The sequence below is a fragment of the Trachypithecus francoisi genome, unplaced genomic scaffold, assembly GCF_009764315.1.
Source record: "Trachypithecus francoisi isolate TF-2019V2 unplaced genomic scaffold, Tfra_2.0 Lachesis_group4, whole genome shotgun sequence".
NCBI lineage: Eukaryota > Metazoa > Chordata > Mammalia > Primates > Cercopithecidae > Trachypithecus > Trachypithecus francoisi.
Genome location: NW_022681469.1, coordinates 124,908,412 through 126,061,844, shown reverse-complemented (window position 1 = coordinate 126,061,844; position 1,153,433 = coordinate 124,908,412). Strand labels below are relative to the sequence as shown.

Genomic DNA, 1,153,433 nt, shown 5'->3' with positions numbered 1-1,153,433 from the left:
TGTCCCTACAAAAAATTAAAATAGCCAGGTGTGGTGGCACAAGCCTGTAGTTCCAGCAACTCTGGAGGCTGAGGCAGGAGGAGTGATTGAACCTAAGAGTTCTAGGCTGCAGAGAGCTATGATTGCACCGCTGCACTCCGTTATAGATGTACACATGTACTGAATCATGATGGAAAATGGATTGATTTAGAAATGTTTGGGGATGATGGCTTGCTCATTTGCCCTTCTATGATTCACTATAGCCTAGACTATTTGGAGAAAAGCAAAACATTTGAAAGCTGAAACATTCAAAACATTCAAAGATTCAAAGCTGGCCAGGCGCGGTGGCTCAAGCCTGTAATCCCAGCACTTTGGGAGGCTGAGACGGGTGGATCACGAGGTCAGGAGATCGAGACCATCCTGGCAAACACGGTGAAACCCCCTCTCTACTAAAAAATACAAAAAACTAGCCGGGCGAGGTAGCGGGCGCCTGTAGTCCCAGCTACTCGGGAGGCTGAGGCAGGAGAATGCGGTAAACCCGGGAGGCAGAGCTTGCAGTGAGCTGAGATCTGGCCACTGCACTCCAGCCTGGGCAACAGAGCGAGACTCTGTCTCAAAAAAAAAAAAAAAAAAAAAGCTGAAATCTGCGATCCATGCCATGAAACTCAAGAACAAAAAAAAATGGGGCAGTTATTTTAGTAGCACCAAGTCGTTGGGCTGCTGGATCCCAGCCTAGGAGGAGAGGGACATGAAGAAAAGTAAGGGCCAGCACATTTTGACTGTTCTGGGGAAAAGGAACTGCAGCAAGAAGTAACTGCTCTGCTCAAAACACTCCTGTTCTCTCTCTCTATCTCTCTTTCACTCTCTCTCTCTCTCTCTCTCTCTCTCTATCTCGACAGTCTCACTCTGTCGCTCAGGCTGGAGTGCAGTGGTGCGATCTCGGCTCACTGCAACCTGTGCCTCCCAGGTTCACGTGATTCTCCTGCCTCAGCCTCCTGAGTAGCTGGAATTACAGGTACCCACCACCACTCTCAGCTAATTTTTTGTATTTTTAGTAGAGAAGGGATTTCACCATTTTGGCCAGGCTGGCCTCGAACTCCTGATCTTGGGTGATCCGCCTGCCTCAGCCTCCCAAAGTGCTGGGATTACAGGCATGAGCCACCGCGCCTAGCCAGCCTCTCTTTATTGGGTGCTTTCCATCCACTCTCCATCTCTTCTGCCTTTCCTTTTAAATCTCCTCATCACTTCCTTACAAACTCTCCTAAATAGCTGTTAAAGGCAAATGCCTCCTAGTGCCTGAGATAGGTATAAGACAGGTATTGAAACAAGTAATCTACAATTCTTTCCTGGGCTTTCTGTTCTTACAACAGAGTCTGTGTCACCTGCTGAGATACTGAAACTGACTCAATTGTTTCATAGAGCAGATGTGTGTGGTTTCTTTTGAATACACATAGAAATTGACCCTTCTAGCCTGGTATGGTGGAGTGTGCCTGTATTCCCAGCTACTTGGGAGGCTGAGGTGGGAGGATCACTTGAGCCCAGGAGGTCTGGGCTGTAGTGTGCCCTGCCAATCAGGTGTCTGCACTAAGTTTAGCATCAACTTCCTGGGAGTGAGGGACCAATTCAGGTTGGAGACTGAGCAGGTCAAAACTCCTGTGCTGATGAGTAGTGGCATCGCGCCTGTGAATAGCCACTGCACTTCAGCCTGGGAAACATAGTGAGACCCTGTCTCCAAAACAAAACAAAACAAAACAAAACAAAAGCAAAAACAAATTGATCTTTCCAGTCTTGAAATTTGAGAAAGTGACATTTGTCTTATCTGAGTTCCTTTCTCAGGAAATCAACCATCAAGGCTCCCAGATGGTATCAAGGAACTGAAACTTACCAGATAACTGCATTTGGACAATGAGATGCCAGACACCTCCTCCGTCATAATGGCCTAAGGGACCACTGCTGCCTGTTGGCCAACTCCTCTTCCTTACCCCTCCCTAATTCCTGTTTTCCTGCATGTAGTTACATTTCTTCCTTCCTATATAAACCCCTAACTTTAGTTGGTCAGGGAGACGAATTTGAAACTGCTCTCCCATCTCCTTGGCTGGAGCACCCAATTAAAGCTTTTAAACCCTGGCACTACTGATTGGCTTTCTGTGCAGCAAACAGCAGGACCTACACCAAACCCCTGGCATTTTGGCAACAGCACTGGTCATGCTAGGGAAAAAGTTCAAGATCTCAACTTCCAAGACCCAGGGAAGCCTCTCACAATTTCTAAAGGGCAGGGCAGAAGAGATCTTTGAAAGTGAAGCTGAAATGAGAATAAAAATGCAATTTCACTTTACATTTTCCAAAAAGCTTATTACATTAGTATTTGCATATGCTTTTGAAAACTGTATTTATTTATTTATTTGGAGACAGTCTCACTTGTCACCCAGGTTGGAGTGCAGTGGTGCGATCTCCACTCACTGCAACCTCTGACTTTCAGGTTGAAGCAATTCTCCTGCCTCATCCTCCTGAGTAACTGGGATTACAGGTGCCCACCACCATGCCCAGCTAATTTTTATATTATTATTATTATTTTTTTTGGAGACAGATTTCGCTAGTTTCCTTCTTGTTGCCCAGGCTGGAGTGCAATGGCATAATCTTGGCTCACTGCAACCTCCACCTCCCGGATTCAAGTCATTATCCTGCCTCAGCCTCCCGAGTACCTGGGATTACAGGTGCCCGCCACCACATCCAGCTAATTTTTTGTATTTTAGTGGATCACCTCAAGCGATCCACCAGCCTTGGCATCCCAGAATGATGGAATTATAGGAGTGAGCCACTGTGCCCAGCCTAATTTTTGTATTATTAGTAGAGATGGGGTTTCACCACGTTGGCCAGGCTGGTCTTGAACTCCTGACCTCAGTGATCCGCCTACCTCTGCCTCCCAAAGTGCTGAGATTGCAGGCAGGAGCCACCGTGACTGACTGAAAACTTTATTTCAAAACGAATCATGCTGGTTGTAATATGCTTGTGTAGGTTATGTGTGTAATTTTCCACAGATTTTTCTATGCTCTTTCAACCATACATAAACCTGTACACACATATTCAGGGTTTTTCCTCCAAAAAAGTTACAGAAATGGGATCACACCATAATACATTCCTCCGTAGTTTTATTCCCTCTTCAACCTCTACCCCTCCTCCACTTACTACCATGGACGTCACTATAAGACATACAGGAAGATGTCTCATTTGTAAAAATATACTTAATATTCCATAATAGGCTGGGTGCAGTTGCCCATGCCTGTAATCCCAGCACTTTTGGGAGGCTGAGATGGGTGGATGACCTGAGGTCAGGAGTTCAAAACCAACCTGGCCAAAATAGGGAAACCCTGTCTTTATTAAAAATACAAAAATTAGCCGGGCATGGTGGTGCGCGCCTGTAGTCCCTGCTACTCAGAAGGCCGAGGCAGTAAAATCGCTTGAATCCTGGAGATGGAGGTTGCAGTGAGCTGCGATTGCACCACTGTACTCCAATCTGGGCAACAGGGCTAGACTCCATCTCAAAAAAAAAAAAAAAAAAAAAAAGGAATCCACAGTAAGAAGATGTTACAATTTAGTTAACTACAGGTTGAGCATCCCTAATCCGAAAAACCCCCAAATTAGAAACATAATGCTCAAAGGAAATGGTCCCTGAGCATTTTGATTTTTGAACTTTTGAATTAGGCATGCAAATACACCAAAATCTGAAAAAATGCCTGAAATTCGAAATACTTGTTTCCCAAGCATTTGGAATAAGTGATACTCAGCCTGTATTTGCTATTGGTGGTCATTTTCAGTTTTCACTAATACAAGCAGAAAATAACATTGTACACGACATATCCTTAGAATTTAGGTAATTTTATTTCTGGCAGATAGATGCCTAAAGAGCAATCAATTGCTGTATCAAATGGTGCACATGGCCAGGTGCAGTGGTTCATGCCTATAATCTCAGTGCTTTGGGAGGTCGGGGTGGTAGGACTGCTTGAGGCCAGGAGTTCGAGACCAGCCTGAGCAACATAGCAAGGCTCTGTATCTATGAAAAATTTAAAAAAATTATCCGGGTATGGTGGTGCCTGCCTGCAGTCCCAGGTACTCAGGAGGCTGAGGTGGGAGGATCACTTGAGCCCAGGAGGTTGAGGCTGCAGTGAGCAGTGATCTTGCTATTGCACTCCAGCCTGGGCGACAGAGCAAGACCCTCCTCCTCCTCCTCCTCAAAAAAAAAAAAAAAAGTGCACATATTTAAAAATTTTAAGATACCACCAGACCAGGTGCGAAATCCTGGCACTTGGGGAGGCCGAGACAGGTGGATCTCCTGAGGTCAAGAGTTTGAGACCTGGCCGGGCATGATGGCTCATGCTTGTAATCCCAGCACTTTGGGAGGCCGAGGCAGGCAGATCATGAGGTCAGGAGATCGAGACCAACCTGGTCAACACAATGAAACCCTGTCTCTACTAAAAATACTAAAATTAGCTGGGCATGCTGGCAGGTGCCTGTAATCCCAGCTACTGGGGAGGCTAAGGCACGAGAATTGCTTGAACCCAGGAGGTAGAGGTTGCAGTGAGCCGAGATCATGCCACTGCACTCCAGCCTGGGTGACAGACCTAGACTTCATTTAAAAAACAAAACAAAACAAACCAACAAAAAACAGAGTTTGAGACCAGCCTGGCCAACATGGTGAAAAAAATTATCTGGGTGTGGTGGCACACGCCTGTAATCCCAGCTACTTGGGGAGGCTGAGGCAGGAGAATCGCTTGAACCCAGGAGGCAGAGTTTGCAGTGAGCCAAGATTATGCCACTGTACTCCAGCCTGGGCGACAAAGGGAGACTCCATCACAAAAAAAATAAATAAAAAGAATAAATAAAAAAAGAAGATACCACCAAATTACTTTCCTGAAAGGTTGGAGCCAGTTATACTTCTATCAGTAAATGCATGAAAATGCCTGTTCCCTCATATCCTTGCCAATATCACAATTAATCTTTCACCTTTTCTTCAATATCATGGGTAGAAAGTGATTTCTCATCATTTAGCATTTCTCTGAGAGAAGTTGAATATCCTATTTTGCATTGATTTTTAAATTAGTGTATCCATTTTCCCCGTGCTCAGGGGTGAATATTAGACCTTTTTCTTCGTTGGTCCTAACCTATTGGCATTTTACCTGTCTTACCTGTTGCACATATTTTCTCTAGACGTGATTTTTTTTTTTTTTTTTTTTGAGACAGAGCCTTATACTCTGTCACCTAGGCTGGAGTGCAATGGCACAATCTCAGCTCACTGTATCCTCCGTCTCCCAGGCTCAAGAGATTCTCCTGCCTCAGCCTCCCAAGTAGCTGGGATTACAGGCGCACGCCACCACGCCCAGATAATTTTTTTTTTTTTTCATTTTTAGTAGAGACAGGGATTTACCATGTTGCCCAGGCTGGTATTGAACTCCTGACTTTAAGTAATCAACTAGCCTTGGCATCCCAAAGTGCTGGGATTACAGGCGTGAGCCACCGTGCCCAGCTGAGCCATAATATCTTTAAACTTTTGTTGAGACAGGGTCTCACTGTGTTGCCTAGGCCTTGAAGTAGATTTTTAAAAGCTTGCACCTTGTCCATTTACGTGTTTAAATACTACAATAATTCTTCAGTTACATCCCAAGTGTTAGCAAAAATTTTTCAGGTATTTACAAGAACAGGCCCTGTTCTAAGCACTCTTCATATTGACTTATTGAGTTCTCTTAATAGCTCCCTAACCCTACCACAGACACAGACAGAGAAAAGAGTTAGGAATTTGTCTAGAAACAAAAGCCATAGTTTAATAAAAATAAGAGTGGTTTTATTGATTACACACAATTTTAGCTATATTAATATATATTATAAATTTTAAGAATTAGAAATGTGACTTTTATTTTTTAACCAAGAATAATCTAAGTTATGGCAGCATGTTCCATGAAAATTATTGAAGTCCGGCACAGTTTTCCTATATCTGTCTCAGCTAATCAGGAACATCATCCAAGCATAATGACCCTCATAACGTAAGTTCCATTAAGTAGAAATGAAGCATCATTATGTTTTCTTTTTTAGGAAAGACTCCCCCTTTTGTCGTATAGACATGTCCCTGATAATCTTACTCTACCGTACAAATAACTTTTCACCCACAAGAGTTGCCTCAAATAACTTTCATTTTGGAAAGTTGTCAAAGCATGAAACAGAGTAGCAAAACGCCACTCTTGACTTTGCATCTTGGAGTTTCAATTTTGCTTTAGATTTAGACTCCAGTTTATAATTAAAACCTAATCATTCCCACATTATTATACTTATGTAGGAAAGCCTTGCCCTGTCCACTCTTAACACAAAGATACAAAATGTCAAATAGTTTGAGCAAGTATTTGGCAGATCACAGACATGAAACAGTGCTGTCGGAAACAAAAACCCTTTAGTGTTTTTAGAGGTGAAGAGATTGATGGGTGTCATTCAAATTTCTCATCTCCTTCTTCCACATCTTTCAAATTGAGTACTTCTAAAGAACCTTTGCCTTTGGTTTCCTTTTTTATTAGCTCATCAATTTCTCGGAAGCAGCCCGGGTCAATCAGACATACCTGAAACATTTAACGTAGCAGTTTAAAACATGAGGATGAGCAATACACAGAAGAAACTCAGCTTTAACTTCCTTTAAGGCAAACACAATGCTTTCCAGAGATCTCTAATAATACCACAGTTCTATGGTGCAATACATAAGACAATGGGTACGGCAGCACACTCGGTTCCAATTCAGCCTCTGTCCTCAAGTAGCCATGTATGCCCCTGTGACAAGGCATTAATCCCTATGTTTAAACACTTATTCTGATTCTTCAGCTGTAAATGGAAGGGACAAACTAGAAAACTCTCATTCTTTTTTTTTTTTTGAGACGGAGTCTCGCTCTGTCGCCCAGGCTGGAGTGCAGTGGCCGGATCTCAGCTCGCTGCAAGCTCCGCCTCCCGGGTTTACGCCATTCTCCTGCCTCAGCCTCCCGAGCAGCTGGGACTACAGGCGCCCGCCACCACGCCCGGCTAGTTTTTTGTATTTTTTAGTAGAGACGGGGTTTCACTGTGTTAGCCAGGATGGCCTCGATCTCCTGACCTCGTGATCCGCCCGTCTCGGCCTCCCAAAGTGCTGGGATTACAGGCTTGAGCCACCGCGCCCGGCCGAAAACTCTCATTTTTATACTAAAATTTAGCATTATATTTTATAGCTCAATAAAGTCACCTCCACTTAAGAAGGAGAAAAAGCAATGTGAAGACTTATTTTGAGACCATGTATACGTTTATTTATTTATTCATTTTTTTGAGATAGAGTTTTGCTCTTGTCTCCCAGGCTGGAGTGCAGTGGTGTGATCTCAGCTCACTGCAGCCTCTGCCTCCCGGGTTCAAGTGATTCTCCTGCCTCGGCCTCCCAAGAAGCTGGCATTACAGGTGCCTGCCACCATACCTGGCTAATTTTTTGTATTTTTAGTAGAGATGGGGTTTCACCATGTTGGCCAGGCTGGTCTTGAACTCCTGGCCTCAGGTTATCTGCTCGCCTCGGCTTCCCAAAGTGCTGGGATTACAGGCATAAGCCACTGCACCCGGCCCATGCGTACAGTTTTGCAAAGATTTTAGAACTTCAAGTAGTGTCAGATGGGTTAATTCACATCTACAGTGGATACTCACATACTTGATTTACTTTCAAAAAGAAGCTGCAGACTGGGCGCAGTGGCTCACGCCTGTAATCCCAGCACTTTGGGAGGCCAAGGTGGGCGGATCACCTGAGGTCGGGAGTTCGAGACCAGCCTGATCAACATGGAGAGACCCCATCTCTACTAAAAATACAAAATTAGCCGGTGTGGTGGCAGGTGCCTGTAATCCCAGCTACTCAGGAGGCTGAGGCAGGAGAATCGCTTGAACACGGGAGGCAGGAGGTTGCAGTGAGCTGAGATCACGCCACTGCACTCCAGCCTGGGCAACAAGAGTGAAACTCTGTCTCAAAAAAATAAAATAAAATAAAATAAAAATAAATAAATAAATAAATAGAAAAGCTGCAAAGCCCTGAAAACATGAATTTATAGACAGCTGAATTTACACTGTGTTTGAAGCTAAGGGGTGAGGTCATAAGGACCTAATGGTTTCGCTGCTTCTTTAAAATGTTCTGTGTTTAGTGTCATCAGGTTCACACACTAATATCCTCTGGAGACACCCTCGCAGACACACCCCACACAATGCTTTACCAGGCTTCTGGGGATTCCTTTCCAGCCAGGTCGACACCTAAAATTATATCCACAATTCCACCCTCATCAACCTGGCCCCGAGACACATCTATTTCAACCATTGTTAATTTCCAAATGAAGACCATAACAAGGTCCTAGCTTTGCCTAACATGATGCAATTAAGCAGATGCGACTATCCTGCATACAACCGAAAAGAGTGCTAATCCTTTCGCCAGAATTCAGCTTTCAGAATTTCATCATTCAGGATTCAATCTTTTTTTTTTTTTTGAGATGGAGTTTCGCTCTTGTTGCCCAGGCTGGAGAGCAATGGCGCAATCTTGGCTCACTGCAACCTCTGTCTCCCAGGTTCAAGCGATTCTCCTGCCTCAGCCTCCCAAGTGGCTGGGATTACAGGCATGCGCCACCACGCCTGATTATTCTGTATTTTTAGTAGAGACAGGGTTTCTCCATGTTGGTCAGGCTGGTCTCAAACTCCTGACCTCAGGTGATCCACCTGCCTCAGCCTCCCAAAGTGCTGGGATTACAGGCATGAGCCACCACGCCCAGCCAGGATTCAATCTTTTGGAACCGTAATTTTCAAGATTTTAGAAGTTCAGGCTTTGGACGTTAGGGATTTTGATTTTTTTGTTATTTCAACATTGGGATTGTGGCATTTGGGATTATGTCTTTTAGGATTATGATCAGCACCAGAGTAAAGCACGCAATTGAGCTATCTTTGAAAACTTAACGTAAATTTCCATAGTGTGCTTTGTACTAATTGTTGCAAAATTTTTAAGGTAATTGGAGTTATTAACCTTCCACTAAAAATAGCGATTTTCAAGTGGCTTATTTTAAATGGTTGCTAAATTTGCTAAAATAATGTATCTAAAACACTACGCATAATGTATGAGAAAAATAAACGCTGGGAAAAAAATAAAATGTTTTGTAGTAAACAAGGTTGACCAACCTTTAGTCTTATGAAAATATCTGACTGTTTACAACGTCTAAATGTTTGCTACAAATTTATTACTAGAGAATACGCTATTTAGGTAACGTGAAGCAAAGAAAATACTTGACTCTTACGATTTCTAACTGTTGGCCATAATCTTCACTTTCTATGACCTTGATCAGTGGCTTGAGCTTTTCTTTCAGCTTCTTGCCTTCATTCACTGGAAGGATGAAGCGAAGCCTCATGTGAGCACGTTCTATCTTCATTTTCTCTTTTAACTGCTTTATCACTTCCAAAGCCTACCAAGACAAAATCGAGGATGTAATTTCTTCTACTATATTATTTAATAAGGCTTTCAAAAACAAAGTAGTTCCCATGTAGTTGGATTAGGTAATGGTTTCTTAGGTATAATATTAAGAACATAAGTGACCATTAAAAAAAAATAGAAAAATTGGACTTATCAAGAGGAAAAGGTTTTGTGTTTCAAAAAACTATCAAGAGGGTGAAGGCTGAGTGCAGTGGTTCATGCCTGTAATCCCAGCACTTTGGGAGGCTGAGGCGGGTGCATCATGAGGTCAGGAATTCGAGACCAGCCTGGCCAACATGGTAAAACCCTGTCTCTACTAAAAATACAAAAAAAAAAAAAAAAAATTAGCCGGGTGTGGTAGTGCACACCATGCCTGTAATCCCAGCTACAAAAGAGGCTGAGGCAGAAGAGTCGTTTGAACCCAGGAGGCAGAGTTTGCAATGAGCCAAGATCGTGCCACTGCACTCTAGCCAGGGTGACAGAGTGAGACTCCATCTCCAAAAAAAAAAAAAAAAAAGGCAAAGAACCTGAACAGAGATTTCCCAAAAGCAGACAGATGAAGCATCAATAAGCACATGGAAATATGCTCAAATCATTATTAAGGAAATGCAAATCAAAACCACAACAAGATACCACCAGGATGGCTATCATCAAACAGGTAGACAATGACAAGCATTACTGAGGATGTGGAGACACTGGGACTTGTAAACGCTGATGGCGGTAATGTAACATGGTGCGGCTGTTTTGGAAAAACGTTTGGTAGTCCCCAGGTATACAGAAATGAAAACGTATGTCTACACAAAAACATGCAACAAATTTCATAGCAGCATTCTTCATCATAGCTCAAAATTGAAAGCAACCCAGTATCTATCAACTGAGAAATGAATGAACAAAATGTTTTTTTTCCATACAGTGGGCTATTATTCCAGCATAAAAAAGAAATGACATGCTGATCCAGGTTACAACATGTATGAACCATGAAAAGGCCATATATCTTATGATTCCATTTACATGAAATGTCCAGAATTGACAAGCCCATAAGGAGAGGAGATTAGTGGTTGGGAGGGGCCTGTGGGGGGAAATGGGGGATGGCTACTAATGGATACTGACTTTCCTTTCGTGGTGATGAAAATGTTCTCAAACCAGGTAGCAGGGAAGGTCCCCAAACTGTGTTAATATACCACTTAACGTGTACACACTTTACGAGTGTGAAATTTATGGTATGTGAATTATATATAAATTAAAAATTCAAAAAGAGGTGTTAAAAATGACCCTTTAAAAACTCAAGTTTTGTCTTTAAAAGTTTGATTTGGATAGGAGGAAGAAAGTCCTACATACATATTTGTGTTTACTTGAAAAAAAAAATATTACCTATCTTTACAACCCGGTCCTTTTCCTCCATCTCTTCCTCAAACCTTCTACCCACTTGCTTCCATGCAGACCCATTTTTTTAATTTTATTTTTTATATTAAAAAAATTACAGGTAGGGGTACGGTAGCTGACGCCTGTAATCCCAGCACTTTGGGAGGCCGAGGCGGACAGATCACCTGAGGTCAGGAATTCAAGACCAGTCTGGCCAACATGGTGAAACCTCGTCTTTACTAAAAATACAAAATTACCCAGGTGTGGTGGCGCATGCCTATAATCCCAGCTACTCGGGAGGCTAAGGCAGGAGACTTGCTTGAACCCAAGAGGCAGAGATTGTAGTGAGCCAAGATCGTGCCACTGCACTCTAGCCTGGGCAACAGAGTGCGACTCTCTCTCTCAAAAAAAGAAAAAAGAGATGGGGCATGCGTCCCTATGTTTCCCAGGCTGTTTCCAGGCCTCAAGCAATCCTCCCATCTTGGCTCCCAAAGTGCTAGGATTACGGGCGTGAACCATCATGCCTGGCCCCAGACCCGTTATTTTAATGATTTCTTCAGAGAAAACTGATTTCCAAGGCTGTATTTTGATGACATGAGAAAGCACTCACCTGCTGTTTTGTACTCTTGTTGGTTTTCACTGAATAGTGGATGTCCTTCATGGCTCTCTCAATAAGGATCACGGTGTATGGTCTCTTTGTTTCAGGATTCACACATTTGTCTGCCACAATAGTTGCAATGTCCCTAAACATCTGCTCCAGTTGTGTGTGTCTTTCTTTATCTGATACTTGAACTTCTCCTTTAGTCAAAATCTAAAAAAATGCCAACACATTTAAGAAATCACTATCTTTCTCTATCACACACTATTTGTTAACTAGCCACAAAAAATGAGTAGCTGGGGAGAAAATTAAATTTCATCATCTCCAGCTATTAATATGTAAGTAATGGTTTGGGCTTTGCCCAAAAGATGCAAGAATCTTTTGGCTGGGCGCAGTGAGATCCCAGCACTTTGGGTGGCTAAGGCGGGCGTATCACCTGAGGTCGGGAGTTTGAGACCAAACTGGTCAACATGGTGAAACTCCATCTCTATTAAAAATCCAAAAATTAGCCGGGCATGGTGGTGGGCACCTGTAATCCCAGCTACCCGGGAGGCTGAGGCAAGAGAACTGCTTGAACCCAGGAGGCAGAGGTTGCAGTGAGCTGAGTGCAGTGGAGTGCATTGCACTCCAGCCTGGGCAACAGAGCAAGACTCTGTCTCCAAAAAAAAGGGTCTGAAAGATGAAATACTTGAAAACAAATTCAGTTTTCAGGTATACCACATTCTACAAATGAGGTAATTTATAGAAAAATGAAGTAATTTAGTACAAAATTTGATTTCAAGAGGTTGTGGCAAAAAAAACCCAAAAAACAAATGAACAAACAAAACCACCAAGTTCTTTATCATTAGAAGTGACACTGTGCAGCTCCCATTATTGCTTTGTTAGTCTTTCCTCCAAAAAAACGGCCTTTAATGTTTAACATACCTACAAGTACGTTATAAATGGCTATTAGGGTTAGCTATGCTGCAGTTGTTACCCACCTGCTTACAGATTTCAGTTTGGTCATCTGTTCCAAAAGCACTGATGAGATCTTCCTTCTTGGCAACCTGACCTTTAGAAACATTTACAAACACTGAATGGGTCTGCAGAACTTCGTCAAGGTCTTTTTCCCTTGTGAGGGCAGGAGAGAAAGTCCTACGTGAATATACTTCAAACTTGGACATGCATTTACATTTAAATACGAGATGGCAACAACATGAACGGCAACACACAACAAATCCCCCTGATGACCTTTAGTGTCCAGAGCACGTTTTCTTTTTCTTCCCCGCCCATCCCCACCCCGAGACGGAATTTCGCTGTTTTCACCCAGGCTGGAGTGCAATGGCACGATCTCGGCTCACTGCAACCTCCGCCTCCGGGTTCAAGTGATTCTCCTGCCTCAGCCTCCCGAGTAGCTGGGATTACAGCCATGCGCCACCACACCGGCTAATTTTGTATTTTTAGTAGAGACGGGGTTTCATGTTGGCCAGGCTGGCCTCGAACTCCTGGCCTCAAGTGATCTGCCCGCATCGGCCTGAGGGAACATTTTCAAAACTCAGAACCGTATTTGCCTTACCATTTGCTCACTGGAGAAAAATGTCATGGGAGGACGTAAGAAACATTAAGGGTGGGGTGCGGACAGCTGCTGCCACGGAATGCCAACCCCTAGATGGCAGCAGTGAAGACACTACGCACTTCAAACTGCTAAGGCTACTGAGATCTGTGACACCAGATGTATCCACAACTATGACAGTATTCGGAAGACTAGGTTCTCAGCTATCATTATTCTGGGAAAAGGACCACAATTATGAGATTTCTTGGCTGCAGCTATTATGACACCAACAAAACAAAACCCCAAACCAACAACCCAATCCGAACCAACCAAATATAGAAGGAACCCGTGGCTTAGAAGCCAAACTCGTACTGCGACGTCTCATGCTGACAGCAGGAATGTTCCATTTCCTCCCCGGCCAAGACCTCAGTTTGGCCCATTCACTAGACTTGGGCAGAGACAGGCCGCCTCGGAGGTGACGGCCCAGGCCCAGGCCCGAGGGAGGGGGCTACTCACACGCCGCTCCGCCAGCCGACAACCTTGTTTTTGTAGCAGGCGATTTCGAAGCGCTTCCCGGCGCGCTTCATCCGTACCACGGCCACATTGGTTAGGCGGATCTGGTTGGTGGGCGTGAAGATCGACATCGCGGCTGTTCAAAGACCTAGGAGCCGGCGAACCGGGGCAGACCCGCACCGACCAGCCTGAAGACCACCAGCGGCGCGCGACACTGACCCAACCGCAAGTGCGCAGCGCCGCGACTCACCAGCTTCAGGGGGCCGCCACAGTGCGCCCGGCAGCCTTATTGCGCAGACGTCAGGTGGGGCTGAAGCCGGGAGGCGAAAAGTGAGCGACGACGCCTGCGCATTGTGGCTTTTTACGCCATCTTTCCACGCCCAAAAAGGGAGGTGCTTTTCTTTGACGTAATTTACTTTCGCCAATGAGCTGAGAGCGCTGACAGGATGCTCGCAGATGTTTAGCGGCCGGGTTGAAACACAGCGTTGGCACCAACTGGTTCCGCGGAATTCAAGGGCCAGACCCACTTTATAATAAAAATATTTTTTATAATACAATTATTTTATAATAAATATTTTTATTTACTCACCCTTTTATAATAGAAATATTTTAACATAAAATGTAGACAAAAATGTGAAATGAACCTTCCATGGACCCATCACCCCGCTTCAACAAATTATTAACATATTGCATTCTTGTTTTATTCTTCTTTTTTCATTTTTTGTTGCTTTTTTATTTACACTTTTTTTTTTTTTTAAAGTCAGTCTCACTCTGTCACCCAGGCTGGAGTGCAGTGGCAGGGTTACGGCCCCACTGCAGCTTCGACCTCCTGGGCTCAAGCGATCTTCCAGCGTTAGCTTCCCAAGTAGCTGGGACTACAGGTGTGAGCGGCCACGCCAAGCTGATTTAATTAAATAAATAATTTAAAAAAAATTTGTACAGACGAGGTCTCACTTATGTTGCTCAGACTGGTCTCGAACTCCTGGGCTCAAGCGATACTCCCGCTTCGACCTCCCAAAGTGCTAGGATTACAGCTTTGAGTCACTGCGCCCGGCCGGTTGGGGGTACTTTAAACCATCATATGGTTTCAGCATTGAATACTTCAGCCTATAGCCCTTAACAGATACACGCGACGAGATTAACTACAATTCCTTAATATCATCTAATAGCGAGTCCATCCTGGGGTTTCCCAAAAATAATGCCTTTCTACAGTCGGTTTATTCCAACCGAAATCCAAACAGGTCCACACAGCATTTCCCCCGCTTCCCACTCCTTTCCCCTCTTTATTTTCCCATGCCAATCATTTCTCTCTGGCCCCACCTTTTCCCAGTCTGAGCCAATCCAAACGGAGGCGGAAGCGCTCCTGCACCATTGCCCGGAACTCTGGGTGGTGCTTATTTCTGGATACGTCCTCTTTCCCCTCTGAGCCAATCGGAGCAAGTCCGAGAGCGCACCGGGCACTGGCTTCCTTTCCCAGAGCTCTGGGCTTTGCTGTGGGCCCACCTCTTCGCCCTCTGAGCCAATCAGGACCGGCCCGCCAGTGTCATGGCTGCCCCCAGCTCCTCAGGCATCCGGTACGCCGCTAACGCTGCGAGGTAGCTCGGTCCGTCTCGCGGTACCAATGCGAACCATCGGGTTATCCAGGTCCGAGATCCTAGTCTCCTGTCGGCTCTGAGGAGGATGGGTAAGGGCACCCGGCGGGCAAGGACCCTGGGGCGGCAGGAGAGGTAAACGTTTTACTGAGACCCTCTCCGGGCAGAGTGGCATCCTCGGTGCCCTTCCTTCGGAGACTGTTGCACTTGACAGCACCAGATAGCCGCCGCTGAGAGCAAGGAGGACTGATCCCTGCTTTTGACCTGGCTTTTGCCTTTTGAGGCTAGGGGGTTAGTTTAGAAGGAAACTACGTTTCCAACCCTCAATGAAAACAGAAAAGTACTCCTCCCACTTTACCCACGTGTATTAGGACTTTTGCACCAGTAAAGCCTAAATTTCAGGCTTCGACTTTTGAAATTGCTCCCAGATTGAACGTTTGAGGCCAGGTCCCTGCATATCTCACTCAAAAAAAAAAAAAAAAAAAAAGGCGTAAGGTCAGTTACTTGAGAATCTTGTTTACAAGTTTAACCGTGAGCCTTTGAAAGTACAATTAGTAAAAAGAGTACTCTTACTACTTAAGCTTTTTTTTATGGAGCAGGCACAACAAAACAAAATTAACTCAATTTCACATGAAGTATTTTTACTTTATGTTCTCTACTCTTGCTTCTAAATGCTCATTTCGAAGTGGAGATACAATTTTATATTTTTTCTTTGAGTTAGTATTAACAGTATGATAATTTTATTACGTTACTACATAGTGTGTTATTTTTATTACAGTTGATTTTTTTTCCCCCCGAGATGGAGCCTTGGTCTGTCGCCCAGGCTGGAGTGCGGTGGCGCGATCTCGGCTCACTGCAACCTCTGCCTCACGAGTTCAAGCAATTCTCCTGCCTCAGCCTCCCGAGTAGCTGGGATTACAGGCGCGCGCCACCACACCCGGCCAATTTTTGTATTTTTAGTAGAGGCTGGGGTTTCACCATGTTGGCCAGGCTGGTCTGGAACTCCTGACCTTAGGTGATCTGCCCGCCTCAGCCACCCAAAGTGCTAGGATTACAGGCATGAGCCACCGCGCCCGGCCAACAGTTGATTTTTGAATTAGATTTCTTAGCTGACTTGTTGAATGTAAGGTTGGTTTTCTTTTCTTTTCTTTTTTTTTTTTTTTGAGACGGAGTCTCGCTCTGTCGCCCAGGCTGGAGTGCAGTGGCTGGATCTCACCTCACTGCAAGCTCCGCCTCGCGGGTTCACGCCATTCTCCTGCCTCAGCCTCCCGAGTAGCTGGGACTACAGGCGCCCACCACCTCGCCCAGCTAGTTTTTTTGTATTTTTTAGTAGAGACAGGGTTTCACCGTGTTCGCCAGGATGGTCTCGATCTCCTGACCTCATGATCCGCCTGTCTCGGCCTCCCAAAGTGCTGGGATTACAGGCTTGAGCCACCGCGCCCGGCCTATTTTCTTCTTAAAATTGGAATGGATATCTTTGTATATATAGCTTTAAATGAAATTACCTGTGTGTGTCATTTTAAATTTAGATCCTTCTGTGGATACATGGGACCTCTCCTCACCTTTAATATCATTATGGATAAACAGATTTTACATTTATCTGGGCTTTGCTGTTAGCATTAGCCTTTGGATTTGTCTCCAGATTGTCATCAAGACACAGGTAAGTGGAGTTATTTTTTTTTTTAATAGAGTATTTAGGCATCAGATTTTATAGAGGATTTAAACACTAAAAGGAACCTTTAATTACTTTTGTGGTTTGGTCTTTAGACATTTTAATGAAATGCCTAAAATAAATTTCTTCTCTAAGTGTTTGGAGACTAGGTTATCTTGGATTAAGTTATTTACTTTTTCTGTGTCTCATTTTTAAGATACAGGAAGACTTTTTGTAATGAAAAATGAACCTTTTATATGAAAAACAAATTTGTTTTATACCTTTAAGGGTCACTAGTCGTCTCTTGCCTTTCCATTCATTAAGGATCAGAAAATAAGTTCCTACTATTATTCTACTAAAATCTTTATAGGATAAGAGTATGTAAAGTTTTTTCTTGGAGGGAATGGAAATCATGAGCCTTAAAAATGTGGGTCCTGCCTATTAAAGGACCTTATTATACCAAGGGGGCTACAACCAGAAAGATTAAGAGAAAATTTTAGTGTGTCAGATTAAGAGAAAAATAAAGTGTGTCAGTATCTGTGCTAATTTTCATCCCTGCTGAAGTTGGGAAATGATTTAGACTTGATGGATTTTGTGTAATTATTTGTCTTTCAGGACAGGAACTTACAGGAAAAATCTGTTCCAAAAGCACCTCAGAATTTGATGACGAATGGTTATGTCTCCCTTCAAGAGAAAGACATCTTTGTGTCTGGAGTGAAGATTTTTTATGGTTCTCAGACTGGTACAGCAAAGGTAAAAACTTTATATGATGCTTTTCCTTTGGTTTCCTGACATTTTAAGAAAGTCCCTTTAGCAGTGAACTGTCCTTTAGCAGTGAACTGAATTGGTCATCTAACCCTCTTTATTCTTTCTCCCAACCTTTTCCCCTCAAATGTTTTTCCTTTCTGCAATGGTAGGTGGGTTTCATCTCCTATGCCCAATTAGAGCTGATTGGTGGTGTCTGGTGGTCACTGTCTTGAGGGTCTTTGTTCTGAAGCTTGCTTCTGCTTCAGCAGGATAGAGAAAGTTGTGAGTCCATTATTGATGCCCATGGGTATGGAAGTAGGGAATAGGGAAAAAAGGATGGCACCAATAGTTCCAATATGGTCCTGACTTTCACATCACACATCTATGTTTATTTATTTGTTTATTTTTTGAGACAGAGTCTATCTCTGTCCCCCAGGCTGGAGTGCAGTGGCACGATCTCGGCTCATTGCAACCTCCACCTCCACCTCAAGCGATTTTCCTGCCTCAGCCTCCTGAGTAGCTGGGATTATAGGTGCCCACTACCATGCCTGGCTAATTTTTGTATTTTTAGTAGAGATGGGGGTTTCACCATGTTGGTTAGGCTGGTCTCAAACTCCTGGGCTCAGTTGATCCACCTGCCTTGGCCTCCCAAAGTGCTGGGATTATAGACGTGAGCCACTGCACCTGGCCTCACATCACACATCTATGTAATGAAACTTGTTTTGATTTCGAATAGTGCTAAAAGTGTTAAAGGTGGACACTAAAGTAGATATAGCAGATATCTAGTTGAAAGATGCTTCCCAGTCTCTCTCTTTTTTGGGGGGGAAACAGGATCTGGCTGTGTTGCCATCTAAGCTTCAGTTGCTTATCTGTGAAATGGTGAATTACAGATGATAATAGTATGGTTATCTCAGGGTCACTATGAGGATTGAGTGAGGTTATCTGGTACGTACTTTGATTGCTCTTTTTGCTTTTTTTTTTTTTTTTTTTGGAGACAGGGTCTCGCTTTGTTGCCCAGGCTGGAGTGCAGTTGTGCCATCTTGGCTCACTGCAGCCTCTGCCTCTTGGGCCCAAGGCATCTTCCCACCTCAGCTTCCTGAGTATCTGGGACTATAGGTGCATGCCACCATACCCAGCTAATTTTTGTATTTTTTGTAAAGATGGGGTTTTGCCATGTTTCCCAGGCTGGTCTTAAACTCTTGGCCTCAAGTAGTCTGCCCACCTTGGCCTCCCAAAGTGTTGGGATTACAGTCATGAGCCACCGTGCCTGGCCCCATTCTCTTTTTTTTTTTTTTGAGATGGAGTCTCGCTCTGTTGCCCAGGCTGGAGTGCAGTGGCTGAATCTCAGCTCACTGCAAGCTCCACCTCCCAGGTTCACGCCATTCTCCTGCCTCAGCCTCCCGAGTAGCTGGGACTACAGGCACCCGCCACCTCACCCGGCTAGTTTTTCTTTTGTATTTTTTAGTAGAGACGGGGTTTCACCATGTTCGCCAGGATGGTCTCGATCTCCTGACCTCGTGATCCGCCCGTCTTGGCCTCCCAAAGTGCTGGGATTACAGGCTTGAGCCACCGCGCCCGGCCCCCATTCTCTAATTATATCTAGATGCTACCTGTTTCTGTGTTACAATGTCGCAGCTATTTAAAAAAAAGTTTATTTTATTTTATTTTTGAGATGGTGTCTCACTCTGTCCTCCAGCTTGGAGTGCAGTGGTGTGATCTCGGCTCACTACAGCCTCTACTTCCTGGGTTCAAACAATTCTTCTGCCTCAGTCTCCTGAGTAGCTGGGATTACAGGTGCCTGCCATCACACCTGGTTAATTTTTGTATTTTTAGTAGAGACAAGGTTTCACCATATTGGCCAGGCTGCTTTCGAACTCCTGACCTCAGGTGATCTACCCGCCTCAGCCTCCTAAAGTGCTGAGATTACAGGCGTGAGGCACTGCTCCCAGCCAAAAAATTTATTTATTTTTTTTGGAGAGACAAGATCTTGCAATCTTGTTCAGGCTGGTCTTCAATTCCTGGCTTCAAGATATTCACCCACCTTGGCCCTTAAAGTGCTGAGATTATAGGCATGAGCCACCAAGCCTAGCCAAGTCACAGCTAGTTAGTGCTTTCTAGGAAAAGATTTTAAGGAAGGCTAGCATGAAAATAAATTAAAGGAAAAATCAAGGTCTGTTGTTTTTGTAGACTACTTCAGAGGGTTCTGCTGCCCTCTTGTGGAAGTTGTGCAGAATAGTACTTAGGTTTTCACTACTTCAGTGCAGATACTTTGCTTCATTTTACAGTGGAAGGTCACTTGTTAAGTTAAACCTTAAGCAATGGAGGTGGGAAATGTGAAAAAAAAGCAAAAAGGTGTCTGAGCAGCCAAAGCAAAGTCCTTTTTATGTTACTCATAAAAAACCTTATTCAGAGCCTCTTTATGCATGTTTTTACCTTTTTTAAAAAAAGATCAAAAAGATCAAATGAATACTTTGAGATGGTAACAAATCCAGGTGTACAGAAAATTCATAATGAAATGTACTTTCCAGAAACCTTTTAACTATTTCTATTTTTAGTTCCTCTGATGCTTATGCTGTGTTTCTAGACTAATCAACATTACACAAAAGTTATTGACTCCTTATATTAATTAGTTTATACAAATAGCCCTCAAGTTTCAGTGGCTTGATGTTGCTGTCCATATCATAGTTGATTTTGGGGTAGATAGCCATCTTCCATCTTAAAGCTGCGCCATCTGAATGTATTTTTATTTTATGTATTTATTTTTTATTGATTTTTTTTTTTTTTTTTTTTTTTTGAGATAGAGTCTCGCTCTGTTGCCAGGCTGGAGTGCAGTGGCGTGATCTCGGCTTGCTGCAAGCTCCGCCTCCCGGGTTCACGCCATTCTCCTGCCTCAGCCTCCCGAGTAGCTGGGACTACAGGCACCTGCCACCACGCCCAGCTAATTTTTTGTATTTTTAGTGGTACAGGGTTTCACCGTGTTAGCCAGGATGGTCTCAATCTCCTGACCTCCTAGTCCGCCCGCCTTGGCCTCCCAAAATGCTGGGATTACAGGTGTGAGCCACCATGCCCACCCAAACCTTTTATTCTTTGTTCTTTTTTTTTGAGTCGGAGTTTCTCACTTGTTGCCCAGGCTGGAGTGCAGTGGCGCCATCTCAGTTCACTGCAACCTCCGCCTCCTGGGTTCAAGTGGTTCTCCTGCCTCAGCCTCCCAGGTAGCTGGGATTACAGGCACCTGCCACCACTCCTGGCTCATTGTTTGTGTTTTTAGTAGAGTGGGGGTTTCATCATGGTAGCCAGGCTGGTCCCGAACTCCTGACCTCAGTTTGTTTACCTACCTCAGCCTCTGAAAGTGCTGTGATTATAGGCATTAGCCACTGTGCCTGGCCGTAATTTTGTTTTTTTATCCTAGGTTCTCGGATTTCCATTCTCTTTTTTTTTTTTTTGACACGGAGTCTTGCTCTGTCACTCAGGCTGGAGTGCAGGGGAACGATCTCGGCTCACTGCAACCTCCGCCTCCCGGGTTCACGCCATTCTCCTGCCTCAGCCTGCAGAGTAGTTGGGACTACAGGCACCTGCCACCATGCCCAACTAATTTTTTGTATTTTTAGCGGAGATGGGGTTTCGCCATGTTAGCCAGGATGATCTCGATCTCCTGACCTGATCTGCCCGCCTCCCAAAGGGCTGGGATTATAGGCGTGAGCCACCGCCCCTGGGCTTGGATTTGCATTCTAAACCTTCTTTTAAATGTTTTATTTCAGCTATTATATTTTTAATTGCAAAAATACTTTTTTGCTTTTTGTTCAGTTTTTGTAGTATCTTGTCCAAATTTAAGAATGTTGCTACTTGAATTTCTTTTTCTCTTCTGGATATATTTGCTAAGTTTTTTTTTGCTGCTGCTCTTTCTCCTGCTTTCGAGGCTAAGGCAGGAGAATCACTTGAACCCGGGAGGTGGAGAAGGTTGCAGTGAGCCAAGATTGTGCCACTGCACTCCTGTCTGGGGGACAGAGTGAAACCTTCTCTCAAAAACTCAAAAAAAAAAAAAAAAAAAGGCAATCTAAGTTTGCGAATTCTTTGTCTTCCCTAGCTCTTATTGTGAGGGATTTTTTAACCTAAGTAACTCCATGTTGTTGATTCTGACAGCTTTGACACTGCCATGATATTTTGTCTGGATTAGGACAGTCATCTCACCATTGATTTCTGCTATAATTTGTTGTTTGTTCCCCCAAAACTCATGTTGAAATTTGATCCCTAGTGTTGGTGATGGGCCTAAAAATGGGAGGGGCCTAAAATGGGAAGTGTTTGGGTCCTGGGGGCAGATCCCTCCTGAATAGATGAATCCCTGGGGGAGAGGGTGAGTGAGTTCTTGCTTTCTTTTTTTGTTTTTTCTTTTTTGAGATGGAGTCTCGCTCCGTCGCCCGGGCTGGAGTGCAGGGGCCGGATCTCAGCTCACTGCAAGCTCCGCCTCCCGGGTTTACGCCATTCTCCTGCCTCAGCTTCCCGAGTAGCTGGGACTACAGGCGCCCGCCACCTTGCCTGGCCATTTTTTTGTATTTTTTCAGTAGAGACAGGGTTTCACCACGTTCGCTAGGATGGTCTCGATCTCCTGACCTTGTGATCCGCCCATCTCGGCCTCCCAAAGTGCTGGGATTACAGGCTTGAGCCACCGCGCCCAGCCATGTTCTTGCTTGCTTAGTTCCCAAGAGAGCTTGTTGATAAGAAGAGCCTGGAACCTCTCCTTCACTCTTGTTTCCTCTCTTGCTGTGTGATCTTTGTGCTCGCCAGCTCCCTTTCACTTCTACTCTGCCAGGAGTAGAAGCCGCCTGGAGCCCTCCTGTAGATGTCCAATCTTGAACTTTTTCAGATATCAGAATTCTGAAACAAATAAACCTTTTTATGGTGGCCCATAACAGTTTTTCCTTTACATATTTAGCACTTCCTTAAGGACTCCTGTGATGCAGGTCTGGTGGTAATAAATTCCCGTAGCATTTGTTTGCCTAAAAGGGTCTTGTTTCTCCTTTGCTCATGAAGCTTAGTTTGACTGGATATGATATTCTTGGTTGAAATTTCTTGTTTTCTTTTTTGAGACAGAGTCTTTCTCTGTCACCCATGCTGGAGTACAGTGGTGCGATCTCAGCTCACTGCAACCTTCGCCTCCCGGGTTCAAGTGATTCTCCTGCCTCAGCCTCCTGAGTAGCTGAGGCTACAGGTGCGCGCCACCACGTCTGGCTAATTTTTGCAGTTTTAGAAAAGATGGGGTTTCATCACGTTGGTCAGGCTGATCTCTAACTCCTGACCTCAGGTGATTCACCCGTATTGGCCCCCCAAAGTGCTGGGATTACAGATGTGAGCCACCATGCCCTGCCTGAAATTTCTTTAAGAACGCTGAATATAGGCCCCCATCTCTTCTGGATTGTAGGGTTTCTGCTGAAAGGTTCACTGTTACCCTGATGGGATTCCCTATGTAACTGACCTGGCTCTTCTCTCTAGCTGCCTTTCACATTTTTTCTTTCATTTCGACCTTGGAGAATCTGATGATTATGTGTCTTGGCAATGATCATCTTATGTAGTATCTCACTGGGATTCTCTGCATTAAATAAACCTTTTTAAAACAGATTGGGCTAGGCACAGTGCCTCACACCTATAATCCCAGCACCTTGGGAGGCCAAGGCAGGTGGATCACTTGAGCCCAGGAGTTGGAGACCAACCTGTGCAACATGGCAAAACTCTATCTCTACAAAAAATTCAAAAATTAGCCGGGCATGGTGGCGTGTGCCTGTAGTCCTAGCTACTTGGGCAGCTGAGGTGGGAGGATTGCTTGAGCCCAGGAGGTCAAGACTGCAGTGAGCCGTGACTGTGCCACTGCACTCCAGCCTGGGCGACAGAGTGAGACCTTGTCTCAAAAAAAAAATAAAAGAAAAAAACATAGATTACCCAGTCTCAGGTACTCCTTTATAGCAAAATGGACTAAGAGAGTCTTTCTGATTCAGTACCATTCGGCCCTCTTCTGACTCCAGTATACTCTCAACTCAGCAACCTCAGTGACTGAAAACTTGGGTGAAATCACATCATCCCTCTGCTTAAAACCCCGCACTGACCCCTTCGTTCAAGAGTCAATGCCAAAGCCCTCACAGTGGCCCAGAGATCCTACGCTTGTGGCTCTTTGTTAACTCTCTTACCCCATCTCCTTGGTCCCCTTTTCTTCAGTCTTAGTAACCTCCTTCGGGCCTTTGCGCTTCACTGTTCCTGCCGCCTGGGATAACCTCATAGTTCTCCCAGTTCCTTCAGCTTTGGCTCAAATCTCATCTTATCCTTGTGTTAGTCTGTTTTGCATTGCCCTAAAGGAATACCTGCACTGGGTAATTGATATGGTTTGGGTCTGTGTCCCCACCAGATCTTACGTCGAATCGTAGTTCCCAGTGTTGGAGGTGGGGTCTGGTGGCAGGTGCTTGGATCTTGGGGGCGGATTTCGCATGAGTGGTTTAGCACCATCTGCTGTGTACCGTCCTCGCAACAGTGAGTGAGTTCTCATGAGATCTGGCTGTTTAAAAGTGTGTGGCACCTCCTCCTTCTCTTTTTTGCTCCTGCCATGTCATGTGCCTGCTCCCCCTTTGCCTTCCACTAAGATTGGAGTCTCCCTGAGGCTTCCTCAGAAGCAGATGCCGTTACACTTCCTGTACAGTCTGCAGAACTGTGAGCCAATTAAACCTCTTCTTTTTTTTTTTTTTGAGACGGAGTCTCGCTCTGTCACCCAGGCTGGAGTGCAGTGGCTCCATCTCAGCTCACTGCAAGCTCCGCCTCCCGGGTTCATGGTATTCTCCTGCCTCAGCCTCCTGAGTAGCTGGGATCACAGGCGCCCGCCACCACGCCTGGCTAATTTTTTGTGTTTTTAGTAGAGACGGGATTTCACCAGGTTAGCCAGGATGGTCTCGATCTCCTGACCTCGTGATCCACACACCTTGGCCTCCCAAAGTGCTGGGATTATAGGCGTGAGACACTGTGCCTGGCCCTAAACCTCTTTTTTTTTTTTTAAATAAATTTCCCAGTCTCAGGTATTTCTTTTTTCTTTTCTTTTCTTTTTTTTTTTTTTGTGATGGAGTCTCGTTCAGTTGCCCAGGCTGGAGTACAGTGGTGTGATCTCGGCTCACTGCAACCTCTGCCTCCCAGGCTCAAGCGATCCTTCCACCTCAGCCTCCCAAGTAGCTGGACCACAGGTACCTGCCACCATGCCCAGCTAATTTTTTGTATTTTTGGTAGAGATGGGTTCCACCATGTTGCCCAGGCTGGTCTTGAACTCCTGACCTCAAGTGATCTGCCTGCCTCGGCCTCCCAAAGTGCTAGGATTATAGACATGAGCCCCCATGCCCAGCCAGGTATTTTTTTTTATAGCAATACAAGAATGGACTAATACTGTAATTTATAAAGAAAAGAGGTTTATTTGGTTCATGGTTCTGCAGGCTGTACAAGCATGGTGCCAACATCCACTTGGCTTCTGATAAAGCTTCAGGAAGTTTCCACCCATGGAGGAACAGGTACCACATGGTGAGAGAGGGAGCAAAAGAGTAGGGAGAGATGTGAGGCTGTTTTTTTTTAACAGCCAGCTATGAACTAATAGGGCAAGAACTCAACACACCAAGGGGAGGGCAGCAAGCTGAGGTATGAGAGTAGAGTCTGGAGAGCGAGAGCCTAAGGCCAACCTGTGGCTGACTTCCTTGAATTAAACTGAAAGGAAAGCTTTAGCCTCTGATTGGCTGTGGACCAATTCTTTATTTGCATAGGGTGTAACTCCACTTCAGCCTCTGATTGGCCATGGGCCACACCTCCACTTCAACCTCTGATTGGCCACGAGCCAATTCCTCATTTACATAGGGTGTAACCAATTGGAAGCCTCCAAAGGGTACCTGGGGGTATTACCAAATTCTTCTAGCTTAATAAAAACCCAAGGAACATTACAACTGGAGCTCCTGAGCCACTTGCTTAAGCCTGCTTTCTCTCTGTAGAGTGTACCTTCCTATCAATAAATCTGTGTTTTTGTTGCTTTGTTCTTTTGTTGCTTTACTTGTGCATTTTTTTCAATTATTTGTTCAACATGCGAAGAACCTGAACAACTCCTGGTCAAGACCCTCAACTGGTTACAAAGCCACTCATGAGGGACCCACCCCCATGACCTAGACACCTCCTGTTTGAGCTCACCTCCAACACTGGAGATTACATGTTCATGATATTTGGAGGGGACGAATATCCAAACCGTATCAGTTCTCGAGGCCTGCTGCAGTAGTGTTTTCTGACCCCCAAATACCTTTTTTCTTTTTCTTTTTTTCTTTTTTTTTTTGAGACAGAGTTTCGCTCTGTTGTCCAGGCTGGTGTGCAGTGGCATGATCTCGGCTCACCACAACCTCCACCTCCTGGGTTCAAGCAATTCTCCTCCCTCAGCCTCCCGAGTAGCTGAAATTACAGGTGCCCACCACCATGCCCAGCTAATTTTTGTATTTTTAGTAGAGACAGGGTTTCACCGTGTTGGTCAGGCTGGTCTCAAGTGATCTGTCCACCTCAGCTTCCCAAAGTGCTGGGATTACAGGCATGTGACTGCGCCCGGCCAACCTGTCCTTTTTCTATACCAGTTCTCATGCTTACTGTTGGGAGTTACTGTTAGCCCACAAGACTGCCCCCACTTCAGACACCAGTCACAGGTCCCGGCTTTAAATTTAGGGTTCCGCACCCCTGCCTCCTCAGGTTCTGTAGGATGACTCACAGACCTCAGGAAGCTGCTTGACGTATGTTTACTGGTTTATTATAAAGGATGCAACTCAGGAATGGCCGAATAGAAGAGCTGCACAGGGCCGACTGTGGAGGGGTGGGGGTTGAGCAGGGCTTCCAGGCCGTCTCTGGCCGAGTCTTCTCCCTGGATGGTATGTTCACCAACACAATCCCCATTGTTCAGGGGTTTTTCTTGGAGGCTCCATTACATGGGCACGATTGATTAAATTATTGGCCTTGGTGATTAAGCTCAGTCTCCAGTTCCTCTTCTCTCCTTAGTGTTCCCCGTTGGGGCCGGGGTAGGAGGTGCTGAGTTTAACCTCTCGTCAGTTTCTCTGGCAACCAGCCTCCATCCTGAAGCTATCTGAGGCCTCACCCCAATAAGTCATCTCATTAGCATACAAAAGACATTCATGCCATCTTTTGTTGCAGTGGCTGCTTGCAGCACAGAGCTTCTCTGGGGTTCTGGCAGCCCTGTGAGCTCTTCCCTAGGGCTTTTTCCTGTCAACCAGCTTCTTTTCATGTTTCCCATTCTTTTCACTCTTCACTATTTCTTTTATTTTATTTATTTTTTTTGGAGATGGAGTTTTGTTGCCCAGGCTGGAGTGCAATGGTGCAATCTTGGCTCACTGCAGCCTCCGCCTCCTGGATTCAAGTGATTCTCCTGCCTCAGCCTCCTGAGTAGCTGAGATTGCAGGTGTGTGCCACCATGCCTGGCTAATTTTGTATTTTTAGTAGAGACTGGTTTTACCATGTTCAGGCTAGTCTCGAATTCCTGACCTCAAGTGGTCTGCCTGCCTTGGCCTCCCAACGTACTGGGATTACGGGTGTGAGCCACTGTGTCCAGCCCATTCTTCACTATTTCTTTTTGCACTTCTCTGTGTTTATTCTTTTTTAATATATTATTTTCTTTATGAGACAGGATCTCAGTCAGTGGCCCAGGCTAGAGTGCATTGGTGTGATCATAGCTCACTGTATCCTCTAACTTCTGGGCTCAGGGGATCTTCCCGTCTCAGCCTCTTGAGTAGCTGGGACTACAGGTATGTGCCATCACACCTGGCTAATTTTAAAATTTTTTTATAGAGATGAGGTCTCACTTTGCTGCCCAGGCTTGGCCTCAAGTGATCCTCCCACCTCAGCCTCCCAAAGTGCTGGGATTACAGGCATGAGCCATCTTGCCTGGCTGATAAGTTTAATCTAGTAGGGCAAGGCAGATTGATCATCCAAAGCCAAATTAGATTCAGTCCTACGTAAACCTTGATCGGATGAGAACAACACAAATGATCTCTGTAATAGTGCCCAAGAAAATGGTAAGGGTGAGGATAGAATTTGTGTTCATGAAGATACATATCAGTCACTGAAGACATTTTTCATGAGGACTGCCAAGAGGGGTAAATGAGGGCTGTATTTGGCTCATTGAAGACTTTATTTGATTTTTTTTGGTCCTATTAGGGATTTGCAACAGTTCTTGCTGAAGCAGTTACGTCCCTGGATCTGCCTGTGGCAATTATTAATCTAAAAGAATATGATCCGGATGATCATCTGATAGAAGAGGTTGGTAATTGTCTTATTTTTTCTTTAATCAGAACTCTCAAATTTAACTGACCTGCAGTCTTCAGAATAAATTTAATTAGGTAACTAGAATCTTCAGAGTAAATTTAATTTTCATGCTAAGGGATTTCAGTTAGTTGAATAGTTGAATTCCAGTGTGAATCAGAGCGTTGAATGTGGGGTGAGGTTCACTGATTCTCACCTGGTGCGGGGCTTGTCCTTCAGGTTTGTTAAATTCTCCTGGGGCAGGGCTAGAGGTGAGAAAGCTTGGGTGGTTGGAAGTTCACTCCTTCCCACAATTTTCTTTTTTTTTTTTTTTTTGAGATGGAGTCTCACTATGTTGCCCAGGCTGGAGTGCAGTGGTGCAACCTCAGTTCAGTGCAATGTCCATCTCCAGGTTCAAGTGATTCTCCTGCGTCAGCCTCCCAAGTAGCTGGGATTTACAGGCATGCGCCACCATGCCCAGCTAATTTTATTTATTTATTTATTTATTTTTATTTTTTGCTGGAGACAAGGTTTCACCATGTTGGCCAGGCTGGTCTCAAACTCCTGGCCTCAAGTGATCCACCCGCCTTGGCCTCCCGAAGTGCTGGGATTACAGGCGTGAGCCACGGTGCCTGGCCCCTACTATTTTTATTTTTTAAAAATTTTATTGAGACGGGCTCTCACTCTCTCACCTAGGCTCTGGAGTGCAGTGGTGCAATTTCAACCTCCCAGGCTCAAGTGATCCTCCTTCCTCAGCCTCCTAAAGTAGCTGAGACTACAGGCATGTGCTGCCATGCCCAGCTAATTTTAAAAGATTTTTTATAGAGATACGGTCTCACTATGTTGCCCAGGCAGGTCTCAAACTCCTGGCCTCAGTCTCCCAAAGTACTAGGATTATAGATATGCCCAGCCCTCCCCCCTGTTTTGAATCTCTTAATCAAGGAAGGCTTGTTATTGATGGCAGTGTGTTATGCTTGTAGACCACGGGCAATCCAACCAAAAGGTCAACAGCAGAAAGAGTATGGGTTTTGGAATCAGAGAAGTCTCTTATTAGCTGTGTGACCTCAATGCATTAGTTAATATCTTTTTTTTTTTTTTTTAATGGAGTTTCGCTCTTGTTGCCCAGGCTGGAGTGTAATGGTGTGATCTTGGCTCACTGCAACCTCCATCTCCAGGGTTCAAGTGATTCTCCTGCCTCAACCTCTTGAGTAGCTGGGATTACAGGTGCCCACCACCACTCCTGGCTAATTTTTGTATTTTTAGTAAATTGGGGTTTCACAATGTTGGCCAGGCTGGTCTCGAACTCCTGATATCAGGTGATTTATTTGCCTCGGCCTCCCGTAGTGCTGGGATTACAGGCATCAGCTACTGTGCCCGGGCCTATTACTTAATATCTATGAGGGTTTAATTTCTTCATCTGAAAAATATTTTTCCCCTTTCTCCAGTCATGCACAGTTAGGGGATTTCACCCTACAGCAGTGGTTCTCAAAAGTGTGACCCCTGAGCCAGCAGCATCAGCATCTCCTGTGAACTTGCTAGAAATGCAGAATCTCAGCACTTAGCCTAGCTGCACTGTGGAGCTTAAACAGTGCTCCTGGTGACGCTGATGCAGGTGGAGTCAGAGAAGCAGTTAGAGGCTGGGCGTGGTGGCTCACGCCTGTAATCCCAGCACTTTGGGAGACCGAGGTGGGCAGATCACCTGAGGTCAAGAGTTCGAGACCAGCCTGGCTAACATGGTGAAATCACGTCTCTACTAAAAATACAAAAATTAGTTGGGCATGGTGGTGGGTGCCTGTAATCCCAGCTACTCGGGAGGCTGAGGCAGGAGAATTGCTTGAACCTGGGAGGCGGAGGTCGCAGTGAGCCGAGATTGTGCCATTGCCCTCCAACCTGGGTGACAAAAGCAAATCTCCATCTAAAAAAAAAAAAAAAACAAGAAGCACATGGAGCTGGGGTTGACAAACTTTCACGTAAAGGGCCAGGTAGTAAGTATCTTCACCTTTGTGGGCCGGGCGGCTACTCAGTTTTGCCACTGCGGCACAAAACAGCCATAGATAATATGTAAATGAATGAGCGTGGCTGTGTTCCACTAAAACTTCCTTTAAAAAAATAGAGGCCAGGCAGGGTGGCTCTCGCCTATAATCCTAGCAAGTTGAGAGGTCAGGGCTGGTGGATCGCTTGAGCTCAGGCATATAGGGCAGCCTGGGCAACATGGTGAAACCTCATCTCTATTGAAAATAGAAAAATTAGCCGTGGTGGTGCATGCCTGTAGTCCCAGCTACTTGGGAGGCTGAGGCATGAGAATTGCTTAAACTCGGGAGATGGAGGTTGCAGTGAGCTGAGATCACGCCACTGCACTGTAGCCTGTGTGACAAAGCGAGACTGTCTCAAAAAAAAAAAAAAACCAAAAAGGCAGCAAGCCGTTTGTTCTTCGAGATGAGTATGCAGTTTTTCAAAGGATTTTTCTTCATTGAGATAATTTATGCCTCGAATATTCTACTGAAACAATTACTTTCTTGGTTAGGTGACTAGTAAAAATGTCTGTGTGTTCCTGGTTGCGACATATACTGATGGCCGACCAACCGAAAGTGCAGAGTGGTTCTGCAAATGGTTAGAGGAAGCGTCCAGTGATTTTCGATTTGGCAAAAGTTACCTGAAGGGTGTGAGATATGCGGTGTTTGGCCTGGGAAATTCTGCCTATTCCAGCCACTTCAACAAGGTAGGTCTATATTGAGTTATAGAAATAAATTCTCCCTGTAGATACACACACCCTCACACACGCGTACACACACATATGTGAAATAATCCACAGACTTTGGTAGCTCTAAATAAATACGTTTCTTCTGTTATTTTATTTATTGATGGATTGAGACAGAGTTTTGCTCTGTCGCCCAGGCTGGAGTGCAGTGACGCCATCTCAGCTCACTGCGACTTCCACCTCCCGAGTTCAAGCGATTCTCCTGCCTCAGCCTCCTGAGTAGCTGGGATTACAGTCATGTGCCATCACGCTTGTCTTGTTTTTGTATTTTTAATAGAGACGGGGTTTCACCATATTGGCCAGGCAGGCGTGAGCCACTGCACCCAGCCTCTTCTATTATTGTATTTTTTTTTTTTTTTTTTTGAGACAGAGTCTCGCTCTATCCCCCAGCTGGAGTGCAGTGGTGTGGTCTTGGTTCATGGCAACCTCTGCCTCCTGGGTTCAAGCGATTCTCATTCTCAGCCTCCCGAGTAGCTGGGACTACAGGTGCCCACCACCACGCTCGGCTAATTTTTTTTTGTATTTTTGGTAGAGACGGGGTTTCACCGTGTTAGCCAGGATGGTCTTGATCTCCTGACCTCGTGATCAGCCCGCTTCGGCTTCCTAAAGTGCTGGGATTACAGGCGTGAGCCACCACGCCCGGCTATTTTTATTTTTTTTAAGACGGTCTTGCTTTGTCGCCTAGGCTGGAATGCAGTGACCTGATCAGAATTCTCTGAATCTTGAAGTCCTAGGCTCAAGGGATCCTCCCAAGTCAGCTTCCCTAGTAGCTGGAACTGTAAGCATGTACCACCACCCCTTGCTAATGTTTTAATTTTTTGTAGAGATTAGGGTCTCACCGTGTTGCCCAGGCTTGGTTCAAACTCCCGCCTCAAGCAGTCGTACCCAACTTGGCCTCCCAAATTGCTGGGATTACAGGCGTGAGCATGTCCAGCCTGAACTCAGTTTAAAACAATCATGAATTTTTCAAGGGAAGTGGAGGAAAAAACATTCATCGCCCTTTATGTAATAAAATATTAAATTTTTGGGGTAGTTTTCCTGGGCTGTTTTTCTAAATGAAATTAAATTAGCTCCTTTTGCATCCTGTTCTCTACACTTGAAAAAAATGAAACGATGGAGCCTCTCAGTTTCTTGGTCATTTGCATTGTGTACCTCTTCCTAGGGATGGGCCCTGCCTGGCTGTCTGTCTCTGGTGGAGTGTGACTGATGGTGGAGGTGGGAAGTTTTCTTTAAAAGCTGTTTTCGGCCAGGCGCAGTGGCTCACACCTGTAATCCCAGCACTGTGGGAGGCAGAGGCAGGCGGATCACCTGAGGTCGGGAGTTCGACCTCGGCCTGACCAACATGGAGAGACCCCCGTCTCTACTAAAAATACAAAATTAGCTGGGCATGGTGGCGCATGCCTGTAATCCCAGCTACTTGGGAGGCTGAGGCAGGAGAATCACTTGAACCCGGGAGGTGGAGGTTGCAGTGAGCTGAGGTCGTACCATTGCACTCCAGCCTGGGTAATGAGTGAAACTCCGTCTCAAAAAAAAATAAAATAAAATAAAAAATAAAATAAAAGCTGTTTTCATTCTATTGTGTCACAATGTAGATTTTGCCCCATATTTTCATTAAAAACATTTTTGATTATGTGTTTTTTGAGACAGGATCTCACTGTGCTGCCTAGGTTGGAGTTCAGTGGCATGATCATTAGCTTGCTGCAGCCTCGACCTCCCTGGGCTCAGGTGATCCTCCCACCTTAGCCTACTGAGTAGCTGGGACCACAGGCGCCCACCACATCCAGCTAGTTTTCGTATTTTTTGTAGAGGCCGGGTTTTCCTTTGGTGCCCAGGCTGGTGTTGAACTCGGGCTTGAGCATGCTTCTCGCCCCAGTCTCCCGAAGTGCTGGAATTATAGGCGTGAGCCACTGCATCTGGCCTCTCCCCATATTTTCAAAGAAATTAGATTATGAATGGGCAAATTCAGATATGTAAATTTTTTTTTGTTGAGGCAGAGTCACTCTCTTGCCCGGGCTGGAGTGCAATGGCACAGTCTCGGCTCATTGCAATCTCTGCCTCCTGGGTTCAAGGAATTCTCATGCCTCGGCCTTCCAAGTAGCCTGAATTACATGCGTGTGCCACCACGCCCCACTAATTTTTGTATTTTTAGTAGAGACAGGGGGGTTGGTCTCACCATGTTGACCAGGCTGGTCTTGAACTCCTGGCCTCAAGGCCTCAAGCAGTCTGCCTGCCTCAGCCTCCCAAAGTGCTGGGATTACAGGCGTGAGACACTGCACCTGGCCTAGATATGTAAATATTTTGTTTAATGCCTTGCCACTCAGGAAGCTGATTAAGTTTTTGAGCTCTTAACTGTGCCTCTGATAACCTCTGTTCCTCAGCTTAATTGCTTCATATCACAGTGAAATAAATTATTGAGTTTAGGAAATCACAAATCTTGCCAAATTAATTACATTTTCATTTTATAACTGAATCGGCTTAGGCCCCATAGGCTTTGTTACATTTTTGGAACTCATTTATTTTGTTACCTCCTGTTTTGTTCTTAATATGATATAGAATGGTAGGTTTCAAATTTTTGTTTTAGTCATTAACCCTTCATTTGATAAAGGGGATTTGTTTGTCCTTTTGATTAACAAAAAATCGAATGCAGAAAAGTAGAATACGTAAAATGCAGCTCTTCTGGGTCAAGGCTGGAACTTGAAGGCTTGAAGGTCATTGTGCCAAGCAATTTCCTCTTCCTCAGCAGCAGCCCATGACCAGGGGCCCCAGAAGGACTTTGGGCTTTTGCAGAGCAGTCTGGAAAACCCTGATTTAGAGAACGGTGCTTTTAGCCTATCTATCTTTTCCTTGCAGGTTGGCAGAAATGTTGACAAGTGGCTCTGGATACTTGGTGCACATCGTGTGATGAGTCGAGGGGAGGGCGACTGCGACGTGGTTAAAAGCAAGCATGGCAGCATTGAGGCGGACTTCAGAGCGTGGAAGACCAAGTTCATCTCCCAGCTGCAGGCACTTCAGAAAGGGGAGAGAAAGAAGTACTGTGGCGGCCACTGCAAGAAAGGCAAATGTGAATCTCACCAACATGGCTCAGAGGAGAGGGAGGAAGGATCTCACGAGCAGGATGAATTGCATCACAGAGACATTGAGGTATACTGCCTGTGTGTCCATCTCTTGATGCTTTCCCCCTCTGCTTGGAGATCTCAAGCTTGACCTCTTCCTCAATAAACTACCTCGTTGGCTTCTGGTTAGAAGGAAGATCTGCTGGGTGCAGTGGCTCGCACTTGTAATCCCCGCACTTCGGGAGGCCAAGGTGGGAGTATTGCTTGAGTCCAGGAGTTCAGGACCAGCCTGGGCAACATAGCAAGACCCTATCTTTACCACAATAATTTTACGTTTAGCAAGGCATGGTGGTGCACGCCTGTTGTCTCAGCTACGTAGGAGGTGGAGTTGGGAGGATCGCCTGAGCCCAGGAATTGGAGGCTGCAGTGAGCTGTGATCATGCCACTGCCCTCCAGCCTGGGCAACAGAGTGAGACCCTACCTCAAAAACAAAGGAACAATAACAAAAAAAGATGGAGGGTGTGAAACTCATGTGGTGGTGTTTCAGAGAGAGAGTGAGGCCTTAGGAATTAAGCCATAGTCATGCTAGATGCTTTCCAGAGTCTCTTCTTTAGGCTGGGCACAGTGGCTCACACTTGTAATCCCAGCACTTTTGGGAGGCCAGGGTGGGTGGATCACTTGAAGTCGGGAGTTTGAGACCATTCTGGCCAACATGGCGAAACCCTATCACTACTAAAGAGACAAAAATTAGCTGGGCATGGTGATGGGCACCTGTAATCCCAGCTACTTGGAGGCTGAGGCACAAGAATTGCTTGAACCCGGGAGGTGGAGGTTGCAGTGATCTGAGATCATGCGACTACACTCCAGCCTGGGCGACAGAGTGAGACTCAGTGTCAAAAAAAAAAAAAAAAAAAAACATGACCAAAATCTCTTCTTTAATCCTTGCATTGTTAGAGTCAAATAGATTTTTACCACATTTTGCAAGTTGCAAAACGGAGCCACAGAGAAGTTAAATTTATCCCAGCCTGAGCTCACGTCTCATTATCCCCAGATCACACATACCTCCTGACTTCAATGACTCCATTAGTTACTCAAACTGAAGGCTGCAAGTCATCCTAGATTCCGCTCTTTTTCCCTCACATTCTGAGCGTTTCTCTTGCTTCCTTCTTTAAATACCCCAATTCCTTTGAAGCTCCTGTCTTCAGGCTGTAACACTCCTGTCGTCTTCACAGCTGTTATCTTTAGGCCACCTGGTCAGTTGCGTAATTCAGCAGCAACTCTACATTCTGACTCATTGTTTCTCTCTCTACCCCTGTTCCTACCATTCTTCTTTGAGGCTGTGGCATCGTTGTGGATGATCTGTTTAACACCCTGGCCTGCAGTTTCCTGGCCTTCACACCTCCAGCAACCATTTTTCCACTGACCCTGGTCTCTCCCTTACATTGGCACATCTGAAGTCCAAGTTCCTCTCATGCTTACTATGACCTCATTCTGTGGCCTCTACTTTAACAACATTCCTTTTTTTTTTTTTTTTTTGAGACAGGGTCTCACTGTGTCACCCCTAGTCTGGAGTACAACAGTGTGATCATGGCTCACTGCAGCCTCGACCTCCCCAGGCAGTGGTGATCCTCCCACTTTAGCCTCCCAAATAGCTGGGATTATAGGCATGTGCCACCACGCCTAGCTAAGTTGTCTATTTTTTTTGCAGAGATAGGGTTTCACCATGTTGCCCAGGCTGGTGTTTTGAATAGTTGGGCTCAAGCCATCCACTTGGCCCGGCCTCCCAAAATGCTGGGATCATAGGCATGAGCAACTGTGCCTGGCCTTTAAAATTCTTTTGATCCGGCCAGGTGCGGTGGTTCATGCCTGTAATCCCAGCACTTTGGGAGGATGAGGCGGGTAGATCATGAGGTCAGGAAGTCAAGACCAGCCTGGCCAACATGGTGAAACCCTGTCTCTACTAAAAATACAAACATTAGCTGGGCGGGTGGTGGCACCTGTAATCCCAGCTACTCGGGAGGCTGAGGCAGGAGAATCGCTTGAACCTGAGAGATGGAGTTTGCAGTGAGCTGAGATCACACCACTGCACTGGGTGACAGAGCAAGACTCCATCTCAAAAAAAAAAAAAAAGAATCCCATCTGAACCTATATATTTTTATTGAGTAGTAGAAACTGCTTACTTCATTTCCCTCCTTAAACCCCATTTTGAGTTTTATCCTCGCTCTGTTATAAACCTCTTCAATTTTTTTTTCCTTTTGTTTGAGATGGAGTCTTGCTTTGTCTCCCAGGCTGGAGTAAAGTGGCGCAATCTCAGCTCACTGCAACCTCTGCCTCCTGGGTTCAAGGATTCTCCTGCTTCAGCCTCCCAAGTAACTGGGATTACAGGTGTGCGCCACCATGCCCAGCTAATTTTTGTATTTTTAGTAGAGACAGGGTTTTGCCATGTTGGCCAGACTGGTCTCAAACTCCTGATCTCAGGTGATCCACCTACCTTGGCCTCCCAAAGAACTGAGATTACAGTCGTGAGCCACCATGGCAAGCCTTAACCTCTCACTCACTCTTCTAACCCGATTGGCCAAACCCCAACCCAGCCTGAAACCATCCCCTTCACATCAGCCTTCCTCATCCCTGCTGCTGATTATTTGACTACAGATTCATGACCACAGGCTCAAGTGTAGGCTCAGAAGTGCCCTACAGTCTCACAACTTCCCTTGCAAATTCCCCATCTTACTCTCCAAGATGACTGCTCTGTACTCATTTCCTCCCCACCCCTTCCATCAGCTCCCATCTGAAGCCTTCAGAGGGGACCTCTCTCAGTGTCTCCCCAGCCCATTTCCAAATCTTCACTACCTCTCCTGGCTCAGAAGACCAACTATCTGGTTCCTGTCCCAGACTACATCTGTCCATGCTGCGGAATCAAGGACTGGGTTCCTTCATTGATTGCTTCTCTTCTCCTATATCATTCATCTCTTTTCTCTACTAGATTGTTCCCATAAATTTATAAAGATACCCCAGAATTATATGTGTTTAAACAAACTTAAAAAACAAAAAACAGGTTGGGTGCGGTGGCTGACGGCTGTAATCCCAGCACTTTGGGAGGCCAAGGCGGGCAGATCACCTGAGGTCAGGAGTCTGAGACCAGCCTGGCCAATGTGGTGAAACCCTTTTTCTACTAAAATACAAAAAAATTAGCCAGGCGTGGTGGCTCACACCTGTAATCCCAGCTACTCAGGAGACTGAGGCAGGAGAATCACTTGAACCTGGGAGGTGAAGGTTGCAGTGAGTCGAGATGGTGCCACTGCACCTCAGCCTGAGTGACAGAGTGAGACTTGAAAAAAACAAAACAAGAAAAAAACGAAAACAAAAAAACAAAAAAACAAAACAAGAAAAAAACAAAAACAAAAAAAACTCAAAAACTGAAAAAATATAGTGGCGTCTCCAGAGTTTAGTAGATACCTCTTAGCTCTGTCTCTTGCTTAGCTCCCAGGTTATATTTGCCCTCTCTGGAATCCTTACATTTTTGCCAACTCAGTAAGGCACTTAAAATTGTGCTTTAAAAATTATTACCTTGGCTGGGCGCGGTGGCTCACGCCTGTAATCCCAGCACTTTGGGAGGCCGAAGTGGGCAGATCACTTGAGGTCAGGAGTTTGAGACCAACCTGGCCAAATAGTAAAACCCTCTCTCCACTAAAAGTACAAAAATTAGCTGGGCGTGATGGCATGTGCTGGTAGTCCCAGCTGCTCCGGAGGCTGAGACAGGAGAATCCTTGAACTGGGGAGGTGGAGGTTGCAGTGAGCCGAGATTGCACCACTGTACTCCAGCCTGGGCGATAGAGCGAGACTCTGCCCACCCCCCAAAAAAAATTCCCTTATTTAGTTTTTGTTGTTTTCTGCAGGAGAGTTGTTGAAAGTGTGCTGTCTGTCATATGGCTGGGAACAGAAGTCTCTGTCAACTCTCAGCTACTCCAGTTTGGCCTTCTCTCCCCCTGAACTGCTCTTTTCTACACCCAGGGGACTTCGTGTCATCAAGTCTGAGGGGATTTACGGAAGGAAAATAGATTTTATTTAAGAGATGAAAGCTTTTTATTTTATTATGTTATTTTATACAGAGTCTTGCTTTGTTGCCCAGGCCAGAGTGTCATGGAGTGATCATAGCTCACTACAGCTTTGAACTCCTGAGCTCGAGTGATCCTCCTGCCTCAGCCTCCTGAGTAGCAGGGACTTACAGTCCTGCGCCACCATCCTGTCTACTTTTAATTTTTGTTTTTGGAGAGACAGAATCTCACTATTTTGCCCAGGCTGATCTTGAACTCCTGGCCTCCAGTGATCCTCGCACCTTGGCCTCCCAAAGTGTTGGGATTACGAGCCTCCACACCGGCTGCAAGCTCTTTAAGTTATGGGACCCGTAATCTGAATTGAAATTGATGTTTCATTCCAATTTCAATTCAGTCATAGCTTGGACTGAAATGAAATTGGAATGAAACATCTGTCATATCACTTCCTGTTGAGCTAAATAATTGTCTCTTGAAGCCATCTGCTCTGTGGGCTTTAGACTGACTGCCTCCAGGTAGACATAAAATGCTATATGCATTTCACACCGTACCTCATATCCTATCATTCAACAGTGCATAGCTAATCACTAATCAATGTTATCTCTGTAAAGCAATGAGAATTTCTGTCCAATAACTTGGTATTGACCACTCCTTGTTCCCTTTGCTTTTAAAAACCTGCTTGTTGGCCGGGTGCGGTGGCTCACGCCTGTAATCCCAGCACTTTGGAAGGCCGAGACGGGTGGATCACGAGGTCAGGAGATCGAGACCATCCTGGCTAACACAGTGAAACCCCGTCTCTATTAAAAATACAACAACAAAAAAAACTGGCCGGGCGAAGTGGCGGACACCTGTAGTCCCAGCTGCTCGGGAGGCTGAGGCAGGAGAATAGCGTGAACCCGGGAGTCGGAGCTTGCAGTGAGCCGAGATCCGGCCACTGCACTACAGCCTGGGCAACAGAGCGAGACTCTGTCTCATAAAAAAGAACAAAAAACGTGGTTGTAACAAAAGCTACTGGAGCAGTCCCTTCAACTGCAAAGTGTGCCTGAGGCAACTGCCCTCGTTTTAGCTCAAATAAACCCTTTAAACTATATTTTGGCTAGGTGCAGTGGCTCACCCCTGTAATCCCAATCCCAGTGCTTTCCAAGGCCAAGGTGGGAGGATTACTTGAGGCCAGGAATTAGAGACCAGCCTGGGCAACATAGTGAGACACTGTCTTTAATTTAAAAAAGGGGCCGGGTATAGTGGCTCACACCTGTAATCCCAGCACGTTGGGAGGCCGAGGCGGGCAGATCACCTGAGATCAGGAGTTCAAGACCAGCCTGGCTAACATGGTGAAACCCTGTCTCTACTGAAAATATCAAAAAAATTTAGCTGGGTGTGATGGCAGGCGCCTGTAATCCCAGCTGCTCGGGAGGCTGAGGCAGGAGAATTGCTTGAACCTGGGAGGTGCAGGTTGCAGTGAGCCGAGATCATGGTACTGCAGTATAGCCTGGGTAATAAGAGCAAAAACCGCATCTCAAAAAGAAAAAAAAATGTTTTGTGTCTCACCTTTTAGATCTACACGTCTCATGGATATTTCTGTCTTTATTTACTTGACTTCTCAGCAGCATTTGTCATAGCTGATTCCTCCTTTGAATCTATCCTCCTGACTTTCATGACGTCATTGTCATAGAGTTTCTCGTTTTTTACTTGGGGTCTTTTCCTTTTCTTTATTCAGCCTCTGCATGTTGGAGTGATTCAGGTTTGGTGCTGGATTATGCGTTGACACTCTCTTCCTGGGTGATCTCATCCAGTTTCACAACTTCAAACATTGTCCATGTGCCAGTTATTCCCACATTTGTACTTCCAGATCCAGGGTCAACCCTGAATTCTCTTCTCATGTATGCCTTTTAGAAATTTATTCTTGTGTATCTGATGCTTCACAAATCCAAAATGGAGCTCTTTATCTCCACCCTTCTGTTCTGTTCCACGGACGTGTTTCCCATCTCAGGAAACACTCCCACCATCTCAGTGGCTTAAAAAGAAACCTAAGAGTTGTGCTTACTTCTTTCCTTTGCCTCATTCCTTTATTGAATTCCTCAGTAAGTCTGGTTCCTTCTTTGTCCAAAACAGAGGTCCGCAAACTTTCTATGAAGGGCCGGTTAGTCAATATTTTCAGCGTTGTGGGCCACATGGTTTTTGTTGAAACTGTCAAGTCTGCCATTGTGTCAAGAAAACGGCCACAGGGGACATGTAAATGAATTGTCATGTTGAGATCTGGCCCGAGGCTGCCTGGATTTGGCCATAGTTTGCAAACCTCTGGCTTAAAATATTTCATATCCATCCAGTTCCCTCCATCTCTACTGCTAATGTGCAAGTTCAAGCCATATTTCTTGACCAGACTACTATAGCAGCCACATATTTTGTCTTCCTATCTCTTCTCCATCTATCATTCAGAGTAGACTTTTTTGGGGGGCGCGGGGTGGGGAACAGGGTCTTTCCCAGGCTGGAGTATAGTGGCACACTCTTGGCTCACTGCAGCAACCTCCTGGGCTCAAGCCATCCTCCCGCATCAGCCTCCTGAGTAGCTGGGACTACAAGTGCACACGACTGTGCCCGGCTAATTTTTGTATATTTTGTAGAGACAGGGTTTCACTATGTTGTCCAGGCTGATCTCAAAACTCTTGGGCTTAAGCAATCTACCTGCCTTGGCTTTCCAAAGTGATTACATTCGTCACCTGCCACACCCAGCCTCAGAGTAATCTTTTTTTTTTTTTTTTGAGGCAGAGTTGCGCTCTGTCGCCCAGGCTGGAGTACAGTGGTGCGATCTCCGCTCACTGCAGGCTCCGCCTCCTGGGTTCACACCATTCTCCTGCCTCAGCCTCCCGAGTAGCTGAGACTACAGGCGCCTGCCACTACGCCCAGCTAATTTTTTGTATTTTTAGTAGAGACCATGTTTCACCGTGTTAGCCAGGATGGTCTCAATCTCCTGACCTCACGATCCGCCCACCTCGGCCTCCCAAAGATGCTGGGATTGCAGGCGTGAGCCACGGCGCCTGGCCAAGTAATCTTAAAAGAACAAATCAGACCACGTTACCCTCCTGTTTAAAAGTGATTTTTCATTGCTGCTTTCATAAAAACTTCATTCGTTAGTGTGACCTTAGCACCTAATCTGACTCTTGAAGTTCTCCATTGTCATCCTACTATTCTCTGTCTTCCTCTCCAACCTCTAGCCATGTGGTCTCCTTGGTGCTAAAAATATTTGTCAAGGCCGGACGTGGTGGCTCATGCCTGTAATCCCAGCACTTTGGGAGTCCGAGGCGGGTGGATCACAAGGTCGGGAATTCGAGACCAGCCTTACCAACATGGTGAAACCCTATCTCTATTAAAAATACAAAAATCAGCTGGGCATGGTGGTGGGCACCTGTAATCCCAGCTACTCGGGAGGCTAAAGCAGGAGAATTACTTGAACCTGGGAGGCGGAGGTTGTGGTGAGCCGAAATCGTGCCCCTGCACTCCAGCCTGGGTGACAGAGTGAGACTCCGGTCTCCAAAAAAAAAATTTTTTTTTTGCCAGATAAGTTTGAATATCCAGCCTTCTCTTTAGTTCAGGCCAACATCTTTTCTTCCCGAGGGGATTGTCATATGTTGTTCAGATTTATCCTTGTCTGTAGTCTTGTTTCCCTTAAATTACCTTCTGTCTTCCCAGTTGAGTGAGCTATTGAAGTGCAGGTTTGTGTTATTTCTCTGTTCAGACCATGCTAGACGCTCCTCATTCTCTCTTTCCAGGGCAGGCAAGATCCTTTGCAGTCCGGCCCACATCTTTCTCTGCTACATTTTCTCCCCATGTCGTATGCTTTATTCTACATCTGCTGGTACTTTCTGAGTGGCGGACAGTAGCTGAATGCCTCGTGGTGCTTGCCTCAGTGACTTTGCCCATCCCCTTCCAACAGCATTCCCACATGTCTTTCCCTAGCCAGGCCTGTTTACTTACCCTTCACATATGACTCAGGTATCGTCTCATTCAGGCAGCTCCCCATGGATTTGGAGCCCGCTACATGGCTTTTTTCGTATTCCTAAACCCTCTCATTCAAGCATTGCCCCTTTAAATGTAGCATCTGTATGTCTCTTACTGGATTGCAATCTTTGTGGGGACCAGGGGAATGTGTTGCATTAATTTTCTAGCGCTACTGGATACCATGAGTATATTCAGTGTTCAAGAGAACTTTTGAAGTTTCCCAAGGTCACAGAGCCAAGTTAATAGCAGTTTTGATTTGATTTTATGTGAAGATGAAATAGGTTCCTTTTGGAAAAGTAAATTCTCGACATGAGTCTTTCCATCAGAAACTTGAGTCTAAAGAGAAGTTATCAAGGAGAGTCTAGGACAGGGATCAGCAAACAGGCTCACTGGCCAGATGCAGCCTATTGCCTGTTGTTTTTTGAGACAGGGGCCAGTCTGTCCCCCAGTCTGGAGTGCAGTAGTTAGTGCACAGCTCACTGTAGCCTCTAATTCCTGGGCTCAAGCGATCCTTCTATCTCAGCCTCCTGAGTAGCTGGGCCTACAGGCGTGCACCACCATGCCCAACCAAGTTTTAAAATTTTTTGTAGAGATGGGGTCCCACTGTGTTGCCCAGGCTGGTCTCAAACTCCTGAGCTCAAGTGATCCTCCTGCCTTGGCCTCTCAAAGTGTTGGGATTACAAGTGTGAGCCAGTGCACCCAGCTCGTTTTTTAATTTTTTAAAATACGGGTTTTGGGAGCATAGCCATGCTCATTTATGTATTGTCCTAGCTGCTTTAGTGTTAGAGGGGGGCAGATTTGCATAGTTAAGACAGGATTGTATGTCCCACAAGGTCAGAAATACTTACAATTTGGTGTTTTACAGCAAAAGTTATACGACTTCTTGTCCAGGATAACATGGGGAGATTGGACCAGATGATTCGTGATGTCTCTTCTGTGTCTAAGATTCTGAAATGTATTGGAAATGATGAGGTAGGAGCACAGGACACATGGGCAATACGGAACTTATTGCAATTCTAGGAAATGAGTACATCAGGAGATCCTAATACTGAAGGTATTCTTATATATTTAGACAAACTGCTTGGGAAACACTGGACTAGAAGATCTAAAAATGGACTAATTGTTAGAAAGTATGTTTCAGGTGGTATACTTGACTCTCCTTGGTAGCTTGGTCATGAGGCTGGGATATCAGGGTGGAGTTAACTGGCAGAGATTTTCTGTTGAAGCTGGGCTAAATTAAAGAACACATCCATACCCTTATTTCTGGGAACAATTTATTTTGTCATCTGGAAGCAAGGCAGAGAAGACTACTTATTTATTGACAAAGCAAAAGAGATACCAGGGAGCCAGCCACAGTGCCGCTTCTGTAGTCTCAGGCTTGGTTTGAAGTAGGAGAGGGTAAGATCGTCCATGGTTATCCTATCATCTGGCGCAGGATAAGGAGTGACCTTGTCTAAGGGGGTCTGTTTTATTTTGTGTTGAACACTTGATCAGCAGCATCTGATTATGATATCTCTCTGCTATGCTGTGGGGCATATTGGCCAGCATATGAAGGTTATTGACATTTTGTTTATTTTAATTTAATTTAATTTTTTCTTTTTTTGAGACGGAGTTTCGCTCTGTTGCCAAGGCTGGAGTGCAGTGTTGCGATCTTGCTCACTGCAACCTCCACCTCCTGGATTAAAGCAATTCTCCTGTCTCAGCCTCTGGAGTAGCTGGGACTACAGGTGCATGCCACCACACCCGGCTAATTTTTATATTTTTAGTAGAGACAGGGTTTCACCATGTTGGTCAGCAGGTCTTGAACTCTTAACCTCAGGTGATGCATCTGCCTTGGCCTCCCAAAGTGCTGGGATTACAGGTGTGAGTCCCTGAGCCTGGCCTGTTTCTTTTAATTTTAAAGTGACCCTTGAGTTACTCAGAAAATACCTGCTGTTGAAAACAAACAACTACTTCACCTCTTAAAAATCTCTTTATCAGCTGGGCACGGTGGCTCACATTTGTAACCCCAGCAATTTGGGAGGCTGAGGCAGGCGGATCACCTGAGGTCAGGAGTCTGAGACCAGCCTGGCCAACATGGTGAAATCCCATCTCTACTAAAAATATAAAAATTAGCCGGGTGTGATGGTGCATGCCTGTAGTCCTAGCTACTCTGGAGGCCGAGGCATGACAATTGCTTGAACCCAGGAGGTAGAGGTTGCAGTGAGCCAAGATCATGCCACTGCACTCCAGCCTGGGTGACAGAGCGAGACTCAAAACCACAACAGCAACAAAACAAACAAACTAACAAAATCTCTCTATTGTTTGATTCTGCCTTATCCTCCGTTGGAGAAAGGGATGAAGGCTGCCACATATTAGCCGTGATTTCTTAACTTATCTAGCTTTCATTTCCTCGTCTATGAGATGATGTTGAACCTATCTACATCATAAATAGTTGAGGATGAAATGAATGGTTATATAAACATTGTGCTGGGGACGTAGTCGATACTCCGCAAATGTGTCTTCCCATGATGTCACATTTCCTCTACTTCTGCTTGGCAGTGTCTCGTTCCCCTCAGCCCTGCTCGTGTCCCTGTGACGTGGGAGGGCAGGTGAAGTGTTAGTTGTTCTCACTCCATCATGCCCTTTCACAGTTATGAGTCTGATGCTAAAGACTTAAGATTTATTTCTTCATTGTTGTTGTTGTTGTTTTGTAGAGATGAGGGTTTCACTATGTTGCCCAGGCTGGTCTTGAAATCCTGGCTTCAAGTGACGCTTCTGCATCAGTCTCCTAAGTAGTTGGACTATAGACATGTGCTACCACGTCTGGCTAATTGTGTACATTTTTTGTAACAATGTGGTCTTGCTGTGTTGCCCAGGCTGGTTTCAAACTCCTGATCTCAAGCAGACCTCCCTTCTTAGCCTCACAAAGTGCTGGGATTGTGGGTATGAGCCACCATACCCAGCCTAGATTTTATTTTTAAATTAAGAATTTATAGGCTGGACGCGGTGGCTCAAGCCTGTAATCCCAGCACTTTGGGAGGCCGAGACAGGCGGATCACGAGGTCAGGAGATCGAGACCATCCTGGCGAACACGGTGAAACCCCGTCTCTACTAAAAATACAAAAAACTAGCCGGGCGAGGTGGCGGGCCCGTGTAGTCCCAGCTACTTGGGAGGCTGAGCCAGGAGAATGGCGTAAACCCGGGAGGCGGAGCTTGCAGTGAGCTGAGATCCGGTCACTGCACTCCAGCCTGGGCGACAGAGCGAGACTCCGTCTCAAAAGAAAAAAAAAAGAATTTATAGACAGCCGGGCACTGTGTCTCACGCCTGTAATCTTAGCACTTCGGGAGACTGAGGTGGGTGGATTACCTGAGGTCCGGGGTTTGAGACCAGCCTGGCCAACATGGTGAAACCCTGTCTCTACTAAAAATACAAAAATTAGCCGGGTGTGGTGGTATGCACCTGTGATCCTAGCTACTTGGGAGGCTGAGGCAGGAGAATCACTTGAACCCAAGAGGCGGAGGTTGCAGTAAGCCGAGATCACGCCACTGCACTCCAGCCTGGGTGACAGAGTGAGACCCTGTCTCAAAAAAAAAAGCAAGAATTTGGAGACGTAGTGAATTCTCAGTGTGGGAGGGGTGTAAGAGAACTTTGCCTTTGCCCCTTTGACCACTGTGTTTCTGAAGCATTTCTCTTCCAGGAGGAAGAACCCTTTGAGAGCTCCAGTGAAGAAGAGTTTGGTGGTGAGGACCGTCAGAGCCTCAATTCCATTGTTGATGTTGAAGATTTGGGCAAAATTATGGATCATGTGAAGAAAGAAAAGGTACCATTACTTTGGGAAATGTTGCACTTGGCTCCCGCAGTTGGTTAACATTTAGTATTTATTGCTGTGTAGTCCATCTGAGCTCACAAGAAGAGTTTCATTTCTCTAGCTTCTGTCTTGAGGGTTTTATAATTTTTTTTTGCCATTTTTCATGAGCATGGTGAACATCTCCCCTCTCAGCCCTGTGAAAGTCAGCTCATCAGAGGATAAGCAGGAGATTTGAGAACAAGGACTGAGGACAGTGTAGATCAGGGGCATCCAGTCTTTTGGTTTTCCTGGGCCACATTGGTAGAAAAATTGTCTTGGGCAACACATAAAATACACTAATGATAGCTGATGAGCTTAAAAAAAAATGGCAAAAAAAAACTCTTAAAATGTTTTAAAAAAGTTTATAAATGTGTGTTGGGCCAGTGGGCTGTGGTTTGGACAAGCTTGGTGTAGATGGTCAGAGAGATTTTATTCAGGGCTATTTGAAGATGAACAACATGATAGGATTTATTATGGTTGAGATTCCAAGTGAAACTCCAGTGTTAATTTGCTTCTCTGCTGTATAGACTAAGTGGTGTTGGGGCTTAAGGATGGCAGCCTGGTCTGTGGGTGTGGAGATCAGCGTAAGTGGGGCCCCTAGGAATCCAGGAAGTATCAGTCTGGGATGTGACTGTTTCAGTGACTAGATGAATGTGAGAATGTACGATGCAATAGGATTTCATGCAGATTCCAGTGATCTAAAATTGAAATAATAGCCGGGTGCGGTGGCTGAAGCCTGTAATCCCAGCACCTTGGGAGGCCGAGACGGGCGGATCACGAGGTCAGGAGATCGAGACCATCCTGGCTAACACGGTGAAACCCCGTCTCTACTGAAAAATACAAAAAACTAGCCGGGTGAGGTGGCGGGCGCCTGTAGTCCCAGCTACTCCGGAGGCTGAGGCAGGAGAATGGCGTAAACCCGGGAGGCAGAGCTTGCAGTGAGCTGAGATCCGGCCACTGCACTCCAGCCCGGGCGAGAGCGAGACTCCGTCTCAAAAAAAAAAAAAAAAATGAAATAATATTGTATATGCTATACTATAAAAATAACAGCCTCAATTTAACTGTGAAGTTTGGAAAATGAGAATCCCCTAAATTAAAATTATATGTAGTCCATAAGCTTTAAAAAAACGAAAGAAAGCTACTAGAAAATCCAAGAAAATCAAAGCTAAAACCTACACAAATTCAAATGAACTCAGTAAGGTTATTAGCAGGATATCATAATGTAGAAAGTCAATAGACTTTATATTTCCAAACAATAACCAGTTAGAAGCTATAGTAAAAGAGAAGACCTCATTTAGACTAGCTACATAAAGGATAAATAATTACCTACCAATTTATTTATTTTTTATTTTTTGAGATGGAGTCTCATTTTGTCACCCGGGCTGGAGTGCAGTGGTGTGATCTCGGCTCACTGCAACCTCTGCCTCCTGGGTTCACGTGATTCTTCTGCCTCAGCCTCCCGAGTAGCCGGGACTACAGGTGCACACCACCACGCCCAGCTAATTTTTGTATTTTTAGTAGAGACGGGATTTCACCATGTTGGCCAGGCTGATCTCGAACTCTTGACCTCAGGTAATCTGCCCACCTTGGCCTCCCACAGTGCTGGGATTACATGCGTGAGTTATCACACCTGGCCTACCTACAGATTAATTTAAAAAGAAATGTCTTAAACCTATGTTGGAAAACTTTAAAACATTCCTGAATGATATCAAAGGGGACTCGAGCAAATGGAAAGACATTCCTTATTTTAGGTAGAGCGACTCAGAATGGTAAAGATGTCAGTTCTCTTAATATATAAGTTTGATGGAATCCCAGTAGAATTTCCAGTAGGTCCTCCAGCCTTCTAGATCTAGATTGGTCTATTCATGTGGAAAAAATAAACATGGAATAATAATTACGAAAACCCTGAAAGTAGTGAAAGTAGTGATGAGAAGGACTAACCCTCCCACATATTGAAACATACCACAAGGTGTCTCTGATTAAAACTGTAGTACTGGCTCATGATGAGACAGAGACCCTTGTAACAGAATAAAATTCTAAGAATATGTAGGAATTTCATATATCTTAAAGGTGGACTCTGAAGACTTGGAGTTTAAAAGGGACTCTAAAAATAAATTATGTTGGCTGAGTGCGGTGGCTCACCCTGTAATCCCAGCACTTTGGGAGGCTGAGGTGATGGGAGGATTTCTTGAGGCCAAGAGTTTGGGACCAGGCTCGGCAACATAGTGAAACCCCATCTCTACCAAAAAAAAAAAAAAAAATTAGCTGGATGTGGTGGCATGTGCCTGTAGTCCCAGCTACTTGGGAGGCTGAGGTGGGAGGATTGCTTGAACCTGGGAGTTTGAGGCTGCAGTGAGCTGTGATCATGTCACTGCACCCGGCCTGCGTGACATTGTGAGATCTTTCAAAAAAAAAAAAGATGTGAAACATCTGTTAGCTTGTATATACATCAGAATCATTTCCAAATGGAGGAGCGAGCTAAATGTTGAAAAAATTATATAAATAGTAGAATCAGATGGATTATTGTCTAACCTGGAGAAAACTTTTTTATGATTCAAAATCTAGAAGCAATAAAAAACATTAAATTTATGAATGACTTTAAAGTGTTTTACCTGGCCATAAGGAAAATCAAAAGGCAAAACAGGAGGAACTGTTTGCCCCTTATATCTCAGACAAGGTGTTTATCTTTTTACTATACAATGAACTCTTTACAAAAGGCAGACCTGCAGGCACAGTGGCTCACGCCTGTAATCCCAGCACTTTGGGTGGCCGAGGCAGGCACATCATGACGTCAGGAGATTGAGACCATCCTGGCTAATACAGTGAAACCCCATCTCTACTAAAAATACAAAAAATTAGCTGGGCACAGTGGCGGGTGCCTGTAGTCCCAGCTACTCGGGAGGCTGAGGCAAGAGAATGGTGTGAATTCTGGAGGTGGAGCTTGTAGAGAGCAGAGATTGCGCCACTGCACTGTGGCCTGGGTGACAGAGCAAGAATCTGTCTCAAAAAAAAAAAAAGGCAGACCTGGTCGGGTGTGGTGGCTCATACTTGTAATCCCAGCACTTTGGGAGGCTGAGGCGGGTGGATCACTTGAGGTCAGGAGCTCGAGACCAGCCTGACCAACATGGTGAAACCCCATCTCTACTAAAAAATACAAAAAAAATTAGCCGGACATAGTGGTGCGTGCCTGTAGTCCCAGCTACTTGGGAGGCTGAGGCATGAGAATCTCTTGAACCCTGGCGGCAGAGGTTGCAGTGAGCTGAGATCGTGCCACTGCACTCAAGCCTGGGCAACAGAGTGAGATCCATCTCAAAAAAAAGGCAGACCTGGCCAGTTGCTGTGGCTCACACCTGTAATCCCAATACTTTGAGAGGCTGAGGCAGGTGGATCACTTGAGGTTAGGAGTTTGAGACCAGCCTGACCAACATGATGAAAACCTGTCTTTACTGAAAATACAAAATTAACTGGGTGTGGTGGCGCATGCCTATAATTCCAGCCGACCAAAAATATAGTAGAAAAGGTTGGCAAAACACATGAATAAGAATTTCTCAGAAATGACTCTACAAAGAGATTTAAACATGAAAAGATGCTTAACTTTACTTGTAATAAGAGAAATACAAATGAAAACTACACTGATAAACATTTCTTACCTTTCAGAATGTAATAACCAAAACTGAAAAGCTGGATGACATACTCAGTTAGGCGAGGCTGTGAGTAAACAGGCACTCATACCTTGCAGGTGGGAGTCCAGGATGGTCTAGCCTGTATGGAAGGGCTTTTGGCAGTTTTAACCAAAGTCACATAGGCATTTATCCATTATCCAGCAGGCCCAGTTGTATGAATTTGCTTTAAAGATACAGCTTCATTAATGCAAAACAGTATTTCCACAGGCTTATGCATTGCAGCATACATAGCAAACAACTGTGTCCAATCATGGTTGAAAAAAGCATGGTATATCCACACAATAGAATGTTGTTGTGTGGCTCTGAATAACACTGTGGTGGATTGATATGCATTACTGTGATTTCCAAGTAGTGTTGGATTTGATTTGGAGGCTGATATGGACTTAAGATTTTAAAAAATGTGCACTTACATTTGCAAACTTAGTTTAAATATGCATATATAGTGTGTGTGTGTGTGTGTGTGTATATAAATAGTATTTTCTAGCTATGTTCACTGAAAGGACTTAGCATGTTCTGACATCGATTCTCTGGCACCAAATGGGTACCTTGTCATTCAGTTCAATTCTGATATGTCTTACCCAGGGTTAGTGTCTGACTGCACAGGTTTAGGGCACAGTCCTCTAGAAGACTACCCTGACTTCAGATACCAGCTGGAAGTCTCACAGCTACCTACTTTTCTGCCGGAATGACTCACAGAATTTCCCGAAAGCTCTATACTTAAGATTGCTGGTTTGTTTTTTGTTTTTTGATGCTTTTGAGACAGGGTCTCACTCCTTCATCCAGGCTGAAGTACAGTGGTGTGATCATGGCTCACTGCAACCTTGAAATCCTGGGCTCAAGGGATCCTCCCATCTTGGCCTCCCGAGTAGCTGGGACTACAGACATGCACCAACATGCCAAGAACATTTTTAATTTTTTTGTAGAGACAAGGTCTCACCATGTTGCCCAGGCTGATTTAGGTTGCAGTTTTATTATAAAGGCCACAGATCAGAAACGGTCAAATGGAAGACATACTCTCGGGCAAGGTCCAGGGAGTGGGCGTGAGGAGGAGACACGGAGCTTCTGTGTCCCCTCCTCTGGGAATCCAGGCACATCAGTCTGTTCCTCAACCAGGAAGCCCCACTGAGCTTCAGTGTCCAGGTTTTTTGTTGGTGTCCCATCATGCAAGCACGATTGGTTAAATCATTTGGTAGTTGATTAAGCTCGATCTCCAGTGAACTTCTTTTCCTCAAAGGTCAGGCTGGCCCTAAATTCTAATCCTCTAATCATGTGATTTCTTTCTGGTGATCAGCCTTCATCCTGAATCTATTACTTAGGAAATGCCAAGGTTTTCTGAAGCTATGTATCAAGAACCAGGGTCAAAGACCAGATATATGTGGCCAGGTGTGGTGGCTCATCCCTGTAATCCCAGCACTTTGGGAGGCTGAGGCAGGTGGATCACCTGAGGTCAGGAGTTCGAGACCAGCCTGGCCAACATGGTGAAACCCGGTCTCTACTAAAAATACAAAAATTAGCTGGGCATGGTGGCGTATACCTGTAATCCCAGCTACTCGGGAGGCTGAGATAGGAGAATCACTTGAACCCGGGAGGCGGAGCTAGATTGTGCCATTGCACTCCAGCCTAGGTGACAGGGTGAGACTCCATCTCAAAAAAAAAAAAAAAAATCTGTCTGTGTGCGGCTCAAACAGGAGGCATGTTGTGTAGGAGAAGGCTTCTAGATACTAACCATGTAAGGCATGAGAGAATTAGAAAATCAGCTGTTTGCAATTCCTAGTGTAATAACTGATTTAAGTAAGGATTCAGCCGGGTACGGTGGCTCACGCCTGTAATCCCAGTACTTTGGGAGGCTGAGGTGGGCAGATCACCTGTGGTCAGGAGTTCGAGACCAGCCTGGCAACATAGTGAAACCCCCGTCTCTACTAAAAATACAAAAATTAGCCAGGCGTGGTGGCACACACCTGTAGTCCCAGCTACTGGGGAGGCTGAGGCAGGAGAGTCACTCGAACCTGGAAGGCGGAGGTTGCAGTGAGCTGAGATTGCACCATTGCACTCCAGCCTGGGCAACAGAGCAAGATTCCTTCTCAAAAATAAAACAAAACAAAACAAATTGATTTAAGCAAGGATTGTGTGAAATGTCTTTGGGGAATAGATATTCAGTGTCTCAAAATGTCATCCCACAAACTAAACCAACTAGAAATGAGGAATGAGTGGGGAAAACCCCCCACATATTAGTTTCTAATTTCAGAGGGATTAGAAACTAATCCCTCTGATTACAAATGGAGAGATCAGGGGATTCCCACCTATACTAAGCAACCAAATTTAGCATTATCGTTTCTGATAAAATTGGACCCATGTTCCTCCTGATGTGATGTATATAGCAAGACACACACACATCATCATCTATGTAGTTTCGTGTCAAAAAATGTTTGGCTTGAATCTTATTATGGGGAAACAATCAGACAAATCCAGTATTTGCCACAAGCCTTTTAGATTCTGTAAATGTCAATGTCATAAACAATAACAACAAAAAAACATGGTGAGGCGATCACCATTCTAGAATTAAAAGAGACAATGGACCGGGCGCGGTGGCTCACGCCTGTCATCCCAGCAGTTTGGGAGGCTGAGGCAGGTGGATCATGAGGTCAGGAGATCAAGACCATCCTGGCTAACACCGTGAAACCCCATCTCTATTAAAAATTGAAAAAATTAGCTGGGCGTGGTGGCAGGTGCCTGTAGTCCCAGTTACTCTGGAGACTGAGGCAGGAGAATGGCATGAACCCAGGAGGCGGAGCTTGCAGTGAGCCGAGATTGCGCCACTGCACTCCAGCCTGGGCGACAGAGCGAGACTCTGTCTCAGAAAAAAAAAGAGACAATGAAAAAAACCCCAAATGCATTTTGTAAATTTTAGTCTTGGATCAAAGAGAGAAGACCATTGTTTGGACATTTTGGGAAATTTGCAGTGGATTTTTTGGTTTTATTTTTATTTTTTATTTTTGGAGACGGTCTCACTCTGTCATCCAGCCTATTTGTTAGCTGCTGTTTTGGATCTCCATAGGGTTTGGGAGCAGCTGCAGGGAGGCAGGACAGATAAAGAGAAGTAATCCGGGCGTGCTGAATCACACATGTAATCCCAGCACTTTGGGAGGCTGAGACGGATGGATCACTTGAGCTCAGGAGTTTGAGACCAGCATGGGCAACATGGCGAAACCCTGTCTCTACCAGAAATACAACAGCAAAAATTAGCCAGGTGTGATGGCGCCTGTAACCCCAGCTACTCGGGAGGCTGAGACAGGAAAATCACTTGAGCCTGGGAGACAGAGGTTGTAGTGAGCTGAGATCGTGTCGCTGCCCTCCAGTCTGGATGACGGGAGTAAGACCCTGTCTCAAAAAAAAAGAAAAGTGGGAAAGTTCTTACTTGATCACTGCTGTCATGGATGTCTTTGTGCTCTGTCTCCTAGTCATGTGTTTTGAATTGACTCTCTTTCCAGGGAATATTTTCATGGCTTCTTAGGAGATACCTTCTATGACCATCTCCCTGGCAAGTCCCTTGCCCTGAGCAAAATGTACTCTGAGAAGCTGAGAGGTGTACTTCTTTTTCTTTTTCCTTCTTTTTTGAGCCCATTTCCCGGCAGTAGAGAAGTATACCTTTGTGTTTTTTTTTTTGAGGTAGAATCTTGCTGTCTCATCCAGGCTGGGGTGCAGTGGCACAATCTCAGCTCACTGCAACCTCTGCCTCCCAGGTTCAAGTGATTCTCCTGTGTAAGCCTCTTGAGTAGCTGCTATTACAGGTGCGTACCACCACGCCTGGCTAATTTTTGTATTTTTAGTAGAGACGGAGTTTCACCATGTTGGCCAGGCTGGCCTTGAACTCCTGACCTCAGGTGATCCGCCTGCCTGAGCCTTCCAAAGTGTTGGCATTCCAGGTGTGAGCCACCATGCCTGGCCAAGAAGTATACTGATGGCTGCTTAGTCCCTCCTCTGTGCCCTGTCTCTCTGGCTTCTCTTTTGAAGTCTGTCACCTGCTCTCTGCTCTACTTGACCAATGGGTCAGGATCTGAGATTTCCCTCACCCCCATCCTGCTGTCAGGCGAACACTCCTGAATTCTTTATTTGGAGGGGACAGGCCAATTCCTACCCAGCAGTGCTCACTTGCTAATGCAAGTAGCTGATCTGTTTGCTTCTAAATTTCCTGGGCGGTGGCCATACCTCAATCTGTAATCCTCTGAGGGCGGGAGATACAGAGCAACTTCTTTGAGAGGCTGGGATTGGCACTTTTCTTGTGGGGCTAGAGATAAGAGGCTGACAGCTCCCTGCAGCCTCTCTCCTTTTGAGGGAGTGGAGAGAAATTAAAGTACCTTACCAACATTCTCCAGAGAAATCTTCAAATACCCTGTCTCATTACCTCCATTCTTTCTACTCTTTCATCTCCGTGATCTGGGGGAGCCTTTTTTTTTTTTTTTTTTTTTTTTTTTTTTTTGAGATAGAGCCTTGCTCTGTCACAAAGGCTAGAGTGCAGTAGCATGATCTTGGCTCAGTGCAACCTCCGTCTCCGGGGTTCAAGCAGTTCCCTGCCTCAGCCTCCTGATAAGCTGGGATTACAGGCACCTGCCACCATGCCCGGCTAATTTTTGTATTTTTAGTAGAGACAGGGTTTCACCGTCTTGGCCAGGCTGGTCTTGAACTCCTGACCTCATGATCTGCCTGCCTTGGCCTCCCAAAATGCTGGGATTACAGGTGTGAGCCACTGCACCTGGCCGCGGGAGCCATTTTTAATGTTGTAAAACTGTTTCTCAGATATTTCTTTGAGAAATTTTAACTTGATCTGATCTTCTCTTTGTAGTCTCATTTAATTAATTAATTACTTTTTATTTTTTGTTTTTTTTTTTTTTGAGATAGAATCTTGCTCTGTTGCCCAGGCCGGAGTGCAGTGATGCGATCTCAGCTCACTGCAACCTTCTCCTTCTGGGTTCAAGTGATTCTCCTGCCTCAACCTCCCGAGTAGCTGGAATTACAGATGTATGCCACCACACCTGGCTATTTTTTGTATTTTTTTTTAGTACAGATGGGGTTTTGCCATGTTGGCCAGGCTGATGTCAAACTCCTGGCCTCAAGTGATCCACTGCCTTGGCCTCCCAAAGTGCTGGGATTACAGTCATGAGCCACCGCGCCTGGCCTCCTTTAATTTAAAACCTTGTTTACATGTGTTTAAAAATTTCACAGACAGCAGTCCTCTGTTCCTGTTTTTCCTGGATCCGCTTTTCATAGTAACCACAGTTTTCAGTTTGACAATATTCTTCCAGGTATCATTTTGTACTCCTGGTCTGCAGACTGCTTTTCTTTCCCTTTAACATGACAGTTTTCTGGTCCTGTCATATTAGATGAATTCAATGTAAGGTTCATTTTAAGGTAGTTCGTTATGATGTCCCACAATTTATTTGGCTCTTGTTCATTAACATTGAGGTGTTTTCTCATTTTTGTAATGGATACTCTTGCTCATATTTTTTTTGTGGCTGATATAAACTTATCTGAAGAGTAAATTCCTAAAATTGAAATTCTGGCATCAAAGGGAATTTGTAGTTTTAATATTTCCAAATTGCCTTGTAAAAGTTGCAAAAAGTTTCCCTTCTGCTTCCATTGTAGAAGAGAATTGAGAGTACCTGTTTTTGTACATCCGAGGTGTTATCAGTCTTTCAAATCTTGCCAATCTGAAAAATAGTAGCTTTGTGTTCATTTGCATTTTTAAAATTGTGAGTGAGATCGGATGCATTTTGTGTTTATTGTTCATTTGCCTTTTTTCTTTTCCTGTGAAACATTTCTTTCTTTTTTTTTTTTTGAGATGGAATCTTGCCTTTTTTTTCTGAGACGAAGTTTCACTCTGTCGCCCAGACTGGAGTGCAGTGGCGCTATCTTGCTCACTGCAACCTCCACCTTCCAGATTTGAGCTATTCTCTTGCCTCAGCCTCCCAAGCAGCTGGGACTACAGGTGCACGCCACCACACACCCCCTAAGTTTTTGTATTTTTAGTAGAGATGGGGTTTCACCGTGTTAGCCAAGATGGTCCTGATCTCCTGATCTTGCGATCTGCCCTCCTCAGCCTCCCAAAGTGCTGGGATTACAGGTGTGAGCCACTATGCCCGACTGGTTCTATTGTTCTTAAGTCCGAGGCTCCCATTGTCCTCTGGTCAGTATAATTTTGTTTGTTTGTTTGTTTGTTTTGAGATGGAGTCTTGCTCTGTCACCCAGGCTGGAGTGCAGTGGTGCAATCTCAGCTCACTGCAAGCTCCACGTCCGGGATTCACGCCATTGTCCTGCCTCAGTCTCCCGAGTAGCTGGGATTACAGGCGCCCGCCACCATGCCTGGCTAATTTTTTGGTATTTTTTAGTGGAGATGGGATTTCACCGTATTAGCCAGGATGGTGTTGATCCCTTGACCTCGTGATCCACCTGCCTTGGCCTCCCAAAATGCTGGGATGACAGGCGTGAGCCACCGCGCCTGGCCAATTTTTTTTTTTTTGAAATGGAGTCTCGCTGCGTCGCCCAGGCTGGAGTGCAGTGGTGCGATCTCAGCTCACTGCAACCTCCGCCTCCTGGGTTCAAGCATTTCTCCCATCCCAGCCTCCCGAGTAGCTGGGATTACAGGCATACGCCACCATGCCTGCCTAATTTTTGTATTTTTTGTAGAGATGGGATTTTCACCATGTTGGCCAGAGTGATTTTGAGCTCCTGACCTCAAGTGATCCACCGCCTCGGCCTCCCAAAGTGCTAGGATGACAGGCGTGAGCCACCGGGCCTGGCCTTGCTTAGACGTTTTAAATTTGCTTATACATTTTCTTAGAGTTGGTCATTTGATGTGCTTTCAAGTTTTCTGCTCTTATAATTAACACTGGTCTGAGACCTTTCTTACTTTTAAAAGATGTATGAATATTTTCCTACATTTACACATTCCCCATATTGATATCCTGGGTCAAAGTGAATGTGTAATGTTATGACTCTTAATTAAAAATCTGAGTAATTTTCATCGGTGAAATTGTCTTAAAATGATGCATGAGATAGCTAATTTAGAGATTTTTGTATTTTCTGCCAGGTTAAGCTTTATTTAAAAGCTTTGTTTAGCTGGGCGCAGTGGCTCATGCCTGTAATCCCAGCACTTTGGGAAGCCTAGGTAGGTGGATCGCTTGAGCTCAGGAGTTTGAGACCAGCCTGGGCAACATGACGAAACCCCGTCTCTACAAAAAATACAAAAATTACCTGGGTGTGATGGTGCATGCCTGTAATTCCAACTACTGGGAGGCTGAGGTGGGAGGATCGCTTGAGCCTGGGAGGTGGAGGTTGTAGTGAGCCAAGATCATGCCACTGCACTCCAGCCTGGGTGATAGAGCGAGATCCTATCTCAAAAAAAAAAAAAAAAAAAAAATTAAAAACTTTGTTTATAGTGGGTGAAGAGTTTGGGGTAATTTATGGGTATGTATTTTTCTTTGCTTTTTCATCTTATGGCCATTAGAGGGCACTGGAGAAAACATTAATGAAGGTTTTGGACATCCATGTACATTATTTTTTGAAATGTAATGAATTTGGGCTTTATGAGCTTTAAGCAGCTGGTTTATGATATTTCAACTTTCTCATAAAAATCTCTCATAAAATCATCAGATCTTTGGGAAAAGTACCTATTTTTTTCCAACTTTAGTATGACACGAAAATAAGCTGTCAGTTTTCGTTTTTCATGATTGTTAGGTTACAGCAGAGTGTTCAAATAGATCTTGTTTTCGATTTATATGGGATATGGGATACTAAACTTGGCAATGGAGGTTTTACTGCTTGGCTTTTCTTTTTCTTTTCTTTTTCTGGCATTTTCTTTTTTCTTTTCTTTTCTTTCTTTCTTTCTTTTTTTTTTTTTTTGAGAGTCTCGCTGTGTCGCCCAGGCTGGAGTGCAGTGGCAAAATATCGTCTCACGGCAACTCCCGCCTCCCAGGTTCATGCAATTCTCTTACCTCAGCCTCATGAGTAACTGGGATTATAAGCGCCTGCTACCACGCCTGGCTAATTTTTGTATTTTTAGTAGAGACAGCGCCTCGCCATGTTGGCCAGGCTGGTCTTGAACTCCTGACCTCAGGTGATCCACCTGCCTCAGCCTCCCAAAGTGCTGGGATTACAGGTGTGAGCCACTGAGCCTGGCTTTTTCTGGCATTTTCTTTGGGGCTGGTTCACACATATTCTCCGAGTGCTTTCCACATGATCATCCATGACACACCGCATGAAATTGCCTTAGTTGTTACTGTTGGGGGAAGTAATATGTGCCAGTGCTTAAGAGTTGGGCTGAAGCACTGTCATTGTAAGACTGGTTTTTGAGTAATACTAACTTTCATGGAGTCATATGTCTCAGCTTGTGTATGTGGACAAATTATTTTACCCCTCTGTACTTCCATTTTCTCATTTGTAATGTGGGAGATAATAGTATCTGCCTTGTAAAGTTCTTATGTAGATTAAAACAGTTAATCCAGCCACATTGTATTTTCTTGCATAGTAGTTAATATTTTTTATATATAATATTATATTCTAATTCTAATTATATTCTAATTCTACTAGAATTAATATATAATCATTTTAGAATTAATTGTATAACAATTATATAATTATATTAGAATTGATTATAGAACAATTATATAATTATATTAGAATTATTGTATAAAAATTATATAATTATATTAGAATTAATTGTATAACCATTCTATAATCATATTAGAATTAATTATATAGCAAGTATATAATCATATTAGAATTATATAATAATTATATAATTAGAATTAGAACATATTAACTAATTATTCTAATATAACTGTATATTAGCATATAATATATATAATTAGAATTAGAATATAATATTAACTAATTATTCTAATATAATTATATGTTATTAGTATAATATATATAATTAAAATTAGAATATATTAACTATTCCAATATAATTAGAATATATTAACTATAATAGTTAATAATTAGAATATAATATTAACTTATATAAGAATATGTCTTCAAATAGGATAGATTTGGTCCTACCAAAACACCACCATGGTATTCTGCTTCCCTCCCTTTGTAGTAATATCTAAGACTTCTAGGACTGAAGATAATTTGAAGGATGAGAGTAGTTTCTAAGAATTAGAGCACTAAACTTTGAAACACTGGAATGTTAGGGAGACAGATGGAGATGTCAGGGGAATGGGGTGTTAGGGTGGCATGTTTGGGAAACCCTAAACAGTTTAGTGTGCCTAGAGTTGAGTAGGGGTAGGGATGTGTGGAGCTGTGACATAGAGAAGGAAGACGGGGTAGGATCCTAGAGGCTTCTCAAGTCCTGCAGTGGAGGGCTGAGCTTTCTCCTGAAGGCAGTGGGAGGCAATGTGATTTGATTGAATAGGAGAATGGGTTAGGGGGTATGGGGAGAGAGGAGAGTTCCAGTGTAGGTTTAAAATACTAGGAGGCTGGGTGCAGTGGTTTATGCCTGTAATCCCAGCACTTTGGGAGGCTGAGGCTGGTGGATCACCTGAGGTCTGGAGTTCAAGATCAGCCTGGTAAACATGGCGAAACCTCATTTCTACTAAAAATACAAAAGTTAGCTGGACGTGGTGGCACACGCCTGTAATCCCAGCTACTCGGGAGGCTGAGGTAGGAGAATCGCTTGAACCTGAGAGAAGGAGGTTTCAGTGAGCCGAGATTGTGCCTCTGTACTCTAGTCTAGGCAATAGCCTGAGACAACCCTGTCTCAAAAAATAAAGGAAAAAAGGAGAAATCAAAATACAGACTAGATTATCTCACTCAATCCTCACAGTGACCTTGAGATAATCATACTATTATTATCTGCAATTTAGCATTTCACAGATAAGCAACTGAGGCTTAGGTTAAGCAATTTGTCCATCGTCAGGTAGCTGGTAAATTGACGGGTTCAAGCCTGGACTTCATCTGTCTATGTCACTCCTCTTGGCTGCCTCCCCAGGGAAGGGTGGTTCTCAGAAGAGAAGTTGTAGTGTTTAGAGAACCATGAGTCAGGAGGAGCCTGGTAATTTTTATATTGTTTATTTTCTGTTTCTCTTATGTTGTGATTTGTAAAGCCTATTGCTACTTTTTTTTTTTTTTTTTCCTGCAGTAAATAAATGTTGCTAAATACTCCCCACAGCAATGTTCTGGCTAAGCAGACAAACACTAACATCAGCATCATTAATTTTGGAAATAAATGGCAAATGCCTGACAGTTACTCACTGGAGAAACATTTCAATTTACCAGCTATTTAAATTGCAGAAGGATCTCAGTATGTCCAGTTCTGATTATAAAGTTCTATTGGTATTGCAGTGGAATAACAGGAAGCTAGTTTCAGAATTATTTTTAAGGCTTTGGAGTGTTTACTTCACCTAGAAACAGGAGGTGATATCCTTTCAAGCCCAATATGCTGCCCTTAAACTGTCTTGACTCACCATGGTCTCTGTAGCTAGGAGCACTTAACAGTGAGTCCCCACGTTATCTTGTTATCTTGTTAAGGTAGGTTATCCAAAACAGTGAGTCCCCACGTTATCTCGTTATCTTGTTAAGGTAGGTTATCCAAAATAGTGTGTCAGAGTAAAGCTCTTGACACGCTTGGGCACACTGCTTTTCCACAAGTTCAAAAGGCATTTTTAGAATGCAGTATATACAAAATCTTTGAGTAATGGTGAAAATTGGTCATTTTAAAACTGAACCATGACCAGTGAGTGATATGTTGGAGATTCATTTATTAAAGAAATAGGATTCTAAATGTGGGGTTAAATTACAGCACAAGTTATTAAATATTAATTTTTTTTTTTTACTGTGACTCCTTTTCAGTGATATAATTAATTTTGTTAGTTTAGATTAATATTAAAACTCTACTTCATGTATAATTAAACATAAAGAAGAGTTTTTTTTTTTTCTTTTTCTCTTTTGAGATGGAGTCTTGCTTTGTTGCCCAGGTGTGATCTCAGCTCACTGCAACCTCCGCCTCCCAGATTCAAGTGTTTCTTCTGCCTCAGCCTTGCGAGTAGCTGGGACCACAAGCGCATGTCACCACACCTGGCTGATTTTTTAATTTTTAGTTGAGGTGGGGTTTCATCATGTTGGACAGGCTGGTCTTGAACTCCTGAGTCCCAAGTGATCTGCCCGCCCTAGCCTCCCAAAGTGCTGGGATTACAGGCATGAGCCACCACGTCCAACCTGAGTTTTTAATATTGAAAGTTACCAGGTTTAGAATTAGTTACTGAAAGAAGTGTGGTCTAAATTTCCAGGTCTAGAAATAGCTGTCTGATGATAGTTTGGAGGCATTTCTTCATTTATTCAACCAACATTTTCTGAATGCCCACCTTGTGCGGGCATGGCTCCAGGCCTAGCCAGGTTGACTGTCTAGAAAAATGACCTCTAGAGAATTTGGGCATTCTATAGCCAATCTTTTATTTGAGACAGAGTCTGTTGCCCAGGCTGGAGTACAGTGGTACCATCTCGGCTCGTTGCAACTTCTGCCTCCCGGGTTCAAGTGATTCTCGTGCCTCAGCCTCCCCAGTAGCTGAAATTATAGGCCTTTGCCACCACACCCAGCTAATTTTTGTATTTTTAGTAGAGATGGGGTTTCACCATGTTGGCCAGGCTGATCTCAAACTCCTGACCTCAGGTGATCCACCCACCTCCGCCTCCCAAAGTGCTAGGATTGCAAATGTGAGCCACCACTCCCAGCCTAGCCAACCTTTTCTATAGGAATTGATAAGAAAAGGAATCACATGATGGCAAAAAAAAGGATCAAACAATCAGAAAGACTCTTTCCTGGGATAAATGTATGTTTTGGCAAAAAAAGCTTGTTTCTTGTATAACTCCTGTTTGTCAGTTTCCAACTATATAGCGTTTTAAAGTCTTTAGCAAATCAGTTTTTTGCCATGTTTTATCGTATTGTATGATTTTATCTTTTTATTTTTTTACTTTTAGAGACTGGGTCTTGCTTTGTAACCCAGGCTGGAGTGCAGTGCTATGATCATAGCTCACCGCAGCCTTGAACTCCTGGGCTCAAGTGATTCTGCCACCTCAGCCTCCCAAGTAGCTCAGATGACAGGCACATGCCACCACACCTGGCTAATTAAAAAAAATTTGCCAGCCGCAGTGGCTCACACCTGTAATCCCAGCTCTTTGGGAGGCCGAGGTGGGTGAATCACGAGGTCAGGAGATCGAGACCATCCTGGCTAACACGGTGAAACCCCGTCTCTACTAAAAAAAAAATACAAAAAAAATTAACTGGGTGTGGTGGCGGGCACCTGTAGTCTCAACTACTCGGGAGGCTGAGGCAGGAGAATGATGTGAACCCAGGAGACGGAGCTTGTGGTGAGCTGAGATCACGCCGCTGCACTCCAGCCTGGGCGACAGAGTGAGACACTGTCTCCAAAAAAAAAAAAAAAAAATTGTTTTTTTTGTAGAGCTGGGATCTCACTCTGTCGCCCAGGCTGGTTTCCAACTCCTTGGCTCAACCAAATCTTCCTGCCTTGGTCTCCCAAAGTCCTGGGTTTACATGCATGAGCCACTGCACCCAACCAGTATTGTATGATATTTAAAACAAAAACAAACAAACAAAAAACATTAGTACCACTGCTTTATTCCTGTTATTCTATAAGATTCATGTAGTCCTGTCGGTTTATAAAGAACATTTTGTGTATTCATTGCCATTTTCTTTCTTTCTTTTTTTTTTTTTTGAGACAGAGTCTCGCTCTGTCGCCCAGGCTGGAGTGCAGTGGCCAGATCTCAGCACACTGCAAGCTCTGCCTCCCGGGTTCCCGCCATTCTCCTGTCTCAGCCTCCCAAGTAGCTGGGACTACAGGCGCCCGCCACCTCACCCGGCTAGTTTTTGTATTTTTTTAGTAGAGACGGGGTTTCACCATGTTAGCCAGGATGGTCTCGATCTCCTGACCTCGTGATCTGCCCGTCTCGGCCTCCCAAAGTGCTGGGATTACAGGCTTGAGTCACCGCGCCTGGCCTTCATTGCCATTTTCATAAGTGCTTAGGAAGTTGGCTCGTAATTGCCTTTCCTGTTTGCATGTCAGGCCACTGCAGCTTGGCTAGGACATGAGTTTTGTTTCAAGGCAAGTGTGATGGGTATGGGAGATGGGAGGAATGGAAGTGGAGGTTGGAAACAGGGAGACCATTTAGTTTGGCTTTTGCTGTCGTCCCTTAGGAGAAATCAAGGCCGTGGACAAGAACGGTGGCATTGTAGGTGGAGAGAACAGTTATGTTAGGAAATGAAACCCTAGAACTGTTTTACTGGGCAATGGGCTCACTGCTGGATGTAAATAGAAACCAAAACCATGGCACTGGCTTTGGAAAAAAGAAAGTCTTTATTGGGAGTCGACTGGCAAGGAGATAGGAAGAAACACTCAAATCTGTCTCCCTGAGCTAGAGGCTGGGGCAGGTTTTATAGGCAGAGGGATTACCATGAGGCAGTATAATTAGTGAAGTGTGATCTGATTGGATCTTGCAACGAAGTGATGCCAGGAGGTGTGATTTGATTGGAGCATGCCGTGAGGTGATGCCAAGACATGATCTGATTGGCACATGCCCTGAGGTAATGCCGAGGCTTGCTTCTTAATTCTCTCTTTTCCCTGATCTGAGCCCTTTAGTTCTGCCTGTGGTTGACTTTTTAGTTCTGATTGCCTCTGGTGTCACACATTGGGCACACTGGGTTCATATGTGCTCGAGTTACCTGACTTACAACCTGGGGGTTCATGGCAGCTGAAATACAGCTTACAAGTTTACTACACGTAATTGAACCAGATTGGGCTGGTTATGTGGTTACAGAATTTGGCCACTCATCTTTAAATGGGATGGTACAGGAGAGGAAGAAATCAAGGTTGGCTGATTCTGGGATCTTCCTTATTTCTGTTTAGGCCACGTAAGAACTATAAATGAATAAATACACAAAACTATATGGGTCTTACATGGTTGTTATATTGTTATATTCTGGGCAGAGAGTAAACAGTCTCTGCACCTAGCAGATTAGAGTTAGAATTTGAATGGTGCATTAAACTCCCTTGCGGAGTGTTATAAACCATTACATTTCTTTTCAGAAACGAAGTTACTACTGCATATGGAAGATAGGATTGAGCTGCCTTAGAGGGAAGGAATGATGAATTTTGTTTGTCCTGAGGGCTCAAGACGTTTAATCATAGCTCTTATGACTGACTCCGGGGTTGCAACACTCACATTTTATAGTAGATACTTTCTCTAGTGAAGGGACAGGGACAGTATTCCATGGCCGTCCTTTGGAGTCTGTTCATTTTGTAGGGGCCAGAAGTCTCTGTTTAAAACCCCAAGAGGGTGTCTGGTGCTTTGGGCACAGTGGTCAGAGGCCAGTGTCATGGGCCTGGGTCCAGTTTTGGATTTATCTGGCCTTTGGGTTAAGCAAATAAGCTGGTGATGTTTTGTGGTGACAGAGGCTTTTGAGGGCAAATACTGCCATCTCTTATCAATTTTTTGCATGATTTGTGGAGGAATTATAGAGACTTGCTATAGAATTGCTTCAGAGAATTTAAATGCTTTCAAGGTTGAGATTTGTTCGTTTTACTTCATCACAAGACTTCTTTATCAAGCTCACACCTTTGCTTTTAGATTAAAAAAACAAACTACTTGGGTAGCTGAGGCGGGAGGATCACTTGAGCCCAGGAGTTTGAGACCAGCCTGGGCAACGTAGGGAAGCCTCATCTCGGAAAACAAAAGGCAAAGGATTCCTTCTATTTTAAACTATCTTAACAAAATAATAACTGGAGCCTTTTTATTTGTATAAAAGGCCTAGCATTAAACTAATTACATTTATTATAAGAACAAATGATTGATGTTTGTTTATGAATTTTTTCAGCTCCATCCAGTAGTATGTAATTAAGAACTCTATTACTGGAAGCAAAAATGTTCATTTGCCTTGCATTTTGATTATATTTAGTAATTTGGAATGCTGACTTTTAGGACAGATAGGACTTAATGTGGCTTTTTTTTTTTTTTTCTCATTTGGTACATTTGATTCTCTAAAGTACTTTTTTCACTGATTTCCTATTTCAGAGCATGTCCCTGAAGTAACAGAGAATGTAGAGATATTGACTCCAAATTTCATTTACTTTCTGTGAGTGTTAATTTTTTTTTTTTTTTTTTGAGGCAGAGTCTCTCTCTGTCGCCCAGACTGGAACGCAGTGGTGCAATCTTGGCTCACTGAAACCTCCGCCTCCCGGGTTCAAGCGATTCTCCTGTGTTAGCCTCCCTAGTAGCTGGGATTATAGGTGCCCGCCACCATGCCTGGCTAATTTTTGTATTTTTAGTAGGGATGGGGTTTCACCATGTTGGCCAGGCTGGTCTTGAACTCCTGACCTCAGGTGATCCCCCTGTCTCAGCCTCCCATAGTGCTGGGATTACAGGCGTGAACCAATGTGCCCGGCCAAGTGTTAAAAATTTTAATCTTGTTTTACATTCTATGTATGGGGAACATTGAATGTTCTCAGAAGTACACGGAGTGATACAGTGAATTCTTATTACCTATTGCCTGGCCTCATCAACCAGCAACTTACGGGCCATCCTCCCCCAAGTACCCTTTGTATACCCCCTTCTGTTTTAGTTTGAAGCAGATCTGAGATCTCATCTGTGAGGTATTCTCATGTTAAAGTAGAAAGGGTGTTACGGTGAGTCTTTTCACTTATTCACCTGGGGGCTGGATGGCTGGACATTTAAAATAGGCACCAGAGGTGGTCTGGGGCTTGATGGTAGGACCACTGCCAAAATGAGTTATTGTGAATTTCTGCAGCTGTCCGTAAGATTTGATGAGTATCTCCCCTAAAGTCTAACACAGATCTTGTGTGTCATCTCTGAAATTATTACTTAGCACTCTGCCATTCCCAAAAAGATAGGGCGATATATTTAAAAATATACACAAATAAATGTTTAAAAAGAGAGGAAGAAATCAATTGAAAGAGGGAATGAGGGTCATCTTGTCATATCAAGCCAATTACAATGAATAGAAGACCAGCATAGTGCAAGGTTTTATAACAGTAATCAAAGGTGTGCTGGTGAAATTTCCTGGTGGTCAAAGTCAACATGAAACACAATCAGTTTTATATTATCCTTCGGATTTCTTAAGTGTTTCTTTTTCTATCACTGAAGAAGAATATCCTGCATGGGATCATCTAGAAGTGGACATTGGCCAGGAGTTTCAGACCAGCCTGGCCAACATGGTGAAACCCTGTCTCTACTAAAAATACAAAAAAATTAGCCAGGCATGGTGGTGTGCACCTGTAGTCCCAGCTACTCGGGAGGCTGAGGCATGAGAATTGCTTGAACCCTTGCAGTGAGCCAAGATCGTGCCCCTGCACTCTGGCCTGGGTGACAAAGCAAGACTCCATTTCAAAAAATAAAATAAAGGAGAAGGAGCCATTGGGAAGGCTGTTGGTGGTAGTGGGGTGACTTGGTCTCTGAGCTGATGGCTCTCAGGGTGGCTTCGAGTACTTTTTTCACTTGTTTTGGGGGTTTAGAGATGTAATATCAGCAGCAGCTATAATTTATTGAATGCCTATTATACATCAGGGGTTGTGCTGTGATTTTATTTCATTTAACCTTCAACATATTTCTTCTCTATTGCTATTGTTATTTTTTTCCCTTTTCAGGTGAGGAAATTGAAATTCAGAGAAAATAAGCAACTTGCTGAAGTTAGGCAGCTATCTGTACTCAGATTGCTGAAAATGTTTGACACTTAGATAAGTGAATTGTAGATTTATGGTTTTTGGGTGTGTATGTTTGAGTATATAGTTACTTTAAAAAAGAGCATCCTGGCATGTCTTTAGATTGTTGTCTCACTGTGAGTGTGTTCACTTTGGAGAGGACGGGTTTTGTGGGCCATGGTTCATAACAGCCCTTTTTTAAAAGAAAATTAAAAAATTATTTATAATAATTTATTTTTTGAGATGGAGTCTTTCTCTGTTGCTCAGGCTGGAGTGTGGTGGTGTGATCTCGGCTCACTGCAACTTTCACCTTCTGGGTTCAAGTGATTCTCCTGCCTCAGCCTCCTGAGTAGCTGGGATTACAGGTGTGAGCCACCATCCCTGGCTAATTTTTTGTATTTTTAGTAGAGATGGGGTTTTGCCATGTTGGCTGGGCTGGTCTCAATCTCCTGACCTCAGCTGATTCGCCTGCCTTGGCCTCCCAAAATGCTGGGATTACAGGCGTGAGCCACCGTGCCCGGCCTCATAATGGACCTTTTTTTTGATGCTAGGTGTTCATGATTGTGCTGTTTTTTACATTGCACGTTGCCAATTCTGGATTTCATTCTTTTTTATTTTAATGCAGAGAGAAAAGGAACAGCAGGAAGAGAAGTCTGGTTTGTTCAGGAACATGGGGAGGAATGAAGATGGTGAAAGAAGAGCTATGATAACTCCTGCTCTCCGAGAAGCCCTTACTAAACAAGGTGAAAATCTTCAGGAATTGTTGTTATATGACTATATAGTCTTAGGCATTCTAATGTAATACCTAGAATGAAGTCTCTCTCTAGTTAGCTCAGCAGCTGTTCATAGTGGCAGATATAGCAGTCTAAAGATTCACCTTCTTATTTCTGCGGATCGCTTCTGTTGGCTGCTTGGACCAGTGAGTTACCTTTTTGCTTGGTTTATTGGGATATTACTATTAGTGCGGGTCAAGTTCACAGATCAAAAGTGCTGTCATTGGGAAAGCTATTAAAAATGCATAGAGGCCGGGCGCGGTGGCTCAAGCCTGTAATCCCAGCACTTTGGGAGGCTGAGACGGGCGGATCACGAGGTCAGGAGATCGAGACTATCCTGGCTAACGTGGTGAAACCCCGTCTCTACTAAAAAATACAAAAAAAAAACTAGCTGGGCGAGGTGGCGGGCGCCTGTAGTCCTAGCTACTTGGGAGGCTGAGGCAGGAGAATGGCGTGAACCCGGGAGGCGGAGCTTGCAGTGAGCTGAGATCCGGCCACTGCACTCCAGCCCGGGTGACAGAGCGAGACTCCGTCTCAAAAAAAAAAAAAAAAAAAAGCATAGAAAAGCTCATATGATAAGAGACTGGGTTAATTAGAAGTGTTTTATGTAGAGGTGTCATATCTGGATTTTTGTGGTCTTACCTTATTAAGGAGGTTATAGTTGCATGAATGAGTAATAATACTAGTTTCCTGTGGAAGGAAGAGTAGTAAAATGGGAATCAGTAGACTTGCCTCCTTTCCTCCTTCCCCCTCCCCACTTCCCCTCTGTATTTATGAGAGACCTTTTATGTGACAGTCTGGCAATGCAGAGAAACACAGGAAACTGTATCTTCTTCAAGGAACCGTCAGTCTGGTGCACTAGAGAAATATATATATATATATATGTATTTTAATATCTATGTCTATATTTTAATTAGGGTAGATTATATTAATGTGATTTCATTATAGATTTAAATTTTTCTTGCTATTTTCTATTTCATCTGCTTTTTGATTTCCCTTTTCCTGTTTTTCTGTGTTCTTTCAAATTAATTCAGTTTTTAAAAATGACTCTATTTTATATTTTTGTTTGCTTACTAGCAATAACATTTTTGCTAATAGTTGCTCAAGGTTTTACACTATACCTCCTTTTTTTTTTTTTTTTTTTGGAGACAGAGTCTCTCTCACCCAGTCTGGGGTGAAGTGGCATGAGATCTTGGCTCACTGCAACCTCTGCCTCCTGGGTTCAAGTGATTCTCCTGCCTCAGCCTCCTGAGCAGCTGGAACTAGAGACATATGCCACCATGTCCAGCTAATTTTTTCGCCATGTTGGCCATGCTGGTCTTGAACTCCTGGCCTCAAGTGATCTGCTGCCTCAGCCTCCCAAAGTGCTGGGATTACAGTTGTGAACTGCTGCACCTGGCCTACACTTTATCATTTCATAGTATATCTTTGAGTGATGTCATCTCACTTAATATGTAGAAGAACCTTACAATACTGTACTTCCATTATTTCTTTCTTAACCTGTATGTAATTTTTATTACACATTTTACTTTTGTTTTTTGGTTAAGTAGGGTCTTGCTCTTTTGCCTAGGCTAGAGTGCAGTGGTATGATCATTGCTCACTATAGCCTTGAACTCCTGGGCTCAAGGAATCCTCCTGCCTCAGCCCCCTGCACAGCTGAGACTACAGGTGTAAACCAGCACACTGAGTGTTTTACGTATCCTCTAAAGCCTACACTTTATTATTATTTTTTCTTCAACAAAAATATCTATTTTTATATTTAATTCAATCAAAGCATCTATTATGTACTAAAGATTTATATACTTACAATCTTAGAATCTCATATATTTACTTATATAGTTACCATTTTCGGTACTCATGTAGTTACCATGTTCTATTCATGTAGGTCTGTGTTCCATCTGGTATCCTTTTCCATCTGCCTGAAGGACTACTTGTTTTTTTTTTCTTTTCTCTCATTTAAATTTACCTGTGGCAACTCCAAGGACTTTTTAAACATCTCTTATAGTGCAGATTTGTTGGTGATGAGTTCTTTCAGCTTTCATATATCTGCAAATGGCTTTACTTTGCCTTCATTTTCTATCACTGTATCTTCAAGTTCAGTAATTTTTTGCTGAATATAGAATTGTAGGTTGACAGCAGTTTTTTCTTTCAGTACTTTACGGATGTTACTCCACTGTCCTCTTGCTCACATTGCTTCTGATTAGAGTTCAGCAATCAATCATCCTTTTGTTTGGTCCTTTAAATAGGATCCTCCGTCTCCCAACCCCCTGCTACTTGGAAGATTTTCTCTTAATGCTGATTTTGAGCATTTTCATTATAATGTGCCTCAGTGTAGTTTTCTTCATGTTTCTTTTATTTGGGTTTTGTTGAGTGTCTTGGTTTTGTGGATTTATGGTCTTCATGAAATTCGGACAAATTTTGGCCATTATTTCTTCAAATATTCCCCCCTTCACCCACTTGCTTCCTAGAAGACTACAATTATATGTGTAATAGCCTGCTTGAATTTGACCTAAAACTCATTCATGTTCTATTCATTTTTTAAAAATTCTTTCTGCTGTCTCACTTTTCATTTTGGATAGTTTCTATTGCTATGTTTTCAAGTTCAGTAATCTTTTCTTCTGTAATGTCTCATCTTCCATTAATCCTATTTAATATATTTTTCAACTTAGACATTGTAGTTTTCATTTCTAGAAGTTCAGTTTGGGACTTTTTATATTTTCCACATCTATTACCTTTTTGAGCCTGTAGAATACAGTTATAACTGTTTTATTGTCCTAATCCGCTAATGTCTTTGTCATTTCTGGATCAGCTTTGGTTGATGGATTTTTTTTCCTCATTGGTCATGTTTTCCTATCTGTTTGCATGCTTTATATCTTTAATTGAATGTCAGACCTAATTTTACCTTATTAGGTACTGGATATTTTTATTTTTATTATTTATTTATGTATTTTGAGACGGAGTCTCGCTGTGTTGCCCAGACTGGAGTACAGTGGCACAATCTTGGCTCACTGCAACCTCTGCCTCCCGATTCAAGCGCTTCTCCTGCCTCAAGTGATTCTCCTGCCTCAGCCTCCTGAGTAACTGGGTGCCCACCACCACGCCTGGCTAATTTTTTGTATTTTTAGTAGAGATGGGATTTTACCTTGTTAGCCAGGATGGTCTTGATCTCCTGACCTCCTGATCTGCCCGCCTTGGCCTCCCAAAGTGTTGGGATTACAGGCCTGAGCCACCGCACCTGGCTTGGATATTTTTATATAAACACTCTTATAAACAGTTTTTTTTTTTTTCCTGGGACGAGGTTAAGTTACTTGGAAATAATTTGAGCTTTATATCTTACTTTTATAGCTTCTTAGATGATAAGACAAGAGCCGGCTCAGTATAGGGCTAATTATTCCTCACTATTGAGGCAAGACGCTTCTATGTAGTCTACCTAATGCCTTGTGCATCTTTATATTTATAGTCTGACTGGCAGAAGCAGGTACAATTCTCAGCCTGCTCTAAGCATCAGGCATTACCCCCAGTCCTTCCCTTCCTCTCTCCCTCTTTTCATTTGGGATAGTTTCTTTTTTTTTTTTTTGAGACGGAGTTTCGCTCTTGTTGCCCAGTCTGGAATGCAGTGGTATGATCTCGTCTCACCGCATCCTCCTCCTCCAGAGTTCAAGTGATTCTCCTGCTTCAGCCTCCCTAGTAGCTGGGATTACAGGCATATGCCACCATGCCTGGCTAATTTTTGGATTTTTAGTAGAGACAGGGTTTCACCATATTAGTCAGGCTGTTCTTGAACTCCTGACCTCAGATGATCCACCTGCCTCGGCCTCCCAAAGTGCTGGGATTACAGGCGTGAGCCACCATACCCATCCCATTTGGGATAGTTTCTATCACTGTGTCTTCAAGTTCTGTAATTGCTTCTTCTCTAAATGTCTAGTCTTCCAAAAATGGTTGTTTCCCATCCTTGAGTAGTGTTTCTCTTGTGAATGTGCTAAACAGTACTTGGGCAAATACTTGAGAGAAATCCCCTGTAGACTCTTGGAGTCTCTTTGTAGGTTTCATCTCTCTAGCTTTCAATCCTGCAAACTGTAGTCACCTTTGTTGTCTGTTCCATTTTCCAAACTCAAGAGTCCACTGGGCTTCGCTTGGGTAGTCTCTCTTTGCTACATGGCCTGGAAGGTTTCTAGACAGTAAGCCGAGGTAATGGGAGGGCTCACCTTAATTGTTTCCTATCTCTATGGGATCACCGTCTTTTGTTGCCTGATGTCTCATGTTCTGAAATCTGTTGTTTCATATATTTTGTCCATTTTTTGGTATTTCAGGTAGGATTGTAAATCCTCTCTGTTACTCCATCTTGGCTAGAAGCAGAATTCCACACAATGATTTTCAGCAGTTATACACTGTTGGCTTATATTTGTACTGTGGTCAACTATAGATCTCTCTATCCTATAATGTACAGTTTTTTTCTTTACCTAAATGCAAAATTTATAGAAACCTATGTATCTTGGGAGAGAAAAGTATAAAGAGTTAATGTAGTAGAGGATGATTTCTATGATAGTATGAACAATATAATATGGAATTCCAAGAGAAGAACTAGAATTTCTTCTGGGGATGTTTTAAATGCATATTTGGTATCAGAGATTAGTTATTCAATTGGACTCAGTTCCACCTTCGAGTACATAAGCAGTCCTTTGTTTATTTATATGCAAGGTGTTTACATAAATGTAGACGAGGATAAAAGACAAAGCCCTGTAAATGTTGCCACTGGAGACTTGTAATCCAAATTGACATTGCTCCAATAATCATCACAGTGTGAATATGGATGTTTAACCAGCCACTGATCCACTTACACTATCATCCAGACTGTATTTCTCCATTTGCCTTATTTGCCTGCAAGAGTCTTTTTGTGTGAGCGACTCATGATAATTGTGGCTTATTACCTGAAGCCTCATGAGAAACGGTATTGAATGCTTTCTGAAATCAGAATGTACTACTTGTTTGTACTACTAGTTTGTTTAAAAAGGAAATGAGATTACTTTGGCCTGGCTTTTTCCATGCTTTTCACGCCCTATGTAGCTCAAAAATGTGAAATGATAGGTTGTACGGCTACTGAGAATTCACATTTAACATGTAGTTCCTAGAATTTGATTTTTCTCTCTTTGGGTCAACATTACTTTTTTTTAATCTCCCATTGTCACCTGGTTCTTCATCTTCTTTCAAAGGTTACTGATGATAGTTCCCCATTCATTCATTTGAAATATATTATTACTTTTGTTTTATGGCCCAGCATGCCGTTCATTTTTATAAATGTTTCACTGGTCCATAAAAAGAATGTAAATTCTGTAGTTGGTGAGTGCAGGGCTCTGTGTATTTTTGGTCCAGTTTATGTGTTGTGTTGCTTACATCTTTTAGAGCTTTACTGAGTTTTTACCTATGAGATCTGTTAGATACGGAGAGATTAAAATCTCCTCATATAATTTTTGGATTAATTTATTGTTTCTTGATTGGGTGCGGTGGCTCATGCCTGTAATCCCAGCAGTTTGGGAGGTGGAAATAGATGGATCACTTGAGGACAGGAGTTTGAGACCAGCCTTGCCAACATGGTGAAACCCCATTTCTACTGAAAATACAAACAAATTAGCCTGGCAGGGTGAAGCACAACTGTAGTCCCAATTATGCAGGAGGCTGAGGCATGAGAATCGATTAAACCCAGGAGGCAGAGGTTGTGGTGAGTTGAGATTGCAACACTGCACTCCAGCCTGGGCGACAGAGCGGGACTGTCTTTAAAAAAAAAAAGATCATTTCTTTATGTATTTGAAGTCTATGTTGTTAGATACATATACATTTTAAATTGTTTTCTCATCTTGCTGAATTAAATCTTTCATGTTTTCTGCCATGGGTTGGTTGACTGCAATAATTTACCAAAAAAAAAAAAATTGCTAAATTTTAATGTCACTTTTTGTTATGACACTTTGGATCAGTCCAACTTTGTGTTCCCTGCTTTTCCACTCAGGTTATCAGTTGATTGGGAGCCACTCTGGGGTGAAGCTTTGCAGGTGGACAAAGGTATTTTTTTTGTTTTTATTAAGTATTTCTATTATATGCAACTTTTAAATAGCTATTTTTATACACTGTCAATAAATTTACTATTTAGAGGTATAATTTACATTTAATATGCACATATTTTTAAATGATTCTTTAAAATGAGTTCAGCAAATTTTGATAGATGGTAGAACCTATATTCAGCAACTCCAATTAAGATATAAGCTGTTGCTGGGCGCGGTGGCTCAAGCCTGTAATCCCAGCACTTTGGGAGGCCGAGACGGGCGGATCACGAGGTCAGGAGATCGAGACCATCCTGGCTAACATGGTGAAAACCCGTCTCTACTAAAAAGTACAAAAACCTAGCCGGGTGAGGTGGCAGGCGCCTGTAGTCCCAGCTACTTGGGAGGCTGAGGCAGTAGAATGGCGTAAACCCAGGAGGCAGAGCTTGCAGTGAGCTGAGATTCGGCCACTGCACCCCATCCTGGGTGATAGAGCGAGACTCCATCTCAAAAAAAAAAAAAAAAAGATATAAGCTGTTATCCCCACCCCAATGAATTTATTGTGCCCATTTCTAGTCAATAACTCCCTTTCCCTAGGGAATTATTGTTCTAATTGCTATTATTGTTATTTAGTTTTGCCTTTATAGAATTTCATAAGAGTGACCAGGTGCAGTGGCTCACGCCTATAATCCCAGCACTTTGGGAGACCAGGTGGACGTATCATTTGAGGTCAGGAGTTCGAGAGCAGCCTGACCAAAATGGTGAAACCGTGTTTCTACTAAAAATACCAAAATTAGATGTGGTGGTGGGTGTCTGTAATCCCAGCTTTCAGGAGGCTGAGGCAGGAGAATCGCTTGAACCTGGGAGGTGGGGGTTGCATTGAGCCCAGATCACGCCACTGCACTCCAGCCTGGGTGATAAGAGTGAGACTCCGTCTCAAAAAAAAAAGAAAAAATTTCCTAAGAGTGGAATCATGTAATGTGGAGTCTTTTGCAACTGGCTTCTTAAACTCAACATATTTTTGAGATGCATCCGTGTCGTATCATGTAACATGTATCAGTAGTTCATTCACTTTTATTGCTCAGTAGTATGCCATTATATGAATATACCAGTTTTTAAAAATCCATAGACATTTGGTCTGTTTTTAGTTTTTGGCTATTATGAAAAAAAGTACTATGAGCATTCTTCACAAGACTTGGTGAATGTGAATTTCAGTTTTCCTTGGGTAAATGCCTAGAAATGCAGTTGTTAAGTCACAAAGTAGGTATATGTTTAACTTTAGAAGAAACTCCCAAACTGTTGTCAGTGTGGTTGTACTACTTTATACTTGCTCAGCAATTTATTAAAGTTCCATTTGTTATACATTCTCACCATCCTGTGGTATTGTCTTTTAATTTTAGGCATTTTCATGGTTGTGAAATGGTACCTCATTGTGGGTTTTTTTTTTTTTTTTTTTGCTTTTTTTTTTTTTTTTTTTTTTGAGATGGAGTCTCGCTCTGTCGCCAGCCTGGAGTACAGTGGTGCAATCTTGGCTCACTGTACCCTCCATCTCCAGGGTTCAGGCGATTCTCCTGCCTCAGCCTCCTGAGTACCGGCCCAGCTAATTTTTGTATTTTTATTAGAGACGGGGTTTCACCATGTTAGCCAGGATAGTCTCGATCTCCTGACCTCATAATCCGCCAACCTCGGCCTCCCAAAGTGCTGGGATTACAGGGGTGAGCCACCACACCCGGCCCTCATTGTGGTTTTAATTTACATTTTGCTGGCGATGGTTGATGATTAGGAACTTTGTTTTTTTTTTTTTTTTTTTTGACAGAGTCTTGCTCTGTCACCCAGGTTGGAGTGCAGTGGTGCGATCTTGGATCACTGTACCTTCCAGGTTCAAGTGATTCTCATGTCTCAGCCTCCTGAATAGCTGGGATTACAAGGGTGTGCCAATATGCCCAGCTAATTTTTGTATTTTTGTATTTTTAGTAGAGACGGGGTTTCACTATGTTGGCCAGGCTGGTCTCAAACTCCTGACCTCAAGTGATCCACCTGCCTCAGCCTCCCAAAGTGCTGGGATTACAGGTATGAGCCACCATGCCCAACCAGGAACATCTTGTGTTGTGCGTATTGGCTGTTTATACTTGTGAAATGTCTGTTCACATCTTTGTTCAAACTGGGTTATTTGACTCTATATTATTGATTTCTAAAAGTTCTTTATATGTTGTGGATGTGAATCTTTTGTCGAATGTGCACTATGAATATTTCTCTAGACCGTGGCTTTTCTATTTCCATAAAGGTATCTTTTGAAAATTTTAATTTGGATACAGTTCACTACATCATATTTTTTTCTTTTATGGTTAGGGTTTTTTGTATTTTAAGAAATTTTTGCCAACCATAAGGTCACAAAGATATTCTAGATTTTCTTCTAGAAGCTTTGTATGTAGTTTTAATTTTTTTAAAGCAGTTTTCTATAGTTTTAATAAATTAGTCTCTTACTCTTTTAGATGTGTTAAATATACATTTTCACATGTCAACTTACAGTCTTCAGTGCTGCATGGCTCTTTGTTTAATGGAAACTAATCTCTGTGGGAAACTCATTTTAAGGAAGACTCATACATATGCACGATGCATGCAAACAGATAACAGGGAATAGTAAATATCACTTCCGTTATATTTTTCAGTATCTTCTCAGTCAATGAAATGGCATGGTAACACAGTTCCAATGCAGTACATGTGAACGACAACACAGAGATGAAAGCATCCTTGCTTACCATGCCAAACTGCTGTATGCCCATCCCACAGAGTTGCCTCCATGTTCCTTGCATCATCCCATAAATTACGAGAGTAGGTTTCTTTTAATACGTTCTTTCTCTTATAAATGTGTAAGAAAATAATAGGTAGAGAAGAAAAATAGTAAAGTAAGGAAGTATTAAAAGTGTTAATGGTGTAAAAACCCACAAGAATCAGAGAAATCATATACGGCACAGGATCCTGTCCTGCACCACACGTTTGATTTTTTTTTTTTTTGTTTTCTTTTTTTTTTTTTTTTTGAGATGGAGTCTCGCTCTGTAGCCCAGGCTGGAGTGCAGTGGTGCGATCTCGGCTCACTGCAAGCTCCGCCTCCTGGGTTCACGCCATTTTCCTGCCTCAGTCTCCCGAGTAGCTGGGACTACAGGTGTCCGCCACCACACACAGCTAATTTTTTGTATTTTTAGTAGAGACGGAGTTTCACCGTGTTAGCCAGGATGATCTTGATCTCCTGACCTCCTGATCCTCCTGCCTTGGCCTCCCAAAATGCTGGGATTACAGGTGTGAGCCACCGTGCCTGGCATACAGGTTCAATTTTTGTCTGTTGTTTTTCTTTTTTTTTTTTTTTTTTTTTTTTTTTTTTTGAGACGGAGTCTTGCTCTGTCACCCAGGCTGGAGTGCAGTGGCCAGATCTCAGCTCACTGCAAGCTCCGCCTCCTGGGTTCACGCCATTCTCCCACCTCAGCCTCCGGAGTAGCTGGGACTACAGGCGCCCGCCACCTCACCCGGCTAGTTTTTTGTATTTTTTTTTTTTAGTAGAGACGGGGTTTCACCGTGTTAGCCAGGATGGTCTCGATCTCCTGACCTCGTGATCCACCCGTCTCGGCCTCCCAAAGTGCTGGGATTACAGGCTTGAGCCACCGCGCCCGGCCGTCTGTTGTTTTTCTTTAGGTGAAAATGATAAATTCAGTTTCTTTTTTCACTGCCATAGCAGGTCTTTAATTTTGATACAGAAGTTAGATAAATATATTGTCCCCAAACTTCAATGTCTGTATTCCTAGAGTGGTGGCAGGAGCTCATTAGGGGCTCAATGACTGAGGGGGCAGACAGGTTTGCTTAGGCGGATTCCTCCTAAGCAACCTGTGTAGAAGAAGCCAATTTTTTTTTTAATTGTTTATTTTTTTGAAGTAGGATCTTGCTCTGTCATCCAGTCTACAGTGTAGTAGTGCAATCTTGGTTTGCTGCAGCCTCCCACCTCCTGGACTGAAGCCATCCTCCCACCTCAGCCTCCCAAGTGGTGTGCTACCATGCCCAGCAAAAAATTTTTTTGTATTTTTTGTAGAGACAGGGTTTCGTCATGTTGCCCATGCTAGTTTTGAACTCTTGAACTTAAGCGATCTGTTTGCCTTGGCCTCTGAAAGTGCTGGGATTATAGGCATGAGCCACCTCGCCTGGCCCTGTGTGTAGTTTTAACTTTTATGTTTGGGCCTGTGATTCGTCTTGAATTAATTTTTATGAATGGTGTGAGGTAAAGGTCAAGATTTATTCCACCACGGCCAATATGGATATCCAGTTGTTTTGGCACCATTTGTTGAATACTTGTCAACCTAAATAGCAAACGGAGAGGGGCTCTCTAGAAGAAAATGATGGTTATTTTGGAATAGAGCATTGCAATGGGAATATGCAAGCCACAGTAACGGTGTTTTCGGGGAGGTACAGGAAGACAAAGTTTAATTTTTAATTTTTTATGAGTTATTATAAGTTAATGAAGACACCGTTTTTTTTTATTTTTTATTTTTTTAGACAGAGTCTCACTCTGTCACCAGGCTGGAGTGCAGTGGTGTGATCTTAGCTCACTGCAGGCTCCACCTCCCAGGTTCACACCATTCTCCTGCCTCAGCCTCCCAAGTAGCTGGGACTACAGGCATCTGGCTAACCTTTTTTTTGTATTTTTAGTAGAAACTGGGTTTCACCTTGTTAGCCAGGATGGTCTCGATTTCCTGACCTCCTGATCCCACCCGCCTTAGTCTCCCAAAGTGCTGGAATTACAGGTGTGAGCCACCGCGCCTGGCCAAAGACGAAGATTTTTAAAGGAAAAAATGAGGAGGATTATGTAATTGTTTTGAAATAATTATCCTTGGCTGCAAAGATCAATAACAAGGGTGACAGCAGTCCGAGGGTAGGCTGGCAGTTGCTGGGCAGATGACGTTGGCAGATAAGCATTTTTCTGTGTAAGGTTGTGGTAGGCTTTGAGCAAAGTTGTGGTTTTTGTAGAATCTTTTTCATTACCAGGCATACAAGATAACTCTCCTCATGGTCTTCCCTGCCTCTGTTTTTCTTAACATTGGTGACTCCATTTTGATTTTGACAACTTTTACATTTCTTCCTTTTGATCAAGATCTTTCTCAGAAAGCATGACTGATCATTCATCCTGTAGTTATTTTTATTTGTTAATTCTTTTGAGACAAAGTCTTGCTTTGTCACCCAGGCTGGAGTGCAGTGGTGTGATCTTGGCTCCCTGTGACCTCTGCCTCCTGGGTTCAAGCAGTTCTCCTGCTTCAGCCTCCTGAGTAGCTGGGATTACAGGCGTGCACCACCACGCCTGGGTAATTTTTGTATTTTTAGTAGAGACAGGGTTTCACCATGTTGGCCAGGCTGGTCTCGAACTCTTGATCTTAAGTGATCTACCTGCCTTGGCCTCCCAAAGTTCTGGGATTACAGGTGTGAGCCACCGCTCCCGGCCCTGTAGTTAAGTTTTTTTTTTTTGAGACTGAATCTCACTCTGTCTCCCAGGCTGGAGTACCGTGGTGTGATCTTGGCTCACGGCAACCTCTGCCTCCCGTGTTCAAGTGATTCTCTTGCCTCAGCCTCTGGAGTGGCTGGGATTACAGGCAACCGCCACCACTCCCAACTGATTTTTATATTTTCAGTAGAGACAGGATTTTGCCATCTTGGCCAGGCTGGTCTCGAACTCCTGACCTCAAGTAATCCACCCGCTTCGGCCTCCCAAAGGTGGGATTATAGGCGTGAGCCACCGTGCCTGGCCCAGATTCAAAGTTTAAAAAGGGAAAATAAAAGGTAAACTTAATAGTAATATGACAATGTCAGTTTGCATAATGGCTTTGATTTGTGAATCTAGGCTTAAAGAAAACCAATTGAATAAGTCAAATCACCATAGGGAATTAAGTGAGACCTGCTGTAACCTTATGGCCTGTATTGTTTTATGTATATGGGTTTCAGCTTTCACAGAGGAATTTATCCAGGTACAGCTTGTAATATGAGAAATTGCACAGACATTTTCTTGTTTAATGAATTGATACAAAATATTTCTTTAAGTTAGGTTTTGTTAAGTTACCGGCAGAGGCTATTGATTATAAAATTTCAATTACACTATTAGTCTGCCAAGTGAGCAGAGTAGCATTAAGAGGGGTAAAAGTCTCATCATGATAAGAAGTCTTATTCCAACCTCCTGGAGAAAGCTATTTACACTGTGAAAACAGCAACTTTTTCTTCTGGTTTGTAGTTTTAATATCTTTGGTCATGACATTGGGCAGTTGGGTGAACATTTTTTTGTGGTTCATAAATGTTTCTTAAAATTTATCTAGTTTCGGCCAGGCGCGGTGGCTCAAGCCTGTAATCCCAGCACTTTGGGAGGCCGAGACGGGCGGATCACGAGGTCAGGAGATCGAGACCATCCTGGCTAACAGGGTGAAACCCCATCTCTACTAAAAAATACAAAAAACTAGCCGGGTGAGGTGGCGGGCGCCTGTAGTCCCAGATACGCGGGAGGCTGAGGCAGGAGAATGGCGTAAACCCGGGAGGCGGAGCTTGTAGTGAGCTGAGATCCGGTCACTGCACTCCAGCCTGGGCGGCAGAGCGAGACTCCGTCTCAAAAAAAAAAAAAAAAAAAATTTATCTAGTTTCAGCCGGGCGCCAGTTGGTCACATCTGAAATCCCAGCACTTTGGGAGGCCAAGGCTTCAAGTCAGGAGTTGAGGTCAGGAGTTCAAGACCAGCCTGGCCCACATTGTGAAACCCTGTCTCTACTAAAAATACAAAAGTTAGATGGGTGTGGTGGTGTGTGCCTGTAGTCCCAGCTACTCGGGAGGCTGAGGCAGGAGAATCACTTGAACCCGGGAGGTAGAGGCTACAGTGAATCATGATTGCACCACTGCACTCCAGCCAGGTCAACAGAGTGAGACTCCGTCTCAAAAAAAATTATCTAGTTTCAGCTAATAAAGCTTTATAAGCCAGCTGGAGAATTGTGACCAAGTATTGGAGGAAATTAGAAGAATTCAGGATCTAGTCTAGTCTACACGTAGATAACAAGAACTTTAAAACAATGCACAGGGCTACAATCTATAATAAGAATAGGTATATTATAGTTTTTCTATAGAGACATAACTTTTTCTTCCCACATTGATCACACAGGAATCTCAGATTTAAAAACCTACTGAGCTAGGAAGCCAAACCAGGGCATCTTACATACAATCTTAAGGATCTTGGGCCTTCCAGGAAGTGACAGTTTTTACTGACTCATTGCAAGTCTGGGAACTCTGGAAGCCAGGCATTCAATGCACATTTTCAAATAAGACATTTCAGTCAAAGCCTTGCTGGTATATAACCAGTGTTTATATTTCCAGTTGTATCCTGCTTGAGAGCAGATTTTTATTGAATTTGTATAAATAAAAATAAGAATACAAATGGTTTGTGAATTTTGGGAGGAATCCAATAGGGAGGAAAAGCAAATCGTTCCATCTTTGTTCACAAAAGTATACTTTACCAAATACTATATATATATATATATATATATATATATAAAATCTATTATATATAAAAAAAGATGTTATATATCTATAATATATATTATATATATTATAGATAGCTTATGCAAGAAAAATGTCTTAAATCTGTTAGACAAAATATTTAAGTAAAGAACCAAAAATGAAAAGTCACAAACACATTATCGTCATCAATTACTTAATTTGAAGTCATTAAATTTTATTTTGCTTGATCTTGATTAGCAATTTTATGGAGTCAGATGCAGTACCATTGTACTATGAGGTTGGCCATTGACAGTTTTATGCACCAATTTCTTTAATATATTAGAGTTCTGGAAGTTGTCATTTAGTCCATTGATCTTAAAGTTATCAGAAATGTGTTCAAGAATACTTGTTGGACCGGGTGCGGTGGCTTACCCCTGTAATCCCAGCACTTTGGGGGACCGAGGCGGGCGGATCACGAGGTTAGGAGTTTGAGACTAGCCTGGCCAATTTGGTGAAACCCCGTCTCTACTAAAAATACAAAAACTAGCTGGGTGTGGTGGCGTGTTCCTGTAGTCCCAGCTACTTGGGAGGCTGAGGCAGAAGAATCGCTTGAACCCGGGAGGTGAGGTTGCAGTGAGCCAAGATCGCACCACTGCCCTCCAGCCTGGGCAATGGAGTGAGATTCTGTCTCAAAAAAAAAAAAAAAAAAAAGAGTACTTGTTAAAGTCATTTCCATAAAAAGCAGTTTTGGAATGTAGCTGATTGCAGATGTTTTCAGAGAATAATTCAGAACAGTAACAGTGGTTGACAACAACAACTTAGGAAAGCCATGGTTAAGATCCGATGAAATTTCTCAATTGATAAGGAATTTAGTTATTTCTTACATGCAGTGTTTTAAGATAACCTGGATCATAGGGCCATCAGACTTCTTCTATACATTTCATATAATCTTTAGAATATTCACATTAATAACATATCTATACAAATACAACTTTAAAAAGAATCAATTATGACTGATAACATATTATGTTTTAATGAATTTATATACTTTTTAGAATATTTATATCAATAACATACCCACAAAAATAACTAAAAGAAGAGCTAATATTACTTATTTGTCCATGCATTCCGTATAATGTTTCAGAAAAGACGAATCATTTAATATCTCTATAAGATGTGACATACATTCTTTGAAGCTTTTCAGGGCCGTAACTGGACAATCATAAAGTTAATTTTAGGTCAGAAAGAATTTTGGATTTTGATTCTGTGGAAACCTGCCAGAGGTGCCAAAAGGTTCAAAACACTTGATCAAAACAGAATCACAGGTCACTCATAAATAGTAGTTACTCATTTAATCAGAGTGATAATTAAAAGACTTCAAAAGCAATATGGAAATTTACATGGATAGAAAAACCTTAACCTGGCCTGCCATGGGCTCACACCTATAATCTCAGCATGTTGGGAGGCCGAGGCAGGTGGATCACAAGGTCAGGAGTTTGAGACCAGCCTGACCAGCATGGTGAAACCCCCATCTCTACTAAAAATACAAAAAATTAGCCGGGTGTGGTGGTGGGTGCCTGTAATCCTAGTTACTCAGGAGGCTGAGGCAGGAGAATCGCTTGAACCCAGGAGGCAGAGGTTGCAGTGAGCCAAGACTGCGTCACTGCACTCTAGCCTCGGCAACAAGAGCAAGACTCCATCTCAAAAAAAAAAAAAAAAAAAGAAAAAAAGAAAAACCTTAACCCTGTAAAGCTCAGTTTTCCCAAGTAATCAAAAATCTAATAAAGACAGCATAGGAGATTATCTTGATAAAGCATAAAACCTTTTTTTTTTTTTTTTTTTTTTAAAGGCCAGTTACCAAAAATGCAAAGAAAAACCTTTTGTATTGTGATTGCCTGTCTTTGTGGGAAACCCATTTAGGTAACTTGGAAGTCAAACCTGATTAAAAGTGTACTTGAATTTAATCAGAAATGGAAAGAGCATATTGAGGGTCATGAGTGTATACTGTATTATAGAGGAATGTAAAAGAAAACTAATACCTTATGACTGGGTGTGGTGGCTCACGCCTGTAATCTCAGCACTTTGGGAGGCTGAGGCAGTTGGATCACATGAGGTCAAGAGTTCAAGACCAGCCTGGCCGACATGGTGAAATGCTATCTCTACTAAAAATAAAAAATTAGCCAGGTATGGTGGTGTGTGCCTGTAGTCCCAGCTACTCAGGAGGCTGAGGCAGGAGAATTGCTTGAACCAGGGAGGCAGAGGTTGCAGTGAGCCGGAATCACGCCACTGCACTCCAGCCTGGGTGACAAGAGTGAGATGCTGTCTAAAAAGAAAAACAAAAACCAAAAAACACCCTAGTACCTTGAGTAGGGGAATGCATGGCTCTTAGTAACAGCATGGGAAGTTTCCTCATTACAGGGAATAATTCAGACATATCAAGAAAAGCCAAGAGTACAGAATCAAATAATACTGAAGGAAAACATTGCTTTCTAGGCTTTTAAAATAAACATGTTAGTGTCAGGCCATAACAGCAGAGTTAGAACTAGGAAAAAAAAGTTAACAGGAGTTGACAAAAAGGTTGAAGGAGAGAGTTATCACCCCAGCCAAGCAAAAAGGTATACTTTTTTTAAGAGAAGAAAGAACAGAAAGCAATGATGTATGACCTGCAAATCATTTGCAGTGAGGTACAGCAAAGGTTGAACTTCTGATATAAATTTGAGAAATTTCAAAAAGAAAGAACTTTTCCTGAAGAAGTGAAATGAAAAACATTACATCTCCAACCTGAGAGTAGGAAAATTAATTAGATCTCAGGAAGAAATAGAAATAGTTTAGGAGATGAGTGTTAAACAGATTTCAGAATTAAAAATCAAAAGCTCTTGCAATGTTATTAAAAACAAATACTTTAGGTAAACCATGTTGTTTTAACATAGGTAACCAAATTTTAAAATTTTTGTATTTTTAGCATCATAGATCAGTTTTTAGAAAGACTAAACATAAACAATCTCTTTTAATTATAGCCAACTTAATCACATGCAAAATTCCTTTTATAAATTGTCTTTTCATGAACCTGATTGTGACTTTTCTTGGATCATTGTTGATGTGCTTGGACTTTCTGCTTTGTCCTACACTTCCTTATCTTAAATAAGCAGTCATTTTAGTTTAGAACAAAAACTTATCACATGAGATTCTTTCTCATACAAAGTTATTCTTTTCTTTGTAACCTTCCTTAAAAAATATATCTTCATATCCATAATTTTTTTCACATCTCTCTCTCTCTTTTGGTATTCTATTTCTTTCCATATCCATATTTTGAAATAACCTTAAATAACCTCTAAGTTAGATAAAATCATTCTTTAAAAAATTTTTAAATAAAAAAAATGTTAATTTTTTTTTTTTTTTCGAGACAAGGTCTCAATCTGTCAGCCAGACTGGAGTGCTTGCTGCAGCCTCAAACTCCTGGCCTCAAGTGATCCTTCTACCTCAGTCTCCCTCGTATGAGCTACTGTGTCTGACTCTAAATCATTCTTTTCTCAATAAGGAACACATTTTTATGCCCATCTTATACTTTTTTCTTATTAAAAAATACCTTATATGTTTTAGGCACATTTTATATATAGAATTATACATATTCATTAGAATTTTTAACTGTTCTTAACTTTTACTTTTAGTGAAAACCTAGAAAGCAAGATCTTGAATTGTTTTTCACTTATAACTGTTTTATAGATGAGAACCATTTTATAATTTTTAGAAGTTTCTTTCCCTGTAACATAATTTTAAAAATCTTAGTTGGAAATGACCCAGACATTTAATTAGTCTTTATTATTTGATTGAACATAACTTTAAGATTTCAAATTACTTGAAAAATTCATTTAGAAGCATTTATTCCATTTACATTGATGTAATTTATTTATTAACAATTTACCTAGATTACTCATGAGAATTGAGATATTAGACAAAGCTAATTGTCATTTCAAGTTATTTCCCTGTTAATTTTTATAGCTTGTGAATATCAGGTGTCCAATAACTCAGGATATAAACCTGTTTTTTTTTCAACCAACAGTGATAAATTAGTCTTATTTATCAAAACATTACACAAACGAAGATCATTCTGTTGTAGGCTGGGTTTATAGTTTTATAACCTTGTTGTGAAACCGTGATGTCTTAAAATGTGTAATAGAGACAAATATAAACTGTCTGAGCAGTAAACCTAGGCAAAGATGCATGCTGACAAATTTGAAGATATTTTAATTTTTATCTTACCAGTAACTTTAAAACCAACTTATTGATTAAAGATTTACATAAGTCATGTGAACTGAAAGGCATTTGGGTTAATTACTATATATTTTATGTGAGCACTCCTTTCTCTTTGAGGGACTTCTTGCCAACTAACTATGCCAAGTTATACAATGTAGACACAACATACAATACATGCACATACATATAAACACATAAATATGCACACAAATAAAGATCTTATAGTTTTCATTTTTGAATTTTCATCATGAGATTGTAATACAAACTCACTGGTTTATAAGACAGTCGGATCCAGATTATATTTCTGGCAAAACTGGAACCTGTTCATATGTCTAAACTTTATTTGCCTCAATAGCTAATCTAATAATGAAGGCCATGGGGCAAAATTTTGGGTACAGCAGTTTTCATGGCACTTTTGATTTTTAAAGCATCTTTGAAACCATCCCCCAACCCCTGCCACTTTTTTGTAGTTTCAGATGAGTTTAGGGTTAAAATTTCAATGTTTACATAATAGCTAGGACTGGTTGAATTGTATAAGTAAAATAAAATCTCCAGGTAGCCTTGAATTAGTAACAGATCTATCTTTTGTTTTCCTGTCTGGTTTGCTTAATTAGCAAATGTAGGCAGGGCAGAACTTTAGCAGGTTTTTTTGGTTTGTTTTTTGTTTTGGCTTTTTCTTTTTGCCTCTGTGTGCCAGAAAAAGCAAGATTTTTGTGTGTGTGTATATGCTGGACAGACATACCTTTTATTATTGCTCTAAGCTCAAGCTTTTGACCTGTTTGACTTGAGTGCCTAACATTATAAACATTTATCTAGTTCTTTTTCTTTTAGAGATTGATTTTTCAATTAAGTGTTTCATCACCATACACAGTTGCTAGTTAGGCAAACCTAAATTTATATTTCTAAAAGGTGTCAAAGTTATTGGTTACCATGGAGCTGTTGTAATTCATAAAGTCATTAATTTGAAAGCCTTTTAAAAGACTTCTCTCTCTCTCTTTTTAAAAATATCTTGGCTGGAATGCCATAAGCAGTGCGTTTCATCTCAACACCAGTAGAAAAGTCAGCAGATTTAAAGTAGGCAGAAAAACAAATAGAGAGATAGTGATTTAGAAGACTCAACATGATAACTCTATAGTTGCAGGTCTTTTTGAATAATGACCCTTAGTGCTCTGAATTTTCCTTGTAATGTGCCCATCAGTTGAAAAATGTGCAGAAGAATGGGCCATAATATATAGTCTTCTGTAGTCCCAGAAAACCTAGCATGCCTAAATGTTTGAGAATCTTATTCCATTTCTTATTAATCTCTCAAGAGCAAATAAAATTCTATAAATCCCATGAGGAATTCAGACTAGTGTTTTAGATGGTGGCAACCACCCTAGTAGCTTTTTTTAAATTTTGAGATGGAGTCTCACTCTGTCACCCAGGATGAATTACAGTGGTACAATCTCACCTCACTGCAGCCTCCACCTCCCGGGCTCAAGCGATCTTCCCACCTGAGCCTCCCGAGTAGTTGGGACTACAGGTGTGCGTGCCACCACGCCTGGCTAATTGTTTGTATTTTTTGGTAGATACGAGGTTTTGCCATGTTGCTTAGGCTGGTCTTGAACTCCTGAGCTCAAGTGATCTGCCTGCCTTGGCCTCACATGGTGCTGGGATTATAGACATGAGCCACCGCACCTCACCGCCTAGTGGCTTTTAATTAGCCATTCTGTGCCCACTATCTAGAACATTTATTTTGGTCTCAGAAAGTTTTCAGAAACAAGCCTGGGAAAAGAGTCAAACCGAAAAGAATCCAAGATAAGAGTGTTCAAAAACATTTTAACCTAGGCATGCATATCAAATGAGATATTAAATGAGGTACACAAACCAGAGAAGTCATGCCTCCCAGAAAGAATGTCAATTTTGTAGAAACCAAGAGTACTTAATCCAGAAAGACGCTTTTCTTTATACTAGAAAATACTTTCCAGAAAAGGTAAAAAGTCTGTCAATCGTCCCAAGAGGGATGTGTGATTCATTATTAAGGTGGCCTTATCCAAACCACGTTCCAAATAAAGTAAAAAGGCCTCTACTAAAAGGAAGGAGACTCAGACTGAGAGAAGACATACCAGGACAGAAAAGGAGAATCATGGTGGTGGCGAGCTCAAGGGGTCAAGTGAGTGCTACAGTGGTGCCAAGAATCACCAGTTCTTACAGTGCTTTTTCAGGTCCTGTTTCTGACACCAATTATGTGAACCAGATAACAAACAGAGAGAGGCCTTTTTTCTAAGAGGAAAAAATGTTTATTTGGGAATAGAACATAGCAGTGGGAACGTAATAAATTAGGTCCATTTTCAGGAAGATAGTGGTTGTTTTTTTTTTTTTTTTTTTTTTTTTAAGAGACAGGTCTTGTTACTTTCTCCCGGCTGCACTTGAACTCCTGAGTTAAAGTGATCCTCCTGCCTTGGCCCCTCAAATAGATGGAACTATTGTACCCACTGTACCCCACTTTTTTTGTTTGTTTGTTTGTTTTGTTTTTATTAGAGAGTCTTGCTCTATCACCCAGGCTGGAGTGCAGTGGCACAATTTCGGCTCACTGCAACCTCCACCTCCCGAGATTAAGGGATTCTCCTGCCTCAGCCTTCCTAGTAGCTGGGATTACAGGCGCACGCCACCACGACTGGTGAATTTTGTTGTATTTTTAGTAGAGATGGGGTTTCGCCATGTTGGCCAGGCTGGTCTCGAACTCCTGACCTCAGCTGATCCGCTCACCTCGGCCGCCCAAAGTGCTGGCATGAGCCACCACTCCCGGCCTACACCCAGCTTTAAAGGAAAAAATGAGGAGTGTTACAGAATTGTTTTGAAGTCATTATTCTTGGCTACAAAGATCAATAACAAGAGTGATGCTGTCGAAGGTTGGGCAGGCAGTTGCCGGGCTGATGTCCTTAACAGACATATTTCTGTGTAAGGTTGTGATGGCCTTTGTTCAAGGTTGTGGCTTTTGTAGAATCTTTTTTGTTATCAGGCATACAAGCACGAGAGCCCTTTCTTCATGACCTTCCCCAGCTCTGTTTGTCAGGGCTTTCTTAACATAAGTAATTCCATGTTGGTTCTGATAACTTCGTACTTTCCTTTCTCCATTGAATTACTTTCTAGGCCATTGTAGACAGTCAGTCCATCATATGGGCAGGCCTATTTCTGGTCTCTCCAAATTCTGTGCCACTGATATATTTGTCTTTCCTGTGCCAATACCACATTGTCTTGCTTTTGTAGTCAGTCTGAAATTATGTAGTATAAGTTTTCCATTCTGTTTTTTTTTATAGCCAAGATCACTTCCACTCTTCTTAATTCTTTGCATTTCTTTTTTTTTTTTTTTTTTTCCCTAGACAGAGTCTCGCTCTGTCACCCAGGCTGGAGTGCAGTGGTGCGATCTCGGCTCACTGCAACCTCTACCTCCCAGGTTCAAGTGATTCTCCTGCCTCAGCCTCCTCAGTAGCTGGGATTACAGGCACCAGCCACCACGCCTAATTTTTGTATTTTTAGTAGAGACAGGGTTTCACCATGTCGATAAGGCTGGTCTCGAACTCTGGCCTCAGGTGATCCACCCGCCTCAGGTTCCCAGAGTGCTGGGATTATAGGCATGACCCACCGTGCCTGGCCGACATTATTATATGTACACATTTTCGCATGGAGATGTTTTCATTCATTTCCTACCTGTGTGTATGAGGGTTCCGATTTCTCCTCAGCCTTGCCAGCATTTGTTATTGTTCATTTTTTTGATTATTGCCATCCTAGGGCATGTCAGGTGGTATCTCTTAGAGGTGCATCTTCCTAACGACCAGTGATGTTGAGCATCTTTTCATTTGCGATTTGGATGTTTGTATATCTTCCTTAGAGAAATATCTCTTCAAATCCTTGGCCCATTTTTACATTGGATTATGTGTCTATTGTTGGATTATAAAAGTTCTTTATGTATTCTGGATAAGGGCTCTTTATCGGGTACCTGATTTGCATCTCTTGCCACTGTTTGTACTGTATCTCCAGGAGCTGAGTGACCACAGGCCACCAGTAACTTAGTTCCTGGTGATGTAGCACCTCCAGTACTGTCTGCCAGACCTTTTCTCAGCCTGTTCTGCCCTAGAAAGATTCCCCATACAAAACTCAGTCTCTTTACTGTTATTGGTTAGCTCAAATCTGACAGTACTAGGCTGGGTGTCGTGGCTCATGCCTGTAATCCCAACACTTTGAGAGGCCGAGGCAGGCGGATCACCTGAGGTCAGGAGTTTGAGACCAGCCTGACCAACATGGTGAAATCCTGTCACTACTTAAAAAAAAAAATAACTGGGCGTTGGTGGCGCATGCCTGTAATCCCAGCTACTTGGGAGGCTGAGGCAGGAGAATCACTTGAATCCAGGAGGCGAAGGTTGCAGTGAGCTGAGATTGTGCCACTGCACTCCAGCCTGGGCAACAGAGTCAGGCTCCTTCTCAAAATAAATAAATAAATAAATAAATAAATAAATAAAATAATAACAAACTGGTAGTTCTAATTAAACCAACTTTTCTTCTCCAACCATGCTTGACTTTTTACATTCTTTGTTACCGTTCTTAAACATTTCTGTCCTGGGTTCATACCTACGATCCCTTCTGCTGACTATGTTTCACTCTCCATTTCTACATGCCCCTTCCAGCGTGAGCCCCGCCTCTCCCTGTGCCGGCCTTTTCCATTGTGCCCACTTGGGCTTTGCAGGAAACATCCCTTTGTCTTCATTTTTCTCCGGGACTGCCCCTGCCCGTTTTCACAATGCACACCTGATCTTTGCTTGATACTTCATTTACCTTGGTGGTCCTTCCTAATAAAGAACCTGATTCTTAGCCGCTGCTGTTGTCAGAATAACGTTCTCCAGATTTCTTTTTTTTTTTTTTTTGAGACGGAGTCTCGCTCTGTTGCCCAGGCTGGAGTGCAGTGGCCAGATCTCAGCTCACTGCAAGCTCCGCCTCCCGGGTTTATGCCATTCTCCTGCCTCAGCCTCCCGAGTAGCTGGAACTACAGGCGCCTGCCACCTCGCCCGGCTAGTTTTTTTTGTATTTTTTAGTAGAGACGGGGTTTCACCGTGTTAGCCAGTATGGTCTCGATCCTTGTGATCCACCCGTCTCGGCCTCCCAAAGTGCTGGGATTACAGGCTTGAGCCACCGCGCCCGGCCCCATTCTCCAGATTTCTCTGTTGAATCTTTTTAGTACAATCTGCTCCACAGGCCTCTTGCTATTATTTGTGGATATTTGAGAAACTCTTCATCCTGTTTTTCACTCCTTTTCCTCTGGCTTTATCCTAAGGGGCAGGAATATTCTGATAGACGACACTCCCTTCTTTTTAAATTTGAGACAGGCTCCTTCTGTCGCCCAGACTGGAGTGCAGTGGCACGATCTCGGCTCACTACAGCCTCAGCTTCCCCGGCTTAAGTGATCCATCTGGAGTAGCTGTGATTATAGGTATGCACTACCACGCCTGGCTAACATTGGTTTTTTTTTTTTTTTTGAGACGGAGTCTCGCTCTGTCGCCCGGGCTGGAGTGCAGTGGCCGGATCTCAGCTCACTGCAAGCTCCGCCTTCCGGGTTTACGCCTTTCTCCTGCCTCAGCCTCCGAAGTAGCTGGGACTACAGGCGCCCGCCACCTCGCCCGGCTAGTTCTTTGTATTTTTTAGTAGAGACGGGGTTTCACCACATTAGCCGGGATGATCTCGATCTCCTGACCTCGTGATCTGCCCGTCTTGGCCTCCCAAAGTGCTGGGATTACAGGCTTGAGCCACCGCGCCCGGCAACATTGGTATTTTTTATGGAGATGGGGTTTCACCATGTCTCCCAGGCTGGTCTTGAACTCCTGGAGTCTCATGATCTGCCCACCTTCGCCTCCCAAAGTGCTGGGATTACAGGCATGAACCACCACGCCCGGCCAGGCTGGAGTGCAGTGATGTAGTCAGGGCTCACTGCAGCCTTTACTTCCCTGGGTCAAGTGATCCTCCCAACTCAGCCTCCTGAGTAGCTGGGACTATAGGTGCGCACCATGATGCTTGGCTAGTTTTAAAATGTTTCTGTAGAGACAGGGTCTCCTTATGTTGCCCATGCTGGTCTTGAACTCCTGCACTCAAGTGATCCACCTGCCTTGACCTCTCTAAGTGCTAAGATTACAGGTGTGAGCCACTGTGCCCAGCCAGATCACACTTCTGTTATTCCATCTACTCTTGATAACAATATGCTAAACCCTGTCATTTTATTTTATTTTATTTTTAATACTTCTCATATCCCAAGTTTCTTCTTTCCAATCCAGTGATTTTCAGTAATATCAGACTCAGTGCCTTTTGTTTATACCATACTCTATAATATTGTTAAAGTAAATTTATGGATAATATAGTATGTGTTTTGCCCAAACTATAAGATAATGAGAGAAAAAGGGAAGTCCTTTATATTAAATATTATGTGTTTCTGTACAAACATAGTCTGGCACTACTACATTAGACGATGCCAGGAAGCAGTTAGCTACTTGCACCTTCTTATAATAAATAAGTTTAGCTTTAACAGAGGTAAAATGGCTGACTGCAGTGGCTCACACCTGAAGTTCCAGCACTTGGGGAGTCCGAGGCAAGTGGATTGCCTGAGGTCAGGAGTTGGAGACCAGCCTGGCCAACATGATGAAACCCCGTCTCTTCAAAAAATATAAAAATCAGCCAGACATGGTGGCATGTGCCTGTAGTCCCGGCTACTTGGGGGGCTGAGGCACGAAAATTGCTTGAACCTGGGAGGTGGAGGTTGCAGTGAGCTGAAAATTGTGTCATTGTACTTCAGCCTGGGCGACAGAGCAAGACTCTGTCTCAAAAAAAAACCAAAAAAACAGGCCTGGTGCAGTGGCTCACGCCTGTAATCCCAGCACTTTGGGAGGCCAAGGTGAGCAGATCCGGAAGTCAGGAGTTCGAGATCAGCCTGGCCAATATGGTAAAACCCTCTCTCTATTAAAAATACAAAAATTAGCTGGGCATGGTGGTGGCCACCTGTAGTCCCAGCCACTCAGGAGGCTGAGGCAGAAGAATCACTTGAACCTGGGAGGCGGAGGTTGCAGTGAGTCGAGATTGCGCCACTGTACTCCAGCCTGGGCAACAGAGCGAGACTCTGCCTCAAAACCAAAACCAAAACAAACAACAGAAGTAAAGGGACTAGTGGTTATTATTATTATTATTATTATTATTTTTTACAAGACTTTCAAGACAGACTTGTTTATATGTGATTAAGAGAGGGAAATAACCCTTATTGAGGTAGGGCTAGCATGCCAACAAATGACAGGCTTACCTTGGAGATATTTCAGGTTTCATTCCAGACCACTGCAATGAAGCAAACATCACAGTAAAGCGAGGCCACACAAATGTTTTGGTTTCCCATTGCTTATAAAAGTCATGTTTACACTATACCGTAGTCTGTTAAGTATGCAATAGCATTATAACTAAAACAAAATGTAATTTTAAAAAATCATAACTAGGCCGGGCGCGGTGGCTCAAGCCTGTAATCCCAGCACTTTGGGAGTCCGAGACGGGTGGATCACGAGGTCAGGAGATCAAGACCATCCTGGCTAACATGGTAAAACCCCGTCTCTACTAAAAAAATACAAAAATCTAGCCGGGCGAGGTGGCGGGCGCCTGTAGTCCCAGCTATTGCGGAGGCTGAGGCAGGAGAATGGCGTAAACCCGGGAGGCGGAGCTTGCAGTGAGCTGAGATCCAGCCACTGCACTCCAGCCCGGGTGACAGAGCGAGACTCCGTCTCAAAAAAAAAAAAAAAAAAAAATCATAACTAATTAAAATGTACTTATTTCTAAACTTGCTAATGATTGGGCTGGGCGCAGTGGCTCACGCCTGTAATCCCAGCACTTTGGGAGGCTGAATCAGGTGGATCATGAGGTCAGGAGTTCAAGACAATCTTGGCCAAGATGCTGAAACCTCGTCTCTACTAAAAATACAAAAATTAGCCAGGCGTGATGGCACACACCTGTCATCCCAGCTGCTTGGGAGGCTGAGGCAGGAGAATCACTTGAACCCGGGCGGCAGAGGTTGCATTGAGCCAAGATTGCGCCACTGCACTCCAGGCTGGGCGACAGAGCAAGACTCTGTCTCAAAAAAAAAAAAAAAAGAAAAAGAAAATTGCTAATGATAATCTGAGCCTTCAGTCATAGTCTTTTTGCTGGTCTTTTTGCTGGTCAGCCCACTATTTGTGATGCTAATATTGACAGTTGAAACATGGTAATGATACTCTACTGCTTCCTGTGTTCACTTATGCTTTCTTCTATGTCTTTAGAACATTATTTTGGTGTTAAGATAACACCTAGTTTTCTGTCAACAATTAAGCGAATATTTGTCTTAAAAAAAAAAATCGCACAAGTTGATAATACTAATACGTCCCTGAAATAATATCTAATTAGAGTTTGTAAAAGCATTTTTAAATTCTGTCATTTATTCTTCATTTACTAGCTGGCATTATTCTGTAAAGGAGAGCTTTTCTTTCTTTTTTTTTAATCAACCAAGAATATTTAGTTACTCTGAAATACATTTCCTATTGATATGGCATGTAAATACCTGATTTGTTTTCTCTTAAACTACCAATTTTCAAAGTAGGAGTTGTTTTACTTGCCACTTCAAATGGTGACTTTTCCCCTTGTTTTTGAATGTAATGATGCATTTTCATCAGCTCCATCCATTATAGTTATTTTCTGTTTTGATCATCAAATTTTCACACTTTGGCTGGTGGGAAATTTTTCAGCAGACTCCTGTGTCTTATTTTTAAATTTTAAAATGTTTTCAGTTTTATTGCTGTATAATTGACATATGAGAAACTACATATTTAAAGTGTACAAGTTGATGAGTTTTTTTTTTTTTTTTTTTTGAGATGGAGTCTCATTTTGTCGCCCAGGCTGGAGTGCAGTGGTGCAATCTTGGCTCACTGCTACCTTTGTCTCCTAGGTTCAAGAGATTCTCCTGCCTCAGTCTCCCAAGTAGCTGGGATTACATGCTCCTGCCCCCATGCCCAGCTAATTTTTGTGTTTTTATTAGAGACAGGGTTTCACCATGTTGGCCAGAGTGGTCTTGAACTCTTCACCTCAAGTAATCCACCTGCCTCGGGCTCCCAAAGTGTTGGGATTACAGGCATGAGCCACCCTGCTCTGCCAGATAAAGTTTTATACATTTATATGCTCGTGAAGCTATCACCATAGTTAAGATAATATTTCCTTAATACAAAATGGTTTGTATTTCCAAAATACAAAAATGTCCTTGTTCTTCTTTATAATCCAAATTTCTCTTTACTTCCTGGAAACCACTGATTTCCTTTCTGTCACTGTATGTTAATTAGAGATTTAATGATCCTTCTCCCCAGCCCGCAGCCCCCTCAAGTGGCCTGGCCTGTGAAATGCTGTCGATCCCTGCTGGGCCTGAGACTCTCTTCCCCCACCAAGAGATATGATGTTGGCTGGGTGGCACCAGCAAGAGGGACCCCACTACCACAAGTGGCCCAGCTGGGGGACCCTCTTTGTCCTTGTGGGTCTGAGACTTCCCTCTCTACCCAGAGATACTGGGGCTGCCAGAGGGCGTAGGTCAGACAAGCTGCCACAAAAGCAGCCTGACCTTGGAAGTCGGCTGGCCTTTCTCCTTCTCCACTGAGAGACTCCCAGTGGGACAGTCTGGAGGAGTCCCTCCCTCTCCCTCAGACAGCTCCAGCAGGGACCAGTGGGAGTCTAAGAAAAATTACACTGCAAAGGCTCTGAAAATTAAACTGCCCATTGGAACCATAGCACATAGAAGTAGGCCAGGACCTGCATGCTAAATTGAAATAATGTACTAAATTAAAGAATGAATGAAACAGGGTCTAGAATTTCCAACATAATAGACAGAATGTCTCAGATACAACAAAAACATCTCTTGCCATAACAAGAAACAAGAAAATCATACCTTGAATAAGGATAATCAGCTGACAGCAACACCAGATAAATCAAATGATGGAATTAACTGACAAGGATTTTAAAATAGCTGTCATAAAAATGCTTCAGCCATCAGTTACAGATTGTCTTGAAACAAATGAAAAAGAAATCTCAGCAAAGAAACAGAAGTTATAAAAGAACCAAGAGGGAATTCTAAAGCTGAGAAGTATAGTAAGAGAAATACTGTGATTGATGGGCCCAGTAGTCGAGTGGAGATGACAAGATAGAATCAGTGACCTTAACAGATCAGTAGAATGATTGGTGAACAGGACAGAACAATAGAATTTACTCAATCTGTGCCGAGTGTCGTGGCTCACTCGTGTAGTCCTAGCACTTTAGGAGGCTGAGGCAGGTGGATCACCTGAGGTCAGGAGTTCAAGACCAGCCTGGCCAACATGGTGAAACCCTGTCTCCATGTACAAGGCACCCATCGGATCTTGTGAGACTTAATTCACTACCACAAGAATAGTACAGGAAAGACTGGCCCCTGTGATTCAGTTTCCTCCCCGGGTCTCTCCCACAACATGTGAGAATTCTGGGAGATACAGTTCAAGTTGAGATTTGGTTGGGGACACAGCCAAACCATATCAAGTTCCATGGTGAAATTTTCAACAAATGCTGCTGGAGCAATTAGATATCCATAGGCCAAAACCAGCAGAAAAGAATAAAAGACCCAAATACTGCTCCCCCCAACAAATTCCAAAAAACAGTGTCTTAAACCTCACACCTTATATAAAAATTAATTCAAAACAGATCACAGACTTAAACATTTGGAGAAATCATTTTTTAAAATGAAAAACATTCCATTCTCTTCTCACAGGCTTCTATGCCTGTGTCTTACAGAGTCCTTTTGAAAAATCCTTTTAGTCCTTCAGTATTGGATTTGGACAGCACACCTCTGGGAAGCTCTCACTGATCCTTTGGTGAAGCTACCTTGGTTGCTCTTCCATCTTATGGGCTCTAGTCCTTACATGATCTGTCCCCTGTGCACGGGCAGAGAGATCTCTGGTCTCTCTTCCTGTTCTTACAAGGATGGTAGTTCTGTCAGATTTGGGTCCTACTCACATGACCTCACTTAACTTTAAATACCTCATTAAAGAGCCTATATCCACATGCCTTTGCATTGCATTGAGGGTTAGGACTTCAATCTGAATGGGAGAGGGCAGCACAGGGTAGTTCAGAACAAAGTGTACTAACTTCTTAATTAAGTGATTGAAATGTACAGTTATTCAGCTTTGTTTCTCTAGTGGCATGAGATTTTGTGGAAATTATCTGTGACTCTGGCATTTGTTGGACACTGGGTTTTCAGTGCTATTTGCAAGATTTGAATGTTTTGTTTGCTGTCTTGTACATTTTATTAGGAACTTGGAAGAGGTGTGTAGGCACAGGTATCTTGAACAGTATTTTCCCTTCACTCCTTTTTTTTCAAATGCAGTACTGAGATGGACAGGGAAACTTTTTTTTTTTTTTTTAAATCAGAACAAAAAGTAGTTAAAAGTATTCATGGGCAACTGACAGTAATTAAGCTACTAGAATTTTATGTAATGTTCTTTCATTGTGGACAGGCTTATATTAATAACAGTACTTTGGGAGGTTGAGGTGGGTGGATCACTTGAGATCAGGAGTTCAAGACCTGCCTGACCAATATGGTAAAACCCTGCATCTACGAAAAATATCAGTATTAACTGGGCATGGTGCCGCATGCCTGTAATCCCAGCTACTCAGGAGGCTGAGGCAGGAGAACCACTTGAATTGGGAGGTGGGGGGTGCAGTGAGATCACACTACTGCACTCCAGCCTAGGCAACAGAGTGAGACTTTGTCTCAAAAAAAAAAAAAAAAAGGTAGTACACTGACACACACACACACACACACACAGACACCATACATGTGTAAAGGCTACTCATTCATGTCTCCACTTTCCTTCTCCTTGTTTGTTGCTGGTATTGTTAATTCCATGTTATTTCAGTCACTTGGCCTCAAAATCAGTTATTTTGGATGACTTCCTCTGGTTTGCCCCTCAGTGGGGAATGACATTGATTTCACTTCTTCGGTACCCTACCGGTTCCACTGATCTTAGGAGAAAGTCATCATTACCTCTCTCACATAACCTCCTCCCAGGCTTCACTGCTTTCACTTGTACTGAAATCAAGCTGGTCTTACACAGAGCTCTGGACAGATCTGATTTTATCTTTTAAAGCTTGATATTATCTTGATTCCAACCCTAGTTGATCTAGGTATTTCTTTAGATTACCTTCTTACTACATGTACCAACTTATATGACTCATGTGATATATGTTTTTATCCCTTGCATCAAATGGTGATCTTTTTGGAAATGGGAATAATAATCTATTTCTTACATACCTGCTGCTTGCCCCCACAATGTCTCAAATATGTATACTCCAGGGCTGGGCACAGTGGCTTGCTCACAACTGTAATCTTAGTTAGCATTTGGAGAGGCTGAGGTGGGAGGTTCGCTTGAGACCAGGAGTTCAAGACCAGCCTGGGCAACATAGTGAGACCTCATCTCTATAAAAAATTAAAAAATAACCGGGCATGGTGGCTCACACCCATAGTCCCAGCTACTTGAGAGTCTGGGGCGGGAGGATTGCTTGAACCCAGGAGTTGGAGGTTGCAGGGAGCTATGATTGCATCACTGCACTCCAGCCTGAGGAACAGAGCAAGACCCTGTCTCAAAACAAAACAAACAAAAGAACAATACTTCAGGATTGTTCTCCCTTACCCGTCCTTCTTTATTCAGAGCAGGGATACGCTTGCATATGCAGACAGCCCCCATTTTTTAGGAGTCTGTTTTATCTATTTCTTAGCATTATATATTATTGTACTAATATTATTTGAAGGAGTCTGATGGATTTGAAAATGAAAGCATTAGTGATTCTCCCTAAAGAGTTTTCAGAGTTAATGAATCATAAGTTTATTTCATTGGACTTTAGTAAAAACCCAAGGCACTGCCAAAACACTAAAATGCTCCAATGCTAATTTCCTGCGTCATGCAGATACCAGTAGGAGTGTTTATGGTTACAAAACACATGGTTCTCTTAAAAATGATGCCTTGGTGGTTTGTTTCTGTGTGTTGACGATTTTATTCAAATTGTGATTTGTTTACTTGTCATAGTCAATGCTCCGAGGGAGAGGAGGTTGTTACAAACACACCTTCTATGGAATTGAGAGCCATCGCTGCATGGAAACCACCCCGAGCTTGGCGTGTGCTAATAAATGTGTCTTCTGTTGGCGGTAAGTAAAAATGAATGGTCATGGTGATTGAATATGTAATGAGCTGTGGTAATCAATCTGCCCAGCTCACACTCAGTCTCACCTAAGAGCTCTGCTGTCTTGGTGATTAATCTTTTTAAGTGTGAATGTTAGTGTCTAAAAATTTTGTAGACAAATATTTTTATTTCTCTTGGACAAACACTGAGGAATTGCTGGATTTGTAAACATCCATTCGTACAATTTGTCTTTTTTAACTGGTGAGTTTAGTTTGTCTTATTTATAGTGATTATCGATAAACAGTGATACATTATTGATAAAAGTTTATTTTTATTCTATCCTTTTGTGCTTTCTGTTTATCTTGCTCTCCTACGTTGTTTTCTTTTTTTTCTATCTATGACTAGTTTTATGCTAAGGTGTCAGCTTGGGTGTCTTGTTATTGGAGGCTTTTCAGTTTATCTTGCTGTAAATACAAGCAGTGAATGTTGTGTTTCAGCTGGTTACAGCCCATTGTATGCAGAGTTGAGTCTTTTACAGCAATTGGGAATAGTTTAAGTGAAAGAAAATGGCTAAATTGCACAATTCTGTCTCTCTTTTTTGGGGGTGGTGGTGCTTGCTACTAACTCATTTCTTTTTCTTTTCTTTTTTTTTTTTTTTGAGATGAAGTTTAGCTCGTTGCCCAGGGTGGAGTGCAATGGCATTATCTCAGCTCACTGCAACCTCTGCCTCCCGGGTTCAAGTGATTCTCCTGCCTCAGCCTGCCAAGTAGCTGGGACTACAGGTGCACACCACTATGCCCAGCTAATTTTTGTATTTTTAGTAGAGATGGAGTTTCACCATGTTGGCCAGGCTGGTCTTGAACTCCTGACCTCAGGTGATCCGCCTGCCTCAGCCTCCCAAAGCGCTGCGATTACAAGCATGAGCCACCGCACCTAGCCTACTAACGCATTTCTTTGCTTCACTTAAAACTGCTTACTCTTCAACTCCTAGTTCTCTGTGCCAACTCATGTCTCCATAGCAGTTCATTTTGTTGTGGTCACTAATGATTTCCTTACTATCAGATCTAATAGAAGCTCCTTAATTCTTATCTTAGTTGAACTCCAGTGAAGCATGCTAGGAAAGAAGGGGAAGGGCCTCTCCTTCTGTTGGATTCAGAGACACCAGTCTCTTCTAGTACCCCACCCACCCTTGTTAGTTTGTTTTCAGTTTCCTCTGTTAGCTCTTCTTTCTGCTTCTGTCCTTCAGCCGTCTTTTATGACTCTGTGTGATGATGGTAGGAGACATAAACCATTTCCATGGCTTCATTTACCTGTAGTTTGACACCTTTAAATACTTTCTCTCCAGTCTCAGTCTCTTTTCTGAGTTTTCATTCTCCATTTCCAATTTCCTGTTGCATACCTTCACTTGGATCATCCACAGTCATTTCAAGCTTAATATATTTATCATGGAATTTATTAGGCTTGTGTTAACTTGTTCTGTTTTGGGTAATGGCACTATTAGCTATCTAATGGGCCAGGCTGGACATTTCTTCTCTTTTTCTCAAACTCACTATATCCATTTGCTTATTTAATTCTATTGATTATGTTTCAGATTCTCATTATTTCTCCCTTTAGCAACCAAAATGATTTAATACTTTCTAGTCAGTGTCATCTCTTAATTTATCTCCATGTTGACACAAGAGTTATACTTCTCTTTTTTCCAAAGTTATTCTTAAAAATATTATTTTGATTATTATAAACACTTATAATAATTTGATTTGGGGGTTATTTTGTTATGATTATTTGGGGGTTATAAATAAATTTTAGCAAGTAGACAATGTTACATGTATGAAATCAGTGATTAATGGGATTGACTATTTTGAATTGGTGACACTATTTTGAGTTGATATTATTTGACTCAATAGTGGTCAAAAACTTTGCTCATAGACAGCTCCATCCCGCCTCCTGTATGTCATTGTCACAAATTGCAACTTTATCTACTATATGCCCCTTAACATAGATTTATAATTGCTGTTTTTTTTTTTTTTCTTTTGAGACGGAGTCTAGCTCTGTCGCCTAGGCTGGAGTGCAGTGGCGCGATCTCGGCTCACCGCAAGCTCCATCTCCTGGGTTCACGCCATTCTCCTGCCTCAGCCTCCCGAGTAGCTGGGACTGCAGGCGCCCGCCACCACGCCCGGCTAATTTTTTGTATTTTTAGTAGAGACGGGATTTCACCGTGTTAGCCAGGATGGTCTCGATCTCCTGACATCGTGATCCACCCGCCTCGGCCTCCCAAAGTGCTGGGATTACAGGCATGAGCCACCACGCCCGGCCTATAATTGCTGTTTTATACATTTGTCTTTTACACCATCAAGAGAAAAACTAGAGGAGTTACAATCCAAAAATACTGGCCGGGTGCAGTGGCTTATGCCTGTAATCCTAGCACCTTGGGATGCCAAGGTGGGTGAAGCACTTGAGCCCAGGGGTTCAAGACCAGTCTGGATAACATGACGAAACCTTATCTCTACAAAACATGCAAAAATTAGCCGGGCATGGTGGTGCATGTATGAGGTCCCAGCTACTCCAGAAGGATGAGGTGGGGGTGATCATAAGTCTGGGAGCTGGAGGTTGCAGTGAGCCTTAATTGTGCCACTGCACTCCAGCCTGGGTGGCAGAGCAAGACCCTGTCTCAAAACAAACAAACGAAAAACAAACACAAATAAAAATCCAAAAATACAACAATGGTGACTTTTGTATTTACCTATGTATTTTATCTTTGTGTTGTTCTTTGTATATTTGTATGATATGAGTCTGTTTAGTGTCCTTTCATTTTTGTCTGAAGGACTCCCTTTAGCATTTATGGTAAGGCAGGTCTGTTAGCAGTGCACTCCCTCAGCCTTTATTGTCAGTGTCTTAATGTCTCCTTCAGTTTTGAAGAATTGTTTTGCTAGATATAGAAATCTAGACTGATAGTTTTTTTCTTGTAACATTTTAAATATGCTCTTCCACTGCCTTCTGGCCTCCATGGATTCTGCTGAGAAATTGGCTGTTAATTTTAGTAAGGATATGGGATGAGTGCCTTCTCTCTTGCTTCTTTCAAGTTTCTTTCTTTGTCTTATTCTTCCAACAGTCTGATTATACCATACCTTGGTATGGATCTCTTTGTGTTTGTACTACTTAGAGTTTGTTGAGTTTCTTAGTTCTGTAAATTCATGTCTTTTACCAAATTTGGGAATTTTTCAATAAGTATTTCTTCACATGTTCTTTCTGTTCCTTTTTCTCTCCTTCTGGAACTTTTATTATGCCTATGTTGGTATGCTTGATGGTGTCCTCCAGCTCTTTTCAATTTGATGGTGTCCTAAGGCTCTGTTCAATTTTCTTCACACTTTTTTTTTCTCCTTAGACAAGATAATTGCAATTGATTTGTCTTCCACTTTACTAAATTTTTTCTTTTGCGTGTTCAAATCTTCTGTTGAAACCCTTTAGGGAAGTCTTCATTTCAGTTATTATTCTTTCACATCTTCTGTTTGGTTCCTTCTTATCATTTGTATCTCTTCATTGATATTCTGGATTTGTTTAGACATTGTTTTCTTGGTTTCCTTCATCTCTTTGTCCATGGTTTCCATTGGCTCTTTGAGCATGTTTAAGATAGTTGGTTTAAAGTCTTTTTTGAGTTGGTCTGATGTTTATGCTTACTCACGGAGAGTTTTTGCTAATATCTGCTGGGAATGGGTCACACTTGTTTTTTGTATGGTTTGTATGGAAAGAAATGTTTTGTTGAAAACTGCATATTTTGATTATTAGAATGTGTTAACTCTGAAGGTCAGATTTTTGTCACTCTTCAGGGTTTGTTTTTTATTGCTTGCTCTGGGTTTTGTTTGTTTAGTGAGTTTTCTAAACTATATTTTTAAAGACTTTATTCTTTGTTTTACATTATCTCTGAAGTTTGTGTCTTAGGCTCAGGGGTCAGTTAATGATTTGACAGATATTTCCTTGAGCTCATGGAGCCAAAGAAAAAAAAATGGAAAAAAAAGAAAAAAAGTTTCTCTGAGTCTTTGCAGATTGACTCTGTCTTGGAACATTCTTTCTCTCTTTTTTTTTTTCCCTTTTGAGACAGGGTCTTGCTCTGTCACCCAGGCTGTAGTGCAGTGGTGGAATCTCAGTCCACTGCAACCTCCACCTCCTGGGTTCAAGCAATTCTCATGCCTCAGCCTCCTAAGTAGCTAGGATTACAGGTGTGCGACACCACATCTGGCTAATTTTTTTTTTTTTTTGAGACGGAGTCTTGCTCTGTTGCCCATACTGGAGTGCAGTGGCACGATCTCGGCTCACTGCAAGCTCCGCCTTCCGGGTTCACACCATTCTCCTGCCTCAGCCTCCCAAGTAGCTGGGACTACAGACACCTGCCACCATGCCCGGCTAATTTTTTGTATTTTTAGTAGAGATGGGGTTTCACTGTGTTAGCCAGGATGGTCTCGAACTCCTAGCCTCAAGTGATCCACTAGCCTTGGCCTCCCAAAGTGATGGGATTACAGACTTGAGCCACCATACCTGGCCTGGAACACTCTTAATGTTTAGCCAGGCCATTTACAACTCTGCCTCAGCCTTTGCTTCCTGCTTGTGCTGAGCCTAAAGATCAGGCAGAGGTGAAAGTTTAGAGTCTTCCTAGGCTGCTTCTTAGCGTGTATCCTGTCCAGCTTACCTTTCTAAATCCCAGGCGCGTGCAGGTGCTTTTCAGTACTCCAATTCACCACATGAGCTTTGGTGCCTCGCTTTTCTTCCCATACATTCAGTTGTGTATTGTTTGCTTCAACGATAATTATTTGACTTAACAGCAAGTTGTTCATGTACCTACTGAGACCTGTGTTAGCCCCTCTACCCCTGCACCCCCCCTTTTTTTTTTTGAGACGGGAGTCTCACTCTGTTGCCCAGCCTAGAGTACAATGACACAATCTTGGCTCACCACAACCTCCGCCTCCTGGGTTCACGTCATTCTCCTGCCGCAGCCTCCTGAGTAGCTGGGATTACAGGTGCGCACCACCACACCCGGCTGATATTTTGTATCTTTTACTAGAGACAGGGTTTCACCATGTTGGCCAGGCTGGTCTTGAACTCCTGACCTCGTGATCTTCCCGCGTTGGCCTCCCAAAGTGCTGAGATTACAGGAGTGAGCCACCACGCCTGACCCCTCTCTACCCACTTAAAAAAAATTCTTATTATAGAGTTTTTTTAAACATACGCAGAGAGAGAATAGTATATTGAACCTCTGTGAACATTTATCATCATATGGATAATCATATTTCATTTACCTATTTTGATACAAATCCTAGCCATCATATTGTTTTATCTGTACATACGTCAATTGACAGATCATGTAAAATGTAAATAATAAGTTCTGTTAAAAAATAATATGGCCACAATTCCATTATCCCATATTAAGCCCTGTCACCCAGGCTGGACTACAGTGGTGCAATCATAGCTCACTGGAACGTTGAACCCATGGTCTCACGCGAGCCTCCTGCCTCAGCCACTTGAGCAGCTCCAGCTACAGGCTTGTGCCACAATGCCTATCCAATTTATTATTATTATTTTTGGTAGAGACAGTGTCTCTCTATGTTTCTCAAGCTGGTCTCGAACTCTTGGCCTCAAGCAATCCTCCCCTCTTAGCCTCCCAAAGTGCTGAGATTATAGACATGGGCTACCATACCAGCTGGTTCTTCTACATGTATTTCCTCTTTTAGTTATCTAGGGATATGGTAAAAACAAACAAACAAAAACCAAAACACTAAAGGTATCTCTTAGGTCATTCTGTTAAATCAGTGGTTCTCAACTGGAGGCAAAATTGCTATTTCTTGTCCCATACAGAGACTTGGAACATTTGACAATGTCTTAAGATATTTTTTATTGTTAGAACTAAGGAGAGTGCTACTGGTATCTGGTGGGTAGAGGCCAGGGATATTGCTAAACATTCTCTAATGCATAGGACAGCACTCCACAACAAAGGATTATCTAGTCCAAAATGCCAATTGTGCTGAGGTTGAAATAACCTGTGTGCCATGGTCTGCAGTTACTATTTCAGTGAATAGTATTGCTGGAACATGGCAGCGCTGAAATAGAATGTGACCAGGCCGGGCAAAGTGGCTCATTCCTGTAATCCCGGCACTTTGGGAGGCCGAGGCAGGTGGATCACGAGGTCAGGAGTTGAAGACCAGCCTGGCCAACAGAGGGAAACCCTGACTCTACTAAAAAAAAAAAAAAAAAATACAAAAAATTAGCCAGGTGTGGTGGCAGGTGCCTGTAATCCCAGCCACTTGGGTGGCTGAGGCAGGAGAATTGCTTGAACCCAGGAGGCAGAGGTTGCAGTGAGCAGAGATCGCACCACTGCATTCCAGCTTGGGCAACAGTGCGAGACTCCATCTCAAAAAAAAAAGAAAAAGAAAAGAAATAAAATGTGACTAAAACACCACTTTTTAGGAATAGAGTATGTGTCTACAGAGTTTGAAATATTATAGGGTGAGCGGTTGCAAGACAAAAGTATGTTAGCCATATGATTATGTGGACTGAAGTATTGGGATCACATTATACTTAGGTTATAGGACAAATAATCAAGTATTTTGTGTCCTAGTTGTTCTTGTTTCACAGTTTACACGAGCTATAAAACCTAATCTCTTAAGATTGTTGGCATAAATAGTTGGTTTTTCCTAGGTCAAAATTCAAAAGAAATAACAGGATCTAATGGGTAGTGCTCCTCAATCTTAATTTCCTGTTCATAGCCAACAATGCAGTCTTTCAGTTTGTTGAGCGGTACATTTACCCAGAGTTTTGGAAAGCAAACAGTATGATTAACACATTCCTTAATGAGATTTTTAGAAAGATCTAAGTAAATGGAGATATTTCATTTACCATGGCTTCTGGTAAAGAAGACTAATATACGAGATTTTAAAATTAGAATTTGCCATCTGTTTCAATGAAATATATAACAAGAATGTCAGAAAAGGTTCCTTAAAAATTGATTTAAATGTTGCGTAAATGCTTTTATTATTGTCCTTTTCTTTTAGCAGATTCTTAAAATAACTTCTGAGCCTCAGTTTCTCAACTGTAAAATAAAACAACAGTACCTTCCTTACAGGGTTGCTGTAAGGCTTAATTGCTTGAGTGAGATTCTGTATATGACAGTGGGGTTTTTTTTATTCTTTTGAGATGCAGTCTCGCTCTGTCACCCAGGCTGGAGCGCAGTGGCATGATTTCGGCTCACTGAAACCTCTGTCTCCTGGGTTCAAGCGATTATCCTGCCTCAGCCTTCCAAGTAGCTGGAACTACAGACATGTGCCACCACGCTGGCTGATTTTTGTATTTTTAATAGCTGGGATTATAGGCATGAGCTACCAGGCCTGGCCGATGACCATGTTTTTGAACTACAACATGATGTACGCAGATGTGATTTTTTCAAAATGAAATTTTTACTTCATTTTGAGTATATGTGAAGTAGACTGTTACGGATAGATAAAATACTATTCCACCAATTTTCAGAAGGACATATTGGGTATTTTTATCTATGTATAGATATCACACATTCACCGTTGTGTATCTATTATTTCTGTTTTTAAAATTTTATTTGAAAGTTTTATTCTTTGAAATTTTGAATGAAGAGTTTTGTCTGTTTTCCTTGCTCATGGGTTACTTGTGAAGTGGGGGCAGGGTGGAGGAAAGAGTTATATCTGTCTTGAAGAAATAACCCAAAAAGTCTTGATAGACAGTTGTCCAAAGAAGATGTACCGATGACCAGTAAACACATGAAAAGATATTCATAATATCCAAAAAGTAGAAATGCTCCAGATGTCCATTAACTGATGAACAGAGAAACAACATGTGGTGTATCCATTCCAAGGAATGTCATCTGGCAATAAAAAGAAATTAAGTCCTGATACTTGCTACAGCATGGATTAATGTTGAACGTACACTAAGAGAAAGAAGCCAATCACAACAGACTGCATCTATAGTAAGACTGCATTTCTGTGCATTGCCTGGAATAGACAAATCTGTAGAGACAGAAGTAGATTAGTGGTTGCCTAGAGCCGAAGGGAATATGAGGATTGAGGAGTGATACCCAAGGGGATAGGGTTTCTTTTTGGGAATGACAAAATGTTTAAAATTGATTTTGGTGATGGATGCATGTAAAAAGTGAAGTAGAGGCTCCTCTTCAAAGAGACTTTTCCTCCCGTCTAATTAAGAATAAATAGTAACTTCTCTTAGAAGCAAAATTTATTCAGAGACCTGTGCTAACATGCTTAAAGATCTGCTAACTGTGATAAATCCGTGTACTTTGTGTTCTTAGCTCCCACAGTTTAGCCTAAATATTTGCCCTGGCATGCTTACACTGGTCCAAGCAAGCATTAGGTCATAGCCTGTTCCTCTTCCTTATTTGGAGGTGTTTTTACCTTTCTGAGCATTCCACAAGTTACTTCCGCCTTCCTTTGTTCTCCTCTGCCTTTGCCTCTTTTGAAAAGTTCTAAGTTTCTAGCCAATCGGGACAAACACAGAATCTGAGGTCCCGTTCCAGCCAGTGGAAACTGGTAAGAGCAGTAGGATGGACGTGTCAGGTTATAAATGACCCTGTCTCCTTTGTTTGGTGTACTCTCGTGGCAAAACTGCTGGCAAGTGTACCCTTTCTGCAGAAAGTAAAAAGATGGCCTTGCTGAGAAAATTAAATTTATGTTCAGTTGCTATTTTTTTGCAGCACTAGGGAACAAGCGTTTCTAACAACGCACAACTCTGAATATACTAAAAGCCAATGATTTATAAACCTTAAATAGGAGAATTATATGGTATGTGATTTTTTTTTTAAGATAGAGTCTTGCTCTTTTGCCCATGCTGGAGTGCAGTGGCATGATCTCAGCTCACTGCAATCTCTGCCTCCCAGGTTCGAGTGATTCTTGTGCCTCAGCCTCCCAAGTAGCTGGGATCACAGGCACACACCACCACACCTGGATAATTTTTGTATTTTTAGTAGAGATGGGGTTTTGCCTGGTTGGTCAGGCTGATCTTGAACTCCTGACCTCAGGTGATCCACCTCACTCGGCCTTCCAAAGTGCTGGTATGACAGGCTTGAGCCACTGTGCTTGGCTTTTTTTTTTTTTTTTTGGGCAGAGTTTCACTGTTGCCTAGGCTGGAGTGCAGTGACACAGTTTTGGCCCACTGCAACCTCCATCTCCCAGGTTCAAGTGATTCTCCTGCCTCAGCCTCCTGAATAACTGGGATTACAGGCTTGTGCTACCACACATGGCTAAATTTTTATGTTTTCAGTAGAGACGGGGTTTCACCAAGTTGACCAGGCTGGCCTCAAACCCCTGACCTCAAGTGATCCACTGGCCTCAGCCTCCCAAAGTGCTGGGATTACAGGCATGAGCCACTATGCCCAGCCTCATTCTTTTTTATAGGGCTAAATAGTACCCCATTGTGAATGTATATTACATTTCCTTTATCCATTTATCTGCTTATGGACACTTAGGTTGGTTCCATATCTTGGTGATTGTGAATAGTGCTGCAATAAGCACGAGAGTGCATATATCTCTTCAACATACTGATTTCCTTTCCTTTGGATATATATTCAGTAGTGGGGTTGCTGGATCATATGGAAGTTCTAGTTTTAGTTTTTTGAGGAATCTCCATATCGCTTTCCATAACGACTGTAGTAGTTCACGTTGCCAACAACAGTGTATAAGAGTTCCCTTTCTCCACATCCTTGTCAGCATTTGTTATTATTCGAGAATAGTCATTCTGACTTGGGTGAGATGGAATCTCATTGTGTTTTTGATTTGCATTTCTCTGATGATTAGATGTTGAGCATTTAAAAATGTATCTGTTGGCCACTTGTATACGTTCTTCTGAGAAATGTCTATTTACATCATTTGCCCTTTTAAAAATCAGATTATTTGTGGGTTTTTTTTTTTTTTTTTTTTTTGCTGTTGGGTGTTGGAATGTTTTGTAAATTCTGGATATTAATCCCTTGTTCGATGAATGGTTTGGAAATATTTTCTGTCCTTCTGCAGGTTCTCTCTTCACCCTGTTGATTGTTTCCTTTGCAGGGCAGCAGCTTTTTAGTTTGATATCATCCTATTTGTCTATTTGTTTTTACTTTTGTTGCCTGTAATTTTGAAGTTTTATTTGTAAAATCATTGCCCAGACCAATGTCCTAAAGTGTTTCCTCTGTTTTCACAGTATGTAATTTCACAGTTTCAGGTTTATATAGGTAATCTGTTTTGAGTTGATTTTTGTATATTGTCTTTCCCCATTGTATGACCTTGGCGCCTTTGTCGAAAGTTGATTTCCTGTAAATATTTGTATTTATTTCTGGATTCTCTATTTTGTTCTATGAGTCTATGTGTCTGTTCTTATATCAGTACCATGCTGCTTTGGTTACAATAGGTTTATAGTTTTTGTGTTTGTTTGTTTGTTTGTTTTTTGAGATGGAGTCTCGCACTGTTGCCTGGGCTAGAGTGCAATGGTGTGATCTCAGCTCACTGCAACCTCCACCTGCCTGGTTCAAGTGATTTTCCTGCCTCAGCCTCCTGAGTAGCTGGGATTACAGGTGCCTGCCACCACTCCTGGCTAATTTTTTGTATTTTTAGTAGAGATTCGGTTTCACTATGTTGACCAGGCTGGTCTTGAACTCCTGACTTTGTGATCCGCCCGCCTCGGCCTCCCAAAGTGCTGGGGTTACAGGCGTGAGCCACCATGCCCGGCTATAGTATATTTTGAAGTCATGTACTGTGATGCCTTGAGCTGTGTTCATTCTGCATAGGATTTCTTTGGCTATTTGGGGATTTTAGTGGTTCCATGTGATTTTTAGAATTGTTTTCTATTTCTGTGAAAAATGTCTTTGGTGTTTTGATAGGGATTGCATCGAATCTGTAAATTGCTTTGGGTGGTATAACTTTGTATTTATTAATATATAAATATAAAATATATTTTATATTTATTCTTCCAACCCATGGACATGGGATGTCTTTCCATTTTTTTGTGTGTGTGCTCTCTTCAATTTCTTTCCTCAGTGATATGCAATTTTCTTTTCTTTCTTTTTTTTTTTTTTTTTGAGATGGAGTCTCTGTTACCCAGGCTGGAGTGCAGTGACACGATCTTGGCTCACTGCAACCCCTGCCTCATGGGTTCAAGTAATTCCTCTGCCTCAGCCTCCTGAGTAGCTGGGATTACAGGCACCTGCCAGCATGCCTGGCTAATTTTTTGTATTTTTTTAGTAGAAACGGGGTTTCACCATATAAGCCAGGATGGTCTTGATCTCCTGACCTCATGATCCACCCGCCTTGGCCTCCCAAAGTGCTGGGATTACAGGTGTGAGCCATCACACCCGACCTGATATGCAATTTTCATTGCAGAGATCTTTTGCCTTCTTGGCCAGATTCAGTTCTAAGTATTTTTTTGTGTGTGGCTATTCTAAGTGGGATTGCTTTCTTGATTTGCCTTTCAGATAGTGTATTATTGGTTTAGGGAAACGCTACTGATTTTTGTGTTGGTTTTGTATCCTGCAACTTTACTACATTCATCAGTTCTAAGAGTTTTTTGGTGTAGTTTCTAGGGTTTTCTTTATAAGAAAAGAAAACCTAGGTTTTGTCTTTACAAGACACAGTCTTATATAGACTGTGTCTTCTGCAAACCAGGACAATTTAACTTCCTTTTTTCCAATTTGGATGTCCATTATTTCCTTTTCTTGCCTTATTGCTCTGGGTAAGACTTCCAGTGCTATGTTGAATAAGAGTAGTGACACTGGGTATCTTTGTCTTCTGCCAGTCCTTAGTGGAAAAGCTTTCTACTTTTTTCCTCTTCAGTATAATGTTAGTTATGGGTTTGTTGTCTATGGCCTTTATTGTGTTGAAGTACATTCCATCTATACCTAATTTGTTGAGAATTTTTATTACGAAGGGATGCTGAATTTTATCAAAGGCTTTTGTTTTTTGCATCCATTGAGATGATCATATGGTTTTTGTCGATTTTGTTGAGGTGATATATCACATTTATTGATTTGTGCATACAATGCTTGTATCTTTGGGGACAATCCTACTTGATTGTGGTGTATCATCCTTTTAATGTGCCGTTGGATTCTGTTTGCTAATATTTTTGTTGAGGATTTTTTTTTTTTTTTTTTTTTGAGACGGAGTCTCGCTCTGTTGCCCAGGCTGGAGTGCAGTGGCGCATCTCAGCTCACTGCATGCTCCACCTCCAGGGTTCATGCCATTCTCCTGCCTCAGCCTCCCAAGTAGCTGGGACTACAGGTGCCCACCACCGCACATGGATAATTTTTTGTATTTTTAGTAGAGGCAGGGTTTCACTGTGTTATCCAGGATGGTCTCGATCTCCTGACCTCGTGATCCACCCACCTTGGCCTCCCAAAATTCTGGGATTACAGGTGTGAGCCACCTCACCTGGCCGAGGATTTTTATACCTTTATCAGGGATAATGGCATGCTGTTTTCTTTTTTGTTGTGTTTTTGTCTTGTTTTGTTTTCAGAGTCATACTGGCCTCATGTAATAATGAGTTTCTAAGGATTTCTTCTCCCTTAATTTTTTGAAATAGTTTTGAAAAATATTAGTGTTAGGGGTGTGTGTGTGTGTATGTTGTGTGTGTGTGTGTGTGTGTGTGTGTGTGTGTGTTTGGTGGAATTTATCAGGGAAGCCATCTGGCCATGTACTTTTCTTTGTTGGAAGACTTTATTATTGATGTATTCTTGTTAATGATCAGTTCAGGTTTTCTCTTTCTTCCTGGTTTCTTCTTGGTAGGTTGTGTGTATACAGGAATTTCTACATTTCCTCTAGGTTTTCCAATTTGTTTGTGTACAGTTGGTTATCATAGTCTTTAATGATTCTTCGTATTCCTATCAGTAGTAATGTCTCTTTTTTTGTTTCTGATTGTATTTATTTGGATCTTCTCTTTTTTTCTCGGTTAGTCTAATGGTTTGTCGATGTTTATCTTTTCAACAGACTTTCTGTTTTGTTGAGTTTTGTGTTTTTTTAGTCTCAATTTCATTTATTTTTGCTCTGATTATTATTTTTTTCTGTTCTAGTAATTTTGGGTTTGGTTTGTGTTGTTTTTGCTTTTCTAGTACCCTGAAGTGCACTGTTAGATTGATATTTGAAATCATTCTACATTTTTGCTGTAGTTGTTTATTATTATTATTATTATTTTTTTTTTTTTTTTTTTTTGAGACGGAGTCTCGCTCTGTCGCCCAGGCTGGAGTGCAGTGGCCGGATCTCGGCTCACTGCAAGCTCGGCCTCCCGGGTTCCCGCCATTCTTCTGCCTCAGCCTCCCGAGTAGCTGGGGCTACAGGCGCCTGCCACGTCGCCCGGCTAGTTTTTTGTATTTTTTTTTTAGTAGAGACGGGGTTTCACCGTGTTAGCCAGGATGGTCTCGATCTCCTGACCTCGTGATCCGCCCGTCTCGGCCTCCCAAAGTGCTGAGATTACAGGCTTGAGCCACCGCGCCCGGCCGTAGTTGTTTATTATTATAAACTTCCCTCTTGGTACTGCTTTTGCTCTGTCCCTTAAGTTTTGACATTTGCTTCTGCTTTCATTTGTTTGAATACATTTTTAAATTTTCTTCTTGCTTTCTTCGTTGACTCACTGGCTGTTCAAGAGTGTGCTATTTGGTTTCCATTACTTTGTATAGGTTCCAAAGTTCCTTTTATGACTGATTTCTTGTTTTATTCCATTGTCCAAAAAGATATTTGATAGGATTTTGATTTTTTAACATTTTTTGAGACTAGTTTTGTGGCCTAAAATATGGTCTACCCTGGATAATATTTTATGTATGGATAAGAAGATTATGTATTCTGCAGCTGTAGTATGAAATATTTTGTCAGTGTCTGTTAGGACAGTTTGGCCTATGGTTTAAATCTGGTGTTTCTTTATTGATTTTCTGTCTAGGTGATCTGTCCAATGCCGAGAGTATGATATTGATGCCCCCAACTATTATGGTAGTAGAGTCTATCTTCCATTAGATCTCATAATGTTTGCTTTATATCTCAGTGCTACAGTGATTCCTTTATCATTATACAATGACCTTTTTCTTGGTCTCATTTTACAGTTTCTGACTTAAAGTCTATTTTATCTTATATAAGGATAGCTACTCTTGCTGTTTTTTTTTTTTTTTTTTTTTTTTTTTTTTTGAGATGGAGACCTGCGCTGTTGCCGAGGCTGGAGTGCAGTGGAGTGATCTTGGCTCACTGCAACTGCCGCCTCCCAGGTTCTCAAGGGATTCTCCTGCCTCAGCCTCCTGAGTAGCTGGGATTACAGGCACCCACCACCACACCGGCTAATTTTTGTATTTTTAGTAGAGATGGGGTTTCACCATGTTGGCAAGGCTGGTCTCGAACATCTGACCTCGTGATCCACCCGCCTCGGCCTCCCAAAGTGCTGGGATTATAGGCATGAGACACCGCACCTGGCTGCTTTTGGTTGGTGTGGTATATATTTTTCCATCCCATTCATTTTCAGTCTGTGTATATGTTTACAGGTGAAGTGAGTTTCTTATAGGCAACAAATAGTTGGGTGTTTGTTTTTTTTTAATTCATTCAGCCAGTTTATATCTTTTAACAGGGGACTTTAATCCATTTACATTCAAGGTTATTCATGTAGATGATGACTTACTCATGTTGTTTTGTATGTTGTTTTTGCTTTTTTACTCTCTTACTGTTTAGTTTTGCAGTCTGGTGGTCTTCCATAGTGGTAACATTTGAATCCTTATTTATTTTTCTCATTTGTATATTCGCCCTACCAGTGAGTTTATACTGTTGTGTGTTTTCATGATGGTAATTATCATTTTCACTTCCTGATATAGGATTCCCTAAGCTTTTCTTGTAAGGCCAGTCTAGTGGTGATGAATTTCTTCAGTTTTCACTTGTCTGGGACAGGCTTTATTTCTCCTTCATTTCCAGAGGATAGCTTTGCTTGGTGGTCTTTTTTTTTCCAGCCCTTAGAATATATCATTCCATTCTCCCCTGGCTTGTGAGGTTTCTGCTGAGAAATCTGCTGTTATTCTTATGGAGGTTTCCTTACATGTGACATGATGCTTTTCAATTGCTGTTTTTAGAATTCTCTTTGTCATTGTCTTTTGACAGTTTGACTGTAATGTGTCTCAAGGAGGCTTTTTTTTTTTTTTTTTTTTGGCATTCAATCCATTTGAGGAATTTTTAGCTTGCTTGATCTGAATGTCCATATCTCTCCCCAAATGTGGGACGTTTTCAGCTGCTATTTCATTAAAACCTATTTACTTTTTCATGTCTTTTCCCACCTGTTCTCCATCTGGAATTCCTAAATGCAAACATTTGTTCATGTAATGGTGTCCCATCATTCCTGTAGGCTTTTTTTCCTATGCCTCCTGCTGCTCCTCCTCCTCCTCTCTCCTCTCTCCTTTCTTCCTTCTCCCTTCTTCTTTTCTTCTTTTTCTCCTCCTCTTCTCCTCCTTCTTCTTTCTTCTTTCTCCTTTTCTTCTTTATTTCTTCTACTTCCTTCTTTTTCTTTTTTTGTTTTTTGTTCTGACTGGGTCATTTCAAAAGTCCTGTCTTCAAGTTCAGACATTCTTTGTTCTCCTTGATCTTGTATGTTGTTGAAGCTCTCAGTTGTATTTATTTCATTCATCGAATTCTTCAGCTTCAAGGTTTCTGTTTGGCTCTTTTTTTTGTGATATCTATATCTGTTGAATTTCTCATTTAGATCATGAATTCCTTTCCTGATTTCATTGAATTGTGTATGTGTATTCTCTTGTATCTCTCTGAGTTTCTTTAAGATCATTATTTTAAATTATATTACCGGCCTAGATTTTCCTTTCTTTCAGGTCTGTTACTGGAGAATTATCAAGTGTCATGTTTTCTTGCTATTTCATGTTTTTGTTTTTTCCTACTTGATATCTGCACATGGGGTATAACAGTCACGTCTTCCACTTTTATGGAGTAGTTTTCACAGGGAAAGGCTCCTGGAGAAGTATTTTATAGTGTTGGTTGAGTGGGGTGCTTTGACTTGTCTTCTAGACGGGGATAGTAGTGTAGTCTCCATGTGATTTCTTTGGCCATAATTGGTGCCTGTGCCTCACTGGCCTGGACTGTGCGTGTTTGTGGAGGCAGTGGCATGGCTTTGTTAGGGGCAGTATTGCTGGTCTTGCTGGTCCTTAGACCCTAGGGGAGCTTGTGCTATTTCTGGCAGCTCTGCTGCTTATGGGGGTAGTGTCTTCAGTGGTGCTGGTTTCTGGGCAGGATGGTCCTTGGGTCCTGAGGGGCCTGTGAGGCCCACAGTGGTTCTGCCTGTCGGGAGGGTGAGATGGTTGGCAGTGGTGGACACTGAGGAGCTGGTGCTTGGGCTCTGCCATTGTGTCTGTCTTGGTGGTGGTCTCCTTGCTGGGCTTTACTGCCTGTTTTTTTTTTTTTTTTTTTTTTTTTTGAGACGGAGTCTCGCTCTGTTGCCCGGGCTGGAGTGTAGTGGCCGGTTCCCAGCTCACTGCAAGCTCCGCCTCCCGGGTTTACGCCATTCTCCTGCCTCAGCCTCCGAGTAGCTGGGACTACAGGCGCCCGCCACCTCGTCCGGCTAGTTTTTTGTATTTTTTAGTAGAGACGGGGTTTCACCGTTTTAGCCAGGATGGTCTCGATCTCCTGACCTCGTGATCCGCCCGTCTCGGCCTCCCAAAGTGTTGGGATTACAGGCTTGAGCCACTGCGTCCGGCCTGCCTGTTTTTTTTTTGGATTACAGGGTTCTGCGTGGGCTCAGGTGCTTGGGTATGGTTGTACTGCTAGGTATAGCTTGGGTTGTGGCATTGTCATCTTTTGTATGGCCGTGGAGTGATGATGGTGGGACGTCAAAAATATGGAGATACAGGGGCTTTGGCTCCCAGGGCAGGATACACTCTGGCAGTGGTTTTGGTCTCAAAATGGCATCACGTTCTAGCTGCTTGGATCCCAGGTGGAGGTTCTTGTCCTTTCCCCAGGCCTGCATCAAGAGAAACTCATTCTCAAGCCCTGTCAGTGTGATTTCCAAGCAAGCGTTCCAGCTGTCCTCACTCACTTTATGAAGTGTTGACGTAGGTGACAGTAACATGGTGGTGACAGTTTGCCTTGTTTGCGTATGTCCGTAGTTAACATGGTTAAAACAGCAGAGAGCGTTCTGTCAATCTATAACCGGAGTTGAGTCAATTAGGTGCCCAACATCTCCGGGAAGAGTTGAATGATTTCTCTATTCACCCCTCTCTGTTAGGTGTCATGATTTAAAATAAGTTGGAAAATACTACTGTACACAGTTGAACTCTTAGGAGGAAACCAGTCCTGATTTTGTAATTTTAAAAAATAGGATGACTTCATTGTAAATGACTAGCCCAAATCTTATTACAGAAGGGTCCTTTAGAACTTTGCATCTTGTTCCTAGGCACCACACCAACCCCGTGGGCACTGAATGGCGGTGGAAGATGGACCAGCCTGAAATGATCTTGAAGGAAGCCGTCGAAAACCATCAGAACATGATTAAGCAGTTTAAAGGTATTTTTTTCTTCCCTCTACAGAGGAGTGCGCATGCCTGTTAATAGTCTGAGTCAGATTGGCAGAAGAATTGCCTGTTTGGTAGGATTTTGTCCCCACTGGCAAATTTTCCTATAAGGAAGTGAAAACTTTGTGGAAATACATATATTTTGCCTTTTTAGCTTTTACATCCCATATGATGGAAGAACTAAAAATTTAAAGTGTAGCAACTTGGCCAGGTGTGATGGCTCACGCCTGTAATCCCAGCACTTTGGGAGGCCAAGGCGTGTGGGCGGATCACCTGAGGTCAAGAGTTCGAGACCAGCCTGGCTAACATGGTGAAACCCCATCTCTATTAAAAATACAAAAATTAGCTGGACATGATGGCAGGTGCCTGTAATCCCAACTACTTGGGAGGCTGAGGCAGGAGAATTGCTTGAACCCAGGAGGCAGAGGTTGCAGTGAGCCCACTGCACTCCAACCTGGGCGACAACAGCAAGACTCCATCTCAAAAATATGTAAATAAATACATAGATAAAGTTTAGCAACTTATAATATGCTGCATTCAGCTTGAAAGCTTTCCCTGGGAATGTACCATCAACCTTCCTAGAAATCTTTTGCTATTGTTCTATCTTGCTGAGCTGAGCAGCCTTTTGAATGGATTGGAAATTTTAGGTTAGTGGAAAATCTTCAATAATGTTAGTTAGTGATGGGAAAACATTTTTGAATGAATGCCTTATTAAAGAAAGGAAGGATAATATAAATAACAATTTCTTCCATATAATCCATAGTGTTGTGGTAAAAATTCAACCACTCTGTTTTTTGAATTTCCTAATTTAATTCTGTCTCATATTAACAAATACTGGACTTCACTGGAGATCACTGGTTCGCAAACTTTATCATGCATCAGAATCATCTGGAGAGCTTGTTAAAACACAGATTGTTGGTTTCCTTTCCCAGAGATTGGGTCAGTAAGCCCAAGGGTATGCTTTTTTTCTTTCTTTCTTTTATTTTTTGGACAGGATCTCGCTCTGTCGTCCAGGCTGGAGTGTGGTGGTGCCATCTTGGCTCATTGCAACCTTCACTTCCCGGGCTCAGATGATCCTCCCACCTCAGCCTCACCTCCTGAATAGCTGGGGCTACAGGTGCAGGCCACCACGCCTGGCTAATTTTTTTGTAAAAATAGGGTCTAGCCATGTTGCTCAGGCTGGTCTTGAACTCCTGGACTTAAGCCATCCGCCCACTTTGGCCTCCCAGAGTGCTGGGATTACAGATGTGAGCCACCCGAGAATGTGCATTTCTAACAGGTTTCTGGTTGGCATTGATGTTGTTGAACTGGGGACCACACTTTGAGAACCACTACTGTACATGTGATGGTTTCATAAATCTACAGCTATAGGTGATGAATTGGAATTTGTTAGGTTCCCTGTTGAATCTGTATGCTCTGGTGTTTACCTACCACTGGTGATTCCTTCTCTCCTGTATTCTTTCCTATCATACGCAACCATTAAAAAATAGTCCCAGCCAAGGCTATTTTAATATAGGTGCTCTTATGATATTAGTAGCACACATGGGAGTCTTTAGAAACCTCCGTAATTAGCATTCTGAAGATCAGGTGATTCTTTCATGTAAGGAAATTTGGTCTGTTCATTCATAATATTATAATACTCCTTACCTCTTGATATGGTTAGACTTTGTCCCCCTCACCCAAATCTCATCTTGAATTCTAATGTCCATAATCCCCATAATCCCTCTGTGTTGAGAGAGACCAGGTGGAGGTAATTGAAACATGAGGGCCATTTCCCCCATGGTGTTCTCACGCTAGTGAGTTCTCACGAGATCTGATGGTTTTATGAAGGGCTCTTCCCCCTTTGCTCTGCACTTCTCTTTCCTGCTGCCTTGGGAAGAAGGTGCCTTGCTTCCCCTTTGCCTTCTGCTGTGATTGTAAATTTCCTGAGACCTCCCCAGCCATGCTGAACTGTGAGTCAATTAAACCTCTTTCCTTTATAAATTACCCCATCTTGGGCAGTTCTTTATAGCAGTATGAAAAATGGGCTCATACTTATTTCTCATTCTTATGAGAAATGGAGAAGAGTCATGTAAAATAATGGTTCAAGATCAGTAGTAATTTGTAAAAGATGATTAGTCAGTAGGCCAGATGCAGTGCCTCATGCCTGTAATCCCAGGACTTTGAGAGGCTGAGGTAGGTGGATCACCTGAAGTCAGGAGTTTGAGACCAGCCTGGCCAACATGGTAAAACCTCATCTCTACTAAAAACACAAAAATTAGCCAGGCATGGTGGTGTGTGCCTTTTAATCCCAGCTACTTGAGAGGCTGAGGCAGGAGACTCGCTTGAACCCAGGAGGCAGAGGCTGCAGTGAGCTGAGTTCACACATCACTGGACTGCAGCCTGAGCAACAAAGCCGGACTCTGTCTCAAAAAAAAAAAAAAAAAAAGTCAATAATTATACTTTTATGCTTTATGAATTTTCTAGGGAAAGTTGACCTGTACATACTTGTGTATATTTGTGTGTGGACTGATTTTTTTTGTACATTTATAAAGATGCTAATGATTATTTTAATTTCTCATCTTGATTTTTAGTTTCAAGCATTTTTTGATGGCGGGATGTAGGGGTACAAATTACATTCTTATATTGGATAAAGCAGTGTCTGTTACCAGTGTTTTGGAAAATTAAATGAAACTATTGGTAAAGAACTAGTAAGCCCCACATCTGGAATTTGACTGGCTTTTCCTAACTCGTTGTTGGTTTAGTTAATAATTGGTTGTCGATCTTCAAGTAAGCTATATGTCTTTTTAATAAATTTCAAGGCAAAGTCTTATTTTGCTTTGGAGAGTGTGTTAGGGTTCTCCAGCAAAACAGAACCAATGGTGTGTGTGTATGTGTATGTGTATGTGTATGTGTATGTGTGTGCGTGTGTGAAGGGAGAGAGAGACAGGAACAGAGACAGATTGAGATTCATTTGTTCAGTTTTAGGAGTTGGCTCACGAATTTGTGCAGGCTTGGTGAGTTCAACATCTCATGGGTTGACTGGCAGGTTGGAGACTCAGAGAAGAGTGGGAGTTCAAGTTCAAAGGCATTCTCCTGGCAGAATTCCTTCTTGCTTGGAGCAGGTCAATCTTTTTATATTAAAGCCTTCAAGTGATTGGATGAGTTCCATCCACATTATGACGGGCAATCTACTTTACTGAAAGCCTAGCACTTTAAATGTTAATCTCTTCCAACAAACACCTCCACAGAAACATCCGGAATAATGGCTGAACAAATATCTGGACGCTGTGACCCAGACAGGTTGACACATAAAATTAACCATCACAGATAGTAATATCAGAAGCAGGAAATGCCAGTACTTTTATTTTTATATGAAGTTGATTTTTGAGTTAGTGCTTAAGGAGCTAATGGGACGATGACTGAGGATGTGTGTTTCCTGGACATCCTGGAGTCTCCCTGAATGAACTGTGTCTTGGGCAGTTTGTGTGAGGAGGAATCAGCCCTGCCCTGAGGAGTAGACACCTTCGTTTCTGTGTGCTGAGATGTCCGTCATACAGAATGACGATCTGAGTTTTGATAGTAATTTTTCTGACAGGAGCGTTTTTGCAAATGCACTTTAAATGGAAATATGTAATGAATAAACCATAAGGTAGACTTTGTTGATGTTAATAAAATGTGTTAGGTGAGTTCTGTGAGCACGTATTTTTCATTGTCTGCCGGGGCTATTGAGGGGCTTGTCCTGTGCAGAGAGGGGTGTCCAGTAGTGACCTTAGACTTACGTTAATCAGCAGGCATCTCAAATGGTTTGTCTATGGGTTCTTATGATGCAAGGAAAACGAAAGAGCTTTAAAATTTAGATTCTCGGCTGGGCTCGGTGGCTCACGCCTGTAATCCCAGGACTTTGGGAGGCTGAGGCGGGCGGATCCCGAGATCAGGAGATTGAGACCATCCTGGCTAACGTGGTGAAACCCCATCTCTACTAAAAATACAAAAAAATTAGCCGGGCGTGGTGGCAGGCGCCCGTAGTCCCAGCTACTCTGGAGGCTGAGGCAGGAGAATGGCACGAACCCAGGAGGCTGAGCTTGCAGTGAGCCAAGATCGCGCCACTGCACTCCAGCCTGGGCACAGAGCGAGACTCTTCCTCAAAAAAAAAAAAGAAAAAAAAATTTAGATTCTTTTGAGGGATGATAGGATGCAGGATAGCAGAGAGAAAGAATAGAGCATGTCTATGGATGTGTGAATCCTGAGTAGGCATTAGAATGCATAAGACAGAAGGAATGATCCCCAGAAATTCAACAACTGCCACCAATTTCACTCTTACAAATGGTATTTATACAGTATCTATTTTACCCTGGTAATTCCTACAAAGGATTTTTTTTTTCATATCTGAATGGATTGACTTGATAACATGTTACCATGTCAGCAAAACATTGGTGTATTTAATCAGCAACAAATTTGCTGGAAGGGTTTTCAGAGTGGAACTGGTTGATTTTTGTGCACTGATGCTCTTCAGGTTAGCAAAGCAGTTTTTCTTGAAGCTAGCAGAAAACAGGTGCATGTTTGAAGGTGCGGAGGGTGTAGACAGGTCAGCACATAGGCATAAGGGAGCCTCATTTGTTTTATTTTTATTTTATTTTACTTTATTTATTTACTTGGAGACAGGGTCTCACTCTGTCGCCCAAGCTAGAGTGCAGTGGCACGATCTTGGCTCCCTGCAACCTCTGCCTCTTGGGCTCAAGTGGTCCTCCCACTTCAAGTAGCTGGAACTACAGGTGCATGCTACCATGCTTCAGCTAATTTTAAAATTTTTAATAGAGATGGTTCTACCTAATATTGCCCAGGCTGGTCTTGAACTCCTGGGCTCAAGTAATCCTTCTGCCTGGCCCTCCCAAAGTGCTGGGATTATAGGCATGAGCCACCGTGCCTGGCTCTCATTTGTTTTGCATTTTCACAACATTTTTACATTTCATTCATTTCATTTCATTCATTAAGTGAATTAAATGTTTTACATTTCATTCATTAAGTGAATGAGAGATCACTTAATTTGCAATTTTTGGGCCCTGGTTTTGTTTAATGCTTTTTTCTGTGTTCCAAGTTAGGTTAAACAAGCCATTGTTTTTGAAAATCTGTCTTAATGCTATAATAGTCGTAGTAAATCTTGCTGTAAAATTATGATAATAGCAAAGAAAAAAAAAACCCTAATTAGTAAAGGGTAAAGTGTATAATTTGTACGAATCCAGAGCCCTTCTGGAAAACTAGTGGTAGTCTATAACACTTCAAAGAAAAAAATGGTATGTGATTTCTTTTAAAATGATAACTTTGACAGCATTATAGAAATTTAGTACTTCAGAATATTGATTGTATTTTTGGTTCTCTTGGCAGCAAGTAATTTCAACTGAAAAAGACCGTGAAGGGGGGTCTTGTTCTGTTGCCCAGGCTGGAATGCAATGGCATGATCATAGCTCACTGCAGCCTTGACCTCCTGGGCTCAAGCAATCCTCCCGTCTCAGCCTCTCAAATAGCTGAAATTACAGGCACATACTACCAAACTCAGCTAATATTTTTAAAAACATTTTTGTAGATATGGGGGTCTTACTATGTTGCCCAGTCTGATCTCGAACTCCTGGGCTCAAGCAATCCTTCAGCCTCAGCCTCTCAAAGTGCTGGGATTATAGGTGTGAACCACTGCACCCGGCCTTAATTTTCATTTTAATAATACTGTATCTATGGGAATACAAATTTCAGACTTAAACAGAAATGCTTAAGAACAGAATTCTTGTATAAATTGGCAATTATAGGCTATTTTCAAAGGCTTGAAGGCATTTCCTTCGTAGTTCATGATATTCCCGGTATCTCTACTTTGGCCTCTTTTTGGAGGTCCACTCTTAGCTCATTAATTATTTCCCTCACTCTGGCTTGGAGAGGCCTTTGCTTTCTAGTGTGAGTTCCCACCCTATGACAAAGAACACCTGCTGTCTGTCCTGGGTCTGGTTCAATTGTGTGTAAGGTGGAACTGGCTGTGGGGACTGTTGCTTGTTGTCTGAGTTCCCCAACTGGAGCTAAGTGGCCAGTCCTGAGCAGCTTTGGAAGATCATTCCTGATGTTTTCGATGCTTTCCTTTTGTGTTCTTAATTCTGAGGGTAGTCATTGTCTTTTCAGTTATTTCACTGAGTTATAAAAATATCTCTCTTTTCCTGACCGTTATTAGCTTTCCTTTTATATACATACAAAATTAACTTTATATTGATTAAAAGTGGGTCAGAATTTCAGTGCTACTCAGTGTCTATTCAAAATGCTGCCGGCCCCCTTCTAAGTACTACCATGGCAGGGAGAAATAGTTCCCAGAAAATGGGACAGAGGTTTCTTTAGCGCAGTTTTCCACCCATTCAGCAAACACCAAGTGATTACACCATCTTTGTCAGGAACGTCCTCGGTACTAAAGCTGCAAAGGTGAAAAAGACATCATTTATTGCTAGGTGTTTTTATCTATACTTTAAGCTAGAAGCGAAGTACTGCAAGAAATGACAGATCTCCAACAGATGGTTTTCACAAACTAGGTATGCTAACATACACATCATAAAGAAAATGTGGAGGTGGGGAAGGGAACAACACCTGTCAATTGTTTTCTGAAAATTATTTATGAAAAACCTCAAGTGGAGTATCTATATCAAACAGGTATTATTTATGACTTTTAGTCAGGATGGGTCATTGGGAGGATTTTTGGCCAGGAACTGCATTGTTATGAGAAGAAAGAAGAGAATGTTTTATTTCTGATCGGCCCAAACTTAAGAAATAGGAAAATACCGAGCATTACATTGTGTTTATTTGTGTGTTATTTGGTTTATCGCTATGACATTAGGATGAAAATTTTAGAATCTTAAGTTCTGGCTTTGTCATCTTTCAATGAGATGAAGTACACTTGTTAGTTAATCTGCTGACTGTAATTGTGATTATCCAAGATCAGGAAGCTGTTCAGAAAAAGAAAAATGTCAGAAAACTTGCTTAACCAAAAAAACCAAAGAACTAGAATAACAAAGCAGAGTTTAGTTGTGAAAGGGTTAAGATTTGGGCACCATGAGGAGAACAGATCGTGTGTGTGTGCATGTGCATGCGTGTGCGTGCGTATGAGTGTGAGATAATGGGAAACAGCACTATAGATTTGCTGTTGAAATGTCCTGTGTCTCATGTGGACTGTTTCTTTCTTCTCCAGGAACCCTTTCCATTAGACATTTAGAGGCTGTTATCAGAGAAATGCAAATCAAAACCACAATGTGATACCATCTCACACCAGTTAGAATGACGATCATTAAAAAGTCAGTAAACAACAGGTGCTGGAGAGGATGTGGAGAAATAGGAACACTTTTACACTGTTGGTGAGAGTGTAAACTAGTTCAACCATTGTGGAAGACAGTGTGGCAATTCCTCAAAGATCTAGAACTAGAAATACCATTTGACCCAGCCATCCCATTACTGGGTATATACCCAAAGGATTATAAATCATGCTGGTATAAAGACACATGCACACGTATGTTTATTGTGGCACTATTCACAATAGCAAAGACTTGGAACCAACCCAAATGTCCATCAATGATAGATTGGATTAAGAAAATGTGGCACATATACACCACGGAATACTATGCAGCCATAAAAAAAGGATGAATTCATGTCCTTTGTAGGGACATGGATGAAGCTGGAAACCGTCATTCTGAGCAAACTATCACAAGAACAGAAAACCAAACACCTCATGTTCTCAGTCATAGGTGGGAATTGAACAATGACAACACTTGGACACAGGGTGGGGAACATCACACACCAGGGCCTGTCGTGGGGTGGGGGGAGGGGGGAGGGACAGCATTAAGAGATATACCTAATGTAAATGACGAGTTAATGGGTGCAGCACACCAACATGGCACATGTATACGTATGTAACAAACCTGCACGTTGTACACATGTACCCTAGAACTTAAAGTATAATTTAAAAAAAAAAGAATTTAGAGGCTGTTTCAATTTCTGTCATATTTCCTTGAAGACAGCGCAAGAAGACATGAAATGGAGTCCTTGAGGCCTTGTTTTTGGGAGGACCAGTATAACAGCCTCTGGCAGAGAGCAAGAAATAGAAACATGCTCTTATGAAGGAGAGAACCAAGGTTTTACATATGCTTCTCCATCCCTTACTTGTGAGAGAATCAGGATAACTTGAACATCTAAGAATCCATTACTTTAAAAAGTTTATCATCAATAATTTTTTTGTCTTGTATTTTGTTTGTTTTTGTGATTGTCTAAATGGGGGAATATGATTATGATATTTTTATTTGTAGTTTTCTGAAAAGGATGGCATTGGTGTCTCTGCTTCTAGGTTTCCTCCTGTCCTTCTTGGCTGCTCTGTGGTAGTACCCTTTGTTGATCCCTCTTCCTCTCCCCAGAACTGTGAGTGTCGTAGTCCATGGCCCTCCTCCCTGTTCTATTATCCCCAAGGCTTGCTTTGTCTGAGTTGATGGCAGCTGTGTTGCTCTGGCCAAACATTTTCTAGAAATCATTGAGCCCTCTCACTCTCTCATACCCTACATCCAATCCATTTGAAAATCCCTCTTGACAATACCTTCAAAGTAGAGTCAGCTGATCGACTTTGCCACCTCCACTATCGTGCCACCTTTACTGTCACCACCTTGGTCCAAGCCACCATTTCCTTTTTGTATTATATTACAGTCTGTTGGCAGATTATCCTCACTCCTTGCCCCTCTGTTCTCAGTGGAGAACCTGATGTGATCTACTTAAAACAAAAATTAGTTTATGCCACTTTCTTCTCAAAATCCTGCATTGGCTACCCATGTGACTCAGGTTCCCTAGACATAATCAGGCAGGCTCCCACCTTGGCGTCTTTCCTCTGACTATAATGCTCTCTTCCCTCTTTGCCCTCTTGGCCCACTCCCTCACCTCCTCCAACTACACTCGCCTTTTCAGCAAGACTTATACTGAGCAGCCTGATTGACAGGGCAGCCTGCCTCTTTTTCTTCTTGGCACCCCACATCTTCATTGCCCTGCTCTTTCTTTTCTTTTATCACCTTTTTTTTTTTTTTGAGACGGAATCCGGCGGCTGGAGTACAATGGTGAGATCTTGGCTCACTGCAACCTCCGCCTCCTGGGTTCAAGTGATTCTCCTGGCCCAGCCACCCGAGTAGCTGGGATTACAGGCACCTACCACCACGCCCGGCTAATTTTTTTATTTTTTTAGTAGAGACGGAGTTTCATCATGTTGGTCAGGCTGGTCTTGAACCCCTGACCTCATGATCCGCCCACCTCAGCCTCCCAAAGTGCTGGGATTACAGGCGTGAGCCTGGTGCCTGGCCCAAAACTTCATCTTTACCAAAAATTAAAAAAAAAAGAGAAGAAGCCGAGTGTGGTGGCACATGCCTGTGGTCCCAGCAACTGAGGAGGCAGAGGTGGGAAGATCACCTGAACCCAGGAGATTGAGGCTGCAGTCAGCTTGATAACATCACTGCACTCCAGCCTGGGCAACAGAGGGAGACCCTGTCCAAAGAAAAATAATAATAATTGAATTTATTTTTCAGTTCACAAAATGAAAACATTTGCAGCTAGCACGTTTTGAATGATTATGTGCTGGGCCTGGCACCCCATTAAGTATTTCATGTAGCTTATTTCATTTAATTGTTATAACAGCTGTATGTGTGTCTGTAAAATCTCCATTTTAAAGATTAGGGAATGGGCTTGGAGAGGGTGAGAGAGGTTTGACCAAGGATATAAAACTAGCTTGGCGGTGGAGCTCAAGTGTGAACCCAGTGCATCTGAATCCCAGGGGCCAGGGCCTAATCGATGCTCCTTTCACTTTCTGAGTTTTAGGTTGGTTTTGGAGTTCAGGTTCAACCTGCCTTTCTACTCATCTGCTCATGGAGGGGGGATTATAGTTAATGATATGCTTTTTCCAAAAGCAAATGTTATGCATTATTAATGCTGAGTTGTCTTGGCAACATAGAATGAGCTTAAGGATCAAATTTTATTTAAAAACTTTGTTTTACTTGAGTTAAGATCTTAGATTTCAATAACCTAAAAAATTATTCATCCATCCAAAAATACTGACCTGAAATATATTCTTACAGTTGCAGTTAGATAGTCATAAAAGAAGGCATCACCTGTCATGCTTAGATTGTTTTCATTTTGGTCTGTAGTCTGTTGCTTTGGTCTCTTGGGTATTTACTTGCACTTTCTGTTTTATTTTATTTATTATTTTGTATTGGGGTACATGTGCATGTTTTTTACATCGGTGTATTGTGTACCATGGGAATTGGGCTTCTCGCATACCCATTACTCAAATAGTGAACGTTGTACCTGTTGGGCAATTTTTCAACTCTCACCCTGTCCCATCCTCTTTTGGAGTCTCTAGTGTCTATTATTTCCATTTTTAGGTCCATGTGTACCCATTGGTTCGCTCCCACTTAAAAGTGACAACGTGTGATATTTGATGTTCTGTTTTTTAGTTCACCTAGGATGATGGCCTACAGCTTCATCCATGTTCCTGTAAAGGACATGATTTTGTTCGTTTTTGTGGCTGTATAGTATTCCATGGTGTATATGTACCGTATTTTCTTTATCCAGTCAACCATTGATGGACTCTTAGGTTGGTTTCATGACTTTCAGCTATTGTGAATAGTGCTGCGATGGACATACGAGTGGGTACAGGTGTTTTTTTAATATTATGATTGCTTTTCCTTTGGGTAGATACCTGGTAATGGGATTGCCGGGTTGAATGGTAGTTCTGTTTTTAGTTCTTTGAGAGATCTCTCCAAAGAGGTTGAACTAATTTACATCCCCACCAACAGTGTGTAAGTGTTCCCTTTTCTCTGCATCCATGCCAATATCTGTTGTTGTTTTACTTTTTAGTAATAGCGATTCTGACCAGTATAAGATGATATCCCATTGTAATTTTAATTTTGCATTTCTCTGCAAATGATTATTAGTGATGTTGAGTGTGTTTTTCATGTTACTTACACTTTCTTATTTCTTAGGTGTGGGAGAAAGAGTGTGTGTGTGTGTGTGTGTCTGTGTCAAGCACACCTGACACCAATACCTTAACTTAAACATACCTGGAGAATGACTGTATGTTCTTAGAAGAATGTGTGTTCTGAGCTCTGAACTAGGAGATCCAGGAGTGGCCAACCTGGGGATTCATTCTCTTTGCTTTTTTTCTGTGAAGGTTTATTTGGGCAACAGAATGAGAGAACCTCATTCTCTATCTATGAGGAACATCTGAACCCCTAGCCCTTCCTGTGGAATGCAGGTCGTACAGGGGATCAAAGCCCTTTGTTTTGGGTTAAAGTGGTGCCTGGTGGGGATTGCTAGTGGGGCCAGGGGGTACTTTTTTTTTTTCCAGACAGGGTCTTGCTCTGTCGCCCAGGCTAGAGTGTAGTGGCGCAATCTCGGCTCACTGCAACCTCTGCCTCCCGGGTTCAAGCGATTCTTCTGCCTCAGTGTCCTGAGTAGCTGGGACTACAGGCATGCATCATCATGCCTGGCTAATTTTTGTATTTTTAGTAGAGATGGGGTTTTGCCATGTTGGCCAAGCTGGTCTTGAACTCCTGACCTCAAGTGATCCACCCGCCTCGGCCTCCCAAAGTGCTGGGATCACAGGCATGAGCTGCCATGCCCAGCCAAACTGCATGCTTTTTACAAGCAATTGTGGTTCTCCTGCCCAGCCCACTGCCATTGGACTGCCCTGTTTGTGAATCCCTTCGATAAACCCTATGTCTTGGCCGGGTGCGGTGGCTCACGCCTGTAATCCCAGCACTTTGGGAGACTGAGGTGAGCGGATCATGAGGTCAAGAGTTTGAGACCAGTCTGGCCAACATAGTGAAACCTCATCTCTACTAAAAAAGAAAAAAAAAAAAAAATAGCCAGGCGTGGCCGTGTGCACCTGTAATCCCAGCTACTGGGGATGCTGAGGCAGGAGAATCGCTTGAACCTGGGAGGCAGAGGTTGCAGCGAGCCGTGATTGCGCCGTCGCACTCCTGCCTGGGCAACGGTGTGAGACTCCGTCTCAACAACAGTAACAACAACAGCCCCTATGTCTCATTCACTGGCTCTGAATCTCTTTGCCAGCCCCTCACAGGTGGTGCTATCGCTACTCAAGTCAATCAGGGTCTGGCGGAATGGTAAAATAAAATCACTTTCAGAAAACGAAGGCACAACTGAGCAGTGAAATTTAACTTTATTTTGCCCACGTTCTTTGTTATTGTTGTTAAGGTGACAGTGACTAGGATCGAATCAGTTTCATAAACCAGGATAAAGGTGGTAATAGCAAATCCTTAATGAATGTTTCTTGTGTGCCAGACACTCCGCTAAGGCCTTTACGTGCATTATCTCATTTAATCCCAACAAAAATTCTTCAATGGTACTTACCGTTTGCAGCTAAGAAAGTTATGTTTCAAAGATGGCCAATAAGAGTCAGAGAAGACACATGAACACGCTTCTCCCCCAGGCCCAAGCTCCATGAGGAATCTCTATCCTGCAGAGAGAATATATTCTTCAAAAGGAACCTAGAAATAATTGATTTAGAACTATCAGGAGTCAAGGAGATATATTTTTTTTTTGTTTTTTTCAACTCTTAAGTTCAGGGGTACAAGTGCAGGTTTGTTACGTAGGTAAACTTGTGTCATGGGGGTTTGTTGTACAGATTATTTCATCACCCAGGTATTAAGCCTAGTACACATTAGTTATTTTTCCTGATCCTCTCCCTCCTCCCACCCTCCATCCTCTGATAGGCCCCAGTGTGTGTCATTCCCCTCTATGTGTTCATGTGTTCTTAGGATATGTATTTTTGCCTATTTACACAAGCCTTTCACGTTCTCTGTTAGACAGAAGGACTTTTAGGACAGCGTATCTCTTGATGCCCTCTACATTGAGTCAAGAGTAGTGCCTGTCAAAACAAGCTGCATGCTGGAATCACACGGAGAGCCCTTTAGAAATCCTGATGCCCGAGGCCCCTCTCCGGAGACTGTGATTTAATGTGTTTGGGATACCGCCTGGACATTGGGATTCTTAAACGTTTTTTGGGTAATTCCAGTGTCCAACTAGGATTCAGTAAATCCAGTGTCCAACTAGAATGAGTGGTGTATGCCAGTGGCTACCTAACTTGTCTGCACATTGGAATAACGTGGGGGGCTTCGGAAACTGTGAATTGCCTACACCCCTCTGCCAGAGATTGGCGTTCAGTTGATCTGAGCTGTAGCCTGGATTGTGGGAATTTAAGATTCCAAGGTGATTTCCAACGTGCAGACAGGTTTGGGGCCCTCTGGTTTCATGCAGCGGCTTTTAGCCTTGGCTATACGTAACAATCATCTGAGAAGCTTTAACAAAACTCATTGCCCGGGCTTGTACCCACTCTGATGAAACAGACTCTTTGGAGGTGGACCTAGGTGGCAGTATTTTTTTTTTTTTTTTTTTTTTTTGAGACGGAGTCTCACTTTGTTGCCCAGGCTGGAGTGCAGTGGTACCATCTCCTCTCACTGCAGCCTCTGCCTCCTGGGTTCAAGCGATTCTCCTGTCTCAGCCTCTCGAATGGCTGGGATTACAGGCGCCCGCCACCACGCCCAGCTAATTTTTGCATTTTTAGTAGTGACAGGGTTTCACCATGTTGCCAGGCTGGTCTCGAACTCCTGACTTCAAGTGATCCACCTACCTTGGCCTCCCAAAGTGCTGGCATTACAGGTGTGAGCCACCGCGCCCTGCCTATTTTTGTTTTTTGAGACAGGGCCTCGCTCTGTCATCCAGGCTGGAGAGTAGTGGCACCATTGTGGTTCACTGCAGCCTCAACCTCCCAGATTCAAGGGATCCTCCCACCTCAGCCTCACAAGTAGTTGGGACCAAAGGTGTGTGCCACCACGCCCAGCTACTTTTTAAAAAAAAAATATTTTAGTAGAGACAAGGTCTCACTATATTGCCCAGGCTAGTTTTGAACTCCTGGGCTCAAGCAATTCTCCTGCCTTGGACTCCCAAAGTGCTGGGATTACAAGTGTGAGCCACCGCGCCTGGCCTGTGGCAGTATTTTTTGAAGCTCCTCAGGTGATTCCAGTAGGAAATATGAAATATTCTAGTATGAAGCCAAAGATGAGAATGATTAGGTCTCTTCTTTTTCTCTCTTATACAGTTTTGGACCAACTACATTTACTTTCCCAGCTTGAGGAATGATTGGTCTAGAAGAGGCTTATTCTTATGCAGATATACTGAGTTCATTTTCTTAGATCAACATGAAAGAATACAAAGCTAAGCAAATTATGCAGAGGGACTTATTCTGCATCCCAAATAATTAGCTAACAAAGCTCGTTTTGCCTGCTTGTATTGATGTAGTTTAACTGGTACCAAAACTAAGAATGAGGTTACTGACTGATTTTTCTGATTTAGTAATTCTAGTCCCACCCTGTCCTTTGGCCTTTGTTTTGTATTCTTTGGTATCAAAAATGAATTTGCTCTATAAAATCAAAGCATCATTAAGAAAAATGTAAGTGACATCCTCTATCTGTGCCCTATGTAGCTGGGTCCTTCTCACTGTATTCTGCAGGAGTACCGGGCGTCAAAGCAGAGCGCTTTGAAGAAGGAATGACGGTAAAGCACTGTGCATTGTCCCTCGTTGGAGAACCAATAATGTACCCAGAGATCAACAGATTTTTGAAGCTACTCCACCAGTGTAAAATCTCCAGCTTCCTGGTCACAAATGCACAATTTCCTGCGGAAATCAGGTGAGTTCTCCAGCCTATGGAGAGATGCTGCGTGAATCTGTTTCACTGCAAAGTAAAACTAATAGGCATTAATGCAATCAAACAGGATTTATTGATTACTTACTGCATACAAATGTCGGGCTTTGGGAAGTGAAGATGGTCCTGCTTTTCAAAAATGTGTTCTATTAGGGACAAACATTAGTAAAAAGACTAGAGGCACAGATACATCGCTAGGGGAATTCAAAAGAGAATGAATTTTTTTATTTTTCCAAATGGGAGGTAAACTTTCCAGAGAAGCTGTCATTTAATTTTGTTTTTTGGGTTGGAGTCTCACTCTGTCTCCCAGGCTGGAGTGCCACTGCACGATCATGGCTCACTGCCACCTCCGCCTCCCAGGTTCAAGTGATTCTCCTGTCTCAGCCTCCTGAGTAGCTGGGTCTACAGGCGTCTGGCACCATGCCCAGCTAATTTTTTATTTATTTATTTTTTAAATAGTGATGGGCTTTCACCATGTTGGCCAAACTGTTCTCGAACTCCTGACCTCAAGTGATCTTCCTGCCTCAGTCTCTCAGAGTGCTGGGATTAGAGGTGTGAGCCACTGCGCCTGGCCTAATTTTTATCTTTATGTCTGGGAATAGTTCTTGAGAAGGTAGGAAACTATATTGTTGTTAAAAAGGAACTTCCTGAGAAAGACGTGGAGTTGCGGTATTTGTGATAACCATTATGTAAGTGTAGTTTATTTAGACCACAGAGTGTGTGAGAGTGGCAGGTGGAAGTCAAGTTGGAAAGGTTGGGATTAGATGGTCTGGGACTTCAAATGCGGTCCTTTCGAAAGATCTTGCTTCTTGCAGAGCAGTCTGCTGGCATGGTATATACAATGGGGGAGACAAGAAGCAGCAGGAACCTAGATAGGAGATTATGATGTTTGCTTAGGTCAGAGTTATAAGGGTGGAAGCAAGTCAGTGGGAATGAGGGAGTCTTAAAAAAGATGCTGTTAAGCCGGGCGTGGTGACTCATGCCTGTAATCCCACTTTGGGAGACTGAGGTGGGTGGATCACCTGAGGTTGAGAGTTCAAGACCAGCCTGACCAACATGGAGAAACCTATCTCTACCAAAAAATACAAAATTAGCTGGGCATGATGGCGCATACCTGTAATCCCAGCTACTTGGGAGGCTGAGGCAGGAGAATTGCTTGAACCTGGGAGGCGAAGGTTTCAGTGAGCCGAGACTGCACCATTGCACTCCAGCCTGGGCAACAAGAGCGAAACTCTGACTCAAAAAAAAGAAAAAAAAAAAAAAATATGCTGTTGAAGGATTGCTAGGTACGATTGGCTAACTGCTTGTATGGCTCTGAGAGGCTAGCGGAGAAGAGGACTAGGTAATTACACTGAAGGTTCCAACTGTGTTGATTGCTAGGATTATGGGGCCCCACAACAGCAGAGGGCTCTTGTAAGGAAGGGTCAGGTTTAGGTGGTAGGATGATGAGGTTGGGTTGGATGACTTAAGGGAGGGCTCTCCTGTTAGGGATGATCAAAGGCATCTCCTGGGGCCTCTGGGGAAATGACCTGTTTTTGTGGCATACTGGGACTAGGCACACCCTGTAGCACCAAAAGTATTATTAAATTTTACTTGTCTGTTATTTATTGGTGCTTTCCCCCATTAGACTGCAAGCTCCTTGAGGTGTCAAGACCTCTGCTTATTTATCTTGGTACCATTTTTTGCCTGGCACACTATAGGTGCTCAGTACATGGGTAGTGAAATATTGGGGAAATAGGAAAAAAAAAAGATCTTTTTGAATTCAAGTTTGTTTCCTAAACACTGGCCAATAAAGTAAGGTTGTAAGAATTAAAGAAAGAGGAGAGAAACACGAAGGGCGGCTTAACAGTTAACAGGTTTATCTTGAACCTAAAAGGGACTTCTCACTGAGCTAGGTCAGAAGCCACACTCTGTTACAGACTAAGAGTTTTTAAGGATTCAAGGTGGGAGAGTTTGGAGTCCAGAGGCCTGGACTGCTCATGTGTCTCTTTGTTGTGCTTATCTGGGAGGAAGAGGTGTGTGTCTGTTCCCATACCTCTTTCTGCAGTTGCAGGCATACCCTCGAGTCAGCTTTTAGCTTCCCTATCTTACTGCACCTGAAGGGAAAGGAATGTGCTTATTAAGGCCCACTGTTTTACTGGGGCCCAGTGTATGAGGGTGAAGTTTGGCAGTTACCCAAGAGACTTTCCCCCCACCTCCCTCTGTGCCCCAGGGATCTTATCTGTGTTTTACCGTCTGCTGTTTCTGGCTGCTTGTAGTTGGAAGTGATTTCCTTGAAATGCCTGAAGCTAGAAAGGGAGCTGGAACTTAAAGTGGGAGGGTTTGTCTGACATGACGGTGCTCCTGCTCTGTCAAAGATGTGAAAAAAAGGTGAAAATATTTGCAAAAAATGAAGACCATGGTTATTTCTAGAAAGATTGATCACATACACTCACACACACCCAGTCAGCTTGGAATATTTATTTATTTATTTTTGAGACAAAGTCTAGCTTTGTCGCCCAGGCTGGAGTGCAGAGGCACAATCTTGGCTCACTGCAACCTCCGCCTCCCAGGTTCAAGCGATTCTCCTGCCTCAGTCTTCCCAGTAGCTGGGACTACCCGCACATGCCACCACACCAGCTAAGAGATGGGGTTTCACCATGTTGGTCAGGCTGGTCTCAAACTCCTGACCTCAAGTGATACACCCACCTCGGCCTCCCAAAGTGCTGGGATTACAGGTGTGAACCACCAAACCCAGCCTGAAATGTAATGTCATAGGAAATCGAAGAGTTGATTAAAAGTATTAGCTACCAGGCAATAATATGAAAATCAGTGTATTATCATAAAGATAGCTAAGCTATTACTTTTTGAAGTTGTATAAAAAGGTGAAGTTAAAAAGTTTTTAAAAAGTCAATGTGTCTATTTTACATAGGGTTGCTGTTTCTGTTTTTAAACTTGAGTTGGGTTTTAAATCCCTGAATTTTCACATGGCTCATGCGGGGGACATTGGGATAGAGTGATGTTTGGGGTATATGCATAAAAAAAGGGAGTCTGTCTTAAATTAAAGGCATACATCCCCCAAAAAGAATGGAATCTGTTAGTTGTAGGATGTAGTACTTTTTTGCAAAATGATAACCAGAGAAAATTCATTGTTTGATCATGAATGGAATTGTCTGTGAATGCCATCATGGATTGAGGAAAATTACAGAGTATGATATAAGCTATTTACCCAAAAACATCCAGCAAAATGCTGGGCACATTTGGTAGATGTTATTGAGTCTCTCTTTCCCTCTCTTGCTGGTGAGTCTTCTCAGGCCTGCAGAGGGATCATGGAATGCCACAAGATGTTCATACTAGCCTCGATTGCCATCTTCAACAAACAAAAGAGATAGGATGGCATATGATTCCAAAGAAATATTTCGTCATTTACTAAACCTGACTGGTAAATGAGGAGGGAGACAAAAAGGAATAAGTGAGGTGGCAGGATTGGGGTAGCAAACTTCTCCGATCCTGAAAATGAGAGTTTAAAAAGTGGATGGGTTTACTCTATCAGGAATCATCAAGAAAGAAGGAATGCTTAGGAAATAGAGGTTACGCTTTTGGATTTTTTTTTTTTTTGAGATGGAGTCTGGTTGTATTGCCCAGGTTAGAGTGCGGTGGTGCAATCTCGGCTCACTGCAAGCTCCGCCTCCAGGGTTCAAGTGATTCTCTTGCCTCAGCCTCCTGACTAGCTGGGACTACAAGCACCTGCTACCATGCCCAGCTAATTTTTTGTATTTTTAGTAGAGACGGGGGTTTCACTGTGTTAGCCAGGATGGTCTCAATCTCCTGACCTCGTGATCTGCCCGCCTCAGCCTCCCAAAGTGCTGGAATTACAGGTGTGAGCCACTGTGCCCAGTCACGCTTTTGGATTTTTTTTTTTTTTTTTTTTGAGACGGAGCCTTGCTCTGTTGCCCACGCTGGACTGCAGTGGCCGGATCTCAGCTCACTGCAAGCTCCGCCTCCCGGGTTCACGCCATTCTCCTGCCTCAGCCTCCCGAGTAGCTGGGACTGCAGGCGCCCGCCACCTCGCCCGGTTTTTTGTATTTTTTAGTAGAGACGGGGTTTCACCGGGTTAGCCAGGATGGTCTCGATCTCCTGATCTCGTGATCCGCCTGTCTCGGCCTCCCAAAGTGCTGGGATTACAGGCTTGAGCCACCGCGCCCAGCCTACACTTTGGATTTTTAAACCATCCTTGAAGCTCCTGTTAGGAAGGGTGCTGTGCTTCAGGGAATAGGCATGCAAACTGTGTTGCATCTTTTAGGGTATGTCCTTCCCTGACATAAGAGGGAATATGCAGAAAGTAGCCATTCTAGATTCAGATCTCAAAAAGTGGGCATGTCTTTGTTATCCATTGAAATACCCATCTCAAAAGAGAAGAACAAAAGCAAGTCTGAGGTCTACAGATTACTGCTAGGATATGAGAAGAATTTCTGATAATGCGAGTCAGGTATACATGGGTTGAGGACATAATCTTTCAGCTTACCTTTTTCTGAAACAGAGCAGTCCTCCTGGCTGGGGAATAATGTATGTCCAAATGTTAGGAGGTCCTAAGTATAAGACGACCCTCCTACCCCCACATTTTCCCAATGAAAGATTTGAATTATCTAGAAAAAACTTCAAAAACAGAATGATGAGAATTGCCATGCTAGATACTATGATGTATCATAAAACCACAAGTTTCAAATACTCTGGACTGTAGAGTAGTGAAACAAGATAGTCTTCAGACAGCCTTTACTTTTAAAGTAATACTTTCAGGACTTGAGGCCTCTCTGAATTAAACTAAGGATGCTCCCTGCCAACCCCCATATCCCAAGAGAAAACAGAAAGAAAAAGTTTTCTAAGAGGAGATAATCTTACTTATTTCTGTGAATAGGAGGAATCAGAATACCAGTTGTCTCTGGTGTCTTAGTTTCTTACAGAAAAATAAGGCTGTAGATTAACTAATAGAACACAGAGGCCATGTATTTTGGAAGTTTCCTTTAATGTCGATAATGCTGATTCTATACAGCAAGTCAGCTCATACAGTTCAGCTATTTGCTGAGCCTCTTGCAGCCATTTCATCTTTGAGCACACTGTAAGAATTAAAGAAAGAGGAGAGAAACAAGAAGGGCAGCTTGACAGTCGGTAGGTTTATATTAAACCTGGGAGGGACTTTTGACCTTACACACACACTAGGAAGTAATACTGTTCTCTGGGTGGTTTGGTGGCCTATTTATTTTTTATTTTTTATTTTTTAATTAGAATTTTTTTTGGCCGGGCGCGGTGGCTCAAGCCTGTAATCCCAGCACTTTGGGAGGCCAAGACGGGCGGATCACGAGGTCAGGAGATCGAGACCATCCTGGCTAACACGGTGAAACCCCGTCTCTACTAAAAATACAAAAACTAGCCGGGCGAGGTGGCGGGTGCCTGTAATCCCAGCTACTCGGGAGGCTGAGGCAGGAGAATGGCGTGAACCTGGGAGACGGAGCTTGCAGTGAGCTGAGATCCGGCCACCGCACTCCAGTCCAGGCGACAGAGCGAGACTCCGTCTCAAAAAAAAAAAAAAAAAAAAAAAAAAAAAAGAATTTTTTTTTTTTTTTTTTGCTAAGTAACTGCAATACCACCTGTACTCTGGTATCTTTTGAGGGGAATCTAGACTTTGTCAATTGTCTGTATTATATTCAGGGTAGTGGCTTTTTCAGGGTACTAAACCTTTCCCTAAAAGGGTTTCAGTCTTCCTTCCAGCTCCAAAGCATATGACTGTGTATTAGTCTGTTCTGGCGTTGCTATAAGGAACTAACTGAGACTGGGTAATTTGTGAAGAAAAGAGGTTTAACTGACTCACAGTTCTGCGGGTTGTACCAGAAGCATGGCAGGGGAGGCCTCAGGAAACTTACAATCATGGCGGAAGGCAAAGGGGAAGCAGGCACATCTTCACACAGCAGGAGGAAGAGAATGAAGGGGGAAGGGAAGTGTTACACACTTTTAAACAACCAGATCTCGTGAGAACTCACTCATTATCACAAGAACAGCAAGTGGGAAGTCCCATCACCCAACCACCTCCCACCAGGCCCCTCCTCCAATATTGAGGGTTACGAATTCAACATGAGATTTGAGTGGGGACAGACAGAGCCTAATTATATCAGACTCTTTACTAACAGTTCTGCCCCTGAGAGTAGTTTTCACAGTGAGTGGTCCTCCAGGAGTTTTGGGAGAGCCAGATATTGGTTGTGGTTGCTGTATAGAAGCAAACACCTTAGGCAAATGAGGAAGCTTTTGCTCTCTGAGTAGCTTTATGCTTTTGTTTGTCGAAGGTTAATAAAAGTGACAAGAATGTGTAACACACTTCATGTTAATAGGCCTGGTGGTGATTAGACAAGAAAAAAGCCATTTCTTGATAGGAAAGTACTGATATATTTTAACATGTGTCAGTTCTCTTTTGCTGCAATCACTCACCTCAAACTAACTAACAATCATTTATTTAGCTCATAACTCTGCAGATCAACCTAGAAGTCTTTTGCTGGTCTCAGTGTTGTTCACTGGGTGGATCTGCCAGGGCTGGCTGATTGATGATAGGCTGGCCTGGGACCCGGGGGCCGCTATTCACGTGGCCTCTCATCCCCCAGCAGCTGTGCCACACTTTATCACAGCGTGGCCGGGTTTCAAAGAGCAGCGAGTGGGGCAAACTCTAATGCACGAGCATCTTTCAAGCCTTTTGCTTGTATCACATTTGCTCACTTCCCATGGATCAAAGCAAGTCACACTGCAGAGCTTCAAGTCAATGAGAAGGCACTCAGATCTATAGGGCAGGGGCACTTGGGTACTGGGACAGGAGGAGTCGATGGCCATATTTGCAGTCTACATACAGCACAACAGACCACATTTGTCAAGGAGTATAACCTTGAACTTACTGGGGCTCAGTGTTCTTCAGGAACTCAGTTGATGATTATAATTATGTGAATAGCCCAGATGATATACAATCAATTTTCTCCTTAAGCCCAGAGGTCTCAAACCCTCAGTCATAAGAAGTAGGTTTTGCTTTTCCTACACCTATTTACCACTTTTTTTTTTTTTTTCCGAGCCAACATTGAAAAATCAAGAGGTTTTACATAAAATCTGGACTTTTGACTTTGAAAAGATGATCTGGCAAAAGTTGTCAAGAGCCAAGGAGTAGTTATCTTTTCCAGGAAGCCCCGTGGTTTTCAGTTTCCCATACTCCTCCTGTCTTGCTGTTTCTTCAGCCCTAAGGCTGAGTGTCATCTGCCACTTGTCAGAGGAATTGCACAGTTGATTTTCTTATAGCAGAGAAATTCCTGTCACCATTTCTAAAAAAGTGAAATAGTGAAAGGTAGACTGAGAGGCCACATAGTCCCAGAAAAATGGAAGAAAGCATATCACTTTAAGGAGAGAATATTCTTGTGTGTTTCATATGCAATCTGCATTTTCGTGCATAAAGAACTTTTAAGTGAGGAGAGAATATTCTTTTTTTTTTTTTTTTTGGAGACAGTTTCGCTCTTGTTGCCCAGGCTGGAGTACAATGGTGCGATCTCGGCTTACCACATCCTCCACTTCCCAGGTTCAAGTGGTTCTCCTGCCTCAGCCTCCTGAGTAACTGGGATTACAGGCATTTGCCACCAAGCCTGGCTAATTTTGTATTTTTGTAGAGATGGGGTTTCTCCATGTTGGTCAGGCTGGTCTCAAACACCCGACCTCAGGTGATCTGCCCACCTTGGCCTCCCAAAGTGCTGGGATTAGAGGCGTGAGCCACCGCACCTGGCTGGAGAGACTATTCTTGTGTATTTCATATGCAGTCTGCATTTTGGTACACAAAGCACTTTTGAGTAAGGAGAGAATATTCATGTGTGTTTCATATGCAATCTGCGTTTTGATACACAAAGAATTTTTTTCCCTCTTAAAAGTGACTTGCTCGACTCACATTATTTCCTTGGTCCCTGTAGACATGTGAGTTTAGAACTTTGTTCCAGAGCACTGTACCATCTGTGCATTCAGCTTTGCAGTCAGAGAGGTTCATCATAGCTGATGTTACTGCTGCAATAGAAGACTCCATGGAGTCATTTCTTATACATCGCTCCACGTGGTGATGCTGACGACACCTTGGTAAAAGCAGATCTCTGTATGGCATCATGTTGTAAGGCAAGGAAGTTGCTGAGGAGGATGTTTCCCAACACTGAACAGCTTCTTCCCTCTGAGGAACCTCAGAGAACTGGTTTGTTCTTACCTTGTGGACATTTGAATCCTGTAACAGCGTCTCCCACTTCATGAGTGTGCCAGAGTTCAGAGTCAAATCTGTAGTCATTTGTAGACTCACGAACTCTTCGCTTCATATTTAGTCCACGTTAATTGTTTTGTATCATAATCATCTATTTCATATTATTTTAAAATTTACATTTAGAATCTCATAGCTCTTTTTTGGTGAGTACTGTAAATCTAAAGCTTTTTAGCTGCTGGCAGGTTTATCATAAGAAGACAGAGCTGTGTTCAGCATTTAACTATGACATGATTAACTTCTCAGACTCACCTCCTGCTTCCAAATTTCGTCCCTGTGTACGTTTACTTTCGGACACCTTTTTCTTGAAACTATAGGAACTTTATTCTCTTTTTTCTGCTGCTTCTGTGTTTCTGTTATTTTGTTTGCTTGTGTTTTGTTGTCTTTAGTTTTTGCTGAGGCATTCACCACATCTTTTAGAGAACCTTCATAAACTGGATGTCTCTTTGCATATTGGTGCATAGTATATGTTTGAAGAGATGAGTGAAGTTTAATAAACATGCAGTTTTCTTGTATGTGTTAGCTCAAAATGGTTCCAGAAAATAGCTACAATGAAATGAAGATTGAATACTGCCTGATTCTTTCAATAGAAGTTTCTTTCAATAGAAGTAAATACTGCCTGAGTCTTTCAATAGAAGTTTCTTTCAATAGAAGTAAATACTGCCTGATTCTTTCAATAGAAGTTCCCTGCCCCCCAGCCCATCTTGTTTGCACTAAACATATGAAGTTTAAAATCTAATTTTCTCTCCTCTCTTTGAATTCGTGGAATACTTTTCTGAAACATGCCTGTCTGCATGGGCTAAAGAGAGAGAGAAAGTGCAGAGAGGTGACAAAAAGCTTTGGCTCTGGTCTGGAAAAGATCTAGGTTTGAATCTTGACTGGATCTCCTAGTGTCTTTCTGACATTGGAGGATAACTTTTCAGTGCCCGCTTTCCTCATTTGTAAAATGATAATAATAATAACTACCTTATGGTGGCATTGTGAGTATGTGAGATAAGACATGAAACACAGAAATTTCACTTCTGGAAAGGCAGGCTAAGTAATGTTGGTCAAAATATACTTTAAGGCAAAACCCATTCATTACTTGAGATAAGATTGACTTTTTTTTTTTTTTTTCTTCAGAGACAAGGTCTCATTATATTGGCTAGGCTGGTCTTGAACTCCTGCGCTTAAGTGATCCTCCCACCCTGGCCTCCCAAAGTGCTGGGATTACAGGTGGGAGCCACCATGCCTGGCCAAGATGGACTTTTTTTTTTTTTTAAGTTGGAGTCTCGTTCTGTCTCCCATGCTGAGTGCAGTAGTGCGATCTTGGCTCACTGCAACCTCCACTTCCCAGGTTCAAGCAATTCTTGTGCCTCAGCCTCCCGAGTATCTGGGATTACAGGCATGTACTACCATGCCCAGCTAATTTTTGTATTTTTAGTACAGATGGTTTCACCATGTTGGCCAGGCTGGTCTCAAATGCCTGACTTCAAGTGACCTGCCTACCTTGGCCTCCCAGAGTGCTGGGATCACAGGAATGAGCTACTGCACCTGGACAAGATGGACATTTCTTAATAATAAAACGTTAAACCCACCAGAAACATAAAATCATATAACAACTCAAAATTTTTAACACTGAATAATATAGTCTCAACATTGACAGACTACAAAGGGGAGAAATAATAGATTTTTAACTGATTTCTCTCAAACTGATAAATCAAAATTAGTAGGAGTATTGAAGATTTGAACAATGGAATTAACAAATTTAACCTATAACACAGAAATAGAGCATTCCAACCAGAAACTTTGGAATACAGATTTTTTTCTTTTCTTTTCTTTTCTTTTTTTTTGAGACAAGAGTCTCACCCTGTCACCCAGCCTGGAGTGCAGTGGTGCGATCTCAGCTCACTGTAGCCTCTGCCTCTCCAGTTCAAGTGAGTCTCCCACCTCATGATCCCCTGTAGCTGGGACTACTGTCACATGCCACCACACCAGCTAATTTTTTTATTTTTTGAGGGAAACGGGGTTTCACCATGTTGGCCAGGCTGGTCTCGAACTCCTAACCTCAGCTGATATGCCCGCCTTGGCCTCCCAAAGTGCTAGAATTACAGGCATGAGCCACCACGTCTGGCCTGAATACAGATTCTTTTCAAGAGCACAGAACTTTTTCACAGAAAAATTACCAAATGGCCGTTTGCTGAACATTATAGACATTTCAAAACAGGGTTGAAATTGTATAGAGCGTGATATCTGAACACAATGGAATTAAACTAGAAACCAATACCAAGAGATAATTAGAATATTCTGGAATTTAAGCAACATACTTCTTATTTACTTGTGGGTCAAAAAGAAGGTACAGTGGAAATAGAAAATATATTGATGAACGATGATAGATAAGAAAACAAAATATGTGGGTTGGATGTCAGCAGAAATAGCAAAGCATAGACCTTAAAAATCCTGTTTCTCCATGAAAACAATGAGAATACTGGCAAAAATGGTCACAAGTGACTTTTTCTTACCTGTGGAAATTAACCAAAGGCATGCAACAATGTAAGGAGCATATATTCACGAAAAAATGGCTGCATCTCAGTAAGAAAAATGAGCTCTGTGATGTTAACTTGTTCTATTCCATTCTCACTTTCCCTAGCCTTGAAAACCAGTAGCTTGGCCAGGTGCAGTGGCTCAGGCCTGTAATCCCAGCACTTTGGAAGGCTGAGGCAGACGGATCATTTGAGGTCAAGAGTTCAAGACCAGCTTAACCTACATAGTGAAACCCTGTCTCAACTGAAATACAAAAATTTAGCCGGGTGTGGTGGCGGGCACCTGTAAGCCCAGCTACTCGGGAGGCTGAGGCAGGAGAATTGCTTGAACTCAGGAGGCAGAAGTTGCAGTGAGCCGAGATCGCACCATTGCACTGCAGCCTAGGGGACAGAGCAAGACTCCGTTTCAAAAGAAAACAAAAAAGAAAACCAGTAGCTCACAACCACAGTAAAAACCAGCAGCCCGGCCGCTGTGGGAGGGGGCAAAACAGAGTGCGAACTCCTTCAAAGTGTCATTCCTAGGAAATTGTCATTATATATGACTTGTATGGCAAACTTGGAAACTTTCTCTCACAGGGGTTGTCTTTATTTGAAGTGACTCAAGTTTGTCTGGTGCAAAAAGCCTTTGTCTGGATGTTTCTCCTGAACTATTACGGACGATTGTTTAGCTTCACAAAGCTGCCTCAAGTGGCATTAACAGCTAGGGCAAACAAGAAGCTCAGCAGTAAATGTAAAAGGAAAAGCTGGGCATCTCATAGATGTCATAGGGGACTTTGAAAAGCTCCATCATATTCCTGGGAATCTCCAACACCACTCACATGATCAGGGCTGTGGGCATGCCAGAGAAGAATTGAGAAGGCCCTGTGCCCTTGGTTCTTCTGAGTGAGCAGGCAGCGAAAACCAAGGCAGAGTTGCAAACTGCCTGCCTGGGTGATAAAGGCAAAATCACAGAGCCCCTTGACAAAGGCTAGGAGGCTTACCAGTTGGAAGCATTTAAGGATATTTCTGTCCATTCATAAGCTGACCACTAAGCTAACCAAACAGAGACTTCAGTGGCCAAACATAGCAATGAATATTGAATTTGCCAAATTATTTCAGCAACAACAAACAGCAAAAGAGAAAACCAAGAAACAAACAAAACAATATGTCCAAAACCAGGGTAACCAACGAAACCAAACAAACCTGGGTTGAGACGTATCTGATTTCCAGAGTTGCCCCTAATGTTATTTAAAATAATGGCCAAGCGCAGTGGCTCATGTCTGTCATCCCAGCACTTCGAGAGGCTGGGACGGGAGGATTGTTTGAAGCCAGGAGTTTGAGACTGGCCTGGGCAACATAGTGAGACCCTGTCTTTACCAAAAATTAAAACATTAGCCAAATGTTTTGGTGCATGCCTGTAGTCCCAGCTACTGAGGATGCTGAGTCAGGAGGGTTGCTTGAGTTCAGGAGTTCAAGATTGCAGTGAGCCATGATCGTGCCACTGCACTCCAGCCTGGGGGACAGAGTGAGACCTTGTCTCAAAAAATAAACAAATAAAAAGAAAATGTCTAGTGTTTACTTTAAAGAAACCCACAAGATATACAAAGAAACAAGAATGTGGCCTATACTCATGAAAGAAAACAGAATAGAGTCCGTCTACAAGGAAGCCTAGATGTTGAACTTATTAGAAAAAGATTTGACATTGGCTATTTTAAATGTGTTCAAAGAACTACAGGAAAGCATTTTCTTTTTCTTTTTCTTTTTTTTTCGAGGTGGAGTCTTGCTCTGTTACCCAGGCTAGAGAGCAATGGTGCAATCTTGGCTCACTGCAACCTCCGCTTCCTGGGTTCAAGCAATTCTCCTGTCTCAGCCTCCTGAGTAGCTGGTATTACAGGCATGGGGCACCATGCCTGGCTAATTTTTGTATTTTTAGAAGAGATGGGGTTTCACCATGTTGGCCAGGATGGTCTTGAACTCCTGACCTCAAGTGATCCGCCCCCCTCGGCCTCCCAAAGTGGTGGGATTATAGGCGTGACCCACCACGCCTGGCCAGAAAAGCATTTTCAAAGAAACAAAAGTATGAAAATGATGACTCATCAGATAGACTATCACTAAAGTCTCTCAGAGACCCATGGGGCGCTTTCAGGCATGCCAACATATTTATAAAGGGAATTCCACAAGGACAGGAGAGAGAGAAGTGAGAAGAAAGAATATTTGGACAAATACTGACCAAGGACTTCACAAACTAGAATTTGGGAAATTCGCAAATATGTGGAAATTAAACAACACACTGTTAAATAACCAGAATATCAAAGAGAAATCACAAAGTGCATTCTTTATCTGTAGTTGTTAGAAAATCAAAGAAAAATCTGGGCGTGGTGGCTCACGCCTGTAATCCCAGCGTGAGATTTGGGAGGCCAAGGCAGGCGGATAACGTGAAGTCAGTTCAAGACCAGCCTGGCTAACATGGCGAAATGCTGTCTCTGCTAAAAATACAAAAAATTAGCTGGATGTGGTGGTGGGTGCCTATACTCCCAGCTACTCTGGAGGCTAAGGCAGGAGAATCACTTGAACCTGAGAGGCAGAGGTTGCAGTGGGCTGAGATTGTGCCATTGCACTCCATCCTGGGTGACAGAGTGAGACTCTGTCTCAAAAAAAAAAAAAAAGTGCAAAAACTATGTATTGATATAGAATGATTTCTACAAGTTCACAGTCTTTTATCCCTTGTGCCCAAAAGTGTTTCAGAATTTTAGAAAGACAATACAGTATATCCACTGTATTTTATGGAACATCTCCAGCACCCTAGTGCCACATACATGTAATTAGTTCTACAATAAAGTATGCTTAGTCACAGAAATGGAAAAATTAGGCCAGGCACCATGGCTCATGCCTGTAATCCCAGCACTTTGGGAGGCCGACGCAGGCAGATCACCTGAGGCCAGGAGTTTAAGACCAGCCTGGCCAACATGGCACAACCCCGTCTCCACTAAAAATACAAAAAATAGGCAGGTGTGGTGGTCTGTGCCTGTAAAACCAGCTACTGGGGAGGCTGAGGTAGGAGAATCGCTTGAACCCAGGTGGTGGAGATTGCGGTGAGCCGAGATCGTGCCTCTGCACTCCAGCCTGGGTGACAGAGCGAGACTGTCTTTAAAAAAAGAAAAGAAAAGAAAAGAAAAATGAAGAATACAAACAGCCTTGTAAGTCAGATTTTACTTCAAACTAAGTTTGTCTCCAAACTTAGAAAAGCAACCTTTTGGTTTATTAGAGCTTTTCGGAGTTTTAAATTGTGGTTAAGAAGTTGTTGGATTGGTGATAAGTGGGAGGCACCGGGGAAGCCAGATGCAGAATGGTGCGCTGTGCTGGCTTTTTAATCCATCCATCACACTGGAGCCACGTGACTTTCATCAGCACTGATCTGATTGTGTCACTGGCTACCTAAAACTTCAGTAAAGCAAACCTAACCCTGGCAGGACATGAGACGTGGCTGCAGGCATCCCCCAATTCCATTTACCATGTTAGAGCCACGGAGGATAGTTTGTGATTCCTTTATCCTGCGGCAACTCACAGCTGCAGGCCTTTGCATTTCTTTTTTGGACATCCCTAGAAATGATCTCATTCTCTTCCTGATGAACTCTGTGTCCTTCAGAGATCAGCTTTGACTTTGACCTTGTTACATCTTTTGTATGATTTTGCCAAGCAAAATCAACTCACTCCTCCATTTATTCCCACTGCATTTTCCCCACCTTAGTCATGGCGCTGCATGATGGGACTCGCATCCATCTTCTGTTCCCTCCAGAATGTAAATATTGAGGGCTGAGCCTCTTGGCCTCAGTGCCCAGTTCATAGACAAATGTTGAGTGAAGTGCATAGGCCCCTGAAAGGAATTAAGTTCAGTATTTCTTCCCGAGGACTTGTTGTTTTGGCTTCTCTTAGGACTTTGCAGTCAGAATCTGCGTTTCACAGATCATCCGTATTCTCTTGGATTTTTCATTTACGGAATACTGCTTGGTACATGTAACTGCTGTGACTTGAACACTGAGCCACACTGTGGATTTTGCCATAATGGGCAGGGTTAGGAGAAAGGCTCTGGAGTCATCTCTGAACTTGAGTCTCCTTAATGCTTACTGTTTTTCTTTTCTTTTCTTTCTTTTTTTTTTTTTTTTTTGAGATGGAGTCTTGCTCTGTTGCCCAGGCTGGAGTATAGTGGCGTGATCTCGGCTCACTGCAACCTCTGCTTCCTAGGTTTAAGTGATTCTTGTGCCTCAGCCTCCTGAGTAGCTGGGATTACAGGCGCCCGCCACCATGCCCGGCTAATTTTTGTAGTTTTTAGTAGAGATGGGGTTTTACCATGTTGGCCCAGCTGATCTCAAACTCCTGACCTCAGGTGATCCTCCTGCCTCAGCCTCCCAAAGTGTTGGGATTACAGGCATGAGCCACCGTGCCTGGCTTGACGCTTATTCTTTATAGATTGTTGCACACGTTACTTAACATCTTGAACCTCGGCTTCATCGTCTCTAAAATGGGCATAAGTAGCGACTACGTGGTCGTTTTATTGTGAGGATTCAGTGAACTGATCAAGGATAAAGCACATGGCAGAGTGTGCCAGCTTGGTGAGTGCTAAATCATTCTCTCCTTCTCCTTCACCCTCCTCCTCTCTTCCTCCTGAGCTATTTGGCTTGATCTGACAGCCCCAGATTGTCTTAGAGATTTAGGTTTTAATATCATTGCATGTTTGGGTCACTAGGGTTGTTTTTTTATCCCAAGGAGGAGCTTCAGAGTCACTGTTTACCTGGATTTCTTACAAACATAATCTCTCTCCTTTTTTTTTTCCTGCAGATATTGTCAGACCTCATTCTACCTTCTGAGCCTTGGAAGGTAGAATGAGGCCTGATAATCTCTACAGAAAGGCAACATGGGAGGGAGATTTTTATGTTCGTCAACACAGTTTTATATGTGATAATTCTTCACTCAGAGATTTAATATTAAGATAAAGGATCCTTACAATACTCACATCACGAATCCTTGAGCATTTTTACAGAGGACTGGGCTTAAGGTTGTCTATCTTCGATATTGTCTCTTTTTGGGAGAGCAGAAGATATCCTTTTTAATTACTCCCAGCAGTGCCGTGAGATTCTCAGATGCAGGAATTATTATTATGATGATTTTGATGATGTAAGACTCTTTTGCTTTTTGGGAACATTTGTTACCTCTGTATAGAATAGAGACAGATAAGTGACCCTACGGGGAGCCTCATTATCTCTTCTAGGTGAATAGAGACCAGTACTAGGCAGAAACAAGATCCCTAAAGCTCAGAAAATATGTATCTCCAAAGGCCTCTTTGCTAATTTTGAGCCCCTTAGAAATGAGCTCTATAATTCCTGGGGAACTTTTCCTCTTCTCCATTCTTCCTCTGCTCCTTGACAAGCGATCTGGAGACTTCCCTGAGTGTAGCATCTCAGACATCTAGTACTGACTAGAATTCCTTATTGGTAGTGTCAGTGTCCAGGGCTTCCTATTTTGTAAATGATAGAGGTTTGTAAAAGGAGTATGGCCTTTGGAATGTACTGTTCATAAGCTTAAGTAGTTATGGAAGCATAGCGAAAAGGTCAGGGCAGTTCTCATTTTGCATCAGGAAGCTTTTGACAAAGTCCTGTTAGTATCAGATGATGATAGCCAGCAGTAGCCATTAAGACAGTCCTTTTTTTTTTTTGTTTGTTTTTTTTAATAAAAGTCCAGTTAAGGAAGCATAGCTTGTCTTTTATTAAAGAGGCACTCAGCAAAGGGGGGATGAGACAGAATGCTGTTATTACTGATGCTTTTGTTTTACATTTTCAGTAATTAATATGCTTTGCTCAGTAGTGACACATTACCTGAACTTTGAAGGATTCCCTTAGTATGTCGGTATTGCAGAGGCATTAAAGCAATGAGAGCCTGCCAGGATCTTAATCACCTCTGTCCTACATTTGGTCAGAGCCTCTCCGCTTTTAACAGAAGCGAATAGAAGTCTAGACACTTGTGATTTTTCTATATGTCACTAAGCCACATCATTGTAAGCATCTGTTTGGCCTATATTCCCGTAAAAATTCTGTCTGCTGAAATCAACAATATCTCCTAAAAAGTAGCTTTAATGTCTGCCTGTGTGGCTGGATAAAAAGAAAAATAGGATTCTTGCTCTTCAAGGTCTTACACTCAAAGATTGATAAGGCTGCTACTGATACGTATATAAAGCACATAAACCATTTTAAAGTGGTGAATTGTATGGCATGTGAATGATATTTTCATTTTTTAAAAATGCATGGACTTTGAAACAAAAAATTCATAAAACTTCTAGGTAAAAATGTAGAATAAATTGTGGAACCCTTATAGAAAAAGAATATTGGGAGAATTTGATCAGAAGATTATTAAGGGGGAATTTCTTTCTTCTAGTTCTAAATTTACTGAAGAGAATGAATTATGAGACCCATTTGAAGAGAGAAGGGGAGAGGCTTTAGAAAAAGTACAGTCTAGGCCGGGCACAGTAGCTCACGCCTGTAATCCCAGCACTTTGGGAGGCCAAGGTGGGTGGATTACCTGAGGTCAAGAGTTCAAGACCAGCCTGGCCAACATAGTGAAACCCCGTCTCTACTAAAAATACAAAAATTAGCCGGATGTGCACCTGTAATCCCAGCTACTTAGGAGGCTGAGGCAGGATAATCACTTGAACTCGGGAGACAGAGGTTGCAGTGAGCTGAGACTGCACCACTGTACTCTAGCCTGGATGACAGAGCGAGACTCCATCTCAAAAAAAAAAAAAAAAAAGAAAAAGAAAAAGTATAGTCTAGGTTTAATGTATAACTTGAAAGAAATCTAGTAGGGTCGGGTGCTGTGGCTCACACCTCTAATTCTAACACTTTGGGAGGCTGAGGTGGGTGCATCGCTAGAGCCCAGGAGTTCCAGACTACCCTGGGTAACCTAGTGGGACCCCTGTCTCTACAAAAAAAATTTAAAAAATTAGCCAGGTGTGGTGGCGCATGCGTGTGGTCCCAGCTACTTGAGACACTGAGATAAGAGGGTCACTTGAGCCTGGGAGGTTGAGACTGCGGTGAGCTGTGATTGTGCCACTGTGCTCCAGCCTGGATGAGAATGAGACCCTGTCTGGGGATTGGGCCAGGGGAAAAAGACCTACTAGAAGAAGGACCTGCTAGAAATCTAGTAGGTAGGAAAGAAATTATGAAATGAGGCAGTGAATTTGAGAGAAGTGGAGAATGAGTGGTATTCATGGAAACTGATTGTAAAGGCAAGGAAAATAAGAATGAATTTTTTTCTTCTCTTCTTCTGGGCTGTGCTCCTGTGTTGTAAGTATGAGGTTGCTACTGTCCTTGGTCTGCACTACTTAAAGTTCCCCAAATAGGTCATTGTTTGCCCACCCAAGGCTTGACATGAAACCCATTCCCACTTACAGAAGTATAGGTGTGACTCTGTGTCCTTCAAATAAGGCCTGAGCTTTTGGGATTGTGTCTTGTTCCTTAGAAGACTTCCTCAGTGAATTGATGGAGGGAGGTGGCCCAGCAGCACGGACCCCATGTGGCTGGCAGAGTGTGTGGGTGGGGAAGTTAGATCAGAGAGCCCCTCTAATTGTGCTGGGCTGATGCTGTCAGACCTGAAGTTAGATCACATTTTGTTTATTTTCCATTCAAACTTAGTATTTGAAGAAGGACCAGTTGTAAGTAATTCAATATTTTCAATGTATTTGGGATGGTTTCCAGTCATTTAAAAAATAACCAGAGGCCATCCGATTTTGTCACATGATTAAAATGATTAGTCCAGTCTTTTGGGGGAAGTAGAAGTCTCTAGACCCAGTGAAGTGTTTAATCCCCACGTCTGTTACAGATTGCAAGTTTTATATCATGGAAAGCCTGATAGAGGAATAATTTTTCTTTCTTTCTTTTTTTTTTAATTACTAAGGAACCTCAAGCCAGTTACTCAGCTGTATGTCAGTGTGGATGCCAGTACCAAAGAGAGCCTGAAGAAAATCGACCGCCCACTCTTCAAGGATTTCTGGCAGAGATTCCTTGACAGTTTAAAAGCCTTGGCAGCCAAGGTAAGAATTATGACATCTTAAAAACAAATAAACAACCCTCAGGTGTGTACTGAAGTTGAAAGAAAGAAAGAAGGAAAGATGGAAGAAAAGAACAGAGGTACTTTTTCCTCTTTTCTCTTTAAAATAAAAAAAGATGAAATATAACTTTCAACTTTTTAAAGACTTCCTTCTTGGCCGGGCGCGGTGGCTCAAGCCTGTAATCCCAGCACTTTGGGAGGCCGAGACGGGCGGATCACGAGGTCAGGAGATCGAGACCATCCTGGCGAAGACGGTGAAACCCCGTCTCTACTAAAAAATACAAAAAACTAGCTGGGCGAGGTGGCAGGTGCCTGTAGTCCCAGCTACTCGGGAGGCTGAGGCAGGAGAATGGCGTAAACCCAGGAGGCGGAGCTTGCCGTGAGCTGAGATCCAGCCACTGCACTCCAGCCTGGGCGACAGAGCGAGACTCCGTCTCAAAAAAAAAAAAAAAAAGACTTCCTTCTTCAAGGAATTTTGAACATTTACTATTTGATAAATAATTGTTGAGTTCCTCTTAAGTTTGTAGCACTATTGCTTTGTATGTATCATTTGTTTTTCATTCATTTAAGGAGAGAGGTTTATATACTCCCAAAGTTAATTAATAACAATTGGTCTTGGAACCAATTCCCCATAGATACCCAACCCAGAGTCTATGGAAGATTGGTTGTAGGACTCCTCATGGATACCAAACTCTACAGATGCTCAAGTTTATATAAAATGGCATAGGCCGAGCGTGGTGGTTCACGCCTGCAAACCTAGGACTTTGGGAGGGCGAGGCAGGCAGATCGCTTGAGGTTAGGAGTTCAAGACCAGCCTGGCCAACATGGTCAGGCCCCGTCTCTACTAGAAATACCAAAAAATTAGCCAGTTGTGATGGCATGCACCTGTTATCCCAACTATTTGGGAGGCTGAGGCAGGAGAATTGCCTGAACCTGGGAGGTGGAGGTTACAGTAAGCCAAGATCATGTCACTGCACTGCAGCCTGGGTGACAGAGTGAGACTGTCTCAAAAAAAAAATTAAATAAATAATAAAAATAAAATGGCATAGTATTTGCACATAACCTATACTCATCCTGTATACTTTAAATCATCTCTAGATTACTTATAATATGTAGTATAATGTAAACGCCATGTAAGTAGTTGTTATACTGCATTTTAAATATTTGTGTGATTTTTAATTGTTTTACTTTTCCCAAATATTTTTCATCCATGGTTTGGTTGAATGTGTGGAAATGGAACCCAGATACGGAGGGCCGACAGTACATAGCCACCCTAAAAGAGGCGTCTGCAGGCCGGGTGTGGTAGCTCACACCTGTAATCCTAGCACTTTGGAAGGCCAAGGTGCGCAGATTGCTTGAGGTCAGGAGTTCAAGACCAGCCTGGGCAACATGGCAAAACCCCGTCTCTACCAAAAAACAAAATACAAAAATTACCTGTGGTGCCAGCTACTCAGGAGACTAAGGTGGGAGAATCGCTTGAGCCTGGGAGGCAGAGGTTGTAGTGAGCCGAGATTGTGCCACTGCACTCCAGCGTGGGCGACAGTGAGACCCCCATAAAAAAAAAAAAAAAGGTTTCTGCAAATAGTGTATGTTTAAATATGAAGTTAATTTTCCTGAATTTCTAGGACCAAATTTCCTAAGCCATCAATAGCCTCAGAATGTTCACATTGAATGTCATTTTCTGCAAACATTTGGTCTGTCTTGTGCATTTTCATATGGCATACTTACCTTCCTTTTCTTTTTCACCTAAAGTAACCTTCTGGTTCTGCCCGCCCTTCCTTCCTTCCTTCCTTCCTTCCTTCCTTCCTTCCTTCCCTCCCTCCCTCCTCCCTCCCTCCCTCCCTCCCTCCCTCCCTCCTTCTTCCTTCCTTCCTTCCTTCCTTCCCTTGCTTTCTTTCTGTTACTTTTCTAAGCATTCTTTGTGCACTCTTGACATCTGACTGATAATGATAATCACCCTAGGACCTTAAAAAAAAGGACTGGTCCTCATGGCCTCTGAGAATCTGCTTGTTAGACATCCCAGGTGCCATTTGGTATACAGCCAGATATGGGAGTCACTGTCCCAGAAAACTTGCCTTTCTCTCCTGTGCCCAGCGCTTACTTCGACATTCCTAACCCATCACTGTCTGGCCTTGATGTACATTTCCTGACTCATTTTTCACCGTATTCCCCAGGAGGGCCACGCTTCCCTGCTTACCTTGCCATTTCTGCACATGTGCCCACCACCTTCTCCGTTCTGAGTCTTCGATTACTGTCTCCCCAGATTTTGGAAGGAATGTTCTTTCTTTCCCTTCTTTGACTTGTAGAAATTCTGTGCACCTCCTAGACCCAGTTTTGTTATTACCTCTAATGCAGAGTCTTTTCTGATTATAATTAGCTGCCCCCTTTTCCCTTCCTAAGTTTTATATCTATTAAAAAACACTGTTTTTCTTCTGTTTTGTCTTAGCTGCTCTCTCCTGAGCTGGATCCCTTATTTATGTCTGAATTCTGCACAATGTCTAGCATAGTACACTTTAAGGTATTTGATAAATGCTTCCATTTTTTTTCTTGGAGACTGGGTCACCAAAGCTGGAACACAGTGGCACCATCATAGCTCACTGCACCCTCCAACTTCTGGGACCAAATGATCCTCCTGCCTCAGCCTCCCAAGTATCTGGGACCACAGGCACATACTGCCATGCCTAGTTAATTTTTTGATTTTTTTTTTTTTTTGGTAGAGACTTTCAAACTCCTGGCATCAGGCAGTCTTCCTGCCTTGGAAGTGTCGGGATTATAGGCGTGAACCACTGCTCCAGGCCTGATAAATGTTTCTTTTTTTCTTTCTTCTTTTTTTTTTTTTTGAGACAGAGTCTCATTCTGTTGCCCAGCCTGGAGTGCAGTGGCACGATCTCGGTTCACTGCAACCTCTGCCTCCCGGGTTCAAGCAATTCTCGTGCCTCAGCCTCCCCAGTAGCTAGGATTACAGCTGCGTACCACCATGCCCGGCTAATTTTTGTATTTTTAGCAGAGATGGGGTTTCACCATGTTGGCCAGGCTGGTCTCAAACTCCTGACCTCAAGTGATCTGCCTGCCTCAGCCTCCCAAAGTGCAGGGATTACAGGTGTGAGCCACTGTGCCCAGCTTGTTTCTTAAAAGAATGAATGGGTGGAAACCCAACAGAGATTTGTAAAGTACCATATGTATTTTACCAGTTGTCCAGCTGATTAAATCTTTGTGGGTTTCTTTTGCTGTTTTATGCTCGAGAAGTTAAATCCGTGCCCTTTTTGGTTATTAATACTGATGTTATTTAAGATATGCAAAAAGGCCTTACTTTGGTTTCTAAGCTGTCTTGGATTTACATAGCATAAAAATTAGAATGGATTTAAATGGGAGTAAACAGCAGGAGCTGGCTAAGTCAGGCCCATCTGAGATTGTTATCTAGGCTGTGTTCTTAGAGTGTGGAAGATGACAAGGAAACATTGATACAATAGCTTAATAGTTTACTTCCTTTCTTTGGTCAAAATGTTCCACAAACTGAATTCTTACCTTGAAGTTACTAGCCTTTGGGTAGCGAATTCACCTGTAATTACTCTGAGTTTGCTCATGATAGTAATGCAGTAATTTAAAGTTAGAAAATAATTTCAACCCAGGAGCATCTTAAATAGAAGTCATTATTGTCTCTATGTAATTCTTGTTGGAATGTTTCCTTGGGCAATTTAAACTGCCCACACATTAGGGCAATTGCTTTCTGAGCATTTTGTAGCAATTAGAGTTGTTGTTTCTTGTTCTTGCATTGTTTTTGTTGCCTTGTAAGAGAAGATCTGTGGCAGGATGCTGCTCTTAAAAATTTTTCTTTTAATTGACTCTAGCTGTTATTTCCTTCTGAATGGCTGATCTTATAAGACATAGTAGATGCTATTAAGAAAGATTTTGGCACTTAAAACATTTATTTTGTACTTATATGTATCAGCTAGGGTCAAACATATAAAAACTCAAATGCTGGCCGAGCACGGTGGCTCACGCCTGTAATCCCAGCACTTTGGGAGGCTGAGGTGCGCAGATCACTTGAGGTCAGGAGTTCAAGACCAGCCGGGCCAACATGGTGAAACCCCATCTCTACTAAAAATACAAAAAACAGTTAGCCAGGCATGGTGGCAGGTACCTGTAATCCCAGCTACTCGGGAGGCTGAGACAGGAGAATTGCTTCAACCCAGGAAGTGGAGATTGTAGTGAGCCAAGATCGCACCACTGTACTCCAGCCTGGGCAACAAGAGTGAGACTCTGTCTCAAAATAAATATATTACAATAAAAAATAAAAACTCAAATGATATCAGATTACTGTAAATAAAAGTGTTATATCAGATATTTTAATTAGAACATCCATACTGTTGTCTTCTGTTATTTGATTAGGCTTTTACTATGCCTGAGCAAGGAATGTCATGTGAAAAGAATTTCTTAAACTTTATAAACAAAAAATTTTGATTTGTCCCAAGATTTTCAGCCCATTTCTGATCTAGTACTACTCAAAGTAGAAGGTAGCATATTTTGTTTTTAACTCTTGGCAAGTATAATGTTTACATTTCTAGATCTTGATCCTTTTTGTTCCTTTTCAATATGAGGAGAGAAATATATTGGTACTTGAGTATGTGGGCTAAAAACCAATTCCATCAAGGTACCAGAGTAAAAAATGTGTTAGCTTCAATTTCCGTCCGTGATAGCTACTTGTCAGTCTTTTTTTTTTTTTAAAAAGAGAAATATATCTTATACAAGAAAACACTGCCAGCTTTTAGCAGTAAACTTTTATCAGCAATGTGACCAGATGTGTCTCTGCTGGACTATGATTATGTCAGGGTCAAGATCCAGTAGTAAGTTGAACTGTTTAATTCTTTTCTCTGTTTAAGTAATAGCATTGACGTTCTTGAAACCTCATATTTAAAAAGAAAAATGACCAACATAATTTCTTGTGTTACAGTGACCATTGGCTCTCTCTCTACAGATGATGTTAGGATACTCTGACCTGATATCATGATTTGAATAATGGTTGTTCCATTGGTATGAAGGGCTTATTGTACATTAATGAGATAGCGCTCTATCTAATATTTAAATAAACCAATTTATGTATGTGGCCCACAATTTGCAAATTAAAAAATAAACATTTCACATTTGACCTTATATCGGGTTATAAAAATATTATGTGCTGCTTGTGGAAATTTGGGGGAAGTAAAGAGAAATATAAAGAAGCAAGGAAAGAAATTACCTATAATTCCAGGACCTTAACACAGTAATTAACATTTGAAGTACTTCTACTTAATCCTCCGGGGGAGGGCATGCTTTCTTGCAAATAATTCCATCTTATATGTTACTTTTGTTTTTGTTTAACATCGTGTCACAGGTATTTTTCCTTGTCATTAACACTTCTCTGTGATTGTCATATTAAAGACAGTCATTCATCCTGCTCAGTTTCCTGCTTCTTGGCCAGTAGTAGGGAGCAGGAGGAGTGTGTGATGTCCCGGCATCCTTTTTCCCATCCTAGAGGCCTGACAGTCAGATTTTCTGTCCTTAGCACACTGAGGACAAAGTCTCAGCTACTCCCGAGTTACAGCATGCACATTTTGTCACTTTTGAACATTTTTAAAATTGAATGCTGCCAGAGATGACAAGTTATATTTAATTGATGGCATTGAGACTTTCACAAAGGGGAAGCATAAAATAATGGTACATTAAATCATGACATGGCCTTTATCCTAGAGTTTCTTGTAGTCAATAAAATGTATCTTCTTCTTTCCTTGCCTTTAGGATGAGCTTGTCTGCCTTCCATGGTTCTGACAAGTTTCCTTTCTTATTGACCTATTTTGTTTATTTCCACCTCTCATCATCGGTACCAAAGTCTATTCTTGAGCCTTAACCCGTCTGGCTAATCTGGATATCTGTTTGTTACCACTTTTTTGAAGGCTTTAACTTTCATGTAAACCATGGGACCCCTATCCACAGGCATAGATCCCCCAGGGCTGATTCCATTCAACTTGGATTTAATGCCATTTTACCCTGCTCTGCTTAGCTAAAATGTTACTCTGCTTTCAGCCATTTCTGAAATTAGACAAGACTGCTATGCTTGATTTGCGCAAACGTGTTGTCTAAAGCCAGTGACTGCAAGCTGGGATAACTCCTTAGTAAACTGGTTCCCCCCCAGACCTGACTTTTACCTAATATTGTTTTAGGGAAATGTAAGTGTATTGCATCTTAGGTCCATGTTGAGGCATCAGGTAACGTCTAGTGGATAATAGTTTCTATGGGTTTGGAGACTCAGTAGAACACTGGGGAAGGAATACCGGGTGTAGATCTGAAAGTCATCTCTTTGGCAACAGATTGTAGTTAAAGGCAAGGAAGCAGGTGGGATGACCCAGGAAGTGCCTAAAGAAGGCAAAGAGGGAGCCTGTGGGAACAAAAGTGTTGAAGCTTTCAACATGAAGAGCACATAGAGAGTGAGTCTGGGAAGAATTTGATAAAGATATTGGTTCAATTCCTTGCAACTCAAGGAAACAGTGAGTTTCCAGAAAGATTACGAAATAAAGGTACGACAAAAAGGAAAATAGCTTTACCAGTTGGTCTTTAATTACTATGTCAAAAAGAAAGTATGGTGCAGTGTTTTGTGTCGAAGCCATTGTATAGAGGGACGAATGGGAAGGATGGAAATGGGGAGGGTGAATAATCGATCTGAATGTAGTGAATACTGACCTACTAATAATAAAGAAGTCAAAAGCATTTCCTTTCATCAGCTTACAGAATTGCATAGCGTATCTACTAAAAACTTTACATTTAGAAAATAAATATTGAAGAAAATGACTCATACTTTACCAGAATTCAAAGGTAAACAGTTACTATATTGCATTACATCTTTTGTGGTTTTTATGCATGTTCATATATATGTGTCTATATTTCACTTATAAAATTGAAATCATGTTGTACATATTTTTGCAACTATATATATGTTACTAATTATTATTATTTTTATAGAGATGGTAGTCTCCTTTTGTTGTCCAGGCTGGTCTTGAACTCCTGGGCTCAAACAATCCTCCTGCCTCAGCCTCTCTAGTAATTGGGATACAGATGTGCTCCAGCACACCTGGCTAAAATTTTTTTTTGAGAGATGAGGTCTTGTTTGTTGCCTAGGCTGGTCTTAAATTCCTGGTTTCAAGTGATCCTCCTACCTTGGCCTCCCAAAATACTGATCCTCCTACCTTGGCCTCCCAAAATACTGGGATTACAGGCATGAGCCACTGTGCCTGGCCTTCAACTATATTTTTATATAGTTTATATATTATGAACAACTATACCAACTTTTATCATCATAGATTAATTTTGCCTATTATTGAACTTTTAAATTTATTTTTGTTTTGCCTGTTTTTGAACTTTATATAAATGAAATGATTGTTTATGCCTTTGTGTCTGATTTTTCAACATTATAATAACTCAATTATAATAGTATAATAACACTCAACATTGTGTTCTGAGATTCCTCCATGATTTTGCAAGTAATAGTGGTTCTGAATACAAGTCCAGATACAGGTACTGCATATATCTTCTTCCAGTCTGTCTTTACCAGTTTATTTATGTTATGTTATGTTATGTATGTTATGTTATGTTATTTTTTTGAGGTGGAGTTTCGCTCTTGTTGCCCAGGCTGGAGTGCAATGGCGTGATCTTTGCTCACTGCACCCTCCACCTCCTGGGTTCAAGCGATTCTCCTGCCTCAGCTCCCAAGTAACTGGGATTATAGGCGTGCACCACCATGCCCAGCTAATTCTGTATTTTTAGTAGAGATGGGGTTTTACCAGTTTGGTCAGGCTGGTCTCGAACTCCTGACTTCAAGTGATCCACCCGCCTTAGCCTCCCAAAAGTGCTGGGATTACAGGTGTGAGACACTGTGCCTGGCCTGTCTTTGCCAGTTTAAACTCTTAATATTGCTTGATAAACGGAGCTCTTCATTTTAACAAAGTCTAGTTTATCACTTTTTAAAAAGTACATGTTTAGTGCTTTTCCTGTCCTATTTGTGAAATCTTTGCCCACCCCAAGGTCATGAAGATAGTTTCTTATGTTTTCCTCTTTCAGAAGTGTTGTTATTATTATTTTTCAATTTGGTCTGTGAATCATCTGAAATTAATTTGAGGGTATTGCATAAGGTAGAGGATCTGGATTTTTTTTTTTTTTTAATGGACTTTATATTTTAGAGCAGTTTTAGACTCAAAACAAAATTGAGCAGAAGGTCCAGATATTTTCCATATCCCCCCCTATTCCATGCATGCATACATACCTCCTTATCAATATCACCCACAAGAGTGGCACATTTATTATAACTGATGAACATACACAGATCCATCATTATCAGCCATAGTCTGTATTTTACATTAGGGTTCGTTGTTGTGGTTGTACATTCTGTGGGTGTGGACAAATGTATAGTGACATGTATCCACCATTACAGTGTCATATGGGGTAATTTCACTGTCCTAATGATCTCCTGTACTCTGTTTATCTCTCCCTCCCCCATCCCTGGCAACCATGGATCTTTTTACTGTCTGCATAGTTTTGCCTTTTCCAGAATGTCGTATAGTTGGAATCATACCATTTGTAGCCTTTTCAGATTTGCTTCTTTCACTTAGCAATATGCATTTAAGTTTCCTTCCATGTGTTTTCACATGGATAACTCATCTCTTTTTAGAGCTGAACAATATTCCATTGTCTGGCTGCACCACAGTTTACTCACCTACTGAAGGACATCTTGGGTGCTTGCAAGTTTTGGCAATTTTGAACATAGCTGCTATAAACATCTGTGTGCAAGTTTGTGTTTGGATGTAAATTTTCAACTCCTTGGAGTAAATACCAAAGAGTGTAGTTGCTGGGTAGTTTCATAAGAGTATTGCTTAGTTTTTTAAGAAACTGCCAAACTGTCTTCCAAAGTGGCTGTACCATTTTGTATTCCCACCAGCAATGGATGAGAGTTTCTGTCATTGTTGTTTTTTTTTGCATTTCCCTGATGACAGGTGATGTGGAACATTTTTTCATACACTTATTTGCCATTCGTATGTCTTTGATGAGATGTCTATTATGGTCTTTGGCCCGTTTTTAATTGGGTTGTTCATTTTCTTATTGTTGAGATTTAAGAGTTCTTTGTATATTTTGGAGTCCTTTATCAAATATGTCTTTTGCAAATATTTTCTGTCAGTCTGTAGCTTGTCTTTTCATGTCTTGGCACGTCTTTTGAAGAGCAGAAATGTTTAATACTTACCAATGTTTTCTCTCACGGGTCACGCCTTTAGTTTGCTATCTAAAAAGTTATTATCAAATCCAAGGTCATCTAGACTTTCTCCTGTGTTATCTTCTAGAACTCTTAAAGTTTTGCCTTTCACATTTAGTTTTGTAATACACTTAGAGTTAATTTTTGTGAGAGGTATGAGGTGTTTGTCTAGATACCTTTTTTTTTTTTGCATGTGTATTTCCAGTTTCAGCACTGTTTGTTGAAAAAAATTATCTTTTCCCCATTGTATTACTTTTTTCTCTTTTGTGAAAGATCAGTTGACTATATTTGTGTGAGTCTTTTTCCGGGCTCTGTTCTGTTCCTTTGGTTTATTTGTCTGTTCTCACAACAATATCACATACATTTCAGGGAATTTGATATCAACATCTACTATATTTGTTAATCTTTTCTATTTGTTGGTCTTGTTCTCTGTTTCTGTTTTTGTATTCCACACTTTTTCTTTTGTGGTTTGAGTATGTTAAATATGATTCCATTTTCTCTCCTTTCTTAGCATATTAATCATACTTCACTTGTTACTTTTTTAGTGTTTTCCCTAGCGTTTGTAATATAGGTCTACCAGTAATTGAAGTCCATTTTCAAAGAACACTATGTTGCTTCCTGAGTAGGGCAAGTACCTTATAATAACAAAGTAATCTTTTTTTTTTTTTTTCTTCTGCGAGACCAAGTCTTACTCTGTCACCCAGGCTGGAGTTCAGTGGCCCGATCTCAGCTCACTGCAACCTCTGCCTCCCGGGTTCAAGCAATTCACCTATGTCAGCCTCCCAGGTAGCAGGGATTACAGGTGCCTGCCATTACACCTGGCTAATTTTTTTTGTTTTTAGTAGAGACGGGGTTTCACCATGTTGGCCAGGCTGGTCTTGAACTCGTGACCTCAAGTGATCCACCTGCCTTGGCCTCCCAACGTGCTGGGATTATAGGATTGACCCACCATGCCCGGCCTCCTTGTAATAACAAAATAATCCTGATTCTTCCCTCCTGTCCTTACATCATTGCCATCATTCATTTTACTTATACATAAGCATGCATAATCAATATATTGTTGCTATTTTATTATTTTGGCCAAATTGCTATCTGTTAGTTGAATTAAGAATAAGAAAAATAAACGTTTTTATTTTACTCCTTCTCTAATGTTCTTCCTTTCTCTTCTTAGATCTGAGTTTCTGACCTATATCATTTTCCTTTTCTCTGACGAACTTTTTTCAACATTTCTTTCGGCTGGGTGCGGTGGCTCACGCCTGTAATTCCAGCACTTTGGGAGGCCGAAGTGTGCGGATCACGAGGTCAGGAGATTGAGACCATATCGGCTAACATGATGAAACCCCGTCTCTACTAAAAATACAAAAAGTTAGCCGGGCGTGGTGGCGGATGCCTGTAGTCCCAGCTACTCGGGAGGCTGAGGCAGCAGAATGGTGTGAACCCGGCAGGGGACCTTGCAGTGAAGTGAGCTGAGATCGCGCCACTGCACTCCAGCCTGGGAGACAGTGAGACTGTGTCTCACACACACACAAAAAAAACAAAAAAAAACCCATTTCTTTCAAGGAAGATCTACTGGCAACAAATTCCCCCAGTTTCTGGTTGTCTGAAAAAGTATTTCTCCTTCCGTTCTGAAGGACAGTTTCATAGTGTGCACATTCTAGGTGGTGATTTTTTCTTTCAGTACTTTAAATATTTCACCCTGCTGTCTCCTTGCTTGCATGGTTTCTGGGTAGAAGGTGAAATCATTCTTTCCTTTTCTATATGTAAGGCTTTTTTCCCTCTGTCTTCTTTCTGGAATTTGTTAAATATTTGATTTTCTATGGTTTGAAACTTACATGCTTATCTATAGTTTTTCTGGCATTTATCCTACTTCGTGTTCTGGGAGCCTCCTGACTGTGGTTTGGGGCCTGACATTAACATGGGGAAATCCTGAGTCATTATTCTTTCAAATATTACTTTTGTTCTTTTCTCCTTTTCTTTTCCTTCTGGTATTCCTGTTACACATATATTACACCCTTTGTAGTTATCCCACAGCTCCTGGATATTCCATTCTGGTTTATTTCAGTCTTTTTTCATTTTGCTTTTCGGTTTTAGAGGTTTCTGTTGAGAATCCTTCAACTCGGAGATTCCTGCCTCAGCCATGTCCAGTCTCAAGGCCATTCTTCATTTCCAAAATCAGAGTGTTTTAGAGCTCCAGCATTTTGGTTTGGTTCTTTCTTAGGATTTCCATCTCTGTTTACATTGTCCATCTGTTCTTGTGTGCTGTGTACTTTATCCACTGGAGCTCTTTGCATCTGGTCTGGTTATCCTAGCATCCCTGCCGTGTCAGAGCCTGGTTTGGATGCTTGTGCTGTCTCTTTAAGCTTTGCTTTTTGCCTTTTAGTATGCCTTGTAACTTTTTCTTGTTAGCTGAACATGATATCCTAGGTAAAAGGAACTGTTCTCACTAGACCTTTAATAACGTAATGGTATGGTATATGGGGAGGGGAAGCATTCTATAGTCTTATGATTAGGTCTCAGTGTGTTTTGTTTTGTTTTGTTTTTGAGACGGAGTCTTGCTCTGTTACTCAGGCTGGAGTGTAGTGGCACGATCTTGGCTCACTGCAACTTCTGCCTCCCAGGTTCAAGCAATTCTCTTGCCTCAGCCTCCCAAGTAGCTGGGATTTCAGGCACCCGCCACCATACTCCACTAATTTTTGTATTTTTAGTAGAGACGGGGTTTCACCATGTTGGCCAGGCTAGTCTTGAACTCCTAACCTCAAATGATCCACTGCCTCGGCCTCCCAAAGTGCTGGGATTACAGGTGTGAGCCACCATGCCCAGCCTAGGTCTCAGTCTTTTAGTGAGGCTGTACCCCTGGACTGTGAACTTCACAAATACTTCTCAGTTTTTTTTTCCCCCTAGGCAGGACAGGTTGGCTAGAGTGTACTGCAGCTGGCTATTTCCCTTTTCTTACATGGAAGGCCAGTGCTGGCTGGAGTTGGGTGTTTCTCTTCCACTTGGTTAGTTAGACTCTGACAAAACCAAGCAAGTTAGGTTCTGGTTAAATCGTTTCTCCTGAGAGCCAACTTTGTTGTGAACAGAATGCTCTGGCACATGTCAAATGGTTCCTGTTTCCCTCCCCTTACTGGAAGCACAAGGGATTTCCCCCCTATATTCACTGTGAGAATCTGGCAGAGCTCCAGTAGGTAAAACTCACAAAAGCATAGGGCCCCTAATGACTGGGTCTGTCTGGGACTTTTGTGTCAGGCTTGTCCACACTGAGCCTCCAGCACTTTGTCAATTACAGTTCAGTTTCCCTGTTGGTGCTGGTCTCTGTGGAGGTTTCTGCTCCTGTAAGTTGTGATTCTCTGTGCCTGCCGGTTTTTCCCTCCAATTATGGGGACAGCAGGTTTGCCATGTGACCTCACTTCTCTGATGGATCTAAGAACAGTTGTTGATTTTTCAATTTGTTCAGCTTTTTAGTTGTTAAGACACAGTGATGACTTCCAAGCAACTTTCTTGCTGCATTGGAAACTGGAAGGCTCATGGGGGTTAATTTTAAGTTTTAACATCTGATAGTATAAGTCTCACAGCTTTTTTCTTTAAGACCTCGTAATTTTTGTCTTTGTGAATTCTGCTTTTAGTGTCATGCTTAGACCCTTAGGATATAAAAATATTTATGTATATTTTCTGGTTCTGTCCTAGCCCAGTTGTTTAAATCTCAACTCTTTAATCCAGTTGGGATATAACTTAGCATTCATTTTTATGTAGTTCCCAAGTACCATTTATTGAATGAACCATCTTTAAAGTACAGATTTGATAAGCTATCATTACTATGTATTGAAACTTGATATATGTGCTGTTCCATTCCCAGAAGATACTCTGTGTGTTGATTTCTACTTTTTTTTTTTTCTTAACAGAGTGTCATATTTCTTTATAGAAGTAATTATAGGCCGTGCGTGGTGACTCATGCCTCTAATCCCAGCACTTTGGGAGGCTGAGACAGGTGGATCACCTAAGGTCAGGGGTTCGAGACCAGCCTGGCCAACACAGCGAAACCTCATCTCTACTACAAATACAAAAATCAGCCGGGTATGGTGGCAGGTGCCTGTAATCCCAGCTACTCAGGAGGCTGAGGCAGGAGAATCACCTGAACCCGGGAGGTGTAGGTTGCAGTGAGCCGAGATTGCGTCACTGCAGTTCAGCTTAGGAAACAGAGAGAGACTCCATCTCCAAAAACAAACAGCCGGGCGTGTTGGCTTACATCTGTAATCCCAGCACTTTGGGAGACCAAGGTGGGCGGATCACGAGGTCAGGAGATCGAGACCATCCTGGCTAACACAGTGAAACCCCGTTTCTACTAAAAATACAAAAAAATTAGCCGGGCTCGGTGGGGGGCACCTGTAGTCCCAGCTACTCGGGAGGCTGAGGCAGGAGAATGGCGTAAACCCGGGAGGCGGAGCTTGCAGTGAGCAGAGATCATGCCGCTGCACTCCAGTCTGGGTGACAGAGTGAGACTCTGTCTCAAAAAAAAAAAAAAAAAAAAAAAAAAAAAGAAGTAGATATAACTCTCCAACACTGTTCTTACTGTCTGGATAATATTTTTTTTTGTATGGATTTTTAACAAATAGCCTCACAAGTCTTATCTTTGGCAGCCTTTCCTAACTCCTTCCCTCCCCTCCCACAGTCAGCATTTGGCACTTCTGGGTGAAGGGTACTTGTGCTTTCTTTTACCACCCAGGACAGCAGGGGTGGTGTGACTGCTTATGTAATTGTCCTTCCTGTGAACTGAAAGGTCCCCTAGGGAAGACACAATGTGTGTTACGCCTTTTTGTTCACTGTAGTATTCAAAGCCCTTAACACGGTGACTGACACGTGATTGCCACATAAGTATTTGGTCAATGAGCAAATTGCATTTATCCGCTCTCCTCTTGGTGTATATTCTGTTATTTCCCAACAACCTGCTTGGTTTGGTAATTGAAAGCTTGGGTCTCTGAAACAAGGCTACCAAGGTTTGGATACTGGCTCTGCCACCTATTGTGTGTGTCATTTTGGGCAAGAGACTCACTTTTCTTACCTGTGAAATGGGGTAAATAACAGTGCCTACCTTATAGGGTCTAGACAAAAACACCTAGAAACATTATAGGAAGTAATTTTGTTTGAATTTTACAAAATGATGCCCTCTATTATCATTTTTGTATATATGATTAAATATTTTATACATATGAAAAGACACAGTGAATAAGATAGTAAGTACCGCTATAACTATAGTCTAGCTTAAGAAATAAATATTACAAATTCATTTGTGGGCTTTGTGGACCTCATTTCTATCATACTTCTTTTCCTTCCTTTTCTTCCAGAGGGAATCAGTATCCTGTAAGTGGTGTTTATCATTCCATATTGTCTTCAGTATTTCATATTTGGTGTTTATCATTCTATATTGTATTAGCGAGGGTTCTCTAGAGGGACAGAACGAATAGGATAGATGTATATATGAAGGGGAGTGTATTAGGAGAATTGACTCGCACTGTCACAAGGTGAAGTCCCACAATAGGCCGTCTGCAAGCTGAGGTGCCAGAAAGCCAGTCCAAGTCCCAAAACCTCAGACGCAGCGAAGCTGACAATGCAGCCTTCAGTCTGTGGCCAAAAGGCCTGAGAACCCCTGGCAAACCACTGGTATAAGTCCCACAGTCCAAAAGCTGAAGAACTTGGAATTTGATGTTCAAGGGCAGGAAGCATCCAGCACGGGAGAAAGATGAAGGCAAGAAGGCTCAGCTAGTCTAGTTTTTCCACGTTCTTCTGCCTGCTTTTATTCTGGCTGCACTGGCAGCTAATTAGAGGGTGCCCACCCAGATTGAGGGTGGGTCTCCCTTTCCCACTCCACTGACTCAAATGTGAATCTCCTTTGGCAACACCCTCACAGACACACCCAGAAACGATACGTTGCATCCTTTATTACAGTCAAGTTGACACTCAGTGTTAACTATCACATAGGGTCTTGCTCTGTTGCCCAGGCTGGAGTGCCGTGGTATGATCATGGCTCACCAGAGCCTTGAACTCCTGGACTTGAGCAGTCCTCCCACCTCAGCCTCCCAACTAGCTAGAGACAGTAGGTGTGCATCATTGCGCCCGGCTGATTTTTGCATTTTGTGAAGATGTGGTCTCACTGTGTTACCCAGGTTGGTCTTGAACTCCTGGCGTCAAGTGATCCTTCTGCTTTGACCTCCCAAAGTGCTGGGATTACAGATGTGAGCCACTGCTCCTGGCCTGTCATCCCATATTTATACCTCACTCTTATGTATAACTCCATAAGTAATAGAGCATAGTGTTTTCCATATTTTTAAACTTTATATGATAACGTAACCCTATATGTATCCTTATGCAACCTGATTTAATTTTTGACCATTTTTTTAAATAAAAAATTACCTTTTTACCATTTTAAGATATACAGTTCAGTGGTATCATGTACATTCTTATTATGTGCAACTATTACCACCATGCATCTCCAGAACTGTTTCATCTCCCCATTCTTCCCCCCAAACTATGAAACTTCCTATCCATTAAATACTAGCCTCCCTCATTTCTTCCTCCCTGCAACCTGTTTTTCTTTTGTTTGAAATTATGCTTGTGAGGTATTCATATTGTTATATTTAGCCTTTGAGACTTTGTAACTGCTATGTAGCATTCTATCCTGCAAATATTCCCTGATGTAGGAGAAATTCATCCTCCTACAGATGGACATTTGGATTGTTTCACAGTTTCTAACTCTGCAGTGAACATTGTTGAAAGTGTCTCTTTGTGCACATGTGCAATAATTTCTTTTGGAACTAACCTGTGGTTGGAAGTTGCTGGATCATAAAATATATACATCTTAAACTTGAACTTGATTAGATTTTTGTTGCCATACCCTGTCCTACATGATTATACTTAGGAGACTACTGCATTAAATTTCTATTTTCTATCCTCACGAATACTTGGTCTTGTTAGTTGTTGATTCTATTTTATTTATTTTTTGAGACAGGATCTTGCTCTGTTGGCAGACTGGAGTGCAGTGGTGCCATCATGGCTCATTGCAGTCTCAACCTCCTGGGTTCAAGCGATCTTCCCACCTCAGTCCCCCAAGCAGCTGGGACTACAGGTGTGCACCACCATGCCTGGCTAATTTTTTTGATTCTTTTTTTTTTTTTTTTTTTTTTTTTTTTTTGAGACGGAGTCTCGCTCTGTAGCCCAGGCTGGAGTGCAGTGGCCGGATCTCAGCTCACTGCAAGCTCCGCCTCCCGGGTTTACGCCATTCTCCTGCCTCAGCCTCCCGAGTAGCTGGGACTACAGGCGCCCGCCAACTCGCCCGGCTAGTTTTTTGTATTTTTTAGTAGAGACGGGGTTTCGCCGTGTTAGCTAGGTTGGTCTCGATCTCCTGACCTCGCGATCCACCCGTCTCGGCCTCCCAAAGTGCTGGGATTACAGGCTTGAGCCACCGCGCCCGGCCGATTCTTTAACTTATACAGATGGAGTCTCACTATGTTGCCCAGCTGATCTTAAACTCCTGGCCTCAAGTGATCCTCCCACCTTGGCTTTCAAAAGTGCTGGGATTGGCTGGGCGCGGTGGCTCACACCTATAATCCCAGCACTTTGGGAGGACGAGGCAGTTGGATCATGAAGTCAAGAGATCGAGACCATCCTGACCAATATGGTGAAACCCTGTCTCTACTAAAAATACAAAAATTAGCTGGGCGTGGTGGTGCGTGCCTGTTGTCCCAGCTACTTGGTGGCTAAGCGAGTCTCCATCTCAAAAAAAAAAAAAAAGAAAAAAGTGCTGGAATTACAGGTGTGAGCCACTGTACCTGGCCATTGTCAGGGTTTTAGGTTTTGTCAGTCTGATTTGAGGTTTTATTTTATATTCCTCCCTGGAGTGCATGAGCATTTTGTTGTGTTTTGGCCATGTCTTTAATAGCCTTTCCATACCTTGCCCATTTCTCCATTGACTGTTTGTCTTTGTCTAAACTCTTAGAATTCATTCTTTCTGCCTGTAATGGCTTCTCTATGTTGATATGGTTTGTTTTCTCATTTCCTTCAGGACTCCACTTGAATATTGTCTTATCAGAGAGTTGCCCCTGCTCATCCTATGGAAAATAATATCCCTCCTCAGCAGCACTGCCCATCCCTCTTCCCTGCTTGTTTTTTTCCATAGCAGCATCAGCACCAGACTTGCATGGTTGTTGGCTTTTTTTCTTTCAGCTGTGAAAGCAGAACATTTTCTCATTCCCTGCAGTATCACCAGTGCCCTGGATAGTGCTTTGCCTGTAGTATGCTTTTAATAAAAATAGAATTAATGTAATAATTCATGCACCCTAATATTCGTTCCCAGAAATGATTATCTTCACCTTGGGCTAGGTAGAATAAACAAGTACTAAAAGATAAGTAAAAGGGGCTGGGCACAGTGGCTCAAGCCTGTAATCCCAGCACTTTTGAAGGCCGAGGTGGGTGGATCACTTGAGGTCAGGAGTTTGAGACTAGCCTGGCCAACATGGTGAAACCCTGTCTCTACTAAAAGTACAAAAATTAGCCAGGCATGGTAGCAGACACCTGTAATCCCAGCTACTCAGGAGGCTGAGGCAGGAGAATTGCTTGAACCCGGGAGACAGAGGTTGCAGTGAGCCAAGATCACACTACACTATTGCACTCCAGCCTGGGTTACAAAGTGAGACTCCATCTCAAAAAAGAAAAAGAAAAGAAAAAGATAAATAAAAGGATACCATATATCCAAACAACTCTGTGAACCTTAGCAGGGTACATGTCTTCACCTTGTCGGAGAACCCAGGGAAAAGCAGAAAAGGTTTCTGCTAGGCCAGGAAGAGGAATCTGTCAAAGATACAGGTAGCCATTCTTCATACTGCCAGGCACTCCCAACCTCCCTCAACTGTATAAAAACTCAGAATCCTGGAAATCAGGAGACAAATGTTCCATGCCCATTTTTTTTTCTTAAATAATTGAGGTATAATTTACATATCATAAAGTTCAGGGTGTGTGGTGGCTCAAGCCTGTAATCCCAGCACTTTGGGAGGCCAAGGTGGGAGGACTGCTCCAACCTAGGAGTTTGAGACCAGCCTGAGCAACATAGCAAAACCTTTTCTCTACCAAAAAATAAAAATAAAAAATCAACCAGGTGTGCTAATGTATTCTTGTAGTCCTAGCTACTTAGGAGGCGGAGGTGGGAGGATCTGTTGAGCTCAAGAGGCTGAGGCTGCAGTGAGCTATGACTGTGTCACTGCCCTCCAGGGCAGAGTGATACCCTGTTTCAAATGAATGAATGAATGAATGAATACATGCATATGTACATACAGAGGGAGAGAGAGAAAGTTCACCCTTCTAAAGTATGATTTTTAGTATATTCACAAGCTTGTGAAATCACTACCTAATTCCAGAACATTTTCATCACCCCAACCAAGTTTCTTTTTAAATATGTTGAAACAGTTTTTTTTTTTTCTTTTTTCTTTTTTAAGACAGTGTCTCGCTCTGTCACCCAGGCTGGAGTACAGTGGCATGATCTCAGCTCAATGCAACCTCCGCCTGCTGGGTTCAAATGATCCTCCCACCTCAACTTCCCAAGTATCTGAGATTACAGGCACATGCCACCACACTGTCTGTTTTTTTGTATTTTAGTAGAGAAGGGGTTTCCCCATGTTGGCCAGTCTGGTCTTGAACTCCTGGCCTCAAGCAGCCCACCGACTCAGCCTCCCAAAGGGCTGAGATTATAGGCATGAGCCACCATGTCCAGCCAAAAGTTTTTTTTTTTTTTTTAAGCCTTTATGGTTTATGCTGAAGCATCCAACTAACTGGGTTTCTCTGTAAATAAAGGATGTGCCCACTCCCAGGGCTGCTGCTCTTCCAGTACTTGGCCAGCAAATCCACCCTGCCTAGGTATGGCAGCCCCACCAGTTCCTGATGTCTAACCCAGGAAGCCAGTCACTATATCACTGAGGGTTTGCTGTTGAGACTCGGTTGTGTTTCATTATTGAACTAAATATAGTGTACAGCAGACATTTGGTCCTGCAGAGAACATTCTTATCATAAGTTCTTTTATTTAATAATCATAGCTTTAATAGCTAACATCTGTTAAATGTTACTTACCATCTTACTAAATTCTGGTACTGCTAGTCCTGAGCATGTATCACTTTGTCTTCATACCTTTTATATGAGGTATAGATACTGTTCACCTTACTTTACAGATGAGGAAATTGAAGGTCACAGAGCTGTTTGGCTTCATGGTATACTTTATTATCTTTTAGCGCTTGTTTATTTTACATAGCCCAAGGTGAAGGTGATCGTGTCTGGGAACCTGAATACCAGCCACTAAAATCAAACTGGTATTTGAACCTCTGTTTAGCCTCAAAGTGCTTCAGTTTGTTAACCATAACTGTTTCCAGAACATAGAATTTAGTCCTGCTACCTAAAGTTATCATTTTTCCTTCTCTTATTTATTCTTTGAACCAGAACAACACAGTACCTTTCCATGTTATGTAGTGTGATGTTAAGATTTTCATGGGTTAATATATGAAACTATTACATATATGTAATTCTGTAATGATCTATTGCCAAGATATTGTTAGTACTAGAGGAAGATTTCATCTGATCTGAATAATCTCTTCTATTATAAATTGGCTTTTTTTCACATGAGAAGAAAATTGTTTTATATTTAATCATCGTAATTAATAATGTGACATTTAAAGTGCTAGCTGATGAACTATGATGACTGTGGAGTAGTGTTTGTAATTTGATGAAGCATAGATCCACATACCATATGTTTAGAGAGTGTGTGCATGTGTGTGTGTGTGAGTATATATACTGATATCACTGTATTAGTGAGGGCAACATAAAAATCCTAAAACCATTGACTGTCAGAACTAATAATGTGTAGTTGTCCTTTTCAAGTTGACTTAGTGATTGGAAAAAATAACAAGTTTTCCTGTTTTCTTTTTTTGAGACAGAATTTTGCTCTGTCACCCAGGGTGGAGTGCAGTGGCACAATCTCACTGCAACCTCTTGCTTCCTGGGTTCAAGCAATTCTCCTGCCTCAGCCTCTTGAGTAGATGGGATTATAGGCATGAGCCACCACACCTAGCTAATTTTTGTATTTTTAGTAGAGATGGGGTTTCACCATGTTGGCCAGGCTGGTCTCAAAACTCCTGTCCTCAGGTGATCCACCCACCCTGGCCTCCCAAAGTGCTGGGATTACAGGCGTGAGCCACCATACCTGGCCTTTGTTTTGTTATTTTCCTACAGGATTTTTGGTTGGGAATCGGTTGTTTCAAGCAAACTCCTTCCTCTAGCACTTTCTAGAAAGAAAGATGCTAGAACTAAAAATTATTCTAAGCAGGTCCTTGTAATTCCCACTTACTTGCAAGTCATCCCTTATTTTTTGGTGCTCTTTTTATTCTAAGGCTAGAAATCCCTTTCTAAAGACAAATATAGAAAATTTTAGCCAGGCATGGTGGCTCACACTTGTAATCCCAGCACTTTGGGAGGTCGAAGAACTCTTGAGCCCAGGAGTTTGAGACTAGCCTGGGCAACATGGCAAGACCCCATCTCTTTAAAAAAAAAAGAGAGAGAGGGAAAAGGAAAATTTGAAACTGTGCTTTTAAAAGATTACGTTTGATAGCCTACCTAACAGGAAACAATTCCATTGGGTGGAATGCTTTTAAGCACAGGAATCAACCTTAGTTGGAGTGGAATGATTTAACACTATGTGGCCAGTTTAAACAAGGCCTCTGGGAGGCGTGGTTGGGTGACTTGGTCTGCGTGGCTGAGCATTACAGCTTTGCTATGTGGAAAGATTGGTGTGTATGGAGATGTGGATTAAGACCTAATTAAAAAAAAAACTTTGAGGTGGAATCTATAGGAGGAATCTATGAAGACACCCTGCATCAGACATCCTGTCGAAGGGCCTGGTTTCCTCATCTCTGTGGTGCTTAGTGAGTGTGTCTCTAAGGAGCCATCACAGGCACTGCTGAAAACAACCTTGTCTTAGTAGCAGAGAGAGGCCCACACTCTCACACCATGCACCTCTTCAATCCCAGGGTACTGAAGAAGACTTTTGGACTAAGAAACCTGGGAGGTTGCTGCTGATCTGGACTAGGCCTTTTGTGCTCTTGTTAATGCTTGAAGTGACTCTCTGAGAATGGGCTGGTCAGCTACTTCCTTGAGGCTAAGGGCTTGCTTTGCCTACAGTCCACACTTCACAGAGAGGAGCAAGGGGTTCCATCCCCTGTGAAACCTAGGCAGTGTCCTAGCAAGCCATCTGTATGATGCCCAACAGAGAATGGGGGTATTGAACCGGTAGCCCTCCTGGTTTCTCTGCTTCGAATGTTTATTCTCAAGACCAGAAATTACCTTTTTTAAAAAAAAAAAAAAAAAAAAACCTCTATGCAGGAAGAAGGTTCTAAAAGAGTTTTGTTTTTAAATTTAAGTTTTGTGGACACATAGTAGGTGTATATATTTATAAGGTACCTGAGCTGCTTTGATACAGGCATATAATATGTAATCATTACATCGTCATAGAAAATGTGGTATCTATCCCCTCAAGCATTTATCCTTTGTGTTACAAACAATCCAATTATACTCCTTTAGTAACTTTTAAATGTACAATTAAATTATGTTTGACTATAACATAACTAGTCAACCTGTTGTGCTATCAAATACTAGGTGTTATTTATTTTTTCTATTTTTTAATACTCATTAACCATCCCACCTTCTTCTCAACACCCCTACTACCCTTCCCAGCCTCTGGTAACCATCCTTCTACTGTCTGTCACCATGAGTTCAATTATTTTGATTTTTCGATCCCGCAATTAAGTGAGAACACGCGATGTTTGCCTTTCTGTGCCTGGCTTATCACTTAGCATAATGACCTCCGGTTCCATCCATATTGCAGATGACAGGACCTCATTCTTTTTTATGGGTAAATAGTACTCCATTGTATATAAATACCATATTTTCTTTATCCACTCATCTGCCATTGGATACTTAGGTTGCTTTCAAATCTTCGCCTTTGTGCCTAGTGCTGCAATAAACATGGGAGTGAAACTGTCTCTTCCATGTTCATTATACTGATCTGAAAAGAGTTTTGATACAAATATATGTAGTAAACTTTTCTAATACCTTACTTCAAAACCTGTAGTTATTTGTGTATCTTTTTATTTTATTTAGACGGAGTCTTGCTGTGTCGCCCAGGCTGGAATGCAATGGCTGATCTTGGCTCACTGCAGCCTCCACCTCCTGGGTTCAAGCAGTTCTCCTGCCTCAGCCTCCAAGTAACTGGGACTACAGGTGCCCACCACCACACCCGGCTAATTTTCGTAGTTTTAGTAGAGATGGGGTTTCACTATGTTGGCCAGACTGGTCTCCAACTCCTGACCTCAAGAGATCCACCCGCCTTGGTCTCCCAAAGTGCTGCGATTACAGGCGTGAGCCATCACGCCCAGCCTATTTGTGGATCTTTTAAAATTTTGAGTTTCTAAAATAGAGCAAGTATTTGTAATCCTTGAAACAAAATGTACACGCATGTGTATGCACACATACATATGCATGCACACGTATGTGTATATATGTACATATATACTGTTGTCTCTCAGTATCTGCAGGGGATTGGTTCCAGGACCCCCGTGGATACCAGAATCTACAGCAGTTACTGTCCTGCAGTTCACCCTGCAGAACCCAGAGATACGAAAAGTTGGCCCTCTCTATTCGAGGTTCCCACATCCCTCGAATACTGTCCTTTCTATTTGCAGTTGGTTGAATCTGCATATGCTGAAGGAACCCAGAAATACAGAAGGCTAACTGCATATTACATACCTGTGTATACAGGTTTTTATGTGTGTGTGTGTGTTTGTGTCCAAATAAATTCAGGTCCTCAAACTGTAATGATCACCATATTTTAAAAAGTGGTTTCATTTCCCTCTTAAAATTATCTTTTTTGTGAATCATCATTTTGCTTCATGCTCTGTTAATGTAAGAGGAACAGAATCCCTTGAGTATTAGTCCATTTTCATGCTGCTGATGAAGACACACCCGAGACTGAGCAATTCAGAAAACAAAGAGGTTTAATTGGACTTACAGTTCCACATGGCTGGAGAAGCCTCACAATAATGGTGGAAGGCAAGGAGGAGCAAGTCACTTCTTACATGGATGGCAGCAGGCAAAGAAATGAGAGAACTTGTGCAGGGGAACCCCACTTTTTCAAACCATCAGCTCTCGTGAGACTTACTCACTATCACGAGAACAGCATGGGAAACACTTGCCCCATGATTCAGTTACCTCCCACCAGGTTCCCTGCTGCCCACAACATGTGGGAATTCAAGATGAGATTTGGGTGGGGACCCAGCCAAACCATATCACCTTGTTCTTTGCCTTTAGACTTTATAAAATATTTATCTAGCCTCCTATTCTGCCCTTGAATTTTTCTCACCTACATAATGGTGTGTTTTGAGATTGGAATAGTTCTAAAAAAAAAGGGGGGGGGGGGCTTTTTTTAAAATTAAATTTTATTTTTTTTTGAGATGGAGTCTCGCTCTGCCACCCAGGCTGGAGTGCAGTGGTGCAGTCTTGGCTCACTGCAAGCTCTGTGTCCCGGGTCCACACCATTCTTCTGCCTCAGCCTCCCGAGTAGCTGGGACTATAGGCACATGCCACCACGCCCAGCCAGTTTTGTTTTTTTTGTTTGTTTGTTTTTTGTTTTTTGTATTTTTAGTAGAGACAGGGTTTCACTGTGTTAGCCAGGATGGTCTCGATCTCCTGACCTCGTGATCTGCCTGCCTTGGCCTCCCAAAGTGCTGGGATTACAGATGTGAGCCACCATGCCAAGCCAAAAAAAGACTTTTTAAATACAATTTTTAAAAGAAATTAAAGTTAATAAAGTGAATAAAATTGGTACTAAAATGTCCTAAACATACTGAAAATACTACTGCCAATCATTAAAGACCTATAAGCCAATAGAAAATAAGAAAATAGAAAAATAAGGAAAAGAAAATAGAAAAATAATGAAATCCACACAGCTCTTAAATCCACACAGCTCTTAAATATAGATAAAAATATTAGTGAGGAAGTAAGTACTCTCATACACCTCTGGTGAGACTATAAATTGCTTCAGCCTCATCTTTGAAGGTCACTTTTATGGTACCTATTAAAATAAATATGCACTTTGAGTGAACAGTTCATATCTAGTAATTTACCCTGAGACATACATTCATGTGAAGAAAAATATATACAAGATTATTCATTGTGATATTATTTTTAATAGCAGAAGATTAGAAGCAAACTATCCATCAGTCAGGAGCCAGTTAAATAAGTTATGGTTCAACCACACATTGAATCGGTTTTGACCCAAGTGTCTCGGGGTGGAGGGAGACCTTTGGCTGTATTCTTCTTGTACCTTTTCTGAGTGTTACTTATTTTTAAAAAGGACAGCTGTCAGAAGCCACCCCTAAGAAGATCATTTTTCTAAGGAATAATAACCTAGAAAGCTAGTATTTTCTATTTTGTAGGTTATTTTTCTGGGGAAAAATAGCTATAAGTGTTTATTCATTTATTTTCTGTCTCGCTGAGTAGAGAACAGGGCCCTTGTCGCCCTTAGTCACTGGTCCGCAGAAACTAGAAGAATCTTTGCCAGATATTAAACACTCAATAAATCAATACAGTTTGTGCAGTTTAGTTCTTTTTAACATTTATTTACAGACTGGAATATTAAGCTTTATGCAAACGTAAGAGGCCATCATAAAGATAAAAATACATCATGTAAATTTTTTTCCCTAAATATTCTAACCAACACGCAAAATAATCTTCCAAGTCTTATACTAGTAATTGCTCAACTTGAATATGTTGTTTGAGCACCATTTGGTACAGTGGCTACTGAAAAGCACTGAGTATTTCCTTTCATGTTCCATTTATTCCCCCACCTTTTGGAAGTGTTCAGACATTTTTAGAGTTCGTGTTTGTCTAGTCAAAATATTTCACTGGAAGCCCATGGGGGTCTTTCTATTCCTCAGAAAGCGAGCAGAGTGTTTGACTCCCAGGGCACCATACTATAATAGCTATGCAACCTTGGCCAAACCACCGAACCTCTGTGAAGTCTTTGCTTCCTCACTGTAAAGTGGGGTTAAGAATACTTCCTAATTGGAATTAAATGGTAACACATGAGGCCAGGCGTGGTTGCTCACACCTCTAATCACAGCACTTTGGGAGGCCAAGGCGGGTGTATCACTTGAGTTCAGGGGTTTGAGACCAGCCTGACCAACATGGGGAAACCCCCTCTCTACTAAAAATACAAAATTAGCTGGGCATGGTGGTAGGCGCCTGTCATCCCAGCTACTCAGGAGGCTGAGGCAGGAGAATCACTTGAACCCAGGAGGTGGAGGTTGCAGTGAACCAAGATTGCCTGGGCGACGAGTGAAACTCAGTCTTAAAAAAAAAAAGAGAGAACACATGAAAACTCTGAATACATTGCTTGGTACATGGGCTCAATAATGTCAGTGCTATTATTATTTAGAGAGAGGGATTCGTTCTGTCTCCCAGGCTGGAGTGCAGTGGCACAATCATGGTTCGTAGCAGCCTTGAACCCCTGGGTTCAAGCAGTCCTCCCACGTCAGCTGCCCGAGTTGCTGAGACTACAGGCATGTGCCACCATGCCCAGCTAATCTTTATTTTTTTTTTTGTAGAAATGGGGTCTCACTGTGTTGCATAGGCTGGTCTCCAGCTCCTGGCCTCAAGTGCTTTTCCCACCTTGTCCTCCCAAGGCACTGCGATTATAGATGTGAGCCACCACTTCCAGCCAGTGCTATTATTATTATTTTATTTTATTTATTTATTATTATTATTTTTTTCAAGACAGAGCCTTGCTGTGTCACCCAGGCTGGAGTACAGTGGCATGATCTCAGCTCACTGCAGCCTCTGCCTCCCGGGTTCAAGAAATTCTCCTGCCTCGGCTTCCCAAGTTGCTGAGACTACAGGCACAAGCCACCATGCCACCATACCTGGCTGATTTTTTTTTTTTAAGAGGCAGGGTTTCGTCATGTTGGCCAGGCTAGTCTTGAACTCTTGGCCTCAAGTGATCTGCCCACCTTGGCCTCCCAAAGTGCTGGGATTATAGGCAAGAGCCACTGCGCCTCACCAGCCAGTGGTATTATTAATAAAGTAAGTTCAGAATTAGGCCATGTGCAGTGGCTCACGCCTGTAATCCCAACATTTTGGGAGGCTGAGGTGGGTAGATCACCTGAGGTCAGGAGTTCAAGACCAGCCTGGCCAACATGGTGAAACCCCATCTCTACTAAAAACACAAAAAATTAGCCGGACGTGGTGGCAGGCATCTGTAATCTTAGCTACTTGGGAGTCTGGGGCAGGAGAATATCTTGAACCGGGGAGGCGGAAGTTGGAGTGAGCCGAGATAGCGCCATTGCACTCCAGCCTGGAGCAACAAGAACAAAACTCCATCTCAAAAAAAAAAAAAAAAGTTTCGAATTAAATAGCGGTTGTTTGCGTCTTCGAATAATTTTTCTGTATAAATGACTGTCAATATTTTGGAGACTTTGTTTATACTATAATCATTTCCAACTCTTGCTTTGAGTGTAGTATATTTCAAGTTCTGTGCTAGGCAGGGGGATATAGTTACAACTAAGATGTGGTCTTTGCCATAGAAGAATTGTTTGTGTGGAAGACAAATAGACAGTTTCAGGACTTGGTGACAAGTGCTGGGCTACACGGAGCATGAGGAGAGATGCTGACATCAGAAAAGGCATTCTGCAAGAAGTGATAGCGGAACTGAGACTTAAAACCCAGTGTTACTTAATGCATACTTCATTCATCTGGTATAAACTTAAAATGTCACAGACTGATAGGGAGTTAGAAGCAAGCTTTCCCTCCACTCTGACCCCTAGTCGCTCTGCTCTGTGTTCCTTAAGAGCCACCACTGATTACTAAAGAGCCTTACCATTTGCGGAAGGAGGCGGACCTTGGCAGTTTGGGAAAGCATGCGTGGCCTGTGGAGCAGTTCAGTTTCACCAGAATCCAAGAGCGTGGGGTCTGGTGGGGAGTGGAATGACCATGGATCAGCTGGGGTGTTGAGAAGGAGTTTCTCAGCCTTCATGTTAAAAAACAAATCGCCGGGCGCGGTGGCTCAAGCCTGTAATCCCAGCACTTTGGGAGGCCGAGACAGGCGGATCACGAGGTCAGGAGATCGAGACCATCCTGGCTAACACGGTGAAACCCCGTCTCTACTAAAAAATACAAAAAACTAGCCGGGCGAGGTGGCGGGCGCCTGTAGTCCCAGCTACTCGGGAGGCTGAGGCAGGAGAATGGTGTAAACCCGGGAGGCGGAGCTTGCAGTGAGCTGAGATCCGGCCACTGCACTCCAGCCTGGGCGATAGAGCGAGACTCCGTCAAAAAAAAAAAAAAAAAAAAACAAATCTACACTACTCCAAAAATGAGAAGTGGTCTTAACGATCTAACTGTCCACAGGCTAATAGTGACTAGCACACCGAGAGAGCTTTTAAAAGGCTGTTAAAATAATTCTGTGATTCTAAAAACATTCAAATAATCATTTGACAGAAGCTGAGAAAGCATTTTTTGATGTATATGCTAATTAGCTAATTTTTTGACTTAAAAACAGTTGAACAGGCCGGGCGCGGTGGCTCAAGCCTGTAATCCCAGCACTTTGGGAGGCTGAGACAGGCGGATCATGAGGTCAGGAGATCGAGACCATCCTGGCTAACATGGTGAAACCTCATCTCTACTAATAAAAAAATACAAAAAACTAGCCGGCCGAGGTGGCGGGTGCCTGTAGTCCCAGCTACTCGAGAGGCTGAGGCAGGAGAATGGCATGAACCCGGGAGGCGGAGCTTGCAGTGAGCTGAGATCCGGCCACTGCACTCCAGCCCGGGCCACAGAACGAGACTCTGTCTCAAAAAAAAAAAAAAAAAAAAACAGTTGAACAAAAACGTTTATAATAGTGTGTAAGTATTGAGTCATGGATGACATTTCTCATGTTTTCCAGTTTCCACTGAAAACAAACAGAATCTATGATAACATTACAGAAAAACAATTTGTGTTTTAGCTTTGAAAGTTTGATGAAATTTTATATAGGTCATTAATGTAGCAGTGGATCATTAATTCAGTAGACATTTCTAGGACTCAGAGGCCTAGACGACCAAATGCATGAGTAGTGTGTGTCATGGGAGGGTGACTTAAAAGACTTTTTTCATTTGAGAAAGTATCTTTTATGTGATGCCAGCTGTGTATTAAGGTCAGCCTTGAGTAAATTATGGCTTGAATAGTCGTGACACACAACTACCTAAAAAATAAGAAAAATGGTTTTAAAGATCTGGCTAGCCATAAGGGAATAGAATTTTCTCTACCCTTTGACTTGATTCATATATCATCAGATTGTCTGAAGAGCATAAGAACAGACATCTCCTCCAAATACAGGCATACCCTGTGGGTCACCTCTTTGTAGGTTGCTGGTTTTCCAGTACAACATCTCTTTGTTTGGTTTTGTTTTTTTGAGCTGGAGTCTTGCTCCGTCACCCAGGCTGGAGTGCAGTGGCATGATCTCAGCTCACTGCAGCCTCCACCTTCCGGCTCAAGTGATCCTCCTGCCTCAGCCTTCCAAGTAGCTGGGACTACAGGTGTGTGTCACCACGCCTGGCTATTTTTGTATGTTTTACAAAGACGGGGTTTCACTATTTTGCCCAGCCTTGTCTCGAACTCTGAGCTGAGGCAATCTGCCCAGCTTGGCCTCCCAAAGTGCTGAGATTGCAGGCGTGAGCCACTGTGCCTGGCCTCCTCTTTGTTTTTAATATCCAAACTTCCTACAGCACAGCAGTCTTTCAATACAACGTTTTTAATTGATATTTACAAAGGCAACATTTATATTTATTTCCAAAAACTAATACAGCATTTTAAACGAAACCATATGTAGGAAAAATCCAGAATGCCAGCTCCAAATACAGTCAGTCGATGATGAGAGTCAGATGTGGGTGATTTGAAAGGCCTACTAATTTGCTTCTTGCTGGTCCTGGCACTGGCACTGAGAGAGGCCACTTTCACATCCTGAGCAGTTGATGTGAGTCTTGTGTTTTTGTTTTCAGTTGTCAGCAGTCTTTTATGTATTTTACAGACCCATACAATGGTTATTGTATATATGGGCATTTTGCCCTATTTTAGTTTCATTTTTAAAAACTGGAGATTTTGAGTTGATGTGTAATACATTTTAATTTTTCCCAATTAAGATATTGTGAAATATGCTTAATTTAGCATTTTTATGTATAATAGATTTTAGGAACAGGTTGGTGCTCTCAACTAGGAGATGCCCGTGTTACTATTGTTTTGTCATCTTAGATCAGCCAGTGATATGGTGGTTCTTTAAATGTATTGGGTATATATTTCCTATGGTCATTTTTTTCTGAATGCCTTCCTGCTGCCCACTGTATTTCAAGTAGCATTTTTCAAATTTATAGTATTTAGCTGATCATTTTAATGTTGTTTGTTTGGGGTTTTCTTGAGACAGGATTTTGCTCTGTTGCCCAGGCTGGAGTACAGTTGCACAATCACAGCTCACTGCTACCTCTGCCTCCTGGGCTTAAGCAATCTTCCCACCTCAACCTCCCAAAGAGCTGGGACTACAGGTGCGTGCCACCATGCTCAGCTAAATTTTTATTTTAATTAATTTATTTTTTTTTAGAGATAAGAGTTTTGCCATGTTGCCCAGGCTGGTCTTGAACTCCTGGGCTCAAGTGATCTGCCCACCTCTGCCTCCCAAAGTACTGGGATTATAGGCGTGAACCACCACGCCTGGCCTTTGTTCTTTTTTATTATTTTATGGTACTTATTTAGATATTAGTTTAAGTTTGGGGTTCATAGTTATAATCATACTATGTGCATAATTTTATCTCCTTTGTAACATACGTAGTTTCCCATCCTGTGATAGAATCTTGCTCTATTTCTTCATAATGATAGATTGCCTTCCTCCAGCACTTATCCATTTTCCCTTGTATTTTCATTTTTATGATGCCTTCTTATGTTTGCGTAACATTTAATATACTATACCATAAACAAATGTTAAAAAGATCCAAACTGTCCAAACTGTATTCATTCACTCAAAAGATATTTATTGAGTGCTTAATATCTGGTAAAGATTCTTCTAACTTCTGAGGACAAGCGAATAGGCAGATAAGGCCCCTATTTTCTGATAGGAGAGACAAAAAAAACCCAAAAATATAACATAGGCTACTGCCACTGAACACAATGGAGCAAGACCAACAAAAGTGTAAACAAAGCCCAACCACTTGGTAATTCAGAAGAGTCACTTTTAATTTTCATTAAGTGAAAAGGAATCAAAACTATAATTATAGATACTTGTAAGATAGTGAAAATAAGAATATTATATAACAGTATTCACAAACGTGAGTTGTATCACTTGGGATTCAGATCAGCTGCATATAACATCCCCAAATAGTGAGTGGGTTAATCAAGTTAGAGATATCTTCTCTTCTAATGTCACAGAAGCCTTAATGTAGGTGAACCAGAGGCTGATACAGTGGCTTCAGAGACTCCAATTCCTGTCTTCTTTGACATACAACAGATGACTTTCATTCTGTAGTTTACTTCCTGGTTCATAATGGGGTGCTAGAGCTCCAGCCATCATGTTGGCATTCCAGCCTTCATTTTGAGTAGCCAGTACAAAGATTGGTACAAGAAGGGCACATCTTCTTTCTTTTAAAATGATTTGCATAACTCTTCCACTTACATCTTATTAGCCAGAACTAGGTGTCTTAGCCACCGCTTGCTAGAGGAAGACTGGGAAATAGGTTCTTTTAGCAGAGCAGAGTCGGCCCTCTGTATCCACAGGTTGTGTCCTTGCAGATTCAACCAACCACACATTGAAAATATTCAGAAGAAATAACAATACAACAATAAAAAAATACAATGTAAAGACTACCTAGCATTTACATTGTATTAGCTATTGTAAGTAATCTAGAGATTACTTAAAGTATATTGGAGAATATGCATAGGTTAAATGCGAATATGACATCATTTTATATAAGAAACTGGAGCATCCATGGATTTTGGTATCCGTGAGGTTCCTGGAACCAATCCCCTACAGATCATATATTGCTGTGACCAAATAGCTCGAGCATGCTCTGCGTTTTTTTTTTTTTAAACTTGTAAGTTCAAAGGTATACGTGCACATTGGTTTCGTAGATAAACTTGTGTCATGGGAGTTTGTTGTATAGATTATTTAACCATCCAGGTATTAAGCCTGGTAACCATTTGTTTTTTTCCTGATCCTCTCCTTCCTCCCACTCTCCACTCTGTGATAGGCCCAAGTGTGTGTGGTTCCCCTCTGTGTGTCCATGTGTTCTCATCATTTAGCTCCCACTTATAAGTGAGAGCATGTGGTATTTGGTTTTCCGTCCCTGTGTTAGTTTGCTGAGGATAATGGCCTCCAGCTCCATCCATGTGCCTCCAAAGGACATGATCTTGTTCTTTTTTATGTCTGAAAGGTACTCTGCTTATAAGGACAAAGGGGCGAATAGGGATTGGTGGGCAACTAACTGGTCATCTACTAGTTAGCCCAGTAAGCTAAGCATTAAATCTAAGAAATAGCAAAATAAGCCTATGGAAATTAGGAAGAAGGAAAGAATCAAGATAAAAGGAAAAATAAATTAATTTGGAAAAAAAAAGAAACCCAAGTATTTGACAAATTGGAGATTATTGATTCCTGTTACCAAAGTAATCTCAATGGTTTGGTGGAGATGGACGGCAGATTGTCACAATGTTTGGCAAGAAAGAGAACAGATGGTCATCCTGGGAGGAACAGTCACAGAAGGTTTTGGGGTTTGTGGAAGAGCATTGAGGGGAGGGTTATTGGTCTGTGGGGAGTGGGGAGACTTGAACATGGACACGTAGGTAGAGAAGAGGATGTAATAGAGTTGATCTTTATATATCTCAGTAGAGATGTGTTTTATTTCTAATTTCTAGAATAATGGTTTCACCCGTTTCTCAGGATTCTTGAATTATTGTGATATATGTGTAAATGGTTTGTACTTGTTCAACAGATTGTCATAAGATTACAAAAAAAAAAAAAAAAAAAAATTAACGTGAGTCCGAGACTCTGAGTTGGAACTAAGGTCACTTAACAAGGTTTACTTGAAAGTGATTTTTCTTTGTTCTGGGTCACATAGATCATGGATTTTCACCTGGCAGAGAAATGGGGGAGGGGGCACTCCAAGAGCACCCAGGTGTTTGAACTGACATTTTAAAAAATAACCATTGCTTCCATTTGTTTTTAATGATATTTACTTTGAAATTTCAAATGGCATTGAAGGAACATTTTCACGTTTATCAAAAGTAGTTTGGGATTTAAAATGATTGTGACCCATTGCCATAAACAGATAACAAAGAAGTCATTGCGCCCCTTCCCCCTCGCCCCCCTCCCATTAACTAAGAGACCGGCGGCATTTCCCTCTCCCGACCAACTAGATTTCATCCTCCTTAATTTCCTCTAAATAGAATCATTCAGTGCCACTCGTCTCACAGCTTGTTTAAAAATTTTTAGCCTAGCTATTGCCATTTTGGAGATTAGAGTTGAACCTTTTTATGAGAATCATTGTGTTTGATTTATGGAAAAAAGAATTTACAGGAAAGGGAAATTAAAAAGAATGATCAGAAGCTAATTTCTTTTGCTCATTGAAACTAGAAAGAAGGAAGCACTTTGTCAAGTTGACATTTGAAAACCTTTATTAGTGCATTTGGGAAATGAAGATAATAGAAACTATATGGGTTCTATTTGATTTATGGCAGTGAAAATGGCTTGCTCTTCTGATGTGGATCCATAAGAAACTCATATACATGGCAAAAACTCATTTGCCAACTTCATAGGAATAAAAAAAATAATGCCATTAGTTCATTCATAGTCTGAGATATTGGATTGAAATAAATACCATTTGTATTCGGCCATTTGCATCTTCCCTTCATCCAGCCACATACTGGGGGGGAAAATGTGTTTTGTCTGTTAGAAATGTTAAAAATCATGTAAATAAAATTTGAGCAGCTCTTAGAGTTTGTTAGCTTTTTCTCTACCAGTTTTAGAATCTTTCTGATGTGATATTTTTCTAGCTTTGGAGCTTGTCAAAAAAGGAAAAAAATATCTATCTATCTATATTAAAAACCTGAAGGAATATATATCATCATTCACTTCTCCTCCTAACACGTGAACCACATCACAAGATGTGGGGAGACCCCACCTGGTCCAAGCTAACTGTTTAAAGATTTATATCACCATAAAGCACATTTCCCTTCTTTTCTTTTCCTGGCTCATGAAAGCAAATTACCATCTTTTGCCTTTATGTTCTTTGAAAATATCTGGTAAACCCCGAAAAACACTGGAGAATTCCCAGGTTGTAGGTCCATTTGTCTATTTATAACCCATTATGACATGAGCATTCCTCCTAGGGTAAAGGCAGTAATTCTTTTTGGACTCCTGGTTGCCATTTTCTGGGTGTGGTAGGACTGAGAACAGTAATTAGAGGAAAGCTAGAGACTGCCTAGTTTTCTAGAACTTCCTCATAATCTCTGAAAGGGAAATAGGGAAGTAGAGAAGTAGAGTCCACAAACAAACACAAACCTATCACCTTTGGTGTTATTCTCAGATCAGGAAAACAAAACAAAGCACAAAACAAAAAAACTACCACCTGCCCATCTCAGTGGAGATGTATTTTGAATACAGTCATTTCATTATCAAACACAAAGATTATATCCTACAACATCTGTGTGATAGGGGAAGTCAAGTTTGAAGAATTAAGCTCCTTAAAGCAAAATTTAGATCAAAGTTGGGAATTGTAGCAAATTGGTGAAAACCCTTCTAAATATTATGTTCATTTAGTAAAAGGACCAAGGAAGTAATGTTGAATTTAGTAACATTTTATACATCTTTATATATTTTATACATCTTTAATTAGTAATGGGTACTATTCAGTGAATTTCTACTTTTCTGTTTCTTTCTTGCAACTAAAATTTCAGATTCTCCTACAGTAACCACGTGATAATTATAGATTTGTTTTGTTCTGTAAATTTGTTTTGTCCTGTGTTTGTGCATAGTAAATAAAGGCCTTGCCTTTTTTTCCCTCCACTGTCTGACTCGTGACTGAGTTGTTGACTTTCAGGGTCCATTGGGCTCAAGAAACCCAGAGAATTTCATGCTTGAAATTAAAAACCTGTGGGTAAATTTTATTTAATCTATTTAATGTATCCTATTTCAAACTTACTTTCTAACACATTAGATACCTATAGTGCACCCATGGTAACTTTACACCAGACCTCCCTAGAATTCAGCAGAGCTGCTCTAATTCAGCTGATTCTTTTCCTCCCAGTAGATTCTTCTTCTTCTTCTTTTTTTTTTTTTTTTTGAGACAGAGTCTTACTCTGATGCTCAGGCTGGAGTGCAGTAGCGAGATCTTGGCTTGCTGCAACCTCTGCCTCCCAGGTTCAAGCAATTCTCCTGCCTCAGCCTCCTGAGTAGCTGGGATTACAGGCACATGCCACCACGCCTGGCTAATTTTTTGTGTTTTTAGTAGAGATGAGGGTTTCATGTTGGCCAGGCTGGTCTCGAACTCCTGACCTCGGGTGATCCACCCGCCTCAGCCTCCCAAAGTGCTGGGATTACAGGCATGAGCCACTGCTCCTGGCTCACCCATTAGAATCTAATTCTAAAGTGCATTTTTAAGGTCTGGGTTTGTTTTGTCTTTTAATTCTTACTTGTGACTGTAATTCAGAACCTTCTACTGCTCTACCTTTTATTTTGTATCCCTTTCTTTCTTACCAATACATAGGTCTTTCTTTTTCCTAATGTCTCCATTAGGAGTGATTCAGAATTCTTTTTTTTTTTTTTTTTTTTGAAACAGAGTCTTGCTCTGTCGCCCAGGCTGGAGTGCAGTGGCTGGATCTCAGCTCACTGCAAGCTCCACCTCCCGGGTTTATGCCATTCTGCTGCCTCAGCCTCCCGAGTAGCTGGGACTACAGGCGTCCGCCACCTTGCCCGGCTAGTTTTTTGTATTTTTTTAGTAGAGACGGGGTTTCACCATGTTAGCCAAGATGGTCTCCATCTCCTGACCTCGTGATCCGCCCGTCTCGGCCTCCCAAAGTGCTGGGATTACAGGCTTGAGCCACCACGCCCAGCAATCAGAATTCTTATGTATCTTCATTTAAATCTTTACAGTTAAGGAAAATACATAGAGGAATACATTTACAAGAAGTAGCAGGATTTTGCAAACAGGAAACTGGTGTGCAAACAAGAATTACTGTGTCTGATGGCAGAATCTGAAGGTAGTTATTTCTCAATAGAAATGGTAGAGACTGGTGAGGGGTTGGGAAACTGCAGCTCAGGGCCCAAATCTGGTGTGACTTGTTTTTGTAAATAAAGTTTTATTGGAACACAGCCATGCTCTTTTGACCAGGCTAGAGTGCAATGGCCCAATCACAGCTCGCTGCAGCCTCGACCTCCTGGGCTCAAGCGATCCTCCCACCTCAGCCTCCTCAGTAGCTGGGACCACAGGCATGCACCATCACACCTGGCTAATTTTTAAAATTTAATTTTAGTAGAGATGAGGTCTCGCTATGTTGTGCAGGCAGGTCTCGAACTCCTAGCTCAGGTTGTCTTCTCACCTTGGCCTCGTAAAGTGCTGGGATTGTAGGCGTGAGCTGCCACGCCTGGTTGCCATTGTTCTGGTTTACATATTGTCTGTGGTGCTTTCCTGCCACACTGGCAGAGTGGGGTAGCTGCCACAGAGACCGTTTGGTTCTCAAAGCCTAAAATATTTACTGTTGATATGTTATTTATAGAAAAAGTTAGCTGACCCCTGGATTATTCTCACCATTAGGATACTCGGAAACTGCTCGGCTAAGACTTTACTCGTAAATTGCCATATCTGTGACGGCTTCCTAGTTCATCCTCCTGAATGCAGTGTTATTTCACCTTGCTCAGAATCAGTGTCCTCTTGAAACTCTTTCCTTTGGGGTTTTAGAAGATTTTGCTCTTATTTTTTTTTCTTCTTTGCTGGCGTCTTCCCCTCCTCTTTTGACAATCTTGCTTGAGCATATCATTGTGTCCTCCCTCATCCTGCCACCCTGTTTGCACACCTTGGTTCTGTTTCCATATTTTGAACTCACCTTGCCTCTTACACATATTCACCAGTATTTTTATTTTTATGTTTATTTATTTATTTATTTCATTTTCTTTGAGACAGAGTCTCCCTCTGTCTTCCAGGCTGGAGTGCAGTGGCATGATCTTGCTGTTTTTAGAATTCTCTTTCACTTTTGACAGCTTGACTATAGTGTGCCGCAGAGAAGACCTTTTTGGATCGAATATATAGGGGGATCTTTGAACCTGCTATAGCTCGTTATCTATATCTCTCTCTTAAGACTTGGAGAAATTTTCAACTATTATTTTATTAAATAGATTTTTTATGTCTTTGCCCATTTACTGTTTTTCTGGAACTCCTGAAATTCAAATATATGTTGGCTTTATGGTGTCCCGTATGTCACATAGGCTTTCTACGTCCTTTTAAACTCTCTTTTTTTTTTTAAATCTGAGTTGTTTCAAAAGACTTGTCTTCAAGTTCAGAAGTTCTTTCTTCCACTCTAATCTCTTGTTGAAGCTCTTGATTTTATTTTTTATTTTATTCACCGAATTCTTCTGTTCCAAGATTTCTGATTTGGTTCTATTTTTGGATATCTGTTTCTCTGTATTGTTTATCAGTGTTGTAGTCCTCTGAGTTTCCCCAAAATCATTATATTGAATTCTTTTCAGGTATTTCATTAATTTCCTTTTCTTTGAGATCTTTTACTGGAGAATTATGATTTTCCTTTGGAGGAGATATAGTTTGGATATTTGTCCCCTCCGAATCTCATTTTAAAATGTTGTCCCCAATGTTGGAGGTGGGGCCTAGTAGAAGGTGTTTAGGTCATGGAGACAGATCCCTCAGGAATGAGTTGGTGCTGTCCTTTTAATAGTGAGTTCTTGCAAGACCTGGTTGTGTAAAAGTGTGTGGCACCTTTCTCCTCCTTCGCTCTTGCTCCCACTCTCACCATGTGGTGCCTCTGCTCCCCCTTCACCTTTCACCATGAATGTATGCTTTCTGAGGCCTCACCAGAAGCAGGTGGCAGTACCATGCTTCCTGTACACCCTGCAGAATTGTGAACTAATTAAGCCCCTTTCCTTTTAAATTACCCATCTTTAGGTATTCTTTTTTCTTTTGAGACAGAGTTGCTCTGTCACCCGGACTGGAGTGCAGTGGCACAATCTTGATCTCAGCTCACTGCAGCCTCCGCCTCCCAGGTTCAAGCGATTCCCATGCCTCAGCCTCCTGAGTAGCTGGGATTGCAGTTGTGTGCCACCATGCCTGGCTAATTTTTGTATTTTTAGTAGAGATGGGTTTTTACCATATTGGCCAGCTGGTCTTGAATGCCTGACCTCAAGCGATCCACCCACCTCAGCTTCCCAAAGTGCTGGGATTACAGGTGTGAGCCACTGCGCTCGGCTGAGTATTCTTTTATAGTAGTGCAAATGGACTACCACAAGAGGTAGCATGCTTTCTCGCTTCCTCATGGTTCTCATGATATCTTACACCTGGTTTAATGGTCACTTCTTCCAATTTTATGGATTAGCTTTCATACGGAAAGACTTTTTCCTGTCTATATATTTATAGTGTTGGTTGGGTAGTGGTTCTGGGTGGGCGCAGCAGTGGAGTCTTTTTTTTTTTTGAGACGGAGTCTCGCTCTGTCGCCCAGGCTGGAGTGCAGTGGCGCGATCGGGCTCACTGCAAGCTCCACCTCCTGGGTTCACACCCTTCTCCTGCCTCAGCCTCCCGAGTAGCTGGGACTACCTGGGACTACAGGCATGCTCCACCACGCCTGGCTAATTTTTTGTGTTTTTAGTAGAGATGGGGTTTCACCGTGTTAGCCAGGATAGTCTCGATCTCCTGACCTCGTGATCCGCCTGCCTTGGCCTCCCAAAGTGCTGGGATTACAGGCGTGAGCCACCGTGCCCGCCCAGCAGTGGAGTCTTTTAATGACTTTTTTGATTGTAATCAATGTCAGTGGTGTCTGAGAGTTCCTCTCGGTGGCTTAGGCTGTGGTTGTTAATGGAGGCTGTGGTAAGGCTTTGCTGGGAAGGGGATACCAGCCTGATCAGTTGTAAGGCACCAGTCAGTGGTGGTGGCAGCATGGCCCTGGGTGGCGGACACAGATGCCAGTGGTGGCCGTGGGGTCGTGGTCGGGCCAGTCTTTGGACCTCCAGGTGGCATGCTCGTGCAGTAGTGGTGGCATTTGTGGGCTGGGTGTGTGGATTCTTAGGCCCCAGACAGTGTGCCATGGCGCTGGCTGTATCAGTAGTGGCAGTGGGCCAATCCTCAGGCCGCTGGGACACGCAGGTGGTGACAGTGGGTGGTGACAGGTGGAGTGAGCTGATCCCCAGGCTCCTGGACAGTGTGTGCGGATAGGCAGACATGTCTTCAGGCCCGGAGAAACCACGTTTTCAGGGCACCTGAAGGTGTGTGCAGGTACTTTGGCAGCCCTGCCACTGGCAGGGAGGGGTTGCTACTGGTGACTGTGGCCCTAGGCAGGTAGCTCCCAGGCTTGGAGAGCACATGTTTTGGCTCTTTTTGTCCTGGGAGTAGTCATCCTTGTGTGTTAGCCATCTGTTTCCCAAGGTGTAGGACATGGGGTGGACTAGAGTGCTGGAGACCTGGCCACATCACTGGGTCCGACTGGCATTGTGCTGCTACAGCCTTCTGGAAGAACATGGGGGATGCCAGCAGGGCTCCAGGGATGTCGAGGTGCAGGGGCTATTGGGCTCCAGGGCAGGATGCGGTCCGGTGGGGGTTGAGCTCAGTACGGTGCTGTGATGTAGTTGCTTGAGGTTCCTGGTGTGAGTGGGACCCAGTGTGAATTCTCTCTCTGGAACGATTAGTCATGTGGATTCCAGAAAGCCTCCTGTACCAGGCTTAGGACTTATGAGGTCTGAGGGACTCTTCTAGGGGTAGGGTTGCAGTTGTCGGTGGTGGGGATGTGGGTCAGTGGGGACCTCTTACTTACCTTTCCCCTCTCCTTCTGTGCCTTAGATGTTCCCAGTCACTTCCCTGCCAAAAATCCCATATTGTCTCTTAGATGCTCTTTTCGAGGTGTGGTTATCTACTTGCTATTCTGGTCCTTCTTTGTGGAGGAGGTGAGTACCAAGCGCCTCTAGTCAACCATCTTGATGACATCTCCTGGGACAGTTTTAGATTTACAGAAAAATTACAAAGATAGTACAGAATTCCCTTGCACACCCCCTTTCCCAGCACACACCGTTTCTGTTATTATTAACATGTTACATTACTATGGTACATTTGTTACAATTTATGAACCAGTATTTTTTGTTGTTTATGTTTTGAGATGGAATCTCGCTTTGTCGCCCAGGCTGGAGTGCAATGGCACCATCTCGGCCCACTGCAACCTCTGCCCTTTGGGTTCAAGCAATTCTCCTGCCTCAGCCTCCCGGGTAGCTGGGATTGCAGGTATCAACCACCACGCCTGGCAATGTTTGATTTCAGTAGAGACAGGGTTCCACCGTATTGGCCAGGCTGGTCTTGAACTCCTGTCTGCAGGTTATCCACCCCCTCGACCTCCCAAAGTACTGGGATTACAGGCATGAGCCACTGTACCCAGCCTGTGACCAATATTAATACATAAGATTCATACTTTTATTTAGATTTCTTTAGGTTTGGCCGAAGGGATGCCCCTTTTATATTGCAGGATCCCATTCAGCATAGCACCTTATATTTAATGGACTAATTTCCTTAGGCTTCTCTAGGCTGGACAGTTTCTCAGACTTCCCTTGTCTTTGATACCTTGACAGTTTTGAGCAGGACTGGTATTTTGTAGAATGTCCCTTGATTAGGATTTTTCTGATACTTTTCTTATGATTAAATTGTGCTTATGTGTTTTGGGGTGGAAGACCAGAGAGCTGTAATAAAATTTGTATATATTAAGGCTCATTCTTTGTGTTATAAAGTTGTGTGATTTTGATTAGTAAAGACTGTTATGTTTTAGGGGGAAAGTATGCAGTTTCCCACTATTAAGTTTGCTATTAGCTGTAGGTTTTCTGTAGATATTCTTTATTATGTTGGGGAAGTTACCCTTACTTCCTTGTTTGCTGAGAATTTTCTTTTATTTTTTATTTATTTATTTATTTATTTATTTATTTTGTGATGGAGTCTCGCTGTGTCACCCAGGCTGGAGTGCAGTGGCACGCTCTTGGCTCACTGCAGCCTCCACCTCCTGAGTTCAAGTGATTCTCCTGCCTCAGCCTCCTGAGTAGCTGGGATTACAGGTGCGTGCCACCATGCCCGGCTAATTTTTGTATTTTTAATACAGATGGGGTTCAGCTATGTTGGTCAGGCTGGTCTCAAACTCCTGACCTTGTGATCCAGCCACCTTGGCCTCCCAGAGTGCTGGAATTACAGGCGTGAGCCACTGCACCTGGCCTGCTGAGAATTTTATCATGAATAGATGTTGGCTTTTGTCAAATGCTTTTCATTGTCAATTGATATGATCATATGATTTTTCTGTACTAACCTGGCAATGGGTGATATTGAGTGAATTTTGAATGTTGAACCAGCCTTGCATACCTGGAATAAATCCCAGCTGGTCAGCAGGTATATTATTATTTTTTTACACTATTAGATTCAATTGCTAATACTTTGTTGAGGATTTTTCTGTCTGTGTTCATGAGAGATACTGTTCTCTAATTTCCCTTTTGAAGAAATGCCTTTATCTGGTTTTGGTATTAGGGCAATCCTAACCTCATAGAATGAAATGGGAAGTGTTCACTCTGCTTTTATTTCCTGGAAGAGATTGTGGTGTATTGGTATCATTTCTTTCCTAAATGTTTGGTAGAATTCATCTATGTACCCATCTGGGCCTGGTGTTTGCTGTTGTGGAAGGTTATTAATTCTCGATTCATTTTCTTTAATATAGGTAGGCCTATTCAGATTTTTTTCTTGTGTGTGTTTTGGTAATTTGTCTTCAAGGAATCTGTTCATTTCATGTATGTTATCAAATTTGCAGGTGTGGTGTCTGCAGTATTCCCTTTATTTAATTGTCCATGAGATCAGTAGTCATGATCCCTCTTTTCATTTTTGACATTGGTAGTTTGTGTCTTCTCTCCATTTTTCTTGGTTAGTCTGGCTAGAACTTTGTTAATTTAATTTAATTTTTTCCAGAACCAAATTTTTGTTTTGTTGATTATTCTCTTTTGGTTTTCTCTTACTGATTTTATTGATTTCTGCTATGACTTTTATCATTTCTTTTCCTCTGCTTGCTTTAGCTTAAATTGCTCTTCTTTTTCTACTTTCCTAAAATGAAGGCTTCAGTTACTGATTTTTTTCACTTAGTAATATATCATGATCCTTTGTCTAAGTATTATATTACCTCAAGTTTAAATTGCTGCATAGTTATTTATTAATTGGTTTTGTCATGATTTTCTTAACCCATCTACTATTAAATAGCACTGCAAAAATTTATATACACCTTTGCACATATTTCTGATCATTAAATTCCGGAAGGGAAATTCCAGGGATAGGAAGCTACAGTTAAAAAGGTTTAAGAGATATTTCCAAATTTGCCCTTTAGTAAGATTGTATCTCATGGTCTTGTCATTTTTGCACATTCTTACATGATGAAGTACAATTCCAGATGTTAATATTTCATGATTATCAGCTTTATAAACAGTAACATATATATGTCTGATTTTTGATGTTAATGTTTTATGGTATACTGTATCACTAAGGTATATAAAAAGTGTACAGCTTGATGACTTTCTATAAGGTCAATTGACTGGGTAACTAGCACCCCAAAAGCATTTTTCCTGTTCATTCCCTGTCATCCCCCACTTCCAAAGGTAGCCACTATTCTGAATCATTCAATATACTCTTTTATTTTGTGTAGCTTCTTTAGTAGCGTTGTCTGTCATTTAGCCAGGTTGTATGTAGTAATAGTTAATTTTTTTCATCGCTTTGAAGAATTCCATTGTAACAATGTCACAAAAATTTTTAAGTTGAGCCAGAGGTGGTAGCTAGTGCCTGTAGTCTTATGGGGAGGCTGAGATGGGAGAATCTCTTGAGCCCAGGAGGCTGAGGCTGCAGTGAACTGTGATTGCACCACTGCACTCCAGCCTGAGCCACACAGCAAGGCCCTATCTCTTAAATAATTAATTAAAATTGTTTTTAATTTGTGTCTATTATGAACATTGCAACTCTGAATATTTTTATTACATGTGTCTATTATTTTAATATGTGTTTAATTATTTGTGATATTGAAATAATTTATGTTATTTTTATTAACCATTTCTATTTTTTTTTGAAGTATCTGTTTTGGTTCTTTGCCAGTTTTTTGAGATATTTGTGATTTTTTATGACTTGCAAACATGTTTTATTAAGGACTTAAGGTATGTGTATACATATACATATACATATATATACACACATTTATCTATATATTTTTTAATTTTTTAATTTTTTTGAGTTGGAGTGTCACTCTGTTGCCCAGGCTGGAGTTCAGTGACATGATTTTGGCTCACTGCCGCCTCTGCCTCCCGGGTTCAAGCAGTTCTCCTGCCTCAGCCACCTGAGTAGCTGGGATTACAGGTGCTCGCCACCATGCCCAGCTAATTTTTGTATTTTTAGTAGAGACGGGGTTTCACCATCTTGACTGGGCTGGTTTCGAACTACTGACCTCAAGTGGTCTGCCCACCTTGCCCTCCCAAAGTGTTGGGATTACAGGTGTGAACCACTGCACCCGGCCTCTCTCTTTCTTTTTTAAGGTATGATAAGACACAGGGATATTTCACCTTCCCCAAATGGATAAATGATTGAACCAGCATCGTTTGTTGGATAATTCATTTTCTACCTCCATGATTTGTAATGGTTGCCTCTCATAACTAAGTTTCCATATGTGCATGGATCTATTTCTGAGCTTTCTACTGTGTTATATTGGTTAGTTTTTCTCTCTTGTCACGTGACCTCACTAAGTTAGCATAGCTGTATAGTAAGCCTTGTTTTCTACCATAAAAGACATGTTATGTTCTTCAAAATTGTTTTTTTTCCAAAATGGTGTTGCCTGTTCTTAGCCTTTAATTACATTTTCATATTTATTTTAGAATCAGTTTTTGTTTTCACACACGTACAACTTTGGGATATTGATTAGAATGCATTGAATTTGTAGGTTAATTTGGAAAAGTTGCCATCTTATGAAGCCATGTCTTCTGTTTATTTTAAAGTTGCCTGTCCTGTCACTTTAATTTTCTTTCACTAAAGCTTATGTTCTAATTGTAGATTAGGTTGGCTCTCTTTCTGAAATGTTAGATTACCATGTATCTTTTGGAATTCTGGTTTGCAGGCTTATCTTGAGTAGGTGTTATTTTTGCGTGCATATGTGCTCTAACAGGCAGCTAGGTCCAATTCCTGGCCAGGAGGTTGTTTCATTGTATGTTTTAACTAGCTTTATTTGATTTTCATTTTTTATCTATGTTGCAGGGGGGATGGCTCAGGAGATGAATTTATGGCTCTTATTTGACCATATATCCATTATGTATATATGTTATTTAATAAATAATGCACATTAGATAAAGAAGGATTTTGAATGGAAGGCATTATTTTTGTATAATAAGTGTGGTCTACTCTTCTTTCTGGGCTCATCTTCCTGTCATTGCAGATTCACTTTCTTATGTGTCAGACATAAAGTAGAATGCTGTACCTCCAGGCACATCTTGTCACTAATAAGCTTTCCAGGGAGGAAACTTCATAGGCTTACTTCACGGACTAAGTCACCTTCTAATGAGTCTGGTTTTTGTTTTTGTTGTTTTGCAAGACCAAACTTCAGCACAGGGAGGTTAACTGATGGGTTAAAAACATTCTGGGCCAGGCGCGGTAGCTCACGCCTATAATCCCAGCACTTTGGGAGGCCGAGACGGGCAGATCAGGAGGTCAGGAGATTGAGACCATCCTGGCTAACACAGTGAAACCCCGTCTTTATTAGTACAAAAAAAAAAAAATTAGCCGGGCATGGTGGTGGGCGCCTGTAGTCCCAGCTACTTAGGAGGCTGAGGCAGGAGGATGGCGTGAACACGGCAGGCAGAGCTTACAGTGAGCCGAGATTGCGCCACTGCACTCCAGCCTGGGCAACAGAGCAAGACTCTGTCTCCAAAAAAAAAAAAAAAAGACCATTCTGAACATCCCTGGACTGTAGAGTTTTTACATTTGAATGATTAATTCCCCAGGAAGGGAGTATTTACTATAATATTTGGGACGTTGGGAGCTTGTAGATTGGTACAAGTAATATTTCTGGAGAAATAGACCTGCTCTAGGGCTTTGATTTTAGAGATGTATAGTTTGGGGCTGCTCTATATCCCTTTAAAATTTACTTTGTCTCAGTCGTTTTGTGAAGCATAATTTGGCTGTCTTAAATATCCTTCTCATACCCTGTCTTCTGCACACATGGGGTCCAGTTGTTTCTATTTATTTGTATTTGCTGCAGGAGTGATGGATAGACTTTGTGTGCAGGAACATTGCTAGAGATTTTACTTTTGTCAGTATCCTCGGACATCCAAGTCAGTAGGTTGCTTGAAGTCATGGAAGTCTGCGATGACATCCTGGGTTTAGGCAATAACATGATCTTCTGCTGATTGATTTTTATGACATTGTTTTTCTGACTTCTGTTTACTCTTCTGTAGATAAGGCATCTCTCTTGTTCATCTTGTGGGGGTGGTTTTAGATTTTTTCAGAAAGCTCTTCTCCCAGATGGAAAGTATATAGAGTAGCCCTTAGGATTTTATAGTTGCATCTTTCTTTCTCTAGAAACCTTACCACTTATTTATTCTCTTTCAGCTATTTTGTCTTCAGCTCTTTTCATTTTGTGTTCCTTACTAGTCATTCTTTCTTTGAGTATTCTCATTTCTTTGTCCTTTTCCATACAGTTCCCATGTTGTAAATTTCCATGTTCTGGTTCTCAGGGCACAGGTCATTTTCATACTATGGACTGTCCTGTTCAAAATGTCAATAAGCCCCCCCTTCTAATTTCTCCCAACCTCCAAAGGATGAAGAAACACTGCTCCATACTACTCATTTGATTTTCCCAAAGTGTAAATACTACTTCTTTTTAAATGTTTGTAGCCTCTTGTGGGAATTTTATTTCTGCCGTTACATGGTTACTTTGCTTACACTCCCTCTTTTTCACATTCTGCTGCCAGTGCTCTGAGCCTCTTCTTTGTACATCTTGCACTTGTCTGCTTTCTTGCGCTCGTATCTTCTTGTGGTTTCACCCTCTGCTTACTCCTTCTCACAGGTGATATCTTCCTGCACACTAACCAAGTTGCTGGGTGGATGTCAAGCTCTGTTTTTCTGTTTCCTGTTGTAAGTAACCTGTAGAGTACATGACTCTTCAAACTCTGGCCACAGCGTCCTACGTTTCAGTTGATGTCACTGTCTTCTTAGATTCTACTGAACTCAAGGCAAGTCTTTTCTACTCTCTACCAAATTTCTGATCTTTAAGCAGGAGAATTTGTTCTGTTTTTCCTGAGACAGAGTCTCACTGTGTCGCTCAGGCCGGAGTGCAGTGGTGCGATCTCAGCTCTCTGCAACCTCCGCCTCCTGGATTCAAGTGATTCTCATACCTCAGCCTCCCGAGTAGCTGGGATTATAGGCATGTGCCACCATGCCCAGCTAATTTTTGTATTTTTAGTAGAGATGAGGTTTCACCATGTTGGCCAGGCTGGTCTCGAACTCCTGACCTCAGTTGATCCGCCCACCTTGGTCCCCCAAAGTGCTGGGATTATAGGTGTAAGCCACCATGCCTGGCTGAGCAGGAGAGTTTTAAGCATCTACTATAATGGATAGCGGAGATCAGGCATATCAAGAGATTGTTAAACCCAACCAATCTCATCTTAAGAATCAATACTATTAAAAAGTGTGTGTGTATACATGTTTTCTGATCTCAAAACTTTTGTTGTATTTCCTTCTAAGCCTTATTTTTTTTGGTGTAGATATATTATTAATGCTGTATTGCATGTATAATTTTGTTTTCAGCTTTTAAAAAATTCATCATTGTAACATAAAAATTACCCCTTAAAGCCAGGAGCGGTGGCTCACACCTGTAATCCCAGCACTTTGGGAGGCTGAGGCGGGTGGTTCGCTTGAGGTCAGGAGTTCGAGACCAGGCTGGGCAACATAGCGAAACATCGCTATTTTAAAAATACACCAAAAAATTAGCTGGACGTGATGGCATGTGCCTGTAGTTCCAGCTACTCGGGAGGCTGAGGTGAGAGGATGACTTGAGCCTGGGAAGTCGAGGCTGCAGTGAGCTATGATGACACCATGGCATTCCAGCCTGGGCAACAGAGCAAAACTGTCTCAAAAAAAGAAAAAAAAAGTTACTGCTTGTTAACAAATACTCCTCTAAAACAGTTATTCTTAATGGGAACGAGGTACAAAAAGAAAGTTTCCCTCTCTTTCTGAGAGTCACATCTAGATTGAATCCTGCTATTGTTAGGAGGATGTTCCTCACATATGCTGGGGTTCGTGACCATTGTTCTGAAATAGTGTGAGCTAAAGGGTGATATCACAAATCATCTAGCCATTCCTAGGGATTGAAGCTGTTGTCGTCATCTGGAGTTTGTAATGTCTCATTATTATAAAGCTAGAATAAGCATGCTTATTCATCAGTCTTCCTTCATAATTTTTGTCATGTCCATAAGCTACATTTTTAGAAATGCAATTACTAGGTCAACAGATTTGAATATTTTTCAGATTCTTTAATCATCTTGCCATGTTACTTTTCTAAATGTTGGTACTGAATTACACTCCCACCATCAATGAACAAATATGCCTGTCGTGCGAAACTCTAGGCAGCATTGAATATTGCTGTTTAAAAAAAAAATCTTTGCCAGTTTGATAAGCCCAAATAGTACCTCATTGCTGCTTCAATTTGCATTTCTTTGATTACTAGTAAGTCAGTACCATATTTTAGGAGACCATTTTATCTTGTTTTGACACAGCCTCAACTAGAGTATGTCTTGAATTGCAACTGTCAAGATAAATCATTGAAATTAAGAGCTGTAGTCCTGGGTTATAATAACCTCATCCAGTCTATGTAGCTCTGAAAGCTGCCTAATTAGAAGCAACAGAACTCTAACTCATGACTGTATATTTTTAAACTTTTTATTGTGGATTTTTATAGTACTCAAGAGGAGAGAGAATAATATAACCAATTCCTTGTAACCATCATCTTAGCTTTGACAACCATTAGCATTCTGAAGTTCTGGCTTTGTCTATCTTCCCAGTTTGGGTGGTAGGGAAGGCATTGGAATATTTAAAATCTAATAACAGACATAAGATCATTTTATCCATGAATACTTCTGTATACAACATATAAAGACTTTTTAGGGCCAGGTGTGGTGGCTCATACCTGTAATCCCAGGACTCTGGGAGGCCGATGCAGGCAGATCACTTTAGCTCAGGTATTTGAGACCAGCCTGGGCAACATAGCAAAACCTCATTTCTACAAAAAAAATTATAAAAATTAACCAGGTGCGGTGGCACACACCTGTAGTCCCAGCTAGTTGGGGGCCTGAGGCAGGAAGATCACTTGAGCCAGGGAGGTGAAGGCTGCAGTGAGCCAAGATCGTGCCACTGCACTCCAGCCTGGGTGACAGAGTGAGACCCTGTCTCAAAAATAAAATAAAATAAAGACTTTTTAGGCCAGGCACAGTGGCTTATGGCTGTAATCCCAACACTTTGGGAGGCCAAGGTGGGCAGATCTCTTGAGGCCAGGAGTTTGAGAGCAGCCTGGCAATATAGTGACACCCCATCTCTTCAAAACAATTAAAAATAAAAAAATAAGCTGGACATGGTGGTATGCACCTGTAATCCCAGCTCCTCAGGAGGCTGAGGTAGAATCTTTTGAGGATCCCAGGAGTTTGACTTCCAGGTACAGTGAGCTGTGATTGTGCCACTGCACTCCAGCCTGTGTGACAGATCGTAACCCTGTCTCTCAACAAAAAATAAACAAAAAGACTAAAAAATTTGAATGCCTTGGGAGGCCGAGACGGGCGGATCACGAGGTCAGGAGATCGAGACCATCCTGGCGAACACGGTGAAACCCCATCTCTACTAAAAAATACAAAAAACTAGCCGGGCGAGGTGGCGGGCGCCTGTAGTCCCAGCTACTCGGGAGGCTGAGGCAGGAGAATGGTGTAAACCCGGGAGACCGAGCTTGCAGTGAGCCGAGATCCGGCCACTGCACTCCAGCCTGGGCGACAGAGCGAGACTCCGCCTCAAAAAAAAAAAAAAAAAAAAAAAAAAAAAAAAAATTTGAATGCCTCCTCCCAATACCTTATATATAATATATGATTTATTTTTAATAAATATATTATATATTTATGTTATATATGTATATATTATAATATAATATGTATATATATAATATAAATATAATATATAATATATTATGTATAGTATATATACATGGTGCAGTGGCACACGCCTGTAGTCTGTATATAATTTTTATATAGGCTTTTTAATTAAAGTATAACATACACACAGAAAAGGGCACAGATCTTACGTGAACTGCTGGATGAATTACTACAAAATGAACACAGCCAGCAAATAGCTCAAGAAATAGAATGTTAATAGCACCTTCAGAGTTCTCTCCTGGCCACTAGCCCCTCCCCTCTCTGAAAATAATTGCTATTTTGATTGCTAACACCACAAGGTAGCTTTGCCTGGTTTTGAACATTGTGGAATCCTCACAGTTTAAATTCTTTTGTGGATATATGTGTTTTTTCTTTAGGTCTGTTTGTTAGATTCATCCATGATGTGTACAGCTGTAATTCATCCATTTTCATTGCTTTATGTCAATATATGAGTATGCCACGATTTATTCCTTCCCCTATTGAAGGATATTCACATTGCATCCTGTTTAGGGCTGTGGTGAATAATTGCACTAATAACCTTTCTGTACATGTTTTTTGATACACACGTGGAGTAACTGATGTTCACTATGTATCTGGGAGTGGAAGTGCTGCCTCATTGGGTGTGCTGCATTCAGTCATCATTAGTGGATAGGGCCAGACAATCTCAAGGCCATGTAAGAACATTCAAGGCTTTGGTCAATGTTTCTTTTGCATTGTCTTTTTCTTATTGATTTATAGGATTTTTAAATGTCTTTTAGATAGGAGTAAATGTCCCTTTTTGCTCTATGTCTTCTCTCTCCATTGCCTCATGATTTTTGATAAGAAGTAGCCAATTTCAATGTAGTCCGTTTATCAGGTGTCCTTATCTGGTGTGTGCATTTTATCCTGTTTAAGAAAGTCATGAAGAGAGTTTCTTATGTAATTTCCTAGACATTGTGTTGTTTTTCCTTACTTTTGCATTTTAAAGTCTATAATTTTTTTAAAGTCATTAAAGTGGGGACTTTTTTTCCCCCTGCAATAGGTATCCATTTGACTCAATGCTATTTATTTTTTAAAAAAACAATCCTTCCCTGCCCTGTTCTATGGTGTCAGTTTTGTCATAAATTAAGTATCCTTACATGTTTGGGTCTGTTTTTTTTTTTTTTTAATTTATTTATATTTATTGATTGATTGAGATGGAGTCTCACTCTGTCGCCCAGGCTTGAGTGCAGTAGCACGATCTCAGTTCACTGCAACCTCTGCCTCCTGGGTTCAAGCGATTCTCCTGCCTCAGCCTCCCGAGTAGCTGGGATTACAGGTGCTCACCACCATGCCTAGCTCATTTTTGTATTTTTAGTAGAGATGGGTTTCACCATCTTGGCCAGGCTGGTCTCAAACTCCTGACCTCGTGATCTATGCACCTCAGCCTCCTAAAGTGTTGGGATTATAGGTGTGAGCCCCAGCCCCCTGCCTACTGGTTTTTTTTTTTGTAAATACTCTACCACACTGAAGAGATTTCCTCTTATTGCTAGCTTTATGTGACTATTATCAATGGCTATTGGGTTTTCATCATATCTTTTTTTGCATCTATTGAGATTATACGATTTCCTTTATTCTGCTAATATGGTGAATTGCATTGATTTTCAAAAACAAACCAAATTCTATTCACACAATAAACTCATCTTGGTCACTATGCATTATCTTTTTTATGTATCATGGGATTCTTTTGTATATTATTATTTAAAAGATGTTTCCATTTCTGTTCATGAGAGATGCAAACTGTCATTTTCTTTCTTCTAATGATTTTAAGTTTTAATATCAGTATTATGGTGACTTCATAAAATGAGTAAGAGGAATAGGCCCTCTTTTTCTTTTCTCTGGAAGAGTTTAATATTTCAGATCAAACACCATAAATCATTATAGGACCATTTCGATTTTCTGTTTATCAATTTTATTAAGTTGTATTTTCTTTAGGACTTTGTACATTTCATTTAAAATTTCAAAATGACTTTGTGTAAATGCACATAATATTCTGTCATCTCTATACTTTCTGTAGGACCTGTACTGTTGTCCCCCTCTTCATTCCTAGTAATAGTATACGTATTTTTATTTCTTATTCTTTTTTTTCTTTTAAGATGGAGTCTGGCTCTATTGCTCAGGCTGGAGTGCAATGTTGCGATTTTGGCTCACTGCCACCTTGGCCTCCCAGGTTCAAGTGGTTCTCTTGCCTCAGCCTCCCGAGTAGCTGAGACTACAGGCGTGCAACACCATGCCTGGTTAATTTTTGTATTTTTAGTAAAGACAAGGTTTCACAATGTTGGTCAGGCTGGTCTCAAACTCCTGACCTTAGGTGATCTGCCCACCTCGGCCTCCCAAACTGCTGGGATTACAGGCGTGAGCACTGTGGCTGGCCTATTTCTTATTCTTTCCATTAATTTGTCACTCTTGTTAAATTTTTCTGTAAGTAATTTTTGGAATACTTGCCATCCTTATTTTACGGCATTTCTTCTATTAATTTCTGTTCTTTTATTTCCTTTTTTCTTATATTTATATTATTGTTTACTTTTTAACATCTTACACATATTAAATTATAGATATTCATCCTTTCCATTTTAAAATTAAGAAACAATTTACATAGCGTAAAAATTACTTTTTAAAGTATATAGTTCAGTGACTTTTAGTTTATTTACAAAACAGTGTGACCATGTGGATTATCTAATTTCAGAACTTCCAGTAGTGTCTTGCTTCTTACAGTTAGTATAATGTTTTCCAAGTTAGTGCATGTTATAGCATGAATCAGAACTTCATCTTTTTTTTTTTTTTTTTTAGACGGAGTCTCGCTCTGTTCCCCAGCAGTCTGGAGTGCAGTGGCGTGATCTCGGCTCACTGCAACTTCTGTCTCCCGGGTTCAAGTGATTCTCCTGCCTCCTGAGTAGCTGGGACTATAGGCACCCTCCACCACACCCAGCTAATTTTTGTATTTTTATTAGAGATGGAGTTTCATCATATTGGCCAGGCTGGTCTCGAACTCTTGACCTTGTGGTCCACCTGCCTCGGCCTCCCAAAGTGCTGGGATTACAGATGTGAGCCATTGTGCCCAGCCTGGAACTTCATCTTTTTTGCTGAATACTATTCTCTTGGATGGATATATACTACATTTTCTTTATCCATTCTTCAGCTGATGGATGTTGGCATTGTTTCCAGCTTTTGGCTGTTACGAGTAATACTGTTGGGAATATTCACATACAGGTTTTAGTGTGAATGTATGTTTCAGTTCTCTCAGGTATACACTTATGAGTAAAATTGCTGGGTCATATAGTAATTCTATCTTTAACTTTTTCAGGAGCTGCCAACTTGAAGCACAAAAAGTTTTAACTAGGAAAAAGTCCAGTGTATCTTTTTTACCTCCTTCTGTTGCTTATGTTTTTGGTGTCATATTTAATTGCCTAATGCAAGGTGACAAAGATTTGCCTTAGGTTTTCTTGCGAGAGTTTTATTGTTTTAGCTCTTTGGGCAGTTTTGAGTTAATTTTTGTGGACAATGTGAGATGTTCACTTGCCTGTGAATAACTAGTTGTCTCAGTACCATGTGTTGAAAAGACTATTTTTTCCCCATTGAATTGTCTTTGTACTCTTGTCAACATCAACTGGCCTAAGTGTATGGGTTTTATTTGTGGACTGTCCAGTTCTGTTCCATTGATCTGCACTTTTATCCTTATGGTGGTACCACACAATCTTGATTAACATAGCTTTGAGTACGTTTTGAAATCACAGTGTTTGAATCTTCTAACTTTCTTCTTTTTGAAATTATTTTGGCTTTCTGGGTTCCTATGCATTTCCATATGCATTTGGGGATCAGCTTTTAAAGCCTGCAAAACAGGCAGCTGGAATTTTAACAGAGATGTAAAAATTTTTATTGAGGTAGCATTCAAGTAACATAAAATGAACTGTTTTAATGTGAACAATTAAGTGGCATTTCATACATTTACAGTCTTGTGTGATTATCACCTTTATCTAGTTCCTAAACATTTTTATTACTCCAACATAAAATCCTATACCCATTAAGCAGTTACTCCCCATACCTCCATAAACGGTTAAAGTCCCTTATAACCACCAATCTGTTTTCTGTTTCTATGGCTATATCTAGGATTTGTGTAGTATGTGACTTTTTTTCATTCCTGGAATAAATCCCACTTGGTAATAATGTAAAATATTTTAATATGATGTTGGGTTTGGTTTGGTAGTATTCTGCTGAGAATTTCTACATCATAAGGGATTGGATTATAGTTTTCTTTTCTGGTGATGTCTTTTTCTGGTTTGTTATGAAGATAATGCTGGCCTCCGAGAAGGCGGTGTGAAGTGTTTCCTCTTCTATTTTTTTTGGAAGAATTTGAGAATATTCTTGAAATGTATGGCAGTGAAACCATCTGCTCTTAAGCTTTTATTTGTTGGGAGTTTTTTTGATTGTTCAATCTCTTGACTTGTAGGTCTGTTTTGATTGTCCGTTTCTCCTTGAGTCATTTTTGGTAATTTACATATTTCCAAGAATTTGTCCATTTAATTTAGGTTGTGTACTTTTTTGGTATATAGTTGTTCATAGTATTTTCTCGTAATTCCTTTTATTTGTGTGAGGTTAGTAGTATTTATCTCCACTTTCATTTCTGATTTTAGTTATCTCTGTATTCTTTTTCTTAGTCCAGCTAAAGGTCTGTTTAGTTGATCTTTTCATAGAACATACCTGTGGTTTCTTTGTTCTCCCCAGTAGTTTTTCTGTTCTCTATTTCTTTCACCTCTCTTCTAGCCTTTGTTTTTCTTTCCTAACCTTAACTGTTGGTTTAATTTACTCTTCTTTTGCTAGGTCCTGGAGGAGAGTTAAGTTAATCATGTCGTTCATGTGTCCTGTGCTGTTACTCCTTTGTCTTCAATTGTTAGTTACTGAGAAAGTTCTTTTGTCTTATATTATTGGTTACTGAGAGAGATGTTTACAGATGTGCCATTGTGACTACGGCTATGTTCATTTCTTGTTTTAGTTATGTCAATTGTTACTTCATATTGATGCTATATTGTTAGGTACTAGTACATTGTTATACTAGTTAAGAATTGTTAACATATTTTTGGTGGATTGGCCCTTTTATAATGCCCTTCTCATCTCACCTTCTCATCTTAAAGTCTGTTTGTCTAATAGTAGTAAAGCAACACTAGTATTTTTTTATGGTCAGTGTTTGCATAGTACAACTTTTTTCTTTTTGTTTTTATTTTCAACCTTTTTTGTATCTTTATATTTAAGTTGTATCTCCACAAGACATTACCATTTTTGTTTCATGCAGTCAGTATTCATGATTTACCCAAAAGTTTTCTCTCTATTCTTTTGTATGTCTCTGCTTCCATCTGAAGGACTTTTTAATAACATGTAATTGGGTTTTTTTTTTAAACGTTTGGAAAATCTTTATCTTTCTGAGTGTTTATCTGTTTGCATGAAATACAATAATTGACATATTTAAATTTAAATTTAGCATCTATTTGCATTATTTTTCTCTCTTTTTAGCTTTTTCTCTATTTTTTTTTTTTTTGCTTTCTTTTGTTTTTAACTAAGGAATTTTATTATAAGTTTTCCATTCTGTTGGTTTTTAATATTTATTTTTCTATTATTGTTCTTTTAGTTGTTGCTCTGGTGATTGAAGCAGACATCCTTGACTTATTAAAGTCAATGTAAATTAGCATTTGTATCATTTTGTATGTAATAATACTTAGATTACTTAACTCCATTAACTCCCTCCCAACATTTAAGCTATTTTTGTTGTACATTTTACTTTTACATATTTTTTGAACCCCTCAAGACCTTACCATTCTTTTTTTTTTTTTTTTTTTTTGAGATGGAGTCTCACTGTGTTGCCCAGGTTTGAGTGGAGCAGCCCAATCTTAGCTCACTGCAAGCTTCGCCTCCTGAGTTCAAGTGATTCTCCTCCCTTAGCCTCCCAAGTAGCTGGGATTACAGGTGCGCACTACCATGCCTGGCTAATTTTTTTGTATTTTTAGTAGACACTGGGTTTCACCATGTTGGCCAGACTGGACTTAAACTCTTGATCTCAGGTGATCCGCTCACCTCGGCCTCCCAGAGTGCTGGGGTTATAGGCATGAGCCACTGTGCCCAGCTAAAACCTTACCATTCTTGTTTCTTACAGTCATTATTCATGATTTAACCACAAATTTTCTCTTCAATCTTTCCTATGTCTCTTCTTCCAGCTGAAGGATTTTTTAAAAACCAACAAGCTGGATGTGGTGGCTCACACCTATAATCCCAGCACTTTGGGAGTTCAAGGTAGGAGAATCACTTGAGTCCAGGAGTTCAAGACCAGCCTGGGCAACATAATGAGACCCTATCTCTACACAAAGTAAAAAAAAATTAACTGGGGATGGTGATGCACCAGTGCACTCCAGCCTGAGTGACAGTGAAACCCTGTCTCAAAGAACAAAAAATTTAAAAAAGGTTAAAAACAAAATATTATCACTCCTAATACAATTAACAATGCATCTTAATGCATTTCCTGAAAATTCAGTTGTGGCTCATTTTCTCTGATAGTTTCCAAAAGAATGTGTTTTTATAACTTTTTTTCGCAGAGTAATATCCAAACAAGATTCTCACATTGTACTTTGTTTATACTTCTTGTAATGTGATTGCTCCAATCCTGTTTCCCTTTCTTGTGTGCCACTTATTTGTGGAAGAAGGTGGGTTATTTGTCATTAGAATTTGCAACATCCCGAATTTGGCTGATTGAGTCCTTTTGGTATCTTTTAATATAGTCTGTGTTTCTTTGTAATTCCTGTAAAATGGTAGTTACAACTAAAGGCTCGATTGACGATATATTCAGTTTTTGGCAAGAATACTTAATAATTGTTGCTGTATTGTTTCCTAATGCTCCTAATGCATCAATCAGGTGGCACACAACATCTGGTTGTTCAGATTGATTAGTGGATTTTCTACATAAATAATCATGTTATCTCTAAACATAGACAGTTTTATTTCTTTCTTCCAAATATGTTTTCCTTGTATTCCCGTCTTGTCTTACTGCATTGATTAAGACTTCTAGTACCATGTTGGAAAGCAGTGGTGAGAGAAGACATCCTTGCTTTGTTCCTGATATTGGTGGGAAAGCTTCCAGGTTCTTGCCATTAAGTATGATGTTAGCTGTAGGTTTTTTGTAGATAACCTTATTAAGTTGAGAAAATTTTCCTGTCTTTCTAGTTTGCTGAGAGTTTTTATTATGAATGGGTGGTGAATGTTGTTTTATGCTTTTTGGCATCTATTGATATAATCATGTGATTTTTCCTTCCTAATCTTGTTGATGTGCTGGATTACATTAAGTGATTTTCAAATGTTGAATCAGCCTTACCTACAGATGGGTTGCAGACAAACAACCCATTCTGTTTGCTTACGTACAAATGGCAAATGGGTTTTCTAGGAGTATTGTAGTGGAGAATTGTGAGACGCTCTATTACATAGTGCTGGTCTTGTCTTTTGTTTGATAAGCAAGATGTCTATAGTTAGACTCTTTGGGACATTTGTCACATTAGGACCCCCTTCCCCTCTGTTCTTGGGATATTCTGAACTTACCATTATGCTGCTTATCAGATTAACATTTCTGCATGTCGTTTTTTCCCCCATTACAGAATTTTTACTCATTTATTATAGAAATTTGGGGCAATACAGGAAAACATAAGAAACCCAAACAGGATAAATAAAAACATTTTATGAAATTTTTAAAAACAGGCAGAGATAAAGAGAGATTACTTTCAAAAGAGCAACAATAGGCCAGTACTTGATTGCACAACAGAAATGAAAGCACAAACCATGGAGCTTCAAAGGGCTGAAATTTGCCAAGAGCTGCCAATCTAGAAGTCTGTTCCCGATGAAAATATTTTTCCAGAGTGAAGGAGAAAAAAATGTTTTGAAGAAGACAAAATGCCTATTTAGTATAGGAAATAGGTTAAAAATCAGTAAGATAAATGCATATATTAAGTTAATTGGTACCAACAATGTTTTTTTTAAAAAAGAAAAGAGCAGTAAATTAAACATAGAGTAAGTACTAGTAAGGAAATAAAAAGAGCAGAAGTTAAGGAAATAAAAAACATTCATAAAATAGGATTATAAAAAAGCAAAAGTTGGTTATTCAAAAAATCTTACAGAACTGATGATTACCTGGCAAGTTTAATTAATAAAATGAGAGATGATACAAATAAGTAATGTTAGAAATGAAAATGAAACATCACTATAGATCCTATAGACATTAAAAAGATAGGAGGATATTTTGAATTACTTTATGCCAATTAATTTGGGAATTTAGATGAAACATACAAATTCCTAGAAAATGAAACTTAAGAAAATTAATACTAGATGAAATGATCTACTTGGATTTATACTTGTTAAGTAAATTGCTTTTTTATAAAACCTCGTCCAAAGGAAACTCCAGGCTCAGATGGTTTCACCATTGAATTATATCAGTTCTTGATGATACCAGTCATCAGGAGAACTAACACCAACCCTACACAGCTATTCCAGAGAGGAATAGTAGCTCTCTCCATCTCATTTTATTAGTTCAGAATAACCTTTTTTTTTTTAGATGAATTTCACTCTTGTTGCCCAGGCTGGAGTGCAATGGCGTGATCTCGGCCCACCATGACCTCCGCCTCCCAGGCTCAAGTGATTCTCATGCCTCAGCCTCCCAAGTAGCTGGGACTATAGGCGTGCGCCACCATGCCTGGCTAATTTTGTATTTTTAGTAGAGACAGTATTTCTCCATGTTGGTCAGGCTGGTCTCGAACTCCTAACCTCAGGTGATCCGCCTGCCCCAGCCTCCCAAAGTGCTGGGATTACAGGCATAAGCCACCACATCTAGCCAGTTCAGAATAATCTTTATACTAAATTCTAAGAAGAATAAGACAAAAGTGATTTTTACTCAGAAGCATAGAAGCAACTATTTTAAAGAAAAGATCAACAAACTAAAGACAGCAGTCTATAAAACCATGAAAAATTGGCTTTATTCTAAGAATGCAAGTTTTGTTTAATATGTAAAAATCAACCTATTTATAATGTCATAATAAAAAGAAATATGGTAGGATAAGCTTAATAGATGCATAAAATGAATTTGACAGAAATCAATGTCTATTTATGGTTAAAATCTTAGAGCAAATGAGGATTAGAAGGAAACTTCCTAATCTGATAAAGATGTTTACCCATAAAAGTCATACTTCATGAGCAAATGTTTAAAACCTTACTGTGCAGAATAAGACACACATACCCACTGTCTTTATCACCACTTCCATTTAACATGGAATCACAGTCCTGGCTAGTGCTAAAAGACAAGAAAAAGGGGAAAAAGAGGATTGGAAAGGAAGATGTCATTTTTAGTAAATAAATATGTGCATATACAATCCCTTCCAAAATTTGTTAATTATTCACTTTAATAAATGTATTTTATAAGACTGCTATATACACAGTCAGCTTACAAAAATCAGTTATATTTCTGTATACCAGTTATTACAATATCAGTTAAATATTAGTTAAAAGAGGAAAAATAGAAAAGATACTACCATAACAAAGCATCACAAGTAGATTACGTAGGAATAAATCTATGGAAAGAAGTTTTTGACCTTTATATTGAAAACTACAAAATACTATTGAGAGAAATTTTAAAGGACCTAAATAAAGGTAATTATTTTGGCAGACTCAGGGTTGTAAAAGTATCATTTCTCCATACGTCGGTTATATTTAGTTATGGTAGACACTAGCTACATGTGACCACTGAGTACTTGAAACGTGGCTACCCTGAATTGAGCCGTGCTGTGCATTGGAATTCAAAGACTACACTTGATCTTAGCCAAAAGGCCAAGAAGCGATGGAATTCAAAGGCTTAGTCTGGTAAAAAGAATGTCAGGTATCCCGATATTTAAATAGTGGTTGCTTCTTGAGTTGATAATTTTGGGGATATGTTAAGTTAAAATACATTAAAAAAAAATTTCACCTGTGAACTTATATTCCTATTGAACAACACTGGCTTATAGATTCAATGCCATATCAGGCAGAATCATAAAGGGTTGTATATGTTTGTGGAAATTAATAAGCTGATTCTAAAATGTACATGGATATGCAAAGGGCCAAGAAGAGCCAAGATACTCTTTCAGAAGGATGACATAAGAGAACATGCCCCACTGTAGGGTTTTTCAGTGTTGGCACCATTGACATTTTAGACTGGATAGTTCTTTTCAGGAAAAGGGTTGGGAAGACCGTCCCATGCATTGTAGGATATTCAGCAGCAGCCCTGGCCTTTACCCACTAGATGTCAGTAGCAGCTCCCATTTGTGAAAACCAAAAATTTTCTCAAGGTGTTGCTCCTGCGGTGCGGAATCGCTCCTGGTTGAGAACTATCTCTATTGGATATCAAGTCTTAGTATAAAGCAACAGTAATTAAAAGTGAGATATCGAGACAATGAGAAACAGATCAGTGGAACAGATAGAAAAAACCAGAAGCAGACCCTCACATGCATAGACAATGATTCTATCATATTTATTGCAGTGGACTATCCATATGTTAAATAAGTTTAACCTCGCAACACCACACGCAAAAGTCAGTTGTGGTGGATTTTTGACACAAATGTGAGTGGCAATATGATAAAACTTCTAGAAAAAAATGTAAGAGCTTTTCTTCATGCTCTTGATAGCATGGAATGATCCTTTAAAGAGACACAAGAAACCCTAAGATGAAAGAAACGCTAATAAGAAAAGAAAGTGGAAATGTACGACAATTAGGAATTCTTATTGATCAGAAGACATTGTGAAAAAAAAGGAAGCCGTAAAGTGGATGAAATTATTTCTAATACATTTGTAACAGAGCTTTTCTTTCCAGAAAATGCAAATAATTTATTGAAAATCAGTTGGAAAAAAGACAGACATTCCAGTAGAGATATTCAAGACATTTGAACCAGTACTTCACAAAAACAGAGATACAGATGGCCAGAAAACATATGAACTCAGCTTGCTTACATCACAGGCGATGCAAGGCAAAACAATGCAAAAGTGGTGAAAACTAGCAACTCTAAGTGTTGTTGAAGATAACCAACCAAAACTCTGGTATGATATGAATGAAAGTGTGGCAAAATGACTTTGGCAATCAGATTGCTAATATCTGCTAAGGTTGAATGTATTCGTATCCCATGACCCAGCATTTCCGTATTTAGGTAGATCCTAGAAAATGTGTGTTCTTGTGCATCAAGAGACAGGTACAGCCAGGCACGGTGGCTCATGCCTGTAATCCTAGCACTTTGAGAGGATTGCTTGAGTCCAGGAGTTTGAGAACAGCCTGGGCAACAAAGTGAGAGCCTGTCTCTACAAAAAAAAAAAAAAAAAAGCTAGGGGCAGCAACATGTGCCTGTAGTCTCAGCTACTCAGGAGGCTGAGACAAGAGGATCCCTTGAGCCTGGAAGGTTGAGGCTGCAGTGAGCTGTGCTTATGCCACTGCACTCCAGCCTGAGTGATGGAGCGAGACCCTATCTCAAGCCAGGAAAAAAAAAAAAAAAGGAGGTGGGGGAGAGAGAGATGAGTACTGTAGCACTCAGGGCAGCAGTATTTTTTAAGAAACCCAAAGTAGGGGGTTAAAATTGTTCACTAGTAGTATATTCATACAATGTGGCCATAAAGATGTATCTGTGGTTACACGTAAGTACCACGCACTCTACTGGGCCACTGGAGCTCCAGTGACATAGAACAGCATGAATGAATCTCGCAAACATGGAATTCAGTGAAAGAAGCCAGACACAAAAGAATATATGTCACAGTAGCATTTTATATAATTTCCTTAAACAGGCAAAACTAAACTCTGGCGTTCAAAGAGATAGCTGCATTGTTTTACAATAGCTAAAACCTGGAAATAATCCAAATGTCTAGGGAATGATTGAATACCTTGTTGTGTATTCATGCAACCCAATACTAGATAATGAAAATGAGCAAACCTAAACATGCAGCAACATGGGTGAATTTTTTTTCATGTGTTTATAGTGTGGAGTGATAGATGCCAGACACAACATAACGTATGATTCCACTGACATAAATTCCAAACACAGGCAAGAACTAGACTATCATATTAAAGTCAGAATATTGGGTATCAGTCAGGTACAGGGAGTGGATAGTGACTGGGAGGAGCAGAATGGTGTCTGGGTGATGAGCATTTTGTGATAATCCCTGGAGTTATACATTTGTGTTTTGTGTACATTTCTCTTTGTGTGTTTCATTTCACAGTTTTAAAAGATTTAGCAAAGTGAGAGCCTGTTCTGGTTCGTACTGTTGCAATGACAGGTGAGCCCCAAAACTGGGGCTTAGCATGGGAGGGTTTTTGGCTTCATCCAGGAAAGAATTAAAGGGCAAGCCCGTGGCATTAGATGGGAATCTTTTATTGAAAGGTATAGCTCCTTGTCTTATGCTAATGAACAAGAAGGCTATCTTGGGATCACCCTAGTGGCCATCTGCTGGTTCCTGCTGGTGTCTTCACTTCATCCTGTCTGGACCTGTTTTGGTCAGCAGGGTTGTAACCAGAAAACAAGTCCTGCCAGTCTCCCACCTCACTACTGCTTGGGTTCACACCCCAGCTTTGCTGCTCTCCAGCTGTGTAACTTCAGGCAATTTACTTAACAGCTGTCAGCCTCACCTTCGTATCTGTAAAGTGAGGATAATAATCCAATCTATTTTGTGAGATTTGTTGTAAAGATTAGACAAATATTGGAATCTTTGCCAAGCTACAAAGTACTTTATAACAACAGCTGGCACATAGTAAGGGCTGAGTAATTACAAACTCCTGCTATTATTTTTATGGTTACCGTTGCCAGTTTATTTGTTCAGATGAATTGTAAACTCTCATTGGAATTACATTATATTTATAAATCTATCATGGCTCTCCATGTAGATGAGTTTTTGTTTAGGTCTCTTAGAAAAGTTTATTTTATTCACTGTCCTGCATGCTATTTCATAATTTAATCATTAGGCATATATATATATATATATATATATATATATATTTTTTTTTTTTTTTTTTGGAGACACAGTCTTGCTCTGTCACCCAGGCTGGAGTGTGTTGGTGCAATCATGGCTCACTGCAACCTCTGCCTCCCAAGCTCAAGCAATCCTCCTGCTTCAGCTATCCCCGGCTATTGTATTTTTTTGTAGTGATGGGGTCTCTTTATGTTGCCCAGGCTGGTCTCGAATTCCTGGCCTCAAGTAATCCTCCAATCTTGGCTTTCCAATGTGCTGGGATTACAGGCATGAGCCACTGCACCCAGCTGAATCAGTAGCCATTTTATAGATGCATTTTATAATTATAAGTAGAATATGCTTTCTCTTGAATTTTGTAATTGCTGATTGCTGGCATATAATAGCTAATACTTGGTATGATACACTGCTGCCAAGCTTGGTTCTAGATTCCACATGCTAAATGCTACATTCAGGCAGAAACTAAGAACAGAGAGGTAACGATATCTAGTACATGGGTTGGGATTCATTCTGGCCCCAGTGTCCATATTTAACTCACTACTGTATGCTTGGAAAGCTGTTGGTTTTTATATTTTTATTTGGTAACTGGCCTAGTCTCATTTTTAGTTGATTCTCTTAGGTTTCCAAGAAGCCAGTTATATTATTTACAGTTAATTATTTTTTGTATATCCTCCGGTAATTCTTATCCTGGCCTTGTTGCTTTGATCATAACTTGTAGAAAGGTGTTTTTTAAGAAAGACTAGAAATTCTTCTGTTTGTCCAGCTAAGTAGAAATGCATTTATTTATTTGTTTATTTGAGACAGAGTCTCACTGTGTTGCCCAGGCTAGAGTGTAGTGGCACAATCTTGGCTCATTGCAATCTCCATCTCCTGGGTTCAAGCAATTCTCTTGCCTCAGCCTCCCAAGCAGCTGGGATTACGGGTGCCTGCCACCATGCCCAGTTAATTTTTGTATTTTTTAGTAGAGATGGGGTTTCACCATGTTGGCCAGTCTGGCCTTGAACTCCTGACCTCAAGTGAGCCACCCACCTTGGCCTCTCAAAGTGCTGGGATTACAGGCGTGAGCCACCACTCCCAGCCCCTCTATTTATTTAGCCACTAAGAATAGTGTTAACTATTGACTGGAGAATGTTGTGGATTTTTTTTTTTTTTTTTTTGGATGTTAAGGACGTGTTTTTTTAATTACTGAATTTACCAAATGGCATTTGATTTGCTCATTCTGTTTTGTTTTAAAAGCAGGGATGGCTTTTAAACTATATCAAATACCTTTGGGTATCTATGAAGATGATTGTGTGGTTTTTCTGTGTTGAACTACTAGTATAATGAATTGTATTACTGTATAGCCTAATACTGAATTGTTTTTGCATTCCCAGAATTTTTAACAGAATGCTGAATTTTACTTGCTAAAATTTCTCTAATATTTTTACATATATAAGTATGAGTGAGATTGGTCTGCAGTTTTCTACTATTTTTGTTAGCTTTTGGCATTGGAAGAATTATAAGCATGTAGAGGGAATCTGGAAGATTTCTGTTTTTCCTTGCATGATATACTGCATTTTAGAAGGAACTTTTGAGTACATACGAGTAAATATGCTTGGAAAACATGAATTTCTGGTGTGGCTGCCTAATATTCCTTATTAACAATCTCTTAGTTTTCTTCAATGAAGATTTCAAGTGTTTCTTCTTTTTTTTATAAATGTTTGAAGTTTTCAAACACAGACTAAAGTAATAAAATTGGTATCATTTTGTGCATCCCTTTCATTTTGCTTTTTTTTTTTTTTTCTTGAGTATTTTGAGCATTGCTACTTAAGGTGTGGTTTGAGGGTTGGTAGCCTGGATATTACCTGGGCATTTGCTACAGATGCATGTAATCATGTGCATAGAACCACATACATCCCATCACCTTTGCCATAGTCTGTTGGTTATAGGCAAGTCACAGGATCTGCACCTACCCAAGGGGTAGGTCTCACTTTAGATTTTAAGCCATTCTTATTATTATTTTTGTGTGTTTGTTTGTTTATTTGTTTATTTATTTATTTATTTATTTATTTATTTATTTTGAGACAGAGTCTTGCTCTGTCTCAGTGCAGTGGCTGTGATCTCAGCTCACTGCAGCCTCCACCTCACAGGCTCAAATGATTCTCCTGCCTCAGCCTCCCAAGTAGCTGGGATTACAGGTGTGCGTTGCCACGTTTGGCTCATTTTTGTGTTTTAGTAGAGATGGGGTTTCACCATGTTGGCCAGGCTGGTCTCAAACTCCTTACCTCCCAAAGTGCTGGGATTACAGGCATGAGCCACCATGCCCGGCCTTAAGCCATTATTAATAATATTGTCCTGAGATTTTTTAATGTCTTTGAATTTTTAATCATTTGTTTTGGGTTCTAAAAGGGAGCTACAAAGTCAGGGTGTAAGCTTTTTAAAGGCTTTAATGCCTGTTGTCTAATTACATTTTCAGAAATCTAGCTTGGCACAATGGTGTTCGCCTATAATCCCAGCCCTTTGGAAGCCACAGGCGTGAGCGCCACTTAAGGCCAAGAGTTCGAGACCAGCCTGAATAACATAGCACAACCCCATCTCTAAGAAATTTTTCAAGCTTAGCCAGGCATGATGACGTGTGCCTATAGTCCCAGCTACTTGGGAAGCTGAGGCAGGAGGATCACTTGAGTCCAGGGGATTGAGGCTGTGGTGACTTAAGATTGCACCACTGTACTCCAGCCTGGAGCACAGAGTGAGACCCTGTCTCTAAAAAAATAAAGAAGAAAAGAAAGAAAGCCAGTCCCTCTTGTGGTTATATGGCACACAAATGGCAACATTGACAATCCATCCATGTGCCTTTTCTGCCAGTAAGAAATGCCAAGAGATCATTAAATAATGAGGGAGTAGGAAAGAAGACAGGACTTATTAACAATTCGTGTCACTAACAACTTGGGTGATTATTACCTGAAGGCCTAGAGGATATTTGAATTAATTTTTTGTAGCCCAACACTGTTTGGTCAGTTTACCATTCCTTACTAAATGTAGTTCAGTGTGTCTGTGTCAAGAAACCTTTGGGTGCCTGGCATAGCCTTAAATGCTATGGGGGAGAGAATATATATGTCAGTATCAGTTGTGCCTTCCATAAGGCATGTTAGAATCATAGTGTTTATTTTTGTTTCATCTTTCCTCAAAATACAGCTTCAGTTTACAAGTTCATGATGAGTTTTGCCCGTCCTGGGTTCCCTGGGTTGAAGAAGCTTGAGAAACCCTCTAGGTTAAAAGATGATGTCCGCCAAGATAACAACGAAGTTGGCTTTTCCTTTGTTTTAGCAACAACGAACTGTCTACAGACTGACGCTTGTGAAAGCATGGAACGTGGACGAGCTCCAGGCCTACGCGCAGCTCGTGTTTCTGGGGAATCCTGACTTCATTGAAGTGAAGGTAAGCCCCTGCTCGCTCTGGTGGCCGTGGTGGAGTGACAAAGAATCGTGGTGCTTCATTGGCCATGATGGAGTTAACACCTTGTAAAACTCTAGAGGTCCCAGGAATTTTATTGATGTATTCATTTCATGGTCGATATTCATCAAGAACCTGGCATTGTTCTAGGCCTTAGGGATAATAGCCGTCAAGAAGACCAAGCTCTTGCTCTTATAAAGCTAGTGCTTTAGTGGGAGGATGGACAGTTGACACAAAATGAGTCATTAAAAACCATGTAGTGACATGAATATGCTGAGAAATAAAATAGTGTGGTGGTGAGTAATTGGTTGGCTTTTACATAAACTTTTATTTCAGACATATACGGAAGTAGAGAGATTGATCTAATGAACCCCCATCCACCCATCACTCACCTTCAAAAATGATCAACTCAGGATCCAGAGTTGTTTCAATTATACCTATACCCATTTTCTGTGCTCTTAGCCCAGATTATTTTAAAGCAAACTACCAAAATTAAATCATTTACCCACAATTATTTCAGCATATATTCCTAAAAGATACCTGCTCTTATTTTATTTACTTTATTTTATTTTAGTTATGCTATGTTATGTGTTGTGTTGTGTTATGTGTTGTGTTATGTTATGTTATGTTATGTTATGTTATGTTATGTTATGTTATGTTATTTTGAGACAGGGACTTGCTCTGTCACCCAGACTGGAGTACAGTGCTGTGATTGTAGCTCACTGCGCCTCCAACTCTTGGGCTCCAGCAATCCTCCTGCCTCAGCCTCCTGAGTAGCTGGGACTAGAGGTGCACACCACTGTGCCTGGCTCTTTTTTTATTTTTTTGTAAAGAGAAGGTCTCACTGTTTTGCCCAGTCTGGTCTCAAACTCCTGGCCTCAAGCGACCCTCCTGCCTCGGCCTCTCAAAGTGCTGGGATTATAGGTGTGAGCCACTGTGCCCGGCTGATGTGTGTTCTTTTGAAACAGTTATTCAGAGTGCTGGGCTCATACCCAAAAATTTTCGACTAAAATATTTAATTTCCTCTTCCATGGGTTTTTTTAATCCTCTTAGAAATCACTTTGCTATAGAAAATGGATCATGCATCTTGGCTGATGCCCTATGTTTGTATTTTAGATTCTGTTGATTGCATGTTCCTGTGCTTCCTGTATTTCCTGTGGATCGATGCCTATAGTTAGATCAAGAGAAGATTCATTACATTCAGGAGTACATGTGTGTGTGGGTTTGTTTTATATTTCAGGAATATTTCACTGGTGGTCTTGTATACTCCAATCAGGAGTCATATAATGTCTGCTTGCCTCTCATATTTTTGTAAGTGTTTCTTTGGGGTAGATTCCTATGAGTGTAATCCTGGGTCAAAGGGTAAATGCATATATTATTTTACTAGATATGGGGGTTGACTGTTTTAGAGAAGCTTTTCTGAGATGACATTTTATTTTATTTTATTTTATTGTTTTTTGAGATGGAGTCTTGCTCTGTCACCCAGGCTGGAGTGCAGTGGCACAATCTTGGCTCACTGCAACCTCTGCCTCCTGGGTTCAAGCGATTCTCCTCCCTCAGCCTCCCAAGTAGGTGGTGCTACAGCTGCCCACTACCACACCTGGCTAAGTTTTCTATTTTTAGTAGACACGGGGTTTCACCATGTTGGCCAGGCTGGTCTCGAATTACTGACCTTGAGTTATCCACCCACCTCAACCTCCTGAAGTGCTGAGATTACAGGGATTAGTGCTGAGATTACAGGGATTAGAGCTACCGCGCTGGGCCTGAGATGGCATTTTAAAAACTGATATGTAAGTGGTCAGCAGAAGCCTGGGGTAAGGGCATTCCGGGCAGGTGGTGGTAGTCCTCGGAGGTCCTGTGCTATCCTAGTAGAGCAGCTAAGGTTGGCAGTGGCACAGGATGAATCAGAGCAGTGGGCCGGGGCAGCTTTTAGGAGGCCTTTCAAGCAAAGATAGGGGATTGGCTTTTAAACTAAGTTTGATGGTAAGCTTTTTGAATATAGGTGCACCGGGAAAGGGTGTGAAGCTGGGAAGAGATGCAATCTGATTTGTGATTTTAAAAGATCACCCCACTGTTGCAGCATGGCTTGGTTATAGAGGGCAGTAGAGTAGGCAGAACAGTCACGAACTTAGTGGTTAGTCCAAGCAAGAGATGGTTTGGGAAAGGTCAGTGGGACTAGGGCTGGAGAAGAGTGGGTACATTTAGGATTCGTTTTGGAAGTAGAACAAATGAAACTTTTTGCTAGATTATAGGTATGAGCTGAAAGAAAAAAGAATCAAGAATAGCACTTGGGTTTTTGGCTTAAGCCATTGCGTGGATGGTGAAACTGTTTGCTGAGATACAGGAAACCAGGAGGGAAAAGGGGACATATTTGAGGAGCAATTTTGAGCTCCCTGTTGGCCACGTTAAATTTGAGGTATCTGTTAAATATCCGAGTAAAAGTTTAAATAGATCTTAGGTTTTATAAGCTCAAAATTTCAGGGATAAGATAGGACTAGAAATAACGATTGGAAGTAATGGCTTTTTTGCGCAACTAAGAGTCCACAAGACAAGAGAAGTGATGAGAAAATATACCCTGTCTGGGAAAGCCAGCTCTGCTCATTTCCATTTATGGCTTTGAAACTGAACACTCTCTGTGTCATATCAGAGGTTTATTTATTTATTTATTTTTTTATTATACTTTAAGTTCTAGGGTACATGTGCATAACGTGCAGGTTTGTTACATATGTATACTTGTGCCATGTTGGTGTGCTGCGCCCATCAACTCGTCAGCACCCATCAATTCTTCATTTATATCATGTATAACTACCAATGCAATCCCTCCCCCCTCCCCCCTCCCCATGATAGGCCCCAGTGTGTGATGTTCCCCTTCCCGAGTCCAAGTGATCTCATTTTTCAGTTCCCACCTATGAGTGAGAACATGCGGTGTTTGGTTTTCTGTTCTTGTGATAGTTTGCTAAGAATGATGGTTTCCAGCTGCATCCATGTCCCTACAAAGGACGCAAACTCATCCTTTTTTATGGCTGCATAGTATTCCATGGTGTATATGTGCCACATTTTCTTAATCCAGTGTGTCACAGGTGGACATTTGGGTTGATTCCAAGTCTTTGCTATTGTGAATAGCGCCACAATAAACATCCGTGTGCATGTGTCTTTGTAGTAGAATAATTTATAATTCTTTGGCTATATACCCAGTAGTGGGATGGCTGGGTCATATGGTACATCTAGTTCTAGATCCTTGAGGAATCGCCATACTGTTTTCCATAATGGTTGAACTAGTTTACAATCCCACCAACAGTGTAAAAGTGTTCCTATTTCTCCACATCCTCTCCAACACCTGTGGTTTCCTGACTTTTTAATGATTGCCATTCTAACTGGTGTGAGATGGTATCTCATTGTGGTTTTGATTTGCATTTCTCTGATGGCCAGTGATGATGAGCATTTTTTCATGTGTCTGTTGGCTGTATGAATGTCTTCTTTTGAGAAATGTCTGTTCATATCCTTTCCCCACTTTTTGATGGGGTTGTTTGTTTTTTTCTTGTATATTTGTTTGAGTTCTTTGTAGATTCTGGATACTAGCCCTTTGTCAGATGAGTAGATTGCAAAAATTTTCTGCCATTCTGTAGGTTGCCTGTCCACTCTGGTGGTAGTTTCTTTTGCTGTGCAGAAGCTCTTTAGTTTAATTAGATCCCATTTGTCAATTTTGGCTTTTGCTGCCGTTGCTTTTGGTGTTTTAGACATGAAGTCCTTGCCCATGCCTATGTCCTGAATGGTACTACCTAGATTTTCTTCTAGGGTTTTTATGGTATTAGGTCTAACATTTAAGTCTCTAATCCATCTTGAATTAATCTTAGTATAAGGAGTAAGGAAAGGATCCAGTTTCAGCTTTCTACTTATGGCTAGCCAATTTTCCCAGCACCATTTATTAAATAGGGAATCCTTTCCCCATTTCTTGTTTCTCTCAGGTTTGTCAAAGATCAGATGGCTGTAGATGTGCGGTATTATTTCTGAGGACTCTGTTCTGTTCCATTGGTCTATATCTCTGTTTTGGTACCAGTACCATGCTGTTTTGGTTACTGTAGCCTTGTAGTATAGTTTGAAGTCAGGTAGCATGACGCCTCCAGCTTTGTCCTTTTGACTTAGGATTGTCTTGGCAATGCGGGCTCTTTTTTGGTTCCATATGAACTTTAAAGCAGTTTTTTCCAATTCTGTGAAGAAACTCATTGGTAGCTTGATGGGGATGGCATTGAATCTATAAATGACCTTGGGCAGTATGGCCATTTTCACGATATTGATTCTTCCTATCCATGAGCATGGTATGTTCTTCCATTTGTTTGTGTCCTCTTTTATTTCACTGAGCAGTGGTTTGTAGTTCTCCTTGAAGAGGTCCTTGACATCCCTTGTAAGTTGGATTCCTAGGTATTTTATTCTCTTTGAAGCAATTGTGAATGGAAGTTGATTCCTGATTTGGCTCTCTGTTTGTCTGTTACTGGTGTATAAGAATGCTTGTGATTTTTGCACATTAATTTTGTATCCTGAGACTTTGCTGAAGTTGCTTATCAGCTTAAGGAGATTTTGGGCTGAGACAATGGGGTTTTCTAAATATACAATCATGTCATCTGCAAACAGGGACAATTTGACTTTGTCTTTTCCTAACTGAATACCCTTGATTTCTTTCTCTTGCCTGATTGCCCTAGCCAGAACTTCCAACACTATGTTGAATAGGAGTGGTGAGAGAGGGCATCCCTGTCTTGTGCCAGTTTTCAAAGGGAATTTTTCCCGTTTTTGCCCATTCAGTATGATATTGGCTGTGGGTTTGTCATAAATAGCTCTTATTATTTTGAGGTACGTTCCATCAATACCGAATGTATTGAGCGTTTTTAGCATGAAGGGCTGTTGAATTTTGTCAAAAGCCTTTTCTGCATCTATTGAGATAATCATGTGGTTCTTGTCTTTGGTTCTGTTTATATGCTGGATTACGTTTATTGATTTGTGAATGTTGAACCAGCCTTGCATCCCAGGGATGAAGCCCACTTGATCATGGTGGATAAGCTTTTTGATGTGCTGCTGAATGCGGTTTGCCAGTATTTTATTGAGGATTTTTGCATCGATGTTCATCAGGGATATTGGTCTAAAATTCTCTTTTTTTGTTGTGTCTCTGCCATGCTTTGGTATCAGGATGATGTTGGCCTCATAAAATGAGTTAGGGAGGATTCCCTCTTTTTCTATTGATTGGAATAGTTTCAGAAGGAATGGTACCAGCTCCTCCTTGTACCTCTGGTAGAATTCAGCTGTGAATCCATCTGGTCCCGGACGTTTTTGGTGGGTAGGCTATTAATTATTGCCTCAATTTCAGAGCCTGCTATTGGTCTATTCAGGGATTCAACTTCTTCCTGGTTTAGTCTTGGGAGAGTGTAAGTGTCCAGGAAATTATCCATTTCTTCTAGATTTTCTAGTTGATTTGCATAGAGGTGTTTATAGTATTCTCTGATGGTAGTTTGTATTTCTGTGGGGTTGGTGGTGATATCCCCTTTATCATTTTTTATTGGGTCTATTTGATTCCTCTCTCTTTTCTTCGTTATTAGTCTTGCTAGTGGTCTGTCAATTTTGTTGATCTTTTCAAAAAACCAACTCCTGGATTCATTGATTTTTTTGGAGGGTTTTTTGTGTCTCTATCTCCTTCAGTTCTGCTCTGATCTTAGTTATTTCTTACCTTCTGCTAGCTTTTGAATGTGTTTGCTCTTGCCTCTCTAGTTCTTTTAATTGTGATGTTAGAGTGTCAATTTTAGATCTTTCCTGCTTTCTCTTGTGGGCATTTAGTGCTATAAATTTCCCTCTACACACTGCTTTAAATGTGTCCCAGAGATTCTGGTATGTTGTATCTTTGTTCTCATTGGTTTCAAAGAACATCTTTATTTCTGCTTTCATTTCGTTATGTACCCAGTAGTCATTCAGGAGCAGGTTGTTCAGTTTCCATGTAGTTGAGCGGTTTTGATTGAGTTTCTTAGTCCTGAGTTCTAGTTTGATTGCACTGTGGTCTGAGAGACAGTTTGTTATAATTTCTGTTCTTTTACATTTGCCGAGGAGGGCTTTACTTCCAATTATGTGGTCAATTTTGGAATAAGTGCGATGTGGTGCTGAGAAGAATGTATATTCTGTTGATTTGGGGTGGAGAGTTCTATAGATGTCTATTAGGTCCGCTTGGTGCAGAGATGAGTTCAATTCCTGGATATCCTTGTTAACTTTCTGTCTCGTTGATCTGACTAATGTTGACAGTGGAGTGTTGAAGTCTCCCATTATTATTGTATGGGAGTCTAAGTCTCTTTGTAAGTCTCTAAGGACTTGCTTTATGAATCTGGGTGCTCCTGTATTGGGTGCATATATATTTAGGATAGTTAGCTCTTCCTGTTGAATTGATCCCTTTACCATTATGTAATGGCCTTCTTTGTCTCTTTTGATCTTTGATGGTTTAAAGTCTGTTTTATCAGAGACTAGGATTGCAACCCCTGCTTTTTTTTGTTCTCCATTTGCTTGGTAGATCTTCCTCCATCCCTTTATTTTGAGCCTATGTATGTCTCTGCCTGTGAGATGGGTCTCCTGAATACAGCAGACTGATGGATCTTGACTCTTTGTCCAGTTTGCCAGTCTGTGTCTTTTAATTGGAGCATTTAGTCCATTGACATTTAAGGTTAATATTGTTATGTGTGAACTTGATCCTGTCATTATGATATTAACTGGTTATTTTGCTCGTTAGTTGATGCAGTTTCTTCCTAGCCTCGATGGTCTTTACATTTTGGCATGTTTTTGCAATGGCTGGTACCGGTTGTTCCTTTCCATGTTTAGGGCTTCCTTCAAGGTCTCTTGTAAGGCAGGCCTGGTAGTGACAAAATCTCTAAGCATTTGCTTATCTATAAAGAATTTTATTTCTCCTTCACTTATGAAACTTAGTTTGGCTGGATATGAAATTCTGGGTTTAAAATTATTTTCTTTAAGAACGTTGAATATTGGCTCCCACTCTCTTCTGGCTTGTAGAGTTTCTGCTGAGAGATCTGCTGTTAGTCTGATGGGCTTCCCTTTGTGGGTAACCCGACCTTTCTCTCTGTCTGCCCTTAATATTTTTTCCTCCATTTCAACTTTGGTGAATCTGGCAATTATGTGTCTTGGAGTTGCTCTTCTGGAGGAGTATCTTTGTGGCGTTCTCTGTATTTCCTGAATTTGAATGTTGGCCTGCCTGACTAGGTTGGGGAAGTTCTCCTGGATGATATCCTGAAGAGTGTTTTCCAACTTGGTTCCATTTTCCCCCTCACTTTCAGGCACCCCAATCAGACGTAGATTTGGTCTTTTTACATAATCCCATACTTCTTGCAGGCTTTGTTCATTTCTTTTTCTTCTTTTTTCTTTTGGTTTCTCTTCTCGCTTCATTTCATTCATTTGATCCTCAATCGCTGATACTCTTTCTTCCAGTTGATCGAGTCGGTTACTAAAGCTTGTGCATTTGTCACGTATTTCTCGTGTCATGGTTTTCATCTCTGTCATTTCGTTTATGACCTTCTCTGCAGTAATTAGTCTAGCTGTCAATTCTTCCACTCTTTTTTCAAGATTTTTAGTTTCTTTGCTCTGGGTACGTAATTCCTCCTTTAGCTCTGAGAAGTTTGATGGACTGAAGCCTTCTTCTCTCATTTCGTCAAAGTCATTCTCTGACCAGCTTTGATCCGTTGCTGGCGATGGGCTGCGCTCCTTTGCAGGGGGAGATGTGCTCTTATTTTTTGAATTTCCAGCTTTTCTGCCCTGCTTTTTCCCCATCTTTGTGGTTTTATCTGCCTCTGGTCCTTGATGATAGTGACGTACTGATGGGGTTTTGGTATAGGTGTCCTTCCTGTTTGATAGTTTTCCTTCTAACAGTCAGGAGCCTCAGCTGTAGGTCTGTTGGAGATTGCTTGAGGTCCACTCCAGACCCTGTTTGCCTGGGTATCAGCAGCAGAGGTTGCAGAAGATAGAATATTGCTGAACAGCGAGTGTACCTGTCTGATTCTTACTTTGGAAGCTTCCTCTCAGGGGTGTACTCCACCCTGTGAGGTGTGGGGTGTCAGACTGCCCCTAGTGGGGGATGTCTCCCAGTTAGGCTACTCAGGGGTCAGGGACCCACTTGAGCAGGCAGTCTGTCCCTTCTCAGATCTCAACCTCTGTGTTAGGAGATCCACTGCTCTCTTCAAAGCTGTCAGACGGAGTTGTTTGTGTCTGCAGAGGTTCTGCTGCTTTTTTGTTGTTGTTGTTTAGCTGTGCCCTGTCCTCAGAGGTGGAGTCTACAGAGACAGGCAGGTTTCCTTGAGCTGCTGTGAGCGCCACCCAGTTCAAGCTTCCCAGCGGCTTTGTTTACCTACTTAAGCCTCAGCAATGGCGGGCGCCCCTCCCCCAGTCTCGCTGCTGCCTTTCGGTTAGATCGCAGACTGCTATGTTAGCAATGAGGGAGGCTCCGTGGGTGTGGGACCCTCCCGGCCAGGTGTGGGATATATTCTCCTGGTGTGCCCGTTTGCTTGAAGCGCAGTATTGGGGTGGGAGTTACCTGATTTTCCAGGTGTTATGTGTCTTAGTTTCCCTGGCTAGGAAAAGGGATTCCCTTCCCCCTTGCACTTCCCAGGTGAGGCGATGCCTCGCCCTGCTTCAGCTCTCGCTGATCGGGCTGCAGCAGCTGACCAGCACCGATTGTCCGGCACTCCCTAGTGAGATGACCCCAGTACCTCAGTTGAAAATGCAGAAATCACCGGTCTCCTGTGTCGCTCGCGCTGGGAGTTGGAGACTGGAGCTGTTCCTATTTGGCCATCTTGCTCCGCCCCCCATATCAGAGGTTTTACAGCTGTCTTCTGGTGAGTTTAGCTTTTGGTGTTGCTCTACAGGGGTGGAGAGGTGGGAACAGATGAAATACTCGTGTCTGAGTATGTAACATTTTATCTGTGGTCAGGCTGAAGACACTCTTGAAATTGCTCTTAATTTCAAAAGACTACTCTTGGCAAGAGCTCTAATGATGCAAAGATACAAACTGCCCCTGAAAATATGTGTCAGCTTAAGCAAACCTTGCCAACATCAGAGATTAGTGGTGTTTCAATTTACGATTTAGCTATTAAAGAATGCTGCCTCAAATTATGTTGCAGTAAAACCTCTATTATAATAAGGCAGCTTGGCTGGATCTCCCCTTTTTTCATTTCCTTCCTTTCTTCCCTCCTGCCCCGCCTCTCCCCTCTCCTTTCTTCCTTTTGCAGTCACGTTTTTCTGTAAAGAACAGGTATTTTAAATCTGAAAAAAAAATCAGCTGTTTAAAGAAAGACAACTTTCTTTAAACAGTATAATTTTAAAGAATTATTTTTTAAAGAAAGACAGCTTTCTTTAAACAGTATAATTCTCTGGCGGATATTACTTGGTTCACCAAACTGTGAACATCATTAGGAAATAGATAAAGCCTTTTGTCTATAGCTGAGATGTGTTTTGTTTCGTTTTTCTGAGACAGTCTTGCTCAGTTGCCCAGACTGGAGTGCAGTGGTGCAATCATGGCTCACAGCAGCCTACAGCTCCTGGGCTCAAGTGATCCTCCCACCTCAGCCTCCCAAGTAGCTGGATGACAGATGCACACCACCACGCCTGGCTAATTTAAAACATTTTTGTGTTTATAGAAATGGGGTCTCACTGTGTTGCCCAGGCTGGTCTTGAACTCCTGGCCTCAAGCAGTCCTCCTACGTTAGCCTCCCAAAGTGCTGGGATTACAGACATGAGCCACTGCACCCAACCTAGCTAAGATGCTATTAGCAACAAAGTTTTCTTTCAAAGTTTCCATTTTATTATTTTGTCCTTGCATTCAACAATATTTTTGAGTTCTCTCCATGTGATAAGCCTTGTTAAAGTGCTGGAGATGAAAAATTTTATATGAATGTGCTATTTGGGAAATGAATGTTTTATTGAAAATAGGCAAAAACCTATAAAAGTAAAATGACCTACTCTGAGAGATTTTATAATTGAAAACTCTTGGAGAAATGTATAACCAAAATTAATTTTTTTTTTTTTTTTTTTTGAGACAAGGTCTCACTGTCTCCCAGGCTGGAGCACAGTGGCGCAATCTCGGTCCACTGCAACCTCTGCCTCCGACGTTCAAGCAATTCTCATGCCTCCACCACCCAAGTAGCTGGGATTACAGGTGTACACCACCATGCTTGGCCAATTTTTGTACTTTTTGTAGAGACAGGATCTTGCCGTGTTGCCCAGGCTGGTCTTGAACTCCTGAGCTCAGATGATCCGCCTGCCTTAGTCTCCCAGAGTGCTGGGATTACAGGCGTGAGCCACCGTGCCGGGCTTAAAATTAATTTTTTGATGATACAATATAATGTAATGAATAACAGTTCATGTTACATCAGAGGGAGGCACATTCAGTCATGTCCGATCTTTCATAGAAGATCCCAGGGAGAAAGGTCCTGCAATGAATGTCAAATGCCTGGTCGCTAGAGGGTTAGTCTCATGCTTTGTTAACTTACCTGTCATTCGTCTAGGAAGTTAATGAGATGTCTTCTTTTGATGCTGTAGTAGCAAAAGGGATGTTTACAGAATATAGCATACTGCTACTAAGAGGCAAAACAAATTCTAGAATAATATTTATTATGCAATTCCATTTTCTTTTTTTTCTTTTAAATCCTCGATTGCATTTTCAATGTTGTATATTCAGATGTATTTATGTAGGAAAAGTATGGAAGGATATATGTCAGATTGTTAACAGTTATCTATTTGAGAGAAGGGGGGAAGGCTTATTAATTTTACATTTTGTAATTATATATTGTGTGGATTATTGCAATGAGCATGCATTGGTTTGTAATTCAAAAGACAAATGAAATAAGTAAATGGAGAAGGCGTGCTTTTCCTGTTCAATAGGATTAAACTACAGAATGTCTGGAAAGACATCTTTTTGTTGTTGTTGTTGTCTTATTAATTAAAGTTAAACATTTCTAAAATAGAGGAGTTTTAAAAATTATTAGCTGGGCAGCACTTTGGGAGGCCAAGTCAGGTGGATTACTTGAGGTCAGAAGTTCGAGATCAGCCTGGCCACATGGTGAAACCCTGTCTGTACTAAAAATACAAAAATTAGCTGGGCATGGTGGCGGGTGCCTATAATCCCAGCTATTCGGGAGGTTGAGGCATGAGAATCACTTGAACCCAGGAGGCAGACGCTGCAGTGAGCTGAGATCGTGCCACTGTACTCCAGCCTGGTCAAAAGAGCAAGACTCTGTCTCAAAATAAATAAATAGATAAATAACAACAACAATAATAAGGCCTCTCCATAAAACATTTGATAAGAACTAACAATATGGTAGGCTATAACCTCAAACCTCTCTAGATAAGCACTTAGAAGTGAATCTGTTATGAAAACCATACGTTTGGGAAGGTACATATCTGTCATGGCCGTAAGGGAGACACTCTTGGAGCTAGAAGAAAAGAAACCATTCTGGAAGTACTCCATGGTCCCAGTAGACAGGACTTGGGTTTAAAGGACAGAAGACTAGGCCCTTTCACCTTCAGAGAAAGGATGAATTAGGGAAAAACTTACCCACAGACACGGTAACACTTGGAAGGTTTGTTCCATACCCATGCTCTTGGTAAAAAGGAAAATTCTCTCCAGGGCCTTACCCTCAAATAGCCTTGGAATTCAAATTTAATATTATGGTACCTCAAGGTCATCATATAAATGCTCCCAAGATGTAAAATCAATAATACAAATTGGCCCTGGATTCATGATATGCCTCGAGCTCCCTGCAGACGCAGACACAAGGCTGTTCATACCCTTTGTATTTCAGTTGAGTTGCTTACCTTTTTGTTATTAAGTTCTTTGACTTTAAAATGGAAACACACACATATGTGTACGTGTGTGCATTCAGAGTACTGTGCTGAACTGTTGACAAATTCCTAAATCCAGTTTGAGGAAGGTTTCTGACATGTGTATGTCTCCCTATTCAACTTCTTTTTCTCATTTTGCTTGTAGCACTAACCTAATTGGATGTAGGAAACTCTGCCTTCCTTTTTCTATCTACCCTGTGTGCAGTTTCTCATTTGTGAGTCAAAGGAAAAATCATCTTAACTTTGGTCATAGAAATGGTAGCATGAACACCCTTGGGTCAGGAAGGGCGATTGTAAATGCGGGAGTGGCGTCATGGCCAGGCATGCCCTCGGCATCTTTCCTCCCTGATGCGTGTGTGTGTGTGTGTGTGTGTGTGTGTGTGTGTGTGGTGTGTATATGTGTGTGGTGTGTGTATGTTTTGTGTGTGTGCATGTTTGTGCATGTGTTGTGTGTGGTGTGTGCATATGTGTGTGTGTTGTGCTTGTGCATGTGTGTGGTGTGTGCATGTGCGTGTGTGTTGTGTGTATGTGCATGTGTGTGGTGTTTGTGTGCATGTATGTGTTTTGTGTTTGTGCGTGTGCGTGTGTGCATGTCAGATCTGGGGTCTCCCATAGTCTGCACTTACTGGAGTCTGGTGGGGCGAGAGGCAGTGCCCAGTTTTGATACCTACCTAAAATGTGCCAGTGTAGCCTAGGACAGGTTATTCATCCTCTTTGAGCCTAAATTCTGTCAATATTAAAATTAGAATAAGAATTTCTCTTTAATAAGTTTGTTTTAATAATTCAATGGGGTAATGTATGTCCAGATTCAGTTAAGTTTTTAGATCACTTTCCATTAAGCACATTTATTTAAACGAAATCAATAGAGACTATTTCTTTATCATATCGATTTCCTTTTTTCTTTCTTTACCACTCTTGTAAAATATTTTTCTGTTATATTCCTTGTAAATTAGCATGTATCTTAGCTTCATTAGGCCTAAAGAGGCCTTTATTTGCTAGCCTGAGAATCTTCCTTGTCATTATTTACTTGCTTGCTTGTGAAAAGGTTTCCTGTTACAACCATCTGTCTTGCTGAAAACTTTTGTAATACAATCCATTTGTAAATGAAATACTGTCTGTGTGTTCTCTGCCTAGCATTACACCTTGAGACTAGGAAGTGCTCTGTAATTATTTGTTGTCAAATGGTTTAAAACTACTTACTGTTAGTCCCCTAGCTGTGTGGAATGCTCAATCCTTACAGAATGCACCCTGCAAAATGATTGTCTTAGCATAGCCTCACTCTCTCCCACAAAGATGAGGAATACAGTCACTTTTTCTTGTAGGTAGCAGTCCCTAACCAGCGTGTATCAGCTGGCTCATAACTGTTACGGAGTAGAAAACTCCTGAGTAATGTGAATGAAATTTTGTATTAGATTAGAAAAGAGTTGTGGAGTTTAATGTCATAGGAGAATGTCTGACTCGATTTTTTGTTCATTTAGCATAGATTGATTTGGGGTACCAAGAGGAACAAGACAGTCCCTGCCCTCGAAGGGCTCAGAGTTTTGACGCTTCGTTGTACCAGTTACCTGGTAACAGATAACTGCACAGGATGTGATAAGATAAGTGTCAGATAGCGTAGAGGTTCCTGAATGGAGGTTAAAGAAATTGATGGGTCGTTTTAGCCAGGTGCAGACAGGATGCTGAGTGGGCACTCCAGCTCTAGAGTTACTTGTGCATATGGCCAAAAGACAGGGGCTTGAATGGCTGATGGTCCATTGTTAGCGCAAGCTACGGAGGCAGGTGAGGAAGGCGTCGTGCCGTGATGAGAAGCTTGGGATGGTTTAAAGGGGAGTTACTGAAGCATTTTTAGGATAAAGGAATGAAGTATTTGGGGTATATTGTGGGGAAAAAAAATCATAAAGTCATTATTTCTTTTCTCATCAAACTAGAGGGAACAAAAACAGTATCAGGAGTCTTTTGACACCCAGTTGGTTTAATTAGGATATCAAATAGTCAAACCAGCAAAATACTGCTCTTCCCACAGACCATGAATCCCAAGGCAAACTCTCCAAGCAGCCAGTGAGGAAGACTTTATGGCCCCTTCTTAGTCTGTTTGCATCGCTATAAAGGAATACCTGAGGCTGTGTAATTTCTAAAGAAAGGACGTTTATTTGGCTCATGGTTCTGCAGGCTCTACAAGAAGCCTGGTGCCAGCAGCTGCTTGTGGTGAGGGCTACAGGCCGCTTTCAATCATGGCAGAAGGCAGAGAAAGAGACAGATGGACAGACAGAGAGACAGACAGATGGACACTGCCCTTGTGACCCAAACACCTCCCATTGGGCTCCACCCCTAACACTGGGGATCACATTTCAGCATGAGGTTTGAAGGCTCAGATATCCACAGTATAGCAGCCCCCATCTCCTAGGGCAGTGGGGTGGGTCCGAAAGCCACCAGGTTGTAAAAGTGTGGGTTATGCTTTTCACTGCAAACTCCAAAGATGCATAAATGATCCTGTTCTTCACGAACATTCTTGGGGTCTGCTTGACACTCTTCAGCCTGCAGATTCTGGCGTGAGTGACTTGGCTTTTCCATCACCACACTGTACCCATCTGTTTTCTTGAGACTGTTCTTTATTCAGAGTTTTGGGCAGAGAAGTTGCTGCTTCTGATAAATGGAGTTGGGGGTGAGGGTGAGAGTAGGTGAGAAGGTGGCAGACAGCTGTGATATGAAGGGAAAGTTTTTTAGATAATTCTGTGCTCAGGAATAAAGTCAGGGCAAGCCATCAGTAGACTAGAGGGTAGGATGAAGTGGGGCAGTCGCAGCAGAGAGAACACCAGACAGAGCCATTGGGTGCCTAACTGAGAGCACGGGGTCCCTGAGGTGACCCCCAGTCTAAGTCACCAAGACCATTTTCTGCCCAGAGCATTTCTGTCACGGTGCAGGCTCTGGCTCTGTGGTTGACTCAGAAAGTTACCCAGGACTGCTTCCCTCAGAGGGTTTTGTTGTTGTCATTGTTTGGTTTTTGTTTTGTTTTGTTTTGCGACAGAGTCTAGCTCTGTTGCCCAGGCTGGAGTGCAGAGGTGCGATCTCAGCTCACTGCAATCTCTGCCTCCCAGGTTCGAGCGATTGTCCTGCCTCAGCCTCCCAAGTAGCTGGGATTACAGGTGGGCACCACCACGCCCAGCCAATTTTTGTATTTTTAATAGAGACGGAGTTTCACCATGCTGGCAAGGCTGGTCTCGAATTCCTGACCTCAAGTGATCTGCCCGCCTCAACCTCCCAAAGAGCTGGGATTACAGGCATGAGCCACCGTGCCTAGCCTCCTCAAAGGGTTTTATCTGGCTAAAATGAGAAATTTTATGTGAAAATACCATAAAGCATCATAGAGTTGTAAGGAATGGTGGAGTCATGATAATGAACCACAGCAGGCATTCTCTCATTCCATTCCCAAACTAAATCTCCCCTCAGTGTTTCATGGCTGTTTTTGCTGTGTAATAAAATATTAAAATACTTTCAAAAGCTGTTCTCATGAAGACAAGATCTTATCTAACAACTCTGTGATTCAGTGAACTAACTTTTTAAATATTGAAAAGGAAGTCCTTTGAAGTAGCTACTGCATACTTGGTTGTTTGTGTAATCCACATATAAGCAGTATTTAAATTGAGGTAGAGTACACTTTTATGACTAATTTGGCTTATCAATAAATCATTTTCATGTGTTTTATGCACTTGGGTAAGGTTAGCAGTTTTTCAGCCATGCTTTCATCATGATTGCTTGAACCATGTCATTATTTGCCTTTTTTCTTCACCTTAAGCTCTGTTACTGAGCAAAAGGGGCTCACTGCCTGATGCTCTGGAAGCCAATACTAATTGACATAGGGTTTTTGAGGGGGGGAAAAAAGCTTTGTTATTGCAAGTTGACTAATAAAGAGACACTAAGTCCAGCTCAAATTTGTCTTCCTGTGCAGGCTTTAAGGCAGTGATTTTTTCAGGGGATGGATTCTCGGATTAGTAAGTGATTACTGGAAGGAAAGGGGAGATCTGAAAAGTCCTCGAACACTTGCAGTTGTCTATTTCATCATGCTTCCTCATGGATTACATATGCAAATTCAGGCGGAGTTAGTATGAAATGTGTTGGAAATTTGGGCTGTGACGTCAGCAAGCTGTTTCTACTCAGACTCCATAGGCCATGTTGGTTCCAACCAATTTCAGCCAGTTTTTTTTTTAATCTTATAAGCAGAGGGAGTTTCAGCATTTTAGCAAGTTGTTTATTTTCTTATACTGCCATCCTGCAAACACAAGAATTTCTGTTAGTCGTTGGTTTCTTTAACAAAGAGCTTAAGAAGGGCACAGTTTCAGCTCCAATTCTGTTTAATGAATCCTCTAAATCACTGGGCAAGCTGAGAAGATTCTCTTGTTTATTGTAATTAAGTGGGGTGGCTGTCGTTTATATTCCGCAAAGGCCATCTCAGTTTAGTGCACCAGTAATCTTTCTGAACAGCTGTCTTGAGTCGAGTGTTTGGCAAAGCTCATGTGACTCTTCTTCCAGGTCCCAGCTCTGCCATCAGGGTCAGGGTCACTCTGCTCATTTGTTGGTTTTTAAAAATTCAGTGTCGACCAGGCGTGGTGGCTCACGCCTGTAATCCCAGTGCACAGGAGGCTGAGATGGGCAGATGACTTGAGGTCAGGAGTTCAAGACCAGCCCTGGCCAACATGGCGAAACCCTATCTCTACTAAAAATACAAAAATTAGCTGGGCATGGTGGCACGTGCCTGTATTCCCAGCTACTTGGGAGGCTAAGTCAGGAGAATCGCTTCAACCAAGGAGGTGGAGGCTGCAGTGAGCCGAGATCACACCACTGCACTCCAGCCTGGGCAACAAGAATTAGACTTTTGTCTCCAAAATAAAATAAAATAAAAAATAAAAAAAATTCAGTGTCATTCTGCATTCTCCAAATTGTCTGTGGTATGTGTGTGTGAGTCCTGTCTTTATACGTATTGGTGTGTGTTTCTGTTTGTGTGTGTGTGAGAGAGACAGAATGTGTAGGAAGGGTGCACATTCCTTTCTCCCAGTCCCCCCCAGTTATTCCCCACTTAGCAGAATCGTTTCTGGGATATTCAAGCAAGTTGTTGAGAAAAGTTTGATTTGTGAATATTTGAAGAGCCCACAGAGTTAAGATTTATCTCAAGAAATAAGATAACTCTTTTATTATTAGAAAATTAATAATTTACCATTATGTAATTTACCAAATAGAGAACTTAGTTATGAAATTTTGGGCTCTTGTATGCCTGGGCTGTTAGAGAGTCCAAAAGAGTTAAGACAGTTTATCTTTCTGCAGTTGTACTTAAGAAGAATTTCTATGTTGGTGAAATACATGTGTATATGTAGTTGTGTGTAAAAGTATATAGGTGCATGCACAAATATATTTCCCTTTTGGCATGATTGTCTGTACAACCACATTCAAAGTGCATTACAAAATGAATTCCTTAAAGAATAATTTTAGGCCAGGTGTAGTGGCTCACACCTGTGATCCCAGCACTTTCGGGAGGCTGGGGCAGGTAGATTGCTTGAGGCCAGGAATTCAAGACCAGCCTGGTCAACATGGCAAAACCCCATCTCTACTAAAAGTACAAAAATTAGCCAGGCGTGGTGGCAGGCGCCTGTAATCCCAGCTACTCGGAAGGCTGAGGCACGAGACTCTCTTGAACCCAGGAGGTGGAGGTTGTGGTGAACCGAGATCGTGCCACTGTACTCCAGCCTGGGCAACAGAGCAAGACTCTGTCTCAAAATAATAATAATCATCATCATCATCATCATCATCATCATTATTATTATTTTAAAGGGATCCTTACCTGGCACTTTAAGGAAAAAGTTTGCCAGTTTCAATCTCAATTATACTAGAAAATGGAAGCTCTGCTTATTTTCCCAGTGAATCAATTACTTGGTCAGTGAATTTTTATGAGTGTCCACTATGTCCCCATTATTATCCTAAGGGGTGATAACCCCTTCAGAATTCCTCAGTTATAGTGCACAGATGAATCTGAATCAAAAGACATGCTATTGATTCAAATACATTATTGTGACCAGACAGCATAGATTGTGACAACGGTAGGAAGGACAGGTACTTAAGCCCCAGCAATGTCATAGAGTAGCGAGGGCATCAGCCTGCTGTCTTTGTCAGTAGCTACTTGTATGGTCTCCTAAGCAGATTTTATCATCTCTATGTTCACTTCCTTCACTGTAAAATGCGGACTGGATTGCATTGGATGACCTCAAGAAGGCTTTCTGGCTCTGAAAGTCTTCTTCTATGACATGCAGGTAGGTCTGTAGTCATCTCTGATGGTTGTACTGTTTCCACAGGGTGTTACCTACTGTGGAGAAAGTTCCGCAAGCAGTCTTACCATGGCCCATGTGCCCTGGCATGAGGAAGTGGTACAGTTTGTCCGCGAGTTGGTGGATCTGATCCCTGACTATGAAATTGCATGTGAACACGAACACTCTAATTGCCTCCTGATAGCACACAAAAAGGTAAGAATAACTCAAACATGGATTCTTCTGTCCCCGACCCTGCTGTTCTTTCCTTCTCTTCTCTCTTTATCTTCCTCTTACATTGTTATAGGTATTATTTGCTTGTTTACTACCTTTCCTAAAACAAAAATAAGAAAGCACTAAATTCTGTCTGCTGGGCTCATAAACTCTTTTCTGTGTGAAATTGCTTCTTGTTTAGCCCTCCTCTCGACATCTTGAAGTACTTTCTGGTTTGCAGTTTTTAGAAGGTGCATGCTAACAACAAAGCAAAATATCCTTGTAATAACCTCTAGTCCTTTCCTGGAATGACAGGGAAAAGCGAAAATAGTAAATAGTCCCCATATGAGTTTCTAGCTGTCAGAAGCAATATTGAGGTATCTATCAAATTTTAGATTGCTTGAATCTTGGCATCTGGAGAATTTTGTTTGGGATTTTAGTTTATAACACTATTTCCATTTTTCCCCTTTAGTCCTTTTATTAGATAGAACAAGTACATGAATCTAGTATCTTTCTTAAGTAAATAACTCCTAGCAAAGGAAAAATCCAGTTCTTGATAGAGGTGGGCCACTGAAATAATTTGTTAATTTTCTGGAGAAGTTCTGGAAAATTTCTTAGTCTTTATTTCTTTAAATACATATTCTTTCTCATTATATTTTCTCCTCTGGGACTCCAATTAAACATATGTTAGACATCACTATATATATTTTTTATATCTCTTGCCTTCTCATTTGTATTTTTTTGCTTTTGTCTCTCCATCTCTCCATATTTCATTTTGGGTAGTTTCTATTGATTCATATTCCAGTTCACTAAGTTTTGCTTCAGCTGTGTCTCCTATGCTATTAAATTCAGCCATTAATTTCTTAATTTTAGATTTCATGTTTTTTAATTGTGTAATTTCTGCTTGGTTTGTTTATTTCAAAAATGCTATTTTGTATAATTTCTATTTCCCTGCTGAAGTTTTCGAGCTTGGGTTTTATCTTCTTGAGTACTGGAAGTGAGTTGTTTTATGGTTTGCATCTGATAATTCCAATGTCTAAAGTTTCTGAGGCCGTGTGTCTGTTGTCTGTCATTTCTGCAGGTTCTCATTCATGTTGCCTTGTCTTCTCCCGTGCCTTGTTACCTGTGATTGCGTTCTGTATGTTGCATTTAGAAGATTATTTCTAGAAATGAAGTCAAGCCTAGGATCAGATCTCTCCTGAGGTGTTTGAAATATGTGATTTAACCCTCTCACTTTTTCCTTATGGAAACTGAGGTCTGAACGGTGAAGAGACTGGCTTAAATGGCTCTGTCAAACTGGAATCACAGCCTTCTCTCCCTCTAGTCCATTGATCTTTTGTACACTACAGGGCAGCTTTTGAAACCATTGGCAGTATTCAAAGGAACATTTAAAACTGGACAATTTAATTTTAGTCTAATACTTTACTTCAGTCTGTAAGATTTCTTCTCTCTTTCCATGAGGATAGAGGAAATAGATAGCAAACTGTCTCATTCAAGCCAATTCAGTTCTTCGAGTGTTTATTGAATGCCTGCTGAGTTCTGGACACCAGGCTGTGCAGCAAGGGATTCAGTGTTCAGACATGAAGAATGGAAAGCCACAGGGTTAATTGCAAAGTAGACTTGGCACAAATCTTACACCACCACTTGTTAACTAGGTGACTTTGTGCAAGTTCTTTCATCTTTCTGTAGTGTGATGAATGAGAAGAGATTATATGTGGAGTCAGATTGATTAGAGGGCTTTAATCTTGGCCCTTGTCTCTTTTTAGCTTTTCATCTGGAAAATGGGCATATTGCTAGCCAAGGCCATTGCTATGAAACACTTAACACAGCACCTAGCTCATAGCATGATTCAGTTATTGCTGCTTCAGTTATTTTTATTTTTATAAAACCACCTAATTTGGCAAATGCTTAATATGTGACAGACACTGTCAAGTGTATTTTTAAATCCTCACAGCATCCCTGTAAGGTAGGTACTATCGAGACCTCTGTCTTTTTTTTTTTTTTTTTTAAGATGGAATCTTGCTCTGTTGCACAGGCTGGAGTGCAGTGATGCAACCTCAGCTCACTGGAACCTCTGCCTCCCCACTTCAAGCGCTTCTCCTGCCTTAGCCCCCTGAGTAGCTGGGACTACATGCGTGAGCCACCACACCCAGCTAATTTTTGTATTTTCAGTGTATTTTGTATTTTGTAAATTTTGTATTTTCACCCAGCTGGTTTCACCATGTTAGCCAGGCTGGTCTTGAACTCCTGACCTCAAGTGGTACGCCTGTCTCAGTCTCCCAAAGTGCTGGGATTACAGTCATGGGCCACCACGCCCAGCCTGACCTCTGTCTTATGGATGAGAAATTGACACATCAAGGGGTTCAGTAACTTGCCCAAGATGAAACAGCCAGTAAGGAGGAGAAATGGGATTTAAGCCCTGACATCTGACTCCAGAGCCTGTATTCCCTTCTTTCCTTCCTTCTTTCTTTGTCTTTTGTTTTAAACTTGGAAATTATTTCAAATTTACAAAAAAATACAATGATAAAAATAGAACAAAGGACACAGATTTGCCAAATCACCTGTTACCATTTTTCTGCCATTTGCTTGTTCTCTTGCTCGCTCTCTTGTGCTCTTGTTCTCTCTCCCTCTCTCCCTCCCTTCCGCACCCCCACCCCCGGCTCCCCGCCCCCCAGCATACACATGCACATATCTGTCTTTTCTGAGCCATTTGAGGAAATGTTGCATTGGTCATGGTCCTTTGCCCTAAATGTTTCAGTGTGAATTTCTTAAGACTAGGAATATTGTCTCTTATAACCACAATACAGTTATCAACTTCAAAACTGTAAACTGATACATGACTTTAATCTACCATCCATATTCACATTTTGTCAGTTCAACTTGTAATGTCCTTTATAGCATTTCCCCCTCCAGTTCAGGATCTACTCTGCAGGAGTCCACAAACTTTGTTTATAAAGAAAATATGGGCCGGGTGCGGTGGCTAATGCCTGTAATCCCAGCACTTTGGGAGGAAGGCTGAGGCGGGCAGATCACTTGAGGTCAGGAGTTCGAGACCAGCCTGGCCAACATAGCGAAACCCCATCTCTAATAAAAATACTAAAATTAGCTGGGTGTGGTGGCAGGGGCCTGTAATCTCAGGTACTCAGGAAGCTGAGGCAGGAGAATCGCTTGAACCCGGGAGGTGGAGGTTGTAGTGAGTCGAGCCTGGGCGACAGGGTGAGACTCCATCTCAAAAAAAAAAAAAAAAAGACATAAAGTAAATATTTTAATTTTTATATAAAGTAAATATTTGAGGTTTGCAAGGCACATATAGTCTCTGTCAGATATTCTTTGCTTGTTTACTCATTTTACAATCTCTTAAAAATGCAAAGACTGTCCTTAAAACAGGTTTGTGAGCTAAATGTGGCCAGATTGGGCCTACCAGCCACAGTTACCCAACCCCTAATCTAGGCAGATACTACATTTTCTTCTCATGTCTCTGTAGTCACCTTCAATTTGGAACATTTCCACAGTCTTCCTTTGTCTTTTATGATGTTGCTATTTTAAAAGAATACAGTTTCCCCCCTTCCCTTTCTTTTAATAGAAATATTTCTTGGTGAGGTGCAGTAGCTTACACCTGTAATCCTAGAACTTTGAGAGGCTGAGACAGGTGGATTCCTTGACCCCAGGAGTTCAAGACCACTCTGGGCAACATAGTGAGACCCTATCACTATTTAAAAATAGAAAAATTTCCTAGGCGTGATGGCATGAACCTGTAGTCCCAGCTACTTAGGGGGCTAAGGTGGAAGGATCATCTGAGCCCAGGAGGTCAAGGCTGCAGTGAGCCGTGATTATGCCATTGCAGTTGAGTCTGGGCAACACAGCGAGACCATCTCAAAAAAAAAGGAAAAGAAATTTTTTTTGTTTTATATTTGCCTGATTTTTCCTTGTGGCTAGATTGAGGTTGTACATCCTCAGATGGAATACTGCGTTGGCGATGTGTCCTTTTCAGAGTGTCACACTTGATACCTGGTGTCCATGTCTCTCTCATTAGTGGTGATGATTTTGTTCAGCCAACTACTTTTACCCAGTTCTTCTGTTTCTCTCCTTTGCACCTAATAAGCTATCTATGAAAAGGTACCATAAGACAATGCAATATCTCGCTTCTTACCAAAATTTCCCCATAGATTTAGCACTTATTGATGGTTCCTGCCTGATAAAATGTTTTATTGATTGTAAAATATTGATTTTTGTAACTGTACCACTCCTTCCACATTTACCTTCAGCATTCTACTATAAACAAAAGCCCTCCCTTACCTCCCATTTATATATTTATTTATCAGTATGGACTCAGGAATTCTATTTTCTGTTCCAGTGGGTTACTGGAACTGTACTGATTTTAAACCACTCTCCTAGACTCCCTGTTCCTCTCTCTCTGTCTCTCTGTTCTCTCTAATTAGATCCCTCATATCCTTATTCGAAATTGATACTAATAGTATTGCTTTCAAGGCCATTATCAAGATTAAAAGTAACATATTTAAAGTAGCTAGAAGGATTCCAGCCTGGGCGACAGAGTGAGACTCCGTCAAGAAAGAAAGAGAGAGAGAGAGAAACAGAAGAAGAGAAGAGCAGGAGGGAGGATGGAAGGAAAGAAGGAAGGAAAAAGTAGAAAGAAAGAACTTAGAAGGGAACCTGAAGTGAAATAGGCAGTTAATAAATAGTTGTTACTGCTGCTTTTATGGGTCTTCCCCTACCCACAAGGAGCTCGTGGTTTAGTGGGGAAAACGACTGAAAATCAGTGTGGTCAGTGCACAACCAGACATGGCACCAGGACAGAGGAGAGAATCTGAGAATAGACCCTCATTATTCTCTATAATGTTTGTTGAATACCCATGTGTGTCAGGCTCATGGGTGTTCTGAGAATACAGAGGACTGGGTACTCTAAGATTACAAGGATGAGTAAACAGTGGTCCCCATATTTGTCCGTTTTCACGCTGCTGGTAAAGACGTACCCGAGACTGGGTAATTTATAAAGGAAAAGAGATTTAATGGACTCACAGTTCCACATGGCTGGGGAGGCCTCACAATCATGGTGGAAGGCACATCTCTTAGATGTTGGCAGATAAGAGAGAAAAGAGCACTAAGCGAAAGAGGAAACTCCTTATAAAACCATCAGATCTCATGAGACTTATTCACTACCACAAGAACAGTGTGGGGGAAACCACCGCATGATTCAGTTATCTCCCACCAGCTCCTTCCCACAACACGTGGGAATTACAGGAACTACCATTCAAGGTGAGATTTGGGTGGGGACACAGTCAAACCATATCAGTTCCTGCCTTCAAGAATGGTCTAACAGAAAAAGACAAATATCTTTTAAAAAAAAAAAAGTGCTGAGAAATGTAATCAGAGCTATGATGGAAGAACGGAAGGGAGCTCAATGGGTGCATTCCGAGGACTACTTGGTCCCATCAGGAGAGGCTTCACAAAGGAGGCACCATTTAACTGGATCTTAAATGATGGCCGAGGTAGGAAAAACATTTAAGCCGAAACAGTACAAGCAGAGGTCCAAGGAGAAGCACGGAGACATGGCACATTGAGAACCACAAGTAGTTTGGGATGGCTGAAGGTCAAGAGAAGGGTTGCAGGGGAAGGAGATTATTAGGCAGGGTTAAGATCACAGACAGCATTGAATGGCATCCTAAATGTCACTTTCCCTAAAGGGCATGGGGAGGCACTGGAGAGCTTTAGGTAGGGAAGTGCCACAATCAAGATTTATGTTTCGGAAAAAATTGTCTGGCAGCATTACAGGGGATGGATTGAAAAGCTGTAAGACAGAGAAACCAGTTAAAACCCTGTTGTGATAGCCAGCTGTGGTGTCATGTGCCTGTAGTCTCGGCTACTCAGGAGGCTGAGGCAGGAGACTCACTTGAGTCCAGGAGTTCTAGCTCAGCCTGGACAACATAGTGAGACCCTCCTCCATATCTAAAACAACAACAACAACAAACCTGTTATAACCCTCAGGTTCAGCAACTGTTTCACCCTCAGGTCCAGCAATCTGAGGGTGAAATGGGGGTCTGAGACAAAGGCTGTGATGAGTGAGAATGGTGAGTGGTAGACCTGGCAAAGTATTAAATGAGGACCATTGATGAGTGTGCAGATTCAGGCATGACTCCCTGGCCTCTAACCTGGGAAACAGGTGATTGTGATGGTGTCTTCCATGGAGATGATGTTACTTGCATATTTATTTTTCATGTAGATAGAGAGTGAATGGGTTGACTCTGCGATGTCAGGAAGAAATTCCAGCAAAGATATAGATATCACATTATGGAGTCCAGATTATGAGAAGTTGTCCTTAGAATGCCCAGAGTGAGACAGATGGTCCAGGTGACTATCCAAAATGCTTTGAAATTAATTACGTAAACACCACGGATACCCTAACGTGGAGGTTTCCAACTTGCACGTTCATAGTTCTCTAGTGCCTCAATAGCTTTTTCACAAGACCTGTAGGTCAAAAGAAATACCTAGCAGTTCTATTTGTTATGACATCATCGAAAGAAATGTGACATAGCCTAATGTTGAAACTAGGAACTCTCTCAAGCTGGTAGTTGATGGAATGCCCAACAGATGTCCAGTGTCACTGCGTTCCTCTTTAAAATTCAAGATGCCTTGCGGTGTCCCAGTGAGTACTGTGCTCACACTGCTTGGGAACCATGGCCATGAGGAAATAATACAGAAACCCATCCAAAAAGTAAAACAAGGCTCATTTAGATTCCTTGCAATTATGTGTTTTCTGGCGTTTCTTTTCCTTTTTCTGATATCAGAGTATGCAGATCTTGTCATTTTTCAGCCATGGCCTCTCTATTCTTATACTAGTGTCTAGTGAAAGATGAAAAAATGGTACCACTTCTTAGGAAATAGTCACTTCTCAGGCCTGGTCCATTGGCCCTTTCTTTAAGCTCCTGAGCTGAGTCAGGTGATCTGAAACCAGAGAGGTCCGAATCATCAAATACCTATTTATCATTCTCTGCTTTCTCAGAAGATTGCTCGATTTATTTTTTTATTTTGGAGATGGGGTCTCATCTCACTCTGTCACCCAGGCTGGAGTGCAGTGGCATGAACCTGGCTCATTGCAACCTCAACCTCGCAGGCTCAAGCAGTCCTCCTGCTTCAGCCTCTCGAGGAGTAGCTGGGACTATAGGCGTGAGCCACCATGCCCAGATAATTTTTAAATTTTTTTATTGAGGTGGGTTCCCACCGTATTGGCCAGGCTGCTGTCAAACTCCTGAGCTCAAGCACCCTCCCACCTCGGCCTCCCAAAGTGCTGGGATTACAGACATGAGCCACTGTGCCCGGCCTCAATTTCTACTAATAATCCCGGGACTTCTGAAAGAGAGTGCAAGCTGCTGCAGTCATGTTGAATGAAGGACTACTCTCCTATTGTTATACCAAGACAGCCACAAAAGAAAACTGAATACCAACTCTTTACTTTAAAATAATTATAGATTCATAGGAAGCTGCAAAATGGTACAGAAAGGTCTCAGGTACCCTTCACGTAGTTTTTCCCAGTGATAACATCTTACATGATCATAGTATGTTATCAAAATCAGGAAATAGACATTAATGCAACCAATAGACCTTATTCAGATTTCACCAATTTTAAATGCACTCACATGTGTGTGTTTAGTTCTATGCTGTTTTATGTGTAGATTTATGTAGCCATCACCATGACCCAGATAGAAAACTGTTCTATCACCACAAAGATCTTTCTCACACTTCCTTTGTAGTCCAATACCAACTATCCCTAGCCTCTGGCGACCACTAATCTCCTCTCCATCTCTGTAATTTTCTCATTGGAAGAAGGATATATAAACAGAAGTTTACTCTATCTGACAATAATAAAGCCACTTCGGCTTTCTTTTGATCAGTGTTTGCATGGCATATGTTTTTCTGTCCTTTGCCTTTCAACCTGCCTGTATCATTATATTTGAAATGAGTTTCTTATAGGCAACATACAGTTGTCATACTTTTTTAGTCTACTCTGCCAATCTATTTTAGAATTCCATTTTTATTTCTCTGCACTGTTGTTGAGTGCGTCTCTTCGTATAGACTTTTTAGTGGTTGATTTACATATTACATTATGCGTATATAATATATCACAGTCTACTAGTGTCAACATGTTAGCAGTTTGAGTGAAATGTGGAAACTTTACCTTTCTTAAATCTCTTTTCCCTCCCTTACTTAGAATGTCTTAGATGTTTCCTCCACCTACAGTGAAAATCACATGGCATCCTGTTACAATTTTTGCTTCAACTATCAAAGATAACTTAGAAAACTCAAGAGAAGAAGAGTTTATTGTATTTACTCATATTCTTACTCCTTCTGTTGTTCTTTCTTTCTTCCAGATGGTCCAAGTTTCCTTTGGAATCTTCCCCATCTGTTTGAAGAACTTCCTTTAGCAATTCTCTTAGAGCCAGTGTGATAGCAACCAGTCCTCTTAGTTTTCCTTCATCTGCCACTGTCTTGGTTTCCTCTCCGTTCCTGAAGGATATTTTTGGTAGGTAAAGTATTCTGGATTGACAGTTCTTTTCTTTCCTTCTGGCTTCTCTGGTATCTGATGAAAAATCCTTTGTCATTTAGTTGTTTTTCTCCTTTAGGTAAGATGTTTCTCTCTCCCTGTTTTCAAGATTTTTAAAAATATTCAGGTCTTTAGTTTTCAGAAGTTTGATTACAGGTTGCCTTGGCCTGGATTTCTTTGGGTCTGTTGTTTTGGAGGCATGCTCAGCTTCCTGAATCTGCAGGTATATGCCCTTTACAAATTGGGGAAGTTTCTAGTTGCTCTCTAGATACTTTTTTCAGCCTTATCTTATTTCTCTTCTCTTTTTACATCTCTAATGACACAAATGTTAGATTTTTTTTGTTATGGTCCCACAGGTATCTGAGGCTTTGTTTCTCTTTTAATCTCTCTGTTTTTTAGACTCTTGTTCTAACTTTAGATTGATTCATTCTGTCTTTTTACTCTTCTATTCTGTTGAACCATTTATTATTTTAGTTATTATATTTTTCAGTTCTAAAATTTCCATTTGATTATTTTCCTATTTCTATTTAACTGTTTCTCCTTCCTTCCTTCCGTCTCTCGTCTCTCTTCTCTTCTCTTTTGTTTTATTTCTTCTTCTTCTTTTGTTTTTTTGAGAAACAGAATCTCACTCTATCATCCAGGCTGGAATCCAATGGCACAATCTCGGCTCACTGCAACCTCTGCCTCCCGAGTTCAAGTGATTTTCCTGCCTCAGCCTCCTGGGTAGCTGGGATTACAGGCCATACCACCATGCCCAGCTAATTTTTTTATTTTTATTAGAGATGGGGTTTCACCATGTTGGCCAGACTGGTCTTGAACTCCTGGCTTCCAGTGATCCACCCGCCTCGACCTCCCTGGGATTACAGGCATGAGCCACCACACCCAGCCAACTTTCTATTTCTTGTGTCTGTCTTTAATTGCTCGTTGAAGCACATTTATGATGGCTACTTTAAAATCTTAATCAGATAATTCCAACACATACCATGGTGGCATGTTTTGATTGTCTTTTCTCATTCAAATTGAGATTTTCCTGTTTCTTGGTATGATAAGTGATTTTCAGTTGTTTGCCAGACATTTTGGGTGTTACATTAGGAGACTGTGGATCTTTTTATTAATAAATCTTCTGCCTTAGCCGGCCTCCTTTGACACTGCAGTATGGGGATGGCGTGAGAGGGTGTTACCTCCTTACTTCCAGGGAGAGGTAAAAGTCCAGTTCCCCTCTCAGCTTCTATTGACCTACTGTAAGAAGGGTGCCTTGTTACTTCCAAGTGAGGGCAGAAGTTCTGGCTCCTGTCAGCCTCCTGTGATACCCTTCTGATGAGGAAGGGAGAGCCATCTTGTGACTGTTCCCCCCTTAGACTCCACTGACATTATAGGATGGAGGTGGGGGGACCTTGTTGCTGCTGGCTGGTGGTAGAAGTCCTGGTTCTCCGCTAAGCTTCTTCTGACACCATTCGAATGTGTCAGGGAGATGTGCCTTGTTACTGCTAGGTAGAGTGAAAGTCCAGGCTCCCTGTGTAGTCTGTATGACATTAGAGGAGGAGGACAGGATTTCCCACTCACCTTCTCTGATACCTCTCTGGTAGCAGGAGTCAAGAGGGGTACCTCGTTACAGCCAGGTGAAGGTGGGAGTCTGAGTTCCTCACTCAGCATTTGCTGACTGGATGGGAATGAGGCCAGTTTATCTCATGGTCTAGGGTAGTTATTGTCTAAAAGTCTTCTGTCTTACTCGGCTGCCCTGTTCCTGCTGTCCTAAGAGAGCAGCCTTTACTTGGAACTCTTTGTTTTTTTTTTAATCCAATAATTGTCCACAGCTATTGGTGTTTCTGGCTTGCAGCCCAGTCCAGGATATCTGAGCCAAAAATAAAACTCAAGAAACTCACCACTATGTTGTTCCTCAGATCCCAAGGCCCCTAGCCAGTGTGCCTTCTTATCTCTACCTTCGAGAATCTTTTTGCTTGCCTTATATATAATATTCTTTATATTTAGCTGTACTTAGCAGGCGGAATAGGGAGAGGTACGTCTACTCCATCTTGTCCAGAACCAGGCATTATACCACTGTAGAGTTGGGGTTCGCATCTCGCTAGTGGACAGTAATGCCAATCCAGATGGGACTCTTTGATATTGATAGATTATTTCCAGGTGAACTCATTTTCTTTATTTGATGGAAAGGTGTCGTCCAGTTCAGGTTGTATGGCTGCTGTTGCAGTGTTACTGGAAAGAATTTCCTGACACTTACATGAAAACAACTTTTCCTAATCCTAATCAGATCTCATCAGATCCCATTTAATAAGTAGGCTAGCAATTTACTCTACGGATACTAGTGTTTAAAAGCAGAGATGTAGCCAGGCACGGTGGCTCACGCCTATAATCCCAGCACTTTGGGAGGCTGAGGCAGGCGGATCACCTAAGGTCAGGAGTTCGAGACCAGCCTGGCCAACATGGTGAAACCCTTGCTTCGCTAAAAATAAAAAACTTAGCTGGATGTGGTGACTGGCACCTGTAATCCCAACTACTCAGGAGGCTGAGGCAGAAGAATCGCTTGAACCTGGGAGGCGGAGGTTGCAGTGAGCCAAGATCATGCCACTGGGCAACAGAGTGAGACTCTGTCTCAAAAAATGAATAAATAAATAAATAAATAAATAAACAAATAAAATGAAGCAGAGATGTAACTAAAAGACAAAGGAAAGAAGCAGAAAAGGAGCAAAACAAACCCTAAAGACTAGAAGAATGCACTAAAATCATCATACAATCCATACATAACCAAGAGCAGATATCAGCTATTCAACATCCTCCTTGTTTATGCTGCTCATTCCAAGCTTATTGTTTCTCTACATTTTGGAACATGTGACATCTCACATAACATGCAAGAGAAACACCTAATCATTTTATTGGATTTGTAATGGCCTTCACAATCGGGTCCTTTTTCATTTCATTTCATGCCCCCTCTCTGGGCTTTTAAACGGTGCTGCCATATTCCTTCTTTCTTCTGTGCATTTGCTCAAGGTATTTCTTTGGCCAGAAATGCCTTCCTTTCCCTACCCACCCCAGTTCACCTTGTGTAGTTCCACTCTTTAAAAATTGTAAAGCAAACTTCTCTTCCTTTGAGACTACTTCTGTCAGATCTATATGCACATATAACAAGGATGCCTCCTCTAGGAAGCTGTGAGTTACTAGAACACCAGGACTGTCATTCCCAGTACTTTCTAGAGTACCTGGTACATACCAGATTCTCGGTGTGCTTAGCGGATCAATAGCCCCCTTTCCTTTAGCTGCTTTCCTTTCTTATTGTCTTCCCTTCTGGAATCAGAAACTTTGTTCCATCTTCTTTGCTAGTTTTGGTAACGACCAACCTTCTTCCTTATCATTCATTCACTCCTTCATTTATTCAGTAAATATTTACTGGGCTGAGTTTGCTATTTTATATGTCATCAGTGACCTGCTAATTGTTAAATCCGGCGACCTTTTCTCATTCACTATACCTTCCTTTCTCTGCAGCAGGAAACTGATGCCATCCATGCTTGGTGAAAGTCATCCCTATCTACTGTACTATACTTTTTTGATTATAGTAAAGTTGGCTAGCAGAAATAAGAATATTGTTACAAAGCAGAACATTGAAAATTCCCCAGTTGTGACATTTCTTTATACACTTCACAATTTTTGTTTGCTTTTTTTTTTTTTTTTTTTGAGATGGAGTCTTGTTCTGTCTCCCATGCTGGAGTGCAATAGCATAAACTCAGCTCACTGCAACCTCTGCTTCCCAGGTTCAAGTGATTCTCCTGCCTCAGCCTCCCGAGTAACTAGGACTACAGGTGCCCGCCACCACGCCCAGCTATTTTTTGTATTTTTAGTAGAGATGGGGTTTTACCATGTTGGGCAGGCTGGTCTTGAACTCATGACCTCAAATGATCCCCCTGCCTCGGCCTCACAAAGTGCTGGGATTATAGGTATAAGCCACCGCGCCCAACCCACTTCACACATTTAAAATACCCTCTGGCTGGTGTGGTGGCTCACATCTGTAATCCCAGCACTTTGGGAGGTGGAGGTGGGAGGATCGCTTGAGGCCAAGAGTTTGAGACTAGCCTGGGCAACATAATGAAACCCCATCTCAACAAAAATTAGCCAGATGTGGCGTGTGCCCGTAGTCCCGACTACGTGGGAGGCTGAGGCAGGAGGATCGCTTGAGCCTGGGAGGTGGAGGTTGCAGTAAGCAGAGATTGTGCCCCCAGCCTGGGCAACAGAGCCAGACCTTTTCTAAATAATATAAAATAAAACAACATTCCATCTGATTCATGATACTATATAATCCAAAATGTAAAGTGATTCTTTTAAAAAAACCCACAACATTCTAGAGGGATCCCAGACATCAGTTGGGTATTTACATTTACATGACCTTTAAAGATCCTGCATTAAATTTTTAAGATTTTTACAACATGATATAGCCTCTGGAGAGTGTCTTATGATCTCTATTACCCTATTCATACCTGTAATACTTTGTGATCGTTTGCAGTGCAGTGATATTGTCATTGTCATATTCTATGCCACATGCAAATCATTGCTTCATTGTAGTGAAATATTTTTGAAAATGGATGATTTATTTTAATATCCTTCTGAGTTGTGTCATGTAGATATGATGTTCAGAGTCTAGATAGCGGAGCTTCTGCATTTGATAAGAGGCAGGCTACTTAGTGGCTAGGATAGTAAGTATGACTTTCATTGGCAAAGACCGCAATTACTTTTGCACCAACATAATAGGTGCAGAAAGCTCAATGACCTTGGCTTTGAGCAGTGGAAAGACAGATCCCACTCACATTCAGGTAAATGAGCCTGCACGTTTTAGTTTCAGGGTTGAGTTAGAGGGACAAGGAGATGACCACAGTTGCCTACAGGGGAGGGTGGGCCTCTGTGCTTTGGAGGGGGTGGCTGAGACAAAGTGGTGCACTCAGTTGTTTCTGGGCTTTCAGCCTAGCCAGCTTAAATGTAACCTTGGTCCTATCAGTCTAGAAATTAATTAGACCATGAGAATCCAACAAGCTTTGATAATGTTAGTGCAGAAACATTGAAATTCCCTCCACATATTGGCAATATCCTAGTATAGTGGGTGATAGCCAGTGGAAGCCAAGTGATAAGTGATATATATGGCTTGCGGAATCCACATAGCAGTGTTTCAAAGCTTCATTCTTTTTGTAAAATTTTTTAAAAATTATTTTTTGAGACAGAGTCTCGCTCTGTCACGCAGGTTGGAGTGCAGTGGCATGATCTCAGCTCGCTGCAACCTCCATCTCCCGGGTTCAAGTGATTCTCCTGCCTCAGCCGCCTGAGTAGCTGGGATTACAAGTGCACACCACCACGCCCAGCTAATTTTGTATTTTTTTTTTTTTGAGACGGAGTCTCGCTCTGTCGCCCAGGCTGGAGTGCAGTGGCCGGATCTCAGCTCACTGCAAGCTCCGCTTCCCGGGTTTACGTCATTCTCCTGCCTCAGCCTCCCGAGTAGCTGGGACTACAGGTGCCTGCCACCTCGCCCGGCTAGTTTTTTGTATATTTTAGTAGAGACGGGGTTTCACTGTGTTAGCCAGGATGGTCTCGATCTCCTGACCTCGTGATCCGCCCGTCTCGGCCTCCCAAAGTGCTGGGATTACAGGCTTGAGCCACCGCGCCCGGCCAATTTTGTATTTTTAGTAGAGACGGGGTTTCACCTTGAACACCTGACCTGAAGTGGTGCACCTGCCTTGGCCTCTCAAATTGCTGGGATCACAGGCATAAGCACCGCACCCGGCCAGTTATTATTATTATTTTCAATAGACTTTATGTTTTACAGAAGTTTTTGATTGACAGAAAAATTGAGACTGTATTATAGAGAGTTCTCATATACCCTAGATTCGCCCTATTAGCATCTTACGTTGGTGTGTTACAATTAGTGAGCCAATGTTGATTTATGATTGTTAACTGAAGTCCACAGTTTATTTAGATTTCCTTAGGTTTTACCTAATGTCCTTTTTCTGTTCTAGGATCCTATTATATTTAGTTGTCAATTCTCTTTAGGCTCCTCTTGGCCATGGCAGTTCTCAGACTTTCCTTATTTTTGATGACCTTGACAGCTTTGAGGAGTACTCGAGGGATTTTGTGGAAAGCCCTATTATTGAAATTTGTCTGATGTTTTTCTCATAAGACTTGGGTTATGAATTTTTAGGAGGAAGATCACCGAGGTGAAGTGCCATTTTCATCACATCATATCAAAGGCACGCAGCTACTGTCAGCATGGCTTATGACTAACAATGCTGACCTCGATCCACCAACTGAGGCAGTATTTGTCAGGTTTCTCCACTGTCAAATTACTCCCTCCACTCCTGCTTTTCATACTGTGCTCTTTGGGAGGAAGTCACTGTGTGTGGTCTGTATCCAAGGGGCACAGTGTTAGGCTTTCTGTCCTTGAGGGCAGAGTATCTATGTAAGTTATTTGGAATTCTTCCGTACCGAAGGTTTGTCCCTTCTCCCTCATTTATTAACGTGTTCAGTCATATATCTATATCACCATCTCTGTCTATCCATCCATCTGTGCATCCATCCATCCGTTATCTGTCTATCCGTCCATTCGTCCATCCATCCATCCTTCATCTATCTGTCCGTCCATCCACCCATCCATCATCTGTCTGTCCATCCGTCAATCATCTATAATCTGTTCGTTCTACCGTCCATCCATCCATCATCTGCGTATATGTCTGTCCATCCATCCATGCATCCATCCATCCATCCATCTATCGTCTCTGTCCATCCATCTATCAATCATCTATCATCGTTTGCCTACCATCTGTCCGTCCATCCATCCATCCATCCCATCCATCCATCTATCCATCCATTCATCCATCCATCTATCTATCCAGCTAATCTCTCTCTATCTATTCATCCATCTATCCATCCATCCATCCATCCACCTTGTATCATCTATCCATCCATCCATCATCTATCTGTCGGTGTCTGCCTGCCTGTCTGTCTGTCTGTCTATATCAGTGTGAATGCGTGAATATTTATTCTTTACCTGGGGTTATAATCCAATACTACTTTATTTCTTTTGTTGATCAAATTGCCCCAGCTTTGGCCATTTGGATCTCTTTCAGTTGGCTCCTGTGTTACTTTGCCATACCCCCATCAACGTACATGCATGTGTGTGTGTGTGTGTTTGTTGAGCACTTTTTTACTTTCTGGCACTACAAGATTCTCCAGGATTATCTCACACACAGATGGTCCCAACTTACAGTGGTTCAACTTACAGTCTTTTGACTTTATGATAGCATGAAAGCGATACAAATTCAGTGGAAACTGCACTTATGCTGCCATGCTGGCCACCGGCAGTGAGCTGCAGCTCTCAGTCAGCCACGTGTTTTTGACTTATTATGGGTTTATCAGGACATAACCCCATTGTAAGTTGAGGAGCATCTGTATTTCCTGCCTCAGCCATGGTTTATTGGAGAATGGTATTAAAAGTCAAGCTCTGGGGAGGGTCTGCTCATTGTTGGGCTGTCTTTTTAGGCCCTCTCAGCTGACAGAGCAGAGAAATACGTGTGTGTATCCACATTTCTGTGTTTCTGTCTATACCTGTATTCAAGTGAACACACTGATATCTCTAATCCATCTCCCCTTGGATCATTCTAGCCTCCTCCCCTTGCTCATCTGTAAATTCCCAGCCCAACAGTGAGAGACCTGGCTCCCATCCCCAGCCATCCATTTACTTCACTATTTGACTGCAGTGTATATAGCGGCACTGGAGTTATTAACCCTGGAGCACAGCGCTATGTGCAGTTCCTTTTGCCTCTAGTCTTGCAGACTCCACCCATTTCCAAAATGACTTAGGTCAGCGTCTTTCCCCCTCTATGCCCTTCAGTGAGATTATTTCATACATTTGTAATAGAATTCCATTCTCTTATCACAGTCTTCACTCCTTCCTGGGATCTCCTAACTTCTGTATTTTAAAAAATTTGCATACATTAAGATTCAGTATTTCAGCTATAAAATTCTATAGATTTTGACAAGTGCATAATGTCATACATTTACCATGACAGTATCACTTAGAATAATTTTCTGCCCTAAAAAACGCCCCCGCATTTCCTCTTTTGATCTCTCCTGCCAAACTTGGAACTCCTGGCAGCCACTGATTATTGTTCTGTACTTACAGTTGTGTCTTTTCCAAAGGTCATAGAATGGGAATTATATATTAATACTATGTAGTTTTATCAAACTGACTTCTTTTTTTTTTTTAAGCAATTCTTTCATGCCTTTTCCTGGCTTAATAGCTTTTTTTTTTTTGGCGAGGAAACTCCATTGCGTGGGTGTACCATTATTCGTTCACCTGTTGAAGGACATCTTGGTTGCTTCCGATTTGGGGCAATTATGAACAAAGCCGCTATAAACATTAATGCATAGGTTTTTGTGTGAATATGTTTTCAAATTAGTTGGGTAAATATCTAAGTGCAATTGCTAGATCATATGGTAGGATTATGTTAAGTGTTGTTAAAAAAACTGTCTTCCAAAGTAGCTGTGCCATTTTGCATTCCCACCATTGATGAATGGCTGTTCCTGTTGCTGTCCATCCTTGCCAGAATTTGGTGTATATCAGGGTTTTTTTTTTTTTTTTTTTTTTTTGAGGTTTAGCTATTCTAATATATTTGTAGTGGTATATCGCTATTGCTTTAATTTGAAATTTCCTGGCCGGGCACGGTGGCTCAAGCCTGTAATCCCAGCACTTTGGGAGGCCGAGATGGGCGGATCACGAGGTCAGGAGATCGAGACCATCCTGGCTAACACACTGAAACCCCGTCTCTACTAAAAATACAAAAACTAGCCGGGCGAGGTGGCGGGCGCCTGTAGTCCCAGCTACTCCAGAGGCTGAGGCAGGAGAATGGCGTAAACCCGGGAGGCGGAGCTTGCAGTGAGCTGAGATCCGGCCACTGCACTCCAGTCTGGGCGACAGAGCGAGACTCTGCCTCAAAAAAAAAAAAAAAAAAAGAAATTTCCTGATGACAAATAATGATGAGCATCTTTTCATATGCTTATTTGCCATCTGTGTATCTTGTATTATGATGTGTCTGCTCAGATCTTGTGCCCATTTTTTAATGGGATTGGGTTTTTTAAAATTTAATTTAATTTTATTTTTTGAGACAGAGTTTCACTCTTGTTGCCCAAGCTGGAGTGCAATGGCGCGATCTCAGCTCACTGCAACCTCTGTCCCCCGGGTTCAAATGATTCTCCTGCCTCAGCCTACCAAGTAGCTGGGATTACAGGTGCCCGCCACCACACCCGGCTAATTTTTTGTATTTTTGGTAGAAACAGCTTTTCACCATGTTAGCCTGGCTGTTCTCGAACTCCTGACCTCAGGTGATCTGCCCGCCTCAGCCTCCCAAAGTGCTGGGATTACAGCGTGAGCCACCATGCCCGGCCCTTTTTTCTTTTTTAATAAACAAGGTCTCACTCTGTCACCCAGGCTGGAGTGCCATGACACAGTCATGGCGCACTGCAGTCTCGAATTCCTGGGCTCAGGGGATCCTCCCACCTCAGTCTCTTAAGTAGCTGGGACTACAGGTTCATGCCACTGTGCCTGGCTTATTTTTAGTTGAGACAGGGTTTCATTTTGTTGTCTAGGCTGGTAGTTGGTTATTTTCTTATGGCTGAGTTCAAGAGTTCTTTATATATTTTGGATGCAAATTGTTTAGCAGATATGTATTTTGAAAGTATTTTCTCTTAGTCTATGGTTTGACTCTTCATTCTCTTAATTATGCCCTTCTCAGAGCAAACGTTTTCAATTTTAATAAAGTCCAGCTGACTAATTTTTTGTCATGGATCCCACTTTTGGTGGTGTATCTGAAAATTCATTACCACATTCAAGGTCACCTAGATTTCCTCCCATGCTATTTTCTGAAGTTTTATGTTTTATGGTTAAGTCTACGATCCATTTTGAAAGAGATAAGCTAGATCTGTATCTAGATTTATCTTTCTTGCTGTGGACATCCAATTGTTAAAGTACCATTTGTTGAATAGGCTATCATTTCTTCATTAAATTACCTTTGCTCCTTTGTCAAAGATGAGTTGAATGTGTGTGTGAATCTATTTCTGGCCTTTCTATTCCATTGCCTTGATCTATGTGTCTGTTCTTTCCCCAATACCATGCAGTCTTGATTTCTATAGCTGTATAGTAAGTTTTGAAGTTGAATAGTGTCACTCTTCTAACTTGTTCTTCTTCACTATTATGTTGGCTATTCTAGATCTTTTCCCTTTCCATATAAACTTCAGAATCAGTTTGTCAGTGTCTATAAAATCACCCTCTAGGATTTTGATTGGGATTGACCTGAATCTACAAACCCAGTTGGGAAAAACTGCCAACTGTATTGAGTCTTCTAATCCGTGAACATGGAATATCCTCCCATTTACTGAAATATGCCTGATTTTTTTTTTTTAAATCGGACTTTGTTTTCTACATATGTATATCCTGAATATGTTTTGTTAGATTTATATTTCAATTTTTTGATGCTAATGTAAACACGATTGTTTTGAATTTCAAGTTCCAGTTGTTCCTTGTATATAAGAAAGCAGTTAATTTTATATATATTAACTTTGTATCTTACAACCTTGCCATAATCACTTGTTAGTTCCTAGAGGGCTTTGTTTTTCATTGATTCTTTGGGATCTTCTACATGTATAATCACGTCACCTGTATACAGAGAGTTTTATTTCTTCCTTCCTAATCTGTATATCTTTTATTTCCTTTTCTTGTCTATTGTATTAGCTAGGACTTCCAGTATAATCTTGAATAGGAATGGTGAGAGGGGACATCCTTGTCTTATTAAGATCTTTTTTTTTTTTTTTTTTTTTGAAACGGAGTCTCGCTCTGTCACCCAGGCTGGAGTGCAGTGGCCAGATCTCAGCTCACTGCAAGCTCTGCCTCCCGGGTTCATTTCATTCTCCTGCTTCAGCCTCCCGAGCAGCTGGGACTATAGGCGCCCACCACCTCGCCCGGCTAGTTTTTTGTATTTTCTAGTAGAGACGGGGTTTCACCATGTTAGCCAGGATGGTCTCTATCTCCTGACTTCATGATCTGCCCGTCTTGGCCTCCCAAAGTGCTGGGATTACAGGCTTGAGCCACCGCACCCGGCCAATCTTATTAAGATCTTAATGTGGAATATCTAGTTTCTCACCATTAAGTATGATGTTAACGGAAGGCTTTTCGGTATATATTGTTTATTAGATTGGGAAAGTTCCCTTCTGTTTCTAGTTTGCTGAGGGTTTTTAATCATAAATCAGTTACAATTTTGTCAAATTGATTTTCTGCAACTATTGATAAGATCATGTGATTTTTTTTTTTCTTTAGCCTATTGATATGATGGATTACATTAATTGATTTTTGAATGTTGAACCAGCCTTCCATACCTGGAATAAGTCCCACTTGGTCATGGCATATAATTCTTTGGATACATTGTTGGATTTGATTTGCTAACATTTTATTGATTTTACATCTGTGTTTATGACAGTTATCGTTCTGTGGTTTTCCTTTCTTGTAGTATCTTTGTCTCATTTTGGTATCAGGGTAATGCCAGTCTCATAGAATGGGTTAGGAAGTGTTTCCTCTGTTTCTATTTTCAGGAAGATATTGCAGAGAATGGGTGTTACTCCTTCTTCAATGTTTGGTAAGATTCACCAATGAACCCATCTAGAACAAGGAACCAAGAAGCTATCAGGCCACTTCTCACCTCCACCTGTGTGTCTGTCTTCCTCCACCTCTTTATCCCTTCCTCTTTCCTCTCTGGGCTTCTTTTGCATTTTAATTTTTAAGATCACCTGCTGTAGCCCCAGATTAGCTCAAGCACCAGCCCCCACTTGAATCAGTCACAAGTGCCAAATTCTCAAGATAAAATTAACCTAGTTTAACTCTTAACAGCCCTTTGATCCAGTTAAGTAGCCCACTCTTACCTGTAATAACTCCTCAGGCTGTTAAACTTACTAAAGCCATTACTGGACAAAATGAATTTTTCTTCATGTTTCTTCCAGTTCATTTACTTTTTAAAAGTTCTACATAAACCTGCTTTTCAGCCACATTGAGAGCTGTGGCCTCAAGACACCTCTGCTCTTCTTGTCACCTCTCTCTTTTCGTTTTTTTTTTTTTTTTTTTTTTTTTTTTTTGAGACAGAGCCTCGCTCTATCACCCAAGCTAGAGTGCAGTGGTGCAATCTCGGCTCACTGCAACATCCGCCTCCCAGATTCAAGCAGTTCTCCTGCCTCAGCCTCCTGAGTAGCTGGGATTACAGGCGCACACCACAACGCCCGGCTGATTTTTGTATTCTTAGTAGAGACGGGGTTTCACCATGTTGGTCAGGCTGGTCTCAAACTCCTGACCTCCTGATCCACCCGCCTCAGCCTCCCAAAGTGCTGGGATTACAGGCATGAGCCACCGCACCTGGCCATCTCTTCCTTTTCTGTACAACTTTTCCTACGTATTTTGGGTTTTGTTGTGTAATATTTTAGTTGGTATGTGTATTAGTTAGGGTTCTCTTAGAGGAACAGAACTAATAGGGGAGTTTATTAAATATTAACTTACACGATCACAAGGTCCCACAATAAGCTGTCTGCAAGCTGAGGAGCAAGGAGAGCCAGTTTGAGTCCCAAACCTGAAGAACTTGGAGTCCAGTGTTCGAGGGCAGGAAGCATCCCACACGGGAGAGAGATGTAGGCCGGGAGGCTAGGCCCGTCTCCTTTTCATGTTTTTCTGCCTATTTTATATTCACTGGAAACTGATTAAATTGTGCCCACCACATTAAGGGTGGGTCTGCCTTCCCTAGCCCACTGACTCAAATGTTAATCTCTTTTGGCATCACCCACACAGGCACACCCAGGATTAATACTTTGTGTCCCTCAATCCAAAGTTGACACTCAGTATTAACCATCACGTTTGAATCTGTCCTCGTAAGTGAGATTAATATGTACCTTTTCCTTTCTGTACTGTCCTTGTCTACCTTGGACTTAAAGTAATCTTTACTTCATAATAGGAGATAGGGAGTGTTTTCTTTCTTTTCCCTGAAGCTGCTTGTTCTTTGAAGCCATCTAGGGCTGCTGCCTTCTATAGGTAATTTTTTTTTCTCTAATGGTTATAACATGATGCAAGTTTTTCTCCTTGCATCATTTTTTTGTAATGTGTATTTTTCTAGAATATTGTGCATTTCATCTAAGTTCTCAAAATTCTGGCAAAAATTACTTACGATTTTCTCTATGACAAAAAATTTCAACCAAATCTGTAATCCTGTCATTGTCACTATTGGTCTCATCTCATCTTTTCTCAATTGTCTTGCCCAGAGGTGTGTCTGGTTCAGCCCAGATCAGATGCGTTCAGGGTGGTACTGCCACAGATGAGGTGTGTCTATTTCAGTGTGTTTACAAAGAATCAGCATTTGGAATTTTTGATTGTATCTCTTGTTTGCTATTTCACTAGAATGCTTTTTGTTTTTGTCTTTCCTTCCTACTTTCTTTGAAATGACTCTGTTATTTTTCTATCTTGAATTGATTACTTTGCTCATAATATTTTACTCTACATCTTTTTTTCTAAGCTAACATGGGCATTTGGGGCCATAACTTTCCTTTTAAGTACTACTTTAGCTGCAGCCCACAAATTTTGCCCTATAGCAGTTTTCTTGTCATTGAGATCTAAGTTTGTTACAGTTTCCATCATGATTTCTTATCGAATCCATGAATTATTTAGAAGTATTTTTTTATCTGTCATATGAATATTTTTCATTATTTTGATTTGAATTTTATTGCATTGTATTCATATATCGTGGTCTGCTTTATATTTATCTGGAGTATTTTTTGAGACTGGTTATGTGGGTTGGTGTGTGGATAATTTTATCATTACTTTGTGTTCTTATTGTAGTTTTGACTTACATTTGCCTAATAAGCGATGCTGAGCACTTTTTTTCTATGCTTCTTGTCCATTTCTATATCTTCTTTGGAAAAGAATTGGGTTTTTGTTGTTGTTGAGTTTTAGGCATTCTTTCTATATTTTAGGTATTATCCCTTACCAGATACATCATTTGCAAATTTTTCCCCATTTTCTGAGTTGCCTTTTTACTCTGTTGATACTGCCTTTTGATGCACACCTTTTAAAATTTTTCATAAAGTCCAATTTGTCTAATCTTTCTTTTCTTGCCTGTTCTCCATACCCAAGAAATCATTGCTATATTCAGTGTCATGAAGCTTTTGCCATACGTTTCCTTCTAAGAGTCTTATAGTTGTAAGTCTTATGTTTAGGTCTTTGATCCATTTTAAGTTAATTTTTGCATATGGTATTAGATAAGGGTCCAGCTTCATTGCTTTGCATGTAGTGTTTTTCCAACACCATTTGTTATGGACACTGTCTATTCCCCATTGAATGGTCTTGGCACCCTTGTCAAAGATAATTTGACTGTATTTGTTAGGGTTTATTTCTGGGCTCTCTGTTCCATTGTTCTACATGTCTATCTTTATGCTGGTATCACACTGTTTTGATTATTATAGCTTTGTTGTAAGTTTTGAAATCAGGGAGTGTGAGTCCTCCAGTTTTGTGTTCTTTTTCAAGATTGTTTTGGCCGTTAAGGGTCCCATGAGAATCCATATGAATTTTAAGATAGATTTCTATTTCTACAAAAAAAAGTTTTTGTTATTTTGATAGATATTGTATTGAATATATAGATAACTTTGGGTAGTGTTGACATCTGTTTTATTTTGTTTTTTGAGACAGAGATTTTTCCTTTTGTTGCCCAGGCTGTAGTGCAATGATGCAATCTTGGCTCACTGCAACCTCCACCTCCTGGGTTCAAGTGATTCTCCTGCCTCAGCCTCCCAGGTAGCTGGGATTACAGGTGCCGACCACCATGCCTGGCTAATTTTTGTATTTTTAGTAGAGATGGGATTTCACCATGTTGGCCATCTGGTCTCAAACTCCTGACCTTAGGTGATCTCCCCGCCTTGGCCTCCCAAAATGCTGGGATTACAGGTGTGAGCTACCATGCCCGGCCAGTGTTGACATCTTAATATAAAATCTTTCAATCCATGAACATGGGATGTATTTCTATTTATTTATGTGTTCTTTACTTTCTTTCAGCAATGTTTTATACTTTTAATTGTACAAGTCTTTCATCTCTTTGGTTAAATTTAAAGTATTTTATTATTTTTGATGCTATTGTATTTTTTTAATTTTAATTTTTATTTATTTATTTAATTTTTGAGATGAAGTCTCGCTCTGTTGCTCAGGCTCTAGTGCAGTGGCATGGTCCCAGCTTGGTGATACTTCCACTTTTCAAACTCAAGAGATCCTCCCACCTCAGCCTCCTGAGTAGCTGGGACTACAAGTGCATGCCATCACACCTGGCTAATTTTTGTATTTTTTGTAGAGGCAGGGTTTTGCCACGTTGACCAGACTTGCCTCAAACTCCTGAGCTAAAGCAATCTGCCCACCTCAGCCTTCCAAAGTGTTGGGATTGCAGGCATGAGCCATGTAATAGCCACTCAATATGGTGGCTATTATATATGAACCTGTTTTTGTTTTTGTTTTCTTTTCAGATTGTTCATTATTAGTATGTGGAAATGCAGCTGATTTTTGCATATTAACTTTGTATCCTGCTACTTTGCTGAATTCCTTTATTAGTTTAAACAGTTTTTTGGTTGAATCTTTATAATTTTCTGCATATAACATCATGTCATTTACAAACAAAAATTATTTTACTTTTTCCTCTCCAATTTGGATACCTTGTATTTCTTCTTCTTACCTAATTGTTCTGGTGAGAACTTCCATTATTATTTTGAACGAAAGTAGTAAAGATGGTCATCCTTGCCTTGTTCTATTTTAGAGGAAAAGCTTTCAGTGTTTTACTATTATGATATCCACTGTAGGTTTTTTCATATGTGGCTTTTATTATGTTAAGGTAGTTTCCAGTTCCTTCTTTGTTGAGTGTTTTTATCATGAAAAACGCGAAAGGGTGTTGAGTTTTGTCAGATGCCTTTCCTGCTTTAATTGAGATGATCATGTGGTTTTTGCCCTTCATTCTGTTAATGTGGTATATTACATGGATCCATCCTTGCATTCCAGGGATAAATCCCACCTGTCCGTGGTGTAAAATTCTTTTAATATGCTGCTGAATTTGGCTTGCTGGTGTTTGGAGGATTTTTGCGTCAGTATTCAAAAGTGATACTCATATGCAGTTTTCTTCCAGTACAGCCTTTGTTTGGCTTGGTATCAGGATAATGCTGACCTCACTGAATGAGTTGAAAGTATTCTCTCCTCTTAAGTGTTTTGGAAAAGTTTGAGAAACATTGGTGTTAGTTCTCTTTTAAATGTTTCGTAGAATTCACAAGTGAATCCATCAGGTCCAGGGCTGTTCTTTGTAGGGAGATCTTAAATTACTGATTTAATCTCCGTAAGTAGTTATGAGTCTAATCAGATTTTCTATTTCTTTGTAACTTAGTAGATTTCATGTTTCTAGGAATTTGTCTATTTCATCTAGATTATCCATTTGTTGGCGTACCATTGTTTATAGTACAGTCTTACAGTTTTTTTAAATGTAGAATTGGTAGCAAAATCATTTCTGATTTTGGTAATTCGAGTCTTATTTATCTCTTTTTAAAAATTCGTCCAGCTAAAGGTTTGTCAATTTTGTTGATCTTTTAAAAGAACCAGCTTTGGGTTTTGTGGGGTTTTTTGTTTTTGCTTTTTTTCCTATTCTCTATTTTGTTGATCTCTGCTCTAATCTCTATTATTTCCTTCTGCTAGCTTTTGGCTCAGTTTGTCCTGTTTTTAGTTCCTGAAGTTTTGAAGTTAGGTTGTTAATTTGAGGTCTTCTTCAGTGTTTATAGCTATAAGCTTTTACCTTAGCATTGCTTTCACTGTGTCCCATACGTTTTGATATGTGGTGGTTTCATTTTCATTAGTCTGTATTTTTTAATTTTCCTTGTGATTTATTCTGTGATCCATTGGTAATATTTAGGGGTGTGTTGCTTAACCTCTACAAACTTGTGAATTTTTTAGTTTCATTCATTTGTTGATTTTTAACCTCATCCCATTGTTCTTGGAGAATATGCTTTGTATGATATCTATGTTTTTGAATCTAGGCCTAATTGGTAGCCTAACTTAGGGTCTTTCCTGGAAGATGTCCCATGTGTACTTGGGAAGGATGTGTATTCTGTTGTTAGATACAGTGTTCTGTGAGCCTGTTAAATCTAGTTGGTTTATTGTGCTCTTCAAGTGCCCTCCCTCCCTCCTCCTTCCTTCCCTTCACTCCCTCCCTCCCTTTTTGACAGAGTTTCACTCTTGTTGCCCAGACTGGAGTGCAATGGCGTGATCTTGGCTCACCGCAACCTCCACCTCCCAGGTTCAAGCGATTCTCCTGCCTCAGCCTCCCGAGTAGCTGAGATTACAGGCATGTGCCACCATGCCGAGCTAATTTTGTATTTTTAGTAGAGACAGGTTTGGTCAGGCTGGTCAGGTTGGTCAGGCTGGTCTCGAACTCGGGACCTCAGGTGATCCACCTGCCTCAGCCTCCCAAAGTGCTGGGATCACAGGTGTAAGCCACCGCACCCGGCCAAGTGCTTTATTTTTTTGCTTATCTTTCTCTGGTTGTTGTATCTATGAATGAGAATGAGGTATTGAAGTCTGTAAGTATTGTTGTACAATTGTCATTTATCCTTTCAATTATATCAATATCTGCTTTGTATATGTTGTTATCTGTTATGAGGTGCTTACATGTTTATAATAGTTCTATGTTCTTGCTCTGTTGAACCTTTTATCAATATGTAATATTTTTCTTTGTTTCATAACCTTTTTGATTCAAAGTCTTGTTTTCTTTGATATTATAGAGCCATTCCTGCTGTCTTTGGGTTACTCTTTGCATGGAATACCTTTTTCCATCCTTTCCCTTTCAATCCACTTGTATCTTTGGGTCCAAAGCAAGTCTATTGTAGATAGCATAGAGTGGGATCATATCTTTTTGTTTATTCTACCAATCTCTGTCTTTGGATGGGAGGGTTTAATTAATATGCATCAAAAGTAATGACTGATATGGAGGGATTTACTTCTGTCATTTTGTGGTTTCTCATATGCCTTACAGCTTTTTTGTCTCTCATTTTCTGAATACTGTCTTCTTTTGTGTTGAGTTGATTCTTTGCAGTGAAACATTTAAATTACCTTTTCATTTCCTTTCATGTAGACTCTGTAGCTATTCTCCTTGTGCTTACAATGGACATTGCATTTAACATTCTAAAGTTTTAATACTCTGATTTTAATTTATACTAGCTTAACTTAACAGCATACAAAAACTGTGTTCCTTTATAGCTGTGTCCCCACCCATTTCAGTTTTTGATGTCACAAAATAACACCTTTTTGATATATTGTGTGCCCCAAAACATAAACTAATACTTGCCTTTTTTTTTTTTTTTTTAATACGTTAGCATGTTAACATAAAAAACAAAACATAGAGGCTGGGCGTGGTGGATTACATCTGTAATCCTAGCACTTTGGGAGGCCAAGGTGGGCAGATCACCTGAGGTCAGGAGTTCGAGACCAGCCTGGCTAAATGGCGAAACCCCATCTCTACTAAAAGTACAAACATTGTCTAGGCATTGTGGCAGGCACCTGTAATCCCAGCTACTCAGGAGGCTGAGGCACGAGAATTGCTTGAACCTGGGAGGTGGAAGTTGCAGTGAGCTGAGATCGCACCACTACACTCCAGTCTGGGCAACAGAGTGAGACTCCATCTCAAAAAAATAAAAAGAAAAGAAAAGAAAAAACATAGAGTTACAAAACAAAGCTATAACGATCAATTTTATATTTGCCCATATATTTACCTTTACTATCATCTTTACTTCTTCATGTAACTTCAAATTACTGTCTAGTGTCCTTTCATTTCAACCTACAGGACACCATTTAGCATTTCTTATAGGGCAGGTCTAGTGGAGTAATGAACTCCCTCAGCTTTTGTTTATTTGAAAATGTCTTATTTCTTTCCGCATGTTTTGCCAGCATAGGATTCCTGGTTGACTTTTTTTTTCTTTTAGCACTTTAAACATATTAGCCTTCTGAACTCCAAAATATCTGATTAGAAATCTTCTATGACCTTATTGAGTATCCCCTGTGTGTGTGACAAGTCAGTGCTCTCTTGCTGCTTTCAGGATTCTCTGTCTTTGACTTTTGACAGTTTGATTATAATGTGTCTTGGTGTGTGTCTTTTTGAGTTCATTATCCTTGGAGTTCCTTGAACTTCTTCAATGTTTATATTTATGCTTTTCATTAAATTTAAGGAAATTTTTGACCATTATTTCTTCACGCATACTCTCTGTCGTCTTCTGTCTCTCTCCTTCTGAGATTGCCACGTGCAGATGTCAGTTCACTTGATAGTGTTTGCGGTCCCTTAATCTCTGTTAACTTTTCTTCTTTTTTTTTCTTTTCTGTTATTCGGACGTGATCATTTCCATTGTCCTGTTTTCAAGTTCACTAATCCTTCTGCCTGTAGAAATATGCCTTTGAATTCTTCTAATGAATTTTTTCATTTCAGTTTTTATACTTTTTAGTTCCAGAATTTCTTTTTGGTTTCTTTTTAGGTTTTCGACGCCTATTGATATTTCTATTTTGTTTATATATCCTTTGCTTGACTTTCCCCACATACTCCTGTGGTTTTTAGAGCATCTTTAAGATGGCTGTTTTAAAGTCTGTTTCTAGTGGATCTGCCATCTACCCTTTTACAGGGTCAGTTTCTGTTGGATTTGTAATTTTCTTTTGAATGGGCCATACTTTACTGTTTCTTTGTGTGCCTTGTGAGTTTATTGCTGAAAACTGGATATTTGTATCTTATCATGTGGCCACCATGGGAATCAGATTCTTTGCCTCTCTCAGTGTTTTCTGGAGTTTTGTTTTGTTTTGTTTGATTATCAAAGGCTACCTCTGTGCCAAGGATCAGCCCGAGGTATGAACTTAAGTAAGGTCTTCTCAGGTCTCTTTGAAGACTGCACCTTTCCCTGGGCATCCATGGTGACTATAATTTCCCTATAAATATGTTTATTTTTAAATGTCTTAGTCTTTAGTGTATGTATCCCAAAGAGGGGAAAGAGAAAAGTGAAAGAGTAGGGATGGGGGAAGCACTGGCCCTTGAAATCCCCAGGAAGTCACTTAAGCCAGACGGGGAGGGGCTTGGCACCATGACTGGCTACTTCTATTCCACCCTTCCATGACAAGACCACAGATCCTTAATATTTTGAAGACAGTGTTCTTATTGCCTATCCTGGCTCTTAGAGGCTGCATGCAAGCTGCTCCCATAACATGTACACAGCTGCCTGCCGTGGGGCTGAGTCGTTGGGGACTGGTAGTGGCTTTGGAGCTAAGAGCGGAGATTGACTGAAAATAACTGCAATTTACTGTCAAGCCTTCTCCTGAATGTTACAAGCCTTTCATAGACTCCAGAGTTCCAAAATAGTTACATCAGACAAATTCTGCCAGTGTAATTTTTGTCTGGGTAGGGTAAAGTATTCCTAGTGCTTTCTACTCCAGCATCTTCCCAGAATCCTCTACCTGGATATTTTTAAAATTTATACTTAGTTGAATTCTTAAGTAAATTCACTTTGCTATTCTCCTTCAGCACAACACAAGGACTTTCCTGTGCTTTTTCCTACAAGTTTCTTTTTTTTTTTTTTTTTTTTTTTTGAGACGGAGTCTCACTCTGTCGCCCAGGCTGGAGTGCAGGGGCAGATCTCAGCTCACTGCAAGCTCCGCCTCCCAGGTTTACGCCATTCTCCTGCCTCAGCCTCCCGAGTAGCTGGGACTACAGGCGCCCGCCACCTCACCCGGCTATTTTTTTGTATTTTTTAGTAGAGACGGGGTTTCACCAGGTTAGCCAGGATGGTCTCGATCTCCTGACCTTGTGATCCGCCTGTCTCGGCCTCCCAAAGTGCTGGGATTACAGGCTTGAGCCACTGCGCCCGGCCTCCTACAAGTTTCCTTTTAAACAAGTTGATACATGTGTGTGTGTTTATTTATTTATTTTTGAGACAGAGTTTCACTCTGGTTGCCCAGGCTAGAGTGCAGTGGTGTGATCTTGGCTCACTGCAACTTCCGCCTCCTGGGTTCAAGCGATTCTCCTGCCTCAGCCATCCAAGTAGCCAAGATTACAGGTGTACACCACCACACCTGGCTAATTTTGTATTTTTAGTAGAGATGGGGTTTCACTATGTTGGTCAGGCTGGTCTTGAACTCCTGACCTCAAGTGATCCACCCACCTTGGCCTCCCAACATGCTGAGATTACAGGCGTGAGCCACCATGCCCAGCCAATACTTGTTTAGGTGTGTCCTTGTAAATACCACTTTCTCAGTTCACCTTTGTTTCTGGCACTCCCAGCTGTTGCTGCTGCTGCAGTTTCCCTCTTACTGAACTCAGTGGTAAACTTAGCCTCCTTTTTTCTCCCCAAAACATCTTTATTGCACTTTCTTGAATAATAGATCATCAGAGCAGAAACTCTAAATCGAAGTATTTCCTGTTAGCACTTTGAAGATATTCCTCTGTTGCCTTCCTACATAATTATTTCATTATCTTCTAGTGTCTTTCATCACCACGAAAAAAATGTCTTGTGTCATTCCTTAGTTTCGGAGTCTGCTGATAAATTCAGCAACCAGTAACATTTATTAAGGTTACTGTAGTAAGCACTACACATGCCGTAATTCATTTAATCCTTACAGAAGTCTTTTGGATCATACATACTAATTTTTCTCATATTCCAAAGGAGGAAACTGAGGCTTAAAAGAGTACAAGTCTAGCTGGGTGCAGTGGCTCATGCCTGTAATCCCAGCACTTTGGGAGGCTGAGGTGGGTGGATCACCTCAGGTCAGGGGTTCAAGACCAGCCTGGCCAACATGGCAAAACCCCATCTTTACTAAAAATATAAAAATTAGGTGGGCATGGTGGCATGTGCCTGTAATCCTAGCTACTTGGGAGGCTGAGGCAGGAGAATCACTTGAACCCAGGAGGCAGAGGTTGCAGTGAGCCGAAATTGCGCCACTGTACTCCAGCCTGGGCGACAGAGCAAGACTCCGTCTCAAAAAAAAAAAAGTACAAGTCTTGTCCAGGGGCAAATAGGACACAGCTAGAATTCCCAAGTGTTTCAAAATACAAATCCTACTTTGAACAAGTACATTGTACAGACAAGGTAGGGAAGGTGAAATGTCCTTTGGAAATAAGAGACAGAGTCCCTGTCCCAGCATAGCCAACAGCAGTCTCCTTGATCTCCATGATCATTAGCTCTGAGAGTCTGGCCATAATTAAGACCCTGTAGATAATTAGGCACTGATCACAGGGACCTCCTTCTTGGAGATATAAAACTTGTAGTCTGTAAAGGCAGGGGAAGAAGAGCTATCACCTCCCCCATACCCTCCTATCTTGGAATAAGAAGGGACTTGCGTATCTCCATTTAGGTTTTGTGCAGTGTTGTCTTAGCAAAACCTAGTGACTGTGGTACATGGGGAACTCACCCTCATCAGAGGCCTGATTGCTCCCAGCAGCAGTTGCTTTTAGAGAAATATCAGAGGAAATTGGCATTTTGGTAACACTGCTCAGAGGATTTAGTTCCACTCCAACAAAATTGGAGGTTAATTTTGAAACTTCAGAAAATGAGTTTCCAGATAAACTTTTAGAATTGCACTTGGATATATCGAGAATGTAATCTTATGGTTATAGTTTTGTCTCTCAAAACGGTTCCACAGGCAACTGTTACCATGTGAATCCTACTTATTACCAGTAAACTCAGAAGAGGGTGGCAACAGCTCTCAGCATTCCATCATTGCAGGCGATCTCAACTCTGCCCTTGTGATCTCTTCCTCTTCTTATCCAAAGAAGAAGCTATACAGTTGTAGCTACAACCAGCAAGAACAAATTTCAATAAATCTGGGAAGTTCAAAAGATACCACTGTAATGAAACCACCATTGAAAATTATGACTGCGACAGTGAAAGAGATCTCACCTAACCAACTCCATCTTGCTTCTAGCCTCCAAGCTGTCCTTGTTCATTCTTGGGTGTAGACTGAACTAACTTTGGGAGGAACTTAGTTTACAATTTATAGTTTATAGTTTATAATTGTAAACTTAGTTTATAATTTATAGTTTATAATTTAAAACAAAGACATAACAGCCCTTTCCTAAAACAAACCTCCTTCTTTCCTAGGGACCAGATGGCCTCTGTAAGACTAAGAAATTAGCCACACGATTAGAAGTTAGTGTTTAAGAGCCATGCAGCTGGAGGCTACAAGATTCTGACCCTCCCTAAACTGCCCCTAAGATCAGCGCTTGAGAAATTTTGCAGACCTTGCTGATGGATCAGCCAGCACCACCCTGCTCAATAAACTGGCTCATCTGATCTTGTGGCCCTCACCCAGGAACTGACTCAGCTCAAGAGGACATCATCAGTTCCCTGTGATTTCATCTCTGACCAATCAGCACTCCTGGCTCACTGCCTTCCCCCCACCCACCAAGTTGTCCTTAAAAACTCTGCTCCCTGAATGCTCAGGGACACCGATTTGAGTAATCATAAAACTCCAGCCTCCCGCATAGCTGGCTCTTTGTGAATTACTGTTTCTCCATTGCAACCTGTCTTGATAAATTGGCTCTGTCTAGGCAGTGAGCAAGGTGAACCCACTGGGCAGTTACAGTAACACTCTTTTTTTGTAGTCTAAAAGTCACCCCTCAGTATTCCAAAGTCACTTCTCCCTCAGACTACCCCTGGACTTCCTCTGCTCCCATGCAGTTAACATTAACTTTGAGTTGTGAGAAGGTCCGGCAGCCGCTCTTCTTTCCTTTCACCAGTACTTCCCCTGCTGTTTGGCTTGTAAGTGTGATTGTATGTTTGGAAGACCCATCTAGAAAATAATAATTGACACTAAGATCACATAAAAGCCCTTGAGTGTAGAAATGAAAATAATATGAATGATTCGTTTTGCATTAGTGTTCTTTTTTATTTTTGTTTTATTCCATTTTGTCTATTATATATGGCCTTTGAAATCTGATTGTGCAGATAGATGAATTTTACCCAAACAAAGGGCTGACCTTGCCCACAGCTTTTAGGAGGTAATATCTAAGCCCTTGGAATGTCCTGCCTGATAAGAGTACCTTTGTTTATTTATAGGCCTTGGGCCACACCAGATCCTTTTTTTTTGTTTTTTGTTTTTTTTTTTGTTTTTTGTTTTGTTGTTGTTGTTGTGTTGTTGTTGTTGTTTTTGAGATGGCGTCTCACTCTGTTGCCCATGCTGGAGTGCAGTGGCATGATCTCTGCTCACAGCAACCTCTGCCTCCCAGGTTCAAGCGATTCTCCTGCCTCAGCCTCGTAAGTAGCTGGGATTACAGGTGTGCACCACCACACCCAGCTAATTTTTGTATTTTTAGTAGAGACGGGGTTTCACCATGTTGGCCAGGCTGATCTCAAACTCCTGACCTCAGGTGATCTTCCCACCTCAGCTGCCCAAAGTGCTGGGATTACAGGCATGAGCCACCATGCCCAGCCCCCACACCAGATATTCTCTGCCAACCAAATGATTTCATATGGTTGGGGCTTTGGGCCATGCAGTTATTGGCTCATCCTCTGGAGGGGCTGGAAATTAAGGTCAGACATGTGGCAATCAACCGTGTCTAGGTGACTGAGCCACAGTAAAATCTTTGGACACCAAGACTCAGGTGCATTTCCAAGGTTGGCAGCACTCTATGTATATCATCACACATCCCTGCTGGAAGAAGTTAGCTCTGTCTATAACCCCTCTGCGGTAGGACAACTGAAGTTCCAAGCATGGAATTCTCCTAGACTCGGTCCCACGTGCCTGTTCCCTCGGTTAGCATTAATGTGTGTCCTTATGCTATAATAAAACATACATGAACAGCTTTCAGAGAGTTCTGTGGGTCCTTCTAGCTAACCGTTAAATCTGGAGGTGGTCTTGGGGGCCCCTGAACTTTGCACTGGTGTATGTGTTTTCCCATCCTCGTTTCACCATTTCTCATTCTTAACTGCAATATGGGAGTAGCTCTGTTTTCTGGAGTGATTGTGATGGCTAAATGAAGTGAAGTATAAAAAGCATCTAGAATTGTGCCTTGCCTATAGCCGTGTATTAGTCTGTTCTCACGCTGCTGATAAAGACATACCCCAGACTGGGTAATTTATAAGAAAAAAGAGGTTGAATGGACTCACAGTTCACGTGGCTGGGGTGCCGTCACATTCATGGCGGAAGGTGAAAGGCACGTCTCACGTGGCGGCAGACAAGAGAAGAGAACTTGTGCAGGGAAACTCCCCTTCATAAAACCATCAGATCTTGTGAGATTTATTCACTGTCTCGAGAATAGCACAGGAAAGGCCCACCCTCATGATTCAGTTACCTCCCACCCGGTCCCTCCTACAACACATGGGAATGGTGGGAACTACAATTCAAGATGAGATTTGGGTGGGGACAGAGCCAAACCATATCAAGCAGTTTCTTAGTAAAGGCTTTTTCATAAAGGTTCTGACTATTTGCTTTTTAAATAAAGAATGGTATAGTGTTGCCGGGCGCGGTGGCTCAAGCCTGTAATCCCAGCACTTTGGGAGGCCGAGGCGGGCGGATCACGAGGTCAGATCGAGACCATCCTGGCTAACACGGTGAAACCCCGTCTCTACTAAAAAAATACAAAAAACTAGCCGGGCGAGGTGGCGGCGCCTGTAGTCCCAGCTACTCGGGAGGCTGAGGCAGGAGAATGGCGTAAACCCGGGAGGCGGAGCTTGCAGTGAGCTGAGATCCGGCCACTGCACTCCAACCTGGGCGACAGAGCGAGACTCCGTCTCAAAAAAAAAAAAAAAAAAGAATGGTATAGTGTTACATGGAGGAATAGTCACACAAACTGCCTCCAATGTTGATGCTAATAAATAGCTCGTGGGGTGCTTTTTTTCAGCTCAGATATAGGATTTCCTTCTTATTTCAACTCTTGAATGTGTAGAACTATGAGACCTTTGTATGATGAGAACTTTTTCAGTGACTCTGCAGTATTTATAACAAAAGCTGGAACAACTTTCAGCAGAACCTGGTTTGAGACAGTGGCTGGGAGCCAGCCGAATGATACAAATTTTTTGTTTGTGACATTTTGAGTTTGAGGTGACTGGATCTCCCATATAGATGAGTCTCTGGAGAAGTTACAAGGGAAACTGATGGGTTCTTTTTTTTTTTTTTGTTGAGACGGAGTCTCGCTCTGTCGCCCAGGCTGGAGTGCAGTGGCCGGATCTCAGCTCACTGCAAGCTCCGCCTCCTGGGTTTACGCCATTCTCCTGCCTCAGCCTCCCGAGTAGCTGGGACTACAGGCGCCCGCCACCTCGCCCAGCTAGTTTTTTGTATTTTTAGTAGAGACGGGGTTTCACCATGTTAGCCAGGATGGTCTCGATCTCCTGACCTCGTGATCCGCCCGTCTCGGCCTCCCAAAGTGCTGGGATTACAGGCTTGAGCCACCGCGCCCGGCCACTGATGGGTTCTTCATCTGCAACCTGTTGCCTGTAACTGTTAGGAACTAATTCATGTAATGGGAGGAGAATATCCTTCACTGTGGCAGTTTTATTTTTTTAGTTATTATTTTCTGAGAAGAGATGGAAGCTTGTAAATAAAATCAAACAGATCAAAGGCAGAGCACACTGATGAGAGGTCTGCATAAAAAGCTTTTGGCCCCCCTTGTTTGCCTAAGGCCTCTCTTGTGCTGTACTTGAGTAGAGAAATAATTAACAGACAGTACGCTTCTCAGTGCGCTCATTGTTTAGACTGAATGCCGAGAGAAGTTGAAGTACCTTAAGAATTTGGAATATAGGCTGGGTATGGTGGCTGATGCCTGTAATCCTAGCACTTTGGGAGGCCGAGGTTGGCGGATCACCTGAGGTCAGGAGTTCCAGACCAGCCAAGCCAACATGGCGAAACCCCATCTCTACTAAAAATGCAAAAATTAGCTGGGCTTGGTGGTGCGTGCCTGTAATCCCAGCTACTCCAGAGGCTGAGACAGGAGAATCTCTTGAACCTGGGAGGAAGAGGTTGCAGTGAGCTGAGGTTGTGCCACTGCACTGTAGCCTGGACAACAGAGTGAGACTCTGTCCCCCTCACTCCCCCTAGAAAAAAAAGAATTTGGAATATACACTGTTTTCTGTAAGTTTTAGATAAGTTAAACAAAGGGAGTTAACTTAAAGATATTGCACACAAATAAGTCCAGGGGTAAAACAAAATAAAACAAAAAATAAAACCAACTCTCGGCCAGGTGAGGTGACTCACATCTGTATTCCCAGCACTTAAAGAGGCTGAAGTAAGAGAATTGCTTGAGCCCTGGAGTTCAAAACCATCCTGGGCTGCATAACAAGACTGTCTCTCTACAAAACATTAACAAATTAGCTGGATATGGTGTCATGCACCTGTAGTCCCAGCTGTTCCAGAGACTGAGGAGGGAGGATCCTTGAGCCCAAGAAGTTGAGGCTATAGTGAGCTATGGTTGCACCACTGCACTCCAGTCTGGGCGACAGAGGAAGACCATGTCTCTAAAACAAAACAAAACAAAACAAAACAAAAATCCTCTCTTTGCAGTTTCCTTGAGAAATATTTGAAAGACATGACTATTAGTTCTGTCATTTTCCAGTTTGAAGGCTACCAGTAGCATGGGATCATGTAATGGCCATGTCTCTTTAACACCCTCCAATTTGAATCTTGGCCCTTCTACTTCCTGAGGATATGGCCTAAGCACATCTATCACTTAGCTTTTTTTGGACTTTTGCTCTCATTCTAAAGATAGGAATGTAACTACAACATGTTTGTTATGTGGATTACACAAGATAGAGAACCAAACATAGCACCTAGTACCCAGTAGGACACTTCACAAGGATTCGTCACTACTGTTTGCCTGCTAGTCCTCTCCTTTCCTCTGCCCTACATTTTTTGGCTGAGGTTGTTGATGTGCTTTTTCCTTTCTTGGATGGATACAGTCACCACTATTTTAAACCTTAGTTTTAGTTTTGTCAAAATTCTATGTAGACAGTTTACAAGTCCAAGTTTATTAAAAACAAAAACAAAAAACAGCAGTTCCTTGTACCCTCCTCAAACACAAACACACCTCCATTTCCCCCTCTCAAGCAACAACCACTTTCAGATTTTCTAGGTGATTCATTTGGTATTTATCTCCATATCTCTAAATAGCATACATAGCTGCTCACTCCTGCACCCCCAATTCACCATTTTGCTTATTATCTTTTTTTTTTTTTTGAGGCAGAGTCTCGCTCTGTCCCCCAGGCTGGAGTGCAGTGGTGCGATCTCAGCTCACTGCAACCTCTGCCTCCTAGGTTCAACCAGTTCTCCTGCTTCAGCCTCCCGAGTAGCTGGGACTACAGGAGCCCACCACCACACCCGGCCAGTTTTTATATTTTTAGTAGTGACGGTGTTTCACCTCGTTGGCCAGGCTGTTCTTGAACTCCTGACCTCAAATGATCCACCCACCTCAGCCTCCCAAAGTGCTGCAATTACAGGTGTGAGCCACCATGCCTGGCCGCTTATTATCTCTTTACTGTGTACCATGGAAGATGAGGCTCGAGCTTGCTTCTACGTCCTCCTGGAACATCCTTTCCCATTCTCCCACCCTCCTGTCATACACATGCCAGTTTTTTATTTAGATGATTGGCTTTTGCTTTATTATAACCACGTGAACACTGTTCACAGCCAAGCCATGCCATCTCCTGCAATTGCTATTTGTTTCCAGCGCCACCTTTGGTTAACTTTTATTATTTTCTTCATCTAGATTTCTGTGTTCTTTTGCTAACAACTCTCTGCCATCTCAAATATATTGCCTCTCAGACTTTCAGATTTGTTGGATTTGCTATCAGGTTCCTCTTTTTGAAGAAGTCTCTGCAGGGACACTTTCTTATCCACCTACCTTGGACAGTTCACTTTCTACCACCTAGTTCACAGCTGTTTTCCTGGGATCACCAGCTCTGTCTTGAGTGAAAAGTTTCTGGGATCCCATGTTTCCTAAAGTTACTCCTTCATTTACAGGAAGTGCAACTTCTAGGAGATTCCTAAGAAACTGGTATTTAAAAAGTACAACTTTTCGAGACCTTAAATGTCTAAACGTGTTTTCATTCTCCCTACACACTTGATTTGGATATAGAATTCTTGGCTGGAAACTATTCCCCCTTTGAGGTTGGACCTACTGTCTTTCAGCTTTCCTTGCAGTAATTGAGAACTCAAAAGGCATTCAGATTCTTAATCCTCTGTGTATAACCATGTGTTTCTCATTAGATTTTTCTCTTTGTCTCCATTGTTTTGAAATTTCACTGTAATGTGCTTCAGACAGTGTGTCTGGTTTTATCCATTGTAGACACCTTTAATGTGGAAACTCATGTCCTTCACTTCTTAACATTTCCAGAATTATTTCAATGAATATATCCTCTCTTCTATTTTTTTTTTTCTCCTTTCTGTCTAGAACTACTAAAAAGAAAAGTTTTAAATTGGGTCTTATGAACTAGTTCTTTAATATTTAAAAAAAAAAAAATCTTTTCTGCCAGGTACAGTGGCTCATGCCTATAATCCCAGCACTTTGGGAGGCCAAGGCAGGTGAATCACCTGAGGTCAGGAGTTCAAGACCACCCTGGCCAACATGGTGAAACCCCGTCTCCACTAAAAATACAAAAAATTAGCCAGGTGTGGTGGCACATGCCTGTAGTCTCAGCTACCCTGGAGGCTGAGGCAGGAGAATCTCTCGTACCTGGGATGCAGAGGTTGCAGTGAGCTGAGATCACGCCATCGCACTCCAGCCTGGGTGACAGAGTGAGACTCTATCTTAAAAAACATAATAAAAATAAAAATTAAATTAAAACACCTTTTCTTTCCTATGTTCTATCTTTCTGTCTTTTTTGCTCTACACTCTAGAAAATGTTCTTAATTTTGTTTCTTAACTTTCTTGTGAGTCCTTCATTTATGCTCCCATATTTTAAAAATCTAAAGTCTTTTAAAAATTATTTTAATGTTCCTTTTATAGCGTAGTTTTAAAATGAATGCAGTATTTTCTTTCATTTCTTTAAGGATATTAATAATAGTTGTTTCAGTTTAGTTGGTTTTTGTTTGTGTCATTTTCTCCCTGCGTAGGCTCAGTTTATGATTTTCTTTTTGTTTGTTTGTTTATTTAGTTTTTGAGACAGGGTCTTGCTCTGTCACCCAAGATAGAGTGCAATGGCAAGATCTCGGCTCACTGCAACCTCCACCTCCTGGGTTCAAGTGATTCTCCTGCCTCAGCCTCCCGAGTAGCTGGGATTACAGGCGCCTGCCACCACACTTGGCTTATTTTTGTATTTTTAGTAGAGACGGGGTTTCATCATGTTGGCCAGGCTGGTCTCGAATTCCTGACCTCAGGTGATCTGCCCGCCTAGGCCTCCCAATGTGCTGGGATAACAGGCGTGAGCCACCGCGCTCGGCCTCTTTTTATTTTTATCCCTCTATCATGTTAGAAGTTTTTCTGAGGTGGCTGATGGTCATTGGTTATATGCTTGTATTTGAGAGTGGGAGACTAAAGACCAGCCTGGCCAACATGCCGAAACCCCATCTCTTCAAAAAATACAAAAATTAGCCGGACATGGTGGTGCATGCCTGTAATCCCAGCTACTCGGGAGGCTAAGGCAGGAGAATCGCTCCAACCAGAGAGGTGGAAGTTGCAGTGAAGCCGAGATTGCGCCATTGCACTCCAGCCTGGGCAACAGACCGAGACTCAATCTCAAAAATAAATAAATAAAAATAATAATAAATAAAGAGCACCCCAAGATAGGGCTTGACTCTGTCTTGGAGTGATCTACTAGATCATTTCCTTAGGGAATCCCAACCTCAGTATCTTGCAATCTGTCTTCTTGGGCTGGTCAGTAGGGTCTTGTCATTTTCTGCAGCTTGCAGTGGTCCCTGGTGGTCCAGAAACAGGAAAGGGAATAGTTTTATTATGGCAGCCCTGCCCTCAGCTATACCTGCTGTCCCACAGACCATAGATCCTTTCTGAATTGTCTTCTGAGAAGAAACCTCCGAGCATCTGTCAGGGCATGGAGTGGGTAGGTGCTCAGCTGTGAATATGTGCAGGGGGGTCAGGAACTTGAGATTCTAATCATGTCTTAAACCGAATATAAACCTGCCTTTGGGTTTTTGGTGGGGAGTGGGTTTGGTACCTCCTCAATCCATGCTTCCTATTGGGGCGACTGGTGCAGCCAGTTTCTGAGCCTTTGAGGAATTCTAAAGCATAAATTGGGCTGAATCTTGGATTTCTCTATTTGCTAGCTTAGGATTCAGCTCTCTTGGGTCTGCTAAACCAGTTTGCTCACCAATCATCTTTTTAGCTTCTAAAAGTCCAATACTGTTTTCTCCTCTCCCAATAGCTTTATTTTTATGTTACATATCTTTTTAAAATGTTCTTACTATCATTTTAGTGGGATTTCAAGAGGAAGTAATAGCAAATGCATGCATTTAATCTACCATCTTTAATAGAATCTTTTTAAACATTTACACTAACAGAGAACCTATGCTGTTATTATTGCTTAGTGAAATTGTCCCTTTGTGAAAGATGAGAACATAAGGAGAACAAGGCCCTTTGTACAGCAGTTTGGTTCTCGCAGAGAGTGGGAGCCTGCAATGCCTCATCTAGCCAGCAAGGCCACAGACCCTTAGCAGCCTGGCTTTATTAAGTCAGGCCTGTACCTTATTGGGCTCGTGTGTTTTTAAGATCATCTATGACCTTTTGAGTTTATTTGTAATTCTGCATAGATTCCGTTCTTCCCTTACTGTTGGATTTGAGAGATTCTTTTAGCAGGGTGACCTCGTGTCTCAGGATACTTAACCTCGGGTTTTAAATTTGGGGTTTCATGCCTCTATTCATGCAGCTGTCTCTCAGCACTGTTTGTGTGTCAATCATACCAAATTTTGCTTTTTCAGCTTCTGCCTTTTACATGGAACACTTTTTTTCTGAGCTGTGATTATTCGGTATGATTCGTCTCAGATTGCCCCTGAGAGGAGGCACATGTGGTTCAGTTTTGTCTTTTGAGTCTAGTGGCTCCGTTCATTTCAGAATAACTTACTCTTAAGGACTGAATATTTGTGCCCCCCTCCCCTCCCAAATTCATAGGTTGAGGTCCTATCTCCCAGTGCGGCTGTATTTGGAGATGGGGTTTCAAAGGAAGCAGCTGGGATTAACTGAAGTTATAAGGGTAAGCCCTGATCTGATAGGATCAGTGTCTTTATAAGAAGAGACATCATGGCTGGGTGCCGTGGCTCACCCCTGTGATCCTAGCATTTTGGGAAATCAAGGTGGGAGGATCACTTGAGGCCAGGAGTTCAAGAGCAGCCTGGGCAAAATAGTTAGACCCTTTCTCTACAGAAAATTTTAAAATTAGCTGGGCATGGTGACATGTACCTGTAGTCTCAGCTACTCAGGAGGCTGAGGTGGGAGGATGGCTTGAGCCCACACGATTGAGGCTGCAGTGTGCTATAGTTGCACCACTGCGCTCCAGCGTAGGTGTTAGAGTAAGAACCTATCTCTTTAAAAAAAAAAAAAAGGAAGAAGAAGAAGAGACATGAGAAGGCTCAAGTCACTTGCTCACTCACTTTCCATGTACATGTACCAAGGAAAGGCCATGTGGGACAGAGCAAGAAGGCAGCCGCCTGCAAAGACAGGAAGAGAGCCCTCACCAGAAACTGAGTTAGCCAGAACCTTGGAATTCCAGCCTCCAGAACTGTGAGAAAAGAATTTTCTGTTGTTTCAGCCACCCACACTATGGCATTTTGTTACAGCAGCCTGAGCTAATACTCCTGCTTTGTCCTGCATTTACCTGGTCTTCCAGTTAGTTTTTTTAGCCTTTGGGAATCAGGGCAGTAAGTTGTCAGATTATAGCTTACAGTTGTCCTACCTGTGCAACTGAGATTTCTTCCATTTTAAACCAGAGTACAGTTTTAGAGTCAAAAGAAACCAGATTTTTTAGTGCAGAAGTTTTCAAACTGCATTTTGAAAGTTAGGAGGTTGGTTTTGTGAGTTGCAGCCAGCAGTATGAAATGCATTGCCTGCAGTTTTGTGAAAGTTGTATTCCCAGCTTGTGGGTGTATATTTGCATGTACTAGATCGAGATATAAAGTCTATTTTTGACTGTAGGTATGGTTAAAAAAAATTGTCTATTGTATTGCTCAAACTAATCCTTTACTCTCTCTTAGAACACCCATGGCAAATGATCATGTGAGAGTTTGAGGGTGAAGGAGCATCAGGATTATGAACCAGAGGGGTCAGACTTCAGACCTAGAAATTGAAACACCAAAGGGACACCAATAGGGAAGAGGAGAGTGTGGTCATCTCTTTCTTTCAGCAAGCAACACTGGGGTCCTCCAAAAGACTCCTCTACAGGGCCGAGCTTGTGTGATTTATCACACATGTCCCTGTATTCCCCAAGTGCCTTGTATATAACCTCACTCACTATACATGCTATGTTGTATTATAATTATTTTTGAAATGTATGTGACTAGGCCAAGTCCATAGTTGGCCCAGTTGGCCCATGTTGATGGATGGATCATCATTTTTGGCCTCATTTGACTGCCATATATGTTGAATTACATGTTAATGTCATGTCAGTCACCCCAGGCTCGGTCAAGGGTGAGTGTCTTGCCTCTGTCATGAATACACAGTGAAGCATTCCCTTCCATTCTACGGGGCCAGTAGCAGCAAAATCCCATCGTGTCTCAAGATGTCAGTGGAAAGGGTGGAATTTTGATTCTTTCTATACTCTTCTAGCTTTGTTAAGAGGCGAGGAAGAAGGGCTGGGCCCTCGCATGTCCTGGGTGACGGCGTATGTTGTTAAGTTCATATGTTCACAGAGCCAGCAGGTGTGGTGGGGTGGAATGCAGGAGGAAACTGCAGGGGCCATTATAGTGTCTGTGGACATTCAGGACAGTGAGGTCCTGTGGCCGGAAAACTGACAGAAACTGTCTAACACGGAAACTATCTCACTGCAACTGAACTAACAGGATTTAGGAAGACTTCCCAGAGCAAAGGATGAAGGACATGTGAGTTAGAGGCGACAGCCTGGGTGTCACCTGAGAGGGCCACAGCTCATGAAGAGATGCAGATTTGATACTCAGACTTTACATTCAGGATCATGGGCATCATTTCTGCTGTTGGCACAGTCTCAGGCCGTCTGTGGGAAGTTGAGAGAAGCCACAGCTGGAATCAGAAAGTCAGTCGGCTGGAAGACGGTGGCCGCAGCCCAGAGGAAGGGCCTGCGTGACCAAGTCACGCCACTGGCAGCAGAAGTGCTGCCCAGGGAGAATTGATGGAGGTGTGAGGGGCCAGGGAAAAGGTCACCTTTGACTCTGCAATTTTTGAGGCTCAGTGCCTGGGAATGACAGTGATTGCTTCCACAACAGTAGACAGCACTTCAAGGCCAGTCTGTCTCGGGAGAGAAAATGATGGTGAGATATAAATTTTACATCTTGGGTTGCAGAGTTCACAGAACCCTTGAGGCATCATTTCCAAGAATGGTCTTATTACAAGAAAACTTCTAATTCTTAGAGTAATTAAACTTTTCCATGTATTCAGCATTTTCCCCCTAGAAAGCTCTTAGCTAGTGGGTAAAAAATCAGATGTCATTTAAATTCAGCATATTTTAATATTCTAAATTTTAATATTTTCAATTTTTTTTTTCTTTTTTTGTGGCTAGAACAGGAAATTGTTCCTTAGTTCATTTAGTTAGTTGGAGTTTTTTTATTTTTATTTTTGAGACGAAGTTTCACCCTTGTCACTGAGGCTGGAGTGCAGTGGCATGGTCTTGGCTCACTGCAACCTCCACCTCCCGGGTTCAAGCAATTCTCCTGCCTCAGCCTCCCAAGTAGCTGGGATTATAGGCACACACCACGACACCCGGCTAAGTTTTGTATTTTTAGTAGAGATGGGATTTTACCATGTTGGCCAGGCTAGTCTTGAACTCCTGACCTCAGGTGATCCACCCGCCTCGGCCTTTCAAAGTGCTGGGATGACAAGCGTGAGCCACCGTGCCCGGCCATTAGTCGGAGTTTTTTAAAAGACAGTGGCATGACAAGTACTTGTCTGTTTTTGAGTCAGGTGTCAGTGTATTAGTTAATACATTTACACAAATGAATGCCAAACAAATGCTTTGAATTAAAAGCCTTCACAGTTCAATTAGTATTTCCTTACGAGCCTCTTCAACTTTCTGTTTTCTTCATTCCAGGTCATTATTTCACCGTGACTTTTGAGAAGCAATTTTCTTAAGAGAGTACAAATTGGATTATCCCCTCTTACTGAACTGAAATTCTTCAGGCTTTCCACTAATGAGATATCGTATCCACGTTAGGCCAGAAAAGCTAGTTTGAGTCATTTAGTTAGCATTTTTGAATTAGAAGTTATTGATAAAACCTTCACTAATAACTCAAGCCAAGTTGAGTCTAAAAAGGATTCCACAAGGTGCTGTTAACACAGCCTTGAAAATTTGTAACCGATCATAAGGGGCAACAGCAGGAATTAGAACGAGTTTGAATTAGCCACGTGGTAACACCGAAACATTTAACCCTGTGTCAGCGTGACTGCTCGAGATAAACTTGACCTGTCTTCAGGGCCCAGCAAGACTGCAGGCCCAAGGTAAAGGAAGCTCTCCTGTGGTTGTAGCGCATCTTGCTTTGATAGGAAGTCATGTCTGGACCACGAAAGAGGTTTTTTTGTGTTTGTTTTTGTTTTTTTTGATGTGATAGAAAAGATCAGACTTGTTCATGATTTTTAAAAGCGTTCGTTTTTTTTCCTAGGGATGTTTTTACTTCTGACTTGACTTGATACATTTTTTTCTTTCCAGTTTAAAATTGGTGGTGAATGGTGGACGTGGATCGATTATAACCGCTTCCAGGAGCTCATCCAGGAATATGAAGATAGTGGTGGATCAAAAACGTTCAGCGCAAAGGATTATATGGCCAGAACTCCTCACTGGGCATTATTTGGTGCCAATGAAAGAGGCTTTGATCCCAAGGACACAAGACATCAGAGAAAGAACAAATCAAAGGCTATTTCTGGATGTTGAGATTATCTGATTTCAAGGTACTGAAGGACAAAAACTTGGATGGCCTCAAAAGTTTCTTGAACACCACTGTGATTCTTCCAAGGACGAATTACATAAATTATACTTTCATACAAAGGAGATGATAAGGCAGTAAACACCGGGACACGGGGACCAGCATCCACACTCGGGGACTGGGCCACAGCCCCGATGTTTCTTTTCAGAACTCAGCCCCTTTCCTGATTTTACTTCTAAGAGGAAAATTATTTTGGGGGAGGAACTACACAGTCATTATTAGAATTTAACTGATAGTTTTGTATTATAACTTGTAAGACCTACCAGAATGCCAGTCCCGAGAGTGTCAGACAAGGTAGAAATCTCTGGGCTTCTTCCTCTTACTGGGCCCTTGGATTTCACGGAGCAGCCACTTAGCATTGAATTGCACTACCCTGAGCTAACTGTGTCTGCGCCTTCTTTTTTTTTTTTTTTTTTTTTGAGGCGGAGTCTCGCTCTGTCGCCCGGACTGGAGTGCAGTGGCCGGATCTCAGCTCACTGCAAGCTCCACCTCCCAGGTTTACGCCATTCTCCTGCCTCAGCCTCCCGAGTAGCTGGGACTACAGGCGCCCGCCGCCTCGCCCGGCTAGTTTTTTTGTATTTTAGATAAGAGCTTGATCCCTTTCCTCTATCTTAAGACAACACCTCCTGAAAAGAATCGAAGTTGTCACAACTCTCAATTATTTTTAAATACTGCATAGATTGAGTTTTGGCTTATTACCAACCCTTCACAAAATTGCATCGGATCTGAAACTGCTAGATCTCATCTCATTCCCATGTAAATTACCGCAGACCGCAGGGCTGCAGCGGAGTGAAGCTGTCTGCTGTAAGAGGAGTGGCCATGTGAGGGCAGGGAGTCATTAGTCTCACAAACACACTTTGGACTAAAGAGGATCATTTGTTTTTGTTTAGGAAGTCACTGTCCGGGCCTCACATCACGACCAGATGGCGGGTCTCCGTCGTCTTTCGCTCCTGTGGCCCTCGCTGCTTTGCACAATCTGTTCTTTCAGGTTCAGCCGTTTTCAAGTTGGAAGGATCATAAATACTCAAAATTATTTTCAAGTTAGCAAGGTCTTTTAACAGTCTTTTATGCAAAAAATCGAATTAGTAAAATAATCTTTTGTAAAGACTTACAGCATGAGTTTTCTTTTTTTGAATTTTTATTCTAATTTTTGTGGGTACATAGTAGGTGCATATATTTATGGGGTACATGAGATGTTTCCATACAAGCATGCAATGAGTAATAAGCACATCGTGGAGAATGGGGTCTCCATCCCCGCAAGCATTTATCCTTTGTTCGAAAACCAATCCAATTATACGCTTTTAGTTCTTTTATGTATGTATGTATGTATGTATGTATTTATTTATTTATTTTGAGACCGAGTCTCGCTGTCACCCAGGCTGAGTGCAGTGGCATAATCTTGGCTCGCTGTCACCTCTGCCGCCTGGGTTCCAGTGATTCTCCTACCTGAGCCTCCCGAATCGCTGGGATTATAGGCATGCACCACCACACCTGGTTAATTTTTGAATTTTTAGTAGAGATGGGATTTCACCATGTTGGCCAGGCTGGTCTTGAACTCCTGACCTCAGGTGACCCTCCTGTCTCAGCCTCCCAGAGTGCTAGGATTACAGGCATGAGCCACCGCGCCCGGCCAGCCCTGTAGTTCTAAACCCCGTTAGACCCACCTTTTGTAACTCTATTCTCTATGCTGAATTAAAATTCATAGATATATAATCTACCTACCCAGTTGAAAACTGGGCACCTTTTTATTTTTTTTTGCAGCGGGGTCTTGCTCTGTGCTGAAGCTGGAGTGCAGTAGCACAATCACAGCTCACTGCAGCCTCAATCTCCTGGGCCCAGGCAGTCCTCCTACCTTAGCCTCCTGGGTAGCTGGGACTGCAGGCGCACACCAAGCTCAGCTACATTTTTTTTTTTTTTTGAGGTGGAGTCTCGCTCTGTCACCCAGGCTGGAGTGCAGTGGCTGGATCTCGGCTCACTGCAAACTCTGCCGTCCGGGTTCACGCCATTCTCCTGCCTCAGCCTCCCGAGTAGCTGGGACTACAGGCGCCCGCCACCTCGTCCGGCTAGTTTTTTGTATTTTTTAGTAGAGACGGGGTTTCACTGTGTTAGCCAGGATGGTTTCGATCTCCTGACCTCGTGATCCGCCCATCTCGGCCTCCCAAAGTGCTGGGATTACAGGCTTGAGCCACCGCGCATGGCCTCAGCTACATTTTTTAAATGTTTTTTGTAGGCACAGGATCTCACCATGTTGCCCAGGCTGGTCTTGAACTCCTAAGCTCGAGAGATCCTCCTGCCTCATCCTCCCATAGTGGCTAGGATTATGGGCATGAGCCACCACACCCAGCCACCATACTTATTTCTCTCTTTCTCTCTTTTTTTTTTTTTTTCTTTTTTGAGATGGAGTCTCACTCTGTCACCCAGGCCGGAGTGCAATGATGTGATCTCAGCTCACTGCTACCTCCGCTTCCTGGGTTCAAGCGGTTCTCCTGCCTCAGCCTCCTGAGTAGCTGGGATTATAGGCGTCTGCTACCACACCTGGCTAATTTTTGTAGTTTTAGTAGAGATGGGGTTTCACCATATTGGCCAGGCTAGTCTCAAACTCCTGACCTTGTGATCCGCCCACCTCAACCTCCCAGAGTGTTGGGATTACAGCGGTGAGTCACTGAGCCCAGCCCCACCATACTTATTTCTAAATGGTAGAATCAAAATACTCTTCTGTATTGTTACATGGATCAGTAAATACAGGAAAAACCAATCGTTTTTCTCTGTATACTCACACCAGTCAGTCCTTCACTTCTGACACCAAATTTGTGGGGCTTTTTCCTACACCAATCAGTTCTCTGACACCAGCCAGGCATCCTGCTGTTCAGTTCAATTCTGATGCTAATGAATTAACAAAGACTCCATGAGTTAAGAGCTCAGTCCCAAGGCTGGGCACAGTGGCTCATGCCTGTAATCCCAGCACTTTGGGAGGCCGGGGCAGGCGGATTACCTGAGGTCAGGAGTTGGAGACCAGCCTGACCAACATGGTGAAACCCTGTCTCTACTAAAATTACCAAAATTAGCCGGACGTAGTGGTGTGCACCTGTAATCCCAGCTACTCAGGAGGCTGAGGCAGGAGAATGGCTTGAACTTGAGAGGCGGAGGTTGCAGTGAACGGAGATTGCACCACTGCACTCCAGCCTGGGTGACAGAGCAGGACTCCATCTCAAAAAAAAAAAAAAAGCTCAGTCCCACAAGACTGCCCCTCACTTCAGACACCAGTTGCAGGTAGGGGGTCCCCAGGTTACCCACAGCTTCTGTCTGACATGGGCATAAATCAGAGGTTCTTCCTCTATAAGTCAGAGGAACCCCATTCTTAGGTTCAGTAATTTGCTAGAGTAGCCCACAACCCAAGAAAACAGTTCACTTACTATTGCTGATTTATTAGGATTTTTTTTTTTAAGGCAGTCTTGCTCTGTTGCCCACGCCGGAGTGCAGTGGTACAATCTCAGCTCACTACAACCTCTGCCTCCTGGGTTCAAGCGATTCCTGTGCCTCAGCCTCCCAAGTAGCTGGGATTACAGGCATGAGCCACCACGCCTGGCTAATTTTTGTATTTTTAGTACAGACAGGATTTCACCATGTTGGTCAGGCTGGTCTTGAACTTGTGACCTCAAGTGATCCGCCTACCTCAGCCTCCCAAAGTGCTGGGATTACAGGCTTGAGCCACCACGCCCAGCTTATTAGGATATGTTAAAGGATACAAATGAACAGGCAGATGAAAAGATAGAGAGGGCAATCTGGGAAGATCCTGGGCACAGAAGCTTCTGTCCCTGGGGAGTTGAGTTGTGCCACCCTCCCAGCATGTTGACGTATTTACCGGTCTGGAAGCTCCCTTGTGCCATAGTTAGTGGTTGTTACGGAAGCTTCATCAGGTAGGCGTCGCGGCAGATTGGGAGTGGGACTGAAAGTTCCGATCTTCTAATCATGTCGGTCCTTCTGGTGGCCAGCCTCCATCCAGGAGCCCGCCAAGAACAAGCCCACTTCATTAGAACAAAAGATGCTCCTGTAACCCAGCACATTCCAAGAGATTCGGAGCTCGATGGCAGGAGCTGGGTCAAAAAGCAAATATGAGGATAAAAGGTACACCCAGCATCCCTGTCAGTCAGGAGATTGCAAGGGTTTCTTTTTTTTTTTGAACAGAAAGCAAACTTTTATTACACAACCAAACTTGAATGTGACATACATCATAGTCAATCTGCTTAAGAGACTGCAGAGCAGAAAGATGGTCACCAAAATAGTCCACAAGTAGAAGAATTTACAGCACCATGTCATATATAGTTCATCCTAAATTCACCTGGAGATTGAAGAGGCTATCTATGTATGCTAATTGTTTTCAAAAGCTCTGTGCCAGGTACGGGGGACAGAGACTAAATACCAAATATATATATAAAATTAAGTCAAGAGATGGGATAGTGACAAAGTAGCACAGAAGTGTTATCTTTCTTGAAGTCACCAGGTCTTTTTTTTGAGATGGGGTTTCACTCTGTTGCCCAGGCTGGAGTGCAGTGGTGTAATCTCGGCTCACTGCAACCTCCGCCTCCAGGTTGAAGTGATTCTCCTGCCTCAGCCTCCCGAGTAGCTGGGACTACAGGCGTCCGCTACCACGCCTGGCTAATTTTTTGTATTTTTAGTAGAGACAGGGTTTCACCATGTTAGCCAGGATGGTCTCGATCTCCTGACCTTGTGATCCGCCCGCCTCAGCCTCCCAAAGTGCTGGGATTACAGGCGTGAGCCACCGCGCCCGGCCTCTGATTCCATTAACTTTAGGTACCTAAATGAGTGTTTTTCTTTCATCCCAGGAAATACTGATGTATTGATTCATATTTAAAGTAACAGCACATTAAACCCAGTTCACAGTCACAACAGAACATATGAAATGTCTAAGGAAAATAAGTGCAATCTACGTGAAAACATTCAGTAAGTTTGCTGAACAGTATAAAAATGGGAGTGAGGCCAGGCGCGGCGGCTCACTCATGTAATCCCAGCACTTTGGGAGGCTGAGGCGAGCAGATCACGAGGTCAGGAGATCGAGACCATCCTGGTTAACACAGTGAAACCCCATCTCTACTAAAACTACAAAAAATTAGCCGGGCATGGTGGCGGGTGCCTGTAGTCCCAGCTACTCGGGAGGCTGAGGCAGGAGAATGGCGTGAACCCGGGAGGCAGAGCTTGCAGTGAGTGGAGATCGAGATCGCACCACTGCCCCCCAGTCTGGGGGACAGAGCGAGACTCCGTCTCAAAAAAAAAAAGGGGGGAGCAAATGGGAAACCTGAATGTTCTAAGAAGGTGATTTGTTTGCAAAGTAACATCCCAAATTCTGTCAGAATTTCTTCTTGGAGCTGAAGCAAATGATTCTAACATTCAACTGAAAAATTAGCCAAACAGACAATAGTTAAGAAATTTTTGAAAAAAATAACTATGAAGTGAAAGTTGGTTTATAAGATGTTAAAGGCCGGGCGCGGTGGCTCAAGCCTGTAATCCCAGCACTTTGGGAGGCCGAGACGGGCGGATCACGAGGTCAGGAGATCGAGACCATCCTGGCTAACACGGTGAAACCCCGTCTCTACTAAAAAAAAAAATACAAAAAACTAGCCGGGCGAGGTGGCGGGCGCCTGTAGTCCCAGCTACTCAGGAGGCTGAGGCAGGAGAATGGCGTACACCCGGGAGGCGGAGCTTGCAGTGAGCTGAGATCCGGCCACTGCACTCCAGCCTGGGCGACAGGGCGAGACTCCGTCTCAAAAAAAAAAAAAAAAAAAAAAGATGTTAAAATGTGCTGCCTAAATCATTAAAACGAAACGAGATCGGTTCCAAAATGGCAGAGTGGGGACCTCAGTGAACTCTCCCTCTAAAACAATGAAAATATGCGCCATACAACTAAAATAAACCAATTTTAGAATTCTGACAATCAACCGGAATTTCACCACAAACTGAAAGTGATCTATCGAAATAAACCACTGAACTTCAGTAAAATTAGCAGCTGGCTTCTCAGCAGGAAACATGGAGGCCAGAAGATAGGCTGAAATAGATGGGCAGCCAAAAATTTTCTATCTAGTTAAACCCTTTTTCAGAATTAATAGAGAAATGAAGACATTGCCAGATAAACAAAGAATTTATCATTAGCAGACCTTCCCCAAAGAAGTACTAAAGGGATTTTTTTTCAGGCTTTAATGAAAGGACACCAAGGGCACCAGACTTTTTTTTTTTTTTTTTGAGACAGAGTCTCGCTCTGTCACCCAGGCTGGAGTGCAGTGGTCTGATCTCGACTCACTGCAACCTCCGTCTACTGGGTTCAAGCGATTCTCCTGCCTCAGCCTCCCGAGTAGCTGGGATTACAGGCACGTGCAACCACACCTGGCTAGTTTTTGTATTTTTAGTAGAGACAGGGTTTCAGCATGTTGGCCAGGCTGGTCTCAAACTCCGGACCTCAGGTGATCCACCTGTCTCGGCTTCCCAAAGTGCTGGGATTACAGGCATGAGCCACCGTGCCCAGCCAGAACACCAGACATTAGCTTGCATTCAGATGAAGAAATAAAGAGCAGAAGCAAGCATAACTGTAGGTAGGATGAAAGACAATATAAACCGTTTTATTTGTAACTTTTCTGTTTTAAAGGACAGCTGCCTAAAGCAATAATTATAAACTGTGTTGATGGGCTTATAATATATAGAGATGTAATTTGTATGATAATAATAGCACAGGGGAGTGAGGAGAGAATAAAAGGTGTATTGGAGTGACTCTTGACTGCCACTATTGAAATTAAGTGGATATGAATCCAGAAGAGATTGTTTTAAGATGCTGATTATAATTCCCAGGCTAACCACCAAGAGAATACATTTAAAATATATACGGTAAAGGAAATAACAATTTTAAAAGATACAATGGAAAATATCTGTTGAATACAAAAGATGACAGCAGTGGAGGAATAGAACAGCATAATCATAAGACATCAAAAGAAAAAAAAGAAACAGTAAAAATTGCAGACATTACTTCTACCTTATAGGTACATGTGGATGGATTAAACACCCCAATCAAAAGATAGAGCTGAAAGAATGGATTAACTGTGTTCATTGCAGCACTATTACAAACCACGTGGAATTAACCTAGATACCCATTAACAGTGGATTGGATGAAGAAAATGTGGTGGCCAGGCACGGTGGCTCATGTCTGTAATCCCAGCACTTTGGGAGGCTGAGGCAGGTGGATCACTTGAGGCCAGGAGTTCAAGGCCACCTGGCCAACATGGTGAAACTCTGTCTCTACTAAATATACAAAAATTTGCCAGGCATGATGGTGGATGCCTGTAATCCCAGCTCCTCAGGAGGCTGAGGTGGGAAATCGCTTGGACCCGGGAGGGGGAGGTTGCAGTGGGCTGAGATCATGCCACTACACTCCAGCCTGGGCGACAAGAGCAGAAATCCGTCTCAAAAAAAAATAAAAATAAAAAAGGCCAGGCATGGTGGTTCACGCCTATAATCCCAGCACTTGGGAGGCTGAGGCAGGTGGATCACTTGAGGCCAGGAGTTCAAGGCCACCTGGCCAACATGGTGAAACTCTGTCTCTACTAAATATACAAAAATTTGCCAGGCATGATGGTGGATGCCTGTAATCCCAGCTCCTCAGGAGGCTGAGGTGGGAAATCGCTTGGACCCGGGAGGGGGAGGTTGCAGTGGGCTGAGATCATGCCACTACACTCCAGCCTGGGCGACAAGAGCAGAAATCCGTCTCAAAAAAAAATAAAAATAAAAAAGGCCAGGCATGGTGGTTCACGCCTATAATCCCAGCACTTTGGGAGGCTCAGGTGGGTGGATCACAAGGTCAGGAGATCGAGACCATCCTGGCTAACACGGTGCAACCCCGTCTCTACTAAAAGTACAAAAAATTAGCTGGGCGTGGTGGCGGACGCCTGTAGTCCCAGCTACTTGGAAGGCTGAGGCAGGAGAATGGCGTGAACTCGGGAGGCAGAGCTTGCAGTGAACCAAGATTGCAGCACTGCACTCCATCCTGGGCAACAGGGCAAGATTCCGTCTGAAAAAAAAGCAAATGTAGTACATATATACCGTGAAATACCCCATAGCCATAAAAACAGAATGGAAGCATGTCCTTTGCAGCAACATGAATGAAGCTGGGGGCCATTACTCAGTGAGCTGATGCAGAGACAGAAAACCAATTACTGCATTGTTTTCACTGGTACACATGGACATAAATATGGGGACAATAGACCTCGGGGACTACAAAATGGGGGAGGGAGGAAGGGGAGCAATGGTTGAAAACAAACTTGTTGAGTACTATGCTCACTACTTGGGTGATGGGTTTAATCATGCCTCAAACCTGAGCGTCATGCTCTATACCCCTGTAACAAACCTGCACATGTACCCACTGAATCTAAAATTTTAAAAAGATGATAAAATTGTTTAAAAATCCAACTATATGCTGTCTATAAGAGACACACTTCAGATTCAAAGGCAAATAGGTGGAAAGTTAAAGGAGGGGAAAAAGATATCCCATGAAAGCAGTAACCAAAAGAGAGCTGGAGTGGCTATAGCAATATTAAAAATATGTAGAGACTTTTTTTTTTTTTGAAATGGAGTCTCATTCTGTCACCCAGGCTAGAGTGCAGTGGCACGATCTCAGTTCACTGCAGCCGCCGCCTCCCAGGTTCAAGCAGTTCTCCTGCCTCAGCCTCCCAAGTAGCTGGGATTACAGATGCATGCCACCACGCCCAGCCAATTTTTGTATTTTTAGTAGAGACAAGGTTTCACCATCTTGGCCAGGCTGGTCTCAAACTCCTGACCTCATTATCCACCCGCCTTGGGCTCCCAAAGTGCAGGGATTACAGGCGTGAAAAAAATATGTAGAGACTTTAAGATAAAATTGCTACTAAAAACAAAGGACATTTTAAAATGATAAGAGGACCAATTTACTAGAAAGATATAATGATTATAAACATACATGCATGTAAAAATAGAGCTCCAAAATATATAAAGCAAAATCTGATAGAATGTATACAAGAAAGGCCACAATAATACAGACTTACATACCCCACTTAGGGAGTATAGATAGGAGGACTGGTCAGAAGACCAGCAAGAAATAGAAGATTTGGTCAACACTATAAACTAACTCCACCTAATAGACATAACAGAACACTCCGTGTAGCAATACATTATTTTCAAGGGCACATGGAACATTCCAGGATAGACTATATGTTAGACTATAAAATAAGTTTCAGTAAATTAAAAAGGACTGAAAATATACAAGTTATGTTCTGCAACCAATGGGATGAAATTAGAAATCAATGACAGAAAAAAATGTAAGAAATTCACAAATATGTAAACATTTTTTAAAATCCTAAATAATCAATGGGTCAAAAAACAGATCATCTAGGGAAATTAGGAAATACTTTGAGATGGATGAAAATAAAAACACCACAATTTATGGAATACTACTAAATCAGTGCTTAGAGGGATATTTCTAGTTAATGCTTACACTGAAAAGAAGATATATCTCAAATCAATAACCTAACATTCTACCTTAAGAAACTAGAGAAAGAAGAGCAAATGAAACCCAAAGCAAACAGAATGAAGAAAATAATAAACATTAGAGTGGAAATAAATACAGAGAAGGAAACAATAGAGAAAAATCTGTGAAACTATAGTAAGTTCGTTCTTTGAAAAGATCAACAAAATTGGCAACCCTCTAGTTAGACTCACCAGGAACAAAAGAAAAGATGCAAATGACTAAAATTAGAATGTGGGAGCACTGTGATGTTGGTACAAGTCTGAATATACTGAAAGTCCCCAAACTGTTGTGTACACTTTTTTTTTTTGAGATGGCGTATGGCTCTGTCTGAAGCTGGAGTGGAGTGGCGCAATCTGGCTCACTACAACTTCCGCCTCCCGAGTTCAGACGATTCTCATGACTCAGCCTCCTGAGTAACTGGGACTATAGGCATGCGCCACCACACCTGGCTAATTTTTGTATTTTTAGTAGAGGCAGGGTTTCACCATGTTGGCCAGGCTGGTCTTGAACTCCTGACGTCAAGTGCTCCACCCTCCTTAGCCTCCCAAAGTGCTGGGATTCACAGGCGTGAGCCACCATGCCCGGCTCCCCGAAATGTTGTATACTTTAAATGGGTGAATCTTATGGTATGTGAATTTTATCTCAAGCTTTTAAAAAAGAATGAAAGCACAGAGGCAACTCTGAATGTTTATAAAACTTAAGATAAAGGAAGCACCCTCAATCAGTGGGGGTTTGGGAGAAAAGCATCATTTAGTCTATTACATACCAAAACGAAATCAGGAGAAACAAAACGCTCAGAAGAAGGCTTACGTAAGGAAGCTGTTTCTTGACTAGTGGCTTCCACAACTTTCCTTGGCATCAGAATCTCCTGCAGCACTTGTTAATACAGATGACTGGGGTCAGCCTCAGAGTGTCTGATATCCTGATATCATAGGTCTTCAGTGAGTAGAATTTGCATTTCTAAAAGACTCCTAGTGTAACCACCTAAGGAGTTCACCATGCCCACTGCCTAGACAGAGCCAATTAATCAAGACGGGAATTGCAATAGAGAAAGAGTAATTCACACAGAGCTGGCTGTGTGGGAGACTGGAGTTTTATTATTAAATCAGTCTCCCAGAGCATTTGGGGAGCAGAGTTTTTAAGGACAACTTGGGGGGTTGGGAAGAAGCCAGTGAGCCAAGAATGCTGACTGGTCAGAGATGAAATCATAGGGAGTCGGAGCTGTCTTGTTGTGCTCTCAGTTCCTGGGTGGGGACCACAAGATCAGATGAGCCAGTTTATTGATCTGGGTGGGACCAGCTGATCCATCAAATGCAGGGTCTACAAAATATCTGGAGCGCTGACCTTAGGAGCAATTTAGGGAGGGTCAGAATCTTGTAGCCTCCAGCTGCATGGCTCCTAAACCATAATATCTAATGTTGTGGTTAATGTTAGTTCTACAAAGGCATTCTAGTCCCCAGGCAAGAAGAGTTCTGCCTTTGGGAAAGGGCCATTACCGTCTTTGTTTAAGCTATAAACTAAGTTTCTCCCAAAGTTAGTTCAGCCTATGCCCAGGAATGAACAAGGACAGCTTGGAGGTGAGAAGCAAGATGGAGTCAGTTAAGTTGGATCTCTTTCACTTTCTCAGTCATAATTTTGCAAAGGTGGTTTCATTAGATGCTGCTAATGCTGCTAGCCCAGAGACCACACTTTCAGAACCATCATGTAAGAACTCATAAAGGAAAGGTCAAAAAATCCTTGACTGTAGAATATGTTTAAGCATCTGATATATCAAACATCACGTAAACTCAAAAGGCAAAGACTGGGAGAAATAATTTGTATGAAGTGTGATAGACAAATCCTCAAAAACCTCATATAGCTGAATTTTAAAAATGTTAAGACTTGACTGGCTGAACGAACAAAGGACATGGGACATAAAATGTTACCAGTGAGGACATTCAGATGACTACAAAATATGAAATGTTCACTTTTCCCAAGGAAATGCAAATTAAAAGAATATTTTATTCATCAAATCGAAACCACCTTTGCAAAAATTATATCAGTGAGAAAATTATGGCAGCAGGGGAGATCTGATCTAGCCGACCCCCTGCTTGACTTTAGCCTTCAAGCTGCCTTAATTATTCTTGGGATTAGACTGGGCCAACTTTGGGAGACATTTAGTTTATAGTTTAAATGATAATAGCTCTTCCCCAAACTCAACTGCCTTCATAAAGCTAGTGAGAGACCATCAGGCAAGGAGGACAGAGAAGCCTGATTTCTACTATCTGTAAATATAAACAATTGCCAGCTATTGTTCTGGAGGTCATAAGATACGCAATTTCTCCAATTACTCCTGCAGGTAACATCATTATTGTAGAACCTAAGATTGGCCTTTGAGATATCTTTGACACCTGGCTCTGTGTGGACCTGCCCCTGCTCCTGTGGCCACACCCAGAAGTGACTCAGCACAAGAGGATAGCTTCAGCGCCCTAGGATTTCATCTCTCACCCCACCAATTGGCAGCAAGCACCCATTGCCTGGCCACCCTTATCCCTAGCTCACCAAACCATTTTTTTTTGAGTCACAGTCTCACTCTGTCGCCCAGGCTGGAGTGCAGTGGCGCGATCTCGGCTCACTGCAAGCTCTGCCTCCCAGGTTTAAGCAATTCTCCTGCCTTAGCCTCCCAAGTACCTGGGACTACAGGTGCCCGACACCACACCCAGCTGATATGGTTTGGCTGTGTCCCCACCCAAATCTCTTCTCCCGTGATTCCCACAAGTTTAGGGAGGAACCCAGTGGGAGGCAATTGAATCATGGGGGCTGTTTCTCCCACACTGTCCTCATGATAGTGAATAAGTCTCACGAGATCCAATGGTTTTAAAAGGGGTTGCCCCTTTTGCTTGGCTCTCACTGTCTCTCTTGTCTGCTGCCATGTAAGACATACCTTTTGCCTTCCACTATGATTGTGAGGCCTCCCCAGCCACGTGGAACTGTGAATCCATTAAACTTCTTTTTCTTTATAAATGACCCAGTCTCGGGTATGTCTTTATCAGCAGCGTGAACATGGACTAATACTGGAGCGCGGCACACCTGGGCAGCTGCAGGAAGGCCACAGTGGCTGGAGCTGAAGGATGATGTGGAAAATGAAGGAAAGAGCCAGGCCACACGGGGACATCAGGGACACATAATGGGTGATGACTCAGGAGACGGAGGCCAGACCTTGCGCCCTCAGAGCAATTATGCAAAGGAGCAACATGATTAGATTTGCATTTTAATGAGACCATTTTAGCTGTGGGTTGGAAAATGGCTTGGAGAGGCCAAAAGGGAAGGAGATGAGTTGGTATTTTCATGAACAGGTGAGAGGTAATGGCTTGGGTGGTGGCCTTTCTGCAGTGCGCAACCATCTGTGCCAGCCCTGGTAACACTCTCCTGCATGGAGAACAGTGGATGGCTTTGAGAGACCTGGAAGATAACACTTCATGCATTTGGCACCAAATGGATTATGTTACAGGAAAGGGGTCCCGATCCAGAACCCAAGAGAGGGTTCTTGGATCTTGCAGAAGAAAGAATTCAGGGCGAGTCCATAGCATAAAGTGAAAGCAAGTTTATTAAGAGAGTAAAAGAACGAAAGAACGGCTACTCCACAGACAGAGCATCCCTGAGGGCTGCTGAGTGCCCATTTTATGGTTATTTCTTCATGATGTGCTAAACAAGGGGTAGATTATTCATGCCCCCCCTTTTTAGACCATATAGGGTAACTTCCTGATGTTGCCATGGCATTTGTAAACTGTCATGGCACTGGTGGGAGTGTAGCAGGGAAGACGACCAAAGGTCACCCTCGTTGCCCTCTTGGTTTTAGTGGATTTTGGCCGGCTTCTTTACTGCAAACTGTTTTATCAGCAAGGTCTTTATGACCTGTATCTTGTGCCGACCTCCTGTCTCATCCTGTGGCTAAGAATGCCTTGGCTGTCTGGGAATGCAGCCCAGCAGGTCTCGGCCTCATTTTACCCATCCCCTAATCAAGATGGAGTTGCTGTGGTTCAAATACCTCCGACAATTAGATGGGGCTAAGGATGACTCCTGGGTGGCAGTCCTGAGAACAGGGTGGATGACAGTGCCGTCTTCCAGGCTGGCTCACCCTGGAAGAGGACCAGGCTAGGGGGAGAGCTTGAGTTCATTTCTGGTCAGTAAGCTTGGAGCTGCCTCAAGACTCCCAAGGGAAAAGTCAACACAGCAGGCAGATGGACATGTCTGGAGGGGTCTGGGGTGGAAACTGAAATGTGTGAATCACGATCCTGTAAGCTATAATCGAAACCTGGAGGAGGACTGAGATCACCTAAGGAGAGAGGATAAAATAACAGGAGAGACCCAGCCTTGATGAACTCCAACAGAGGAAGCGAGTCTACAGGGGGTAGAGATGAGAGTGTAACCGTGTGCAGTGAATTCATTTTGCTGGCTGTCCAGATAGAGCTGACTTACCAAGACAGGGTAATTGCAATAGAGAAAGAGCTTACTTTACATACAGCCAGCTGAATGAGAGACTGGAGTTTTGTTGTTACTCAACGTGGTCTCCCTGAAAATTCAGAGGTAATGATAATTTGGTGGGCAGGGGTCTAGGGTAGAGGTGCTGCTAATTGGTTGGGGATGCAATCCTAGGGGTGTGAAAAATGGTCCTTGTCTGCTGAGTCCACTTTTGGATGGGGCCAGAGGGAGTTTGGCAGGTCCAAGTGGAGCCATTGGTTGTCAGAAATGCACAAACCTGAAACCTTATCTCAAAAGACCAATCTTAGTTTCTATAATAGTGATGTTATCTGCAGGAGTTATTGGGGGGTTGCAAATCTTGTGACCTCTGGAATAATGGCTGGTAATCGTTGTTGTCTACATCTCAGCAGAATTCAGGCTCTTCTCATTCTCCTAGCCTAGTGGTCTCTCATTAGTTTTACGAAGGCGGTTGAATTTTGGAGAAGGGATATAATCATTTAAACTATAAACTAAATGTCTCCCAAAGTTTGCTTGGCCCAAGCCCAGATATGATTAAAGGCGCTTTGGATGTTAAAGGCAAGATGGGGATTAGTGAGATCCAATCTTTCACTGTCGTAATTTTCTTACTGTTATAATTTTTTTGAAAAGGCAGTTTTAGGAGAGACACCAGGCCGTGGAGTCATAGAAATCCACTGGGAAGAGTGGATCAAGAAAAGACTAATCAGCCAGGCTCGGTGGCTCATATCTGTTATCCCAGCACTTCAGGAGGCCGAGGCAGGCAGATCACTTGAGGCCAGGAGTTTGAGCCTGGCCTAGCTAACATGGTGAAACCCTATCTCTGCTAAAAATACAAAAAATTAGCTGGAGGTGGTGGCACACACCTGTAGTCCCAGCTAGTTGGGAGACTGAGGCAGGAGAATCGCTTGAGCCTGGGAGGCAGAGGTTGCAGTGAGGTGAGATCACACCACTGCACTCCAGCCTGGGTGACAGAGCGAGACTCCATCTCAAAAAATAAAAATTAGGCCAGGCGCGGTGGCTCAAGCCTGTAATCCCAGCACTTTGGGAGGCCGAGACGGGCGGATCATGAGGTCAGGAGATCGAGACCATCCTGGCTAACACGGTGAAACCCCGTCTCTACTAAAAATACAAAAACTGGCCGGGCGAGGTGGCGGGCACCTGTAGTCCCAGCTACTCGGGAGGCTGAGGCAGGAGAATGGCGTAAACCCGGGAGGCGGAGCTTGCAGTGAGCTGAGATCCGGCCACTGCACTCCAGTCCGGGCGACAGAGCGAGACTCCACCTCAAAAAAAAATAAATAAAAATAAAAATAAAAATAAATAAAATAAAAATAAAAAATAATTAAAAAGATGAATTGACAGGACCAGACGCCAATGAGAAGTGAATTCTGGGAGGATGACAGACAAATATCCTTTGATGGGGTCATTGATGACACTTTTAGTGGAACGCCAGGAGCCAGTGAAAGTTTTTGGAGAAGTTTTAGTCACAGAAGATGTTTATGAAGTATAATGCTGTTTGAAAGACAGAATACAAACCATAGAATAGCATCATCTTCATGATGTAAAAATCATTTGTCATATGAAGGAGCATATAGGAATGAATATGTATTATTTTAATCAAAAGAACATAGTAAAAGTTATGAGGACATGTGTTTCTTAATTCTTTGTGGAATACACTTCTAAGCTTTTCCTTAAATAATATCCTGAAATTGGAATTCAGTGTATCGTTGAAGTTAAAATATACTCAAAATATTCAAAGCAACATATTTTTCCCAGCTAAAAGATTATTTAATCTTTTTCGTTGTTCTTCCAGTATGCTGAGTTCTGCTCTCAATTTTTATTCCCGTATAAATTGATGAACTCCTCTTGGTTACTGCTGATTTCATGCAAGTTAGCAGTGACTAATCATGTTGGCCATTGGCCTGCTTAGCGCATTTTTCCTCTACTGATTTAATTTCATTTAATGTAATAAAGCATGTTACTTTCATGACTAGGTTTTGAAGATGTTTGGTACAACGTTTTAAATTCGTTGCATTTTCTGGAGAACAAAAAGCCTGCCTGTTTGGAAGGCATCCTGGTGTGTTTAGAATTTCTCATTGATTTCAGGAACTCTGGCCTTGATGTTAGAGGAAGTGATCACAGACCTTCATTTAAGGCAGGCAGGGATGCATCTGACTGCCAGGGAAATGGCCCATTTCTGGGGGAACAAAGACAGTGCATTTTTGTTTAAAAAAAAAAAAAAAATCGCAGCAGGCAAACGTTCTGCAATTCTCTGGGCTTCCTCTACTTGCAAACAATTATCAAAGACACTGAAGCCTCCGTTAATGTCTTTGCCTCCCCCCTTATTGAGGAGGCTAATTAATTGGGTAGCTAATTAATTGTCTCTTACTAAGGACTACTAGAAATTTATACTCTGATTACTGGCTTAGGAGAAGTTGGATGAAATAGCTTGCACTGTTGAAAAGTCTAAGTAGTTTTTCAATCAACTAGGGGCCTCCCTTTCCCTGCAAGATTTGTGTGTGTGCTGGTGGAAGAGAGAGGGTCCCTCTACTCGCCTGCAGGGAGGAGCCTGCAGTTCCTTTGTGCCTGTGACTCAGTAAGTTAGAGGGCTTGGGCTGTCTCCCAACACATTAACCCTTGCTCAGGTAGTGTATTAGTCTCTTCTCACGTTGCTATAAAGAAATACCTGAGACTGGGTAATTTTTAAAGGGAAGAGGTTTAATTGACTCCTGGTTCTGCAGACTGTATAGGAAGCATGGCTGAGGAGGCCTCAGGAAACTTACAATTGTAGCAGAAGGCGAAGAGGAAGGAGAGGCACGTCTTACATGGCAGGAGCAGGAGGAAGAGAGACAGGGGAGGTGCCTCACACTTTTAAACAATCACATCTTGTGAGAACTAACTTACTATATAGTACCAAGTGGGGATGGTACTAAGCCATGAGAAGCTACCCCCGTGATCCAATCACCTCCCACCAGGACCCACCTCCAGCATCAGGGATTACATTTCAACATGAGATGTGGGTGGGGACACAGATTCAAACCGTATCAGGTGGGGATTCGGAAATGCCAGTCTCACCACTATGAAACCTCTTCCTCCCTTAAGCAGGGGATAGAGAGGAGGGCCCAGGAGTGTCAGCATAATCTAACTCACTCCAGAGCAGTGGAGCAGGAAAACATGAGCATAGGGGATAAGAGCCCTGCTATGGTTTCAAAGTATCCCCTAGGCCAGGCGCGGCAGTTCATGCCTGGAATCCAAGCACTGTGGGAGGCCGAGGCAGGCAGATCACCTGAGCTCAGGAGTTCGAGACCAGCCTGGCCAACATGGTGAAACCCCGTCTCTATTAAAAATACAAAAATTAGCTGGGCTTGGTGGTGAATGTCTGTAGTCCCAGCTATTCAGGAGGCTGAGGCAGGAGAATCACTTGAAAACAGGAGGCAGAGTTTGCAGTGATTCGAGGTTGTGCCATTGCGCTCCAGCCTGGATGTCACAGCAAGACTCCGTCTTGGAAAAAAAAAAAAGTATCTCCCAAAGATCATGCGACGGGAACTTAATCCCCAATGCAATAATATTGGTAGGTGGGCCTAATGAGACGTGATTATGAGATAGGAGTTCGCCAGGACTGGTTTCACAAGACACAGATCACAAAGACTGCTGATAAAACAGGGTGCAGTAAAGAAGCTTGCCAAGACCAGGTACGGTGGCTCGTGCCTGTAATCCCAGCACTTTGGGAGGCCAAACTTGGAGGACTGCTTGAGCTCAGAAGTTCAAGACCAGCCCAGGCAACCTCACCTCTACTAAAAATTCAAAAAATTCGCCGGGTGTGGTGGCATGTGCCTGAAGTCCCAGCTACTTGGGAGGCCGAGGCAGGAGGATTGCTTGAGCCCAGGTGGTCTAGGCTGTAGTGATCTATAGTTACATCACCACACTCCAGCCTGGGTGACAGAGCAAGCAAGATCTTGTCTCGAGAAAAAAAAAAAAAAAGCCAACCAAAACCAAGATGGCGATGATAGCAATTCTGGTCATCCTCGCTGCTCTTTATACACTAATTATAATATATTAGCATACCAAAGGAAACCCCCACCAGCGCCATGAGAATTTACAAATGCCATAGGAACATCCAAAAGTTATCCTATATGGTCTGAAAGTGAGAGGAACTCTCTGTTCTGGGAATTCCCTGCCTCTTTCCTGGAAAACATGGATAATCCACCCCTTGTTCAGCCTATGATCAAGAAATAACCATAAAAATGGGCAACCCGAAGCCCTCAGGGCTGCTCTGCCTATGGAGTAGCCACCCTTTTCTTCCTTTACTTTCTTAATAAACTTGCTTTCACTTCAGTCCATCGGCTCGCTCTTGAATTCCTTCCTGAACAAAGCCAAAAATCCATGTGGCCTTCCAAAATGAACCCCAGTTTTGGAGTTTGTCCTGTGACAATTCGGCCATGAAGGTGGAGTGAATGGATTGATGTTATCACTACAGTGGGTTTTTAATAAAAGGGCGAGTTCAGCTCCCTTTTACTTTCTCTCTCTCACCCTCTCTCCTTCTCTATTTTTTTTTTTTTCTTTGAGATGGGGTCTCACTCTGTCGCCCAGGCTGGAGTGCATTGGTGCAATCTTGGCTCACTGCAGCCTCCTCCTCCTGGGCTCAAGTGATCCTCCCACCTCAGCCTCCTGAGTAGCTGGGACTACAGTTGCACGCCACCATGCCTGGCTGATTTTTTTTTTGGTATTTTTGGTGGAGACAGAGTTTCACCATATTGCCCAGGCTGGTCTTGAACTCCTGAGCCCAAGTAATCCACCCACCTTGACCTCCCAAAGTTTTGGGATTACAGACATGAACCATCGCACCCAGCTTCTCACCCTCTCTTGACCCTTCTACCTTCAGCCGTGGATGTGGTGACACAGCAAGAAGGCCCTGGCAAGTTGCCAGCACCTTGATCTTGGCCTTCCCAGCCTCTAGAACAAGAAAATAAATTTCTATTCATTATAAATCACTCAGTCTCAAGTATCCTGTGACGGCAGCATAAACAGACTAAGACAGGCCCCTAAAAAGCATGTGCTCGCTTAGACCTGTTAATAATGATTTCCTGGGCACTATGTTGAGGACATTCAGGCACATCTGGTTTAGCAGGAAAGAGTGCAGTGATCGATTTGTGATGTCTGCAGGGCCACAGGATGGTCCACTCTCACCATTTGTTTGCCACACATTGAATGGTAATTCCTAGTGAAAGGCCCCCATGGCCCCTGAAACATTTCTTCCTAGGGACTTGGGGTCCTATGACTTATCTCTGACCTAGACCCTACCCAAGGGACAAGAAGACAGCACCTCCTCTATAACACAGCCAGCTTCTGACTCCCAGTGTTAGGGTGAGGAGAGCTGGGGTTCAGTATGAAAAGTGAGGCCCTAGTGAATCAGGTAGAATGTGGAGTGGTGAAAGACAGGGGGCCTACATGGAGCATGAAGACGCAGTTGAAAGGCTGCCATATCAGGTTGTTAGCAAGCGTGTGTGGCATGTCATTGGGGTTGGTGGTGGTAGGTGTTGCTGACAGAAACAGTATCAGCCGGCCAGGCACAGTGGCTCACGCCTGTAATCCCAGTACTTTGGGAGGCTGAGGTGGGTGGATTACTTGCCGTTCGAGACCAGCCTGGCCAACGTGTTGAAACCCTGTCTCTACAAAAATACAAAAAACAAACTGGGCATCGTGACGGGTGCCTGTAATCCCAGGTACTCAGGAGGCTGAGGCAGCAGAATCACTTAAATCCAAGAGGTGGAGGTTGCAGTATCAGCTGAGTTACTCCTCTCGTTGATATGTTTTATCTAGTCATCATTCTGCAGAAGGTAGTGGTGGACACATAGTCATAGAAATAATAACGGTGGCTATTTACTGAGCCCTTCCTCCTTCCTATATGTTGGGCACTGTGCATGACCCACACCCTTTAGATTCAGGGTTTAAATGGCAGACACTGGTGAGAACTATAACTTAGCCAGGCGCAATGGCTCATGCCTGTAGTCCCAGCACTTTGGGAGGCCAAGGCGGGAGGATTGTTAGAGACCAGGAGTTCGAGACCAGCCTGGGCAACATGGAAAACCCTGTCTCTACAAAAAGTTAAAAAGTTAGCAAGGTATGGTGGCACATGCGTGTAGTACCAGACACTCAGGAGGTGGAGGTGGGAGGATCACTTGAGCCCAGGAGTTTGAGGCTACAGTGAGCTGTGATTGTGTCACTGTACTCCAGCCTGGGTGACAGAGCAAGATCCTATTTCAAAAAACAAACAACAACAACAACAACAAAATCCCAAAACAAAGTATAACTCTTTGACTAAACACAAATACCATCTCCCTCTTTTCTGTCCGGCCACCAGATAGCTTCCAGAGTGATGACTCTAGAATGCACAAATGTGTGGTTTTGGTTTTTCTTTTTTTAGAAACTGAGTCTGCCACCCAGTCTGGATTTCAGAAGCGTGATCATAGCTCATGGTAGCCTCAAACTCCTGAGCTCAAGCGATCCTCCCACTTCAGCCTCCAGAGTAACATAGACTACAGGCACATGCCACCATGCTTAACTAATTTTTTTGTTTGTTTTGAGACAGAGTCTCACTCTATTGCCCAGGCTGGAGTGCAGTGGGGCAACTGGCTCATTGCAAGCTCCACCTCCCAGGTTCAAGCAATTCTCCTGCCTCAGCCTCCTGAGTAGCTGGAATTACAGGTGTGCACCACCGTGCCCAGCTAATTTTTGTATTTTTAGTAGAAATGGGGTTTCACCATGTTGGTCAGGTTGGTCTTGAACTCCTGACATCGTGATCTGCCCACCTTGGCCACCCAAAGTGCTGGGATTACAGGCGTGAGCCAAATTTTTTTGTAGAAATGGGGTCTCTCTCTCTTGTCCAGGCTGGTCTTGAAGTCCTGCCTCAAGTGGTCCTCCTGCCTTGGCCTCCCACAGTGCTAGTTTTTTTTTTTTTTTTTTTTTGAGACGGAGTCTCGCTCTGCCGCCCAGGCTGGAGTGCAGTGGCTGGATCTCAGCTCACTGCAAGCTCCGCCTCCCGGGTTCACGCCATTCTCCTGCCTCAGCCTCCGAGTAGCTGGGACTACAGGCGCCCGCCACATCGCCCGGCTAGTTTTTTGTATTTTTAGTAGAGACGGGGTTTCACCATGTTAGCCAGGATGGTCTCGATCTCCTGACCTCGTGATCTGCCCATCTCGGCCTCCCAAAGTGCTGGGATTACAGGCTTGAGCCACCGCGCCCGGCCCACAGTGCTAGTATTAAAGGTGTGCACCACTGCACCTGGCTTTTAAAATGTGTATTTGACCTTGTCTCTTCCACCTAAACCCTCCAATGTCTCCTTCAAGTCCATAGGCAAGTGCAAACTCCTCAGCGTGTCGGCTGGCCTCACACGCTCCAACCTCTTGTTCTGACATATTTCACTCCTGAGTCCTGTGGAACAGTTTATCAGCTTGAGAACATTTGGCTCTTCCCCACCGCTCGCTGTTTCAGTCTCTAATACCCATCCCTACCTCCATCCACCTGACCAGCTCCTACTCAGCTTCTGAGCTCAAACTTTTGAGTTGTGGTTTGCAATTAACATTCGGATTATTGCATTGGCTTGATGGTTAAAATACATGTTTGCCTTGATTTTTTTTTTTTTTCACCTAGGGCAATGCAACACATAGCTTTTCAGCATATTTACATAATTCATAGCCTTTGAATAAATTACTGAGTGAGATATTACCCTTGTGGCACAGCATCCTTATTCATGGTGCCGTCTTCAGGGTCAGAGGGTGGGGAGGGGTGTGACGCTTCACAAACATGAGGGGAGGTCGTGTGGCTCACGCCTGTGATCCCAGCACTTTGGGAAGCTGAGGCAGGTGGATCGCTTGAGCTCAGGAGTTCGAGACCAGCCTGGCCAACATGGCAAAACCCCATCTGTACTAAAAATACAAAAATTAGCTAGGTGTGGTGGCAGGTGCCTGTCATCCCAGCTACTCGGGAGGCTGAGACAGGAGAATCGCTTGAACCTGGGAGGTGGAGGTTGCAGTGAGCTGAGATCCTGCCACTGCACTCCAACCTGGGCAACAGAGTGAGACCCCATCTCAAAAAACAAAACAAAACAAAACAAAAACATGAGGGGAAAGACTGAATATAGGTGACTTAGACATGTACTCAGGTGACCAACCAGGAGGTCTGATCTTTGAGTTTATGCTCAAGCCACAGAACATTATTATTCACTTTGTGTTTAACTTCAAATAAATTGATAGTTGGAAACAAAACAAGGACAATACCTTCATAATTTTAATTTTTTAAATTATTAATATTGTTTGGTAGAGACAGGGTCTTGTGTTGCCCAGGCTGGTCTCAAACTCCTAGCCTCAAGCAATCTTCCTGCCTCAACCTACAAAAGCGTTGGGATTACACGTATGAGCCATAACACATGGCCCATAATTTTAATATATATATATATATATATATATTTTTTTTTTTTTTTGAAACATGATCATAGCTCACTTTATTGCCCAGGCTCAAGTGCAATGGCATGATCTCAGCTCACTGCAATCTCCGTCTCCTGGGTTCAAGCAATTCTTCTACCTCAACCTCCTGAGTAGCTGGGATTACAGACCGCACCACTGTGCCTGGCTAATTTTTGTCTTTTTAGTACAGACGAAGTTTCACCACGTTGGCCAGGCTGGTCTTGAACTCCTTATCAGAAGTTATTCACCTGACTTGGCCTCCCAAAGTGCTGGGATTACAGGCATGAGTCACTGCTCTTGGCCATAATTTTAATTTTTGAAGTGGTTTTTGGCCCTCCATTTTCTAAACTGGTGCTAGATGGGAAAATATGTTTGTACTGTGGAGTCCCTAACTGCTGCCATGGGTGAGAAAGCATATGTCAGTTAGCATGCTCTCTGGTTCCAGTAATGGAATTGCTAACTAAAAATGCCTTTAAACAATAGAGGTTTCTACTTTCTCTTTGAAGTGATATGGAAGTGTGTTACCTACCTTGAATCTAAGGATGAATAATCAAAGACCCACTTCCAATCTTTCCACTGCATCATTTTGAACATGTTGGCTTTTGTCTCCAGGCTGTTGCCTCATGGTCTCAGGATGGCCGCCACAGCTGTTGCCTCATGGTCTCAAGATCACTGCTGCAGCTCCAGGCATCACATTCTCTCACAGTTGTGTTCAGAGACAGGAAGGAAGAGGACAGGCAAGAGAGTTTCTCTCTTTTGAGTTGCTCTTTATATCAAGGAGGGGGAAAGCCCCTTGGAAACTCCTTAAATCATATTAACCATAAATGAGTCCCTTGTCAACCTCCATTTGCAAGGGAGGCTGGGAGCAGAAGTTGGTGGAATTTACAGCCTCTATGATGGGAGGTGGGTTCTATTAGGAGAAAACCAAGTGGTAAATAACACCATCTGTCACAGAAAATATGTACCTTGCTGTGTAGCTTAACCATCCACCAAACTGGTCAGGAACACCTGCTGAGGGTTAGGTTTCTGCTTGGGGTGCTGGAAGAAAAACTTTGCATAGTGAAGTACCCAGGAGAGAGGCAGTACCCATGAGCCAGAGATTAAAAGCCAGTGAAGAGGCCAGGCGTGGCAGCTTATGCCTGTAATCCCAGCACTCTGGGAGGCTGAGACAGGCAGATCACTTGAGGTCAGGTGTTCGAGACCAGCCTGGCCAACATGGTAAAACTCCATCACTACTAAAAATACAAAAATTAGCTGGGTGTGGTGGTGTGTGCCTGTAACCCCAGCTACTCAGGAGACTGAGGCATGAGGATTGCTTGAATCCAGGAGGTGGAGATCACAGTGAGCTGAGATGGTGCCACTGCACTCCAGCCTCACTCACAGGGTGAGACCCTCTCTCAAACAAACAAACAAAAAACACCAGTGAAGTAAATGCAAACTACTCTTGGAATCTGGAGCAGCAATGAGACACCAACTTTGTCTTGGAGAACCAAGGCAGGCTTCACAGAGGAGGTGACGGTTGGGCAATGTCTTTTTTTTTTTTTTTGAGACAGAGTCTGGCTCTCTCACCCACACTGGAGTGCAGTGGTGTGATCTTGTTTCACTTCAACCTTGGCATTCCAGGCTCAAGTGATTCTCCGCCATGTTGGCCAGGCTGGTCTTGAACTCCTGACCTCAGGTGATCTGCCCACCTTGACCTCCCAGAGTGCTGGGATTACAGGTGTGAGCCACTGAACTGGGCCTTGAGCAGTGTCTTAACAGATGCATAGGAGAGTCCCAGATGAAGAAGACAGGAAAGGCCATTTAAGGCCTAGGGGTAGAAAGAGCATATCCAGAGTTTTAAAAATGCCTTTTGTTTTTGACAATAACCGCCACCAACTTTTGAGTTTTCTCCCGTCTCCATCAGCATGCCCACTCTGAATGAATGCAACACTTCCTGAAAGCTGAGCTTCACTGCCTGTTTTGGCCGTTCTTAGAGTAGTGGAGATGTTGTGCTCATTCCACTCGGGGAATCTTCATTTGAAGCACAGTCATGTCCTTCAGAACTGCAGTGGGAGGGATGGGATGCCGTGCAGGGCATTTGTTTTGTTCAGCCTACAATGGCGTCCCCTTTTGTGGGATATACTCACTCCCTGAAGCTGGGGGACTCAGCCTCCCTACCCTGTCCTGGCCCTGAGATTGGCCACATCACTGTGACTTGGGTCAGCTGCTATAGCCGTCCCCTGGATATGGTGATGGTCTGGATGTGAGCAGGATCCACGCTGCACCAACTGGAGGACCTATCTGGATTTCTGCAAATCACGCTGAAAAAAGGGGCTTTATTTCCTCTTTGAACACACAACGTAAGGATGAAAGGTCAGAACTGCCTATTCCCTTATCCCTGGTATAAACCAAAAATAAAATTCTAAGCCCCCCAACTGACTGATGGACCACCCTCCCCCACCAGCCCTTGGCAAAGCGCATTCCAAAGTAATGAAATGAAAATCTAGTTCAGGTCTTGATAGAAGTGGGCATACCTCATTATACTCTCAGCCCTTTGAAATTCCGACAAAGCTGACCTGCATTAACCATTAAAACAGATCTTAAGACTGACATAACAGACTTTTTGGAGCAGTAAGATATCACATTCCAACATGATTCTAGTATAGCATCACATGACAGATAGCAGGTCCCAAAAGAAATTGAAGTATTTTACCATAAAACATTTTTCTTTGACATATTTTGAAACGGCCCTGTGAAGCCGTCTCTTGTGAGGAAAATCTACATTCTGTAGAGAATCCCCTTCCCTTCCCAGGTCTTTCCCCTGATCCAGGAGAGAATGAACTAAGAGTCTGGCACCTGTTTTTTTTTTTTTTTTTTTTTTGAGATGGAGTCTCTCTCTGTTGCCAGGCTGGAGTGCAGTGGCACAATCTTGGCTCACTGCAACCTCTACCTCCCAGGTTCAAGCAATTCTCCTGCCTCAGCCTCCTGAGTAGCTGGGACTACAGGCATGTGCCATCACGCCCAGCTCATTTTTGTATTTTTAGTAGAGATGAGTTTTCACCATGTTGGCCAGGATGGTCTCAATCTCTTGACCTTGTGATCTGCCTGCCTTGGCCTCCCAAAGTGCTAGGATTACAGACACGAGCCACTGCACTTGGCCTCTGGCACCTTTTTATGTCTGATAAGAAACATTTACAATCTGTTCTCTCTGAGGCCTGCTACTAGGAGGCTTCATCTACATAGTAAGATCCTTGGTCTCTACAACTCCTTGTCTGGGTTCAGTATTGGGAAAAATCAAAGATCTCCCATCTATTGATACCTGGTCTTTAGATAGTAACTTAACAGTTTCAACCAATTGCCCATCAGAAAATCTTTGAATCCACCTATGATCTCGAATCCCACCCCTGCTTCCCCAGCTTCCCCTGCTTCAGGCTGTCCCACGTTTCCAGGTTGAACCAATGTACACTTTGCATGTATTGACTGATGTCTTGTGTGTCCCTAACATGTATAAAGTCAAGCTGCTGCCTAACACCTTGAGCACTTGTCTCAGAATCTCCTGAGGCTGTATCATGGGCCATGGTCACTCATATTTGGTTCAGAATGAATCTCTTCAAATATTTTACAATGTGACTGTTTTTGTCCACACTGTGTGTGGAGGCTGATGTGGAGATGAAGCCCACATCCAGTGAGGTCTCAGTCATTCCAGAGCACAGCTTTGCCCCTATACACCCCAGTTATGGGAAACACAAATCACCTTCTCTTTCACTTGTGTTTACTGGAAGTGGGTTTTATCACCTGCAATGAAGTCTTGACTAATGTAATAGCTCATCATCAGCAAAAGCTGTCTGTGCCTGGCTACCACGTCATCTGACTGTGTCCCTGTCTGCAGTGAGACTTTCCCTCCATCCTGCTGAATCTGGAAGGAGGAATAAAATAATTCCTTGTGAATTCTGCTTTAGTGTGTCTCTTCTCATCTCTCCAAAGACATCCCTCTGGCTTCCTTTCACTTCAAGCCTGGTCCTAGCAGCCTGGCTGTGAGTTTCCTGCCCACAGCTACGTGGGGGTGTGAATACCGCCTAGGCCATTACCCCTGGGAGCAGCTGGAGACTGCAGCAGGTGACAAAACTCCCTCCACCTTTTCACTGTCTTGGGAGGGAGTGTTCACACCTTCCTGCTGTGCTCGGGGTCAGCTCGAGGGAGCTCATTAAGTAGCTGACTCCGAGCCAGAGCACCGAGGCCCGGCATAGTCAGCGCCTCTCCCACCTCTGTGGGATTCGTGAGTTTCCTTCCCCAGGCAGCCAACCCCAGCTGGGGATTTATTCATGAGTTTCCTTCCCCAGGCAGCCAACCCCAGCTGGGGATTTTCAGAGCCTTTAACAGTGAAGGAAATGAACATGTTTTACCCCAAAATATATATTTTTCACATATTTTGAAATGGTTGCTGTTTGGCCAGTAAACAGAAGTAGCCTTGGGCTGGGCAGTGGCTGTCACTTGTAATCCCATCACTTTGGGAGGCCAAGGTGGGAGGATCATTTGAGGCCAGGAGTTCAACATCAGCCTGGGCAAAAAGTGAGATCCCATCTCTATTAAAAAAGAAAATTCAGGCCGGGCGCAGTGGCTCATGCCTGTAATCCCAGCACTTTGGGAGGCCGAGGCAGGCGGATCACGAGGTCAGGAGATTGAGACCATCCTGGCTAACACGGTGAAACCCTGTCTCTACTAAAAACACAAGAAAAATTAGCCGGGCATGTTGGCGGGCGCCTGTAGTCCCAGCTACTAGGGAGGCTGAGGCAGTAGAATGGCCAGGGAGGCGTGAACCAGGGAGGCGGAGCTTGTAGTGAGCTGAGATCGCACCACTGCACTCCAGCCTGGGCAACAGAGCGAGACTCCACCGCAAAAAAAAAAAAGAAAATTCAAAAATTAGCTGGGTGTGGTATCATGTGCCTGTGGTCCCAGCTGCTTGGAAGACTGAGGTGGGAGGACCGCTCAAGCCCAGGAGTTTAAGGCTGCAGTGAGTGACGATCATGCCACAGCACTGCAGCCTGGGCAGCACAGCAAGACCCTATCTCTAAAAAAGGTTGTGGGGGAGATGTAGGGACCTTGCAAAGCTGTCTTTTGGGGAATATTTGTGTGTGTATTTTTTTTTTTTTTTTTTTGAGATGGAGTCTTGCTCTGTTGCCGAGGCTGGAGTACAATGGTGCTATCTTGGCTCACTGCAACCTCCACCTCCTGGGTTAAAGCAATTCTCCTGCCTCAGCCTCCTGAGTAGCTGGGATTACAGGCACCCGCTGAGATTACCACGCCCAGCTAATTTTTGTATTTTTAGTAGAGATGGGGTTTCACCATGTTGGCCAGGTTGGTCTTGAACTCGGGACCTCAGTGATCCACCTGCCTTGGCCTCCCAAAGTGCTGGGATTACAGGCTTGAGCCACCACGCCTGGCTGAGTCTGCATTTTCTACTGTGGCCTGAGGATGGCATTTCAGTTTCTGTAACTCTTTTGGAGGTTGGGTCTTCCTTTTGAAGGCTCTCCTGTATACACATGAAGTAAATCTGTGTGTCTTTTCTCCTGTTAATCAAACTGCCTCAAGTCAATGATTTTTAGTGAAACTTTAGGAAGCCAAGAGTCTATGCCCCCATAATAAGATTATCCTATTATCACTCATGCCTGTAATCCCAGCACTTTGGGAGGCCGAGGCGGGGGGATCATGAGGTCAGGAGATCGAGACCATCCTGTCCAACATGGTGAAACCTCATCTCTGCTAAAATACAAAAAAATTAGCCAGGTGTGGTGGCGTGAGCCTGTAGTCCCAGCTACTCGGGAGGCTGAGGCAGGGGAATCACTTGAACCCGGGAGGTGGAGGTTGCAGTGAGCCAAGATTGCGCCACTGCACTCCAGCCTGGCAACAGAGCAAGACTCCATCTCAAAAAAAAAAAAAAAAAAAATTATCCTAGTATTAGATAAATGATCATTCTACTCCACATTTTCTTCCTTCCTTCCTTCCTTCCTTCCTTCCTTCCTTCCTTCCTTCCTTCCTTCTTCCTCCCTCCCTCCCTCCCTTTTCTTTCTTCCTTCCTTTCTCTCTCTCTCTCTTTCTTCTTCTTTTTTTTTTTTTTTTTTTTTGAGATGAGTCTCGCTCTGTTGCCCAGGCTGGAGTGCGATCTCGGCTCACTGCAAGCTCCACCTCCCGGGTTCACGCCATTCTCCTGCCTCAGCCTCCTGAGTAGCTGGGAGTACAGGCGCCTGCCACCACACCCAACTAATTTTTTTGTATTTTTAGTAGAGACGGGGTTTCACAGTGTTAGCCAGGATGGTCTCCATCTCCTGACCTCGTGATCCACCCGCCTCGGCCTCCCAAAGTGCTGGGATTACAGGTGTGAGCCACTGCACCCAGCCCTTCTTTTTTTTTTTTTTTAATAGAGACAGTGTCTTGTTCCATTAGCCAGGCTGGAGTGCGGTGGCGCAATCACAGCTCACTGAAGCTTTGACCTCCTGGGCTCAAGCAATCCTCCTGCCTCAGCCTTCCAAGTAGCTGGGACCACAGGCACAGGTCATCATGCCCAGCTAATTTTAATTGTTAATTTTTTTTCTACAGATGAGATCTCGATGGCTGGTCTTAAACTCCTGGTCTCAAGTGATCCTCCCACCTCGGCCTTTCAAAGTGTTGGGATTACAGGCGTGTTTCTATCCTAGGGATTTGGTAAATTATCATCTCTGATTCAGATTCATCCTGCAACCTATTTCCTTGAGACTGTGAGCTAAGGATTGCTTTTACATGTTTACATGGTTGGAAAAAAATTAGAAATATGATATTTCCTGACATGTAAAAATCACATGAAATTGATTTCAGCGTCTATAACTAAAGTCTTATTGGAACCTCCACATTCATTTATCTGTGAACGGTCTACGGTTGTTTTCATGCTGTGATGGCAGAGAGTGAAGAGTGAGCCAGAGACCACGTGGTCCTTTCCAGAAAGGTTTGGGGACCTTGCCCTGTCTTTTCCCTCTAGCTTTCTGGTGACTTCTTTTCCACCCAGATCTTCCAAGGGAAAGGAACGCTCATTGTGCTGCTCCTTTGTGGGGACTTAGAGTTTAAAGGGGACACAGAAAGAGACCACTGCCTAATATCAAATAATTTGTTAGTGCTGGAATTTCAGGTTAGGGACTCCCCTTTTTTTTCCTTCTTTCCTTCCTTCCCCCTCCCTCCCTGCTTCCTTCCTTCCTTCCTTCCTTCCCTCCCTCCGTCCTTCCTTCTTTCCCCCTTCCCTCCCCCTTCCCTTCCCTCTCCTTCCCTTCCCTCCTCCTTCCCTTCCTTTCCCTTCCCTTCCCTCTCCTTCCCTCCCCCTTCCCTTCCCTCTCCTTCCCTCCCCCTTCCCTTCCCTCTCCTTCCCTTCCTCCTCCTTCCCTTCCTTTCCCTTCCCTTCCCTTCCCTTCCCTCCCCCTTCCCTTCCCTTCCCTTTCCTTCCCTTCCCTTCCCTCCCCCTTCCCTTCCCTCCCCCCCCCTTCCCTTCCCTCCCCCTTCCCTCCCCCTTCCCTCCCCTCCCCTCCCCCTTCCCTTCCCTCCCCTCCCCTTCCCTTCCCTCCCCCTTCCCTCCCCTCCCCTCCCCTTCCCTCCCCTCCCCTTCCCTTCCCTTCCCCCTTCCCTCCCCTCCCTGGTTTTGGTCTGTCTCCTAGACTGGAGTGCAGTGGTGTGTATGATTTTAAGTTATTGTGACCTCAAACTTGAGAAAAGCTCAAGCAATTCTCCCACCTTGGCCTCCTGCGTAGCTGAGACTACACGTGTGTGCTACCATGCCAAGCTAATTTTAAAAATTTTTCATAAAAATGAAGTCTTGCTATGCTGTCCAGGCTGGTCTTGATCTCCTGACCTACAGTGATCCTCTTGCCTCAGTCTCCCAGAGTGTTAGGACTACAGGCATGAGCCACTGCACTGACCCATGTGGGGCACTTCTTAGGGGTGGAGTGGGCTCCTGAGACACTTCAAGTCACAACATGCATCAGTGTGTGCCTCAGATACAGAGGCTGACCCCATGCCATCCATGGGGCAGCTGCCGCTTCCACAACATTCTTATTGCCTGTACACCTGCTAGGGGCTGCCTTGGGGGCTGTCCCATTGGTCCCTGGCTAGCTCCATAGAAAAGGGCCTGAGTTGGCCGGAAGTGGTGGCTGACATCTGTAATCCCAGCACTTTGGGAGGCCAAGGCAGGCGGATCATGAGGTCAGGAGATCGAGACTATCCTGGTTACAGTGAAACCCTGTCTCTACAAAAAATTAGCCAGGCATGGCGGCGTACGCCTGTAGTCCCAGCTACTCGGGAGGCTGAGGCAGGAGAATTAGTTGAATCTGAGAGGTGGAGGTCACAGTGAGCCGAGATCGCGCCATTGCACTCCAGCCTGGGCAACAGAGTGAGACTCTGTCTCAAAAGGAAAAAAAACAATAGAAAAGAGCCTGAGTCTCCCCACTTCCTGGGTCAGCCGATGTTTCTACCTTGCTATGGGGATTCAGGAAACTAATCGAGACTTCGGGCCAGGATGTCTTCGGGCAACCCTGGCAACCTCTCACTAATGTTCTATTTGGAACCCCAAGGCCTAGCGTGCTATCCCTGCCTGCAGACTCAGCCAGCCTTGCCACGATGTCCGGTTCCTCCCAACGCCATTCCAGAGTCTGAGTCCTGTTGCAACCGAGCCTGTATTATAAAAATCATAAGGTGGCCGGGCGCAGTGGCTCACACCTGGTAATCCCAGCACTTTGGGAGGCTGAGGCAGGCTGATCACCTGAGGTCCGGAGTTCGAGACCAACCTAGGAGTTCGAGAACCTAGGAGGTGGAGGTTGCAGTGAGCCAAGATCACACCATTGCATTCTAGCCTGGCAACAAGAGCGAAACTCCATGTCAAAAAAAAAAAAAAAAAGGTGTTGTTTTACTTATTTTCCTTTTTCTTTGTCCTTTTCTTTCTTTATGCATGGTTCATTTCATAGTCATTTCGGTAGGGGGGAGTCACTAATCTTTGAAAAATTTTATATCCTGACCCCAGGGGCTGCGTGCGTGATTAATGAACTTGTCTTTCTTTTAAAGAACAGTGATCTTGGCCGGGTGCGGTGGCTCAAGCCTGTAATCCCAGCACTTTGGGAGGCCGAGACGGGTGGATCGCGAGGTCAGGAGATCGAGACCAACCTAGCTAACACGGCGAAACCCCGTCTCTACTAAAAAATACAAAAAACTAGCCGGGTGAGTTGGCGGGCGCCTGCAGTCCCAGCTACTTGGGAGGCTGAGGCAGGAGAATGGCGTAAACCCGGGAGGCGGAGCTTGCAGTGAGCTGAGATCTGGCCACTGCACTCCAGCCTGGGCGACAGAGTGAGACTCCGTCTCAAAAAGAAAAAAAAAAAAAAAAAGAACAGTGATCTTTAGGTCATGCAGACCTCCCTGATGGCATCCAGAAGTTTGATTGACCGAGGGGTGCAGACAGTGTTGATCGCTGGGGATGTCACCTCCCGTAGGTCCACCTCACTCATGAAAGTCCCCAGTTATGTTCAAAGGCAGTCGGATGTGAGAGTTCAGGTCTCCTGCCTTCTTGCTTTGGCCAAATCGAATGTATCTTTCTCTGCTCCTGAGCGCTGATGTGTCAATGTCTGCCTCACTGTGAACCCAGTACATGGATCTAAATGTCGGGGCTCTCCAACGCTGAGACCTGCTGTCACCTGCTTCTTGAATCGGGCTGATCCAGGAGGCACAGGTGGAACCGTCAGGCTGGGGACCCAGTGAGTGCACCCCTCACTGACGAGTCGACACCGATGGAGACCACAAAGGTCTTGGCATCTGCATTTGGCTACAAGTAACAACCCCACGTCAACAGTGGCTTAAGCGCAAAAGACATTGAACCCTCTCACATGGTAACCAGTCTGAGGTGGTTGTTCTGCATTTGTTTTGCTGTTTAGAAATGTCAGCAACAGGCCGGGTGCGGTGGGTCATGCCTGTAATCGCAGCACTTTGGGAGGCTGAGGTGGGCAGATCATGAGGTCAGGAGTTCGAGACCAGCCTGGTCAACATGGAGAAACCCCGTCTCTACTAAAAATACAAAAATTAGCTGGGGGTGGTGGTAGGCACCTGTAATCCCAGCTACTCAGGAGGCTGAGACAAGAGAATTGCTTGAAACTGGAAGGTAGAGGTTGCAGTGAGCCAAGATGGTGCCATTGTATTCCAGCCTGGGCAAAAGAGTGAAACTCCATCAGAAAGAAAGAAAGAAAGAGAGACAGAGAGAGAGAGAGAGAGAGAGAGAGAGAGAGAGAGAAAGAGAAAGAAAGAGAGAGAAAGAAGGAAAGACGGAAAGACGGAAGGAAGGAAGGAAGTCCGCAACACTGCAGGCTCCGTTTTTATTTATTTATTTATTTATTTATTTTTCCCGCAACAGGATCTCACTCTGTTGCCCAAGTTGGAGTACAGTGGCGTGATCCTAGCTCATTCACTGCAGCCTTGACTTCCTGGGCTCAAATGATCCTCCCACTTCAGCCCCCCAAGTAGCTGGGACCACGGGTGTGTGCTGCCATGCCTGGCTCAGTTTTTATTTTTTGTAGAGATGGAGTCTCACTATGGTGCCCAGGCTGATCTTGAATTCCTGAGCTCAAGAAATCCTCCACCTGGAAGTTGTTTGGAACTCTACTTGGTGTCTGAGCAGAATCAGGCTTCGGTTGACAGGAGGAGGGGGAGACTCAGCTTCAGTGGGCAAGGAGTTTTTAGACCAATGAGAAGACAAGAAGACAGCCCCTTCTATTCTTTCTTCTTCCAAAGGTACATTCTAGAAGTGACAGGTATGGAAAGTTGGTGGGAAGGCAGGGAGGCAGCTCAGAGGTGGAGCTCACTTGCAATTTTTTTCTTTGTCTTTGAGATTCTTTTTTGTTTTGTTTTGAGTTTCGCTCTTGTTGCCCAGGCTGGAGTGCAATGGTGCGATCTCGGCTCACCGCAACCTCCGCCTCCTGAGTTCGAGCGATTCTCCTGCCACAGCCTCCCGAGTAGCCGGGATTATGGGCATGCGCCACCACGTCTGGCTAATTTTGTATTTTTAGCAGAGATGGGGTTTCACTATTTGGCCAGGCTGGTCTCGAACTCCTGACCTCAGGTGATCCACCCGCCTCGGCCTCCCAAAGTGCTGGGATTACAGGCGTGAGCCACTGCACCCGGCCTCACTTGCACTTTTTAATGCCCTGGGGGGAAGTCCCCTGGGTGGCTGAGATGGGTCACCCAGCATGACTCCTTAGAAAACTGGGTTGGCAAGATCAACCTCAGGGCCCACCAAAGGACTTGGATTGTTTAGTGGGGATTTGTATGTGGGCCTGAGAGGCAGGAAGGTTTGATATTACCCCCACCCCCCCACCCCCGCCCTCCAGCCTGCCTTCTTTTTCTTCCTTTTCTCAGGATATCCAAATATGAAATGCTGATCTTGTGATAAGCTGAGCCAGGGCAGGCTCTTGCAGATGAAGAATGCTGAGTGTGGCTGACCCCACAGGGACCTCCCAATGTCACGGAGAAGTCTGATTTGCAGAATAGGAAATTTCCCTTCCCTCAGCCAGTTTCTGTCCTTCCTGAGGCTTCCCACCTCCCGCCAAAGCCTTGTCTTTGCCAGGCCCTGCTGTCACAGATGGATGGTTAGGATTGAGTACTTTGTAATTGCCCTTGAGTAATTGACTTTTTTTCTTTTGGTAGAGCTGGGGTCTTGCTGTGTTGCCCAGGCTGGTCTTGAACTCCTGGCCTCAGTCGATCCTCTAACCTTGGCCTCCCAAAGCACTGGGATTACAGGCATGAGCCAATGCATTGACCACGCAATTTACTTTTACTTTGTAGATTCCCTGGGACTCCTTTTTTTTTTTTTTTTTTGAGATGGAATCTAGCTCTGTCGTCCAGGCTGGATTGCAGTGGCGCGATCTTGCTCTGCCTCCTGGGTTCAAGCGATCCTCCCACCTTAGCCTCCTGAGTAGCTGGGATTACAGGCTCACGCCAACACGCCAGGCTAATTTTTGTATTTTTAGTAGAGATGGGATTTTGCCATGTTGGCCAGGCTGATCTCGAACTCCTGACCTCAAGTGATCTGCCCGCCTCAGCCTCCCAAAGAGCTGGGATTCCAGGTGTGAGCCACCGTGCCCAGCCAAGTGATTTACTTTGTCATTGCAAAGCTGTACTTCTTCAATAGGTCACCCTAATTCCTTAACCCTTGCAGGCAGATTCCCGGGGACTCTTTTCTAGCCTGTTCTAGTGAATAATGAGGGTTCCCGACTTGTTCCTTTGCCCTGGTTGAGGGGTGGGGTCCAGTGCCGGAGCTGACATTTGAATCTGACCACTGGTCTGTCTGGGTCTGTCTGGGTCTGTCTGCGATGAATGCTGCGTGTGCAGGCCATTAAGTAAAGCCCTGCGTGGTGCTTCTTTTAAAAGCTTATTATTTTAATTCCCGAAGCTTTTTACAGAGAACGGGCAGCAAATACAGCAACAGTCACACACTCTGTCTGCCTTCTAATTATGACAATTCATGACTCAGAATCTCAAACTGGCCATTTCTTTGGCCATTGCATCCTGTCCCACTCTTCCCTGCGTCCCCTCCAAGACAGCCTATTGTTCCAGGAGGAAGGGGTGCTGATGTCATTCACCGTATTACAGAGATGACCGTGGGAGGTAGAATCAGTGCTGGCTGCAGTGGGCAGAGGAGGGACGAAGGGAAGGACGAAAACCTTTTTCATTAAAACAGCCTCTCAGCTCTGCACACTCATTTATCTGTGCTCTGTTTACTAAAGCTAATAAGTCTTCCTTTAATTTTACTGGAAAATAAGAAAATGCTATATAGACACACGGAGAAACAGACACAAACATGCCTACAAATAAAATAAAGGGTGTGTTTATAATGGATGTAGCGTTTATCCCCCCCCTTTTTTTTTTTTTTTTTTGAGAGGGAGACTTGCACTGTCACCCAGGCTGGACTGCAGTGGTGTGAGCTCAGCTCACTGCAGCCTCCACCTCCTGGGTTTGAGTGATTCTCGGGCCTCAGCCTCCCGAGTAGCTGGGATTACAGGTGTGCACCACCACACCTGGCTCATGTTTGTATTTTAGTATTTGTATTTTAGTAGAAACGGGGTTATACCATGTTGGCCAGGGTGGTCATTCCTGACCTCAAGTGATCTGCCCTCCTCGGCCTCCCAAAGTGTTGTGAATTACTGGTGTGAGCCTCGGCACCCAGCCCTGATCACTCTCAAATGGATATTCCCAGCCCCAGTTTCCCATCTGAACCACAAACCTGTTTATCCAGCTGCTGTAGAAGCCCACGGGCTCCTCACGCTCAGCAGATCTGATCGGGTAACCTTGTCTGTGACAGCTGCCGCCACGCCTTCAGGTCAAGCCCTCAGCTCCTCTGTCTGGGTCTCGGCAGGCCTCGCTGCTGCTCTTCCTGCCTCTGCATGTTTATTGATCACGCACCCCTATCACAAAACAAACAAATTCTAGGAGGCATTCCCAAGGACATATATGTGTATTTACACATCATATGCATCAAGTTTTTACTAGTGTACGCTAAAACATTCACCAAAATAGACATGTAAAAGGATGCAATCCAAAGTAGATAAAAATCCATGTTTTTGCCTGGGTGCGGTGGCTCATGCCTATAATCCCAGCACTTTGGGAGGTTGACGCGGGCAGATCGCCTGAGGCCAGGAGTCGGAGGCCAGCCTCGCCAACGTAGTGAAACTCCATCTCTACTGAAAATACAAAAATTAGCTAGATATGGTGATGGGCACCTGTAATCCCAGCTACTCAGGAGGCTGAGGCAGGAGAATCGCTTGAACCTGGGAGGCAGAGATTGCGGTGATACTAGATCTCGCCATTGCACTCTAAGCCTGGGCGACGAGCGAAACTCCGTCTCAAACAAAAGACCAAAAACAAACACAAAACAAAACAAACATTTGGCCAGGCTCTGTGTCTCATGCCTGTAATTCCAGCACTTTGGGAGGCTGAGGTGGGTGGATCACCTGAGGTCAGGAGTTTGAGATCAGCCTGGCCAACATGGTGAAACCTCATCTCTACTAAAAATACAAAAATTAGCTGGGCGTGGTGGTGCGTGCCTGTAATCCCAGCTACTTGGGAGGATGAGACAGGAGAATCGCTTGAATCTGAGAGGCGGAGGTTGCAGTGAGCCAAGATCATGCCACTGCACTCCAGCCTGGGTGACGGAGTGAGACTGTCTCAAAAAAAAAAAAACAAAAACCCCCCCCAAAAAACAAACACACACACACACACACAAATCCCACAAATTTATCCTCTTACCCTTCTGAAGGTCAGAAGTTGGAAGTGGTTTCCTGGGGCCCAAACCAAGGTATTTCAGGGCCATGCTGCTTCTGGAGGCTCTGGAGGAGAATCAACTTCTTTGCCTTTCTGGTTTCTAGAGCTGCGCTCCTTAACGCTGGGCCCCGTCCTCTGTCCTCACAGCCAACCAGCCAGATCGGTCCTCAAATCTCTCTCTGCGTGCACGGTCACGTCAGCTTCTTCCTCTTCTGTCATCGAATCTCTGTCTGCCTCCCTCTCATAAGGACACTTTGGGTCCAGCCAGATAATCCAGGATGATCGCTCCATCTCAAGATCCCTGATGTACACACATCTGCAAAACCCCTTTGGCAATGTAAGGCAGCATTCCAGAATTAGGACCTAGGTGTTTGGGGGGATTATATTCGGCCTCCCACAGCCTCCCACACCCTCCCTGCAGCCAGACTGACCCGCTTTTTTTTTTTTTTTTTTTAGACAGAGTCTCGCTCTGTGGCTCAGGCTGGAGGGCAGTGGGGTGATCTCGGTTCACTGCAACCTCCGCCTCCCGGGTTCAAGTGATTCTCCTGCCTCAGCCTCCCGAGTAGCTGGGATTATAGGCGCGCACCACTGTGCCCGGATAATTTTTTTGTGTTTTTAGTAGAGACAGGGTTTCACTATGTTGGCCAGGATGGTCTCGATCTCCTGACCTCGTGATCCACCTGTCTTGGCCTCCCAAAGTGCTGGGATTACAGGCAAGAGTCACCACGCCTGGCCTTTTTTTTTTTTTTTTTAATGGAGAAAAGATCTTACTCTGTCACCCAGGTTGGAGTGCAGTGGTGCGATCACAGCTCACTGCAGCCTCCAATTCCTGGGCTCGAGCGATCCTCCCACCTCAGCCTCCCAACTAACTGGGACTGCAGGTGAACACCACCATGCCCAGCTAATTTTTTTAGGTTTTTGTAGAGATAGGGGCCTTGCTATGTTGCCCAGGCTGGTCTGGACTCCTGGCCTCAACTGATCCTCCCACCTTGGCCTCCCAAAGAGCTGGGATTAAAGGCATGAGCCACTGCACCTGGCCCATATTTCTAGTATTATCATAGCACGTGGTATTGCAGTTTATTGGCGTAAATATTTGCTTCCCCTCCTCGACCCAGATGTGAGTCTCTGAGTCAGGGACGATGTCCTCACCACCTTTTTTTTTTTTTTTTCAGTGCCAGATTTGTGCACTCAGGCCCTCTGCAAAGCCATCATAACTATCTGCCCAAGAACGAATGTAGGAATTATTTCCTTTGGCAAACTCCCAAAATAACAGATTTCTAACTGCCCTAATTATCCTCCTTTCCCTCCTATTCAGCCAGTTCTCAGAGCTCTAATATCTCATGAATACTTCGTAATGGGCTCGTTTATAAAATCATTTGCTTTTTTAATAAGTCAGAGGTAACTTGCCACATCTCTCACTAATGGCCTCTTTCAAAATGCCTTGACACCTCTTTGCTTTTGAAAGGCCCTAAATGGTTTTCTGAGTTTGAGCAGGATTGATTTATCCTTTTAAGGTATACTAATCTGCCACGAGAACATTTAGGAATGAGTCATAATATCTATATCACAGCTTTCTTCCAGCAGATTCAAAATATTTTTGTATCTGTGATATTTTTGTCTGTGATGTGATGTCAGCAGACCAGGGCCCCCCTTTCAAATGTCTAAGGCTCCCTGGGATCTGCAGTAGTGTATCTTATTTTTATTTTTATTTTCTTTTTTTTTTTTTTTTTTTTTTTTTTTTTTTTTTTGAGACGGAGTCTCGCTCTGTCGCCCGGGCTGGAGTGCAGTGGCCGGATCTCAGATCACTGCAAGCTCCGCCTCCCGGGTTTACGCCATTCTCCTGCCTCAGCCTCCCGAGTAGCTGGGACTACAGGTGCCCGCCACCTTGCCCGGCTAGTTTTTTGTATTTTTTAGTAGAGATGAGGTTTTGCCATGTTGGCCAGGCTGGTCTCAAACTCCTGACCTCAGGTGAGCCTCCTGCCTCAGCCTCCCAAAGGGCTGGGATTACAGGCTTGAGCCACCGCGCCCGGCCTTATTTTCATTTTTTTGAGACGGGGTCTCACTCTGTCACCCAGGCTGGAGTGCAGTGGTGCAATCTCAGCTCACTGCAACCTCTGCCTCCTGGATTCAAGTGATTCTCTTGCCTCAGTCTCCTGAGTAGCTGGGATTACAGGGGTGCTCCACCATACCTGGCTATTTATTTATTTGTTTTTTTGAGATGGAGTCTCGCTGTGTTGCCCAAGCTGGAGTGGAGTGATGCGATCTTGACTTATTGCAGCCTTTGCCTCCCAGGTTCCAGCAATTCTCCTGCCTCAGCCTCCTGGGCAGCTGGGTTTACAGGCGCTCACCACCACGCCCGGCTAATTTTTATATTTTTAGTAGAGATGAGGTTTTGCCATGTTGGCCAGGCTGGTCTCAAACTCCTGACCTCAGGTGAGCCTCCTGCCTCAGCCTCCCAAAGGGCTGGGATTACAGGCGTGAGCCGCTGTGCCTGGCCTTCAGTAGTGTAGACAATTTTTCCCAAATATTCACTGCCCCTCTCTGGACTAATAACTTGTGCCATCCCTGCTGCTTCCCCTAGGTGTATTTCTTCTCATCCCATTGGTGTAAGGGATGACTTTTTGGCTTACTGTGGCCAATGGCATGTGAGGAGACATGACAGACACCACAACCCAGCAAAAGTTATTTTAAAAGTTTTTTTTTTTTTTTTTTGTTTGAGACGGAGTCTGGCTCTGTCGCCCAGGCTGGAGTACAGTGGGCGGATCTCAGCTCACTGCAAGCTCTGCCTCCCGGGTTTACGCCATTCTCCGCCTCAGCCTTCCTAGTAGCTGGGACTACAGGTGCCCGCCACCTCGCCCAGCTAGATTTTTGTATTTTTTTACTAGAGACGGGGTTTCACCGCGTTAGCCAGGATGGTCTTGATCTCCTGACCTCGTGATCCGCCCATCTCGGCCTCCCAAAGTGCTGGGATTACAGGCTTGAGCCACCGCCCAGCCACTTTTAAAAATTTTTTAAAGACAGGGTCTCACTCTGTCACCCAGGTTGGAGTGCCGTGGTGCAATCATGGTTAACTGCAACCTCCAACTCCTGGCCTCAAGCAATCCTCCTGCCTCGGCCTTCCAGGTGGCTGGGACTACAGGTGCACACCACTACTCCTGGCTAATTTATGTTTTATTTTATGTTTTATGTAGACATGGGGTCTCACTTTGTTAACCCAGGCTGGCCTTGAACTCTCGGCCTCAAAGGATCCTCCCACCTCGGCCTCCCAAAGTGTTGGGATTGCAGGCATCAGCCACGGCACCTGGCCAGCCCCCAGCATTCTGATGAATCGCGTGTGCTCTGAGGTTGTTGAATCGAAACCAGTGCAAACAGTCCATGTCTCTGCCAGGGGCTGACATCGCTCATTCTTCCCTTCTTACATGGAAGTCTTGGTTTTGGTTATTGCTTTTGTTTCACTAAAGAGATATACCTGGATATTTTAAAAGAGAAGATTCAGGCTGGGTGTGGTGGCTCTCGTCTATAATCCCAGCGCTTTGGGAGTCCGAGGCAGGTGGATCACCTGAGGTCGGGAGTTTGAGAGCAGCCTGGCCAACATGGTGAAATGCCGTCTCTACTAAAAATACAAAAATTAGCTGGGCATGGTGGCGGGTGCCTGTAATCCCAGCTACTCAGGAGGCTGAGGCAGGAGAATCACTTGAACCCGGGAGGTGGAGGTGGCTGTGAGCTGAGATTGCGCCACTGCACTCCAGCCTGGGCAACAGAGTGAGACTTCCTCTCAAAAACAAATAAATAGGCTGGGCGCAGTGGCTCAAGCCTGTAATCCCAGCACTTTGGGAGGCGGAGACAGGCGGATCATGAGGTCAGGAGATCGAGACCATCCTGGCTAACACAGTGAAACCCCGTCTCTACTAAAAAAATACAAAAAACTAGCCAGGCGAGGTGGCGGGCGCCTGTAGTCCCAGCTACTCGGGAGGCTGAGGGAGGAGAATGGTGTGAACCCGGGAGGCGGAGCTTGCAGTGAGCTGAGATCCGGCCACTGCACTCCAGTCTGGGCGACAGAGCAAGACTCCGTCTCATAAAAATAAATAAATAAATAAATAAATAAATAAGAAGGAAGATTCAATCCTGGGCTGTGGAAATCAATGGCCTTATAACTTTCCATACTTGCACCTGATCCTGATGGTTGAGGTAACTTATGCCTGTGCCATTGCACATGCATCCTGTTCTTGTAAGCTTGGCTTTGAGGCACCACAGGAGGGGCTCTGTGACATGGGCATGCAGCTGGGGAGAGAAGCCAGAAGCAGACCCAAGGCTGGCCCCCAGGAGTCTGCAGGTGTGGCGGTGCCAGAGCTGGGCCACTCCCCAGCATCTAAGCAGGCCCCACGAGGCAAAGGGCACACACAACTGAGGACGGAAGCCTCAGAGGACAGAGGCCTGGAGGTTGTGCACTGAGGGTCATGCATTTTCAGCCAGGCTGTCACCAGCAGCTGGAGCAGGAGGAGAGGGTTGGAAAACAAACCCCAAAGAAAGTGGGTGCCAGGGCCGGGGACGGTGGCTCACACCTATAATCCCAGCACTTTGGGAGGCTGAGGAGGGCAGATCACCTGAGGTCAAGAGTTTGAGACCAGCTTGGCAAACTCGGTGAAACCCTGTCTCTACTAAGAATACAAAAATTAGCTGGTGGTGGTGGCAGGTGCCTGTAATCCCAGCTACTTGGGAGACTGAGGCAGGAGGAATTGCTTGAACCTGGGAGGTGGAGGTTGCAGTGAGCCAAGATCTCACCCCTGCACTCCAGCCTGGGCGGCAGAGCGAGTCTCTGCCTCAAAAAAAAAAAAAAAAAAAGGAAAGAAAATGGCAGGGGAGGTCCCATTCTAGCAGGTAGGGCTGAACTTCCATCGCACCTGCCTGGAGTACTCTTCTGCAAGGCAGAATTCTCGGCCTGGTGCGGTGGCTCACATCTGTAATCTCAGTAGAAGGCCAAGGAGGGAGGATTACTTGAGCCCAGGAATTTGAGACCAGACTGGGCAACACAGTGAAACCCCATCTCCAAAAAAAAAAGAGAAAAAAAAAAGCCAGGCACGTGTTTGTGATCCAAGCTACTTGGGATCACAAACTACTTGGGAGGATGCAGTGGGAGGATCATTTCTGTTTGGGAGGTTGAAGCTGCAGTGAGCCATGATCATGCTGGTGCACTCCAGTGTGGGTGACAGAGCATGATTCTGTCTCAAAAAGAAACAAAAAACAAAAACCTTCAAAACACAAAAAAGTCAAACTTGAGTGGCAGATTTTCACTGAACTGATGTGCTAGACAGAGCCGAGGGGAGGGTCCTTTGATCGTGAGCCTTAGGGGGCCCCCAAGAAGCCCACACACAGAGTTGTTGGTACAGCATTCCTATGCCAGCCTCCCCAGTGGTCGGCCAGCTCGCTGCCCCAGCTGTCATGAGGTCCTTGTGGACCATTGGAGTAGAAGCCCCCAGTCTAGGAGTGCCCTTCCACGGCCACCCTTAGACTTGAGCAGCCACTCACTTCTCTCTCTGATTCTGGAAACTTCCTCTGATGGTTCCATTCTCCAAGGCTGATAAAATGTTCCATGTCCATTCAGGTACAAATAGAAATTAGATGGAATAACATGCCCTAGAATTATTTGATGTTTTTCTGATTTGAGTCCCGACAGCCCTCTGAATCCCATCGTCTCATCATTGCCACAGAACAAAATGTGAAAACATTAATTGGGGATTTGGTCTCTCTCCTTTCCGCACAGAAACCAAAGCACACCCTTGAGAGAGAGCCTCCTCTATTTTGTCATAAATAGATGGACTCCATAAATTAATTGAAAGGCATCAAGTTATTTCTAAAGGAAAACCAAGAGAATTGTGTTCCTGTTAATGATCAACTTTTCTATTTCTTTCTTTTTTTTTTTTTTTGGAGACATAGTCTCACTCTGTCGTCCAGGCTGGAGTGCAATGGCGCCATCTGGGCTCACTGCAACCTCTGCCTTCTGGGTTCAATTGGTTCTCCTGCCTCAGCCTCCCGAGTAGCTGGGATTACAGGCACGCACCATCACGCCCAGCTAATTTTTGTAATTTTAGTAGAGATGAGATTTCCCAATGTTGGGCAGGGTGGTTTTGAACTCCTGACCTCAAGTGATCCTCCCGCCTTGGCCTCCCAAAGAACTGGGATTATAAGCGTGAGCCACCATGCCCGGCCTATGATCAATTTCTTTTTTTTTTTTTTTTGAGGCGGAGTCTCACTCTGTCGCCCGGACTGGAGTGCAGTGGCCGGATCTCAGCTCACTGCAAGCTCCGCCTCCCGGGTTTACGCCATTCTCCTGCCTCAGCCTCCCGAGTAGCTGGGACTACAGGCGCCCGCCACCTCGCCCGGCTAGTTTTTGTATTTTTAGTAGAGATGGGGTTTCACCGTGTTAGCCAGAATGGTCCCGATCTCCTGACCTCGTGATCCGCCCGTCTCGGCCTCCCAAAGTGCTGGGATTACAGGCTTGAGCCACCGCGCCCGGCCTCTATGATCAATTTCAATCCATTTCCTCTTGTCTGTTTTCCCGGGGGGAGGTGTCATTCAAGAGTCATAGCAATCATGGAGGTTTGACCATCCTGAGGTGTGCGGGATGCTTTTCTCATGAATCTGAGTGAATATTCCTGTCTCTCTTCCATGTAGAACAGAGGCCTGGGTTGGGCATTGGATGGTGGTTTACTTGGTTTCTCATGATAAATTTGGAAAGAGTGTCCTGCTGTACTTTCGCCTGGGGTCGGGGTAGCAATTCCTGTTGTAGGCTCCGCAGGTGCCCGGGCCTGGTTGAGGGGCAGGTACATCTTTGCCAAAAGAACTTCCCAGATTTCTAATGGAAGGCAGTGTGATGAGGGTTGATTATATCCCAGTTTTATGAAATGGTTTGGAGTCAGGTATTCAGCACATTGAATAGAGTCATGCATCACTTAACAGCAGGATTATTTTCTGGGAAATGGGTCATTAGGCGATTTCATCATTGTGCAAACATCATAGAGTGCACTTATACAAACCTAGATAGGATGTATGGCACACTACGCACCCAGGCTGCATGGTACAGCCTCTCGCTCCTGGGTTACAAACCTGTACAGCATGTGACTGTACTGAATACTGGAGGCAGTTGTAACACAATGGTAAGTATTTGTGTATCTAAATCTATATAAAGATAGAAAACGTTGGCTGGGCACAGTGGTTCATGCCCATAATCCCAGCATTTTGGGAGGCAAGGAGGGTGGATCATTTGAGGTCAGGAATTTGAGAGCAGCCTGACCAGCATGGTGAAACCCCGTCTCTACTAAAAATACAAAATTAAGCAGGCACGGTGGCACACACCTATAGTACCAGCTACTCGTGAGGCTGAGGCAGGAGAATCGCTTGGACTGGGGAGTCGGAGGTTGCAGCGAGCCAAGATTGCGCCATTGCACTCCAGCCTGGGCAACGAGAGCAAAACTCCATCTCAAAACAAAAACAAAAACAAAACAGAACAGAAAAACAAAAAAACAAAACAGAAACTGTCCAGTAAAAATACGGTATAAAAGATTAAAATGGGCCAGACATGGTGGCTCACGCTTGTAACCCCAGCACTTTGGGAGACTCAGGAGTTTAAGACCAGTGTAGGCAACACAGTGAGACCTTGTCTCTACCAAAAAATTAAAAAATTAGCTGGGCATGTGTGTGCATACCTGTAGTCCCAGCTACTGAGGAGGCTGAGGCGGGAGGATCACTTGAGCCTGGGAGGTTGAGGCTACAGTGAGCCAGGATTATGTCACTGTACTCAGCTTGGGTGACAGAGTGAGACCTGGTCTCAAAAAAGAAAGAAAGGAAAAAAGATAAAAATGGTACACCCATCTAGGGCACTTGCCATGAATGGAGCTTGCAGAACTGGAAGTTACTCTGGTAAGTCAGTAAGTGATGGTCTCCCAAAGGCCCCAATATCATATTAGGGAACAGGTTTACAAGATACATTCTTTCCGTCCTAATAGCCCTGAAAGTCTTATAGGTTGGTGCAAAAATAATTGCGGGTTGCAGGTTTTGCTATTATTTTCTTTTTTTTTTTTTTTTTTTGTTGAGACGGAGTCTTGCTCTGTCGCCCAGGCTGGAGTGCAGTGGCCGGATCTCAGCTCACTGCAAGCTCCGCCTCCCGGGTTTACGCCATTCTCTCGCCTCAGCCTCCCGAGTAGCTGGGACTACAGGCGCCCGCCATCTCGCCCGGCTAATTTTTTGTATTTTTTTTAGTAGAGACGGGGTTTCACCGTGTTAGCCAGGATGGTCTCGATCTCCTGACCTCGTGATCCGCCCGTCTCGGCCTCCCAAAGTGCTGGGATTACAGGCTTGAGCCACCGCGCCCGGCCTTTGCTATTATTTTCAAAGGCAAAAACCACAATTACTTTTGCTATGTCCTCTTGCTGAATTGATCTTTTTATCATAATGTGACCTTCTTGGTAATCTTCGCTCTGAAATTTAGTTTGCCAATATTAATTGGTAATCTTTGCTCTGAAATCTACTTTGCCAATATTAACAGAGCCATTTTAGATTTTTTTGCTACTGTTATATGATACAACATTTTCAAATTGCTTATTTATTTATTTTATTTATTTATTTATTTATTTATTTTTGTTTGAGACGGAGTCTCGCTCTGTCGCCTAGGCTGGAGTGCAGTGGCCGGATCTCAGCTCACTGCAAGCTCCGCCTCCCGGGTTCACGCTATTCTCCTGCCTCAGCCTCCTGAGTAGCTAGGACGACAGGCGCCCGCCACCTCGCCCGGCTAGTTTTTTGTATTTTTTAGTAGAGACGGGGTTTCACCGTGTTAGCCAGGATGGTCTTGATCTCCTGACCTTGTGATCCGCCCATCTCGGCCTCCCAAAGTGCTGGGATTACAGGCTTGAGCCACCGCGCCCGGCCTCAAATTGCTTATTTAAAAAATGTGTATCTCTTCATTTATTCATATATAAGTATAGTTTAACAGCAGCATATCATGAAGTCTTGATTTGTTTTTCTAGATTTTGATTTTTTTTAACCAATCTACTTCTGCGTGTTGAGATATTTAGAGCAATTAACTTTTTTGTTTGTTTGTTTGAGATGTAGTCTTGCTCTGTGGTCCAGGTTGGAGTGCAGTGGTGCAATCTTGGCTCACTGCAACCTCTGCCTTCCTGGTTCAAGATACTCTCCCATCTCAGCCTCCCGAGTAGCTGGGATTACAGGCATGCACCACCACACCCGGCTAATGTTTGTATTTTTAGTAGAGATGGGGTTTCATCATGTTTCCCAGGCTGCTCTTGGACTCCTGACCTCAAGTGATCTGCCTGCCTTGGCCTCCCAAAATGCTGGAATTACAGGCATGTACCACCACACTTGGCTTAGAGCAATTTACATTTCATGTGATAATTTAGTCAAGTTTAAATCTATCCTATTGCTATGTGTTGTCTATTTGTCTTATCCACTCTTTGTTCCTTTTTTTTCCCCCATTTTTTCTGCCTTCTTTTGGCCTAATGAGTATTTTTGAATAATACTATTTTAGCCCCTTTCATTGACTCATTAGTTCTAACACTTTAACAAAGTTTTAGTGGTTGCTTCAGGGTTTATTGAATACATCAAGCGACATTATACAACTTCACATAGAGGATAAAAACCTTCCAATAGTGTACTTTCATTTCTCCTCCCTCAACTTTGATGTTACTGCTGCCCTATATTTTACTTTTACATATGCTATAAACTTCACAATACATTGTTTTCAGGTTTTTTTTGTTTTTTGTATTTTTGAGACAGAGTTTTGCTCTGTCACCCAGGCTGGAGTGCAGTGGTGCGATCTCGGTTCACTACAACCTCTGCCTCCTGGATTCAAGTGATTCTCCAGCCTCAGCCTCCCAGGTAGCTGGGATTACAGGTGTGCACCACCACGCCTGGATAATTTTTGTATTTTTAGTAGAGACGGGGTTTCTCCATGTTGGCCAGGCTGGTCTCAGTCTCCTGACCTCAGGTGATCCACCTGCCTCGGCCACCCAAAGTGCTGGGATTACAGGTGTGAGCCACCATACCTGGCCTCTTTTAGCTTTTTAAAATTCTTTTTTTTTTTTTAAATCTGTGTGTTTTATTTGGATAATTTCTCTTGCTAAATCTTCAAGTGTATGTACTGCTCTTTTCTTCTGCCATGTTTAATCTGCCATTAATTTCATCCATTGTATTTTTCATCTTAGACACTGTAGTTTTCATCTCTAGAGTCTTAAAAACATATCTCCCAAGTCTCTACTTATCATTTTGAACTTAAAGAATATAGGTTGGGCGTGGTGGCTCATGCCTGTAATCCCAGCCCTTTGGGAGGCTCAGACAGGTGGATCACTTGAGACCAGGAGTTCAAAACCAGCGTGGGTAATGGGGCGAGACCCCTGTGTCTACAAAATAATACAAAAAAAAAAGACGTGGTGGCATGTACCTGTGGTTCCACTGTAGTCCCAGCTACTTGTGGGGCTGAGGTGGGAGGATTGCTTGAGCCCAGGGAGGTGGAAGTTGCAGTGAGCCATGATCATGCCATTGCACTCCAGCCTGGGTGACAGAGTGAGACTCTGTCTCAAAAAAAGGAAAAAAGGTCAGGCATGGTGGTTCTTGCCTGTAATCTCAGCACTTTGGGAGGCCAAAGCAGGTGGATCACTTGGGACTGGAAGTTTGAGACCAGCCTGGCCAACATGGCAAAACCCCTTCCCTACTAAAAATAGAAAAATTAGCTGGGTGTGGTGGGGCGCCTGTAGTCCCAGCTACTTAGGAGGCTGAGCCAGGAGAATTGCTTGAACCTGAGAGGTGGAGGCTACAGTGAGCTGAGATCGTGCCACTGCACTCCAGCCTGGTAGACAGAGCAAGACTCTGTCTCAGAAACAACAACAACAACAACAAAGAATATAATTATAATAAATATTTTAATGTCCCCATCTGCTAATTTGAATATATTTGTCAGTTCTGGGTCATTTTCAATTGATTGACTTTTCTTCTCACGATGGGTTCTTCTTTCCTGCTTCTTTGCAAGGTTTCTATTCTTTGATTGGCTGCAAGATATTGTACATTTTATCTTATTGAATGCCAGATTTTCTTTTTTTTTTTTTTGAGACAGAGTTTCGCTCTGTCACCCCAGGCTGGAGTACAGTGGCATGATCTCGGCTCACCGTAAGCTCTGTCTCCCGGGTTCACACCATTCTCTGGCCTCGGCTTCCCAAGTAGCTGGGACTACAGGTGCCTGCCACCACGCCTGGCTAATTTTTTGTATTTTTAGTAGAGACGGGGTTTCACCGTGTTAGCCAAGATGGTCTTAATCTCCCGACCTCCTGATCTGCCCACCTTGGCCTCCCAAAGTGCTGAGATTACAGGCATGAGCCACCGCGCCTGGCCAGAATGCCGAATTTTTTGTAATCCTATATTCATGACATTTCTTGTGGAATACAGTTAAGTAACTTGGAAACATTTTGATCCTTGCATTTATGATTTGTTAGGTGGGGCTGGGCACAGTGGCCCACGCCAGTAATCCCAGCACTTTGGGAGGCTGAGGCAGGCAGATCATGATGTCAAGAGATTGAGACCATCCTGGCCAACATGGTGAAACCCTGTCTCTACTGAAAATACAAAAATTAGCTGAGCATGGTGGTGTGCGCCTGTAGTCCCGGCTACTCGGGAGGCTGAGGCAGGGGAATGACTTGAACCCGGGAGGAGGAGGTTGCAGTGAGCTGAGATCGCACCGCTGCACTTCAGCCTAGCAACAGAGTGAGACTCTGTCTCAAACAAAGCAAAACAAAACATAAAAACAAAACAAAACAAAAACCCCACCAAAAAACAAACAAACAAAAAAACCCAAAAATTAGCCGGGTGTGGTGGCAGGCGTCTGTAATCCCAGCTACTCAGGAGGCTGAGGAAAGAGAATCACTTGAACCTGGGAGGCTGAGGTTGCAGTGGTCCAAGATTGTGCCACTGCACTTCAGCCTGGGTGACAGAGTGAGACTCTGTTTCCAAAAAGACACAAAGATTTCTTAGGTGGAGCCAGAGTGGTGTAGGATAAGACCTGTCCTAATACTCTACCCAGTGCCTCAAGCATTATGAATTTTTTCCATCCTGATTGGTGGGAACAGACATCCTTCCAGGCCCTGTGTTAGTGCTGGGCACTGCTCAATCTAATTTTTTCAGACAGCTTTTCTCCCCTGGCCTTAGGCACTTTTCATTACGCTGATGCACTAATCAATATTTGGGTGAATTCTCCAGGGAAATTTTCTTTGGTTCTGTATTAGTCTGTTCTCATGCTGCTGATAAAGACATACCCAAGGTTGGGTCATTTATAAAGAAAGAGGTTTAATTGACTCGCAGTTCCACAATCACGGCAGAAGGTGAAGGAGGAACAAAGCCATGTGTTATGGGGTGACAGGCAAGAGAGCTTGTAAAGGGGAACAAAACCAGCAGATCTCATGAGACTTACTATCACGAGAATACCGCAGGGAAAGACTCGCCCCCATGATTCAATTACCTCCCACGGGGTCCCTCCCACAAACATGGGAATTATGGGAGCTACAATTCAAGATGAGATTTGGGTGGGGACACAGCCAAACCACATCAGGCTCTCTGGGGTTCTCTCTGTGTAGCTCTCTCGTTTCCTGTACGCTGGTTTGCCTTCATCTCCCCACACCATCAAGCTGAGGGACTTTGAAGCTGCATGATAAGAAAAACATTAGGGCTGTGGGTGGTGGCTGACGCCTGTAATCCCAGCACTCTGGGAGGCTGAGGCACGTGGATCACCTGAGGTCAGGAGTTCGAGACCAGCCCGGCCAACACAGCGAAACCCTGTCTCTACTAAAAATACAAAAATTAGCCTGGTGTGGTGGTGCCGCCTGTAGTCCCAGCTACTTGGGAGGCTGAGGCAGGAGAATTGCTTGAACCCGGCAGGCAGAGGTTGCAGTGAGCTGAGATCATGCCACTGCACTCCAGCCTGGGGAACAGAGTGAGACTCTGTCTCAAAAAAAAAAAAAAAAAAGGAAAGAATAAAAAAGAAAAGCATTAGGTCCCAACAAGCACTGTATTAGTCAGAAGGTAAAATAACCATGTGACATGACAGAATCTTGGGTTCAGCCCCATCCTACCAGCTTGAGATGTGTGTTTGGGGGGAATGGGAATCAGTCCCTGCCCTGGCGTAATCAGGAGGCTGGGATTATTATTTACAGGATTTGCCGCGTAAGAGCTCATAGCTGAAGAAGCACGTCCTCCTTTGTGGCATGATCGGGTGCTTGAGAACCAAGCCTGTGGCTGAACAGGACGGATTGCCGTAAATACTGGATTGTGGCTTGTGCACCTTTGCAGGACAGTGATTTCCTTTCTGCAAAGCTACCATGCAAGGGAAATTGTTCTCAAAAACAACACAGCAAAATAAGGCAAAATCTGTGCAAAATACACGTCAGTGGGAAGTGGCTTAGCAGCGGCAACATGTGAAAAAAAAATAAGAGTACCAGTTGACTCCAAATGAGTTGGAGTTGATGTGGCTGCCAAAAAAGAAAAAAGAAAAAAGTGCCAATGTGACTTCAGGCTGAATTAAAAGAAATACTATGTCTAGGACCAAGGACGTGACATCTTCTCCTCTCTGGCAGCTTGCTGAGGATGGCAAGCAGGGTGGTAGGAAGAGGCTAGAGCCTTGCTGTTGATCTGCTCACTGTATCCAGAACTCTCTCCAGCTGTACTTTTTAATTTAATAGACAATTAAATATCTGTAATTTAAAGCTGCTTTTGGTTGGATATTCCATAACTTGCAGCTGAATACATCTTCACCAATACAACCTCTCCAAGCAAAGCTAATGGCTCCAAACTATGAGCAGATATGTAATTTTCTCCTACGGTGTGACCTAATAGAACGAGACTCATTGCCTGACATATGGTAGCGACTCTACATTTGTATTGAGTGATGCATGAAAAAGTAAAATTCTCTACATATCTGATTAGCTTTGCCTATTTTCCTCTATTGATGAATAATAGCAGAATATGGAGAAATGATTCTTGGTGACTAATGCATGTCAGATTTCTTGGTGTGTATTAAAATTCAGATTCCCAGGCTCCACCACCTGGAGATTCACCTTTGGTAGATCTGAGATGAGGTTCTGGAGTTTGGCATTTTGAACAAGCACCATCAGAAGATTCTCTTTTCCTTTTTTTTTTTTTTTTTTTTGACACAGGGTTTCATTCTTGTTGCCCAGGCTGGAGCGCACTGGCACGATCTCAGCTCACTGTAACCTCCGCCTCTCGGGTTCAAGCGATTCTCCTGCCTCAGCCTCCCACGTAGCTGGGATTCCGGCACCCGCCGCCATGCCTGGCAAATTTTTTGTATTTTTAGTAGAGATGGGGTTTCACCCTATTGGCTAGGATGGTCTCGAACTCCTGACCTCATGATCCTTGGCCTCCCAACGTGCTGGGATTATAGGCGTGAGCCACCACACCCGGCCTCTTTTGTTTTTTAAGACTGAGTCTCTCTTTCCCCCAGGCTGGAGTGCAGTGGCACAATTGGCTCACTGCAACCTCCAACTCCTGGGTTCAAGAGATTCTCCTGCTTCAGTCTCCTGAGTAGCTGGGACTATAGGCACGCATCATTACACCTGGCTGATTTCTCAAAGTGGTCGGCAGGAGGCCACCTTGAGAAACACTGATGTAAAGAACCAGCAGCTATTACTAAATATACACAAAGCTTCCTTAAATATGGAGTGTAGGTTTTGTAGTCACTGCCTGCATTGTCCTGTAAAGGCTCTTTATGTGTCTTTAAGGCTCTTTATGTCTCTTTAAGTGACATACAGCAAAATCTCTTTTCCAGGTTGTCATAAAGACTGAGTCCAGCCCAGCCGCATTCCTGGGACAGTCGTTGTCCTCAGATGGCCCGCTGAGGTCATGTTCCTGCTTCCTCTTGTTCATTGCTCCGAAAAATTCCTCCCTGCCATTCCCTGGGTGTCCTTGACACTTCTTATTCTTTTTTTTTTTTTTTTTTTTTGAGACGGAGTCTCACTCTGTCCACCAGGCTGGAGTACAGTGGCGCGATCTCAGCTCACTGCAAGCTCCGCCTCCTGGGTTCACGCCATTCTCCTGCCTCAGCCTCCCTAGTAGCTGGGACTACAGGCGCCGGCCACCGTGCCCGGCTAATTTTTTGTATTTTTAGTAGAGACGGGGTTTCACCGTGGTCTCGATCTCCTGACCTTGTGATCCGCCTGCCTCGGCCTCCCAAAGTGCTGGGATTACAGGCGTGAGCCACCGCGCCCGGCGACACTTCTTATTCTTTTCCCCACCAAACAAGTCAACTGGTTACTCTGCCAGGCTTGGCTTTGAGCTTAGTTCCAAGACTGAGACATGGGAGAAAGAGAGAGAGAAAGAGCCCACGGAACACAGATGGTCCCTGAAGTCTCTTCTTTGGAGAATTAGTTCAGTTCCTCTGGATTGATCTCCTAAGAACTTTCAAAAACATTTTCCTTTTGGTTCAAAATAAAATCTATGTACTTAATCATTTGCACAGCAGGCAGGCTCCCCAAAGACGGGAACATCGGGACCAAAAGCATGATACTGAACCAGAAAAACATATTTCCAGTCCCAAAAGCCACATGGAAGTTATGCAGAAATTAGAACTTGTTAAAAGGAAATATTCAGTGTTTTTAAAGTCATATTTCTGTAGAATGTTTGGGCGATACGGAAAAACGCAACAACGGCAGTAAATTCAATTACCTTGAGATAACTATGCTTAGAGTTTCTATGCCTACACAAACATATACTTCTTAACTGTTAAAAGATTGGAATCATAACTTTTAGTCTATATTTTCCACTTAAATTTATTATGACATTTTTTATGCCAGCAGACATTCTTTCAAAACCTATTTTTGATGACTGCAAGAGATATATATAAAATATATCTAACATCTGCCTGTTGGTGAATATCTAGATTATTTCTGACTTTTCTCTTTTAAATGTAAATTTCCCATTTTCTCTTTTCTTCTCATGTTCTCTTTCCTTCCTGTGTTCTCTTTTAATCTGGGAAAGCCGAACAACAAGGGAGATGGAGGCACTAGTGGTATGTCCCCAGTGGCTGTAGAAACAGGCAAGAAAGTTGGGGTGTCACATGGATGATAGGTGGCCATGTGCTCAGCCACTTTTGCTCAACATTCTGATTAATTCCTGAATATGGCCAAACTCCAGAGCCTCATCTCACATCTACCAAAGGTGAATCTCTGGATGGTGGAGCCTGGGAATCTGAATTTTAATACATGCCAAGGGCCAGGCACAGTGGCTCATGCCTGTAATCCCAGCACTTTGGGAGGCTGAAGCAGGCAGATCACTTGAGGTCAGGAGTTCAAGACCAGCCTGGCCAACATGGTAAAACCCCGTCTCTACTAAAAATACAAAAATTAACTGGGTAGCCTGTAATCCCAGCTACACAGGAGGCTGAGGCAGGAGAATCGCTTGAACCCGCAAGGCAGGTGTTGCAGTGAGCTGAGATGGCACCACTGCACTCCAGCCTGGGCAACAGAGCAAGACCCTGTTTTGAAAACAACAACAACAACAACAACAACAACAACAACAAACATGCCAAGAAATCTGACATGCATTAGACATGGATTAGGGGTGCAAGAGGCTGCATTTTTAAGCCTTTTCAGAACAGTTGTGTAACATTCTCTCCCCATCAGCGTATGAGGGGACCTGTCTAATGACATCTGACTAGTATTATTTTTAAAATCATTGCCGGTGTGATAGGTTAAATAAATCTTTGATGACTAGTAAAGGTCCAAAGTTCTTTATGTTCATTAGTCCATTAATAAAATTTCTTATGTTTTGAGTTATCCATTCATGTCCTTTGCCTATTTTTCTATGGGTGGGTTAGCATTTTACATATTGATTTTTAAGAACTAATTGATTTAGGCTGTTGATCTTTACACTCCCTAGAATTATTATTATTAATTTTTTTGTCAGTTTGTTAGTTTCTTATTTTTATTTATTTATTTTTTTGTGGCAGAGTCTTGCTCTGTTGCCCAGGCTGGAGTGCAGTGGTGCGATCTCGGCTCACTGTAACCTCCGCCTCCCAGGTTCAAGCGATTCTTCTGTCTTAGCCTCCCAATTAGCTGGGGTTACAGGCATGCGCCACCCCACACCCGGCTAATTTTTGTATTTTTAGTAGATACTTGGTTTTGCCGTGTTTGCCAGACTGGTCTTGAACTCCTGACCTCAGTTGATCCACCTGCCTCGGCCTCCCAAAGTACTGGGATTACAGGCGTGAGCCACTGCGCCCAGCCCCTATTTTGTTTTTGCATTTTCAAATAAGTAATTAAATAATTTTTACACAGTCGAAATATAACTCTTCTAAATGCAATATGTCTTGGGTTGGATACATTAGATCTTGAATAGAAAGGGGCATTAGCAACAAATCTGGGGAAATTGGAATAAAGTGTGGAATTTAGTTAATAGTAACACACTAATATTGATTTCTCACTTTTCTCAGTTTTGACGAAGTTACCATGGTAATGTAAGATGATAACATTGAGGGGAATGGGTGAGGGGCATAGGGGAACTCTCTGCAACTTTTATGAAAATCTAAAATTATTCCAAAATAGGAACTTTATTAAAAACAAAAAAAATCAGTCTTCTAATATTTTACTTCTACTTCCTTTCATTATTTATACTTAGAAGGTTTTGCCCATATAGGCCAGGCATGGTGGCTCATGCCTGTAATCCCAGCACTTTGGGAGGCCAAGGTGGGCAGATCACTTGAAGTCAGGAGTTTGAGACCAGCCTGGCCAACATGGTGAAACCTCATCTCTACTAAAAATACAAAAAAATTAGCTGGGTGTGGTGGTGCATGCCTGTGATCTCAGCTACTCAGGAGACTGAGGCAGGAGAATTGCTTTAACCTGGGAGGCGGAGGTTGCGGTGAGCCAAGATCACACCATTGCACTCCAGCCTGGGTGACAGAATGAGACTCTGTCTCAAAAAAACAAAAAAACAAAAAACAAAAAAGAAGTAAAAGGAAGAAAAGAAATATACCATGACAATTCTAACTTTAAAGAAAAAGCTGTAGTAGCTCTGTTTATATCAAACAAACTAGATTCAGAGCAAAGAATATTACCAGAGAGAAAAAAGGTCATTTCATAATGATAAAGAGTTCAATTATTTAGGAGGACACACCAATCTTAAATATTGATGCATCTAGAAAGAGAGCTTCTAGGCCGGGCGTGGTGGCTCACACCTGTAATTTCAGCACTTTGGGAGGCCGAGGTGGGCGAATAGCTTGAGGTCCAGAGTTCAAGACCAGCCTGGCCAAACCTGTGAAACCCTGCCTGTACTAAAAATACAAGAATTAGCTGGATATGATGGCACATGTAATCCCAGCTACTCAGGAGGTTGAGGCAGGAGAATTGCTTGAACCTGGGAGGCGGAGATTGCAGTGAGCAGAGATTGTGCCACTGCACTCCAGCCTGGGAAACAGAGAGAGACTCTATCTCAAAAAATAAAAAAAAAAGGAAAGAAAGAAAGAGAGTTTCCCGGTGGCTCAAGCCTGTAATCCCAGCACTTTGGGAGGCCGAGGCGGGCGGATCACAAGGTCAGGAGATCGAGACCATCCTGGCTAACACGGTGAAACCCCGTCTCTACTAAAAATACAAAAAAAACTAGCCGGGCGAGGTGGCGGGCGCCTGTAGTCCCAGCTCCTCGGGAGGCTGAGGCAGGAGAATGGCGTGAACCCGGGAGGCGGAGCTTGCAGTGAGCTGAGATCCGGCCACTGGACTCCAGCCTGGGCGGAAGAGCGAGACTCCGTCTCAAAAAAAAAAAAAAAAAAAAAAAAAAAAAAAAAAAAAAAAAGAAAGAGAGTTTCCAGATATATGAAGCAAATGCTAACAGCAACACAAGCAGAAATGACTATAACCACAATTATAGTTAAATATTTCAATAACCTAACTGAAAAAACAAGTAGACAGAAAATCAGTTAAGAATGTAGAAGAACTCAACATTATCAATCAACTTGATTTAATTGATATTTATTGAGCATTCCATCTAACAACAGAAAAAAATCATGTCCTTTTCAGGATAGACCATATTCTGGGCCAGAAGATTCAATACGTTCAAAAAAGATGCAAGTCATTAAAAGTATAGCATCTGATTAAATTGGAATTAAATCAGAAATTACAGAAAGATATATGGAAAATTCCAAATATCTGGAAACTAACATGTTTCTAAATAATCCACAGGTCAAATAAGAAAATTGGAAAGAGAAATTGGAAAATATTTTGAACTGAATGAATAATGAAAATATGATATATTAGCATTTGTGAATATACATGCAGAGTGTAGAAGGAAATTCATAGCAAGAAATGTTATACCAGAAAAGGTGAAAGATTTCAAACCAATAATCTAAACTTTCACATCAAGAGGGGAAAAACTCCATGACATTGCTCTGGACAGTGAGTTTTTAGATTTGACCTCAAAAGTTCAGGTTACAAAACCAAAAGTAGACAAATGGGATTATAAACTAAAAAGCTTACAAACTAAAAAGTTTAGTTTACAAATGAAAAGGCTTCTGCACAGCAAAAGAAATGACAGAGCAAAGAGACAACCTACTAAATGGGAGAACATATTTGCAAGTCATATATTTGATAAGAGGTTATTATCTAAAATATATAAAGAATTCAAACAACTCATAAGAAAACAAATAACTTCTTTAAAAAATGAGCAAAGGCCATTTCTCAAAAGAAGACATGTGAATGGCCAACAGATATGAAAAAATGCTCAACATCACTAATCACTAGGGAAATGCACATTAAAACCCCAATGAGGTATCACCTCACACTTATTAGAATGGCTATTACATAAAAGATGAAATTTGGCCGGGCATGGTGGCTCACACCTGTAATCCTAGCACTTTGGGAGGCCGAGATGGGCAGATCACCTGAGGTTGGGAGTTTAAGACCAGCCTGGCCAACATGACAAAACCCCATTTATACTAAAAAATACAAAAAATTAGCCAGGTGTGTTGGCACACACCTGTAATCCCACCTACTCAGGAGGCTGAGGCAGGAGAATCGCTTGTACCCAGAAGGCAGAGGTTGCAGTGAGCCAAGATTGCACCATTGCACTCCAGCTTGGGCGACAAGAGTAAAACTCCATCTTAAAAAGAAAAAAAAAAAACACCAAAAGATGAAATTTAACAAGTGTTGGTGAGGATGTGGAGAAAAGGGAACACTAGTACATTGTTGGTGAGAATTTAAATTAATGTAACCATTATGGAAAACAGTATAGAGGTTTCTCAAAAAATTAAAAATAGAATTACCGTATGATCCAGCAATCCTACTTCTGGGAATATATCCAGAGGAATTGGAATCAATATGTTGAAGAGATATCTGCACCTCCATGTTCATTGCTACACAATTCACAGCCACCACAATATGGACTCAACCTAGGTGTCTATCAACTGATGAATGAATAAAGGAAATGTGATGTATATTCACGGTGGAGTACCATTCAGCCTTGAAAAGGAAGGAGATCTTGTTATTTGTGACAACATGGATGAAACTGGAGGACATTATGCTAAATGAAATCAGCCAGGCACAGAAAGACATATACTGTATGTTCTCCCTTATATGTGGAATCTAAAACAATTGAACAGAATGGTGGTTACCAGAGATAGGAGTGGGGAGAATAGGGTGAGGATGGTCAAAGGCTTCAAAGTCTTAGACAAGAGGAATAAATGATAAGTATTTCAGGTGATGGATATATTGATTAGCTTGATTTAATTATTCCATATGATATTCAACTGTCACAGTCTCATTTTGTACCCCATAAATATAAACAATTTGTCTTAGTCCATTTTCAGGCTGCTGATAAAGACATACCAGAACCTGGGTAATTTATAAAGAAAAAGAGGTTTAATGGACTCACAGTTCCACATGACTGGGGAGGCCTCACAATCATGGTGAAAGGCAAAACGTATGTCTTACATGGCAGCAGATAAGACAGAATGAGAGCCAAGTGGAAGGGGAATCCCCTTATAAAACCATGCGCTCTTGTGAGACTTACTACCATGAGAACTATATGGGGGAAACTGCCCCATGATTAAATTATCTCCCACTGGGTTTCTCCCACAACATGTGGGAATTATGGGAGCTGCAATTCAAGGTGAGATTTGGTTGGGGGCACTGCCAAACCATATCGCAATTATAATTTGTCAATATCCAGTACTTTAGCAACTTCCATATGAAGTTTAAAATTATGTCAAAATTACAATTAAAAAAATTATAAAGTCAGTAGACACTCAGTTCCTGACTCCCACTCTGCACATCTCACAACTTCCTTCCTCCACCCCACAGAACCCTAGAGGTGCATTACCTGAAAAGTGGGTGTAAGTTGTGGAGGGTGGAGGACACTAGCCTATCTGAAGGCAGGTGAGCTGTATAGAAATAAAACAAGCAGGCTGGGCGTGGTGGCTCACACCTGTAATCCCAGCACCTTGGGAGGCCGAGGTGGGTGAATCACGAGGTCAGGAGTTCAAGACCAGCCTGGCCAACATGGAGAAACCCTGTCTCTACTAAAAATACAAAAATTAGTTGGGCATGGTGGTGCGTGCCTGTAATTCCAGCTACTCGGGAGGCTGAGGCAGGAGAATCGCTTGAACCCAGGAGGTGGAGGTTGCAGTGAGCTGAGATGGCACCACTGCACTCCAGGCTGAGCTAAAGAGCAAAACTCTATCTAAAAAAAAAAAAAAAAAAAAAGAAAGAAAGAAAGAAAGAAAGAAAGAAAACAAGCATTTAAGTTCTTTTATTTTTAATTTTAATTAATTAATTTATTTTGAGATGGAGTCTCACTCTGTCACCCAGGCTGGAGTGCAGTGGCGAGATCTTGGTTCATTGCAACCTCTACCTCCCAGGTTTAAGCAGTTCTGCTTCAGCCTCCCAAGTAACTGGGATTACAGGCGCCCACCACCTCGCCCAGCTAATTTTTTGTATTTTTAGTAGAGATGGGGTTTCGCCATATTGGCTAGACTGGTCTCAAACTCCTGACCTCAGGTGATCCGCCCGCCTCAGCCTCCCAAAGCGCTGGGATTACAGGCAGGAGCCACCACGCCTGGCCTCGCATTTATGTTCTAAGAGCAGTGATCCACCCCAATCTTCTTTTGTTTCTAAACTATTGCAGACAACCTTCTGCCAATGATCCCGACCAGCCCAGGAAAAAGACTTAAGGGTGTTTCCAAAAGGATATTTCCAGTGAAATGACCCAGTCAGACCACCTTCCATTCAAGGCCTGGGTTAATAGATTTTTTATTTTTTATTATTTTTTGAGACAGAGTCTCACTCTCTTGCCCAGGCTGAAGTGCTGTGGTGCGACCTCGGCTCACCGCAACCTCCTTCCCCCGGGTTCAAGTGATTCTCCTGCCTCAGCTTCCCGAGTAGCTGGGATTATAGGCACCCACCACCATGGCACCTGGCTAATTTTTGTACTTTTAGTAGAGATGGGGTTTCATCATCTTGGCCAGGCTGGTCTTGAACTCCTGACCTCGTGATCCACCTGCCTCAGCCTCCCAAAGTGCTGGGATTACAGGGGTGAGCCACTGCGCCAGGCCGGGTTAATAGATTTCAGATGGCTTCTTAGCCCCTAACTTCTAAACATGACTAGAAATTCAAGGGAAGTCGGATGGGTAAGAAAATGCTGTAACATGAAAAATTATGATGCGAACAAACAGAAAACCCACCTGGCAGGAAACAGAGATAACTCAGGGAAAATACAACTTTTTGAAGCAAACAATCATTAATAATCTCAGAGAAAGAAGAGAGAATAATATGTTCATAAAAAAGAAAAAAACAGGATGCTCTTAAATAAAAACAAGCACACTCATAGAACAGAAAGGACCTCCTGGAAAATTGAAAGCGTGATAGAAGAAATAAATTAAAAGCCTCATAGAAGAAATATAAAACTCAATAGAATATTTGGAAGACAAAATTGAAGAAATTTCCCATAAAGTCCAGCAAAAAGAGATGGAAAATAACAGAGAAAAGATAAGAAAATTCAAGAATGAGGCCGGGCGCGGTGGCTCAAGCCTGTAATCCCAGCACTTTGGGAGGCCGAGACGGGCGGATCACGAGGTCAGGAGATCGAGACCATCCTGGCGAACACAGTGAAACCCCGTCTCTACTAAAAATACAAAAAACTAGCCGGGCGAGGTGGCGGGCGCCCGTAGTCCCAGCTTCTCGGGAGGCTGAGGCAGGAGAATGGCGTAAACCGGGAGGCGGAGCTTGCAGTGAGCTGAGATCTGGCCACTGCACTCCAGCCTGGGCGACAGAGCGAGACTCCGTCTCAACAAAAAAAAAAAAAAAAAAAAAAAAAAAAAAGAAAATTCAAGAATGACTTGAAGAGGGCCAGCATTCAAACAATGGAAGTTAGGGCCGGGTGCGGTGGCTCCTGCTTGAATCCCAGCACTTTGGGAGGCCGGGGAGGGTGGATCATCTGAGGTCAGGAGTTCGAGACCAGCCTGTCTGTCATGGTAAAACCCCGTCTCTACTAAAAATACAAAAATTAGCCGGGTGTGGTGGCGCATGCCTGCAGTCCCAGCTACTTGGGAGGCTGAGGCAGGAGAATCACTTGAACCTGGAAGATGGAGATCACAGTGAGCCAAGATTGTGCCACTGCACTCCAGCCTGGGTGAGACTCAGTCTCCAAACAAACAAACAAACAAGCAAACAAGCAAACAGTGGAAGTTCTAGAGATAAAACACAGAGAAAAATAAGGGTGTGTATCATAAAAGAAAAAATTCTAGAACATGTTCCATAACTGAAGATACGAGTGGAAATAGAACCACGCCATCACCCTTCGTCTATTCCTCTAGCTACAGGTGTTCACTGAGCCCTGGCTCTGCAGCAGGCATTGGTTCAGCTGCGGAAATACAGCAGCCAAAAAGCCGACCAAAGTCCTCACCCTCATGAAGACTCAGACTAGCCAAGGAGACAAAACTCAACGAGATAAAATTAGGCCGGGTGCGGTGGCTCACGCCTCTAATCCCAGCACTTTCGGAGGCTGAAGTGGGCAAATCACTTGAGGTCAGGAGTTCGAGACCAGCCTGGCCAATATGGTGAAACCCTATCTCTACTAAAAATACAAAAATTAACTGGGCATGATGGTGGGTGCCTCTAATTCCAGCTACTCAGGAGGCTGAGGCAGGAGAATCGCTTGAACCCAGGAGGCGAAGGTTGCAGTGAGTTGAGATCGTGCCACTGCACTCCAGCCTGGGCCACAGAGTGAGACTCTATTTCAAAAACAAGAAACAACAACAATGACAAAAACAACAACAAAAAACTACAATTAAGCAGGAAAATGAGCTAAAAAATGGCAGGAAGGGAGTGGCCATTTTAGATGGGTGGGTAGGGAAGGCCATCCTTTCACTGTGAAATTTTGTAATGTGGGAAGGTAAAAATAAGATCCTAGAGGTTTTCAGAGAGAGAGGAAAAAAAACAAAAAAACAAAAAACGGACTGTGGATTTTTCTATAGTAAAAGTGGTTACTGGGAGAAAATAGAACGGTGCCACTGAAAAGTGAAAATTCTTCCTGTATTAGTTTGCTTGGGCTGCCATAATAACATACCACAGACTCGATGGCTTAAACAATAGACATTTGTTTTCTCAAAGTTCTGAAGGCTGGAAGTCCAAGATCAAGGGGCCCACTAGATTAGTTTCTCCCCAGGCTTCTTTCCTTGACTTGCAAAGGTGACTTTCTCACTGTGTCTCCATATGGCCTTTTGTTTGTGAGTGGAGAGAGAGAGAGAGAGAGAGAGAGAGAGATCTGGTATCTCTTCCCCCTCTTTTTTTTTTTGAGACAGGATCTTGCCCTGTTGCCCAGGCTGGAGTGCAGTGACATGATCATAGCTCACGGCAGCCTCCAACTCCTGAGCTCAAGTGATGCTCCCGCCTCAGCCTCCTGAGCAGCTGTGACCACAGGGGTGTGCCACCATGCCCAGCTATTTTTTTTTTTTTGTAGAGTTGGGGTCTTGCTATGTTGCCCAGGCTGGTCTGGAACTTCTGGGCTCCAGCGATCCTCCCATCTCAGCCTCCCAAAGTGCTGGGATTACAGGCATGAGCCACCATGCGTGGCCTCTTCCTCTTTTTTATTCTTTTTTTGAGATGGAGTCTCACTCTGTTGCTCAGGCTGTAGTATAGTGGTGTGATCTCGGTTTGCTGCAACCTCTGCCTGCTGGATTCAAGCAATTCTCCTGCCTCATCCTCCCGAGTAGATGAGACTACAGGCATGCACCACTATGCTCAGCTAATTTTTTGTATTTTTAGTAGAGACGGGGTTTCACCATGCTGGCCAGGCTGGTCTTGAACTCCTGACCTTGTGATCTGCCTGCCTCAGCCTCCCGAAGTGTTGGGATTACAGGTGTGAGCCACTGCGTCCAGCCCTCTTCCTCTTTTTATAAGGGCACCAGCCCTGTGAGATTAGGCTTCATTCTTTTTTTTTTTTTTTTTTGAGGCGGAGTCTCGCTCTGTCGCCCGGACTGGAGTGCAGTGGCCAGATCTCAGCTCACTGCAAGCTCCGCCTCCTGGGTTTCCGCCATTCTCCTGCCTCAGCCTCCCAAGTAGCTGGGACTACAGGCGCCCGCCACCTCGCCCGGCTAGTTTTTGTATTTTTAGTAGAGACAGGGTTTCACCGTATTAGCCAGGATGGTCTCGATCTCCTGACCTCGTGATCCGCCCGTCTCGGCCTCCCAAAGTGCTGGGATTACAGGCTTGAGCCACCGCGCCCGGCCAGGCTTCATTCTTATATAACCTCACTTAATTACCTCCTTAAAGGCTCTATCTCTAAATAATGTCACATTGGGAGTTAGAGCTTCAACATATGGATTTTGGGGGAACACAATTCAGTCCATAACTCCCAACAGAATTTTGTAGCAAGATTTATTTGGACATACTTGGACTTTAAACAAAATTTAAAAAATTGATACATAACTGCATTTATTTACCGGGCACTGGGTGGCGTTTCAATATGTGCATACAATGTATAATGCTCAAATCAGGGTAATTAGCATGTCTGTCGCCTCAAAGAGTTATCGTTTCTTGGTGTTGGGAACATTCAAAATCCACTCTTCAAGCTATTTGAAAATATTCAATAAATAGTGTTATGGAAAATATACAATAAATAATTTAATTATAGTCACCTGGCTGGGCAATGTGGCTCATGCCTGTAATCCCAGCACTTTGGAAGGCTGAGGTGGGCAGATTGCCTGAGTTCAGGAGTTTGAGACCAGCCTGGGCAACCCCATCTCTACAAAAAAATACAAACAATTAGCTGGGTGTGGTGGCATGTGCCTGTGGTCCCAGCTACTTGGGAATCTGAGGCGGGAGGATCACTTGAGCCCAGGAGGTCAAAGCTGCAGTGAGCCGAGATTGCACCACTGCACTCCAGCCTGGGTGACAGAATCAGACTCCGTCTCAAAAATAATATAATATAATATAATATAATATAATATAATATAATATAATAATAGTCACCCATAGGGCTGTAGGACACTTATTCCTCCTATTTCGCTGTAATTTCATATCCATTAACCAACCTTTGGCCATCCCTCCTTCCTCCCACCCTTTCTAGCCTCTAGTAACCCCTGTTATACTGTTTACTTTTTGAGATCAAATATTTTAGCTTCCACACAGGCCTCCTAAAGTGCTGAGATTACAGGCGTGAGCCACCGTGCCTGTGTCAAGCCTTTTTGCATGAGTCACAACTTCCACAACACTGTAAAATGGTGCTCATGCTTTTCATAAGCAGCCAATTAAAGTGAGAGAGAATAAATATATTTTCAGACATGCAATTTTCTTTTCTTTTCTTTTTTTTTTGAGATGGGGTCTCATTCTGTCGCCAGGCTGGAGTGCAGTGGCACGATCTCAGGTCACTGCAACCTCTATCTCCCGGGTTCAAGCAATTCCCCTGCCTCAGCCTCCTGAGTAGCTGGTACTACAGGCACCCACCACCATGCCCAGCTAATTTTTTTGTTTTGTATTTTGGTAGAGACGGGTTTCACCATGTTGGCCAGGATGGTCTCGATCTCCTGACTTCGTGATCCTCCCGCCTCGGCCTCTCAAAGTGCTGGGATTACCAGCATGAGCCACCGCACCTGGCCACAACGTTTTTAAAGTACAGGCTCATTCACCCTCTTTTAAGGGCTACCAGAGAATGCATTTCAACAAAATAAGGAAGAAAATCAAGAAGCAGGAAGCTATGGGCCCCAGGAAACAGAGGATCCCAGAGGAGAAGAGGCTCTGCGGAAGACGGTTCCAGGAGGTTCCACACTGACAACGGTGCATCAGGGTGGGAGGGAAACCAGTCCAGAGCAGAGCAGATCACAAAACACTTGGAAAGGGTTTTTCAAGAATGTGAAATTACCCAGCTATCCCCTTACTGGGTATTCACAATAGCAAAGACATGGAATCAACACAAATGACCATGAATGATAGACTGGATAAGGCCAGACACGGTGGTTCACGTCTGTAATCGCAGCACTTTGGGAGGCCGATGCAGGCAGATCACCTGAGGTCAGGAGTTCGAGACCAGCCTGGCCAACATGGTGAAACTCCACCGTCAAGGTGTGGTGGCAGATGCCTGTAATCCCAGCTATTTGGGAGGCTGAGGCAGGAGAATCGCTTGAATCTGGGAGGCAGAGGTTGCAGTGAGCCAAAATCGTGCCACTGCACTCCAGCCTGGGTGATAGAGCTGATGGTGTCGCCAGGCTGGAGTGCAGTGGCACGATCTCAGGTCACTGCAACCTCCATCTCCCGGGTTCAGGCAATTCCCCTGCCTCAGCCTCCTGAGTAGCTGGTACTACAGGCACGTGCCACCACACCCAGCTAATTTTTTTTTGTATTTTAGTAGAGACGGGTTTCACCATGTTGGCCAGGATGGTCTCGATCCCCTGACCTCGTGATCCTCCCACCTCGGCCTCTCAAAGTGCTGGGATTACAGGCATGAGCCACTGCACCTGTCCGTCTCAAAACAGCAAAACAAAACATGAAAAGAACATGTATGTCAGAACGCTACCTGGTTTTCATTTTTTATCTTTGTCCTGGAAATGGTCTTTTCTGTAGAGCAATCCCAGTGAACTTTTTAGGAAGTAAGTGGAACCATATCACTTCTTTGCTCAAGGCCTTCTTTTTACTTATAGATTGGTGCAACCAATGCCTGGAGAAGTGAGATCAGCTTCCTTGTTCAAGCAACCCAATCCTTTCTTATAAATGTTAATGACTATTAAGAATCTCCACATATTTGAAGAAAATCAGTAGCGTAAAAGACAGGGATCAAAATGAATAAATAGAACATGAAAACCCAGAAGAAATAAATAATTGAGTGCAAGGAGAAATTATATAATTCGAATTAATATCATCAGAGAAACTAGAGGAGATGTAATAAGAACATAGAACTAAAACGGTCTGCCAAGAAAAGGGAGGAATGAGAGAATTAAAAACATGAGATGCATTTCACATCTAAAGACGCCATCCAGGAAGTTAATACCCTTCTATTAGGCATTCTAGAAAGAGAAAGATGCATTTAGGTAACACATTTGTCATTTGTCTTTTTTACCCTTCACTTTTCTAATTAATCTTATGAAGCAAGTATAACATTGACACCAAAACGTGCTAAAGACAGTACAAATAAGAAAATTATGTACCTGTATCACTTATGAATATTTATTTAAATACTTTCCATAAAATACTTGCTGATGGAATTCAATACCACATTAAGAAAATGATACATCATGACCAAGCATGATTTATTCCAGGAATGCAAATTTGAATACAGATTCCAGGAATTTGTAGTCAAAAAGTGAATCCAAATTCGGTATTTAAAATCCACACGAAATACTTCACATTGAGAAATAGAAGGGAAAATATCATATGACTGTCTTCATAGGTGCTGGAATTTCAACAACATTTAACAGGCTTTCCTAATAAATACACTCAAGAAAATAGAAACTGAAGGATGCTTTCTTTTTTTTTTTTTTTTCGAGACAGGGTCTTGCTCTGTTGCTCAGGCTAGAGTGCAGTAATACAATTATGGCTCAGTGCAGCCTCAACCTCCTGGGCTCAAGTGATCCTCCCACCTCAGCCCTTCAAGTAGCTGGGACAACAGGTGTGTGCCACCATGCCCAGCTAATTTTAAAAAGTTTTTTGTAGAGACTGGGTCTCACTATGTTTTCCAGGTTGGTCTCAAACTCCTGGGCTCAAGGGATCCTCCTGCCTCTATCTCCTAAAGTGCTGGGATTATAGGTTTGAGCCACTGTACCTGGCCTGAGCACTTCCTTTTTTTTTTTTTTGAGACAGAGTCTTGCTCTGTCGCCCAGGCTGGAGTGCAGTGGCGCAATCTCGGCTCACTGCAAGCTCCGCCTCCCAGGTTCACGCCATTCTCCTGCCTCAGCCTCCCGTGTAGCTGGGACTACAGGCGCCTGCCACCGCATCCGGCTAATTTTTTGTATTTTTTTAGTAGAGACGGATTTCACCGTGTTAGCCAGGATAGTCTTGATCTCCTGACCTCGTGATCCGCCCGTCTTGGCCTCCCAAAGTGCTGGGATTACAGGCGTGAGCCACTGCGCTCGGCCAGCCTGAACACTTTCTTAACATGGATATATATGTATACGCACTCACAAACTTGTAAATTCAGTGCAATCCCAATGAAAAAATATCCACAAGCTTTTTAAATGGAGCTAGACAGGTTAAAACTAAATCCCTGATCCATGGGAAATTTATTTTTGTAAATGGTGTGAAGTATGGATCTAATGCTATCTTTTTAAAAGTAGCTAACCACTTGTTCTAGCACAATTGATTTTAAAAGTTCATTTTTGTCCCAGTGATTTGAGAGGTCACCTTTATCACACACTAAAATTCCTGGCCAGGTGTGGTGGCTCAAGCCCGCAATCCTAGCACCTTGGAGGCTGAGGTGGGCAGACCACTTGAGGCCAGGAATTTGAGACCAGCCTGGTCAACATGGTGAAACCCTGTCTCTACTAAAAATACAAAAAAATAAGCCAGGCTTATTAGCTGCATGGTGGCATGCAGCTAATTGGGAGGCTGAGGCATGAGCCTCTCATTTGAACCCGGGAGATGGAGGTTGCGGTGAGCTGAGATCATGCCAGTGCACTCCAGCCTAGGTGACAGAGTCTTTAAAAAAAATAAAAAGAGTAAACAAAATACAATCCCATATGTACTTGAATCTGTTTCTGGATGTTCTATTCTATTCCGTTGACCTGCCTGTCTATTCATGTACCAATACCACACTATTTTAATTATCAAAGCTTTGTAGTATTATTTAATAGGACTAGTTGTCTCTCAGGGGTTTTTTGTTGGGAGACAGTCTTCCTCTATTGTCCAAGTTGGAGTGCAGTGCTGCAAGTAGAATCATAGCTCACTCCAGCCTCAAACTCCTGAGCTCAAGGGGTCCTCTTGCCTCAGCCTTTCGAGTAGCTGGGACTACAGGCACATGCCGTCACATGTGGCAATTTTTTTTATTGTAGAGACGAAGTCTTTTTGTGTTGCCCAGGCTGGTCTTGAACTCCTGGACTCCAGCGATCTGCGTGCTTCAGCCTTCCAAAGTGATGAGATTATAGGCATGAGGCCCCAAGCCAGGTTCCCTTCACAGTTTTCGTTTTGTACTGGGTTCCTGGAAATTTTGAGATGCTTATTTTGCCACATGCAATTTACTGTCATTTATGGATATTTTCCTTGTGACCTAAAATATGATCAATTCCTGTGAATTTCCCATGGTGCTTGAGAAGACCAGTTCTCAGTCATTAGGCATAAAGTTCAATGCATATTCATGAGGCCTGTGTCCTTTCAATTATTATGCTTCTCATTTCTTCTATACTGTATTTATTTTTTTGTCCACTTATCCAATGCCATTAAACAGGTGAGACGTGTCCAGGGCACACCTCAATCCTGATGACTTTGAGGTTTAGCCTTTAGCTCCATCAGTGAGAGATTGCCATTGCCATTGGTACACGCTGTGTTTTGGAGAACTGCACCTGGATACACTGTTCATGCAGCTGGCTATTGGCTATATTTGCTTTTTTTTTTTTTTTTTTTTTGAGATGGAATCTCACTCTGTCTCCCAGACTGGAGTTCAGTGGCATTATCTCGGTTCACTGCAACCTCTGCCTCCCCGGTTCAAGCAATTCTCCTGCCTCAGCCTCCCAAGTAGCTGGGATTACAGGTGTGAGCCACAAAGACTGGCTAATTTTGTTTTGCATTTTTAGTAGAGACGGGATTTTGCCATGTTGGCTAGGTTGTTCTTGAACTCCTGACCTCAAATAGTCCTTCTGCCTCAGCCTCCCAAAGTGCTGGGATTACAGGCGTGAGCCACCACGCCTGGCTATATTTGCAGTTTTTCTTAGATTAACAGTATGAAGCTTATCTTCTCTCTTTTTTTTTTTGCACTCCCATCAATTAGTTGTAATTTGATTTTTTAAACAAACAAACAAAAATTGTGGTGATTCTGAGCAATGGTTTAATGCAATTTTTTTTTGTTTTATTCTTTTATTTTTTTTTTTTTGTAGAGACAGTGTCTTGCTATGCTTCCCATGCTGTCTCGAACTCCTGGACTCAAGCAATCTTCCTGCCTGAGCCTTTCAAATTGCTGGAATTACAGACGTAAGCCACCAAGTCTGTCCAGTTTAATGCAATTTTAAATCATTTCCTGGTGGACACAAGGGAAAGGCAGAATCTCTTGGAATGTGGTACTGAAGCACTGTCTTGTGCTAAGAATCCTGGATGTGTTTATGGGAAGAAGGAAAGGGTATGTCTCAGAGGCTGTCAGTACACTGTTAGCTTGGTACGGGTTGAACTCATTCTGGGGGAGCTTGACAGAACTGAGGTTAACTTCATGCCAGCCTCTTTCTGTTTCTCTAGCTTTGCCTGTGGTACCTCTGGCTCCCAGGGAGACCTCTAGAGGGCAGCCCGGGGAAGGGAGGGAGCCCCAGAGTGGCTGATTGAGGGAAGGCCACCCCCACGCCTCTAGGAGCCTTACACAGCCATCAGCAGAGACTGGTAACTAGTAAGACAGGGTCTCACTCTGTTGCCCAGGTTGAAGTGCAGTAGCATGATCATAGCTCACCGCAGCCTGCAACTCTCAGGCTCAAGCCATCCTCCTGGTTCAGCCTTCCGAGCAGCTGGGACTACAGATGCAAGCTACCACGACCAACTAATTAAAACATTTTTAAAAAATAGAGACGGGGTCTTGGTATGTTATCCAGGCTGGTCTTGAACTCCTGACCTCAAATAGTCCTTTTGCTTCAGCCTCCCAAAGTGCTGGAATTACAGGTGTGAGCCACCACACCCAGCCATAATACTTTTTTTTTTTTTTGAGATGGAGTTTTACTCTTGTTGCCCAGGCTGGAGTGCAATGGAGCAATCTCAGCTCACTGCAACCTCCACCTCCCAGGTTCAAGCGATTCTCCTGCTTCAGCCTCCCCGGTAGCTGTGATTACAGGCATGCACCACTGCGCCCAGCTAATTTTGTATTTTTAGTAGAGACAGGGTTTTGCCATGTTGGTTAGGCTGGTCTCGAACTCTTGACCTCAGGTGATCCACCCGCCTTGGCCTCCCAAAGTGCCGGGATTACAGGCGTGAACCACTGCGCCTGGCCCAGAATACTGACTTCTAATGCCCCAGAAGACCACAGATCTGGAAGGCATTGGCCTTCATCCCCATTCTCAGCTCCCAACTACTACCTCTTTATTATTCTTTTCCGTTTTCAAAAGCTTTGTGAGACTTTTCCCTGAATTTCCAGGTTGGGATGGCCTGGGGTGAATAGCCTGGCGCTCCCTTTCCTTCCATGACTTCAGGGCTATGGGGCCAGCCTCTCCCCTCACCCCTGTGTGTGTGGGAAGAGGCAGAGGAAATGAGAGAGCTGTGAGTTACCCTGGAGGGAGCCGGTAATTCATGTTCAGACCGAGGTAAAGCCATCTGCAGTACCAAGTAGAGACCTACACTTAAGAGAGAAAATTATACTGCCAACCTTGAAACAGGGAGCCTGGATGACATCCATTTTTACAAAGCCCGTGTTTCAATCCACTTCAAAGGGCTCACCGGAGCTAGTCTTGTAGGTTTCATAATCCATCAGCCAGCTGGGCTTGTGGAATGGTATTTCATCATGGAAATAGACTCACCGGGGAGAGGGTGGGAAGGATGAAAGACACATGGGATTTATTGCCTATGAAGCCGGGCACAGCAATCCGTTTGCCTTTGTCATCTTAACCTTCATGCGGCGGGATTCTTAGCCTGAGCCTCCACTGTGGTCACTCTGATGTGAGTCTCCCAACTTCGGGACGGGGGATGTGCATGAAAGTCGGGATAGAGCCGTTTTGTCTTGTTCCCTTTTCTTTTCGTTATTTTCCTCTCTCTCCCTTCCTGCAACCCACACCCCTCTACAGAGTGATTTGTTGCTACAGCTCTTGAAAATAGGGGCAGTCATAAAAAAGATGAAAAAACTATGTTTCTGTGAAATTCCCTGGGAGCCATTAAAAAACCGAGGCATTCTCGCTTTGACTGACAGTCTAGGGTAAGCATTAGCATTTCCTGCACATCCTCCTCTCTGGCCAGAGCGTCCTCGGAGATCTCTGTAGCAAACAGAGGCTGCAAGGATGTATATAAACCAAGGATGCTTTGGGATTCGAGTCCAGGTTCTGGAGAGGCGAACATGGCTATTTCGTCTAATAGATAAGGAAAACAGACTCAGAGAAGGTTACTGGTACTGGCTTCCTCAGTTTTCAGGAAAAGTTAGGCTAGAAACCAAAACTTGGGAAGCTGGAAATAAGAAGGAAATAGACATGGGATGAATAGCAAATTGGAGAAAAGAGAAACTCAAGTTTGCAGAAGGGAAAAGCGAAAGGCAAGCTGAGCTGCATGTCTGAACCCCGGAAGGCTGCAGGTATTTCTGAATGTGCGAGATAGCTTGAGTGCAAAATAGGATTGGTGGAAATCCTGTGAGAAGCAATTGGATCCCCAAATCCCTCCGAGAGCCCCACAACCTCAGTGACTGCCCCTGATGGCACAGCATTGAAGGAGTCCTCTCTGAAGGGCTTAACCTACACAGAGTTTGACTTAGGAACACTGGACACAGGTGAGGGTCAGGGCACTGCAATGGAAACAGGGGAATTAAGTGAAAATGGTCATCCTGAATAGTGCCAGTGTCCCAGCCCCTGTCCCCATTTGACACGTAGAACAACTCATAGCCAGAGGTTTACAATTATATACCTTTTTTGATTTGTTTTGTTTTTTTGAGACAGAGTCTCACTCTGTCGCCTAGGCTGGAGTGCAGTGGCACGATCTCGGCTCACTGCAACCACCGCTTCCCAGGTTCAAACGATTCTCCTGCCTCAGCCTCCTGAATAACTGGGATTATAGATGCAGGCCACCATGCCTGGCTAATTTTTGTATTTTTGGTAGGGACGGGGTTTTGCCACGTTGGCCAGGCTGGTCTCGAACTCCTGACCTCAAGCAATCTGCCTCCTTTGGCTTCCCAAAGTGCTGGGATTACAGATGTGAGCCACCACACCCGGCCTACAGTTTTTTTTTTTTTTTTTTACAGTTATAGAGAACAAGCAAAGGAAAAAAATTAGACAATTATGATCTCCAAGGAAAATAAAATGCCATATAAGAGAGAAATTGTTTTACTAGTGTGCCACTCAGCTATGAATATTTACATAGGAACTGAATATGGATTTAACCAAAAATTGTAACTATATTGGGAGGATGAAGGAAGGGGTATAAGAAAGTCGAATCTTCATCTTCCATATTAGGAAGTCAATAGTTAATACCTAAAACTGAAAAATCAAGAAATAGTAGTATAAATAGAAAATTCTACAATGTGAAAGTAAATACTTGTACCTGCAAAGCTAAAATATGGTGAAAGTGATTACTTTGTGAGAATGGCAGATGGGGAAATATATTTTAAATTTTTAAATGCCTGTAAGGGTAGTTAATAGAGACATGGTAGGGTTTCTGAATTATATTTATATATAATATACATTATATATATATATATAAAATATATTTTAGTGAAGGTGGAGAAGATGTCACAGTTTGAAAGACAGGTTGAAGTGCCCAGATGTTTAAGAAATTAAATTTTCAGAATTCAGTTAAAAAATTCTGAAGATTTTAAAGCCAATCCTTTCTACCGTCACTGTATTTAAATGAAATAATTCCTCCCCATCCCACAAGCAATTCAGCAAAATGTAATATTCTTACCTCGTCCTTCCTGAAGTTTTAAGATTTCTTCTAATACTGCAGCAGGAAAATAAATTTCAGTCACTTATGAACATGTAACTCAAATAAATCTTGAGGCCCTTAGCACTGGCAAAGACACAATAATAATTAAAAAGTCATTCTAATGTTCTTAGATCACTTAAAGAATATATAAATATATATGTGTGTGTGTGTGTGTGTGTATATATATTATTACCATTATTTTTGAGAGGAAGTCTCGCTCTGTTGCCCAGGCTGGAGTGCAGTGGCGCGATCTCGGCTCACTGCAACCTCCACCTCCCAATTTCAAGCAATTCTCCAGCCGCAGCCTCCGGAGTAGCTGGGACTACAGGCGCCCGCCACCTTGCCCGACTAATTTTTATATTTTTAGTAGAAACGGGGTTTCACCATGTCGGTCAGGCTGGTTTCTAACTCCTGACCTTGTGATCCGCCCGCCTCGGCCTCCCACAGCGCTGGGATTACAGGCATGAATCACTGCGCCCAGCCAAGAGTATTATAATCCATTCAATTCATAACTCCTAGCCATGGTTCTTAGAATGTTGTTTCTTCTCCTTTGTGGTTTTCGTCCCTCCCTCCCTCCCTCTCTCCCTCTCTCCCTCTCTCCCTCCCTCCTTCTCTCCCTCCCTCCCTGTCTCCCTTCCTCCCTCCCTTCCTCCCTTCCTCCCTTCCTTCCTTCCCTCCTTCCCTTCCTCCTTCCTTCTTCCTCCTCCTCCTTTTCTCCTCCTCCTCCTCCTTCCTCTTTTTTTCTTCTTCTTCCTCTTCCTTTCTTCTTCATCTTGTTCTTTTTCTTCTTGTTCTTCTTCTTCGTCTCTTTTTTTTTTTTTTTTTTAAATAGAGATATGGCCTCACTCTGTTGCCCAGGATGGTTTTGAACTCCTGGTCTCAAACGATCCTTCCACCTTGGCCTCTCAAAGTGCTGGGATTACAAGCTTGAACCACCACACCTAGACTCCTCTGTGGTTTTCTTACATGTCTAGCTACTCTGAAGCCACTCATCTTTGAAATTATTATTCACATGTTACCCCAACTTATCTGAGTATTTTATCGCCAATTCTGGTGTCTTTTTACCCATTCTCCTGATTTTGTATCACTAAAGCTCTTCTTGGAAGATGTGGGAAGAGAGGAAAGACAGAATTGTCTTCAGGCAACAGAAGAGAAGAATCCTGGAAAAATTTATTAATGAATGAGTTTTATTCTCATTACAAATGCAAAATTTTATTATTAACTAATTCCTTATTATGGTAAATCAATAATTCAACAATTTAGGTATTGTTCTTTTGAATGATTTTATATAAACATTCTTATACATTATTCATATAATTATTTTGCAAAAAATCAATTTAAGATAAATTGATTCATACACAGTGAATCTGGAATGGAAGTAACTGTACATTGTAAACAAAAATAAATTAAAAATAGAAATGCACAAAGAATAAGATAATAACATCAATGCCTCATCACTCAGAATTATGAGTCTATGTTTTCATATTAGTTTTAGGCCTTTTTTTAGATTTTAAGAAACAAAATGTTACTTATTAAATAAAATAAATGAATATCAGTAATCACAGGAATTGGACAGGTTATATAAGCAGTGGAAAGGGAATGATAAAGAAGGAAAGAGCAAGCCGGGCGTGGTGGCTCACGTCTGTAATCCCAGCACTTTGGGAAGTTGAGGCGGGTAGATCACTTGAGGTCAGGAGTTTGAGACCATCCTGGCCAACATGGTGAAACCCTGTCTCTACTAAAAATACAAAAATTAGCCCAATGTGGTGGTGCATGCCTGCAGCCCCACCTACTCGGGAGGTTGAGGCAGGAGAATTGCTTGAACCTGGGAGGCAGAGGTTGTAGTGAGCTGAGATCATGACACTGCACTCCAGCCTGGGTGACAGAGTGAGACCCTGTCTCAAAAAAGAAAAGAAGGAAAGAACAGAAGTTCTTGAGGCCCACAAAAGAGACACGTAGAAAGTTTTAGCTGAGGCCCGGCATGGTGGCTCATGTCTGTAATCCCAGCACTTTGGGAGGCTGGGGCAGGCGAATGGCCTGAAGTCAGGAGTTCAAGATAAGCCTGGCCAACATGGTGAAACCCCTCTCTACTAAAAATACAAAAATTGGCCCAGCGTGTTGGTGCACGCCTGTAATCCCAGTTACTAGGGAGGCTGAGGCAGGAGAATTGCTTGAGCCTAGGAGGCAGAGGTTGCAGTGAGCCAAGATTGTGCCACTGTACTTCAGCCTGAGAAATGGAGTGAGATGCTATCTCAAAAAAAAAGATAAAGAAAGAAAGAAGAAAGAAAGAAAGAGAAAGAAAGAAAGAAAGAAAGAAAGAAAAGTTTTAGCTGGAAGTATGCAGCAAAAATCGTAATTAACGGCAAATTCTTTTTTTTTTTTTTTTTTTTTTTTTTTTTTTTTTTTGAGACGGAGTCTCGCGCTGTCACCCAGGCTGGAGTGCTGTGGCCGGATCTCAGCTCACTGCAAGCTCCGCCTCCCGGGTTCACGCCATTCTCCTGCCTCAGCCTCCCGAGTAGCTGGGACTACAGGCGCCGCCACCTCGCCCGGCTAGTTTTTTGTAGTTTTTAGTAGAGACGGGTTTCACCGTGTTAGTCAGGATGGTCTCGATCTCCTGACCTCGTGATCCGCCCGTCTCGGCCTCCCAAAGTGCTAGGATTACAGGCTTGAGCCACCGCGCCCGGCCAGGCAAATTCTTAAAAAATAATTTTTTATAGATTATTTTATATTTGCCCAAATATTAACCATGTCCAATACTACTCATCCTTTTTGTAATAGTATTGTTCCTTTTTCCAAGGAACAATTATTTGCGTATGAGTCTGCATGTGAGTCAGTTTATCTTAAACTGATTTTTTGCAAACTAATGATATTAATAATTTATAGAATGTTTATACTAAAACATTGAAAAGAACAGTACCTAAATTATTGCCTTATTTATTTATCATAATGAGGAATTAGTTCACAATAACATTTTGCATTTGTGATGAAAGCAAAACTCATGAATCAATCAATTATTAATTAATAATTTGTAGTGTTCCTTTTCCAAATAATATCATTCCTCTTTAGCCTAAAAGATTTCTTTTAGCTGGCCAGTATGGTGGCTCATGCCTGCAATTCCAGCACTTTGGGAGGCCGAGGCAGGTGGATCACTTGAGGTCAGGAGTTTGAGACCAGCCTGGCTAACATGGTGAAACCTCGTTTCTACTAAAAATACAAAAATTGGCCCAGCGTGTTGGTGCACGCCTGTAATCCCAGTTACTAGGGAGGCTGAGGCAGGAGAATTGCTTGAGCCTAGGAGGCAGAGGTTGCAGTGAGCCAAGATTGTGCCACTGTACTTCAGCCTGAGAAATGGAGTGAGATGCTATCTCAAAAAAAAAATAAAGAAGAAAGAAAGAAAGAGAAAGAAAGAAAGAAAGAAAGAAAGAAAAGTTTTAGCTGGAAGTATGCAGCAAAAATCGTAATTAACGGCAAATTCTTTTTTTTTTTTTTTTTTTTTTTTTTTTTTTTTTTTGAGACGGAGTCTCGCGCTGTCACCCAGGCTGGAGTGCTGTGGCCGGATCTCAGCTCACTGCAAGCTCCGCCTCCCGGGTTCACGCCATTCTCCTGCCTCAGCCTCCCGAGTAGCTGGGACTACAGGCGCCGCCACCTCGCCCGGCTAGTTTTTTGTAGTTTTTAGTAGAGACGGGTTTCACCGTGTTAGTCAGGATGGTCTCGATCTCCTGACCTCGTGATCCGCCCGTCTCGGCCTCCCAAAGTGCTAGGATTACAGGCTTGAGCCACCGCGCCCGGCCAGGCAAATTCTTAAAAAATAATTTTTTATAGATTATTTTATATTTGCCCAAATATTAACCATGTCCAATACTACTCATTCCTTTTTGTAATAGTATTGTTCCTTTTTCCAAGGAACAATTATTTGCGTATGAGTCTGCATGTGAGTCAGTTTATCTTAAACTGATTTTTTGCAAACTAATGATATTAATAATTTATAGAATGTTTATACTAAAACATTGAAAAGAACAGTACCTAAATTATTGCCTTATTTATTTATCATAATGAGGAATTAGTTCACAATAACATTTTGCATTTGTGATGAAAGCAAAACTCATGAATCAATCAATTATTAATTAATAATTTGTAGTGTTCCTTTTCCAAATAATATCATTCCTCTTTAGCCTAAAAGATTTCTTTTAGCTGGCCAGGTATGGTGGCTCATGCCTGCAATTCCAGCACTTTGGGAGGCCGAGGCAGGTGGATCACTTGAGGTCAGGAGTTTGAGACCAGCCTGGCTAACATGGTGAAACCTCGTTTCTACTAAAAATACAAAAATTTTCTACAAAAATTAGCTAGGTGTGGCGGCAGGTTCCTGTAATCCAGCTACTAGGGAGGCTGAGGCAGGAGAATCATTTGAACCCAGAAGGTGGAGGTTGCAGTGAGCCGAGATTGCGCCATTGCACTCCAGTCTGGGTGACAGAGTGAGACTCTGCCTCAAAAAAAAAAAAAAAAAAAAATTATTCCTTATAGACAATTATTCTTTTATATTTGCCCAAATATTAACCATCTCCAATACTATGCATTCCTTTTTGTAATAGTATTGTTCCTTTTTCCAAGGAACAATTATTTGCATATGAGTCTGTGTATGAGTCAATTTATCTTAAATTGATACTTTGCAAAATAAGTATATGAATAATTCATAAGAACATTTATATTAAAACATTAAAAAATAGTACGCAAATTATTGCTTTATTTATTTATCATAATGAGGAATGAGTTCACAATAATATTTTGCATTTGTGATGAAAGCAAAACTCATGAATCAATCAATTATTAATTAATAATTTGTAGTATTCCTTTTCCAAATAATATTGTTTCCCTCCAGCTTGAAAAATTTCTTTTAGCACTTTTTGTGATGAAGATCTGCTGGCAAAAAATGATCTCAACTGAATTTATCTAAAAATGTCTTGTGTTCTTTGCATTCATTTTTGAAGAATAGTTTTACTGGACATAGACTTCTAAGTTGACAGATTTTGCTTTTTATACTTTAAAGATGTAATTTCCTTGTCTTCCAGGCTCCATTTATTGAGTACAAAGTTACCTGTTATTGTTATTATTGTTTCCTTGTATGTAATGTGTCTTTTTTGCCTGACTGCTTTTGAGATTTTCTATTTATTTTTGGTTTTTATTCATGATGTGGCTAGGTATAAGTTTTTTTTTTAAATTAATTTTTTGGAGGCCTGTTAAACCTCTTATAAATAGGATTTGATGTTTATAACCAAATTTGGAGAAATTTTGGCCAATATTTCTTGAAATTTCAAAAATTCTCAATTCTATTCCCTCCTCCTGAGATGGCAAACACACATTAGGAGGTTTAGTATTATGGATCTATTTGGTATTACTTGATATTGAGGCTTTCACCTTTTTTTATACATTGGATTAATTTTGGATAATTTATCTATTTATCTGTCTTTAAATCAATAACTTTTCTTCCCCCCTCCTCCATATCCAATTTTCTACACATCTTGTGTAATGGTGTTTAAAAATTTCTCATATTGTTTTTTTCAGTTCTAAGATTTCTTCTTGGTACGTTTTGAGTTTCCACATCTTTTCTGAGATTCTCTGCCTCTTTATCCATTACATCCAATTTCTCTTCTTTAAAACTTTAACATATAGTTATCAATGATCTTAAAGTCCTTTCTCTTAATACCAACACATGGGTTGCTGTGGGAATACTACTTATTAACTGCTTTTTTCCCTCTATTTATTAGTCATCAGATTTTGTTATTTCTTCACATGTCTGGTAATTTTTAAATTGTGTAACAACCTTGTGGATGATACATTGTAGAGACTCCGCATTCTGTTATCTTCCTCTGAAGAGTGTTAAATTCTCTTCTAGCAGATCTAGTATACCCACTGGCAGATCACCCACAGGTTTAGTTGACAGCTTTGTTTCATGGGTCTATTTTGATTTTGCTCATTTCTGGGGTGTAGCTCTTAACCCCAGCATGTGCTTCCTAATCTCAGGGCATGGCCCTTTGAGGAGTCATTAAAAATCTTGAAGTATTTATTAATCCCCTTTAAGTTGGTGAGACTTTAACTCTAAAGTTTGTCATTCCTTTTTTTTTTCTTTTTTTGAGATGGGTTCTTGCTCTGTCACCCAGGATGGAGTGCAGTGGTGTGATCTCAGCTCACTGCAACCTCCGCCTCCCGGGTTCAAGCGATTCTCCTGCCTCAGCCTCCCGAGTAGGTGGGATTACAGGTGCATGCCACTACACCTGGCTAGTTTTTACATTTTTAGTGGAGACGAGGTTTTGCCATGTTGTCTAGGCTTGAACTCCTGACCTCAGGTGATCCACCCGCCTCAGCCTCCCAAAGTGCTAGGATTACAGGCATGAGCCACCATGCCTGGCCAAGTCTGTCATTCTATTAATAGCACTGAGCAGCTGCTAAAATCTCTGCTCAGCTTTTTTTCCCTTTCAGCTATTCCTTTCCTCTGGGCTCAATGGAATCTTTCCTCCATGCACAGACGTTAAAATTCAGCCAAGGATTTGAGAGCGTACTTATATAAGGATTTTGTGGCTCCTTCATTTTCCACATTCCTTGTCTCTCAGTTCCAGTTCTCTGGCAGCTCCAAATTCTCACCTATGACTCTTTGGCCTAGTAAGACTATAAGCCCTAATAAAACTTTAGCTTAATAAGTCTTGCTCTGTTGCCCAGGCTGAAATACAGTAGTGTGATCACAGCTTACTGCAGCCTCAACTTCCTGGGTTTAAGGAATCCTCCCACCTCAGCCTCTCGAGTGCTGGGACTACAGGTGCACACCACCACACCTGGCTAATTTTAAAATTTTTTTGTAGAGATGAGGTCTTGCTTTGTTGCCCAGGTCTTAAACAGTCCTTTCACTTCAGTGTCCCAAAGTGCTGGGATTACAGGCATGAGCCACCACACTCAACCCAACTGTTTGTTTTTTGATTGAATTCTAGTCGCTAGGCCCCAAACAAATTGAGGAGTGACTTCAGGAGAAAAGCTGGTTAAACTTGAATCTCACATCGTGTACTTCTCTTTTTCCAAGGCTTATAGTTCCGGAATTTCTGCCTGGTTTTGGCTACTCTCCAAGGACATGATATGGTTGTTTTAATATTTTGTCCATAGTTTACAGTTGTTATCAACAGGTGTTTTTTTTCTGATACAAACTATCCTGCCATTATCAGAGCTAGAAGTAAAAAGCATTTAAAAATAAAGTAGTGATGTGTACCATCATTACTTCCATTCTCCATTATACTCGAGGTCTTAACAAGTGCAAAAATAAGCAAAAAGGAAAAGGTTTAAGAATTGGAATGAGGCTGGGCGCAGTGGCTCATGCCTGTAATCCCAGCACTTTGGGAGGCCTAGGCAGGTGGATCACCTGAGGTCAGGGGTTCGAGATCAGCCTGGTCAACATGGCGAAACCCCGTTTCTAATAAAAATACAAAAAATTAGCTGGGCATGGTGGTGCATACCTGTAGTCCCAGCTACTTGGGAGACTGAGGCAGGAGAATCTCTTGAACCTGGGAGGTGCAGGTTGCAGTGAACCAATATTGTGTCACTGCACCTTAGCCTGGGCAACAGAGCAAGACTCCATCAAAAACAAAACAGAACAAAACAAAAAAATGCAAACAAAAACTAATTGGAATGGAATAAACAGAAATGGAATTATTTGCCCATGATATACAAATCTGAAATGATCTATAGAAGCAGTTTTAATTAAAAGTTCAGGAAGGATGCTAGATATCAGAGCAATATTAAACATTCTGTGGTTTTCTATCCATCAGTTTCACATCTTTTCAGTTATATTTCAGAAGCAATAATTTTTGCCTCAGATTCCAAGCAACTTTACAGCCCACCGTTTGTCCACACTTCTGTTTTCTTGAGGCCGTTTGAGTTTTTTTTTTTTTTTTTTTTTGAGGCGGAGTCTCGCTCTGTCGCCCGGACTGGAGTGCAGTGGTCAGATCTCAGCTCACTGCAAGCTCCGCCTCCTGGGTTTCCGCCATTCTCCTGCCTCAGCCTCCCAAGTAGCTGGGACTACAGGCGCCTGCCACCTCGCCCGGCTAGTTTTTGTATTTTTAGTAGAGACGGGGTTTCACCGTATTAGCCAGGATGGTCTCGATCTCCTGACCTCGTGATCCGCCCGTCTCGGCCTCCCAAAGTGCTGGGATTACAGGCTTGAGCCACCGCGCCCGGCCGCCGTTTGAGTTTTGTTCTCTGTTATTTGCTACCAGAAGAGCCTTGACTAACAGAGAGGTGTTTTCTTTGAGGTCAGGCTTAGGGGTCTTTTGCTCATGGGATGTGGCGTGGACCTGCTTGAATGGAACAAGGGATGCCAAACCAAAATGAACTCTTGGGACAAAGACTGTGTCTTGTTCCCTGCAATGTCCCTAGCAGCTAGCACACTGGGTTGGGTGCGGAGTAGATCTCAATCAACATTTATGGAAGGACTGTGGTCGCTATTTTTAACTAAGTGAAGGACTCACATGGGGAGGAACTGACCCAGTCTGTGTAGGAGATCTCCAAGAGTCAGTGTCATCTGAGGACAGACCAGTCAGAGCTGGAGGACCTTGGGCTCCTGCCCAGGGAGGATTTGGGCAGAGATTGGATGAACACCTGACAGAAATTTAAAGGGCGGATTCAAACAACAGTTAGGAATCTGGATTTTGACCTTCAGAAGGAAATGGAAAATGGAAGAAAAATGGAATCATCATGCAGTGGTCAGACTCCAAGATGGCTCCCAATGATTCTTGCCTCCTAGAATTCATGCTCTTGCGTGGGTCCCTCCCTCATTGAATTGAGCTGGCTGTGTGGCCCACAGAATACAGTGGAACTAATAGGGGGTGATATCCAAGACCAGATCATCCAGGCATTGCAGCTTACAGGTGTTATTTTGGGGAAGCCAGCCATCATGCCATAAGTACACTCACACAGCCCTTGGGGAGGACCACATGGAGAGGAACAATCTTATTATTACTACTATTTTTGAGACAGGGTCTTTCTCTGTCCCCCAGGCTGCAGTGCAGTGGCACAATCATAGCTCACTGCAGCGGCGCAATCATAGCTCACTGCAGCTTCAAACTCCTCAGCTCCAGCGATCCTCCCTTCTCAGCCTCCTGAGTAGCTGGGACTACAGGTGTGCCCAGCTATACCTGAGTAATTAAAACCATCTTTTTTTTTTTTTTTTTTTGACACGGAGTCTCACTCTGTCCACCAGGCTGGAGTGTAGTGGCGCGATCTCGGCTCACTGCAAGCTCCGCCTCCTGGGTTCACGCCATTCTCCTGCCTCAGCCTCCCTAGTAACTGGGACTACAGGCGCCCGCCACAGCGCCCGGCTAATTTTTTGTATTTTTAGTAGAGACGGGGTTTCACCGTGGTCTCGATCTCCTGACCTTGTGATCCGCCCGCCTCGGCTTCCCAAAGTGCTGGGATTACAGGCGTGAGCCACCGCGCCCGGCCAAAACCATCTTTTTTTAAATAGAGATGGGGTCTCACTGTATTGCCCAGAGTGGCATCAAGCAATCAGCCTTGGCCTCCCAAGATGCTGGGACTAGAGGCATGGACCACTGCACCCGGCCTGTGTTGTCTTTGATGTGCTACCCGAGACATGTGTTCTGGGCAATGTTCAGGTCCAGGGAATTCCCACAGGTGGGGAGGTGTCCCAGCTTGCCTCAAAAAGAACGTCTCTCTAAGGAGCACTTGGAGGACAAGACTCACTGCTTGTCTTTGGGTTACTACCAGGACAGTGCCTGGCACGGCGTGGGTGCCCTTTAAATGTTCTTTGATTAGTGAACAAATAAAGGTAAGCTTGCTAGCAGGTCCTCTGGCCCTTTGGTGCCACTTTGCGTTCTTCTGACTTTTTTAGTCTTCCTGGAACACTGTCCAGCAGAGGGCAGTGTTGTGCATCCCCTGAATGCATGAACATTCATCAGGTGAAATAGGGAGTTGTTTCAAGTTCCACGGGGCTCTGATTTTTAGAGGCAAGGTCTCCCTCTGTTACCCAGGCTGGAGTTCAGTGGCATAATCATGGCTCACTACAGCCTTGAACCCCTGGGCTTAGCGATTCTCCTGCGTCAGCCTCCTGAGTAGCTGAGCCTACAGGCGTGCACCACCATGCTCAGCTTATTATTATTTTTTTTTTGAGACGGAGTCTCGCTCTGTCGCCCGGGCTGGAGTGCAGTGGCTGGATCTCAGCTCACCGCAAGCTCCGCCTCCCGGGTTTACGCCATTCTCCTGCCTCAGCCTCCCGAGTAGCTGGGACTACAGGCGCCCGCCACCTTGCCCGGCTAGTTTTTTGTATTTTTTAGTAGAGACGGGGTTTCACTGTGTTAGCCAGGATGGTCTTGATCTCCTGACCTCGTGATCCGCCCGTCTCGGCCTCCCAAAGTGCTGGGATTACAGGCTTGAGCCACCGCGCCCGGCCGATTTTTACCTTTTTTTTTTGTAGAGACAGGGTCTCTGTATGTTGCCCAGGCTGTTCTGGAACTCCCAGCTTCAAGCGATTCTCCTGTATCAGCCTTCCAAAGTGTGTTATTTTGGGAATAACTGCTTCTTGCCACAAGCCCTAGACTTATACATGATGAGAAAACTACATCCACAAAGCACAACTAAGTATTTTTTTTAAGCCAAGTATTTAGTGGCTGTTGATACAGATAAATAAATTGATTGACCTTATCTTAGCAATAACACAATGCCACTTGTACTAGCACACTAAAAGCTTGGGTAAATAGAATTTGTTTTCCTTCTGATTTCCAATAGTAACCAAAATGTTTGAGGACATTTCAGAAGGAGTTCAAAAATCTAGAAAATATGCTGTAAGAATTATGATAAGAATAATTAGTCGGGCCGGGTGTGGTGGCTCATTCTTGTAATCTCAGCAATTTGGGAGGCCCAGGTGGGTGGATCACCTTAGGTCCGGAGTTCGAGACCAGCCTGGCCAACATGGTGAAGCCCCGTCTCTACTAAAAATACAAAAATTAGCTGGGAGTGGTGGTGCATGTCTGTAGTCCCAGCTACTCCGGAGGCTGAGTCAGGAGAATCACTTGAACTTGGGAGGTGGAGGCTGCAGTGAGCCTAGATTGTGCCACTGCACTCCAGCCTGGGTGACAGAGTAAGTCTTTGTCTCAAAAGAACAACAACAACAACAAAAAGAATACTTGATCACATGGACAAACCTTGAAAACATTATGCTAAATGAAAGAGGCCGGTCATAAAAGACCACATATTGTATGATACCATTTCTGTGAAATGTCTGGAATAAGCTAATCTATAAAGACAGAGATTAGTGGTTGCTTAGAGATGGTGGGAGACCTGGGGAGATGGCGGGAGACTGGGGAATATCAGCTAAAGGGTGTGGAGTTTCTTTTGGGGGTGATGAAAATGTTTTAAAATTAGGTTGTGGTGATAGTGCCAAATTTTGTGAGTATCCTAAAAACCACTGGACTGCATACTTTCAATGGGTGAATTCTATCTCAAAGCTGTAAAAAAGAATACTCGTGTTCAGCTACAGTTTTACATTTATATTTTTGTCCTTGTGATTTAGTCTCTGCAACTGTGTTAGTCATCTGTGATGGAGATGATGATTTTCTGAGGATCGAACATACCATTGTCCATACGTCCTGGATAGCATGTGCCAGCAGGGATGCACTGTAGGAACATTACTGTTCCGGTGCTCGGCAGCCAGTGGATTTTCTGATCGTTGCCATGGAGCTGCCAGGGGCTCATCTGTTGTCCCCATTCACAGATAATGACCAGGTCCAGATAAGAGTGTGTAGTTTCATTCTAATCACTGGTCCAACTATTAGAGCCATGAGGGCTGACCCAGAGATTGGCATGGTACCCCCACAGCCCTGCTGGCATTAGCTGGAGGTCTGTGACCACTTGTGGCTGTGAGAAACAGCAGCCGCAGGATGACACAGGTGGCAAGGCCTTGCTTCCAATTCTCACTCAACTTGCGTCCAAGATCTGCCTTCCTCCAACTCGCACAACAGCCCCTGTAGTAAGCACCTCCCAAAGGGTGGAACCGATCAACCCAGCAATGTGGGACAAAGCAAAATCCATCTTTAGAGGAAGCATCCTTGGCTGGCAGTTGGGAGGCTTGGCTTCTACACCTGGATTTGCTAGTTGAATTGACCAAGATCACGCCACTAAATATCTGACCTTGGATATGTTAATAGATTGAGTCTTATATGGGAAACCAAGGCTTAGACCTTTGAGGTCATTCTCAGTTCTAAATTCCATGAGCTATTGGCCTACACTCTTGAGAACAAATGTAGTTCACCCAATGAAGGCCAAGGGGACAATTTCTGTTTGTGTCTTACCTGTCGGCTGCCTCTGTTGTTTGCAGTAGTCGTAATTTGAAAAGCTGTGGCCCAGCCTAGGTGCCTGATCCTTTGAGCCCGGGGATAGAGATGAGATTAGGAGCATGATGAGGGCACTGGAGAAGCTGCCTTTGAGAGCCAGAGTCCCTCGTTTGGCCTCCGTAGTTTGCCCCATATCTTAGTTAAAGGGAAAATTCTACCTGTTATGTAATATTTGCAACAAGAGGACATAACTTATGGCATCTTGAATTGCCTTGCTGTTTGGAACGGTGTCTCAGTGTTTGCTTCTCGTGCAAAAGATGACCGTTGGTGTGTTCTTTCAGGGCCTCTGGTCCCTTAATGAGGGGATAAAAGTGCAGCTGTGAGCAGTGGCCTTCCTCTTTACTCCATGGAGTTTCGTTTCCCCACTACCTCCCCATTGCAGCTAATTTCTACAGGGCAGAGGCTGGCCCTGAAGAAATTGGCTTTATTTGCACACAGCAGTCCTGAAGGCCCCTGTGAAGCGCCTCATGGAATGAATCTGAGAGAAAAGAGCTCTTGTCAGGCTGCAGAACGCCATTTTTTTTTTCTTTTTGAGACAGGGTCTTGCCATGTTGCCCAGGCTGGGGTGCTGTGGTGCAATCGTAGCTCACTACATCCCCAGCCTCTGGGCTCAAGCGATTCTCCTGCCTCAGCTTCTTGAGTAGTTAGGACTAGAGGGGCACACCACCATACCTGGCTATTTTTCTAAAACTTTTTGCAGAAACAAGGTCTTGCTATGTTGCCCAGGCTGGTCTTGAAGGCCTGGCCTCAACTGATCTTTCTGCCTCAGTCTCCCAAAGTGCTGGAATTACAGACATGAGCCACTGCACCTAGGCAAGCACCAATTTTTGAGCATTGTTTTAAGCACTAGGCATTACATATGTTATATAATACAATTTTCACAACAACCCTCTATTAGTCCATTCTCACACTGCCTAAAGAACTACCCGAGACTGAGTCATTTATGAAGAAAAGAGCTTTAATTGACTTACAGTTTTACAAGCTGTACAGGAAACATGGCTGGGAGGCCGCAGGAAGCTTACAATCATGGTGGAAGGGTAAAGGGGAAGCAAGTACGTTTTCACATGGTGACAGGAGAGAAAGTGCAAAGGTGAAGTACTACACACTTTAAAACAACCAGATCTCGTGAGAACTCACTCACTATTGCGAGAACAGCAAGGGGGAAATCCACCCTCATGATCCAGTCACCTCCCACCAGGCCCTTCCTCCAACACTGAAGATCACAATTCAACGTGAGATTTCGGTGGGGACTGTCATGCGCGTCCGTGTGAAGAGACCACCCAACAGGCCTTGTGTGAGCAATAAAGCTTTTTAATCACCTGGGTGCAGGCGGGCTGAGTCCGAAAAGAGTGTCAGCGAAGGGAGATAAGGGTGGGGCCTTTTTATAGGATTTGGGTAGGTAAAGGAAAATTACAGTCAAAGGGGGGTTGTTCTCTGGCAGGCAGGAGTGGGGGTCACAAGGTGCTCAGTGGGGGAGCTTTTTGAGCCAGGATGAGTCAGGAAAAGGAATTTCACAACATAGTGTCATCGCTTAAGGCAAGGACTGGCCATTTTCACTTCTTTTGTGGTGGAATGTCATCAGTTAAGGCAGGGCAGGGCATTTGCACTTCTTTTGTGATTCTTCAGTTACTTCAGGCCATCTGGGCGTATATGTGCAAGTCACAGGGGATGTGATGGCTTGGCTTGGGCTCAGAGGCCTGACATTCCTGCCTTCTTATATTAATAAGAAAAATAAAACAAAATAGTGTGAAGTGTTGGGGTGGTGAAAATTTTTGGGGGTGGTATGCAGAGAGAATGGGCAATGTTTCTCAGGGCTGCTTCAAGCGGGATTAGGGGCGTGTGGGAACTTAGAGTGGGAGAGATTAAGCTGAAGGGAGATCTTGTGGTAAGGGATGATATTGTGGGGTCGTTAGAAGAAACATTTGTCGTATTGAATGATTGGTGATGGCCTGGATGCGGTTTTGTATGAATTAAAAAAACTAAATGGAAGACACAAGGTCTGAATAAGAAAAGGAGAGAAAACAGGTATTAAAGGACTAAGAATTGGGAGGACCTAGGACATCTAATTAGAGAGTGCCCAAGGAGGCTCAGCATAGCCTTGCTAGCAAAGATTATTTACTTTAAGAGGGAATTTAGAGTGGCGGTTTGGGATAGCACCAGGAGATATTAGCTGTGATGGCTTGGAGAAACAGTGCAAAGCAGCAGTGTAAACATGAGCAGGGCATTTATGAGTATTTGAGAACGGTGAATGGGAGTATGACTAGACAGAAGACAGTAGGGATGAAAGTTTTTTGGGGTGCAGTCTAAGTTGGTCTGGTGTCTGAAATGAGACTGGGACATAATAAAAAGGAGTGTCCACACAGGAGCTCAAATGGGCTGCAACCTGTAGCATTCTGAGGACAGGCCTGAATTCTGAGAAGGGAAAGTGGTAAGAGTATTGTCTAGTCCTTTTTAAGTTGGTGACTGAGCTTGGTGAGGTGTGTTTTTAAAAGACCATTAGTCCATTCTGCCTTTTCTGAAGACTGAGGATGGTAAAGGATATAAAGGTTTCACTGAATACCAAGAGACTGAGAAACTGCTTGGGTGATTTGACTAGTAAAGGCTGGTCTGTTATCAGACTGTATAGAGGTGGGAAGGCCAAACTGAGGAATTACATCTGACAGAAGGGAAGAAATGACCGCGGTGGCCTTCTCAGACCCTGTGGGAAAAGCCTCTACCCATCCAGTGAAAGTGTCTACCCAGACTAAGAGAAATTTTAGTTTTCTGACTCGGGGCATGTGAGTAAAGTCAATTTGCCAGTCCTGGGCAGGGGCAAATCCTCGAGCTTGATGTGTAGGAAAGGGAGGGGGCCTGCACAATCCCTGAGGGGGTAGTAGAATAGCAGATGGAACACTGAGAAGTGATCTCTTTGAGGACAGATTTCCACGATAGAAAGGAAATGAGAGGTTGTAAGAGATGGGCTAGCGGCTTGTAACCTACATGGAAGAGGTTATGAAATGACGACAGAATAGAATGAGCCTGTGAGGCTGGAAGGAGATATTTTCCTTGGTCTAAGAACCGTTTGCCTTGTGTGGGAAGAGATTGATAGGTGGAAGTTTCAGTGGGGGAGTAGGAGGGAGCGACCGATGTGAAGGAGAAAAACTGCCGTGAAGGATAGAAGTTGGAACGCTAGCTGCTTTCTTAGCTAACTTATCAGCACAAGCATTGTCCTGAGTGATGGGATCTGATGCCTTTTGATGGTTGCTTTTTAGTTACTTTATCAGCATAAGTGTTGTCTTGAGCGATGGTTGGGGGAAGAAAATAGATTTTGGAAGTTATGAGAACTGTAGACAGTTGAGCACAGTTTGTGATTTTTAGGGCCTCTACCAGTATTAAAGCAGTGGCAGCCACTGCACGCAGACATGAGGGCTAGGCTGAAACAGTAAGGTCAAGTTGTTTGGACAGGAAGGCTATAGGACATGGTCCTGGCTCTTGTGTAAGAATTCTGTCCCCATTAACCATGCCTAGGAAGGAAAGGAGTTGTTGTTTTATAGAAGGGATTGGGGTTTGGGAGATTAGCTGGACATGATCAGTAGGGAGAGTAAGTGTGTATTTATGAGAATTATGCGGAGATAGGTAACAGATGAGGAAGACATTTGGGCTTGACTGAAGTAATGGGGGCTGTCTGTGAAGGCTTGCGGCAGTACAGCCTAGGTAAGTTGCTGAGCCTGATGGGTGTCAGGGTCAGTCCAAGTGAAAGCGAAGAGAGGCTGGGATGAAGGGCGTAAAGGAATAGTGAAGAAAGTATGTTTAAGATCCAGAACAGAATACTGGGTTGTGGAGGGAGGTATTGAGGATAGGAGAGTACATGGGTTGGGCACCACGGGGCGGATAGACAAGACAATTTGGTTGATAAGGTGCAGATCCTGAACTCACCTGTAAGCCTTGTCTGGTTTTAGGACAGGTAAAATGGGGGAATTGTAAGGGGCGTTTGCAGGCTTTAAAAGGCCATGCTGTAGCAGGCGAGTGATTACGGGCTTTAATCCTTTTAAAGCGTGCTGCGGGATGGGATATTGGTGTTGAGTGGGGTAAGGGTGCTTAGGTTTTAATGGGATGGTAAGGGGTGCATGATCGGTCGCCAAGGAGGGAGTAGACGTATCCTATACTTGTGGGTTAAGGTGGGGGGATACGAGGGGAGGATGTGAAGGAGGCTTTGAACTGGGGGAAAAGGCAGCAATGAGGTGTGGCTGTAGCCTAGGAATAGTCAGGGAAACAGACAATTTAGTTAAAATGTCTTGACCTAATAAGGGAACTGGACAGGTGGGGATAACTAAAAAAGAGTGCATAAAAAAATGTTGTCCAAGTTGGCACCAGAGTGGGGAGTTTTAAGAGGTTTAGAAGCCTGGCTGTCAATACCCACAACAGTTATGGAGGCAAGGGAAACAGGCCCTTGAAAAGAAGGTAATGTGGAGTGTGTAGCCTCCATACTGATTAAGAAGGGGATGGACTTACCCTCCACTTAAGAGTTATCCAAAGTGTCTGTGACGGTCCAGGAGGCTTCCGAAGTGATGGGGCAGCGTCGGTCTTCAGCTGCTAAGCTGAGAAGGTCTGGGAAGGAGTCAGTCAGAGAGCCCTGGGCCAGAGCTCCAGGGGCTCTGGGAGTGGCTGCTGGGCGAGTTGGACAGTCCGATTTTCAGTGGGGTCCCGCACAGATGGGACATGGCTTAGGAGGAATCCCAGGCTGCGGGCATTCCTTGGCCCAGTGGCCAGATTTCCGGCACTTGTAGCAAGCTCCTGGGGGAGGAGGTTCTGGAGGAACCCGTGGCAGCTGCTGTTCAGGCGTTTGGAGTTGTGTGCTGGAGATGTGGCTGGGGTTTCTCTCACAGTAGAGGCAAGGAATTGCAACTCAGAAATAACTTGCTACTTGGCTGCCTCTACTCTATTATTGTACACCTTGAAGGTGACGTTCATTAAGTCCTGTTGTGGGGTTTGAGGGCCGGAATTTAATTTTTGGAGCTTTATTTAATGTCGGGAGCAGATTGGATAATAAAATAAAATGCATATTAAGAATAAGACAGCCTTCTGATCTTTCAGGGTCTAGGGCTGAAAAGCGCCTCAGGGTTGCTGCTAAATGGGCCATGAACTGGGCTGGGTTTTTCATATTTGATGAAAAAGAGCCTAAATGCTAACTGACTTGGGAGAGGTCAGATAAAGAAAAAGGAACATTAACCTTGAGTATGCCTTTAACTCTAGCCACTTTTTTAAGAGGAAATTTCTGGACAGGTGGGGGAGGGCTAGTCGCCGAACGAAACTGTAAGCCAGACGGGGTGTGAGGAGGGGAGGTGATAAAGGATTATAGGGTTGGGGGAACAGAGACTGAGGAAAAATTGGGCCCTAGCTTAGCCTGGTGAGGAGGGGAGAGGTCAGATGGATCTGTAGAAAGGAAGATTAGAAAGACTCAGCGACGCTTGGGGACAGGCAGGAGGGAAAGAAGGAAGATTTGGGACGAGTTGCATTGGGAACAGAGACTAGGGAGGGACCGATGTGTAAAACAATGCCTGGACGTCAGGCACCTCAGACCATTTGCCCATTTTATGACAAGAATTATTTAGATCTTGTAGGATGGAAAAATCGAAAGTGCCGTTTTCTGGCTATTTGGAACTACTGTTGAGTTTGTATTGGGGTCAAGCGGCATTGTAGAAGAAAATAAGGCATTTAGGTTTTAGATCAGGTGTGAGTTGAAGAGGTTTTAAGTTCTTGAGAACACAGGCTAAGGGAGAAGAAGGAGGAATTGGAGGGTGGAAAGTTGCCCATAGTGAAGGAGGCAAGCCCAGAGAAAAGAAAGAGTAGAGATACGGAGAGAAGAAGTTTGGGGGTTCTTGCTCTCCAGAAAAGCAGGAAAGGGGTCGGGGCATGGAACTAAGGTATTGGGGCACAAAAATAAGAGATTGGGGCGTAAAAATAAGAGGTCGGGGTACTTACCCCTCCCCCAGAAAAGCAGAGAAGGGGTAGAGACAGGGAGGGTAGGGGTTGGGGTGCTTGCCCCTCCCCCAGAAAAGCGGGACTTGCTGCTTAGGGTGAAGGACCAAGGCAGGCGTCCCTGCAGTGTGGTCAGACACCCCTGAAATGTGGGTGAGTAATCAGAGAGGCATCCCTGCAATGATTAAACACCAAGGGAAGGCTGCCTTCCCCAGCCTGTGACCGGCGCTGGTGTTTTGGGTCCACGGATAAAACGTGTCTCCTTTGTCTCCACCAGAAAAGAAAGGAATTGAAATTAAGAGAAGGGAGAGATTGAAAGGTGGCACCAAGATTGAAGGGAGAAAGAGGTTGTGGGATAGTGAGAGAGGTTGGAGAAGGGAGTGAAAAGAGGCTGCTTACCTGATTTAAAATTGATGAGATGTTCCTTGGGCTGGTTGGTCTGAGGACCAGAGGTCATAGGTGGATCTTTCTCAGGGAGCAAAGAACAGGAGGACAGGGGACTGATCTCCCAAGGGAGGTCCCCCGATCCGAGTCACGACACCAAAATGTCATACACGCCCGTGTGAAGAGACCACCAAACAGGCCTTGTGTGAGCAATAAAGCGTTTTAATCACCTGGGTGCAGGCGGGCTGAGTCCGAAAAGAGAGTCAGTGAAGGGAGATAAGGGTGGGGCCGTTTTATAGGATTTGGGTAGGTAAAGGAAAATTACAGTCAAATGGGGTTGTTCTCTGGCGGGCAGGAGTCGGGATCACAAGGTGCTCAGTGGGGGAGCTTTTTGAGCCAGGATGAGCCAGGAAAAGGAATTTCACAAGATAATGTCATCGCTTAAGGCAAGAACTGGCCATTTTCACTTCTTTTGTGGTGGAATGTCATCAGTTAAGTGGAGGCAGGGCATTTGCACTTCTTTTGTGATTCTTCAGTTACTTCAGGCCATCTGGGCGTATATGTGCAAGTCACAGGGGATGTGATGGCTTGGCTTGGGCTCAGGGGCCTGACAGGGACACAGAGCTAAACCGTATCAAACACTTTGAGGTAGGTGCTATTATTCTTACTGTAAAGGAGGAAATTGAGGTTCAGAGAAGTTAGACAACATGGCCACGGCAGCACAGTGGGTAAATGGCAGAGTTGAGATGAAAATCTGTGTCTGCCTGACTCCAGAGTCATTGCTCTATGTAACCCTCTCTCAACATTTTATAGTATTTTCGGCCACTCTTTTTGTCCACACAGTTTTTTTTGTTTGTTTATTTTGTTTTGTTTTATAATTGCATAATTGAGATCATACTGTATAAGCATTTTCTTTTTTTTTTTTTTGAGACAGAGTCTTGCTCTGTCCCCCAGGCTGGAGTGCAGTGGCCGGATCTCAGCTCACTGCGAGCTCCGCCTCCTGGGTTTACGCCATTCTCCTGCCTCAGCCTCCCGAGTAGCTGGGACTACAGGCGCCCGCCACCTCGCCCGGCTAGTTTTTTGTATTTTTAGTAGAGACGGGGTTTCACCGTGTTAGCCAGGATGGTCTCGATCTCCTGACCTCGTGATCCGCCCGTCTCGGCCTCCCAAAGTGCTGGGATTACAGGCTTGAGCCACCGCGCCCGGCCTTGTATAAGCATTTTCTAGAGGTCTTCTACTTGCCAGAATCTCTAAGCCCTTGGGGGTTGGACCGATACAGAAATTCACACTATAGAGAACCATTTCTGGAGGACTCTTTTGAACTCTATTGATGTGGAAGGTCTTCCTCTATTTGTCAAGGAGAAGCCATGATCTCTATTTCTTTCCACTTATTTCTTTAGCCTTAATCTCTTCAAGCTTTACTTGCAATTCCTTTGCCTAAAACAGCAAAGACACCAAAGTGAGTAATCTTTGTCTGGAATGGTCTCCACAAGGCTGTCTAGAGAGCCCTGGCTAGGAGCCAGGAAACTTGGCCTCCTATGAAGATCCAGCCATATGTGGACTTCCTGGTACCTGAAATGTATGAGAAAGACATTGGGGTACATGTCCCTGGAACTGGGGAGTGATAAGGAAGGCTTTGAGAGCAGCTAGACTCTGCTATGAGGAAGACAGTGCAACAACTGTCTCTTGCCTGGTCACAGTGGGGCTGAAGGTTGGGGCTACCACGGGACCCACCCCCTCCACCATGGTGTCTTTCCTTCTTATCTTCATACAAAGACTTGGCTTTAGAGGGTGCAATAGCCTACCTTCCTACCCACCCCTTTCTTTTTGCTGCTTCCAGCTTTTAGGAACATCAAATAAAGGCTCTTTCAAGAGGTTCCTCTTGAGGCAAACAATCAAGAAGCAACATTGAGTTCTGCAGTTCCAGTTGGTAAACAAGCTCAATGGGATTCAGTCATTTTAATAGAGTGACACTCTTTCTCGAGATTAGACTGTCCTGGGCTTGATCCCTCACACTCACAGGACATCAGACTTAAGCTACCAGAAAAATCGTACCAAGAAAATGTAGGTAAAAGATAAAAAAAGCTCCAATTCTGCTTTCTTACTTCTGCTAAGGATATTTACAGATAAGACTGTGCCAGGAGGGCTGAGATCACAGGTACTCAGGAAGTATATGTTGAATTGAATTCAGAAAAACTATTGTGATTCTTTTCGGTCAAGGGAGAATGATTTTTCCTTGTTCTGCCTGTTTCCAAAGAGGAGATGCCTTCTAAATCTGTGGCCTGGTGGAGGAGTATTGGAGAGAAAAGTTTCACTTCTGTTCCCATGGTTTCAATACTTGTTCACATGGTTAGCTGATGGACTCACAAGGCCCAATAATCCTTGAATTGCATAACTGGGGATTGTGTTTAGAAGAAAAAAAAATTCTACCATATCTATCTTGACTGTCTCATGGTCGATAAGGAGTCCATAGGCTCTCCTACATTTCCAGCTTCCATGAGTAAGCTTACCTGGGTCAGAATAAGGATCGGTTTTTAAGAAGTAACTGGAAGCCTGGGCAACATAGTGAGACCCTATCTCTACAAAAAATAAAAAGATTACCTGGGCATGGTGTTATGTGCCTATAGTCCTAGCTTCTTGGGAGACTGAAGAGGGGGGATGATCCCAGGAGATTAAAGAGGTTGCTGTGAGTTATGATTGTACCACTGTACCCCAGCCTGGGCAACAGAGTGAGATCCTATATCTAAAAAAAAAGTGACTGGGTACATGAGGCAGGCCTGTGATTCTTCCTGAAGCTGGCAGGGTAACAGGAGACACATCAAGTATCTGGTCCAAGGCACAGGTTCCAATATAGTTTAGCAGAGAGCCCTACTCTCTGGGGTTAGTAGGTACTCTCTGGCCCATTAGTAAGAATGATTCTCTAGTATCCATTTGGCCACTCACTGGGTGTTCTCTTATCAGCTGGAATTTTGTTTTCATTTTTTTTCATTTTTTTTTTTTATTATTATACTTTAAGTTCTAGAATACATGTGCATAACGTGCAGGTTTGTTACATATGTATACTTGTGCCATGTTGGTGTGCTGCACCCATCATCTCGTCAGCACCCATCAACTCGTCCTTTACATCAGGTATGACTCCCAATGCCATCCCTCCCCCCTCCCCCCTCCTCCCTCCCCATGATAGGCCCCGGTGTGTGATGTTCCCCTTCCGAGTCCAAGTGATCTCATTGTTCAGTTCCCACCTATGAGTGAGAACATGCAGTGTTTGGTTTTCTGTTTTTGCGATAGTTTGCTGAGAATGATGGTTTCCAGCTGCATCCATGTCCCTACAAAGGCCACAAACTCATCCTTTTTTATGGCTGCATAGTATTCCATGGTGTATATGTGCCATATTTTCTTAATCCAGTCTGTCACTGATGGACATTTGGGTTGATTCCAAGTCTTTGCTATTGTGAATAGTGCCGCAGTGAACATACGTGTGCATGTGTCTTTATAGCAGCATGATTTATAATCCTTTGGGTATATACCCAATAATGGGATGGCTGGGTCATATGGTACATCTAGTTCTAGATCCTTGAGGAATCGTCATACTGTTTTCCATAATGGTTGAACTAGTTTACAATCCCACCAACAGTGTAAAAGTGTTCCTATTTCTCTACATCCTCTCTAGCACCTGTGGTTTCCTGACTTTTTAATGATTGCCATTCTAACTGGTGTGAGATGGTATCTCATTGTGGTTTTGATTTGCATTTCTCTGATGGCCAGTGATGATGAGCATTTTTTCATGTGTCTGTTGGCTGTATGCATGTCTTCTTTTGAGAAATGTCTGTTCATATCCCTTGCCCACTTTTTGATGGGGTTGTTTGTTTTTTTCTTGTAAATTTGTTTGAGTTCCTTGTAGGTTCTGGATATTAGCCCTTTGTCAGATGAGTAGATTGCAAAAATTTTCTCCCATTCTGTAGGTTGCCTGTTCACTCTGATGGTAGTTTCTTTTATCAGTTGGAATTTTGAAAGAAAGGGAGAGTGAACTTTAGGCCCCCAAACCTCTAGCAATTCCCAAAGTATTAGTCCTTTTAAAAAATTATTCTTATTTTTATTTTTTAAAATCCTTTTGAGACAGGATCTTGCTCTATTGCCCAGGCTGGAGTGCAGTGGTGCAATCATGGCTCACTCCAGCCTCAACTTCCTGGGCTCAAGCAATCCTTCTGCCTCAGCCTCCCAAGTAGCTGAAACTACAGGCACATGCTACCATGCCTGGCTAATTAAAAAAATTTTTTTTTTTTTGTAGAGATAGGGTCTTGTTATGTTGTCCAGGCTGGTCTTAAACACTTGGGCTCACGTTATCCTCCCAGGCTGGTCTTTAACACCTGGGATCAAGTGATTCATCTTGGCCTCCCAAAGTGTTGGGATCATAGGTGTGAGCCACCATGCCGGGCATGGTATTTGTCCTTGAGCTTAGGTTAAAACTGCTCTCGAGGCACCTCTCTATTTTCTTTCTTCTTTCCTTCCTTCCTTCCTTCCTTCCTTCCTTCCTTTTTCTTTCTTTCTTTCTCTCTCTCTCTTTCTTTCTTTCTTTTACTTTCTTTCTTTTCTTTCTCTCTCTCTCTTTCTTTCTTTCTTTTTCTTTCTTTTCTTTCTCTCTCTTCTTTCTTCTTTCTTTCTTTTCTTTCTCTCTCTCTCCTTTCTCTCTCTTTTGTTCTTTCTTTTTTTCTTTCTTCTTTTTTTCTCTCATTCTTCTTTCTTTCTCTCTTTCTCTTTCTCTCTCTGCCTCTCTCTTTCTTTCTCTCTCTCTCTCTCTCTCTCTCTCTCTCTTTCAGACAGAGTCTTGATCTTGTTGCCCAGGCTGAAGTGCAGTGGGGCGATCTCAGCTCACTGCAACCTCTGCCTCCTGGGTTCAAGCGATTCTCCTGCCTCAGCCTCCCAAGTAGCTGGGATTATAGGCACCTGCCACCACACCTGGCTAATTTTTGTCTTTTCAGTAGAGACGGAGTTTCACCATGTTGGCTAGTCTGGTCTCAAACTCCTGACCTCAGGTGACCCACCCATCTCGGCCTCTCAAAGTGATGGGATTACAGGCATGAGCCACTGCACCCGGTCACCTCTCTATTTTCTCATTCCCCAGCTAGGGAGTTTTCTTTCTCGGTCTCAACACCCACAAGCAGCTTCCTGTCCCAGTCTTTTTCACATGTGTTAAACTTTTACAACCCCCTATTTTGGTCCTCTTCTGAGGTCTACTCACCTTGTCTATTTTCACATCATTCTCCCCAACTGTCTAGACCCATAGATCCTTGCTCATCCCTCACCCATATCAAAGATGAAGGAGACAGGAGGCTGAGGCAGGAGATCACTTGAGCTCAAAGAGTTCAAGGCTGCCGTGAGCTATGATCACACCACTCTACTCCAGCCAGGGCAACAGAACAAGACACTATCTCGAGAAAGAAAGAAGAGGAAGGAGAGATACACCCACATCGATGATGATTATAAAACATGATACACACATGATACATAATGAGAATACTCCCGTGAATGTGGCTAGATTCTGAGTCCATTAAAATTTTGTATGGAAGTAAAATAAATGTTGCTCCAGTTGCATTCTGTAACTTTATGACTAAAGTACCTGATGAAAACAATTAAATTTGACGTTTTATAAGGAAATCTACTAGCTATCACACAGTAGGTAATCAGTGAATATTTGTTGAATGAATGAAGGAAGAAATTGGAGAAAATATAAATGATTTTAATAGAAAAATTTAAAACATCAAATTTTTCAAAAACACTTTTTTTTTAGACCTACATACAAGTGAAGAGGTAGTATGACTAAATCTTATTGTATTGTGTCTGGGCGTGGTGGCTCACTCCTATAATCCCAGCACTTTGGGAGGCCAAGGCAGGCAGATCACTTGAGGTCAGGAGTTCGAGACCAGCCTGGCTAACATGGTGAAACTCAGTCTCTACCAAAAATATAAAAAATTAGCCAGGTATGGTGGTGCACACCTGTAATCCCAGCTACTTGGGAGGCTGAGGCAGGAGAATCGCTTGAACCCAGGAGATGGAAGTTGCAGTGAGCCGAGATTGCACCACTGTACTCCAGCCTGGGTGACAGAACAAGGCTCCATCAAACAAACAAAAAAGTTATTGTATTGTAAAAAGGGGTATAATATAGACGATTTACAGGTTTATATATATTATTACTACAACTCTTATATTGAGAATTTTATTAAGTCACATGTTGCATAATGACTTTTCTGTCAATGATGAATTACGTATACAACGGTGATCCCATAAGAGTATAATATTGTATTTTTACTATACCTTTTCTATGCTTAGATATGTTTAGATACATAAATACTTATTGTTTTACCTTTGTCAGCAGTATTCAGTACAGTCACATGCTGTACAGGTTTGTAGCTTAGAGCAATAGGCTGTATCATCTAGCCTAGGTGTGTAGCAGGCTATATCATCTAGGTATCTGTAAGTATGTTCTGTGATATTCATATAATGATGAAATAGCCTAACAATGGCAACAGAGTGAGACTCTGCCTCCAAAAATAAAAATAAAAAAGAACATATGCTTATTGTTAAGCAACACATGACTATATATCCACATTTAGTCCAGTAACAGTTAACTTTTTTTTTTTTTCTTGAGACAGAGTTTAGCTCTTGTTGCAAACTGGCTGGAGGGCAGTGGTGCGATCTCGACTTGCTGCAGCCTCCACCTCCCAGATTCAAGTGATTCTCCTGCCTCAGCCTCCCGAGTAGCTGGGATTACAGGTGCGTGCCACCACGTCCGGCTAATTTTTGTTTTGTTTTGTTTTTTTTTTTTTTTTTTTTGAGACGGAGTCTCGCTCTGTCGCCCAGGCTGGAGTGCAGTGGCCGGATCTCAGCTCACGGCAAGCTCCGCCTCCCGGGTTTACGCCATTCTCCTGCCTCAGCCTCCCGAGTAGCTGGGACTACAGGCGCCAGCCACCTCACCCGGCTAGCTTTTTTTGTATTTTTTAGTAGAGACGGGGTTTCACCGTGTTAGCCAGGATGGTCTCGAACTCCTGACCTCGTGATCCTCCCGTCTCGGCCTCCCAAAGTGCTGGGATTACAGTTGTTTTGTTTTTTTTTTTTGAGATGGAGTCTCGCTCTGTCGCCCAGGCTGGAGTGCAGTGGCTGGACCTCAGCTCACTGCAAGTTCCGCCTCCTGGGTTCACGCCATTCTCCTGCCTCAGCCTCCCGAGTAGCTGGGACTACAGGCGCCTGCCACCTCGCCCGGCTAGTTTTTTGTATTTTTTAGTAGAGACGGGGTTTCACTGTGTTAGCCAGGATGGTCTCGATCTCCTGACCTCGTGATCCGCCCGTCTCGGCCTCCCAAAGTGCTGGGATTACAGGCTTGAGCCACCGTGCCTGGCCTAATTTTTGTATTTTTAATAGAGACGAAGTTTCACCATGTTGGCCAGGCTGGTTTCAAACTCCTGACCTCAGGTGATCCACCCGCCTAGGCCTCCCAAAGTGCTGGGATTACAGGTGTGAGTCACCATGCCCAGCCACAGTTAACTTTCTCTTAAGCGGAATGGCCACAGATCAATCTAGCTTATGCACAAATGTGTATGTAGACCACTTAAACTTTCTTCCTTCAATTCCTTACTTTAAAATGAAATTTATACCTGGATTTAAAACATGATTAAATTAAAATAGCAAAAACTTTCTAAATCATGTGATTAAAAATTTTTTTTGGTAGAGACAGAGTCTTGCTATGTTGCCCAGGCTTATCTTAAACACTTGGGCTCAAGTGATCCTCCTACTTTGGCCTCCCAAAGTGTTGGGATTATAGGTGTGAGCCACCATCCCTGGCATGGTATTAGTCCTTGAGTTAATACTTAGGGTCTTGCTCTGTTGCCCAGGCTGGGGTACAGTGGTGCAATCATAGCTACTGCAGCCTTAATCTCCTGGGCTCAACCCATCTTCCCTCTTCAACCTCCTAAGAAGCTAGGACTGTAGGAACATACTACCATACCTAGGTAATTAAAAAAAATTTTTTTTAGAGATAAGGCCTCACTATGTTGCCCAAAATTCCAGCTATTGATAGTACATCCAAAAAAAAAAAAAGAGAGGTCGTGCATTATTTGTCTGTATGCCAAGACAAGTATAAGGCCACCTATTTCCCTCCCATTCAAGAAAGTGTAGAGCTTTCACTTTTGGTCAAGATAAAAGAACAGAGATCAGATTTCCCAGATAGGCTTGGACAAAATATGTAAAAAACAATAAAAAACAGTTTCAAAATGCTGGATATCAGAGAAGAAGGGACCATTATCCCTAAGAGATGAAATGAAATGAAAAAGAAATGAGGCAGGCCCTACAGTTGCTCGGCTTACTCCCCTGAGAGTATCCAGGCAGTGTTGTGGGAATGGGAAACCCAAGCAGAGCCAGGAAGCCTTCTTGAGTTGAGAAGAGATAGCTGGCATTCCGGGGAGATGAAGGTGGCTGGAATTCAAAGGACTAAGCACCAGACAGAAGCAAGCTGCACAGAGGAATCCTGAGTTACCAGAGGGCGACCCTCAGCTATTCAGCTGGATATTGCTTAGTGTGCGGAAGTCAGGAAACTACTCAAGGCAGGAGAAAGAACCACCTGAAAGGATTAGCGGTCATGATGCTTGACACACACACAGGACTGGGAATAGTGTTTGTTCCCACCAGCCAGAATAGAAAACCTCACAATTCATGGGACAGAAGGTAGAGTTCACAGGTCTTTCCTCAACAGGAGAATAATTAACTCTAGATTAATCGTAGCTCTTGCCTTACCTAAAAAAACCTTAAAATCAAGACCCAAATGGATAAACTATTTCTAAATAGTTGTGTCCCAGAAAAAAAAAAAAATCAAGAATACTTATAAAAATTTAAAAATAGCCAGCATCCAACAAGGTAAAATTCACAATGTGAACTCACATCCAATCTAAAATTACCAGGCATGCAAAGATGCAGAAAAATATGACTCATGATGAGAAGAAAATCAATGTAAAAACCACCCCAGAACTGACGATGGTGTCAGAATGAACAGCTAGGACATGAAAGCAAGTATTGCAGTTGTATTACATATATTCAAAAGTGAAGAAGAGACATGGGGACTGTAATAAAAAATTTGCAGTGAGCCAAGATCGCGTCATTGCATGCCAGCCTGGGCAACAGGGCGAGACTCTGTCTCCAAAAAAAATTTTAAACCAAACTTTCAGAAATGAAACCCACAATGTCTGAGACGATAGACAGGAAAATGTTAACAACAAATTAAACATTTCAGAATAAAAGATTAGTGAACTTGAAGATAATTATCCAAAATGAACCACCGAGAGAAAAGAGAGAAAACAAGGAACAGAGTATCAGTGAATTGTTTAGACAACTTCAAGTAACTGAATAAATGTGTAACTGGAGTCTGCAAAGGAGAGAAGGGATTGCAGAAAAATGTTTGAAAAAATAATGGCTGAAAATTTAGAAATTTGATGAAAACTGTAAATTCACAGATCTAAGAATCTCAATAAACCCAAGGCACAAGAAGCATCAGGAGAGGGCCTGGTGTGGTGGCTCATGCCTGTAATCCTAGCACTTGGGGAGGCCAAGGCAGGCGGATTACCTGAAGTCAGGAGTTCAAGACCAGCCTGGACAACATGGCAAAACTCCGTCTCCACTAAAAATACAAAAATTAGCCGAGCATGGTGGCGGGTGCCTGTAGTCCCAGCTACTTGGGAGGCTGAGACAGGAGAATCACTTGAACCTGGGAGACGGAGGTTGCAGTGAGCTGAGATCACACCACTGCACTCCAACTTGGGTGACAGAGCAAGACTTTGTCTCAAAAAAAAAAAAAAAAAAAAAATTAAGAAACAAAAAGCAACAACAAACAACAAAAACAAACAAACCAAAAAACCCACAAAAAACATCAGGGGAAAATAAGAATGACACCAAAGCATATCACAATCAAACTACTCAAAACCAGTGATAAAGAAAAATAAATCTTAAAAACAGCCAGAGGAAAAACAGACATGTTATATACAAAAGAAACAAGATAAGAATGACAGTGGCGGTCTTGTAAGGAACAAAGTAAGTGAGAGGACAATGGAACATCTCTAAAATATTAAACAAGTAAACAAATCCTTTTCACTAGAAGTCAATGTCAGCAAGAATATCTTTCAAAAATGAAAGTGAAAGAAAGAGTTCTTTGGAGACAGACAATTGAAAGAATTAATCACAAAGCATATCTGCAATAAATGAAGTGTTTAAGAAATTTTTTCAGGAAGAAAGAAAATGAGGCCAGAAGGAAATACAGATGTACACAAAAGAATGAAGACTACTGGAAATGGTAACTACATAAGTAAATATATATATATTTTCTTATTATTTAAATCTCTTTAAAAGATACTGACTTTTTATGCAAAAATCTGAATAATGGAGTACTGGATTTATAACATGTGGAAAAGTGAGGTATTGACAACAGTAGTGCAAAGGTTAGGAGTGGGGACATCGAAGAACACTCTCATATGTTCTTATATATCAAATGGTGTAATATCATTTGAAGGTAGACTGTCAGAAAGATATATCCTATAAACCCCGATCAGCCACTAAAATAGCAAAACAAAGTCAACAAAGGGGGATTAAATAGAATAAAAGAAAGAATTCAATTCATTCAAATGAAGCTAGAAACACAGGAAAAAGTGACCAAGGAACAGATGGAACAAATAGAACACAAATACTATCATGATAGGCTTAGACCTCATTATATCATAACTACACTAAACAGAAATGGTCTAAACACTCCAATAAAAAGGCGAAGAATTTCAGTTTGGATAAAAAAAGCAAAAACCCTTTACATATTGCCTATAAGAATCACACTTTAAATATAAAAATCTAAGTAAGTCAGAAGCAAATGATGTTAACACTACTGAAAATGAAGTTGAATGACTCTATTAATATCAGACTAAGTAGATTTCAGAATCAAGAATATTTCCAGACATTAAAAAAGTTGATTTCACAATAATAAAGATGTTGATTAATCAATAATTCTAAATGTTTATGTTCCTTATAACAGAGCTTCAAAATACCTGAAAGCAGAAACTGATATAACTGCAAGGAGAAATACACAAATTCACAATTATAATAGAATATTTTAATACCCCTATGTCAATATTTGAGAAAACAAGTAGACAGAAAATCAATAAAGGTAATAAAGATGTGAAAAACACTATCAACCAAGTTGATCTAAATGATATTTATAGAACATACAAGTCACAAATGTCAAAGTATACAAATAATAAAAAAGTCCCATGACCAAAATAAAATTAAATTAGACATCAAGTTAAATTCTAAATCAATAACAGAAAGGCTTCCTGAAAATTCCCAAATATGTGGAAATCAAATAACACACTTTTAAAAAATCCATGGGTTAAAGAAGAAATCAAAAGTGAAATTAGAAAGCATTTGAATGAAAATCAAAATACAACACATCAGAATGTGTTGCATGCCATGAAAGCAGTATTTAGAGAAACATTAACAGCACTAATAAGTATATTAGAGAAGAAAGTTCTTAAATTACCTAAGCTTCCACCTTGAGACACTAGAAAATGAGGAACAAAATAAACCCAAAATGAGTTTTTAAAAATAGGAATAATAAGATCAGAATGAAAAATCAGCAAAATAGAAAACAGAAAAACAATACAGAATATCAATAAAATCAAAAGTTTGTTCTTTAATAAGATTGGTGAAGTCACCTGGGCATGGTGGTTCACACTTGCAATCCCAGCACTTTGGGAGGCCTCTGCTTTGAGTTCAGGAGTTCCAGGCCAGCCTGGCCAACATGAAGAAACCCTGTCTCTACTAAAAATACAAAAATTAGGCCTGGTGTGGTGGCTTCAGCCTGTAATCCCAGCATTTTGGGAGGCCAACGCGGGCAGATCACTTGCGGTCAGGAGTTTGAGACCAGCCTGGACAACATGGCAAAACCCGTCTCTACTAAAAAAACAAAAATTAGCCATGTCTGGTGGCCCACGCCTGTAATTCAAGCTACTCAGGAGGCTGAGGCAGGAGAATCGCTTGAACCTGGGAAGTGGATGTTGCAGTGAGCCGAGATCACGCCACTGCACTCCAGCCTGGGCAACAGAGTGAGACTCCCAAAAAACAACAACAAAAAAAAGATAAGTAAAATTGATAGACATCTAGCCAGATTTATCAGGATACACATTACCAATATCAGGAATGAGAGAGGTAACATCATTAGAGATTCCATATACAGTAAGTGAATTATAAAAAATAGGATGAACAATTTTTTTTGGCCAATGAATTTGACAATGCAAGTGAAACAGGCAAATTCTTTGGAAGACGTAAGCTATGAAAGTTCACTTTTAAGTTCACTTTTAATCTGAAAAGCCCTATGTCTAGTGAAGAAATTCAATTTGTAGTTGAAAACATTCACAGCAAGAAAATTCCAGAATTTTCTGAATTCTACTGATTCAGATGATGAATTCTGAATTCTACTGAATTCTGAATTAATGAAGACAAAATACCAATACCACACAGACTCTCCTAGAAAATGGAAAGGGAGACAATATTTCCCTGCTCATTAACACCAAAACAAGACAAAGACATGATAAGAAAAAGAAGAAAAAAGCAATAGTCCAATATCCCGCATAGATATAGATGCAAAAATTCTAAACAAATCTTCAGGAAATCAAATCTAACAATATATAAATATAAAGAAGGTGAAACATTAAAAACATTTATCCCAAGAATGAAGGGTTAGTTTAATATTTGAAAATCAGTCAATGTAATCCACGCTCAATAGACACAGTAAAACATTTATCAAAATCCATCATCGATTCCTGACAAGTACTCTCAGAAACTAGGAATAGAAGGTAATGTTCTCAGTCTGATAAAGAACATCTGTTTCCCCTTAAGGAACACTCTCACCATTCTATTTAATATTGCACTGGAGATTCTCGGCCGGTGCCAAAAAGTAAGAGCAAGAAATGAAAGGCATCCATACTGGAAGGAAAAACATAAAATTGGAAAATTAATGCTACCTGATTTCAAGAATTACTATAAAGCTACAGCAGTTAAGCTAAGGTATTATTGGCATAAAAGTAGACAAAAGTGTCAACGGAATGGAATAGAAAGTTCAGAAATATACCCACACTTACATGGGCAATTAATTTTCAACAAAAATACATAATCAATTGAGTGGAGAGAGGCTAGTCTATTCAATAAATTGTGCCGGAGGCTCAGCTCGGTGGCTCATGCCTGTTATTCCAGCACTTTGGGAAGCCAAGGTGGGTGAATCACCTGAGGTCGGGAGTTCCAGACCAGCCTGGCCAACATGACGAAACCCTGTCTCTACAAAAATACAAAAATTAACTGGGCATGGTGGTGTGTGCCTGTAGTCCTAGCTACTTGGGAGGCTGAGGTAGGAGAATCACTTGAACTGGGAGATGGAGGTTGCAGTGAGCCAAGATCAAGCCACTGCACTCCAGCCTGGGTGACAGAGTGAGACTCCATCTAAAAAAAAAAAAAAAAATTGTACTATAACAATTGAATATCCATATGTAAAACCTAAAACTATAACATTTCTAGAAGAAAACGTAAGAGAAAACCTTTGTGACCTTATGTTAAGCAAAATTTCTTAAAAACAAAAAGTGTGATTAAAAAAACTACAAATAGGCTGGGTGCAGTGGCTAACACAGTGAAACCCTGTCTCTACTAAAAATACAAAAAATTAGCCAGGCGTGGTGGCGGGCACCTGTAGTCGCAGTTACTTGGGAGGCTGAGGCAGGAGAATGTGTGAACCCGGGAGGCGGAGCTTGCAGTGAGCCAAGATGGCGCCACTGCATTCCAGCCTGGGCTACAGAGCCAGACTCCGTCTCAAAAATAAAAAACAAAGAAATAAACAAACAAACAAAAAATGATAAATAGACAAATTAGAGTTCATCAAAATAAAAAAATTCATCTGACTATAGGATACTGTTAAGGGAATGGAAAGACAAGGCATAGAAATATATTTGTGGGAAATAACTTGTAAATCATATTATAGAAGTCTTGAATCCAGAATATATAAAGAACTTTCCAAACCTGATAATAAAAAAACAAACAACCCATTAAAATAGATAAAATATATGTACACACACTTCAACCAAGAAGCGGTTCATGAGCCTGGCGAGGTGTCTCATGCCTGTAATCCCAGCATTTTTGGAGGCTGGGGTGGGCGAATCGTGAGGTCAGGAGATTGAGACCAGCTTGGCTAATACGGTGAAACCCCATCTCTACTAAAAATACAAAAAAATAGCTGGGTGTGGTGGCAGGCGCCCGAAGTCCCAGCTACTCGGGAGGCTGAGGCAGGAGAATCGCTTGAAACCTGGGAGGCGGAGGTTGCAATGAGCCAAGATCTCGCCAATGCACTCCGGCCTTGGCGACAGAGCAAGACTTCATCTCAAAAAAAGAAGAAGTGGTTCATATGCTTGGCAAATAAAGCTGTGAAGAAACAATCAATACATTAGTTTTTAGGGACATGCAAATTAAAACTATAATATGCGCCCTATAATTTATTATTTTAATCACATTGTTTTCAAATGTTGACTTTATTTTGGGTACCTGGTTATTTATGATACGCTCACAGTTCATTTGTGCACATCAGGGTGTCAGGACATGGAGGCAGCCAGGGAAGCAATCATTTACAGACTGACACTCCTCACTAGGCCCTGAGATCTCAGGAGCTTTCTCTGGGCTTGGTACCCTCGTTAGGATGAATATTCCAGGAAGACTGGGATGTTTGTGGCGTGTCCTGGTCACCCAGGCTGGATTGCAGTGGTGTGATCATAACTTACTGCAGCCTCGACCTCCTGGGGTCAGAGTCCTCCTGCTTCAGCCTCCCGAGTAGCTGGGACAACAGGAACATGCCACCACAGCCATCTAATTAAGAAGAAAACAAACAAACAAAACAAAACAAACAAACAAACAAAATATAGATATATATGTCTTGCTACGCTGCCCACTTGTCCTGAACTTCTAGCCTCTAATAATCCTCCCTACTCAGCCTCCCAAAGTATTGGAATTACAGGCATGAGCCAATGGCCCTGGCATCATTATCCATTTTCATTCATTCATTTATTACATACTTATTCTGATCCAGGCAATGCACTAGGCTCTGAAGATATGACGATGAATACCACATGGTTCCTGTCTTAATGATCTTAGTCAATAATGGGTAAGGGATGTCAGAAAAGCATGATATGAATGCAACTGAAACAAATGAGATTAGATAGAGGAGATTTTGGAGAATAAAGGCAAGTATTCCTGGGAGAAACCAATGGACACAAAGGTGACTCTAGGCAAGGCAATAAAAAGAGAAGGAGAGGCTGAGGGAGGGGGATCCCTTGAGGCTAGGAGTTCGAGACCAGCCTAGGGAACATAGTGAGACCTCGTCTCTGCAAAATAAAATGAAAAAAATTATCCAGGCATGGTGGCACGTGCCTGTAGACTTAGCATTTTGGAAGCCAAAGTGGGAGTATTGCTTGAAGCCAGGAGTTCAAGACCAGCCTGGGCGACAAAGCAAGACCCCGTTTCTACAACAACAACAACAACAACAAAAAGTTAGCTGAATGGGATGTTCCTCTTCTGTAGCCCGAGCTACTCATGAGGCTGAGGTAGGAGAACTGCTTGAGCCCAGGAGTTCGAGGCTGTAGTGAGCTATGATCCTGCCACTGCATTCCAGCCTGAGTGACAGAGTCTCAAAAACAAAAACAAAAAAACAACAAAAATGTAAAAAGGGGTAAGGAGAAGGTGGCAGCCCTGGCAATATCAGTTAGATCTCCTTTAACTCTCCTGTGTATTGGGGGCCTCACATGCCTCCTCTCTGTCCCTCAACTTCAACTCATTCTTTGCTCCCCTAATACCATTCTACTCATCAGATCTCAACTCAGTAGCTCCTTTCTCTTTCATGTTCTCAGGACATGCAATCTCCCTTTCCTTTCCTTTCCTTTCCTTTCCTTTCCTTTTTCCTTTCCTTTCCTTTTTCCTTTCCTTTCCCCTCTCTTCCCTTCCCTTCCCTTTCTTGTTGAGACAGAGTCTTGCTCCATCACCCAGGCTGAAGTGAAGCCGCACGATCTCAGCTCACTGCAACCTCCACCACCTGGGTTCATGCAGTTCTTCTGCCTCAACCTGCCAAGTAGCTGGAGTTACAGGTGCGCACCACCACACCCAGCTAATTTTTGTACTTTTAGTAGACACAGTGTTTCGCCATGTGGGCCAGGCTGGTCTGGAACTCCTGACCTCAAATGATCCACCTGCCTTGGCCTCCCAAAGTGCTGGGATTACAGGTGTGAGCCACTGCGATGCACGTTTTCTTTATAGAACTTTCTCTAACACTGATTTCACATTTATGCATGCGTTTCCTCAGTTGCTTTTTCCCTGCAGTAGAGCATAATCTCCAGCAGGGGACTCTGTTCCTGTCTGATTTGCTAACCTCTGCCCCCTCTAGCACCTTGTACAGTGCCTGGCACATGGTAGGTGTTCAGTATCATTGTGTGGAATGCATGAATGAATGCACAGTTCGAACAGAAGCTGAAAAAGCACCCCTGAATGTATAGGCTGATAGCATTTAAAGGCTGAGGGGGTTGGTTGTGCAAAGGCCCCAGGATGCTAGCAGGCTTGGGCTGAGATATGCTGTGGGCATGTCCAGTAGAATTCCACTATTTTGGAGGACCTGAGAGGTCTCAGTCAGGAAGTGACTCACATCACTGCACTATGCTCGTAGGCTAGGCTTTGCCAATGGAGGCCACCCCAGAATTCCCAGGGGTTATCAACCATTTACACATTAAATGCTTGTATTAGTCTGTTCTCATGCTGCTAATAAAGACATACCCAAGACTGGGTAATTTATAAAGGAAAGAGGTTTAATGGACTCACAGTTTAGCATGGCTGGGGAGGCCTCACAATCATGGCAGAAAGCAAAGGAAGGCAAAGGAGAAGCAAAGGCACATCTTACATGGTGGCATGTAATCCCAGCACTTTGGGAGGCTGAGGCAGGCAGATCACGAGGTCAGGAGTTCAAGACCGGCTTGGCCAAAATGGTGAATCCCCGTCTCTACTAAAAATACAAAAATTCGCTGGGTATGGTGGTGCATGCCTGTAATCCCAGCTACTTGGGAGGCTGAGGCAGGAGAATCACTTGCACCCGGGAGGCAGAGGTTGCAGTGAGGTGAGATTGCGCCACTACACTCCAGCCTGGGTGACAGGGTGAGACTCAGTCTCAAAAAAAAAAAAAAAAAAAAAAGAGAGAGGGTGTGCAGGGGGGAACTCCCTTTTATAAAACCACCAGATCTCGTAAGACTTATTCACTAACACGAGAACAGCACAAGACCCACCCCTATGATTCAATTACCTCCCCCCGGGGTCCTCCCATGGCACATGGCAATTATGGGAGCTATAATTAAAGATGAGGTTTGGGCAATGCTCTTCTACAACATCCCTAATATTTCTCCGCTGGAGCTGAGCTTGTCTAAATTTTCAGATGATCTTGTGCAATTTGTGCAAAAGGCATATGCTATGAAATTCATTTTCTCAGCAGGCTCATGAAAATCTGCACAGAGCGGTGTGAAAAGTAAATCACTCTAGGGTAGAGGAACAAATAAAGGTATGCATCAGAAAGATCTGTGTTGCAGTTCTGCCTTCGCCACTTTCTGGCTGTGTGATTTTTGGAAAGCAACTGCCTTTCTCTGAATGTCACTTTCTTTCTTTCTCTCTCTCTCTCTCTTTCTCTCTTCTCTCTTTCTCTTTCTCTCTCTCTTTCTTTCTTTCTTTTTTTCTTTCTTTTTTCTCTTTCTTTCTTTCTTTCTTTCTTTCTTTCTTTCTTTCTTTCTTTCTTTCTTTCTTCTCCTTCCTTCCTTCCTTCCTTCCTTCCTTCTCTCTTTCTCTTTCTCTCTCTCTTCTTTCTTTCTTTCTTCTTATTTCTTTTTCTTTTTTTTGAGACAGAGTCTCACCCTGTCGCCTAGGCTGGAGTACAGTGGCACGATCTCAGCTCATTGCAACCTTAACCTCCCAGGTTCAAGTGATTCTCCTGCCTCAGCCTCCTGAATAGCTGGGACTACAGGTGTGTGCCACCACTCCTGGCTAATTTTTTGTATTTTGAGTACAGACGGAGTTTCACCATGTTAGCTAGGATGGTCTCAATCTCCTGACCTTGTGATCCGCCCGTCTTGGCCTCCCAAAGTGCTAGGATTACAGGCTTGAGCCACAGCACCTGGTCACTTCACTTTCTTTATATGGAAAATGGGATAACGTTATCTTTGTCCAGTCTTTGCTGAAAGGTTTTCATTGGATAAGACCCATACGTGATTCAGGACAAAGCCCGGTGCACGTTAAGAGCCCAGTCATTGGGAAGAGCGCCGTCATTGCTGTGTTAGATACTGTCTTGGGAGGGTTTGATTCCCCAGGCTTGGGGGAGACAAAGTACTGCCTGGGACGTGTCATGAAGTAAGCACAGAAGTAATCCAGAAGAACAATTGTGGGGAGGGTGTTTCAGGTTCAGGGGGATAATGAAGCCTGGGCAAAGTCAGCGATGGAAGGGGCCAGTGTGTTTCAGTGTGTTTACAGACTACACAGACCCACGTGCTGGGCACATGTGCGGAAGTGACAAGAGGCGGGAGGGAGAAAGTCTCAACTCATACAGGGCTTTGTAAGTCCTGCCCAAGAGTTGGATTTTATCGTTTTAGGGAGCAAGGAAGGGTCCCTGCCAGGTGTTTGTTTTTGTTTGTTTTTTTGAGACAGGGTCTCGCTCTGTCACCCAGACTGGAGTGCAGTGGTGCAGTCACGGCTCACTGCATCCTCAACCTTCCCAGCTCAAGTGATCCTCTGGCCTCAGCCTCCTGAGTAGCTGGGACCACAGGGATTACCATCATGCCTGGTTAATTTTTGTATTTTGTGTTGAGACAGGGCTGGACTATGTTGCCCAGGCTGGTCTTGGACTCTTGGGTTCAAGCAGTCCTCCCACCTCAGCCTCCCAAAGTGCTGGGATGACAGGTGTGAGCCTCTGCACCTGTTCCCTGCAGGATTTTAAACACTGCACGCAGGTCCATCTCTTAGTGACATTTCCCTGGGAGCTTGGTTTCACTACCCGTCCGAGGAGTGAATAAAAAGTAAGAAATAAGACAGAGAAAGAACAATGTCTTCTTTCAATGCCGCACTGGAGCGTTGTTTAATAAGGTCCCCTGGATTATTTAAATATAGAGGAGTGTACCTTTGTTTAATTCACTATTGATTACAAGCCTAGCCATTGTGGAGTTACATGTTAGCTTGATGGATGTTTTCCTGCTGGAAATGCAATTGATTTCTGTCTGATAGAAGTGATACTTCCAAATGTTATGATCTTCTTGCCCTGTAAGGACACTAACTAGTTTTGTATCCAACCTAACAACTTTGTTTTAACAAAAACCTGTAAATACTCAGTTCCTCAAATGCTTTTTGAATCAACTTTACTTACTAACTTTTTTTTTAGATGGAGTCTCGCTTTGTTGCCCAGGCTGGAGGGCAGTGGTGTGATCTCAGCACACTGCAAACCCCGCCTTCTGGGTTCAAGCGATTCTCCTAGCCTCCCGAGTAGCTGGGATTACAGGTGTGTGCCACCATCCTGGCTAATTTTTTGTATTTTTAGTAGAGATGGGGTTTCACCACGTTGGCCAGGCTGGTCTCGAACTCCTGACCTCAGGTGATTCACCTGCTTTGGTCGCCCAAAGTGCTGGGATTACAGGTGTGAGCCACCGCGCCCAGCCCTCAAATGTTTTTTGAACCAGCTTTACTTATTCACTTTTGAAACTGCTTTACCCAACTCTCTTAATTATTTAATTACTAAGTTAAATAAATCTTTGGCATGTGTTCATTTTATGTTTACATGAGAACCATGCTATTAACTTTCTGAAAATTATACTTCGATGGTGATATCAGCCAAAAATCTCTGTTGAAGAGCGAGTTATGGAACTGGAAAGACTGGAGTGATTTTTTCATTTTAGTCTCAGGCCTGGGAAGCAAAGCTGGGAGGGGATGAGGGGAACCTGAGATGGAAGATTGTCATGAGGATTAAAGGGAGTATCACAGCTCAGATGGGCGCCCTGAGACCTCGGCAGCTTGGGTTGAGGGTGAAGCGTAGCAAGAATAGGCTGGGCCAGGCACGGTGGCTCATGTTTATAACCCCAGCACTTTGGGAGGCTGAAGTGGGTGGATTACTTGAATCCAGGAGTTCGAGACCAGCCTGGGCAACATAGTGAGACCCCTGTATCTTTAAAAAAAAACAAAAGAACAGGTTGCACAGCCTCAAAAACAGGGGAACTGACCCAGCTAAGCACAGGCACATGGAGTTTGGTTGGGGCCAGCGTGGACACTGGCCCAGTAGATGGTGCAGGAAGGAGGGCTTCTCTGCAGCATGTCATTTCAAGGTTAGACTAGTGGCAGAAGCACATCTGCCTCTCGCCCTTTGCCCTATATTTCTGGATGTAAATCTGTTGAAGGAAGAACTTAAGCCAACTCCTGGCCAATATCCAAGGGATAAAGTGAGCAGGCTCTGTCCCTCGTGGGAGGGATAGCAAGGTGTTTGGGCTGAGTGACACACCTTTCTTTTTTCTTTTTTGATGGAGTCTCTCCCTCTGTTGCTCGGGCTGGAGTGTAGTGGTGCAATCTAGGCTCACTGCAACCTCTGCCTCCCGGATTCAAGCAATTCTCCTGCCTCAGGCTCTCGGGTAGCTGAGACTACAGGCATCCACCACCACGCTCGACTAATTTTGTATTTGTAGTAGAGACAGGGGTTCGCCATGTTGGTCAGGCTGGTCTCGAACTCCTGACCTCAGGAGATCCTCCCACCTTGGCCTCTCAAAGTGCTGGGATTACAGGTGTGAGTCACTGTGCCAGGCCTCGAGATATACCTTTCACTGTCGAACTGGAAACACAGCAAAAGCTCCACCTTTCAGATCTGGCCAATGAGTGGGGGCAGGTGAGAATGAGAAGTGTTGGGACGTGTTGGGAATGTGTTGGGGTCATGGGGCTCGATCCCAGGCATGGCAGATATTGTGCCGGGGGCGACTAAGGTGTGTGTCTACATTGTCTCCTTTGACCATGATTTCATCCACTTGCTCAACAAGGATATATTGCCTTGCAAATGCCAGGCTCAAGAATGGAGATGTTGTGGATGGGAAGGTTTTGGTGACTATGGCTGAGAAACTGGCACTCTACCTTTTGAATATCCATGTTCCTGCCTTCACTGTGGTGGATTTGGAAGCAGAGGAGCAGCACTCTGTTTACCAGGCCTTCATAGGACCTCACTGGCTGGGCACAGTGCCTCACATCTATAATCCCAGCACTTTGGGAGGCCTAGGTAGGAGGATTTCTTGAGACTAGGGGTTTGAGACCAGCCTGGGCAACATAGCAAGATCCCATCTCTACAAAACAAAAAAATATTAGCCAGTGTCATGATGATTGCCTATAGTTCCAGATACTTGGGAGACTAAGGCAGGAGGATTGCTTGACCCACGAGTTCAAGGCTGCACTGAGCCAAGATCACGCCACTACACCCCAACCTGGGCCACAGAGCAAGACTCTGCCTCAAAAAAAAAAAAAAAAAAAAAGTAGGACCCCATTGTGACGTCCCACGTGGTGGACGACTGTCTTGCTTGTTAACACTTAGCTCCTCTGATCACCTAACCTATGTCGGGAGAATTTCCCATTTGATGGGCCAGCTCCTCCCCAAAATAAAGCTCAGGAAGAAGCTCTCCCCATCACCCTTCCAGCTGAAGGCAGGCATGTGATCGGGGCTCTGCCCAGTCCCATGGACCTGCGTATATTTCAGTTTGGAAGCAAGTGACCCGCAGAGGCAAGAACCCCGTGGACAGCACTTCGATGAGGGTGGTGCAGAGACAACCTGCCTCCAGCACCAGCACAGAGCAGCCTGTGCCCAGAGACAGAGAGAGTGTGTTCCCCCAGGGGAGGTGCATGGCTGAGGACCCACTGACGCTGTGTAGCCTCTCTTTAGCACCTGGTTCAGGCCATTCACCAGGCAGTACCAATGGGTTTCAGGCCCTTCACGTGTCTTCTCCCCAAAGGAGATCCTAGTGAAATACACCTGTCTCAAACTAGGGGTATCCTTCAGCATCTAGAAATGCCTCATGAAAAGGAATTCTGGGGGCCAGTTAGGAAACCCTATAAGCTCCAACTTGCCTGTTCCTTTAATAGAAATGCTGGATGATTGATTATGTTGAGACCAGCCTGGGCAAGATAGCAAGACCCCATCTCTGCAAATAATAAAAATATTAGCCAGTGTGGTGGTGCTTGCCTGTAATTCTAGCTACTTGGGAGGCTGAGGCGGGAGGATTGCTTGACCCAGAAGTTCAAGGCTGCAGTGAGCCAAGATCACGCCACTACACTCCAGCCTGGGCCACAGAGCAAGACTCTGCCTCAAAAAAAATTAATTAATTAATTAAAAAAAATAAAACAAAACAAAACCAAAAAAAAAAAAGGATCTTATTATAATGCCTCACGTGGTGGACAACTGTCTTACTTGTTAACACTTAGCTTCTCTGACCACCTAATCTATGTCGGGAGAATTTCCCCCTTCTGTCGGGGAGAAGACAGTGACTGGCTGTCACTGAAATATACTAATACCTGATATGGGTTTGCGTCCCCTGCTCACGTGTTCTGCCAACAACGCTATTTGTGGACTTAGAGAAAGCTTTGTTGGTCTTTATGGTATCCCACATAACATATGACACATTTTATTATTTTATTTTATTGTTTAATTTTAATTTTATATTTTACCAAGGAACTCATTTTACTGCAAAGAAAGTAAGGACATAGAAAAGACAAATTGTCTCTTCAACTGCCTGGCTTAGGTCTGCATATGCCTGTGACTGATGAAAAACAAGAAATCTATCCCTATTTCACACATATCCAGGGGAGCTATATTTCTGATCTTGGAGTAGTCGAGATAATCACACATTTCCATGATCATTTCACCATGCCATTTTATGCTATTTGTTGGCCAGATGTATATTCCTGGGATACATCCGGGCTTTAAAATTTTTTTTAGAGTCGGGGGTCTTGCTATCTTGCCCAGGCTGGTCTTGAACTCCTGGACTCACGTGATCTTCCTGCCTCAGCATCTTGAGTAGCTGGGATTACAGGTATGAGCCACCACACCTGACTTCATCTGGGCTCTATGCACATTATTGCACATATGTAATTCTTACAATAACCCGTTTTGCAAATGACAAAGCTGAGGGGTCAGAGAGGATAAGTTGACCGAGATGATATAGTTGGTAGGCTTCAGAATTGCCTACCGTGTTCAGGGCATTGTACATGGCTGGTGGGAATGTAAAATGGTTCAGTCACATGTCCAGTGTCTCACACGTGCCTATGTTCTTTTCACTGTGTTATGCCCCCTCCTTTTATGGGAAACTGAAGGGAGTAATTCTATACTGGCTCTGCAGGCTCTATACTGCCCCATCTCCCCTTCTATGTGGACTTTAGAATCAAGACGTGAAGCCACAATTTTGAGGGACAGCTGAAATTTAGGAGGCTGCTTATGCGGCATCCAGTTAGGAAAAGGAGAACTGACTCGAGTCACCTATCCTTGACTGGGTTCAGGCAAGAGTGAGAAAAATGATTTCACAATTTACTATAAAGCTATACTAAAAGAAACAGTGTGGTATTGGCATAGGATGGATAGTTTTATCAATGGGATAGAATTGAGAGTTCAGAAATAAACCGGCTGGGCGCAGTGGCTCACGCCTATAATTAACACTTTGTGAGGCTGACATGGGTGGATCATTTGAGATCAGGAGTTCGAGACCATCCTGGCCAACATGGTGAAACTCTGTCTCTACTACAAATACAAAACAATGAGCTGGGCATGGTGGCGTGTGCCTGTACTCAGGTACTCTGGAGGCTGAGGCATGAAAATTGCTTGAACTCAGGAGGTGGAGGTGCAGTAAGCCGAGATCACACCACTGCACTCCAGCCTGGGTAACAGAGTGAGACCTTGTCTCAAAAATAAAATAATAAAATAAAATAAAATAAACCCATACATCTACGGCCAACTGATTTTTGACAAGGGTTCCAAGACCATGAAATAGGGAAAGGACAGTCTTTTTAACAAATGGTGCTGGGACAACTGAATATTCACATGGAAAAGAATGAAGTTGTATACCTACCCCGTATTACGTTAAACAAACAAACAAACAAACAGAAAAACTCCAAATGGATTTAAGACCTAAGCATAAGAGCTAAACCTCATTAAACCCTTAGAAGAAAACACAGGGGTGAATACTAATGACCAGGGTTTCATGAACCAGTGGGTCCTTAGATATGACACCAAAAGCACATGTAACACAAGAAAAATAGAAACATTCAACTTTATCAAAGTTAAAAACTTTTGGGCGTTGAAGGTCATTGTCAAGGAAGTGAAAAGGTAACCACAAAATGGGAAAAAAATTGCAAATCATACATCTGATAAGAGTGTAGTATACAGAATATATTTAAAAAAAGCTCTTACAGCTCAACAACAAAAAGACAACTGAATTTAAAAATGGGCAAAGGACTTGAACTGGCATTTCCCCAAAGAAGACATAACAATTGTCAACAAGCACATGAACAGATGCTCAATGTCATTAGTCACTAACGAAATGCAAATGAAAACCCCAATGAGATATGACTTCATAGCCACTATGATGGCTCTTAACAAAAATTTTAAGTGTTGGCAAGAATGTAGAGAAATTGGAACCCATTGTACATTGCTGGTGGAAGTGGAAAATGGTTCAACCACTGTGGAAAACAGTTTGGTTGTGCTTCAAAAAGTTGAACACAGGCCAGGCAGGGTGGTTCATGCCTGTAATCCCAGCACTTTGGGAGGCTGAGGCTGGTGGATCACTTGAGCTCAGGATAGTTTGAGACTAGCACAGGCAACATAGCAAAACTCCAACTCTACAAAAAATACAAAAGTTAACCGGGAGTGTTGGCACATGCCTGTAGTCCCGCCTACTCAGGAGGCTGATGTGAGAGGATTGCTTGAGCCCAGGAGGTGGAGGATGCAGTGAGCTGAGATCACACCACCGCACTCCAGCCTGTGTGACAGAGTGAGACCCCATCTCAAAAAAAAAAAAAAAAAAGTTGAACATAGAATTACCATATGATCTAGCAATTCCCCTCTTAGGAATACATCCCAGAGAACTGAAAACAAGTACTCAAATAAACACATGTACAGAAACATTCGTAGCAGTACTATTCACAATGGCTAAAAGGTAGACATAACCCAAATGTCCATCAATGGAAGAATGGATAAACAAATTGTGATATTTACATGCAATGGACTACTATGGGATCGTAAAAAGGAATGAAGTACTGATACATGCAACAACATGGATGGACCTTGAAAACATGCTAGGTGAAAGAAACATACTATATGATTCAATTTACAAAAAATATCCAGAATATAGGCAAATCCATAGAGATATCCAGAATATAGATAAATCCATAGAGATATAACACAAATTGGTGGTTGCTGGAGCTAGGGGTAGAGGGGAACGGGAAGTAACTGCCTTATGGGTCGAGGGTTTTGTTTTGTGGCGATGCAATGTTTTGCAACCAGGTAGAGATGGATGTACTAAATGCACTGAGTTGTTCACTTTAAGACGGTCAATTTCATCATGTGAATTTTAGCTTCACAGAAATATATTTTTAAAAAAGATCCAAGCAAGACAATAGTTGTATAGTAGAGGACTCTACTTAGGGTGTGTTGCTGGGGCGGGAGTTGGGTCAGGCGTATGGACGACCAGCTCTGATTGAAGTAGCAAGTCATAGTTAACCAGAGCATTCCAGAGGGCTAGAGTGAGGGAGGTGGACCCCCACCAGCCTGGGTGGGGCTCTGCCATAGACCTAGAGACTGCCACCAGCCAGCTGCCTCCACACGGCTTCCTGGGAGTTAATCCAATCTTGGAGGTTTTACAAGGCTCTCTCGGGCTCCTCCTCCACCTGGCTGGCTGGACCGGGAGTCCTGGCCGAGCTCCAGGGAGCTCGCAATACTCTTCTTCCTCGTATAGCCTGAGTGACAGCCTAGCTGGGGTCTGGCAGGCCTTCAGTGGGCTCCAAGGACCGGCCAGGGCTGCTCTGGCGTGGGACCCCGTGCCGTGTGGACACTGCAAACCGCATTCTCAGCCCCACCAGCAGGATTGGGGACCTCTTTGGCAGCTCCAGGGAAAGGGCTTGGAAATACCCAGGAACGCAGGTAAACGAGAGGGCCTGAGAGCTTTGGGGACTCATATTGGTCATAGGCTGTCTCAGACACATCTGAGGTATGCGTGACCCAGCGCTGGTGTCCTTGTATCTTAGACATGCAGCAGGGCCTGCCACTGTTCTCTGGGGGTAATGGAGGGTGTTAGTCCAGGAACAGGCTTCTGATTAACTTCTCTTTGATCCTCAGAGCTCAACACTGACATCACCTCCTCCAGGAAGCCCTCCTATGCCCTAAGTGCCCTTCCTCTGCCCTCAAAACATCATTCACTTCCTACATGTCATTTCCTTCCTTCCTTCCTTCCTTCCTTCCTTCCTTCCTTCCTTCCTTCTCTCTTTTTTTCCTTCCCGAGTCTCACTCTGTTGCCCAGGCTGGAGTGCAGTGGCAGGAACTTAGCTCACTGCAACCTCCGCCTCCTGGACTCAAGCAATTCTCCTGCCTCAGCCTCCTGAGTAGCTGGGATTACAGGTGCCCACCACCATGCTGGCTACTTTTTGTGTTTTTAGTAGAGACGGGGTTTCGCCATGTTGGCCAGGCTGTTTTGAACTCCTGAACTTAGGTGATTAGCCCTCCTCAGCCTCCCAAAGTGCTGGGATTATAGGTGTGAGCCGCTGCGCCTGGTGACCCTACAAAGCATTTTCAACTCCTCTGTGTTGTAAATACCTGATGATCTCTTGGTTCCCCTGTCACACTAGACTGCAGCTTGGGGTCTTTCTCTAGGGGTCTACTTACTGCCACAGTTGTCTTGGGTGCCTGCTAGTGACCTGGGAAGGGAGGACCAGTTCCTTCTCTTTGCTAGGTAATTTTCTATTCACACCTGTGTGAACACACACACACACCGCACGTGCGCACACACACACACACCCCATACACATCTCCAGGAAGTTCTGTTGGGTCTATTCTCCTGTTTAGGTCCCTGTTGTAGAATCTAAACTATACAGAGCTGGAATGGGCAATGGAGGTGGAATGGGTAATGGAGGTGGAATGGGCAATGGAGCTGGAATGGGCAATGGAGCTGGAATGGGTAATGGAGCTGGAATGGGTAATGGAGGTGGAATGGGCAATGGAGCTGGAATGGGCAATGGAGCTGGAATGGGTAATGGAGGTGGAATGGGCAATGGAGCTGGAATGGGCAATGGAGCTGGAATGGGTAATGGAGCTGGAATGGGTAATGGAGCTGGAATGGGCAATGGAGGTGGAATGGGCAATGGAGGTGGAATGGGCAATGGAGGTGGAATGGGCAATGGAGCTGGAATGGGCAATGGAGCTGGAATGGGTAATGGAGGTGGAATGGGCAATGGAGCTGGAATGGGCAATGGAGCTGGAATGGGTAATGGAGCTGGAATGGGTAATGGAGCTGGAATGGGCAATGGAGGTGGAATGGGTAATGGAGGTGGAATGGGCAATGGAGCTGGAATGGGCAATGGAGGTGGAATGGGTAATGGAGGTGGAATGGGCAATGGAGGTGGAATGGGCAATGGAGGTGGAATGGGCAATGGAGCTGGAATGGGCAATGGAGCTGGAATGGGTAATGGAGGTGGAATGGGCAATGGAGCTGGAATGGGCAATGGAGCTGGAATGGGTAATGGAGCTGGAATGGGTAATGGAGCTGGAATGGGCAATGGAGGTGGAATGGGTAATGGAGGTGGAATGGGCAATGGAGCTGGAATGGGTAATGGAGGTGGAATGGGCAATGGAGGTGGAATGGGTAATGGAGCTGGAATGGGCAATGGAGCTGGAATGGGTAATGGAGCTGGAGTGGGCAATGGAGGTGGAATGGGCAATGGAGGTGGAGTGGGTAATGGAGGTGGAATGGGTAATGGAGCTGGAATGGGTAATGGAGGTGGACTGGGTAATGGAGCTGGAATGGGTAATGGAGCTGGAATGGGTAATGGAGCTGGAATGGGCAATGGAGCTGGAATGGGCAATGGAGGTGGAATGGGTAATGGAGGTGGAATGGGCAATGGAGCTGGAATGGGTAATGGAGCTGGAATGGGTAATGGAGCTGGAATGGGTAATGGAACTGGAATGGGCAATGGAGCTGGAATGGGTAATGGAGCTGGAATGGGCAATGGAGCTGGAATGGGCAATGGAGGTGGAATGGGTAATGGAGGTGGAATGGGCAATGGAGCTGGAATGGGTAATGGAAGTGGAATGGGCAATGGAGGTGGAATGGGTAATGGAGCTAGAGTGGGTAATGGAGGTGGAATGGGCAATGGAGGTGGAATGGGCAATGGAGGTGGAGTGGGTAATGGAGGTGGAATGGGTAATGGAGCTGGAATGGGTAATGGAGGTGGAGTGGGTAATGGAGCTGGAATGGGTAATGGAACTGGAATGGGTAATGGAAGTGGAATGGGCAATGGAGCTGGAATGGGCAATGGAGGTGGAACATTGTGACCTCCACCTAAACAGCTCAAACCCTTGCATCCTTCCAAGCATGGGCCTCTCTCTGCAGAGCTTTAGGGTATCCACTAGCAGAAGCATATTTTCTCTTGGCTGGCCAGATCTTCCCCTTGGATCCTGTTTCTCATCTTTGTTCTACTCTGGTTTGCTTTTCTCCTTTCCCAGGTCCAAGATTATCTTGTGGTGGGGGTATCCCACACCCTCTTCCGCATCGGTGTCCCCATTCATTTTACTGTCACACAGAGTCAGGGGAGACCTGGAGCCTGGAAGACGGAGGAGAGAAGGGTGGGGATTCCACACTCTGGGTGGCAGCTTGATTTTCCTTTCTGTTTCTCTTTATCATTCCAAACTATTTTAAACAACAAACCAGGCATTTTATACTGCAATTGCTAATCTCCTACCCACAGGCCTCAATGATCCATGTGTACGATTCATGTCTTCCTGCTAGCATAATGTTGGGACTTTATTATGATGGAAGAGTGTCTTGTCTCTTTCTCGAGTTTGGCTGTGACATTATAAAACTCTTTTCTATTGGTCTGGCCTTGGAGAGCTCCGTGGTCAATTTCCACTGCCCATTTCTCCTGGCTGCAGCAATCAGGAGTGGGTTTGAGTGGAAAGATGTTAGCCCTGATACAAACACACACAAGTCACGTCTTAAAGCCCTAGTTTGGTGTTGAGGATATCCAGGATATTGGCAGATGCAGGTCACTGCTAGAGCCTACTATAGGGGCAAGGAAGACAGAGCACAGAAACTCAAAAGCGCATGACCTAGCATGCATTTGGGAGCAGACAGAGCACTGGAAATTTACAATCTGAAGTGATAAATATGTATGGGAGGTGCATGATGCTTTGAGATCACAGGGAGCTAACCTTGGGCATGAAGGAAGACTTCTTGGATGAGGTGATGTCTGCCCAGAGCCATGAAGAGCAAGTAGTTATCTAGGAGTGTGTCTACCTCTGCCCTGACCTCTGAATTCTTTCCTCTTTCTCAAGTTCTGGAGAGACCAGAGATGCCTCTCTCTGGTCCTGTGCTGAGATATCGTCCTCTGCTGTGTCCAGGACATTTGGACTTGGTGACCTGGACTCTGAAGTTTGAGCTGGACTGAGCATACCAGAGGGTGTTCCTCTGGGACCCCGAGGCTGGGTCTGGGTACAGTTGGAGACATCAAGAGGAAATGGATGTTCTTGGAGTGCCAAGAGGGTCGACATAGGTGGCACTGCCTCTGATTTCTCTCTGGGAGATTCTTAGGTTGGGTCGGGTCCCATTCCGGGACAAAGGGCACTGGTGGTTTCTGGTTTTGACACCTTTGCTATGGATGGCATCTGTCCCCAAGACTAAAACTGAAGGATCCAAGTGATACCCATTAGCCAACTTATCAGTGCTGGTTCCTCCTATGGTTGGGAATATTGCTCTAACCTTACTAACTTCCCAAAGCTGGAGCTGCTCCAGTCACTGTTACTTGGGGCAGCTGTTAATTTTAGAGTCTGCAATGGGCTTTGCTCTTCCAGGTTCAATGAATGATCTCAGGTGGGTTTAGCAACTCTAAGAAAGGGTTAACTGTAGGGCTTGGTGAGACCTTGACCACACGGAACAGGGAGAAGAGGAATGTGTGGGATTGGCATGAAGGGAGGAGCTAGCAGCGGGTTCCCTTGGGATGCAGGTAGCTAATATGGACATTTGGGCACCATTGGAATATGAATTTTTATTATCCAGAGGCATCGAAGAAAAGATTAACACAGGTTTTGAAGTCAGGTCAGTATCGATACTCAGAGACAGTGCGGTCTAGTTCCACATGAAGGGAGAAACCCTTTTCTTTTTAAGAGGCAGGGTTTTGCTTTGTTACCCAGGCTGGAGTGCAGTGGCACCGCCATAGCTCACTGCAGCCTTGAACTCCTGTGCTGAAGCAATCCTCCTGCCTCAGCCTCTTGAGTAGCTGGGGCTACAGGTGCATGCCACCATACTCAGTTAATTAAAATGTCTCTCTCTTTCTCTCTTTCTTTCTCTCTCTCTTCTTTCTTTCCTTCCTTCCTTCCTTCTTCCTTCCTTCCTTCCTTCTTCCTTCCTTCCTTCCTTCCTTCCTTCCTTTTTCTTTCTTTCCTTCTTTCTCTCTCTCTTTCTCTGCCTCTTTCTTTCTTTCTCTCTTTTTCTCTTTTCTTTCTCTCTCTCTTTTCCCTCCCTCCCTCTCCTTCCCTCCCTCCTTCCTTCTTCTTTCTTTCTTTCCTTCTTTCTCTCTCTCTCTCTTTCTCTGCCTCTTTCTTTCTCTCTTTCTCTCTTTTCTTTCTCGCTCTCTTTTCCCTCCCTCCCTCTCTCCTTCCCTCCTTCCCTCCTTCCTTCCTTCATTCATTCCTTCCTTCCTTCCTTTCTTCCTTCCTTCCCTCCTTCCTTCCTTCCTTCTCTCACTTTGTTGTTCAGGCTGATCTTGAACTCCTGGCTTCCAGTAATCCTCCTGCTTCTAAGAAACCCATTCCTTTAAATAGCCGGGTCAGGCCAGGAAAGGTGGCTCATGCTTGTAATCTCCACACCTTGGGAAGCTGAGGTGGGAGGATTGCTTGAGACCAGGAGTTTGAGACCAGACTGGGCAACAGAGCAAGACCCTATCTATAAAAAAAAGATTAAAAAATTTGCCAGCAGTGGTGGTGCTTGCCTGTGGTCTCAGCCACATGGGAAGTTAAGGTGGAAGGGTTCCTTGAGCTCAGGAGTTTGAAGTTGCAGTGGGCTGTGATTGCACTGCTGCACTCCAATCTGGGAGACACAGTGAGACACTGACTCAAAAAAATAAAATAAAATAAAGTAGGCAGATCTCCACATTGCAAAACTCCAATGTTGGGGGGAGTACCACTGTGTTATGTGGATGGTGCTTCCTGAACTCCCAGAAAAATGCAGATATTCAAAATGCAAACCAGGCAGGGTGCAGTGGCTGATACTTATAATCCCAACACTTTGGGAGGCCGAGGTGGGCGGATCACTTGAGGTCAGGAGTTTGAGACCAGCCTGGTGAAACCCCATCTCTACTAAAAGTACCTGGTGAAACCTCACTAAAAATACAAACGTACTGAAAATACAAAAATTAGCTGGGCATGGTGGCAGGCACCTGTAATCCCAGCTACTGGGGAGGATGAGGCAGGAGAATCACTTGAACCCTGGAGGTGGAGGTTGCAGTGAGCCAAGATCGTGCCACTGCACCCTAGCCTCGGCGACAGAGCAAGACCCTGTCTCAGTAAATAAATAAATAAATATGCAAACAATTCTGGCTCTGTGAGCCTCAGTTTCCACACCTGAAAAACGGAGATTATAGTACCTAACCCCACAGCATGGAGGTGAGAATTAAATGCACCTCACCTAGTGCATGTACCAGGTGCTGAATAGTACACGTGATTGTTGCTAGAGTAATGTTCATTGATGGAAGACATGGCACTTGAGCAGAACTACGTGGATGGTAGAATCTGGGCAGTCGAGAGAGGAGAAGAAGACTTTCTGGTGGAGGCGGTGTGGTCTGGCTAGAGGAAAGGATGTTCCCAGCAAGTTCGGGCAGGCACTAGCACAATCACGGTTGAACCCAGGGTTGTAACCCATGTGTAAATCTCTCCTCTTCCAGAGACACTGTTCTCTAGAATTCTGGGAAAAGGGGAACGCATCTTCTCTTTTTTTTTTTTTTTTTTTTTTTTTGAGACGGAGTCTCGCGCTGTCACCCAGGCTGGAGTGCTGTGGCCGGATCTCAGCTCACTGCAAGCTCCGCCTCCCGGGTTCACGCCATTCTCCTGTCTCAGCCTCCCGAGTAGCTGGGACTACAGGCGCCGCCACCTCGCCCGGCTAGTTTTTGTAGTTTTTAGTAGAGACGGGGTTTCACCGTGTTAGTCAGGATGGTCTCGATCTCCTGACCTCGTGATCCGCCCGTCTCGGCCTCCCAAAGTGCTAGGATTACAGGCTTGAGCCACCGCGCCGGCCTCCTGAACGCATCTTCTCCCACCTGGCAGGTGAACATGCGTGGGGCAAGCTTCTCCCTGCTGTCCAGTCCTACTGTGAGCTGCACTCTTTTTACTGCTGGTCATCGTCCCCCCAGCCCATGTGGACTGCAACCTCCTCGACAATATTGTGGGATTTTCTCCTTACTGCTCGACCTCATCAGTCATTCCCACCAGGCGCCACACACCAGCCTTGACTAAAGATACAGGGATAAGCCGGTTGTGGTGGCTCATGCCTGTGATTCTAGCAGTTTGGAAGGTTGAGGTGGGAAGATTGTGGGAGCCCAGGAGTTTGACACTAGCCTGGGCAACATGGTGAGATGCTGGCTCTACAAAAAAACTTGAGAAATAAGCTGGGCATGGTGGTGCACACCGGTAGTCCCAGCTACTCAGGAGGTTGAAGCAGGAGGTACAGCTTGAGCAGCCGAGGAGTTTGAGGCTCCAGTGAGCTACAATTGCACCATTACACTCCAGCCTGGGTGACAGAGCGAGACTCTGTCTCAAATAAATAAATTAATTAATTAAATTAAATAAAAGGACCACAGTGAAGGTATGATGTAGTGAAACATATATTTGGTCTTTGACCTGTTTCCTGGCATACAACTCCTAAAGTCCTAAGAAACTCCAAAGCGATGCCTTTTTTTTTCTTCTTCTTTCTTTCTTTCTTTTTGAGACAAAGTCTCACTCTGTCATCCAGGCTGGAGTGCAGTGGCGCAATCTTGGCTCAGTGCAACCTCCACCTCCCGGGCTCAAGCAATTCTCCTGCCTCCGCCTCCCTAGTAGCTGGGATTACAGGCATGAGCCACCACGCTGGGCTGATTTTTGTATTTTTAGTAGAGATGGGGCTTTGCTATGTTGGCCAGGCTGGTCTCGAACTCCTGACCTCAAGTGATCTGCCAGCCTCAGCCTCCCAAAGTGCTGGGAATACAGGCGTGAGCCACCGAACCTGGCCTTAAAGCAATGTCTTTTTGTAAACTAATGAGTTGACTGATGTCCTCTAGGTAGCTTCCAAGATCGAGGACGGATTAGAGGGTTGGGACTTTCAACCCCACCCCTCAACCTCCAAAGAGGGGAGAGGGGCTGAAGAGCAAGTTGATCACCAGCAGCCAGTGGTTTAATCGGTTATGGCTACATAATGGAACCTCCATAAAACCCCAAGAGGACAGGGTTAAGAGGGCTTCCGGATAGCTGAACATGGAGAGGTTGCTGAAGGGTGGTGTGTCCAGGGAGGGCATGGAAGCTCCGTCCCCTTCCCCGCAACCTCACCCTACACATCTCTTTGTCTGTATCCTTTGCAATATGCTTCATCATAAACCGGTAACTGTAAGAAAGTATTTCCCTGCACTCTGTGAGCCACTCCAGCAAATTAATCTCATCTGAGGAGGGAACTGCAGACGCCCCAACTTGAAGCCAGTTGGTCAGAAGTTTCGTAGGCCTGGACTTGTGACTGGTGTCTATGAGCTGGGCAGTCTTGGGAACTGAGACCTTAGCCTGCGGCATCTGATACTATCTCCAGGTAGATAGTGTTGGAATTGAACTAGAGGACAGTCAGCTGCCGTAGGCTGCAGGACTGATTGCTGGCTTATTGCTGGGGAACAAACCCCACCCATTTGGTCACGGGAGTCTTCTAAGCTGATTGTTGCCATGGTGTGAGAGCAGAGGAAAAACACAATTGGAGTTAATTTTCCACTCACAAGAGCGGATCACTTTAAAACCATATGCTTGGCTGGGCGCGGTGGCTCACACCTGTAATCCTAGCACTTTGGGAGGCCAAGTGGGTGGATCACCTGAGGTCAAGAGTTCAAGACCAGCCTGGCCAGCATGGCACAACCCCATCTCTACTAAAAATACAAAAGTTATCTGGACATGATGGTGCATGCCTGTAATGCCAGCTACTCGAAGGCTGAGGCAGGAGAATCGCTTGAATCTGGGAGGCGGAGGTTGCAGTGAGCTGAGATCGTGCCACTGCACTCCAGCCTGGGCAACAGAGCGAGACTCCATCTCAAAAAAACCAAAAACACAAAAAAACCCCAAAACTCCATATGCTTCATCTGACAGTCACCAAAGTGCTAGGGAAAAATCACAAAAAGTGTTTAAAGCCTTGCAGAGGTCCACCATGGACTTGCTCTCATTTTTTGTGTGTATTGCTACCCTATTACTCAAGGTCAAGCTTCCTCTGGAGACCACCTTCTTCCACAGCTGTCTAAAAGCCAATATCCACCCCTTTGGAAGGAAAATCTATCCTCTGCCCTCGGGGCTAGTCTTGTCCTGCAAACTCCTTGTCCCTCCCTCAGCAAAACCTTCCCAAAGTCTGAATTTCCTACCCGGATAGCACCAGTGAAAGTTCCTATAGGACAGTCTGGGGTAGGCTGTGGCATTTAAAGTCCAGCAGAACAACCCAGGAAGGAGTTTTGCTCTCCAAGTCCAAGATCTTTGACATCTACCTGAGGAGCTGAATTTGAGTTTTCTCCGTCAGACCATGGACTGGTACTGGTCCATGGCCTGTTAGGAATCAGGACACATAGCAGGAGGTGAGCAGCGAGTGAGTGAGCAAAGCTTCATCTGTATTTACAGCTACTCCCCATCACTCACATTCCCGCCTGAGCTCCACCTCCTGTCAGATCAGCAGCGGCATTAGATTCTCATAGGAGCGGGAACCCTACTGTGAACTGTGCATGCGAGGGATCTAGGTTGCCCGCTCCTTATGAGAATCTAATTCCTGATGATCTGTCACTGTCTCACAGGATCCCCAGATAGGACCATCTAGCTGCAGGAAAACAAGCTCAGGGTTCCCATGATTCAACATTGTGGTGAGTTATATAATTATTTCATTGTATATTACAATGTAATAATAATAGAAACAAAGCATACAATCAATGGAATGTGCTGAATCATCCTGAAACCTCCCTCCACCCCATCCAAAAACTGTCTTCCATGAAACCGGTCCCTGGTGCCAAAAAGGTTGGGGACTGCTGACGTAGAAGGTGACTACCTAATCTTGTGGGGGCCAATGTACTTCAGTATGAATGTGTGTTTATAGACACACACACATCTCAGGATCCATACTGTATCTCAGATACAGTGTATTCTAAATTCCACATTAATGAAGGAAGCTATTTCTTCAAATATTCAGAGCTGCCATGTTGCACAGCTTCAGGGAGCACCACTATGAATGTTGCAGAAAAACTTTATTATTTTTAAATTTTTAATTTTTATTTATTAATTTTTTTTTGAGACAGAGTTTCACTCTTGTCACCCGGGCTGGAGTGCAATGGCACCATCTTGGCTCACTGTAACCTCTGCCTCCTGGGTCCAAGTGATTCTCCTGCCTCAGCCTCCCGAGTAGCCAGGAGTACAGGTGCCCACCACCATGCCTGGCTAATTTTTGTATTTTTAGTAGAGACGGGGGTTCACCATGTTGGCCAGCTGGTCTCGAACTCCCGACCTCAGGTGATCCACTCACCTCAGCCTCCCAAAGTGCTGGGATTACAGGCATGAGCCACCGTGCCCAGCAAAACTTTATTATTTTTTAAAGACAAGGTCTTGCTCTGTCACTCAGGCTGGAGTGCAGTGACGTGATCATTGTTTACTCTGCTACAGAAAAACTTTGGTAAGAAATATGACCTAATATGCAAAATAAGAATGGTCTTTTTATTATTTTGCAAATAATATTAGTCCTGCTTTGCCCTGGCTTTTAGCTGTGTCCCTACGTCTAATGTCATAAAGTACCCAATAAAGAGTACCTATTCATGGCTACACAAAGAGCCTTAGAGCTCTGACGTTGCTGTCTTTCTGTACTTTGGGTCTCATCACATTTTCAGTGTCCTGGTAACTCTCTGTTGTGTTATAGTCCTTGTTAACTTACATGCAACTTACATATAATTATGCGTGCTGATCATAGGAAATTAGAAAACAGATGGGTGGAAGCAGATCGTATAAGGATTTACTCTTTCTGCACAAACTACTCTGGGCTAGTGGAGGTTTGAGGGACAATTTGCTGCAACTAACAGCTAGGCAGGGTCTTGGTAAGAGATGAGACCTGTCTCATTCCCAGTCAATTGAGATTCAGCAATCCCAGGTCCATTTATGTATTTGAGGCAGAGTTTCGCTCTTGTTGCCCAGGCTAGAGTGCAATGGCGTGATCTCGGCTCACTACAACATTCACCTCCCGGGTTCAAGTGATTCTCCTGCCTCAGCCTCCCGAGTATCTGGGATTACAGGCATGCGCCACCATGCCCGGCTACTTTCGTATTTTTCCTAGAGATGGGGTTTCTCCAGGTTGGTCAGGCTGGTCTCAAACTCCCAACCTCAGGTGATCCGCCCACCTTGGCCTCCCAAAGTGTTGGGATTACAGGCGTGAGCCACCGCGCCCAGCCCCTTTCATTTTTTTTGTCCTTTAGTTCTCTTTAACATTATAGTGACCTCCCTCACTCCCCTTTGAGCTGGATTCTTGGAGATCACTGAGTGGTTGGAAGAAATTGTAGTTGGCTCTGAATGGTCTTTAGTTTCTAAAAATGTGCGACTTCTCAAGCCTGAAAAGGCAAACAAGGGGACTGATCTCAGCCTCCAAGGAGATGCTGAGCACACAGCTAGCTCTTCAGGCAGGGTGCACCAGCCTAGACTCTGCGGGAGAGGCTCGGAGCTCAGAGAGTCACCAGAATGGCGGTGATGATCACGGTTGTGTAAAGGAATAGGCAGCAGGGAGTAAAATGAAGCTTTTGCTGGGCTCTTATTGGCAATTGATCGAAATAAATGTTAACAATAGTGATCCCTGGATGGTGGCGTTTGAAAAGATTGCCCGTCGTGTTTTCTAATTTTCTATGATGAGCATGCATAGTTGTATGTAAGTTGCATGTAAGTTAACAAGGACTATGACCGGGGGAAAATAAATACAGTCTCAACTCAGAGTGGATTACGACAAGTGGCTGAGTTGGTGTGAACTACAGAAGGGGCATTGTAGATTGGGGATTGGGGCAGGAGTGAGTGCAGCCCCCACCCCTGGTCTCTGCTTAAGCCTCCCTGCAGGATCCCATCCCTTGACCAGAAGGAGCCTGGTTGCAGGGACGGCTGGTGGTTGTTCACACCCTGACTTTGCTCAACACTCAAATTTTTCCAAACCTTCCAGCTTGATCACAGCTCTCTCTTCACAGTGGGCTTTTCTGTGTATGAAGCTGGGGTACCTGGGATGTCTAGGCTGTGGACCTGGCCTCAATTCACCTCATAAAAGACTCAGCTTGTGTTTGCACCCACAGGCTTGTCTGACTGATTTGTTTTCTCAGAAGTCAGTGACACTATTGTTGGGTTTGGCATCTCCTTGGGCTTTGAGATAAGAGAGGAAGTGGGGCCTTCAAGTATTGGTCAATGGCCTTGCCAAGTGACAGTGGCCTGATTTAGGGAAATGACGTTGCTGCTTACAACATGTGTCTCCAGAGGACCCTGGCTCTGCTCAGAGAGGCTGAGATGGTGCAGCCAGCTGTGCTAGGGCCCAAGGTCAAGTGGCTAGAGCAAGGCCATCCATCAAGCTGCTTGTGAGCCGCTCATCACCTCTGGGAAATTCACCTGGGGATCCCTCTTGGCTTCCCTGCGCTGCTGGGTCAGACGGTGAGCAGTGTCTACACAGCCCACACCCCTGTTTTGATTTAGAGGGGGCTTCTGAGTCCCAAGGTTTTTGTGCTCTGGGAATAGATCTCATGAATGAGATATTTTTAAAACATGAAAAACATGAAAAACAGGCCGGGCATGGTGGCTCACGCCTGTAATCCCAGCACATCGGGAGGCCAAGTTTGGCCGATCACTTGAGGCCAGGAGTTCGAGACCAGCCTGGCCAACATGGTGAAACCCATCTCTACTAAAAATACAAAAAATTATCCTGGTGTGGTTGTGCCACCTGTAGTCCTAGCTACTTGGGAGGATGAGGCAGGAGAATCGCTTAAATCTGAGAGGCGGAGGTTGCAGTGAGCCGAGATCGTGCCACTGTACTCCAGCCTGGGCAACAGAGTGGAATGCTACCTCGAGAGAAAGAAAGAAAGAGAGAGAGAGTGAAAGGAGGGAAAGAGAGAAAGAAAGAAAGAAAGAAAGAAAGAAAGAAAGAAAGAAAGAAAGAAAGAAAGAAAGAAAGTTTTTTATTTATTATTATTATTAGTTTTTATGAGATGGAGTTTTACTCAGTCACCTAGGCTGGAGTACAGTAGCATGATCTCAGCTCACTACAACCTCCGCCTCCCAGGTTCAAGTGATTCTCCTGCCTCAGCCCCCCGAGTAGCTGGGACTACAGGTGCGCACCACCATACCAGGATAGTTTTTTGTATTTTTAGTAGAGATGGGTTTCACCATTCTGGCCAGGCTGAACTCCTGGCTTCAGGTGATCCACCCACCTTGGCCTCCCAAAGTGCTGGGATTACAGGCATGAGCCACCACGCCCAACCCATATGAATTTTAATTTTAGATCCAGGGATACATGTGCAGGTTTGTTGCTAGAGCAGCAAACTGCTCCCCTCTTTAGTCCCCAGGGTCCATTATGCCCATTTTTGTGTCCACGTGTACCCACTGTTTAGATCTCACTTACAAGTGAGAACATGTGGTTTTTGGTTGTCTGTTTCTGCATTAATTTGCTTGGGATAACGGCCTCCAGCTGCATCCATGTGGCTGCAAAGGACACGATTTCATTCTTTTTTATGGCTGTGTTGTATTCCATGGTGTATATATAACACATTTTCTTTATCCAATTCACCACTCATGGGCAACTGGGTTGATTCCAAGTCTTTGCTATGCTGCATAGTGGCGCGATGAACGTATAAACACAGGTGTCTTTTTAGTAGAACAATTTATTTTCCAGGGTAGACAGCCAGCAATGGGATGGGGTTGGTGGTGGTTCTGTTTCAGTTCTTTGAGAAATCTCCATGCTGTTTTCCACAGGGACTGAACTACTTTGCATTTCCACCAACAGTGTGTAATTGTTCCTTTTTCCCCACAGTCTCACTGATGTGTTCCTTTTTGACTTTTGTATCCTTCACGGGTCCTGTTCATGCTTCCAATCTGTCATGCCCCTCATGAGACATTCTACAGCATAGGTGTGTCACCTTCCAGCCTAGGGAATGGGATGGAGAGAAGGAAGGAGGAAGGAGAGGGGAAGCTGGAGAGAGAGAAATGAATCAGGGATGGTTGGAACGTGCTGTTTCTGCTATTTGCAAATCCTTTGAAACCTTGAACTTCAGAGCCGTGGAACTGAACCCAGACTCAGGGTGATTCAAGAAGGAAAAGCCTCTGTCCTGCCATGGGGGGAAGCAGAACCTCTGTGGGGGCACCTCCCAAAGCCGCATCCACTGAGTAAATGTGGCCACAGAGCTGACCACAGTAGGTCAGAGAATGGGACACAAGGACTGAGCAACAGGAAATTAGACCTGGCGCTCAAGGGGAGACTTCACTGGAGATGCATACACTTTATCCCATGCGTTCGCAGAAATCTCATGGGGGTGGTAAAGGCTTCATTTGCTTTTGTTTGAGACTGAGTCTCACTCTATTGCCCAGGCTGGAGTGCAGTCGTGTGATCTTGGCTCACTGCAACCTCCACTTCCAGGGTTCAAGCGATTCTTATCCCTCAGCCCCCTGAGTAGCTGGGACTACAGGCGCCTGTCACCGCGCCTGGCTAATTTTTGTATTTTTTTTTTTTTTAATTTTTGTATTTTTAGTAGAGACGGGGTTTCGCCATGTTGGCCAGACTGGTCTCAAACTCCTGACCTCAGGTGATCCACCCGCCTCAGCCTCCCAAAGTGCTGGGATTACAGGTGTGAGTCACCATGCCCAGCCAAGGACTTCATTTTCATCTCCATTTTACTACCTGTAGAATGAAGTGGATGTCTTTCCACCTTCATAAGGGACATCCTTTGGATGTTTGTCCCCTCCAAATCTCATGCTGAAATGTGATCGCTGGTGTTGGAGGTGGGGCCTGGTGGGAAGTGTGTGGGTCATGGGAGTGGATCCCTCATGGATGGCTTGGTGCCGTCACCATGGTAATGAGTGAGATTTCACTCTGTTAGTTCATATGAGATGTGGTTGTTTAAAGGGTCTGGTTTAAAGGGCCTCCCTCTCTTGCCATGTGATGCCGGCTCCCCTTTTCCTTCCGCCACGAATGGAAGCTTCCTGAGGCCTTCCCAGATGCAGATGTTGGCTCCATGCTTCTTATACAGCCTGCAGAACCGTGAACCAAATACACTCCCTTTCTTTGTAAATTACCCAGCCCCAAGTATGCCTTTATATTAACAGCAATGCAAAATGAACTCGTACAATGAGAGAAGGCTATAGGTTGGAGACTGGACCTTGTGCTATTGGAAGCTGGTGGCTTGGTACCTTGCACGCCTGTATTCCCTACACATGGAAGTTGTGTCATGTTGGGTTGTCATTTCTTTAAATTGGGAAATATACATTTCCTTTGATGTAGCAACTCTTGAGCATGAGTGGAGGGCTAGTTGCATCTGAGGCATTTTATTTCCACGTTAGGTTGGTCTACCCTCCTTTTTTTTCCTTTTTTTCTTTTTTTTTTGACACAGCATTTCACCCTATTGCCCAGGCTGGAATGCAGGGGCACCATCATAGCTCACTGCAGCCTCAACTTCCTGGGCTCAAGTGATCCTCCTGCCTCAGCCTCCTGACCTATATAGTCCTAGGACTATAAGGCCTGCACCACCATGCCCAGCTTAGCTTGCTTCTGCAGGCAGAGATGCAGTGAAACAACTCTAGAAAATTTTGGCAATGTCAGGAAAATGAGAAAAATGAATAAATCGTAACTTGTGTATTACTCTAACAAATAAGACAACTCTTTATTTATTGGACAGACTGTCCCTGGATTACAGGCCTTTAGTGGCTACAGGTCGTTGACATTTTATTAGAATTTCACAGGTGTGAAGTTGAAAAATCACGCATTTTACACCAGGGAGTTAAGCTCACTTCACATGTTAATATATAAATATATGACCAGGCACAGCGGCTTATGCCTATAATCCCAGCACTTTGGGAGGCCAAGGCAGGCAGATCACCTGAGGTCAGGAGTTTGAGACCAGCCTGGCCAACATGGTGAAAACCCATCTCTACTAAAAATACAAAATTTGGCTAGGACTGGTGGCATGTCCTGTAATTCCAGCTACTCAGGAGGCTGAGGCAGGAGAATCGCTTGAACCCAGGAAACGGAGGTTGCAGTGAGCTGAGATTGTGCCACTGCACTCCAGCCTGGGCAACAGTCTTTTGAGTAAGACTCTATCTCAAAACAAAACAAAACAAAAAAACAAAAAACAAAAAAACCTAAAAAAAAACAAACAAACATATACTCATATATAAATATATTATATCTCATATATTGAATATTATATCATATATTAAATATAATATATTGTGTGTTATATAATATACTAAATAAAATATAGCATATATTAAATATATATAACCAATTCTCATTTTAATAAGAATTTGTTGTGAGGCTACTCTGTGCCAGGCACTAAGAATAGGAATGTGGCTGGGTGCAGTGGCTCATGCCTGTAACCCCAGCATTTTGGGAGGCCAAGGTGGGGAAGATTGCTTGAGCCCAGGAATCTGAGACCAGCCCGGGAAACATGACAAAACCCTATCTCTACAAAAAATACAAAAATTATCCAGATGTGGTGGTGCGTACCTGTAGTCTCAGCTACTCAGGAGGCTGAGGTGGGAGGATCACTTGAGCCTGAGAGGTCGAGGCTGCAGTGAGCTATGACTGCACCACTGCACTGCAGCCTGGGGGACAGAGTGAGATCCTGTCTCAAATAAAAAAAAAAAAAGAAAGAAAGAATAAGAAGGTAGTAAGCGCCACTTGCCACTTATGGAGGGACACCACCTTTAAAGAGTGGGGGACAGTCCTGTGGGAGGATGAATGGCTATGCAGTGTGGTGACTGCTTCAGGGGAATAGGTACCCCTCTCTCCTTGGGAGAAGGAGGAGGAAGAGGGAAAGGTGATCCTCGGGATAAGGTCTCCCAGAGAATGTGACATCTGAGTAGGGCCTTGATGGATATGTAGGTGTTCACTAGGGCAGCAAGGAAGGGCATTCCAGGCTGGAGGAACAGCACTCACTAAGGCCCCAAGGTGTGTACAGCTGACCTCTTCTGGGAGTTGCGAATGGTTTCATGTAGCTGGAGACCATGTGCTTTCAATGGGAGCTGGAAGGAGATGAAAGTGGTGAATGGTCATTTGGTGACAGCAGCTTATGAAAGGGCGTTTAAGGCAGACTGTGGAGTTTGATTTTTATTCCAAACACTATGAGAAACAAATGTATTGCATGTTAAAAAGATGAAGCCATGGATCACCTGAGGTCAGGAGTTCGAGACCAGCCTGGCCAATATGGTGAAACCATGTCTCTACTAAAAATACAAAAAATTAGCTGGACGTGGTGGCACACACCTGTAATCCCAGCTACTCAGGAGGCTGAGACAGGAGAATCGCTTGAACCCAGGAAGCAGAGGTTGCGGTGAGCTGAGATTGCGTCACCGCACTCTAGCCTGGGCAACAAGAAGGAAACTCTGTCTCAAAAAAAAAAAAAAAAAAAGCCTGAACCAATTATGCTTCGATTGTATACCCTTGTTCAAGTTTCTCTTATTACCTACTTGAGTAATTTTTAGACAGGGTCTCACTCCACTCTCCTAGGCTGGAGTACAGTGGCACAATCACAACTCACTGCAATGTCAACTTCCTGGCCTCAGGTGATCCTTCTGCCTCAACCTCCCAAGTAGCTGGGACTACAGGTGCATGCCACCACTCCTGGTTAATTTTTTGTAGAGATGGGTTTTGTCATGTTACCCAGGCTGGTCTTGAGTTCTTGGGCTCAAGCAGTCTGCCAGCCTCGACCTTCCAAAGTGCTGGGACTGGAGGCATGAGCCACCATGCCTGGCTGAGGGACCTTTTATATATTTATTACTATTTTAGAAATAGGGTCTCATTCTGTCTCACAGGCTCGAGTGCAGTGATGCAATCATAGCTCACTGCAGCCTTGAATTTCTGGGCTCTAGCAAGCCTCTTGCCTCAGCCTTCTGAGTAGCTGGGATGACAGGCATGCACCACAATGCCTGGCTTATTTATTTATTTATTTTTTAATTTTTGTAGAGACAGGGTCTTACTATGTTGTCCAGGCTGGTCTAGAACTCCTGGCCTCAAGTAATCCTCCCACCTCGACCCCCCAGAGTGCTGGGATTATAGGTGCAAGTCAACGAGCCCAGCCATGAAGGATCCTTTATAATGGTACATGTCTCTTTTTTTTTTGAGACTGAGTGTTGCTTTGTCACCAGACTGGAGTGCAGTGGCGCGATCTTGGCTCACTGCAACCTCTGCCTCCCAAGTTCAAGTGACTCTCTTGCCTCAGTCTGCCAAGTAGCTGGGATTACAGGCATGTGCCACCACGCCCAGATAATTTTTGTATTTTTAGTAGAGACAGCGTTTCACCATGTTGGCCAGGATGGTCTCGATCTCTTGACCTCATGATCTGCCCGCCTCGGCCTCCCAAAGTGCTGGGATTACAGGCATGACCTCATCATGTTAAGAAGACTTAACCCTATAGTGGCTTCCCCTCTCCCTCACTGTCAAGTTCATAGCCTCATGACTATCTCTTGCTTAGTTCTCCTGCCTGACCTTAACTGGTCTCTCCCCTTGATCGATGTTGGCTTTTCCCCCTTGCTTGGAGCCTGGGAGTCTTGGAGCCCATTCTGTAGGTCAGGAGCAATCTCTCCTCCATCACCTCATCAACACCTATTATCTTCCAGGTTCCAGTGTCACCAACACCTATCTCAGGAGCCTCCTCCACGTCCCCGGAGTAACTCAGTCCTCACGATGAGAACCAGGGGCTGTACTGTACATTTCTTGCTTTAGACACTCGTGCTCCTTTGCAATTGTTTGAAGTTTGTCTTTCCTGCCAGCTCCTGAGCTCCAAGAGGGCTTTATCTCCCTCGTTTGTCACTGAGTCATAGGATGTGGGGTATGATTTGTGAATGAATGGAGGTAGGGGATTCATTGAGAAAAAAAAAAATATATATATATATGTTTATGTATTATATATACACACATATATACATATATATACACACACATATATGCATACACACACATACATACATATATATATTTTGTTTTTAGAAACAGGGTCTTGCTCTGTTGCCCAGGCTGGAGCACAGTGGTGCGATCATAGCTCACTGCAGCTTCAAACTCCTGGGCTCAAGTGATCTTCCCGCCTTGGCCTTCAGAATGGCTGGGACTACAGGTGCACTCCACCACGCCCAGCCAGATATTTCTTGTAAGAGAGCAGAGGCCGGGTGGTGGCTCACGCCTGTAATCCCAGCACTTTGGGAAGCCTAGGTGGGTGGATCACCTGAGGTCGGGAGTTTGAGACTGGCCTGACCAACATGGAGAAACCCCGTCTCTACCAAAAATACAAAATTAGCCAGGCATGGTGGCGCATGCCTGTAATCCCAGCTACTCGGGAGGCTGAGGCAGGAGAATCGCTTGAACTCGGGAGGTAGAGGGTGTGGTGAGCCGATATTGTGCCATTGCACTCCAGCCTGGGCAATAAGAGTGAAACTCCATCTCAAAAAATAAAAAATAAAAAAGAGAGAGAGACTAGAGAAGAGATCAATAGGGCTTAACTGAAGCCAGCAGCAGTGGGAAAGGAGAGGAGGAGACAGCCGAGGACCGGATTTCTAAGATAGCGCAAATAAATCACATTTGATGTGGTGTGCTGGAAGAGTGCAGAGAGGTAGGACGATGATCTGAAGTGTTGCAAAGACGTTTTTCTTCCTCTCCCCACATTTTTGCTCCTTCCTGTAATGAAGGAATACTTCTGTTTCGTTCTCTGGGCTTTTGCCTTTCTGCCAATCACTTTCTATAAGGAGGAGAACTTGTGAATCCCTGACCTGAACTGGGACCTGGATTAGCGGCAGGGTCTGGTGGTCTGTGGTCAGAAAGTTCATTGCCATTCACAGCCGGTCATTTTGTTGATCTTCCTGTGTTTTGGCAGACAGCCCAGTGGGACTGTCCCACTTGGGACAGGGCGTTCATTACCTGAAGCTGGCCTCTTTCAGCTGTCCTCTCTCTCTGTGTCTGGTGGGTGTCTGATCAGGCCTGCTCTCCAGGTCTCATCACCCCTGGTGGTCTCTCCCTCCTCCCAATGGAGACACCAGAGTCATCTCTTAGGCCTCCTAGCCTAGGGCAGCTTCTCCAGGCACTGCCTGGGGCTCCTCTATTCTTTGCCTGGTTCTCAGAGCAGAGATCCCACAGACGATGAATTGAGAACTGAATTAAGGCCTTCCAATTCCTTAACAACCTACACTAACCAAGTTCTAAAAATATTAGTAAAATGTACGGACATTTACTAACACACCTAACACAGTTAGGTAATAAGCTGTGCTGGTATTCCATTTAATTCTCCCGAAGCAAAGTTTCTTAGTTGTCCGTGAATTATTTTTTTTGGTTGTGAATTCACTACATCTAAAATTAGACTTGGAATATTGTTTCTTCTTGATATGCTAATGTGGTTTAATAAATGACAAATATATAATACAAGGACGTGCCAATGGGCTCCAACTTAAGGAATGATCTTAAAACTTCACTCTCTCTTATAGTTCCTTTCATGGTTCCATGTTGACATTTATACTCTAACGTGCATTGTTTGTGCCCAGCTGTTCTGATTAGGGCTACACCATGGCTATGAGAACCCTCCGATCTGGGATCTCCAAGGAAAATTCTTACCCGGTCAGGAAAACAAAATCCACATGAGATGTTTCAAACAGATGGCATTTCATACAGATGATTAGTTGCACAGGAACTGGAAAGCTGAAAAAACCCAGAGATTTGTAATTGCAAGAGTAGCTAATGAGATAGGAGGTGGGACTTGACTGTGGACCAGATTGAAGACTGACTGAAATAGGGAAGAGGCACCTAAATCATTTTTCCATAAGACATGCCCACCAGCACCTTGACCGTTTACCATTGCCATGGCAGCATCCAGAAGTTACCACCCCTTTCCAGGGCAATGACCCAGAAGTTACTACCCTTTTTCTAGAAACTTCTGAATAGACTACCCCTTAATTTGCATGTAATTAAAAGTGTATATAAATATGACAGCTGCATTGCCCCTGAGCTGCTACTCTCCACACACTGTCTGTGGGGTAGCCCTGCTCTGCAGGAGCAGCCATGGAGCTATACCACTGTCCCCTCAATAAAGCTGTTTTCTTCTGCCATCAGCTTGCTCTTGAATTCTTTCCTGAGTGAAGCTGAGAAACTTCCCAGCCTAAGCCCCAATTCTGGGGTTCACTTGCCCTGCATTACTACTACCACTAGGGCTGGGGGAAAGAAAAGGAAGATGTGGTTTGCCTGGCTTAGGAAGGGCTGGACCTCTGAAGGGTGCAGTGAGGGTGGCATTAGCAGCACCAAAGCTTGCTGGAGGCTTGAGTAAACTCTCTGCTGCTTTCCTTCCTCCTTGCCTTCCCATCTCCTGAGTCCTCCTTTGGCTGAATCTAACAGGAAGCCAGCAGGTAGGAGCACTAGTAATTGTGGTCTGGGGAAACTGGCCCCCCTATTGCAGAGTCTCTGTGGTATCCTGGAGCTAAGGGACAATGGGAAGTAATCAACACAAAACCAGATTTACATACAGGCCAATTTTGAAGCTCCACAAAAATCACTCCCACCTTAAACAGACATTAGGCTTCCTGGATTCTATTCTGATAAGCTTATCTCTTAGAGGTTCAATAAAGTTAAGCTCCTTGAATTGGTCTGTTTTGCAGTGCTATAAAGGAGTATCTGGGGCTGGGTCATTTATAAAGAAAAGAGGTTTATTTGGCTCACAGTTCCACAGACTGTGTAAGAAACATGGCACAAACGTCTTCTGGTGAGGTGTCAGGAAGCTTCCACCCATGGCAGAACGTGAAGGGGGAGCAGGCATCAAGTGGTGTGAAGGGAGGAAGAGAGAGAGAAGGAGGAGGAAGGAAGGTGCCAGGCTCTTTTTTAACAATCAAATCTCTTGTTAATGAATAGAGTGAGAATCCACTCGTTATCGCACTCATTAAGGAGGGATCCACCTTCATAACGCAAACACCTTACTCCAGGCCCCATCTCTAACATTGGGGGTCACATTTCAACATGAGATTTGGAGGGGACAAATATCCAAACTGTACCACTCCTGCAGATGGGAATCAGATCAGAGCAGAGACCCCACAAGGAGTGGGTTGAGAGCTGAATTAAAGCCCTCCAGTTCTCTAATAACCTCCCCCATCCAAGTTCCAAAATATTCATAAAACATATTAATATTTACCTCACGCACCTAACATAACCAGACAACAAGCAGAATGGTAATATGCAAATTATCCATAGTCCTTTGCTGTGCTGGCATTCCATTCAATTCTCTCAAAGTGAAGTTTCTTTTCCTTTAAAAAATGTATTGTAAATAGAGATGGGGGTATCACTTTGTTGCCCAGGCTGGCCTTAAACTCTTAGGCTCAAATGATCTTCCCATCTCAGCCTCCCGAAGTGCTGAGATGAGGGATTACAGGCATGAGCCACTGCGCAGCACCCCAAAATACAGTTTCTTAGTTGCCCCTGACATTTTTTTTTAATTCACCACATCTAAAATTAGATTTGGAATATTTTTTCTTCTTGATAGGTTAATTTGGTGTAATAAATGACAAATACATAACACAAGGATGTGCCAAAAATAAACAAGGTAGAGTTTCTCATTTGTCCATGACTTGTCAGTCACCGGGGACAGCGCAGATCATCTTGTGGGCCAAAGGAGTGCCAATGGTGAACCGTAGGCAGGAGCTGAGGGACCGCCTTTCTCTCTGGGTTTTGGTTTCTCCTGTTTGGCGGTGGAGAGGTCAGGGTAGACATGAGGGTACTCCCTGGTGGTGGATGCTGTGGACATCTTACCAACCCACAGGACTGTAGGGGCCCCAGGAGAGTTGAATTCTTGTCTTGGGCAGGTTACCAGCTGCAGTTTTTTCTTCTCCTCCTCCTCCCCTTCCCCAACTCCTCCTCCTACTCCCCCTTCCCCCACTCCTCCTCCTCCTCCTTCTTCTTCTTCTTTTCTTCTTCTTCTTCTTCTTCCTCCTCCTCCTCTTCTTCTTCTTCTTCCTCCTCCTCCTCTTCTTCTTCTCCTCCTCCTCCTCCTCTTTCTTCTCCTTCCTTCCTTCCTTTCTCTCTCTCTCTTTCCTTCTTTCTTCTTTCTTTTCTTTCTTTCTTTCTTTCTTTCTTTCTTTCTTTCTTCTTTCTTTCTTTCTTCTTTCTTTCTTTCTCTCTCTCTCTTCCCCCTTTCCCCTTCCCCTTTCCCTCTCCTCTCCTCTTGTCCTCCTCCTCCTCTTCTTCTTCTTCTTCTTCTTCTTCCTCTTCTTCTTCTCCTCCTCCTCCTCTTCTTCCTCTTCTTCTTCTTCTTCTTCTTCTTCTTCTCTTCTTCCTCCTCCTCCTCCTCCTTCTCCTCCTCCTGCTCCTCCTCCTCCACCTTCTCCTTCTCCTTTTCCTTCTCCTTCTCTATTTTCTTCTTCTCCTTCTCCTTTCTTCTCCTCCTCCTCCTCCTCCTTCTGTGTGGTCTGAGTTCTGTTCTGAGGAACTATGGGGAAAGCTGGGGGAATATGTGAACTGCAGCATCTTTGGGCACAGAACTTCCACCAGGCTGTCATGGTGGCAATCATGGGGACATGATTGAGAGAACTCTAAGGGACTGGAGAAACAGCAGAGTTGAGGCCACTGCTCCTGCCCCATGTGAGTATCATCCAATCTCAAAAGAAATTGTTGAGCTATATTTTATTTTTATTTTCGTTTTTATTTTGAAACAGAGTCTCACTCTGTAGCCCAGGCTGGAGTGCAGTGGTGTGATTTCTGCCTCAGCCTCCCAAGTAGCTGGGATTACAGGCATGCACCACCATGTCTGGCTAATTTTTGTATTTTTAGTAGAGATGGAGTTTTGCCATGTTGCCCAGGCTGGTCTCAAACTCTTAGCCTCAAATGATCTGCTTACCTCAGCCTCCCAAAGTGCTGAGATTATAGGCGTGAGCCACCATGCCTTGCTGGGGCTTGATTTTGTTAATGAAAAAGCAGAAAGAGACCCAAAGATTTGAGGAGGACATAGTAGGAATAGTGTTTGGAACCCCCTTCCAGACAATTCCTCATCATATAGTCCTTGTTGGCCATCTGTGCTGTGCCATCCTCTGTTGACCTGAGTCCACTTTATTTGGAGATGCCCCACTGGGTGCTGAAGGTTGGGGGGCTCTGGGATTGTGAGTCTGTGGACACTGTTTATGCCAGATGTACATCCCCCACTTACAACCTCATCATTTCCCTCACTTTTCTTTAAGGGGAAGAGAAGATGCAATATGCAAATCTATTCAGAAGATGGAGGACAAGAAATTGCATGTGACTGATGTCTGAATGAGTGATGGCAGATTCTTTATTTTTATTTTTATTTTTTTTATTTTTTTATTTTTTGAGACGGAGTCTTGCGCTGTCACCCAGGCTGGAGTGCTGTGGCCGGATCTCAGCTCACTGCAAGCTCCGCCTCCCGGGTTCACGCCATTCTCCTGCCTCAGCCTCCCGAGTAGCTGGGACTACAGGCGCCGCCACCTCGCCCGGCTAGTTTTTTGTAGTTTTTAGTAGAGACGGGGTTTCACCGTGTTAGTCAGGATGGTCTCGATCTCCTGACCTCGTGATCCGCCCGTCTCGGCCTCCCAAAGTGCTAGGATTACAGGCTTGAGCCACCGCGCCCGGCTATTTTTATTTTTAAGGACAAGAGCTTACTCTGTTGCCCAGGCTAGAGTACACTGGCACCATCATGGCTCATGGTAACCTTGAACTCCTGGGATCAAGTGATTATCCTGCCTTAGCCTCCTAAGTAGCTGAGACTATAGGCCTGCACAAACATGTTCAGCTAGCTTTTAACTTTTTTGTAAAGATGGGATCTTGCTATGTTGCCCAACCTGGCCTCAAACTCCTGGCTCCAAGTGATCCTCCCTCCTCAGCCTCCCAAAGTGTCGGGATTACAGCTGTGAGCCACAGTGTCCAGCCTAAATTGCCAACGGCAGATTCTTTTGATTGATTGATTGATTGATTTTTGAGACGGAGTATTGCTCTGTCACCCAGGCTGGAGTGCAGTGGCGCGATCTCGGCTCACTGCAAGCTCCATCTCCGAGGTTCAAGCCATTCTCCTGCCTCAGCCTCCTGAGTAGCTGGGACTACAGGTGCCCACCACCACGCCCGGCTAATTTTTTGTATTTTTTTTAATACAAAAAATTTCACCGTGTTAGCCAGGATGGTCTTGATCTCCTGACCTCATGATCTGCTGGCCTCAGCCTCCCAAAGTGCTGGGATTACAGGTGTGAGCCACCACTCCTGGCCTGACAGCAGATTCTTTGATGACAAAGATTTTGCGGCTAGTGGGGGTGAGGGCTGTGGGCATCTGAGGGTGTGAGCCAGGCAGGGATAAAGTGGGCACAGAGGGAGGTTTGCTGGGGAGGCTCAGGGATTTTGCTGAAAGCCCACTCTTTGTGACATTGCCAGTCTGAGCTGGCCCAGTGCAGGATCCATTTCTCAGAGGAATGACTGGGATCTAGGAGATTGTGGCCATCCTGCTGCATCCCTCGCTGACACTGAGGTCCTTACAGATGATCCTGCACAGATTTTCTCAAGATTTTTAGGGCATGTCCTCTGCAGTGCGCCGTCCCCATCTGCCAAGAAGATTTGGTCAACCTTGGGTCTGAGATAATTGACGAGCTTTCTAAAAGTCTATATATCCCTTTCCTTCCTTTCCCTTTCTGTTAAGAGCATTACTGGCTTAGTTCAACCCTGTCTAATTTTTAAATTATAAACCCAGGCTCAAAAGGGGAAGGGGCTCAAATACATGCTCTTAGTAGAGCTGAGATGGGATCTGGGGTTCACTCTGACACCACAGCCCAGCTCCCTCCTGGACACCCCTGAAACTCACTCCGAGGCACGTACCCTGGAGACCTCTGGCTTCTGAGCACGAATTGGCTGGATTTATTTTGCGTGCTTATGAGGGGGAAATGGTATTAGAAAGATCATGCGGCTGGGCGTGGTGGCTCATGCCTGTAATCCCAGCACTTTGGGAGGCCAAGGTGGGCAGATCATGAGGTCAGGAGTTCAAGACCAGCCTGGCCAACATGGTGAAGCCCCGTCTCTACCAAAAATACAAAAAATTAACTGGGCGTGGTGGCACGCACCTGTAGTCCCAGCTCCTTGGGAGGCTGAGGCAGGAGAACTGCTTGAACTTGGGAGGTGGAGGTTGCAGTGAGCCGAGACCACGCCACAGCACTACAGCCCAGGCAACAGAGTGAGAGTCCATCTCAAAAAAAAAAAAAAAAAAAAGATCATGCAAGTGCCACCATATTGACTAAAGAAATATCACCAAAAAACCGACTCCATAGTATGGGATGCCAAGTGCAATGAGCGATTGTGAGGATGAGGCATGGTCTTAGCCAAGACAGGCTCACAAAGGGACCAGTAGCTGCTCAAGCAGGGACAAGCGAAAAGAGGCGGCATGGGAAGGGGGTCTCTGAGGCTGGACTTCGATCCCTGACACAGGAACTGTCCTTGACACAGATTCATGCTCTATCAAAGGCAGCCGGAGATGCTGGGAACTCCCAACGCGGGTTTGCTCTTCCCCTCACCCCTGTGGCTACCTTTCTCTGTTCCTCTCCTGGCCATGCTCTGTGTCACAACTATTTCTCCTGGTGATCTGCCTGTAATATGCAGGCTTAGGGGCAGGGTGTCTAGCTGGCTGCAGGCACAAGTCTGGAAAGTGGGCAAGTAGGTATGTGTGCATGGACAGATGTGTGTGTGTGTGCATGAACAGGCATCTATGTGTGTACGGACAGACATGTGTGTACCGGGGCAGGTGTGTGTGTGTGGTATGGGCAGGCGTGTGTGTGTGTGCATGGCAGGCATGTGTGTGTGCATGGGCAGGCATGTGTGTGTGCATGGCAGGCATGTGTGTGTGCATGGGCAGGCATGTGTGTAGCTAGGCAGCGTGTGTGTGTGTACATGGGCAAGCGTGTGTGTATGTGTGTACATGGGCAGGTGTGTGCATGAGTGGGCAGGCATGTGTGTACATGAGCAGGTATGTGTACATGTATAGGCAGGCATGTTTGTGCATGGGCAGGGGTGTGTGCATGCATGGGCAGGTATGTATGTATAATAGGCAGGCATGTGTGTGTTCATGACAGGTGTGTGTGTACATGGGCAGGTGTGTGTGCATGCATGGGTGGGTATGTATGTATAATGGGCAGGCGTGTGTGCATGCAGCTTACATAAGTGGCAGTGCTCTCAGGAGGGGAGCACACAGTACAGACCAGGTTTCCCACTTTCCCCAGGCAGTGTCCCGTGCAGCCCCTTGTCTGAAGAGGGTGTCACTGATGCCCCTTGCCTCCACGGAGTCCAGCTCTTTCCCTCGGTCTGGAAGACAGCGAGCAGGACCTTGGTTCTTCCTAGGGTAGGCAGTGCCTGGGTCCACAGCCCTGTGGTTCCGATTCAAACCATGCAGCCCGAGAGACTCTGGTGGTTCTGGCTGCACTTTTCCACCTTCTCAGCCCCGTTTTCTTGCTGGAGTGAGAGGGCTGCAGGAAGCTTTCCCAGCAGCCGGAGCAGCAGCCAGAGCAGACACGGCAGCAGCCACGGCAGCAGCACTGGCACCCTTCAAATTGGGACTCTAGCCCTTTAAATCTGCTCAGTTACCAAAAAAGAAGAGGCATCAGACCCTGTTAATTAAAGCTCGCCCCGGTCCATCATTCTGAGGAGCTGCAGTGCCCTGCTCCTTCCTGATGGCTTAGAGATTCTCCTTAACTCCCAGCCATGGATCTTGGAGAATTTCCCCCGAGATCAGCAGGAGGTATGACCCTTGCCGATGACACTCTGAAGCTTGTTTAGCTCTAAATCAGTGATATAACTGACTGCATGGATGCTGCCTGCTTTCCCCTTTCTGCTTTTCCTCTTCCCCTCTTCCTCCTCTCCAATTTCCCAGCTTGTGTTTAGTTGAGACAGAATCAAGTTTTGATGGGTTTTGGAGGAAGGGGAGGGGTAGGGAGATCTGGAGGTGGCGGTGGCTCCTGGCGTGTTTGTTTTGGCCCTGGCTTCACCCAGCTGTCAAAGTGGTTTGGAGGAGTGGGGAGACACGCTTCTTTCAGCTCTGGCTCATGCAAAACCATTTCCTCCTGGCTGGGTCCCTTCCCCTTGGAGATAATGAAAAGGGCATAACCCTGACTTGACTTGCCTATCAAATCCATGCCCTGCCACTCGGTTGGAACATGGCTGTGTGGCTGCGCTCCTATGTTATTGGAAAACTCATTCCATACAACTTTCTCCCTGTAAATCGTCCCGGAGGAACATCTTGCCGACACCTGTCCCCCCTCCCCGCCCCTGCCCTCATTCTCCCCTCCTCTTTACTCTCCTTTCAAATGCTTGCTGTGTGATTTCAGGAATTCCTGACCCTGTCCCTTGTGCCTTTTGAGGAAACTCACTTCTAGCCGAGTCTCAGGTTCTGTGGCAAAGAGTTGTTTTGATTCAGGAATCTGCTCTAGCCTGGCAGAGAGAAGGAGTAGATTTATCTTCTTTGTACGTTGCATTGTGTAAATCGTACATGGGCTCAGAGAACATCTATCTGCAAATCTTTCATTGATTTTTTTTGACCCTCATGGGGTGCCTTCTGGGTGAAATGCTCTTCCCGAGTCATACCCAAAGGAAAGATTTCCTTTCCATCAGCTTGACACGACTTCACAGACATCCCTGAAAGTCAGACTTGGGCGGAGGGAGGCATTTTCATTGGCCTGAGTGACAGTGGTCTCTGGGGGTCCCAGGAGCATGGGTTCGTGTGACTTGGGAGCAGTGCTTCTAAGGACTTCCAATTCCCCACCTGGGAGAGGAGCTTGGGAGGCAAAGTGCTTTTACTGAATTTTCCAGGGGCTTTAAAACATGCTGAATGGTTAACATCCCCGTTCAAGTCTTGAGAGGGATCTGAGCCAAAACACAGCTCACGTGAGTAGGGATTTTCCCCCAAAGTGATTGCCTGCAGAGTCCTGAACCGTTTCCATGAACGGTAGTTACCGCGTTTGCAGCTAAATCCCTTTGCAATCCCCCAGCCAAGGATGGGCACTTTCTCTGGGTGAATGTCCCGGAAGTCAGCCTGTCTGCTTCCCAGACACTGGAGGTGCAATGCATTTTGTAAGATCAGAATCATCAAACTCTCCGCGGTAGCAGAAACTCTCTGGTTTAGGAGAGACCATTCAGAGCTTATGAGTGAAGCTCTTGATGGAAAGAATTCTCATCCCCATGCCCATCGGTGGATCTGTGTGGTTGATTTAAAGATTCTGAAGAAGTAACCCTGGGAGAGATGTTTCCTGCAAACAGAAACTCAGCATGGAGGCCTTGGTCGTGCTGGTTAAAGGGAGGAGGCTTCAGGGAGGGTGGTGTTGGAGGTTTGAGGTCCTTTTGTTTTTCTTTTTTTGAGACGGAGTCTCTCTGTCGCCCAGGCTGGAGTACAGTGGCTTAATCTCAATTCACGGCAAGCTCTACCTCCCGGGTTCACGCCATTCTCCTGCCTCAGCCTCCCCAGTAGCTGGGACTACAGGCGCCCGCCACCACGTCTGGCTAATTTTTTTGTATTTTTAGTAGAGACGGGGTTTCACTGTGTTCGCCAGGATGGTCTTGATCTCCTGACCTTGTGATCTGCCTGTGTCAGCCTCCCAAAATGCTGGGATTACAGGCGTGAGCCACCGCGCCCGGCCGAAGTCCTTTTTAAAAGTCATGCTGTCAGCTGGTCTGTGAGGGTTAGGTTCTCTCCTGGAGCTGAGGATAGAAGCGGACTGAGGCCATGGTTAGCTAGGTGAGTTCCTTGAGGTCACAGACTATTCAGTGGAGAAGGTTCATCCACACAGCTATAGGTACCTCTTCCTCTGTTGCCTGGGGGCCCAAAGGTCAACACCCTTCTTTTACTTTCTAAGGGAAGCCAAAAGAGGCTTGAAATAGATGTCACTAACTGTGTTTTTGTATCGGCTGGGGCCTATTAATAATAACTAATTAAGTAGACTGTTCCTTTGCGTCAAATTTTCTTTTCAACTTAATGGGGTGTTTGTGTGTGTGTGTGTGTGTGTGTGTGTGTGTGTTTAATTCACTGATCGCTGCTGGCTTTCAAGAAGCTGTAAACAGGTCCCAGGGGAGTTTGCTTAGATCTGGCAACTTTGTGTAGTTCTGTGGTCTGTTGACATTTCTTTAATGGCCGTGGGGGGCTCTTAGCTTACAGGGTGGTGGGAAAGGCATGGCCTTTTGGGACCAACAGACCTTCATTGGAGTCTCAGCTTCACCACACAAGAGCAGGTAGCCTGGGCTGCTGGTTAATCTCATTGTGCGTCAGTTTCTCTGTCTGTAACATGGTAGCATTGTCAGGATTAAATGGAGTCATTTAGCTAAAGTCTGTGTAAGTAGCTGGTACAAAGGAGTATCTCTTCTTTCAGTTGCATCTGCCTTGAATTAAATCAACATTAACACAAAGCATTGGACTGTTTAAATAGTTACAGTGACCCCTGTGATTGCTGGACTGTGCCTTTTCTGAGGGCAGGGATGGCCTCCTCCTTGTCACTCTATCCCTTCCAAAAGCTAGCACAGGGACTGGCATGGTGCGGAAGCAACATAAAAGTTTATTGAATGAATACCTGCCAGTCTGTGGACACGTAACCTTCAACATAGGTGGTTTTTAATGACTAAGCAAAACCAATTCTCACTCAGTTTACTTAAGAAATACAGCTGAGCCAGTTAGATCAAAGAGCCTTGTAACTGTAATAAATTTGGATTAAGATAGATCCATTTGTGGGGAAACTTGAACTGTACTAAAAAAAAAAAATTGTCTCCTGCCCTGGAACCTGTACCGGGTGCCTGCAGACTCCAGGAGTGCCCCGGGAGCCATTCTGATTGCTAGCAGCCTTCCCTCTTCATGTGCTACTTCCTCTTTTTCATGCTTAGAAGAAGAGAAGAGACTCTGAAAGGGGAGAACTGCTGTGAATGGAAAGAGGAGCTTCAACTGCTACTCTGGGGTGTAGAACGAGTCTATCAATATATCAATCCATTAAAAAAGAGTAAGTTGATTTGTGTGGAGACACTTAGTACCTACCAGGGAGAGCCATTGATTTAACAATTTTTTAAAAATTTAATTATTTAGTTTTTGAGACAGAGTATCACTCTGTCACCCAGGCTGGAGTGCAATGGCATGATCTCTGCTCACTGCAGCCTCCACCTCCCGGAGGTTGCAGTGAGCCGAGATCACATCACTGCACTCCAGCCTGGGCAACAAGAGAGAAACTCTGTCTCAAAACAAAAAAACTTGATCAAAGGTCATCATCATCATCATAGTGAATACCACCAACACCACCTAACATTCGCAGAGGGTCTCTCTACCTAGGGGTTGGAGGAACCCACGTGAGATTGGCTGCCCCCTATTCTCAAGTAAAGGGATGGGGGGTAAATAGTGTGTGTCATAGGCTACAAGAGGCACGAGTCCAGTGGATCGTGGGAGGATGATGATCTTGGCCTTGGGAAAGCTTCTTTCGAGTAGATGATCCCCAAACTGAGTCCCGACAGAGGTGGCTATGAAGTATCATCCTAGGCTGAAGAAATTACACACGCAAAGAACAGAGGTGAAAGAAACAGTCGAGGGAGTGGCAGCAAATCTGTCTAACCATTATGGGAGGCAATGTGATAAAAGAAGAAGCTGGAGAGGGGACAGGGGTTAGATCCTAAAGGACCCTGGGTGCGTGAAAGGCGGGGACTTCATTTTGAAGGAGATGGAGTCACTGAAGGATTTTAAGCAACGGAATTACTTGGGGAAATTGAATTGAACAAATATGCACTGAGCATCGATCCTTTGCCAAGCTGTGTCCTACGCACGGGGGATGTGGCGGTGAACACAGCACACGAAATCCCCTGCTCTTGCGGAACTTGCAGGCAGTGAATACAACAACAACAAAAAAAATAAAAATAAAAAAATAAGCCACGAAAGGTAAATTGTACGGAGCACATCAGACGGTGACACACGCTTTGGAGAGAAATACAGCTGAGGAGGAGGATGAGGTCCCGAGACAGGCATGTGTGTGTATGTGTGCAACCTTTAATAATGCTCAATCCTAAGTAAGTGCAATCCTTAATAAAGTTTAATCCTAAATAAGTGCAACCCTAAATAAAATGCAATCCTAAATAAGTGCAACCCTAAATAAAGTACAATTCTAAATAAGCGCAACCCTACATAAAGTGCAATCCTAACTAATTGCAACCCTACATAAAGTGCAATCCTAAATAATTGCAACCCTACATAAAGTGCAATCCTAAATAAAATGCAATCCTAAATAAATAAAGGTGGCAGCAGAATGAAAACTCTCGGAGGCGTTGTAAGAACTTTGGCTTTTGCTTTGAGTGAGGCGGGAGCCAGCGCTGGGCTCTGAGCAGAGGAGAAACATTTTTAAATGATCCTCCTCACTGCTGTGTTGAGGAAAGATTGTGGGTGGGCAAGGCGGGAGCAGGAAGATCATCCAGGAGGTGAACATGTAATCCAGGCGAGAGGTGATGGTGGCTGGCCAGTGGGGTACCAGTGGAGGTCTGCCAAATGCTAGGATTCTGAACTTCTTGTTTTTTTTTTTCAGGATGGAGGCAATGGGATGTGTTGATGGGTTGGAGAGTTGTGTGAGATGAGTCGAGGATGACTCAAGCTTCCTTGGCCTGAGACGGGGACAGCTGTGGGTGGAGCAGGTTTGGGAGGAGAGCAGGAGTCGGGTGTTTCTCATGTTAAATTGGAGACGTCTGTTGAGGCTCCCGGTGGAGATGTTGAGTGGGCAGTCCTGGGTTCACGGGAGAGATTTGGGCTGGAGACAGCCTTGGGAATCAGAGTACAGATGGTATTTAAAGCCATCTCAGATGAGATCATCGGGAGATGGAAGAGATGAAGAACTGAGTTCTGAGGCATCACGGCTATTTACAGGTTAAAACAATGACCAGAAACCAAACCCGGAGATTGAGAAGGAGGTGTCTTCCTTCTTTCTCGTTCAAGACGATTCTCCTCATTTGTACATTCTACATCTTCGTCTCTCCTGGGACCAAGACTCATGGCTCGTTCTCCCAATTTTTTTTTTTGTTTGCTTTTTTGAGATGGAGTTTCACTCTGTTGCTCAGGCTGAAGTGCAATGGTGCAATCTTGGCCCACTGCAAACTCCACCTCCTGGATTCAAGATATTCTCCTGCTTCAACCTCCCAAGGAGCTGGGATTACAGGTGTATGCTGCCGTGCCCGACTAATTTTTATATTTGTAGTAGAGATGGGGTTTCACCCTGTTGGCCAGGCTGGTCTCGAACTCCTGCCCTCAGGTGATCCTCCTGTCTCAGCCACTCAAAATGCTGGGATTACAGGCATGAGTCACCATGTCCAGCCCTCATTCTCCCAATTTTTAACTTGTTCCTTTCTCCTGGCTTCTTCCCACCTCCGTGTAGGTCTGCTCAGATCTTTCTCATCTTAGAAAAAATCTTCCCTTAGCTCCTACTGATTCCTTTAGCTTTTGCTCTCTTGTTCTCTTTTTCTTCACAGATAAACTTTTCTTTCTTTTTTTTTTGAGACGGAGTCTCACTCTGTCGCCCAGGCTGGAGTGCAGTGGCCGGATCTCAGCTCACTGCAAGCTCCGCCTCCCGGGTTTATGCCATTCTCCTGCCTCAGCCTCCTGAGTAGCTGGGACTACAGGCACCCGCCACCTCGCCCGGCTAGTTTTTTGTATTTTTTAGTAGAGACGGGGTTTCACCATGTTAGCCAGGATGTTCTCAATCTCCTGACCTCGTGACCCACCCATCTCGGCCTCCCAAAGTGCTGGGATTACAGGCTTGAGCCACTGCGCCTGGTCAAACTTTTATTTCTTTAAGCATTAATCAAACAACTGCTGCATACCAGGAGTAAAGAATATGGAAACAAAAGACAGATTTTACTCTACTTGAAAGAATATTTATTTACACCTTGTCTACTTCCATAAAGCATTTTGGATAGCATTTTTGACACGCATATATAATAAAATATAAAATATATGATCATAAACTAAACATAAAAAATTTTGTACCAAAAAACTTTATATTTGTATTCTAGAATACGATTTAGAACAGAGGAGCAAGATCAGGACAAAAAACAGAATGCAGAAATAAAAGTCATAAGATTCTATTTTTTTATTATTATTGTTTGTTTTTGAGACAGAATCTCGCTCTGTTGCTGAGGCTGGAGTGCAGTGGTGCGATCTCGGCTCACTGCAACCTCTGCCTCCTGGGTTCAAGTGATTCTCCTGTTTCAGCCTCTGGAGTAGCTGGGATTACAGGCATAAGCCACCACACCTAGCTGAGTTTTGTATTTTTAGTAGAGATGGGATTTCCTCATATTGACCAGGCTGATCTTGAACTCCTGGCCTCAAGTGATCCACCTGCCTCAGCCTTCCAAAGTGCTGAGATTATAGGCTTGAGCCACTGTGCCTGGCCAGATTCTACTTTATTTTAATTTTGAGAGACAAAGTCTCACTGTGTTGTCCAGGCTGGTCTTAAACTCCTGGCCTCGAGTGATCCTCCCACTTTGGCCTCCCAAAGTACTGAGATTACAGGCATGAGCCCCTGCACCTGACTGGTCATAAAACTGTATAAGAATATAATTGAGCTGCTGCTAATCTGATGAGAACTTTCTGGTCAGAAAACAGAAAATGGGAATTTCTTTTTTTTTTTTTTTTTTTGAGACGGAGTCTTGCTATCTCCCAGGCTGGAGTGCAGTGGCCCGATCTCGGCTCACTACAACCTCCGCCTTCCAGGTTCAAGCAATTCTCCTGTCTCAGCCTCCCGAGTAGTTGGGTCTACAGGCGTCCGCCACCACTCCTGGCTAATTTTTATATTTTTAGTAGAGATAGGGTTTCACCATATTGGCCAGGCTGGTCTCGAACTTCTGACCTTGTGATCCATCCGCCTTGGCCTCCCAAGTGCTGGGATTACAGGCTTGATCCACCGTGCCCAGCCCGAAAATGGGAATTTCTTAAAAAAATTAACCAATGTTCTCAGATCATAATTGCATGGGTCAATACATATTTGGGTTTTGGGTATTCTGGGTACTACCTAACCAGGACCCAGACCAAGAAGCAGGACATGGTCTGCACCCCAGCGCCACCCCCGTGATCATTTCCAGTTGGTGTTCTCTCCAGGGACTGACATTAACCATTTGTCTGTTTTAAACCATTTTGGGAATTGCATTCTGAGTTTTGTTGTCCGTGAGATGATATGGTTCCTTAAGGAAAACCAAAGCTTTCTGGCATTTAATTCTAAATCATACAGCTGATCCTTGAACAATTTGGGTTTGAACTGTAAGAGGCCACTTATACACGGATCTCCTTCTGCCTCTACCACCCCTGAGACAGCGAGACCAACCCCTCTTTTTCTTCCTCCTCCTCAGCCTCCTCAGTGTGAAAAAGACAAGCAGAGGCCCGGCGCAGTGGCTCACACATGTAATCCCAGCACTTTGGGAGGCCGAGGCGGGTAGATCATGAGGTCAGGAGTTCAAGACCAGCCTGGCCAAGATGGTGAAACCCCGTCTCTACTACAAATACAAAAAAATTAGCCAGGCATGGTGTTGGGCGCCTGTAATCCCAGCTACTCAGGAGGCTGAGGCAGAGAATTGCTTGAACCCGGGAGGCGGAGGTTGCAGTGAGCCGAGATTGCGCCATTGCACTCCAGCCTGGGGGAAAAAGTGAGACTCCATCTCAAAAAAAAAAAAAGAATAAACGACAAGGATAAAGACCTTTATGATGATCCACTTCCATTTAACGGTCAATGTATTTTTTCTTCTTCATGATATTTTAATAACATTTCCTCTTCTCTAGCTTACTTTATTGTAAGAATACTGAATATATTATATCTAACACACAACATATGTGTTAATCAACTGTTTACATTATCAGTAAGCCTTCTGGTCAACAGTAGGCTATTAGCAGTCAAGATTTTGGAGATTCAAAAGTCATACATGACTGGGCATAGTAGCTCACACCTGTAATCCCAAGACTTTGGGAGGCTGAGGTAGGAGGATTGTATGAGCTCAGGAGTTTGATACCAGCCTGGGCTTGTAAAATAATTTAAATGATTTCTAGAAATAATTTAAAAAATTAACTAGTTATGATGGTAAGTGCCTGTAGTTACAGCTACTTGGGAGGCTAAGGAAGGAGGATCACTTGAGCCCAGGAGGCTGCAGTGAGCTATGATGGCGCCACTGCACTCCAGCCTTAGCAACAGAGTGATACGCTGTCTCCAGAAAAAAAGAAAGAGTTGTATGCAGATTTTCAACTGCATGGGGTAAGGGGAGCAGCACCCCTAACCCCCACAGCGTTCGAGGGTCAACTATATTTTCTTCTGAGTTTCCATTTAAGGAATGCTGAAAAGTTAGGTGGCCTGTACCTTGTCTGTTTCCGTAACATACTTTGGATAGCATGCAAATTTATGTGTGTGTAATGAAACATAAAATATAAACTTATAAACTAAGGCGAAGAGTGGCAGCTATTTGGCATCGCTTGAAGCCCAACCAGGGGCAGTCGGAAGGTAGAATCTGGAGAGGATGGAGTGTTAAATGCCAGTGAGATGAAGCAACATAAGGCCCGGAAGTGTCCCTCGGAGTAAGAAAGTAGGAGGCAGCCAGCCAGGTTCCTGGAGTGATGGAGGTAGAAGCCAGATTGAGGGAGGAGGTCAAGGAAGTAATAAGAAATTTGCTGTGATGTCTTTACGTGGCGGCTACTATTTTAAGATGGTCTATTCTCATGGGAAGGAGAGAAAAGATGGCAGGTAGAAGACCTTGCAAAACATAAGGAAGGATTTTGTTTATTTCTCGATAGAATGAGAGAGACTTAATCGTGTTTTTGGAGAAATAGGTAGTCAAGAAATACAGGCAAGGCTGGGCGCCGTGGTTCACTTCTGTAATCTCAACACTCTGGGAGGCTGAGGTGGGAGGATGGCTTAAGCCTACGAGTTCAAGGCCAGCCTGGACAACATAGTGAGACTCCATCTCTACAAAAAACAAAAATAAAAATAATTAGCCAGGGATAGTGGTGCATGCCTGGAGAACCAGCTACTCAGGAGGCTGAGGTAGGAGGATTGCTTGAGGTCAAGAGTTTAGAACAGCCTGGCACCATAGCGAGACCTCATCTCTACAAAAAATAAAAAGAAAAACAAATTAGCTGGGTGTGGTGGTTGCACGCCTATAGAACCAGATGCTTGGGAGGCTGAGGTGGGAGGATCATTGGAGCTTAGGCATCAAGGCTGCCGTGAGCCATGATTGCACCACTGCACTCCAACCTGGACAACAGAGTGGGACTCTATCTCAAAAATAAAGAAAGAGAAGGGAAGGGAAGGGGGAAAGAAGGAAGGAAGGAAGGAAAAAAGGAAGGAACGGAGGGAGGGAGAGAGGAGGAAGGAAGGGAGGCAGGGAGGAAACGAGGAAGGAAAGAAGGAAGGAAGAAAAGAAGGAAAGAAGGAAGGGAGAATGGAAGAGAGGGAGGGAGGAAGGAAGGAAGGAAGGTAGGAAGGAAAGAAGGAAGAGAGGGAGGGAGAAAGGAAGGAAAGAAAGAAGGAAAGAAGGAAGGAAAGAAAGGAAGGAAGGGTGGGAAGGAGGAAGGAAAGAGAGAGAGGGAGGGAGGGCGGAAGGAAAGAAAAAAGGAGAGAAAGAAAGAAAAAAAAGAAAAAAAGACAAAAGATAAAATGGAGAGAAAAGATAGTTAAAGCAAGCAAAAATCCTAGATAAATTTGCATGCTGTAGACACACACACACATATACACACACACACACACTCCCCACTACTGGGTTTCTCACCTTCTTTAACTTTTCCTGGTGACAGACCCTTCTCCTTGCCATTGTTCTCCTTTGTTTTGAAGCTAAAACAGCCCTTAGCAACCGAACCCTTTAGGATCTCCTAGGATTGACCCACTCAGGCTTCTCTCTAGTGAAAGGGACACTGTCTGTAATCTGTCAACTTTATTTCAGCCATCAGTCCCAGAATGTCAGGACTGCCAGGGGCCTTCGTGAATGTCCAGCCTGTTTTCTTATTTTCCAAATGAAAAAACTGAGGCCCATGATTTCTTGGCAAGGTAGAGAGAACAGCAGAGCTAAACCCCAGATTGCCAGACTACATGACTGTATTTCCAGAACTCCCTATTTCCAGGCATTTTCAAATCTCTCCCTCCTAATCTCTAAAACTTGAGTGTTTCTAAAATCTCAGCAAGCACCAAAATCATCATCTAGAGGGTTTCTTTTTTTTTTTTTTGAGACAGGGTCTCATCCGATCACCATGCTGGAGTGCAGTGATGCAGTCACAGCTCACTGCAGACTTGACCTCCTTGGCTCAAGCGGCTCCAGCCTCCCTGCTTAGCCTCCCAAGCAGCTGGGACTACAGGCGTGTGCCACCATGCTTGGCTAATTTTTTGTTTTCTGTAGAGACGAGGCCTCGCATGTCGCCCAGGCTCATCTAGAGGTTTTGTCAAGACAGATTTTTTTGGGCCTCATCCCTTCTGAATTTCTGATTCAGTAGGGCCACGAAGAAGGTGAGAATTTGCAGCATCAACAGCTTTCCCAGGTGACGCTGAGGCTGCTTGTTTGGACCCACACTTGCAGAACATGATTTAAGAGGGGGTGTGCCTGGAGCAGGCAGGGAGGGAGTGAGAAAAACTAGACAGGGGTTCCTAGAAGCAAGCATCTTCTCTGACCTGATCTCATTTCCCTTGGGTCAGGCCTGAATGAGGTGTGGTTGGCCAGCTGCCAGGCCCAAGAAGATCAACACCATTTCACCTCCTAGTCACCAAGAGGCTTAAGGAATGCAGTTGTATTAGTCTGTTCTCACGTTGCTGGTAAAGACATACCCGAGACTGGGTAATTTATAAAGAAAAAGACGTTTAATGGACTCACAGTTCCACATGGCTGGAGAGGCCTCACGATCATGGAAGCTGAAAGGCACAAGGCATATCTTACATGGCGGCAGACAAGAGAGAATTTGTGCAGGGAAATTCCCCCTTATAAAAACCATCTGACCTCGCGAGAGTTAGTCACTCTCATGAGAACAGTATGGGGGAAACCACCTCCATGATTCAACTACCTTCCATGGGGTCCCTCCCACGACATGTGGGGATTATGGGAGCTGCAATTCAAGACGAGACTTGGGTGGGGACACAGTCAAACCGTATCAGTCAGCAGTGTAGCAGGCTGAGCCCTGCGACTAATCCCAGGAACCTGGCTGTCATTAAATACAGCACAGTCTGTGCTTTTACATCTTTCTGCCGTCCATGGAAAGGGAATCACAGGGAAGCTGGCCATTTGGACCCAGGCTGGGGGGCATCTCATAGCTCACATTTCTCTTGCAGCCACTCTGAGGCCAGCACCCCTTTGTCACTCCCCAAGGGAATAGGGAGCGCCCAGTTGGGTGAGACTCAAGGTTTCTCTTGAGCTTATTCCATTATCTTGGCACTCAGGGTGTATGTCAAGTGAATTCTGTGTCTCTGGCAGGTTATTACGAGCTGAATTAGTGGTAGTGAAATAAAAACTATAATAAAGCTGTACTGCACTCTTAAATTGTTAAAATTTATTAGAAAATGCTCATAGTTATTAACTGGTTTTTGCCTGTGTGCATTCACTTGTGCCGAAGCCAGGGAAGATGAAAAGTGGCTCTGTCAAACGGAGGCTGAGGGTTGGTTCCTGGAATTCTCCAGAGAGCCCTAAATGGGAAAGCACATTCACAAATTCACGGAGCGCTACTGGCCTCTCCGTGTTGGCCGCTGCCTCTCTCCTGTGCTGCCTGAGGCTCTCCAGGGCTGCAATTGTGGTCCCAGGGGAAGGAAACCTATCTGTCCACTTCCAGGAAGCCCTGGCAGGCCGAGGGAGGCGTGGATGAACGGGGCCTTGTGTTTCTCCAGTGTTTACACTTAGAAGGCTCAGTTACTCACCCTCTCTAGTCTTCAGGCGGAATGTTCGAGCCCAGGAAAGCTGTTGTAGACAAGCTTCCACCACATTCTTGTGTGCTCTCTCTGCTGGCCTGTTTCCTACTTCTCTTTTTTCTTTTCTCTTTTCCTTTCCTTTCTTTTCTTTTCTTTTCTTTTTTTCCTTAGAGACTCGGTCTGGCTCTGTTGCCCAGGCTGAAGTGCAATGCTGCAATCACGGCTCACTGCAGCCTCGAATTCCTAGGCTCAGGTGATCCTCCCACCTCAGCCTTCTGAATAGCTAGGACTACAGGCCCATGCCACCAAATCCAGCTACTTTTTTCTTTTACACTTTTTTTTTTTTGTAGATACAGGGTCTTGCTATGTTGCTCAGGCTGGTCTCACACCCCTAGCCTCAAGTAATCCTTCCACCTGGGCCTCCCAAAGTGCTGGGATTACAGGTGTAAGCCACCATGTATGACCCCTACCCTGCCTTTTGAAAATCCAAAGAAGCAGCCACATTTTCCTTAGCTCAACTAGGGCCATTTCCAGATTGCTTCATCAGCAAGTAACTGGTTATCGACTGTCCAGGCCTCCTATGAAGTGCAGAAATGCAGCAAGGAAGTTTTTCCTGCCGTTCTGCTCTGTGGGGAGTTGGAAGATGACGTTTACTCATTTTCAGAGACACAGAGAGATGCTTTTAGTCCTTAGCCCTTAGGATGAAGGGAGCCCTCCATGGTCTTATAGCTAAGAGAGCTCACCTTGCTGCCTCTCCTCCTGCAAAGATCTTTCCAGTAACTAATTCTACCACTCTTTGTAAATTATTATTATTATTATTTAGATGGAGTCTCGCACTGTCGCCAGACTGGAGTGCATTGGCATGATCTCGGCTCACTGCAACCTCTGCCTCCTGGGTTCAGGTGATTCTCTTGCCTCAGCCTCCCGAGTAGCTGGGGTTACAGGCGCCTGCCAGCAGGCCCAGCTATTTGTTGTTGTTGTTGTTGTTTTGTTTTTTTGTATTTTAGTAGAGACGGGATTTCACCACGTTGATCAGGCTGGTCTCAAACTCCTGATCTCAGGTGATCCACTCGCCTCGGCCTCCCAAAGTGCTGGAATTACAGGGATGAGCCACTGCACCTGGCCTGTCAATTATTTTTATCCTAAAAAAATTGAAATGTTATTTTTCTATTTGTTAACTTTAAGCACTCTTCCTTGGAAGAGAGTGGACTAGAAAGCAGGAAGTGATTTGTGCAAATCCAATATGCAGTTTTTTTTTTTTTTTTCTTTCAGGAACAGGATCTCACTTTTTCACCCAGGCTGGAGGGCAGTGGCATGATCATAGCTCACTGCAGCTTTGAACTCCTGGGCTTAAGTGATCCTCTGCCTCAGCTTCCCGAGTAGCTGAGACTACAGGTGTGTGCCACCACCACGCCTGGCTAATTATTATTATTATTATTTGCAGAAATGGGGCCTTGTTATGTTGCCCAGGCTGGTCTGGAACTCCTGGCCTCAAGCAACCCTGGCCTCCCAAAGCTCTGGGATTGCAGGCGTGATCCACTGTGGCCCGCCTCCAATGTACATTTTGAATCAGAGCCCATAAGACCTACCTTTGAGTTGATAGCAGCATCCGCATTGGTTTACTAGCCCTGGGTCCTTCTTGCTATCCTGAGACCCAGCTACATTGTAAATTCACCTGAAGCCTGAGACGCTTCTGCTTGAGAAGAAGTAGGGAAGCAGAAAGCTGAGAGTTTTCTGGAGTCTGCCACTGTGCTCGGGTGTTTCTCTTGGGGTTTTCTGGGAGCCTCAAGCACCCAGGATGGGGTAGCAGGGCATTGCTTCCTGATCCTGGGGCGGCTCCCAGCCTTGGCATAATCTGTGGGATCCATGGTGAACTGAAACACTCAGGGCCAGTATGGGAGAAGTCTCGGTGTTTTTAGTCCCCTGTGGGAGAGGTTTTCTTCTAACCAGTTTCTTTTTTGTTCCTGTTTATATAGCACAGCTGATGCGTACTAACAGTTCAGAGAAGACCACTTGGTTGAATTCCTGCTGTCTTGTGGATGTGTTCTCTCGTTGGGAGAGCAGTTAATCTATTTTTCTGTCCCTGGGATACTTTAGGCTGCTACCTGGTCAGGGGGCTGCTGGAGGGCAATCAGTAGCTCAAAGACTGCTGCAAGGGGTAGGTTCCTTTCCCCCTTGTAGTCACTGATTCAGAGGAAAATGGAATTATACCAGCAGAAATTTAAGACACCTGAGCTCCAATGAGATTGTCCAACACTCTGAATCTTCCCTTTTTTTTTGCCCTTGAGCCTAAAGATAGTCCATGGGGTGTGTAGAAAGAGTAACAAATGTTTGGATTCAAACAGGCCTTCTTCTTTTCCCGCCTCCCCTTGATGTGAATATTACATGAATATGTAATGCAGCGAAATCTAGTTAGTTTACCAGCACCGTCTCCTTGCCCAGGCAGAGTGATTTCCTGGTTTTAAAAGACAGTGAAATTGCTGATGTGAGAGCTGGTGCTTGCTGAAGCATGTCATAAAGTAGTCAACTTCAGAGAGCCCTGGTGCACTGCAGAAACCCAACATTTAGGATCCATTTATATACTCTCCACCTTGTTCCAGAAAGGATGCAAGGCGATTTGCAAAGATGAATATCCAATTACAGGACATAATTAAATGAAAAAATAAATAGGCAACGAAAACAAGAGAAAGGGAAAAGCGGGCCGGAAGGCAAGGATGGAGCCAGGAATGAGGTTAGGACACAAAATTCATGACATCAGATCCTGTGCATTTACTGGAGGCAAAAGTCTGGGGTGGCCCTGAGCTTTCTTTCAGCCACCACAGAGAGGGAAACAGTCCCTTGTTACAGACCCAGCATCTGTGTGATGAAAGCCAGCCAGCTGCTCAGGAGAGGCATGGCTATTTCTGTTCCTGGAGGCAGAGAGAAATATTGTCCATGGGTCCTTGTATTAGTCTGCTCTCATGCTGCTAATAAAGACATACCCAAGGCTGGACAATTTATAAAGAAAAAGAGGTTTAATGGACTCACGGTTCCACTTGGCTGGGAAGGCTTCACAACCATGGTGGAAGATGAAGGAGGAACAAAGGCACGTCTTACATAGTGGCAGGCAAGAGAGTGTAGGCAGGGGAACTGCCCTTTATAAAACCATCAAGTCGCATGAGACTCATTATCACCAGAACAGCACAGGAAAACCCACCCCCATGATTCAGTTACCTCCCACTGGGTCCCTCCCATGATGCATGAGGATTATGGGAGCTACAATTCAAGATGAGATTTGGGGGGGACACAGTCAAACCATATCAATCCTCAAAGGGAAGACACGGTATAATGTAATAATAGTGTCCTGAACGGTCTCACAGTTCATTATAACAAGTAGTTTAATAGGACCGGCTGCCTCCTCTTGTAATATTCCTCAAGATTGGGAGATGGTTAGGGAGGTAGAGCTGTCCCAAAACATTCTCTGATAGTCTGACTTAGTTTTTTTTTTTTTTTTTTTTTTTTTGGAGATGCCCCGGCTGGAGTAGTGTAATAGGATGATCATGGCTCCCTGCAGCCTTGAACTCCTGGACTCCAAAGATCCTCTGACCTCAGCCTACTAAGTAGCTGGGACTACAGGCATGCACGACCACACTCGTTAATTTTCAAATATTCTGTAGAGATGAGGTCTCTCTCACTATGCTACCCAGGCTGGTCTCGAACTCCTGGCCTCGAACGATCTTCCAGCCTTGGCCTCCCAAAATGCTGGGGTTATAGGCATGAGCCACTGAACCTGACTTAATCTGATTTAGAGCTTAGATTACCTATGGTGGGCTGCCTTTCCTCCAAATCATTCTCTATGGCAAGTGATTCCACAGAGTGGCGACAGAGGCTGCTGCAGTGTTAAGTTGTGTGTGCATGTGTGCATGTGGGTGTACACATGTGCGTGTGTGCTGGGGGAATGGCAAAGGATGGGGGTGCAGAGATCAGGAGGGTTCTGTTTCCCCCAAACCCTCAGTTTTTTGTAATTTTCATATTGGAGTTCCTCATAATATTTTATCTGAAGAAAAGGGCCCCCCACTACTAATAATAGCTTTATTAGTGTTTAAGAAAAATAGATTGTTGCCTGGCTCAGTGGCTTATGCCTGTAATCCCAGCACTTTGGGAGGCTGAGACGGGTAGATCATTTGAGGTCAGGAGTTCGAGACCAGCCTGGCCAGTATGGTGAAACTCCGTCTTTACTGAAAATACAAAAATTAGCCGGGTGTAGTGGCACAGGCCTGTAGTCCCAGCTACTCGAGAGACTGAGGCGGGAGAATCGCTTGAATCTGGGAGGCGGAGGTTGCAGTGAGCCGAGATTCCATCTCAAAAAAAAAAAAAAAAAAAAATAGCCTGGCTTCACCCCATGGGTAGTTATTTTCCCAACACTGTGAACACTGGGCGAGGAATTTTGAGATAATTCTCCTTGACAAAAACTTGGAGGGCAGTTGCCCTGGGCTGCTGGTTGAGTGCAACCCCATATGCTTTAACAGTTGGTAGAGCCGGAGGTGGCACTGAAATCCTCTTAGGAACAGGGAACAGGTGACCAGGACACCTTCCGGAACAAGATACCGTGCAGAGTGCATTTACAGCCAGACCGGTTCATTAAAGCCGGTGTCGCTTCTGATTGGTTGGTCCTTGGCTCACCTCCATTTTGATTGGTCAGTGCATGCGCCCTACAGGTGGTTAAATATTGACATTCACCTGTGTGTGAGCAGGCTGAGAAGCCCCTTGAGGGGAATATTTAGGTTCCCATGTGAAGTTCAGGCAAAGGGTGTAACAACATCCCAAACTTTGACCATGGCAGAAAAACGTTCATCCAGAAAACACTTAAAGCAGGTGACCTAAACAGCCACCTCAGTAATCAACCTCCCTGTAAAATTTTATGTTTAACCTTAAACATCATAATTTCCTGGTGTATTCTGTTATAAATTGACCACAAATTAAATACCTAGGTCTTAGAATTATATATATAAAATTATTATATCTGTTAAAAATATGTATAATTATAGATACAAATGTATAATTATTATAGATAAATATATACCATCTATAAACTTATAATTATATGTAAATATATAATCTATAAATATATGATTATGTATAAATATACATTATCTATAAATATATGATTATATATAAATCTGTAATAATTACATATATTTGTTAAAATATGTAATTACAGGCCAGGCGGTGGCTCATGTAATCTCAGCACTTTGGGAGACCAAGGTGGGCGGATCACCTGAGATCAGGAGTTTGACACCAGCCTGGCCATCAAGGTGAAACCCCGTCTCTACTAAAAGGACAAATAATTAACTGGGCGTGGTGGCAGGTGCCTGTAATCCCAGCTACTCGGGAGGTAGAGGCAGGAGAATCACTTGAACCCGGTGGGGCAGAGGTTGAAGTGAGCCGAGATCGTGCCATTGCACTCCAGCCTGGGTGATGGAGTGAGACTCCATCTCATATGTATACACACACACACACACACACACATAATTTCATATAATAATTATATATATTTATGTAATATATAGAAATATTCTAAGGGAGTTAAATCATGAAGAATGTGAAAGTTTTTTTTTTTTTTTTAATGACATTGAGTTTCAGAATAGCTATTCTACATACTTTCTTTTTGGCACTAATCTCAGATCAAAGCCACTTGTCTACAACAGCTACTAGTAATTCATGACCATAAAACCATGAATGACCTCCGTTGAAAAGAGAATGGTGATGATTTTGTTCTCTGTCAGCGTTCCGTTAGTCTAGGAGGGGTCTCAAGTCCAAAAGGTAGAAAATGAGGGGAAAATCCTGCATTACACCACATTCATTTTGGGGGGATATTTTCTACAAGCCATTTGCTATTCTAGGTGCTGGAGATATTGCAAGGAACAAAACCAATAAGGTTCCTGCTCCGACGGGACTCATAGTCTAGGGGTGAAACACAAATAATGAAAACTTAGCAAATATTTTCTTTTAGGACCTCAAGCTAATGTCAACATCCAAATCCACTTGAGGTTGGTGTCCATTGATTGACTTTCCTCTTGAAGATGGATTCTATTTTCTTTTTTTTTTTTCTTTTTAGAGACGGAGTCTCGCTCTGTGGCCCAGGCTGGAGTGCAGTGGCCGGATCTCAGCTCACTGCAAGCTCCGCCTCCTGGGTTTACGCCATTCTCCTGCCTCAGCCTCCCGAGTAGCTGGGACTACAGGCGCCCGCCACCTCGCCCGGCTAGTTTTTTGTATTTTTTAGTAGAGACGGGGTTTCACCGTGTTAGCCAGGATGGTCTTGATCTCCTGCCCTCGTGATCCGCCCGTCTCGGCCTCCCAAAGTGCTGGGATTACAGGCTTGAGCCACCGCGCCTGGCCTATTTTCTAGTTTATGGGTATGTCCAGTAATTTTACATTCTACCCTGGACTTTGTGAATGATCTGTTGAGTAGTCTCTGGGTTCTGTTGGGCACATCTGAAGAATATTGATTTATTTGTCAGTTTTTGTTTTAATAGGAAGTTGGCCTGGCTGGACAGCAGCTGAATGTCTATTTGCTTCTCCTAGGCTGAGTTGGGCCTCTTGGAGTCTGTCTTGTGTGTATGTGTAGTTACGGGATCAACCAGAGGTTTGATAGAGCCACTCTCAAAATTTGGGTTCCCCTTCTGTGATTCTTTCTTTTCTGATAGGTCCCTCTAGCATTTTTTTTTTTTTTTAAACAGATGGGTTTCGCCATGTTGGCCAGGCTGGTCTTGAACTCCTGGACTCAAGCAATCTGCTTGCCTTGGCCTCTCAAAGTGCTGGTATTACAGGCATGAGTCACCATGCCTGGCCATCCTTCTAGCTTTCTAGCTGCTGGTGTCATCCTGAAAAGTCTCTTCTGATTTTTTGATAGTAAGACTTCAGGTTTCTGGCCTCATGCCAGCAGCAGTGCTGACTGGGGACTGTCTGCAGGTGAAAGCAATAAAAACTGAAAATTTGGGCCGGGCATGGTGGCTCACACCTGTAATCTCAGCACTTTGGGAAGCCAGCATGGGTGGATTACTTGAATCCTGGAGTTTTAGACCAGCCTGGGCAACATGGTGATACCCTATCTCTACAAAAAATACAAAAATTAGCTGGACGTGGTGGCATGTGTCTGTAGTTCCAGCTGCTTGGGAGGCTGAGGCAGGAGGATCACTTGAACCCAGGAGGTCAAGGCTGCAGTGAGCTGAGATCAGGCCACTGTGCTCCAGCCTGGACCACAGAGCAAGACTGTGTCTAAAATCAAATCAAATCAAATCAAATCCAAAAAATCAATCTGTGCCTTTCTCACCCCTCTTTCAGTTTCTTCCTGCTTTGGGCCACTTCCCAGTGCCTCTTGAGCATTGTCTTTTGTATATTGTCCAAAATTTATGGTTATTATTTGTAGAAGAGCTGGTCAAATATGAGCTACTATGTGATTATGAGAAGAACTCTAAAACTTGGAAGTAAGTGAACAGATATGATCATTCCCCATAGTGATCAATGCTATGATGGAAAACAGCATGGCAGGGAGTGTCTGGAGTGTGTCTGCGGAGAGTTACTTCAAATGAGTGCAGAAGGGACATTGAGCTGAGGCTGGGATGCCATGGGAAAGCCACATTTGTGTGGTGGGGCAGGAGCACCCCAGAGGAAATATCAGATGTAAAAATGTTCAGGCAAGAAGGACCTAGGCTGCTGGAGAGGCAGGGGTTAGGCAGTGGGGACAAGAGAGAAGGAAGGCAGAGATGCAGGCAGCAGCTGGACCATGCGACAGTCATTGAGATTTTATTCTACATAGAATGATCTATCACTGAGAGGACTTTAAGCAAGACAGTGATGTGATCTGTTTTGCTCATTCAAAAGATCACTCTGCAGCCCAGCACTGTGACTTCTGTCTGTAAACCCAGCACTTTGGGAGGCCAAGGTGGGAGGATTGCTTGAGGCCAGAAGTTCAAGACCCTGTCTCTACAAAAAAAAAAAAGTGTCATGCTTGGTGGCGTGCACCTGTAGTCCCAGCTACTCAGGAGCAATGATTATGCCACCCTGGATGACAGAGCAAGACCCTGTTTCTAAAGGAAAAAACAAAAGGACATTGGAACCAGGTCCCCTCCATCCTAAGGTGCCTACAGAGTATCTCTCTCTGCAAAGAGTAAACATCATCCAACTCTGCACAGAGTGGAGCAGCAGGAAAATGCCCTCATCTAATTTCTGTGCTGCTTGAGAGGCCTGGACAGCCCAATAACCAGCTCCTTGCTGATGAAGGGAGTGAGGAAATGGCCCTAGTTGAGCTAAGAAAAATTTGGTTTCTTCTTTTGGTTCTCAAAGGACAGGGTAGTGGCTGGGTGAGGTGGCTCACACCTGTGAGCCAAGGTGGGAGGACTTTGGAAGGCCAAAGTCCTCTTTGGAAGGCCAAGGTGGGAGGATGGCTTGAGGCCGGGAGTTTGAAACCAGCCTGGCAAGGCCCCATCTCTACAAACAATTTTTAAAAATTATCCATTCATGGGTGATGTATGCCTACCATCTCAGCTACTTGGGAGGCTGAGGTGGGAGGATCACTTGAGCCCAGGAAGTTGAAGCTCAGTGAGCCATGATCATACCACTGCACTCTAGCCTGGGTGACAGAGTGAGACCTCATCACTTTAAAAATAAAGATTGCTCTGATTCTGCAGAGAATAGGCAGGAAGGCCAATGGGGAGCTCCTGTGGGAGGGGGAAGACAGGGGCTTGGGTAAGAATGCCACCACACGGGCAGTCCCACCATGGGCAATGAGCATCTCCATGCACTGTTGAGTCTGTATGAACAGAAAACATGAATGGTCAATATAAGCCATAGCTGGTCACTGTCCCCAGAACCAAAGACTCAAGTGAGGTTGATAGAAGTGCTTCCTAAGAGACTACTCCTCAGGGGGATAAATACAGCCCGGTGGTTACAGCAGAACAGCCCTGCCTGGCCCTGTCCATCAATTTCGTGGTGCCTGGCCTGGGATATTCAGGCTCACAGGTTTTCAGCTACAGTAGATGTATTAGTTCATTTTCACACTGGTTTAAAGATAATGCCCGAAACTGTGTAATTTGTAAAGGAAAGAGGTTGAATTGACTCACAGTTCCATATAGCTGAGGAGGCCTCAGGAAACTTACTGAGGAGGCCTCAGGAAACTTACAATCATGGAGGAAGAGGAAGCAAACATGTCCTTCTTCACATGGCAGCAGGAAGGAGGAGAGTGAACATACGAGGAACTTCTAAATACTATAAAACCATCAGATCTTGTGAGAACTCTCATGATCATGAGAGCAGCATGGGAGAAATTGCCCCCATCATCCAATCACCTCCTACCAGGTCTCTCCCTCAACACCTAGGGATTACAATTCAAGATGAGATTTGGATGGAGACACACAGCCAAACCATATCAGTAGAGCACTTGCAGGCATTAGATGGGCCAGCTGCCTTGGGCTAGGCTGGGCCTGGGGCCCTCACCTTCTTCTGGTCCTTCAGCCAGGTGAGGCTCATCCACACAGTCCCTGGGGTAAGTGGACTCAAGTCTGGACAATGCATTCTTCACTTTCCCGAAGACAATGACAGAAATCCCTCCTGGTTTCTTGGCCTAAGCCTGGGTGCCAGCATACCCCATCAGAGATACCCCCCAATCAGAGGCAGCAGCTCACCTTCACCCTGAGGCATTCTGCTTCCTCAGCTGTGGCTCCTTATGTCTTTGGCTCCCTCCAAGGGCACCCTGGGGTGAGGAGAAGTTTGGTTGTAATTATTGGAATCTCTTTCCCAAAGCCAAAGGTAGCCATCTCCCTAATGGACAGAGTGGCAGCTTAGATGTGGGACTCTGTGTACAGAGAGGCCTGGATTCAAATCTGCAATCTTAAGAATTTGCGAAGTCAAATTCTGCAAGCTTTATAGCCCCCTTAACGTCATCTATTCGCAGGAATACAAACAACTCCTACTTCACAGTGTGGCTGTGAGACTCAGATGAGATGGTATTGAGTGAATGGCCTGTTGGATGCTCAACAGAATGCGGAAATAAGGAGCTGTCAATCAACATTAGCTGCAATAGAAACGATGAGGTATACTACTTTCCATAATTAAGAATGGCCAGCTCTTCAGGATGGGAATAAATTCAAACAGTCGTGGATGGACTAGAGCTGTACTGGAACTCATGAGTAATGAGGCGTGGCACTGATTCAGACCATGGCCTCAGCCATGGGTACATGGGGCTGGAGGGCTCCTGGTAGTAACTGGGCAGGAGGCCGGGTGCAGTGGCTCATGCCTGTAATCCCCGCACTTTGGAAGGCTGAGGCGGGTGGATCACTTGATGTCAGGAGTTCGAGACCAGCCTGGCCAACATGGTGAAACCTTGTCTCTACTAAAAGTACAAAAATTAGCTGGGTATGGTGGCACGTGTCTGTAATCCCAGGTACTTGGGAGGCTGAGGCAGGAGAATCGCTTGAACCGGGAAGGTAGAGGTTGCAGTGAGCCATTGCACTCCAGCCTGGGCAACAGAGTGAGACTCTGTCTCAAAAAATAACCCCCACTCCTGCAAAAACAAACCCTACCCCTCTCTGAGGTCCTTAGGTCCTTTAGCAACATGGATGCCAATGGTGGAAACCGTGCCAACGAGTCCTAGAGCTTCTGGATTGATTATATCACTGTGTAGCATCCTCAGGCTCAGGAAAGAAACCTTAGAGATGGGCCCAGTCTTAGACCCGCCTGAGTGAGTCCTGTGAATCTTGCCATTCATCTAGGATAGGCCCCAAGTCATCAAGGTAGAAAATAAAAAAGGAAGCTACTCAGAAGGTTGAGGCAAGAGGATCTTTTGGGGCTAGGGGTTAAAGACCAGTCTGGTCAACATAGCAAAATCCCATCCCTACAAAAAAACCAAAAAATTATACAGGAGTGGTGGCATGCGTCTGTAGTCCCAGGTACTGGGGAGGCTGAGGTGGAAGGATCTCCCCAGCTTAGGAGTTTGAGGCTGCAGTGAGCTACGATCACACCACTGCATTCCAGCTTGGGTAACACAGTGAGATCCATTCTCTAGAAAAATAAAATAAAAATAAGTTAAGAAAGAAAATTGAAAGGATGGAAATAAACAATCTTGTTTTACACCGGATTCATATTTTTGCAAAGTGCATGTTTTGGGGGATGAGATGGTCCTGAAATGCTGGGTGGGTTTAGTGCGCCTAAAATTCATTTTTACAACCCAAAAGTGCCATCAGGTTAGGGCACTACACATTTTAGTCTCCAATTCTAGAAAGTTAAAATTTAACTTTAAAATTTTTAAATGTAAAAGCCGCAGATGTTGTGACTCAACTGAAGCCGGTCCTCTGCCTTAGGATTGTATTGGAAGTAACTGGAAGGCCTCATCACTTACTGATGGAGGAAGGAAGCCTGGAGGGCTGCCTGGGGGAAGAATCTTCCTACCCAACAAAACAAGGGGGCTCCATTGAGAACTGGACACCGGTGACTGAGGGCAAGGCTGGCCTCTCTCTGTTGCCTTTCCCAGGGGGCTCTTCAGGACTCTCTGGCTCCTGCTAAGGGATAGGAAGCCTGGGTCCCTGCCCCAAGATGGCAGGAAGTACAAATTCAGGTGCATGTATTTTCTTCTTTTTTTCTCTCTCTTTCTTTCTTTCTCTCTCTCTCTTTCCTTCCTTCCTTCCTTCCTTCCTCCCTCCCTCCCTCCCTTCTTTCTTTCTTTCTTTTTTCTTTCTTTTTCTTTCTTTCTCCTTCCTTCCTTCCTTCACTCCTTTCTTTCTTTTCTTTCTTTTTCTCTCTTTCTCTCCTTCCTTCCTTCCTTCCTTCCTTCTCCTCTCTTCCTCCCTCCCTTCCTTCTTTCTTTTCTTTTCTTTCCTTCTCTCTCTCTCTTTTTTGTTGAGACAAGGTCTTGCTCTGTCACCCAGGCTGGAGTGCAGTGGCACGATCACAGCTCACCACAGCCTCCACCTCCTGGGCTCAAGCCATCCTCCCTCCTCAGCCTCCCAAATGGCAGGGATTACAGGTGTGAGCCACCATGCCTGGCCAGATGCATGTATTTTCCAGAGAGGCTGGATTATCTTCTTTGAATATGCCCAGATGGTGTGGGGCATCAGATGCCAGGCCCTTTTCTTAGAGCAGGTGTGTTACATGTAACAAGGTAATTATTACTGCCTTGTCCCAGGGCTGGTATCTCTGGGTCTCCTGGGGGTGAGGTTATCTGGAAAGCCAGGCTTGGATGGTCTGGATGTCTATTTGGAGGAGACACAGCTTTAAGGACAGCTGTGAAGGAGGAAAACCTCCTGCCCTGCCCCTCTGCTGGTTCCTGTCCTGGGGCTAGGCTTTCTGTGCTACTCAGAAAAGCAAAATAAAAAAGGAAAGAGGAAAGAAGGGAAATAAAAGAAGCACATTTGTCCAGTGATACAGGACTTGTAGAAAGTAGGAAAATTAAAACTTGAAATTGAAAGAAAAATCAGAAGGAATAAAGACAAAAGGAAAATACAATAGTACAAGCTCTGAATAATTCCATCCAGTAAAAATTAAGATTAGGTGACATTGATAAGATGAAATGATAAGATAAAATGAAATATTCTCTTTTTTTTTTTTTTTGGAGATGGAATCTCATTCTGTTGCCCAGGCTGGAGTGTGGCGTGATCTTGGCTCACTGCAACTTCTACCTCCCGGGTTCAAGTGATTCTCATGTCTTAGCCCCTGAGTAGCTGGGCTCATGCCTGCTAATTTTTGTATTTTTACTAGACATGAGGTTTCGCCATGTTAGCCAGGCTGGTCTCAAACTGCTGACCTCAAGTGATCCGCCTGCCTCAACCTCCCAAAGTGCTGGGATTACAGGTGTGAGCCGACACGCCCAGCCAAAATGAAATCTTTTAATCTGAAATAGGATTAATCTGATAACATAAAGACAAAATGACACCATGAGAGTTCAAAAGCCAAGAAGATAAGACGTTAAAAGCAGAAAGGTTGACAAAGAGAGAGAGAAAGAGTTAGGAAAAGGTGAGGATTTACATGAAGGATGAAGAATAAGAATGAAATAGGTAAATGATAATTTATATAAATAGAATCTCACTGGGAGGGAATATTTTAAGAAGTCAGCTGGAAGCACTTGCAGAGGACGAGGGAAGTGACTTTGTAACTGGTTCTTAGAGTGTCCTAAACTAAGCCTCCCCTCCGTAGAGCTTGGTGTCACTCAGCAAGAAGAATTAAAGGATGCTGGGCACCTTGCAGCTTTATTAGCTGCTGCTGCTACCTTGAAAAGATTTTATCAAGATAAACAGCCAGGGGGGCTTGTGGTTTCTCAAGAATCTCAACATCACTAATCATCGGGGAAATGCAAACCAAAACCACACTGTGATACCACCTTACTCCTGCAACAATGGTCATAATTAAAAAGTCAAAAACAATAGACGTTGGCGTTGATGTGGTTGATGTGGTGAAAAGGGAACACTTCTACGCTGCCGGCGGGAATGTAAACTAGTACAACCAATATGGAAAACAGTATGGAGATTCCTTAAAGAGCTAAAAGTAGATTTGCCACTCGATCCAGCAATCCCACTACTGGGTATTTACCCAAAAGAAAAGAAGTCCTTATATGAAAAGGACACTTACAGATGTATGTTATGGCAGCACAATTTACAATTGCAAGATGTGGAACCAGCCTAAGTGCCGGTCGATCCACAAGTGGATAAAGAAAATATGGCATATATATACCATGGAATACTACTCAGTCATGAAAAGGAATGAAATAATGTCTTTTGCAGCAAGTTGGATGGAACTGGAAGCCATTATCCTAAGTGAAGTAACTCAGGAATGGAAAACAAAATGCCATATATTCTCATTAATAAGTGGGATATTGGGAGACTGAGGTTGGCAGATCATGAGGTCAGGAGATCGAGACCAGCTTGGCCAACATGGTGAAACCCTGTCTCTACTAAAAATTACAAAAAATTAGCTGGGTGTGGTGGCATTTGCCTGTAGTCCCAGCTACTTGGGAGGAGGCTGAGGCAGGAGAATCACTTGAACTCGTGAGGCAGAGGTTGCAGTGAGCCAAGACTGTGCCACTACACACCAGCCTGGGTGACAGAGCAAGACTTCATCTCAAAAAAAAAAAAAAAAAGTGGGATAAAACGAAATCTTATAATCTGAAATATGATGAATGTTATAAAATAAAGACAAAATGACACCATGAGAGTTCATGTAAAAGACAAAGCCAAGAAGATAAGATGTTAAAAGCAGAAAGGTTGATGAAGAGAGAGAAAAACAATTCGGAAAAGGTGAGGATTTACATTAAGGATGAAGAATAAGAATGATTCTTTTGATTTTCCATTCCTGAGTTGCTTCACTCATAGCTAAGTTGTGAGGATAGAAAAACATACAGAGCGATCTAATGGACTGTGGGGACTCAGGGTGGAGAGAGGCTGGGAGTGGAGTGAGGGACAAAAGACAACGCCTTGGGCACAGCGTGTGATGCGTGCACTAAATCTCAAGAATCACCACTAGAGAACCCATCCATATAACCAAAAACTGCCTGTACACTAAAACCATTGAAATAAAATAATATTTTTAAAAAAGAAATCTGGGCCGGGTGCAGTGGCTCACGTCTGTAATCCCAGCACTGTGGGAGGCCGAGATGGGCAGATCACAAGGTCAGGAGATCAAGACCATCCTGGCTAACACGGTGAAACCCCGTCTCTACTAAAAATACAAAAAAAAGTCGGGCGTGGTGTTGGGCACCTGTAGCCCCAGCTACTTGGGAGGCTGGGGCAGGAGAATGGTGTAAACCCGGGAGGCGGAGCTTGCAGTGAGCCGAGATCGTGCCACTGCACTCCAGCCTGGGCGACAGAGCGAGACTCCATCTAAAAAAAAAAAAAAAAAATCTGATCTCAGGAAAGTTCCCAGACAATGCTCACTCTGAAAACACACTGGGCACAAAGGAAAGTGCAGTAAGAACCTGCCCGGATTTCTAGACCAGAACTCCCTGGAAATGGGAAATTTGGGTATTTACCCCAAAGAAAAGAAGTCATTATATGAAAAAGACACTTGCAGATGCATGTTGAAGATGCATCCAGGCCAGGCGCGGTGGCTCATGCCTGTAATCCCAGCACTTCGGAAGGCCGAGGCAGGTGGATCACGAGGTCAGGAGATTGAGACCATCCTGGCTAACACAGTGAAACCCTGTCTCTACTAAAAATACAAAAAATTAGCTGGGTGTGGTGGCAGGCGCCTGTAGTCCCAGCTACTCAGGAGGCTGAGGCAGGAGTATGGCATGAACCTGGGAGGTGGAGCTTGCAGTGAGTCAAGATCTTGCTACTGTGCTCCAGCCTGGGTGACAGAGGGAGACTCTGTCGCAAAAAAAAAAAAAAATTCAGATGCATCCAGATCAGCCTGGAGCAGGCCTGTTAAACCGGTCTTCTGTAGAGGCACTGTTGCCTTTGGGGGAATTTTTTAAAAAGGTGATTTCTCACGACCTGAACCAGGTGCCCAGGTGAATGCCAGCTCCTCTCCCTCTCTGTGTAGCCCTGCTTCCCTCCTTAAGGGGAGCCCTGGATTCAGATTTCACTCTGGAGTGAAGCCTCCCAGCCAGCATGTACTCAGCAAAATCTGCACCTGGTTGGGGTTGCAAGAGGCGGTATTGCCTGTGGGGTTTAGAGCCAGGTCATGTAGTTATTTCATGCTAGGCTCCAGCCAAGGCAAGGTGGACCGTATTAGATTGTGCCTCAATATTACCAGTATGGCTACCTCTTTCTTTTCCCAAATTTATTTCTAGTCACGTCTTCATACAACCCAAGGGTGAGTGTTAGGGTGGGAGTTAGGCTTAGGGTTAAAGTGAGTGCCTAACCTGCATACCCACTTTGGGAATGCTGGAAATGAAGGCAGATCCCTGAGATTGAAATGAGATTGTTCTCTTGACCTCAACCCCCTTCGTGGGAACTGGAGTGGCTCGTTTCACTCAGCCTGCAGACTGTGGACGGCTAAGTGTAAATGGCTCCATGAAGGGTCAGGGTGATAGCCTTCTGCACCTGTGCTTTTTGATGTCTGGCTTCTTGTTCAGTGTCCAGGAAGAATCAGGTCACATGAACTGTTTGAAAGATGATGAATGCAGAAGACTTTATCGAGCAGTGGAAGTGGCTCTTGGTGGAGAGGGAGCTGGAAAGGGGATGGTGTGGGGAGACGGTGATCTTTTCCCTGAAGCTCAGCCATATCTGGCTGGGCTCCCCTCCAAAACCACATGTCTGAAGTTAGCTACGTGTACCTGCAGTCTCCGATGCTCAGTTGCTGCTTCTCTGCTCACTGCTCAGCCACTTGTATCCTTGCTGGTCAGCCACTTGTGTTGCTCTTTTTCTTTTTATGGGCACAGGATAGGGGCGTGGCAGGCCAGTAAGGCAATCATTTGGGTAGGAAAATTGGGCCAGTTGTTTCAACTTAGGGCCGAGGTTCCAGGCTCGAGGGTAGGGTTTCGCCGGGAGCCCAGCTGTTCTGTATCAGGATGACTCTAAGGCCAGCTGGGGAAAGTGGGGTTTCTGGGACACCAGTATTCATGCAGTCAAAGCCAAGAAGGGCAAACCAGTACCTCTCAAACTCAGCCTTAGAGGATTACCTGAGCTGATCCAGACATGAATCCTGAGGAAAATACGGCAGCCAAATGCCCTGCCCCAAGATTCCATGGGTTCCCAAAGAAGGAAGATCTGAGGAATCTTCCTTCCCAAGGAAGGACTAGGGAATGACTGCCAATGGATATGATGAAAATTTTGGGAATGATGAAAATGGTCTAAATGGGCTATGATGATCACAATCCATTTTAGACCATTTGCACAATTATCGTGTGCATCATGGAATTTTGAAGCAGTAGGGTGAGAACTGTGATGCTTTGAGCAGTGGCAGGGCATCGTCAGCATGGCATTCATGCGTTGTCCAGCTCAACTTTGCACTCACTGGGATGGGCATCCATCTTCTTGGCTGCTTGGTGTTTCTGGGGATCTACTTCTAGGCTTTTCAATGGGTAGAGGTCTGCCAAACTAAAAAACAAAGTGATTACTTGGAGTCTTGCTTTGTCACCCAGGCTGGAGTGCAGTGGCATGATCATAGTTCACTGCAGCCTCGACCTCCTGGGCTCAAGCAATCCTCCTGCTGCACCCTCCCAAGTAGCTGGGATAACAGGCATGCACCACCATGCCTGGCTAACTTTTAAAAATATTTTTTTGTAGAGACAGGGTCTCGCCATGTTGCCCAGGCTGGCCTCAAACTCCTGGCCTCAAGCAATCTTCCCACCTTGCCCTCCCAAGGGCTGGGGTTATAGGTGTAAGCCACATCACCCAGTGACATAAGAGCTTGAACTACAGGGAGACCCATCCAGGCAGGGCTGAGCAAAGGACTGAGAATCTCTGTGGAAAGCTCTGGTAAACTCCAGGAGCCCTATGTGAGCTGGAGGGGAAGCTACAGAGGACAACTGTCCGCAAGTGGTGAATATATGGCTGAGGTGCTGCAGATACTGTGGTAAATCTGGGGACTACTGTCCTCCAGAGTCCTGGAGGGTGCAGTGTGACAGTCACCCTGGGCAGAGCCCCTTCCCAAACCCAAAGGAAAATAATTTGTTCTGCCAAAAAGACACCTGCACTTGTATGTTCATTGCAGCATTATTCACAAGAGCAAAGACATGGAATCAATGTAGGTGCCCATCAGTGGTGGATTGGATAAAGAAAATGTGGTCCATATACACCATGGAATACTGCAGAGTCATCAAAAAGAATGAGATCACGTCCTTTGCAACACCACAGATGCAGTTGGAGGCCATTATCCTAAGCAGATTGATGCAGGAACAGAAAATCAAATACTGCATGTTGTCACTTATAAGTGGGAGAGATACATTGGGTACATGTGAACATCAAGGTGGGAACAACAGAGACTGGGGCTACTGGAGAGGGAAGAGAGGGAGAAGGGTAAAGGTTGAAACACTACCTATTGGTACTACGCTTGCTACCTGGGTGACCGGAATGTTTTTACCCCAAACCTCAGCATCACACAATATATCCATTTAACCAACTGGCACATGTACCTTCTGAATCTAAATTAAAGTTGGCAATTTTAAAACCCTTAAAACAAACAAACAAACAAAAAGAGGAACAGGGAAAAACAGCTCAGCAGAGGGAGGAGCTCCAGGTGAAACTTAGAGACCCAGTGATTCCCTGCGTGGGGCTCAAAACACAAGGTCCTTGTGATCGTGTTTAAGGCCAGGGTGTCCCAGGGCAGCATGGATTACCTCGAACCCACTGAGGAGGCTCCTACAACCATGACTAATGAACATCAAGAGCTAATGGACTCCTCTTCTTTCTCAAAGCCTCTGCCAACTCTGCCGCCAAGAATTATAAGCATTTAGAAAATAATTATACATCTGGACAAATCAGGTTCAGTCTATTGGATTGAATATAATCATATTAAAATATAATGAATACATTCAAACACACAATGCATGATTAAATAGTCACCTTAGGAACCAGTGCCGGTGAAGCATGCTGGCTGGTAACCAAGAACTATGTGGCAAGACCCCACAGCAGCCGGGACAGAAGTAGAAAGCCACCCCAGGCTTGCAATTGATTTCTTTGTCACCTTTGGTTTAGGTTCTAATTTACTTCCTCCCACTCTGGTTCAGGCGAATCCACACAAACTGGTTGTGGTTCTTTCAACCCGATTTTGTTGGCTGGTGCTAATCTTTGTGTCATTTGGGATGCAAAGGCGGAGTGGGGGAGGCAGGATGTTTTTGGCGGGCTGATGGCCAGAGACTGCAATATTCTGAGCCGTCAGGGGTCTGCCTAGGGTCTCTGCCAATCCCATTGCACGGGGCATCTCACTCATGTCCTCCCTCAGGAGGCGAGGATACCAAACAGCAGTGGTGCTTCTAAACCCTTGTTGTCTTATTATCCTTGGCTTCCGGATCACAGCTGAGACCGCCCTCTGACTGCACTCATTGAGCATATCTCCAGGTTTCTGGGCCTGGATGAAGACTCAGGCTCTACGGGAATCCCAGGGAAGCTGAGCCTCCATCTGGCAGCTGACCTGGAGACCTGAAGCATGCCTTGGCTAAGCATGCCTTTCCCCACTGACTTGCCCTGGACCAAAGACTTGGTCTCGGCTCTCTGTGGCCTCTTTGTGCCCTGCACTTCTCTGCCTCCTGGCCCAGCCCAGCCCAGCCCAGTTCAATCAGCTGACAGATGCTGACACTGATGCAGGAGAGGGGGATCCCCAAAATGGGGTGAAGCCTGGGAAGGTTCTTTTTGTTGTTTGTTTCTTTTTGAGACGGAGTCTTACTTTGCCGCCCAGGCTGGAATGCAGTGACGCGATCTTGGCTCACTGCAACCTCCGCTTCCCGGGTTCAAGTGATTCTCTTGCCTCAGCCACTTGAGTAGCGGAGACTATAGGCACACAGCACCATGCTCAGCTAAGTTTTGTATTTTTAGTAGGGACAGGGTTTCACCATGTTGGCCAGGCTGGTCTCGAACTCCTGACCTCGGGTGATCCACCTGCCTCAGCCTCGCAAAGTGCTGGGATTACAGGCGTGAGCCACCGTGCCCAGCTGCGTTCTTGGCTTCACTCAGGAAACAATTCCAGGGTGAGCCAGTGGCAGAAGAAAAGAGCTTTATTGAGGCAGCAGCGTTACAGGTCTGTGACTACTCCTGCAGAGCAGGGCTACCTCGTAGGCAGTGTGTGGAGAGCAGCAGCTCAGGGACTGTGCTGCAGTCATATTTATACTCACTTCTAATTATATGAAAATTAAGGGGAAGGCTATTCAGAAATTTTTAGAAGAGGGGTGGTAACTTCTGGGTATTGCCATGGCAACGGTAAACTGTCATGGCACTGGGGGGGCGTGTCTTAGGGAGAGGTGCTTCCAGTCCTTCTTCCCTGTTTTAGCCAGTCTTCAGTCTGTTCTAGAGTCGAGTCCTGCCTCCTACCTCAACATCACAAGTGGAGACTGGAAAATGTCAAGGGTAGGGCAAAGGGAACAGTACAAGCCTTGGTGGTCAGCTTCAGAAGCAGACCCGCAACCTCAAAGGAAATGGAGCCCAGGCTGGGGCTGTTTGTTTTTGTGCTGCCTCTAGATGCGGGATCCTGGCCCTTGGGAACAGATCAGACTCAGGCACCTGGATGGGCACTGGCCAAGAGAAGCCCTAGGTGAAGGAGCCTGGTGGTACCTGCCGGCGGAGTCACTGTCCAGTAGGGCGGTTCTATGCCCCCCCGCACGCCCCGTACCCTCACGGGCCTCTGCCCACTGCCTGGGACCCTGCTGTCTTAGTCACCACTCAGGCTTCTAGCATTTTCCCAGGAGGACTGACTAAACTGAGATCGTGAGTTGGTGGCTCGCAGGCCCAGTTCAGCCCACAAACAGGTTTGTTGTTGTTTCTTCTTGTTTACTTGTGTCTTTGTTATGGTTTTCTCCCAAAGTGTTTTGAAACTTTGAAGTCGTTGCCAGCATTTGAAAAATCAGCTGATTTATTAACAATCTGGATTTCCAGCTCCTCTTTAAATCATGACATCTGGCAATGCCGGGCCATACTCACTCATAGCAACAATGGAAGGGTGATGAGTCGTGGCTACTGCTTTGCACAAAGGGAGCCATTTCCTCATGGTCTTTGCCTCTTGGCATGACTGCCAGTCCCTGTAGGCATTTGAGCTGGACTTCCCTGTTTTATAAGAAGGAAAAAACACAGGTGCATCTGGAGTGGATGACACAATAGTATGAATTAGACCCTAGTGCTCCCACAGGGAGAAAGATCTAGGTACTTTGTAGTAGTCTGCTCAGGCTGCCATAACAAAATACCATAGACTGGTGGGTGGGTAGCTTAAACTATAGCTTAACAGCTATTATTTTCTCACAGCTCTGGAGGCTTGAAGTCCAAGATCAAAGTGCCAGCATGGTCAGGTTCTAGGGAGGACTCCTTTCCTGGCTTGCAGACAGCTGCCTTCTTGCTGTGTCCTCACATGGCAGAGATAGAGATCCCTCTCTTCCTCTTCTTATAAAGCCACAGTCCAATTGCATTAGGGTCTCACCCTTAAAACCTCATTTAAAATGACCTCCCCTAACTCCTATCTTCAGCTATAGTCACATTGTGTTTGAGGGCTTCAATGTAGGGATTTGGATGAGGGATACAATTCACTCCATAGCATATCTGGAATTCAAGATGTATATTTGGGGGCTGGGAAGGGAAATTAAATGACCAGTGGGAGTCTCGGGTCATCCAAGCATGTCACAAAAATGGAAAGAAACCATTGCCATGAAATGGATCAACTTGGCAACAGAGACGGGTACACAGCTCATGTTCCCCCGTCTACAGATACTGCTTCTCAGTCGTCCCAGGAGAAATACAGCTTATGGCAAATTCAGGACATCTTTCCTTCAAATATTTGCTTGAATTATCCAGATTGGGGGTCAACACTGGACTTCCAGTCTCTACCGTTCTGTAACGTCTCTGGGAAGTTCTGTGCCGCCATGCTGGTGTTAGGGTGGAGTGGGGAGTGAGTTCAGGGAGGCTGGCGTGAAGGTCTTGCCACCACCCATTCCAGGAGCCCCTGGTCTGGCATCAAGAAGGCCTCTGGCCTGCAAGAGAAGCCGTGTGACCCTAGGAAGCCACTCAGCCTCTCTGTCTCACTCCACCCAATTGTGAACCAGGGGTTGATGAGGTCAGTCTCTTTTGTAGGTCACTCTTCATGTGAGTAGATAATTTTGAGCCCTGGTTAAGGACACTGCACTGTAGTAGGTGCACGGAATGAAGGATTTGGCCCCAGGACTCAGGGAGGCCCATGGGCCTCTGGCTCTACCATGGGTCTCCTGAGCTTCCCGCCAAACTCCAGGATCCTGGATCTTCCCACAGCCTGCCTCCAATGAGTGAATCCGCCGCATACCACACTGCTCCTGCTTGGCGAGGGTGATGGGAAGACATGGTATTAGTGGGTAATTAAGTTATTAGCTGCCAAAGCTTAATTGCTCTCAGGAGTATTTTAATTGTAGCAGGGGACTCAAAAACAGAAAGCCTTGGAGACAGCAGACATCATAGAAACAGAAGGAAGGGGGAGTATATGTGAGGGTGTGTGTGTGAGAGTGCGGTGTGTGTGTATGTATGTAAGAGTGTATGTGTATGCATGTATGTGTGTATATATATGTGAGTGTGTGTGATGTGTGCGGATGTGTGTGCATGTTTGTGTGTATGTGCCATGCACATGAATGCATAAGTGGGAATGTTTGTGAGTGGTGTGTATGTGTGTTTGTTACGTGTATGAGTGTGTGCATATGCGCTGTGCATGTGAGTGTGCATAAGTGTAAGTGTATATGTGTATCTGTAGTGTGAGTGTGAATATATATGTGTATGAGTGTGTGTGCATGTTTATGCATTGTGTGTGTGACTGTGCATAACTGTGAGTCTGTATGTGTATGTGTAGTGAGTGTATATGTGTATGAGTGTGTGCATATGTTAGCGTGTATATGTGTGTGTGTGAGTGTGTGTGGTGTGCAGGAGTGCATGCAAGAGCTTGTGAGTGTGCATGTGTGTGTGTGTTTGTGAGTGTATCTGTGTGTGTGTATGTGTGAGTTTGTGTGCTTATATGCGCATGTGTGGTGTGAGTATGCACGTGTGTGTCCATGTGTGCTATATGAGTCTATGTGAGTGTACATGTGTGTAAGAATGTGCATGTGTGGTGTGCGTGTATGAGTGTGTATGTTCGTGGGTGTGTGTAGATGAGTGTATGTGAGTGTATGTGTGCATGTGAGTGTATGATAGTGTGTGTATGAATGTGTGTGTGTACGTGTGTGTGTGTGTGCATAAGTGTGAGTGTGTGAGGTGTGTGTGAATGTATGTGTGTATGTGTGATGTGTGTGAGTGTATATGTATGTATGAGTGTGTGAGTGTGTGTGAATGGGTGGGCACAAGCGTCAATGTGTATGTATGAGTGTATGTGTAAGTGTGTAAGTGAGCATACGTGTAAGAGTGTGTGTGTGCACATGTGTCTAACAGAACCTGCCTCTGTGATCTCTGCCAGGGCGCCCATCAGTGCAAATCCCCGGGGTGAGCCCAGGTCTGAAGGTGGCCACCAGCCACTGGCCTACTCCAGGTGGGTTTAGAGTGAGCCAGCACAGCCATCAGAGAACCTTGTCAGAGCTAGACTAGCTGCCCCAGGAGAAAGATGGTGACCCTAAATATCATCCTACCAGGAAAGTCAGGCCTGGGGCTGTGGCCTCCATGGTTGGGGTGCTTCCTTTTGGAGATAGGAGATGGATTCTCCAGGGAGAGCTGGGCCACCAGATATTTCTCTGTCCTGTGGCTTGACTGCTTCTAGGAACTTCCTGGGCTGCTGACAAGGGACTTTGACAAGGGCTTGATTTGGAATGTGGGGCATTTTTATTGTTCCAGTTTGTTTTTCCCAAAGCAGGTTTACGGGGGCAGGGCGAGGGGACAAGAGCTGGGGCTGCTCCTCTGGCAGCTGCTCCTGGGTGTGAGGGGTGAAGCCAGCTGGGCTTCTGGGTCAGTGGTGACTTGGAGAACTTTTCGGTCCAGCTAGAGGATTGTAAATGTACCAATCAGTGCTCTATGTCTAGCTAGAGGATTGTAAATGCACCAATCGGTGCTCTGTGTCTAGCTAGAGGATTGTAAATGCACCAATCAACACTCTGTAAAATGGACCAATCAGCAGGACATGGGCGGGGCCAAATAAGGGAATAAAAGCTGGCGACCCGCCCCCCGACAGGGGCAACTCACCAGGGATTCCTTCCACTGTGTGGGTGTGTTGTTCTTTCATGCTTCATAATAAATCTTACTGCTGCTCACTCTTTGGGTCCGCTCCACCTTTAACACTCACCGCGAGGGTCTGCGGCTTAGTTCTTGAAGTCAGGAAGACCACGAACCCACCAGGAGGAACAAACAACTCCAGACGCGCCACCTTTAAGAGCTGTAACACTCACCACGAGGTCCATGGCTTTATTCTTGAAGTCAGCGAGACCAAGAACCCACCAGAAGGAATAAATTCCACACACAGGTGGGCACAGAAACTAAAGGGCACAGTGGGCTCGGCTGCGTGCAGGTGATGGCTGGGTCGCAGCTGGGCCAGGTTGGGAGCCATCTGGGTACTTTCACAGTCTGGAGACAAGCTCCAGATTATGGTGGTGTTCTAATCTATGATTTTTTCTTTATCGGTTTATGATTCCTCTCTCAAAGAGAATTGCTTCATCAACTATTTGGTTATCCTGTAATATAATCTGTATAGAAAAGGCAGGACAGTTGTTTGGTTCTTTTCTTATTACTTTTAAAAGAGTAATTACTTTAATGCCTCAGCAATTACATTCATGTCAATTTTCAGGATAATGAGTTGTATCATATTTGGTCATTGCATATGCCTTCCGGTTGGTTTCTCTGTCATTTGGCATCATTGAGAGCTTATCCACTTTTAGGCCTGACAAGACTTTTCGTATTTCCTCCCATGGAACTGGTTACTTAGCTGGAAATGGTATTTAGAGACTACAATTTGGGTGCTCATTGCCTGAGTTTTATTACCTTGACGTCTTTTCAGTGACAAAACTGACATGTCCATATTTTTTTAAAGACAAAAATAAATTATGAGTTCACACTGATATTTTTATTCAGACTAGATTTCAGAGTTTTTACTTAACCTTAAAATTGTTATATTTACAGCTCTTTTCTCTAACATGGAAAATCTTGATTCCTAATGATGTTACATGAATCTCTTATGTATGATTCTTTGTGGTTCTTTTTGTCCTGAGACTATGTCTCAGTTGGAAAGCTCAGTCAAAATACTATGTTTTCAAGTAACTTGAAAAAAATGATTTTCTCTGTAGTTAAGCCATTAACTTTAAATACAGTTGTGTTTGTGTGTTCCAGTTCATTTTCTATTTTAAGGAATTGCTTTGCTTTTTCCTTTTGATACAATTTTTTTCAAATTTGTAAAACTTTTGATTTATTTATGTTTGCTATTATAAATAGGCTCTGCTCATATGTTATCTTCTAACTCAGTATTGCTTCTACACATCTCCTATTAAGTTCTGTATGCTGGTCTTATATTCTAATGCTTTACTAAATTCACCTATTATTTGTAATAGTTTTTTTCGTGAATTCTTTTGGATTTTCCAGACATATAATCATATCACCTTCAAATAACTTTATTTATTTTCCCATCTTATGCCTCTAATTGCTTGTCTAATCATGTTGGTTAATGCCTACAATACAGTGTTCATAGTAGCAGAGATAGTGAACATCCTTGTATTTTTTCTGATTTTAGCAATAAAGTTTCTAGTGCTTCCTGGAAAGTAGGGTGCTGGCTTGTGAGCTGATGTGGAGGTGTATGTATTTATGTTCAGGAAATATATATAGTTCCCTATTTTATTCTGATTTTCAATGTTAATTTTATTGTTGTGAGCCATTCACATTTTGAAGAACCAGGGTTTTCATTTGGAAGAACCAGGGTTTAGGATGTTTTGCTTATGTCAGTCTAAGCCAGGACTGAAGGGTCGTTAGGGCTCCTGAGAAGTCTTACCTGCAGTAGAATTGTACAGAGGTGATTTGAAAAGCTAATTTCAGTTTTCAGATGTCGGCTTAGAATTTTGGCTTTGACTGTGTATGTATTTTATTTTCATGATGATATCTAATTGGTTCTGGACAGAGATAGGGAGAAAACAAGTTTTCATTTTACATCACATAGAAGGATTTCGCTTTTGCATCTTTCAAGGAATTCCATGGACATTTTCTACATCCTACATCAGCAGTTTTAGATTTCTTTTTTGTACTTTTGAATACATCTTAGTATTAAGATATTCAAAATGATGGCCAACAATCACCTCTGCAGAGTCAGTCAACACAAGTGCAATGATGAGACTTCATTGCTCATAAGCAGTTGAGTAGTTGTGACAACCTGTCTCACATATTTAAGAACTCCAGGCTCCCATGTTCCAGCAAATGCAGGGCTTAGCTTTGGGGCAGGCTGGAGCTCACACTCTGCCCCCATCCTCTTTTTTGTCAGCAACTCGTACCTCATTACACACCATATGGCATGACCTGCACCATGCAACATTTAGTCCAAAAGGTATCTTCAAAAAAGAATTATGTTCATTTATAACAAAAATAAATTCTTCTTGTGGGTTAAATGTGGTGCGTCTTTGCAGGGTTTTAGAGGAAAGGACCACGGGCAAAACCACTATCAAGCATTGAAAAAATTATGATTATAATGTGGCCCTCAACAATCGTAAAATCTAGCAGAGACCGCAAGATGCAAAAGACTCTTAACTTGATGCCCAACGTGGTTAAAAGGAAGGGAACGTTCCTTGGCGATTCTTTGAACTGGGTCTTCGAGTAACAGCCTGGGAACCACTGTTCCATGGGACTCCCAGAGACTAAATAAAATCATTTAACCCATGCTTATGAATTATTTATGCCCATAAACAATGCAGGCTCATCCTCCTCCATTCACAAACATTAGACTTTCAGCTCAATCTTGCTCCCAGTGATTGGAATTTTAGACATTTCAAAAGGGATCAAATCCATGCAAGACTTTGGTGTGCTGAGTCTGTTGTAACCCATGTACCAGTTTGGTTGCTGAAGGCCACAGAGGCTGAAATATGCCTCCCTTCCTCAGAGGCTGGCACAGAGATTGATTTAAGAGTATACCCTGTGCCAGCCTCTGAGGAAGGGAGGTATATGGATACAGTCTGAGCGGAGTGGCCGACCTCAGCATTTCAGCCTCTGTGGCCTTCAGCCACCAATCTGGTGCATGGGTTACAAGCACAGAGATCCATTTAAGAGTATACTGGGCTGGGTGCGGCGGCTCATGCCTGTAATCCCAGCACTTTGGGAGGCCGAGGCGGGTAGATTATGAGGTCAGGAGTTCGAGACCAGCCTGGCCAAGATGGTGAAACCCTGTCTCTACTAAAAATACAAAAATTAGCCGGGAGCGGTGGCGGGCGCCTGCAATCCCAGTTCCTTGGGAGGCTGAGGCAGGAGGATTGCTTGAACATGGGAGGCGGAGGTTGCAGTGAGCTGAGATCATGCCACTGTACTCTAGTCCGGGCCACAGAGCAAGACTCCGTTCCACCGCCAACCCCCAGCCCCCACCCCAAAAAAGTATACTTGGGCCTAGGTGTGGTGGCTCACACCTGCAATCCCAGCACTCTGGGAGGCTGAGGTGGGTAGATTGCTTGAGCCCAGGAGTTTGAGACCAACCTGGGAAACATGGTGAAACTGCATCTCTACAAAAAATACAAAAATTAGCTAGGAGTGATGGTGCCCGCCTGTAGTCCCAGCTACTCAGGGGGCTGGAGGTGGGAGGATAACTTGAGCCTGGGAGGTCGAGGCTGCAGAGAGCTATGATTGCGCCACTGCACTCCAACCTGGGTGGCAGAGTGCAACCCTGTCTCAAAAAAAAAAAAAAAAAAAGAAAAGAAAAGAAAAGAAAATAATTGGTGGTAATTTGTATGTCTTTTCATGACCACTATGCAATCTTTGCATGTAACAAAATTGCACTTGTATCCCGTAAATTTATACAAAAAATTATTTATCCATAATGGCCAGGGCGTTGTTGGTTTTGTCACCAGCATCACCAACATATTCCAGTTACACTCTCTGATCTTCACATCTCTAGAGAGTCTTTGTCTTTATTATCTCTGTGTGTGTATGTTTTAATTTTTTTCTAAGACTGAGTCTCACTCTGTTGCCCGGGCTGGAGTGCAGTGGCGTGATCTCGGCTCACTGCAACCTCCACCTCCCGGGTTCAAGTGATTCTCTCTCGTGCCTTACCCTCCTGAGTAGCTGGGGACTACAAGTGTGAGCCACCATGCACTGCTAATTTTTGTTTTTGTTTATTTTTAATAGACATGGAGTTTCACCATGTTGGCTAGTCTGGGCTCAAACTCCTGACCTTGGGTGATCCACCCCTCTTGGCCTCCCAAAGTGCTGGGATTACAGATGTGAGGCGCCATGCCAGGCCTACAGTTTGTTTTTAACGTCAATATGGAACCAAAGGGAATTAACATTGATTAAATGTGTGTTCAATACTTGTTTATTGAACACCAATTATTTTAAGGATGCCCCTGCCTGGGCCTAAATGCCACACAGTGCACATCTGCATACCTAGTGCCTCAGAAGGGGAGAATCAAAGTCTACCTTCTTGGATACCCTCAGGAACAAACCGATCCTTCAGACTGAAGGAGCAGGGACAATCTTCCCCTGTTCGTGTGTTTGTGTCTGAGTTCCCAGCTTGACTCCGAGCTCTGTGAGGCTACATCTGTGGTGGGTTCACTTCTACATGTCCCACCTCCATCCCGCTGTGTATCCAGTCCAGCGCCCATCTGAGCAGAGAAGGAGCTCAGTCACTACGTATTAGTGCAAAAAGAAAAAAATGGAGAATGATAGTGTATTACTCTGTTGCTTACTGCACTGCTATAAAGAAATCCCGGAGACTGGGTAACTTAGAAAGAAAAGGGGTTTAATGGGCTCACAGTTCCGCAGGCTATACAGCAAGCATGGCTGGGGAGGCCTCAGGAAACTTACAATTAGGGTGGAAGGCCAAGGGGAAACAGGCAGGTCTTCAAGTGGCCAGAGCAGGAGGAAAAGAGAAGAGGGAAGCACCTCACACTTTTTAACAACCAGATCTCATGAGAACTCTATCACGAGAACAGCATGAAAGTGGGCAAAATCCACCCCGGTGATCCAGTCACCTCTTACCAGGCCCCACCTCCAACATTGGGGATTACAATTTGACATGAGATTTGGCTGGGGACACAAATCCAAACCATATCAGGTAGCTAGCATATGTAGCACCTGCTCTGTGCCTAACACTTTACAATAACTTTAAAAGGTAGGTGTTATTATCAGGTTCATTTTGCAGATCAGGAAACTGAAGCCCAGAGAGGTTAAGTCACTTGCCCGAGGTCACACAGCCCCTAAGTGGCACAGCCAGGGTTTGGACTGCATGGTCTAATTTGATTAGCGATGTTCTTAACAACATCACTCCACCATTCTCTGCATATTATGGATTGGTAAAAGTGACGCAGGTGTTGGAGCACTCAAAGGGTAGACCAAGGGCTGCATCACTTTTTGGGTGGATAAGAGTGCCTCCTACTGGTCTGAGCCCTAAAAGAGTGGCCAGTGTTCCAGAGACATTTTCAGTGCTAAAGGAAGTGGGTAGGTCACCTATTGGAACAAAAAGCTGACGAGGGCTGGTGACTCATGTCTGTAATCCCAGCACTTTGGGAGGCTGAGGCAGGTGGATCATTTGAGGTCAGAAGTTCGAGACCAGTCTGGCCAACATGGCGATACCCGTCTCTACTGAAAATAAAAAAATTAGCCAGGTCTGGTGGTGTGCACCTGTAATCCCAGTTACTCGGGAGGCTGAGATGGAGAATGGCTTGAACCTGGGAGGCAGAGGCTGCAGTGAGCAGGGATCACGCCACTGCACTCCAGCCTGGGAGACAGAACAAGGCTCTGTCTCAAAAAAAAAAAAAAAAAAGGCTGATAAGGACCCTCATGTGGGTCTAGGAATTAGCCCAAAGCTCTAACTTCAAGACTGAGGCTCAAAAATCCAGCTTCTCCCGGCTGACCTTTCAGATGGTGATTGTAAAGGCAATTAGCAAATGGACTTTAGAGGACAAATTCTGGAAATTAATCGTCCTTAGGAATCGCATCAGGAAATGAGGTAGCCAGTTAATTTGGGGACAAGGAAGCTCATTGGGAAATGCACCTTGGGTCCCAAGATGCATAAGGCTGTGAGGACTCAGGAGGTGCCTGTGTCTTGGAGAAGCTTCCAGTTAAATGGAAAGATGGAGGTCTGTCTTCTCTGCAGATGGCAACATGGGGTGCTTCATTAGTTGGCCAAGGGTGGTCGGTCCGGCTTGTGCAGGGCAGTTTGGCTTCCCCCATTGTTATGCCAGCAGGCAGCTGTGACTGGGAGAGGGGAATTCTGGAGAGATGGCTTCTGACTGCAGGAGCCAGCTCCATTTTGGGTCCCCTGGCTTTGCGTTTTTCTGGCACATCCCGAGTGACGCAGTAAGGGCACCAGAGGCCAGCTGAGCAGCAAGAGCAATTGTTCCTTACGGGGAGCTGCCACCTTCAGTGCCGTGCGCCTGTTGAGCTGTGGGCAGGTTCCAAGTCATTAAATGTATTGGGCTCAGAAGCCTGGCGACCATCAGCTTGGAACATCCTTGCAGAGAGCTTCTGGCGTTCTCATCTGGGTGCCCTGCTCTGATGTCCACACTGCCTTGGGGGGGACCTGACAAGAGAAGGGACTCAACATATTCAGAAGTTTTTGCATATGGGGAGAGAGGCCTTCTTATTCGCTGGCTTCTTCTGAGCATTCTATCACTCAAGCCTTGCCCCCACACCACACCTAGGAGGACACTGACCACCAACAGGCATTACCCCCCTAAATCCTCTAGAAGTACCCCTTCTAATTGCTGCTTTTTGAAATATGCATTTACCACCAATCACAACTTCCATGGTGCTGGGACTGCCATGGCAACTAAAAGCATATCTGAAAATAAAATGTCATTTTTTTTTTTTTGCGTTTCTACTGTAATGACACACTTGTTTCTCCTGTTTAACTTAACGAGCTAACTAGAGAAGTCTCCAAGAGTTTCAGCATGTGCAGCGTGTGTGGGGAAGTGGGTGTTGTAGTGTGTGTGAATATATGAGTCATAGGCATGTGTAAGTGAGCGGCGTACGGGTGCGTGCTGATGGGGACAGAGTGTGCAGCTGTGTGAAGTTGCGTGGGACCCATGTGGGTGTGGGGGTGAGTGCTCCTGGGCATATGTCTCAGGAAACAGGCGAGTGAAGACATGCCTGTTTCCCCTTTGCCTTCTGCCGTAATTGTAAGTTTCCTGAGGCCTCCCCAGCCATGCTAGGTGGGTCTAAGATCACCTCTAGGCTATGAATGTTACAAGGCTGATCTGTGAGCACGCATCTGAAGACCAGTGTGTGCATGTGTGTGTTTGAGGCCAAGTGCTGTTGCGTGGATGCATTGCACATGTGCTGTTTGGTGAGACGTGGCTTCTTGCTTTGAGACACTTACTCTCTTTAAGGTATCTTTGAGATCCCAGCCCTTGGGAAGTTCCAGCCCAGTCACAGGACAGAACACCCTTCCTGTCCTATCTCGTCATTCCTGTGGGATGGAGGGCTCAACTCTATCCCACAACTTTCGGGGAATCAGAGACCTCAGAGGTCAGGGGCACCCAGACACCATCTGGTCCAGCTCTGAGCTAAGGCCATGGGGGTTTCTGGTCCAGGTGGAAATTACAAAGCATCCAGTTGGTTTATGTGTCTGTCCTTCATTCATTCACCCCAGTGGCTGATGAGTTATGCACAGGGCCTTGGGCTGAACCTGCTTCATTCGAGCCAAATGAGGCTAATTTTCAGTGGGTACTGTGTGTGCAGATTTACAACAACAATCTACAACAATAATGTCCACCATCCACATACAGCTCTTCAAGCCTTCTTCCTGCTTTCTACAGTCATTTTCTGAGCCTGATCTCCTAAAAGCTGACTTTGATAGGAGACCGCTTCCCAGGCATGGGCATGCACCTCTCGCCAGAATTGAGAGAGCAGAAAGAAGGCAGACGGACTCTTTCCAGGATGCGATATTCAGGGGCCAAGCAATGAGAAATGGAGACTCATCTGTGTGTGGCTGCAAGAAGCCATTGCCTGCTGCAACGTGCAGACATCCTTATGAGCACAGCTTTCTCAGATGGTCCCTGATCCATGGTGGCCAGGGCTTTGTTGGTTTCGTCACCAACGTCTTCCAATTACACTCTCTGAACTTCACATCTCTAGAGAGTCTTTGTTTGTCTTCATTACTGTTTGTTTTTAACTTCAATGGAACCAAAAAGAACTGACATTGATTAAATGTGTGTTCAATACGTGTTTATTGAGCACCAGTTACTTTAAGGTTGTTCCTGCCTGGGCTGAAATGCCACACAGTGTGCATCTAGCCTGGGGTTTTTCTCAACACAGTGTTGGGAGGAGGGGATGGAGACTGTAGACAAATGACAGTAGAAGTAGGCTGAGATGAGGGGTGCCTTAACTCAACCAAGGGAGAGGGCCAGGTCAAGGACAGCTTTTCAGAAGAGGCGACACCTGAGCTGAGTTGTAAGGGACAAGTAGGCGGTAACTGGATATCAGAGAGAGAGAGATAGAAAGAGGATGTTGCCACTTGGTGACATCAAGTAGACCTAGAGATTTCGTATGCGTGGGCTGCAAGTCTGCACTGGAGCTGGTAACGGGATGCCGTCTTGGATGCTCTTTGCTTTAAGGAAGTTAGGAGGATATTGCCCTGGGATTGTGACAGCATCACCAAGTTTGGGAGACTTGGCAAGAGTCCTTCGCGGTTAGATGGTGATTTCCAGCTCAGTCCCCCATTTTGTTTCCGTGGATTTCCTGGTGTCAGCAGCAAGGAAACAAATGATGCTGGTGAGGTGCTTTGCTTCCTTGCAAGTTGCAATCACATTGGCGGCTATAGCTCTCTCCACACTGCTCATACTCCAGCAATGCGCATGGGGGTACGAATGGAAAAATACCTGTGAATATTAAGGTTGGCTCCAAAAGCCCATTATTGGCTTGTTGTGCAATACCCTCTGGTGACATTGAGGCCTTATTAATAACTAAACATCTGTCACAACTGTAATTATATTTCTTGTGCCAGGATTGTGTTTCTACCATTGTCCTGTGTAAACACGGAAGGGAGGGTGTGAATTATTTAGGCGGCCGGCTTTGAGAAAAATAATCGCCCAGCACTGTGCAGGCTGTAAGTTTCTGTCAACTCCTTTCAGAGTCTCAGTGCCTTCGCTGACGTTCCTTTGATGTGCTCCTAAATCTCTCTGAGAACATCGCCCTGGACCCCCGATGCGGCTGCCAGAGCAACCCGGAGAGGGGAAGCCCGAGAATGAGAAAAAGGGGGACGGAGGAGCCCTCGGACGGGGAGAGGAGCCGCCGAGGAGCCAGGCCCCCGACTTCCCCACCTGGCAAGTCTTCTTCCCCCAAACCCCAGGATCTAGATTGTTTGGCAGTCCTCAGGTAGGGGGTGGTGCGGGGTCCGGGAGCCTTTGCCGCTGCTGCGTGTCTAGGTTGGAGAGGAGAATCTATGAACTGGACACCTGGGAGAGCTGTCCCGGCTGGGTACAGAGATTCTATCCCCTTTCTTGAGCCTATTTGAGATGTGTGGATGGGACGAAGGGACGGGTTTGCAAACCGACTCTTGGGGAGAGACATGCTTGTTTTCAGGTGAACAATGACAAATACAACTTACAGAGTGTGGACTATGCACTAGCATAAAAATGGAAGCTTTGCATAGACAATTTCAACCAATTCTCAAATAATTTCATAAGGATGTTGTTAGTCTCTCTTTGACAGGAGGAAAGTAACACAAACATTAGGTAGCTTGACTGAGATGACACAGCCAAAGGCAAACCTGGGATTCCTACCCAAGTCTCTGAATTCCACCCCACCTCCCACCGCTAAAAAAAAAAAAAAATTGTGTTCCTAACCACTAGGCTACCCTGTCTCTCTTGGGTCATTGATGCGGTCAGTTCGGGGTGAGGAGTTTTCTATGCTACCAAGCCACAGGCCTCCCTGGGTTTTTGATCTTACTCTTTTTCTTTTCCTCGGAGACCCTCGGTTGTACAAACTCAAGAGGAGTTGCAACTCTGGGTGTGGTTTGGTATAGAACGCAGTTTTGGTCTGTGTGATGCTGGCATCAAGGAATTGGTCTGTGGTGAGTCCTATAAATGGGTACATTCTGAAATTGTCTTCCTAAGGCTGTTCAGAATGGGATCTCCAGCTCTAGCCACCAGCTTTCAGTGGCGGCTGAAAGCACATATGGTGGGGGCAGTTAGTTTAGAGATAGGCTTATGGGGAAGAACAGGAAGTGGATGTATTTATGGTGACTACAGCTCCTGGTGTTCAGCAATTTCTCCCATGAGCAGGGGGCCAGACTGTAGGACCCAGGAACAGGATGCTGCAAGACTCTGTTCAGAACCTTCTCCAACACAGCTTGACATTTGAGAAGTCAAGGGTGGGAGCTGATGAGACCCCTGGTCAAGGGAACGCTTACCAACTGGGGGAGCCACTCTCTCAGTCTCTGAGGAAGGATCTGGAATAGGACAGTGTAAAGCTGGAAATGACAAATGCTGAAGGGCAGGCTCAGAGCAAGGAAGGCTGGCTAGAGTCAGAGAACATTTTGGGATGGTCTCCCCATCTCAGCTCATCCCTTCCAGGAGAGGACCCCCATCAAAGGCAGTCGTGGTTGGACTTTCACCAGCCTAGGATAAATGAAAGGATGCTGAACACTTCCCCTGGAAAAGAGGTGGGGCATGTTGAAAAAAGGAGGTAAGAACTGAGTCAGAGAAACATTTCTGTAAGTCCTAGGAGGGCTGCTTTGAGTGACAAGTACAGTTGGTGCAACGGAGGAAAGGTTTATTTGCCTGCCTCTGTAGATCCGAGGATATCACACAGCAAACAGAAAAGAAATCTTTTTGCTCAACACATTGTCACATTAAAAATGTTTCCCCATTTTTTCTTGCATTTTGGGAATTTGGAATTTTTTGGCCAGAGTTGTGAGCGGCATGAATTAGGCAGGTTAGTGTCACCTGTCTCTAGGGGATAGCGATGACCCAAGGAGTCAGTTTCTCCCAAGGCATGTGCTTCTCCTTTGGGGCTGAACATAAACTCCCTTTAGGGCCCGGGGCTAAGGGTCTCTGCACCTCCTGGCTGTTCCCATCACACATTGGCGTGCACTTGCGCGCGTGCACACACACACACACGCACACACACACGATGAACATGTTTTTGTTTTTGTTATTCCTTCCTTGGGCATGTACTCACACATTCCCCAAAGATTTCTTTGTGTAGTGGGCTGAGAGGGAGAGAGCCAAAAAGCAGGAGATTAGGTGGGGCCAGAGGAGGGAGATCTGTGGTCAAGGTCTCGGCTCCAGGGAGTTGGACGTGGAGGGGAGTGGGAACATAGCTCATCCGGAATGCGTTCTCCCATTAGGTTCAGCAGTAATGTCGTCTCTCAGAGCGCATCACCTCCTGCCCTTCAGTTCTCTGGCTGGTAACCTCCTTCAGATAAAGCACAGCCTGGGTATTGTGAGACCCTTGAGAGAAAGGAGTAAAAGAGAAGGCAATCTCCGTCTACAGGTCATCTTCTCTAGGTGCACTGAAAGAAGCATGTTGACAGCTTAGCAAAAACGGGGACACCAAGGGCCTCCTCTGACCCCAAAGCATTGCTCAAAGAGCCACCACTGCTTCCTAGCTGTGGTGGCCTGAGCGGTTCTGCACAGCATGGGCAGGGCAGGCGAAGTTAGAAAGCAGAGAGGAGCCTCCTTGATGTGTCTCGTCTTCCGTCTCCAGATCACTTTCACATCTCCCAGAGCCATATTGGTTGCAAGGGACAGAAGGCCAGGAGAGTTCTCAGGAATGAAAAGGGAAACATGCTAGGGATATTTCCATGGGAGTGGGCAGAGGGTGGGTCTTGTGAAATCCAAGTCCAGAGGTGCACCTCTGGGATTACAGGTGGCCGCCACCAAACCCAGCTCATTTTTGTATTTTTAGTAGAGACGGGGTTTCACCATGTTGACCAGGCTGGTCTCAAACTCCTGACCTCAAGTGATACACCTGCTTTGGCCTCCCAAAGTGCTGGGATTACAGGCTTGAGCCACTGTACCCGGCCTTGATTCCTTCTTAATCTCACCTCATGTAATGTAGCCTCTGCTCCTATCAGTTTACTGATCAGATTCTGGAGGGAACAAGGGCTAGAGTCAGAGCAGAAGGAACGATGCCAGGCAATGGCCAGTCCAAAATTTAGCTCATGATCAAAGACCTAGAAGGATGTGGAAAATATGAGAAAGCTAAGTCTCTTGGGTTTCTCTGCCCATGTGAAAATGATTCCTGTCAAATAGCTACCCATTTGACAGTGATCAAATGGAGGAATCAGTGTGGTCTCAATTCCAAATCCCCTGGGAAACAAGCCCATTACTGTCCATTCCTGATCAAATCAATAGTGCCCAAGACAAGAGGGTCAGATGTATGAACGCAGCTGCTGCCACTCTAAATGGGCAGACAGAAGATGGGGAGGGGGAGTGACTGGAGAACTGGGGTGCCTCCTCACCCCCATGTATTAGTCCATTTTGTGCTGCTATAAAGGAATACCTGAGATTGGGTAGTTGATTAAAAAAGAGGTTTATTAGGCTCATGGTTCTGCAGACTGGACAAGAAGCATGGCCTAATCTGCTTCTGTTGAGGGCCTGAGGAAGGTTCCAATCATAGTGGAAGGCAAAGCGGGAGCAGGAATGTCACATGGAGAGAGAGGGAACAAGAGAGGGGCGGGCTTTTTTAAATACCCAGCTCTTGCATGAACTAATAGAGTGAGAACTCACTCATTATCACAGGGAGGGTGCCGAGGCATTCATGAGGCATTCGCCTGCACGACCCAAACCCGTCCCACTAGGCCCGGTCTCCAACACTGGGGATCACATTCCAACATGAGATTTGGAGGGGACAAATATCCAAACTATATCATACCAGTTCCTCAAGCTATTAGATGTATTTCTTATTCTTGGAGTTAATTGATGCTCCATGAAGTGCTGGGAAGGTATTTGCTATTAAGGCTTTAAGTTGGAACTTTTCAAGAAGGTGATCCCTACAAGACCCAAAATGATGAACTGTGACTTGTGGAACAAAATAATAGGTTAGGCCAGGCGCAGTGGCCCACTTCTGTAATCCCAGCACTTTGGGAGGCCAAGGTGGGTGGATCATGAGGTCAAGAGATTGAGAGCCTCCTGGCCAACATGGTGAAGCTCTATCTCTACTAAAAATACAAAAATTAGCTGGGCGTGGTGGTGTGTGCCTATAGTCCCAGCTACTTGGGAGGCTAAGGCGGGAGAATCACTTGAACCTGGGAGGCAGACATTGCAGTGAGCTGAGATCGTGCCACTGCACTCCAGCCTGGCGACAGACAGAGAGAGACGTTGTCTCAAAAAAAAAAGGCAATAGGTTAGACAAAACCGACTGGCGACTGCAGAGGTAGGACACCACCCTTCCCACAGCCAGCCTTCCTTGCAGTCCATTGTCCCCTCATTTGTCAGCCTACATCACTGCAGAAGATCCTAGATTGTCCACTCATGTCTTTGCTAAGGTGTCAACATGCTTCTGTCAATGCATCTGGAGGAGGTGACCTGTAGATGGTGACCTCCTTCTCTTCTCCTTCCTCTCAAACGTCTCACAAGGGAGTGAAGCAAGGAAGCCCTGACCTTTTTTCTAGCCTGTCAAGGTGACTCCTTGGCAGGGAGGTCTGAAAGGACACTCTAGCAGGAGGAAGCAGTGGGTACCTCCCTCAAGTCGCTGTATGGTCTTGAGCTCATCTTTGGCTTATAATGGAAGAGTTGGGTGTGATCAATGGTGTTTAATTTTTTTTTGTTTTGTTTATAGTAACTTTTCTAAAATAAGTCATGTGGGGAATGCTAATACTCAGAAAGAGGACCCATTTTCGTTGGAGCAAGGTGTGTGTGTACGTACTGGGGATAATGGGGTGTCTCCCAAGACCCTTAAGAGGAGCAGTGAAATCCTTCACTTCTTTACTTTTTGTCCAGACTTTGAGATCTGGAGCTCTTTGGACCAGGTCTAGAGCTGACTCATCCATGATGTCACCTAGAAGACAGACTCCAGGAACTAGAGTGATGCCCAGGTAGCTTCCACAAATGACAGCTACGTAAACAACCCCACCACTATGGTGCGGCTCCAGCCCAATCCAAAGGAAGCTTTTTTATTCATATGGGGAGAAATGGATGTGCACTATTGATATATGATCTAAAAATATCTCATGTTCCAAACAAAGTGTTTTTTCGTATTTTGAAACGAAAACGTGTAGACAAAGCAAGGATTTAGAATGCATGACTCATTAAATTGCTGACTCTGAAAGCAATGGAAATTCAAAGGGAACTTTTCTCTCTAGTTCTCCCTCCCACCCCTGCTCTGAATAGCTTATAAAAAAGTCTACACATAAACAAGACCTGTAAACTTCCTTGTGACAGAAGGTCACGCACAGTGAGAGGCTGAAGGAACTCAGCCTTTGTTGCCTGGATGCTGAGCTGCTCTTCCTTGCTAGATTGGAATCATCAGCTGGACTCCTCCTTGCTTGCCATCTTTACTTCTCCTCTTCTTGCGTCTCTTCCCTGTCCCTAACAGGTGTCCGAGGACTTCCATCATGGCCCTTCTCTGGCCAGTGGTCCTTCTTCCCCACAATGCTTGGCTCTTCTGGACTTCAGTGATGCTGAACTCATCGGCCCTAAAAGGATGCATCATCCAGGAGCTGTGTCTTAGGGGAAAGTATACCTCACGTGGCACGCTAGCAGGATGCAGCAGCTTCATCAAGCTCATCCTTGGCTTATAATGGAAGGGTTAGGCATGATCAATGGTGTTTAATGTTTTTTTGTTTTGCTCATAAAAGCTTTTCTAAAATAAGTCTTATGGGGAATGCCAATACTCGGAAAGAGGATCCACTTTGGTTGGAGCAAGGTATGTGTGTGTGTATGTATTTGGGAGAGTGGGTGCCCTCCAAGACCCCCCAAGAGGAGCAGTGAGATTCTTCACTTGAAGAGGCTACTGGTAGACTTCCATATGCTTGTTCCTAACCATTGTGTAAAAATCTCTGCTTCACTGAGGAGCACATTCCCTGCCTCCCTCTCCCTCGTTGCTATCACCTGCTTTTCTTCTAGTCACCCGTTCACTCCTGGAATTCCCTAGCAGCTTGTTCATTCTTATATCTACTGCAAGTTGTGATCATACCGGGGAGAAGAATGAGCATGGGGATGACCAGACAACATTCTCACCTCTTGTTGCCTCAACTTCAACTCTTGTGACCTTCTTTCCTGTTGACTTTCACTCTGATGGCCTCAACCTTGATCTCGTCATTCTCTAGAATGTGGACCCTCTGGGTGGGTGCTCACACTGCAACCTGCCTCTCTGTGGCATCCTCCTTGACAGCTGTTTTCCCTTGTTATGTCTGCTTCAGTATGTGGAGTGCTCCAGGGGAAAATCCTACATGGGTTGAGTATGATGGCTTAGGCTTGTAATCCCAGCACTTTGGACGGCTGAGGCAGGAGGATTGCTTGAGCCTTGGAGCTCAAGACCAGCCTGGGCAACACAGTGAGAACCCCATCTCTGCAAAACAAAAAAAAATTAACCAGGCACAGTGGTGCATGCCTGTAGTCCTGGCCACTTGGGAGGCTAAGGGGGGAGGATTGTTTGAGCCCAAGAGTTGGAGGCTGCAGTGAACTATAATTATGCCACTGCACTCCAGCCTGGGCAACACAGAAAGACCCTGTCTTACTACTCCTACTACTACTGCTACTACTACTACTACTAAAAGATTCTACAAGGATATGGGACACAGATAAATGATCCTATATACTTCTAGCCTTCAACCTCAACGAGGTCCTCAGTGTGAATCATGGTTCTAGTGATCAGGTCTCCATGACTATTTCAACCCCGACTCACTTGTCTTAAGAATGGTGTCACCTCCTCACTCACAATTGCAACAAAGACTCCAGGCAGAAACGTCTTCAACTCCCTGTCCACCCACCTGTCACCTTTTCTAGATTCAGCTCTGTCTTTGCTACTCCCTGCCCATTACGGTCCTTTCTCAAGTCCAAGGACCACCTGCCACATGTGCTGGAATATCTCTTCCCTGTCGCACTGTATTCAGGGACCTTATTCCATCAGTTATACCTCCTCCATCCTATTCACCAATGTCTTCTTTCTTCCCCCAAGAAAAATTATATACATTGCTCTATTTCTCCACTTTTCATTTCCTCCTTTTGTTTTTGAGACAAAGTCTCCCTCTATCACTCAAGCTGGAGTGCAGTGGCATGATCTTGGCTCACGCAACCTCTGTCTTCCAGATCCAAGCGATTCTTCTGCCTCAGCATCCTGAGTAGCTGGGATTACAGGTGCGTGCTACCAAACCCAGCTAATGTTTGTTTTTTTAAGAGAGACAGGGTTTCACCATGTTGACCAGGCTGGTCTCGAACTCCTGACCTCAAGTGATCTGCCCACCTCGGGCTCCCAAGTCCTAGGATTACAGGCTTAAGTCACCATGCCCGGCCTTGATTCCTTCTTAATCTTGCCTCATGTAATGTGGCCTCTGCTCCCATCAGCTTACTGATCAGATTCTAGAGGGAACAAGAGCTAGTGTCAGAGCAGAAGGAGCAATGCCAAGCAATGGCCAGTTCAAAATTTAGCTCAACATCAAAATGTATCTGGTGAGTTAAAAAAATGTATATATATACACTTGGGAAAGGACTGTCCTTTCAATATATATACATTTGGAGGCCCTACCTCCTAAATCAGAAACTTTGCAGGAAGCACCTGGAATTCTGATCGCTGGGCTCCTTCCCTGACATCCCTGCCAGGGTCTCGGAAGTCCCCAGGGCGAGGATTTTTGTCACTCTGCTGTCAGCTCAAGCATGCTTTGCTCACTCTTGTTCCATTGACCAAATCTTTTCCTTCTCAGTTTCCGCCATCCAATGGGAGTTTGAAATGGTCTTACCTAAGAAACTTTTCATCACTCTTTCGCCCTCCTTGAGATTCTCGGACCCCACCTCTTCACAATCCGACTTTCACCTGGGATCCATTGACTTCTTTTGTGATTCTTCTAATGCAGCATGTTGCAGATGAATGATTCTCAGAACATCAATGTAAATAAATATTCCTCTGAAGGTGCTTCATGGTCAGTAAAATTCGGATGATGCTCCATACTATATCTGCCTCTTGGAGCATATCAATGCAAATTAAAATCTTAGTGATGCCCTACAGTCAAGAAAATGGTTTATCTTTGTTTATCTCAGTTTTTCCAAATACAATTTGAGCCTGGAATCCTGGGTGTGAGTGAGTGTGTGTGTGTGTGTGTGTATGTGTGTGTGTATGTGTTTGTTAAAGCCTGGAAGCCATCTATTAAGTGTTTATTTTCTCTCCTGGAGACATGCCTAGTTCTTAGATCAATGCAAATAATAGATAACTGACATATCCTGGTGCTCATGAATACTCACACCCTCATTAATTCAAGTGCCATTGGTGTGCCAGGCGCTGTGCTGCGTGTTGGGGGTAAAAAGATGAATAGTCCCTTTCCTCTTGCAGTTTACAGGTTTATGGGGGAGATGCGTTACTACTCACCATAGAGTTTATGTGTTAAGATACATGCAAGCCCAGGGTGTGCCTAGGGGCACATCAAGTGACACACACACGCACAAGCCCAGGTGTGCAGTTCCCATGTATACCATTCATTACTTATAAGACAAGAATAGAATGTAGGCTGGACACTGTGGCTCACGCCTGTAATCCCAGCACTTTGGGAGACTGAGGTGGGAGGATCGCTTGAGTCCAGGAGTTTGAGATCAGCCTGGGCAATCTAGTGAGACTCCATCTCTACAAAAAATAAAATAAAGTAAAAGAATCGGGCATGGTGGTACCCTTGTAGTCTCAGCTACTCAGGAGGCTGAGGTGGGAGGATTGCTTGATCCTGGGAATTTAAGGCTGCAGTGAGCTATGATTGTACCATGCAGTTCAGCCTGGGCAACATGGTGAGACACTGTCTCAAAAAATAAAGTCAATGGTATGCAATTTTTTTTTCACTCAACAGTTTATTACCAGCATCCTTTTCTATTGTACTGCAATGTACTGGACCAGTCCTAGAATGATGTCTGTTCAGGTCATGCTGTGTTTTTGTTCTCATAGGCAATGCTTCAAAGAGCATCTGTGTATGAGCAACATTTATCCGTATGAACTTGTGCAAGCATAACTAAAGATATATTTTCTAGAAGTGAAACATCTGGGTCAAAATGTGTACATTTTTTTCTTCTGCTAGGTTTTGCCAAATTGCTCTCCAGACCTTGGTACCAATTCACCTAAGGGAAGGGCTTTTGAGAATGAGGACACCAGAGTGGAGGGGAAGGAGGTGACAGAAAGGAAGTGCTTGAGGGTGATCATTAATGGAGTCATGTCCCTGAGGAAGTGAGAGGGTGCAGGATCAAGAGAAATGTCGTCATGATGAAAAAAATTCTATATGCCCAAAGTGTAAATTCTGCACGCCACCATACATATCACTAATGATCTTAGCTAAGAAATTTTGATCACTTTTTCACCTTCCTGGAGATTTGCTGACCTAATGTCTTGGAAATCTTCCATTCACTCAGGATCCGTTTAATTCCTATGTGATTTTTTTAACAAAACATGGCACAACTTGATGATTAGCATCAATGCTGATAAATATTTTAAGAGTGCTCCGAGGCCAGGCACGGTGGCCCACGCCTGTAATCCTAGCTACTCAGGAGGCTGAGGCAGAAGGATCCCTTGAGCCCGAGAGGTGGAGATTGCAGTGAGCTGAGTTTGTGCCACTGCACTGCAGCCTGGGTGACAGAGCGAGGCTCTGTCTCAAAATAGAAAAAAAAAAAAAAAAAAAAAACCTCTATGGTCAATATACTAAATGGCCAATCCCTAGGCACCTGACTCCTTCCAAAGGGCTTTGGCACATCAGAATTCTGTCTACCTAGTCTTTTGGCATTTGCCTGGGGGGACCCAGCTGTGGGCCAGAGTACCTCTGACATCTGATGATAAACAGAGTACATGTTCATGCAATGTCCTTCTTACCTCATCACAAGTAATTTAAGACACTGTACTGTTAAAAACATACTTCATATGTTATGGTGTAGAATGTTAGTTTTTAAGACAAAAATATTGGACTTTAAAGATGGTTCTTGCTTGTGTCTGGGCTGTTTTGGGCTATGACCCTGTAATTCTCCTTCATTAGAAGCCCTTTCATGGAAAAATTTGGAATCACTGAGAGAGACTGAATTCACCTAACACACTCCTGGTGTTTGTACTAATTTTTTTTAAGAGACGGGTCTTGCTGTATTGCCCAGGCTGGAGTGTAGTGGTGAGATCATAGCTTGTTGCAGCCTTGAACTCCTGGATTCAAACAATTCTTCCATCTCAGCCTCCCAAGTAGCTGGGACAGCAGGTACATGCCAACATGCCTGGCTAATTAAATTTTTTTTAAGAGACAGGGTCTTGCTATGTTGCCCAGGCTGGTCTTGAACTCTCCTGACCTCAAGCGATCCTCCCACCTGAGCTTCCCAAACTGCTGGGATTACAGGCATGTGCTACTACAATTGGCCTGTGCCAAATTTTAATTTAAGGATTTTGCTCCTATTGAGAAAGTGGGGTAGGGAAGAAGATTAGTCAATAGAGTTCATGCCCTAAATAGTCTTACTGTTAGCAGAAGACAGTATGAAACAGTACTACTCTGGGTACAAGTCATTTCTACTCATCACAGTGCAAAGGACACTGGAGAGACACAAGTTGGCCCTCAGTCCTGTTTTGCTACGTGCCCCTTCCCCAGTCTCTCCCATTAGAGCATCGTTCAGCTCTCCATCCATGAACCATGTGGCCGTCACAGGAGCCTCTTCTTCCTGAACTTCTCGTCTCCTCTTAGTCTGGTTACTATTGCTTCATAATAAACCGCCCCAAACTCAGGGGTATAAACCAACAACCATCCTGCGCTTGTGGAAACTTGGGGTCAGGAATTCAGTAGAGACAGCTTTCCTCTGCTCCGGGATGTCTGATGCCTCTGTTGGAAAAACACAGATGGCTGGGGGCTGACATTATTTGGTCACTTCCGTGTCAGGTGCCTAGGATGGGATGGCTGAAGGACTAGCTCAGCTGGGAGCATCTACATATGGCTTTGCCATGTGGCTTGCGTTCTGACAGCTTGGTATCTGGGTTGTAAGAAGAGCATCCTAAAAGGGAGCATCTCAGTGAGCCTTCCAAGAGAAACAGATGGAACCTGGTTGGCCTTTTAGGACTTAACCTTGCGAGCAGTGCTTCTGCCATACTCTAGGGGTCAAAGCAGTGCAAATCCTCCTAGATTCAGGGAGTGGAGGCGTAGACACCACATCTTAACAGAAGGAGGCTGAATGAATTTGGGGACTGCATTAGTCTGCTTTCACGCTGCTGATAAAAGACATATCTGAGACTGAGTAATTTATACAGCAAAAGAGGTTTCATGGACTCACGGTTCCATGTGGCTCGGGGGGCAGCTCACAATCATGGCAGAAGGTGAAAGGCATGCCTTACGTGGTGGCAGGCAAAAAACAAAAAAAAACAAAAAAAAACCCAAAAAATGAAAAAAAAAACTTGTGCAGGGGAACTCCCATTTATAAAACCATCAGATCTCATGAGACTTACTCACTCCCACGAGAACAATATGAGGGAAATCCCCTCCGTGGTTCAGTGATCTCCCGCTGGGTCTCTCCTGCAGCATGTGGGAATTACGGGAGCTACCATTCAAGATGAGATTTGGGTGGGGACACAGCCAAGCTATATCAGGGGCCATGTTTTAAAACTACTACACTTCTTCATCATGCTGGATCCTTTTGCTACCTGCTCCTAGCAGTGCACCTCTTTGGGATCTTCTGGTTTCTTGCTGGATGAAATGGAAAAGTAGGATTCTAGGGGAAGTCAACATAAGATGCCTTCCAGCGATCTGAGGATCCTGTGGATACCTCTGCTCATTATTAGGTTTGAAGAGAGTTTATCTTTTAACATTTTCCTAACCTATCTGGGCTTGGTATCATCTTAGCCCTCTGCAGCGTCACTTTGGGTCTACATCTGGGACTCTGAATCTATCATCTTCTTTCAATATGCGGCTGCTACCAAGTCACCAGCCTCTGGGGTTGGGAGGTGGGTAGGGAGGGTGGAATTTGTTTTACTCCATCCTCTCTCAATTCTCCACAACCCCGTTAACACACAGCAGATGTATATAAATCAGATTTTACCGAAGGCTTGGGAGTGACTGGAGAATTTCAATGTCAGGAAAAATTACAATGTACAAAGAAATCTTAAGAGTCAGAAAAAATATATTTTAAGGGTACTTTTGATGCATGGATCTCTTTGGCAGTCTGTTGAGGCCTGTGAATTATGTTTCTAAATGCATAAAATAGAATACTTGAGGTAACAACAAAGGAAATATATTATACATAAGTATGGTATCAAAAATATTAAGCAGAACAAATGTGTTGATATAATAACACGTGCTTCTTTGTTGATGCATTAAATAATAAGGGCTATTGGTGGATAAAATAATCATGATTTTGAAGTGCTGTTATGGTCAGCATAAACAACATTTCAAAGTAATTGGGACAATGGGAGCATGATAGGAAAATATTAGTGGCACAATCACAGGCATTGCTAACTCTGCGGTGCCTTGTGGCTTGCATTCCTAATTGAAGAAAATGCTGGATTTCATTTATAGGATAATGGAAATAAAGGTATATTCTTTCCCATCCAAATTTGTGGACCTCTTGAATTCTATTCTTGGGCACCCTGGCAGGTGAGTTTCTCAGCCATGTTTCACTGCCTCAGGGCAGCCAATCTCTCTTCTTTTTATCCCCCCTTTTTTTTTTTGAAACGGAGTCTCACACTGTTGCCTGGGCTGGAGTGCAGTGGCGTGATCTCAGCTCACTGCAACCTCTGCCTCCCAGGTTCAAGAGATTCTCCTGCCTCAGCCTCCTGAGTAGCTGGGATTACAGGTGCCTGCCACCACGCCCAACTAGTTTTTTTGTATTTTTGGTAGAGATGGGGTTTCACGATGTTGGCCAGGATGGTCTTGAACTCCTGACCTCATGATTCATCCGCCTTGGCCTTCTAAAGTGCTGGGATTACAGGGATGAGCCACCGTGCCCAGTCCCAGTCCCTCGTATTTCTTAGAGCCAGTGTTTCTTTTTTCGGGTCTTCCCAGGGCAAAGTTCCCACCCCTCCTTAGCCAACCTGGTCTCCCACCCAGCCAGCCCATAGAACTCATCATACTACCCCAGCAGTAGGCCATGGGAATAATATTTTGGCAAATATCAAACTAGTGCTTGTTAATTCTCCCTTTTCTTTTCTTTCTTTCTTCTTCTTCTTTTTTTTAAATGGGATTTTGCTCTTGTTGCCCAGGCTGGAGTGTAATGGCTGCAATGGCGTGATCTTGGCTCACTGCAACCTCTGCCTCCCGGGTTCAAGGGATTCTCCTGCCTCAGCCTCCCGAGTAGCTGGGAGTACCAGCATGCACCACCATGCTCAGCTAATTTTGTATTTTTAGTAGAGACAGGGTTTCACCATGTTGGCCAGGCTGGTTTTGAACTGCTAACCTCAGGGGATCCCCCCGTCTCAGCCTCCCAAAGTGCTGGGATTACAGGCGTGAGCCACCAAGCCTGGCCCATTGGTATTTGATTGCAACTGAGCTTAAGTCAAGAGACTTTTTTTTTTTTTTTTTTTGAGACGGAGTCTCGCTCTGTCGCCCAGGCTGGAGTGCAGTGGCCGGATCTCAGCTCACTGCAAGCTCCGCCTCCCGGGTTTACGCCATTCTCCCGCCTCAGCCTCCCGAGTAGCTGGGACTACAGGCAAGAGACTTTTTACCCCAGGGCAAGACAACAGTCATTTGGCTTCTGAAGGAGACATTACACTTTAAAACCATGCTTCGTGGGCAGCGAAAGCTTGCAAAATTGAAGTCTAACAGGGAAGACTCAGATTTTTGAATTCTTTTCCTAGTGTAAAGAAGATGCCTCGGACACTTTTAAGGCTTAATTTTGAGGATGGAGCCAGAAGGAAGGAGGCTATGAAACAGAAGTAAAGGAATCTTCTATTTTCTGATCAAAAGTTGGAGAAGAGAAGGGCAAAAGGGGAAAGAGACAGGAGACTAGGATTCCTGCATCCTTCTCTCTCGGATTGGTCCCCAGGGGGTGTTTGATGTGAATACCAGGGACAGGGGCTCCTGCCTTGCCCTTCCCTGGAAACCTTGGGAGCCCACTGGACAGAGCACCTGCTCAAAATGCTACTTGCAAGTCTAGTTAAATGAGTAGAGAGCGCAACAAGGTAGCTTTCCTGAGTCTCACTCAATGGCTGTGTGGTAACTGAAGAAGGTGCTGGATGCCAGGGTGTTTCCAGAACAGAGGATGGACTTAGCCTATTGGGCCAGGTCTAGAGAGAGGGCAAAATAGAGACCCAGCGATCTGCAGCCATACAGAGCTGAGAGGAAGCCCAAACACTCAGGGCAGATACCGGGAATCCTGAAAGCATTGCACCAACTGGAAGGAGCCCAAATGCACCAGTTCTGAACGTCAGGATTGGAGGCCAGCCAGGGCACACCTGCGACTGCGTGGTAAGACACGTGCCCCCTGGAGACCAACAAGTGTCTGTGGTCACGTATGTGGGATCAGCATGCAGGATGCATAAGCCATGATGCTCTCTTTCTCTCTACACGTTTTTAGGCCATCTTTTAGGGAGAGGGCACAGATGGGGGAGACAATATGAGACTAAATTTTTTAAAAATAAACTTTATTTTTTTAGAACAGTTTTGGATTTGCAGAAACATTGCAAAGATAGCACAGAGTGCCCATATCCCCAACACCCGGTATTGCCCATTAGCATTTTACTTAAGTATGGTACATGTGCCGCGGTTAATGAACCACTTTAATACATTGTTATTCATTAAGGCTCATGATTTATGCAAATTTCCTTGGGTTTTTACTTAATGTGCGTTGATCTCATTGTAGAATATAATGGTATCTTTTTTTGTTTGTTTGTTTCTTTTTTTGCGTTTTTCCTTGCTCTCCAAGACTCTTGAGACCATGTCCAGGCAGGACAGGAGGTAGGAAGTATCTCTTGGGAAGATGGAAGGATGTGCCCCTTTTATAAAAAATTTTATTTTTTTATTTTTTTATTTTTTATTTTTTATTATACTTTAAGTTCTAGGGTACATGTGCATAGTGTGCAGGTTTGTTACATATGTATACTTGTGCCATGTTGGTGTGCTGCACCCATCAACTCGTCAGCACCCATCAATTCGTCATTTATATCAGGTATAACTCCCAACGCAATCCCTCCCCGCTCCCCCCTCCCCATGATAGGCCCCGGTGTGTGATGTTCCCCTTCCCGAGTCCAAGTGATCTCATTGTTCAGTTCCCACCTATGAGTGAGAACATGTGGTGTTTGGTTTTCTGTTCTTGTGATAGTTTGCTAAGAATGATGGTTTCCAGCTGCATCTATGTCCCTACAAAGGACGCAAACTCATCCTTTTTTATGGCTGCATAGTATTCCATGGTGTATATGTGCCACATTTTCTTAATCCAGTCTGTCACAGATGGACATTGGGTTGATTCCAAGTCTTTGCTATTGTGAATAGTGCCACAATAAACATACATGTGCATGTGTCTTTATAGCAGCATGATTTATAATCCTTTGGGTATATATACAGTAGTGGGATGGCTGGGTCATATGGTACATCTAGTTCTAGATCCTTGAGGAATCGCCATACTGTTTTCCATAATGGTGAACTAGTTTACAATCCCACAACAGTGTAAAAGTGTTCCTATTTCTCCACATCCTCTCCAACACCTGTTGTTTCCTGACTTTTTAATGATTGCCATTCTAACTGGTGTGAGATGGTATCTCGTTGTGGTTTTGATTTGCATTTCTCTGATGGTGAGTGATGATGAGCATTCTTTCATGTGTCTGTTGGCTGTATGAATGTCTTCTTTTGAGAAATGTCTGTTCATATCCTTTGCCCACTTTTTGATGGGGTTGTTTGTTTTTTTCTTGTATATTTGTTTGAGTTCTTTGTAGATTCTGGATATTAGCCCTTTGTCAGATGAGTAGACTGCAAAAATTTTCTCCCATTCTGTAGGTTGCCTGTTCACTCTGATGGTAGTTTCTTTTGCTTTGCAGAAGCTCTTTAGTTTAATTAGATCCCATTTGTCGATTTTGGCTTTTGCTGCCGTTGCTTTTGGTGTTTTAGACATGAAGTCCTTGCCCATGCCTATGTCCTGAATGGTACTACCTAGGTTTTCTTCTAGGGTTTTTATGGTATTAGGTCTAACATTTAAGTCTCTAATCCATCTTGAATTAATCTTCGTATAAGGAGTAAGGAAAGGATCCAGTTTCAGCTTTCTACTTATGGCTAGCCATTTTCCCAGCACCATTTATTAAATAGGGAATCCTTTCCCCATTTCTTGTTTCCCTCAGGTTTGTCAAAGATCAGATGGCTGTAGATGTGTGGTATTATTTCTGAGGACTCTGTTCTGTTCCATTGGTCTATATCTCTGTTTTGGTACCAGTACCATGCTGTTTTGGTTACTGTAGCCTTGTAGTATAGTTTGAGGTCAGGTAGCATGACGCCTCCAGCTTTGTCCTTTTGACTTAGGATTGTCTTGGCAATGCGGGCTCTTTTTTGGTTCCATATGAACTTTAAAGCAGTTTTTTCCAATTCTGTGAAGAAACTCATTGGTAGCTTGATGGGGATGGCATTGAATCTATAAATAACCTTGGGCAGTATGGCCATTTTCACGATATTGATTCTTCCTATCCATGAGCGTGGTATGTTCTTCCATTTGTTTGTGTCCTCTTTTATTTCACTGAGCAGTGGTTTGTAGTTCTCCTTGAAGAGGTCCTTTACATCCCTTGTGTATTTTATTCTCTTTGAAGCAATTGTGAATGGAAGTTCATTCATGATTTGGTTCTCTGTTTGTCTGTTACTGGTGTATAAGAATGTTTGCGATTTTTGCACATTAATTTTGTATCCTGAGACTTTGCTGAAGTTGCTTATCAGCTTAAGGAGATTTTGGGCTGAGACAATGGGGTTTTCTAAATATACAATCATGTCATCTGCAAACAGGGACAATTTGACTTCTTCTTTTCCTAACTGGATACCCTTGATTTCTTTCTCTTGCCTGATTGCCCTAGCCAGAACTTCCAACACTATGTTGAATAGGAGTGGTGAGAGAGGGCATCCCTGTCTTGTGCCAGTTTTCAAAGGGAATTTTTCCAGTTTTTGCCCATTCAGTATGATATAAGCTGTGGGTTTGTCATAAATAGCTCTTATTATTTTGAGGTACGTTCCATCAATACCGAATGTATTGAGCGTTTTTAGCATGAAGGGCTGTTGAATTTTGTCAAAAGCCTTTTCTGCATCTATTGAGATAATCATGTGGTTCTTGTCTTTGGTTCTGTTTATATGCTGGATTACGTTTATTGATTTGCGAATGTTGAACCAGCCATGCATCCCAGGGATGAAGCCCACTTGATCATGGTGGATAAGCTTTTTGATGTGCTGCTGAATCCGGTTTGCCAGTATTTTATTGAGGATTTTTGCATCGATGTTCATCAAGGATATTGGTCTAAAATTTTCTTTTTTTGTTGTGTCTCTGCCAGGCTTTGGTATCAGGATGATGTTGGCCTCATAAAATGAGTTAGGGAGGATTCCCTCTTTTTCTATTGATTGGAATAGTTTCAGAAGGAATGGTACCAGCTCCTCCTTGTACCTCTGGTAGAATTCAGCTATGAATCCATCTGGTCCTGGACTTTTTTGGTGGGTAGGCTATTAATTATTGCCTCAATTTCAGAGCCTGCTATGGTCTATTCAGGGATTCAACTTCTTCCTGGTTAGTCTTGGAAGAGTGTAAGTGTCCAGGAAATTATCCATTTCTTCTAGATTTTCTAGTTGATTTGCGTAGAGGTGTTTATAGTATTCTCTGATGGTAGTTTGTATTTCTGTGGGGTTGGTGGTAATATCCCCTTTATCATTTTTTATTGCGTCTATTTGATTCCTCTCCCTTTCCTTCTTTATTAGTCTTGCTAGCGGTCTGTCAATTTTGTTGATCTTTTCAAAAAACCAACTCCTGGATTCATTGATTTTTTGGAGGGATTTTATGTCTCTATCGCCTTCAGTTCTGCTCTGATCTTAGTTATTTCTTGCCTTCTGCTAGCTTTTGAATGTGTTTGCTCTTGCCTCTCTAGTTCTTTTAATTGTGATGTTAGAGTGTCAATTTTAGATCTTCCTGCTTTCTCTTGTGGGCATTTAGTGCTATAAATTTCCCTCTACACACTACTTTAAATGTGTCCCAGAGGTTCTGGTATGTTGTATCTTTGTTCTCATTGGTTTCAAAGAACATCTTTATTTCTGCCTTCATTTCGTTATGTACCCAGTAGTCATTCAGGAGCAGGTTGTTCAGTTTCCATGTAGTTGAGCGGTTTTGATTGAGTTTCTTAGTCCTGAGTTCTAGTTTGATTGCACTGTGGTCTGAGAGACAGTTTGTTATAATTTCTGTTCTTTTACATTTGCTGAGGAGTGCTTTACTTCCAATTATGTGGTCAATTTTGGAATAAGTGCGATGTGGTGCTGAGAAGAATGTATTCTGTTGATTGGGGTGGAGAGTTCTATAGATGTCTATTAGGTCCGCTTGGTGCAGAGATGAGTTCAATTCCTGGATATCCTTGTTAACTTTCTGTCTCGTTGATCTGTCTAATGTTGACAGTGGAGTGTTGAAGTCTCCCATTATTATTGTATGGGAGTCTAAGTCTCTTTGTAAGTCTCTAAGGACTTGCTTTATGAATCTGGGTGCTCCTGTATTGGGTGCATATATATTTAGGATAGTTAGCTCTTCTTGTTGAATTGATCCCTTTACCATTATGTAATGGCCTTTTTTGTCTCTTTTGATCTTTGATGGTTTAAAGTCTGTTTTATCAGAGACTAGGATTGCAACCCCTGCTTTTTTTTGTTCTCCATTTGCTTGGTAGATCTTCCTCCATCCCTTAATTTTGAGCCTATGTATGTCTCTGCATGTGAGATGGGTCTCCTGAATACAGCAGACTGATGGGTCTTGACTCTTTATCCAGTTTGCCAGTCTGTGTCTTTTAATTGGAGCATTTAGTCCATTTACATTTAAGGTTAATATTGTTATGTGTGAACTTGATCCTGCCATTATGATATTACTGGTTATTTTCCTCGTTAGTTGATGCAGTTTCTCCCTAGCCTTGATGGTCTTTACATTGTGGCATGTTTTTGCAATGGCTGGTACCGGTTGTTCCTTTCCATGTTTAGGGCTTCCTTCAGGGTCTCTTGTAAGGCAGGCCTGGTGGTGACAAAATCTCTAAGCATTTGCTTATCTGTAAAGGATTTTATTTCTCCTTCACTTATGAAACTTAGTTTGGCTGGATATGAAATTCTGGGTTTAAAATTCTTTTCTTTAAGAATGTTGAATATCGGCCCCCACTCTCTTCTGGCTTGTAGAGTTTCTGCCGAGAGATCTGCTGTTATTCTGATGGGCTTCCCTTTGTGGGTAACCCGACCTTTCTCTCTGGCTGCCCTTAAGATTTTTTCCTTCATTTCAACTTTGGTGAATCTGGCAATTATGTGTCTTGGAGTTGCTCTTCTGGAGGAGTATCTTTGTGGCGTTCTCTGTATTTCCTGAATTTGAATGTTGGCCTGCCCTACTAGGTTGGGGAAGTTCTCCTGGATGATATCCTGAAGAGTGTTTTCCAACTTGGTTCCATTTTCCCCCTCACTTTCAGGCACCCCAATCAGACGTAGATTTGGTCTTTTTTACATAATCCCATACTTCTTGCAGGCTTTGTTCATTTCTTTTTCTTCTTTTTTCTTTTGGTTTCTCTTCTCGCTTCATTTCATTCATTTGATCCTCAATCGCTGATACTCTTTCTTCCAGTTGATCGAGTCGGTTACTAAAGCTTGTGCATTTGTCACGTATTTCTCGTGTCATGGTTTTCATCTCTGTCATTTCATTATGACCTTCTCTGCATTAATTAGTCTAGCTGTCAATTCTTCCACTCTTTTTTCAAGATTTTTAGTTCTTTGCGCTGGGTACGTAATTCCTCCTTTAGCTCTGAGAAGTTTGATGGACTGAAGCCTTCTTCTCTCATCTCGTCAAAGTCATTCTCTGACCAGCTTTGATCCGTTGCTGACGATGGGCTGCGCTCCTTTGCAGGGGGAGATGCGCTCTTATTTTTTGAATTTCCAGCTTTTCTGCCCTGCTTTTTCCCCATCTTTGTGGTTTTATCTGTCTCTGGTCCTTGATGATAGTGACGTACTGATGCGGTTTTGGTATAGGTGTCCTTCCTGTTTGATAGTTTTCCTTCTAACAGTCAGGACCCTCAGCTGTAGGTCTGTTGGAGATTGCTTGAGGTCCACTCCAGACCCTGTTTGCCTGGGTATCAGCAGCAGAGGTTGCAGAAGATAGAATATTGCTGAACAGTGAGTGTACCTGTCTGATTCTTACTTTGGAAGCTTCCTCTCAGGGGTGTACTCCACCGTGAGGTGTGGGGTGTCAGACTGCCCCTAGTGGGGGATGTCTCCCAGTTAGGCTACTCAGGGGTCAGGGACCCACTTGAGCAGGCAGTCTGTCCCTTCTCAGATCTCAACCTCCGTGTTGGGAGATCCACTGCTCTCTTCAAAGCTGTCAGACAGAGTCGTTTGCGTCTGCATAGGTTTCTGCTGCTTTTTTTGTTGTTGTTATTTAGCTGTGCCCTGTCCCCAGAGGTGGAGTCTACAGGGTTCCTTGAGCTGCTGTGAGCTCCACCCAGTTCGAGCTTCCCAGCGGCTTTGTTTACCTACTTAAGCCTCAGCAATGGCGGGCGCCCCTCCCCCAGCCTCGCTGCTGCCTTGCGATTAGATCGCAGACTGTTGTGTTAGCAATGAGGGAGGCTCCGTGGGTGTGGGACCCTCCCGGCCAGGTGTGGGATATATTCTCCTGGTGTGCCCATTTGCTTAAAGCGCAGTATTGGGGTGGGAGTTACCTGATTTTCCAGGTGTTGTGTGTCTCAGTTCCCCTGGCTAGGAAAAGGGATTCCCTTCCCCCTTGCGCTTCCCAGGTGAGGTGATGCCTCACCCTGTTTCAGCTCTCGCTGGTTGGGCTGCAGCAGCTGACCAGCACCAATTGTCCGGCACTCCCTAGTGAGATGACCCCAGTACCTCAGTTGAAAATGCAGAAATCACTGGTCTTCTGTGTCGCTGGCACTGAGAGTTGGAGACTGGAGCTGTTCCTATTCGGCCATCTTGCTCTGCCCCACCAAAAAAAATTTTTTTTTAATGGACATAATAACTGTCATTTTTATGGGTTACAGTGTAATGTGACACATTTGTGGATTGGGTATTGATCAAATCAGGGTAATTAGCATATTCATCACTTCAAACATTGATCATTTCTTTGTGGGAAGAACATTTTAAAAAATCCTTTCTTCTACTAGGTTGGTGCAAAAGCAGTTGTGCGTTTCACCATTAAAAGTCAATGGTGAAACCCACAATTACTTTTGCACCAATCTAATAACTCTTTGGAAATATACTACTGTTAAAAACAGTCACCCTACAGCGCAATAGAACACAGAACTTATTCCTCTCATCTCACTGTGACTTTATACCGACTGACCAGCCTCTCCCTATCCCCATCCCTCAGTTCTCCCCAGCCCCGGGTAACCACTATTCTACTCTCAACTTCTATCAGATCAACCTTTTCAGATGACATATGGGTGAGATCATGTGGTATTTGTCCTTCTGTGCCTGGCAATGGTGCATTTGCTTGTCCTGTCTCCTTAGTTCCCCTTAGCTGTGACAGTTTCTCAGACTTTTATTTTCGATGACCTTGATAGCTTTGAAAAGTATTGGGTAGGTATATTGTAGACTGTCTCTCAATTGGGATTCATCTGACGGTTTTCTCATGATTAGACTGTGGTGTTGGGTTTAGGGGAGGAAGATCACAGAGGGGAAGGGCCATTTTCATCACATCGTATTAAAGGCTTACACTATCAACATGACTATCACAGTTGATGTTGACCTTGATCACCCAGTGGAGGGAGTGTGTGTTTGTCGGGTTTCTCTGCTATGAAGTTACAACTTTTTCCTCCTTCCATACTATATCCTTTGGGAGAAAGTCACTTCATAGAGTACACTTAAGAAACAGGAGTTATGCTCCCGCCCCATGAGGTCAGATTACCTATAAATTATTTGGAATTCTTCCGTATGGGAGATTCCTTCCCTCTCTCCCTCCCTTCCTTCTTCCTTCCTTCCTTCCCTCCTTTGCTTTTTCCTTCCTTCCCTCCTTCCTTTCCTGCCTCCCTCCCTCCTTCCTTCCTTCCTTCCCTTCTTTCTTCCTTCCTTTCTTCCTACCTTCCTTCTTCCTTCCTTTCTTCCTTCCCTCCCTTCTTTCCTTAGTTTGAACATGTATTTTCGTAAGTATGGACTCATGGATATTTATTTTATACTTTGGGTTATGATCCAATACAACTTTTTTCTTTTATTGCTCAAATCATCGCACCCTTGGCCATTGGGAACTGTTGCCCCCTGTGTTTTGAGAATTTTCTTACTTTCTGGCACTAAGAGATGCTCCAGGCTCATCTTGTGTATTGCTACTGGGGCATTGTTATTTCTAGGTCCCCTCAGCTGACAGAATAATGGAATATCTGTATATATACTAACCCATGTATGTACACATATCTATACTTCTATATGTAACCATCTGTATCTATATTAAGTTAAACATGGGGTTAAGGCCTGCCAGGGCAAGGTGACAAGACTGCTTAAATTTTTTTTTTTTTAATTAGCTCGGTGTGGTGGCATGCCCCTGTAACCCCAGCTACTCAGAATCTTGAGGTAGGAGGATCTCTTGAGCCCAGGAGCTCAAGGTTGCAGTGAGCTGTGATTATACCACTGTTCTCTAGATTGGGTGAAAGAGTGATACTCCATCACTAAAAAACAGCAACACATAGGTCTACACTGATGTCTCCAACTGTAATCCATTATTACATGGTCATCCTAGAATTCTCCTCTTGTTTATTGGAAACCCCCACTTCAATACTGCAATCTGGCTCCTACCATCCACCATTCATTTGCTTAATTGCTTAGGTCTAGTTTACAAGTAATATCAGAATTGTTAACCAGTTCACCCATAGGAAACAGCCTTATCAACTAAAATGCTTATGTATAGTTCCTTTGCAGTGAGTTTTCTAGAATCCAGCCATTTCCAAAGTTACTTAGGTCAGCACTTTTCTCCTCACCCCTTCAGTGAGTTTGTGTCATACCATTTGTAATACAGATTGATTTGTCACATTCTGTATTCCATCCTGGGATTCCATGGACCTCCTAGATCATTTTTTAAAATTTTCATGCATTAAGATTCATTCTTTGTGCCAAAGTTCAACGGGTTTTGACAAATACATATTGTCATGTATCCACAATTACAGTTCCATACAAAATAGTTTCATTGCCCTGAAAAATGCTCTCTGATTCACCTCTTCATCCTTTCCCTTTATCCCTGAGAGTTTTGCCTTTTCCAGAATATTGTGTGATTGGAAGCATACAGTAGGTAGCCTTTTCAAACTGGCTTCTCTCACTTACATATATGCATTTAAGATCAACCCATGTCTTTGTGGTTTGATAATTTGTATTAGTTGTTTTTACACTGCTATAAAAAACTACCCAAGACTGGGTAATGTATAAATAAAAAAGGTTAAATTGACTCACAGTTCTGCATGGTCAAGGAGGCCTCAGGAAACTTCCAGGCATGGTGGAAGGTGAAGGGGAAGCAAGGACTTTCTTCACATGGCAGCAGGAGAGAGAGTGTGTGATGGGGAAACTGCCATACACTTTTAAACCATTAGATCTCGTGAGAACTCAGTCACGATCACAAGAACAGCACAGGGGTAACCACTCCCATAATTCAATCACCCCCACCAAGTTCCTTCCTTGACACCTGGGGATAAGAATTCCGATGAGATTTGGGTGGGGACACAGAGCCAAACCATATCAATATGATATTTCTTTTTTTATAACAGAATAATATTCCATTTTCCTTTGATACCTGGGGATGAGAATTCGAGATGAGATTTGGATGGGGACATGAAGCCAAATCATATCAATGTGGCATTTCTTTTTTTATAACTGAATAATATTCCATTTTCCTTTGACACCTGGGGATGAGAATTCAAGATGAGATTTGGGTGGGGACATGAAGCCAAACCGTATCAATATGGCTTTTCTTTTTATGACTGAGTAATATTCCGTGTTATAGATGCACCACAGTTTGCTTATTATCCATTCACTTATTAAAGGATACCGTAATTGCTTCCACTTTTCTGTGATTCTGAATAAAGCTGCTATAAACATTTGCATGTAGATTTTTGTATGGACATAATGTTTTCAAATTAGTTAAGTAAATACCTGAGATCATGATTGCTGAATCATGTGATAAGATTACGTTTAGCCTTGTAAGAAACTTCTAAATTGTCTCCCAAAGTGACTATACCATTTTGTATTCCCATCATCAAGGAAGAAAGTTCCTGTTGCTTCATGTTTTTGCTAGCAGTTATTACTGTCTTTTAAAACATGCTCTAGTCATTCTCATAGGTGTGTAGTGGTACCTCATTGTTTTAATTTGCAATTCTCTATGACGAATGATGTTGAGCATCTTTTCATATGTTTATTTGCCGTCTGTATATTTTTCATTGCTGAGGAGTATATTCAAATCTTTTGACCACTTTTCCCATGAGAGTCTTTGTTTTTTTTTTTATTGTTGAGTTTTACCACTTCTTGGTATATTTTGACTACAAGTCCTTTATCAGATATGCGTTCTTCAAATATTTTTCTCCTCCCAATCTGTGATTCATCTTTTCATTCTCTTAAAAGTGTGTTTTAAAATATTAATAATGTCCAAACTAGCAATTTTTTTCTTTTGTGAATCATGCTTTTGGTGTTTTATCTGAAAGCTCACCACCAAGCACAAGGTCACCTCTAGTTTCTCCTATGTATTCTTCTAGAAGTTTTATAGTTTTGTGTTTTACATTGAGGTGTGTGATCCATTTTGTTTTCTTGAGATGGGATCTCACTATGTTGCCCAGGCTAGCGTGCAGTAGCTGATCACAGGTGCAACATAGCATACTACAGCTTCGAACTCCCAGGCTCAAGCAATCCTCCCCCATCAACCTCTTGAGTAGCTGGGACTACAGGCACACAACACCAAGCCCCATTTTGAATTAATTTTCATTAACCCAAATTAATAAAAAGGTGTAAGTTCTATATTTAGGTTCATTTTCTTCCTCTCTTCTTCTTTCTTTTTTTTAAGGTTCATTTCTTTGTGTATGATCATTCAGTTGTTCCAGCAGCATTTGTTGAAATCAACATACTTTTAAAATTCTCTTTGTGGTCTTCTGATCCCCCAGGAATAGATCTTGGAGAGAATATGCACACAGTTGCAGACATTCACTCACCTCCCAAGGAAAAATTATACTTCTCAGAGACAGTTTTGTATAAGTCCACATAATGGAAAAAACTATTTTATTAAAGGCTACATAATCTGCAAAAATGTCCCCTGCCCATAATGGAGAAAGCATTTTGCCTCCTTCTTCCTCCAAGTCATATCCAGGAATGCAATTAGGCATAAGAAATGGGGATTAGTATTGATGGGCATTTGGGTTGGTTCCAAGTCTTTACTATTGTAAATAGTGCTGCAGTAAACATACGTGTGCATGTGTCTTTACAGTAGAATGATTTATAATCCTTTGGGTATATACCCAATAATGGGATTGCTGGGTCAGCGTGTATCCCTATGTAACAAACCCGCATGTTCTGGACATGTATCCCAGAACTTAAAGTAAAATTTTAAAAAGGAATTATTGTGATGCTAATGGGACAACGGGGCCAACTCCTCTGCGTCCCCACCCTTAGCTGCACTATGGATTGGAAAATAAGTTGTGAAATCATTGCTTATTCTCTCTACTGGGCAGGAACAAATGTTCAGACAGGACTTTTCTTCTCCTCATTGTAAAGACTCCCTGCTCTGTCCCTTCCCAGAACAATTCCTTGGAGGTAGGATGGGGTCCTATACTTGCAGTTATACAAGGACCATCTGCACCAGCTGCTGGGGACAGAGGTGAAGACGGCATCCCACAGGGCCTGCTCTCTGGGAGTCACATTCTAGACATGCAGGCAGCCAACAAACATGAAAAGATGCTCAACATCACTAATCAGCAGAGAGAGGCAAATCAAAACCACAGTGAGATACCACCTCACACTAGTTAAAAAGTCAGAAAATAACAGATGTTGATGAGGTTGCAGAGAAAAGGGAAGGCTCATACAGTGTTGATGGGAATGTAAATTAGTTCAACCACTGTGGAAAGCAGTTTGGAGATTTCTCAAAGAACTAAAAGCAGAAGTGTCCTTTCACCCAGCAGTCTCATTATAGAATATAGACCCAGGGGAAAATAAATTGTTCTGCCAAAAAGACACATGGACCTTTATGTTCACTGCAGCACTATTCACAACAGCAAAGACATGGAATCAACCTAGCTGCTCATCAATGGTGGATTTGGATAAAGAAAATATGCACATACACCGTGGAATACTATGCAGCCATAAAAAAGGATGAAATCCTGGCTGGGCACAGTGGCTCATGCCTGTAATCCCAGCACTTTGGGAGGCCGAGGTGGGTGGATCATGAGGTCAAGAGATGGAGACCATCCTGGCCAATATGGTGAAACCCCGTCTCTACTAAAAATACAAAAATTAGCCGGGCGTAGTGACATGCACCTGTAGTCCCAGCTACTTGGGAGGCTGAGGCAGGAGAATCGCTTGAACCCAGGAGGTGGAGGTTGCAGTGAGCCAAGATCACACCACTGCACTCCAGCCTGGCAATAGAGTGAGACTCCATCTCAAAGAAAAAAAAAAAAGAAATCCTGTCCTTTGCAGCAACATGGGTGCAGCTGGAGACTATCATCCTAAGCGAACTAACGCAGAAACAGATATCCAAATACTGCATGTTCTCATTTATAAGTGGGAGCTACACATTGGGTACACGTGTACATAAAGACTGAAACAACAGACACTGGGGACTACTAGAGGAGGAAGGGAGGGAGGTGGGGAAGGGTTGAGAAACTACCTGTTGGGTACTATGCTGACTACCTGGGTGATGGATAAAATTGTACCCCAAACCTCAGCATTACACAATATACCCATGTAACAAACCTGCACATGTGCCCCTTGAATCTAAAAAAAATTGAGATAAAAAAATGCGCTTCTAATAACAGTCACCAGGAAGCATTTTTCTGACAGTCTGTCACTCACTCTTTGGAAACTTAAGCCTCCCAGACTCTGCAGAGGTGTTTCTCACATGTCTGTGCGCCCAGATTCTCTTAACTTCTTGCCTGATGGCTGTCATTTTTCTCCCTTTCTCATTGTTCATCATTAAGATGGTCCTCTACCATGAACGTCTTGTACTGACAGAAAAATTCCTATTGTTGATCTCCCCGGGTCACAGCTAGAAATGCCCATGGACAATGCTCCCATCAGCTGAAGGACTTGTCTCCAACACTTGCAGCTTTGATTCCTCTTAGGGTCCATCCAAGAGGCTTGCATTTCTGTTTTATTTTGCAGTGATTCTTTTCCCCCTCACCCATAATGTTAAAAAATGTTACTAGCACATATTTACCTGTAAATCTCTTACCATCAATTTTGGCAGGAAGTTGTGATCCACTTTGAACTTCATACTTTTTAATCAGTTCAGAAAAGAAACTTAAGGTTTGCATTTTTCTTATGATTGTCTCTCTCCTATGGGTTTGGCTTACTTTTTGGAACACCTATAATTCTTTTTTTTTTTCTTAATTTTACTTTAAGTTCTGGGCTACATGTGCAGAACGTGCAGGTTTGTTACATAGGTATACGTGTGCCATGGTGGTTTGCTGCACCTATCAACCTGTTATCTAGCTATTTGTCCTAATGCTCTCCCTCCCCTTGCCCCCATCCCCCTGACAGGCCCCGGCGTGTGATGTTCCCCTCCCTGTTTCCATGTTTTCTCATTATTTTGCTCCCACTTGTAAGTGAGAACACGGGGTGTTTGGTTTTCTGTTCCTGTGTTAGTTTGCTGAGAATGATGGCTTCCAGCTCAACCATGCCCCTGCAAAGGACATGAACTCATTGTTTTTCATGGCTGCATAGTATTCGTGGTATATATGTGCCATATTTTCTTTATCCGGTCCATCATTCCTGGGCATTTGGGTTGGTTCCAGCTCCTCGCTAATGTGAATAGTGCTGCAGTAAAGATACGTGTGCATGTATCTTTATAGTAGAATGATTTATAATCCTTTGGGTATATACCTAGTAATAGGATTGCTGGGTCAAATGGTATTTCTGGTTCTCTATCCTTGAGGAATTGCCACACTGTCTTCCACAATGGTTGAATGAATTTACATTCTCACCAACAGTATAAAAGCAAGGAACACCTATAATTCTTAGGTTGCATCTTCATTCTTTGCATAATTTAATACACATTTATCAACATATTTATATCTTTATGCATTCCGTCTGCATTCTGGGAGAGCTATTCTAGTTTTTCTCTTATATCAAAACTATTTTTCAGGAAAACATCGAGTCTTTATTGCCTCTGATGTGCATTTTTATTCTGCTGCTGAATGTTTCATTCCTCTCTCCTTATTTTCTTGTTTGTGGCTTCCCTGTCACTATGCTGTGCTCTCTTTGCAGCGATCTGCCCCAGTCTCACAAAGACCATGTCTTCCTGCATCCTTTTGGGGTGACCCCATCGACATGATTTCTAAAATTTACTTGTTTCTTTTCTTCTTGAGACAGGGTCTTGCTCTGTTGCCGAGGCTGGAGTGCCATGCCTTATCATAGTTCACTGCAGCCTTGGGTGAGGCTCAGGGCTGAAGCGAACTTTAGCTCTGTCTATCTATCTATCTATCTATCTATCTATCTATCTGTCTATCTATCTGTCTATCTATGTAATCTATCCATCTATCCATCCATCCATCCATCCCATCCATCCATCCATCCACCCATCCCATCCATCCATCCATCCCATCCATCCATCCATCCATCCATCCATCCATCCATCCATCCCCTCCCTCCCCAAGCAGCCGTCTAGCTGGTTTGTCTCTTAATATGACTCTGATGCTAGGACATGAAGCTTGCAGGGAACTGAAAATGACACAGTCACCTCCCAGGTAAATGAGAAGTCACGGGCTCAAGCGATCCTTCTGCCTCAGCCTCCTGAGCATTTGGAACTACAGATGCGCACCACCATGCCCGCCTAATTTTTATACTTTTTGTAGAGACAGGGTCTTGCTGTGTTACCCAGGCAGGTCTGGAACTCCTGGCTTCAAATGATCCTCCCAGAATGTTGGGATTATAGGTGTGAGCCACTGCACCCCGCCTACTTCTGTTTCTTAAGATGGAATAGGCTCTTTCTTTGAGACTTGGGACAATGGTTTTCCTCCCTACATGTTGCAGTATCTTCTTGTAGGCCCCATGTTTACTTTTTCATTTTCATCAAAGCTTGGCTTTTGCTAATTTGTGGGGTTTGACTGGTATCCAGCTGGCATGGGGCTGTGGAACCTAAGTGGGATCTTCTCTTTTTCTGACTATTGGATTTTCTAACTCTGTTGGAGAATTCATCAAATTAATAAAAAGCAATGTGCACTGTTTCTAACTATCTACACTGCTCTTCACATATTATGTTTCAGTAGCAAATACCCTATTTATAACACTTCTCCTTCTATAGCATAGACTGACAGGCATACTTGGTTTCTTCCATGGTAAGAATTGTAGTGAACTGAAACAGAGAGAAGTTGTGTGAATTTGAGTGAGTGGGAGAAGGTTGCACGTGATGCCAGCAGTCTCCAAAAATATTCTCCTGTACCTGGGAGGTGGCCGTGTCACTTTCAGGTCCCTGCAGGCTTTGAATCTTAACATCAGAGTCGTATTAAGAGACAAATCAGCTACACAACTGCTGGGGGTGGACGGATGGATAGATTAGACAGATAGATAGAATGCTAAAACATAACTGATGTGAATGAGAAACGTGTAATAAATAAGGAATGCTTTCAAGTAGTGTGAAGAAAACTCCTCATTGAGAGTGTCCTGTCTCTGTTGGACATTTTTGTGTTTGCAAGAGTTTTCAAGGTGAAATTTGACCTGGCTCATGAACACTGTGACCAGGGAATGGCTGATAATTGCTTAAAATTGCCAGCTGTTGTCAGTTGGAATTTTGAAACGATGTAATGAATAGTGTAGTGCTGCTTATAGAGGTTGAGTGATTTTTCTGGTATATCTGTTGTATTAATTGAGATAGTTCATGAAGACTGTTTAGTCTGGTGTCTGGTGTGCACCCTATAACTGTTAGCTAATACTGTTGCCATTAATTGGATGTATTTTACTTAGGGTTTAACCCTTTAATGTATCCTTTAAAAATTATTGTATTATCAGAGAAAATAAGAATAAACTGACCAGGTGTGGTGGTTCACACCTCTAATCCTAGCACTTTGGGAGGCTGTGGTGGGAGGATCATTTGAGCCCAGAAGTTGGAGGTTGCAGTGAGCTATGATCACACGACTGTAATCCAGTTTTTTTTTTAGAGACTCTGTCTCTAAAAAAAATACAAAAACTTATGAACACAGCCGCAAATATTCTTTACAAAATTTTGACCAATGAAAAAGTATTATATAAAAAGGATAGTCCAACACAACCAAGTGAAAGTTTATCTCAGAAATGGAAAGTTGGTTTAACATTCTAAAATCAAACAACGTAATTCACCATAACAGACTAAGAAAACCCACATGATCATCTTGTTAGATGCTGGAAATGCATTTGACAAAATCCAGCATTCATTCCTGACTTAAAAAGAAAACTTTCAGAAAACTAGGAATACAGGCCAGGCACAGTGGCTCATGCCTGTAACTGCAGCGCTTTGGGAGGCAGAGGCAGGCAGATCACTTGAGGTCAGGAGATCAAGACCAGCCTGGCCAACATGGTGAAACTCCATCTCTGCTAAAAATACAAAAATAGATTTTGTATTTGTATTTTGAGATTCCATCTCAAAAACAAAACGAAACAAAAAACAAAACAAAACAAAACAAAACAAACATGTTTGGCAGATGGAAGTAAAAATTATAACATTACCTAATGGAGATTCTAAGGTACATGGAAATAATGTACAAGACAACTACAATATAAAAGAACAGAATAAAAGGACTTATGTGCTGGTAAGATTTTTGCCTTCTACTTGACGTGATTAACTAGAGAGTGACATCAGTAAAAATGGCAGATCGGGAACTCTAAATTCTGTGTTTCCATAAAAGCAATTTTAAAATCCTGAAAAAAATGGTCAGAATCAATTTGTTGGAACTCTGGAAGCTAGTCAAAAGCTTGCAGCAACCCAGGAAGCACTTATTCAAGAAAAATGGCTGAATTTTGGTGAGAACAACAAGCTTTGTGGGATGTTAACTTTCCCTATTCTCTGCTCCCCAGATAAGTGATAGCTTTGAAATGATAGCCCACATGTCCAGTACTGGTAATAGGATAAACCTCATTCACAAAAAATTGTAAGTATTTGTTTTAGCTTGTCTGATGACTCCCTTGAAAAAGCTCAGAAGGTTTGACTTTTTCTCATCTAACTTGGAAATCACCCAGTGCTGAAACCACTACCAGGGGTTGTTAGATGAAAACATTTGCAGGCAAATGACTTAGTTCCTGCTGCTTAAGCCAATGGATTACAGTTGAATAACAGTTGAAGCAAACAACAGACTCATCAAAAAGTTTAGGAGGAATGGCTGGGAAATAAAATGCTTTGGGGGAAGGGGAGGTTTTGAAAAGCTCTAACATATTCCTGGGAATTTAGAAGTTAACACTGATTCCCAGAGCTGTGAGTATGCCCAGGAAGGATCTGAGGAGGCCCTAAGTGCTCACCTCTGGCTGACCTTCAGCTTCTAGGCAGGTAGAAAGTAAAGACTATGTCACACTTGTCAACTGCTTGGCTGAGTGTTGGAGAAACTTACAGAGCTCTTCTGGAAAGACTGGGAAATTTGGGGTTTCATAAGTTTAAGGAAATCTCAGTCTAGTCATTAGCTGACCACTAAGCTAACCGAACAAAGATGTCAATGCCCACATATGACAAATAATACAGACTTCACAAAATTAGTTCAGAGAAATTGTTAAACAAACAATAACTAAACTTAGCATCAACAACAAACCATAGGCAAGGGGGATCTAATTTCCATAATTATTCTTTTATAATAGTAAAAATGTTCAGCATTCAATAAAAAATTACAATACATGCAAACACACACACACACACACACACACACACACACACACAGGAAAATGTGGCCCATATTACCCACAGAGTAAAAAAGCAATCAACAGAAATTACCCTTGAGAAAACCCAGATGGTGAACTTACTAGACAAACACTTTAATCAGCTATGTGTAAAATGTTTTAAAAACTACAGGAAAATATGTCTAAAAAAACTGAAGACAAGATTCCTCAAACTGATCTGCAGACTCAGTGCAACTGCTGTCAAAATTCTAACTGCCTTTGTGCAAAAATAAACAGGCTAATCTTAATATTCATATGGAAAGTCAGGGAACCATGACTAGACAAACAATCTTAAAAAGGAGAAAAATGTTGGAGGACTCACTTTCTGATTTCAAAACTTACTACAAGGCTACAGTAGTCAAAACAGTGTGGCACTGGCATAAGTATAAAAATACATGTTATGGAATAGAATTGAGAGTCCAAAAAGAAAACCTATACATTTTGGTCAACTGATTTTTGACAAGGGAGCCAAGGCCATTCAATGGAGGAAAGAACAGTCTTTTCAACAAATAATGTTGGGACAGCTGAATGTCCACATGCAAAAAAACAGAAAGTTGGATACCTACCTCATAACATATACAAAATTTAACTTCAAATGCCGGAGCTAAAGTTATAAAATTGTTAGAGGGAAACAGGTGTAAATCTCATGACTTGGGTTAGGCAGCAATTTCCTAAATGTGAATTAGAAAGTCCAAGCAACAAATATAAGAAATAAATAAACTAGATTTCATCAAAATCCAAAACTTATGTGACTCAAATGACACCATCAAGAAAGTGAAAAGATAACCCACAGAATGGGATAAAATATTTGCAAGTGAAGTATGGTATAATGGTGTAATGTAGAGAATATAAAGAATTTGCAAAATTCAACAACAAAAAGACAATCAACTAAATTAAAAATGGACAGATTTAATGAGAGTAGATATTTCTCCAAAGAAGATACACAAGTGGTCAATAAGCACATGAAAGATGCTCAAAATCATCAGTCATTAGAGAAATACAAGTCAAAACCACCATAAGATCAAAACCCACTAGGATGGTGATAGCAACAGTAACAAGAAGTGTCAGAAAGGATGTGGAGACATTGTAAACCTTTTGCGTTGTAGTGTAAAATGTTAAGTCACTTTGGAAAATAATTTGACATTCCTCAAAGGGTAAACATAGAGTTACCATAGGATCCAGCAATTCTACTCCTAGATATATACAAAAAAGAATTGAAAACACATGTTCACACAAAAACTTGTATATAAATGCTTGTAGCAGAATTATTGACAATAGTTAAAAATTGAATACAACCCAAATGTCCATCAACTGATGAATGGATAAACAAAAGATGGTATATCCATAAAGTGGATATTGACCAGCCAACTAAAGGAACAAAATACATACTTGGCTAAACCTTAAAAACATTATGCTAGGCAAAGAAACTGGACACAGAAGGCTGTACATGGTATGATTCCAATTATAAGATATATCCAGAATAGGCAAATCCATCAAGATGAAATGTAGATAAGTGGTTTCCCTGGGATGGGGAGAAGGGGAAAATGGGAAGAATGGGATTTCCATTTGGGGTGGTGGAAATGTTCTAGTATTAGATAATTGTAATAGTTATACAACATGGTAAATATACTAACAAACACTGAATTATATACTTTAAAATAAGTAAAATTATATATTTTAGACCAGGCACAGTGACTCATGCCTGTAATCCCAGTGCTTTGGGAGGCCAAAGCAGGAGGATTGCTTGAGGCCAGGAGTTCAAGACCAGCCTGGGTAATATAGTAAGACCCTGTCTCAAAATGTTTAAAGTCTGTATTTTTATATATGCTTAATTTTATGTTATGCTTTGAAAGCAGATTCTTTTATTGTTTCCTTTTCCTTTTTTTTTTTTCTTGGAGGTGGGGTTTTGCTGTTTTGCCAGGCTGGAATACAGTGGCCCAGTCACAGCTCACTGTAGCCTTGATCTCCAGAGCTCAAGTAATCCTCCCACTTCAGCCTCCTGGGTAGCTGGGACTACAGGTGTGCACCACCACACTCGACGAATCTGTTTGATTTTTTTGCAGAGCCAGGGTCTTACTATGTTGCCCAAGCGGTTCTCAAACTCCTGGGCTCAAGCCATCTTCCTGCCTTGGCCCCCGAAAGTGCTGGGATTACAGGTGTGAGCCACTGCATTGAAAGCACATTCTTTTCTCTGGTCAAGCCTCCAGATGAGAATAGAGCTCACTGAACATTTTTATTTCAGCCTTTTGAGACCCTGAGAAAAGGGCCCAGCTGGGCCGCACCAAGACTTTTGCCCTATAGAAACTGTGAGACAATGGGTGTTTAACCCACTGATGGTGGTAATTTTTTATGCAGCAATAACAAATTAACACAACTATCATGTCATCTGTAAATAAAGACAATCATTTTTTTTCCAATCTGGATGCCTTTTTTTACATTTTTTAAGTTTTTTATAAGTATAAATAATTTTTGTTGATAGATTTTTTAACATACATGGAAAATTAGATCCATATTTATATGTAAAAATTGCTTGAATTTATAAAAATCACAGTGTTTACAGATGATCCCAGTAGCATTCGGGTAAAATTGAAATTCAGAGGTTGAGCTATTTACAGGTCTTCATCTGAGCAAAATACGTGATAATAATTTCAAACAAAACATTAAATAACCTCATGCTTGGGAGAAGGTGATACATGAGGAAATTCATTGCGCTGGCTTGAATCTCCAGAACAACTTTGGATATAATTGGAAAGGGGATACCATTTCCTTGTTCCTGATCTTAGAGGTAAAGCACCCATCTTTCATCATTAAAATGATGCTAGCTTTAAGTTTGTTTGAAGTTTTGGTGCAGATGTCCTTTATAAGGTTGAGAAAGTGCCTTTGTATTTCTAGTTTTCTTTTTTCTTTTTCTTTCTTTCTTTTCTTTTTTCTTTTTTTCTTTTCTTTTTCTTTTTTTTTTTTTTTGAGACAGAGTCTCTCTGGCACCCAGGCTGGAGTGCAGTGGCACAATCGTGGTTCACTGCAACCTCTGCCTCCCAGGTTCAAGCTATTCTCCTACCTCATCCTCCCAAGTAGCTGAGATTACAGGCGCCCACCACCAGATCCAGTTAACTTTTGTATTTTTAGTAGAAACGGGGTTTTGCCATGTTGGCCAGGCTGGACTTGAACTCCTGACCTCAGGTGATCTGTCTGCCTTGGCCTCCCAAAGTGCTGGGATTATAGGCGTGAGCCACTGCACCTGGCCTGCTAAACATTTCAATAGAAGAATAGTGTATTACATTCACCTGGATATTTCCTTTTATGTCGTTTTTCTTCATTCTGCAGGGTTTCAGGTTTCCTTTCTATATCATTCACCTTCTGTCTGAAAAACTGCATTCAGCAACTGTTTTAGAGCAGATCCATTGGCAAGGAATTCTCTTTGTTTTCTTGCATGTGAGAATGTCTTTATTTCACCTTCATTCCTGAAGGATATTTCCACTGGATATAGAATTCTTAGTTTAGCATTCTTTCCTTTCCGCACTTTCAAAATATTTTTCCACTTCCATCTGGCCTTCATGATTCCACGTGAGAAATCCACCATTATGTGAATCACTGCTTTTCTACAAGCAATGCATCATTCTTCTCTGTTTACTTTCAAGATGTTTTTCTTTATCTTAGTTCTCATCAGTTTATGGTGTGTCTTCATGTGAGTTTCTTGGGACTGCCTCTGTTTCTGATTCTATGAGCTTACCGAATCCATAGATTTACATACAGATGCCCCTTGACTTATGATGGAGTTACATCCAGATAAACCAACCCTAAGTTGAAAGGATCTTTAGGTTGAAAATGCATTTCATATACCTAACCTACCAAACATCGTAACTTAGCCTGGCTTACCTAAAACATCTTCAGAACACTTACATTAGCCTATAGTTGGGAAAAATCACCTAACACAAGCCTATTTTGTAATAAAGTGTTGAATATGTCATGTGGTTTATTGAATACTATCCTGAAAGTGAAAAACAAAATGGTTGTATAGGTACTGAAAGTATGGTTTCTATTGATTATTGATTTTGCACCATTGTAAAGTCAAAAAATCCTAAGTCGACCGTTTTAATTTGGAGAGAGTCTGCATTTTGCAAAATTTGAAGAGTTTTCAACGATCATGTCTTAAAATATTTTTTCTGCAGCATATATTTTTTTCTGTCCTTTGGGACTCTAATTACACAAATAGTATTGGAATTTTTCCACAGGTCCCTGAGGCTCTGTGTACATTTTTTCCCCCAAACTTTCTTTTTTCTCTGTGTTGCTGAGATTGCATGATTTCTATAGGTCTATCTTCAGATTCTCTGGCTCTTTCTTTGGTTATGTCACGCAAAGCTGGTTAAGTATGTTTTTAAAATTTTGGTTATTGTATTTTTAAGTTCTAAAATTTCCACAGGGTCATTCTTCGTGTCTTCTACTTCTTTGCTGAGACTTTCTGTTTTTCTGTTCTTTTCAAAAGTGTTTTGCATTGTTTCTTGGAGCATTTTCTGGTAGCTACCTTTTTGCCAGATAATTTGCCGGATAATTCCAACATCCTTGTCATTTTGGCACCCCGGGGATGTGTTGGTTACCTTCACCCGAACATTTTTGGATTTTCTTGGTTTGTTGCATTTTGGGAATTTAGAGTTGTATCCTTGACATTTTGAATATTTTGTTTTGTGATTCAGGGTCATGTTTACACATTGGATAATGTAGAAATGTTTGGTTTTATTTTAATAGGCAATCAGTCTGGTTGGATCCAGGACTCAAGATCTGACCAATTTTATATTGGTTATGGTTCCAATTTCAGTTAAGTTTCCAAAGCTTTTGCGTTGCTATTCAGATCTGCCCCCTGTGTGTGACACCAGTGACTAGTTTGGCACCAAAGCTATTGTCTACTCCATTGTTCAGTTCTCAAAGTCTATAGATGTACTTTAGGATTGGATCAATATACTCATATGAAATTGAGCCCAAATATTTATAAACAACTCAAAGTAGTTACTTTAGCGAACTTTTCCCTATCCATGATCTTATCAGTACTTTCCATTTTCGTGGTACTCCCTTTGTTGGACCCCCAGCTATAAAGTTGTAGGTTTAGTTAACCCCAATCTGCTGCATGCTTTCTGCAACTACAGTTGTGTTGGGGCCAAGCAAACAGAGGACAGAAACAGAAAAAGCAACAGAAGTTTTTCCCATCCTTTTGGGACCACATACTATCTTATTGTAGAGTAAGGCTCTCTTTCCTCAGAGTTTGAGGCTCCTACTGTCCCCACCACCATGACTGCTTCTGCTGTCATGAATTATTTGGGGGCTGAGGTGCAAGACGGTAGAGAAAAGGAAAAGAAAGAAATAATCATACGGGATTTTCACATTCTGAGTATTAGGAAACCATGTATCCATTCATCAAGCCAGAATGAGAGGTGTCTCCTGGAGCCTTCCCTGTTTTGCTAATACCTACATTCAACTTTCAGGCAGCATTGAATTCAATCCCAGAAATGCCAGAAGAAGGAAATGGTAAACTCTCTACCAGTTTGGTTGTTTAGTGAATTTTCATCTTCTTTCCCAATCTGCCTGTTAGTGCATATGTTCAGAGTCCTTGAATAGCTACTCCATGCATTCTGCCCTGATTTTATCGCTGCATTCATGGGGAAAGCAAGGGTCGTGCATGCTTACTTTATCTTACCCAGCAATGGAAGCCTACTGAATTGATTCCTGGACTAAGATGCAAAGGCAATTCAGTGGAGAAAGCATAGTTTTATCAATGAAATGTGGTGAAACTACTAGTTATCTGTATGGAATACATGCATGCATAATACATACACATATATGCATATATATGTGCTACATTAGTCCATTCTCATGCTGCTATAAAGAACTGCCCAAGACTGGGTAATTTACAAAGGAAAGAGGTTAACTGACTCCCAGTTCCACATGGCTGGAGAGGCCTCAGGAAACTTATAATCATCGTGGAAGGGGAAGCAAACATGTCCTTCTTCACATGATGGCATGAAGGAGAAGTGCCAAGCAAAAGGGGGAGAATCTTTTTATAAAACCATCAGATTTCATGAGAACTCACTCACTATCATGGGAACAGCATCAGGGTAAGTGTTCCCATGATTTAATTACCTCCCACCTGGTCCCTTCCACAACACGTTTAGGGGATTATGGGAACTACAATTCAAGATGAGATTTGGGTAGGGACATAGCCAGATCATGCCATATGCACCCATGCAAGCATACATACTTCAATCCTTACATCTCACAAAACTTAATTCAAAATGGATCATAGACTTAAATGTAAAGCATGATATCCTAAAAGTTCTGGAAGGAAATACAGAAGAAAACCTTTGCAGCCCTAGGTTAGGCACACATTTTAAAAATAGGACATCAAAAGCATTATTAATAAGAGAACAAATTAATATACTAGACTTTATCAAAATTAAGAACTTTCTCTTTGTTTTTGTTTTTTTGTTTTGTTTTGTTTTGTTTTGTTTTGAGACTGAATTTCGCTCTGTTGCCAAGGCTGGGTTCTGTGGGGTGATCTTGCCTCACCGCAACCTCCACCTCCCAGGTTCAAGTGATTCTCATGCCTCAGCCTCTCTAGTGGCTGGAATCACAGGCACATGCCACCACACCCAGCTAATTTTTTTGTATTTTTAGTGGAGATGGGGTTTCACCATGTTGGCCTGGCTGGTCTCAAACTCCTGACCTCAAGTAATCTGTCACCTTGGCCTCCCAAAGTGCTGGGATTACAGGCGTGAGCCCATGCCCGGCCAAGAGCTCTCTCTTTGAAAGACACTGTTAAGAGAATGAAAAGACAAGCCATGGACTCAGAAAAAATACTTGTCAATACCATATCTTTTTTTTTTTTTTTTTGAGGCGGAGTCTCGCTCTGTCACCCGGACTGGAGTGCAGTGGCCGGATCTCAGCTCACTGTAAGCTCCGCCTCCCGGGTTCCCGCCATTCTCCTGCCTCAGCCTCCCGAGTAGCTGGGACTACAGGCGCCCGCCACCTCGCCCGGCTAATTTTTTTTTTGTATTTTTTTTTAGTAGAGACGGGGTTTCACCATGTTGGCCAGGATGGTCTCGATCTCCTGACCTCGTGATCTGCCCGTCTCGGCCTCCCAAAGTGCTGGGATTACAGGCTTGAGCCACCGCACCCGGCCTATACCATATCTTAATTTTACTTTTTTTTTTTTTTTTTGAGACAGAGTCTTGCTCTGCCACCCAAGCTGGAGTGCAGTGGCATCATCTCGGCTCACTGCAAGCTCTGCCTCCCGGGTTCACGCCATTCTCCTGCTTCAGCCTCCCAAGTAGCTGGGAACAGGCGTGTGCCACTCTCCCTGGCTAATTTTTTGTATTTTTTTTTTTTTTTTTTGAGACGGAGTCTCGCTCTGTCGCCCAGGCTGGAGTGCCGTGGCCGGATCTCAGCTCACTGCAAGCTCCGCCTCCCGGGTTTACGCCATTCTCTCGCCTCAGCCTCCCGAGTAGCTGGGACTACAGGCGCCCGCCATCTCGCCCGGCTAATTTTTTGTATATTTTAGTAGAGACGGGGTTTCACCGTGTTAGCCAGGATGGTCTCGATCTCCTGACCTCGTGATCCGCCCGTCTCGGCCTCCCAAAGTGCTGGGATTACAGGCTTGAGCCACCGCGCCCGGCCAATTTTTTGTATTTTCAATAGAGACGGGGTTTTACTGTGTTAGCCAGGATGGTCTCCATCTCCTGACCTCGTGATCCGCCTGCCTCAGCCACCGAAAGTCAATTGCATATCTTACAAAGGACTTATGTGTAAAACATATGAAGAGCTCTTGAAATTTAATAATAAGGAAACAGACTACCAGTTTAAAGATGGGTAAAAGACATGAGGAGAAGACCAAAAAATAGGTAAAATACATATGGCAAAAAAGATATACAGATGGCAAATAAGCATCTGAGAAGATATTCAGCATCATTGATCATTAGGGAAATGCAAATGAGGACTACAATGAGACGTCATTAAATACCTATTAAAACGTCTAAAGTTAAAATGACTATGCCAAGTGTTGTTGAAAATGAAGAGTCACTGGAACTCTCATGCATGACTGGTGGGAATGTAAAATGGTACAACTAATTTGTATAACAGTGTTTGGCAGTTTTATAAATAATACACATACATTTTTTGTATGATGTACATTACACTTCTAGGTATTTAACCAAAATAAATAAAAGCATATAGTCATGGAAAGACTCAAACATGACTACTAATTGCAGCTTTATTTGTGATAGTCAGAAACTGAAAGCATGCTAAATGGCCATCAATAGGTTAGTGGATTAACAAATTGTGGTGTAAATTCATCCATGTTGTGACGTACAATGGTTTTCTGAGTCGTATTCATACAATGGAATACGACTCAGAAAACCATTGTACGTCACAACATGGATGAATTTCAGAATAATTATGCTGAGATAAAGAAGCCAGACACAAAAGTACATATAGCACAGTTCTACTATAAAGTTCTAGAAAATGCAAACTATGGTAATTCCTATGAGTGAAAGGAGAGAATGAGGAAATGGAAGGGAGGGATTATGCCTGTAATCCCAGCACTTTGGGAGGCCGAGGTGGATGGATCACCTGAGGTCGAGTTCAAGACCAGCCTGACCAATATGGAGAAACCCTGTCTCTACTAAAAATACAAAGTTAGCTAGGTGTGGTGGCGCATTCCTGTAATCCCAGCTACCGGGAGGCCAAGGCAGGAGAATTGCTTGAACCTGGGAGGCGGAGGCTAAGGTGAGCAGGGATTGCCATTGCACTCCAGCCTGGGCAAGAAGAGCGAAACTCCATCTCAAAAACAAACAAACAAATAAACTATATATATATATAACATTTTGGGTAATGTACGTGTTTACCATCTTGATTGTGGTGATGGTTTCACAGGTGTATACAGGTATAAAACTTATCAGCTTACAAATTGTACACTTTACATGAACCTTATTGTGTGTCAATAAGACTTCAATACATCTGTTTTTAAAATGAGTTTTCAGGCTGGGCACAGTGGCTCATGCCTGTAATCACAGCACTTTAGGAGGCAGAGGTGGGCAGATCACTTGAGGTCAGGAATTTGAGAGCAGCCTGGCCAACACGTCTCTACTAAAAATACAAAAATTAGCTGGGTGTGGTGGTGGGCTCCTGTAATCCCAGCTACTCAGGAGGCTGAGGCAGGAGAATCGCTTGAACCCGGTAGGTGGAGGTTGCAGTGAACTGTGATGGCACCACTGCACTCAAGCCTGGGCAACAGAGCGGGATTCCGTCTCAAAAAAAAAAAAAAAAAAAAAAAGAAGGAGGTTTCAAACCATTCTCTGTGATGGTGAAATCAGCAGAAATTTCCCTAGGACTCTGGCTTTGGCTTATGGCTGAAGTGTCATTTTTCACTTTGTCTTCTTGTATAAATTCATGAGTTCTTTAATGGTCATTTGGGAGAGAGTGTATCAGTCACTTTCAGACAACCTCCGTATGATCTGATGGTTTTGTAGCTCATATTTTTATTACTGTATTCATTCTACTTTTTCATTTTTGATGATTTTTCTAATTTCTTGAGTTGAATGCTCAGTAGACTTATTTTCATTCTTTCTTTGTATTTTCTTGTATATAAAGTTACCATTATCACATACTCATTTGGGAACATTTGAATGATACAAGCACACAAAAAGAAGTCAAAGTCATGCAGAATCCCATTTCTATATAGCACCACTATTAATATTTCTGCCGACATCCTTCCTGCCATCTTACGTGCTTTCTGGCTTTCTGTGCATGTATACCCTTCGTGTATATATGTAAAAAGTGCACAAATCACAAGTGTACAGCTTTCCACAAACTGAATATATCTACGTTACCAGCACTCAATCAGTTAACAGTTAACAGAACATTACTAGCATCCTAGATATATATATATGCACACACACATAGATATATATATATGTAGATATATATACACATAGATATATATACACACAGATATATATACACACATATATATATACACACACATATATACACACACACACACACACACATAAATATATATATATATATTTTGAGACAGAGTCTTGCTCTGTTGCCCAGGCTGGAGTGCAGTGGCGCGATCTTGGCTCGCTGCAAGCTCCGCCTCCCGGGTTCATGCCATTCTCCTGCCTCAGCCTCCTGAGTAGCTGGGATTACAGGCACCCACCACCATGCCCGGCTAATTTTTTGTATTTTTAGTAGAGACGGGGTTTTACCGTGTTAGCCTGGATGGTCTCGATCTCCTGACCTCGTGATCCGCCTGCCTTGGGACTCCCAAAGTGTTGGGATTACAGGTGTGAACCACCGCACCTGGCCTATATGTATATTTTTAAGAGACAAGGTCTCGCTCTGTCACCTGGGCTGGAGTGCAGTGGTGCAATCAGAGCTTCTTCCAGCCTTGAACTCCTGGGCTCAAGCCATCCTCCTGCCTCAGCCTCCTGAATAGCTGGGACTACAGGCGTGTGCCACCATACCTGGCTAATTTTTATTTTTATTTTTATTTGTAGAGACAGAATCTCAGTCTGCCACCCAGGCTGGAGTGCAGCGGCACAATCATAGACTTCTGTAACCTTGAAATACTGTGCCCAAGCCATCCTCCCGTCTCAGTGTCTTAAGTAGCTGGAACCACAGGCATGCACCACAATGCCCAGTTAATTTTTAAATTAATTTTTGTAGAGACAGGAGCTCACTCTGTTGCCCAGGCTGGTCTCAAATTCCTGGGCTGAAGCAATCCTCCCACCTCAGCCTTCCAAGTGAGTAGCTAGGAGTACAGGTACATACCAACACGCCCAGCTGCTTTTTTATTTTTGTAGAGACAGGGCCTCGCTATGTTGCCCAGGTTAATCTCGAACTCCTGACCTCAAGCAATCCTCCTGCCTCAGCCTCCCAAAGTGTTTGGATTACAGGTGTGACCCCAGATGCTATCTTTGTATCTGCTTCTAGTCCCAACCTGCTTCCACCAACCCAAGTTAACTAGTATCCTGACTTCTAATGACATAGGTTACTTTTGCCTTTTTTAAAAAATTATTTTGTTAAAATATAATCATGAAGCATGCTTTCTGCCCTATCTGCCTTCTTTGACTCAACATTATATTTATGAGGTTCATCCATATGGTTGTAGGAGGTTGTCATTTATTCACTGTTGTTGTGGTATATTCTTTCCCATTTGTGTGACTATATCATAATTTATTTATCCATTTTATTGTTGATGGGCTTCTGTGTGGTTTCCAGCTTGGGGCTATTCTGTATAGTGCTGCTGTAAATATTCTAGTGCATGTCTTTTGTGAGCATATCAATACCTTTTTTTGTTGGTTGCATTCCTGAGAAAGAAACTGCCAGGTCATATACATGCAATTTAGATGCAACTTTGAATACTTATCATAGTGGACAAACTATTTTGAAACTTGCTTTAGTCATTAAACAAGCGAGACTTTTCCATGTCAATTAATAATATTCATTATATGTGAACTTTAGAGACTCAGAAGTGGGAGGATGGAAGGGGGGCCAGGGCTAAAAAGCTACATATTAGGTACAATGTACATGGCTCAGATGACTGGTGCACTAAAATCTCAGAATTCACCACTGCAGAATTCATCCATGCAGCCAAAATCTGCTTGTACCCCAATAGCTGTTGACATTTTTGAAAAGAAAAAAAAATAGATCACGCACTGTAGCTTATGCCTGTAATCCCAGCACTTTGGGAGGCTGAGGCAGGTGGATCACCTGAGGTCAAGAGTTTGAGACCAGCCTGGCCAACATGGTGAAACCCCATCTCTACTAAAAATGTAAAAATTAGCATGGTGGTGTGCGCCTGTAATCCCAGCTATTTGGGAGGCTGAGGCAGGAGAATCACTTGAACCTGGGAGGTGGAGGTGGCAGTGAGCCGAGATGGCACCACTGCATTCCAGTCTGGGCAACAGAGTGGCACTCCATCTCAGAAGTAAATAAAATAAAATAAAATAAAAAATTAAATTAAAAAATAAAAAAGATAAAAAATAGTATTCATTATAGGAATGTGCCATACTTTATTTAGTCACTCATTAATAGACATTTCCTGTGCTTCTCATTTTTCATAATATGAGCAATGCTTTATTCCACATCCTTATAAACACGTCTTTATGCAATTGGCTGATTATCCTTTTAGGATAAATACTTAGAATTGGATTTAGTGAATCCAAGGGTATGCCCATGTGCATTTAAAATTTTGATACTTATCTAATTTTCTTCTTGAAATGATAAAGTATAGTTTAGAATTTCACCAACTGAGCAAGAGGGCACATTTTCATGTACTCTCACTCACACTGGATTTTCCTTGTATTTTTAAGCTTTGCCAATACTATAGAATAATTTCACATCTTTGCATTAGATAATGTTTCTTTGATTATTTGTGATCTTACATACTTTTTAGGTCAGGCATAGTGGCTCACATCTGCAATCCCAGTATTTTGGGAGGCTAGTGTGGGATGATCTCTTGGGCTCAGAAGTTGGGACCAGCCTGGGCAACATAGAATGACCCTGTGTCTACAAAAAAATTTAAAAAATTTGCAGAGGAGTGATGGCATGCATCTATAGTCCCAGCTACATAGGAGTCGAAGATAGGAGGATCGCTTGAGCCCAGGAGGTTGAGGTTACACCACTGCACTCCAGCCTGGGTGACAGAGCGAGACCCTATTCAAAAAATAAATAAATCAAATAAACATGTTTTAGAAAATGTATTTCTCATTTTATGTACTATGCTAGTTATTTTATTGTTGTTTTTCCCACTGATTTATAAGTTCTATATACACTGAAGATATAATTTTTTTTTTTTTTTGAGACAAGGTCTGACTCTGTCACCCAGGCTGGCATGCAGTGGCAAGATGGGGTCTTGCTGAACCCTCCTGGGTTCAGGCGATTCTCCTGCCTCAGCCTCCCAAGTAGCTGGGATTACAGGCATGTGCCACCCGGCCTGGCTAATTTTTGTATTTTTAGTAGAGAAGGGGTGTCACCATGTTGGCCAGGCAGATCTCGAACTCCTGACCTCAGGTGATCCACGTGCTTCAGCCTCCCAAAATGTTGGGATTGCAGGTGTGTGCCACCACACCCGGCTAATTTTTGTATTTTTAGTAGAGACGGGGTTTCACTATGTTGGCCAGGCTGATCTCAAATACCAATACTACTTTTGAATAACAAATCGTAATTTTATACATCTATGGGGCACAGTGTGATGTTTTGATATATGAATACAATGTGGGAGGATTAAATCAAGCTAAGTTAACACATCCATACCTCACTTACCTATCACTGTTGTTTCTTTTCTAATTTGAAATACACTTTATCAATACTCAGAATTCCTGAGAATCTATGTGTGTCTATTTCTGTACTGAGAATATAACTCTGTGTTTTGTTCATCCATTTACTCAACAAATACTTTGCCAGGCACTTTTCTAGGAATTTGTGCTGTATTAGTTAAAAAAGAGAGAGAGAAAAAACTCCTTTCCTTATGAAGCTTACATTTCAAAGGGAGGTATAGAGACAAAATACTAAATCATAAACATTATTTTTATTTCTTCTCCAGAATTAGTATGACAATTACAGATACATCTATAGTTGTAATTGCTATAGATTGATGGTGTCTTTAAGCTCAGGTAGAGGCAGTTCTTCCCCATTAATTATTTTGACTCTGTAAATATTGAATCTTACAGACAAGTTTTAGAATTGTTTGAGCAAATTCTAATCTAAATCTCACTGGGATTTCTGTTGTGATTGCCTAAAATTTTGAAATTAATTGAGAGATTTGGCATCTTTACAAAAGTCTTTTCTTTTCTGGTAATGAGGTATGCTTTTCTACTGAAGTTTTCTGCTATTTAAGTGTCCTTCCATGTCCCTTAGAAGAATTTTCAAGTTTTCTCCATTATAGATCAAGTATTTATTTATTTTTTTTACTGCAATTTTGAATTAAAAAAACATTTTGTGCCAGACGCCGTGGCTCATGCCTGTAATCCCAACACTTTGGGAGGCTGAGGCAAGGCAGATCACCTGAGGTCAGGGGTTTGTGAACAGCCTGGCCAACATGGTGAAAACCCTTCTCTACTGAAAATACGAAAATTAGCTGGGCGCATGGTGGTGCCTGCCTGTAATCCCAGCTACTTGTGAGGCTGAGTCAGGAGAATGGCGAATCGCTTGAACCCAGGAGGCGGGGGTTGCAGTGAGCCAAGATTGCACCACTGCACTCCAGCCTGGGTGACAGAGCAAGACCACCTCAAATTTTTTTTTTCACCATATGTTGCAAGTAGCCTGTTACAGACATTTAGCTAATGCATATTCCCACCAATGAATGCCTGCTGTCAATACTTTTACTTTCAACATTTTGTGTCTATTAAGTATAAAACCTAGACTGATACTTTTTTCTGTAAAAAAAAAAGTAAGTTTATGTTTATTTATCTTTTTAAAATTAGGTCGAGTACAATGGCTCATGCCTGTAATCCCAACACTTTGGGAGGCCAAGGCAGGCAGATCACCTGAGGTCAGGTGTTTGAGACCAGCCTGGCCAACATAGCAAAACCCCTTCTCTACTAAAAATACAAAAATTAGCCGGGCATGGTGGTGCCTGCCTGTGATCCCAGCTACTTGGGAGGCTGAGGCAGGAGAATCACTTGAACCTGGGAGGTGGAGGTTGCAGTGAGCCAAGATCATGCCACTGTATTCCAGCCTGGGTGACAGAGCAAGACTCTGTCTCAAAAATAAAATAATAAAATAAAATAAAATAATGTGTCATATAATCTCACAGAAGAGAACAACACACTGGGGCCTATCAGAGGGTGGAGGGTGGGAGGAGGGAGAGGCTCAGCAAAATAACTAATGGGGACTAGGCTTAACACCTGCGTGACGAAGTAATCTGTACGACAAATCCCCATGATGTAAGTTACCTGTATAACAAATCGTCACATGTACCCCCTGAACTTACATTAAAAAAGAACATCCTTAAAACCAGGTGCTTCTACCTTGCCTATAATTGCCTGCAATGAAGTAATACCTGGGCCAGGCTGCTGGCCTGTGATGGGACAGGTGCCTGGGCAAACACAGAACAGGGCTCTGCTCATTAGAAGTCCGCTTCATTTACCAGAATATGGTAAATGTATATGAGCTGCTCGTGGCAGACACCAGGAAATGGATGCTGGCCCGAGGCGGTGATGGCTGGGCTGAGATAAAAAAGATGAGTATGATTTCTTCCTTGAAGAAAGGAAGAAAGGCTGCAGGAGGGGGAGAGTCCCCCCCAGGACAACCGGACACAGAGGAATATCCTGGGGGTGGCAGGGACTGGGCACACAGGCAGGAGAGAATGACAGCCAGCTGTGTGGAGGGGCAGAGAGAACTCACAGTAAAAAAACAGTGTGAGATGAGAGGTCCCTGGAACCAGGCCACCATGGAGAATCATTATCCATGAAAGAACTTGCATCTTTACCTGGAGAGCAGAAGGCAGTGAAGGAAGTGTATTTTATAGAGAGAGTGGTACCCAGACCAGATGAGGCTTTGAGAAGATCACCCTCCTAGGGTGATGCCTGGTAAGCCACCAGAGAAGCTGGTAGAGAAAGGACGGAGACTTAGAGTGGTCTCTTGGCCATGGAGAGAAGTCCACAGACTTGAGAAATATGTAAGCTATGAAACTCTTGTGACTGTAGATGGTGGAAATCTTCTCTATCTTCACTCAGAGGTGGCCATGTAGGCGTATCACTTACCAAAAGTCATCAAATTTGTGGACATAAGATACAGACATAAGATCCATAACACTTCCACAGTTAGCAATGAACGCAGCTGTGACCATCTTTAATTGTGCCAGTCCTGGACATGGATATTTTATTCATTTGGACCATACCTCAAAATTAACATACTTAAGAAACTGTCACATGTTGTATTCTGTTAATGACAGAAACCTGTCCAAGGAAGAAATGGCACTATAGCTACACAGTACATGCTCTTTACCAAGGTAATGAGGAAATTTTCTCTCCTGTTTTTATCCTGTTCTGAGTATATGTATCTAGAACTGGCATTAAAAATTAATCTAAGAATAAAACTGCATAAGACAAAAATGTGTCATATGATCTTAAAATCTTTTTTCTCTTTGGTGATTTGTAATGGATATTACATGTATAATTTCCACTAATTTATAACATGCTTAAGCTGATGTTTTTCACTTAAACACCTTGAAATCAAACAGTTTCTATTGAACCTTTGCTCTGAAAGATCACGAAATAGATTATTCCTTTCAGTTCTTTTTACTTCTTTCTTCTCGTTCTCCCCACTACTCATTTGGCATTTCCTGAGTGCAGAGTGTGGTAACCTGGTAAACTTCCGGTAAATGATGTGATGACGCACATGTAAATGTGGTATAATCTGGTCCAGTGTGTGATATTATGGTAAACTTTTATGAAACATTTACATGTACAAATTAATCTCTGGAGTTAAAGATGAATTCTTTGTTTGTTTGTTTTTTAGAGACAGGATCTTGCTATGTCACCCAGGCTGAAGTGCAGTGGTGCCATCATAGCTCACTGTAGCCTCGAACTCCTGGGTTCAAGCGATCCTCCCACCTCAGCCTCCTGAGTAGCTGGGACTACAGGCGCACATCATCACGCCTGGTCTGAATTCATTTTTATTTAACATCCATTTTACTTAGTAATGGATTTTATAGTAGGTGGTATTCAAAATACTTAGCATCCAGCTCCAGGGACCGAGGCTCTGGAGGCTTGGCCGTTGGATCTGGGGAAATCTAGGGGTCTCCAGGCATGGGGCTGGAGAGCTGGGGATATTTGGAGATATTTGACGCTTCATCTTGATTTGTGCATGAATAACCTGTGGAGAGTTTAAATTACAAAATGTAAGCTTATTTTTTTTTTGGTACAAAAAATGAAAAGTAGTACATTCTCATTGTAACAAATGCCAACAAGGAATAATGAAATAGCATAAGCAATGTTAGGCCGGGCGCGGTGGCTCACACCTGTAATCCCAGCACTTTGGGAGCCCAAGGCAGGCAGATCACTTGAGGTCAGGAGTTTGAGACCAGCCTGGCCAACATGATGAAACCCTGTCTCTAATAAAAAAAATACAGAAATTGACCAGGTGTGGTGGTGCGTGCCTGTAATCCCAGCTACTCAGGAAGCTGAGGCAGGAGAATTGCTTGAATCTGGGAGGCAGAGGTTGCAGTGAGCCAAGATGACGCCATTGCACTTCAGCCTGGGTGACAGAGGGAGACTCTGTCTCAAAAAAAAAAAAAAAAAAAAAGAAAGAAAAAAATAGAAAAAAAAAGTGCTATAGTATTTATTTCTCTATCTAATGCCATCGTTTCATTCCACCAAGGTGATTGACATCCCCAAGATGATTGACATCCAATGTTACCGGTTTGGCTCTTATGAAACCCAATTTTTTCTGTGCGTCTATAAACATGCATGATGTCTTCATTCTTTCTCTGATTTTTTTAAATAAAAAAATTTCAAAACTAGAGACAAATTGTAAAAGTAGTACCAAAAACAGCCATATATCCTGCACATTTGTTTCTTCTTTTCCTTTCTCCTCTGTCTCTTGAACCATTTGAGTATTAGGTGGAAATAAACGGAAAACATCACAACAGACTTCACCATTAAATATTTAGCACATATTTCCCAAAGACAATTACATTTTCCTACGTGACCACAATATCCTTATATCCAGGAAGCTTAACACTAATACAGTAAATGCAGGCCAAAATCAAATTTCCCAGTTTGTTGCAGTAATGTGCTTTATAGTTTGTTTTAAAACCAAGATTTAACCATGAGTTGGACACTCTGTTTCATTGCCAGGTCTTTAAGCTGCAAGAATTTCTTAGCTTCTTTTTATGTATTTTGGGACATTCACATTTTTGCAGAATCCAGGTCAACTTTCAGAAGGTTCCTCTACTTGATTGAGTTTGTATGACGTTTTCTCATGATTAGAATCAAGTTATTCGTTTTTGTCAGGAATAGTACATACATGATGTTGTCATCTTCTCAATGTGTCGTACCAGGAAGCACGTGGTGTCCGCATATCCTGTACCTCACTATATGTACATGTGACCTAAAAATAGTACCCTGTCAAGTGAAAAAGAAAGATAGAGAACAATGTGTACAGTGTGTTAGCATTTGTATAAAGCAGCAGCAGATATATGTAAAATGTCTCTGGAAAGAAACGCAAGAAAGTTACAATGCTTGCCTTGTAGGAGAAAAGAGAAGGATCTGGAAGACGAAACAGGGAGGGAGATGTGTTATTGAATATTGTTTTTTACGATGGAATATTGAACCATCTGATGGGACTCAGAGATGGACTGAGAACGCCGTTGGGGAGGAGGAAGGTGCCAAGAATGACTCTGACATGGTCTGGCTTCGAAAATGGAGGGTATTATGCTGATTAGCAAACTAAAATCTACAGATAAAAGGTATGAGATCTAGTGCAGGGTTCCTAGAAAATGGGGAAGAATGGGATCCTACAAAGCACAGTGGAGGGTCTGGCCTTTGGCAGGAAGAAATGCAGGGCCTCTTCATGGGAAAATAAAAAACAGGCTGCACTGTGATGAGGTGGCAGGTTTGTGGCGTCGGTAGCAGCCAATGTAATTTTTTTTTTTTTGAGATAGAGTCTTACCCGGTCACCCAGGCTGGAGTGCAGTGACACCATCTCACTGCAACCTCCGCCTCCTGGGTTTAAACAATTCTCCTGCCTCAGCCTCCCGAGTAGCTGGGATTACAGGTGTTCTAGGCACCCGCCACCACGTCCAGCTAATTTTTGTATTTTTAGTAGAGACGGTTTTCACCATGTTGGCCAGGCTGGTCTGGAACTCCTAACCTGGTGATCTGCTTGCCTCTGCCTCCCAAAGTGCTGGAATTACAGGTGTGAGCCACTGCGCCTGGCCACCAATGTTATTTTTACGTCTATCTTTGTTGACTTTGCCCCATGGGCTTGAGAGGAATTCACCAATTGCGCTTTTCTTCTCTCTTCAAAGTTGGGGTCAGTTTGACGGGGATCACAATGCCTGCTCTGGTATATTGCACCCAGAATTAGTACCACCTGGCCAGCCACAGGGAGTGATGGCTAAGTGCAAGGTCAAAGTTAAGACAGTGCTCCCTGCGGGCAGGGAGAGCCGAGGAGAGAGAACAAGAGGATTGTATCTTCCAGTCCTTTTCCTTTCTGCATTTCCTAGAGAAGTGAGCGAGGAAATACAGAGAGATCGTTCCACTAGTGGATGTCACTCCACGTGAAAATTTGTAATTCAAGGCTAGGTGTGGTAGTAGTGGCTCACACCTATAATCCCAGCACTTTGGGAGGCCAAGGCTCAAGGATCACGTGAGGCCAGGAGTTTGAGACGAGCCTGGGCAACATAGTGAGACGCTGTCTCTAGAAAAAGATTAAAAAATCAGCTGGGCATGGTGGTGCACATCTATAACCCCAGCACTTCAGGATGCTGAGGTGGCAGGATCGCTTCAGCCCAGGAGTTTGAGGCTGCAGTGAGTTATGATTGCACCACTGCACTCCAGCCTGGGAGACAGTGAGATTTTGCCTCTTAAAAAAATACAAAACCCTGACTCTACTAAAAATACAAAAAACATTAGCCGGGCATGGTGGTGTGTGCCTGTAATCCTAGCTACTTGGCAGGCTGAGGCAAGAGAATCGCTTGAGCCTGGGATCTGGGGACTCCATCTCAAAAAAAAAAAAATCATATATATATACACACACACACATATATACACATATATATACACACATATATACACACATACACACATATACACACACACATACACATATACACACATATACACACATATATACATATATGCACACACACATATATACACACACATATACACACATATATACACAAAATACACACACATATATACACACATATATGTAAACACATGTATATATAAAAGAAAAGAAAAAAAGTTTTCTACCATGATCATTTTCTTCAGAATTCCTATAAACATGCTTATTTCTTTATACCTCTGCCAACATTGGGTTATAAATATTTTTAAATTTTGCCTATTGATTAGGCTAACCATGTTATCTCAAAATGGGGAGTTTTTTCAACTGCTGTTGCCTGGGCCTCACTTCTGTAGATTGTAATTCCATTGGTTTGACGGGAGTCTCATTTGTGTATTTAAAAGCATTCAAAAACCTCATGCATGATGCTCATGGTATACAGCTAAGATCAAGGCAGCCCTGAGATTTGATTAGGGATGGGGTGGGGGTGGTATCAACACACACTTTCCTCTACCTTTACTTTTCTTCTTTGATAAGAAATTTGCTTTATTTCCAATCGAATCCCTTTGTTTCACCATGAAAAAGCTGGGACTCACCAACACAGGCAGTACCTGGTCCCATGAGGCCTCTCCGCTGGCACTGATCTGTGGTGCAGGAGGAAGCTTTCTCATTCTGAGGCCCAGCCACATCTCCAGATCTCAGCTTGGGCTGGGGGCTGCATTAGCAAGGCTCTTGGGCCCACGGCACTGCGTTGGTTCCGAAGCGCAGGAATTGTGGTCAAATGCCAGCATCACATTTCGTTTTGGTTCAAGTTGTGTTGGATCTGGCAAGTATTCTTTGGCATTTGTAGGACAAGGTTAAGGCTGTCTCTAAGTTTCAGTTTGGTTTTCATTTTAATCATTAGTTCCTTTGTTGGTTTTTGTAGGTTTTAGGGAGGAGGTTTTAAAAATGTCCACTTACACCGTCATCTTTCCTGGAAGTCTCCACTTCTTCCCCTGAATTAAAAACAAAACAAAACAAAACAAAACACCAAAGCTTAGAAGTGTTGGTTTTAGAGCAAGACATATGTTGCCAAACACTAATATAATGCTGTAAGCTTTCTCACTCCCCCTGCAGCGGCTATGTTTAATCAGATCTGTTTCAACATGCCCAGACTAAATAATATGCTCATTTTCCCTAATTTACAGTTTTTAGCTATTATATTTTGATTTTCTTCTCTTACATTGTAATTTATGTTCTTCTAGTTCTTTGATTACTTACTGTGTCAATCAGATTGAGCTAATAATGCACAATAATAATAATTGTTTTTAATTCTGTAAGTTTGGCTTTATATATTTTGAGCCTATATTATTAGGTGTATCCAATTTTTGAAATGTTCTATCTTCCAGGGAGATTGGCACTTTTTATACAATTTTAGCCCTCCTTGTTAGTTTTACATTCTTTTATTATTCTTTTAGTGATATCCCTAGGGACTGCAATGTGTATTCTTGACCCACCGATATATATCCTAAATTAGTACATTTATCACTTTAATGCAAGTTGTATCTAAAGTTGCAAGGACCTTAGAAGACTTTTACTCCGTTTACCCTTTTCTTACCTTTTGTGCAATTGTTCTCATGTATTTTATTTCTCAGTAGATTTAAGAACCTACCAAACATTATTAACATTTATTATTAGATTAAAATACGATAGTTACTCAGATTTATCTACATTTATCTACTTTCCAGTCTTCCATCTTTGTTCCTCCATTTGAAACCATATTTTTTTCTGTCTGAATAGCTAACTATAGCAATTCTTTCTTTTTAGAAAATTTTAAGCACAATCTTTAATCTAATTTTTAAATTATCATCTTAAATGAACACATAATAATTGTGCATATTTATGGGGTACAGTGTAATATTTCGATAGATGTATACAATGTGTAATGATCAAATCAGGTAACTAGAAAATCAGTCACCTCAAACATTTATCATCCTTTTGTACAACCATAATTTTTTTTTAAGGCTTCACTTTCTTCTTTTCAAATCAACTTTATTGAGGATAATTTACATATAATAAAATGCACCCATTTAAAATGTACACTTTGATGAGTTTTGACAAAATGTATAAACCTTTGTAACCATCACCATAATTAAGACATAAACATTTCCTTCAACCTAAACTATTCCCTTGTACTCTGATGGAGTCAACCACTCAGCCCCAGGAATCCACCGATTTACTTTCTGTCACTATAGATTGTCTTTTTCTGTGCTAGAATTTCAAAATGATGAAATAATGGATATGTATTATGAATAATTTTTCCCTGTGACTTATCTATTCATGTTTTCAAAAATGAAATTTTCAGGGCATAAGATTTAAAATTTGTGAAATCAAAATGATCAAATTTTTCCTTTATGACTTGTGCTTTCTGTTTTGTTTTCTTTTTGTTTCATTTTGTTTTTGAGAGAGTCTCACTCTGTTGCCCAGGCTAGAGTGCAGTCGTGCAATCCCGCCTCACTGCCACCTCTGCCTTCTGGGTTCAAGTGATTCTCCTGCTTCAGCCTCCTGAGTAGCTGGGATTACAGGCACCCACCACCATGCCCAGCTAATTTTTGTATTTTTAGTAGAGATGGGATTTCACCATGTTGGCTAGGCTGGTCTTGAACTCCTGGCGTCAAGTGATCCGCCCGCCTCGGCCTCCCAAAGTGCTGGGATGACAAGCATGAGCCACAGCGGCTGACCGATTTGTGGCTTTTGTATCTTCTTTAAGCAATTTTTGGCTGGGCATGGTGGCTCACGCCTGTAATCTCAGCACTTTGGGAGGCGGAGGTGGGCCAATCACTTGAGCACAGGAGTTTGAGACCAGCCTGGGCAAATGGTGAGACTGTCTCCATAAAAAATACAAAAATTAGCCGGGCATGGTGGCGCGAGCCTGTACTTCCAGCTATCCCGGGGCTGAGGTTAGAGGATGGCTTGAGCCCGGGAAGTGGAGGATGTACTGAGCTGTGATTGTGCCACTGCACTCCAGCTTTGGCGACAGAGCAAGATCCTGTCTCAAGGGAAATTAAAACAAAAAACAAAGAAAAAAAATTTTTTTGCTTACCCAAGTTCTCAAAAATTTTCTCCTGGGTTTTCTTTAGAAGTTTTGTGGCTTTAACTTTTACATTTAGGACTACGATCCATTCTGAGTTAATCTTTGCCTATAGGGTAAATAAAGTATCAAAGTTCATTTATTTCCACGTGAATATCCAGTTATTCCAGCACAATTGGATGAAAAGACTATCCTCATTAAATTAATTAATTTGAATTAATTTGGCACCTTTGTGGAAAACTAATTGGTCACATGCATATGAGTGTATTCCTAATCAGTTCTGTTCCTTTGCTGTATATATCCTTGTGCCAAAACCACACTCTCTTGATTAGCTCTATAGTTAAGTCTTGAAATCAGTTGGAAAGAAAGTCTTTCCAACTTTCTTCTCTGAAAAATTTGTTTTGGCTATGCTATGTCCTTTGCATACATATATAAATTTTTAAACCAGCTTGTCAAATTTTGCAAAACAGCTTGTTAGGATATGGATTTGTCAAATTTTGCAAAACAGCTTGTTAGGATATGGATTGGGATGATGCTGAACCTGTAGATCAATTTGGAGAGAACTGACATCTTAAAATGATCAAACCTCTGATCCATTAACATGGTATAGATCTCCATTTATTTTTTGGTCTTCTTTAATCTCTCTTAGCAGTGTTTTGAGGTTTTTAGTATACAGAACTTACACTTATTTTGTTAAACATATCCCTAATATTTCATGTTATTGACATTATTGTGAATGGGACCTTTTTTTTTGTTTGTTTGAGATGGAGTCTCATTCTGTCACCCAGGCTGGAGTACAGTGGCACGATCTCGGTTCACTTCAACCTCTGCCTCTTGGGTTGAAGAGATTCTCTTTCCTCAGCCTCCCCCAAGTAGCTGGGATTACAGGGGTCTACCACCACGACCAGCTAATTTTTGTATTTTTAGTAGAGACAGGGTTTCACCGTGTTGGCCAGGCTCGTCTCGAACTCCTGACTTCAGGTGATCTGCCCACTTTGGCCTCCCAAAACGCTGGGATTACAGGCATGAGCCGCCACGCTGGGCCTGAATGGAACTGTTTTTAAAATTTCATTTTTCAGTTGTTTATTGTTGGCATTGATCTTGTATTCTGTGACCTTGTTAAGGTCACTTTTTCATTCAAATACTCTTTTTTTAAATGTACACAATCATGTTGCTTTTCAGTGGAAACAATTTTACTTCTTACTTACCAATCTGTATGCATTTCCTGTCTTTTTATTGACTTATTTCACGGCCGAGTCCTCCAACAAATGTTCAATAGAAGCCCTTTTCCTGATTTTACAGGGAAAGCATTCAGTTTTTAACCATTTTGTGTGACGTTAGCTGTAGGTTTTTTAGTATCCCTTAGCAGGATGAAAAAGTTCCCTTTTATTCCTAGTTTTCCAAGTTTTCATGGAGAATAGGAGTTGTATTTTGTCAAATACTTTTCATGAATGCATTAGGATGACTGTAATTTTTTTCTTCTATAAATAGGATAAATTACACTGATTCATCTTTTAGAATTTAAGATTTAGACTAAGTTTGTATGACTTAAAAAAAACTCCACCTTGTCAAGATGTCTTATCCTTTTTTTGCTTTTTTTTGAGACAGAGTCTCGCTCTGTCGCCCAGGCTGGAGTGCAGTGGCGCCACCTCGGCTCACTGCAAGCTGGGATTAGATTACAGGCGTGAGCCACCGTGCCCAGCCGTCTTATCCTTTTTATATATTGCTGGATTTAGTTTGCTAATGTATGTTAAGGCTTTTTTGCGTTTATTTTCATTTTCTGCTTTGGTATTGCCTGTATTTAATTTTGATGAGAGAGACAGTAGCCTCATAAAATGAGTTGAGCTGTGTGCCCACTCTCTATTTTATGAAAACGTTTTATGAGATTAGTATTAGCTCTTCATTAAATGTTAGAAATCACCAGAGAAACCATCTGGGCACAGAGGAATTTGTTTATGTTTTGAGGGCACAGGAGGTTAATTATGAATTCAATTTATTTAAAAGATATTGGCCGGGCGCGGTGGCTCAAGCCTGTAATCCCAGCACTTTGGGAGGCCGAGACGGGCGGATCACGAGGTCAGGAGATCGAGACCATCCTGGCTAACACTGTGAAACCCCGTCTCTACTAAAAAATACAAAAAACTAGCCGGGCGAGGTGGCGGGCGCCTGTAGTCCCAGCTACTCGGGAGGCTGAGGCAGGAGAATGGCGTGAACCCGGGAGGCGGAGCTTGCAGTGAGCTGAGATCCGGCCACTGCACTCCAGCCCCGGCGACAGAGTGAGACTCCGTCTCAAAAAAAAATAAATAAAAAATAAAAGATATAGGAATATTCAGATTTTTATATCTCCTTGGGTCTATTTTGGTAATTTGTGTTTTAAAAAATTTTTTTCAGCCAGGCGCAGTGGCTCACGCCTGTAATCCCAGCACTTTGGGAGGCTGAGGCAGGCGGATCACAAGGTCAGGAGATCGAGACCATCCTGGCTAACACAGTGAAACCCTGTCTCTAGTAAAAATACAAAAAACTAGCCAGGCGAGGTGGCGGGTGCCTGCAGTCCCAGCTACTTGGGAGGCTGAGGCAGGAGAATGGCATGAATCTGGGAGGCGGAGCTTGCAGTGAGCTGAGATCTGGCCACTGCACTCCAGCCTGGGCGACAGAGCGAGACTCCGTCTCAAAGAAAAAAATAAAAAATAAAAAAAAATAAATTTCTCTTTTGTTTAAATTGTCAATTTTTTTCATAACATTGTTTTATAATATTCGCTTGTTATTCTTTTGTATATGGTTAGTATCTATAGTGATTCCTGATCTTGGTGCTTTGTGTTTTTGCCATATTTTCAAATCAAGTTAGCTACAGATTTATTAATTTTATGACATTTTAATTCATTTTTCTGTCCATTTTTAAATTTGATTTTTCCTATCCTTTTTCCTTTCTTTTGTTGCTTTTCAATTTAATTTGCTCTTCTCTTTTTAGCTTTTTAAGTTAGCATCTTAAAACATTGGCTTTAAACCTTTCATCTTTTTGTAAAGTAAACATTTTAAGCTGTAATTTTCCTTGTAAGCACTGTTTTAGCTGATCTCACAAATTTCAATACATTGTGCTTTCATTTCATTTAGTTCAAAATATTTTTAAACTTCATTTCTGATTATTCTTTGACATACGCATTATGCGAAACTGTTTTTTACTTGTAAAATCTTGGGGAAATTTAAGGTATCTTCTTCTTATTGATTTCTAATTTAATTTTTAATTCCATTGTGGTCATAGAATGTTTCTGGTATGATTTGGATAACTTTAAAATCTCCAAGTGGGTGTTGTTTTTTTGTTTTTTTGTTTTTGAGATGGAGTCTCACTCTGTCGCCCAGGCTGGAATGCAAGGGCATGATCGCGGCTCACTTGCCTCCCAGGTTCAAACCATTCTCCTGCCTCAGCCTCCCAAGTAGCTGGGACTGCAGGCATGTGCCACCACACTTGGCTAATTTTTGTATTTTTAAAATCTCAAAGTGTGTGTGTTTTTTTTTTTTTTTTTTTTTTTGACACGGAGTCTTGCTCTGTCACTCAGGATGGAGTTCCGTGGTGCAATCCCGGCTCACTGCAACCTCCGCCTCCCGGGTTCCAGCGATTCTTCTGCCTGACCTCAAGTGATCTGCCCACCTCGGCTTCCCAGAGTGCTGGGATTACGGGCATGAGCCACCATACCTGGCCTAAAATACTAAAGTACTGAGAATTATTCTGTGGCACAAGATACAGCCTGTGTTTTATGAACATTCCTAGTGCACTTGAAAAGATTATGTTAATATAGTACTCTATAAATTCAATATGGCCAAATTTGGTAATGGTTCGCACTCTTTAAATTAAATGCAGTTCATAATACATTTAGGTTTAAATGTACCATCTTGCTATTTCTTTTTTGTTTCGTGTGTTCTTTGTTGCTTTTTCCTTTTTCATGACTTCTTTTGGTATTGATTATTTTTCAAATATTGTATTTACTCTCCTCTATTGGCTTATTTGCTATATCTCTTTGTGTTCTGGGATTTACAGTGTGCACCTTCAAATGTAACAGTCTGATATCAAATGGTATTATACTACCTCGTGGATCAATTGACTACATTTTAATAGTATATTTCCATTTCTTTACTCCCTTTGTGCTACAGCTGTCATACATGTTTTATTTATACATGTCTTATAAATCCCATAAATGCATTGGGTAATATTTTTGTCTTAATCAGTAAACTACCTTTTAAAGAAAGTTAAAAATAATGACAAACTTTTTATTTTTATTCACATATTTTCCATTCCCAGGACTTATCATTCCTAAATTTCTGCTGTCATTTACTTCAATCTGATGGCTATAAATTCTTGAATAGAGACAGAGTGTTGCTAGGTTGCCAAGGCTGGTCTTGAACTCCCGGACTCAAGTGATCCTCCTGCCTTGGCCTCCCAAAGGGCTAGGATTACAGACAAGAACCCCTGTGCCTGGCCTATAAATTATTTTACTGTTTGTTTATCTGAAAAACTCTTTATTTCACCTTTATTTTTTAAAATTAAAAAATTAATTTGTGTTTATTTATTTGTCGCCCAGTGCAGTGGTGCAATGGCATGATCTCAGCTCACTGCAACCTCCACCTCCCGGGTTCAAGTGATTCTCCTGCTTCAGCCTCCCAAGTAGCTGGGATTACAGGTGTCCACTACCACTCCCAGCTAATTTTTGTATTTTTAGTAGAGACAGGGTTTCACCATGTTGGTCAGGCTGGTCTTGAACTCCTGACCTCAGATGATCCACCCACCTTGGCCTCCCAAAGCACTGGGATTACAGGTGTGAGCCACCTCGTCCAGCCATCACCTTTAAATTTAGAGACTATTTTTGCTGATTAGGAAATTCTCGGTATTTTCTTTTTCTTTAAACTTTTACTTTTGTTTCGGGGTACATGTGCCAGTTTGTTATACAGGTAAATTGAGTCTCGTGGCGATTTAGTGTACAGATTATTTCATTACTCAGGTAATAAGCATAGTATCTGACAGGTGGTTTTCTGATCCTCACCCTCCTCCTGCTGCACTCTCAAATAGGCCCTGGTGCCTGTTGTTGTCTTCCTTGTGTCCATGTGTACTCAATGTTTACTTCCCACTTATAAGTGAAAACATGCAGTATTTAGTTTTCTGTTCTGCATTAAATTGCTTAGGATAATGGCCTCCAGCTCTATCCCTGTTGCTGCAAAAGACATGATCGCATTCTTTTTTATGACTGCGTAGTATTCCATGGTGTATATGTGCCACGTTTTCTTTATCCAGTCTACCATTGCTGGGTACTTATGTTCATCCCATGGCTTTACTATTGTGAATAGTGCTGTGATGAACATATGTATGCATAGGACTTTATGGTAGACCAATTCATATTCCTTTGGGTATATACCCAGTGGATTGCTGGGTAAAGTGCTTGTTCTGTTCTAAGTTCTTTGAGTAATCTCCACACTGGTCCACAGTGGAAGGATTCCCTTTTCAGTAAATGTTACTGGCATAACTGGCTAGCCAATGCAGAAGATTGAAACTGGACCCCTTCCTTTTAACACAGGCAAAAATCAATTCTAGATGGATTGAAGGCTTAAACATAAAACCTAAAGGGTTTATAGGCCTATAAAAACTCTTGAAGGAAACCAAGAAGATACCATTCTGGACATAGGTCTTGACAAAGATTTCATGACAAAGATGCCAAAAGCAATGATAACCAAAACAAATATTGACACATGGGACCTAATTCAATTAAAGAGCATCTGCAAAGGAAAAGAAACTAACAAAGTAAACAGACGACCGACAGATGGGAGAAAACATTTGTAAAATATGCACCTATCAAAGGGCTAATATCCAGAATCTATAAGGTGCTTAAATTAACAAGCCAAAAGCAAACAACCCGATAACAAAGTGGGCAAAAGACATGAACAGGTAGTTTTCAGAGGAAGACATATACATGGCCAATAAGCATTTGAAAATATGCTCAGCATCACTAATTGTTAGAGATATGCAAATCAAAACCACAGTGACAATTCTCGGTATTTTTGTTTTTGTTTTCAATTTCAGCACATTAAAAATGTTATTCCCTTGTCTTTTGGCTTGTATTGTTTCTTAAAAGAAGTTAGTATTACGTCTTCTCTTTGTTCTCCTGATATAATGTTTTTTTCTTCTGGATACTTTAAGATTTTTCTCTTTATCATGGTTTACAGCAATTTGATTATAAGATACCTTGGTGTGTACTTTTTGTATTTATCTTTCTTGCAGTAAATTGTGTCATGTGGAGCTGTATTTTAGGCTTGTATCAAATTGCGAAATATTAGCCACTATTTATTCAAATGGTTTTTTCTGTTTAACCTTCCTAACACACACACACACACACACATAGAGGCACGCGCGTGCACAGAGTCTCTCTCTCTCTCTCTCGCTTTAGGTATTAAAATCAAACATATGTTAGGTAACTTGATATTGTCCCACCTGCCATCAAGGATTTTAAGATTTTTTTTAGCCAGCATTCTTTCTCTGCTTCAGTTTCTATTTTTTTCAAACTCACTTATTTTTCTACAATACTGAAATTATGTTAAGCCCTCAAATAGCTTTTTCACATTAAATATACATTTTTTCAATGCTACAATTTTATTTGCTTCTTTTTTTAGATTGCATGCCTTCCTTTATTGTTCACAATTTCCTTTAAATCCTTGAAAATATTTCTAATAGCTGCTCGAAAGCCCCTTTCTGCAGATTCCATCACCATTGTTATTTTTCCTTCTGTTTCCATGGACACTGTGGGTGTTGTGTTGTTGAGTTTCTGAATTTTGTTTTTGTCCTTTGAAGAGTTTTGAAGTTTCTTTGCTAGGCATTTGATTAGTAACTTGGAAATCACTTTGATCTATTTGATGATTGCTTTTAAGCTTTGTTAGGTTGAGTCTTACAATAGCTGTTATTCTAGAGCTAGTTTTTTCCTGCTACCAGGAAGATGCAATTCACCTATGGACTCTATTGTACCCACTGGGTGTTCAATGCATTTTCTCACTCAGGATCATCAGAACTTGCCCATTTTCCAGTTCTTTCTTACATCTAGAAATTGTTCGACTTACAATTCTTCACTAACTGCTCTCCGCCTAGCGGCATAGAATTTGTCTTCTTATGCACATCTTAGTTGTCATCTAGGAACTTAAATCCTTACGAAAAATGTCCACCTTTTTATCTGTGTAGCCTTCTCCTCTCCAGTTCTCTGCCCCCCAAAATCTAGCTACCTAAACCTTCATGAACTCTGATCCCTCAAGTTAGTGAGACCCCTGTGTTCTGTTTGGCTTCCTTTTCCTCTACAGTGATACGGATACCATCTCCAGGTAGAAAGCTGGGCAGTTGCAGGACACACATAATTTGTTCCTTTTCTTCCATGGATCACAGCCCTGTACTATCTGTTGTCCAATTACAGAAAATACTTAATTTGTACATTTGTTTAGTTTCTAATTGTTAATAGTGGGAAGGAAACTAACTTATTATGTCGGTGCAAACGTAATTGAGGTTTTTGCCATTACTTTCTTTTTTTTTCTTTGAGACAGAATCTCGCTCTGTCGCCCAGGCTGGAGTGATCTCAGCTCACTGCAACTTTGGCCTCCTGGGTTCAAGCAATTTTCTTGCCTCAGCCTCCCAAGTAGCTGGGATTACAGGCACCTGCCACCACTCCCGGGCCATTTTTACATTTTTAATAGAGACAGGGTCTCACTATGTTGGCCAGGCTGGCCTCGAACTCCTGACCTCTCAAGTGATCCACCCTCCTTGGCCTTCCAAAGTGCTGGGATTATAGGCATGAGCCACCTTGCCCTACCGCCATCACTTTCAGTGGAAAAAACTGCAATTACTTTTGCAGTAACCTAGTAACATAGAAGCAGAAATTGCTCCTTTTCTTGTTAGAGGGCATGTTCACTGCGTTCAGGATTTAGTGGATAGCTATTTTCTTTTAGTGCACCGAAGATGATACCAATGATTTTAAGTTGTACTGGCTTTTATTATGTTTGTCAACAAGTCGTCTGTCAGGCGAATTGTTCCTTTGCAAGGTGTGTGTGTGTGTGAAGGAGAAGGGCCCTGGCTGCTTTTAATATTGTGTCTTGGCCGGGTGTGGTGGCTCACGCCTGTAATCCCAGCACTTTGGGAGGCCGAGGCAGGAGGATCATCTGAGGTCGGGAGTTCGAGACTAGCCTGACCAACATGGTGAAACTCCGTTTCTACTATAAATACAAAAAATTAGCCAGACATGGTGGCGTATGCCTGTAATCCCAGCTACGCAGGAGGCTGAGGCAGGAGAATTGCTTGATCCTGGGAGGTGGAGGCTGCAGTGAGCTGAGATCACGCCACTACACTCCAGCCTGGGCAACAAGAGCGAAACTCTGTCTCAAAAAAAAAGAAAAAAACAGAAAAAAAAGAAAAAAAAATTGTCTTTAGGTTTTAGAAATATAATGATGACTGCTTTCATGTGGATTTCATTGTATGTATCCTATTTGGAGTTTATAGGACTTCCTGAATCTGTGGCTTCATGTCTTTATTGGTTTTGGAAAATTCTCAGCCAGCATCTCATCCACTTCACTCTTTCTCCCCTTTCCTTTTCAGACTTGAGTTATATATTTGATGATTCACTTTGCTTTAATTCTCTTATTCTCTTTTCTCCATTCCCACCTTTTTCTTCTCCTCACACATTAGCAGGATATTTTTTTACTGACCTATTTGAAGTTCACTAATCTCTTCTACTGTGTCCAGTTTGCTTTAACCACATCTACTGAGTGTATTTTATTTATTTTTTGATGGGTTCCAGAATTATTGCTTTATTCTGTGTTAAAAATAAACAAATTTTGGCAGGGTGCTGTGACTCACACCTGTAATCCCACACTTTGGGAGGCCAAGGTGGGTGGATCCCTTGAGGTCAGGAGTTCGAGACCAGCCTGTCCAACATGGTGAAGCCCCATCTCTACTAAAAATACAAAAAATTAGCCAGGCGTGGTGGTGGACACCTGTAACCCCACCTACTTGGGAGGCTGAGGCAGGAGAATTGCTTGAACCTGGGAGGCAGAGGTTGCAGTGAGCCGAGACCTTGCCACTGGACTCCAGCTTGGGTGACAGAGTGAGACTTCGTCTCAAATAAATAAATAATAAATAAATTTTAACTGAATAGAGATCAAATTAAACATTATATATGGGAGAATCAGGACAGAATGTATGTGTGTGGATTGGAGAAACAAGTAAGAGTATTACACCTTCATCCTTCAGTTAGGTGTTTTAATTGGAAAAGAAAATAAATATTTTTAAAAAACCACTTATTTAGAAATATGGATATAACTATCCAAAGAGGTAACGGACTAGTTGAAAGTAGTTATCTTTGGGAAAAAGGAATGGAGGAAGAGGAAAGAGAGAACACCATTTTGCACAATTGACCTTTTAGAACTGTTTGATGTTTATTTTTAAATTCTACTTCTGCATAACAAATTACAATTTGACCTTTAACAATTATGGATCACATTAATAAAAAGTAAAAGTTCAATTATTGAATTAGAAAGAAATTAAGAATAAATAAATAGACTTGAGCTATTTAGTGGTGAATTTCTTTATCTTGTCATTCATTTTCTTAAACATCTATACAATTGTTTTAATGTCTTTTATATAAATCCACCGTCTGAATTTCCTATGTTTGGTTTTCCTATTGTCTGTTGTTTCTCTTTATTTTTTCTTAATTTGGTTCTCTTTCTGGACATGCCTGTTGATTTTTGATTAAATGCCACATGTTATATTTAAGAAATTATAGTGACTATACATTTGTTCTCTCTCCTCAGAGAGATTTAACTTTTTCATCTGGCAGGCATTTAGGGTACAGAAAGATCATTTTTGGCTAATCAATTATTGAGATAATTTAAGGCTGAACTTGATTCTCCAAAGGCTTTTGGTTTGCCCTTAATCTTAATGCATGTAGTATTTCAAAAGCTTCACCTGAAACCCTGGGGTGTTTATGAGTGTCCCTCCTCCTAGGGAGGTTATAGACTCCCGATTTCCCAAGAATTCTCCTTCCTGCTGCTTGGTTTTCCCTCCCCTCCCCTCTCCTCCCCTCCCTCATTCTCTCCCTCCCTCTCCCTTGCCTTCCCTTCCCTCTTTCTTCTGTCTTTCTTTTTTTTGTCTTTCTCTTTCTTTCCCTCCTTCCTTTTTTTCCTTTGCTCTTCTTTCCTTTCTTTCTCTTCTTTCTTTCTCTCCTTCTTCCTTCCTTCCTTTCCTCTTCTCTTCTCCTTCCTTCCTTCTTCTCTTTTTTCTTTCCTTTCCTTGCCTTTCCCTTCCTTTCTTTTCTTTCCCTCCGTCCTCTTTCTTCTTTCTTTCTCTCTTTCTTTCCTTCTCTTGCCTTTTTTTTTCTTTTTTAACTGTTCACCATGTGCAGTTTCAAACACAGGTGAATGAATGCCTTTAAGGGGACAATGGAGCACGATGATGCCTCCCCTTTCCAAGGTTTCCTGTTCCTTCTGTGCCTGTGATGCTCTGAAGATCTCTAAGATGTTCTTTACTTTTGGCATTAAATAATAGTATCTAATACATATATTATGTAATATTGTATAATATATAATTATAATGATACTATGTATGATATATAATTATATAATATATGTATGATATAATTATATATAACATATATTATGCATGAGTATAACAGTACATGTAATAATGTAACATGTGCCATTATATATTATATACAATGTATCATATAAGATATTATTTATATAAATATTTATATATAAGTATAAATACCACATAAAATAATTTATATATGAATATATAAATATATGTTCACATATAAATTTATATATTTATATATTTTATAAATATATGCTATATTATATATACTTATATATATTTTTATATGTAATATTTAACCTCAATTCCATTTTGTTGGCTGGCTAATATACGTTTTGAAAATATTTTCAAAAAAGCAAAAAGCCATTTTTTTTTTTTTAAAAAATACCTTTGTTTTATTATGTACACACTATATATGAAAACCACCTACCCTGAAAACAGCAGGTTCTGGCTTTTCCATGAACCCCCAGACGAATATAAATTGGAGCCTCTGAGAACAGTTCCTTCCCCAGAGCGGGGAGTGTGCGTGTGTGTGTGCGTGCGTAACCTTCTGATTCCATGGACCTGGCCAGCGCCTCTGGAGCCACACAGCCCTCCCTGCCTTACATCCTGACTCCAGCTTCACTGGTCTGGGGCAGGCCTCGGCCTGGGACAGCTGTGATGTAAACCAGTCACTCAACCTCCATCTTATTCTTCTGCAAAGAATCAAGGAAGTCTTGCCACTCTGCTGAGTAAAAGCGTTTATAGACATTGATCTTATTCCGAATCTGTTTTGGAGTATCTTGATAGTAATTCTTCTCATCACGGGCCATGGCCTTATAGTCCTCCCCATGGTTCTCCACCATGTAGCGTACGTAGTCAGTGAGGTCCCGAGACAGAGTATTTCCTTTCTTTTCTGGAAGGCTGGCTTCTGCCTCCAGGTCATTCAGCACATAGGGCTTCCGCACAAGCTCCTTAGGCCTCTCCTCTATGTCCACCTCCATGGCCTTCACCTTTCTCTTACGGAGGGGCACCGCCCTGTTGGGGTCCACAGCCAACCCCATCTCGGCCAGGTTCTGCCGCACCGATTTAGCGTGGTCCCAGGCATGTCGGATGTGGGAGCATTCGATCCGCGGCGCTGCCTTCCGTCGAGCATTCCGGTTCAGACGCTTTCGGTTGACATTGTAACCAAACTTCTGCTTCCGGGTTTTGCCCTTGGCCTTGGGCATTGCGCTGACCAAGGCACCAGCGGCTCAAAGTGCCTCTCACTCTCAGACCTCGTGTGCAAAAAGCCATTTATATTCCATTTATAAAAAGCCATTTATATAATAAGCATATATAAATAAAAATGTATGAACATTTATATACATAAATAAAAGTATATATTTATATAAATTAAAAATATAAATATATATTTAAATTTATATATTTATATAAATGAAATACGTAAACATATATTCATCTATAAATAAATATATATATGTTTATCCCCTCAATACTGGTTCTCCAGAGTTAGTTAACAGAAAGCATTGGAATTATATTTGGTGCACATATGGGTATATGGATCCCATATACAAAGTTTTCTTTTTCAAAAGTGGCACCATACATGTTATTTTGCCATTAAGATTTTTCACTTTACAACATATTTTTTGACATCTTTCTAATTTAGTAAATTAAATGTTTCTGGTTATTTATTGCTGCATAACAAAAATTCATCCCACAACAAAGTTACTTAACACAAAAATGTATGACTGCCTCTTGTGGTTCTGTGGATTGGGAATTCAGAGCGCGCATGGCGGGGGTGGCTTGTCTCTGCCCAACAGAATCTGTAGCCTCCTCTGGGAAGACGCTCACAGCAGGGGCTTGAATCGCTGTAGACAGGCCCGGAACCTCTCTTTTTCTCCCTGTCTCTCTTTTCCTCTCTGAAATCATGCCACTGCACTCAAGCCTGGACAACAGAGTGAAACTCTGTCTCTAAATAAATAAATAAATAAAATTAAAAAAAAATAGACCTTTCTTTATCTTTAGGCTCCTGCAAAGCTGCTGAGTGAGGCACAGTGTCTTTAAGACATGTAGAAGCCCTTTTGGGCATCCCCTTAAATATGTCTAAGGCCTTAACAAAGGATCTTACAGCGCCATTCTTGAGTCCATCTTTCCCAGAAACCAGATTTTGCTGCCCCAGATTTGAAAGGTTTTGCCTGGAGACGCCACAGTGAGAAACAGTAGTCCTTTCTAACCCAGCAGAGAAACAGTAATCCTTTCTAACTCAGCAAACTCTGGTTCCTTGCTATTCCATCTCAGTTCTACTAAAAAACTGGAATAGCTTCTTCTTCAATTAACCTGTCTCTGCTTACCTTTTCTCATAGGCATCTGGAAAAATCCAGCTGACATTTCTATTTTTCCACTTGGAAATCAGATCCATGAGGTCCTTAGGTATTCTTGCCATTGGTTATATTGATTTTTTTTTTTTTTTTTTGAGACAGAATCTTGCTCTGTCACCCATGCTGGAGTGCAGTGACTGATCGCAGCTCACTGCAACCTCTGCCTCCCGGGTTCCGGCAATTCTCCTGACTCAGCCTTCCGAGTAGCTGGGGTTACAGGCATGCACCACCATGCCTGGCTAATTTTTTGTATTTATAGTAGAAACGGAGTTTCACCATGTTGGCCAGGCTAGTCTGAAACTCCTGACCTCAAGTGATCCACCCGTGTCAGCCTCCCACAGTGCTGGAATTACAGGCGTGAGCCACCACGCCCAGCCGACCATTGACAGGTAGCAGTTTTGCTAACTGTTCTCCTGGTACGTGACTCAGGCGTTCTTTTCTCCAGCTTCCAATAAGCACTTTCTGTGCCCTTCATGTTTCCTCCAAGAGTTTTCCAAAGGTCCTTGCAACTGTCATTAATACTCTTCGGAGGAAGTTATAGCTTTTTCCCATTGCTCAATCCCAAAGCCAGTATTTTAAGTTTTTGTTACAGCAGCACACTCCTTCCAGATACCAAATGTTGTCCTGGTTACCGATTACTGCAAAGCAAACTACTGCAAGGTTTGTGGCAAACCCCTAGCCACACAGGAGAGAATGTGTGTTGTAAAGAATTTAGTGAGTCCTGGATTCCATACTTTGATGGAAGACCTGAACAATTTTACCCTCCAACATGTATTTCTCAAATGATTTTTTTTTCTACTTCTACCTATTTCTATTCAGAGTGCAATGAATCTTTTCATCACCCTCTACCCTTGGGTGTTTTGGGCACTTGAAGTAGATGTATTTATTGATGGTAAAATGAAAGAAGATAAGGGAAGGGGATATTTACGAGAGGATTATCACTGGTAAGGTAGCACTTGTCTCGGTGTCTGATTTGTGTAACTCTGAATCCCAAAGCTAGAGGCAGGTGGTAGAAGGAAGTTGAAATTGACTCCTCGCTGTTTCCTGGAGGGCTGTACTATTCTAGGTTAGAGAGAGAACTTATGCTAAATCCAGCTACAAATGCACGATAAGGAGAAGTCCTTCCTGTTCATTTTGTTTCATGTTGAGTTTAGCCTCCATCCCAGTAATTGGTAAAAGATTTTCTTTGGTATTTTCATAGGAAGGAGCTGACACATTTTGACCACATATATTGAATAAAAGTTGGAGCAAAAGTGCCAGGGCCTGTAAACCTGCAACCACCTTAACATGGAAGTCTCAAAATGGTCATAGCTGGAGAGGACCAAGAAACTGCAGAAGTCTGCCATCCAGCTTCTCTAGTTCTTTGTGTTTCTGATTTATTTATTTGTTTTTTGAGACAAAGTCTTGCTCTTTCACCCAAGCTGGATTGCAGTGGTGTGACCACAGTTCACTGTAATCTTGAATTCCTGGGCTCAAGGGATCATCTGCCTCAGCCTCCTGAGTAGCTAGGACTACAGGCACATGCCATCACACCTGGCTACTTTTGCAAATCATTTTTTTGTAGAGATGGCGTCTCCCTGTGTTGCCCAGGCTGGTCTCAAACTCCCAACCTTAAGTAGTCCTCCCACCTGCACCTTCCAAAGTATCTGTATTATGAGTGTGAGCTACTGCCTAGCCTTCTCTAGTTCTGAGGCTCGCTGAGCTTAGGGTCCTAAGGCAAGAGATCCTTGATTTTTTTCCCCCCAAAGTAAGGTCTTTGTTATGTGTTTGTGTTGACTACTCACTTGTAACAGCTGCCAACATTTATTGAAAGCTTACTCTATGCCTGGAGCCAGGTTAACGGAGTGAACTGCTATTTCACATAATCACATTTAATTTTCTCAACAACCTTGTGGAATAGATAGTCTAATTATCCCCATTTTATAGATGAGGGCGATGAGATTTAGAGAGAATAAACAACGTGCCCAAATTTACACAGGCAGGAAGGGAGGGCAGAATGAGAGCTTTGGCCAGATGTTTCCGACTCTGGTTGTGTGGGAGGCCCCCACATTTTACCAGGAACTTCATGTGTGTATCTACACTTACCAAGGCATTTGTTTGTCTGTTTTTTGTTTTTTGTTTTTTTTTTCTTTTTGAGACTGAGTCTTGCTCTGTTGCCCAGACTGGAGTGCAATGGTGGGATCTCGGCTCTCTGCAACCTCTGCCTCCCAGGTTCAAGCGATTCTCATGCCTCAGCCTCTGAAGTAGCTGGGATTACAGGCACCCACCACTATGTCTGGCTAATTTTTGTATTTTTTGTAGAGATGGGTTTCACCATGTTGGCCAGGCTGGTCTCGAACTCCTGACCTCAAGTGATCCACCCACCTCGGCCTCCCAAAGTGCTGGGATTACAGGCTTCAGCCACCATGCTTGGCCCTACCAAGTTATTTTGGTGACCTGGTTGCCATCTAGAAAGTGACAAAATAATTGCTTACAGAGGCAACAGATTGTTAGATGATGCAGCATTCATCCAAACTAAGGGATCAAAGGGAGAGATCTTATGGAGATCCTGTCAACTCTATTCAACTGCCTGTGACACATTGTGGAAACCTTTGTAAATATAATACCTTCTGTATTAATTCGTTTTCACATTGCTGATAAAGACATACCTGAGACTGGGCAATTTACAAAAGAAAGAAATTTAATGGACTTACAGTTCCACATGGCTGGGGAGGCCTCATAATCATGGTGGAAAGCCAAAGGCACAGGCACATCTCACATGGCAGCAGACAAGAGACAGAGTGAGAGAGCCTAGTGAAAGGGGTTTCCCCTTATAAAACCATCAGATCTCCTGAGACTTATTCACTACCACGATAACAGTATGAGAGAAACTGCCTCCATGATTCAATTATCTCCCACCAGGTCCCTCCAACGACACGTGGGTGTTACAGGAATACAATTGAAGATGTGATTTGGGAGGGGACATAGAGCCAAACCATATCACCTTCTATGCACATCTCTGAACTAGGTACATGAAACTCAGCCAGTGGCTCAAGCATGTCAGAACAGGGGCTGCTCACCCGGCACAGTAAGACCAGCTATCCACATCAAGGTTTTGCAGCAGGAGAAAGGGAGGCATTTATTTGCAGGGCACCAACCAAGAGGAATCAGGCAGCTCATGCTTAAGTCCCAGCCACCCCGTTGGCTTACAGGGAAGGATTTTTAAAGGTGGGAGGCAGAGGCTACAGACAAAGCCATAAATCAATCCATGAAAGCTCGACATTTGGTTTGACTTAAAAAAGCAGACGTCTGGGAGCAGAGGCCCACATGGGCTCACACTGGGACTAGTAATCCCAATACTTTGGAAGGTGGGGGTGGGAGGATTACTTGAGGTCAGGAGTTTGAGACCAGCCTGGGCAACATAGGGAGATCCCATCTCTACAGATGTCATAGGTGAGTTCAAAGGTTTTCTGATTTGTGATTAGTTAAGGAGGTAAAGCTTTATCTAAAAATATGGGGTGTGCAGAAAAGAATGTTCATTCTGGCCTGTAGGTGTGGCTTCCTCCAGACCCTTCAGGAAGAAATTGAGAACAAGAACCACAGTTAGAGTTTAGTCCTCAGTTCCCTCTTATTCAAGGTCTATGTGCTAGTCGATCAGTTTAATAGGGGTCCAGGTTTCTGAAAAACAACTCAAGGACATACACTAAGATGTTATGTTTAGACTCTATAGGGAATGATATGGTTTGACTGTTCCTTTTTGCCGCCCCCAAGGTTGTGCCAACAAAGTAGGAACAACAAACCTGGCTGAAGCAGGCTAGTCCTTCCTTATAGCACCCTCCTTTCCTGGGTCCCCAGCTTCTTGTCCCCTCTTGGTGGCAGAAAGACTGCTCACCAGCTCAGATGCCTCCAATTCCCAGAACCAGAGAAAAGATACATGTGAAAATCCTCACACCAGTGAGCAACAAAAGCAGGCAGTGATTCTCTAAGCCTCTCATCCAAACAGCTTAGCAGTCACTTCTCCTTAACTTGTAAAAAATCTCATCTTGTAGCTCCCATAATTCCCATGTGTCATGGGAGGGATCTGGTGGCAGGTAATTGAATCACGGGCGCAAGTGTCCCCCATACTGTTCTCGTGATAGTGAATAAGTCTCACGAGATCTGACGGTTTTATCAATGAGAGTTCCCCTGCACAAGCTCTCTTGCTTGCTGCCATGTGAGATGTGCCTTTGCTTCATCCTTTACCTTCTGCCATGATTGTGAGGTCTCCCCAGCCATGTGGAACTATGAGTCCATTAAACCTTTTTCCTTTGTAAATTAACCAGTCTTAGGTATGTCTTTATTAGCAGCATGAGAACAGACCGATACAGGGAACAAAAACATTTCCTGACTGTAACTTCCTTGGCTATTGTTTTAAGCTAAAATTACCTTTTTGCTTATCAAGTTGCTGGTTTACTTCTCAGGGCTAGCTAGGTGCCTGGAGTTTCTTTGAAGGAACTCAAGATTTTTCTGTGTTTTCATGCTGGGGTAGGGGAGGGGTACCCAGCAAGTCCCTGAGAATGGTGCCTGTTACATCTCAGTTCTAAGATTGCTAGGGAGCATATGATACAGCAATCCCACTGCTGAGTATATACCCCAAAGAGAAGAAATTAGTATATCGAAGAGGTATCTGCATTCTGATGTTTGCTGCAGCACTGTTTACAATAGTTAAGATTTGGAAGCAACCCAGGTGTCCATCAAGAGATGAATAAAGAAAATGTGGGACATATACACAATGGAGCACTATTCAGCCATAAAAAAGAATGAGATCCAGTCATTTGTAACTACATGGATGGAAGTGGAGATCATTATGTTAAGTAAAATAAGCCAGGCACAGAAAGACAGACATCACATGTTTTCACTTATTTATGGGATCTAAAAATCAAAACAATTGAGCTCATGGACAGAGAATCTATGAATGATTACCAGAGGTTGGGAAGGGTGAGGGGGGCTGGGTGGGGGTTGAGAGGGTTGGGTAGGTAGGGATGGTTAATAGGTTAAAAAAAAGAAAGAATGAATAAGACCTGTTATTCGGTAGCACAACATGGTGACTATAGTCAATAACTTGTATATTTTATGATAACTTAAAGAGTGTAATTGGATTGTTTGTAACTCAAAGGATAAATGCTTGAGGGAATGGTACCCTGGTCTCCATGATGAGCTTATTTCACATTGCATGCCTGTATCAAAACCTCTCATATACCCCCATAAATATGTACACCTACCATGTACCTATAAGAATAACAAATAAAAACATATTTTGAAAAGATTACTAGGGAAGTAGGGTCCATACAAGATAGTAATAATACAGGTTAGCAAATGCTAAATGCCAAAGGCGTGGCACCCACAAGTGCTTCAGGGACTCTGAAACCATGCCCAGGCGACACACACACACACACACACACACACACTCACGACCCTGATTGTGCTGCTGGCTGGCAAAGAAAAAAAAAAAGTGCCCAAACTTCCCTGACAGTTGAACCAAACAGTGGAGAGGTGACTGCTGAGCTGTTTGGATGAGAGGCTTGGAGCAGCATTGCCTGCTTTTGTTCCTGATTGGTGTGAGGATTTTCACATGTATCTTTTCTCTGGTTCTGGGAATTGGAGGCATCTGAGCTGGTGAGCAGTCTTTCTGCCACCAAGAGGGGGCAAGAAACTGGGGACCCGAGAAAGGAGGGTGCTGTAAGGAAAGACTAGCCTGCTTCAGCCAGGTTTGTTGTTCCTTCTTTATTGGCACAATCTTGGGGGCAGCAAAAAGGAACTGGCAAGCATCTAATCTGTCTACGGGACAGTCTGAGCCCCACCTTGCTGCTTTGATTCTTCTTTTTCTTGCCAAGACAAACCTTGGTTGCACTGTGTATTCTGTCAGCTCCTGGGAGGCAGACAGGTGGGGACTAGGAAAGGTGACTGCTGACTCCAAGCAAATGCGTTGCCCTTGAGACCCGGGGCAGGGGAGAGAGGGGTCTGTCTGGGCGGAGACTCAGCAGAGGTCAGCGCATGGGCAGGTTGCAGACAGTCTGCGAATTTGTAGCTCACACCTGTGCCCAAGCGTCCTCTCCCTCCCATCGCATCCGTCCTATGACCTTGGAAGAAGTGGGGGCCACGCCTCATGTTCTCAGGCCCTGGAGGAGTGGGATCCCAGGTGGGTGGGCGATGCCCCGCGGCAGCCGTGCCTCCCTGGATGTCGCCAGGGGCGGTCACGCGGAATGCTGGCCCCCGCAGTTTCGGCCATCGGCCCCTCCACCTCGGCGCCCTGCCTTCCCCCTGGGCTCAGGTGTAATCGTGGCCCCAGGGTGTGCGCACCTGGGATGAAGTAGTGAAGGCGGCGGGCGCTAGGGTGAGTTGTCCTGTTCCGAGGAGCAGCAGTTTGCCAGAGTTAACGTGGGCAGCCTCTTTGGGAAGGGAAGGAAGGAGGACCGTCTGCCAAGCGCCTGCTCGCCCCCCGCGTGTCTGCCTGTGTGTGCCGTGCATGTGCGTGCGTGTGTGTGTGTGCGCGCGAGTGTGAGTGCGCGCGCGCCGAGGCGTTCCTCAGGTTGCGCTGCCTGGAAACCGAGGGAGCCATTGGAGAGGCGGAGGGTGGGGGTGGGGGCTCCCCGACCCTCGGAGGAGCCGGGGCGCAGGCGGCCAAGGCGAGCCCAGAAGCCCGGCTCCTGAACGCGGGCGCCGGCAGAGCGTGGACAGTGCTGCTGGCGGCCGCAAGGCCCCGGGGGGCCCGCAGGGGAGGAGCTGGGGAGGAGGCCGGAGCTGCATGGAGTTTCTAGGGCGCGCAACTCCGGCGGGGCCTCGGCCACTGGGCTCCGGGGCGCAGCGAGGCAGCCGCGCACATGGGCTGAACCCGCGCGGCCAGCGGGAGCGGGAGGGGTAGAAGAGCGCGCGGTGCAGGGGGTGCGGGGCACACGTCCCCAGACGGGAGCAGAGGACAAGGACAGGGAGGCACGCGCCCAGATCGCGCTCCGAGTCGACGAGGGGGCTCGTGCCGGTCTCGGCGCGCGCGTGGGGAGCGGCCCGGGGGCGCCGAGGGAGCCGGCGGCAGCGAGGATGCCGGCGCGGGGACGCGGCTGCCGGCTGGGGGTGTGAGCGAGAGGCTGAGCGCTGCCCGCTCGGCGCCTCCATTCCGCGCCGTCCCCTCCTTGCGGGCCTCGGAGGAAGCCCCCCGCGCGGTGCGGAGGCGCCTCGGCTGCCGGGCTGCGGGGCCCCGGCCCAGCGAGAGGTGAGTGCCGCCGCCGGCTCCCCAGCTCACCCGCGCGCTCCCTCTCTTCTCCTCTTCCCTCGGTCCTCGCCCCTCTCCAGGGTGTCCAAACCCCCGGGCTGTCGTGAGCCCCCGTATTCGGAGTGGGCGGGCGATTGGCAGACAACGCCTCCCGTACCTGTTGGCTCCGGCACTGGGGCACCCACCCGGCGGGCTGGGGGCTGCCCCGGCCACCTTGCCCTCCGTGGGGCTGGCTCTGGCTGCCTGCCTGGGGGCGTGGGGCTAGGGAAGGGCCGCGGCGCACTGTGCTGTCCCGGCACTGTGAGGGCTGGAGACTGGGAACCGCTCCTGTAGCCCCCAGGAGCCAGTGGCCACCAGGCAGCGCGCCCCCGGCCGCAGGCTCCCGGGCGGTGGGGAGGGAGGGCAGGGGACCCGGAGCCGCACCGCAGCCCAGGTGGGAGCGCCCGGCGGCAACCAGGTCTCTTCGGGAAGCCGGAGTCATGGCGATCGGGGGAGGCGGGAGGCAGGGTTCTCTCCGCGTCTGGCCCCCAGGGCTGACTGCTTGCCTTCCTGGGCGCACGCTCCTCGTCGCCACCTACCCCGAGTCTGGAGGCGCCGGGGTGCAAGGGGTAACCAGAGAGGCCTCTGCAGTCCCTCTGGGACCTAGTCCCTGAGCTCCAAGCAGCTGGATGGGTCTGGCGCCCAGGCAGGGGCGGGCTCCGTCTTCCCCGGACAGTCTGGGTTTACCCGGGTTCCCAGTCTCTCCGGACTAGCGCAACGCGGAGTGAACTTCCCGAGACTTGGTCCGAGGGCGCCTAGGCAGCAGCAGGTAGTTCTGGGCCGCCCTCGGGGAGAGGGCGAGCGGGGGCACCCCATCCCGACGGACTGGGGATACAGAGGTTGCACCGAGCGGATCAATTTGCGTCCTAGCCTTGGGCCACGTGCGCCCGAGCCACCACCCCACCATCGTTTCCCACTGCTCTTTTTTCTTGGACGAGGCTTGTGTGAGGAAGGCGCCTTTCTTCCATTTGGGTCGAAGCCCTTAGCTCCCGGGTGAAGCGGTGCCTGCAGTTCCCTGAGTGCCAAGACTGGGGCGCCAGCCATCCCCAGGCCCTGAGCCGGTTTTCTGCAAAAAAGGAGACTTTCTTGGGCTCAGGGAATAGCAGCTTAGCGCCGGCTGTGTGTGGCTGGGAAGTCTGTTTCGTGATAATAACTACATTCTAGAGTGACCCACAGTAGCCTCTGCAACAGAGTTGGGATGACCTTCCAAGAAAGGATGGGTAGATTTCTGCGCTGCGTGTTCAGACACACACAACATTTGTGCACATAGGAGAACTCATGAGCTCCTAGGATTTTCAGGTTCTGCTTCTTTAACTGCTGACTTTTGCTTAAAAGGGAAATTATTTTTCAATTCGGGCATCAAAGCTTTGGAAAGGAGTTTAAAGCCATTTGGTGTGAAATTGTCTTGAGGCTAGAACAGGACGTGTTTTTCCTAGGAGCCTGATTCCAGCTCTCCTCCTTGGCTTGTTCGTGGTTTTATTTCATTTTTGTGGGGTGGGAGGAGGTGTTGGAAGAAGAAGAATGTGGAGTCTTGATTTTTATCTGCTACCTGTCCTGATGTCCAGGTGTCACCTCAGACCTCTCAGCCTTGTGGTTCTGTCACCACGCCCAGTTTAGGATTCATTCCTGGGCTCCAGGAACTGCATAACTTTGCTAGTTCCTCAGGCAATCAGTGGGGTCTTCTACCAAAGCCCCAAGGATGCCCTGAGCTGTGTTTCCAGAGCAGCCTGCCCTGGTGGAAGACCAGTGGAGTGGCTTTTTTTTTTACTTCACTGCAGACGTGTGGGTTTTTCATGGCAATAGCTGCATGGAGCTGTTTACTGAGAAGCTGTTCTACGACAGTGAAGTTGGTTACTGGGTGTATCCAAGTGGAGTAATGAAAACAAAACTCTTTGGAAATCCAATCCTCATGATATTTTATCGGAGGAGAGCTAAATCTTCTTAGAATTGTTCACCAAGATGTCACCTTTCCCTGAACTCTGAAAGCAACTATTGCCAGTAATCAGGCCTTAGACTAGGGTGTAGGATAAAGGCTTTTTGGCAAGAAAATAATTTAATTCAGCTGGTTCTGTTGAGAAAGGGATGGGCAAGACTTGACCGACACACGTGACGTCCTTTCCTCTGTAAGGGGAGGGGGGTACAGGGTGGGGGGTGGATGACAACCCATCATTTTTGAATTTTACATTTATCTCCCCAGTGGGTAGCTTCTGATCCCTCCATAAATATTGGGCAGGGCAAGGATGTCATTTATACATTTCTTTTTCATAGCAACTGGCTTGGGAGGGTCACCAGCCAAGGTGGGATATCTGTGGCAGGCCCTTCCTCCTGTTGTGGTGTGTGCAGTGGTGTCTTTTACCACATTCTTATACTGACAACCTGTGCAGTGCTCGCTGGTTGTCAGAAGGGGGCACTAGTTCTCATTACGAGAGAAATTCCGATTGATAGAACTTTGGACGTCTAAAGTCCTCGGAGACCCTCTTAATTCAGATTTCTGAGACCCTACTTGTGTGCCAGACCCTTTCACACCTTTGAGCTCATGTCATCCTCATTTTTCCTGTTTGGAAACTGCTGCAAAGGGAATTGAAATCACTTTTCCTGGGGCTGTGAAGCTGGCAGGTCAGAAGCAGCGTTACAGTTTGAGGCTAACAGGCCGGGTTTCGAACCTATGTGTGTGGCACTTTCCACACTGCTTCCTTAGGATAGGAAAAGTATTTTGGGAATCTTTGACCTGCAGTAATTTGTTTAGAGTCAGACACAGAGTGGGTGCCCTGTCTATGTTCGTTGAATGAATCTAGGTCAGCATCTCATTCTTCATTCCTGGTGAGGAAACTGAGGCACAGGAGGAGCTGTGTCTTGTGCAGTTGATCTGGGGAGGAAGGAGAATCCCACAGCAAAGCCCTTCCCTTGTCACGTGTGTCTGTACTGGTTTGATGATTGACGATAAGCTTTTTTTTTTTTTTGCATATTCCTTCTGTACTCATGTTGGTATAGGCTGAGTGGCACCTTAGCCCGTCACTTGGGGCTTCAGCTGGTGTAGTCAGAGTGTCTGAAATGTCCTTTCACGATTGAGAACCATTAGGCAGTGCAACCAGCAACAGCCTCTGATGCTTGTTAAAACAGTGTGAGTTCTGACTCCTAAGCTATGAAACCATCCTTCAAGATAGCAGAGCATTGGCAGATTTCTCAGAACGCTCAATTTGAGGATAATTCCAAATGTGGTTCGGAAGGAGGAAAAGGAAAACACCATTGTTGCATCCAACCTGGGGTTTTTCAATGTGAATTGTGTTTTTAATCATTTAACATTCAACAAGCATTTATTCAGTGCCTATGTGGTACGGATAGATGAAGACGACACAGTGCCTGTCATCAAAAAATTCACAGATTAGTGGGGAGGGCAGACCATGTATTAGGGTTGCACATTTGTGAGTAGAGGTGGATGGTAGCTAAGCAAGGGTGGAGGTGATGTCTGAGCTGAGTTTACAGGATGATTAAGGACATGGTTAGCTTTTCATGGGTATTCTGGTGCAGAGGAAAGGGTGGGAAGGGATGAGAGATTAGAACACATGTGGAGAATATGAGGAAGCAGCTGGTAGTTTGGAGTTCTTGGTGCTTAAAGATTGCAACAGGGAGGTACAAAAGAAGTGACCAGAATGATAGATGGGGGCCTTTGGTGAGGACCAGGGACTCAGCATTTCTCCATTAGGGTGGCATGGTCAGTTTTGGCTGGAGACTTTGTGGTGAATGAATTTGGCACCAAGAAGACCAGAAACATGGATACCAGGGAGGAAGCTGGCTCTGAAAGCCAGGCAAGGCTGATGAGGCCATGGTGAGGAGGATGGAGAAGATGGGATGGATTCAGCAAACAGGAGAATTGTCAGCTAGGATCCTTGGGTTGCAAGCAACAGAAACTAAGTCTGGCTAACAACGTCAACAAAGATTGCATTAGAAATATTGATGGAAACTCACAGGATTAAGAGCATCCCTAAAGAACCAGGCATGGAATAGACAGGAATTAGGCAGTCCAGGGGATCTTGGTGGCAGGAATTGACTTACGGTCTCTTCCAGTGGATGCTATGGAAGTAAATGATCACCAACCTTTTCTGTTATTATTGAGGTAGGAGGTGGGACTCAACTCTAGAGGTGGGGCTCGATTTGGTCCAATTAGCTGGACCAAATTGAGGACCAGCTAAAACAGGGCTGAGGGCAAGCAGCTCTCCATAAGACACACCCACACATGAGCTGTGTCAGTTTACCATTGCCAAGGCAACAACTGGAAGTTATTACCCCTTTCCATGGCAATGACCCAACCACCCAGAAGTTACCACCCTATTTCTAGAAATTTCTGCTTAAACTGTCCTTAATTTGGATATGACTAAAAATGGGTATAAATATGACTGCAGCACTGGGGTGCTACCCTGCACATACTGCCTAGGGAATAGCCCTGCTGTACAAGGAGTATCTCTGCTGCTGCTGTACACTGCTGCTTCAATAAAAGTTGCTATCTCCCATTGACAATAGCAAAGACATGGAATCATCCTACATGCCCATCAATGAGAAACTGGCTAAAGACAATGTGGTACATATACACCATGGAATACTATGCAGCCATAAAAAGGAATGAGATCATGGACTTTTCAGGGACATGGATGGAGCTGGAGGCCATTATCCTTAGCAAACACAGGAACTGAAAATCAAATACCACATGTTCTCACTTACAAGTGGAAGCTAAGTGATGAGAACATATGGACACATGGGGACACACACACACGCACACACACAAACACACACTGGGGCCTGTTAGAGGGTGGAGGGTGCGAGGAGGGACAGCATCAGAAAGAATAGCTGATGGATTCTAGGCTTAATACCTGGGTGATGGGATGATCTGTGCAGAAAATGACCATGGTACATACACATTTACCTATGTAACAAACCTGCACATGTACCCCTGAACTTAAGATAAAAGTTGGAAAAAAAAAAGATAAAAGTTGAAAAAAAATGAATAAGTAAATAAATAGATATTCTGTGACTATTAGAAAAAAAACTTGCTGTCTCACACCCCTGGCTTGCACTTGAATTCTTTCCTGGGCAAAGCCAAGAACCCTCCCAGGCTAAGCCCCAATTTTGGGCTCACCTGCCCTCCATTATTGTTATTGTTTCATTCTGCTGCATTCAAGATGCTCAGAGGACATATCTGATTGGCATAGTTTTGGGTTCCTATATCTAGGGGTGGGTTTCTGAAAAGTCACTGAGATTGGGACAGATTGTTTTCTTTTCTTTCTTTTCTTTTTTTTTTTTCTGATGGAGTCTCACTCTGTTGCCCAGGCTGCAGTACAGTGGTGCGATCTCGGCTCACTGCAACCTCTGCCTCCCGAGTAGCTGGGATTATGGGCTCCTGCCACCATGCCTGGCTAATTTTTGTATTTTTAGTAGAGATGGGGTTTCACCATATTGGCCAGGCTGGTCTCGAACTCCTGACTTCAGGTAATCTACCTGCCTCGGCCTCCCAAAGTGCTGGGATTACAGGCGTGAGCCACTGCGCCCGGCTGGGAGAGAGTGTTTTCTGAAAGGAAACTGGAATGATCTGCTAAAAGACAGTGACTGTGATGTTGAGCTTGTCTTCCATAAGAGGGAAAATTGGCAGGACTTATTAATTGCTGGGGAAGTGAGAGAAAGGGAAGGTGTCACCATTGGGTTTCTGGTTTAGGTAACAGGGTGGAGAAGCAGAACTGAAGTCTGAACAAGACTAAATAACTGGTTTACTTTCCCACTGGCAGGGCTGTGGGCAGCTCTCCATGACCAGGTTATTGGAGAGGGTGACAATCTATTTTAAAAAGCCTCATTAAGGGACTGTGCTGCTGTGAATAAGACCTATTTAAGTAGGTTACTTTATCTCACGCACCACAAATCTGGATTCTTTGAAAATGCTTTCATTCATCCAACTAGTATGTATTGAGCATCTCTGGTTCAGGTACTGGGGAAAATGATGAATTCGTCAGACAGAGATGGTACCCTTATTGTCTAGTGGTGTAAGACACAATAATATAGAAATAAAATTGGAGGATATAATTGAAACAGATGCAAGGGCTACTTCAGATTGGATGGCCAACAAAGGTCTCTCTCTCTTTTTTTATTTTTTGAGATAGTCTTGCTCTGTTGCCCAGGCTGGAGTGCAGTGTTGCGATCTTGGCTCACTGCAGCCTCTGTCTCCCGCGTTCAAGTGATCTTTCTGCCTCAGTCTCCAGGGCAGCTAGGATTACAGGCATGTACCACCACACCCAGCTAATTTTTCTATTATTATTATTATTTTTTGAGATGGAGTCTCACTGTGTCATCCAGGCTGGAGTGCAGTGGCATGATCGCAACTCACTGCAACCTCCGCCTCTCAGGTTCAAGCGCTTCTCCTGCCTCAGCATCCCGAGTAGCTGGGATTATAGGCGCCCGCCACCACGTCCAGCTAATTTTTGTATTTTTAGTAGAGACAGGGTTTCACCATGTTGGCCAGTATGGGCTTGAACTCCTGACCTCAGGTGATGCGCCTGCCTCAGCCTCCCAAAGTTCTGGGATTACAGGCATAAGCCACTGCGCCTGAACTAATTTTTGTATTTTTATTTTTATTTATTTATTGAGATGGAGTCTTGCTCTGTTGCCCAGGCTGGAGTGCAGTGGCGTGATCTCGGCTCACTGCGAGCTCTGCCTCCTGGGTTCAAGCGATTCTCCTGCTTCAGTCTCCTGAATAGCTGGAATTACAGGTGTGTGGCACCGTGCCCAGCTAATTTTTGTGTTTTTAGTAGAGATGGGGTCTCACCATGTTGGCCAGGCTGGTCTCAAACTCCTGACCTCAAGTGATCCACCTGCATCGGCCTCCCAAAGTGCTGGGATTACGGGCATGAGCCACTGAGCCCAACCAAGAAAGATCTCAATGATGAGCTCTATTTAGACTGACACCAGAATGACATGAAGGGATAAGGTGGGGAAATATCTGTGGAAGAACTTCCAGGGCGTGGGAACAGCCAGTGCAAAAGTCTCAAAGCAGGAATGAACTGGGCTCATTTAGAGGAGAAGGAAGGAGACTGGTGTGGCGGGAGATGAGTTCAGAGAGATGGGGGCTAGCTCATATAGGGTCATCCTGTGGAGTCTGGGTTTGATACTGAGTTCAATAGAAGTCATGGAGGGGTTTTAAACAGGTGAGTGATATGACTTAGTCTATATTTTCCAAAGATCATCCTGTCTCCAGCTGTCCATTCTGCCTACACTACCGTGGTACAATAAAGTGAGTCTTTATCCATCAGAATGTAAAATAAAATGTAGTGTTTAGGAGTAACAGATGGAGAGAAAATGCTTTGGTGACCTTAATTTGGTGATTTCTAACGTACCAGTTAAGTGTGGATACAAACAAAACTGCAATCATAGTATGATTTCAGTTTTGTTTAAAAACGTGGTACAGAAGAACAATGGAAATAAATGGACCAAAAATGTTAACAATGCTTGTTCAAAGCTGTTGGCATTATGAATGATTTTATGGTTTTGCAAATGAACACACATTTCTTTTATAATCGGAAAAATACTTGTTTTAAAATGTAGACACTGGGCTGGGCGTGGTGGCTCACACCTGTAATCCCAGCACTTTGGGAGGCCGAGATGGTTGGATCAGCTGAGGTCAGGAGTTCAAGACTAGCCTGGCCAGCCTGGCGAAACCCTATCTTTACTAAAAATATAAAAAACTAGCCAGGCGTGGTGGTGGGTGCCTGTAAGCCCTGTTCCTTGGAAGGCTGAGGCAGGAGAATTGCTTGAACCCAGGAGGCGGAGGTTGCAGTGAGCTGAGATTATGCCACTGCACTCCAGCCTGGGCGACAGAGCGAGACTCTGTCTCAAAAAAAGTAAATAAATAAAATGTAGACACTGATGATCACCAGTGCCTTGAATAGAGTGTTGGGAGACGGTAATCTACTAAACACTTTCCCTTACCATCTTATTTTGGGAATTTTAATCTCAAACACCCACGGTCCTGGTTGGGACAGAAGATAGGATGCTCATTGTATTAGTCTGTTCTCACACTGCTAATGAAGACATACCTGAGACTGGGTAATTTATAAAGGAAAGAGGTTTAGTGAACTCACAGTACCACATAGCTGGGAGGCCTCACAATCATGGCGGAAGATGAAGGAAGAGCAAGAGGATGTCTTCCACGACGGCAGGAAAGAGCTTGTGTAGGGGAGCTCCCATTTATAAAACCATGAAATCTCGTGAGACTTATTCACTACCAGGAGAACAGTGTGGGGGAAACCGCCCCCATGATTCAATTATCTCCACCTGGCCCCACCCTTGACACGTGGGGATTATTGCAACTCGAGGTGAGATTTGGTTGGGGACACAGCCAAACTATGTCACTTGTTTTGACAAAGGTGCCCAATGAGTGGCTCTGTTTTGTGCTTAAGACTTTTTTAGTGATTAAATTAAACATTCTTTTTAAAAAAGAAATTAAAAGCTATACAGAAATGTTACAGAGAACATGGAAGGCATCTTTCTTCACTCTCATTCTCAATACCATTCACATTTCAAGTACATATATTGTTAGATTTTTTTCTATGCATTTCAAATACATACATCTAAATTTTGTTGAATTTGGGATATTGCTGTAAGAAGTTACCTTACTTCTAAATTACTCTCCAAGTTCCTTCTCATAGAGATTGAAACCAAGATGACCTTTTTTTCCCCTTTTGAAACAAATTACTGGGAAATTTGAACACATAACTAGGAAGAACCGAATCTTGCCTTTTTAGTATTCAGAGTGTTACTGAAAGCATAATTTATACTTATAAAGAATAGAGCAATTAAATATTCATTAAAAGCTCATTTCTGAACATTTAAACATTACTGCTTTCGTATTGGATCCCAAAAGTGTGTATCACGATTAAAAATTGCTTGCACTTTTTCGTTATCAAAAGTTAGGCAACAGGAAAATTTAGAAGTGCAAATTTGACAGCTTGGCTAATTATTTTGGTGTCGTATTTGTTACAACTAAGTATTATTCCTTGAAAACAGGAAAAGAAAAACATTCAATGAAGTGTTTGTTTATTTATTTATTTATTTATTTTTGAGACAGAGTCTTGCTCTGTTGCCCAGGCTGGAGTGCAGTGGCGTGATCTTGGCTCACTGCAACCTCCGCCTGCTGGGTTCAAGTGATTCTCCTGCCTCAGCCTCCTGAGTAGCTGGGACTACAGGCGCGTGCCACCACACCTGACTAATTTTTGTATTTTTAGTAGAGACGGGGTTTCACTATACTGGCCAGGCTGGTCTCGAACTCCTGACCTCAAGTGATTCTCCCGCCTCAGCCTCCCAAAGTGCTGGGATTACAGGCGTGAGCCACTGCACCCAGCCTCAGTCAAGTGTTACTCAGAACCATTGATGTGTTCTGGAAGAGCTGGACATCCACATAAAGCCCAAGTCGACCTTGTGGTCTCATCCTATAGACTGGGCTTGGGGGCTTCAGTGTCAGGAATTAACTGCCACAAACTCAGTCTCAATATGACTGAATAGTGTTGGATCGGAGTCTCATTATGTGATTCAGCAGAATTACACCTTAAAAAAAGTCATTAATTAAACATATCCTTTTGTGGTGAAGAGAATGAATATGTGTTTAGAAGACATTGACTGCAAAGTAATAGAACCGTGGAATTAAAGGAGGAGAGGAATCTTGGTTAGCTCATTTACAGATGGGGAGACTCAGTCAGAGAGATTGAGTGACATGTGCGCTGTCAGAGTTCATTTCACACCCCAGATCGCTTTCCCCTACACTCAGCCGTGGCTCCGTGTTATTGGAAACCGAATTTATTTTCGTAAACCCAAGAATTAGGAAAATGCTCCGAACCTCATGGAAACCGAGGGGGTTTTTGAGCCGTTCATTCATTCTGTAAAGTGTAATCTGTTTGTGTACTGATAACAGGCCTAATTACTGTGTAAACATTTTTATAGCCTGGTAAGAAAACCTCAAACATCTGTACTGAACACTGATGTGGCGTCTCAGCCTCCAACATTCCTACTGCTGCTTCGGAAAACCAGTTGCTCTGCTTTTTAATCTGATCTGTGGTTGATGATTCATTTTATATGCATACACATAAACACATATTCCATCTCAGCGGGCAAACTAGCTTAGTGGTTAGTAGGTGTCGTCTATTTTATTTCTCCCATTCTGCAGATGAAGAAACAGAGATGTAGCCAGGCCACAGAGATGTTGCACAGGGTCACGGTTTAGTACTTGGAAACCCAGAGATATGTAACCCACTAGCTAAAGCCTCCATCCTCTCTGTGCCTATCCAAGACAAACAACCATTGTGCAAGGACGGTCAGGATCTGAGTTTGTGAAACCACTTTCAATAGTTAAATCAAGGCCGGGCACGATGGCTCATGCCTGTAATCCCAGCACTTTGGGAGGCCCAGGCAGGCAGACCACGTGAGGCCAGGAGTTCGAGACCAGCCTGGCCAACATGACGAAACCACATTTCTACTAAAAAATACAAAATTTAGCCAGGCGTGGTGGTGGGCACCGGTAATCCCAGCCACTCAGGAGGCTGAGGCAGGAGAATCGCTTGAACCCAGGAAGTGGAGGTTGCAGTGGTAGAGGTTGCAGTGAGCCAAGATTGTGCCACTGCATTCCAGCCTGGGTGACAGAACAAGACCCTGTCTCCCACAAAAGCCCTCCAAAAAACAGTTCAATTACATTTTTTGCCCAGATGTCAAGGGGCAGTGAGAGCTCTGCGAGGTTATTGCATTTTTAAGCCTGTTTTGTGGGTTGCCATCAATCCGTTCCCTCCATGGCTTACTTGGTGGTAGCAGGTCACCAATAGATCATCTGCCCTCAGCTCAGATGGGTGGTTTTCTTTTCCTGCCAAGACCCAAGCCTCAAGTTAGTTACCTAGGCAACTAACTGACTTGGTTCCTGCATTATTTTTATTTTATTTTATTTATTTTTGAGACAGAGTTTCGCTCTTGTTTTATTTATTTATTTTTGAGATGGAGTTTCGCTCTCGTTGCCCAGGCTGGCGTGCAATGGTGTGATCTCGGCTCACTGCAACCTCTGCCTCCCGGGTTCAAGCGATTCTTGTGCCTCAGCCTCCCAAGTAGCTGGGATTACCGGTGCACGCCACCACACCCAGCTCAGTTTTGTGTTTTTAGTAGAGACAGGGTTTCCCCATGTTGGCCAGGCTGGTCTTGAAGTCTTGACCTCAGGTGATCCACCCACCTCCGTCTCCCAAAGTGCTGGGATTACAGGCGTGAGCCACTGCGCCTGGACAGCATTATTTTCATTTATTTATTCAGAGACAGAGTCTCTGTCACCTAGGCTGGAGTGCACAGTCACAATCATGGCTCGCTGCAGCCTCAGCTTACTGGGCTCAAATGATCCTCCCACCTCAGCTTCCTGAGTAGCTGGGACCAAAGTTAGCCAACAAGCCCAGCTAATTCTTAAATTTTTTGTAGAGACAGGGTTTCACCATGTTGCTCAGGCTGGTCTCGAACTCCTGGCCTTAAGCAATCCTCCTGCCTTGGCCTCCCAAAGTGCTGGGATTATCGGTAGGAGCGACTGCACCCAGCAGTCTTTAAATAAACACTGAAATTCTCCAATTCTCGACACCCAAAGAGATAAATGCTTCTGTTGAGCTTCCAAAAAACCCAGCCAGAACTCCTTGGAATCCTCAGGGGGCAGTAGGCAACGGGGAAAAATCACATCATTGAGAGTGGGAGCAGCGGCTTATGCCTGTAATCCCAGCTCTTTGGGAGCGGGTGGATCACTTGAGGTCAAGAGTTCAAGACCAGCCTGGCCAACATGGTGAAACCCTGTCTCTACCAAAAAAATACAAAAGTTAGCCGAGTGTGGTGGTATGCATCTGTAGTTCCAGCTACTCGGGAGGCTGAGGCAGGAGAATCACTTGAACCTGGGAGGCAGAGGTTGGAGTGAGTTGTGATTGCCCCATTGCACTCCAGGCTAGGCAACAGAGTGAGACTCTGTCTCGAGGAAAAAAAAAAAAATTCACATCATTAAAGAGGAGGGAAAAAGAGAGAGCCAGAGCTGAAAGTGAGCTTTCCACTCCTAGGGAAAGCTTTTGGAGGTTACTGGGGAATAATATTAGGAGGGAAGGTAAATGCAAGAGGCAGGCATGGTTGGGACAGTGACCCCATCGTAAATGATAACTCCAGAGATGGGATGACTCTGCTGTGGTCTTGGAAAAGGATGGTTATCAGTGATGCTTTTTCAGGAAACAGACCTTTCTGGAGGAGGTGAAATCCCTCCAGACCTTGGATTTGAGTGCTAGAATCTGAAGCAGAGATTTTAATTCAGTGGCTCTCAAACTTTGCTGCACATTAAAATTCTCTGGGGAGGCTTTAAAAAGTTCCAGGGCTCTAATCACATCCCAGGAATCTCCTGGGGCCTGGGAGGCGGTGGTGACTCCACTGTACAGCCAACTTTGAGAAGCAGGGCTCTCGGACACCATTCTCCAAGGGATGTGCCAACCAGGGGATCTTGTTGAACTGCATTTAAAAAAACTAAACAAAACAAAAAAACCCGGAGTCTCACTCTGTCACCCAGGCTGGAGTGCAGTGGCACAGCCTCAACCTCCTGGGCTTAAGTGATCCTCCTGCCTCAGCCTCCCAAGTAGCTGGGACTATAGATGTGTGCCACAACACCCGGATAATTTTTGTGTTTTTTGTAGAGATGGGGTTTCACTATGTTTTCCAGGCTGGTCTCAAAGTCTTGAACTCAAGCAGTCCCCTCACCTCAGCCTCCCAAAGTGCCAGGATTACAGGCACGAGCCACCGTGCTCAGCCTAAACTGCAAATTATGATCATTGAGTTCGGGGAAGATATCTCTTTTCTTTCTTTTTTTCTTTTTCTATTTCTCTTTCTTTTCTTTTCTTTTCTTTTCTTTTTTTCTTTCTTCTTCTTCTTTCTTTCTTTCTTTCTTTCTTTCTTTCTCTCTATCTTCTCTCTCTCTTCTTTCTTTCTTCTTCTTTTTTTTTTTTTTGAGATGGAGTCTCGCTCTGCCACCCAGGCTGGAGTGCAGTAGCGTGGTCTCGCCTCACTGCAATCTCCACCTCCCAGGTTCAAGCTATTCCCCTGCCTTGGCCTCCCAAGTAGCTGGGATTACAGGTGCCCGCCACCATGCTCGGCTGATTTTTAAAATATTTTTAGTAGAGGCGGGATTTTACCATGTTGGCCAGGCTGGTCTCAAACTCCTGACCTCAGGCAATCATCCATGGAGCAGGCATTTCTAACAAGCTGCAGCCACCACTGCTATTGGGTGGACCCCAGTGGGAATACTAAGATGCTAGTTCAGAGAAGCATTTTCCTGACATCCTTAGCTTTGCATGAAGGGCTTCTGGAATCACTGCCTTTTCATGAGATGCCTGGCAGCATAGGTTCATCCAGGGCAGGGTTAGAGAACAAAGGACTGGGGACCCTGCCTTTCCCACCCCTCAGACCAAGACAGACTCACTGCAAAGGCTCATAGCACCCTCCGAGTCCTCTCTACAGGATCCTTCTCAGAACCAGTTGTCAGGATGAAACTTATCCTTCAAGATTTAGCACATTTTCTTGTCCCTGGTCAGGATTTTTTTTTTTGTGTGGTTTGAATTACAAATTTGTTTATTTGCCTGCCTTCCCTCTCCCTTCCCCCTCCCCTCCCCTCTGTTGTCTCCCTCCCCTCTGTCCTCCCCTCCCCTGTCTCTTCCCTCCCTCCCTCCTACTCTCTCCCCTCTGTCCTCCCCTCCCCTGTTCTTCTCCCTTCCCTCCCTCCTCCCCTCCCTTCCCTCCCCTCCCCTCCCCTCACTTCTTTCCTCTCGTCTCCTTTTTGTGTTCCACTCCACCAGGATATTTATTTATTTAAAAAAAATTTTGATTTTTGTGGGTACATATTTATAGGGTACCTGAGATATTTTGATACAGGCATGCAGTATGTAATAATGACGTCAGGGTCAGTGGGCTATCCATCCCCTCAAGCATTTATCCCTTGTGTTATGAACAATCCAATTTTACCCTTTTAGTTATTTTTAAAATTAAAATTAAATTATTTTTGACTGTAGTTACCCTGTTATGCTAGTAAGTACTAGGTCTTATTCATTCTTTCTATTTGTTTGTACCCATTAACCATCCCCACACCTCCCACATTCCCCCCTACCCTTCCCAGCCTCTGGAAACCATCCTTCTACTCTCTATCTCCATGAGTTCAATTGTTTTAATTTTTAGCTCCCACAAATAGGTGGGAACATGCAAAGTTTGTCTTTCTGTCCCTGGCTTATTTCACTCCTGGTCAGAATTTATAGTCAGAATTGGAGGCTTGGAGAAACGGAAAGGAACTTAGGAATTATCTACTCTAAACAAGGGATCCCCAACCCCTTGGTGGTGGATGGATACTGACTGGTCCTTGGCCTGTTAGGAACCAGGCTATACAGCCAGAGGTGAGAGGTGGGCCAGGGAGCGAACAGAAGGTGAGAGGTGGGCCAGGGAGTGAACAGGAGGTGAGAGGTGGGCAAGAGAGTGACGTTTCATCTGTATTTACAGCTGCTCCCCATCGTGCACATTGCCACCTGAGCTCTGCCTCCTGTCAGATCAGCAGCTGTGTTAGATTCGCATAGGAGCCCTATTGTGAACAGCACATGCGCGGGATCTAGGTTGTGAGCTCCTTATGAGAGTCTAATGCCTCATGATCTGTCAGTGTCTCCCATTACCCCCAGATGGGACTGTCTAGTTGCAGAAAAATAAGCTCAGAACTCCCACTGATTCTACATGATGATGAGTTGTAGAATTATTTATTATGTATTACAATCTAATAATAATAGAACTAAAGTGCACGATAAATGGAATGTGCCTGAATCATCCCAAAACCATCCCCTCCTGCCCCCGTCCATGGAAAAATTGTCTTCTTCCACGAAACTGGTCCTTGGTGCCAAAAATCTTGGGGACCGCTGGTCTAAACCACTATGTTTGGTGGTGGAGGAAGCTGGGACCCAGGGTGATTTGTTTAGAGTCACAGACCGTCAGGACAGGGCTGCTCAGGAGGACAGACGTGGCAGGGAGATGCCAAGAGACATGACGCTTTGTGCTGTTCTTGGTACGGGAGAATCAGGAGACAGAGCTATCCAGAACACTGCGGGTATAGTCACGTTAAAGGCACCTGTGACTCTGGCGATGTCACAGTTAGTTACACCTGTGATTTTCCGTCCCCTCCCTCCAGGCACCTCACCAACTTTAGTTAACTCCACAAAAGCTTGATGAAGTTCTTTGCTTCTGCAGTTAGAGTTGACACCTTGACAGATGCTCAACAGCTTGCTTCCAGGTGGGACGCCGATGTAGGCTGCCCTACTTCACGCAAAACAATTACGTTTACCCAAAATATTGTCTCCCAAAATATTCTCCCAAAATATTGTCTTCTGTCGTTGAAACCATAGAGAACGCTTGCAACCTATAGATTTCTTGGTGTTGTGGTGAATATGTTCAGCTCGTAAGAATAGTTCATAATTGACGCTCTTAGCATTTATCAGCCAGCCGTGATGTGCTCAGTGCGTGATGACTAATAAGTTGTATTTCATTGGATCCTTTTTGCCTGCCTTCTCAACCGAAGTCACCTGTCTCAGCATGTCAGTGTCGACAGGGACGGTTTCCTGCCCGGCTCTTTGTGCTTTGTGAGCTGCCTTGAGATGAAGACAATAAATGTGAAACTCAAGGACTCAAATAGACCGTGCTTTTTCAGGCTGTGTGCATTTTGTCCCAGAAGATCAAGTGTTTAAATTGAATAGGTGAAGTCTTGGGGGCACCTGAACGTGAGCATAAAGATTGAGGCAGCATAATTACAGCTAATGGTTATATAAGTGCTGCTTTCTAAGCACTTGGCATAGGTTAACTCATTTAATCCTTTCAATAACATTTTTATGGATGAGGGCACCTAACCCCAGAGAAGTTAAGTACCTGGCTGAAAGTCACACAGCTATGGACTAGTGAGGTTGGACTCATGACTTTAAAAGCCATGCTCTTAACCTGCTAGGTTAGGCTGCCTCTGTGATTCATTTTTTTCTTTTCTTTTTTTTTTTTTTTGAGATGTAGTCTTGCTCTGTCGCCCAGGCTAGAGTGCAGTGGCGTGATCTCGGCTCACTGCAACCTCTGCGTCCCAGGTTCAAGCAGTTCTTCTGCCTCAGGCTCCCGAGTAGCTAGGATTACAGGTGCGCACCACCATGCCTGGGTAATTTTTGTATTTTTAGTAGAGATGGGGTTTCGCCATGTTGGCCAGGCTGGTCTTGAACTCCTGACCTCAATTGATCTGGTCGCCTCAGCCTCACAAAGTGTTGGGATTACAGGCATGAGCCACCACTTCCAGCTGCCTCTGTAATTCTGATTGCTGAAGTTGTCGTACAAGTGTCTGCAGAGTACTTCTTTGTTTATGTCGTCCTAGGTCTCAGGACCATGGCACTTCGCTGATTCCATCCTGAAACTCGTTACCTCATTCTTGCTTCCCCAATAAGAGCCACTCCTGGAGCATGTGCACCTGGGGAACAGATAGAGCTCCCCAAGTCCTCCCGCACTTTAGGCTCGACTCACTGGCTTGGATTTCCTGGGACTACCCTTGCCTGAATGGTACTGGATTGCTCTACCCCTTTGCAAGGTCATAGGCTGGGGTCTAGGCCTTGCTTGCTGCCCTGGTCAGCAGCTTGACTTGGTGTTGGCCCTCCCTGTCTTTCTGCTTGCCTGGTATTACAGCCTGATTTTTAGAGGACCACAGTCCACTCTTTGTTTTTTTAATGAGATGGAGTCTCGCTGTGTCCTCTCTATCCGTTGCCCAGGCTGGAGTGCAATGGTGCGATCTCAGCTCGCTGCAACCTCTGCCTCCTGGGTTCAAGTGATTCTCCTGTCTCACACCTGGCTAATTTGTTTTTGTATTTTTAGTAGAGTCTGGGTTTCACCGTGTTGGCCAGGCTGTGCCTAGTGGTGAAGTCTGGGCTGTTAGTGTAACTATCACCTGAATAGTGTACATTGTATCCATTAAGTAATTTCTCATCTCTCATCCCCTCCCACCCTCCTACCTTTCTGAGTCTCCAGTGTCTATGTTCCCACTCTCTATGTCCGTGTGTACGCATTATTTAGCTCCCAAGGCCCACCCGCCTTGCCTTCAGTGGACACCTCACCCCAGCCTGACCACAGATTTACCTCTGTGTTCTTGTAAAAAGTAAAAAATATATGTATTTGTTAACATAATATATTGCACATAGCTTGGAAACCAAATAGTTTTCTGACTTATTCGCTTAAAGATAATGGGCTCCTGCTCCATCTCTGGTGCTGCTGCATTCTTTTTCATGGTTAATTAGTATTCCATTGTGTAGATGTGTATATGATATGGTTTGCTCTGTCCCCACCCAGATCTCATCTTGAATTCCCACATGTTGTGGGATGGACCAGTGGGAGGTAATTGAATCATGGGGGTGATTGACTCTTTCCCACGCTGTTCTCATGATAGTGAATAAGTCTCACGAGATGTCCTGGTTTTAAAAGAGGGAGTTTCCCTGAACAAGCTCTCTCTGCCTGCTGCCATTCACGTAAGATGTGACTTGCTCCTTCTTGCCCACAGCCATAATTGTGAGGCCTCCCTAGCCATGTGGAACTGTGAGTCCATTGCTTGGCTCACTGCAACCTCCGCCTCCTGGGTTCAAGCAATTCTCCTGCCTCAGGCTCCCGAGTAGCTGGGATTACAGGTGCATGTCACCATGCCTGGGAAATTTTTGTATTTTTAGTAGAGATGGGGTTTTGCCATGTTGGCCAGGCTGGTCTTGAACTCCTGACCTCTTTCTTTTGTAAATTGTACAGTCTCGGGTATGTATTTATCAGCAGTGTGAAAATGAACTAATAGAGTGTACGTATGTCTATACCACATTTTCTTTATCCAGTCCTCCACTGTTGGACACTTAAGTTGATTCTTTATCTTTGCTATTGTGAATAGCTCTTGGATAAACATATGGGTGCAGATCTCTTTTTGATAAAATGATTTCTTTTCTTTTTGGTAGATACCCAGTAGTGGGATTGCTAGATCAAATGTAGTTCTATTTTCAGTTCTTTGAGAAATCTCTATATAGTTTTCTATAGAGGTTGTACTAATTTACATTCCCACCAATAGTGTATAAACGTTCCTTTTCTCCAATCCTTGCCAACATCTGTTTTTTTTTTTTTTTCTTTTGACTTTTTAATAGTAGCTATTCTGACATATGCCTGGAGTCACAGCTACTCCAGAGGCTGAGGTGGAGGGATTACTTGAGCCCAAAAGTTTGAGACCAGTCTGGGCAACATAGCGAGACCCTGTCTCCACAATAAGTAAACAAATAAATAAATAAAAAATAAAATTAGCTAAGCATGGTGTTGCATGCGTATAGTTCCAGCTACTCAGGAGACTGAGGCAGGAGGAGTGTTTGAACCCAGGAGTTTGAGGCCGCAGTGAGCTATGATCGCACCACTGCACTCCAGCCTGGGTAATAGAGCAAGACACTGTCTCAAAGGAAAAATGAAGTTTAATTGGAGGATTAACTATACAGTGGAGAGCTAGCTGTACATTTGGCCCTCCGTTATCATAACTCCTAGACACCAATGTGGAAAGAATAAGCTTGTATTTGTTTGGAAGGTGGTTCTCCCTGCAAGGAATCCTGGTCTTCTGTCCCTTGCTCTGTGATTTTTTTGCTGCAGTGTAAGAGGGAGATAATAGTTGAGACACTAATGGAGAGGTTGGTACTAGGAGAAGAATGGAAGTGTGTTAAATAAGCGACGTCTTTCAGTCCCTCGAATTCTTTGGAGAATTAGCAGAAGAGAAAATAATGTAAGATCAAGGTGTTTCTTAAACGGGCCCTTTAAGAATATCTGAACAGATGTATAAGACTTGAGAAGGAATCTAGAACTAGAAATACCATTTGACCCAGCCATCCCATTACTGGGTATATACCCAAAGGATTATAAGTCATGCTGCTATAAAGACACATGCACACATGTTTATTGCGGCACTATTCACAATAGCAAAGACTTGGAACCAACCCAAATGTCCATCAATGACAGACTGGATTAAGAAAATGTGGCACATATATACCATGGAATAGTATGCAGCCATGAAAAAGGATGAGTTCATGTCCTTTGTAGGGACATGGATGCAGCTGGAAACCACCATTCTCAGCAAACTATCACAAGAACAGAAAACCAAACACAACATGTTCTTACTCATAGGTGGGAATTGAACAATGAGATCACTTGGACACCGGAAGGGGAACATCACACACCGGAGGGATAGCATTAGGAGACATAACTAATGTAAATGACCAGTTAACGGGTGCAGCACACCAACATGGCACATGTAGACATATGTACAAATCTGCACGTTGTGCACATGCACCCTAGAACATAAAGTTTAGTAATAATAATAATTTAAAAAAAGTCTTGAGTATCATTTGCATTGAAACCAAATAATTCACTGTAGGGTCCTTTGAAATAGGGATGTTCCTTATGAATTTGAGTGAAATTTCCAGATCAGGTTATTGACAGAGGGAGGTGAGACCAGAGAACAAGGGTCCCTGTGAGCAGTCGTAGAAGCTCAATCAGAAATAGCACCCAGGTCCCATACTGTTTTGCAAGTCACTGGGAAGTATAATTTGATCTATTGCACAGAGTAAAATATTTTTCCTAAAGTATGGGGTGTTCTAAAGTTTGACATTCTTTTTTTCTGTACTTCCAGTGCATGCATACCTTTACTTTTTCACCCGTTGCAAGGATGTTCTTTGGATTCCCTCTGTTTACCGGGGCTGGAGCCTCCAATTCTGGGACCAGTGTCACTGCTGGTGTCTCTTGGAGGGAGGCATTGAGTCCTTTTTCCTAGAAAGGCTAGAAGTAATGCTCCCCTCAAATCCTTAACTTCAGCCCTTTCTTTCCGCTCAGCCTCGCGCTCCTTTCTGAGTCTTGTGGGGACTTCCTAGGCCAGGTCTGTCCAGGTGCCACAAAGGTTCTGCTCTGAGTGGCAGCTGCCCAGTTTGCCCTGTGGTCACAGTTCCATCTCTGGCGTTTGCAGCCCGGCTGTCCCATCCTGCCAGATGCTGGCTGCCATCAGTTGTCTGGTGGACCAGCCAGGCAGAGCAGACAGAGTTGTGGGAACAGTTGTGGTACCAAACTGCAACGCTAGATCTTCTCAGCCTTTGTTTGCAGAAATGTTTAGGAATGAATCCTCCTGTGGGGTGATGGCTTCTAAGACTTACCAGCCTAACAGGGATTTCCCCAGGAGAAAACTGCTGTCTTGTTTTTGCTTTTCCTTCCCTTCCTTCCTTCCTTCCTTCCTTCCTTCCTTCCTTCCTTCCTTCCTTCTTCTTCCTTCCTCCTTCCTTCCTCCTTCCCTCCCTCCCTCCGTCCCTCTCTCCCTCTGTTCCTTCCTCCCTTCCTTCCTTCTTCCTTTCCTTTCCTTTTTTTTCTTTCCTTTCTTTTATTTGTTTCTTTTTCTTTTGAGAGGCAGAGTCTTGCTCTGTCACCCAAGCTGGAGTGCAGTGATGCCATCATCGTTCACTGCAGCCTTGAACTCCTGGGCTCAAGTGATCCTCCTGCCTCAGCCTTCAGAATAGCTGGGACTGCACACACGTGACACCATGCCCAGCTGATTTCTAAATTTTTGGTGGAAACAGGGTCTCACTATGCTGTTGTACAGGATGGTCTTGAACTCCTGGTCTCAAGCGATCCTCCCATCTTCCCATCTCGGCCTCTCAAAATGCTGGTGTTTCAGGCATGAGCCACTGCCCCGGGCCTAAAATATTCTTTTAAGTGCATAAGTAAAAGATTTGTGGTTAAACTTTTAAAGATAAGCAAATAGAGGAAAATTAAATTCACTCGTAATCCCACTGACCCCAGAGATAATCACTGATAACAGTTTCAGGCTAAAATGTCCCAGAGTCTGCACTTGTATGGATGTTGTATGTCTTTACTCTGTATTCCCTTCTTTATTATCTGAAGGGGTTGCAGCATCCATTCCTATATGAACTATTTTTTCAGTTAATATCCTGTGAATGTTTCTATATTATTCAGTTGGTGCAAAAGTATTTTGTCATTGAATGGCAAAAACCGCAATTACTTTTGCACCAACCTAATATTACATATTCTCCCACTTCAGCATTTTAAATGAATTCATCATAGTCCACAAATGAGTGTGCCACATATTGTTTTTGATTTCACTATTGAAAAATATTGCACATGTCTGAGTATTTTTTTAAGGACAAATTCTGTTTTTTTTTTTTTTTTTTTTTTTTTTTGACATAATCTGTCCCAGGCTGGAGTGCAGTGGTGTGGTCTCAGCTCACTGCAAACTCCACCTCCCAGGTTCAAGCGATTCTCCTGCCTCAGCCTCCGGAGGAGCTGGAATTACAGGTGCCTGCCAGTTTTTATATTTTTTTTTTAGTAGAGACGGGGTTTCACCATGTTGGTCAGGCTGGTTTTGAACTCTTGACCTCAAGTGATCCTCCTGCCTCAGCCTCCCAAAGTTCTGGGATTACAGGCATGTTTCACACCTGGCTGGACAAATTCTTAGAAAAGGAATTATCAGGTCCACAATTTGGAGACCTTTCTTCAAGCTTTTTCCTATTTTCACTTCTAGCAGCAATGAAAAGAGGACTTATTTCTATACATCCTCACCAATGTCTGCTATTGGTGTTGTTTTTTGAAATTTTTTGTTTTAGAGACAGGGTCTCACCGTGTCACATGGGCTGGAGTACAGTGGTGTGGTCATGGCTCACTACAGCCTTGAACTCCTGGGCTGAAGCAATCCTGCCTTCTCAGCCTCCCGAGTAGCTGGGACTACAGGCATCTACCACCACATCATCTAATTTTTTATTTTTATAGAGACAGGATCTTGCTATGTTTTCCAGGCTGGTCCCGAACTCCCAGGCTCAAGTGATCTTCCTGCCTCGGCCTCTGGTTTTCAAAATTTGACAGTTAAAATGGTTTTGTGTTATTGTCTTCGCTTGGATTTTTGAGGTTGTAAGCAAGCACATATGTTTTGTTTTCATATACTTACTGGCTGTTTGATTTTTCCTTTTGTGAATTGCACATTGATGTTTTATGTCTGTTTATTGATCAAGGTTTTATTAAAAATGTTTTTTAAAGAATTGTAGTGGAAAGAATAGTAGCCTTTATTACATGTTGCAAAATTTTCTATGTTTGCTCTTTGTCCCTTTCTTTAGTATTACTTTTAGCTTAGTGTTTATTATTTAAAATTATTTTTATAGTTACAGGGTCTCACTCTGTCACCTAGGCTGGGGTGCAGTGGTACGATCATAGCTCACTGCTACGTTGAACTCCCAGGCTTAATTAAGTGATCCTCCTGCCTCCGCCTGCCAAGTAGCTGGAACCACAGGTGTGTGCCATCATGTCCAGCTAATTAATTTTTTAAAAAATTTTGTAGAGATGGGTCTCACTGTTTTGCCCAGGCTGGTCTTAAACTCCGGCCTCAAGCGATCCTCTAGACTTGGCTTCCCCAAGTGCTGGGATTACAGGAGTGAGCCACTGTGCCAAGCCTTGAGTTTTTTTATTTTTTTATATCTGCTTGAACCCAGCAGGCAGAGATTGCAGTGAGTCGAGATCATGCCATTGCAATCCAGCGTAGACAACAGACTGAGACTTCATCAAAAAAAAAAAAAAAGCAAGTCACTTCCCTGTAATATTTTGGATTTTGTTGTTCACCCCATGTTATACCTATAAGCCGTGTGCCCCAGGACAGACAGCGCTGTGCCCTGTCTGAGAGTCCCCTGTGGCTCTCAGGATCTGAAGCCTGTTGTCTGGCTCATTCCTGGTGTAGACCCACAATAGGAACAGAATTTGTCACACCCTGTGGTTACCATTCCCTCTTCTTTGTGCCTTCCACATCTCCTTTGAAATCTCTCTTCCCTTCCTCTGTTTCCTTGTGGTTTACAGGAGAGTATCTCCCTTGCCTCTCCATTCTTTATTCTTATTTTAGCAGTGTTTGGGGAAAGAGAGGGGAAAATGAATGAGTTCAGTTTGCCAATTATTAGCCTATAGTCCCATCATTAAATTTTTTAATCCAGGCCGGGCACAGTGCCTCACACATGTAATCCCAGCACTTTAGGAGGCCAAGGTGGGGGGATCACTTAAGCCCAGGAGTTTGAGACCAGCCTGGGCAACACAGTGAGACCCCGTCTCTACAAAAAATACAAAAAAATGAGCCAGGCGTGGTGGTGTGCACTAGTAGTCCCAGCTACTCCGGAGGCTGAGTTGGGAGCTGTCGCTTGAGCCCAGGAGCCATAGGTTTTAGTGAGCTGGGATTGTATCACTCCACTTCAGCCCGGGTGACACAGTGATACTCTGTCTCAAAGAATTTTTTTTCTTAATACAACTAGTATTCATTTGGCTATGGTAGGATATAGGGATATAACTTTACTGTTATTGTTTTCCAAATGTTTTTTGTTTTTCCCAGTAGTGCTTACTAAACAATCCATCCACTGATTTAGAAATGCCATTTTTGTTATGTGCCGAATTACCTTACTCATCTGGGTTGACCTTTTAATCCTGTTTCTTCTCCATTCTCCCATCCATTCTTTTTCCAGTGCCACCCTGGTTTAATTTTAGTAACTTTAAAGTTCATGGTTGGCCCGGTGCAGTGGCTTGTGTCTGTAATCCCAGCACTTTGGGAGTCCGAGGTGGGCCATCACTTGAGGTCAGGAGTTCGACACCAACCTGGCCAACATGGTGAAACCCCGTGTCTACTAAAAACACAAAAATTAGCTGGGTGTGGTGGCACATGCCCGTAGTCCCAGGTACTTGGGAGGCTGAGGCAGGGGAATCATTAGAATCTGGGAGGTGGAGGTTGCAGAGCCGAGATTACACCACTGCACTCCAGTCTGGGAGACAGAATGAGACTGTATCTCAAAAAAAAAAAAAAAAAAAAAATTATGATAGGGCAAATGTTCCCTTATTCTGTCTTCTATTTTAAAATTATCCATATTTTTTTTCAATAGGAAAATAATCATGATCTTTATGGTCACTATTTTTCCAGTTGTCCCAAATCTTTCAACTTGTCATAACTTTGTTTTCCTTTTAAATGATGCCGTTGTCCTTCTTTCTTTGACTTACTTGTCCTTTCTGAATTTTCTAAACCTGAGGTGTCTTTTCCAAAGTTACATTTTGAATTTGCAAAAGAAAAAGTATCTCCTAGCATGAGGATCTCTTGGTATACATGGCTCACTTGCAACCCAATTTTTTGTCCCCTCAACTGCAGAGTGGCACAGCGCCGTCTGTCCTGGGGCACACGGCTTATAGGTATAACATGGGGTGAACAACAAAATCCAAAATATTACAGGGAAGTGACTTGCTTTTTTTTTTTTTTTGATGAAGTCTCAGTCTGTTGTCTAGGCTGGATTGCAATGGCATGATCTTGACTCACTGCAATCTCTGCCTGCTGGGTTCAAGCGATTCTCCTGCCCCAGCCTCCCGAGTTGCTGGGATTACAGATATGCACCACCACACCCTGCTAATTTTTGTGTTTTTAGTAGAGACGAGGTTTCACCATGTTGGCCGGGCTGGTCTTGAACTCCTGACCTCAAGTGATACTCTGGCCTCAGCCTCCCAAAGTGCTGGGATTACAGGTGTGAGCCACTGAGCCCAGCCTGGGAGTGACTTGTTGAAACCAGAATGCTTCTTGTAGTCTAGGGCAGGTGGCTTTTAGCAATGTCCAGAAATATCGGCAATATCCCCTGGGGACATGAATCTTACACAGCTGGAAATGGCGCCGTGGCAGGTTGCTTGTGCCGCTGGGTCTTGGAAGCCACTGTTGTTTTCCTCTTCCTTCTTTCCCATCACTTTTCTATGCTCATTTCTTGGATCGTTCATGTTTCTTTGGATCATTCCTATTTGTCTTCAAAGTCTGAGCCTTGCTATGGCATTCAAACCCTTCACAGATCACTTTACTCTGCTTGAAATACAGGTAATGGCCAGGTGCGATGGTGGCTCATGGCTGTAATCTCAGCACTTTGGGAGGCTGAGGCAGGAGGATCGCTTGAGCTCAGGAGTTTGATACAAAACCCCATCTCTAAAAAAAAAAAAAAAACAACTTAGCCGTGTGTGGTGGCATGTGCCTGTAGTGCCAGCTAATTGGGAGGCTGAGGTGGGAGGATTGCTTGAGCCTGGGAGGTCGAGGCTGCAGTGAGCTGAGATTGAGTCACTGGACTCTAGCCTGGGCAACAGAGTGAGACCTTGTCTCCAAAAAAAAAAAAAAAAAAAAAGGAAAAAAAAAAGAAATACAGTTGATTCTTTGATGGTGCAAAGTTGGAGTATTGACCCTCTGCACAGTAAAAAATACGCATAACTTTTGACTCCCGCCAAAACTTAACTACTAATAGCCTACTGATGACTGGAAGCCTTACCAATAATATAAACAGGTAATTAACACATATTTTGTATATTTGATATGTATTGTGTTCTCACAGTAAAGTAAATGAAATGTTATTAGTAAAAGAAAATGTTATTAGGGAAACCATATAGAAGAGAAAATCTGTTTATTACTATTCATTAAATGGAATTGGGTCATCATAGAGGTCTTCATCCTTATCATATTTGCATGGAGTAGACTGAAGACGAGGAGGAAGAGGAGGAGGAGAGGTTGGTCTTGTTCCCCAAGGGGTGGCAGAGTCGGAAGAGGGGGAGGAGGTGGGAGGGGAGGCAGGAGAGAAAGGCACACTTGGTGTAACTTTTGACAAAAATCCATGCATAAGCAGACCCGTGCCGTTCAATGTCATGTTTAAGGATCCACTGTATATATACATTTTCTCCTTTTTTTTTTGAGACGGAGTCTTGTTCTGTCGCCAGGCTGGAGTGCAGTGGGGTGATCTCGGCTCACTGCAATCTCCACCTCCCGGGTTCAAGCGATTCTCCTGCCTCAGCCTCCCAAGTTGCTGGGATTACAGATGCCCACCACCATGCCCAACTAATTTTGTATATTTAGTAGAGATAGGGTTTCACCATGTTGGACAGGCTGGTCTCGAACTCCTGGCCTCAGGTGATCCACTCATCTCAGCCTCCCAAAGTGCTGGAATTATGGGGATGAGCCACCATGCCTGGCCTGCTCTTGCGTTTTGATGTAGATGTCACCAGATGCATCAGATGTCCACCGCCACACCATGCCAGCACATGGCTGAGAGCTGGCACTACCCAAGGTGTTGTCTAAATGGCACTAGGGTGATGTCAATATTATAACCATGGAAGCCAAGATTCCTTTTGTTCTACCCTTTGTTTCTTGCCTCTGTGATAAGTATCTTCTGGATCATTACGATTAACCCTCACAATGGCTCGATGAGGTAGATACCTTACAACTCCCATTTGATCCGAGGCAAAACCAAGACGGACAAGCATTGCACTGTCTAGGGTTTTGCAGAGCCAGGACTGGGCCAGGGGGCTGTTTGGCTTGAAAACCAGGCAAATCTACTAGGCTGCCTCTCTTTGTGTATCTAGAGACCTAAGGGTTGCAGAAAGCCTCCTTCCTGAGCAAGTCCATGAGCAGGACGTTATAACAGTCAGCTAGTAGCCACGAGTAGTCAGAGACTGAAGACATGGAGGGCAGCGTGGGAGCATCCCTGGGGGATGCGGGCAGACTGACGTGACAGGGCGCAGTGCTTAGGGAAGAGAGTGCTGGCAGGAGCCTCTTGGAGGGCATCGGAGTTTGTCCAGGCTTGCCCCTGGCCCTGGATAGCCTTGAAGCGGGAAGCACAGGTAAAGTTTTTCATTCAAAGTCAGCAAATCTCCTGGACCTGGTGATGAAGGAAGGTCATCTCAGGAGAGAGTAGAGAGAAGATGACTAAATGAGGTTGGCTTTTGGACCTCTTTGGCTTGGAGCAGAGTGTGGGAAGCGGTCCAGTGCTGTCTTTCTTGGCTGCCTGTGGGACAGGAGACGACAGTGCACAGCGGGGGACCTTGCGCTTGTGCTTGTTTTGCCTCTCCCTGCCCTTCCCTGCTTGCCACTTCTGATTCATCAGCTTCCCTCCCATGCCCTCCGCCAAGGGCTCTTGAAGGTGGCTTCCCTCCCTTGGTCATGCACATTGCCGTTCCTTGAGTCCCTTGTAACCCATGCGAGCCCCCCTCCCCTATTCTTTTCTGTGGCACCTTTGACACCTGCTAGGGCTGTGTTTCCGGGCCACAGGACCTTGCATGGGACATCAGAAGAGAGGGGTCCCTTCCCGAGTTCCTTGGGACCCTTTTGAGTCCCTTCTTGGGTGCCAGTGGATTTATTTGCACACAGACTGATGTGTATGTTTCAAAGAGTGGTGGTCCTGCTTCAGAATGTGACTTCGGAAAGATGAATAGGACCGGCGTGGATTTCTAGGATAAATGAATGCCTTTAGTTGTGTCTTCTCCATCTGGCTCAGGATGAGTTCTGAATAGTCTTCCTCCCGTAGAGCCTCCCTCTAGGTTCCTGGCTTAGTTGAGAAAATGAAAAAAGCAGGCTATAGATGTTGTGCAAGCTGTTGCCTCTGGAGCTAAACTGCCTGGTCTACCACTTACTAACTCTGCAGTTTTGAACCAGTTATTTAATTGGCCTGTGCTCCATTTCCCCATCTCTAAAATGGGGATAAGGTATAACTGAGACATTACTTAACATTGCCTAGAATTGCCTAGCACATAGTGAGCCCTCTAAAAATGTTTACTATTTTCATGCATGAGGTAGTTGCATGAAATTTCATGCAAAAGTTTCCTTTGGTACTTGCATACATGCCAGATGGGAATGATCCCCAGGGAAGCTTCTAGAATCATTGTGACTCCATGAAAGTTCTTCACCCAAGTTTTTATTTTTCTGCCCCCACCAACTTCAAGGTTGTGTTTTGTTCCAGGAAGGAACAAAGAGGAGGGTCCCAACTGACAGGAGAAGCAAAAGGCAGAGACAAAAAAAAAAAAAAAAAAATGAACACAACCTAACCCAAGAGGGGGAGTTCACCAGAAGGACATGGGAGGATGGTAACTCTGGGGGACTGATCATTTTATGTCATCTGCAATGTTTTCATTGCAGTTCTCAGGGGGACAGGATCCCTCATATCATTCATTCCTTCATTCATTCGTGCATTCAGCAAACATTTTCAAATATTCCTTCTATATCTGACATTGGGTTTGACACTGGGAGGGCATTGCATCCAAGCAGCTCAAGGTTTGGTGGTACCTTGTGGATTTCCTCTTTCTTCTTTCCTTCCTTCCTTCCTTCCTTCCTTCCTTCCTTCCTGCCTTCCTGCCTTCCTGCCTTCCTGCCTTCCTGCCTTCCTGCCTTCCTGCCTTCTCTCTCTCTCTCTCCCTCCCTCCCTCCCTCCCTCCCTCCCTCTTCCTCCTCCTCTTTTCTTTTCTTTATCTCTGAGACAGAGTCTCACTCTGTGGCCCAGGCTGGAGTGCAGTGGTATGATCTCAGCCCACTACAACCTCCTCCTCCCTGGTTCAAATGATCTTTCTGCATTACAGGTATGCACCACCATGCCTGGCTAATTTTTGTATTTTTAGTGGCGATGGGGTTTTGCCATGTTGGCCAGGATGGCCTCAAACTCCTGACCTCAAGCGATCCACCTGCCTTGGCCTCCCAAAGTCCTGGGATTACAGGTGTGAGCCACTGCACCCAGCCCTACTTTGTGGATTTCTGTCATTTTATTATACATCTTGAGCAAAGAAAAGCTCTGATTTCTTGTAGCAGATTTCTGTCCATCACTGTGTCTTTGTGAAGGTTAGTGAGTGAGAGGACTCACGAAATGTCCTTCTGGTGAACTCACCTTCTTGGGTTAGGTTGTGTTCGTTTTTTTTGTATCTGCCTTTTGCTTCTCCTGTCAGCTGGGACCCTCCTCTTGCCAGCAAATATCTGAGGCAACAGCCGTCTTCCATTCATTGTCCTTTGCCGGGCTGTTGGGACGATCTTGTGTCCCACTGGTGACATCCCTGTTGCCGGCTGCTGTCTGCAGGACACTAGCGTCTGGGTCTGCATTGGGAAGTCTGTGCCCAGCATCAGCTCCCCACAGCACCTGCACCAGAGGCTCAGCCGGGAGGTTGCTTCTAGTCCCCACTCTGTTCTCTTTGAATATGCCTAGTCCTCAGGCAGTCACATTGCCCAGATAATATCGTATCACAGCTATTCTGCAAGCTTTGCGAGGACACAGGTTGTGACTTCTGCTGTGATACCATCCGGGGATCACAGCCCACTAGATGCATTAAATGCCCACCGCACGAGCGACCGAATGAATGAACTGACCTCTCTTGTGGCCAGACGGGCTTCAGCCTTTATAGGGCATGCCCTCGGTTTTATGGCAGAATGAGAAGAACCCTCAGGAAAAAGTAATGCAATCTTTGTCCTCAGTGCTGTAGTCTTATTTCCAAACATTCTCATGCTGTCAACTCAAAAATAACAAGTAAGTTTCAAACCGCTTTCCACCTGAATGATGGATTGAATGAATCTAATTTACATGCTATTCATTTTATGTTAATTGGCCAAAATGAAGCTAATCTCCAGAGGTCCTGTACCTTTCTGCATGAATCTCTTAAAAGCCTCTTCTGCTGAGATAGGGCTAATTTGAGTTTTAAAAAAAATTACAAAGAGCGAAAACCAAAAACAGAAGCCTGGCTAGGGCCCCTGCTTGACTTTGTTTGTCTTCAATCATATTTGCTGTCAACCTGGTTAGTGCTGTCGACTGAACTGTATCCCCCAACCCCAAATTCACATTTTGAAGCTCTACTTCTCCTCTGTGTGATGCTGTCTGGAGATGGGGTTTTGGGAGTGTCAATGAAAAGAGTCAGACTCTGTAAAACACCTGAAGAGATTTATTCTGAGCCAATTGGAGTGACCATGGCCCGAGACACAGCCCTCAGGAGGTCCTGAGAACAGGTGCCCGCAGCAGTCGGGGCACAGCTTAGTTTTATTCATTTTAGGGAGGGATGAGACATCAATCAAATACATTTAAGAAATACAATAGTTTGGTCCAGAAAGACGGGATAACTCAAAGTGGGGGCTTCCAGGCTCTAGGTAAATTTAAACTAACTTTCTTTCTTCCTCTTTCTTTCTTTCTTCTTTCTTTCTTTCTTTCTCTCTCTCCTTCCTTCCTCCTTCCTTCCTTCCTTCTTCCTTCCTTCCTTCCTTCCTCCTTCCTTCCTTCCTTCCTTTTCTTTTCTTTCTTTCTTTCTTTCTTTCTTTCTTTCTTCTTTCTTTCTTTCTTTCTTTCTTTCTTTTAGAGCAGGAGTGAAAGTTTATTTAAAAGCTTTAGAACATTAGGGAAAGAAAAGAAGGAAGGTACAGATGGGAAGGCCAGGTGGGCAACTGGAGAAACCAGGTACACCATAAATTTAAACATCTTCTGATTGGCAGTTGGTTGAGTTTGTCCTAAAGACCTGGGATCCATAGAAAGGAAATGTTTAGGTTAAGATAAAAGATTGTGGAGACCAAGGTTCTTCTGAAGTCTTATAGTGGCTGCCCTTAGAGACAGATAGATAGATGACAAATGCTTTCTGTTTAGACCTTTAAAAAAGTGCTAGACTCTTATTTAATCTCTTCAGGATTGGGAGGGCCTGGAAGAAAAAGATCTAGCTATGTGAATAGACATTCTTTACAGGTGCACATTTTCCCCACAAAGGACAGCTTTGCAGGACCATTTCAAAATACGGCAAAGAAACATGTTTTGGGATAAAATGTTTTGATTTTCTTCCTTGTCTTGTAATGTTATGCTGGCGTCAGGTTGGAAAGTAAGTCATGATATACAAGGTTAAATAAAACCCATCTGATGAGTATTTATGGTTTGTAGGGCATGACTCCCTAGACCCCTTAGATAGGAATTTGGGCAAGGTAACTTTAGTCCTCAGGAGGTAATTAGGTTTAGATGATGTCATGAGGGTGGGGCCCTCATGGTGGAATTTAGTGCCCTTACAAATAGAGATACCAGAGAGCTTGCTCTCTTTCCCTCTTTCTGTCTCTCCCCCACCATGAGAGGACACAGCAAGAAGGTGGCCGTTTGTAAGCCAGGAAGAGAGCCCTCATCAGAACCTGATCATGTTGACCTCTTGATCTTAGACTTCCAGCCTTCAGGCTATGAGAAAATTAATTTCTGTTGTTTAAGCCACACAGTCTGTAGTCTTTTGTTATGGTAACCTGAGCAAACTAAGCTACTGAAGTCTTAAAAGTGCTGTTCTAGAGAACTCTCAACAATCAATGTTGGGTACGTTGTGCAGTTATTTCCTGTAGATCGAATAATCCCTGACCTCTCACTGCCTTGGGAGAGGCCTCAGCCAACAGGATTCTCCCAAACTTTGCAAAAAGCTCTCTAAAGCTCTCAGTTTGATACAGGTGTCTGAGCAGCTAGAAATGTGTGGTGGACTTAGCAGGCCACTTTACATGGGGATCTTGAAGGAAGTTACATAGAAATTCATCACAATTAAATCCTTCCATATTCAACTTATTAATTAAAAGAGATCAAAACAGCCTTAAGGAGGAGCCTTAACAAGCAGTGGAACTTTTTGTGTAATTACTTTCGGAAAGAACACCTCGAAATCATCTGCCAAAAGCATTCCTGTTGGCAGACCAGCGCCGGCATCTTTGTGAGGCTGGTGTAGAATTTCTTCGAGCAGGAGCGTTCATCTAATTACCTGAAGGTTTGCAAGTCTCGGCAATTCTCTGGGGGCCAGTCCCAATCAAAATCAAAATTGGGATGGGAGGCACATGTCTGTCCTGGCTGACACAGCCAGCTGTTAACACGGGCCCTTAAAGGGCTCCGGCCCAGGCTTTCTCTCTTTGGACGCCTGAGCTGCAGACAGCAGCTCACATGCGAGGTTGCAGATCACTCCAGCCATGGCCATGAGACAGCCTTGGTCTTGTCTGAGGGCTTCCTGGGGCCTTACTTCCACGTGGAGGAAATTCCAGCCAGGCTCTTTCATTTGTAAAATCATTTTAATTTCTCTCTAGCTGTAAAAATGAAATAGACCCATGGCATTAAGTGTGGAGAGTTTAAACAACCAAGTATACAATGACAGTAAATTCATCACTCAGAAATAACTAGTATTTACGTTTCAGTTTATATCCTTTGAAGAACTTTATATTTCTATATAAATATACATGTATGTGGCTAGGTAGGCCAGGTAATTATATTTATATAGTTGTGATTATGCCCTACATAGGATTTTATGGCCTGACTTAATAAAAGTAATATAAGAATAGGATAATAAAAAGCAATATAAGTAGATACACGTAAAAGAGACGCTGGTAGCTAGACCCTTCATGTCAGAGGCAAGCATTTTAAGCCATTTTTCATCCCAGTGATTCTGGTGGATGAAATCACTCCAAGTAAAGTGCTTACTTTTTTTTTTTTTTTTAATTCCTTTTAATTTTGTAGAGATGAGGTCTTGCTATTATTGCCCGGGCTGGCCTGAAACTCCTGGGCTCAAGCAATCCCCTTTTCCCCCTGGCCCCCAAACACTTTGGCCTCCCAAAGTACTGGGATTACAGGCATGAGCCACTGTGCCCAACCTTATGTGGTTTTGAGCATCCGCTTGAAATGGGATCTCTCCATCCTCTCCTTTGAAAGACAGGAAGAACATGGAGTGTTCCCCTTTCCCATCCCAGTCTCTGCCAATCACATTTTTAATTTTTCCATTCTGAATTGAATAGCTTTATTGCTTTAGCTCATAAGCTTAAGCCTTTCTTTATTAACTTGAAACCATACCTTTGGACCTCCCAGTCTGAAAGATGGTGGTTTGAGGGGAGGGCTTAGCACCTCTTCATTTCTTTCTTCTTTTTTGCAACTTGTCTTCTGTATTACTGACTCACAGAGTGACAGGCACTTACATTTGTTCTCTATCTGAAATTTTCATGATTCTCCTATTAATTTCAAATTCAAAGCCAAAGATTTTGTGAATGTGATTACTATGATTATATAAATATTACTCACTGCAGAAACAAATATTATATAATTAATCCCATAACATTTACTTTTTGTTTTCTCAAGACAGGGTCTTGCTCTGTCACCCAGGTGGGAGTACAGTGGCATGATCATAGCTCACTGCAGTCTCAAACTCCTGGGCTCAAGGGATCTTCCTGCCTCATCAGCCTCTCAAAGTATTGGGATTACAGATGTGAGCCAGCACACCCCACCTAGTGCTGTAACATTTATAGGAGCAAATAATAAATAAATTGGAAAGAAGACTGAAGGAGGAAGGGTGAGCCCACTCTCATTGTACTTATTTGGTATTTGATATTGATGCTGGCTTCTCCTTCTCACTAAGTGTATGCAGTTTCTGCCTCCCGGGTTCAAGTGATTCTCCTGCCTCAGCCTCCCAAATAGCTGGGATTACAGGCATGTGCCACCTTGCCTGGCTTGTATTTTCAGTAGAGACGGGGTTTCTCCATGTTGGTCAGGCTGGTCTCGAACTCCCGACCTCAGGTGATCTGCCCACCTGGTATGCAATTTCTTTAACGCACTGGTCCTCCTTGGCACTGATTTACAACACCTGCTCCCACCGTGGTCTTCTGGGCTCTCACCCGTTGTTAGAATCCATGTCATGAATTGGATCTCATTTTCTCTCATTTCTTGGATTCCTTTTGCATGTTGCTGAAATAATTCACTGAGTGATTCTTTTTAGATGATGTCTATGAATTGTAAACTTCCTTTTTTTTTTTTTTTTTGAGACAGGGTCTCGCTCTGTCTCCAGGTTAGAGTGCAATAGCACAATCATAGCTCACTGCATTCTTGAATCCCTGAGCTCAAGGGATCCTTCTGCCTCAGTCTCTCTGATAACTGGGACTACAGACGCATGCCACGAGGCCCAGATTCTTTTCTTTCTTTTTCTTTTCTTTTTTTTTTTTTTGAGACTGAGTCTCACTCTGTCTCTAAGGCTGGAGTGCAGTGGTGCGATCTCGGCTCACTGCAACATCTGCCGCCTCCTGGGCTCAAGCAATTCTCGTGCCTGAGTCTCCCAAGTAGCTGGGACTACAGGTGCCCACCATCACGCCTGGCTAATTTTTTGTATTTTTCGTAGAGATGGAGTTTAACCATGTTGGCCAGGCTGCTCTTGAACTCCTGACCTCAAATGATCCACCCACCTCAGCCTCCCAAAGCGCTGAGATAACAGGTGTGAGCCACTGCTTTTAGCCTGTTTTCGTATTTTTTTGTAGAGATGGGGGCTTGGTATGCTGGCTGTTCTGGAATGCCTGTGCCTCCCAAAGTACAGGGATTACGGGCCTTTGCCACCACACCCAGCCAAATTGTAAACTTTCTTTTTTTTTTTTTTTTTTTTTTTTTTTTTTTTGAGACGGAGTCTTGCTCTGCCACCCAGGCTGGAGTGCAGTGGCCGGCTCTCAGCTCACTGCAAGCTCCGCCTCCCGGGTTCACGCCATTCTCCTGTCTCAGCCTCCCGAGTAGCTGGGACTACAGGCGCCCGCCTCGTCGCCCGGCTAGTTTTTTGTATTTTTTTTTTTTAGTAGAGACGGGGTTTCACCGTATTAGCCAGGATGGTCTCGATCTCCTGACCTCGTGATCCGCCCGTCTCGGCCTCCCAAAGTGCTGGGATTACAGGCTTGAGCCACCGCGCCCGGCCCCAAATTGTAAACTTTCTAAGCCCCTATCTTGATTGGATTTTGACTGAGTGTAAATTAATTTTTCCTGTGAGGTTCAGGCCCCTTGCTCCACTGTCATCTCGTGTCTGATGATGCTGACGTGCGGTTTAATGTCAGCATGATCACCTTCATTAGAACGTTGTCCATTCTTTCCTCTAGGGCTTTGGGTGCTTTCTTGAATTCTGATGTTCTCAAATTTTATGAGGTTTTGGCTCCTTGTGAGTCTTTTCATTTATCCCATATAGCAGCTGACAGGCATTTTCAGTTTCAACCTTCATCTCATCTGTTCTGGGAATTTCTCTTCTACTATTTCCTCTCCGTGGTCTCTGTTCTCTTGTTCTGAAATGCATCTGCAATAATTTACTGTGTATACAGTTTGAATTTTCTCTCTTATTTCATCAGTTTTTTAAGCTGTCTTAAATTCCTCATCTCAGACGGTTTTTAAATTTTTTTTTATTTTTTAAAGCAGCCTCTCAGCTCTCCCTGAAGCATTACATTAAAATTCTTCCAAGGTCTCTTCTTTTTTCCAGAATCATCCTTGTTGTGACTAGGGTCACCTTTTCTGTCCTGCTGTGGGTGATGCTGGTTTTCTTCAAGTGTCTGGCAATCCTTGTTTGGTCATTGCCATTCCTGCATTTCTGAACGGGACGGGCTGTGATAAGAGGCAGGTTTTAGAAGCAGCCTTTCTCCCTGAATGGGACCAATGGCTGCAAACCCTTTTATAGCAGTGGGGCATGTTGACCAGCAGGCTTCATTTTAGGGTTCAAGACTGGGAAGGGGTGAACAGGATGCCCATGTAAATGCCAGGGGAGGAAGGCCTTGCCCTGGGGGATCAACCTCAGATCTACTTCTCAGGCAGATCACTGCTTGCTTTTTTTTTTTTTTTTTTTTTTGAGAGAGTCTTTGCTCTGTCGTGCAGGCTGGAGTACAGTGGTGTGATCTCGGCTCACTGCAACCTCCGCCTCCTGGGTTAGGGTGATTCTCCTGCCTCAGTCTCCCGAGTAGTTGGGACTACAGGCACGTGCCAGGCTAATTTTTGTATTTTTAGTGGAGACAGGGTTTCACCATGTTGGCTAGGCTGGTCTTGAACTCCTGACCTCAAGTGATACACCTGCCTCAGCCTCCCAAAGTGTTGGGATTACAGGTGTGAGCCACGATGCCTGGCCTGCTTGCTTTTAAGAGGATCTTTTTCTACGGGTGGGAAACCCAGCAAGCTGATCCAAATGAAGGACTTAAATCAGTCACCCCCGGTCCACCCTGTCTCCAGTCCAGATCTTAGCACCTGCCGACTGAGACCACACTCTGTGGGCTCTCAGAGCTTCTCCCTCCACTGCTTTCTTTCCAGTTTGCCTGCTTTTTCAGCCTGGCTTCCCTCTGCCCGATTACATCTGTAAAGATGGATGAGTTCATCCTGCCCTCCAGGGATCTGCTAAAATTTTTGGGCCGATGATGGTCTTTCCCTGATATTCTATGCACATATATTTATTTATTTATTCATGTATTTGAGACAGAGTCTCACTCTGTCATCCAGGCTGCAGTGCAGTGGCATGATCTCGGCTCACTGCAACCTCCAACCTCCCACCTCCCAGGTTCAAACGATTCTCCTGCCTCAGCCTCCCGAGTAGCTGGGATTACAGGCGTGTGCCACCATGCCCAGCTAATTTTTATATTTTTGGTAGAGATGGGGTTTCACCATGTTGGCCAGGCTGGTCTCGAACTCCTGACCTCAAGTGATCCGCCCCTGCCTTGACCTCCCAAAGTGCTGGGATTATAGGCATTAGCCACCATGCACGGCTATAAATATAATTAAACAAATACAATTTATACTTAAAAATAATATACATCTGTGTTCATGCATTTATTCCATTTTGTTCCCTACATCATGACTGTAATGGAATTTTAGGAGAGAGAAGTGTATTCATTTTACTCACTTGAAATACTTTTTAGAGTTAGTGGTATATTATAAAGATTTTTGGATGTCATTAAAATTGATCCACAACGTACTCTGATATGTATGTACTTTGCTTATTGATTGCTGTATTTTTAGCTGTTCTTTTTTTCTTGTTTTCATCATCTTTTTTTTTTTTTTTTCTCATTAAAAATACAATGCAGTGCCTTTTCTTGGTACACAAATCTTTGGCTACATCTGAGGACAGATTAAAAAAAAAAATAGAATTACATGGTCAAAGAGCCAGAACTATTTTTTTCAGACTTGTGATGCAAAATGGCCAAATTACTTTCTCTGAACTGTTGTTTCAGTTACTGTGAAGTATCAGTCCCATTACATTCTCACCAGCATGTCAAAAACAACTTGAAACAGGGCTGGGCGCAGTGGCTCACGCCAGTAATTCCAGCACTTTGGGAGGCCGAGGTGGGCAGATCATGAGGTCAGGAGTTCAAGATCAGCCTGGCCAACATGGTGAAACCCTGTCTCTACTGAAAATACAAAAAATTAGCTGGGCATGGTGGCGTGCGCCTGTAATCCCAGCTACTTCAGAGGCTGAGGCAGGAGAATGGTGTGAACCTGGGAGGCGGAGATTGCAGTGAGCTGAGATCGTGCCACTGCACTTCAGCCTGGGCAACAGAGCAAGACTCTGTCTCAGAAAAAAAAAAAAACAGCAAACAAAAAAACAAAACAAAACAAAAACTTGGAACAAAAACCCTCCCCCATTGAAAAAGCAGATAACATGGTCAGGCATGGTGGCTCAGGCCTGTAATTCTAGCACTTTGGGAGGTCGAGGCAGGAGGATCCCTTGAACCCAGAAGTTTGAAACCAGTCTGGGCAACACAGCACGACCTCAGTCTCACTCCCCCCCACCTTTTTTTTTTGTAAAAAATAAGCAGAAAAGAGCATCTTTTAAAAAATTATATTTCTTTGGTTACTTGTGAGATCAACTACTGTTTTTGCATACTTTATTCTTTGTCTTTCCAGTTTTGTGAATTATCTGATCATATAGTCTTTGCGTTCCCTGTTTTCCTATTACCTTTATTTATGCTGTTTATAATGTTTAGAAGTTTATATTTTTATACTGGCAAGGCTATTCATCTTTTCCTTTGTAATTTCTTTTGTTTTACTTAAACTCTAAGTGTCTCTTAACTATGAAAGATGAGTTAAGTATTTACATGTATTTCACTCTAGGCTTTTCATTTTTATTTTTTAGTTTTCTCCTCTTAAATAGTCTCTTATTTTGTTCATGTCTCACTGCATTAAGTAGAATTTCGGGGAGAGTGTTATTTAATAGTAGACATAATGGGCTTCTTGTCTTTTTCCTTGTTTCATGGTAATGTCTCTGCCTGATTTTCCAAGGGGAGGGCGTGTAAGGTGTTTTTTTGGGGTGTAAGAATAAAAGGAGGAAATTATACTTTACTGATTATCTGCAGTAGAGAATGACACTGGCGCCTTCAATTGCCCATGTGCCCTCTGCTCTGGTGTGAAGTGTTTAGGAAAAGGAGAGCACCTCACACTGGGAGGTATTGACAGTGCACCTTCCAGTGACTTGTGACACAAGTGCCTGGTTAGGGGGATTGTATTAGTCCGTTTTCAAGCTGCTGATAAAGACATACCTGAGACTGGGCAATGTGCAAAAGAAAGAGGTTTAATTGGACTTACAGTTCCACATGGCTGGGGAGGACTCACAATCATGGAGGAAAGCAAGGAGGCGCAAGTCACGTCTTACGTGGAACTGGCGTCAGGCAAAAAGAGGGTTTGTGCAGGGAAACTCCCCCCACCCTGTCCTTTTTTTTTTTTTTTTTAAAACCATCAGATCTCTTGAGACTCATTCACTATCACAAGAACAGTGCAAGAAAGACTCACCCCCATAATTCAATCACCTCCCACCAGATCCCTCCCACAACATGTGGGAATTCAAGATGAGATTTGGGTGGGGATGCAGCCAAACCATATCAGGGATTGACAGATTATATTAATTTGCTTCAACTAGACTAATAGAAAATGGGCAAGAGGCTTTATAAAATATCTACCAAGAAACTTCAGCTTTTGATCATGCTGATCTAGCAGGCCCAAGTAGACCCCCGGACAGTGATCAAGTTGACATTTCCTTTGCTCGCAAAAGGAGCCCTTCATTAGTTACTCTATGAGTTAGAACACTGAGGAGTTCATCAGATTGGACAGAAGTTGGTCAAAACAATGAACAAACTTCCAAAAGACAATTTAAAATAGAGATCTCTATTGACTCTCACTGGCCTACATCTTTGAAATGAGATGGAAGATGGCTGCAGGTGGCTTTTGTGCCACAATAAAGTGTGCATCTTATTTTGGGGCAAAGTTCTCAAATGAATTGTCAAACACAAATAAGAGTGGCATGCTTTTTGTCATAAACAGTCAAATGATCCACATTTTCTGGTCTTTTCTGAGATGGCAGGATGTTGTTGGCCATACACAGTTAAAGATGACATTTTAACAAAGATTGAGGAAATCACTATTTCTCAAAGGAACTTATGCTATGGAAAGAACATTTTTAAAAATAGATGTTTTTGGAAATATTTCAACTATTATGTGATTTTGTAGCTTAAAAAAAAAAAAAATGATGGTGAGTGCATTATCTACAAACTTGACTCCGTAAAGTTCAAAAATCTGGAAACAGAACTTTGTCAGCTGTGTGAGAAACTTCCAAATGAAGAGATCAAAGGAGTTTCAGATTCATTTGTTAAAAATACGAAAATGCAACTGCTTTCAGTTTGCAAAATCATCCATTGACGTTAGGGAAGATGAAACTTTACCAGCCAAATGTCAGCAAAAACCTTGGCATGCTTGTCAGATGGAATTGAAGAATGAATATTATGACTTCGTAAATACTGCCAATGACATTTTTCTTCCATTTGAATCTGTGTCTCTTACGGAGGTGTATTTTTGGTTATGGCAGACATGAAAGTAAAGTCTGGAAATAAGCTCAACCCAAAACCAGATCTTCAAATCACTGTATAATAAAGTGTTATGTCAAGGTTTTCAATAAGTGTGAATAATATTAAATCATCTTGTTTTTGTGAAAAAAGAAAAAAAATCCAATTTCTGTATCGTGAGAGCAAAGTTATTCATTTAACCAGTGTTTTAAAATTTATTAGTCTGGAGTTGCATGTAGAATTCCTATATTTCAGGATGTTATCTATTTATGCTTTCTATGTTTGTTTTAATAAACTTGTCAGAGATTTGTTGTTTATTGCTTTTGTTTTGGAGAACTAGCTCTTTCAAGTTATCTGTTTTCTAATTCACTGCTTTCATTATTTCCTGTTTTTTTCCATTTTCTTAATTTATTTTGTTGTTTTTTTTTAACTAAGGAGTTAGCATTGAGGACTTAGTTTTTTTTCCTCTTTAAGATAAAGAGAATGTTTAAATAACAAAACTTTCTTTCTGAATGCTCCTTTGCTACACTCTGATTTTTAAAAATAAGTATTGTTTTTGTTATTTTAAATAATAAGTGTTGTTGCCATTTTCTTTACTTTAAAGATAGCCTGTAATTATAACTTTAATTTAAACATTGACCTAGGAGATATTTTGGGGAATGTAATAAAATTTTCAATTTTAGCTTCTATTTTTTTTATTTCCATAGGTTTTTAGGGAAGAGGTGGTGTTGGTTACATAAATTCTTTAGTGGTGATTTGTGAGATTTGGGTGCACGCATCACCCAAGCAGTATACACTGAAAGTATTGACTTTTATTATTGTCTCTACTTATATTCAACTGTGGTAGACCAACTTTTGAAATACCTATGCTAAAGTTTGCTCTGTGGTCTTATATCTGATAATTTGACGGGTCTCTGGGGGACACACACACACACACACACACATTAAATTAGCCTTCATAGCATAATACCCACTTTTCTTCATGTCCTTTTTGTTTCTATTTTTTATCCAGGTAATTTATCAGAGGCTTAGAAGGTGTCCTTAAAGACTTCAACAATTTTTTCTTTTTTCTTTTTTTTTTTTGAGACGGAGTCTCGCTCTGTCGCCCAGGCTGGAGTGCAGTGGCGCGATCTCAGCTCACTGCAAGCTCCGCCTGCCGGGTTTACGCCATTCTCCTGCCTCAGCCTCCCGAGTAGCTGGGACTACAGGCGCCCGCCACCTCGCCCAGCTAGTTTTTTGTATTTTTTAGTAGAGACGGGGTTTCACTGTGTTAGCCAGGATGGTCTGGATCTCCTGACCTCATGATCCACCCGTCTCGGCCTCCGAAAGTGCTGGGATTACAGGCTTGAGCCACCACGCCCGGCCGACTTCAACAATTTTTAAAAATTATGTATGTATGTATATATGTATGTATGTATGTATGTATTAGTTTTTTAGAGACAGAGTCTTGCTTTGTTGTCACAGCTGAAGTGCAGTGGCAACATCATGCTCACTGCAGCCTTGACTTCCTGGGCTCAAACGATCCTCCCACCTCAGTCTCCCAAGTAGCTGAGGATACAGGTGCGCACCACCATGCCAGGCTATTTCTAAATTTTTCATAGAGATGAGGTTTCGCTGTGTTGCCCAGGCTGGTCTGGAACTCCTGGCCTCAAGTTATCCTCCTGCCTCGACCTCCCAAAGTGTGGGGATTATGGATGTGAGCCACTGTGCCCAGCCAGTTTTTCTTTATATTTAAATTATTTTTACTTTACAGTGCTATGATACGGTACATAGAAGTTTATGACTCGTATGCTATCATTTTGAATTTTACCCTCAAACATAAAATGACCATCATCCTTCACTTGTACTTCACTGTACTTCAGTGTTTTTTTAGTTTGAATTGTTTGAAGTGAGAACTTTATTTTCTGTTACATTTGATTTAAAATATTGCCTCATGATTTACTTCGTAAACTTCTCTACTTATTTTAAGTGACCCTTTCAAGGTGGCAGGAGGTGGAGATAGTGTGGTTTTTGTGGCTGCTTCTAGAGGAATCTTCAGAAGCCGTTATTACTCTGAAGGAAACTGAATCTCATTTTGTTGTTTTGTGGGTGTGCTCTGTCGCCCAGGCTGGAGTGCAGTGGTGTGGTCTCGGCTCACTGCAGCCTCCGCCTCCCAGGTTCAAGTGATCCTCCTGCCTCAGCCTCCCGAGTAGCTGGGATTACAGGTGCACACCATGATGCCTGGCTAATTTTTGTATTTTTAAGTAGAGATGGGGTTTTGCCATGTTGGCCAGGCTGGTCTCAAACTCCAGATCTCAAGGGATCTGCCTGCCTTGGCCTCCCAAACTGCTGGGATTACAGGTGCGAGCCACCGTGCCTGACTGATAACCTGTATTTCTACCTGAATGCTCGGAGCATTTCTCCTTATCCTTGAAGTTCGAAATTGTCACCTGGAGATCTACCTCTGTCAGTGTCTTAAGCTAACATGGGTGCTTTTTCTGCTGTCAACATAGAAATGCAGAATAAAATAGAAAAAATTATTAAACGTGTCACTGTGCTGGTCATCTGCCTGCTTTCTTATGGATTTATCTGCCTTTTTCTCCTACTCGACATGATAGGGCTTGATGTTTGCAAACTACATTTCCAGATTCCCTGGCAATAGGCTGCTGACTGATTTGGCCAAAGGGAGGCACCAGCAGGAAATGAAAAGGCGGGAAAAAGAGATAGGCTGGGGTATTTTCCCCATCTCAATCTGCTTTTGACAAATGTCTCCAGCAGTGGCTATGTCTTTTCAGTGGTTCTTGCTTTGAATCTTGGCAGAGCAAAGCCTTTCCATCTCTCCTTTTAGTTCCTATTGGGCAGCCCCTACCACGGTGCTAGATCCTTTTGGGAAACTCAACTTTGAGGCTCTGATAGTACCACCCTCTCCCTACGTCCTTCCAGGCTGGGGGTGGGAATACGTTGCTGCCATCTCTAATCTCTGCTAAGTATCTCTGTTTGGCTTTCCCACCCTTCCAACACCTTAGTAGATGGCTGTTTTAAATCCTCCTGTTGAACTACCTGATATAGGCTCTGTTTTCCTGGCTAAGCTCTGATGAATAAAATCAGTTAGTTTGGAAAGAAAGGAAGGAAGGGGAAACTCAGAGCCCAGGGAGATAAGCATAGGAGTGGGCACCACTGAACAGCAGGAACCTCCCTGCCCCCCAGAAAGCTCTGGTGATGGGGTTTTAATGTTCATGCAGAGACAAAAGATGTGGTCTTGGAATGGCACAGGCAGGAAACAGGAAATGAGACTCCGGTTTCCCAGCCCCCTGGAATTCATGGACTAAATATTTATGTTTCCCCAAAAGTCATATGTTGAATTTGTTTTTCTTTTTTTGAGATGGTGTATTGCTCTGTTGCCTAAGCTGGAGTGCAGGGGCGTGATCTTGGTTCACTGTAACCTCCACCTCCCAGGTGCAAGTGATTCTCCTGCCTCAGCCTCCCAAGTAGCTGGGATGACAGGCATGCACCACCATGCCTGGCTTATTTTTGTACTTTTAGTGGAGACAGGATTTCACCATGTTGGCCAGGCTGGTCTCGAACTCCTGACCGCAAGTAATCCACCTGCCTCGGCCTCCCAAAGTGCTGGGATTATAGGCACGAGCCACCGCACCTGACCATATGTTGAAATTCTTATTGCCAATGTGATGGTATTAGCAGATAGGGCCTTTGAGAGGGATTAGGTCATGATATAGTGAGCCACTCATCTCTCAAAGGCCCTATCTGCTAATGAGCGGGGGGTGGAGGCCTCATTGGCTAATGAGGTGGAATCCTCATGAATGTCCCCTTATAAGGGGACAAAGAGACCAAAGCTCTCTTTGCCGTCCACCTCATGGGGACACAATGAGAAGAGGGCCACCTGTAGACCAGGAAGAGGGTCTTCATCAAGAATTTGATCAAGCTGGCACCCTGATTTTGAGAACCATGAGAAACAAATGTTTGTTGTTTAAGCCACATACTCTGTTTTGTTAGGTTGGTGCAAGAGTAATTGCAGTTTTTGCCATTAAAAGTAATGGCAAAGAGTAATGGTTGATGCAACAGTAATGGCAATAACTGCTATTACTCTCGCACAACCTAATAGCAACTTACTATTCGTGGATGAAATGTTTGTGTTTCCCCAAAAGTCATATGTTGAAATTCTTTTTGAGACGGAGTATTGCTCTGTTGCCCAGGCTGGAGTCCAGTGGCCCTATCTGTTAATACTGTCACATTGGCAATAAGAATTTCAACACGTGGTCGGGCATGGTGGCTCATGCCTGTAATCCCAGCACTTTGGGAGGCCAAGGCAGGTGGATCACTTGAGGTCAGGAGTTCGAGACCAGCCTGGCCAACATGGTGAAATCCTGTCTCTACTAAAAATACAAAAATTAGCCGGGCATGGTGGTGCATGCCTGTCATCCCAGCTACTTGGGAGGCTGAGGCAGGAGAATCACTTGAACCTGCGAGGTGGAGGTTACAGTTTTCACTTACAAGTGGGAGCTAGATTCCGTCTCCCCACTGGCCCAGCAAAGTAGCAGTGATGCTTATTTCTTCCCAGAGCAATGGCTGCCAAAGACAGATGCTACAGTGACAAATCAAAACTCTAAGCCAGTGTTCCAGGGGATGTGCTGTCCAAATGTACACTACCTGTGTGGTGCAGGCTTCTAAGTTAGGGAATTTATCTAATTACTGGTTCCAAACTGGTGAGACGCCCTGTGTGATGGACGGGGATCTCTGTGAACTTAGAACTCCAATGGGAAAGCGTCACCTGTTGTAAAGGCTACTGGGGTTCCTCCCCTCAACAAATGACAGGCCGCACTGGGAAACAGTTTGTCACCTAGGAAAATCAGGGTAGTACAAAAAGAGGATTAGTGCCTTCAGAAATGGAAATTATAGAATGACATTCTGAAGAAAAATATGAAATGAGTCAGTTAGAAATGGTTAAAAGAGCCAGGTGCGGTGGCTCACACCTGTAATCCCAGCACTTTGGGAGGCTAATGTAGGCAGATCACTTGAAGCAGGAGATAGAGACCAGCCTGGACAATATGGTGAAATCCTGTCTCTACGAAAAATACAAAAATTAGTCAGGCATGGTGGTGCACATCTGTAATCTCAGCTACTTGGGATGCTGAAGCAGGAGAATTGCTTGAATCTGGGAGGCGGAGCTTGCAGTGAGCTCACATTGCACCACTGCACTCCAGCCTGGGTGACAGAGCGAGATTCTGTCTCAAAAAAAAAATTTTTTTAAATGGTTAAAAGGTGAAAGAAAGTATAAGAATCATAATGAAAGATTCATACTCAGTGAAAAATAAGAGGTGTGTTTATAAAAGAACCAAAGTAAACTTTTGGAAATGGAAAATATAGTCATTTAAATAAAAAATTCAGTAGACAGGTTCAACCACAATTCAGTAAAAACTGAAAAGAGAAATTGTAAATTTGCAAATAATTTGAGGAGATTACTTCTGAGATACACAGAGAGGTAAAAATGTGAACAAATGGAAGAGTTTAAGGAACATAGACAATACTATGAGGTATCAGTCAAGACTTAGTTGAAGAACCAGTAACCACTCTGGGTATTTTAAGCAGGCAGGGATTTAATATGAGGGATTTGATGCTTGCATAATTGTTCAAGGGTTGAAGGAGTGGATTTTAGGTGGTTGTCCGGCATGACTTCCAGAATAATTCAAAGCCAACTCTCCAGGAGAGTTACTACCACTGAGGCTGCCACTGCAGTATGTTGTCCCTGCAACATTCTCTTGACTTCCCAACATTTGGAGAATGGTCCCCTAGAGCTGTGATCTGGGGATTCAGAAGCCATTGCTGCCACCCCCATAGCTGCTTTGTCACAGCCAAGAAACTGGAGTGTGAACAATGGAATGTTGCTGCAGGAAAATGTCATGTTTTCATGTCTTCTTTTCTGTAGAAAGTCACAACATGGCAAGGAAACAGTCAGTGACATGCTGGAGCCAGCTCATACTGGCTTGTGAGAACCCACTTTTACATTCTGAAGGATTTTGTGAGGTGATTTTTAAATGCATCTTTTTTTTTTTTTTTTTTTGAGACAGGGTCTCATTCTCTGTTACCCAGGCTGGAGTACAGGGGTTTAATCTTAGCTCACTGCAGCCTTGAACTTCTGGGCTCAAGCAATCCTCCCACCTCAGCCTCCCGAGTAGCTAGGACTACAGGTACATACCACCATGCCCGGCTAATTGTTTTATTTTTTGTAGAGATGAGGTCTTGCTATGTTGCCCAGTCTGGTCTTGAACTCCTGGCTTCCACCCTGGCATCCCAAAGTGCTGGGATTACAGGTGTGAGCCACCACACTCAGCCTATGTGTTCATTCTTAAAAATTGTATATAAACTTACCATGAAATAAATTTAAAAATCAGGGTAATAAATATTTAAAATTCATCACTTCCTAATCGTTTTGCTACATTTTACTATTATTTGTGATTTTGTGGTTAATGTAGTCTAGTGTGTGTATGTGTGTGTGTGTGTGTGTGTGGCGGAGATGCTGTGCAGTGGTATGCTGGTATACTGCTGTACGTCTCTTTCCAAATCCATGTTTAGTGGCACATGTTGGGAGCTTGGAATTGGCCCTTGTGGGAATATTTATATCATGAAAATGGAAAACGCTACACATCAAGAGTGCTTCTTTTTGAGAGCGAGGGCTAAACATTTACCAGTATACCACTGCCTTCACCTCATGTCTATATGGCAAATTTTGTGTAAGAGCTTTTGAATATTAGAACTAACTTTCATCCAGAACCTTAGTAGCAAGAGAGTCTGGAAAATAGTTATTGGCTTCCCAGCTTCCTTGGTCAGATGAACTATGAATAGCTTTTGGGTAAACCAGTCAAGAGAATCCAGCTTGAACAGAGAGGTCCAACGTATGTCTAATAAGAGCTTACGAAAAAGAGAATGAAGAGATTTGGAGAGTGCCTATATCTGAAAACATAATGACTTAGAATTGTCCAGAATGAGTATGAATAGGTGAACAGCAAGTATACCTATAGATTTCTCATCAGAAACAAAACATTTTCTAAGTGCTAAGGAAATCATTAATTTATAATTCTCTACTAGGTTAACCTTTGTAATTCAAATGAAGTTGAAATAAAGACTTTTTAAGACAAAGACTTAGAAAGCTTGCCATTTATAGCCCCTCATTTACATTTACACGTCACTGAAAAAGAAATTGAATCTGGAACAAAAGAGTAGCCTGCAAGAACCAGTGATGAGCAGAAAATTGGCAAACTTGTGGAAAAGTTTAGATAAGCATCGGTTGTAAGAAACAATAATACTGACTAATTTTGGGGGAAAAGGGGTTAAAAATAAGATTGAAATTAGACACTGGACAGTAACATAGAAGGACAAAGCAGTGCAAAAATTATAAACAATCCAATACATAAAGATGAAAAGCACACTTGTAGCAGAAGAAATTGAATGGGCAAAAGCCATACAAAAAGATGCTTAAGCTAGCAGTCAAGGAAATCCAATTAAAAATGAAACAGTCGGCCGGGCGCGGTGGCTCAAGCCTGTAATCCCAGCACTTTGGGAGGCCGAGACGGGCGGATCACGAGGTCAGGAGATCGAGACCATCCTGGCTAACACGGTGAAACCCCGTCTCTACTAAAAATACAAAAACTAGCCGGGCGAGGTGGCGGGCGCCTGTAGTCCCAGCTACTCGGGAGGCTGAGGCAGGAGAATGGCGTGAACCCGGGAGGCGGAGCTTGCAGTGAGCTGAGATCCGGCCACTGCACTCCAGTCCGGGCGACAGAACGAGACTCCGCCTCAAAAAAAAAAAAAAAAAAAAAATGAAACAGTCTGCTAATACCAAGTTTTGGCAAGGCTATTGGGGAAATTGACACACTCCTAGACTAATGGTGGATCTGTAAATTGTCACAATCACTAAGGTGGTTTTAAAACACATCTAAACATTCTCTGATACTCCATTTTTCAAAAGATGGAGTCTAATTCCTTTCCCCTTAAGTGTTGGCTGTATTCAGTGACACAGTTCTAATGAAACAATGTGGCAGAAGTGAAGGTGTGTGATTTCCAAGACCAAGTCATAAGAGTCCCTGACCCTGTCTCTTTGATCACTTGCTTGGGGTGATCTAGCTCCCCTATGGAGAGACCCACAAGAAAGTGAGACCTTTTGTGAACATCTCTTTCCAAATCCATGTTTAGTGGCATCATGTTGGCAACCATGTGAGTGCTCCCAATTCACATGAACAAAGAAAGAGCTATGTGAGTGCGCCATCTTGGAAATGGATCCTCCAGCCCCGGTCAGGACTTCTGATGATGGTGGCTCCAGTCAGTGTCTTGACTGCAATCAGAGAAGACTTCTTGAGCCAGAACCACCCAGCTAAGCAGCTCCTGATTCTGACCCACAGAACCTGAGATAATAAATATTTATTTTAAGCCACAAAGTTCAGGGGTAATTTATTATATATCAGTAAATAACTATTATATACTAATAAATAACACAATCACTTTGGAGTGCAATTTCACTAAATCCAATAAAGGTAAAGATTTGCATACTCAACAAGCAGGTAGTATTTTATTTAGGTATGCAGTTCAGAGAACTACAAAGAGACACACATGGGGATATTCATTGCAGTACACTTTTCCATCAATTGTGTAATTTATACAATTGGGTATTTGTATAATGGAAAACTGTTGAGCAGTTAAAAATTAATTAACTAGGTATATGTGTATGGATTTAGATAGATCCCAGAAAGCCAATATAGAGTGAACCATGCAGGTTGCAAAAGCATATGGAAGGTGTAATATCATTTACGTAAATTTAAAGATAGACACAGCAATAATACAATATATTCTATATAGTTACATCAAAATGTGGGCAAATTTAAAAGCATGGACAGGAAGGATATGTTCTACCTCCAGAATAGAGTTGTCACTGTGGAGGGAGGGAAGTGAAGGAATAGAGTAGGTGGTAAGGGTTTCAGTGTAGTATGTTATTTCTTTAAAAAAAATCTAAGCAAAGAAGGCAAAATATCATTAAATCTGGGTGGTGGGTACATGGGTGCCTTATGGCATGTGCTAAAATTTCTGTTTCTTTGAAATATTCTTCATTGCCATTAATGCAGATTTTCATTCTGTTACTGTTTTTGGATTTCTCCTTTGTTTGCAAATGTCTGCACCTTTTCCAAACTGGCTTACCTCTCAGCTTATTGTCTTTTCTTTTTGTCTTGACATCTCTTCTTCTCACTCTGATATTTCTTTATGAATTTGCATCCCTATGTCATAGACACCTTGCTGAAAAGTTTAGGGCATAAAACAGAAAGTTTGTAAAATTGTCCTTTCTTGTATTATATCATTGTTGGCAATAGGCTTTTGCTCTACTTCTTCTTGAAAGTTCTTCCTTCTCTAATGATGCAGAATTTTTACACAGACTACTACGTTAGTGTTTTTGCTTACTCATTCTTGTCTGATTTGAGATCTGTCCAAACTCAGTGTTTGCCAACTGGCATACCCCTGCAGGATTTTAGCGAGGGAATAAAACTGTTTTATAAGCGCTTAGCCAAATGTCCAGGGTCTAGCTGGCCTTTGTGGAGAGCATCTTTGCTGGAGTAAGATGAGATCTTCTTGTCCCCACCATGTAGCTCTTGAACTGAGAGGAGGAGATATATATTTCTGGGTTATTCAAGGCCTTCTACAGTTTTTTTCCTTTCTGAAGCAATGCTTGAAAAATCATGATCCCCATAGGTCATTACTCCTGGGGTCCTTCTCACCAACACCTGTGCCTTGCAGCCAATTTCTCATCTTCATGTACAGGATTCATGTCTCAGACCTTCCATTTCTAGCCACCTTGCATACTGGGAGTTATGATCCATGAGTAGCTAGAGGAAAAAGGTTGTTTCTTCACAGTGGTGGAAAGGTCAGTGGTGGGATTTGACCTTGGCTGCTTGAATAAAGCAATTTCAACACAGTCAGAAGGGTGATTGCCTGCTGTTCTCGTTGGTCATCCCTAAGTCCCTGAAATAGAAGAGAATTTGGGTAGATAAAAATCTCTTCTTATCCCTGTACTATCTGACTCTATTATTCCCTCTCTGACTTCAAGGCTGCACCACTGATTATTCATCATTCTAATCCTAACTGTACTGATTTTATGGAAGCTTCTTCCATACCCTGGCATTGGTGTCATTGAGAATATCACTATTTTGGTGTGCCTTCGTGGTTGTTTTTACAGGAATTTGGCAAAGGCTCTATCAGGGCTGGTTAGGCTCTTTAACCTTTAGCATGCAAGATCAATATTGCCCCTTGTATGTCTGGTAATTGTAGGACACGGATTGCCGTCAAGTCTGCAAGAGATGCCATGTACTTCTCCAGCACTCTGTAGAGAGCTCAGGAATCAACTGAAGTCTTTCAACTTCTTTCAGAAGTCCATCTAAGACTTTTAAGAAGTCTTAAGCTCTTTGAAAAAGTTTCAGGGACAAGTTAAGATGCCATTTCTCCAAATGGTTTTCTTCCTCTCTCTGTGGTTCATTATCACAAATCTATACAACAGAAATTAAATACTTTAGAGCTATGCTTCTCAAACTATTTGTGACGAAGGACCAGTTTTAATTTTTTTTTTATTTTTTAGTTTCAGTCTTGTGTAGACTGATACTTTAAAAAAATACAGTAAGAAAGAATTACCAAGAAAAATAAAAGAAGCAAAAATATACAAAAATCGAGTCCACTGGTCATGTGCTTAGAAGTTGGGGCAATGCTCTAAATTGCTATTTCAATGCTTTCTCTCAATTCTTGTACTTATCTCACTGCAGACCAGCAACAAATGGTGTGCAAGTAGCAGTGGTCTACAGACCACACTTTGAGTAGTACTGCTTTAGAAGCCCTGTAGAACACTCAGGGCTTTGCTCAGAATAATACTGCTACCCTCCTGCAAATGTGCCTGGGTCTTTGGTACTGTAGAGGAAAAAAAAAAAAGAAGGTATATTAACGTGGGTACTCCAAAGAAACAGAATCTGTCTATCTATCTATCTATCTATCTATCTATCCATCCATCCATCATCTATCACATATCTCTATTTTTCTTTCTTTCTATCTATCTATTATCTATCTATCTATCTATCTATCTATCTATCTATCTATCTGTATAACTTTAAAGAGATTTATCGTAAGGAATTAGCTCATGCAGTTACAGACTCTGAAAATTCCACAGTCAGCTGTCAGCAAGCTGAAGACCCAAGAGAGTTGACGGTATAGTTCCAGTCTGGTTTGAAGACCTGAGAATCAGATAGTGAAAAGCTCCAGTCCAAGTCTGAGTTCAAGGGCAGAATAAGATGGATGTCCCAGCTTGAAGACAGTTTGAAGAACAAATTCTTTCTTACTCAGTGTGTTCATTCTATGTAAGCCTATTCATTCTATTCATTATTGGATGAGACCTACCCACACTGGAGAGGAGAATCTGCTTTACTCAGGCTACCAGTTCAAAAGTTAACCTAATCCAGCAACACCCTCACAGACACATCCAGAATAATGTTCAGCCAAATATCTGGGCAACCCATGGCCCAGTCAAGTTGACACATGAAATTGACCATCACAAAAGGGCATCATTTCAAGTTAATGTGAAAGAAGCTCTTTAGTTATTTAATTAATTTTTTTTATAGACAAGGTCTCCCTCTGTTGCCCAGGCTAAGGGGCAGTGGCAAGATTATAGTTCACTGCAGCCTCAAACTCCTGGGCTCAAGTGATCTTCCTACCTCAGCCTCCTGAGTAGCAGGGACTACAGGCGTGCACCACCATGCCTGACTAATTTTTAAAATTTTTTTCTAGAGACACAGTCTTACCATATTGCCCAGACTGGTCTTGAACTCCTAGCCTCAAGTGATCTTGCAGCATCAGCCTCCCAAAATACTGAGATTACAGGTGTTAGCCACCATACATGGCTTCTTTAGTATATTATTCTGTCAAGAAATGTACCAGTTCCTTGACCCCATTAACAGTAACCATCCCTTTTGGTTTTAACCTCTCAATATCTTTGATATGACCATTTAGCCTTCCTGGCACCCAGAAAATGGACTCTTCTTTGGCTCTGGCAGTTTCAATTCAAGTAGCCCCTTCTGCATGGTATTGCCAGAGCTTGCTGACACCATTCAGCACTGGAACCCGCTGGTGCTTTGCTGCTCACGCCTGATCCCTCAGCACAGTGGTTTACATGCCAGCCTCTCCCTGAAGCTTGCCCTTTGTCAGGTCTCACCGACCCTCCTTTGTAATCCAGCATGTAATCCAGGCATCAATCTAATTCATCCATGACTTCTTGTTGCCCCTGCATCCTGCTTCATATAATCCTTAGCAAATAATTACTGGTAATACTCACTGAGCAGATGCCTGGTGCTAAGTATAGTGCTGTCTGTATTGTATCTTTTTAGAGTCAGAGTCTTGCTCTGTCACTCAGGCTGGAGTACAGTGGTGTGATCATAGCTCCCTGAAGTCTCAAATTACTGTGCCCAAATGATCCTCTCACTTCAGCCTCCCGAGTAGCTATGACTGCATGTGTGTACCACCGTGCCCAGATAATTAATTAATTAATTTTTTTTTGTTGTTGTCTGTGTAGAGACAGGGTCTTGCTCTGTTGCCCAGGCTGGTCTGGAAATCTTGACATCAAGTGATCCTCCTGCCTTGGCCTCCCAAAGTGCTGGGATTACAGATGCGAGCCACCATGCCTGGCTGTTTATCTTATTTAATATTTACAACAGTACTATTCTCTTCAGTATGTATTAAAACCCTAGTTTTACAGAAGAGGAGACAGGCTGACAGAGGTCAAGCAACTTATTTACCTGGCTAATAAGGGCAGAGGTAGGATTAAAATCTAACACTGTTTCACTGTTTTTGACTAGAAAGTGCTGGTTTTTTGTTTTTTTGTTTTTTTGGAGGTGGAGTCTCCCTCTATGACCCAGGCTGGAGTGCAGTGACACAGTCTCAGCTGATTGCAACTTCCACTCCCGGGTACAAGTGATCCTCGTGCCTCAGCCTCCCAAGTAGCTGGGATTACAGGCACCTGCCACTACGCCTGGCTAATATTTGTATTTTTAGTAGAGATGGGGTTTCACCATGTTGTCTAGGCTGGTTTCCAACTGCTGCCTTCACCTCCCAAAGTGCTGGGATTACAGGCATGTGCCCCTGCACCCAGCCAGTTCTTAACCATGAAACCACTCTGCCTGTCTTAGTTTCTACTGCTGTAACAAATACCTTAGATTAGCTAATTTATAAACAACAGAAATTCATTTCCTACAGTTCTAGAAGTTGGGAAGTCCAAGATCAAGACACCTATAGACTTTGCATCTGGCAAGGGGTGCTCTAGGCTTCCAATATGCTGCCTTGTTGCTGCATTTTCACATGGTGGAAGGCAGAAAGACAAAAGGGCCTTGTTAGTTCCTTCCAGCCCTTTTATAAGGGTATTAATCCCATCCATGAGGGAGGAACGTTCATGGACCTAATCAGCTTCTAAAGCCTCCATCTCTTAATACTATCACATTAGAGTCTTAGGTTCCAGTGTATGAATTATTGGGGCCACATTCATTCAGACCATATCACTGGCTTACATAAAATACAGAAAGATTGTTTTCATGACAGTTGCTTAAATATTTCACAATGAGTGAAACTGCTGTTGCAAATATTTATTTATTTTTGTTTGTTGCCCTGTACAGCAGGATCCATCTTCAAGTTTTAGTTTCAGGATAAGATTTGTCTTTGCTTGAACTTATATATTTCTCTTCCCTTAGCCAAGGAGAGAATCTTAAAGCTTGGGTTTCCCTAGGCAGCTTGGAGTGAAATTTAGTCCTTAATTGCAGCAGCTGTTTTTAGCTTATTTAGGATAATGTTCTTCCCTTTCTTGAACATGACTTTATATATCTGTATGGATGGTTCAATTGCACGTTTTCTTTCCCACTAGACTTTGAGCTTTTTGAATTCAGAGACTAAATGAACTGAATGTGTACCTAATTTTGTAAGCTGCCTTTTTTTTTTTTCAGAAGCAAATTATGTTGGTATATCAAGTGGGATTCAGTTGTGACCAGTTTTCTTTGCAAAGTACTCAACATTTATTCTGTGGCTGAACTGGGGCGTGGGTTGGATATGTTTGCTTGAGTATAACATCCTTATTATGACTGTAAAATTTTGTGTAACGAATCCAAAGCTGCAGACAACCAGGTAAAAGGTGACAATAGGAAGATATTTATAAATGCTGAGAAACTAGAGTGATGCATGGTGGAATGGAAGGAATACTTTTTGTACCAACTTTAGTGGGTCTTGTTCCAGGTAGCAATTAGATAAGAACACAGCAGGTGTCTTTCCATGCTTATGAAGACTTAAACATTGGTTAAGATAGCAGCTGGTGAGGCTCATCTAGTGAGGCTTAGCTAACAAATTAGATAATATCAGAGCAGGTGTCTTCCCATGTTTATGAAGACTTAAACATGTTAAGATAACAGCTGGTGAGGCTCACTGCGTGTAGGACTGGTGCTGAGGGTGAAGTTGAAATCACACAAGAAGTGTTAGCCAGGGTTGACATCTCATTTTCTGGACCATGGATGTCTCAGTCTGTTTTGTGCTGCTATAACAGAATACCTGAGACTGGGTTGTTTACAAAGAGCAAAGATTTGTTTCTTACAGCTCTGCAGGCTGGGAAGTCCAAGGGCAAGAGTCTTTCAGGGGCCTTCTTGCTGTGTCGTCCTGTAGCACAAGAGGAAGAGAGCATGAGTGTTACTAGAGAGAGAATGAAAGAGACAGAGAAGGGAAAGGGGCTGAATTCATTTTTTTTTTTTTTTTTGAGATGCTCTTGTTGCCCAGGCTGGCGAGCGATGGTGTGGTTTCAACTCACTGCAATCTCTGCCTCCTGGGTTCAAGCAGTTCTTCTGCCTCAGCCTTCCGAGTAGCTGGGATTACAGGTGTGCACTACCACGCCCGGCTAATTTTTTGTATTTTTAGTAGAGATGGGGTTTCACCATGTTGGCTAGGCTGGTCTTGAACTTCTGACCTCAGGTGATCCACCCACCTCAGTCTCCCAAAGTGGGATTACAGGCATGAGTCACCACGCCCGGCTTAACAGCATCTTTTTTAAGACTCCCAAAGTGCTGGGATTACAGGCGTGAGCCACCGTACCCAACTGAACTCATCCTTTTATCAGGAACTCACTCCTGTGATAGATAACCTACACCTGCAATAACAGCATTAATTCTGCCCTATTGACCGAATCACCTCTCAGAGGTCCCACCTCTCAACACTGTAGCATTGGGGATTAAGTTTCTGACACATAAAATTTGGGGGAGACATTCACATTATGGCAGTGGGTATCAGTCCATACTCAAATGACCATGACACACAGTCCCAAGAAATCAGGATTGGCCTTAAGGAAAAGACAGAGTAGTCCTAATTCATACATGCGATTCTCCCTTTGAAAGCTTTTTGGTCTGAAAATTAACTTGGAGGGAAAAGGAGGTGGTCATCAAAGTATTCTTCCAGAGAAAGATTCTTGTATTATGTTTAAATATAAGGATAGATTTTGGAACATCTGACTTGTAACTAGCTGAAGATGTACCCCTTATAATTGGTAAATGCATGTGCCCTTTGTAATCAGCATCCTGCCATTTGCAATTGTCCTGTGGATGTACACGTTGTTAGCCATGGGAAGAGTTAAGGGCGAGGGGATGGGTTGCAAGCTGACAGTTGGCTCTTGCCTCAGCCATGTGTCTGTTTTACTTTTTGGGGCCCCGAGCATTTGGGAGAGTTGTTCCAGTTGTTGTGATGAGCAAAAAGCACCTTTGATAGAAATAGAGAAACCAGGAAGTGTAGCCTACTTTGTAGGAAGATAATTAATTCATTTTTAGACATTTTGAGTTTGAAATGAGGGTTTGACATCCGGGTGGAAATGTCTGGCGCTTAGCTGGGGCTGCCTAATGGAAATAGCATGTAGGATGCTGGAGTTCTAGAACAACTTCTGTCACTAACTGGCTTTGTGCTCCTGGTTAAACCTTTTAATTTTCAGGGGTTTCACAGGTTGATTGCTGCCCAGTTCACCTCCAGAAGCTCTGATACAAAGGTGTTCTCTACCCACGCCTTGTGATTGACTCCCTGTGCTTCCTGCCTGTTGGCCCTAATTCTGCTCAGAGGTTTATCCATCCTCTTAATCCCCCTTGCTAGATGGGGAAGCAGAATATGAAGCATTCAGCGTCTTGTTCAAAGTCACAGAGAGCATCATTGGACAAGTTGGGCCAGGAGCTGTGCTCTTTCTGCTTTAGAGATGATCATCTTCCCAGCTGCCTTTCCTCTTTCTTGTCTTTGCTTGTTCTTCCATTCTCTTCCATTGTCTTTGCTGTCCTTTTATCTCACATCTCTTTTTTCATAGCCTGGACCCTCTAGTCAGCCTTGCATTAGTGGAAACTTCTAAGCCCTACTGATGACCATCTGGGTGCAGGAGCTTTTTTCCATTGGTCTAAAAGGATGCTTTAAATTTATGTGCGAGTGCTGGAAGCAGCTTCATTGTGGGACACCTGAAGGCTGTCACTCCCCTTTGCAGCAGGGCAGGTGTGATTAGCATTTCAGAACGTGTGTGATTAGCATTTCAGAATGTGTGTGCTCACACACCACTCATGTAAGCAGCATCTGCATCTCAACCAGGCTTGGCAGCTGCTTCTTGAGATGCAGACCATTGCATGTACTTACTTAGAGCTTGGGCATTTCCTACCTGTTTTGAGTGCTGTGTGAGTGCAACGTCTGTATTATCTGGGAGAAATGAGACACTTGGATCTCTGCTTGATCACAGCCAAGACATGTAGTCCCCGGGCATGCCAACACTTCTGGGATTCTCAGTCCTTTCTTACAAGCATCAAGTGAGAATTTATCAGGCCAAGGAAAGGAGTCAAGAGTGTTGCCATTTGCAGAAAGAGATAGTTTGATGGTGATGTGGTGTGCCATGATTAACAAGGACAACATGGTTCAAATTCATAATTAAATGGGGAAAATGAAGTAAGATGTACAGTGAAGAAATGGGAAGAACCTGAGTTCCTTTGGAAATTGCTCAGGTCATTGGGACCCTGGAAATATCCTGACTTTCCCACTAGAAATATTGTTATTTTAACAATGACACCGGCCATCTGAAAATCGGATGGTCCTTTAAGAAAGGAAAGGAAGAATGAATGATGATGTCTTTCTTTTCCCCTCCCCTGTTCTCTCTTGGGCAGGGAAAAGATGCCGTTCCACCATGTGACCGCCGGCTTGTTGTACAAGGGGAATTACCTCAACCGATCGCTCTCTGCTGGCAGTGACAGTGAACAGCTGGCTAATATCTCCGTGGAAGAGCTCGACGGTAAGGAGCCTACCCTGTTTGGGGGGTTGGCCCCCCTCCCAGGGAGGTGTTTGTGGCTATTCTGAAGCTTAGTTGAATGCCCTGGATTTTGGCCACTCCTTGGCAGTTGTGGCCAAGTGTAACCATGGCGTGATGAGAAAGAGTTCAGAGACAAAATTTTACCCAAGTGGCTTTTTGTGTGTGTGTGTGTGTGGGACAGATCTGATAGCCTGAACAATCTACGGTGGATATTTCAGTTTTCTTGGATATTGACTGGGGGAATAGCCTTCACCTTTCTTAAAATGTGTTTTCCAATTTCCAGAGTCTTTATCGCCAGTGGAATTGTCTTGTTTCTATGTTGTCACCAACAATAGAGTCCATCTGCAGGGGAGGTTTAAGCCCTGTTAATGGCTGTCTCTTGACTTCTGGCCATAGTGCTTTGAATCCTGCCTGAATCGGAATCATCTGGAAGCTCTGTCTAGGTGGCAATGGATAGCAATTATTTTAATTGCCTCTGTTTCTTTGTAACACAGTACAGCCCTGGGTGTTCAAGGCAGGGGTTAGGGATGGACATAAACCTGGGAACATGATGACTAAATTCATCCTAGGACTGTGTCTCATTGTATCTTGGATAAACCGATCCTCTAATTAAAAAAAATTAAAAATAGGAAAAACAAGTTTTGTTTTGTTTTGTTTTCTTCCTGGAATAGAGAATTAGCCTGATGTTTTTACCTAGGTACTGCATCTGCTGAGGTCAAACCAGAATCAGTTTTTCCCAGTGTTTTTGAATACTTTGTTGCTTGTAATAATACCATTTTAAAGCACAAGGTTTAAATTTGCTTTCTCAAGTAGAGAAGTAAAAATTACCCCAGATGGCCCACATGTTTGCTTTTAAGTGTAATGGTTCAAATCAATGTGCTTTTGTAATGCCCAGACCCGCGATGACCCAAAAGCAACCACCAGAGTCCAGAGACAAAGCCAAGCGGCAGGGATCGCTTTATTTCGAGTTCGAACTCGGTTCCCTCCAGCTAGGCATCAGATCCTAGGGAGAGACCCTGAGCTCGGTGCGCAGCCGTCTTTTATAGTCAGACACAAACAAGTTACAGCAAGTTACAGAGTCACTGGGGATTTTTACAGTTGTAGGTTTACAATTGGCTGACATTTAAAGTTAAACATTAGTCAGTTGTTCATTGGTTCCTGCCCTTTGACCAAACCACAAACGGCTGCTTGCCCTGCTAGGGACTTTCCAGATAACCTTGTTGTTTTACCATTAAGGGGCGTTTCCTGACTTTTCTGACCTCTGATATTCAGTATTTTTCCACTCCTCATTTCCCCCTCTCTCTAGTACCTTGAGAGCCAATCTCTCTTATATGTCTGACTTATCTGTCTTATATGTCTTATATGTCTGACTCGGAAGTCTCGGTGAGTACAGGTTGGTACTGGGCTCTCAGGACCATAAGCTGGACAGTGTTGAGTCTTTCTTTTACAAAGTTTGTTAATCTGTTTATTATACATGGTCCTATAGTGAGTAAGAGAAGTATACTTATGAATGGTCCTATGAGGGGCACTAGAAGGGAGTACATGGAGGAATTCCACCAGCTGTTGGCCGCAGAGGTGATTGTTGTTTCTGTAGATTCATTTATGTAGAAACAACAATCTTCTCTGAGGAAGAGACAGGTCCCTCCTTTTTCGGCCGTTAACAGGTCTAGTGCACGGCGGTTTTGTAAAGTAACTTGGGCAAGGGAGGTCAATTGTCTCTAATGAGGCAAGGGATTCGGCGGAAGCTTCCATAGCTATGGATAATTGATGAGAGAGTTTTGCAGTGCTGATAAGGGAGTGACCTAAAGCTCCCCCGGCTAGTCCTGCAGCAACTAAGGACGTGGTGAGTGAGACTCCGGCTACTAGGGGGAGGAATATAGCTCGTTTTGATCTAGGGAAAGGGGCGGAGTCCCACCAGGAAAATTCTGCAGGGGTGCGCAAGGTTAGTTGGGGGACTAGCGTGACAGGGAGACACAGTAGGGTTATAGTGGCCTGAGTGGAAAGGTTCTTATATAGGGTCCCATTGCACCAGAAGAAAGAACCGGGAGGGGCAAAGAGGGTTGAGTTGGGAGTGGAAGTTGTATTACAGAGGGTAGTGCCGGCATTTGAATAACAAAAGGAAACTTGTGTCTGTCCAGGGTTTAGGAACAAGGGGATGTCAGGGATCGGGGGTGGTATGTGGCTATTGTTAGGGCTTAGGCTGAGAGAAGCGTTAGACGGGCCTGGAAGTGGAACTGCGGTTAACGGCGGTGGCCCTAGAGCCGCGCAGAAGAAGCATGCAGAGAGATTGCCTAGGCCAGTGGCGTTTGCGATTTCTAACCCTTCTCTTAATAGGGATAACCAGGAAAAGGGGCGGGTAGGAGTTAAAGTTGAAAGCTGGACATTTAATTCCCTTTCCTGGTTCTGTATAGCCGCGTGTAGGGTGGTCTGGATCTGAACAAGGGAACGCCAGAGAAAGAGATGGCTACTAGGCCAGGTAGTTCCTGAAGTCAAGTACATAGCCCCTTTTTGCTGGGAAGTCCAGCGGGGGTCCCAGGGGTCCCAGATAACCCAGGTGTAGCCTGGTGTAGTTTTAAAGAAATTGTGTGACTGCCACGTTTGACTGGATAGGGACTCAGAAGTTTTTAGGATTTTAACAGTGTGGATTTTGCAGGACCTATATGGACAGCCGACACTTTGTTCTACCCATGAGTTATTACAATAAGAGAGTGTTTGGTCAAAGAGGAAACAAATTGCGGGTGCTGCTTTTCCTGGCTGGTGTTTAAAATCAGTGAAATTTAGATGGATGGGAGTGTTACAACCCCCCGGGGGACAGTCAGCAGTGCCTAATACAGAGCCCTTTTGTTCTGTCTGAGCATAATTGGTCCAGTTCTCAGTCAGGAAGAAACGCCAAGCGAAAGGGGATGTTGCCGGGTTTGCCTGGGTCTCCCCACAAGGGATCCATAAGAGTAGAAGAGTTATAAAGGAGGTAGGTGTCATAGTTACAGTTTAGGTTGCTGACAGCGTAGAACAAGTTTTAGAGGGTTTCCTTTGGTCCGGTCAACTGTCCAGGTTGCTGCCTCTCCCGTCGAGGATGTAACAAGGTCCGAGAGCGGGTCTATAGGCTTGGCGTGGGTGTGATGAATCCAGGTGGTGATGCCTTCCACTTTGAGGGCCGCAGGCATAGTCAGGATCACCTGGAATGGTCCTTTCCACCGGGGTTCTAGGGTTTCTTGTCGGTGGCGCTTGACAAGGACCCAGTCTCCCGGTTTGTATTGATGTGGAATGGGTGGAGGCCCAGCTTCATATAGTTCTTTTAGCTTGGGCCAGACTTCCTCATGAACTCTCTGTAGGGCTTGTAAGGAAAACAAAAGTTCAAGACCATTATCTGTGTCAGCTTTGAGGAGATTGTCTTTAAGGTTAGGGAGGATAGGGGTGGTTTGCCGTACATTATTTCATAAGGGGTAAGTCCTAGTTTATAAGGAGAGTTACGTGCCCGGAACAGAGCGTAGGGGAGGAGGACTACCCAGTTAGCGCCAGTCTCCATGGTCAATTTAGTTAGGGTCTCTTTTAATGTTCTATTCATTCTTTCTACCTGACCTGAGCTTTGGGGTCGATAAGCACAATGTAGTTTCCAATTAGCCCCAAGGATGGAAGCCAGTTCCTGACTTACCTTTGCAGTGAAGGCCGGCCCATTATCCGACCCTATCATGACTGGAAAGCCGTACCTGGGCAGGATTTCTTCTAGGATCTTTTTGGCCACAATCTGTGCAGTTTCTTTCTTTGTCGGAAAAGCTTCTGCCCATCCTGAGAATGTATCTATAAAAACTAGTAATATTTGTATCCATATTTTCCTGGCTTTATTTCAGTAAAGTCAATTTCCCAATATATACCAGGTCTATCTCCCCTGTGTCTTTTTCCCGTGGTCTGGGCCCCGTGACTGGCGTTATTGAGTTGACATACTACACAGTTTTTAACTGTGGCGTCTACTTTTTCAGGGGCGTTTTTAATTTTTAGTCCAGCGTGTTGAATCAAATCTAACATCCGCCGCGGGCCCAGATGAGTGCTTCGGTGGATTTGTGCTATTACTCGCTGCCCCAACCTGTCCGGGAGAATGGTATTGTTGTTAGAATCTTTCCACCACTGATTACTGACCTGTGTTCCGGGGAGTTTACTTATCCACTGGAGGTCCTCTTCTGAGTATTCTGGGTGAAAGGGCAGTTCTCTGGGCCCGGGATCAGGCAGTTGGAGGGTCAGCAGCTGAGGAGTGGTTTTAGCCACGTCTTTTGCAGTCTGATCAGCCAGGTTGGTTCCTCGAGTGACTGGGTTAGTGGCCTTTTGATGTCCTGGACAGTGGACGATAGCCAGCTTTCTGGGTTCCCAAAGGGCAGCCAGAAGATTTAAGATTTCTTCTTTGTTTTTAATGCCTTTTCCTTCAGCTGTGAGAAGCCCCCTCTCTCTGTATATAGCCCCATGTATGTGGGCAGTGGCAAATGCATACCGGCTGTCAGTATATACTGTCAGTTTATGGTCTCTGCCTAGTCTCAGGGCTTGTGTCAAGGCTATTAACTCAGCTTTTTGAGCTGATGTTCCTGGAGGTAAAGGCTCAGCCCAAATTATCTCAGTCTCTGAGGTTACCGCCGCCCCCGCATACCTCTGTCCTTGGTGAACGAAGCTGCTTCCGTCAGTGAACCAGGTGAGGTCTGCATCTGGTAGTGGTCAGTCCTGGAGGTCTTCTCTGACTCCATGTACCTGGGCTAGTATTTCAGCACAGTTGTGGAGCGGCTTACTTAAGTCTGGGTCTGGCAGCAATGATGCTGGGTTTAGGGTTGTCGGGGGCTTAAATGTTATTCTGAGGGGATTTAGCAACAGCCCTTGATAATGGGTAAGCCGAGCATTGCTGAGCCATCGGTCAGGGGGTTGTCGGAGGATGCCTTCGACAGCATGGGGGGTGGTGACTTGTAATTCTTGGCCCATGGCCAGTTTGTTAGCGTCTTTGACCATCAGGGCCATTGCAGCAATCATCCGGAGGCAAGGAGGCCATCCTGCAGCTACCGGGTCCAGTCTCTTTGAGAGGTATGCAACCGGTCTGCGCCATGGACCTAAATTTTGAGTTAATATTGCTTTCGCTATGCCCTGGCTTTCGTCCACGTATAAGTGGAAAGGCTTAGAGACATCTGGAAGACCCAGCGCGGGGGCCGAGAGCAGAGCAGTTTTGATTTGCTGGAAAGCTTGCTCAGCCTCTTCAGTCCAATTGAAGGGCTGCTGCTCTTTGGTAGCCTGATAGAGGGGTTTTGCCAGTTCAGCGAAGCCAGGTATCCAGAGTCTGCAGAACCCTGCAGATCCCAGGAACTCTCTTACCTGTCGTGTTGACTGCGGTCTGGGGATCTGTAGGACAGTTTCTTTTCGAGCATTTGTTAGCCAGCACTGTCCCCCTCTAAGTAGATACCCCAAGTAGGTTACCTCCAGCCTGCAGATCTGGGCCTTTTTAGCTGAGGCTCGATAACCCAGGTTTCCCAAGGTTTTCAGGAGGTCTTTGGTTCCTTGGATGCAGGCCTCTGGGGATGTTGCTGCTATTAAGAGATCATCAACATACTGCGAGAGAGTTATACTGGGGTGTTGGTGTCGGTACTCACCCAAGTCTTCGTGGAGGGCTTCATCAAACAGAGTTGGGGAGTTTTTGAATACTTGTGGCAGTCTGGTCCACATCAGTTGGCCACTTATGCCTTTCTCAGAGTCTGTCCACTCAAAGGCAAAAATTTCCTGGCTTTTAGGGGCTAAAGGCAGGCTGAAAAAAGCATCTTTTAGGTCTAGAACAGTATACCATTGATTTTTAGGACTCAAGGTACTCAGGAGGGTGTATGGATTTGGCACCGTCGGGTGTATGTCCATTACCCTTTTATTGACTTCTCTTAAGTCTTGTACCGGCCTATATTCTTTACTGTTGGGTTGTTGTATTGGTAGCAGCGGAGTGTTCCATGGTGAGTGGCAGGGGTGTAGGACTCCATGATCTAGGAGTCGACGGATGTGTGGTATAATTCCCTCTTTTGCTTCCAGGGCCATTGGGTATTGGCGCACGCAAACAGGGTCCATCCCGGGCTTAAGCTCAACAACAATGGCGGGACGGTGCTTTGCTAGCCCTAGCCCTCCTGTTTCTGCCCAGGCCTCCGGGAAGCTCTGGAGCCAGGAGTCTATATTTTTGTTAGGAGGCGTTAACTCCTGGTGAAGCCAGTACTCATCCTCTAGAGTTATGGTAAGAACAGATAGTGGCCTGTCTTGGGAGTCAGTCACTTTGGGCCCTTCTGGTTGAAAATGGATTTGTGCCCCCATTTTTGTCAACAGATCTCTCCCCAGCAGGGGACAAGGGCTGTCAGGGATGACCAGGAAGCTATGGGACACTTTCCCGGTTCCCAAGTTTACTGCTCTCTGGGTTGTCCATGGGTATTTTTTGGTTCCTGTGGCCCCTTGAACCCAGGAGGAGTTGGAAGATAACTTTCCATAGGGCTTGACTAAGACCGAATGTTGTGCCCCGGTATCGACGAGGAACTGGACCGGGGACCCCTCTACTTGTAAGGTTACCCTAGGTTTGGGGAGGGGATCCAAACCCCGTCTCCCCAGTCTGTATCTTGAGTAACTAGTATCAGCATAGATTTGGGCTGCCATTGCCCTTGGCCTGGCTGGCGCTGTTTCTTTTTGGGGCAGTCTTTTATCCAGTGACCAATTTCTTTACAGTATGCACATTGGTCTTTACTCAGATTGCGCCTAGGGGCACGCGTGGATTGGGTGCTTCCTGGCGGTGGTTGTTCTTTTTGGACGACCGCCGCCAGGACTTTGGTCATTTTCTCAGTGGCCCTAATTTGTCTTTCCTCTGGAGCATCTCTGTTGTTATAAACTCTCTGTGCTATGCGAAGGAGGTCCTGGACCTGTTTTCCCTCCAAATCTTCTAATTTTTGTAGCTTTTTCTTAATATCTGGGGCCGCCTGGTTGACAAAGGACATAACGACTGCTGCCTGATTTTCAGGTGCCTCTGGATCTATAGGTGTATACTGTCTAAAGGCTTCCATTAGTCTTTCTAGATAAACAGCGGGGCTTTCTGTCTTTCCCTGTAAAACAGAATATACCTTAGCCAAATTAGTGGGCTTGCGAGCTGCAGCCCGGAGACCCGCCATTAGAGTCTGGCGATAAACGAGTAGCTTTCCCCTACCTTCTGCTGTATTGTAGTCCCACGTTGGCCTGGTCAAGGGAAATGCTGCATTAATGAGGTCGGGGTTCGCAGTCAGTTGACCATCATCTCCAGGAACCAACTTTCTAGCCTCTACCTGGATTCTCTCCCGTTCCTCTGTTGTGAACAGAATGCGGAGGAGCTGTTGGCAGTCATCTCAGGTGGGCTGATAAGTGAACATGACACTGTCTAGAAGGGCTGTTAGGTCCTTGGGGTTATCAGAGAACCGGGCATTCTGAGTTTTCCAGTTATATAGGTCACTGGTAGAGAATGGCCAATACTGGAGTCTAGGGTTGCCTGTGTCATTGGGAGGTCCTATTTCCCTTAAGGGGAGCGCTACAGTGGAATCGGGAACTCGCAGAGTTGCCTCATGCTGGACACGCCCACGCGTTCGTCTCGCTGGCCCTCCCGAGCCATGTTCACTTTCAGTTTCTCCTGACGCTGCCGCCGCTTCTCGGCCCTCATGGCTTCCTGGGAGTGCGGCCAGTTGGGCTTGGGCATGGGGTCCGGGAGGGGGAGGATAAGGCGGGGGTTCCAAGGATGTGAGGTCCTGGCTGTCAGGCAACACAGGGGGCAAGGGGGCAGTTGGAGTTTTTGGTCTTTTGGTGGTCCCAGTTGGTTGCGGGACTAGGGTTTTACAGGGTTCAGAGGTCAGCAGAAAGGGAGCTAGCCACGGGGGCAGATTTTCCACCAGATCTTGCCAGACTAAAATGTAGGGGATCTGATCTGGGTGTCCCGAATGACCTGGCAGGAAAACCCTTGATTTTACCTGGAGGATAATGGGGAGGCAAAAAGTTCCCTCGGCTGGCCAGCCTACGCCGAAGGTGGGCCACTCAGAGCGGCAGAGGGTTATTAATTTTCCCTTTTTAAGTTCTATACTGAGATCATGTCCCCTTGCTCTCACATCTTTAAAATTATTGACAAGGAGAGAAAGTGGTGTGGTCTGGGAGTTGCCCATTCCGAGGAAGTCCTGTTGATAGAAGATGGGTGGTAAGGGATATTAGGGCCTGGTACAGGACTGGCTCCGAAGTTCCTGTAAATCAAGGTAAATTAGTAAGGGGCATGCAACAGATAACTTCCACCAACCAAGATATATTGATCGCTAGCGCGTCTCGGGCTTAGGACCTGACCAGAAGCAGATGGGCCACAGAATACAGAGCCCCAGATGAGTACCGGAGGACGTCTCCCACCGGCCTCCACTGACTGTCCTATAGCGCGTCCGCCAGGACTAGATCAGTCTGATATACAGACCCCGTGGGATTATTCACAGGCAGACAGACAACATATAAACAGAGCCGGCTTACTCACTTTTGCGATGACCCGTTGGCCTGGGGTCTGGTGGGCTTAGGGGCAATCCCAGACGAGCCCCCAGGATGTAATGCCCAGACCCACGATGACCCAAAAGCAACCACCAGAGTCCAGAGACAAAGCCAAGAGGCAGGGATCACTTTATTTCGAGTTTGAACTCGGTTCCCTCCAGCTAGGCATCAGATCCTAGGGAGAGATCCCGAGCTCGGTGCGCAGCCGTCTTTTATAGTCAGACACAAACAAGTTACAGAGTCACTGGGGATTTTTACAGTTGTAGGTTTACAATTGGCTGACATTTAAACATTAGTCAGTTGTTCATTGGTTCCCGCCCTTTGACCAAACCACAAACGGCTGTTTGCCCTGCTAGGGACTTTCCAGATAACCTTGTTGTTTTAGCATTAAGGGGAGTTTCCTGACTTTTCTGACCTCTGATATTCAGTATTTTTCCACTCCTCACTTTGTATGTGCACATTAGGGAGCCTCATTTCTCCCAGAAGGAAGGTGGAGGACATTCGACTCTGAGACAGTGAAGCCAAACTTGCTTCACAACAGGCAGGAGGTGAGGGAGGTGAAGGGGAGAGGCCTAAAATGGCTTCACCTTCTGTCATCATTTTGCCTGCATGCTTATTTAAATGCTTGCTTATTTACATGAATGAAGAGGGAGGCAGCAGAGGATGTGGCCCTGGTAGGCTGGGTCCAAGGAGAGTCTGGGGGATGTTTGAAGAAGTGTAGTGATGGGGGCAGAGTCAAGATTCCTAGGGTTAGCAGCTTCTCACTGTGGTCTGGACAAAGACTGATGGTCTGAGAGGAGATCGGGGACCCTTACATCTTCTGGTCTTCAGTTGAGCAAAAGGTATACTGATGTAGGACACAGAAGCGGGAAATTGAGCTCTGACCTCCTCCAAAGTGAGCCCATAAAGGCGACCACAAATCAGGCTGAGGTTGCCCTTGGGTGGTATCTTGGTCTGTTCAGGCTGCTGTAACAAGACACCATAGACTAGGTGGCTCATAAAGAACAGAAATTTATTTCTCACAGTTTGGGAGGCTTGGAAGTCTAAGATCAAGGTGCCAGCAGATTTGATGTCTGGGGAGGGCCACTTTCTGATTTATAGATGTCACCATCTTGCTATGTCCTCATATGGTGGAGAGAGTGAATAAGTTCTTTTGGGCCTTGAGTATATAAGGGCACTGTCTTAGTCTGCTTTGTGTTGCTATAACAACATAGTACGTTGTGGGTAATTTATACAGAAAAGAAGTATATTTGGCTGATGGTTCTGAAGACTGGGAAGTCCAAGTGCACATCACCGGTATCTGGTGAGGGCCTTCATGCTGTTTCATCCCGTGACAGAGGTGGAAAGGCGAGAGAGGGTAAGAACAAGAAAGCCAGAGAGGACTAAACTCACTTTTATAATAATCCACGCTCTGGATAATGAACTTCCCCCTGAGATAATGACATTAATCCATTCATAAGGGCAGATCTTTCATAGTCTAATCACATCTTAACCATCTCACCTCTTAGCACTATCATAATGCCAATTAAATGTCAATGTGAGGTTTGGAAAGGACTTTCAAACCATAGCAGGCACTAATGCCATTCTTGAGGGCTTTTCCCTCCTAATCACCTCCTGAAAGACCTCACTTCTTAATAATATCACGTTGTTGATTAGGTTTCCACATATGCATTTTGGGGGGACCCAAACATTCAGCTCATAGCAGTGTGTTTGGGAGGTGAAGTGAGGCCCTGGCTTTTCCTACCTATGGGAGTCTTCAATGTGTGTGGATATTAGGGCAGGTGGTGCATTAATGTGGGGTGGATGTTTGGTTGTGTTTATTTGAGTAGATCCCCAAGGCTCAGTCATCAGTTAGCAGGAGGGACTGGGAGTCCCCCATGCATGCAGGACCCACTGAGTGGCCCTGGCTGAGAACTGGGTAACACTATGTATATGTTTCGGGCAATTCTTTAAGAGGTTAAAAATCACTAACCAAATGGAGTCTGGAAATCATCCATGGCTTTCCATATTCTCCCCACTTCCTGCTTCCCAACTTTGCCATGAATGATTAGGAGATGATTTCTCTGTGACTTCTCAGCGCAATGGCTTTTTTCACTGTTAAATTCAATCTCTGCTAAGGCAACTGTTCAGGGCCACTGTGGAGGTGCATGGCTTTTCAAGAGGGCTGCTGGCTGGATTTCAACCCTCCTCTCCCTACTTGGGTGCCCTGCTGAAATTGCCCTCCACTTTCTTGGCCCAACAGAAAAGCATATAAACTTGCTATTTTAATCAGGCAAAGGCAGCTTGAGAAGGACTGAAATGCACTTTTTCAGTATGTAGATTAGTAGGAGTAATTCTAAGAGCCCTCCAAGCCCAGGCTGGCAGCCTGAGCATTGGCAGCCTTGGGGTATTTTATTGAGTGAAGTGGGAGCTTTGTAAAGGCCTGAGATTGGCTGGGTGAAGATGCTGTGTTTGTCCTTCAGGAGGGTAATCCAAGCTCTCAACCTGGGGAAGGGCCATTTATTTTCTGACGGAAGATTCATTCTACTTATTTATTTAGTTTTTGCCAAGGTGAACACTGAGTTATGACTGCTCCTGGTTTATTACAAGCATCTCGGGGCTCTGGGCAGTACAGTGCAGATGTGTTTGGAGTTTAGAGCAGGCACGCAGGGTCTGGAAACCAACTGGCTTGAATCAATTCAGATGACTATAGATTGGTCTTGGGGAAGCCAGTTTCCAGGGCAGAGTTTGCTTGCTGTTCTCTCGGGCTGCTTCATGGCATGGTGACCCTAAAGTTCTGCTGGTTGGGGGCATTCATTTACCCTCAGAGGATAGGTGGTGCTGCGCTGGGAGGTTGACGTGTTGGACACTGATGGACATCGCAGCATCCTTTGTGGTCTGGCTGCCTTGAGCATAGGCATTAGTTGGGTGCTATCCTTATCTGCTCTCTACCTCTCCACCCTGTAGCCACTGCAGTCTTCTGCTTGTGAATGGCTACAGGTTTCCCCACCTGTTCGTGTTTACCACCAATGATGGAAAATCCCTTTCCCCCGGTGTAAGGGCCAAAGGTGTGCCCTTCATGAATGGTTATCCTCTGAAAACAGGCATGAAAAGGACCACTGCCATGCAGGTCATTTTCAACTGCAGTTCCCTTCTGGAAAGTTTCTATTTCTTCTCTTTAAACAAAGCTCAGGAGGGAAACATGCAAAGCTGAATCAAAATGATCAAAGTTGGGAATCACCCAACCAAACTCAGTGAAGGTGGATTGATGGAGAGTCATTCATTCATTCATCCATTTTTATTCATTCGTTAAAAGGATGTTTAGTAGGTGGAGGAGGAAATGCCTTCTAGGTAGTAGAGGAAAATCAAATAAGCATAATATTCATTGCCTTTTTCTAAGGAGCTTACATCTATCCAGGAAGTTTATGCATATACCAGATTTATTAGCAACATCTTATACTTTTAGAGTGCATTATATGGAATTCTATTAGATATATGCAGTGTGATTGTTGAATAGTTTTCTTAATGCTATTTATTGAATAATCTCATCATGCTGTTTTTTTTTTTTTTTTTTTTGAGACAACAGAGTCTCACTCTGTCACCCAAGCTGGAGTGCAGTGGCACGATCTTAGCTCACTGCAACCTCCACCTCCCAGGTTCAAGCTATTCTTCTGCCTCAGCCTCCCAAGTAGCTGGGATTACAGGCATGTACCGCCATGCCTGACTAAGTTTTGTATTTTTAGTAGAGACAGGGTTTCACCAGGTTGGCCAGGCTGGTATTGAACTCCTGACCTCAAGTGATTCACCCATCTTGGCCTCCCAAAGTGCTGGAATTACAGTTGGGAGCCTCTGTGCTTGGCCTTGTAATGCTATCTTAATCTTAAACTAAATTCACCTCCATCTGAAGTTTACCTATTTTCTTTAATATTTAATTTCTATTGTATATAAATATATCTTAATTTATTTTCCTATTTTATTCTCAATGGACATTTGGGTTGTTTCCAATTTGTATTAGGAAATAACTATTAGCCATCTTCCAGTTTGTGAAAATCTCTTCTGTTTCTGGTCATAAATTATTTATATATATATTCATAATAAAAGTCTTTTTCTCCAAGTCTTGCAGATGATAGTACCTTTCTTTTGCATGAAATTTTTTTTGTATAATTTATATTGCTTTTTTCTATTATGCTTTGTAACTCAACATTATGAAGTTTTTTTTTTTTGTAGGCTCAGTATTTGTCAGTAAACAAGGTGTGTAAAGAGTCTAGCTTTGGCCAGGCACAGTGGCTCATGCCTGTAATCCCAGCACTTTGGGAGGCTGAGGCAGGAAGATCACGTGAGGCCAGGAGTTGGAGACCAGTCTGTCCCACATAGGGAGACCCTGTCTCTACAAAAAATTAGCTGGATGTGGTGGTGCATGCCTGTAGTCCCTGCCACTTGGGAGGCTGAGGATTGCCTGATCCCAGGAGTTTGAGGCTACTGTGGGCTATGATTGTACCACTGCACTTGCACTTGAGCCTTTGTGACAAAGAAAGACCCTGTCTCTAGGGAAAAAAGAAAAAAGAAAAAAAATGAATCTTGCCTTCTTCACTTTATCCCAAACCTGAGATAATATTCCCCACCCCCACCCTGCCTTTTTTTTTTTTTTTGAGACGGAGTCTCGCTCTGTCGCCCAGGCTGGAGTGCGACGGTGCAATCTTGGTTCACTGCAACCTCTGCCTCCTGGGTTCAAGCAATTCTCCTGCCTCAGCCTCCTGAGTAGCTGGGATTACAGGTGCCCGCCACCACGCCCAGCTAATTTTTATATTTTTAGTAGAGACGGGGTTTCACATGTTAGTCAGGATGGTCTCGATCTTCTGACCTCGTGATCCGCCCGCCTTGGCCTCCCAAAGTGCTGGGATTACAGGCATGAGCCACTGCGCCTGGCCTCCCCTTTTTATCCTTAGACTGGTGAGAGATGGATATGCATGCCGTCTCCAGTTTCCAGAAGACATTCATGTAGCCCGTGGCTCTGGGCAGAGGCGGGGGGTCTCGATGGTCTTTCCTGCTGTCTTTGCTCCCAGTGCCACAGAATTCTCCATCTCTGTTGTTTGTTCTTCCCCTCTCCTTCTCTCCTTCCCATTCCCAAACTACTCTTGTACATTCAATCATCCTAGGAATATTTTGGCTTTCACCTGTGCTGTATAGATAACCCAGGATGCGACATACCAACCCATGGCTGCAGTTAAGTTGTGTTCCCCAAATGAGCTTAAAAAAGGGTGCTGCTGAAGTAGGCTTGGGTTGAGGAATAGATTCCCATGGAAAACAGTTGCTGTGAAGTAGGGAGTGACTGCATGATTTGCTGTCAATGTATTGTGGTGAGTCAGTCTTCCTTCCTTATGTGCCACTGTAGTTCCAAGTGTGGGTGGAAATGGTGTCTCTCCAATTTCATTGGTGGGGCAATTAGCAAAAATTCCCAGTCTCTCACATGTGTGCATGTCTCAAAATTAATATTTCTTTTTCTTTCTCCCTTTTCTCTCTCTCTCTCTCCCTTTCCCCCTTTCCTCCTTCCTTCCTTCCTTCCTTCCTTCCTTCCTTCCTTCCTTCCTCCTTCTTTTTTTCTTTTTTTTTCTTTTTCTTGAGACAGAGTCTGGCTCTGTCACCCAGGTTGGAGTGCAGTGGTGCGATCTCGGCTCATTGCAACCTTCACCTCCTAGGTTCAAGCGATTCTCTGACTTTAGCCTCCCAAGTAGCTGGTACTATAGGCGTGCACCACCACACCCAGCTAATTATTGTATTTTTAGTAGAGATGGGGTTTTGCCATGTTGGCCAGGCTGGTCTCGAACTTCTGACCTCAGGTGGTCAACTTGCCTCAGCCTCCTGAAATGCTGAAATTACAGGCATGAGCCAACACAGCTGGCCTCAAAATTAATATTTATACTGATACACTCTTCCGTATATTGTAGGGGGTATTTTCATTTGAGTATGGGAACAGACATACTAGACTGCCATCCTTTGAACCTGGGGTTCCATTTTAGTAGTTGACCAATGTCACTTTGACTATTCCAGAGTCACTGCTCTCCTGCAGCTCAGTTTTCTCTAGGAGCCCCTATTTGCCTCCTCTAGATGACTGTTTTTTTTTTTTAATTTTTGACAGAATCTCACTGTGTCACCCAGGGTGGAGTGCAGCGGCACGATCTCAGCTCACTGCAACCTCTGCCTCCTGAGTTCAAGCAATTCTTCTGCTTCAGCCTCCCAAGTGGCTGGGGTTACAGGTGCCTGCCATCACGCCCAGCTAAATTTTGTATTTTTAGTAGAAATGGGGTTTCACCATGTTGGCCAGGCTAGTTTTGAATTCCTGACCTCAGGTTATCTGTCTGCTTCAGCCTCCAAAGTGCTGGGATTATAGGCGTGAACCACCATGACTGGCCTAGATGACTTTTAATGTTTACTCAGAACTTTCTTCAGTGTCTGGCACTGTTGTTCACACCTTTGTTTTTGTGGTCCATCACTGCCTTGGTACCCATGTCATTACCTAGATCCCCTCCTTCCTCTTGTCTACGTATTTGTCATCTCTGCATTCGTTGTGTACCCCTCATCCCCTGCCTGCTGAAATTTTTTTTTTTTTTTTTAAAGGCAGGCACAGTGGCTCATGCTTATAATCATAACTACTCACGAGGTCGAGGAGGGAGGATTGCTTGAGCCAAGGAAATAAGGCTGTAGTGAGCTATGATCGTGCCACTGCACTCCCTCAGAAAAAAGAAAACAAAAAGAATTTTTTAAAAAAAGAATGGAAGACAGATATTTGCCATGCATTCCTAAACCTCTATAGATTTGAAATTTTTAAAAAAGATTAAAGAAATATGAGGCACACTCTTGTCTCCTGGGGTTGGTTTTTGTTGCCATCTGCCTGGGCTTCTACATGCTGATGACCTCAAGATCTATATCTCCAGTCCTGCCTCCCTCTTGGATTTTAGACCTAGTACCTGTAGTCCTGTGCAGGTGTCTCACAAGTCCCTTAAACTCCAAATATCTAAAGCTGAAATGGATTTTCTTTATTCTTGAAAACTGCCCCTTGTCTGGGATTTTTCCCAGGAAATTGTATTGCCAGTCAGTCACAGCAGTCATCTGGGAATCATCCTTGTTATCTCTTGGTTCTTACATACAATTGTGAGTCCCACATATCTTGACCTCTCTACGTATTATATAACTCTTCTTTCCTCTCTGATCACACTGGTATTGCCTTGGGTCAGGTTTCCACTTCCTAGACAACAGCATTCACTAGAACTGATCTTGTTGGGTTTCATCTGTGATCCACCCACATGTCAGTTCAGTTCGATATCATTGGAGGGATGCTACTCAAATGCACACCTCGTTAGGTTATTCCTTGGCTTATAACTTCTTTTTTTGTTTGCTTTTAAGACAGTGTCTTGCTCTGTTGCCCAGGCTGGAGTGCAGAGGCACAAACATGGCTCACTGTAGCATCGACCTCCTGATCTCAAGCGATCCTCCTGCCTCAGCCTTCCAAGTAGATGGGACTACAAGTGTGGGTCACTACACCTGCTAAATTAAAAAAAAATTTTTTTTTTTTGGAGATGGGGTCTCACTATGTTGCCCAGGCTGGTCTTGAACTCCAGGGCTAACGTAATCCTCCCACTTCATTCTCCCAAAGTGCTGGGGTTACAGGCATGAGCCACCACACCCAGCCTTGGCTTATAACTTTTATCTTCTTTTTTGTATATATATACATATATATATTTTTAATATCTCTTTAGTTTTAAAAAATTCAAATCCGCAGAGGTTTTTGGAAAGTACAGTGAATATTTGTATATCCTTCACTTATTTATTATTTTTTAGAATTTATTTATTTAGGTTTTTCAGGCAGGGTCTTGCATTGTCATCCTGGTGAGTTCAGTGGTGCCATCAAAGCTCACTGCAGTCTTGATCTCCTGGGCTCAAGTGATCCTCCTGCCTCAGCCTCCCAAGTAGTTGGGATTATAGGCATGAAGCATTGTGCCTGGCTTACTTTTTAACATTTTTCAGCATTTAGGTTTTTTTTTTTTCTCTCTCTCAACACACACACACACACACACACACACACACACACGGAAACACACACAATTTTTTTTCAAACCTGGAATTTTTATTTGTTTCTTTTTTACAGTTTCCATTTCTTTGGTGAAATACCCTATCTGTTTAATCATTAAAAAATAGTTTTCTTTAATTCTTTGAATATACTTTCCTAAGTTTATAATAGCTCTTTAAAGTTGTATGTGCTAAATCCAACATCAAGGCTCTAGGCCATCCTGGGATTGGTTTTTATGGACTTTTAAAAAAGACTGTGGTCAGATTTTCTTGTTACTTTGAATGCCTGTGAATATTTGACTATAGACTGAACATTGTGAATTCTATGTTAGAGTGACTACGTGTTCTGTTATCTTTCTCTGAAGAGTGCTAATTATTGTTGTAGTAGGTAATTCAATTACTGGCTGACCACTTTGAACTTGTGTAGGTTTATTTTTATGCTCTGTTAGGGCAAATCAGTGGAAACTGGCCATCTCTTAAGAGGTGGTCTTTCTAGTGTCTTAGCTGGATGCCTGCAGTACTAATGAGGTTTTTCCACTATCTGCTGCTTCAGTTATAGTGTTTGTTTTCTGTTCTCAACCTCATAGCAGCTGCTTCCTGGTAAGTCTTATTTAATCTCACCTTGCATCTGGATAACATAGGCTTCAACCAAATGTTCATGGGGAACCCACACACGGGCTTCTGATGTTCCCTCTTTGCATAGTGTTCTTCTCTCTGCTGTCCTACCCTGCAGATTCTAGTTCCTGCATCTACTACATGAATTACAGTTGGGAAATTGTCCCCAGGCAGACAGCCAGGATGAGCATAGGGCTCGCCATGTGAATTTCCCTTCTCCTTGCAATTGTAATCTTGTGCTGCCTGTTGTCATTTGCCTGAAAACAGTTGCCTCATATATTTGGTTCAGTTTTATTGTGCCTGGCTTATGGCACATGGTGGGAGGGTTATTCTTGCGCACATTTCTTTGTCATACCCAGAAGTCTGTTACAATTCTGTGTGTTTGTGTGTGTGTGTGTGTGTGTGTGTGTGTGAGGCAGGGTCTCCCTCTGTTGCCCAGGCTGAAGTACAGCTCCTCCACCTTTATCCTCCACCTTCTGGGCTCAAGTGATTCTCCTGCCTCAGCCTCCCGAGTAGCTGGGACTACAGGTGCACATCACCATGCCTGAATATTTTTGTATTTTTTTTTTTTTTTTTTTTTTGAGATGGAGTCTCGCTCTGTCCCCCGGGCTGGAGTGCAGTGGCTGGATCTCAGCTCACTGCAAGCTCCGCCTCCCGGGTTCCCGCCATTCTTCTGCCTCAGCCTCCCGAGTAGCTGGGACTACAGGCGCCCGCCACCTCGCCTGGCTAACTTTTTGTATTTTTTAGTAGAGACGGGGTTTCACCGTGTTAGCCAGGATGGTCTTGATCTCCTGACCTCGTGATCCGCCCGTCTCGGCCTCCCAAAGTGCTGGGATTACAGGCTTGAGCCACCGCGCCCGGCCCAATTTTTGTATTTTTTGTAGAGACAGGGTTTGCCATGTTGCCCATGCTGGAACTCCTGGGCTCAAGGAATCTGCCTGCCTCGTCCTCCCAAAGTGTTGGGATTATAGGCATGAGCCACCATGCTCAGCCTGTTACAATTAATTTAATTTTATTTTGTTCACCTGAATTAGTTAAAATTGTCAACCATTATAGCACTTTACCTTTTAACATTTTGCTTCTGCTTATCATTCTTAAATAGCTCTCTACAGCCTACAGCCATGTTACTGGTATCTAGACTTGGTGACAAAGTGCATGAAGTGCTGTGTGGCTGAATCCCTTCTTTTTTTGGTCTGCTTCAACTCCCTGCTTAGCCTCCACACCATCCCCTGCTACCTTGGGCTCCCTCCTCCTCCTCTGCTTATGTTTAAGCTGCTTGGGCCAGACATATTCTTTGTCTGCCTGGGAAATCCCTACCTATTCATTCAACTTTTTAGTTTCAATATTGTCACTGTTGTCATCATCATAATCATCACATTTAAAGCTTATTGAGTGCTTGCTATGTGCTAGGCATTGTTCAAAGTGCTTTATGTGCATTAACTCATTTAACCCTTTCAATCATCCTATTATGCATGTACTATTATTGTAATTTGTATTTATTTATTTAAAAAATTTTAAAGACAGGCTGTCATTCTGTTGCCCAGGCTGGAGTGCAGTGGCATGATCATAGCTCACTGCAGCCTCAAACTTCTGGGCTCAAGCAAGCCTCCCATCTCAGCCTCCCGAGTAGCTGAGACTACAGGTGCACAACACCATGCCTAGCTAATTTTTAAATTTTTAGCAAAGACAAGGCCTTGCTATGTTGCCCAGGCTGATCTCAAACTCCTGGCCTCGACCAATCCTCCTTCCTCAGCCTGCCAAAGTGCTGGGATTACAGATGTGAGCCAACACACGCAGCCCAGGTACTGTTATTAACTACATGTTTGCAAATGTGAAAAATCCAGAAGTTAAATAACCTTGTCCAAGGTCACATAACCAGCATCTGTTGGACCTGAGAGCCATTCACTTTTATGTACTGAATCCTGTTCCCTGTGAGATGAGACCCTGTGTGCTTCCCTTGTACCCGTCACATCACCATCACATGCATCTCTGCCACCACTGTGACACATGGGTGAGCACTTGGCTGATTAATCAAATTTCAGTGGGTGGAGAGATATTTTTAAAGTTCTGTGTGAGGCCAGAGTGCTCCTTACTGAGAGGAGAGGTGCCCTGCAGCCCAGGAAAGGCTGGCCATGAGCATGATTTTATGCCAGGAGGCGGGCTGGTTTCTGTGCAGTAAGCTCTGGAGGGCCCTCTCCACCCGCCACCCATCTGGTCCATCCTACGTTTTCTTGTAATGAAGGTCCCCCCATCCCCTACTGTTTTCTCCCCTGCTTTTGCCAGCTGATTTCAGGATCCCAGAGGCAAACTCAACTTGCCTTTTTTGGAGACACTTCTCTCTACAGGCTTTCTAAGAGGGGGTTTGAAGGAGGCAGAAACATTCCTGTTACAAGAAGAGAAGCTTGCAACTCTTATCTGATGGCTCAAAGTTCTCTCCTCCAGAGGAAGCCTAAAACCTACGCAATGCATGAACCACATCATCATCCCAATAAGAGGGGGAGTGTCAGATATACAGCTCTGCCCTGAGTTGGGAATTAGCTTTACAACTTACATCTTTTATCTACCTGCGTACCTTCCTCCTGGAGGCTTGATCTGCCTTTGAGCCTTGAGAGAGAAATCTTTTGTGGAGAGTTGTGAGACTTTGTTAGCAGGGCAGAGCAGGGATTTCTCTGAGGGTAGCTGCTTCCAAGGGCCCATTCCTTAAAGGGACACTTGCTAAGTCTTCTAGTAGTTTCCTCCATGTTGTTCTGAAAATGCATTTTGATAGCTGTGGCCAAGAAAGAAACCTGAGTACCTACCTTCCCCGCCAGCTTCATGCTGTTAATTTGTAATTTATATTCTGCCTGTTTCCAAAGGCGATCGAGACATCATAAGATAAAAGAAAAAACACAACTGCAAAGGCTGTCAGAATAGAAATAGGAAACAGAAATCCATACACAAGGAGAAAGAAAAAAAAATATGGCAGCCCCTTAAAGGAACACATTGGCTCGGAATGTGCATGACATTAGCTGTAAACTTCCAGTTGGTTCAGGCAAAAAGTTAAACACCAGTTACCTGATTCCAGTGATGGCCTTAAAGTGTCTATTGGAAGAATGGTTTTCTCAACTATATTTTAAACAGGAACTCTTTGCCCCATATTCAGATTATCTAATATACAGGTATTTTGTATTATTTCAGACACATTGGTGGCTTTCAACCTTATCTCACTATCAAATTTCTGTGGACTTTTTCAATACATATTTCTTCTAGTGATAGTAACCTATTATGGTGGCGATTCTCAATGAGGAAAGAGGTACTCATACTAGACTTTCTAGATGCAAGGAGATAGGGGTACGTTGTAGTTTAGTTTTGTGTTTTGTTTTGTTTTTTTCTGAGATAGGATCTTAGTCTGTTGTCCAGGCTGGAGTGCACTGGTGCCATCACTGCTCACTGCAGCTTTACCTCTCAGTTTCAAGCGATCCTCCCACCTCAGCCTCTCAAGTAGCTGGGAGCACAGGTGCGTGCCACTACACCTGGCTAATTCTGTTTTGTTTTTTATTTTTGGAGAGATAGGGTCTCACTGTGTTTCCTAGGCTGGTCTGGAACTCCTAGGCTCAAATGATCCTCCCTCTTTGGCCTCCCAAAACGCTGGGATTACAGGTATGAACCACTGCGCCCAGCCATTGTAGTTTAGAAAGCCTTCCCAACAGGTGATCTAAATACTGGCTTTAGAAAATGTTTCCTGGGTTCTTACTTCTACGAACCCTGCATGAGATAGCAAGCAGAGGGTGGTATCTTGTTATGCAAAAGACCCGGCTGCATCTTAAAGCATAACCTTGACTTGAGCTATTTGAGGAACAGGAGTAACCAAGTGTTTATCTCAAGCATAAAATCACCTTTATCTTGTTCCTGGGGAATCTTTCACTCTCAACAGAAATGCATCATAATAGATGCAGTAAGGCAGTTAAGCCCCATCATGCTTCCCCAGATAACTAAATGAGTTAACCTGTTGAGTAGAGTTGTTCAACATTATCCATCTGGATGCTGAAGGGAGTTGGCCAAAACCCATCTTTCTGATGTTGGCTTCGCTGACACTGAGCTGTTTCTCCTTGCAGTAATTGGCCAGCAGCAGGTTCAGCTGTTCCCTGTGACTACTCAAGAATGTGATATTAGCAACATGTCCTAGCAGCAGTGACTCACTGGTCTTCTCTCTTCACAGTGGCATCCAGGGCATCTAAACTTTGCTCCACTCATCGCAGGTGATGAGTTAGGACACACCCATTTAAAATACAAATTTGCTCTATCAACATGGTCATTAATATTTACTTCTTAAGCAGGAAGAGTGTGGAATTTACATCCAGATCTGTATTGCCATATTACTGTGTAACAGATGACTCAAAAACTTCCTGGTTTAGCTTGGGCATGGTGGCTCATGCCTGTAATCCTAGCACTTTGGGAGGTGAGGCAGGAGGATAACTTGAGGCCAGGAGTTCGAGACTAACCCGGGCAACATGACAAAACCCTGTCTCTACAAATACCACAAAAATTAGCCAGCAGTTACATGGATGGAGCTGAAGGCTGTTATCCTTAGCAAACTAACGCAGGAACAGGAAACCAAATGCTGCATGTTCTCACTTGTAATCCGGAGCTAAATGATGAGAACACAGGGTCACATAGAGGGGAACAACAGACGCTGGGGCCTGTCAGATGGTGTAGGGCAGGTAGGAGGAGGGAGAGGATCAGGAAAAAATAACTAATGAGTAGTAGGCTTAATACCTGAGTGACAAAATAATCTGTACAGCAAACTCCTATGACACAAGTTTACCTATGGAACAAACCTGCATGTGTACCCCTAAACTTAAAAGTTGTTAATAACAACAACAACAACAAAAAATTAGCCGGGTGTGGTGGTGTATGCCTATGGTCCTGGATACTCAGGAGGCTGAGGCTGGAGAATTGCTTGAGCCCAAGAGTTCTAGGTTCCAGACTGCAGTGAGCAATGATTGTGCCACTGCACTCCAGCCAGGGCAACAGAGTGAGACCCTGTCTCAAAAAAAAAAAAAAAAAAAAAAAAAAAAAGAATATCCTGCTTATTCTTTTTGAGGAGGAAGTGTTGTAGCAGATTAGGATCTACATACAGATCTATAATTTTAAAGCATTGGAGGTTTTTCCTTTTTTGAAGATATATTTGATTCAAAGATCTTAACTGGCTTTTATATGCAGTTCTGGAATTGGGCAATACTTCATTCTATAAAGTGAGTGTTCTTATGAGCTGAGCAGAGAAGTTTGGATTTATAGGCAGAAAAAGGCTGAGGAAAGCAGAACCAGAAAACAAAAAAAGCAGATAGATTGTTTCAGAGTGACTTTCCTTGTAAAGGTTAGAGCAGAGGGAATTCCTTCTCATGCTGGCTAAAACGGACTTGCTTAGGGATTTGGCTACCAGCTCAGTCTCCTGACTTCTCAGAAGGTCATATAAACCACTTAGTTTTGGCTTGGTCGTGTGGAACTTTTAGCAAGAGGGACTCCATTTTGGTTTGATTTATTGGGCTGCGTGCAGGAGCTCAGTCCAAACCAATGGCCTCCCATCAATTTCACTTAATATTTATGCAAAGCAGTTCAGCAAGGTAAAAGGGGAGTGAACAGGGAAGGCTGGATGGCCTAGACCCTTGAAACCTGCACAACAACATTAATTTGGGGGAATTTGTTTCATCCTTAAGGCAGTGCCTAAATATATCACGTTCATCCCTGGGAACAAACACAGTGAAATGATAGGCATGTAGTGACTGCTCAAAAATACTTGTTGAATAAATGAACACTAGTTCCTCTGATAAGAGAACTTTGTCAAAAAATGAGCTCATTAGGCTGGGCGTGGTGGCTCACACCTGTAATCCCAACACTGTGGGAGGCGGAGGAGGGAGGATTGCTTGAGGCTGGGAGTTCAAGACCAGCCTGGGCAATACAGTGGGCAACATAGCACAGGCTGGGCAACCAGCCTGTACAAAAAGTTAAAAAGTTAGCCAGGTATGGTGGTGGGTACCTATAGTCCCAGTTAGGAAGCTGAGGGAGAAGGATTGTGAGAGCCCAGGAATTTGAGGCTGCAGAGAGCCCTGATCATGTCATTGAACTCTACCCTGAATGAAAGAGTGAGTCCCTGCTTAAAAAAAATAAAAATAAAATAAAAATAAATTAAAAGTATGGTTGAAGATGCATGGCATTTAACCTACTTCACCACCCCACAAGTTTTGATTTTCTCACCTGTACCATGTGGATAATAGTATATACTTTCTAGGGATAATAAGAGGTGATACATGCAAAGTGAGGAATTGCTATTCCTACTATTGTTCCTATCTATTGGGCACGTACTGCATGCCAAATACACACAGTATGGGAACAATAGCAGGAATAGTAAATTGTTGTTATTGTTATGATGATACTTATTATTTTGATGGAACAAACCCAGACAAAGGACCACCACCCCAACACTGGGACAAGTAGTAGCTCTTTAGAGGAGAAGCGAAACACTGGACAGGGTCCAGTGCCAATTGTTCTGCCAGGACAGGCCCACTTCACAATGTGAATGCCTCTAACAGGAGAGGCCTGTCACTAAATGGAAGAATCTGGACAACCCATTGTGATTCTTTGTGTCTTAACTCTAAGTGCACAAGGATACCTTTCCTACTCCCCCATCTCAACTTCAGCACTTTGTATCGCAATGGCTGTACTCACTGGTTTGGAGGTGAGACACTAAATTGCCAGTGAGAGGAGAGGGAAGAGGAACCAATAATAGTTTCCAAACCTTGAATTGTCCTGAGGGATAGAACCAGGATCCTCTTAAAGAAAATGTGGTACATATACAACATGGAATACTATGCAGCCATAAAAAAAAGTAAAATCATGTCCTCTGCGGCAACATGGATGCTGCTGGAGGCCATTATCCTAAGCAAATTAACGCAGAAACAGAAAACCAATACTCCGTGTTTTCACTTGTAAGTGAGACATAAACATTGGGTACACGTGGATATAATAATGGAAACAATAGACACTGGGGACTTCAAAACAGAGGAGAGAGGAAAAGGGCACATTGAAAAACTACCTATTTGAATAGTACTATGTTAACTATTTGGGTGATGGGTTCCATCAAAGCCCAAACCTCAGCATCATGAAATATATCCATGTAACTAACCTGCACAGGTTACCCCCTGAATCTAAAAAGAAAAAAGAAACAAAAAAGGCCAAGGATCCTCTAAGACCTGGGTTTTGACGTGGAAAACAGTGCAGATGGCTGCAAATCCAGGCCTTCCAAATCCTCCATGTGAGGTTTCCAAGGATCAGGAGGGAACGTGTCCATAGATCTCCTTTTAAAGTTAACGGATGTGTCCCGCAATACTTATTCCCTGGGTTGAAGCTGCGGTGGTGATGGGAGATGGGGAGGCTGAAATCAAGGCTGGTTGACCAGCACTCACTCCCCTATGGAAAGGGACAATGGAGGCTCTTTGAGTTCAACACACTGGAAATATTTCTCTGCCTTTCTCTCTAAAGCAGGAGGTGGTGTTTGAAGAGCGAAGCTTTCTGAAAATGGAAGAGCTCAACCATCCATCTTGCTGGTGGTGGATGTTAGCATCCCTATATTCAGGAGTGTTCCTTTTCCCTGACTATTCTCACTCCTCTTGCGGTTTCCCTAACCTCATCTGGTTAAAATACAAGGCCATTTTTGTTTCAATGGTGCTTCCAAACTCTATTCATCAACTTCAATATTAAAAGTTTGTGGCCGGGCGCGGTGGCTCACGCCTGTAATCTCAGCACTTTGGGAGGCCGAGGTGGGTGGATCACGAGGTCAGGAGATCGAGACCATCCTGGCTAACACGGTGAAACCCCATCTCTACTAAAAATACAAAAAATTAGCCTGGCATGGTGGCGGGCGCCTGTAGTCCCAGCTACTCGGGAGGCTGAGGCAGGAGAATGCTGTGAACCCGGGGGGCAGAGCTTGCAGTGAGCCGAGGTTGTGCCACTGCACTCCAGCCTGGGCGACAGAGTGAGACTCCTTCTAAAAAAAAAAAAGAAGAAAGAGTTTGTTGGTTACACTAAAGATTTATGGTGATAGTGAGAAAAGTATTGTGTTATTGTTGTTTCCTGTACAGCTGCTAAAGTAGCCTGGGTGCAGTGACTCATGCCTTTATCCCGGCACTTCTGGAGGCCGATGCAGGAGGATTGCTTGAGCCCAGGAATTTGAGACTTTCCTGGGCAACATAGGAAGATCCCATCTCTACAAAAAAATTATTGAAAAAATTATCCAAGCGTGATGTGCACACCTGTAGTCCCAGCTATTTGGGATGCTGAGGCAGAAGGATCACTTAAGCCCAGGACGTTGAGGCTGTAGCGAGCTATGATCGCACTCCAGCCACTGTACTCCAGCCTTGGCAACAGAGTGATACCCTAAGAAAAAAAAAAGCTGCTAAAATAAATGGTTTCAGGACTGCCGGTGATGCTGGCCTCAGCAGTGTGCCACCATTTACATGCTCACATGTACGGCTAGTTTTTTTGTGTTTTTGTTCTTGTTTTTGGTTTTTTGAAACAGAGTCTTGCTCTGTCGCCCAGGCTGGAGTGCAGTCGTGTGATCTCGGCTCGCTGCAACATCTGCCTCCCAGGTTCAAGCAATTCTCCTGCCTCAGCCTCCAGAGTAGCTGAGATTACAGGTGCATGCCACCACGCCCGGTGAATTTTTTGTATTTTTATTAGAGATGGGTTTCACCATGTTGGCCAGGCTGGTCTCGAACTCCTGACCTCAGGTGATCTACCCACCTCGGCCTCTCAAAGTGCTGGGATTACAGGCGTGAGCCACCATGCCCAGCCTACTGATCATTTTTAAGCTGGTGCCAGTTGGTGTGGGCTTTGCTGCTGTTACTCTGCTCATATCCAGTGAAATGAGCCTCCGGGTATGTTGCAGACCTCAACCATCTGGGGGACGATTTAACATCTCTGAGCCTAGAAGCACTGTAGGGATGATAGATCATACAATTTTTGGTCTGGTACCGCTGTGTAATTTGTAGGGGACTTTGGAGAGCTTGGTTTCTCTGCCATCTGGTGCTGTGGTGGGGGGGAAGTGGGGAAAAGGGTGTCATGGAGACGCACCTGAGAACTTAAGTGTTCTTTACACCTGTGTGGGGGGCTCCTCAGATGGTCAAGTGCAATGGCTTAGCCAGCACCTATTGGGCGTGTCAAACTACTGAGAGTTTCCGGTGCATGATTGATCATGGTTTGATGCTACCCCCTTTAAGATCCCTTCAGAGGTGCCACTCTTTCTGGGAAAAGTGCCCTGAGCTGCTGCTGAAGTCTCTTGCCAGATTTTGAAGATCCCCAGTATGCAAGTTAAGAAAAATGTTGTTTCAAATTTTGAATCTTCCATGACTGTGGTTGATCAGCCCAGCAGCCTAAGTCTGAAGTTTTTAACCTGGGGTCTGTGCCCCTGTGGAGCTTAATATTGTGTGTGTTTATGAGTAGTGATGATTTTTTTTTCTGGAGAGAAGACAGATCTGTAAGTTTTGTCATATGGAGTTCAACAAAAGGAGTTTGTAAAAGGAGTTCAACAAAAAGGGTAACATCAATTGCCAATCCACACTCCATGAACTGGACTTCTCTTATCCTTATCACCGCACAGGGCTTTTGCTTTGTTTTGCTTTGTATTTATTTTATTTTTTCCAGAGACAGGGTTTTGCTCTGTCTCCCAGGCTGGAGTGCAGTGGTGCACTCATAGCTCACTGCAGCCTCAAACTCCTGGCCTCTAGAACTATAGGTGTGTGCCATCACACTCGGCTAATTTTTACATTTTTTGTAGAGATGGGATCTCACTATGTTGTCCAGGCTGATCTCAAACCCAAGGCTTCAAGCTGTCCTCTCACCTTGGCCTCCCAAAGCACTGGACTGTTTTGCTTTTGGTGGGAAGACTGGACAAGGTATATTGATGCTTGCAGATGAGATCCTTTTTGCATTTTAAAAGGTTGCATTGGTTGTGGTTTGCAGAATGGATTTGAGAGAAGTGGGCCTTGAGGCTGGGGCAACAACCAGAAGCCCTGTTGCATAGTTAGGGGAGAAAGGAAAGGGCTTAGACTGAGGAAGGAGCAATGAGTTGGGGAGAAGTTGGCATGGGAATTTAACAATACAGACCCTTGCTCTGTTTATGTTATTCCATTTGATGTTTGCAATAACTGGGAGACATTGGTGTCCCCATTATACAGATGAGGGAAATTAATGTGAAAGGGATTACGTCAGTTGCCCGAGTCACACATACTGAGTCACGCAACTCATGGGAGTGAGATTTCCGCTCAGCTTAATTGGACTCCAAAGCCCATGCTCTTAACTAACTACCATGTTAAATTGTCTCTACTGTAATGCATCTTGATGAGATATGGATGTGGGGATGAGGTGTGTGGCCACTTAACTAGGTAATGAGGTGCAAGTGGTGACAGCCACTGAGACCAGGGACAGGGAGTCTGGAGAGGGTGGGATGGTGATGAGAACTAAAGGTCGTCTTACTGGAGATGTCCGATGGGTTCTTGCATATTGATTTCTGGGACTCAAAGTCTTTATCCCAGATATACAGATTTTGGGGTCTTCATTATACTGAAGTGATGATAATGGGAAGACAGCCGAAGACTCATCCCCAAGGCCCAGCAGTCTTAATCATGCTTGATCACAAGCTGGTCAATGGTGGCTGGAGAACTGGGAGTCACTGCTTCTCCAGCTAAGCTTCTTCATATCTATTTTTGATGTATATATATTTTATTTTATTTTATTTTATTTTATTTGGAGATGGAGTCTTGCTCTGTCGCCCAGGCTGGAGTGCAGTGGCTGGATCTCAGCTCACTGCAAGCTCCACCTCCCGGGTTCCCGCCATTCTCCTGCCTCAGCCTCCCGAGTAGCTGAGACTACAGGTGTCCGCCACCTTGCCCGGCTAGTTTTTTGTATTTTTTAGTAGAGACGGGTTTTCACCGGGTTACCCAGGATGGTCTCGATCTCCTGACCTCGTGATCCGCCCGTCTCGGCCTCCCAAAGTGCTGGGATTACAGGCTTGAGCCACCGCGCCCGGCCTGCATATATATTTTAAATTGAAATGGAGTTTCACTCTGTTGCCCAGTCTGGAGTGCAGCGATGCGATCTCAGCTCACTGCAACCTCCGTCTCTCAGGTTCAAGCAATTCTCCTGCCTCAGCCTCCCTAGTAATTGGAATTATAGGTGTGTGCCACCATGCTTGGCTAATTTTTTTTTTTTTTAATTTTTAGTAGAGATGGGAGTTCCCCATATTGCCCAGGCTGGTCTCGAACTCCTGACCTTGGGTGATCTGCATGTCTCAGCCTCCCAAAGTGCTGGGATTACAGGCGCCCACCACCACACCCAGCTAATTTTTGTATTTTTAGTAGAGACAGGGTTTCACCATGTTGGCCAGGCTGGTCTTGAACTCCTCACTTCGGGTGATCTGCCAACCTTGGCCTCTCAAAGTGCTGCGATTACAGGCGTGAGCCACCGCGCCTGGCTGGCTTCTTCGTATCTTTTGGCTGTGTTTAACATGCCATGCTTAGTCCCCTAGTTTTCCATAGTATTCTCAAAGCCAAAATCCCCTATCAGAAAGATGAACACGTTGAGTTCAAAAAGTCACCTATTTGTGCTCAATTATTCTGGTTTATTGATTGACAGTGACCTTGGGTTATTGATTGATGGAGTTCTCCTCTTTCAAACTACTTGTTTGAATAAGAACCTGGTCTAAACCCAGTAGCTGTCTCCGATTTTAAAGGAAGTTCACTCTGGCTCCTGGCCACACAAATCTCTTTTTCAGGGTATCATAGAAATATGCTGCAGTTTCCTCTGCTAAATGGAATCATAAAGAGACTGCAGGAAATCAAAGATTGCCTGCATATAATTTGGGCTGCCCCGTGGATAAGGAGCTTGACTTCTTGCCGGTGAAGGAGCAAATTCCAGGGATTGTGAAATCAGACTGAACTTGGGTCAAATACTGGATGTATTGTTTATGATCTCTGTGCTCTTGGGCAAGTTTTTTAAAACAAAATTTCATTTCATTGGTTTCTCAGGTACAGGTGGGTTTTGGTTACATGGATAAGTTTTTTTGTTTTTTTGAGACGGAGTCTTACTCTGTTGCCCAGCCTGGAGTGCAGTGGCACGATCCCAGCTCACTGTAACCTCCGCCTCCCAGGTTCACACCATTCTCCTGCCTCAGCCTCCCGAGTAGCTGGGACCACAGGCACCCACCACCATGCCCGGCTAATTTTTAAAACTTTTTGTAGAGATGAGGTCTAACTCTATTGCTCAGACTTGTCTCAGACTCCTGACCTCAAGCAACCCTCCCACGTAGGCCTCCTAAAGGGCTGGGATTATAGGTGTGAGCCACTGTGTCATGCCAGGCAAGAATTCTTTCGAGATGGAATTTCTTGAAGTATAAGAGCAATAAAGCCCGCCATCTAATAGGACACTAATAATGTCCCCACAAGTTGTGAAATCTTAAAAAGTGCCCATCACTTCAGTATATCTCTCCTTAAAGACTATTTATTTAGGCCAGGTGCAGTGGCTCATGCCTGTAATCCCAGCACCTTGGGAGGCCGAGGCGGGTGGATCATGAGGTCAGGAGTTTGAGACCAGCCTGACCAACATGGTGAAACCCCGTCTCTACTAAAAATACAAAAATTGGCCAGGCATGATGGCATGCATCTGTAATCGCAGCTACTCAGGAGGCGAGGCAGGAGAATGGCTTGAACCCAGGAGATGGAGGTTGCAGTGAGCCGAGATCGCACGACTGCACTCCAGCCTGGGTGACAGGGTGAGACTTTGTCTCAAAAAAAAAAAAAAAAAATTATTTAAGTGTACTAGGCTGGGCGTGGCAGCTCGCACCTGTAATCCCAGCACTTTGGGAGGCTGAGGCCGGCGGGTCACTTGAGGTCAAGAGTTCGAGACCAGCCTGGCCTACATGGCAAAACCCTGTTTCTACTAAAAATATAAAAATATTAGCCAAGTGTGGTAGGGGCACCTGTAGTCTCAGCTACTCGGGAAGCTGAAGCATGAGAATCGCTTGAACCCAGGAAGCAGAGGTTGCAGTGAGCCGAGATCATGCCACTGCACCCAAGCCTGGGTGACAGGCTCAGAAAAAAAAGGAAAAAAAGTCTGGGTGTGGTAGATCACCCCTATAATCCCAGCACTTTGGGAGGCTGAGGCGAATCACAAGATCAGGAGTTCGACACCAGCCTTGCTAACATGGTGAAACCCTGTCTCTACTAAAAATATAAACAAACAAACAGAATTAGCAGGGTGTGGTGGTGGGCACCCATAATTCCAGCTACTGGGGAAGTTGAAGCATGAGAATCGCTTGAACCCAGGAGGCAGAGGTTGCAGTGAGCTGAGATCGTGCCACTGCATTCCAGCCTGGGTGACAGAGCGAGATTCCTTCTCAAAAAAAGTAAAGAAAGGCCAGGCATAGTAGCTTATGCCTGTAATTCCAGCACTTTGGGAGGCCAAAGTGGGTGGATCACGAGGTCAAGAGTTCAAGACCAGCCTGGCCAACATGGTGAAACCCCCATCTCTACTAAAAATACAATAAACAAACAGACAAACAAACAAATAAATAATTGGCCAGGCATGGTGATGCAAGCCCATAATCCCAGGTACTTGGGAGGCTGAGGCAGGTGAATTGCTTGAATCTGGGAGGCAGAGGTTGCAGTGAGCCAAAGTGGCACCACTATACTCCAATCTGGGCAACAGGGCAAGAAAGACTTTGTGTCAGGAAAAAAAAAAAAGAATATTTATTTAAGTGAGCTAAGACGTCAAGGTATGTGCTAATGGCTTCAGGTTCACTTGTGCTGCGTGTTGTGACTGAGAGCTCATAAACGGATTCTGTCCCCTCAGCAAAAAAACAAAACAAACAAACAAAACAGAGCGAGGAAGTACCCTCTGAGCCTCTGATCACTGCTTTTGATTATAATGTGTTTTTTTCCCTCAAGCATTGCCCTCTCACAGTAAAACACATTTGTCTTCGTAGAGACAGTGGCTCTGTGTGTGTGCTCGAGATAGCTACAAGTCACTTGGGAGGCTGATGAGTGGGGACAGCTGATGATGGATCCAGGCAGGGGACTCATGCATCACGTTGTTCCTTCATGGCCTTAACAAATTACCAGGCAGAGACAAATCAAGTACACTCAAACAATCATGTTCTCTGCATTCTCCCCAAATTTGATGCAGTCCTGAGCAAATTCTGTGCAACAAAACCAGGGCATCTGTAGAGAAGGCAACTATACAATTGTTCATTGCTTGCCTAAGGAAATCCAACGGGACCGACTTCATCACAAGATTCTATAGGGCACTGCACAAGAAAGACAGCAACAGCACTGAGAAAGGTTCGTGTGTATTCTGTACAGTAGTTGGTCTAGTTTGCTGATGGGCAGTGCTATCTAATGGTCAGAGCCGCCAAGAAGAGCAGAAATGGAGCCTCAGTTTGCCTCCCGATAAAATGGGGATATGAGGCTGGGCACAGTTGCTCATGCCTGTAATCTCAGCACTTTGGTAGGCTGAGGCGGGCAGATCACTTGAGGCCAGGAGTTCGAGGCCAGCCTAGCCAACATGGTGAAACCCCATCTCTATTAAAAATATAAAAATTAGCCAGGCGTGGTGGTGGACTGCTGTAGTCCCAGCTACTCTGGAGGCATAGGCAGGAGAATCGCTTGAACCTGGGAGACGGAGGTTGCAGTGAACTCAGATCGCGCTACTGCACTCCAGCCTGGGCAACAGGGTGAGACTTTGTCTAAAAAAAAAAAAAATGGGGATATGGTTTGGCTTTGTATTTCCACCCAAATTCATCTTGAATTGTAATCCCCGCATGTCCAGGGAGAGACCTGGTGGGAGATTATTGGATTATGGGGGTGGTTCCACCATGCTGTTCTTATGATAGTGAGTTCTCATGAGATCTGATGGTTTTGTAAATGACAGTTTCTCCTGCACATGCTCTGCTTCTCCTGCTTCGCCATGGTAAGATGTATTTGTTTCCCTTTCAACTTCAGCCATGATTGTAAGTTTCCTGAGGCCTCCTCAGCCATGCAGAACTGTGAGTCAAAGCACCTTTACAAATTACCCAGTCTCAGGTATGTCTTTATAGCAGTCCTTAAAACAAACTAACACAAACGGGAATTGTTATCTTAGAATTACACCTTGACTCACAGAAGAAAGTTGTAAGGATGAAGGCACCAGTGCCATAGAGGTCATAAATAAATGAGAAATAAACTCATAACTGAATTTGGTATATTTTCATAAAATGATCAAAAACTTGCATTCATTCTTAAAGTTTTTAATTGCATCTCTGCAATATCTAAGCAGTATCTCCAGATGCTGAAAACCAAAATGATCAATCAGACACAGGTCCAGCCTCTGAGGACCCAGCCAAGAGACTAAGTCCAGGTAGAACAGGGTGGATGGAATGTCAGTCTCAGAATAGGGGAACTTCAGCTCTCATCCCTTCCAGAGCCTTGACCTTCTCTGAACCTCAGTTTCCCCACTTGTAAAAATGGGACAATAATAATAAGTAACTTCGTGAAGTTTTTTAAATACCGAAGGCATAATATTCATTGATTTGCTCATTCATTCACAAATGTTGATTGAGTGCCTACAGTGTTTCCAGCACTGTTTTAAGCTCCAGGGTGCAGCAATAAGCAAAGTAGAACTCCCATAGAGCTTCTGCTCTTGTGGCAGGAGGCATAGTATATATATTATACTGTAAGAATTACAGACAATAAAATAAGCAGGAACAGGAGTGGGAGTAGCGTGGAGGCTCTGTAATAATCCAGATGAGATATAGTGGTGGCTGGGACTAGGGTGGTGGCCCTGGAGGTTGGAAGGATCCATGGGATTCTGGATCTCCCTCCCTCCCTCCCTCCCTTCCTCCCTCCCTTCCTCCTCCCTTCCTCCCTTCCTCCCTCCTTCTCTTCCTTCCTCTTTCTCTCTTTTTTTTTTTGAGCCAGGGTCTTGCTCTGTCATCCAGGCTGGAGTGCAGTGGTGTGATCACAGCTCACTGCAACCTCCACCCACTGTAGGCTCAAGCAGTCCTCCCACCTCAGCCTCTTGAGTAGTAGCTGGGACCACAGGCATGCACCACCACACACGACTAAATTTTTATTATACTTTTAGTAGAGAAGAGGTCTTGCCATGTTGCCCAGGTTGGTCTCAAACTCCTGACCTCAGGTGATCCGCCTGCCTTGGCCTCCATAAGTGCTGGGAATATGGGCCTGAGTTCACATGCCTGGACAGATTCTGGATCTATTTCAAAGGTGGACTTACCAAGATTTGCTGATGGGGTAGGTGTGGAGTACAAGAGGAAGAGAGAAGTGAGGGATGACTAGCAAGATTGCTGGCTCAATCAACTAGAAGAATAGAGGGAGATTAACTGAGAGGGGAGAAAGAAAGTCCAGGAACTCAGTATTGAACGTGTTGAGTCCGATACTTATTAGCTATCCAGGTGGAGATTCTGAATAGGCCATTACAAAACTGAGTCTGGACTTTGGGGAAGCATTAAGATTTACATAACTAAAATATCTTGTGTGTTGTGTGACAAAATTGGGTGCTGAATAACCTTAATTATTGATCAATCAATTAATTATGAATAATTATTAATCTATATTTTTAAAATTAAACTTCCAATCATGAGATGTGTGTAGAATCACATGCAATTGTAAGAAATAATGCAGGAAGGTGCCTATACCCTTTGTCCAGTGTCCCCCAGTGGTGATGTCTTGCAAATCTATGGTACTATATTACAACTAGGATATTGACGTTGATACAGTTAATATACAGAACCTTTCCATCACCACAACTCACCCATATTCACGTAAACTATTAGATGCCATAAACACTACAGAAAGTAAGCTATGGCATGGTGGCCTGTAATCCTTGCACTTTGGGAGGCTGAGGCAGGAGGATTGCTTGAGCTCAGAAGTTTGAGACTAGCCTGGACAACAGAGTGAGGCCTTGTCTCTACAAAAAATAAACAAAATGAGCTGGGCATGGTGATGTGTACCTATAGTCTTAGCTACTTGGAAGGCTGAGGTGGGAGGATCGCTTAAGCCCAGGGAGGTTGAGGCTGCAGTGAGCTACGATCACACCACTGCACTCTGATCTGGGCAACAGAGCAACACTCTGTTTCTAGAAAAAAGGAGGAAAAAAGTAGTTCAGAGGAAAGAGAAAGAATGTCCTGGTGTAACTGCTCAGACAAGGCTTCCAGCAGAGGGAGGTACTTGAGATGGGCCCTGAAGGAAGAGAACAATTGGGATAGATAGTATAATAAAGGGCAGAATGAAAAAAATCCTGTGATGTGGAAATTTGGTGTGTGCTGGGCCTTGGAGGCTGTCGGGCTTTGACTAGAGTGGAAAGTGAGAGGTGGGCACATCAGAAGCAGGATTGAAGGGCTGGTTAGGTCTGAGGGCTTAGGGGACCAGGTCAAAAGGTGGGACTGTAGTAGGGAGGTAGCCGGGGGATCTTGGAAGATTTTTGAGCTTGAAATGATGCAGCCTCAGCTCCAAGAGGATTGGTCTGGTCTCTATGTCTTTAGTAGGATGGAGCAGGGGGAACACTGGGGTGACCAGAGAGACCCTGCCCAATAGCCAAGGATAAAGGAAAGCCAGGCCCTTAACCTCATAGAGGATGGAAAAGGATAGTGTATGAGATCGTTTTGCATTGCTATATAGGGATACCTGAGACTGGGTAATTTACAAAGAAAAGAGGTTTATGTGGCTCACGGTTCTGCAGGCTGTACGAGCGTGGTACCTGCATCTGCTTGACTTCTGGTGAGGCCTCAGGGAGCTTTTACTCATGGTGGGAAGAGAAAGGGGAGTGGGCATCATATCGCAAGAGGGGGAGTAAGCGAGATGCCAGCCTCTTTTAAACAACCAGCTCCCATGTGAACTAATAGAGCAAGAACTCACTCATTACTGCTGGGAGGGCACCAAACCATTCATGAGGGATCCGCCCCATGACCCAAACACTTCCCACCAGACCCACCCTCCAACACCAGGGATCACATTTCTTTTCTTTTCTTTTTTAATTATACTTTAAGTTCTAGGGTACATGTGCACAACGTGCAGGTTTGTTACATATATATATACATGTGCCATGTTGGTGTGCTGCACCCATTAACTCATCATTTACATTATGTATATCTCTTAATGCTGTCCCTCCCCCTCCCCCCTCCCCACAATAGGCCCTGGTGTGTGATGTTCTCCTTCCTGTGTCCAAGTGATCTCATTGTTCAATTCCCACCTATGGGTGAGAGCATGCGGTATTTGGTTTTCTGTTCTTGTGATAGTTTGCTGAGAATGATGGTTTCCAGCTGCATCCATGTCCCTACATGTCCCTACAAAGGACACGAACTCATCCTTTTTTATGGCTGCATATATTCCATGGAGTATATGTGCCATATTTTCTTAATCTAGGGGGGATCACATTTCAACATGAGATTTGGAGGGGACAAATATCTGAACTCTGTCAGATGGCCCCCAAAATGAGTCTGTACCACATGCGAGTGGTTAAGAGTACGTTACGGGTGCAGGAGCCAGGCTATTCATGTGCCTGACATCACTCTGGTTCAGTATTCACAACTGCTCTGCCAGGTCCTGTGCTGTCATTGTTCTGATTTCCAGATGAGAATGTTGAGGCACAGAGAGGTTAAGTTACTGCCTCAAGGTCACACAGCTGGCAAGGCAAAGCCAGGTGGCCCACCCAGGCTGTCTGATTTCCAGGCTCCTTGTTTGAACCTCTCACAGTTCAGCCTCTCCTAATCATCTTATTTAGATGCCAGGTTTATTTTTTAAGGGGAAGAGCCAGTGGCTAGAAAAGATGATTAAGATTGAATTTTTCAGATAAGTTTGGGGAGAGACAGTCTGAGAAAGAGTGGTGTTGGGTGAAGACGGATAGTAAAGATTTGGAATGAAGACTGCAGGGAATTGTGGAATTATGAAAAAGCCCATTTGAGTTAAAGGAGAGGTTATAGCAGGATCAGCATGGTTCACTGAGGGTCTGTTTCTCTTTTTTTTTGGTTTATTTTAAGACAGGGTCTCACTCTGTCACCCAGGCAGGAGTGCAGTGGTGTGATCTCAGCTCACTACAACCTCCACCTCCCGGGTTCAAGTGATTCTGCTGCCTCAGCCTCCCAAGTAGCTGGGATCACAGGTGCCTGCCATCACACCCAGCTAATTTTTGTATTTTTTGTAGAGACAGCATTTTGCCATGTTGGCAAGGCTGGTCTCGATCTCCTGACCTCAAGTGATCTGCCTGCCTCAGCCTCCTGAGTAGCTGGGATTACAGTTGCCTGCCACTCCACCCAGCTAATTTTTGTATTTTTTGTAGAGACAGGGTTTAGCCACGTTGGCAAGGCTGGTCTCAAACTCCTGACCTCAAATGATCTGCCTGCCTCAGCCTCCCAAGTAATTGGAATTACAAGCACTCACCACCACATCCAGCTAATTTTTGTATTTTTTTGTAGAGACAGGGTTTTGCCATGTTGGCAAGGCTGGTCTCAAACTCCTGACCTCAAGTGATCTGCCTGCCTCAGCCTCCCAAAGTGCTGGGATTACAGGCATGAGCCACTGTGCCCTGCTGAAGGTCTATTTCTTGTTGAAGATCCTGTGCATAGCTCTGGGGGAAAAGTGTGCCTTCTTGCCTGGGCTAGTCCTGCCTCCACCAGCCATTAAACACGTGATCTTGGGCAAGTCTCTTGACTTCCTTGAGCCTTGATTTCTTGACCCGACACAGGAGGGTGGAAATGCTTGCCTGGCTTCCTGGTGGTGTTGCGATGATGGTTTCATGAGCTGTGTATGGGCAGCTGTCTGGTGCTTTGTACGGGAAGATGACACCTCTGTTGCTCACAGCTGGAGTGGAGGGGCTGGTGAATCTGTGTAATTTTTTTCATCAGTGATACTGAGCCAGGCAGGGGTGGCCTGAGCTTGTCCTAACTCAAGGCAGAATGATGAATCTGCATGTCTGTGTCTAATCAGGTCAGTCGGAACTCTGTGATGTCTACTTGCTTTTTAGCACAACCCATGTGGTTTTTCAGTGTTTCTTTAATGAAGGAATTCGTGATCCATCACTGCTTATGTGATTTTTTAAAATTAATTTGCCTCACTTTCCTTTTGTCTTCTTGATTAAAAATACTTCTTTTAAGCCTTTCTCTTATATCTTGGAACATTCTAAAACTTAAAATGTCCTTTTGAAATGTTTCCCATAGCAACAAAACATGATCGATTAAAGACTATCCTGATTCTCAAAATGGGATTGAGATTATATTTTTGAAAAAAAAATTTAGATAGAAATTTAATAGATGTTGTGATTGGCTGAACAATGTCCCCTGAAATATGTGTCCCCAAAGATATCCCCCTAAAGATGTGCATGTCCTAATTCCTGACACTTGTGAATATGTTACTTTGTATGGTAAAAAGTACATTGCAGATGTGACTACATTAGGATGTTGAGATAGATTATTTGGGGTTATCTGGGTGGGAATAATAATGTAATGATAAATGTCCTTATAAGAGGGAGGCTGGAGGATCAGAGTCAGAAAGCCATGTGATGATGGAAGAAGACAGAGAAAGGAAAAGAGAAAGAAGGGGAGAGAGGGAGATAGCAACTGGCTGGAAGTTGCTGCATTGCTGACTTTGAAGATGGTGGAAGCGGCCATGAGCCAAGGAATGCAGGCAACCTCTGGAAGTGAGAAAAGGCAAAGAGGCTGGTCGTGGTGGTTCATGACTGTAATCCCAGCACTTTGGGAAGCCAAGGTGGGTGGAGTTCTAGACCAGCTGGGCCAACATGGTAAAACCCCATTGCTAATAAAAATACAAAAATTAACTGGGTGTGGTGGCAGGCACCTGTAATCCCAGCTACTCGGGAGACTGAGGCAGGAGAATTGCTTGAACCCAGGAGGTGGAAGTTGCAGTGAGCCAAGATCGTGCCATTGCACTCCAGTCTGGGTGACAAGAGCGAAACTCCATTTCAAAAAAAAAAAAAAAAAAAAAGCAAATAAATTATCCACTAGAGCCTGCAGAAGGAATACAGCCCTCCCAGTATCTTGACTTCAGGACTTCTGACTTCCAGAACTCTAAGATAATACATTTGTGTTTTTCTTTGTTGTTGTTTAAAGACAAAGCCTCACTCTGTTGCTCAGGCTGCAGTGCAGTAGTGTGATTGTAGCTCACTGCAACCTGGAACTGCTGGCTCAAGCCATCCTCCTGTCTCAGCCTCCCAAGTGGCTGGGACTACAGGTATGCATTACCTACCATGCCTGGCTAATTTCTAAATATTTTTTAGAGATGGGGTCTTGCTATATTGCCCAGGCTGGTCGTCTCCAACTCCAGGCCTCTAGCGATCTTGCTGCCTTGGCTTCTCAAAGTGTTGGGATTCCAGGCATGAGCCACCATGTGGCCTGGCCACATTTGTATAGTTCTAAGCCACTAACTTTGTGATCATTGGTTGCAGCAACCACAGGAAACAAATACAGATGTTTACCGGGGGACTATGTTACCACTTTTGTAAAGTGGGCATGATAATCATAATTTATCTTTAATAATAAAAGTGTCTATTGAGGCCGGGCGCGGTGGCTCACACCTGTAATCCCAGCACTTTGGGAGGCCGAGCCAGGCAGATCACGAGGTCAGGAGATCGAGACCATCCTGGCTAACATGGTGAAACCTCTTCTGTACTAAAAATACAAAAAATTAAGTCGGGTGTGGTGGCGGGCGCCTGTAGTTCCAGTTACTCCGGAGGCTGAGGCAGGAGAATGGTGTGAACCAGGAAGCGGAGGTTGCAGTGAGCCGAGATCGCACCACTGCACTCCAGCCTGGGTGACAGAGCAAGACTCTGTCTCAAAAAAAAAAAAAAAAAAAAAGAAAATAAAAGACATGGCCTGTTGAAAACCCTTGCCAGCCCAAGGACCCACAAAGTTCATGAAATACTTTGTAGCTTTCTCCATGACTATTTGGGTGGGGATAGGGTGAGTAGAGGAAGATGGCCACAGGGCATACACTGGGTTGTCTATGATTATATAGAAATTGTTCTGGTAGGACTGGTCGGGTGTGGCCGAGGCGAGCAGATGACCTGAGATCGGGAGTTCGAGACTAGCCTGACCAACATGGAGAAACCCTGTCTCTACTAAAATATACCCTGTCTCTACTAAAAATATAAAATTAGCTGGGCATGTTGGCGCATGCCTGTAATTCCAGCTACTTGGGAGGCTGAGGCATGAGAACCGGTTGAACCTGGGAGGCAGAGGTTGCGGTGAGCCAAGATTGCGCCATTGTACTCCAGCCTGGGCAACAAGAGCAAAACTCCGTTTCAAAAAAAAAAAAAAAATTGTTCTGGTAGGAATGAGGATCATTGGCCTAACTGTGAGAATGGGGCATTGGATAGTCCTGGGCAAAACAAGAAGTTGGTCAAAGGACCGTGTCCTTATTCTATGTCTTTTTTTCTGTCTTTTTCTCTTCTGTCCACTTTGAGGCATTTAGTTTTATTCTCCTTTTTTTCATCACTTTCTTATCAAAACATTCTCTCAAAAGAGAATCTGGTAATAGTAATTTATACCTTGGATGAGTTTTGATCGTGGAATTATAGAGTCACTGACAGTTAGCCTGGCAAATGACATTGGGGGCAGGACAGGGCAGCTTCTGGGGCTTCCCAGGGAGGACACCACTCTTCAAGGGACATTGCCAAGCCATGGTGTGTCACTTTGACCGCAGAGCCCGAGTCTTCTGACTTGGAGTCAGTCCAGAGCTGTCTGCAGGAGCCCTCACCCCTCACAATGGTGTCAGCGTTTTAAGGCCAGTCCCTAAATTTGAAATGAGAGCTTTTATCCTCTGCCAAAGAAAGAAACTTCAGGTCTATCTGAGAGAGGAAAGGGAGTGTTTCTGAGGTAAGGGTTTGACGGTCCAGAGGTCCCATTGCATAAGGAGTTGATTCCTTTATCCCAAGACCCAGACAGGAAATGGAACTGGAAAGATGTTACCATAATAAAGTGTCTGGAAATTACTTTTGTTAGATAAGAGGGCACTCTGGAACTAGAGAAGAGAGAGGGAATCCCATAGGGAGAAAAGAAAGGAGGCTGGGTACATCTTAGGTCTGAGTTTTGTTTCATAGTGACCCTTTTTTAATTCAAAAATGTGGAGAACGCCTTGCAGTATAAGCATTGCTGCCAGGGCAGTGAGACCTTGTGGCCAGCTACATTTCTTTGCTGGTGGAACAGAAACACATCTAGAAACGGTGGCTAGAAGAACACTGGTGCACAGTCGCTGTTGAAAGAACTGGTCTTTTGGGTTTTGCTGAGGCGTCAGCCTAGCAAAGAAAGACCACGCGCTTTGGAGTCACAGACATCTAGATGAAAATCCCAGCTTGGACTCTAGCCAATGGTGTGATGTCTGGGAAGTGAATTCTGTCTCTGATCTTGCTTTACTCAACTTTTATTTATTTATTTATTTATTTAGAGACAGAGTTTCATTCTTGTTGCCCAGGCTGAGGTGCAGTGCTGCAATCTTGGCTCACTGCAACCTCTGCCTCCCAGGTCAAGTGATTCTCATGCTTTAACCTCCTGAGTAGCTGGGATTACAGGTGCCCACCACCACACCTGGCTCATTTTGTATTTTTAGTAGAGACGGGGATTTCACCATGTTGGTCAGGCTGGTCTGGAACTCCTGACCTCAGGTGCTCTGCCTGCCTCAGCCTCCCAAAGTGCTGGGATTATAGGCATAAGCCACTGTGCCTGGCCCTGCTTTACACAGCTTTAAAATGAATCACATCACAATACTGCATATAGGGCTGCAGGAGAAGTCAGCATGTTGCTGGTGCCTAGGAATTGGTGGCTAAGATGATTATTGTCCTTACCAGGGGTGGGCTGGGCTGCCTGCACAGAGGATGCATGAAAGCTTGAACAGTTCAGAGGGAGGAGGGAAAACCCCACATAGCACGTCGAGTGGGGATTGCTCTGTCTACATCACCTCACTTGAGTATTTTCCTCCAAGAGAACTCATCACCGATGATGTTTTGGGATGGAACAAGGTGATGAGGATGCTGAATAATGTCCTGTTCTGTTTTCCTCGTGTGAGATGTAGGATGCCAGGGGATGTCACCCGTCTCTCCACACCACGACTAGAGAAGTTGGAATAAAAGTCAGTGGGAGTCAGAGGGTAGCGACATCTTAGTATTTGGTACAATTTAGGTAATTGGAATTTGCTTTTCCTCTCTCTCTGAAGTTAAGCACCAAGTTATGTAAGTTATTGCTAACTATGGCGTTGAGAAAGGGAATAGTCATTCTTTCTATCCATTGATAGTGCCATAAAACCACATTTTTCTGCCTGCAAGCTACTTATAAATATATTTTCTCTGTCTGGTAAGCCTTTCTGCTTGTTCTTCACCTGCTGAGTTCTTCCTCAACCCCCGTTTTAATTGCCACATCCTTTATGGAACCTTCTAAAATCACCCTACAGCTAGATGAAATTCATTCTCTTCAACCTGAGAAAACTGATTTTTTGAAAAAGAGGAACTCATTCTCTATGCTTTAACTTGGCTTATTCCTCATTTATATCCCAATAATAAATTGTAGAGCTTTTCTTTTTTCTTTTTTTATATTTTAGTTCTTCTGCTAGATTATATCCTAGAGAGCAGGAACACGCTTATGTTTGAATCCTGTTTACAACAGTCTTATGCATTGTAGGGACTTAATATGGTATTTATGGACTTGTTGAATAGCTTTGCATTGAAATAATTGAAACCAAATACCCAGAATTCTGAAATAATCAGAGTTTGAGGGATCTTTACCCTATCATTTTATTGGAATCTAGTAAGGGTTTACTGAACATCTACTATATGCCAGCCACTGTGAATGCAGTGATGAAAAAGTCGAGGTCTGTGTGCCTAAAATCAGAGATTTCTTCAAAAACATCACTTTAGGTTCTTTTCTGGAGTTCCTTGCAGGGTCAGGCCATGCACTGCACCTTCTATGTGTATGGTCTTGAACAAGGAGATTTAGCCTTCAGAAAAGTCCTCATTCCATTCAACAGGATGGGAGAATTCAATATACAGACTTGACAGTAGCTCTTGGAAAGAGCTACAGTAGATAGAGGTAGAATAGTTGGCATTCATGGTGACCTTGAGCTAGCAAATAAAGACTAAAAAGAAGGAATAGAAGTATGCCATATGTTTCAGCAATATTTCCATTCAAACTGGACTTTGTTTCTGGACTTTAGTTAGGTAGAGAAATTCACTTAGGTAGAATGAGTTCTTTCCTTCAGGCCAGTGAGGACTCACAGTTCTATGGCCCACTTTGTTGTCTACATACAGAATCTCATTAGATCAGTCTAGCAGCTTGATTGGCTCAGAAGGGCCAGGGGTTTTGTCCACGGTCACTCACGCCAGCCAGGAGAACCACTAAGTCCTGACAGTGAGTGCTGGGGGCAGGGGCGGAGGAGTGGGGGAGCGCTGGTTCATGTGCTCTTTCCACCTTTCCTATGCCTGGGGCTGTTTCTCTGAGTCCCCAACACTGCATCCCCGGTTGCAGCTAAGGTTTGCTAGGGTCAGCACTTAGCACCGAAGGAAGCTCACAGATTTAAAAAACGAACAGATGTTAGACAGTTGGGAGTAGGAAAATGAAATCAAGATTACTTCTTATCATAGTCAGTTTGGGCTGCTATAGAAATGCCATCAATTGGTTGACTTAATATCATCACATTGGGAATTAGGGCTTCACACATTCAGTCCACATTACTTTCCTTTATCTGGATTACTGGTTAGGCTCAGATCATTGAGTGAAATTGGCTTTTGGGAATATCTACATTCATATCTATGAATATCAAATGTCTTTGCTAACTTTAGTATCATTTTTCTGGAAATAATTGGAAGCCAGTTAATATTTATTTTTTAATTTTAATTTTATTTTTGAGTTGGAGTCTTGCGCTGTCACCCAGGCTGAAGTGCAGTGGTGTGATATTGGCTTACTGCAACCTCTGCCTCCCAGGTTGAAGCAATTCTTCTGCCTCAGACTCCTGAGTAGCTGGGATTACAGGCGCATGCCACCATGCTCGTATAATTTTTGTATTTTTAGCAGAAATGGGGTTTTACCATGTTGGACAGGCTGGTCTCTAACTCCTGACCTCAAGTGATCTGCCCATCTCAGCCTCCTAAAGTGTTAGGATTACAGGTGTGAGCCACTACACTTGGCCTTAATTTTAATATTTCAACCATATTTAGCCAATGCTTTTAGAAGTCGCTAAAGGTATGATCATTTACTATTTTTGAATTGTTCATGAATAGGTAAAAACCTGACATTTCCAGATATTCCACTAGAGTGGATTTTATTTTCCCAACTGTGTACAAAAAATAATGAGTTGTTCTTTCTCCCAAAGGTTAAAAATAATTTAAGATTTTAAAACTCAAACATAAAGTTACCATATTATCCATCAATTTCATGCCTATGCCTCAAAGGATGGAAAGCAGGGACTCAGAAAGATATATGCACATGTATGTCCATAGCAGCATTATTCATAATAGCCAAAAGGTGGAAAGAATGTGGTATATCCATTGAAAGGAGTATTATTCAGCCTTAAAAAGGAAGGAAATTCTGGCACACAGTACGGTGTGGGTGCACCTTGAAGACAGCATGGTAAGTGAAATAAGCCAGACACAAAAGGACAAATACTGTATGACTCCATTTCTTTGAGGTTCCTAGAATAGCTAAATTCATAGAAAGTAGAAGGGTGGTCTCCAGGGACTCAGAGGAGGAGGAATAGGGTTGTTTAACAAGTATAGAGTTATTTAATAGGTAGAGTTTCACTTTGGGATAATGAAAAAGTCCTGAGGATGGATGGTGGTGGTTACCCAATAATGGGAATGCACTTAATGCCACTGAACTGTATACTCAAAAGCTTAAATGATTAAAAAGAGAGAGAGAGATTTTAAATGCATAAACTTTCATCCTAGTGGCCTATACTTTTTAGATAGCATGGGCTGCTTTTGTGTGGAGACAAACTAAAGAGGCATGGCTGAGGGCTGAGTTATGGTATCTGTTGTTTTAGACATGAGTGTGTTGTATCAGATATATTTGAACTTTTTTTTCTTTTTTTTTTGAGATGAAGTTTTGCTCTTGTTGCCCAGGCTGGAGTACAATGCGTGATCTCGGCTCACCGCAACCTCTGCCTCCTGGATTCAAGTGATTCTCCTGCCTCAGCCTCCCAAGTAGCTGGGATTACAGGCATGTGCCACCATGCCAGCTAATTTTGTATTTTTAGTAGAGACGGGGTTTCTCTATGTGCATCAGGCTGGTCTCGGACTCCCGACCTCAGGTGATCTGCCCACCTTGGCCTCCCAAAGTGCTGGGATTACAGGCGTGAGCCACTGCGCCCGGCCTGAACCTTTTTTGTTTAAGTAAATGTGTGGAGGGAAAACAGGATGTGCTCATACTGTTCTTGACTTTTGAAAATTATTAAAAACAGAACAAATAAAGACACTCCAAAAATGCAATGCACAAGACTGAGAAAAGACACCAGAAATGACTCTCCCTTCCCCTAGTCCATGGCTGGCGTAAGTTTAGTGCCCAATAAAAGCCTGTTGAATGGTGAATACTTTCATTGTGCAAAGCAGACTCTAGCATGAGTGATTCTCAAGCCAGCTTACTTGAACTAAACTATTCAAATTCAGCAAATATTAACTAAGAATCTACCGTGTGCTGGAGAATGTAGTAAATGCTAGATTGGAATCAAAATGGTTCAAAGATAGTTTGATTCCACTCCAGTCTGTTGAGAGGGGCAGATATAGACTCTGATAATGTGGGGAGTAAGTACTGCTTTTAGAGGAGGTGGCCAGGAGCACTCAAGGAAGGTTCCAGAAGGCCCAATAATGCTTTTAAAAGACCAAATATTTGTCCAGTGTAAGCAGGCACGGGACTGGCCTTCCAGGTAGAGAGAACAGCAGGAAAGCATGATACACTCTGGTTTGTACAGGTCACTCGGAAACATAGTTCAGGCCAGTGGAAGTGATGGACCCTACACATTAGTGATTCTTTCTCCACGAAAGCTGCCCACACTCAGTGAATGACTGGATTTCTTTGCTAGCTGACTATAGGCCCTTAAGACATCCTCAGGAATAAACTTACCCAGCAATGAATCTCTCTCTTCTGAAGATGAGGGTAGTTTTAGCAACAGAGAATGGCAGTTTAGAGTCAAATCATGTGGGGCAGTTGATGGATCAAGCTGGCAATAATGTTTGTACGAACACGCAGTAACAAGTTGATCTGTGTTCCTTAGACACTGGCTTTGGAAGCTATTCAGCAAATGTTCCCCAGGCGCAGCAGCTCATACCTGTAACCCCAGCACTTTGGGAGGCCAAGGCTGGAGGATTGCCTGAGGTCAGGAGTTCAAGATAGGCCTGGACAACAGAGCAAGACTCCAAGTCTACAAAAAGTTAAAACACTAGCCTGGCATGGTGGCATGTCCTTATAGTCCCAGATACTCAGAAGGCTGAGGTGGGAGGATAACTTGAGCCCAGGAATTCAAGGGTGTAGTGAGCTGTGATCACTCTACTACGCTCCAGCTTGGGCTAAAAAGCAAGACCCCATCTTTATTAAAAAAAAAAAAAAAAAAGAAATTTCCCCAAGCGTTTCGAGAACTATAGGACTAGCGGATCCTATGAAACTTCCCAAAGTAACCCCTGCACTCGTGGAGTCTCTGTTAAAAACATTAGTCTCAAGTTATTACAGCTAGAACTTGAGGCTAGGATTCACTCCAGGATTGTTTAGTTATTTACACAGCAAAATGAGCTGGTTGTAAGAATGTCACTCATATTTAAACTTAAAGCTTGGTTTCAGCATGGTCAAATAGAAATCCTCAAGCCCTTCCACCTTTGGTTTGAGTTTGCACTTCTCTGTCTCTGCTGGCCTGCAATGTACGAGACTATCCTACCTTCAGGAGGCGAGGCACTTTGACAGTGGTTCCGTTGGTTTTAATAAGGGCAATGCACACTTGAAGCTGTGCAATGTGTACTAAGTGGTGCACATTCTCTCTTCTGAACCCTATTGGGATCGAGGCCACGTGTAGGAGCTACCTGGCCAAGACTGGGCATTCTGTGTCATTAGAAAAGCCACATTTTTTTTTCCTTTAGCATCCATGTTATTCTATTGAGTTAACTTGATCTGCAAACCCATATGCACCTTGGGGATTTATGAAATTAACACCTTGGAAAAGTTATACCCAGAGAATTTAGAAAGATTTTGCTGTTTACATTTAAATATAGGAGTATACTAAACTTTTATTATATGCTGGTATTTCTACTGCGTCAGGTGTGCAGAATACAATAGAAACAAACAAACAAAAATCCCTGCACATCAAGAGGGTTTGGAAGCTAACAGAGCAGAACGTCACAGAATCTTTGGTTTATTTATTCACTTTTTTGAGGGACAAGGTCTTGTTCTATTGTCCAGGCTGGATTGCAGTGGTGCGATCATAGCTGATTATAGCCTCACTCATGAGCTCAAGTGATCCTCCTGCTTCAACCTCCTGAGTAGCTGAGAATACAAGGACATGCCACCAGTCCTGGCTATTTTTTTTTTTTAGAAAGGTGGGGTCTTGGTGTGCATCCCAGGCTCGTCTCAAGTTCCTGGCCCCTAGTGATCCTCCTGTCTTGGCCTCCCAAATTGTTGGGATTACAGGTGTGAGCCACTGTTCCCAGCCATCACAGAATCTTTGAATAGAAAGCACCGGGAGGTATTTTAGAAATCACGGAGTGCAACATCTTACTGGCTGTAAAGGTACAGATAAGTGTGAAGACAGGCTGTTCAGTGTGGGGCAAGAGTCTGAGGGCCCTGTCTCTTGCTTCCTAGCCTTGTCCACATTAGTGGGGGATGTCTGATCATGAGGGGTCTGGGTATCTTTTTTTTTTTTCTATGACACTGTATTAGCCTGTTTTCATGCTGCTAATAAAGACATACTGGAGACTGGGTAATTTACAAAGGAAAGGGGTTTAACTGACTTACAGTTCTACAGGGCTGGGGAGGTCTCAGGAAATTTACAATCATGGTGGAAGGGGAAGCAAACATGTCCTTCTTCACATGGTGGCAGCAAATAGAGGTGCAGAGCAAAGAGGGGAAAAGCCCCTTAAAAAAACATCAGCACTTGTGAGAACTCACTGTCTCATGAGAACAACATGGAGCTAACCTCCCCCATGATTCAATTACCTCCCACTGGGTCCCTCCCATGACACATAGGGATTACAAGAACTACAGCTCAAGATGAGATTTGGGTGGGGACACAACCAAACCATATCAGACACTCATTATACCATGAATTTCTAGGGAATTAAGTGTTGCTAGGGAATAAATTCATTAAATAAAAAATTCATTAAATAATAAATTATACTTATTAAAGAAATAATTCATTCAATAAATTTCTAGGAAATAAATTCATTATACCATGAATTTCTAGGGAATACATTTCTGGGGAATAAAGCCAGCAGCTCAGTCTCTTTGCAACTTATTCTCGCAGGCATTTGTTTCTCTGGATGGAGCAGACTCCAGTTAAAAGTTAAAAATAAAAGAAATGGAAATATTAAAACTCATCTTTGATGTGCTCTTATAAATATCATAAAATACTGATTTCCTTTTGTGAATTTTTCATTTAAGAGTATTATTCCTGAGCAACAATTTCAGTTTCCCAAGGTCAACACCTGTAGACCGTAAACAATTAGCTCTCACCTGGAGCTTTGGTGAACCAGCTGTCCTCTGTAGGGCTTCCTTCTTTTGTGGGTCGCTCCCTTCACAAGCTTCTGAACACCACCTCTGTTCTTGGAGTCCTTTAAGATGCTAGATTCACACATACATCAACTTGGCAAAAGACTTGTCCTTTACGCGTTTGCTGCCAACAATGCCAGGCAGAAAGAGCCATGATGTTGCAGGCACAACATTTTTCATGGTAACATTTCTGGGGCACTCCTTGTTAAACATTCCTCATTCTCTTGATGTCTGCAATCTCACCTTATAGATTTCCTCGTGAGTAGCCAGAGAAACTTGATTTGTGAAGGATCTAGAAGAAGGAAGCGTTCCTCTCTGTCTTGCTTTTGTGTTGGTCGTTTTGGGGAACTCCTAAGAGAGGGAGGACCCAGTTAAGGGCTGATGGCTCTTGAGTGAAACCAGCCCTCCCAGGACTCAGCCCCAAGAACCTAAAAAAGCCATTCTGAAATGCTCTAACAGGCAGCGAAGACTCTCCTTGGTCTAATGCATTTTTCTGCTTTTCTCGCCTGGTCCTTGCTGTGGCTTCTATGCCTGTTTCTGCCTCTCCTGGTCTGCTGCTCTCTCTAGTCCTCTGCTCAGTGACAGGTGCAGTCTGCTTCTTTGGCCCTGTCCTTTCTCCCTGTCTCCCTTATCTGGAATAAAGACCTCCCAATTTCAGCTTCTGGCCAGGGAGGTGGGATTCAGAGCAGCAGATGTTTGTGATGTTACATTTTAGTGATGCCTTAAATCCATTTGATCTTCTCTTACCAGTGTAATAAGAATTCCCCAGGGCTGGGTGCGGTGGCTCACACCTGTAATCCTAGCACTTTGGGAGGCCGAGGTGGGCGGATCGCCTGAGGTCAGGAGTTTGAGACCAGCCTGGCCAACATGGTGAAACCCCGTCTCTACTAAAAATACAAAATTAGCTGGGCATGGTGGCGCATGCCTGTAATCTCAGCTACTCGGGAGGCTGAGGCAGGAGAATCGCTTGAACGTGGGAGGTGGAGGTTACAGTGAGCCAAGATTGCACCATTGCATTCCAACCTGGGCAACAAGAAGGAAACTCCATCTCAGAAAAAAAAAAAAAAAAAATTCCCCAGCTAGGTCAGACTTCATCCCCCACTGCAGGCTCCTTCAACACATCAATTAAATTCTGCAGACTCCCAGTATGGGGAGGTGTCCTAGGACACAAATCTATCCCTTGGACAAAACTGTGAACATTGCTTATGAAATAATAATAACGAACATGTCTTGAGTCTTTCCCATGTGACAGATAGTTACAAGTACCTGTACTATGTCATTAAAGCTGAAAACCAATGATACCTTTATTTCCTCCTCCCAACAGTTAGCACAGTTTGCTCTGGGATATCATTTGGTTCAGATAATCCAACCATTAATTATCACATATTATAGGGATAATTTGATTTTTGCAATGAGACTGGCGTTTTCCACCACCATGCAAGAGGAAAAAAATTCTGCAACCCTGAACTTTTTCATGCATGCCAATGAACGGCACGACTTGAGTTTCTCCTTGTGGCTTTGCTACTATCTCTATGGGCAGGTTTTTCTCACTGATTTCCTGGTTTAATCAACATATTTGAGCCTCCATATTGAGTGTTGTCAGTAGAACCATTCCATTTCATTGGTTTCTTCTGCAGTTAATTTGGAGGGCGGGTGGGCTTGATGAGTGGCTCTGAACACTGAGAATTTTAACTTTGAGTATTTTATACATTCTCTTTCAGCCTTATAAGCCAAAGCAACTCTTCCTTAAGCACTTCATGATAATGCCCAACCTCAATGAGCCTTGATGTAAGTGAGAGACATTGCGTACATAACAACCTTTCAAGGTTGGGATGGCCAGTATCCCAATGATTAGGTGATTTTTCTGCGGGTTTGCAGCTCGTAAGAAATGGGGCTGGAATGTGCAATCAGGTTCTTTTTCTTTCTTGCTTTCTTTTTGTGGAGAATGGGGTCTCGTTATATTGCCCAGGCAGGTCTTGAACTCCTGGGCTCAAACTATCCTCCCGCCTCTGCCTCCCTAAGAGCTGGGATTCCAGGTGTGAGCCACTGTGCCTGACCCAGGATGTGAAATCAGGTTATTTGGACTCCAGGGCTGGTTTTTGGTCAGGCAGCAGTTCTGTGCTACCTTGGAGCTTGGGGTATTTGCTTTGCAGAGGGTGCAAGTAGAGGTGTATAAGGGTGGGGTACCAGGTAGGTGAGAATCAGAGGGACAGTTATTGTAACTTGGCCTTCCAGGGTTACATGGCCAAGGGGTGATGGGGCAGAGATTTGATTGGCAGGCTTAATAACAACGTAAGACAGCAGAGGGAGAGATGTCATGGAGTCCAAGGTTAGGGGAGCGGGGGTGGGGGATGCTGGAGAGTTTTCCCACACGTTTAGAAATGTGGCAGGTTCCCGGAGTGGAATTCTGAGCCCTTTACAGTCTAATCAACAAGGGCTGCTTTGACATCCTTCTCTGCTTCACAGCACAGTGTGTGGGACTCTTGCTGCTGCGGCTGTGAAGGATTTCATTTGCAAGCCTGTCTGTGCTAGTGTTAAATGATTTTTACACTGTGGAGCTATTGCTTTAGGAGTTGCCTTCAATGTAGATTTCCCTGTAGCAAATTCTTTTTAAAATGCACCCAGGACAATGCTAATGCAGCATTTAAAGGAATTCTATAAGACGTGGACACACTCTAATTGATCTGCTTGAACTTTTTGAAAAATTATTAATTTACTTTTCTTATTTATTTATTTATGTATTTATTTATTTTTGAGACAGAGTTTCACTGTGCCACCCCGGTTGGAGTGTGGTGATGTGATCATAGCTCACCATGGCCTCCAACTCCTGGGCTCAAGTGATCCTCCCACCTCAGCCTCCCTGGTAGCAGGGACTACAGGGGCACGCTACCATGAGTGGCTAATTTTTATTTTTATTTTTCAGAGACAAGGTCTTGCTCTATTGCCCAGGGTGGTCTCAAACTTTTGAACTTCCAGAAGTGATTCTCTCACCTTGGCCTCCCAGAGTGCTGGGATTACAGGCATGAGCCACTGCACCAGGCCTGTTTTATAAGTTTTTATCTGTTGTGTTTCTTTAAAGCAAGTTTTAACCAATATGTTGGGAAATTTTAGCAATAGCAACCAGAAGCATTTGCTATTATTGCTTCTCTTCCGTTGCTTTCCACCCATAATTAAGTACTTAGGGGATATCTACTGAGATCCAGCATCTGGAGCATATACAAAATTAAATTAGAACTGGCCTCTGTTCTCCAGAAGTTAGGAAGATAAGACAAGTGGACTTCATGCCCGGACATGGTGGCTCACGCCTGTGATCCCACCACTTTGGGAGGCCGAGGCAGATGGATCACTTGTGGTCTGCAGTTCGAGACTAGCCTGGCCAACATAGTAAAACCCCATCTCTACTAAAATACAAAAATTAGCTGGTGTGGTGGCGCACACCTGTAATCCCAGCTACAGGCTGAGGTAGGAGAATCACTTGAACCTGGGAGGCAGAGGTTGCAGCGAGCCGAGATTGTGCCATGGCACTCCAGCCTGGGTGACAGAGCGAGACTCCGTCTCAAAAAAAGAAAAAAAAACAAAAGACAAGTGGACTTCAAATAACAAAGCCAACAACATTCAGGACATGTCAGAGGCCACCCTGACTAATGGCCTCGTACGTGCTGGACTGTGGGAGGTACTTTGCTGGCTGGAGGAATCTAGGCAGAGTCTAATCTTGGCCAGGCTCCCGGGGAAGTTTCTTGTCTTCTCTTGTTGATATCCAAAGCAGAGATCGCAGCTTTTCTTTGTGCTCTGTAAGGTCTGTAAGGTTGTAATCCTGCTTTACCTTGTAATTCCCTGCAAACTGCCTATCTTTGTGGTAAAAGATTGAAACTGCCATGGCAAACTCTTCTCAACCTTACTGTTTCCTTGTAAATATCAGTGTCTCTTTCTATTATTATGTTCCCTCTTTCTATCTCTTTCTAACTTAATTTAGTTTATTTATTTATTTATTTTTGAGACAACATCTTGCTGTATTGTCCAAGCTGGAGTGCAATGGCGTGATCTCGACTCACTGCAACCTCTGCCTCCCAGGCTCAAGCAATTCTCCTGTCTCAGCCTCCCATATAGCTGGCACTACAGTTGTGTGCCACTGTGCCCGGCTAATTTTTGTATTTTTAGTAGAAATGTGGTTTTGCCATGTTGCCTAGGCTGGTCTCGAACTCCTGACCTCAGGTGATCTGCCTGCCTCGATCTTTCAAAGTGCTGAGATTACAGGTGTGAGCCACCATGCCCGGCCTCATTTAGTTTTTAAAAGAAAGGGCCTTGCTCTGTTGCCCACTGGTGTGACCATAGCTCACCACAGCCTCCAACTCCTGGACTCAAACAATCCTCCTGCCTCAGCCCGCCAAGTAGCTGACACTGTGAGTGCTCACCACCACTCCTGGCTAATGTTTCTGTTTTCTTTTTAGAAGTGGGGTCTCACTGTGTTGCCCATGCTGGTCTCAAACTCCTGGCTTCGAGTGACCCTCCTGCCTTAGCCTCCTGAGTTATTGGGATTCCAGGCATGAGCCATTGCACCCAGCCTTTTCTAGCTCTTGAAAGGAAACATCTCCTCTCTTTGTGAACACTGCCTTCTTTTCTCCTCCTAGCCCCTTAACTCTCCATCCCACTGAGGGTCACAGGTGACTCCTCGAGACCGTCTTCTCCATTGGCTCTTATTCTGTTCTTGGGCTTGCTTTTTTTCCGTCTTCCAGCCCCGCAATGGGTCTGTTACTCAAATGATCTCCTCCATGCCTTTCTCCACAGTGCCTTCTTTTTTTTCCTTTTTACAGAATGATCTTTATTGTATCAAGAAGTCAAGCAGTAAAAGCAGTGTTGAAAAACAGTCGCTTGTGACCAAAATAAATGAACTAAACTTTTTCATCAACAATCAGAGAAAGAACTTAATAAAGCCAAAGCTTTTAAACAGGTACAATAAAATTATACGCATATACAGTATTGAAAACTGTGTTTCCATGTTATGGAAGCATGCTAAACATGTTACATACTAAGCATGCTAATTTATGCTAAATTAAAAAATAGCAAATTATGAAGAAGAAAGTGTCACTCTCATCACTATATCCAATATAGATAGTGTTAAAGTCTGTTGTTTCCTTCCAGTCTTTTAAAGAAATTTGACTTTTTATGTTGTATTAAACATTTTCAATATATCATGTGTTTCCTAAACCATTAACTGTTCTTTAAAGAATATTTTTTAAGCCAGATGTGGTGGCTCATGCCTGTAATCCCAGCACTTTGGGAGGCCGAGGCGGGCGAATCGCCTGAGGCCAGGAGTTTGAGACCAGCCTGGCCAACATGGTGAAACCTCGTCTCTACTAAAAATACAAAATTAGCCGGGCATGGTGTCACCTGCCTGTAATCTCAGCTACTTGGGAGGCTGAGGCAGGACAATCGCTTGAACCCAGGAAGCGGGGGTTGCAGTGAGCCAAGATTGCGCCACTGCACTCCAGCCTGGGCGACAGAGTGAGACTATGTCTCAAAAAATAAATTAAAAAATTTTGTTTTTTGAAAGCTTTCTACAAGTCCATTGCATGAAGTTACCATGACTTATTTAACCATCTCCTATTTTTTGGATTTTTGTTTTTCTCCAACGGTTGGCTATTGTAAACAGTACTATCATGTACAATGCAGTCATTCGATTAGTTGTCTTCTTCCTGGACCTTGGTCACTTTTGGCTTTTGCTTCTCCCCTCAGGGTTCTACAATGGTATCTTTAGTTCTGACTGCAATTCTAAGCTCTTGGCCCCAAATCTAAACCCTTTGCTGGAGCTGATGCGTGCTCCTACCTCCTCTCTGCTCCCCCTGCTGAAGCAGTTTCTTCTGACCACTAGAATCATGTCCCTGGGATTCCCATGAGCCAGCCTTTTGTCTTCTCTGACCCTACTCCTTTGACCGGAGCCTGCAGGAGATCTCCAAGTCGTGTGTGTTTTATGCATCCAGTATCCCAACACACATTTCACACCTGTCAGGATTGTTATCAATGTGCTGTCTTGTCCAAGACAACGGTGTCTTTTCTGACACTTGCTGCTTCCCTCCTGCCCCCCAGTGCAACTTACATGCTACTAAACAAATTAATTTTATAAAAATATAGCTCTAGTTGATCACTCTTTTCCTTAAAGTCTACTCTTACCCTGACAGTCCAGGCGTTCCACAGCATGGTACAGTAAGGGAGGGGTTATCAGCAAGGGAGGGGTTCCAAGACCCTCAGTAGATACCTGAAATTGCAGATAGCACTGAACTCTGTACATAGTACATCTTTTCCTATAGGTACCTACCTACGAGAAAGTCATTTCATTTATAAATTAGGCACAGTAAGAGATTAACAACAATAATTAATAATAAAATAACATTCTGTTACAAAGATACATGCACGTGTATGTTCATTGCAGCACTATTCACAGTAGCAAAGACATGGAATCAACCCAAATGCCCATCAATAATAGACTAGATAAAGAAAATGTAGTTCATATACCATGGAATACTATGCAGCCATAAAAAAGAATGAGATCATGTCCTTTGCAGAGACATGGATGGAGCTGGAAGCCGTTATCCCCAGCAATCTAACACAGGAACAGAAAACCAAACACTGCATGCTCTCACTTATAAGTGGAAGCTGAACAATGAGAACACATGGACACAGGAACGGGAACAACACACACTGGGGCCTGTTGGACAGGGGCGTTGGGGGAGGGAGAGCATTAGGAAAAATAGCTAATGCCTGCTGGGCTTAATATCTAAGTGATGGGTTGATGGATGCAGCAAACTACCATGGCACATGTTTACTTGTGTAACAAACCTGCACATCCTGCACATGTACTCCAGAACCTAAAATTAAAAAAAAAAAATAGCAGTTACTGCAACAGTCAATCTGATAGCTGAGTCAGCTACTGAGTGACTGACAGTCTGGCAGTGTAGACAGTGTGGCTAGGCTACACAAAGGCACGATTCATGTCCCCAGGCGGGGTAGTTTGGGATGGTATAAGGTTTCATCACGCTCCTTGGAATGGCATGCACATGAAAACTGATGAATTTTTTATTTCTGGAATTTTCCATCTGATATTTTTGGAATGTAGTTGAACTCAGGTAACTGAAACTGCAGAAAGTGACGCTGTGGGTGATGGGAAACGACTGTGCCTATGTTCGCTTTCTATAGTTGCTGTAACCAATTATCGCTAACTTAGCGCTTAACAGAATACGAATTTATTATCTTTCAGTTCTGGAGGTCGGAGTTTGAAATGCGTCTTACTGGGATAAAATTGGGATATTATCAGGGCTATGTTCCTTTGGAGATGCTGGGGGAGAATCTGTTTTCTTGCTTTGTCCATCTTCTATAGAGGCTGCCTGCATTCCTTAGCTCATATCCCCTCTTCCATCTTCAAAGGCAGCAGTGGAGCATCTTCAGATCTCTGTCTCTGACTCTCCTACTGACCTCTTCCACCATTTTTTTTTTTTTTTCAAGACAGGGCCTCATTCTTTTGCCCAGTCTGGGGTGCAGTGGTGTAATCATGGCTCACTGCAGCCTTGACCTACCTGGGCTCAGGTGATCCTCCCACTTCAGCCTCCTAAGTAGGTGGAACTACAGGTGTGTGCTACCACACCTGATAATTTTTTTTTTTTTTTTTTTGGTATCTATTGTAGAGTTTTGCCATGTTGCCCAGGCTGATCTTTTTTAAAAATATTTTTTAAATTTTACTTAAAATATACATGTGCAGAACGTGCAGGTTTGTTACACAGGTATACGTGTGCCATGGTAGTTTGTGGCACCTATCAACCTGTCATCTAGGTTTTAAGCGCCACATACATTAGGTATTTGTCCTAATGCTCTTCTTCCCCTTGCCCCCTAAACCCCCGACAGGCCCCGGTGTGTGATGTTCCCCTCCCTGTGTCCATCCACGTGTTCTCCTTGTTCAACTACCACTTATGAGTGAGAAGATGTGGTGTTTGGTTTTCTGTTCCTGTGTTAGTTTGCTGAGAATAATCGTTTCCAGCTTCATCTGTGTCCCTGCAAAGGACATGAATGCTTTCTTCTTTATGGCTGTGTAGTATTCCATGGTGTATGAGCGCCATATTTTCTTTATCCAGTTTATCATTGGTGGGCATTTGGGTTGGTTCCAAGTCTTTCACATTGTAAATAGTGCTGAACTAAACATACATGTGCATGTGTCTTTATAGTAGAATGATTTTTAATCCTTTGGGTACACACCCAGTAATAGGATTGCTGGGTGAAATGATAAGTGATCCTCTTGCCTCAGCCTCCCAAGTGCTGGGATTATAGGCATGAACCACTGTGCCTGGCCTTCCCCTTTCATCTTTTTGAGAACCTTTGTGATTACATTGGGCTCACCCAGATAAAACAGGATAATACCCCCATCTCAAGATCTCTTTTTAATCACATATGCAAAGTCCCTTTGTCATCTGAGGTAACAGATTCACAGGTTCTGGGGACCAGGACATGGTCATCTTTGGAAAGGCTTTTTTTTGCCTCCCACAGCACCCAGCCCTTCTTCCATGTTAGTTTTTCCTTTTTCCATGATTGTGTCTTTAGTGCTGGACAAATAATAATAATAATAAATGGGCTGGATGTAGTGGCCCATACCTGTAATTCTAGCACTTCAGGAGGATCACTTGAGCTCAGCAGCTCAAGACCAGCCTGGACAACATTGCGAGATCCCCCACAACATCTCTACAAATAAAAAAAAAATTGCCAGGCATGGTGGCATGTGCCTGTAGTCCCAGTTCCTCAGGACACTGAGGTGGGAGGATCATGTAAACCCAGGAGGTTGAGGCTGCAGTGAGCTATGATTGCACCAGTGAACTGCAGCCTGGACTACAGAGCAAGACCCTGTCTCAAAAAAGGAGGAAAGAAAGAAATAGAAAAGGAAAGGAAAGGAAGAGGAAAAAGAAAGAAAAGACAGCCAACACTTGTGGAGTGCTTGCTATATTCCAGGCCCTGCATTAAGCACCTTCTCTCCATCGTCACCTTTATTTAAACCTCTTGACAATTGAACACCATCAGCTATTATTGTCCCGGTTTACAGATGAGGAAACTGAGGCTCAGGGAGTAATTTGCCCACAGCCATGCACCAGTGAATGCTGGAGTATTTTTAAAAATAACTTTTATCGAAGTATTGTTTGTATACCATCAAATTACCTGCATTAAGCGTGCAGTTCAATGATGTTTCGTAATTTTACGGAGCTGTGCACACATCGCCGTAATTCAGTTTTAGAATACATTTTATCACCCCAGAGAGACCCGGCAAGGAGCTCTCAGCCCAGTGGGGAAGCCAGACATTTAAACTAATTGTTATGTGATATGCTAAGCTCAGGAGTGAAGTTACATGCATTCTAGGCACGCAGAGGACAGAATGTTGGGTGAAGGGAAGATTAAGGTGAGCCTGCTAGTCCCTGGAAACACTACGTTCTGTCTTTGACCAAACTAATTAGGTGAGAGAAACAGACATTGGGATCACAGGCATCTCATTGACAAGCCCGGTTCCCATGAAGCAGCTGTGTGGATGGAAGTTCCCATGACAAAGAAAGAAGAGCCGCGTTGATAGGCACAGACAGCAGGGCTTGGTTCGATATTTCCATACCTGTTCAGAACCCTTCTGCTTTGCCATGAACCTGAAATCCGACATTGGAGGAGCTTAGCAGAAATGAGAGTAGGGATCGTGGAGCTGGAGGTCACTCGGAGAAGGTGAGGGTCCTGGGACAGAGTACTTACGAGCTGGCGGAAGACTTTCGGGAAGGTGTCCACAGTGCAGCCTGGGGAAAGCTCTCCCGGGTTTCTGGTGCCTCTACTTCTCATCTTCACAACGATTCGAGTGCAGTGGCGCAATCTCGGCTCACTGCAACCCCTGCTGCCTGGGTTCAAGTGATTCCCGCTTTTTTTTTTTTACTTTTTATTTTAGGTTCAGAGAGTACTTGTGCAGATTTGTTGCAAAGGTATGTTGCATGATGTTGAGGTTTGGGATGTGATTGAACCTGTCACTCAGGTAGTGAGCATAGTACCCAACGGTTGTTTTTCAACCTTTGCCCACCCCCCACAACCCAATGTCTGCTGTTCCCATCTTTGTTATTTTTTTGTTTTTTTGCTTTTTTTTGGAGACAGAGTCTTTCTCTGTCACCCAGGCTTGAGTGCACTGGTGCCATCTTGGCTCACTGCAATCTTTACCTCCCAGGTTCAAGCAATTCTCTTGCCTCAGCCTCCCGAGTAGCTGGGATTACAGGTGCCTGCCACCATGCTCAGCTAATTTTTGTATTTTTAGTAGAGACAGGGTTTTGCCATGTTGGCCAGGCTGGTCTCAAACTCCTGACCTCTAGTGATCTGCCTACCTTGGCCTCTCAAAATGCTGAGATTACAGATGTGGACCACCACTCCTGGCTGCCCTCTTTTTTTTTTTTTTTTTTTAAGCTTTTAATTTTAGATTCAGAGGGTACCTGTGCAGATTTGTTACAAAGGTATACTGCATGATGCTGAAGTTTGGGATATGATTGAACCTGTCACTCGGGTAGCGAGCACAGTACCCAACAGGTAGGTTTTCAACCCTTGCCCTCCATCCCTGTTTCCCCAATGTCTTTTTTTTTTTTTTGAGATGGAGTCTCACTCTGTGGCCTAGGCTGGCGTGCAGTGGTACAATCTCAGCTCACTGCAGTCTCTATCTTCTGGGTTCAAGTGATTCTCCTGCCTCACCTCCCACGTAGCTGGAACTACAGACATGCGCCACCAGGCCTGGCTAATGTTTTTCTTCTTTTTTTTCAGTAGAGATGGGTGTCACCATGTTGGCCAGGCTGGTCTTGAACTCCTGACCTCAAGGGATCTGCCCTGCCTCAGCCTCCCAAAGTGCTGGAATTACAGGTGTGAGCCACCGTGGCTGGCCTTATGGTTCCCATTTTCCTGTCCATGTGAACCCAATGCTCCCATCTGTAAATGAGAACGTGCAGTATTTGATTTTATTTCTGCATTAGTTTGCCTAGGATAATGTCAGCCTTCTTTCTTATCTCTACAGTGTAGGAAGATGTGTTTGGGGATCATAACTTTCATCCTATCCATGTAACCCTCGAAAGCACTGGGATAGCGAAAGCTGACCTTCGGTGATATATCTTAGAGGAAGTCCTAACAATGTAAGGTATTAAAGCTAGGTCATCTTATGAAGTTGCCTACTTTCTTGACCCTTCCTTGCAGCTTTATAGGTGAGGAAACTGAGGCTCAAAGAAGGGAAGAGAAAGGACTCCTATGGGCTAGACTATGCATTGGGTCATTATGTCACCACTGCCAGGTAGGCAGAGTTAGCCTCATTTTATGGTTGGGGAAATCATGGTTCGGAGAAGCATCTCGGTGGCATGAACAGTTTTCCATTGCTATTTCTTTCTTTCTTTTTTAAATTATTATTTTGAGATGGAGTTTCACTCTTGTCACCCAGGTTGGAGTGCAATGGTGTGATCTTAGCTCACTGCAACCTCCATCTCCCGGGTTCAAGCGATTCTCCTGCCTCAGCCTTCTTAGTAGTGTGCGCCACCATGCCCGGCTAATTTTTTTTTGGCTGGAGTCTCGCTCTGTCGCCAGACTGGAGTGCAGTGGCGCAATCTCGGCTCACTGCAGCCCCTGCCTCCCAGGTTCAAGTGATTCTCCTGCCCCATCCTCCCTAGTGGCTGGGACTACAGACCTGCACCACCACACCCGGCTCCTTTTTGTATTTTTAGTAGAGATGGAGTTTCACCATGTTGGCCAGGATGGTATTGATCTCTTGACCTCATGATCCACCCGCCTCGGCCTCCCAAAGTGCTGGGATTACAGGCCTGATCCACTGCTATTTCTTTCCCTGCACCCTTTTGCCTTGCAGAAGATATGCACAGTTGAAATTGCAAGCCTTAGACATTGTGGGTACTCGCTAGGAGCTCAGAAACAGCCGAGTTTGATTTTCTCGCAAAGAGCACATGGAAGTGAGGAACACACAAGATGGTGTGACATTTTATGCCCTTTCAGTGTAAATTCTACAAAATCATCAAGGTAGCGCCGAGGGCTTCGCTTTAAAATAGAATACACGTGGAATTATCAATCTTCAGAGACCGAGCTCTGTCTGATCTTCCCGTCCAGCCGCTTGTCTTTGGCACAGAAAACTGAAAATGACCTCTTTTCCCGACTGGCCGCTCCTTTTGAAGCTTGACCAACAGGCGGCAAGCCCTGCTCACTTCTTTGTAAATGGCCCTTTTTGGGGTGTTGTTGCCCCGCCCCCATGCCGGGGAATGGTAATTGGCACTTAAGGATCGAGTCAGTTGGAAAAAGAACCGAAGCAGGGTGCTTACAGAATTGGGGACACACAGGAAGACACCCTGCTGAAGTTTGTCCTGCTGTCTCAGACGGGAACCTGGTGCTCGGTGAAGGAAGCTTCTCCGAGAAAGAGACGTGAAAGCCTGGCCCGGCCTCTTTTGGTAAAACGACTTCGTTCCCGGGGCCCTGTGAGGCACCACATTGGGCCTATAAGAGACCAAGTGCAGAGAAAATGCTGGAATATCCTGCTTTTTTTTTTTTTTTTTTTGACACGGAGTCTCGATGTGTCACCCAGGCTGGAGTGCAGTGGTGTGATCTCTGCTCACTGCAAGCTCCGTCTCCTGGGTTCACGCCATTCTCCTGCCTCAGCCTCCAGAGTAGCTGGGACTTCAGGCCCCTGCTACCACGCCTGGCTAATTATTATTATTATTATTATTATTTGTATATTTAGTAGAGACGGGGTTTCACCGTGTTAGCCAGGATGACCTCGATCTCTTGACCTCGTGATCCACCCGCCTTGGCCTCCCAAACTACTGGGATTACAGGCGTGAGCCACCGTGCCCGGCCTTATCCTGTTCTTTTTGTTTGTTGGCTTTTTGACAGGGTCTCACTGTGTTGCCCAGGCTGGAGTGCAGTGGCGCAATCTTGGCTCACTGCAACCTCTGCCTCCTGGGTTCAAGAGATTCTCCTGTCTCAGCCTCCCAAGTAGCTGGGATTACAGGCGCCAGCCACCACGCCTGGCTAATTTCGTATTTTTAGTAAAGACAGGTTACACCTTGTTGGCGAGGCTAGTCTCGAACTCCTGATCTAAAGTGATTCACCTGCCTTGGCTCCCCAAGGTGCTGAGATTACAGGTGAGCCACCATGTCCAGCCATATCCTGCTCTTTTTAAACAGCAAAGCTGAGTCTTCCTTTAGTTCATTGGGTTTTAATTCTGAACATGAGTAACAGCATTAAAAGAAGTCGCTTGTTTCTTTTTTGACCCTATAATATCCATCCCCCCAAAAATTTGTCTTCCATATGACTTAGGAACTGAAGGAACACCATTTCCTTGTGCTGGCTTTGCCCCGTCTTTGGTATACAGATGATGTTTCCTTTGCGTTTTACCTCCTCTAGTGATTGAAAAAATCACTTCTTCCAATTTTAATTCCCTAGAAGATTTTATTTTTTAATTTAAAAAATAATTTCAACTTTTATTTTAGATTCAAGGGGGTACATGTGCCGGTTTGTTACAAGGGTATATTGTGTGATGATGAGTATATATTACAAGGGTATATTGTGTGATGTTGGGGTACAATTGATCCTGTCACCCAGCTAATGAGCATAGCACCCAATAGGTAGTTTTTCAGCCCTTGCCCTTCTCCCTACACCCTCCCTCTAGTAGTCCTCAGTGTCTTTTGTTTCCATCTTTATGTATGTGTGTACCTGGTACTGAAGCTCCATGTATACGCCAGAACATGCAGCATTTGGTTTTCTGTTTCTGCATTAACTTGCTTAGGTTGATAGCCTCCAGCTGCTTCCATGTTGCTGCAGAGGACACGATTTTCGTCTTTTTTATGGCTGCATAGTATTCCATGGTGTCTATGCACCACATTTTCTTCATCCAATCCACTGTTGATAGGCATCTGTGTGGATTTCACGTCCTTGCTACCGTGAATAGTGCTGCAACAAACATGCGAGTGCGCGCGGCTTTTCAGTAGAATAATTGGGTAGAACAATTTATTTATTTTTTGCTGGGTCAAATGGTAGTTCTGCTTTACCTGGTAATGACTTCCTTTTGTGGGGACCTTTGAGGGACCATATCAGGCCTATGAGAGACCAAGTTCAGGGGAAGGCAGGGAATGTCTTGCTCTTTTTAAGCAGTGGCTGCTGGATCTTCCTGCAGTTCACTAGCATTGAGAGAAGTCACTTGGTTCCTTTTTTACCCGTAAGCAATATCCATCAAAAAACAAATCACCTTCCATACTAGTTAAAAGCTGAAGGAGCACGGTTTCCTCATGCTGGTTTGGCCCTGTTTTTGGTTTAGAGATGATGTTTCCTTTGTATTTTCCCTCCTCCAGTGACTTAGAAGTCATTCCTTCAGATTTTAATTCCCCTGGGAGATTTTATTTCTCCAATGTGCCCAGCTCCAGCCTCAATTTCAGATTAAGCTCAGCTCTGTTGTCAGGAGAATGGGAACTCCTCTTCTCCTCTGCCTGACTGCAGCCCATTAAATAAACAGCAGCAAGGAAAGCCCATCATTCTAATTATATTTTGAGCAGTGAGCCAACTGCTTTACCGGGAGCCTATAGCTCACCCTAAGCAGGGGCTACCCTCTCATTTTCTTTTTCCATTGTTTTTTAGAGACAAGGTCTTGCTTTGTCACCCAGACTGGATTGCAGTGGTGCAATCATAGCTCACTGCAGCCTCTAACTCCTGGGCTCAAGCGATCCTGCTGCTTCAACCTCTTGAGTAGCTGGGACTACAGGTGCACGCCACCATGTCTGATTAATTTGCATATTTTTTGATCGTGATGGGATCTCACTATGTTGTTCAGGCTGGTCTTGAACTCCTGGGCTTAAGCAGTCCTTGCACTTTTGGCCTCCTAAAGCACTGGGGTTACAGGTATGAGCCACCACACCTGGCCTTCTCCTTTTCTTTTTAGCCTATGATTTCTGGCCATGGGGGTCTCTGATTGTGTCAAGCAAGATCCTCAGAGGTGGGTGAGAAACCAGCACTGACTCTTCCAAACGAGGCACCTGATAGGGTTTGGATCTGTGTCCCCCACCCAAATCTCATGTTCAGTTGTAATCCCCAGTGTTGGAGGGGGCCCTGGTGGGAGGTGATTGGATCATGGGGGCAAACTCCTTGTGAATGGTTTAGCATCATCCTCCTTGGTACTGTCCTTATGACAGTGAGTAAGTCCTCGTGAGATCTGGTAGTTTAAAAGTGTGTGGTACCTCCCCTTTCTCTTGCTCCTGTTTTTGCCATGTGACATAACAGCTTTCCCCTTTGCCTTCTGCCATGATTGCAAGTTCCTGAGGCCAGCCCAGAAGCCAAGCAGATGCCAGCATCACACTTCCTGTATTGCCAGCCAGTTAAACCTTCTTTCCTTTCTCTTTTCTTTCTTTCTTTCTTTCTTTTTTTTTTGAGATGGAGTCTTGCTCTGTTACCCAGATTGGAGTGCAGGGGCATGGTCTTGGCTCACTGCAATTTCTGCCTCCCAGGTTTAAGCGATTCTCCTGCCTCAGCCTCCCAAGTAGCTGGGACTACAGGCTTGTGCCACCACACCTGGCTGATTTTTGCATTTTTAGTAGAGATGGGGTTTCACCATGTTGGCCAAGCTGGTCTCAAACACCTGAGCCCAAATGATCTGCCTGTCTTGGCCCCCCAGAGTGCTGGGGTTACAGGCATGAGCCACCGTGCCTGGCCTAAACTTTACTCTTTTCTTGATAGATTATCCGGCCCCAGGTATTTCTTTCTGTTTTTTTTTTTTTTTCTTTTCTTTTTATTTTTTTTTGAGATGAAGTCTCGCTCTGTCACCCAGGCTGGAGTGCAGTGGCATGATGTCGGCTCACTGCAACCTTCACCTCCCGGTTTTAAGCAATTCTCTGCCTCAGCCTTCCGAGTTCCTGGGATTATAGGCATGTGCCACCATGCCCAGCTAATTTTTGTAGTTTTAGTAGAGATGGGGTTTCACCATGTTGACCAGGCTGGTCTTGAGCTCCTGACCTCATGATCTACCCACCTCAGCCTTCCAAAGTGTAAGGTTATTTCTTTATAGCAATACTGGAATGGACTAATACAGCACCCCTGTGCTACAGCATAGCTTCTTAAGTGAAGGGCACTACAGCATTACCTGGGGGAGCATTTCCTAATCTGAGGGCCTGGCTGCATATCTAGCATCTTGATTCAGAGTCTCTGATGAAGCAGAAGCATAGGAATGGGCATAAAGTCCACACACAGACAGATAACCAGCCAAACAAGAAGTTTCCTTTGCACTTTGGTAATGAAGCATTATTCTTCAGAAAGGCCTGCTTGGCAGTTTTTTGGGTACAGTGGTGTATCAATCTGCTCTCACACTGCTGATAAAGACATACATGAGACTGGGTCATTTATAAAGAAAAAGGTTTAATAGACTCCCAGTTCCACGTGGCTGGGGAGGCCTCACAATCATAGCAGAAGGTGAAAGGCACATCTTACATGGTGGCAGGCAAAGAAAAAAGAGCTTGTGCAGGGGAACTCCCATTTATAAAATCATCAGATCTCCTGCGACTTATTCACTTTCATGAGAACAGCATGGGAAAGACCCACCCCCATGATTCAATTACCTCCCACGGGGTCCCTCCCACTACATATGGGAATTGTGGGAAGTACAATTCAAGATGAGATTTGGGTGGGGACAGAGCCAAACCATATCAGGTGGTACTGGTTCTTCACTGTGGGAAATGTGGGGAGGGGTGGAGATGAAGGTGTCATTAGGGAGAGTTTGGTGGAAGTGACCCTAATGGAGGCCTGTTTGTCATTCTGGCACCATTGTGCCCCAGCTCTATCTTTCAATCTATGTCTACCTGACGTGAAGGAAGCAGAAATTCCTGTTTCCTAGGAGCCTTGGTCTTTGTTGTTTTTTGAGATGCAGTTTTGCTCTGTTGCTCAGGCTGGAGTGCAGTGGCACGATCTCAGTTCACTGCAACCTCCATCTCCCTGATTCAAGTGATTCTCATGCCTCAACCTCCCAAGTAGCTGGGATTACAGGCACCTGCCACCACACCTGGCTAATTTTTGTATTTTTAGTTGAGGCGAGGTTTTACCATGTTGGCCAGGCTGGTCTCAAACTCCTGACCTCAGGTGGTCTGACTGCCTCCGCCTCCCAAAGTGCTGGGATTATAGGCGTGAGCCGCCACACCCAGCTGAGAACCTTGGTCTTTGATTGTTTCTCTATTAGCACCTCATGGGAAGTAGAGAGATGTTGTCTCAGGAGCAGTAACGAGGTTTCATTTTAACTTGGAACAAACTTGCATTGAGGACCAATATGTGCCTGGAGTTCCTCAACTGTGCTTTTAGGCAGGAGGTGTAGGATGGGATTGAGAAGGCACAGGGAGCCAGGCGCGGTGGCTCACGCCTGTAATCCCAGTACCTTGGGAGGCCAAGGTGGGCAGATCACTTGAGGTCAGGAGTTCGAGACCAGCCTGGCCAACATGGTGAAACCCCATCTGTACTAAAAATACAAAGATCACTTGGACACAGGAAGGGGATCATCACACACCGGGTCCTGTTGTCGGAGGGGGAGGGATAGCATTAGGAGATATATCTAATGTAAATGACGAGTTAATGGGTGCAGCACACCAACATGGCACATGTATACATATGTAACAAACCTGCATGTTGTGCACATGTACCCTAGAACATAAAGTATAACAAACAAAAAAAAAAATACAAAAATTAGCTGGGTGTGGTGGTGTGTGGCTGTAGTCCCAGCTACTTGGGAGGCTGAGGCAGGAAAATCACTTGAACCCAGGAGGCGGAGGTTGCAGTGAGCCGAGATCACACCACTGCACTCCAGCCTGGGTGACAGAGCGAGACTGCATCCCCCCACCAAAAAAAAAAAAAAAAAAAAGAGAGAGAAAGAGAAGGCACAGGGATGAGAAGGGCACTCAGACAGTTCCTACCCTCTTGAGGACTTTCTGTTTAATAGAAGAGATACATGAACACTAAGAAGGTACAAGGCATGAGTCCTCATGTCAGAGGAGGCTCAGACAGTGCTTGGCTCATTGCTTTTCTGTCTCTGAGGTGGAAGGATCACCTGAAGCCAGGAGTTTGAAATTAGCATGGGTAACATAGCTAAACCACATCTCAACAAAAAGTTTTAAAAAATTAGCAGGGCATAGTGGTGTGCACCTGTATTCCCATCTACTCAGGAGGCTGAGGCAGAAGGCTGCTTGAGTCTAGGAATCTGAGGCTGCAGTGAGCTATGATGGCACCACTGCACTCCAGCCTGGCCAACAGAGCAAGACCCTGTTTCAACAAAACAAAAAATAAAACCATGTATGACAGAAGCATGAAATCACTATTTTATTTCCATACTGGATGATAATCAATCTCTCCAACAGAACTATTCTTTTGTTTTTTAACAATTAGACAATAAGGACTTTATAACCCAAGCATTTCCTGTGTTGCTGAAGCTGTCATGAATTGTATTACTGAATTCAATCCTCGGTTATAATAATTAAATTCCTGTCTGGCAGCCGGTGGCAACTGTTTTTCTTTCTCTTTTCTCTCTTCCCCACTTCCATTCTGATTTTCTGTTCTCCTTTTTTTGTGGGTTTATCTTGCAGGGGGAAATCTAGGCTTTGGGAAGGACATAAAGGTAGAAATCTTAAATAAAATGTGTTGGCCAACTCAATAGCCTACTTCCTTATGTTCCCTCCTATCTTCATTTCTCCTTGGATATTTCGCTCCAGGTTACATAATTCCTATTATGTTCAGAAAATAAACTCCTTGTCCTGGTTGGACTCACTGCAGGACTGAGCAGGAGACACAGGAAGATGATTTGGGTCAGGTTCTGCTTAGTGGGGCAGGCATGGGTTAATGGCAGGTCTAAGTGGTGGAGAACTCACTCTGAAAACACCAGCTCCTGGAGAAACATCTTCCCCTTCATTTACTTAGTCTTTCTCCTGTTGTCAGCCACTCAGCCTTTTTTTTTTCTTTTTTTGTAGATAGAGTCTTGCTCTGTTCCCCGGGCTGGAGTACACTGGTACGATCTTGGCGCACTGCAACCTCCACCTCCCGAGTTCAAGCGATTCTCCTGCCTCAGCCTCCCGAGTAGCTGGGATTACAGAGACGTGCCACCACACCAGGCTAATTTTTTTTGTATTTTTAGTAGAGACGGGGTTTCACCATGTTGGCCAGGCTGGTCTCGAACTCCTGACCTCAGCTGATCCGCCCTCCTCGCCTTCCAAAGTACTGTGATTACAAGCATGAGCCACTGTGCCCAGCCTCAACCACTCAGCTTTATTTCCAGTTTTTCCCAGTCCTAAGTAGTGCTATAGTGAACTATGGAAAAACAAATCTTTGCTCGTCTTTATGATTGTTTTTTTTTTTTTTTTTTTTTTTGAGACGGAGTCTCGCTCTGTTGCCCAGGCTGGAGTGCAGTGGCCGGATCTCAGCTCACTGCAAGCTCTGCCTCCAGAGTTTACGCCATTCTCCTGCCTCAGCCTCCCGAGTAGCTGGGACCACAGGCGCCGGCCACCACGCCCGGCTAGTTTTTTGTATTTTTTAGTAGAGACGGGGTTTCACTGTGTTAGCCAGGATGGTCTCGATCTCCTGACCTCGTGATCCGCCCGTCTCGGCCTCCCAAAGTGCTGGGATTACAGGCTTGAGCCACCGCGCCCGGCCTGTGATTGTTTTTTAAAGCTGCGACCTAACACAAAAAAGTTAGCCAGGCGTGATGGCCGGTGCCTGTAATCCCAACTACTAGGGAGGCTGAGGCAGGAGAGTTGCTTGAACCCAGGAGACCGGAGACGGAGGTTGCCGTGAGCAGAGATTAGGACACTGCACTCCAGCCTGGGCAACAGAGAGATACTTTGTCTCAAAAAGAAAAAAAAAAAAAAAAAAAAAAGCCAAGACTTGTGCAAGTGAAAACACTGGGGCATTGTGTCTCTGCATTTTCAGGGCTCTTATTACAGATTGTCCAATTGCTTCCCTGATAGGTTAGTTCTGTTTCCTCTCCTACTAACCGTGTGTGAAAAAACAAAACAAAACAAAACAAAAAAAAACTCCCCTTTCACCACCCTTTCGCCAACATCATGTTTAGAGTTTTAGAAATTGTTGCCAATTTAGTGGCTTCAAATAAGACTGGAGTTTTGTTTTACTTTAACTACCAGTGAGGTGAAATTTTTTTTTATGAGGAGGCTAATCAATGCTTTTTTCTGCATCCTTTGATATCATCGATGCAGTTCTGGTTTAGAAGGTAGCTTTTGTTCATTCTAGGATTTTCTCTCTCGAACTGAGCCTATTGACAGTTCGGCCACTGAAATGTCTCCCATTCGCATAGGAAATTCTATTATATGCAGTTTCCTATTCTACTGCCTCTGTGTGTGAGTGTGCGTGTATGCATGTGTGTGTGTGCCTGCATGTGTGGGTGTGTGCATGTGTGCATTGCATGTGTGCATGTGTGTGTGCTTGTATGTGTGCCTGTGTGTGCACGCATATGTATTTTCATGGATTTTAATGGGAAATTGTATCAGGAAGTACTACGTGTTGCACCTCTGATTCTGAAGTTCAGTTGACTCTTAAATGAAGAGCATCTCACCAGGTGCGGTGGCTCATGCCTGTAATCCCAGCACTTTGGGAGGCTGAGGCAGGAGGATCACTTGAGACCAGGAGTGTGAGATCAGCCTGGGCAATAGAGCAAGATCCCATCTCTACAAAAAGGAAAAAGAAAAATTAGCCAGTTGTGGTGGAATGCACCTGTAGTCCTAGCTGCTCCTTAGGCTGAAGTTGGAGGATCACTTTAGCCCAGGATTTCAAGGTTACAGTGAGTTATGATCACGCCACTGCACTCCAGCGTTGGGCGACAGAGCAAGACCCTGTCTCTTAAGAAAATGAAGAAAAAATGAAGGGTATTTGACTCAGTTACAGCTGGCTGTTGTTAGGGAGGAATTTTTCCTCTTCTGTGCTCATGGTCAGATCTTAGAGTCACTAGAGGTAATTGAGAAGTAGAATGGCTGAGTGCTTATTTAATGAATACATATTCCCCAAAAGCACATGTCGTTAGTTGTCAGAGTTGAGAGTGGGGTAATTCCGATAGGTTGCGGTTTACTATTTCAGGGGTGTGCTTCTCATGGCATCTACATTTCCTTGCACTCTGTTGCTCTTGGGACTACACAATTTGCATCTCCCCTACCCATCCCCTTCCTGAACTCCATGACTTTTTACCTGTGGGCCGGATCAGATTAGATGAAGATAGCCCAAGTGCTACAGAATGGATAATGAGACACTTCTGCAGAGGAAAATCGATGTTGGACATAGTGCTTTACCAGTCATTGTTTTATAGGGTCATATTCATTAATGTCCATAAGAAGGACTTAATGACCACCCAGTCCCTACTCTCCCAGGGTTCCCCTTGAGTGGATTAATGGTTTTCTCTTCTTTGAAGGACAATTATGTTTACTTAGATATTGTACACTAAAGCAAAGTGATGTTTTGCTTTTGGAAACTTCTTCAAGTATGGCGTCCTCTACATGGTCAGGTTAGGGATTCTCACTCAATTCCTCACCCCACACAACAGAAAAACCAGCAAATCACAATAACAACAGGCTACTGAGCTGGGCTCTTCGTTGTTTCTTTGGGATACCAAAGCAACAATGCACAGTCATTTTATTTTATTTTTTGAGACGGAGTCTTGCTCTGTTGCCCAGGCTGGAATGCAGTGGCGTGATCTCAGCTCACTGCAACCTCCTCCTCCTGGGTTCAAGTGATTCTCCTGCCTTAGCTTCCTGAGTAGCTGGGACTACAGGTGCATGCCATCATGCCCGGATAATTTTTTGTATTTTTAGTAGAGATGGGGTTTCACCATGTTAGCCAGGATGGTCTTGATCTGACCTTGTGATCCGCCCGCCTCGTCCTCTAAAAGTGCTGGGATTACAAGCATGAGCCACTGCACCTGGCTTGCACAGTTATTTAAAATTTTTTTTTTTCATAGAGGTGGGCGGTCTCACTATATTGCCCAAGCTGATCTCAAACTCCTGGCCTTAAGCAGTCCTCCTGCCTCAGCCTCCCATAGCATTAGGATTATAGGTGTGAGCCACCACGCCCAGCCCCAGTGATATTTAAGGTCACCAAGTTTGTCAGTTGGGTCTTTCTGGTTTGGACCCTAGAGAAGCCTGTGAAATCCTCCTTCTTCCCCTAGACCTTCTCTGATGACGACCTCTGAACTCCGATGTAGCTTTCTGGCCCATTTCTTCATCTGGCACAACTTAGTGTCTTCAGTTTTGACTGTGTTTTTCAGTCTCCCACATTTTGCTCTTTGAAGAGGAACTGGTTGCTATAGAAGCAATGATGTCAGGGCCAGGGAGAGAGGTTTATTGGTGTGGACCAGCGCTTTATAGAGTTGTTCTCTATAATGATGTTTGGGGCTGGTGTTAGTCATACTCCGAGAGGCAAGATGCCCAGGCCCAGACCTGCCTCTACCCGAGACTCCTGAGTCCTGTTACTCACTGGGTCATAGGGCTGTGCTGCCTGGGACAGGGGAGTGGCTGGGGTGTGCTCTGTCTCCAGGAACTCTCTTGTCCATTTAGCTACGTCCTACAACAGAGAGTAGAGCCCTTTAGGGGGAGTTTGGGGGTGGGACAGCACGTGCACCTTGGTCCGTGGGGAAGGAAACCCCCAAAAAGGCACTTTCCTTAATCCTTTCTTACATTCTCTCTATTGCCTCTAACATCCTGTCGCATTCACACATGGGTTTTAAAATGCTGAAGGCCGGATGTCATGGCTTACACCTGTAATCCCAGCACTTTGGGAGGTGGGAGGATCATTGGAGCCCAGGAGTTTGAGACCTGTCTGGGCAACATAGCAAGACCCCGTCTCTTTAAAAAAAAAAGATATGTCAGTGGGTATGGTGGCATGTGCCTGTACTCCCAACTACTCAGGAGGCTGAGGCAGGAGGATCACTTCAGGTGGAGAAATTGAGTCTGCTGTAAGCCGTGATTGTGCTACTGCACTCCAGCCTGGGTGACAGAGCCAGACCCTATCTCCCCCACCAAAAAACAATGCTGTGAAGTTGTCTCTTTTGGAGAAAGAGCTCAGGGTACCAGTCAGCTGCACTGTCCCCTGCTTTATTTTGGGATCACAGGTGCATCTGGGCCAATAACTGATCTCTATGTCTAGACCTCAGGAGCGAGAAAGCAGGTGAAGGGGACAGAAAGTGACAAGAACTTAGAGAGCCACTGGCCCCATGCCGACTCTTCTCCACCTCCCTAGGGTCAGAGTACTTTCTGCTTGGGATGCGCCCTATGATACGCAGAATTATGGCTTCTCCAAAGATGCCACCTCCTAATCCCCAGACCTGTGAAAATTATATGTATTTATTTATCTTTAGTGTTTATTTTTAGACATAGGGTCTTGTGTCATCCAGGCTGGAGTGCAGTGGTGCAATCATAGCTCAAACTCCTGGGCTCCAGCGAGCCTCCTGCTTAGGCCTCCCGAGTATCTGGGACTACAGGTGCACACCACCACTCCCAGTTATGTTAAAAAAAATTTTTTTTTTTGTAGAGTCAGAGTCTCACTGTATTGCCCAAGCTGGTCTAGAACTCCTGGCCTCAAGCAATCCTCCCCGCTCAGCCTCCTAATGCATTAAGATTATAGCTGTGAGCTACCCTGCCCAGCTCCAGTGATATTTAAGGTCAACAAGTTTGTTATTTGGGTCTTTCTAGAGGCAGATGTTGAGATCAAGTGTGCAAGGTTTATTGGTGGGGAGGGAGGAAGTATTATAATAATGGCTGTGAAATTGAAAGGCCTGGAAGTAGAACTGAACAGGAGGAGTCTCAGACTCCCATGTAGATCTGACAAAGTCTTGGTCCGACCCGTGCTCACCTCTGCAGCAAAGACTGCCCATTAGAGGAATCCTGTGCTGGGTAGAAATGGCCAGGACCAAGTCCCATGGCCAGCCCAGTCACTGGCTGGGGGCTGCCCGGGGAGGGCGTGGCTGTGGCTCAACACTGAGTGAATCCGGAAGGCCTGGTGCAGCAGGGAATTCTTTTTTGCAGGGAGATCCTGGCTGGGTCCATTCACAGCTGTTGTACGAAGGCAGTAGCTCTGTGTGGAGCTGTCTTGATTTCAGGTCTTTTGCAGTATTATGGGATAGAAATGATTAAAATTGGGGCTTCATTGCCTTTTTTCTCCTTTGTCTTCTTTTTTTTTTTTTTGAGACTGAGTTTCACTCTTGTCATCCAGGCTGGAGTGCAGTGGCATGATCTCGGCTCACTGCAACCTCCGCCTGCTGGATTCAAGCCATTCTCCTGCCTTAGCCCCCCAAGTAGCTGGGATTAAAGGTGTGTGCCACCACACCTAGCTAATTTTTGTAGTTTTGGTAGAGATGGGGTTTCACCATGTTGGCCAGGCTGGTCTCGTACTCCTGACCTCAGGTGATCCGCCCACCTTGGCCTCCCAAAGTGCTGGGATTACAGGCGTGAGCCACTGCGCCTGGCCTCTCCTTTGTCTTTAATATTCAACAGAGGTGGTGAGGTAAGTTTGCATTTCTGCCTGGGTCAGGCTTCTGGAGAGGTGACATGGTGTGTTGATGTAACCACATCTGCAATCCTCATCTTCAATCATGCATTGATGTTAGCATGTAGACCAGTAGTCCTCAGCCTTTTTGGCACCAGGGACTGGTTTCATGGAATACACTTTTTCCCACGGAGCAATGAGGGATGCGGGATGATTTTGGGATGATTCATGTGCATTCCATTTATTTAGCACTTTATTTCTATTATTATTACATTGTAGTAGATAATGAATAATTATATAACTCAGCATAATGTAGAATGAGTGGGAGTCCTGAGCTTGTTTTCCTGCAACTAGACGGTCCCATCTGGGGGTGATGGGAGACAGTGACAGACCATCAGGCATTGGATTGTGATAAGGAGCACACAACCTAGATCCCTCGTATGCACAGTTCACCATAGGGTTTGTGTTTCTGTGAGAATCTAATGCCACTGCTGATCTGACAAGAGGTAGAGCTCAGGTGGGAATGTGAGCGCTGGGGAGTGGCTGTAAATACAGATGAAGCTTCACACGTGCACCCGTCACTCACCTCCTGCTGTGCGGCCTGGCTCCTAATAGGCCACTGCCTAGTGGTTGGGGACCCCTGATGTAGAAGACCTATTTTTTTTTTCTTTTTCTTGAGACAAGATCTTGCTCTGTCACCCAGGCTTTGAGGCTCACTGCAGCCTCAAAGTCCTCAAAAGACCTATCTTAATATGCAAATATTTTTCTTTCTTTCTTTTTCTCTTTCCCTTCCTTCCTTTCTTTCCTTCTTTCTTTTCTTTCTTTCTTTCTTTCTTTCTTTCTTTCTTTCTTCTTCTTCCTTCCTCCTTCCTTCCTTCCTTCCTTCTTCCTTCCTTCCTTCTTCCTTCCTTCCTTTCCTTTCTTCCTTCTTTCTTCCTTCCTTCCTTCCTTCCTTCTTTCTTCTCTCTTTCTTTCTTTCCTTTTTTCTTTCCTTTCCTTTCTTTCTTTTCCTTTCCTTTCCTTTCCTTTCCTTTCTCCTTCTTTCTTTCTTTCTTTCTTTCTTGTCTTGCTCTGTCGCCCAGGCTGGAGTACAGTGGCGTGATCTCGGCTCACTGCAACCTCCACCTCCCGGGTTGAAGCGATTCTCCTGCCTCAGCCTCCCAAGTAGCTGGAACTACAGGCATGTGCCACCACACCCAGCTAATTCTTGTATTTTTAGTAGAGACAGGGTTTCACCATGTTGGCCAGGCTGGTCTGAAACTCCTGATCTCAGGCAATCCATCTGCCTAAGCCTCCCAAAGTGCTGGGATTACAGGCGTGAGCCACGGTGCCTTGCCTAATACCCAATATTTATAAAGAAGGTAGCACATTAACTAGTCAATAGTTATGGTGCTAAACACCTTAGCACAAACCTTTGTGGATCGTTCATTGCATAGCGGACGGGGTTGAGCTGGGTCATCTGCCCAGATTCATGCACTTGCTGGGGTGGAGCTAGCGAGGCCTGTGCTCCTCCTGTGGCTGTCATGTTGGGTACCCTCTGCCTAGACCAAGGACTCACTGCAGGGGCCTCTCCTCCACCCTCAGCTTGCTGAGGAAATATCACAACAGTGCCTTTGCCTCACAGCCCTGGTCTCTCACTTTAAGGTTGCCCCTGAAATTCAAGAAGCTACAGGGCTCTCTCTCTGGGCTTATGCATAACTCACCAATGCAGGGGGAACTGTGGGTGGTGGGTGCCTCCTTCTCCCTCCCTGTTTGGAGCACACAGCGCTGCAGTGGAGTGCGTTGTTGAGTAGACACAGCTGGTCACAGAGCCGTGTGGCAACACTTCTCAGAACTGCCATCCCCCCTGTCCCCAACTCAACCCTTTACCATCACTTTTGCCTTTCTGGGATGCTATTCCCCAAATAAACATTAGTTCATACGCTTTTCTTCCCCCCCACCCAAAGCTTTATTGAAGTGTAATTTATTAAGTGTAATTTACATACCATAAAATCTACAGCAATGCGCAACCCTCACCGAAATCCAATTTGAGTAGATTTCCATCACCCCAAAAACACTCCTTAAGCCCATTTGCAGTCATTTCCCATTCTCACTCCCAGCCCCAGGCAACCACTAATCTATTTTCTCCTTCTGTAGATTTGCCTTCTTTGACCCATAAAGTTTTGCCTGAGGCTTCTTTGTTTAGGGAACTCAGGTTAAGACACACAGCAGATAACTCAGAAAATTCCTTGATGTCCGAGAACTGCCACTTGCTCTCTCCAACTCTGAGGCCAGAGTGGACTGTCCTGGACATCTTGCTAGAGTGGAGAACAAGGATAACGTCTGGACAAATGTTTGGTTATTTTTAATTAGGACATGCGATGCATTAGCAATTATAAGAGGCAGGATGGAATGCCTCTTAGTGGTAGCAGCATAACTACCAGAACGGACCCACATCTTCAGAGTGATTTTCATTCTGAGCAGAAATTCATCAGCAGGTTGATCACAAGCCCTGTGAAATCAGGGCAGAGCCCACAGCAAGGAGGGCCCTGAGGACGAGGCTTTCTTGAGCATTTTTGTTTTGTTGACTCTGCAATCAAAAGTTTCTCTCAAGGATTTTCTCCATGTGGAAGGCAACTCACAAACAGTTAAGGTATTTTGCATCATTACTATTGACTAGTTGATAGACTGGTTATTTAGAAACACCTTTTTAAAAAATTTTTTATTTTTCTTAGGAGTGAGAGTCTTGCTGTGTTGCCCAGGCTGGAGTGCAGTGGTACAATCATAACTCACTGCGGCCTCCAACTCTTGGGCTCAAGTGATCCTCCAGCCTCAGCTTCCTCAGTAGCTGGGACTACAGGTATATGCCACCAGGCCTGGCTCATTTTTCATTCTTTGTAACGATGGAATCTCACTTTGCTGCCCCGACTGGTCTTGAGTTCCTGGCCTCAAGCAGTGCTCCTGTCAGCCTCCTAAAGCACTGGGATTGCAGGCGAGAGATACTATGCCAGGCCTAGAAATATCTGAATAATAAGATAGGTCTTCTTCTATGGTTCACCCCATGTATGATTGAAGATGAAGAAGATATTTTGGAATAGTTTCAATGAGGGCTGGGGCACTCCTTAGTCATAGACCTTCAGTTCTCCCATGTCATATCTATTGGGTAGATTCATCCCCTCTCTGGTGTTTTTTTTTTTTTTTTTTTCTTGAGATGGAGTCTTGCTCTGTTGCCTAGGCTGGAGTGCAGTGGCGCAATCTCGGCTCACTGCAACCTCCACCTCCCGGGTTCAGGTGATTCCCCTGCCTCAGCCTCCCAAGTAGCTGGGATTACAGGCGCCTGCCACCATGCCTGGCTAATTTTTTTGTGTTTTTAGTAGAGACGGGGTTTCACCATGTTAGCCAGGATAGTCTCCATCTCCTGACCTCATGATCTGCCCACCTCGGCCTCCCAAAGTGCTGGGATTACAGGCGTGAGCCACCGCGCCCAGCCCTTCTCTGGTATTTAAAAGCAAAGGAAACATGGATTTGAAGTACAAAATAATCAGATATCCAGGAGCCACAAAAAAAGGTTATTTGTCAAGCATCTATTACGAGTCAGGTCTTAAGTCTTATATGAAACAGTTTAATGTGGCCCAGAAAACGTGCCAAAAGCTCTCTATCATTATCATCTTTAATCCTCTGCACAACACTGTCATATTTCCATTTGAGAGATGGAGAAACTGGCCCAGCTAATAGGTGGAAGAATGTTAATTCAAACCCTGGCCTGACCCCATCACGGGCTGTCACCTCATCTGCCGACAAGTTAGATGAATAAGCCAGAGCTCACGGACTCCTATTTTAGCAGCAGGGACCATCAATAGAAACAAGAAGATGCAATGATATTTTGCAGTGATAGCTAACATTCATCGAACATTTGTGATGCACCAGGCCTTGTTTCTCATGCTCTAGGGTGTTATCTAATTTAATTCTTGCTACAGATCTACTGAGTTGTTTCTTGGATCGTCATCGTTGTACGGATGGGTACACTGAACTACGGTAGGAGTAAGTTCATTGGCCCAAAGCCAGGAGGCACAGGAGAGATGCTTTGCATGTGGTCTCTCCTTTCTTGCTGAAATAAAAGGCAAAATGGGGCTCCATCTGAGAGTCAGCAGTATGTATTTTAGGTGAGTCACACATAGTTAATAGGAAGGGAATGGGCGGGAAAGGTGTTTTAGGCAGAAGGAAGAGTTACAGCAAAAGCAATGGTGTGTGCAACAGAGTATTGGGTTTGAGCAACTCTACCTGGCCCAGCTTCTCTGGAGCCTGGAGAGGAAGGGAAAAGAGATGCAGAGACTGAGGTCTGGAGAGGTGAGAAAGGGTCAGGTTTGGGCCAGCCTGGAGAATTAGGCTATAGGGAGTCTAAGTTAATTTTGTGGGCAATACGAACCCTTTGAATGATTTCATTAGGGGTGTCACAATAAAATCTTAATTTCACTTCATTTAATTTATTTTTTTAGAGACAGGGTCTTGCTCTGCCATCCAGGCTGAAATGCAGTGGTACAATCATACCTCACTACAGCCTTGAACTCCTGGGCTAAGGTACCCTCCTGCTCAGCCTCCCAAGTAGCTGGGACCACAAGCATGCACCACCATGCCCAGCTAATAAAAAAAAATTTTTTTTTTTTGTAGAGACAAGGGCTCATCATCTTGCCTAGGCTGGTCTTGACCTCCTGGGCTCAAGGGATCCTCCCACCTCAGCATCTGATATGGTTTGGCTGTGTCCCTACCCAAAATCTCATCTTGAATTGTAATCCCCATAATCCCCACGTGTGAAGGGAGAGACCAGGTGGAGGTATTAAATAATGAACCACGAGGGTGGTTTCCTCCATACCTTTCTGGTGATAGTGAGTTCTTATGAGATCTGCTGGTTTTTCCTTCTGTGTTCACTCTCCTTCCTGCCTCCTTGTGAGTAAGGTGCCTGCTCCCCCTTTGCCTTCTCCTATGATTGTAAGTTTCCTGAGGCCTCCCCAGTCATGCTGAACTGTGAGGCAATGCAACCTCTTTCCTTTATAAATTACCAGTCTTGGGCAGTTCTTTATAGCAGTATGAAAACAAACCAATACAGCCTCCCAAAGTGCTGGGATTACAGGTGTGAACCACCACACCCAGCATAAATTTTCACTTCAGAAAGATTACTCTGACAGCACAAAATCTTAGCATAAAATAATTTATTCTTCACATTCACCAACACTCCCAAGGGATGGAGTAAACCAAAGAGAAGCTTGATTAGGCTGGGGTGGGGAAGAACGGGAAAAATGGCACTGCAGGCACGCCCCAAGGGGAGGCTGTTCTGTAGAAGCCCTAGCAGCCTGGTAGGAGATGGGAGGCAGAGGGTTGGAAGTGGGAGAGAGAAGAAGACGAGAAAAGCAAACTATATGTCCCTGCAGTTGTCCTTCTCAGTAGGAGGAAAGGGGATAGGTGGTGGGAAGCCTGGGAAGAATCTGGAAGGGTAGAGAAGGGAGACTACCTTCAGAAACGAAGGCTTCGGGGGACGCTGCTGGAACACCTTCTTTTGACTTTGTTTTAATTTTTATTCTCTAGAACTTTTGATTGAAGTACTCCATAGGTAGAGAAAGTATATCAAGGATATTGTACAGCTCAGAGAATCTTCACCAAGTGGGGTGACCAGCCCCTAGGTCAAGAAACAGAACCTGAGCCTTGAAAACGTGCTTGCTTGAGAGAGAATCCAGAGACAAAAGGCCATGTAGGATTCCATTTCTATGAAATGCCCAGAATAGACAAGTGTATACAGACGGCTGGTAGAGTAATGGCTGCTTAGAGCTGGGGAATAAAGAGCCTGATAGCCAAAGTGTAGAGGATTTTTTGTTTTCTTTTTTTTGAGGTGTTGAAAATGTTCTAATATTGACTGTAGTGATGCATATGTCTGTGAACATACTAAAAACCATGGACTGATTGTTTGCAAAGAGAAAGGGAGTGAGAGAGGGAGGAAGGGAGGGCAGAGAGAGGGAGGGAAGGAAGAAAGGGAAGGGAAAAAAGCAAGGAAGCAGAGAAGAAAGGAAGGGAGAAGGGAAGGGAGGAAGGGAGGACGAAAGGATGGAAGGAAGGAAGGAGAGAAGGAGGGAAGGAAAGAGGGAAGGAAAGAGGGAAGGAAGAAGTCAAAGGAGAAGGGGAGAAGGAATGAAAGAGGGAGAGAAGGAAGGAATAAAAAAGGAAGAGAGAAATGACACAAGAAAGGAGGGAAGGAAGGAGAGAGGACAGGATGGAAGGAGAGAGGACAGGATGGAAGGAAGGAGGGAAAGAGAAAAGAAAGGAAAGAGGGAGGGAAGGAAAGAGGGAAGGACGGAAGGAAGGAAGGAAGTAGGGAAAGGAAGGAAAGGGAGGGAGGGAGGGAGGAAGAAAGAAAGAAACAGAACATGACCAGAATTTCTGAGCCCTGGCAGTGGTGATGGCTTTCAAATCGCCAGCCTTCCTGGAGAGCAGCCACTACCTTTACACTAACACTGTGTATTCCCTTCTCCTGCTTTTGCATTTTAGGTGAAAGGAACAAAATGGTCTATTGTGTCTGACCTCTTTAGCTCAACATTGTTTGTGACATTCCTGCGTATCAAGCTTCTGGCTTTTAAAAAAATAGTTGTTTTTCCATTACAAATTAATATACACCCATTAAAAAAATCCCTGGAAAATACGGAAAAGTAAAAAGAAGGAATGAAAGTCTCCAGGCATTCTGCCACCCAGGTGGAACCACTGTCAACATATTGGTGTATTTTTTGACTCTTGTTTTCTCTGCCTCTGAAGTGTTAAACTGTTGCAGTTGCAGGCATATCCCTGTGGTTTTCAAAATATCATCCACGGAACTGCAGTTTCCCATGGACATGCTTGAGTGGTCGTGCAAGTGTTTTATTCATATTTAGTATTTTAAATACATTCTGTTCTCTTTAGAGCTATGATAAAAATGGCACCCAAATGTATTAGAAACCAAACTTATTAGAAACCACCAGTGTGAAAATTTGTGTAGCTTGGTTAACTTGCGACTGTGTAAACTTAAAAATAACTGTTCTCTTATAAATCCTATTCAATGTAAGAATATCGTAAAACCAGGTGACTTATTAAAACTGCTACATTTGCACCTACCCGTCTATATGAATCAGGATCTTCCTCAATATTAAACACCTAAATTAAAATAAGTGAATGCCATCTGAGGCTTTTATTAAATAACAACTTTCCTCCCTATTTCTCAATTTAAAATTTAAATTTTTCATTTAAAAAGCCTTCTTGTTTTATGGGTTGATTGTATAAGAGGCAACTGTCATAATCTGAGTTTAACGATACATTGATAAGAAAATACTGCCTTTATGTCTGCTATACTGGAGTTTCACAAAGATTTTGTAAAGAAGATTTGCTGCTAAAAACTTTGAAAACCAATGCTGTAGATAAAATTGTATATATTTTTTGTCTTAAAATGTACTTTTTTACTATAAAAGTAATATATATGCATTGTAAAGTATGAAGAATAAAGAAAAATAACAAGAGAAAAATAAAAGTTGCCCAGAGTTCCACCTGTCATATATAACCATTATCCACATAACAAACACTCACTGTGTGTCTGTTAATTATACGAAACTGTTCTAAATTATGGGGTTATAGCAATGTAAAGACAGAGAATGTCCTTCTTACAAGGCTTATATTTTTGGTAGGGGGAGACACTCATAGAAGAAAGTAAACAGGACAGGTGCGGTGGTTCATGCCTCTAATCCCAGCACTACTAGGAGGCAGAGCTTGCAGTGAGCCGAGATTGCACTACTGCACTGCAGCCTGGGCGACAGAGCGAAACTCCGTCTCAAATACTACTACTACTACTACTACTACTAATACTACTACTACTACTACTACTGAATAAACAAGCTAGCTGAATTTAGCTACTTGTAAGTGCTCTCAAGCAAATAAAACAGGCTGGCAGGTTGGGAACCACATAGGAGTTGGCCAATGAGGGTGTTCAAGGGAGGGACATTTGAAGAGATACTTGAAAAACAAAAAGTTGTTTGCCATTGGAACATCCAGAGGCAGAGCATTCCCTTCAACCCAAAGCACAAGGTAAGAATAAATTTTTCCCTTCCCCCGACAAAGAGACAGAGGGCCATAGTGGTTGGAGATTAGTGAATTGAGGAGAGAGTGGGAGGATGCATAAATGTAGAAAGACCAGCTCAAATGAGGCCTTGCTAGTCATGGCGTGAAATGCAGATTTTACCAACATTTTGAGTAGTTCATTAGCATCTTTTTCTTTTTGGCAAATTGTAATAGTTGATATTTTACCATTTATATTGATGTTAGATAGAGATAATATAGAGACTGTTTCAACAGCTTTACAGCAAAGATAGAAAGAGGAGCTCAGTGACAGATAATGTCTATATTTGGGAAGATTACTAGTCTTTGGTTCTTATAAAAATACAGGGACCTTGCTCATTCCACGAGATTCCCATGTTGCAGCTGTCCTAGCCTCCAGGTGGCAGGTGGGACAAATCTCATCAAGGGATAAATCCATTCTTATTAAAGGCTGAATAAGCAGGAAAAACCCAGTCTTCAATGTGGGATATATAAGCACATCTGCAATGTGAAAGGAGATAAACATATTCCTTAAGAAGTAAAGAAAGGGCATAGTTAAAAAAAAGATTTTTTTTTCTTTGAAAACAGGAACAGATTTTAGCCTGCATCTGTTCTCGTCTTAAGGGATTTTAGGAAATGAAACAAGAAAAGAAATAAATAAAAGAATAAACACAATAAAGGGAAACAGACTCTAAAACAAAAGAGCAAAATACAAAAAAAGATAGGCTTATAGGATAAGGCACTAAGACGAAATGAATTTGGCAGAATTTCAGAGTAGAAGAAGCAAATCATGCAATTGCAAGTCACATGTATTAGAAGCAGTAAGAGGCAGAAGTAGTATTACAGTGAATCTATGCAGTCATAAGGAAGAGGAGTTTGAGAGAAACTCTAGAATGTATAGGATGAGGACAAGAAACTATAAGTTATTTGAGACATCATAAGTACAGAGAACAGACAGCAAAGATCCAACAGAGGGATCATTTGTATTTTCAAAGATGAGGCCAAAACAAATCCAATGACAGATGCTGCATTTCAAATATAACAATAACAAAATTCCTACTGGACATTTTTTGGGGAATGTGACAAAATGATTCTAAAATTCATCTGAAGAATAAATGGCTGTGAAGAGCCAATTAAGTTATTCAAAAAACAAAAACAAAATGGTGAGTGAGCCCTTGATCTTCCAGATATGAGGATTCACTTTAAAAACTCTAATAATGAAAAGTGGTGCTGCTATTAAAGCAGGGAGACCAGTAAAGGACAGTGGAGAAGCTGGTGATGTATTTGAGTTTATTTGGCTAGTATGTGGCAAAAATCCAAAATCAGCAAGAAGAAGATTCAGTAAACATGTTGGGAAAATTTATCAATATTTGGAAAGAAAATTGTTGGGTTCTTTCCTTATGCTAAAGCATAAAATTAATTTGATTTGGATTAAGGAGTTAAATACAGAATATGAAATCACAAATAACTGTTAGAGATTGCACTGTAGGTTAAATACACATAAACTTGAATTTGGGAATTCTTTTTCAAGTTTAACCCCAAAGTCATAAGGTATAAAGGAAAAATTGGTAAATTTGATGTTATAAAATTTAAAGCATTAAAAAAACGTAAACAAGTCTGACAAATTGAGATAAAATATTTCCTATATATTATAAATGTTTATCCTGAATATATTAAGTTTTTTTTGGTTTTGTTTTGTTTCGTTTTTTTCAATCAGGAGAAAAATACTTCTGACAGAAACTGGGGAAAGGCTGGATGTGGTGGCTCATGCTTATAATCCCAGCAGTTTGAAAGGCTGAGGTGGGTGGATCAACTTGAGGTCAGGAGTTAGAGACCAGCCTGGTTAACATGGTGAAACCCTGTGTCTACTAAAAATACAAAAAATTAGCCATGTGTGATGGTACATGCCTATAATCCCAGCTACTAGGGAGGCTGAGGCAGAAGATGCTTGAGCCTGGGAGGCAGAGGTTGCAGTGAGCTGAGATCACACCACTGCACTCCAACCTGGGTGACAGAGCAAGACTCTGTCACAAAAACAAAAATAAAAACAAAAAGAAAAACTGGGGAAAGAATGTGAACAGGTTTTGCACAAAAGGAAAAAAAAAATCAAATTGATCAATAAGCCTATGGAGAAGAATTGCCAACTTTTAGTAATAGAAATTGAAAATAAAGCAACATCGAGACCATCCTGGCGAACACTGTGAAACCCCGTCTCTACTAAAAAATACAAAAAACTAGCCGGGCGAGGTGGCGGGCGTCTGTAGTCCCAGCTACTCGGGAGGCTGAGGCAGGAGAATGGCGTGAACCCGGGAGGCGGAGCTTGCAGTGAGCTGAGATCCGGCCACTGCACTCCAGCCCCGGCGACAGAGCAAGACTCCGTCTCAAAAAAAAAAAAAAAAAGAAAAAAAGAAAATAAAGCAACAAAATGTCAATTTCTATCCACTATCTTAGCAGAGTTGGGCAGAAAAAGTAGATATCCAGTGTTGGCAATGCTGTGTGAAAATGGGCATTTTCATTCTTTATTGTTGGGATTATAAAATTGTAGAATTTTCTGGTATGGAATTTAGACAATATGTATAGCAGTTAAAAATGTGAATTGCCTTGGGAGCCGCTTTCATTTTTAAGAATTTTATATTTAAAATAATTGTATTAGTTTAAAAAACCACATGTAGAAAGATGCTCATTCCACACTGTAGCAAAGAACTGGAAACAAGCTAAATATATGCTGTTTACCATAAAAGAATAAACACGATAAAGGGAAACAGACTCCAAAACAAAAGAGCAAAATACAAAAAAAGATAGGCTTATATGATAAGGCACTGACTGAGATGAAAATGAATTTGGCAAAATTTCAAAGAGTAGAAGCAGCAAATCATGCAATTGCAAGTCACATATAGTATTAGGGAACATTCTAAAGGAGGGTTCTAAAGCCTTTACACGTATAATTCATTTAATCCACACAGCTCTGTGAGTTAAGTACTGGTGTAATTCCCATTATGCTCATGAGGAAACAGCCACAGATGGTTTAATTTACCCAACACTGCATGACTAATAAATGGTGGAAAAGCGATTTGATCTCAGGAAATTTTACCTCGTGAACTAAGTTTTTAATTGCCACATTACATAGTACATTGTATAATGTGTAGTATAATTTCTATAATGTTAAAAATAATTATCCAATGATCAGGGGTTGGTTGTGTTAATTATGAGTCAATTATTCATGGAATGGAATGCAGTATAGCCATTGAAAATAATATTGTTGGAGATTTTTTTTTCACATGGGAATTTGTTACATTATGAACAAAGGCAACAACAAACCGTATAGTTGAATACAATTAACATTAAAAAAGAGTCCTCTTGGCCTTGGCCGGGCGCGGTGGCTCACGCCTGTAATCCCAGCACTTTGGGAGGCCAAGGCGGGCAGATCCCGAGGTCAAGAGATGGAGACCATCCTGGTTAACACGGTAAAACCCCGTTTCTAATTTAAAAAAAGAAAAATTAGCCAGGCGTGGTGGCAGGCGCCTGTAGTCCCAGCTGCTCCGGAGGCTGAGGCAGGAGAATGGCGTGGACCTGGGAGGCGGAGCTTGCAGTGAGCTGAGATCACGCCACTGCCCTCCAGCCTGGGCGACAGAGTGAGACTCCGTCCCCTTCCCGCCCCGCAAAAAAGAGGCCTCTTATGTGAAGGCTATGCATGGGAAATGCTGCAAGAACATAATGAAAGTTAACAATGTTTTTCTTTAGGATAATGGGTGTATTTTACCCCTTGGTGCTTTTCTGTATCTTCTGCATTGAGTTAGTATTACTTTTGGACTTACGAAAAAAGAAAAAAGTTATTAAATAATAAAGAAACAGAAAAATCAGACCTCAAATTACTTGGCAGCAAAGGCAGCTTTTAAATGATGTTGCCCTGTTTGGGAAGGAGGTTCTTTGTATTAATTTTCATACAGCATCCAGCAGTGTACATAATTTAGCATTTGCTAATTTTTGTGAAACAGAGAAGCACCAGAGATTGTTTTAACTGGTTGGTAAACCTGGTGTGGACTGTAGTAGTCAGGATGTGATCCAGGGAGCACAGTTCCTGGTTTCTGGAAGTTTGCAGAAACCAGGGAGAAGGGGAGTTATCAAGGGTAGTATTGCAGGTTCCCAGACACATCCTCACAGTCCTTAACCCACCCTAAACCCGCCGGAGTTTGGGGACTAAATTTTTTAAGGAAAACCCACAAATAGCATGACTGTGACCTACTCATTGTTTGGCATAAATATAAGGTTTTTTTTGTTAATTGTACTTTAATTTCTGGGATACATGTGCAGAACGTACAGGTTTGTTACACAGGTATACATGTGCCATGGTGGTTTGCTGCACCTGTCAACCTGTCATCTAGGTTTTAAGCCCCGCATGCATTAGGTGTTTGTCCTAATGCTCTCCCTCCCCTTACCCCCCACCCCGCAACAGGGTGTGTGATGTTCCCCTCCCTATGTCCATGTGTTCTCATTGTTCAACTCTCACTTATGAGTGAGAACGTGTGGTGTTTGGTTTTCTGTTCCTGTGTTAGTTTACTGAGAATGATGATTTCCAGCTTTATCCATGTCCCTGCAAAGGACATGAACTTATTCTTTTTTATGGCTGCATAGTATTCCATGGTGTTTATGTGCCACATTTTCTTTATCCAAAAGTCTGTCATTGATGGGCATTTGGGTTGGCTCCAAGTCTTTGCTATTGTAAATAGTGCTGCAATAAACATATGTGTGTGTGCATGTGTCTTTATAGTAAAATGATTTATAATCCTTTGGGTATATACTTAGTAATGGGATAGCTGGGTCAAATAGTATTTCTGGTTCTAGATCCTTGAGGAATTGCCACCTTGTCTTCCATAATGGTTGAACTAAGGTGATATTTTTCTTAAGCTGCTTACTGGTGTATGTACTCTCAAAGCAAAAACAGCCAAGCGTATTATTTTCACAGATGTCAGACTACACAAGTGTGTTTCCAAAATCTCTGGTTACTCCTTGGGTTTCTAACCCTTCCCCTTAACTGTGTAGATAGTATTCTGGTGTTTTCCTGAACTTTCTGTCACAGGGAAAAGCCAGAGTCAGTCTGATTTTCATTCAGTTCTAAGTACTTTTCTCAGATCCTGAAATGGTTTAAAGTTTTCCAGCATTTCAATATATATTCTGCCAGGATATGTCTATGTGAGGATCTCTTTTTATAGAACATGATTTTTCTAAAGGTCAAGAAAAGATGTTTTCTATTTCTTTTTTTCATTAGTTTGTTGTTTTTGTTCTACTCTATTCTGAAAAATTTATTATATTTATATTGGAGTTTTAAAATTGGGTTTCACAGAGCTATCATTCTCATTACTTTCATTCCTTTATCCTTTTCCTCTACATTCTTGGAGAACTTCTCTGGTGTATTCTTAATATCACTGATTTGATTTTCCTGTGGTATCAGTCTTGCTGATAAATATCTCCATGTGGATATTTAAGTGCTTTTTGATTTCTTGCAAATCTTATGTTACATATATCCCTTTTCATCTCTTTCCATTTCATTTTTCCTTTAGGAGATTCTCTCACTACAGATTTTTACTCCCATTTCATGAAGCCCGCGTGTGCTTGCATTGTTTTGAGGCCTGTTTCTCCCCTTGAGACTTTGGGATATGGTTCTGAAAGGGTTTTACGCATCTCCATGTCGGTTTCCCGCTTTATTTCAAAGCAAGGTCTGTCCGGACGTAGTTCTTGCCAACAGATAGGGATGTGGGTTGCTCCAGGCTGCGTCTTCTGTCCTCTTGGGTGATGTATGCTGAGTTCCACTTCTAAGGCTAGAGGGAAGTTTGATGGATGATGTTTCAAATTTAGGTTCCAGGTTCTAGCTGGCTTTCACTTACTACAGTTATTGCCTTTTTTTTTTTTTAATCAGATTCAAGGGGATACATGGATATGTTTGTTATATGGATATATTAAATGATGCTGAGGTTTGGAGTATGATTGATCTGTCATCCAAGTAGTGAGCATAGTACCCAATAAATAGTTTTTCTTTTTTTTCCTTTTTCTCTTTTTTCTTTTTTTGAAATGGAGTCTCACTCTGTCACCCAGGCTGGAGTGCAGTGGCACAATCTTGGCTCACTGCAGCCTTCACCTCCTAGGTTCAAGTGATTCTCCTGCCTCAGCATCCCGAGTAGCTGGAGATTACAGGCGCGCACCACCATGCCTGGATAAGTTTTGTATTTTAAGTAAGGACGGGGTTTCACCATATTGGCCAGGCTGGTCTTGAATGTCTGACCCCAAGTGATCCACCCGCCTCAGCCTCTCAAAGTGCTGGGATTGCAGACGTGAGCCGCCATGCCCGGCACAATAGATAGTTTTTCAACCCTTCCCCCAACTCCTCCAGTAGTCTCGAGTATCTCTTGTTCCCATCTCTGTGTCTGTGAGTACCTAATGTTTACTTCTCACTTATAAGTGAGAATATGCAGCATTTGATTTTTTGTTCCTGAGTCCATTCACTTAGAATAATGGCCTCCAGCTGCTCTCATGTTGCTGCAAAGGACATGATTTCGTTCTTCTTTACAGCTGCATAGTATTTCATGGTGTATGTATACCATATTATCCAATCCACTGTTGATGGGCACCTAGGTTGATTCCGTGTCTGTGCTATTGTGAATCGTGCTGCAATAAACATGTGAGTAACAGGTGTCTTTTTGGTAGAATGATTTATTTTCCTTTGGGTATATCCCAGTAATGGGATTGCTGGATGGAATGATAATTCTAATTTGAGCTCTTTGAGAAATCTCCAAATTGCTTTCCTCAGGGAGAAACAAATTCACAAGCCCAGTGTATAATATAGCTACAGCTTTGCCATGTGACATCCTGTTCTTTTCCCACTGTCTGGTTCTTCCTTGCTTTAAACCAACAGAGCACTTGAAAAACAGCCATCATCAGTGTTTGCTGCCGCCAGGGTTGGTATTTTCTTTGTCTCCGTGTGTAGTTTTTCACTCATGGAGACTGCATCCCTCAGGGGCATAGCATGGTACGCTGGTAGAACCTGGGCTTTGCTGGTAGATCTCAGCTCAAGCCCCGGCTCCACCCCACCAGCTCCATTTCCTTGAGCTAGTTATGGAGCTACTCTAAGTCTCAGTTTGTTCATCCATACAGTGGAGCTCAAAGCATCTTTGGGATGATTAAATGAGATAATACGAGACACTATTTGTAAGGTGCTTGAAACCCAGAAATAATAAACTGAGTACTCACTATGGTTAAGCGTTCTTCCAAGGACTTCACGTGTCTTAAAATATGAGGTAGGCACTATTAATATTTCTAGTTCACAGAGAGGAAGGAGGCTTGGAGAGGTTACGGTATTTGCCCATCATTGCACAGCTAGTAGGTGGTAACGTTGGGATTCGCCCCTGGCTGTCCGACTTCAGAGACTGGGTCTTAACCATCATGTCACTATACATGCTGTCTCAAAAATGTGTCACTGTCACTCCCTCCGCTCCTCCCAATTTCATATTAATTTGGCTTTTTTTGAGTTGATTTGTTGGGACATCAACATTTATGAAGAAAGGTGAGATATAGTGGAGAGGGGGTAGGATAAGGGGAATTGCAAAGTGCCATACAACATGCAAAGTCCATTTCTTATTATATGAAGACTTAGAGGTCGCCTAAGAATAGTAGTAGTAGAGGTCATAGTAGAGGTCGCCTGAGAATTCGGCTAACCTTGCAGGCTGCCTGTCATTGTTTCATGAGGTAGAACCAGGACAAGCCTTATATTTTGGGCTGCGGTATAGGGATTCCATCTAGAGTTAGGCTGTAGTTTGACCATTGACTCAGTTGTGGATTTTGTTGTCGTTGTTGTTTTGTTTTTTGGGACTCTGTCTCCCAGGCTGGAGTGCAGTGGCGCAATCACAGCTCACTGCGGCTGTGATCTTGACCTCCTGGGCTCAAGAGATCCTCCCAAGTAGCTAGGACTACAGGTTTTGTGCCACTGCGCCTGGCTACTTTTTAAAATATTTTGTAAAGATAGCATCTTGCTATGTTGCCCAGGCTCGAACTCCTGGGCTCAAGTGATCCTTCTGCCTCAGCCTCCTGAATAGCTGGGATTATAGGCAGGTACCACTGTGCTAACTTTTTAATTGTTTGTAGAGATGGGGTCTGACTATGTTGCCCAAGCTGGTCTTGAACTCCTGGTCTCGAACTCCTGGTCTCAAGCAATGCGCCCCAGCTCAGCCTGCCAAAGCACTGGGATTATAGATGTGAGCCGCTGTGCTTGGCCAGTTCCTTCTAGATTTAGGCTGTGGTTTGACCATTGGCTTAGTTTTGGAGAGAGAGCTGAGTTTCTGTATTTTTGCATTTTAGCCTTTCATGGGAAACTGGGAGAGTGGGCATTAGAATTTGTTTGTTTGTTTGTTTATTTATTTATTTATTGTTGTGTTGTTTGAGACAGGGTCTTGCTCTATCGTCTAGGCTGGAGTGTGGTGGCACAATCTTAGCTCACTGCAACCTTCGCCTCTCAGGTTCAAACAATTCTCCTGCCTCAGCCTCCCGAGTAGCTTGGATTACAGGCGCCCACCACCATGCCCAGCTAGCCAGTTTTTGTATTTTTAGTAGAGATGGGCTTTCACCATGTTGGCCAAGCTAATCTCAAACTCCTGACCTCAAGTGATCTGCCCGCCTCTGCCTCCCAAACTACTGGGATTGCAGGCATGAGCCACTGCGCCCAGCCAGAATTTACCATTTTAAACCTCTACTCATTCTTCAGATGGTTCTGGACAGATCCTTTCAGGGAGTGCCTTTGAGAGCACAGAGATAACTGTAGGGATTAGTGAGAGCTTGATGACCTCCTCAGTGCCTTTCTCCAGCTGTAACCCTCTTAGCCTTTCCCCAGTGTTAAAAATCTTCCCATCCCAAATGAAAGCAAGCCTGTGGTCCTAGAGTACCCGTCTGCCTTTCAGTATTGATCATATAGAGTGCAAAGTGACAGAGTTGGTACCTGAGAGCGCTTCTCTTTTCTGGCCCAGTTTTGATGATGAATCCTTTAGTAATCCGTTTTTCTTTTCGAGGTTGTTCCCATGCTATAAATATCACAGTTGGTAGAAGGTAGAATTGCTGGGAATGGGTTATTTTAAAGGGTGGGGGGTGGTTATAGCAGACGGGAAAGGGAAGGGAGGGAGGAGAATGGCTTCTGTGTGTAATATACTTGGAAATCCTGTTTGGAAGACTTTGATGTCAGGACAAAGTGATCCTTACTTGAAAAACTGCACATTATTTTAGGAAGAAACCTGGTATGGCTTGATAACAGTGATGTTTTTATCTAATCTCAGGTAATAAATAAAGCAAGGTACCTGCAATCCTTTGCCAAAATTCAAATGTCAAATTGATTATGTAAAAAGCAGAAGAAGCCAACGTTTTTTACAGGAAGGTTTGTATTTTTTTAATGGCCATTCATCATGCCAAAGTAAAAGCCTTGCAAGTATTGAAATATCTGATTACAAATGACTGAACTCCTTTTGGCCTTTTGAATTACTCAGACGTATTCTTCCTCCCTCTACCTTCTAAGCATGTTGCTTGCATTAAACATCTACTATGGAGAAGGACATTCTATTTTTAAAATCATTTAAGGAGAGACTGGAATTTCCTTTTATGAAAGTCTTATATTTAATGTATCAGGGAGCGCTAGGCACTTCCCCTCCAAAGAAGGAATGAACCTCTTTTTCAGGAGTTCTGAAGTTTTACAAAACCTGATTCTACATTAGACCACGAAGAAAAGTGTCTTAAATCCCTCAATGAAGAAACTCTGCAGGCCATGTCCTTTTTTACATTTATTTTTATTTATTTTTAATTTTTATTTATCTGTTTTTCGGAGACAGGGTCTTTCTGTATTGTCCAGGCTGGAGTGCAGTGGCATGATCATACCTCACTGCAGTGCTGAAGTCCTGGGCTCGAGTGATCCTCCTGCCTCAGCCTCCCAGGCAGCCAAAACTACAGGTGTGCACCATCTTGCCAGGCTAATTTTCTATCTTTATTTGTTTACTTTTTTTGCAGAGACAAGGTCTCGCATTGTTGACCAGGCTGGTCTCGAACTCCTGGCTTCAAGTGATCCTCCCACTTCAGCCTCCCAAAGTGCTCGATTACAGGCATGAGCCACTATGTCCAGCCAGGCCACATTCTTTGGCCATAATGTAACACAAGTCTAAAGAAGCAAACCAGCCAGGTGCAGTGGCTCACAACTGTAATCCCAGCACTTTGGGAGGCCAAGGTGGGTGGATCACAAGGTCAGGAGTTCGAGACCAGCCTGATAAACATGTCAAAACCCCGTCTCTGCTAAAAATACAAAAATTAGCCATGCGTGGTGGTGTTCCCCTGTAATCCGAGCTACTCAGGATGCTGAGGCAGGAGAATCGCTTGAATTTGGGAGGCAGAGGTTGCAGTGAGCCGAGATTGTGCCACCGCACTCCAGTCTGGGTGACAGTGAGACTTCGTCTCTAGTCTCCAAAAAAGAAAAAAAAAAAAAAAAAAAGAGCAAACCTTCCATTTCACAATGAAAACCAAACAACAGGAAATTAAATATAGGAAAACAAATTATTTAAGCAATAAAAAATTAGGGCAATCCAAATGACTTCTGGCCAAATTCACTCAAAATTACCCAGAGGTAAAATTTCATAGTTTTAAGTGCATCCATTCTTAAAGAAAATAAACTCATTCCTCTAGAGAGCTTTTCAAAGACTATCCCTCATTTAAAGAAACAAGAAAGGAAAAATCTTAACATACCCTCCAATTTCATAAGCAAAGCCAAGAGGTCAAGAGTGTGGATTTGGAGCTAGTTATCTTGGGTTCAAGTCCTAGTTTCATGGTACTAACTGTGTGCTGCTGAGCAAATGACTCTGTTTTCTCCTTGGTAAATAGGAAGAAAAATACGTAACTCATGGGGCTGAAATAGTTACATAGGTAAGGTGTTTGATATAGTGGTGAGCGCACAGGAAGAATTTAATATATGTGAACACATATTTGCATTCCGATTGCTCCGTGCTGCCTTGGGTGAATGTCCACCGTGAGTTGGGCCTGTCTCCCAGTGTGCTCCTCTAGTTCTTTCTTTTTCTTCATTAGAGAATTATATTTGAATCTAAATATGACATCTTTTTCTTTTTGGGTAACAGCTTGATTGAGCTGTTCACATACTGTACAATTCACCCACTTAATGTGTGCAATCCCATGACTTTTTGTACAATCGCGCAGCTGTGTGTCCGTCAGTGTAATCAGTGTAATCACTTTCAGAACATTTTTGTTGCTCCATAAAGAAACTCAAGGGCGGGAGCGGTGGCTCATGCCTGTAATTCTAGTTTACTTTGGGAGGGGAAGAGGGTGGGTTGCTTGAGCTCAGGAGTTCGAGACCAGCCTGGGCAACATGGCGAAACTGCATCTCTATCAAAAATACAAAAAAATTACTACCCAGGCATGGTGGTGTGCGCCTGTAGTCTCAGCTACCTGTGGGGGCTGAGACAGGAGAACTGCTTGAGCCCAGGAGGCAGAGGTCACGGTGAGCCAAGATCTCGCCACTGCACTCCACTGCAGCCTGGCTGACAAAGTGAGACCCTGTCTAAAAAAAAAAGAAAAGAAAAGAAAAAGAAACTTAATACCCCATAGCATTCAATCCTCCAATCTCCCCATATCTCCAACCCTAGGCAGCCACAAATCTACTTTCTGTCTCTCTCTGTTTGCTTATTTTGGACATTTCATATAAATGGAATAATATCAAATATTCTTTCATTGAGTGTAATGTTTTCAAGTTTCCTTCATGTTGTAGCATGTATCAGTACTTCATTTCTTTTTATGACTGAATCATATTCCACTGAATAGATATACCAATATTTTGTTTATCTGTTTTTCAATTCTTGGACTAAATATGACACCTTGTAACTTCTAATGACTTTGTTTTATTTTTCATCTTTCTCCACTGATTGATTAATTCCTTCACCAAACATTTATTTAGAAGCTAGAAAATGTTAAGTGCTGTGTTAGCCACCAAAAATGGGTTGATGAATAAAGTATTGTTCTTGGCTGGGCACAATGGCTCATGCCTGTAATCCCAGTGCTTTGGGAGGCTAAGTTGGGAGGATCGCCTGAGGTCAGGAGTTAGAGAGCAACCTGGACAACATAGTGAGACCCCATCCCTACAAAAATTTTTTAAAATTAGCCAGGAATGGTAGCACTTGCCTGTAGTCCCAGCTACTCCGGAGGCTGAGGCAGGGGGATAGCTTGAGCAAAGGAAGTTGAGGCTACAGTGAACTATTACTGCATCACCACACTCCAGCCAGGGTGGCACAGCAAGATCTAGTCTCTTAAAACAAAAAAAGAAAGAGAGAGAGAGATTGTTTTTGACTTCAGAATACTTATTTTCCAGCTGTGGGAAAGTTATGCACTGAAATATGTGCCTGAATTTAAATAATGGAAGCCCATACCTGTTCACTGGGAGAAGAAGACAGTGGTTATTCTATCTGGCAGGGACGTCAAAGAATGCACAGAGGAGCAAGGGCTCAAAAGGTGAGTGTGTATGCACAGATATTATATGAGTGGAGTGTCTGTAAAACAGATGCTTCAGGCAGTGGTGTCAGTCTGAGCTGATGCATGAAGGCCCTTGACAATGTGCTGCTTCACATAACAGGACCTGTAAAGTGACTCGACCTTCCTGATGTTGAGGATTGAGGATGGGATGAGTGGCAAGGAATATAGCTGGAGACAGGGGGAGGGGTCAGACCATAAAGTGTCTTGTATGTTAGAAGAGGAGTTGACCTTAACCTAAACCGTATGGGACCATGGAAGAGTGAGGGAGAATTGTGGAGGACACAATAGAGGGGAGGAATAAAAGGCAAGAGGCTCAAGCCTGTAATCCCAGCACTTTGTGAGGCCGAGGCGGGTGCATCACGAGGTCAGGAGATTGAGACCATCCTAGCCAACATGGTCAAATCCTGTCTCTACTAAAAATACAAAAATTAGCTGGGCGTGGTGGCTGGCACCTGTAATCCCAGCTACTTGGGAGGTTGAGGCAGGAGAATCACTTGAACCCAGGAGGCGGAGGTTGCAGTGAGCCAAGATTGTGCCACTGCACTGCAGCCTGGGGACAGAGCAAGACTCTGTCAAAAAAAAAAAAAAAAAAAAGAGGCAAGAGGCCAGTTAGGAGATCCCCTCCTGCCCCAACCTGGTTTGTTTTTGTTTTTGTTTTTGTTTGAGACAGGGTCTTACTCTGCTGCCCAGGCTGGAGTGCAGTGGTGAAATCCTGGCTCACTGCAACCTCCCCATCCCAGGCTCAAGCGATTTTCCTGCCTCAGCCTCCCGAGTAGCTGGGATTACAGGCACGCACCACGACACCTGGCTAATTTTCGTATTTTCAGTAGAGACAACGTTTCGCCGTGTTGATCAGGCTGACCTCAAACTCCTGGCCTCAGATGATTCACCGCCTCGGCCTCCCGAAGTGCTGGGATTGTAGGCGTGAGCTACCACGCCCCACTGAGTTTTAGCCTTGGTTAATGGCATAGCCATCTACCTAGTCAAAGAGATGCCGTCATACACTGCATAATGACATTTTAGTTAGGGATAGACTGCATAAACAATACTGGTTCGGCAAGATTATAATACTTTTTATTTATTTCAATAGGTTTTCGGGGAACAGGTGGGTTTTGGTTAGATGAGTAAGTTCTTTAGTGGTGATTTCTGAGATTTTGATGCACCCATCACCTGAGCAGTATACACTGTACCCATCGTGTGGTCTTTCATCTCTCACCCCCTCCCACCCTTTCCCCCAAGTCCTCAGTCTATTGTATTATTCTTATGCCTTTGCATCCTCATAGCTTAGCTTTAACTTATGAGAGAGAACATACAATGTATCATTTTCCATCTCTGAGTCACTTCATAGAATAATGGTCTCCGGTTCCATCCAGGGTGCTGCGAATGCCATTATTTTGTTCCTTTTTATGACTGAATAGTATAGACAATTTCTTTATCCACTCATTGATTGGAGAATATTTGTACTGAATCTTTTGTCTATTTAGATATATTGAGATACATAGATGCTGACCACTGTGCTACAATTGCCTATTGTATTCAGTATGGTAGCATGTTGAACAGGTTTGTAACCTAGGAGCAATAGCACCTACCATCTAGCATAGATGCGTAGTGGGCTAGGCCATCTAGGTTTCTGTAAGTAGACTATGATATTTGCATGATCACAAAATCCCCTAATGACACATTTCTCAGGACGTGTCCCCATTGTTAAGTGATGCATGTCTGTGTCTTCCTACAATGGCATCTGGACCTGACGGGTTCCCTAGTGAATTCTTTATTATTTTCAAGCTTGGATAATGGCTTAATTTTCTACAGAAATGTCTGAGTCTTCTTCTACCCCTCTCTGTTGCCCAGGCTGGAGTGCAGTGGTACAATCATGGCTCACTGCAGACTCAATCTTGCAGGCTTAAACAATCCTCCCACCTCAGCCTCCCAAGTAGCTGGGACCACCCAAGTAGCTGGGACCATAGTTATGTACCACTGCACCTGGCTATTTTTTTTTGAGATGGAGTTTTACTCTGTCTCCCAGGCTGGAGTGCAGTGGCACAATCCTGACTCACTGCAACCTTTGCTTCCTGTGTTCAAGTGATTCTCCTCCTTCAGCCTCCCGAGTAGCTGGGACTACAGGCGTGTGCTAACCACTCCCGCCTAATTGTTGTATTTTTAGCAGAGATGGGATTTCACCATGTTGGCCAGACTGGTCTTGAACTCCTGACCTCAAGTGATCTGCCTGCCTCAGCATCCCAGAGTGCTGGGATTATAGGTGTGAGTCACTGTTCCTGGCCCTGGCAAAATTTTTAAAAAAGTTTTTGGTAGAAATGGGGTCTCCCTATGTTGCCCAGGGTATTTGAGCAGGTCCTAAAACCACCAGTCTGCCCCTGTTCCAGGCTGTTCTCTGCATTCCTGTCAGAGTTCCCTGTCACCATCTATTGTGATAACTTTCCTGCATAAACATCTTTCACTGTTCCTTATTGCCTGCGGTATAAAACCCAGACTCTAGGCAGATTGACAGAACAATGCCCACCCCTATCCACAGATTCCCACTTCCTAATTCTCAGAACAGAACCTGTGAATATATTACTCTGTTTTGACAAGTCTTCTAAGACCGAGGCAGGAGGGTCAGAGTGAGAGAAGGAAACGTGATGATGGAAGCAGAAATACACAGATGCTTACCATTGTGTTACAGTTGCCTACAGTATTCAGTCCAGTAACATGTTGTATAGGTTTGTGCCCTAGGAGCAATAGCATATACTCTCTAGCCTAGACGTGTAGTGGGCTAGACCATCTAGGTTTATGTAAATATGCTCTATGATGTTCAACCTTCTGCAGAGGTCAGAGGAAAGAGAAGATGCAACACGACTGGCTTTGAATGTGGAGGAAGGGGCCATACACCGAGGAATTCGGGTGCACTCTGGAAGCTCTCAGGTTGGTGCAAAAGTAACTGCGGTTTTTGCCATTAAAGGTAATGGCAAAAAATGCAGTTACTTTTGCATCAACTTAATAGAAAAGGCAAGGAAACAGGTGCTTGCCTAGCAGATAGCTTGCAGCTCTGCTGACACCTTGATTTCATCCGGTGAAACCCACTTCCGACTTCAACTTCTAGAACAGCCAGATAACGAAACCCATTTCAGACTTTGACTTCTAGAACGGTGGATAATGAACTTGTGTTGTTTTAAGCCACTAGGTCTGCAGGAATTTGTGATGGCAGCCCTGGAAACTTCACACGGACTCAAACCTGTGGTTCAACCTGATTTGACCAGCGTCATGTCCTGCTTTCCTCCGTTCCATGTTCTCGCTGCATAGTCTTTCTCCTTTCCTCCTCTGTCGTTTTTTGTTTTGTTTTGTTTTGTTTTGTTTTTTGAGACAGAGTCTCACCTCTGCCCCCCGGGTACCCGTGATTCTCCTGCATCAGCCTCCCGTGTAGTTGAGATTATAGGCATGCGTCACCACACCCAGCTAACTTTTGTATTTTTACTAGAGACGGGCTTTCACTGTGTTGGCCAGGCTGGTCTCGAACTCCTGACCTCAAGTGATCCACCTGCCTCGGCTTCCCAAAGTGCAGCAATTACAGGCGTGAGCCACCGTGCCTGGCCTCCTCTGCCATTCTTCATTTCTCTTTCCTCTTGCACAGTCTGTAGCTTCCACCTAAATTGCTATGTGGTTCTCTATTCATCTTGTAGGATCCAAAGGCTTTGAAGTTGCCAGTTCCTCTAGACTGTCAATCGCATTCTTCTTGTCTTCCCAGCCTGCTTGTGTGACTTTATTCCATCCTTCATCACAGCGGGTTGTAATTATTTGTTGACGCATCTGTCTCTCACACTAGACCATGACTTGCACAAAAGCAGTAACTACGTCTTGGCCATTTTTCATGCCTGGTTCCTGCTGTACAATAGTCGCTTTGAGTTTCTTGGTCAATGAATGAATGCCAAAGATGTAACAGAATTAGAGATGGGAATGTGGGAATGTGTATTTGATAATAGCTATGAAGAAAATGTAAACATGAAAACATACCATTGAATGCTAATCAGGTTTTGAGCTTTAAATAAAGAAACACATTTTTTAACTGAAAGAAAAAAATAAATCAATGTACAGATGTAGGCACTTGAATAGGGCAGAGCAAATTGGGACTGAGAAAGAATTTACAAAATGTATCCGATGCTAACCTCTCCCAGGAGGCATCTAATATTATTAAAATAACAGCTACGTCTTTCAAATATTCCAGGTACAAAGAATTCTTGCATTAAAAAAATAATTGTTCCGAAACATGGACACAGTAATGTATTAAATTTGTTCTACCAGGCAATCATGATCTTGAACTCAAACCTCAATCAAGGTATTTCAGAAATAAACAAGACTCACTTTTTCATTAACTAGCATTTGGAAACTGGTGATTTGCAGAATGGTGCACTGGAAAATGTGAATAGATATGCCGGGGTGAAAGGCCTGTAGTCAAATAAGTTTGGGAAATGCTGCTGTCACTTCCCTCATCTTGAGATTTACAATGCACACCAGCTGGTTACAGCTTCTCAGTGTTCATGCAGCAGAGACCTGCTGAAGTGTTTTAGTTGTTGTTGTTGTATTTTGAGACAGAGTCTTGCTCTGTCACCCAGGCTGGAGTGCAGTGGCGCAAACTCGGCTCAGCTCACTGCAACCTGTGCCTCCTGGGTTCAAGCGATTCTCCTGGCTCAGCCTCCTGAGTAGCTGGATGTACCACTGTGCCCAGCTAATTTTTGTGTTTTTAGTAGAGACAGGGTTTTGCCATGTTGGCCAGGCTGATCTCTAACTCCTGACCTCAGGTGATCTGCCCACCTCGGCCTCCCAAAGTGCTGGGATTATAGGCGGGAGCCATGGCACCCAGCCATTTGTTTTGTTTTGTTTTGTTTGTTTGTTTGTTTACCCACCATTTACTTCTCAAGTTGGAGAATAAGCCCTTTTTAAAAAATCGGTATATACTAACATCTTGCTGGACAGTAAAAAATGCCGATATAGGCACAAAAGTCTGAAATAATCTACTAGCAGACAGAATTCAGCTATATGCATTCAAAGTATTATATCCCACGCCCCAGTAGAAAAGCTAGGGAAGGAATTCATTACCATGGTACATCGTATGACTAGTTTAAGGAAAAGATGAAAAATCATCTCCATACATAGTAATTTTTTTTTTTTTTTTGAGACAAAGTCTGGCGCTGTCACCCAGAGTGGAGTGCAGTGGCAGGATCTTGGCTCGCTGCGACCTCTGCCTTCCAGGTTCAAGGAGTTCTCCTGCTTCAGCCTCCAGAGTAGCTGGTATTATAGGTGCGGGCCACCGTACTAATTTTTATATCTTTAGTAGAGATGGGGTTTCACCACAATGGCCAGACTGGTCTTGAACTCATGGCCTCAAGAGATCCATCCGCCTTGGTCTCCCAAAGTTCTGGGATTACAAGCATAAGCCACCATGCCCGGCCTGTAGTAACTTGATTTAATAATGTCCAACACTTATTCCCAGTTAAGCTTTATAATTCTAATATAATAAAGTCCTCTTTGACACCAGAGACCAAATGTTTTGGTGCTTCAGAAACAAAATCCTTTTCTGTAAAAGTAGGAGTGAAGCAAAAAAAGTTCACTCTCCCATCAATACACGAATATTACTTTAGAAATTCTGACACACAGCAGAAATAGTACAACCGCTTGGCTCTCTGACATCAGCCCCAAAGGACAGAACACCCATAAGCATGCCAATTTCCATCACGATAATCCACGAAGATTCGCAGCGACGTTCACCCTTTCTGAAGCTCGTGTATGCCTTTAACCTGGACAATATCGGGGGTTTAAGATTCTCTTAATTTTGGCTCTGGTTTTGGGTAGCAGCATCTAAAGGTTAGTTCGTTCTGCGTCTCTCTTTTCTTTTTCCTCCCTGGAGGAGCCACAGTTCTGAAGGCAGGGAGAGTCCTGGTAGGAGGAATGCTTAGTTGTTCCTCCTAGACCAAGATGGGGAGAGTTTTGTGTGTATGTGTGGTGGTGGTAGGGAGTGGGGGCCTGGAGATAACTCTGGGGATACCTGGTCTTGCTGCATCACTGTGGTACCTGAGTCAGCTCCCGAGAAGTTGGGAGAAAGACTGATACACACACCTTCAGGCTGTATTAGCTACACAACAGCTTTATCCTAATAAAATATTGCATGATGGGGTTTTTTTTTTTTTTTTTTGCTTTTTAATTTATATGATTATTATTTTTAAATGTTCTATTTCCATACGTTTTTGGGGAATGGATGGTATTTGGTTATATGAGGAAGTTCTTTAGGGGTGATCTGTGGGATTTTGGTGCACCCATCACCTGAGAAGTGTACACTGAACCCACTTTGTAATCTTTTATTCCTCACCCCCCTCCCACCCTTTCCTCCAAGTCCCCAGAGTTTATTGTATCATTCTTATGCCTTTGCATCCTCATAGCTTAGCTCCCGCTTATGAGTGAGAACATACGATGTTTGGTTTCCCATTCCTGAGTTACTTAGACTAGTAGTCTCCAGTTCCATCCATGTTGCTGCAAATGCTATTAATTCATTCCTTTTTATGGCTGAACAGTATTCCATCATATGTCAGTTTCTTTATCCACTCGTTGATTGATGGGCATTTGGTCTGGTTCCACATTTTTGTAATTGCAAATCATGCTGCTATAAACATGTGTGTACCAGTATCCTTTTTGTATAATGACTTCTTTCCTCTGGGTAGATACCCAGTAGTGAGATTGCTGGATCAAATGATAGTTCTACTTTCAGTTCTTTAAGAAATCTCCACACTGTTTTCCACAGTGGCCGTACCAGTTTACATTTCCACCAGCAGTGCAGAAGTGTTCCCTTTTCACCGCATCCTCGCCAACATCTATTATTTTTTGAGTTTTTGATAATGGCCACTCTTGAGGGAGTAAGGTGGTATTGCATTGTGGTTTTGATTTGCATTTCCTGCAGAATAAATTTTTGAAAATGAGAAATCGTGACTCCCATACAGATATAGGATGAACATATATCACACATTTTATGTAAGGCATTCACTGAGAGAGCCAGTAAGGTGATATAACTTGCTCCAAGGAAAAGTCCAAGAACCACATGTATCCCTGAAAAGAGTGAATGCTGAAATTGATTTACAAGTGGGTGCAAAATGGGTCTGTCACCTAGACCAGCAGTCCCCAAACTTTTTTGGCAGCAGGGACCAGTTTCGTGAAAGACAATTTTTCCATGGACTTGGGGTGGGGATGGTTTTGGGATAAAACTATTCCACCTCGGATCATTAGGCATTAGATTCTCATAAGGAGCACTCAACCTAGATCCCTTGCATGTGGTTTATGCTCCTATGAGAATCTAATGTCACCACTGATCTTACAGAAGGCAGAGCTCGGGAGGTAATGTTCCTTCACCTCCTGCTGGGTGGCCCGGTTCCTAACAGGCTATGGACCTGCACCTGTCTTAGATCATCTGTCCTAGACACTGATTGCATTCCACCTGATGCTACTAATCTACATCTCTATGGACAAGAATTCCTTGCATTCTTAGTGGTTTTCTATCACTTACAGATTATGTAACAGGATGAAAGGCTGAGATAACCTGGAAAAAGGTGTCAGACAAGACACCCAGGAATCTTTTTCATCCATTTTCAATCTCACAATTTTTTCCCACAAAAAACAGAAGAGTCATAATAATAGTAATGGTTACAATAATAATAATGATAATACCCTTCTTGCAACTTTTAACTGGCTAAAGCAATCATATTCTTTTACCAAATTCTCATCAGTCTCAAATTGTCAAATTGGTTCCACTTTCATCTTCTTCCGAACTCCCCTACTTGCCCTGTCCCTTTCTGGGGACTCATAATATCACCTTACAGAACAGTTTAGAAAATGCTGATATAACCCAAAGGAAAAGAAATCATTCTATCAAACAACAACAACAACAAAACCAAAAACCCTGCACTCATACGTTTATTGCAGCACTATTCACAATAGCAAAGTCAGAGAATCAACACAGGTGTCCATCAATGGTGCACTGCATAAAGAAAAGGTGGTACATGTACACCATAGAATACTACGCAACTATAAAAAAGGACAAAATCATGTCCTTTGCAGCCACACAAATGCACCCAGAGGCCGTTATCCTAAATAACACAGAAACAGAAAACCAAATACTGGATATTCTTACTTGTGAGAGCTAAATATTGGGTACTCATGGACATAAAGATGGGGACACTGGAGACTACCAGAGTGGGGAAGGAGGAAGGAGGCAAGGGCTGAAAAACTACCTGTTGGCTCCTGTGTTCACTACTTGGGTAAGGGGTTCAATTGTACACCAAATCTCAGCATCATGTGATATCATCAGGTAACAAACCTGCACATGTACCCCCGAATCTACAATTTACAAAAATTTAAAAGAGAATGCTGATATAGCCACTAATTTGTTTGCTTTGCCACTTCCACTCTTGCTGTCTTCTCCTTGCCTATCCGAGCGAGTGCACGTGGATTTTCTCCCAGACTCCTCCCTTTTCCCACCTGTCCATTCGGTTCCTACTGCTGCTGTAACCACAATCACCATTTGAGTGGCTTAAAACAACAGGAATTCATTATCTTCTAGTTCTGAAGGTCAGAAGTGATGGGTGGGGCAGCAGGGCTGCATTCCTTCTGGAAGCTCTAGTAGAGAATCCTTTCCATGCCTTCTCCTGCTTTTGGAGGTGACTGCACTCCATGGCTCGTGGCCGTGCATCACTGTGGCTATGCCTCGGCCCTCACCTCTCCTTCTCTGACCCTCCTGCCTTCCTTTCAGTAGGGACTCTTGTAATGACATTGCACCCACCCAGATAATTCAGGATAATCCCTCCGCATTAGTTTGTTTTCACACTGCTGATAAAGACACACCCGAGACTGGGTAATTTACAAAAGAAAGAGGTTTAATTGAATTTACAGTTCCACATGGCTGGGAAAGCCTCGCAATCATGGAGGAAGGCAAAGAGGAGCAAGTCATGTCTTCCATGCTTGGCAGCAGGCACAGAGAGAATGAGGAAGATGCAAAAGCGGGAACCGCTGATAAAACCATCAGGTCTTGTGAGACTTACTCACTACCACAAGAACAGCGTGGGGAAACCGCCCTATGATTCAATTATCTCCCACCCGATCCCTCCCGCAACAGGGGGGAATTATGGGAGTACAATTCAAGATGAGATTTGGGTGGGTACACAGAGCCAAACCATATCACCCTCTATCTCAAAATCCTTAGCTTGATCACACCTGCAAAGTCCCATTTGTCATGTAAGGTGACGTATTCATAGACATAGACATCTTTGGAGGGCCATTACTCTGCTTACCGCAACCTGGTTTGCTGGCCTTGAGAAGGGAAGTTCTCTGCCTTCCTCTGGGAATCCCAGGGCCTGTCCAGGAAAGCTTCCTGAGCAATCTGTGTTTTCAGTTCAGTCTCTGGGTTTTCTCCACCTACCTGTTTGTTATAAGCTCATTCCTCTTTTTCTTTTCCTTTCTTCTTAAGGCTGTCTTCAGCATCTCCCAGCAAATGCTCCTTCCTTTCATGGGATGTACATGGGAAAGAGATCCCATCTTTTATCTTTCCAGAGATAAAAGTCTATGCTTGGACTCTTTGGGTGAGCTGATTGGCCCAGAGGAAGGACTTTCAAGCCAACTGCACACAAATTGCAAATTTCTCACACTCATTCAACAGAGATGCCTCAGCTGGGTGTGGTGGCTCAAGCCTGTAATCCCAGCACTTTGGGGGGCCAAGGCGGGATGATAGCTTGAGCCCAGGAATTTGAGACCAGCCTGGACAACACAGTGAGACCTTCATCTCTACAAAATAAATAAATAAATAAATAAATAAATAAATAAATAAATATTAGCCGGGCTTGGTGATGTGCACCTGTAGTCCCAGCTGCTCAAGAGGCTGAGATGGGGGATCACTTGAGCCCAGGAGTTCAAGGCTGCAGTGAGCTATGATTGCACCACTGCATTCCAGCCTGGGTGACAGAGTAAGACTGTCCCTAAAAAAAAAAAAAAAATGTCTTGGGTGGGCTGATTCCTCCCTAAGTACCTGCAGAATACTCAGATAATTCCTGAGGCCCTTTTGGAGCTCTGAGATAAATTCGAGTGTTTTCCTGCAAAGTGGAACGTTAAAGTAGGAAGCAGTGGAAAAAGAACCAGAAAATCACCCATCACTTTTACAATAAATGCTATGTGTTTACCTTCCCAGCTATGGCAGAGGACACAAGGTAACATGATGTAATACTAATCAGAGTCAGCCACTACTGAGTGCTTCCTATGTGCCAGAACTGTGTCAAGCACCTTAACTGTGTTAACCTATGTTAACTCCTATATTGCTCACATGCCATAAATTAAACACATAAAAACATAAACTCATAAGTAATACATATGAAAATATAAACTCATATATCATACACAGAATGCCCACAACATGAGAGAGGGTAGTATTACTATCTGCATTTAAAGATGGGGAAACTGAGGCATGGAGGCATTACACAATTGCTCAAGGCCACAGAGGCAGTAAGGGCTAGAGTCAGGATTCAAACTTAGGCCGTCCGGGGCCACAGTCAATAAATGACATAAAAGATAATGGCTCCGGATATGTCAATGTATTTGAAGACGACGATTGAAAAATTAGTCTTCATGCCAGGCTGTGCCTCCAGGGTTATCCCAGTAAAGTAAGAGTTTAGAGGAAGGAGAGATCATCATTTGCTAGCCAGTAACCTGTATGGAGAACTTTAGAAAGGTTCTTGGAGAAGGTGGGATGCCCCCTGCTGGTCGAGTAAATTCAATTTTCTTAACTGAACCCTTGTCATAAGGTCAATTTTTAATGATCATTTCCCCCTCCTCCTGCTTTGGATCCATGAAGCGACTTTACTAGAAAAAAAAAAAAAAGTCAGTTTTTCTCTGCTCGAGGGGACTTGGGTTGCTAGGCAACCTATACCTCAAATTTGGGACTCATCTTTGAGCTAAGGACGGCATCCTGGCATACTGGACGTTCATAATTTACTTCCCAGAGAACATTAACATTTAAAAATGGAGAGCCTATAAATGTGAGTTGCCCTGCATGTGTTTTTAAAATGGAAATCCTGATGAGTTTATTTCTCTGAGATGTCTTTTGCAGCTTGCCTGTTTTGCAAATACACTCCGTCACGTATTAATTCTTAATCAATTTGCACTGTGATTTGGCTAGTTAGCAAATGGAATTGCATTTCAGCGACTTCCTGTTTACACTCAGAAACCTCAGAGTCATCCTTCATTCCTCTTCTTCATGACTTCTCGCATTTTGGCAGTCACCAAGTCCTGTAAATTTCACCTGTGAAAAGCTTCTCGAATGAATTTCTGCCTCCTTTTTTTCTACCTGGCAGATTTAAGGGATACTTCTAGACCCTCATAATTTTTCATCTGGGCCACTGTAGATTTCTAACTCGTCTTTTTGTTTTGACTTTTTCTCTCCTTTGGTCCATCTACCCTCTCCCCCTCCTTGCCTTCTTGTGTTATCTTTTAAAAAACATAGATCTCCAGCCTGGCCAATGTGGTGAAACCCCGTCTCTACTAAAAACACAAAAAATTAGCTGGGCGTGGTGGCGCACGCCTGTAATCCCAGCTACTTGGGAGACTGAGGCATGAAAATTGCCTGAACCAGTGAGGTGGAGGTTGCAGTGAGCCGAGATCATGCCACTGCATTCCAGCCTGGGTGATAAGAGTGAGGCTCTGTCTCAAAAACAAACAACGAACACCCCAAAAGCAAACAAAAAGCCCCATAGAGCTGACCATATTACTCTTGCTTGACAACTGGATGGTTCCCTTCAGTGTAATGACAACACGTAGACTCCTTTTCATAGCATTCAATGCCTTCACCACCTGGTCCCATTCAACTTTCCTCTGCTACTTCTCGAGCATACTCTGTCTTCCGGCTACACAAAACCTGTCACTGTTGTCCATATAATTGTCACAACTTTGTGCCTTTGCAGAAGCTGGTCTTCCTATCTAGAACGTCTTTTCTGTTTTTTTGTTTGTTTTTACAACATTGGTAGAATTTTCATCTTTTTTTTTTTTTTTTTCATTTTTTGTCTTATTGGAGACAGAGTCTCACTCTGTAGTTCAGGCTGGAGTGCAGTGGCACGATCTCGGCTCACCGCAACCTCCACCTCCCAGGTTCAAGCCGTTCTCCCGCCTCAACCTCCCAAGTAGCTGGGACTACAAGTGCGCGCCACCACGTCTAACTAATTTTTGTATTTTTTGTAGAGACAGGGTTTCACCATGTTGCCCAGGCTGGTCTCAAACTCCTGGCCTCGAGTAATCTGCCCTCCTCGGCCTCCTAAAGTGGCTGGATTACAGGTTTGAACCACTGCATCTGGAAAAATGAATTTCAGTCATTTTTTAAAAGCCCAACTGATATTTCCTTTCCTACAGATTTTTTAAACCACATGCTCATCGCTATTCTGATGGCATTGTGAGAACACATCCCACTGTGTTATAGTTGTCTGGTAACACATTGCTCTTCCTAGACCAGCTTTTTTTTTTTTCAGAGCATGACACACTTGATCAATGATGCACAGATATAGGACACGCTGCCATGTGCAATGCTGAGCCATCCAGCTGCGTCTGCTCCCTGGTTTTCTGCATATTGAGATACAGTGAGACCAGTGGCATTCTAGGGCTCACCTTGAATCTCTTCTCATTTATTTCTTGAAGAAGCCTGTCATTTGCAATTATCCCTACTCTTCTGTAAGACAAGCTATAAATGATTCATGACCAACTTCTCACCTGAAGTGCAGGTGCACTAGAATGCTATAAAACAGCTGCTCGAGTCTGTAATCCCGTAAGAACTGAACATGCTATACCTGTCTTTGTAATCCAGTCACTTTGGATGGTGCTGGTACATGATATGAACCCAATACATTCTCGTGATAGAGACATGTTGAATAGGCTGAATACTTGTGTTCTTATGGTCATTGTTATGTAGAAATAAGTTTGCTTTCATACAGTCATAGATAAAAGTTACGGAAGTCAGCTGGGTGCAATGGCTCACGCCTATAATCCTAGCACTTTGGGAGGTCAAGGTGGGTGGATCATGAGGTCAGGAGTTTGAGACTAGCCCGGCCAGTATGGTGAAACCCCATCTCTACTAAAAATACAAAAATTAGCCGGACGTGGTGGTGCACACCTGTAATCCTAGCTACTGGGGAGGCTGAGGCAGGAGAATCTCTTGAACCCAGGAGGCAGAGGTTGCAGTAAGCCAAGACTATGCCATTGCACTCTAGCCTGGGTGACAGAGCAAGACTCTGTCATAACATAACATAACATAACATAACATAACATAACATAACATAAATAAAAGTTATGGAAGTCCTTGCTATGAGCTAGGCAGTGTGTGCTAAGTCCAAAGATTAATAGGTTACCTAAGAACTGGAGGCTGCTGAAGGGACATCCACTGCCCAAAATGGAATAATTGAAGCAGTAAAAGAAATGATAAATGTAATAGGTAGCAACACATTGAAAATATATAAACATACATAAACATTTTACATATTTGATATACTGTGTATTTACAATATATACTATAAACTATATGTTTATGATGCATATTTTATATATTATACATGTATTCCAATGTGTTTCTACCAACACATACATATATAGACTTATTTCCATGGTACTTTAATATGGTAGGGGTAAAAGCTTATAGGGTACCAAACTTTTTTTTTTTTTTTTGGAGATGGAGTTTCACTGTGTCGCCTAGGCTGGAGTGCAATGACTTGATCTCGGCTCACTGCAACCTCTGCCTCCCAGGTTCAAGTGAGCCTCCTGCCCCTGCCTCCCAAGTAGCTGGGATTACAGGCACCTGCACCACGTCCGGCTAATTTTTGTATTTTTAGAAGAGATGGCGTTTCACCATGTTGACCAGGCTGATCTTGAATGCCTGACCTCAGGTGATCGCCCCCCTTGGCCTCCCAAAGTGCTGGGATTATGGGCATGAGCCACCGTGCCTAGCCGGATACCAAATCTTTACTCCAAAGATTGGCACTTAAAAAGCATAAACAAGCCAGTCGTGGTAGAGGGTAGGTGGTAGCCTTCAGCTACGTGGGAGGCTGAGGCTGGAGGATCACTTGAGCCTGGGAGTTTGAGATTGCAGTGAGCTATGATGGTGCCACTGCACTCCAGCATGACCCACACTGTGAGATCCTGTCTCTTAAAAAAAGAAAAAAAGGAAAAAAAGCATAAAGAATATTTCAAATAGCCCAAGTAACAGTAACCAAGTAGCCCAAGTTGATTAAAAAAAAAAAAAAAAAAGGACACCTTCTTTATGAAGATGTCAATGAATAATTGTGGAAGAAATTATTGCACTCGGAAATCACCAGTTTGCCACCAAGAATGAAATACGGTGTTTGCATCAAGCAAGGCTCTGTGATGAAAGAAACCATGAGATGAAAGGTTTATGGAGAACTTGACAATGCACACTTAGGGCTGTCACCCCCTGAACCTGCTGGTTGTCACTGCAGTTGGCATATCAGGTAGGGTGGAGTCTCAAGGTAGTACAACCTGAAGCTCACAGCATCCATATGAAGTTGTCTTCAGGAAAAGCTGAATATGAATCTATTCAAAGCTCTAGGGCCAACTTCCATTTACAGGAAATATGAGGGACAGAGGAACAAACTAAATGATACCACAAGGGCTTCTGGAATGTGGGACAGTCTTCAGGACAGCTGACATGGTTTCTGCAACAAGTCACTGACTTGAAAAGAACGAGAAGCCAGGGAGGGTGGAGCACATTAGAGACAAGCAGCATGTGTGCCTTGTTTGTATCCTGATGCGAACAGATCATGTAAAATGACCTTTGTGAGACAATTGGGGAGGTGGGATCATGGATGAGTGTTGGATGAGATTTTTTCATCCTGAGAATTATTATGTCTTTTGTTAATATGCGAACAGTATATGTCTTTTGTTAATATGAGTCAGTATATAAGTTTTTTACATAAGAAAATGTTTGTTTTTTTTTAATAGACGTGCATTGCAGTGCGTAGGGGTGAAATGACATGATGTCTGAGAAGTGCTTTAAAATATTTTCGCAAGAAAGGGGGAAAAAGATGAAGCAAATGTGGCAAAATATTGCTAATTGTTGAATCTGAGTTATGGTTATGTGGCGATTCATTTCATTATTTTCTGTCATTTTGAGCAAGTTTGAAAATTATGTGGATATATAAAGTTATACATATATATGTACACACGTGCATGTATTCATATATATATATTTATTTACTTATTTTCTTCTTCAGTTTTAATTTTCATGATGATAAGTTAAATAGTCTACCAGTGTATAATGAGACAAAATTCTCCATCAGAGAAAACTTGCTGATTTTGGCTGATGGAAACTCCGGGGTAGACCTAAGTGTTTGGTGACACTTGCCTTAACCTGTTTGGTCTTTGGGGACAGATGTGTTCGCCAGCGCCAGCCATTACTCTAAGTCACGATGGGAACAGTCAAAAAAATTGTATGACATTTAAAAAAGAACTTTTAATCTCAAGCATATTAGTCCTCATGCAAATGATGTTAATTATCCGTGAAACTTATTTAGCCTCTCAGAGCTGTCCTGGTTAGATGTATAAATAGAATGTTTTTCTTATCTACTTCCTTTTGTTACTGAATGCCCTTGAAAGTCATAATACTGAACTTGAAGGATCTCTAATTCTGATCGACTTTTCACCCAATTAGTGTGAGATATGAGTTCAACTAAAAACTTGCTTGCACGTGAGAAAATATCTAAGTTTTACCTTTGCTAATTTTAGTCCAAAAAAATCACCAGTTTTCATTTAATATCTCACTTATTATAAAGGAAACCAAATATTATTTGGGGGTTAGCTTTTAAAGTAAGCCATGATGCCTAAACACCAAAAATACTGAAAACATGGAAAACCCAGACTTCAGACTTTATCAGATAAACTTGCTATAAAATACAAGAGCAAAGCATTTCAAAATTTGCTGTTTGTTTTTCAATGGAGTCTAAATCTGACAAAATGACATTTATAGTCCCTAATTGAAATAGACATCTGCAATACGCATCAACATATTACCCAAGTGAAAAATAAAGCGGGACTTTGTCAAAGAACCTCTTCTTCTTCTTCTTCTTTTTTTTTTGACACAGAGTCTCGCTTTGTCGCCCGGGCTGGAGTACAGTAGTGCGATCTCGACTCACTGCAACCTCCGCCTCCCGAGTTCAAGCGATTCTCCTGCATCAGCCTCCTGAGTAGCTGGGATTACAGGTGTGTGCCACCACGCCTGGCTAATTTTTGTATTTTTAGTAGAGATGGGGTTTCACCATGTTGGTCAGACTGGTCTCGAACTCCTGATCTCATGATCTGCCCACCTGGGCCTCCCAAAGTGTTGGGATTACAGGCATGAGCCACCGCTCCTGGCCCAAAGAACCCATTTAGCAATCCCAGTGATTATGTATTGGATGTTACTCAATTTGACCTCTTGCACAAGTGCAGCCTTTCCCAACAGTCACACTTCCCATTGCCTTTTCTTTCTCAGAATTTCCTTTTAATGTCAAGCTGAAATAATTCTCCATGCTGAATCAGTCTCATCTGGATTTGCGGAAAGAGGTCTTCCTTCCTGTTTCTGACAACACTGTTGTTCCAAGTTTCATTCCTTTGTGCAATGCACATTGGGCCTTACTCTACCTCTGAATTGCTTACAAATCTTTTTCCCCATTTTTCAGGATGTGATCTGAGCTAAATGCAAACACACCTTCCTCATCCTTTCAAATTGGGGCAGGTTAGATTAATGATAATAAAAAGCCTCAGATTCAACTTCTACCAAATGGGAGCTTCTGCCTTGGCTCTCTGAGCAAGAGCCCTTGGCTGGAAAACAGGTGGTTGGACCAGAGTGAGTTCCTTTTTGTTGCTCTGGATCAGCACTGGGTGGAGGTGCTAAGGGACATGAACCTGTTACAAAGGAGAATACTAGAAGAGAAATAAGAAAGAGCAAATAGCTTGGTTGCCATGGTCCCTGGAGCCCTGCAGAATGACTCTCCAGAAGGGCCAAATCTCCACCAAATGTCTTTTTTTTTTTCTTTTTTTTGAGATGGAGTCTTCCTCTGTCGCCCAGGCTGGAGTGAAGTGGTGCAATCTCAGCTCACTGCAGCCTCTGCCTCCCAGGTTCAAGTGATCCTCCTGCCTCAGCCTCCCAGGTAGCTGGGATTATAGGCATGCACCACCACGCCCAGCTAATTTTTGGTAGAAATGAGGTTTCACCATGTTGGCCAGGCTGGTCTCGAACTCCTGACTTCAAGTGATCCACCCTTCTCAGCCTCCTCAAGTGCTGGGATTACAGGCATGAACCACATTGCCCTGCCGAAATGTCCTATTTTAATATAAAACTTGGTGTAGAAAATAAGAACCCTGAGCTCTTGGAGAATAATCAAAAATTAATAACAAAAACCCTGAGCTGTTGATCAGTCTCACATTGATCCTCTGGCCAGGCCTGCTTAAGAGACATGACATAGCCTGGGATGTCTTATTTCTGTTTACCTTCCTTAAATCTGTCTCCTCCTCCAAGTGTCCTCTTCTCTAAGTCAGGGTAAGCACTTGAAAGAACAGTAAGAAGGGGCCACACAGTCAAAGCAGGGGAGAGAGTGTTCTGGTGCATCAGAATGCTCATGTGCTCATTGAATGAATACACAAATGAATGAGTGAATGAGCTCTTGTAGCTCAACTGGTTTGTGATCACGCTTAAGGATTACACCCACGCATCGCTCCTCCTCACCGTTTCGGCAGGAGGTGAAGGCTTTGAGTTAGATATCATACGAGGATGGCTTTGGGAGCCAGCACACCAGAAATTACAATAGGTGTTTCCACTCAGCCGCAACTGTTTGTGCTAACTTCAGACTAATTAGTCATTACAGGATGAGCTTTTGGAAGGGAGTAAGCCTCAAAATCATCCATCTTCAGTGTAAGTGTTCTTGGGCCAACAGAAAGAAGGGGATCTGGCACCAAACAGACAGGGTGGAAAATTCTTCTTCATTTCCATCCTGACATTTTAATTTTCTTTAGAGAAAATTGTCTGGGAAAGGGAGACTCTATTGAACTTTGGGCTTTCCTCTGCTGTAGTAGGCTGTTCCTGCATCACTAGGAAGAAAGACCTGAAGTTGGGTAATTTATAAAGAAGTTTAATTGGCTTATGGTTCTGCAGGCTGTACTTGAAGTGTGATGCCTGCATCTGCTTCTGGTGAGGCCTCAGGAAGCTTCCAATCATGGTGGGAAGGTGATGAGGAGCCAGCATGTCACATGGTGAGAGTGGGAGAAAGAGAGAGAGGGAGGAGGTGCCACAGACTTTTCAATAACCAGGTCTCACTATCAAGGCCAGCACTAGGACATTCATGAGGGATCCGCCCCCATGACCCAAACACCTCCAAGCAGGCCTCACCTCCAATACTGGGAATCATATTTCAGCAAGAGATTTGGAGGGGACAAGCATCCAAACTCTATCATATGCCAACAGCAAACAGCAGAGAATGCCTAGTCTTGCAGAATTCTAGCATCTTCAGGTTGGAAGAGGCCTTATGGGTTGGTCTCCACCTTTTTCACAAAGTTCCTCCAAATCCCTGGTAAGAATTAAAGAAAGAAGAAAGAGGAAAGAAACATGAAAAGTGGCTTAATAGTCAAAGACAGGTTTATTTTGGAGAATAACCCTGAGAGGAGCTTCAGACCAAACTAGGTCAGAGGTGCTCTCTCTTACAGACTAAGAGTTTTTAAGGGTTCAGGGTGGAAGAGCTTATCACAGGCTCAGAATGTTTCTGTGTCTCTTTGTCTTGCTTATCTGGGAGGGAGAGTTTTGTGTCTGTTCCCATATGTTTTTTTTGCAGTTGCAGGCATACCCTCTGAGTTTGCTTTTAGTTTTTTTATTTTAGTGCACTTAAAGGGAAAGGAATGTGCTTATTAGGGCCCACTATTTTACTGGGGCCCATTGTATGATTGTCAAGTTTAGTGGTTACCTAAGACACTTTCCCCTCTTCCTCTGTGCCTGAGCTGTTTTATTTATGACTTATTGTCTGTTATTTTAGACTGCTTGTTATTAGAAGAGAAGTGATTTCCTTGAAATGCATGAGGTTAGAAAGGGAGCTGGAACTTAAAAGTGGTGGTGTTTGTTCTCACAAAGTTCCTCCAAAGCCCTGGTCTGCCTACTTCTCCATGAATACCTCCAGTACCAAGGAACACCCTCTCCAGCATGGCAGCCAGTTTTAGCTGTGGATTATTCTTCCTGGTTAGGAAATTGTTCTCTATCCTCAGATGAAGTTTGCTGTCTCCAAATTCCACCAGTCTATCCTGGTTCTTGCAATGAGGTTGTCCAGAAGCTGACTCTTGTATCTGATGGACATCTGAGGACAGTCATGATGCTCCTCAAGAATCTTCACTTGTGTCTCAGATGGCATGCTTTCCCACCCCACTTACTGTATTCTGAATTTGCTCTGGTTTATTCTTATTTAAAAAAGTGATTTGGCTCACTCCTGTAATCCCAGCACTTTGAGAGGCCAAGCGGGCGGATCACAAGGTCAGGAGATTGAGACCATCCTGGCTAACATGGTGAAACCTCATCTCTACTAAAAATACAAAAAATTAGCTGAGCATGGTGGCAGGTGCCTGTAGTCCCAGCTACTCGGGAGAGGCAGGAGAACGGTGTGAACCTGGGAGGCGGAGCTTGCAGTGAGCTGAGATTGCGCCACTGCACTCCAGCCTGGGCAACAGAGTGAGACTCCATCTCAAAAAAAAAATTATATTGAGGTATAGCTTACATACAATACACTGCACATATTTACAGTGTGCAATTCGTTGAGTTTTGACTAAGTGTATACCTATAATACTACCACCCAATAAAGAGACCAAAGATTTCCATCACACCCCAAAATTCCATGATGGTCCTTGCAAGTCATCCCTTCCTCCATGCTCTCACCTCCCTATCCCAAACTGATCTGCATTCTATCACTACAGTTCAGTTTTTGTTTTCTGAAATTTTATAGAAATGTGATAATACAATATATACTCTTGTGTCTGGCTTCTTAGCATATTATTTTGAGAATCATCTGTGTTGTTATGTATCTGTAGTTTGTTTTTTATTGTGGTATTCTAGTGTGTTGATATTGCACAGTTTATCCATCCACCCGTTGATGGACGTTTATGTTTGTTGTTTAGCTAGTTTTTGACTATTATAAGTAATAGTCAAAAATGTAATAAAGCTTCTTTGAATGTTTTTATACAAGTCTTTTTGTAGACATATGTTTCCATTTCTCTTGGGTAAATAGCTAAGGGTGGAATGGGTGGGTTGCATGACAGATGGATGTTTGACTTTTTAAGAAATTGCCAAACTGTGTTTCAAAATAGTTGTACCATTTTACATTCCCACCATTGGTGTATGAGAGTTCCAGTTGCTCCACATCCTTACCAATCCTGATACTATGTCTAATTTTAGCTATTCTGCTGAACTGTGGTGGTATATAATCATTGTTTTTATTTGCCTTTTCCTAATGATTAATGATGTGTATCCTTTCCTGTGTTTATTGGCTATTTGTATTTCTTCATTTTTGAAGCCTTTTGTATTTTTTAGCTATATAAGTTCTTTATATATACTAGATATAAGTCTTTTGTTTGCATGCATGTTACAAATATATTCTCCCAGTCTGTGGTTTGCCTTTTTATTTTCTCAGTAGTGGCCTTTAAAGACCAGACATTTTTATTTTTTATAAAGTTAGATGTATCAGTATTTCATGTTATGATTTATGCTTTTTGTGTGCCATCTAGATAATCTTTATTTCATGGTCACAGAGATTTCTCTTGTCTTTTGTTCCCAACGTTTTATAGTTTTTGTTTTTCTATTTAGGTATATTATCAATTTTGAGTTCATTTTTATGTACAAGATGAGAAAATTGTTGTTTATTTTTTCTCATGTGGATATTTAGGCATTCCAGCATCATTTATTAAAAACAAACAAACGAAACAAAACTACCTTTCTTTTGCCACTGAATTACCTTAGCACCTTTGTAAAATATCCATGTATATATATCTCTATTTCTTGACTCTATATTCTGTTCCATTATCTAGAAGTCTATCCACTTTCAAAATAAGTCTTAAGATCAGCTGCAGTTAAGTCCTTTAACTTTGTTCTTTTAAAAACATTGCTTTGGCTTTTTATAGCATTTAGCCTTTGTATGTAAATTTTATAATCCAAATTGTCAATGTCTGCATAAGTCTGGTTAAATTTTGATAGTAATTGCATTAACTCTATAATCAATTGGAGAAATTAATCTCTTAACAATATGGAATATTTTAACCCATAAACATGATCATTTGGGTCTTCCTTAAGGCCCAAATAACATTAAATTATAACTTTCAACTTTGAGATTTCTTATAACTTTTGATTAGTTTTATTCGTGCATACTTTCTTTTTCTTTTTTTAATACTACTGCAGATGGAATTGATTTTTATAGCTTCATTTTTGTTCTGCTCCTATATAGAAATACAGCAATTTTTTCATATAAACCTTGTATCCTATGACCCTGTGAACTTTATTTATTCCTTTTAGAAACTGTTTTGTAGATATCTTGTAAATTTCTATACAAACATTCATCTGCAAATAAGAGATCATTTTACTTATTTTAAGATCTTTTAAAAAAAAGATATTTAACCCTTTTTTTCTTGCCTTATTGCAATGGCTAAGACCTACAGTATAGTGGTAAATAGAAATGATAACAGTGGGCATCTTTGTCCCCAGTTTTAGGGGGGAAGTCTTCAGTCTTTCACTGTCAAGGATGATGTATATATAGGTCTTTCATATATAACAGATTTTATCAGACTGAGGAAATTACCCACTATTTCTAATTTGCTGAGAGATTTTACCATGAATATTTGTTAAATTTTGTCAATTACTTTTTTCTGCAATCATTGAAATAGTCATAAGTATTTTCTGCTTCATTCAGTTGAAATAGTGAATTATCTCTTTAAAAAAATGTTGAACCAGGCTTGCATTCCTGGAATAAACCCTGCTTAGTCATGATGTATTATATACCTTTTAATAAGTTTCTGTAGATCACTGGTTTAATTTGGTAATACTGTGATAAGGATTTTGGCATCTTTGTTCACTAGAGTCATTGGTCTGGAGTTTTCTTGTCTTACAATTGTTTTGTCTGCTTTTTGGTCCATTTCACTCTTGAACACAAAGCACCAGGGCTGTGCAAGACTGACTAGTGATGCTTCTGGCTCTAAGTCTTCTCCATCACTGGTTGCTGTGAATGTGACTGAGAAGGTATAGAAGGTATCAAAACACTTCCCTGGTAGACATCACATGCATCATTATGGCATCTTCTTAGGTAAGGATGACTTCGTTTTTACTCGTGGAAAGCCTTGAAAACTAAGAGGTGGACAGGGAGTCTGAACAATGGCTGTTAAAAACTCAGACTCTTTGGTTCAACTGTTTCACAGGTTCCATGGCTCTCACTCAGTCGCAATCAGGCTGGACCCCATGGGTCTGTTCCCTGGTGGATTACTCTTTTGCTGATGAGCTTGTTTGTGGCAATGGCAAAGAGGGATAATTGCAAAAGGACCAGTGGATAGAGATGCTGCTGGGATGTTTCCTGCTTTCATCAATTCTCTGTATGGTTTTGGCTCTGCTACTTTATCACTACAGGAGCTGTGATCTTTCTGAACCCCAGTTTCTTTGCCTTTAAAATGGGATGACGACACATTCCTTGAAAGGTTGTAAGAATCAAAGATGGGTGTGTGTGTGGACCTGTGTGTGTGTGTAAATGGTCAACATTATTACTATTTCAATATTTAAGTGCTCTGATCCTTAGTTTACTGATCACTACAATAAATATAATAATATGTAAAATGAGGAGGATCCCCCAGTATTATTTTCAAACTAAAAATAAATTAACAGGACCTACTACAAAGTAGATCTTCAAAAGTCTATTTTTTTCTCTCCTTTCCTACTTGACATTTTAGTCCTGGATGTGGGCCTCTTTTTGTCAGGTCAACAAATTTGTACTGAGAACATATAAGGCTAAATAATATAGGTTTTCAGATGTTTTTCCTTCATTGATTTATTTGTTCATTTGTCAGCCATTTATTACAAATCATCTCTATATCACTCACCATGCATTTTAGGAATTTTTTATTTTTGTTTTTTAAGAAAAATGGGGTCTCACTATGCTGGCCAGGCTGGTCTCAGACTCCTGCCTTAAGCAGTCCTCCTCTCTGAGCCTCTCAAGTCACTGGAATTATAGGTGTGTGCCACCGTGCCTGGCTACACATTTTAGGATGTATTTTAAAAGACTTTGATTATTTGGAGGTGTAGAGCTCTAGTTAGTACCCAAGTCCTTGACTTTCAAGTTGGATTTGATTGGAAGTCAGCTTATCTTTTAGGGGTGAAAAGTTCAAACCAGCCAATACCTAATTTTGACTTTGTGAAATCTTTTTGTTTGTTTGTTTTGAGACTGGATCTCACTCTGTCACCCAGGCTGGAGTACAGTGGTACAATCTGGCTCACTGCAACTTTGAACTCTCAAGGGCTCAAGCTATCCTCCCACCTCAGCCCCCAGAGTAGTTGGGACTACAGGCATACACCACTATGCCCAGCTAGTTTTTGTATATTTTGTAAGACAGAGTCTTGCCATGTTGCCTATGCTGGTGTTAAACTCCTGGACTCATGCGATCCACCCGCCTTGGCCTCCCAAATTGCTGGAATTACAGGCGTGAGCCACCATGCCTGGCTGACTCTGTGAAATGATATTCATTGTTCAGCATCCTATTTAAAAGTCCTCACAAGTATGAGTTTCTAGTGCTTGATTCAGTTCATCTCAAATCTTTGGTAGAATATACCAAATAACTCGTCTCTCTCTCTGAATGATTTTCCTGAAAAAATCTGGTTTCTTAGTTGTTTTGAAACCTTGATAAAGACATGACAGTGACAGATGACTTAAATTAGGCAGAGAATGACTCAGGAACACCCATCTCGGAGCTTAGGATGTAGGACTCTCTTTATGTGTGTGCCTGATGTTCTCTGTTCTCTGGAAGAAGGTAGGGGGAATGCCACTCGCCCTAACATCCAGCTTGAAATTCCTGCGACTTTAACCAAGTTATGTAAAAATGGTCATTTACTTCTTTTTTATGTTTTTCAAGATTGTTTTGCAAGTTGTTGCAGGTGCTGCTCATCTGGTTGGCTTATAGAGGACCTTGTCACAATCGAAGACTGAATGGTGATTGCTAAACATGAATAGAAAATGCTTTCTAAAGTAGCATCAGAGTCATTGAGGCCATAAATAGACAAGAGAGTAGAACTAAATGCCAGCAAAAGAAAGAGTTAGAGGGGTAGCCAGGCACGATGGCACACACCTGTAGTCCCAGCTACTTGAAGGATTGAGCAGGATCACGTGAGGCTAGGAGCTCGAGATCAGCCTGGACAACAAGGCAGGATCCTGTCTCTACAAAATGTAAAAAGAAAAAAAATTAGCAGAGGCATGTCTTAGTTACTTGGAAGGGAGGATGCTTGAGCCTAGGAGTTCTAGGCTGCAGTGAGCTATGATTGTGCACCATTGTACTCCAGCCTGGGTGAAGAGTGTGATCCTGTCTCTAAGAAACTAACAATAAAAATTGGCCGACTGCGGTGTCTCACGCCTGTAATCCCAGCACTTTGGGAGGTCGAGGCAGGTGGATCACCTGAGGTCAGGAGTTCAAGACCAGCCTGGCCAACATGGCAAAACCCTGTCTCTAGTAAAAAAATACAAAAACTAGCTGGGTATGGTGCTGGGCACCTATAATCCTAGCTACTAGGAAGGCTGAGGCAGAGAGAATTGCTTGAACCCGATAGGTGGAAGTTGCAGTGAACTGAGATCGTGCCATTGTACTCCAGCCTGGGTGACACAGCGAGACTTTGTCTTGGGAAAAAAGAAAGAAAAAAGAAAAAGAAAATAACAATAAAAATTAAAGAATTAGAGGGAGAATGAGGACATAAGCAAGAGGCAAGGCTGTGTGGTGGCTCAAGCCTGTAACCCCAGCACTTTGAGAGGCTGAGGCAAAAAAATCACCTGAAGTTAGGAGTTCAAGACCAGCCTGGGCAACATAGAAAGACTCTGTATCTAAAAAAAAAGAAAAAATAAGAGATGAGCTGGGTGTGGTGGCATGCACCTGTAGTCCTAGCTACTTGGGAAGCCGAGACAGGAGAATCACTTGAGCCCAGGAGCTTGAGGTTGCAGTGAGGTGTGATCATACCACTGTACTCCAGCCTGTGTGACAGAGTGAGACTGTCTCCAAACCAAAAACAAAACCATAAAAACTAACAAAGCAAACAGATAAAAACAAGAGACGAGTGAGGGCCAAGGAGAGTGCATGAAAAATTTTACTTTTTTGGAGCATTTTTTTTCCTCTTTTAAGTTCTTTTCATATGGTGCAATGAGAGTTCTGGGCCTTCATTCAATACTTACTTATCTCCTGCCACATCAAGTATGCATAAATAGAGAAGAAGGCGATAAAGAAATAAATAGGGCTAGGTGTGGTGGCTTATACCTGAAGTCCCAGCACTTTGGAAGGCCAAGGCGGGCAGATCAGCTGAGGTCAGGAGTTCCAGACCAGCCTGGTCAACATGGTAAAATCCCGTCTGTACTAAAAATACAAAAATTAGCTGGGCGTGGTGGGGGGCATCTATAATCCCAGCTACTCGGGAGGCTGAGGCAGGAGAATCGCTTGAACCTGGGAGGCAGAGGTTGCTGTGGGCTGCAATGTCGTCACTGCACTCCAGCCTGGGCGACAAGAGTGAAACTCCGTCTCAAAAAAAAAAAAAAAAAAAAGAAGAAGAAGAAGAAAAGAAAGAATAAGCAGACATCCTTGAAGTATTTCTCAGAAAGGGGACACAAAACTTACTGCCATGAAACTGGAAGTGGAAGGGTAGTGTGGCATATTGTATTGACAGCTTATAACAAATAAAATTATGATAATAGACTGAATTAGACTTCACAGGAGTCAGAACACTGTCTCTTTTACTTTTTTAGTTGCAGTCTATAAATCCAGTTGTGAAAATATATTGGAAGAGACAGATGGGTGCCATGTCTAGCTTCACACAAACATTATAAATAAAACGTTTCTTGTAATGCTTGGAACTTTGCTTGGTGCATTTTAAAAGATCTACATTTTAAAGCCCTGAGCTGTAGATTCATTAGAAAATATAATTTTACTACTGATGCCAAACATAAATATGTATCCATGCAATTTTCTGTGTCTTGAATAACTTTTAAAAAATTTATTCACAGTCTAGTTCACAAATAATCAACGTTTGATTCTCCACCCTACAGATTATAGATCTTTGAATTGTCTATGTGAATATTTCAAACTAAGATCCTCTTCCCAAGTTGTTTATTTTATGTTTTTTTTTGCTTCTTTGCAGAAATAAGTATGTGTTGAGAAAATGTAAATGAATTTTAATGCTAGCTTCAGGGGAGAAATAATTTTGAAGGGAAATTTTGCTATTAGAGAAAACCCAAAACAAGCCATCACTGTATCCCTGAATCAGTTAAACATAGTTTCTGGCCATTAACATAGATTGCATAAATTTGACAACAATTCACATCTTGCCCAGGCAATAAGTCCTTTGTTAAGTTCACAGCTACTGTATAAGCTTGTTGAGAGTGCTTAGGAAGTTATCTTTATTAACAGAATTCTATCTTCTGTATCCTGCTTTGACTATTTCCGCCAAGTCTTTGGAGCTTAGGATAAACAATTGCTGTCGCTCTCTTGACATGACTGTGATGTTTCATGAATATTCCATGAATTGTTACAAATCCAGCCAAATTACTTCAGCCAAACTAAATAGTTTGGAAATTAGGATGTTCGATGTCAAGTGCACCCTACAAATAATTGTCTCCAACGTCTGCCTTTAAGGGAAGAAAAACCATCTCAGAGATATTAAATGATTCTTCAAATTCACAGAGCATGTGACTAGCAGTGTGAAAACTAGGATGCAGCCAGGCACGGTGGCTCACGCCTGTAATCCCAGCACACTGGGAGGCTGAGGAGGGTGGATCACTTGAGGTCAGGAGTTCAGGACCAGCCTGGCCAACATGGTGAACCCCTGTCTCTACTAAAAATACAAAAAATAGCTGGGCGTGGTGGTGCATGCCTGTAATCCCAGTTACTCAGGAGGCTGAGGCAGGAGAATCCCTTGAACTGGGAGGTGGAGGTTGCAGTGAGATGAGATGGTGCCACTGCACTCCAGCCTGGGCGACAGAGTGAGACTCCGTCTCAAGAAAAAAACAAAACAAGACAAACAAACAAACAAAAACATGGTGGCGGGCCCCTGTGGTCCCAGCTACTGGGGAGGCTGAGGCAGGATAATTGCTTGAACCTGGGAGGCAGAGCTTGCAGTGAGCCAAGATCGCACCACTGTATTCCAAGCTGAGCAACACAGAAAGACTCTGTCTCAAAACAAACAAACAAACAAACAAACAAAAAAAAACAGGAACAAAAAAGAAAGTAGAATGTTAGTCTACTGATTCTCAGTCTACTACTGTTTTTGCATTACACAACTGGGTAGGAGCCCCACGTACGTGGTTGACCCAGCATGCCTACTGCTGTTGTTTCTTGGCAGCATCGTGGTCCAAGGGTTTCCATCTGAATTAATAGCACAATGCATGTCAATTACTTAGAACCTAGAAAGCCATCAATAAATGTTAACAATTCTTATTTTACTTCTTCTCCTTCTTTTATTATTAACTGCTTTATTTATTTATTTATTTTATTTATTTTATTTTATTTTTTGAGACGGAGTCTGCTCTGTCGCCCGGGCTGGAGTGCAGTGGCCGGATCTCAGCTCACTGCAAGCTCCGCCTCCCGAGCTTCTCCGCCATTCTCCTGCCTCAGCCTCCCGAGTAGCTGGGACTACAGGCGCCCGCCACCTCGCCCGGCTAGTTTTTTGTATTTTTTAGTAGAGACGGGGTTTCACCGTGTTCGCCAGGATGGTCTCGATCTCCTGACCTCGTGATTCGCCCGTCTCGGCCTCCCACAGTGCTGGGATTACAGGCTTGATAACTGCTTTATTTTTACCTTGGTCTTTTCTTTTTTTTTTTTTTTTCTTTGAGATAGGGTCTTGCTCTGTCACCCAGGCTGGAGTACAGTGGCATGATCTAGGCTCACTGCAACCTTCACCTTCCCAGTTCAAGCAATTCTAATTCCTCAGTTTCCAAAGCTGAGGCTACAGGTGTATGCCACCACCACGCCAGGTTAATTTTTGTATTTGTAGTAGAGATGGGGTTTCACCATATTGCCCAAGCTGGTCTTGAATTCCTGGGGTCAAATGATCCACTCACCTCGGCCTCCCAAAGTGCTGGGATTACTGGCGTGAGCCACCACCACACCTGGCCTACCTTGGTATTTTGATGCTAGAGGTAGCCAACAAGTAAACTCTCATCCATTCACAGCCTTTGAAGAATGCTTCGTACATTTACACAATCTGTTTGCCACTCCACTCTGTTTCCCATCTTTTGCTCTTGTTTGTTAGGACTCTTAGGTAGGGGGATATAGTTGTTAGTTTTATCAATTAGGAATGCATTTTGTAGCAAGTAATAGAAATATGGTTGTCACAAAGAAAATGATTGCTTACTTAAGAAATTTCACCTGGGTGTGTTGGCCCATGCCTGTGATCCCAGCACTTTGGGGGGCTAAGATGGAAGGATCACTTGAGACCAGGAGTTCAAGACCAACCTGGGCAACACCGTTGCAAGACATGTGCAAGACTGTAACAGGCATGGTGGCTCATAGGATACCAGGAGTTCAAGACCAGCCTGGGAAACACTGTTGCAAGACACGGCAAGACCACGATAGGCACGGTGGCTCATACTTGTAGTCCCAGATACTCCAGAGGCTGAAGTAGGAGGATTGCTTGCGTCTAGGAGTTAGAGGCTGCAGTAAGCTTTGATCATGCCACTGTACTCCAAGTTGGATAACAGTGAGAACCTGTCTCAAAACATAGAAATAACAAAATGGAAACCTGAAGGTGGGCAGGTCATGGCAGACACAGCAATACATTGATACCCTCAAGTATTCAGGCTCTTTCCAGCTTTCTGCGCTACCACAGATAGCTGTGGATTTTGGTCCTCGTGTTTATTGGTTTCATGGTGTCAGGAGGGCTTCCTTGCATCTAGGCATCACACAAGCATCTCAGGCATCAAAGAAAAGACCAGGGCAAAAGACCTTCACCTCCTGAGATGCTCTTTGTCTGAAAATATAACCTTTATTCTAATGTTTTTATTCGCCAGGACTGTAATATATGGCCAGTGCTCACTGCAAGTGAGGCTGGAACAGTGAATGTTTAGTTTTCTAGCCTCTGCAGCAAAGCATGAGAAAGGAGAAGGAGGTTCGGAAAATTGCTGGGTCAGCCACCAGGTCTATTACACAATTTGGGTAGCAGCTCCACATACTTGGTTGATCCTAACATGCCTACTGGTGCAGTTTCTTGGCAACATCATGGTTTAAGGGTTTCCATCTAAACTGATAAAATGCAATGCAATGCATATAAGTTGTTTAACCTGGCTACCTGGCATTACACACACAATTTTAAATGCTACTACCATGGATGAAGATATTATTTAGGCTCCATTTAAAAAATTTGATAATTCTTTTCCCTTCCCATTTTTGGTTTCTTTTCTTTTTCTTTCTTTTTTTTTTTTTTTGTTGGAGACAGAGTTTGACTCTGTTGGCCAGACTGGAGTGCAGTGGCACGATCTCGACATGCTGCATCCTCTGCCTCCTGGGTTTAAGCAATTCTCCTGTCTCAGCCTCCTGAGTAGCTAGGGTGCTGGGATTAGAGGTGTGCGCCACCATGCCTGGCTAATTTATTGTATTTTTAGTAGGAACGCAGTTTCACCATGTTGGCCAGGCTGGTCTCAAACTTGTGACATCAAGTGATCTGCCTGCCTCGGCCTCTCAAAGTGCTGAGATTACAGAAGCAAGTCACCACGCCTGGCTGCCACTTCTGGTTTCTGCCATCCTTCTTACACCTAAATGTATGGGCAGTCGCCTTGAAGAAATTTGAAACAGTAGGTTCTGGGTTCTGGTGGGCAGATACCATGCTGAACTTGTTCTTTGCTACCAGGGTCTTTAATCTTATATCTTGGTAAAACACCTGCTTCCTTGTTTACACTATAAAATTTACAATTTAGAAACAGTGAAATGCATAGGGCTTTGATACACAATTTGATGAATTTGGTAAATGTATATGCCTATTCAACCACTTAAAAGTATATACTTGGCTGAGTGCAGTGGCCTATGCCTGTAATCCCAGGACTTTGGAAGACTGAGGCAGGAGAATCCCTTGACGCCAGGAGTCTGAGGTCAGTTTTGGGCAACATAGCGAGACCCTGTCTCTACAAAAAAACAAACAAAAACCCTAAATAAACCCCAAATTAAAAAATTAGCGGAGTGTGGTGGTATGCACCTGTATTCCTAGCTAGTTAGGAGGCTGAGGTGGGAGGAGAAATTCAAGGTTACAGTGAACTATGATCATGCCACTGCCCTCCAGCCTGGGTGACAGAGGGAGACCCTATCTCTGAAACAAATAAACAAAAAATGTAACCATGTTACTCATGTAACCATGGTTCTGGGCTGCCATCACAAAGTGTACTATGAACTGAGTGGCTTAAAACAGTGTTAATTTATTTCCTCACAGTTCTGAAGGATGGATGTTCGGAATGAAGGTGTCAGCTGGGCTGTGGTCCCTCTGACACCTGTAGAGAGAACTCTTTCTTGCCTCTTTCTATCTTCTAGTGGTTTTCAGCAATCTTTGCCACTCATTGGCCTGTGAAAGTATAATTCTGATTTCTGCCCTTATTATCACATGGCATTCTTCCTAAGTGTCTCTGTCTTCATATGGCCATCTTCTTTTTTTTACTTTTATATTTTGAGATGGAGTTTTGCTCTTGTCACCCTGGCTGGAGTGCAATGGCGCGATCTTGGTTCAAGTGATTCTCCCAGGTTCAAGTGATTCTCCTGTCTCAGCCTCCAGAGTGGCTAGGATTATAGGCATGTGTCACCATGCCCGGCTAATTTTTGTATTTTTAGTAGAGACGAGGTTTTGCCATGTAGGCCAAGCTGGTTTTGAACTCCTCACCTCGGGTGACCTGCCCGACTCGGCCTCACTAAGTGCTGGGATTGCAGGAGTGAGCCACTGCGCCCAGTCTATATGGCCATCTTCTTAAAAGGATACCAGTCATGTTGGATTAGAAGCCCATCCTACCCCATTGTTCTCTCTCTTTGATGTGCATAGGTTTCTTCTTTCTTGATCTTTTATCTCCTTTCTTTACATTATTTTCCTTCTTTCTTCTTCTTTTTACCTTTGTTTGTGGTAGTCTGATCATGGATTCATCAGGAAGCCTGGGAAATCTTCACTTGTTATATATTCAAATATTTCTTCTTTTATGTTGTCTCACCTTTTCGATTTTCATTACAGATATGTTAAATCTCTCATCGTTTCACAGGTCACTGAATCTCCAACAGTATTTTTCTGTATCTTTTTCTTTCTGTTCTTCAGATTGGATTATTTCTATTGATCTGTCTTCAAATTCATTGATTCTTCTGCCATATCTAATCTTCTGTTAAGCCCATCCAGTGAACTTTGTATTACTGATATCATACTGTTTAGTTCTAGAATTTCTATTCGGTTCATTGTAATAGTTTTTGTTTCCTGGCAGAGGTTCTCCATCTAGTCACTCACTAGGACATATTTTCCTGAGTCTTTGAATTTCATTTTAATTGCTCTTTTAAAGTACTTATCTGCCAGTTTCAATATTGAGTTATCTTGGGGTCTGTTTCTATTGACTGTGTTTTCCACTATGTGACATGTTTTTCTGTTTTTTTTTTTTTTCATCTCCAATAAATTTTTTTGTTGTAGTGTATTGTGGATAATGCCTTGTAAAGAATCTTAATTATGCTCTTTTTCTTGAATAATGTTTTTATTCTCAAAAGCAGTTAAATTATTGTCCAGTCACCTTGACTTTATAGAAATTTGTTTTTAAGCTCTTTTATGGCATTTTTCAAATTTGTCCTTGATTCCAGGATGAACCCCTCAGTTTTGGGACTTAGTTTTAATTTCAAGGGACTAGCCCTTCTAGTTTCAATGGAAATTTCAAACGTTTTACCAATCTCTGTAATTTGACAAGATTTGAACTCCATACTCTGTCTCTCCAGCCTCTATGGAGGGCGGCAGCTGAAATCTCTGCTCAGCACTTTCAGCATTCTGGCAATTCTGTCGTTTTGTGCTCCTGTGCCTGAGCAGTTCAGAGGTCAGCTGTGGATTTGAAGGACTTTGCCCTGTACAGCGCTCTCCTTTCTGGAATATTTCCTTTCGATTTTTAACTCTTCTGGCAGCCCCAAACTTTGTATCTGACACCTTGATTCATTAAGACTTTAAGTTATCCTTAAGTTTGAACCACCTCATGACTCACACAGAGGAGTACCTTCAGAAGAAAAGCCATATAAACATGTATGTATCCTCTTTGTTTATTTGTTTGTTTGTTTTTTGTTTTGAGACAGAGTCTTGTTTTGTTGCCCAAGGTGGTGTATAGTGGCATGTTCTTGGCTCACTGCAATCAATCTCTGCCTCCCAGCCTCAAGTGATTCTCTTACCTCAGCCTTCTGAGTAGCTGGTATCACAAGCATGCACCATCATGACTGGCTAATTTTTTTTTTTTTTTTTTTGTATTTTTAGTAGAGACGGGATTTCACCATGTTGTCCAGGCAGATCTCGAACTCCTGTCCTCAAGTGATCTGCCCACCTTGGCCTCCCAAAGTGCCAGGACCACAGCCGTGAGCCACCATGCCTGGCCCATATATCCTCTTTTTTTTAAACTCCGAAGATTCTGATCCCCTTCACTTTCTATCTGCTTTTGGCCACCGTCCTATGCCTTCAAATATTTATTTTCCATATTTTGTTTAGAATTTATTGCTGTTATCTATAGGAGGATTAGTATGATAAAAGCTACTCTGCCCTTACTGAAACCAATACTTTCTGCCAACTGTTTTTATATATTTAACTTAGGGCACAGAAATTGGCTCTTAAGGCTCAAGGTAATAGATTATGTGACTCTCAGTGAATTTTGTTTCCAAGTGGAAGGCAGAGAGAGCCTCTAGTAGCAAAGACGTAATTTATTCTTTCTCTGCTATAACATCAGTTACCTCGAGTCTAAGTTTGTTTCTGTCTTATAGAATGTTGTTGAAAACTTCTAGAAGGAACTGACATATACCAAAATCCTAATATGTTATATAAAATATATATATAATATCATATCATTCCAGTTCCTAGATTTGTCTCCATGACATTACAAGAATCACCAACTTTTTTTTTTCTTCAAGTTTTGTTTTAAGCTCTGGGCTACATGTGCAGGATATGCAGGTTTGTTGCATAGGTGAGTGTGTGTTACAGTGGTTTGCTGCACCTAGATATTAAGCCCAGCATCCATCGGCTCTTCTTCCTGATGCTCTCCCTCTTCCCACCTGCCACTGCCCCCTACAGGCCCCAGTGTGTGTTGCTCCCCTCCATGGGTCCCTGTGTTCTCATTATTTGGCTCCCACTTACAAGTGAGAACGTGCGGTACAAGAACCGCAAACTTTCTAACTCAGAATAGTTGAGTCTTCTTTGCCCAGCATTCTACCTCCTTCAGGCAGAGAGGTCCACATTTCAGGGTCTGTTGCCTTCAGCCACCATTTTAGTTACCAAATTCTAGATAATTTAGGATATATTTAGCTGTAAGTAAACAAATCGAGTGCCTTAAGCAAATAGAATTTTTTGTTTGTCATTGTTTTATATGAGAAATCTGAGGAGAAAGTCACTGCCTTGGATTCAGCTGATTCATGACACCATTTAGACCTATTTCCATCCTTCTCCACCTTATTCTTCTTTAGAAAGGAGAATTGACAGGACTGGGTGATTATCACAGAAGGTGAAAGAGATAGGTATTTCTGAAGTCCCTGACAACCAACTCAACAGGTAGACCAGTAATCACTGTGTTGGAGAATACAGAAAGAAGGACAGATGTGGACAATTTGGAGGTTCCCTTGAGATTTCCCAAGTGAAGGCAGGGAATCCTCCTTATGTCATCCTTTTATTTATTGAGTTAGTTTGCTTTTCTCCTCATGGTCACAAAATGGCTTTTGAAGCTCCTGCCATGGTGACCTGACTCTGTAGAAAGGAGAGGGAGAAAGGACATGGAGGGACCCAGCTCTGTCTGCCCTTTTCATCAGAAAAGCACAAGGTATCCCAGAAGCTCCCTGCCAGCTTCTGTTTAACTTGGTTAGGTTTCATTGACCAAGATTGAGTTATCCCTTCAAACAAAGGAGGCCTAGCTTTCTATCAAGTATGGAAGGAAGATGTTGGGAATGGTTGCAGGGCTAGCTTGGGGACAGTGCTGCAGCAGCCATGGTGCTGGTTACCTTTCTCCATGCAGGGTCTTGCTATCAGTAGTGTGCCCCTCCCAGGCCTCAGAATCTCAGGCTGGAGGGAGCTGAGATTCTAAAATAAGCTGAGATAATAAGTAGCTCCTTATTAGAGCAGAACTTTGAATTCATGAACCCACTGTTATTTATCAGGGTTACAATGGATCCACAAATGTCCATGTTGTGCAACTACTAAGCGTCAGAGGCTTACTCTAGTGTTGCATAAAAATAAAGTGTTCTGGCTAGGCATGGTGGCTCATGCCTGTAATCCCAGCACTTTGAGGGGTCGAGGTAGGCAGATCACTAGAGGTCAAGAGTTTGAGACCAGCCTGGCCAACGTGGTGAAACCCCGTCTCTACTAAAAATACAAAAATTAGCTGGGCATGGTGGTGCATGCCTGTAATCCCAGCTACTCAGGAGGCTGAGGCAGGACAATCGCTTGAACTCAGGAGGCGGAGGTTGCAGCGGCACCAGATCGTACCACTGCACTCCAGCCTGGGCAGAGCAAGACTCTGTAAAAACAAACAAACAAACAAAAAACTTAAAAGAAAATAGATAAAGTGCTTTTTAATGCTGATGATTGTGACAGATGTCTCTTCCTTCCTGTGGCCATCATGAGAACTCATCAGGGAGTCATATTTTATGGTGACCTAATCTCTCCTTAGCATCTCAGTAAAATAACCATGTTATTCTCTGTGTTACCACGTAACTTAGTATGCAGACCCACGGGATAGGGGAATGCCAGTTGGACTTGTTTGGGTTGGTTGCCCAGACCAGCCCTTGCCTTTCTGTCTCTTCTCACCTGCTTTCACTTTGGAAGTCGCAAGGGAACCTCCAAGTTGTCCACATCTGCTCTTCTTTCTGTGTTCCGTGTCACAGTGATAAATGGTCTATCTGTTGGGCTGCTGGTCACAGACTTCAGAGATATCTATTTCTTTCACCTTCAGTGACAATCACTCCACTCTGTCAATTCTTCTTTCTAAATATTTTTTGCACCCACCCACTTTTTATTTTATTTTTAAAAAATGAAGTCTCACTCTGCCACCCAGGCTGGAGTGCGGTGGTGTGATCTTGGTTCTCTGCAACGTTTACCTCCCAGATTCAAGCCGTCCTCCTGCCTCAGCCTCCGTAATAACTGGGATCACAGGTGCCCACCACCATGTCCAGCTAATTTTTGTATTTTTAGTAAAGGCGGGGTTTCACCATGTTGGCCAGGTTGTTCTTGAACCCCTGACCTCAGGTGATCTACCTGTCTTGACCTCCCAAAATGCTGGGATTACAAGCATAAGCCACTATGCCTGGCTATGTTATTTTATTTCAGAGACAGGGTCTCATTCTGTTGCCCAGGCTGGAATACAGTGGCGTGGTCATAGTTCTCTGCAGCCTCAGCCTCTTGGGTTCAAGTGATCCTCCCTGCCTCAGCCTCCCAAGTAGCTGGACTGCAGGCATGTACCACATGCCTGGCTAATTTTTTAAAAATGTTTTTGAGATGGGGTCTTGCTATATTACCCAGGCTCTAGTTCTTTAAATCTCTATCACAAGTGTCCTAGCATTGTACAGCATATCACTGAAGCCATTTTTGATTGCAATAAACAGAATACTAAACCAAAAGTGGCTTCATCAGTGAGAGGCTTTTTGTTTGTTTCTTTAAAAATCTCACATAGTAACAGCCAGGCTCAGTGGCTCATGCGTGTAATCCCAGCACTCTGGGAGGCTGAGGTGGGTAGAAATCTGAGGTCAGGAGTTCGAGACAAGCCTGGCCGACATGGAGAAACCCCATCTCTACTAAAAATACGAAAATTAGCCGGACATGGTGGCTCATACCTGTAATCCCAGCTACTCAGGAGGCTGAGGCAGGAGAATTGCTTGAGCCCGGGAAGCGGAGGTTGTGGTGAGCTGAGATTGCACTATTGCACTTGAGCCTGGGCAACAGAGTAATACTCCATCTCAAAAATAAATAAATAAAATAAATACATAAATAAATCTCACGTAATAAGAGGTAAGAGATAGGGCAGCTACAGGGCTGATTCAGTGAGTCAAGAATGGCATCAAGACTCAGGTACTTTCAAACTACTCACTCCGCTACCCTTAATGCCTCAGTCCTTAGAGTCACAAGATGCCTGCAACAGTTCTCAGCACAACTTGCAGATACAAACACATCGAGCAAAAAAGAGGGATGCATCTTGCTGTGTCACTCTTTACCGGGAAGGGAAACCTACCCACGAGGCCCCTCTGTAGCCTTACTCTCAGGTCTCAGTGGCCATGATTGGGTCACTGGTTTAGGCTATAGCTAAACAAGGCTGTGAAAGTGAGTCTCTGGCATTTTCGGCTGTTGGTATGGGAAGCAGGTTCTGCTGGCCAGGATGAAGGCTGGGCTGGAGAGGTGGAGTGGGGAAGGAATATTTTGGAGGAGGTTTTCAATATGATCTGCCTCATGCCACCTCATTTCCTGCCTGGACTATGGCCCAGGGCCTCCTACTCTTTCTCCTTGTTTCTAGTCTTGCTTCCTTTCAATCCATTCTCCCCGCATTGCTGCTGCCAGGGGGATGTTTTCAAAGTGTTTAATTATCGTATTAATTTATGTGCTTAGTTGTTTATTGTCAGCATCTCTTACGATAATGTAAACTACACGAAGGAAGAGACCTTGTCTGTTCTGTTCCTGCTTTTATCCCCTAGAGCAGGGCCTCTCACATCAAAGGTACTTACTAAATATGTCTTGGCTGGCCGAATGAGTGAAATGTAAATCTGATTCTGTGAATCCTCTCTTAAAACCTTCAAATGGGCTGGGCGCAGTGGCTCACACCTGTAATCCCGGCACTTTGGGAGGCCGAGGCGGGTGGATCACCTAAGGTCAGGAGTTCGAGACCAGCCTGGCCAACATTGTGAAACCCTGTCTCTACTAAAAATACAAAAAATTAGCCGGGCATGGTGGCGGGTGCCTGTAATCCCAGCTGCTCTGTAGGCTGAGGCAGGAGAATCTCTTGAACAGGGGAGGCAGAGGTTGCAGTGAACTGAGATCATACCACTGCACTCCAGCCTGGGTAACAAGAGCGAAACTCTTTCAAAAACAAACCAACAAACTTTCAAATAGTTTCCTTTGCCCCTGAGGTGAATTTATATCTTCTGGAAATTGGAAAGCCGATTGAAATTGTCTGTCCCTCCATTTCCACTTATCCTTCTTCCTCTCTTCTCCAGTTTTCTGGAACTTTCTTCAGTTTTTCAAAAATACCCTGTGTTTTTTTTCTCCTCTGTCTGCCTAAAACTTTTCGTTTCTCACTTTACGTGATTAAGTCCTTCTCTGGAAGCACATTTCAGTGGAAATGTCACTTTCTTTGGGAAACTTTCCAGACCTTTCTCTCACTAGGCATTGTTAGAAGCCCCTGAGTCCTCCCATAGCACAGGTTGGTCTCAAACTCTTGGGTTCAAGTGCTCCTCCTGTCTTGGCCTCTTAAAGTGCTGGGATTACAGGTGTGAGCCGCTGCACCCAGCCAACGTATTTTAAGGTACTTGTTTGTCTTCCTAGATCAGGAGTTTTGAGGACATGGACCATGTCTTCTTCATCTTTGCATATCTTTGTTGTGTGCAGTACTTGGCATGCAACACATTCAACAAATATTTGCCAGATAGGTGAATGAGTGAATGAATGAATGAGCTCTGACTAGTAGTTCCCATGTCATCAATCAAGATCTCCCGCTAGGACAGATGGGCTCAACCGATTTGTTTGTACATTCTGCTGCTATTTGTTAATAAATCAGTACATTGTTTTATACTTCCATCAATTTGACTGGTGTTTGTGTCATTTCATGAGCATCTGTCTCATCCATGGTGATCACAGCTCTCTGTAGGCAGAGGTTATATCTTGGTAATAATCTTGGCATCCCCTCAACACCCAGCATCACCACTCACAGAGACTTACAAGTGCATGAAGTGCTTTGTGATTTGAAGTCTGTGCCTCTGAGGTTTTTGCAGGTGGGATTGTGATGTTCAGCCCCATCATCCTGAAGCAGCTTAGAAGGAACTGGTGGTGGCCGGGCGTGGTGGCTCAAGCCTGTAATCCCAGCACTTTGGGAGGCCGAGACGGGCGGATCACGAGGTCAGGAGATCGAGACCATCCTGGCTAACACGGTGAAACCCCGTCTCTACTAAAAAATACAAAAAACTAGCTGGGTGCGGTCGTGGGCGCCTGTAGTCCCAGCTACTCGGGAGGCTGAGGCAGGAGAATGGCGTGAACCTGGGAGGCGGAGCTTGCAGTGAGCTGAGATAAGGCCACTGCACTCCAGCCTGGGCGACAGAGCAAGACTCCATCTCAAAAAAAAAAAAAAAAGAAGGAACTAGTGGCGTCTGCGACTCTGTCCCCCAGAGCACTTCCACCATGGGAGGTCCATCCCTCAGAGTGAGGAGATCATGATACAAACAGAACACTTTGTCCCAGTAGGGCACTTATGTCTGGATGGTGGTGAGCATGGTCCAATGTGTTGGGATGCCCAACTTGAGCTGCACCAAGCTCTGCCTGTAGGTCGCTACGGTGGTGACATGGGGACTCATGGGGCCCTTACCCAAGGGATGGCTCTGTGCTGGCTTCCAGGCACAGAGACAGTGATGGAGTCTTGCCTCCAGGCCAGTTAGTGTGAGCATTAGCCAAGCTTTATGGCTTGCGTCCTAGTGTTGTGGGCCTAACTGCCTACTCGCCATCAGGCTGTCCACATTTGGGAAGATGCTGCTGGAGAGTGCCTCTTTGCATCATGATCTGAAGATACAGGGTGCTCTTCCCTGCATTCTGTATTCAGGGGTCCTCTCTGAGCAGCTGGTCCTGTCCTATCCATGCAGTTTTGCCTGTAATCCTTCTGTTCCTTGGTTTCCTTAGGAAAACAATCTTCCATTATTTGGTAAGCCCATGCCATTCTTTTTGCTTAAACGTGGAAGCCCATTGCTGGACCCCGATGGCCTTCCAGGTTCTCCTTGGTTTGTCCTCTTCTGGAGAATCTCAGTGGGTGATTTTGGACCACTAGTTGCCTGTGTTAGCTGAATGATGGCCTCTGCAAAGATGTTCATGTCCTAACCTTGGAACCTCTGAATATATTACCTTATATGGCAAAAGGGACTTTGCAGATGTGATTAAGAGATTCTCCTGGAGCATCTGAGTGGGTTAATGTAACCACAAGGGTCCTTGCAAGAGCAAGGCAGGAGGTTAGAGAGAGGAGAAAATGCTATTCAGCTGGCATTGAAGGTGGAGGAGGGAGCCGTGGTTGGTGTCTGGAAGCTGGAAGAGGCAAGGAATGGATTATTTGCTGAGCTTCCAGAGGGAACCATCCCGGCTACCACTTTGATTTTAGCCCCATAAGACTCACTTTGGACCTCTGACATCCAGAGCTATAGGTTAATAAATTTGTGTGGTTTTAAGCCATAGAGTTAGGGTAATTTGTTACAGCAGAAATGGGAAACTAATATATTGCCCCTAGGTTGGCATTACAGCCCTCCCTAGTACAAAGGGTCTCTGGCCAAATGGGATCACTCACTTTTTGAACCCCAAATGAAGCTCTGTTCGTCTGCTCAGGCTGCCATAATGAAGTTTCACAGAATAGGTGGCTTAAACAACACACATTTTCTTTTTCTTTTTTTTCTTTGTTTAAGTCAGAGTCTCTCTCTGTCGCCCAGGCTGGAGTATAGTGGCACGATCTCGGCTCGCTGCAAGCTCTGCCTCCCAGGTTCACGCCATTCTTCTTCCTTAGCCTCCCAAGTAGCTGGGACAACAGGTGCCCGCCACCACGCCCGGCTAATTTTTTGTATTTTTAGTAGAGATGGTGTTTCACCGTGTTAGCCAGGATGGTCTCGATCTCCTGACCTCGTTAAACAACACTTATTTTCTAACTGTTCTGGAGGCTGGAAGTCCAAGGTGTTGCAAGATTGGTTTCTGGTGAAGCCTCTCTTTCTGGCTTGCAGATGGTCAGTTTCTCACTGTGCCCTCAAATGTCCTTCCCTCTGGGAATGCACAGAGAGAGAGTGAGAACCCTGGTGTTTCTTCCTTTTCTTTTTAAAAATTAATTAATTATCATTATTTTCTTTAGAGACATGATCATGTCCTGTTGTCCACACTGGAGTGGAGTGGTACGATCATAGCTCACTGCAGCCTCCAACTCCTGGGCTCAAGCAGTCCTCCCACCTCAGCCTCCCAAGTAGCTGGGACTAAAAGCACACACCACCAGCTAATTAAAAAAAAAAAATTGTAGAGACAGGATCTCATTATGTTGCCCTCATTATGTTGAGTTGGTCTCAAACTCCTGGGCTCAAGTAATCCTCCTCTCTCCTCAGCCTCCCAAAGCATTGGGATTACAGGCGTAAGACACTGGGCCTGGCTCTCTTCCTCTTCTTATAAGGACCCCAGCCTTACTGGATTAAGCCTTACTCTATGACTTAGTTAACCCCATAACCTCATTAAAAGCCCTACCTGAAGGTTAGGACTTCAACATCTTGAGTTTTAGTAGAGGGGGACACAATCAGTCTATAACAGAGGCCCTCTGTGGTTATATCAGGGCACAAGGGGGTAAAGGTTTCTCAGGCCATTTACATCTCGGGAGTTCAGTGCTCTTTGCAAACAAGAGTGGTGTGTAGAGACATTGCTAGCACACTGGTATCCTCAAGACAGTACCCATATGAGTTTATCTTCTGCTTCTATAATCCAGAGCTTCAGAGGCTAATTCGGGATATTTGAGGATTTTTCATCAAGCGTGTTTGGCCAATCCTTCACTGATGGCAAATGAATTCTTCTGGGCCAGTCGTCAGACATGTAGATAGTGAGCTTTGAGAGTTAAGTTCAAGTTCAAGTTAGCCTTGGCCAAGGCATTTTGCATGGTGCTGGACAAGGTGTCAACAATCCTGTAGTATGCCCTCATTTTTTTTTTTATTTTTATTTTACTTCCCTCTTTAGTAAAAGAAGCAGTTTGTGTGGCCCTAGGTCATGAGTTTTGTTTTTCTAGGAGTTGAAGCCATTTTCTATTTTCCCAACCCCAACCTTCTGTGATCTAGCCTGAGGCTTTCCTGGTAAAAGGGATGCTTCCAACAGCATTGCAGGGACACCTCAGCGTGGGACCCAGTCTTAGAGACCTCCCTCCTAGTGTCCAGTTCACAGAGAAGTTACTGTGGGCCAGTGTCCACTCCACTGCAGCGGAATGGGAATTGTTAGTGGTTCAGGCTGCCTTGGAAACATGAAAGTCTCACGTCAAGAGCGTTGGGCACACTGTGAAAAATCATTCTAACCACCAAAGCCCAGGTTAGCCAGGACCAGCTCCCAAGCTGATATCAGGCAGAGTGCTTCAAAGCATCCTTCAAATGCCCAGTGGCAGAAACTACCCAGTGGACGTCCTGGGGTGAAAGGCCAGGGTGCCGTACAGACCTCCCCTTACTCAGAGAGGGCGTTTTTCTAACAACCCTCTTTTTCCTTTTTTCTTTTTATTTTTTTAGAGACAGGTTCTCACTCTGTTGGCCAGACTAGGGTGCAGTGGCAAATCATGGCTCGCTGCAGCCTTGAACTCCTTGGCTCAAGCGATCCTCCTGCTTCAGCCTCCTGAGTAGCTGTGACTACAGGCACATACCACCATCCTTGGCTATTTTTTTTTTTAAATTTTGTAGAGACAAGGTCTCATTATGTTGCCCAGGCTGGACTTGAACTCCTTGCCTCAAGCAATCCTCCCACCTCAACCTACCAAAGTGCTGGGATTACGGGAGTGAGCCAATGCACCTGGCTGGCTGACAGCTTTCTAGAAACCCAGGACTGGCAGCAGGCAGACAATTTCTGACCAAGATCCTGCCACCACGTCTACCCTAGAGGTTCCCCAAGGGCAGAGAGAGGCAGGATCTCTCCTATTGAACAGTGAGCATATTTGTTGGTGGAGTAGCCCACGCTTAGGTGTGGTCTCGCTGTAATGTCCCCTGGCAGGTGAGATTGCTGCAGCCCAGGGGTGTTAGAGGAAGATCCTTAAATACTCTTCTTGGAACAGAATTTGGGTCTCTAAGCAAGAAGTGCCAGTCTTAACATTCACCATTTGTGACTGATTTATAGGGAAAGTGGCTTGATTCTGGTAGCCTGGGGAGCCCAGTGTGAACACTGAGGTTCTACCCTGTTCTGGTGGCTGTCTTGATTTATACTCAGCCATGAAAGGGACGTAGCCCAGATACTGACAAAACAGCTGTGTATTTGAGTGTATTTGTCCAACTGGCCAGGAACAGTCTGGGGACAAACAGTGCCTTATTTGGAGTTGTTTACTCTTCGTATAGCTCTCCCCCATGGAGTGACCTCAGATAACCTTTCCCAGCTTGGGAAGACCTGAATCAGATTTTGTACAGCCTAGAGGAGCAAGTCTGTAGCCTGGGGAATGCTTCCTGTCATGTTTAGAACCTAAGAAAAACTAGGAAAAACTCTAATCCTCTCTGGTCGCTCTCTCTCGACTGGTAGTTGGGAGTTGAAGTCTGAGGACCCGAATTTTCCTGGAGGGCAATGTGTGACAGCTTTGGCTGGGAAACATCTCAAATTTCTGCTTCTAGGACCATAACCATGGATTCCTCAGTGTTGTTCCTATGGCAGGGCTTTTGGACTGCTGAGACCAGTGTTTCCTGGCAGATAGATAAGTTGTATCAAACCTTGTCACTAGTCACCAGATGCTAATGGACTGAAGTAGCCCTAGAAAGATCTCCTTCATGTGTTGCTCTCTTGCACCATGCAAACTCCAGCTGTGTGAAGACCGTGGCTCTCTGGGGCTCTCATGGGAAATCTGACAGCAACAGAAATGGGCGCGGATGTGAGTGAAGGCCTTGAAGCCACAGTCATCTTGGCATAAACAGAACATCCTGTTTTGTCTTGTTTTCACAGAGAGCCCTGGTCTCCCTATAGGGGAGGTAGAGACCTATGAAATCTCTTCATAGCTTTGGGTTTGGAAGGAATGTATAGACCAGGGATGGTGGCTCACGCCTGTAATCCCAGCAATTTGCGAGGCTGAGGCAGGCGACTTACTCAAGGTCAGGCATTCTAGACCAGCCTGGCCAACATGGTGAAACCCCATCTCTACTAAAAATACAAAACTTAGTTGGGAGTGGTGGTGGGTGCCTGTAATCTAAGCTACTCGGGAGGCTGAAGCGGAAGAATCGCTTGAACCCAGGAGACGGAGATTGCAGTGAGCTGAGATCGCACCATTGCACTCCAACCTGGGCGACAAGAGCAAAACTCCATCTTGAAAAAAAAATGGTGATGTTAGCATCATCTGAGGGTAGAGTCTTGAGCCCTCGGACACAAAAGGTTGTTTTGGGACACCTGCATAGGCGCAACTGAAGGGACAGTGGTCTCAAAGTGCCACCACGCCCTGCTAATTTTTGTATTTTTAGTAGAGACTGGGTTTCACCACGTTGCTGGGGCTGGTCTTGAACTCCTGACCTCAGGTGATCCACTTGCTTCAACCTCCCAAAGTGCTGGGATTACAGGTGTGAGCCACTGTGCCTGGACTTTTTTTCTTTTTTCTTCCTTTTATGACAAGATCAAGCCCTGTCAATCAGGCTGGAGTACAGTGGTGCAGTCATGGCTCACTGCAACCTCCTGGGCTCAAGCGATCCTCCCACCTCAGCCTCCCAAATTGCTGAAACTACAGGCATGAGCTACTGCATCCAGTGAGATTAATTTTTCTATTGGATGATTGTTGCTACCCTTCCCAGGAGGCAGAGAGGCTGGAGCCAGTGACCTTGGCCTTGGGTTGAGGGGCAACACAGCTGCAGTTCATGTTTAGCCCATAGAGTTGCTATAGCCTGAGTCTGCCATGGTCCACACTGGGAGGCTAGTATCTTCTACCTTCTCTTTTAGAGACATTCAGAATGGGGCTGTCTTCCACCTCCCACGTGGGGGACCAGCTGCCACAGGACTGCAGGGCAAGGCCCCAGTGCCCTGGGCTGGACAGGCAGGCACAGCTCTGATGTACTTGCCAGCTTTCCCCCGGGACCGTGCATGAGAGAGGCAGTGACACTCTCTATCCTGTCCTGGAAGCTGATGAGCTCCGATAGGAGGTTGTCTTAAACACCTGTGTGGTTCCGGGGCCCTGCCAAGGCCACCCCAGTATCTGGGTGCAGGACCAGCTCACACCACTCAAGAGCCACCCAGCGTTGCCTCTCTTCATTCATTTATTCTGCCATTCAACAGACATATGCCAGATAGTCCCAGACTGGCCACATCCTGCCTGCCAAGGTTGGGGTATAATCCCCAAAGGGGCTTCTGCCCTTGCCTTCCTTTGATTTCCTCTGAGTGGGTCTTGCTGTAGAGCTGCGTGTGCTGAAATTGTCTGGGCAGGTCCACAAAAGCAGCAGAAGGAGGTGGGACTCTGGTCCTGGCTCCTTCCTCCCTCCCTCCCTCCCTTCCTTCCTTCCCTCCCTCCCTGCCTTCCCCCTTTCTCTTTTTCTTTTTCTTCCCCCTCTCTCTTCTTTCTTATTTTGAGACTAGATCTCACTCCGTCACCCAGGCTGGAGTGCAGTGGTACAGTCATGACTCACTGCAGCCTTGAACTCCTGGGCTCAAGTGATCCTCCCGCCTCAGTCTCCCTAGTAGCTGGGACTACAGGTGTTCAGCACCACTCTCAGCTAATTTTTAAATTTATTGCAGAGACAGGGTCTTGCTTTGTTGCCCAAGCTGGTTTCAAACTCCTGGCCTGAAGCAATCCTCCCACCTCAGCCTCTCAAATTGCTGAGATTACAGAACACTTCTGAGCATGCTTTCCTGACCTCCCCAAAAGTGGTGAAATATTCCAACGAGATTACAGAGAAGAGCGGCCTCTTCTCCCTCTTCCTAAAGAGGGCTTAGTAGGAGACCTGACTCGGTAAATCTGAAAGAATAAAAAGGTGTTTGTCATTTGCAAAGAGAGAGAAGGGAAGTGGCAAATAGTATATAGTCCTGAAAGTGAAGACCTTCTCCAAATACAGCCATCAGCTCTGTAGAGTGGGTTAAGGAGGGGCAGAGCACTGAGGTGCCTAGAGGGTGGACGTGGCCGAAGTGCTTAGAAGAGGATGGGCGTGGCTAAGGTGTTTAGGAGGTGGGCGTGGCCGAGGTGCTTAGAAGAAGGTGGGCGTGGCTGAGAGGCTTAGAAGAGGGTGGACTTGACTGAGGTGCATAGAAGAGGGCATGGCCAATGTGGGTGGGGGGGGCATGGCTGAGGGGTGGTCGTGGCCAAGGGGCTTAGATGAGGGTGGGCGTGGCTGAGGTGGGTAGAAGAGGGTGGGCGTGGCTGAAGTTAGTAGAAGAGGGTGGGCATGGCTGAGGTGCTTAGAAGAGGGTAGGTGTGGCTGAGGTGGGTAGAAGACCCAGGGTGGGCACGATGGAGGTGGGCAGAAGAGGGTGAGCGTGGCTGGGGGGGTAGAAGAGGGTGGGCGTGGCCGAAGTGCTTAGAAGACGGTAGGCGTGGGGCTGAGGTGCTTAGAAGAAAGTGTATACGTGGCCAAGTTGTGGAAGAGCCTGGGACATCAAAGAGGGGATGGATCTGACCTTGCCCCATATCCATGGGCTCTGGCCTGGTGTGGAATAGCAGCCCTATACCTGCTTATTGAATGAATGAGTGAATGGGAGCCAGTGAGAAATTTGAAGCTGAAGGGAAGTGTGATTAGACGTGATGTCTCTGACACACGACTCTGGATGCTGGAGGTACCGTCGACAAGAAGGGGAGGAGTCAAGGATGAATTTTTGAGGTTGAACTCTAGATGATGGCATTGTAATCTTTAGAACGCATTCAGGTAGAAGGAGCAGAATGACCAAATATTTTGTTTTTCATAGAACTCGTGGGCAGTCCTGGTCCATTATTCCAGAGGTAAAATGTGTTCCAGCATGTTTTTCCATTGAGAGAACTTCCTTTTCCGTTATGGTGACAGTTCCGAAAGAAAGGGTAAGGGTGGGGGCTGGGGGGACCCAGGAGAGAGAGGCCAGCCAGTGGTTCCTTCATGTGCCGTTTTATCAGGCATATTGTCGTGAAACCAATTTTCATGTTGAAATGGCTTTTCTCCCCCTAAACAAATTGCTTTTTATGTTGTTGAATGGGATGGTAGGCAGCCTCTTTGAAGATTAACTAACTCAGTTCTCAGCCATTGCTAAAATATGCACCTTCAGAGCCCAGCTAAGGGCAGAGTCCCCAGCTCCTTTGCTCCTCACAGCTGAATTGGTTAATACAAGTAGGAGAAAAGAGTCTCCCGAGGAATCAGGTGTAAGAGCAGAAGCTTTGAATTTTGTGAAACAGGATTTCCACTCTGAGGCTTCAGATGGCATCAATAAAATGCTCCCCAGCATGGAGAGAACACTTGTAGTCAAGCCTTCAGTTTACTCATTGTTGGTTTCATTTTGTGGAATAACATTTTGTTCTTCTCAAAAGAGCCAGACACCTGGAGACGTTTATTAAAAAAAGAAAAAATCCAAAATAAAAATAAAGCCACCACCAAGAACTTCCCATGATCATCTAGAATTATCACCACTTGATGATAATTCCATCTTTACATGTCATATATTTTCTTTATGTCTTTTTCCCTTAGGCACATGTTTTCACAGGTTAAGCCATATTACACATATAGTTTTATATATTGATTTCTTAAGAAAACGTATTTGCTGATGTCATTTACTAAATGTGGTTTTTGAGTGTGTGTAATATTTCACCACACTGATATAATTAAGATGCCATCCTATAGTCTATTTTGGTTTTACTATTTTACTTTAAATAATTTCAAAAATAGCAGGAAGTTGCATGAACAGTACAAAGAAATCCTATATATCTTTCACCCAGATTTCCTGATTGTAGGCATTTGAGCACATTTCTGTATCATTCTTTCTCTCTCTCTCAAATCTATTTGATATATGCTATATTTATACCATTTATACTAAAATTTGTTCTTTTTCTAAACTTTTGTACAGTAAGCAGCAGGTGTGCTATCCTCCACTGTTGACTATGCTAGAGTATATTTTTCACAAAGATGCTACAGCATAAGCATACTATAACCATCAGAATAAGAAAACTAACATCATATACCACCACCTAATCCACAGACTCTATTCAAATTTCCCCACTTATCCAAATAATTTCTTTTACAGTTAAATCATTCAATCCAGGATCATACTGGCATACCACGTCTTATACTTCACTTTATTGCACCTTGCACCTTGCAGATATATATATTATATATATAATATATATATATATATATATTTTTTTTTTTTTTTTTTTACAAATTAAAAGTTTGTGGCAACCCCGTGGTTGGGCAAGTCTGTCAGCATCATTTTTACAAGAGCATGTGCTCACTTTGTGCCTCTGGGTCACATTTTGGTGATTCCCCCACAACTATTTCATCTTTTTCATTGTTATATCAGTTAGGACGATCTGTGTTACGGAGCAGGAGCGTCACCATCTTGAACAGACACCACCAAATTCTCTTTGATTAAAAACCAGCTAAATCCAGCCCCAAAGCATCAGCCTAATGGCTAATGTCAGCATAACCAGAAACATCCAAACCCAAAGATAAACCCCTCTCTGACCAGAAACATACCAACCCTGAGATAGCCTCTCTTCCAACCACAGACAGTCCAACCCTGCAATAAACTTTCATTCACATAGAAACATTCTGAACCTATGACAAGCCCCACTTTCCAAAACCCTTAAATATCCTTAGTCTATAAGAGAGAAGGGCTCTCTGAAATAACTTGGCCAGAAGCCCCTCTCAGGTTTATTTTCTTTAAAATAAACCTGTCCTTAACTGTTGAGCCACATTTCATGTTTCTTTCCTCTTTCTTTAATTCTTACATTGTGATCAGTGATCTTTGATGTTACTATTGTGATTATTTTGAGGCCACAAACTACATCTGTATAAAATGGTGAACTTAATAAATATCGTGTGTGTTCTGACTGCTCCACTGAGCAGCCCTTCCCTATCTCTCTACCTCTCCTTGGGGATCCCTATTCCCTGAGATACAACATCAAAATTAGGCCAATTAGTAATGTTACAATGGCCTCTAAGTGTTCAAGTGAAAGGAAGGGTCTCATGTCTCTCACTTTAAATTACAAACTGGAAATGATTAAGCATAGTGAGCAAGGCATAACAGAAGCTGAGATAAGCTGAAAGCTAGCCTCCTGAGCCAAAGAGTTAGCCAAGTCTTGAATGCAAAGGAAAAGTTCTTGAAAGAAATTAAAAGTGGCACTCTAGCAGACACAAAAATGATAAGAAAGCAAAGTAGCCTTATTGCCCATATGGAGAAAGTTTTAGGGTTCTGGATAGAAGATTAAACCAGCCACATTACCTTAAGCGAAAACCTAATCCAGAGTGAGCAAGGCTTCAACTCTTTTCAATTCTATAAAGGCTGAGAGAGGCAAGGAGGCTGCAGAAAAAACATTTGACGCTAGCAAAGGTTGGTTCATGAAGTTTAAGAAGTCATCTCCATAATGTAAAAGTACAAGGTGAAGCAACAAGTGCTCATGTAGAGGCTGCAGCATGAAGATGCATGCATGATCTTCTATCATGAAGATCCAGTTAAGAATATTGATGAAGGGGGCGCAGGTAGGGGTGGCCTGGAGGCCTGCAGTCCGCGCGGCCGCGGGGAGGGACGAGAGGGCCTGACGTACAGATTATAAGCGCCATGGCTATGGCTAGTGTTAAATTGCTTGCTGGTGTTTTAAGAAAGCCAGATGCCTGGATTGGACTCTGGGGTGTTCTCCGAGGGACACCTGCGTCATACAAACTCTGTACTTCCTGGAATCGATACTTGTATTTTTCTAGTACCAAGTTACGTGCACCAAATTATAAAACACTTTTTTATAATATTTTCTCACTGAGACTCCCAGGACTTTTACTATCTCCAGAATATATTTTTCCTTTTTCCATAAGACTCAAAAGTAATATAAGCTCTACAAAATCTACTAAAAAGTCTCTGCATAAAGTAGATGAAGAGGACTCTGATGAAGAAAGCGATCATGACGAGATGAGTGAGCAGGAAGAGGAGCTTGAGGATGACCCTACTGTAGTCAAAGACTATAAAGACCTGGAAAAAGCAGTGCAGTCTTTTCGGTATGATGTTGTCTTGAAGACGGGGCTAGATATTGGGAGAAACAAAGTGGAAGAGGCATTCTACAAAGGTGAACTCAGGCTGAATGAGGAAAAATTATGGAAGAAAAGCAGAACGGTGAGATACTAACCTAAAATGACAGCCAGATGTTTTCATCACTTACTCTGCTAGTAACTCAATTAATGTTGCCCCAAATTTTCCCTCTGGCTCCTCTTCCTTCTCTGAGGTCCTCTGTGGTCCTCCAGCTCAAGCTGGTGGGAATCAGCTACAGGCTTCAGACACAGGCACTTTCACTTTTGCAGCCTTAATGACCTTCTGATGAAGCTTCTCCCTTTTAAAATTTTAGAATACGTCACTGTTCGAACTGGCAGAAATCCATTAATTAAACTTCCAGGTCATTAATGTTAGCCCTCATGGAATCCACATAATCAGATTTCAAGAAACATTTCATCCACGTAGAGTTGTTCTTTGGCCAGTGGTATCTGAGCAGATGTGTAGTTCTGTACAGCTTAGCAGTACCCAGTGAGTGCTTGCTGGATGCACAGCTTTGTGTGCAGAGCAGCTATAAAAATGATGTGTTCTGTATTTTCTGACAAGTCCATATCAATACTGTTGTTAAGTGAAAGTCAGTTACAAGAAAATGTGTTCCAGTCTCCACTTTTCTAACAATAAATCATATATAAAAAATCAAAAAAAAAAAAAAAAAAAAAAAAAAAAAAAAAAAGAATATTGATGAAGGTGGCTATACTCAACTGAACAATAGATTTTTTGGAGACAGAGTCTTGCTTTATCACCCAGGCTGGAGTGCAGTGGTGCGATCTTGGCTCACTGCAACCTCCACCTTCCGAGTTCAAGCAATTCTTCCTGCCTCAGCCTCCCGAGTAGCTGGGATTACAGGTACCTACCACCATGCCCGGCTTATTTTTGTAGTTTTAGTAGAGATGGGGTTTCACCTTGTTAGCTAGGCTGGTCTCAAAATCCTGACATCAGGTGATCCACCCATCTCAGCCTCCCAAAGTGCTGGGATTACAGGCATGAGCCACTGCGCCCAGCCTAAAACAACCTTCTGTTGGAATAAGATGCCATCTAAGACTTTCATAGCTGGGGAGGAGAAGTCAATGCCTGGCTTCAAAGCTTCAAAGGATAGATTGACTCTTGTGAGGGGCTAATCCAGCTGGTGACTGTAAGCTGAAGCCAGTGTTCATTTATCATCCCGCAAATCTTAAGGACCTTCAGAAAGATGGTAAATCTATTCTGCTGATGCTCTAGACATGAAACAACAAAGCCTGGATGATAGCTATAAACATCTGTTTATAGCATGGTTTATTGAATATTTTAAGCTCACTGTTGAGAAATACTGCTCAGAAGAAAAGACTCCTTTCAAAATATTCCTGCTCATTGACAATGCACCTGGTTACCCAAGAGCTCTGATGGAGATGTACAAGGAGATCAATGTTGTTTTCATGCATTCTAACACAACATCCATTCTGCAGCCCATAGATCAAGGAGTTAAACTTTAAACTTTCAAGTCTTATTATTTAAGAAAGACATATGAAATTAAGGCTATAGCTGCCGTACATAGTGATTCCTCTGATAGATCTGGACAAAGTAAATTTAAAACCTTCTGGAAAGGATTCACTATTCTCGATACCATTAAGAACATTTGTGATTCATGGGAGGAGGCCAAAATATCAACATTAAAAGGAATTTGGAAGAAGTAGATTCCAGCCCTCATGGATAATGTTGAGAGGTTCAAGACTTCAGTGGAGGAAGTCACTGCAGATGTGGTAGAAATAGCAAGGGAAGGAGAGTTAAAAGTGGATCCTAAAGATGGAACTGAATTTCTGCAATCTCATAATCAAACTTGAATGGATGCAGAGTTGCTTCTTATGGATGAGCTAAGAAAGTAGTTTCTTGAAATAGAATCTACTCCTGGTGAAGATGCTTTGTAAACATTGTTGAAATGGCATTGTGAACATTGCAGAATATTCCATCAGCATATCCTTTACATAGTAAAACAGTGGCAAGGCTTAAGAGGATTGACTCCAATTCTGAAATAAGTTCTACTTGGGTAAAATGCTGTCAAACAGCATTGCATGCTACAGATTAAATTTTTACGAAATGAAGAGTCCATCTATGCAGCCAAATTCATTGTTGTCTTATTTTAAGAAATTGTCACAGGCACCTCAACTTTCAGCAGCCACCACCTTGATCAGCATTTAGACAAGACCTTCTACCAGTAAAAGATTATGAACTGCTGAATGCTCAGATGAATGTTCATATAGTTTAGCAATAAAATATGTTTAAATAAGAGTCAGTACATTTTAAAAGATATAATGTTACTGCACACTTAATAGACAAAAGTAATAATGTAAATTTAACTTTTATATGCACTGGGAAAACAATAAATTGGTATGACTTGCTTTATTGTGGTAGTCCAGAACCAAACCTGCAATGTCTTTGAGGCATGTCTGAATTTAGCATCCATCTGTGGTGTCCCTTCTGTTTTCTCCAATCTGAAAAGGTTCCTTAGGTTTTGTGTTTTGTTTAGTGTCCATCCACTGGAGCTGCTATAACAAAATACCTTGGATTACTGGGTAATTTATAAATAACAGAAATGTATTTCCCACAATTTTAGAAGCCGAGAAGTCTAAGATCAAGGTGCCAGCAGGAGTGGTGTCTGGCAAGGGCTGTTCTCTGCTTCCAAGATGGTGCCCTGTTGCTGCATTCTGTGGAGGGAAGGAATGTTATGTCCTCATACGTCAGAAGAACAGAAGAGCAAAAAGGGCCTAAGCTAGGTCCCTCCAGCCTTCTCAGGAGGCACTAATCCATTCATGAGGGCAGAGCCCTCATCACTTAACTGCTTCCCCAAAGGCCTTTTAATGCCTTTTAATACCACTACAATAGGGATTAAGTTTCAACACGAATTTTGAAGAATTTTGAAGAGAACATACTCAAACCGTAGCATTTAGCTTTTCATTTTCACCACTTGGATAGTTTTTAAGGTTGCAAGCCAGTTATTTTGTAACGTATTCCTCATTTTGGATTTGTCTGATGTTCCTTCATAGTTATATTAAGTTATGCAGCTTTTGCAGAAATATCACAGAAGTGATAATGATGTATCCTTGTCCTGGCACCCAATCAGGTGATATGGAGGGGTGATTTGACCCATTACTGGTCATGTTGACTTTGATTGTTGAATTCAGGTGGAGTCTGCCAGGCTTTTCCAATCTAAAGTGGCTCTTTCCCCCTTTGTAATTAGTATTCAGTGGGAAAATACTTTGAAACTATGTGAATATCCATAATCGTCAAACTTTTACCCACTAGGTTTAGCATCCATTAGTGATTTTTGCCTGAATCAATTATTACTAAAGTGGTTACCATATGTAACCATATGATAATCATACAGTAGTTTTTCTAAGTCCATCATCTTTGCAACACTTTTTGGTATTATTCTGTAAGAGCCTTTTCTTATCCTCATTCATTCATATCGTATGGACTCTTCAGTTCCTATTTTATTCAACAGATTATAAGCTACTGCTGTTATTGTTTATTTTAATATAGTAGTGGCCTCTTCAAGCTGGTTCTTAAATCCTTTTGGCACAATCTCATCATTCAAAGTGATGGTCACATGACTCTGTATTTCCACTTGACAATAAATTATGAACATTTCTCGTGTCATTAGGAGTCTAAGCATTACTTCTAGTCATTGTGTAGTGTCCATCAAATGAACTTAATGCTTGAACTCAGTGGTCCTCATCGTTTTTGGCACCAGGGTCCAGTGTCATGGAAGAGCATTTTTTCCATGGATAGTTGGGGGTGGATGGTTTCAGAATGAAACTGTTCCACCTCAGATCATCAGGCATTAGATTCTCATAAGGAGTGCCCAACCTAGATCCCTAGCATGTGCGGTTTGCAATAGGGTTCCCGTTCCTATGAGAATTTAATGCTGCTGCTGATCTGACAGGAGATGGAGCTCAGGCAGTAATGCTCACTCGCCCACTGCTCATCTGCTCTGCAGCCCAGTTCCTAACAGGCCACAGACCAAAATTGGTCTGTAGTCTGGGGGCTGGGGACTCCCACTTTAACTTTTCTGATGGGCAACATTGTCCTGGAGAGAACCCTTTCGCAGACTAATACCCTCACTTCATTAGCCAGGGACATAGAATATTGTCAGAAATGGAGTTAACACACTCCAGTAGCACACAAGTGCAAATTCAGCATATGTTGACGTAATTTTTTCTGGGCCCCCACCCGGTAGACTGGCTGTGCAGCTGCCGGAGACAAACACTGCCTATGCAAGATGCAAACATATATTTATTGTGGTGGCATCCTTCATATAATTTTTTTCAGCAACCTATATATCAATTAGCTTGAGATGGAATGTTCTGTAGTGATGAAAACTAACTTCAAATGGTCCCCGATGGCTTGACTTATGAATTTTTGACTATGATGGTGTGAAAGCAACACACATACAGTAGTAACCATACTTCGAGTACTCGTAGAACTATTCTGTTTTTCACTTTCAGTACAGTATTCAAGAAATTACATGAGATATTCAACCCTTTATCATAAAATTGGCTTTATGTTAGATGGTTTTGCCCAACGGTAGGCTGATGGAAGTGTTCTAAGCAGTTTAAGAGAGGCTAGACTAAGCGATGATGTTCAGTAGGTTAGGTGTATTAAATGCATTTTGGACTTGCGATGTTTTCGGCTTATAATGGGTTTACTGAGATATAACCTTATAAGTTGAGCATCTATAGAGCTATATTGATCAATATGTATTTCTGTGGATTGAGTTATTTATGTATATCAATAAATATATGTTGCATGTACATTGAGCGACTGGAGGACTTCATTATTTACTGAGAGTTTGGGGATGGATTTGGGAAATGGGATTGAGGGTTTGAAGAGGATAATGCAGATCTTGAATGACAATCATGTGGGATGGGTAAAGAATTGTGTCTGGCCACAGGAGTGGAAAGACTCCTTAGAGGCGCAGAGCAGAGTCACAGAGAGCTAGGGGGTAACAGAGTTGGGGTTTTGGAAAGAGAGTGGTTCCAGGCAACTTCGCTAGTTGGGTTGAGTGGGAAGGGTCAGTGAAGGCTGACAATCCAGAGAAATGCTGAAGAGTCAAAGTCTTGGATTGTTGATGAACAGATGATGGGAGTGGCAGAGTTGGGCAAATATGAAGTCATGGAATGAGAGTGAAATTTTAGAGTTAAAAATGTTAGAGTGTGAACAATGTTAGGTCAGGGCAAGATCCAGAATTTGCCCATGTGTCGGGTTTCTTGAATGGAGTGGAGGTAAAGCTGTTAGAGAAGCAGTTCGGGTATTGGATTCACTTAGAATAGTAACTGAAATCTGGGAATGGAGCAAGGTTTTTGTTCTGATACCTGGTAAAAGTTTAAAAGCATGAGGAGCAGCGATAGGTAAATTTAGCTCAGCTCCCCACTGGAGGACCATGCAAATTATTAGGCACTGTTTCAGTACTGAATCATCAGGAGAGGTCAATTAACAAATGGAGTCTGCCATTTTATCATTGACACTAAACGGAATCATCACCATAGAGCATCTTGAATCCAATTACCATTCATCTTTAAGGTTCTTGTACATCCCCGCTGAAAAATCAGTTTCCTCCCATGACCCCCTCCCACCTCCCTCTTCAGATTTCTTCAGTTATGGATATTATAGCACTTATCTCCTCGTGCTGTAATGGCCTGCTGGCTTCTCTGCCTCTCTCTCCACTCTGCCCCTTCATGAGTGCTTTAAGGGCAGAAACAGATCTCACTCAGTATCATGTCCTTACCCTATGCCATCTCTGATGACCCATGGGTGCTTAGTACACCAAGAAGTATGATTCTCAAAGGAAGAGGGCTGTGGCAATATCCTGTAACTGGGAATTAGTGGGTTACCTTCTGTTTGCTGATTGTGACAAGCTCTTTGATTAAGTCATTTCCTGATTTTTGCCTCTTCAAAAATAACCTTCTGTTTATTCAAATTACCTAAGAAAAAATGTTATTAATAGAATATTGGGAAAATAATAAGAATCACCCACAATCCCATCCTTTAGCAGCAATAACCACTGTTAATGATTTAGTGTGTATTTTTACAATCACAAAGTTTACTTGTTTGGGTAGATAATGGTACACATTTCAACAGGTAGAAAAGCATATACTGAAAGTGTCCCTCATAACACCTATCCCTCTTCCATTTTATCACCATCACCTGGTTTCCCCCTGCAGAGGCAACCAGGAATATCTGTTTCTTATGTATTATCCAGACATACTCTACACATTAGGTTGGTGCAAAAGCAATTGCGGTTTTGCCCGTACTTTTAATGGCAAAAACCACAATTACTTTTGCACCGACCTAATATTTACAAGCACATTGGAAGGCAGCTATGCTCCCCACTATACCACCGATGCATCTTACAAGCACATTGGTCTAGTCTTTCTTCTTTTTTTGGTAAGTAAATGGTAAACATTTGATGCACACTGTTTGCATCTGGCTTCTTCATTTAACAATACATCTTGCAGGTCATTCCACATCAGGATATAAAATAAGCTTAGTCCTCTAACAGCTGTATACTTGTCTTAGTCCATTTTGTGTTGCTATAGCAAAATACCTGAGACTGGGTAGCTTATAAAGAAAACAGGTTTATATGGCTCATGATTCTGGTGGCTGTAAAGTTCAAAATTGGGCATCTGCCTCAGGTGAGAGCCTCAGGCTGTGTCAAATCAGGGCAAGAAGCAGAAAGGGAGCGGATGTGTGCAAAGATATCACATGGTGAGAGAGGAAGCCTGGTGGGGGTTGGGGAAGTGTTGGTGCCAGGTTCTTTTTAACAACCAGCTGTTGAGGGAACTAATAAAGCAAGAACTCACTCACACCTGAGGGAGGGCATTAATCTGTTCATGAGGGATCTGCCCTTATGACTCAGACCCCTCGCACCAGACTCCACCTTCCAATATTGACACACTGGGGATAAAATTTCAACATGAGGTTTGGAGGAGACAAATCGTAAACCATATCCAAACGATAGCAATACTCTTCCACTGTTTGGGTGTATCATAGTTTATTTAACTTTTCTATTAATGACTATTTGAGTTGATTCAGAGCTTTTTAATATTTGAGGTTTTATTATGGAAAATTTGAGTGTCATGAGTGCTAAGGGGGCCATCACTGAGCTTTAACTTGAACCAAGCATTTTTATTTACACTTCCATCTACCAACCCTCCTTCTTCCTATATTATTTAAAAGCAAATCCCAGACATTATATCATTTCGTCTGTAATTATTTTAGCATATATCTCCAAAAATATGAGGACTTAAGGAACCCCACGAAACTAATATCACTCCTAACAAGTGTAACAATAATTCCTTAGTATCATTAAATACGATCTTAAAAATGTATCTATCTATAACACACATATACACCACACAGTATTACAACCACTGCCTGGTTCATACATTATTCTATGTGTGTGTATGCCTGAAGAATACATTTCTAGAGGTGGAATCATTGAGTTAAAGTATGCATTTATAACCAGTATAAATTGCCAAATTATAAATCAAAGAGTTTATAGTAACACACACTCCCAGCACTAATGTTTGAGAGGGCCTGTTTTCACACAGTCTTATCCACAGTGTGTTATCAAACCATTTGATCTTTATCTGCCTCCTAGGTGAAATGTAAGTATACAAATGTACTTTTAATTTGCATTTCTCTGATTATGAGTTGGGCTGAACTTGGTGTTATATGTTTAAAAGCCATTTGTAATTCTGGCCTTGGGAACTGTCTGCTCTTGTTCTTTCAACATTTTTATTTTGGCTTGTTGGCCTTTTTTCTTATTGATCCTGTATATATAAATGTTTTAATATGAGAGAAATTAGCTCCTCTTTTGTAACAAAAATTGCAAACACTTTTACTTTGTTTTTGATTTTTCACTTAGCTTATCCTGATTTTTGCCCTGAAAAACATTTTTAAAAAAATTAATTAATTAATTAATTAATTTTTTTTTGAGACAGAGTTTCACTCTTGTTGCCCAGGCTGAAGCTCAGTGACCCGATCTCAGCTCACTGCAACCTCTGCCTCCTGCGTTCAAGTGATTCTCCTGCCTCAGCCTCCTGAGTAGCTGGGATTACAGATGTCCGCCGCCATATCCGGCTAATTTTTTGTGTTTTTAGTAGAGATGGGGCTTCACCATGTTGGGTAGGCTGGTCTCGAACTCCTGATCTCAGGTGATCCACCCACCTCGGCCTTCCAAAGTACTGGGATTACAGGCGTGAGTCACTGTGCCTGGCCCGTTTTGGGATTTATATAGAACTTATTGGTCTTTTATTTTATGGCTTTTGGTTCTTGTTTCCTCTCTTATTCACTCTTAAAATTATAAAAAAATTCTCATGTTTTTGTAATAACAATTATGAGTTTGTTTTAATGTACTTAATCTTTGATTATTTTGGGATGTATTTTGGTATAAATTGTGGAAGGCAGTTTCATTCTTATTTTTTTCCAGATATCTACTTAGTTGTCCCCACGTTATTTTTTGGATTCATATTTCCTCATTATTTGAAGTGTCACTCTTGTTATATACTAAATTTCTGCACGCATACAGACCAATTTCTAAACTTAATACTATATTCAACTAAATGATGTCATATTATTCATTTAGCTAATCACCTATTGCTTGTGGTTTCCTATTTTCATTATTACAAATGAGGCTGGGCCGGGCGCGGTGGCTCAAGCTTGTAATCCCAGCACTTTGGGAGGCCGAGACGGGCGGATCACGAGGTCAGGAGATCGAGACCATCCTGGCTAACACAGTGAAACCCCGTCTCTACTAAAAAAAAAATACAAAAAACTAGCCGGGTGAGGTGGCGGGCGCCTGTAGTCCCAGCTACTCGGGAGGCTGAGGCAGGAGAATGGCGTAAACCCGGGAGGCGGAGCTTGCAGTGAGCTGAGATCCGGCCACTGCACTCCAGCCTGGGCGACAGAGCGAGACTCCGTCTCAAAAAAAAAAAAAACAAATGAGGCTGTAGTAAATATCTCTTAATATATATCTCTTATTTTTTAGGATAAATTCCTACAATGGAATTGCTGGGTGCAGAGTATGCACACAAGAAATATTTTTATTACCGATATTGTCAAACATACCCAAAGACTGAGTTTCAACAATTTTCAACATTTTGCGAACTGTATTTCATCGATCACTCCTGGAATTTTTTTTCCTGGAATATTGTGAAGAAAACCCAGATATATCATTTCATTTATAATCACATCAGTCTGTCTCTGTAGCTTAAATCGGCATACTTCTCTTAATTAAATTTCTCTAGTTATCTCAAAAATGTCCATTTAAAATTTGCTCTGATCAAACAAGGTCTGTATTTTTGAAGACTCTTGCTACTTACTGTTCAATTGTACCAATTTACACTCCCACCAGCACAGTGCTAATGTTGCCATCATTCTACACCATACCAGGCACATCATCAAACAAGCCTTCTGGATTTTTCTTCTAGTTGCCGGAGTCAGAAACCTTGGAGCCTTCCTGACGTCCCTCCTTTTCTTTCATCCCACACCCCAGTTTTCAGAACACCCTGCTGGCTTTACCTTAAAACCCATGCATATGTTGACCACTTTTCCCTCCTCCACTGCTGTCATCCTCTGTCCCCTGGACCACAGAAGCAGCCTCTCTCTGCTCTCAGGATATTCCAGTAGCCAGAGGCATCTTTTAAATACACAAGTCAGTTCCCATGACTCCTCTGCTCTGTAACCTGCCAGAGGTCCCACCTCATTCACAGTAAAAACACAAAATATGCATAATCTGCCTTCCCACCCATTCCCTCTTGGGTCTTCTCACCTATTTTTCTCTTCGTGCCCCACTCACTTCACCCCTACTCAGTGACTTGCTGTTCCTCCAACACATCAGGCACACATCCACCTAGGGATTTAGCAGTGACTGTTTCCTCTGTCTGGAACACTCTTCTCTAGACATCCCATGGCTACCACCCTTACCTCAAGTCTTTGCTCAAATATCTCCTCAGTGCCCTAACCTCTGTATTTAAATGGTACCATTCCATCCAGCAATCTACTGGATGGAATGATTGCTGGATAGAATGGTACTGTCCTTTGGGTTTTTACCCTTGGAGTCCCAAGGAACAGGTTATAATTTTTTAAAACATTTTATTTATATATTTATTTCAATAGTTCTTGGGGAACAGGTGGTTTTGGGTTACATGGACAAATTCTTTAGTGGTGATTTAATTCTTTATGGGTGGTTTCTGAGGTTTTGGTGCACCTGTCACCCAAGCAGTGTACATTTCACCCAATATGTATTATATTCTTTCATCCCTCAACCCCTCACACCCTCCCAGCCATAAAAGAGAATGAAATAACGGCCTTTGCAGCAAATTGGATGGCGTTGGAGACCAGTATTCTAAGTGAAGCAACTCAGGAATGGAAAACCAAATATCGTATGTTCTCACTTATAAGTGTGAGTTAAGCTATGAGGATGCAAAGGCACGCAGTTTTGTGCCTGTAATACGCCCAGTTAATTTTTAAAATTTTTTATAGAAACAGGGTCTGGCTGTGTTACCCAGGCTGGTCTCAAACTCCTGACCTGTAAGTGATTCTCCCCCCTTGGCCTCCGAAGTGTCATCTAATTATTATTGTTTTAATTCCCTCTGCTTTTTAATTTTCCAGAAGTGAATTTGGGTCTGTGGTGTGATGCACAGTTGTAACTTAATTTTTTCCAAGTTCTTAACTGTTCATTGTAGTCTACGTATTGAGTAATTCTTGTTTTCTCCAAGAAATTGCAATGTTACCTTTACCACACTATTTACCTTCCAAACCCCCAAATCCACACGGACATGAGTCCCTCAGCTTCCTCCTGGACTCTGAGCCAGGTCATCGTCTCTTTAGGGGAAATATGGAATGATTTGTGTGTGTGTGCACGTGTGTTCTGAAATAGTTAGCTAACTCTCCCGTAACTTGCTTAGGATTACATTTCTGGCAGATGGAATTCCTAGAGCAATTTTTCCACTTTTCTGAGCTGCCCTTTTAATATCAGAGGGCTGGGATGAGGTCATTCTGCCTCAGCTGATTTCAGATTTATTTTTCAAGCCGGAGCCAGTGTGAGGCTTTGGAGATAGCCTTTTCAAAGGTGTAGACTTATTTCGATAGAGAAACAGCGTGTTAAAACAAAATGAGAGAGTCGGCAATTTTAAGCAAGTAAATTGCTTCCTATTGATAATGGGATATTTATGCACCCTGCAGTGGAGAACAATTTCCTTCAGAGCCAGCCCTTTATCAATTATCAGGAAGGCCAAATGTACTGAGAAATAATGCGGCAGAGAACAAATGGGAGTGCTGGTGTGCAGGGATTTGATGAGCTACAGAGGGGAGCGGTTCCCTGGGCTTCCCCTGAGCTTCCCCGAGCCAGTCTCAGTCCTCTCCATGATTTACCCTCAAGTGGTCTTGCATTCTCTCTGGCTACCTTTTTACAGATAGTGACTCCAGGGCCTCTCGTATTTGCAAGAAAATTAGAAACAAGACATTGCTCGGTATTTAAGTGTGCCCTTGCATGTGACGATAGGAAGGACAAAGTTGATACGAGTTAAAATGGGAAAAAATCACACGACAGAAGAGGAATTCTTGTCTAGATTAGAACCAGTTCCTCCAACCCCCACCATTTGTCATTTTGTTCCACGCTTCAGTGCCATGAGTTAATTGACAAATGGCTTTAGGAGAATTTTTTGTTTCATGGGCTGAGCTACACAAGCAGGATTCTGCTCACTTCTAGCAGGCAGCTAGAAGTCTTTGGACCCTGTTGTAGGCACCTGAGCTGTCTTGGTCTAAGACGCTACAAAATGGATGAATTAGGAGTGAGAAGTCAAGCGAATGTGTGACCATCACTGTCCTCTCGTTCTGTCGGGGTCACTGCAACAGTGGTAAATAGCTGTGACCTCCAGCCCATTCCCCGGCTCTGAATTCTCCCTTGGCTATGCAGTATTCAGAGTTGAGCCCAGTCTCTCTCCCACATAGCAAAATCCCATTGCGGTGGTCAATATGGCTATTGCAGTGGTGCTGGTTAGACGCTGCCTTATTGTGCTTTACAAGTATCATTGAACAATTATTTTCTTCAGCACCGCTTAGATGTCTTGTTGCTATTTATACCTTGGTCTCCTGGGACCTGGTCCTAGCACCTAGATTGCTGCCTGACATATAGTAGGTGCCTAAGAAATATTTGTTGAATTGAGTTGAATTGAATGATCCGAAGATAAACTTAGCTTTGTTTGTTTGTTTCTTAGAGACAGGGTCTTGCTCTGTCATCCAGCCTGGAGTGCAGTGGCATGATCACAGTTCACTGCAGCCCCAAACTTCTGGGTTCCAGTGATCCTCCCACCTCAGACTCCCCAGTAGCTTGGACTATAGGCATGTGCCACCATGCACAACTAATATTTTAAATTTCTCATAGAAATGGGATCTGGCTAGGTTGCCCTGGCTAACTCTCGAACTCCTGGCCCCAAGTCATCCTCGCACCTCGGCCTCCCAGAGCACTGGGATTACAGGTGTGAGCCACCTTGCCCAGCTAAATTTAGCTTCTTGAAAGGATTCCCAAGACCCTGGGGGCAGGGGAGGTGGTGCCATTCCTGAGGGAACTTCTCCCTTCTCTCCATTCACTCTTTCTCTTGTTTCTTTCTGGAACTTGGATTTTGTTCTTCTGGCCTGCATATCTGTGCTAAATCCACAAAATGATTTTGTTTCCTCAGTTGCCGAGGAGTCTCTAATCTCGGGATATTAACATTTGTAGCTTAGGAACAGTCTGATCTAATGACAAATTAACTGTATTGATTATTACCATGTTGTTCATGGATACATTCCACTCGATTTGCCACTTGCAGACACATCCAATATTGCCAAATGATGCAGTTTCTACTGTCTGACTTCGGCAGGCAGTTGGCCTAATTTTCCCTGAGAAGATGCCTGTGGCCGTGTGACAAATGACTATTTTGTGGAGGGGGTGCCAGGCTTCTCGCCTGACACTGTGGAGTTTGCTGGAAGGTGGGAAAAGGTCGATCTTTTTGTAGAACAAACTATTATATATTACATGTGATATAATATATATTATATATAATTTATAATTATTATGTAATTATATAATAGATATTATAATTATAATAAACATGTTATAATCAACCATATTTACAATAATCAAAACATGTATTTATTATAATATGCTTATTTATAATCATTATGATAAAACCTTTATAATAATCAAAACATTTTTATTATAATAAACATTTGATGTCTATAATAATCAAACATGTTTCTGGGTAAATAGATAATTCTGTCTACCCAGAAATGTAATCCTAAGCAAATCACAGGCCAACTATTCCAGAACACATGTGCACACACATGCAAATCATGTCATATTTCCTCTAAAGAGACAGTGACCTGGCTCAGAGTCCAGGAGGAAACTGAGGGACTCATGTCTGTGTTGATTTTTGATTTTTGTATATTATATATGACATAATTATATATCTATATTATATATAATACATAATTGTACAATATGTAATTTATATATCTACATTATATATAACAGATAATTATGTAATATACAATTTATATATCTATATTGTACAGAACACATAATTATATCATATATAATTTATATATTTATACTATATAATACATAATTATGTAATGTATAATTTATATATCAAGTATATATAACATAGATAGATAATAGATAATATATAATTATATAATGTAGATATATTACAGATTATATAATTATAATATATAATTCATATATATTAATTATATATAATATAGACATAGATAATATATAATTGATAATTATATATAATATAGATAAATAATATATAATATATATATTATATTATATAACGTATTCCACCCCCAAAACAGTCCTGGCTCTCGAGTTAGGACAGTAGCTTTCTCCCCACTCAAACCTCTCCTTCTCCCTTTTCAGGGGAGCCCTTTTCGCCTCAGTGAGTCCTGGCCCCCTCACCTGATTCAGATGCTTGTGTGTCTTTCTTGGGGCCCTCCTTAGGGCCAGGCCCTGTGCTGCATGTGGGGTTCACTCACCATCCCACAATCACCCTGCAGGCCTTTTTCAGACATAATCTGAATTGCCTCCTTTTCCTTGAAGTGTAGGCTTGTAATCCTATGGATCTTGAACGTCAAGAACTAAAACCTAAGAGATAGCTGGATGAAAGGTGTATTTCCAAGGGGACTGTATTTCTGTGCCTGAAATTGATGGGAAGCAGAGTGTGGTGTAATTGATACTCCCTTTTTGAGGGCAACTTGGCAATGTGTATTAAGTGCCTGAAAAGTGTTCTTGCCCTTGGACCCAGTGATTCCATTCCCAGGAAGTCATCTTTAGGAAATGGCCATGAAAATACATGACAATTTGTGTACAAAGATTTCTATTGCAACATTATGTAAAACTGGAAATTATCTAAATATCGCACAATAAGAGTTTGGTGAAATATAAATAATTTTTTTCTATATACATTTTGGGGACATTTTTCATTAAAAAATATGTATTGGACATAAAGATGGGAACAATAGACCCTGGGGACTACTGGGGGGCAAGGGCTGAAAAATTACCTATTAGTCACTATGCTACCTGGGTGACAGCGCCATTCTTGCCCCAAACCTCAGCATCACACAGTATACCCATGGAATGAACCTGCACATGTGCCCCTCTGAATCTAAAGTAAAAGTTGAAATTATTTTTTAAAAATTATGTGTAATCTGGAAAATGTAGCCTATCTCATATGATTTGGCTGTGTCCTCACCCGAATCTCTTCTTGAATTTTAGCTCCCACAATTCCCACGTGTCATGGGAGGGAGCCAGTGAGAAGTAATTGAATCATAGGGATGAGTCTTTCCCACACTGTTCTTGTGGTAGTGAACAAGTCTTACAAGATTTGATGGCTTTATAAAGGGGAGTTTCCCTACACAAGTTCTCTCTTGCCTGCCACCACCATGTAAGACATGCCTTTCCCCTTCCACCATGACTGTAAGGCCTCCCCAGCCATGTGGATCTGGCAAGATCCTCTTTTCCTTTAAACCTCTTTTCCTTTATAAATTACCCAATTTCAGGTATGTCTTTATCAGCAGTGTGAAAACAGACTAATACAATATCCTATGTAGGGTTAGCTCTTTTTTTTTTTTCCTTTCTTTTAACATATAATGCAAGTGATATGGTTTGGTTTTGTCCTCATTCAAATCTCATCTTGAATTCCCACATGTTATGGGAGGGACCCACTGGGAGGTTAATGAATCATGGGGTCAGGTCTTTTCTGTGCTGTTCTTGTGATAGTTAATATGTCTCATGAGATCTGATGGTTCTTAAATGGACAGTTTCCCTGCACAAGTCCTCGCTCTTCTCTTTTCTGCCACCACGTAAGACATGCTTTTCACCTTCTACCATGATTGCGAGGCTTCCCCAGCCATGTGGAACTGTGAGTCCATTAAACCTCTTTCTTTCGTAAACTGCTCAGTCTTGGGTATGTCTTTATCAGCAGTGTAAAAATGGACTAATACAGCGAGTTCATAACAGAGACTTTTAAAATACCGATGAGCAAAGAAAATAAACATCAGCTGTAATCTCACCGCACAGAAAATTCACTGTTAATATTTTGATGTCCATTCTTGCAGTCTTCCAAAATATGTATCATTTTTATTTTATTAAAATAAGATCACAACATAGATACTGCTTGAAATCTGTCTTTTGATTTTTAAAACCCATTCTGAACAGTTTTTCAAGCTTTTTTGGAGGAGCAGTTGCCTTGTTGCAGTTGCAGCTGTTGATGACCTAGCAGTGGAGTCTAGAACCACTCCAGACAAATGGAACTGATGTGTTCCACCAATGCGAGATCCCTTCCTTCTGACTTCACTCGTCATCTGCCCAGAGGGGTCAGCCCTGAGAATTTTGTCATTTGTCATTTTGTATGGAGACCCTCCAGTGATTATCACTCTCATACATATTTAAATCTCATCCACTCATTTTCCTTTCGGCCCTGCCTGGAGCATTCAGTATCTCTGGCCGGGCTGGGCTTCCTTGTTTGTTTCTGTTCTAATTTACTTTGTTCTTTCACCGTTGGGGAATTTTCCATTAGTTTTAACCTACCTGGCATGCTAAAATCGACTCAGCTTAATCTGTCCAAGTGTAACGTTTGGGGACAGATTAACTTTATGCTCTAGTTCTTAAACCCTTAGAAATGCCCCTAGCTTTCTGACTATCTTGTGCCATTCTAGCTGAAGAAAGAAATTACTTTTCATGACCTGGGATTCTTTAGTTAGTCAGTAGAATTTCACCACCTCATAAAGTTACCAAAATGCTCGCTTTCAGAATGCTAGATAGGGAAGCAGCTAACTTAATTTTTCAATTAAAGATGTGATTTTGGCCATGAAAGAAATTATTATTTTTCATAACCTGAGATAGTCTTTGTTGGTATAATTTCACCACTTAATAAGTTACAAAAATGCCCTTCTTTCAGAATGACAGCTAGGGAAGGAGTCAGATTCACATTTTAATTAAAAATTGTGGCTTTGGCCATGAGGTAATGAGAAAGGCCAGGAGTGTGGCATGCGGGGACATCTGAGATGCACAGTAGGTTCATCCTATCAGTGCCCCACCAGCCCTGAGCACTGGGCCTGTGCACGTTTTTCCCCAACACTGCCTCCTGCCTGTTCCCAGGGTCAACAGTGATTCTTCTTTTTCTTTTCTTTTTTTTGAGACGGCGTGTTACAGTTGCTGGAGTACAGTGTTGCAATCTCAGCTCATTGCAACCTCCGGCTCCTGGGTTCAAGCAATTCTCCTGCCTTAATCTCCTGAGTATCTGGGATTACTGGCGCCTGGCTAATTTTTGTATTTTCAGTAAAGATGGAGTTTTGCCATGTTGGCCGAGCTGGTCTCGAACTCCTGACCTCAAGTGATCTGCCCAGCTTGGCCTGCCAAAGTGGTGAGATTACAGGTGGGAGCCACCATGCCTGGCCAACAGTGACTCATTCTTAAGCAATGTAAACCAAAAATAAAATCCTAGGCCCCCAACCAACTGAACAGACCCCAGTTTGGGCCAAGGGGACCCCAGAGCACTCTGAAAAGCTGAATTCTGGCCATGATGGGAAGGGAGGTCAGACACACCTTGTTATATCCCCTCCCTTTCAGAGTTTAGGCATAACTGACCCGCATGAAGATTAAAATGCAGATTGTAAGACTGACCAAACAGTGTCTTAAGGTAATAAAATACCAAATCCAGCCTGACGGGTATAGCATCACATGTTCTCTGAGGGCTGCCACCTATGAGACTTCATCTACTTAACAAAAACCTTGGCTTCCACAATCCCCTTATTTTAACTCGAGCATTCCTTTCTTCTGACTTCTTAGGTGTGGCATGATTATAGCTCACTTTAGCTTCAAACTCTTGGGTTCAAGCAATCCTCCCATCTCAGCCTCCTTAGTAGCTGAGACTACAGGTGTGCGCCAATACTCCTGGTTTATTTGGTTTTTAATTTTTTGTAGAGATGGAGTCTCACTATGTTGCCCAGGTTAGTCTTGAATTCCTGGTCTCAAATGATCCTCCTGTCTTGGCCTCCCAAAGTGCTGGGATTACAGGCATGAGTCAGAAAAATAATAAACCTCTTTAAATATTTCACAGAGTTTGGCTCTTTTGGTCAACAACTGGGTGGTAGCTGGCCAAGGTGAATCTGGGCTGGAGAATTTACAGATTTACAGGAGTCCTGTTCAATGCTGGATTCTCATCTTACAGCACAGATGCAGTGACTAGTTCCAGATTAATACCTGCAGCTAACTTGGAGGTATGGCTGCCCACTAGTGCTAGCTGTGCCCTTTTGCGGGGCGCCACCCAGCAGAAGCCCAGAGCTCCAGCTCAGTCTCCTCCTGCTTCCCTACCCTGTTGTGCCCTCTTTGAAGGGCCTCTCTGCCATGCTTCCTCCAAGCGTCAGCCTCTCTCAGCCTCTAAGTCTCACCTCCTCCCTGTATATTTCCTCACAGATTTCTATTTCATCTCTCTCTCCTCCAACTCCTGTGCGTGTTTTTCCCTTAGGTAAAATTTAAGCCTTTTTTAAAAAACAAGGACAGGGTCTTGCTATGTTGTCCAGGCTAGTCTCATTTAAGTCCTTGAAACTGCCTAAAATGCTTTGTGAAGTAAGATTCCATTTCAGCAAACAAAAGCAGGAAGTGTCTTCAGGACTGAGCTCGGCTCAGGTGTGCCTCTGCCATGTCTCACTTGAGCCTTCTTCTCAAGTCTGAGCCTGGAATAGAGGCATGTTCAAAGACTATTGAAATGGATGCAGTCATATCTCAAATAACAATCACCTAAGGAGTCGTAATCCCTTTTTAAAATGTGCCCAGAAAAATAAAAACCAGGTTGTAGTCCATATACACAATGGACTATTATTCAGCCATAGAAGAGAATGAGATCCTGTCATTTTCAGCACCATGGATGGAACTGGAGGTCATTATGTTAAGTGAAGTAAGTAAAGCAGAGACAGAAAAATATTGCATATTCTCATTTATATATGGGAGCTATAAAAAGAGGATCTCATGAAAAGAGAGAGTAGGTTGCCGGTTACCAGAGGTAAGGAAGGAGGGGAGAGAAGGTGGGGATGGAAATAAAAAAGAATGTATATGGCCAGGCACGGTGGCTTACGCCTGTAATCCCAGCAGTTTGGGAGGCTGAGGCGGGCAGATCACGAGGCCAGGAGTTTGAGACCAGCCTGGCCAACATGGTGAAACCCCATCTCTACTACAAATACAAAAATGAGCCGGGCATGGTGGCGGGTGCCTGTAATCCCAGCTACTCGGGAGGCTGAGGCAGGAGAATCACTTGAAGCCAGGAGATGGAGGTTGGAGTGAGCCAAAATGGCGCCACTACATTCCAGCCTGTACGGCAGTCACTCTGTCTCAAAAAAAAAAAAAAAAAAAAGAATGTATATGTATAATGTATTTATCATCAGTGAACTGAAAACAATGGTGAAGATGGTAAATTATATTTTTGACCTCAATTAAAAATATTAAAAAATAAATTAAAATAGATCTTTCCATGAAAAAGTAAAAAAAAAAAAAAAAAACAAATCCGGTGGAGATGATGATGCTGAAAAAACAGTGAATTATACAAAGCAGCAGTGTATCTACCCCTGCATCTAAATGGCATTTTCTGTGTCCCATGTTATTATTATACACTGTATATTATATATGGTATCTATTATACACTATACATTATTAATATATCCTATATAATTGTATATTATGTATAATATATACTATGCAGTATATAATGTAGGACATTATGGACATTATACCACATATTTATATTATACTATATATATTATACTATACATATAATACTATATATATAGTATAATGTCCATATATAATGTAATGTCCAAAATGTCCCACATTACTAAAAATGGGAACACTTCTGAGCTCCTGTTGCATGCCCAGCCTCCTTTTTCTCTTGTCGCTCAGGCTGGAGTGCAATGGTACGATCTTGGCTCACTACAACCCCTGCCTCCCAGGTTCAAGTGATTCTCCTGTCTCAGCCTCCTGAGTAGCTGGGATTACAGGCATGTGCCACTATGCGCAGCAAATTTTTGTATTTTTAGTAGAGACGGGGTTTTGCCATGTTGGCTAGGCTGGTCTCGAACTCCTGACCTCAGGTGATTTGCCCGCCTCAGCCTCCCAAAGTGCGGGGATTACAGGCATGAGCCGCCGTGCCTGGCTCCAACCTCGTTTTTCTAGCACACTTCCCTCCGCCTTCAGAGCTCTGTCCCTTTCACCTCTGTGTCTCCTAACTACTGAAGTCAATTGGTCGTATTTGCAGACTGATAGGTTATAATTAAATTAGAACTCATTCACACCAAAACCCTCCCTGGCATTAAACCAGCATTTTCTATGCAGTGATCATCATTCTATCCCTTTTCTCCATTCTTGTCATATTTTCAGCATCACCTGTCTCCAAACTCTTGTCAAATATTTGCAGCTGCTCACTAGAAGCAACCACCAGGGTATCACTCAGACACCTCTCCTCAGTGTGGCCAAACCTCTTTTCCCTCCAAGACAGCCTGCAGTCCCTCCTGAATTGTTTGTTGTTAATGCTGTCACATAAACTACAGTGTTGTCTCTCCTCTCCTCTCATGTCCTCTCTCCTCTCCTCTCCTGTCCTTTCCTTTTCTATCCTTTCCTTCTCTTTTCTTGTCTTTACTTTACTTTTACTTTTATTTTACTTTCATTTTTACTTTGACTTTACTTCTTTCTTAGGTTTTACCGTGTTGGCCAAGCTGGTCTCAAACTCCTGACCTCAAGTGATCCACCCCCCTCAGCCTCCCAAAATGCTGGGATTACAGGTGTCAGCCACTGTGCCCGGCCCTCCAGCGTTGTCTTTCAAATCATCCCTCTCCCAGACTCTGACATCTGAGCTCTCCCTGAGCACCATCCACTCTCTCTCTGAAAAGTCTCTCAAGCCCTTCTTTCCACAGTGTCCTCTGCCACCATGCTGGCTTAGCTCTGAGCTCATCATCTTCCCCTCAGACTCTGTGACAGCCTCTTATCTCTTGTCACTCCAGCAGTAGCCGCCCTGATGCCTGAGCTCTTGGTCTAAAAATCTCACCCTTAAAAACATATATTTTAAAACCACTGGGAGCTCCCTGTGGCCTACATGAAAGGGTCACACACTTTAAAAAGAAAAGTCCAGAGTATAAATATTTTAGTATTTGTGGGCCACACAGTTCCTATCACAATTATTCCATTCTGCCGGTGTAGCACAAAATCAGGAGATAATAGACAACCGGTGGAGACATATAGAAACAAATGAGCATGGTTGTGTTCCAATAAAACTTTATTTGTGAAAAAAGGTGGTGAGCTAGGCTTGGCTACAGGCCATCCTTTGCCAACCCCTGGCCTGCAGGGTGGAGCCCAGATGGCTCTGAAGGCCCGTTGCAATACTGCCTGTCTTAGTCTGTTTTGCATTGCTATAAAGGAATATCTGAAGCAAGATACTTTATATAGAAAAGAGGCTTATTTGGCTCATAGTTTTGCAGACTGTATAAGAAGCATGGCACCAGCAATTGCTTGACTGCTGGTGAGGACCTCTGTATGCTTCCACCCATGGAGAAAGGCAACGGGAGCCAGTGTGTACAAAGATCCCATAGGAAGAGAGGAAGCAAGAGAGAGAGAGGGAGGTGCCAGGTTCTTTCCTTTTAACCAACTCTTGCAGGAACTAATTGAGGACTCATGCAACCCCTCCCGCTCCTCCCAGAGAGAGTATTTATCTATTCATGAAGGATCTGCCCCCATGGCTCACAGGCCTCCCATTAGGCTCCACTTCCAACAGTGGAGATCAAATTTCAACATTGGAAACATCCAAAGTATAGTATCGCCCTAGTGCAATTCTCCACTCTGCTTTCTCAGTGTTTCTCGTTTCTCCACCCACCAGGCAGCCAGAATTGTAGACATGCTCGTGTCTTGCCACATTTTCCCACCCCTGCCTGTTTGCCCTTCTCTGGATAGACTTGAGATTTAAAAGATTCAAGCATAACCCCAACAACCCTTCCTCAGAGTTGTCCCTTCAACATATCGACGTCCGTGGGATTTTGTGTAGACTTGGATTATAGCACTTGTCATTCTTGCTTATGAACATCTGGTCACCTCTCTGTCTCTTCAACTGTAATACAGATTTCTTGCAGTCTGGAAAGTTTCTTTTGCTACTTATCTATCCTAGCACAGCAACTGACATATAACTAAATAGCAACTCTTTGCAGAATGAATGGCTTATTAATCATCTGTAATTATTCATTTTTTGCCTTTCTTTGAGAAGGTGAAAACCCTTCTAAATCTCTTTGTCATAGGCTCAGTCCCTGCCCAATATCTTTCTTTGCATAAAAAACTCTAGTTTTGTATCTTACATTTTCTGGTGCATTTCCATTGCTTTTAAATAATTGTCTTGCCTAGCCTTACTGAACCCCATCTTTCTCCAGTCTTGCAATGTCTCAATGCCATGTATCCTCACAAAGCATCTTCTTTGTTAGTAGAGCCATCACTTTATGCAATGAAGACCCACATTCTTCCTGAAGATATATTTCTGTGGAGAATAAGTAGATTTTGCATCGTGCACATACTGAGATAGGAAAAATTGTTGTCTTCATTACCAGTGTGAGGTGGCAAATTAGTACTGTAAGTTTCACCTGATTCTTCAAAGCCAAACATCAGCCAACTAATACTGATGCTGGCTGCTGTCTGGACTTTATCTGTTGCCTGAGAAATGAGTCTGCGCCCCGTGGTAGATGTGCTTTTGCCGTTGTTCCTGCCTGGAATGGGCTGTGTCATTAGGAAGCATCGTGGAGCTGAGGCCTGATTCTCAGAGGGCGCTAGGTCTCAATGCAGACTTTTTTTTTTTTTTTTTTTTTTTAAAGAAAAAAGAGAGCCTGGCACAGTGGCTCATGCCTGTTATCCAAGCACTTTGGGAGGCTGAGGCAGGTGGATCACCTGAGGTCAGGAGTTCGAGACCAGCCTGCCTGACATAGTGAAACCCCATCTCTACTAAAACTACAGAAATTAGCCATCATGGTGGTGAGTGTCTGTAATCCCAGCTACTCATGAGGCTGAGGCAGGAAAATCGCTTGAACCAGGGAGGCAGAGGTTGCAGTGAGCCGAGCTCATGCCACTGCACTCCAGCCTGTATGACACAGCGAGATCCCATCTCCAACAAAAAAAGAAAGAAAGAAAGAAAAAAGAGTTACCAGCTCATGCCTGTAATCCCAGCACTTTGAGAGGCTGAGGCAGAAGGATTGCTTGAGGCTGGGAGTTCAAGACCAGCCTGGGCAACACAGTGAGACCCTGACTCTACAAAAAAATTAAAAATAAAAAATTAGTCAAGCATAGTGGTGTGTACTCAAGAGGCCAAGGCAGGAGGATCCCTTGAGCCCAGGAGCTCAAGGCTGCAGTGAGCTATCATGGCACCCCTGCACTTCAGCCTGGGCAACAGAGCAAGACTGTCTCAGAAAAAAAAAAAAAGAAAAAGTTACTAGCATAATGAGAAGTAAATCTCTTGGGCTGAATAACAGGATTATTTCTTTCCAAGTCCTTGCTTGGCTCAAGATTCTCTGCTTTCCTTTAGGGAGGAGGGGCTCAGATCCCCGTGGGAACGCCGACTTTGATTCTGGGCGACTCCATATGCGTGTGGAGACTGGAGTCCTTCTTTCAGATGATGCGTCTTGCCACGTGTCCTTTCATACAGCACACAATGACAGTTGGACGGGTTCCTGTCACCAGTGCAGACAGCACTTCTGTGGCCCACAAAGACGTCTTGGAGGTGGTTAAAATTGGCATACTACTGTCTAACGTGCACATGTTGCATGAGATGGAGGAGTAAAATTTAATTAAAGACCAAAGATACAGCATGCTCACGTAGCCCTGAGGCACCAGAGACTTTGGCCCAAAGAAAAGGAGTACGTTTCAGTGAAAAGCACACAACATTACTGGCTGTTCTTGAAAACTTGATCTGTGGTCCCCAGTTCCCAAGGATGGGAAAGTGGCCAAAGCCCACTCAACGCTGGGAGCCGTCCTCCTAGAGCCAGAGGGATCCTGCCTGTTCCAATGTGTCCGCGGGTTTTATGGGCATATTTTTCACACCCTGTTCTGCTATTAAAAATAAAATGAGGCACACATCACATGTCTCTCCCAGACTGCAAGACCCATTTCCTTCTAATAAGCCTCTGGTTCGCCTGGGCTTTCCTTACCCTAGAAACATTAAATCTCCAGAGGTGCCTATTATGGATTTCTAGTTTTGTATTTTTTTTTCCTCTTTCTGCTATTTTGAAAAAAAAAAAAAAGTTAATGAGGTTTGTCTGCTTCTGCAGACAGACAAACAGACACACACATGCACACAGACACACACACGAATTCTCTACCTGGGAGCCAGGAGCTCCCTATGCAAAGAGAGAATAAAGAAGGACAGATTTGTTTTACTTACCTGCATGCCACAGAAAATAGAAGCCTGAGCTGATATGTGGCCTGCCCTGTCCTGGGCTTGGTTGGAAGAGGCCAGCCTTGCTCCAGACTACAGAGTAAGCCATAGGCATTCAAGGCTTCAAAGGAGCAGGTCCCTTTAACGGAGGGAAGTTCTGGAGTGACCTCCATCTATAGTGTGACTTGCTAAATCCAGTAGCCCCAAAGGTGGGGCAACCCAGAGGTCCAAAGGCTCAGCTGTCCAGGTCCTCATTTCCAGGCCATGCTCTCAAACACCACCAGCTAGGGCCTGGTGGGGTGTTGTCCAGTGTAAGGATGTAGGTTGATGTTCACCCGTAAAGTCTAGGGCATACAGGGAGACTGCAGGAGCAAGGCCTGCCAATGAAAGGAACCCACCTTGTCCAGCCATATCAGCAGCCCAGAGAGTTCAGGATTGAGTCAGAAGGAAAGGGAAGGGGAGATGCCTTGGGAAGGAGCAGTCCAGGAAACTAAGAGCAAGGCTTAGCTTACAACTGGCTATCTAGTGACTGTAGCCGCAGACCTTGTCATCCTCTGACATTTCCTACTGTTGTCTCATATGTCCTGGCTCCCATGTAAAACCCTGCTGTAGAGGCTGGAAGGAGATTGGACCTAGCCTAATTTTTCTGATGGGGAAATTGAGGCTGAGGGGGAAGCCTGCACCAGCTTGAAGGGCAGAGCTGGTGCTGGCTGCCTCATGGGCTGACTCTCACTTTGGGAGGCCTGGTCTCTGCATCCTCCCATCCTTGGCAATTGAGGATCCGAGCTCAGGCCACATGAGGCTGTGTCCTCCACCCCAGTGTCCTTGAGCACAGTGCTCCGTGACCTCAAACTGAGCAGTGGCTTCAAGCTCCTTCCAGACCTGTCGGGACTTGGTAGGAAAACATATGGCTGTTCTAGGTCACCTTGAGCATATTTCATTGATGAGAAAAGCTCAAAATGCAGACAAATGCCTTGATTCAGAATTTGGGTTGGACTAAAATTTGTTTCTATACCATTGATGGAAAGAAAGGGGAGGAGGTGTTGAATAGCAGATTAATAGGGTATGTAAGAGAACACAGGCTTCCTATTCTTCACTTAAACACTTTAACGATGTCCACAGATTCATAGAAAGAAGGGCTGGAGGACCAGGGGGATCCTTGCAGCCAGCACAGCTCATTTTACGCATGAACAAACTGAGGCCTCCAGGGTTTGGCCGCAGACCTAATTAGCTAATACGCCTGGCTGGGAGCCTAGGGTCCTGGTGCACAGGCTGGTCTCCTCTCTGCTGGAGCCCACAGTTCATCACAGAAAGAATTCAGCATGCTGCATTAGTATTGATAATGAATTTACTACTAATATATGATTCTTATCCATTCAGACTCATCATCCTTTGAACAGCTATCTGTCTAGCGCCTCCTACAGTGTGGGCAGGGAATGCATTAAGATGAAAGAAGGGTAGGAGGTGCTTACCGCTCAGAAAAGAAGCCAATCATAGTATTTCTAGATGGAGTATGCTGGATGTCACAAGAAAGGAATGAATGACCTGCTGTGAACAGTCAGCAGAAAGGGAGATAACTTGGCTGTGGTGAGCAAAGACAGTTTTGTGGAATCCATGACCCCTGCTTTGGTGTTTTGCAGTGAGCAAGTCCATGAAAACTTACTCCCAAAGTCCGAGGAAGCTGAGAGGCTGAAGAAAGAGGCTGGCATGTCTAGCTTTTCAGACATAAACATTTAATAGGGACTTATGCTATGCCTGTGTCTTGCGGGTTGGTGAGACAAGATGGTAGATCCCCCTGGTCTATCACCTACCAGACCCAGGACTTACATACCATAGGGAAGGAATGTGTAGGACAATTGTAGGGAGAGGCAGGAGTCTGCCTAAGGGCAGGATGTGTAGTAAGTACACGGTCTTACACAAGGAACAGTAGATAAGATAGAAAAGGCATTCCCAGAATTAGAGTTTATCAGAAGTCAACAGGGCAGATTAGCATCCAAGATGGAGTCACTTTAGCATCCACACTTGACCTTGAAGGATGGATATAATTTTGGGCAAGGAAAGAAAAAGGGAAGATGTTTCAGGCAAAACACTGGAAGTCATAGTGTAGCAATCTGAAAAGCAGCCTCCAAAGGTATCAAATCCTAATCGCTGAGATTTATAAATGTTACCTTACAGAAAAGTCTTTGAAGATGTGATGAAGTTAAGAATCTTGAGATGGGGAGATTATCTTGGATTATCTGAGTGGTGCCTAAAAGCAAGCACAAGTGTCCTTATAAGACCAGGGCAGAGGGAGATTTACAGACAGAAGAGGAGAAGGTGGAGGTTGGAGTGATGGGGCTGCAAGCCAAGGAATGCTGGAGCCTCTGGCAGCTGGAAGAGACAAATAGATTTTCCCTTAGAGCCTTCATGGGGAGCACAGCTCTGCTAACATCAGGATTGTGATCCAATGATGCTGATTTTGGAATTCTGCCCTCCAGACTGTGAAAGAATAGATTTCTGTTGTCTTAAGTCACCAAGTTTGTGGTAATGACCATGCCAGGGCATGGCGAGATATTCAGTGAGGCAATAAGTAAATGAGTCAGAGTCAAGGGGCTTGTATGCATTTGAAGAGCGATAAAAAGTTTTTGCATGCATCTTACCATCCTGAGTGGAGTCGGGCTGAGTGGGAGAACCCCAATGCCTGGTGGATCATTTTTATTTCTCCGTATTTATTAATACTGTGCTTCTCACATGATAGAAAGTCAATACTAGTTGCGTGGCATGGTGAATAATGACAGCTGACATATCTGGGCTTGCACTTCGTTTATTGATGAAAAGTCAAAGCTGCTCTAGGTCTGGTGTGCTCAGAAACAATTAATAAACCTTTCATCTTCATATTGTGACCTCCAATTCCTTGTGTTATACATCCAATCCAGGACTGACAGCTGCAGTGGCTCTGGAGAAGGGGACTTTGGGTGGAATTTAGAGCAACTCTGGTTTAGGGGAAGAGGAGGGGAGATTGTCTGCCAGGTGAAACAGCCCTTACTGACAGCAGAGTCGAGTTCTCTGCTAGCCCAGGGACAAAGTGATTAAAGGCGTCTTTTGAGTTTTCATGATGCTCTTATTGATCTGAGGTTGTTTATAGCTACAAAACACCTGTAAATTAGGAGAATGAGATACAAACAGCAGGGTACTTAACCCTTCTCCTTCTATGAGGCTGAAATAGCTTTCTGCACAGCTCCTACAGCTGCAGGGATCTGAAATATGCCTGCAGAGGGGAACTGCATTCTCCTTTCCTCCTGAGGACTGCAGTTAAGAGGCAGCTTTCTCCTCACAGCTGAAACCAAATCCTCATCTTTGCTCAGAAAGTGTCCTTGGTTAACATGATTCTCTGCTGGGACCACCATCTAATTGTGTGCCTCCTACAGAGTTGGAGGATGCTCAGGTCCAGCTGTCTCCTTTCTTCCTTCCTCCTCTCCTCCCCCCTCTCCCCTCCCCTCCCCTCCCCTCCCCTCCCCTCCCCCTCCCCTCCCCTCCCCTCCCCCTCCCCTCCCCTCCCCTCCCCCTCCCCTCCCCCTCCCCTCCCCTCCCCCTCCCCTCCCCCTTTCCCCCTCCCCTCCCCTCCCCCCCCCTCCCCTCCCCTTCTCTCCCCTCCCCCTCCTCCCCCCTCCCCTCCCCCTCCTCCGCTCCCCCTTTCCCCCTCCCCTCCCTCCTTCTCTCCCTTCCCTACTTCCTTCCTTCCTTTTCATTTTCTTTCTTTCCTTCTTTCTTTCTTTCTTTCTTCTTTCTTTTCTTTTTCTTTCTTTTCTTCCTTTCCTCCTTTCTTCTTCTTTTTTCCTTCTTTTGTCTTTCTGCCTTCCTTCCTTCCTTCCGTCCTTCCTCCCTCCCTTTCTTTTTCTTTCTTCTTTCCTTTTTCCTTCCTTCCTTCCTCCTTACTTCCCTCCTTCCTCCTTCCCTTGCTTTCTTCCTTCCTTTCTCCCTCCCTCCTTCCCTTTTTCCCCCTCCCTCCCTTCCTTTCTTCTTCCTTTCTCTTTTTTCCTCCCTCCATTCCTCTCTTTCACTCTCTTCCACCTTCCTCTTTTTCTCTCTCCCTTTCTCCCTTTCCTTTTCTTTCTCTTCTCATTTTCTCTTCTCCTCTCCTCCCTTCCGTTTCCTGTCTCTTTCCTTTTTCTTTTGTTTCTTTTCTTATGTTCTTCTTCTGTCTTCCGTTTTATCTGATTAAAGAGTTTTAACAAATCACTCTTTGTAAAAATCAGTTAGGAGTTCTTGGTAGACAATCACCAATGACTGCAGTGCAATAAAGCCAACCATGTGACCACTGGACTTTCTTTGCTTTTCCATTGTAGAAATCCGAGAGGCCTTTCGGGTTCTGGACCGGGATGGGAATGGCTTCATCTCCAAGCAGGAGCTGGGCATGGCCATGCGCTCTTTGGGGTACATGCCAAGCGAGGTGGAGCTGGCCATCATCATGCAGCGCTTGGACATGGACGGTAAGACCCGTACAAGCAGCTTCTCCCCTGAGACGTGCCCTGGTCTCATCAGTGAGACGTCGGATTTATGCAGGGCCTTGCACTTTTAAGTCCAAAGACTTGGTTTACATTTGAGAAACAGAAACTTGGACTAGAACAGGCTTTTTCAGTAACTTTCCATAGAGTTCCAGGGCCCTGTAGAGATGGTTTCACGGCCACTATAGGATGGGGCGAGGAAAGAAGCCTGGCTGGTGGAGCAGTTATGGCACCTTTTTATTTCCCTTCTCCTCCTTCTCCTCCCCTCCCTCCTCCCCATCCTTCTCCCCCTCCCCATTCCTCCTCCCTCCTCCCCTTCCTCCTCCTCCTTCTTCCTCTTCCTCTTCTTCTTCTTCTCCCTCCCCCCTTCCTCCTCCTCCTCTTCTAAATAACAGCTTTATTGAGATAGAATTCACACACTCTAATATTCACACATTTAAAGTGCACAATTCAGGGATGCTTAGTGGATGCACAGGGTTTTTTTTGTTTGTGTCCTCTTTCTTTATCGGATGCTTTGTAGATGTCACACAGATCTAAAAGTTACATTGTTGAGTAATTATTTACAAACTGGTCTTGGTCCAGAGCTCTGAGCTAGAAGCAAAAAGGAATGGGGATGGCGGGATCTTCCTCCAACATCACCAAAACCCCTCAAACAAGAATCCTAAGCTCCTGCGTGGGCTAGAGCCTGGGCTTCGGCTCTTGGGCTAATCCTCAGTGTCTCTGGCTGCATCACAGGCAGGAAAAGTTCACCAGCAAGGGGCTGCAGGGAACAGCCAGTTAAGTCCAGATATGGACAAATGTAACTGGAAGGAGGACATGAAACAGACAGGTAACTGTACCGCTGTAGTTAGGAGTGCAGCTAAGGCAGGTGGAGGGGCAGGGGAGGGGCCGCGGGAGCAGTGCTGCCACACTGCGGGAGTGTAGCCCCCGTGTAGCCAGAGGAGAGTCACAGATTCGTAAAACCAATGCCACAACGGATTTTAGTTGGAAGCCATTATCCTCCGCAAACTAACAGGTACAGAAAGCCAAGCACCACATGTTCTCACCTTTTTTCTTTTTTCATGACAAGTCTATTTTAACATTTTTATCTTATTTTAATTTAATTTTTATTTTTAATTGTATTTTATTTATTTATTTGTTTTTGAGATGGAGTCTCGCTCTGTCGCCCAGGCTGGAGTGCAGTGACACAATCTCGACTCACTGCAACCTCCACCTCCCCGGTTCAAGCAATTCTCCTGCCTCAGCCTCCAGAGTAGCTGGGACTACAGGCGGCCGCCACCACAACTGACTAATTTTTGTGTGTTTAGTAGAGATGGAGTTTCACCATGTTGGCCAGGATGGTCTTGGTCTCCTGATCTCACCTTGGCCTCCCAAAGTGCTGGGATTACAGGTGTGAGCCAGCGCACCTGGCCTAAATTGTATATTATTTTAGGTTCCAAGATACCTGTGCTTTTTCTCACTTATAAGTGGGAGTTGAATGATGAGAACATAGTGGGGAACAACACACACTGGGGCCTGCTGGGGGTGGGAAGGGAGAGCATCAGGAAGAATAGCTAATGGGTGCTGGGCTTAATACCAAGGTGATGGGTTGATCTGTGCAGCAAACCACCACGGCACACGTTTACCTAGGTAACAAACCTGCACATCCTGCACACAGACCCCGGAACTTAAAATAAAAGTTGAAGGAAAATAAAATAACACCTTCATCACTCCAAAAAGGATTCTCACATCTCTTAGCCATCACCTCCCAATCCCCCTGTCCCCGCAAGCCCTAGGCAACCACTTCTCTATGTTGTCTGAGAGACTGATCAATAGGAAGCAGCTGTTGGTCTCCAGACGGAGGTCCTAACCCGAGACCAGAGGGCTCACGTGTTGTGCGTCCTTCTGGTGAGCTGGGGATTCTCATGTACCAGCTTCGACTTGAGGTGTTCCCTGTTGGCCAGGGTGTCTCCAGGCCAGTCAGTGTCTCTGCTTCCCACAGACCCGCATTTCCTGTGCAACCTGGAAAACAAATCCTAGACTTAATCCTGGGCCAGTCACTGTCCCCATTCCTGCCTAGCAGACTGATGGAAGGGGCTTCTGGGAAGAAAACTGCATTATCTTCCTTCCCTACCCCACACACCCATGTCTGCAGACTGCCTCCTTGCCTCTAAGTTCTTTGGGATGGTCTATCCCAAGGACACCATAACCCGCAGGCTTTGGAGCCTTCTGAGCTGGAGCTACTGTATCATTCCCATTGTCACTTCCTTCTGTCGGGACGTTCCCATTGTCCAGATCTGTTCAGAGCCTTCGCTCTTAGCCTCCTTTTTTTTTTTTTTTTTTCTTTTTTACCCAACTTCCATCTTCTCCAAAGCTTCAGAGAAATGACCTGCAGCTTATTCTCTGATGACTGTGGCAGTCCCCTATCTAGTCCACACCCTGCTTAGCAGAATCCTGTTTTTGGATTGAAGAATCTTGGGACCAGTAGCAAAAGCACCCTGTTTTCTACCCAACTCTCTGCCCCATTTGGCTCAATAATCCCAAGTTGGTTAACATCTCCAAGTAGCTACTGAAGACATGAAGTGTTTCAGTTAAGGCTTTCAAAGTAGCCCCATAAGTAGAGCCGTAAGATCTGGTCCTCGCCACCTGTGTCTACACCCTGAGCCCCTTGTCTTAATTCAGTAAGCAAGTACTACACCCCTTCATACACCATGACTGCTCCACCCAACCACCTAGACACTCTCTGCTGTGCCTCACACCCGGCCAGGACCTCACTTGCTGAATGAGTCCAAAGTCAGAACCGACTGGCTTCATACCACCCTCAAACTCATTGATGGCATCTGCCAGGGCATCCATGGTCTCAATATCCAGGTGATTGGCAGGCTCATCCAGGAGGAGCATGTAGGGGTTCTGCCAGGTCAGCCAGGCCAGGCTAGATGCACAGATTTGTGCAACACATGCCACAGTCGATTTTAGAACATTTTCATTGCTCCCAAAAGAAACCTTGCATCTCACTTTTTTTTTTTTTTTTTTTTTGACGGAGTCTCGCTCTGTCACCAGGCTGGAGTGCAGTGGCGCCATCTCTGCTCACTGCAAGCTGCGCCTCCCGGGTTTAAGCGGTTCTCCTGCCTCAGCCTCCCGGGTAGCTGGGACTACAGGCGCCCGCCACCACACCCAGCTAATTTTTGAATTTTTAGTAGAGACGGGGTTTCACCGTGGTGGCCAGGATGGTCTCGATCTCTTGACCTTGTGATCCGCCTGCCTTGGCCTCCCAAAGTGCTGGAATTACAGGTGTGAGCCACTGCATCCAGACAAAACCTTGCGCCTCTTAGCCGTCACCTCTCAATCCCTGTATTTCCCCAAGCCCTACACGAGCACTTCTTTACTTTCTGTCTCTGTGGTTGCTTCTGCTGGACATTTTCTATAAATGGAATCATATAATTTGCCTTCCTTTGTGAGTAGCTTCTCGCACTTACTATAGTGTTTCCAAGGTTTACCTGTGTGGTAGCATTTATCATGACTTCATTTCTTTTGATGGCCATATTCCTATTCCACTGTATGCACATAACAGCTTGTTTTATGTCTGTTTTCTATTTACTGAGTTTCCGCATACAACCTCGCTGGAAAAAATACAACCTTGTAGTGTTTCTTTAATTTGTGACAGAGTCTCACTCTGTCTTACGCCCAGGCTGGAATTCAGTGGCATGATCTTGGCTCACTGCAACCTCCATCTCCCAGATTGAAGCGATTCTCCTGCCTCAGCCTCCTGAGTAGCTGGGGTTGTAGATGTGCGCCGCCACGCCTGGCTAATTTTTGTATTTTATTAGAGATGGGGTTTCACCATGTTGGCCAGGCTGGTCTCGAATTCCTGAGCTCAAGTGATCCACCCGCCTCAGCCTCCCAAAGTGCTGGGATTACAGGTGTGAGCCATCGCGCCCAGCCCTCATAATGTTTAAAAAGCTTTGAAAAATGGGCTGGGCACAGTGGCTCACACCTGTATCCTAGCACTTTGGGAGGCCGAAGCAGGCAGATCACCTGAGGTCGGGAGTTCAAGACCAGCATGATCAACATAGAGAAACCTTGTCTCTAACAAAAATACAAAATTAGCTGGGCATGGTGGCACATGTCTGTAATCCCAGCTACTCAGGAGGCTGAGGCAGGAGAATCCCTTGAACCCAGGAGGCGGAGGTTGTGGTGAGCCGAGATTGTGCCATTGTACTCCAGCCTGGGTGACAGAGCAAAACTCCATCTCAAAAATAAAGTAAAATAAAATAAAATAAGCTTTGAAAAATGACTGGATTTGATCATCTTTAAGGTTCTTCCCTACTCTAGAACCCTAAGTTTTATCCCAAACCAGCTAGATCTTGCCTTAGATAAAGGTCCAGGAAGGAGGTCTCTTTGTTTTGTTTTGTTAACACACACCGTTCCCCTCTGAGAAGCAGCGTATTCTAGGCACCGGGCACCGGAGGATTGGGCTTTTGGCATCCCTAGGTTGAGCATGAGATATACACCAAGAAGCAAGGACAGAGGAGATGGGCAGGAAGTCTCTTTGGAAGAACAGACCAAGGTTATGATAAGGAGATGTTTGCTCGGCCTTCAGGCTAGTTGCAAGAGCATGGTTCTCGCCTGTTATCTTGCTGGACTTGTTGGGAGGATGATAATAAGGGTGACCATATGGTGAATGGACCCTAGGGCCAACCGCCAAGTGCAGCTGTAGACATTTATTTTCTGGTTCAGGATAGAGATGTTTTATCCAGGGTATTCAGTTGTATGAGTGGTTCCCAGCTTGTTCTCCCAATTCTGATTGCTGGTGACTCACCATGTCTTTGTAGGCCTGATTCGACCTTGCTTTATATTTTAGGGATATTTCTGAAAAGCTGGAGCAAAGCACACCTTTTCCAGCAAGATCTTACTTCCAGTGACTTCCATCATTATCTCAGAGATACATTTAGAGGAAAAAAAGTTTCCTCCTTAAAATGAGAAAAGTCTTAACCTGTACCTCTGTTTCTGGAAGTAGGAAGGCTTTGGGTCCTTGATTCTGCTCACACAACTCTTGTAATAAAACCTAGTCAATCGCACCTGTAATCGGAGGCTGAGGCGGGCAGATCATCTGAGGTCAGGAGTTCGAGACCAGCCTCACCAACATGAAATTCCGTCTCTACTAAAAATACAAAACAATTAGCCAGGTATGGTTGCACATGCCTGTAATCTCAGCTACTCAGGAGGCTAAGGCACAAGAATCACTTGAACCCAGGAGGCAGAGATTGCAGTGAGCTGAGGTTGCGCCACTGCACTCCAGCCTGGGCGACAAGGCAAGACCCTGTCTAAAGAAACAAACAAACAAAAATCCTAGTCAAATGGACTAAATGTGAATGGAATTAGCAATTAGCAACTTCTTTACACACAGGAAGGGCTCATTTTTCTTGTAGAGTGTTATTTCTAGTTATGTCTGGAAGTTATTCCTATAATTGTGGGAGAGTTATTCCTATAAGATTTAAGGATCTTGCTGGGTACCGTGGCCCACATTTTGTAGTCCCAGCACTTTGGGAGGCCAAGGTAGGATGACTGCTTAAGGCCAGGAATTTGAGACCAGTCTGGGCAGCATAGTGAAAACCTGTCTCTGCAAAAATAGAAAAAATTAGCTGGGCATAGTGGTGCACATCTGTAATCCCAGCTAGTTGGGAGACTGAGGCAGGAGGATTGTTGAGGCTGATGCAGGAGGATTGCTGGAGCCTAGGAGTTCAAGACTGCGGTAAGCTATGATTACGCCACTGTACTCCCACCTGGGTAATGGAGCTAGCCCCTTGTCTCTAAAAAAAAACCCAAAAAACAAAAAAATTAAAAAAGATTTAAGCGTCTTCAGCCCCAAGTTCATGCTTGTTTGTATATTCTCTCTTTGGACCCCAGCTTGTGGGGAAATTTTGAGATTATTGCAAATTTTCCCTGATTTCATGAGAGCTTGGAGTCCCTTCGGGCTTTATGTGATGATATTGTTCAAAGAGCTCATCAGGGCTCAGGCATCTGGGATGCGGTTTAAGAGACTTCAGGTTTCCCCAATTTATTTGCAACTCATCATACTCAGCTACCAACGCGGAAAGCAGAACTTCTGAGCAAATCTCGCAGCGGATTTCTATTCATTCCTTTAACAACAACCCAAGTCATCGATTATTTCATGGTGACCCATCAGGTAAAAGCACATTTATTTATTTTTGAAGCTCAGCTTCCTTGAAGTTTTGTTTTGTTGCCTACAAAAGATTTAGTACAAAATCCATGAAAATACGCAGCAGTGTAGGCTACAGGCATTGCCGCCACAAAAATTTATCCAATCCCTAAGTGTGAGAAGAGCTAAATGAAAAATGCCCAGTCTGAGGTTGAAGTGCATATCTTGAAGGTATTTTGCCAATTTCACTTTGCCAATGAGTGAAACTTCTCAGGTACCAGGTTCTGGTTATGGATGGAATGACTGCATTTAATTGTCCTTCTCTTAGTGGGACCTTTTCAGCTGTTCTGTTAAGAAAAAAAAAAATTAGGTTCTAATTATATCCTTCCTTCCTCGCTTCTGTAACTGGGAATCCTCCGGAGATTCGAGCCTACCTAATTAAGTTTCTCTTTGGTGTGGAACACGTGGAATGGCAGAGATTTTTATTAGGTTGGTGCAAAAGTAATCTCACCAACCTAGTATGTGGATGACGCCAAAGGAAAAAAAAAAGAAAAAAGAAAAAGAAAAAGGAGTGTTTGGGGCAAAGCTTAGGATTCTTTGCTGTAGGATGATCATGCCTCCTGGTCTGTACACCCTGGTATTGGGCAGGCGGGATGGCAATGGTGCCTCTATCCATCCCAGCTGGCTGTGATTAGAAGCAGGTCTGGCCCACACACCAATCTTTCTTTCTCTGGGGTCCCTGCAGCTTTGCCCGACAGTGAGGTCATACCTTCGGCACGAGGCCCAGCTGGAATTAGCCTGGGTTTGTCTATGCAACCCAAGTTGACACATGAGGTTTTCATTAGGTGGCTCCTTGGGAGGGGGGTGCCTTGCCGGCTGCACATGGAGCAGTCATCTCCCTGGATTAGGGATCTCGCCTGGATTTCCTGGATACAGATCCAGCCAGACATTTCCTGGGGACAGAATGGAAGGCAGGCAGGAGGGTCTGGGATTGCTCACCTGGCCTGTAGCCAGTTTGCCCTCAGTAGTGGGACTGGCTGTGTGTGTATGTGTGTGTGTCTGTGTGTGCATGTGCCTGCATGCACATGTGTGTGCCAAATGGGCTGAACTGCTCAGAGTTATTTTATTTTATTTTTTGTAGAGACAGGGTCTTGCTCTGTTGCCCAAGCTGGAGTGCAGCAGTATGCAGTAATTGCTCAGTGCAGCCTCAAACTCCTGGTTTCAATCTATCCTCCCATGTCAGCCTCCCAAATGGCTGGGACTACAGGCTGCCCCACCCAGCTAAGTTTTTTATTGTTCTTTGCAGAGACGAAGTCTCACTCTGTTGCCCAGGTTGCTCTCAAGTTCCTGGCCTCAAGCGATCCTCCCGCCTTAGCCTCGCGAAGAGCCAGGATTACAGATGTGAGCCACTGGGCCCAGCCTGAACTATTCAGAGTTAAATAAACAAAAAACCCAAACTTCTGCCCAGTGCCTGGGGTCTCCTCTTTGGCTCATCACTGCAAAAGTTGTTTCTTGGAACTTTAACTCAGTTCTTTGTTCTCTTGTGGTCACTTTTGCATTTCTCTTTCATCAGCCTCTGCAGCTAAGGTGACTTTTACCAAGCACCAGTTGAGGACCAAGATCCACCTTTCCTGGATGCCTATTTTTGGGGTCCAGGATCACTCCATCAGCCCTGATTCTGGAAGCCTGCAGTTCTTTTCCACCAGGCTCCTTGAGCCCTTTAAGCCCAATTCCCAAGGTGTCCTTTGCATGTCAGGAATCAACTTTCCTCCTATGCATCATATTAGTTATGTATCATCCTTGGATTGGTTGACAAAATAGTCACTCAAAGGCCTGGCACGGTGGCTCATGCCTGTAATCCCAGCACTTTGTGAGGCCGAGGCAGGTGGATCACTTGAGGTCAGGAGTTTGAGACCAGCCTGGCCAATATGGTGAAACCCCGTCTCTACTAAAAATACAAAAATTAGCTGGGTGTGGTGGCGGGCTCCTGTAATCCCAGCTGCTCAGCTGGTTGAGGCAGGAGAATTGCTTGAACCTGGGAGTCAGAGGTTGCAGTGAGCCGAGATTGTGCCATTGCACTCCAGCCTGGGTGTCCCGGCGAGACTCTGTCTCAAAAACAAAAAAAAAAAAAAGGAAAGGAAAAAAAATCACTCAAACAATTGTCTCCAAAGCTGTATTCTGTTTATTTTATTTTTATTTTTATTGGTAGACACAGGGGGTCTCACTTTGTTGCCCAGGCTGTCTTGAACTTCTGGCTTCAGGTGATTCTCCTACTTCCACTTCCCAAAGTGCTGGGATTACAGGCATGAGCCACCACACCCAGCCAAAGCTGAATTATAGAAGCAAGTTGAGAAAAATGGCTTCTTGAAGTCACTGTGGGCTGGGCTACACCGTATGTGTTCCCCTTAGCTCTGTGATCCCCACAAGCTCTGATCTCAGAGCTTCCTGCAACATTCACTGGGGAATAAAGGCTTGGTATCCTCAAGACCTAAGGGATGTATTCAATTGATTTCTGCATTCTCAGTACTTTCAAAACCACACTACTGGGTCATCTGGAGTGAATCCAGCTAACTTTCCAAATGCTTTCCTGAAACAATCGAACCAGGAAACATTCTCAGCAGCACAAGGGCCCTTGCGCTAGCCCCGCTCACATTTCCTAATGCAATTCTCTCTTTTTCCAACCCGCGCCCACCTCTCCTCTGCGAGGAGAACAAAGGTCCTTCTTTCAAACAGTTGAAGATCTTGCCCTCTTCCTCCTTGATTTACCTTCTTTTCCTCAAAGATGTAGAATCTCTTGCAATTCTAGCACGTGTGTTGGAGTTTGGAAATTCATTCTCATTTCTCAACTTATTTGTAATTTGTTTTCAAGGTTCGCCACTGCCTGGATAGGTGAATTTGATTCAGTTCAGTTCAATTTAAAAAGGATTTATTTCGGGCCCTTATGTGTGAACTTGTTTATTTTTATGGTTGGCAGGATTCACTCTTGGTGTGTTTTGAGACAAACTGCTGAGCTGCCTAAGAACAAAATCATGGCCTGAGTCACATGAAAGATATTGGTGGTGTCCCCAATGTCAGCCCTCCTGTCCCCATCATCCCCTTTTCAGCTGCCCATTCATTAAGAGTATTTATCCTGTGCTGATAAGTCACATTAATATGACTTTTCTGTTTTCATTTCCAATCTCGTAGAAGACAGAAAGGGTGTATAGTATGTATAATGCCAAGCAGTGCTCATTTCCATTTCACCTTCAGACATGTCAGTGTGCTGGTCAGAATGCTCTGGAACTTGCATTCAGTCTCTTTGGTGAGACAGAACACACACTTCTTTCCCTTGCGTGAGGCAAGACGCTCACCCACAGACTGCAGGAAGTGGAACTACCTGGCGAGAGGGGAAAGCAGGTGGAGATTTTAGCCTAAAGCAGAGGTTCCCAAACCTGATCACACATCAGAAGCACATGGGGAGTGTGTTAAACCCAAAAACAGGGCCAGGTGCAGTGGCTTACGTCTGCAGTCCCAGCACTTTGAGAGGCCAGGAGTTCGAGACCAGCCTGGGCAACACAGTGAGACTCCCGTTTCTACCAAAAGGCACACACACACCACACACACCACACAAAATGGCTGGGTGTGGTGACTTGCACCTAGGATCCCAGATACTTAGGAGGCTGAGGAAGGAGGATTGCTTGAATCTGGGAGGTAGAGGCTGCAGTGAGCTATGATTGTATCATTGCACTTCAGCCTGGGCAACAGCACGAGACTCTGTCTCTACAAAAGAAAAACAAAATAAAACAGATTGATAGAATCAGAATCCCAAAGCGTAGAGCCCAGGAGCCTGTAGCACCCTCCCTTTTTTTTTTTTGAGATAGAGTCTTGCTCTGTTGCCCAGATTGGAGTGCAATGGTGCGATCTCTGCCCACTGTCTTCCCGGCTCAAGGGATTCTTGTGCCTCAGCCTCCTGAGTAGCTGGAATTGCATGTGCATGCCACCATGCCTTGCTAATTTTGGTATTTTTAGTAGACACGAGGTTTCTCCATGTTGACCAGGTTGGCCTTGAACTCCTGGCCTCACGAGATCCTCCTGCTTGGCCTCCCAAAGTGCTGGGATTACGAGTAGCTGGAATTACAGGTGCACGCCACCATGCCTGGCTAATTTTTGTATTTTTAGTAGAGATGGGGTTTCTCCATATTGGTCAGCTTGGCCTTGAACTCCTGGCCTCAAATGATCCTCCCACCTCGGCCTCCCAAAGGACTGGGATATCAGGTGTAAGCCATCATGCCCGGCCATGAGCCTGATCCTTAAACAATCACATTAGGTTATTGTGCAACCATATGTCCATTGACACAATTGGGCCGGGGGTACCCCTGGTTAAAAGAAAACTCTTTGGCTACAGAGTAGTCATCGAGCTTGTGGATATTTGCATGAGCAGGAAGGTCTGTGTGGAAGGTAAATGTGAGGTGATAAGGAGTTTTTCCTTTGGGAACCTGATGAAGGAAGTAAAGTCTCTCCTTAGGGGTTCAGTCACCCCTGTCTGAATGCAGGTGGCCCTCAAAGTGCTTGCATGTGCAGAGACCTGGTGTCCTCCCTCCTCCATGTGTGGTCCGGGGACAGTCAGAGTCAGCATCACCTGGAAGCATGTTTAAGATGTTCCATCTCAGGCCCTACCCCTGACTTGCTGAATCAGAATTTTCCTTTTATATCTATCTATCTATCTATCTATCTATCATCTATCTTTTAGAGACAAGGTCTCTCTCTGTTGCCCAGGCTGGAATGCAGTGGTATCATCATAGCTCACTGCAGCCTTGTCTCCTGGGCTCAAGCCATCCTCCTCCCTCAGCCTCCCAAGTCACTGGTACTACAGGCGTGCGTTGTCACCACGCCTGGCTAATTTTTATTTTTTATTATTTGTAGCAATGAAGTTTTGCTATGTTGCCCAGGCTGGTGTAGAACTCCTGGCTTCAAGCAGTCTCCCACTTTGGCCTCCCAAAGTGCTGGGGTTACAGGCATGAGTTACCATGCTTGGCCCAGAATTTTCCTTTTACCAAGATTCCCGGATGTTTCATATGCACATTGAAGTCGGAGATACCCTAATCTGGGGCACACTTTGACAAATGGAAAGCAAACCCAATTATGTTTCCCTTTTTGAGGGTTTCTCTAGGGAGTGAAGCCCCTCCCTAGTCTCCTGCAGGGAACTCAGTGCCTGGAGATTTGTACGTCTACGAATGATGTAATTCACAAAGCCACTAGTGTTGGTGAAGAACAACTAAAGAAAAATGTCTCTGCAAATGCTTGCATTTGTGAATAAGCATAATTGATATTAAGCTCTTTTGTACTTCACTCTGTGTTAGTGAATTATGGCTCGTATGCTTTTGATCTTACTGTGGCAAGTTTTAACTGGATAATTAATGATAAATAACACTTATGTAATGCTCACCAGGACCCCAGTGATAACACTGGATAACAATAATACTAGCTAATGCACGCAGAGTTTTCATCATGGGCCAAAGACTGTTCTAAGCACTTGATTTATTAACTTACTTAACTATTATGATTCTCATTTTGTGGATGAGAAAAATGAAGTACCGAGGTTTCTAGAAACTTGCACAGGTCATGCCACTAGTAAGAGCCATGTGACTCTAAGATCTTAACCAGATAGCTTTTAGATATAGTATTCTTTTTGTAATTTTAGTGGATATAGGTCACTGAGGGTGACAACAGGACATTGAAACTCTTAACTGAACACACACATACACACACACACACACACACACACACACCCCCGAGTCATAAATACCTTGGTATTTCAAACCTATATGTGAACGTTTTGGCTTCCAATTGCTTTCCAAAGTAGTCTCTAGAAACATGGGGTTCTCATGAGGTTACCTTTGGTTGGGCGAAAGAGCCTAGCCACTCCCCAAAATGTCCTTGTATGAGAGCAGAGGATGTGAATTGAAGACAGTCTTTAGGTTTCTCATTGTTTTGGTGAAGGGAGAATTCTTCAGACTTGCTTGGTACATGGAATGGTAGTGGATGATCATGACATTTCCTCTCCAACATTCGTATCTCCCTAAGCAAGTCCATCCTCTACAGCATGCCCAGAAAGCTATGCCATCTCCATCTTACTAACATTGACCATGTTGAATTCAAGTTTCAGCCAATGACTAACTAGACTGTTTGAGTCACTTCTAGCTATTCAAGCCAATATATTAAAAAAAAAATTCTGGGCCAGGCATGGTGGCTCACAGCTGTAATTCCAGCACTTTGGGATACTGAGGCAGGTGGATCACCTGAGGTCAGGAGTTCGAGACCAGCCTGACCAACATGGAGAAACCTCATCTCTACTAAAAATACAAAATTAGCTGGGCATTGTGGTGTATGCCAATAATCCCAGCTACTAGGGAGGCTGAGGCAGGAGAATCACTTGAACTCGGGAGGCAGAGGTTGCAGTGAGCCGAGATCGCGCCATTGCACTCCTGCCTGGGCTGCAAGAATTAAAAAAAAAAAAAATTCTGGTATGTGCGCCTATTCCAATAAGAGCAGCCTCATCCAATTTTACAGTCTGTCTTCTTTGATTTAACACTTAGAGTTCATTGTTACACCTATTCCCCAGACGTAAGCTGATTGCAATTCTCTGTTCATTCACATCAGACCTAGAACGTTCCCTCTTGAGATATGCCAATCTGATTCTAGCCATGGGCTTGGAGACAAGGAAACCTGGTAGGGGTAGACCTTGAAGAAATAGGCATCCCCTATCAAGGCAACTGCCTTAGCTGTGTTTATTACAGGTCTTCATGGTCTTCGAGTTGATCTTCTCTGAGCTGTAAGAGAGGACGTAAGGGAGACTTCGGGAATCAGTTTTCTAAACCCACGTAACAATTCCTGTTCTGAATCTCAGGTCCCACTCCTTTTCCATCAGGACCTGAAATTTCACATAAGAGATCTGATGAGTCTGTGATTTCAACTTATAATTCTACAGAGTGCACAGTTACATTTGGCATCTTCCTTGAAGAGTTATAAGAAATAAGAAATTATTTTAGGACCACCATAGAAGCACGCTAGTTCTCTGTGACTTGAGCTGAGAGTCTAAAGGTCTGAGCTTGTTTGCTCTTACAAGGGTGTTCAGAAGCAGCCATCCCAGCTGGCAGTCCTGGTAGTCATCATCGTTACCATAAAGGTCAAACCTTGGAGCCACTTAGGTCTTCCAAAGCCTTACTTTCAATAATTATTGTATCCCAAGAAACCACAGATGACAGTTAATTAATCATAACGCTAATGCATGCGGTAGATACTAGTATCCCCTTTTCGGTGGACAAGGAGGTCAGTGGTTAAAGGCAAGCAAACCAATCTCAGAATCCCACTTTGGAAGTTTGTTTTCTCCCTGGTACGAATGTATGGTGCCATCTTGAATGCAAAAACCATGCTGGATTCCTATAAGTGAGATTACTATGTGAAATATAGGAAGTTGCTAAAATTCTTCATGCTAAATAATATTTTCTAGGCAATGTTTACCAAAAGGAATGTATGAGAATGCCTGTCTTAGAATGTTTTAACCAATATTGAGTATTATAATTTTTAAAAATCACGAGTAACATGATGGTGAAAAGTGGCAATTCATTTTGCTTTAACTAGTATGTGAGAGGAAGAATTTTTTAAATATATTGATTGGTTATCCATTTTTTCCCCTTTGCAGGCTGCCTACTTTGTTTTCAGATCCGTTTCAGTAAGGATAGGTTAAGTGATGCTGCAGCAACAAATATACCCCCAAATAGCAGTGGCTTAAAACCACAAAATTAAAGCTGTCACTCAGATTGTGTGTTCACTGTGAGTTGGTTGGGTCTTTTCCCTGTGTCATCCTCACTCAAGAGTTCTGGCAGAAAGAGACTCCAGCCTGTCTCTCCTTCCATGTTAGCTAAGGCAGGGGAAAGAGACCCAGGGAATCACAGTGATTCTTAAGGGTTTTGTCACTTCTATTCACATTTCACTGGTTAAAGCAAGTCACATGGCCATGACTGTTATCAAAGGATGTTGAGGAGTACAACCCAACTCTATGCCCTGAAGGGAATGAACTGGAAATATTTGGTGAACAACACCAATGATAACTTTAGAATTTTAGGCTTCCCCTTTTTCTTTTTTACTAGAATACCATATTCATTGCAAAAGTTTTATCTCAGGGCAAGTTCTTAGAAGTACCATGAAAAGGGGAGAAACACAATTATTATGGGAGACTTTACACATGCCTTTCCATTTGATCAAGTGGACAAAACAAAGTAACACAATTTGAATGACACAGAATGTGTGTGTATTAGTGTGTGTGTGTGTGAGATATAAATTTTGTACCCTTAAAAAGAGCATAGCTTTCTTTTTAAGTGATTCTGGGACATTAAATAAAACATGACTATGTATTAGGCTACAAAGGCAACCTAATTAAATCCCACAAGAACAAGTAATATAGGCACATTCTTTGACTACAATACAATAAACCAGAAATTAATAACACAAGTTTGAATAAGAATCCCACCCACTTGGAAATTTAAAAATTAAAAACCAAAAACCTTTCAATCTCATGAACAGATCCAAGCGCTGATTCTTTGAAAAAGAAAAGAAACAAATTCACAAAGCATGTTTAATTAAGAAGGAAAGCATTATCACTAAAATAAACTAGATGTGAAAAGTAAATATGGGAGATTTTTTAAAAGAATACTTGATACAGCTTCATATTAGTGCACTTAAATATCTACATGAAATGGAGATTTTTCTGGAAAAATGTAAATTATTGAAATTGGTTCAAGCTGAAGTCAATAGTCTAAATCAGAAGTTGCATACTTGCAGCCTACCAGCCAAATACAGCTCATAGCCATGTTATATTTGGCCTGTACACCATTTTATAAAGCAGAAAATCTCACATTAAAAATATACATTCCTCCTGTTAAAATATTGGAGAATTTGGCAAGACTAGACCTGCATTCCTTCATTGCAATAATTTGGTGAAGTTGAGTGGCCATCCCCTCTGGGTAGGGCATCTGCCGCAGTCTCCCTTATTCATTAGTGTTTTATGCCTGCCTACTCCCGTTTTGATGGACTGGCTTGGTCTCTATAGGCTTTGGAGTTTGCGACCCTACCTGTACGGACCAGCAATAAGGGAATATTTTACTATTCTATTTTCATTCCTCATTTCCCTTAATTATAGGGAATTAATTTTTCTAGTTTTTAATTTTTATTTATTATGGATGTATATTAGTTACACATATTTGTGGGGTACATGTGATATTTTGATACAAGCATACGATGTGTGATGATCAAATCGGGGTAATTCAGGTATCCGTCACGTAAAGCGTTCATGATTTCTTTGTGTTAGGAACATAGCAGTTGTACTCTTAGTTATTTTGAAATATGCAACAAATTACTGGGCTGTTTGTTTGTCTGTTTGAGATGGAGTCTCACTCCGTCGCCCAGGCTGGAGTGCAATGGCGAGATCTCGGCTCACTGCTACCTCTGCCTACCGGTTCCAGCGATTCTCCTGCCTCAGCCTCCCAAGTAGCTGCACCAGCATACCTGGCTAAGTTTTGTATTTTTAGTCAAAATGGAGTCTCACCATGTTGGCCAGTCTGGTCTCAAATTCCGGACCTCAGGTGATCCGCCCACCTCTGCCTCCCAAAGTGCTGGGATTACAGGCATGAGCCACCACACCCGGCCAATAAATTACTGTTAATAATAATCACCTATTGTGCTCCTGAACACTAGGTCTCATTCCTTCTAAATAACTGTATTTTTATACCCATTAACCATCTCCTTTTATCCCCCACACCCACTACCCATCCCAGCCCCTGTAACCATCATTCTGCTCTCTTTCTGCATGAGTTCAGTATGTTTTTTTAAGCTCCCGTAGATCAGTAAGAACATGTGATATTTTCTTTCCACATTTGGCTTATTCCACTTAATGTAATGTCCTCCAGTTCAACCCATGTTGTTGTTAAGTAAAAGCATTTCCTTCCTTTTATGGCTAATATTCCACTGCGTAAATGTGCCACATTTTAAAAATTCATTCATCCATTGATGGACACTTGGATAGATTCCATATCTTAGCTATTGTGAATAATGCTGTTGTAAACATGAAAGTGCAAATAAGGGAATTGATGTTTTTGTGGGTTTTTGTTGCGTATCTGTTACCATTTCTAGCTACTTCAATAGGTTACTTATTTTAATTCTTTATTATTTAATAATTAAGGCAACTAAGATGGGAAATTGGACACTGAGAAAAGCCTCAGTGATATCTCTCAAATTTTGATAGATGGTTTTGATGTTTTCATTGTAATATTTTATTGTATTTTAAAATTCCCTCTGCTATTTGTAAATTTTATAGAAAATCATCTTACAATTTAATTTCTGAGTCACTGGGATTTTTAAGTTCCTAGTTTACATTTTAATTTTTTTGTTTCTTTTTTGGATGAAGCTCTGTCATCCAGGCTGGAGTGCAGTGGCACGATGTCAGCTTACTGCAACCTCCGCCTCCCAGGTTCAAACAATTCTTCTGCCTCAGTCTTCCAAGTAGCTGGGATTACAGGCATGCGCCACCACATCTGGCTAATTTTTGTATTTTTTTTTTAGTAGACACGGGGTTTCACCATGTTGGCCGGGCTGGTCTCGAGCTCCTGTCCTCAAGCGATCTGCCCACCTCAGCCTCCCAAAGTGCTGGGATTACAGGCATGAGCCAATTTTCTATTTTCATTGCATTGTGCAAAGTAAGTATAACCTGATATTTGCTAAGATTTTTCTCTGTAACCAAGAATAAGATGAACTTTTGTGAAGGTATTGGCTCTATGCTACAAGGCTTTTTGTATGTGCATAGAAGTTATCTTCACATTACCCATGTGCCCTGTAGCCCTATTTTTGGTTATTTTGTCCAAGATAAATTATTGTGATGTACTGATGCTATGTTGCTTCCTGGATTTACTTCCAACGGTTTTTATTTTAATTTTCAGTGCTCTGCCCTCGTCGTGGATTTCACCTTTCATCAGTGCAAATGTTCTTTAAATGCTTTTGAGTTATGCTTTTGAGTCCTGTTGATTTTTGCCACATAACCTTTTTGCTTGTGTTTGCATAACATTTATCGTTATGTGCAGTGGTCACTGGGGCCATTCACAATTATGCAGTTTCTTCTCCTTCCAGAAATACGGTACACGATGCCCTACCTTTTTCTGTGATTTTGGTAGGGGTGAAACCTTTACCCAATATACGTGATTGTGTTGTAATTTTTAATGATTCTGAGAGTCTTTTTATTGGTACACTTAGGCTTTTATATTTATATCACATTAAGGCTGAGTCTTAATTCTGTCATTTTGTTTTGTGGGGGGTTCTCCTGTGTACCTACTATGAAGTTACTATTTTGTGACTATGGTTGTGTTTTTGTTTTTTATATTATCCACTCAACTGTGTGGAAGGTAGATATCTTACTTTTACTCTCTTTAGTGATGGCCGTAAAGTTTTTGGTGAGCTTATCTCTAACAGCTAACATCAGTTACAAATGAGTAATACCTTTTTTATGGAAGATAAGAAATTAAATGATATCTCTTTTCTGTTCTCTGTTAATTTTAATATATGGTGGTTGTAAATATGTTCCTCCCATTTTTTACAACTTTTATTATTTTCAATTTAAATAATATTATCAGTTTTATAATAATATTCGGAACACTTATCTTGTCTGTATATTTAACTGTCTTTAGTGCTTACTCCCAGCCATACTTAACTCTTTTTCTGTTTCTTATTTTTAATTAATGTATATTTGTTCCGGCATCAACTTTCCCAAATTTCTTTTTTTTTTTCAGGAAGTTTACTTCAAGCATTAATTCTCTTAGTTTTATAAATCTGAGAATATCTTTCACACATAATCACACAAATCTGAGAATATCTTAACACACATAAACAACTGGGTTAGATATAAAATTCTTGGGCTATAACCTCCTTCCTTCCTTCCCTTCCTTCTCTTCCTTCCTTCCGTTCCTTCTCTTCCTTCATTTCCTCCCCTTCCTTCCCTTCCTTCCCTTCCTTCCTTCCTCCCCTTCCTTCCCTTCCTTCTATCTCCTTTCTTTTTCTTTTCTTTTCTCTCCCCTCCCCTCCCCTCTCCTCCCCTCCTCTCCCCTCCGCTCCCCTCCTCTCCTCTCCTCTCCTTTCTCTTGAGATGGAGTCTCACTCTGTCTCCCAGGCTGGAGTGCGGTGGTGTGATCTTGGCTCACTGCAAACTCCACCTCCTGAGTTCAAGTGATTCTTGTTCCTCAACCTCCCAAGTAGCTCAGATTACAGGTGTGTGTCACCACACCTGGCTAATTTTTGTATTCTTAGTAGAGATAGGGTTTCAACATGTTGACCAGGCTAGTCTCCAACTCCTGACCTCAGGTGACCCGCCTGCCTGGGCCTCCCTAAGTGCTGGGATGACAGGTGTGAGCCACCACGCCCGGCCTATAACCCTTTTCTTTTAAAGGTCTATGAGTGCTCCTTCATTATCGTTAGGGTTTAAATATTGTTAAGTTTGTGATAACCTGTTTTTCCTTCCTTGTGAGTAATCTAATTTGGCGTAGGATGTAATCATTTTCCAGGAAGTTTGAAAATGTCACCAGTTCATATTCATCTCTGTGTTCTAGTAGTGGTGGTCCTTGGTTTTATGTTGTTTTTGTGGTTCCTTGGAATATGATTCACACTCTCAGTTTTTATTTATTTACTTATTTATTTTTAGAGACAGGGTCTGACTCTGTGTCCTAGGCTAGAGTACAGTGGTGCAATCAAAGCTCACTGTAACCTCAAACTCCTGGGCTCAAGCGATCTTCCTGCCTCATCCTCCAGAGTAACTGGGACTACAGAGGCGTGCAACCACACTTGGCACTTTTCTTCAATTTTTTTTTGTAGAAGCGGAGTCTCACTGTGTTGTCCAGGCTGTTTCCAAACTCCTGGTTTCAAGTGATCCTCCTGTCTCTGCCTCCCAAAGTGCTGGGATTACAGGCGTGAACCATCACACCCAGCCTACACTCTCAATTTTTAGACCGAGTTTTCTTTCTGGAAAACATTTGTTCAACCCTTTTTTGTTTTCTGCTTTTGCTCCGTATATTTCAATCTCTCTTACTAGCCGTATCCACAGCTTAGATCCTGAGCTATGGCCTTCCAATACCCCTCATAGCTGTTCTTTCTCTCTGTGTTTGCTCATCCTTTTATATTCTCATACATATAGTTTCTGCTTCACTACTTGGAGGTTTTCCAGTGACTAGTCTCCTGATCACTGGATTTCATTTTTGTAACAATGCTTTCTCCTCTCTGTGAAATTATCTCTTGTTCCTTTTCTAATCTGGTTGTGACATCTTTTCAGTGTTGTCGAGGACATAAACTAGATACTTTTCTAACACTCTTTGGTGGATCTGTTTTAGAGCTGGGCAGTTGCTGAGTCAGACAATTGATTGGTGGTGGCTGTCTCAGCCTCCCAAATAGCTGGGATTACAGGAGCACACCACCATGCCCAGCTAAGTTTTGTATTTTTAGTAGAGATAGGGTTTCACCATATTGGCCAGCCTAGTTGAAAACTCCTGACCTCTTGATCCACCCACCTCGGCTTCCCAAAGACGTTTCTTGTAGTAACAAAATGCTCCCTGAGGTTTTGGGTCTGTGCTATGAGAGCTACTTCTTATTTTTCATTTCTGCCTTATTTCGGTGGGTGGAACTTTTAGATCAAAACAATAGTAAGAACTTATTTCAGACACTCTTTTGTTTCTGACTTTAATGATACTAATCCCCAGAGTTCTGAGTTTAAACTTGAAATTTACATCGATTGTTGTCTGAGATGGACGCTATTTATTATGGTTAGGGTAGTATCTTCCTTGTGGTTTACCCCTTTTTTCTTTTTGAATCAATAACAACTTTGAATCACTTTTTGACATCTATTGAGATAATCATGTAGTTTTTATTATTTGACTTCGTGATGAAATCAGGTCTTTTTGTTATTTGACTTTTGTTATTTGACCCTTATTTAATTGGATTTACAATAATCGAAAAACTGCCGCAGTTTATGGATTACTTCTCTTTAGCTGAGTTTCTCTCTCTATATCCTGTTGTGTCTGACTATTGTTTTATTTTTTAATTTAGGTTTTGCAAATATATCCATAAAAATAATTGGACCAGGCACAGAGGCTCACGCCTGTAATCCCAGCACTTTGGGAGGCTGAGGCAGGTGGATCACTTGAGGTCAGGAGTTTGAGACCAGCCTGATCAACGTGGTGAAACCTCATCTCTACCAAAAACTACAATGTAGCCAGGCATGGTGGTGTGCGCCTGCAGTCCCAGCTACTTGGGAGGCAGAGGTGGGAGAGTTGCTTGAACTCTGGAGGTAGAAGTTGCAGTGAGCTGAGATCGTGCCATTGTACTCCAGCCTGGGCTACAGAGTGAGGCTCCTCTCAATGAAAATAATAATAATAACAATAATTGATCCATTTCGTTTTCTTTCCATTTTCAGGGTTTTAATACCAGAGTTAGGCTAAATGTATAGGATATTTGGGACTTTTCCATCTTTTTTGCACTGTAAAAGATTACATAATAACCATTTTTGAGTATTTGAACACATATTTCTGTGAAATCACGTAAAACTTAAAACAGTTTAGGGCAATTCTTTAACAATGTTTAGTTTATGTCATGTTCATTAATTTACACAAGTGATCATTTTCTTTAGTGAATCCAATTATCTATTCATTTTAGAAATCACTAATTTCTTTTGGATTTCAAATGTATTAACATAAATGTATACTTGCCATTCTTTTATATTTTAGTGCCTTTTAATTCTGTAAATACACCATATTTGCAGTTTCTAACTTTATATATTGTTGTTTAATCTCTTTTTTCTTAACCCGACTTTCAGATGATTTTTCTTATACATTTGTTTTTACCCAGATAATTATATCACTGTCTTGATTAATAGTGGTATTAGATCAGTTTTTGGAGGGAAGATTTACATTGTGCATTTTAATTCTGCTAGGAGGTATTTTAGTTTGTTGTATTTTTGCTTTGTTTTCTTCAGCCTCCTTTTCATCTCAGCCTGTACCACCTGATTTTTAACTTTTTAAGTGAGACATAATTAAAATACTATAAAATGTAAAGCTCTTGAGTTCAGTTTGATGAATTTTGACAATTATAAACAGCAGTAAAACACATACTCCAATACAAAGTATAAAACATTTCTATTACCCCAAGTAGTCCCTTGACAAATAATTTTTCCCACTCTGGCTTACATTTCATTTCTTAATAGAGTAACCCCTCCTTATCCGAGGGGCATATGCCCCGTGACCTTCAGTAGATGCCTTAAACTGCACATAGTACCAAACCCTGTATGTACTATGCTTTTTCCTATGCATAGTTACAATAAAATTAAATTTATAAATTAGGTACAGTAAGATATTCCAATAACTAATGATAAAATAGAACAATCTTAATATACTCTAAAACAATTTAAGTGAATGTGATTTCCCTTTCTGCCAATGTATCTTATTCTACTGTACTCTCCCTTGTAAAACATTTTTAAAAAATTTGTAGAGATAGGGTCTTGCAGTGTTGCCCAGGCTGGTCTCAAACTCCTGGTCTCAAGCAATCCTCGCACCTCAGCCTCCCAAAGTGCTGGGATGACAGGCTTGAGCTGTCACGTTCTTCTTGTGATCATGTCAGATGATAAAACGCTGCTGTGATGAGATGGAGGTGAATGGCGTGCGCATAATGACATAGCGTTTGGCTGCTGTTGACCTTCTGACCGTAAGTCAGAAAGAGGATCATGTGCTTCAGGTGATCCTGGTCATCGTGAAGTCATGACAATGTCAAAAGTAGATGGCAGCAGTGACTAACAGGCAGGTAGTATAGACAGCTTGGATGTGCTGGACAAAGGAGTGATTCACGTCTCTGGCAAGTTGGAGTGGGATGGCGTGAGATTTTATCACGCTACTTAGAACAGTGTGCAATTGGAGACTTATGAATTGTTTATATCTGGAATTTTCCATTTAATATTTTCCAACCGCATTGACCAGTTAACCAAGGGTAACTGAAGCTGCAGAAAGTGAAACCACAGGTGAGGGGGAACCACTGTAGTATCTTTTGATGAGCAGACATTTGAAACTTTGATTAAATGCAGTTTATCACTTTTTTCTTTCATGTTCGGTGCTCTTTGGTTCCTGTCAAAAAAAATCTCTGCCTGCATCAATGTTATAAAAATATCGTAATCCCAGCACATTGGGAGGCCGAGGCGGGTGGATCACTTGAGGTCCGAAGTTTGAGACCAGCCTGGCCAACATGGTTCACCTCTACTAAAAATACAAAAAAGAGAAAATGAACTGGGCCTGGTGGTGGGTGCCTGTAATCCCAGCTATTCGGGAGGCTGAGGCAGGAGAATTACTTGAACCCGGGAGGTGGAGGTTGTAGTGAGCCAAGATCAGCCCACTGCATTCCAAAAAAAAGAAGAAAAAAAATATTTTACTGCATTTTCTTCTGGAAGGTTTATGGTTTTAGCTTTTACTTTTAGGTCTGTGAGCCATGAGAAATTAGTTTTCCTATGTGGAGTGTGGTAGAAGTTGAGGTTTTGTTTGCCCTGTACAAAGTTTTAGTTATTGTAAGTGTAATCTGTTCTTTTTTTTTGAGACGGAGTCTCGCTCTGTCACCCAGGCTGGAGTGCAGTGGCACGATCTCGGCTCACTGCAATCTCCACCTCCCAGGTTCAAGCGATTCTCCTGCCTCAGCCTCCTGAGTGGCTGGAACTACAGTCGCGTGCCATCAAGCCCAGCTAATTTGTTGTATTTTTAGTAGAGATGGGGTTTCACCGTGTTAGCCAGTTTGGTCTCCATCATCTGACCTCGTGATCCGCCCACCTCGGCCTCCCAAAGTGCTGGGATTACAGGCGTGAGCCACTGCGCCCAGCCAGTGTAATCTGTTACAAAGACTTTTCTTTCCTCACTGAATTGACTTAGAAGCTTGATTGGACATCAATTGACCATAAATGTGACAGGTCATTTTTGGATTATCTGTTCTATGTTTTGGATCTCTTTGCTCTCTTTTGTACACTAATAGCACACTGTCTTGAAGATAGTACTTTTCTGCTAAGTCCTGAAGTCAGGCGGTATAGGTCCCGAAATTTTGTTAATTTCAAAATTGTGAATAACTCTAGAATGAACATGGGTATCCATGTATCTCTTAAAGAAAATGTCTTTCTTTTACCTTATTTTTAAAGGTGCAGATGAAAGATTCTAGGTAACAGATTTTTCTTTGTGTACCTTAAAGATATTTTATCTTCTGGCCTTCAGTAGTTCTGATGAGACAGTCACAAATATTTTTAATGTTACTTTTAATTATATAGTATGTCTTTTGATTTTTTAAAACTTTATTTATTTATTTATTTATTTATTTATTTATTTTTTAGACTGAGTCTTACTCTGTTGCCCAGACTGGAGTGTGGTGGCATGATCTTGGCCCACTGCAACCTCTGCCTCTCAAATTCAAACGATTCTCTTGCCTCAGCCTCCTTGAGTAGCTGAGACTACAGATGCACACTACCACACCCAGCTAATTTTTGTATTTTTAGTAGAGACGGGGTTTCACTATGTTGGCCAGGCTGGTCTCGAACTCCAGACCTCAAGTGATCCACCCACCTTGGTCTCCCAAAGTGCTGGGATTACAGGCGTTAGCCACCGCACCCAGCGATTATTATGTAGTATGTCTTTCCCGTTGACTGTCTTTAAGATTTTTTTGCAAGTTTTTGGCAGTCTGTTCTGTACCTAGGCATGGTTCAAGAGATTCTCCTGCCTCAGCCTCCCAAGTAGCTGGGACTATAGGCGCAAGCCACCATGCCCAGCTAATTTTTGTATTTTTAGTAGAGAGGGGGTTTCACCATGTTGGCCAGGATGGTCTCGATGTCTTGACCTCATGAACTGCCTGCCTTGGCCTCTCAAAGTGCTGGGATTACAGGCATGAGCCACTGTGCCTGACCTGTATGTATTTTTTTATTCCTTGCATTTTCATTTATTTTTATTTTATTTTATTTTTTTAGAGATGAGGTCTTGCTCAGCCGCCCAGGCTGAAGTACAGTGGCATGATCATAGCTCGATGTGGCCTCAAACTCCTGGGCTCAAGTGATCCTCCTGTCTCCGCCTTACAACACACTAGGATTACAGGCACATGCCACGTCACCTGGCTGATTTTTAAACACAATTTTTGTAGAGATGGGGGTCTCACTATTTCTTTTGAAATAATTTCCATATCTCTGCTCAAACCACCAATTTGTTCACATTTTCTATTTCACCATGAGATCCTTTGGCACATTTATCATACTTATTTTAAATTCTGATCATTACAACATCTGGACCATCTTTTAAGTCTGCTTCTGTGAAATTTTCTCTTGCATATCAGTCACACTTTCTTGCATCTTTTTTTGAGACAGAGTCTCTGTCTGTTTCTCAGGCTGGAGTGCAGTGGTGCCGTCTCGGCTCACTGCAACCTCTGTCTCCCAGGCTCAAGCGATTCTCCCACCTCAGTCTCCCGAGTAGCTGGGATTACAGGCGCCCACCACCACACCCGGCTAATTTTTGTATTTTTAGTAGAGACAGGGTTTTGCCATGTTGGCCAGGCTGGTCTCGAATTCCTGACCTCGGGTGATCTGCCCTCCTCAGCCTCTCAAAGTGCTGGGATTACAGGCATGAGCCGCCACACCTGGCCTGCTTTCTTGCATCTTCTCATAATTCCTGATTGAATGCCAGATACTGCATGTAAAAAAAACCCTGCAAGTCTAAGATAAATAAAGTGTATGCACCAAATAGCAGGATCCCCCTGCCAGGCACTAGAGTCAGGCTTTCACGCAATGTAATCTGTAGTTGAGCTGGATAGGAGTTCTGTTACAGCTTTAGTTGAAGTTGATTCACAGCCACTTCAAAGATTTCGAGGGTAGCATCAGGACTTTCTGTTTTGCAGAGCTTGTGATGGGAGCAATGAGAAGACTCTGCAGATGTCTTTATGCTTTATAGTGGAGCTGCCAAGCTTTCTGAACCATGCTGACTTTTTGCTCACTGTCTTTTTCTGTCCAGTTCCACCATGGTTTTCTGGGTTTTCAGGAGGTCTCTTTCCATTCTGATTCTAGTCCTCAAAGAGCAGGTGCAAAAGGGACCTCAGCCATGGAGGGAGGGTCTCAGAGGGACTTCCCTCAGCTCTCCTGCCCTATCCTACCTTCACCGTACTAACTGCCTGCCCCCAGTTAAGGTCTAAGGACTGAAGTAGTGGTGGGTACAACGTGCTCTTCAGCCGGGGATTTTTGGAATATGAATCTGTCACAGCAGCTGTTAAAAATTTCTTCCAGCTGGGCGCGGTGGCTCTCGCTTGTAATCCCAGCACTTTGGGAGGGTGAGGTGGGCAGATCACCTGAGGTCAGGAGTTCGAGACCAGCCTGGCCAACATGGTAAAACCCTGTCTCTACTAAAAATACAAAAATTAGCCGGCCTGTTGGCACATGCCTGTAATCCCAGCTACTCAGGAGGCTGAGGCTGGAGAATCTCTTGAACCCAGGAGGTGGAGGTTGCAGTGAGCTGAGATTGCGCCACTGCCATCCAGCCTGGGCAACATAGTGAGATTCTGTCTCAAAAGAAAAAAAAAGTTTGTTCCAGGTTAGGCAGCCTCCTCCTGAAGCCCATGTCTACCATGAATGAAAACCTCTAGGAGGCTCTTCTCTCCTAGGAAGGCCTCATCACTTTGTAGAGTTTCTCTCTTTTAGATTTCTTTATTTCTTAGCTCTTTGATGGATTAGAAAGATAAAGGAGGCTGGGAAGAGGTATCTGGGGTAGGAGAGATAGCCACTCCAATTAGGAAGACATCTGGATAAGTTCTAGCCAGTCCAGGAAGGAGCTGACAGCTGTTCTCAGGAGGTTTCTTAGCAGGGCTCACACCTGTAATCCCAGCACTTTAGGAGGCTGAGGCAGGAGGATCCCTTGAGCCTAGGAATTTGAGACCAGCCTGGGCAACTGGTGAGACCTCGTCTCTACAAGAAGATTTAAAAAACTAGCTGGGCGTGGTGGTGTACTCCGGTAGTCCCAGCTACTCGGGAGGATGAGGCGAGAGGATTGCTTGATTCCAGCAGTTGCAGGCCGCAGTGAGCTATGATTGCACTTGGGCAGCAGAGCAAAACTCTGTCTCAAAGGGAAAAAAACACATACACCAAAAAAACCCGACCAAAAAAAACCCTATGATTTTGTGTCTTATGCCAACTGTTCTCATTGTTGGGGTGAGGGAGATGGGGTCTTGTGACTTTCTGCAATTCTAACCATAATTGAATTTCCCCTAGTTTCTTTAGGCTTGTGTTTCACAGTTCATGTTTTCTAGAAGTTTCTGCTAACATAACCTAGACCCTTTCTACTGTTTATTTTGATTTCTATGGTACAGTTTGTGTCAAGACTATGCTGCTTCTGAAGACGATTTTTTCCATAGCAAAATCCTTCACACACCCTATGGATAGGACGCTCTCACTGCTGTACATCAGTCCTCAAATGAGGAGCGAATGACCAGGCCTGACCTGATCAATTGCCAAAAGTGTCCTCAGCATTGTCCTCAGCTGTCCTTCAGAAAGTTCTTATTTGCAAATCTGAAACCAATTCCAGGTTAGGCGAAGGGGACTTTGAGAAAGCCACTGGATTGGGCCTGGATACTAGACCAGCAACAAACAGGGACAAGTTGAAAACGCACCTAACTGTCTCCAGTCTCCTTTCTCTGTAATGCACACAGTAATACGATATCAAACCTGCTGAGAACAGCTATCAGCTCCCCCTGGGCTAGTAAGAGAGTGGTTTGCTGATTTTAGCGGGCGTCTTTCCCATTCCAGGTACCTCTGCCCAGTTCTCTGACCCGTCAGAGCATACAGGGTGCATGGTGCCTCCCTGCCTGGAGTCTGTGTGGAAACCCACCCCTCCTAGCACACCTTGTTCAGCAGGCACTTCCTCATTCTTGTGCTGACAGCTTTCCTTTTGTGTCCACTACCCCATGGCACAGTACACCAGGGACTCTCTTACCCTGCTTCCACCCGCTGCACCCCACATTCACAATGAACAACCAGCTTGTTCATTCCACAGACATTAATTGAACACCCTCTATGTGCCATTCCAGGCACTTGGCATAGATCCACAAATGAAACAAACAAAATCCCTGCCTGTGTGTGTTACCTGCCAGGTCCAGGTCTGTTCTGCCAGCATGCAGTAAATCAATCCCTGTGACACGGGTTTTGCAAAAGAGAAAAGATTTATTTGCAAGGGCACTGAGCGAGGAGGCAGGAGAACAGCTCTCAAATCCACCTCCCCAGAGATAAGGCTAAGGGATTATTTGTGAGTTAGGCAAGTGGGGTGGTTTAAGGCATAGGGAAAGGTGATTAGTGGTGGGGAAAAAAATGAAGTAACAGGTTCATTCTGCACAGGTATAGTTGGGTTCATGACATTCCATAGGACGTGTACAGAAAATGTGGCATTAGTATGATCTGAGGGTGGGGCTTTTCACCCACTGATATCAAAAGGCAACCTCTTGGGCCAGGCGCGGTGGCTCACGCCTGTAATCCTAGCACTGTTGGAGGCCGAGGAGGGCAGAACACATGTGGTTAGGAGTTCGAGACCAGCCTGGCCAACATAGCGAAACCCCATCTCTACTAAAAATACAAAAATTAGCTGGGCGTGGTGGCAGATGCCATGTAATCCCAGCTACTCAGGAGGCTGAGGTAAGAGAATCATTTGAACCCGGGAGGGGGAGGCTGCAGTGAGCCAAGATCATGCCACTGCACTCCAGCCTGGGCGACGGAGTGAGGCCTCGTCTCAAAAAAGAAAAGAAAAGAAAAAAGACAACCTCTTGGGCACTTGCACAGGCCTAGTTGAAGGGTCAGTAGTCTCAGTGAGTCTGAAGTGGTCAGGAGCTGGTCCAAGTTCCTAAAAAACAACAGAAGCGACTGTGACCGCGGTGAGCTAGAAATGGCATAGAGTTATCTATGAAGTAGCCAGTCTTCACTTAACCTTGGTTAAGTTTCAGGATTTATTAGGTTGGTGCAAGAGTCATTGTGGTTTTTGCCATTACTTTCAAAATGGCAAACACCAATTACTCTTGCTCCAACCTAATAGCTGCATGGCCATGAGCTACATGCCAAAAGGAAAAGTAACAAAAATAACAAAAAGTGAGTGGCTAAAAGCAAGCAGATCAGGAAGACCTGGTCAAACTAACAGCTTGGTTTTATACGGAGTTTATATTCTAGTGGGAATATACTCCTCTTACGTATCTTAACTCGGTAACCCTAGGAAGTAGATTCTTTGATTGTTCTCATTTTCCAGATGAGAACATGGAAGCACAGAGAAGTTAAGTCGATTGCCCGAGGTCTTCCAGCATGATCTAAACAATGATGTCTTTTTGCTTTACTCGACTTTTCATCCTTGAAGGTCCTCAGCCATTGTGAGCTTTGCGTCCTTGAAGAATTCACTGAGCTTGGTTCTCTATTAGCCTAGAACAGAGCTGGCATTTCATAAGGTTGCTGAGATCACGCCATTGAACTCCAGCCTGGGTGATAGAGTGAAATTCTGTCTCAAAAAACAAAACAAAACAAACAAACAAACAAAAACCTGCCAGGGAGATGAAGATGAGAAAGGAAGCCGCCCGTCTGTACTGGAAGTCAGTCCTGTTGAGAACTTATGCTTCACTCGGCTGCTGCAGTTTCGCATTTTGAAATGAGGTCCTTATGAAATGCCAGGCTCTGTTCTAGGCTAATAGAGAACCAAGCTCAGTGAATTCTTCAATGATGCAAAGCTCACAGTGGCTGAGGACTTCATTTCAAAATGCGATACTGCAGCAGCCGAATGAAGCATAAGTGCTCAACAGGACTGACTTTCAGTACAGACGGGCAGCTTCCTTTCTTGTCTTCGTCACCCTGGCAACTTTTTTGTTGGTTTGTTTGTTTTGTTTTTTGAGACGGGATCTCACTCTTATCACCCAGGCTGGAGTTCAATGGCGTGAACTCGGCAACTTCCATCTCCCAGGTTCAAGCGATTCTCCTGCTTCAGCCTCCCAAGTAGCTGGGATTACAGGCACCCACAACCACACCCAGCTAATTTTTGTATTTTTAGTAGAGGCGGGGTTTCACCATGTTGGTCAGGCTGGTCTCCATCTCCACAGGTGATCCGCCTGCCTTGGCCTCCCAAAGTGCGGAGATTACAGGCATGAGCCCCTGCACCCGGCGCTCCCTGACAGTGTTCTTACTCAGAGGGCAGAGGGGCCCTTCTCAGTTCCTCTCCCGGGTAGTGGAGTTGCTCGACAATCTGGGAATCTGGGCTCCAGTTTTTGCTTGTCTCCAGTATCAGTTACTGTTGCCAGTTTTTGTCTGTTTATGGGTTTTCATGGGCATTTTAATTAGGAATCAGGGGAGGAGAAGTCAGATACTGCTCATCTGCTACCAGGGACAGCTTGGGAGTCTCTGAGGCCTTACTTAAGACTCCAACTACCCAAGGGGCCACAAAATCCACTGCTTGTGATAGAAGTGATGGCTGCAGTTTTCCCAGAGGGACCCAGAGTACAGGTGGAATTATCGCATGTGTTTTTGGTTAATCCTTGCTCCCTTCTCAGGGTAGCTGCAGAGTAAACCACTCTATGAGGATAACACCCAATATAACCATTTCTCATGGGGAGCTCTGAAAGCAAACATTTATCCAAAAATTTTACCAAACATATGCTTTTCTAACACATCACTCCTCACTCCCCTAAGCTTCCAAAAGGGCAAACACTTAGAACGATTGGCAAACGATGAATAGATTCTTCCCTCATTTGCATACCTAGTCATTAGCTGGGATTGCCATGGCAACTCTACCTTCCAGACATAGACCTGTGGGCCCAGCACAACTTCATCAGCACAGCTTTCTCAGTTAACCAAAGGCTGTCTAGATGCCTTGTGCTCCTCTCTCAGCGTTTGACAGATGAGGAGAGTTTCAGGGGGCAGGAGGAGCCTCGATGTTTCCAACAGTCTGTAAGTGACAATTATCAAGTACCTGGCATAGAAAGGAAGGAAAGCATCTTGCTGGAAAGCAGTCTGCAAAGTGACGGCTTTGGTTTCCTGACCGCCTCTCTGTCCCTGGGAGTATGATGAACAAATGCAAACACCATGGATGTGGTCTTATTTCATCAGTGTCATTTGTCCCCTCGGACACACACCTATCTGTGTGAGATCCTGGTTTGCAAACACATATACACACATCCCTATAGATCTGTCCAGGGAAAACAAGACTCCTTTGAAGAGAGACAGGGGTTGGGAAAAGAAAAAGAGAAAAAAGGGCCAGGCACAGTGGCTCACGCCTGTAATCTTAGTACTTTGGGAGGCTGAGGCGGGCAGATCACTTGAGGTCAGAAGTTTGAGACCAGCCTGGCCAACATGGAGAAACCCCGTCTCTACTAAAAATACAAAAATTATCTGGACATGATGGTATGTGCCTGTCATCCCAGCTATTCAGGAGGCTGAAGCGGGAGAATCACTTGAACCCAGGAGGCAGAGGTTGCAGTGAGCTGAGACCGCAGCACTACACTCCAACCAGGGTGATAGAGCAAGACTCTGTCTCAAAAAAAAAAAAAAAGGATAAAAGAAAAAGAGAGAAAGGATACCGGAGGCACTTAGAAGGATGTGTTTTCAACTTGTTTCTGTTCCTTGCTGGTCTAGTATGCTGGCCCAGTCCAGTAACCTTCTCAAAGCTCCCTTCACCCAACCTGGAATTGGTTTCAGATTTGCAAATGAGAATTTTCCAAGGGCTAGGAGATCATCTCTGAGGAGTGGCTGCCCACTGCTGCTTTCATTCCGGAGAAGTGGGTGTCAACTGGACAGACAGCAGGAGGAAATGTCTTTGCTTTTTTTTTTTTTTTTTTGAGACAGAGTCTTGCTCTGTTGCCCAGGCTGGAGTGCAGTGGTGCGATCTTGGCTCACTGCAAGCTCCGCCTCTCGGATTCACACCATTCTCCTGCCTCAGCCTCCCGAGTAACTGGGATTACAGGCATGTGCCACCATGCATGCCTAATTTTGTATTTTAATAGAGACGGGGTTTCTCCATGTTGGTCAGGCTGGTCTCGAGCTCCTGACCTCAGGTGATCTGTCTGCCTCGGCCTCCCAAAGTGCTGGGATTACAAGAGTGAGCCACCACATCTGGCCTTTTTTTTTTTTTTTTTAATTTTTAATGTTTTAAGTTCCGGGGTACATGTGCAGGATGTGCAGGTTTGTTACCTAGGTAAACGTGTGCCATGGTGGTTTGCCGCACCTGATAACCCACCATCTAGGTATTAAGCCCAGCATGCATTAGCTCTTTTCGGCTGTTGCAGTTTCACATTTTGAAATGAGGTCCTCGGCCACTGTGAGCTTTGCACCCCTGAAGATTTTCACTGAGCTTGCTTCTCTGTTAGCCTAGAACAGAGCTTGGCATTTCACAGGTGCTCAAGAAGTTTTTATGGAATGAATGAATTGGCCTCATCTGTGCTGGGTTTTATCCTTCCTCTCCTCCTGACATTCCCTCTCCCCCATGCCCATAAGTGCCTATGCCCTGTGCCCCAGAGAGACATCTGCTCTCAGATCCTTGAGAACTTTTACCCTTCCTCCCCAGCATGTTTGTTCTCTCTGCTATTTAGCTTCCCCTGACACCCAGATGTCTCTATTTGTTGAAACCTAACCTCCCATGGCCTGAGGGTTGTGAAGACAGGGCAGGGGACTGGGTACAACTATCAGACAAAAGGAGCAAACTGGACAGTGAGAAGCCACCAGTGTCACAGGGAATCTGAATACGTTGGTGCAGGGATGGAGCTGGGCAGGGCCAGGGTTGGGCTTGAGCATTGTCACCGAGGCCAAGACAGGGACAAAGCTGGTCAACACAGGCTGGAAGAGGAGCACTAATTTTCCACCAAATGTTTACTGAGCACTTTCTCTGTAGCTATCACTTTTCAAGGTAGGCTGTAGAGTAAGGCACAGGCTCAACCGGTAGACAGAAAACTACAGTAAACTAGGTAAGCTCTAAAATTCTCTAAAGATAGAGACTTTGTTTCAGCTGAACTAAAAGGTGAGATATTCCAGCCTATGCATTTTGACTTTCAGCCTGATGGTCTTTATTCCTGCTTGAGGCAATTAATCTTATGTGTCAACTTGACTGGGCCACAGGGTTCCCAGATATTTGGTCAAACATTCTTCTAGGTGTTGCTGTGAGGGTGCTTTCCAATGAGATTAACAGTTCAATAGGTAGATTGTGTAAAGCAGATTATCTTCCCACCAGTGGGTAGGCCTCATCTGATCAGTTGAAGATCTGAATTGAACAAAGGGCTGACCGTCCCTTGACTTAGAGAGAGCTCCTCCTGCCTGACTGCTTGAGCTGGGACCTCAGTCTTTTCTTGACTTTGGACTCAAGCTGAAATATTGACTTTTCTGGGGCCTCAACCCTCCTGAGACTTTTGGACTGGAATGACACCATCAGCTCTCCTGGGTCTCCAATGTGGCTGGAAGTAATGCTTCCATTCTTCATTTTCATACCGTTTAATTAATACATTTTTTACTTCCGTTTATTTATAGATCTTACCTCATGAGACTATTAACTTCTTCGAGATATGATCTACTCTGATTTATGTTTGGCTCCCCAGGCTCCCAGCCTAATGTCCTACACATGGTAGACATCTCATGAGTATTTGTTGATTAGTGGAGTAAGTGAATGTTTGTGGGCGTGGCAAGTAGGTTGTCAGGGCACTGAATCTGATGCCAGGTTTCCTGTAAAAGGGGTAGATTTAGGGCCATGTGCAGTGGCTCACTCCTGTAATCCCAACACTTCGGGAGGCCGAGGTGGGTGGATCACCTAAGGTCAGGAATTCAAAAACAGCCTGGGCAAAACTAAAAATACAAAATCTACTAATCTCTACTAAAAACGCAAAAATTAGCCTGGAGTAGTGGTGGGCACCTGTAATCCCAGCTACTTGGGAGGCTGAGGCAGGAGAATCGCTTGAACCTGGGAGGCAGAGGTTGCAGTGAGCCAAGATTGTGCCACTGTACTCTAGCCTGGTTGACAGAGCGAGACTCTGTCTCAAAAAAAAAAAAAAAAAAGATATATTTGCTAATCTCTTATTGACAGAGGGGAACTGGTCACAAAGAGTCATTGAGGTGGCCCTGAGAGGTCCTGCCCCTATGACTAGGGCACTGTGTTTCCTCTGAGACCTACATCAGACTGTATCTTCTCTCTGGAAACATTTTCGTTCATGGGTGATGATATTTTTCTTCTCTGAACCCACAGCATGATCTTTTATATCTCCTCATTGGTTCGCTTTCTCAGTTAGCCAAAGGCTGGTTTTGACTGTCTCATCTAGAAAGACTAATACAGTAGCTGTGTTCAAGTTTTAACCTGCTCTGCGATGGTTAGTTTCTTCAGGGCAGGGACCTGACACTTGATTCTCCCCAGTGCTTAACCAACTCCTTGCACCTAGTAGGTGCTGATCAGATATTTATTGGAAGAGGTACCAGGCCAGGCATGGTGGCTTTAGTCTGTAATCCCAGCATTTTGTGAGGCCAAGGCAGGAGGATTGCTTGAGCTGGGGAATTCAAGACTGAACTGGACAACATGGCAAGACCTCATTTCTAGAAAAAAATTAAAAAATTAGCCAGGCATGGTGGCATACACAGGTAGTCCCAGCTACCTAGGAGGTTGAGGTGAGAGGATAACTTGAGTCCAGGAAGCTGAGACTGCAGTGAGCCGTGTTTGTGCCACTGCACTCCAGCCTGGGTGACAGAATAAGATCCTGTCCTGAAAAGGAAAGAAAGGGAAGGGAAGGGGAAGGGGAGGGGGAAGAGGAAACAGAAGGGGAAGGGAAAAGAAAAGAAGGGAAGAAGGGAGGGAGGGAGGGAGGAAGGAAGGAAGGAAGGAAGGAAGGAAGGAAGGAAGGAAGGAAGGAAGAAAAAAGAGAGAAAGAAAGAGAGAGAGAGAAAGAAAGAAAGAAAGAAAGAAAGAAAGAAAGAAAGAAAGACAGACTAAATGCAGCACAGATAATTATTCCACACGGATAATTATTCCACTCCTCTCCTTCTCCAGGCTGGTGTTTAATAACCACACTTGTAGTCTGAAATTGTGGGTTTTTGAAGCCACAGAAAAGCAGAAAGAAAGTAGATCTTATCGAAGGTGCTGCATCTGTTTTTGTTTTCCATTTTTTTATTGTGTAAAATAAACAATATAAATTTTACCATTGTAACCATTTTGAAGTGTATAGTTCAGTGGAAATAAGCAAGCAAATATTGTTTAATAAGTATCACTACTGTCCATTTTCATAACGTTTTTCTTCTTGGAAAATTGAAACTGTACTCATTAAGCAACAACTCCCCATTCTCCCTTTCCCCCAGTTCCTGTCAACCATAGACACTTTCTGTCTCTATGCATTTGACTACTCTATAAGTATCTCATATAAATGGAATCACGCAATATTTGTCTTTTTATGACTGGCTTATTTCACTTACCATAAAATCCTCAAGTTTCTCCCATATTGTAGCACATGTCAGAATTTCCTTCCTTCTTTTAGATTGACTGATAAGTAGGTAATTACTTCTGTCATTCACCTATTTGTTTCCTATGTACCTTAAAGCTTTTTGTCCATCATTTCCTGAATTGCTCTCTTCTTTTGTGTGTAGTGATCTTTTTGTAGTGAAATATTTAAATTACTTTCTCATTTCCCTTTTGTATGTATCTTATGTCTATTTTCTTTGTAGTTACCATGGGGATTACATTTAATATACTAAAGTTATACATTCTAATTTGGATTTATACCAGCTTAACTCCAATAGCATATACAAAATCCTGCTTTATAACTACATCCCCACTTCTTTTACTTGTTGATGTCACAGAAATACCTCTTTATATATTGTATGGGCAAAATCATAAATTGATAATTAAAAAAAAAAATTAACCTCTTAAATTGTGTAGAAAACAAAATGTGGAGTTACAAGCCAATGTTACCATAATACTAGATTGTATAATTGCCCACATAATTGCACCATTTTTTGTGATCTTTATTTCTTCATATAGCTTCAAGTTACTGTCTAGTGTCCTTAAATTTCACCCTGAAGGACTCCCTACACTATCTGTTGCAGGGCAAGTCTAGTGATAACAAACTGCCTCAGCTTTTGATGATCTAGGAATGTCTTAATTTCTCCCTCACTTTTGAAGGACAGTTTTGCTGGGTATTGGATTCTTAGTTAACAGGCTTTTTTTCTTTCAGCACTTTGGCTATATCAGCCCACTGCCTTCTGGCCTCTGAAGTTTTTGGTGAGAAATCTGCTCATGCTCATATTGGGGAATTTGTGGGGAAATTCGCTTCTCTCTCACCACTTTCAAGATTTTCTCTTTGTCTTTGTCTTTTGAAAGTTTGACTATCGTATGTCTTGATGTGGGTCTCTTTGAATTCATCTTAGATGAAGTTCATTGAGCTTCTTGGATGTTGATATCAATGTCTTTCATCAGATTGGAGGAGTTGCCAGCCATTACATCTTCAGATATTCCCCTACCCCTTTCTCTTTCTCAGATTTCCATGATGTGTATGTTGGGTCACTTGATGGTGTCCCACACATTATGTTCTGTTTGCTTTTCTTCAATCTTCTTTTCCTTCTGCTCTGAAGAAGTGATCATTTCCTTTATGCTAGCTTCAAGTTCATTGATTTTTGTTTTCTTCCGACTGCTCAAATCACCTACCTTGTTTATACATTGTTTTCTTGACTTTCTCTATGTCTTCCTTCTTTAAGCATGTTTAAGACAGTTGTTTTAAAGTATTTGTCTATTAATTCTACCAGTAGGTCTTTTTGAAGGACAACTTTTGTTGATTTATTCTTTTTTTCCTTTGAATGGACCATACTTTCCTGTTTCTTTGCATGTCTTGTGACTTTTTGTTAGAAAACTGGACATTTGAATCTAATAATGTAGTACCTCTGGAAATTCAATTCTCCCCGTTCTCCAGCATTTGCTGGGTTTTTTGTTTTTGTTTCTGTTTGTTTTTTAATTGTCCTAGGCTGTCTCTGGGCCAATGATCAGTTTGAGGTGTAAATGTAAGGTCTTCTCAGGTCTTTTCTGCACCTGCACCTTTTCATGTGTATACATGATTTTTTTTTTCTTATTTCTCCTGTATGTATGATTGTTTTTAAATATCTTTGTCTTTGATGTCTGACTTCCAAAAGAGGGAAAGAGAAAAATGAAAGGGGGTAAAATAGTGCTGACTCTAAATCCTCTGGAAATCATTTCAGCTGCAAGGCAGGGTTAGGGGTTGGGTGGAGCTTACACAATGGGCGGAGGTGTAGCAACAGGGGCCCCTACCTCTTTGTCTGCACCTCTCTGATCAGAGCACAGAACCCCTCTATTTGGAGGACAGGGTGTTTTTTTTTTGCCCAACCTGATTCCTGCTGGCTGCATGCAAGCTGCTCCAGAAACATGTGCATAGCTCCCTGCCATGGGATTGGGAGTAGGGGATGGGTAGCAGCTACTGTGCTAAGAGCTGAAATCAAAGGAAATTAACTGCAATTTACCAGCCAAGCCTTCCCCTGGAAGTTGCAAGCCTTCAATAGCCTGGAGTTTCAAAACAGTCACACAGGACAAATTCTGCCAGCGTGGTTGCTGTCCAGGTGGGGAGACGGATTCCTAGTGCTCTCTGCTTTGCCATCTTCTCCATCCAGTTTTGTTTTGACTTTCTGGGTGAACTCAATTAAGCCTTTGCATTGGAAGCTTTTCTATTTTATTTCACAGCAGGCTTCATGAACCAAATGTTCAACAGGACTTAAGAAATTGAATCATAGACAGGGGAGGAGACCTTATAAAAACTGCAAAGTTTGGTCCCTTCAGACTGAAGTGGCAAAGTCTAACAGGGGGACAAGATTAAACTCTATAATGTAATTATAAAGCATCGGCCCAGAATCATATGTCAGATTTGGAAATTGATACCTTGTGGTCCCTTTTGCCTTGAATGAGAAGTTTTGGATACAAAATTAAATCCTAATTCATAGAGCCACAATGAACTCAGGGAACTCTTCATATCTCTTGAAGAAGAAAGAAGTAGGAGAAATAAATAAATTCCAAAAGGATCCAAGCAGAATCATGAAACACCAATAATTATGAAGAGCAGGTGGAATACATTTAATATTTGAGGTTGCCATCAGGAAGGAGAACCTAGCTGAGTCTCTGAGGTTTCCATAAGCAACAGAACGCTGGGCCAGGCAGAGCCTCATGGACCTACAGCAGTTGGACAAATTCTCTGTCTCAGGACATACCTCATATATTCTGCCCTGGGCTCCTGAGGAAGCAATGTAAAAGCGAGGACCTAGTGCAAGTTTTCTTCTAGTGCAAGTTTTTACATTTTGGGAGAGAGAAAGATGAGAATGCCATAACGATTCTGCATTCCCAAAGGCATTTCGCCTTCCTCTGCCCTCCCTTTCATATGTGTTGTTATAGTCGACTGACCAAACTAGTTTTGACAGAGAGGCTGTTTTCTTTGCAGGGACAAGGATTTTTCCTAAGGCAATTAGAAAATATCAGGTAGAAGAGAGAATAGGATGGATCAAGGCTAGAGGGAGTTGCCTGGAGACTGTCAGGTTCTGGGACTGTCTCTCTTCTGTGCCCCATAGGGTTTGGGGACAGATGTTGTTCTTGGGAAGGGACACTCCTGGTGAGGACCTCAGGACATACCCAAGAGGTCATAGTTGGACTCTCCCTCCCTTTTCTGACTGCTTTTGCACTCATTATGCCACTTATGTAACACCTTACTTTATTTGTACCGAATACTGTTGCTTATGCATAAACCATAGAATCCTAGTATCTCAGGATAGAGGGAGATTGGGAGGGGTATGGTAGGCTGAAAAATGGCCTCCCAAAGATACCAAGTTCTCCCTCTTTGAACCTGTAAACTTTACCTTATTTGGAAAAGAGGTCTTTGCAATCCTTTGTAAGTTAAGGATTTGGGGGGAGATTATCCTGGATAATCAGGGTGGGTTCTAATTGCCATCACATGTATCCCTCTGCAAGGGAGGCACAGGGAGATTTGACACACAGAGAAAAGAAGGCCTTGTGAAGATGGAGCAGAGATTGGAGCAGTGTAGCCACAAACCAAAGGATACTGGAGGCACCACAAACTGGAAGAGGCAAGGAATGGATGCTCCCTAGAGCCTCCAGAGGGAGTGCTTTCGATTTGGCCCCAGTGATACTGATTTCAGACTTCTGGCCTCCAGAACTGTGAGATCATTCATTTAGGTCATGTTTTGTTTTTTTAAGCTGCCAGGTGGGTCATACTTGGCTACAGCTGCCTCAGGAAACTAATCCAAGATGTCACCTCATTACACCCATCCACCAAGGCCAATGTCCCATTAGGTTGGTCCCTGGCAGGTGTCTGCCTGAGCAGCGGAGACCCATTACCTGACTGTGACAGCTCATCCTGAGGTCAGAGTTCTGACGGTCACAGTGGTTCTCCTGAAGTCTGCGATTCCGCACGGACGTCTCCAGCCACTCCGCAGCGTCACTTGCGCTCTCTGTGTACACGGACATCTGCTCCTCTGGTTGACCAGCCAAATTGTTCTTGATGGGAAAACAATTTTCATTGTACTCTAAAGCAGTTCTGAACTCTCCTGCAACTTAGAATCAGTCCACATCTACTTCCAGGTGTTTTCAGTGTACCTGTTTCCTCCAGCTTTTCCAGCATCCTCAATCAATAAGATAGTCACGATAATAAAAATAGCATTATTTTGCATCTATGTGATGGTTTAATCATTTGGGAGATTTTTTTCTTTAACCATCTTATGTGAGGTAGCTAAGTGAGTATAATAAATCCAACAACAAAAAGAAAAAATATGCAAAATGAGGCCCAGACCCAGTGTGGTGGCTCACACCTGTAATCCCAGCACTTTGGGAGGCTGAGGCAGGCAGATCACTTGAGGACAGGAATTCGAGACCAGCCTGGCTAACGAGGTGAAACCCCATGTCTACTAAAAATCCCCCCAAAAAATTAGGTGGGCATGGTGGCGGGCGTCTGTCATCCCAGCTACTTGAGAGGCTGAAGCAGGAGAATTGCTTAAACCCAGGAAGTGGAGGTTGCAGTGAGTTGAGATCGCGCCACTGCACTCCAGCTTGGGTAACAGAGTAAGACTCCATCAAACACACACACACACACACACACACACACACACACATACATGAGGCCCAAAAAAAGAGACCCAAAGAGGAGGAACGACTTGGTTTAGGTCAATAAGCCATGATTACAATTCAGGATTTGTTTAACTTCCTCATGGTTGATACCACTGGGATGCAAAGTGGTGTGTGTGTAGTTAAAGGGTTGTGGGAAAAATCCGTTGGGGAATAAAAAGAAAATATTAGAACCTTCTCGTATCTATTTCTCATCTAAAATTAAGAAGAATTGATCTCTGTTAATATTTGATGAGTAAATAGTGTATGTATATAATTTGTGAATAAATGAATGTCACGTATATTTTTGAATCTTTTGCTGGTGGAGGTGCATGCATTTAAAAATTAGGGAAATTGCTCTCCCCCAACCCTGCCCCATCGTTGTTCGTTTTAGACAAGACTGATGATTTAAGCTTTAATTGAGGATGATATTTATGCATGAACATGTGGATGCAAATTGGTTGGTGATAATGAGATTACTGAATTAGTTTAGTTTACCCATTATCTGGTAGGCAAGCCAGACTTGTAAATAATGACTAAGATACAAAGTACACAGAAGCAGAGACAGAGGGAATAACTTTGGAAAAATTAAAACATTCTGCAAAGTTGCAAGGCAGCATAGAATCAGCTGACTTTCCTTGTCTATGACTCCTTCCTGGTCTGTATCTGCCACTAAATGCAGATGAAGAGGACAGCAGAAGGTGGTCTGAGGTCAGCCCTTCCTGGACCCGGGACCCAAGCATACTGAGTGCCACTGCCCAGGTACATGACAGAGGCACGCCATTTGGTGGATCAGCAGTCAGCTCACTGGACTCCTCCTTAGCAAAGAGATTCATTGTAACTTATTGATTGATTCCCTTATACCTTTTTATTGAGAGATATCTGCTACAATATTTTATTTTTCTTTATAAGATACTGCTTTCCAGAGTGCTCTGGAGGCTTGAGAAAGTCATAGAAAAATTATGGCGTGGCCGAGAGTGGTGGCTTATGCCTGTAATTCCAACACTTCTGGAGGCTGAGGCAGGAGGATCATTTGAGGCCAGAAGTTTGAGACCAGCCTGGGCAACATAGCAAAACTTCGTCTGTATTAAAAATAATAATAGAAAATATTGGCTGGGCATGGTAATGTAGCACCTGTAGTCCCAGGTGCTCTGGAGGCTGAAGCAGGAGGATAGCTTGAGCCTGGAAGGTAGAGGCTGCAGTGAGCCATGATCACACCACTGCACTCCAGCTTGGGTGAAAGAGAGAGACCTTGTGTCTAAGAAAAGGTATGGAGAGACCCATTTTGGCTCTGTAGATGTCAGGCTCTACCTAAATTTCTGCCTCTTCCTATCTCTGCATCACTTGACCAAAAGACGGAAGAAGCCTCTCCTTTGATTTCAGACCCGTCTTACTTGGGGAGTAAATACCTGAGAATTATAGCTCCGGCTGGGTGCAGTGGCTCATGCCTGTAATCCCAGCACTTTGGGAGGCTGAGGTGGGTGGATTGCCTGAGCTCAGGAGTTCAAAACCACTCTGGGAAACATGATAAAACCCCGTCTCTACTAAAATACAAAAAAAAAAAAAAAAAAATTAGCTGGGCATGGTGGCACATGCCTGTAATCCCAGCTACTAGGGAGGCTGAGGCGAGAGAGTATCTTGAGCCCAGGAGGCAGAGGTTGCAGTGAGCCAAGGTCGTGTCACTGTGTTCCAGCTTGGGCAACAGAGTGAGACTCTGTCTCAAAATAAATAAATAAATAAAATAGCTGGGCCTGGTGGTGCGTGCCTGCAGTCTCGGCTGCTCAGAGGCTGAGGCAGGAGGATCACTTGAGTAAAGGAGTTCAAGGCTGCAGTGAGCCATGGTGGCACCACTGCACTCCAGCCTGACTGACAGAAAGAGACCCAGTCTCTTAAAAAACATCATACATATAGTAGCCGTTTGCAAAGGCAGATGGAAGCAGGTATGGTTGCATTTGGTTGTAAAGCAGCAAGCAGAAAGGGACAGTTGGTTCCTGGAAACATCCACTTTTATCGGAAAAAAAAAATACTGAAAGTAAGGAAAATGGGTGTTGTAGACAGAGTGAATCTGGATTTCACCAAAGCATTTGACAAGTTTACATTGATTAATTTAGTATGTGTGTGGTTGAGATAGGAAATTATGAGCTGGATACTACTGCAATGAGGTAGAATTAGAACTGGATGAATAATTATGCCCAAAGGAAGACTCTCAGTATAACATGCCCCAGGGCTCTGTCCCCCGCTTTATTGTGTTGAAAAATTTTAGCAGTGATTCCCTGAAGCCAGTGCCTGATGGAATTAAGATCCGAGAAGGTCTTGACAGGCTGAGACAATTAGGCCGAATCCAACACGATGAGATTTAGCAGAAACAATTGTAAGCTCCTGCATTTGCATCCAAACAACCAACTATACAAAAACGAGGAGAAAAGTGTGACGAGAGCGGGACCGGTTTCCAGCACAGGTGCAGGTGACGGGCTTGAGCTCCGATGTGGATCCACAGAATGACGGGACTATGAACAATGTGAATTTTACTTGGAGGCTGCACTGTTAGATGTATTGCATCACATCAAGATAAGTAATTATCCTCCTATCCTTGCAAATTTTACTTGCAGGCTGCACTGTTAGACATATTGCATCACATCCGGATAAGTAATTATCCTCCTATCCTTGCTTTTTTTTTTTTTTTTTTTTTTTGAGATGGAGTTTCACTCTTGTTGCCCAGGCTGGAGTGCAATGGTGCCATCTCGGCTCACTGCAACCTCCGCCTCCCAAGTTCAAGCAATTGTCCTGCCTCAGCCTCCTCAGTAGCTGGGATTACAGGCAACCGCCTCCACGCCTGGCTAATTTTTTGTATTTTTAGTAGAGATGGGATTTCACCACATTGGCCAGGCTGGTCTCGAACTCCTGACTTCCACACACATGAAGCGTGGGGTTCAGTCCTGCTTTCCTCACCTTGAGATCACACAGACGACATTTGGAGGCAAGAACTGGGATCTCGATGGGACTCCAGAATACGTTCTGTAATGAATCCGAGATGGGACTGGGAATGCTTGCTTTACAGAGAAGAATAGGTGAAGATATGGTAGTTGTCTTTAAATAGTTTAGGTTGCCACTTGATATTTGAAGGGTTGTCATGCAAAAGAAGAATGAATCTGTTTCTGGGGCGACTCTCAAGACTATAACAGGAACCAGCTGGGGTGGGGGGGTCAGTGAAGCCACTGCTGTAAAGGCAGAGTTTGATGCAAAGTAGAGTTATGTGGCTACTAAAACTTCCAGCCGTCAACAGATTGGGCTGTAGTATGAACAAACAGTAAAACTAATAGTTGATATTGCTGGCCATGGTGTGTTGTTGATTTAAAGGTAGCCCATGTTCTGTGAGATTCCAAATGTCTGGGTGACAAAGGTCATTAAGATATTAATATTTTAATATTAATATTTTAAAATATCAATATATTTACATATATCAATATTAACATATATAGATATATTTTGCATATATAAATATTTTAAAATATTAATATATTTTACAAACAGTCTGATGTCTGTTTGTGCCCAAGTGCACTGCAGCTATGTTTCTGCACAGAAGTAAGTGGTCTTAGAGCCACATAATAACAGAGCTCAGATTTTTTTTTTTTTTTTTGAAACCCAGGATCAGCTTAAATGCCTGAGCAAGCACCAAACGTCCATAAAAGCTATGCAGGTTGAGTATCCCTTATCTGAAATGCCTGGGACCAGAAGTATTATGGATTTTTGATGGGGGAATGGATTTTGGAATATTTGTATTATACTTACTGTTTGTGCATCCCTAATCCAAAAACCCAAAATCAGAAATCTGGAAGGCTAGGAGTCTTGCATCATGGATCATGAAAGAGATGACCTTGAGTTAGAAGATTCTATGTCAGGATTTAACAACCATCCCTGTCCATGTTAAAATGATAGTTGTTGCAAAATATATGATTTTTACTGGGGTTGTATCAGGATAACTTGCCAGGATTTGTTGGCTACAAAACCCTTCCCCACCTAACTGGATCGGTTACCGAATCTAATAGAGCTGTTTAGAATTGTCCATCTGGCTAACAAAAAGTACCTGCCAAAAGTGATTAGTTTTGCATTACCTTAATTGATTTTGTGTAATTTTCTCCTCAGAAAGTTCAATTGCACCTTGAGGGGTTATAGAATCTTCATAGAGAAAAACAAGTTTTCATTTTTATTTTTACTTATTTTTAATTAAGTTTTTTTTTTTTTTTTTTGAGATGGATGGAATCTCACTCTCACACAGGCTGGAGTGCAGTGGCACAATCTTGGCTCACTGCAACTTCTGCCTCCTGGGTTCAAGTGACTCTGGGTTCAAGCCTCCTGAGTAGCTGGGATTACAGGAGCACACCACCACGCCCAACTAATTTTTGTGTTTTTAGTAGAGATGAGGTTTCGCCATGTTGGTCAGGCTGGTCCCAAACTCCTGACCTCAGATGATCCTCCTGCCTTGGCCTCCCAAAGTGCTGGGATTATAGGCATGAGCCACCATGCCCGGCCAGAAAAAGAAGTTTTTAAAAATGCTATTACAAGAAGACGTATGTCCAGTTCATCCATAAAAACTATGCAGGTTGAGTATTCCTTATCTGAAATTCCTGGGACTAGAAGTGTTTTGGATTTTGAATTTTTTTTGTGGGGCTGGGGGATGGATTTGAGAGTATTTGCATTATACTTACGATTGGGCATCCATAATCCCAAAATCCAAAATCTGAATGCCCCAATGAGCATTTCCTTTCCACGTCAGGTTGTCACTCAAAATGTTTCAGATTTTTTAGCATTTCTGATTTCAGACTTTAGGATTAGGGATACTCAACCTGTATAAAGTAATTCAAATATATATTCAGGTACACTATCCAAGTTATGCTTTTTTCAACTGCCAGTACATGAAATGATTTGGTTTCGTTGTCTCTCATGGCAAGTCTGGAGATAAGATGAGCTCTTGGCTGGTGAATGTAGCCACTCAAGATGCCAGGCCTCTATCTAGCTCAGCAACTCTGCAGTTCTCTTGGCTTCTCCTTGTGGATACAGGATAGCTGCTACATATTACATCTTCACAGGACAATATGCAAAGCCAGAGCTGTCCCCTTTTAAGAGACAGGAAAACTTTCCCAAGAGACTTATGACATTGCATGTCATACCATCTTGAAAACTTATTGTATGGCTTTGCAGATGTTGAAACTGGCTTCTTAACGCAATCTGAGAATTATGGCCCTAAAACATTTTTATTTTTAAAATTTAAATTTTGAATTAATATACAGTTGACATTTGGGAGTGTACCGTTCTGTGAATTTTAACATGTGTAGATTCATACACATGTACAGGTCCACATATTCAAGATACCGCTCAAGAACAGCTTGATCCTGGTTTTGATCAGGTTTTGACACCAAAACAAACCTTATGTTATGTCTTTGTGTCTAAGTTCATGAGAGATATTGGACTCTAGGTGGTTTTTTTTGTTTGTTTGTTTGTTTGTTTTTGTAATGTCTTTGGTTTTGGTATTAGGACAATGGTAGCCTTATCAAATAAACTGAGACATGTTCCTTTCTCTTTTATTTTCTGGAAGGGATTGTGTAGAACTGGCATTATTTGTCCATAAAGAAAAAAATTCTTTAAACGTTTTGGTAGAATTTGCCAAGGAAGCCGTCTGGACCTCTAGATTTCTTTTTTGGAAAGTTTTAAACTATGAATGCAATTTCTTTAATAGGACTATTTAGGATGTGTCTTTCTTTGTTGGTGAGTTTTGTGTTATCTGAAGAATCGATCCATTTCCTTTGTCATTCTTGCTAAAGGTTTAGATATTATATCAACCTACATTGAAAACCACACCAGACAATGTTATAATTTTGGTTTCAACCATAGAACATTTTTAAAGAACCAAACAGGGTAAGAATAATCTTATATTTACCCATATATTTGCCATTTCTTATGTTCTAAGTTCCTTTCTGGTATCATTTTATTTCTTTTTCTTTTCTTTTCTTTTTTTTTTCTTTTTTTCTTTTTGAGATGGAGTCTCACTCTGTCACCCAGATTGAGTGCAGTGGCACGATCTTGGCTCACTGCAACCTCCATCTCCCTGGTTCAAGAGATTCTCCTGCCTCAGCCTCCTAAGTAGCTGGGACTACAGGCATACGCCAGCATACCCAGCTAATTTGTGTATTTTTTAGTAGAGATGAGGTTTCACCATGTTGGCCAGGCTGGTCTCAAACTCCGGACCTCAAGTGATCCCACCCACCTTGGCCAAAGTGCTGGGATCACAGGCGTGAGCCACTGTGACCAGCTCTAGTATCATTTTATTTCTTTCTGGAGAACATCCTTTAAAATTTTTTTTTAGAGCAGGTGTGCTGACAATGAATTCCTTTTCTTTTCTTCATTGGAAAATGTCTCCATTTTGACTGCATTCCTGAAGGTTGTTTCCACTGGATGTAGAATTCTGAGTTGATGGTTTTTTTTCTCTTGGCTCTTTAACAATGTTGTTCCACTTCCTTCTGGTCTCAATGTTTTATGATGAGAAATCTATATCATTGGAATCATTGCTTTCTGTTGGCAATGCATCATTTATTTCTAACTGATTGCAAGGTGTTTTTCTTTGTCTTTATTCTTCAGCAATTTGATTATGATATGTCTGAGGATTTATTATTTTAGATTTATCCCATTTGGGGCTTTAGGGGCTGGGTGAATCTGTTGGTTTATTTCTATTGAGAAATTTAGAAAGTTTTTGGCTATTATTTTTTTAAATATTTTTTCTTCTCCGCAGCCTTTCTCATCTCCTTTTGTGACTCTGATAGTAGGAACATTAATCACAGAATAAGAGGAGAAAGACTCACACCTTTTATTGATCTATCTTCAAATTCACTAGCTCTGCTATCACCTCCATTTCTACATTGAGCTGAGCGTCTTTGCTGTTACTGTTTTTTTATTATTATTTTTTAGTTCTGAAATTTTCATTGTAATCTTGTTTATATCATTTATTTATTTGTCAAGACTTTCTATTTTCCCATTCCTCTCAAGATGATTTGCAAATGAGAGGAGTGGAAAGATAGAAAAAGATAAAGACCCCTCAACAAAGAAATAAATTATATAAATAAGAACACAGTATTAATGGTTTCATTAACATCTTTTTCAGATAATTCCAACAACTGTGTCGGTAGCATCTGATGATTGTGTTTTCTTATACAGGTCAAAATTTCCTGCTTCTTCATATGCTGATTAATCATGTATAATAGTCTGGACATTTTGAATATTATGTTGTGATACCCTGACTCTTCTTTAAATCGTCCAGAAAACGTTGATATTTTTGTTTAAGCAGGCAAATTGAGTTGGTTGGGTGTAGGCTGAAAATTCTGACCAGCTTTCTTAGGATCGTGGTCTGTTCAGTTTTCCAAGGCTTTGCAAAGCTATTCAGATCTCTTCTGTTCATTGGCCATTCTGGGAGTTGTGTAGTACTTTGTTCCGTTGAGTTAGTTGTTGCTATAGAGGAGTTTGCCTTGCTAAGGAGAAATGCCTGAAACTGAGTAATTTATAAAGAAAACAGGTCTATTTGGCTCACAGTTCTGTAGGCTGTACAAGAAGCATGGCACCACATCTGCTTAGCTTCTGGTGAGGCCTCAGGAAGCTTTCAGTCATGGCGGAAAGAAAGGAGAGCTGGTGTGTCCCAAACCAAGAGAAGGGAGCAAGAGAGAAGGGGGAGATCCCAGACTCTTCTAAACAGCCAGATCTTACATGACTCACTACCACGCATCATGGTGAGTAGGGCACCAAGTCATTTATGAGGGATCTATCACCATGGTCCAACATCTCCCACAGGCCCCAAGTTCAACATTGGGGGTCACATTCCAACATGAGATTTGAAGGGGACAAATGTCCAAACCATCTCACATGTTTTGTAGTTTTCAGAGTCTAGGGCATGCTGTTTAGGGTTAGACAGGCACGAACAACTTGCAGGTGAGCCCAGGATTTCATACACAAAATGATGGGGTAGCTTTGCCAACCTCTTCACTCTCCAAGACCTCCTTGGTACTATCCATTTCTTTAGGACTCTACTTTTCATTCCTATGTCCAGCAAGCTGAAGCTTTATTTGTCCTACTCTTATGCATACTTTCCTTGGCTGTGTCAGCTTCCTGATCCAAGCTACAAGAGAACAGAAAGAGAAAAAGGCATCAGGCATTTGTTCCTGCTCGAGACAATGGTTTCCTGATCAGAAGGAAAGGTTCTCCTTCAGACCCTTTTCCTACCCCACAGGCCAGAACTGGAGGCTTCCTAGAGCTCTCACGATCCACACCCATGCCCACTGCCAGGAGTCTTTAGCATTGCATCTAGCTGGGAGGGGGGTACTCAAGGAAAAAGCATAGTAAACTCTTTGCTGGTTTGGTGTTACTTTAAATTCAGATCTTCTTCTCCAAATCACCTGCTACTACAACTTACTTCTTAGAATCCCCAAATAGCTGTTCCATGCGTTCTCTGCATGTTCCACAGCTGCCATCAGTGGAAAGAAGCAGGGTACAGTGTTGCTTCCTCTATCCATCATCAGAAACTCTTAGAAATTTTTCATGGGTTTTTTTCAACCTAAGTAGTTAATTGAATGTTTTATCATAAATGAGGTCACTATAACCAAGTTACGGGAAATTACGGGAACACTGGGATTATAAAATACCGAGTGAATGCTACAAGAACTCACCAAAAATTGGGATGTCAGCTATCATGAGTCTTTTGCTGTGGGTGCCTGGAGTTCACAACTGATAATCATTTGCAACCTTGAAAGCTAAGCTCTGAAACCTATTATAGTTCAATTTCCTTTTGGAATTGTTGTACTTCTAACAAGATTTGAGAGCAAGGTAACTTCCAAGTAGTTTCCTTTAAATTTAGCCTGAAGTATTGACATATTGGCTTTTTTCTTTCAGAAAACTTTTGCCAAGGCAAGAATGAGGATTGGGAGTTCCTAAGTATTAGGGATTCTCAGGGTTTGGTTCAGTTTGCCCATATTTTCTTGACATGGGTTATTGAAGGAATCTTCATCCCTACGGCTGTCATTTGAGCATTCCTTTTGTATACCATCCCTGTCATACCATTGCTAATGAAGACCAGGTAAGTGGCAGGAGAAGGTAATCCCTCTGATCTATTTTAGGAGGTCTAGAGCTTGGAAAGAGATAAATGGAGAAAGATTTGTGAAGACCGGAGATGGAATGACATTCCTAAGAGTGGTTTGTTCATTTTCCTTGATAAAGGTTTTTGAAAGTGACCATTTAAAAGGAATCGGTTCTGCACATCTCTTGTGAATCCCAGAAGTTTTCAACTGCTTAATCCACTTCTAAAATTTTAGTTTAAAAATATAATTGAAAGTGGATATTCACAATCCAGGAAGCATAACATTTAGGTTTAAGTCCAAGTTTAAAACCTTGAATCTTCAACGAAATGGAAACATGTCAGAATGATTACACTTCCCCCTGTTGACAGCTGGGTTTTAAAGCCAGACAGCGTTCTTCGTTTTGGACTTTTGTTTTTTTAATGCAGAATACCGTGGCTTCTTTTGTGCGTCACTGTCCTTTTGCACTGCATTGCAACTCAGCATCCCTAGTGCCTATGATCTATACGGGGCAAAGGCATATTTTTCAAAGAGAGCTTGTGAAGTTATTCTTCTCCACTATTTCAGTTCAGAGCTTACCGTCTTCCAAAGTCCTGCCCCCTTGGCCCTCTGCCCAGGGTGTGGACAGACACGCTTGGGTGTTCCCTAAAGACTCCAGCTTGTTGGCTGAGTGTGGTTGCTCACGCCTGTAATCCCAGCACTTTGGGAGGCCGACGTGGGCAGATCACCTGAGGTCAGGAGTTTGAGACCAGTCTGACCAACATGGTGAAACCCCGTCTCTACTAAAAATACAAAAAAATAGCTGGGTACGGTGGTGGGCACCTGTAATCCCAGCTACTTGGGAGGCGAAGGCAGGAGAATCTCTTGAACCCGGGAGGTGGAGGTTGCCGTGAGCCAAGATCACACCACTGCACTCCAGCCTGGGCGACAGTGCGAGACTCCATCTCAAAAAAAAAAAAAAAAAAAAAAAAAAAAAAAAAAAAAAAAAGATTCCAGCTTGTTGCAGCTTCTAGCCACCCCCAGCAGCCACTAAGAAATATTTACTCCCACTTTTTACTCAAGCGAGTTAATTTCTGGAGGTGAAACAATTGCACTTAAAATCATCCAGGGTCTCATCTGGATAAGACTGGTAGCACATACAGGTATTTAATGTAGTGTGATTATTTAATATGTGGTGTAGTGGTGCGGCCCCAGAAGAGCAATTTTCTATACAATTCTAATTTTGCATGAAATGATCCGGATGGTGGTTGTATAACATTCTGGATAATATGGGTTGGTGCCAAGTGACATCTTAACTTCTGCACAACTTGGAAAACTGTGCTGCGTGTTCTATAGAGGAAATTATCAGCATTCAGCAGCAGTATTTGCTTGCCAGAACCGTTACCCCTCAAGAACGCTTTCATGTAGACACTCGAAGGCATGAAAAAGAGAAACAACTTCCTGTTCTATTACAAACATATTTCATGCCAGTACAGAAACGATAAGACCACACCAAAACAGGGGATCAATGGAGAAATATATGGCTTTCTGTAAGATGTTGTAGAACCAATTTTATTATGAAGAGGTTTTTTTTTTTTTTTTCCCACTAGCCTTTTGCACTCATTATTGTAAAGAGTTTTAATAACGTGTAATCTTCACAATACAATATCAAGTAAAAAGGACTGGAAAACATAATTTTAATTATTTTGTTTATTTGCTTAGAAGAAAATGAGGAGAAAATGCACATATGTTATTTCTGGGCAGTGAGTTGATTTTTCGTTTCCTATTTATATTCCTTATTCTTTTCCATTTTTCACTGTTACAAATAGTGTTACAATAAACAGCATGATGCAGAAATCTTTGTCCAAATTTCTGAACAGTTCATCGGGACAGATTCCAAAAAAGGAATTATTGAATCAAAAAAAAAAAAAGGAACTTTTTATCTAAATGCCATTGCCAAATTAGTATCCAGAAAGTCCATACCCATGTTTGTTACCATCAGTATTAGTGAGAAGACTCGGCAAACTGTGTACTCTCAGTCTTTTCACTTAAAAATAAAATCTGGCCAGGCTCCATGGCTCAAGCTTGTAATACCAGCATTTTGGGAAGCCAAAATGGGAGGATTGCTTCAGGCCAGGCCTTCAAGACCAGTCTGGGCAACACAGTGAGACTCCATCTTTACAAACATGTTTTAAAAACAGCTGGGCTTGGTGGCATGTGCTTGTAATCCCAGCTACTGGGGAGGCTGAGGCAGGAGGGGCACTTGAGGCCAGGAATTTGAGGCTGTAATGATCTATGATCATGCCACTGCACTCCGGCCGAGGCGACAGAGTGGGACCTTGTTTTTAAAACAAACAAAACGGCCGGGCGCGGTGGCTCAAGCCTGTAATCCCAGCACTTTGGGAGGCCGAGACGGGCGGATCACGAGGTCAGGAGATCGAGACCATCCTGGCTAATACGGTGAAACCCCGTCTCTACTAAAAAAATACAAAAAACTAGCCGGGCGCGTTGGCGGGCGCCTGTAGTCCCAGCTACTTGGGAGGCTGAGGCAGGAGAATGGCGGGAACCCGGGAGGCGGAGCTTGCAGTGAGCTGAGATCCGGCCACTGCACTCCAGCCTGGGCGACAGAGCAAGACTCCGTCTCAAAAAAAAAAAAAAAAAAAAAAAAAACAAAAAACAAACAAAACAACAACAACGACAAAAACGAAATAACGTTGCATACTGGGGATATGGAACATGCTAGCTCACTATTGCTTTAATTTGCATTTATTTTCATATTATTGAAGTTGGACATTTTCTACATGTTTAATATTTGTATTTGTCTTTTGTGGATTATCTGTTTGTATCTTTTAGTATTCATCTTTCAATGAATTTCTTCATATTTGAAGAACGCTATTCTTTTGCCATATTCATCGCGTAGTTTTCCGAGATTATTGCTAAGTATCTAATTTAGTCTCTGATGTTTTTAACATGCAGAGTATGTTAGCAAGTCTGTGAATCTTTATTTTTTTGTTATTCCTTTATTGATTTTAAGCTTAGATAAGATTTTCTTCATTTTACCTATATATTTCTCTAATTTTTTATCCTCTAATTTGTGTTCTAGAGTACAATGCCAAGGGAGGAATAAAATCGATTTTTCCTTTCAAATTCTTAACCTGTCTTTTCAGCACCATTTGTTAACTAAGCCTCTTTTTTTCCATTCGATTATTTCTGTTTATTATGTTTATTTACTAGGGCTTATTTCTGAATTGTCTTGTTTTGTTTATCTCTTACTTAGCCCTCATCGGTACTTTTTTATTGTAGTTTTATAATAGATTTTATTACTAGATGTAGCATTGTGGTCCTTAATTACTTTTAGAGATTTTCTTTCCTGCTCATTCTTCCAAAAGACCAATTCACTGGGACATTTTCAAAACAATTCCATAGGGATTTTTCCTGAAATTGCATTAAACATATCCATTAATTTAGGAAGAATAGAAATTCTACCAGGATGCATGGTATTCTTTTATGTTTTCTTTTAAAGGCTTTAAAACTATCTAACTAAAGTTGTGTAGGTTTCTTCATATGGGTCCTAAATGTCATTTTTTTAAAAATAGAAACAGGGTCTTGCTCTGTTACCCAGGCTGGATTGCAGTGGTGCGATCATAGCTCACTGCAGCCTCAGCTCCTGAGCTCAAGCAATCCTCCTGCCTCAGCCTCCTGAGTAGTTGGGACTATGGGTGTGTGCCACCAAGACTGGCTAATTTTTTTTATTTTTTCATTTTTTGTGGAAATGAGGTCTTGCTATGTTGCCTAGGCTGGTTTCAAACTGCTAGCCTTAAGCAATCCTCCTGCCTTGGCCCCCCAAAGCATTAGCATAACAGGTGTGAGCCGCTGAGCTTGGTGCTAAATGTCATAAACTAGTAATTTTTCAATAAAATTACTCATTTCACAAAAGTTTTAAAATGTGTCTGCTTTCAGTTATATAAACTACAGTATTTCACAATTGTTATCTCCTCTGTATTTGTTGCTACAGAGTTTTTCTCAGTTGCAATTTTATTTGAATCTTTCTAGATTAGATTTGTTAATTATTCATATGTTTTATAGTTTTCTCAAAGAATCCTCTTTTTTTTGGCAACGGTGATGACCATATCTATTTGTGTATTTCCCAATTAACTAATTCTGCCATTCCCTTAATTCTGTCATTATCCCATTACCATATTTATGTTTAACTTTTCTAAGCTTTAATTTCCTGGTAATTTATGTCTTTATTTGCATTGGGGTTACTTTTTCTGTTGTTTAATCAGCCTCTTTTAATCTTTACCAGCCTGGTTAAAATGATGGATCCTGGAGTTCAACTGCCGAGTTCAGAACCCCCATCTCACCCTGCTCCACCCAGCCCCAGGCCTGGCCCGTGCAAACCAAGCATAATCTCTTCTGATTTCCACTTCCTGTTTTAGGACATGAAATAATAATAATATCTACCTCGTTAGTGTGGTGTGAGGATTAAATGAGTTAACTCATGTACTGTGATGCCTGGCAGACAGAAAATGCTCCGTGGATGTCAGCGATCATAAACAGCATTTCTCCTCCATCTGTTCTTTTGCTGTTTCTTTGGAATTCCTGTCCTCATCAGGTTAGATCTCAGGGATCTTAGTCTCCAGGTCTCTCAGCTTTTACCTCCCGATCTCTAGCTCTGTGGTTTCTGTTTTGTTTTGTTTAATTTTTATTTTAGGTTCTGGAGTACATGTGCAGGTTTGTTATGATAGGTAAAGTCGTATCACAGGGGTTTGTTGTACACATTATTTTGTCACCCATGTAGTAAACCTGGTACCCAATAGTTATTTGCGGTACTGTCTCTCCTTCACCTTCAAGTAGGCCCCAGCATCTGTTGTTCCCCTCTTTGTGTCCATGTGTTCTCATCATTTAGCTCCCACTTATAAGTAAGAACATGCAGTATTTGGTTTTCTATTCCTGCATTAGTTTGCTAAGGATAATAGCTTCCAGCTCCATTCATGTTCCTGCAAAAGCCATGATCTCATTCTTTTTTTATGGCTGCATAGTATTCCATGATATATATATATGTACATACATGCAGCCAACAAGCATATAGAAAAAGCTCAGTATCACTGGCCATTCGAAAAATGTAAATCAAAACCATAATGAGATACCATCTCATACCAGTCAGAATGGCTATTATGAAAAAGTAAAAAATAACTACACTGCTGGTGGGAATGTAAACTAGTACAGCCGCTATGGAAAACAGTGTGGAGATTCCTTAAAGAACTAAAAGTAGAACTACCATTCGATCCAGCAATCCCACTACTGGTATCTACCCAGAGGAAAAGAAGTCGTTATATGAAAAACATGCTTGTGCAATCATGTTTATAGCAGCACAATTCACAATAGCAAAATCATGGCACCAACCCAAACACCCATCAATCAAAGAGTGGATAAAGAAACTGTGGTATATACCTGTATATATGATGGACTACTACTCAACCATGAAAAGGAATGAATTAACAGCATTTGCAATGACCTGGATGAGATTAGAGACTATTATTCTAAGTGAAGTAACTCAGGAATGGAAAACCAAACATCGTATCTTCTCACCAATATGTAAGAGCTAAGCTGTGAGGACACAATAGTGTAAGAATGATATGATGGACTTTGAGGACCTGGGGGGAAGGGTGGGAGGGGGGCAAGAGATAAAAGACAACAAATATGGTGCAGTGTATACTGCTGAGGTGATGGGTGCACCATAATCTCACAAATCTCCAGTAAAAAACGTACTCATGTAATCAAATACCACCTGTACCCCAATAACTTATGGAAAAATAAAATCAAAAAAATAAATAAACTGATAAAAGTTGCAAAAGAAAACTGAAGTTGCTACATAGATCTAAAAAAAAAAAATGACAGATGCTGGTAAGGTTGGGGAGTAAAGGAAACACTCCTATGGTGTTTTGTAAACTTTTTTTTTTTTTTTTTTGAGACAAAGTCTCGCTCTGTCCCCCAGGCTGGAGTGCAGTGGTGCGATCTTGGCTCACTGCAAGCTCCGCCTCCCGGGTTCACGCCATTCTCCTGCCTCAGCCTCCCAAGTAGCTGGGACTATAGGCGCTCGCCACCACGCCCGGCTAATTTTTTTGCATTTTTAGTAGAGACGGGGTTTCACCGTGTTAGCCAGGATGGTCTCAATCTCCTGACCTTGTGATCTGCCCGCCTTGGCCTCCCAAAGTGCTGGGATTACAGGCATGAGCCACCCTACCCAGCGAGAGTGTAAATTAGTTCAACCTTTGTGGAAGGCAGTGTGGCCATTCCTCAAAGAGCTAAAAACAGAACTGCCATTCAACCCACCACTCCCATTACTGGGTGTATACTCTGAGTTTTTGTTCTGTGCAGACCAGCTGGTAATTTCAGAGTGTCTGTGAATCTGCATATTTGAAAATCATGCTTTTTAGTTTCTGGGAGTCTTTGGTGTACTCTGGTTCCACTCTTTGGGAGCACATATTCCTTTTGTTTGTTTGTTTTTTTGAAATAGAGTCTCGCTCTGTCGCTCAGGCTGGAGCACAGTAGCGAGATCTTGGCTCACTGCAAACTCCACCTCCCGGATTCAAACGATTCTCCTGCCTCAGCCTCCCAAGTAGCTGGGATTACAGGCGCCCACCACCACATCTGGCTAATTTTTGTGTTTTTAGTAGAGACTGGGTTTCACCATACTGGCCAGACTGGTCTCAAACTCCTATCCTCAGGTGATCCTCCCACCTCAGCCCCCCAAAGTACTGGGATTACAGGCGTGAGCCACTGCACCTGGCCACCCTCTAAGTTCTTACCTACATCTTCTTTCTTTAGTTGTAGTCAGTGGGAACCAAGTGCTTCGAAGGCTCATTGGGTCACCCTGTCTCTGGTCACTGAGACAGGGTGAGTTGTCATTTCTGAGACTGAAGTGAGTTGTCATTTCTCTTCCTGGCTGTAGATTTCCATCCGCCTTCTCTGCCACGTCAGGGCAAAGGCACACCAACGGGTTGGCGGAAGCCTGGTTTTTATGTTCACCTGACCAGAAACAAGGGTGCCTCCTTCCTGAGGTCAAGGAGGAAGCCCCCTCTCTTTAGGGAGCGTCCCACCCAGGAGCAGGAGACACGGGCTATAGAGCAGTTTTTCTTTGGGTAGTCAGTAGTCAGTGAGGTCAAGACCATCACCCCCAAGCCCCAATCCCCCCAGAGCCTGGTGGAGTAAATAGGTGTGGTCCTTTCTCGGGGAGCTTCCTGGGGAAGGTGTAGATCCTCTGTATCCTCTCTCTGTCTTCCCTCCAGAGACCTGCCTGCCCTGGCCGGTGACCACTCCAGAGGCGACTTGCCAAGACAGCAGGTCGGGAGTTCTCGCTGTTGTATACTCACAGCCCCTTAACTCCGCATTTGCTCCATTTTCTAAATGGTTATTGCTGCCACACAAGAAAATGATTGATTTTTTTAAATGTTTGTCCAGGACCCAGTCACTGTTAGTAAATTCCCGGAATTACAATGGAGTCACTTCTTTTTTTCTAGATAGACAATCATACTATCCCCTGAATAGCGATCATCTTGTCTCACGAATTCCTTCAGTCATCTTTCTCACTTGTATCTCAAGTCATAATATTGGCCAGAACACGGAGAACAATATTGAATAAAAATGATAGCAAGCATCCTTGGGGCATTGCTTATTTTAATGGAAATTCCTCTGGTGTAGGAGAATATGCTTCTGCCTTGAGATAGATCACTCTTACTTTGTCGAGAAAGGATTATTCTTGTCCTCGTTCTAAAAAGTCCTGAAGGAATCTTATATTTTCCCCAGCACTGTTTGTGCTTCCATAGAGATCACCAAACTTTTTATTATGTTATTGATTTGATTTCATATATGAATTGATTTTTCTAGTGTTAAATTGTAGTCGAGTCCTGGAATGATCTGTACTTGGCCATGGTCAGCTATGTTTGGGGCATATTTTAAATTAGATTTTCCAGTTCCAGCTTTAGGCTTTTTGCATGTGAGATGTGTTGGTTGGTTTTCTTTTGCGTATTTTTGTATGAGAGTTATGTTAACTTTTCCACTTTTTCTTCATCCCGGAACAGTTAATATAACATGAGGAGTGTCTACTTCTCAACAACAGGAAAAAACTCAGATATAGTTTTTCCTAATTTGAGAAGCTTTTCAGGTATTTTTAAAAACTAGTTTATTGGTTTTAGAAATCTGATTTCATTGTTTTTCTGCATTTTCTTAAATCAATACTAATGAATTTTTTTTAATAAAGTCATTAGTTTCACAAAAAATCTAAAAGAGATTAGCTTTTGGTTATACAAAGTACAGTATTTTATCTCTTCTATATTTGTGGCTGCATAGCTTTTCTCAGTTGTAATTATATTTTCTTCTTTCTGGGTTAGATTTGTCAATCATTCATATATTTTATAGTTTTCTCAAATAATTCTCTTTTTTGATAAAATGCATATATCTATTTGTGAAGGTCCCAATTAATGAATTCTACCATCACCATAATTATATCATCACCCCATTATCTTTATGTCTAAGTTTTCTAAATTTTTAAAAGAGTTTTCTTTTTTTTATTATTATTATTATACTTTAAGTTCTAGGGTACATGTGCATAACGTGCAGGTTTGTTACATATGTATACTTGTGCCATGTTGGTGTGCTGCACCCATCAACTCGTCAGCACCCATCAATTCATCATTTATATCATGTATAACTCCCAATGCAATCCCTCCCCCCTCCCCCCTCCCCATGATAGGCCCCAGTGTGTGATGTTCCCCTTCCCGAGTCCAAGTGATCTCATTTTTCAGTTCCCACCTATGAGTGAGAACATGCGGTGTTTGGTTTTCTGTTCTTGTGATAGTTTGCTAAGAATGATGGTTTCCAGCTGCATCCATGTCCCTACAAAGGATGCAAACTCATCCTTTTTTATGGCTGCATAGTATTCCATGGTGTCTACGTGCCACATTTTCTTAATCCAGTCTGTCACAGATGGACATTTGGGTTGATTCCAAGTCTTTGCTATTGTGAATAGTGCCGCAATAAACATACGTGTGCATGTGTCTTTGTAGTAGAATAATTTATAATCCTTTGGGTATATACCCAGTAGTGGGATGGCTGGGTCATATGGTACATTTAGTTCTAGATCCTTGAGGAATTGCCATACTGTTTTCCATAATGCTTGAACTAGTTTACAATCCCACCAACAGTGTAAAAGTGTTCCTATTTCTCCACATCCTCTCCAACACCTGTTGTTTCCTGACTTTTTAATGATTGCCATTCTAACTGGTGCGAGATGGTATCTCATTGTGGTTTTGATTTGCATTTCTCTGATGGCCAGTGATGATGAGCATTTTTTCATGTGTCTGTAGGCTGTATGAATGTCTTCTTTTGAGAAATGTCTGTTCATATCCTTTGCCCACTTTTTGATGGGGTTGTTTGTTTTTTTCTTGTATATTTGTTTGAGTTCTTTGTAGATTCTGGATATTAGCCCTTTGTCAGATGAGTAGATTGCAAAAATTGTCTCCCATTCTGTAGGTTGCCTGTTCACTCTGGTGGTAGTTTCTTTTGCTGTGCAGAAGCTCTTTAGTTTAATTAGATCCCATTTGTTAATTTTGGCTTTTGCTGCCATTGCTTTTGGTGTTTTAGACATGAAGTCCTTGCCCATGCCTATGTCCTGAATGGTACTACCTAGATTTTCTTCTAGGGTTTTATGGTATTAGGTCTAACATTTAAGTCTCTAATCCACCTTGAATTAATCTTTGTATAAGGAGTAAGGAAAGGATCCAGTTTCAGCTTTCTACTTATGGCTAGCCAATTTTCCCAGCACCATTTATTAAATAGGGAATTCTTTCCCCATTTCTTGTTTCTCTCGGGTTTGTCAAAGATCAGATGGCTGTAGATGTGTGGTATTATTTCTGAGGACTCTGTTCTGTTCCATTGGTCTATATCTCTGTTTTGGTACCAGTACCATGCTGTTTTGGTTACTGTAGCCTTGTAGTATAGTTTGAAGTCAGGTAGCATGACGCCTCCAGCTTTGTCCTTTTGACTTAGGATTGTCTTGGCAATGCGGCTCTTTTTTGGTTCCATATGAACTTTAAAGCAGTTTTTTCCAATTCTGTGAAGAAACTCATTGGTAGCTTGATGGGGATGGCATTGAATCTATAAATAACCTTGGGCAGTATGGCCATTTTCATGATATTGATTCTTCCTATCCATGAGCATGGTATGTTCTTCCATTTGTTTGTGTCCTCTTTTATTTCACTGAGCAGTGGTTTGTAGTTCTCCTTGAAGAGGTCCTTTCCATCCCTTGTAAGTTGGATTCCTAGGTATTTTATTCTCTTTGAAGCAATTGTGAATGGAAGTTCATTCATGATTTGGCTCTCTGCTTGTCTGTTACTAGTGTATAAGAATGCTTGTGATTTTTGCACATTAATTTTGTATCCTGAGACTTTGCTGAAGTTGCTTATCAGCTTAAGGAGATTTTGGGCTGAGACGATGGGGTTTTCTAAATATACAATCATGTCATCTGCAAACAGGGACAATTTGACTTCTTCTTTTCCTAACTGAATACCCTTGATTTCTTTCTCTTGCCTGATTGCCCTAGCCAGAACTTCCAACACTATGTTGAATAGGAGTGGTGAGAGAGGGCATCCCTGTCTTGTGCCAGTTTTCAAAGGGAATTTTTCCCGTTTTTGCCCATTCAGTATGATATAGCTGTGGGTTTGTCATAAATAGCTCTTATTATTTTGAGGTACGTTCCATCAATACCAATTTATTGAGCGTTTTTAGCATGAAGGGCTGTTGAATTTTGTCAAAAGCCTTTTCTGCATCTATTGAGATAATCATGTGGTTCTTGTCTTTGGTTCTGTTTATATGCTGGATTACGTTTATTGATTTGTGAATGTTGAACCAGCCTTGCATCCCAGGGATGAAGCCCACTTGATCATGGTGGATAAGCTTTTTGATGTGCTGCGGAATCCGGTTTGCCAGTATTTTATTGAGGATTTTTGCATCGATGTTCATCAGGGATATTGGTCTAAAATTTCTTTTTTTGTTGTGTCTCTGCCAGGCTTTGGTATCAGGATGATGTTGGCCTCATAAAATGAGTTAGGGAGGATTCCCTCTTTTTCTATTGATTGGAATAGTTTCAGAAGGAATGGTACCAGCTCCTCCTTGTACCTCTGGTAGAATTCAGCTGTGAATCCATCTGGTCCTGGACTTTTTTTGGTGGGTAGGCTATTAATTATTGCCTCAATTTCAGAGCCTGCTATTGGTCTATTCAGGGATTCAACTTATTCCTGGTTTAGTCTTGGAAGAGTGTAAGTGTCCAGGAAATTATCCATTTCTTCTAGATTTTCTAGTTGATTTGCGTAGAGGTGTTTATAGTATTCTCTGATGGTAGTTTGTATTTCTGTGGGGTCGGTGGTGATATCCCCTTTATCATTTTTTATTGGGTCTATTTGATTCCTCTCTCTTTTCTTCTTTATTAGTCTTGCTAGTGGTCTATCAATTTTGTTGATCTTTTCAAAAAACCAACTCCTGGATTCATTGATTTTTTGGAGGGTTTTTTGTGTCTCTATCTCCTTCAGTTCTGCTCTGATCTTAGTTATTTCTTGCCTTCTGCTAGCTTTTGAATGTGTTTGCTCTTGCCTCTCTAGTTCTTTTAATTGTGATGTTAGAGTGTGAATTTTAGATCTTTCCTGCTTTCTCTTGTGGGCATTTAGTGCTATAAATTTCCCTCTACACACTGCTTTAAATGTGTCCCAGAGATTCTGGTATGTTGTATCTTTGTTCTCATTGGTTTCAAAGAACATCTTTATTTCTGCTTTCATTTCGTTATGTACCCAGTAGTCATTCAGGAGCAGGTTGTTCAGTTTCCATGTAGTTGAGTGGTTTTGCTTGAGTTTCTTAGTCCTGAGTTCTAGTTTGATTGCACTGTGGTCTGAGAGACAGTTTGTTATAATTTCTGTTCTTGACATTTGCTGAGGAGTGCTTTACTTCCAATTATGTGGTCAATTTTGGAATAAGTGCGATGTGGTGCTGAGAAGAATGTATATTCTGTTGATTTGGGGTGGAGAGTTCTATAGATGTCTATTAGGTCCGCTTGGTGCAGAGATGAGTTCAATTCCTGGATATCCTTGTTAACTTTCTGTCTCGTTGATCTGTCTAATGTTGACAGTGGAGTGTTGAAGTCTCCCATTATTATTGTATGGGAGTCTAAGTCTCTTTGTAGGTCTCTAAGGACTTGCTTTATGAATCTGGGTGCTCCTGTATTGGGTGCATATATATTTAGGAGAGTTAGCTCTTCCTGTTGAATTGATCCCTTTACCATTATGTAATGGCCTTCTTTGTCTCTTTTGATCTTTGATGGTTTAAAGTCTGTTTTATCAGAGACTAGGATTGCAACCCCTGCTTTTTTTTGTTCTCCATTTGCTTGGTAGATCTTCCTCCATCCCTTTATTTTGAGCCTATGTATGTCTCTGCATGTGAGATGGGTCTCCTGAATACAGCAGACTGATGGGTCTTGACTCTTTATCCAGTTTGCCAGTCTGTGTCTTTTAATTGGAGCATTTAGTCCATTTACATTTAAGGTTAATATTGTTATGTGTGAACTTGATCCTGCCATTATGATATTAACTGGTTATTTTGCTCGCTAGTTGATGCAGTTTCTTCCTAGCCTCGATGGTCTTTACATTTTGGCATGTTTTTGCAATGGCTGGTACCGGTTGTTCCTTTCCATGTTTAGGGCTTCCTTCAGGGTCTCTTGTAAGGCAGGCCTGGTGGTGACAAAATCTCTAAGCATTTGCTTATCTGTAAAGGATTTTATTTCTCCTTCACTGATGAAACTTAGTTTGGCTGGATATGAAATTCTGGGTTGAAAATTCTTTTCTTTAAGAACGTTGAATATTGGCCCCCACTCTCTTCTGGCTTGTAGAGTTTCTGCCGAGAGATCTGCTGTTAGTCTGATAGGCTTCCCTTTGTGGGTAACCCGACCTTTCTCTCTGGCTGCCCTTAAGATATTTTCCTTCATTTCAACTTTGGTGAATCTGGCAATTATGTGTCTTGGAGTTGCTCTTCTGGAGGAGTATCTTTGTGGCGTTCTCTGTATTTCCTGAATTTGAATGTTGGCCTGCCCTACTAGGTTGGGGAAGTTCTCCTGGATGATATCCTGAAGAGTGTTTTCCAACTTGGTTCCATTTTCCCCCTCACTTTCAGGCACCCCAATCAGACGTAGATTTGGTCTTTTTACATAATCCCATACTTCTTGCAGGCTTTGTTCATTTCTTTTTCTTCTTTTTTCTTTTGGTTTCTCTTCTCGCTTCATTTCATTCATTTGATCCTCAATCGCTGATACTCTTTCTTCCAGTTGATCGAGTCGGTTACTGAAGCTTGTGCATTTGTCACGTATTTCTCGTGTCGTGGTTTTCATCTCTGTCATTTCGTTTATGACCTTCTCTGCATTAATTAGTCTAGCTGTCAATTCTTCCACTCTTTTTTCAAGATTTTTAGTTTCTTTGCGCTGGGTACGTAATTCCTCCTTTAGCTCTGAGAAGTTTGATGGAGTGAAGCCTTCTTCTCTCATCTCGTCAAAGTTATTCTCTGACCAGCTTTGATCCGTTGCTGGCGATGGGCTGTGCTCCTTTGCAGGGGGAGATGTGCTCTTAGTTTTTGAATTTCCAGCTTTTCTGCCCTGCTTTTTCCCCATCTTTGTGGTTTATCTGTCTCTGGTCTTTGATGATGGTGACGTACTGATGGGGTTTTGGTATAGGTGTCCTTCCTGTTTGATAGTTTTCCTTCTGACAGTCAGGACCCTCAGCTGTAGGTCTGTTGGAGATTGCTTGAGGTCCACTCCAGACCCTGTTTGCCTGGGTATCAGCAGCAGAGGTTGCAGAAGATAGAATATTGCTGAACAGCGAGTGTACCTGTCTGATTCTTACTTTGGAAGCTTCCTCTCAGGGGTGTACTCCACCCTGTGAGGTGTGGGGTGTCAGACTGCCCCTAGTGGGGGATGTCTCCCAGTTAGGCTACTCAGGGGTCAAAGACCCACTTGAGCAGGCAGTCTGTCCATTCTCAGATCTCAACCTCCGTGTTGGGAGATCCACTGCTCTCTTCAAAGCTGTCAGACAGAGATGTTTGCGTCTGCAGAGGTTCTGCTGCCTTTTCGTTGTTGTTGTTGTTTTTTAGCTGTGCCCTGTCCCCAGAGGTGGAGTCTACAGAGACAGGCAGGTTTCCTTGAGCTGCTGTGAGCTCCACCCAGTTCGAGCTTCCCAGCGGCTTTGTTTACCTACTTAAGCCTCAGCAATGGTGGGCGCCCCTCCCCCAGCCTCGCTGCTGCCTTGTGGTTAGATCACCGCAGACTGCTGTGTTAGCAATGAGAGAGGCTCCGTGGGCGTGGGACCCTCCCGGCCAGGTGTGGGATATATTCTCCTGCTGTGCCCGTTTGCTTAAAGCGCAATATTGGGGGGGAGTTACCCGATTTTCCAGGTGTTGTGTGTCTCAGTTCCCCTGGCTAGGAAAAGGGATTCCCTTCCCCCTTGCGCTTCCCAGGTGAGACGATGCCTCGCCCTGCTTCAGCTCTCGCTGGTCGGACTGCAGCAGCTGACCAGCACCGATTGTCCGGCACTCCCTAGTGAGATGACCCCAGTACCTCAGTTGAAAATGCAGAAATCACCAATCTTCTGTGTCGCTCGCACTGGGAGTTGGAGACTGGAGCTGTTCCTTTTCGGCCATCTTGCCCCGCCCCCATATCCAAAGAGTTTTCTTAACAAATAATAAAGTATTGATTGATTGATTGATTATAGTGGAGTCTCACTGTCACCCAGGCTGGGATGCAGTGGCACAATCTCGGCTCACTGCAACCTCCACCTCCCAGGTTCATGCGATTCTCCTCTCTCAGCCTCCCAAGTAGCTGGTATTACACCCTGCTTGGCTAATTTTTGTATGTTTTTTAGTAGAAACGAGGTTTCACCATGTTGGCCCAGCTGGTCTCGAACTCCTCAAATGTTCCTCCCACCTTGGCCTCCCAAAGTGCTGGGATTACAGGCGTGAGCCACCAAACCCAGCCCAAAATAATGAAATTGTCTTAATGCTATGAATTACCTCTGAGAATAACTTTGATTAACCTACATATTTGAGTTATGTAGTTTTCTCACTGTCGTTTTCTTTAAAAGATATTGTCTTGCATTTGTATTCCTCATTGATCAGGAGAGTGTTTTCCATTTCAGAGTGATCTAGGGTTCTCTGCTTGAATGTTTAGTATAATATTAAATCCTAGTTTCTTTGCGTTTGAGTAAGAGAATGAGGTCTGTATATTTCAGCTTTGAAAAATTAGTTGTTTTTTTGTGTGATCTAGCATATAATCCTGTTTTTATAAGTGTTTCATGAATGTTTTAAGAGGCATAGCCTTTTTTTCCTACAGCATTCTGTATATTACCTCTTATTTTACCATGTGTATAGCTAATAATCTAGTAATTGCCATTGTACTGCTGAAATTCTCATCTTGAAAGACAACATGGCATAATGGAAAGAAAAGAATGTTTTAGAGTGAAGGTAAATCAGGGTTCAAATCTGAATTTTATTACAATTAGTGGCATAATCTTATACAGGTCACCTAATATCTGAACCTCCCTTATGCCTTGTTAAAACAGGGACATCAATTAATACCTACCTTTGGCCAGGCAAGGGGGCTCATGCCTGAAATCCCAGCACTTTGGGAGGCCAAGGCAGGCGGATCGTTTGTGGTCAGGAGTTCAAGATCAGCCTGACCAACATGGTGAAACCCCTGTCTCTACCAAAAATACAAAAAAAAAAAAAAAGGTATAGCCAGGAGGCACAAGCCTCTAGTCCCAGCTACTCAGGAGGCTGAGGCAGGAGAATCACTTGAACTGGGGAGGCGGAGGTTGCAGTGAGCCGAGATGGTGCCCTGCACTCCAGCCTGGGTGACAGAGTGAGACTCCATCTCAAAAAAAAAAGGGGGGGGTAGGCTCCAGGGCTAATGCCTGTAATCCTAGCACTTTGGAAGGCTGAGGCAGGTGGATTACATGAGGTCAGGAGTTCAAGACCAGCCTGACCAACATGGTAAAATCCCATCTCTACTAAAAATACAAAAAATAGCCAGGTGTGGTGGCACATGCCTGTAATCCCAGCTACTTGGGAGGCTGAGGCAGGAGAATTGCTTGAACCCAGGAGGCAGGGGTTGCAGTGAGCCAAGATAGTGCCACTGCACTCCAGCTTGGGCAACAAGAGAGAACTTTCATCTCTAAATAAATAAATAATACCTACCTTTCATTGCTGTCATAAAAAGTAAAATAGCTTAACAATATACTTGCCCTGTAGTTCATCACGGTGAGTGATGTTATTAGTATTTGCTTATTTGATCTGCTATTGATTGATAACACATGAAAGTCTTCCCTTTCTTAGCTCAGAAAAATTGTCTTATTACTATACCTTCTAGTATTCTCGGATCCTTGTGTCTTTCCCTCTTGTAAAGTTCAAGTCTCCAATTTCTGTGTTTCATGTGTTACCTTTCTCTCTCACCATTTTACTTCTTTTTTATTCTCCCTGTCTAGACTAGGTCAGAGCTGTAGGTTATTGATATGATTATCTGTGCTGCTGCTGTTGCTATTTATTCTGCTATGGGAATTGTTCTTTTCCTACCGCAGATAATATGATATCATATTTTCTGACTGGGTACGGTGGCTCACACCGATAATCCCAGCACTTTGGGAGGCCAAGGTGGGAGGATTGCTTGAAGCTGGAAGTTCTAGAGCAGCCTGAACAACATACCAAGACCCTGTCTCTACAAAAAATAATAATAAAATAAAAGTAGCTGGGCATGGTGGTGTGCACCTGTAGTTCTAGCTACTTGGGAGGCTGAAGTGGGAAGATTGCTTGGGCCCAGAAGGTTGAGGCTATAGAGTGCTATAATTATGGCACTGCACTCCAGCCTGGGCAACACAGCGAGACACTGTCGAAAGAGAGAGAGGAAGGAAGGAAGGAAAGAGGAAGGAAGGGAGGAAGGAGGAAAGAAGGGAGGAAGGAAGGAAGGGAGGAAAGAAGGCGGAGAAGGAAAGAAGGGAGGAAAGTAAGGAGGGAGGCAGAGAAGAAAGGAAGGAAAGAAGGGAAGGAGGGAGGGAGGAAAAAGGGAGGCAGAGAAGAAAGGAGGGGAGGGAGGGAGGAAGGAAGGAAGGGAGGGAGGGAAGGAATGAAAAGGAAAGAAATTATATTTTTCAAAAAGCACTTATATTTACCTCTATAAAATTAATATACTAATACGCTATTTTAAGCAACATAACAGAGGAGTATATGAAGTTGAAGTGTATAAGTAAAAAGTTCATATCATGCAGATTTCAACTTTTCCATTACACAGTGGCTTCCCTTTCTGCCCTTCCCAGCTCCTGTGTCCTACCCTGTCCCTGTTTTTCCTTTATCAAGTCACCTGCAGGTGCTACTCTACTCATACATGGTGGCCCTTAAAACGCACACCCCAAAAACAGAAATTGAAAACGATGATTAAAAAGAGATATGGGCTGGGTGGGGTGGCTCACGCCTGTAATCCCAGCACTTTGGGAGTCTGAGGCGGGTGGATCACTTGAGCTCAAGAGTTCAAGCCCCGCCTGGCTAACATGGTGAAACCCAGTCTCTACTAAAATACAAAAATTAGCCAGGTGTGGTGGCATGTACCTGTAGTCCCAGCTACTTGGGAGGTTGAGGCAGGAGAATCGCTTGAACCTGGGAGGCAGAGGTTGCAGTGAGCCAAGATCATGCCACTGCACTCCAGGCTGGGCAACAGAGCAAGACTCTGTCTCACAAAAAAAAAAAAAAAAAGAAGCAATATGAATGAATGAAGCCTCCGATATCTGTGCCCACACTGTGATAGATGCTTATGAGCATCTCTTACTTTGCTCACATCGTGGAGACCACTGCCCCAGACAATATCCAATTTCCCTGCATTTGCCTTCTGCAGCATTTTCCCCTTTCTAACACACAGACCCTTGTGAGTCCTTGGTTGTCTGTGCTCCCAGCTGAACTCTAATTTCCTAGAGGACAGTGTCCGCATGGCCCCTGTTCACTGCAGTATCCCCAAGGCCGAGCACGATGGCTGCCACATCAGGGGTTTGGGTAAATATTTATTGACGTGAGTTAGAAGTTGCAGTTCCCTGCCAACGCATCCCAGGTAGGCTTTGACTTTGCTGGTGTATTGTCATTGTTCTCGCTTTTTCTCCTCACTGAAGCCAGGCTCTATTTTCTTTTTTCTATGTCATCTTATTGAGACAAAGTTCTGCTCCATTACTCTGACTGCAGTGCAGTGGTGCCATCATAGCTCACTGCAGTCTTTAAGTCCTGGGCTCAAGCAATCCTCGTGCCTCAGCCTCCCAAGTAGCTGGAACTACAGGTGCTCACCACCACACTCAGCTAATTTTTTAATTTCTTTTGTAGAGATGGCGTCTTGCTATGTTGTCCAGGCTGGTCTCAGACTCCCAGCCTCTCACCTCAATCTCCCAAAGTGCTGAAATTACAGGTAGCCACGACTCTCGGCCTCCTTGCACTCCTGTTTCAGCCTCTTGTGTTTTCATTTCATCTTCGTATGTCTATACAGACTCTTATTTGTGGACGGCTTTCACTGGCCATATCTAACATGAAGCAGGTGTTTCTTACCCTTTCTTCTCTCTCTGACAGTGAATAATTTGGAGGGGTTAATTTTGTCTTTGTACATTGAAGGGCAATGCTTGCCTTCTCTGCTGGATTCCCCGCTAGTTTTCAATTTTATTTTATTTTATTTATTTATTTATTTTGAGACAGTTTCACTCTGTTGTCCAGGCTAGAGTGCAGCGACACAATCTTGGCTCACTGCAGCCTCGACTTCCCCGGGCTCCGGTGATTCTCCCACCTCAGCTTTGTGAGTACCTGTGACTACAGGCGCGTGCCACCATGCCCAGCTAATTTTTGTATTTCTTGTAGAGACGGGGTTTTGCTAGGTTGCCCAGGCTTGTCTCAAACTCCTGGGCTCAAGAAATTCTCCCGCCTCAGCCTCCCAAAGTGCTAGGATTATAGGGGTGAGCTACCGCACCTGGCCTTAGTTTTCAACCCTTTTTTTTTTTAAGAGGGAGTCTCGCTCTGTTGCCCAGACTAGGGTGCAATGGCACGATCTCGGCTCACTCAACCTCTACCTCCCAGGTTCGAGTGATTCTTCTGCCTCAGACTCCAGAGTAGCAAGGATTACAGGTACCTGCTACCACACCTAGCTGATTTTTGTATTTTTTGTAGAGACAGGGTTTCACCATGTTGGCCAGGCCGGTCTCAAACTGCTGACCTCAGGTGATCCACCCGCCTCCACCTCCCAAAGTGCTGGGATTACAGACATGAGCCACCACATCCCTCCTCTCTACAAAACAATTTAAAAAGGAATCAGGCATGGTGGTGTGTGCCTGTAGTCCCAGCTACTCAGGGAGGCTGAGGCAGGAGAATTGCCTTAGCCTCAGAATTGGAAGTGCAGTCAGCTATGATTGTGTCACTGCACTCCAGCCTGGGCAACAGAAAGAGACCCTGTCTCAAAAAGAAAAAAAAAAAAAAAAGAAAAGAAAAAGGAGGAAGAAAACTGGAGCCTGTGGAGCCTATGGTTCCCACTCATTGCATGACTTTCCGGTGCTGGAACTTCTCCCCATGTAATATGCTGGGGTTGTTCCTGCAACTCAAGGTCAAAGCAGAGGCACCAAGAAGGGAGAGGAAATGGATAAAACGGAAGGGGGACAAGATGCCAGACCCCCTGGTAATCCAAGCACACATAGTCAGGAGCTGGCTGTCTGGGTGCCTTGATTTTGCAGACCTGGGTCTCCCAGTTTGGGGCAGGCAGCGTATGCTGTTCACACCACTTCCTGCCCTTTCCTGGCAGGTGCTTTCTAGTAGTGCTTGCAGAGACTACCCGCTTTATTCCTCCATCCGCTTCACTGGAGCCATGCTGAGTGTACGTTCCCCAGATTCGTTCAAATGGATGACTATCTTCAGCTTCTAGGACCACTGTGACTTTGTGTCTTTTTCTAGTTTCATGGAGACTTCCATGAGAAGTTGAGCAAAAACATCAGAAATTGATATCTCCGTGCCTCTTAATCCTGAAGTCAAGATTATTCTGCAGTCATTGCATCCGTATTCTCAAAACGCCTAACATATTTCAGATCAGAAGTTTTAGGCTGTGGCTGGGTGCAGTGGTTCACGCCTCTAATCCCATTGCTTTGGGAGGCTGAGGTGGGAGGATTGCTTGAGGCCAGGAGTTGGAGATCGGCCTGGGAAACATAGAGAGACCCCATCTCTTCAAATAATTAAATAAATAAAAAATTAGCCAGGCATGGTGGTGCACACCTGTAGTCCTGGCTACTCAGGAACCTGAAGCAGGAGGTTCGCTTGAACCCAGTAGTTTGAGCCTGCAGTGAGCTGTGATTGTACCACGGCACTCTAGCCTGGATGACAGAGCAAGACTCTGCCTAAAAAAAAAAAAAAAAAAAAATTAGGCTGAAATTATTCTCTGAAGGTTACAAAATACCCTGAAACCATCGGAGTAGATAGAAGGTGAGGTTTGATGCAATTGAGAGGCCTTTTTCTGTGTTGCCTGGATACTTTCTCTTCCATATGGATCCCTGAGGGAGGCATGAGTATAGGAGAAGTTGGAATGGGAAATAAAGCCCCCCTTTATATCTGCCTTGCTCAGCCGCCATCTCCCCGTGCAGAAAAGAAGACAGGGGTAAGGTGACTTGGCCTACTCTGAGAAGGCTGGCGCTGGATGAACCTACCACATAGATGAGAAACACGACCAGAAATGGGCTTCAGCTTTGAGCACAAACTTTTAGCACATCCTGGGAGCCAACCCCATCTGATTTGCTCCTGCTGTTCTGCTCTTTGGAGGGGAGGAGAGAGAGGGGACAATAGCAGCACTAGGAAGTGCTGCCCCAACTCTCATATTCACCCCTGATATGGTTTGGTTGTGTCCCCACCCAAATCTCATCTTGAACTCCCTTGTGTTGTGGGAGGGACCTGATGGGAGGTCATTGAATCATGGTGGGGGTGGGGGGACTTTCTCGTGCTGTTCTTGTGGTAGTGAATAAGTCTCACAAGACCTGATGGTTTTAAAAAGAGATGTTCCCCTGCACAAGCTCTCTCTCTTTGCCTGCTGCGCATCCATGTGACTTGCTCCTCCTTTGCCTCCCGCCATGATTGTGAGGCCTCCCCAGCCATGTGGAACTGTAAGTCCAACTAAACTTCTTTCTTTTGTAAATTGCCCAGTCTCAGGTATGTCTTTATCAGCAGCATGAAAACGAACTAATACAACCCCATTACTTCTTTTTTATTTAAGAGACAGGGTCTCACTCTGTTGTCCAAACTGGACAACTGCAGCCTCAAACTTCTGGGCTCAAGCGATCCTTCTGCCTTGACCTCCAGAATGGCTGGGACTAAAGCATAGGACCATCACACCTGGCAAAGTTTTTTTAAAATTTTTTGTAAAGATGGGATCTGGCTATGTTGTCCAAGCTGGTTTCAAACTCCTGGCCTCAAGCTATCCTCCTGGGTCAGCCTCCCAAACTATTGGGATTCTAGCCATGAGCCACCATGCCTGGCTTGATTTTCCTACTCTGCTATGGTTAACTGATATTTTTCATTCTAATGTAAAGTATGCATAAAAGCATTTTTTTCTATTTTTATTGTTCTGCATTATGTAATACATATAAAAACTTTGTGCTTATTGTTCCACTCCCCTGCGAAATGGGCTTCCTGTGGGTGCTAGACTGGTGAAGGCAATGAATCTCTCTGGGTTGTCCAGACCTTTATTTAACTTTGACCAGCTGTGTGGGGATAAGGTAGTTCAGGAACTAGGAGAGCCTGCTGAATGTAAAATTCCATGAACAGAAGCAGAGAATGACGAGACTGTGCTAGTTCTTTCAGAATAACAGCAGCACCCTTGTACTGCACAGAGTTAAACATCCCAGATCTGGAAGGACCCTACCTTGTGTCACCAGCAGCTGCAAGATCTATATTAGGGCCTCTGAACCACGAGAAGCCATGCATCTATTCCTGCTCTAGGTCGAAATGTTTATTTCTATAAATTTTTGTGGCCTTGGCTCAATGACTCAGGAACTCAGAATTAGAGTGGGGGTGTGTGCAGAAGTGTTGGCCTAGCAAGATATCCTTAGGATGGCACACTTGCAAGGCTGGCCCTTAGCTGCTTTCTGGAAAATTGGAGTTTTGGAGGGGTCCCACCATTCCTAAAACTCTTAAGAGTGGTTCATCATGGCCTGTTTGTTCAAACAATATGGTTTATGCTAAGCACCATTTTCCTTTTGGGAGTCTTATTTATTTATTTTTAAGAGGTAAAGTCTCACTCTGTTGTCCAGGCTGGAGTGCAATGACACAGTCAGAGTTCACTGCAGCCTCAACCTGCTGGCCTCAAGCAATCCTGCAGCCTCAGCCTCCCAAAGTGCTGGGATTATACGTGTGATCCACTGCTCCTGCCCCTGTTTGAGAGTCTTGAATTTGAGTACATGCCAGGCAGAGAGTGCCAGCATGACCAGCCCCCGATGAAAACCCTGGACATTCATTCTCTAGTGAACTTTCCTGGTGGGCAGCATTTCACATCTATTGACACTACTCGTTGTTAAGGGAGTGATGCCTGTCCTGTGGATGCCACTGGGAGAGGATTCTGAAATCTTGAGTCTGGTTTCCTCTAGATTTTTGCCCCACACTCTGGATCTTTTAGATGATTGTGTGTGGTATTCTTTCTCCATAATAAATTATAGCTACACATACAACTGTATGCTCAGTCTTGGGAGGACTTGTACCAAACTATTGAACATGGTAATGGGTCTTGGGTGTCCCTCCAACACATGGCCCACCCACCTAACGTGAGATATCTCCAATGCATAACCCGTCTGAAAGCCTGCAGCCCCCTTCGAACCAAGTTGCTACTCCTAAGTCCCTTTTATAAAAATTCTGGTGCTGCTGTCAGGGCAAGAACATGATTTTTGCCATCTTGCTATTCTGTGTTAGTCTGTTCTCAGGCTGCTAATAAAGACTTACTCGAGACTGGATAATTTATAAAGGAAATAGGTTTAATGGACTCACAGTTCCACATGGCTGGGGAGGCCTCACAATCATGGCAAAAGGCAAGGAGGAGCAAAGCCACGTCTTACATGGTGGCAGGCAAAGAAGGAGAGGCCATGTGCAGGAGAATTCCCCTTTATCAAACCATCAGATCTCATGAGACTTATTCACTGTCTAGAGAACAGCACAGGAAAGACCCACCCCCATGATCCAATTACCTCCCACTGGGTCCCTCCCATGACACGTGGGAATTATGGGAGCTACAATTCAAGATGAGGTTTGTGCCAGGTGTGATGGCTCATACCTGTAATCTCAGCACTTTGGGAGGTTGAGGTGGGCAGATCACCTGAGGTCAGGAGTTCGAGACCAGCCTGGCCAACATGGTGAAACCCTGTCTCTACTAAAAATACAAAAATTAACCGAGTGTAGTGGTGCACACCTGTAATCCCAGCTACTTGGGAGGCTGAGGCGGGAGAATTGCTTGAATCCAGGAGGCAGAGGTTGCAGTGAGCCGAGATCGGACCACTGCACTCCAGCCTGGGTGACAGAGCCAGACGCTGTCTCAAAAAAAAAAAAAACAAATTGGGGTGGGGACACAGCCAAAACATATCACACCCCAATCCCCTCACTCCGGTAATCAGCCCCACAATGTCCCTTTCTCAGTCTTCATCCTACCTGGCCCTCTGTGGCACTGAACATTACTAGAGACTAACCTTTTTAACATTACTAGAGACTAACACTTTTTAAGAGGTTGACATTAAAGGATTAGGCAAAAGAATTCTCAGGGTAGGGAAGGGGTGTTTTCTCATTCAATTTGAGCTAAAGGTGTTTCCTAAGAGCCATTTGTAGAGATTGACTTCTGATTGCTGCAGCATAAAGCATACAGCGGCTTATGTTTGAGCCACCTGCAAAAAGTTTAAAGGCCTGGGCTGGGGCTGGAGCTGCTGTTGAGTTTAGTAACCAAGCAGAACAGGAGAGGGTTGCCTTTGGAAGAGCTGCCATCTCAGTGATACATCGGACAATGGAGGAGCCTGCTTGGGAATGTCTTGAGGATCTCCTAGAGTGCTAATATTGCCTCAGAGGAGGGAGAGACCTTCAGAAGCCCAGAGGTTTGGGAGGACATTTTCAGTAGCCAAAAGTGGGAGAGGCCTGGGGCCCCCTTTTCCCTTACTCTTCCAAGTCTATCCAACTATGGTGTGTCTAGAAACCATAGCTGCATGGTGGGGAAGAAGGTGGACTCAATAAGAGTGGTGGTGGTGGGGGACACCTTGATCTATTCCTCTTCCCCACTCTAGGTTTACTAGCCTGGATCAAGCCCAACTCAAAAGGGGGAAGATGTTTTCTTTCAATGGAGGGAAGTCTGTTTATGTGGTTAGTAGCCTGCACGGGATCTTTTATTATCTAAAAGTTACTGGATGACTTTTGATTCCTTAAGAGTCTATAACAAAGCCATGGGACCAGCCCAGTGCTCTCTTCAGGGAACGATATGAGACAGGGAAGCTTGAACAGGGAGTTGTGAGAAAGAGCAAAGTGTCTCTGCTTGCACCCTGTGGAGTCTAGCTCATCCAACACGCCACCTACACAGCTGCTCCTCACAGTCCTGTTCTCTTTCCTGCCTTGCTCCTTTCCTTCCTTTGCTCTTGATGAGTTCATCTGGCTAGATACAAACAACTAAATTCACTGTTTAGTTTTTAAATTTTATTTACCTTTTGAACAGGTAAATTGTTCTGAACCTTTTCTGAACAGGTAAATGGTTTTGAACAGTCATATGGTTCAAATATCAAAAATTATGAAAAGATATTTAAAGCTAGGCAGGGTGGCTCACACCTATAGTTCCAGCTCCTAGTGTTACAGGAAAGAGGTCCTGATCCAGACCCCAAGAGACAGTTCTTGGATCTCATGCAAGAAAGATTGTGGGGTGAGTCCGTAGAGTAAAGTGAAAGCAAGTTTGTTGGGAAAGTAAAGGAATAAAAGAATGGCTACTCCATAGACAGAGCAGCCATGAGGGCTGCTGGTTGCCCATTTTTATGGTTCTTTCTTAATGATATGCTAAACCAGGCGTGGATTATTTATGCCTCCCCTTTTTAGACCATATAGGGTAACTTCTTGATGTTGCCATGGCATTTGTAAACTGTCATGGCGCTGGTGGGAGTGTAGCAGTGAGGAGGACCAGAGGTCACTCTCATTGCCATCTTGGTTTTGATGGGTTTTGGCCAGCTTCTTTACTGCAGTCTGTTTTATGAGCAAGTTCTTTATGACCTGTATCTTGTGCTGACCTCCTATCTCATCCTGTGACTTAGAATGCCTAACCTTCTGGGAATGCAGTATAGAGGATTTGCAGTACAGAGGATTTCAGCCTTATTTTACCCAGCTCCTATTCAGGATGGAGTTGCTCTAGTTCAAACACCTCTGACACTAGCACTCTGGGAGGCCAAGGTGGGAGGGTGGCTTGAGGTCAGGAGTTCAAAGTTACAGTGAGCTGTGATCACACCACTGCACTCCAGCCTGGGTGACAGAGCAAGGCCCTATCTCAAAAAAGAAAAAAAAAAAAAATAGATGCTAGGTTGATGCAAAAGTAATTTCAGTTTTTGCCATGCTGATGGAATGGGAATTCTGGAGTTCATGGAAGGCTTGAAACTTCCAGGAGAAGGCTTGGGGGTGGCGTAAAGATAGCTCTCCATTCCTCACCTACAGCACTGTACTTGTGTTCCAGGAAGCTGTGTATGCATTCCAGGAGCAGCGTACACACAATTTGTGAGAACTCGGTTAAATAAAAACATCCTGTCCTCCAAATACCAGGGACCTGTGTTCTGACCACTGATCAGTGGTTCTGATTACAAAGGTGCAGACAAAGAGGCTGGAAGCCATTGCTGGTGCACCTGGCGCCCTGTTGCAAGCCCCTCCCCCTCTGATTGAAGTTGCTTTCAGGGGATTTTAAGGTCCAGTGTCCTGTCCCTCCATCCCCCCTCCCCTCACTTCCCCACTTTTATTTTCCCTCTTTGGGGAGCCAGACATTAAGGAGTAGGACATTCAAAAGCAATTGCCTCTACAAGGAACACTAGAAAGTGACTACACAGGCCCAGGGAAAGATACAGGCACAGAAAAGACCTGAGAAGACATTCAGTTTAGTCAGACTGATCACTGGCATAGAGACAAGATATTCAGGCTTGGGTGGTAAAGGCAGCTCCCCATTCCCCACCCACAAGCCTGTACTAGTGCTTCAGGAAACTGTGTATGCATTCCAGGAGTAGCTTGCACAGTTTCCGAGAACCAGGTTAAATAAAAACATCCTGTCCTCCAAATATCAGGGATCTGTGTTTTGATCGCAGTGTTTGCAGTGTTTGCTTCCTCTGAACCTTGATGAGTTCATCCGACTGGATACAAACAACTGAATTCATTGTTTAGTCTTTACATTTTATTTATTTTTTGAACAGTTAATAAATGATATGGTTCAAATACCAAAAATTGTGAAAAGATATTTAAGGCTAGGCAGGGTGGCTCACACCTGTAGTCCTAGCTCCTAGCACTTTGGGAGGCCGAGGTGGGAGGATGGCTTGAAGCCAGGAGTTTGAGGTTACAATGAGCTATGATCACACCACTGCACTCCAGCCAGGGTGACAACCAAAACAGTAAACAAAAACTAAAACAATACAAGTAAATCAAAACAAATCAAAAATGACAAAGTAATAACAAAAAATAAATCCTTGGGAGAAGGGAGAATCTGATTTCCAGAAATACCACTTGTTACATTAACATATCCAGTTTTCAGCAAAACAAAAACACAAAGCATAAAAGAAACAAGAAAGAATGGCCCATTCAAAGGGATAAAAATAAACAGAAGCTGTTCCTGAAAAAGACCTGATGGCAGATCTAATACACAAAGAATAAAGAAAGACATTAAGAAAGTCAAGAAAATAATTTTGAAGTAAGTTGAAATATCTGTAAAGGGACAGAAAACCTAAAATGAAACATAACAGAAATTCTAAAGCCAAAAAGTATAATAATGGAAATGAAAAATTCACTAGAGGGGTTCAAACAGGCAGAAGGAAGAATCAGTAAACTTGAAGATAGGACAAAGGAAATTCCCAAGACTGGAAAAAAATAGATTGAAGGAACATGAACAAAACCTAAGGAATGTGCAGGATACCATCATGTGGACCAATTGACCTATTGTGGGAGTCCTGGAGGAAGAGATCATAGAGGAGGGGGTAGAGGGAATATTTGAAGAAAGAATGGTTGAAAACTTCCTAAATTTGATGAAAAACATTAATATAAACATTCAAGGAGCTTGACAATCTCCAGGTAAGATGAACTCAAAGAGTCCCACAGCAAGACACATTATAATCAAACTTTCAAAAGACAAAGAGAGAATCTTTGTAGCAGTAAGAGAGAGGCACCTCATCACATAGGAGATCATCAGTAAGATTGTCAGCATGTTTCTCACCAGAAACTTTGGATGTGAGAAGGCAATGGGCTGATATATTCAAAATGATAAAAGAAAAAACATCCCGGTCAACCAAGAATCCAATATCCAGCAAAACTGTCCTTCAAAGGTGAGGGAGAAATTAAGACATTCTTAGATAAACAAAACATGAGGGAGTTTGTTATGACTAGATTTGCCCTGCAACAGATGCTAAGGGGAGTCCTTCAGGCTAAAATTTATGGACACTAGACAGTAACTTGAAGCTGTGTGAAGCAATAAAGATCACAATAAAGGTACAATTATGTGGGCAATTATAAAAGCTAATATTATTGTAACATTGGTTTGTAACTCTACATTTTGTTTTCTACATAATTTAAGACTAATGCATTTTCAAAAATTACTAGTTTATGGTTTTGGCCATGTAATGTATAAAGAGGTAATTTTGTGACATCAACAACTGAAAGGAGTGGGAATGGAAATGTAAAGGAGTAGTATTTTTGTATGTTATTGCAGTTAAGCTGGTATAAATCCAAATTAGAGTGTATAACTTTAGTATATTAAATGTAATCCCCATGGCAACTACAAAGAAAATAGACATATACACAAAAAGGAAATGAGAAAGGAATTTAAATGTTTCACTACAAAAAGATCAACTACACACAAAAGAAGACAGCAATGCAGGAAATGAGGGACCAAAAACTTTAAGGCATGTGGGAAACAAATAGGAAAATGACAGAAGTAAGTTCCTCCTTATTAGCCTAAAAAAGGAAGGAAATGCTGGCGTAGGATACAACATGGATGAACCTTGAAGACTTTATGCTACTTGAAATAAGCCAGACACAAAAAAGACATGATTCTACTTGCATGAGATAGTTGGAGTAGTCAAAATCCAAGAGAGAAAGTAGAATGGTGGTCATCAGGGACTGGAGGGTAGGAGCAATGAGGAGGTATGGTTTCAGGGGTGGGGGTTTCAGTTTTGCAAGAAGAAAAGGATTCAGAGGATGGATGGTGGTGGTAATGGTTACACAACATTATGAATGCTTTTAATACTAGACTGTACACCTAAAAATAATTGTGATAGTAAATTTTATATTATGTCTATTTTACTACAAGAAATAAAGAAAAGGAGCTGTCATGAGAACACGCTCTACTATTCTGTGCCCCACCTGCCAGACGTGCCAATGAATAAGTTCCTATTATTAGTTTTTGGGGAGTGGGTATGTGTCTGGATATTTTTACATAAATATTTATGCAAATAAATCAGACTATATATTCTCCTTGACCTCCCCGTTTTTTTGTTTGTTTGTTTGTTTTGGTTTTTTGGTTTTTGTTTGTTTTTGTTTTGAGAGGGAGTCTCGCCCTTTCGCCCAGGTTGGAATACAGTGGCATGATTTGAGACAGAGTCTGGCCCTGTTGCCCAGGCTGGAGTACAGTGGCGTGATCTCGGCTCACTGCAATCTCCGCTCCCGGGTTCACGCCATTCTCCTGCCTCAGCCTCCCCAGTAGCTGGGATTACAGGCACCCGCCACCACCCCTGGCTAATTTTTTTGTCTTTTTAGTAGAGACGGGGTTTCACCATCCTGTTAGCCAGGATGGTCTTGATCTCCTGACCTCGTGATCCACCCACCTCAGCCTCCCAAAGTGCTGGGATTACAGGCCTAAGCCACCGTGCCCAGCTGACCTCCCTGTTTTGTTTTTGTTTTGGTTTTTGTTTTTTAACCAAATTGTAGCATACTAAAATACAGTTCTATACCTTGCTTCTTCAACTTGAGAAGCTATCTTGAAGATCTTAGAGATCTTTCCATAGATCCTGGAGACTTTTTTTTTTTTTTTTGAGACAGTCTCACTCTGTCATTCTGTTGCCCACGCTGAAGTGCAGTGGCATGATCACAGCTCACCACAATCTCCACCTCCCAGGTTCAAGCGATTCTCATGCCTTAGCCTTGTGAGTAGTTGGAATTACAGGCATGCACCACCATGCCTGGCTAATTTTTGTGTTTTAGTAGAGATGGGGGTTGCCATCTTGACCAGGCTGGCCTCCAACTCCTAGCCTCAAGTGATCTGTCTGATTGGCCTCCCAAAGTGTTGAGATTACAGGCGTGAGCCACCGTTCCCGGGCACATCCTGGAGACTTTTAAATCGACACTTTTTAGCTGTCAGGCACTCCCTGACACTATCCTGACTGCACCTCAAAACCATCATTTCCCCAGCACGTCCTCCTCCTGACATCTTTGTTGTTCCTAATTCGTTTCATGGTCCCTTCGGTGTCGCAAACCAGACACCTCAGCGTCACTCTTGCCTCCTACTCTTCCTACCCTTCCAGTCAGTTACCATGTCCTGTCAGTTCCATCTGAAATGCCCTTTTCTTGTATCCAGTCTTCTCCAGTCCCCATCCTCCACACTGGCTGCCTTCCCTATTGTCTTAACTAAGACCCCTTCCCCAGTCAGCTCTGCCCCATCCAGGCCAACCTTCATACTGTCCCCAGATTGATCTTCAGTGAGCAAAGGTCTGGCGCTTTCATACCCAAGCCTGGGCAGGTTCTACTGACTCTGCATCGAAGATGAGCCCGTCAGCCTGCCTTGATCTTCTGGGCCCAGCTGGTCCTGCTGTCTTCCTATGGGGATCCTCTATCCAGCTTGGAGGGTGGTCGGTCACCTTCCCTCCTTCCTAGCATCCTCACCATTGCTCGGGCCACTCAGCTCATCTCCCTTTGCAGTTCATTAGAATCCTTCCGTCTTTTAAAGGCTCACTGCAAAACCGTGGAGAATGACCTCTCTGGACCCCGCGTTCCTGACTTTGTCCCACCTTAGCACAATGCTTTGAGGTCAATTACAGCACTCCCTTGATTCTGCCTTGGGTAATGGATTACAAGCCCCTGGAAGCTAAGCTGTGCCTTATGCTTTGGGGATTTAGTCAACTAATTTGAATGGAGTCTCAGATAGACATTTCTTCTTGTCTCCTTGTTACCCTTTGAAGCCCACCCATTTTTCCTGTATATTCCTCTCTTCCCTTTTATTTTGCAGTGATTTTTTTTTTTTTAGGATTATTTTACCTCCTTGTGAGAATTTCGCCTGGTTGGTCTTAATGAATGTTGTACAGTCCTGGCACTCCTGCAGCTTCCTGCCCTAGTTCAAGTTCATTACTTTGACTCACATAGCAGTGGGAAACCACGAGACGCAGTCCTTGGCAGGTTAGCTTTCTGTGCTTCTTGCTAAGTGGATCATGATATTTGGAAGCTGGAGAGGGGAAAATGAGGCCTAGTCGGACTGAATTACATTCTTTCTTTCTGCAACTACTTGCTCATTCAAGAGTCATAAAAGAAGTTAATCAAAGTTTTTGCATTTAGAACCTCCTGAATTCCATGAAAAGTTGCAGATCTGGGAAGAGGGTCACCTTTGTCTTTTGGGGTTATGTGATTCTGTAATGGCAGTTTGATGGGACCCTGCAGGGCCTGGACAGGTTTTGTTCATCAGACCAGTTCTTTTCTGGTGGAGGAGGTTTCAGATATGTGCAGGGTTCCATGTGAAAGACCTGAATCCCCTCCCTGACAATGGAGCACCCATAAAGAATTACTAAGATCCTGACTGCAGTCAAAGAGATTTGAGGAGCATCTGTTTAGACAATTGCCATTTGCATTAAAGCCCTTGATAGCCATCTCTCCCAATTTCCCACTAACTTCCTTCCTAAACGCCCAGATAGGAAAACACACTATAACTCTAAAGCTTTGAAAAGAGCTTGAGGTCCTGTGATCCTATGCCAGGACCAAGAACTGGGATCTCTGATGTCAAGGGAAGGCAGTACAATATTGGGGTTAATACCAGGGTTCTGGTCGGGTGCAGTGGATCACACTTGTAATCCCAGTGCTTTGGGAAGCTGAGGTGGGAGGATCACTTGAGGCCAGGAGTTCAAGTCTAGCCTGGGCAACATAGTGAGACCCTGTCTCTACAAAAAATTTAAAAATTAGTCAGGAGCTGGGTGCAGTGGCTCACGCTTGTAATCCCAGCACTTTGGGAGGCCGAGGCAGGCGGATCACCTGAGGTCAGGAGTTTGGGACCAGCCTGGCCAACATGGTGAAACCCCATCTCTACTAAAAATACAAAAATGAGCCAGGCATGGTGGCGGGTGCCTGTAATCCCAGCTACTCGGGAGGCTGAGGCAGGAGAATCGCTTGAACCCGGAAGGCGGAGGTTGTGGCCAGCTGAGATCGTGCCATTGCACTCCAGCCTGGATGACAGAGTGAGAGTCTGTTTCAAAAAAAAAAAAAAAAATTAGCCAGGCATGGTGGCAAATAGTGGTGGTCCTAGCTACTCATGAGCCTGAGGTGGGAGGATCACTCGAACCCAGGAGTTCAAAGTTGCAGAGAGTTATGACTGCACCACTGTACTTCTGGGTGAGAGAGTGAGATCCTATCTTTAGAAAAACAAAAAACAAAGCAATTATGGTTCTGAGCTGAGCCCCCACTCTGCCTCATGGTAGCTGCATGGCTTTGATATAGTTATTTTTAACCTCTTCTTTTCTAAGTTTTCTCATTGATAAAATGTGGAAGGGGAGAACCTATTTATAGTGTTGGCATGGAATTAAACAAGGTAATACATGTAAAGCCCTGAGCTCAGTGCCTGGCACATAGCAAGTATTAAATAAGTGGTTCCTATTACTTATCATCACTCTCTGAAATGATGAAGAATGGCCTCTGGTGGCTGACCTGAGATGCAAGAGCTAGACCACAGGGAGCCATTTAGATTTCAGTTTGACTCTGTGTACCTGGTGCCATAGCACTCCGAAAAGCCGGGATCAGGAGACAGTGATCCAGACAGACCATGTCAATGAGTGACCGTTTGAAAGGCCATAAAAAGCACAGGCAGACTGCTGGGGCTGGAATCTTGGCTCTACTCCCTGCATAAGTTTCTGCAAGCTACTGAACCTCTTTGAGCCTCAGTTTTCTCATTTGTCAAATGGGCAGCAGGAAGATGTAAATGAGTTAGCATAGGTCCCAGCACTTTGGGAGGCTGTGGCAGGTAGATTGCTTGAGGCCAGCCTGGGCAACATAGCAAGACCTCATCTCTGAAAAAATTTCAAAACATTGGCCAAGAGTGTTGGCATGCTCCTGTAGTTCCAGGTACTCCAGAAGCTGAGGCGGGAGGATTGCTTGAGTCCAGGAGTTTGGGGCTGCAGTGAGCTATGATGGCACCACTGCACTCCAGCCTAGGTGACAGAGCAAGACCCTGTCTCTAAAACAAACAAACAAACAAAAAAAACCATATGTGGGTATTTTTAAAAACCATGTCCACCGCATTGTGTGTGCCCAGTAAATGTTAGATAGTATTATGATTATCAGGTTTCCTGGACCTTGCTTCAGCCTGGCAGCTTGGGAATGGTTTTTAGGGACTTAGTGTAAAACCTACCTCTGAGATTCTATTTGTCTCCATTCCCCTGAGACTGAGGGTGTGGGGGCATACGGATCAGACTTCTGGGTACAATGCTGATAACTTTTGGGGCATATTCCCAGCCCTGTTTGTCTGTTAAATTAAAATCTGCTAAAGAGGTCATTTCCATAGTCTAAATCGGAATAGAACCTTCATGTTTACCAGTAAGGTTGGCACAGAATTGTAGATTAGAAGGAAGAGTCTTCATTTACTGAAGGTCTGCAGAAAATGTGCTGTGTCCTTACATACTTAGGAACCAGAGCTGAGAAATACCAGGAGACAGCTAGAGATATGGGAGACCTACCCTGATTACTCCTCCAACCATGGGCCTGGAGAAGCCCCCCTTTCCTCATTGAGTAACAAAGAGATTGTATAAGAAAAGAAGACTGTTTTCCCAATACTCTCATGCTCAAGACCAAACAGACCAAAGTGTGGGTTTTTCTCCCTCACCAAGCAATTCCTCAGTTATCTGCAAACACTAGACTGGATGTCCTACAATTAAATTGAATTCTGTTACTATGTGTTGCTATCTACCTGGAGTTAGCCTTATTTGAGGAGCACCTGTTTAGACAATTGCCATTTGCATTAGGTCCCTCAGGTCAAGGGCTCAGTCCCACAAGATTGCTCCCACTTAGGACACCATTTCAAAGTTCACGTGGCCACCTGTGCTTCTGACCACAAATCACAGGTTTCCTCTTTGAGTTCATTCATTTACTAGAGCAGTTCACAGAATTCAGGAAAGCACTTTACTGATTATTACCCATTTATTAGAAAAGAATACAACTCAGAGAAAGCCAGAGAGGCGTAAGGTAATAGGAGTGGTACATGCAGCTTCCATGCCCTCTCTGGGAGCACCATCCTCCCAGCATCTCTGTGTGTTCACCAACCTGAAAACTCTCTGAACCTCATACATTAGGGACCTTTATGGAGGTGTCATCCTGTAGGCATGATTGATTATTAACCCAATCTTCAGCTCATCTTTCCTCTCTGGAGGTTCAGGAGATGGGGCTGAAATTTCCAAGGTTCTAATCATGGTTTGGTGTTTCTGGTGATCATCTCCCACTGGAAGCCCACCAAGAAGGGCTTCATTAGAACAAAAGACATTCCTGTCACCCAGGAAGTTCCAAAGCATTTAGGAGTTCTGGCCAGGAACTGGAGTCAAAGACCAAATATTAGAACAAAAGATGCTCCTTGCACCCCATCACTTACGGAATTATAAGTGTTTTATGAACTGTGTACCAGGAAACAGAGACAAAGATTTCTATATCTATATCTATTATCTGTCTGTCTATCTGTATGTATGTATTTGAGATGGAGTGTTGCTCTTTCACCCGGGCTGGAGGCCAGTGGCATGACCTCAGCTCGCCAGTGGCATGACCTCAGCTCCACCTCCCAGACTCAAGCGATTCTCCTGCCTCAGCCTCCTGAGTAGCTGGGATGACAGATGTGCACCACCACACCCAGCTAATTTTTGTATTTTTAGCAGACACGGGGTTTCACCATGTTGACCAGGCTGGTCTCAAACTCCTGACCTCAAGTGACCCACCCGTCTCAGCCTCCCAAAGTGTCGGGATTACAGGCATGAGCCACTGTGACTGGCCAATATGCATTTCTTATTATAAATCACAGTATCACAAGCAAAAAACACGTATCGACCAATCTGGGATTCCAAATGTCCTCTCCTAAATGACTGGAAGCAAATACTTCCATGATCTGGACCTCTTCTGCCAAGTCACGTGTACTCCACGCCATAGTTGGCCCTGCCCGTAGGATCCTGAGTGCCCTTCCCCGTCGCTTCTTCTCTGGCCAACAATTTGGAATAGCAAATGAGCTGCTCCCTTTGCCAGGACCAGGATGTGTTTCAGAAGCATCGTTTCTGCTTGTCAGCTTTTGGTCTGTAGTTCCCAGCCAAGTGCACCATCTGCGAGCACTGCCTGGTGCTGTGATGATTTGGTCCAGAGCTCCATGTGGACCTGTGAAATGCACCAGTTCCAAACTGCTGCGCTCCCTGCACCCTGAGACGAGGTTTCAGAGAGGTGGGTGGTCTCCCTCCTCCTCCTACCTTGAAGGTGCAGTGTTCAAAGATGGCCTCATTCTCCTGGTGCTGGCAAGCATGGGTTTTGCCACATCCTGTAAACTATGAGGTTCCCAAGTGGGAGAGAATGGTGCCCGTTATATCATGGTCAGGAGCTTAAGTAGCCTGGCGGACATATCTTAGATCAGGTCTTGTGTGCTTTTTTTTGTTTGTTTTTTGTTGTTGTTTTTTGTTTTGTTTTGAGACAGGCTCTCACTCTGTCACCCAGGCTGGAGTGCAGTGGTGCCATCTTGGCTCATGCAACCCCCCTCCTCCCAGGCTCAAGCGATTCTTCTGCCTCTGCGTCCCACATAGCTGGGACTACAGGCGCCCACCACCACACCCGGCTAATTTTTGTATTTTTAGTAGAGATGGGGTTTCACCATGTTGCCCAAGCTGGTCTCAAACTCCTGGCCTTAAGTGATCCACCCTCCTCGACTTCCCAAAGTGCTGGGATTACAGGCATGAGCCACCGCATCCGGCCCTCATGACATCTTTACAAAAATGTAGATCCATGTCCTTGAGCTTCTAAGCCTGTATGAACAGTTAGACCTCACTGTGGGTGCAGATAGTGGGATGACGCCCACTGCTGATAGACCAGCATTCCAGAGGGAGTACCTAGGAAAAAGAACCACAGTACTTGGGGCATCTGCGAGTCCAGTGCTTCTTAACCTTCCTCTTCTTTCTTTAAATAAGCACCACCCAAGAGCCTTTTCAGATAGGCATTTTTCCAGTTGTCCCACCCCCTTGAAATTTTGTACAGATACACTGTGTATTATGTACTGTGCCCTAGGAGAGCCACAAGCCTTTGTAATATCTAACATTGGCTAATGTTATTTTGTTCCCTAAGAATCCATTTTAACCCCATTGTTGGTGATACTGTCTCTCTTGAGAATGCATAGTTTAGTCTGAGACTGGTCATCCAGCCCCACCTATGACCAGGGGAGGTGATTTAGGCTGGGCAGAGTTCCTGCACGTGTATAACAAGCATGTCTATCCAAGACGTGGAGCCACATGGAGTTAGCTTTCAGAGGTGTCAAATTCTAGCAGACTGGGCCATTCTCCTTTCCCTCTAGCTTTCTACTTTTCACTTTTACAAATACTGGTTGAGTATCTATCTGTAGGCAAATATCTTGTTCTATATTCGAGATAATGTTGTTTTGTTTTTTCTTTAAAAATGAAGTTATTGCGGTCAGGTATGGTGGCTCATGCCTGTAATCCCAGCACTTTGGGAGGCTGAGGAAGGAGGATCACTTGAACCCAGGAGATCAAGACCAGCTTGGGCAACATAGCAAGACCCCCCTCTCTATTTTTTTTTTTCCCCATACAGAGTCTTGCTCTGTCGCCCAGGTGGGAGTGCAGTCGTCTTATCTCAGCTCACTGTAACTTCTGCCTCCCGGGTTCAGCGATTCTCTTGCCTCAGCCTCCCAAATAGCTGGGATTACAGTCGCCTGCCACTAGGCCCAGCTAATTTTTGTATTTTTAGTAGAGACAGTGTTTCACCATGTTGGCCAGGCTGGTCTCGAACTCCTGACCTTATGATCCGCCCGCCTCGGCCTCCCAAAGTGCTGGGATTACAGGCGTGAGCCACCTCACCCAGCCCCCCTCTATTTTTTTAGGGGAGTTGTTAGATCCAAAGGAAACAGCACTTTACAGGATCTTGATTGGTACTTCCTGTCTATACCTGGGACAAGTATACCAGGAATGCACCATAGAGGCAATCTCTGTATTTCTGGCAGCGTCGACTAGTGTGCTTTTGGAAGTATTTGATAATTTTGAAGGCAAGATGGTAACTCATTGTTGCTTGAATTCGCTTTCTTATGATTATCAGCAGGAGTGAAATTTTAGATGTATCTTGTTGAATGATGAGGTAAATCGATTTCTTCTCCAGAGGCCACTGAGGGCCCCTCGTCACTTGGTGGTTAAATCCTCCCTTTCCCATTGACTTGCCACACCTCCCTAATCCTTTAGGAAGTTTGACCTCTGCTGGGATCTGTTCCTGGACAATCTGTTCTGAATTATTGGCATCTTGATGCTCACATCTGCTTGGCATTGTGAAATAGGTTTTGAATGAATATTCTTTGAAGGTGAATGAATGCACTCTGAGAGGGCATTGATTTATGTGTGGGCATTCGGGCAAACTCTTGTGTGCAGACACCTGGCTGGCTGCGCTGGCTGCAGTCAAGATAGGGATGTGGTGAACTTTTGATGGAGTTGCCCTTTTGAGCAGTTCTAAGGGTGCAGAATGCTACACTGATGACTCCTGGAGGATCCAATAATGCCTTGCAGGTTCGCTTTTGTCTGTTGAGTTGGCTCAAGTCCACCCTCTGGTTACTGTCAGCTCTAGCATGAAAGATCCAACAGATGCTGAATTGAACAAAGAAAGAGCGAGCAAGAGACATCATTCATTCATTGTACAAGTACATACTGAAGGCTTGCTTTGGTGTTCCATATACAAAGACGTTTCAGACCAAGTCCTTGACCTTGCAGAACTCACAATCTTTCGCTTGTGAGATAGGCATGCAAATCAGTGACTGGGATATAAGATTTTCTTTTATTGTATTGTTTTATTATTATTATTTTTTGAGATGGAGTCTCACTCTTGTTGCCCAGGCTGGAGTGCAGTGATGCGATCTTGGCTCACTGCAACCTCCGCCTCCCAGATTCAAGCGATTCTCCTGCCTCAGCCTCCCAAGTAGCTGGGATTACAGTTGTGGGCCACCACACCCAGCTAATTTTGTGCTTTTAGTAGAGACAGGATTTCACCATGTTGGTCAGGCTGGTCTCGAACTCCTGACCTCAGGTGATCCACCCACCTCGGCCTTCCAAAGTGCTAGGATTACAGGCATGAGCCACCACGCCTGGCCAGGTTACATGGTTTTAAATTCTATAGTAGGTACACATGGAGTTAGTAGGAGAGAGAGAAAAAAAGTTCGACCAGTTCTGCCTAATGAGATCAGGAATAAAACAAAAAGATAACATGACATTTCAGCTCTGTCTTAGAGAAAGAGATATTCACCAGATAGACAAGTGAGGGAAAGCATCTCAGACAGAGGGACCAGCATATACATGCACGCAGAGGTGTGAAGGAACTTGCATCTTATGCAAAGGTTGGGGACAAATGGATGCAAAAGAGATAGTGAAGCTTGAACGCTATGCTGAGGTGGTATCCCTATTTTCAATCAAAGGTGCTGTTCAGGCCGGGTGCAGCGGCTCATGCCTGTAATCTCAGCACTTTGGGAGGCCAAGGCAGGTGGATCACTTGAGGTCCGGAATTAGAGGCCAGCCTGGGCAACATGGTGAAACCCCATCTTCTACTAAATATACAAAAATTAGCCGGGCTTGGTGGCTCGCTCCTGTAATCGCAGCTACTCAGGAGGCTGAGGCATGAGAATCGCTTGAACCTGGAAGGTGGAGGTTGCAGTGAGCCGAGATTGCACCACTGCACTCCAGCCTGGGCAACAGAGCAAGACATCATCTCAAAAAAAAAAAAAAAAAAAAAAAAAAATGCTGTTCAAATATAGAAAGCATGATCAGATTTAGTTGGGGGGAATTAAACTGAGAACTGCATAGAAGAGGTTGTGAAGGTAAGAGTGTAAAAGCCGTGCTGCTCATAACAGAATTGTAACTGGGGACATTAATTCTTGGAAGGATTTTCTCACCGTCGTTGTTGAAAAGAGAACTAGCCATTGAGTAATGAGGAAGATACAGCAGCCACAGATACTTAAGAGGTGGAATCAAGAAGGCTTGGTGGCTAAATGTATATGTGGGTGACAAGGATGGTGGAAGAGAGAGGGTGAAGTTGCCACTTCCATCTGGGCAATTCGGAGTAAAAGGAGAAGTAGGGGTGAGGTATAGCCATGTTAAGTGGGAGGTGATGGTTGGACATTTAGCTAGAAATACCGTCAAATGTTTAGGAATACGTGGATGTACTAATAATTGCCAATTTCTTATGGTACTTTCAGTCACTGAAGAACATTGAACAGTTTTAAGTAAGGTTACCAGCTCTTCTTCACTGACTGAGGTCACGCCCAGAAGAAAAGCATAGAGGTGTTTGTTGCCTCGGGTACAGTAGGTCAAGTTCAGCTTGTTTGCAACTCATATTTACATCTTCTCCTTGCAGGGGATGGCCAGGTGGATTTTGATGAATTCATGACCATCCTTGGCCCCAAACTGGTGTCTTCAGAAGGTCGTGATGGTTTTCTTGGAAACACGATAGACAGCATATTCTGGCAGGTGAGTAAGAATTTTTTTTTTTTTTTTCAGACTGAGTTTGACAGTAAACATGTCTGAGAGTAACTTTTGCCTCTGAATTCTTGAGCTTCTGTTTGGCACGTGAAGATCTCTTCTGGGCTGAGCGACATATGTTCCCGAACAAAGAATCAAAACTATTACTTTTTTAGGGTTTGGAGGAGTGAAATATCTTCCCATTTTTTTCTCATAGGATTTTTTTTTTTTTTTTTTTTTTGCATTTGGGAAAAGTGAAGTTATTCTACTGCTCATTCACGAAAGTATTTTTCCTGGGGACACTGCAAAGGGGCACACAGATATTATCTGAACCGGTTCTTTGACCCCAGTTCCGGGATATCTTTGCTGAGAGAATGGCATGGTTGCCTGGTACATTTGGATCCCATCAATATCCTTGTACTTAATGAGAGAGCATGGTTTTGTCTAAGAATGTATATTCAGTGCTTCTCAGTTAGCTCCTATTTCTACCTTGTAAAATCTCTTAGGAAATTCCAAACATCTAACATTCTAATTATTAAAGTATAATGAAATCATTTTTATAATACTTCTCTACTCTTAAAATGTGACAATTATTTTATGATTATAAAATTTAGGGAGTGGGTTATCAATCATTATTTTAAAAAATTTGAATCAAGTAAGTTGTCTGTCAAATTAAATTAAATTACTGGTTAGACACATAAAACGCCATTCAGACACAGCATGGTTTTTTGAAAATTTCTTGATACTGTTTTTTCCCTTCACTGAGAGATTTCTCTAACCTAGATAAGGGTTGCAGTTGGCATGTCTTTCTAGTCTTATTCAGGTACCCATATTGCATAGAACCAACAAGTATTTAGTAAGAACTTATGTATGCTATAATCTATCAGTCTTTGTGGGTTTTACAAAAGGCATTTGAGACTCAGACCTAGCTATTTAAGAATTTGACTGGGGAAGCTGAATTTGGTGGCTCATGCCTGTAGTTCCAGCACTTTGGGAGGCTGAGGCAGGAGGATCGCTTGAGGCCAGGAGTTCAAGACCAGGCTGGGCAACATAGCAAGATCCTGCCTCTACAAACAATTTTAAAAATTAGCCATATGTGATGATGCATGCCTGTAGTCCCATCTAGTCTTGAGGCTGAGGCAGGAAGATCGCTTGAGCCCAGGAGTTCAAAGCTACAGTAAGCTATGATCACACCACTGCACTCTAGCCTGGGCAACAGAGCAAGACCCTGTCTCAAACAAACAAAAATAATAATTTGGCTAGGGAAATACAATTAAGCGAGGGAAAACAAACAAGTGATTCATTAGTGTGATGGTCAGTAGACTGTAACTCCTTGAAGCACAGGGCTTCAGAGTTGTAGCTCACTCGGTGCATGCTGTACACAGCAAGCCGTCAATAACTATTTGTTTCAATAGATGAATGGAAGGGTAAGAAAGGAGGAAAGGTCTTGAAGGTTCAGAAAAGAATTTAGGGAATGTGACACCTGCTTTGAACCTTGAAATATGGGTGGAACTAAATGCAAAGAAAGAAAAGAGGGCATTCCAGGCCTGCTGTGATGAGAGTTTGAAAAGGGGTGGGCATGGGGAAGTCATCGACCACGACTAAGATACCATTTGAAGGGCAAGACCTCAGGACCCACTGGCAGAATGGATTTAGGGCCTGTAGAAAGGGAAGAGGTGAGGCTGACTCCAAAGTTCCCAACTTGCTGTTATTGGCAGGGGTCAGATCATGGAGCAACAGAGAAGTCTTGTAGGGTTGAATCCTCAATTGAACGTGCTGAGTGGAAGGTGAGGGTCAAGCAGCCAAGCAAAGAGAGGAAGTCTATGCACAGCTGAAATCAGCTGGGGCTGGAACACCGAATTGAGATTCATGAGAGCTAGTGGGTAAAATTGTAGGCAAGGATGAGCTCACCAAGGGAAAGTGTATAAATGAGGATGAGCAGAGAGACGGGACATGGTCCGAGAGGACATCCAGGGTCAGGGGAGAGTGAGACAGGGGCTCTTGAACTCCCCACTGCCGATAGGAAAATGCCATCTCCCTGAACTGATGATAGGATCCGGAAGATCTCTAGGACCCGACTCACCATGCAAGGAGAATATTGCAGTGCTCATGGAACCTTCAGTTATGACTTGACACTTGCAGGGACAGATAGGCAGAGTCCCCTGGTGGAAACAGGAAATGACCCCAGGGTTCAGAAGATGAAGGAACATCATTTCCCACCTGGCCATCTTTTGGCCCATGGAGGTTTACTCTGATGGGCCCTGACGACTTGCTTCTCCCCTGGGTCTTTCTCCTTCGTTCTCTCATTCTCCATCTGTTGTCCTGAATACCTTTTTGTGTGTTTGTCTTTTGTGTATTTTAAAGACAGGGTCTCATCCCGTCACCCAGGCTGGAGTATAATGATGCAACCATAGCTCACTGTAGCCTTGAACTCCTGGGCTCAAGTGATCCTCCCACTTCAGCCTTCCAAGTGGCTGGGACCACAGGTGCAAGCCACCATACCCTGCTATTTTTTTGTGTTTTTTGGTGGAGATGGCATCTTGCTATGTTGCCCAGGCTGGTCTCAAACTCGTAGCCTCAAGCGATCCTCCTGCCTTGCCTCCTAAAGTGCTGAGTTTACAGGAGTGAGCCATGGCACTTGAGCCCCTGAATGCTTTCTACTCTTTACCTCCACCCTTAGGGCCCACTCCAGCCTAGGAGAATGTTCCAAGGCCTTGTAAGCTCTAAGCATTCTTTTTTTTTTTTTTGAGACAGAGTCTCGCTCGGCCCCCAGGCTGGAGTGCAGTGGCTGGATCTCAGCTCACTGCAAGCTCCGCCTCCTGGGTTCAGGCCATTTTCCTGCCTCAGCCTCCCGAGTAGCTGGGACTACAGGCGCCCGCCACCTCGCCCAGCTAATTTTTTTGTATTTTTAGTAGAGACGGGGTTTCACCGTGTTAGCCAGGATGGTTTCGATCTCCTGACCCCGTGATTCGCCCGTCTCGGCCTCCCAAAGTGCTGGGATTACAGGCTTGAGCCACCGCGCCCGGCCTCTAAGCATTCTTCTTTCTGGCCCTCATCTGGATGGGAAGGAGCTATGGCTACTTAATCTACACTTAAACAGAGGCCTCTTGTCTTCCAGGTTCATCACAGTAGAGCATGTACACTGCAAGGAAATATTTCTCTTACAATATATGGACTGCCTGTAGCTTAATTCAGACATGCTATAATGCTCACAAAGTCTCCGTGTTTTTGTCTTACTCAAGATTTTCTTCCACACTCAGGGTGAAAAGATAGGTTGGAGAAAGGAGAGTAAAAGGGGAAAATTCCATCTTGAAATATTTAAATCAATGCTGGAAGGCACAGACTTAGTGGCTGTGGCTTTCCTCTCCTGCTGGTTCTCACCCAGCTCAGAATTTTACGACTAGCAAGCGAGAACAGAAACATCCATCAATTCTCAGTAATCAGCCTCCCCCTTTTCCCCCTGCGACTGCCTGCCCCTTCAGAGACAGCGTGAAAAAATGGTATTTAAAACTTCTACAGCATTGGCTTGTTTCTGGAAAAGAGTTCAGGTTCCCAGTGCTTAAGCGGTTTTTCAGGTTTAGAAGAAAGCTGAGTGTGTGCCTGTGTGTGTGCACATATATATACATGTGTGTGCTTCCTTCCTTGAAGTGATTGAAGATAATGTACAAAAAAAGAAGCAGAAAAGTTGCCTCCCCAACACAGTGAGACCCTGTCTGTACAAACAAGTTGAAAAACTAGCTGGGCACGGTGGTGTGCACCTGTAGTCCTAGCTACTCTGGAGCTGAGGCAGGAGGATCGCTTGAGGCCAGGAGTTTGAGGCTGCACCGAGCTGTGACTGTGCCACTGCACTCCATCCTGGGTGACAGAGTGAGACTCTGTCTCAAAAATAAATAAATAAATAAATAAATACATAAATACATAAATAAATAAATACATAAAAAAGGTAGCTTTTCACCTCCAGATATCCAGGCAGAAGATACTGATCTTAGGAGGTACTGATATTCTTGAAAGAAGACCATCCTACTTAAGAGACTCTAGCAAGGCTTCCCCTCTGTAACAAAGTCAGTTTCCCATGGAAACAGACATGAGACTACCTCTGGAAGGGTATAGATCTGTGATCTATGGCTGCATAATACATTACACCAAAATCTAGGGACAGAAAACAACACTAAATATTTCCTATCTCACTTAGTTTCTGTGGGTTGGGAATTTGAAAGCTGGCTAAACTGGGTGGTTCTAGCTCAGAGTCTGTGATTCAGTTGCAGCCAAGATGCTGGCTGGAGCTGTGACCAGCCTTGCGCTTGACTGGACTAGAAGATGTGCTTCCTGGTGGCTCACTCACCTGGCTGGCAAGGTAATGCTGGTGGTTGACAGGAGCTCTCAGGTCCCTACTACACGGACCTCACCACAATGCTGCTTGAGTGTCCTCCTGACATGGCAGCCAGTTTCCCTCAAAGCCAGTGATCCAGGACAGTGCTAGGCAAGAGCAATGATATCTTTTATGCCCTAGCTATGGAAGTTGAACACCGTAATTTCTACAATATTGTCTTGGTTACACAGGTCATCCCTATTCAGTGTGGGAGAGAACAGCCTCCCGGTGAATGTCAGGATTCAGGAGCTGTTGTGGATCACTCTGGAGGTTAGCTACCACAAAGGGTAAAGATTCTGTCATTGGACTTTAACTTCTGATCTGACATTGCTGCCCCAAGCCTTCCATTTTCCCCAGGCTTCGGTTTCTTCCTATCTTAGAGGAAACCTATAACCAAGGCTATTCTCTGTATCACTGAGAAGCAATCCTATCAAGCACTAGGTGCCTTTTCCTAATGAAATCCTTTTTCCAGGTCGGACAGGGTGGCTTATGCCTGTAATCCCAGCACTTAGGGAGGCCAAGATGGGCGGATCACTTGAGGCCAGGAGTTTGAGACCAGCCTGGCCAACATGGTGAAACCTCATCTCTACTGAAAAAAATACAAAAGAAAAAAAAAATTAGCTGGATGTGGTGGCAAGCGCCTATAATCCCAGCTACTCAGGAGGCTGAAGCATGAGAATTGTCTGATCCTGGGAGATGGTGGATGCAGTGAGCTGAGATCGAGTAGTCACTCCAGCCTGGGCGACAGAGCAAGACCCTGTCTCAAAAATTAATTAATTAATTAAATTTTTTCAGTGCTTTCCTTGCTGGCGTTCTAGCCTATGCTGCCAAGGGTAGAATAAAATCAAATGGGATTCAGCAAAAACAACTATTTATTGGTTGGCACTAGTCACAAATGTATGAGCCCCTGGCTCTTTTCAGGAAATTGGTTATCAGAGAAGGGGGAATACAGTTGGCTACAAATGCAGCTTCCTTCCCAGGGAGGATGGTCTGAGAGTCATGCCCCAGGGTCTCTAGTCCTGCCCGGATATGCTCAGCCCTCTGGGTGTGAGACTCTTGCCAGCCTGTTCAGAACCACTTTCCTGTGCATAACTTGTAAAGCTGTGATTGTGTCCTTAGTTTCCGCTCATCAAGCTTCTGTGTGTTTGCTGTTACTGCAGTGATATATTTGCTGAGGAAATGTGAAATTGTGTTTGGAGTCAGCCTTAGGATATGGCATATGGGAATGGCAGAGAGGAAGGAATGGCAGAAGGGACGGAGCGGGGCTGAGACTCGGGACTGGGAGGTAGCCTTCCTGCTCAGTGCTGCAGGTTAATTGCAACTGCCGAGAAGTCAAGTGTGATCCTCAGGGTCCCTGCTTTTCCACTATTTATTTACGTCACACCTCATGTGCCTACTTGTATCCAAGAATATGAGGCTTATGATACAGTAGATATCCCCAAGTGGCAGAGGAAAGAGCCCTGCTATTTTATCACCATGTTTTCATGAATTCACCTCAGCAGCCTTTTTCATTTTCTCCTCCTTGACCTCAAGCCCCGTGCAACAGTGTTCTGCCATGAGTTTGCAGACAGCAAGCTGTAGGGAGCATACATGAAAGGATCATGGGAGATTAAACAGGTCTGCCGGTCCCAGAGGCCAGCCAACACTTCCGTTACACTCTTTTCCCTCTGCAGAAACAGAGAAATGAGTCCCACATTTGGTGAGGAAAGCCGAGCTGTTTGCATGTCTTACTTTTGCCACCATGAGGTTCAAGAACACCTTGGCCAGAGTGATGCCGAAAACATCTCATGTAAAACTGGGTTCCTTTGCTCACATTTTTGTCTTATTCACAATCAAACCTTATTCATGAAGACTTCACTGATTTAGAGTTTCTGTTTTAAGAAATGAAACATTCATAGTTTGTGAGCCAATAGATCTGCTCATTGGATGGTGCTTGTCGTGTTGGAATGAGTCCGGAGCTAAAGGTCGGGAGACAAGAAGCCCGTAATAGCTCCCTGGTCTTTTTGCATGCTCAGGACTTTTGGGCAATACTCCCGAGCACACACGAAGTCCAGGGAGCCATTCTGCAAGCTGGTCTTTAGAATAGCGTGTTTATCCCACAGCTGTGTGCAATGTGCAAGACATTGTAAATTACCCTAGCCTAATAGTGCATAGGGCACTCCCCTGGATTTGGTAGGGATCAAAGTCTGTTTGCCACGCTGACTTGCTTTGCTCCTCCCTGGTTATCAATCATGGGTCTGCTGCTGTCCAATCCTCACTCATCCTGGTGGGAGAGTATGCAGCAGGTGCAGTAAAATGCCTGCATCTGCTCCCCAGAAACCTTTTCCGGAAAGGCTCTACCTTTTGTCTCTCCATCCCAGTTCTTGCTGTGGTCGCATGTCTCCTGTGGCTTTCCATTTCTGCTTTGGTCCTGGACTTTTCTTTTTTTTAATTTTTGAGACAGAGTCTGCCTCTATTGCCCAGGCTGGAGTGCAGTGGTACCATCTCAGCTCACTGCAGCCTCCACCTCCCAGGTTCAAGTGATTCTCATGCTTCGGCCTCCCAAGTAGCTGGGACTACAGGTGTGTGCCACCATACCCAGCTATTTTTTTTTTCATAATTTTAGTAAACACGGGGTTTTGCCACTTTGGCCAGGCTGGTCTCAAGCTCCTGGCCTCAAGTGATCCACTCATCTTGGCCTCCCAAAGTGTTGGGATTACAGGCATGAGCCACCGTGCCCAGCCTGGTCCAGGAATCTTGATCTCTGTCTTAGGTTCTGATCCAAAAACCTAGTTCTTCCCAGCCCAGGGCCCAGGCTTTTGTCTGGGACATTTTATAAGCTGGTCCCAGGATGATGGCAGAGATGGGCAGGTGGTTTGGTTTAAAAATTATTGACTTTAGGCCAGGCACAGTGGCTCATGCCTTTAATCTCAGCCCTCTAGGAGGCCAAGGCAGGAGTTTGAGAGCAGCCTAGGCAATGAGCGACACACCTTCTGTACAAAAAATTTAAAAATTAGCCAGACGTGGTGGTACATACCTGTAGTTCTAGCTACTCGGGAGGCTGAGGCAGGAGGATTGCCTGAGGCCAGGACGTTGAGGCTGCCGTGAGCTATAATCATGCCACTGCACTCCTGCCTGGTCAACAAAGGAAGATTCTGTCTCAGAAAATAATAATAAAATAAATAAAATTCTTGACCCATGGACAGTTGAGAGCGTTTGCATTTCATGGTTGTGACATGTGAAGGAAATGTTACATACAAAAACCTACAATACAATGTGACTCCAAATCTGTTATGCGTAAAAAGACTGGAAGGAAATATATCCAACCACTGACAGTGACTTTTTTTTTTGAGACAGAGCCTCAAAAAACAGAGACTGAGCCTCTGTTGCCCAGGCTGGAGTGCAGGGGTGCAATCTCAGCTCACTGCAACCTCCACCTCCCGGGTTCAAGCAATTCTCCTGCCTCAACCTCCCAAGTAGCTGGGATTAAAGGCACCCACCACCACGCCCAGCTAATTTTTGTGTTTTTATTAGAGATGAGGTTTCACCTTGTTGGCCAGACTGGTCTGGAACTCCTGGCCTCAGGTGATCTGCCCACCTCAGCCTCCCAAAGTGCTGGGATTACAGGCATGAGCCACTGTGCCTGGCCTCTCTTCCATTCTTAATCATCTCATGGAATCTTAATAGTTTTCAGCAGTGATGCCCATATCAAGGCCTGCTAGACCGACAGCAAGCCTTCAATCCCTCCAGGGATCTTACCAACTGTGGAAAAATGGAATATGGAAAGCATTCATGCCAACAGTGGTTCTCAAAGTGTGGTTCCTGGACCAGCAACATTAGTAATGCCTGGACCTTGTTAGAAATGGGAATTCTGTCCTGGCAAGTGGCTCACACCTATAATCCCAGCACTTTAGGAGGCCGAGGTGGGAGGCTCTCTTGAGCACAGGGGTTCAAGACCAGTATGGGCGACATAGCAAAACCCCATCTCTACAAATAATAACAAAAAAATTAGCCTGACGTGGTGGCACATGCCTGTAGTCCCAGTTATTCTGGAGGCTGAGGTGAGGAAATCGCCAGAATCCAGGCAGTTGAGGCTGCAGTGAGCCGTGATTGCACCACTTCACTCCAGCCTGGGCAACAGAGTAAGACCCTGTCTCAAAAAAAAAAAAAAAAAAAAATAGCAATGGAAACTCCTGGGCCCCACCTATTGAATTCAATATTCAATACTGACCTGTTGAATCAGAAACTCCAGGCCTGTGGCCCAACAGTCTGTTTCTATAAACCCTCTGGTGATGTCCACGCTCGCTTGAGTTTGAGAGCCACTTAGTTACAGCATTTTAATGAGCCTGACATTTAGGACAGGGCAGTGAGTTAGGTTTACTGATCTGGTTCTGACCCTGGCTTCCTTCTAGGTTTGGTAATTGGGGTGTTTCTTTTAGTTATCCTTATTCATAAGTGTAATTGATCTTCAGTCTATTTAACACTATCATTTTAAACTGTTTTGAAAAGGTGGAGAAGTTACCTATCAATGTGTAGCTAATTTCTAAGTAAGAAATAACTTTCTAAGCATTGGAAGCAATGGAAGAATCAAATAATACTACTAACTTATACTATTAAATTATAAGAATATTTAAAAAGATAACAAAGGCTGGATGCAGTGTCTCATGCCTGTAATCCCAGCACTTTGGGAGGCTGAGGCAGAGGATCGCTTCAGCCCAGGAGTTTGAGACCAGCCTGGGTCACAAAGCAAGACCCTGACTCTACAAACAAATATAAAAATTAGCCAGACATGGTGCTGCATGCCTGTAGTCCCAGCTACTGGGGAGGCTGAGGTGGGAGGATCAATTTAACCTGGGAGGGCGAGGCTGCAGGGAGCCACGATCATGCCACTGCACTCCGGCCTAGATAACAGAGCGAGACCCTGTCTCAAAAAGCAAACAAACAAAAAAGCTAACAAACTGGCATAAATATGGCAGTTTATAGAATAAAGCACATGTACAAAACATTTCTAAAGCGATGTGAAACCTCTTGACAGTAAGTGGGATAAAGAGAAATAGACAACTGATAGACATTTGAAATAAACATTAAAACAGCTTGACCTCAACAGAAATCTTACAAGTGTTCATTAAAATAGGGATTGGTTAACAGTTGTCTTCTCAGAATGTAAACTAAATCATGTAATCCTCAAAAGTTGTCAAGAGCAAGATAAAATAGGCAAACTCAGTTGGATGCAGTGGCTCACACCTGTAATCCCAGCACTTTGGGAGTCCGAGGTGGGCGGATCACCTGAGGTCAGGAGTTTGAGACCAGCCTGGCCAACATGGTGAAACCCTGTCTCTACTAAAAATACAAAAATTAGCTGGGCATGGTGGCGCACACCTGTAGTCCCAGCTACCTGGGAGGCTGAGGCAGGAGAATCGCTGGAGCCCGGGGGACGGAGATTGCAGTGAGCTGAGACCAAGCCACTGTACTCCAGCCTGGGCAACAGAGTGAAACTCCATCTAAAAAAAATAAAAATAAAAGAGGGGGCAAACTCATATAACACTGATAAAAATATAAATAGAAAGAAATGTATTTACAGTTTATTTGTAGAAATGTAAATTTGTAAATTGTACAACTTTTCAGAAAACTATTTGGTGATACTTAGCCATAATTTTCAAAGCCCTATAATTTAAAATATGTTCAAACCCTGTGATTTAAAGTAATTCTACATTTAGTAATCTATCATATAAAATCAGTCAGAGATGTAGGAAAATGCAATTATAAAGATAAAATATTATATAATTATTAGAAATAATATTTTCACTTGATACTAAAAGAAAAAGCCAAGATAGAGGTGGAATTTACAGCGTAATTACATCACCATCCTACATCTATTATATGCCCATTTATGTTCATCTAGGATGCATCCATTTATAGTCAGAGAGAAAAAAATGGAAAAAATTCTGATTGTACTTATTTTGACTGGCAGAAAAGTGAATGCAATTTTTTCTTTATACTTGTTTGTATTAGGCTATATGGTCTATTCTGTTATTATTCAGTAAAGTTAATAAAATCTCAAATTGGTCTGGGCGTGGTAGCTCATGTCTGTAATTCCAACACTTTGGGAGGCTGAGGCAGGAGGATCACTTGAGCACAGGAGTTTGACAGGAACCTAGGCGACATGGTGAGACTCTGTCTCTGCCAAAAGTCAAAAAATTAGCTGGGTGTGGTGACATGCACCTGTGGTCTCAACTACTGGGGAGGTTGAGGCAGGAGGATCACTTGAGCCCAGGAGGTTGAGGCTGCAGTGAGCCATGATCACGCCACTGCACTCCAGCCTGGGTGACAGCCAGATCCTATCTCAAAAAAAAAAAAAAAAAAATCTCAAATTAGCAAAATTACATTATCCAACCATTGTTTTCAGTGGCAAAAACAAAAAGGAGAGAAGTGATTGGAATTTGAAGCATTTCTAGTTCATATGCCCATGGTTGCGGTGAACGAAGCACAAAGTTGATGTGAGAGTATAAAAGCCGGCTGGACACGGTGACTCACGCCTGTAGTCCCAGCACTTTGGGAGGCCGAGGCAGGTGGATCACCTGAGGTCAGGAGTTAGAGACCAGCCTGTCCAATAAGATGAAACCCCATCTCTACTAAAAATACAAAAAAAAAAAATTGGCCAAGCTTTGTGGTGTGCACCTGTAATCCAAGCAACTCAGGAGCCTGAGACAGGAGGATCGCTTGAACCCAGGAGGCGGAGGTTACAGTGAGCCAAGATCACGCCATTGCACTCCAGCCTGGGTGACGGAGCGGGACTCTGTCTCAAAATCAATCAATCAATCAATCAATAAAGCCTAAAATCAAAATTAATGCAGCTACCAGCTGCCAGGAGGAAAAGAACTCATTGGAGACCACTGAGTGGCAGCTGTCACCTAAAGCCGCTGTCTGACCCTCTGCTGCAGAGGCTGCGGAAGACCCAAGGCAGGGCTGTCACAGATGCTGCTCTCCACATAACAGCCTTATGTCTAGTTAGTATGCTGAAAAGTCATCTTTTGGGAGAAAGTCTGAAATGATTTTATGATCACAAAAAATAAATTGATTAAATGTAATTTTTGTTTTGTTTTGAGACGGAGTCTTGCTCTGTTGCCAGGCTGGAGTGCAGTGGCATGATCTCGGCTCACTGCAGCCTCCGCCTCCTGGGTCAAGTGATTCTCCTGCCTCAGCCTCCTGAGTAGCTGGGACTACAGGCGCCCACCACCACACCCAGCTAATTTTTGTATTTTTTGTAGAAACGGGATTTCACCATGTTGGCCAGGATGGTCTCAAGAGGACCTCGTGATCCGCCTGCCTCGGCCTCCCAAAGTGTTGGGATTATATGTATGAGCCACCGTGCCCAGCCGATTAAAAGTAATTTTTAAAAATCCCCTCAAAATATCCTCATGACTGGTACTTCAGCCTGTAGCTGAGATGAGCTGACCAGAGGCTATAGGTGGGGAGAGGAGAAAAATCACTGGTCACTTCATCAGGAAAGTCCTGGCACCAGTGGTTTCATATCTCTATTCCACAGACCCTTCCCAAATTATGTTTAAACATGTATTTTTTAATTCAATCTACTTATCCTCAAGTGTTTAACCCATAGGGTATGATGTGAACTGTAGACACCCAGGAAGGTGCAGAATTTTCATTGAAAGTTATCTAAATGGGCTTAGTATGGTGGCTTATGCCTGTAATCCCAGCACTTTGAGAGACTAAGGACTGCTTAAGTTCAAGAGTTCAAGACCAGCCTGGGCAACAAACATTTTTTGTCTCTACAAAAAATCTAAACATTAGCTGGGTCCGGTGGTGCATACCTGTGGTCCCAGCTACTTGGGAAGCTGAGGTGGGAGGATCACTTGAGCTCAGGAGTTTGAGGCTGCAGTGAGCTAGGATCGTGCCACTGTACTCCAGCCTGGGTGTCAGAGTGAGACTCTCTCTAAATGAAGCAAACAAGAGAGAAATGAAAGATGATTAGGATGGATGCTATCAGAAGTGGAATCTTGGCCCTGAACTTGTTAAATTTCAGAGGAAGTAGAGAAAGGAGCGAGACAGGCATGGAAGCTGATGGGGATCTCCTGGGGTCAGTCAGGTAAATCCCTTCAAACCCCAAATAAGAAGTAACCAAAGGCAGGTTTGGGAACAAGGGTCTTCCTTTGCTTCAGGGATGGTGTCCTGGAGGAGCCTCTGACCACGGCTCTAATGCTCTTGACCCACGAGATAGCGTTCTGAGGTTCAAGGGTGCAGCCAAGACACCCGGGAGGTGGCTACAGCCACCTGACTCTCTGGTCAGTGGGCCCTGATCCCCACACACCTAACTCTCTCCCAGACATGGGGGAGCAGACCCTACAGTGTCTTGTTGAGGTACTGCCATTGTTTTGTTTGTTTGTTTTTGTTTTTTTCCTATATTTGCCATGGTGAATAGGATTTTAATTTTCCTTTTTTTTTTTTTTTGCTGGAGTCTCACTCTGTTGCCAGGCTGGAGTGCAGTGGCGCCATCTCGACTCACTGCAACCTCCACCTCCTGGGTTCAAGCGATTCTCTTGCCTCAGCCTCCCAAGTAGCTGAGACTATAGGTGCACGCCACCACGCCAAGCTAATTTTTGTATTTTTAGTAGAGACAGGGTTTCACTGTGTTGGCCAGGATGGTCTTGATCTCTTGACTCCATGATCCACCCACCTCAGCTTCCCAAAGTGCTGGGATTACAGGCATGAGCCACTGTGCCTGGCTAATTTTCCTTTTTTTTTTTTGAGACAAAGTCTCCTCTGTCTCTGCCTCCAAGGTTCAAGCGATTTTTCCGCCTCAGCTTCCTGAGTAGCTGGGATTGCAGACACGCACCACCACATGCTGGCTAATTTTTGTATTTTTAGTAGAGATGGAATTTCACCATATTGGTCAGGCTGGTCTTGAACTCCTGAATGCAGGTGATTAGCCCATCTCGGCCTCCCAAAGTGCTGAGATTACAGATGTGAGCCAGCACGCCTGATTTTAATTTTTCATTAGATGTTTCTAACCCCTTTTTGTCAGTATGGTGAAAAATGGCTTTGGAATTTTGGGCTTCATCTGGCCACCTTACTGAATTCTCTCATTAGCAAGAGTCTAGGTGGTTTAGGCTGCAGTAACTAAATACTACAGACCCGGTAGCTTTTATAAACAACAGAAATGTATTGCTTACGGTTCTAGAAGGTTCTGGTGAAGGCCCTCTGCCAGATTGCAGAGTATCAGCTGATTTCCTTGGCTCCTTTTATCCCTTCCTCCCTTGGGAGAAGGGAGGAATCCTTTTTATGAGTCTCTACCTTCATGATCTAATCACCTCCCCAAGGGCCCACTTCCTAATACCATCACAATGGGGGCTAGGATTTCAGTATATCAATTCTGGAAAAACACAAACAACGGTCATGGATTTTTCCAGTGATTTTCTTAGGTTCTTTATCCCTGCAATGACTTTGTCTACAAACTGCAGCAATTTTGTTTCCTTTTTTTTGGCAGTGTATATTTTATCTCATTTGTATTGACTGAAACCTGTTTACTACTAATAAACCGTAAGGGTGATAGTTGATTTTAGGAAATTAACCTCTTACTTACTGTATTAGTCTGTTTTCACGCTGCTGATAAAGACATACCCGAGACTGGGTAATTTATAAAGTAAAAGAGGTTTAAAGGACTTACAGTTCCATGTGACTGGGGAGGTCTCACAATCGTGGCAGAAGGTGAAAGGCATGTCTTACATGGTGGCAGACAAGAGAGAATGAGAGCCAAAGGAAAGGGAAACCCCTAGTAAAACCATCAGCTCTTGTGAGACTTGTTCACTATCATGAGAACAGTATGGGGGAAACCACCCCTATGATTCAATGATCTCCGCTTGGGATGGCCCCTCCCACAACACGTGGGAATGATGGGAGCTTCAATTCAAGATGAGATTTGGGTGGGGACACAGCCAAACCATATCTAACTTACCAAAGGTTTTTTAAAACCATGAATATATGATAGCTTTTTCTCAGATGTCCTTTGAATCTCTCATAATAGGATCCTGTGATTATTCTTGTTTGGACATGATGTGATAATCAATAAATTTCCTATTATTAAATCATTTTTGTATTCTTAGAGTTAATATTAGTTGTCATGGTAGGCCATTTTCTTAATGCAATTTGAATTTGTAATGTAAGTTTCGAATTTGGTTTGCCATTTTTATTTTCTTCATTCATATTTATAAATAAAAGTGCCCTATAGTTTATACAAAACTACAAGGATCATTGTTAGGTCTTGAAACATAGTTAACCTAGCATGATAAAATTCATTTGTTTGCTTTCTGTTATTTTCTGTGATCTACAATTAATTCTATACAGTATGGAATTGATTTATAATTTTGACTTTAGGCTTCCTAGTTCATAAACTGCTTTTTTGTTTTGTTTTCATTTTTTTGAGATGATTATTTGATAAACATTAGAAGATAATTGTTCTTCAGTCTATTTTGAAAACTTAATATTATCTTCAGGTTACCAATTCCTCAAAACTATGTAGTTTATTAGCATTTACTTATATAAAACATTGTTTAGAAATTTATTTGAGGCCGGGCGCAGTGGCTCACACCTGTAATCCTAGCACGTTGGGAGGCAGAGATGGGTGGATCACCTGAGGTCAGTAGTTTGAGACCAGCCTGGCCAATATGGTGAAACCCCGTCTTCACTAAAAATACAAAAATTAGACAGGTGTGGTGGCGGGCATCTGTAATCCCAGCTACACAGGAGGCTGAGGTAGGAGAATCACTTGAACCCAGGAGGCGGAGGTTGCAGTGAGCCGAGATCACACCACCTCACTCCAACCTGGGCAAAATAGTGAAACTCTGTCTCAAAAAAAAAAAAAAAAAAATTGAAAGTATTCTCATACCATTGTTTTAGCTTCTCTTAATTATAATTTTTGTTTTTCTCATTTTTTATTAATTTGATATGCCAGATGATTGTCTGTTTTAGTGATTTGGGGGAAAATCTATGCTTTTATTTAATGAATAATCCTTTTTTCTCTGTTTTCATTCTGGTATTTTCAGTTTTTTTCTTCCTTTCTCTTGCTTGCTTCTTGTTCTGATCATTTATTATCATTTATAATAATAATTTGTGTAAATTATTTTATTTAGTTTTCTCTTTTTAGTAATGAAATAATTTAGATAGAAATTTTCTTCATAGTATAGCTTTGTCACCATTCTGGAGGTTTTTATATGTATTGTGATCACTTATTATATGGTCTATGATTGTAGATAATATTTTTGTTCACTCAATAGTTATTTGGGAGAATATTACTAAATACCCTGTTTAAATACTTGTTATTGGTTTCTCATGTTTTTGCATGATAATCATAGAATGTCAGATATATAATATCTTCTTCATACTACTTATTGTATCCATGTATTGTGTCTCAATATGTTGGATTTCTGCAAACGTAATATGGTAATTGAATAGACTGTTTGCACAATGTATAAGAAATAGAGCTATTGATCCGTGACTCCTTTCCACCAAAAATTACATTAAAATCATGAATGTCCCCATTTATTTTTTATCTACTCACTGGCTTAGACTGATGGTGTTAACATTTGTCTCAATTCTGTTTCTGACACTTTCTCTTTGTATGTGTCTGTGTGTATTTGATATTGCCAGCCATTATTTGATTGACTGATTCATTCATTCAACAGAGGCTTATTGAAAGTCTTTTGAGATTGGGCCCAGTGACTCATGGCTGTAATCCCAGCACTTTGGGAGGCCCAGGCAATAGGATTGCTTGAGGCCAGGAGTTCAAGACTAGCTTGGGCAACATAGCAAAACCCCATCTCTATTGTTGTTTAATAAAATGATTTTTAAAAGTCTCTTGGATAGAACACAGATGTTGTGGTGATCAATAAACAAGGCTCTTGTGCTCATGGAATTTACATTTTAGTGTAAGGGGTAGGAGAAAGGCATTAAATAAATGAATAATGAATAAGGAAATTTCAGATAATATTAAGTTGTTTTGTTCGTTTTGTTTTGTGTTTTGAGACGGAGTCTCACTCTCTTGCCCAGGCTAGAGTGCAGTGGTACGATCTAGGCTCATTGCAATCTCTGCCTCCTGGGTTCCAACAATTCTCCTGCTTCAGCCTCCCAAGTAGCTGGGACTACAGGTGCCCGCCACCATACCCGGCTAATTTTTGTATGTTTAGTAGAGACAGGATTTCTCTATGTTGACCAAGCTAGCCTTAAACTCCTGACCTCAGGTGATCTGCCCACTTCAACCTTCCAAAGTGCTGTGATTGCAGATGCGAGCCACTTCACCTGGCCACAAGTCCTTTAAGAAGTTGCAAACATCACTTCTACGTATGTTCCCCCACCAGATGTCAGTCACATGGCTGGTGGAAGTCAGTCACGTGGCCATACGTGGCAGCAAGGGAAGCTGGGAAATGTCATCTCTATTCTGAACAGTTCTGGTCCAAGAATTTTCAAAATTGGGGATTTCATTGCTATTAAGAAAGGGTGAATTGACACTTGAGGAAGAACTGTCTCTCATCTCATCAAGGTGTGGAGTTTGGATATGATTTCTTGTACAAGCAGTACTCATTGGAGTGTTTTAAGAACTTGAGTGGATTGATTTAATTTGTATGCAAAGTACATCATTGGTTGCTGTGTGAAGGAGTGTAGGGGCTAGAGTGGAAATGGGGACCGAGTTATGAAGTTATTTTAGGAATCTGGGAGGCATGCGGATGGCTTGGACTAGGGTTGGAGGAGCTGAGATGGTGTGTAAGGAACAGACATGAGCTTTATATTGGAATTACAGCCTATTCATTAAATTAATATATGGCATGTCCATTATGCATCCATGATTACCATTTATACCTATAAATAGCATTTGTGGTCCATTCATTATTTTTGTCTTGAGTCCTCCTTTTCTAATATTAATACTAACCTTATCTCATTTTCTTTTGATTTGTTTTGACTGGGCATAACTTCATTCATTCTTTTTCTTTAAAAAAAAAATCTGCTAGATGCCCCTCTCTTTATAAAAATCATGGTGTCAGATTCATTTTCATAAGCCAGTCTGAGAGAATTTGTCTTTTAATAGAGTGGTTTAATCCATTGGCAATCCTGTTATAACTGTTGCTTGTTCACAGTTCATTGGCCCCATATTATTCTTTTTGCTTTTAAGCTATTTTATTTTCCATCTTTTGCTCTACTGATTGTTTTGTATATTTTATCTCCTAAATTAAATAGAACAATAGCTCTTCTTGTTAGAAGCCTTTTACTGATTTTCTTTACCTTCATGAAATATGTATTTAAAATTATATTTGTCTGAATATTAAGTTCAAAGGAAAAACTAACCTCTTACTTTTCCTGGAAGAAAATTTGGCTTACATTTACATTCCTCATTTACTTCCCAATGTCTGTTAAATTAATCTTGCACTATGCAATCTGGATTTTTTTAAGTTATTGAAATGGCTGTAGATTCACATGCAGTTGTAGGAAATCATTCAGAAAGATTCCATGTACACTCCACCCAATTTTCTCCTAATGGTAACATTTTCCAAAACCATAATACAATATCATAACTGAGATTTTGATAGTGATACAAACTGCTAATAGTCTTCGGAGTTCCCCAGTTTTGCTTGTACTCACATGTGAAAGTGTGTTGACTTCTATACAATTTTATCACACGTGTGTAGCTTTCTATGTCTACCACCACAATGAAGCTATTGAACAATTCCATCACCTCTTTGCCCTTTAAGGACAATATACCCACATCCCTACCCCCACCCCTAACTCTGTCAACTAGGACTTGGTTTTCTAAGTCTAAAATTTTGCCATTTCAAAAATTGTATATAAATGGAGTCATATACTATGTAATTTTGGAGTGGGCTTTTTTTCCCCCATCATAATATGCTTGAGATTCATTCAAATTGTTGTATCAATAATTTGCTCTGGGCCAGGCATGGTGTCTCATGCCCATAAGCCTCGCACTTGGGAGGCTGAGGTGGGAGGATTATTTGAGCCCAGGAGTTCGAGACTAGCCTGGGCAACATGGTGGAAACCCCATCTCTATAAAAAATGCGTAAGTTAGCTGGGCATGTTGGCATGTGCCTGTAGTCCCAGCTACCTGGGAAGCTGAGGTGGGAAGGTGGCTTCAGCCTGGAAGTTCCAGGCTGTAGTGAGCTGTGGTTGTGCCACTGAACTCCAGCCTGGTTGAAAGAGCAAGCTCCTGTCTCAAAAAAAAAAAAAAAAAAAAAAGTTTGCTTGTTTTTATTGCTGAGTAGTATTTTACAGAATGAAATATTTCATGGTATGAAATTTATTTAACCCATTCACATGTTGATGGACACCTAGGCTGTTTCAAGCTTTTGGCTTTTATGAATAAAGTTGCTACTACCATATGTATGCAGGTTTTTGTGTAAACATGTTTTCATTTCTCCAGGATAAAATAGCTCAGATACCCTTGCAGGGTGGTATCATAACTGCATGTTTTGTTTTATAAGAAACTGCTATTTTTTCTTCCACAGCAATGGTAACATTTTACATTTTCACCAGCAATGTATGAGTGATTCAGTTTTTCCGTATTCTCACCAGCTTTCGTATGTCACTATTTTATATTTTAGCCATTCTGGTAGGTGTGGAGTGATGTCTCAACTGTGATTTTGCATTTCTCTGATGGCTAATCTTTAACAGTGATCATTTACCATCTGTATATCCTCTTCTGTGAAATGTCTGTTGATGTCTTTTGCCCATATTCTAATTGGTTAGTTGTTTTTGTTTTTTGTTTTGTTTTGTTTTGCTCTTGAGTTTTGAGAAGTCTTTATATTTTGTATACTACTCCTGGGTCAGAAATGTTGTTTGCAAATTGGTTAGTTCTGTTTGTTTTTTGTTTTGTTTTGTTTTGTTTTGCTTTTGAGTTTTGAGAAGTCTTTATGTATTTTGTATACTACTCCTTAGTCAGATATGTTGTTTGCAAATGTCTTCTGCAAGTGTGTAGTTTATCTTTTCATTATCTTCTTATAACTTTTAGAAGAACAAAAGCTTTTAATTTTGATGTGGTCTAGTTTTTCAGTTTTTCCCAGTATGGACCGTGATTTTGGTGTCAAGTCTAAGAACTCTGCCTAGCCCTGGATACTGAAGATTTTCTCCTATTTTTTTCTTCTAAAAGTTTTATATTTTTATGTTTTACATTTAAGTCCATGATCCAGAATTTAGTTAATTTTTGGATAAGGTTCACACCTTATTACACCTTTAGGTCAAGATTCATTTTATTGCCTATAAATATCCACTTACTCCAGCATCATTTGTTGAAAGGGCTGTCCTTTCTCCATTGAATTACTTTGATGACTTAGCCAAAAATCAATTGAGTATATTTATGTGGGTCTATTTCTGGGTTCTCTATTCTGTTTCATTGATCCATGTGTCTGTCCTGCTGCCAATTCTACCCTATTTTGATTACTGTAACTATATCATAAGACAATATCAAGTAAGTGATTTCTTGTACTTTGTTCTTTCCTGTCAAGATTATTTTAGCTCTGCTAAGATCTGTGTATTTCCAGATAAATTATAGAATAAACTTGTCTGTGCCTACTAAAATTTCACCAGTATATTGATAAGAATTGCGTTAAATCTGTAAGTCAGCTTGGGAGAACTGTCATCTTTATTATGTTGAGTCTTCTAGTCCAGCAGCCTAGGGATAGCATCATCAACCTTTTTGGCACCAGAGACTGGTTTCGTGGAAGACAGTTTTTCCATAGACCAAGGTGGGGGATGGTTTTGGGATCATTTAAGCACATTACATTGATTATGCACTTTATTTCTATTATTATTACATTGTAATATATAGTGAAGTAATTATACAACTCACCATAATTTGGAATCAGTGGGAGCCCTGAGCTTGTTTTCCTGCAACTAGACGATCCTATCTAAGGGTGATGGGAGACAGTGACAGATCATCTGGTACTAGATTCTCCTAAGGAGCACACAACCTAGATCCTTTGCTTGTGCAATTTACAATAGGGTTCACGGTCCTGTGAGAATCTAATGCCACTGCTGATCTGACAGGAGGCGGAACTCAGGGGGTAATGCAAGCAATGGGGAGTGGTTGTAAACACAGCTTAAGCTTCTTTAGCTGGCCTGCCGTTCATCTCCTACTGTGAAGTCCAGTTCCTAAGCACTGCTCACCTCCTGCTATCTGGTACTGGTCCATGGCCTGGGGATTAGGGGCACCTGTTCTAGTTCATGAAAGCAACATGTGTGTCCTTTAATTAAGTAACTGATTTCTTTTATCCACATTTTGTAATTTTAAGAATAAAGATCCTATACTTGTCTTGACAAGGGTATACCTAAGTATTTCATCTTCTTTGGAGTGAATGTAACATGTTTATTGTTAGTAAACAGAAATGTGATTTTTTTGTGTTAATCTTTTTAAATTTTTTAAATTAATTTTTCAGATAGGCAAATAAAAATTGTATAGATTTATGGTGTACATGATATTTTGATACCTGTATACATTGTGGAATGGCTAAATCAAGCTAACATATCAATTACTTCACATACTGAGATCATTTAAAATCTAATCTCTTAGGAATTTCAAATATACAATAGACTGTTGGCTATAGCCACCATATTGTATAATAGATCTCCTGAACTTTCTCCTACTGCATAACTGAAATTTTGTATCCTTTCATCAGTATCTCCCCACCTCACAACTCCTCAGTCCCTGACAACCGTAATTTTATTCTCTGTTTCTGTGATTTCAACTTTTTTAGATTCTACATATAAGTGAGATCATGAAGTGCTTGCCTGGTTTATTTTTCATTTAGCATAACATCCTCCAAGTTCATCCTTATTGTCACAGATGACAGGATTTCCTTCTTTTTAAAGGCTGAATATAATAGTGTCTTATAACCTTGCGATCTCACTTAATTGTTCTAGGTGGGATTCCTTTGTGGATTTCTTGGGATTTTCTACATCGAAGTTGATGTCATCTTCAGATAAAGACAGTTTAATTCCTCCTTTTCCAATCTGTATTCCTTTTATTTTATTTTTCATATTGAACTGGCTAGCAGTTCTGGTACAAACATTCCCTGACTTATGGTGGTTCAGCTTAACAATTTTTCAACTTTATGATGATGCAAAAGTGGTATGTGTTCACTAGAAACTGTACTTCAGTTACCCATATATCTACTTTGTTTTTTTACTTTCAGTATAGTGTTTAATAAATTACATGAGATAGTCAGCATTTTATTATAAAATAGGCTTTGTGTTAGATGATTTTTGTCCAAATGTATGCTAACATAAATGTTCTGAGCATGTTTAAGGTAGGTTAGGCTAAATAGGATGTTTAGTATATTAGGTGTATTAAATGCATTTTCCACTTAACCATATTTGCAATTTACAATGGTTTATCAGGATCAAATCCCATCATAACTCAAGGAGCATCCGTATTATGTTGACTAGCAGTGGTGGGAGTAAATATTCTTGGCTCATTCCCAATCTTATAGGGAAAGCATTCAGTGTTTTCAGTCCTTCACATTAGCTATAGAATTTTTGTAGTTCTTTACCAAGTTCAGTTAATTCTTCTCCTCTTAAATTTCTGAACGTTTTTATTATAAATGGGTGTTGGATTTTGTCAAATGTTTTTTCTGTTTCACTTGGTATGGTTATATGATTTTCTTCCTTAGTTTGTTGGTATAGTGGATTATGTTGATTGATTTTTAAAATATTAAACACGACTCAATTGATTGATTTTGGGTTGTTGAACCAGACATGTTCACCTGACATGAATCTGACTTGGTCGTGTTACCAGTGGCCAATCTGTATGGGTCTGCGGCAACCACAATTCTTGCCTTCTCAGAAGAAAGAATTCAACCAAGGGGCATAAGGCAGAGTGAGAGACTGAGGCAAATTTTAAGGCAGGAGTGAAAGTTTCTTAAACAGCTTTGGAACAGGAAGAAAAGGAAGTAAAGTACACTTGGAAGAAGGCCAAGTGGGCAGTGTGAGCTCTCAAGTGCATGGTTTGACCTTTGACTTAGGGTTTTATATGTTGGCATACTTCTGGGGTCTTGTGTCCCTTCTCTCCTTATTCTTCCCTTGGGTTGGGCTGTCCACATGTACAGGGGCCTGCCAGCACCTAGGAGAGGCCACATGTGGATACAGTGTGTGCACTGGAGTTGCACTCATGCTCTTTTGAGTTGGATGTTCCTAGAAGGTCATGTACCTGTTAAACTCTGCCACTTTGCCACTTAGTGCACACACGTGAGCCCATTCACCCAACTCCTGAGGTCTTGTTGAGAAGCTGATCACCAGTTTCGGGTTTTTCTACCTGTTGAGACTGCCTTTACCTGATGCTGGCTATAACCAATTACTGTTACTTAGTGCATATGCTTGAGCGCATTCGCCCAACTCCTGAGATCTTACTGAGAAACTGATCACCAGTTCCAGGTTTTTCTATCTATTGGGAGACTGCCTTTCCCTGGTGCTAGCTATGACCAATTACTATTTTAGAGAGACGACTTAACAACTACCTGCCCATCACCTGATGGTCGTCTGACATTCCTGGGGGAGAGGTGAACCCTCTCCTGCCCTGCTGATGTCTGCGTGACTACCTACTGTAACAGTCATGATGTATGATTCTTTTTATACATTACTGGATTCAGTTTGCTAGTATTTTGTTAGGATTCTCACATCTAAGCTCATGAGAGATATGGTCTGCAGTTTTGTTTGTTTGTTTGTTTTGTGCTGTCTGGTTTTGTGAGGCCTTATAAAATGAATTAGTAAGTGTTCCTATTTATTTTATTTTGTGGGGAGTTGTGTAAAACTGTTTATGGGAGAGATGGTATAAAATGGCTTTTAATTCATATTTAAATAGTAGAATTTTCCAATGAAACTATTTAGGCTTGGAGATTTTTTCTTTCTTTCAAAAGCTTTCAAATTATGAAATCAATTTCATTAATGGTTGTAGCATCATTCAAATTATCTATTTCGTCTGTTTTAGGAGTTTGTGGTTTTCCAGGAATTGGTCCAATTCTCCTAAGTTGTTGAATTTGTGAGTGTAAAGTTATTCATAGTATTCTCCTATTCTCTTTTTAATGGTTGCAGGATATATAATAATATTCCCTATTTCGTTTCTGGTATTGGTGATTTGTGTTTTCTCTGGCTGTTTTCTGTCACTCTTACTAGAGGTGTGTCAATTTTATTAATTTTTTTTGAAAAATATGCTTTTGTTTCATTGATTTTTCTCTCTTATTTTCTATATCCAATTTCATTGTTTTCTGCTCTTAGCTTACTATTTTCTTCTTTCTGCTTGCTTTGTAGTTTTTCGTTATGTATTGTTCTTTTTTTAGTTTCTTGAGATAGGAACTTTGATTATTGATTGACATTCCACACTTACTTTCTTTCAGTTCTCTGTAATTTTATTTACTTTGAGACTTCTTTGAACCTTGAGTTTAGCAGCATGTTGTTAATTTTCCAGGTATTTAGAGGTTTTCCTGGTGTCTTTCTGTTGCTAGTTTCTAGTTTGATTTCAGTATAGCCAGATAACATATTCTGTGTGATTTCAGTTATTTATATCTTTGTGGTTTGTTTTATAGCCTTTATGTTATCTGTCTTGGTGAATGTTCCATAGTCATTAAAAAAAAAAAAAATGCATATGGCTGGGCACAGTGGCTCATGCCTGTAATCCCAGCACTTTGGGAGGCTGAGGCTGGTGGATCACTTGAGGTCAGGAGTTTGAGACCAGCCTGGCCAACATGCCAAAACCCATCTCTACTAAAAACAGAAAAATTAGCAGGGCGTGGTGGTGCATGCCTGTAATCCCAGCTACTGGGGAGGCTGAGGCAGGAGAGTCACTTGAACCCAGGAGGCAGAGGTTGCAGTGAGCCGAGATTGTGCCACTGTACTCTAGACTGGGCGACAGAGTGAGACTCCAACTCAAAAAAAAAAAAAATGCATATGCTGCTGTTGGATGTAGTGTTCTGTGTATATCAGTTAGATCCTGCTGGTTGATTCTGCTGTGTAGTTCTCTGTATACATACTGATTGTTCTCTCTAGCAGTTCTGTCCTTTGCTGAGAGGAGGCTGTTCAGGTTTCCAACTATAATTGTGGATTTGTCTGTTTTTCCTGTTAACTCTGTTTTTGCTTCATGTATTTTGAAGCTTTTTGATGTGTCCGTATTTAAGATTGCATATAATCCTGGTGGATTGATCCTTTGACTATTATATAATGTCCCTCTTTGCTTCTATTAAATAGTAATTTTCTTTGCTCTGAAGTTGACTTTATTGGTATTAATGTAGCCACTGTTGCTTCTTAAAATTAATACCTTCAGGTTATATAATTTTCCATCCTTCCTATGTTGTTGAATTTAAAGTCACTTTCTGGTAAACAGCATAAAATTGGATTTTGTCTCTGTCCACTTCACCAATCTGTTTTTTATTGGTGTACTTAGACCATTTACATTTAAGTTAATTATCTATGTAAGTCTACCATTTTATTAAAATTATCTGTGTAAGTCTACCATTTTATTAATTTTTTTCTGTTTGGTCCCTCAGGTTCTTGTTCCTCTGTTTTTCTTTTTGTGTAGGGTACTTGAACAGTTTTTAGGATTCCATCTTGATTTTTCATCACATTTTAAAGTATATCTCTTTGGCTGGGTGCAGTGACTCACACCCGTAATCCCAACACTGTGGGAGACCAAGGCAGGTGATTGCTTGAGTCCAGGAGTTCAAGACCAGCCTGTGCAACATGGTGAAACCTCGTCTCTACCAAAAATACAAACATTAGCTGGCCATGATGGTGTACGCTACTCAGGAGGCTGAGGCATGAAAATTGCTTGAACCAGGGAGGTGGAGGTTGCAGTGAGCCAACATCTTGCCACTGCGTTCCAGCCTGGGGAACAGAGTGAGACTGTCCCCCCCCAAAAAAAAAGGTATATCTCTTTGTATAGCTTTTGTAGTGTTTGCTCTGTGACATCACACTTTACTGGTGTCAACATTTTGCCTCTTCAAGTGGAACATGAAAACAGCATTTCCTTTTAGAACCATTACCTTCCCTGCTCTTAAATATCATTGTCTTGAGTACAAGCGGTTGTTATCATTTGTGTCTCAATCGTTAAATATAATTTACACAACTTAGAAGGAAAAGGATAGTCTATTGTATGTACCCAGATTGCTACTGTTTCTCTTATTTCTTCCTCCTTCTTGATGCTCCAAGCTTGATTCTCTTCCCATTTCTTTTCTGTTTGAAGAACTTCTTTTAGGGCAGTTTTTAAGGGTAAATCTGGTCATGGTAAATTTTTTGTTTGTTTTTCTTTATCCGAGAATGTTTTTATTTCCCCTCATTTCTAGAGAATAATTTTGCCACATGTAAAATTCATAGATGGGCTGGGCCCTGTGGCTCATGCCCATAATCCCAGTACTTTGGGAGGCTGAGGCAAGTGGATCACCTGAGGTCAGGAGTTTGAGACCAGCCTGCCCAAGATGGTGAAACCCCATCCTTACTAAAAATACAAAAATTGGCCGAGCATGGTGGCTCACACCTGTAATTCCAGCTGAGGCACAAGAATCACTTGAACCCTGGAAGCAGAGTTTGTAGTGAGCTGAGATCACACCATTGCACTCCAGCCAGGGGGACAAGAGCGAAACAGCATCTCAAAACTAAATAAATAATAAAATTAAATTCACAAATAAAAATGCTTTTTATTTTTCAGAACTTGAAGAATGTTATGCCACTTACTTCTGGCCTCCATGATTTCAGATGGGGACGTTGTTGTCATTTGAATTGTTTTTTGCCTGTAGGTAATGCATCATTTCTTTCTGGATACTTTCTAGAATTTTTCTGAGTTTTTAGTTATCAGAAGTTCTGCTGTAACATGTTTTTGCATAGGATTATTTGGATTTTTTTCTGTATGAAGCTTGATCAGTTTGTTGCATCTTTGGTTTGTGTTTTTCACCAAATTTGGAAAATTTTTATGTCCTTTGCAGGGACATAGATGGAGCTGGAAGCCATCATCCTCAGCAAACTAACCCAGGATCAGAAAACCAAACACTGCATGTTCTCACTTATAAGTGGGAGCTGAACAATGAGAACACATGGACACAGGGAGGGGAACATCACTCACTGGGGCATGATGGTTTCTTTAAAATCCTTTGTGGATGATTTCAATGTCTGATTCACCTCATTATTGATGTCAGTTAAGTGTCTTTTCTCTTTCAAGTTGGGAGTTTCTTGATTCTTGATGTGATGAGTGATTTTCTATTATTATCGCAGATACTTCATCTAGTAGCTTAGTGGACTCTGGATTCTATTTAAATCTTTATTTTAGCAGGCAGTTACCTTGTTTAAGTTTAGTCATGTTTAGGTTTAGTCACCTCGTTTAGGTTTAGATTCTGGTATACTTTTGCGGACCATGGTTGCAATGAGAACTTGTTTGCAGAGCCTTTATGGTGCTATGTTAGCCAACCTGGTTTATACAGGGCTGCTGGGGTCCCACTGCTTCCTCCTGGTGCTGCTTGACAGAGCAGAAAAGATTTTCTTACGCCAAGATGGCAGGTGAGTCTCTTTGCAGGAGGAGATTCTCAGTCAGGAACAAGGAGGCTTCCTAAGCCAAGTGCTTTTTATGATGAGATTCGCCTCTGTTGTGGGGTACAGAGAGCACTCCCCAGGCCAGGCACTTGTGGTTGAATCCACTATACTGTTGCCTCCAATCTCTGGGTGGGGTGTAGAGGCTCTGACCCACAGGATCAGGCTGTTTTGGTGGAGATCCACCTTGCTGGGGCTGCCGTGTTATATTCTGGTTGGAGAGGGAGATTTCAGGCCTGCCAGGGAAGGAAATCACCTCCCTTAGCTTTTTACTGTTAGTGGTGTTCCAATAGATCCTCCTTGCCTATCATGTGGGGTTGGTCTGGGGCTGTCTGAGGGACTTCAGTTCAATCTTGGAAAAAAATGAGCCTACTTGGGCTCCCTTCTGTTGTTGTGTGGAGGACAGCACACATCAGCTGTTGATTGCCTTCTTTTGTTGGGTGGGGGGATATAAGACATCCTGCTTCTGTCTAGTTCCTCCAGAGCCAGGTCCTCAAACTCCTTTCTAGTTTGCCTAGTTCTCCTCCCTCTTAACACCATTGGGAGCTGTCCTTTGATTACCTCTTACATTATTTCCAGTTTATTGTTGCACTTAGCAGAGAGAAATGAGTCCACACCATCTTCCATCTTCTCTGGATCAGAAGTTCCATTATCATTAAACAGTTTTTTTGGGGGGTTTTTTTGTTTGTTTGTTTGTTTTTTGAGACGGAGTGTCACTCTGTCGCCTAGGCTGGAGCACTATGGCACGATCTTGGCTCACTGCAACCTCTGCCTCCCGGATTCAAGCGATTCTCCTGCCTCAGCCTCCTGAGTAGCTGAGTTTTAACCATTAAATATTCTTTTTCCATCATATTTTGGTCTTTGTGTTTAGTTTTTTGTTTTTGTTTTTGTTTTTTTGACATGGAGTTTTGCTTTTGTTGCCCAGGCTGGAGTGCAGTAAAGTGATCTCGGCTCATTGCAACCTCTGCCTCCTAAGTTCAAGTGATTCTCCTGCCTCAGCCTCCTGAGTAGCTGGAATTACAGGTGTGTGCCACCGCACCTGGCTGATTTTTGTATTTTTAGTAGAAACGGGGTTTCACCATGTTGGCCAGGCTGGTCTCGAACTCCTGACCTCAGGTGATTCACCCACCTTGGCCTCTCAAAGCACTGGAATTACAGGCGTGAGTCACCACGCGCAGCCTTGTGTTTAGTTTTGTATCATATTTACAACAGTTAATTTTGATACAGGAGCTAGAAAGAAATTACTTAGGCAGACAGTGAGGCTAAAGGAATCCTAGGCAAGGCTTCCCTTTTAACAAAAAGCAGCCCCAGAATAATTTCTTTTCTAACAAAGAGCAGCCTAAAAAATCTAGCTGCAAACATAAATAAGGAGGCTAAAGCTTGCACAGGTGAATGATGGCAGCTATACTAATAATGGAGGGCTACCTGGAAGCCAGGTGTGTTCAGCACAGAGGCTCCGTCTTCCCTTCTCTCTTCATCACGTGTACAGTAAGGACCAGGTAACATGGCCCTGGCCAGGTAGAGAACCCATGTGCATAATAAAAAATTAGGATGAGGCAGCCAGGTTCTTCGTGAGCTATGCAAATGGCACACCTGGTCCAACCAATCTTTCGTCCCCTATGTAAATTAGACACCGCCTCCTCAAGCTCCTCTATGAAACCTTCTTCATTTCACACAGAACTGGCAACCCATTTTTCTCCAGGAACCCTCTCTGCACAGCAGGCTCTCCTCTTTCTTTCTCCTATTGAACTTCTGTTCTTAACCTCACTCTGGTGTGTTGGTATCTATCCTTAATTTCCTTGGCATGAGGCGACGAATCTCACGAATTACTCCAGACAAACAACAGCACTTCAATTTTACTATCTCTCTCTTTTTTTTTTTTTAAGAGGAAGTCTCGCTCTGTCACCCAGGGTGGAGTGCAGTGGCTGGATCTCAGCTCACTGCAAGCTCTGCCTCCCGGGTTTACACCATTCTCCTGCCTCAGCCTCCCCAGTAGCTGGGATTACAGGTGTCCACCACCATGCCCAGCTGATTTTTTATTTTTAGTAGAGATGGAGTTTTGCCATGTTGGACAGGCTGGTCTTGAGCTCCTGTCCTCAGTTGATCCACCTGCCTCAGTCTCCCAAAGTGCTGGGATTACAGACATGAGCCACTGAACCTGGCCCAATTTTACTATCTGTAAACAGTTTTTACTTACATTGTCATTCCTTTGTACTTTAAATCTCTTATATCTGAATTTTAATTATAATTCATCTCATAACATTTTTTAAAATTTAAACATTTCTTAAAAATTTTCATAGTAGGGGTTGGGTATTACTCAAGAGACATATTTTTTCAGGCCTTTGCAGATCTGAATATATGATTCTATTAACTTTACTGACAAAATTAAAACAGGACTGAATATAGAGTTTGGGGGGGGTCACAAAATTTAAATTTCAGTCTTATAATTCAACATTTTTTGTAGTAAAAATGCTTCATATTAATTCATCTCTTGCAGGTTCATAATGTACAGTGGTTTAATTAAGGCCTTCATTTGAGAAGCTTGTTTAATTTTGTTTAGCGTATCATGTCTCAACTGATAAAATGATGATGATGGAATTTTAGTGTGATGTGCTTTTCCTGTTAATATTTATATCCTCAGACCGGGCGCAGTGGCTCACGCCTGTAATCCCAGCACTTTGGGAGGCCAAGGCAGGTGGATCACTTGAACCCAGGAGTTGGAGACCAGCCTGCCCAACATAGCCAAGCCCCATCTCTACTAAAAATACAAAAATTAGCTGGGCGTGGTGACACACGCCTGTAGTCCCAGCTACTCAGGAGGCTGAGGCAGGAGAATCGCTTGAATCCGTGAGGCAGAGGTTGCAGTGAGCTGAGATTGCGCCACTGCACTCCAGCCTGGACAACAGAGTGAGACTCTGTCTCAAAAAAAAAAAATTATATCCTCAGAACCTCATTGTTGCGCAGGCTGGGATGCAGTAGTGCATTCATAACTCACTGCAGCCTCAAACTCCTGGGCTTGAGTGATCCTCCCACCTCAGCCTCCCAAGTAGCTAGGACTACAGGCACACACCATCCACTAAGAGATGTAAGTGGGCACTTACCTATATCTGAAAAAGAACCCAACAATGACATAAATACTAAAGACACAGACCTAACAAAAATGGGCAGTCAAGGTGGCAACAGAGGCTGGTGATGTCTTCCTGGGTCTGTGCACCTCGGTCTTCCACTTTACACCCTCAGTCTGTAAGAAGTACATCCTCATCCATGTGGCCTTCTGGCTACAAAAGGGCTGCTACAGCCTCAGACACCAGAACTATATTTGGAATGGGGTGGGGGTGGTAGCAAAAAAATGCTTTTTTCTCCAATGGTTCTCTTTCTTATGAGTGAAGGGAACTCTTTCTCAGAAATCTCCTAGCAGCTTTTCCCTGTAAGTTTCATCAGCAAGATCAGAATGGTATGCCTACTCCTGGTGGCAAGAGAGGCTGAGAAAATAGGAAAAGAGGCACACGATAGCATGATTGGCTTAGATCTGCTATTATCCACTGTTGGAGCTAGAGTCTGTCAACCTTAAGTAATGAGATTTAGAAAATATGATTAAGTATAGAGTTTATTGCAGCCCAAAGCTAAGAATAGCCATTCAGGAAACACAAACTCCAGATAAATGGAGTCAGTGCTCTCAAGTTAAAAGTTAAGGTCTGGCCAGGCGCGGTGGCTCAAGCCTGTAATCCCAGCACTTTGGGAGGCCGAGACGGGCGGATCACGAGGTCAGGAGATCGAGACCATCCTGGCTAACACGGTGAAACCCCGTCTCTACTAAAAACTACAAAAAACTAGCCGGGTGACATGGCAGCGCCTGTAGTCCCAGCTACCCGGGAGGCTGAGGCAGGAGAATGGCGTGGAACCCGGGAGATGGAGCTTGCAGTGAGCTGAGATCCGGCCACAGCACTCCAGCCTCGGTGACAGAGCGAGACTCCGTCTCAAAAAAAAAAAAAAAAAGTTAAGGTCTTTGCCGGGTGCGACGGCTTACACGTATAATCCCATTGCTTTGGAAGGTCAAGGCTGGAGGATTGCTTGAAGCCAGGAGTTTGAGACCAGCCTGGGCAACATAGGGAGACCCCATCTCTACAAAAAAAATAAAAATAAGAAAATAAAACTTAGCTGGGCATGGTAGTGTGCACCTGTAGTCCCATCTACTCAGGAGGCTGAGGTGGGAGGATTGCTCAAACCAAGGAGTTTGAGGCTGCAGTGAGCCATGATTGCACCACTGCACCCCAGCCTGGGCAACAATGAGGCTGTGTGTCTAAGAAAAATAATAGTAAAAAAATGTTAAAGTCTTGCTTATATAGGCAGTAAACAAAGGAATTTAGTAGAATTATAACATTTTCTTATACGATGCTAGTGTATGAGCTACAGCAATTTAGTTAGTTACAGTTTATTTTCTTTTCTATGCAGCTTGTATTTATTTCCTTTCCAATTTAAAAGTGTATTTAACATTCCGTCTTAGACAATGTGATAGTCACAATGTCTTTGTCTTAGAAAGGTAAGTGGGAAGTTAATCTATAATGAAGATACACAGTGAACAGAGAAGGGGTCTTCCCTGGTGTGCTTTCATCATTTACAATTTCTAAAACAATGTATTAACAGGTAAGGAAGAAGAATAATCTATAATCAGACAAACAAAGGTTATAGCTGCGTAGGTTACAGCTGCCTGTTCGTGTGACTCAGTTCCCATAATCACATGCCCTTAAGGGTCAAAGTATTTTAAAGTTTCAACAGCTTAGATTTTGAATTACTTATTTTTGCAACTCATTATTACCAAATCAAATCAGTTTTTTTTTTTTTTTTAAAAAGGAAGAGGGGAAGTGAGTGACTTCTGGCCATACCACAAATGGCACCAGCCACAACCTTCCTCTAAGTAAAATTGTAGGCAGAATGCCTCACTGGAAATACTTTTAAGTATCTGTCCCTTGTTTTCTTGTTCTTTGTAGGAAATGAGTTTGGATGTGGCTCGATTATATTCCTTGTAGAGAATCTGTTTTGTACAACCTGCCTGGTGCTTATGATTTTTTTTTTCTTATTTGTTTAAAATCATGTTATAGATTGGTCAGAATGGTTCATCTTTATTACTTTGCCTGGATCTCAGAGAGCACTTCTAAAATGTAGGCACAGGCCTTCCATCCAGTGCAGTTTTCTGTTATTCTCTTTTTTTTTTTTTTTGAGATGGAATCTCACTCTGTTGCCCAGACTGCAGTGCAGTAGCATGATCTTAGCTCATTGAAACCTCTGCCTCATGGGTTCAAGCAATTCTCCTGTCACAGCCTCCTGAGTAGCTGGGATTACAGGCACCTACCACCACACCTGGCTAATTTTTGTATTTTTAGTAGAGAGGGGGTTTCACCATGTTGGCCAAGCTGGTCTCAAACTCCTGACTACAGATGATCCACCCACCTTGGCCTCCCAAATTGCTGGGATTACAGGTGTAAGCCACCTTGCCCGGCCTATAATTTTCTTTTTTAATTCTTGCTTATACTCTCATTTTGTTCTTATTCAGCCTTATGGTTTTCTCCTGTGTGGCACATCGAATTCTTACTTCTGTTCTCTTCCTTCATATTTGTCAACCCCTCTCTCTCTCACTGTTTCATACCTTTTCCATCTGAATTCAGAGAAATTCTAATGTTGGTCCTCTGCGTTAGTACTCCTGATTTCTGGAGTGTGTGATGTGCTGTATGAAACTGTTACCAGAAACGGGTCCCGATCCAGACCCCAAAGAGAGGGCCACTGCACTCCAGCCTGGGCGACACAGTGAGACTCCGTCTCAAAAAAAAAAAAGAGAGGGTTCTTGGACCTTGCACAAGAAAGAATTTGGGGTGAGTCCTTAGAGTAAAGTAAGAGCAAGTTTATTAACAAAGTAAAAGAATGTTATTAAGAAAGTAAAGGAATAGACTGTGCGCAGTGGCTCACACCTGTAATCCCATCACTTTGGGAGGCCGAGACTGATGGATCACTCGAGGTTAGGAGTTCGAGACCAGCCTGGTCAACATGGTGAAACCCCATCTCTACTAAAAATACAAAACTCAGCCGGGCGTGGCGGTGCATGCCTGTAATCACAGCTACTCAGGAGGCTGAGGCAGGAAGATTGCTTGAACCTGGGAGGCAGAGGTTGTAGTGAGCCGGGATTACGCCACTGGACTCCAGCCTGGGCAAAAGAAAAAAAAAAAAAAAAGAAAGTAAATGAATAAAAAAAAGGCTACACCAGAGGCAGAAGAGTGACATGGGCTGCTTGACTGAGTATTCTTATAGTTATTTCTTGATGATATGCTAAACGAGGGGTGGATTATTCATGAGTTTTCCAGGAAAGGGGTGGGCAATTCCTGGAGCTGAGGGTTCCTCCCCTTTTTAGGCCATATGACATTGCCATGGCATTTGTAAACTGTCATGGTGCTGGTGCTGGTGGGAGTGTTGTTTAGCATATGCTAATCTATGATAATTAGCATATGATGAGCAGTGAGGACGACCAGGGGTCACTTTCATCGCCATTTTGAGTTTAGTGGGTGTTGGCCAGCTTCTTTACGGCATCCTGTTTTATCAGCAACATCTTGGTGACATGTGTTTTGTGCCAAACTCCAATCTCATCCCGTGACTAAGAATGCCTTAACCTCCTGGGAATGCAGCCCAGTAGGTCTCAGCCTCATTTGATCCAGCCCGTATTCAAGATGGAGTCACCCTGGTTTCAAAGCCTGCACAAACTACAACGTAATTTTCATTTTGCTCTTGGTTATTTTCCTAACATCCTCTTCTCTCTTCTTTCAGTCTCTTTAGGCTCCGTCCCCTTTTCAATTTCTTCTCCTGTTTCTGTTCTAGAGTGTGCCTGGCGTTTTTTTTTTTTAAGACACGAAACTGTGTTAAAGCACCATCTTTGTTTGCTAACAGTGATTTTTGGAGTTGTTTTTCTCCTGTAATCAGGATGTTTATTTTCCTTCATTACCTTTTCAAAAGTATTTTGTTAACTCCCCTCCAGCCCCTCACCCTGGATCCACATTTTCCCACTATCCTGGGGTTTGTCACAAAGCGCAAAGGCTATTTATCCTGGTTTCCCAATTTCTTTGGGATTGTTTGTCTTCTTGTGGTTCAGAGAGTGTAGTTGGTGGTTTCTTTCTACATCGTTTCGCAGACACACGGCTGAATTAGTGGAAATTCCTCTCAGATATTGGCCTTGTGATCATCTTTTTTTTTTTTTTTATTAGATGGAATCTTACTCTGTCACCCAGGCTGGAGTGCAGTGGTGTGACCTCCGCTCACTGCAAACCTCCACCTCCCAAGTTCAGGCAATTCTCCTGCCTCAGCCTCCCAAGTAGCTGGGACTACAGTGGCTGGGACTACAGGCACATGCCACCATGCCCAGCTAATTTCTATGTTTTTAGTAGAGATGGGGTTTCACCATGTTGGCCAGGCTCCTCTCGAACTCCTGACCTCAGGTGATCCGCCCGCCTCAGCCTCCCCAAGTGTTGGGAGTAGAGGTGTGAGCCACTGTGCCTGACCAGTCATCTCTTTTGTCTAGTTCACAGTCGGCACTATCATTTTTATTTATTTCTTTGTGTATTCTTCTGGGAAATTAGCAAGGAAATCTGGTTTGACTCTGGGCCAGCATGCAGTTGGCTGATACTTGCAAAATTCTCAGTGAGGAGTAATAGAAAAAAGCACAGGGCTTTGAGGTAAACAATCTTATTCCCAGCTGTGCCTCTTGTTTGCTATGGGACTGTGAGCCTGTTACTGTGCCCCTCTGAGCCTCTGCTTCCTCGGCTCTCATAGGAATGTCTGCATGACAAGGTCGTTGTGAGGATGAAATGGGAGACCACATCTGAGATGCTGGACACACTGTCACTCACTGTGTGTCCAGTCCCCTCCGTCCTATTCCCAATGCTTTACGTGGAAACAGCAAGCATCAGACTTCTTGTGAACCAGCTGTCATCGATGGCCCAGGTCAGAGGTCTGTGCCTGGATCTCATTCTCATAGCTAGGGCCCTGCTTTTAGCGCCTCGTATGTGGAGACTTGTGCTGATTTCCCAGAAGAATACACACAGAAATAAATTAAAAAGATAGTGCCGACAGTGAACCGAAGATAAAAGATAACCACAGGCCTTTATCTGGGAGGAGTTTCCACTAATTCAGCCATGTATCTGAGAAAGGATGTAGAAAGAAACCACCAGGTATGCTCTCTGCATCTATTCCATGTGGACTGTGGGCTTGGAGCACTGACTATGCCTTCCTGAGAGCCTCCTCTGCCACAGTTTCTCTGCCTGGCAGGATGCACGCACACACACCTTTGGAGACACAATATGGTGTTGTGGTTAGGCTCATAGACGCTGGAACCAACTGGCTGCTCCTGAGTGTCAGATCTGCCCCTCACAAGCTGTGGAAGCATAGTCAACTTCTTCTTATTTTTGCTTCATTTCCTTCACCTTTAAAGTGGGGATATGATTTACCCACCTCCTAGGGTTAATGTAACTGTGTAAAGCATCAAACACTTCCTGACACATGACAAGTGCTGCTATCAGTGTCTGCTGTGATGATGATGATGATGATGAAGACGGCCATCCTTGTCATTGTCATCAGACATTGTCTCCTGTTGCAGACTGTTTGCTGACGCCTGTTGTCACACCTGGGCACGCTGTGCCCTGCTGCCTGACGCGGCCTCCCTTCCCCCACTGCTCTCCAGTCTGTGTCCCTGGACCTGCTGGATTCCAGGAGTGAGGTCTCATTCTCTTCCCCATCTGTCCTGCCCTGCCCAGTCACCTTCTCCACTCCCAGCTCTATGTGCCCAACACTAGAAAAGGTAAAGGATGGAGACTCTAGAGCCTGTCCTTAGAGACAATGCAAAAGAGACGAGCCTGCTATCTGGAAAGATTTAGACATGTATCTGCCTGCAGGCAAGAGACTGAACTGGACGATCCTTCAAGGTCACAACTCTGCTCAAAATCTTTCAAAGATTCCACTTCTCCCTCAGGACAGTCCAAATTCCAAAACCCTTCATGATCTGCTTCCTAAGCCCAGTTCCCTCTCACAGGGGTTGCGTTAACACTTCACAAGCCTACCCTGAAAACCTCCCAAATTACTCATGGTCCCAGCACATCTCCACACTTGCCCAGTGGCTCTTCCCTGTGCCCATGGGCCCGTCTCTTTCTGCTCTCCTCCCTGAAGCTAATGCCCCCATCACGCGTTCATAGGCTGCTTAGTCGTCAGGGCTCACTGGGGAAGCAGACTGCCCGGCCCGCCCCGGGGACCCTGCTCTCGTGTCCTCACAGCCTCCCGCATGGACTTATGCAATAGCACGTGGGCCCTTGTCCTGAAGCCAGTAGTTTCTCGTGTTCACAGACGCTGAATGAGCACAACTCATGACCTAATCAAAACACAACTTTTATTTTTGTCCTCTGTTGCCCCTTTAAAATGTACCCTATCAGAGGAATGTCACTTTGTCCCTAGGTGAAAACTCTGGCAGGCCTGTGACTTGCGTGTGGAGGAGACTTTTTTTTTTTTGACACAAAGCCTCGCTCTGTCACCCAGGCTGGAGTGCAGTAGCCGGATCTCGGCTCACTGCAACCTCCACCTCCCAAGTTCAAGTGATTCTCCTGCCTCCACCTCCCGAGCAGCTGGGATTACAGGCATGTGCTACCACCCGGCTAATTTTTGTAATTTTAATAGAGATGGGTTTTCGTTATGTTGGCCAGGCTGGTCTCAAACCCCTGGTCTCAAGTGATCTGCCCGCCTCAGTCTCCCAAAGTGCTGGGATTACAGGCATGGGCCATCGTGCCTGGCTCCACAAGACTTTTAAGAATTAAATATTTTACTCCTACAGCAAAGTACAGAGCAAATATAAGAAACACCATGTTATGTAACAAATCACCTGTACTGAACAAATGTTAAACTATGCAGTATTTGCTTCAGAATTTCTAAAGAAGTGAGATATTGTAGATCGGTGTCCTCTTAGCTTTCTTCCCGGTTTTAAGTTCTCTTTTTCCCACTGGGCTACATTGGCTGTTATCTTTTCTAACCACATTTTTCTGTTTTTACAATGTAGGTATGTAGTGTAAACAGTAATGTGCTTTACATAAAAGGCATCAATGAAAGGTGATGTCTGCAGCTGAAGATCAAGACCTTTATTCTGCTCAGCCAGTTTCTGTTCACCCACACTGTGCGTGTTGAGAATATCTTGTATAATTTTATCTAAATGGTGTAAGACTGCAATGAGCTGGGTTTATATTTTTAAGCATCTAGATGCTTTTTAAGATTTATCTGGCCAGGCGCAGTGGCTCACACTTGTAATCCTTGCACTTTGGGAGGCCAAGGCAGGTGGATCACCTGAGATCAGGAGTTCGAGACCAGGCTGACCAACGTGATGAAACCCTGTCTCTACTAAAAATACAAAAATTAGTTGGGCGAGGTGGCAAACGCCTGTAGTCCAAACTGCTCGGGAGGCTGAGGCAGAAGAATTGCTTGAACCAGGGAGGAGGAGGTTGCAGTGAGCTGAGGTAGTGCCACTGCACTCCAGCCTAGGTGCAAAGCAAGACTCCATCTCAAAAAAAAAAAAAAAGATTTATCCATGTTGATATGTGTCAGTATAGACTATTTTAAATGCTGCAAAATATTTCATTATGCCATCATCGATACATCCAATCTCCTACCATGGATCATTTAGATTGCTCCCAAATTTTTATTATTACAAGTCGTGCTGCTATTAAAATCTTAACTACTGGCTGAGTGCAGTGGCTCACACCTGTAAACCCCGTACTTTGGGGGGCCAAGGTGGGTGGATCATCTGAGATGGGGAGTTTGAGACCAGCCTGGCCAACATAGAGAAATCCTGTCTCTACCAAAACTACAAAAATTAGCAGGGCATAGTGGTGCACACCTGTAATCCCAGCTACTCAGGAGGCTGAGGCAGGAGAATCGCTTGAACCTGGGAGGCAGGGGTTACGGTGAGCCGAGATCGTGCCGCTGGACTCCAGCCTGGGCAACAGAGCAATACTCCATCTCAAAAAAAAGAAGAAGAAAGAAATCTTAACTACCTGTACAGCATGAGTTTCCTTAGGACGGTGTTACTGGGAATACATATCTTTAGTTCCATTAAGAATTGATAAGTTGCTCTGTCTTTGTTTTTAAAGTAGAGATGGAGTCTTGCTATGTTGCCCAGGCTGGTCTTGAACTCCTGGGCTCATGCAGTCCTTCCACCTCGGCTTCCCAAAGTACTGGAATTACAGGCATGAACTACTGCACCCAGCCTGCTGCGTTGCTTTCTGTAGAGATTCGTTTCAATGCACAATCTCAGCAATACCTTATAAAAGCTCCCACTTACCTGCATCCTTGGTAACTTAATCTTTGCTAATACACAGATTGCGAAATGATATTTCATAGTTGTTTTGATTTGCTCTGCTTTTAACCTCAGAGAGGCTGACCATTTCCCTATCTTTATTGGCCAGTTGGGTTCTCTCTTTCGTAGCTTGCCTATTCTTCGTCTTTGCCAAGTTTTACAATTTGGCAGTGTCTTTTCCTCCTTTGTTTTGATTCGTTGTTCTACTCCTACTTGGAGTAACTCAGTGCTCCTGGGCAGTAGCAAGCAGAGATAATAACTCAAGCTGCAGTCCGCCTGGACGGCTCCAAACTCAAGCCAACTTGCCATGTCCCCAGGAGAGACAAAGAACTTCCATCTTTCCCAAGTAGAAGAATCTGAGCAGTAATGAGTGAGGAAAACAGCCAACCATGTGTGGATACGTAATTCCGTGAATCTGCATCTCCAAGGTTCATTTCCTACATAAGCTTAGCCAGAGCCACTCAGGTGTGTTTGCCATACAGGTTACTCTAACGGTATGCTAAAGCTATTGCTGTCAGGTGCATTTACCCCACAGCTGGTCTGGGATGGCCTTGTGTGGCAAGACCCAACTCCTGCCGTAGGTCTCCCATATCCCTCCAGAAGGGTACCAGCCCCTGCCATGGGTCTTCTGTACCCCTCCAGTGATGTTCACATGGTGGGGCAGGATTGAAGAGGGGGAAAATATGCACCTCCACAAGTTCATGAGTCACTGGAGGCTGGAACAAGTCAGCATGGTCCAAATGTTCTCTCCAGTGCGTGGGGGCAAGTTAACCCTTCTATACATCACTCAGATTCTTCCCCTGGATGACATCATTCTTGCTATTTTGGTTATTGTGATTTTGAAGGACGATCCACTACATCTCTCTTCAAATTACCATTTATTTCATGAGATGAGTGGATTCTGATTCTAGAGCAACCAGGAGTGGCTTACACACCTTGTAACCTTGATCAAGCATTTCATTCTACTTGGCTGGATTCCTATTACTGTCTTGGCCTTCTCATTTAAATAGTCAAAGGCTCCCAATCATTTCACACTTCTGCCTGTTCCCCCTGTCACTCTCTCTCTTCCACCCTCCACTATGCAAAGAGAAAGAGTGTTTATTTGGCTGAACTGTGCTGTTTCACCTGAATTAACCTCACTAGCTACATAGCCATCATCTTTTCTTTCCTCCTTTGCAAGAGAGTATTCTTTTGATTAATTATTTACACTTAAGAGTTTATATAAATTTTTTTAGATTAGCTAGACATCATCTATGTTATTAGTCTTTACAAACTATTATCTTTTGGCATGGTTATCATCTCCTCTGTTTTTTTAGATCATAATTTATTAACATCTCCTCTTTAATATAGTTTGATTCTATTTATTTTCAGCATTTCTGTGTGTTTTTACTTGGGTTTGTCTTTGTAAGTAGCATATAGCTGGATTTAAAAGCATCCAGTCGATCGGGTGCAGTGGCTCGTGCCTGTAATCCCAGCATTTTTGGAGGCCGAGGTGGGCAGATCACCTGAGGTCAGGAGTTCGAGACCAGCCTGGCCAACATGGTGAAACCCCATCACTACTAAAAATACAAAAATCAGCCAGGCATGGTGGCGGGTGCCTGTAATCCCAGCTACTTGGGAGGCTGAGGCTGGAGAATCACTTGAACCCAGGAGGCAGAGGCTGCAGTGAGCCGAGATCACCCCATTGCACTCCAGCCTGGGTAACACTAGCGAAATTCCATCTCAAAAAAGGGACCAAAAAAAGCATAAAATCAGATAGTCTTTGTCTTTAAAGAGATAAGTTTAATCTACTTCCTCTGTGTGTATGTGTGTGCACGTATGTGGGTGTGTGTATGTGTGATTAGAGACACTGTTGGACTCATTTGTACTATCCTTATTTTGCATTTTCTGTATTATTGGATAGATTGCATTATTTATGCAATCTATGAGTAAATTAACCCTCTTCTCATTTTGTTTCCTTCTGAATTGGCATCATTGTCTGAGGTAAATACCTGAGGTTCATACCTCATGCTGCGGAAATCAAGGACACAGACACGCACAAGAAGTGAGTGAGTGAAGGTTTAATAGGCAAAAGAAAGAGAAAGGAGAACAGCTTGTTCTTCTTGAGAGAGAAGGGTGCCTGAGTGGGACTCCAGCTGGCAGCAGAGTGCACTGGATTTTATAGACAGGCTTGAGGAGGTGGGGCCTGATTTACATAGGGCCTCAGATTGGTTGGACCAGGTGTGATGTTTACATAGTGTGAGGGGAAGCTGGCTGCCCCACCCTAATCTCATTATGCAAATGGGCTTTCACTTGGCCTGCACCAGGTTGTCTGCTCCTTACTGCACACGTGGTTGACAAAGAGAAGGGAAGATGGAGCCGCCATGTTGGACATGCCTAGTCGCAGGTAGCCCCTTTCCTCCTGGTACAACTGCCAGCATTCACCCATGCAAGCTTCTGGCCTGCCGTTCTATGTCTGCAGCTCAATTTTATAGGCTGCTCTTAGAAAAGGAAATGATTTGGGGGCTGCTTTCCATTGAAAGGAAAACCTTACTGAGGACTTCCTTACCCTCAGTATCTGCCCGGATCATTTCTTCTTACCTCCTGTTTCACTTCCTTGGTTTGGAAGCTATAAATTATTTTTCTGTTAATTTAGAGGTTACCCTTGCATTTATTTTTTATTTTGTTTTGTTTTGTTTTGAGACACAGTTTCACTCCTGTGGCCCAGGCTTGAGTGCAACAACATGATCTCAACTCACTGCAACCTCTGCCTCCCGGGTTCAAGTGATTCTCTTGCCTCAGCCTCTGTAGTAGCTGGGATTACAGGCATGTGCCACCATGCCCAGCTAATTTTGTATTTTTGGTAGAGATGGGGCTTTGCCATGTTGGCCAGGCTGGTCTCAAACTCCTAACCTCAGGTGATCCACCCACCTCCGCCTCCCAAATTGCTGGGATTACAGGCATGAGCCACTGTGCCTGGCAAACCCTTGCATTTTAATATCTTTTAAACTTTTTTAATGACATTCAGAATTAATTATTCAGCATCTCTGTGGCCACTGCCACCTTCATTTTTTCTTGATTTTTTGGGTGACCCTGATAATATCACAGAGGCAGGGAGACAGATGGGCTTCACGTTGGCTGACCAGAGGTGTCTGGTACTCACCTCATTCACAAGAACCAAAACAGCCAGTTGATAATCACACATTGAATAGATCACCCAAGAGAGAAAGCTAGAAGTCAACCAAAAAGTGACAAGAAACACCTAAGCAAGGTGAGGGAAGACAGGCAGCCTGCCTGGCTGGGATGAGCTGGGAGCCCGCTGTGCTTCCCTTTGCAGGAAAAGGGTGAGTGTTTCAGAAAAACTCTTCAACTGTGTTTTTCCTCGGCTCTCATACGACCACCACAACAACTGTCAACACGGAAGAAGACTTCTGTGACCAAATGCGCAGAGTTTTTTCCTCACACACCAAGCAACTGACACAAGCCGGGTGTCCTTCAATTCCATTCTGACACTATCTACCTAGAGATAGGTAGGTAGTTCCACCCTCCAGAAACTTCCACATGTTCAGCGATCCAGAAGTTCCCAGACTGAACCCTGTCCTCTTTTTGTTTGTTTGTTTGTTTTGTTTGTTTTTTGAGACAGAGTGTCGCTGTGTCACCCAAGCTGGAGTGCAGTCGTGTGATCTCTGCTCATGTAACCTCCTCCACCTCCCAGGTTCAAGTGATTCTCGTGCCTCATCCCCCTGAGGATGACTACAGGTGTGCGCCACCACGCCTGACTGATTTTTGTATTTTTAGTAGAGGCAGGGTTTCACAATGCTGGTCTGGAACTCTTGACCTCAGGTGATCCTCCCACCTCAGCTTCCCAAAGTGCTGAGATTACAGGTGTGAACCACCGTGCCCAGCCCCTCTTGGGTTTTTATGGATGCCTCATGATGTCGGCATTTCGTCCCCCAGGGATTAAGGGAGGACCCTCTCTGGAAAGGGTCTTAAGACCCACAGTCAGAAAGGCAGGGGAAGATTAGAGTCCTGCCTTTGGGCAGGTAAAAGGAGGGCAGAGGAAAATCAGAGAGATTCTGTCTCCTGAGACTTGTTCCTAAGATCTAACACACTAAATATTATAATGAGAGATAGTAATGAGGGCTAAGGGAGTTACGAACCAGGAACCATGGACAAAAACCAAGAATCTAGAACTAGAAATACCATTTGACGCAGCCATCCCATTACTGGGTTTATACCCAAAGGATTATAAATCATGCTGCTACAAAGACACATGTACACGTATGTTTATTGCGGCACTATTCACAATAGCAAACAAAGACTTGAAACCAACCCAAATGTCCATCAGTGACAGACTGGATTAAGAAAATGTGGCACATATACACCATGGAATACTATGCAGCCATAAAAAAGGATGAGTTTGTGTCCTTTGTAGGGACGTGGATGCATCTGGAAACCATCATTCTCAGCAAACTATCGCAAAAACAGAAAAGCAAACACTGCATGTTCTCATTCATAGGTGGGAATTGAAGATTTATAGGTGGGAAATGAGATCACTTGGACACAGGAAGGAGAACATCACACACCCGGGCCTATTGTGGGGAGCGGGGAGAGGGGAGGGATAGCATTAGGAGATATATATAATGTAAATAACGAGTTGACAGGTGCAGCATACCAACATGGCATATGTACACATATGTAACAAACCTGCATGTTGTGCACATATACCCTAGTACTTAAAGTATAATAATAATAATAATAATAATATATATATATCTCTCTCTCTCTCATAGCACCATGGTGAATGATTCCCAACGTGCACATTCCCACTGTAGACTCCTGCAGTCTTAGCCAGGGATCCAGGGACAGTGTGGCCAGCGTCCTGGTGTGTGGTTTTTCTGCTTCCTGTGGCCCTCTTGAGATCAGCTCCATGTCAGCCCCAGGGTTGGAAAGAACCCTGTGGCCTCTTTTCCTGAACTGAGGAGCCTGCTGTCAGCACCTGCTTTCAAGGAGTGAGCTGAGCCCAGGTGTCTCATTTTGTAGGGGGCAATTTTAGACCTCTTTCCACAGGAGGGGAGGAGCGCCCCGCTACCTCTGTCTGTTTCTGTACCGGAAGTCAGCAGGCCTTCAGTTTCAGGGCAATTTTCTGCATTACATTTGGGTTCCGTTTTCGGCCCGTAGAAATGATTACTTTGTTCTTTAGGTAGACAGTGTTTTTCCTTTCCCTTATTTATGTTGCATAGGGAGTGGAAGTGGTACTCAAAGCAGGCCTTTCTATTGCCCACTGGACTGGTGCACTGCTGCTAGATCCTGAGTTGTTTGAGAATGATAACCATTTAAAGTATTTCATTTGTATATCCCTATGAGGAACACTATGCCATTGTAAAGTGGTGTGAAGAATTCTGATGTGTCGGCTGGGCGTGGTGGCTCACATCTGTAATCCCAGCACTTTGAGATTCCAAGACAGGAGATTCACCTGAGGTCAGGAGTTTGAGACCAGCCTGGCCAACATGGCGAAACCCTGTCTCTACTAAAAATACAAAAATTAGCCAGACGTGGTGGCGCACACTGTAATCCCAGCTACACGGGAGGCTGAGGCAGAAGAATCACTTGAACCTGGGAGGTGCAGTTTGCGGTGAACAGAGATCGTACCACTGTACTCCAGCCTGGACAACAGAGTGAGACTCTGTCTCAAAAAAAAAAAAAAAGAAGAAGAAGAAGAAGAATCCTGATGTGTCTGAGATTTTATACTACTTGCATACTAACCAGTGACTTGCCATGCTTTTCTGGATGCCAACAGAAGACACGAGACACCTAAATTATAGAAAGAACCTTTATTCCTCAAGCCATAGCAGTGGACAGAGTATCATTATGCTTAGTGGGTCCCCTGAGCCCCAGTTCCCATAGAGCAGGGGTCCCCAACCTCCGGGCCATGGAGCGATACTGGTCCATGACCTGTTAGGAAGCAGGCTGCACAGCAAGAGGTGAGAGGTGGGTAAGCCAGCCAAGATTCATCTGTATTTACAGCCGCTCCCTATCACTCACATTCCCACCTGAGCTCTGCCTCCTGTCAGATCAGCGGCAGCCTTAGATTCTCATGGGAGCGTAAACCCTATTGTGAACTGCGCATGCGTGGGATCTAGGTTGTGTGCTCCTTATGAGAATCTAATACCTGATGATCTGTCAGTGTCTCCCATCACCCCCAGATGAGACTGTCTAGTTACAGGGAAACAAGCCCAGGGCTCCCACTCATTTTACACTACGATGAGATGCATAATTGTTTCATTTTAGAAGTAAAGTGCACAATACATGTAATGTGCTTGAATTATCCCCCAAACCATCCCCTTTCCCCGGTCCTTGGAAAAATTGTCTTCCATGAAACCAGTCCCTGGTGCCACAAAGGTTGGGGACCACTACCATAGAGTGATGCTCACAGGACACATTGTCACCTGCATAAAATTATAGGGGAGGACCCCTTAGCTAAGGGGTAGTAGGCTTGCCTGACCTCAGTCCTGGAGGGGCACGCCATCTCTACCATACTGGGCAGTAATTAAATTTGCACTTTCTCTGGAGGGAGACACTGTATCTTCAAAGGCAGTTCTCTCTGCAAACATCCTTGAAAAGACAGTGCTGAACAAAAGCATTTGGTGCCTGTGCATATAAGACATGCAGAAATGTAAGAGATCCACAGAGAATTGTCTCCCAACAAATAGTTGCTCAATAAAATCTCTTCCGCAGTTCCATTGTTTGCATAAATGTATTACAGTGATAGGATATAGTGAAAGCATAATGGTCACCAGAGATGGAGGATGGATCTCTAGTGTTGCCTATGACTCTGGGAATAAACAGCCATCAACTCAGAGAAGCTTGGTCTCTCTCTCTATGCATGATGGGAGGCAGTAGGACCAGGCAAAGGCCTGTCAGCAATAGGTCTTGTGACAACACCTGGAGCCACAGCTGGCGCTGCCTCTGCCCTCTGCACTAAGGCTGCTACTATCCTTCTGCCAGCACCATAAAGAATTCTCTAGAGTCCTTACATTTTTGCAATACTGGCTCAAGATTCAGCATCCCGATTGAATGCATCAGGTTGGACAATCCTTAGGCATAGAAGCTGACTTGTTTGAGGGCTTATTCTCAGAAGCTCAAATTCCCACCAAGACTCTTATGGTGGGGAAGCTTCCAGATGTAAGAAACAAATGTAGATCTTGAGCCTACACTTTGCTTGGACACATATCTTTGGCGGCTGCTAAGATGTGCGTTAGTCTGGTTTTGCTTCAGGAGCTGGTGGGCATGAAGGGGGATGGATGATTTTGGTTTTCTTTGCATTGCTTTTTTTTTTTTTTTTTTAAGACAGAGTCTCAATCTGTTGCCCAGGCTGGAGTGTGGTGGTGCAGTCTCAGCTCACTGCAACCTCCACTTCCCAGATTCAAGCAATTCTCCTTCCTCAACCTCCCAACTTGCTGGGATTACAGGCGCCCACCCCCACGCATGGTTAATTTTTATATTTTTAGTAGAGATGGGGTTTCACCATGTTGGCCAGGCTGGTCTTGAACTCCTGACCTCAGGTGATCCACCCGCCTTGGTCTCTCAAAGTGCTGAGATTACAGGCGTGAGCCACCGCATCTGGCTCTTTGCATTGCTTTTTGTAAGCACTGTGGAGACATATGTGTCTCAGGTAAGCTCCCAACAGGTGTCCATAGCCCATGAGACAGACCTATCTGGCTGAACTCCAGGTACCAGCCCCTCTGATTGTAAAATCTGATGGGAGGAAGCAGGTGCAACACTGTCTGGTCTGAACTCTCATCAAGCTCATGTTTTCATTTTTATTTACTTAAAACTTTTGAAGCAGGGTCTTGCTGTGTTGCCCAGACTGGAGTGCAGTGGTGCCATCAAAGCTCACTGTAACCTTGAACTCCTTGGCTTAAGTGATCCTCCCACCTCAGCCTCCCAAGTTCCTGGGACTATACAGGTGCACGCTGCTATGCCAGGTAATTTTTTTCTTTTTCTTGGTAGAGATAGGGTCTCGCTATGTTGCCGAGGCTGGTTTCAGACTCCTCCCTTGGCCTCCCAAAGCACTGGGATTAGAGGCATTGTTATCAAGCAAAAGGGGCTTGCTGCCCAGTACGCTAGAAGCCAATTCTATGACATCAGGTTTTTTAGAAAAGAAAAGCTTTATATGGAAAATCAACTCATAAGCAGACAGAAGTGTCAAGATAAAATTCGTTTGTGTTGGCTTCAAGGCAATATTTTATTAGAAAAGTTTTGGGGTGGATTTTGAGATTAGGTGACTGGTGGAAAGAAAGAGGTGGTCTGGAACGTCTTTGGGCATGCACAGTTATCTCTTCATGTTAGCTTACGGGTTGCATGTGCACATTTCAGGGGGAGTTAGTCTGAAACAGGCAGGGGAAACTCAGGTTGTAATATGAGCAGGCTCCTTCTGTGCAGACTCCAGCCAGCCATCTCGGTTCCGATGGATTTCAGTCAGTTCTCTTATCTCATAAGCAGAGGGAGTTTCAGCCAGTTGTTTCTTTTTCTACTAGCCATCCTGCAGACTCAAGAATTCCCATTCACCTTTGGTTTCTTTTAACTCTTTGGGGGCACAGTTTCAGTCTGAGTCACTGCACGCAGCCTCTCACATTTTCAGTAGAATAAGGATCAAAGGGAGGACCTAGTTCATTTCGCATCTCTGGGAACATCTCAGCCCTCTCTGTGCCCAGCACTCCTGTCTCTGGACAGAACCTAGGCTCGGGTTCCATGCAGGAGTCTGTAGAGGCCATCTATGCTCCAGGACACAGGCTGCTGCTGTTTCTGCACTTGGGGAGGGAGAATCTCTGAGAGAAGGAGCCAAGCTCAGTGCTGGGAATGTGTGGTCCAAGACCATCCCCATGACCTAGCTCCACAAAGGAAGGGCCCCTGGAAGATCACATCCGGCTACCATATTTGCCTTTCTCTCTGGTTCTCAGTCCACCCTGCTTGGGGATGTTATGTTATTCGTCCCCTTTCAGTCATTGCCGTGACCAGATGGCCAGCCTTGTGATCTACCCGCATGTGTTTTACACCAGTGTATCCTCTGAAGCGCTTTGGTTCTTGATCGAAATCATTGTTCAAATAAAGTCAATGGTGGACCCCAGACCAGTGACCGGAAATAAATGTTTGTCTTGAGAATCCTCTCAGTCTGGTGCGAGTGGTTGGAAATTGTCTCTTGTGGAGACCGGAGTCTGGCATAATTAGAATGTACTTGAGATCTCAAATTTTAAAAGCCTTAATATAGCTGGTAATACTATTAAGTTGGTGCAAAAGTAATTGCACTTTTTGCCATCAAAAATAATGGCAGAAGCCGCCATTTCTTTGGCACCAACCTAACCTGATGTGTTTTGTACTGAAATTGGTATCATGAAAAGAGGATGGAAGAGCAACAGAGTGAAAGTTAGTGACTAGGGGTAGGATTAAGGGCATGGGTCTTCATGGTTAAAAATAATTATTGGTATGATCTCATTAAAAAACTAAATAAAAAAGAGGCTGGGTGTGGTGGCTCATGCATGTCATCCCAGCGCTTTGAGAAGCTGAGGCAGGAGGATCGCTTGAGGCCAGAAATCAAGACCAGCCTGGGTCACAAAGCAAGATCCTATCTCTAGAAAAATAAAAATAAAAAATTAGCTGGTTGTGGTGGTGCATGTCTGTAGTCCCAGCTACTGTGGAGGCTGAGGCAGGAGGATTGCCTGAGCCCAGGAGTTGGAGGCTGCAGTGAGCTGTGATTGCACCACTGCACTCTAGCCTGGGCAACAGAGCAAGACCCCTTCTCTAAAAAAAATAAAAAATAAAAAAACAAAAGAGCACAGGTGTGTTCCAGGAAGCGCATGGAAGATACTGGGTGTGGATTGTGCCAGGAAAATTAACAGGGGAGGTGGTAGATGGGATAGAGACTACAAATACTGATTCTGCCATTGGATTTAAACTTTATTGTTTGTTATGACTGAGGACACGGATGCCACCCACCAGAGGAGTGAATGTCAAATTGGTGGAACGAGAAGCTAACACAGGGCTCACATCCCTCCCTAAATGTGCCTCTGTTGCAGGACCTGTCTCTGGGCTTGTTTGTTGGGATGGGTTTGCCCAGAGCAGAGTATCTATCCCTGCACAGCACCCTTCTTGCTGATGAGAAGAAACACAGCCCGTGACTAATTGGATTTGGTGAAGGCCCCAGCTGGCTGGGCGGGATTTGGTGACTGATGTGCCGCCCTGCTGTGGGTTCCTGGCATAAGGACAGGACCTTCTTTCCCCAGACAGAAGGTTAATGAGAACAGAGAGCAAAACATCTCAGGGGCCTTCATCTCAGCTCCCAGAACTATTGCCCAAATGGAACCTATGCTGGCTTCCAACCTAATTACTAATCCGAGCGGAATTGCACCAGTCCAACCTCGGAGCTGCAGAGCCGTGCGCCAGGTGGTGACCGTCTTCCTTCCCAGAGTGCCAGAAAGTTTGTTCCAACTGACAGCAGGGCCAGGGGAAAAGAACATCTGTGGCTGCACTTTCCAAGTCACAGATGTCTCTGCGGATGGTTTGTTCCCTAGAACTTGCTGGTACCTGCCCACTTATGCTTGTCAATTCGTCCAGGTCACAGATTGTCACTATAGTCCACAGCATTCTGCCCAGAACCTTCAAGGACAGAATGATAAGTAAGCATCGTAGCAGAAGAAAACACCCCAAGGGGTGGTGGAACAGGCACCTAGCCTATGTATTCTTTTGTATAAAGGACTAGATAGCAGTATAAGCTGTGTTTTTTTTTTTTTTTTTTTTTTTCTTCTTCTTTTTGAGATGGAGTCTTGTTCTGTCACCCAAGCTGGAGTGCAGTGGCATGATCTCAGCTTACTGCAACTTCCGCCTCCTGGGTTCAAGCAATTCTCCTGCCTCAGCCTCCTGAGTAGCTGGGATCACAGGTGCGCACCACCAGGCCCAGCTAAGTTTTGTAGTTTTAGTAAAGAGGGGTTTTGCCGTGTTGGCCAGGCTGGTCTTGAACTCCTGACCTCAGATGATCCCCCTCGCCTTGGCTTCCCAAAGTGCTGGGATTACAGGCGTGAGCCACTGTGCCCGGCCAAGCTGTGTCTTTATTGCAAGGATGATCCAAGTTAATAAAGATCATCATTTTGTTTACCATATATTTGGTTGTATTACATCAATTCAGACTATGCATTGAAGGCCAGCCTGGACTACTTAGAGATATCTCATTATTTAGGCATTTTGAAGAAATGCAGCTTTATTACAGCTCATCCCCACATTTTTGTATATTGAAGGTAATTGGAACTAACTGCTACTTTTAAAAAGTATTTTTAAATGGAAGCTCTGAGATCCATTGATAATTAGAGCATCCTTTTATACCCTCAATTAAAACGCCCAAGTCTCTGGCAGTTTTCTTTTTTACTTAAGTCACTTAAACAAGGTCTGTCATTTTATTTACCCTTTGTTTGCCCAGGGAGCTCATTTTCAGTGATAATGGAGATGAAGACTTACGCCCTCCCCTCATCAAATTATCATACATCTTAAATGTGACAAATCTAAAATTCTTAATGAGGGTTTACAGTTCATAAACACGTCTCTGGTTTTAAAAGCCTCATCTTAAGCAAAGAGAAGACGCATTTCTGATCTCACCACACAGTGAGACAGCGGTATATTGGCTTGCAGATACGTATCTTCTGGCTTAGCCATTATTTCTATGGTGCAAACATCAGAAGCAAGGAATACTCAAACCAGAATTCAGGCTGGGCAAGGTGGCTCACGCCTCTAATCCAGCACTTTGGGAGGCCGAGATGGGTGGAACACCTGAGGTCAGGAGTTCGAGACCAGCCTGGCCAACATGGCAAAGCCCTGTCTCTACTAAAAATACAAAAATTAGCCGGGCGTGATGGTGCACACATGTAATCCCAGCTACTCAGGAGGTTGAGGCAGGAGAATCAGTTGAACCTGGGAGGCAGAGGTTGCAGTGAGCCGAGATTGTGCCACTGCACTCCAGTCAGAGTGAGACTCTGTCTTAAAAAAAAGGGGAAAAAAAAACCAAAGAAAACCAGAATTCCATTTTCAGGAAATGTGGTGCAAGATTACTTTTTCAAAAATAGAGAGAGAGCACCTACTTGTGTTGCTGTTATGAGACCATCAACTGGAATAGATAAGCGTTTGCCTTCAAAGAACCCACCCTCCAGTTAGGGGATGGTGTGAGGGCTTTGGAGGACAGTTCTCTGACCTGCCTGACAATTCCTGGAGCTCAATGTTGATAGAACTGTCGCTCTTTTCATGAGTGCACATCAGATGACTGTTCCAAGCTGCAAAATCTGGGGAACAAACAAAAGATCGCAAGAGATCACACTCTGCCCACATGCCTTGCAGGTCTCAACATCAGCGTCTCTTGGTTACAGCTGAGACAGCGTTGATTGCTATATAGGAATCAAATTAGGGGAGCTTAACGGCCCATCAGTCACTGCCAAGCACACGTGTGAATGAAGCACGCACGGAGCCGAAAGCTGCATGGTAATCAACAGAGAGTGGCTCATTAAAATCCATTAAATTTCCTAAGTTGGAAATTGATTCCTCTCTTTCTGTACACCTTCTAAATCTCATCTGACAGCTTTGTCTGACATCATTTATCACTTGCGACAAAATACCAAAGGAAAAGAGGACACACCTTTAGCCAAATTATCCCACTTTAGGTCTGTTCCTTCTGCATGTGTGGAAGTATTGCATTCTGTCTTAGCAGACGAACATAAAAGAGAAGATAAAAACGTTCTCCTTTCAGATATAAACTAAAACAAAAAATGGATTAGACTTCCAAAGGATCATTTCTCACAAAGGCCACCATTCTATAACCAGATGTCTTTTGGCCAACACAATTTTCGAATCAGATATACATGAAGTTTCTTTTCTCTGAGCGTGCAACAAAATACAAACACCCACTATTGAAATGGCCTGTGGGGTGTTTAGAGCGACTTGAATGTCATCATTAAGCTTTGGACCTGTGAACCCCTAGAAGGCTGAAGGTTTCTGCATTATATTTTCCTTTTTTTTTTTAAGACAGAGTCTCACTCTGTTGCCCTGGCTGGAGTGCAGTGGCATGATCTCGGCTCACTGAGCCCCAGGAATTGTCAGGCAGGTGAGATGAAAATTTAAACATATCAGGGTCCACATGTCTGGAGGGTATTGTGGATTCATTTGCTGGTCTATTTGTGAGTACTAACTCCATATTCACCTCTTTTTAGTTGGGTCAAACTTGGGCAAATAATGTCAACTCTCAGAGCCTATATTCCTTTCTTTCTTTCTTTTTTTATTTTTATTTTTATTTTTTTTGAGACAGGGTCTCACCCTGTTGCCCAGGCTGGAGTGCAATGGTTCCAGTTTGGAGTGGAGTGACTATGAATAGAGCTATGAGCAGTCACAGCCCAATGCAGTCTCAACTTCCTGGGCTCTAGTGATCCTCCCATCTCAGCCTCCTGAGTAGCTGGGACCAGAGGTGTACGCTACCATACCTGGCTAATTTTTTACTTTTTTGTAGAGATGGGGTTTTACCATGTTGCCCAGGCTGTTCTTAAAGTCCTGGGCTCAAGAGATCCACCCGCCTTGGCCTCTCAAAATGGTGAGATTACAGGTGTGAGCCATCGTACATGGCCCTGTATTTCTTCACCTGTATAATGAGAATAATAATATGACCTTGCTTCTTGCAGATGTGACAATCAAATGAGATAATGCATATAGAATACTTAGTTTCGTACTTAGCACATACAAGGGGCTCAGTAAATATTCATTTTTTTGTTTTTTTTTTCTTTTTTCTTTTTTTTTTTTTTGAGGTGGTTTCACTCTTGTTGCCCAGGCTGGAGTGCAGTGGCACAATCTCAGCTCACTTCAACCTCCGCCTCCCAGGTTCAAGCATTTCTCTTGCCTCAGCCTCCCGAGTAGCTGGGATTACAGGTATCTGCCACCACGTCCAGCTAATTTTTTTGTATTTTTAGTAGAGACGGGGTTTCACCATGTTGGGCAGGCTGCTCTTGAACTCCTGACCTCAGGTGATTTGCCCGCCTTGGCCTCCCAAAGTGCTGGGATTACAGGCATGAGCCACCGCGTCCAGCCTCATCTCCTTTCTTCGGCCTCTTTTGTAGTGTGCCTTCCAGCAGACACACTCATTACTCCCTATTTACCAGTCCTCTTTTGAGCTGTGTGCCTGTAATTCTCAGTCATACTGCAGTATTAGTTTTGTTCTTTCCTTTACTAGTTCCTAGTGTCGTAATCACACCTAAGATGCCTTCAGGTTCTTTCTTGCCTCTCCTGGGAATGCCGAGTGAACCCGCACAGCCTTGGAATCTAGGTGTTCAAGCCAGCCTGAAATTGGCTCTCAATTTTGCTGAACCTATCAGCCTCAGATCCCTGGTGCCGATCGAAGTGGTTTTTAAATTGTACGTCTTGCCATTTGGCAGTAACTGGGCCTTGTCAAATAGGAAAACGCTGGGATGGTGATGACTTGAGCCCTTTCGTGAATAAGGAGCACTTCCCTTCTCTGCTCCTTATTGAAAATGTCATGAGCTTTATTGCCTAAGTGTTAAAAGCGCAGGGAGTAAGTGGGAAATCACTTTAACTTCCATTCAGAGAATGTTGTATTGCCTGCCTATTTCTGGAGGGCATAAAAGGGCAGCCGGCTGCACAAAAAAGGTATATTTTGCAAATACAAGTCCCAAAAAGCCTAGTTGCAATTCTGCATTGGATTTCTTAAGGGCCAAAGCCTAAAATGAGTATAAGAACGTCTTCTTGGTATAGCCTTTTCATTGCTACTTGTTCAAATATGCTGGGATTGTGATATAACTTAATATAATAACATAAGTTGATAAGTAAGAAAATAAGGGTGTTTGCTTAGTCAAAATAAGTTAGTTTCATATTGGAAGGGTACTGTTTCCTCACAGGATTATGTAACTATTAAGCCTTGGGATTGGAAGGAAGCAATCATTTATCTAAATCAATCTTTATAGGAGAGCCTTCTCAAGTGACTGTCCAACCTGTGTATAGTGATAACCACTGCCTAGAGACTCTGTCTTTTCTTGGACAGTACATTGCATCTGTTCTGTGCCCCATTTGAAATGGGTTCCTGGACTGGGTGTGGTGGCTCATGCCTGTAATCCCAGCACTTTCGGAGGCGGAGGCAGGAGGATCACTTTATTCCAGGAGTTAGAGACCAGCCTAGGCAAGATGGTGAGACCCTGTCTCTACCAAAAATCAAAAAATTAGCTGGGGGTGGTGGCATGAACCTGTCATCTCAGCTACTTGGAAGGCTGAGGTGGGAGGATCACTTGAGCCCAGGAGGCAGAGGTTGCAGTGAGCCAAGATCGTACCACTGCACTCCAGCCTGGGTGACAGAGTGAAACCCTGAGACGCTGTCTCAAAAAAAAAAAAAGGGGGATTTCTCCAAATGATCCTACAATAGGCTGCACCCATTGGCCCCACACCTAATTCAATGGAACAAGTCAGAATTAATTTACTTCACTTCTACCTGACAACTCATAAAATATTTAAAGACAACTATCATGTTTTCACTGTCTTTCTCTTTTTCTTCTCCAGGATAAACTTCCCTGTTCCCCTGTTCTCTAAGTACCATCCTGTTTGCCTTTTTCTGATAATGCTATGTTTAGATCCTTATTCCTCATAAAAAGAAACATCCCAAAATGAATAAAGCTTGGTACATTCTGCATGATAGTAAGCCTTAATGAATTATGTTTTTATGGCTTGAACGTTTATTAATATGTGTCAGGAGGAGACACCATCATGATTTATTTATGTATATATTCATTCAGTTATGTACACTGTACATTGGTTAAAAAAATATTTAGTCTTCGACAAGTATCTATACCACATTAAGATAAAAACAGTTTGTCAGGAAGAAATCAGGACAAAAGGCAAATGAAAGTAGGCAAATAAGATGATGCTGAGGAGAAGGTTAATATCCAGAATGCATGTCAGACTCCCAGTGCCCTGCTTGCTAAGAGCTCAGGCAAAGGGTAACCCTAATTAGTTACAGGGTTCACAGGCTGCAAAAGATAAAAACAACTCCAGTACTCCAGAGAATTGCTGTATAACCATTTCCGGTGCTCAGACATTTCCTCTTTGACTCCACATGAAGGGGAGACTGAATGAAGTATTTGGAGATATAATTTCCAAAATTCATCCTTTATGTGTGCAGTTCTATGATTTTTTTCTTTTCTTTTTTGTTTTTGTTTTTCTTTTTTGCTTTTGAGATAGAGGTTTGCTCTGTCACCCAGACTGGAATGTAGTGGTCCAATCATAGCTCACTGCAGCCTCAACCTCCTGAGCTCAAGCAATCCCCCTGCCTTAGCTTCCCAAGTAGCTGGGACTACAGGTGTGTGCCACTGTAACTGGCTAATTAAAAAAAAAATTGTAGCCGGGCGCAGTGGCTCACGCCTGTAATCCCAACACTTTGGGAGGCCAAGGCGGGCAGATCATGAGGTCAGGAGATCGAGACCATCCTGGCTAACACGGTGAAACCCCGTCTCTACTAAAAATACAAAAACTTAGCCGGGTGTGGTGGCGGGCGCCTGTAGTCCCAGCTACTCAGGAGGCTGTGGCAGGAGAATGGTGTGAACCCGGGAGGCGGAGCTTGCAGTGAGCCGAGATCATGCCACTGCACTCCAGCCTGGGCGACAGAGCGAGACTCCGCCTCAAAAAAAAAAAAAAAAATTGTAGAGGTGTGGTCTTGCTATGTTGCCTAGGCTGGTCTTGAACTCCTGGACTCAAGCAATCCTCTCACCTCAGCTTCCCAAAGTGCTGGGATTACAGGTGTGAGCCACCACAGCCAGCCAGTTCTATGAATTTTGATAAGCGTATGCACTCCTGTAACTAGCACTACGTTAAAGATAGAGAATATTTCCATCACCCCGGGTCCCGGCACAGTGGCTCACACCTGTAATTCCAGCAGTTTGGGAGGCAGAGGTGGGTGGATCACTTGAGGTCAGGAGTTTGATACCAGCCTGGCCAGCATGGTGAAACCTGTAATCCCAGCCTCTCGGGAGACTGAGGCAAGAGAATTCCTGGAAACCGGGAGGCAGAGGTTACAGTGAGCCAAGATTGCACCATTGCACTCCAGACTGAGGGACAGAGTGAGACTTCATCTCAAAAATAAAAGAGAATATTTCTATCACCCCAAAGAAGGCCTCATGTACCTTTGGAGTCAGTAGCCCTAGTCCCAACCCCTAGGAACTGCTGGTCTGATCTCACTTCTTATAGTTTTGCATTTTTCAAAAGGCCACAGAAATAGAATGAAACAGTATATAATCTTTTGGCCTGGCTTCTTTTCATTCAGTATAATGCTTTCAAGATTCATCAGTGTGGATATGTGTGTTACGAGTTTATTTATTTTTATTGTTCAGGAGAACGCCAATGTCCTGCCGTAGCTTACACCCTGTGCATTTATCCCTTCACTAGTTAGTAGACATTTGACTTATTTCCAGTTTGGAGTAACTATGAATAGAGTTGCTATAAAATTCATGTACAGGCATTTGTGTGGGCATATATTTTCATTTCTCTCAAGTAAATACCTAGGTGTGGGATTACTGAATAAAATGGGAAATGTATGTTTAACTTTATACAGAGATGCCAAAATGTTTTCCAAAGTGGTGATACCATTTTTAATTCCTACCAGCAATATATGAGAGTTCCAGTTGCTTTACATCTTTGCTAGCAATAGATATTCTCAGCTTTTTTTGTTCTATTTTGAATTTTAGCCCCTTTAATAAGTCTACAGTTGTGTCTCATTGTAGTTTTTATTTGCTTTCTTTTCATTTACTTTAGCAAATTCTTTAGTAATATGTATGCTCAAATCTTCCCCCTTTTAAATTGTATTGATTGCTTTCTTATTATTGAGTTTGAAAGTTCTTTATATTTATTTTCTGGGCATAGATTTTTCTTTACTTTTTTTTTTTTTTTTTTTTTTTTTGAGACAGGGTCTCACTCTGTCGCCCAGGCTGGAGTGCAGTGACACAATCATGGGTCACTGCAGCCTTGACTTGGGCTCAAGCAATTTTTCCACCTCAGCCTCCTAACATGCCCCACTGAGCTCAGTTAATTTGTTTGATTTTTAGTAGAGACAAGGTCTTGCTATGTTGCCCAGGCTGGTCTGGAACTCCTGCGTTCAAGCCATCCTGACTTGGTTTCCCAAAGCCCTAGGATTACAGACATGAGTCACCACACCTAGTCAAGTTTCTTTGACAGGTATTTGTTTTGCGATGTCTTCTGCCATGTTATATCTTGTGTTTTCATTATCTTAGCAGAGATTTTTTGAAAATAGAAGTTTTCAGTTATTGTGAAGTTCAGTTTGCCATTTTTCTCCTTCATTATTCATGCTTCATGCATCTTATCTAAGAAACATTTGTCTAGATCAAGGCTTCCTCTGTTTTGTTCTATACATTTTATAGTTTTAGGTTTAATATTTAAGTTGTTTCCATTTTGAACTGTTTATCCACTACATTATTGGAATAAACAAGTGAACAGGTTTCAAATATATGTTCCCTAAACAGTTCTCAATAAAAATCAATGACATCATGGCAAAGAATATTCTAGAAATGGCTTCTTCTGGGGAAATTGAACCAAGGACATATCTTTCTGTTGTCCTGACAGAATTCAGTGATAAATTTTAGAGTGTCTAGAGAAACCCTCATCACCTGGGACATTTACATCTTACAAAGTTGCATGTAAAATTAATCTAGCTTTACATTTTTTGGAAGAGAAGAACTATAATTTTCATTAGGCTTTCAAAGGGGTCAGTGACCACCACTTGCTCCCCAAAATGTTAAGAACCATGGTATTAGTCTGTTCTTGTATTGCTGTAAATACCTGAGGCTGGGTAATGTATAAAGAAGAGAGGTTTAGTTGGCTCATGATTCTGCAGGCTCTATGGGAAGCATGATGCTGGAATCTGCTGGGCTTCTGAAAAAGTCTCAGGAAACTTACAATAATGGTAGAAGGCAAAGAGGAAGCAGGTGCATCTTACATAGCAGGAGCAGGAGAGAGAGAGGAGGGAGGTGCCATACACTTTTAAATAACCAGATCTTGTGAGAACTCACTCACTATCAAGAGGACAGTACCAGAAAGATGGTGCTAAATCATTCATAAGATTATGGCTGCATAGTATTCCATGGTGTATATGTGCCATATTTTCTTAATCCAGTCTGTCATTGAGGGACATTTGGGTTGATTCCAAGTCTTTGCTATTGTGAATAGTGCCGCAATAAACATACGTGTGCATGTGTCTTTATAGCAGCACGATTTATAATCCTTTGGGTATATACCCAGTAATGAGATGGCTGGGTCAAATGGTATTTCTAGTTCTAGATCCTTGAGGAATTGCCACACTGTCTTCCACAATGGTTGAACTAGCTTACAGTCCCACCAACAGTGTAAAAGTGTTCCTATTTCTCCACATCCTCTCCAGCACCTGTTGTTTCCTGACTTTTTATGATTGCCATTCTAACTGATGTGAGATGGTATCTCATTGTGGTTTTGATTTGCATTTCTCTGATGGCAAGTGATGATGAGTATTTTCTCATCTGTTTGTTGGCTGCATAAATGTCTTCTTTTGAGAAGTGTCTGTTCATATCCTTTTTCCACTTTTTGATGGGGTTGCTTGTTTTTTTCTTGTAAATTTGTTTGAGTTCTTTGTAGGTTCTAGATATTAGCCCTTTGTCAGATGAATAGATTGCAAAAATTGTCTCCCATTCTGTAGGTTGCCTGTTCACTCTGATGGTAGTTTCTTTTGCTATGCAGAAACTCTTTAGTTTAATTAGATCCCATTTGTCAATTTTGGCTTTTGTTGCCATTGATTTTGGTGTTTTAGATGTGAAGTCCTTGCCCATGCCTATGTCCTGAATGATATTGCCTAGAAAACCTTGGAAAAAGGGATCTCTTTTAAATAAATGAGGTGAGTCCCTATGTAGGAAGTTATTTATAAGCCATTTAAGTGCATTTAATGTTTGTTTGTTGTTACTGTTTTTCAAATAGCAGCTCTGAAGCCCTTCTTTGTAGAATGAATGAGATGTCTATTAAAGTTTCTCCTGGCTCATGAGTATAAAATCATGTCATCTCCCAGTGAAAGGAAGCTTTGGTTTTCCTTATAGAAGGTTGGCACCTTCTTTCTAGGGCTCACACAAAGGATTGTGCTTTTCCAAAAGTAGTATCTTGGTATCTAAACAATTAAAGGGATACTTTTTAAAAAGTGAGGCTGGGCATGGTGGCTCACACCTGTAATCCTAGTACTTTGGGAGGCTGAGGTGGGAGGATCACCTGAGCCCAGGACTTTGAGACCAGCCTGAGCAACATAACGAGACACTGTTTCTATAAGGAATAATGAAACGTTTAGCTGGGTGGGGTGTCATGTGCCTGTGTTCTCAGCTACTTGGAAGGCAGAGGCAGGAGGACGACTTGAACACAAGAGGTAGAGGCTGCAGTGAGCTACAGTGGCACCACTGCACTCCAGCCTGGGCAACAAAGTGAGACCCTGTCTTAAAAATTAAGAAAACAGGCCGGGCGCGGTGGCTCACGCCTGTAATCCCAGCACTTTGGGAGGCCGAGGCAGGTGGATCACGAGGTCAGGAGATCGAGACCATCCTGGCTAACACGGTGAAACCCCATCTCTACTAAAAATGCAAAAAATTATCCAGGTGTGGCGGCGGGTGCGTGTAGTCCCAGCTACTTGGGAGGCTGAGGCAGGAGAATGGCGTGAACCTGGAAGGCGGAGCTTGCAGTGAGCCGAGATCGCGCCACTGCACTCCAGCCTGGGCGACTGAGTGAGACTCCGTGTCAAAAAAAAAAAAAAAGAAAATAATAAAACGTGAACCGGAAAACATTCTTATTTTCCCCTGAATCCTCAAAGACAGTCTCTCCTAACTCAAAGTCTGGCAGTATTTTTAAGGTGCTGATTCTGAGCTCAACCCAAATCAGTGAAACCATCTATTCCTTACAGATTTCCTCATGGACTGATAGAACATGACATTGGTCAATATTGGAAGACTCATACCCAAAGCCCATCTCATTCCTAACGTTTCTTGCAAACCCCAAACTTATTTATACAGAGGGAAACAGGCATGATTTTTAATGAAGTGTTCAATAAGTTAAATATATCTATACTTTGGAATGGAATAAAGGGTTGTTCTTTTTTGTTGTTTGTTTGTTTGTTTGTTTGTTTGTTGAGACAGAGTCTCGCCCTATTGCCAGGCTGGAGTGCAGTGGCGCAATCTCGGCATGAGCCACTGCGCCCAGCCGGTTGTTCTTTCAAAAATGATATTAATGATCTTGCTGAGAGCTATCTCCACCACTCAATAAAACCTGACACACATTCTCCAGGCCCCACATGTGATCCAATTTTTCCAATACACTAGGGTAAGAACCCAGGATACAGAAAGCCCTCTGTCCTTGTGATAAGGCAGAGGGTCTAATTGAGCTGATGAATACAAGCTATCTGCAGCACAATGTAACACATGCCCACCGAGGCTTCAGGAGCTGTAAACACACACCCTTAGACACTGCTGTGGGATCGGAGCCCAGGAATGCTCCCCACGACCTCTGCACCTGCCCGTCTGCATGCTTCCTTAGGAGTTTGAGCAGCAGGGCACCAAAGAAGTGAGCCACAACCCTGTCGCACGTCCTGCGAGGGGGGATAAGGGAACACTCCCATTTCAGTGTCCATCCCTAGGGGAATGGGTAGGCCAAAGTGTATAACATGACATACTCAGCAACAATCCAGATATACATACATAGTAACGTGGATAAACCTTAACAGTGTTCTCTTTAGTCAAAAAAGAAACAGAATGAGAGTCATAGCAGGAGACATTTATGTTAAAATACATGGACGTTGAAAACAACACGTATTTTGGGGGCAGTGTATCAGAGGGGATAAGAACATGAATTCTTCAGCCAAACTTCATAGGTCCTAGTGCCAGCCCCACTATTTACCTCCTACATTAGGTGAGTTACTTAATTTTTGTGCCTCAGTTTTCCCATTTGCAAAATGGTGATAATCTCATTGCACTGCTATCCAGGTTCGATGAGTTAATATACGTGTAGCATTTAAAATACAGAATAAGTGCTCATAAGTGTAATCTATTATTACAGTATATGTATCAATATTACATATAAAACATATAAAGTGGTGACCAAGGGGGTAAGGGGAAAAAGAAAAGTGGAATTTGGAGATGAAGGAGAGAGGACACGAAAAAAAGAAGAGAAAAAGTTTCCTAGGCTGGGCACATTGGCTCACGCCTGTAATCCCAGTACTTTGGGAGGCCAAGGTGGGTGGATCATTTGAGGTCAGGAGTTCAAGAGCAGCCTGGCCAACATGGTGAAACTCCGTCTCTACTAAAAATACAAAAATCAGCTGGACATGGTGGCTCATGCCGGTAATCCCAGCTACTCTAGAGGCTGAGGCAGGAGAATCGCTTGAACCAGGGAGTCAGAGGTTGCAGTGAGCCGAGATTCTGCCACTGCACTCCAGCCTGGGTGACAGCAAGACTCTGTCTCAAAATAATAATAATAATACATAAATAATAATAATAATAAAATAAAGTTTCTTAGAACTTACTGTTTAGTACAGGTGACCCTAATTTGTGACACTAGCAAGGGTAAACTATCCAGGCTTACCTGGTAATTGAGATTCCAAAACTTTTTTTTTTTTTTTTTTTTTTTTGAGACGGAGTCTCGCTCTGTCGCCCGAGCTGGAGTGCAGTGGCCGGATCTCAGCTCACTGCAAGCTCCGCCTCCCGGGTTTACGCCATTCTCCTGCCTCAGCCTCCGGAGTAGCTGGGACTACAGGCGCCCGCCACCTCGCCCGGCTAGATTTTTGTATTTTTTAATAGAGATGGGGTTTCACCGTGTTAGCCAGGATGGTCTCAATCTCCTGACCTCGTGATCCGCCCGTCTCGGCCTCCCAAAGTGCTGGGATTACAGGCTTGAGCCACCGCGCCCGGCCCTGAGATTCCAAAACTTAAATACCAGTTTCAAATCTTGGATACCAATGTATAAACCTGTCCTCTTTGTAGTATTTGAAGGCCAACCTCAGATCCTTAGATGAGAATTTATTATACTTGAATCTTTCAAGGTTACTAGAATTTGAGTGAGCTTTGAATTGATGAGATCCCGCTGCTCTCTTCTGATTTCATTTTTCCTTGTTACTTTGTTCATCTCACCAGGGTTTGTCTTTTTTCTTTTTGGCCCGGCGATTCCTGACAGACCAGGCACTAGAAGGAAAAAAGACCCACATTGCTGTGACATACTATAGATAAAACTGGTTTAAAGCTTTCAGCAATTTGTAGAAAAGATGTGGAAGAGAAATCTTCTCATGGCACCCAAAGTGGAATTTTAAAAGGTATTGGAGAGTGAAAGGTTTCTAGGGGAATTTGAAATTTTCTTAGTCAGTCTCACAGTTTCTAGCCCCCTGAGGTCACCAGTGTGAAAGGTTGAGTTAAGGGGAAATAGTCACTCTTTATATGGTCCAGAATGTCCACTCAAATGGTAGCAAATGCAGAGGGCTCAACTACGGCATGGCTTCTGCCAGCAGTTCCCAGCATGGACTCAGTATTGGTATTTGTTACAAGTAACTGGCTTCTACTCACGTTAATTAATTTCTTGGAGGCTGGGTCTTGCTCTGTCACCCAGGCTGCAGTGCAGTGGTGCCATCATAGCTCACTGCAGCCTCAAACTCCTGGGTTCAAGTGATCTTCCTGCCTCAGCCTCTCAAGTAGCTGGAACAACAGGTGCATGCTACGATGCGCGACTGATTTTTTAAAACTTTTTTACCGGCCAGGCGCAGTGGCTCAAGCCTGTAATCCCAGCACTTTGGGAGGCCGAGACGGGTGGATCACGAGGTCAGGAGATCAAGACCATCCTGCCTAACACGGTGAAACTCCGTCTCTACTAAAAAATACAAAAAAAAACTAGCCGGGTGAGGTGGCGGGTGCCTGTGGTCCCAGCTGCTCGGGAGGCTGAGGCAGGAGAATGGCGTGAACCCGGGAGGCGGAGTTTGCAGTGAGCTGAGATCCGGCCACTGCACTCCAGCCTGGGCGACAGAGCGAGACTCCATCTCAAAAAAAAAAAAAACTTTTTTGTAGAGATGGGATCTTGCTATGTTGCCCGGGCCGGTCTCAAACTCCTGGCCTCAAGTGATCCTCCTGCTTTGGCCTCTCAAAATGCTGGGATTGTAGGTGTGAGCCACTGTGCCTGGCCTCAAGTTTATTCTTATAGTAACTTTCCTCTCGTTCACTTTCATCTTGTTTTATGAGAAAACGCAACACACAGATACAAATGAAGAGATGATGGACATAGGGTAGGCAGGTAAAAGGAACAAACAAGATATGATCGGGCTCCCTGAGGCTACAATAGCTGGAGAATGTTCCCACTCCAAGGGCTGAAGGGAAAGGGTTACTGGAACCTCAGGAGGGCTGGAAGAGGTGCCACTCAACAGGAAATAGGCTTACGAAGAGACATAGCTACTGCCAGAGTAGCAGAGTTTTGTCAGAAATTACGCAGGGGAGGAGGTCCCTGCCCTCTCTCTTCTACTGCCCTTGGATTTCTTGCCATTGTCTGAATTGGCCTAACCCAAACAGCAGCTAGCAGCAAGTTTATCTAGGAGATGCAATCTACAGAGATCAGTTTCCAAGGGCCCAGGGCAGAGAGGTGCAGGGAATGACTTGTGGAGACAGCAAATGGAGAATTGCCCGCACACATTTTCTTACTCCTTTTTGTTTGTTTAATAATGAGAGAAAGAAGTTTGCAAATTTCATGTAACAGTACCCATGGGAGTACAGTACACATGTGAACGTAATCTGTTACAGGTTTTATGGCAGAAAAGAGATTGGTAATTACTGGTCTTATGGGGCTGACTCCCAAGGGGGAAATGCAGGTAATATTTTCATCAGCTAGATCTCACGTGCTAACATTGAAACAGAACTGGGTTCTGTGTATAAATACATTTGGTAGGGAAATTTCTATTAAGATGTAAACATCTGTCTTTAGAAGTGGGGATGTAAGCTCAGTTTCTGATTCCTTGTCTATCTTGTTTACTGTTGTATACCCAGCATCTGGCACAGTTTCTGGCATTGTGAATAAATGAATGAGAAGTAATCTTTCAGATACCTTTTGTGTTATTGTCATTGTCAGTCCAGTGATTCCACATCTATACTACTCATTGGACTGACAATGAATAGTAACTGACAAGGAGTAGTGACTTTGCTGATTATGTGAAATTCATTTAAAATAATAAGCCTTAGGCTGGGTGCAGTGGATCACACCTGTAATCCCAGCATTGTGGGAGGCCAAGGCGAACAGATCTACCTGAGGAAAGAGGGTCAAGACCAGCCTGCACAACATGGTAAAACCCCATCTCTACTAAAAATACAAAACTTAGCTGGGCGTGGTGGCACAAGCCTGTGATCCTAGCTACTCAGGAGGCTGAAGCACGAGAATCGCTTGAACTTGGGAGGTGGAAGTTGCAGTGAGCTGAGTTTGAACCACTGCACCCCACCTGGGCAATAGAGTGAGACTCTGTCTCAAAAAAAATTAAATTAGAATAAAATAAAAAGTCCTAATATCAAGACCAGGTAATGGTGTAGGAGTTTGCACCTGCATGGAGGTAGAGTGGAAGAATATAACTATTAACAAAGATCTAAAATTAGAACTGCCATTCAATCCAGCAGTCCCACTACCAGAAAAGAAATAATTATATCAAAAAGAGACTTGCACTGGTATGTTTGTTGCAGCACTATTCACAATAGCAAAGATATGGAATCAACCTACGTATCCATCAATGGAGGAACGGATAGAGAAAATGTGGCACATAGACGCCATGGAATACTACTCAGCCATAAAAAGAATGAAATCATATCTTCTGCAGCAACACGGCTGGAAGCGGAAGCTACTAACCTCAGTGAAATAGCTCAGAAACAGAACGTCAAATACCGCATGTTCTCACTTATAAGTGAGAGCTAAACAACGGGTACAGATGGACGTACAGAGGGAATGATAGATATTGGGGACTCCATAAAGAGGGAGACTGGCACGGAGGTGAGGTTTGAAAAATTTCCTATTGGGTGCAATGTACACTGTCCAGATGTTGGGTTCACGATACAATATATACATATAAGAAACCTGCATTTGTATCCTCTAAATATGCTTTTATTTTATTATTTTTTTTCTTATTCTATTTATTTATTTTTTTTTTTAGACAGAATCTTCTCTGTTGCCCAGGCTGGAGTGCAGTGGCACCATCTCGGCTCACTGTAACCTCCGCCTCCTGGGTTCCTGTCTCAGCCTCCCACGTAGCTGGGATTACAGGCACCCGCCACCACACCCAGCTAATTTTTGTATTTTTAGTAGAGACAAGGTTTCACCATGTTGACCAGGCTGATCTCGAACTCCTGACCTCAGGTGATCTGCCTGCCTCAGCCTCCCAAAGTGCTGGGATTACCCTAAATATGCATTTTTTTTTTTTTTTTTTTTAAAGAATACAGCTCTGAAGAGACATCACTTGATTTGCCCAGGAATTGAAAGAGACTAGAACTAGAAATGGATTCTGGTCCTATGAGCATCATGGAGTCTGACCACGGTCCTCTTGTGCTGATGGAGTCAGGAGTGGGTGACAGTCGTCTCTCAACTTTGCTGAAAGTATTCACCACACATACCCTCCCCACACTTTAAAAAAAAAAAAAAAAAAACTGGAAAGGTAAAAACTCAAAACCCTGGAATATGTAGAGATGTCCTAAACTCCAAGTCTCTTCTATCTATATCATGTTAAAACTCATCAGGAGAACTGGTATACCCCTATGCTCTATCCTCTGGGAAAGGAACATAGTCTTTTTGGTAGATGTTCCTGGGAGAAGGGGAAACCCATTTTCCTTTCCCCAGAAGGACTTTCCACCCATCTTAGGAAAGTTTTCCAAATATATAAAAACAACAAAGTCTGGATTCTCCAGTCCTATGTTTGTGATCTCCAAGAAAAAAATAGAACACGCTTCTGGAAAACTTGTCCAACCTTCAGAAAGATCACAACAGCGCTGGCCACATTATGTGGATGTTAGATTTCATGTTAGCTTGTCATTTAAGACCTGGCAGAAAGGAATTTCCTCCCGAACCATGAGACCTGACCAATCACTGCCTACCTTGACAGGTACTTCGCTGCTACTCAATCTGATGAAAAGGAGAGGGGCAAGCCATTCAGGTTGCTTTCTCTCCTAGCCTCTGATAGTACCACAGCTTCCAGAACATTCTTGCTTTAATTGAGCAGCCTATGCCTATCTTTTATGACTAACAAGTGACCCAAAGTAGAGGCATGTGAAAGCCTGATGATACTCCAGGTCTCCTATCATAAGGAAAGCCACTCAGAGAAGTCAGACAACATGGTGGAAAGTGATCTGAGGGTCTGATCTGTCAGTCAGGAAAGAACTCTGGGCAATGTCTGCTGTGAGGCTGGGTGGGAGACTCCGTCTGTTAAGGTAGCAGTGATGGGTCAGGTCTCACGGTGCAGGAGGAGCTGCCTTTCTGCCTGGTGTTGAATAACAAGCTAACATGAAATCTAATGGAAGAGACTACAGAATGTGGTTAGCACCATTTGATCAGCTCTGAAGCTTGGGCAAGTTGTCCAGAAGTGTGTTCTGTTCTTTCTTCAAGATCACAATCATAGGATTGGAGAATCCAGACTTTGTTGTTTTTATATATTTGGAAAACTTTCCTAAGATGGGTGGAGAGGCAAGTCCTTTTGAGGAAAAGAAAATGGGCTTCCCCTTCTCCCAGGAACTGTATATACCACATGTGCCTGGGCAAACTTGGTAGTCTGTTGGTGCCTTGTCAAGGACCAATAAGGTCTTAGACAGATAGGAAGACTACACAAAGGGGCCTCCCTGAGTTGTCTGTTGTGTCTCTACAATGAAGATAGGGAACTGGAGGAAGCCAAGAGTCTCTTGAGTTGGATTATGGATCAAACTAATAATAAGCTCATTTTAACAAGACGAGTATGAGAACAGGGCAAGAAACCTGACAAACAGGAGAACAATAGATACTGGGGGCTCCATAAAGGGAGAGGTTGGGAGGGAGGTGAGATTTGAAAAACTACCTATTGGGTACAATATATGCTATTAAGATGATGGATTCATTAAAAGCTCAGACTTCACCATGATGGAATATATCATGTAAGAGATTGGTAATTACTGCACTTTTTTTTTTTTTTGACGGAATTTCACTCTTATCACCCAGGCTGGAGTGCAATGGCACACAATCTGGGCTCACTGCAATCTCTGCCTCCCAGGTTCAAGAGATTCTCCTGCCTCAGCCTCCCAAGTAGCTGGAATTACAGGTGCATGCCACCACGCCCTGCTAATTTTTGTGCTTTTAGTAGAGATGGGGTTTCATCATGCTGGCCAGGTTGGTCTTGAACTCCTGACCTCAGGTGATCTGCCTGCTTTGGCCTCCCAAAGTGCTGGGATTAGAGGCATGAGCCACTGCACCTGGCAGAAACTTGCACTTTCTTAGTGCGAGGTGTGAGCCGCAGCACCCAGCCTAAAGTTTTCAGTCTTAAAATGAGAATACTCCTAGTTTCTTCTCCTTCTTCAAAAACAAAGCACAACAAAAAATCCAGAGAATCAACTCACTTCATTTCTGTCTAATTCACTGGAAAACTGCATTAATCTGTCTGAGAACTGAAGTTCCTTAAGAGGTTTGCCATTTATAAGTTGAGGAAGGCATTTTAGGTTTGCAGTGATCAGTACAGGTGACAGATCGTAATGGGGAAGAAAAAGAGTGTCAAGGTTTGAGAGTGGTGTCTTTTTTGGGGTTTGATTTTTTGCAGGGTGAAATATTTCATCCCTGAGTTTCTTACTACAAAAAAGAATGTCTTTGTTTTATTTTTTAAACCTCTTTATTTTCCTTTTTAGGCTTTTGTATCTGATTTCACCATGTTTTTGTCTTTCCAGAATCATTAATGATAAATTCTTACAGCCAAGAAAAATATTAGATTTAACCATGAATTAAAAAGTCACAGTCCCACCCACCTCCTATCAATCTTTCCAAAAGAAGTAAATCAAAATTCTTTCACAGAAAATGAAAGTGAAAGAAAATGAAAGTCCATCAAAGCTAAGAGTAGCTGCTTGATTACTTTGGCGTCCAGACCATGTCTTCGGTTGAGATAGAAACAAGGTGATTAATTTCAAAGCTACTCACCACCTCCCCACCAATTCATAAAGCTCCCGTGAATGGAGATGCAGGATTGACTATCCAAAAATAAAGTATAGGGCCGGGTGCAGTGGCTCACACCTGTAATCCCAGCACTTCGGGAGTCCAAGGTGGGTGGATCACCTGAGGTCTTGAGTTTGAGAGCAGCCTGGCCAACATGGTAAAACCTCCCCCAACTAAAAATACAAAAATTAGCCAGGCCTGATGGTGGGTGCCTGTAATTCCAGATTCTCAGGACGCTGAGGCAGGAGAATCACTTGAAGCTGGGAGGCAGAGATTGCAGTGAGCTGAGATCGTGCCACTTGCACTTCAACTTGGGTGACAGAGTAAGACTCTGTCTCAAAAAATAAAATAAAATAATAAAATAAAATATGAATGTTCCTGGCTTGCTGTGTACCTACACTGCTACATACAATCAAAACTTTAAATTGGGACTGGACACAGTGAGCCCCTGTAATCCCAGCACTTTGGGAGGCTGAGGCTAGAGGATAACTTGGGGCCAGGGGTTTGAGATCAGCATGGGCAACATAGCAAGACCCTACCTCTGTTTTAAAAAAAAGTTATCAAAACAAAAATAATAATAATTTTAAAAAATACTTTAAATTGAAATAATGCCCAATAGTAAAATTTCCGGGCACTCATATCTGCAGTCTCCCAAGTCCTCCCCTGTAGCATACATATGTGCCCTCAATCATCCCACTCATCACAAAAGGAAACAAAAGAAAGTTCCTTTCTGCTATTAAAATTCTAGAACTGCCTGGGCACAGTGGCTCATGCCTATAATCCCAGTACTTTGGGAGGCTGAGGAGTGAGGATCGCTTGAGGTCAGGAATTTGAGACCAGCCTGGCCAACATGATGATACTAAAAATACAAAATTTATAATACAAAATACAAATACAAATACAAAATACAAAATATACAAAATATATAATACAAAATACAAAAATTAGCTGGACATGGTGGCACATGCCTGTAATCCCAGCTACTTAGGAGGCTGAGGCAGGAGAATCACTTGAACCCGGGAGGCAGAGGTTGCAGTGAGCCGAGATCACGCCATTGCTCTCCAGCCTGGGCGACAGAGCGAGACGCCATCTCAAAAAGAAAAAAAAAAAAAAAAAATCAGACGTAGATGGCCCAGTCTATACTGTCTCAGTTGGGGTACTTTCAGTGAAAATGGCAGCTCTGAAATCGCCAGGTATCACCCAGGTGCCAGACTGAATAGCGGCTTTTCACTCTTGAGCCCCCAAGCCCTCCTAGAGTATATTCTACTTCTGACTTTCCTCCCCGAGGAGGTTGTCCATCTGCTTGTTCTGAAATAAGTGCATCATAGTCAGGTCACGTTGGAATCTGACTCCTTCCTGGACAGATCTCCTGAGTTCCAGAACATCAGGGGCTTATTGAGCCAGGGCATGCTCAAAACTTAAGGTCTGTGCTCTATATTACCTCTATGTTGATTTGTTTTTTAATCTAAGGAAAGCAATGCAGCATGTTCTGTATTATTTTCCACTTAGACCAGTGGGGAAAGCGCTCATTTTGGGATTCAACAGACCTGGATTTGAACCCCTGCTGTGCCACTGACTAAGTATGGAATCTCTAAATTCACTGATTCCTGCAGTCCTCACTTACGGAGTAGGGGTCATGTTGACCTCAAAGAGCATTTTGAGATTTAAAAAATGGAATGTTGTAAAAAGTTGATCAGCTTTTCAGCCTCTCCACTGTGTCATTCCCATTAGAATACTGATACAGTTTGGCTGTGTCCCCACCCAAATCTCATCTTGAATTGTAGCTCCCATAATTCCCACATGTTGTGGGAGGGACCTGGTGGGAGATCACTGAATCATGGGGGCGATTTCCTCCATACTGTTCTCATAGTAGTGAATACATCTCACAAGATCTGATGGTTTTATTAGGGGTTTCCCCTTCCACTTGGCTCTCACTCTCTCCTGCCTGCCACCATGTAAGATGTGCCTTTGCTTTTCCTTCATTTTCTGCCATGATTGTGGGGTCTCCCCAGCCATGCGGGACTGTGAATCCATTAAACTTCTTTCCTTTTCAAATTACCCAGACTTGGGTATATCTTTATTAGCAGTATGAGAAGGAACTAATACAGATACACACATACTTAAACAATCCTCATCCTAAAAAACAACATTGCACGCCTTGTAAGATGTGGGTAAAATTAATAATAATAATAATAATCAAATGAAACTCTTTGTTCCCCTGTGGAGAAGAGTTAAACCTCACTCCTCTTCTCTGCTCTGAATCAACCCCCCAAATAGTAGTCTATACTCACTGCTGCCAATTCTCTTCTCCCATTGACTCCTGAATCTACTCTGTCTGGATTTTCATTCTTGCCATTCCATAAAACAAAACAGCTCTAGTGGAGGTCACTGATGACCACCATGTTGCTAAATCCAACAGTCAATTCTCAATCCATATCTTCTTTTTAATGTCTGAGATAGGGTCTTATTCTGTCACCCAAGCTGGAGTACAGGGGCATGATCACAGCTCACTGCAGCCATGGCCTCCCAGGCTCATGCAATCCTCCTGCCTCAGCCTCCTGAGAAGCTGGGACTACAGGTGCATACCACTATGCCCAGCTAATTTTTATTTTTATTTTTTAATTTTTTTAAATTTTATGTTTTTGAGATGGAGTCTTACTCTATTGCCTAGGCTGGAGTGCAGTGGCACAATCTTGGCTCACTGCAACCTCTGTCTCCCTGGTTCAAATTATTCTCCTGCCTCAGCCTCCCTAGCAGCTGGGAGTACAGGTATGTGTCACTACAACCAGCTAATTTTTTTGTATTTTTAGTAGATATGGGGTTTCAAGATGTTAGCCACGCTGGTCTTGAACTCCTGACCTCAAATGATCAGCCCCCTTGGCCTACCAAAGTGCTGTGATTACAGGCATGAGCCGCAGTGCCTGGCCCCATTTTTAAATTTTTCGTAGAGATGATGTCTTGCTATGCTGCCCACATTGGCCTCAAATTCCTAGCCTCAAGCAGTCCTCCCGCCTCAGCCTCCCAAAGTGCTGGGATTACAGGCTTGGGCCACTGTGCCTAGCCTTTACCCCTGATTCTCTAGCAATAGTGAATTCATTGCAGTTGTTCCAGTAAGCCGGATTCTCAGGTTCTCTTTTCTTTGAGAGACTGAGATGATGTTTTTTTGTCCACATTGCCAACCACCAACCGCACCTTGCCGGGCTAGCTCTCCCTGTCTATAAAAACATTTCCTAGCTGCCTCCCTCACCCCCCAGGAGTCAGGTGCCTCCTATGTTCCCCTGTAGAAATGTCAGCCCAGTCCCATCGGAGCATCTGCCCCATGACATGGAAATTGGTCCTCTACTTGTCAGTCTCTGCAAAGCCCTGCCAGCCATTGGGTCCCCACTCCCAGCACAATGCCTAACACATAAATTGCACTCAGTAAATATTTATTTCTCAGGAAACTTTATCAACAATTATTCAAAACACTTTTGCACACATCTCAGAAGAGCTATTATGAAGATAAAATGCCGTAATAGGCATGAAACCACCTTAGAATGCAGAAAACACCAGAAAGAGAATATATATATTAAAACAGGAAATTGACTTTTCTCCAAAGCTTTGACAGTATATAAAGGAGAAAAAGAGGTAACTGTATCTTTATCCTGCCAATGATACAGCAATTTTAGTGGCCTGGAGTGGTCATTTGAGATGATAAATTAATTCTTTTAACACAAGTGTGTGTTGATCACATCTACTTAAATAGTGTAGGGAACAAGGCTATGTGGAAAATATTAAGATGAAGAATAGGATGGAGAAGAGAAGCCATGGACACCGACAGATTAAGATAAAGTGTGGACAACTGAAACAGGTGCAGTGGCTCGTGCCTGTAGTCCCAGCTACTTGGGAGGCCGAAGTGGAAGGCTTGCTTGAGGCCAGGAGTTCGAGACCACCCTGGGCAACATAACAAGACCCCATTCCTGCAAAAAATTAAAAATATCAGCTGGGTGTAGTGCTGCGTTCCTGTAGTCCCAGCTACTCAGGAGGCTGAGGAAGGAGGATTGCTTGAATCCAGGAGTTTGAGGCTGCAGTGAGCTATGGTCACACCACTACACTCTAACCTGGATGACAGGGCAAGACCTTATCTACAAAAAATAAATAAATTATAGAGGACTGAGTCACGAAAGCCATGCAAAAGGCATTTATGACAAGCTAAAGAGGAAGACACTTTCTCCCGTTAGAGGAATCAAAGAAGACTTTCTGGGGATTAGAAGAAGCTGGACAGGTCTTGATGAGCTTTGAATGTGAAGGCAGGAAGGATGCAGGGATCCTACAGGGCCGAGCCAACGACAGCATGGTGGGACTTGGTTTTAGAAAGAAGAATCTAGCAGATTGTGCAAGGGGGAGCAGCGCAGCACCTACGGCTATACCTGTAGTAGTCCAGGAATGAACTGAGATCGCTAGTGTAGCGATCTACACTAGCTTTCTTGGGTCATGGAAGTATGCAGCCATGGCTTCCTTGGGTCACGGAAGTGATGCAGAGATTGAGCATTTGGAGGACCCATCAAATCAGCTTTCATTTGCCACTAGCCTCAAAAAGGAAGCATTGCCGCCTGGCCAAGGGACAAGCCTATGTGGGCCCCTTTCCCTCACCCAGAGCCGAGTCCTTGTGGCAGAGCAGCTCCTTCTCTGCTGACATGCACGCCTTCCCTGGACCAACTGTAGAGTCTTTATCATATTAATACCAACATCTTCCTCAGGCAAGGAGGTGAGGGGGGTGCACTTGGCAAAGGAAGAAATGACTGGGAGTCATGGAGCCCCTGTTGAGGCGTCAGCGTGGAGCCAAGAGTGGGAGGACCCTGAGCAAGAAAGTTCCATGATTCAGGAAGATCCTGCCAGGTGACCTGTGGTATCTTCAATTTAGCAGTTGCAGGTCGCATATCCAATTCAACAGATCAGTGATTTGATAGAGATGCAAGAAGGAAGCTGCTGGGGCAGACTCTTCATTTTTCATACTTCAGCTAGCAACTGTTTCTCTTGAAGATGTCCCAGAAAGCAGACTCACTCACGTCCCGGGGTGGTCCTGCCTGGTTCTCCCTCCACCATCAGCAGCCGCATCTGTTGGTTTGGGCAAGTGATGGATTCGTTGGGTCGGTCTCCCAGTAGGGGAATAGAAAAAAAAAAGGCGGCAGCAGTTTGACAAACTAGAGCACAGAAAAAGCCCAAGACGTAAGAAGATCCACCATTTTGCAGGTCGCTTGCATGCATTTCAAATCCTTTGATTTCAAATCCTGGCGAAGGGCGAGCCATTCGGAACCAGCCAGTGAGCCACAGATGCCAGCTTTTCTGGCTGTGATCAGTTTTGTTTTAGTAGGGTGTGCGACATCTGCCAATCCAAAGAGTATATTTAGAGATGCTATAACAGACCAGACTCCTCACTGAGTTCTTGCAGAAGCTGGAAAAACGTGTTTCTGTTATTCGTGTTCTTTTTTTTCTTTTTTCTGGAGATGGAATATTGCTCTGTCGCCCAGGCTGGAGTGCAGGTCATGATCTCGGCTCACTGCAACCTCCACCTCCTCGGTTCAAGCGATTCTCTTGCCTCAGCCTCCCAAGTAGCTGGGATTACAGGCACGCACCATCATGCCCAGCTAATTTTTGTATTTTTAGTAGAGACGGGGTTCACCGTGTTGGCCAGGCTGGTCTTGAACTCCTGACCTCAGGTGATGCACCTGCCTCGGCCTCCCAAAGTGCTGGAATTACAGGCATAAGCCATGCGCCCAGCCGTTTCTGTTATTCTTTAGTGGAAGTAAAAGCATTTCTTTACTGAGAGTGTTTTCTGGAGACTACATGGTGCTAGAGAGCTCTTTGATCAAAGTCCCTTATGCCATACAAAAAGAAAAGGATGTTGTGCCCTAGAGACAGCTACGGCTGTCATCTTTTGACTGAGTAATTAAACTGATATTTACTAAGAGCCTACTATGTGCCCAGCAGATTTCAGGCACTGGCCGTGAATGAGAGAGACAGAGGGGGAAACAGATAATAGATGAACAAATAAACAAGGAAATGCCATTTATGGATAAGTGTTATGTTAGAAATAAAACGGGGGGATAGACGGGGGCCTACTTAGGAATGACTGGTTAGGGCAGGCTTCTCAGAGAAGGTGAAATGTCTAGGAAAGGAATGACAAGGTGGAGCCGGCTTTATGAAGAACTCTGGGAATCCCATTCTGTGCAGAAGGAACAGCAGGTACAAAGTCCTAAGGTAGGAGCAGCTTGGCATGTTCCCAGAGCATAAAGAAAGCCAGTCTGGCTGGAGCAGACTGAGGGAGGCTGGCTGGTGCCAGAAGCACAGTGGGCAGGGCTGATCAGGTAGGAGTCTGGATGTGATTTCCCGTGTGGTCTGAAGCAGCTTTAAGTTTAAACAGGTGTGTTCTGACTGGATTTACAGTTTCAAAGTCTGACTCACTCAGGTGACTCCGTGGATCGGGGGTGTTAGGGACAAAAGAAAGACTTGACTACTCCAGGTCAGGGAGTAACCCAGCATGAGCTGATTTGGGCCAGAGTAGTGGGGAGAGGATCAATTCAGGCTATGCTTGCAAGTCTTTAAGAGGACCGTGGTCTGGCTGTGATCAGTTTTGTCTTAGTAGGGTGTGTGACATCTGCCAATCCAAAGAGTATATTTAGAGATGCTATAACAGACCAGACTCTTCACTGAGTTCTTGCAGAAGCTGGAAAACTTTATTTCTGTTATTAGTTTAGTTTTGTTTTGTTTTTGTTTTTGTTTTGAGATGAAGTGCTGTTCTGTCACCCAGGCTGGAGTACAGTGGCATGATCTTGGCTCACTGCAACCTCCGCCTCCTGGGTTCAAGTGATTCTCTTGCCTCAGCCTCCCAAGTAGCTAGAATTACAGGCACACAACTGGGCAACAGAGCAGTACTCCAGCTCAAAATGATAATAATAATAATAACAGACGTAAATTTTTCCAGCTTCTGCAAGAACTCAGTGAAGAGTCTGGTCTGTTATAGCATCTCCAAATATACTCTTTGGATTGGATTGGTCGTAGGGATGGCATGTTGAAGGAAGACACAGAATCAAAGATGATGCCTAGGTTTTTTGGCAAGTACTCTGCAGTATCCAAAAATGCATGGTAGTGATTGTCGGAGACCTAGATCCTATCCTCAACCCTTCCATGTATCTATGGGTGACCTTGAATGAGTCCCTCTGCCTCAGTTTCCTCACCCGTAAAATGATGGCGTTGGAAGAGATTACATGGAAGACCCCTTTCCACCCTGCCCACACCTGTGTGTGGCTGAAACAACTGCGAGCAATTCTCCTCCCATAAGGGGCTCACTCTCCAGGTATTACCGGGGGAGGGTGTTCAGGTTCTTGGCATCTCGAACAAGGAATTGGACAAAACACACAAACAAAGCAAGCAAAGCATGAAGCAACAAAAGCAGAGACACTCCACAGGTTGGGAGCAGGCCCAGGCATAGGGGCTCAAGAGCCCTGTTACATAATTTTTTAGGGTTTATATACCCTCTAAGGCCTGGTTTGGTGGCTCACGCCTGTAATTCCAGCACTTTGGGAGGCAGGGGTGGGTGAATCACTTGAGGTCGGGAGTTCCAGATCAGCCTGGCCAACATGGTGAAACTTCATCTCTACTACAAACAAAAATTAGCCAAGCACAGTGATGCATGCCTGTAATCCCAGCTACTCAGGAGGCTGAGGCAGGAGAATCGCTTGAACCTCAGAGGGAGAGGTTGCAGTGAACCGAGATCGCACCACTGCACTCCAGACTGGGCAACAGAGCGAGACTCCATCTCAAACAAACAAACAAACAAAAACCCTCTCAAGGTTTCCATTGGTTCCTTGGTATATGCCTTATGTAAATGAAGAGGATGAAGTAAAGTTACAGTCATTTACCCGACGGACACCCTATGTAAATGGAGAGGATATTTCCTGCCATCGCTGAGGTGTTTCTATTTGATTTAGCTCTAGGAAGTCCTTATGTTCCCTGTCTCCAAACCCTGTTCTCCTGCCTCACAGCCTGTCAGGGTTTCACTTCCTTCCTCTGAATGTCCACAATATTTATGACCAGTCCTTCAGTCCAGACCACACTGTCATAATGACAAACTGGCAGCATGGAAAACAAATTCTTTAATTTTTTTTTTTTTTTTTTTGAAGAGAGGGTCTTGCTGTGTCACTCAGGCTGTAGTGTAGTGGTGCCGTCACAGCTCACTGCAGCCTGGAACTCCTGGGCTCAAGCAGCGCTCCCATCTCGGCCTTCCAAAACATTGGGATTGCAGGCACGAGCCACTGCACCTGGCTGAAAACAAATTCTTTTTTTTTTTTGGCTGACTGCAACCTCCACCTCCTGGATTCAAGTGATTCTCATGCCTCAGCCTCCCAAGTAGCTAGGATTACAGGCATGCACAACTATGCCTGGCTAATTTTTTATTTTCGGTAGAGATGGGGATCTCACCATGTTGGTCAGGCTGGTCTGGCATTCCTGACCTCAGGTGATCAACCCTCCTCAGCCTCCCAAAGTGCTGGGATTACAGGCATAAGCTGTCGCACCCAGCCTGAAACCAAATTCTAATGGAGCTCAGTGTCACATGTATGATGACTCTCTCTTAGAAAGTCATGGCTTCCTTGGGTTGTGGGAGTAATAGAGAGACTAAGCATTTGGAAAGACCCATCAAATCAGCTTTTATTTGCTGATTTGATTTGCTGATCAAAAAGGGGCCATTGCTGCCTGGGCAAGGGAAGAGACTATGTGGTCCTCTTCCCCACACTCAGAACAGAGTCCCTGTGGCAGGGCGGCTCCTTCTCTGCTGACATCCACACCTTTCCTGGACTGACTGCTGAGTCCTCATAATACAGGCGTCCTCCTCAGGGGTGCTGGCTCAGCATGCACCATCGCCCTTTCAATGAGAAGTCTGGCAGCATAATTATCACTTGAACAAAATATGGGCATCAGTACCCCCAAAATGCACTACCCCCCATGGATCTTCCTACATACCCAGCTCCCCAGAAAAGAGAAGAAAAAAGCACGTCCACATCTTTCTTTCCCTTTCCCTTTCCCTTCCCTTTCCTTTTTTTCAGACTCCTGACCTCAAGTGATCAACCTGCCTCAGCCTCCCAAAGTGCTGGGATTACAGGTGTGAGCCACCACGCCCGGCCCTCACATCTTTCTGAAGAAGTGGCTGTTGGCCAGGCGCGGTGGCTCACACCTGTAATCCCAGCACTTTGGGAGGCTGAGGTGGGCAGATCACGAGGTCAGGAGATCAAGACCATCCTGGCTAACATGGTGAAACCCCATCTCTACTAAAAATACAAAAAATTAGCCGGGTGTGGTGGTGGGCGCCTGTAGTCCCAGCTACTCTGGAGGCTGAGGCAGGAGAATGGCATGAACCCGGGAAGCAGAGCTTGCAGTGAGCCAAGATCACGCCACTGCACTCTAGCCTGGGTGACAGAGCGAGACTCCATCCCAAAAAAAAAAAAAAAAAAAGAAGCGGCTGTTTATACAGCTTTTCCAATCTCTGCTGTTGGTAATTCCTTTGGCCTTCCTTTCATGGGTTCAGGTGTCTTTTTGCTTTGGGAATAGATCTGTTAAACTCATCCACTTATCTACCCCTTTCTTTCTTCCTTTTGAACCAGTCCTAGCGAGGAAGACAAGAATCCTGTGGGTGACTGGGTACCTTTCCTTAGAAGAGGGGTTAGAAGAGGGGTTACGTTAGCCCAAACCTGAGGATGGGGAGATTCAGAGGTACTGAGGGGAGCAGAGAAGGTATAAGATATGTCAGCTAGGCGCAGTGGCTCTAGCTTGTAATTCCAGCACTTTAGGAGGCCAAGGCAGGTAGATCACTTGAAGTGTGAGGTCAAGAGTTTGAGACCAGCCTGGCCAATATGGTGAAACCCTATCTTTACTAAAAATACAAAACTTAGCTGGGTGTGGTGGCATGTGCCTGTAATTCCAGCTACTTGGGAAGCTGAGGCAGGAGAATCTCTTGAACCTGTGAGGCAGAGGTTGCAGTAAGCTGAGATTGCAACACTGCACTATAACCTGGGCGACAGAGCAAGACTCTCTCTAAAAAAAAAAAAAAAGTGGCTACAGTAGTGGGTTCTAGAAACTGCCAAGAGTCATTGGGAAAAGTGAACTTTGTCTAAATAGTGGTCCTTAGAACAAATGACATTTCAACAGCAAGATATTGGTAATATCACAAGTCACTAAAGAGGTAAATCGGAATGGTTAGGAGTGGTTTACATCTTGCAATTTTTATTTTATTTTATTTATTTATCTTTTTGAGACGGAGCCTCTCTCTCTCTCACCTAGGCTGGAGTGCAGTGGCCCAGTCTTGGCTCACTGCAGCCTCTGCCTCTTGGGTTCAAGCAGTGCTCCTGCCTCGGCCTCTCAAATAGCTTGGATTACAGGAACCCACCCCTACAATCGGCTAATTTTGTATTTTTAGTAGAGACGGTTTCACCATGTTGACCAGGCTGGTCTCGAACTCCTGACCTCAGGTGATCCACCTATCTTGGGCTCCCAAAGTGCTGGGATTATAGATGTGAGCCACCATGCCCGGCAGCAAATTTTAAAAATCCTGACTGCATTATGAGAACAGTATTTCAAGGTGACCCATTTATGCGGAGATTTTTAGAAGAAAAAAAAATATCCAGTATAATTTTCTTCACTTTTAAGCCCAGTGATATTTTCAGAAATTCAAGACGTACCACAGCATAGGAAAAGGGTGTGCTGAGAGAGTCTCCGGCTTCCACGTCTGATCTCATTCTCACTGTCAGTATCATATCTTCATTGTACTGGATTTTAACTGAAACTGAAAGATGTCCTCTGATTTTCTGTCCATTTCTATAAAATTGCCTTAGTTCATGATGTGGTTGCATTGCCTGAGATAATGTACAAAAAACTCCCATTGGCTGGGCATGGTGGCTCAAGCCTGTAATCTTAGCGGTTCGGGAGGCTGAGGTGGGTGGATCGCCTGAGGTCAGGAGTTTGAGACCAGCCTAGGCAACATAGTGAAACTCCGTCTCTAGTAAAAATACAAAAATTAGCCAGGTGTGTTGGTGGGTGCCTGTAATCCCAGCTACTCAGGAGGTGAGAATGGCTTGAACCCGGGAGTCGGAGGTTGCAGTGAGCCGAAATCGTGCCACTGCATTCCAGCCTGGGTGGCAGAGCAAGACTCTGTCACAAACAAACAAACAACAACAACAACAACAACAACAAAAACACAACTCCCACCAAATGTGGCTCCTGCATGGTGGTTCATGCCTATAATCCCAGCGCTTTGGGTCAAGGTGGAAGGATTGCTTGAGCCCAGGAGTTCATGACAAGCCTGCGGAACACAGCAACTCACCTAAGGTTTCAGGTGACTGAAAAACAGCAGTTTCCTTGCCATCACTCATGGCACCGAATTCAAAGTCAGGAAATCCTGATTCTAGACCATGTCAGGTACCATCCGATGCCTTACAGTTTATTTTCCATCTCGGAGGAAAAAAGGCTTTGTCATGCTTGCCTCATGACAGATGTGGGAAAATGATGTATGTGTATGCAACGTTCTTGGCTGTCTAGGCACGGTGGCTCACACCTATAATCCGAGCATTTTGGGAGGCCAATGCAGGAGGATTGCTTGAGCCCAGGAGTTCAAGACCAGCCTAGGCAACATAGCAAGACTTCGTCTCTTAAAAAGAAATTAACTGAGTCTGTTGGCATGCACCTGTAGTCCTAGCTACTCGAGACGCTGATGCAGGAGGATCACTTGAGCCCAGGAGGTCAAGGCAGCGGTGAGCTATGATTGCACCACTGCACTCCAGCCTGGGTGACAGAGCAAGACCCTGTCTAAAAAAAAAAAAAAAAAAAAAAAAAAAAAGGTGTAAGGCAACATAAATTCAGGCTACCTTTATCATTGTCACTATTTTTATAAGAATTAGATTTTGTTACTCAAGATCTTGGGAAACAGACAAAAATAGAAATGTATGAAGATATTCTGATTTCCCTCCTTTAGAGGAACTTTTTTTCTTGTTATGTTCTTCAGCTAATTAAAACAAAATGAGCCCAAAATCTACCATTTCTCTAAGGTCCATAATTTCCAAAAATCCTTTTGGAACTCGAATTGCCTGGCTACTCCACAAAGTCTGCATTTGAGCTTCCACCAAATGCGATCCCTAAAGCGGCCCTCACCCCCTGCCTCTGCGGAGCAGAATTCCATTCATGGGGAAGTCCTTCAGAAGCCTGCCCAAGGTGTCTCTGCCCTACCTTCTCTGAACTCTAGAGCAGCGGTCCCCAACCTTTTTGACACCAGGGACCAGTTTTATGGAAGATAATTTTTCCACAGACCAATGAGGAGGGATGGTTTCCATATAATGCAACCACATTACGTTTATTATGTACTTTGCTTCTATTATTATTGATTGCAATATAGAATGAAATAATTATATAACGCACCATCATGTAGAATGAGTGGAAGCCCTGAGCTTGTTTTCCTGCAGCTAGATGGTCTCATCTGGGGATGATGAGAGACTGTGACAGATCATCAGGCATTAGATTCTCACAAGAAGTCCTCGACCTAGATCCCTCACACATGCAATTTGCAATAGGGTTTGAGCACCTATGAGAATCTAATGCTGCAGCGGATCTGACAGGAGGTAAGTTCAGGCAGCAATGTTTGCTCACCTGCCACTCACCTCCTGCTGTGTAGCCTGGTTCCTGACAGCCAACAGACTGATGCTGGTCCACGGCCCAGAGGCTGGGGAGCCCTGCTTCAGAGCACTGGCACTCTGCAATGCCTGTTTCATTCTCATTGGGTTGTGCCTCGGGTTGGTGCTTAACTGTGTTATTTTGTATATCTTGTTGACTTAATGCCTTAGTCCATTTTGTGTTGCTATAAAGGAATATCCAAGACTGGGTAATTTTTAGAAAGAAAAGAGGTTTATTTGGCTCCTGGTTCTGCAGGCTGTACAAGAAGCATGGAGCCCACATCTGATTGGCTTCTGGTGAGGACTCAGAAAGCTTTTATTCATGGTGGAAGGGAAGGGGGAGCAGGTACATGACATGGTGAGAGAGAAAGCAAGAAAGAGAGGCCATGCTCTTTTAAACAACCAGCTCTCCTGTGAGCTAATAGAGAAGCTACTTATTACTGTGGGGAGGGCTTCAAGACATTCATAAGGGATCCGCCCCATGACCCATGCCCCTCCCACTAGACCCCACCTCCAGTCCTGGGGATCACATTTCAGTATGAGATTTGGAGGGCACAAACACCCAAACTATATCACTTAGCTAGATTTCAGTGTAGTCACCTCTAGGGAAAGACGTAAATGTGTTTTCCGCTCCCTCCTAACTCTTTTTCCGGGGTAGCCGATTTCTTCATGAGCACAAATTCAAAGATTAGAGAGAGGGTAGCAATTGTTTGTAAACATAACAGATTCTTGGCTTGGGACTTATTAATTAACTCACTCATTTATAATTAGTAATTGACTCATTAAGCGTTTTGATGGCAATTAGTTTTTTAAAGAACAGCTTAGACACAATAGGTAAATTATTACATAAATTCAATCAGAATTTTTTTTTTTTTTTGAGATGGAGTTTCATTCTTGTTGCCCAGATTTGAGTGCAATGGCGGGATTTCAGCTCGCTGCAGCCTCTACCTCCCAGGTTCAAGCAACTCTCCTGCCTCAGCCTCCCAAGTAGCTGGGATTACAGGCATGTGCCACCATGCCCGGCTAATTTTGCGTTTTTAGTAAAGACAGGGTTTCACTATGTTGGCCAGGTTGGTTTCAAATCCCTGACCTCAGGTGATCCACCTGCCTTGGCCTCCCAAAATGCTGGGATTACAGGTGTGAGCCACTGTGCCCAGCCAATGTGTTCTTATTTTTTATTTTTTAAAATAGAGATGGGGTCCCACCATGTTGCCCACGTTGATCCTGAACTCCTGGACTCAAGTGATCTGCCTGCCTCGGCCTCCCAAAGTGCTGGGATTACAGGCGTGAGCCACTGCACCCAGCTTAGCGGCATTGTTTAACACCACAAAAACATCATATAACCACTGAGCTCCTCAGAAGGAAGATGGCGAAAGCTCACTGCTCAGCAGTGACTAGATTCATAACCCAGGGCTTTGGTCTATTTGTTTTAGGCTTAATTCTTGCAGATTTGGGGAATGTCAGATTCTAAAACTTGAGTTCATTATTCCTGTCAATTCAGGGCACACCCTTACCATAAGCCCATGAAAGACACCCTGTTATTTTATTATTTTTTCTTTATCTCCATGCTCACTCCCCATTTTCATCCTGTCTATACATAGGTGTCTTTGAAAATAAATATTATTGCCAACCCCAATTTAATTTTCCAAGGTCCTGTTCCAAGCACTTTTATACACATTGTCTTCTTTCATCCTCCCAATAGCACTATGAGAAACATTGCTTTGGCCTGGCATGGTGGCTCACTCCTGGAATCCCAACACTTTGGGAGGCTGAGGTGGGTGGATCACCTGAGTTCATGAGTTTGAGACCAACCCGGCCAACATGGTGAGGCCCCGTCTCTATTAAAAATAAAAAAATTAGCTGGTGTGATGACACATGCCTGTAGTCCCAGCTACTCGGGAGGCTAAGGCACGAGAATCGCCTGAACCCCAGAGGCAGAGGTTGCCGTGAGCTGATATCATGCCACTGTGCTCCAGCCTGGGTGACAGAGCGAGATCCTGTCTCAAAAAAAGAAAGAAAAATTCTTTTGTCGTTCCCATTTAACAGAAGAGGAAACAGAGGCGTGGATACATGAAGTAATTTTTCCAAGATCACGCATTAGCATATGGCAGCGTGAGGACTCGAATCCAGGCACCCTATACGTAAAGCCTGAGCTCTATCACTCTGCAGTACTCTATCTACTCTGCAGTTTAAAATATAGTGTGTTGTTTTGTGTGTGTGTGTTTTAAAATGTATTTGAATGTTATTGTGCAACTACTGTGAAACCAGAAAGTGTGAGACAGGTCTCAATAAATTTAGAAAGTTTATTTTGCCAAGGTTGAGGACTCGCCCATGACACAGCCTCAGGAGGTCCTGACGACCTGTGCCCGAGGTGGTTGAGGCATAGCTTGCTTTTATCCATTTAGGGAGATAGGAGACATCAATCAATATATGTAAGGAGTACATTGGTTCGGTCTGGAAAGGTGGGACAACTTGAATCAAAGGTGGAAGGTTGGAATGGGGGAAGGGACTTCCAGGTCACTGACAGGTGATACACAAATGGTTACATTCTTTTGAGTTTCTGATTAGCCCTTCCAAAGGAGGCAAATCAGATATGCGTCTATCTTCAGTGGGCAGAGGGGTGACTTTGAATAGAATGGGAGGCAGGTTTGCCCTAAGCAGTTCCCATCTTTAGCTTTCCTTACTGATATTGGGGGCCCAAGATATTTTCCTTTCATACTACAGGTATCCTTCTGTATCTTACTTTCTTCATTCTACATTATGCTTTTAAGATCTAATCACCTGCTAAAGATATCACTAGTTGATTGATCGCCACAGCGCATTCCATCACATCCATCCATCTCAGCTTACTCTTTTTTTTTTTTTTAACTTGAAGCACAAATGCTTTATTTAAAGGCACATCTCAGTTCCTGTGTGGCGGGCAAAAAATAAAATAAAGGAGCAGATCATGGCACACCATTCCCACGAGTCAAATGGTCAAACCCCACATCCAAGACCCAGTGAGCAGCCAAGCTCAGCGCAACTTCCAGGCCTCTCACTCTGACTCCAACGGGGTGAGCACGTCCCCCTCGCACACGGGGCCTTTTACATTGCGGGTGCTGGAGCAGCTCATGTTGTCCATAAATTCCACATGCACCTGCGTGCACTGTCCCTGAGAGCCGGTCCTGCACAAGACCTTGATGACCCTGGCCAGCTTGATAGGCTGCACATGGCTGGTGTCCATGACGGCAGCATGGCAGTCTGGCAGAGTCAGTTGACTGTTTTTTGTTTTGTTTTGTTTTGTTTCTTTGTTTGTTTGTTTGTTTTTTGAGACAGAGACTTTCTCTGTCTCCCAGGCTGGAGTACAGTGATGTGATCTGGGCTCACTGCAACCTTGGCCTCCTGGGTTCAAGCAGTTCTCCTGCCTCAGCCTCCCAAGTAGCTGAGACTACAGGTGTGCACCACCACGCCCGGCTACTTTTCGTATTTTTAGTAGGGACAGGGTTTCACCATGTTGGCCAGGCTGGTCTGGAACTCCTGACCTCAAATGATCTGCCCGCCTCAGCCTCCCAAAGTGCTGGGATTACAGGCATGAACCACCGTGCCTGGCCCAGTTGACTCTTTTATGTCCCTAACGAGGGGCAGACAGAATGTCTCCCAATCCCTAATCCCCAAATATTCTAATAAACATTCTCACTCATGGCCCCTTACATACCTGTGTGAATTTCTCTAGAATATATCATTTGGAATGAGACTGCTGGCATACAAAGCACACACTGCCGTTTAGATTGATTTCTGACGTGGTGTTGCTAACCCTTTTCCCAGCAGCACAGAAGATTCTTTCTTCTCTAATTTCTCATGAACATTCATCTGACTTTATAGTTTTTACCAATTTGATGGCTGTTGAGTGGTATACCATTGTTGTTTTTCATTTGCATTTCTCTCTTTTTTTTTTTTTTTTTGAGACGGAGTCTTGCTCTGTCGCCCGGGCTGGAGTGCAGTGGCCGGATCTCAGCTCACTGCAAGCTCCGCCTCCCGGGTTCACGCCATTCTCCTGCCTCAGCTTCCCGAGTAGCTGGGACTACAGGCGCCCGCCACGTCGCCCGGCTAGTTTTTTGTATTTTTTAGTAGAGACGGGGTTTCACAGTGTTAGCCAGGGTGGTCTCGATCTCCTGACCTCATGATCCGCCCGTCTCGGCCTCCCAAAGTGCTGAGATTACAGGCTTGAGCCACCGCGCCCGGCCCATTTGCATTTCTCTAATCACAAATGAAATTGAACCTCTGTTCATAAACTTGGAGGCTTGGGTTTACTTTTCTGTGAATTTCTTATTCATCTCTTTTGTTCATTTTTTATACAGGGTCTGCTGTCTTGTTATCTAGGTACTATCAGTTTTAGAGGTTTCAAATACTGCCTCTCAGTCTTCCCTCCCATCAGTTAACTTCATTTATGGTGTCCTTGTTGAACAGAAATTCATAATTTTTCTTTTTTTTTTTTTTTTTGAGACAGAGTCTCTGTCACGCAGGCTGGAGTGCAGTGACGTGATCTTGGCTCACTGCAACCTCTGCCTCTGGGGTTTAAGCAATTCTTCCTGCCTCAGCCTCCCAAGTAGCTGGGATTACAGATGCCCACCACCACGCCGGGCTAATTTTTGTATTTTTTAGTAGAGACAGCGTTTCACCATGTTGGCCAGGCTGGTTTTGAACTCTTGACCTCAGGTGATCTGCCCACCTTGGCCTCAGGTGATCTGCCCATCTGCCCCCAAAGTACTGAGATTACAGTCGTGAGCCACCATGCCTGGCCAGAAATTCATAATATTGATATAATTATATCCACTGATTTTGGGGGGCTTTTATTAAACCTTGGAGTCTTGTTTGGAAAATAATTTCATTAGACATCGACTGGATATAGTGGAGTAATTTGTATACAACTAAACTTCTATAAAGAAGAACTATAGGCTGGGTGCAGTGGCTCATGCCTGTAATCCCAGCACTTTGGGAGGCCGAGGCAGGTGGATTGCCTGGCTCAGGAGTTTGAGACTGGCCTGTACACCATGGCAAAATCCTGTCTCTACCAAAATCATAAAAAATTAGTGAGGCGTGGTGGTCCTTGTCTGTGGTTTCAGCTACTCGGGAGGCTGAGGTGGGAAGATCGCTTGAGCCCTGGAGGTGGAGGTTGCAGTGAGCCGAGATCGTGCCACTACACCACCCTGGCCTGGGTGACAGATTGAGGCCCCCTCTGAAAAAAAAAAAAAAAAAAAAAAACAGAAGAAGAACTATAAAAACTGAATAGCTAACAACAAAACAGCTGTTTCATAGTATTGGAAAGTAAAGAAGACAACTAAGACCTGAGGGTCCAAAAAGTCAGAGAAGAGTGCATTGACACAAGCCTGATGTTTTCCACAGCATTTTACTCTCAGGAAATTTGCTATAACGAGTATAACGGTGGAAGAGAAAGCAGTGGCATTGAGATCGTGGTACTCGCTGGGATGAGTCTACAGAATTGGAGTTAATGGCTACTAAGTCAGCCTGAATGGGAAGGGCTCTATCCCAGAAGAACAGACTGCATGAAATTTCACCTCAAGGCATTCACCAACTCATAAACTATAAAATACAAGTTCAAAACATCTTTGTTTCCAGGTGCTCAAAGGATAAAAAATTAATCAGAGATTTTTGTCAGTTTCACAGTGCTGAGGAGAAAAAAAGTGGAGATCAGAGCCTGGAAAACAGGAGGAACCCTGGTGAACATTCAGGTTTCCAGTAGAGACCCTCGAAGGGATATACCCTTGAAGAGAGGAAAAACTGCAGAACTACAGCAAAAACAACAAAGGTTTAGGAGGACACAGAGTGTTTGTGCAGCCTCTATAAGCTGGCTGAAACTGGCTCAAGGTCCGCAGTTGCTTACGTTGTTTGTAAGGCGTATCCTCTGTCCATTGGAGTTGAAGTGGTTTTGGTTGTCAATCAGCTGATAATTTCCCTGGTAGCTGCCATTGTTAGGGAGTTTGGCAAGAATATGGATTTCCTAGTGGCCTGAGAAATTTAGAAATGTGCCATGCCAGCCAGGCCGTGACCTCTATCCCTAGGTATCTTTTGCGTCCTTAATGTTAGGGTCTGTCTTAGTTGATATAAGGGGGTGTCTCAGATCACAGTGTGAATCCCAGTCTCAGCTCCAACACTTCCGAGCAGTGTATTTAGGCACATTACCTCCTTTTCTTGCCTAATTTTCTTGTCTAGGAAATGTGGGGTGGAGAGGATTATCATAACTACCATCCGTAAACTTTTTTTTTTTTTTTTTGAGACAGCGTCTCGCTCTATTGCCCAGGCTGGAGGGCGATAACATGATCTCGGCTCACTGCAACCTCTGCCTCCCAAGTTCAAGTCATTCTCCTGCCTCAGTCTCCCGAGTAGCTGGGATTACAGATGTCCACCACCATGCCTGGCTAATTTTTTTTTTTTTGTATTTTTAGTAGAGATGAGGTTTCACCATGTAGCCCAGGCTGGTCTGGAACTCCCGGTATCGAGTGATCCATCCACCATGGCCTCCCAAAGTGCTGGGATTACAGGCATGAGCCACCACGCCTGGCCACATCCATAAACATTAAGTGTTTTGAGACTGTGGTCACTGCTGTATCCCCGACACCTAGCATCACCTTTGGCACATGTTAAACATGGACTAAGTAGTATCCAGTATCACAAAAGATACGACCTAATATTCCTAATTCCTGACCTGATTTTCCCTTGCCTATCATTTGTGTTGCAAGAAGCTTCAAATGCATGCTGTCTCTAGTCTGCCCTCTTATGCTTTTATTATAACGTTGCTGAAAAGCTTTGGTTTCCTTGCGTCTTGTTTTCTTCCAGCATTCCATTTTAGATTCATTCATTCATTCGTTCATTCACTCAATCATCCTGATGACTGAATGCATTGAATTGACAATGAAAGCATTAACAAGCATTGATTTAGTGCGGATGTTTGTCCATCTCCTGCTCTTGCAAGCCTCATGGCCCCCTACTGCTATCCCACCATGGCTCTCTCTGTTCTCAGTGGGTCTGTGGGGTCTGTGTATGGTATTTCTGTTCATTTGTTTGTTTGTTTTTTGAGACAGAGTTTCATTCTATCGCCCAGGCTGGAGTGGCGCGATCTCGGCTCACTGCAACCTCTGCCTTCTGGTTTCAAGTGATTCTCCTGCCTCAGGCTCCCGAGTAGCTGGGATTACAGGTGTCCGCCACCACACCTGGCTAATTTTTGTATTTTTAGTAGAGACGGGGTTTCACCGTGTTGGCCAGGCTTGTCTCGAACTCTTGACCTCATGATCCACCCGCCTCGGCCTCCCAGAGTGCTGGGATTACAGGCGTGAGCCACCGCACCTGGCCTTATGTACTTTAATATAATGCTCCTCTCAGTTCTTCTTTCCCCACCTCTCTCAGACACACATCATGGCTGTAATTATGGGAATCTCTTGGAAGCCCCAATAATGGACCCTTCCCTGATTTTCTTACTGACTTCACTTTATTCATTTGTTGATTTATTTGCCCAGTGTTTTCCAGGTATGATTTGAGTCACTGGGGATAGAGCACCAAATAAGCAAAACATGTTCCTGTCGTCATTGTATCACAGCTTTCTCACTCTCTTTCAGGGCAGGGCAGGCACAGCTATGTATCCCTATCTGGAAATGATGGCTATGGAATGAAGGTTCCACCCCAGGGAAGAAGGCAGCCCCCGTCTCTGTGATATTTCCTGAGTATCTCTGTGTAAAGCTCTGTGATACTCTTGGGAACACTACCCATTCTTTGTCTGGTAAACTCTTTCTCTTTCTACAAGCCCCAACCCAGATGTTGCCTAAAACCTCAGTCGTTCCCTAACCCTCCCAAGGGACCTCCCTGAGTGCTGCATAAATCTGTATTGAATAAATAGAGACAGAGATAAAAATGATGTGGTTCTGAAAAAGGACAGTCAGATTGGTGAAAGCACAGCCTGCATTTCACTTGGGTGCTGGGTGATGGAACCTAGATTTTCTTTTTTTTTTTTTTCCTTAAAATTAGACCAGCTAGGAAGAAGGTATGGCTATAGCCTTCAAATATTTAAACAGTTGGCAGGCTCAGTGGCTCATGCCTGTAATCCCATCACTTTGGGAGGCTGAGGTGGAAGGATTGCTTGAGCCCAGGAGTTTGCGATCAGTCTGGCAACACAGCGAGACCCTGTCTCTACAAAAACAATTTAAAATTAGCTGGACGTTATGGTACACACTTGTAGGCCTAACAGGCCTAACAGCTTAAGAAGCTGAGGTGGGAGGATCCCTTGAGCCTAGGGATGTAAGGCTTCAGTGAGCTATGATTGTAGCACTGGACTCCTGTCTGGTCCACAGGGGAAAGTTTTATACATATATACCTGCATATCTACACGTGAAATTATACATCTATACATATTACATGCATATATATATATAATACATACATATTATATGTGTGTCTGTATATGTAAATACACATATACATATTTATATGTGTGTATATAATGTAGATACATACACATATAAATATGTATGGGTTTTTTGTTGTTATTTTGTTTTGTTTTGTTTTGAGACGAAGTTTCACTCTTGTTGCCCAGGTTGGAGTGCAATGGTATGATCTCAGCTCACTGCAACCTCTGTTTCCCAGGTTCAAGCAATTCTCCTGTCTCAGCCTCCCAAGTAGCTGGGATTACAGGCATGCACCACCATGCCCAGCTACTTTTGTATTTTTAGTAGAGACAGGGCTTCCTATGTCTGATATATAGATTAGAAAGATAAGTATTTAAAGAGCTGCCTAATTGTATTAGTCCATTTTCATGCTGCAGATACATTCATACCTGAGACTGGGAAGAAGAGGTTTAATTGGGGTTACAGTTCCATATGGCTGGGGAGGCCTCCGAATCATGGCTGGAGGTGAAAGACTCTTCTTATATGGTGGCAGCAAAAGAAAATGAGGGAGATACAAAAGCAGAAACCCCTGATAAAACCATCAGATCTCGTGAGACTTATTCATTACCACGAGAACAGTCTGGGGGAAACCGCCTCCATGATTCAAATTGTCTCCCTCCAGGCTCTCCCACAACACATGGGAATTATGGGAGCTACAATTCAAGACGAAATTTGTGTGGGAGACCAGCCAGACCATATCACTAATGGAGTTTGGAAGTGGGGATCAAATTGAAAAAAGCTTTCAGGAGGGTAGATAACAGGGGTTGGGGAAGAATACCTTAGAAACAAGGGTGGTTCAGCAGACGAGACCCAAATACCCACCTTCCAGCCTTTCCAGCCTTTGCTGCAGCCCCATACTGGACACATGGAATCTTCACGCCCCAGAGCCCAGTGTCCATGTTGACCTCCCCCAGCATTTCCCGGGGACCTAGAAGATGGTTCCAGTATCATCAGTGGCCCTTCCAGCTTGGTGTACAATGCCCAAGGAGTGAAGCAAGGCTCTACGCTCATCTATTAAGCAGTCAGATTTATGCAGCCATGCTGAAGAGGCCTGAAAAGCTGTTTATTATGAAATTAAACTTCTGGTTTCTGGAAACTTTTTTCTAACTCAGCAGGTGATGCCATTAGAGTCCTGACATGGCTTCTGGTCATGCAGAGAAAAACTTCCAGGGTATTATTTTAAGAACATCCCAAATGCTCTGCACCACCTTCACCCAGCACACCTGGGAATTTCTATTACACTGACAGGTCAACACTCCCTCTTTGCCTGCACTGTCAAAACGAGGTTACAAAAAAAGCTTTAGCTAAAGGCAAAAGCTGCAGAAGGTACATGTAACCCGTAGATTGCGTTTTGTGGTCAAGCATCCCACAACCTCAATTACCAGTGGGCACTCACTTCACTCACAGCCGAAAGACGGAAAATGAAAAGCAGTGCCCCCTACAGGAGAAGGGATGTTTTTTGTTTTTGTTTTTTGAGATGGAGTTTCGCTCTTGTTGCCCAGGCTGGAGTGCAAGAGTGCGATCTCTACTCACCGCAACTTCTGCCTCCCGGGTTCAAGCAATTCTCCTGCCTCAGCCTCCAGAGTAGCTGGGATTACAGGTATGCGCTACCACACCCAGCTAATTTGGTATTTTCAGTAGAGACAGGGTTTCACCATGTTGGCCAGGCTGGTCTCGAACTCCTGACCTCAGGTGATCTGCCTGCCTGACCTCAGGTGATCCGCCCGCCTCGACCTCCCAAAATGCTGGGATTACAGGCATGAAACACTGTGCCTGGCAGAGAGGGATGCCTTTTAATGAATCCATCTACCACTGCTGATTTACTCTGCAGACAGTCTCATTCCTGGCAGAAAGACTTCCCACTTTTTCCTTTCTAGGGCCAGAAACACTTTTTCCTTCTTTGATTTGTTTAACTCACTGCTCTCCTGCACCCTGCTTGCCCTCGGGTCTGGGAACAGCTGACACAACTCCTTTGTCAGACTCACAACTCCTTTGTCAGACTCACACCAATGTTAGCAGCCTTCTGTCTAGTTGGTCCTCAGTAAATCCTCATCATTGCCTTGGCCTGGACCCCTCAAGCTTTTTCATCTACTCTAGATCCTGAGACAACAACATCTACACCAGTGCTATAGTTTGGATGTGTGTCCCCTCCAAATCTCATGTGGAAGGTGACCCTGATATGGTTTGGCTGTTTCCCCACCCAAATCTCATCTTGAATTATAGCTCCCATAATTCCCATGTATTGTGGGAGGGACCAGGTGGGAGGTAATTGAATCATGGGGGTGGGTCTTTCCTGTGCTGTTCTTGTGTTAGTGAATAAGTGCCACAAGATGTGATGGTTTTATAAACAGGAGTTCCCCTGTACAAGTTCTCTCTCTTCTCTGCCACCATGTAAGATGTGACTTGCTCCTCCTTGCCTTCCATCGTGATTGTGAGGTCTCCCCAGCCATATGAAACTGGGAGTCCGTTAAACCTCTTTTTCTTTATAAATTACCCAGTCTTGGGTATGTCTTTATTAGCGACATGAGAACAGACTAATACAACCCTCAGTGTTGGAGGTGGGGCCTGGTGGGAGGTGTTTGGGTCATGGGGGCAGATCCCTCATGAATGCCTTGGTGCCCTTCCTGCAGTAATGAGTGAGCTCTTGTTCTGTTAGTTCATGCAAGAGCTGGTTGCTTAAAAAGATCCTGGCATCTCTCTTGCTCCCTCTCTTGTCATGTGGCACACCTGTTCCCCCTTTGCCTTCTATCATGAGTAAAAGCTTCCTGAGGTCTCACCAGAAGCCAAGTAGATGCAGACACCCTGCTTGTACATCCTGCAGAACTGTGAACCAAGTAAACCTCTTTTCTTTATAAATTACCCAGCCTCAGGTATTCCTTATACAATGCAAAATAGACTGAGATAATCAGGGACTATACCAGTGACTTCACACATCCCGTAAGTACTAACAATCTTCCACAGTTTTCTCTATTCCACTTAACAGAACACCTTCAGATACGGGATCTAAGAAAGAACAATTCTCATTGAATATTATCTTTCTTTGGTAATTCACAATCTTTTGAGGTGTCGGGAGAACTATTTTAGCATAAGCCAGTTCCAGCCTGCAGCCCTCTTTTGTCTGGCAAATACAAGTCACATTTTTTTAAAAAATTGATATCAGCATTTTCAAATATGGAGATTCAGTGCAAAAACTCAGATTGGCTGTTCTGTAAAGAGTGAACCTACATTCCCATATGGCAGCCCCCGACTGAAGCTGCTACCTTCGCACAGACATACATATGGGGTTTCCTTGATCCTTGCCACCCCTTTTGTGTTGCAATCATCCCATGTCACTCACTTATATCACTTGCCTGGCCCTGGTGTTGATAATCCCTGGTGTTGATAAACCCTACTGAGGCCAAGAATTGTCAATACTGCTTTGAACCTAGCACAGCAGGACTGTGTGACTTAGAATACCTTATTTTAAAGTCTCTCTGCATAAAATAACTTTCTCACTGGGAGATAAGCTAAGATTTATATAGAGAATTAATTCTAGAACATAAAAGCCTAGAAATGCACATTTTGTTGAGCTTCTACTGACTGCCCGGCACCAAGGATTCAGAGGTGAATTAAGACAAAGCGCCTGCCCACAAAAAAATTGTGACCTGATGGCTGTTAAGCAAAGCAACAATTTCTTTTATGATGTTGAAGTGGTGTGGTTGTCTAGGGTCAACACCCAGGGCTCATCATCTTGCGCCAAGAAAATTTAGGACGTGGACACACATGAGGAGTTTAGGAGTGGAGGTTTAATAGGCAAAAGAAAGAGAAAGGAGAACAGCTCCCCTATCTAGTGAGAGCGACTTCCCATAGGGAAGACCGTCCGGCAGTGGAGTTCACCAGATTTTGTAAGCAGGCTTGAGGAGGCAGTGTCTGATTTACACAGGACCCACAGATTGGTTCCATCAGGTGTGACATTTACATACCACGCCAGGAAGGCTGGCCACCTCACCCTAATCTTATTATGCAAATGAGTTTCCCACTTGACTGGCGCCATCTTGTCTTCCTATGGTACACGTGGCTGGCAAAGAGGAGGGAAGATGGGGCCACCATTTTGGACATGCCTAGTCCCAGGTAGCTTTTTTCTTGACGGCATTCATCTATGCAAGCTTCTAGCTTGTGTGTCTATGTCTGTAGCTCGATTTTGCAGGCTGCTCTTTGTTAGAATATGATTTGGGGGCTGCTTTTTGTTAAAAATGGCAACCTTACCAAGGACTCCTGTACCCTCACTATCTGCCTAAGTAGTTTCTTCTTAACTCCTACATCAATGTGACATGTGCACTATCTGGAATTATCAAAAGTAGTGATTATGAATGGGGAGAAGCATATCAGAATAAAAATCTTCCCAAAGCTCTCTAGATTCTAACATATACTTCTTATAGTCAGGTTGCAGACAAAAGAATCAAGTCAATATCGTTTGAAACATTTTATCACCAGGCATGATGGCTCATGCTTCTAACCTCAGCACTTTGAGAGATCGAGGCAGCAGGATCACTTGAGGCCAGGAGTTCAAGACCAGCCTGGACAACATAGTGAGACCTCATCTTTATGAAAAATAGCTGGGCGTGGTGGTGTGTGCCTGTAGTCCCAGCTACTCGGGAGGTTGAGGTGGGAAGATCGCTTAAGCACAAGAGTTGGGGGTTGCTGTGAGATTTGATCATGCCACTGTACTCCAGCCTGGGTGACAGAGAAATGAAATAAATAAATGAAACATTTATTAGGGGACTCAGGTCACAGCATTGTTGGAAAGTCTTAGCTTCCCAGAACCACTCTCCAAAGCACACTGACAACCTGGGACTCCAAGGTGGCTACCTCCAGTGGCACAACAGAGAAGCTGGTGATTCAGGGAGCCATTTGCTAAATCCAGAAGCTACCACCCTAATTGCCAGATCCATAATCACACCAGCAGTGTCATGATTCACACTGGCAAACTGCATGCCAAGTGCCCTGATTCTCTCCTCATGTGTCTCACTTCCAAATCAAGTTTTGATATAAAGTGTGCTAGGGCTGGCAGACCCCTGCTGCAAAGAAGTCTAAGAAATGAGTTTTGGGCTCCTCTACACTTTGGGAAGACAGATCAGAAGAATGATTATTGATTAAGCTAATCTATAATTCCTGCCACCGTAAGCCTCCCGTCATCACCCTCCTCAAAGAGAATCCCTGTCCAACCATCCACAGTTATGATTGGGATTACACTGTATCTGTCAGTAGCAATGACTTTGGAAAAAAAGGGTTAGAACTACTGATCTACTACCATGTCACGAAATTACAGTCCATCAGCCAAATCTGACTCACCACCTGTTTTCGTAGGGCCCAAGAAAACCATTCTTAAGAATGGTTTTCGGCTGGGCGTGGTGGCTTACGCCTGTAATTCCAGCACTTTGGGAGGCCAAGGCGGGCGGATCACTTGAGTTCAGGAGTTCAAGAACAGCCTGGGCAACATGGTGAAACCTCGTCTCTGCTAAAAATACAAAAATTAGCCGAGTGTTGTGGTGCATGCCTGTAATCCCAGCTACTCCAGAGGCTGAGGCAAGAGAATCACTTGAAGCCAGGAGACGGAGGTTGCAGTGAGCTGAGATTGCTCCACTGCACTCCAGGCTGGTTAACAGAGTGAGACTCCATCTCAAACAACAACAAAAAGAATGGTTTTCACAGATGAACATATGCTACCAATTTGATTGTAGGAAGAACTAACTTTGAATCCCAATTAAGCAAAATGTTATCCCCTCTAAAAAAAGAATTCAGTTTTTCTCATTCATGCACCCACATTAAAAAAAAAAAAAAAAAAAAAACACCTCTATCATATTTCTTAATTTCATCAATACAGGTATTTTTGGAAATTTGTTTTCTCTCTTATTAAATACCTTCACAGTTTCCTTGATTTATCCTTCTGGCACACAAAGCCTAAAATATTTGTAATCTGTCCCTTTGCCAGAAAACAAAGTTTGCAGACCTCTCGTCTAGAAGCATGTACAGTGTTATAAAAGTACCAAAAGGGACATCTAAATTAGACAAAGAAGTCAGAGAAAACTTTGGCGTGGGTTATGCTGAACTTGAAAAGCAATTAAGCATTTTAAAGATGGAGAAGAGAAGGGAAGGAGTTTCAAGACCCCAAAAACAGCATGTGAGAAGTGCAGAAGAGTTTCTGGAACTGGGACACCAGAATATACACATGCGAGAGAATGGAGTTGGACCGCTTCGTTACACCAAACACAACAATTAACTCAAAATGGATCAAAGACCTAAATTCAAGATCTGAGACGATAAAACTCTTAGAAGTAAATATACGAGCAAATGTTCATAAAGCACAAGGGACCCAAGATAAAATAGGCAAATTGGGCTTCATCAAAATTAAAAAGTGTATTGAAAATAAAAGAGACACCATCAAGAAACTAAAAAGACAACCCACACCATGAGGTGCATATATTTGCAAATCGTATAGCTTTATAAAGGACTTGTGTCTCGAATGTATAAAGAACTCTTTCAACTCAATGATAAAAAGGCAACACACAGAAAGGATGGACAAACGATCTAAAAAAGACACTTTTCCGAAGAAGATATACAAAAGGCCAGTAATCATATGAAAAGGTGTTCGACATTAAGTCTTTAGGGAAATGCAAATCAAAGCCATAATGAGTCACCATGCCATCCTGCTAGGATGGCTATATTGAAAAAAACAGATAGCAGTAAGTACAGTTGGCACTCTGTATCCGTGGGTTCTGCATCTGTGGATTCAAATAACTATAGATCAAAAATATTCCAGGAAAAAAATTGAATCTGTCCAGAACATGTGCAGATTTTTTGCCTTTAGTCACTGTTCCCTAAACAATACAACAACTATGTATATAGCATTTACATTGCATTAGGTATTATAAGTAATCTAGAGATGATTTAAAGTATACAGGAGCATGTGAATAGGTTATATGCAAATATGACATCATTTTATATAAGATACTTGAGCATCCATGGATTTTGGTATCCATGAGATGTCCTGGAACCAATCCTCGCAGATACCAAGGGACAACTGTACTAGAAAGGATGTGGAAAATTTGGAACCCTCATCCACTGCTGCTGTGAATGCAAATTGTGCAGCCAATTGGGAGGACAGTCTGGCATCCCTCAAACAGCTGAACAATTACCGTGTAATCTATCAATTCCACTCCTGGGTGATACTGAGAAATAAAAACATACATTCACAAAAACCATATTACAAGGAAATTCATAGCTGCATTGTTCACAATAGCCAAAAAGTGGACATAACCCAGATGTCCTTCAGCTGATGAATGGATAAACAAAAGTGGCATGTCCATACAATGGAATATTATTTATCAATAAAAAGAAATGATTCACAATAGCAAGGACATGGAATCAACCTACATGCCCATCAATGATAGACTGGATAAAAAAATGTGGTACATACAGTCCATGGAATACGATGCAGCCGTAAAAAGGAATGAGATCACGTCCTTTGCAGAGGCATGGATGGAGCTGGAAGCCATTATCCTCAGCAAACTAACATAGGAACAGAAAACCAAGTACCAATATTGCATGTTCTCACTTGTAAGTAGGAGCTGAATGATGAGAACACAGGGATCCATCAAATGGAGCAACACACACTGGGGCCTGTCAGAGGGCGGGGAGTGGGAAGAGGGAGGGCATCAGGAAGAACAGCTAATGGATTCTGGGCTGAATATCTAGGTGATGGGATGATCTGTGAGGCAAACCACCATGGCACACGTTCAACTATGGAACAAACCTGCACATCCTGCACATGTACCCCTGAACTTAAAAGTTGGGAAAATAAATAAATATTTTAAAAAATGAAATTCTTATACATGCTACCATGTGAATAAAACATTATGCTAAGTGGAAGTAACCAGACACAAAAGGTCACATATCATGTGATTCCATTTACATGACACATCCAAAATCGGTGAATCCATTGAATCAGAAAGCAGGGGAGTGGGTCCCTGGTGGGAGAGCAGTAGGGGTTGCTGGCGGGTTTGGGTGGGCAGCAGGGTGGGGGGGTAGATCAAGGTGCGGATCAAGAATGTTTCTTTTTTTTTGTATATTTAGTAGAGATGGAGTTTCGCCATGTTGGTTGGTCTGGAGCTCCTGACCTCAAGTGATCCCTCCACCTCAGCCTCCCAAAATGTTGATCTTATAGGTGTGAGCCACTGTGCCGGGCCTAGAATATTTTTTTGTGGCGATAAAATTGTTCTAAGATTAGTTGTAGAATCTGTTGTTGTGATGATGGCGTAACTCTGTGACTATACAAAAAACCATTGACTTGTATACTTTAAGCAAAAGATACAGTGTGTGAACTATTACATAGGTGCAAAAGTAATTGTGTTTTTTGCCATTAAAAGTAATGGCACTCTGTATCCACAGATTCTGCATCCATGGGTTCAAGTAACCATGGATCAAAAATATTCAGGGAAAAACTTGTGTCTGTACAAAACACGTACAGACCTTTTTTTTTTTTTTTTTTTTTTTGCCATTAAAAGTAATGGCAAACTTTTCTTGAACCTCTCAGAGAATTGAAGCCCCAGGGCAATTGAGTGGCCTGAAATCAATGGAAAGACAGGCATTCCCAAGGAGAGATTGGACACAACCATTGAGTCATCTACGGGAGACCAAGGAGGAAGAGAGGCCAGGTGCCATACAGTGGGAGAGAATCATTCAGTGAAAATTTTAAACAAATTTCTAAAGTCGTGGGGTGCACTTGCATGAGAATACAGGTTCGTACCCACTTACAGGGCCTTCTCCATGGGCCTCTGCTGCGCACTCACAAGAAAGATTGGTGAGGGCAGGAGGTGAGAGAAAGACTTCCTCCATATGGAGGACAGAGAGGAGATGAGTGTCACTTCTGTGGCAAAGTACAGATTCTCACCAAGGTCGTTCCTCTAACGATCAAAAGCCTTAGGATGCTGGAGAAGGGTAGCAAACCTTGTGGTCACTAGGATACAGGTAAAGACCATTGCAGTAAGGAAGCAGAAAGAAAAGGGAAGAGTCTTCCATTCCAGAGGGTTGGACCCAGGCCATTAAAGATCTCCTACCCCTGGGGAAAGAGCAAGAAACTCTCCCATTCACAAGGGCCACCAAAGATTCAAGACATCATTTGGCTGCTACAAGGAGGAGGGTCAGAATTACAGAGAAAGCCTGATCTGCAAGACTTAGGGACACAGGGCCTTCCTAGGACCAAGGCTGGACTAGGAAAACAGAGACCTGACCCCTCCTATACACCACTACTAGACCAGCAGGCACCAAGTAACAGTAGCAATCTATCACTGAGAGAAGAGGAAGAGCATAAAAAAGGGACCTTCTCTGAGGTACAGACACACAGAGAAAGACGAAAGCTAAGAGTTAAACAGGAATATTAGAAACAGCTTTCATGCAACACATACCCCATCCAAAGAACTAGATTACATTAAAAACATTTGAGGCTGGGCACGGTGGCTCATGCTTGTAATCCCAGCACTTTGGGAGACTGAGGCGGGTGGATCATCTGAGCTCAGCAGTTTGAGACCAGCCTGGCCAACATGGTGAAACCCCATCTGTACTGAAAATACAAAAATTAGCCAGGCTTGGTGATGCACGCCTATAGTCTCAGCTACTCAGGAGGCTGAGGCAGGAGAATCATTTGAGTCCAGGAGGCAGAGGTTGCAGTGAGCCAAGATCGTACCAGTGCACCCCAGCCTGGGCAACAGAGTGAGACTCTGTCTCAAAAAAAACACATACAAGAAATTTGAGACTGGTGGTACACTGAAGGTATACCCTCAGTGATCTAAACCCAGATCAATTCCAGTAGACTTTTCTTTATGTTGGCAGACCAAGCAAAAGCACTGTTTACTTTATTCTCTACTCTCATACCTCACAGTGTTCATGTATAATAAAAAGTTACAAGACAAAAATGCAAGACAGAACAACTCACTGTCAGGAGTCAAAGTAATCAACAGAACCAGACTCAAAGATGACAAAGACGTTGGAACTCTCGGGAAATTTAAAATAGCTATGATTAATATATTAAAGGCTGTCATGGAAAAAGTAGACAATATGCATGGTGGAGAATTTCAACAGAGAGAAGCTATAAGAAAGAGTCTAATGAAAATCTTAGAAATAAAAGATACAATGACAGAGATGAAAAATGACTTTGATAGACTTATCAGTGGACTTAATACAGCCAAGGAAAAAATGTATGAACTTAAAGGTGAATCAATAGAAACTGACCAAATGAAACACCAAGAGATAAAAAGAATAAATTTTTAAAAATAGAGCATCCAAGATTAACAGGCTAATATCAGTCTGAAATGTGTACAATTGGAATGACAGAAGGATTAGAAAGAGATAGGGACAGAGGACCTACTTGAAGAGATAATAGCAGAGCAGTATCTAAAAATAATGTAAGACATCAAATCACAGATCCAAGATGCTCAGAGAGCACTGTAATAGAATTAGAACAGCTTGTTCTAATCAGCAGAACAAGCATGGATAGGGTTTGCTATCCAATAGGCCTATTGGAGATGGTATGTTCCGATGACTGGGTAGTGGAGAAGCTCGTTGGTTTGGCCAGAAAAGATCTGGTCTGGAGTTGCTGGGCAAACAGTAGGTAACTTTCTGGAGTGCCGGCTGTGAAGCAGCATACAGTGGGAATCTGGGTGATTGCAGGGGCCAAAGGCTTTCAGTGCTGAAGGGGCAAGCTTGGGTGTCTGGAGACTTGCAAAATGCTCATCGGCAACACATGGAGCTGTGTGCAGGCTGTGGCGGTTGGGGGTTTGGGGTGAGGAGGAAGCTTGCTTAGGGAGCCCGAGCATGTGGGGAGTTAGCTTCTGTGTTGAGAGGGCTGCAGAAAGGTGACTGCCAAACACAGGCTTCAAGGCCACAGAGGGACCACGATCTGAGTTGTGACAGTTGTCCTCAAAACTGTACCACCTTAGCCAGGTGTGGTGGTGGGTTCCTGTAATCCCAGCAACTCAGGAGGCTGAAGCAAGAGAATCACTTGAACCCGGGAGCTGAGATCTCGCCATTGCACTCCAGCCTGGGCGACAGAGAGAGACTCCATTTCAAATAACAGCAACAAACTACACCACTGGCCTCTCTTGGATGACACCAGGAGTTGCAGAACGCCTCTTTCTCCAGTTTGGCTTCAGCACCCTCTACTGAGAAAGCTCAACATCATGCTGACTTCAAAGGAGAAATGCTCAAAGGGATTCTACTGCTTCTCACACAGCCTGTATCAGAAGATGCATTCAGAGCTGAGAGGCAATAAATGGATAACTGATGCAAACCCAATCTGTCAACCCAGAAGTCTATATTTTTAAAATTAAAGGAAAATATTTTTAAAAGAAATTGTTTTTAAAATTAAAGGAAAATATTTTTGAAACTAAAGACAAATAATGACTTTCCAGACCAAACAACAACCAAAACAAAAAAAACAAAAAATGGGAGGAGGGGGCTTTGAGAACACATTACCAGCAGACCTTTACTATAAAAAATAGTGAAGAACATTCTTAAAGCAGAACAATTATCATAATGGGAGAAACTTACATCTACGTAAAGAATGAGAATTTCTAGGAATAGTTGAAAGCAAGTCAATATAAATCAATCTTTCTTTCCCCCTCCCCTCCCCTCCCCTCCCCTCCCTTTCCTTTCTCAGAGTCTCACTCTGTTGCCCAGGCTGGAGTACAGTGGCACCATCTCAGCTCACTGCAGCCTCCACCTTCCAGGTTTGAGCGATCCTTCTGCTTCAGCTTCCCGAGTAGCTAGGATTACAAACATGTGCCACCATGCCCAGCTAATTTTTGTGTTTTTAGTAGAGACAGGGTTTCACCATGTTGGACAGGCTGGTCTTGAACTCCTGACCTCAAGTAGTCTGCCCACCTCGGCCTCCCAAAGTGCCGGGATTAAAGGCGTGAGCCACTGCACACGGCCAAATTTATTTCATTTTAAATCTAAAGGTTGATTTTATTTTAAATCAATTTCTATTGATTTACCCTAAAAATGATTGATCCTTCAAAGCAATTATTTAAAGCAATTAATAGTTTTAAGACATAATGTATTTGTAGCACGTGTCAAAGTTAAATGATTGACAGCAATAGAACAAAAGATTGGAGAGAAAAAAATCAGGAGACTACTGTTTTCAGTATTCTTATGTGTAATGAGCACTGTATTATTTGAAGATAGACATCATAGTCAAACCACTGAAAACCAAAGGTAAAGAGATATCGTGAAGGCAGACAGAGTAAAAAAAAATACGGAGAAAAACAGATTAAGGTAGAGCTATTTAAAAACAAGGAATTAGGAATACAAACCTCAGATATTATTTTATCTGAGATAGTATGGATTGGAAAGACCCCATCTGTAACTTCAAGAGTATTGGGTGTGTTCTGGTTCTTAAGATGGATAAGGGGATCATAGGTGTTTCATTTATTATGCATCATGGCCTTGAAAGTAATATATAAACATTCTTTTGGATATATTAAGTTTTATATTAAAATTTTAAAGGTTAATTTTATACCTCTCACCAAGGAAATATATTCTATATCCGGAAAGCCTGGTCTGAAGTGCAGAGGTGGGTTCCACCAGCCACTGCAAAAAGACCTGAAATCCTTAGCTTTTTTTTTTTTTTTTTTTTTTTTGAGACGGAGTTTCGCTCTTGTCGCCCAGGCTGGAGTGAAATGGCACAGTCTCGGCTCACTGCAACTCTCACCTCTTGGGTTCAAGCAATTCTCCTGCCTCAGCCTCCTGAGTAGCTGGGATTACAGGTGGCCGCCACCATGCCTGGCTAATTTTTGTATTTTTAGTACAGACGGGGTTTCACCATGTTGGCCAGGACGGTCTCGAACTCCTGACCTCAAGTGATCCACCCACATTGGCCTCCCAAAGTGCTGGGATTACAGGTGTGAGCCACCATGCCCAGCCCTGAAATCCTAATCTTGAACTGCAAACTTATGGTTGCAGAGCCTTCAAAGGCCGTGCTAACATGGGTGACATTTCAAAAATCAAATGTTAGTGGGAGCCACGCGGGGGGACATTGTGGTCTATTGTGATACTCTTTAAAAAAAGTGCATCTGTGTCTAGCTGTCTCCAGGAAGGATGTGAACATCCCTAAGTGTACTTTCTAACTTTTTGTAGATTCTGAAAATTACAGGAGAATGTTATCCCTGATCCAGGTCATTGCTCTAAATCTTCCTGGCACCCAGGAAAAACCATAAACTAGCTCTTTATTTAAATTAGGTAATCACAAGAATGCACCAGGAAAACAAGAAAGTGCAGGCAGCAGATGGAATTGATTTAATGAAAGATTTGGAATAATAGACTGAGACTCCTGTCTGGACCTATGCTTGAATGACATACTATTGAGGTTAATTGGATGAATCGCAAATGTTTTCTTCCCCATTTAATCACAAATGCATAGGGGAGCCACCATTTCCCAAATAAAATGCATTCTTCCTTCGAGCTAGCTAGTTCTCCTTTGAAGATATTGATTATATCTGTGTTTTTATAGGGCCTGGCAGAACCAGACAGCCAAATAAAAGCAAGCATCAACAGAGCACAAAAGTAATTGTTCTGAGGTTGGCTGTAGGCTTTTTCTGTCAGAAAGAACAGATGGGCATAGAGGGTGCCTTCTCTACATGGCGTGGCATGAAGTCCACTTTGAAGCTACTCACTTGTTTGCCCACAAAGAACAGCAGCCAGGGCTGGGCCAAAAATAAATTTTCTTGAGTACCCAAAATTACCCATTTCTCAGACCTGGAAATTAAGAGGTTGTTTGGATGTGCTGGCTACATCGTATCGTATCATATCGTATCGTATCATATCGTATCGTATCGTATCGTATCATATCGTATCGTATCATATCGTATCGTATCATATCGTATTGTATCGTATCGTATAGTTAGATACATAGATGGATACATAGATAGATCTATATATGTATATATCATATATCTATAAGCACACATTGTGTATGCTTATATACAAATATACACATGTTTATATATTTATATTGATATATTTATTATATATGTTTATTATTTATATATTATTCATATTATATATGTTTATTATTAATGTATATTGTGTATACTATATATTAATATATAATTTATATTAATAGATAATTTATATTTATATTATTATATTAAATATGTTATATAGTTATATATTTATATTAATATATAATTGTAATAAAATAATGAATAATATAATTATATATTTAAAATAACAATATATTTATATTTATATATGTTAATATATAATATATGTTTATATTTCTATATTTACAAGTGCACTCCCACTTTAAATGAAGGGGACTTTAAACTGTCCCACTTTAAACTGTCACTAACTAGTTGTCACTGTAGGCTAGTCCTATGAGTCTCAGCTTTGTTGTTGAATTCATTCATTCTTTCATTTATTCATGAGGCAGTTAATGCATGCTCAATGTATACAGGCACATTGCCTTGCCAAGTTATGCAAATGAACCAGATATTACACTCGAATCCTTCACAGCCTCCTGAAGAGACAAGATAAATAACTAAAAGAGAATCCATTTAACTTTCAATTATAACACCTCTTTTATTTGCTCATAGTGCTTGTCTCCATTTGTGACCATACCTGACTCCCCTGTTTACCTGCTTGGTATATGCTGCCTGCATCAGACACTAAGCTCCCTGAGGGCAGGCCTACCTCTGTTTGACCAACAATTGCATCTCCAGCCCCCTGGCGATAACAACCACTCAGTAAGAATGCACTCATTGTTGCCTAATGGAAATGTGCACAGGAGGCTATAGGAACCAAAGGTTACCTGCCTCAACTTGGGGAGTCAAAGACAACTTTGCAAAGAAAATAATGGCTGAGTTGAGTTGGCCAGGATGTGTCTGGGAAGGGGGTAGGATGGCAGCAGAGGGGTGGTGCAGTGGTACAGAGAGAAAGGGTTTTCAAAGCCAAGGACCAAGGACAGATTGTGGGTCCCAGGCTAGGCATGGAAGAGAGCACCTCCTCATCTACTTTGAAAAATCTGCAGATTAAGATTTCTAACACACTAAATGCCATAATTTTAATCCTAATATGGTAGATATTTCTTTTTTATATGGTTTATTTTTCAACCACTAAGGGACATTGGGGTTATTCTGAATATTATAGCACCTCACTTAGGAAAATCAGTCCATCCTGATAATATATGTATTAAGGTTGTTTTTTGTCACCTTCTTTCTCTTCTCATTTATATAATTGCAATGTTTCAGGGAATGCTTTTGTGCTAAGGTTTAAGTATCAGTAAATAAGAATCATTGTTGAGCCATTGGAAAGAAATTCTACTAGAATGCTAAAAGAGGAACAAATCTGTATAACTTACTTATAAGGTTCTTTTTTTATTATTATACTTTAAGTCCTGGGGTGTGGTGCATGTGCAGAACATGCAGATTTGTTACATAGGTATACACGTGCCATGGTGGTTTGCTGCACCCATCAACCTGTCATCTACATTAGGTATTTCTCCTAATGCTCTCCCTCCCCTAGATCCCCACTCCCCAACAGGCTCTGCTGTGTGACGTATCTCTCCCTGTGTCCATGTGTTCTCATTGTTCAACTCCCATTTATGAGTGAGAACATGTGGCGTTTGGTCTTCTGTTCTTGTGTTAGTTTGCTAGAATGATGGTTTCCAGCTTCATCCATGTCCTTGCAAAGGACGTGAACTCATCCTTTTTTATGGTTGCATAGTATTCCATGGTGTATAAGTGCCACATTTTCTTTATCCAGTCTATCATTGATAGGCATTTGGGTTGGTTCCAAGTCTTTGCTATTGTGAACAGTGCTGCAATAAACATACAAGTGCGTGTGTATTTATAGTAGAATGATTTATAATCTTTTGGGTATATACCCAGTAATGGGATTGCTGGGTCAAATGGTATTTCTAGTTCTAGATCCTTGAGAAATTGCCACAAGGTTCTTACACCTAGTTCAGCTTATATGTTTGCCACTAATAATGAAGAGAAATTATTTAATCAGGTATGTGTCAGGCATATGTGCTCAATAAAACTACACATGGAGAAAGTATGTATTATGCCCATTTTACAGATGAGGAAACTGTCCATCAAAAAACTAATTTGTCATCCAGGAGCAGTGGCTCATGCCTGTAATCTCAGCACTTTGGGAGGCCGAGGCAGGCGGATCATAAGGTCAGGAGATCGAGACCATCCTGCCTAACACGGTGAAACCCCATCTCTACTAAAAATACCAAAAATTAGCCAGGCGTGGTGGCGGGCACCTGTAGTCTCAGCTACTCGGGAGGCTGAGGTGAGAGAATGGCATGAACCCAGGAGGTGGAGCTTGCAGTGAGCTGAGATCGCGCCACTATGCTCCAGCGACATAGCAAGACTCCATCTCAAAAAAAAAAAAAAAAAATTCATCCCAGGTCAAACAGTAGCTAAGTGATGGAGACAAGATTTAAAACCAAGTGTGTTTGTCCTTGAAGCCTGTGCCTTCATAAACTATTTACAGGCCAGTACAGGTACACCTAAAGAGCAGAGTACAGATACAGACCAGTGTTTCCAAAACTGTCTTCCTTGGATCTCATTCTGCAGGAAGTACATAGTGGCATGATACTTTTTGGATAAACATGTCTGCGATACTTTAACAGCTTGTTTTATTGCAAGACTTAGCAGAAGCTTTCATATGCTTTTGAACATTGTGCCTTCCCAAGAAGGAGAAAAGCATGTGTTTACTCTGCAGACTTTTTATGACCACAGAATGATTTTTTTTTCTTTCCCTCATGGTGAGCTACTTACCGTGTCTCTCAGAACCAGGCTCAGGAACACGTCGGGAAATACTGGCATTAGATAATAAATACCACTTACAGACCTAGAAATCCCTTTTAGTTTGAGTTCAGCTTCAACTAGGTCCTCCTGAACCGCTAGTAACTTTATACCAGGTTCTCATAGCATCATTGTAGGGTTTTGTGTGTGGATGTGTATGTGTGGAGGGCATATTATTTTCTCTCTGTTTCAAATGCACTCTCTTTACTCCACCATAGTGTCTTCCTGGAAAACCAGTCTTCCTTTGCGTCTTCTTTTACTAACCCTCCCCTGACTCCCTTAGGCCAGTTTGGGCCCCACCTTTTCCATACTCACAGTGTCTCTTTCACATTGTTCTACTATAGCTTTTATCACTTACAATTGTAATATTCTCTTTACTTCCTGCCAACCCAGTGGATGATAACTGCATTGAGATCGGGGACTATGTATTTTTCTGTAGATATCTCTACCACCTAAGACAATGACTATCAAAATGACTGGGACATTCAGTCCATGCTGAATGAATGAATGAATGAATGAAGTCAGCCTCACTGCTTTGGGAATGTGTGGGTTAAATGAATTTAAATAGCTGGATTCGAGCCAGCTGGTGGAGAGTCTTACATTCAAGGCTTTGACGTTTGTACCTTATCATGTAGGCAGTGTGAAGCCTTTAAAAGATTTTGAGTGGGAAATTTGAATACGGAATTTTAAAATGGCATTTAAAGATGATGAATCTGGGAGGCCAGTCTGAAGACAAGATGCCTGTTAAGAAGTGTGGCAGCATCGGACCTTAGGTGGTGATGGCAAAGAGAGCCCTCATTGCTTATTTATAGAATTGGCTTTAAATGAAAGATGAGGTGAGCATTTCAAACACATTTCATTCAAAAGCAGACATCATTATGGAGCAGTATAAGGGACATAAAGATGAAAAATGCATACTCCTTGCTCTCCAAAGTCTCTTAAAGAGATCAAGATGCCCACAAATAATAAAATATGGCAAACTATAAGCATGTTTTATAATGCAACCAAAGAAAGTAGAACTAGGAAAACAATGGAAATTCCAAATGAATAGTCTGGGAGTGTCTCACAAAGGAAGGAAGACTTGAACATGGCTTTAAGAGATGGATAGAATTCCAAGGAGCTGGGGGCTCAATTAGGCATTTGGTGGACAGTAGGAATGACCTTTCCCTAGTGACTCTCAACAAATGTCCTTGGTCCAGGGTGGTTTAGGTTGACTTTCTTCCTTCTGGGAACATGCATTTTGTGCCTGAGAAGGTGAAGAGGGAGTCTTTGTTTCCCACGCTCTCTTCAAGAATTTCAGGCCTCGGCCGGGCGCGGTGGCTCAAGCCTGTAATCCCAGCACTTTGGGAGGCCGAGACGGGCGGATCACGAGGTCAGGAGATCGAGACCATCCTGGCTAACATGGTGAAACCCCGTCTCTACTAAAAAATACAAAAAACTAGCCGGGCGACATGGCGGGCGCCTGTAGTCCCAGCTGCTTGGGAGGCTGAGGCAGGAGAATGGCGTAAACCCAGGAGGCGGAGCTTGCAGTGAGCTGAGACCCGGCCACTGCACTCCAGCCTGGGCGGCAGAGCGAGACTCCGTCTCAAAAAAAAAAAAAAAAAAAAAAAAAAAGAATTTCAGGCCTAGTGCCAACAATTTCTCCCTCCAGATTTTCTCATTCTTGTGCTTGTATGCAAAAACAAACAAGCAAAAACCCCGGCATGCCTCAGTTCTCCCAGTAGGAAAGCAGTCTACATACCCCACCTCCTAAATCATCAGAAACCCTGCAAGGGCTGAGTTATTGTTTCCATTTTACAGTTGGAATAAGTTGAGACCCAGAGCTGTTAGCATATGTGCTGAATTTCAGTCTTAGATCAGCTCATTATTGAGAAATCCTGATTCAGCAGATGCATTGTTTCAAAGGAAGCAATTTTGTCAGTAACCTGCCTCATGACTCTTTGAGGGTCTTCAGGTGGATAAAGATGGCAAGAGACACATTGTTCTCAGGTCCTCATAAAAATAATTCAGCCAGGCAGCACACACGTGTGTGTACAGTGTTTTAATGTTCGTAAGAAAGGTGATAAGCAAGTATAGATTTGTGTTTTACAAAGCACTCATTTGTGCATGATTTAATTTGATCCTTATGCAATTCCTATCTTCTAGACAAGTCAGGGGTTATTATCCACATTTTATAGCTGAGGAAACTGGAGCAAAATAAAAAATTGAAGAAAATCATTTTATAATGCATGCCATCGACCCTAAATGCATTTGGTCCTGAGTCTGGATTTTCGTATCTGAGGTTTCTTTCTTTTTCCAGTTTCACTGAGACACAGTTAACAAATAAAAATTGTGCATATTCAAGGTGTACAATGTGATGATTTGATATACACATACTTTGTGTAAGAATAATCACAATTGATATGGTTGGTTCTGTGTCCCCCACCTAAATCTTACCTTGAATTTTAATAATCCCCACACGTCAAGGGAGGGACCAGGTGGAGGTAATTGAATCATCCCTATGCTGTTCTCATAAAAATGAATGAGTCTCATGATCTGATGGTTTTTTCAGCATCTGGCATTTCCTCCCCACCGCTTGCACTCATTCTCTCTCCTGCCGCCTTCTGCCATGATGTAAGTTTCCTGAGGCCTCCCCAGCCATGCAGAACTGTGAGTCAATTAAACCTCTTTTATTTATAAATTACCCAGTCTCAGGTATTTCTTTATAGCACTGTGAGAATGGACTAATACAGCAATCAATTAATTAATTAGCATATTCATCACCATTTATAGTTACCATTTTGTATGCATGTAGGGCAAGGATACTTACAATCTGCTCTTATCAAGTTTCAAGTATATAATAGTGTTATTAACAATAATCGCCATTCTGTACATTAGATCTCTAGAACATATTCATCTTGCAACTGAACATTTGTACCTTTTGACCCACATCTGTCTCCCCATTTCTACCACCCTCTGACCTCTGGCAACCTGCCTCATCCTGGGGTTTCTGAAAGTTCCTCAGCCTTTGATTGCATTTCCAAATGTATCATTGGGCCATGTGACAATTCCAGTGAAATCTCCTGGAAGAAGCAGCACTGTGCTTTTGCTGGTCTGAGCTGAAGGTTTCCACATCTCAGAAAAACACCTTCTCAACTAGCTCATTACCATTTCTTAGGCTGTTACATCCATTGTCTTTAGAGGAAATATGTTGCTTGGTGTTTGTCTTCTCTGCGAGGTATAAGGTAGAAAATGGGACCTTTTGTCCCTGACTCTCTGTGGGAAGCTGTCACAGTCTGATGAAAACCCCAGCTGTCATCAGACAACATGATGCTACAACGTCAGAAGACTGTCTGTGGGCCAGGAAAAGAGACTCAGTGGATGTTCAATGGATGTTCAGAACCCATGCTACTTATACGCCAAGGCTTTTTTTTTTTTTTTTTTTTTTTTTTTTTTTACTTCTTCAACTTTTAAGTTCTAGGGTACATGTGCAGATGTGCAGGTTCATTACATAGGTAAACGTGTGCCATGGTGGTTTGCTGCACAGATCATCCTAGCATCCATTAGCTATTCTTCCTGATGTTCTCCCTCCTCCCCCAGCACAGGTGCCCAGTGTGTGTTGTTCCCCTCCCTGTGTCCAAGTGTTCTTATCGTTCAGCTCCCACTTATAAGTGAGAACATGTGGTATTTGGCTTTCTGTTCCTGCATTAGTTTGCTGAGGATAATGGCGTCCGGCTCCATCCATGTTCCTGCCAAGGACATGATCTCATTCCTTTTTATGGCTGCATAGTATTCTATGGTGTATATGTACCACATTTTCTTTATCCAGAAAATCACTGATGCCTTTCTTCTCCTCTGCCCACTCTGTGCCTGACTCTTCCCTTCATTCAAAATAATTCACATTTGTGTCAAATCTGTCCTCTGCTTGGTTTCAGGCGATTGATTCACCATCTTCTATGAGGAAGGAGTCTACATTTTACCTCCCAAGTCATCTCTCTCTTCGTGGACTAAGAATGTTTGATTGACTAACAGATATGTTTATATCGCTAATATATACTCAAGATCCTCTTTCTTATACTACTATCCTAAGCAAGCTTGATGTGAACATCCCTTTGTGTTTCTAGAACCTACCTCCAAGCTTGGCTCAAGTGTTGCATCCCACATTAAAAACAGATAATCCTTACCATTGATTTCTAGGGAAATTCACTATTTTAAGATTTGCTGGGCTAGAGGTGGAAGTGGAGGGACAGGCCAGGGAGGAAGAATCCTATTGTCTTATTGCCCTATTGCTCTAATTCATTTCCAGAAATGGTGAGGCTGGGGTTGTGACATTTTAGGTACTAGATACATGTTGCTGCAGATTTGCAGTGACAGTGGTGCCCCCTAATCCTGGGAGTTGGAAGGATGGATTGGAAGGATGGATTTTCTTTCTCAAGAAATTGCAAGCTGGGTCCACTAAAGGTAGTTTCTTATCCTCAGGGCCCTGCTCTACCTCTCGGGCAGATTGGTTTTGTTTTTTGGTTTTTGGGGGGTATTTTTTGAGACGGAGTCTTTCTCTGTCGCCAGACTGGGGTACAATGGCTTGATCTTGGCTCACTGCAACCTCCACCTCCCCAGTTCAAGTGATTCTCCTGCCTCAGCCTCCTGAGTAGCGGGAACTACAGGCATGCACCACCATGCGCAACTGATTTTTTTGTATTTTTAATAGAGGTGAGGTTTCACCATGTTGGCCAGGATGGTCTACATCTCTTGACCTTGTGATCTGCCCGCCTTGGCCTCCCAAAGTGCTGGGATTACAGGCATGAGCTAGCGTGCCCGGCCCAGATTGATATTTTAATACATAATTGCTTGACATCCAGCAGGCCATGTCTTCATTCCTAGACATTTGGTTTCAGAGCCTAATGTGATTGCTTTGAGAGGAAGAAGTGAGAAAGAAGAAAGGGGTTGTCAGAAACCTAATTGGTTCACCTGTCTTCAAAAGAAAGCCCCGCTGAGATGGCCTCATTGCTTTTCTGATTTCTAAGGCAGTCATTACAAGTGTGGTTGCGAGTTAATCCTCCCTTGGGCTTTTGTTGCACTGAAGAGCTTGGCCCCCTAAGCGGGTGAGATTAGGCCTGTAATAGAGAATTAAGGTTGCAAAAGGAGAAAATTTAGCCTTCTTGAACGTTGACCTGGAGAGACTCAGGGCAGTGGAGAGACTAATCCCTTTGCGACGTTGCCTTAAGTAACATACAGGAAGTGTTTGTGTACCAGCGTCCTGTTGCCACCATTATTTTCTTGTAGGGTATATATCCTTCAGTAAGAGTTAAAAGCATTTTGCAAAGTTTATTTTTTTCTTATAAACTAAGTTTTTTCTTGTAAACTTGTTTAAGTTCCTTATAGATACTGGATATTAGACTTTTGTTGGATGCGTAATAAAAAAAGTGGGCAAATAACACGAACAAACACTTTTCAAGAGAAGACATACATGCGGCCAACAATCATAGGAAAAAAAAGTTCAGCATCACTGATCATTAGAGAAATGCAAATCAAAACCACAATGAGATACCATCTCAAACCAGTCAGAATGGCTATTACTAAAAAGCCAAAAAGTAGCAGATGCTGGCAAGTTTGTATAGTAAAAGGGACATTTATACTCGGTGGGAATATAAATTAGTTCAATCATTGTGGAAGACAGTGTGGTGATTCCTCAAAGACCTAAAGACAGACATATTGACATATCACTGGACCCAGCAGTCCCGTTACTGGGTATATACCCAAAGGAAGAGAAATCATTCTACTATAAAGACACATGCACGAATATGTTCACTGCAGCACTATTCACAATGGTCAAGACACAGAATCAATCTAAATGTTCATCAATGACAGACTGGATAAAGAAAATGTGGTACATATACACCATGGAATACTATACAGCCATGAAAAGAACGCGATCACGTCCTTTGCAAGGACAAGGATGGAGTTGGAGGTCATTATCCGTAGCTAACTAATGCAGGAACAGAAAACAAACACTGCATGTTCTTCCTCATAAGTGGGAGCTAAATGACGAGAACACATGGACACATAGTGGGGAACAATACACACTGGGGCCTTTTGGAGGATGAAAGGTGGGAGGAGGGGAGAGGATCAGGAAAAAATAATTAGTGGGTACCATGCTTAATATCTGGGTGATGAAATAATCTTTACAACAGACCCCCATGACACAAGTTTACCTACGTAACAAACCTGTGCTTTTTATCCTTGAATTTAAAAGTTAAAAAATAAAACCTTTGCTTTTGGAGAAATGGTGTGAAAAATTAAAGAACTTCAATTCTGATGCTTACTAGCTCATAAACTTGGGCTGGCTGCTTAACCTCAGTCCTTCATTTCTGTCATCCATAAACCAGGGGCAATAATTCCTAACCCACCCCTTGTACATACAGGCTTGTGAGGAAGCTCGAATGGATAATGTGTATTAAACCTTTTGTAGCATCTACAGATGTACCACTGTGAACATGACTGATCTTTTCTGATCTCAGAAGCTAAGCAGGGTCAGACCTGGTTGGTGCATGGATGGGAGAGCACCTGTGAATACCAGGTGCTGTATCGCTTAGCTGGGTGTGATGGTGTATGCCTGTAGTCCAAGCTACTCAGGAGGCTGAGGCAGGAGGATCACTTGAGCCCGGGAGTTTGAGGCTGCAGTGAGCTATGATTGCACCACTGCATTCCAGCCTGGGCAACAGAGGGAGAACCTGTCTCTAAAACATTCAGTACCTGTTTAAAAACAATAAAACCTCTTGCAACTTGTATTGTACTATGGGAGTGGGAAGGCTTTTGCCACCAACATCCTTCTTTCTTATACTTAAAGAGAAGCCTGGCCCTGAATTCTACAGTTACTACCTGCAGTGAACACCGTTGATCTCCTCGGCTGAAATGTCATCCCCAGGCGGTTGCTGCCTCTCTGACCTTTTGAAGAATTCCCCACTAAAGGAGGTTTCAGAAGCCAGCTCATACCATCCTAAGAGTGGCTATAAGGCTTTCTGTGGAAAAGTGCAGAGAACTCACCTAATGCACAGTGGAAGTGACTTACTGCTGGAATTTGGAATTGATGAAAGCTGCCTTCCATACCCTGGCCTGGTCAGCTCCTCATTTCTCTTTTTACTTTTCACTTTTCCTCTTTCTGGTGAAAGTTGTCAGCTGCAACCAGATGGGACGAGGTAACCCCGAGTGGATCATGCACATCCTGGTCTTGTTCTTTTCCTGTTAAAGTTGACTAAGTAGATAAACACTCGCAGCTCGCCACCTTCATGTGCTTATCCTGGATGCTCTTCTCAGCCTCTGCTTGATGGGGGCTGCTTTGCAATCAGCTTAGCACCCCAAGCTTCCCCTCCAAGGAATTCTGGCTCAATCATAGCCCTGGCTCAGTCCGTCAAGTCAGTAGTGGCAGAAACTGCTGAGTCTGACAATCTCATTTGTGGATTGTTTTTACAAGTGGATGCCCTGGAACTGAATTCTGAAAACCAAACTCAGGGCTGCCAGATCGATAGTTCAGGCCATAACGGAATCATTGGACATGGATTCCTGGGATCCGGAGAATAATCCCAACCCCCAAACCCATGGCATTCTGAGTCGGATGTGTAGCTTCTTAGGTTGTGCAGACATAACTTACTTCCTGCCAAATTCCTGGGTTTGCTCTCTACTGCCAAGTTCAGCGGGAACTCAGTTATATCTGCCGGGTGAGTCCTACCTGAGAAAGAGCCAAAGCTGGAAGCAGTGGATTGTTTTAAAAATTCCCTACCTTGCATTAAAGACAAAAAAGTTCCAAGCTACATTGCTGGTACTAAACGCAAACATGCACCAATCATGTGTGGCCAGTTTCTGCGGTTTTAAGTTGCTGCAAGTATCACAGTTGCAACTGTGTTCAACAGGAAAACTGCCTTGGAAACACTTGAGATCCTAGAGCAACTACGTCTTCCAATTGCCAGGAACTCTGGTTTGGCAGGGCACTGTGTCTGTTATCATCAACTGGGACCACTGAGAATTTGCTGAGGGAACTGAAGAAGGGCTGTGGCGCAGCAGAAACTCTCAGGTTCCATAAGACGTAGCTTGTCAGGATCTTCTGAAATCACTAGGCAGCTGGACCTCCCTTCTGTTTGGCCGGCCACTTAAGCCTTTCTCTTCTCTCTCACCCAGAGGACTAACGTTCACTGAGGTCCACTTTAAAGCATGTTCCTACTTAGTTCGTCCTGGAGTGAAGAGGCTCAGATCTTAGGATTGAGCCCTTCTCACCCAGTTAGCTTTGCAGCGAGGAAAAATCTAATCCACAAGCAGAGACTGCCCCCTGACCATAGCCTCTGGAATCAATGGCCCCTGCAATTCCCCTGACCGTGGTGTTCTGGGATTTGGTGAAGCCCCTTCATGTGTATGGAAGACAAGGATCACGATTCTTCCGATGGAAACGCATCTTCATCGTTACTTTATCAGGGCAGGATATCCTGAAAACCTCCATTTTTATCAGTGTAAGAGTGAGAGAGAGTTTATTGCAGCTAAAGGCAGGAAGAAAAATGTGTACAGAGAGGCCCTTCTGATTTAGTGAGTCATTCATATCTTAGCACATCGTCCTTTCATTCTAGGCAGAATTTTAATCAGAGGTGAAACTTATTCACAGGGAAAGTCATCTTATTTTTCATCTGTACACCCACCTGCACAGACATACTTAAGATTTTTCTCTCTGCCCAGCTCCTGAAGTTATAATCAGAGATGGAGAGCTGAGGTTTTATAATAATAATTTACTTTTATTCATATTAGTACATCACAATGTTCTGGGAATGTCAAGTTCTTCTGCCTCTCAGGTACTAAGCTGACAGGCAAATAAAGGACCCCAACTGGTCTCAAACAAACTAAAGGACGTACTACACAGTAAATAGGCATCCGATGAGTACCGAGCCTGATTGCTTGCACTGAATACCAGCACTGCTGCTGAGACGAATCCACAGGGTGATGGCATACCCTCAGATCGATGCCAAGATCTCTGCACATTTGAAATGTAAAATATAAGCAATCCGTGATTTCCTAGGCTAATGTGATTCTCAGCCAATGTGGAGACTTGACAGGTTATTTGTCAAAGTGTGGGGCCTGGTTTGGGTTTCAATCAGCTACCAAAATACAAGGTTTGTGCTTGTTTCAGCAATCCCAAAATGGCACAGTCATTGTCTGCTGGCGCCAGTAAGGACTTTGAAGATCAACTAGTCCCAGACTTTCATTTTACAGATTAATTTGGGGATTTGTTGAAGTTCACACAGCAAGATGGGTGACAGACCTGAGACAGTAACCCAATTTTCCCACCTCCTCCTACAAGTTCATACCTGAATGTATATCTCAGAGCACCTAGCAAATCACTTCTGTTGGGCGTTTATTTTCTTTTTGGCTTTTGCTTTCTGTTTGGGAAAATGTTTGGTGCAAATAACAGAAACTGAGTCTTACACTAAGCACAAAAGCAATACACTGGGAGGGTATTGGTAGTGCTCAGGTTCATAGGACAGTTCGAGAAACAAGCTGAGAAGAAAAGGTGCAGGAAACAAGGGTAGCTTCAGGGGGACTAGATGAGAAATTACTGACAGGATTAGCAAGGCGAGGCTGCTAGAATCTGCTAGAATGAGTGAGCCCTTTTTTTCTCTGTTCTTACATAACTCCACTCAAGAACAAAAGTCTCTAGAGAGACTTTCATCTCTAGACCCAGTTAGTTTCTTGGTATTGCAGGCAAATGAACATGACTTCAGTGGCTTTGATACCCTGGAAAGAGGGTGCAGTTGGCCCAGCTTGGGTCATCTGTCTGTTAAGTGTGGATGCAGGACAGCCAGAACCAACAAATGTTCAGTGCATGGACATTACTGGTGTTCACCAATATAACAATGGACATTACTGGTGTTCACTGATCTCCTCGCCTTCTGGCACATAAGAGAAATGTCCTCCCCAACCCTTGGAAGTTAGATGTAGCTGTGTGGCTTGATTTGGCTAATGAAACTTGGGCAAAAGTGATATGGGTTGGTTTGGGGATGGAAGCCTTTAAGAGCTGCTGTGTGGTTCTCCATATCTTTCCCCACCATGGAAACTCTCAGGTCTGGCATTGACATGGCAGCATCATAAGATGGTGGAATCTCTGTCATCCTGGGTGATACAGTTTGGCTGTGTCCCCATCCAAATCTCACCTTGAATTGTAATAATTCCCATGTGTCAAGGGTGGGGCCAGGTGGAGATAACTGAATCATACTGTTCTTGTGATAGTGAATAAGTCTCGTGAGATCTGATGGTTTTATAAATGGGAGTTCCCCTGCACAAGCTCTCTTGCCTGCTGCCTTGTAAGACGTGCCTTTGCTTCTCCTTTGCCTTACACCATGATTGGGAGGCCTCCCCAGCTGTGCTGAACTGTGAGTCCATTAAACTTATTTCCTTTATAAATTACCAAGTCTTAGGTAGTATCTTTGCAGCAATGTGAGAACTGACTAATACACTGGGTCTTTAAGGGGTTATCATCACCTGAGACTTTGGGGTAGTTAGAACCAATGGCATAACTCAACAGTCCTGACAAATGCATCCCCTTTGTACAGTGTTCTATAGAGTATTCAGAGAATGGAAACCAAGTGATACCAAATGTCCCCTGTGTAACTTGAGGAGAAATCTGCCTTGCAACTTGAAACACCATAAATATGACAAAAAGGTGTGGAAGCCTGTCATTGTACACCAGACCTGTTCAGATGAGTGTCTGCCTAATTTCATTGTATCAATCTGAGATGCCCAGACTTAGAATATTATTATTGGATAATAATAATCTAATATTCCAAGGCTCATTAGCTTCAAATCCATTGGAATCCATGTGAAGTACAGAAAGCCTTTATTAGCAATCTGCTTTTTTTAACCAGTAAGTGTTTGTATAAGGAGGAATAAATGGTGTGCTTCCATGAGAAACATATGTGAATCCTTGCATATCTGATTTTATCTCAAGGAAATTACATTTGACAAATAAAGGTGGCTTGCCACAATGAGAAACTCAAAGTTAAAAGTCATACAGGCTGGGCACAGTGGCTCATGCCTGTAATACCAGCACTTCCGTAGGGGTGAAAGGATCACTTGAGCCTAGAAGTTCAAGGCCAACCTGGGCAACACAGCAAGACCCTATCTCTAAAAAATAAAAATTAGCTGGGCATGTTGGTGCCTGCCTGTTGTCCCAGCTACTCAGGAGGCTAGGGTGGGAGGATCACTTGAGCCTAGGAGGTTGAGGCTGCAGTGAGCTATGACTGCACCACTGCACTCCAGCCTGGGTGACAGAGCAAGACTTTGTCTGCCTGTCAATCAATCAATAAAATGTCTCAGAGAAGTCATTAAGGTTATATTTCCAGAAATGGAACATGAACAAACATCGAAGTGCCCGATTAGACATTGCTGGATCCCTGAAAGGACATCCCTGGATAGAAGGTTAAGAACACCCTGATGTGCCCTGAATCAACAGACCAAATTGACTCATTGGAACTGGGGGTGGACACATTGACTTGGCTTTGTCCAGCTTAAGCTGTTAGTGGGTTGACCACTGTGGGAGCCTCAGCCTCAGTTCCCTTTCACAATAAGGAGGACACTTCAGTCCTTGCGCATCCTTACTTTTTGGAGGATATGGGAGATACCATGTCAGGCACAGGAGAGAAGGTTTTGAATTAAAACAGCTAGTTATGCATTGTTGTGTTTATTTTTTTTGGTGCGTTTCTGTGTCCTTTTTAAGATATCTACTTTTCTCGTAAATCAGCAAACTTTGGAAATGAAAGAAAGGAATTTTTATCTTCTGTTCCCAGCCAGACTTCCCGGGTCACCTTTAGGTTTGATCTTTCTCCAGGCTTCTCAGAAACCTTTCGATGTTAACTTTGTGATTTATGTTCTGTCTTCACTTTGCATTGAAAGTAGGTTTCCTTGACCAAACTCCAGGTTTTGCAATAGAGCCTAAATTGGAAGAAAAATAATTCCAAATTTTTTTTAAAAGCCCATGATTTTAAAAAGAATTATATGGTATAAGCATAGGGGAAAAGTCAAGTTTTGCGGTACCTGGAGTTCAGATTTTTGAGAGACGAGGACCAAAAATTGGATGACTTTGGGTGGAGGCCTGAGACAAAGGAGGCCACCAGAGGTTTCAGGAGGTCAGACAGAGAAAACAGGATTTGATCTGAGCTCACTAGAGGCATGAAGTGAGAAGCCTAGAAAAAAAAAAAAATCATTCATCTGAAGGGTAACAGAGCAAAGTAAAAATGACTGGAGCAATAACCCGAAGGCTAGACCTGAAATCCACAGTAATCTGGTATATGAAACATTTCTGATTCAAAAGAGTAATTGTTTCAACGTTGACCCCACATCCACACGCGCGCACACGCATACACATACACGTTTTGTTAATCCCTTGTGCCTGGGGACAGGATATCATCAAATCTAACACGTTTGAATACAAAATAAGCGCATGACAAGTCATTTTATAGACTGGTGGAAGAACTAGAAGTGTGTGCTCTGCACGTTACAAATACCAGCTGCATAATGGGAATTGAATTGTTTTTATCTCCTAAGGATATCTACATCTGAGAATTCACAGGTAGGGCACTATGCATTGTTCCTGGAACATAATAAGTACTCCATACAGGCTGGCAACTATTGTTATTATAAAGTCATTTAATTCTCAGCAAGACCTAGCAAAGTAGGTATTATCACTTTTTTTTTTTTTTTTTTGAGACGGAGTCTTGCTCTGTCGCCCGGGCTGGAGTGCAGTGGCCGGATCTCAGCTCACTACAAGCTCCTCCTCCCGGGTTTTACGCCATTCTCCTGCCTCAGCCTCCGGAGTAGCTGGGACTACAGGCGCCCGCCACCTCGCCCGGCTAGTTTTTTTTTGTATTTTTAGTAGAGACGGGGTTTCACCGTGTTAGCCAGGATGGTCTCGATCTCCTGACCTCGTGATCCGCCCGTCTCGGCCTCCCAAAGTGCTGGGATTACAGGCTTGAGCCACCGCGCCCGGACGGTATTATCACTTTTAAACCACGAATAGACTTGAGGGCTCCCAGAAGTTAAATAATTTGCTCCAAAATCACCTAGGGGAAGGACTGAAATTGGAGTCCAGGTCTTTTTCTAGCTCCAAACCCGGTTCTGACTCACAGCTTTATTCTGCTGATGCTGAGGTACTGTGTGGTGTGCTTCATAGTTGATGCATGGAGAATCACTGACCTTTGCCAACGAGAAAAATAATGCGGCTGTGCACATTGCCCCCAATTTGTCCTTCTGGTTTGCAGCCCAGGCATGCGTAATACTGACTTCACAGGGAGAGCAGTGCAGCATTCTGGAGACCCTTGCGATGGAACACATCAAGCCTTCATTAAGTTGTGGGTGTGTGTGTGTGTTTTGAAACCTCATTTCTGTTTAAAAGTAAATTGATTTAGCAATTTGCACAGTGCCTCCCTGGACCATACTTTATGAAGTGGAACAATCACTTAAATGTTCAATTATCCAAAGCTGAAAAGGCCAGAGGAGGCACACATAAACCACACCCAGAGAATGACTCCCCGCTGCTCAGTCAGTGCGCCTGGCCCAGGGTGGATGCAAGCAAGCTGCAGAAAGGCAGGATGGCACCAGGCCCTGCCTCCTGCCTCTGTCACCTGAACCGGGTGGGGAAACCTCCTCATCTAGATGCCCAGATGCACAAAGGTAGCAAGTAAAACAGAGCTGCAGACCTTTTTGTTATTTGTAGGCATGCAGCCTTTTTGTTATTAATTTTGCAAAAACAGACATCGTGAACCTATTTGCCACCTGGGCAACCCAACTGCAACCCTTGGCTGCTGCCATTCTTACCTCCTCGCTTTCTGTTTTGTTCTGGAAATGAGGGTCCCTGTCCTAACTCCGTCTGGATGCCAGATCTATTTCCTTCATCATTCTCAGGAAAACTTGCATTATGTTGAAGTTTGCTTATTTGCTTGGTTTTTAAAATCTGGTTGTCCAGTTTGCCCCACTACACCGTAAGCTTGTTGGTGCTGGACTACATCAAGCTTGTCACCATCAGTAACAAGTGGCATCACTATCAGTGATACCCAGTCCTGGTCTCTCATGCCTGCTCCATTTTTGTCAAAGAATGAGCCCATCCAAGCTTTCTGCCTGGCTCCTAACCAAGGTTTCTGACCTGACTTTTACCTGTCCCTATTGCCCCGGGCTTTGCAATTCTAGTGACTCCTGTGTTCCTCCCTGAATTCTGAATTCCATCTGCATCTCCCCACCCATTCAGAGTCTCTGGATCAATATCTAAGCTCCTTCTCACTGCCTGCTGGCTTGTGGCCTGGGAAATACGTGGTCTACCTCTAAGTTGCACTTCCCAAAGCCTGGAAAATGGAAAGTTCCACACAACTGCTGCCAGATTCCACAACATCTCACATTTACAGGAATGATTGCCAGAGCATGCCAGAAAGATGGCACCAAGCACACTGCTTCCAGCAATGATTGGGAGTGTCCATTTATTACGTGGTTAGGCTTGTGTCCCTACCCAAATCTCATCTTGAATTGTAATCCCCAGATATTGAGGGAGGAACTTGGTGAGAGGTGACTCAATCATGGGGTCAATTTCCCCCATGCTGTTCTTGTGATAGTGAGTTCGTTCTCATGAGATCGAATGGTTTTATAAGTGTTTGGCAAGTTCCTCTTTTGCTTCTTCTTCTCTCTCCTGCCACCATGTGAAGAAGGTGTTTGCTTCTGCTTCACCTTCCTCCATAATTGTAAGTTTCCTGAGGCCTTCCCAGCCATGTGGAACAATTAAATCTCTTTCCTTTATAAATTACCCAGTCTTGGGTAGTATCTTTATAGCAGTGTAAGAACAGACTAATACAATTTCACAGTGTTAAACCCTAGATATTTTTTTTTTATAATGATGCGTTTTTCACTTTAGAGGAAATATTCCAGGTACCTCTGGTGACTGGATTCCTAAACATTTTACTGACATGTCAGGCCCTGGAATCTTTACAGAGTTTATCTCCCACTCTATGGAGTGCATATGTCTTGCCAAGGTCTCCAGATGACTAATCGATTTCTTGCTTATCCAGCTCAGTAAGCTCAGCATGCGACTGATGTAGAGGATCAATGAGATGTTCCGTAGGATGTCCAAAACGGACTGATCTTTTTGGACTACATTTATGACAGAAGGCAGAAAAATAAATATAATCCTGAGTTGAGTGATATAATGGACTTTAGAGACTTTAGAGGGTAGAAGAGGGGCTAGAGATTTTTTTAAAAAGGCTACACATTAGGTACAATGTACACTACTCAGGTGATGGGTACACTAAAGTCTCAGAATTCACCCCTGTATAATTCATCTATGTAACAAAAAGCCACTTGTACCCCAAAAGCTATTGAAATATAATTTTAAAAAATAAATAAATAGGCCAGGCACGATGGCTCACACCTGTAATCCTAGCACTCTGGGAGCCGGAGGCGGGCAGATCACCTGAAGTCAGAAGTTCGAGACCAGCCTGGCCAACATGCTAAAACCCCGTCTCTACTGAAAATACAAAAATCAGCTGGGCATGGTCGCAGGCACCTGTAATCCCTGCTACTCAGGAGGCTGAGGCAGGAGAATCGCTTGAACCCAGGAGGCGGAGGTTGCAGTGAACTGAGATCGTGTCATTGCACCCAGCCTGGGAGAAAGAGCAAGATTCCGTCTCAATAAATAAATAAGTAAAATAAAGAAATCAAGAACAAAAACAACAAAATAAAATTCTAAGCCAAAACCATAAATGTATATTGTTACACATTCCACAGAAATGTGAACTCTTTTAATTTTTACATTTAAAAAACTGGCAAGTAACATTGTATGTATTTACCATGTGCAACATAATGTTTTGAAGTATGCTTATATTGTGGGATAATTAAATGTAGCCAATTAACAAATGCATAACCTCAAATGGTTATCATTTTTGTGGTGAATGCATTTGTCCACTCTGCATTTTTTGAGAATACTATCTGTCATCACAGACTATAGTCAGCTTGCTGTACAATAGAGCTCTTGAGTTTTATTTCTCCTTTCTAACTGTAATTATGTGTTCTTTCACCAGTATCTCCCCATCCCCTTCTCCCCACTACCCACCCCAGTCTCTGATAACCACCATTCTACTCCCAACTTGTATGAGATCAACTTTTTTAGATTTCACATGTAAGTGAGATTATTTGGTATTTGTCTTTCTATGCCTAGCTTATTTCCCTTAACAAAATGTCCTCCAGTTCCATCCATGTTGTTGCAAATAACAAGATTTTATTCTTTTTCATGGCTGAATAGTATTCTGTTGGGAATAGATACCACATTTTCTTTATCCATTCATCCTTTGATAGACACTTAGATTAAGTCTACATTTTGGCAATTGTGAATACTGCTGTAACAAACATGGGAGTGCAGATTCACTTCAAGCATGGGAGTACTGATTTCATTTCCTCTGGACATGTACCCACTAGTGGGATTGCTGGATCTTAGGGTAGGTGTGTTTTTAGTTTTTTGAGGAACCTCCATAATGTTTATCATAATGGCTGCACTAATGTACACACCCACAGTTTATAAGGGTTTCCTTTTTTTCCCCATCTTCCAAACATTTGTTATCTTTTGTCCTTTTGATCATAGCCATTCTGACTGGGATAAGATGATATCTCATTACAGTTTTGATTTGCATGTCCCTGATGAGAAGGGATGTTGAGCATTTTTTCATATACCTGTTGGCTATTCATATGTCTTATTTTGAAAAAAATCATCTATTCAGGTCTTTTGCCTATTTTTGAATTCAGTTATTTGTTTTCTTCCAATTGAGTTAAATTCCTTATATATTTTGGATATTAACCCCTTATCAGATGCATAGTTTGCAAATATTTTCCTCCATTCTGTAGGTTGTCTCTTCACTCTGTTGTTTCCTCTCCTATGTAAGACTTTTTAGTTTGATATAATCCCATTTGTCTATTTTTGCTTTTGTTGCCTGTGCTTTAGAGGTCTTTGCCCAGACCAATGTCACAAAGCTTTTCACTTATGTTTTCATATAGTAATTTCATAGTTTTGGGTCTTACATTTAAGTCTCTAATCCATTTGGGGTTGATTTTTGTATAAGATATGAAATAAAGTTCTAATTTCATTCTTCTGCATTTAGATATCCAGTTTTCCCAACACCATTCATTGTAGAGACTCTTCTTTCCCCACTGTGTGTTCTTGGCACCTTGTCAAAAATCAGTTGGCTGTAAATATGTGGATTTATGTCTGGGCTTTTTATTCTGTTCCTTGGGTCTATACTGCTTTGTTTACTATAGCTTCATAGTATTTTTTTGAAGTTAGGTATTGTTATGCCTGCAACTTCATTATTATTATTTTTTTTTTTCTTTTTTGAGATGGAGTCTTGCTCAGTCGCCCAGGCTGGAGTGCAGTGGAGCGATCTCGGCTCACTGCAAGCTCCGCCTCCTGGGTTCACGCCATTCTCCTGTCTCAACCTCTCGAGTAGCTCAGACTACAGGCGCCCGTCACTACGCCCGGCTAGTTGTTTTGTAGTTTTAGCAGAGACGGGGGTTTCACTGTGTTAGCCAGGATGGTCTCGATCTCCTGACCTCGTGATCCGCCGGTCTTGGCCTCCCAAAGTGCTGGGATTACAGATGTGAACCACTGCGTCCGGCCGCCTGCAACTTTAAACACTAGAATTTATTTTAAATCTTGCCAATTGGATGATTTCAAAAAATGGTTTCTCATTTAAGTTAGCCCTTTTTTATTTTTTATTATAGATCTAGAGGGTAAAAGTGCAGTGTTATTGTATAGTGGTGAAGTCTGAGCTTTTTAGTGTAGCAATCACCTGAAGATTGTATGTTGTACCCATTAAGTAATTTGTCATCCCTCACCTTCCCCTCACCCTCCCACCCTTCCAAGCTTCCAATGACTACTACTCTGTATGTCCATGTGTATACACTATTTAGCTCTTACTTATAAGTTAGAATATGTAGTATTTGACTTTCTGAGTTATTTCACTTAGGATAATGGCCTCCGGTTCCACCTATATGACTGTGAAAGACATTATTTCATTCTTTTTTATGGCTGAGTAGTATTCCATTATATATATATACAGCACGTTTTCTTTATGCAATACTTCTTTATGAATTCCACATCTTTGTTATTGTGAATAGAGCTGCAATAAACATACAAGAATGTAACTTATACATATCTTTTGGTATAATGATTTATTTTCCTTTGGGTAGATACCCAGTAGTAGGATTGCTGGATTGAACGGTAGTTCTATTTTTAGTTATTTGATAAATCTCCATACTGTTTTCGGTAAAGGTTGTATGAATTTAGATTCCCACCAACAGTCAAAGCTCAATTGACTTTAGGTATGTTGCTTTATTTTTGGATTCTCTATTCTGTTTCATTGGTCTATCCGTCTATTTGCTTTTCTTCATATCCTCTTCCAATACCTGTTTTTTTTTTTTACTGTTATTATTTATTACTAATAATAGCTACTCTGGTGTAACATGGTATTTCATTATAGTTATAATTTGCATTCCTCTGATGATTAGTGATGTTGAACATTTTTTTGGCCATTTATGTATCTTTTTTTCTTTTTTTTTTTCTTTTGAGACGGAATCTCACACTGTTACCCAGGCTGGAGTGCAGTGGCACGATCTTGGCTCACTGCAAGCTCTGCCACCTGGGTTCATGCCATTCTCCTGCCTCAGCCTGTTCATGTCCTTTTGCCCACTTTTTAATAGAGTTACTTGTTACTTCTTGTTATCTTCTTGTTGTTATCTTCCTGTAGATTTTGGGTATTAGGCCTTTGTTGGATACAGTTATTTCCTCCCACTCTTCAGGCTGCCTCTTCACTCTGTTGATTATTTCTTTTGCTGTGCATAAGCTCTTTAGTAATAATTAAGTCCTATTGTCCCGTTTGTTGGTTTTTGTTTTTGTTGCATTTGCATTTGAGGTCTTAGTCATGAATTCTTTGCCAAAGTCAACGTCCAGAAGAGGGTTTTGAAGGTTTTCTTCTAGTATTTAAATAGTTTTTGGTCTTATATTTAAGTCTTTAATCTATCTTGAGTTAATTTTTGTATATGGTGAGAGATGGGGTTATTTCATTCTTCTCCATATGGCTCTCCAGTTTTTCCAGAATCGCCTATTGAATGGGGCATCCCTTCCCCAGTGTATGTTTTTGTTGACTTTGTCAAAGATCAGTTGGCGTTAGGTATGTTACTTTATTTATGGGTTCTCTATTTTGTTCCATTAGTCTATGTATCTATTTTTATACCAGTACCATTCTGTTTTGGTTACTGCAGCCTTGTACTATAATTTGAAGTTAGGTAATGTTGATGCCTCCAGCTTTGTTTGTTTTACTTAGAATTGCTTTGGCTGTTCTGGCTTTTTTCTTTTTTTTTCTTTTTTTTTTTTTGGTTCCATATGAATTTTAGGATTGTTTTTTCTTAATTCTGTGAAAAATGATATTAGTACTTCGATAGGGATTGTGTTGAATCTGTAGATTGCTTTGGGCAGCACTCTAATGATACAGATTCTTTTGATCCGTGAGCATAGACTATTTTTCTGTTTGTTCGTGTTATCTAAAATTTCTTTTATTAGTGTTTTTCTTGTAAGGATCTTCCATCTCCTTTGTTAAATGCATTTCTAGGTATTTTATTGTTATTATTTTTGTAGTTATAGTGTTGTCAGTGGACTTGTTCAGGGTCTTGACTTCACCACACAAAAGAATTTGAGAGCAAGTCCAAAGTAAGAGTAGGCAAAGAAATTTATTGCGAAGCAAAAGTACACTCTGATAACTGGGTCAGAGTGTGCTGCTCAAGAATGGGACAGCGCTCACTGGCACTGGGGAAAGTCCTTTTATGGGAGTCTTACATGATTATTCAGGAAAGGGCTGGAATGGGCATTGTTGCTCAGCATGTTGTGGGTGATCTCTTGGGCCCACATGCACAGTTGTTGTACGTGCTAGTACAAACGTTGGGTATCTCATTAGCGTTTTAAATCTCCACCCAGGGGTGTGTTTTTTACTATTATAGTGACCAAAGTTCAGCATAAGGACACAGTCCTTTGCTAGTATGCATGCTCACCTTTGGGACTTTCCTTCCAACAGTCATTCCTCCTTTAGCAAGGAAGCTGCCAACCGCAGGTGACCACAGACATCTGCCCTCGCCCGTTTCTGGAACATCTGTTATTGACTGGGGTCCTTGTGTTAACCCATTTGGACCCATTGATATTGCTGTTAGCCACCTGCAAGTAATCATGCCCCATTCCTTCACTAACTGCCTGCCTTAATGGGATCACTTCTTGATTTGGTTCTCAGCTTGTTACTGGTGTATAGAAATACTACTAATTTTTCTACATTGACTCTGTATCCTGAAACTTTACTGACTTCATTTATCAAATCTAGGAGTCTTTTGGTAGAGTCTTTAGGGTTTTCTAGGTATAAGATCATATCATCAGCAAACAGAGATAATTTGACTTTGTCTTTTCCAGTTTGAGTGTCTTTCTTGCTCTTGCTAGATTGCTCTGGCTAGGACTTCCAGTACCGTGTTGAATAGGAGTGGTGAAAGTGGACATCTTTGTCTTAAATTAGCCATTTAAAAAAATAACCACAGTTACTTGCATTTTCTTTTTCTGTGACCTTAACTGCTTTGCTTATTGATGTATAAAAGCCATAATATTCAGGATGTTAAAAATTTGTCTGTCACAATCACGGATATTATGTTGCAAGTTTTCCTTTGTATTTTCACCTTCGTTCTCCTATTTTGGACGTGATAAAGTTTTAAAAATTTAAAGTGGATAAGTCTAGCAAGTTCTTATTTTATTTACTCCATGGGTTTTATGATTACAAAGGTTTTGCCCTTATAGTGATGAGTTAAAGAGTTGCCTACTCTTCTAAATTTTATGGCTTATAGTTTGATTTAGTAACATTAAATTCTTCAGTCCTTCTAGAACTTATATTTATTTATGTGATGAGAATTTTACCTGATTTTTTTTCCCAAAGAATCAAATTTCTTAATGTGCCTAATATATGTATGGGCATATTCTATGCCATGCATCCATATGGTGACATTTTGTTATTATGACATGGTATCAGTTATTCTGAAGTATGTTATATGCTTTCATATCTGGAGATCTGGGCCTCTCACATTATTCTTTCCCGTTTATTTATTCATATGAACTTTAGGGTGATTTTTTTTCTAATTCCAAAACAAATATCACCGAGATGTTTATTAAATTACTTTAAGGACTTTTGAGATATAGGCTGTTGCCATTCAGGAACATGAAATGACTATCTAAATATTTATTTTTCCTTTATAAATTTCAGTGGCAATGCTATTTTTCATAAGCATCCCATGCATTTCTTGTTAGCATTATTTCTTGGGATTTTGTAGAAGTTGTCTCAGCTGGGCGCAGTGGCTCACGCCTGTAATCCCAGCACTTTGGGAGGCCGAGGTGGGCGGATCACCTGAGGTCGTGAGTTCGAGACCAGCCTGACCAACATGGAGAAACTCTGTCTCTACTAAAAATACAAAATGAGCTGGGCGTGGTGGCGCATGCCTGTAATCCCAGCTGTTCAGGAGGCTGAGGCAGGAGAATTGCTTGAACCCAGGAGGCAGAAGTTGCAGTGAGCCGAGATCATGCCATTGCACTCCAGCCTGGGCAACAAGAGTGAAACTCCATATCAAAAAAAAAAAAAAGAAGGTGTCTCTGCAGGGGGCTTGGGAGGGAGAGAGAGAGAGAGAGAGAGAGAGAAGTTGTGTATTTGTTGTGAGTGGAATTTCTTTATATTTTAGTATTTTGCCTTATAGGAGCCATTGGGTTTTGCTGAATTTTATTCACCCTATTGAACCTTAGTCTCTTAGATTCTGTGGATATATGATTCTATACAGTTCAACAACTGTAATTTTGTCTTCTAATTTCTAAGTTATGCCCCTTATTTCTGGAATTAATTTCTAAGCAAGCAGTCACTTTCTCATTCAAATGAGATAATATTATCCAATGTCTTCTTGCATCTGTTGTTGTTCAGATGAATCTTCTCTATCTGGATGCTATTTCTTGAGGGCAATCTGTCAGCCATCAGTCTCTCTGTTGCTTCTTTAAGGGTAATTTCTTATTTTTGCTGTGGCCCCTTTGGAGGTTTTTGCTATGTCTTTGCATTTTTCAGTTTTACTATGACGTGTCCAGTTGTGGATTTCATTTTGTGTGTTTTCCTTGGGCTTTGTCGGGCTTCTTCAAACCATGGCTTGCATATTTTAGCCTGTAAGCCCTCACATATTGCTTCTGCCTCATTCTCTTTCTCCTCTCCATGTGAAACTCTGGAATAAACCTTATGTCAGATCTTCTCATAGTGTGCTTTATGTCTTTTATACTCTCTGTCCTCTACCTGTATCATTCAGGAGTATTCCTTTTGACCTACATTTCAGTTCCTAAATCCTTTTGTCAGCCATGTCCAATCTGCTGTTACTCCCAACTATTGAGTTTTAAATTTTGGGTTATTTTATTTTTCAACTCTATCATTTCATTGATTTTTTATTTATTTCTTTTTTTTTTTATTTGAGACAGTGTCTCACTCTCTCCCCCAGGCTGGAGTACAGTAGTGCAACCTTGGCTCACTGCAACCTCTACCTCCTGGGTTCAAGCGATTCTCCTGCCTCAGCCGCCTAAGTAGCTGGGACTACAGGCACATGCCACTGTGCCCGGCTAATTTTTGTGGTTTTAGTAGAGACAGGGTTTCACCATGTTGGCCAGGCTTGCCTTGAACTCCTGACCTCAGGTGATCCAACTGCTGTTTTCTTTTTATTTGCAATGCCTGTGTTCTTTCTGATAGTTTCCAATTGATTGCCAACATTCTCTCTCTCTCTCTCTCTCTCTCTCTCTCTCTTTCTTTTTCCCAACACTATTCCTTGGCTAGATTGGCAACATTCTCAAGCTTGGTTTTTTCTTCCATGAACATTGTAAACCACATTGCTTTACAGTCTGTGGCTGATAGCCTTAATATTGGAAGTCCCTCCAAGTCTGTTTCTGTTCTCTGTTGTTTTTGTTGGTTTGGGCTCATAGTGTATTGTCTCTTCATTGGCCACACTATTCTTTGTTGTTTGTGGGATACTAGATTTGAACCCTAACAGAAATATTTTGAGACCTGGGATGATATTATCTTCCCCCAGCCCCTCCCTCATTTCCCAGTGCAGTATCTTTCTGCATCCTGTTAATAAGAAGGAAATGCTCAATTTCCTTCCTTTTCATTAGGAAATAAATTTCAAAGATGGTATATTTAATCTGAGCAGTCACAATTATCTTCCCATTACCTTGTATTAGAGTAATTTTCCAGAGGCTCAAGGTGAAATTTTTGTTTTCTATTCTTTTATCCTTGGACAGGAAGAAATGTGTGCTGAGCTGGTGTTTACCAACAGACAAATACTGGTTCTTTCTACCAGCCTTTTGGTAGAATCCCCCTTCTTTCCCTCTTACAAGCTCAGCACTTAGTAATGTTTAATAAAAGATTACATTTCCAAGAAATAGCTGAGCAGGTTAAAATGGAATTATGCTTACAAGTCCTGGTGCAACAGTTCCCAAATTCTCACTAAAATACTTTTGAAATAACAAAAAACAATAAACACCAAAATTCAATGAGAATCTTACAGGAATTCACCACAAAAGGCCTGTGATGCTGGACTCATAGATATTATAGGAAGCCTTGTGTAGATCCATTAAGCTTTCTCTTCTGTTGGTGGATGAACACATTTCAGGGCTATTTGCAAGTTTCCAGGGATTTTTCTTTTGTTTTCTTTTTAGCAAATGATCCTCCAATAAGGTTCTGTTAGACTGAGATGGGGGTCTTCTCATAGCCTTATTTCCTGGCTCGTTGAAACATAAAAATGTAGAATACAGGGAAAACCTCTGCCACAGCACACTTCTTTTTCCTCTTTGGCACACATGCAATGCTCTGCAGGACAGAACCCTCCTCCTAGGAAGCTCGCCATTCTCCTCTGTTTGGGAGCAGAATGCTATCAGGGAACTGCAGCTCCGTATGGACAGAGAAAGAAGTTAAAATGAGAGTGGAGGTGGAGAGGAGCTACGAGTTATCTGGCTGCCTCAAAACAAAGACGTGTACCCAGCTTTGCTGTTCGTTCAGTCCGAGGCTCCCAGGGCCTATGTGAGACAGACACACTGAGGGTTTCTCAAAGCCTGGTCCTCCTTCCTTGCATACTCAAGAGCAGGAAGCTTGATGGACCTACACAAGGCCTCCTCTCCTATCTGTGAATCCAGCATCCCAGGCCTTTCAATGTGAATTCCTATAAGATTCTTGTCTAATTTCGGTGTTTATTGTTTTTTGTTCTTTCGCAAGTATTTTAGTGAGAACTTGGGAACTGTTGCATCAGGACTTGTAAGCCTGATTCCATTTTAACCTGCTCAGCTATTTTTGGGGAAACCTCATCTTTTATTAAACATGAGGAAGTGCTGAGCTTGTAAGAAAGAAAGAAGTTCTCTAGAGACACACTGAATTAGTAAAGAGAGATGATATTTGGTGACAAATCAGCCCTCAGTTGTGGAGTTTATGTAGTCATGGATTGCCAGATATTTGTATTATGTATGAGGCTTGGTGCCCTGCAAAGAAGTGTGACATTACCAATCAAGTCACATCCCTCCCCACATCTGGGCAACAATTGCAAATGAATGGACCGTTAAAAAAAATTAAGGCATATATTATTAAAAGGGAAAGGTATAGTGAGTGTCATTTTCAGAATAATTGGTGCCCTTTGTAGAATTCAGTTGGCTTCTGGGCACAGCAGGTGCTATACAGGGCAGCCCACCCCTATTTTAGGGAGCCTACTGAGATCATTATTTTCAGGAAATAAGCACATTAAGATATTTCTGTGGCCAGTGTGGTTCCAAGTTTTTTAGCAATTGACATTTGGAGCATCCCTCCTATTAGTTTAGAATCTAAGGTAATGATGGGATGGAACTATTAGATTGATGTAAAAGTCACTGCAGATTTTGCCATTAAAAGTGATGTTTCTACATTACTTTCATTCTCAGCTAGAGTCAAGCACGAACTGTAATAAATGACTAGAAGGAATCTGTGCTTTAGTAGGTATATCTCTAGAAGGTGTAATTTTTCTTCTCAGATTTCGTCCTTAAAAGGTCATTTTTGTTCTTCTGTATATTACCTTGTCATTCTACCATAACTCTTAGAGAGAATTTTGTTGGGCACCTGGCATGAATGTAGTATTTATATCAGAATTTAGACTCCATGATAGAGAATTGGAAATTTCACCATGGAGTGGGGGAAAGTCAGCCCAGCCAAAGGTGATGCACGAGAGGTGCTTTCACCAAAAGCAGAAACAAAATGAGTCATGCCATTCTTGTCAAATGAATAAGAACTATAATCATCTTATTTAACATTTTCTGAAAGTTGTAGACAATTCTATGAATCAAAACAAGAGGAACAATTAAAATGAGATAAAGTTATCATGTCACTGCACTCCAGCCTGAACAACAGAGCGAGACTCTGTCTCAAAAACAGAAAAGAAAAGAGATAAAATTGTCAAGAGAACCACTCAAATTTACACACAAATTGAAAATGAAATTCAAGGCCAGGCACAGTCGTTCATGTCTGTAATCCCAACACTTTGGGAGGTCAAGGAGGGTGGATTGCTTGAGCACAGGAGTTTGAGACCACCTGGGCAATATAGGAAAACCTCATCTGTACAAAAAATACAAATATTAGCTGGGAGTGGTGATGTGCACCTGTGGTCTCAGCTACTGGGGAGGCAGAGATGGGAGGATCGCTTGAGCCCAGGAGGCAGAGGTTGCAGTGAGCCAAGATTGCACCACGGCACTCCAGACTGGGCAATAGAGCAAGCCCCCTTCTCCAAAAACGAAAACGAAATTCAACATAGCTGAATGCAACATAAACATTACAGAGTCTGTTTTTCTTATCAACAGCCAGTCAGAAATATGGAAAAAGACGTCATTTCTAGTAACAATAAGAATATGAAGCACACAGGAATAACCTTAATAAGAAATATACAGAATTGATATAAATTAAACTACCGAAAACTAAACTGAGAGTTGATTAAATGAAAAAATATACCATGCTCTCAGAAAGCAAAATAAATAAAGATATCGGTTTTTCTTTTATTTCCTTCAGATTAATGCATAGATCATTGTGCTCTGAATCAAAATTCCAGTGGAACTTTTATTGAAATGACAGATATATTCTAATCTCATCTGGAATACAGAATAAAAACTTAAGACCATGAAGAAGATAATTGATTGAGCTGGGTACAGTGGCTCATGCCTGTAATCCCACCACTCTGGGAGGCCGAGGTGGGAGGATCACTTGAGGCCAGGAGTTTGAGACCAACCTGGGCAACATGGTGAGACTCCATCTCTCCAAAAATATCTAAAAATTAGCCAGGCATAGTAGCATGTGCCTGTACTCTCAGCTATTCAGAAAGTTGAGGTGAGAGCCTGGTTGGTGTGATCATGCCACTGCACTCCAGCCTAGGCAACAGAGCAAGATCCTGTCTTTCTGGTTCAGTGAGGATGGAAGGAATAAGTGATAATTGGCCAATGGCATATTGAAACATAGTATAAAGTTACAGTATTTAAATCAGTGAAATCAACAGTATAATAGGTCCAGAATTAAACACATTTATAAATAAAGACATCAGATCTGACTAAGGGAGCACTAAAAATCAGTAAGGGTTACTCCACAGGTAGGGCTCTGACTATGCTAGGATATCAGGCATGAGGCATCAGAACCCAGTTTCAGTAGCTATAGGCGTCTGAGTCCTGAAGAACGTGACAGAATATAAGAAACTAGTCTCGCCAAGCTTTTTAAATCCTGAGAGATTTTATCAACTTGTGTGATGTCTAGCTGGGCAGCATCATGGGAAAGAGTACAAGCCTGATTCACAAAGAACTCATACACAGATCCCTAAGAGATGATCTTTGGGCCAATATTATTTCCTTAGCCCTCATTCATGTCGGCTCCTCTGTTCCCAGAGAGGCCTAAATCTTGCAATGAGCAGAATCAAAGAGGCTTAGAGGAAAGCTTAGTGGTTCATCTCACAGTATTTTCTTCTTGACACATTCCAAGAATAGCCTCAGAGTTTGCAGAAGCACCTTATTCTTTTTTTTTCTCTGTATTCAAGACGGAGTCTTGCTCTGTCATGCAGGCTAGAGTGCAGCAATGCGATATTAGCTCACTGCAACCTCTACCTCTCAGGTTCAAGTGAATCTCCATCCTCAGCCTCCCAAATAGCTGGGATTACAGGTGTGCACCACCACACCCAGCTAATTTTTGTATTTTTAGTAGAGACAGGGTTTCGCCATGTTGGCCAGGCTGGTCTCAAACTCCTGGGCTCAAGTGATCCACTCGCCTTGGCCTCCCAAAGTGCTGGGATTACAGGCATGAGCCGCCACGCCTGGCCAGAAACACCTTATTTCAACTAGATTGTACTCTTCAGTTTAAAATAGGGTTTCTCCACCTCAGCATCATTGACATTTTGGGCCAGACAGTTCTTTGTAGTGGGAGGCCTTCTTGTACATCATAGGATGTTTAACAGCATCCTTGGCCTCTACCCACTAAATGCCAATAGGATCTCCCCCGCCCCTTGCCCAGCCAAGTTGTAAACAACCAAAAATATCTCTAGACATTGCTAAGTGTCCCCTGAGGGTACAGGATCTTCCCAGTGGTGAACCACCAGGATAAGATAGCTTATCGAGAAAATGTGGGCTGTTAACAGTGATATCCTAAAGTAACGAACCAGGAAAAGAAAATGAAAACAAAGGAGTTATTAAACAAAACCTTTTTATTGGTTTTTCAGAGTCAATATCAAAGCCTTGCAAGTTGTAATTTACTTGGGTACATCACACGCCAATGATCATTTTAAGCTTCCTAAAAGCTAGGAAATTGAGACAAAAATAAACTTGTCTCCAAAAAAAAAATGACATGGTTCCCTAACTAATAGTTAGAGAATTAACAAAACTCAGAAACATACAAACTCAGAACATACAAAACGTGAAAGGAGACAAGTAGATATTTCTCAGGAATGAGGAAGGCTTTGTAAGCCCCTCTGCTTACTCTGCTGTCAAAGCCCAGCATACATGAAATTTCAAGTCACACAAGAAACCAGGAAAAATATCTGTAATAATTATAAAAAATAATTTGGATTTTTTTTTTTTTTGAAATGGAGTCTCACTCTGTCGCCCAGGAATGCAATGGCACGATCTCGGCTCACTGAAACCTCTGCCTCCCAGGCTCAAGCGATTCTCCTTAGTAGCGGGGGTTACAGGTGGGCACCATCATGCCTGGCTAATTTTTGCATTTTTAATAGAGACGGGGTTTCGCCATGTTGCCCAAGGCTGGTCTCGAACTCCCGGCCTCAAGTAATCCACCCACCTCAGCCTCCCAAAGTGCTGGGATTATAGGCGTGAGCCACTGCGCTTGGCCCTGGATCTTTATTTTTTGAGAAAAATACTAGAATCGTAATAGTTAGGTAAGCAAAAAGCCAGAACAGATGAATGAAAGCAGAAAAATAGATGGCCAATAATCATTTTTTAAAAATCTATCAAACTTCATTCATGATAAAAGAATTATAAATTAGCACAAGATACAATGTCAGACTATCAAATCAGCAAATATTAAATAGTGATGAAAATATTCAATGTGGCCAAGGTTCCGTGCACTTCAATCTTCAATAAACATTTATTTATTGAGTACCTGTGTGCCAGTCACCAAGCTGGGAGCTCTGAATACTGAGACAGGCATGATATAGTCTCTGTCCTCAAGCTTCTAGTCTATATAATCAATTTAATTTAAGAGACACATATATAACACTTGTTATTTTTATTTATTTATTTATTTTTGAAACAGAGTCTCACTCTGTCACCCAGGTTGGAGTGCAGTGGGGCAATCTTGGTTCACTGCAACCTCTGCCTCCCGGGTTCAAGCATTTCTTCTGTCTCAGCCTCCAGAGTAACTGGGATTACAGGCATGAGTCACCATGCCCAGCTAATGTTTGTATTTTTAGTAGAGACGGGGCTTCACCATGGTAGCCAGGCTCGTCTCGAACTCCTGACTTCAAGTGATCTGCCCACCTCGGCTTCCCAAAGTGCTGGGATTACAGGTGTGACCCATCACTCCCGGCATATAACACTTGTTATATGCTAGGAAAGCACTTTACAAATTCTGATACTTTTAGTTCTCTTAAGAACCCTACGCAATAGGCACTGTCATTGCCCTCCCATTTTATTGATGGGAAAATGGAGGCACCAAGAAGCTAAGTAGCTTCCCCAAAGACACACAGCTGTGGTAGAGGTGGGAGTCTAGGATAAATCATTTTGCTCCAGAGTACCTGCTCTTAACCAGTTTGCTAGGCAACTTCTGGAGAAAGCACCATGGAAGTTGGGACAGGGCTCCCTTGGACGTGACTTGTGTCAAGTAAGTCCAGAAGAATAATGAGCCTTCTGAAAAGCAGGTATCAAGAATCTTTAAAATATTCATGGTGACTTGAACTAATAGTTCCATTCCTAGGAAGCAAGATCTGTGGACAAAAATTAGAGTTCCTTCACTTTTGTTGCATTTTTAATAAAATAAAAATCAAAACAAACAAAGAACCCAAGAATGTTCCTATGTTATGGAATATCTATATGTGGAATATTATACGGCCATGAAAATTGTGTTTACAATTAGATTTAATAACTAGGAGAAGGTTATTAAAGGGTAGATATTTAGGTTGAAAGCTAGGAAACAAAGCCAGGCATGGTGGCTCACACCTGTAATCTCAGCACTTTGGGAGGCTGATGTGGGTGGATTGCTTGAGCCCAGGAGTTTGCAACTAACCTGAGCAAAACAGCAAAGCCCTGTGTCTACCAAACATACAAAAATGAGCTGGGCATGGTGGTGTATGCCTGTAGTCTCACTACTCAGGGGGCTGAAGTGGGAGGATCATCTGAACCTGGGGAGATTCAGGCTGCAGTGAGCCATAACTGCACCATTGCACTCCAGTCTGGGCAACAGAATGAGACACCATCTCAAAAAAAAAAAAAAAAAAAGCTAGGAAACAAAATTGTACATTTGACCTTAACAATGTTAAAACATAGGTGCCTGTAGGTGTAGCTATATGGGTATAGCTGCATAGAAGGATATTGGAAAGAGATATACCAAATACTGTCAGTAGTTATGTCTGGATAAAATATTATGGATAATTTTTTTCTTCTTAATAATTGTTTCTATTTCATATGAGCATATGTTGCTACTGTAATGAAAGGTCTTTAAAGACTTTAACAAAGTATTGCTAGAATAAAGGAGGAACACAGTATGGAGAGAGAAAGAGAGAATCAGAAGCTCAGGAAGTGTGTGGAAAGGAGGGAAGGGAAGGTGAGTGTTCTATGTCACAATCTGGTTGGAGAAGGCAGAACATGGACCAGTCCCACCCCTTATAAACAAGTAATGGCTCCAGAGCATAGCAACTTCTAAGGCACCATTTGTCATGGCTGACGTGCCCGTCTTGGGTTCTGTTCCTAAAAATTCTGTTCTCAGCTGGGTGCAGTAGCACACCTGTAGTCCTAGCTACTTGGGAGGCTAAGGCGGGAGGATTGCCTGAGCCCAGGTGTTTGAGGCTGCAGAGAGCTGTGACTGTGCCACTGCACTTCAGCCTGGGTGAAATAGTGAGACCTTATCTCCAAAAAAACAAATGTTCTGTTCTCATTCTCATCCCTCTCATTCAGGGAATGGAAGGGGATTCAACTCAAATAACCTCAGAATCAGCCACTGTTGTATTTCTCTGAGAATTTACACTTCAAAGTGACTCAAATTCCTTTTTTTTTCCGAGATGGAGTCTAGATCTGTCACCCAGGCTGGAGTGTAGTGGTGCGATCTTGGCTCACTGCACCTTCTGCCTCCCAGGTTCAAATGATTCTCCTGCCTTAGCCTCCCAAGTAGCTAGGATTACAGGCACGTGCCACCATGCATGGCTAAGTTTTGTATTTTTAGTAGAGACAGGGTTTCGCCATGTTGGCCAGGCTGGTGTCTTGAACTCCTGACCTCAGGTGATCTGCCCACCTCAGCCTCTCAAAGTGCTGGGATTACAGGCTTGAGCCACCGTGCCCAGCCAAGTGACTCAAATTCTTTTCAACACAATCAGAAATCCATGGTGTGGGGTCAGAATGTCTGTGTCCCCACCTTATTCATAGGTGGAGACCCGAACCTCCAAGGTCATGGTATTTGGAGGCGGGGCCTTTGGGGAGGTGATTAGGTCACAAAGGTGGAGTCCTCTGGAATGAGACTGGTGTTTTTATAAAAGAGCCCCAGTGATTTGCAAATGGGAGGAAGCTACTGTGAGCATGTGTTCTATTTCTTAATTTACACTATGGAGTGATTTTTCCCCCCAGCGTCCAGTTTTTACCTTGCATGTGCTGGAGTATTTATTTCATCTATTAAAATGTTATGTTTCTCAAAATAAATAAATAAAAGAGCCCCAAGGGAGCTCGCCTTCCACCACATGAGGATGCAGGAAGAAGGTGCCATCTAGGAACCAGGTAATCACACACCAAATCTGCTGATGCCTTGGTCTTGGACTTCCCAGCCTCCAGAGCTGTGAGAAGTAAATGTCAGTTATTTAGAATCTACCCAGTTTATGATATTTTGTGGTAGCAGCCAGAAGTAACTAAGACACCTGATCTCACATCGCACCTGGGTCCTGGGCACTGTGGTGCAGTTCCTGCACCTGTCCCCTGCCTGTACTTCTCTATTCTGTGTAGCTGGTACCCCAAGTTGTTCCTACCTTCCCTGATCTCCCAACCACACTGCGGCTTCCCTCCTCCTCAGCAGTGGCCTAGATTCCTACATTATGAACAAATGGGAACATTGAAGGTGAACATTGTTAATTCTTTTGCCTCATTTGCAGAACTCAGTGGCATCATGGTGTCTCCTTCTGCCCAAAGCACCCCACCCCAAGCTTTGGGTCCCCTGTCCTCCTCCCCTTTCTCCTGTAGGAACGGGCCCCATCACATCACCCCTCTTGCCGCCACCTCCTTTCCACTTCCTCACTACCAGCTCCGAACTCTGCCTGTAAACTTGTTAGCCACTGACCTACCCTAGAAACAACTAACTCCCTTCTCACCCAACCTATTGCCATATGGTTTCTGTCCCCTCACTTTATTGATGCCTCCTTCCCTGAGATCAACACTACTGTCCTAATTAGCAACATCAAAGACTACTTTTCAGCCCTTTCTTTATTGACCTTTGGCTGTATTGGACATAGGTATTCACTGGTTTTTGTTTTTTTTTTTAAACAAAATGCCTTTCTCTCTCTCTCTCTCTCTCTCTCTCTAATGGCTTCATTGAGATACAATCCACAAACCATACAATCCCCCATTTTTAGTGCACAAGTCAGCAGTTTTCAGTATATTCATAGAGTTCTGCACTCATCCCTACAGTCAATTTTAGAACATTTTCGTCTCCCCCCAAAATAAACCCATGCCCATTAGCAGCCTGTTGGTTTTTAAGATGCTTTTTGTTCCCAGTTAGCCAAAATTGTTTGACCGTTCTTTCTCAGCCTTCTCTTCTTCTTCCAGCATCTTAAGCGTTTTTGTTCCCCAGACCCTACTCCTTAGCCCTTTTCTTATATTACATTGCCCCCGGACTCTGGGAGGTCTTATACCAGCCTATGCTTTTATCCCAGACTTCCCTATGATCCTCACAGCTCTCTTTCTATGCCCAGACTCAATTCAACACTTCAGTGCCGTGGTTGCAAGTTTAATGCACGTATCCACCAGCTGCCCTGCAGACACGTCAAACTCCACGGGTCCCCAGTTGAACGAATCATGCCCTCCAAGCTCACACCACACACTCTGCCATCACTTACTGCAACACGTTTCGCACACACATTCACGGTAGCAGCATTCACTGTGTACTTCAAGGTAAGCCTTGTCCACCTGCTCTCCTCCTGCTCACCCTCCATCTCCAGCCTTCGCCAGACTCTGCTAACTCTAAATCCCTGAGCACATTTTACTCGCATCGCCTCCTCTCTCCTGCACTGTGGCTGCCTCAGTTCATATCTTGATTACCTCTTGCTTTGACTTTTGCAGAGACCCCCCGCTCTAATCTCCCTCCCCCTACGTTTGCTAGCAGAGCTCTTTTCCAAAACTATAAACATAATCATGGGCTGGGCATAGTGACTCATGCCTGTAATCCCAGCACTTTGGGAGGCCGAGGTGAGTGGATCACCTGAGGTGGGGCATTAGAGACCAGCCTGACCAACATGGAGAAACTCCATCTCTACTAAAAATATTAAATTAGCCGGGCATGGTGACACATGCGTGTAATCCCAGCTACTCTGGAGGCTCAGGCAGGAGAATTGCTTGAACCCAGGAAATGGAGGTTGTGGTAAGCCGAGATCACACCATTGCACGCCAGCCTGGGCAACAAGAGCGAAACTCCATCTCAAAAACAAAATTGTAATTGTGGACTTGCCAGCTAAAACCATCCGTGGGGTGTGCCTGGTGCACTTGGCTTTACAGATGAAGCCCAAACACTTGAGTAGAGTTTCAAGATCCTGAGGAGTAGAACTGTATCCGTCTTGCCAACCTCATAGATCTCCTCCTGACACCCCCACCCCACCACATAAAATCCCTTGATGCTCCCCAACCATGCCATCCTTCTTACACCTTCACATATTCTCGACACTATTTAGAATTTCCTCCATTCAGAATTTTCCCTTAGCAAAATCTCACTCACTCTCTATGATGCAGCTTACAGTTCCTTCAACTAAGGCAGGCACCCTCTCCCCTAAGTTCTCACGGCACTTTGTACCTAATCCTATTTTGCTACGTCCACAATTTTTGGTTTCAGGACATGTCTCTGTGCCCCAGTAGAATATGAATTCCTTAGCAGCAGACACCATTTCTCAGCTTGGATCCTCATTGCAGAAAGCTACCCCATAACACAGAAGGTATGCAATAATTTATTTTATTTTATTTTTTTTTTGAGACGGAGTCTCACTTTTGTCATCCAGGCTGGAGTGCAGTGGTGCGATCTCTGCTCACTGCAACCTCCGCCTCCCGGATTCAAGTGATTCTTGTGCCTCAGCCTCCCAAGTAGCTGGGATTACAGGCGCCCACCACCAAGCCTGGCTAATTTTTGTATTTCTAGTAGAGACAGGATTTCATCATGTTGGCCAGGCTGGTCTTGAACTCCTGACCTCAGGTGATCTGCCCGTCTTGGCCTCCCAAAGTGCTGGGATTACAGGTGTGAGCCACCGCACCCAGCCAGAAGGCTTGCAATAATTGACTGCAGACTTCTTGCGTGAATGAAAGAGCAGGTGAAGCCTTATCCTGATTCCTTTCAACACAAAGACGTGACATGCTAAGGGGGCGTGTCAGTGTTGAAGCGTTGGACACTGAAGGGAAAGGCAGGATCTGCCAAAATTCCCTTCCAGGGCACTTCAGGCCAGCCTATTCCAACTTGGGCTGCTGTGACTTTGAGCTGTCCTGAGGACCCTGCTGGATTTAATAATGAAGCTTTCAAAGGAGACGTTCGCCTTGGGAGGGGTGGGAAAGGGCTTTGTAGGTCACTGTGAAATGATGAATCACTCCTTTCAAAGCAGAGAAAACTTACAACTTTCTTTTAGATTTGTGTTAACAGTGTGCTTGGATTCTTTGCTGAGACTTGGAATCCACCCTGAATTTCTCAGCCAGCTATCTTCTCTAGACCCCTCAGTTTAACTTTTTTCTGCCATTCACATGTTAAAATTGTGGATATGTTTGTTGGGAAGGAATTAAATCAACTCATCGTACTGGCAGCCGGAATGATCCTGAGCCTGCTACTACGGAAATGAATTTGTTACTTTTGTGATTCCTTCCTGATTTGCAGGCTGTACAGCAAGGTTTGCAAAGCTCCTGTGAATTTCTCCCCAAAGAGGGGTAAGGATGAAAATAGAACCACAGGAAGAGAGAGCCGGGGATGTGTAATAGTCAAAAACATTTGGCAAATCTGTCTGCTCGTGGTCAGCGTGTCTCACTCTTGTTTATTTGTTTGTAGTTTATGTGCTAATCTCAGGACTTCTCTGTTTGCTCATTCTGTCCCAACAGAACTCACTCCCAAAAGAAAGACAATTGTTGTGGATGAAAGAGTCAAACTCTGTAAAATATTTGAAGAGATTTATTCTGAGGCAAATAGGAGTGAACACAGCCTTCAGGAGGTCCTGAGAACATGTGCCCAAGGCGGTCCGGGTACAGCTTTGTTTTATACATTTTAGAGGGGCAGGAGACATCAACCAAATACATTTAAGAAATGGCATTGGTGGCTGGGCGCAGTGGCTCACACCTATAATCCCAGCACTTTGGGAGGCTGAGGCAGGCGGATCACGAGGTCGGGATATCGAGACCATCCTGGCTAACACAGTGAAACCTCGTCTCTACTAAAAATACAAAAAAAATTAGCCGGGCATGGTGGCAGGCGCCTCTAGTCCCAGCTACTCGGGAGGCTGAGGCAGGAGAATGGCGTGGACCCGGGAGGCGGAGCTTGCAGTGAGCCGAGATCGCGCCACTGCACTCCAGCCTGGGTGACAGAGCGAGACTCCGTCTCAAAAACAAAAACAAAAAAAAAGAAATAACATTGGTTTGGTCCAGAAAGGCAGGACAACTCAAAGTGGAGTGAGTGGGGGGCTTCCAGGCTATTGGTGAATTTAAACATTTTTCTGGTCGACAGTTGGTTGAGTTTGTCTAAAGACCTGGGATTGATAGAAAGAGAATATTCAGGTTAAGGTAAAGATAGTGGAGACCAAACTTCTTTTGAAGTTTTACAGTGGCTGCCCTTAGAGACAATAGATGACAAAGTTTCCTATTCAGATCTTAGCCTTTTTAGGATTGGGAGGGTCTGGAAGAAAAATATCTAGCTATGTTAATAGGGATTATTATAGATACAGATTTCCCCGCACAAAGAAGAACTTTGTAGGACCATTTCAAAATAGGGCAAAGAAACATGTTTCGGGGTAAAATATTTTGATTCCTTGTCTTGTCACATTATGCCAGAGTTAGGTTGAAAAGTAAATCACGATATATAAGGTTAAATAAAACCCATCTGATTAGAATTTATGATTTGTAGGGCCTGACTCCCCAGACCCCTTAACTAGGAATTTCTGCAAGATTTAAAAGAATCAGAGTTTAGCCCTCAGTATTATTATTTTTTTATTTATTTATTTTTTTGAGACAGGGTCTTGTTCTGTCGCCCAGGCTGGAGTGCAGAGGCCTGATCTCGGCTCACTGCAACCTCAGTCTCCCAGGTTCAAGCAATTCCCCTGCCTCAGCCTCCCAAGTAGCTGGGATTACAGGCGTGCACCACCATGCCTAGCTAATTTTTGTATTTTTAGTAGAGACGGGGTTTCATCATGTTGGTCAGGCTGGTCTTGAACTCCTGACCTCGTGATCCGCCCGCCTTGGCCTACCAAAGTGCTGGGATTACAGGCGTGAGCCACCACACCCGGCCCTCAGTATTATTTTTAAAAGGTGACTTTCCCAGTGTGAACCATCACCACCGCAGAGAGATTGATCTGGCCCAAGCTGGAACATGGTGACCTCATGGTTCAGTGATCATCGCCCCCAGCCTCAGGGTCTGTGGCTCCTGTTGGGTTTCTCATTCCATTGATTTTCATAGTATTCAGATAGGATGATGTGTCCGCCCTGTTCAGTGTTTTGATGGAGGGAAGGGAAGCAGGCAGCTTATTCTCCCCAAGATTCTGGACCTCCTCCATGACTGCATGTGGAAGTTGCTTAAGGTATATGTTCCAAGATGGGCGGGTCTATGCAAACCCATCTCCAAAAGTCCCAGGAAGCTGAGAGGCTAACGAAAGAGGCTGATATGAGAGGCTAATGAAAGAGGCCACCGGACGCAGTGGCTCACACCTGCAATCCCAGCACTTTGGGAGGCTGAGGTGGGCGGATTACAAGGTCACGAGATCGAGACCATCCTGGCCAACATGGTGAAACCTCGTCTTTATTAAAAATACAAAAAATGAGCTGGGCATGGTGTCACACACCTGTAGTCCCAGCTACTTGGCTGAGGCAGGAGAATCACTTGAACTCAGGAGATGGAGATTGCAGTAAGCCGAGATCGCGCCACTGCACTCCAGCCTGGCCACAGAGAGACTCCGTCTAAAAAAAAAAAAAAAAAGGCCGGGTGCAGTGGCTTATGCCTGTAATCTCAGCACTTTGGGAGGCCTAGGCGGGTGGATCATGAGGTCAGCAGATCGAGGCCCTTCCTGGCTAACACAGTGAAACCCCATCTCTACTAAAAATACAAAAGAATTAGCCGGGCATGGTGGCGGGTGCCGGTAGTCCAGCTACTCAGGAGGCTGAGGCAAGAGAATGGCGTGAACCCAGGAGGCAGAGATTGCAGTGAGCCGAGATCGCGCCACTGCACTCCAGCCTGGGTGACACAGTGAGACTCCATCAAAAAAAAAAAAAAGAAGAAGAAAGAAAGAGGCTGATATATCTAGTTTCTCAGAAAGAAACATTTAATGGAGACATATAAATAGAAGCCATGTGTGTGTCTTAGGCAGCGGTGAAACAAGATGGTAAATCTCATGCCAATACCCTCAAGACCCAGGGATTATATACCACAGGGAAAGGACAATTCAGAAGGGATGGGTAAGGTAACTGAAATACGATCACATCAAGGTTGTTTGACCTACGGTGCGGGATTTACAGTAAGCACCTGCTCTTACACAAGGAACAGTAGATACACGGGAAGTCTTAGAGGCATTCCAGGAACAGGGTTAACCATAAGTCAATATGGTGGATTAGCATGCAAGGTGGAGTTGCCCTTCTCCTCCACACTTCCTGCTCATTATGTTCCTAACCCTTTATTCCTGTTCATTATTACCTCCTGCTCATTATGTTCCTAACAACAAATGGGAAGAAGAGAAACAGAATGACTTACAACTTAGGAACTTAAAATGCTACTGAGTTCTGAGGCTCTGAAGACACCCCCAGCCACTTTTGGTTTTGGTAAAGATGGGATCTCATTATGTTGTTTACACTGGTCTCAAACTCCTGACCTCAAGCGATCCTCCCACTGAGGCCTTCCAAAGCTAGAATAATGAATAATTGTTCATTCAGTTATTCATATAGCACCAAATATTCTGAGTACCTATTTTGTGCCACAAAGTCTTCTAGATACTGATGAAACAATAGTGAACAAACAAAATGTAGGTGTGTGCGTGTGTGTATATGTGTATAGATGGATAGATTAATATAGATATATAGATATAGATACATATATCACTATCCTCACAGTATTTCATGTGATGGAGGAAAAATGCACAAATATTACAGTAGGTCAATAATAAGTGTATTTGATTGCAATGAGAAGGTGTCAGGACTGGGCTGTTTCAAAGATGAAGACCATAGAACTTGCTGATGAACTAGTGTATGTGTTGAGGTTCTCTAGAGGGACAGAACTAATAGGATAGATGTATACATGAAGGGGAGCTTACTAAGGAGAATTGACCCAGAAGATCATGAGGTGAAGTCCCACAATAGGCCATCTGTAAGCTGAGGAGCAAGAAAGCCAGTCCCAGTCTCAAAACCTCGAAAGTAGAGAAGTCAACAGTGCAGCCTTCAGTCTGTGGCTAAAAGGCCGGAGAGCCCCAAGCAAATCACTGATGTAAGTCAAGAGTCCAAAGGCTGAAGAATTTGGAGTCTGATGTTCAAGGACAGGAAGCATCCAGCACGGGAGAAAGATGAAGGCTAGAAGACTCAGCAAGACAAGTCCTTCCGTGTTCTTCTACCTGTTTTATTCTAGCTGTGCAGGTAGCTGATTAGATGGTTCCCACCCATACTGAGGGTGGATCTGCTTCTCCCAGTCCGCTGACTCAAATGTTAATCTCCTTTGGGAATATCCTCACAGACACAGCCAGGAATAGTACTTTGCATTCTTCAGTCCAGTCAAGTTGGCACTCAGTATTCACCATCACAACTAGATGGAAGGAACGCGAGGAAAAGAGGTAGGGAAGATAACTCCTAGCAAATAGCAAGTGACTTGAACAACTGGAATTCCCATTACTGAAATATGAAGAGAGGGAAGAGCCTGGGGATTTTACTGTTAGTTATTTAATTTATTTATTTTTCTGTTTTTAAAGAGGGAGAGGGCTTAAGAATTATATTTTGAACTTCAGTTTGAAATGGTCCTTAGATGCCCAAATGGAGATGTTTCATGAACAGTTGTATATAAATGTCTAGAATTCGGGGGAGAGATTGGATTAAAGAAATAAATGCAAAGGTCATCAACATAGAACCAGATAGGATCCCCTAAACATAGAAGAAAAGAGAAGGGGGAGAGAAAATGCAAGAGAGGGGAAGGGAAGGAAGCCAGTAGAGGTGGTCTAAGCCTTGGGCAATTCTTGGATTTTGAGGGCAGTCTGAGACACACAGCCACAGAGAGCAAGGGAAAGTTGATGCAAGAATAGTGATGTTGTAATTATAATCTTCCTGAAGCGAAATGCAAGCTGGGAGAGGACAGAGCTTCAACCCTGGGAGAATGTTATCACATGGAGAATTAGCACTGTGTCAAGTTAATTTCTTTCCCTCTTTCACCTTAGGTTGATGAGCTCAATTGAAGGATCAAACTAATCAACCTTGAGCAATTGTTAGGGAATGTGAAAATCTCTAACCTCCATTTTTGTTTTTGTTTTTGTTTTTTGAGACAGTATCCTGCTTCATCACCCAGGCTGGAGGGTAGTGGCACAATCATAGCTTACTGTAGCCTCAAACTCCCGAGCTTTAATGATCTTCCTGCCTCAGCCTCTGAAAGCTCCTGGGATTACAGGCATGAGCCACCATGCCCAGCCTAACCTCTGTTTTTTCAAGGATTTGGCTTACAGTACATAGATGTCTGTCCAGAGCGTAGATGGATATACTCCAAATATTTTGTGTTCCAGAGTGGCTTATTAAGTCAGAGTTAATCTAGCTCACAATCTCCCTCACCACAGTGGTGAGAAACTCCTTCTCAGTCATGTTTGAGGAGGCTCTAAGAATCAGAGTGGTACCTGGAGTCCAGGAGGGTCCTTTTGGTCCTTCTGTGGAGGTTGTCATGTTTACCCTCTTGCCCTTTGCTGTAGAAAGATGCTGGTAGTTTTCCTCTCTGCCATCCCTTGGACCCTGGAGCTCTTCAGAGTATCTTTTCCATTTAGTCTCTAAGTCTGAGAAAAGACTGGTCTGCCAGACAGCTATCCTGCACTCAGCCCACCTGGGGAAGTAACAACAGGAGGGAACAGGTCTCTACAACTTTCAGAAACCCCACAACCTCTGCTTTCTCAGCTTCTGGAAGGGAAGCCTCCACCTCACAGGAGACCATTTCTGCCTTTCCACTCTCAGCAAGAGTTTATCTCCCCTCCTCTAAACAAGCCTTGGCCTCTTGCACAAAATCTTTTGGAGGGAGATGTGAGTGGGCTTATCTTCTGGGTGCCAGATCATTCTATCTAGGGTGTTGAAACTCTACAGCTGTTAATAGCCCCCAAAATCTGGAGTTCCCTACTCAGAGGACAGAGAAAATCATCTTCTAATGGGGAACAAAAAAAAACTCATCTCAATTGTTTTTCAATGGCAATTCATTTAAATATGTTATGATCTTATGTAACTCTTAAATTGAAGAAATACTCTTTCTGTTTTTGACTCTCCATGTCCCTTAATTTTATTCTTTCTCTGCCATCAGGTAAAAACACAGGCAGACTTTTCTACTCACTCTTAGACAATAAAAATGTTCTGTGCTCTGGTCACTGCAGGTCCCATAAGTCCTCAGTTCACTCATTAACGTGTCATCGCCGAAACGGCACGTTCCATTGGAAGTCACTGTTCCAGCACCCCCTCCCTGACCCAGGTTGTGGGAAGGGTCTTGGTTGACTTGGTCTCTCTTCTCACCTGATTCTTCTGCTCCTCTTGAAGCTCCACAGCTGTGGTCTCTGGGTCATCAGAAATTCGAACTTGACCTGGAGGGAAGGACAGCAGGGGTCATTCCTTTTGACTGGCACAGTTGTAATCATTACTATTGTGATGATCTAGTATCTCAGCTGTGTGGACTTGGCAGATGGTCAAAGACACCTCTTTCTCACATTTCGTGGGCATTTTTGTGTTTTCAAGGACTTCCCACACTCTGCGTTGGTCAATATCACTCACCTGTGGTGTTCATGTCAGGTAAAATCCACTTCCATTTCAGCTGTTCATTTCCTTCTCCTCCAGCTTCTAGGGATTCTGTCATACCTGTAGCTCCTTTGCACTGGGGTCTGGTCTGGTGTTCCCTCTTCAGTGGTCCTTCAGACAGCCCTCTACCAGCTGTCTCACAGGGTCCAGCTGGTCCATGAGAAACTCAGTTTGCATTTCGTTTGAGACCACATTATACTTATTATACTTTTTTTTTTTTTTTTTTTTAAGATGGGGTCTCACTCTGTCACCCAGGCTGGAGTGCAGTGGCGTGATCTCAGCTCATGCAACCTCTGCCTCCTGGGTTCAAGCAATTCTTCTGCCTCCACCTCCCGGGTAGCTGGGATTACAGGCATGCACCACCGTGCCTGGCCCACATTATACACACTTTTATACATCTTACTTTTCTTACCCAGTGGCACCTCATGGACATCCTTTGCCATTTCTTAAATACTTATATTAGGCTAATTGCTGGCTTTCCTAGTCTATTCTACTGGTTTGTCTTCTTTTTGGTCAACTCTATATTGATTTGTGATAGTAATGCTTCCCAAAGAGTATTCCTTAGCCCAGCAGCCACCATCAGCATCACCTGGGAACTTCTTAGAAATGCAAAATCTTGGGCTCCACTCCAGACCTACTGAAACAGAAACTCTGGGTGAGGCCTGGCCTGCCGTGTTTTAACAAGTCCCCCAGCAAATTCTGATGCATGCTGACATTTGACAACCACTGTGGCAAAATGGCTTTCTAGTAGATGTTTGTATATTGACTGACACATAAAATCAATGCCCCTCATCAGTGTTTTATTTCAGACTTTCTTGTCTATTCACGGGCATGTATTTGTTCTTTCAAATGAACATTAATTCCATTCCATTAAAACAGTCTGTGGTTCCAAAGGGGCATTGCAATAAATTATATATTAACATTAGGATAATTGGCATGTTTGTGACATTAAGTGTTTATATCTGAGAATACAAAATGTCTTTTTATTTCTCCATAAATTTGATTTTATTGTTTTTTTTCATAAAGGTCTTCTGACTTTCTTGCCAAATGTATTCATAAATAATTTATAGTTTGAGGTCATTATATTAAGTACTTTCTCTATTCCATTCCTAGATTTTTATTACCAGATTAGAGAAAAAAGCTATCACATAAACTAAATATTTATATTATATGTAGTCACTTTATTAAATTATCTTATTTATTCAAGTGGTTTGTAATTTTTTGCAGTGACATTTTTAATAAGAAGATAATGTTATTTCTTTTTTCTATGTTTATAGTCTCTTTTGTTTTGCTGCATTCACTAGAACCTGCAAACAATGTGGAAAATTAATAGCAAAAGCAAATGCACCAGTCTAGTTCGTGACTCAATTCAAAACAGCTTTACTTTTTCAACATTTAGAATAACATTTACTATTGGGCTTGGTGGTCTTCAATACATTTAAGTGGTTTCCTTCTAGCCCTATTTTAATTAAGATTTTTGTTAAGAATGGCTGTTGATTTTTACCAAATGTCTTTCTAGTATCTATTAATATTTATATGGTTCTTTTTTCTTTAATGTGTTGCTGTTATTCTGTAGCAAGAAGAAACACAAAATACTATCGCAATCAAGTTTCGTCTTTCATCAGTTTTCTTTAAAAAACAAAACCAAAGATACAAGAGTTCTAATTGATTGCTTAGGTAAGTTATCTGAACTTATAAGGCTAGGATATAAGACAACATAAGTCTGATAAGCTAAAACACAAATGCTGCACACCTAATTATTGGAGCTCTTTCATCTTTTACCATCTCAACTAAGCCAAACAACAAATAAAAAGTAATCATTGATAACAGAAATAATGTTGTGGATTGGAACCTGAGTTTCTGTCTCAGAGAAGTTTGGCTCCCAATATTCGTTCTGCCACTTGCAACCTGGGCAACTTTGGGTAAGAAAAATGGCTAACATGTATTGAACTTTTACTGTGTTTTTCTAAACACGTTATGTAGATTCATTTAGGCTAGTTGGAGTACAGGGGAGGACACCAGGGGTCATTCCTCTCTAAATCACATTCTCCCAAGTAAGAGATCATTGTATATGCTTTGCACAGAGGGTTGTTGTAATAAGTATCACAAAGAATTAATAAAAAGCTCTATACCCTCATTTATGGAATTTTTTATAAAAAGACTTGTCCTAGTCTGTTTTCTGTTGCTATAACAGAATAGCTGAGAGTGGATAATTTATCAAGAAAATAAATTTATTTGGCTTATGGTTCTGGAGGCTGGGAAGTCCAAAGGCTTGGTGGCAGCTTCTGGAACAAACTTTTGTAACATGATGGAAAAGTGCAAGTGAGTACATGTGAAAGGGCCAACACGAGGAGTGACCTTGCTTTATAACAACCCACTCTCATGGCAACTAATCCAATCCTGCAAGAGCAAGAACTCGCTCACTCCGACAAGAACCCAGTGTCACAAGAGTGGCATATGCCTTTCACAATGGTGCCCTCGTGACCCAAACATCTCTTCAAGATTCTACTACCTCTCAACAGCATTACTTTAGGAATCAAATTTTAACATGAGTTTTGGTGGAGACAAACCAGTTTCACACCATAGCAAGACTCTTTGCCCCCTGCCCCCCACCCCCTATTAACTGTCAAAACCTAACCTACCATGAAGCAGAGAGAGTCACTTGTGTGGTTTCTTGGCCAAATGCTCCAAACCTCTCATCTGATAAACAGGTTTCTATGCAGGTTGGGATGAGGTCTCCTCTTGACTGCTGGCCTTGAGCCTGTGCTCATGGTCAGGGACACTTTGCTACTGACTGTGGTCTGGGAGCACTACCTTTTTCTCACCATGGTGGACTGAGCAGGAAATAACAAAAGTGCCAACAGACCACGTTCTCCCCTTGGAGTCTCCCAATAATAGAGACCAATATGGAGTTCCTGGAATTTGAGTCTGTCTAGTGTGTAGTATAAGAACCTAAGTGGGCCCCCTTGCCCCACCTCTTTTTCACTTTAGAAAGACAGTTACAGGTGGCTTCTTATTTATCTGTTCTCCAGATACATAGCTCCTGATGGTAGATGATGGCTGAGCAGAGGATCTGGGGTGTGTTATTCTACCACAGTCCCCATTATCAGGATCCTAGGGTCTGGCTTCCTGCCATGACTTCCTGCCACAGACTCATAATTGATGACTATGCCCTGTGACCCAGACCCTCAATTACTGGCTTCATTATATCACAGTTTAGCACACACAATGCCATCAAATTTGGCATTCTACGGTGTTTGCCCAATCTGCAAAATGATTTACTGGTCTTCACCCCAGGGCTTTCCTGGACTGCAGATCCTGCCTAGAAATCCAGGTTTCCCTGTAAACTGATCTCTGGTACCCAGTGGCAAACTTGCACGTGACCCACACTTCAGGGTTGTTTGTCCTAGTTCTGTCAGGTCTCTGGTCTCCTGCATGCCACCTTGCATTTTCCCATCTGCTGACACAGCTGGTGACACCATTCGCTAGGGAGCTCATCTTACTGATTCCTTTTTTTTTTTTTTTTTTGAGACAGAGTCTCCTTTACCTAGGCTGGAATGCAGTGGTATGATCTCAGCTCACTGAACCTCTGCCTCCCAGGCTCAAGTGATTCTCATGCCTCAGCCCACTGAGGAGCTGGGATTACAGGCATGCACCACCACACCCCAGCTAATTTTTGTGTTTTTAGTAGAATCAGGGTTTTGCCATGTTGGCCAGGCTGGTCTTGAACTCTTGACCTCAAGTGATCCGCCCACCTTTGCCTCCCAAAATGCTGGGATTACAGGCATGAATCACAGTGCCCAGCCATTTTACTGATCCTTTACCCACCCCAAGACACACAAAGCCCTCCCAACTATGTGCCCTGCCCTGCTGGACTTGGCTCCTGAGTTCCCACTCTGGCCGTTTCTCTTCTTGGCCTCCCCTTTGTACCCTTGATTACCCTAGACCTGTCTTGTCTCACTCGAAGTCTCTGAAATCACTGCAGAAACAAAAGCTCTGCCAGCATCTCTTCTTGCCAGAACTAGCCTTGGGGAATCACAGAAAAACAGAGTTGTTCTCTTGTATTCTAGACCCAATTACTGTAGTGGCTGGTGAGTATACACAACACTAATATCAAAGCCAGTCCCAGTCCACACAGCAACTGTGGCTTTAAATCACCAAGTCGTTCTGTGCTCTGGAACCCAAACTGGAGAATGAAGAATGTGAACCTAGCAAAAGGACATGTGCATTTGCTTTTGCTGCAAATGACCTTCTTTATCGCATAGAATAATCACCTTTTAGATTTTCTGTGATTAGCCCTACATTGTAGCAATGGGATCCTCTTAGGTCGTAATACTTGATGGATGATTCTTTCTGTTCCTAAGAGACAGTGAAGGAATCTAGAAGTATTTCTTTTTCTTTCTTTTTTTTTTTTAGTTTGAGACGAAACCTCACTGTCACCCAGGCTGGAGTGCAGTGGTGTGATCTTAGCTCACTGCAACCTCCGCCTCCCAGGTTCAAGCGATTCTCATATTACAGACTTCCAAATAGCTGGTACTACAGGCACCCACCACCCTAACTAATTTTTGTATTTTTAGTAGAGATGGGATATCACCATGTTGGCCGGGCTGTTCTCAAACTCCTGACCTCAAGCGATCCACCTGCCTCCGCCTCCCAAAGTGCTGGGATTACATGCATGAACCACTGCACCTGGCCGAATCTGGAAGTATTTTTCGACCTATAATCTATTACTGAAATACATTTTTTACTGATCTTATCTCTACTTAGGGTCAGGTTAGGTGAATGTATATATCAAGGCTTAAAATCCTCATTTGGTTTGCAACAGAATAGTTGTTATAAGTTTATGATTTGGGAGCCAATAAAAATAGTGTCATTTTTCCCCTGTAGAATAAAAGCTCAAGGTAGTATTATACTTCTCTTCAGAAAGTAAACTTAACATTCAGTGGGTCTCAAACTCTGCTGTGCATTAAAACTACAGATTTGTGGGACCTGGCCGCAAGATTCTGCCCATGTGGGTCTAGTGGCTTGCCCAGGGAAGCTTGTTTTAAACAAGCACTGCAGGTGATTTTTTTGTTTTTATTTTTATTTTTTTCTTGAGCAACTTTGAGTCGAAAGCAGATGATTTTTAGGAAATGATTTATGGACTACACCTTTGAGAAGAACTGGGTTAGATGAGAACATTGGACTCAGAGGAAAACACTGGGTTTTAATTCTAGCTCAATGGCTTTAGGTTTCAAATCTTTTATGTTCGTGGTCCAATTTATAAAGGGAAATTGTTATAAGTTTATGATAAGTTATAAGTTTATAAAGACTGCCTTCTTTATTATTTCTGATATTATTTTCATGATTATTTTCATGATGTATAGGCAACCAGTCTCTCTGAACAGACCATGAATGTGTCCATAAAAAAAAATTGTCGGCTGGACGTGGTGACTCACACCTGTAATCTCAGCACTTTGGGAGGCTGAGGCGGGTGGGTTACCTGAGGTCAGGAGTTCAAGACCTGCCTGGCTGGCCAACATGGTGAAACCCTGTCTCTACTAAAAATACAAAAATTAGCCAGGTGTGGTGGTGGGTACCTGTAATCCCAGCTACTCAAGAGGCTGAGGCAGGAGAATCACTTGAATCCAGGAGGCAGAGCTTGCAGTGAGCCGAGATCACACCACTGCATTCCAGCCTGGGCGACAGAGCGAGACTCCATCTCAAAAAAAAAAGAAAAAATTGTCACGAACTTTGTGCGTTTAACTATGTGGGAGAATGGAAGTACTTCAAACCTTACACAGTCATTTCCATTGAAAAATAATAAAGCACAGCCAGGCGCCGTGGCTCACGCCTGTAATCTCAGCACTTTGGGAGGCTGGGGCAGAAGGATCACTTGAGCTCAGGAGTTCAAGGTCAGCCTGGCCAACATGGTGAAACCCCATCTCTACTAAAAATACTAAAATTAGCTGGGCATGGTGGCACACGCCTGTAGTCCCAGCGACTCGGGAGGCTGAGGTAGGAGAATCGCTTGAACCCGGAGGCAGAGGTTGCAGTGACCTGAGATCACACCACTGCACTCAAACCTGGGCAACAGAATGAGACTCTACCTCAAAAAAAAAAAAAAAAGAAAAGTAAATAAAGCATATACTAGAGACAGACACAAGAAAAAGTTAATGATAAACAGTCATTTAGTGGACAATAAAAACTCAGCAATCTGTGCAGTTATTGAAGAAATGCCATTAACTGTCTCTGAGGACACAATTTATTACAACATAACAAGTTATGTACAGAAAAACAACATTGAAATTGCAAGGAAACAATACATTCTGGTACTAAGTTAAAATAAGGACAGATTCTGCAGAGCTTACAATAATTTCTGAAAATGCTTAGAAGGAAAACAAACTTTGGCTCTTAAAATGATAAACTTGAGGTAAAGGGCATTGATTCACTTACTGAACACCTACTATGTGTCAGGTACAGGAAAAACATCTGCCCTCATGGAGGGTGCATGCTAGTGATGGGATAAGTCAGTCATCGGTATTATTTTCAGGAAGATCAAATGTGCAAACAACCAACCTCTGAATAAACTAGCAGGGGGATAAATCAATGATAGACCTACTATGTCCAACACAGTGACCCTGAGCTACGTATGGTTATTGAAACTGAACTTAAATTCATTAAAGCTAAATAACATGAAAAGTTAAGTTCTCTTATTGTGTTTGCCACTTTCAAGTGCCTAGTAGCTAGTGGCTACCATGTTGTACAGTACAAAATGGTCATTTCCATCATGGCAGAAAGTTCTGTGGATGGTCCTGATCGAGACTATGGTAGAAGATGAAATGTACTATGGTAAAAAGCAGATCTGGAAAGGACAACAGGCCATGTGGGGAACAGGGGAGCTGACATTTACATAAATCTGAGAATGTCTCTGAAAAGGTGATATTTGAGTTAAAACATAAGAGAGGTGAGTGAGCAGTGGGAAACCAGAGAAAAGTAAATGATGGAAGAGCATTCCGGGAGTGGGAACAGAAGGTGCAGACGTCCTGAGGAGGAGCCATCTGGTGGTGGGGGTGGGGGCAGGCAGGAGGCAGTCCAGGAACAGTGAGGAGTTTTTATTTTTTGTAGAGATGGGGTCTCACTAGGTTGTCCAGGCTGGTCACAAACTCTCCTGGCCTCAAGTGATCCTCCTGACTCAGCCTCCCAAAGTACTGGGATGACAGGAATGAGCCATGGTGCCCGGCCTGGAGATGGCAACTTGATGCTTTTTGCCAGTCACATTCAGCTGTGTGGTTGCAGGTCCGGAGCAGGTGGAGGGCTGGTTGTGTCCAGTTTTTGTTTGGGAAAGCCGTACAGGCTACAGATACCGGGGAAATGAGGCTTGATGATAACTCAGTCATTGGAAAAAGAGGTCAGCCAGTGTTAGCGAAAACATTGTTTTTTTTCAAAGCTCTTTTATTCATTAAAAATTTGTCCTGTATAATTGATATTCAGCTGGGTCTTGCTAAAACGAATACATAAAGCTGTATTTAATTAGCTACAATATTTACATTTCAACACTTAATGGGTTAATAGCTGTTAAAAGAATTTGCTCTCTTAAGTAGATTGAGAATCTCCCTGCCTCCTCCGCAATTTTGTTTACCTTTTTTTTTTTTTTTTTTTTTGCTTAATCGTTCCTTTAACAGGTGTGTATTGTCAGACAGTTAAGGGCCCAGAAATCCCCAGAATGGAAGGAGAAACCAAGTACGTAGAAAACACATCCCTTGCCTATAGGAAGTGTATGGTGGAACTCCAGAATAGAATAAGCATTAAAAATAGAATTCTACCTAGGGCTAAGCAGTCTTTTCTCTCCACCAATCATGCAAAGCCCAACCCAATTCCCCACTAATTAATTCAGAATAAGTAGAGTACAAATTAATGAGATTTAACCACATTTTATGCTTCGTCATTTGCCATTTTATCAGCGTTATCCTTGATCCATTTTCCTCCTCAGTACGTTTCTACTGATCTCGGTTGATTGGTTATATGCCCATTTCAAATGGAGCTTGTTATTCTCATTGTAAAAGTAACAAAGACTCAATATCAAAATTTTGGAAAATATTGAAAATTTGGAAGGAGGGAAAAAAACAATTCTACTTTTGAAAGACAGCCACTAATTGTAATATATTGTCTTTCTTTTTAAAGCCTTTTCTCTTAAAAATTAATCTTCAATTATGAGTCATTTCAAACATACAGACAGGTATAAAAAATAATTTACAAACAACCCAGATGAACAGGTGTTAACATGTTGCCGTATGTGCTTTGGAGACCGCCCCCCCTCCCTTTTTTTTTTTTTTTTTTTTGAGATGGAGTTTCTCTGTTGTTACCCAGCTGGAGTGCAATGGTGCCATCTTGCCTCACTGCAACCTCCACCTCCTGGGTTCAAGGAATTCTCCTGCCTCAGCCCCCCTAGTAGCTGAGATTACAAGCACACGCCACCATGCCCAGCTAATTTTTTAATTCTTAGTAGAGCCGGGGTTTCACCATGTTGGCCAGGTTGGTCTCAAACTCCTGACCTCAGGTGATCCACCCACCTTGGACTCCCAAAGTGCTGGAATTACAGGTGTGAACCACCACGCCCACCACTCTTTGTTTTTTAACAAATAAAATATAGGTGCAGGTAAAGCCCATCCCCACTCCTCATCGTTCCTTTTCTCCCCAGAGGTAACTACTGCCATTGGGGATTTCCTGCCATGAGCTAATCAGTGCCCACCTGGGTTGGTGTCTTGGTTTTGGTAATTCCAGGAAACCTGAGGAATCTGGTCTGCAAAGCTGAGGCCCACTCCAAGGAGGTGGCGACCCCTCTGCTCTACTCCCAAAACGTGATCCTGCATCAACCTGCAGTCTCACTCACCCTTCTGGGGCATCTTCCAACTGTATTACACGATTCCATTTTCTCCTTCAACCCGATCAACCCGAAGAGTAGAGCGCAAAACGTACTATTTCATGCATATTCACATATATACATTATGTTCCAAGAATGAAATTAGTCCCAAGTTAAGAGGGTGGCAGAGTAGTACTGTTTGCCCACTCTAGACTTCAAATTCATATTAAAAAATATTGATTACCTGTTAGATTTTACATGAAGAAATACCAAATGGCAAATATAACAGTATTAGAAACCAAGGCTGAAAGTTGACCATAAGCCAGTATTTAAAGGAGTGTTTGGCCAGGCGCGGTGGCTCACACCTGTAATCCCAACACTTTGGGAGGCTGAGGCAGGCAGATCTCCTGAGGTCAGGAGTTCGAGACCAGCCTGGCTAATATGGTGAAACCCCGTTTCTACTAAAAATACAAAAAATTAGCCAGGCATGGTGGTGCATGCTTGTAATCCCAGCTACTCAGGAGGCTGAGGCAGGAGAATTGCTTGAACCCAGGAGGCGGAGGTTGCAGTGAGCCGAGATTGCACCATTGCCCTCCAGCTTGGGCAACAAGAGTAAAACTCTGTCTCAAAAAAAAAAAAAAAAAAAGAGAGTGTTTTTCCCAGGTCTTGAAAAAGTCGAATGTATTCTCTGCTATACAGAGCCCCAGCAGCTGTGCATATAAATCCTTAAGGGAGAGTTTCTCATCTCCCATTTTAGGAGAGGAGAAGCGCTCTATCCCTGCCCCCATTACGGGAGTGACTCATTGAGGTTGTTAAAGTGAACATAGCTACTTCACCCAATTTGTTCTTAAAAAGGAGATCATGGAAGCTAAGAGGAAATGAGTCAGATGACAGTTTGGTCAGCTGAGCCAGCCTCTCCTGGTCTCCTTCCTAGAGTCAGCGTATATTTCAACAGGAACCTCTATTCTTAGGCTACAAACACAGTGATTGAACTCTTATCACTTTATATCCTCTTTTACTATTAATAGGGCAAACAGATCCTTCCCAGATATGGTTTTAATCTGTGTCCTGGTACAAATCTCATATCGAATTGTCATCCCCGATGTTGGAGATAGGGCCTGGGGGGAGATGATTGGATCATGGGGGTGGTCCTTTATGAATGCTTTAGCCCCATCTCCTTGGTGCTAGTCTTGAGATAGTGAGTGAATGAGTTCTTATCCCAGCACTTTGGGAGGCTGAGGCGGGTGGATAACCTGAGGTCAGGAGTTCGAGATCAACCTGGCTAACATGGCGAAACCCTGTCTCTACTAAAAATACAAAAATTAGCCAGGCGTGGTGGCGGATGTCTGTAATCCCAGCTACTTAGGAGGCTGAGGCAGGAGAATTGCTGGAACCTGGGAGGCAGGGGTTGCAGTGAGCCGAGATCGCGCCACTGCACTCCAGCCTGGGTGACAGAGCGAAACTCCGTCTCAAAAGCCAAACAAAACAAAAAGTATGTCGCGCCTCCTCCCCTCTCGCTGTTCCTGCCATGTGAGACATCTCACTTGCCCTTTGCCTTCTGCCATGATTGGAAGCTTTCTGAGGCCTCCCCAGAAGCAGACGCTTCCTTACTTCCTATATAGCCTGAGGAACTGTGAGCCAATGAAAGTTCTTTTCTTTATAAATTACCCAGTCTCAGGTATTTCTTTATAGCCGTGTGAGAATAGACTAATACAGTCCGCCTCTTCCGAATTCTACTGATTCTAGGATGGGGATAGAATTTGTAAGCATAAATATTTGAAAGCATAAATAAAGCAAAAAATAAATGGTAATAGATTTGAAAACAAAGAAAAGAATACTTTTATACATGAAAAGACCATACATTACAATAAATAATGAAAAAGGAGAAATGTCTACGTAGATGTTTAAAAACATAAGTGGACTGTTTTTAATGTGTAAATAGTCCTCATAAATCAGTAAGAGCTGAATCAGAGACGCCTTCAGCTACCTGTAAACAGCAAGCCTGCCTTTGGCGTGGCTCTGTTCACTCTCACAGCCCTGACATAGTCGTCAACAAATACTGTGAGTCTTTGATGGTTAAAAAGAAAACCAAACAAACAAATGAACAAAAGGAGTATTCTAAAAGGCAGTCCCCAGCTGGGCACGGTGGCTCACACCTGTAATCCCAGCACTTTGGGAAGCCAAGGTGGGCGGATCGTGAGGTCAGGAGATCGAGACCATCCTGGCCAACATGGTGAAACCCCATCTCTACTAAAAATACAAAAATTAGCTGGGCATGGTGGCGCGTGCCTGTAATCCCAGCTACTTGGGAGGCTGAGGCAGGAGAATCACTTGAACCCAGGAGGTGGAGGCTGCAATGAGCCAAGATCGTGCCACTGCATTCCAGCCTGGAAACAGAGCTAGACTCCATCTCAAAAAAAAAAAAACAGACAGTCCCTATCTCTCCCACAACACACCACCAAATGCATTCAAACCCACATGTGGTCAAATTCTGGTGGGTTGATGTTCCTGTCATTCCCCTAGGGACATTTTGATATATTTTGTAGTTTATATGCTATTGTGACTTGCCTCTTTTTTCCCTCATATTTCCTGACAGACTCCTTCTGGTGTGTAAGATAGCTGTTGATTTTGTGTGTTTATTTGCATTTCAGATCATACTCTATCAATTTGAGTAATGCTACTGTAAATGTCCTTAGTTGTGTTGTGTTTTGTTTTGTTTGTTTGTTTGTTTGTGTTTTGAGACAAAGTCTCGCTCTGTCACCCAGGCTGGAGTGCAGTGGTGTGACCTCAGCTCACTGCAACCTCTGCCTCCCGGATTCAGGTGATTCCCCCGCCTCCGCCTCCTGAGTAGCTGGGCTTACAGGCATGCACCAGCATCACTGGCTAATTTTTGTATTTTTAGTAGAGACGGGGTTTCCCTATGTTGGCCAGGCTGGTCTCGAACTCCAGACCTCAAGTGATTCACCCGCCTTGGCCTCCCAAATTGCTGGGATTACAGGCGTGAGCCACCGCACTTAGATTTTCTAGTAGACAAATTATGTGCCAAATTTTCTAGTAGACAAATTATCTGCCAAATTTTCTCCTTTTTCAAATAACAAACCCTTTCCCCCCTACTTCATATCTCTACTATATTGGTTTGAAATTCTAGAATCATGCTAAATTCTTTTGAAGTTGAAAAGCATCCTGTATCATTCCCGAGTTTACCTAGACCATCTCTAGGTTTGAGGGTTAGTAGGATGTTGACCAGTAGTTTCAGTGAAATGTTCTCAAGCATGTTGAGTACTCAATTCATTCCATTATTACTTGCTAAAAGGCTTATAATTCAAAACCAAATATTACATTTTATAAAATCTCTTTCCAATATCTATGTTTTTTAACAATAACATATGGATCATATTGCTACTTACTTTACAGTTCCATGTAAAATAAGTAGCAAAAATGGGGAAATGTCTATAAGATTTATTACATATATAATATGTATATTGCATAACACACATAATACAGCATATGGAACAGATAATATATAATTAATATTACATATGTAATATATAATAAACATATAAAAATTGCCTGGTATTGGCCAGGCATGGTGGCTCACACCTGTAATCCCGGCACTTTGGGAGGCTGATGCAGGTGGATCACGAGGTCAGGAGATTGAGATCATCCTGGCTAACATGGTGAAACCCCGTCTCTACTAAAAATACAAAAAAATTAGCCGGGCATGGTGGCAGGCGCCTGTAGTCCCAGCTCCTCGGGAGGCTGAGGTAGGAGAATGGTGTGAACCCTGGAGATAGAGCTTGCAGTGAGCCAAGATTGCACCACTGCCCTCCAGCCTGGGCGACAGAGTGAGACTCCATCTCAAAAAAGAAAAAAAAAAATTGCCTGGTATTAAACAATTTTTGCATTTCTCAGAAAGCTGCTATTCATATACTTTTGTGTTTTATTTGCTACTCTTTCTAAAATTGCTCATTTTTATTTGACTTTTTTCACGTAAATATTAACTCATGAGCATTTGTCACATCATTCAATATTTTTCTGCAAAACTAACTTTAAACTTTTTATTGACTCTAATGTATAATACATAAATAAAAATGCACAAATCCAACTGTATAGTTAAATGAATTTTAACTATAAACTCACTACCCTTGACTAAACAGCACCTAGATGAGATGTGAAATATTACCAGTAGCCCAGAAGCCACCATGTGTCCTCCTTATTTTTTTTTTTTTTTTTTTTTTTTTTTTTTTTTTGAGACGGAGTCTCGCTCTGCCGCCCAGGCTGGAGTGCAGTGGCCAGATCTCGGCTCACTGCAAGCTCCGCCTCCCGGGTTCACGCCATTCTCCTGCCTCAGCCTCCCGAGTAGCTGGGACTACAGGCGCCCGCCACGTCGCCCGGCTAGTTTTTTGTATTTTTAGTAGAGACGGGGTTTCACCATGTTAGCCAGGATGGTCTCGATCTCCTGACTCGTGATCCGCCCGTCTCGGCCTCCCAAAGTGCTGGGATTACAGGCTTGAGCCACCGCGCCCGGCCGTGTCCTCCTTATTAACAACCCTCCAAGATCAGCCATTCCGACAAAGCTGTGTTTCAATGCTCCATCATGAGTGAAGGGGAAGATGAATAGCAAATAAAGCCAAGGAGGCAGGGAAGAACCAGATGAGGATTTGAGAACTGTATTAGTCTGTTCTCACATTGCTATAAGGAAATACCTGAGACTGGGTAATTTATAAAGAAAAGAGGTTTCATTGGCTCATGGTTCTGCAGGCTGTAGGGAAAGAATGGTGGCATCACCTTCTGGGGAGGCCTCAGGAAACTTACAATAAAAGCGGAAGGCGAAGGAGAAGCAGACACTTCTTATGTGGCCAGAGCTGGAGAAAGAGAGAGAGGGGAGTGGTGTCACACATTGTTAAACAATGAGATATTGCAATAACTCACTCTGGCCAGGGCAGCACCAAGGGGATGTTAAGCCATGAGAAACCACCCCCATGATCCAATCATCTCCTCTAGACCCCACCTCCAACACTGGGGATTATAATTCACCACGAGAATTGGACAGGGACACAGAGCCAAACCATATCAAAAATCAAAATGTATTGGTGCATTTATTTTCTTGCTTGCTTTATTTCTTGCTTTCCGTGTTGCTTGCTTGCTTTTTTTTTTTTTCTTTTCTTCTATTTTTTTCTTTTTTTGAGACAGGATCTCACTCTGTCATCCAGGCTGGAGTACAGTGGCATGATCTCAGCTCACTGCAACATCCACCTCCCAGTCTCAAGAGATTCTCCCACCTCAACCTCCCGAGTAACTAGTACTACAGGTGTGTGCCACCATGTCTGGCTACTTTTTATATTTTTTGTAGAGACAGAATTTCACCAGGTTAGCCAGGCTGGTCTCAAACTCCTGACCTCAAGTGATCTGCCTGCCTCAGCCTCCCAAATTTCTGGGATTACAGGCATGAACCACCACACCCAGCCAGTGCATTTATTTTCTATTGTAGTATAATAGATTGCCACAAACTTGGTGATTTAAAACAACACAAATACATCATCTCTCAGTCTCCATGGGTCAGGAGGCTTAGGTGGGTCCTCTGCCTGGGAAGCTATTTGAAGGCTGCAGTCAAGCTGTCAGCTACACTGGGACGCTTATTTGGAGCTCAGGATTCTAGTCCAAGTTCACTCTAATTTGCAGTCAGAATTCAGTTCCTGTGGCTCTAGGATGGAAGTCCCTGTTTTGTACTAGCTTTGGGCCAGGAACTATTCTTAGCTCTTAGAGGCTGCCCATGGATCCTTGCTGTGTGGGTCACACAGGCATTTCACAGCGTGCACATTTGCTTTCTTCCAGGCCAACCAGAGCCCAGCTCACAGACTTCACCTGATTAGGGCGGGCCCACCCAGTGTACCATCCATTTCCATCAACTCAAAGTCAACTGACTTTTAAGCTAATCATGGGAGTGATATCCCATCCTCAAGTGAAGGAGGTTATAGAAGACTGTGAGTAATTGGAGATTATCTCAAAATTCTATCTACCACAGAGGGAAGGAAACATATATATTTTTTTCTATTTGCAATAAGAAGCTATTTGAAGAATTGTAATCAGGGAGGGAGGATCTTATTTAAACACTAAAAATCACTAACCTCAATAGAGAACCTGTAAATAACAAAGCTAACTGGATGCTTTGCAGAGAATAGGGGAATAGGACTTTGACTTTAGTAATTAGCAGAAGTGGAATTAAAGCATTCAACTTGGGCCATGATAACTTTTAGATTCCTGTTCGATGCAGACATCCAGTGGAGAATTCACAGTTAGCTATGCATGCACGGAGCTCAAGAAAGAGAGAGAGCTGGAAACATAGATTGAGGACTCATCAGTCAGGATAGACTGTCAACTTCCCAGACTTCATGAGAACACAGGGAAGAGATGTAGACAGGCTAGAGGATTGCTGCGGGTGCCATGATTGCTGGCCTTATACTTCTTAATCTTACAGTCAGTTGTGTCGACAGACTCCTGCAAGGAGCCTTCCCAATAGTAATTCCATTGTTTTGCAGTGTGTTTTCTATGGCATCAAGCTAGTTGCTTGTGTGGGTGTTTTGTTATTATTTCTTTCTTTCTTACTTTTTTTGTTTTGTTTTGTTTTGTTTTGTTTTTTTGAGATGGAGTCTAGTTCTGTTGCCCAGGCTGAAGTGCAGTGGCATGAACTCGGCTCACCACAACTTCTGCCTCCCAGGTTCAAGCAATTCTCCTGCCTCAGACTCCCAAGTAGCTGAGATTACAGGTGCATGCCACCACACCTAGCTAATTTTTATATTTTTAGTAGAGACAGGTTTCACCATGTTGGCCAGGCTGGTCTCGAACTCCTGACCTCAGGGGATCCACCTGCCTTGGCCTCCCAAAGTGCTGGGATTACAGATGTGAGCCACTGTGCCTGGCCTTTTTTTCTGAGAGAGAGAGAGGGTCTCACTCAGTTTCCCAGGCTGGAATGCAGTGGTGTGATCATGGCTCACCGCACCCTCCATCTCCCAGGCCCAAGCAATCTCCCCACCTCAGCCTCCCAAGTAGCTGAGAAACAGGTGTTCACCACTATGCCTGGCTAACTTTTAAAATTTTTGTAGATATGGGGATCTCCCTATGTCGCTCAGGCTGGTCCCAAACTCCTGGCCTCAAGTGATCCACTCACTTCGGCCTCCCAAAGTGCTGGAATTATAGGCGTGAGCCACCATGCCCAGCCGCTGTTGTTTCATAATAGTTCTCCTATTGAAGGTCGTTCTTGCCACATTCAACTAACTTGGATTATCTTGTCATTACATGGGATTTCCTCTTTTCTGTCCACTTGCTGGAACTGGAGGGCTCCCTATCTCCTGAATTTCTGCCCATTAGTAGGTTGTCATCTTGAGCTGATCCACTGGAATAATAAGTAACCATAGTCCCTTTCTTAGAAGAAACATTGAACAAAATCTGGGAATTTAAATCCTAATCAGGATAATGTATCTAAAGATGTAAGTTTGTCAAGATTGCTTGAATCTTTTTACAATTATAGATCTAGAACCTGGAGTAGTTTTGTCTGTCCATTCTAACTCAGCATGTGTGTTAGGCTGTTCTCATGCTGCTAACAAAGACATACCCAAGACTGGGTAATTCATAAAGGAAAGAGGTGTAATAGACTCACAGTTCCATATGACTGGGGAGGCCTCACAATTATGGCAGAAGGCAAAGGAGAAGCAAACTCACGTCTTACATGGCAGCAGGCAAGAGGGTGTGTGCAGAGGCCCCTTTTATAAAACCATCAGATCTCGTGAGATTTATTCACTATCACGAGAACAGCATGGGAAAGACCTGCCTCCATGATTTACCACCCACTGGGTCCCTCCTATGACACGTGGGAATTATGGGAGCTACAATTCAAGATGAGATTTGGGTAGGGACACAGTCCAACCCTATCAGCATTCTTGGGCCTTAACAGCATATGCTAGTGTCTCCAGCATGTGCTGATCTTATTTCAGTCACACCCTAGATTTTTCAAAGGGGACTAAACCTTGAATCACAAGCTGCTTACAGCAGGTGCCTTTGCAGATTTATGAGAGGCTAGTTGCTCCTGAGAATTAGGCTCAGGGTTCTCTGTCTAGCCCAAAAAGGTCAAGGAAAGATCAGATGGCCACATCTTAGAGAAAGTTAGCTGCTAACCTTTGAGGAACCAGACACAGCTCACAAGCTAGCAACTTAAGGTTAAGCTTCCCATTCCCTGCTTCTGCCTGGCTTGGATGCTCAAGGATTTTCATCTAAGTAGCCAGGCAGCCCTGGAATTCTCTAAGGAAACTGAAAAGGACCTGAAAAGGTCTACACCAGGTTAAAGTAAAGTCCTTAAAGCAGGAAACCCAACCAACATGTTTTAGACATTTCTCTCTCTCTCTCTTTTTTTTTTTTTTTTTTTTTTTTTGATAGAGTTTCACTCTTTCACCCAGGCTGGAGTGCAGTGGTGTGATCTGGGCTTACTGCAGCTTCAACCTTTCAGGGTCCAGCAATCCTCCCACCTCAGCCTCCCGAGTAGCTGGGACTACAGTGCACACCACAATGCCTGGCTAATTTTTGTAATTTTTTCTTTTCGTAGACACAGGGTCTCACTATGTTACCATGCTGGTCTTGAATTCTTGGTCTCAAGGGATCCCCTTGCCTCGGCCACCCAAAGTGTTGGGACTACAGGCGTGAGCCACCACATCTTGCCTGGGCATTACTCTTGAACATAGATTTGATAACCTATGAGATCTTTCTGAGGGTGGGGTCCAAATCTGAGTTTCCTCTGACACTATTAAATAGCATCAGAAGGGATTAAAAAAGAGATTTTATAAAGACAAGAAAATTAAGTGAAGAGACCAATTCCAAATCATGGGTAGAGCAATACATTTCTTGAAGTCAGGGAAGGTGTCTCTCTTTTTTGCATACTCATTTTGGTGCCCAAACAAGTAGATGCTCAATTAATGTTTATCAGTTAGCTTATACTTGCATAAGCATAACACACACACATACACACACACACACACACCACCACCACCACCAGTTTGCTTTATGCATGCAATATGGCATTCAGGGTTCAGTGTTAAGCGTGCATGTCTCCATGCATCTCCTGGGCAAATGAGGAAGGAGTACCTTCTCTTCTTTCCTTGTTCTGCCTCTCTGTATCTGACCTAAATGGTCCTCTTTGAAGATCCACACATGTTGAGTTAATAATGTGGGCTACTTTGAACTAGATGGTTCTCTTTGTCATTGTTGGTCTTGTGATCACAGAGAGTTCTCCGTGGAATCATCCTCTGACTGTAAATGTCCCCTCAGCAAATGCTCTCTGTAGCTTTGGTGAGAGGAGCACCACCCAGGGAGGATTCAGACATTAATCACCCTTGGCAGAGTGCTCCCTGGAGGTTTGCTCTGAAGACTCTTCCTTGCTGCCCGTTTTCTGTCTTTCACTTTCAACCTCTCCTGGCAGTGGTAGGTGGCCTTAAAGGCTTGCAATGTGACATTGACCTGGTGGTCCATTGCTATGTAACAATGTCATGTCATTTTTTTATGGGGCATGTCGTAACTATTAGTGTTGTTGTTACTGCAAAGTGGTCTTGATTCAGCCCCCGAGAGAGTTCTTGGATCTCGCCCAAGAAAGAAATCAGGGCGAGTCCACAGAGTAAAGTGAAATAAAGTTTATCAAGAAAGTAAAAGAATAAAAGAATGCTCAAGGCTGGGTGCGGTAGCTCATGCCTGTAATCCCAGCACTTTGGGAGGCCGAGGCGGGAGGATCACGAGGTCAAGAGTTCAAGACCAGCCTGGCCAACATGGTGAAACCCCATTTCTACTAAAAATACAAAAATTAGCCGGGCATGGTGGCGCGTGCCTGTAGTCCTGGCTACTCGGGAGGCTGAGGCAGGAGAATCATTTGAACCCAGGAGGCAGAGGTTGCAGTGAGCTGAGATCGCTCTACTGCACTCCAACCTGGGTGACAGAGCAAGACTCCTTCTCAAAAAAAAAATAAAAATAAAAATAAAGAATGCTCAATAAAGACAGAGCAGGGCTTTCCCGAAAGGAAGAATGCACCCATCCTAGGTACTGCTTGTTTATACAGGGTAACAAGAATTTCATGGGGAGATGTGCTCTACTACAAGGGTTTGTGATAAAGGGTTAATTTTCTTAATTACTATATTTGCAAAAATTGATATTATTATCTTTAAAGCAAGACTAGGAATGCTCCTGTTCTCAAGATATCGGGATATGAGGACATTCCTGAGTCTGGGTCTGTTTAGTAAATGTTCTCAGTCTGTTCCCTTAATCATAAACATCTAGAGGCTAAGAATACCTAATCTCTTGGGAATGCAGCCCAGTAGGTCTCAACCTTATTTTACCCAGCCCCTATTCAGGATGGAGTCACTCCGATTCACACGCCTCTAACACCGTGTCTGCATCGGCTCAGTTAAAAAAAAACTAACAATGGATGGATTTTCCATCCTACAGCTTATTCATACACACCATGCAGCAGGGCCACATTGCCAGGAAGGGCAACTTTTTATTTAGTTTCTGGTTTGATATCCTTCATTGCTGTAGATTATTTCAAGTTTGGAATGAGCAGAGGAGACAGGAGATCAAATTAATATGGAGTGTACCTGGATACAGGAGTCCACACTTACAGTCTCAAACTCATATAGCCAAGGGTCATGATGTGAACTGGAGGTTGAAGGAGAAACCAAAGTTCCTAGAGGCCTCTGACAGGAACAACCCATAAACGTTCCTTTCAAAGACGGCATGGAGTGATAGAAACACATCAACATGAAGTGTGGCTTAGCCTGACTTGGTGTCTAGAGGTCAACAGACAAATAAAAAATGATGCCCCACAGTGGTTGTAATCCCAGCACTTTGGGAGGCTGAGGCAGGCAGATTGCTTGAGGTCAGGAGTTCGAGACCAGCCTGGCCAACATGATGAAACCTCATCTCTACTGAAAATACAAAAGTTAGCCAGATTTGCTGGTGCATGCCTGTAATCCCAGCTGCTTGGGAGGCTGAGGCCTGAGAATTGCTTGAACCCAGGAGGCGGAGGTTGCAGTGAGCCAAGATCATGCCACTGCACTCCAGTCTGGGGGATGGAGCAAAACTCTGTCTCCAAAAACAAACAAACAAAGAAAAAAACAAAAAAAGAAAAAAGACAAAAAGAAAAATGATTACCCAGCAGAGGACCCCTTCTACTCTGGACTTGTTCAGTTTACATCTGTGAACTCAAAATTCTGAGACAGGTCTCAGTCAATTTAGGAAGTTTATTTTGCCAAGGTTAAGGATGTGCCTGTGACACAGCCTCAGCAGGTCCTGATGATGACATGTGCCCAAAGTGGTCGGGGCACAGCTTGGTTTTATACGTTTTAGGGAGACACAAGACATCAATCAGTATGTGTAAAATGTACATTGGCTAGGTCGAGAAAGGCAGGACAACTTGAGGCGGGGAAGGGTCTTCCAGGTCATAGGTAGATTCATTCTTTTGAGTCGCTGATTAGCCTTTCACTGAAGACACAATTTACATGTGAGAGGAGGGTAGAGTCACTTATCTCGTGGTCTGGCTTAGTAAAATAATAGGGCAGGGGAAGCAATCAGATATATATTTGTCCCACATAAGCAGAAGGATGACTTTGAGTTCCATCGGTCCTTTGTCCATAAGGAATTTTCTTGTGGGCAAATTGTGAGGGAGGTCTGCAGCTTTTTTTATTTTATTTTATTTTTTTAAATCTTTGTAGCTATCTTGTGTAGGAACAGAATGGGAGGCAGGTTTTCCTGACACAGTTCCCAGCTCAACTCTTCCCTTTTACTTAGTGATTTGGGGGTTGCATTAATCTGTTCTCACACTGCTAATAAAGGCATACTCGAGATTGGGTGATTGATAAAGGAAAGAGGTTTAATTGACTCACAGTTCAGCATGGCTTCAGAGGCCTCAGGAAATTTACAATCATGGCGGGAGTTGAAGCAAACACGTCCTTCTTCACATGACGGCAGGAAGGAGAAGAATGAGTGAAGTGGGGGGAAAGCCACTTATAAAACTATCCTATCTCATGAGAACTCACTATCATGAGAACAGCATAGAGGTAACCACCTCCATGATTCAGTTACCTCCCACAGGGTCCCTCCCACGACACATGAGGATTATGGGAACTACAATTCAACGTTTGGGTGGGGACATAACCAAACGGTATCAGGGGTCCTGAGATTTATTTGCCTTTTGCACATCTTTTGTAACATTGTTATCATCGCCTGATTTCTTAAGTGCCAGGATTCTGCAATTCTTTGGCCCACTTCCTGGATAATAGAAATACAGAATATGCAGCGTTCCCAGGAACGTGATGTGCTCTTTGGAGTCTCTGAACCATAAGGAACTCAGCTATTTCTCATTATGCCTTTTTCCTTTTCTAATTATTGTTTTATATTTTCATCAGACATCTTGGTTTAAGATACTTTGGTCCTTGGGCCCTCTCCCATGGAAAGAGTAAATTAAACAATTTAATTTACACTAAAATTAATGAAGGATCACAGAGCCCTTGCCTGGGGCGATTGGCCAATGCCAACTCTGCAGCCTCAGCGCTGGCATGATTAAGTGAGCGTGGGCAACTCCACCATGAGAACAGGGGGAGGAGAGGGAAGAGGAGTCTGTGAGACAGCCAGTTGGCTGGAGACAGGTTGAAGGATGGATGTGGGTAAACCTCCCCTGATGATTTTCTAAAGGAGCAATCCTTTGAAATGCCCAAGGCAGCAGTTCTCAGCCAAAATGGGTGAGAGCCCTGACAGCACTTCCAGCCCCTCCATTTAAACTCCTTTGACTTACAGGGTGAATTCCCATTTCACAAGGGTCTGACACATTCACTATATTGAATTCTTAACTCTGAGCAATATGGCATTTGCTTTGACAGTGCCAGAGGCAGGAAGATGCATAATGAACCTTTCTTCAAAAATCTAATATTTAATAGCCACATAAGATTCCAGAATATGGAGGCACCAAAATTCACTGAGCCCGTTTGTGAGATTATTTAACTCCTGTCCTTTGTATTAATTACAAATAATTGTGATAGATATTTTTGACCTACATCCGTGTTTGAATTTCTGATTCTTTTTTAAAAAAAGCATGGTCCATTTGAATAACACATAGTTTCTACACTAAGACCTGGACAGATTTACAATTTGCACCACACACACACACACCATGAGGTTTTCTACAGTTATTATTATTATTTCATTTTATTTTATTTTTGAGACAAAGTCTCGCTGTGTCACCCAGGCTGGAGTGCAATGGCACGATCTCGGCTCACTGCAACCTCCGCCTCCCAGGGTGAAGCAAAACTCCCACCTCAGCCTCCTGAGTAGCTGGGATTACAGGCGTGCACCACCACACCCAGCTAAGTTTTGTATTTTTAGTAGAGATGGGGTTTCACCACATTGGCCAGCCTGGTCTTGAACTCCTGACCTCGAGTGATCTGCCCACCTCAGCTTCGCAAAGTGCTGGGATTATAGGCATCAGCCACCACACCCGGCCACAGTTACTATTTTTTAATTGGACATACATGTATATTCTTGGGAAAACAAATATAAAAATACAGAACAATGGAAAATGAAGCAGTTAAACAGTATGATCTGTTTTTCCAGATGTTTGACCTCCACATCCAGATGTATATGTTCATATATATACATACACATATTAAGTAATGTTTTTAAATTCTAAAAATATCTTTGACTCTAAAATATAACATCAAAGATATTAACCAGGTGTGGTGGTGCGCACCTGTAGTCCCAGCTACTGGAGAGGCTGTGGCAGAAGGATTGCTTGAGCCCTGGAGGTCAAGACTCCAGTGAGCTGTGATTGTACCGCACTCCAGCCTGGGCCACAGAGTAAGACCCTGTCTCAAAATATATAAATGCAAAATATTTACATTAAAATTAATGAAAGATTGCAGAATGAACAGCTCAGGAGTTTAAATATATATGTATATTTACATGTATACACCCCAGGCAAGGACTCTGTATATTTATATATGCATGTATATATTTGAGAGTTCCAAATATATATATGAAAACTCTCAGATATATACATGCATATCTTTAATATATTCAAATATATATTTGAAACTCTTAAATATATACATATACAAAATACATACATACATAGAGACCCTGTCTCAGTGTATATATATGTGTGTGTGTATATAATGTGCACACACACACACATATCAGTTGATAAAGTGCCTTTGGAGCAAAACCAAAATAAAATAGATGAAAAAGCACTGCATTCAACGCACATGTAGTCAGGACTCCTAATGCCCGCTACAGAAATAAACTCTGGCCAATTTAAACTGAAAAGAAATGTATTCTAAAGCACTGGGGTAGTTCACAGAGTTGATAGGAAGGCTGGTAGGTCAGGCTTGGAGAAGGCATAGGAAATTAAGTGAGGTAGGGTAGCCAACACCACAGTCCCAATGCCATCACCAATAGCTACAGCAAGACCCTCACTGCCATTGGGGGACTGAGAGTGCCTACTGGGGACCACAACACTTTGGGTGCTACCTAGGGTCAGTCGGAACCTCCAAAACGCTTCTTTGCAGCCCTGGCTCCAGATTGAAAGGCTGGGGTGCTGCATTTGAATGGCCAAGCCTGGGTCACATGCTCAAATCTCAGTTGCATGGGGGATGGTGACATTTATGGCCTTTGGGGCTTCTAAGTTGGGGTGGGGGATACTTATCAAGGCTCCTAAGATGAAGCATTGCCCAATGTAGAAAGGAAGTTTGGGTGCTCTGTGTCTGAAACTGAATGTCACATTTCCACTAGAGCAGTCATTGTCCAGCATCAGCCAAAGCATCCCCAGGAGAGCATCACGAAACACGGACTCCTGAGCTACTCCCCTTGATTTAGTAAGTCAGGCTTGAGATCTGCAAGTTTACATCTATAATCAGCACTCGGGTGATGTTGCCAGCCCATAGACCACACTTGGAGAACGACCCTAGGATGGATATTTATTTTCAATTCACCTTAGCGTGCATTGATACATACAATTCCATATCCCTTTCTTCTTTATTAGCTCAAAGTTTGAGTTTAAGCTGTGTTCACAGTTAGTATGAAGCATGTTCTAAATCACTTTCAGCCATTGGCAGTTCTTTACACAGAACCTCAGAATACCACAGAGCTTTCCACAATTCATAGCCCTTGTCCAGACAGTGTTAGCATCGTTTTGAATTGCAGCATAATTTTGAGATGTATCAAAGAACTGTGAGATTTTCTGCTTCTTAATGTTTAAGGGAAGCCGTGATTTATTTTCTTTGTTTAATTGAATTAAACTTGGCTTCACATTATATAGTTTTTCTTGGGAAATGAGCCCGAAGCTTCTGACAGTTATCACCCACTGAGTGACAGACATTCACAGTGAATGAATCAGCTATGTGACTTCTCCAAATCCGAAAATTTTTGTGATCTTTCAAGAGAGTTTGGCAACTTAAACTGCCTCTAATTGCACTGTCTAGCATAAAACTGCCAATCTTCAAAGTAACTTTTTATTGCTACTTTGTAGTGTACACTTTTCCTTGGTTTTACTTAGGAAAATTATTTGAAATAGGAAAAAGAACAGGGTCTTTACAACAAACAGGGATGTAACTACAATGCAGAATGAACAAGCATCACCAGCTTGCTATAATTGCTTCTACCTGTTCTTTCCTCTTAAAATACATAGCACATTACTAATTTCATTGATATCTCTTTTATATGCCATTTCAGTTTCTTTCTTTCTTTCTTTATTATTTTTTGAGACAGAGTCTTGCTCTGTCCCCGAGGCCAGAATGCAGTGGCATGGTCTCAGCCCACTGCAACCTCTGCCTCCCAGGTTCAAGAGATTCTGCTGCCTCAGCCTACCGAGTAGCTGGGCTTACAGGCGTCCGCCACCATGCCCTGCTAATTTTTGTATTTTTAGTAAAGATGGGGTTTCACCATGTTGGCCAGACTGGTCTTGAACTCTTGACCTCAGGTGATCCTCCTGCCTCAGCCTCCCAAAGTGCTGGGATTACAGGCATGAGCCACCGCGCCCGGCCTGTAAAGACTTTTTAAAGCAAATATCAAGATCCAAATTTAAGTTAAAATTCTACCATCTGTTTGGCCTCTACCTCAAACCCTACATGCACACACAAATTAATTTAGGCTGATCATAGACCCCAAAGCATAGAAATATGTGGATTGTAGAAGAAAACATAATATCTTCACAATTGGATGTAGACAAAGGTTTCCTGGACAGAACATGAAAACACAAACCATTAAAAAATGGACTCGTGGACTTAATCAAAATTTAAAACTTCAGGCCATGCGCAGTTGCTCACTCCTGTAATCCCAACACTTTGGGAGGCCAAGGCAGGCAGATCACCTGAGGTCAGGAGTTCGAGACCAGCCTGGCCAACATGGTGAAACCCCGTCTCTACTAAAATTACAAAAATTAGCCGGGTGTAGTGGCACACGCCTGTAATCCCAGCTACTTGGGAGGCTGAGGCAGGAGAATTGCTTGAGCCCAGGAGGCGGAGGTTGCAGTGAGCCAAGATCATGCCACTGCACTCCAGCATGGCTGACAGAGCGAGACCCTGTCTCAAATTAAAAAAAAAAAAAAAAATTAAAACTTCAAAATGCAGGAAGATTTCAGTTAAACAGAAAGAATAATTTCAGAACATCTATCATACATTGTGATGACTCTCAATAAAGATACCTTGTATACTTCAAAATTGCTGGGAGTAGATTTTAAATGTTCTCCTCACAAAAACTGATAAGCATATGAGATAATGTATATGTTAAATAGATTGATTTAGCCATTACATAATGTATACATATATCAAATTGTCACATTAGACACCATAAATAATAATATATACAATTTTTAATCGCCAATTATATAAATAAAATTTTAGAAAATATTTTCAAATTTATTTTAAAATCCAATTTTAAAAATAACCTTTTAGACTGAATGTAGTGGCTCATGCCTGTAATCCCAGCACTTTGGGAGGCCCAGGCAGGAGGATCGCTTGAGCCCAGAAATTAGAAGCTGCAGTGAGCTATGACTGCACCACTGCACTCCAGCCTGGGTGACAGAGTGAGATACTGTCTCAAAAACAAAGCAAATAATAATAATAAGTGTTTAAACTTCAGCTCTTTAACAGGAACAGGCAAGGCACAGATTAGGAAAATAATATTTTCAACATATCTATCTGAGAAAAGAGTTGTAAGCAGAATATATTAAATATATTTTAAAAGTCTCACAACCCAATACTAAAAAGGCAAACAATGCTGTAAAGATTGCGCCCAACATCTAGTTATTTCACAAGAGAAAATATACAAATGGCTAATAAGCACAATCAGTATAAAGATGTACAACGTCATTTGTCTTAGATAAATTACAAATTAAAACAGCCATGAGTTACCCGCTTCTTGCCCAGAAAAAAAGTTAAGTTTAAAAGGCTGAAAATACCAACTTTGGCAAGGATGTGGAGTAAATGAGATTCTCAGACATTACTGAGAGGAGTGTAAAATGTTACGATCACTTTGCAAAACTGTTCGGCAGTTTCTGTATTCTTTTTTTTTTTTTTTTTTTTGAGGCAGAGTCTCTTGCTCTGTCACCCAGGCTGGAGTGCAGTGGTACAATCATGGTTCACTGCAGCCTCAAACTCCTGAGCTCAAGGGATCCTCCCACTTCAGTCTCCTAAGTGGCTGGAACTACAGGCACATGCCACCATACCCAGCCAACTTTTAATTTTTTTTTTTTTAGAGACAGGGTCTCACTATAATGCCCAGGCTGGTCTCAAACTCTTGAGCTCAATCTGTCTTCCCCACTTAGCTCCCAGAAGTGCTAGGATTACAGGTGTGAGTCACTGTGCCCAGTCGGCAGTTTCTTATAAAGCTAAACACATATTTGTTCTTCAACCCAAACATTCTTCTCCTAGGTATTTTCCCAAGAGAAGTGAAAACATATGTCAGTAAAATGATGTGTACAAGATTGTTCATGGCAGTCTTGATCGTAATAGCCACAAACTAGACACGACCAAATGTTAATCAACCAGAGAACAGATAAACAAAATTGTGGTAAACGTATGCAATGAAATGCTGTTCGATGACAAAATGGAATGAACTAATCACGTTCTAATGACACGGATGAATATCGAAACCATTCCACCTGGCTCTGAGGATTCTGCCTTCTTGGAGAACCTCATTTAGATCCTCCTCTTGTGTGGTCCATAGACTCTGCCTCCTGTCCCTTGGGTTCCGCAGGGTCATTAAACCACAGCTTCCAGGCACCAGGCTTGGGCAGATCCTCTCAGGAAAAAAGCCAGCTCTGAGGTCTCCCTTAATTAACTGGATTCCTGCTTGTTCTTAATGTCTGCACTCTGGAGTTTTCTTCTTTTCTTGTCAGTTCACAGACACATTTGTTTGTTTGTGCACTTTTCTGCATCGGGGCAGAGAGTTGCATCTATTATATTTCTCCATGTAGGGTAGGACGCCATCTTAGATCCATGCAAAGCCTTTCTCTTATTTACTTTGTTTGCTCATTTGTTTATTTCCTTTTTCCTCTATTTCCCACTCCTATTCCACCTCTATTCCTAGGGGCAATTATTCAAAGGATTTTAATTTGTGTCTGTTGGTGCAAAATTTGCATTTTTGCTTTTAGTGAACATATATATGTGTGTGTATATATTCATATATATATGTGTGTGTGTGTGTGTGTATATATATATATATTTTTTTTTTTTTTCTTTTTTGAGTCATGGCCTTGCCTATCACCCAGGCTGGAGTGCAGTGACATGATCAAAGCTTAATACAACCTCTGACTCCTAGATTCAAGCAATTCTGATACCTCAGCCTCTCGAATAGCTGGGATCACAAGCACCTGCCACCACGCCTGGCTAATTTTTGTTTTTTTTTTTTAGTAGAGATGGGGTTTCGCCATGTTGACCAGGTTGATCTGGAACTCCTAACCTCAAGTGGTCATCTCGGCCTTCTACTGCACCCAGCTGTATATGTATGATGTGTGTGTGTGTGTGTTTAGACAAGGTCTCTCTCTGTCGCCCAGGCTGGAGTGCAGTGATGCAGTCACAGCTCACTGTAACTTGGGTTCATGCAACCCTCACACCTTAGCCTCCCAAACAGCTAGGACTACAGGTGTGCACCACCGTGCCTAGCTAATCCATTTTTTAATTTTTATAGAAAAGAGGTCTGGCTGTGTTGCCCAGGCTGGGCTTGACCTCCTGGCTTCAAGCAATCCTCCCGCCTAAGTCTCCCAGTGCTCTGGGATTGGAGGCATGAACCACTGCACCAGGCCAATATAGCATGCATATTTAATGTACATAAATGGTATTCTGGTTTTTCATTCATTTATCAAATATGTATTGAATATTCACCATGTGCCAACCACTACTTTCTGCCTAGGGATGGTAGTAAACAAAATTCATAACATATATTTTATTCTGTTATTTTGTTCACTAATCTATGCTTTTAAGAGCTAATTGTGGCCGGGTGCAGTGGCTCACGCCTGTAATCCCAGCACTTTGGGAAGCAGAGGCGGGCGGATCACAAGGTCAGGAGATGGAGACCTTTCTGGCTAACATGGTGAAACCCCGTCTCTACTAAAGTATAAAAAAAAATTAGCCGGGCGTGGTGAGGGACGCCTGTAGTCCCAGCCCCTCGGGAGGCTGAGGCAGGAGAATGGCATGAACCCAGGAGGCAAAGCTTGCACTGAGCTGAGATGGCACCACTGCACTCCAGCCTGGGCAGCAGAGCGAGACTCCGTCTCCAAAAAAAACAAAAAAGCTAATTGTATTGTTCTGTGTGCATTCACCTCATTACTACTACCTGCCTGCCAAATATTGAACTCTGCGGAGCTAACTAGCCACTGTTATTACTTTAGTATAGATCCTTCGAGAATCTATAACCTTCCCCCTACAAAAAACATACTATTTTGTTGGATGATTTTTTTTCTTTTTCCACAAATAATATCATAGTCATTTAGCATTCTTGCTTTTCATTTCACTGAAGAGAATGTCAGGCCAGCGCAGTAGACCATGCCTGTAATCCCAACGCTTGGGAGGCCAAGGCAGGTGAATCATTTGAGGTCAGGAGTTCGAGACCAGCATGGGCAACAGCACAAAAAAAACCATGTACTAAAAAAATACAAAAATTAGCTGGGTATGATGGTATGTGCGTGTAATCCCAGCTACTCTTTAGGCTGAGGCAGGAGAATCACTTGATCCTGGGAGACGGACGTTGCAGTGAGGCCGAGATCACGTCACCGCACTCCAGCCTGGGTGACAGAGCAAGGCTGTATCTCCAAAACAAAAACAACAGCAACAACAACAACAAAAATAGTATGTCAGTATATTAAGCACTCAGATCTCTTGATATATGGCATAGATTCTGTGTAAGGATATTTTACTTAGTTTTTCTGATGATGGACACTTGATTCCAGTACTTCCTTTCACAAGAATCCTTCAGGCAACATGCCTGTTCCTGCCTCCATGCACACAGGTGTGAGGATTTTTCTAGGAGAGATTCCAGGAAGCAGAATTGCCAAGTTGTAGGCCATGCACATTTTCAGCTTTAATAGACATTTTCATATCACCTTTAAAAGTTGCTAGTACAGGCCGAATGCAATGGCTCAATCCTGTAATCCCAGCGCTTTGGAAGGCCTGGGCGGGAGAATTGCTTGAGGCTAGGAGTCTGAGACTAACCTGGGCGTCATAGACCCCATCTCTACAAAACAATGACCAAAGCATGGTGGTGTGTGCCTATAACCCCAACCACTTGAGAGGCTGAGGTGGGAGGATCCACTGAGCCTAGGAGTTCAAGGATGCAGTAAGCTATGATTGCACCACTGTACTCCAGCCTGGGCAACTGAATGACATCCTGTCTTTAAAAAAGAAGTTACTATAACAATATAGAAGACCTTTTCTTACTAAATTCTTTCCAATCCTCAATACCATCAAATGTGAATGTTTTGCCAAGTTGATAGATTAAAAATAGCATCCTGTAGTTTTAAGTTGCATTTCCCTGATTCCTAATAAAGTTAAACAAATCCTAACAAGCTTCTCATGGAATCGCTAAATAGATCCTAAAATGTATGTGAAAAAAAAAAAAATTGATAGGAAGATCCAAGATTGAAAAAAAAGAACAAAGAGTTACCAAATATCAAGACATACATATACCTATGCAGTACTAGCCATAAATAGAATAGAGTCTAGATCAATGGAATGGACCAGGAGTCCATATATATGCCCAGGTCTATATGGGAATTTAGCGTGAAACGTGCTAAATCACTTGGGTTAAGGGTGGCATATTCAATACAATCGGGGCAACTGCCTATCTATTGGAGATGTAAAAAAGCTACGTGCCCACCCAGCAGCACTTATAAAAATAAGCCACACATAGATTAAACACACATAAGAATTCTAAAATGGTTACATGTAAAGAGAGTGACTATATTTATACAATTGAGTTAAACACCTTAAGACACCCATAGCCAGAAGGAAAACACAAACAGCTTTGACTAAATGCAAATTTAAAACCTCCCTGTGGGGAAAGCCACCATAAAAAATTAAAAAACAAGCTACAGACCAGGAGAAAATGTTTGCAGCATTCATCGTAAACAAAGGATTAGCATGCAAAATATATAAAAGGAGTAAAAATTTAAAAGAAAAGGTGGACAACCCAAGGATAAACTGAATGGTTGATTGATGAGCTTTCCAAGTTTGTTTTCTGTAACCTGAATTAGAGTTTCAGCATCATCGATATTGGACTTTGTAACTTTCAATGTCATTTTTTTTTCTATTATGTTTTAATATTATTAAGTTTTTTCTTTTCTTGGTGAATTCCCTTTTTTTCTCAACTTAAAAAAATTCTATCCCAGTCTTCAGTTATCATAGCTCTTGTTTCATAGGTAATATTGTGTGTGTGTATGTGTGTGTATGTTTCATTGAGAACACAAAACAAATGACTTTTAAGCTTTTTTTTCTGTAATAATCCCTTTTTAGTGTTATTCTCTACATCTACAGAGTATCCCTCCTTTTACAGTGCAGACATTTTCCTTGCAATATTCTACGGGGTTTTATTTTCCTGTTTATCCTTCAAAGAAGAAAGGTCTACCCTAGTTTACAAATACCAGGACACAGAATGGCTGGTGCTTCTTGGTCTTCTTCTTTGGTCTTCTGGATGTCAGTAGAATTCTAAACTTGGTTCTTGAACAGAAGGGGCCATTCGGCATAAATATGGGTAGGAGCATCACATTTGATTCGCAAACACAGATGTGATGCGGTTCTGAAGGGAATACTTTATCAACCCATCTTCTGACTGTGGGAGTGTTGCTCACATTTGGCTTATCTGACACAGTCTGAACAGTTCTTTACAATTCTTTAAAATTGGCATTCTCAAAGTAACATTCTCCCACGTGCTTTCATGACACCAGTTTCACTTCTGCAATGGTGAATTTTATGTATTACCTTGACTAGACCACAGGGTGCCCAGATATGTGGTATAACACTATTGCGGGTATTTCTGTGAGGGTGTTTTTGGATGAGATTAATATTTACATCAATAGACTGAGTAACACAGCTGGTCCTTCCTAATCTGGGTGGGCCTCATGCAATCACTGGAAGGCCTGATAGAACAAAAAGGCTGACTGGCCCTTCCCTGGGCAAGAGAGAACTCCACCTGCCTGACGGCCTTGCAACTGGGACATCTGTGTTTTCCAGCTGTATTAGTCCCTTTTCATGCTGCTGATAAAGACATACCCAAGACTGGGTAGTTTATAAAGAAAAATGGATTTAAAGGACTCACAGTTCCATGTGACTGGGGAGGCCTCACAATCATGGCAGAAGACAAAAGGTGCTTCTTACATGGTGGTGGCAAGACAGAATGAGAGCCAAGCAAAAAGGGAAACTCCTCCTCCTCCTTCTTCTTCTTCTTTCTTCTTCTTTCTTTTATTTTTTTTGAAAGAGTCTCACTCTGTTGCCCAGGCTGGCATGCAGTGGTGTGATCTCAGCTCACTGCAACCTCTGCCCCCTCGGTTCGAGAGACTCTTCTGCCTCAGTCTGCTGATTAGCTGGGATTACAGGTGCGCACCACTACACCTGGCTAATTTTTGTATTTTTTTTTTTTTTTAGTAGAGATGGGGTTTCACTATGTTGACCAGGCTGGTCTTGAACTCCTGACCTCAGGTGATCCACCTTGCCTCCCAAACTGCTAGGATTACAAGCGTGAGCCACTGCACCCAGCCGGGAAACCCTTTATATAGCCATCAGGTCTCATGAGACTTATTCACTATCACAAGAACAGTATGGGGGAAACCACTCCCATGATTCAATTATCTCCCACCAGGTCCCTCCCACAACAAGTGGGAATTTTGGGAGCTACAATTCAAGATGAGATTTGAGTGGGGGACACGGCTAAACCATATCACCTGCCTTCAAGCTTCCTCTCCCTTTAAAGGGAATTCACCGAGAGAAGAGACTGAAACATGGGCTCTTCCTGGTCTTGAGCCTGCCATCCTTTGGTCTGGAACTACACTATCAGCTCTCCTGGGTCTCCAGCTTGTCATCTCACCCTGTGGATCTTGGGGCTTATTAGCTGCCATAATCACATAAGCAATATATATATGTGTGTGTATATATGTATATATATATAGTATATATGTATATTGTATGTGTATATTATACATATACACACAATATATGTATATACACATATGTATATATTGCTTACATATGTATATGCATGTATATATTTATATACATATATGTATGAATTTTGTTTACTACTATCCCTAGTAGGCGCGCGTGCTCTCTCTCTCTCTCTCTCTCTCTCTCTATATATATATATATATACAGCCTCCAAGTAGATAGGTAGATATATAAAACCCCACAGAATATTGCACAGAAAATGTCTGCACAGTAGAAGGAGGGGTACTCTGGAGAAGTAGAGAATAGCTCTGTAAATGGGGAAAACAAAAAGCTTAATATATATGCATATCTGTATGTATCTGTACACACACACACGCACACACACACATACACACACACATATTTTTAGCCTATTAGTTCTGTTTCTCTGGGGAACCTGACTAGTACAGCTTCCCAAGGAGCAGTGTTTGGTGCTCAGCAGAAAACTACAGGCTCCTTTCTTCCTCCTGAAGAATCCATGTCATTGTTTCATGACCATGGACGGCGCCTTAGCCTGACATAACCTCTGCGTGGCATCTCCCAAGTCTCTGCTGATCTCTGTAAAATAAGAGAGTCAGAACTGCAAAAATTACGTCACTTAAGGAGTTTCAGCTTTCCCAAACCTTGGCATCAATATGTATTCAATGAGAAGTGTGTTTTGCCTCACAGGGCGATTCTTCGTTGGGGTATCTTAAATGCTGCAGTCAGTCAGGTGCTGGATGTTCAACCCTCTTTCTGTGTGGCTTTGTTATGCAGAGTGGGCAGAAGAAGATGGAATCCAGGAGGAGAATGTTAATCTTTTTTTTTTTTTTTTTTGAGACCGAGTTTCGCTCTGTCCCCCAGGCTGGAGTGCAGTAGTGCAATCTCGGCTCACTGCAGCCTCCGCCTCCCAGGTCCAAGTGATTCTCCTGCCTCAGCCTCCCAACTAGCTGGGATTACAGGTGTGCACCCCTTCCCCAGCGAATTTTTGTATTTTTAGTAAAGATGGGGTTTCACCATGTTGGCCAGGCTGATCTTGAACTCCTGACCTCAAGTCATCTGCCTGCCTCAGCCTCCCAAACTGCTGGGATACAGGCATGAGCCACCGCGCCTGGCTGAGAGTGTTAATCTTAACCCAGCAGGAAATCCCAGATCAGCCCTAGAAGTGATGACCAGAATCACCTGGATTCTGGGTGCTGGGTGCCACCCCAGAGTCTCTGGACAGGGCCTATGTGTTTCTATTTCTAACAAGTTCCCCAGCCATGCTGATGAACCTCTGCGTTAGGGTTCAGGGCTATGGGAAAAGGGCTAGAGGCAGAAAATCATAAAGCAGGAAGTAAGGACCCTTGCAGTGAGGCCAAACAGCAAAGGGCAAAGTGGAAGAGGAGAGACCAGGGCATGGGCCATGCACAAAGCCAAGCTTCCAGGAGCTGTTGGCCTTAGAGCCAGCCTCTAGAAGTAGAGGTGGGGTGAGTTATTGAAACACACAGACCATACCTAAACTGAACACAGGCATGAAAAAAACCCTGCCTAGGCCTCCTCCTCAGTTCCTGCTTTCTGGCAGAGTATTTGCCAAATTGGAAAGATGAATGGAATTAGTCAATATAGATGTTCCATATGAAATTCTCACCTGACATTGTTTTTCGGACTTAGTTTGTTTTATCAAGAGACAGGAACTAGGTGAAATTGAACAGGTAAGACACATTCTGCCAGGTGCAGTGGCTCACACCTGTAATTCCAGCACTTTGGGAGGCCGAAGCAGGAGGATCACTTGAGGTCAGGAGTTCGAGGCCAGCCTGGCCAATATGGTGAAACCCTGTCTGTACTAAAAATACAAAAATTAGCCTGGTGTGGTGGCACATGCCTGTAATCCCAGCTAGTCGGGAGGCTGAGGTACTGCTTGAACCCGGGTGGCAGAGGTTGCAGTGAGCCGAGATCATGCCACTCTACTCCAGCCTGGGAAACAGAGCAAGATTCTGTCTCAAAAAATATTTTAAAAATTTAAAAACAAGACATTAAAGAACTCAGATAGAGGAGTATGTTGTTTCCAACTTAAAACATGTGATGTTTCCAATAAATTACAGATCCTCAGGTTAAGGCAGAATTCAGTAGAAGATGTGATTTCTTCCCTGTTTGGACATTTGTCTCAGGGGTGAGTCCATTTCACAGTCATTTCTTAGGTTAGCCAGGATTTCTTCCTTTCCTCTTCTGCCCTTTCCACTAAGTGTTACAGTTCCCTCTGTTGGTCCAACCCATTTAATGTTAATTCCTTTCCATCAGCTTAAAAGCTTTAATTAGTTATTGTGATATGTTCCCTAAGAACTCTGGAGTCTGATTCATCAAAGTGATAACAAGAAGATATTTTGGGAATTTGTTCCAATTGAAATGACTAAATTATGTCCCCATTTGTTATTTATCTGTTTAAGGATATTGTAATGCTTGATACCAAATTTATGCTCAAGAAACTGGCTATGCATAAAGCTGTTGTTTTTCCAGGGCGAGTGTCACATAAACTTAGAACTTTGGTTTTATCCTGTAGCAACACATTTTTGAGTCATTATAAAGGAGGCAGGTAAGATTAAATCAGAAAAAATTGGGCCTTGCTCAAAGCTATTTCTCAGAGGAGCAAATGCCAGCTGGGGTGATGGCAGGGTCATCTGATGGGATGACATAGATCACCATCATAAAAGGAGTTCCCAAGAATGAGGCTTCAGAAAGATAGCTTTGCCACCCTGTGACAATCAGCCCTCCTGTCTTTGTAGTCCACTCTATGGAGACAGGGAAATCATATCGCGATGTGTTCCTTGTGCAAAAGTGACACAACTGTCCCAACTCCAGGGTCCATCTCTATAAATGCCAGAATGCCCAGTGCATCAAATCAACCAAAAAATCACTGGGGGCAATTCCTGAGTAACGTGCATTTAGCTGCTTCTCTGATGCTGTTACCCCACTTCCCCTCCCTTAAATAGCAATCCAGGAAAGCAAGCACACTATGTAGAATCTCTAACGCCATCTGTGTGCAGATTTCAGTCGCTGTCAGAGAAGAAAGAGGACACAGGGGAGGAAATTAACATTTATAGAGGGCCTGTGGCTGCTGGCATTTAGCATACTTCATACGTGCCCATGAGCATAATAAGTATGGTGTAAGTATAATGTATTAGATCCCTTCTAGTCCCATTTTACAAATGAGGAAACTGAAGGTTAGCTTTGCCATGAGGAGCTTAGCTTAGCTCTCTGGTTTTGTTTGTTTGATTCTTTGTTTGGTTGTTTGGTTGGTTAGTTTTTATTTTTTATTTTTTTTCTTTATTTTATTTTTTTTTTATTGTACTTTAAGTTCTAAGGTACATGTGAACAACGTGCAGGTTTGTTACATATGTATACATGTGCCATGTTGGTGTGCTGCACCCATTAACTCGTCAGCACCCATCAACTCGTCATTTACATCAGGTATAACTCCCAATGCCATCCCTCCCCCCTCCCCCTCCCCATAATAGGCCCCGGTGTGTGATGTTCCCCTTCCCGAGTCCAAGTGATCTCATTGTTCAATTCCCACCTACAATTTTTTACTCTTAATCACAATGAGTGCATTGATGTAGTTGGCTGGTTCATTCTTTATTTGTGAATTCAAGATGGTGCTCCATTGCATTCATGGGCCAGCCCAGCTTCTAAAAGGTCTTCAGAAATCATAGGAAAGAAATTTAAAGAGGGGAAAGGAGAAGTGTCTTCTTAGGGAGAATAAGAAGACGTAGAAATTATGGTAGATCCAGCTTCTCTATAAATTATGTATTTCACCTACATTTCTTATTTTGAGACCGTCCAATACCCATCCTCACATATCTTCCTTTAGTAGTTAATGCCTAGCAGAGAAAAAAATGAAATAACAGCCTCTCACTACCATGGGATGCTGGAGGTCTAGGATTTTCTTTCACTGATTTTCCAAGAATCCTTGTAAATCAAATTTACAGTAAAGTATTTAGAGTATTGTTAGGATAAAATGCAATATGACAAGTCTAATGTAGTTATGTTACAGTCTAAATGTAGTTACAGGAGGTATAATTCCAAGTTAGGCAGTGCTGAGGGTACAGGAACGGACCCGTAAGCTTTTGGGGATAATTACTTACGGAAGTACTAATAATTATGAGGTTCAAAGCCAGGCAAGCTCAAAGAGGCCCTATTATTTATTTTTGCCTCACTAAGTGTATTAGCATGTTATCAAAGTACTCTAACAAGCACAGCTTGCAGGCATCACTGAACACTGCAAATGGAAGCAGAGAAGCTAATGTACCGGTGTATTTCTCTGGCCGGATTCCAGGCTGTGCTGAGGTTTTCTTAATTCAGAATTGACTATAAACGTGGATGTCTTGCTCTGGTGCCACCAGCCCTGCTGCCAGAATCCCAGGAAGAAATCAGCTAAGCCACAGGGGGCAAAATCCCAAGAGCCCAGACTCATCCCTTGATCTTAGGTGAAAATGGATTCTGTCTCTGAGAACTCAGACAAAATGGCAGTGATCAACATCAGGGAGAAATTTGGGAGGAGTATCCAGTGGAATCGGAGTAAGCTCTCAGGACAAAGCAGGGTCCTTATTTGTATGCGCCCACAGGGCAGGATGGTATTGCTTGCTTCAGCCATTCGAGGACTCACACTCAAGCTGCAATTCTCCCTTGTCACACTGGGTGAATTCTGCTTGTCAAAGAGTTTTCTCGGGACTAGACTTAGTTTTTAGGACAGAGGCAGACACATGAGTTGCTGCCTAGTATCTAGCTAGCTCCAGTCTCCCTGTGTGAGATATGAACCATTCATCTCTCTCTCCTAATCTGTAATAAACTGACACGGACACTTGACGAAGATGGGCTGGGAGATTTGTTTTGGTCTTTTTTTTTTTTCTTTTTTTTTAGATTCAGGAGGTACATGTACAGGTTTGTTACATGGATATATTATACAATGCTGGGGTTTGGGCATCTGTTGAACCCATCACCCAAACGGTGAATATAATACTCAATAGGTAGTCTTTAAGCCCTTGTTCCCCTCCCCCTGTCCCTAATCTAGTAGTCCCCAGTGTTTATTGTTGGCATTTTTACGTCCATATGGACCCAATGTTTAGCTCCCACTTAAGTGAGATCATGCAGTGTTTGGTTTTCTGTTTCCGTGTTAATTCACTTAAAATAATGACCTCCAGCTGCATCCATGTGACTGCAGAGGCCATGATTGCACTCTTTTTATGGCTGCATGGTATTCCACGGTGTATATCTACCACATTTTCTTTATCCAGTCCACCATCGATGGGTACCGAGGTTGATTCCATGTCTTTGGTGTTGTGAATAGTGCTGCAATGAACATACATGTGTGGGTGTCTTTGGCAGAATGATTTATTTTCCTTTGTGTAGATCTCCAGTAAAAATCAGATTGCTGGTCTGAGTGGTAGTTCTGTTTTAAATTCTTTGGGAAATCTCCAAACTGCTTTGAGATTTGTTGATCTTGTTGGAATTGGCCCACGATCATTCCATCCAGTCTTTGCAGGCATGAATGGACGAAACCATCATACAGTCATACAGGCTCCTTCCTGCCACATGAACACAGAAGAAGACAGAGCTGAGGGTCTTACAATCCCAGAGAGAGGGAGGGCAGAGAGGCAGCAGCCTGCCTTCCCAGGGTGAGAGTCTGGAGAGGGTCATGCGTTCTATTTTCAATTATCCTATGGAACACAGCTACCCTTGTTATCCTTGGAGAACGGTCACTGAATCAGTGATCCTATGGAACACAGCTACCCTTGTTACTCTTGGAGAACTGTCATTGAATCGATGATCCTATAGAATACAGCTACCCTTGTTACCCTTGGAAAACCGTCATTGCATCCTTCATCTCCTCTCCTAGGGTTCTATGGCACCTCCTTTTGTCCTTCCAACATAGCCCCTTTTTGTTGCCTAACTCAGTTTGGAAGGATTTCCGGTTGTTTGCAGTATGTCTCCACTAAGACAGTGAAGAGCTCTAGGCTATCTTTCTGTGACAGATGCTTCCCTGACTCTTTGCCTTTAAAAGAGTTGTTTTTTTTTTTTTTCAAAGAAGAGGGGAAAATGACTTCAATACATTCTTAAAACACACACATGCATATCTTAGTGAAATATAGAGAGGATATATCCAAAATGTGGTTTTCCCTCCAAAATGCTATCATATATTGCCACGAAATAGTCACGGTCAAACAGTGCTAACGAAGGCTACCATTTATTGACTGTTTCCTCTGTGCCAACAATAAAAATTTCATGAGTGCTGCTTCATTTCAGCCTCACAACCATCCTATTCATTAGTAGTAGTATCCCCATTTTATATATAAGGAAACTGAGGTTTTGCTCTGAGCGGTTCAATCAATGCCTAAGAGAGCCCAGCCATGCAGTCACAGGTCTCTCTGACTTTAATCTCTAAAGAGAAGCACTGTCTGGACAATTTCCTCCATACACCTTGGCCCTACAGGATGTTAGTAAGGGGTTTGCTTCTTTTTCTTTCTCTTTTTTTTTTTTTTTTTTTTTTTAAGAGAGAGAGCATCTTACTCTGTCACCTAAGTCCAGTGGTGTAATTGTGGCTCATTGAGGCTTTAAACTCCTGGGCTCAAACGATACCCCCGACTCAGCTTCCCAAGTAGCTGGGACTACAGGTGCACACCACCGTGCTTGGCTAATTTTTAAATTTTTTATGCAGACAGGGGTCTTGCGATGTCACCCAGGCTGGAGTGCCATGATGCAGCCATAACTCATTGCAGCATTGAACTCCTGGGGCTCAAGTAATCCTCCCACTTCAGCCTCCCAAAGTGTTGGGATCACAGGTGTGAACCACTGCCCCTGGCCTGTTTGCTTCTGTTAGAATGCTTTTGCAACAAGTCAAAAACAAAAATGAAACACACCAATTCTAAATGGCTTAAAGGATAGGAAAATATCTCAGACAACAGAAAAACAGAGTCAGGGAAAACTTCAGGGTTGGTTGAATCTGTGGCTCAACATTAACCCAGATTCTTTGAGCCCCCCTCTCCCTGCCTTAGTGCTGACTTCCATGCAGATTGCATTCTCCTAAGACAGCCATGGCGGTGCATGTGACCTGGGCAGCCCTCCATAGAGAAAGGAGTCCACCTTCCCACTCTTTGAATCTGGGTGGGCACGTGACTTTTGTGTAACCCAGAGAACGCAGCAAGAGTGATCCTAGGTCAGGGAGGGGAATGCAGTATCTGCCTTGTATCCTGGATCATTTGTAATTAGAGCCCTGAGATGCCAGCATAAGAAGTCCAGCCAACCTGAGGCTGCCATGCTGTGAAGAAGCTGAGTGATTCGGAGAGGCCATGGAGAGGGGCTGAGTTGGCACCTCTGGTCTCAGACTCCTTCCAGCTCTGGTGGCGTGAAAAAGGCTTCATTCAGATAATCCAGTCCAGCATTTGAGTCTTTCCTGACCCACAGAATCCAGAAAATGGTTAAGTTGTTCCACAGCGGTGATAACCAGAAAAGTATCATTTTCTTAGTTTCACTCTGTCACCCAGACCGGAGTGCAGTGGTGCGATCTTGGCTCACGGTAGCCACTACCTCCTGGGTTCAAGTGAATCTCCTGCCTCAGCCTCCTGACTAGCTGGGATTACAGGCATGTGCCACCATGCCCAGCTACTTTTTGTATTTATAGTAGAGATGAGGTTTCACCATGTTGGCCAGGCTGGTCTCGAACTCCTGACCTCAAGTGATCTGCCTGCCTCAACTCCCAAAGTGCTGGGATTATAGGCGTGAGCACCTGACCCAAAAGTGTCATTTTTATGATGGTTACAAGATGGTTGCAGCAGTTGCAGGCATCACATCTAGACATGACAATACCTAGAGTTTAAAGAGGGAGTATCTCTTTTACAGGTCTCCCTTTCTGTCTCTCTCAAGAATGATAAAATGGGCCAAGTTCAGTGGCTCATGTCTGTAATCCCAGCACTTTAGGAGGTCAAGGTGGGAAGATTGCTTGATGCCGGGAGTTGGAGACCAGCCTGAGCAACATGGTTAGACCCTCTCTCTAAAGAAAACTTTAAGAATCAGGCAGGTTGTATTAGTTCTCATGCTGCTAATAAAGACATACCCAAGACTGGGTAATTTATAAAGGAAAGAGGTTTAATTGACTCACAGTTCAGCATGCCTGCGAAGGCCTCAGGAAACTTACAATCATGGCAGAAGGAGAAGAAAACACGTCCTTCTTCACACGGCGGTAGCAAAGAGAAGTGCCAAGCAAAGGAGGGGAAAGCCCCTTATAAAACCATCAGATGCCCTGAGAACTCACTCACGATCACCAGAACAGCAGCCTGGGGGTAACCTCCCCCATGATTCAATTACCTCCCACTGGGTTCCTCCCACAACAATGGGCGTTGTGGGAACTACAATTCAAGATGAGAATTGGATGGGGACACAGTCAAACCATACCACAGGTGTGGTGGGTCATGCCTGTAGCCCCAGCTACTTAGGAGGCTGAGACTGGGTTCAAGCTATGATTGCACCACTGCACTCCAGCCTGGGGGACAGACCGAGACCCTGTGTCTATAAAGCAGGCATCAAAGAGTATCTCTTTGGTCAAAATTGGGTCACATGTTCATCTGGGACAGAATGGATGTTGGAGGACAATGCCACATGTTTACCACAGTAGTCCATGAGAAAAGATTTTCCTGCTTTAATTACTGGCAAACACTAGACTTAAAAAACGATCTCTTAGCTACAAGCCTGCTTAAAAAGATTTATACTAACACGCATTTTTCATTTTTTCATTTCCGGTTGGGGAAATCCTATGCTGCATTTCCATTCATATTAACCATGGAAGAGTTTTTCCTTTTTTTGAAGAGCACTTTACTTCCTGGAACTCTTTTCCTCAGAACAAAATCTGGAAAAATACACAGCAATTTTATACAGCCTCTAAAGCCATGTCCATTAAAATCTGAAACAGGATAAATATGCCTGTTACTACAACTACCACTTAACATAAATCTACTAATCAGTGTAATTAAATAAGAACTCTGCTCCCATTTAAATAATAAAATTAGTACTTCCCCCACCCCCCTCCTTTTCATCCCTCCTGTTCTGGCATTTTGATCTTTGCTTATGTAATATGGGATTTAGATCCAATTTATTATGGTGAAATTATTGGTTTTTCATATTATGTTTTCCCTTTCAACCCATCACCACGTCATTTCCATTTTGTTCTATAGCCGTGTTTACGGCCTTTATTTTAAATTAAATTTTAGATGTGGATGGTTTCAGTTCTCAGAAACAGTCCCTTAAGACCTTGTTTTCCCCCCATTCTTGAACCCCTTATTTTGATTCATGTCTCAGTGGGCCAATGTGCACTTTCAATATTTCTTTAGGAAGGGTGGTAGATTTTATGCTCTTGAGCTCTCACATAACTGATTTATATTCTGTTACCATGTAGATGAATCATAACCTTACCAGGTGTCAAATTCTTAAATAAAAGCCTTTTCTCCTAAAAACTCAGTGATATCTCTCCATTGTGTTTTAGAATCTCTCTGTTGTATCCAAGGATTGTCCCAGAAGGGTTTTCTTCCCTTATAGTTAACTCATGTTTTATGCCAAGATATTTGCACAATGTTTTCTTTATTCTTGCATTTCAAACACATCAGCCATCAAGGTATGTACCTCTAAGGCTAGACATCTATTAATTATGTTACCTGGTTAACAATAAGCCCAACAGATCTGGAGAGCTAACTTTGTGGCTTTTTTTTTTTTTTTGCTCTGTCACCCCGGCTGGAGTGCAGTGGTGTGATCTTGGCTCACTGCAAGCTCCACCTCCTGGGTTCAGGCCATTCTCCTGCCTCAGCCTCCCAAATAGCTAGGACTACAGGTATCTGCCACCACTCCCGGCTAAATTTTTTGTATTTTTACTAGAGATGGGGTTTCACTGTGTTAGCCAGGGTGGCCTTGATCTCCTGACCTTGTGATCCGCCCGCCTTGGCCTCCCAAAGTGCTGGGATTACAAGCATGAGCCACCTCACCCAGCCTGTCTTTTTTCTTGAGACAGAGTTTCACTCTGTCACCCAGGCTGGAGTACAGTGGTGTGATCTCGGCTCACTGCAACCTCCACTTTCTGGATTTAAGTGACTCTTGTGCCTCAGCCTCCTGAGTAGCTGGGATTACAGGCCTGTGCTACCATGCCTGGCTAACTTTTGTAATTTTAGTAGAGACGGGTTTTTGCCATGTTGGCCAGGTGGAACTCGACCACTTGACCTTAAGTGATTCGTCCGCATCGGCCTCCCAAAGTGCTCAGATTACAGGCATGAGCCACCTTGCCTGCCCAGTGGCTCTTATTTAGAAATAACCATTTTCTGGCTGGGCACGGTGGCTCACGCCTGTTATCCCAGCACTTTGGGAGGCCTAGGTGGGCAGATTACTTGAGATTGGGAGTTTGAGACCAGCCTGGCCAACATAGTGAAACCCCATCTCTACTAAAAATACTAAAATTAGCTGGATGTGGTGGTGCGTGCCTATAGTCCCAGCTACTCGGGGACTGAGGCACAAGAATCGCTTGAACCTGGGAGGTGGAGGTTGCAGTGAGCCAAGATCTGCCACTGCACTCCAGCCTGGCGACAGAACTCTGTCTCACAAAAAAAAAAGAGAGAGAGAGAGAAAAAAAAAATGGGACAGAATTTGCCATAAAATAGAATGAGTCTCAGTGAACCAGAAACAGTTCCTCAATGTGCAGACAGCATGGAATACTGATAAGTCCCTTAAGGGTGGTTCATCTCTGCATGGCTGTTTCTCTATGAAAGTGAAAGCCGGCCGGGCGCGGTGGCTCAAGCCTGTAATCCCAGCACTTTGGGAGGCTGAGACGGGCGGATCACGAGGTCAGGAGATCGAGACCATCCTGGCTAACACGGTGAAACCCCGTCTCTACTAAAAATACAAAAAAAAAAAAAAAAACTAGCCGGGCGAGGTGGCGGGCGCCTGTAGTCCCAGCTACTCCGGAGGCTGAGGCAGGAGAATGGCGTAAACCCGGGAGGCGGAGCTTGCAGTGAGCTAAGATCCAGCCACTGCACTCTAGCCCGGGCGACAGAGCAAGACTCCGTCTCAAAAAAAAAAAAAAGAAAGAAAAAAAAAAGAAAGTGAAAGCCACGGAACCTGGGTCAGCACCACTGCAGAAATGCGAGGTCGTTTCCTCCCTTTTACTCATTGGACCTGACCTCTACTCCAGATCCAGGTCCACCTGTGCACCTGTGCAGCCTTTTCCCTGGAGCTGCTCCCTGCCCCCATCGTGTTGTTACTCTTGCCCTTGGAAATTGCAAGGGTAACAGTTAATGTTGCACAATGAGGTTGCAGCCACCCCCAAATTAAGTCATATCACCAGAAGCATTGACCCTGATGTTCGGGGATCCGCAGGTGGGCAGAGACCCGGCTGATCCAGGCTGGGCTCAGCTGGGAGGCTCTGCTTCTAGAGAAAGTTCCTTCAGTTCTGTCTCATGTACTCATTCAGGGCCCAAGCAGCAGAAACGCAGGCAAGTTTTTCTCATTGAAATGTCTTTGGTGCAAGAGGTCCTGACCGATTGCCTCTGTTCATTCCACAACTGCTAACACCTCATTGCCCAAAGCAAATCACCTGGCCGAGCCTAACACCAACAGGCAGGAATATACCCCAAAGTGAGAGAAGTACATATTTGCTTTGCAATATTCCAAGTTATAACTCCCAGCTGTCCCCAAATATGATGATCCACCATGACAAAAGAGCTTCACAAGGAAAGGTCCTCAGTCTACCCCATGGCTGCTCGGATGCCCTCACAGTGCCATCTCTAATGGGGTTGGTGTGTTTCTTCTACAATTTTCTCTGCCTTGACTCCCTGACTTCCTAGAGGTGATCTCTACCTATCTTTTTAAGTGCTTCTATGGGGCTGGTGGTTTATGTGCTTTATGGCCTCTGTTACCTTGTTTCTAAAAAGTGTTTGTTTTTCTTTAGCTAATTAAAATTTCATAAGCAACAAATAAATTTAAAAAGATGAGGCCAGGATGTATAATTGAGTCTAATAAATGTCACATTGCACAGCTTAGCTGTGTGCTCAATTTGTGATCTGAGAGCGGATGCCACTTGCCATATTTGTGATCTGTTTATTAAAAGGGAGAGGTTATGGCTTAAACACAGGCTAAGTTTGTGATCTGGTTCCTAGATATAATAGAAATTTCTACCACTTACCCCTGTGCCTCCATTTTTTCCTGTGGTTACTAAAACAGAGGGTTGTAATTCCTAACCGCATGCCTTATGCATGATTTGGTAAGACAGACAGAAGGAAGCGTGACTTACCCAAGTGCCATATTAGTGATCTGGTTACCGGAGGATTGTAAGCTCAGCCATGTTGCCTTTGTGATCAGTTACCAAAACAAAAGGCCAGGGGCTTAGGCAAGTGCCGTGTTTGTGAGCTGGTTATGAAAACAAAGTCTTGGCCAGGCACAGTGGTTCATGCCTGTAATCCCAGCACATTGGGAGACCAAGGCAGGAGGATCCCTTGAAGCCAGGAGTTTGAGACCAGCCTGGACAACATAGTAAGACCTTGTTCCTATGACAATTTTTTTTTTAAATTAACTGGGCATGGTGACATGCACCCATGGTCCCAGCTACTCAAAAGGCTGAGTTGGGAGTGTTGCCTGAGCCCAGGAGTTTGAGGCTGCTGTGAGTTGTGTACGAGCCAATGTACTACAGCCTGGGTGACAGAGTAAGACGCTGTCTCAAAGAAATGAAAAAGCTAAAGCAGAGTCCTGTACCACATTCCCAAACACCATATGTGTGCCCCAGGGAGTACAGCTTAAACGCAGTCTGCATTTGTGATCTGGTTAATGAACAGGCCCCGGGCCTAACCTTGGAATCCTGTCTGGTTGTTTCCTGAAAGAAGAAGGTCTCTGAATTGCATAGGGCTTCCCCTGGGAACTAAAATTGGTGCAAGGATATTCTAATTATTTTGGGCTTCTAAGAAAAAATCATAATAACCCCCTTAGTTTCACTTTTCCATCTCAGAACACAATAGCTTAGTTTTCCCATGTTTTTAATAATTGATGCTAATATTTGTATGGCATGAAAGGGACACATTGCTTACCTTGCTGTTCCTCTCAACCACCTCTATATACATATTTCTTTTCTACTCTCCACTCAGCCTGGGCCCATTTGACTTAAGTCTTCCGATTTTTTTTTTTTTTTTTTTTTGAGGGTGGATCATAATTACCTTTTTTTCTTTTTTGAGACGGAGTCTTGCTCTGTCGTCCAGGCTGGAGTGCAGTGGCACAATCTTGGCTCACTGCAACCTCCGCCTCCTGGGTTCACGCCATTCTCCTGCCTCAGCCTCTCGAGCAGCTGGGACTATACAGGCACCCAGCACCACACCTGGCTAATTTTTTTGTATTTTTAGTAGAGATGGGGTTTCACTGTGTTAGCCAAGATGGTCTCCTGACTTTGTGATCCACCTGCCTTGGCCTCCCAAAGTGCTGGGATTACAGACGTGAGCCACCGCGCCTGGCTATAATTACCTTTAAAAGGGAGACTGAGATAGCAGGTGGCCACTTCCTTTTTACTGTGTCATTTATATAGTTTAATTTAACTGTTTTGTTTTTGGTTTTGTTTTGTTTTTTGTTTTTTTGAGATAGAGTCTCGCTCTGTCACCAGGCAGGAGTATAGTGGCATGATCTCGGCTCACTACAACCTCCACCTCCCGGGTTCAAGTGATTCTCCTGCCTCAGCCTCCCGAATAGCTGGGACTATAGGCATGCGTTACCATGCTCAGCTAAATTTTGTATTTTTAGTAGAGATGGGGTTGCACCATGTTGACCAGGATGGTCTTGATCTCTTGACCTTGTGATCCACCTGCCTCAGCCTCCCAAAGTGTTGGGATTACGGATGTGAGCCACTGCGCTGGGCCAATTTAACTTTTAAGAGTTTCTTTGTTTGTTTTTTAAGACACAGGATCTCACTTTGCTGCCCAGGCTAGAGTACAGTAGCACAATCATAGCTCAGCCTTGAATTCCTGGGCTTAAGTGATCCTCCCACCTCAGCTTCCCAAGTAGCTGGTACGACAGGCGTATACCACTAAACCCAGCTAATTCTTTTTAGGAGGGTGTGGGGGGCATAGAAACAGGGTCTTGCTATGGTGCCCAGTCTGATCCCAAATGTCTGGCCTCAAGCAGTCCTCCCGCTTTGGCTTCCCAAAGTATTGGGCTCCAGGCATTCACCACCATACCTGGCCTCGTCTTCTGATTCTTTATACTCTATTTGGTCTTTTTTTTTTCTTTATCCATGTTTTATCCTGTATTTTCCATTCCTTAAGTCTCATGGCTGTCACTAGATTTTATTCCACCCCTCTCCTTGCTTTAATGTTTCTATGGAATCATGGCTTGTTTTGTTGAGCATCTCCATTTGCCACATATTTTTCTTCCTAAGTGAGGATTTTCCTCCATGCATTGGTTGTTTTACCCATTTCTTAGCACAATGGGCACTCATCCTTGTATTCAACAAATATGGATCTAAGGCTCACATGTGCTAAGTAGTATGGAGATAAACCGCCAACAGGGGGCATGGTTGCTCTCCTGTAGGAATTCACAGTCTAATGGACAGAACAAAAATGTCAGCAGGCAATTCTCACACGCCATTGCACGTGCTCTATTAAGGTTGTGTAGAATAACATGGATCACATGTGAGAGAAAACACATCCAACCCCTAGAACTCTAGAAGGCTTGCCAGAGAATGTCAGAGAAGTTGAGGCCTAAAGGAGGAATCAGTTTGGAGGAAGACATAGTCAGAGAATGGTGTTCCAGACAGAAAGACTAGGCAAAAGCCCATGGATGTGGATGAAAGAAGGCCTGTTGCATAGAGCAGCCACTAAGTAGAACGGTTGGCATACAGAGGATCCAGACGTCATGGGCAGGACACAATGGCAAGGCCAAATGATATTATAGAAACACTTGGAAGTGGGCGAGTACGTTGGCTCACGCCTGTAATCCCAGCACTTTGGGAGGCCAAGGCAGGTAGATCGCCTGAGCTCAGGAGTTCGAGACCAGCCCAGCCAAGATGGCGAAACCCCTTCTTTACCAAAATTACAAAAAATTAGCCTGGCGTGATAGTACAGGCCTGTAGTCTCAGCTACTCAGGAGGCTGAGGTGGAAGGACCGCTTAAGCCTGGGAAGCGGAGGTTGCAGTGAGCCGAGATTGTGCCACTGCACTCCAGCCTGGGCGACAGAGCAAGACTCCATCTCAAAAAACAAACAAGGAAACAGTTAGAAGCTGTGTTTTGGAACTTGGACTCAATGATGAAAGAAGTAAGAGTCACTGAAGGGTTTTCAGCAGTCACCTTGGCTTCTAGGGACCTTGTTTCTGAATAAGTGCCCATATCTACAAAAGCCACAGTCCCTGCACACAGAATCAAGGTAAATCCACACTTCATTCATTTGCTCAGCACAAACAAATATGTATTTCCTTATTTAGATTGCAATTTGTTGCTGTTTGACTCTTTTCCCTCCCCTTCAATCCCCCATCAGAAACGGCTTTCTTCTCTATCTGAAGATATTCAATAAGATTTACTTGCCTAGGGTCACTGGTGTGGTAAAAGGAACTGTCCAGAATGAGACAAGTCATAGCAGTGACATCTCATTCTCTTGCTTTGCTGAATGTCAGATGGAAGCTATCCAGGGAAGCCTAAAAGCCTACATGACATTCTTTAAATGAGAAAAAAAAAAAAAACGTAGCCACGAGGAACTTACATTTCACTGTTCTCGGGAAGAATTATGAACTGGGCAGCGCCAGCCTCCCACCTGGAGCAAAGATGGACATTCTGAGCCTAAATACGGAGATGAAATTGGCAATCACATCATTAACGGGCCTATCAACAATAAGTCTTATATTTGTATTACTTTGCATTTTTTTGTGGAAGAAAATTTATATTTCTTATTTGTTTATTTACTTTTTCTCTTTGAGACAGGGTTTCACTCCCTTCACCCACACTGGAGTGCAATGGCGTGATCTCGGCTCACTGCAAACTCCACCTCCCGGGCTCATGCGATTTTCCTGACTCAGCTTCCCGAGTAGCTATGACTACAGGCACGTGCCACCGCACTGCACCTGGCTCATTTTTGTATTCTTTTGTAGAGATGGGGTTTTGCCATGTTGCCCAGGCTGGTCTGGAACTCCTGAGCTCAAGTGATCCGCCCACTTCCTCCTCCCAAAGTGCTGGGCTTACAGATGCGAGCCACAACACCCAGCCTCTTACTTTATTTGATCTTCACAAAAACACTTTATAAGGTGGATAAGGAAAGGGATTTTCATTATTATGGTTTAATTAATTAATTATTTTGAGACAGAGTCTTGCTCTGTCGCCCAGGCTGGAGTGCAGTGGCACAATCTTGGCTCACTGCAATGTCTGCCTCCTGGGTTCAAGTGATTCTGCTGCCTCAGCCTCCTGAGTAGCTGTGATTACAGGTGCACGCCACCACACCCAGCTAATTTTTTTGTATTTTTTAGTAGAGACGGGGTTTCACCATCTTGGCCAGACTGATCTTGAACTCCTGACCTCATGATCCACCTGCCTCGGCCTTCCAAAGTGCTGGGATTACAGGCCTGAGCCACCGTGCCTGGCCCTATTCTTTTTATCACTAAGATTATCTATTAAACGAACTAGGAAACAGATTCCAAGTCATTAAATGACCTGCCTCAGGGTACGCAACAAGTTAGTGGCAGAATCCATCCTGGATTATGAGTCCATTAGCTCCTAACTCAGGGTCTGCATTTATGTGCATGAGGAGGCAGAGGACTTAGCTGATTCATTTCATTTTCTGGGACAGCTGCAGCTGCCAATAAAAGCGACAAAAAGGAGCTTTGGATGGGGAATCAGGGTGTGGATGAGTTCTTACCTCTGTGATAACAAACTGAATGACTGTTTCTCCTTCACTTTTTATGTGTGGGCCACAGCAAAATGAAGACATGTGATTTGGGAATAAAAAGAGTTCTATCCACGTAACAACCACATGTTATAAATAACATCATCTCTATTTTTCACAGGGAAGCTAAGGAACAGAGAAGTTTAGTAACTTTCACTCAGTCACACAGCCACTATGTGATGATATCTGAACAAGAACCAAGTTCACGGACTTTTTCTCAGTTTGTTCCTACTAAGAACTTATTCATTGGCCAGGCATGGTGGCTCACACTTGTAATCCCAACACTTTGGGAGGCCGAGGCTGGTGGATCACTTGAGGTCAGGAGTTCAAGACCAGCCTGGACAACATAGTGAAACCCTATCTCTACTAAAAATACAAAATTAGCCAGGCATGGTGGTGGGCACCTGTAATCCCAGCCATTCAGGAGGCTGAGGCAGGAGAATCACTTGAACCTGGGAGGTGGAGGTTGCAGTGAGCTGAGATTGTACCACTGCACTCCAGCCTGGGCAACAGAACCAGACTCCATCTCAAAAAAAAAAAAGAACTTATGGTTGGCACAGTGGCTTACGCCTGTAATCCCAGCTACTCGGGAGGCTGAGGCAGGAGAATCACTTGAACCTGGGAGGCAGAGGTTGCAGTAAGCTGAGATTGTGCGATTGGATTCCAGCCTCAGCAACAAGAGCGAAACTCCATCTCAAAAAAAAAAAAAAACAGAACTTACTCATGCACAAATACATACATATAGAAAGACGGAGAGAGAGACAGACAGACAGACAATGGCTTCTTCAGTAAGTCTTCATCTTCACTCAGATCTATAATACATGGTTGTCTGTTTCACATAAAATGAACCACTTGAGAACACTGGCACATCCTCTTCGATACGCAATGGGGAATTTTCTCTGTTGTTTATTCTCAGGAGTGCTGTGAGGATATGAGTACTTTTCCTTTGCCTTGTTTGTTTCCCATTTCGTCATCCCCAGACAGTGCAGACTGCAAACAGCTCCCAGGTATTGAATAGAGTGGGCTCCCTGTTGAGAATTCCACCTGAATCCCACTTTACTGTAGAGGCGTGTTCACATCTTACCCTCAGGGCCCAAATCAGGCAGTCCAATAGCTGTGCGGCCACCCCTAGTAAACCACAGCCTACCCTGTGTCCAGACTTCTGATGATGAGTTACTTCCAGACAGAGTGAGCTCTTGACATAAAAGCCCTTTACTTTACAGACAACAACCAAAATAAATCTCTATTTATTCCCTGTTGCTCTTACAACAAATTATCATACACTTTGTGGCTTAAAGCAACACCAATGTATTCTACATTTCTGGAGGTCAGAAGTCTGTAATCAGTTCCCTTGGGCTGACACCAAGGTGTCTTCCTGGAGGCTCCAAGGGAAGAATCCATTTCTTTGCCCTTTGGCGGCTTTTGGTGACAAGGCGGGTGGCCGCTTGCCCCATCTTCGTTCCCTACAGGGCCTTCTTCCTTCCCCCACAGGGCCCTTTCCTCTTTAGTGAAATCTCTCTCCCTCAGTCTTACGTGATTACATTTAGGGTTGTGAACCCCGAACATTTGAGACAGGTCTCAGTTAATTTAGAAAGTTTATTTTGCCAAGGTTAAGGACGCGCACCTGTGACACAGCCTCAGGGAGTCCTGACATGTGCCCAAGGCGGTTGGGGCACAGCCTGGTTTTATATACTATACAGAGAAAATTCCCCATTGCATATCGAAGAGGATGTGCCAGTGTTCTCAAGTGGTTCAATATATGTGGCCAGGCACGGTGGCTCACACCTGTAATCCCAGCACTCTGGGAGGCCAAGACGGGAGGATCACCTGAGGTCAGGAGTTCTAGACCAGCCTGGCCAACATGGTGAAACCCTGTCTCTACTAAAAATACAAAAGTTAGCTGGGTGTGGTGGTGCGTGCCTGTAATCCCAGCTACTCGGGAGGCTGAGGCAGGAGAATCACTTGAACCTGGAAGGCAGAGGTTGCCGTGAGCTGAGATCACGCCACTACACACTAGCCTGGGCGACAGAGTGAGACTCCATCTCAGAAAAACACACAAAACCCCAAATTACAAATATATATAAATATATATATAGTATATAGTGTATATGTATTATATATTATATATATTTGTATAATATTATCTATGTATATGTATATTTTGTATATATATGTGAGAAGTTCATTGGTTCTGTTCAGAAAGGCAGGGACAACTCAAAGCAGGGATGGGGCTTCCAGGTCACCGGAAGGTGAGAGACAGATGGTGGCATTCTTTTGAGTTTCTGGTAAGTCTTTCCAAAATAGAATGGGAGGCAGATTTGCCCTGACCAGTTCCAAGCTTGAATTTTCCCTTTAGCTCAATAATTTTGGGGTCCCAAGGTATTTTCCTTTCATAGGGTCTATCCGCATAATCCAGGTGAATCTTTGCACCTGTAAAGGCCCTTCTACCATGTAAAGTAACCCATTTATAGGTTCTTGGGATTAGGATGTGGATATCTTTGGGGCCACCAGTTGGCTTATCACAAAACACATTTCTTTGAGGGCAGAATGAACTCTGTTCTCTGGAGTTCTCACACATTCTGCCCTCCAGCAGGTCAGATCAAGCTGGCGTGAAGGGCTGAGACACAGGTGAATTATTATTTGGGGCCAAGGCTCCCATCAGGATAGTGGTGGAAATTGGGAGCAGAGAGCCACTAATGGGCTTCTCCTTTGACCTGCCTTCCAAAACCATACCTATAATTTTACCCGAGGAAATGCACTTCAGCATGGTGATTATCTCCATTTTAAAAGGAGACACGTTTATCTGGCTCTCCCGGTAATACATATTCATTGTGAAAACACGTGCCTTCGTCTCCCTTCCAGCCCCAGCACACAGAGCAGGCTCTAGCCTCATGGACTTTGCTCTTGCTGGTCCCTGTACCTGGAATGCCTTTCCCCTAAATATCCACATGTATCGACCCTTGCCTCCTCGATGTCCCTCCTCAAATGTCACCTTCTCAATGTGACTTTCCCTGAAGTATTTATTTATTTGTTTATTTATTTTTATGTTTTATTTATTTTTTAAGATGGAGTCTCACTCTGTCACCCAGGCTGGAGTGCAGTGGTGCGATCTCAGTTCACTGCAACCTCCTCCTCCCAGGTTCAAGCGATTCTCCTGCCTCAGCCTCCTGAGTAGCTGGGACTACAGGCACCCACCACCATGCCCAGCAAATTTTTTGTATTTTTAGTAGAGATGGGGTTTCACTATGTTGGCCAGGCTGGTCTCGAACTCCCGACCTCAAGTGATCTGCCTACCTCGGCTTCCCCAAGTGCTGGGATTACAGGCGTGAGCCCACCATGCCCGGCCTCACTCTTTCGTTTCTTATCTTTACCTATGTTATTTAACTTATTTGAGCTCCAATGCATTTATCTGTAAAATGGGCATCATGTAGCCTTTGCTTCCTCTGTGAGACTTAAATGAGACCACGTCTGCTGTGCTCCTGGCTCAGAGGAAGCTCTCCCTGCATCTAGCCTCTCTGACCTGCCATGAGACAGCCTAGGTGGGGACCAGACACTTTTCATCCAGACAATCCAGTCCCGTGGCCATCCCTTCTCAGATTTGCTGCCAGAGGACCCACCAATGGGCTCAGCTCCCAGACAAGTTGTCTGTATTCACAGGTCTTCATTTAAGTGACACACCAAGTTGAAATGCAGCCCCCTTTCACTCATGATGTAGGGGAACACCATGTTCCACAGAGCCCAGGCTCTGTGACAAGGCAAAAGCCACAGATGGTCGATGTGACCTGGACTCTGGCTGCACCCTATCCGTATGTGCATCTGGCCGGCATTTCCTCCGGGCTGCAAGAGATCAATTTCTTCATCTGAGCACTTGATGTTAACTTGTGTTCAGGGCTGTGCTTTATAAGAAATGGACATCTCCAAGCACCATAGCAACCTAGTTGGAGACCAGCCTGGGCAACATAGGAAGACCACCTGTCTCTATAAAAAAATGCAAAAATTACGTGGACATGGTGGCAGCATGCACCTGCAGTCCCAGCTACTCAGGAGGCTGAGATTGGGGGTCACTAGAGCCTGGGAGGCAGAGGTTGCAATGATGAAATCGCACACTGGGCGAGACCTGCAGGAAATGAGATCAGAGGTAGGAACAACAGATTCACACCTCGCTTCATCCCATGCTGGGCAGGCACGCAGCAAGGCTATGTCAAGGTCCCCTCCAACCTGGTCTGTGGTTGATTGCCTTTGAAGAGGAGCAGAGGGAGGACTGCTGGTACAAGAGGCTAGAGTTGGGGTCAGAGCTACTTCAGGAGCAGAGACTGGGGCACCCCAGCCCGAGGTATTCAAGGGCAGGTCAAAGCACCTTCCTGCCTTCACTCAGAATGATCTTGTGCTCTTTTTCAGAGAGCAAAGCTTTTCAAAGTCAGCCAAGATGTCTGAGTCACATGTCTGCTCCATAGATCTTGCTATTAGTAGAAAATTTCTTGTAGACTGTGGGAGTCAATAGGTGTTCAATCTTCGTTTGGGTGTTACTGGGCATTTTCATCTTTTTCTAAGCTGCCAGTGCATTCTGGGGGTAGACTGCAGAGGCTTAGTCACGTGCCCCGGCCCCATCCCCTTGCTCCCCTGAACCGATTCCTTGCTGGGCCAAAGAAGGCAGGGAGTCACTTTTCTCTCTGTCCTCCTGTCTCCCCATAGGAAAGAGGAAAGATGTGCAGGAGTCCAAATGGATTTATCCATAGCCTGGCACCTACTGTTTTGGGGTTTTTGTTGTTTGTTTGTTTTCTGCCTTTTTTTTGTTTTGTTTTTGAAACAGAGTCTCGCTCTGTCCCCTAGGCTGGAGTGCAGTGGTACTGTAACCTCCACCACCCAGGTTTAAGTGATTCTCCTGCCTGAGCCTCCCAAATAGCTCACAGGTGCCTGCCACCATTCCCAGCTAATTTTTGTACTTTTAGTGAAAACAGGGTTTCACCATGTTGGCCAGGCTGGTCTCGAACTCCTGACCTCGAGTGATCAGCCTGCCTCGGCCTCCCAAAGTGATGGGATTATAGACGTGAGCCACCACACCCAGCCCTGTTTTCTGTTTTAAATGTTGCATTTTCTCAATACCTTTACCAGTCTTCCACTTCTTTGCCCAAACTACTCGTCTTCCCAAGCAGTCTTGTCCAAGGTATGTCTGTCTCTTTTTTCTTGGCAGGGAGGGGTCTGTCTGTCTTAGGATACCTTTCATTTCAGTCCTGCTATTTAATTCCTCATATGGGGAAAATTCTCAGAGGCCTCCCAGCCATGTGGAACTGTGAGTCCATTAAACCTCTTCTTTATAATTACCCAGTCTCAGGTATGTCTTCATTAGAAGAACATGAAAACGGACTGATACAATGATAAAAGCCACACTCTGTGCATTCAGGCAAAAAAGAATGAGAGCTAAGCAAAAGGGGGAAACCCCTTATAAAACTATCAGATCTCGTGAGACTTATTCACGACCACGAGAACAGTGTGGGAGACACGGCCCCGTGATCCAGTAATCTTCCCACTGGGCTCCTCCTACAACACGTGGGAATTATGGGAGCTACAATTCAAGATGAGATTTGGGTGGGGACACAGTCAAACCATACCAATCAGACTCTAGATGTCTCTCTAGTTGCGTTGGCATCTCCTGCCCTTCACATCTGGACCCCCCTAGGAGGTAGGTGGTTGGACCCACCCTTTGGGAAGGGGGTCTGCTTATTTGATAGAAGAGACTGCATCGTTTGCGGTGTGGGGACCAAGGCAGAAGGAGAAGGCTCTGGAAGGAAGTTATGCAGATCTACCGACCTCGGTTGGCCTGGTCACGTTGGCACTCAAGGCAGACTTAAAACATAACTGTATTTTTATACTGTGTACCAAGAGAAATGGGTGAGATCACTCAACTGTGTAGGTAGGACTCTAGCTGGTCAAGATCCCATCAGGATACCCCAGACAACAGGAGTTACTATTGTGGTGAACTGCAACCAATTCTGCTCCCTGGTTAAGAAGTTCTGACCCATTGATGGTCCAGGCAGCTCTCTCTCGGCAGGAAAATGCCTTTTGCAGATAGGCAGAGAAAGGAATAGAGGTGTGAAATATTTTGGAGTTTATTCCGCCTGTCTTTTTCTCCAGAGGAGAAAGAACTGTCATCAAACTCATTCCAGACCTTCTGTGAAAGCTGACATGAGATTGGACTCGCTCACAAATCTGGACAGGAAAGATGTTGGCCCCCAGCTGTGCAGGTCCCTGTATGAGTCAGGGACGTAAAATGGAGCAAAGGCCTCACAAGGCAGCTGGCAGCCAGCAGCAAGCTCTGGCCTTTCGGCAGCCTGGCATTTCATCTTATTGGGAATTCAGACTGCACTGGGGACTCAGGCACCCCTGAGGTTCTCATCACAGCAGGAAAGCAAGTTCAGTTACTCTGCTCTTTCCAGGCAACACGGTAGAGAAGCTGAATGTGAGAAGTCCACCTCCAGAGAGTGCTCCCCCTGGCCTTCTCCTGGATTTTGGGGGGACACTGAATGAGGAAGGGGAAACAGGCAGGGAAGACTGGGCTGTGAAGGAAATAGAAGATTAGGTTTAGTCATTGAGAAAACATGTATTCTGCATACATTATCCAACCTCTTGGCTCTTTCCCCACTCTAAACAACAGAGGGGCCTGGCACCTGGGCAGGAGCATTGCTTGAGTCCAGGAGTTCGAGATCAGCCTGGGTAACATAGCGAGGCACCCATGATATGGTGTGGCTGTGTCCCCACCCAAATCTCATGTTGAATTGTAGCTCCCACAATTCCCACCTGTCGTGGGAGGGAGCTGATGGGAGGTAATTGAATCACGAAGGCGGGTCTTACCCGCACTAGTCTCATGCTAGTGAATAAGTCTCATGAGATCTGATGGATTTATAAACAGGAGTCCCTTTGCACAGGTTCTCTCTCTTACCTGCCACCATATAAGAAGTCCCTTTGTTCTTCCTTCGCCTTCTGCCACGATTGTGAGGCCTCCCCAGCCACGTGGAACTGCGAGTCCATTAAGCCTCTTTTCTTTTTCTTTTTTTTTTTTGAAAAAAAAAGTCTCACTCTGTCACCTAGGCTGGAGTCCTGTGGTGCAATCTCTGCTCACTGCCACCTCCACCTCCCAGGTTCAAGCGATTCTTCTGCCTCAGTCTCCCAAGTAGGTGGGACTACAGGTGTGCACCACCACACCCGGCTAATTTTTGTATTTTTGGTAGAGACAGGGTTTCACCATGTTGGCCAGGCTACTCTTGAACTCCTGACCTCGTGATCCGCTTGCCTTGGCCACCCAAAGTGCTGGGATTACAGACGTGAGCCACTGCCCCTGGCCCAAGCTTCTGTTTCTTTATAAATTACCCAGGCTCGGGTATGTCTTTATTTGCAGCAGAAGAACAGACTCATACACCCCATCTCTACAAAAAATATAAAAAATTATCCAGGCCTGGTGACATACACCTGTAATCCCAGCTACACAGGAGGATCGCTGTAACCCAGGAGGTCAAGGCTACAGTGAGCTCTGATCTTACTACTACAGCCTGGGCCACAGAGTGAGACCCTGTCTAAAAAAAAAAAAAAAAAACGAGAGAGAGAGAGAGAAGAAACTGGAGAAGCTTCAACAACTTTGTGGGGGAGATTTGTATGATTCTAGAATTTTATGTCCAAATAAATTGTCTGTCATGAGAGAAGGGGAGAAAGGTATTATCAGAATTCTAAGAACGCAGAAAATGTAATATTCACAAATGTTTCATGTCAACTAGTTTTCAATGTTCTCTAGCAGATATTTGGATGACAATTAGGCTCTTGGGGTAGGGACAGTTATTAAAAAATGGTGGTGAGCATTGGAATCGATTAAATATAATGAAGTAGCAGGAACTGTTATAAATTTTGTTACAAAATTAAATGCAGACACCGAATACTATTCTAGAAAAAGATGCAAATAGTAGAAAATGTGTCATCATAAATCTCAAATTAAATTTACAAAGACTGAAAAGCATGCAGCAAGAGGTAGGAAAATAAAGGGTCTATGAATCTTCTTATTACATACAAGAAAAAATGACAGGATGCAATTTAGTTTCTTGAATTTGATAATTTAAGAAATGATGGCTTAAGTCATGCATTTCACAAATGGAAAAATGTCCAGCAGTATAAGCAAAACTAAAACGTCCATAGGTTTCTTACATAAAAGAGAAAACAAACCATAAGAACCAGAAGCAGGCTGGGCGCGGTGACTCACACCTGTAATCCCAGCCCTTTGGGAGGCCAAGGCGGGCAGATCCCCTGAGGTCGAGAGTTCGAGACCAGCCTGACCAACATGGAGAAACCCCATCTCTACTAAAAATACAAAATTAGCCGGGCGTGATGGCGCACGCCTGTAATCCCAGCTACTCGGGAGGCTGAGGATGGAGAATCTCTCAAACCTGGGAGGCGGAGGTTGCAGTGAGCTGAGATGGTGCCATTGCACTCCAGCCTGGGCAACAAGAGTGAAATGCCATCTCAAAAGAACCAGAAGCAGGAAATAAAATAACAAAAGTACAGCCAAATATGTTGATTACAATATATAAAAATGGAATTAGACTCTACCATTGGAAAGCAAAGAATCTCAAATTAGATGTCTTTAGAATCCAATTCTAGCCTCCTTGTAAGAGACATACCTCTAAAACATAACATTAAAAAGTTTAAAAACCAAGAGAAAGGCCACGTGTGGTAGCTTACACCTGGGGTCATAGAACTTTGGGAGGTTGAGGCGGGCAGATCACTTGAGCTCAGGAGTTCAAGACCAGCCTGGGCAACATGGCTAGACCCCATCTTTACAAAAAATACAAAAATTAGTTGTAGTCCCAGCTACCCAGGAGGCTGAGATGGGAGAATTGCTTGAGTCCAGGAGGTCGAGGCTGTAGCAAGCCATGTTCACACCACTGCACTCCAGCCTGGGTGACACAGTGAGACCCTGACTCAAAATAAATAAGTAAATAAATAAAAATTTAAAAAAATAAAAAACCAACAACAGCAAAAAAAAAAAAAAAAAAGTGAGAGAAACAAACGTTTAGCACAATTCACACCAAAGGAAATAAGCATAGCTGTACTGATATAAAAATAGATTTTTTCCAAAAGGCATTAACAAAGCACTAAAATATTTTTTAAAGACTGTGTGTAATGATTGGTGTGGTTTGTCTGTGTCCCCACCCAAATCTCATCTTGAATTGTAGCTCCCATAGTTCCCACGTGTTGTAGGAGGGACCCAGTGGGAGATAATTGAATCATGGAGGCCGTTTCCCCCATACTGTTCTAGTGGTTGTGAATAAGTTTCATGAGATCTGATGGTTTTATAAGGGGTTTCCCCCTTTTGCTTGGTCGTCATTCTTTTTTGCCTGCTGCCATGTAAGACGTACCTTTCACGTTCCACCATGACTGTGAGCCCTCCCTAGCCATGTGGAACTGTGAGTCCATTAAACTTCTGCTTTAAATTACCCAGTCTCAGGTATGTCTTCATTGGAAGAATATGAAAACGGACTAATACGATGATAAAAGTCACACTGTGCATTCAGTAATGAGGGCCACCTACCTGTTCATCTTGAAGTCCTCTGAATGCATCCCTCAGGGCTTTCATACCCCACACACTCTTCTCGGGTGGTGTCATCTTTCTTATGACTTTATCATCATCTGTACGCAAATGAATGCTAAATATGTATCATTAACCTGTATCTATACATTCTACTGCCTCCTAGGATGTTCTACTGGGCTGTCCCCTCAGGAACCTTCAAAGAATGCATCCAAAATTTATCATGTAGCCTTTCTTTCTAAGCCTATCCATTCAGCTGAACGTAAAACCCTTCTGGATGGTCTTCCTGGATGGCCCATTTTCCTTCACACGCCACACACAGTGATACATCAAGTCTTATCAACCTCTCTTTTACACAGCTGTTGAACTCTCTATCTCCATAGCCTACTTCAGTCCCAGAATCTGTTGCTTCAATAGCCTCCTCTCTGGTTGTTGGGACCCTTGTATCAGCAAAGGGTAATTTTTCTCAAGCTCAAACCTGATCAAGTAATTTCTCTGATGAAAATGTTTTAGTGGATAAAAATACAACTCAAAGATACCCAAAAGATAAAACCAAGCCCTGTTCCTGAAAAAATTAAACATAGAATTACCATATGATTCAGCAATTCTGCTTCTAGGTATATACCCCAAAGAGTTAAAAGTAGTGACTGGAACAGATACTTGTACACCTACATCCATAGCAGACACTTGGGCTGCTTCTTCTTTGTGTCTATGTGAATGTGGTATGTCCATACAATGGAATGGCCAATGAAAGGCTCAGGCTCTGATCAATATTTGAAGATATTTATTCTAAGCCAAATACTAATGACCAACGGCCTATGATACAGCCCTCAGGAAGTCCTGCGAATATGTGCCCAAGGTGGTCAGGCTACACCTGAGTTTTATACATTCTAGGGAGATGTAAGATGTCAATTAATACACGTAAGATGTATGTTGGTCCAGTCCAAAAAGGTGGGACAACTGGAGGTTGGTGGGTGGGGAGCTTCCAGGTCATAGGTGGATCGGTCATTGGTGGGTTCTGATTGGCAGTTGGTTGACGTATTATCTAAAGACTTGGAATCAATAGAAAAGAATGTCTGGCTTATGATAAGAGGTTGTAGAGACCAAGGTTTTATTATGCAGAGGAAGCCTCCAGGTAGCAGGCTGCAGAGAGAATAGATTGTAAGTGTTCCTTGTTCTATCAGTCTTACTCTGTTTTATTTAATGTTAGTTAATTGAAACATTAATTAACGTTAATGTTTGGGCCTGAATTCCAAAAGGGAGGAGGGTATAATGAGTCATGTTCAATTCCTCCTTCCCATCACAGCCTGAAGTTATTTTTCAGGTTAACTTTGGAATGCCCTTGGCTGAGAAGTGGGGTCCATTCAGACGGTTGTGGGGCTTAGAATTCTATTTTTGGTTTACAGAAAATGGTCCAGCCTTAAAAGGGAAGGGAATTCTGACACATGACACAACATGGATGAACCTTGAGGACATTATCTAAGTGAAATAGACCAATCACAAAAAGACAAATATCGGCCAGGCATGGTGGCTCACGCTTGTAATCCCAGCACTTTGGGAGGCCAAGGCAGGCGGATCACGAAGTCAGGAGATTGAGACCATCCTGGCTAACATGGTGAAACCCCGTCTCTACTAAAAATACAAAAAATTACCCAGGCGTGGTGGTGGGCACCTGTAGTCCCAGCTACTCAGGAGGCTGAGGCAGGAGAATGGCATGAACCCGGGAGGCGGAGCTTGCAGTGAGCCGAGATTGCACCACTGCACTCCAGCCTGAGCGACAGAGCAAGACTCTGTCTCAAAAAAAAAAAAAAAAAAAAAAAGACAAATATCAAATGATTCCACTTATATAAAGTACCTGAAAAAGCCAAAGACACAGAGAAAAAAAATAGAATGGTGGTTGTTGGGTTTGCAGTGAGGGAGGAATGAGGAGATAGTGTTTAATGATAATTAATAATAGTGTACAAAGTTTCAGTCTGGGAAAACAAAGGACTTCTAGAGAGAAATAATGGTGATGGTTGTATGACAGTGTGAAAGTACTTAATACCACAGAACTGTACACTTAAAATGAATAAAATAGGCCGGGCATGGTGGCTCACGCCTACAATCTCAACATTTTGGGAGGCCAAGGCACGCAGATAACTTGAGGTCAGGAGTTCGAGACCAGCCTGGCCAACATGGTGAAACCCTGTCTCTACTAAAAATATAAGAATTAGCTGGACGTGGTGACAGGTGCCTGTAATCTCAGCTACTCAGGAGGCTGAGGCTGGAGAATCACTTGAAACTGGAGGGTGGAGGTTGCAGTGAGCCAAGATCGTGCCACTGCACTCCAGCCAGGGAGCAAGAGTGAAACCCTGTCTCAAAAAAATATAAAATAGGGCTGGGTGCAGTGGCTCACGCCTGTAATCCCTGCACTTTGGGAGGCCGAGGTGGGCAGATCATGAGGTCAGGAGATTGAGACCATCCTGGCTAACATGATAAAACCCCGTCTCAACTAGGGATACAAAAAAATTAGCCAGGTGTGGTGGCGGGTGCCTGTAGTCCCAGCTACTCGAGAGGCTGAGGCAGGAGAATGGAAGTGAACCCGGAAGGCAGAGCTTGCAGTGAGCTGAGATCGTGCCACTACACTCCAGCCTGGGCGACAGAGCAAGACTCCATCTCAAAAAAAAAAAAAAAAAAAAAAAAGTAAATTTTTAGTTATTACATTTTACTGCAGTAAAAATAAATACATGAAAACAAGTGGTGATGCATGTCTGTAGTCCCAGCTACTCAGGAGGCTGAAGAAGTAGGATTGCTTGAGCCTGGGAGTCTGAGACCAGCCTGGGCAACATAGCAAGACCCTGTCTTTACAAAAATATTTTTTAAAAATAAACTGGTCAGCTGGGTGCTGTGGCTCATGCCTGTAATCCCAGCACTTTGGGAGGTTGAGGTGGGTGGATCATGAGGTCAGGAGTTCGAGACCAGCCTGGCCAATATGGTGAAACCCCGTCTCTACTGAAAATGCAAAAATTAGCCAGACGTGGTAGCACACACCTGTAATGCCAACTACTGGGGAGGCTGAGGTAGGAGAATCACTTCAACCCAGGAGGTGGAGGTTGCCGTGAGCTGAGATCGCACCACTGCACTCCAGCCTGGGCAACAGAGTGAGACTCCAACTCAAAAATAAATAAATAAATAAATAAATAAAATAAGCTGGTCATGGTGGCAAGTGCCTGTAATCTCAGCATTTTGGGAAGTTGAGGCAGTAGGACCACTTGAGCATAGGAATTCAAGTCCAGCCTGGGCAACGTAGTGAGACCCCATCTCTACAAAATGAATAAAAATTTAAAAATAAAAACAAAAAACAATTAAGCTCTTCACCATATCATACAAGGCCTTTGCTGACTAGTGCCCCATCCATATCCCTCACCTCATTCCTTCCCACCTTCTCCTGGCTACTCGAAAGCTCAGAATAACTCAACATATTGTCAGTCAATGAACATGTCAAGCTTTTGCAAATCTATGCCTTGGTACGGCTGCCCCCTGCCATACCTGATCTTCTCCTCTTCCCTCCTTATCCTTTCTCCAACCTCCCCTCATTCACATGGCAAAGTCAGCCGCTTTTTCCTTTAGGTCTTTGATAGTAGGCATGTTCTCCAGAAAGCCCCCTCTGACCCACCCCCCATCCCCCACCAGGTGGTGCCAAGACATCCTGGCTTCCATCCCACAATGTACATCACATTGAATTCAAATGACTAATTTGCTTGGTTTCAAGAACAGGATTTATGTCTTGTTCGCTTTTGTATTCCCATCACAGTATCTGGCAGAGTCATTCCCAATAACCATTTGTTGGATGACTATATAAATCTTTTTGCACTAAAGAACAGCCTCATTTAACAAATATTTGAACTATAAGAATAATTTATGGAGAACAAGTTTTCTTCACAGACTTCAATATGCTACTCGTGGTCCTTGACACATCCAGTAGTCCAAAAAAAAAGGTAAGTTTATAGAAAAAGATTATAATTATAAGCTTATGGAATATAATTAATAAATATAAATATGGCCAGGCACAGTGGCTCACACCTCTAATCCCAGCACTTTGAGAGGCCAAGGTGGGTGAATCACAAGGTCAAGAGATTGAGACCATCCTGGCCAACATGGTGAAACCCTGTCTCTACTAAAAATACAAAAATTAGCTGGGCATCATGGTGGGCACCTGTAATCCCAGCTACTCGGGAGACTGAGACAGAAGAATCACTTGAACCCAGGAGGCGGAGGTTGTAGTGAGCCAAGATTGCACCACTGTACTCCAGCCTGGGTGACAGAGCGAAACTCCATCTCAAACAATAAAAATTAAAAAATAAATAAATAAATAAATATAAATATATTTGTATAACTGACCTTACAGAGATTCTACTATAGTGGAAAACTCCTTAGGTTTTCAAAAATAACAGATGTACAGGCCACATTCTCTTCTCTAACTGTGATCCATTAAAAAGAGAAAAAGGTGACGAAAACCATAACTAGAAGAGAGAAACCAGTAAGAGTACAAAGGAGAAATGGGATGTAATAATGATGTAGAGGAATTTAAAATTGCAGGACTAGGGACTAGTCTCGAACTCCTGACCTCGTGATCTGCCCACCTCAGCCTCCCAAAGTGCTGGGGTTACAGGCGTGAGCCACCACGCCTGGCCCAAAACTATACATTTTAGAATCTGTATCTTTCCTTATCTTCTCGTTGCTCCTGGCTAATCTTTTGGCCTGATTTCTGAATGACAGTAACCTCTCAACAGGTTAGAGGTTTTCCAGGCACCACCCTCTTCAAGCGTTAGTCATTTTCTGAGCCTTGTTGACCTTGATCTTGCCACTCTTCATCTCTGATCATGGCAGAGGGTCTTGGTGTTCTCATCTGTAAATCATCCTCTTCATGCTTTCTGCCAGGCTTCTCCCCAAAGCCAAATGAACAATACCTTGCTTCCTTACCCAGTATAAAGAGACAGGGTCCCATGAGTTTTCCCTGAGTATATGTCAAAATTCCTGTCTAGGATCATTAAACTCTAATGCAGAAAACAAGTTCGCTCTACATCTCCCTTTCAGTTGCTCTGAAGTGTATAAATGGCTTTGAACTTGAATCATTTAGATTTTACAGCAAGATTCAGTATCCCAATTTAATTTGTTAGAACAGGGGTGCATAGTTAAAGCAAGGTACGAATATGAATTGTTTAACAAGCAAGTAAGGCAGGAGGATGGCTTGGGGCCAGGAGTTTGAGACCAGCTTGGGCAATATAGCAAGACGCTCTCTATAAAGAAAAAATAAAATAAAATAAAATAAAATAAATTAGCCAGGTCTGGTGTCATGCACCTGTAGTTCCAGCTAGAAGATTGCTTAAGCCCAGGAGTTTGAGGCTACAGTAAGCTATGATCATGCTATTTGCACTCCAGCCCAGGTTACAAAGCGAGAAACAAGAAAGTAAAAGAGAAGAAGGAAGGGAAGGGAAGGAGGGAGGGAGGGAGGGAGGGGAGGGGAGGGGAGGGGAGGGGAGGGGAGGGAGGGAGGGAGGGAGGGAGGGGAGGGGAGGGGAGGGGAGGGGAAGGGAAGGGAAGGGAAGGGAAGGGAAGGGAAGGGAAGGAAGGGAAGGGAAAGGGGAGAGAGAGGGAGGGGATACCCATAGCAGTCAAAGCTCAGAGCAATTCTGAAATCCTGTCAGACAAAAACCTTGGGGTGAGGAATTTTCCTTCAATTAGATGCTTCTGCTTCCTAGAAGTGACCCTGGATGACATTGTTCTCCCAGATTCCCAGGAAAGCTGTCCTCTTCCACTGTTCTTGTACTGATTCTATGAGGGCATTGGGCAGTTCACCCTTCCTGGGACCCGTGCAGCTCATCCTCATAATCACTTGGACCCATAGGTTGGGAAGCCCAAAGATCTTTTAAAGTTTGGAACAGTTATAGTGTCTTTTCATCCAAGAGTGTTGGCTCTTGGCCAGTACAGCTCTCAAGGACTTAGTTATATTTTTATCTGGCTCCAATCAGTTTATGCTAATAAACACATCCACAATTACTTTTGAGACATACCTCTCTCTAAACTTAATAACAGGCTTCCTAGGAGAGTCACTTAACACATCCAGAGATTTTTTTAAAGAGGCATTGATTTGTTTTAATAGGGCTGTATTATTACTTAAAGCATTTCTTTATTTTATCTCTTACTAGTTGGAGATGAGAAACAGTTGTTCCTGGTGCAGCACCTGTAATCTCAGCACTTCGGGGGCTGAAGTCAGAGTACTGCTTGAGGCCAAGAGTCTGAGACCAGCCTGGCCAACATGGTGAAACCCCATCTCCACTAAAAATACAAAAATTAGCCAGGTGTGGTGTCACACATCTATAATCCCAGTTTCTTGGGAGTCTGAGGCGGGCAACATAGCGAGACCCTGTCTCTACTAAAAATACAAAAATTGCTGGGTGTGGTGGTGTGTGCGTGTAATCCCTGTAATTCTTGGGAGGCTGAAGCAGGAGGATCACTTGAACCTGGGAGGTGGAGGTTGCAGTGAGCCAACATTGCACCACTGTACTCCAGCCTGGGTGACAGAGCAAGACTCCATCTCAAATAATAATAATAATAATAATAAATTAAATAGCTGGACATGGTGGTGCATGTCTGTAGTCCTAACTACTCAGGAGGCTGAGGCAGGAGGATCACTTGAGCTCAGAAGTTTGAAGTTGCAGTGAGCTATGATCACACCACTGCAAATCAGCCTGGACCACAGAGCGACACCTTGTCTCTAAAAAAATAGAACTAGAAATAGAAAAGAAATAGAATAGAAAAAAATTGAGAAATGTGGGGATAGGAAGATAACAGATCATTATGAGAAAAAAAGAAACAATTGCTTCTTTCAATGCTGCAACACCAGGAATTTCTGAGTTGTTTTTATTTTTGGTTTGCAAATCAACCAATTCTTTCCTGAGCTCATCTCTTTCTTGTAGTGCTCTGTTGGATGCAACTAATTTCAATTGTGAGTCATGGCATTCTGTTTCACAAACTTTTTATCTAAAGCCACAGAACTCGGATTCAATATCTACCTGTCGTCCAAGGTATCACAGGCAACAGTTTTACCAAATGTTTTGCTATTGTATAACAGGGATCTCTGTCTTTCCAGCCTCTGGTCACGGTTTTCTCATTTTTCACTGTCTGGCTCTGGAACCAGTACATTGTATTTTAGAATTTTGGTTATGGTAGCCTCTTGGTTTTATATACCGATTTCTCTATTTTCGACATAGACCAACAATGGTCTAAGTTACACTGTGGTAGCAAACAAGCCCCACATCTCAATGGCTCATAACAACACAGGATTCCTGATGTGAGCTGTCCATTGTGATTCAGCTGCAAGTGTTCCCCACTTTATCCTCATTCTGAGACCCAACCCGAAGGAACAGCCCCTATCTGGAGCATGCAATTCTCATAGCAGAGGAAAAGAACAAATGTTAGAACCACACAATGATTCATAAAGCTGTGAATTAGATGTCATAGATGTGACTTCTACTCACATTGCATTGGCCAAGAAAGTGACACTACCGGCCAGGCGCAGTGGCTCACGCCTGTAATCCTAGCACTTTGGGAGGCCGCGGCGGGTGGATCATCTGAGGTCAGGAGTTCAAGACCAGTTTGGCCAACATGGTAAAACCCCATCTGTACTAAAAATACAAAAATTAGCTGGGTGTGGTGGCGCACACCTGTAATTCCAGCTACTAGGGAGGCTGAGGCGGGAGAATTGCTTGAACCCAGGAGGCGGAGGTTGCAGTGAGCCGAGATCTCACCGCTGTACTCCTGCCTGGGTGACAGAGCAAGGTTCCATCTCAAAAAAAAAAAAAAAAAAGATACATACTTAAACCAATAGGGGAATTGCCAGAGTATTGGTAAATTATAAAATTTTTAGAGACGTATGCATTATATGAATGGTTTCACCATTCTAGAGTACACGAGATATGCAGGGTTGACAGCAGATGGCTGGGTGAATAGGAAACCAGACTGGTGGGTGGCTTTTTTTTCCTTCCAAGAATCTAAAGTGAAGGGAATATGTTCCACTCTCTACCATCCCAATAAGTCCCTGCAAGTTCACGAGTATACTTGGAGCTGAACAGGATGGAAAACTGTTCACCTGATATCCTGAAACGCTGAGACAAGCTTCTGCAGCACAGCTGTGGGTCTTGCCTATCATGGCCCAAGCCGACTTCCCATCTCCGCATGCTCTGACCATCTCGCGACTCTTTATCTCCACAGTTTGACATGCAAAGGATAACTCTGGAAGAGTTGAAGCACATTCTCTATCATGCCTTCCGAGACCACCTAACGATGAAGGACATTGAGAACATCATTATCAACGAGGAAGAGAGCCTGAATGAGACCTCGGGGAACTGCCAAACAGAGTTTGAAGGAGGTAGGTGCCCCTGCTGCCGTCCCCTCCCCAGTCCGGGACAGGCCAATGCACCACATTCTCTATATGAAAAACGTGTTTACACATAGGCTTCTGGGTTGATGTGGCCTTGTACCGAAGCCAAAAATTCAGGACTGAGGTTAAAGATCTTTTTTGCTAAGATGTGGTGGGTTTCATTTTCTCCGCCTTTTTCCTCCAAATTCTGCATTTTTTGCAGAATCTCCCCTGACCCTGTCCTTTCTCTGAAGGCTCTCTGAGGTCTGTGTGTGAGTGGATGTGTGGTTTTGTGCTGTTTGCCTTTTCTTGGCTGTGGCTGTATGGGGCGATGCAAAGAGCCTATTTTGGCTGTCCAGCAAACTTGGGTCGACCCCGTTGTGTGAGCTAAGGCAAAGGACGGACCTTCTCTGTGTTTCCTCATCTATAAACATCAGGGTGATTATACCTACTTCGCAGAATTCTTAGGAATGGATGACCTGTATGTTCCCAAATGCACTGGCCAAAAAAAAAAGAAAAAAAGAGCAGGGACAGAGTCCTCTCATGAACTTAACCAAGTAGTTACAGAAGAAATAAGGTTCTCTGGAGGCCAAAAAAGAGGCCCATGTAAGGTTATATATTTTTTTATTCATGAAAGCAAATTTAAAGAAAAAAAAAGAGCCTACTGAATCTCCTAATCGGTAGAGAATTCCTGAGAAGCTAAAGGATTTAATCCTTCTTTTCAATTTTGAAAATCAGAGTGGCTTTAATAGCCCTGATGTATAGAAAAAAATTTTTTAATTACATTAAAACATATAGCAGGCTATCAGCGACTTTTCTGTTCAATGCTGACATTTCTTAAGGAGGTCAAATTGTTTTTTCTTTTATTATTATTATTTTTTGAACATTTAAATAAGTCAGTATACATAGTTTGGAAGCTGTCACATAGATGCCAGAAGGATATATTTGGTTGCCTGGTCTTGTAGCTGTCTCCCTTTGAGCCAGTGAGGGCTATGGAGGGAGGCTATTGTGCTTGGGGCTGAGCTGGTCCCAGGCACCAGAACTGTCCATGCAAACCCAGGCTCCCATCGGTCCTGTCTTGGCTGAACTGCTGCATCATGGAGCCAGCATTAAATGCCACGACAGGAGGGAACAGGAGATGGCCTCTACTCCAAGGTTGCAAACAGTGGGAGAGAGGGAGTAGTGGAAACTGCTGCAAAGCAGAAAGTGATGATCTCTTCTGGAGCCACTCAAATTTAAACACTGCAAAAATGCCACGTGCATCAAACAAAACCCAGTTGTGGTCCTGAAGCTGCCTTGGTCTCCTTGCTGTGACAATGGGGTGATAGCATCAACGACTGTATTTGGAGTGGGAGTCACACTGATCTTATAAGGGTAGGATGGGGTGGTCACAGCCAAGGCCATTTCCAGCAGGACATGCAGGGGTCTTGCGAGGGTTAGGAGGGATGAGGAGGGAAGAGATTGGGAACTGAAACTTGGGAAAACAGCAGACCTGGCCTTCCCAGTCCATCTCGCTCTGGGCTGACAGACGATGTGAGCCCCACACAATGAAAGTATGTGGGACTCAAGCCCTCTACTGCTAGTGAGCACTCTTGAGATGGGTGAAGAAGGGTATTTTTGGGCATCATCACATTTTCCACAACAGCCTTTGCTGGTGGATCAGTGTTTTGTTCAGGGAAATGTCATAGATCTTAGTAATTTGGGAAAGGTCAGGCTATCCTGGGAAATAATCTAAATTCTAAGTAAGGCCTTTTTATTTCTCAAAACCTTATACATTAATCAAATAAACGCCTGACAAAGGGACTACCAAAGAGAAGCCTTGCTGGGTTTCCTTTAATGATTTGTCAATAGCTTATTTATAATTCATGTAATATGATTAATATATAACAAATGATCATTAATAGCAATTATAATATTTATCAATAATAATGCGAGTATTAATAATTATGTTTATTAATAATGTGTATTGATTGTTATAAAATAATTATTAATGTTTATTAATAATTATTACCATAATGGTTAATAATGTTAAGCCACTTAGTGCAGTGCCTAGACTAATAATTATTACCATTATTAATTGCCATTAATAACTATTAGCCCAGGTACTGCACTAAGTGCCTTAACATTGTTAATTAACCATTATGGTAATCATTATTACCATAATATTTAATAAACATAATAACTATTATGGTATTATCTAACTGTGGTTAGGTACCTAACCATCACCTAACCAATAACTATGGTAATATTTTTGTTTTGTTTAGTTTTGTTTGTTTTTGAGACAGAGTCTTACTCTGTCACCCAGGCTGGAGTGCAGCGGCACGATCTTGGCTCACTGCAACCTCTGCTTCCTGGGTTCAAGCAATCTTCCTGCCTCAGCCTCCCGAGTAGATGGGACTACAGGTGCCCGCCACCACGCCCAGCTAAGTTTTGTATTTTTAGTAGAGACAGATTTTCACCATGTTAGCCAGGATGGTCGCAATCTCCTGACCTCATGATCCACCCGCCTCGGCCTCCCAAAATACTGGGATTACAAGCATGAGCCACCATGCTCAGACTAATTTTTGTATTTTTAGTAGAGACAGGGTTTCACCATGTTGGCCAGGCTGGTCTTAAACTCCTGACCTCAAGTGATTCCCCCTCCTCAGCCTCCCAAAGTGCTGGGATTACAGGCATGAGCCTGTTAGTCCAGGTACTGCACTAAATGATTTAAAATTCATTATCTTATTTCATTTTAAAAAGCTGTTATTTTGTAATTTGCACGTTGCATTCTTGTATGACCTCTGGGAACTTCATTACATAATCCCTTTTGCATATTTTTATCTCAGAGAAACTTCTTTAAAACATTATGTCAGGGTTTTTTGTCCCCCAGACACAAGCTCATTGATTTGTGTTTAGTTTTAAGAATCAAGCATGATCAAAGTCATGGGTGAATATATTTAATGCTCACAGGCCTTTCCACATGCAAGAAAGAGCCTCCCTGATTGCATTTTGGGCAGAGGTGTCTAGGAAGAGAATATTGAAGCCCTGAGTGTACCTGCTCAGCATGCTAGGACTAGAGGAGTTTGTCTGAGACCCTGTGACTCGCCTGAGACCCTTCACTTCCATATTGCTCCCATATCCACAAACGGGCCTGTTGGCACTTTGAACCTTTCCCTTCTTCTATCAAGACCTGATTGCGCAGTTGCATTACTTCCACCTCCTAAATCTCCCTCTCCTCCTCCCAGCCTTGAGCCCTTTGGGGCCTCCCCATCTCTCCCAAACTGTCAACTCCTCCCTGTCCTCTTTTGCCCTTAGCCTAACCTGCATGCCTTACCCAGTTACATCAACCATGCCCTGGCTGACATCTTGTTACAGGACCACCAGGTTCTTATGCCCACTGTTCGATAATAGACCAATACACTGAGACAGCAGGGTTTACAGCAGAGAAATAGTTTAATGACAGTGGGGTAGCTGAGCAAGAAGACAGGAGGAATCCATTCCTTGAGGAGTGTTGAGCTAGGGTTTTTAAGTGGATTGTGAAGGGCAAGAGACTGAAAAATTGGGGTTGTTGATTTGATGAAACCATCAGGATGTGGAAACTGCATTCTTTGGTAAGTCAGCTCCCTATGGGGTAATTTCAGACCGTCTGACATCAGTAGTCTCATTGATATGTAGAACCTAAAGAGTATCTCAAAGGGAAAACTTAATGTTCTATACTGTTCAAGTTGTTATCAATAGGGCAGTTAAGGGTAACTACAGTGGCTCACGTCTGTAATCCCAGCCCTTTGGGAGGCCAAGGTGGGTGGATAAACTGAGGTCAGGAGTTTGAGACCAGCCTGACCAATATGATGAAACCCCATCTCTACTAAAAATACAAAAATTAGCTGGGCGTGGTGGCATGTGTGTGGAATCCCAGCTACTCGGGAGGCCGAGACAGGAGAATTGCTTGAGCCCAGGAGGCGGAGGTTGCAGTGAGCCAACATTGTGCCATTGCACTCCGGCCTGGGCAACAAGAGTGAAAACTCCGTCTCAAAAAAGGGAGGAACTATAATCATGTGTGTGTAGTGTGTGTGCACCTGGCTTTCTTTTTCATTAATTTTAATTTTTTAAGTTCTGGGGTACATGTGCAGGATGTGCAGGTTTGTTACACTTAAATGTGTGCCATGGTGGCTTGCAGCACCTATCAACCCATTACCTAGGGATTAAGCCATCATGCATTAGTTATTTTTCCTGATGCTCTCTTCCCCATCCCCCACCCCCAACATGTATTCTCATTGTTCGGCTCCCACTTATGAGTGAGAACATTCAGTATTTGGTTTTCTGTTCCTGTGTTAGTTTGCTAAGGATGATGGGTTCCAGCTCCATCCATGTTCCTGCAAGGACATGATCTCGTTCCTTGTTATGGCTGCATAGTATTCCATGGTGTATATGTACCACATTTTCTTTACTCAATCTATCAGCAGACGGTGTGACAATTCCTCAAAGATCTAGGACCAGAAATACCATTCAACCCAGAAATCCCATTACTAGGTATATTCCCAAAGGAATATAAATCATTACATTATAAAGAACTATAATCTTATAATAGGGTCTATGTGATTCTGGGGCAATAGGCAGCAAATGCCTATGAGGAAGCGAGTTGGAAAACAAGCTGACCTCATGATCAATGCTGAGTGTGCGGCAAATTTGGTTTATTTTTGTTTCTTCCTGCCTTTCTTCCTTGATTAATTTCCTAAGGTTTACAGGGGCAGAATGGTTCAATCTCAGATCCCTGACTCACTCTGTCTGCTCCCTCCATCGCAAGTCTTGATCAATCTAGCACCTAACTGTGAAGGGCCAAGGTGGTTTCCTTTATTTCTTCCAAGTGATGAAATTCTTTTGTCATTAAACTGAATCCTCCTTGCAACCCCACACGACCAATGAGAGGGAAAGGAATGGGCTGGGCCTCTTCCCTCTGCCCCAGAACGCACCCACTCAGGTCTTCTCTACTTTTGCTAACCCACCCCTCATCCCTGGGAAGTTCTTTCCTTCTGCTCTCATTAGATCTAACAGGTAATCACACCAGTTAGGAAGGTCTTTGCCATCAGAAGGTGGAAGAGCACATCTGCCTCTTCACCAGAAACTAGGAGATGGGCAAAGAAACAGACATTTTGTGGCAGAGATGGAATTTAAAGAATCCCACATCAGAGGGCTGGGAGCTCAGCAGAGCTGGAGGTGGGATTGAGATCTGGAGCGTGGAAAATGTTTCAAAAGGCTGCTGCGGGCAGCACAAGGGACAAGGACTCAATTCGAAATTAATGGGAGGACTTGAAAATGCCATCAGCGTCCTTTTATTTTTTATTTTATTTATATATTGTTTTGATACGGAGTTTCACTCTTGTTGCCCAGTGCAATGGCACGGTCTCGGCTCACTGTAACCTCTGCCTCCTGAGTTAAAGCAGTTCTCCTGCCTCAGCCTTCTGAGTAGCTGGGATTACAGGCATGTGCCACCACGTCCTACTAATTTTTGTATTTTTAGTAGAGACGGGGTTTTGCCATGTTGGCCAGGCTGGTCTCAAACTCCTTACCTCAAGTGATCCTCCCAACTCAGCCTCCCAAAGTGCTGGGATTACAGAAATGTGCCACCACACCCAGCTAATTTTTGTATTTTTAGTATAGACGGGGGTTTTGCCATGTTGGCCAGGCTGGTCTCGAACTCCTGACATCAAGAGATCCTCCCACCCTGGCCTCCCAAAGTGCTGGAAATACAGGCATGAGCCACCACACCCAGTCGGTTTGTTTATTTGTTTGTTTGTTTTTATTTTGTTTTATTTTTGAGACGGAGTCTCGCTCTGTCACCCAGGCTGGAGTGCAGTGGCATGATCTCGGCTCACTGCAAGCTCCATCTCCTGGGTTCACGCCATTCTCCTGCCTCAGCCTCCCAAGTAGCTGGGACTACAGGCACACGCCACCACTCCTGGCTAAATGTTTTGTATTTTTACTAGAGATGGGGTTTCACCGTGTTAGCCAGGATGGCCTCAATCTCCAGACCTCGTGATCTGCCCATCTTGGCCTCCCAAAGTGCTGGGATTACAAGCATGAGCCACGGCACCTGGCCTATTTATTTATTTATTTTAATAAAATAAAGAGAGTCCTGCTCTGTCACCCAGGCTGGAATGCAGTAGCACCACCACAGCTCACTAGAGCCTGGAATTCACAGGCTCACGCAATCCTCCTGCTTCAGCCTCCTGAGTAGCTGGGACTACAGTTGTGTGCCACCATGCCAGGCTAATTTTTTTACTTTTGTAGAAACAGGGTCTTGCTGTGTCACCCAGCCTGTTCTTGAACTCATGGCTTCAAGTGATCATCCCACCTCAGCCTCCCAAAGGACTGAGATTACAGGTGTGAGCCACTGTGGCTGGCCCATGTTATAGCAATGATTCTATTTTTCATTTGTCTGAATTTTGGCTCTGATAATTTTACTAAGGTGTTCGGACAGTTTTCATTAAGTCAGCAATATTGACTATTCCTTCTACACGAATGAAAGAATAAAGAATAAAGAAAAAGATAAGACCCCAAAGATTGTGGCACCTTTGATGGGAAAGGTTTTAGTTTTGGTTTGATTTTGTTATCTTTACTTGTTTCATTTTTAGGTCAACACAAACAACAGACACACACACACATATACACAAATACACAGCCGCTCCAATAAGCCAGTCTGCCTTATCTTTGTGGTGTGAGAACCCTGCAGTCACATAGAAGCAACAACTTTTTCATTGTCTCCCAAGGAAGGGACAAGAAGAAATGGGATGAAACTCCAAGCTGGATACTGGGCAAGCCTGACTGGGTGCAGTGGTTCCTTCCTGTAATCCCAGCACTTTGGGAGGCTGAGGTGGGAGGATCACCTGAGGTCAGGAGTTCAAGGCCAGCCTGGCTAACATGGCAAAACCCTGTCTCTACTAAAAATACAAAAATTAGCTGGGTGTGGTGGCAGGTGCCTGTAATCCCAGCTACTCAGGAGGCCGAGGCAGGAGAATAGCTTGAACCCGGGAGGCAGATGTTGCGGTGAGCCGAGATTGTGCCACTGCACTCCCACCTGGGCAACAGAGTAAGACTGTCAAAAAAAAGAAGGGAAGTCTTCCTGACCTCTCCAGAAAACCCTGTGTCAGGGGCTCACATTGCATATAGAACTAATTTTCCTAGAGCACCAAAAGGAGTTCCCTACAGAAACCCTTTTGAAGGCAGGGAGCAGGCTAGAAGACCTTAGCTCAGGGCTTCCAGATGGAAAATCACTCAAACTGAGTCAAGTGCTGACCACATTGCATCCGTGATGCTGGGTGCTTTGTGCATATGAATTCATTTTGCCCCTCTGGATTCAGGAACTCTCTGGCATTACATACTATTAGAACTTTATATGTCCCCAGACTCATGAGAATATTTGGTTAAAAGCATGACTTTCATGCACTCCCAGTCTCTCAGATATCTCTGAATCCCCTAATTACGATAAAATATGCTTGATATACTTTTTTCTTTCTCTCTCTTTCTTTCCTTCCTTCCTCCTTCCTTCCTTCCTTCCTCCTTCCTTCCTTCTTCCTTCCTTCCTTCCTTCCTTCCTTCCTTCCTCCTTCCTTCCTTCTTTCCTTCCTTCCTTCCTTTGGAGACAGGGTCTTGCTCTGTCACCTAGGCTGGAGTGCAGTGGCGCGATCTCAGCTTACTGCAACCTCCATCTCCTGGATTCAAGCAATTCTCCTGCCTCAGCCTCCTGAGTAGCTGGACTTACAGGCGTGTGCCACTACGCCCAGCCAATTTTTGTATTTTAGTGCAGAAGAGGTTTCACCATGTTGGCCAGGCTGGTCTTGAACTCTTGACCTCAAGCGATTTCCCATCCTCGGCCTCCCAAATTGCTGAGATTACAGGCGTGAGCCCCCGTGCCCAGCTTGATACACTTTTGTGTTACTTGTCAATCTTTGTGTCTTAATTTTTTGGAAAAATGACCATAGCCTGGCAACATAGCAAGACCTCTTCCTTACAAAAAGAAAAATTTTTAAATTAGCCAGGCATGGTAGCGCATGCCTGTAGTCTCAGCTATTCGGGAGGATGAGGTGGAGGGATCACCTGAGCTCAGGGGTTCGAGGCTGCAGTGAGCTATGATTGCACCAATACACTTCAGCCTGGGCAGCAGAGCAAGACCCCAACTCTGAATAAAGAACTTACCAAGCCCATATCCCCATAACAGGTTGGACATTTAAGTATGTGTTTACTGAAAGTACTTATTCACCATTTGTGCTGAATAAGGGAGTTTTTAAAGATGTTTTGCCTCAGTTCCACTCATATTAGGCACCAGACATTCTTGATTTTAGAGATCATAAGCTCAACGACACTGAGACGAATTTATATCTTATTATTTGGTTCCAGTTGCTGGCATCTATGGAATTCAGTGATCTTTGTGGTTGAATCATCTATTTGCCGGTCACCAGATTCTTATTAAGTACTCCCATGACACATTATACTATCTATTAAGGTTGATAGTGCTTGCTTCCAGGATATTTACTGTTTAATCCATATGGATGCAGTCCAGGAGGAAGAGGGTGGAAGAGAACTGTCACGCATGCCTGCCAAGTGCTGGTCATTTATTAGGTTGGTGCACAAGTAATTGCACTATTTGCCATTAAAAGGAATGGCAATTTTTTTTTTTTTTTTTTTTTTTGGACACAGTCTTGGTCTGTCGCCCAGGCTGGAGTGAAGTGGTGTGGTCTCTGCAACCTCCACCTCCTGGGTTCAAGCAATTCTCATGTCTCAGCCTCCTGAGTAGCTGGAATTACAGGTTTGCACCACCACACCCAGCTAATTTTTGTATTTTTAGTAGAGACGGGTTTCACCATGTTGGCCAGGCTGGTCTCAAACTCCTGACCTCAGGTGATCCACCCACCTCAGCCTCCCAAAGTGCTGGGATTGTAGGCGTGAGCCACCGTGCCCAGCAATGGCAAGTGTTTTAACGGCAAAAACCACAATTACTTTTGCACCAACCTAATATTAACACATTGCATTGACCCCTCTGCATGGCCCTGAGAGACAAGTTCTGTTGCCATTTTCGTGTAAATGAGGAAACTGAGGCGCCAAAAGTGAAGTCATTTTTTCCAAGTCAAATGATGGCTAAGAATTTTAACCTGCAACCTGGGCAACATGGCAAAACCCTGTCTAGGTAGGTAGGTAGGTAGGTAGGTAGGTAGGTAGGTAGAGAGATAGATAATTGACAGGTAGATAGATGATAGATAGATAATTGATAGGTAGATAGATGATAGATAGGTAGATACATAGATAGATAGATTATAGATAGATGATAGATAGATAATAGATGATAGATAAATGATAGATAGATAATAGATGATAGATAGATAGATAGATAACCAGGCGTGGTGGCAGGCACCTGTAGTCCCAGCTACTCAGGAGACTGAGGTGGGAGGATCACTTGAGCCTGGGAGGTTGAGGCTGCAGTAAGCCACAATCATGCCACTTCATTCCAGCCTGAGTGACAGAGCGAGATCCTGTCTCAATGTTTTTATAAAAAGAATTTCAACTGGATAAAGAAAATGTGGTACATATACACCATGGAATACTATGCAGCCATAAAAAGGAATGAGATCATGTCTTTTGCAGGGACATGGATGAAGTTGAAAGCCATCATCCTTAGCAAACTAACACAGGATCAGCAAACCAAACACCACATGTTCTCACTTATAAGTGGGAGTTGAACAATGAGAACACAGGGACACAGGGAGGGGAACATCACACACCGGGGCCTGTCAGGGGGCAATGGGAGGGAGAGCGTCATGATAAATAGCTAATGCCTGCGGGGCTTAATACCTAGGTAATGGGTTGATAAGTGCAGCAAACCACCATGGCACACGTTTACCTATATAACAAACCTGCACATTCTGCATATGTATCATGGAACTTAAAATAATAATTTTTTTTAATTGCTGAATCAAAACAAAAGAAAAAGAATTTTAACCTGGGTCTACTTGTCAATGCCCTGCCCTGGCATCTTCAATGGTCACCCTGGGTCATTCACGTGGGCTTAGGCATTTCCAAGTCTTCATACAAAATGGTGTTTCATCACCCATACTCATTTTCCATTTCATCACCGACGAAAGCATATTATATTTGGAAGTTGAGTAGAAACGCAGCAAGATCTGTGTGTGCGCCCTCTCAAGACACATCCCCCAAGTGTTGTCCCTAAATGGAATACCAGCTGTCAGATTTTTCTAGACATTCTGACAACAGGCACGGGAGAGGCAAGTAAAGCGAAATCACCAACTGGGGAATAAATAGTTTCTGTGAAAGACAAGGCAGAGCTCTTCTGAATCACTCAGCACTTCCATATGATGGACAAAAGAAACAAGTGGCAAGGATGGTGACACAAGCCAGGCAGCCCCAGGAAGCCCCCTGGGGAAGAGGTGTGGATTCTGTGCCAACTAGCTGTGTGACCCCGGGAAAGTTGGTTAACCTCTCTGAGCCTTATTTTCCTCATCCATCCCATGAAAAGGCTGGATGATGATGGTCATATTTAGATACAGAAACTTCTGGGCTCAGTGGAAGGTCAGAAGGAATTTTGCAGCCAAATCCAAGGTTCTCAGCGCAGTCCTACCTGCTGAAGTCACAGCGTTCCTGTCGGGCCATCAAGTGCACACCTGGATGGGGAGACCTGCCCATCACCGGGCCGTGCACGATGGTTCTCTCCTGCCCATCTAAATGAAAAAGGTACAATATGTCATCAACGCCATCTGTTCCCAGTCCTCCTGTGCAGTGAATTTCCTGAAATAAAACCTTTCTCCTTGGGTGGACATAGGAGGTTAAGGAGCTGAGGTCAGTAGCCAGTGGTGAGACAGAGGACAGTTTTCAAAGAGATTTGGAACTTCAGACAAAAAGGAATTTTTCTTCTGTTTGGGGACCCTTCGCAGCAAACCTGTAGGAAGCAATGAGATTCTGAAACACAAAATAGAGACCCAGCTGGGCACAGTGGCTCATGCCTGTAGTCCCAGCACTTTGGGAGGCTGAGGCGGATGGATCACGAGGTCAGGAGTTCAAGACCAGCCTGGCCAACATGGTGAAATCCCGTCTCTACTAAAAATACAAAAAAAAAAAAAAAAAAAAGTTGGTCATGGTGGTGGGCACCTATAATCCCAGCTACTTGGGAGGCTGAGGCAGGAGAATTGCTTGAACCCCAGAGGCAGAGGTTGCAGTGAGCCGAGATCACACCATTGCACTCAAGCCTGGGTGACAGAGCAAAACTCTGTCTCAGAAAAAGAAAATAAAAATAAAAAGACTCTTATCGGCCAGGCATGGTGGCTCACACCTGTAATCCAAACACTTTGGGAGGCAAAGGTGGAAGGATCACTTGAGCCCAGGAGTTTGAGACCAGCCTGGGCAGCATAGTGAGACTCATGTTTACAAAAAAAAATTTTTTTTAATTAGCTAAGCATGGTGCAGTCCCAGCTACTCAGGAGACTGAGACAGGAGGATTCCTTGAGCCCAAGAAATCGAGGCTGCAGTGAGCTATGATCATGCCACTGCATTCCCCCTGGGCGACAGAGTGAAACCCAGTTTCTAAAAATAAATAAATAAATAAAAGATAGTTTCAGTTGCAAATAAAAGAAAGCCAACCGAGATTCTTTTAAACTAAAAATCACTGGCTCGGCCGGGCACGGTGGCTCACGCCTGTAATCCCAGCACTTTGGGAGGCCGAGGCAGGCGGATCATGAGGTCAGGAGATCGAGACCATCCTGGCTAACACCATGAAACCCCGTCTCTACTAAAAATACAAAAAACTAGCCGGGCGTGTGATGGACGCCTGTAATCCCAGCTGCTCGGGAGGCTGAGGCGGGAGAATGGCGTGAACCCAGGAGGCGGAGCTTGCAGTGAACGGAGATGGCACAACTGCACTCCAGCCTGGGCGACAGAGCGAGACTCCGTCTCAAAAAAAAAAACAAAAGAAAATCACTGGCTCAAATAATGGGGGAAGTCAAGCGCGTGAACTTTGTGTGGCCTGGACTCAAAGAGTTCAAGCAACATCTCTCTCCTTTCTCTCTCTCTCTCTCTCTCTCTCTGTGTGTGTGTGTGTGTGTGTGTATGTCTCTGTCTCTGTCTCTCTCTTGCCTGCTGTCTGCCTCTCCCTCTCTCTGTCCTTTTTAACTCCCTGTTAGCTCCGTTCTTGGGCAGACTCTGTCTTCACAAGGCCTCAAGATTTTCTCTCTCAGGATCTGTCTTCATCCAAAAAGGAGCGCCAGTCAAACCTGTTTAACTCAGGTGCCTACTGTAGAACAATCTTTGGGTACGACACCTGGACAACCTGGTTTGTGATGGTGGAAAAGGTGAAGTCAGGAACTGAGTTCCACTAGATGGAGTGGTGCAGGTCCCAAGCACAAAAGGTGAATTTTGTTATTAGAACAAAGGGTAGGGCTTCTAGAGAGACAAAAACAATGCCTGGCTACTGTACCAGAGTCCATTGTAGGACTCTCAAAGCAAAACACAGCTGTCTGGGTCTAGCAAACCTGAGATGCAGGGCATGAGATTTTGTAGGGGAGAAGAGACCAGCTCCCAGCCCCACAAGTCAGCATGACTTATCTTCCTCTTAAGAAAAGCATCATGAAACATACCAACCTCACTCTTATTCCATAGAAGCCACATCCTCCATCTCTTCCTTTGGGTTTTGTTTGGGTGCCTGGGCATTTTTGATATCATAGGTGTATACAAAATTCTCTTTCAAAAGCTCTTAGTTAGTTCCATTTTAGGGTGCATAAGTAGCCAATTTTGTAGAATCATAAAATATCAGAACTGGAAGGATCGCAGAGCAAAAATAGCTCCCAGGCCTGGTGGCTCTGGTTATCCTAAGAATCACCTGAGCTGGGATTGCTACTGTTTTGTTTTTTAACTTCCCTGCACCCCCAGCTCCCTGACAAAAATAATATGACTTCTGTCGGTCTGTCATGGAGCAAGGAATCAGAATTTTCATGGCTCTGATTTGCCTCATTTGGAAGCTGGTGTCTCTGAAGACGTGCAGCCCAGCTCCCAAATGTGGAGATTGAAGCCAGAGGGATTATGAACCTATTGTCTCCAGGGCCATGGGCTGATGAGTGGCAGAGTCTCTGCAGATGACCGTCTCCAGGAGAAAAGCCAAGAACCACTGCCTGTCATTTGCCGAGTGGAGCAGTGTGAATGGCTGTTAAAATAAGAGAGGAAAAGAAACACTCCAACAGTCTGTCGCTAGAGCTTGCACACCCAGGTCTCGCTGAGGCAGCCACCAGTCTGTTGTGCATGAAGCCTGTGAACAAGCTTGCAGGAAAACAGGAAACTCTGCCTCTGTGTCCTCCCGCGGCAGCCTCCTCAACTCACGTTTCATTCCCAAATACTTTCTGAGCTTCCACTGTGCCAAGTACTGTGCTGAAAAAGAGCCCAAGATTTAGTGGGAAGATAGAAAACATCACCAGCAGCATGACATATTCAGTAAGAGACAAAAAGGTCAGTTCCTTAAAAAAATGAAACAGAGGCTGGGCGCAGTGGCTCAAGCTTGTAATGCCAGCACTTTGGGAGGCCAAGACTGGCGGATCACGAGGTCAGGAGATCGAGACCATCCTGGCCAACATGGTGAAACCCTGTCTCTACTAAAACTACAAAAAAAAAAACCTAGCCAGGCGTGGTGGCGGGCACCTGTAGTCCTAGCTACGGGGGAGGCTGAGGCAGGAGAATGGCGTGAACCCAGGAGGCGGAGTTTGCAGTGAGCCGAGATCGCGCCACTGCACTCCAACCTGGGCAATAGAGCCAGACTCTGTCTCAAAAAAAAAAGAAAGAAAGAAAGAAAGAAACATAGGCTCGACGCAGTGGCTCACACCTGTAATCTGTACTAAAAATACATAAAATTAGCCGGGCGTGGTGGCGGGAGCCTGTAATCCCATCTACTCGGGAGCCTGAGGCAGGAGAATCATTTGAGTCCGGGAGGTGGAGGTTGCAGCGTGCTGAGAACACGCCACTGCACACCAGTCTGGGCAACAGTGTGAGACTCCATCTCAAAAAAAAAAGGAGGGGAGGGGAGACTATATAACCCAGTAATTCAACTTCTAGGTTTGCACCCAAGAGAATTTAAGACATATGTTGACATGTAAACATGTGCATGGATGTTCATAGCAGCATGATTCATAGTAACCAAAAGGTGGAAGGAAGCCAAATGTTTATAGCTTATGAATAGATAAACAAAGAGTGATATATTCATACAATAAACTATTATCCGGTCATAAAAAGGAATGAAGTACTGATAAATGCTACACACAGCTGGAGGAACCTTGAAAAATTATGCTAAAAGAAGTCAGACACAAAAGGTCACCTACCGTATGATCTTATTTATTTGAAAGAGTGAGAGTAGGCAAATCCCTAGAGACAGACAGTAGATTAGCGTTTGCCTGGGGTTGCAGAGCGATCGGAATGAGCAGTGACTGTTAATATGCCTGGGATTTCTTTTTAGGGTGATAAAATGCTCTGGAATTAGGTAGTGGTGACGGTTGCACAATCTTGCGAATATGTTAAACGCTGCTGAATTGGACCTAATTTTCGAACAAGGGCCAATTTTATGGTATGTGAACTACATCTTAATTAAAAATAAATAAATCTTGAAAGCTAGATCATTACAATGAATAAATACAAGGAGCAGGCCCTTTTATAGAGCAGGGTGTTCAGAAGAAACCTCAGAGGAAAGAAAAGTTTGGGCTGGGCCCCAGAGAAAAAGAGGGAAGATGGCCGGGCACAGTGGTTCATGCCTGTAATCCCAGCACTTTGAGAGGCCAAGGCGGGTGGATCACAAGGTCGAGAGATCGAGACCATCCTGGCCAACACGGTGAAACCCTGTCTCTACTAAAAATACGAAAATTAGCTGAGTGTGGTGGTGTGTGCCTGTAATCCCCTCCCTGCTACTCGGGAGGCTGAGGCAGGAGAATCGCTAGGGAGTTGGAGGTTGCAGTGAGCCAATATCGTGCCACTGCACTCCAGCCTGGCAACAGAGTGAGACTCCATCTCAAAAAAGAAAAGAAAAGAAAAAGAGGCAAGATCAGTAGGCACCACTGATCTGCATTGAAGAAAATGAGAGACCTGCTTGGCTGAACAGAGGTGGCTGTGGGGAGGGAAGGGGAGGAGGGTGGTCTAGGAATAGAGCCGGGAAGTGGGGAAGAGTGAGCTGTGGTCTTCTGTGCTGAGCTTAGAGGATGGAACAGGCTTCTCCCATCAATGGGGGCCTTTGCAGGAAGCCTGCAGGGAAAGGTGAGTCTAGCTGCAGTTCTGAATGACTTAATGAAGGAAGAGATGAAAACAAAGATTTGGAGCATCTGAGGTAGTCTCAGCCTTGTGCTGTAGGTTGCAGGGAATAGGATGAAAAACCAGCAGGGGTTTCCTCCTGTCCTCAGGGGATGCAAGAATGAAATCTTGTATTTCTCTGGCAATTTACAGTTGGATGTAGCTTTCACTTTGATTAGCTCATTGATCTTTGAAATAATTCTTGAGATGAGCAGAGCAATTATTAGCTCCTTTTACAGAGAGAGAAACTGACGCTGGCAGAAGTTCCTTCACTTGTCCAGGGCTCCTAAGCGGCAATTAGGGGAAGAAGTCAGATCTTGGACTCACAGTTTTTCCCAGACTGACCTATAGTCTTCTATTACAGACTTCTAAATAATAGACAGCTAGTGTAAATAAATACGCAAAAATATAGTACAATGCAAATGTATGATAAGCTTCAATAATTACCAAGAAATGCATAAATTAGTGCCGTGTTCTGTCCACCACACCCGGCGTTTGAAGTGCATTTTCTTTGGAACTATGTATTGCTATGCAGGAAACCAAGAAGAATTTGTACACGAGTTTTGAACCTGGGTATTACAGTAAGCTCTTGGCTCAAATCCCACGTCTACCCTTTCCCAAATGACCTTGAACTTCACTTATTGGAATTCAGGCTCCTCACGCAGTAAATGAAGACGACACACCCATCACATATGAGATCTGCTGCTCTGTGACCTCTGTACATAGAACCAACAAAGCTCTTAACACAGTACCCAGCCCATTGAGGCTGGTGTTCAATCAGGAAATAGGAACATTTAAAAGGCATATACAAGGGAGCTCACATTCATGGGGCACAATTTTCCAGTTTCTTCCTATATGCATAATCTCCACAAGAAGATAGATCTTTTGTTTGTTTGTTTTTGGGTTTGTTTGTTTGTTTGTTTGTTTTAGACAGAGTCTTGTTCTGTCGCCCAGGCTGGAATGCAGTGGCGCAATCAACCTCTGCCTCCTGGGTTCGAGTGATCCTCCTGCCTCAGCCTCCCAAGTAGCTGGGATCACAGGCACACCACACTATGCTCAGTTAATCTTTTTTTTTTTTTTTTTTTTTTGTAATTTTAGTGGAGATGGGGTTTCACCATGTTGGCCAGGCTGGTCTCAAACTCCTGACCTCAGGTGATTCACCTGCTTCAGCCTCCCAAAGTGCTGGGATTACAGGTGTGAGCCACCACACCCAGCCCAATAAGATAGATCTTATTATCCCATTTTATGGATGAGAAGATTGAGGCCTAGCGAAATTTACTTGCTCAAGGTCACACAGAGAATCATGATCCAGATATTGCTCTGGCTCCAAAGTCATTCCTCTTTGCTTAGCCACACAATTTATGATGATGTCAGAATGCAGTATAAAATGATTTTCATCAAAGCACAGGGTACTGACTCAGACTAAGGTCTATTTCAGAGCTGCCGCGATCCACTAATGATCTAGAAGCTCCTCTCTGCTTTTTTTATTTTTTTTATTTTTTGAGATGGAGTTTCACTCTTGTTGCCCAGGCTGCAGTGCAATGACGCAATTTCGGCTCACTGCATCCTCCACCTCTTGGGTTCAAGCAATTCTCCTGCCTCAGCCTTCCTGGTAGCTGGGATTACAGGTGCCCACCACTATTCCCAGCTATTTTTCTGTATTTTTAGTAGAGATGGAGTTTCACTATGTTGGCCAAGCTGGTCTCGAACTCGTGGTCTCAGGTGATCCGCCCACCTCAGCCTCCCAAAGTGCTGGGATTACAGGCATGAGCCACTGCACCTGGCTCTACTCCTCTCCGCTTATAGGACATTGATCTAAATTCTCCAGGCAATTGCTTGGTCCTTATCTCTCCCCTCCTACTGCTTGGATGGATTTTTAGATCAAAGTTGCAGCTCCCCTCTCCTGGGGGATAATCCTGTTGCTGGTAACGTTGTTTCCTGGTTGACCTTCACAAAGAAGGGCTTCAGCAAAAACTTTCTCCCTCAGCCCAGTCATGCAATGTTTCTCTTCCTAAAGCTTTCACGAGCCCTCAAGATGGAATGGAAAAGGGCTACCTTCGGAAACATTTCCAGGCGAAGAAGCTGCTCAGAATAAATTAGCCAGAAAGCGTTAGGATATGCTACTTCCACATTCTCGTCTTATTTTCTGCTTTGGCCCTTTCCTTCTTAAATGCCACCTCCTTTTTCCTTCCTGGGATTTGGCATCTTTGTACGTTTGCCTACTGATGAGATAAAGCCCATCTCTACCCCAGGAATATTGTCTTCCTCCAGGTGAGAACTTGTAAGATTCTGAGACCCACACCTAAACAGCATTATTCTTAGTAGCAAAAGGTGGAAGCTTGAATCAACAAGAAGAAAGCTGAGCCACAGATACTTTAAATCACCCCAGGGAAGCAGAAATCAGTGGATTCAGAAGGAATAAAGATAACAAGATGAGACCTAAGAGATGATGGTGAAAGAATTCACAAGCATCATATTGGTGAGGAGGCTGGGGGCTGCGGCTGGGTCACTGTAAGTCAGATCTTAGACTTACAGTGTGTCCCAGGCTCACCTATAGTCTTCTATTACAGACTTCTAAATAATAGACAGCAAGAGGCAAGAGTAAATAAATACACAAAAATATGGTACAGTGCAAATGCATTATAATCTTCAATAATTATCAAGAAACGCATGAATTAGTGCCAGGTCACAGTTCTGTCCACCACACCCAGCATTTGAAGTGCATTTTCTTGAAGCCTGGCTTTCTGGAGACACCTTCCTGCTCAATGCCATTTTTTTAACTTTTATTTTAGGTTCAGGGGTACATGTGCAGTTTGTTCTATAGGTAAACTCGTGTCACCGGCGTTTGTTGTACAGATTATTTCACCACCCAGGCACTAAGCCTAGAACCCAATAGTGATTTTTTTCTGCTCCTCTCCCTCCTCCCACCCTCCATCCTCAAGTAGGCCCCAGTGTCTGTGGTTCCCCTCTTTGCCTCCATGTGTTCTCATCATTCAGCTCCCACTTGTAAGTGAGAACATACAGTATTTGATTTTCTCTTCTTGTGTCGGTTTGCCAAGGATTGTGGCCTCCAGCCCCATCAATGTTCCTGTAAAGGATGTAGAAAGCAGTGTGACGATTCCTCAGAGAGCTAGAAACAGAACTACCGTTCGATCCAGCAATCCGATTATTGGGTATATATCCAGAGAAATATAAATTGTTCTACCATAAAGATACATGCATGTGTATGTTCATTGCACCACTATTCACAATAGCAAAGACATTAAATCAACCTAAACGGTCATCAATGGTAGATTGGATAAAGAAAATGTGGTACATAAACATCATGGAATACTACACAGCCACAAAAAAGATCAATACCATTTTTAGAGATCCTTTGACAAGCCCTTGGGATCCTTTCTCTTGAAGAAAGTTGTTTGTCTTTGGAAATATGGCCAGCTTCCTACTTCTTCCCTGTTATTAATATTACCAGGAACTTGGATGAGCCACTTAACATCAAGGGAGAGAGCTATTTGAGCTTGAGTGATTTTTACATTCTTTAAAGGCATGTGGATACCACCTTGACCTTTTTCTTTTGCTATGCAGTCTTCTTTAACAGCTGAATGTAAAGAGCCGTCTTCTTCAACACCCCTGATTTAATGTCAACAACAACAACACATGCACGCGCGCGCACACACACACACACACACACACACCCCTCCTGTTTCCAGCAACTCCATCCTACTCCGGGCCTACTGAATCAAAAAACTCCAGAGTGGGTGTCTAGCAATTGCTTAATTGCCTGGAGAGCTTATTAAAACACAAATTCCGAACCTCCTGTGATTCAGTAATTCTGCAATAGGGCTGAGAATCTCATTTGTATCAAACTCTCAGCTGGCACTGGTGCTGCTGTTTCAGCCAGTTGCTCTGGAGTAGGTGGCTTCCTGCCGACCTCCAGGGCACAGATGTCTCCTCTAAGCTAATTGGGGAACCGTGCACCACTGCAGGACAGAGGGCAAGGGAGAAAGTGTAGAGGAAAAGAAGGAGACAGGAAAGACATTCTGACGTCCACTCAGTTTCCCTGAGGTAATGCAATGCCTGGGATCCCTGATGCACTTCATCAAAGTGCATCTTTGCTTCTTTCCTTCTTTCTTTCCTTCTTTCCTTCTTTTCTTCTTTCTTTCTCTTTCTTTCTTTCTTCCTTTCTTTCTTTCTCTTTCTTGTCTTCTTTCTTTCTTCCTTTCCCTCCTTCTCTCTTTCTTTTTCTCCTTTCTTTCCTTCTTTCTCTTCTTTCTTCTTTCTTTGTTTCTCTTTCTTTCTCCTTTCTTTCCTTCTTTCTTCTTTCTTTACTTCTTTCTCTCTCTTTATCTTTCTCCTTGCCTTCTTCTTTCTTTTCTTTCTTCTCTTTCTTTTTCTTTCTTTCTTTTTTATTTCTTTCTTCTTTCTTTTGTTCTTTCTCCTCCCTCCCTCTTTCTTTTCTTTCTTTCTTTCTCTTTCTTTTCTTCTTTCTTTCTTCCTTCCTTCTCTCTTTTCTTTCTCCTTTCTTTCCTTCTTTCTCTTCTTTCTTCTTTCTTTCTCCTTTCATTCCTTCTTTCTTCTTTATTTCTTTCCATCTCTTTCTCTTTCTCCTTTCCTTCCTTATATCTTCTTTCTTTCTTTGTTCTTTCTTTTCTTTCTTCTTTCTTTTCTTTCTCTCTTCTCTTTGTTCTTTCTCTTTCTCTTTCTTTGTTCTTTCTTTCTCTCTTTCTCTTTCTTTTTCATTTCTTTCTTCTTTCTTTCTTTTGTTCTTTCTCTTCCCTCGCTCCCTTCCTTCCTTCCTTCCTTTCTTCTTTCTTTCTTTCTCTTTCTCCTTTTGAGCTTGAGTGATTTTTACATTCTTTAAAGGCACGTGGATACAACCTTGACCTTTTTCTTTTGCTATGCAGTCTTCTTTAACAGCTGAGTGTAAAGAGCCATTTTCTTCAACACCTCTGATTTAATGTCCCCAACAACACACACATGTACACACACACACACACACACACCCCTCCTGTCCCCAGCAACTCCATCCTACTCCGGGCCTACTGAATGAAAAACTCTGGAGTGGGTGTTCCTTTCTTTTTTTCTCTCTTTCTCTTTCTTTCTTCTTCTTTCTTCTTTCTCCTTTCTTTCTTTGTTTCTTTCTCCCTTTCTCTTTCTCTTTCTTTTTTTTTTTTTTTTTTTTGAGGCAGAGTCTTGCTCTGTCGCCCAGGCTGGAGTGCAGTGGCCGGATCTCAGCTCACTGCAAGCTCTGCCTCCCGGGTTCACGCTATTCTCCTGCCTCAGCCTCCGGAGTAGCTGGGACTACAGGCGCCCGCCACCTCGCCCGGCTAGTTTTTTTTTTTTTTGTATTTTTTAGTAGAGACGGGGTTTCACCGTGTTAGCCAGGATGGTCTCGATCTCCTGACCTCGCGATCCGCCCGTCTCGGCCTCCCAAAGTGCTGGGATTACAGGCTTGAGCCACCGCACCCGGCCTCTCTTTTCTTTCTTTGTTTCTTTCTCTTTCTCTTTTGTTTCTTTCTCTTTCTCTTTCTTTTTTCTTTTTCCTTCTTTCCTTCTTTTCTCTCTTCCTCTCCCCGCCCCCCCCCAGCCTTGAGCAATCCCCACTTCCCCAACTTCAGCAGCATCTAAGCTCTAATGGAGGGCTTGTTAAACACAGATAGGGGCCCCCACTCCCAGAGCCTCTGATTCAGCAGATCTGGGGTGGGGGCTGGACAAGAATCTGCCTGTTTTTTTGAGACAGAGTCTTGCTCTGACGCCCAGGCTGGAGTGCAGTAGCATGATCTCAGCTCCCTGTAACCTCTGTCTCTGTCTCCCAGGTTCAAGCGATTCTCCTGCCTCAGCCTTCCAGGTAGCTGGGATTACAGGCATGTGCCACCATACCTGGCTGATTTTTGTATTTTTAGTAGAGATAGGGTTTCACCATGTCGACCAGGCTGGTCTCAAACTCCTGACCTCAGGTGATCTGCCCACCCCAGCCTCCCAAAGTGCTGGGATTACAGGTGTGAGAGCCACCAAACCCAGTCAAGAATCTGCATTTTCAAAAACCTCTCAGTGGCCAAGCATGGTGGCTCATGCCTGTAATCCCAACACTTTGGGAGGCAGAGGCAGGAGGGTGGCTTGAGCCCAGGGGAGTTTGAGATTATACTGGGCAACATAGCAAGACCCCATCTCTACAAAAATGAAAATTAAAAAAAATTAGTCAGGCACAGTGGTGCACACTTGTAGTTCCAGCTACTCAGGAGGCTGAAGTGGGAGGACAGCTTGAGCCCAGGAGGTTAAGGCTGCAGTGAGCTACAATAGTACCACCACTCTCCAGCCTGGGAGACAGAGCAATACACTGTTTCAAAAAAAAAAAAAAAAAAAGCTGTTAAGCTCTCAGCAATGGGGATGCTGCTTGTCCAACAACCCCACTGTAGAACCACTATGTGTATGTCTGAAATAATGCAAGAAGTCGCTTACAGTGATTTGACTAGCAAAACCCAAAAAACCGTCCAGGAAAGGTAAGTTGCACCCAGCTGATCACAGAGATGTAGGGAAGCATCTGAACTTCTGCTCTGTTTCTATCAGCTGCAGAAATGGATACAGCAATCACTGGATGATGCCTTTTATGAAACTTACTCTGAAATGTCCCATATTTCCTGGCTCTGAAAGTCATTCTAGCTCTATTCTATCAGAAAGCTTAACATCACATCCATCATGGTTCTTTTTCTAGAAGTTTCCTCATTTCATACCTTTCACCAGAAGGTGTTTTATATTATGCAGTCTGCTTGGTAACAGTCCCATAAGTGCCTGTCAACTTGATTTGACCAGTCTCATCCTATAGGACTCACTGCTGGCCTGTTGAGGAAGAGTTGCAACCTATCTCACTGTGTCATTTCTCTCTTCTGTCTTCTCCCAACCCCTCTTCCCTCCTCCCACACCTGCTCCTCCCACCACCAGTGCATTCCCAGAAGCAGAACAGACAGACCTGTGTCCGGAAGAGCCTCATATGCGCCTTTGCTATGGCCTTCATCATCAGCGTCATGCTGATTGCAGCCAACCAGATACTCCGGAGCGGCATGGAGTAGCAGCCTCCCGCCAGCCACACTGTGTTGCAGCTCACCGCGCATGTGCATGCCCTGCGGGCAGACTCTTCCTCCATACAGCAGACACGGACCTATGGACTATGGATGGATGCGGACGATGGAACCGTTCAGTAAAGAACCCAAGGTTGAGTGCAACTGAGGTTGCACTTCAGCTTCATCTCCTTGGCAGGGACACTAAAGGGCTGTCTTCAGTGCTTTAATGGTTTTGTTTTCTAATGCAATAAATAGCCAGGATTTCCAAATTACTGCTTCAACCATCAGTCATAACTCTAGAGAAAAACTTCATCTTCATCTCGGAATTCCAGCGGCCATCCAGGTATAATGATGAGAGAGCGAGAGAGGCATGAACACACAGTCACCTCCACTCCCCATTCTTTCAACTCAAGGGTCAACAGGACACTCTCTGCTGAGGTCAACCCTCGGTTCCAAGAGGCTGACTTCTGGGTTGCCACAGAAGAGAGGGCTTTCCATCCCACCCTGGCTTCCTTCCTCCACCCAGTGGAGACCCCCCAAGGCATGAGGGGAAAGCCATTAAGTGGGGTGCAGCCCCTGGTGGTCTTTAGCTGCACCCCTCACTGCTTCCGTTCTTACTGCCTTTTCTAGAGGACTGCCATTGGTAGAGCTGGGGTGCTCTCAGTTTCCGTTGGCACTTGGCTTTCTGTTCCTAGAGCCCATCCCGCACCAGCATTTTGGAATCTGCAGAGAGCCTTTCTCCCAGCTTTGCCGCCTGTGCTGCCATTAGAGAAAAAAAAAAAAAAGAAGCGTAATCGTGGGCATCTCTATCACATAGACAGATATATATATTTGGCTTCTTCGTGTGTGACGTCATTCTTCCCTAATCGCTTACACCTAACATAAGCTTGTCCTCCCTCCCACACTCATCCCTGCTTCTTTGGGGCAGAGGTGAGGCAGGTTGAGGGGGAGGGGACTGAGACTGGCAGTGAGGTTTTGACACCCACACCCAGCCATCTGGAGTCATGGAGACCCACCACGTCTCTATGCCAGATGACCTTTGTAAGTTAAGGTCCTTGTGCATCTTACCTTTCCCTTACCTTGGAGTTAGCTTTGTTAGTTAGTCTTCCCCAGCTAAAAAGAGAAATGCAATCCAAAATGGAAAGATGGAGAGATCAAACGACTGTATTTTACATAAGATCTTCTGGCCTTCACATTCTGCAACTGACTTATTTTCAGGAGGTGGGGGGAAAAGATGTTTATGAGTTTAGCCAACAGAACAGGTAATTTACTCCTGCCTGCAGAATACTTTCGTTGGGGAAGGTAACTGAACCAAGGATCTGTTTTCAACTCCATTCCAAGTCTGTAATTTCCTGACTTTTCCTAGATGTCAGCCACTACTATGAATTCAAGCTTGTGTAGTCAGATTAGCCAGTAATCTCTAGATGTAATAGTTCCCTTTGTACTTTTCCAAGCTCAGGTCTTTATTTTGTAATGGAATTACCTTGCTCCTACTTCTTTTGATTACATCCTAAAACTACATGCTTCCCCCCTTTCTTCCAGTATCGAGCCACCGGAAGCTTTCTTGTCTCAGTGCAGTGGGTAGGGTTTTTGGTGCATTGTGTGTTCCTGATCTCCCTCCCTGTCTTCCCGCTCAGCTTTCTCCCTACTGCCTTCTCAGACTTGGAGCACCCAAGGTCTCCGATGAGAGTTTTCTTATTCACCTCTGCAAGTGCTCCTGGCAACAGCCTGGGGGCAGCTGTAGAAACTTTCCCTTTGTGGGAGAGTGTGAATATTCCTGATGAGCACAAGTAAAACTAGGGTTTGAGCCATAGTATGGAGGAGGGAGGAGATGTAAGCTCTTAAGAGCCTGGGGGATTGCAGGTCCCTCTGCAAAACTTCCTGGAGTTCAGCCCAGCAAGGCTAGACCAAGGAGGCAGCAACCTGCCTTTCCCCCTTACCTGCCCTGCTGCCTGCACACTGCATGCCTGCCCCTTCTGTCACTCCCGTTGGCTGACTCACCACTGTCCCCTTAGGATTGGAATTCTGAACTAGAACAGGTCCAAATGCAGAATACTAACACATCAAACAACCTCATCCTTAATATCTGCCCTGGGCAGTTTGCCCTTTCCCAGCTGGATTTGGATGGGAGGGCAGAGCAGATCTTGAAGGGATATATTTCCCTATCTTTCCCTAACCCCTGAACCACCAAACCACGTCCTCCTGGGGATAGGGGTGCAGGACCCTAAGTAGACTGGGTAGAAACCCCAGGGATGATTCTTCAAAGCCCCCTCCCCCATGAGAGGGGCCTGAAATGCCGCAGCTGAGGCTGGTCTTCAGGGCAGAAAATGAGTACTTCTTTTTTTTTTTTTTTTTTTTTTTTTTTTGTATTTTTAGTAGAGACGGGGTTTCACCGTGTTAGCCAGGATGGTCTCGATCTCCTGACCTCGTGATCCGCCCGTCTCGGCCTCCCAAAGTGCTGGGATTACAGGCTTGAGCCACCGCGCCCGGCCGAAAATGAGTACTTCTTCGAAGGCGGCTTTTCTGCAAGTTCTTCTGCCTCCTGCTGGAGAACAGAGACCCTTCAGGAGGTGGGGGTTAGATTTCATCAGCAGAGAGATTAGCCACTGTGCAGGGGTAGGGAGGAAAAGGAGTTCTGGAGAGGTGCCATCATCCCGTTTTCTACAAAGTCTGCAGGATTCCTTCCCTAACAGTGACCATTCTTCTCACTCCCAGTGACCTGGAAGCAAGCTCACCCTCCCCAGGGGAAAATCTAGGAGAATGCATTCCTCTGCGGACTGCTAGAGAGAGACGGCAAGAAGGAAGATGCGGAATTCTTTCTGACAGCTTAGGAGTTAACTTCCCACCGTGGTAAACCCCCACGTGGCACCCAGGGACTGAAGGACACAGTGGGTGGAGACAGCCCTGAGCTAGCGGCATTCCTTAGACTTCAGGAGCTCAGAATTTGTTCCGGTGACTTGCACCCTGATTGCTTTTCTTGGACAGTTGTGTCTTGGGTATAAGGAAGGCTTCTTTGTCAGGCAGCCAACTCCCAGCCCCGTTCACACAAATTTTATGCCAGGGTCCCATGCCAGTCAGTGTCCCCATCATGGTGACTATGAAGCTAATGGCCGAAAGTTCCAGAAGGTCCTGGTCTCCCATGCCCAAGGGATGCCATGTAGCCCCAGCTGGAGGTGACTTCTGCAGGAATTAAGAGGGAAGAGCCCACCCCTCGCTCTGTCCTCCAGCTAATAGACTTAGGAACCAGTGACCTTGGCTGCCCAACTGTGGGGAGACTGAGTGATTAACAAACACAGGTTGGCTCATTCTTGCTGCAAGAGCAGATACCCCCACCCCTGCCCAGAAAATACAAGTGATGATCAAGAAGGCAGTTTCCTTGGGAGAAAAGAGGAAATGGACCCTGACTCCCTTGATCCCCAAAGAAGCTGTGCCCCGCCGTTCCAGATACCAACAAAGCCCCCAAACAGAATGTAGCATCGGAACTATTAGCAGTGGCTTCCAGAATGTGCATGGGTCCCACGTGACTGATCTGACAAAAAAAAAAAAAAGAGGGATATTACCATGGCAACCCTTGCATTCCACCCTGAATTTGCCAAGGCACACAAAAATAGGGAACATTTTCTTAAAGAACACTCCCAATTCAGCCTGAGTGCAACCTGACTCTCTGCATCTGTATCCTGCTGGGAGAGGCAATTACCCTCAAAGAATCTGGGTGGTTTCTCTGCCTTTTTGTCTGGCATTTGAACTTGTCCTTCTATTTACTCAAGAGAACAGGAGCTACCTGTAAGCCCTGGTATCTCCCCATCCCGACTCCCAGCCCCTTCTCCCAGGGTCCAGAGCCAGGACCCCTTAATCTAGGTAAACAGGCAGAAATATCATCTTGGAAGGCAAACAAGATTTTAAGCCTCCAGTCTTTAAAAGTAACGGTTTGCCTGTTGAGACACACTCTCGCAAGCCAGACGTGTGAACTTTGGTGAACTGAGGTTTACATGTGGTCTTAGGCAAACCCAGTGGTTTCAGAAATGTCTGGGTGTTTTATTTGCAGAGAACAAGATGTGTCTTATGAGTCTCCTTTTTCGATACCTGCCCTGTCTCAAATTTCACTTGACAAATGGTCTACGATCTTGCAGTTATCCAAAAGAGCCTGTGAGAAATGAACAGCTGCTTTTGACAGTAATGCCCCTCCCAACTTCCCATTCATAGAATCATAAAGCGGTATGTTTCAGAACTGAAAGAGAAAAATTTACCTTTTATTCCAAATGCCTCCTACAAGGCTTAAGTCCAGACTCAGGTCATAAATCAAAGACAGTTTTGCACATTGCTCTTCACCTAAATCTAGCAGTTTCCCTGAGGCCCTGTGAGGGCATGGACAGAAAATGAAGGGTGCAACCACCCAGGACAGCTCCCTGGTTTGGGCTGACCTGGCCATGTGTGGTCGCATGTCCTGGGATCCATGTTTACTGTGTCCTTGCTCTCCTTCCTTGCAGAAGCTGCTAAGCTCTGCTCCTCCTAACTGCAGGTCTCAAACCCTATTGGGTCATTTTGCCACACTATTTCTCCAAAGGCCCTAGTCGTTACATTTTTCACCGTTTCACCAAGATACAGGGAGGGTCTGGAATTCCCCTGCTAGGAAGGGCCCCTTTTCCTATATCACCGTGATGATACAGATGAACTGAGATTAAACTTTTAGACTTCAGCACATCGCACATGCTGGTTGTATAACCAGGAGGTCTGCAGAGCTGCGACCTGAAGAACATGTCTTAAAAGACCTCAAATCAGAACATTCTCATTGGCCTCTTCAGTGATCCCCATGGAGCTAAGAGTCTGTAACCTAAAGGCCTTACCATAGCCATCTTCCCTCCACACCTGATTGCTCAACTGCCCTAGAAGGGGAGAATCTGTCTGAGACAGAAAAGAAGCATTAAGGACCAGGTGCAGTGGTTCACACCTGTAATCCCAGCACTTTGGGAGGCCTAGGCAGGTGGATCACTTGAGATCAGGAGTTCAAGACCAGCCTGACCAACATGGTGAAACCCCATCTCTACTAAAAAAAAAAAAAAATACAAAAACTAGCCGAGCATAGTGTCGGGCACCTGTAATCCCAGCTACTCTGGAGGGCTGAGGCAGGAGAATCACTTGAACCCTGGAGGCAGAGGCTGCAGTGAGCCGTGATCGTGCCACTGCACCCCAACCTCAGCAACAGAGCAAAACTTCATCTCAAAAAATAATTTAAAAAAAGAAGCAATATTCACCAGCTAAGACTTTTCCATTTAAATTATTTAAAGTGATGGTAACATAGAGGAGAATGAGGGCTGCCTCTTACCGACCCTGTCTCCACGATAATTTGAGTGTCACAGCTGTTCAGCTTCACTTCATACTTGCTTTGGCTAAGTTACTCAGGGGACTGTCCTCAATTTTTGGCCCTTTTTGGCCCTGGCATAAATAGGTGTATGTTAGTACATTTTGCATTGCTATAAAGGATAATTTATAACACTGGGTAATTTATAAAGAAAAGAGGTTTATTTGGCACACGGTTCTGCAGGCTGTATGAGCAAGGTATCAACATCTACTTGGCTTCTGGTGAAGCCTCAGAAAGCTTTGACTAATGGTGGAAGGTGAAGGGATAGCAGGCACATCACATGGCAAGAACAGGAGCAAGAGAGAGGAGAGGAGGTGCTAGTCTCCTTAACAACCAGCAATTGCATGAATAAAGTGAGAATTCACTCATTACTACGGGGAGGGCACCGAGTCATTCATGAGGAATCTATCCCTATGTCCCAAATACCTCCTAGCAGGCCCCACCTCCAGCATTGGAGATCAACATGAAATTTGGAGGGAACAAATATCCAAAGTGTATGATTGGTTTGGTGGAATGAGATCAATTATGCCAACAAGCCAAGCATTTCTCTTAGTATCCTATGGTCATTGGTAATGCATATGGTCACTTTGACAGCTATGGTTTCTCCTTCATATTCATTTGGGACTCTTTATAGGGTCTCGAGAGACATGATGATATTGTTCAAAATGTCTCCAAGGCAAAATTAATTTTATTCCGTTGACTGGAAATATATCACAAGGAATGAGATTTTTCTAGCCCCACCCACAAGACAGTCCTCTGAAAGTGGAAAAGCTCACCCAGTCACCAGCCCTTACCCTGACCTTGGGGTAGTTCATCAGTTGAGCACACCCCCTATGCCGGGCATAGACTCACCCATCTCTTTTCCTCAGGTGTGATGGGTTGGCTTTCAAACTAGTGCTTCTCACACTGTTAGAAGTTATTGTCCAAGTGGAAAGGATACAGAGGCTGGAATTTTCCAGTGGGATAGAAGAGCAGGCTAATTAGGAAGAAATATTCCAGGAAATGCAAGGTGCAACTGTGATATTGCTCCATCCCTGAACCTGAGAGAGACAAAGAAAGTTCTTAAAGGGCTGCAGATGCTGTCCTCTGAAGTTCTTCTCCGGATTGCTGGCCTACTTTGGAAACATGCAGAGCACTGAGTGTCAAGGGGTTGCCCATCAGTCTGATCCACATGACAGGCTCTGTGGATTTCAAGAGCAGGCTGGTAGCTTGCCATTCCTGGAAGGATGCTGACATCTGTCAAGCCCAGAATGCCTCTCCCAGGGTGCTCAGACCTGTTAAACTGAGGCCAGGAGAGCAGAGGAAAGAACTCAAAATGTGGTTGGTACTACCAGCTGGAGAAAGCCCAGGAGTTAGGACTCTTCCACCCACTATCTAGGTTATGTTGAGTGACATTCCTCCCTGACTTCAGGTTTCTCTAAAGCCAGAGGAAAAATCAACCAGACAAGCCCTCCCATCTGTTTTGTCTGAAACAAGATAGAACGAATACTCCCTACTGAGAGGGTCTGGATTTCCCCCATGAATTGCACTAGGAACTGGCAGCTCCTTTCTGAACACAAGTCCCAAGAGGCAGTTGTGATAAAGTCTCTCTTTTGGTGTCCGCTGTCTGTAAATGAAACAATGCAAATTGGTGTATGTCAAGTGTGTCATATCTTGCAGGCAAGAGGTTTTGTTTATTCCCTAAGGACTTGCTGACTCGAGGGAGCATCAAAGATGAGCTTTCTGTCTTTGTCTTGGCAAGTGTGAAAATAAAGGGAGTCAGTCACCTCCCCAAAGGTCACGTGAATCAGAATTCAGGAGGAAATTGGAGGAAACAATGGCAGATTCCAAGAAGAGATGCGTATTTCTCCACCTGAGAAAGCCTTACTGAAAGCTACTGAATAAAGAGCACAATTTCCAGTTATTTCTTTCTTTCTTTCTTTCTTTTTTTTTTTTTTTTTCTGGCCACTATAATAGCACTTCCAGCATATGTTGATAGTGGCTTGTAATTATTCCTAATACCGCAGAAAGAAGGTGGTCGTGATCTCTGGTGATTGTGAGGAATTAGATTAAGAGTCCCGGGGGACAGGCCACCTGTGATAGCTCTTTAAATGGCTAATGAGGGATGCTGAGTGCTGAGTGGTGCCTGCTTTTGATGTGGCCCACCCATGAGCAGGGAGAGAGGGCAGGAAGAGAGCAACTGCAGGATCCACAAGTCTCTAACCCTTCTGCCCCAGGCAACATAAAACCCTAGATTCTCATTCTTTTTCCCTCTTCCTAAAGTAGACTGACATCCCAGTAATTGTTTTTCTAACAAACCTTGTTGTTCTCCCTGGGAAAGACCTAGATTGGCCAAGAAAGGACCCTCTCAGCTCCTGGTGGAGAGCTGCACAAGCCAGTGCCTCTCAACTCTCTCCAAGGAAAATTAAAGCATATTTTCTCTTTCTTAGCTCAAAATCAGCTTTCAGGGGTCCTCGAGTGGCTTCTTAGTGGGGTCTGATTTTCTTCCCCAGTTCTGAATCCCTGAAGAAGCTATTTCTCCAAGGACTAACCAAAAACAATGACTTTGGAGGAAAATTAGACTCAGAAAGTCTGTCCAGGCATTGGGTTGGTGAACTGTCATCTGTTGGGTGGGGAGGAGGGTTGCTGTGATTGTAGCGGTCATTAGACTTGGGACATGAGCTGTCTCTCAAAGCACAGTAGTAAATAACTGTATTTTGTATATTGCCCCCAATATGTTGGGTGTAAATAGAAGCACAGCTGGGGATTGATCACGGCCAGGACGATTGGAGCTTGGCAGCTCTCATATCCAGAATAAGCCACTAAGATGGAGCTCATCAATCACCATCTTCCCATTTACCTCATTAGCATCCCATTTTCTCTCATTCAGTATTAGTTGATGATTTCTGCTATTAAGTGATGAGAAAGTCAGCAGACTAGTCAAAAAAGAATCTTTATATAAAATGTACATATTAATATAAATTAACTTAGCATGCAACTTACCAATGAAATGAAGTATATATTATTAATATGTTATCTTAGTGTATAAAGGAAAACTGCCATATTTACCAGATGTTTTCTTTAACCGAACTTGTCTGTAAATATATAATCTGTATAAAAAGAGTCTAATTTACCATTATTTATGCAATAGAAAAAATAAAAGTTTTTTTTTTCTTTTGACGAGAGATTCCATTCATTATGTGTGGTTTGATTTGCAAATGGGTCAGGAGACTCATTCCTGGGACCCCAAGGGGAAACCAGTCTGTTCAATGACAGCCTGGCATCACCAAGAAGCCACAGGTGAGAAAGCTACCGCGGGATCTCGCTGTCTGCTGGGATGCTAAAGAGAGATAACCGGCATTAGGGCAAGTAAGTGGACTGTCGAACATATGGTGAGAATTATGAAGCATCTTCTGGCTAGGAAGCAGATATTATAATTTTAAAAACTTTGCAGACATCCAAGCTAATGGTGTCATCCTTTTGGGATTCCGTTTGCCAAATTCTTCTTAACATTACTTTAAGGCATTGTATAGCTTTTACTTTAGCTTTTAGAAGTTTTAATGTTATTTGAGCTTCTTAGAAATAGAAAATGACACCTATTTCCTTAAATAAGGAAACACAGGGTATGAAAAAGTTAAGTGACTTGATTAAGGGCACTAACTGAGATCATGCCCAAAATTTCTTTTCTTTTTTTTCTTTTCTTTTCTTTTTCTTTTTTTAGAGACAGGGTCACCCAGGCTGGAGTACAGTGGAGTAATCATAGCTCGCTGCAGCCTCAAACACCTGGGTTCAAGAGATCCTCCCACCTCGGCTTCCTGAGTAGCTGAAACTACAGGTGGGCACCATTATGAATGGCTAATTTAAAAAATTTTTTTTAGAGATGGGGTCTCAGTATGTTGCCAAGGCTGGTCTTGAACTCCTGGGCTCAAGTGATCCTCCTGCCTTGGCCTTCTGAATAGCTGGGACTGCAGGCTCGTCCCATAGCACTCAGCTTATATTTATTTTTAATTTTTGGCAGAGACAGGGTCTCACTCTATTGCCCAGACTGGTGTCAAACTCCTGGGCTCCAGTGATCTTCCCACCTCAGTCTCCCCACTAGCTGGGACTACAGATTCACTGCCCAAATTTGGACAAGAACTCGGCCTCCTGTTTCCAAGAACCATGAAGCATCTCATACTTTTTTCTCTTCTCAAAAATGTTATCTCACATTTTTCCAGATGTCTTGTTTTTAGCCAAAAAAACTGAGTTTCCAGTTGGGTTTTGGATCTTCCAGAATCCTCTCGGGCACCCTGTTTTAAATATTCCATTTTATATACCTTCTCAGGGGTAGCTTATGAGGTGAATTCACTAAGCATCTGTTATTGTTTTAAAAATCCTAAAAATAGAATGTTTCAGGCATAAAGCACACTTTTCTTTATGCTTTTCACCCCATTAAAGAGGTCTCTGGAAAATTCCAGCGAGATGATGACTTAGAGGTTATCCTCTCTGATCTGTCGTTTTTCATTTTTGTTATTATAATCTAGCACCTGGTTATGAATATTCTTTTTTTCCGGGCAACTCACCCCAGGAGTTTCCTGTATAACAAACTGCTCACCAGAGCACTGACCACAGAACTCAGTGTCTCCGAGTCCTGACACACTGAGCTAAGGACAATGAACCCCAAAGACTCATTGTCCAATGTGGGCCCAAACTGGATAATGTCCAAAGAAAAACAAAATTTTCCCTTAAGATGTGAACCTACCTTTCAATCCCACTGAAATTTTTCTTTTTTGTTTTTTGAGACACAGTTTCAGTCATGTTGCCCAGGCTCGAATACAATGGCACAATCTTGGCTCACTGCAACCTCCGCCTCCCAGGTTCAAGCGATTCTCCTCCCTCAGCCTCCCGAGCAGCTGGGATTACAGGCATGTGCCACCATGCCTGGCTAATTTTGTATTTTTAGTAGAGATGGGGTTTCTCCATGTTGGTCAGACTGGTCTCGAACTCCCGACCTCAGGTGATCCACCTGCCTTGGCCTCCCAAAGTGCTGGGATTACAGATGTGAACCACCATGCCCGGCCAAAATTTTTTCATGATTTCATAGCAAAATGAACTTCAAAGGCTTTTCTTGCATATAAAAGTTTATGATTCAGCCACATTTGCAGTTAGAAATGTGTGGATTCGCTGCTGAATCTGGAAGGTCTGCCCGTAGCAAGGAGCTTTGTTTTGAGTGACAAAGGATCAGTACCTTGACTGCTGCAGACCTGAGGCCAAGTTCTGTCTTGCACTCCCTGGTTTTATGACACAGGACACCTGGGTTTCTTTTCTTTTTCTTTCTTTCTTTCTTTCTTTCATTCTTTCTTTCTTTCTTTTTCTTTCTTTCTTTTTTAAAGACAGAGTCTTGCTCCGTCACCCAGGCTGAAGTGCAAGTGGCATGATCTCGGCTCACTGCAACCTCCGCCTCCTGGGTTCAAGTGATTCTTGTCCCTCAGCCTCCCCAGTAGCTGGGATTACAGGCGCACACCACCACTGCCTGGCTAATATTTTTGTGTTTTTCGTGGAGAAGGGGTTTCGCCATGTTGTCCGGGCTGGTCCTGAACTCCTGACCTCAGGTGATCCACCCACCTCGGCCTCCCAAAGTGCTGGGATTACAGGCATGAGCCACCACACCTGGCCCAGGACACCTGGGTTTCATCACCAGGCAGTGCCCTGAGCAGAGGAAACAGCTACGTTCCAGCCTCCCAAGTACACACCTGTAGCTCCTGGTGCTCTGCACCTGGGGCAATGCTCCAGCTCCCAAGCATAGGTCAGTGTGTGGCCAGAGGGCTCCTGTGGCTTCAGTGGTCTTTGGTAATCTGTCCTGCAGCTATGCTCGGACCTGGCTGCCTGCACCAGGCAAGAACCCTGCTCTCATTTCTGAGTTTCCTAGGACCAAGAAGAAAGACGCAGGTACCAACCACCAGGAATCTCCAGAGCCGCATTAAGATGACATGCTGTCTCGGATTCTCTAGGGTTCATAGTCCCACTTTGGCTCTTGGGACTTCGGCCTCTCAATCTTTCCCCATCTTTCTTCTCTGCTCTCGGGGTATCTCGAAGTTGGCTGAGCTTCAAAGACCTCTTCCAGGCAGTGGTTCTCAACCATGCTTACACATACAGTTGCCTGGGGAGTTTTTTAAAAAAATATCACTGTTGGCCAGGCGCAGTGCCTCATGCCTGTAATCCCAGCACTCTGGGACGCTGAAGCGGGAAGATCACTTGAGCCCAGGAGTTCAAGATCAGCCTGGGCAATACAGCAAGACCTCCTCCTTCCTCCAAAAATGTTTTTAAAATAGTAGGCCGGGTGCGGTGGCTCACGCCTGTAATCCCAGCACTTTGGGAGGCCAAGGCGGGCAGATCACGAGGTCAAGAGATCGAGACTATCCTGGCCAATATGGTGAAACCCTGTCTCTCCTAAAAATAAAAAAATTAGCCGGCGTGGTGGCATGCGCCTGTAGTCCCAGCTATTCAGGAGGCTGAGGCAGGAGAATCGCTTGAACCCGGGAGGTGGAGGTTGTAGTGAGATTAGATCACACCACTGTACTCTAGTCTGGCAACAGAGCAAGACTCTGTCTCAAAAAAAAAAAAAATGTACAGGCATGCACCTGTAGTCACAGCTACTCTGTAGGCTGAGGCAGGAGGATCTCTGAGCCCAGGAGTTCCAGGCTGTACTGAGCTATGATCACAGCACTGCACTCCAGCCTGGGTAATGAAATGAGACTCTTTCAATAAAATAAAATGTAAAGTAAAATAAAATAAAATACTAAATTGTCTTGGCCTCACCCCCAGATATTCCGTTGTTCTGGGTGACTTCATTTTTCTGGGATGCAGCCTGGACCTCACGGATTTTAGAAGCTCACCTGGAGATTCTAACTGCACAGAGTTAAGAACTAGGGCAGTGAGTTCCTCCTACTCTTTCTGATTCATGTGCTTTCCAGGGAAGCAGAACCTGGAACTTGTTAGAAATTAATCTTCTCAGGCCACATCACAGCCTATGCAATCAGAAACTCTGGAGATGCCCAAAGCCACAAGTCCCTGGTAATTCTGATGTTCCTCAAGTTTAAGGACCATTGTCTTAGTAACACTTTTTCAGAGTGATGGACATTGAGATCAATACATAATTGCAATTAGTGTAAGAATCACCAAGTGCCTTCTACATGTAAAGATGCCTAGAGCTCACCTCAAACCTACTGAATTTGAATGGAGAATGGCATGAACCTGGGAAGCGGAGTTTGCAGTGAGCCGAGATCGTGCCACTGCACTCCAGCCTGGGCAACAGAGTGAGACTCCATCTCAAAAAAAAAGAAAAAGAAAAAGAGAAAGAAAGGAGGCATAGCCTGGCGTGGTGGCTGACACCTGTAATCCCAACACTTTAGGAGGCCAAGGTGGGACGACTGCTTGAGGTCAGGAGTTCGAGACCAGCCTGGTCAACATAGTGAGACCCTGTCTTCAAAAAATAAAAAATAGGCATGGTAGCTCACGCCTGTAGTCCCAGCTACTCAGGAAGTTGAGGCAGAAAAATGTCTTGAACCTGGGAGGTAGAGGTTACAGTGAGCCGAGATTGCACCACTGCACTCCAGCCTGGGTGACAGAGCAAGACTCCATCTCAAACAAAAAAATAAAAATAAAGTTGCATTGGCACACCCTTATAGTCCCAGCTACCTGAGAGGCTGAGTCAGGAGAATTGCTTGAGCCCAGGAGTTTGACCCTGCAATGAGCTTCGATCACACCACTGCCCTCCAGCTTGGGTGACAGACCTAGGCCCCATCTGAAAAAAGAGAAAAAAAAAAAAGAAAGAAAGAAAAGAAAACACAAACAGCAGCCTCAAAAAGCAAAGAAAAAGCAGCAAGATTCCCCAAGAGGTGGAGGGATGGAGATGGTGAGCCTCCTGTGCATATGTGAACCTTGATGGGACAGCTGGCAGAGCCCTGCTATTCTCCAGGTGTCTTGGGCAGAAAGTCCTGCATCCCAGAAGGCAGTGTCAGACCAGGCATGAGTGCACCGTCCCAGAGAAGGGCTCAGTATGTGTCTCCTTCAGCCTCAACTCTTCCCAACCTTCTGGAATAAAGAGAACCCAACTTGACCCTCCATGTATTTAAACCTCTGACGTACAGGAACCACATGGAATGGTTTGTGCATTTGCTCCTCCCTCTGTACAAGCCTCTATGCACTGATAACCCCATGGAATGGCTTCTTCCTGGTTGGTGTCTCTCCAGTGCCAGTCTCTGGTCCCTCCACTAGCCTTCTCCTCTGAGGATGAAGTGTCCAGTCTAGAAAACTGAATGTGAGGCCGGGTGCAATGGTTCATGCCTGTTAATTCCAGCACTTTGGGAGACTGAGGCAGGTGGATCACTAGGTCAGGAGTTCAAGACCAGCTTCGCCAACATGGTGAAACCTCATCTCTACTAAAAATACAAAAATTAGCTTGGCATGGTGGCGGGCACCTCTAATCCCAGCTACTCGGGAGGCTGAGGCAAGAGAATCTCTCCAAGTTGAACTCATGTGGTTTTGCTCCTTAACCTGAGTTTTCTCTAAGATCTCTAGAAGACCTCATAGCTCTGTCTTCAGCAATCTCTGCTGGTTGCTTATTTTGACTCTAGGAAACTTTAAGGTAATCTATCCTATTAAACCCAAATAGAATGTTGGCAAGAGTTTTAGCATCAGCCCCTACCAAAGAATAGTTTATCTTGCCTGAGAAGTATAAAATCAAATATCCATGTCAATGGAGGGAATTTTCTTTGCTTGGCTTTCAGAATAAAATATGCTTTAACTCCTTTACTGGAGGAAATTAAAAAAAATAAAAATAAAAGCAAAATGTCTTCAGTTGAATCACTTTGGAAAAACCACTGCCCCAGCCTTCTCTCAGCAAGCTTGGAGGCTTCAGAATTTTTATGAGAGTGTCTCAGCATTGAGCTATTTTCCAAGTGTAACTACGTATTAACACCTGTCACCATATTGAAAGACCTGAGAATCAGTTTATACTCACTTGTCAGAAGGGAAACCTTTAGTGTAAAAACTGATGAGACATATGAGAGAGCCTCACAACACAACTTGATTAGTTTCCAAATATATTTTAGCAGAACCACAGAGATTTATATACCCACAGGGATTAGAACCTGGCTCTTCCTGACAAGCCCGTTCTTGCCTGCCACTCCATGAAGCAAAGAGGGACAGCTCAGGAACCATCTTCTATTTTTCCATTAGTGGTAATTTTCTCTATGCTTTTCCTTACTTTATCATTTATTTGTGGTGTAAAGGCCATTCAAGAAGGTATAAGCAGGTTGGGCATGGTGGCTCATACCTGTAATACGGAAAGCCAAGGTGAGAGCATTGTTTGAGGCTAGGGATTCAAGACCAGCCTGTGCAATATAGCGAGGCTCCGTCTCTGCAAAACAAATTATTTATAATTAGCTGGGCATGGTGGTGTGCACCTGTAGTTCCAGTTATTTGGGAGACTGGGCAGGAGGTTTGCTTGAGCCCAGGTGTTAGGGCTTGCAATGAGCTATGATTGTACCACTGCACTCCAGCCTGAGTGACAGAGCAAAACCCTGTCTGCAAAATAAATAAATGAAGCTAAAATATAATGCTTCATTATATTATTATTATATATTATTTTTCTTTCCTATGTTTCCATTAAAATAATCTTGAAGATGTACAAATAGAGGGACAAAATTCAACACTGGAAACCAAAGATAAAAGTTTAGAAGAAAATTTCTGATAACCACAGAACCAGAAAGAAATTCAACGGATGATTAACTTAAATGCTACCTTCTGAACCATAGTAATTCTGCCAAGCTACAACCAATGGGGAGTTTACAGCCAGCTTAAAATAGAACAGCCTACATCTTTCCTTTCTGACATAGTAAGTGCCCTTTTCTTTCCTTTACTGCCCATGTCTGTAGTTTTTGGGAAATCAGAAGCCCTCTATCCTAGAGATATCCGCTATTCTTTCCTTGACCGCATCTGAGGAACACAGCCTAGGGCCTAACAGCTAATTTCTTATCAGTACCAAGTAGGTCAAAAGCTGTTAGGATGACATACTCAACATGCTGAAAGGAAATAAAACACTGTGAACCAAGAATTTTATATCGAGCAAAACTAAAGTCAATATAAATGCATGTTTTGTTTGTAACTCTTTTTTCTGTCTGATCAAAAACACAACTCATAAAGTGAGAATTATAAATCTATGTTAAATGGGCACATAAAATATAAAGGTGTAATTTGTGAAAATAACAGCATAGAGGAAATGGACCAGACTTAGATGGGTTTGTTTACAGGTTAGTTCTACCAATATTTAAGGTAAAAATTCTAACAATTCTCTGCCATCTCTTTCAGAAGGCAGAAGCAGAGGGAATACTTCCTAACTCATTCTATAAGACCAGCATCACCCTAATATCAAAACAAAGCAAAGAGATTACAATCAATAAGACCAACTCATAACTTTCATGAAGATAGATGCAGAAATTCTCAAAAGAATTAGCCAGTGTAATCCACCAATGTGTAAAAAGAATTATACATCACAATCAAGTGGAATTTATCCAAGTTACGTAAAGCTGGCTCAGTATTTGAAAAATCAGCTAATGTAATCCATCACATCACTTTCTAAAGAAGAAAAAGTTAAAACAGATGTTGGCAAGGTTGCAGAGAAAAGCTAATTCTTATACACCATTGGTGGGAAAGTAAATTACTTCAGCCACTGTGGAAAGCACTTTGGAGATTTCTCAAATAACTTAAAATGAACTACCATTCAACTCAGCAATCCCATTAGTGGGTGTATACCTAAAGGAAAATAAATCATTCTACCAGAAAGACATCTGCACCCGTTTGTTCATTACAGCACTATTCACAATAGCAAAGACATGGAATCAACCTAGGTGCCTGTCAGTGGTGAACTGGATAAAGAAAATGTGATATATATACATCATGGAATACTATGCTGCATTAAAGAATGAAATTACGTCCTTTGTAGCCATATGGATGCAGCTGGAGGCCATCATCCTAAGTGAATTAATGCAGGAACAGAAAACCAAATACCACATATTCTCAATTAAAAGTAGGAGCCAAACATTGGGTACACACGGACATAAATATGGGAACAATAGACACTGGGGACTACTGGAGGGGGGCAGGGCTGAAAATCTACCTATTGGGTACTATGCTCACTACCTGGGTGATAGACTCGTTCATACCCCAAACATTAGCTTCATGAAATATACCCATGTAACAAACCGGCACATGTACCTCCTGAACCTAAAATAAAAGTTTAAATTATAAAACAATAATGATAAAACAAAATAAATCAAACCAGGAGATTGAATTACCTTTCACCTATAGATGAAGACCTATTCCTGTACATGGCCAGCTATTAGGAGATCCAGTGTGGTCAAAACATTTCTAATTTCTCAACATCCACCAGATCCTCAGCCTCACAACACGACTTATTTGTAGTATGTGGGGTTTTTGTCTGGGGGAGGCAGCATTACAATAACTATTAGTTCGAGTTTCATAGATAGCAATAAAATCCATTTGGTAACAACTAGTTTATTATTATCAAATAAAATATTTTTACTATAGGCTCTTTTATAGTGTTTAAATAAACTACATTCTAAATGTTAAAAAAAAGAAAATTACAAGTTTATATCAGTAGATGTAGAGAAAGCATTTGACAAAATCCAATACCTATTCGTCATAAAAACTCTCAGTAAACTAGAAATAAAAAGGAATTTCCTCAATGTGATAAATACTACCTACAAAACACCTACATCTAACATCATACTTACTGATGAGACACATGAGGCTTTCCCACTAAGATCAGGAACAAGGCAAGGATACCCCTTCCCACCACTGCTTTTCAACATCATACTACAAATCATACCTAATGTAATAAAGCATAAAAAGGAAATAAAAGGTATACTGGTTGCTAAGAAAGAAACGAAACTGTCTTTATTCACAGATGACATGATAGTCTAAGAAGAAAATCTGAAATAACTGACAAAAACAACTCTTGGAGCTAATAAATGATTATAGCAAGGGTGCAGGATACAAGATTAATATACAAAAAATCAATCACTTTCCTATATACCAGCAATAAACAAGTGGAAACTGGTATTAACAACACAATGCCACTTTCATTATTACCCCCCAAAATAATATACTTGGGAATACATACAGCAAATTATGTATAGGATCAATGTGAGGAAAACTACAAAACTCTATTGAAAGAAATCAAATAATAGCTAAATAAATGGAGAGCCATTCCATGTTCATAGACAGAAAGATTGAATACTGTCAAGATGTCAGTTCTTCCCAACTTGATCTATAGCATCAACGCAATTCCGATCAAAATCACAGCCAATTATATTGTGATGTTGACAAACTGGTTTTACAATTTATTATGAAGAAGCAAAAAACTCATAGTGGCTACCACATTATGAATTGAGAAAAAGTTGGAGGACTGGCAGTACCTAGCTACAATAATCAAGATTGTATGGTATTAATTAAAAAAAAGACAAATAGATTTGTAGAACAGAATAGAGAGTTCATAAATAGACCCACATAAATATAGTCAACCTTTCTTTTAAAAAGGAGCAAAAACAATTAACATGAAGGAAAAAAATAGTGTTTCAGCAAGTGGTGCTAGAACAACAGGACGCCTACATGCAAAAACAACAACAAAAAAGAATCTAGTCACAGACTTTACACTATTCACAAAAACTAACATCAAATGGATCACAGGCCTAAATGTGAAAGGCAAAACTATAAAATTCGTAGGAGATAACATATGAGAAAATCTAGATGACCTTGGGTTTAGCAGTGACTTTTTACATACAATATCAAAGGCACAATCCATAAAAGAAAGAAATGATAAGCTGAACTTCATTAAAATTAAAATTTATACTCTGTGAAAGGCACTGTCAAAAGAATGAAAGAAGTCACAGACTAGAAGAAAATATTTGCAAAAGACATTTAATAAAGGACTATTATCCAAAGTATACAAAGAATTTTTAAATGCAACAATAAGAAAACAAACAACCCAATTAAAAAAGAGACAAATACCTTAAAAGATACCTCCCAAAAGCAAATATACAGATGGAAAATAAGGATATGAAAAGATGTTCACATCGTATGTCATCATGGAATTGCAAATTAAAATAATGAGATACCACTAACCTATAAGAACAGCTCCAATCCAGAATATTGACAACATCAAGAAGGTGAAGGAAAAAAATGTTCATTCATTGCTGGTAGGAATGTAAAATGGTACAATCACTTTGGAAGGCAGTTAGGCAGTTTTTTACAAAACTAAACCTACTCTTGCCATATGATTCAGGAATCTTGTTTCTTGGAATTTAACCAAAGGAGGTGTAAACTTATGTCCACTCAGAAACCTGCATATGGGGGTTTATAGCAGCTTCATTCATAGTTGGAAAGACATGGAAGCAGCCACGATCTCCTTCAATAGGTGAGTGAGTAAATAAACTGTGGTACATGCAAGCAATGCAATATTATTCAGTATTTTTAAAAATGAGTTAGCAAGCCATAAAAAGATATGAAGACACCTCACGTGCATATTACTATAGTAAATGAAAGAAGCAAAACTGGAAAGACTATATACTGTATTATTCCAATTATATGACAATCTAAAAAAAGGCAAAACTATGGAAACCATAAAAAGATCAGTAGTTGCCAGGAATTAAAGGGAAGATAGCAATGAATAGGGAAGGCATAGAGGATTTTTAGGGCAAACATCCAAAACCATAGAGTCTACAACACCAAGAATGAAGCCTCATATACGCTATGGACTTCGGGTGATAATGATGTGTCCATGTAAGTTCATCAAGTGTAAGAAATATGTCACTCTGTTAGGGATGTTGATAATAGGAAAGGCTGTGCATGTGTGAGGGCAGGGGATAAATAGAAAATCTTTGTACCTTTCACTCAGTTTTGCTGTGAACTTAAAACTGCTCTAAAGTAATGTCTTTAAAAAAAAAAAAAGGTGAGGGGGAGTGACACAAGCACGATGGCAGAATAGGAGTTTTCAGCACTCATTTACCCACAGGAACACTGATTTTGACAACCACCCACAGATGAGAGTCCATTTGTGAGAGCCTGGGAGTCCAGCAGAGAGGTCCCAGCACCTCACTGGAGCAAAAAAACTGCAAATAGATGCACTGAAAAGGGTAAGAAGAACAATTTCACTTTACTCATGTCACCACACCCCCAAATCAGCACAGTTCAGTGCCAAGAGAACTCCTTGGCCTCTAGTTTCTCCCACAGGGGAAAGCAAAAACATAGTGAGTGTCTGTTTTCCCCAACCATGTGGGATGCTGTCCAAGATGTCCACTTCTTTTTTGTCTCATCCAGAACATGAAGGGGATTGGCACAGCCGAATAGTCTGGGACCAGATAAGAGCAATAATAAGAGACAGGGGCTCAAAGCATCTGGGACACAGAACTCAACAAAAGGCTGTTGTTTCTGCTAACTACCTCACATTTTTCTCCAGCAAGAGGCCCACCCATGAACATAGTTAGGATGCAGCACCTGGAGATTTCCCCAACTAACTCATGCACTCACCCAGTATTTCATGTACCCATCTTTTCCCACAGCTGATACCCTGAGTGCATTCCCACTGATAGCGCACTCAAGCATCTGCAGGTCATGCACAAGCACAGATAGACAACTGTCTCAGCCCCGCTAGATTGGGAAAATGCATTTAACCTTGGATACTTTTGGGAACTGCCTGGGGAAAAATAAACAGGACACTCTCAGCACCCAGCCTGCCTTTGCATAATTGAAAGAAGGCATACAATCCTAAGACCTTCTCCTCAAGAGACAGCAAGAGGACTAGAGTATATCAATGAAAATGTCTGAGAGACCCCAAAATTACAAGCTGGGCTGACTGGTGAAGGTTTTTCTCTTCTAAAGCCAGTTATTAAAGACTGGATGAGGTTACTGCTTCTTCACATGTGAATATAGCAATGCAAGACTTCAAGAAACATGAAAAATCAGTGAACAAAAACATCACCAAAGAAACCCAATAGTATTCCATTAACTGACCCTATAGAAATGAATATCTCAAAACTGTCTGACAAAGAATTTAAAATAATTGTTTTAAAGGGCTCAGTGAGCTACAAAAGAACACAGATAAACAACTTAATGAAATCAGGAAATCAGTACATAAACAAAATAAGTTCAACAAAGAGAAATTATTAAAGAGAACCAAACACAAAATCTAGAGAAGAATACAATAGGAGAAATGAAAAATGCAATAGAGAACTTCAACAACAGATTCCACCAAGTGGAAGAAAGAATCCATGAATTCAAAGCCAGATAATTTGAAATTATCCAGTCAGAGATGACAAAAGAAAAAAAAAGAATAAAAAAGAATGAGGAAAACCTATGAGATTTAAGAGACACCATCAAGCAAACATATATATATATAGCTATATATACACTGCAGTATATATATATATGTATTGCAGAAACCTAAGAAGAAGAGGTAGGGGCAGAAAACTTATTTAAAGAAATAGTGAGGCCGGGCACGGTGGCTCAAGCCTGTAATCCCAGCACTTTGGGAGGCCGAGACGGGCGGATCACAAGGTCAGGAGATCGAGACCATCCTTGCTAACACAGTGAAACCCCGTCTCTAAAAAAAATACAAAAAACCAGCCGGGCAAGGTTGTGGGTGCCTGTAGTCCCAGCTACTTGGGAGGCTGAGGCAGGAGAATGGCGTAAACCCGGGAGGCAGAGCTTGCAGTGAGCTGAGATCCGGCCACTGCACTCCAGCCTGGGCGACAGAGCAAGACTCCGTCTCAACAAAAAAAAAAAAAAAAAAAGAAATAGTGACTGAACACTTCCCAAATCTTGGGAGGGATATAGACATTCAGGCTCATAAAGTTCAAAGCTGCCAAACTATATCAACACAAAGAATATTTACTGAGGCACATTATAATTAAATTACCAAAAGTCAAAGACAGAATTTTGAATGTAGCCAGCAAGAGAAAAGCAAATGATCACATAGAAGGAGAACCTCCATAAGGCTATTAGTCAATTTCTCAGCAGAAATATTGCAGGCTTGGAAAGAGTGGGATAACATTTTAAAGTGCTGAAAGGAAAAAAAAAACCTGTCACCCAAGAATGCTATACCCAGAGATACTTTCCCAGACAAACTGAAGGTGAGGAAGTTAATTGCCACTCTATCTGCCTTACAAAATAATGTTAAAGGGAATTCTTCAACTTGAAACTTAAAAAAGCTAGCTAGTAACATGAAAACATAAGAAAATATAAAACCCACTGGTAAAGGTAAGTATATAGTTAATTCAGAATACTCTAATACTTTAATGGTGGTGTGTAAATCACTTTAAACTCTAGAATAAAAGCTAAAAGTAACTATAGCTACAACAATTTGCCAAAGGATATACAATATAAAATGATGTAAATTGTGACACCAATAACTTAAAATCTTGGCAGAAATAAATAAATATGTTCTTGTGTGTAATCAAATTAAGTTGTTATCAGCTTAAAATATACTGTTATGACTATAAAATGTTTTATATATGCTTAATAGTACCTACAAAGAAAAAGCCTCTACTTAGATACACACACAAAAAAATCAGAGGAATAAAAGCATAACCCTAGAAAAAATTATCAAATCACAAAGAAAAACAGCAAGAGGGGCATAACTAATAAAGGAACACCAAATCAATAGAAAAACAATTAACAAAAGGCAATAGTAAATTGTTATCTATCAATAATTACTTTAAATGTGAATGGATTTAATTCACAGAAATACAGAGTGATTGACTGGCTAAAACACCATATCCAACTATAACTACCTACAAGAGACTTACTTCACCGTTAAGGACACACATAGACAGAAAGTGAGTGGATAGAAAAGGTTATTCTACACAAATCATAACCAAAAGAGAGCAGGTTTGGCTGTCTTATATCAGACAAAATAGACTTTAAATCAAAAAGTGTTATAACAGCTAATGAAGCTCAGTGTGTAATACTAAAAGGATTAATCCATCAAGAGGTTATACTAACTCTAAATGTATATGTACTCAACACTGGAACACATAAATATATAAAGCAAATATTAATAGAACTGAAGAGAGAAATAGACAACAATACAATAATAGTAGGGAACCTCAACACCCAACTGTAAACAATGAATAGACCATCCAGACTGAAAATTCTGTAGGAAAACAACAGATTGGAATACGCTACATACCAAGTGGACCAAACAGACATGTACAGAACATTTCATACAATAACAGCAGACTACACATTTTTCTTACATGTACACAGACCATCTCTGGTATAGATCATATGTTGAGCACAAAACAAATCTTAACAAATTTAAGAGGAGTGAAATTATATCAATTATCTTTTTTGATATAAAACTAAAAGTCAGTATCAAGAGAAAAGTTTGAATTTTCACAAATATGTGTAAACAACATATTCCAGGACAACAAGTAGGCTAAAGAAGAAAGCAAAGGGTAAATCAAAGAACACTTTTAGACAAACAAAAATGGAAACACAACATGCCAACTTATGGTACGTAGCAAAAGAAGTTCTAAGAGGGAAATTTATAGTGATAAACACCTATGTGAAAAAAAAAAGAAAGCCCAAAAATACACAACTTAAATTTACATCTCAAGAAATTAGAAAAATAAGAACATAGTAAGCCCGAAGTCAGCAGAAGGAAGGAAATAAAGACTAAAGCAACAATAAATGAAATAGAGACTAGAAGAACAAAAGTTTAATAAAAGTAAAAAGTCATTTAAAAATAAATAAATACAACTGGCAAATTTTAGCTAGAATTACCAAGGAAAGAGAGAGAAAACGCAAATTTAACAATTATAAATGAGACCAGGCGCAGTGGCTCACACCTATAAGGCTAGCACTTTGGGAGGCCAAGATGGGCAGATCACTCGAGGTTGGGAGTTCAAAACCAGCCTGACCAACATGGTGAAATCCAGTCTCTACTAAAAAATACAAAAAAAAAAAAAAAGAAGATGGCCGATTAGGAACAGCTCCAGTCTCCAACTCCCAGCGCGAGCGACACAGAAGACCGGTGATTTCTGCATTTTCAACTGAGGTACTGGGGTCATCTCACTGGGGAGTGCCGGACAATTGGTGCTGGTCAGCTGCTGCAGCCAAACCAGCAAGAGCTGAAGCAGGGCGAGGCATTGCCTCACCTGGGAAGCACAAGGGGGAAGGGAATCCCTTTTCCTAGCCAGGGGAACTGAGACACACAACACCTGGAAAATCGGGTAATTCCCACCCCAATACTGCGCTTTAAGCAAACGGGCACACCAGGAGATTATACCCACACCTGGCCGGGAGGGTCCCACGGCCACAGAGCCTCCCTCATTGCTAGCACAGCAGTCTGTGATCTAACTGCAAGGCAGCAGCGAGGCTGGGGGAGGGGCACCCACCATTGCTGAGGCTTAAGTAGGTAAACAAAGCCGCTGGGAAGCTCGAACTGGGTGGAGCTCACAGCAGCTCAAGGAAACCTGCCTGTCTCTGTAGACTACACCTCTGGGACAGGGCACACCTAAACAACAAAAGGGGAAGTAGCAGGGGCCTGTGCAGACGCGAACGACTCTGTCTGACAGCTTTGAAGAGAGCAGTGGATCTCCCAACATGGAGGTTGAGATCTGAGAACGGACAGACTGCCTGCTCAAGTGGGTCCCTGACCCCTGAGTAGCCTAACTGGGAGACATCCCCCACTAGGGGCAGTCTGACACCCCACACCTCACAGGGTGGAGTACACCCCTGAGAGGAAGCTTCCAAAGTAAGAATCAGACAGGTACACTTGCTGTTCAGCAATATTCTATCTTCTGCAACCTCTGCTGCTGATACCCAGGCAAACAGGGTCTGGAGTGGACCTCAAGCAATCTCCAACAGAGCTGAGGGTCCTGACTATTAGAAGGAAAACTACCAAACAGGAAGAACACCTATACCAAAACCCCATCAGTACATCACCATCATCAAAGACCAGAGGCAGATAAAGCCACAAAGATGGGGAAGAAGCAGGGCAGAAAAGCCGGAAATTCAAAAAATAAGAGCGCATCTCCCCCTGCAAAGGAGCGCAGCTCATCGCCAGCAATGGATCAAAGCTGGTCAGAGAATGACTTTGACGAAATGAGAGAAGAAGGCTTCAGTCCATCAAACTTCTCAGAGCTAAAGGAGGAATTACGTACCCAGCGCAAAGAAACTAAAAATCTTGAAAAAAGAGTGGAAGAATTGACAGCTAGACTAATTAATGCAGAGAAGGTCATAAATGAAATGACAGAGATGAAAACCATGACACGAGAAATACGTGACAAATCCACAAGCTTCAGTAACCGACTCGATCAACTGGAAGAAAGAGTATCAGCGATTGAGGATCAAATGAATGAAATGAAGCGAGAAGAGAAACCAAAAGAAAAAAGAAGAAAAAGAAATGAACAAAGCCTGCAAGAAGTATGGGATTATGTAAAAAGACCAAATCTACGTCTGATTGGGGTGCCTGAAAGTGAGGGGGAAAATGGAACCAAGTTGGAAAACACTCTTCAGGATATCATCCAGGAGAACTTCCCCAACCTAGTAGGGCAGGCCAACATTCAAATTCAGGAAATACAGAGAACGCCACAAAGATACTCCTCCAGAAGAGCAACTCCAAGACACATAATTGCCAGATTCACCAAAGTTGAAATGAAGGAAAAAATCTTAAGGGCAGCCAGAGAGAAAGGTCGGGTTACCCACAAAGGGAAGCCCATCAGACTAACAGCAGACCTCTCGGCAGAAACTCTACAAGCCAGAAGAGAGTGGGGGCCAATTTCAACATTCTTAAAGAAAAGAATTTTAAACCCAGAATTTCATATCCAGCCAAACTAAGTTTCATAAGTGAAGGAGAAATAAAATCCTTTACAGATAAGCAAATGCTTAGAGATTTTGTCACCACCAGGCCTGCCTTACAAGAGACCCTGAAGGAAGCCCTAAACATGGAAAGGAACAACCGGTACCAGCCATTGCAAAAACATGCCAAAATGTAAAGACCATCGAGGCTAGGAAGAAACTGCATCAACTAACGAGCAAAATAACCAGTTAATATCATAATGGCAGGATCAAGTTCACACATAACAATATTAACCTTAAATGTTAATGGACTAAATGCTCCAATTAAAAGACACAGACTGGCAAACTGGATAAAGAGTCAAGACCCATCAGTCTGCTGTATTCAGGAGACCCATCTCACATGCAGAGACATACATAGGCTCAAAATAAAGGGATGGAGGAAGATCTACCAAGCAAATGGAGAACAAAAAAAGCAGGGTTGCAATCCTAGTCTCTGATAAAATAGACTTTAAACCATCAAAGATCAAAAGAGACAAAGAAGGCCATTACATAATGGTAAAGGGATCAATTCAACAGGAAGAGCTAACTATCCTAAATATATATGCACCCAATACAGGAGCACCCAATTCATAAAGCAAGTCCTTAGAGACTTACAAAGAGACTTAGACTCCCATACAATAATAATGGGAGACTTCAACACTCCACTGTCAACATTAGACAGATCAGCGAGACAGAAAGTTAACAAGGATATCCAGGAATTGAACTCATCTCTGCACCAAGCAGACCTAATAGACATCTATAGAACTCTCCACCTCAAATCAACAGAATATACATTCTTCTCAGCACCACATCACACTTATTCCAAAATTGACCACAAAATTGGAAGTAAAGCACTCCTCAGCAAATGTAAAAGAACAGAAATTATAACAAACTGTCTCTCAGACCACAGTGCAATCAAACTAGAACTCAAGACTAAGAAACTCAATCAAAACCGCTCAACTACATGGAAACTGAACAATCTGCTCCTGAATGACTACTGGGTACATAACGAAATGAAGGCAGAAATAAAGATGTTCTTTGAAACCAATGAGAACAAAGATACAACATACCAGAATCTCTGGGACACATTTAAAGCAGTGTGTAGAGGGAAATTTATAGCACTAAATGCCCACAAGAGAAAGCTGGAAAGATCTAAAATTGACACTCTAACATCACAATTAAAAGAACTGGAGAAGCAAGAGCAAACACATTCAAAAGTTAGCAGAAGGCAAGAAATAACTAAGATCAGAGCAGAACTGAAGGAGATAGAGACACAAAAAACCCTCCAAAAAAATCAATGAATCCAGGAGTTGGTTTTTGAAAAGATCAACAAAATTGACAGACCACTAGCAAGACTAATAAAGAAGAAAAGAGAGAAGAATCAAATAGACGCAATAAAAAATGATAAAGGGGATATCACCACCGACCCCACAGAAATACAAACTACCATCAGAGAATACTATAAACACCTCTATGCAAATCAACTAGAAAATCTAGAAGAAATGGATAATTTCCTGGACACCTACACTCTTCCAAGACTAAACCAGGAAGAAGTTGAATCCCTGAATAGACCAATACCAGGCTCTGAAATTGAGGCAATAATTAATAGCCTACCAACCAAAAAAAGTCCAGGACCAGATGGATTCACAGCTTAATTCTACCAGAGGTACAAGGAGGAGCTGGTACCATTCCTTCTGAAATTATTCCAATCAATTGAAAAAGAGGGAATCCTCCCTAACTCATTTTATGAGGCCAACATCATCCTGATACCAAAGCCTGGCAGAGACACAACAAAAAAAGAAAATTTTAGACCAATATCCCTGATGAACATCGATGCAAAAATCCTCAATAAAATACTGGCAAACCGGATTCAGCAGCACATCAAAAAGCTTATCCACCATGATCAAGTGGGCTTCATCCCTGGGATGCAAGGCTGGTTCAACATTCACAAATCAATAAACGTAATCCAGCATATAAACAGAACCAAAGACAAGAACCACATGATTATCTCAATAGATGCAGAAAAGGCTTTTGACAAAATTCAACAGCCCTTCATGCTAAAAACGCTCAATAAATTTGGTATTGATGGAACGTACCTCAAAATAATAAGAGCTATTTATGACAAACCCACAGCCAATATCATACTGAATGGGCAAAAACTGGAAAAATTCCCTTTGAAAACTGGCACAAGACAGGGATGCCCTCTCTCACCACTCCTATTCAACATAGTGTTGGAAGTTCTGGCTAGGGCAATCAGGCAAGAGAAAGAAATCAAGGGTATCCAGTTAGGAAAAGAAGAAGTCAAATTGTCCCTGTTTGCAGATGACATGATTGTATATTTAGAAAACCCCATCGTCTCAGCCCAAAATCTCCTTAAGCTGATAAGCAACTTCAGCAAAGTCTCAGGATACAAAATTAATGTGCAAAAATCACAAGCATTCTTATACACCAGTAACAGACAAACAGAGAGCCAAATCAGGAATGAACTTCCATTCACAATTGCTTCAAAGAGAATAAAATACCTAGGAATCCAACTTACAAGGGATGTCAAGGACCTCTTCAAGGAGAACTACAAACCACTGCTCAGTGAAATAAAAGAGGACACTAACAAATGGAAGAACATACCATGCTCATGGATAGGAAGAATCAATATCATGAAAATGGCCATACTGCCCAAGGTTATTTATAGATTCAATGCCATCCCCATCAAGCTACCAATGAGTTTCTTCACAGAATTGGAAAAAGCTGCTTTAAAGTTCATATGGAACCAAAAAAGAGCCCGCATTGCCAAGACAATCCTAAGTCATAAGAACAAAGCTGGAGGCATCACGCTACCTGACTTCAAACTATACTACAAGGCTACAGTAATCAAAACAGCATGGTACTGGTACCAAAACAGAGATATAGACCAATGGAACAGAACAGTCCTCAGAAATAATACCACACATCTACAGCCATCTGATCTTTGACAAACCTGAGAGAAACAAGAAATGGGGAAAGGATTCCCTATTTAATAAATGGTGCTGGGAAAATTGGCTAGCCATAAGTAGAAAGCTGAAACTGGATCCTTTCCTTACTCCTTATACGAAAATTAATTCAAGATGGATTAGAGACTTAAATGTTAGACCTAATACCATAAAAACCCTAGAAGAAAACCTAGGGAGTACCATTCAGGACATAGGCGTGGGCAAGGACTTCATGTCTAAAACACCAAAAGCAACGGCAGCAAAAGCCAAAATTGACAAATGGGATCTAATTAAACTAAAGAGCTTCTGCACAGCAAAAGAAACTACCATCAGAGTGAACAGGCAACCTACAGAATGGGAGAAAATTTTTGCAATCTACTCATCTGACAAAGGGCTAATATCCAGAATCTACAAAGAACTCAAACAAATATACAAGAAAAAAACAAACAACCCCATCAAAAAATGGGCAAAGGATATGAACAGACATTTCTCAAAAGAAGACATTCATACAGCCTACACATGAAAAAATGCTCATCATCACTGGCCGTCAGAGAAATGCAAATCAAAACCACAATGAGATACCATCTCACACCAGTTAGAATGGCAATCATTAAAAAGTCAGGAAACAACAGGTGTTGGAGAGGATGTGGAGAAATAGGAACACTTTTACACTGTTGGTGGGATTGTAAACTAGTTCAACCATTATGGAAAACAGTATGGAGATTCTTCAAGGATCTAGAACTAGATGTACCATATGACCCAGCCATCCCATTACTGGGTATATACCCAAAGGATTATAAATCATGCTGTTATAAAGACACATGCACACGTATGTTTATTGCGGCACTATTCACAATAGCAAAGACTTGGAATCAACCCAAATATCCATCTGTGACAGACTGGATTAAGAAAATGTGGCACATATACACCATGGAATATTATGCAGCCATAAAAAAGGATGAGTTTGCATCCTTTGTAGGGACATGGATGCAGCTGGAAACCATCATTCTTAGCAAACTATCACAAGAACAGAAAACCAAACACCGCATGTTCTCACTCATAGGAGGGAACAGAACACTTGGACTCGGGAAGGGGAACATCACACATCGGGGCCTATCATGGGGTGGGGGAGGGGAGAGGGATTGTATTGGGAGTTATACCTGATATAAATGACGAATTGATGGGTGCTGACGAGTTGATGGGTGTAGCACACCAACATGGCACAAGTATACATATGTAACAAACCTGCACGTTATGCACATGTACCTTAGAACTTAAAGTATAATAAAAAAATAAAAATAATAAAAATAATAAAAAAATAAAAAAATAAAAAAACCTTAACTAAACTAAATAGCTAGGTGTGGTGGCAGGCACTTGTAATTCCAGGTACTCAGGAGGCTGAGGCAGGAGAAGGGGAATTGCTTGAACCCAGGAGGCAGGAGGCAGAGGTTGCAGTGAGCTGAGATCGTACCACTGCACTCCAGCCTGGGTGACAGAGCAAGACTCCAGCTCAAAAAAAAAAAAAAAAAATTATAATTGAGAGAAGAGACACTACAACTTATGCCACAGTAATACAAAGGATTATAAGAGACTATTATAAATAATTATACACCAACAAATTGGATAACCTAGAAGAAATAAACTCTTAGAAACATACAACCTACAAAGACTGAATCATAAAGAAATAGAAAACAGACCAATAATGAGTAAGAAGATTGAATTAGTCATCAGAATATCTCAAAAAAGAAAAGCACAGAATCAGATGGATTCACTTGTGAATTCTACCAAACATTTAAAACAGAATTAATGTCAACTCTTTTCAAATTATTTCAACAAATTGAAGATGAGGGGACACTTATAAATTCATTTTATAAGGCCAGTATTACCCTGATACCAAAACCAGAAAGAACACTATAAGAAAAGAAAATTACAGTCAAAATCCTCAACAAAATACTATCCATCTGAACTCAATAACACATCAAAAATATCATACATCACAGTGAAATGAGATATATCCCTGGGACACAAAGGTGATTCAACTTCTACAAATCAGTACATAAGATATGCCCATTAACAGAATGAAAAATAAAAATCAGATCACCTCACGCCTGTAATCCCAGGACTTTGGGAGACCAGGGTGGGCAGATCAGGAGGTCAGGAGATCAAGACCATCCTGGCTAATATGGTGAAACCCTGTCTCTACTAAAAACACAAAAAATTAGCCAGGCATAGTGGGTCATGCCTGTAATCCCAGCTACTTGGGAGGCTGAGGCAGGAGAATTGCTTGAACCCAGGAGGCAGAGGTTACAGTGAGCCAAGATCGCACCACTGCACCACAGCCTGGGTGACAGAGCGAGACGCCGGAAAAAAAAAAAATCAGATCATCATCTCAATACTGGCAAAAAAAAAAAAAGAAATTGACAAAATTTGACAACATCCTTTAATGGTTAAAAAAAAAATACAAAAAAAAACTTCTTTATAAGTTAGATACAGAAGGAATGTTACCTCAGTATACTGAAGCCTATATATGATGAACCCACAGATAACATCATCCTCAATGGTGAATAGTTGAAGGCTTTCCCTCTAACATCAGTAACAAGACAAGGATCCCACCCTTACCACTTTTGTTCAACATGGTATTGTAAGTTCTAGTCTGAGCAATTAAGTAAGAAAAGATATAAAAGGCATCTGAATCATGGAGAAAGAAGTAAAATGGTATCTGTTTGTAGATGACATAATCTGATATACAGAAAACCTAGATACGTGACCACAAACCTGTTAGAACAAATAAGCAAATTTAGTAAAGTTGCAGGATTCAAAATTTACATGCAAAATTCAGTTGTGTTTCCATATACACTAAGAACAAACTACCTAGAAAAAGAAGTTTTAAAATTTCCATTTATAGTAGTATCAAAAACAATACAATACTTAGGAAGAAATTTAATCAAGGAAGTGAAAGATCTGTGCACCAGAAACTATGTACGACATTTATGAAAGAAATTGAAGAAGGCACAAATAGATGAAAAATCATCCTTTGTACATGGACTGGAAGAATTAATATTATGAAAATGTCCACACTACCCAAAGTGATCTACAGATTCCATGTAATCCCCATCAAAATTCCAATGAAATATTTTGCAGAAATAAAAAATTCTAAAATTTGTATAGAACTACAAAAGGCCCAAATAAACTAAAACAATCTTAAGAAAAAAAGGTGAAGGCATCATAATACCTGATTTCAAAATATATTACAAAGCTTTACTAATCAAAATAGCATGGCACTGGCATTAAAAATAGATGCAATAACCAATGAAACAGAACAGAGAGCTCAGAAATAAACCTACACATTTATAATCAATTAATTTTCAACAAAAGTGCCCAAAACACACAGTGAGTAAAGGACAGTTTTCAATACATGGCGTTGAGAAAATGGATTTTCACATGCAGAATGAAATTGGACCCTCATATCACAATACATATGAAAATCAACTCAAAATCGATTACATCAATTAAAGACTTGAATATGAGACCTAAAACTTTAAAACTACTTACAGAAAAACATAGACAAACAGCTCCATGACATTGGCCTGGGCAATGATTTTTGGATATGACCCTCAAAGCACAGGCAACAAAAGCAAAAATAGATAAATGGGACAGCATCAAACTAAAAAGTTTCTGCACAGCAAAGGAAACAATCAACAGAGGGAAGAGACAAATTGTGGATTGGGACAAAATATTTGCATAGCACACCACTGTTTATGGGTTCATATCCAAAATATATAAGGAATTCAAACAATTCAATAGCCAAAGACAGAAAACCTCCCCAAACAAAAGAAAAATCCAAAATAACCTCATTTTTTAAACGGACAAAGACCTAAATAAACATTTCTCCAAAGAAGACATACAGATGGCCAACAGGTATATGAAAATGTGCTCAATATCACTAATCATCAGAGAAATGTAAATAAAAACCACAATGAGATATGTATTAGTCCGTTTTCATGCTGCTGATAAAGACATACCCAAGACTCAGTAATGTATAAAGAAAAAGAGGTTTAATGGACTTACAGTTCCACATTGCTGGGGAGGCCTCACAATCATGGTGGAAGGTAAAAGGCACGTCTTACATGGTAGCAGGCAGGAAACAGAATGAGAGCCAAGCAAAAGGGGAAACCCTTTATAAAGTCATCAGATCTCATGAGACTTATTCACTACCTCGAGAATAGTATGGGGGAGACCACCCCCATGATTCAACTACCTCCCACTGGATCTCTTCCACAACACGTGGGTATTACGGGAGCTACAATTCAAGATGAGATTTGGGTGGGGACATGGTCAACCCATATCAAGATATGACCTCATACCTGCTAGACTGGTTATTTTCAAAAGCAAAAAAACAAGGGTTGGCACGTATGTGGGGGAAAAGGAACCCTTGCACAATGTCGGTGAAGTCCAGCCATTATGGAAAACAGTATGGAGACTCCTCAAAAAATTAAAAATATAGTAATCATATGATCCAGCACTTCTGGGTATATATCCAGAGGAAATTAAATCAGTGTCTCGCAGAGATATCGTCACTCCTATGTTCACTTCAGCAGCATTATTCATGGTATCCAAAATATGGAAACAACATGAGTGTCCATTGATGGATGAATGGATAAAATGTGCAGTACATACACAATGAAATATCGTTCCGCCTTACAAAAGAATGGAAGCCTGGCATTACTGATAACATGAATGAACCCGGAAGACATTATATGAAGTGAAATAAGCCAGACACAGAAAGAAAAATGCTATATGATCTCACTTATATGTGGAATCTAAAATAGTTTAACTGATAAAACCAGAGAGTAGAATGGTGGTTGCCAGGGGCTGGGTGTCAGGGGAGATAGGGAGATATAGGTCAAAGGGTACAAAGTTTCAGCTATGCAGGATGAACAGGTTCTGGAGAACTAGTGGTTGGCATGTTGACTCTAGTTAATAATACTAGATTGTATACTGGAAGTTTGCTGAAAGAGTAAGTAGATCTTAAATGTTCTCACACACACAAAAAAACTACATGAATATGTCTATTAGCTGGATTGTGGTGATCATTTAACAATATCTACATATATAAAACATCACGTTGTATACTTCAATGTGCACAATTTTTATTTGCCAATTGTACCTAAATAAATCTGGGGAGAAACAGTTGCTAAAACTTTTTCAAATTTGATGAAAACTATAACCGTAGATTCGAGAAGCTCAATGAATCCCAAACACAAGAAACATGAAGGATTTTGCACTAAGTTGCTTAAATCAAGTAATAAAGATTTTAAAAAATTCAACGTCAAGGGGGAAAAAAGACATTATAGGCCAGATGTGGTGGCTCACGCCTGTAATCTCAGCACTTTGGGAGGCCGAGGTGGGCAGATCACCTGAGGTCAGGAGTTCAAGAGCAGCCTGGCCAATGTGGCAAAACCTTGTATCTACTTAAAATACAAAAACTAGCTGGGCATGGTGGCATGCACCTGTAGTCCCAGTTACTCAAAGGGCTAAGGCAGGAGAATTGATTGAACCCAGGAGGTAGAGGCTGCAGTGAGCTGAGATCGTACCACTGCACTCCAGCCTGGGTGACAGAGCAAGACACTGTCTTTAAATAATAATAATAAGACATTATACACAAAGAACCAAAGATAAGAATGACTAAAGACATCGGGAATCATTCTAGAAAATAGTGGAGTAATTTCTTTAAAAGACTAAGAACAAAGTATCAACCTAGATTTTTACCCAGTAAAAAAAATCACAGTCATGGTGGAAGATGAAGGAGGAGCAAAGGCACATCTTACATGGTGGCAGGCAAAAAGAGCATGTGCAGGAGAACTCCCCTTTATGAAACCATCAGATCCTGTGAGACTTATTTACTATCACAAGAACAGCATGATTTAATTACCTTCCACCAGGTCCCTCCCACATCACATGGGGATTATGGGAGGTACAATTCAGGATGAGATTTGGGTGGGGACACAGCCAAACCACATCACCCAGAGAGAAGTACTGAGCTCAAGATTATGCACCAAGTAGTTAATGGCAGAACTTGGACAGGAACCAGGTCCCCAAGCCCTGGCCCTGCCTCTTACCCACAGTGCACAACTTCCCCTCTCAGCCTCCAGACAGCCGCAGAATCTCACATTTCCCAGAATGAGTCTGAGTCCGGCTTCAGCCCAGCCAATGAAGACGCTGATGTGTTTGCTCCATGCATGGACCCTGGAATGTCCTCATGAGGGATTTTCCCCTCTCTGGGACTCATCACCTCACAGGGCTTAGCTGCGAGATTCTGGTTGCCACTTCAGGCTGAGGACTGACAGACGGAGAAGAAGGAACTTATCCTGGAGAAGGAAGGGTCTTAAGAGAACATGGAAGTTGCTGGGCACAGTGGCTCATGCCTATAATCCCAGCACTTTGGGAGGTAAAGACAGGCAGATCACTTGAGCTCAGGAGTTCAAGACCAGCTTTGGCAACATGGTGAAACCCGGTCTCTACTAAAAATACAAGAAATTATCCGGGCATGGTGGTGCATGCCTGTAGTTCCAGCTACTCGGGAGGATGAAGTGGGAGGATCGCTTGATCCCAGGAGGCAGAGGTTGCAGTGAGCCGAGACTGCGCCACTGCACTTCAGCCTGGGTGACAGAGTGAGGCCCTGTCTCACAGAGAGAGAGAGAGAAAGAGAGAGAACGAAAGATAACACCGAAGCTAGGGGAAAGGCTGAGGCAGGAAAGCTATTCCAGATGGTGGAAGCTGCCAGACTGGGAGGAGAGGGAGGAGGGGAGGGGAGAAGCAGACAGGAAGTGGTTGAAGTAAAGGGCATAGAGTCAGGGAGAGAGAGAGAAGTCCCTCTCCTCTCCTTCTAATGCCCATTGTCAACCTAGGGCTGCAGAGGGTTTCAAGGGACCTATAAGCCTTTTGAGGGGGCTGTCCCAAAATACCACCCCAAACCTTTGTCCCTGCCTGCTATTCCATCATCAAAGATAAGCTGAGTGGGGAAATTCACAGCTTCCTGGGGTCTCCTAGGAACATGCAAATCGTTCGGAGCAGGAATTTGATGCCAGAGGTTCCTAACTCTGGCTGCACATTTGAATCATCTGGGGAACTTTAAAAAAATATTGCTGCAATGCTCCACCGCAGACTGATTACTTCTCAATGAGGAGGGGGAGGAAAGTGCCCAGGCCATAATATTTTAAGGCTCCCAGGCAGTTCTAGTGTTTGAGCCAGGGAAATTTGAGAGCCTGGACTGTTTGACTATTTGAAATGTCAGAGCAGAAAAGGACTTAGAAGTCACAGAAGACTTTTTAGCAGATGGGGAAACTGAGGCCTGGAGACAGGTGCACCCTGGGGAATCTGTGGCAGAGGCCAAGCTGGAAGGCTGCTGCTTCTTCCATCAAGGCTCCCTCTAGAAGCTCTGAGAACAGTGTGGAGGAAAGAGAATAGAGAGGAATTAGGTGGAGGAGAGGGGCAGGCATGAGGCATGTGGGGGCGAGACCAGGCACTCAAAGGCCAGTGGTTGTCTGCTGTGGTGATGTGTGTCTGAGTCTTAGCTACTCTTCTGGCTAAGGCAGGATGATTCCTTCAGTCCAGAAGTTTGAATCCTGTCTGGGCAATGGGTGACATAGCAAGACCCCATCAAGACAGACAGAGAGAAAGAAAGAAAGGAAAGAAAACAGAAAGAAAGAAAGAAAGAGACAGAGAGAGAGAGAAAGAGAGAAAGGGAGAGAAGAAAGAAAGAAGAAAGAAGAAAGAAAGAAAGAAAGAAAGAAAAGAAGACAGAGAGAAAGAAAGAAAGAAAAGGGAGAGAAAGAGAGAAAGGGAGAGAAAGAAAGAAAAGGAGAAAGGAAAGAAAGAGAAAAGAAAATGAAAATAAGGAAAGAAGAGAAAGAAAAGGAGAAGGAAAGAGAAGAAGAAGGCAAAGAAAGGAAGAAAAGAAAAAGAGAAAGAAAGGAAGAAGGAAGGAAGGAAGAAGGAAGGAAGGAAGGAAGGAAGGAAGGAAGGAAGGAAAGAAAAGAAAGAAGGAAGGAAAAAAAGGGAAAGAAAGAAGCTGGGCATGGTGGTGTGCACCCATAGTCCCAGCTGCTAGGGAGGCTAGGGTAGGGGATTTCTTTTTTTTTTTTTTTTTTTTTTGAGACGGAGTCTTGCTCTGTCACCCAGGCTGGAGTGCAGTGGCCGGATCTCAGCTCACTGCAAGCTCCTCCTCTTGGGTTCATGCCATTCTCCTGCCTCAGCCTCCCGAGTAGCTGGGACTACAGGCGCCCGCCACCTCACCCGGCTAGTTTTTTGTATTTTTTAGTAGAGACGGGGTTTCACCGTGTTAGCCAGGATGGTCTCGATCTCCTGACCTCGTGATCCGCCCGTCTCGGCCTCCCAAAGTGCTGGGATTACAGGCTTGAGCCACCGCGCCTGGCCCAGGTAGGGGGATTTCTTGAGCGTAGGAGTTCAAGTCCAGACTGGGCAACACGACAAGATCCCATTTCTAACATAAACAAACAAAATTTAAAATGCCAGTGGTTGGCACTAAGGAGAGGGTCCAGAGATGATGATCTTGACAAAGGTTAGATTTTTGACAGCCTCCATTTCTCCCCCTTTCCTGCCCTCCCACTTCTCCCTTGCTTTTTGGTTTTTTTTATTTCTTCTCTCCTTGTTCTTCTTAGATCGGCTTTATTTTCATAGATAGGTTTCCCTAGCAATCTAGAAAATCCCATCCTAAAATTAAGACTTTGCAGGTGAGGTCTGCACTGCAGAAAGATGGGTGACTTGCCCTGGCTAACACAGCTGCCCCTTCTCAGGACTGGCCGAGCTGGAGGTGCACCCACCTCTGCCCCGCGCGCTGAACGGTTCCTCTGCCGGCACTACCTCTCAGGCTTGCTGACTGGCAGTTAAGGAGGCCGCCGGGCTAATGGAGAGGCTCTCCATTGCTGGACACTTTTCCTTCCTCAGAAGAGTGAGAGCAGCTTCCGGGGTGGCGGTGACTCTGGGTGTTTGTTGGCACAGACTCCTTTCCACACCAACAGCCTGGACACATCAGGCTCCGGGGATGAACTCCCAGTTCTCCCAGGTGTCTTACGCGTTGGCAGAGAGCCTGCAAGAAATGCCCGGGGTGTAGCAGGGAGGGCTGCAAGGAGGAGGAGGCAATGGAGCCAGCCCTGCTCACCTTGCGGACAAAAGCCCTCCTGCAGAGCAGCAGGCGACCTCTCCCTCCTCCAGCAGGTGACCTAGGTTGGGAGCAGCCCAGGCACCGCCGCTCCTATTGCTGCGACCACAGTGTCCTGAGCTGGGGAGCAGAAAGGGCAGGAGGCCGCGGAGAGCTGGGTGCAAGTGCAGAGGCGCGCGCTCTCCCGCCGGCCTGGGCCGCCTCCCTCGCCGGGCACCGAGCGCCCTCTAGCGGCAAAACGCTCTCTGACCCGCCGGCTCCCCGCACCTGCCTGTCCCGAGCCAGGGCCGCCAGGTCCCTGCAGCCAAGCTCAGCGGTTGTAGCCTCAGGGGGATGCCAGCACCTCCGCCGCCCGGGACGAGTCTGGGCCCATCACTGAGCTGCTGCGGCCATTGCATTTTGCTGTTGTATTGCACTTCCTTGGACCCTGTGCTGCGAAATGTTTTATCTTCTGCATTTAATAAAATGACATTTAACATTTTTCCTTTCGGAAAAAAATCAGAATTCCAGGTAGAATGAGGTCGGCTGAGACAACAGGTATGACTACAGCGAACTGCTTTAATAATTTTGCAGCCAAAAGCAAAGAAAGGTGACCTTTGCACCTCACTACGATACAATATATCCGTGCAAAGAACCTACACATGTTGCCCCGAGTCTAAAATAAAATAAAATAAAATTTGAAAAGAGAAAGGTGACTTTGGCTAGCCTCTGCCACAGCCAGCATCATAGAATGTGCCCTTGTGCCCTCACACCTGTGTGTACCAACGACAGGGCCACACCCTCCACCATCTGACACTGCCCACTGTTACTGCCCTAGAAATATCATTCTGCCTATTTCTTTACTTTTTTTTAAAAAAAATTATTTTGCTTTAAATTCCAGGATACATGTGCAAAACGTGCAGGTTTGTTACACAGGTAAATGTATGCCACGGTGGTTTGCTGTGCCTATCAACCCATCACCTAAGTAATAAACCCAGCATGCATTAGCTATTTATTCTGATGCTCTCCCCTCCCTCACCCCCACCTCCGACGTGTGTTGTTCCCCTCCCTGGTGTCCATGTGTTCTCATTGTTCAGCTCCTACTTATGAGTAAGAACATGTGGTGTTTGGTTTTCTGTTTCTGAGTTAGTTTGCTGAGGATGATGGTGTCTAGCTTCATCTGTGTCCCTGCAAATGACACGATCTTGTTCCTTTGTATGGCTTCATAGTATTCCGTGGTTGTGTATATGTACCACATTTTCTTCATCCAGTCTATCATTGATGGGCATTTGGATTGGTTCCATGTCTTTGCTATTGTGAATAGTGCTGCAATAAATGTACGTGTGCATGTATCTTTACAATAGAATGATTTATATCCCTTTGGGTATATACCCAGTAATGGGATTGCTGGATCAAATGGTATTTCTGGCTCTAGATCCTTGAGGAATTGCCATACTGCCTTCCACAATGGTTGAACTAATTTACACTCCCGCCAACAGTGTAAAGTGTTCCTATTTCTCCACAGCCTCCCCAGCATCTGTTGTTTCTTGACTTTTTTTCTTTTTTTTCTTTTTTTCCAAATGGAGCCTGGTACTGTTGCCCGGGCTGGAGTAAAATGGCGTGATCTCAGCACATTACAACCTCCACCTCCCTGGTTCACACGATTCTTCTGCATCAGCCTCCCGAGTAGCTGGGATTACAGGTACACACCACCACACCCGGCTAATTTTTTGTATTTTTAGTAGAGATGGGGTTTCACTATGTTGGCCAGACTAGTCTAGAACTCCTGACCTCATGATCCACCTGCCTCGGTCTCCCAAAGTGATGGGATTACAGGCGTGAGCCACCGTGCCTGGCCTTGACTTTTTATAATCGCCATTCTGACTGAATCCTGCCTGTTTCTTCTCCAAGCAAACCTCCATGGCTGAGGTGAACCCAGGTTCTTCCTGTCCCCAAACCCTAGCCTTAGCCTGTCTTTCTCTCTGGTCTTAGCATCCTTACCTGGTACAGGAAGCTCAAAGCTCCTGGCTTGGTTACATCATTAAAGTGCTACATTATGAAGAATCAGTGAAAGCATGTGAATGAGCTTGTTAACTGTTAGGGTATGTAAGAAACTGTGGTTGTTGCCTGCTTCCAGGCTCCTGGTATCACTCTCTCTCTTAGTGAACCCTCACTCCCCTACTGATTTGATCTCTGCCTTCATCTAAGGAATTTGGACACTCAAAGAAAGCTCTGAGAGGATGTTTCCTCAAGAAGGCTAAATTGCAACCTCAGTGGTTCTCAAAGCTGAGTGCATCCTAATCACCTGCAGGGCTTGTTAAAACAGATTGAGGCCAGGTGTGGTGGCTCACACCTGTAATCCCAGTGCTTTGGGAGGCTAAAGGAGGAGGACTCCTTGAGGCCAGGATTTGAGACCAGCCTGAGTAACACAGCGAAAGCTCATCTCTACAAAAATAAAAAAAAATTCAGGTGTGGTGATGTGTACCTGTATTCCCAGCTACTTGGGAGGCTGAGGCAGGAGGACCACTTGAGCCCAGGATTTGGAGGTTGCAGGGAAGTATGATTGTACTGCTGCACTCTAGCCTGGGTGATAGAATGAAACCTTGAAACAAAACAAAAACAAGCAAAAACACAGATGGCTGAGCTCTCTCCAGAGTCTCAGATTCAGTGGGTCTGAGGTGGAGCCTGAGAATTTGCATTTCTAACATGTTTCCATGTTACTCTGAAACCCCGCCTATAAACTTTATAAAATTAGTCAGGGAAGAAATGAAGATAAACCAAGCTTGCAGCACATTCAGCATTCATCATTAGAGCAGCTTGCTCTCTGACCTACTTCTTCATAGCTGTTTCCTGTCATAAGATTATAGTTTCCCCTAACTGCTCTATAGATAACAACTTAAGCTTTGGGAAACATGAAGTTTTCCTCTGAGATACTTTTTCAGGTCCTGCATACCAGTGAAACTACTGACATCAGCTGGTCTGAAGGACTCCACAAGGAGCCAACTCACCAAAGAATGAAGTTTCCACATCCTGATGATATTATTCCCCCTTTCCTTGACCAGTCAACAACCCCAATTCTCCAGCCCCTTGCCTTCCATGATTCCCTTAAAATCCCAAGCCCAGAACTCCTTGAGGAGATGGATTTGAGGGTTCTTCTTGTCTTCTCACTCAGCTGCTCTGCACTCATTAAACTCTTTCTCTACCGCAAACTCTGCTGTCTCAGTATAATTGGTCTGTTACTGTCCAGTGGGCCTATGACCCTAGTGGTCCCAGTTCTGATGTTGCAGCTCCTGGGACCACATTTGGAAACTCTCCAAGTTATCTGTGGGATTTTGAGTACCAGCAATAACTAAATGATGAGAAAAATTAGAACAATTTTCCTGAATCTTTTAAATAGCCTTGCACCAGCCACATTTCATTGTCCGGTAGCACAAGGAATCAAATGAGAACAATGTAAGCCACTGAAAAATAGATTCTGAAGACCCTTGAGAGGGTGGATCTCCCTCAAGCACTTTACATGCAACCCTCCCTCACCTTCCATGAAAGCACTAGTGAAGCCTACAGACGCTGGAAACCCTAATAGACAAGGAGTAAGTGATTAAATCACATAAGGGAATAAACATGAGTCATGCAACACCAGGTACCCTGGGAGGCTGGCTGTGAAAGGCAGAGACTCCGTTGACATCTCTGGGTCTTTGTTCCCAAGAAATGGGTGCAGATCTGCCTGCAGGAAAGTGCCAGCACAAGACACCAGGTACATTTCTGAGCACAGCACCAAAAGCTCCAGCAAAGCACCCAAGGATGGAATGTGATAAGTGAAGGTGGATGATGTGGGTGGTTGCCAACCAGAGGCTCTCAGCATAGATATGTTCCTTTAGCACTTTTCCTCACTTCAATGCTAGGGTCATAGTTTTCCTCACAGAAGCACTTCAAGGCATATTGACCAACAGTGCAGGGGGCTTTATGACCTCTGCCAACCTCTGGGCCATGCAATTCCACCACACCTGGACCACTCTAGTAAATCTCCCCTTCCCATCCAGCCTTGCTGGGCAGCTGCCATAGGGAGAAGCCTCCCTGTGCCTTGGTTTTCCTAGAATTAGAAACCAAACCCTTAAGGTCATCTCAGTCTTACTTAAATGATGAAACTTCTAATGCCCACAGTCTTCCCAAGCTTAGAAGTCAAAGTCCCATTAACCAAATAAACAATCCTCTTTTCCCAGGCTGCAGGTTGGATCTCTCAGCACCCTGGCTCTGCTAATCACCACCCAGGACAGCTCTAACAGCAAGGATGCTGCCTATTGCTCAATTCTTCTACCAGCAAGACCCCCATGCCACCCCAGGGAGGGAGTTGGAACTGTTCATCTCACTCAATCCCTTCCTCACACACTTTTTCTCTCTCGAATTATATCCCTCTGGTATGCAAGAGTATTGATCTGGCAGTAGGAAACCTCTCTTCTTGTCTCATTTCTGCAATTGTCTTCCTTTGTGACAATGTGCACATTTCTATCTGTCTCCCTATGTGTTGGACATTGATAGTAATTCTTGCCCTGACTGCCCGCCTGTCACCATGTTTGGGTTGCCCCAAACCTTGAACTTTCCAAAGGTCTTCAGGACTGTCTTTTGACCAGTTCCTGGGTGATAACCTTTGAGTTTTTGGATCTCCTGTCTGATAAGAGTGTCTTTGTCAACCTGAGAACATGGGCCACGCTGTTTAGTTTATGCAAACAACATGATTTGTGATGAATGCCAGTTTTTGTTTGCCTGGGGCCCTAGACCGTGCAGTATTGACTTGATTTCTGGTGGGTGGGGTGGTGGAAGCAGAACAGCTAAGGTCGGTCAAGTGGGTGTTTTGTGCCTGTGTAATCTGTAATAAGAATTTGGGGTCTCAAGGTTCATGTGAGCTGCCCCGGTTGGCAATACTTCATACATGTCATCATACATCATTGCTGGTAAAAATCAGCACTGTCCATGTGACTACATAGGGAGAAGAAAACTGGAAGTGTGTGCCTGGTTTCTCTTGGGCTCTGTCTTCTGCACGTTTTCCCTTTGCTGATTCTAGTCTGCAACATTTCATTGAATAAGCCATAACTGTGAGTGTAACAATTTTTCTGCATCCTAGGAGTCCATCATTGAACCCAAGGGTAATCTTGGGACCACCAAAACACTGCCTTATGGGGTTAACAAAATTGATGATCCTTCTCACTCTACAGTATGCCTGAGAGTTTTACAAAGCACTTGAAAAGAGAGGGGCTTTCTCATTGTCATCAAAGAAGTATGGACCAGGTGGTAAGAACAGCATTGGAGTACTTGGCCTCCAATAAGCTATAAATGTAGGAATCTATACCTCATGTGAGGGCTAATGTTAGATGTCAACTCAACTGGGCCATGGGGTGCCCAAATAGTTGATTAAACATTATTTCCAGGTGTGTCTCTAAAGGTGTTTTTTGAATAAGCTTAATGTATTAGTCCATTTTCGTGTTCTAATAAAGACACACCCTAGACTGGGTAATTGATAAAGGAAAGACGTTGAATGGGCTCACAGTTCCACATGGCTGGGGAGGCCTCACCATCATGGTGGAAGGCAAAGGAGGAACAAATGCATGTCTTACATGGAGGCAGTCAAGAGGGCCTGTGCAGGGGAACTCCCCTTTAAAAAACCATCAGATCTCGTGAGACTTATTCACCATTGTGAGAACAGCATGAAGGTAACCGCTCCATGATTCAATTACCTCCCACCAGGTCCCTCCTGTGACATGTGAGGATTATAGGAAGTACAATTCAAGATGAGATTTGGGTGGGGGCACAGTCAAACCATATCACTTAACATTTTAATCAGTAGACTGAGAAAAATAGATGGCTCTCCCCAGTGGGAGTGGACGTTATCCAGTCCATTGAAGGGATGAATAAAATAAAAGGATAAGTAAGAAATAATTGTCTCGTTCTTCCTGACTGCCTTTGAGCTGGGATATCAGTCTTCTCTTGCCTCCAGAGTCAGATCTGGACTGGAAGTTACATCATTGACCCCCCTGATTCTCAGGCCTTTGAATTAGGACTGAGGCTACATCATTGGCTCTCCTGGGTCTCCAGCTTGCTGATGGCAGATCTTGGACTTCTCAGCCTCCATACTCACATGAGCCTCCAATTTCTTAAAGTAAGTCTACGTATCTATCTGTCTACTGGGACAAGAATCACTTTATCTTAAATGTTAGTCTGTCACGTAACTTCTGACTAACCCCAAGTTTGGAAATGCCTCCAAAATGTCTAAGTCATGTATAGCTCTTTATTTAGGAATACCTATTCATTGTAAGTTTCCTATAAGACAACCCTTGTTGTCACAGAAATTAAAGGCTGGATGCCCACAGCCACTTGAACATTCCTTCCAGAGCACATATGCTTTTTTCCCCAAAATATAAGCCCTGGGTCTAGGGGATTGCAGTGCAGAGACCTACCTGTCTTGCAGCCACTCAAGGCTGTGCTTCTCTTTGTAAGCTCTCTCTCTCTCTCTCTCTCTCTCTCTCTCTCTCTCTCTCTCTCTCTCTCTCTCTTTGAGATGGAGTCTTGCTTTGTCACCTAGGCTGCAGTGCAGTGGCACAATCTTGGCTCACTGCAACCTCCATCTCCAAAGTTCAAGCAATTCTCCTGCCTCAGCTTCCTGAGTACCTGGGATTACAGGCTCGCGCCACCATGCCCAGTTAGTTTTTGCATTTTTAGTAGAGACGAGTTTCACCATGTCGGTCAGACTGGTCTCAAACTCCTGACCTCATGATCCGCCCACCTTGGCCTCCCAAAGTGCTGGGATTACAGGTGTAACCCACTGCGCCCAGCCTGTTTGTAAGCTCTTTTAATAAATCACCCAAGACCAACAAACTGAATTTGTCTTCCTCATTTTTTTGGTTCCCTTGCTTTTTTGGCATTTGGGAGCTGCTTTGTATATACAACCCTTTCACAGACATATCCATCCATCCATCCATCCGTTTCGTTTGTTCTGTTTCACTGGAAAAGCTAAACTAATACATCTGCTGTCAGGATGCTGTGCTTCACGCTGACTGGAGATTAAGGCTTGGAGGGTCAAGGACATGCCCTGTTATGTATGCCACCAAAGCCAGACCAAAATCATTGCAAGCAGGGAGATTGCCTAAGTAGCCAAGTTGGAGGACAAAGAAAAATGCACTTGCTCTTGTCCCACCCCTACCTGCACACACTCATGCCCACAACAATTTACACACTCCTGGAACTACCTTCACCCAAAATGGTATTGCCTCTCATTGGTTCTTTTTTTTTTTTTTTTTTTTTTTCCTGTTGCCCAGGCTGGAGTGCCTGGTGCCATCTCTGCTCACTGCAACCTCTGCCTCCTGGGTTCAAGCTATTCTCCCACTTCAGCCTCTTGAGTAGCTGGAATTACAGGGGTGTGCCGCCATGCCTGGCTAATTTTTGTATTTTTATTAGGGACAGGGTTTCTCCATGTTGGCCGGGCTAATCCCAGACTCCTTATCTCAGGTCCACCTGCCTCAGCCTCCCAAAGTGCTGGGATTAAAGGTGTGAGCCACCACATCAGGGCTGGTTCTTACTAGCTTATGCTAGGTTAGTTGCACAGGACTTACCAGCAAAACTTGAAGAAAGCAAAGGTGCCCAGGCTTGGAAGGTTCTGGTTTAATAGGGCTGGAGTGAGGCTCCAGGAATCTAAATTTTTAAGAGCTCCCCAGGTTCAACAATAAAATCTGCTGGTGACTCCATGAGCCTGTAACTGAGCTCAGATTCAGCTACTAACTGCTTCAAAGCCAAAACTTGAGAGGCAAGGTTTGGTGGGAAGAAAAGCAGGTTTATTCAGGAGCCGATAACCTAAGGGGATGGTAGACTTGCATTGCAAAGGCCGTCTTCCCTTTCTTGGGCTGGCTGACGAGGTTTTAAAGGGAGGCAGTTTGGCAAACTCTGTACAGAAGTTGCCTACATGCGAGTCAGCATGTCTTTTTCCAGTGATTATCTTGAGTAATGGGCCATCTGGTGGCCCAGCTGGTATCAGCTAGACTGCAGCAAGATTGAAGATGAACTGCTCAGCATTTTTCTAGGGGTGGACCTTTCACAGCCTTGGTTTTATTTTGAGGCTAGTTCTTGGAGTTTTTAAAACCCTAAGCAAGCACACAGGCATTGTGTACTTGTCTGTTTTCACGATGCTGATAAAGACATATCCGAGACTGGGTCATTTAAAAGGAAAAAGAGATTTAATGGACTCACAGTTCCACGTGGCTGGGGAGGCCTCACAATCATGGCAGAAGACGAAGGTCATGTCTTACATGGCGGCAGGCAGGAGAGAGAATGAGAGAGCCAAGGAAAAGGGGAAACCCTTTATAAAACCATCGGATCTCATGAGACTTACTCACTACCAGGAGAACAATGTGGGGGAAACCACCCCCATGATTCAATTATCTCCCACCAGGTCCCTCCCACAACATGTGGGAATTATGGGAGCTACAATTCAAGATGAGATTTGGGTGGGGACACAGCAAAACCATATCACATTATAAAGGAAAGAATGACTATTTACTTCTAGCAAGGGAGTGACTGTCTAGGTTACAAGCCAAGTAAGAGGCACTGGCAAGCCTCCCCCACCTGGAGTTCCCCCCAGCCCCCACACCACACCACTGTTAAATTTTATTCTTTATCTTCTGTTTTTAATTCTCAATTTTTGTGGGTACATAGTATGTGTATAAATTCCCACCCAGAGTTTTGAAACAACTTAGTTTTATGCTCAAACTAATTTTATTATTTTTTTTTATTTTTGCAAGTCCTAGCCAGAGCAATTAGGTAAGAGAAATAAATAAAAGTAATCCGCGGCGCGGTGGCTCAAGCCTGCAATCCCAGCACTTTGGGAGGCCGAGGCAGGCAGATCACAAGATCAGGAGATGGAGACCATCCTGGCTAACACAGTGAAACCCCGTCTCTACTAAAAATACAAAAAAAAAAAAAAAATTAGCCAGGCTTGGTGATGGGCGCCTGTGGTCCCAGCTTCTCAGGAGGCTGAGGCAGGAGAATGGCGTGAACCCGGGAGGCCGCGGAGCTTGCAGTGAGCAGAGACCGGGCCACTGCACTCCAGCCTGGGCGACAGAGCGAGTCTCCGTCTCAACAACAACAACAACAACAACAAAAGTAATCCACATAGGAAAAGAAAAAGTCAAGTTATCTCTCTTTGTTGATAATATGATTCTATACCTAGAAAACCCTAAATTAGAGTCTTTGAAAGCCAAAAGGCTCCTAGAACTAATAAACGACTTCAGTAAAGTTTCAGGATGTAAAATCAATGTACAAAAATCAGTAGTATTTTTATACCTCAATAGCATTCTAGCTGAGAGCCAAATGGAGAACAGACTCTCATTTACAACAGCCACACCCAGGCACACAAATACCTAAGAGTACATCTAACCAAGGAGGTGAAAGGTGAATTATAAACACTGCTGAAATAGATCATAGATGGCACAAACAAAGGAAAAACATTCAGTGCTCATGGATTAGGAGAATCAAAATCATTAAAACAGTCATACTGTTTAAAGCATTTTATAGATTCAACACTATTCTTATCAAAGTCCCAACATCATTTTTCATAGAACTAGAAAAAACAATTCTAAAATCATTCATATGGAACCAAAAAAGAGCCCTAATAGTCAAAGCAATCCTAAGCAAAAAGAACAAAGCCAGAGGAATCACGTTACCTGACTTCAAACTATACTACGAGGCTACAGTAACCAAAACAGCATGGTGCTAGTACAGAAACAAACACATAGACCAATGGAATGGAATAGAGAACTCAGAAATAAAGACACGCACCTACAGCCATCTGATTTTCGACAAAGTCAACAGAAATAAGCAATAGGAAAAGTACTCCCTATTCAATAAATTGTGCTGGATAGCTGGATGGCCATATACAGCAGAATGAAACTGGATCCCTACCTTCTACTATATATAAAAATTAACTCAAGATGGGTCAAAGAGGTAAATGTGGCCAAGTGCAGTGGCTTATGCCTGTAATCCCAGCACTTTGGGAGGCCGAGACAGGCAGACCATTTGAGGTCAGGAGTTCAAGACCAGTCTGACCAACATGGTGAAATCCCATCTCCACTAAAAATACAAAAAAATTAGCCAGGCGTGGTGGTGCATGTGTTTAGTCCCAGCTACTCAGGAGGCCGAGGCAGGAGAATAGCTTGAACCCGGGAGACAGAGGTTGCAGTGAGCCAAGATCATGCCACTGTAATCTAGCCCGAGAGACAGAGTGAGACTGGAAAAAAAAAAAAAAAAGATGTAAATATAAGACCTAAAACTATAAGAATCCTAGAAGAAAACCTAGAAAACAGCATTTCAGGTCAGCCTTGGGAAAGGATTCATGACTAAGTTCTCAAAAGCAATTGCAAGAGAAACAAAAAAGCGACAAGGGTGACCTAATTAAACTGAAGAACTTCTCTACAACGTGTTCTCTGCACAGCAAAAGAAACTACCAACAGAGTAAACACAGAACCTACAGAATGGGAGCAAATATTCACAACTAGGCACCAAATAAAGGTCTAATATCCTGAATCTACAAAGAACTTAAACAGATTAAACAATTGAACAAGTGAAAAACAAATAGCCCATTAAAAAACGGTAAAGGCCAGGCCCAGTGACTCACACCTGTAATCCCAGCACTTTGGGAGGCCAAGGCAGGCAGATCACCTGAGGTCGGGAGTTCGAGATCAGCCTGGCCAACATGGAGAAACTCTGTCTCTACTAAAAAAAAAAAATACAAAATTAGTCAGACGTGGTGATGCATGCCTGTGATCCCAGATACCCGGGAGGCTGAGGCAGGAGAATTGCTTGAACCCGGGAGGTGGAGGTTGCAGTGAGCCGAGATCATGCCATTGCACTCCAGCCCAGGCAAAAAGAGCAAAACTCTATCTAAAAAAAAAAAAAAAAAAGGCTGGGCGAGGTGGCTCATGCCTGTAATCCCAGCACTTTGGGAGGCCGAGGCAGGTGGATCACGAGGTCAGGAGATGGAGACCATCCTGGCTAACATGGTGAAATCCCGTCTCTACTAACAATACAAAAAATCAGCGGGGCGTGGTGTTGGGCGCCTGTAATCCCAGCTACTCGGGAGGCTGAGGCAGGAGAATGGCCTGAACCCAGGAGGCGGAGCTTGCAGTGAGCCGAGATCGAGCCACTGCACTCCAGCGTGGGCGACAGAAAGAGACTCCGTCTCAAAAAAAAAAAAAAAAAAAAAGGTAAAATACATCAACAGATACTTCCCAAAAGAAGACATACAAATGGGTAAAAAACACCTGAAAAGATGCTCAACATCACTAATCATCAGAGAAACGCAAATCAAAACTACCATGAAATACCGTCTCACACAGGTCAAAATGGCCATTATTAAAACGTCAGAAAATCACAGATGCTAGTGAGGCTCCAGAGAAAAATGTATGCTTCTACACTGCTGGTGGGAATATAAATTAGTTCAGCCACTGTGGAAAGCAGTCTGGGCATTTCTCAAAGAACTTAAAACTGAACTACCATTTGACTCGGCAATCGCATTACTGTGTATATAGTCAGAAGAAAATAAATCATTCCACCAACAAGACACCTACACGAGTATGTTTATCACAGCACTATTCACAATAGCAAAGACACGGAATCTACCTAGTTGCTCATCAGTGATGGACTGGATAAAGAAAATGTGGTATGTATACACCATAATGGAATAGTACATAGCCATAAAGAAGAACACATTAATGGCTCTTGCAGTAACATGGATGCAGCCGGAGGCCATTATCCTAAGTGAATTAATGCAGGAAAACCAAATACTGCATGTTCCCTTGTAAGTGGGAGCTACTCTTGTAAGTTCTCTTGTAAGTGGGAGCTAAACTGCATGTTCTCTTGTAAGTGAGAGTTAAATATTGGGTACTCGTGGATATAACAACGACAACAATAGACACTGGGGACTACTGGAGGGGGAGGAAGGGAGAGAAATAAGGGTTGAAAAACCAACTATTGGATACCATGCTCAGTATCTAGGTGATGAGGTCATTTGTAGCCTCAGCATCATGTAATATGCCTTAGTAACAAACCTGCACTGGTACCCCCTGAATCTAAAATAAGAGCTAAAAATCATTTTTTCAATTTTGATTTTTGAAAAACCTGTAGGCAGTTCAGTCAAGTGCCCATAACCAAAAACATTCAAGAAAAGAGCTTTCTGGAAAGACTGGGAATCGGCACCAAGGGAGCTTTACTCTATGATAATTTCTGAATGTGTGGTTCCAAGATCAAATCCAGCGATATAAATTTACGTATTGCAGTGAATGATAAATAGGCCACATTTCATTCACAGCATTTAGCAGAGAGTCATGGGGAAGAAGAGAAAGGAGGTGTGGAAAAGGAGAAAGGAAGGAAGGAAGGAAGGAAGGAAGGAAGGAAGGAAGGAAGGAGGGAGGAGGGAGGAGGGAAGGAGGGAAGGAGGGAAGGAGGGAAGGAGGGAAGGAGGGAGGGAGGGAAGAGGAGGGGATAAAAGGAGAATGTAATTGAAAAAATACTAACTTTCAAGCTGTCAGGGACTGTTACAAATATTTAAATACAAACAAAGAAGAAAACACTGTGTTTTACTCTGCCTTAACTAAACATGAAGAATCATGCTGCCTGATGGCATTTTCTGAACAATTTAAGACAGTGATTCAGGAAAAGCATTATCTACAGGGGGAAGTTTTTAATGCCGAGGAATTTGATTTGTTTTGAGAAGAGACACCTTATGGAATTTTCATTAGTTGTGTTTTAAAATATATTTAATGTTACTTTTAACCACCTCCAGCTCCCAATCTGATGTTTCCTCTCAAGCCTCGATCTTGACAGCTATGGTTTTCTGACAATAACAGTTTCAGATGAAGGAACTGGCAAGAGGTTTTTCAGTTTCTAAGATGGGACATCATTGATTTCTCTGTCCCCATCTTCAGAATTGATGCTGTTCCATTTCCTTGACTACTAGACCATTTAGTTTTGTTTCTGTACCAATACTGATGGGGTATGGAGGAGATGAGACCTTTCTCCGTTTTTGTTTTTGTTTTTAAGCTTAATTTCCTCACCTGAAAACCAACAGGCTTGACCAAGATAGATAATCTCCAAGATCCCTCTGCTGTCTAAGTTGTGAGGGCTTTTCTTTTTTTCTTTTTTCTTTTTTTAGACAGAGTTTCACTCTTGTTGCCAAGCTGGACCGCAGTGGTGCAATCTCGGCTCACTGCAATCTCCACCTCCCAGGTTCAAGCGAGTCTCCTGCCTCAGCCTCCTGAGTAGTTGGGATTACAGGTGCACACCACCACGCCTGGCTAATTTTGTATTTTTAGTAGAGACAGGGTTTCACCATGTTGGCCAGGCTGGTCTTGAACTCCTAACCTCCAGTAGTTCCACCCACCTCACCCTCCCAAAGTGCTGAGATTACAGGCATAAGCCACCACACCCCACCTAGGGCTTCTTTAAAGTTGGCTGACAGCACTAGCTGCTGGATGAAAATGAGAAAATTTGTGTTTTTACTTTCTCATCTGTACAGTCCAGGCAATAATACAGCCTTGTCTGTCATGGAAAGATACTGGGAGACGCCAACATGCAACAAAGTAATCACAATTAATTTTTATGTACCAAAACAGTAATGTGCTTCCTAAAAGCATAAGGCAAATTGTACTGTCCAGACTAGCCAGATAGAGGTCTACAAACAGCTGGTTTTAACATTTCGATAATGTGATATTCTGAAAATCTGATGAAAGCTATGAACTTTCCCTTTCCATAAAATGGACATACACGGAAAATTTTAACGAAGGATCACATTTTCTTAGATAATAAACCAAAGTATTTTCATTTCCAGTGTTAAAAGTAAACTCCAGACAAATTAAATTTAAGAAAGTTTAATTGAGAAAAAAAAAGAAAGAAAAAGAAAGAAGGAAAGAAAGGGAAGGAAGGAAGGAAGAAAAAGAAAGAAAGAAAGAAAGAAAGAAAGAAAGAAAGAAAGGAGGGAGGGAGGGAGGGAAGGAAGGAAGGAAGGAAGGAAGGAAGGAAGGAAGGAAGGAAAAGAAAGAGAGAGAGAAAGAAAGAAAGAAAAAGGAAGGAAGGAAGGAAGGAAGGAAGGATTTGTGAATCAGGCAGCCCCCAGAATCACGCAGAGTCAGAGAGACTCCAGGGGTGCCTCATGGTCAGAAGAAATTTGTAGACTAAAGAAGAAAAGCAATGTACAGAAATCGAAAGTGAGGTTCAGAAACAACTGAGTTGGTTACATCCAGCTCGGCGTTTGCCTTATTTGAACAGAGTGTGGACACTCAGCAGTGCATAACTGGTTGAAGCATGGCCACTGGAATTGGCCAAGACTCAGCTATTGTTACAGGCGCATATTCCTGTTAGGTTTTCAATCTTGTCTACCTATTAAGTTAGATTATGGTTCATCCACAAGGACTCAAATATAGAAGCACAGAGTCCTTCTCAGACCATATTTAGTTCACTTTAAGGTCAGTTATCCCTAATTCTCAGCTGGGCCAAGTCTCTCCCTCACCTATTCAACAAGAAGGACTCACTGCTTCCAAGAGGGGGTGTATGTAGCCCAGGATAAAGCATTCTCATTCAGTTCTGTGTTTCAAACAATACTTTTCTGAACCAATAGGAAATTCACTGTTGTAGGCTTTTGTTGGCAGAGCAAAGGGTTTCTGAATTCCAATTGCCTCTCTTTACAATAGCAAGAGCCACGCTGGGTGGTCTGAATATAGACATTCACTGTGGCTGCTGGTGTCAGGAAGTTTTGATATCAAAGATGTCCTGTTCCCCCCAGAGAAATGATAGCTCCCTTTCACCTTTCAACTAGGGAATTGTGGAGGAGAGATTTGGAGAAGGCAGGAAAGAAGAAAGGCGGAAACAAAGAAGTAGAAGCTGAAACAGAGAGGGCTTTGGAATTTAGTGGGAAAATAGGTTCTTTGCAGAATGTCCTGTGCCGATGTGTGGCAGCCAGAGGACGGTGGAAATAGAGGCCCAGCCCTGGGGGCAGGTGGGGCTTTCAGTTCCTCATGGCCTGTGCAAGGCCTGGAAGTTTCTGCTGGCTCCACCGTAAGGACCTGGAATCAGTAAAGGGACCAATGACACAGAAAAAGCTTGGGGACAGGACCAGGTGGCTATCCACTATGGGTGCCCCTGGTTGACAGAGGTTGATGCCAGCACGACTCACGGTTGCTCTCTGAGACCATCCACAGGGCACAAGATGACGGACATCTTAAGAGAGGCCAGCAGTGACCCCCAGGACTACATATATGCCAGAGACACCACCTCCTGCTGCCAGGAGACTATATATGGTTATGTCTGAAAAGTTGAGAGAGAAGTTTGAACTTTGAATTAACTAACCAAATTTGCTTTTTTTCTTTTGAGACGGAGTCTTGCTCTGTCGCCCAGGCTGGAGTGCAGTGGAATGATCTCAGCTCAATGAAAGCTCCGCCTCCCAGGTTCATGCCATTCTCCTGCCTCAGTCTCCCAAATAGCTGGGACTACAGGGGCCCACCACCATGCCCGGATACTTTTTTTTGTATTTTTAGTAGAGATGGGGTTTCACCATGTTAGCCAGGATGGTCTCAATCTCCTGACCTCGTGATCCGCCCACCTCAGCCTCCCAAAGTGCTGGGATTACAGGCGTGAGCCACCATGCCCAGCCCCAAATTTGCTTTTTAAAAAATTTATTTTATGTTTAAAAATTCTAAATTCCTTTTTAGAGACAGGGTTTCCCTCTGCTGCCCAAGCCAGAATGCAGTGGTGCAATCACAGCTCACTGCAGCCTCAAACTCCTGGGCTCAAGCGATCCTCCTGCTTTGGCCTCCCAAAGCACTGGGACTATAGGCATGAGCCACTATACTTGGCCTCTAGAGATGGCTCTTAATACAACTACCCAGCTACGTAAACTTTAGAAGTTTTAGGATTGACAAGTGAGACCAGGGACCATGAACCCTGATGTTGCTAGATGTTTTTTAAGTGAGCTGGTGGGTGGTGTCTCAGGAAAGAGAACGTCTTTGGCCCTACCGCCTGCATTTCAGAATGGCAGCCTCTGTGTGTACTGAGAAACCCTTACAGTCATTGACGCAGGAATGGCGTCAAGACAGGTGGCCTCAACACTTGACTACCCTCCTTCTACCGGGAATCCCACGCAAGAACAGAGAAGACAGGTTTTTTGTTTTTGTTTTTGTTTCAGGTTGAGTTTCACTGTTGTCACCCAGGCTGGAGTGCAGTGGCGCCATCTCGACTCACTGCAAACTCCGCCTTTTGTGTTCAAGCGATTCTCCTGCCTCAGCCCACTGAGTAGCTGGGATTACAGGTGCCCACCACCACACCCGGCTAATTTTTGTATTTTTAGTAGAGACGGGGTTTCATTATGTTGGCCAGGCTGATCTCAAACTCCTTACCTCAGGTGATCCACCCGCCTCAGCCTCCCAAAGTGCTGAGATCACAGGCATGAGCCACCGCACCCGGCCAGAAGAAAGCTTTAAAAAGAAAAAGGAAGGAAAAAAGTCAGTGAGAACCTAGGCAATGAAACCTTCTCCCAGGGAGCCCAGAAGCTGTGTTCCCGACTTTGTAAACTTCCGACTTCTGTACCATGGGCGTGAGTTGGGGCAGTACGGGCGTGGGGAGAGGAGGGAGTAGCCTGGGAGAGCAGGGGGTGTAGGCAGAATGTCTATCTTATGGATAGGAGAAGGGCAGCTCTGTTGCTTCTGAAGCATCCTGGGGTTGTGGGAGTGGACTTCAAGCTCTAGGGTGGGTCCTCAGAAAAGCTATGTCGAAGAAAATTTGCATCAGACAGAGTTTCGCCAGTAAGGAAGATGTTATTCAAGACGATAGGGGAGGCTAACTCCGACTCTGCTGACACCATGCCCTAGTGCAAAGGTCCTGGAGGATGTCGGGGGTAAGGTTGCTCCGTGGGATGTGCCAAGTACATTGAGTTGTTCCTGAGTTTGTAGATTTTTTTTCTGTGCTTGGGTTATCTGTGGTTGCTGGGCTCAAACGATCCTACTGCCTCAGCCTCCTGAATAGCTGGGACTACAGGTGCGCACCCCCATGCCTGACAGTGTTTTTTAAAATTAATGGTAGAAGAGAAGGGAGGCCGGGGTGAGAGTCAAGAAGTCCGTCTAAAGTCCAGTCAAGCTGAGTCTAGGTCAATCGTTTTCTAGATCCTGAATTCCGTAACTTCTGTTTCCTCTTGGAGGATCCTCTTAGTTGTGACACTTTGCCTTTTGCCCACTAGATGGCACTGCTGCAGCGCTTGCTTCAGAAACCCAGGCGATGGGAAACTGTCGAAGACCCAGGCGGGACTTTGGTGGCAAGAAGATTTTAATGTACAAGTCTCCTCTGTCCAGTGGCTCGTCTCTGGATTTCTCTCTATGGTGTCCATGGGGCCTTGAATGCCATATTTAAACTTAGAGTTTTGCTGAAGCACATAACCCTGTTGTAAGAGCAATTGTATGCGGGTTTGGGTTTCCCTCCTCATACTTGCCTTTGGGATGTGGGGCACCAGGAATGGCCTTTGCCTGAGTGTCCTGATGGGCAGAGTTAACCAGCTCCTGGATGGCTCATGACCTCAGCGCTCTTGTTATAGCCACAAGAGTTGATCCTTGCTCTGCAGCCCAAAGACTTGATCTGTTGTATCTGAAGGATATGGTCATAGAAGGTGGGCATTTATTTTATTTTATTTATTTACTTACTGAGGCAGAGTCTTACTCTGTTGCCCAGGTTACAGTGTATTGGTGCAATCCTGGCTCACTACAGCCTCGAACTCCTGGGATCAAGCCATCCTCCCACCTCAGCCTCCGGAGTAGCTGGGACTACAAGTGTATGCCACTATGCCTGGCTAATTTTTTTATTTTTGTAGAGATGGAATCTTGCTGTGTTGCCCAAGCTGGTCTTGAAGGCCTGGCCTCAAGTGATCCTCCCAGCTCAGCCTCCCAAAGTGTTGGGATTACAGGCATGAGGCACTGTGCCTGGCCCAGGCAGATATCTTTGATCCAGTATATGGCAAAATTTGAAGTTAAGAATCAAGAAAGCTGAAACCAAAGACAAAATGGGAGGGTTCTGTTATCAGTACAGAGTCTAGAAAGCCCCCTGCAGAGGTTTCCCCAGGGCATGGCTGAATCATTCTGGAGCACATCCAAGGTGAGGAACAGGCTCTTCTGTCCACAGCCCCCTCCAGGGACCCAGGTATGAAAGCTGGCTGTGATGACCCAGGAAATTAGCCTGGAATATTGTCAGGTTACCTGGGCTGGTTAAGAAGTCTGGGGTGGAGAGATGGAATGAAATAGAGTCGTTTGCATGGTATCCAGCACATAAGACATTTTGGTAGCTATTCTTTAAAAATGCATTACTATTACTATTCTTAGTGACCAGGGGATCCATACTTTGAATTGCCACCTGCCTTTAGTATTTTCGGGGGTTTCATCTCTGAGGATGGTGTCTGACATCTTGCCGTGCCCTAGCAAGGTAAGATCTGAGTAAGAACTAGACCTCGGCGGCTTCTTTTTTTATTTTTAAAAATTTATCTTTTTTTTTTTTTAAAATAAAGGCCAGGCACGGTGGCTCATGCCTATAATCCCAGCACTTTGGGAGGCCAAGGCAGGCAGATCACAAGGTCAGGAGTTTGAGACCAGCCTGACCAACATGGTGAAACCCCATCTCTACTAAAAATTCAAAAGTTAGCCAGGTGTGGTGGTGTACAACTGTAATCACAGCTACTCAGGAGGCTGAGGTAGAAGAATCGCTTGAACCCATGAGGCGGAGGCTGCAGTGAGCCGAGCTCACACTACTGCACTCCAGCCTGGATGACAGAGGGAGACTCCATCTCAAAAAATAAAAATAAAAATAGAGATGAGGTCTCACTATGTTGCCCAGGCTGGTCTTGAACTCCTGGCCTCATGTGATCCTCCCACCTTGATCTCCCAAAGCTCTGGGATTATAGGCATGAGCCATGGTGCCCAGTCCTCTGCAGCTTAACAAGTTCATGGACTCATCAGGGCTCCATGTGTAGGATTCAGGGAATCTGTGAGCTTGGACGGGGAAACTATTCCCTTTTGTTTCCTTTACCTCTAAATGAAAGATAACATTTCCTTTAATTATTACTGTAAACAGCAAACCACTGTAGACAAAAAAGAACCTGACCTTTTGTCACCAACAGAAATCACAGATTTTTTTGTCAAATTATAGGTGCTGCAGAAATCTTGTAACAACATTGACGCTCATACAATTTTGAAATTATAGCGATTAGACCCATCACTTAGTCTATTCAATGCATTAGTCAAAAGTACAACTAGTTCTAATAAAGTATACATTATTTGTTTATTTTTCTTTTTTTCTTTTTTTTTTTTTTTTTGAGGCGGAGTCTCGTTCTGTCGCCCGGGCTGGAGTGCTGTGGCCGGATCTCAGCTCACTGCAAGCTCCTCCTCCCGGGTTCACGCCATTCTCCTGCCTCAGCCTCCCGAGTAGCTGGGAGTACAGGCGCCCACCACCTCGCCCGGCTAGTTTTTTGTATTTTTTAGTAGAGACGGGGTTTCACCGTGTTCGCCAGGATGGTCTCGATCTCCTGACCTCGTGATCCGCCCGTCTCGGCCTCCCAAAGTGCTGGGATTACAGGCTTGAACCACCGCTCCTGGCCTTTTTTTTTCAAAGATACAAGTTCTCAGTTTGTCTCACAGGCTGGAGTGCAGTGGCGCCATCATAGCTCACAGCAGCCTCGAACTCCTAAGCTCAATCGATCCTCCCTCCTCTTGCGTAGTATCTTTACAGCAGTGTGAGAACAGACTAATAAAATTTCACAGTGTTAAACTCTAGATTTTTTTTTTTTTATATAGTGATGCATTTTTTCACTTTAGCCTCCCAGGTAGGTGGGACTACAGGTGGGCCAACATGTCCAGATAATTCTTTCTTTCTTTTTTCTTTCTTTCTTTCTTTTTTTTTTTTTAGAGATGGAGTCTCTCTACCTTGCCAAGGCTGATCTGGAACTCCTGGTTTCAAGCCATCCCCCTGCCTCTGGAAGGCCCCCACATGCCTGGAGGTACACGGCCAACCCAGGGCTGGTACCATGCGTCGCAGCACAGGCCAGGGCATAGAAGGGAACGTGTTCGTCAGCTCTGGTCTCCTCTGACCACCCTTCATTCCCACCCTTATCACTGCCCCGCCCCGGGGAGAAATCACTGAAGCCTCATAACCCTCCTGCTCGCCTTCATTTCGGCGGAAAGGAAGCAACGGAATCAAGGCCAGGCGCCAGCAGGGGGCGCCAGAGCATCGGTCTTCAGGGCCCGGCTACCCCACTGAGCTCCCGCGCGGGACGTCCAAGGAGCCTGTGGCCGCTACCTGAAGATGCCTGCTCAGGGCCTCTCCCTCCCAAGGGTCTGGCGGTGCTGCAAACACACGACTCACTGAGGCCAGACCCGGCCTCAAGCAGTCCAGGCCGCTGCGCAGCTTGCTGCCGTTGTATACCTTAAAATTTGCATTCCCTTCAACAGGTGGTAGGACATTAGAGGGAAGCCACGACCAGAATGCAGTTCAGATTTCCAGCGGGGGCACTGCGCCTGCAGGTGCAGAGATAGCCAGCCTGCATGCTTCCCTTGCAAGATTGGCACTCCCTGCACCTCCCTCTCCTTCCTTCCTTCCTTCCTTCCTTCCTTCTTTCCTTCCTTCCTTCCCTTCTTCCCTCCTTCCCTCCTTCCTTTATTTTTCTTCCCTCTTTCCTTTCTACTTTCCTCCCTCCCTCCTTTCTTTTCTTTCTCCTTCTCCCCTTTCTTTCTTTTTATCCTTCTTTCCCTTCTCTTTTATCTTTCCTTCCCTCCTCCCTTCCTTCCTCTCTCTATGGCTTTCTCTGTAAGTATTTCTCTCTTGTCTCTATTTATCTAATGCCCTGTTTATTTCTCCCTGTCACTCTGTACTCTCTTTTCATCTCTCCTGTCCCTTTCTGCCTGCCTTACTCCTTTTCCCTCTCCCTCTCTCTGTTATACACACACACATTCACACACTCATGATTTTCTTCTAAGCTTGCAGCTCTTTGAGGCTGGGGGCCAGCCCTGCAGCTCATGAAACCTGGGCAGCTGCAGGCATTGCAGTGGGTGGGCAGCCTCTTTTATCATTGCTTCCATACTCGAATACTGCAGGCCCTTTTGCGACTCCTCCTCCAGGCAGCCCCACCACAGGCACAAGGCAGCCTGCATCACGAGTGGTGGTGTGCAAATCCACAGGTGCTGGCATCTCACAGAACATTCTCCTACCTCCAACGACCCGAGTCACCTGGGATAAGGTACCGAACATCTCTGGGTCTGTTTCCTTGTTTAAATGGGCCTCTCCAAATTAGATTAAATCTTGTTTCTAAACAGTGTTCTTGTGAGACTAACTACTATGTATGAAAGACAGTGTGGGTTTTTGGTTTGTTTTAGTTTGTTTTTTGAGATGTTCTGGCTCTGTCACCCAGGGTGGACTACAGTGGTGCTATCATGGTTCACTGCAACCTGGACTCCCCGGACTCAAGTGGTCCTCCAACCTCAGCCTCCCGAGTAGCTGGGACCACAGGCATACGCCACCACACCTGGCTGATTTTTGTATTTTTTTGTAGAGACAAGGTCTCACTGTGTTGTCCAGGCTGGTCTCAAACTCCTGAGTTCAAACAATCTGCCCACCTTGGCCTCCCAAAGCTGGGATTACAGGCGTGAATCATCCTTCCCTGCTTTGGAAATGGCTCCCAGCGATTGCTGCCTCTTGTTATCCACACCCCTCTATAATCCCCTCCCTTTAACATGGGCCAAACTGAGAAACTTGCTTCTAGCAGAAAGATTATGGCAAAAGTATGGGATTTCACTTCTGAGATTCAGCTATACAAAACTGATTTCCGTCGGGCCAGCTCTTCTCACGGGTGCTCCTTGCTGACGTGCTTTGATGGAACTGTACTGTCATGAGCTGCCCTGTGAAGAGGCCCACATGGTGAGGAACTCAGGCCTCTGGGCTCTGGCCAACAGCCAGCAAAGAACAGAGGCTCTCAGGCCAACTGAATGATCCCAACTATCGTGGATCTTGGAAAGGCATCTTCCCCCAGTTGAGCTTTGAAATGTCTCCAGCTGTACCCAACGTGTTAATTGCAGCCTGGGAGGGCCCCTGAACCAAAGGAGTCCCCAGAGCTGCCTTCAGGAGATGACCCCCAGAGACTATGAGTTGATAAGTGCTGTTGTTTTAAGTCACTGGATTTTGGGAGAATTTATTATGTGGAAATAGATAACTAACACAATATGTAAAAGATGTGTTAGCTAGAGCAGTCTCAACTACAGTAACAAATAACTCCAGACATGAAAGGGCTCAACAAAACAATCCTGGTTTGGTATTCAGGTCAATGAGGAGGGTCTCTTTCATGCAGATATTTAGGGACTTAGATTCCTTCCCCCTTATGGCTCTACTATCCCCTAAGGCCCTGTTGTTGCCTGCATCCAGCCTAGAAGGAGAAAGGGAGTGTGGTC

At 43.4% G+C, this 1,153,433-nt stretch overlaps 6 protein-coding genes and 1 long non-coding RNA gene across 11 annotated transcripts; 3 read left to right on the top strand and 4 right to left on the bottom strand.

Moving 5' to 3' along the window:
* Positions 1 to 5,769: 5,769 nt before the first annotated feature.
* On the bottom strand, positions 5,770 to 13,846 carry SBDS (SBDS ribosome maturation factor). The gene is made up of 5 exons (XM_033193370.1): positions 13,465 to 13,846; positions 12,398 to 12,527; positions 11,430 to 11,630; positions 9,285 to 9,449; positions 5,770 to 6,578 (listed from the first exon to the last, which is right to left on the bottom strand). The coding sequence occupies exons 1-5, from the start codon at positions 13,590 to 13,592 to the stop codon at positions 6,450 to 6,452; spliced, it is 753 nt and encodes a 250-aa protein (XP_033049261.1). The 5' UTR covers positions 13,593 to 13,846; the 3' UTR covers positions 5,770 to 6,449.
* A 1,112-nt stretch (positions 13,847 to 14,958) lies between these two features.
* On the top strand, positions 14,959 to 289,167 carry LOC117072911 (S-adenosyl-L-methionine-dependent tRNA 4-demethylwyosine synthase TYW1). 2 transcript variants are annotated; one of them, XM_033193369.1, is made up of 17 exons: positions 14,959 to 15,145; positions 16,583 to 16,713; positions 17,320 to 17,457; positions 27,658 to 27,759; positions 30,266 to 30,460; positions 33,350 to 33,640; positions 45,281 to 45,403; positions 66,460 to 66,577; positions 72,609 to 72,661; positions 97,513 to 97,631; positions 115,004 to 115,113; positions 129,672 to 129,849; positions 148,597 to 148,732; positions 213,858 to 213,968; positions 232,190 to 232,357; positions 276,786 to 277,024; positions 288,957 to 289,167. In XM_033193369.1, the coding sequence occupies exons 1-16, from the start codon at positions 15,142 to 15,144 to the stop codon at positions 277,005 to 277,007; spliced, it is 2,199 nt and encodes a 732-aa protein (XP_033049260.1). In that variant the 5' UTR covers positions 14,959 to 15,141; the 3' UTR covers positions 277,008 to 277,024; positions 288,957 to 289,167. The 2 variants fall into 2 exon arrangements, with proteins under 2 accessions (XP_033049260.1, XP_033049259.1); XM_033193368.1 differs by lacking the exon at positions 288,957 to 289,167 and adding an exon at positions 277,950 to 278,167.
* Positions 289,168 to 421,143: 131,976 nt separating this feature from the next.
* Positions 421,144 to 1,095,898, top strand: CALN1 (calneuron 1). Of its 4 annotated transcripts, XM_033193351.1 has the most exons (7): positions 421,144 to 421,369; positions 466,270 to 466,461; positions 598,220 to 598,344; positions 769,315 to 769,458; positions 857,016 to 857,128; positions 1,071,069 to 1,071,225; positions 1,093,453 to 1,095,898. In XM_033193351.1, the coding sequence occupies exons 2-7, from the start codon at positions 466,343 to 466,345 to the stop codon at positions 1,093,578 to 1,093,580; spliced, it is 786 nt and encodes a 261-aa protein (XP_033049242.1). In that variant the 5' UTR covers positions 421,144 to 421,369; positions 466,270 to 466,342; the 3' UTR covers positions 1,093,581 to 1,095,898. The 4 variants fall into 4 exon arrangements, with proteins under 4 accessions (XP_033049242.1, XP_033049240.1, XP_033049239.1 ...); XM_033193349.1 differs by lacking the exon at positions 466,270 to 466,461 and having other exon boundaries at positions 421,148 to 421,369; XM_033193348.1 differs by lacking the exons at positions 421,144 to 421,369; positions 466,270 to 466,461 and adding an exon at positions 540,926 to 541,510 and having other exon boundaries at positions 1,093,453 to 1,093,840.
* Positions 532,303 to 533,189, bottom strand: LOC117072899 (nucleolar protein 16-like). Its single transcript, XM_033193354.1, has one exon. The coding sequence runs from the start codon at positions 533,131 to 533,133 to the stop codon at positions 532,597 to 532,599; it is 537 nt and encodes a 178-aa protein (XP_033049245.1). The 5' UTR covers positions 533,134 to 533,189; the 3' UTR covers positions 532,303 to 532,596.
* On the bottom strand, positions 601,527 to 607,075 carry LOC117072901. The gene is made up of 3 exons (XR_004432999.1): positions 606,872 to 607,075; positions 606,333 to 606,533; positions 601,527 to 601,696 (listed from the first exon to the last, which is right to left on the bottom strand). It is a non-coding gene; the product is annotated as an uncharacterized LOC117072901 (long non-coding RNA).
* Positions 740,460 to 741,359, top strand: LOC117072898 (mitochondrial transcription rescue factor 1-like). Its single transcript, XM_033193353.1, has one exon. The coding sequence runs from the start codon at positions 740,541 to 740,543 to the stop codon at positions 741,093 to 741,095; it is 555 nt and encodes a 184-aa protein (XP_033049244.1). The 5' UTR covers positions 740,460 to 740,540; the 3' UTR covers positions 741,096 to 741,359.
* LOC117072900 (40S ribosomal protein S28-like) lies at positions 940,354 to 940,548 on the bottom strand. The gene has a single exon (XM_033193355.1). The coding sequence runs from the start codon at positions 940,546 to 940,548 to the stop codon at positions 940,360 to 940,362; it is 189 nt and encodes a 62-aa protein (XP_033049246.1). The 3' UTR covers positions 940,354 to 940,359.
* Positions 1,095,899 to 1,153,433: the final 57,535 nt, after the last annotated feature.

Excerpts from the sequence above, each read along its gene's own strand:
- LOC117072911 (XM_033193369.1), top strand. Across the intron at positions 16,714-17,319 it reads AGATTGTCATCAAGACACAG|GACAGGAACTTACAGGAAAA; the intron begins GTAAGTGGAGTT and ends TTTGTCTTTCAG. Across the intron at positions 115,114-129,671 it reads CATGATTAAGCAGTTTAAAG|GAGTACCGGGCGTCAAAGCA; the intron begins GTATTTTTTTCT and ends TGTATTCTGCAG.
- LOC117072898 (XM_033193353.1), top strand. The coding sequence starts at position 740,541 with ATGGCTATGGCTAGTGTTAAATTGCTTGCTGGTGTTTTAAGAAAGCCA.
- LOC117072900 (XM_033193355.1), bottom strand. The coding sequence starts at position 940,548 with ATGGACACCAGCCATGTGCAGCCTATCAAGCTGGCCAGGGTCATCAAG.
- SBDS (XM_033193370.1), bottom strand. The coding sequence starts at position 13,592 with ATGTCGATCTTCACGCCCACCAACCAGATCCGCCTAACCAATGTGGCC. Across the intron at positions 11,631-12,397 it reads AAACTGAAATCTGTAAGCAG|ATTTTGACTAAAGGAGAAGT; the intron begins GTGGGTAACAAC and ends GCATTTTTTTAG. Across the intron at positions 9,450-11,429 it reads ACAAGAGTACAAAACAGCAG|GCTTTGGAAGTGATAAAGCA; the intron begins GTGAGTGCTTTC and ends TTGTCTTGGTAG.
- CALN1 (XM_033193351.1), top strand. The coding sequence starts at position 466,343 with ATGCGGCTGCCAGAGCAACCCGGAGAGGGGAAGCCCGAGAATGAGAAA. Across the intron at positions 466,462-598,219 it reads GCCCCCGACTTCCCCACCTG|GGAAAAGATGCCGTTCCACC; the intron begins GCAAGTCTTCTT and ends TCTCTTGGGCAG. Across the intron at positions 769,459-857,015 it reads GCAGCGCTTGGACATGGACG|GGGATGGCCAGGTGGATTTT; the intron begins GTAAGACCCGTA and ends TTCTCCTTGCAG.
- LOC117072899 (XM_033193354.1), bottom strand. The coding sequence starts at position 533,133 with ATGCCCAAGGCCAAGGGCAAAACCCGGAAGCAGAAGTTTGGTTACAAT.